This window comes from Grampus griseus (assembly GCF_964374135.1).
Source record: "Grampus griseus genome assembly, chromosome: 2".
NCBI lineage: Eukaryota > Metazoa > Chordata > Mammalia > Artiodactyla > Delphinidae > Grampus > Grampus griseus.
In genome coordinates this window covers 135,675,740-136,829,172 of record NC_139018.1, presented here as the reverse complement: position 1 = coordinate 136,829,172, position 1,153,433 = coordinate 135,675,740, and the positions used below count along the sequence as shown (strand labels likewise).

The 1,153,433-nt window shown below is 39.9% G+C and overlaps 2 protein-coding genes and 1 pseudogene across 5 annotated transcripts; 2 read left to right on the top strand and 1 right to left on the bottom strand.

Annotated features, from left to right (window-relative positions):
- Window positions 1-86,644: 86,644 nt before the first annotated feature.
- LOC309819322 (shieldin complex subunit 1-like) lies at window positions 86,645-86,785 on the top strand (the record flags this gene model as incomplete). The annotated part of the gene is made up of 1 exon (XM_082649425.1): window positions 86,645-86,785. The coding sequence occupies one exon, from the start codon at window positions 86,645-86,647 to the stop codon at window positions 86,783-86,785; it is 141 nt and encodes a 46-aa protein (XP_082505551.1).
- A 142,332-nt stretch (window positions 86,786-229,117) lies between these two features.
- Window positions 229,118-1,004,397, bottom strand: AGBL1 (AGBL carboxypeptidase 1). Of its 3 annotated transcripts, none has more exons than XM_082681486.1 (23): window positions 1,004,159-1,004,397; window positions 936,260-936,323; window positions 934,480-934,626; window positions 931,152-931,283; window positions 927,208-927,301; window positions 861,440-861,477; window positions 839,949-840,157; window positions 825,382-825,547; window positions 824,325-824,392; window positions 818,634-818,750; window positions 817,005-817,585; window positions 815,202-815,285; window positions 814,880-814,966; window positions 812,561-812,709; window positions 811,209-811,296; window positions 801,652-801,796; window positions 789,451-789,604; window positions 666,147-666,327; window positions 550,987-551,116; window positions 535,385-535,516; window positions 530,794-530,970; window positions 430,598-430,761; window positions 229,118-229,440 (listed from the first exon to the last, which is right to left on the bottom strand). In XM_082681486.1, the coding sequence occupies exons 1-23, from the start codon at window positions 1,004,207-1,004,209 to the stop codon at window positions 229,242-229,244; spliced, it is 3,357 nt and encodes a 1,118-aa protein (XP_082537612.1). In that variant the 5' UTR covers window positions 1,004,210-1,004,397; the 3' UTR covers window positions 229,118-229,241. The 3 variants fall into 3 exon arrangements, with proteins under 3 accessions (XP_082537612.1, XP_082537611.1, XP_082537610.1); XM_082681485.1 differs by having other exon boundaries at window positions 229,118-229,446; window positions 824,325-824,389; window positions 1,004,159-1,004,396; XM_082681484.1 differs by having other exon boundaries at window positions 229,118-229,446; window positions 1,004,159-1,004,395.
- LOC309819451 (calpain small subunit 1-like) lies at window positions 804,061-805,071 on the top strand (annotated as a pseudogene). The gene has a single exon. The product of its transcript is annotated as a calpain small subunit 1-like (transcript).
- Window positions 1,004,398-1,153,433: the final 149,036 nt, after the last annotated feature.

The following is a 1,153,433-nucleotide window of genomic DNA, read 5'->3' as shown; positions in this document are numbered from 1 at the left end:
CCCAACCAAATAATTGAAGCAGTTGGAGCATTATGTGGCTTCGAGTTCTCCAGCAGGAGCTCACATAATCTCCAAAAGCATGAGAGTGCATGGGCTGCAGGAAATGGAGGGGGACAGTGAATCCATCGGCACAATTAAGCTTGTGTCTGGAGCTGGTGGCAATGGCAGAGAACAGGCCGCATGGTCCAGGCAACCTCAAAGACTCCTTGGTGTCTCACAGTCCATACTCCTAAGCAGGATTTAGGGAAAGATGGATTTTGCCTTTAGCACCGGAAACCCCTTATCTTGTCATTCAAAGCCTGTCCATTAACCGGTCCCAAATCATTGCACTCACTTCTTTAAGCTCTCCGCCAGAGTCTAGCTTTATTACACTACCCACTATTCCTAGAACATGCCTTGTATTTCCCACACATGTTGGCTTGCACGCCCTCCTCTGTTTCTTGTGTTTTTTTTCTTAGTTTTAATCATCTGAGTCTTATCATCCTTAAAGACACAGCTCCCATGGTTGTAAATGACGTCTCCCTTTTGTAAATTCCTTTATAACTTGTGTCTAATTATTTTGCTTTGTATCTTGGACCACAGTCACTTGTACTGGTATCCCTTACTGAGCTGTAAGACATTTAGAGACACAAACATTGCCATCTATATAGGGCCTAGTGTGGTAACAGAGCTATCTACATAGTAGATACACAATAAATTTTTTGTTTGCTTTGTTTTAATGAGTAAATGAGAAGAGGAAAGAGGAAGTTAATGCCTCTTCCTCACAGCCAGTTGTTAGGATTTCTTTCCATCCAATTCTCCAGCCCTCTGCGGATCCTTGGAATGTCAGCTGTTGTTGATTCCAGACTTGATGACGGACGTAACCTGAGGCCTTTCCAGTTCTAGCCGGTGCTTCCTCCCATGATCTCCTGGATGAAGCATGCACTGGCAGGAAGCATTAGTGTCCTGACACCCATTATCGTATCCAAAATTGGACAGTGGGCTCTGTTGGCTTGTACATTTCAACAGTCTGATTCCCTTTAGAGCAGGCCTCCTTCCTGGCAGACCCAGACCCCTCAGATGCATTCTTATCATCATGTGTGGCTGTCCCCACATCAACACTTTTTCTATCTTTAATAAGGGCTACCTCCTATGTAAGTCTGGGTCAAGTGTGGAGTAAAATCTGTGTCTAAGATACCATCCTTACCCTTAGGGGGTATTCAGTACAGAATATATATCCAGCAGTTATCACAAACTCTTGGGATGGAGACAAGACAGTGACAGTTTTATCTCGGAGCAGAACTTGGACTCCTGAAGAGGCAAGGAAGCCCATTTGCCTGTGTGCACTGAAGCACTTCATAACATGTCTTTCTGAACATGGGGTTCATGTCCAGCTGACAGCACATTTGCTTTCAGGACATGCCTAGGCCAAAAATTAAACCCCGTTGAGTCATGTACAAAAACATACTTTCCTTTCAATCGCCTTTCATCCTCCTGACTATACCCAAAGAGAAAGGCTTGGTTTGGTGCTATCCTTGATCACTTACTAATATTGCCTTTTAAGAGAAAGAGAGCAAGACTGAGGCCTGTAACCTTAGAGCAGCACTGCATGGCCAGATTTAAGAATAATGGCTTGTTTTCCTAGTATTGATTTATATGGTTACCTTTGGTTTACAGAAGGTGGTTTGGGTTTTCCACTTATGTACTAATGGTAACAATAGCTAATAGTTCTTGAATATTTAATCCATGCAGGGCACCATTGTGTTTACCATGTTTTTATCTAATGAATCCCCGTGGCAAGTCTATGAGTTGGGTGCTGTTATTACTTCCTTTCCCAGATGAGAAACTGAAGCAGAGAGGTAAACTAAGTTATCTGAGGGCACAAAGCTAAATAAGTGGTGGAGATGGGATTTGAACCCAGTATGTGCTCTTCTAATCTCTGTACTAGATTAAGTTGTTGATCCTCAGCCTTTACTATATATTTGCCTTCACTGGTGGGATTTTTCCTTTCCTAGAGATGCTTACTCCTTGTTATAGGCTTTTCTTTTCTACTTAGAGAAGCCCTTTTAACATTTCTTTTAGGATCAGCTTATTATTGATGGGCGCTTTTAGTTTTTGCTTATCTGAGAATTTCTTTCTCTCTCTTTCAATTCTAAGTGATAATCTTGCTGGGCAGAGTATCCTAAGTTGCAGATTCTTCCCTGTGAGCACTTTAAATATTTCTTTCCTCTCCTGTAAAGTTTCTGTAGAGAAATCAGCTGATAGCCTTATGGGGGTTCCCTTGTAACTGACTCTTTATTTTTCTATTGTTGCTTTTAGAATCCTCTCTTTAACTTTTGCTATTTTTAATTATGAAATGTCTTGGTGCGGGTCTGTTTGGGTTCTTCTTGTTTGGGACCCTTCGTGCTTCCTGCACCTGGAAATCTGTTTCCTTCTTCAGTCTTGAGAATTTTTTAGCCATGATTTCTTTAAATACATTTTTGACCCCCTTCACCCTCTCTTCTCCTTCTGAGACCCCTATAATGCAAAGGTTGGCATGTTTGATGTTATCCCAAAGATCTCTTAAACTTGATTCAAGAGTCTCCAGAATGTGTTCTTAATCACTATTTTATTACTGCTCATAGTAATGATATAGAATGTCTTTTTGGAACAAATTTATTTCAGTAAAAATAAACGTTAGAGCAATTTAAATATTAAATAATAATAAACTATCCTGAAAGTGGAACATAAATGCCTGGAGTTTGGGAAGCTCGGAATTAGAATTACACAGTTATAGTCGGCCTGGAGCTTCTTCTCTGGCATGTAACAACCCAGATAAAGAAGCAGATTGAGCAGAGAGGGGTTGACCTCTCTGACCTCCTTACAAAGCAGACTGGAATAAATGGCCTTTCTGAGTTTTGTGTGGAGTGGTAGAAGCTTGTGGGCTCTGAAGTAAATCAGACTTGGTTTGATTTTTCTATGATAGACTTTGTGCAGTTTTCTTGGTCTTTCTTGATTTCAATTTTCTAATATGCAGGCATGAAAAATATCCTATATCAGAGGGTTGCTGTGGTGGAATGGGATGATTTATACAAAACCACAGTACTAGATTTACAGCAATGATCTATTTCTTCTAACCCCGTGATTTTTGATTGTGACAGATGACAGGATGTGCAAAGTGTTACTGGTATGGCCAGACTCACAGTGTGAGGACTCTTTCTGAACTGTGAATTTAAAATATGTGATATTGCTATTACAGTCTTAAACTAATACAGCATTGGGTTCTACCCACTCCCCACCCCATTTCCGGTGGTAGACTCTAAAATATCTGGCAGAGGATTTGGGTGGAAGACTGCATGCTGAAGATATGCAAAAGCCATGTTCCTTGCAGGAGAATACCAGCAAAGAAGCACTTGCCCCTGCTTGCAAGGAAGAATGGTGGGGAAGACTCAAAGACCACCTCTGGCAACATGTGAAAAGCATTTTCTTTCACCATCTCAAGAGGTTCCTTTTGTTCTCTTTTTCTTCTAACAAAGCCAATTCATAAGAATTGAAAACGCAATGTTTGCGTTTCAGAAAATATTGAACAATAAATATTAAGTGTTCTATTGCTGGGAAAACAGAGAGAGTCTGTGTCCTCCAGAAACTTGATTTAGTTGGGAGAAAAAGAAAAGTAAACATATAATGTGTCAATTCGATAGAAAAAAAAATTAGTCCTAGCACTATGCCTGGTGTAAAGCAGAAACTCAATATTTGCTAAGTGATTGAATGAATGGAAGAATGAATCCTGAGGTCAGAAAATGTACTTTATTGGAGTGTACACAGTGATTTGCTTCTCTAGTAAAGCTCCTCCTGACCTCTACATCAATACCCTGTACCTTACCCCTCTTTTAGTTAACATATTTGTCTTCTCCATTATACTGAGGGCCCCTTTATAGGAGATGTGTTTTGATGTCTGTCTGTGCCAGAATAGGCACTTACTAAAAATTTATTGAATTCATTTTTCTATGAGCTTCATTTCCTGGGATGACTTTCTTCTAATTCTGGTACCTCATGCATTAGAAACCAGGGAGTTCTCTCGTGTTTCTGGATCCTACAAAAATGACTGTTTATCCAGCATAGGTATGAGATAAAATGACTGAGGTCATTTTAATAAAATTTCCATTTTGCCCTCTAGTTATTTTGCAACCAGCCCTAGATGGTTAGATTATTCTTTATCAGTTTATAAATCAGTTTCTGTAAGTTCATAAATTCTGCACTATGTGTCACAAGAATTTGGCCCTGACTTGTAAACACTGGCTGTGTTGATTAAAATCCTAGCCAGGGATCATACACAAGCCAGTTCTGAGTCTGTCTTTCTCATAATGACAGCCTTAGTTTTGTGTGTTATTTTTTAATTTTAAACAATGCTCCTTATGAATGGATTATGGATTTACACCCAACTAAATTTGTAACTGAGGAACAAAATGTGATATTCGGATCTCATCTAAGTGGAAATATTCCTAAGAGAGAGGAGGATGGGAAGAGATGAAAATTGACCAGAGGGAATTAACCTCAACTATGTGTAAGGTTCTCTGCTGGGGGCTTTACATATGTTGAAGCTTATTATAATCACTACAGCACCATGAGACCTGTGTTATTAGTCCCTTTCCTATACAAGGAAGCTGTGTTTCAAAAAGAGATTTTGATAAGCCCAAGGTTATGCAAAAATGATAAGGTTTGGGATTTAAGACCCCTGCAGAATTTTTAACTCTAAAGGTCTTCTTTCCACTGGGAAATGAGGACAGGCAGGCAGGGGAAAACTAAACTGATTTAGATGTCTCTGTTGAAAATGGATTAGGAAGAGACCATCTTCCATGAATATACATGGAATTAACAGTATTTAAGGAACTCATTTAGTATGTCAATCTTCATTAGCATGTTATGGCGAGATCAGAGGGTCTGAGGATGGTCCAAAATGAGGAAGACTCCAGCAGATTGTGATGAGTGTTTAGAATGTAAGTATTTGGAAAAGGGTATTTAAAAAAATTTTTTTTTCTTTTTGGTTTGGTTACTTTGGTAAGAGACAAAGATTAACTAAAAAGGAAAGCATGAATTAACTTTACAGAGAGCTCACACACACACACACACACTTTAAAATATTCCAATGCTTCCTTTTGTCCTTAGGAATAAGTACAATGTTCTTTCATGGCTTACAAGGACTTTCCACGTTCTGCCCCAATTCCCTTCCAACTCTTGCAGGTTGGCAGCAAACACTCATGTCTATGCCCCTGTCTTGCTGAACAGCTTGACTTAGGTTTCATCTCATTCTCTCTCTCTCTCTTTTAAAACAGCTTTATCGAGGTATAATTGACACACAGTAAAGTATACTTGTTTAAAGTGTACAACCTGATAAGTTTTGACATTTGTATACCCCTGTGAATCCGTCACTACGATCAAGATAGTGAATATACAATTATCCTGAAAAGTTTCCTCCTACTCCTCGGTGTTCCCTCCCTGTATCTCTCCCCACACTGAGCAGCCACTGATCCGCTTGCTGTCACTATAGATTACTGTGAATTTTCTAGAGATTTCTATAAATGGAATCATATAGCTTATAGTTCTTTGGCTCTTTTGCTCAGCTTAATTATTTTGGATTCATTATTTTTGGATCCATGTCATTGTGCATATCAGTATTTCATTCCTTTTAATTGCTGATAGTATTCCTTTGTATGGACATACCACGGTTTGACCATACATTTCCCAGTTGCTTCCAGTTTGGGGATATTATGTATAAGGCTGCTATGAACATTTGCTTACTAGTCATTTTTTAAAAATATTTATTTATTTATTTGGTTGTGCCGGGTTTTAGCTGTGGCAGGCCTGCTCCTTAGTTGTGGCTCACGGGCTCCTTGGTTGTGGCATGCGAACTCTTAGTTGCGACATACATGTGGGATCTAGTTCCCTGACCAGGGATTGAACCTGGGCCCCCCTGAATTGGGAGCACGGAGTCTTATTCACTGCACCACCAGGGAAGTCCCATTTACAAGTCTTTGTATAGACACATGCTTCCATTTTTCTTGGTTAAATACCTAGGAGTGGAATGGCTGGATCATATGGTATATGTATATAGGTTTATGTTCAACTTCTAAAGAAATTGCCAAGCTGTTTTCCAAAGTGACCCATTTTATACTCTAATCAACTGTCCATGAGATTTCTAGTTCCGCCACATCCTTACCAAGTTAACACTTGATGTAGTCAACCTTTTAAAATTTTGCCATTCTAGTAGAAATGTATTAGTTTCTCATTGTGGATTTTATCTGCATTTCCTAATTATTAATGGTGTAGAGCATCTTTTCACGAACTTATTTGCCACTCATATCTCTCTTTTGTAATGTATCTTTTCAAATGTTTATTTGTATGGGTTTATTTCTTCCTATGGAGTTACAGGAATTATTTTTATATTCTAGATATGAGGCTTTTATCAGCTAGAGGTTTGGAAAATATTTTCTCCCAGTCTGTGGCTTGTCTTTCATTCTCTTGTGTCTTGTGATGAAGTCCAATGTATCAATTTTTAAATTTTTATGGGCTGTGCCTTTGGCATCCTATTTAAGAAAGTTTTGCCTAACCCAAGTTCAAAAAGATTTTCTTCTGTGTTTCATAGTCTTATAAGTCTTAAGTCTTATAAGTCTTAAGTCTTATATTTAGATTAATATAAAATTTTAATTTTAAAATTTTAATTTACATTAATTAATTTTTGTATATGATGCAAGATATGGATTGAAGTTCATTTTCTTGCATATGAATACCCAATGGTGCCAGTGGCATATATTAAAAAATATATCCTCTCCCCACTGAATTTCATTTGCAACTTTATTGAAAATTAGTTATACATATATGTGTAATTCTATTTCTGTTCCATTAATTGATTTGTTTTTCTGTATGTCAATACCATGTTGTATTTATTAATACAGCTTTTTAAGTCTTGAAATCAAGCTGTTCCAGTCCTGAAATTTGTTTCTTCTCTTCCAGAGTTATTTTTGATTATTTTAAGATCTTTTTATATCCATAAATTTCAAAATAAGATTGTCAATTTCTACCAAAATATTTTTAAAAGCCCACTGGAGTTTCAACTGGCATTGTATCAAAACTACAGATTAATTTAGGGTGAATGGCTTCTTACTGATATTGTTTGAATCTTCTGACCCAAGAACATTGTATATATATATATCACAGCTGATTTAGGTCCTCTTTAATTTCTCTCAGCAGTGTCTTGTAATATTTAGTGTACAGGTTTTGCACATTATTGTCAAGTTTATTCTTAAATATTTTGTATTTTAATGCACTGTCAATGATGTTTAATTTTTAAAAATTTTTTATTGTTTTATATAGAAGTACATTGATTTGGGTACATAGATTTTGTATTCTGCAACATTACTAAACTCACATATGAGCTCTAGTAGTAATTTTGAAGGTTCCATCAGATTTTCTACATGGACAATCATGTTGTTTGCAAAAAAGTTTTACTTCTTTCCAATCTGGGTGTCTTTATTTTTTTTTCTTGCTTTATTGCACTATATAGAGCCTCTTTTTTATTCTGTTTGGACCTTCTTTGGAGTGAGTTTTTTAAATTATATATTTTTTTCTTTGTTGATTTAGTTGACTATTACTCTTTGTTTTGTTATTTTAATATTGCGTGAGAATGTGTGTATATATATATACACAACACAGGGACAGTTGACGTTGAATTCTTTTATCTTTTTTTTATGCCTGAAGAAGTCTTTATTTTGCCTTTAGTTTTAAAATACATATTTTCACAAGGTATAAAATTCTAGACTGACAGATTTTTTTCCTTTCAGTATTTTAAGTGTTGTTCCACTCTCCTTACTTCTGCAGAGCTTTTTTGAGAAATCAGCTCTTATTTTTGGTCTTGGGTTCATAATTTGTCTTTTTTTTCTCTGCCGGCTTTTAAACTCTCCTCTTTATCACTGGTTGTAAGCAAGTTGACCATGGTGCCCATGTGATTTTCTTTATTTCTCTTCTTCTTCCATTTTGTTGAGCTTCTGGGGTCTATGGTTTATAGTTTTCATCAATTTTGGAAAGTTTCACCGATTTTTCTTCCAGTAGTCTCCAGTCTTACTTCTTTTGGGGAATCCAATTACCTACATCTTAGGTCCTTTAATGTTGTCCCAGAGTACAGTAGTTTTTTTTTTTTTTTTTTTTGCAATGTCTTTTATCTGCCACTAATCTTATCTAGTGTATTTTTAATTGTATGCATTGTAGTTTTCATCTCTAGAAGTTTGTTTATATGAGATATAGTTAATAACTGTGTGCTAGTTTTAACACCCACTTCTGTTCTGTATCAGTTTTGATGGATTATTCTTCTCATTAAGGGTCATATTTCTTCTACATTATGTTTGGCAATATTTAATTGGATGCAGGACATTGTGAATTTTACCTTTTAAAGTGCTGGATATTTTTGTATTCTTATAAATATTATTTAACTTTTTTCCAGGATGCATTAAGTTACTTAGAAACAATTTGAACCTTTTAGATCTTGTTTTAAGAATTGTTTAGAAGTGTCCAGACCAGGATTTGATCCAAAGATAATTATTTTCTACTACAAATGCAAGACCCTTCTGAGTATTCTACATAATGCCCATTAATTATGAGGTTTTCTAGTCTGGCTACTATTTATGGCCCTTTGTGAGCACTGGGTACTGTCCTTTCTAATCTGTTTGCATAATTTTTTTCTGACTTTGGCTAGTTTTTCACATGCACACACTGACCAGTACTCTGCTGAGTACTTAAGGGGACCTTCTGCATATCTTCAGAGCTCTCTCTCTGGGCATGTCTCTCCCCTCTGGCTCACCTTCCTATGAACTCAAGCCTTATTGCTCCCTCTGGACTTTCAGTTGTGTCACATCAGTCCAGAGTCCACTGGTTTCTGCCTGGTTCCTGCTTCTTTTACCATAGCCTGAGAATTCTTTCAAGGCCATAAACGGAGGCAATTAAAGGGCTTATCTCATTTGTTTCTTATCCCGCAAGGATGACACCTTTTGTTGCTTGAGGTCTAGGGATCGAAAATCATAGCTTCATATGTTTTTTGTTTTTTCAGTTAGGAAGGTAAACCCAGCAACTGGCCAGAAATGAAATTCCTCTCTGATTCTTTTTTCCGTTCCTGCCTTTTTCACAATCTGTTGGCATTACCTGAAATATTATAGTATTTGCTCTCTCTTCACAATCCTTTATACATATTCAGGTCTTTTTTGAGTCAATTCTTTTCCTGAGTGACTATGCCATTGCCTTTTCTTAGTACTCCTGGAATACCTCAGGCTTAACCTTCCTTATCAGCAATAACACTGACTATAATTGTCAGTTCTCATTGTCTTCTATTCTACTAGACTAGAAGCATCTTGAAGGCATCATGGGAACAAGAATTACTTTCTTTTTACCATTCCATTCCCTGGTCCTTGCACTGAGCTTTATACATTTTCATTCATATTTTCCAAAGTGTAAATTAATAAATGGTCAACGCTTGATTAATTTTAACACAATAGGTAAAACAACTGGAGAAAATAAAAGAGGTACATCTCTCTAAGGATATTTTACTCATACATATTTGGCCAGCTATTGGAATATTTGCATTCTAGATGCCACAGTTGTATTCTCTGGCATGTCTTCACACCTGCCAATTCCACACTAAGGTACAAGGATCTATATATGTCCAAAATATTGCCTTCTTAATTGTTGAAAGCAATAGTAATGCGAGAACTCTGTGGAGGGTTCGTTAGAAGAATGGACTGCTCTAATGATGGTTGTAGTACTTTCATACAATCACAGAAGTCAGCAAGTCAGAAACCCAAGCATGTCATTTTTCAGTGACTGTGAGGAGCTCTGCCAGCTTGCCCTCACTTTGTTCAGTGACAGGATGACAAAGACAGTGAGAGGTACAGGAAAAGACAGTCTGAAGAAGCACCAAGATAATACCACCAGTCTCATTTGCATCAGTCATGACATGCAAAACAATTCCTACTGAGAGTTCAGGTAATAAGGGCTGATGTTATCCCACTGACATCAAGAGAAGTTCATGAGAGCCAGGGTTTAAAACTTGGCTTCAAAGCAAGGGGAGGTTTGGCATTCATGTTTCTGGAAAGCCAACATGTGAACCATCATAGCTTACCACCTACGTAATACAGACCTCCTCAAAAATATCTATAAAGAATGACCAGCTATCTAGTGATGTGTCTCCAAATGATGAGCAACGTATGGACTCTAAAAGGGGTACAGTCCAAATCTGAGAAATTTAATTAGAGCAAAAAACCCTATTCCTCTGCAATTTTTAAGTACGGTATTGGTGCTGTTCTCCAGGAACTGTACAAGTGTGTTTGCTGTTTTCTTCATAAGCTTACTTTCAACACTGTGCTGGAGTTGCTTATACCACCTATAGGAGCCAGTCTTCTCAATGCCATGTTTAGTGCCTTCACATTAGAAGTTTGAAATTAGCCATGATGGGGTATTCATATCATAGAAACCAGCAACAAATTAGGACTTTCTCCCCAGAGAGTCAGTTGCTAAATACTACCAGTATACCACTGGTTATACTTTAAATATTTGTTTACAGTGACTGTTTTAATAATAACAAACTTTTATAATTGACTGCCCACATTGGAGTGAGCTCTATATGGCAGGGCAGCTGACCCCTTCAGGCTATGTTTTCCAGGCAAACATTTGTCTATGTCTGGCCATGTGCAGGCACTGATGGGAGACTGGTGAGTGGCTGGTGGGAGAGAAGCCAGGATATTTCTATCCTTTTGTTTCTGCCCCAGGGCTCCTGAGTAACTACATCTCTGCTTTGGTTTCAGCTCGACAGAGAGACCTGCCATGATGCCAGCTTCTGGAAGGTGCTCCTAGCCCTTGACTGTAGTATTGGCACTCTCTCCTTCTTTCCCCTGTGGTCTTAGGGTGTGGTGGTTTCCTGCTATTACTACTGTCTGGATTGCCTGACTCTCCTCTCTTAGAATTCTAAGCATTCTCATTACCTGTGTAAATCCTGAATCAAATTCCTTCTGCTTAAATATTGAGATAGTATTTGAATCCCAGCTATATCCTGATTGTTAGAATGCTTAAGCAATTGGCCAGATTTCACATACAAATGAGCTAAGCTTGGACTTGAACCCTGGTATGTCTAACTTTATAAACTGCTGTATCGAATACACTGGCTCATCCTTCAAATCTTAGCCTGGTTTTCAGATTCTCTATTCAAGCTGTCCTTCATGGCCTCCTTAGAAGGAATAATCAAAACTCCAGGAAGATCCAAGTAAGGCCACCATGGAGAAATCCTGGAGAAATGCCTTTATTGGAGTCTAAATGGAAATCTTCTAACCATTCATCTTTGCTTAGAGCTGGAAAATGAAGGATACTGCATGAGCTTTCCAAGGCTCTTTTGCTGTAGGAGTGTATGATCTTGCTGTGTCTAGAAATGGTGCTATATCACATTTTTGGCCCAAAAGGGAGACTTAAAATAATGTGACATAACAATAAACATAATAATATGCCAGACCCATTGAAGGCCCACACTCAGCCTAATTTGTCGTTGGATTTGAAATATGTCACATAGTTTCACAGGGAATAGGAAACAATTACAGAGCACATGCACCTGGTCATCATTACCCTGTTTTTCTGGTCCCTTGTTACTCATCATTCTTAGCTTTCTTTGGACAAAATCTGACCCCGTGTTCCTGTCCAGGCTGTTCACAAGCACGGATTCTATCACTGTGCCTGGTTATTCTAAATCCCTGGTAGTTGTTGTCATTTACTTTTTGCCCTGTCTGGTGTTTGGTGATGGACATAAAGGCAATCTCCGGAAAGGTCAGGGCTAGGTTAAAATTCCTGCTATGAGACTCCTGTGTTTATTACTATGACCGGTTTGGTTTTTCCTGCTTCTCATCACTGTATCTGTGGATTTCTTGGGTTTGGGATGGTGGGGTTGTTGCTGAGCCAGTGAGAGGGAAGAAGTCACATCGTATTGCCTTTGACCAAGGACAGACTAGAGGTCACATGCCTGCCCCCACCCCATCCCTGCATTGGAGGATTTCCTTGAAGATCAAGATCACAATCATTTCCCAAGACATTCTTTTCACTTTCGTAACATTTGCTGCAAACGCAGTTTGGTTATTCATTTATCATTTATTGTTTCTCTCCCTCTGCACTGTTAACCCATGAGGACAGAGTTTGTTTTCTCCACCTCTGTGGGCAGCATGGTGTGAACAGGATGGTATAGGCAGGATTGTAGGGAGGTGAGAGACGTTTTTTGCTCAAAAAAAATGTAAGTACCTGAGTGAAATAGACAGATGGATGCAGGCCCGACATCATACAACACCCAACCCCTTCTCTGTGTGCTTCTGAGCCCTCCATCCTTTCCTTGGGCAGAAATGAGCAACCCAGACAGTCCCTGGCTGTTCCCAGCCTCAACCTGATCTCTGCCCTACTAGGTCTGCTACTCTGACTTGCCTTCCTGGAGCATTCTGTTCCATTATGTCTAGCTGAAAAGAAATCTGGAAAAAAAAGGAGATGACTTCTACATTTTGATGTAGACTAAATCAAAATATCCTGTATTTGTAATAAACAATAGTACTATCACCCTCAGTTTAAATCAATCCTTCGGTCTCTTATAAGTTGTGTTACCTAAGACAGGACATTTAGCTTCTCTGATTTTTGTTGTTGTACTCATATGTAAAATGTCAGTAGTCATTGTACTTTCTTTTACTAATTCATTCATGCTGAGGAATTTAAAAGTAAGTTCCCTAGGCAATGTTCTTACTCCCAAATGACCCCTTTTTCTTTCTTGCTTATTTCTCTTCTCTCACAAAAATTCGACTTCATTAATGCGTAGCTCTTATTCAACTTCCAGGAAAGCATTCTTTCAAATATCATCATTCCTATAATGATGGGAGTGGCTGATAATTGATCCCTGCCCCTCTCAGGGAAATTTACATTAAGTATGGTGTTTATTTGGCCAAAGTGATACAATTTTAATAGGAGAACTTCAAGGTGTGTTATAAACTTACAAGGAAGCTATTTGGATCCAGAAGGAATTCTTAAGGTCTCTTAAAATGAAATCACAAATAACTCTCTCTCTTATCTATACCTAAGGTTTAACAGGTTGGTCAGTTCTGAACATGCTGTACATAACACTTTACCAAGGTTGCTGTTTGTGTGATATGATATACACTGCAACTGCTTCCTAAATTGGTGAAGTACAGAGCAGCCCTCAATAAATAGTAACTCATGCTCTTCATGGGGAAAAATGGCCGCATGGTACAGTCTAGCTGCTCAGAAAGTGGACTTGAGGAGAGTTATTTTTTGTTATTTTTGTTTTTGCGGTACGCGGGCCTCTCACTGTTGTGGCCTCTCCCGCTGCGGAGCACAGGCTCTGGACGCGCAGGCTCAGCGGCCGTGGCTCACGGGCCCAGCCTCTCCGCGGCATGTGGGATCTTCCCGGACCGGGGCACGAACCCGTGTCCCCTGCATTGGCAGGCGGACTCTCAACCACCGCGCCACCAGGGAAGCCCTGAGGAGAGTTTTGAGTAGTGAGGAGAACAAAATAATCTCGGGTTGGAGTCTGGGCTTCAGATGACAGTGGAGCGTAGAGCTACAGTTCCAGGAAAGATTATTCATAGACTAATAAATCTATGGATTTATTAATTATACATTAATTAATTAATAATAAACTTAGGAATACAATTGTCACCTCAGATCACTTATTCAAGCTTATATAATTTAAGGTCTGGAAAGTGCTTTAATTGTATTGGTCAGAATAATCTAGATTTTTCTGTAGTATCACATTACCCCTCTAATTTCAGTGACTTAGTAGTGTAAGTATGTTATATACCTGTTGTGAGTTGGCAGGGCCTCTGCTTCATATAGTCACACAGAGACCCAGGCAGACCTATTCCAAATGCACACCTTTACTTGAGAATTAACACACCTGCCAGAATTAGTTACCTGGCCTTGTCTAACTACAAGGGGGATGAGACAGGAAGTCTTCCCGATATTTGGAAGGAGAGTTGAGCCAGCCATGAACTGTAGTATCTATTATAGATATTGTCTAGCTAGTGGTCCTTGTTTCATCAGGAGCTCATCAAATGACTGCTAAAAAGTGGGAATCAGCTACCCAGAAAAATTTAGATGGTTATATACACATTTTTTCATTCAGTTTTGTTAAGTTCACAGATTCCAGTAAATCTCAACCAGGAGGTCACTGACAGAGGTGTGCTGGAGCTGGTTTTTAGTGGTTTGCAGAGACAGCTGTAAAATTTCCAGAAATTTTGCAGGCCACTGAATGTTGCATTGTTAGCTTAAAATGGCTGCAATTGGAATGGTTATACCATGGAAATTGGAAAATGCTACCAATCAGCCTTCCCCCCAGTTTTTCTGAAGAGTTGATTTCTTGCACACCAATGCTAGATCACAGATCTCAAATATGTTGCATCTCACATGTATTTTTTTGTTTGTTTTGACTAGCAAGTGATTTCTTGGAGCACTCTTTTGAGAAAGAATGTCAGGTGTGAAAGAGTACTAGCATCAGATAGCAATATCTGACGTGGTGTCAGAGCCCAGTGAGCAGCAAAAGTGAATTCCTGCTTTCCTGAAACTATGGCCTCATTTTACAGATAGGGATAATAAGACCCAATGGGATTAAATTAAATTACCGGCTTAAGATCAATTAACAGGGTTAATTGCCAACAACCCTGGAACACTAATCTTGGGATTCCAACACTGTGTGTAACCATGTCTCTGAATCAGCACTGAAACAGCTAGTGTCTGCAGCAGCCTGACATTATCACGGGTCACCCAGGAGGCAGTGATTCAGGATGGTTATGGCTCCTCTGCTGACCTTTGAAGGGCATAGCTTTCTCTGTGGGTGTGCACTTTCTCTAGTACCATCCAGCCTACAGGTTTGAGGCAAGCTCTCTTCCTAGGAGAGGAGGTTGGGCTTTATATAACCTAGGACATCTGAGATCTCTGTCTGAACTGGAGATTGGATTTGGAGATCAAATAACAGGGCCAGATCGTCCTTTAAATTACTAAGCACCTGCTGGCATGACGACCCCTTGGCGTTAGCCCCCAAATTAGGTGCTCCTCATTTTATCACCTGAAAAATTAAATCTGCTTAATACATTAATCTTGAGTGATTGTGTTTTTATCATACGCAATTAAAAATATATATACACACAAAGCCTGAAGGCAAAGGAAAAGGAGCTAGGGACCTAGTAGGAGCAACACCTAGTACACAGCTCCCACATGGTCTAACATGAAGCTATTTTGGTGCTTCCTCTGTGTGTCACCGTTATTCCAAAAAGAGTGAACATACCAACAGGAGTGACTTCCTCATACATGGGGGTATGCTTGTGCCTGCCTTTTTGGATGCCTGACCAAGAGTACACTAAACCAAACTCCTCCCATTCTCTATCCCCTGTGTTCCTAACTGACCAATGACCTCTAGAGCATTAGAGAAGAAAGAGCTATAAAAGTGTTGGTGCAATAGTTACGGATGAATATTGATGGGGTGTCAAGGCATTGCTGCTTTGAACAGCACAGAACCCAGGGCCTGCCCTCCAGGAGCTCATGACCTGTGGGTGATGGGTCTTATTTCACATGCAAAGGGATGAGGACATCGTGCTCTGCTTTGATGTTCAGCATTCCCAGAGCCTGCCTGAAACAGACAGCTCACATCCCAGACAAAGAGGGACTTGCTTCTTTTATTTTATATCCTGGAAGTAGCAAGACTGGGAGAGTTTAAAGGATGGCGTCGCAGCACCTGCATTCTCTGGAAACATCAGAGCCACACAGGGGGAGTGATCTATCCAAGGATGCACAATTATTTTATGTTAAAGTCCATTTACAGACGTAGAGAACAGACGTGTAGACATGTGGGGGGGGGGACATGGGATGAACTGCGAGATTGGAATTGGTGTATGTGCGCTACCACGTGTAAAAGACAGCTAGTGGGAGTCTATTCTGTAGCGCAGGGAGCTCAGCTAGGTGCTCTGTGGTGACCTAGATGGATGGGATGGGGCGGGTGGGAGGGAGGTCTAAGAGGGAAGAGATATATGTATAGGAATAGCTGATTCACTTTGTTGTACAGCACAAACTAACACACCATTGTAAAGCAACTACACCCCCCCCCCAAAAAAAGACCCAGTATTCTAACTTCCAGTACAGTGTACTAATCAGTGGCATTTTAAATAGAATTGAAATTATCTAAAACTTCCCTAAAAAAAGTAGCATAATTATGCCAAGTTCTATGTGACTCATTTACAATCAAATAATCATTTTGTTTACAAGAAGTGAGGGTTTTTTCCCCTGATTATTTCTAGTTGTTTTTTGATTTGACTGCTTTGGATTTCTGTTTTTGACTTAGTTCTCTTCTTCCTTAATATTCTGGTTTCTGCTAGTCATTACCATGGAAGAAATTAGGACAGAGACTGAAAAATAATTAACAGCAAGCACACATTCATACATAAAGTACTTTTTATTTTTCAAAGAATTTTCCACACTCATTCCCTCAGTTCATTCTAAAGCAACTTTGTGAGGCAGATCAATTATTATGATTTGACCCATTTTATTGTTGTTCCAACTGGGCACTTAGGTAACATTCACAGCAGCAGACAAGTATTTAGTAACAAAGTAGCAACTTAGATTGGTTTTTATGATTTGAAGTTCAATGTTCTTTCCATGATAACAATGTGTAGTATCTCCTTGAATCAATGTGTTATACATACCAGCCCAGCACTAAAGATTTATATGCAGGGCTCTATAAAAGGTTGCTAAAATAATAATCGTCATTGAAATATGATTATCTCACATGCTAGGCAGACAATTTTTTCTCTCAACCTCACTTCCTGCTTATTTGAGATCCTGCCAACATCTAAAACGAAAGTAAAAAAACAACCAAAATATATGTCACAGTGTCCATATTCAAAATTATGAACATTTTATTCACAGAAATGCCTCTTAAGCCATCACTCATAATTGAACTACCTTAATTTTGCACCCAATTCTAATCAGTGGCCAGACCTAGAGCAAATCTGGAGAGGGCTCATGGAGGATGGAAGTGGAAAATAGTGATTACATGGTTACAATTACTTTGTGATAACAATTACAACTAATAGGTGCAGAGGTGAAAGCAAGGAAGAGAATGAAAAAAAAATTGGAAATCAAAAGAAAAGAAAAGGCAGACAGCGACTCTCGAAATACCTGGTAACCTGGTTCCATTTTATGAAACTTAGTAGGTCTTCAGTGCTGAAAAACAACCTTGAGCCATTAAAAACAATGTAATAAAGCTCATTAAGGACTTGAGATCATTAGCAAATGCAGGGAGGAACTGCCACCAATCATAAAAACATTTCAATCCTGCGTTGTTGAGACTAATCCACCGTATTTTTACATGCTTTACAGGACATAAGCAAACAAAATTACATGTCTTTTGCTGTTCTTTCTTCTTTTAATTTGGCAAAGGGATAAACTTCTTGTTACCTGAAAATGTCCCCGACATGGGAAAGTTCCTTTGCCTGCAATCATAGACATAGAAGGCATTGACATCTCTTCTCTTTTGCTTTCCTTTTTTCTTTAATTTTTATTGGAGTATAGTTGTTTTACAATGTTGTGTTAGTTTCTGCTGTACAGCAAAGTGAATCAGGTATACATATATCTGCTCTTTTTTGGATTTCCTTCCCATTTAGGTCACCACAGAGCCTTGAGTAGAGTTCCCTGTGCTATACAGTAGGTCCTCATTAGTTATCTATTTTATACATAGTATCAATAGTGTATATACGTCAATCCCAATCTTATTGGAGAGGATGCAAGGCTGTCAGGGCTGAGAGAGCCTGGAAACCCTCCTCTCTTGTCAGAGTTGGAACCATCCACCGTCACAGTCCCCCTCTGGTGCTTTATGATTGAAAAGAGAGTGTTAATCACCTGTGGGGTTTCCCAGAGCAAAGAATGACTGTGGTCCCTGGTCCTGGAAGAGCAGAGAGCCAGGAGGCTGGTGGGAGCTGGGATGGGTGGGGCTGGGAGTACAGAAAAGAGAAGTCCAAGGGGTCACTGAATGACCTTCCAGGCTCTCAGGAGGCTGACAGCTGTCAGGGCAGTCCAGAGACTTCCATCCGAAGGCTGATGTCCACAAACTGTACTTCCCTCCTTGCCTTGTTTAAAAGGGGACTACCTGAGTATTTTTGTTATTCACTTGGTACTTGTGGTTCCATTAGCCTCTATATGTCTGTCCGTGGCAGCTTTGTCTCTGGGATAAATAACCACTGGGGCTCTGAGTGTGGCCACTCAGGGCAACCATACTGGCAACAATCATGGCAGGTCTTTGCAAGTCCACTTTCTTCTTGGCATTCCAGTATGAGCCCAAAACCCACCCTAATGCCAGCTTCACCTTGTCCTTCAGACAATGTTTTATGGTCTTGTTGCCCTATTCATTTTTTTTCCTTAATAGCATTTAAAATGATCTTAATTTTTGTGTACTTGTTCACTATTTCTCCTTTCCTCCACCAGGAGAGAGATCCCATCTGTGCTGTTCATTGCTGCATCCCCACTGCCTACAGCACCGCATAGGGCTTGGTGCATGCTTAATAACACTCATGGGAAAATGGTGGAAGAATAAGTGGATGCATTAAGGTTATTCTTTTTCTCACGAAGTTTCTGGGGTTTTTTGGTTTTTTTTTAAATTTTTATTGGAGTATAGTTGTTTTACAATGTTGTGTTAGCTTCTACTGCATAGCAAAATGAATCAGCCATACATATACATATATCCCCTCTATTTAGGACAATACAGTACATTAAGTAGAGTTCCTTGTGCTATACAGTATGTTCCCATCAGTTGTCTATTTTATACATAGTATCAATAGCGTATATGTGTCAATCCCAATCTCCCAACTCCTCCCACCCCACCCCTTTACTCCTTGGTATCCATACATTTGTTCTCTATGTCTGTGTCTCTATTTCTGCTTGACCATTAAGGTCATCTATACCATTTTTCTGGATTCCACATGTATGCATTAATATACGATATTTGTTTTTCTCTTTCTGACTTACTCCACTCTGTATGACACTCTCTCGGTCCATCCACATCTCTACAAATGACCCAATTTCATTCTTTTTTATGGCTGAGTAATATTCCATTGTGTATATATGTACCACATTTTCTTTATCATTCCTCTGTTGATGAACAATTAGGTTGCTTCCATGTTTTAACAGACTTTATGTTTTAGAGCAGTTTTAGGTTCACAGAAACACTGAAAGAAAGATACAGAGATTTCCCATATCCCCACTACCCTCACACATACATAGCCTCCCCTATTATTAACATCCCCCACCAGAGTGACACATTTTTTTACAGTTGATGAACCTATATTGACACATCATAATGGCCCAAAATTCACAGTTTACATTAGGATTCACTCTAGATGTTGGATCTTCTATGGGTTTGGTCGAATTTATAATGTCATGTATCCACCATTAATAGTATCATACAGAGTAGTTTCACTTCCCTAAAAATCCTCTGTGCTCCACTTACTCATCCTTCACTTCCTCTTGGTCCCTTGCAACCACTGATTTTTTTCCACATATATCCTTTTGCCTTTTTCAGAATGTCGTATTGTTGGAATCATGCAGTATATGGCCTTCTCAGACTGACTTCTTTCACTTATCAATATGCATTTAAATTTCTTCCATGTCTTTTCATGGCATGATGACTCATTTCTGTTTAGCACTGAATAATATTTCATTGTCTGGATGTACCAGGGTTTATTCATCCACTCACCTACTGAAGGACATCCAGATTGCTTCTAAGTTTGGGCAATTATGAATAAAGCTGATATAAACATCCATGTGCAGGTTTTTCTGTGGACATATGTTTTAACTCTTTGGGGTAAACACCAAGGAGCACAATTACTGGATCATATGGTAAGAGTATTCATTTTGTTAGAAATTGCCAAACCATCTTTCAAAGTGGCTGCAGCATGTTGCACTCCCACCAGCCATTATGAGAGTTCCTGTTGCTCCACATCTTCACCAGCATCTGGTGTTGTCAGAGTTCTGGGTTTTGGCCATTCTAATAGGTGTGAAGCAGCCTGCATTTCCCTGATGACATATGATGCAGAGCATCTTTTTATATGCTTATTTGACATCTGTATGTCTTCTTTGGTGAGGTATCTGTTAAGATCTTTGGCCCATTTTTTAATTGGGTTGTTTTCTTCTTGCTGATTTTTAAGTGTTCTTTGTATACTTTGGGTAAGAGTCCTTTATCAGATGTGTCTTTTGTAAACATTTTCTCCCAAACTGTGACTTTCAAGTTTCTTTTAAATTAACATTTACAGAGTATGAGATATTGTGTCTGGATTTCTCAGTTAGAGATATCAGTAACGGTGGGATAGAAACCAATAGAGTCACAGGGAAGTGAAAAGACTGTCCCAGGCCATCTAGCTCCACTGTTGTGAGGAGTTCCATTTTAGAAAAACAGAAATAACTCATCTGTTTTAGGAAGTTCTACTAACTTCAGTGACATACATTGACACCTCCTGTCTTAAGTGAATGTTCTTTGTATTTCACCACATCTGTACAAGTCTTTGATGGGGACATCAGATGAGACAGGATCCTACCTGGTTTGGGCAACCCAGAATTCATCTTGAGAGTTCACCTCACCTGTCTGAGCAGGGAGGGAAGAACAGATGTAAGAAGTCAGCTCTAGGGACCTACAAAACTACCTAACACTGAAAGCTGAACTTGGATATTCTGGGATCTTCTGCTACCCAGAAGTATAGGAAAAAGATGTCCAGAATTTGAATCTTCTCACTGGTCTTGTTCCCTCTTTTAGTTATTCTGAACACAGAAACCTAAGTCACTCCTTTGCTCATAATTCTGCTGTGGCTTCCACCTCACTCATTAAACCCAGACATCTTCCATGCCTCCATGGCCCCATGGAATCTCCCAAACTCCACGCCTCCTGACTCATTTCTTCTTCTTTCCCTTCCCTCTCTGTGTGGCCAAACATGCTCAGTCCTGCTTGGGGCATTTGAACCTGCCAGTACTTCTGCCAAGACTGGTCCCCTCCCTGAGAGCTACCCACCTCTGCTCAAGTATCACCTTTTCAGGGAGGGGGACCTATTGTTAATACACTACCTTAAGATAGTACTCCACTATTACTTTTTATCATCCTACTTATCTTTTATTTTTTTGTTGTTGTTTTTCTGTTTTTTTTTTGTTGTTTTTTTGGGGTTTTTTTGCGGTACACGGGCCTCTCACTGTTGTGGCCTCTCCCGTTGCGGAGCACAGGCTCCGGATGCACAGGCTCAGCGGCCATGGCTCATGGGCCCAGCCGCTCCACGGCATGTGGAATCTTCCCGGACCGGGGCACGAACCCATGTCCCCTGCGTCAGCAGGCGGACTCTCAACCACTGTGCCACCAGGGAAGCCCTGTCTTTTATTTTTAAACCACCTAGCACTTGTGACTATTTACCATAGATTCATTCATTCATTGGTTAATCTGCTTCCTAGACTGGAGCCTAATGAGAGAGCAGGGACTTGGTCGTCTTCTTTCAGCTGATACATCCCCACCAGCTGTTACAGTGACTGACACATAGTAGGTACTCAATAAACAGTCGTTCAGTGTATTACTAAATTAATTATGTGACTTGGGACACATCTGCCAATAAAATTGAATAGTTTCTGTTTGCCCAACTTCATTACTTTTGTATGATTCTAATGGAATATTTTAGAAATTCTACAACACAATGATGAATGTAAGAACTTATTATTCTACCAGCAGTAACTTGCATTTAAGTATAGCCTGAGTGACAATTGAGTGGAGAATACCAGCATGTGTACTCCATCTGGGCTACTCTTAGAAAAGAAAATTGGGCTAATCAAGAGAGATTCTGTCACTCTTCATGATTCGAAACACACCCGTTTGCTCTATGACCATCATCATCAGATCTCTGACTCCACTGCTCTCGTTGTAATATTGCTGCTAGAATACGCTGTTTCTCTCAAAGCTTAAGGATAAAATTCCCTTGAGAAACCAGGCTTTTGTACTGTTTTCTCAGACATGATCTCATTCTATCTCTTTCTTCAACAAATTTCTCCTCTAGGCTGCTAACCACTTCTTACTGCACTGATGCTCTAGGGAAAGGAGTTTGTCACCTTAGAGCATCCATTAAGGCTCCTGCTCTTCACTCTTCACTTTGTTCCTTCTCAGGCTAAAACTTCATCCTGGTTCTCTTACACAGACTGGAGAAAAATACACATGTTGGAACTATTGATTTCTGTCCATTTTTGTTTGAAATGGTCAAAAGAGAGCTTAAGAAGAGGGAGAGGATTAGGACGAGATTTGCTCACCATTCTACTTCCTACTACATACTAATCTTGTGACCTTGGCCAAGCCACTTAACCTTTCTGGGCTTCATATGGGTAGAGTAACACTTCATTTCCTTGGGGGTCAAGAGGCTGACAGTTATCTTTCTTAGGGCTTTTCCCATTCTAATTTCCATTCTGTATTTGTACTTGACCTGTGGACCAACTATTTAGCCCAGCTTAGTGACATCATTCTCAGGAAGCGACCCAGAGTGAAACACTGTCTCTGACTTGCTTTGGGAAACAGATTAGAGTGTATCTTGATTTCTTCTCTGGGTACCTTGATTTGTTTATATGTTTAAGGGGTAGAAGAAAACTGCGCCTTTATATGGCTTAACATGACCAGCAGGTGACCAAAAAAGAAAGGGCTTGCAGTCTTTAGACAATAACATGCACATAGACTGACTGTGAAGACACATCACGAGAGTTTCACTTTGTATCACCTCTTCTATCTCCTCATGAATCTTCCCACAGGGCCCCCCCCGCCTTGCCATAGCGTCCAAGGTGACTTTCAATCTTACGTTCAGCTTAGGTGTAAATTCAATTCTGATGGATCAGATTCCATTCAGTTGAAGAGAATGGATCTGATTTTTAGTTCTTTTCCAAGTAAGTCCCAGAGAGGGCTTTGTTTTTTTGGGTTTTTTGTTTTTTTCATAGTGTGGGAACCAGGGGAAGGAACACCAATGCACCATGCCTCAAGAAGACTTGGAGGGCTTCCCTGGTGGCGCAGTGGTTGGGAGTCCGCCTGCCGATGCAGGGGACACGGGTTCGTGCCCAGGTCCGGGAAGATCCCACATGCCACGGAGTGGCTGGGCCCGTGAGCCATGGTCGCTGGGCCTGCGCGTCAGGAGCCTGTGCTCCGCAACGGGAGAGGCCACAACAGTGAGAGGCCCGCGCACCGCAAAAAAAAAAAAACGACTTGGATACCTGGAGCTAAGAGACAAACAGGAAGTGGAATTTCCTTCTTCAACATGACACCTAAGCTCTTTCAGCCCTGGGTACTGAGTGGATTGGCTCATTTGAAGTAATATTTTGCTATGATGTTGACTGTTATCTACACCATGATGGTAAATAACTATGACATGGAACTAATCTATCTGTAACTTGGCGATATGTTCCTTCCACCTCTTTGCAGCAGAAAATTTTAGGCTGATTGTGTCTAGTCCCCCCTGGTTTTGAGGCAAGATGTGGGCTTTTCGTTAGTGTTACTACCTACAAATGAAAGATTCACAACCCACCTTGTTTTTCTGTACGGATGGGTGGGGATTTACATTTGTCCAGACCATCATATTTTTGGTTATTCATGGAAGAAGAGTTGGTTGGGGTTAACAGCTGGAGGCACAGATGAACATCATTTTAAAATGGACATTTTCTGAGTAACTGGCTTATGGCTGTTGGTCAATGTGCCCCCCTGGGGGGCAATCAGAGGGCTCATCTGCAGTGAAGCAGCTTCCTGGTCTTTGTGATCTTTTCTCTTAAAGATGGATGTCTATCTTATCCTTACACTCTTGTCTCTCCTGTTCCTTGGCCTCTACACTTCTTTTCTCTGTTCTTTTCTCTGTCCTCTGTCATTTATCAGTCTCTGTAAATGGAGGTCTGAGTCTTCTTATCTAAAGCTGTTTATAGAGTATTTGTCAATGTTTTCACAGTGAGTCACTCTCCACTGCCTATTTGGAGAAGAGAGAAGGAGTGGGTCCTCAGGGTATAATTGAAATCATTTCATGGGGGTGGGGGACAAGCTGTTTGATTTTAGAAAATACCATGCTTCCTCATATAGATCACTTTAGTGATGGACAATAGCTGCTTGTTCTCACTTACAACTAGGGTGGTGTTGAAGGTTCTAATGAGCCTGAAAAAAAATGACATTATCGTGAAGCCCTGTCCAGTGCAGTTGAGCTTTGTATAATGTTGAGTACATGCGAAGTTCTCAACAGACACACACAGGATTAAATTGAAGGCCTCAGGCCTCATGGTCAAGTGGAGAGAATACTAACTGAAGAATCACTGTCTCCTTGTAGCTTTCTAGTCCCTTATCTTCTGAGACTCCAGATTCAGGCAAGGTTTTGCTGTTTACTAGAACTGCATTGCAGGAAGTAAAGAGGGGAGTGCTTGCTGGCCCAACACTGGGGTTCACCCCAACACGGAGGATCACCCCTGCCCAATACTTAAGACATCATTATTACAGGTCATCTTTTAAAATACATGAAAGTAACATATAGTCACTTCCAAGTATTGCCTGTGATCACCAAGAAGGGAGTGACCTTGTGACATAGTAGTTAGGTGGGGGGAAAAGATCTTAGCATTGAGGGAGAAGGTAAACCATGTCATATTTAGCAAATTTCAAAGCTTTTCTAAAACGGATGCTGCTGGGCAGGGAGGGATAAATTGGGAGATTGGGAATGACGTATACACACTACTATATATAAAATAGATAACTAATAAAACCCTACCATATTGCACAGGGAACTCTGTTCAATACTCCGTAATGACCTACATGGGAATAGAATCTAAAAAAGAGTGTATATGTGTATTTGTATAACTGGCTCACTTTGCTGTACAGCAGAAACTAATACAACATTGTAAATCAACTATACTCCAATAAAAAATTAATTAAAAAAACGAAACATTTTAACTCAGAAACTCCTATTAAAAAATAACTACAATAAAGGCAATAACACTACAATTAAAAATTTTTTTAAATAAAAAGAAGGATGCTGCTAATATATTCTGGATATAGTCTCTTTTTGAATGTCATAGTATTTGGCATGTGAAACATTTAAGACACATAAATTGGTAACAGTGTTAGGAATCTCTTTTTTTTTTTTTTTTTTTTTTTTGTGGTACGCAGGCCTCTCACTGTTGTGGCCTCTCCTGTTGCGGAGCACAGGCTCTGGACGCGCAGGCTCAGCGGCCATGGCTCACGGGCCCAGCCACTCCGCGGCATGTGGGATCTTTCCGGACCGGGGCACGAACCTGCGTCCCCTGCATCGGCAGGCAGACTCTCAACCACTGCGCCACCAGGGAAGCCCAGGAATCTCTTTTTAAAAATGAAATAAAAGTGAAATGAAGTTTTTATTGATGATGGAAGTACTGCTTTCTTCATTAGTCATTGTCCCATCCTATGGAGGAGAGAAGGGGAGAGCAAAACTCTCACCCTTTCAGCCCCAAGTGGAATATCCTTCCTTCTCTCCATGGCTTCTTACCTTTGCCACCAACTAGGCTGCATCTTGATATTGCTTCTTTAAACTTTTGATGGAAGTTGTGAAGCTAGTAGTAGTTTGGGTCTAGACTTTAGAGGACCCCTTAGAAACTATCATAGATGCAAGTGTTAAATAATCAAAGATGTCGTTAAGGAAGTAGTTGTAGTGTTGAAAAGAAGGAGTTGGATGATAAATTGGAAGAGATTGAAGGTGGAAGCCACGTTAAAAGGGCGTGGCCCACGTGAGACAATAAAAAGAAAAACAGCTATACTGGTGACATTACAATGAAAAGGAGGACACAGATACTGTCACAGAGTCTCTGGATTTATAGCAACCCCAACATGCAACACTAGAAATAGACACCAGCCTCTCTCTCTGCCCTGCTGCTAACATTATTAATAATTTGTTATAAAAATAATAATAATAGCCAGTAATGACTGGTTACTTACTATGTACCAGGCACTTTACTCAATGCTTGCTATTCATTAACTCCTGTACTATTCTCAACCAATGCCCCAGGCAGGCCTATTATTATCCTGTTTTTGTAGGTGAGGACTTTGATGCTTCATGAAACTGAGTAATTTGTCCAAATTCTCACAACAGGTAAGCAGCAGAGCTGGAATTTGAACCTCGGTCTGTATGACTCTATAGCCCACCCCCTACATGATACACTGTCCTTTTCTCTACCATGTAAAGTGGTCATTTGCTGTGCTCACGGGAAATGATAAGTATGCTTCTTATCATATTTTCATAATTTCTACTCTTGTGCCCAAGAAGAAATGTTTTAGGGGAAGTCTACCTATGTGTGCCAAAAGAAGGTAAATTGGAGGGAGGAGCAGAGGAACTCTAATTAGCCTTCCAATTTACTGATTTTGCACCTCACATTTCTAAGTATGTCATTACTGATGGGCTTATAGTGGGTAGACCAGATGGTTGAGTTTTTGGAGCCTCATGGGTTGTATGTCTCTGTTATTAGCTGAGAGGTTGACATCAGATACAAGTGATTTGTCAATTCATTGGGATGGAGGAGGATGAAAATTAATGCCTTGGGGTAGACCCTGATGTTTTGAAATTCTCAGGTGAGAATGATGATTAACTGATTTTAATGCTGAGTGGGAGGGATGGGTATAGAGTGTTACTTGGAGAAATATTCAATAGAGGATGCTTTGGAAGCACCCAAAACCCAGGTTTCTATGCAAACAATATAGTAACCAGCTGGGGCCAGTCCAGGTGGATGACTCCAATTGATGAGCACTGTTAGGCCAGCGTTGGAAGTCAGTGGAAGATGGAAATACACAGTCCTCAGAGAATTTTCTGAGGAAGTGTGTTATGTTAAATGCACACTTGAAAGTCTTAACTTCCCCAGGGAGAGATTTTTGTGGTGTACGTGTCTTCCATTTAGGAATGAGGAATTATTTACCAGAAGTTTGTCACTAACAAGAGCTTTGATTAGATAGAGAAGGTTTGTCCTTTTTGTGATTAAAAATGCTCATTGCGGTGCATTAAATTAGATGCAAAACATCCTCATTAACACAGCCAATCTCGTATGTAATATGTCTTAGGGAAATTGTCTTATTAATTAATAATTAGGCTCTTTGCTCAACGAAATGTTGGAATCTTGGTCTCGTAAATGAGATTCCCCTCCCCAGCCTGTTTTGTTTTGTTTTGTTTTTCTCCTCTATGCTTGTGAACCTGGTAACATAAGAGAACAATAAAAATAAATCTCATAAGAGAATTGAGCTCTGCTCTGTTCTAAGCTTTGCTCTAAGCTCTTTTCCGCAGCTAGAGTTCCTCCTTGGTTCAATGATCCAAAAGTGTCTCTGGATCTTTACTGGTGTTACAGATGTAGAAATGCTTCCAACTAAAGATAGCTTTAGACATCAGTTAGTTCATCCTCTGACTTATCCAAGGCCATGTGGTGCAATTTCTTCAATGCACAACTAGGCAATTTCTGGTTTTTTATATATAATGTGACTCTCACGACTTCATGCTGCTTATACTGTTGTTCAGATCAGTCAAATTAGCAGGACGCTCCTCCTCATTTTGAACCAAAATAGACTCTTACATTCTACTTACTGATCCTAGTGTGTCTCTGGTGTAAGTTCTACACCACAGGTCTCTTTATTTCCCTTGATGGTGCTTCATATATTTGCAGGCAACTCTGCTATAGTCCTTTAGTCCAGTTTAAATTTAGCAGTTTCTTGACATGATTCATTTTCAAACAAATTTATTTTGAGCCCTTCCATGTGGTAGCCCAGGAAAAGGCAAGATAACCAAAGCCCTGCCCTCATCCTTCCATTTCTAGTGGAAATTAGAGAGTCTTCAATTTCACACACCTAAACAAATAAAAAGATAATTTCTGAGAGGTAAATGTAAATGAAGGAAATAAAATAGGGTAACGTGATAAAGGATGACTGGGTGAGTAAGAGTGCAGGGAGCTAGGTGGCTAGTTTTTGATAGTAGAAGTTCTCTGAAGAAGTTGCATTTACTTTTAAACCTAGATTCCAAAAGGAATCCAACATACAAAATTCAGGAGGCAGAACATTACAATGAAAAGGAACAGAGGTATACATGAACAAAGCAGAAACGGCATTAATATAATTGAATGGCTGGGGCCAAAGCAACTCTCCTCTGGACCAATTCTACTTTTTCCACATTGCTCTTCAAGGGAGGGGCTCAGAACTGAGCACAGTGGGCTCTGACCAGGGCAGATTACAGAAGTGTCACTGGTCAAGGTTTCATTTAGGAGTCTTCTGGAACAGTTGGCTTGTTTAAGCTTATGACAACGTTGACTCCCAGAACTCACAGGAACTGCCCTCAATCTCTCTACATCTGCATTTGTAATATTGATCATTTTAATGTAAATATAGGAAGTCTCATATTTTCAATTTTATTCTTATTATTTTGGTTTACACAGAGTATAACAACTTAAGGCATTTGAATTTTGTTTCTGTCACCACTGTAATCTATCCATCCAACCGTGATTTGTTAAACACATTTTATGTGATTCTGTGCAATGTTTGGATGAAAATGTTCAACAAAACGGGACTGAAGTTTGAGTCCCACAGCTCTGCTCTGGATTCCAGAGCCATCAACAAGTTTTAGCATGGATACTTAACCACTTAAATTTCCACTTAAATATTATGACATCTTAGTGTCAATTCAACCTTATTTTTTGCTGGTAGGTCATGGGGGATTATGTCCAACATATTCATGAAGATAAGATAAAAGATTTAGCATTTAAAAATTTTTTTCAACTAAGTAAACTGAAATTTTAAAAAAATCTTGAAAAGAAAAAAGTGAATAAAAATAAGAATGAATGAATGAAGGCAAGAACAAAAGAAAAAAACAAAACAAAGGAACTGATTTAGCATAACTCCACTAACCAGACACCTGTGCAGTTTTATATAATCTCTTTTTCAAATGCCCTCAAGCTACCTGCATCATAATGCATTGTAGAATTTTGATGCAGCTGATCTTACCTTGCTTGTTTTGTAGCAAAAAAGCATGGTGTTCATGTTCTTATCCCTGTTCTTTGTATGGCTGGTTTTTCTTCATCCTTCAGCTTTGCACTTTGATCTCACCTCCACCAAAAGGACACGTATGCTACCCCTTTCTTATTTTTTATTGAGGTATAGTTGATTTACAATGTTGTGTTAGTTTCAGGTGTACAGCTAAGTGATTCAGGTATATATATATTCTTTTTCAGATTCTTTTCCCTTATAGGTTATTACAAGATATTGAATATAGTCCCCTGTGCTATATAGTAGGCCCTTGTTGTTTATCTATTTTATATATAGTATTGTGTATATGTTAATCCAAAATTCCTAATTTATCCCTCCCCCCCACTTCCCCTTTGGTACCCATGTTTGTTTTTTATGTTTGTGAGTCTATTTCTGTTTTTAAATAAGTTCATTTGTGTATATATATTTTTAGATTCCACATATAAGTGATATCATATGATATTTGTCTTTGTCTGGCTTACTTCGCTTAGTATGATAATCTCTAGGTCCGTCCATGTTGCCGCAAATGGCATTATTTCATTCTTTTTTATGGCTGAGTAATATTCCATTGTGTTTGTATGTGTGTGTATATATATATATGCCACATCTTCTTTAGCCATTCATCTGTTGAAGGACACTTAGGTTGCTTCCATGTCTTGGCTATTGTAAATAGTGCTGCTGTGAACATTGGGGTGCATGTATCTTTTCAAAGTAGAGTTTTCTCTGGATGTATGCCCATGAGTGGGATCCCTGCATATGGTCCCTCTTTCTAGAGTAAGTTCTGCTCACAACACCTTTTATGCTTTATCACAACAGCCTGCTTGTTTCCTTTATAGAATTTACCATAATTCTCTATACACATTTTTATTATATTATACATGATAACTTATAAACTTATTAAATTACAATTTACCAGAATGACTTATATTTATTTATTTAATTTTAGCTCTCTTTTCTACCAGACAGTAAGCTCTGGGAACCTGGGTTAGTGCCTGCCTCGTTTACCACGCTAATCCTATTGTCTGGCGCTGTGGAATGAAGGAAGGAAGGAATACTTAAAGTATGAATACAATATGAATGACAATTCATGGGTTTTATAGGTAGACAGGCCTGAGTTAAAATTCTAGCTCAACCACTTACTAGCTGCATTTCTGCAGGCAAGTCACATCGTCTTATTGATCCACAGATTCCTCCTACTAAAATTGAATTGTTCTGAAATCAAGAATGTGAAAATGCCTGCTAGGCAGTAGGTTCTTACTGATACTAGTGTTCTCTGTCACCTATATGTCTTTTGACATTGCCCCTATTGTCCCTGAGTTCTTAAAGATTACCCACTTTGTCCTGGACATATCTACAGCCTTTTTTTATCAGTCGCACTAGGTGCTCTTTTGTTTTTTCGATCTTTGACTTCCCCATATGACTACTTCACTATCTTATCTTTCAAGATTATTTGCTTGCAATTTTCCAGTTGTAGACCCATTTTCCCTCTAGAAACAATCTTTACATCCCCGACTTTATCAAGCATAATGGCTTGCTAGGTAAGTGACTTAGATGCCCAGTTGTATGTTAGATGACAAGGATGTATTTGTTGAGTACTGAATTGATTTACTGAGGCATTCATTACATCTGGCATATATGTCTTCTGTTCCCTAAGGTCATATTCAGATGCCTATCTCAAATGAGAAGATTCTAGGTAGAGCAGAGACTGAAGAATTGTTTTTCTAAAGCATGGAAGCATCCTTGGTTTTGATGAACTCAAAATCTTAGAGTTAAAAAAGGATATTTGAGGTCATTTAATCCAACCTCTCCCACTTTCTGTTTAATAGGCAAAGAAACCAAAGTGAAAAAGGGTAAGTAACCTTACCTAATGTATGAAAAAAGCAAAAGTATATCCCAGACATCCAGATTTTAGGCCAGTTCTTTGTCTTTGAAAATTAAGTACTGACATTTGGTGAACCATTACCATGTGCCAATTATTATTTAATCTTCAAGATTAGATATGAAACATTATTATCTCCACTTAACTTATGTGGAATCTGAGGCTAAGAGAAATTGTTTACTTTGTCCAAGTTCTCCTTGCAGAGCTTGCAATTGTCTGAATCCAGTTACCTGTCATGTCTACTCATGAGTTTGTGCTGCTTCCTTCAGTCCATCTAAATGACAGTGAAAGGATGAACTCAAGGAAATAAAATCTGCATTGAATGACTTCTCCCTTACTAGGTCCTAAGGAGTAGGAATTGGTAATGGATTTTGAGAATCCCTGAAGAATAATTCTGCAGGTGAGAGTGGTCTACACTTCCATGCTCCCAGAATACTTGAACTGAGGCAAGATTAAACGATCGACCTGAATCACTGAAGTTGATCATGCCCTTGAAGTTCATGTCCACCGTCATGTTTTTCATTGGAGTTTTAGGTAAAGCTGCTTGATGACAATCTGGCATTTATAAGTCATGTTCCCCTAGCAACACCAAAGACTGAGGTGTCCTTACGATTAAGGGGTCTACTGGCAAACCTCCAGTCCCCATCAAATTATTCTGCCATGGTGTCAGAAAACCATGACTCAGATGGTTTGATATTCTCTTTAATATAAAATTTTTTGTAATAAAGTCTATGTGCCAGGTATATTAAGCACTTCATAGAGACTTACTTTATTCCATATAGCATTCTACAAGGAGTTTATTATTGCCATTTGGCAAATGATGTAAGTGGCTCAGAGAAATATATTGTCTTTGCCAAGACCACACAGCAAAGCCAAAATCAAGGATGACTGCTTCTATAATTCCTTCCATTCTATCATCCTTTTTTTCTTCCCTTATTCCTGGTATCGGAGTTAACATTGTTAGCAAGATTTTATAGCCCAAAACGAATTAGATCTTTGAGAGGGAATATACGTTGCTCCAGAGGGCTGTGACTGAAGGGCCAAGGGCATTATGAGAGGGTGGTAGAGAAAGTTCTAGAGGAGAGTGCAAGGAAGTAGAAGGGTAGGAAAATGGAAGACTTCTAAGACCAATTTCATCTTCCATTATAGGCTTCCTCTTCCTGTGCAGTGTCTCCTGTGAGGCTTAAAGTAGAAGGCATGCTGTAACCAGGGATCTCTATGAACATGAAAAGGAATAATATTGCCTCTTCTGAGCACAGTGGCTAAAACAGAATCACTGACTAAAATTCAAAGTGATAAGCGAGCATATCTTAGCAATGCCTTTGAGATTTCCCTTTCATCTTCCAATGCCAGAGCTAGATATTATCTACTTCCAGTGCTTTTCCAATTGTTTTCCTTGGCTCTCAGGGAACCACGGAGGACAAAAATGGGAGAACAGAAGGACAGAGCTTCGGCCATAATGCCACCTCACCATCAACACGAACAGATCTTAATTTATACTTTTCTATTAAAAAATAATTTGGATGAATAATTCTGCTGTTTAGGAAAAAGAAAAATATTTCTGCATTTTGCAGGAGAGCAAAATTGCTCAAAGAAGGTATAACTCTTTGAAGATTATGTAGTTGGTTTTAATATCAAAATGAAGTTTAGACTACAGGTCTCCTGACTCCAAAACCATGCTAATGCCAAATTTCACAAAAGTTTATTTTTTGGTATTTAGGTCTTGCATGAAATATTAAAATCGGCCTTCTATAACATCCCTAAGTGGTAGCGCTTCATGTTATAACTGCAAATCTACAGAGACCATCTTTGACCAGTTGAGGTCCGCTTCTTGGAAAAGACCTGAAATCATACAGTATTTTGATGGTAATTGATTGAAGCCTGCCTTGCTGCTGAATGAATATGTTCAGTCCTCCATTTTCAGGGGAAATAATACAGAAATACTTCTTTACCTTGGTCATTGTTTTTAGCAGGGTATATACTCATTTGATTTATGCTATCCCAAGCAAAAGGGCAGACTGATGCTTCTGCCTAAGCTGTTCTGATTGGTGGCTTTGGAACATAATAAAGAATGCCCTAAGGACCAATTCAGATCATAACATGTTTGACCTAATCCAAAATATTATCTTTTTGCATTTAGTTATTATTTTCATTGAGGTATAATACACCAACTGCACAGATTTAAGTGTACAGCTCAATGAATATGTACATGTCAATACAATCATGTAATCTCAGCCTAGTTCAAAATAAAATCACCTGCAGCAACTAAGAGTCCTACCTGTGTTGCTTCACAGTCAATAACTGCCTTCTGCCAAGTGATAACCCATATTATGATTTCTGTCACCCTAGATTTGTTTTGCCTATTCTTAAATGTCACATTAATGGAGTCAAACAATATATACTCTGCTGTGTCTGTCTTTTTTCTTTCATCATTATGTCTGTGAGATTTATCCATGCTATTCCATGGATCAAGAGTTTACCTCTTTCTATTGCTGAGTAGGTAACATTCCACTGAGAGATTAAAACACAATTTATTTCCCCATCTTCCTGTTGATGGACATTTGGGTTGTTTCCAGATTTGGGCTATAATAAATAAAGTTGCCATGTACCTTCTTGAACATGTCCTTTGGTAGACTTATGCCCTCATTTTCTCCTTGGGAACATACCTAGGAGTAAAATTAATGGGTCATAGGTTAAGCAACTGTTTGATTTTAATAGGTAGAGACTACTCATTTTCCAAAGTATTTTAACCAGTTCACAATGTATAATTCCAGTTGTTCCACATCCTCTGCAATAGTATTTTCTTTTCTTTTTTACATCTTTATTGGAGTATAATTGCTTTACAATGGTGTGTTAGTTTCTGCTTTACATCAAAGTGAATCAGTTATACATACACATATGTTCCCACATTTCTTCCCTCTTGTGTCTCCCTCCCTCCCACCCTCCCCATCCCACCCCTCCAGGTGGTCACAAAGCACGGAGCTGGTTTCCCCATGCTATGCGGCTGCTTCCCACCAGCTATCTATTTTACATTTGGTAGTGTATATATGTCCATGGCACTCTCTCGCTTTGTCACAGCCTACCCTTCCCCCTCCCCATATCCTCAAGTCCATTCTCTAGTAGGTCTGTGTCTTTATTCCTGTCCTACCCCTAGGTTCTTCATGACATTGTTTTTTTCTTAAATTCCATATGTATGTGTTAGCACACGGAATTTGTCTTTCTCTTTCTGACTTACTTCACTCTGTATGACAGACTCTAGGTCTATCCACCTTATTACAAACAGCTCAATTTCCTTTCTTTTTATGGCTGAGTAATATTCCATTGTATATATGAGCCACATCTTCTTTACCCATTCATCCGATGATGGACACTTAGGTTGTTTCCATCTCCGGGCTATTGTAAACAGAGCTGCAATGAACATTGTGGTACATGACTCTTTTTGAATTATGGTTTTTTCAGGGTATATGCCCAGTAGTAGCATTGATGGGTCATATGGTAGTTCTATTTGTAGTTTTTTAAGGAACATCCATACTGTTCTCCATAGTGGCTGTACCAATTCACATTCCCACCAGCAGTGCAAGAGTGTTCCCTTTTCTCCACACCCTCTCCAGCATTTATTGTTTCTAGATTTTTTGATGACAGCCATTCTGACTGGTGTGAGATGATATCTCATTGTAGTTTTGATTTGCATTTCTCTAATGATTAATGATGTTGAGCATTCTTTCATGTGTTTGTTGGCAGTCTGTATATCTTCTTTGGAGAAATGTCTATTTAGGTCTTCTGCCCATTTTTGGATTGGGTTGTTTGTTTTTTTCTTACTGAGCTGCATGAGCTGCTTATAAATTTTGGAGATTAATCCTTTGTCAGTTGCTTCATTTGCAAATATTTTCTCCCATTCTGAGGGTTGTCTTTTCATCTTGTTTATGGTTTCCTTTGCTGTGCAAAAGCTTTCAAGTTTCATTAGGTCCCATTTGTTTATTTTTGTTTTTATTTCCATTTCTCTAGGAGGTGCGTCAAAAAGGATCTTCCTGTGATTTATGTCATAGAGTGTTCTGCCTATGTTTTCCTCTAAGAGTTTGATAGTTTCTGGCCTTACATTTAGGTCTTTAATCCATTTTGAGTTTATTTTTGTGTATGGTGTTAGGGAGTGTTCTAATCTCATACTTTTACATGTACCTGTCCAGTTTTCCCAGCACCACTTATTGAAGAGGCTATCCTTTCTCCACTGTATATTCCTGCCTCCTTTATCAAAGATAAGGTGACCATATGTGCGTGGGTTTATTTCTGGGCTTTCTATCCTGTTCCATTGATCTTTTTGTTTTTGTGCCAGTACCATACTGTCTTGATTACTGTAGCTTTGTAGTATAGTCTGAAGTCAGGGAGCCTGATTCCTCCAGCTCCATTTTTCGTTCTCAAGATTGCTTTGGCTGTTTGGGGTCTTTTGTGTTTCCATACAAATTGTGAAAGTTTTTGTTCTAGTTCTGTGAAAAATGCCAGTGGTAGTTTGATAGGCATTGCATTGAATCTGTAGATTGCTTTGGGTAGTAGAGTCATTTTCACAATGTTGATTCTTCCAATCCAAGAACAAGGTATATCTCTCCATCTATTTGTATCATCTTTAATTTCTTTCATCAGTGTCTTATAATTTTCTGCATACAGGTCTTTTGTCTCCTTAGGTAGGTTTATTCCTAGATATTTTATTCTTTTTGTTGCAGTGGTAAACGGGAGTGTTTTCTTGATTTCACTTTCAGATTTTTCATCATTAGTGTACAGGAATGCCAGAGATTTCTGTGCATTAATTTTGCATTAATTAATGCTACTTTACCAAATTCATTGATTAGCTCTAGTAGTTTCCTGGAAGCATATTTCTAGTAGCATCTTTAGGATTCTCTATGTATAGTATCATGTCATCTGCGCACAGTGACAGCTTTACTTCTTCTTTTCCAATTTGGATTCCTTTTATTTCATTTTCTTCTCTGATTGCTGTGGCTAAAACTTCCAAAACTATGTTGAATAAGAGAGGTGAGAGTGGGCAACCTTGTCTTGTTCCTGATCTTAGTGGAAATGCTTTCAGTTTTTCACCATTGAGGACGATGTTGGCTGTGGGTTTGTCATATATGGCCTTTATTATGTTGAGGAAAGTTCCCTCTATGCCTACTTTCTGCAGGGTTTTTATCATAAATGGGTGTTGAATTTTGTCAAAAGCTTTCTCTGCATCTATTGAGATGATCATATGGTTTTTCTCCTTCAATTTGTTAATATGGTGTATCACGTTGATTGATTTGCGTATATTGAAGAATCCTTGCATTCCTGGAATAAACCCCACTTGATCATGGTGTATGATCCTTTTAATGTGCTGTTGGATTCTGTTTGCTAGTATTTTGTTGAGGATTTTTGCATCTATGTTCATCAGTTATATTGGCCTGTAGTTTTCTTTCTTTGTAACATCCTTGTCTGGTTTTGGTATCAGGGTGATGGTGGCCTCGTAGAATGAGTTTGGGAGTGTTCCTCCCTCTGCTATATTTTGGAAGAGTTTTAGAAGGATAGGTGTTAGCTCTTCTCTAAATATTTGATAGAATTCGCCTGTGAAGCCATCTGGTCCTGGGCTTTTGTTTGTTGGAAGATTTTTAATCACAGTTTCAATTTCAGTGCTTGTGATTGGTCTGTTCATATTTTCTATTTCTTCATGATTCAGTCTTGGCAGGTTGTGCATTTCTAAGAATTTGTCCATTTCTTCCAGGTTGTCCATTTTATTGGCATAGAGTTGCTTGTAGTAGTCTCTCATGATCTTTTGTATTTCTGCAGTGTCAGTTGTTACTTCTCCTTTTTCATTTCTAATTCTATTGATTTGAGTCTTCTCCCTTTTTTTCTTGATGAGTCTGGCTAATGGTTTATCAATTTTGTTTATCTTCTCAATGAGCCAGCTTTTAGTTTTATTGATCTTTGCTATCATTTCATTCATTTTTTTCCATTTATTTCTGATCTTATCTTTATGATTTCCTTCCTTCTGATAACTTTGGGGGTTTTTTTGTTCTTCTTTCTCTAATTGCTTTAGGTGCAAGGTTAGGTTGTTTATTCGAGATGTTTCCTGTTTCTTAAGGTAAGATTGTATTGCTATAAACTTCCCTCTTAGAACTGCTTTTGCTGCATCACATAGGTTTTGGGTCATCGTGTCTCCATTGTCATTTGTTTCTAGGTATTTTTTTATTTCCTCTTTGATTTCTTCAGTGATCACTTCGTTATTAAATAGTGTATTGTTTAGCCTCCATGTGTTTGTATTTTTTTAAGATCTTTTCCTGTAATTGATAGCTAGTCTTATAGCGTTGTGGTCGGAAAAGATACTTGATACAATTTCAATTTTCTTAAATTTACCAAGGCTTGATTTGTGATCCAAGATATGATCTATCTTGGAGAATGTTCCATGAGCACTTGAGAAAAATGTGTATTCTGTTGTTTTTGGATGCAATGTCCTATAAATATCAATTAAGTCTATCTTGTTAAATGTATCATTTAAAGCTTGTGTTTCCTTATTTATTTTCATTTTGGATGATCTGTCCTTTGGTGAAAGTGGGGTGTTTAAGTCCCCTACTATGAATGTGTTACTGTCGATTTCCCCTTTTATGGTTGTTAGTATTTGCCTTATTGTTTTTGTATCCATTTAGCCAATCTGTGTCTTTTGGTGGGAGCATTTAGTACATTTACATTTAAGATAATTACCGATATGTATGTTCCTATTCCCATTTTCTTAATTGTTTTGGGTTCTTTATTGTAGGTCTTTTCCTTCTCTTGTGTTTCTTGCCTAGAGAAGTTCCTTTCGCATTTGTTGTAAAGCTGGTTTGGTGGTGCTGAACTCTCTCAGCTTTTGCTTGCCTGTGAAGGTTTTAATTTCTCCATCAAATCTGAATGAGATCCTTGCTGGGTAGAGTAATCTTGGTTGCAGGTTTTTCTCCTTCATTACTTTAAATATGTCCTGCCAGTCCCTTCTGGCTTGCAGAGTTTCTGCTGTAAGATCATCAGTTAACGTTGTGGGGATTCCCTTGTGTGTTATTTGTTGTTTTTCCCTTGCTGCTTTTAATATGTTTTCTTTGTATTTAATTTTTGACAGTTTGATTAATATGTATCTTGGTGTATTTCTCCTTGGATTTATCCTGTATGGGACTCTCTGTGCTTCCTGGACTTGACTGACAATTTCCTTTCCCAAATTAGGGAAGTTTTCAACTAAAATCTCTTCAAATATTTTCTCAGTCCCTTTCTTTTTCTCTTCTTCTTCTGGAACCCCTGTAATTCGAATGTTGGTGTGTTTAATGTTGTCCCAGAGGTCTCTGAGACTGTCCTCAGTTCTTTTCATTCTTTTATCTTTATTCTGCTCTGCAGTAGTTATTTCCACTCTTTTATCATCCAGGTCACTTATCCGTTCTTCTGCCTCAGTTATTCTGCTATTGATCCCATCTAGAGTATTTTTAATTTCATTTATTGTGTTGTTCATCATTGCTTGTTTCATCTTTAGTTCTTCTAGGTCCTTGTTAAATGTTTCTTGCATTTTTTCTATTCTATTTCCAAGATTTTGGATCATCTTTAGTATCATTATTCTGAATTCTTTTTCAGGTAGACTGCCTATTTCCTCTTCATTTGTTAGGTCTGGTGGGTTTTTATCTTGCTCCTTCATTTGCTGTGTGTTTTTCTGTCTTCTCATTTTGCTTATCTTACTGTGTTTGGGGTGTCCTTTTTGCAGGATGCAGGTTCGTAGTTCCCGTTGTTTTTGGTGTCTGTCCCCAGTGGCTAAAGTTGGTTCAGTGGATTTTGTAGGCTTCCTGGTGGAGGGGACTAGTGCCTGTGTTCTGGTGGATGAGGCTGGATCTTGTCTTTCTGGTGGTCAGGTCCACGTCTGGTGGTGTGTTTTGGGGTGTCTGTGGACTTATTATGATTTTAGGCAGCCTCTCTGCTAATGGATGGGGTTGTGTTCCTGTCTTGCTAGTTGTTTGGCATAGGGTGTCCAGCACTGTAGCTTGCTGGTCGTTGAGTGAAGCTGGGTGATGGTGTTGAGATGGAGATCTCTGGGAGATTTTTGCCATTTAATATTATGTGGAGCTGGGAAATCTCTTGTGGGCCAGTGTCCTGAAGTTGGCTCTCCCACCTCAGAGGCATAGCACTGAGTCCTGGCTGCAGCACCAAGAGCCTTTCATCCAAATGGCTCAGAATAAAAGGGAGAAAAAGTAGAAAGAAAGAGTTAATAGAAGAAAGAAGGAAAGAGAAAGAGAAAGAGAGAGAGAGAGAGAAAGAAGAAAGAAAGGAGGAAAGAAAAAAGAGGAAGGAAGGAAGGCAAGAAGGAAGAAAGAAGGGAGGGTGGGAGGGAGGAAGGAAAGAAGGAAGGAAGGAGGGAAGGAAGGAAGGAAAGAAAGAAGATAAAATAAAATAAAGATTAAATAAAATAAAGTTATTAAAATAGAAAATAATTAAGAAAAAAAGTTTTTTTAAAAAAGAAAAAAAAAAAAAAGGACAGATAGAACCCTAGGACAAATGGTGGAAGCAAAGCTATACAGACAAAATCTCACACAGAAGCATACACATACACACTCATAAAAAGAGGAAAAGGGGAAAAAATCATAAATCTTGCTCTCAAAGTCCACCTCCTCAATTTGGGATGATTCGTTGTCTATTCATGTATTCCACAGATGCAGGGTACGTCAAGTTGACTGTGGAGCTTTAATCCGCTGCTTCTGAGGCTGCTGGGAGGGATTTCCCTTTTTCTTCTTTGTTCTCACAGCTCCCAGGCTCAGCTTTGGATTTGGCCCCGCCTCTGCTTGTAGGTCGCCGGAGAGCGTCTGTTCTTCGCTCAGACAGGACTGGGTGAAAGGAGCATCTGTTTCGGGGACTCTGGCTCACTCAGGCCAGGGGGAGGGAGGGGCATGGAGTGCGGGGCGAGCCTGCGGCGGCAGAGGCCAGCGTGACGTTGCATGAGCCTGAGGCGCGCCGTGCGTTCTCCTGGGGAAGTTTTCCCTGAATCCCGGGACCCTGGCAGTGGCGGGCTGCACAGGCTCCCTGGAAGGAGGGTGTGGATAGTGACCTGTGCTCGCACACAGGCTTCTTGGTGGAGGCAGCAGCAGCCTTAGCGTCTCATGCCCGTCTCTGGGGTCCGCGCTTTTAGCCGCGGCTTGCGCCCGTCTCTGGAGCTCCTTTAAGCAGCGCTCTCAATCCCCTCTCCTCACGCACCAGGAAACAAAGAGGGAAGAAAAAGTCTCTTGCCTCTTCGGCAGGTCCAGAGTTTTCCCCGGACTCCCTCCCGGCTAGCCGTGGCGCACTAACTCCCTGCAGGCTGTGTTCACGCCGCCTACCCCAGTCCTCTCCCTGTGCTCCGACCGAAGCCCGAGCCTCAGCTCCCAGCCCCGCCCGCCCCGGTGGGTGAGCAGACAAGCCTCTCGGGCTGGTGAGTGCCGGTCGGCCCTATCCTCTGTGCGGGAATCTCTCCACTTTGCCCTCCGCACCCCTGTTGCTGCGCTCTCCATCGCGGCTCCAAAGCTTCCCCCTCCGCCACTCGCAGTCCCCGCCCGCGAAGGGGCTTCCTAGTGTGTGGAAACCTTTCCTCTTTCATGGCTCCCTCCCACTGGTGCAGGCCCCGTCCCTATCCTTTCGTCTCTGTTCTTTTTTCTTTTGCCCTACCCAGGTACGTGGGGGGTTTCTTGCCTTTTGGGAGGTCTGAGTTCTTCTGCCAGCGTTCAGTAGGTGTTCTGTAGGAGTTGTTCCACGTGTAGATGTATTTCTGGTGTATCTGTGGGGAGGAAGGTGATCTCCGCGTCTTACCCTTCCGCCATCTTCCCCTCGTCCTTCACTAAAATCCGGATCCGACGCATGGCAGCCGCAATCTCCACTCTGCTGTTGAGCCTCGGCACGCCCAGGCTTCTGACATACTTCTTCCTGTCAGTATCAGAGAAGCCTGAACGGGAAGCTGGCATGCCAGGAAGTCCACCTATGGGTGATAACAAGGCCTCCTGCTCTCCTCGCTGGGGTTTCAGAAGAGCTGCAATAGTATTTTCATTCTTCAGTGTAGTCTTGATTTTCATTCCCTTAATAACTAATGGTTTGACCTTCTTTACATATGCTTATTGGCCATTTAGTATCTTCTTTTGATAATTAGCTGTTAAATTATTTTGGTCATTTGTTAATTGGCCAATTTGTCTTTCTCTTATGCCTTGTAGGAGTTCTATAATTTATTTATTTATTTTTCCAGCTTTGTTTAGATATAGTTAACATGTAACACTGTATAAGTTTAAGGTGTATAACGTGATGATTTGATACACATATATATTGTGAAATAATTACCACAGTAAGATTAGTTAATACAATTTTATTTTTATTATTTTGGTTAACACAAGATCATACTGGGTTCTGAGACGGAATGCATCTCTCTGTATTCTCAGATGACACGTGGCTCAGGTGTCAACAGAAGAAGTGTAAGGAAGTTCAGGAGATGGTTGGGGATAGCCCATACTTTCGATGCCTGTGAATTATCTGTTCAGTGGAGAGGTAAAAGGAAATCTGCAGCACCAGAGCTCTCTGATTAGCACTCCAGCCAAAAGGTAATACCATCTGACATTGTGCAAAAATGCTCCATCTGTCCGGGGTTTGGGTGGGCATGAGTGGGAGAGAAAGCAGATGAAGTGCTCTCTGATGTCAGTGATGGCTCAGCCATCTGGCAGTCATCCCTGAGCCATATAGCTGCTGCTACAGGCCTAGCCTGATGGATTGATTTCAAAGTTTCCTTTGCACAAGTCTTTCCCAAGCCACACGGGCTCATTTTTGAAGCCATATTTAAGGAGAGAGAATGAGAGAAAGAGAAAAAGGGAGACCCCAAGGGTCGAGAGAAAATTAGAAATAGTTAGTTACACTTTCCAGACAGTTCTAAATAAGCATCACAATCAGTCTCTTAGAAAAGAAATGCTGGGGCTGCAGATGCCAATCCAGACCCTCCTTGTAGACTGAGGGTGCTCTGGCTTCCACAAGGAAATGGACAGAATTGCCCTGCAGTGTACACCCCGATCAATACTTCATTATCACTCTTGTTACTGTTTGCAGGAATTTCTACTTCAGACTCCTAACAGCTGTCAGTAAATCTTGCTGATCAGTGCAGCCTTCTGAATAAAGGCAATTTTTCACCAGTCATCTTTCTCAGATTTGGTAAAATTGGGCAGCGATTGATGTACCTTCTCAAGTTCTCAACCTATAAGTAAGCAACCTCCTTTTGATGATTGTAGATCGCTACCTATGAGCCTTTCGCATAAAGACCATGAAATCTGAAGTCGGGACACTGCCCCAGCAGCCGCCCATTACAAAGGAAAGTTAAATAGTACCTGGTGCATCAGACTGTCAAGAAATCTAAAGGTAAGATGAACTATTTCAGGTCACCTGGTGTATTTCTTAAATCCATCCATTCGTTAAATGATTTGACAAATAATTATTGAATTTCTCCAATTCGTCAGGCACTGTGCTTGACACTGGGGATTCAGTAGGAAATAGGAGAGAAAATTTACATGGGTGATTTCGATAAAAAGAAATGGAGTCAGGATATAGGTAGTGATTGGGATATGCAGTGGAGGGATACTTCAGTCAGGAAATAACTTTCTCAAAAGAGACCACAATTAAGTGGATACCTACATAAACAATTGGGGTCAACCATGGGGAAGAAAAGAAAAACTAGGGAAGTATTCCAAATAGAAAGACATACAAACCCAAGAGCTCAAAGTCAAGAAAGAGCTTGGTTTTGTCAAAGACAGAGAGTCAATGTGGCTAGAAACGTTTATTCCATGAAGAGTCTGGTTTGTATTCATAACAGAAAAAGGAAGAATTATTATTATTATTATTTTTGCCAAGAAAGGCATTAAAAACTAAGGATATCCAAAACAAAAGGCTGCTCTGAGGAAAGAAACTACTATTCCAAACATTTTTTAGTGCCATGATTCATGGGAATGAGATGGTCAAAGTAATCTTGGCACTCTGGGAGGAGCTGCCTTCTCTGGTGAGCTCCATGTGGCAACACGGAAAGTCCAAGGAAGTGATGGACTCTACGAAGGCAAGGGGGGTGCATTTTAAAAATTCTGCACTAAATCAGGAAAATATATTAATGCCTCTTCTTATCACTTATTCCAAAATTACTAATAATTAGGCATCTGCCATGTGCCAGAGCCTGTTAACTCTTAAGGATATAATGATGAATAAAAATGGTTGGGGCCATGTGGAACTGATTTCAGTCAGGTCTGTCTAAACCACACCATGGATAATTTTTAAAGGGAAAAAAAAACTTTATTTTTGTGGATATTCCTAGAGTTCTTAGGGGCATGGAAAAGGCCTAAACAAGGGAATTTGTGATAGGTCATTAACCAATGAAACATTAGTTAGCAGAGAATTCTGGCAAGACTAGGTCCACCTATCACAGAGAAAAGTCTCCATGGTTGGAGATGGTACTGCTGCTTGGTTTCAAGCCAACAATTGACACCAAGTTTTCTGCCACAGAAAAATAAGGCCAAGACGTTTACATGATCAAAGTTGAATGGAATAACTTTCACTTGTCAAAACTCATAGATCCCATCTCTGGACCACCAAGTCCAGATGCTTTAGGATACTCTATAATATATTGAACCTGCATTGGATGCTTTTGTGATACTTTTTCAGAAAAGAGGATTCAGGAAAACTTAATGGTCTGTTGATGGGAATGAAATAGAAGAAAGGAAAATGAAAAAAAAAATGCATCCCCAGCAAATTTTTATTTACTGTTACGTGAAAGCCATTTTTGATAAATTGCACAAAATTAACATTGTAAATATGTAGTTAAGAGGGTCATGGTGGTTTGTAACAGGTTTGGCATTTTTCTGTTACTTGTTTGTTTTTCATTATGTTTTCACAAGTGGCAGGAGTCAAAGCTGTTTGTCCTTCTGGAAGTTTCTATATTAGTGTTAATCAGAAATGGATCTGCGTTTTCCTTGAATTTGACATTCATGGGAACAAGAATCATCTTGTTTTCAGTCTTGAATCACTTGTGCTTAGCATGGTACTGGCATATGATGAAAAATAGATGGCTATCGCATGAATGAGTGAGTGCATGGATGCATGGCTGTAGAATGCACGTGGTGACCCAAGCGCTAAAATATATGGGTTACTTTATCCATTCATCTGTTGATGGACAATTAGGTTGCTTCCATGTCCTGGCCATTGCAAATAGAGCTGCAATGAACATTTTGGTACATGACTCTTTTTGAAGTATGGTTTTCTCAGGGTATATGCCCAGTAGTGGGATTGCTGGGTCGTATGGTAGTTCTATTTTTAGTTTTTTAAGGAACCTCCATACTGTTCTCCATAGTGGCTGTATCAATTTACATTCCCACCAACAGTGCAAGAGGGTTCCCTTTTCTCCACACCCTCTCCAGCATTTATTGTTTGTAGATATTTTTGATGATGGCCATTCTGACCGGTGTGAGATGATATCTCATTGTAGTTTTGATTTGCATTTTTCTAATGATTAGTGATGTTGAGCATCCTTTCATGTGTTGTTGGCATTCTGTATATCTTCTCTGGAGAAATGTCTATTTAGGTCTTCTGCTCATTTTTGGATTGGGTTGTTTGTTTTTTCGATATTGAGCTGCATGAGCTGCTGTGGCACATATATACAATAGAATATTACTCAGCCATAAAAAGAAACAAAATTGAGTTATTTGTAGTGAGGTGGATGGACCTAGAGTCTGTCATACAGAGTGAAGTAAGTCAGAAAGAGAAAAACAAATACCGTATGCTAACACATATATATGGAATCTAAAAAAAAAAAAAAAAAGTTCGTGAAGAACCTAAGAGCAAGACAGGAATAAAGATGCAGACCTACTAGAGAATGGACTTGAGGATACGGGGAGGGGGAAGGGTGAGCTGGAACAAAGTGAGAGAGTGGAATGGACACATATACACTACCAAATGTAAAATAGATAGCTTGTGGGGAGCAGCCGCATAGCACAGGGAGATCAGCTCCGTGCTTTGTGACCACCTAGAGGGGTGGGATAGGGAGGGTGGGAGGGAGGGAGATGCAAGAGGGAAGAGATATGGGGACATATGTATATGTATAACTGATTCACTTTGTTATAAAGCAGAGACTAACAAACCATTGTAAAACAATTATACTCCAATAAAGATGTTTAAAATATATATATATGGGTGACTGACATAGACCTGGCTTCCAGCGAGGCTTTGAATCTTGTAGCATTGCTTTCAATTTTCAGTAAGTTCTTCAAAGATTCTTACAAAAAGGGAAAAAAGAAACTCATAAAAAGAGATGGGAGCTTAAATCACACGTTATATTTCTTTCAGGCCATACTGTGTTTTTTAAGTCCCATGCCTCTTTTTCAAAGCACCAAGCATATTTTTTTAACTTATTTTTCCAGTTTTATTGAGATATAATTAGCATAACATTGTATAAGTTCAAAGTGTGCACATATTAAATCATTAAATAATGCTTTAGTATGTGTACATACTACACTACAAAATGATTATCACAGTAAGTTTAGTTAACATCCAGCCACTCACATAGTTACAATTTTTTTTGTGTGTGTGTGTGATGAGCACCAAGCAAGTTTCAGCTTCCTGAAAATAAGAAAGGGGCAGGAGGACATGCACATCAACCTGTGTTTTTTTAAAGAAAACTAGTCTTTGATGTGCACACTGTTTCAATTCTCTGACTAGCAAATTCTAAACACAGCCTGAAAAAACAGCTCAGAACTAAGCCTAATTCTGACCATCAGCCTGGTCAAGGTAGTGGTTGAGCCGACACCATTGCTGCCATGCACAGAACCATTTGGAATGGAGATGGAGTGAGCCAAGCTTGTAAACTGCCCAGTTTTACAAAAAGGAAACTTCATTTGAAACATGCACAGCTTCCTGTGTGTCAGCTATTTATTCCTTCTGTTTTCAACCATCCAGCAAATCAAAAGAATTAAGGGGGTTAAAAGCAGAAAAACTCAGTGACTTCATACATCAGAATGGGGGCAGTGTTGAATGAAATCATTTCTGGGAAGTGACTGAACAAAATAGGACTGGGATAGGCAGCTCAAGGGGAAGAAACACCTCAAGCTTGTCTCTTCCACCTGCTCTTTTTTTTTTTTTTTATTGTATGGTTCCACTTATACGAAATGTCCAGCAATGGCAAATCCATACACATGGAAAATATTATACATTAGTGGTTGCCAGGGATTTGGAAGAGACGGAAATAGGGAATGACTGCTTAAAAATGGGTGTAGGTTTCCTTTTGGGGTAATGAAAATGTTTTGCAACTAGGCAGTGGTGACAGTTTCACAGCATGTGACAGTACTAAATTCCACTGAATTGTACAGTGAATTGTAAAATGATCAAAATGGTGAATTTTATGTTATGTTCATTTTACTACAATAAAAAGGAGAAAGAAATAGGGAAAGACTTTGAGTTTGGGAAAGTAAGGTGAACTGGTCAAGAAAAAGACAGCTCTACTGTTCAGTTTCCTCTCAGCTCTCCCAGTGCATTAATCCTCAGCAAAAAGTAGCCTGAACTTGTAGATGACAGTCATTCAACAGAGTCCAGGGAAAAGTAAATAAAATAAAACCCAACTCTTCTTGTTTAGCACCTCTATGACAGGTTACCTTCCTGCTCAGCCACATGGACATTCATGAGGACGTTTCACTTTAGGTGTCCTCTACTTCAGCACTTTACTCACAGCTCATTCACACATGTAGGCAACAGCATTTCTTAATTTAATGGACTCTGCAGTGCTGGTTGTGATCAGTCTCATGAAAAGGAAAGGAGGAAAAAGCCTCCACATTGGCTTGGTGGTCTTGGGATGAAATGGATGTAGAAGACAGCTTGATTGTCAAACTGGAAACTTTTATTTTCATTTTCCTCTTCTTTTTATCTTTCCTATAAGGTCTTCTGTCCACTTCCCACTGCCTTCTTTCAAACAGGAAAGACACTAATTAGCTGCTGGATTTTTTTTTGATAAAACAACTATTGGTTTAGATTTCTTGTTGTTCGCTGAATGTTATTGTTTTTACTGCCAAATGAGCTTCCGTGGTTGATGTAGGGGTCTCTTGGGAACTTAACTTTTTCAAGTTTAAGTGGAAAAGCTTTTTTGTTGCACCTACTCTTAACCAACACAAAATCTAAGACCAGATCCATTTCAGGATAAAGCCCAGAAGAAATGCACATCAAATCCACATAGGTTTTTAAATATGCAGATTCTTGCTGCTGCGGAGGGTTTTGAGAGGTGCATTCCTGGCAGGCAAGAGGCTTGGTAGGACACTTTTGGAAGCATTTTGACAATACAAATCAAAAGCCTTAAAACTCCTTTGATTCATTAATTCCACTTCTGGAAAGCAATCCTCAATAATTATCTCATAATATATATATATAAATCTTATGCACATAAATGTAGATCAAAGCTTGTGCAGAAAATAATTATCAGAAAATAATTAATCTAAATATTCTCTAATTTAGGAGATATCTAGAAAGTTTGTTGGAATATTATACACCCCTTAAGATTAGTTTTGCATAAAATTGGGTAATGTGAAGTGAACCGTGCACAATACAAAAGTATATGTGAAATTCAGGATGGGCCAGTCAACTTTGACTTGTTCATTAAATCATAAGGACACTGCACTCCCTGTAATGGAAAATCTCAGGTACCTTAATATGAAATAGACATTTAGGCGGCTTACTGAATGCTACTTTGTTAATATTAAAATCAAGGTCATTGAAATCTTAAGTCACTTGGGATTGCTTTTTTGTCCTGAAGTGTGACCAGGAAATGTGCAAGGGAGTAGAACCTTTAATATTGGGCATAGGTAAAGTCGAAAAGAGCACAAGGATTTTAGGCTATTTCCCAGCGTGTGTGTGTGCATGTGTGTGTGTGCGCGCGCGCGTATGTGCATGCATCTTTCTGTCTGTGTGTGTGTGCTTTTTCTGAATGTGTTAAATAAAATTAAACAAATTTGATAAAAAAAGTTTTAAAGCCTAGAGAATCCTAAGCTGTGACTGTTTCTTTCTTTTTTTTATGCTAATGTGTAAATGTGAGCAGCTCAGATAGGGAACCAGCAGCACATGGTGCCAATCAATAGAGGATGTGATTAGTCCACCTTCTGGAAGTTGTTGGGATAAAACATTTACATTTCTTTGAAGTCTCAGTTTCCCACAAGAAAAATAATGGCTCATAACACCTGTACTTTATAACTCTTTAGTTGATCATGGGGACCCAAGGAGATACTATGTGGAAGAAACTCATAAATTTAGTAATGCTGAGGCTGCATGAAAAAAAAAAAAAAACTATTTGGCATTCAAGTGCCAGAAAGAAAGAAGCTTAGTAACCACATACCAGTATTCTATCAAAAAAATTCTTTATATTAAAACTATAAATATGTAGAGTTCAAGTTTATAATGGTTCTACCACTTTCCTTACTTGGTTTGTAAATCACTATCTAAACAATGTCTGCATATGTGATTTGATTGATATGACTTGAGTGTCCTCTCTGTTTCCCTCTTTCTCTTTCTCTCACTCATTTATTTGGGGGAAAAACCCAAGTCCTTTTTTTCTGTCATCTTTCTCACATTCTGGAGATCTGGCCATATGTCATTTAGCATGTTCTTCTTTCCTCTGTAAATGTTGAGCTTCCATGGAGATTTGATCAGAATCATGTTTGATTTTTTTTTATCTTCATAAACACTTCTCTATACTTTATCACTACAAGAGTCACAGACTATCTTTTGTGTTTCTTTCTTTGTTTATGTTAATGTTTAGAAGTTATCAATTCAATTCATTTTTAAGTTTTTCATTAGCCTTTCACCTACTAGTTTTAGCAGCCATGATGGATCACCGTTTAGATATTTTACTACGTTAAGGGGTGGCTAAATGATGGTATTCTATCATTCCATCTGTGCTTATGAACCATGAGATTCTTCTATAAAGAACCTTTACTCTTCTGCTATTAAAGTACCTTGAAACATAATTGGTATGGGAAAGGCAGGATAGATGTTCAATTACACTGTCTTACCTTTTTTTTAAACCAGTTTTCAGTATGATTTTATGCCTTAACAGTTTCCTAGAGTGATTAGTGAGATTTATTTTTGTGTCACTGTGAACTTAAGGATGATGAGTTCTTTTGGTGCTCTAAATGTTCATTATTTTTTAGTGGGATCCTTGTCACATTGGTGCTTATGACCCTTTTGGGCATAACCCAGGTAGGCATCGATAGCTTTCTTGTTTTCTGGTTAATATAGTTTATGTTATACGTAACAATATATTGAAAGAATCATATACCATAATCAAGTGAGAATTATTCCAGGGATGCAAGGATGATTCAATATCTGCAAATCAATCAATGAGATATGCCACTTTAACAAAATGAAGCATTAAAAATTAAATTACCATCTCAGTAGATGCAGAATAAGCATTAGACAAAATTCAAAGTATGTTCATGATAAAAGTCCTCAACTAAGTGGGTATGGAGGTAACATACCTCAGCATAATAAAGGTCATACATGACAAACCCACAGCTAACATTATACTCAATGGTGAAAAGCTGAAAACTTTTCCTCTAGGATCAGGAACAAGACCAGAATACCCACTCATGTCACTTTTATTTAACATAGTATTTGAAGTCCTAGACACAGTAATCAGAAAAGAAAAAAATGATAAAAGGCATCCAACTTGGAAAGGAAGAAGTAAGACTGTCACTATTTGCAGATGACATAATACTATACCTAGAAAACTCTAAAGACTCCACCAAAATCTGTTAAAAGTAATGCATGAATTCAGTATAGTTGCAGAATACAAAATTAATACACAGAAATGTGTTTTATTTCTCTACATTAATTAATAATGAGCTATCTTAAAGAGAAATGAAGAAAGCAATCCCATTTACAATTGCATCACAAGGCACTGGAAAACTGGACAGCTACGTGCAGAAGAGTGAAACCAAACTACTTTCTTACACCATACACAAATATAAAGTCAAATGAATTAAAGGCTTAAATGTAAAATCTGATATCATAAATCTCCGAGAAGAAAACATAAGCTGTAAGCTCTTTGACGTTGGTCTTAGGAATATTTTTTTTTGATCTATCTCCTCAGGCAAGGGCAACAAAAGCAAAACTAAATGAATTGGACTATAACAAACTAAAAAGCTTTTGCACAATGAAGAAAACTATCAAGAGAATGAAAAGGCAACCTACTGAATGGGGGAAGATATTTGTAAATAATGTGTCTGAAAAAGGGCTAATACCCAAAATATATGAAAAACTCATATAAATCAAAACACACACACACAAAATCGATCTGATTAAAAAGTGGTCAGAGTCCCTGAGTAGACATGATTCCAAAGAAGACATAGACATTTTTCCAAAGAAGACATACAGATGGCCAGCAAGCACATGAAAAGATGCTCAGTAACACTAACCATCAGGGAAATGAAAATTAAAACCACAGTGAGATGTCACTTCACACCTGTCAGAATGGCTACCATTTTAAAAAAAAACCAACCAAACAAAAACAAGAAATAACAAGTGTTGGTGAGGCTGTGGAGAGAAAGGAACCTTTGTGTGATGTTGAGAATATAAGTTAGTATAACTACTGTGGAAAACAGTATGGAGGTTTGTCAAAAAATTAAAAATAAAGCTACCACATGATCCACCTCTGGGTATTTATCTGAAGACAATGAACATACTAGTTTGAAGAGATATATGTACTCCAATGTTCACTGCAGCATTGTTTACAATAGCCAAGTTATGGAAGCAACCTAAGTGGCCATCCATAGATGAATGGGTAAAGAAGATGTGGTATATACATAAAAAAAAAATCAATGTAATCTTGCCATTTCTAAAGAGCATGGATGGACCTAAAGGGTACTATACTAAGTGACATAAGTTAGAGAAAGACAAATATCATGTGATTTCACTTATATGTAGAATCTACAAAACAGAACAAATGGGTAAACAAAACAGAAAAAGACTCATAGGTACAGAGAACAAACTGGTGGTTGCAGAGGAGAGGGGTATGGAAGGATGGGTGAAATAGGTAAAGGTGATGAAGGTACAAACTTCCAGTTATAAAATAAATAATTTAAACTGTTGTAATATACAGCATATGGAATATAGTCAATAATATTGTAATAACTTTGTGTGGTGACAGATGGTAACCAGACTGATCATGGTAATCATTTTTTAATGTATAAAAATATCAAATCATGGTCTCGTACACCTGAAACTAATATAATATTGTAAGTCAATTATACTTCAATTAAAAAATAAAGAACATGTATAACCTTAAATGCAAATTTTAGAAAACAAGAAAGAGAAATAATGAGCTAAGAATTCTACTGAGCTAAAAAAGACAGAGTGAACACAAGGAAAATCATAAAAGGATGGATGTAATAAAGTTAAAAAGCAGAATTTAATGAAGCAGAATGCAATGAAACAGTAGAGGTAACTAACAAAAGCAAAAGATGTTTAAAAAATAAAATAATAAATTACTTCCTGGAAAACAAAGGAAATTTGAGAAATGGTCACAGCACAAGGAGAGCTAAGTTGTCTTAGCTAAGTATTAAGATAACAAAATATTAAGTGGTATTCTGTTTGTTTTTTTGTTTGTTTGTTTTTTTGGGTTTTTTTTGCGGTACGCGGGCCTCTCACTGTTGTGGCCTCTCCCGTTGTGGAGCACAGGCTCCAGACGCGCAGGCTCAGCAGCCATGGCTCATGGGCCCAGCCGCTCCGCGGCATGTGGGATCTTCCCAGACCGGAGCACGAACCCATGTCCCCTGCATCGGCAGGTGGACTCTCAACCACTGCGCCACCAGGGAAGCCCTAAGTGGTATTCTGGATGGATTCCTGGAACCAAAAAAAAAAAAAAAAAAAAAAGAAAAGAAAAAAAAGAAAGGGAAAGGACATTGGGGAAAACTAGTGGAATCCAAATAAAAAGTGAAGTTTAGTTGAGTAATGTACAGGCATACCTTGGAGATATTGCAGATTCAGTTCTAGACCACCACAATAAAAAGCATACCACAGGGCTTCCCTGGTGGTGCAGTGGTTGAGAGTCCGGCTGGCTGCCGATGCAGGGGACACAGGTTCGTGCCCCGGTCCAGGAAGATCCCACATGCCACAGAGCAGCTGGGCCCGTAAGCCATGGCCGCTGAGCCTGCGCATCTGGAGCCTGTGCTCCGCAACAGGAGAGGCCACAACCGTGAGAGGCCCGTGTACCACAAAAAAAAAAAAAAAAAAAGCATACCACAATGAATCGAGTTACAAATTTTTTGGTTTCCCTGTATAAAAGTTATGTTTACATTGTACTGTGGTATACTGTAGTCTATAAAGTGTGCAACAGCATTAAGCATATTAATGTACATACCTTAATTAAAAAATACTATATTTCTAACAAATGCTAAACATCAGCTATGTGTTCAGCAACTTAATATTTTTACATGAGTAACATCAAAGTTCACTGATCACAGATCATCTTAACAAGTATAATAATAATGAAAAATAATGGAAAAGCAAAGCAGAGAGACTTGCTCAATGCTGGTTCCTCACAAACCTTCAATTTATGAAAAAACACAGTATCTGTATAGCACAATAAAGCGAGGTATGCCTGTATAGATAAGTAGAGAGATAGTAGATAGATAGAATGATAGATAATGAACATATAGATAAAATATAAATATAGATATATAATGTATACATATTTTAAATATAAATTATATCCATATTTATATAGAACTGAGCTCCTAACTCAGTATTTTATATACATAATGACTAATTTCATATGTCAACTTGGCTAGACCATGGTGCACAGTTATTTGGTCAAACACCAGTTTAGATGTTTGCTGTAAAGGTATTTTCAAAGATGCAATTAACATCTAAATCATTAGACTTTGAGTAAAAAAGATTACCCCTCCATAATGGGAATGGATCTCATGCAATCAATTGAAGGCCTTAAGAGAGACGACTGAAGTCCTCCTAAGAGGAATGGATTCTGTCTGCAGTCTCATTGAGAATCAAGACTGTATCATCAACTTTTCCTGGGTCTCCAGCCTCTCAGACTTCCCTGCAGATTCTGGGTTTGCCAGTCTCTGTGATTGTGTGAGCCAATTCCTTAAAATGAACCAGTCTCTACCATCTATCTATCTATCTATCTATCATCTCACATATAAATTATTATTCCTTTCTGTCTAGCTTCTTACTACTCCATCTGGGAAGATTTCATAGTTTATTTCACTAGTTCCTATAATAGCCATTGGGGTATTTAAGTAGTTTTCCATCATTTGTTATATCAAATTGCTGCAATAAATAGCCTTGTGCATACTTTATTTCATATTCTTGTCAGTGTATTTTAAGAGTAGATTTTTAGAAGTGAAATCCTGGCTCATATGATTTTTCCTGGGTATTTGCCAGGAATTTAAAAAATCACTATAATGAATGCTTCTCAGCCACCTCTGTTTGGACATAATTTATCTTTTAAGTCATCCTTTGAATCTGAAACAGGAGCCGTTTTGTGTATATCAAATGTACCACTGTATATTTTAAGGGTTCTGATGAGAAACTGAAGAATTCAAAAGTAAAGTTAAGTTGCATCTCAAAGGATAAGGGTTAGTCAGCATAGAAATGGGAAGGAAATGTCTTGAAATGGAAGGAGTGTGTACAGAGGAGCAATAAGAATGAGGGTTCTAGTTCAGCTGGAGGTAGACCTGTAGGTCTGTGAACAGAAAGCCCACTTCCTGGGGAAATGGAGTAAGAGAAGGTAAGCTGAAGGATTGTTTCAAACAAACACTCGAAAACGAATGAACAACATTTGTCTTCTGCCTCCAATTAATGTGTGGACTGAGAATAACCAAATTTGTCTGTGGCTAGAGTAACTAACACGTAATTGGATTTTAGATATCCTATATGTTATGCTAATTTATTCAACAAGAAGATGATTAGACAAGGAATTGTGGGAGTGAGTCATATGTCCCAGGATGCCCATATGACTTCAGGATGAGGGGACAGAATATGAAGAACTGGAGTCTTTGGGAATCAGCAGGGTTTAGAGAGCATGAGGGGAGATTAGGGAAGAAAATGCACACATGCTGGGCTTCCTTGACCCTTGTATTGGCTGGATGTTCAGGCATATTTTATGGACAGGATTCGGGATAGTTACTGAAATGTGAGACTATATAGAAAAGTGTTTCATGTTGCAACATTGAGGTAGATCCAGGGATCATGTGAGAAGAAATTTCTTACAGAATCAAATGAAGAATTAAAATGTCACCAAGCTGTGTCATAAAGATAAGGACTAGGTCTTCTTTTGTTGAGTTATATTCTCAATGCCTGAGACATAGTAGGTGTTCAATAAAAATGGGTCAAATGAATGAATGAATCAATAAATTAAAATAAACACAGTAGCTAGTAGATCTATATTTCCTTATAAGAGCCTGATCAGTTGGTTAACATTTTGCTGAGTAACTCATAGACTTGGCCTGCATTAGGACCTCCTTAAACATTCCATCGATGAGTATTCACCCCCACCTCGATCTTCTTCCTAGGACCTAAGTGTTCCAGGATGAATCCATTGGGCTCACTAAACTCAGTCTGGTTGGTGTTTTGTTTCATGAGGGCTACCACACTGCATCCTTAGGTCTTTTTCAGTCCCAAGATTGGAAATATTTTGGGACACAGTTTTCCCCTCTTCAGCTACTACCTTCTTTTCCAGTTGCTTTCAAAAACCAACAGGAAGAGTCCTTTGGCCTTGGGGCTTTATTTGTTCATCAGTATGGGGAATTGAATAAACAAATTAATAAACACAGGCTGATGGAAATGTTCAGCTTCTTAGGGTTTCTAAGAAGCTTGGTTCCTGCACTCTTTTTATTTCCTTTCTCAGATGATATCTGCTATGGACTAAATGTTTGAGCCCCCCCAAATTTCATACGTTGAAATCCTAAAATCCACTGTGATAGCATTTGGAGGTGGGGCCTTTGGGAGGTCATTAGGTTTAGATTAGGTCATGAGTGTGGGACCCTTATGGTGGGATTAAATCCCTGATAAAAGAGAGATTCCTCTCTTAATCATGTGAGGATATAGCTAGAAGGTAACGATCTGCAAGGCAGGAGGAAGACTCTCACCAGAACCCACCCATCCTGGCATCCTGATGTTAGACCTCCCAGCCTCCATAGTGGAAATACACTTCTGTACGTTAAGCTTCCCAGTCTATGGTATTTTGTTACAGCAGCTGAACTGACCAGGCCAATATCTTAATATTCCACTGGCTTCCAATGGCCCTTAAATCTCAGAATGGCTTTCACCAAACCTTTCTTCTTGATTTGTCCTCTATAACCTGGAGTCCAGTTCATGTAGAATAACTCCTTTTATGGAGTGTCCTCTTTCCCAGTACAGAGGTCCAAAAGCACCATTAGGGTGAAACAGCAGTTGGGCTCCATTGTTCATTTACATTTGGCCTGAACGTGTGTCCTACATTTGTGGAGACCTTTGGGCTGAATGACCCCATCTCCTCAATCCTCACCTATCTTTCTGTCTCTGCAGGAGTGAATGTTTTATGCCATTTAAAAAATGCCTCTGACAAGCTAAAATTAGCAATAAAACTGTCTTCAATTACCTGCCTAACAATAGTTAGTGCCTGAGCTTCCTTACTCTGTTATAAAGTCATTTTAACACACTAAGAGGATTTCACACATTAAAGTCAAAAGAGCACACACTAAGAGTCCAATAGAATTAGGTGATTCATTCGTGAATTCATCACCTCCTGTTCCCATACCTTTAGTATTCCTGATAGTTTTCTGGCTATCCTTTCGCTTTCAACTTTGCCTCTTTTCCCTCATCCTTATTTGCACTTTAATGCTTATTCTAGGCTCTCTACTTTCCCCATTCTCTACCATCTCCTTAGATATTTTATCCAAGTCCATGCTTTCATGACCATTTACATGCCAATAAGAGTCAAATATACCCCCTCAAGTCTGGACTGCTCCTAAAATTTCTGATATGTAAGCACGTGTACTTAGATGTTTCAAGAATTTCAAAACTGAGCACAAGATATCCACCCACCAGGCATGATTCTCCTCCAGTATTCCTTGTCTTGGTGAATGGCAGCACCTGTTCTGCATGTCAGAAATCTAGGAGACATCTTTGTAAATTTATGTTCCTTTCTTCCCACCCATATCCCACCTACAATAAAATCCTGTCAGTTTTGTCTCCTAAATATCGCTTGAGTCCATCCATTTTTCTCTCTCTCTTTTTTTTTTAGCATCCTACACCAAGCTACAATTATTCCACTTGGAGTATGGCAATAGCCTCCTAGCTGTTTCATCCATGAGCATTCTACTCTTGCCTTTAGTCCATCCTCTGCACTGAGTCAAAGAGAACTTTTAAAGCATAAATTTTTTTATGCCCCACTTCTCAACTCTAGTTTAAGAATAAAACTTCAAAGCCTTCTCTTTTTTTTTTTTGCTTTTTAAAGACCAAGGCATATTCTGGCCCATGCATCTTTTTCCAGTTCCGTTTATTATCCTTCCTCACCTTCTCTGTACATTTGCCATTATGTTTTTTGTTTGTTTGTTTGTTTTTAGGATTTGTTGCATTTTTTTTTTTTTTTTTTTGCCATCCTCCTTCCTACCACAGGACCCTGGCGTATGTTATTCTCTTTTATATGGAAATTCCTTCTGTGTTCTCTTGACCTATTAATTCAAGGCCTTGCTTCTTGTAGATGTAAAAGTGATATAATGTACATCACAATTTTATGTATATATAAACAATAATGATCATTACAGCACTTTTATACATAGTGAAAAATTAAAAATATGAATATGCACTAATTTGGCATAACTAAAGAAGTTACAGTATAACCTATGTTGGAATATTATACACATCCATTTAAAAAGTACTCTAGACATCTCTATAAACACATATAATATGCTTATAAAATTAAATTGAATAATAAGAAGGCACAGTTACATGGAATGAATTAAATGAAATTCCAATTTTCATAAAATCAAATATGTATGTTTGTGTATGTTTTAGTGCATTTACACACATGGAAAAAGCTGACATATATATTCACAAATATGTAAATAGTAATGTCATGGAGTTGAAATCATAGATGATTTTTATTTTCTTATTTTCACATTTTTGTTTTCTATATTTTGCCTATCAACTGTTTATTGTTATAGTCTTTGTAAACATTAACCTTTGAAGATGTTTTATAAAATGTGTAGTTTTAAGTAACTTTTAAGTAAGTTTTAAGAGATTAGGGGCATAGGTGTTGGGCAGGGAAAGAATGGTGAGATAACATCCAACTTTTTACACAGGTGTAAAATTGATTTTGGACTCTACCTGGTGGGCTGGACAAGTGTGCTGTTGTGTCATGGATATGGTTATTATCTTGATCTCCATCCCTGCCCATTCTGATAGTTAACATCAGGGAAAGTTCTTCTGGAGCATCCTGAGTATATAAAAATGATGGCCATTTAAAACAGGACAAATAAAAGGAAAAGTGAAGACTACAAGTTGGCTCTTTTCTGCTTTGGGCCAAATGCAGCATTTCTTCTCTTAGCCCTATGATAACCAATAAACCTTGACCCTATAAGAGACAAAATCTATCCTTTGAGGCTAGATTTTAAAAAGCAGGGTATGTTTTATGTCTGCAAAGAGGTAGACAGGCTTTGTAATATTAGAGGAAGAGAGAGAAAAAGAGAGGAGGAGAAAGAGATAGAGAGGTAGATAAATAGAGAGAATATAAATGTCCTTTTTATCTTCTACTTATGGCCAAAATGAATCATAAAGCCTTTGCAAAACCATACAAATATTTGAATGAACAATAGCAGTTACAAAAAGAAAGCCCAGAGATGTAATAAACCTTTGTCAGGAAATTAGCTGAGGTGAATTTTTAGCAGGGACCACTGAGCAACCAGTTTTCACAGTCAGAGAGACATAGTTTTGAATTCTGGCCCTTCTACTTCCTGTGTGAGTTTGGACAAGTTACTTAAATGCATTTCTCTATGCCTCAGTTTCTACATAACACTTATCATGAGGGTTTTTTTTTTTTAATATGAGAAATGCTGTATGCAACATACCAATAGAAAAGTATTCAATCACAATCATTTTTAACATAGGACTTTTACCTTAATCCAGACTTGACTGTTTAATGCTTAGGACTGGATTTTGCTGGATGTAGGAAATAGTGATATTTTGGTCCTTATCAGATATTATAAATTCAAACCCATGAACATCAACAATAACTAAGAACTCTGCTGGGCTTATGAGAAAGTTTGGGTCTCTGAGTTTATAGAAAGTTGTCTGAATAATATTCAGGTGACCCAGTCCTCTAGTTATTGAAAATCCATCCTTAGGTTAAGCTGGACAACCAAAGAAACATTATGGCTCTCCCTCTTCCCCACTCCTTCTTTTCCCACCATAAATCCTTACTAGAATGCCTTTAAATGAAGAGCTATTTGTCATCATGGCCAATGCTTCCTTTGAGAAATAATAAAGAAGCATTCTAACAAAAGTTATTGTTGTACTTTTTGTAAATAGTATGTTGAAAACCAAGTCTGCATCAATCCATGGTATTCTCTGTATTTCTCTCTGGTCCCAGCATCAGGGATACTCATACTTCTCCTGCTCAATAAGTTTGTTTTTATCTTGTAGACAGGTTGAAATATGTAGTTCCTCCCTTTCCTTGCTATTACAAAACACAGCAAAACATTCTAGAAAGAGTCGTAGACTTTGCAACATATTTTCTGTATTTGCCTCTATCCTGGGCTCATCCAGTTTTTTCTTTTGCCTTAACTTCTCTTTTCTTGTAAATTTCACTTTTTTCCTCTTCACCATTTTGTAAGCCAGCTTAAAGCAATTTTGAGGAAATATAGTGAAGAAGGAGGAAAGAAAGAGAGGGAAAGTGCAGAAATAAGAATGGGAGCAAGCAAAGAAGGAAAATATAAATAAATGCTATGTGTCTTTTTCACTTATGTTTGTGGCAGAGCTGCAATGAAAAATTTTGATTCTAATAAATTAAGAATTAGAAAATAGATATTCAAGAAAGTCATAAAAATATATATGGAATATATGGGTCATCACTTTGGAAATGGATTCCCAACAAGGTTATTAGTCTTTCCTAAGTGCGTGAATAGCAACAGTAATACCAGAGCTTGGACTTCTCAATAGTTAATTGTTAATACAGTTCAGGATCAGCAAAAGCAAATCTTAGTACTGTAGTCTGTCGTAGTATCATTGCTTGAGAGTATCCCCTCATTTTCCTCAACCTAAAGCAGGTATGGAGGGCAAAGATTTAGGTTTCCGTGACTGTCTGCAGGGCCTTTTGCCAGTCTTAAAGTCTGCAAAGGTTCTGATGCTCCAACAAAAGGGAAAAAGCCAGTACACAAGCAAGCAAATAAAAGATACTAGATCAAAAAATCTGTTTAAAGACAGTACATACACCAGCCCCGGGGTATTTCAAATATTTATAATTCTCTACATATTTAATCTTTAGAGTTCTCGAGATGCTATGTTCAGAATATGATGCTAACATACCTGGCTCAGTACTGATACTAGCAAAGTCATTAAAGAAACCTAGACGGTGAGAGATGAAGGAAACACATGAAAAAGACAAAATAATCAGAACTCCTAAGGCAGTCTACATGACTAGATTCACAGAATGACAGAATTAAAGGGGACCTTGGAAATCCCATTTCTGTGTTTCACAAAGAGAACACTAAGACATAGGGAGATTTCCCAGCATGTCCATATTAATCAGAACTGGATATTTTGGGGTAAAAGCACAGTGCTTTCCAATGAGATGAACAAACAGTAGTTTGCCAAAATCATAGAATATTAACTCAAATAACACAGGACAATAACAACATGGACTGAAGTAGCACATAACTTTATACTTCACAGGGGAAATATTATTTCCATAAATTAATAATATCAGCTATCAATCAGTATGTAATTATTATGGGTTCATCTTTGTGCTACACTAGAAGGAATGAGGAAAGTAGAAGAAGAACCTCATAAGGACACTGTCCCCGGCTTCAGCGAATTTCCATTTTAATTGGGATGACAAGAGAAAATCACTGAAAAATATAACAAATGATCCATGATTGTCCAACAATGTGTAAATGGTATGGACTCTGTAACACGGCCATGCTAAAACGCCTCTTGTCCAACCCTGATTTATTGAAGGCATAAATCTACTTTAAAAAGCCCTACAAGTGATTTTCCAGAATCTGCTTAATTTGTTGATTGACAACTCATTTTTCCTAATGCAGCCAGTTCTATTTAAGAACCTTCTAAATTGTAAAAAGGTCCCCTTTATATTGATCCCAGACTCCCCTCCCATGTATATAATCCCATAGAAACATTTTGTTTTTCCTTCTATGTGACAGTCTTTTGGATACTTTAATACACTCATCTTGGCTTTCTTCCATCCTGACCATGAATACGTTTAATCATTCCTCATATAACATAGCTCCAGGTTCCTCCCCTACCTGAATACTCCCCAGAGTCCAATCCAGCACTCCAGGTGTGGTCTCATTGGCTCAGAATGGAGTGGGATGACTGCCTCTTGTTCTGAAAGGTTGATTCTATTTCTGTCCTTGTTCCCCAAGATTGCATTAGTATTTTGGCAATTACATCACACAGTTGATTCATGTAGAGCTTAGAGTCAATTAAAACCCCTGTGTCTTTTTTTCACGTGTTATTGATACATTCCCCCCAATTATTCATGTGTGCAGTAGTTGGTGGTTTTCATTTTTAAATTCACATTTGTGCCTGTTGAATTTCATCATGTTATGTCCAGTCTACTGCTGAAGCTTTTGGAACATTTTTTTGGATCCCTTTTTAGCTCTCCTTCCCAGCTTTGTGTCACGCACAGGTTGATTTAGTCATATGTGTCCTCATCTAAGTTAAGGACAAAAATGTCGATTAGATGTAGGCCAAAGTCATGATTAAAGAGTGACTTTCTCCTGACAAACTGCCACAGCCACAAGAGGCCAAAGAGGCATGACCCCAAAATGTAGTGTGGGGTGCTGGATGGGATCCTGGAACAGGAAAAGGACAGTGGGTAAAAACTGAAAAGATGAGAATCAGGTATGAACTTAAAATAATGTATCCATATTGATTCACTAATTGTAATAAACATACCATAGTAATGTAAAGTGTCTGTAACAGAGGAAACTGGGTGTGGGTATATGAGAACACTGTACTATTGTCACACTTTTTCTATAAATCTAAAGATTTTAAAAAATAAAGTTTATTTTATTTTATTTATTTATTTTTTTTGCGGTATGCAGGCCTCTCACTGTTGTGGCCTCTCCCGTTGTGGAGCACAGGCTCCGGACGTGCAGGCTCAGCGGCCATGGCTCACGGGCCCAGCCATTCCGCAGCATGTGGGATCTTCCCGGACCGGGGCACGAACCCGTATCCCCTGCATCGGCAGGCGGACTCTCAACCACTGCACCACCAGGGAAGCCCAATAAAGTTTATTTTAAAAAAACTGACGTTGTCTTATGGTAAAACCTATCCATTTGTTACCAGTCTTTGGGTCAGTAAAGGTAGACTTGGACATAAAGCATCCTGAGGCTGGACAGTAGTGACTGAAAAAGAAATCTTGGAATTGTCAATAATATTGGGAATCAAGCAGAGCTATGTCATGAAACTGATATAACTGTTTACTTAAGAAAGGGTCTTCCAATGGTAACTTATGATGGGGTCAGTTTTAGCTTGTTGGGGAATGGTAACTGGCAAGAATTGTAAGGATTCAGTTCAGTAAACTGGCAAGAATTATAAGGATTTAGTTCAGTAAGTAAAGTTACTGAAAAACTCCATTTATTAATGGAGATAGTTCCAATAAACAGAAAGATTACAAAGAAAGACATATAGATAAAGCCTACAGGGAAGTGCTCTAGTGTCTACACAACACTCAGGACTAATCTCTGGCACAATGACTCCTGAGTCTAGAAGGCAGCACAGTGCTAATTACCAACAGATGATGTGGCTGAATCTATCTCTTGGCCCAGAGAATGAAGGTGCATTTGGACCTACATAAGATCCCGATGTGATCACCTGGGGAAATCATCAAAAAGCTCAGGGCTTCCCTGGTGGCGCAGTGGTTGAGGGTCCACCTGCCGATGCAGGGGACACAGGTTCGTGCCCCGGTCCGGGAGGATCCCACATGCCGTGAAGCAACTGGGCCCATGGGCCATGGCTGCTTGGCCTGCGCGTCTGGAGCCTGTGCTCCGCAACGGGAGAGGCCACAGCGGTGAGAGGCCCACGTACCGCAAAAAAAAAAAAAGCTCAATCAGGAACAAATACTCTAAGCTTCATGAATATTTGAGCCCATATTTTCTATAAATTTTAGTACTATAAATAGTTTAATAATTTGTTTAGTAGTATAAATTCATTAAATGCTATCTTAATTTGGACTGTTATAATACCATAGAGTAAGTGGCTTATAAACAACACAAATTTATTTCTCACAGTTCTGGATAAGTTTGAGGGTGCCAGTATGGTCAGTTTCTGGTGAGAGCCCTCTTCCTGATTGCAGACTGCCAACATCTCATTGTATTATCACATGGCAGAAGGAGAGAGAGCTAGCTCTCTGGTCTCTTTTGTGAGGACACTAACCCCATTCATGAAGACTTCACCCTCATGACCTAATCAGCTCCCAAAGGATCCACCTCCGAATATCATCACATTGGAGATTAGATGTCAACACATGAATTTGGGAGGGACACAAACATTGAGTCCATAATAATAAATACCTAGTAAAACCCATATGTATTACATTTAGATCAGCATAGCACTGATCTACAAACTTAGCAATTCTATTAAGGAGGGAAAACAGGGTGACATGAAGTTGGATTTACCTTACTTACTTATCTTTTTTTAATTGAAGTATAGTTGATTTACAATATTGTGTTAGTTTCAGGTATACAACAAAGTGATTCAGGTATATATATATATATTTTTTCAGATTATTTTTCCATTATAGTTTATTGCAAGTTATTTAATATAGTTCCCTATGCTATACAGTAAATCCCTGTTTCTTATCTATTTTATGTGTAGTAGTTTATTTTTATTAATCCCATATGCCTAATTTATCCCTTCCCCCATCCCTTTCCCCTTTGGTAACCATAAGTTTGTTTTCTATGTCTGTGAGTCAGTTTCTGTTTTGTATATAGATTCATTTGTATTATTTTTTAGCCCACATAAAAGTGACATCATATGTTTGTCTTTCTCTGTCTGACTTACTTCACTTAATATGATCATCTCTAGGTCTATCCATGTTGCTGCCACCTTACTTATTTTTAACAAACTTTGTGACCTAAAATAAATGATCTAATCTCTCTGAGCTTTAATTTTTCTATCTGCTAAGTAGACCTAAAATTATCTACTTTGCAGAATTTAGTATAGATGAAAATGACAAATAAGAGTTCCCTGGCACATCATAGTCACTAAACTAATGCTAGTTCTTACACACACACAAAATCAAATGGCAACGCAAGAGGGAGGAGATGTGGGGATATATGTATATGTATAGCTGATTCACTTTGTTATAAAGCAGAAACTAACACACCATTGTAAAGCAATTATACTCCAATAAAAATGTTTGAAAAAATGGCAAAAAAATCAAATAAAAATGAAATCAAAGATCACCTTCATGCCAAACCAGATTGAGTAGAAGAATGTATAAAAATTATATAAGGGAAGTTCTTTCAAAAGCCCTCCTATAGCCAAATTTTCACCAGTCATCAATATATAAACAGTAAGCTTCTAAAAAATGACATTTACTTGGTCCTTCATAGATCTCCTTTTTGGCAACACTTCATTAGTTATAATTGTATGTTTGTTTTTTTCTTTTTATTTTATATTGGAGTATAGTTGATTAACAGTGTTGTGTTAGTTTCAGGTGTACAGCAAAGTGATTCAGTTATACATATACATGTATCTATTCTTTTTCAAATTCTCTTCCCATTTAGGTTGTTACATAATATTGAGCAGAGTTCCCTGTGCTATATAGTAGGCCCTTGTTGGTTATCCATTTTGAATATAGCAGTGTGTACATGTCATCCCTAAAAGTGGTATGGATAGATTTCTTTAAAAATATTCTGAACCTGGGCTTTCCACTCATCTGCTCTCACCTTCACCCCTTCATTCCAAATCAGTGAGGCTTGAGTGTGTTTCACATCCCATGTTCTCTTCCTTCATTTTGCACAATAGAGGCAGGGAGAGTGTCACTGGAGCCCCTGGGGGTCCCAGGGAAGGAAGGAGATGGTGACAAGGTGAAGATGTTTTGGGCCATTCCCTGATCATTTTTCATCTGCTCTTTTAGTATCCAGAGATCTGTGTGATAAAAGATGAAGTCCGTGTGTGGCCCGTACCCATGGCTGCCTTCCTGATGATTAATAATCTGGTGTAGATTAATATTTCAGAGTTCACAGGGAGGAGTTATTCATGAGATGAGAAGTTCACCTCCTTCCTGCCATGTGCCCCTTAAAACGCCGTTCAGAGCTCAGTTGTGCAAATGAAGAAAAAATAGAAGAAAAAAAAAAGGAAGAAAGCACACTCTGGTATATTAAAATCGAGTTGGTGCCCAGGCACTGGAGATTTTCCAGCCACAATGATTTAATCTGGCATCTTTCTATATCAGGTGGGAGCAAGGCCACGCCCTCTTCACTCCTGCTCCACCTCCCCACCCCACCCCACCTCACCCCTGCCCCCCGCCAATCTAAGTTCTACTGGTTTTAAAATGAAGTTAAGGAACTCTACACCAATAGCCTGGGTACTGCATTTTAAGCACTCAGCACTAGTGCTGTTGCTGAAAGTTCATGCTAATGTGTTACAAAATCGCAGAAATTAGTAAAGATGTCCTGTTCCTTGAGGTCCTGTGGTCTGTGCGAGTTGCCTGGATGCCTGGCTCACCATTCTGGATGAGAAAAAGGCCCTAAGTATTCTGCTGCCTTCCTGCCCCAGCATCCTTCTTCCAGCCTGGAATTAGGATTTGCCAGGCAGTCGTTGCTGCCTGATAAATTCATCTGAGAGTCAGGATTGTGGGGTGGCACAGATGTTGGGAAGGGCAACATTCCCTTGGAAATATGTCTGAAAGGAATGGGCTTGGGTTTGGGGTGGGGGGAAAGGCAGCACAGAGCAGCTGAGTCTTTTTCAGGGTTAGAAGATCTGTTTCTTTTCTGTGGTGTTTGGGGAAGCACTACCATGGCCAGCGGGACATAGCTTGGGGCCCGAGATGGGGCTATAGCTCTGTCTTCCTCCAGCTGGTTCCCTGTGCCACGCATGTAAGCAAGAGCCACTGAAGAGAAAACCCATTAGCAGGCTTCCCTTGGAGCGCCGAGGGCAGCAGCAGCCTATTATCCGTAGTTCCCATTCACTCCATGCTGGTGCTCAGTAAGGCAGCCAAACGGAGCTGCCCACTTTGCGCTACCCACATTTGACTTATTAGTAAGATAGTAATTATGTTGGAAAGGGATGAAGGGCAACGAGGGGGAGGTGATGGAAGCGATTTGTCAGAGATGGGATGACAGGGCAGCACCTTCACATAAGTGCCTAGGAGAGAGGGCGGAGAGGATGAGAAGAAAGGTGGATGGAGATCTTTAATCACAATTCAATATCCTGTGTGCCTTTTTAGAAACTTGCTTATGGGGAATGGCCTCTATAATCAGGCCATCCACCCACCTGTCCTTATGAAACAACTACCAACAGCAAAGCCCAAAGGGGGACTTTTAATAAGGAGTGTGCACTTGCTCATGGGTGTTTTCTGGAGACAGTTATAGCTGCCTATTTTTTCTAATTACCTTAATGATGTCTCTTTCAAGAGAGTTAAAGTTCTATTTAGATAAGCTAGTGTGAAGTTTTGCCCAGCAGCTGGGGTATTCAAAATGGGAAGCATCTTTTATGCATTCCTTCAACAAATATTTATTGAGGACATACTATGTACTAGGCACAGTTCTGGATGCTGGGGACATAGTGGTGGATCAGACAGACATATCTTGGTTGTTGGCATTCCCATAGAGCTTACATTTTTGTAGGGGGGGACAGAAAATAAATAAATCAACAGATAAGTACTTTTAGATAGTACAAAATGTCATGACTAAGAATGGAAGCATTTTTTTTTTTGACATTCTTATTGGAGGATAATTGCTTTACAATGGTGTGTTAGTTTCTGCTTTATAACAAAGTGAATCGGCTATACATATACATACATCCCCATATCCCCTCCCTCTTGCATCTCCCTCCCACCCACCTAATACTAGGTGGTAGAAACAGAATTTGAACCCAGGAATCACATCTGAAATATGTGTTGTCCCCATTTTACTACACTGCCTGTCACTTGGGGAGACACTCTTTACCAGGCACCAGAGTGAATCTCAAGCATAGGACTCTAGTCTGGGTTACTGTTCCACCTCCCAGCACCTAGAACAATGCCTGGCAAATAGCAGGCACTCAGAAATATGTCTGCATAAATGAATGGCTGAGTAAACTCATAAAGTAATGAGTAAACTAAGTAAACTCATAAAGGAATGCTGGGTATTAAGACTGATTTAACTCCTTTTGCATGGGGCAAAGATTGGTCCGATAAACCAGGCTGTCTGAAATGGAGGACAAGTAGTACCAGATATACAAGAGGTGGGATGCAGAGATGGGAAAGTAAGGAAAGACTGCATCGATTAGGGAAATGACTTGCCTAAGGTCACATCATAGGTAAATCAGTGGGGAATGGTCTCGGGACTCACATCTCACTCTCAATCCTGAGAGGCTGCATGGGCCCTAGGAAGGCATCAAAGGATCTGGGTTTAAATCCCAGAGATGATTATCCATAGACTTCAGCATCCTCCACAGAAAAGAGGAATGATGCTGTCCATCTCTCAGCAGTGTGGTGAGAAATAGATGAAATAATGAATTGAGAAATGCCTAAAAACAAGTCCTGGCCAATTAAATATTCTGATGAGTTCATCAAATATCAGTTTTATGAGTGATACACTCTGACTATATAATTTTGAATATTAGTAGCCACTCCATGCAGAAGTATTAGAAATTACTCAGACTTCTTAATCTGCTAAAAATACATGCACCACTGAGAAACAAATCTTGGGCAATTTCTTTGGAAAATTTGCTCTTTATCAATCCACAGTAGTTCATAATGCACTTATTAGTTCAACCAAGATTTTCTTAAAATTCTAAAAATACAAGATGATTTATATTTTGGCCAACATTTGGGGAACCAGAGGATAGCACTGAGGATTCCAAGGGACACATATCCACAAGACTCTTCTATATCTTGGAGTATAGTGGGAGAGAGAGAAAAAAAATATGTGGGTTGAAAGAGAGGATTGTCAAAAGTAGTCCAGAAATATGGGAAACCTTCATCTGTTGGTGGCTATTCTTTAGCCTGTAATGGTTACTACCCAAAGTCTAAGTGTCAATACCTTATTCAACACTTATCAAATAGTTCTCAGGGTGTCAGAGAGAAAATGGTCAGGTAGCCCTGCTAAGGATGAATATTGTTACCTGGTTCATTACCTTTGTACATATGCGACTGTCTCCCAAAATTGACTATGAGTGCTATAGTAAAAGGACCTCATATAATTCTTCTTAACTATGGTTATCACAGTTAAATCTTCACTGACACAACTTAAAAAGCAGCCAGGGTGCTTCCTCAGACTTAAAAATCTAGTGAGATTGGCTTGAAACCTCATTTATGCATTTTGTGGAAGTTCAAAGCCCATCCATATCATGATTTTTTCTTAATTCCATGAAGGTTTATATTAGATCCTGTTTGCTCTCTTCTCTGTGATATCTTCAGTACTCCATATTGTTTCAATAAAGTAACTCCATCCCTTTACTACCTTTTCGGAAAGAAGATCAAACCCACCATAAAAATATACAAGATTGCAGAAGACTTCGTAAAGGAGCTGAAAAGAGAGTTTGGGGAAGAGTAGGGGATGTGGAGAGAAAATACTTCGCAATGGAAACGCAAACAAAACAATGGCATGTTTGTTATACAGGCTTTTCCTCCAAAAGTCCTTTCTGTCCTTTCTGATACTTAGAATTTCTCTCTTTGCCCTTTGTCCTTGAAGTCCCCTATTCTTCCATCCCCTGATCCCTTTGTCTTCTTCCTCTCTATTCTCTTCTCTTCCACACACTTGCCAGGGTGATACATTTACATATTCTTCATGCCTTACTTAAAGTAGCTTTGTCTGTGTCTCTGAAATTGGCCACATTTGACATAAAGGACATTGCAATCAGTTTCTATACTGTGTTCATCAAGACACAGTTTCAATAGCTTTGATTTCACCATTTGTCCTAGGGGTCTGTCTGTCCGTTTTTTTTTTGTTATTGTTGGTTTTTGATTTTTTTTAGTATAGTTTTTAGCACTTGTTATCATTGCTGGATTTGTTCTTTTTTTTTCTTGTGGTACGCGGGCCTCTCACTGTTGTGGCCTTTCCCATTGCGGAGCACAGGCTCTGGACATGCAGGCCCAGTGGCCATGGCTCACAGGCCTAGCCGCTCCGCGGCATGTGGGATCTTCCTGGACTGGGGCATGAACCCGTGTCCCCTGCATCGGGAGGCGGACTCTCAACCACTGCGCCACCAAGGAAGCCCTCTATTTGTTCTTTTGTTTGGTTGCTCTCTTCTTTCTTTAAAATTTTTTATTACTTAAAAATTTTTTTTAATAAGTATTTTTTATTTTAATAACTTTATGTTATTTTATTTTACTTTATTTTATCTTCTTCCTTTCCTTCTTTTTTTTCTCCCTTTTATTCTGAGTCATGGGGATGACAGGCTCTTGGTGCTCCAGCCAGGTGTCAAGGCTGTGCCTCTGAGGAGAGCCAAGTTCAGGACACTGGTCCACAAAAGACCTCCCAGCTCCACGTAATATCAAATGGCGAGAATCTCCCGGAGATCTCTATCTCAACGCCAAGACCCAGCTCCACTCAACAACCAGCAAGATACAGTGCTGGACACCCTATGCCAAACAACTAGCAAGACAGGAACACAACATCATCTATTAGCAGAGAGGCTGCCTAAAATTATAATAAGGCCAAAGACACCCCAAAACACACCACCAGACATGGACCTGCCCACCAGAAAGACAAGATCCAGCCTCATCCACCAGAGCACAGGCACTAGTCCCCTCCACCAGGAAGCCTACACAACCCACTGAATCAACCTTAGCTGCTGGGGACAGATACCAAAAACAATGGAAAATATGAACCTGCAGACTGCGAAAAGGAGACCCCAAACACAGTAAGTTAATCAAAATGAGAAGACAGAGAACCACACAGCAGATGAAGGAGCAAGGCAAAAACCCACCAGACCAAACAAATGAAGAGGAAATAGGCAGTCTACCTGAAAAAGAATTCAGAATAATGAGAGTAAAGATGATCCAAAATCTTGGAAATAACATGGAGAAAATACAAGAAACGTTTAACGTGGACCTAGAAGAACTAAAGAGCAAACAAACAGAGATGAACAACACAATAAATGAAATTTAAAATTCTCTAGAAGGGATCAATAGTAGAATAACTGAGGCAGAACGGATAAGTGACCTGGAAGATAAAATAGTGGAAATAACTACTGCAGAGCAGAATAAAGAAAAAAGAATGAAAAGAATTGATGACAGTCTCAGAGACCTCTGGGACATTAAACACAGCAACATTCGAATTATAGGGGTTCCAGAAGAAGAAGAGAAAAAGAAAGGGATTGAGAAAAAATTTTAAGAGATTATAGATGAAAACTTCCCTAATATGGGAAGGGAAAGAGTTAATCAAGTCCAGGAAGCACAGAGAGTCCCACACAGGATAAATCCAAGGAGAAACATGCCAAGACACATATTAATCAAACTATCAAAAATTAAATACAAAGAAAAAATATTAAAAGCAGCAAGGGAAAACAACAAATAACACACAAGGGAATCCCCATAAATGTTAACAGCTGATCTTTCAGCAGAAACTCTGCAAGCCAGAAGGGAGTGACAGGACATATTTAAAGTGATGAAGGAGAAAAACCTACAACCAAGCTTACTCTACCCAGCAAGGATCTCATTCAGATTTAATGGAGAAATTAAAACCTTTACACAAAAGCAAAAGCTAAGAGAATTCAGCACCACCAAACCAGCTTTAAAACAAATACTAAAGGAACTTCTCTAGGCAGGAAACACAAGCAAATGAAAAGACCTACAAAAACAAAAAGAAGACAATTCAGAAAATCATAATAGGAACATACATATTGATAATTACCTTAAATGTAAAAGGATTAAATGCTCCAATCAAAAGACATAGACTAGCTGAATGAATTAAAAAAAAAGACCCATATATATGCTGCCTACAAGAGACCGACTTCAGACCTAGGGACACATACAGACTGAAAGTGAGGGCATGGAAAAAGATATTGCATGCAAATGGAAATCAAAAGAAAGCTGGAGTAGCAACTCTCATATCAGAAAAAATAGACTTTAAAACAAAGACTGTTACGAGAGACAAAGGAGGACACGACATAATGATCAAGGGATCAATCCAAGAAGAAGATATAACAATTGTAAATATTTATGCACCAAACATAGGAGCACCTCAATACATAAGGCAAATACTAACAGCAATAAGAGGGGAAATCGACAGTAACACAATCATAGTAGGGGACTTTAACACCCCACTTTCACCAATGGACAGATCATGGAAAATGAAAATAAATAAGGAAACACAAGCTTTAAATGATACATTAAACAAGATGGACTTAAGTGATATCTATAGGACATTCCATCCAAAAACAACAGAATACATTTTCTACTAAAGTACTCATGGAACATTCTCCAGGATAGATCATATCTTGGGTCACAAATCAAGCCCTGGTAAATTTAAGAAAATTGAAATCGTATCAAGTATCTTTTCCGACCACAACACTATGAGGCTAGATATCAATTACAGGAAAAAATCTGTAAAAAAATACAAACACATGGAGGCTAAACAATACACTACTTAATAACCAAGAGATTACTGAAGAAATCAAAGAGGAAATCAAAAGATGCCTAGAAACAAATGACAATGGAGACACGACGACCCAAACCTATGGGATGCAGCAATAGCAGTTTTAAGAGGGAAATTTATCACAATACAATCCTACTTTAAGTAACAAGAAACATCTCAAATAAACAACCTAACCTTACACCTAAAGCACTTAGACAAAGAAGAACAAAAACCTCCCAAAGTTAGCAGCAGGAAAGAAATCATAAAGATCAGATCAGAAATAAATGAAAAAGAAATTAAGGAAAAGATAGCAAAGATCAATAAAACTAAAAGCTGGTTTTTTGAGAAGATACACAAAATTGATAAACCTTTAGCCAAACTCATAAAGAAAAAAAGGGAGAAGATACAAATCAATAGAATTAGAAATGAAAAAGAAGTAACAATTGACACACCAATGAAAGAAATGAAAGACGATACAAACAGATGGAGAGATATGCCATGTTCTTGGATTGGAAGAATCAACACTGTGAAAATGATTATACTACCCAAAGCAATCTACAGATTCAATGCAATCCCTATTAAACTACCACTGGCATTTTTCACAGAACTAGAACAAAAAAATTCACAATTTGTATGGAAACACAAAAGATCCCAAATAGCCAAAGCAATCTTGAGAAAGAAAAACAGAGCTGGAGGGATCAGGCTCCTGGACTTCAGACTATACTACAAAGCTACAGTAATCAAGACAGTATGGTACTGGCACAAAAACAGAAATATAAATCAATGGAACAGGAAGGAAAGCCCAGAGATAAACCCACACACATATGGTCACCTTATCTTTGATAAAGGAGGCAAGAATATACAGTGGAGAAAAGACAGCCTCTTCAATAAGTGGTGTTGGGAAAACTGGACAGCTACATGTAAAAGAATGAAATTAGAACACTCCCTAACACCATACACAAAAATAAACTCAAAATGGATTAAAGACCTAAACGTAAGGCCAGACACTATCAAACTGTTAGAGGAAAACATAGGCAGAACACTATGACGTAAATCACAACAAGATCCTTTTTTGACCCAGCTCCTAGAGAGATGGAAATAAGAACAAAAATAAACAAATGGGACCTAATGAAACTGAAAAGCTTTTGCACAGCAAAGGAAACCATAACCAAGATGAAAAGACAACCCTCAGAATGGGAGAAAATATTTGCAAATGAAGCAACTGACAAAGGATTAATCTCCAAAATTTACAAGCAGCTCATGCAGCTCAGTATCAAAAAAACAAAGAATCCAATCCAAAAATGGGCAGAAGACCTAAATAGACATTTCTCCAAAGAAGATATACATATTGCTAACAAACACATGAAAGTGCTCAACATCATTAATCATTAGAGAAATGCAAATCAAAACTACAATGAGATATCATCTCACACAGGTCAGAATGGCCATGATCAAAAAATCTACAAACAATAAATGCTGGAGAGGGTGTGGAGAAAAGGGAACCGTCTTGCACTGTGGGTGGGAATGTAAATTTATACAGCCACTATGGAGAACAGAATGGAGGTCCTTAAAAAACTAAAAACAGAACTACCATACGACCCAGCAATCTTACTACTGGGTATATACCCTGAGAAAACCATACTTCAAAAAGAGTCATGTACCACAATGTTCATTGCAGCTCTATTTACAATAGCCAGGACATGGAAGCAACATACATGTCCATCTACAGATGAATGGATAAAGAAGATGTGGCACGTCTATACAATGGAATAGTACTCAGCCATAAAAAGAAACAAAACTGAGTTATTTGTAGTGAGGTGGATGGACCTAGAGTCTGTCATACAGAGTGAAATAAGTCAGAAATAGAAAAACAAATACCGTATGCTAACACATGTATATGGAATCTAAAAAAAAAAAAAGAAATGGTCATGATGGTCATGAAGAACCTAGGGGCAAGACGGGAATAAAGACACAGACCTACTAGAGAATGGACTTGAGGATATGGGGAGGGTGAAGGGTAAGCTGGGACAGCATGGGAGCATGGCATTGACATATATATACTACCAAACGTAAAATAGATAGCTAGTGGGAAGCAGCCGCATAGCACAGGGAGATCAGCTTGGTGCTTTGTGACCACCTTGAGGGGTGGAATAGGGAGGGTGGGAGGGAGGGGGACCCAAGAGGGAAGAGATATGGGGACATATGTGTATGTATAGAGCTTCCATGAAAGACAGCTGTCTTCCTATTAGGAATTCAGGTGTTAGTTGCTGAAATACCTGTTGGTTTTCAATAGAGTTGGGCTCTTGAGGAGTTCCACCATCCCTATCTGCCTCCCTTCTGGCTCTGCTCCTCTATGTTCCAGCCAGAATGAATTCTTCATAGCCACGGCTTGTGGACACTTCCATATATTTGCATATTCTGATTCCAAAGCCTCGAGAACATTAATATCCCCTTTGTACAGATAAATTCTACCTGATTTTTATATCAGCTTAAAAGTAGCCTTCTTTAAGAATTCCCTATCGCTGAGCAATGTCACCACCTCTTCCCCGAAATATGGGTATTCCTGTCACATCTCTGTGAACTTCTACAGTTGGCCTTGGCATTCATATATTAAGTCTGCTCACTGTCTTCCCATTTCCTTTCGTCTCTTATTAACTGAAGACAATGGTACTTTCATGTCCATAGTCCCACTTCCACACATCATGTGTGATTTACAAGATACATTAACTAGGGCTTCCCTGGTGGCGCAGTGGTTGAGAGTCTGCCTGCCAATGCAGGGGACACGGGTTCGTGCTCCGGTCCGGGAAGATCCCACATGCCGCGGAGCAGCTGAACCCCTGAGCCATGGCCGCTGAGCCTGCGTGTCCGGAGCCTGTGCTCCGCAACGGGAGAGGCCACAACAGTGAGAGGCCCGCGAACCGCAAAAAAAAAAAAAAAAAAAAAAAAAAAAGATACATTAACTAGCTGTTGAATGAATGAAAGAATAAGTGAATGATGAATCAATGAATAATGAATCAATTCATGATCAATGAATGATGTTAATGACACTGAATGAATCAATCAATGAGTGATGTTTTAATGACCATCCCTATCACTCTGTCTGTAGTAACAATGCCTCCATTTTAAAGAGAAGTAAAAATGAAAACACAACAACTATAACGTTCTCTTGTTTTTCTCTTCTGTTTCTTAAATTGCCACAGCTTTGGCAGCAACTGGATCAGTTGGTTGCAAACACTATGATGTGTTTTGGCCCTTGAATCCTATACATTATGGCATATGAAAAAAAAGTTATAATTTCAAGATGATAATCTGAATGGAAACAGATGGTATTTCAGTAGTGATGCACATAGATTCTTACATCTTGCAGGTCATATTCCCTGCCCCCTTCCCTTGGGAAAATATTACATGTGCCATGTTTCTTTCTGTACCTCCCTATCCCCACCCCTCTGGCCATATGTTTCATAACGAGGGCACTTAAAATACCCTAGAATTGGCCTATCCTCATGATATTTAAAATATGAGATGTGACGATATATTAAACATATTTCAAACACATGGGCTACATAGGAGGAGAGGAAAGGCAACAGAAAAAGTTCACACCATGTTATTTTGAGGGGAGTTCAGCAAGAAAGTAAGAGCGTGATGTAAGGGATTTCAGATAACAGCAAAACTGGCTACTCTGGCATAATGTGTGAAAGATGGTGTTTGGCGAATGTGTGATCAACGTTTTTGAGAAACAGACCATCAGTCTGAAAATGTACATTTGAATTTATAGAAGCAAAGATCCTGGGCCACCCAGAGAGTTTGACAGTCTGTTCTCTAGTCTGGAGAGCAGGAAAGGAAAAGGTCACCCATCCGGTTCCCTGGGTGTCATGATGCTGCTTTGCTGGGATCATCTGCCTCTGGGCCCACCATGGAGGCAACTTGGCTGGGCTTAGCTGTGTTGGCAGGAGGTGAAATATCCAATAAGAAGATGATAAATAATAAATGGGCTGATTTTTCATACTTGGAAGGAGGGAAATGTTAATGGAGTTAGGGAAAGTTTGGCTCCTTGTTTCAAACAGCTAGGCTTGATTATTTCAAGATTGACTGTTCAATCTCCAAAGGCCTTTGGATGGTATTTCTCTCTGCCAGAATGGGTAGAAAAGCTGACCATGTTGGAGGGTCTGCATGCCTCACTTCCTTTTAGAGGTTCAGCAATTATAGGTCCAGCTGGCTTTTGAATTCCCACTTGTCCTTAGGACAAGCTTGGTAGATGTGAGAACTACCTTCTTCCCATGCTGCATGCTTCTGAAAAAAATAATTATCCTCCTTATACTTATTATAGAGGGCTATAATGATAGCCCTGGGTGGCACAGGGCTCTGCAGAGAGTACTCAATGCCATTGGATTAGCATGGCACATCTTCCAGTGCACAAATTTTACTCCAATAATGAGAAAGAATACATCACTTTTATATCAAAGTAAACACAGATATGAAACTGGACAGAAGACAAAAGTCCATCATAATTCTAGACATAAAAAAATATAGGTTAAAACAGAAAAACTTTAAAGAAGTGTCTGGGCTTCCTGTAGGCCTCTTTGTTTACACCTCCTGGTCCCTGGGGATATCTTCTCATCGCCCGCCGCTATTAGTTCCCCATGGGGAGTTGTGGTGGAGGACTGTATGAGGAGCATCTTCCTACAAAAACACTGGCTAGTTCGTTGGAATCAGAAAAGCAAATCACTTCTCACTTTTCATCTCATTGCATTCCCTCTAAGCATCTGTAGGGCAAAAATCAAGGGACGCTCCCTGTCTTCAAGGACTTGGTATTGTGGAGTTCGGATCCACAGTGGAATCAGAGGAGTATCTCTTGGACATCCCATTTACTAACAAGTAGTTGGAGGAACCAGTGCTAGCTCCTGGGTTCCGGCAAATGAGTTACATTAGTGGCAATGGATATGTTCAATAAGATAAGCCACAGTTGGTCATGATCACTGATTGCCAATGTGGAAACAGAAAAAAATATGTAGAGAATATTGAATATTGTGCAATTCAACTAATGCTCCTCCATTGGAAGTTAATTGGAAAGAATTAACTGGGAAGGATGACCATCATGGTGTCAGTCTCAGGACCTTCTTGCAGAAACTCTACTCCTGTTCTCTTTTCCTCTGCAATCCAAATTTTCTTCACTCAGGCTTGAAACATCATTTTTAATTACCTCCTGTCTCTCATACTAGTTCCCTCCTTTCTAATTCCACAGCCCAGGGTCTGCTTTCATTCAGGCTCTCACTTTACACTCTAGGTGTGCTACCACTAAATTCTCTTTCCATCTGTCCTCTGCATGCTGCCAGACTAATTTTTCTTAACTATCACTCTGATTATGGCACTTTTATGATCTGAAGTGGCTCTGTCCAATGGCTCCACATTGCCTACCAAATAAAGTTTCAACTCTTTTTGCTTTGCACACAAAGGACCCAATCTATGTCATAGGTCCTTCCCTCCTCACACCCTCCATAACATTACTCAGAGCAGATAGCTCCAGTTTTCATCCTCTGATATGCTTGCCCTGTTTTGCCACCTGCCTTTTCCATTCATTCTTCCTGGAGTGCCCTCTTCTACCAGTTCTAGCTAACAGCATCCTAGAGGTCTTAAAAGAAGTCTTTCCTGATAATCCCAGCCCACAAAGTTGTGGTCTACTTAGGAAGTTTATAATGCTCTCAGAGTAACCACCATATACTGTCCTGAATTAGAAACATGTCAGTTCTTTTATCTCTGCAACTAGATGGGAAACACTAGAAAGGCAGGGAGCTTTAGCTTTGAAAGATTCCAATGCTTAGTGGAGTGCTTTGAATATAGTATATGCTCAATAAATATGTGTTGAGTGAATGATTTGATTTTAATTTCCTAAGTAAGATAATATAACTTAAACCTTTAAGATGTTTATTAATATTCCAAACAACATGCTGTCACAGAATTAATTGTTTGCTTACAAATGCTGCCTGGAAAAGAGATTAATTGCACTGTGGAAATTACCCTGCATAATGTAGAGGTGAGGCTTCAGACACAGGATGGAGAACTAGTTTAAATTCATAAATTAAAATTTCTGAAAAACAACTACTGCTTTCCATAAGAGATACACCAGCTTACAGCCAAGTTCAAGCCCAGTTCAAATTCCTATCTATCTGTCAGGAACAAGCTTGTTTTCACCATGACAGCTATAGAAGCCAGTCAACAGGTTGGAGCAAGCTCTGGTTTCCATGGGGGCATCAGATCTAGTTATACTGATACATTCCAACTGGCAGGTTGAGAGGACTTGGTTTTCCTGTATGGCAGCTAGTGTTAGGGAAAGGCCCTTGAAAGTAAGAACAGACTATCTCCTTTCTAGTACTCCAAGACAGCAGAAGCGGTGTGGCTGAGGTTAATTCACAGCTGATGATACAAATAAATAAACATGAATAGAAGACATAATGCATAACTGTTGGTTGAAAGTGATTTTCTTTTTAGAAATTAAAGTTCATATTTACTCACACTAGTTTTTACCTAATGCCCTATTTGTGTCCATCCAGGATACCAAAAGAAATGTCATCATTTGTCCTTAGGCCACTCTTGACTGTGATGGTTTCTCAGACATTTCTTGTTTTTGACAACCTTGAAAATTTTGAGGATTAATGGTCAGATATCTTGTAGAATAAACCTCTTTTGCAATTTGTCTGACGTTTTTAAGGGTCGAGTTATATGTTTTGGGGAAAGACACAGAGGTAAAACACCATGTTTGTCCTGTCATATTGAGTCCACATACTGTCTCATGACTTATCTCTGTTGATGTTAACCTTGATGAACTGGCTAAGGGAGTATTTGTCAGGTTTCTCCATTATGCTATTTTACCCCTTTCCATACTGTACATTGTAGATAGAAATTACCATGTGCATAGCACACTTAAAAAGTGAGAGAACAGTTATATTCCATCTCCTTGAAGTGGAGTGTCTACATAAATTATTTGGAATTCTTCTACATGCAATATTTGGCTATTCTCTTCCATTTATTTATTTATCTATTTATGTATGTATGTATTTATTTATTCATTTATTCATTCAACTACTCGTTTATAACAATACAGACTCATATTTTATATTTTGTGTTGTAATCTGATACTACTTCATTTGTTTTCTTGCTAAAATTGTACCCACTTTGAACAGCAGGAGCTCTTTCATTTGCATCCTTTATACCTCTGACATCTTCCTGTCGCTGTGTGTGTGTGTATGTGCGCACGCACGTATGCACGTGTGTTAACTGCTTTTATTTATTTTCAAGCCCAACCTAAGTGTCTTATTTTATTTTTCTTTTGAATTTTTTAAATTTATTTTTTATAAGCAGATAGTTTTTATAGCTATCAATCTATACATATTAGTGTATATATGTGAATCCCAATCTCCAAATTCATCACACCAGCACCTGCACCCGTCACTTTCCCCCCTTGGTGTCCATATTTGTTCTCCACATCTGTGTCTCTACTTCTGCCCTGCAAACTGGTTCATCTGTACCATTTTTCTAGTTTCCACATTTATGCATTAATATACGATATTTGTTTTTCTCTTTCTGACTTACTTCACTCCGTATGACAGCCTCTAGATCCATGCACGTCTCAAGAAATGACCCAATTTCATTCCTTTTTATGGCTGAGTAATATTCCATTGTATATATGTACAACATCCTCTTTATCCATTCGTCTGTTGATGGGCATTTAGGTTGCTTCCATGACTTGGCTATTGTAAATAGTGCTGCAATGAACATTGGGCTGCATGTGTCTTTTTGAATTATAGTTTTCTCTGGGTATGTGCCCGGTAGTGGCATTGCTGGGTCATATGGTAATTCTATTTTTAGTTTTTTAAGGAACCTCCATACTGTTCTCCATAGTCGCTGTATCAATTTACATTCCCACCAACAGTGCAAGAGGGTTCCCTTTTCTCCACACCCTCTCCAGCATTTGTTGTTTGTAGATTTTCTGATGATGCCCATTCTAACTGGTGTGAGGTGATATCTCATTGTAGTTTTGATTTGCATGTCTCTAATAACTAGTGATGTTGAGCAGCTTTTCATGTGCTTCTTGGCCATCTGTATGTATTCTTTGGAGAAATGTCTATTTAGGTCTTCTGTGCATGTTTTTATTGGGTTTTTTTTTTTTATTGAGCAGCATGAGCTGTTTATATATTTTGGAGATTAATCCTTTGTTCATTGATTCGTTTGCAAATACTTTCTCCCATTCTGAGGGTTGTCTTTTAATCTTGTTTGTAGTTTCCTTTGCTTTGCAAAAGCTTTTAAGTTTCATTAGGTCCCATGTGTTTACTTTTGTTTTTATTTCCATTACTTTAGGAGTTGGATCAAAAACGATCTTGCTGTGATTTATATCAAAGAGTGTTCTTCCTATATTTTCCTCTAAGAGTTTGATAGTGTTCAGTCTTACATTTAGGTCTTTAATCCATTTTGAGTTTATTTTTGTGTTTGGTGTTAGGGAGTTTTCTAATTTCACTCATTTACAGGTAGTTTTCCAGTTTTCCCAGCACCACCTATTGAAGAGACTTTCTTTTCTCCACTGTATATCCTTGCCTCCTTTGTCATAAGTTAGTTGACCATAGGTATGTGGATTTATCTCCGGGCTTTCTATCCTGTTCCATTGATCTATATTTCTGTTTTTGTGTCAGTACCATATTGTCTTGATTACTGTAGCTTTGTAGTATAGTCTGAAGTCAGGGAGTCTGATTCCTCCAGATCCGTTTTTTTCCCTCAAAATTGCTTTGGCTATTCGGGGTCTTTTGTGTCTCCATACAAATTTTAAGATTTCTTTTTCTAGTTCTGTAAAAAATGCCATTGGGAATTTGATAGGGATTGTATTGAATCTGTAGGTTGCTTTGGGTAGTACAGTCATTTTCAAAATATTGATTCTTCCAATCCAAGAACATGGTATATCTCTCCATCTGTTTGTATCGTCTTTAATTTCTTTCATCAGTGTCTTATAGTTTTCTGCATACAGGTGTTTTGTCTCCCTAGGTAGTTTATTCCTAGGTATTTCATTGTTTTTGTTGCAACGGTAAATGGGAGTGTTTCCTTAATTTCTCTTTCAGATTTTTCGTCATTAGTGTATAGGAATGCAAGAGATTTCTGTGCATTAATTTTGTATCCTGCAACTTTACCAAATTCATTGATTAGCTCTAGTAGTTTTCTGGTGGCATTTTTAAGATTCTCTGTGTATAGTAGTATCATGTCATCTGCAAAAAGTGACAGTTTTACTTTTTCTATTCAATTTGTATTCCTTTTATTTCTTCTTCTTCTGATTGCTGTGGCTAGGATTTCCGAATCTATGTTGAATAATAGTGGCGAGAGTGGACATCCTTGTCTTGTTCCTGATCTTAGAGGAAATGCTTTCAGTTTTTCACCATTGAAAATGATTTTGCTGTGGGTTTGTTGTATATGGCCTTTATTATGTTGAGGCAGGTTCCCTCTATGCCCCATTTCTGGAGAGTTTTTATCATAAATCAGTGTTGAATTTTTTCAAAAGCTTTTTCTGCATCTATTGAGATGATCATGGGGTTTTTATTCTTCAACGTGTTAATATGGTGTATCACATTGATTGATTTGTGGTTATTGAAGAATCCTTGCCTTCCTGGGATAAATCCCACCTGATCTTGGTGTATGATCCTTTTAATGTGTTGTTGGATTCTGTTTGCTAGTGTTTTGTTGAGGAATTTTGCATCTATATTCATCAGTGATATTGTTCCGTAATTTTCTTTCCTTGTAGTATTATTGTCTGGTTTTGGTATCAGGGTGACGGTGGCCTCATAGAATGAGTTTGGGAGTGTTCCTTCCTCTGCAAATTTTTGGAACAGTTTGAGAAGGATGGGTGTTAGCTCTTCTCTAAATGATTGATAGAATTCACTTGTGAAGCCATCTGGTCCTGGACTTTTGTTTGTTGGAAGATTTTTAATCACAGTTTGAATTTCATTACTTGTGTTTGGTCTGTTCATATTTTCGATTTCTTCCTGGTTCAGTCTTGGAAGATTAAACCTTTCTAAGAATTTGTCCATTTCTTCCTGGTTGTCCATTTTATTGGCATAGAGTTGCTTGCAGTACTGTCTTAGGATGCTTTGTATATCTGCGGTGTCTGTTGTAACTTCTCATTTTTCCTTTCTAATTTTATTGATTTGAGTCCTCTCCCTCTTTTTCTTGATGAGTCTGGCTAATGGTTTATCAACTTTGCCTATCTTCTCAAAGAAGCAACTTTAAGTCTTATTGATCTTTGCTACTGTTTTCTTTGTTTCAATTTAATTTATTTCTGCTCTGAAACTTATGACTTCTTTCCTTCTACTAACTTTGGGTTTTGTATGTTTTTCTTTCTCTAGTTCCTTTATGTGTAAGGTTAGATTGTTTGAGATTTTTCCTGTTTCTTGAGGTAGGCTTCTATTGCTATAAACTTTGGTTTTTGGATCATCATGTTTTCATTGTAATTTGTCTCTAGGTATTTTTTGATTTTCTATTTGATTTCTTCAGTGATCTCTTGGTTATTTAGTAACATATTGTTTAGCGTGCATGTGTTTGTGGTTTTTAGGCTTTTTCCCTGTAATTGATTTCTATTCTCATAATGTTGTGGTCAGAAAAGATGCTTGATATGATTTCAATTTTCATAAATTTACTGAGGCTTGGTTTGTGATCCAGGATGTGATCTATCCTGGAGAATGTTCCATGTGCACTTGAGAAGAAAGTGGAATTTGCTGTTTTTTGGATGGAATGTCCTATGAATATCAATTAAGTCCAACTTGTTTAATGTGTCATTTAAACATTGTGTTTCCTTAATCATTTTCATTTTGGATGATCTGTCCATTGGTCAGTGGGGTGTTAAAGTCCCCTAGTATGATTGTGTTAGTGTCTATTTTCCCTTTTATGGCTGTTAGCAGTTGCCTTATATATTGAGGTGCTCCTATGTTGGGTGCATAAATATTTACAATTGTTATATCTTCTTTTTGGATTGATTCGTTGATCATTATGTAGTGTCCTTTGTCTCTTGTAATAGTCTTTATATTAAAGTCTATTTTGTCTGAAAAGAGTTTTGCTACTCCAGCTTTCTTTTGAATTCCATTTGCATGGAATATCATTTTCCATCCCCTCACTTTCAGCCTGTATGTGTCCCTAGGTCTGAAGTGGGTCTCTTGTAGACAGCATATATACAGGTCTTGTTTTTGTATCCATTCAGTGAGCCTGTATCTTTTGGTTGGAGCATTTAATCCATTCACGTTTAGGGTAATTATTGATAGGTATGTTCCTTTGACCATTTTCTTCATTTTTATGGGTTTGTTTTTGTAGGTTCTTTTCTTCTCTGTGTTTCTCACTTAGAGAAGTTCCTTTAGCATTTGTTGTAGAGTTAGTTTGGTGGTACTGAATTCTCTTAGCTTTTGCTTGTCTGTAAAGCTTTTGATTTCTCTGTCGAATTTGAATAGGATCCTTGCCAGGTAGACTAATCTTGGTTGTAGTTTGTTCCCTTTCATCATTTTAAATATATCATGCCACTCCCTCCTGGCCTGTATAGTTTCTACTGAGAAATCAGCTGTTAACCTTATGGGAGTTCCCTTATGTTATTTTCCCCTTGTTTCTTGTAATAAATTCCTTTGTCTTTAATTTTTGTCAATTTGATTACTATGTGTCTCATCGTGTTTCTCTTTCAGTTTATCCTGCCTGGGACTCTCTGCGCTTCTTGGACTTGGGTGGCTATTGCCTTTCCCATGTTAGGGAAATTTTCGACTATAATCTCTTCAAATATTTTCTCGGGTCCTTTTCTCTTTCTCTTCTCCTTCTGGGACCCCTATAATGCGAATGTTGTTGTGTTTAATGTTGTCCCAGAGGTCTCTTAGGCTGTCTTCATTTCTTTTCATTCTTTTTACTTTATTCTCTTCCGTGACAGTGAATTCCACCATTCTGTCTTCCAGGTCACTTATCTGTTCTTCTGCCTCAGTTTTTCTGCTATTGATTCCTTCTACTGTATTTTTCATTTCAGTTATTGTATTGTTCATCTCTGTTTGTTTGTTCTTTAATTCTTCTAGGTCTTTGTTAAACATTTCTTGCATCTTCTAGATCTTTGCCTGCATTGTTTTTCTGAGGTCCTGGATCATCTTCACTATCATTATTCTGATTTCTTTTCCTGGAAGGTTTCCTATATTCACTTCGTTTAATTGTTTTTCTGGGGTTTTATCTTGTTTCTTCACCTGGTACATAGCCCTCTGCCTTTTCATCTTGTCTGTCTTTCTGTTAATGTAGTTTTTGTTCCACAGGCTGCAGGATTGTAGTTCTTGATTCTGCTGTCTGCCCTCTGGTGGATGAGGCCATCTGAGAGGCTTGTGCAAGTTTCTTGATGGGAGGGACTGGTGGTAGGTAGAGCTGGGTGTTGCTCTTGTGGGTAGAGCTCAGTAAAAACTTTAATTTGCTTGTCTGCTGATGGGTGGGGCTGGGTTTCCTCCCTGTTGGATGCTTGGCCTGAGGCAACCCGACACTCGAGCCTACCTTGGCTCTTTGGTGGGGCTAATAGCGGACTCTGGGAGAGCTCACACCAAGGAGTACTTCCCAGAACTTCTGTTGGCAGTGTACTTGTCCCCATGGTGAGCCACAGCCACCCCCTGCCTCTGCAGGAGATCCTCCAACACTAGCAGGTAGGTCTGGTCCAGTCTCCTATGGTGTCACTGCTCCTTTCCCTGGGTCCTGATGCGTGCACTACTTTGTGTGTGCCCTCCAATAGTGGAGTCTCTTTTTCCCCTAGTCTTGTCAAAGTCCTGCAATCAAATACCACTAGCCTTCAAAGTCTGATTCTCTAGGAATTCCTCCTGCCATTGCCAGACCCCCAGGTTGGGAAGCCTGACGTGGGGCTCAGAACCTTCACACCAGTGGGTGGACTTCTGTGGTATAAGTGTTCTCCAGTTTGTGAGTCACCCACCCGGCAGTTATGGGAATTGATTTTATTGTGATTGCGCCCCTCCCACTGTCTCACTATGGCTTCTCCTTTGTCTTTGGATGTGGGGTATCTTTTTTGGTGAGTTCTAGTGTCTTCCTGTTGATGATTGTTCAGCAGTTAGTTGTGATTCCGGTGCTCTTGCAGAGGGAGTGAGCACACGTCCTTCTACTCTGCCATCTTGAACCAATCCCTTTAATTGCTTTTAGCAACTGCTTACTTACCAGCACTACAGGTTCTCCATGTTCATCTTCCATAGTTTCAGTCCTACTTCTAGAATTGACCACTTCTCCAAGATGTTCCACATCCTTTAATCAGAGAATGGAATTAGAAACCAAGATCGTAGTGCTGGGTGTTTGTTGCTACTGTAGTGTTATGACTTCTAGGCCTTCTCAGCTGACAGAGTAAAGAAATACAGGAGTGTATACTAACCTATGTATGCACACATATCTATAAATATTTCAATATGTAACCATGCCTGTAAGCTAAATATGAGCGCTTACTGATATCTCCAAGGCTAATATTACCACATAGATCATTCTATCCTCATCCCCTTGTTCTGTCATCCATTTATTTAATTGTTAAATGCAGATTTATATCTATAGCAGTTTCAGAATTATTAACCCACATTTCCATAGGAAATAGCTGCATTACTAGGAAGAGATCCTTTTGCTTTTAGTCTTACAGACTCCACTCATTTCCCAAATTACATAGCTTAAGACATTTTCTTGAACCTTATTCAGTAAGGTTGTTTCACACAACCTCACTGCCTGCTTTCCATCCTTGGATCTCCCAAACTCCTAACTGCTTTTTTAGATACTTTTTCACTTTTCATATATTAATATTCACTCTTCGCGTGGTATCCCTTGCAACTAGTTATCTATTTACTGTCTTTGTAATATTACTTTTTAAACAATGTCACACAAGTGGAATCATATAATATTTAACCTTTTCAGACTGGCTTCTTTCACTTAGTAATATGCATTTAAAGTTTAACCTTGTGTTTTGGGGTTTTTTTGTTTGCTTGTTTTTTTGCTTATTTTGTGGATTTTTTTGTCTATATACCTTTATAATATTGAATAATATTTCATTCTGTGATTATAACACAATTTAATTATTCACTCACTTATTAAAGAGCATCTTGGCTGCTTTCAGTTTTTGGTCATTATAAATAAAGCTTCTAAAAACATATGCATGCAGGAGTTATGTGAATGTAAAATTTCAAATCAGTTGAGCAAATACCTAGGTGTGCAAATGTTGGATCATAAGGTAAAACTATGTTTTAGCTTTGTAAGAAACTGTCAAACTGTCTGCCAGAGAGACTGTACTGTTTTGTATTTGAACCAACAATGAATGAGAGTTCCTATGGCTCTGCATCCTCACCAGTAGTCAGTCAGTATAGCATTTTTTTTTAAACATCTTTATTGGAGTATAATTGCTTTACAATGGTGTGTTAGTTTCTGCTTTACAACAAAATGAATCAGTAATATATATACATATGATCCCATATCTCTTCCCTTTTGCGTCTCCCTCCCTCCCACCCTCCCTATCCCACCCCTCTAGGCGATCACAAAGCACCGAGCTGAACTCCCTGTGCTACGCGGCTGCTTCCCACTAGGTATCTACCTTACGTTTGGTAGTGTATATATGTCCATGCCTCTCTCTCGCTTTGTCACAGCTTACCCTTCCCCCTCCCCATATCCTCAAGTCCATTCTCTAGTAGGTCTGTGTCTTTATTCCTGTCTTACTCCTAGGTTCTTCGTGACCTTTTTGTTTCTTAAATTCCATATATATGTGTTAGCATACGGTATTTGTCTCTCTCTGACTTCCTTCACTCTGTATGACAGACTCTAGGTATAGCATTTTTTTAAAAAATTTAGCCATTCTACTAAGCATGTAGTGACATCTTGTTGTTTTTGTATGTTCCTAATGACAAACGATATTAAGCAGCTTTACATATGTTTCTTTGCCACCTGTATATTTTCTTTGGTGAGGTATCTATTCAAATATCTTGCACATTTTTTAACTGGAATATTTGTTTTCTTCTTATTGAGTCTTTAGAGTTTTTTGTATATTTTGGATACAAGTCCTTTATCATATAAGTATTTTGCACATATTTCCTCCCAACGTAGTGCCTGTCTTTTCATTCTATTAAGAGTGTCTTTCCCAGAGCAGGAGTTTATAATTCTCATAAAATCCAATGTATTAGTTTTTTCTTTCATGAGTCATGATATTGTCTTATATTTGAAAACCTATCACCAAACTGAAAATTATGTAGATTTTCTCCTATGTTTTCTTAAAGAAATTTTATATTTTTGCATTTTACATTTAAGTATATGATCCATTTTTAATTAATTTTTTATTGAGGTATAATTGTCATATAACATATTAATTTCAGGTGTAGAACATAATGATTTGATATTTGTATATCCCCAAATCCTTCAATGGGTGCATTGTTCTCAACCTATTTCCTTGAAACTCTGACCCCCTACTGGATTTTTCCCCTCTTAGGTAAGATTGGAAACTTGAAGGGGACTGGAATAGAAGGAATTTTCTTCCTGGTATAAGCCTTTAGCAAAGACCTTTCCCCTGGAGAGTGGGATTTTGTTAAATAGAAATCTCTGAGTTTAATTCACAGTGTTTACTCTTCCCGTTTCCCTGCCAGAACAAGGAAATAATCTTTCTAAAAACTTCACCGTGGCTTCTGGTTCAAGGTGGCTGCTGTGGTGGGGCAGACTATGGCAGCTCAGGAAGCCACTCCAGGAAGCCAGTTGGAGGAGAGCAATGCTTTGGACCTGCCATCAGCTTATGACGTAAGGGATTACGTGTTGCAGAGACCCAGCCAGGAGGCCAACAGCGAGGCTTTTAGTTCTGAATAAGTCCTTTCTATTATGTAGATCCAGCCATGTGGCTGACAGGGTCTTGGTGCTCTGCCCTGGTGTCAGGCTTGAGCCTCTGCGGTGGGAGAGCCGAGTTCAGGACATCTGACCACCAGAGACCCCCCCCACAGCCCCACATAATATCAATCAGTTGGCGAGAGCTGTCACAGAGATCTATGTCTCAATGCTAAGACCCATCTCCACTCAACGGCCAGCAGACTCCAATGCTGGATGCCCCATGCCAAACAACTAGCAAGACAGGAACACAACCTCACTCATTAGCAGAGAGGCTGCCTAAAATCATACTACATTCACACACACCCTAAAAAACACCACCAGATGCAGCCCTGCCCATCAGAAAGACAAGATCCTGCCCCACCTGCCAGAACACAGGCACCAGTGCCCTCCACCAGGAAGCCTACAAAGCCCACTGAAACAACCTCAGTCACTGGGGGCAGACACCAAAAACAATGGGAACTATGAACCTGCAGCCTGCAAAAAGGAGACCCCAAACACAGTAAGGTAAACAAAATGAGGACCAGATAAATATGCAGCAGATGAAGGAGCAAGGTAAGAACCCACCAGACCAAACAAATGAAGAGGCAATAGGCAGCCTACCTGAAAAAGAATTCAGAGAAATGATAGTAATGATGATCCACAATCTTGAAAATAGAATGGAGGAAATACAAGAAACCTGTAACAAGGACTTAGAAGAAATAAAGAGCAAACAAACAATCATGAACAACACAATAAATGAAATTAAAAATTCTCTAGAAGGAATCAAGAGCAGGATACCTGAGGCAGAAGAACGGATAAGTGACCTGGAAGATAAATAAAATAGTGGAAATAACTACTGCAGAGCAGAATAAGAAAAAAGAATGAAAAGAATTGAGGACAGTCTCAGAGACCTCTGGGACAACATTAAACACACCAACATACAAAAATTATAGGGGTCCCAGAGAAGAAGAGAAAAAGAAAGGGACTGAGAAAATATTTGAAGAGATTATAGTTGAAAACTTCCCTAATATGGGAAAGGAAATAGTCAAGTCCAGGAAGCTCAGAGAGCCCCATACAGGATAAATCCAAGGAGAAACACACCAAGACACATATAAATCAAACTATCAAAAACTAAATACAAAGAAAAAATATTAAAAGCAGCAAGGGTGAAGCAACAAATAACATACAAGGGGATCCCCATAAGGTTAACAGCTGATCTTTCAGCAGAAACTCTGCAAACCAGAAGGGAGTGGCAGGACATATTTAAAGTGATGAAAGGGAAAAACTTACAACCAAGAATACTCTACCCAGCAAGGATCTCATCAGATTTGATGGAGAAATTAAAACCTATACATACAAGCTAAAGCTAAGAGAATTCAGCACCACCAAACCAGCTTTACAACAAATGTTAAAGGAACCTCTCTAGGCAGGAAACACAAGAGAAGGAAAAGATCTACAAAAACAAACCCAAAACAATTAAGAAAATGGTAATAGGAACACACATATCTAGTATTACCTTAAGTGTAAATGGATTAATTGCTCCAAACAAAAGACATAGACTGGGAGTGAATGGATACAAAAACAAGACCTGTATATATGCTGTCTACAAGAGATCCACTTCAGACCTAGGGACACATACAGACTGAAAGTGAGGGGATAGAAAAAGATATTCCATGCAAATGGGAATCAAAAGAAAGCTGGAGTAGCAATTCTCATATCAGACAAAATAAACATTAAAATAAAGACTATTACAAGAGACAAAGAAGGACACTACATAATGATCAAGGGATCAATCCAAGAAGAAGATACAACAATTATAAATACTTATGCACCCAACATAGGAGCACCTCAATACATAAGGCACATGCTAACAGCCATAAAAGGGGAAATTGACAGTAACACAATAATAGTAGCAGAGTTTAACACCCCACTTTCACCAATGGACAGATCATCATCCAAAATGAAAATAAATAAGGAAGCACTGCTATAAAGACACATTAAACAAGATAATTTAATTGATATTTTTAGGACATTCCATACAAAAACAATACAATACACTTTCTTCTCAAATGCTCAAGAAACATTCTCCAGGACAGATCATATCCTGGGCCACAAATAAAGCCTGGTAAATTTAAGAAAATTGAAATCATACCAAGTATCTTTTCTGACCACAACAGTATGAGACTAGATATCAATTACAGGAAAAAAACTGTAAAAAATACAAACACATAGAGGCTAAACAGTACACTACTAAATAACCAAGAGATAACTGAAGAAATCAAAGAGGAAATCAAAAAATACCTAGAAACAAGTGACAATGAAAACATGACGACCCAAAACCTATGGGATGCAGCAAAAACAGCTCCAAGAGGGAAGTTCAGAGCAATACAATCTTACCTCAAGAAACATCTCAAATAAACAGCCTAACCTTACACCTAAAGCAATTAGAGAAAGAAGAACAAAAAAAAGAAACCCCAAAGTTAGCAGAAGGAAAGAAATTATAAAAATCAGATCAGAAATAAATGAAAAAGAAATGAAGGAAACAATAGCAAAGATCAATAAAACTAAAATCTGGTTACTTGAGAAGATAAACAAAATTGATAAACCATTAGCCAGACTCCTCAAGAAAAAAAGGGAGAAAACTCAAATCAAGAATTAGAAATGAAAAAGGGGAAGTAACAACTCACACTGCAGAAATACAAAGGATCATGAGAGATTACTACAAGCAACTATATGCCAATACAACAGACAACGTGGATGGAATGCACAAATTCTTAGAAAAGCACAACCTTCCAAGACTGAGCCAGGAAGAAATAGGAAATAGAAACAGACCAATCACAAGCACTGAAATTGAGACTGTGATTAAAAATCTTCCAACAGGGCTTCCCTGGTGGCGCAGTGGTTGAGAGTCCGCCTGCCGATGCATGGGACACGGGTTCGTGCCCCGGTCCGGGAGGATCCCGTGTGCCGTGGAGTGGCTGGGCCCATGAGCCATGGCCGCTGAGCCTGCACGTCCAGAGCTTGTGCTCTGCAGCAGGAGGGGCCACAGCGGTGAGAGGCCCGCTTACTGCAAAAAAAAAAAAAAAAATCTTCCAACAAAGAAGAGCCCAGGGCCAGATGCCTTCACAGGGGAATTCTAACAAACATTTAGAGAAGAGCTAACACCTATCCTTCTCAAACTCTTCCAAAATATAGCAGATGGAGAAACACTCCCAAACTCATTCTACGAGGCCACCATCACCCTGATACCAAAACCAGACAAAGGTGTCACAAAAAAAGAAAACTGCAGGCCAATATCACTGATGAACATAGATGCAAAAATCCTCAGCAAAATACTAGCCAACAGAATCCAACAGCACATTAAATGGATCATATGCCATGATCAAGCGGGGTTTATCCCAGGAATGCAAGGATTCTTCAATATATGCAAATATATCAGTGTGGTACTCCATATTAATATAATGAAGGATAAAAATCATGTGATTATCTCAATAGATGAAGAAAAAGCTTTCGACAAAATTCAACACCCATTTATGATAAAAAACCTTCCAGAAAGTAGGTATAGAGCAAACTTACCTCAACATAATAAAGGTCACATATGACAAACCAAAAGCCAATGTCATGCTCAGTGGTGAAAATACTGAAACCGTTTCCACTAAGATCAGGAACAAGACAAGGTTGCCCACTCTCACTGCTATTATTCAACATAGTTTTGGAAGTTTTAACCACAGCAATCAGAGAAGAAAAAGAAATAAAAGGATTCCAAGTGGGAAAAGAAGTAAAACTGTCACTGTGTGCAAATGACATGATAGTATACATAGAGAATCCTAAAGATGCTACCAGAAAACTATGAGCTAATCAATGAATATGGTAAAGTAGCAGGATACAAAATTAATGCACAGAAATCTCTTGCATTCCTAAACACTAATGATGAAAAATCTGAAAGTGAAATTAAGGAAACACTCCCATTTGCCATTGCAACAGAAAGAATAAAATACCTAGGGATAAACCTACCTAAGGAGACAAAAAACCTGTATGCAGAAAACTATAAGACACAGATGAAGGAAATTAAAGATGAAACAAACAGATGGAGAGATATACCATGTTCTTGGATTGGAAGAATCAACATTGTGAAAATGACTATACTACCCAAAGCAATCTACAGATTCAGTGCATCCCTATCAAACTACCAATGGAATTTTTCACAGAACTAGGACAAAAAAAATTCTCAATTTGTATGGAAACACAAAAACTTCGAATAGCCAAAACAACCTTGAGAAAGAAAAATGAAGCTGGGGGAATCAGGTTCCCTGACTTCTGACTATATTACAGAGCTACAGTAATCAAGACAGTATGGTACTGGCATAAAAACAGAAATATAGATCAATGGAACAGGATCGAAAACTCAGAGATAAACCCATGCACATATGGTCACCTTATCTTTGATAAAGGAGGCAAGAATATACAATGGAGAAAAGACAGCCTCTTCAATAAGTGGTGCTGGGAAACTGGACAGCTACATGTAAAAGAATGAAACTAGAACACTCCCTAACACCATACACAAAAATAAACTCCAAATGGAATAAAGACCGAAATGTAAGGCCAGACTCTATAAAATTATTAGAGGAAAACATAGGTAGAACGTTCTATGACATAAATCACAGCAAGATCCTTTCTGACCCACCTCCTAGAGAAACGGAAATAAAAACAAAATAAACAAATGGGACCTAATGAAACTCAAAAGCTTTTGCACAGCAAAGGAAACAATAACCAGGACGAAAAAACAACCCTCAGAATGAGAGAAAATATTTGCAAATGAAGCAACTGACAAAGGATTAATCTCCAAAATTTACAAGCAGCTCATGCAGCTCAATATCAAAAAAACAAAGAATCCAATCCAAAAATGGGCAGAAGACCTAAATAGACATTTCTCCAAAGAAGATATACAGATTGCTAACAAACACATGAAAGAATGCTCAACATCATTAATCATTAGAGAAATGCAAATCAAAACTATAATGAGATATAATCTCACACAGGTCAGAATGGCCATCATCAAAAAATCTACAAACAATGCTGGAGAGGGTGTGGAGAAAAGCGAACCCTCTTGCACTGTGGGTGGGAATGTAAATTGATATAGCCACTATGGAGAACAGTATGGAGGTCCTTAAAAAACTGAAAATAGAACTACCATATGATCCAGCAATCTCACTACTGGGCATATACCCTGAGAAAACCATAATTCAAAAAGAGTCATGTACCCCAGTGTTCATTGTAGCTCTATTTACAATAGCCAGGACATAGAAGCAACCTAAGTGTCCATTGACAGATGAATGGATAACGAAGATTTGACACATGTATACAATGGAATATTACTCAGCCATTAAAAGGAACGAAATTGAGTTATTTCTAGTGAGGCGAATGGACCTAGATTCTGTCATACAGAGTGAGGTAAGTCAGAAAGAGAAAAACAAATACTGTATGCCAATGCATGTATACAGAACCTAAGAAAAAAGGAAAGGTTCTGAAGAACCTAGGGGCAGGACAGGAATAAAGATGCAGATGTAGAGAATGGACTTGAGGACCTGGGGACGGGGAAGGGTAAGCTGGGATGAAGTGAGAGAGTGGCATGGACATATATATGCTACCAAATTTTAAACAGATAGCTAGTGGGAAGCAGCCACATAGCACAGGGAGATCACCTTGGTGCTTTGTGACCCCCTGGAGGGGTGGGATAGGGAGGGTGGGAGGGAGACACAAGAGTGAGGGGTTATGGGGATATATGAGTACATATAGCTGATTCACTTTGTTATACAGCAGAAACTAACAACATTGTACAGCAATTATAGTCCAAAAACGATGTTAAACAAAACAAAACAGAGAAGTTCACCAGGAGAACTGGGTGGAGTCCCTATAGTTCATGGAGATAAAGCCCATGAATATGAGCTACCTCTCCCACCCCGCCAGCCCAAAACAATGGTCTTCAGGATTTTCTCACTCTCAAGCTTATCCGTACACAGCCTCCTGCAACTTATTTAATTCGCTACCTAAATGTTTCTGTCCAGGGTCCCCATGACTACCCCAGGTTCAATAATTTAGTAGAAAGCCTCATAGGATTCAGAATACCACCATACAGCTAGGATTTATTACAGTAAAGTGACAGAAAGCAAAATCATGAAAGGAAAAATGTGCATGTGTGAAATTTGGAGGAAACCAGGCACAAGCTTCCCCCAGTCCTGTCCCAGAGGAGGCACACAGAGGATGCTCTTCATTCTTACAGCTATGAGTTGTGACAATGCATATTAAATGTTGCCTCTCAGGGAAGCTCCTTAGAGACTTAGTGCCCAAGGTTTTTACTGAGCTCACGCTCTGCCTGGCACATACCAAAATTCCAATCTCCCAGATGGAAAACAGGTGTCAGCTAAACCACATGGTTTATATAAGCAGCCTAGGCACAGTGAGTGAGCACTGTTCTGTGAATCATGGGAACCCTCCTAAAGTCGAAGTTGCCAGGCACCAACCTTGCAAGCAGGCCTCTCTAGGCCCTGCTACATAACTGTTCTGCCCAGTGTTCCTACTAGTTTATGATCGCAGTGGCTGCTGCTTCCAGCAAGTAGATCTCAGTGGCTCTATCTCTCTGGATGCGCCCTGTCTCTCCAGATTTCAATGTAGTAGTTTATCCTGCAAAACCTCCGTTCTCTGAGAGGTCTAAGAAAAGTCATTGCTTTGCAGTTTTTCCACCTTTTCCTTATTGGAAGAATGGGAAAGATAACTTTTAAGCTCTTTACATGTCAGAGCTGAAGCCAGAATTTCCAAGGAGCAATTTTAATATCACAAATTCTCCCTCACAAAAGTTCTTACACAAAGCTAGTGTTGTAGTTAACGACAGGACTTTCTCTTCTTGGAGAAAAAAGAAGACAAACAAAAAAGAATGTCCAGAGGATACACGTGTGTACATGTGAATGTGCCTATGGATGGCCAAATAGCAATACCCATCAGTTCTCAGTCAACTTTTCAGGGTCTGGAGCATAACTCTTACTGTCTACATATCAAAATCCTATGGGGGACATTCTGAAGGACACTATCGTTCCAGCCCCATCTAAAACCAAGTAAATAAAAAATTGGGGGGTGGAATTCAGGAATTAAATTTTTTTTTTGACTGAGGAATTAAAAAAATCTTTTCACATTAAAAAATGCAATCAGATTAAAAGCAATAACAACAATAACTCTGTCTTGGACATGTTGCTTAAGATGCTATCTGAATTTTACTGCTTCAAAAGAACTCTTTACACTGACAATTCTGGATATCATTTTAGATTACTAAACCATGATTTGGGGAGTAGGGATAAAAAGCCAGTTTTAAGAACCCTCCAGGATATTATCATGTATGTTCAAATTTGAGAACCACAGATCTAGTATTTTAAAGACATAGGAAGAAAAAATTGTAAGTGACACATCCGTTACCTCCTCCACAGAGATTGTAAAGATTTAACAAGTTTCCCATTTAAAGGCTTTCAGGGAACGCCCAGCCCATACTCTACAGAAATGGAGACATCCACGGTAGTCAACCATAGCTGGCAAAATAGGGAAGCCAAGTCTTGATAAGGAAGGGAGATACACTTCTCAAGAATGAAACCGCTGGTCTAGGATTGATCTCCTTCTCCCAGTTCAGGTTAGAATGGGAGCTGGCAAGGCTGGAGCAGGTATGCTGGCAATGGCCTTTCCCTCAAGGCCACCTGGCTTGGTTCAGAAAGGCAAATATCAAACATGTGTCCCAGATAATAGTGATGATGTTACTCAAAGAAAAAAACAAGATCATCCAAGGTCATTAATCAGGAGAGACGGAAGCAAAATGGTACCCGAGATGCAGCACCAACCAGCGGATCAAGAATAGAGAAACCAATATCATCAATTCTGAGACAGCCTGAATCAAATCCTTAGAGAGGATCTTAAGTGTACAGCAGGTTTTTATACCTGAAGCACGTGATGTGGGTACATAGAAAATGAATTATATTGTCCAACCTCACTTTCATAAAATAATCTTAAACAAACATTTCAAGATTATCTATCAATTTGCATATATTAGAATGTTAATTATAATCATGGTAATGTGCACTATTTCTCAAATTCTTCACCCCTTTCAGCTTCCACGCCTTTTTCCATGTTCTCTTAAGGTTTCTATTAACAAAGGTGAAATATACTTTAAGCTTTGAACTTGACTATGTAATTTGCTTTGAACAATTGTTTATAGGCAGATGTAATGTCAACAAGGGTTTGGAATATGTTTGCCAAGTGGGGCTTATCTCTATTGCTGTGGAAATCACATGCCCCAGTTAGCCTGATGATTCAAGGAAGATGAGACTCATGGAGAAGATGCTGAACTGCAGATTTGCAAAGGGAACCAGAGCTGCCACCATGGCCAACCAGTAGATCTGTGAATACAAAGATTATTTTAAGCCCCTGAGCTCTGCAGTGGTTTGTTATCCAGCATTATTTTAACAATAGCTGACTGATATAATAGTATAATTTACAATTTACAAAAATTTAGAATCAAATTAAATGTTCAAGAATAGGATTGTCTAAGTAAACTATGGTATATTCATGCAATGGATGTGCTGCTGCTAAAAATAATATTATAGAAAAATATTCATTGGCATACAAAATGCTCATAATAGACTTGCTAAGTGAATATGTGACTATTACATACTGTGCTTACTATTTTTTTTTTTTTGGTAGAAAATATGTGTGTAGATTTCTACCTGTATGCATCTATACATTTATATATAATTTAAATTTTTTTCACAGGGAAGATTGTAAAGTTAAAGACCAAAATATTGAAAGGGATTATTTCAGAATGCTGAAGTAATAGATTTTTTTCCTACCTTAAAAAGGTTGTTATGTGTTCCAAATTTTAGAATTATAAATAAGGGAAAGAGGGAGATTTTCTAAAAAACTAAATATTCCATGCAGACAGCTGTAGATTTCTCTTCAGTATTTCAGATATTGAGTTGGTCCCTCTGCATGCTAATACTGATTGGAAACATCTGAGAGAGTGTCTGCACATCTCAGTATTTGTAAAATCTGAAAGGATAAACCTTTGAACATGAATGACTAGTGTGTTGGTGTCAATAAGTGTTTTCATCAGCATAGTGTGTCATTTGCAATTTGTTATCAACTCTTCTTTCTTTTTTTTTTAACATCTTTATTGGAGTATAATTGCTTTACAATGGTGTGTTAGTTTTTGCTGTATAACAAAGTGAATCACCTATATGTATACATATATCCCCATATCCCCTCCCTGTTGCACCTCCCTCCCACGCTCCCTATCCCACCCCTCTAGGTGGTCACAAAGCACCGAGCTGATCTCCCTGTGCTATGCGGCTGCTTCCCACTAGCTATCTATTTTGTTTGGTAGTGTAGAGTAGCATGGACATATATACACAACTCTTCTTTCTTGATTCAGGGTGGAACTTTCCATAAAACAGAATTGTTAGACAACTAGACACTTTGTGTCTATTTGGTGATTGTGTGAGTATGTGGTTGAAAGGCTGAGTCACTGATGGAATGAATGTCAGATGGGTCAGAGATTATCAAGCAAAACAATGGCTTTTGTCCAATCCCACTTGTCTGCAAGGGAACCAGGGAACCAGGTGGGAGGCTGGCTCAGATAAAGTGGAATTGGATCCATGTTCCAGAGGATAAGGAATAGCTCTATATAATGTATCATGTGAGTGTCACCATGGTATTGTTCCCATTCATAAGCAACAGTTTCTTTTAGAAACTTGTTAAGCTTGTGTGTCAGTAATACATTAATGTGGGTAAATGGCTTGAATAATACATTGGCAAGATCCTCTAAATCTTTGTGCCACCAAACAACAAGTGCCTTCAGAACAGTGCCTCCTTTAAATGGATGCCTGAGCATGAAAAGGTTTGGGAAAATATTTGGAATTGGATCAATATTATATGTCATCTAAAATAAACCAAATAACCTGAGAACTAAGAAGAAAATCTTCCTATCTCCCACAGATTTGCTCACATTCTTACTAGTAGTGACCTGAGTTTGAGATGCAAGATCAGTTGGACTCAGGACTTCAAAACAATCACAATCTTATGAACTTCCTCTAGTAATGAACATGTTACCTAATGCTGGCAAAGGAAACGACTTCATGGCAGCAGGGATCTGTAGCCAATAGAGCATTTAAAGTTTTCTGTATAGATTTCATTTCCAAACCATATCAACTCTTCCTTACTGTGTGATGTGGGAAAGCTTGCTAAACTTTCTGAGGTTACCTGTGTGCAGTGCTGCAGAAATGCTGAATGAGAAGAAGCTGGAAGAACCTAGTTATACTCCTTAGGTGAGGGAATTCACTCATCACTCCTGGCAAGTCAGGCAATTGATGTAGTCTTCTCTAAAAATGGAAATAACAATAACCAGCCACTGTGAAAATGAACAAGGTGCGTCACATAAAGTGCCTGGCATGGATGTCTGTGACATAGTAAACACTAAATTAATATTAGCATACTCCATGCTTTTTATTCCTCTTTTAATCTTATCTTTTTCTGCCTCTACTCTGGACTCCCTATTCTCTCCTTATTTCTTCCATCTCATATACTAGGAATTATGGACTCAGAGCAGGTATTTGGTTAGGGAAACTCACCTGTATGGTGACAGGAATCCACCTGAACCACAATAGGAGAGGTAGAACTTTAAGAACTATTGTTACAAGTTGATTGAATAGATGCTGAGATGCTTAAATGAACACATTTAACTTACACATAACTTCATTCTATTACCAGGCTCCAAACCTTCCCATTCCTGCAGCCACAGCTTTTTAGGTGACATAGAGAAGGCATGGAATGGTCTGGATGGCAAGATTTTTAGGAGCATTTGTAGCCTCAGGATACCAATCTTTGAGCTTTCTTTTTTTTAAAAAAGGAAAAATTTCACAAAGATTTATACAAGAAATAGTGTGTGATATTACATACAATGTCTTCTCCAGTCTTTTCCCAACTTGATTCTTACTTATTGTCTAAAAGATTCAATCATTTCATAACTGATAAAGGATATCAGAAAAGAAATTTACTTCTTTTCTTTTCTGTGTCTCATCTTCTTTAACATTTCATCATGTATATCATCATCAGTTTGAGCCTGAGTCCCAACTCCTGCAGAATACTTGGTGACAATGTCATGGGTTTTATGTGTTCAAATGTCCTCCCCATGACTCATGGTATTCATTCAGCATTTCAAATTACAGATTGTTTCCCAGGAGAGAGACATAAAACTGTGTAGACAAGGAATATAGAAGAACACACACACATACACACACACACAGACATTACCACATGGCTACAAAGACATGGTCTCTATGGTAAAGATGGTAGTTTCTATAGATCCATGGTTAAAACCCACTTAAAAAGGAAGGAAATAGATTGTAAAAGCTCTTCTTAGCACTTCCCTCCAATTGCATTAAACCTTTAACAGTAACAAGGCATCCCCCAAACACCATCATGTAGGAGACCCACCTATCCCTGCTGTTCAGATATGACAGCTGAGGCTTCGAGATGTTGAATATCTTTCCTACCAAGATTTATTAAGGACCAGCAGACTTGCTCTTTGTTTGCAATATGGGCATACATCAGCCTTGCAACACACACAAACACACACACACACACACACACACACACACACACACACATCCCTAAACAAATTCACTTGGGTGAAACTATAATTTTTTTTATGAGACTGTGCCTACAGGTCATTGATTCTCTTAATTCAGTCTCAAAATCTGTTTTGTTAAAAAGAGCAAGCCATGAAATTGTCTGAACCTTTTACTTTTCCACTGGTCTGATGACTGTGTATACAGAAGCACAAATACATATAAATACATCCTTGTGTGGTCTCAGGTAGAACTCAGAGGAAATGTGAAAGAGAGGCAGAGAAGAAAATTAAAAAGTAAATGGAATACAACCCTGAGGAATGAGTCAGAAAGGGGAGCAGAAAGGAATGACAGTCTACAGAGGACACAGAATACCAGGCATCCCAAATTGAGGTCCGTTAAGAGAAGGGCATTAGAGTAGGTCAATGTGCCAATGTTGTTGGTGCTCTTATTACAAACCAAGGACTTTTATAAGTTCATTACAGATATTAATTCATTTAACTTTCCCCCAAGCTGATGAAGTAAGCAGTGTTATTATCATCCCATTAGTAAAGATGAGAAAACTGAGGCACAGTTGGGTTAAGCATCTTGCCCCAGGTCATAAAATAGTAAGAGGTAAAAGAAGGCTGTGACCCTGGGCAGCACAAGCACCCCTCTTCATAGTGGCTGGGAAAGAACCCAGAGAGGTGGGTGGTGGACATGGGACCACATAGGGCTGAAGCGAGAACAGTGCTAGGTACAAAGCAGGTGGTAGGTGCCCATTATATGTTTCATGCATCCTGAGGAGACTCCAGTAGGGAGGGAAAAGTGTTTAAGTAGATGGAAAAGAGCCCATAATGAGGTGGAGAGTAGGGAAATTGGGAGAGAAAAGAAAAAGAAAGGATTCATTCAGGTAACAGAAGCCTTGAGTTTTACTGAAATGTGAGCCAGTCCCAAATGGGTCAGAGCCAGTTTACCCTACAGCTATCTCAGAGTGGCCACCGTCTTCACAGGCAAGCCCCACACAGAAGTGGGGTGGTTAGATTCTGGGTGTTAATAGTGTCTGTGACTAGCTGAGCACAGTATCCAGCAGAGGGCAGCTCCTCGATAATTCAGTGTGTTTAATACCTACTGTGTACCTACTCTGGGTCAGGTAGTGGTGATACAAAAGAAAAGGTGATTCCTCAGGCTTTGCAGTCAGTTTAGAATTAGAATCCCAGGGTCTGCCACTTACTATGCATTGACTCTGGCAAATTTCTTTACCTTCTTCTGTCACATTCTCTTTTCCCTGAAACGTGACTAATAGATGCCAGCACAGCACCTGTGGTGCCCTAATGGCTCCAAAGCTGTTAGTTGTTGAAGATGTTCTGTCATTATTTTCAAAGAATGACTGCACAGCCCTTGATGTTGATGGAGCTCACAGCTTAATAGGGGTGAGAAACACATAAACTGACAATCACCAGAGAGCGTGCAGGATGTCCTGGTGAACAGAGGCGTGAGCCCTAGAGGCGGGATGCATTTCTCCCACTCGCAGATTCGAGATTCTCCCTCCTTATTTTCGGGAAGCTGCACTTGGGGGTATCAACAAGGTTGAGGTGGTAATTCAGCTGCCTCAGCAAAGCCTGAGGAATGATAGAAAGATTCCACTAGAGAGTTCAAACTTGACTCTTAAAATGGCAAGGTTGCATCATATGTTTAAATATAAATTTCATCAGAAGCCAGGGAAATAATTCTGAAGTTGGAAATTCAGGTTGCATACCTGAAAACAAACCTTTGTCAGACTAAGAAATCTCTCACAAGGCAGTTCCTCACATTATTTGGCATTGCTTTGTCACGTGGTAATTATCCTATTAACCCAAATTAGAACTTTATCTTAGGTTCTTCATCCAAAGTATGAATATAACAACTACTGAGGGGAGAGAAAGAGGGTGATTTTAGAAACATGCCTTGTCATGAGAACAGACACTTTTTTTTTTTTTTTTCGGTACGCGGGCCTCTCACTGTTGTGGCCTCTCCCGTTGCGGAGCACAGGCTCCGGATGCGCAGGCTCAGCGGCCATGGCTCACGGGCCCAGGCACTCCGCGGCACGTGGGATCTTCCCGGACCGGGGCACGAACCCGTGTCCCCTGCATCGGCAGGCAGACTCTCAACCACTGCGCCACCAGGGAAGCCCCTAGACACTTTTTTTTTTGGCAGCAAGAAGGAAATACAATTTTAACATATGTAAGAACTAAGATGCATGAGTGTATTTAAGAAATATAATAAATTATAGTTTTTTTTAATAGATCTTTATTGGAGTATAATTGCTTCACAATACTGTGTTAGTTTCTGTTGTACAACGAAGTGAATCAGCCACATGCATACATATATCCCCATATCCCCTCCCTCTTGAACCTCCCTCCCTTCAGAGTTCTTAGAGTGATCTTTAGGGAGATTCTAAAAAGGAAAGCAGACTCAGTTACCCGGCGTACCAGGCCCTCTGTCACCTCATTCCAGAGGCTTCTATTTAATTAACTAAAGACTTCTACAAAAGACCTTCACTTAATACAGGATCACATGACATAGACCCAAAGGGCAATAAAAGTGACATCCTTGTGTGTGGGACTTCCCAAATGCCACTGAGGAGCTCTGTGTGTCTGCTTGGTATGAATACCCTGGGAGGTGTGGCTAATAAGGCAGACTCTTGAGCCCCACTTTAAGAGACTTTATTCAGAGGTTTGGAGTGGGGTTCCAAATCTATAGGTTTTACAAAACTCTATACACGATTCTGAGAGCTAAGAGTAGACACTACTGACAAATGCCACATGCAAATCTTGCCTGATGATGAAAATCACCTGGAGTGTTAGTTAAAAATGCAGATTTCTAGGCCACACTCCAGACTCACTGTATTGGAATATCTGAGTTCTGGGCACAGATACCATATTTTAACTACTCACAGGTCAGTCTCAGCTTCTGGCCTGGTGTGAACCTATGTGTCAATGCTTTGATGTCTATAAATCAATTTTCTAACATTATCAGTCAGTTCCTAAATGGAGACAGTTCTGAGTTTTAATTCCACTCTTTGACCTACTAGACATGTAATTCTGGACAGCTCCTTAACTATACAAAGTCTCTGGTGACTCAATTGTGAAGTAATAAGAGGTCATTGCGAAGATTAAAGAGTAGCAAGTATAGGGAGATTGGCTCAAGATGGCGGAGTAGGAGGAGGTGAGCTCACTCCCTCTTGCGAGAGCACCGGAATCACAACTAAATGCTGAACAATCATTGACAGGAAGACACTGAAACTCACTAAAAAAGATACCCCACATCCAAAGACAAAGGAGAAGCCACAGTGAGATGGTAGGAGGGGCGCAATCACAATAAAATCAAATCCCATAATTGCTGGGTGGGTGACTCACAAACTGGAGAACACTTATACCACAGAAGTCCACCCACTGGAGTGAAGGTCCTGAGCCCCACATCAGGCATCCCAACTTGGGGGTCCGGCAATGGGAGGAGGAATTCCTAAAGAATCAGACTTTGAAGGCTACTAGGATTTGATTGCAGGAATTCAACAGGACTGGGAGAAACAGAAACTCCACTCTTGGAGGGCATGTGTGTGTGTCAGGACCCAGGGGAAGGAGCAGTGACCTCAGGGGAGACTGAACCAGACCCACCTGCTAGTGTTGAAGGCTCTCCTGAAGAGGTGGGGGGTGGCTGTGGCTCACCGTGGGGACAAGGACACTGCCAGCAGAAGTTCTGGGAAGTACTCCTTGGCGTAAGCCATTCCAGAGTCCACCATTAGCCCCACCAAAGAGCCTAGGTAGGCTCCAGTGTTGGGTCCCTCAGGTGAAACAAACAAGATGGAGGGAACCCAGCCACACCCATCAGCAGACAAGCGGATTAAAGTTTTACTGAGCCCTGCCCACCAGAGCAACACCCAGCTCTACCACCCACCAGTCCCTCCCATCAGGAAACTTGCACAAGCAACTTAGATAGCCTCATCCACCAGAGGGCAGACAGCAGAAGCAAGAACTATAATCCTGCATCTGTGGAATAAAAACCACATTCACAGAAAGATAGACAAGATGAAAAGGCAGAGGGCTATGTACCAGAGGAAACAAGATAAAGCCCGAGAAAAACAACTAAATGAAATGGAGATAGGTAACCTTCCAGAAAAAGAATTCAGAATAATGATAGTGAAGATGATCCAGGACTTTGGAGAAAGAATGGAGGCAAAGATTGAGAAGATGCAAGAAATGTTTAACAAAGACCTAGAAGAATTAAAGAACAAACAAACAGAGATGAACAACACAATAACTGAAATGAAAATACAGTAGAAGAAATCAATAGCAGAAAAACTGAGGCAGAAGAACAGATAAGTGACCTGGAAGACAGAATAATGGAATTCATTGCCACGGAACAGAATAAAGAAAAAGAATGAAAAGAATGAAGTCAGCCTAAGAGACCTCTGGGACAACATTAAGTGCAACAACATTCGCATTATAGGGGTCCCAGAAGGAGAAGAGAGAGAGAAAGGACCCGAGAAAATATTTGAAGAGATTTTAATCAAAAACTTCCCTAACATGGGAAAGGAAATAGCCACCCAAGTCCAGGAAGCACAGTGAGTCCCAGGCAGGATAAAGCCAAGGAGAAACATGCCAAGACACACAGTAATCTATTGGCAAAAATTAAAGACAAAGAAAAATTATTGAAAACAATAGGGGAAAATGACAAATAATATACAAGGGAACTCCCATAAGGTTAACAGCTGATTTCTCAGCAGAATCTCTACAGGTCAGAAGGGAGTGGCATGATATATTTAAAGTGATGAAAGGGAAGAAGCTACAACAATGATTACTCTACCCGGCAAGGATCTCATTCAGATTCAATGGAGAAATCAAAAGCTTTACAGGCAAGCAAAAGCTAAGAGAATTCAGCACCACCAAACCAGCTCTACAGCAAATGCTAAAGGAACTTCTCTAAGTGGGAAACACAAGAGAAGAAAAGGACCTACCAAAACAAACCCATAACGATTAAGAAAATGGTAATAGGAACATACATAATGATAATTACCTTAAACATAAATGTATTAAATGCTCCAACCAAAAGACACAGGCTCGCTGAATGGATACAAAAACAGGACCAATAGAAATGCTGTCTAAAAGAGACCCCCTACAGACGTAGGGAAACATACAGACTGAAAGTGAGGGGATGTAAAAAGATATTCCATGCAAATGGAAATCAAAGGAAAGCTGGAGTAGCAATACTCATATCAGATAAAACAGACTTTAAAATAAAGAATGTTACAAGAGACAAGGAAGGACACTACATAATGATCAAGTGATCAATCCAAGAAGTATATATAACCATTATAAATGTATATGCACCCACATAGGAGCACCTCAATACATAAGGCAACTGCTAACAGCTACAAAAGAGGAAATCTACAGTAACACAATAATAGTGGGGGACTTTAACACCTCAGTTAACACCAATGGACAGATCATCCAAACAGAAAGTTAATAAGGAAACACAAGCTTTAAATGACACAATAGACCAGACAGATTTAATTGAGATTTATAGGACATTCCATCCAAAAACAGCAGATTACACATTCTTCTCAAGTGAACATGGAAAATTCTCAAGAAAAGAACACATGTTGGGTCACCAATCAAACCTCAGTAAATTTAAGAAAATTGAAATCCTATCAATCATCTTTTCTGACCACAATACTATGAGATTAGAAATCAATTACAGGGAAAATATGTAAAAAACACAAACACATGGAGGCTAAACAATACATTACTAAATAACCAAGAGATCACTGAAGAAATCAAAGAGGAAATAAAAAAATACCTAGAGACAAATGACAATGAAAACACGATGATCCAAAACCTATGGGATGCAGCAAAAGCAGTTCTAAGAGGGATGTTTATAGCAATATAAGCCTACCTCAAGAAACAAGAAAAATCTCAAATAAACAATGTAGCCTAAAACCTAAAGGAACTAGAGAAAGAAGAATAAACAAAACCCAAAGTTAGCAGAAGGAAAGAAATCATAAAGATCAGAGCAGAAATAAATGAAATAGAAATAAAGAAAACAATAGCAAAGGGTCAATAAAACTAAAAGCTGGCTCTGTGAGAAGATAAACAAAATTGATAAACCATTAGCCAGAATCATCATGAAAAACAGGGAGAAGACTCAAATCAATAAACTTAGAAATGAAACTAGAGAAGTTACAACAGACACCTCAGGAATACAAAGCATCCTAAGAGACTACTACAAGCAACTCTATGCCAATACAATGGACAACCTGGAAGGAATGGACAAATTATTAGAAAGGTAAAACCTTCCAAGACTGAACCAGAAAGAAAAAGAAAATATGAACAGACAAATCACAAGTAATGAAATTGAAACTGTGTTTAAAATTCTTCCAACAAACAATAGTCCAGGACCAGATGGCTTCACAGGTGAATTCTATCAAATATTTAGAGAAGAGCTAACACCCACCCTTCTCAAACTCTTCTAAAAACTTGCAGAGGAAGGAATGGTCCCAAACTCATTCTGTGAGGCCACCATCACCCTGATACCAAAATCAGAGAAAGATACTACAAAAAAAGAAAATTACAGACCAATATCACTGATTAATATAGATGCAAAAATCCTCAACAAAATACTAGCAAACAGAATCCAACAACACATTAAAAGGATCAAACACCATGATGATGTGGGATTTATCCCAGGGATGCAAGGATCCTTCAATATATACAAATCAATCAATGTGATACACCATATTAACAAATTGAAGAACAAAAACCCTATGATCATCTCAATAGATGCAGAAAAAGCTTTTGACAAAATTCAACACCATTTATGATAAAAAACACTCCAGAAAGTGTGCATAGACGGAACCTACGTCAACATAATAAAGGCCGTATAAGACAAACCCACAGCAAACATCATTCTCAATGGTGAAAAGCTGAAAACATTTCCTCTAAGATCAGGAACAAGACAAGTATGTCCACTCTCACAACTATTATTCAACGTAGTTTTGGAAGTCCTAGCCATGGCAATCAGAGAAGAAAAAGCAATAAAAGGAACACAAATTGGAAAAGAAGAAGTAAAACTGTCACTGTTTGCAGATGACATGATACTATACGTAGAAAATCCTAAAGATGCCACCAGAAAACTACTAGAGCTAATCAATGAATTTGGTAAATTTGCAGGATAAAAAATTAGTGCATAAAAATCTATTGCATTCCTATACACTAATGATGAAAAATCTGAAACAGAAATTAAGGAAACACTCCCATTTACTACTGCAACAAAAAGAATAAAATACCTAGGAATAAACCTACCTAGGGAGACCAAAGACCTGTATGCAGAAAACTATAAGACACTGATGAAAGAAATCAAAGATGACACAAACAGATGGAGAGATATACCATGTTCTTGGATTGGAAGAATCAATATTGTGAAAATGACTATACTACCCAAAGCAATCTACAGCTTCAATGCAATCTCTTTCAAATTACCAATGGCATTTTTTACAGAACTAAAACAAAAAATCTTAACATTTGTAGGGAGACACAAAAGACCTCAAATAGCCAAAGCAGTCTTGAGGGAAAAAAATGGAGCTGGAGGACTCAGACTCCCTGATTTCAGACTATACTACAAAGCTACAGTAATCAAGACAGTATGGTACTGGCACAAAAACAGAAATATAGATCAGGATAGAAAGCCCAGAGAAAAACTGACGCACCTATGGTCAACTAATATGTGACAAAGGATGAAAAGATATACAATGGAGGGCTTCCCTGGTGGGGCAGTGGTTGAGAGTCCACCTGCTGATGCAGGGGATACGGGTTCATGCTCCGGTCCAGGAAGATCCCACATGCTGCAGAGCGGCTGGGCCTGTGAGCCATGGCCGCTGAGCCTGCGTGTCCGGAGCCTGTTTTCCGCAACGGGAGAGGCCACAACAGTGAGAGGCCCTCATACTGCAAAAAAAAAAAAAAAAAAAAAAGATACACAATGGAGAGAAGACACTCTCTTCAAGATGTTGTGCTGGGAAAAATGGAAAGCTACATGTAAAAGAATGAAATTAGCACACTCCCTAACACCATACACAAAAATAAACTCAAAATGTGTTAGAGAACTAAAGGTAAGACTGGACACTAAAATTCTTAGAAGAAAACATAGGAAGAACAGTCTTTGATATAAATCACAGCATGATCGTTTTGATCTACCTCCTAGAGTAATGGAAATAAAAACAAAAATAAACAAATGGGACCTAATGAAACTTAAAAGCTTTTGCACAGCGAAGGAAACCATAAAGAAGACGAAAAGACAACCCTCAGAATGGGAGAAAATATTTGCAACAAATCAACGGACAAAGGATTAATCTTGAAAATATATAAACAGCTCCTGCAGCTCAATATTAAAAGAACAAACAACGCAATCCAAAAATGGGCAGAAGACCTAAATAGACATTTCTCCAAAGAAGACATACAGATGGCCAAGAAGCACATGAAAAGCTGCTCAACATCACTAATTATTAGAGAAATGCAAATTAAAACTACAATGAGGTATCACCTCACACCAGTTAGAATGGACATCATTGGAAAATCTACAAGCAACAAATGCTGGAGAGGGTGTGGAGAAAAGGGAACCCTCTTGCACTGTTGGTGGGAATGTAAATGGATACAGCTACTATGGAGAACAGTATGGAGGTTCCTTAAAAAACTAAAAATAGGGCTTCCCTGGTGGCACAGTGGTTGAGAGTTCATCTGCTGATGCAGGGGACGCAGGTTCGTGCCCTGGTCCAGGAAGATCCCACATGCCGTGGAGCAGCTGGGCCCGTAAGCCATGGCCGCTGAGCCTGTGCATCCGGAGCCTGTGCTCCACAATGGGAGAGGCCACAACAGTGAGAGGCCCGCATACTGCAAAAAAAAACAAAACAAAAAAACCCCGAGAAAAACTAAAAATAGAATTACCATATGACCCAGCAATCCCACTACTGGGCATATACCCAGAGAAAACCATAATTCAAAAAGACACATGAACCCCAGTGTTCATTACAGCACTATTTACAATAGACAGGTCATGGAAGCAACCTAAATGCCCATCAACAGATGAATGGATAAAGAAGGTGTGGTATATATATACAGTGGAATATTACTCAGCCATAAAAAGGAACAAAATTGTGCCATTTTTGAGATGTGTATGGATCTAGAAACTGTCATACAGAGTGAAGTAACTCAAAAAGAGAAAAACAAATATATTATCGCATATATGTGGAACCTAGAAAAATGGTATAGATGAACCGGTGTGCATGGCACAAGTAGAGACACAGATGTAGAGAACAAACGTTTGGACACCAAGGGGGGAAAGTGGCTGGGGGGTGGGTGGTGTGATGAATTGGGAGATTGGGATTGACATATATACACTAATATGTATAAAATAGATAACTAATAAGAAGTTGCATAAAAAATAAATAAATTTTAAAAATTAAAAAAAAATAGTAGCAAGTATAAAATCCCTAGTAAACTGGCAGATAGTGAGTATTGAATATTCATTACACCCTACCATGACTTTATCTACCTCTTAATATGAATGTAAATTCACAAATTAGAGGAGGTATAAAATAGAACATTTTGATCAAAGAATTATGATCAAAACTAACATGAGGTCATATTTCATTTTTTACTAAAAAATAAAAAATAATGATAATACCAATTTCACATGAGGTTTAAATGAAAGTTGTACATTCATACCTTGCTACAAGAAATGTAAATTGGCAAGTTCTTTTGAAGATTTGTTATGCTTTTAAAATTATAAAAAATATCAGATTTTTTGACTTGTTCATTTTGTATGGAAAGTAACCCTAAGGACAGAAAACATTATTTTCATAAATATGTTCATTTCAGCATTTTTCAAAACAGCAGAGATTTTTAAACAGCCTGAATGCCCAATAATATTAAAGACAAGGTATATCCATTTATATGTAATACTACAAAGGCACTAAAAGTAATCACTGAGATCACTGAGCAATAAAGAAAACCATTGCACTGTGATTTAAATGAGAAAAGCAAAGTAAAATTGTATTTCTTTTATGATTACAAGTGTAAAATATTTATGTATAGAGGACATGGAAAATTAATAATTAAGTTGCTATGGGATGAAGAACTTGAGATTTTTTTCTTTTTATTTAATACTGCTATTACCATTACAGTACTGCTGCATGTTCCATGACTACTTTAATATATTGCCTGTCCTTTCTATTATTTAAAAGAAAAAGACAGCTCATAGGCATTGTTCCATCCACAGAGGGTCCTGATATAAAACCACTCTGATGCTCTCTGACCATTAAAGAAAAATGTAATTTATATTACAGGGTCACCCTGGTTAGTCACCAGACCCCAGGCAGGAGATCAGGATCCAGTGAAAGGAAGCCACAAAAGGCAATGTGACAAGGGACATTCCAAATTGGATGCAAGAAAATGAGCTAAGTCCAGAATGAATGTCGAAATGCAGGCTGGGAAGAGGGTGTTGGTTTATAAGACAGCTGTAGCTGGAGGGGCTCAGAGTTATGAACGCTCTTTTACAGGTTTGTTAGTTCATGTGGAATGAAGAGATGAATTTGGCTCAAGGGTCCAGAGTGGAGTCACAGAAGTACATTTTCATATATATTTTAAAAAGAGTCTGACCCAGGCATTAGCTGGGTTGCTCCAGAGAAGGGACTGATTCTCTTTTCCTGCTCATTCTCTCCTTCCTATTCCTAATATGCTCCAAAGCTATGCCTGATTCCATGGGCGTCATTTTGGCTCCATTAAGTAGTTGCTGTATGAATTTTCTAGGGCCACCATAACAAAGTATATCAGACTGGGTGGCTTAAACAACAGGAACATTTCTCCCAGTTACGGAGGCGAGAAGTCCACAGCCACGAGTTGGCAGAGTTGGTTTCTTCTAAGGTCTCTCTTCTTGGCTTGTAGATGGCTGTCTTCACACTGCATCTTCACATGGTCTTTTCTCTGTGCCTGTGTCCAAATGTCCTCTTCTTAGAAGGGCACCGATCATACTGAATTAGGGCTCACCCCAATGACCTCATTTTAACTTCATCACTTCTTCACAGACCTTATCTCCACATTCATATTCTGGGGTACTAGGATTGGGACTTCAACATATGAATTTTGCAGGGACACAAGTCAGCCCATAACAGTTGTCATGCTTTAGCTCAAAGCATAAAGCAAGTCAGGTGGCAAGGGGTATAACACAATATATACTTGGGCAGAGAGACACTGTTGGTTTGTTAGCACCTTGGAGATTCCTCATTTTATAGAACAAGGTGAGGTTTAGGTGGGTTAAGTAGACTTCCCAGGACTACAGAAGGCAAACTCACAGCCAGCCTTTTGAGTCTCATAGTCTGAGACACCATGTAAGTCATCACTTCTTTCTTCCCTCCTTCTCACCCCTAGACTTTCCCTCCTTTCCTTGAAGCAGTCCCAGTTAATTGTATTCCAGACAGGAGTCCACAAATGTATAAGCCTCAGTACAGAAGGATTCTGAGGAAGAGTCAGAGGCCAACTGAGTCCCACTGCCCCCATCCTGAGGGGTGAATCTGTCAGATTCCACTGCAGGACAAGGTAAAGGCTCCACTGTGCCCCAACTGAGGTCTTTTGTCTACAGGATCCTGGTGCAGTATAGTGGGAAGTGTGGTTCTCAGCACAGAACTCTACTTCAGGAAGCAAGAAAACACCTGGGCCCAGATGCCCCCTGATCCTGGGAAGTGGTCTCTCTGTATCTCATCTCCTTCCCTCTCCCCCAGCTCACTCAGCTCCAGCCACACTATCCTCCTTGTTATCCCTTGAACATGTCAGGCATCCTTATTCTGTCTGAGGACTTTTGCAGTGTGCTACGGTCTGAATATTTGTGCCCCCTCAAAATTCATATGTTGAAATTCTAACCCCCAGAAGTATTAGGAGGTGGGGCATTTGGGAAGTAACTAAGTCATGAGGGCTCCACCTTCATGAACGGGATTAGTGTCCTTATGAAAGAGGCTCCAGAAGGATCTCTAGCCCCATCTGCCATGTGTGAAAAGTGTGTGACCTGGAAGAGGGCCCTCATCTGACCATGTTGGAATACTGATCTCAGACTTCCAGCAGACAGAATCATGAAAAATAAATCTCTGTTTTTTATAATTTACCCAGTCTGGTCTTCTGTTACAGCAGCCCCAGCAGACAAAGGCACAGTGGCCACTCCTTCTGTTCATGGCATTCTTTCTTCAGATATCTAAGTGGCAAACTCCTCAAACTCCTTCAATCTCTCACTGAAGCCTACTCTCATCACTCTATTTTAAGTTGTAAGCCATTATACTCCCCCAATCCTACACCTCTGATCACCCATGATTTTTTTGTTTTTTCTACAGCAGTTATTGCATTCAAATATATTACAAAATCTATTTACTTATTAGGTTTTGGGGTATTGTCTGTCACCCTCCTCTAAAATAAACACGAAACAATATGCTTTTATGCATACCACATTCCAAGAACAAAGTAGGCACTCAAGAAATATCTGTTGAATGAATGGATATCTATGAGGCCAAAATTGGAGGCAAGTTTAGTTTGCTCCAGGCAAATTTAGTTTCCCAAGAAGCAAGAATCAGAGAGAGAGAGAGAGAGAGAGAGAGAGAGAGAGAGAGAGAGAGAGAGAGAGAGGGATGTTGGCTAGGTCTCTGTGTACTGGTTTGTAAAAGCACAAAAATTTCAACTCTCATTATGTAATAATGGAGGAAGGATCTTACATTCACCAAAAATCTGTTTGGCCCCAGTCAATTCCATAGTTTACATCACACAGAAACTGTATTTTACAGATCTAAAAACTCAAGTTCAGAAAAAAATTAGGTTGCTGGCTCAAGGTCACATAGCAAGTAAGGAATCTAATTAGTTGTCAAATCCAGATCAATCTGGATCCCACATTCAAATGGTTTCACTACATTGTTACACAGCCCTTAATTTGGTGACATACCAGGACCTAACACACTGTCTTCCTTATCTGCCTAGAGGAGAGGCAGCTTTTTGTGTTGGGAAAAACTAGCTTTCTAAAGGTGCTGGATGAGACATTGCCTGGCCCCAACTTTACTGCCATCTGAATATCAAATCAATGTCTCCTCCAGCCCAGTGAGTGAATCCCCATTTCAATATTACAATACATACATATGTTGATTAATTTGGGGGTGTGTTCTCTAGTGTTTGTTATTAATAAGAGTTAGGGTACTGCTTTATATAACTGAAGGAATTTTACAGTTGAGAAGATCCAACATTCTCTTCATAGTAGCTCACTCAGATATCTTTGTTTTTCTATGTTCTTTCTTTTTTTTTTTTGCGGTACGCGGGCCTCTCACTGTTGTGGCCTCTCCCGTTGCGGAGCACAGGCTCCGGACGTGCAGGCTCAGCTGCCATGGCTCAGGGGCCCAGCCGCTCCGCGGCATGTGGGATCTTCCCGGACCGGGGCACGAACCCGTGTCCCCTGCATCGGCAGGTGGACTCTCAACCATTGCGCCACCAGGGAAGCCCCTCTATGTTCTTTCTTAAACGAGAAAAATAAATAAATGGAGTTACAATTAGCTTACCCCAAATTGCTGAATAAACCAAGGGAATGAACTACCCAGGAGAATGTTCATCATCATGTGGGTCTGTTCAGCCAGTGGGCAGATCACAGGAGATCTGTGTGGCAGGGCTGGCCCTGACTCTGTTCTTGAGTTACAAGTGTCTGCGGCAGGTATGAACATTCATATCACGTACACAGAGTGGTAGAGAGAGTACTGGGTTTTTTTTTTCCTAAAGTAGAATTTAATATGTGTTTTAAATTCCCATTTTGACAGACACAAATATTTACTCTCAATAGCTTAAGGGGCATCTTTGTCAGCTGGGTCGTGTCTCTCCTACCTGGGAGAGCAGTCAGCAAATGCCAAGCTTTGCTGGGGATGGAGGTGAAAGAGATCTCTTGTCATCAGTATCCACAGATTGTTGCTTCTCATTCTTGAAACTAGCAGCAAGGTCCTTTCATGTTCACTACCTTTCTCATCTGTGCTGTCATCATCTCTTCGTGGAATCCCAGAGAACATCCTACAGACCCTGTGTGCTCAGAGACACCAAGAACTCTCCCTTCCCATCAGGGGCTCCGGGAAATCTGAGGCAGCCCACGGGGCAGAAATCAGGTCTTCTCTCTCAAACCTATGGAGTCTCAAGACCCAGTCTAAACTCCAGGACACGTGGCATCACATCTAGGGCTCACGAGCAGCTAAGGCTTCCCTTTGGTTTCCCGACTGTCTCGTCTCCACACAGTCCATAAACTTTCTACCTAATCTGAGAGCAAGTTTGCTAGGTTCTTTATCTCTTCACAATAGCCTGAGCTTTATGCCCCCAATTCTTTGTGGTTTAGGATTTTGAAGATAAAATCTTATGTTTTTCAGTTCCCCAAACGTTCCCCTTCAGAATCCATTTTGAATATCAAAAGCCTAAAATTGACTTATTTTCTGGGCTCTGCTGTAACAACTCCAGCCCAAGGCAGTGGATCCTTCCGAGTCTATTTTGAATGGAGAAGAGCCATGACATTAAAATAAATAAATAAGTAAAAAGATAGGAAGGAAAACATACCATCAAAATAATGCCTACTAGCCATCTTAACCAGTGAGAAAAATAATGTGGTCAAACTCATCTAAAACCCAACAACCCTGCTTAACTATGAGTTCTTAAGCATGCTGTTTACTGCGGAGAGCAGAGAAATAAAAAGAACCTTGAGGATCTACAGATGTAATTCAATTGCTCACCGTCTCCCTTCCTGGCAGGTTTGTGTCTGTCAAAGGCTGGAAGCTCTATTTTTATTTTTATTATTTTTCAAATTAACCTGTTAGCTATTGCACACCTTAGCCCGGTGCTTCTCAAACTCTAACGTGCATGCAAGTCACCTGGAGAGCTTTTCAAAATGCAGATTCTGGTTCAGCAGATCTGTGGTAAAGCCTGAGATTCAGTATTTCTAGAGAGCTCTGGGTGCTGTGCCCATACTTTGAGTACAAGGTGGTAGCTGTATTTCTTCAGCAACTTCTCCATATGCACCGTACAGTCCCAGGATGCAAAACACCTGTAATTTTTATCTTTATGTTTTGTCCATGCTGTTTGTCCTCTCTCTGGATGAACTACCCAGATTCGCTGTTTGTTTAGATCTTTGCAGTTTTCAATCCTCAGGTCCATCCCCCTGATACTTTGAGTTCTCTGTCTCCTGTCAGTGAGTTTTGATACAACTACCTCGTTGTGATGCATCACAGTGCACCCTAATTTTCATTTGTTTTCTTCTTGTTTGTTTTCTTTTACATCATATTATGAGCTCTTTACAGAAATCATTTGTCTCCTTTCTCACCACCTAATACAGTGTGTGGTCTAAGGAAGGTAACAGTGCCCACTTCAAGAGGTCAGAGGTCATCATGAAATTGGGTTTTGTCACTAATGAGATGAATTAAGCACTAGGATTATCCACGTAAAATGATGCACTTTGTACTTCTAGCGCTCAGAGCAGCGTGTGGGGATGAGGGGAGCAACCAGAGAGAGGTAAGGACAGATATTTCTGCCACTCAGTTCTTCAGGGGGAACCTCACTGCGCAGTGCCGATCACAAGGGGAGGCCCAGGGCGATTATTACCTTTTGAAGATGGTGGATTCATTTCTGCAAAAGCCAATGCCAGGTCTGTTCCCATTAATCCCCTGCTTGATGAGAACGGCAGGGTGTACTGCTAATGGTTTTCGGCTGCTTGTGGGCTGATGTGAAATGCATGTGATAATTAGCTAACTAAATTAGTTCTGTTCTCATTTTTTATATAAAGCAGTTTTGTGAGAATGGCTTTTTACAATGATTTCTGGTCTAATTTCTTATTATCACCATTGGACAAAAAAGATTTTTTCTCCCCATTCTCTGGGATATCTCTCCCACTCAACACTCTTGACACCTTCCAAATCTACCCATGTATGATCTGTTATATGTTAAGCACTAAATCCCGGGGATGCCTCCCTCTTCCGTCTTCTCTTTTGGATCACCGCACTACCATCACTGTTGGATTTCCTCCTGAATATTCAGATTACTGCAGATTTTTTTTTTTCATGGCTCTAAATGTGGAGAGAAACACAAGTGATTTACTCAGAGCTTTCTGCTACTATAAGCACCAGGACCTTCAACCCCAACATGTTAACATCCCAGATGTATGACATGAGTCACTCTCTGGGAACTGGCCCGTCTGTTCTAAGTCTCAGCCACCTGGTGATTATACAGAAAGAGCAGCATGCAGCCTTTTTCCTGGCACGGCCACCAGGTTTTAGGGCTTTACAGATTCTTGTATATCCAGCCTGCTCTGGAGAGCTACCTACAGGGTTTTCATAGTGCTTTGTGTTGAGTTGTTTTCAATGAGTTGAACTTGCACCTCCTTCCTAGAGGCAGTTTCTTATTTTTAAGCAAATCAATACTGGGCAGCCTTATATGTGGGAGAGTTCCTAGATAATGTTGTGAATTTGATCACAGGACTTTACCTACCTGTAGGTTGGCTACTTCATCAGCAAAATAAAACATCCTCTTAGGTTCAATTACCAGAAATGTGATAAAACGGATACTTTTGTATGGTAGATCAAGATTCAATTCTCATCCTAACTGAGTTACCATGGTATAATTTTTTAAAGATGGCCAAAGATCCTTTGACACTCCTTCCAATGACAGGTGGGGGTCTAATTCCCCATCCTTTCATTTGAGCTGGGCTTAGTGACCTACTTTACCAAAAGAATGACATTTTGAGACTTCTGAGGGCAAGACATAAGACATATTTCAGCCCAGGCCTCTTGGCCTGCTCCCTGTCCTGTCTGTCTGCAGGAAGCCAGCCACCATATAAAGAGTCTGACAGTCCTCACACTACCATGTGTTGAGGAAGCTAATGCTCACCATGTGGAAGGTCACATGGAGGGAAAGAGAGAGATACTCAGCCAGGCCCCTGATGACCAAGCCATCTCAGCTCAGACAACAGACATGTGACTAAAGGTGCACCATCTTGGATGTTGGGCTCAGCGGAGTTTTCAGATGACTTTAGGCCCAGCTAAGCATTAGAAAGCCCAAGTGAGAGCCATCCAGCTGAGCACAGTCATCCCACAAAGCCATGAGAAATCATAGTATTTTTATAAGACACTAAGTTTCAGATGGTCTGTTTGGCACCAAGAGGTAGCTAGAATATATGAGAAAAGAGCTCCGTTTCCTTATCTATAAAACAGAAATACTCACACCTAACTCCTGTGAATACTGAGAAGATTTAAGTATAAACTGGTAAATCCCTTAGCACATTACCTGGCAAGAGGAGATTCTTAATAACTGTCACCTCCCCTTCCCTTCCAGTTCTAACAGGTTACAAATTTGTGATTTATTTGTTGTAGGTCTGTATTTGATTCCCTCCCAAGTTTACCTGTCTAAAAATCCCTAGGAAAGGGAGGCACTCAAAAATATCTATTTATTTAATCACTCACTATTTTCAATAACAGCTGAATCTTACCCATCTAGAAAACACCAAAGAATGGATAATCTAGATAGTTATGTTTACAAAAATGCATTTTTGTAATCTTCAATTTTTAAAAAAAATCCTTCTAATTTAGAAGTAAGTTCTTTTTACAATCTATTATATTTTTTTCCTGCTTCTGAGGCACAATATACTGAACATAAAGTAAATGTTTACTGATCACTCAGTTGTTATAAAAACTAGTTATTGTATTTCATTGTCATATAGTTATTATACCCCCATTTGCCAGTACACTACAGGTCCCTGCTTGCTACATGTATATTTTTTTCTTGTTGAGTGAATTCAAGTCCCCACCTATATCTTTGTGGTAATAGGTCAGCTGTCACATCTTAGAACTGACAGTATAATTATTTCTGGAAAACTTTTCTGGAACTACCTGGGCCACTGGTCAGACTGTAGAGGTCTGCCTTTAGGTCAGATGGCCATGCCTGGTCTTGTCAACTGGGGCAGGTTTGGATGGCATAACATAAATCATAATGACCTACTGGGGAGGAATTCTACAGAAACAGCAAGACAGTCACCTGAATGTCCTGGGAGGTACACACTAATATCTAGACCACCTGAGGGTTAGTGCACCTAATGTCTAGTAAGTTGCTGTTCCCACTGTCATTACTGTTCCTCTCCGCATATTAATCCAGCCTGTAGAACTTAATTTCCTGATTTGCTGCCTGCTTCTCCTGATGGGATGAGAGCTCTTCTTTGAATCTCAAACCATTCTATTGGGGCCTTGAAAGTATTTCAAACCCTTGCCAACCCCAGTCCCTTCTCTCTGGAGCCTGGACTTTGTCCAACCAGCTGCTATCTGGGGCCTTAATTCACGTAAGAAACAGTGGCTAGAACCAAAACATCATTAACATTGAGTATTACCACTCCCTATAGACTAAAAGGGAACAAGGAACAAAACCAAATCTTGTATATTAGTGCAATTCAGAATGAGCCAAAGGTCGTCTCCCTCAGGGCCCCAATAATCCCAATAATGATTTCTAAGATTCAGAGAATAACTCAACATGTTCTACGGCAACTTAATCTCACAAGCTACATTCTACTCTCATGCATGCTGCGTACAGAAGAAGTAGAGGACAGAGGCTTGAGAGAATTTCCCAACGATACACAGGGAGTAAGGAGAACCTGGATTCAAACCTGGGCCAGCAGATGACAGTTTACTCCTTAACCACTGGTCTACGGAGCCCCACAAAGTGCTAGCCCTACACCTGGCCTTGCCAGCCTTCCTTCTCTTTCTTTTGCAGCTCAAGGATGATGACTTAAATGCTTCGTGGTCCAGGCTGTGTGTATTGTCATGGCGTTTAGTATATATTTTGGAGCTCTCTTCAGCTCCTATGTCAGCATTGTGAGAGAAGCAGTGAAGACAAGGAATTAATAACTCTGACCCCAAAAATGAGATCCATTAAATACTTCCTGTCCAGCAGTGATTTTTTGACAGGATTTTAATCTCTCATATTCCTTAAAGTAGTACATTCTTGGGAACATACCTCAAAAATTCCACACTGTCTATATGTTTCTGGTTCTGCTCTACATTTAAGTTTAATTCCTAAAGAGAAATGGTATAAGTACTTGAGATAATTACTAGGAAACATAACATTGTTTCTTGTTCACATCCATAGATCCTTCTCACCTTTCATTCTGCTTAAAATTAAGTGGAAGTGGTTTGATAAATTAGAAAATTCCATGAATATTATTCAGACACTCTTTTTCTAGTTAATTTCTACTTAATTCTTCTTTACCTACTTTTTAAACAACAGCTCTTTGCCAAGATCTTATGTAAGTTTTAACTATTCAAATGTCTGTTTTTCCTCTTACTAATAGGGGATTCTAAAATTCTGCTAGCCATTTTATTTTTAGCCCTGGTCCATCTTTCACTTCAGAAATGAACTAGCCTGTATTTCTAGCCTTCATTCCTTGAAGCTGTGGGTGACTTAGCTTCTCAGGGGATTCAAATGGAAACCCTGGAGAATTCAGTTTGGTTATCTGTTGTATACATGGCATTCTTAGAAACCCTGATCCAGTAAATTTATTATACAAATAAAAACAGAAAGATCAAAATGTAAATGTCCTTAACAGCATGAGTTTAGTGCTAAGGATCTTCTAATTTTGTTTTATCCTGTGATTTCCTAAAAATGACAAATAATGGGATGATTGCGTTGACCTTCAGAGACCCTAATTAAGATGATTTTAAAATTGCCTTTGTAACAGCAAGTTCTATCCCAAGATTACTAAGGAGATCAGTGTCAAAAGAAGAGCCAAGCTTTTTAAAAGATGTTATTTTTTTTCCTTCATAACTCTATTAACCAGAGAAAAACAATAAATAGCAAGTACAATAATAAAAGGGGATGTGGATAGAGAAGCCAAATGAAATAATTAAAAACAAACAAACAAAGAAGCCCTATTGGCTCTAAAGATAAGAGGCCCCGTTGAGAATGTGGCCAACAGAAGTTGCTTTTCAAGATAGAAATACAGGATGTTTCTCATCAGATTCTTTAGGAGAAGTAGTCAGAAGAGCAATCCATTTTGAAGTGGGTGTAATCAGGATTTTTAATCCTCTCATTTGGATGTAGTCTGATAGGCAAAAACCTGAACCATTAATCTCAGCTGCTGTGTCCTAGCAGACTAGAGCCTCTTTTTGCCCTTATGTCTATGTGGTTTCACTGTACTTTGGTACCCCCCAAATGGAGACAGCTTTACTTAACATTATTATTATTGGAAATTCCCTGGCGGACCAGTAGTTTAGACTCCACGCTTCCATTGCAGGGTAGACGGGTTCACTCCCTGGTCGGGGAAGTAAGATCCCACATACCACATGGCATGGCCAAAAAAAAAAAAAAAAAAAAAAAAAAAAGATGTGCAAGATCTGTACACAGAAAACTGATAAAACATTGTTGAGAGAAATTAGGGAATAAATAAATGGAGAAATCTATTTTAAAAACATTATTAAACATTATTATTATCTATAATATAGGTAGCCTCTTAAGGTTAGACTACACCGTTCCACCCCGCCTCAACTAACTCCATCCTAACTGACTGCTACCTCAGAATCAGGTCCAATGAGACTCTTTAGCACCAACTAAAGAGTCTCTTCTCTAGTTCCTCAACTGGAGAGGTATAGCCTGGTTCCTTCCACTTCTTTCTGTCAGATCAGTTATATTCTATACAATTGTGTGCGTCTCAATAGCACTTCAGGTTGATTATGTCTGACCACTCCATAAGCCATGACAACTGACAGCCATTCTTTACTTTAACCCTCAGTGTTTTTTTCCTATGTTCCCAATGTTTGGTCTGCATCAGGTGGGTCAGCCTTGAGTAAGAAAGGCTAGAAGACTTCAGAACAATCTTCTCCCTAGGCTAACGTTCCCAGGAGGGGTTTAGCACATTCTTCCATATGATGTTCTATTTTCTCATATCACCAGGAGCTTATCTTTCACAACACTTAGAAGTGTTGCTCTTTTGCAAGTACAGTTTTACTCATTTGATTAAAAACTCTCCCCCTCTTAAATGGTAAATTCCATCAGGGCAGAGTGCAAGCAGGTTTTTATATCTCATGCCTAGAGCAGTGCCTGGGACAAAATAAAGATGCAATAATACTTTGTTAAATTGATGAATACTGCATGCATAGCTGGAGTCATACAAAGGTCTGTATGACTTACCAGCAATGCAATTTTAAGTAAGTAATTTACTCTCCCAGCCTAGAATTTATCTGTAAAAAGAAAAGAAAGAAAGAAATGAAAGACAGAAAAAATAAGGATAATAAAATTCCTAAAAACGCAGTTTTCTATAAGGATTATAAGAGATAATATAGTTAAAGTGCTTCAAGCAGAGTGCCTGGAGGACAGTAAATGCTTAGTGTCCTGGCATCATCTAGTGTGAGTGCTTCATCTTAGAAGGAAAATCTAGAGGAGACTGTGATTTTCCCAGCATCACACAGCTTATGGAAGACACTGCATTGCATTTTTCCCATATCAGAACTCTCTTTTCCTCATTGCTTATCTAAGTGACATACTCAGATTTCCATTTTGACAAGATTACTCTGACTGCAGTGTGTGTGTGTGTGTGTGTGTTGGGTACAGCCCTCTTCCCTATCTCAAACCACACCCTTAAAAATACTTTCTCATGTTATTGGAATCTGATGTCAAACAATCACACAACCCACAATAAGAAGGTAGGAAAACACAATTCACATATCTTTATTTATAAAGTTGGGTGGGGGAAGGTTATTGTAATTCTAGCTCACTGTGTTGTTCCGTACATCTAGTCAGATGGTACACATGGATTTGCTTTTACATATTAAAAAACACTATCTGTGTGTTTTTACTATTCTACCAAGAGAGTCAACTCTGAATATGCCTTACACATGCCTTAGGATGCAGGCTGTTTGGTAAAAGGCATCGCTTCTGCACGAAACCTGTGTGCAGTGGCTTCGTCACCTGCGTGTTTTCTCTCCCTTCACAACAAGAGCTTCTGAACTCAGGGTTGTTTTACAGGAATCTGAAATAATCAGAAAGCAACAAGAGAGAGGTCCATGGGGGCAGCTTTGGCTCAGACGCAGGGTGTCTGTGATTCACAATTCCTAGTTCCTGTGACAAAAGCAGCTGCCTGACTGAGAGCCTAGGGAGGGAGCCTTTTTCAGGCTTGTTCCCTGGGCTCCATTTACTTCTGCCCTCTCCCTGTAAAAGAAGGGAGAATATCTGTTCTGAGATGCAGAGGGGTTTTGGAAAGCTTTTCCACCCAGTGCTGATAGCTGCCCACAATTACATTTATCGGTCATGGAATCTTCTTAACTGAGCAGAGCCAGAGGCCCAATTCTAATTTCTTTGCCCAAGTTAAGATTTTCTCTGCCAGGTCTGGCTTATTCTCTCTTACTTTTAAAGGGGAAAAAATGCACCCTTGCCTAATTAAATCAAGAGTCAGTGTTACGGACTGCATGTTTGGGACCCCCCAAATTCATATGTTGCAGCCTTAACTTCCAAGGTAATAATATTTGGAGTTGGAGCCTTTGGGAATTAATTAGAGTTAGATGTGGTCATGAATACGGGGGTCTCATGATGACATTACTACCCTTATAAGGAAAGACAGCAGAATGAGAGACAGAGAGCTCTTTCTCTTCAAAAGGCACACACAGAAGAAAAGCCAGGTGAAGACACAGAGAGATGGTGGCTGCTTATAAGCTAAGAGAAGAGCCTCAGAATGAAACCCACCTTGCTGACACCTTGATCTTGGATTTCCAGGCTTTAAAGCTGTGAGAAATCAGTTTCTGCTATTAAAGCCACCCAGTCTATGGTATTTTGTTATGGCGGCTCAAGCTGCCTAAGACAGTATAGAGTATCTCTTTCTCTATCCAATGAAAGAGATATAAAATGATGTCATTTTTGTGACTTCAGAGGAAACTGTGGCTACTTGGTGAACCTGGTAAAATGTCCTTTTATTTATCAGCTATGGAGGGCTAGGGTAGGGCCAAAGGGGCAGGGTTTTTTTTCTTTTTTTTTAGTTAGCACTTCTCTCAGTGGGACTCTGCCTTGGTGTCAGTCTCCTCTTGATTCAAAGCCTTCTTAATGACTATAGACTCCAGCAGGGGCCAGCACAGTCTAGCACTGATTTTTGCCATTTTTAACCTCCTGTGGGTGGTAACTTTTATTATTATTAATATGGGTCTCCGTGTCATTCAGATCACCCTGGAATCTGAGACTGAGGCATGAGGGCAAATGAACTACTTCCTTAGAGCCTTGCAGTTAATTCTTGGGTCCATCCTTCGACTCAGCTCTCCAAATGTATGGGTCCAACTGGAGCTATAAGCCCCTCAGTCTATACTTTGGTGCTTTTATTTTCCAGAGATGATTAGAGAATTTTCTTCTTTCCTTAGACTTGGGAGTTGGACAAAACTTCAAGAGCTAAAATTTCCCCAGCAAAAAGAATTAAAGATCCACGTCCAAACTTAAGGCAGACATGTAACTCAGCACTCACTCAGTCTTCCCAAAACTCAAGGCTCTGGGTCTGTAAAATGAAAACATTAAACACTCTCGTACCTAACAGTATATTTAGGCTCTCCCTGAACATAAATGGGACTCTACATATTTCCCAGCCTCCCCATAACTTGGGAAAGGGTTTTTAAATACAGCTTTCTCTACTTTCTCTACACCAGCTATTCCCACAGTAAAAACCAGCAACATCAGCATCACGTGGGAACTGGTTAGAAACGTAGAATATCAGGTCTCGCCCCAAACCTACTAGGTCAGAAATTCTGTGAGAGGCACCCAGTGATCTGTGGTTTAACAAGCCCTCCAGGAGAATCTGATGTACACTCAACTTTGAGAACCACTCAACTTTTCATTCACCCTATTTGTAAGCATCTCTACCGATACAAAACCGAGAGGCCATGTAGTATGATCTCATTCTTTTTGCCTATGTGATTGGCTGAGGTTGGGTCAACCGTTTTCAAGCTTGGGACTGTTGATTCATATTTGGTGAACAAGATATCTTTTCTCTCCCCTTGAATGTGAATGACGAAAGCTGAGGTCTAGATTGCTGCTGGTCACCATCTTACACCAGGAAGGAAGCCAGTGGGAAAAGAGCCACCACACAGGAGTACACAATAAAATAATAGTTCAGAAATGGACCTAGGTTACTGATACAATCATGCCTGAAATCTGAACTGCTGCTAGAATTTCTAATTAAATAATACAGTAAATTCTCTTTATCCCTTAGCCAGTTAGAGTTGGATTTTCTCTTATTTGACCCCAAAGCACCCTGACTAATAGTGATAACAGAGTCCAATTAAGAGACTGTTGTAGAACCCATGGAATGTACATTGGTGGCTTACGGCAAGTGGGTAGTGGAATTGGGAATAAAGACAAGTGAAGAGTTTCTACATATTTAGAAATAAGAAGTTATGGGGCTTAATTTTGAGTGGGAAAAATGGTCGACTATTATAAGAATCAGAAACAGAAACAAACACCAGATCTTTCGATCTGGGGAGACTTTACTAGTGTTGCCTCTCCCAGCCACCATCATGTATCTTACCCCCATGCCACACTTTCCATCTCTACTATAATCCTCTCTCTTAATTTGCCTCTAATCCTTTCATCATATCTCAACCTCACCTTTTATCCATTTCGGGCACACATGTTTTTGCTGCTCTTCTCAGATTTACTCCCCACCCCATATTCCATTGAAAATAGTCAAGGAAATACATATAAATAAATAAAACATTAATAGTCTAAATTCTTTTTTTTTTTGCGGTACGCTGGCCTCTCACTGTTGTGGCCTCTCCCATTTCAGAGCACAGGCTCCGGATGCGCAGGCTCAGCGGCCATGGCTCACGAGCCCAGCCGCTCCGCGGCATGTGGGATCTTCCCGGTCCGGGGCACGAACCCGTGTCCCCTGCATCGGCAGGCGGACTCTCAACCACTGCGCCACCAGGGAAGCCCTAACAGTCTAAATTTAACAAAGAATTGAAAGAATATTTCTTCTTTTAATTCATTAATGCAAAAATAGTTTTTAAGCACCATGTATGACCAAAATGTGGAGTATGCGGAGATAAGAAAGAAATGAGCTTGTCCTCAATATTTTTATGGTCAAGAACAAGTTCAGCAACCTTTGCCTCTAAAGGGTCAGATAGTAAATGACTTTGTGAGCCGTACTATCTCTGTTCCAACTACTCAACTCTGCCATTGCAGAGTGAAAGGGGCCATAGACAATATGTAAATGAGTGGGTGTGGCTGTGTTCCAATAAAACTTTATTTATAAAAGCAGACAACAAGCCAGCTTTGACCCATGGGCCACAGTGTGTTGACCCCTTATCTAGACAGACAGCTAATAAGAAAATGACAATGCAATATAGTGGAGACATTAAGAGAGTATTTTCAAAGTTTTCTGAGTACTTGTACATTGCTTGAGGGTACAATTTATAAGCTAAGGAAATATTTTCACATTTATTCTTTGCTGGCCTTGCCCACAAGCATGCTCTAAGTTAAGGTCATGGGCTTCTTGGAACCCCTGTCCTTCTACAGGGCTGACTGAGAAACCAAACGTTTCAAGACTTCCTGAGGAATGGGCCTACTTAACCAATCAGAAAGCATAAGTTAGAAAGAATATATAAGAAAGTAATTTGTTATTTCTTACTACATATAAGTAGGACAATAGTGGTAGCAAATCTTTATCTTAACTCCAGGTGGGGTCATCCCTTTTACCCATGTCCTGGGAGCCCAGGACCTCTTCACTGTCCTTGAGATATCCAAACTTTAAAACGAATTTATAGATAAATTTAGAAATAACTGAACTCTTCACAATATTGAATCTTTATAGCTACAAGAAATGTGCCTCTCCTTTGTCTCAATTCTTCTTTTATGCCTCTCCGTGGAGCTTTATTATTTTCTTCCAACAGACACTGAACATTTCTCCAGTTTCTTTCCAAATTATTGATCTTTTTTGTTGCTCTTGTAAATGGGATCTTTCCTGAATTTGATTTTTTAACTTTACTCTTTGTGTCTAGGAAGCAATTGATTTTTGTATATTAATTTTTAACCAGACAATTTATAAAAACTCTCTTACTGTTAAAATGGTTGCTCAGTTAATTCACTTCCCAAATATACAATCATATCATGTGAAATATTAATAAATTTGCCTCCATTTTTTAATAGTCAATACTTTAACTTTGCTTTTCTTATTGTTTTGATTCATACTTTCAAAATAATTTAAATAAAAGGTGGTTTGTTTCCTTATTTTAATGGTAAGACTTCTTGTATTTCACTTATCAGTTGTGATGTTTACCTTTGATTTCATGTATATAAATATCAGATTAAAGATTTATATATTTTTAATTTATTGAATTTTTACTGGTAAAATAAATAAATATTCCAGAAATAGATCTTTGTATATATGTGAATTAATATAGATACATGTATTCATCAAATCAATAGAAAATGATGGATTAATTAATAAGTGATGCTACTGGAATATTATCCATCACCAGAAAATATATTTGGACCTCTATTTTGTACCATTCCCCAAAGAAATTCCAAGTGAAATAAACATTCCAATGTAAAAATAATACCTTATTGATGGTAAAATATGCCATTAATAAATTCAATATATGAGAAAAATAGATTTTTACTAAAATTTTTTTCAATGCAGATACCAGGGATAGCAGATAAAGGACCCATGTCTTTAATGCCCAAAGAACATTTACAAATTTAACATAAAAATACATAGAATCCAATAGAAATTCTGAGTCTCCTGCTGCAACACTCAGGAACTCAGAATTTGTTTCCCAGGAAACCCAACCCACTACAATGAAATGAAGATATTTTATGATGCATCGTCTGTAGTGACAAAATGAGGAAACAATGTGAATTCCAATTATAGGCTGAATATTTTATCTTATATCCATATTGTAGAATATTATACCAGAAATAAAATGCCTCAGAGCGGCAGAAGATGTGGAGGGATTTGCATTAGATATTTTGTTGAGGGAGAAAAGCAATATATAGACAATTGTGTATATTATAAAAATATTTTTATTAAATAATGTCAAAACTCATAAACAACACCTCTGTGTATATGGATTTATGTATATGTCCTGAGTCTATATGTGTATATGTGCATACACATATGTTTATATGTAATTATGTAAGCATGAGCAAAAATTAGAAAGAACATATGCTAAGTTGATGACCTGGGTTACTTTGTAGGAAGGATAAAGGTGGAAGGAGAGGGAAGAAGAGAGAAGCAAGCAAAAAATATACATTAAAAATAAGTTTAGTTCATTTGTACCATTTTTTTATATTCCACATATAAGAAATATCATATGATATTTGTCTTTGTCTGCTTTTACAAAACAGAAATAGAGTCACAGATGTAGAAAACAAACTTATGGTTACCAAGGGGAAAGGACGGGAGGGATAAACTGGGAGATTGGGATTGAGATATACACACTACTATATATAAAATAGATAACTAATAAGAACCTACTGTATAGCACAGGGAACTCTACTCAGTACTCTGTAATGACCTACGTGGGAAAAAAATCTAAAAAAGAGTGGATATATGTATGTGTATAACTGATTCACTTTGCTGTACAGAAGAAACCAACACAACGTAAATCAACTATACTCCAATAAAAATTAATTAAAAAAATGAAAAAAATGTAAGCTTAGGATCACATCTCTGCAGTGATATAAAATATATTTGTGTGTGTCTCTGTGTGTGTGTATGTATATATATATGTATGCATAAATAAAAGATATATAATTAAAATATATATATATGTACTTATATATTAAATATATTAAGATAGGCTACCTTTTCACAAGGTATTGACAATATAATAGAAATATAACTCAGATCAGGAATAAATGCTTCATTTTATCCACAGTATTTCTGGTCTATATGGAGATGATCATTAATAAGTTAGACACAGTTCCTAATACTGAAACATCATTCCTTCTGTAAGCATGCATTAATATCTTAAAGTGTTACAGTGTTCCATTCAGTAATTTATTTATGATTTTTTGGTTCAGTATTCCCAGAGATTGTTTCTTTATTTATGGGGAAATATTTTTGTCTATTGACTAGAGATTAAGTCTGGAGAACAGGACAGGGAGAGTACTTTTAGGAGAATACTGGATGAGTCTTGGTGTGAGATTGTGATTTAGAACAAAATAATGGAGGTAAAAATATAAGAAATATGGTAGTACTAAAGAAAGGGATTGCCTAATATGTGGTCAGTGTTTGTAAACATAGATACTTGAAAAGACATTGCCTTCCAGTGTACAGTATGGGGGATAATATTGTGATGTATGTTTTTGTGTTTTTCTGGTGTGATTTTAGTCTGTCTTTTCATTTTCAACCCTTATGAGTGCATTTCAGATGTCTCATATATATAGCATGTAGTTGGGTTTTATTTTCTTTATATAATCTGTCTTTTTCTTTTAATGGGTTAGTTTATCCCACTGACATCTGTTGCTATAACAGATATTTTTGTTCTGAATTCTGTCATTTATGTTATTCCATTTGTATTAATATTTCCTATGGTATCTGTTATTTGCTCGATGATCTATGTTCTCTTTTACCTGGTGTGTATGATTTCGGTTTTGGTTTTCCTAGTTTAATGTTTTTAGACTCTATTTTTCATATCATTGTCTTCATAACTTTAAATACCATAATATATATGTGTAGAGATAGATAAATAACCTTATCAATCTATCAATTTCAAGTAGCATCAAATAAAAAATGAGGAAATACTCTTGACATTTTCTCACAACTTCTCTCCATATATAACACCAAATCTTTGTAAGTTACACTATGATTTTTGAGTTGTCAAGTTTAAAAAGCTTTACATTTTGTGGTGAAACTTACCACATTTGTTTAGGCACAGTTCTTAATATAAATGGAATTCACGCTTCCATCCAGTTTGTTACCTCCCAGCTTTTCCAACCCCAGCCTTTTCATTTTCTTTAACCATTCACTTCCTGGAATGTCACCAGTAAAAGACAATCCCTTTCCCCCCTCCCATACACACTCTCTTCCCCTCATAACCCTCAGTGTTTCCCATTTCTACATCCTATAAGCCACAATTCTTAGTATTATATTCAGTCTTTCCATGTCTTTGTCCCTTCCTGCCTTTTCAGCTTCATCTCTACCATTTTCTGCCTCAAAGTTTCTGTTTCACTTGTGGAACTGCTATAGTTTATACATTTATCATACTATTTTATGCTTCTGCACCTGTACTCACATTGCCAAATACTTAACTCTCCTTGCTTTATTTTCTGCTAAACCTTATTTATTCATAAAAACTCAGATCAGAATTTATATTCCAATCACATTTTTATTAAAGTATAACTTACATGTAGAAAACTACAAATACTGAGTGTACAGCTTAGTAATTTTCACTCATAGATTAAAAACCCCCCACATAATCAAGTAATTCACTATCTAGATGAGATAGAAATGTATCTGCATACCAGACTTCCCCTTTCTGAACTCTTAATCTCTATCTCCCTCCCTAAAGGTAACCACTCTCCTGACTCGTCCATCACCACTAGTTGTTTTGTTTTGGGGTTTTTGGCAAGTTTGTACCATTTATATGCAGATTTGCAAGTTTATACCATTTATATGTATGGAAGGATATTGTATGTGTACTTTTGTGTCTGACTCCACAGACCCTGCAGTCTTGGTCACCTCCTCAGCCCCAGCCCCTCAGACCTTCTCACTCCAGCTGCCTCCTCAGCCCTGTCTGCCTAGTCAGTTCTTGCTCCCAAGACCTGCAGTCCAGGCCAACTCCTCAGCCTTAAGGGGCTCCCCAGGCAGGACCCACTGCTCCTGGTCAGCTCAGGGAAGAGGAAAAAAAAACAAAAGAAATGGAAGACAAGGAAAGGGATGGGTATAGAATCATTGTTTTTAAGACAAAAGAAAAAGAAGGGAGAAAGAGAAGATGGATGAGAAAGGAAGACAAGAAGAGCTCATCTATAGTGTTTTTATTTGAGGTACTGAGATTTTCAGTTCTGGTATCTTATTTTATATATATATATATATATATATATATATATATATATATATATATATATATAATTTCCAGTGAAAATTTCCTTCTTGTCATCTACTTTTTTTTTCCAAATTATTTTATTTATTTTTTAACATCTTTATTGGAGTATAATTGCTTTACAATGGTGTGTTAGTTTCTGCTTTATTTTTAAACATATTAAAAGTTATTTTAAAGTCCACGTCTGACACCTTCAATATCTGCATCAACTATGGATATATTTATATAGTCTATGCCTTCTCTTGGTCCTTTGTCTTGGAATTCCTAATAATTTTTAAAAGAATGAAGAATGGTGGATGTTAAATATGCTCTGTACTTTGTATATAGAGTATCTGGGTGATGTTCTCTGATTTCAGAGATTATTTTCTTTAGGTTATGGCTTGTAGTGAGATTAGTAGCAGGCCACCAATCTGGGATTGAGCAACTTTGAGGCTGATTTCTAGGTGTTGTAAGACATGAGTCTAGTTGACTCTCTTAGCCTTTAAGGGATGTCTATTTGAAGTCACGGGGTATTTACCAGGGCCTCTTGACCATGGAGTGCTCTGAACTAAAATATTCATCTCTCTTGTTCCATAAAGCTGTTTGTAGCTCTGCTCAGACCCTCAGTCCCCTGGCATATACTTTCTACTTGGCTTCTCCACCTTTCAGGCAGCACAAGTTACACAAAAGAGAATATATCTAGGGGGAAAAAATATATATATATATATATATATATATATATTTGGATATATATAGAGATCTCTTTTATATATATATATATAAAAGAGAATATCTAGGGAAAAAGTCATTTTCACTTCTCTCCTCTTCCCTTCTATTTGGGATCTTGGACACTCAAGAAATAAGATCCATGAACTCTTCCTCTTATCCCCATGAGACAGCTAAAAGCTCTGCTCATCCTCTCTGTCTTGGAGCAGCTGTTTTTAACTTGGTTCTCAGACTCTCCACATAACTTGTGAAGGAATCAATAAGTTGCTGAGGTGAAAAGGTAGAGAAGAATATCAGACTCACCTCAACACTTTTCCTTTGGGACTCTGGCATCTCATGTCCTGGCTGCCTTGCTAGATATTTAAGGTCCCCACATAATTAAAAAAAAGAATACATGTTATCCAGCTTTTCTAGTTGTTCTCATGGGGAGGGCTGGTCTGCTACGTGCTAGTCCATCATAACCATAAACAGAACTCAGGACTGAGTTTCTAAGCAAGACAACTACTAACTCCCTCCACATGTCACCCAGATTCACTTTGCAATAACAAAATGTAAACATAAGCATGATTTGCTACTATTTACGATAGCCAAGACATGGAGGCAACATAAATGTCCATTGACAGATGACTGGATAAAGAATATGTGGGGTATATATAGATGGATAGATAGATAGATAATTGAATATTACTCAGCCATAAAAAATGAAATAATGCCACTTGCAGCAACATGGATGGACCTAGAGATTATCATATTAAGTGAAGTAAGCCAGACAGAAAAGACAAGTACCATATGATATCACTTCTATGCAGCATCAAAAAAAGAAAGAAAAAAAAAAGGACACAAATGAACTTATTTCCAAAACAGAAAGAGACTCACAGACACAGAAAACAAACTTATGGTTACCAAAGAGGAAAGGGGGATGGGAGGATGGATAAATTAGGAGGCTGGGATTAACATATACATACAACTATGTATAAAATGGATAACCAATAAGGACCTACTGTATAGCACAAGGAACTATACTCAATACTATGCAATTAGCTATAAGGGAAAATAATCTGAAAAAGAAATATAGGGCTTCCCTGGTGGTGCACTGGTTGAGAGTCCGCCTGCCGATGCAGGGGACACGGGTTCGTGCCCCGGTCAGGGAAGATCCCACATGCCGCGGAGCGGCTGGGCCTGTGAGCCATGGCTGCTGAGCCCGCGTGTCCGGAGCCTGTGCTCCACAATGGGAGAGGCCACAACAGTGAGAGGCCCGCGTACCGCAAAAAAAAAAAAAAAAAAAAAGAAATATATACAGAATATCTGTGTGGCATACCAGAAACTTATGCAATATTGTAAATCAACTATACTTGAATTGAAATTTTTTTAAATTAAAGATGAATTTAATGATGAAAAACAAAAAGAATGACTTGTTATAGTGTCAAAAACTACAGATGTCTGTTGTTCTCTGAGATCTTAACATTTGAGATCTTAACATTGTAGATGCATTGTATAGTTGGGGCCACATGGAAAGAAAGCCTTGTCCCATGTGTCCTCTTGTGCAAGAGCAGAATTCCCAAGTCTGAAATAATATAGAGTATGTAATCATGGATCGCCATTAAAATCCATTACTTTTGGTGGTAAGAGCATAATTTGAGGGTGGTCTGTGGTGAAAACAGGTACACTTTTGGATCCTACTAACACTCCTGCTCAACAGAATTACATTTTTGCATATCTGAGTCCCCCACTAGACTGTAAGTTTCCTGAGGGCACAAATTGCATCTTTTTTTATCCAAAGTCAAGTTTTAAAGTATATGCTGGTTAGACTGTGTGCCCTAAGGACTTCTTCAGTGCTTCGATGGGAATTTATTTTGTCAGTGTGTTCATTTTTTTCCCCAACAACCTAATACATGGTGGGGATGAGTGCCCTCCTTTAGGGAAATAGCTGGGGACAAAGCAGTTCAAGTCCAGGCTCTCATGTGACACTTTCTGATAGCATTTTCACTCAAAAACTGTTTGTTTTGACACATTGGCTCCTTTCTCTTAATTATAAAGACCGTATATCTAAATACAGAAAAATAAGAAACTGTAGAAAGAGAAAATGAAGATTAATATAAAATCCACCTTTATTAATATAAAATCTACCTTTTCTTTTTTTTTTTTTTGCGGTACACAGGCCTCTCACTGTTGTGGCCTCTCCCATTGCAGAGCACAGGCTCCGGATGCGCAGGCTCAGCGGCCATGGCTCACGGGCCCAGCCGCTCGGCGGCATGTGGGATCTTCCCGGACCGGGGCACGAACCTGCGTCCCCTGCATCGGCAGGTGGACTCTCAACCACTGCACCACCAGGGAAGCCCCTACCTTTTCTTAATGGGGCCATTATTTTGGGGTCCATTTCATTTCTTCCTTTAGATTGGGATAATTTTTTTTTAAACTTTTTAGGCCTGCTTTGTATTGAAGTTATCTGATGCACTTGTGAAGTAATAGCATGGTGATTTGATTCCACGTTTGGTTCTTTCTCATTCTTTCTAGTTTCTGTTTTCATTTGCTAAAGCTATTTTTCCCTGAGAAAAAGTACATGGGAAATAATCTTTCTGAGTTCTTCACATTTGAACATATGTTAAATTTGTACTCACATTTGACTTGTTCTTTTGATACGCTTAGAATTCTAAGTATAAAATTATTTTCCCTCAAAGTTTTGAAAACATTAATTCATTGTTTTCTTGTGTAGAGTGTTGCTGAAGAGAAGGCTAAGGTCTTTGACTTTTTTTTTTTTCCCCTTTGTGGGGATAAATATTTGTATTCTTTTGCTTTCTGTTTGTTTGTTTTATCACTCTCTGACACTTTGGAAGTACCCTTTTCTTCATTGCTGGTATAGATGTAGCTTCTTTCATTCACATGACTTGGCACTTGTTGGATTTTTGCAAACTGAAAATGCCTTTCTTAAACCCTGGTAATATTTATTCCTGTCGTTTATTTAATATATTCTCCATTCATGTTTCATTTCCTTCTGTTGTGTACCTGGTTATTTCTCACTCTTAGCTTTTTTCTCAAATATTCCATCTTTTTTCTCTTGCCAAACTATCTGGACTTAAAAAAAAAATTTTACTCATTTTCCCAAATGACTTTTAGCCTAAATGATATATTTTTATTTTTCTCTTGATTACTATATTTTGTGACAATGTTAAAACATATTTTTATGTTTTAACATAATTTCTTCTTTAATCTAATGAAAAAATCCTTTAAAGATATTTTCTCTTAACTGTACAATTTATTTTACTTTCAGGTTCAAATAGTCTGTTTCTAATGAGTGTGTATTTGTGTGTGTGTGTGTGTGTGTGTGTGTGCTCTTAGTTTTCTTTGTGTCTGCTGATCTGACTTGTTACTGCTGTTATATAGGAAAACAACTTATTTTTATAAATTTACTACGTAAGTAACTCAATTACTAAATTGTCGTAATTATTTTTAATCTCCCCTTTTCTAAATAATATTCTTATTTCTTCTTTTTTTTTTAATTGTATTGGTTGGAACTTCCAGGAAAACGTTAAGTATAGTATGATAGCAAGTTTAAGGATACATACTATATACGGATGGCCAAAAAGCACATAAAAAGATGCTCAACATCACTAATTATTAGAGAAATGCAAATCAAAACTACAATGAGGTATCACCTCACAGCAGTCAGAATGGCCGTCATCAAAAAGTCTACAAACAGGACTTCTCTGATGGCACAGTGGTTAAGAATCCACCTTCCAATGCAGGGGACACGAGTTCAAGCCCTGGTCTGGGAAGATCCCACATGCTGCGGAGCAGCTAAGCCCGTGCACCACAACTACTGAGCCTGCACTCTAGATCCCATGGGCCACAACTACTGAGCCCATGTGCCACAACTACTGAAGCCTGCGCGCCTAGAGCCCATGCTCTGCAACAAGAGGAGCCACCTCAATGAGAAGCCCACGCATCACAGCGAAGAGTGGCCCCACTTGCCGCAACTGGAGAAAGCCCGCATGCAGCAATGAAGACCCAATGCAGCCAAAAATAAATAAATAAATAAATAAATAAATAAATAAATAAACACATTTATACAAAAAAATGTCTACAAACAATACATGCTGGAGAGGGTGTGGAGAAAAAGGAACGCTCCTACTCTGTTGGTGGGAATACACTGTATGTTGGTACAGCCACTATGGAGAGCAGTATGGAGGTTCCTTAAAAAACTAAAAATACACCTACCATATGACCCTGCAATCCCACTCCTGGGCATATATCCAGATAAAACCATAATTCAAAATGATACATGCACCCCAATGTTCATTGCAGCATTATTTACAATAGCCAGGACATGGAAGCAACCTAAATGTCCATTGACAGAGGAATGGGTAAAGAAGATGTGGTACATATATACAATGGAATATTACTCAGCCATAAAAAAGAATGAAATAATGCCATCTGCAACAACATGGGTGGACCTAGAGATTGTCACACTGAGTGAAATAAGTTAGACAGAGAAAGACAAACATCATATAATATCGCTTATATGTGGAATCTAAAAAATTGGTACAAATGAACTTATTTACAAAACAGAAAGAGAGTCACAGATGTAGAAAACAAATTTATGGTTACGGGGGGGAAAGCAGGTGGGTGGGGGAGTGGAGGGATAAACTGGGAGACTGGGATTGACAAATACACACTACTATATATATAATAGATAACTAATAAGGACCTATTGTACAGCACAGGGAACTCTACTCAATACTCTGTAATGACCTATATGGGAAAAGAATCTAAAAAAGAGTGCATATATGTATATGTATAACTGATACACTGTGCTGTATAGCAGAAACTAACACATTGTAAATCAATTATACTCTAGTTTTTTTAAAAAGGATACATACTATACAGAGAATATATACAGTAAAATATTACATATTATATATTATATATATTATAGTGTGCACACAGTAAAATTTTATATTTAATAATATTGATATTATTTATTAGTTTTGAAGTCTTCATCATGTAGTTAGTATTTTTCTATTGATAGGTTGCTCAAAGCTTTTTTTAATTTTCTTGAATGTAAAGAAATAATATAAAATTTCTTCAAATTTTTTAACATCTACTAATATCTTCTCTTCTTTGCTTATTACAGTATATCTTAATATATTAATATATATCTTAATTTGGACTAGCCTCACATTCCTGTATAAACTTTATTTAAATGTATTTTATAATTTGAACATGCTGATTTATATTATTAATATTTTATTAATACATTTATATTCTTAAAAATTAGTCTGTAGGTTTTCTTGAGTTATCTTCATGGCTTATTATGATAATTATACTTGATTTATAAGTTTAATTGAGAAGAAATATATTGCTTTCCACACACAGAGAAATTTAGACAGCATAAGCATTATCTGTTCTTTGTTTTTAAGAACTTAAAACTCTCTGGACCCATCATTTTGAAGGTCTTTAATAACATGTTCAATATCTCCCCTTTTAATAGGTCTATTATGTCACATCTTCTGTTTTGAAACAAATCATAGACAATAGCTTATTTCATACAAATTTTCCAATGTTATTCATATAATTGTATATTATTCTTTTAAGTGTTTAATCTCTCCCATATTTGTGGCCCCTTGCTGTTATATAAATTTCTTATTCTTAATTTCCTGAAATTTTCTTGATTTACAAGAAGTTTGACTATAAAATTTACTCAAAACATTAGTTCTTACATTTGTCTTTTTAATTTTTAAAATTTTCTAATATATTAATTCAGATTTTGTCCTTGTAATTTATCATATTATCACCAAGGTGTTTTTTATTTCTTTTTTCATTTTTTTTATTTGAGGGGGCTGGGGTAGGGGAAGTGAGTTATCACCTGAAGAGTTAATCCTCATTTTCCTAGTTCAGTAGTTACTGTGTGCCTCTGAAGGCATATTTTTCTGCCTCCTTTAAGTTTTCATGGATGTTTATTATTCTAATTGGCATTAGTGTCTAAGATTATAACTGGACACAATACATTGTCTTTGATCCTAGAGCTATTTGGTGGACTGTTTTCATCCTCTTTATTTTTCTATTTCAAGTAGGTATGTATTTTGTAAACATTCTATAATGCTCATATTTTTTAGTATTGAAGTACTTGAGTCTCATTTTAAAATAATAACAGCCCTTACGCAGTTACTATTATGATGTTTAGTAAAAATTTTTTCTAATGTAATATAATCTGGCAAGTCAGATTTCGGCTTACTGTATTAGTATCTAAATCAAGAAACTTAGGAGGAGATGTAGAGTTTTTCATCAGCTTCTAAATCTGGGAGCTAAGTCTAAGTAATATCTCATATGGTATCATTATTTTTAAACAAACTTTTACGTCCCTCAGTGCAAAAGTAAACCATAACTCAAACAACTTCTAAAGATCAGAGCATTGGGGCCAGAATTAATAATGTGGTATAACGCTAAATTAGTTCTGACAAGAGTTGTGTCCTTGACTAAATAATCAAAGGGGGGAAATGAAGCTTAGCAGCTGATGGACAGGAATTGTTTCAACACATCACACATAAGGGGGAAGTCTATACTGTTTTAAGCTACTCTATTGATTTCTCCTTTGGCCTTTCAGTAAGGTCGGGCTCATGTTCACCACGATGTCCATGACAGCTGCTATCAGGAACCCTGTGGGTGAGTTGGAAGATATCCAATTTCTTTTGAAACAGTGCATTCTAAAGAGAAGCTGCTGTTGCTTTTGATATTAAAAAACACAAGTGCAAAAAGGTCCATATTTCCTGAAGCATCACTACTGTGGAAGGCATATTTGTGGGATGAGTTTCAAAACATGACTTTAACGACAGAACAATACTTCAGTCTTCACCAGATGAATCACTGAAAAGCCAGACCCCAAATCCTTCCCTATGCGTCCCGAGAATCCCTATATTGTCTTATATTTGTTCCCAAACAGCCAAAGCTGACCCTTCTCACCTTTTGACATCTAGCCTGTTTCCTCTTTCCCACTACTTGTATTTCAGCACCTGGTCCCTATGTGAACATCACATTGATTTATAAATGCAACTCCTCACACCTAGTTAATGTCAGTTCTTGCTCTTGTCTCTGTCTCATAATAATAACAGTTTTCATGAGCAGCCCCTTCATTGTTTTGCAACAGCAGGGATTATGTTTAGCTATTCAGAATCACAGAAACACTCCATTTGAATAGGACCAAGACACCATTGCTTTGTTCACCATCTTACAGCTACAAAGTAGGAGCATGACATTCTTAAGTTTACACACAGCTGGTCTATAGGAGATGTAGGGCTTGAATCTAACCTTCCTGAATTCAGTCCTGTGTGCTTTCTTCTCTATCAGTCATTTTCCAACTTTGCAAAGCCTCAGAACACTTTAAATGATGTATTCTGTTGAGTCAAAGAATAGAAAACTCATTAAAGAGAGCTAAATTAAAATAAATGCTGGAAAACTAGACCCTGTCTGTTCAACCTCCCCATTTCTTCTTCTACAGACCCTGAAGCAAGCCGGCAAACATATAATTTGAAAACCACTGTTGTAGAAGAAATTAAACAACAGAAAGGACAATCAGGAATGCCAGAGGCTGAGGAGCTAGGGGATGGGATAGGGATGTGGGGAAGAAATTGCAATTTTAAATAGGGTGCTCAAGGCAAACGTCATTGAGAAGGTGACACTTGAGCAATGATTGAAAGCAAGTGAGGGAGCGATCCATGTGGCCACCTGGTGGAAGAACATTGCTGGTAGAGGGAACAACCATTGCAAACCCCTGAGCTTGTCTGAAACACAGTAAGAAGGTGCATTTGGAAATATGAGAGAGGAAGGTTTAATCTTCTAGCCATCCAGGTCAGATAAGAGAGTCCTGATGATACTGTGGCAACAGATGTTGTAGCTAAATCACCTTTTGTATCATCTTTACTGATATACCAAGCACGCCCAACCCTGTCATCGTACAAAGACTTATCCAACCTTAATTTCCTTAAATGTGTGTGTTTCTGTATACATCTATTAACAAGAAGCTTGCCAATGGGTTTGTTCTAGATGATATCACTTATTGTTATTGTTTTTAGACACTTAGTTACATGCTTGGGCACCCATCAGACTGAGAACAGAGCAACTTGGACAAAATCATTACGTGCATATGAGATATAATCACATCTAGACACGTTGCCTCTAAAGATGCTGCCTCCACATATATCCAGACAAAACTATAACCTGAAAAGATACATGCACCCCTATGTTCATAGCAGCACTATTTACAATAGCCAAGACTTGGAAACAAACTAAATGTCCATTGACAGATGAATGGATAAAGAAGATGTCATACATATATACAATGGAATATTACTCAGCCATAAAAAAGAATGAAATCATGCCATTTGCAGCAACATGCATGGACCTAGAGATTATGGTACTAAGTGAAGTACATCTGACAGAGAAAGACAAATATCATATGGTATCACTTATATGTGGAATCTAAAATATGACACAAATGAACCTATCTATGAAACAGAAACAGACTCACAGACATAGAGAACAGACTTGTAGTTGCCAAAGCAGGGGCTGAGGGGGAGGGATGGATTGGGAGTTTGGGGTTAGCAGATGCAAACTATTATATATAGAATGGGTAAACAACAGGGTCTTACTGTATAACACAGGGAACTATATATTCAATATCCTGTGATAAACCACAATGGAAAAGAATATGAAAAATAATACATGTTATATATATGTAATATATATATAACTGAATCACTTTGCTGTACACCAAAAACTAACACAACATTGTAAATAAATTATACTTCAATTTAAAAAAATAAATAAAAAACAAAGATGCTGCCTCCATAGTAGGGTGAGGTTTTTTTTGGAGTCTGAGAAGCTGTGTCATTTCTTTGTCCAAAGAGTCAGGGAGGTCTTTCCCAAGAACTGAGTTTGATCAAGACATCCAGAACTCCACAAAACACTGTGTCCTACTCCAAACTCTCCATGTTCCAGGACCATCCCTTTCCTTTTCACATTGGTTTGTTCTGCCCAGAATGCTTTTCCTCTGACCTTCCCTCCTTCATCATCCCATCTACCTGGAAAATTCCCATTCTTCCTCCCAGATCCAGTTCATTGATCATCTCTCCCGTGGCAGGCAGAGTAAGTGGCTCTCTTCTCTGTGCTCCTTCAACATTCTGCTTCTGCCTCCTTTGTACTACAAGTTGCATCCTACCATTGCTGTAGAAATGTGCACATCTTCGTCTTGTAGCAGATGGTGAGCTCCTTGAGGACACGTGCTGACCACTGATTCATTTCTGCATCCACGGGCTGAACCCATCTGATACACAGTAGGCTCTTAATAAATGTCTGTCTAACAAACGTGTGAATGAGTCATGCTAGTTCGATCCTATTATGCTGGTCCATGCTGTGGAAACGAACAGTTTGGACATCTGTGGAGAAAATTTCTATGTTGAGAATCAAAACTGAAATGTCCTGATATCACTACTCACTGGGATTATATAAAAAAGCAAACCACCTTGGGTCTCACCCAACATGAACTAGACTTGCGTGGAACCATGTTTGATTATATAGGTTATAGGTCCTGGAAACTAGAATAATCACTCTCATTCAGGAGATGAGATTTATAGATGAGATAAATAGAATGCCTTACCAGAGATGAATTCATTTATTTATTTATTCCATGCATGCTTATTGAGCTGCAGGCACTGTGCTAGACACTTGAATATATCAGTGGAAGAAAAAAAAGACCAAGACTTCTGCTCTTATTGAACTTACATTTCATCTGTAGTTAACAGAAATAATTCATTGACTTCTTTTTAAATAGAGCAGGATAAGAGGGATCAGTAAATGCAAGGGGTTAGGGAGCAGATTTCAGTATTAATAGAGCAATGGGCCTAATCAAGAAAGGTGACCTTTGAATGGAGATATAAAGGAATAGAGACCTCATAAGAAATTTCAGCTCAGCAGTGTCTTCTATGGATTAGAACCTCCTATAGCAAGGAGCCCAGAGGAGCAAACCCAGTAAACATTCCTGGCACCATTTGCTACATTATCCAAGTACCGGTAGCCTGCAGAAATGGCATCCGTAAAATATTCTAATAGCATAGCCATCTCCAAGATAAATCTGGTCTATGCATTTTAAAGATAGAAAAATGTTTCCACATCACTGCTTTGCAAATGTTTTTAAAGATCAAGGAAATTGGCCAATTTGAAAATGTTTAAAACGGAACATTTTTACATCACCTCCTATATTACCCATCCCTTCACAGTACATTTTGTGAAGCCTGCACAAGGGGTACTGTTATGGCCCCCCACACACACACCTCATGGGATGAAAGTGCTGAATAAATACTGTTGGTAAAATGCCCCGAGATGATAGATTCATGACAAGTTCGCTGGTGGACGCTGTGCTTTGGATAAGATGAGGTCCTTTTACTTTGTGAGCTCCTAAAAGATTTTGCCACTTGGAGAAAAATGACTCAGGCAGAGCTATCATTATTACTACTATTCTTTTATTCTTGCCAGAAACTGCCATTTCAAAGTGTGCTCCTTTCTGGATTGAAAAACAAAATAATGAGCCCATGTTTTTATTTCCTGGGAGGCCACATTCATTTACATTCACTCACTGTTTAGACTCCGCTGGTCTGTAATTTGCACAATGCTTCTAGACCCGGGTTTACAATCATAGCTAGGGCAAAGTGAGTTCCCAAAGCCTAGATTTTGCAAGATGCCTAGGTTGTGCTTATGTTAGCTCAGAGGTTCTAGTGCCTTCAGCACCATATCCATATATATGTGCTGAGACATTTGATAGAAAGCAATCTGGGTTCTTGCTTGTTGTGTTAAATCTCTGATGGGTCCTGTCTTCAGAGGCCAAGCATCATAGTGCCTCTCTGCTGGATAAATCTATCAGGCCCCTGACCTGTCAGATTTTTGTTTTGTTTTGTTTGTTTCTTTTGTGATAGGTGAATAACACTAACATATTTATATAGCACTACCAGGTGAAGAGTCTCTTTGTTCAAGACTAAACCAGATTGGTGATAAAAAGTAACTTAGTAACAAGATAATATTCCTAGTCTTTCTGTGACCCCATCTACTCTGAGTATCCAGGCCTTCAGCCCATCATACCCTGGGAAGCCACAAGGACATTTCATAGATGCTTCTTGCCTATCAGTGGCTATCCCCTGTTTTTTGCTTTCCCCTGCCACTTCCTGTGATGATGTATATCAGCTGCTTCAGTCATCAGAGCATCCAACCAGAGCATTTCTGTTCTGGTTATCTATGGCTGTCTCACAAACACACTAAAACTTAGTGGCTTAAAACAACCACCATTTTATTTGCCCATGATTCTGTTTTTTGGGCTGGGCTCAGCTGGTCTCTCCGGTGCTCACTCCTGCGATTCCATTCAGCTGGGATGCTGGCACATGGACATCTTTGCCTGTGTGGTCTTGGAGCCTCTCCCGTTCCATGGGAACCCTCCACTTTGTCTCTCCATGTGCCCTTGACAGTGGTGTGACTGGGCTTCTTGCACAGGGGCTTAAGTCTCCCAAGAGCACAAAAGCAGTAGCTTCCAGACATTGATAATGATTTACATTCTTTCCACACGCAATATACTCACCTTCTACTCCACAGGAGCCCAGGTTTGGACCCATTTTAACATCATGCTTGGACTGAAGGTCCAGAGTATTGTCTTCTAAATCAGACCCAGGTGTAGAGGGGGCTCTGTTTGTGTTTTCCTCAGGGTCAGCCCAGTAAGTACAAGTCCTCTTAGTCTGAAGATCTGTAAACTCACCCCATACACCCAAAGGTGTGACACAGAATTACATACAGCAGCTGAATAACTGTAGTGAACACTCCCACACAAACAAGAAGTAAAAGAAGTTGCTTATCAGGAACTGGTTCATGGAAATTCTGAAATCTACCTTGGCATGCATCACCAATTCTCCTACCCCAGGAGCAGGAAATATTCTTGTATAAGGGCCGGATGGATTCAATTTTATTCCTTGGAAAGACTGTGTGTGTGTGTGTGTGTGTGTGTGTGTGTGTGTGTGTATGTGCGCACGCATGCGCGCGTGCATGTCTTGGCTCTGCTCTCTGAGCTGTTAGTCCTGTCCTCTGCACCATCCATCATCCTTCCTTTCAAAAATGAAATAACCTGTTTGTAGCTAAAGATCTTCTCATCCTACTACTCCCTGTCTATAGAAGTTCAGATGCCCAAAAGCCTCCGGACATTTTTAACTATCCCTATCCCTTTTAGTCCAAGCTGGTAACGCTTCCTTTCATGTAATTATGTTTAAAAACTTTGTAGGTTTTCTATGAATCATGTCAGTGTTTACTTCACCCCCAGATATATTCAAGACAAGTCATACTCTACTTTGGGTTGCTGTGAAAAGGTGCCTTTAAGATTCTTAACACTTTTTTTCATCTAGTTGAGTCTATAAGGCACCACATTACAACTTTCTGAAGGCTTAACAAAGGACTTAACACCTGCATTCTTGATTTGATCTTGACCCTAAGGACACCTTTTACTGAAGAATCCCTGGATTTGATCCTTCTCCTGAGGACATTTATTACTTTGAGAAGCTTTTTCTGACAGGGGATCTGGGAGTGAGAAACAGTTTTGTTTTCCAAATTAGCAATTTCAGATTTGAATTTATTTTTTTAATCTAGATTCTGCTCAAAAATTGAACAGTTTATTCCTTAGTTCATCAGCCTCCAATACAGCTAGAAGAAAGTCAGCTGGCACTTTTAGCATTCACCTTAGATATTTCCTCAGCTAGAAGCACAAATTCATTGAATACATTTTCTGTATTCCAAGTTGCATAGGTGATAGTGTTGCCAAGTGTTTTGCCACTGCATAGCATGACTCTCTTTCCTTCCAACTTCTATTTACAAATTTTTTCATTGCCTTTCTAGCCTCTGGCACATACATTACATACAGTAAGTCCCCTACATATGAACGAGTTCCATTCTGAGAGCATGTTCGTAAGTCCATTTTGTTCGTTAAGTATAACAAAGTTAGCCTAGGTACCCAACTAACACAATTGGCTATATAGTACTGTAATAGGTTTATAATACTTTTCATACAAATAATACATAAAAAAGAAAAAAATACAAAAAATAAAGAAAACACTTGTAATCTTACACTACAGTACCCTGAAAAGTACAGTAGTACAGTGCAACAACTGGCGTACAGGGGCTGGCCTCGAGTGAACAGGCAAGAAGAGTTACTGACTGGAGGAGGGAGAGGAGGTGGGAGATGGTAGAGCTGAAGGATCGTCAGCAACAGGAGGTGGAGGGGAAGCTGCAATGTCACTCATGCCTGACGCTGACCAAACACACGTTCGCATGTTTGAAAGTGCACAAATTGAAGGTTCTAATGTAGTGGACTTACTGTATTTGTTATGGCAGCACCCCATTTCAAGGCACCAATGTCAGTTTTAGGTATTTATTACTGTGTAACAAAGAACCCCAAAACATAGTGAATCCAAACAATACCATTTTATTTTCTCATAATTGTGTGGGTCTATAATTTGCATAGGGTTCAATTTAGCAGTTCCACTGTTCCATACGGCTTCAGCTTGGGCCATTCACATGGCTGCATTCAGCTAATGTGTGGGCTGCCTTAAAGATACAAGAAGGCTTCATTCACATGCTTAGCCCTCATGCTCCTTCTTATGACCCCTCTCTCTCTTTGTGGATAGGTTGGGCTTCCTCACAGCATGGTGGTTTCAGAATAGTAATACATTTTTCATAATAGCTGTTTTCCAAGAGAAAACATTCCTGAAGGGAGGGTAGAAGCTGCATAACTCTTTAGGCTCAATCTTGGAAGTTAAGTACTTGACTAAAGAAAGTCCCAGGTCCAGCCCAGTTTCAATAGAGAGGGTGATCCAAGAGCAATAAATGTAATACATTTCATACAGATTATCATAGTTTCCCCCCAGATTTTTTCTTTTTCTCAATAATAGGGGAAGCTGGCCTATTTTTTCTCTGATCAGTCTGCTGGGTCCACTGTATCATCCAGCACATTCCACCATGTTCTAGCTACTACCTTGATTAGAAAATAAATCTTGATGGTGCTAAGCATCTTTAATCATGTACATATGAGCCATTTCTATATCTTATTTAGTGGAGTATCTGTTCAAATTATTTGCCCACTTTTTTTTTGTCTTTATATTACTGAGTTTTAAGAGATTTCTTCTGTAGTTTGGATACAAGTCCTTTATCAGACACAGGTACAAATATTTCTTTCCCGTTCTATGGCTTATTTGTTTCTAATTGGTATCTTTTAAAGAAAAGGTTTTAGTTCTGAGGAGATCCAATTTATCAATATTGTGTGTTTAAAGTTTGCCTTCATTGATTTACAGTTAAGAAATTTTTGCCTGTCCCAAGTTTACAAAGATTTTCTTTTATGGTTCTTTCTGTAAATTTTATAGTTCAGCTTTTTACTTGTAGGTCTATGATTCCATTTGTGTGTGTACTCACATATGCCTGTGTCTGTATGGTTTGAAGGACTCTTTTTTTTTCCTGTTTGGATAGACAATTTCTCCAGAACAATTCTTTGAAAAGATTTTCTATTCTCCATTAAATTGCCTTGGCACCTCTGTCATAAATCAAGTGGATATTTATACGTACATGTGTCTGTACTTTCTCTTATGTTCTACTGTTCTGCTTTTTACCAATACCACACAGTTAAAGTTTCCTCTAGTAAACCAAATGTCTGTGACTTCTAAGGGATAGTTTTTGTAAATTTCTTCCATGAAGAGACACATTTTCTTGTTTCTTTGCATGTTTTATAGTATTTTGTTGAAAATGGGACATATTGAATATTATAACGTGGTAACTCTGGAAATCAGATTCTTCCCCCTCCTCTGAGTTGTTTTGATTGCTTGCTGTAGTCTGTAGCTGTTTGCTTAGTGACTTGGCTGAACTAATTTTTAAAGTATATTTTCCTTTTCACGTGTGGTCCCTGAAGCCTCTGTTCCTTTTGCTTGTGTTCAGCTAGTGTTTTGACAGGTATTTCCTTGAATGCCAAAGTCTTGCCCCGATAAAGCAGAGAAAATAATATAAAAATGAAGAAACAGATGATGATGATGGTGATGATAAGAAGAAGAAGAACGAGAAGAAGAAAGCTCACTTGGTCTTTGCAGGTTGGCCATATGCTGGAGCTCTTCTCCAACACTTAGGCCATTTACAACTCTGCATTACTTTTCACTTCCTGCTTGCTCTCAGCCTTGAGATTAGCCAGAGTGAAAGTTTAGGATGTTCTCAGGTCTTTTTGAAGATTCATCTTGCCTTGGACCTTTCTATGACTCTAAATTTCCCAGTATACACAGGTGCTTTTGAGTAACCTAATTTCCCAAAGAATCTCTCTTCCCAGATGTGTCCCCAAGCTTTGGGTGCTCTATTGTATGCTTCAACCGTAATCTTTTGCCCCAGGTGACTGTGGTTTGTTTAATTGCTTTACAATGGTTTTGAGGAATGCCTGCTGCTTTTCAACCTACTTTACTTCTGGGTTAGGTGAAACAAAGGCAAGGGACTTGTGTCAGGCCTTCAGGCAGCCTACAGGCAGATTAGAACAGACAAATATAATTCTTTGCAAATAAGGTCTATTCTGCTCCCTCCAGAATCAGTGACTAGGGTCCCACACTGAGAAAATAAACCACTGTCTTCAAAACTTCTGCCACCTTGAGGAGGGTAAAGAGCAGGGGCAAAAAAATGAGACATAGCTTTCCTACCATTTTTTTTTTATGAGACTATACCTATTTATTTTATTTATTTTTTAAACATCTTTATTGGAGTATAATTGCTTTACAATTGTGTGTTAGTTTCTGTTTTATAACAAAGTGAATCAGCTATACATATACGTATATCCCCATATCTCCTCCCTCTTGCGTCTCCCTCCCTCCCACCCTCCCTATCCTACCCCTCTAGGTGGTCACAAAGCACCGAGCTGATCTCCCTGTGCTATGTGGCTGCTTCCCACTAGCTAGCTATTTTACGTTTGGTAGTGTATATATGTCCATGCCTCTCTCTCACTTCGTCCCAACTTACCCTTCCCTCTCCCCGTGTCCTCAAGTCCATTCTCTCCATCTGCATCTTTATTCCTGTCCTGCCCCTAGGTTCTTCAGAACCATTTTTGTTTTTTTTTTTTAGATTCCATATATACGTGTTAGCATACGGTATTTGTTTTTCTCTTTCTGACTTACTTCACTTTGTATGACAGACTCTAGGTCCATCCACCTCACTACAAATTTTTGTTTCTTTTTATGGCTGAGTAATATTCCATTGTACATATGTGCCACATCTTCTTTATCCACTCATCTGTTGATGGACACTTAGGTTGCTTCCATGTCCTGGCTATTTTAAATAGAGCTGCAATGAACATTTTGGTACATGACTCTTTTTGAAGTATGTTTTTTTCAGGGTATATGCCCAGTAGTGGGATTGTGGGTCATATGGTAGTTCTATTTTTAGTTTTTTAAGGAACCTCCATACTGTTCTCCATAGTGGCTGTATCAGTTTACATTCCCACCAACAGTGCAAGAGGGTTCCCTTTTCTCCACACCCTCTCCAGCATTTATCGTTTGTAGATTTTTTGATGATGGCCATTCTGACTGGTGTGAGGTGATACCTCATTGTAGTTTTGATTTGCATTTCTCTAATGATTAGTGATGTTGAGCATCCTTTCACTGAGAGGCCAGATTCCATAGGGCTTTGTGGGCCATTTTAAGGACTGGCTTTTACTCTGGGTGATGTAGGAAGCCATCTGAATACTTTTAGGAGGGGAGTGACATTATCTGACTTAGGTTTTAAAAGAATCATTCTGGCTTCTTTGTTGGGAAAAAAATTCTCTTGGACAACAAGGGTATTAATGCAGATTTTCTTTATCTTCTTCTAGCTAGATAACCTGCTTCTTTGTCCTGCTGCACTTTTCTGGGGTTCCTAAGGAATAATTATACACAATGATATCACATCCTTACATTTGATAACCAAGTTAAAGACTGCCTGATCAATGAGGTCTATTGGTCTTGGTCTCAAGACAGTGAAGTCAATATAATTTTGTGGTCTGTTGGCTCCCCAGCCAAGCATGGGCAAGATTCACTGCCTTTTGCCTTGACTCAGTCGGATTCACAGTGTCTCTGCATTTATGATTCCACTTCTCATGACTAGTTGAGATTCCTTAGGTTGTAAGCAACTTTATAAAGGATTTCTTTACGTTTATAGTCATATTTCAACACACCCAAAGGCTAAAAGGAAGCCAAGTGTCAGAGATACTGGAATCAGGATCTGGAAAGCCAATGGGTACTCAGGGAATCCTCAAAAAAGTGAATGGGATTAGGCCATCGGGTCAAATTATCAGGATCTAAACAATTATGTCCAAATGGACAGTCACATTGTACAAAGGTGCCACGGGGGCCCCCTTGTGGAAGGAGGTGGGGTATTTTCATGAAAGGGAAGATGACTGAAGAATTGTACTATTCTTCTTATAGTAGAGAGTGTATTATGGATAGTATAGTACAGAGACAACTTATTTCAAGTTTAACATATTATTTTCTCTGACTGTACCACTCAGTAAAAGCCCAAAAGACCAGCTCAAGAAACCAGCTAGATCTGTGCTGTCCAAAATAGTAGCCCTTAGCCACACGTGGCTACTAAACACTTGAAATGAGACTAGTCCAAAATGAGATGTATAATAAGTACAAAATACACATTGGATTTTGAAGACAAAGTACAAAAAAGAGTATAAAATACCTCACTGATTTTTTTATTAATTACATGTCTGGAAATACTGCATAAAATAAAATATATGATTGAATTTAATTTTATCTATTTCTTTTTACTTCAATGTGAATATTAGAAAACATTAAATTACATATTTAGCTCATATATTTTTATTGGACAACACTGGACTAGATTCATTGTATATTTCGACACGGAATGAATAGCATACCACGTATGTGCAAATATTAGGAGGAGAACACGTGGCCTTAGCAAACACTGCCAGTGCTCCTCCAAGGTCCCCTTGGATCTCTGAATTTATCTCCAGCTCTGTGCACTTTGCTATAAGTGGCCTGTACCTTCAGATAAAGGTCTTTTGGCTACTCTAGCCACCTCCCACTGTATGCCTGGGAGCTTCCATCCCTCCAGGGCAGCTTATAACCAATGGCTGACTGTTAGAGGATTAAGAAAGCCTAGCTCCACTGCTTTGAGTTTTGACAAACTGAGATGCAAACTATATACACTCCAAATTCCCCACAGGATCAGACTGAGATTAGACTTTGCCTGAAATCACCCCTGACCAACTTCTTTCCCTTCCCTGTCTTGTTTCCCCCAATCTTTTATCAGGCTATCTTGGGAGCACTAAGTTCATAAATCACTTACAAGTGAATCCTCATCTCAGGCTCTGCAGCTGTAGAGTTTAACTAAAGACACACGGTGATTTTCTTTAATTGGCATTTGGACAGAATTTAGTAATAAGGGTATGATTCCTGATGAACCACATTGTTGCCTATGCTTTGGAGAGTCTTTTGCTTAGAGACATGAAGTCTAAAGAAATCTACAACTGCAGGGTCTTAATCCATATCTCTGTCCTCAAATAATAGACAAGTAGTAAGTGCACACAACACTGAAGGATGATGTCTAATTGTGAAACGCCTTTTCTTTGGCTACTGAGAAAGGTAATTTTATTGTAAACAAGCCCAGATTGATCTGAAAAATAATCCTCTGTGTTAGAGAAAAGTATATTTGGACTATTCTTCTTCAAATGTCATGTGTACAGGACACGCATGGCACGCCAATAGGACATCTCTGACTGATTAGATAAGTGCCCCAGGGCTTGCCACGACTATTAGTCAGATTAAATATAGATCCATTCACAAGTTCAACTCTGGCAAAAAAAACGAAAGAAAGCAACAAAACAACAACAGCAACAGTAACAAATAAAGTCAAAACAATGTAATAAACCATGCTAAAGTAGGTACAGTAAAATGGAAGGTATTGAAAAAGAGTAGAACTTTAGTAAAAATACTGGGAAGAAAGAAAAATCCATTTATTTTCCCACATTAAAAAATGATGTGATTTGAAATAAAGATCTAATTTTTACTTCCTCTTAAGGCTGTTCTGTTGTCTTAGTATAAGAGGTGAGCAATGTATTCCTGTTCAGTGCAAATGTATATTTTCTATAAGAAATGTCTCTCTATCCTATTAATACATCTCCTTTCTCCAATTTTCTCAGTGACTAATCCCTCACTTCGCAGCTATGGTTATATCAGGGCACCACAGATGTTGGTTAAAAAATATACTGAGAAGTAAATGAGGCAAAATCTCAGCAATATCAGGATTGTTTGGAAAGTCACTTCCTTTAATACACAAAGCTGACACATAAAAAGATAAGGGAAGGTTGAATTTGTTCTGGCTTACAGAAAACCCAAGGTGTTGTAGTGGGAACCAAAGAAGCAGGCAAATATGTTTGCCTGAAAATGAAAAATCCTTTTTTTTTCAATAATAGCAAATATTTGCCTTCAGTTGAGAGCAAATCAGTGTCGCTCTTCTGGGAAGCAGTGCTGGTTGTACCGAAAAATGGGACCCTATGATGCCACCCTATGCCATTTCTCCTCTCTATAGTAACGCATCATATGGGAGCAATGCTTCTAACTATTGGACATGTTTGTAAATGGGTGAGAGGTTGTGACTGGGGCCAAGTAGAATGAAAGAGGTCAAGTACACTGATAATTGAGAAATGTACACCAGTGAAGGGACTGGGAGATTTTCCCAAGGGGAAAAATAAAGTAAATTTTACTCATGAGAAGAGAGTAAATTGGTGAATTTACCCAGTATAGTTAATGATGCCATTACATCCTTTAAATTTATTTAGAATTTATCTAGAATCAGGATAAATTTATTTAGAATCAGGAAAAATGAAGATGTTCAAAGTAGCTTGGTTCATATCTGGAAACCACCAGGAGAAATTTTTGCTGGGCTTACTTGCAACAGCATTGCTTTTTTTTTGCTCTTTTCACAGGTGTTTGCCTTGATGGCAAAACTGGTTTTGATTATTCTAATATGCTAAACATCAGTGACTTTGTTAGTGATATACTATATATCCACGCACAGACTTTTAAATACGGTGAAGGACAAAGAAGAACATCTACCTTTATTACTAACTTTCGATAAGAAATACTTCTCTGTTCAAGATTCTTCAATGGAAATAAAAATAGTATCCAGGCGTTTGGTTCTTAAAACCAGTAAGTATTTGGACATTGATATTCATAGTTGAATTTGGCATAGTCTTAATGATAGAATCAGCTGTTTTTATCATTTTTATCTATTCAGCTGGTTAACCTTGTATTGATTTATCCACTGTAAGATTTCTGAATCCTTGTATACTGTATTAAAAATGGTACGGCTACGCAGTACATGCAGAAAGGTAATGCTGGTAATAGTAACAACAACTACAGCTATAAATGAGCTCCTCAAGGTAAATAAATTTTCCAGAATCTTGAAGTCTAGTTCATTTTAAGTACGCAAGCTTTTAATTTCAATAATTTGTTTAGACATATCTTGAAAATGCAGCTATCTCTTCCACTTACCCTGAGGCAAAAGGATTCAATGGAATTTCACTTTTAGTTTAGTTTTCAGAATTATCTCTATATACCTTAATTAACGTACTGTCCTAGAAGCCTTGAGGATGCAGAGTTCTTTGCCACTAGACTAAAACATCCAGCACTGCTGTACATTTTTGTTTTATGAATTGCCCCTCTCTCTCCCTCTCTCTCTCTCTCTCCTTGTTTTATCTCTGCCTCTCTCCATTTATTAACTATTGTGGGTTAGAAAATCGGATAACTTAGGGTAAGATTGTATTTTACAGACAGATATACATATACAGACATTAAAATTCTTGTTTAACAACAGATTACATTTTTGACATTGAAAAATAAAAACTCTGTAAACCTGAGTTTATTGTAAAGTAGACATAATAATCATACTTACCTTGTTAGAGTTTGTGGGAAGATGAAATAAGGAGTCATATGTGAGTGTATGCTCCCAAAGGGGTAGCTGTCCTCACTATTCTTATTGTTGCAATTATTATTATTGTTGTTGTTGCTATTGTATAGCTCCTTTGAAGGAGGAGCTAAGAACAACGCTAAGAGTAAAGTATTAGCACACCAGAGCATGCAAGAACTCGGGGCTTCTCTTTTGGCTACTCAGATTGACCTTATTCTGGGTTCATCCTTTTGGTCTATGTTTCAATTAGTGGATGCTTCCAGAAAGTGATCTCCGGATACTTGAGTTGTTTCTGTACTGTGTAAAGGACATTCAGTCCTGATGTTAGGAAAACCACTCATGGCTCCTTGAAGCAAGAAGAGAGGTACTATCTCAAACATGATGAAGGCTTAGAAAGAGATATTTTTTTAATCCATCAATAGAAAATAGGTTATGTGAAGTGCCTCTACTGTTCTTTCATTTATTTAGTGAACACATACTTATTGAATGTTAGTGTGCCCTCCCATGGTTCTGTCTTCTGGGTACTAGGGACCAGATAAGTGGAGTCTATTTTTATGAAGCTTGTTGGTGCTTATGTTTTCTTCTTCATGGAGCTATTCTAGATCAGGAGGGCAGGAATGAGGAAGCAACAGTTTTCGTAAGACATACACCATATCTTACAGGTTTTAAATATATTCTCATAGATCCAAGGGAAACTGGACACGTTTCAAGAACTTAAAATACTTGACACCTAAAAAATGTTCAATAAGTACTTGTTGAATGAGTGGGTGATTTAAAAATATAAAGTGGTTAGGCAAATTCCAAATATTTACATTTTTGATATTATCATCACTATAATTAAAATATTAGTTTACATATGAAATTCACCTTTAACAGGCCTACCTGAATTTGAACACTTGAATACAATTAATTCAATTCAGTTAGACAATAACCACATTTGAGTGCAAATGGGCCAGATACTCTGAAAGGCAATATGGATACAAAAGTGAATAAGAAAGATAATCTGTACCTGCAAGGCAGTTATATCATAATAGAGCTTACCAAATATTTCCATTTTTCCAGTAGAGAGAAGTTCTCATAAAGAAAATCTCACAAGTTACTACATTGAACATTTTGAGGTGGATTGAGAAGCAAAAGGAATTGCCCAGTTTCCAAAGTTATCAGTGAAACAGAAGGTGTCAGATGAGAAGGCATGCTTTTTTTTAATGTCCTCATTTTATAGATGAAGCAAGACCTTAAAGATACGAATTTTGTTACGATTCCCTTTGTGGGGACCATTTTTCTACCTTTTCTCAGCCTGGCAAGCCGCATTCATTCTCTAAGGCACAGATCAAATGTTCCCGCAAGAAACCATTCCTAACTCCTTCAGGCTGAGTTTGTTGCCAAGCCTGCACTTCATTCTTTCCTCTATTATAGCAATTAGAACAGTCATCTGAAATTTGCCTGAACATAAGAATCACCTGTTGCACCTATTAAAACCCCAGACCCATGGGACCCATCTCCCTACAAGTACATCAGAGATCCTGATTCTTCATATGTATTACCTGACAGTCTGGTTTTCCTTTTTAATTTTTATTTTATATTGGAGTATAGTTGATTTACAATGTTGTGTTAGTTTCAGGTGTACAGCAAAGTGATTCTGTTATACATATACATATATCTATTCTTTTTCCGATTCTTTTCTCATTTAGGTTATTGCACAATATTCAGTAGAGTTCCCAGTCAGCCATAAAAAAAGAATGAAATAATGCCATTTGCAGCAACATGGATGGACCTAGAGATTATCATACTAAGTGAAATAAGTCAGAGAAAGACAAATATCATATGATATCACTTATATGTGGAATCTAAAAAAATAATACAAGTGAGCTTATTTACAAGACAGTCTGTATTATTTATTTATTTATTTGAATTTTATTTTTTTTTTATAAAGCAGGTTCTTATTAGTCATCAATTTTATACACATCAGTGTATACATGTCAATCCCAATCTCCCAGTTCATCACACCACCACCGCCACCCGCCACTGCTTTCCCCCCTTGGTGTCCATACGTTTGTTCTCTACATCTACGTCTCAATTTCTGCTCTGTAAACCGGTTCATCTGTACCATTTTTCTAGGTTCCACATATATGCGTTAATATTCAATATTTGTTTTTCTCTTTCTGACTTACTTCACTCTGTATGACAGTCTCTAGACCCATCCACGTCTCAACAAATGACCCAATTTTGTTCCTTTTTATGGCTGAGTAATATTCCATTGTATATATGTGCCACATCTCCTTTATCCATTTGTCTGTCGATGGGCATTTAGGTTGCTTCTATGACCTGGCTGTTGTAAATAGTGCTGCAATGAACACTGGGATGCATGTGTCTTTTTGAATTATGGTTTTCTCTGGGTATATGCCCAGTAGTGGGATTGCTGGGTCATATGGTAGTTCTAGTTTTAGTTTTTTAAGGAACCTCCATACTGTTCTCCATAGTGGCTGTATCAATTTACATTCCCACCAACAGTGCAAGAGGGTTCCTTTTTCTCCACACCCTCTCCAGCATTTGTTGTTTGTAGATTTTCTGATGATGCCCATTCTAACTGGTGTGAGGTGATATCCAGTCTGTGTTTTAAACAAGAATCCGAGGGGACTGTCATGATAAGAAATATGGAAAGTGTTGCATTAAACCAATGTCAGTTGGAATGCTTTTGGCTTCAAGTAAGTGAACATTTAATTTAATTTAATTTAGGCTGGCTTCAGCAAAAAAGTCATTTATTAGCTCACGTGTCATGAAACGAAGAGCGAGAAGACCTCGGTTTGATTCAACCAGTTGTTATCGTGTCATCCAGGACAGTTTTCCTCCCTCTCTCTGCCCTGCTGTAAACAACCTTAACTTCATCTTTAGGCTGGTTTCCCTTATGGGTATTAAATGGTCTCTTAAAACCAAGAGGTTATTTGGATTCTTGTTTTCTTTTATTTTCCTAGAAAGCTCTGTAAAGTCACTCCTAGTGTTTCAATACCCCAAACTGGCTTGGATCCACAACTCCATCCCTGAACCCATCAATAACAAAGGGGTGGCAGGGATGAGATTACCAAAACTGGTTAAGAATAATCAACCGTGAGGAAATCAGCTGTAAAATGCTTTAGAAATCTATTAACGGATGCATTTGTATACAACAACTGTTTTCCTCCACTAGACCATTTTTAACTGAGGTCAAGGATCATGTTGTATTTATTTTGGTATTTATAACTCCTTGTACAGAAGGTGCTTGGTGTCTGCATAATGGATGTTGTATGAATCACATAGCTAGGTGGGGGCTGAGCTGGTAGACCCAAGTGTTTTGATTCCCATATCACAGTGCTCACCTATACATTGCAAAGAGGGAAGCTCCTTTAAGCAGGTTTATAACATGTGATACAAGGGAAGTAGGAAGGTGGAAATGATATTCAGGGCAGGCCTCCTTGTTCAGCTATTTCCCCACTGAGCCTGGCAATGCAAGTGATAAAAAAAACTTCTCTGCCTGAAATGTTCAGAAGTGAGAAGCATTGAAATATCAGGGTGCTTTTCTGTAGCTCTTCTTTTTCCTGATTCTGCCTTTGTAATGGACATTATAATCACATATCTGTTAATCTGAACTCTTCTTAAGGGGTAATCATAACAACTCGCCTAGATCTAACATTGTAGAGAAACATTTTATGGCCCTAGGATACATTTTCATCCAAGTTATTAAGTTCCAATTACATCATATTTTCTTCCAAGGAATGCCAAGTACTTGAGGGACAATACTGCAGTCTCTCTCACTTGTCTCTTGGAACTAATTTACACAGATATAGCCTTGATACTACAGATAAAGCCCGCTGCTCTTCCTCCCCAAAGAGATGGAAAAATGTCCTTGCTTGTTTAAGATCACACAGTAGAATTAGACAGGGAATACTGGAATGAGAATGCAAATCCTCTCTTTTTCATTAGCTAATACATGTAGCCTTACTTTATGAAAATATCAGATCTGTATATTGTGCTTTTGTTGAACAAGAATCTACCATGTCACGTGGTCGAGTAAATTTCCAGTAAGGGGAATAAAACTTAAGCTTTTCTGAACATAATTTCTGGACTGTGACTATATCATGACTCATATCACAAGTGTCAGCCTTAAACCAAGCAGCCTGTTGGAAATAGTAATGAGAGAAATAATGATAAGACTATTTATTTACTATTATGTCTTATATTTGGGGTAGATTAAAGGCATTTTTTAAGACTGACAATAACCCCTGTAAAGCAGACTTTAATTTTCTCTTTAGGGACTGGAAGCTCAGATGCTATTTTTATATGGAAGTTCATACAGCTAGTAAAGGGTGGCTTCTAGAATTCAACTCATGTGTCTCTATGTGCAAAGCTCAAGACCTCTTTGCTACTCTATGCTGTTCTAGAATACTTGAACTGGGAATTCAACAGAACCCTATTTTGTTGAATTTGAACAAGTCACTTCTTATCTCATTGAGTGAAATTTTTTAACTAAATGTAACATCCTCCCCTCCAAATTCTACAGGAGGGTAACTTCATGCAACTCCTCTAGAAGGGAAACACTCCTAGAATGAGGGACAAGCCCTTGTTATCCACTGGACCCAGATAAAGTGTGCAATCATCATCACACGACAATGCATGTGTCTTGGGACCCTGCTTATCTATTTCTTCAATCAAAATAAATCCTCAGAAATCTAGTAGAAAATTCCTCCAACACAAATGGAAAATCACTGTTATCCACTGGACCCAGATAAAGTGTGCAATCATCATCACACGACAATGCATGTGTCTTGGGACCCTGCTTATCTATTTGTTCAATCAAAATAAATCCTCAGAAATCGAGTAGAAAATTCCTCCAACACAAATGGAAAATCACCTTACTCCTTTGCTATAACTGGACTGCAGTATTTTCAATGTTTTTAAAAGGTTCAAGCCACCTCTAAACAGCAGAAATTTCTGCTATAGTTGTTGCAATTAAAGCAGGACCCCAGTAGGCACAGAACAGGTTGCTCCATAAAGCCCACAACTTAAGATACACTGAACACCAATGGAAAATCCATTGAGGAAGAATGAAGAGAGCATAAGGTTGGCTTAGTTTCCCCCAGACTCTCCATCTTGCCAAGCCTTTCAGATAATAAAGCATGCATATTTAAATTTGAAAGGATTTTTTTAAATGATTATTTAATAAAATGAGGATGACGTCAGCAAATAACTGGTGAGAGCTAACATTTAATTTTCAAGAGTGCCCTGAGAGACAGATCATGGAGTGAAGCCATTGAAATTACCTGGAAATTCATTGTCAGAAACATTAAACTAATTCAGGCTATAGGAAAGTACCCGACAGTAACATGAAGAAAGTCTAAGTGGCCCTGGTCGGAAAATAAACAGTGTAGCAGCAGCATACAGGACTGGGGTTGAAGATTAGAAATTCCAAAATCAAAGGCAAAATATTCAGCCAATTAACTCCCAGCTCAGCATCTTATAGCATCAAAGTGCAGGGATGGGAAGAGATCTGAGACACCCTCAAGGGGTAATCAGCTCCCTCTAGGTAAGAATATTTTTCAGCCATACTGAACTGATGGATTTTGACGTCTTTTTAATTTCAGGTTTCACTTTTTATTTAGATTCTAGCTTCCCATCTAGTCTGCTCTCCTGCTCCAAATGCCCAAAATAATTTGTTTTTAATTGACCACACTGGACATGTTTGGGATAGGATTTAAAAGTGTCTCCTCCCCGTTTTAACACTGATATTGTAACAGAGGATGCAGGATACAGCCCCAGATCACATGCAGCATGGCTTTCCTTGCTTCTTAATCCTTCATCCTTCCCTTGTGCATCATTAGTACCTAAATCCTTCTTACCGGTTGACAGTAAAACAATTTTCTTCAAGTTAAGCCATTATTTCTTATTCAAATGTGTATCTCTACCCTCTACCCCACTAAACATATATTCAGTAATTGAGGTTAAACATATTTTATTAAACATTTTTCACATGTATAATTATTTTTCTTCCCCCTCCAATGGGAAGAAAATACCCCGGAAATATAGTTGATAGGGAAATGAGAAAAATCAAGAAATTAGCTTTATGTTACCACATTCTTGCTGGATTTTTTTTTTTTTTTACCTTGCTTGTGCTGAATACTGATGCAGTCATAAAAGTATTTAGATATATAAATGTGTACACACACACACACACACACACACACACACACACACACAGAGGCACTGTAAGAAACTAATATAAAGGGTTATGTTGATTTAAAACAGCATTCCTGAGCCTGTTCTCTTTCTCAGCATTTATATCTCTAAATAGAGCTATCTCCGTAAAAATTAGAGATAGTAGCCTCTATCGGGTCTTTTATAAACCTCCACAGAAGAAAATAAAATTGGCTATTTTTTTTTTTTTAAGTTTCATGGTGAGATAGTTCTATGGGAAGTAATTGGAATATGTACCAGCTTGTTCTCATCTTGAAAAGTTTGATAACTCTTTTATAGATTTTCTGCAAAGTAATTAAAGTCCAATTAATTGGAAAAATATACACAATGGGTATTCTGAATATTATATCTCCAATGAAAGAAACTTTTATTACCTTAAATGAATGGCTAAGCCAATGTTGCAAGTTTAAATTCTGAGCTCCTAAGCAAATATTTCAGATATTTGCACTCTTGCACTGCAATGGCTCCAAAATAAAGGCCTCTCCGGTGGAGAGATGTCTCACCTCCTTTGGGTGTCCATTACAATTCAGACAGTATGCCGTTACCCCTTTCATATATAATGGCTATACACACAAAATTTTGCTGTAAACACAATCATTATAAATGGACAGGAGAATTTGGCCACTGATAGGAATCTACGGGGAGTATTTCTGTGATGCAGAGAATTACCAAGTCATTTGTCCGTTCTCTAAATCTAGACTTTCGATTCCTAAACGCACATAAAGTCAGCTACACAATGCCCCCTTTTGCTTCCATTTAGGCTCTATTTGTAAATAATGCCAACTACAGTCACAGTTTAGTATTCTCAATGGATTAACACAGTAAAGGTTTCTTTTTCATTCATTTCCAGACCAATAGAGGCAGTGTGGATGTGGGCCTCTGTGTCAAGCAATCGTTCAGGGACTCAGGCTCAAGGGGTAAGATCAAAACATCTGATGTTTTTTTTCAGTACACAGTTCAGGGTTTTTTTGGCTGCACCACTCAGCATGTAGGATATTAGTTCCCCAACCAGGGATCAAACCCTTGCCCCCTGTACAGGGTCTTAACCACTGGACCACCAGGGAAGTACCACTGACATAATCCAACTGGCAGACAGGAGGGAGGGAAGGCATGGGGAAAGTGCATTTATGTATAACTTCTGTCACTTAACTGTAAACGACAAATTACTTCCACTCACTATCCATTGGTGAGAACTGCTCACATGGTCTCCCTTATGTGTAAGGGGGTCAGAAAACAGTTTCTCTGCACTTACAGGAAGAGGAAATGGGTTTAGTAGGTATCTAACCAGCCTTTGCAACTTCTTCTAGGCTTTGCCTCTGTTTGACCTTTTCTTCCTCCCTTCCTGGCTCTCCTTCTTTTGCCAAATTAATCTATCATGGGGAGATGATAATCTAAATTTTCTTCTTTATGACTTCTACTCTTTCTCTCTATGAAGGTAACACATTCAGTTTCAGATTCAACAAACATCATTCAGAGTCTACTACATGGCAGGCTTGATGCAAGGCATTACCGTCTGTGTTAGACCATTTGAAATAGAAAGAATCATTATAATTTGTTTTAAGATGAGAAATCTGAGGCCCAGGAATTGACTAAGCATACATAAGAAGTGATTTGTCAACTCAGCATTTCTGTTTGATCATGGGATGCATTTACTTGTATATCTAACTGAGCTGATTCTTTCACCAGCAAGCATTTTACGTTTTTTTTTTTTTTTGTATCCAGTAATTTTCTTAATTCTTTTGTTGTTTGTACTCACCTTTCCAACTTCTTATCTATTATTTCTGAACAAAATCACCCCACCCTCTCTGTGCCCCTATTCATGCCTATTATGAACAAAACTAGTGATGGCAATATATTTATATCAAGAAAAAGTATGTTGTTTTGTAAAGAAATCAGAAATAATATAAAGCTAGTGGTATCAATTTTTAAAGCTCTTACAAAAGCCCAGAATCCCCACAAATTTTCCATTAAAACTGATTTTCTTGAAGAAATAATTTAGTTAAGCAATTTATTTTTCTACCTTATTGGGGTTCATTTGGCTGTTGTCAAATGTGCTGTCATTTCTAGAGCCTGGTATTCTGTATTTTCATTACAAACGTGTAGTGCTTCAGCTGCATTACTGTTATATATATATATATTTCTAGCTAGCCTTCGAACCTGGTAGAAATGCAAAGCATGGCTTTCCTGGAAAAATTTGCTACACGTTTTAGATGACTACTAAAAACATTTCCCACATTAGCTTTTTTTAATAAAAACTGGGCATAATCTCCATGGCTCGTATTTGTCAACTGATTCTTACACAATTCAAGAGATTTTAAACTAATTTTCTACCTTCCCTAGAGTTTTATTTCTATAGATCATGACTTAGTTCTTCCTTACTTTGAGTCATTTCCTCTTGTATTTGGGAGCCACCAACATCCAGTCTACCTAAAGCTCAGTCCCCTATCTCATTCCTGACCCATGAAACCAAGATTCATATCTGGCCCTTTCCTTTTTTCTTCCCATTCCCATTCTTCACAAGATCTAGTCTGGGTCTTGGAATCTTGGTTGTGTGTGATCTTGGGCAGGTTGGGTTAAATTCTCTGACATTTTTTCCCCTCTAAGTTTGCAATTTAGAGTCATCCCTATGTACCAACCAAAAACATACCTTGTAAAATTGTTGCTAAGACCAAATAAGGTTCTTTGCATCAGGTCCCTCTCTTCCAATGTCCAGTACAGAGTTGGCACTCCAACTCCACAAATGTATAAATTATCTATTGCTACATGACAAACTATAATGAACAGGGGCTTAAATTAATACCGATTTATTATCTTATAGTTTCTGTGATTTGGGGTCAGGGTGTGGCTTAATTGGGTCCTTCTGCAGGGTCTCTAGGAGGCCATGATTAAGGTGCCAGTCAGGGCTGGAATCTCATGTGAAGGCATAACTGGGGAAGGATCCATTTCCAAGCTGATGTAGTTATTGACAGAATTCAGTTCTTCGAGGACTGTTGGCTTGCTGGCCTCAGTTCCTAGATGGCTGTTAGAGGCTGCCCTCAATTCCTTGCCTCCTCAAGATGACAATTTTTTTTAATCAAAGCCAGCATGGGACACAGTCAATCAAGAGAATCTGCTAGAAATATGGAGGTTGCAATCTCTTATAACCAATCAGTAAGGCAACATCCCATCACCTTTGCTATATTATATTACTTAAAAGCAAGTCACTAGACTAGCCCATCCTTATGGGGAGGGGATTACACCAAGTATGAATATCAGGAGGTAGAGATCACTGGGGATCAACATAGAAGTGGCCTGACACACTTCCCAATCACATTTTCCCTTAAATGATAGTAAGAGAGATCTATATTGAGATTCTACTATGCCTTGCCCAATATACTGAGAATTTAGTACGTAAAGAGATAGGAAATATATTTCCCTGTCATTAAAGAACTCACAGTCCAGGGTTTAAATTAGCTTCTTTTAAAATTTTTATTAAGCCTCTTTTACAAAAGGAACAGATATTAAGAATGTGGGATTTACAAACATGGTTGGTGGCTCTCTCTGTGTAATTTAACAATCAAGTTTTGAGAGCCCATGAGAAAAAAAAATAAAGTAAATCAATTAGTCATAAAATCACAGACTCCAGGATTGAAGGAGACAGTCTATTAGCTGACCAATCAATATCTATTGTGTGCTTTCTGTTTTCAAAGCCTTTTCTAGTCGCCAAAGTCCAGATTCTGAAGGAGGGAAAAGCTACAACAGTTGAAAAGAGGCTTGATAAATTGAAGCTGAGAATTAATTTAGCTTTCAATTATTTTGATATATAAACAAATGTTGAAGCAGGCTCCTTAGGGATGGGGAAATTGAAGGAGAGGATACTTCAGGGAGAGAGAGAGGGAGAGAAAAAAAAATAACTTAAAGAATGAAGGGAAAAGAGGGCACTGCTGGGAGGTCTCCAGGACCCGGCAAACCTAATTAGGGAAAGTTGGCCATGCATTTGGTTATCTCTGAGATACAATGTACGGAAATGAGAGAGAGGTATGCACAGTTAGACTCTGGAGTACCATGGGACCAGGAAATATGATTAGACCACATACAAATCATTTAAGTTCAGAAGAAGGTTAGTGGTTGAGGGACTAGTTTCATTCAGAGATGCATAATTGAACAAATACAAATCAAAATAGCAAGCAAAAAAAAAATTGTCTATGGAATTCTTTTTTCTTTCTTTTTATTTTTGCTTTCAATTGCAGCCTTACAGAGATGATAAGATCAGGATTTTAGAAAAAGCAGGTTTAATAATGGGTATTTTCTATACATGACTTTCTTAAGTAATGTTAAAAGCTAAATGTACATTGAAGTATTAGGAGGGAATAAACAGGAATATTCAGTGTTTGCAAGTTTTTGTGTTTTTTTTTTAAATAGTGTTGAACTCTAAGTTTCCTCATTCTGGGTTATTTAATTCAAAAATGTGTGAACAATATCATTAATTTTGGATTGTAAATAATTCTGTCAGTCAAAATCATGCATTTGTCTTTCAAGTAAAAGATGGCAGACTGATCCAATGCATTTATTTTCATCTGTTCTAAAATCTATTGAAATGACAACATATATTGAATAGCAAAATAAATCAAAACCAACAATTCTACTCCGAGGTATACGCCTAACAAAAATGCATACATATATTCACAGTAAGTTCATACCAGCCCTATTTATAATATTTCAAACCTGGATGCTATCCAAATGTCCAGCAGCAATACAAAGTATAAATTAATTGGGTAATAGTTGCATCTGGATATTATATACACAAATGAGAACAAATAAAGTACAAATGCTTGCAAAAACATGGGTGAATTTCCAAACACCAGATTGAGTAAAAGAAGTCAGACACAAAACTAGAAACCTGCTTATATAAAGCACAGAAACAGGCAAAACTAGTATGATTTACAGGTCAGAATAGTAGATCGCTTCTGGGAGGGAGCTTAGTGACAGGAAAGGCACAGAGGGTGGGTTGCTGAGATATGTAATAGGCATCTACTTCTTGACCTGGGTGTTGATTATACAAGTGCACTCTTTCTAAAAAAATAATCAAGTTATATCCTTATGTGATTTTTTTCTGTATGTATATGCTTTAATAAAATAATTGGGTATGTGAACAAATGAATAAATAAATAATCAATAGCATGGCTGGAAAGCTGGTAGGGGTGCCCTCAGCCCACAAGATCATTGTAGAGTTTGTAAAAGGTGTAAAGCAGATGGAAAGAGCTTAAAAAGCAACAAAATGCAATGAAGCTGAGAAAATTGCAAACACGTGCAGGTGAAGAAGAGGATTTCTAAATTTGCTTTTTTCATTAGAGTTCAGAATAATTTCAAGGTAATAAACAGTGATGTCGTAAGATCAGAGCCTGGGGCTACAGAAAATGTACTCCTGCTACCAAGACTGATCATACAGATTCTTATTTATAAATATGTAAAGATGATTAAGAATCCCCAAACATGTAAAGCAATCTACTCCTGTGAGAAGAAGCACTGAAACAAACACGCAACATTCAAACTCAGGAGGAAAAGTAATTAAAACTTAAAGAGGAAAAATTACCATAGCAAAGTACTATTTATATACTCGAGACATTATTGGCAACATGCCATCTTTCAGGTCAGGGGAATTTTCTATTATATCTTCAAATATTTTCTCCTCTCTCCTCTGTTCTCTCCTTGTGAAAATGATATTTAGAACTTTTTGAAGTTTTACACACATCTCTGTCTCCTAAATGCTCTCATCTCAGGAGTCTCACTGGAACAAAATTGGATCCCTTTGAGTGTGAGCTGTAGAATCATCAACTTTAGCAGACCTAACTAAAGGTAACTTTAGTTGCCTTCTATATGTCTCAATATCTTTATTTTTAAAGCAAAGTATAATATCTACCTCACAGGATTGTAGTATGGATTAAAGGAAATAATGCAATAAAGTCTTCATCATAGTGCCTGGCCAAAAAAACAAAAACCAAAAATTATAAAACCACCTTGCCACCAAAATATTTAGCTTTGTGCTTGGTAAACACCAGGTTTAAAAAAAAAAAAAAAAGTTCATTATAGTCTTCTCTCCTTTTTGTATAGGTCATAGATTTTTACTTCATCTGGAAATATCAGTTGCTTTTGATTATAAGGCTAAGAAATAAAGTTAAATCATACATGGACACTGTGTTGTAAAGTCAGCTTGCAAGGTGACCAATTAGAATATTTAAATTTATACTTAGAAAACCTTTTAATGGCTTATAAAATATAGAAGGGATACCTGATATTTGAATACTACTTTGTAAGCAACTTTTCTTTAGTCATTTTCTTTTTGATTCTCATTTAAATTTTTAAAGCTCTTCTATGATGAAGAAGCAAACAAATAGTTGTCTAGTAATAAATGTTTCACTTTTCCAGTAGCTAGAAAAACTTTACAGTCATTAGCCTGTTCTGAGTGACCACTGAGCACTTCAGATTTGGCTGTTTCCATGCTTGAGGTCCAACAGTATGCCAGACAGCATTTTAGTTCTTTTATCGTTTTTTTTCTCTCTTTTCTGACAATTTATAATTGAATTTAATTACATGCCAATTGATTGTAACTTCTTTATTGTTTAGAACTTTCAGCATCGTTCAAGTGAAATTCAGTGCCCTAATTCCTGAGGGTCATCTTAGTCCTGAAACTGGGTCACCAATAAACAATCTAATGCACTATTTTGTACGTGGAGGACAAGTTTCAGTTTCCCACACAAAACTCACTTCTGGCTACTTGCTTGATACAGTGAGCTTCCTCATTTGGTGTTTACCACTGGCCCAAACTTTAGTTCTTTTTCAGAACGCATATTATAGAAAGTTTGATGTAAAAGGGAGATTGAGTTTTGGTATGTTTGAACGGAACTCATGTACAGCTCATGCTTGGATCAATATCTCCAAAATCACCTCTCCAAAGGAATTATGGTTTCTCAATAAAGAAGGTAGAGGTAACTTTGAAAGGCAGACCAGTGCTAATAAAATAATAAAAAGCATACTAAGAAGAAGATCTGATATTTGGAGTGGGATTCATTGAGAGTCTGACTTCAGACGAAGGAAACTGTTTTAGATTCAGATAGTTCTGCTTTTTTTCTGTTTGGATTCAGATAGCTCTGCTTTTCTTCCCCCCCTCCCCCACCCAAGGTTTCACTGAATAATAATGTACATAGAGAAAAGTGTGCATAGCACAGATCATAATTGTAAAGCTTCACAAAAGTTCACAAACTGAGCATAACCATGTAATCATCACCCAGAGCAAAAACAGAACACTAACTCTGTCCCTTGATCTCCCCCACCAGGCTCCCTTCAAATGACTACACCAACCCAACATACAACAGCCCTCCTGCTTGCTGTAGCAGAAGTAACAGGCAGATTTACTTTTGCAACTTTGTTCCACTGTGTCCCAACAATTAGGTTTAGGGATATTTGATTAACTTGTTGATTTCCTCATCTGCCATGGGTAGGGGGCAGGGGGATTAATACCTCTGTTATTGCCGAACATAGTGCCAGGTACCTAGTTGGTGCTCAACAACGATTTGGAATAAAGATTTAAAAGGAAAACAAGAGTTAAGGGTCCATCAACAGATGAATTGATAAAGAAGATGTGGCACACATATACAATGGAATATATTACTCAGCCATAAAAGGAAACAAAATTGAGTTATTTGTGGTGAGGTGGATGGACCTAGAGTCTGTCATACAGAGTGAAGTAAATCAGAAAGAGAAAGACAAATACCATATGCTAACACATATATATGGAATCTAAGGAAAAAAAGGTCATGAAGAACCTAGGGGTAAGACGGGAATAAAGACACAGACCTACTAGAGAATGGACTTGAGGATATGGGGAGGGGGAGGGGGAGGCTGTGACGAGGTGAGAGAGAGGCATGGACATATATACACTACCAAGCGTAAAGTGGATAGCTAGTGGAAAGCAGCCGCGTAGCACAGGGAGATCAGCTAGGTGCTTTGTGACTGCCTGGAGGGGTGGGATAGGGAGGGTGGGAGGGAGGGAGACGCAAGAGGGAAGAGATATGGGAACATATGTATATGTATAACTGATTCACTTTGTTATAAAGCAGAAACAAACACACCATTGTAAAGCAATTATACTCCAATAAAGATGTTAAAAAAATCATTGAATATCGAAACCGAGAAAAAATAAATAAATAAAAAAATAATAATGCCATTGTGAACATGCAAAAAAAAAAAAGAGTTAATAGACAAAACATCTTGGGAATAAACAGTGATTTGGAGGTGAGAAAATAGAGACCAGGTACTTAAGACAGTTTGTATTCAGTGAAATGTGTCTGAACATTCACACTGCTAATTAATACCAGTTTAATATGCTTCTGCTTGATATTACAGTTAGGGCATAATGTTGATATTTTGAAACTGTGTAGGATGTTATATCACCTTTGCTTTTCATTTTGGGATAATAAAGAAGATATTACAGATATTTATCATTAAAAAATGGATGTTCATTCTCACTGGGTTAAGGACTGTTGCTCTATTTAAATTGCTCCTCCCACTCACCTTGCTTGGAACACTTTTGGAATGTTCATGCCTCTTCGCGTTGCTTAAGCCATTACTTCCTTTTGGAACAGTCAGGAAGGAAAACTATGACTCTGTAAAAACTTATTTGAAAAACCAAGCTGGGACAGAAGCTGTCCTAAAATGTGTGTCATACAGCATTGTACAATATTTAGCAGTTTAGGCATGGCCCAAGTTGTCGTTGATATCAGACAGGCTTAGAATTAGGGATGGTAGTGAAAAAATCACTACACAGAGCACAAAAGAAGGCAAGCCTGCTTGGCAAGGAATATTCAAACCGAGACAGGCTGTAGCCCTGTCCTCATGGTAATCTGGCCATTCATGGCGACCCTGGATGAGGAAGGTGACACTTAAGCTAAGTGCAGTACCCATACCTGTCCAATAGGCAGGAATTTAGTAAAGGACGGTATTTCTAGCAGGTTTTTGGTCAATGGGAAATAAATCTAATATATCCAGTTCTATGTTTAGCATAATAGGACAAAATTGTGGTTTGCTGGGAGATGGGGAGTAGAGTTCAAAAGATTTAAAGTTAAATAGAAAACTATTCTTGCATTAACTAAACATTTGCTGAGTATCTAATATGTACCTGGTATAGCAAAGATGCAGAGATAAACAGAGTTGATAGTCTTGGCCTATATATACTCAGATCATAAGATTTTTTCAGTTAAAAGTTGATTCCAAGTCCCTGGAGCAAGTAAAACTGAAAATGGGATTCTGGATCTCCCTGATAATTATGGAGGAATTGCTATGGACCAGAATGTATAGGGGAACCATAAGTAGATAAATTTGTGAGCTAAGTGTAGAGAACTGATGCAGGTCTAAACAGGCATGCATCCTCATCCCTGTTTATAAATATTGTATAAAACATATACCATGTAAGTCAGACAGAGAAAGACAAATATTGTATGATATCACTTATATGTGGAATCTGAAATATGATACAAATGAACTTACCTACAAAACAGAAACAGACTCACAGACATAGAAAACAAACTTATAGTTTTCAAGGGGAAAGGTGGGGGCAGGGATAAATTAGGAGTTTGGGACTAACAGATACACACAACTATATATAACATAGATAAACAACAAGGTCCTACTGTATAGCACAGGGAACTATATTCAATATCATGTAATAAACTATAATGGAAAAGAATATGAAATATTCTGAGTATTTTAGAATAATTGAATCATTTTGCTGTACACCAGAAACTAACACAACATGGTTAAATTAACTATACTTCAATAAAAAAATTTAAAAAATAAAGGATTTTTCATGCAAAAAACAAAATACAGTGTTCATATTCAAGTTCAAACCTTAGTTGTTCTTTAAAGTCCTCCCTGGTCTTTTGGTCAAAAGTCATTTTTCCTTCCTCTAAAATAATATCTTATTGCCTAGATCATTCTTATGGAATGTGTGCTAGGTTGCCTTGGTCTGCCACTGTATATGGGTACCATGTCTTGCTAATCTTACTGTAAACTCCCACAAATCAGGGACTATTTATTATAACACTATTTACCCCTCACAACATATAACATAGTTCTCTACCCATAAAGGGTATTCTATAAATATTTATAAATTTGTTAATCTGATGCCCTAATGCCTGGGTTTGTCTGCTGCACATTCTGACCTAGTTCTTTCAGACCATTTAGATGTGATTGTCCAGGCTCCCAACCAGATCTAAGTCCCACAAATCATAATTACAGACCAAGATTCAGAGACGTGGCTATCTAATATGTGTTCTTCAGGTCTTTGAAAAATGCTCAACCTTCATATATATAATATATTGCATCATATGCTAGATTATATATAATCACTTAAAATGCATAATACTGTATGTAATTATATGTATTATAGATATACATCATCATATAATACAAATATATTACATTATATAAATGTATGCATACATAGTATACTTATAGTTACATAGTATACTTATATATGTCACTTGTACATATTTATATGTATACATATATGCAAATATATATATGTTTTGTACACATATACAATATTTTCATTCACATGTACATTAATTTTATACACATGTAATTTCATATACATGGAATATTTTCTTCTTTACTTTTTGTTCTCTTTTATTCTCTCCTAAACTTTGGTTTCCTAAGCATTTTGAAAACCAATTGTTTAAAAACTAACAAAAGATAAATCTAAGATGAACAAAGAGTACCTAAGGGGCTTGGTGGATTTCACCCTTGGGAAATGATGGAAATGGCCAAGCATGTGTAAGCAGCTAGGATGCTGAGGGACTCTCAGAGGCATATGATTGACAGTTTTCTGCAAGGAGTAATAACTTGGTCTTCTGTGCCATCACACTAACAATGTACAGAGCTTTATTTAAAAAAAGAAAAAAAAAGAAAGAACAAGAAGAAAAGGACTGTTCTACCTTTAAGCCAAGAAAATTCTGATTCAGCACTTGAATATTAAGGAATGGCCATTCAGTGTAAGCAGGTTAGGCGACTACAGCAAGAATCTAAGACCCTCTACTTTTTGTCCTTTTGTCTTTTAACACAAAAGTTCACTGTGGCTCTCAGACTCAGGGAAAATACATATCCCTTTTAAATGTAGTAGTAACAGTAACAACAAAAAAAGTAAGTTATATAAGTCTTCTCCTCCTGCACCTGCTTCAATAAGGGAATCCTCTTGTATCCTTCCCAAGAACGAAGATTTCTATCCTAAGCAACACATCCTAGAATCATAGACAATTAAAGTGTCTCTGAAACTCTCCAGTGGGGTCTCAGGCAGCCAGTAAACCTCCCTCTATTGAGTTACTATATGTCAAGGAACCTCCCTGCCCTTGTTCTTGGGTGCATAGGATACCTTCCTGGTGCCATCTTTAGAGGTAGACTTCATTGTGTCAGGGCTACCAATCTATCCCTTGACCCTTTTTAAACATACCCAGGTATTTCACCTTTCTGTACCTCAGTTTCTTCATGTGAAATGGAAGTAATAATAGTAGTTATCTTCTGAAGCTCTTATGAGTGAATGAAACAAGTACATATTTATACAACCCTTAGAGTGCTTGGCAAATCCTAAGTGTTGTGAATAACTGTATTTCCTACCATGATGGATATTCAGTATATGTACAGAATCATAACCTTTCTTATTCACTCAAGCCACCATTCTTTCTCATCTGGAGTTTTGCATCAGCCTTCTAACTGCCTGCTTGCTTTTACCTTTGCCCTCTTGCTTTCTCTCTATCTTCTACAAAGGAGCTAGAGTATTCTATTTACAAGGAAGTCATGCTCAAAGTCTCCAGGGTATTATTTGCTTCAGAAGAAAAACCGTGTTCTGACCATGTTCATCAAGACCCCATAATGAAGCATCTGATTATTTGGAACCTACATAATCTGACATGCTTCTGCCTTTTTGGCTATTTACCACCTCTCACACTGCTACTTGCTGCTTCCCAGTCATACCAACCAATTAGTTTTCTGTGGTTGTGCTGCAGGGCCTTTGCACTTGCCATTTCCTTTTCCGGGAAAGCTCTTCCTGCATGTATCCACATAGTTCCTTTTCTTACTCCCTTCTAGTCTCTGCTTAAATGCCATTTTCTTTTTAAATCAGATAGGACATTCTTAAACATCTTCTTTAACATGGGGAATCAGGGTGAAATGCTACAGTCTGAATACTTTTGTCCCCTCAAAACTCATATGTTGAAATCCCAACTTGCAAAGATGATGATATTAGGAGGTGGGACCTTTGGGAGGTGCTTAAGTTATGAGGGTGAGCCCTCATGAATGGATTAGTGCCTTAGAAAAGAGATAGAGCTCGTTAGCCCCTTCTACCCTTTGAGGACATAGCAAGAAGGCCCCAGCTATGAACCAATAAGAAGGCTCTCACCATGCTGGCACTTTGAGCTTGAACTTCTCAGCCTCCAGAACTGTGAGAAATAAAATTCTGTTGTTTATAAGCTACCAGGCTGGTATTTTGTTATACCAGCCTGAACAAACTAAGATAAGCACCTACCAATCTCTATCTTGTTTTATTTGTATTTAAAGCACTTATTGCCACATGCCATATTATATATTTATTTGCTTTTTAAAAATATAATAAAGGCTTTAATTATTATTCTTTGTTTCTTCATTGTTATATACTTATCTCCAAATCCAAACAAAATACCTGGCACAAAGTAGGATTTAATGAATATTTGTTGAGCAGAGAAGCAAATTCAACACTGGTTAATTTTAGAAAATATTTTAGTGGTTTCCCATATGTTCAGATTAAAGGGGAAAATCTTTACAATCTCTTCAATAGAAGGGGAAGAATTGATAAAATTTAGCTTCTATTTAAAACAATAATAGTAAAACTCTCTTCAGACTTACAGTAGAAGGAAACTCTCTTATACTAACGAAAGTATCTACCAAAAGCCCATCAAACTCTACAGTAAATGCTTAGAAGCACTTTTTTAAAAATCAGAAACAAATAAAAATGATGTTGATAATCACCATTTCCATTCAAAATTTAATTGGAAGTCTTAACCCATAAAGTAAGTAAAAACAAACAACTAAGTACTGGTCATAAAGGAGAATATTAATATCTACATAAAAGAAGCATGGGGATCCACAGTCAATTTATTAAAATGAATAATTTTAAAAGTATAGCTAGGCTTCTGGATATAAGACCAAAATAAAAAATAAAGTGAATTCTTATACACAAGCAATACAGAGTTATAAAGTATAATTTTAACATACTAGCTGCATTGTCAAAATATTAAAAACTTAACAACCTTGGGATACATCTAACAACAAAGATATATGGAGAAAATGATAAATCTTTATTTCATGGCATTAAGGAAGGCAAAAGTAAAGGATTTTTAATAAGTATACTCAATATTTTAAAAATATAATTTTCTCCGAATTAATCCTTAAAACTTAATGCCACTGGAGTCTACATTAAACAAACATGAGCAGGTATTTCAAAGAGAAACAAGAATCAAGAGTAAGCAAAAAATGTACCCAGGAAATGTTAGTGTTTGTTTACCAGCAAATAAAACCACAAAGGGATATACAAACCCAAAATGAGAACACAATTGACTCTATAAATTGGGCAAACTCTTGAAAAGACACATCACCAAAAAGTTTTAGAGATGTCATATAAGCATATGGAAAGATGCTTAGCAGCTTCAGTCATTGGGGAAAAGCAAATTAAAACCATAATAAGATGTCACAGTATACACATTAGCATGCTAGAATTAAAAGGGCTGATAATGCCAAATGCTGGTGAGATAAGGGACAACCTAAGTTCTCACATTTATTGCTGGAAGGAGTGTAAAATGACACAGCTGTTAGAAAATCATTAGGCAGTTTCTGAGTTAAACATAAACAACCGTATGGACCAGCCATTCCATTCCTAGATATTTACCTAAGTAAAATGAAAATAGATGCCCACACAAAAACTCATACACATATATTCATAACAGCTATATTCACAATAAACAAAACCAGGTGCAATCCAAATGCCCATCAACAAGAGGATGGATAAACACAATGCAGCGTATCTATGCAGCGGAGTACTATTTCACAATAAAAAGTAATAAGCTACTAAAACATGTCATGGATGAATATGATGCTGAGTGAAAGCAGTCAGATATAAATGCTGTATGTTTCCATTTATATAAAATCTAGAAAATGTAAACTAACCTGTTTTGGCAGAAGGTAGATCAGCAGTTGTCTGTCATCAGCCAGGGGTGGAGGTAGGGATGGACTGCAAAGGGGAAGAGAAAACGTTTTGGCGTGATGAAGTGTTCTTTCTGTATATTTATTGTATGCATCTTTAAAACTCATCACATGTGCACTTTAAATGGATGCCGTTTATTGTATACAAATTATACTGTAATAAATTTGACAAAAAATGACATCATTAAGAAAATGTGAAGGCATGACACTTGACTGGCAAAAGATATTTCTAAAATATAAATATAATTATACTATATTGATAGATATATTTTAATATAAGTATTTAATATATATATATTATAGGAATGACATATCACATATCTACACAAAATTCGTGTATCCAAAATTTATGGACACTTTTAACTCAACAATTAAAAGACAACCTAAATTGAAAATAAAAATGACAAAAAATGTCAACAGACACATTACAAAGAAGATATAGGGATGACCAATAAGCGGAAGAGAAGATGCTCAACAGCATTAGTGCTCAAGGAATACATATTAAAATCACAGTAGCTAAAATTAAAATTAAGACAAACAAACAAAAACAAAACCACTAAACTAAACTAAAATTACCCAGCGGTTATGGATTAACTGAAACATTCACGCATTTCTGATATGAATGTATCATAGTGCAAACACTTTGGAAATGTTAAGAAAAACTCAGACTTACATACAATTTTTACATACAACCCAACAATTTCTCCTCTACATATATATCCAAGACAGATAACAGCATATGTCCACCCAAAGTATATGCCCATACTTGTACGTAAATATTATAGTAGCTATATTAATAACTAAATATAACAGAAGCAACTCAACTGTCCCTCAACAGGAGAGTGGGGATGCAAACTGTGGTATACAATGGGATACTACCCAGAAATAAAAAGTAACTTCCTATATCCACACACGCCACAACATAGATAAATCTCAAAAATACTGCCACGCAAAAAAAGCCAGAAACATCAAATACGTATATAATGTACATTATATAAAATTCTAGAACATTCAAAACTAACCTTTAGTGACAGCTTATATTGGTTATATTTGGGGCATGGAGTTAGGAGAATTGCTAATGATTGCAAAAGAGCAAAGGGGAACCTTGGAGGTAATGAACATGATGTATATCTGGATTATAGACATATATTCTTTTTTTTTTTTTTTTTTTTTTTTTTCTGGTACTCGGGCCTCTCACTGTTGTGGCCTCTCCCACTGCGGAGCACAGGCTCCGGACGCGCAGGCTCAGCGGCCATGGCTCACGGGCCCAGCTGCTCTGCGGCATGTGGGACCTTCCCAGACCGGGGCACGAACCCATGTCCCCTGCATCTCAACCACTGCGCCACCAGGGAAGCCCTATAGACATATATTCTTGGAGGGTCAAACTGTACACTTAAAATGTGTACATTTTATTGTATGTAAATATATCTCAATACAGGTGAGTTTAAAAAATTCAGAAGTGGGGTTAACATAGGGCATCCAGGGGACTTCAAAGGCACTGGTAATATTTTTATTACCAGATGATGGGATGTGTGTTCAATACAAGGGTTTTTGTTTTATTATATTTTAAGCCTTCTATATGTATTCATTACATGAGTGTTTATTATGAAGGTAATGGAAGGTGTGGGGAATTGTCTGGTCCCAGGAAGCAGAATTCTCATGGACAAGATGCTTAAACTCTGCCTCCCCTTAACATAACTCAGCTCAGCTAGCTCTACAGGACAAGTGGTTTGGAATGGTGATGGATCCTGTTTTGTCCCAAGACAACTTCAGTTCTCCTGGGCACAGAAGCTGGTCTTCATAGGAAGCAGGTGTATTATATGGGGATTCAAACTAAAAGCTGTTAAATCACGTAAGGACAATCATATCAAATTCACAAAAGTACAGCTCTACTGTACTTTTGAAAGTATGCTACATTTATGTGCCTAGTAACACAGAATTTCAACGTATAAACCATGACACAAAGGTTTATACTATAATTATGTAAAGAACCTTACAAGTCACAGAGACAAAACTAATTCCAAGAAGATACATAGACAAAAAAATCATGAACAAAATACTCATAAAATAGACTCAAAGAGCTGAGAAACATTTAAATCATTTATTGTAAGTAGTTAATGCATTGCAAATTAAAAAAAAGGCAGCTTTTCTGTCCAATCAAAAAGGCAGACAGAGTGCAGTTAGAATGACACTCTCCGATGCAGCTAAGGAGAATAAAAAATTATAAAATTTTTCTGGAAAGCACTTTGTTAAAATATATTAATAATTTAAAAATTTTCATGAGTTCTGGTCAAGCCATTAATTTTGTGGAATATTTCCTAAGGAGATAGTAAGAGGTGTGAATAAAGGTTTATTTGCTTTTGAGCCTAACTTACGTGTTTTATGCTTTAAAAAATCATGGATATATTTGAAGGAAATGTTTAGGAAAATGCAGAAGAGGGCTAGTTGGGGATAAACAAAGATATTCAAAAAGGGCTCCCACTTTGCAGGCAAATATTCAAAAAGAAATGGAGAACAATATTTACAAAGACATTTTTGAAGCATGATTTATATTTAATAATTAGAGAAAGCTTAAATGTTCATAAGAAAAATAAATTATGTTTACACAGTCATGATTTTTAAATAGTATATTACATAATTTTGCATTTTTAAAATAATATTAATGGCAAGGGGAATAAGTAAGGATACAAAATATTTAATGAAAAAAATCATAATACACTAGTATTATGCGCTAGTATTCTATCAATATTATGTGAGTGGCAGAATATGCACATCTGTCCATATATGAAACAAATACAGGAGGCATGTCTTCTCAACAAATCAATCTAACAGCTATTTCATAGCTAATGTAGGAGAGAAGTTTGTAACCTCAGAGAAGACATGGAAGTTGCTTTTTAAATATCAGTGTCAGAGGATTAGACTTAAGGGGAAGTTGCCTTAGCTGGATTTTCTGGGTCATTTCCCCTTCACAACTTTTGCAGCTCCATGGAAGTGTGAAACTGACTTTGACTTCATATACCGAGTGACCTATGCAGTTTTCTGGAATGCTCTCCTGGGTGGCAAAATTTCCCGTTCAAATAGCCCATTAAATATAGTTTTAAATCACAATGACACAAAAAAAGCAATTGGCATGCAGCTCCAACTCCTGGCCACCCCATATAAACAGGTGGTTAAATTCTTGTAGCAACCAATTTATCAGAGGATATTGGCTAAAATCCCACTTGTGGTTTAAGACTAGGATCTTATTATTGAGTTGAGCTGCTCTAAGAGGGTAAGAAATTCAAGACGTAGGGTAAATACAGTTAACATATTAAAGGTTTCTTTCTTTTAAGAAACCTCTTCTTGGACTTCAATCCCAACAAATGGATCCCAGCAAAAATCCCTTAGTGGTGATCTCTGTTGCATGGGATGGGAGAGGGGAAAAGAAGGGCGTGCATTGGATGGAGGCAGTGGGAGTCGGGGCGGGGGGGTCCTTCTCTCTAAGATTCAAGTTCCTCAGCGAAATACTACAGTAAGTCTCCTACATAGGAACCTTCAGGTTGCAAACTTTAAAAGATAAGAGCATGCATCTGGCTCCAGCAAGCAACCAGAACCTGTGCCATCAGCGTCAGGCATGAATGAAACTGCAGCTCGCCCTCTGTCTCCTATTGCTGACGACCCTTCAGCTCTACCGTCTCCCACCTCCTCTCCCTCCTCCAGTCAGAAACTCTTCTTGCCTGTTCACTCGATGCCAGCCCCTGGATGCCAGCTGTTGTACTGTACTGCTGTACTTCTCAAGGTACTGTACTGTAAGATTAAAAATGTTTTCTTTATTTTTTGTGTTTGTTTTTATATTTGTGTGAAAAGTATTAATATAAACCTATTACACTACAGTACTTTATAGCCGATTGTGTGAGTTGGGTACCTAGGCTAACTTTGTTGGACTTATGAACAAATTGGACTTAAGAACATGCTCTCGGAACGGAACCCGTTCATATGTAGGGGACTTACTGAATTATGTTCTTTTTAATTACTGGCTCACTTACCTGTGCATTTGCAAATAACCATGTGTATACAATGGTTTAATGATTTTGAAAAATTTTCATGGTATTGCTAAATTATAAGCAATGTATGCCCAATAATCCAAAATTATATCTCTATCCACACATATATATTATATGTATGCATTCATATTTAACTGGAAGGAATTATAATAACTTAAATAACATAATTTTTTGATATATTAATAAAAGATAGGTAAAATAATAAATGAGTAAAATTTTAATAAATTGTCAGTCCTATGTAATAGAAATAAAATGTTGTCCCATTTATAATTTTGTATTTTTGAAATTTTCTATATCACATATGTGTAAACAATATAATAATAAAATATATTTTATAATTTTAAAGTATGCAGTTTCATTTATTCATGAACACATTTAGCAATTATTATTGAACAGCTGCACGCCTTTTATTAGGTACCAAAGGCATCGAGTAAAATTCCCTCTTCTGTGGGGCTTGCACAGTAATGAAAGTAATGCAAGTAAAGGGGAGGCAAGCCAAATAACCATACAGAAATTTCTAAGACTTCAAACACTTTGACTATACAGGGAAAGAACTGACTGGGTGCCCTTGAGAACTTGTACAGGGATCTGAGTTAGTCTAGAGACTCAGAGGATGTCTTCCTGAGGCCTGAAGGCTAAAGGCTGAGTGAGAGCGGGTTAACTAAGCAAAGAGGTAGAGAAAGAGGGTCTTAGACAGAGGGGCCATCATTTGCAACAGCCTTATGGCAGGAGGGAGCCTGCTCCATTAGAAAAATTACAAAAATGTTGCTGTTGAAGCTGGAGTGAGGAGAGCAACGGGGATATTTGCAGATAGTCTCAAGTTATAAAACAAGATAGACTGCGGCTGTACCTTAAGAGCAGTCAGAAACCATTGGGGATTTTTATCTTAATGCCCCTGTCAAAGGCTCCTTGGGAGGGGAGGTCAGCATATTCTTGGTCCTGCCTCTAGAGCTTCAGAGCTGATGACAGATGAATATCTGGAGTCTTCCAAGAATCACTTCTTCTAGAGCCTTCTTATTCCCTTTGCCAAATCTCCCTAACACCTTGAAAAGGCCCATTTTCCCATAAAAATTCTTTTATTTCAGATCCCTGCTCAGTTAATACAAAACAACTATCTAGAAGTATGATTTCCCAGTTTTCAACTCATTAGATTGTTACTGCTAACCAACGTGGAGTAATTTCCACCCCAATTGCCAACTAACTTGCCTGAGATTCTGTTTTCCATCTGGCCCAGAGTGGAAATTCAAAAAATGATATCTATAATTATCTACTATGCTCATCTCCTCTCTGTTCTGATCAGTTTGTTATTATTATTTTATTTTTGCAGAAAGTGTTATATAAAAATTCATGGCACATTGCAGATGTCTTCAAAGTATTAACCCTGGGAGGTAGGCAGATTTTATAATTCCACCTTTCAATGAGGAAGCAGATTCAGAGATGTAAAGTGAATTGCTGAAGGACAAACTTGGGAAAGGTAGGTCTCTTGACACTTGAGTGAACACCCCTGCCAGTACAACACACCCCTTCTCATAATGTGCCAAGACCCTCTCTCATTCTCTTTGGAGACGTGTTTGTTCAATATGAGTTCCTAGATTGCTGGGGCTATGTCTGTGTAATTCACTTTGCACAATAGTTAGCAGAGAATTATGCTCTTTTAGGTGCCTAAGAAAGGTCTTTGGATGATTGATAGCCAACCTGTGATTTTTTTTTTTTTTCCTGTGATTGTGGTAGGCCAACCTGACATGAGAAAGCTTGGGAGGCACTAGTTCCCTGAAGATCAGCTAGGCTTTCTGACACTGAGTGACTAAGAAATGACATGAAGTCAGTTGAAATTGCTACCATAGTTAAAATGTCCTTTTAAGTAATTATATGGAAAATAGATTTCTCACCATCAAGAAGCTTCAACTGTTGATGGGATAGCAACGAACAATAGTTGATTAAGTCAAAAAAGTAAGTTTAGGTCTCATGGGTACAACATTATTAGGGACCCTGATGCTATGCACACGTCACCATATTCTCCACGTGGTAATTTAATGCCACTGGAATGAGAAAGAAGGAATTATGACAATAGCTATTATACATTGAGTACTAACTAATGAGACTCCTAAGTACATCTCTTCATCATTTTAGTTAATCTTTACAAGAAGCTTACAGCACTAATAAACACTATTATTACTATTTCACAAGCATGAACTGTCTTAGAAAGGTTTTGAAGTTCACCAAAGGTCACACAATCAGAAACTTACACACCATTGTAAAGCAATTATACTCCAATACAAATGTTAAAAAAAAGAAGTTGCAAATTCGAATCTGTCTGATCCAAATTCTTTGCTTAATCACTCGGCTATTCTGTTTATGCCTATTATAATGAAAGGAACAGATGACTACTCTGGAAAGCTGATTCTGGTTATTGAGACACTGGATCTACAATTATCAGGAAAAAGAAAGGGCATCAGGGAAATTACTTATAAGGCTGTGCAAAATTCAGTGTTAACGGAATGAAAAGAATTAGAATTTCAATATGTCAGTGTAGAATACAAGTGAGAAGCCTAGCTTTTATAAATCAGAATACCTACATTAGCAAGATCAGGGCATTTTTTCCCCAATAGGGAAAGGAGAAGCAAAGAAATATGCAAATGTTTGGTGATCATGGAATCAGAGAAATGCAAATGAGTCATAATTCAAATATTTAATGGCATGTGGCCAAAAGCTCTGGGTGTCCATGTATAAAATGAGGATAGCCAGGACAATAACATGATATGGTAAAAGTACAGTGGACAAAACTCCCTATTTCAAACCAGAGATTATGCATTTAATAATGTAAGTAAAATGCTTTAATTGAAATAAGTATCTTTATTTCTGATAGAGCATTAATCAGCTAAGTCTGGTGGAACAAGCTAAGTCTTATTCTAGAACTACACCAAAAGATGTCACTACTTTGTGGGAGCTGCCAGAATTTCACCTCTTCACCATATGGTAAGCCAAGTCAGCCAACTTCAAGGATGCCAACTATTGTACCTGTGAAACTACTTTCTTCTTCTCTCCTCAGCATGACAGAGTTGACAAGTAGGGTTCATACAGTGATAATCATCTATCAATAGCAGCTTTATGACATACTGTGCTAAGAAGGATTCTGAGGTCTTATCCAAGGTGAAGAGAAAACTATTATGATCAGTTAGTGCAATTGGCCAAAGAGTGCAAAGGGAGGGGGCTGGCAAGTGTCTAGATATTTGTTATCTCTGAATTAAGTTGCAAGTTTAATAACCTAAGTAATTTAATTTAGGCCGTATATTTGACTTTCTCAGTAACACTAAATGCTGGGAAGCCAGTAATTTCTCTCCTTTTTTTTTTTTTTTTCTTTTTTGTTTCCTAACCCAGGAGTTAGTCAGTTTTTTTTGGCTTGAACCTATTCAGTTAAAAAGCACAGCCATCTCCCCCACTTCCACACACCTGGGTTAGTAGGAATAGCATTAAGTGAGGCAGGATTCAGCATTTATGTCAACTGGTGACTTTATGAACATGCTTTCTCCCATTACAAGGCTTTCACTTGATTGCAGGTGACCTTGGAAACAATTTGCCTAAGAAAATCTTTTCATTGTTATTATCACCGCCTTGTATGGAAAAGCAGTTCTCATGTTGGTATTCATAGGATCCCAATGGTGGCTCTCATTAGAAGGATCAGATCCATACCAGATGAGGTCCAAAACAGCAAGGCAATCAGGATGGGTTTGCTTAGATGAAGAGCATATCCTCTTTTCTTTCAAAACATCTCCAGCCAAACTCAGAAGGCCCTATATTTCCAACTTAGGGCTCAGTTGCTGGGCTCCAAGGAAATGGCAATTTAAATTTGATCTTTGGTGTCTTTTAGGAAGGGAGCAGGAAGGGGGGAAGTGTTATTATGCAAAGCGATGAAGAATGGGAGGGTGTCCTAGAGCATAGACAGCAAAGAGATGGAGCTGAGAGGTAAGGAAAAGTATGTTCACGTTTCAAGAACAAAAAGCTCCATTATGGCTCCTTGGGCTGGCTTCCCAAATGATGGGAGCTTCCCATTTCTTATTCTTCTGTCTCCCCCCCTTTTCCTCTTCTTTGTCTTTCTCCTTATTCTTCCTATTCCTCTTTATCTTCCTTCTTTTTCCCCCTCCTTTCTACTTGTTTACCCTACCAATCATGTGTTGGTTCTAAAGGGATATAGTACTGACATTTCTCATACGAAATATTTAATCTTTATTCCTGCCCAGCCTGACTTGATTTCCTGCCTGTTCCTGAAAACAAAGCTGCAACATGTGAAAGGAAAATTGAGAACCCTTGCACTTCCGTATCATGAACTCCAGCCTAGTTCAAGAAGACAAAACAATTGGTCTCCTGGCTCCTTTTTTGGGGGATTATGTTGGAGTACCCTCTTGATTTTCCAGAATTAAGGGTTTTTCCAACACAGAAGTCATGTCAAGCCCTTAAAATGAATGTGACAAAATAGTTTTTCTATCCCCCCAAAACTTAAGAAACTTCTCCTATGCACCATTATTGCCACCTTGTATATATAACCACTTCCCTGCACTTCTGCTCCAGCAGGGGTTATTCACTCCATCCCATGATGCCATTTATTCCCCATGTTCTTAAATATTGTCCTTCCCATCACCCTGCTACTTTATCTCCATGCAAAGTACCTTGATTTATATCCTAATCATCTCCCACTGGGTTACTGACACTGTCTATTCTCTACGTGTAAGACACCATATTCTGCATATTTGGGGTCATTCTTGATAGAATTACCTGTTATCTTTTCCTAAATCCTAACAAATAGGATTGTACTAGTCTTCTTTTTGAAAATAAAAAGATGTTTTCTTTAATTAACACATATCGTCAGTCAAATTTATTTAAAATGACCCTTTCCTTATATCTGGCTTATCTCCAATCTAGGGAGCAGCTCTTAAACCAAAACTGAGGGATTTTTGTAAGACTTCCTTGGGTGACATGGGCTTGTTTTTCAAGCAGGAAACATCTGACTCTTAGTTGATTCTCAGGTCTAAGTGTTTATATTGGGTGGGGGAGGGGCTGGGGTGGAATTTGAAAAGGGGAAAGTATTTCTTCCTTAAGCTTTTAGATTCCTTGTCTCAAATTCTGTTTGCTAGGATTCTTTGGTTACATGTGACAAAAGCAAACTGGAACTACTTTAAGTATAAATTAAGTTTTATTGGAAAAACATCTGAGTAACCTACAGAGTCAAGGTGGAGATAAACCACAAAGCTTCAGGGTGTTAGGAAGAGGGATGGTTCTGGAGACCTGAGATATGGAAGCCGTAAGCTCTTGTTTCTGCCCATTGACATCATTCTTTAGTCAACTATTTCCCAGATTGATCCTTAGCTCACACCCCAACCGTCTTCACCTGAGAGGGAAAGGAATCAGAAAAGACCCTGATTCTCCTGTCTTTGGTCATATTTCTGTCCTCAGACTTGGAGATGTCAGGGGACAAAAAAAAATATTTATTTATCTTCACCAGAATTACATGGCTAAAAATGAGGGCAAACCAGTTTCCTATTAAAAAAAAAAAAAAAAAAAAATGGAAGCCGCCATAGGCAAACCTGCTAAGCCATCTACATTAATGAAGTTGTATCAGTGGTCCATGTTCCACAGATGATTTACTATAAAATGCTCATATTCAGGATCCTAAGGACCTACCATGACTAGAACAGTAGTTTTCAACCAGGGATGATTTTCCCCTAGAGGGTATTTGGCAATGTCTGGAGATATTTTTGATTATCTGGAGATAGATGGGAGGGGGCAGATATGTACTGGTATTCAGTGGGTAGAGGTCAGAAATGTTTCTAAACATCTTACAGTGCATAGAATAATCTCCCACAGTGAGGAATTAGCCTGCCCCAAATGTCGGAAGTGCTGAGGTTAAGAAACCTTGGAATAGAATGAAGATTAAGGGTCTAGTTTTACATGTTTGATTCCTTATTCTGCTGCTGACTAGCTTTGAACTTAACCTCTCTAGGTATATCTTCACTCAACGGTAAAATTAGCATAATAACATTGAGTCTTCTAAATTGTTTGAAGTAACATACATACACACACATGCGTGCACAGGCAGAAAGTTTCCTGGCTCAGACATTGCATTAACGTGATTGCTTGCAAAGATGACTTTCTTTTCTTAAATTATGACAATGCTTTACCCTTGAATCACTCATAACTATTTCTCCAAGATCTCTTATCCCTGACTTTACAGGTAAGAACTCTGAGCCCAGCCCTGTACTAGGTTGTGCTTCCCAGCTTCCACTGGGAAGCTACCATCTTCAGAGAACCATTGTTCAGAAAATCATTGAACAGTAGTTTAACGAAGAAAAGAGTAAGTCAAAAACGACCAGTAACAGATACTTGGGAGAAAGAGAATCTTACTTGCCCTGTAACCTACATACTACACTAATTCTCTACTAACTCCCAGTGATATGAAGATGCACAGACAAAAAACGACATGGGGATTTTTTCAGATCCTTAATCCTACTCTGGTACCTAACATTTATCATGCATATTTCTGATTTATGGAACTTGTTGCTATAACCTTGCAGTATACGTGTTTTCAAAATGGTAGATTGTTTATAATCCATCTAACATGCTGGATTCTGTGTCCTGCTACAGGAAAGTTAATGACTTCTTTTTTTTTTTAACATCTTTATTGGAGTATAATTGCTTTACAACTGTGTGTTAGTTTCTGCTTTATAACAAAGTGAATCAGTTATACATAAACATATATCCCCATATCTCTTCCCTCTTGTGTCTCCCTCCCTCCCACCCTCCCTATCTTACCCCTCTAGGCGGTCACAAAGCACCTAGCTGATCTCCCTGTGCTATGCGGATGCTTCCCACTAGCTATCTATTTTACATTTGGAAGTGTATATATGCCACTCTCTCACTTCGTTCTAGCTTACCCTTCCCGCTCCCCATGTCCTCAAGTCCATTCTCTAGTAGGTCTGCTTCTTTATTCCCGTCTTGCCCCTAGGTTCTTCATGATCTTTTTTTTTTTTTAGATTCCATATATATGTGTTAGCATACGGTATTTGTTTTTCTCTTTCTGACTTACTTCACTCTGTATGACAGACTCTAGGTCCATCCACCTCACTAAAAAGAACTCAATTTCGTTTCTTTTTATGGCTGAGTAATATTCCATTGTATGTATGTGCCACATCTTCTTTATCCATTCATCTGTCGATGGACACTTAGGTTGCTTCCATGTCCTGGCTATTGTAAATAGAGCTGCAGTGAACATTTTGGTACATGACTCTTTCTGAATTATGGTTTTCTCAGGGTATATGCCCAGTAGTGGGATTGCTGGGTCATATGGTAGTTCTATTTGTAGTTTTTTAAGGAACCTCCATACTGTTCTCCATAGTGGCTATATCAATTCACATTCCCACCAGCAGTGCAAGAGGGTTCCCTTTTCTCCACACCCTCTCCAGCATTTATTGTTTCTAGATTTTTTGATGATGGCCATTCTAACCGGTGTGAGATGATATCTCATTGTAGTTTTGATTTGCATTTCTCTAATGATTAATGATGTTGAGCATTCTTTCATGTGTTTGTTCGCAATCTGTATATCATCTTTGGAGAAATGTCTATTTAGGTATTCTTCCCATTTTTGGATTGCGTTGTTTGTTTTTTTGACATTGAGCTGCATGAGCTGCTTGTAAATTTTGGAGATTAATCCTTTGTCAGTTGCTTCATTTGCAAATATTTTCTCCGATTCTGAGGGCTTTTTGTCTTGTTTATGGTTTCCTTTGCTGTGCAAAAGCTTTTAAGTTTCATTAGGTCCCATTTGTTTATTTTTTGTTTTTAAGGAAAGTTAATGTCTTCTTGGTCTGAGGATAGTGATAGATCCAAAGAATGCACTTGTAAAATGAATTAATGAACCAGTGAATGAGTAACTGAATAAACGTTAAGACAGTTATTTTCAAATAATTAAAATATTTCTAAACCAGGAATTCTTGTCCTCTTACAAAAATGTGAATGAAATGAGGATTCTGCAACCTGGAGATTATCATACTAAGTGAAGTAAGTCAGATAGAGAAAGACAAATATCATATGATATCACTTATATGTGAATCTAAAAAAATCATACAAGTGAACTTCATTACAAAACAGAAATATCCTCACAGAAATAGAAAACAAACTTTTGTTTTCTATTTCTAAGGAAAAAGGGGGGAAGGATAAATTAGGGGTTTGGTATTAAAATATACACACTATTATGTATAAAATAGATAACCAAGACCGACTGTGTAGCACAGGGCACTCTATTCAATATCTTGTAATAACCTATAATGGAAAAGAATCTAAAAAAGAATATATATATATGAATATATATATGAATATATATATGAAGATATATATGAAAATATGTATGAAGATATATATGAAGATATATATGAAGATATATATGAAGATATATATATGAATCACTTTGCTGTATACCTGAAACTAATACATTTTAAATTATCTATATTTCAATAAAAATTTTTTAAAAATGTGGATTCTGCAAATAATATGTCAATATGACCATACTGCACGTATGCTGTTAAATACTTTTCCTTTCTGACAAGTAACTTGTTTTAAGTCCTAAACAGGTGAGAGTTGAGGCTTTGCTCTGCTTTTGCCATGTCTTCTGCCAACCTCCTGCTTTCGTAATACATACTGATCCAGTTATTTTGATCCAGATCCAAAGCTGGTATGTGTTAATTTGAACTGGTCCCCTACTTAAATTTGACATAATATTTTAACATATTTTTCTCTCTAAAATTGTTCAATGCTCAACTTTTAAAATATAAATGTCATGAACCTTAATTATAAAATTCTAGCTTGTGTTTTCCAATCTTTATGCAGAAAGGCATAAAATTCATGTGTTTTAGGAAGAATATCTCCTAAAATAGTCTTCCTCAAACTTGTTTTGTGAACAGGAATCTCCTGGGGCTCCTGCAGATGATGTGAGATTCTGATTCAATAGCTCTGGGGTACAGCCAGAGCTCTGCATTTCTAACAAGCTTAATGGTGGTTCCATGTTAACTGTTCTAAGAAGCATACTTGGAATAGCAAGGTCCTAAATAGGTCTGCCTCAAAATATGTTTTGTAAATGTCTGTGGATTTTCATGGGAAGAGCTTATCTTGAGATGAGTCTTATCTTCAATGGTATGTTCTCCACAATTTGAAGTATGTTTATTCTGCATCTTTGTTTCCCAAAGTGAGCTGCAGGAAACAAAAGTTTTGAGAACTGCTAATAAGGATTCTCAAGAAAAGTGTTTTGTGGTCAAATATGGGGAGTGCTAAGTAAACAAAGTAAAAGATTTAATTATTTTAGGAATCTTGGATCTGTCAATATGCCTGATGAATCTGTAGGAATGAGACGCATTATGCAGTGTTTCCCAAGCCTAACTGGCCATTTTTAAAAAGTGTCTGTCATGGAGGATCATTTTGGTTACTGTTCCAGAGATCATGCAAATCTAGGAGTCTGTCATATGTCTGATCACCCAAAATCCTCTCCCCCAACTCCTACCCCAGCCCAGAGCTGGAAACTGTCAATTTTGCCAAGGCTTATGTTAAAAGGTTTTGTATCTATATATGTGTTTATAAACCTGGGTGCTACTTGTCTTTCTTTTCAAACACCACTAAGCTTAGTGGTTGGCTGTCTCTGGGATAATTGAATTTAAAAATTGAATTTGCAATTTGTGATAGAAAATGGTAACATCCTCTGACTGCAAATAAGGACTCAACAACACAACACAAGAAGTTTGTTCAGTGTTTTATGGGGAGAAATGAAGCACACAATTTGTTTATCCTCACATCTAGGCTTTCTGGACATTCCACTGTAAGGTTGGCATCAGATCCTTCTCAATGGCCATGGCTCTCTGACTGTCTCTGCTGCTGTCTTTGGGAACACTGAGTTGAGACCTTGGTCTCCATAACGATAGAGCTCTATTTGTCAGGAATCCTACAGTAGAGCTGCAGTGCGGACACTCATTGGCTCCTTTTTGCTTCTGAGAGAGAAAAAGGCAATTCAAACTCTGGGTGGTTTTACAAGTACTCTCACAGAGGCCATGGCAATGACTCTCTCACTGTCAAACCCAACTAGAACCTGATCTGTACCGTATGGAAACAAAGCACCTCTCATTTCCTAAGAGAGTGGTGAATTTGGTTCATTTCAATCAGATCATTCATACTTGTAAGTGATACGGCATTGCCTATTGTTTATAGATCTGAGCGGGTAAATAATATAAGGAAAGAGAAACTCAGAAACAGAGTGACAACAATTTGAGTAGATATGAGATTTAGAAGAGGTGCCTGAATAGGAAAAAACAACAACAACACAAACAGGAGACATCAACTAGAGTCCTGTGTCTGCATCTACTTAATGAATAAGGAGGTGTTAACTCAGACTCTGTGGAAAGCAAGATAAATAGTACTCTGTATTTTCTTATTTTGTTTTATTTTGTTTTCAGTTCAACATAGAAAAGTTAAAGAAATAGGAGGTCTCCTGCTGAAATGTTTTAAAAAATATATTTTGAAATATTATCTACTATGTATTTCTCCAAAACTTTAAAAGAGTTCTTGTGTATCTTTACAGATGACACAATTATAGTAGAACTAATCCCATTTCTCCTGAATAAGACAAATGAACAGAGAAATAAAGATCCAGTGTGGCTGTGTTATCATCTAATCAATGATCCACTGGTTAAGCTAAATCTATTCTGGAAATAGAGAAGTGGGGAGAGACCCAGATAAGAATAATGTGCATCCTTATTTTGGCTTTGGAAGAAAACGATAAGGCTGATGAAAGGACATTAAAGCACATGAGAACAGAGATGAATGTACTGAGGTGAGAAAAAGAAGGAAAGAGTGAGGAGAAAGAGAAGAGAGGGAAAGCTCATTGATAAACAGGGAAGAAAAATAGCATTGACTTATCATTTTTCTGTAATGTAGAACTTAAATTTTAATTCATCCCTGCCAAAGAGTCACAAAGCAAAACAGAAAAAGACTTCGAGTGCAGATGTTGTAATAATGATCTCATAAGCAAATCTCTTCAAAGCAAGAGAAAAGCAAGGAGAAAATCCATATGTCAAGTCAGTCCACACTGAGGAACGTGGAAAGTCTACAGGGAAAACCAGAGAACATCCTTCCTCCGTGCAAGGACATTTTTATAGGGGAAGAATGCAGATGGAAAGCCTGCATTGGAGGTCACGAATGGCCTTTGAACCACTCATTTTAATGAAATTTTTGTATTTATAGGTAGGTTTAATTTTATCCCTACACATTAAAAGTATCTTTAACCAAAGGGACAGACATAACCAAGAATGACTTTTATTTTTACTAATAGCACATTTTCATATATAGAAACACATAGATAAATATATTTTTGTTTGATCTCAAGTACTAACAAATATTAAAATGTTGCCACATTTTCCTCAGAATTCCTTTTTTTTAAATTTCAAATTTACATAAACCTGTAATTAAAATCCCATATCATCTCATTGCCCTCCCTCCCTTTTTAGAAAGGTAAGAAATTTCTCTTAAGAGGTTCTATATATTTAATACATTTGTTGGCAATGATAAACAATATATATTATTGTTTTGAGTGTTTTAACATTTTAAATATATAATGTCTTACTGTAAGCATCACTTTGCAACTTGCTTTCTGTTCTTGGTATTTTATATATATATATATATATATATATATATATATATATATATATATATATATATATTTTTTTTTTTGCAGTATGTGGGCCTCTCACTGTTGTGGCCTCTCCCACTGCAGAGCACAGGCTCCGGATGCACAGGCCCAGCAGCCATGGCTCACGGGCCCAGCCGCTCCGCGGCATGTGGGATCGTCCCGGACCGGGGCACGAACCTGCGTCCCCTGCATCGCCAGGCAGACCCTCAACCACTGCGCCACCAGGGAAGCCTGGTATTATATATTTTTGAGGTTTATTCATGGTGATAATTTTAGATCCAGTTAGCTCATTTTAACAGATACATGGTATTGAATTAAACATAAAGTTTATTTATCTTAATGATGCAGAGTAAAATTGTTTGCATAATTTTGCAATTACAGACTGTGCCAAAATAACTATCTTTTAAAATATCTTCTTGAATATATGTCTGAAGTTTTTCTAAGATTGCTTTATAGAAATGAAAATGCTGGTTAAATTTGTGTACTGCTTTAATTTTGCATTCTGATCTTTGCATTTAGTTTTTTAATCAATTGGGGATTTATTTTGTATATAAGGTAGAAATCTATGTGATTTATCATTTTCTATAAACAGCTAATTGTTGCAGGATTCTCTACTAAATTTTCCCCATTAGCTTGTAATAGAAATTTTATATATGCCAAATTCCCATTCATGTTGGTCTGATTCTTATTTCTTTCCTCTTTGTAATTAGTCTACTTGTCCACACCTATGCTAGTATCAAAAATGGTTTTAATTATTCTAACTCAGTGGTCCTCAACCAGGGGTGATTTTCCCCACAGGGGACATTTGGCAATGTCTGGAGACATCTTTGGTTGTCATAACTGCAGAAGTAGAAGCCAAGGATGCTGATAAACATCCTATAGTGCATAGGACATTGCCCACGACAAAGAATTATCTGGTCCAAAAATGTCAGAAGTACCAATGCTGAAAAACCCTGATGTTACCTGATAAGTTGAGAGACTGAGCATCACACATATTTGAAATCTTAAGTATCCCTCACTCCACTGCCTTTTAACTGTTTTGTTGCTCCAGAAGTATATTGGATGTGCTTACTCTTTTATTCCTTTGTATGAATTTTAGGATTAGATTCTTAAATTCTAAGAAAAACCCTTTTGACATTTAACATTAATTAAATTTGCATTTAGCATCGGCAATAATATGGCAAGAATTGACAGTTTTATTATACTGAGTCTTCCAATTTTCTATGGTATAGATCTATGCTTATTTAGGTTTTTATTTTAGACGTTTAGTTGAATTTTATATTTTTACTATGAAAGATCATTTTTTTGTTAGATATATTACAAGATCATTACCTGATTTCTTTTCGCTGTGTCGTATGTAATCTCTCTAATTGCTTATATCATTGTTTGTTGCTGCTATATAGAATCCTGATTAATTTTTAAATATTGATATTTTGTTATGTTATATATTAACCCATTATCCTTGCTAAACTCTTTCATACCTCTAAATAATTTTCTACAGATTCTCTGAGAGTTTTATTTGCAGATATTCATCTACCATCTGGGAATAACAAGGAGTTTTTAACTTTCTTTCAATCATTACATATTGTGTTTAATTTTCTTGTTCTATGGTAGTGCTATGCCCCTTGCTACCATATGATGTCAGAGGTGATGGCTGATCTCAAACCTAAAGAGTGGCATTTTCTGTAGGATTTTAGTAGATATATTTACCAGGTTCAGTACATGCCCTTTAATTTCAAGGTGTCATAGAATATTTAACATGAACTTTAAAACTAGTTTAACCTGTTACTGTGTTGAATTAAGATATTACACTTGTTTTCAGGTCTCACATGGACAGAATTGAGCTAATCATACTCCTCATTTCCTAATTAACGGGTTCCCTTATCACCTGACCATGCAAGGCACCCCTAATATCTCATGTCATTGTTTTTTCTTTTTATGCTCCATCACCTTTGCACCCACTCTCCTAGACACCCGCTTTATTTTGAACAGCCTATGCCACTCCAATCCATTTTGTGTACACATATACATGGGTCCTTGTTGTCATATGTTGCATATGCTTAACTTACATAAATAGCTATTCCATTCAGTTTCTTATTTATTTCACTAATGATATTTTTGAGATAGCATTACATTGCTCTTTGAAAATGCAGGTCATTACTTCAGACTGCTAAATAGTAAATCATCTTTGAATATGCAATGGTTAATTTTATGTGTCAACTTGGCTAAACAACGATGATCACCTGTTTGATCAGGCACCAGTCCAGATATTGCTGTAAGGTATCAGATGTGATTAACATTGAAAATCAGTTGGCTCTAAGTAAAGTAGATTACGCTCCAAAATGTGGGTGTGGATAGTCTCGTACAATCAGTTGAAGAGCAAAGACTGAGGTTTCCTGAAGAAGAAAGAATTCTGCCTCCAGATAGCAACATAGAAAATCTGCCTGGGTTCTCAGTCTTTAAACTCAAGTCATCAACATCAACCCTTACCTGAATCTCCAGCTTGCTGGCTTGCTGTATGGATTTTGGACTTGCCGCCTGTGCAATCCCATTAGCCAATTCCTTAAAATCCCACTCCCCTCCATATGTGTATGTATATAATGCCATTTAGGTACACATGTACTTAATTTTATTCCATAATAATAGATTGTTTTCTAAAACCATGGTTTCCAGGTCTCATTTCTGGGTCTCATTTCCAACATGAAGGTACCTGTTTCTCCACAGCCACAGTAATATCTATATTATTGAAGTTAATTATTTTTTTTACTTTATTTGTTAGGGGGATGGGGGGAAGGCTTGGAATTCCATTTCAATATATTAAAAATATAATCTAAAAGATTTTTAAATTTTCCTCTTCAAAATCTAGTGGTTAACATATTTTGAGAAATTAATTCATTTGATATAATTTGATGCATTTAATCATGTATATTTCATCGTACCCTTTCAACACTTCTAAAGCCTCTGCTAATTTTGTCATTATATCTATTTTACATTCAGTATTTATTTTCATCTTTCTTTTTCTTAATCATACTTCTTAGAGTTTTGTCTATAGTGTCCTTTTAGAAACTAGCCTTTAGTTTTGTGTTTAAATCTTTTTTTCAAAATGTTTTCATTTTTTTCTCATTATTTTTAGCACTAATTTCTGCTTCTTTATTTGGGTTTACTCATTTCTATTTCTCACTCCTTGAGTTGAATTCTTGGTTCCTTTGTTTCTGACTAGTAATTTGTTTTCTGGAAGTGTAGTTAGAGTTGTAGATTTCACTTTAAATGCTGTTTTGTTAGCAACCCATTTGTTTTAATCTGTAAGGTTTTCATTTGATTCTGTGATTCAATTTTACGGATTTGCTAATTTTTCTTAGAATTTTAAAATATTTTAACCACAATGAATATTTAATAAAATTGATTTTAACTTTAGAAATATGTAATATTAAAACTTTCTCATTTTTAGTAAACATTTTACTGGAATAAATATATTTTAAAATTTGCACGAGTCTTAAGGCAAAAATAGTAACAGGATTGTCGGGTTTATAAAATATGTAGCAGTAAAATGTATGACAGCAGTAGCATAAAGACCAGGAGAGGAAAACTTATAGTATATTTTTGTAAGATTCTTAAATTATATGAGAAGTTATATTAGTAGGGTTTAGACTCTGATAAGTTAGAGATATATAAATAAAGATGTATAAACCCTAAAAAGCCACTAAAATGCTAACAACAGTAAGTAATATGTGGATATTAGTTAACTAATGAGCAAAAAAAGAGATATAATAAAACATAAAATAATATTCAATTAATCTAAAAAAGTGAGAAAAACAGGGAAAGTAGAAAAAAGAATAAAAGAGAGAAATAGAAAAAATAGCAAGATGGTAAACACAACTGTATCAATGATCACATTAAGTGTAAATCAACTAAAAATTCAATTAAAAAGCAGAAATTGTTAGATTGAATAACAACATATCAAGACCTTACTATGTACTGCTTGCAAGAAACACACTTTAAATATAAAGAAGCAAATAGGTTATATGTAAAATGATGGAAAAAGACCATGCCAATAACAACCAAAAGAAATCAAGACTATTTTTAATATCAAAGTAAATTTCAAAGTAAAGAATGTTACCATAGATAAAGAGCATCATTTCGTAATGATTACAAGGCCATAAAGAGGACATAACAATCCTAAACTTTTACGCACCTAACAACAGAGTTTCAAGTATAAGGAAGCCAGAATCGATAGACCTTCAAGGAACAATAAACAAAACCTGTCCCAATAATAAGTGCACAGCTGGCTAAATGTTTACAATTTTCAGAATCTTCAGGTCAAGGAGAATGATATCACTGGCATCCCAGAAGTTCCCTTTGTGCCTCTTCTCAGTAATTCTTTTCCCAAAGGAACCACTTTTCTGAGTTCTAATCCCATAGATACGTTTCACCTTCTTTTAAAATTATTCTAAATCAATAAGTATGATGCACTGTGTTGGCCTGCTTTCACTCAACATTATATTTGTGAGATTAACTCTACATACAATGTTGTGTATAGTTGCACTTTGTTCACTTTCATTACTATATACTATCCCATTGAACTGTCACACGACTGTGTATTTACATATTCTTCTTCTGATGGACATTAGAATTGTTTTCTTTTTGGGGTAATTAGGAATTGTGCTGTCATGAGCATTATCATACTTGACGTTTGAGAAACACACATATTAATTTGTCTTGGGTATAATAACAAAGAGTAGAATAGCTGTGTCATAGGGTATGTGGATATACTTCTTTAGTAAATATGCCAAAAAGTCTATCAAGGTCATTGTGCAAATTAATACTGCCACTAGCTCTTATCCTCACCAATACTCAGCATCAGGGTCACAAGTGGGTGGAGGCAACTAGGGATGAAAACTTAGGAACTCTCATTGAGTTCTATACTCTGGTCTATTGCATGAACCTGAGAGGGTTTCCTCCTTAAGATTTAGATGTCTAGAGTGCAAAATGTAAGGAGGCACTCACTTCCAGATTTGTGCAGAACTGTGCACTGATCAAATTTAAGAGTAAGTGCTTACTTAAAATTTGTACCTTACATGCCTCACTTACCTCACTCTGCTCTCAACCCTGCTTGATATAGTCATTCTTTTTCATTTGTTTAGTAGATGTGTAGTGCTATTGCATTGTGGTTTTATTTACATTTCCCTGATGATTAATGATGTTGAGTACATTTTCATATGTTTATAGACCATTTTGAGGTACTCTTTTATGAACTGTCTGTTCAAGTCTTTTGTCCAATTTTAATTGAATTAGCTATGTCTCCTGTTATTAATTATTTGAAGTTATTTTTATATATTCTGCCTGGATCTTCTGTTTTTTGTTTTTCTATTGCAAATATCTTCTCTTACTCTGACTTTTGTTTTTACTCTTGAATAGTTTCTTCTAATAAATATAGTTTCTTAATTTTAATTGAGATTAATTTACTAATATGTTTTCCTTCTTGGTTATTGCTTTTCTGTCCTACTGCAAGGTCACTAATTCATCCTGTTTCCTTTCAAAAGCTTTATTGTTTTGGCTTTCAAATTTAGATCTACAGTTTACTTGGAACTGATGTTAGCCTTTACTGTGAGATAAGGTCAACATTAAATTTTTTTATATATGTATATCTGTTAACTCAGCATCATTTATTAAAATTATCATCCTCTCTCTATTCTACTATAGTGTCATCTTGTCTCATATGAGATGAACTTATGACTATGATCTCTCTAACCTGTTTCAGTGGTCTGTTTCTAAAAGCTCTATATTAATTTCTATGACATTATAATGTCTTGCTTTCTGGTTTTACAATTTCTTTAACTCTGTTTTTCCTCAAGATTGTTTTGAATGTTCTTGTCCCTTTTCATTTCCATATAAATTTTAAAATCAGTGTGTAAACTTTCTTTACTCTCCCCCAGCCCCCCCCAAAATTCACCAAAAAACACAAAACCGTTCTGATTGGAGATGTATTTAATCTACACAGAGCAATTTGGGGAGAATTGCTATCTATACAATATTCATTATTACAATTTACAAACATAATATATGACTCCATTTATTTAATTATTCTTTAATTTTTTCAGTGGTTTTGTAGATTTCAGAGACGGAGTCTTGAAATCTTTTATTAGAATCATTACTAAGTATTCGATGTTTTGCTGCTAGCATGAAAGGTATCATTATTAAATATTTATTTCCTTTTTGTTTGTTACTGGTACATAGAAATACAATCAATGTTATATAATAGCCTTGTATCAAACAACTCTGATGCATTTACTCATTAGTTTTAATATTTTGTAGATTTTTGAAAATTACATAAATAATTGTCACCTGTAAATAAAATTGGAGTTTCTACCTCCATTCCCTGTACTTTGAATTCCTTTTCCTTGCCTCATTACACTGGCAAGTAGCTTCAGTAATGGTGACAGAAGGTCTCCTTTACTAACTCTCCAGTCTCTAGGAGAAGACTTTAAGATTTCACCATTAAGTATATTTGCTACAGTTCTTTTTCAGAAACTATTTATCAGATGATGGAATTTACTGTGTAACCGTAGATTACTGAAAGGAATTTTCTGTTGTTGTCATTACTAGGTTATTGGTTTTAAGGATTTCTTTTGTAAGTGTATTCATTTAATATTATTTCTCCTCTAAATAGAGATTTAACATTATCACACATGTTTTGATAGGGCATATTTTTATTATTACTTAGTTCAGAATATTCTCTAATTTTTAGGATGATTTCTTTGACCCCTGGCTTATTTGGAAGTGTATCTTATTTCCCAAAGAGCTGTAAATGTGCATTTTGTTATTGATTTCCAGCTTGATTCCACCGTTATCAGAGAACATACTCTGAATAAAATCAATCCTCTGAAATTTGCTAAGCTTGCTTTAAGGCCCAGTAAATGATTACTTCTGATAAATATGCATTTTGTTATCACTGGGTGTAGTGTTCTGTATGTGTCAATTAACTAAAATTTGTACGTCTTAACGTTGGCCATATCCTTGCTGTTTTTTCGTTTACTTGTTTTATCAGTTATTCGATAAAGTGTATTAATAATCTCCTACTACAATTGTGTATTTTTCTATTTCTCATTTTAGTTCTTACAAATTTGTTTTATGTATTTCAAAGCAATATTACTATATACATAAAAATAGAGAAGTTTAATATGATCTTGGTAAGTTAACCCTTTTATTATTGTGTAAGCTTCTTCTTTTTCTCTAGCAATACTTTTTTCTTAGAGTCTAATTTATTAATATATTTAAGCCAACTTTCTTTTGGTTAGTTCCTGGCATATTGTTTTTCATCCATTAAATTGAAATTTTTTGTGCTCTCATATTAAGAAGCATGTCTTGCAAGCAGCATGTGTTTCTTTCTCCTTTAATCCAATTTTATTATTTTTGTATTTTAATTGGAGTATTTGAACTGTTTAATGCACTATAATTATCATTACCATTTGGTGTACAGCTACTATATTATTTATTTTTAGTTTTGTTTCTCCTGCTTTATATTCCTTTTTCTTCTCCTTGTTTTGTAATTTTATGTTAAATGCTAGACATCATTATGATAAATTTTAGAGCTTCTGCCTGGTCTATCTTTCTCCAGTGTAGGCTTCTCCCCTACTAAGCAGAGCAGCAGAAGATAAAATTATTTCAATCAGAGAGAGAGCTTATTTAATTCTGGGTTGCAAGTATCATAAGAGTCTGTTTACTATATGTTTCACCCACCCCTGGTGTTTAGCCCTCCAGGTCTTAGGGTGTTTATAATCTTTTCCCTCTACCTTTTATTTGTTTGCATGTTTGTTTTTGTTTTCTACCTAGTTGCTTATCATGCTACATTTGCACTGCAAAAGCCTCTAGAGAAAACCCAGCAAAATGTTGGAGTTACTACACTGAACCTACTTCCTCAACAGGATTATGGCCCCCCAGGTCCTTTGTTATTTGACTGCTTGAAACACCTATATTTTCCTCTCTACTCCCATGAGTTCCAAAACGTTTGCTAGCTTCTTTGTCTAACAGTGGCCTTCTGCCTAAATTGCCACCCAAAATTTGCATGTTCCTTGAAAAATGGAGCTGTTACAGAATATGGGCTTACTTCTCTACAATTCCCTTCCATCTGTGATTTTAGCCCTCTGAGTATTCTTTTGTTGGCAGTTCTCTAATGCCTTCAATTATATATACATAGCAAAATTTCATCCTGATTTTCTATTTTTTTCCAGTAGGAACATTGGTCAGCTACAATGTACTCTATCATAAAAGGAAACACAATCCTTGATGAGTTATTATCTTTTTTATGTTTTAATTTAATAAAATTATCTTCCATTATTTCTATAATATGTCTTTTTTTCCCTAAATTATCACCTATTGAAACATTTACAAGATTTTTGATAGTTTTTGTTCTCTCCATTTCTTTGTTAGAGTTTAGCCTTCCTTCCTTTCTCTCTTTCTTTCTTTCTTCCTTTCTATTGAAGTATAATTGACATACAACGTTATATTAGTTTCAGGCGTGAAACATAGTGATTTGACATTTACATATATTTTCATAAAGGAACAGGTATTTTAGGCTTTGTGGGCCATATAGTACCTGTTACAGCTATTAAGTTCTGCTGTTGTAGCATAATAGAAGACACAGATATTATATAAATGAATGAGTTTGGCTGTGTTCCAATGGCATTTTATTTTGTGTGTGTGTGTGTGTGTGTGTGAAGTATTTTATTTTTTAATTTTTATTTTATATTGGGGCACAGTTAACTAACTATGTTGTGTTAGTTTCAGATGTACGGCAGTGTGATTCAATTATACATATATTAATACATGCACCTATTCTTTTTTAAATTCTTTTCCCATTTAAGTTATTACAGAATACTGAGTAGAGTTTCTTGTGCTATACAGTAGGTCCTTGTTGGTTATCTATTTTAAATATAGTAGTGTATACATGTCTATCTCAAACTCCCAATCTATCCCTCCGCCCCACCCCCCACCCTTCCCTGGTAACCAAAAGTTTGTTCTCTAAGTCTGTGAGTCTGTTTCTGTTTTGTAAATAAGTTCATTTGTATCTTTTTTTTTTTAGATTCCATATGTAAGCAATATCATATGACATTTATCTTTCTCTGTATGACTTACTTCACTTAATATGATAATATCCAGGTCTATCCATGTTGCTGTAAAGGGCATTATTTCATTCTTTTTGATAGCTGAACAATAGTCTATTGTATATATATGTAACATTTTATTTGCAAAAAGAGGTGTCTAGGGCCTGTAGTTCTTAGTTGAATAATCCCTGGGCTAGGTTTACTAGTGTAACAAACATTCCCAAAATCTCAGTGGTCCAAAACATCAAAGATTTATTTCATTCATTTTTTTTTCATGTTACATGTTAATTTTAGATTCATCAGAGGGAGTCTGCTCATTGTAGTTACTAAGGGACCCAAGCTAAGTGAACCTGTTACCATTTAAAGATAAAAGAATACTCTGGTAATTAAATGTTTGCTTTAGAAGAGCTATTCATTACATCCATTCATTACTCACTGGCCAGAACTTATGATCCAACCTATGCATAAAGCAGCCAGGAAATGCAACCCTATGTGCACCAACATAGCAGTCAAACAACAGACATTATGTGCCTATGCTCAGTGACATTAATGCCTACTTTTGTGGGTTTTAACCTATCTTTCATAGCTTTCATTTATTTTTCATTCTGATAGTAATTTCCTTAGGTCTATTTTCTTATTTACCTGTTCTTGACTCAGATATGTTGACATTTTAAATTTTAAATGTCCATTTAAATGTTAATTTAATGACTGCTTTTGATTTCTAAAAGTTCTATATGGTTCTTTTTTTAAATCCACCATTTAAAAGTGTTGTTCTCTACCTTACTTGGTGTTTTCTAAAGCTTCATTTATTTGTTTAATCTCTTTAATCGTTGGGTGTCTACTTTGTGTTATTTGATCTAAATCAATGTCCTGTTTCCCCACCTCAAGGTACCACAGCATCAACACACATGTTTCTTCCTCAGCTATTAATGCTCTTCTTGTTTCTGTCACTCTGGGTATTTCCTCACTAGTATATTCCACCATGTTGCAGACTTAATAGTCCTTATTTCATCTTTTGAGGTAAATGCCAAAATTAGCATCATATGAATGAGAAAACTCATACAGGTAGCTCATAAAGAAAAAAAATTTAAGCTCAACCAAATAACTATGTTTCCCCTAAAGCCCATAATCATCAGGTATAATAGGTCCAATACTATATTTTTAACATAAAACCCAAAGAAAGAAAACACACACCTCTTCTTTAACAGACATTCTGTATAAGTATTTCATATAATCCTCACAACGTCACAAATTAGGTAATTTTAAAATCAGGAAATTAAATGAGAAATGTAAGACTAACTTGCCCTAACTCATTCAGCTGCTAATTGGTGAAGCTAGGATTTGAACTATGGAGCTCACTCAAGATTTATACGCTTTTGACCACTGCATCCGCATTTCCTTGCTTCATGTTGTAAAACGAAATCTAATTTTATTTGTTTACTATTGGCAAATAAAAATACAAAAAAATATTAAAAATAATTAAATAAATTAATAGAAAAACTTCCGTGGAATTAGCTCACCAAGTCCTCTCCCTTCCCACCTGAACACATGGTCAGACAACCATTTTAAATGTCTGCAAATTATCTGCAAATTATTGGGTCTCAGAACAACATAAACTCTGAAGTATCTGACATAAAATCTACTGAACATAATTTATGAAATAACTTATGTAACTTTTAAAGCTATACTAAATATTAAATATCAACAATATAAATTGAGGCCAGGTCTGCAAGGCAAGGTTGTTAGATTTCAGGACTAGAAATTATGCAGAGTGACTGTCCTTCAATTCTGTGATCATTCAAAGCAATTATTTAAATATGAAATTAAGTGGCTGCTCTAACCCAAGAATACACATAGTCAACAGGAGCCAGGCAACCTTCTATTCATCAGAATAAGCAACGGGAAACATGTGTTAGGGACTTACCTCGTAACTCTTTCCCATCACCCTTCCCAAATTTAGCATTTAATTTCCAAAGAAACAACAATGGCAGATCTTTGTGTTTCCAGCTGATTAATTTAGTATTCCCTGGCTAGATTTGAGCCCTGACAAGAAGTATTGCTCACCTTTTCAAGAAGTCCTTGAAAGAATTTAAAGCCCAAATGAGAAGATGCACATTTCTGAGTCATAAGCAGAGGGCATGCAAAGACTGAATTAATGCTTAACTTCCTTCAACCACCCCCATAATCTTTATTAACATCTCCTAAGATACATTAATAATGATAGCAAATTTATTAATAAATGTATATAAGGCTTATGGTCTTGTGCCTTTGTTTATGGGGAAAAAAACTAAGTAAATACTTTAAACTATATAAAATAGAACTGGAATAAATTCTACCATGAAGAAAAATAAAATCTTAAATGTTACATCCTTAAAACACAGTCAAGTCTTCAGATCATGTGACTAGAGTTTGAATTTTTATTAAATTCAGTATTTTAATTTTCTGGTGATCAGGCAAGACCCAGTGCTAAGTACATCACTTGTGCATCTGAAGTTTCAAGACAGATTTTCCAGAGACCCCCTTCTAACCAAATAGCGGCCCCTTAGCAATGTTAATAATAAAAATTTGGGTCACAACTAGTGACCCAGGAGGACCCCAAGAAGCTACCGTTGAAAGAAATTTGAACTCAGAGTTGGGAGACGTGAGGTATATTCCCACTTTACCTCCAAATATCTGTTTGACTCTGGGCAATTAAGTTAATCTTTCAGAAATTCTAATTCTGACGCTGTAAAATGAGAGTTATAATACCTATCTACTGTGGAGTAGATCAAATCCGATAATGCACATGAAAGCACTTTAATGTGAACGTGCTATATGTTGGGGAAGAATTATTATTCTTTGTCTCCGAGCTGCCCTTCAGCTGAATTCACTAGTTAAAAACCTTGGTTAAGTCCAAAAGTAACTTGTTAAAGACTTTTTATAGACTCCCTAGACTACCAAATAGGAAGAGTAAATCAAGCTAGAAAATACAATTAAGTAAAGATACACAGACACACACACACACACATTGTTCTCCCATTCAGCCATTCAAGTTAAACAATTTTAATAAGCTATAGAAGTTTTCACTATGTTTTCCCCTACACTACGAATAGAAACAAAATTTTAACCTGTTTTTCTCACATCTTGACATATTGTGAACTCTTTCCATAGTACCCAGTGTTTTATTTATAACATCATTTTATCAACTGCTTATTAGATCATTTTATGAGAACTATAATACCTTTCTATGTGTTTATTAATATCATTTTTTTTACTTTTACATTATAAATAGTGATGTGACACATTTCATGAAACATATAGAAATTTCATGACATCATATGAAATATGAATATAAATATCCTGTTTGCCCAGGATAGGATCAGTTAACACTTGTCCTACTGTACTTATAGTTTATCCTTTCACTCACAAAAGTATCCAAGTTTGGTCAATAAATTATACTGTCACTCTATCTTGGTGATCCATAATGATTGCCCTTAGAACAACTCCTGAAGGAAGAATTGCTATGCGAAAGATAATGATTAATTAAACTTGTTTTCTAAGTAATGTGAAACATATATTCATCTCTGAAAGTGAAGGCATTAAAAATATTCTGGCTCTATATGTAGGTACTGCATATTTTTGGAAGATTTCAAATACTGCATTTCTGTCCCTCCCTATTCTATTCCTACCATGAATTCCATGTTCTCAACATCGCTAAAAGCCTCAGCAGAAAGAAGTCCAGTCTAATGACATCTTGGGATGTATCTCTCCATCATCAAGAAAGATTTTGAGTTAGTCCCTTGAGTCCTAGCCTAGTATATTTCCAATGTGGCACCATGTTTTCTCTGCACATGCTGATCCTTCAATCTGAAACATACTTGCCCTCACTCTATTTTGAGAAGCCATTTTTTGTGGGGTTTTTGTTTGTTTTTTTTATTGAAGTATAGTTGATTTACAATGTTGTGTTAGTTTCTGGTGTACAGCAAAGTAATTCAGTTATACATACACTATATAATACATATATATATATATATATATATATTCTTTTTCAGATTTTCATTATAGTTTACTACAAGATATTGAATATAGTTCCCTGTGCTATATAGTAGGATCTGGTTGTTTACCTATTTTATATATAGTAGTTTGTATCTGTTAATCCCCAAATCCTAGTTTATCCCCCCCCCTTCCCCTTTGGTAGCCATAAGTTTGTTTCCTATGACTGTGAGTCTGCTTCTGTTTTGTAAGTAAGTTCATCTGTATCATTCTTTAGATTCCACACATAAGTGATATTATATGATATTTGTCTTTCTCTCTCTGAATTACTTCACTTAGTATGATAATCTCTAGGTCCATCCATGTTGCTGTAAATGGCATTATTTCATTTTTCTTGTGGCTGAGTAATATTCTATTATAAAAATATATCACATCTTCTTTATCCATTCATCTGTCAGTGGACATTTAGGTGGCTTCCATGTCTTGGCTATCGTAGTGCTGCTATGAACATCGGTGTGCATGTATCTTTTTGAACGAGTTTTCTCCAGATATATGCCCAGGAGTGGGATTGCTGGATCATATGGTAACTATTTTTAGTTTTTAAGGAACCTCCATACTGTTCTCTACATTGGCTGTACCAATGTACATTCGCACCAACAGTGTAGGATGGTGCCTTTTTCAAGAAGCTACTATTGACAAAATTTTTCTCCTCCTCTGCCATGCTGATCTTGAAGGTTGCGCATTCCAGAATTGTAGCTTGGGGACAGAAGAAGGCTGTTTAATCTGTATCAGATTAAATGAGAAGTAATCCTTTATTCTGTTAAGTCACAGAGATTTTAAGGTTGGTATGCTTCAACAGCAAGACTTAATTATCCAGATTAAAATGAATATCAGTTCTAAAAATGTAGTATCATATTACAAAAGCTCGATGTATGTGGCATTGGATAAGGGCATGAACAGTAAGCTATGAAGAACGTGGTACTGGAGGCTGAAAAGATGACCCATGTTTAGCAATGAAAACAGTGAGAACAGATGTAGTATGCTTGTAATATGCTAGGGAAAAATTTTTAAATAACTATTATTAGTGATATATTAGCTACTACTCTGGATTTAGGAAGGTCTTACAAGAAAGAGATGAGCTGAATAAATTAGCCTGTGTACAAGCAGAAGTGAATCGTAATGAAACAAAAAGAGTCTGGAAATTTGGGGTCTTGCAGGGCTGGAAAACTGTTTCTGAAGCCCAAACTGTAAGAGAAGAAATTGGACAAGGCTTTGAAAGACAAATGTCCAGAATAACCTCGCAGAAGGATAAAGTGATTCAGGGCAAAGATCAGATTGAGTCTGAGAGCTTTAAGGTAGTTTTAATTAAGCTGAGAGAGAATTGTGAGGGCAAAAACAAGGAGTAATATAATGGCTCTAATGTATAATATCTCTGAAGCTATCAGGGCACAATTATTAGCACGTGGAGCTGAGTGAAAGTCAATGAATCAGAATCCAGCTAAGTCTTCAAGGGAATGAACCTAAGAAGTCACAAGACTGCAAAACGTCCTTGTCTGAAATTTTAATCAATTCTAAGATGTCTGATGATACCCTCAGAGAGCAGAGCCAGGGAATAGAGAGGAAGGGGACAAATGAGCCCTTCCAGAGAGCATGTGCATGGTCTGATCTAGAACTCTACTCCATCTGGGGTTAAAAAGTTTCACAGTTTTACAAGCAGAATCAGTATGATCAGTATCTGCTGCCACCCTCACCTTCCCTTTTCCAAGTGGGAGTGTTCACTACAGTCATCCTATTCTGGCTACACCATTGTGTTCTTAGTGAGTGAGTGTGTGTGTGTGTCTGTGTGTGTGTGTGTTTAGTGGGGAGGGGCTTAAGGAGGAATGTAGAATTTATTTCCCAATTCTCTGGACCCAGAGATGACACTGTTGTCTTAATAAAGAGAATATGCTACATTGCCTAGTTTGAGTTCGACATTTGTGCTGTTTATCAGTCTATTGCCTCACAGCTCCAATTCACCCTTTTTGACTGTCCTGTGAAAATGGAGCTGTGCTCTTAACTATTTTGCCTTCACCAGCCTGCACCGATGCAGCACAGGGCAATGGAGAGAGATTCCAGGAGAAGAAGGGGTCTGCTCCCTGCTTCTGCTGTGCTCTTGAGGCATGCTCCCACAGTGCCTGAGGCTTCACCATCGTGAGCTTCCTGCAGTGCATGGTGGCCCGCAGCTCCTCGAGGCCAGCAGGTTGCTTGGCATCCCCTCTGTGAGCATATTGCAGTGGAGTGCCTCCCGTGAGACATCTCTTTGAGAATAGCTTTTCTAGAGGACAGTTTTCCAGCAAATTCCAGAGGGCAGATTTCCAGTAAGGTCTCCCAGCATGGCACCACAGTGACTTCTCTGCCATCAGAGAGCAATGCAATGAATCTCCAACCGTGCTGGATCTCAGCCCTGGCCACTGGGGGTGGGGAGTGGACACCATATAAGGCTCCTCCTTGGCTGTGATATCTCAGCCCCAAGTCCTGACTTCTCCTTATATCTTCTGTTCCCATATTCTTTAGAGTTCTCTTGACTTCTAACTAGCGAATTTCTTGTTAATCTAATCCCCTCTTACAGTGAATAGTTCTTTATATTAAAGTTTCCCTGTTATGATTACCATGTGGTTTCTTTCCCTTGATTGGACCAGACAATACAATGCATTGAACTCTGGGTTGCTGTCTCCCTTGGGAGGGGTAAATATATTCCACACCGGGGAGAAGGGAACATCCAGTTACTCAGTGACCAGATGGACTTACTGTGGTGAAGAGTTTGTACTCCTCAAATATATTATGGAACCCTATGTTTCCCAATCTTCTTTGCAGGTAGGTTATTTAGCACCTTGTTTTTCACTCCATATCATGGCACTTGTGACACCAAAGAATGGGGATTATCAACTGACTTTCTCTTATATGTACAATCCCTGAAGGTAGGGACTAAAGCTTACTGGTCATTATTGTACTCTAGGCGCCCAGCATAGAAACCACACTTAATAAATATCTGTTGATAAACTGACCTACTCCTCGCTCAAATAGGTTAGGTTTCTCGGATACTTACTGTGTATCAGGCACTATTCTAAATGCTTTGATAAATCATCTCAGCTAAAACAACAACCCTATGAGGTCTACATTACTATTATCCCCACTTCACATATCAGCAAGTTAAGAAACTCTGAAAGGTTAAGTAAGTTTCTCTAAAGAAAAATGCATTTCAGAACAAGAAAGACCAAATCCAAAGCCCTCCATTAAAATGCCGCACCTACTCTCTCCCCATGGCCATCAGGATTCAGCCTGAATGACCAGTGCATTTGCTTGGCTTTATTCCTTGTTCTGGGCTTCGGTTTGTTCCCCACTTAGGTAGAGATAGGTGCTTACTAAAAGCACTGAGGCCACACATCTGCAGGGAGACACTAAATAAGGCTTGAGGGGAGAAATAAGTTCATAGAAAGGCTATGTAGAAATGCAAACAGGAGAACTGTGTGTCAGAAGTGTCAAGAAGCAAGAGCAAGATGGAAAGAGAGAGGTATAAGGGATGGCACAAGGAGTGGGGTTTACAACCCGGCTCTTTACAGCAGAACAATGCTGGAGTTCCTCTTTTGCATGAAAATGACTCATGCCATAAGGTCCTGAGGGAAGACAGATTTTCTGTTTTGTTTTGTTTTGTTTTGTTTTAGTGCAGTTCCCTAGAAAAATGAATCCAAATCAGTGTAGAAGCTCAGTCTTCCTCCTTGGGTCTGTTCATCTCTCCCAGGGACAGAGTCTGCTTTTATATGGCCTGACCTGAGCAGTCACAGTATCCCTAAAAGGCTTTGTGGTGCTTCAACTTTGATCTCCACCCATCCGGAGAACTCCAGCAGCTGCTTCAAGACTTCACATCTCCTTGCCCAAATCCCCACATGGTGATAATCACTTGGGTCAATCTCAATTTTGTTATGCACCTTAGACTAGGTATTTGCAATTGCTGAGTCTCCCTCCAGAGATATGGAACGGTCCCTTCCCTTTCCACCATATTAATAGCTAGGAAAGGTTTGGCTGTCTGTAATATAAAATCTGATTACACAGGCTTTCAAAAACAAGGCTTCACTGTTCTTCCACAACAATAGCAGAAGTAGGCTGTAATTACAATCATTTCAGTGACTCAGCCATTGTAGGTCTAGTGTCTCTGCCGTTCTTATAGCCTTCCTCTTCTGATCACAGGAAGGCTGCTGCAGCTCCAGCCATCATATCTGAGTACAAGACAGGAAGTCTATGGAAGGAGGAAGAGGTATTGGCAGCCACATCCATTTTTGTTAATCAGGAAAGCAAGCATTTTTTTTTTTTTTTTTTTTTGCGGTACGCGGGCCTCTCACTGTTGTGGCTTCTCCCGTTGCAGAGCACAGGCTCTGGATGCGCAGGCTCAGCAGCCATGGCTCATGGGCCCAGCAGCCATGGCTCATGGGCCCAGCTGCTCCACGACATGTGGGATCTTCCCAGACTGGGGCACGAATCCACGTCCCCTGCATCGGCAGGCGGACTCTCAACCACTGCACCACCACGGAAGCCCAGGAAAGCAAGCATTTTATAGACCACCTCTTTCTACCCCCTTCCCAGCAGGCTTCCACTTCAATTTTATTGACCAGATCTGGGTTGCAAGTCTTCCCATAGATGCTGGGAAATTGGGAATCAGGTTTATAGGGATTGTCTTTGAATAAACTTGCCCTTAGTTGGCACCCCCCAAAAGTTGAGTTTCTCAGAACAAGGAATGCTGGGAGACTAAATACTTCCTGGGCAATGGACTGAATTGGCCACACCTCCTGATTAATTCATCAGACCCTACTCTGCCTCTTTTTGCTCTGCAGCCTCCTATCTTGCAATTTGTCCTTGAGGTCCCTGGATGCTTTGGTTTTGTGTCCAGGGACCAGGCTGTAGAAGGAATGACCCCCCATCCCCCATGGAGCTGTGTGACAGGTAGTAGATGGCATGCGATACTTCACAGGTTGAAAGAAAAATGTTAATAGTCTGCTAACACTCCTCCTATACTTATATGAAAGTGCTGGCACAAAGCCTAGCATTCGGTATGATGCTGAGTCTGGATTCCTTGGATGTTCAGATCAGAGAACTTGCCAGAATGCACCAGATAATGGCCAGTTTGCCATGAGAATAAAGGTGTCTAGAATTTCCACCCCCTAATACAAGGCTTGGCACACAGTGAGGACTTTGCTGCTTCTTTTTTTCTATTTTGTCATTTTTTAAAACAAGTTGTTCTGTTTACAGTTTGGAAAGTCCTGTGTTGTCCTTTCAGAAGCACTTTTTGACAGAGCGGAGCTACAGCGAGGGTGGCTGAGATGCTCTGGATTAATCAGCGTGGCAGGAGCCCGAGGCGGGAGCACCTGCTCAGCGGAGCGGTGGACATTCAGACGCATCCATCACCATCCATCACCGCTTCCGCCTGCTCAGCAGGCTTCCCATCACCTTCCACCAGCCGGTGGCCAGGGCTCTTCAAACGTCTAAAAGGACAGGACCTGATGCTGCTTTAGTCAAGTCTCTTTCTGAGCTTCCCATCGCTGCAGTTGGGACTCTCTTGTTTATATTTGTAACCTAAGTGGATGTGACACGGGAGTCACCAAGGGGGAATAAATCTGGAACACGGAAATGCCTTTTAACAAGTCACATTTCTCATCATACCTCCCTTTTAAAACCCACATAAAATCATCGCCGTAAGTTCCTCTGCTTTCTGGTCTCCGTGTGGCTCCTCTGCAATCCCACAGCACGACAGGAACAAGATTTCATTTTCAGTCAGACCTGACGCCAGGCTAAACACAAACAGGCGCTCTTCATGTTTCTTCATGTTTCTCTTTTTGCCGAGCTGTCCATGGAGCATTGGCAACTCAGAAACGTGGTCCGGTTAGAGAGCACTGTGCTGCCGCGATGGGGTGGTGTGGTCACAGCGATTTTAGAGAAGAGAGAGTAACAGAAGGAGGCGGTCCACCCCAGCTGGCCCCTGGAAGAGTTCACTGTCTCTGCTACCAGGCTTATGGTAGCAGTCGAGAAGCTTCTGACATCAGCTAGCTTGCCTCCAGGCCGAGAATGTGCCTTGCTCTCTCTGCCTTCTCCTGAGCCATGCCTTTCTCTGAGCAGATCCGCTGTCTTACAGCACAAACGATGGATTCAAGCGTACACGTAAATTTAATGTCGCATGTCCAACCACATTCTCCCCTGAGGTAACTCACAGCACCCGCGTTATTGTCTAAGCCAAGTAACTTCTAAAACACTGCAAGACCCTCTAATTCCTCTCTGGTGTCACAAAAGACGTGAGTAGGGGGCTCAGTGGACAAAAGGATAGGATGGAGGGGACTGGAAAGTGGGGAGAGGAGTCCGGGAGAAAGCCAGCTGAGTTCATTTTCACACCCATAATAAAGAAATCTTTTTCAGCCTGGAGGATTACAAAATAGGGCAAGACCAACATGACCCAGGTTGCAGTGCAAATGTATTCTATGCCTTTTATATTTTAACTTAAACCCTATGTTTGTCCAGTTTATTATAACACAAGCTTGGGAAATGTGGTCAGTTGTATGCAAGGGAAGAACTGTCCAGAATACTGGAGTACATTTTATTCTTCCAGCCACAATTTTCTCAAACACAGTGTTTTAAAAGTATTTATTAATTTGGTAGGGTTTACTTTGGTTGTCTGTGAAAGCAGAAACGTTATTAGTTCCTTCATTTTGTATCTAGTACCCAGCAAACAGCAATAACAACCACTAACACTATCAAACACTTATTGTGGGTTACCTATGAGACGTGCAGTGCTTTAAGTACTGTATTAACTGGTTCCAGGGGCTGTAATCTTACCCACTACACTATATTGACCCCATACCTTATAGATATAACATAGTAGGCACTCAAGAAATATTTATTTTAGCTATGCACGACTTAAGGGAGCAAATTCCAAGAGCTTTTGGGGGTAGTTTGCTTCTGTTTACCTTCTTTTTCCTATGTATAGCTTAACCCGGAGGAACATGTAATAGAAGGAGAGAAAACCCATTAAAAGCACAGAACACACTAGCTGCTTCATTCTTCGCCCACCCCCCCACCACTCTGGTCAATTAGAGGAGTCACACACTCTGGTCTATTGTCCTAAACGGATGACACCCAAAACTTGCTTATTCTTGGCCAACGACGAGGTATCCGAGTTTTTTTTTTTCTTGTTTTTTCCTATTTTAACAGCTTTCTGGACACTTAGAGAAAGGTAAGCAACAATAAATCATGTGATGTCTCCACTTTGCCACTGGAAGCATTTGGTTAATAGCACTCCCAGCCTGCAGACACATTCTTCAGGTTTATCAGAATGTGAGTCTCCTCGGAGAGGTGAATTCACTTCTCCCTCTCATTAGCTCACAGCAGCTTTTGGTTGCACTTCATATTTCTGAACCTTAAGTACAAATTTGAAAAGATAATGACGAAAAACACTCTATTAAAAAGATAGAGCAGGAAGACAGTGCTGTCTGATGACTGTATTATTGTTTCTGTGACTGAGATTCATCATAGAATCTACAGACGAAGGACATTGGAAATGATCTTGCCCAACTTGCTGGATTTTTAGATCAAGAAATTGAAGTCAGGCCATAGAATTTGCTTTGACAGTTAAAACTGAGGTCTCCTGATATTCAAACCAGAGTTCTTTCCAATGTATCAGTTCCTAGGGTAAGGGAGCCTGTGCTATATGAATTGCATAAAGTAAGTGGGATTACCATGAAACAGTATTAAGGAAAGAACTCAGGAATGGGAGGAATAGAGCTGCTCTTTAAAGGAACCAGATATACAGATGCAGTGAAAAAAAAAAAAAAAAAAAAAACAGCTGCCTGGCAAGAACATCATGATTGAGGAAAGGCGACCCTTAAGGTCATGCTTAGAGACCAATTTGAAGACCAGTTATGAGCTAGTCTGTGGAAAGTCTCAAATACCAGAATTAAAGGTAATGCTGTATTGTTGATAATTCTATTATTATTCATTCAATTGCATTCACAAATTATGCCTCAATATTTAGAAGACTGATTCAAACTTGGTCTTAAAAAAAATCACCATGGAGACCATAGCTGACTAACAATTTCATTTCCACCAGGAATTCTCTCTTAGTCAAGCCCAGAGCACCTAAATACTGGCTAAAAAAAATCTTCCTGTCAGAAAGAAGATCAGTCTGGATTCATGTAACTAGACTCCAAAAGGTTAATTTCTGTCTTCAGCAAAACCTTCATGAAGGGCCATTATATGGTGAACAGTGGAACAGAAGAATGGGGAGTGTGCAGGGATGATGTCATTGCAAAGCAATTTGGGGAGAAAACACAACACTCAGGCCCAGCCCCTGAAAAGCAGTCCTACCCTTGCCACATGGGTGGACTATATGTGACCTAATTGATTGTTTTTCTCTAAAGACTTGTGATTTGATTTATTCTCAGGAATTCTCTTTCCTAACAATTCTCTGGCCTCTACTCTCAAGCAAATCTACACAGCAAGAAGGAAAGGGGCGCTTTTCCATAAACCCTTTTCACATGGGCCCTATACACTGTCCAATCAGCTCCCTGTTCACACAGCCATCCATTTCAGAACCTGGAAGATCTGGACTGCTGTTGACATTAATCAAATGATGTGGTAATGGCCAAATATCTCCTACCCACTGTGTCAACAGAGCCTAAAGTTAACTGTTGGTTCTGTTCTTGCTGTAACACCATGTTTAGAAAATTGCTTGGTTGTTTATAGGCATGTTAGGGAAATTCACATGATACATTAGCAGTAGTGGATACAAAAGGGCTCTTAAGGGGAGTGTGTTGGAAGGAGCTTTGAACTAGGTTTTGGGAAACATGGGTGTGAGTCCTATTTCTTGCTAGCTCAGTGGCCTCAGGACTCATCTTCTTTAACCTCACTTTCTCCATCAGTAAAGTATACAAGCTAGATAAGACTCATTTTAAATTCCTTCCAGCTTTATAATTCTATGATTCCACAATTACATTTATCTTGCCCTTTAGAATGCCAAACACAACCACAAATAGGCATTTAATAAACATTCCTAGATAGCATCAGATATGATTCTTTTTACTTGTATGTCTTTCCCCAAACCATTCCATATTTTAAAGTACTCAGCTAAAGATTCTGCAAATTGCACATTTCATTTTGTTTATATATTTAGGCAACTATGATGCCTTCAGGGTTATGGTTATAAATGATGGTATTGACTTGTTTTAAGAAGCAAATAACTCCAGGAAAATGTGTCCCAGTAGAATTCAAAGTGTTTCCCCCCAAAGTCCTCTCCCTAAACCACACACACACATAACGTAAAGTTTTAAAATGTGTAAAACGTTAAAAAAAAAGTCATGTTAGCATGGAGAGAATACAACAAAACAACAACATCAAAAAACACTGCTAGTCATTTTGTTGGTGTATTTTTTTCCATTAAAGAATTTTACACTTTTATATGCGGATGCCTATGAAAATAATTGTTGAGTTATCATGGGTAATTCCGTTGTTAGCATTTCATTTCCTAGATTCCAAAATCCTGAAGTGCAAAGCTAACACCAGTTTGATGTCATAGCAGGTGAATGTGCTTCTTTTCACTAAGATGCCAAAAATTATACTGTAATAATTGCTTATTTTTTAAAGAGATTTATCTACAAGAGAAACTATATATTAAACAAAGGGGTCAGACTGAACTGATTACCTCTAAGTAAACATTTTGAAACCCTCCCTTGCTTTTTGGCAATTATAAAATAAAAAATCTCTTACAACAGTGCCCCAGTACAGTGGGTCTCCTCCTCGTCACTGCTAAATAGCTAACCTGACTCTCCTCCTACATTCCTAGGCTGACCTCTTCTACTTATATAATAGTGTTAAGTATGTTGCCATGTGCATCATTTCATCTGTTCAGCGTCGTCCTAAGTGAAAGGCAAGACAGGGTTTTTATTTTCACTCTAGAGGGTTTTCCAGAGATTAAATTACTTGTCTAAAGTCACACTCTCAGCAATTAAACTGGAACAAGAAACGACATCTCCTAATTCATATCCCAGAGTGTTTGCAGTGTATTCTGTGGCATGGAAAGGAGTGAAACATTGATTATATTATTGTCATTTATTTGTGATTTTTTATTAGATTTTGAGGCAAGACAAAGACAAGGTTGATGGTATAGTTCCTTGCAAGCATGACAGAGAAGTGGAAAGGGTACAGCATAATATATTATTCAGATTCAAGACAGCCAAATCACACATACCTTTGCCTATCTGTTTACCAAAGTATTACCTAGCTAAAGGCTGTTTATAAAATTGGGGAAAGGCATGTAGGTCATCTCAAGGCAGAGGCATCTCCTGGTTTACAGAGTCCAGAGATAATGCTCTGTGTATCTATGAATATGATATATAGGGCTTCAGTTGAACACCAGAGATGAATGTTGATGACCATAAAGATGGCTATTATTGGGAGTTTGCCAGTTTTATTTAAAGCTGGAATACTGGCTCTCTGGAAACCTGGATTCCTTCAAAGATCACCAGGCTGATTGGTAATACCAAGTAGTTCTTGGAGTTTAGAAGCTCTCGAGTATCGAGCTAGTTATCTGAAAGGAACCTCTGGACTCTGCTCTCATATAATTTTGTGACTTTTTAGCCTGGGAATCTCTTCACTCCTGATCATTGATGTTTCGCAGATGCTTCTCCCTGAGACGGGGGACATGCATGCAAAGGTGGTGGAAATTCATGGATGGAGTCAGACGTCTGAGTTGGTATTTGAGGATGTGATCAGTTGCCAGGATTATGACACTCAACCATCCCATTCTCTGTATTGTCCAGAAGCCTATGAAAAGGTAGTATAAAACTCCTTCCTTGACCAAGATGTTGATATTCTTTTTGTCCAGAGCCACCAAGGGCAGATCTTGAAAGACTGTCTCAACATTTTGTCTTTCCCACTCAAAAAATGCTAGACCATGTTTCCCTACTGTTACTATTTATATCAGATATTTTCTTATTAAAAAAATGGTTCAAGACCTGATGTACGAAGACTGAGTAGTGGTAAATGAAAACGAGATAATAAAGAATATAAGTGAATGGTGAAATGTGGAGGAGGAAATGGTAGACATTGGAAAAAAATTGTAAATAACTCATAAATTAACCAAGCTTAAATTAACATCAACTAACTTCTAATATAAAAATAAATGTGTAAAATGTAAGTGAAAACTTTACTAAGTTCATTTATTCCAATGAAATATTTTATTGTCAGAAACTTTGTGATTAGAAGAGGTTGGGATAGAAGAGATAAAGAGATAAATTGTCAAAAGAAGCCTGTAATTCACACACACAAGCACACAACATCATGGTACATGAAAACAAAAGAAAAAGATTGAGAGAATGGAGCACACTGGTCGTTAAGACTCATACCTTCTTCCACATTTGTAAAGACTCCAGAACACACTAACATGTCCTGGAAAAAGCAAAAGCAATGGGTCAAGCCAGCCTGGATTCAAATACCTGCTCCCCTCTGTGTTCACTGAATAATCTCAGGCAAGCGACTTCATATCTCTGAGTCTCAAGAAAAACCAGATTTACTGTCAGGATTGACACGGACTACAACTGGGCCAGGAAAATCTTTCTACAAGAGAGACAGCTCTTGGACCAGGTCCTCTCTCATCCTCCTGCATGTGCTGTGTGCTTTCTCTGCCTTTGGTTCTCTCTATGTCTCTGCTCTATATCTCTCTTTCTTCTGCATCGCAGATTCTGCCAACACGGGGTTCAACATCCTTACACCTTCAGTTTGCGTACAATCCTTCCTGACCTCAATTTTGCCTGTGACTTTTCAAAACAGCAGTTCCTTGAGGTAATTAAGTCATTACTTCAATACTCTTAGTTTAAATGGCCCGTACAGGGATCTGACTGGCCTAGGTCATTTTTTTTAAGATTTATTTTTTTTTCTTTCATGAGCTATAATTACATAGAATGAGGTACATAAAATTATATATATATATATATATATATATATATATATATATGTACAGGAATCTGCTTCTTTTGAAGTAGGTGCTCACCTTTGGTCTAATGATGTCAAGGTCGTGTAATACACAATTAGGTTTGGCTTTCCATCAGTGGCTTTAAGAGGAGCAATTGTCCTAGAGTCCTATCACTGGCAGACAAATAACAATGATTTAATTTTCTAGTACACTGAGACTTTGAAATATTTTTTTCAATGACTGCTACCGATCATGATTATCAATCCTGGATTCTATTATTGACTGCTCATCTATTTATTATAGCCTTCTGCCTAGATCTTAGTCTAAAATAACTTTTCCTATTGTTTGTAAATTAAGCTTCTTTGAGGCACAAGGAACACAGATTCTTAGCTTATCTCAGTTTGCTATAAAGATACACAACCAGGCTTCCTAGAGATAGAAGTTTTGTTCAGGCTTTGGCAATAGTTCAAAAAGTGATGATGCAAAGAAATTTTAGTAGTTGCCCCGTGGCATACTATCCTTCAGACTATTGCTTTGGTGTCTTGGCAATTCTTTACCTCAACTTCTACTGTTAGCACTGCTTTTGTATGATGATCCTGCATGTGTCTCAAACTCTTCAACAAAGAAAAATCTGATTGACTTGGAAAATGACCATCCAGCAGAGGGTACTCTTGTTGGTGCTGGATAGAGCTTTCACACCAGGTCACACTTCATGAGTCTAAGGAAGGCCTATGAACAGGCTCCTTTTGGGTCAGGAGTCAAATCCATTGTATTCAGGGTCATGATGTCACTGGGCACAAATATAGCAATCTACACATATGGAGACTCCTGGAAAGAGGTTGTGTACATGGCAGGTATACTAAGCTACTCAGAAAAGGTCATTATAACCATCAAACATCTTGCTTGGCCTGAAAGTTTCAAAGTTTGGACAAGTTTCTAGGTTCAGAACTAGTGGTATTCATTTTGTTCAGAGAATGATTTATATACTGAGGATAAAGCAAGAGGAAATAAAGTCGTGGAGATGGAAGCTGGCAGGCCAGACCGTGATGAACTCATTCACACTAACTTCTGTAGGAGAAAGAGGAGGATAGAGGAAGACTCACATACCTAGAGAAAGTGAAAGGGGACAAACTAACAGAAGAGAAGCATGAGGGGAAAGTGAAGGTAGAGGGAAAGTAGAGGAAAAGAGAAATAGAAGGAAAAGAGGAGAGACGAAGCAGATATTAGTGTTTTCCTTCCCTTGTATGGTTAGAGTTCTTCTATTCTTCCCTGTCTTCTGACTCTTCTCTCAAGAAAAGAAGAAAAGATCCCATAAATGACAGCAAGCTATCAGCACCTATTTGGTGGAGAGCAACTTAGCCTTCTTAAGAACAAGGCATGAGACAGCATCAATGTACGTATAATATAGCAAAGTTCTCTACATGCTCTGGGATAAGTGAGAGAATACTGGCACTGGCGTAGAGAAAATATTTAGGTTTGGTGTTAGGAAAAGTTTCGTAACTATTAGCATTATAATACATTTTCTTGAAGGGACCTGATGTTCCTTTGACTACCTGGTGTGTTCTATGATCACACACCATGTCTGTTAGGACAGTGGTTCTCAAAATGTGTTCCCGGGACCAGCAGTATCAGTATCACCCAGGAACTTCTTAGAAATGCAAATTATTTTACCCCATGATATACCAACTGAATCAGAATCTCCAGAATTAGAGCTCAGCACTCTGTATTTCAACCAGCCATCCAGGTGACTTTTATGTGGCTGGAGTGTGAGATCTACAAAGAGGGAAATGTTATGATTTTCTCATTATGCACATGGCGAATATCTGATGTCAAGAGGTGAAGTCAAGTATCCAGGGAACCTCTGAACAATCAGGCTCTGGTCTCTTCCCTTCCACAGTTCTCTCTACTTGCCATGCTTCTTCCCACTTCTGAACGCTAATAGGTTTCAGAGATATTATGCCTCTCTCTCCTAAACAGGGAACAAACCAGGAACCTGAAAATATAACCAGCCTGCTGAGCATCCTTTCCATTCATTAGATTTTCTGGGGACATGAAAACAGATGAGTGTTGACACAAGGCTTTTTAACAGAGGAGCTCTTCAAAGCTAATATCACAATGAACAGGTCTCTACTTTAAAGTAATATGCTAGCCATAAACCTAATCAATAAGCTCTGGGCACCCTTGCAATAAAATTGAGGCTTGAAGCATCCTGCTAAGATTATACCCCTTTCTAACTTAAATGGGATTAAAAGTTTTCCATGTCCTTGCCAATGAAGGCCATTCATTGTACCATTGGGAAAGCAATGTCCTTCCAGGCAGACCTGTGTGCAGCACTTACCAGCTAATCTATCATGGTGCAAACATCTTTGTATGTGTGTGCATCCATGTATGTGTGTGCATAGGTGTGTGTGCATGTACCTGTGAGTAGACATTCTGTCTAGGCATTAGATTTAATCTGGGAATTCTATACCCCTGCTACAAACATACAAATTGCATGCAAATCACCTACAATAACTAAAATATACTTATGGAAAATCTCTTTTGTATGTGTAAATGTTATGAGTATCTCATTGTGAGGCATCATCTGGAGTGATAGCTCCAGCTAGGTATAATGATATCATGGTTTTATTGGGGAAAGCAGAGGGTTTTTCTCCAACTCACATGATTTCCAATTTTGGTTCTGCCACTTATTAGCTGCATGACACAGGGTAGGTTTTTGAACTTCTCTAAGCCTCAGTGATCTAGTCTGTACAATGAGGGAAGTGATATTTAACCTTAAGTTTTATAGTGAGCATTTCACGAGATAATATTGATAAATAAATTGAAATCAGATGGTGCTAAATGATGAATGATATGATAAAAAGATGTGGCCTGGCTCTCAAGAATCAAATAATGTACTTGCAGAGAAATGACAGACACATGTGAAGCGTCACACCGTGATAAAAGAGATAAATGGCCAATCCGTAGAGCGTGAAAGGATATGGCTAATTGCATAATAAATGCTTTAAGGGTCATAGATGGAGGAACAGAGAGAGCAGGAGTTATAGGAGAAGATATTCAGATCAGGGGCAATTTGAACTAGGCCTTGAAGGGAGGGAGGAAGAGCAAGACAAGGTGAGCAGGTGATAACACGCAGGATAAATTTAGGAGATGGTGGCTAGCCCACTTTGGCTGAAAAGCTGGCTCTGGGGCCATGTGTATTTGAAGATAAGCCTAGAAAGGCACGCCGGGGTGGGCTAAGAAGGCTTTGAATGTCAAGCTAATGCATCATACAGACAACTGAAGGAGACTGGCATTCCAATTTATTTTAATCTGTCCTAAACCCACATAATTCAACAGATCTAAGTTAGCCCTTCTACCTATTTATCATGTTTTCAAAGTTACCGTGTAAAAGAGGGAAACAAGGGGCAAGAGATAAGATATGGGCATATTACTTTGTTCATCACCCCTCAGGCCTGAAGCCTGTGGCTCCTTCCTGCTGCAGTGCTCTGGGTAGGAATCCTTTAGTGTTTTCTGTCTTTTTACTTGTCACATACTTTGGTTAAATTTCCCCAGTCAGAGATTGGAAAGTCTCCTCCTTTTCATCCAGGCCTTCTATCACGGCTCTGATAATAAACTCATTAATATTTCTTGTAATTCCCTAAACCAGTCCCCCATCTCAACTGTTTATTCCAAACTTCAGCTTTTGCATTTATAATTCTTCTCGTTGGTAATGGCTCCCTAGAAATCTTTACTCATTACCTCTTTTCCACTCTAGATTGTTTCATTATGAATCTTTTTATTTAGTTTTGTATAATGAATAAAAAATAGTTTTAGATTCCCTTTTTGATCATAGCTGATATTCTGTGTCACTTCGTGGTATAATTTATATCATTTACATTTATAACTACAATTATTAAATGTTGTCAGTCTTCTGCTTTCTGTTTTTCTTTTTTTAATTTCTTGGTTTTGTTTTCTTGTAATGTCTTTTGTTATATGAACTATACTCTTTCACTGTGATTTTATTGGTGCATTTCCAATGTTAATACTACTACGTATGATATTAAGGCATTCAAAAATAAAATACTATTCTTAAAATCAACTTTATTTCATAATTATTAACCTCTGTCTTTACTAATTTCTAATTATAAACTAATTATTGTGTCTTTAAGGATTTATCTCATCTCCTATCTAAGCCAAAATAATGTAACTCAATCAGTGGAAGATTGAAAACGTGTAAAATTACCTCAGTTCCCCCTTGCGACTGAGCATAGATGCTTTCCAAGAAGCCCATATTGAGTAAGCATGGGTTTGTTAAGTTACTTTTCCATATAGACCTGAGCATTTGCACAGCACAACCTTCAATTCAGGTGGAAAAAAGAGCCCCAGGGACATGAGAGTGTAAGTCTATTTCATAAAGGTTTCACTGTACCTCAAACCCCTTAGCAGACATTGCTAGATCCACTGCTCTTGAAGGATGCATGGGGAGGGAGCAGTCTTAGAAGATAGTTGCTCTTTGTAACTGGCTAAGATGTTGACTACAAGATGGAGAGCACGGAAGAGCACATTACATGTAAACCTTCACTGAAGACTAGGTCATGGGCAGTCTAAACCATGCTGTGCTACCTTCCACCTGTATCCTATCCCGTCCCACTAAACAACTCCAGATCCCATGTTCGTACCACAACTTGGATGGAAGAAGGAAAAAACTATGTCTAAGAGAACACATTTTTAGATAGGTCTATGGAGTTGTGGTTAAGAAAGCTGTCACAAACCTGGAGCCATACTGCTTAGGTCCAAATCTCAGCTCAACCATTGCGATGCTGTATATAGTGTACTAGCCATGTATACTACATCAACACTCCATGCCTTAGTTTCCTCAAATGTAAAATGAGCACAATGAAGGTAACTACCTCACAAGGTTATTGTGAAAATCCAGTGAGTTAATGTGGGTAGATGTTTAGACTGTTCCTGGCACAGGGAAAGTGTCATAAAATATTTGTTATTAGTACTTTTTGTAGTAAACAGCCTTATAAAAATGAAGCCCAATGAATCCGCCCTTATATAATTCTCTCCCACTTTAATCATGGGTGCAACCTGTGAATATGATGAGATTTCACTTCTGTGATTATTCTATGTCATAAGACAAAAGGGAGATGATCAGGGTGGGTCTATTTTAATCACAGAAGTTTTTTAAAAGCATAGAGCTTCCTCCAGCTGGTTGCAGAAGAAAACATCAGAGAGTCAATGCATGAATGGGGTTCAACACACTGTTACTCGTTTTGAGTTGCCACACGCCAAGGCATGAAGGCAGCTGAGCCTAGAATAACCCCAGCTGACAGTTAGCAAGCAAGCAAATAGGGATCTCAGTCGTACAACCACAGGAAATGAGTTCGACCAACCACTCGACCACGTTTGGAAGCAGATTCTTTTCCTGAGCCTCCAGAGAAGACCCCAGCCTGGCTGACCCTTGGGTTGTCAGCTTTGAGGCACCTTGAGTAGAGAACCCAGTACAGTTCTCCTGTACTTCTGACCTAGAGAATTGTGAGGTAATAAACGGATGCTGACTTACACTTCTAAATTTGTGGTCATTTATTTTGCAGCAACAGAAAACTAAGGTGCAGTTATTGACATCACCCATGAGGTTGCCTTTTACTCCTGAAGCCCACAGCAGAGTGGGTGAGGCAGCCCCTATCTGCTTTACCTTTGTCCTACTCTGATCCCACTGGGACTTCTGGCAGTGAGGTCTCCAGTGAGCTGGAGACATCCCTGTTACACCATTCTGGCAAAAGATATTGTGACATCAATTATAAAACACTGTGAGAGAAGTCACCTCGATTACTTCTATTTATAAACTTCTTTCTCTTACCACAAAAACTCTACTCTCTGCAAGGGTCACCAAATTAGTGTCCTTGAAGTCTCCATCTTGTTCATGATCCATATAATAGTTTTTCCTTAGGAAGTATAGTGTGCTTGTGTGTGTGTGTGTGTGTGTGTGTGTGTGTGTGTGTGTGTGTGTATGTGGCAACAGGGGTTGCGCAGCCAGTAACTGACCATCCTGGGATTTGAGTGTTGACTTTCTTTTAACTTTCAGGGTCATGATTTTCCTTGCCTAAGTGTCTCTGGTCCTATCATCATATAGTCACTTCAGATGAGAAAAAAACCAACCAGCCAACCAACAAAAACAAAAACATTCAGAAGAAGAGCAGAAGTCTCAAGTAAACTTTCTTTGTGGAATATCATTGGCTTACACCAAAAGACATGGAAATCCACTTCCAACAGAGGTGGGCAAGGTAAGAGGGCAAGGACAGTTTCTCCTGTTGCTCTTTGCTGAGTCTCTTTGCTGAGGTGGCTGACTCCCTCAGGGCATTGGTAAGTAGAAGTTAAGTGAAGGGCTGGGTTGGTGCAGAGATAGTTTAAGGTTTGGAGATCAGAGATTCTGGCCTAATAAAGTAAATTGAGTATCACTTGAAATGAGGTAATGGTTATATGGTGCTCAGAGGTCTTGGAATGTAAGCTCACAATGAACCCCAACACCCTTATTCCAGAGGGCTTGAAAAATAGAGCTCTTACAAAAATATAGCCACTGGGAACACCTTACATTGTTCAGAACCCTCATAATTATGATAGAGACCTGAATAATCATTTCCTGACCACAGCAGACACCTTAAGGAAAACCCTGCTAAACCCAAACCCAACCTAATTTTGTTTGGATGGGACCATATTCATCTTTGATGTTCACTTAACCTCTGTTTGAAATTCATGTTCTTTGCCTTTAAAAACACGGCTCTCAACATTAGAATGCGCTTCATGTATTCCACAAACACGTCACCACCCACCACCATCAACCCATTGGGAGATTCCTTCAGAAGGTCACACCTCATTTTCATCTAGAAATATGGAAGGGAGGCGGAGCAAAATTAAGGTTAATAGGTACATGGGGAAAGAATGTCTTCATGAAGTTTGAAAATAAGATGCTGAAAATGACAGATACACTCGTAATTGAATTTGAGGAAGAAAGCACGAAGACAAGCTTGCCTCAAGATGATAAAAGAAGAAGGACACCACACTGCCAAGGAGCATCACTTCCTTTATGGTGATTTTATACCACGGGGAACATGGGAGGGAAGGGAACACTCAACTCACACCCTAACTTGACCTCTGTCCTAGGTACTTACTTTGTACACACTCGCTGGGACTTTGTGTCTTCATCTACAAAATAGGGATAACGATAGTTGCTTACCTAACAGGGATGTCATGTTACACTCAGCCTAAGAAATGGTGCATGGTGAGGGACCATGATAACTTGGTTTTTCTTATGATCACTATTATCATCACCATTTTCATAGACAAATAAAATGGCTGAAGCTTCCAAGCTGGAGTGTGAGAACTGTAATTTGCCCTAGAAGCAAATTTTGCAGATTTCCTGCTTCCACTGAATTCTCCTGGACAACCTCTACCCATAGTCTTTTTATCCAAAATGGACAATCTCATCTTCCATTTACTCAAAATATTGCTGTTTGGGATGGTCACCTTTTACTAAAGATTTGAGGGCATAGGGATGGAGTAAAATTAGACCTCACAGAACAGGAAATGGATTAAAATCGAACACTAGACATCACTTTTTTTATGAGTCAAGATTTCTCACGAGCCTTCTTTTCTCCATGGATTTGGGCTTCTGGCCATGTTGGGGAGTTCTCTCCCTCCCTCTTCTTTTCTGCCAGCGCACAAGCCCTAAACTTCCATTAGTATCTATGTACAGAAGGACAGCTCTTCGTCCTTCACCCCGACAATGTTCACATTTGCATATCCCCTCAATTCATCAAGGCACCTTTTTTCGATAAAAATTCCCTCTGATCTGGATCTTTACCCTTAGCATCTGTGAGAACTAGAAGTAAAGTGTGCAGAGGTGATTTTCACATGCTGACTTACCCTGTAGTTATTCTGAGACCCCTCCCTGTCTCCTTGTATGTTGCATGAATGCACCTATCCCCATGGCTGGAACGTGAAATGTACTTAATAACTAGTAGTACCCTTTCCCTACCTAACCCTGCTGCTCACATCTCGCCCTGAATCACCAGATAGGAAAGCCACTTTGATTGAAATACCGAGTGTGTGCAGAGAGGAAGCAGGCCCCCCAAAGGCTGAGAGACAAGGTCGATGAGGGCAGCTGGCCCTGGCCCAAGCAGAGGTCCAGGGACAGGAGGGGCACTGTTAAAGAGCTCGCTCTTTCAACAGCCAACAAAGAGTCAGGGACGAGTGGGCGGATCAATTGTGCAGCCGAGAGGAAATGAGCCTGAGGAAGGAGTCACACCTCTGCTCCATGGCCTGTATCCTCTCCCAGGTGGCATCACACCCCCATTCTCAAGAGCACTTTCACCTCTGGAGCCTCTAGCAGGCCCATCCTTGCAGAAGAGAACAAATTAGATTCCTCCCCATGCCGCCCCTAAGTTTGCTGACTCAATTCATCCCCCACCACTTCTAGGTCTTCCTCTTTATGTTGTCACTTTGTTTCATTATTTATTTTTAGCCCGATTTCGGAAGCTTTTACTCTGCCGGGCATTGGCAGGGTATCAACTGCATCATTCTGGGCTCTGAAAAGATCATTGTGCAAGCCTGGCCTCGGGCCCTCTGGGGACACAGTCCTAGTGTGAGCCACGTCACGCTGCGTCTTCACCCTCCTGGCCAGCGCAGGGGCTGCTGCATTCCCCACGGGTCAGCTGGCACAGTGGCAATGAATATTAGAGATAGACATGACCTTAGATTTCACCTGGCCCAGCCCCTCACTCTCCAGTGGAGAAACAGAGACCCAGAGAACTAAAGGATCAGCCCCAAAGTCCTCCATGAAAATGACAGAGTTGGACCCCAAACCATGGACTCTTTTCAGTCTCATGCTCTTTCTTATGCACTAGGGAACAATTTATGGGACAAAATCAGTGGTTCCTAAATGCTAGTAGTGATCAGAGTGCCTTCTTCATTTTTATTTTATATTTATATATATATATTTTTCTGGACTCGGAACGCACTTACATTCATGAAAAATACCAAAAAGCTAGAACATCAGTGGGAGATCCTCTCATGGTACTCACACACTCTCCAGTTTGTTATTGTTTCGCTTTAAGAAATACAAAAATATATATGTATTTTTTTGCCATGAGCCGGGAGCAGTAAGCTGGTACTGCTTGCCTCCTCGGACGGGCTGCGGTAGGAAAGAAGGGACACGCTTCAGTTCCCAGGACAATGGTCTCTTTGACTGGGAATATACCGAAACAGAATTACAAGTGTGCAAGAATAAACAAGGCTGGAGTCAATCTAAAGTTGCCTTACACTCTGTTTTATTAAACTCAATGCATTTCCGCTCCTATGTGCAGCGCCTAGGTTTGCTTAATTATAGATACCCGGGGTGAATGCTAATTGAGGCAGAGGACAGTCCACGATTGGAAACCAAGGCCCTTTTCTGACCTCTACAGGCCATTGGAGGAAAAAAGGAAGCTGCTTCTGGAAAATTACAGAGCAAGAGGCCCCGCGGACCAGGGGCTGAGGGAGATTTTTCCCAGATGCTTCCTCGATGCTGCTCCGAGTTTGCTGGACACATGTGTGCCCTACTTTCCTGCAGCTCTGTTATCCATTTTTAATAGGTTACTGAGACAACGGGTAGGAGGTCATTCTTGGGAGATGTTTGGAATGGAAATGAAGAACTTGATCATTCAACGCGTATTTAATGAAGGTCCACCGTATCTTGGGCAGGGTGCTAGGCCCTCAGGATACAGCAGTGAACAAAATAATCCCTGTCCTCCAGGAATCTCTAGTCTGGTGGGGGGAACAGAAAACTCCACAGGCAAAACCTTGCAACAAAAGCTATGATAGGGTTCCTACAAGGCACTATGGGAACTCAGAATCAGATCATGTAAGACTACTTGGAGGAGAATACATTTAAGCACACAGTGAATGAACACACATAGGTGGAAGCAGAGAGAATAAAGTGCTTTCTGGAAACCGGAAGTGATTTTTTAGGACCTGAGCATGGGCTTGTGTTAAGAGAGGAGACTGGACAGTGAGCCAGTGGCCGGATCGGGAAGGGCTCAAGTGCCAAGTTCCATTAGCATTTTATCCTTCGGACAATAGGAGGCCAGTGAAAGGTTGTACGCAGCAGAAATAGATTTTCATTCCAAATGTTATGTCTACGTGAGAATAAAGGGCTGGAGAGGAGGCAGAGCCTCCAACGATGAGGACAGTAGTGAGGAGACCATTGCTGAAATCCAGGTGAGAAATGGACCAAGAAGAAAGAGCAGCAGATTCTAAGCAAAGCTAAGAGTAGGCTTGACAAGACTGGTGAATTCACCCACGGAGTGAAGCATTAAGTGACTGCCTCAGTCAGACACTGAGCCGTGCATCAGGCACACACAGAAACAGATTCTCATCGAGATGATCCAGTTTAGGAAACTGGGAGGTAAAGACTTCTCTGGGAGGAGATAATGAGGCTCTGACATGGAACTTGTGCAGTTTGAGGTTAAAGGGGATATTATACAGGGATGTCCAGCATGAGTTGTTTATATTTGACTCAAATATTGAAACCAACAAAAATAACAATAATGCATCTTCCTAGAGAGAGAGAATTGCTCCTTGGCCTCTGAAAGGCCCTGAAGAGTCTTTGAAGAGGCACTTGTCCTTGTGGTGCAGGCTCAGCTGTCAGACTGCCTGCGTCAAATTCACCATCTTGCTACTTACTAGCTGTGTAATCTTAGGCAAATTCTGATCTTCTTTTGGCCTCAGCATCCTCAGCTATGGAATGAACATAAGAAGAGGGCCTACCTTGTAGGTGTGGGTTGTGAGGCTTAGACATAACAAATGTAATGGACTCAGAGTACTGTATGTGGCAAGAATTCATATTCAGCCCATGTTAGTGGCAACTGTTGGTTGTTGTGTACTATTACTGTCCATCCCTTCTAAGGAAGTAAAAAGGAGCATGGGTTGGGAAGTCAGACTTCTCGGGGAGTAGACCCCAGTTCCATCACTCACTAAAAGTGTCCCTTTTTATAGGGCCAAACTTCTTCTCAGAAATGGCATTAGTAATGCCCATTTATCACCCAGAGTGGTCGTGAGAAGTTCAATGAGTGACTATGAACAGAGTAGGACCACGGGCAGGCTTTTCCTCCCCTGATGCCTCCTAAAATAACTTCCTCTTCAGAATGAAATGGGAGTGGGGCCTGGTCGATATTATTCTATCCACGATCATCCATTCATTTAACACCCTCACCCTCGAGGACAGGGCTGTGGGCCTCTTTGCTTCCTCACTCTGCCCCACAGCCATTCCAGAATGGATCTCAGTGTTACTTCTTGCCCTGACCTCCAAAGACCAAGGCCACGCTCAGACACCTCAACTGAACTGCGCCAAAGAATTGTGCTTAAAAATTATTATTTTGTCAAGGGAATGGTCATGATACATGTCTGCTCTTAAGAAATCATTTTCACCCTATAAGGCCCTACAAAAGACTATAGAAAAGATCAATAAAAGCTCCTAGTCAGAATAACCAGTATACTCCATGCATTTTAATAGTTCATTGCTCTGCTCTGTTTAGCTACTTGTCGTAAGAGGTGAGTGTGATTAAATTGGTAATTTTCTCCCAAATTTGCATTCTCTTCCAAAGAGAACTGGATCCATTTTTCTTCATGACCTGAACAGGCTCAAAATACACACATGCGAGAAGGCCAGTCTATGTCATATGCCGATGAGAGAGGTTCTCACAATCTACCCCAAAGGCCTTCACTTCCATTTCTGTGTGACAGCACAGCGTTAAATCATCACCTAGCTACCCCTTGCCTTTAGAAACATGTGCCTGATGACAAATCTTTCCTCACTCTGTTTTCTTTCTGAAAGCCCTGGACCTATACTGTGTGCGTGCGTGCGTGCGTGCGTGCGTGTGTGTGTGTGTGTGAATCAAGATCAATTTCACTTCTATTGTGCTGAAATGCATGTAACAGATAATCTTAAGTTGTATACAGTTGAATCTTTTTATTATTAGGCACAGGAAGGCTGTAATATAATCCATTTTTACCTAAACATTTCCTTTTAGCAGTTCCTTTTTTTCTAAACAGCACTTTTTATCAAGAATCAGTTGGGTATGCAGCACACATGGAACCAAATTACGACACAAACAGAAGAGGACATCTGTTGGGGAGACAGCAGCAGACTCCAGACCTCATGAATTATCTTTGTCTAAAAAAGCTCGCACGGTTAGTACCCAGGCTACACTGTCGTGTGTCTTTCCAAGACTAGAGCCTTTAGGGGGCAGGGGCGGGTTGTACCAACAGGGCCAAATGAGTCCATCACTCTGATGAGGATGCAAATGTTCAGGTGCACCACGCAGGTCTCTGTCCTGAGTCCCTAACAAGGATGACTCGTGTCAGACACTTCATGGAAGCTCCTTTTCTTGGCAGAGGGCAGAGGCTCCCCTTGGAATGTGAAATTGACTCTACAGGTCAGTTGCTCAGGCCAGACAATGGAAACCGTGGGTGAGAACTCCTCCCCTCGGGGTGTAATGTGACCTTACTTATGTTGGCAAGGCTCAATGCGAGCTTGTAACTCAAGGATCAGGTATGTTCAATTGTTTTTCGTGGCTCTGAATCCTTTTCCTGGAAACCCAGAAGAAAGTGGAGCCAATGGGTGGTACTGAAAGAAGCATGCAGGCAGCCAGGTTGGCACAATGCACATGGAGTCATGTGTCAGTTCTCAACAAAGTGAGCCTGTGTCCACAGCACCTTGGTGAACACTGAAGGCATAGACTCTCAGAGACTCTGTTCCTCTATTCTCACTTCTCTATCGAAATACTTGCACAGTCTAAACAAGGACAAGGCCACCCTGCTCCTTAAGAAGCTTGCCTCACATGGCAAACAGTCTTCCGAGGCTAGGCTATACTTGGGCTAGATGCCATTTTAATGAAATCAATTTCCCTTCCTATAACACAAGCTCTGATATGAGATGGAAAATGGAGGAATTTAAGGGAAATATATGGAATTTCATTGAGACGCTGGATGTCCAGTTTTGAGGCTAGGTGGAAGATACATTTTTGAGAAACTTTAATGTGCCAGGTGAGGGGAGACATAGAAAGATAATAGGCAGCTCCATGCATCTTAGAATTCTCTATTCATTGGCTAGTGGGGTTGGAGCTGTAAAAAAACACATAAATAAAGTTGTAAATGGCAAGCATAAGCATGCTATAAAAGGAATGTATAAAAGGTGCATTGGGGCACAGAAAATAAATTATATAACTTTAATTTGATGGGGTGACTAGGAAAGGTTTTACATAAGAAAAGTGATATCTGAATTGGGTCTTGACACCCCCAAATGAGATAATGGGAGAAGCTTATCAGAGACAGAGGGAAAGTGTCAACAGGTTCGAAGAATCAAAGAGGGCACTTAGGTAGATGTGTGGCTCAAGAAGTGGTGTGTGTGTGCATGTATTTTTGTGCGTGTTCATCCACACTCACCAGTATGATGAGATAAAGTGAGGTTATGTCCCATGGCAAAGTGTAGAGACTGCAGATGGGCAGGATTTGAATCTATAAAGGATCCAAAGAGTCTCTAGCACAGGGAAGTGTCATGGAGAGACAGCAGATTCCATCCTTAAAGGATCATGGAGGCATGGTCCTTAGGGGATCACGAGAAGCCTTGTGCTTCTCTACCCATGATGATTATCCTGGGTGTGAAAACGGCCCCCTGCTCTAGCCCTGCTATGCAGAGCATTGGACAACAGCTGGCAAGGACAGCCGTGCACGTGGCCTGGACCCCACATCACCTCTCTAGATGCACTTCCTTTGCACATTTTGAAGCACAACTGCTTCCCATTAGAGCTTACAACTCCCTGGAATTCTTGAGTATTAACATTTGGCTCGGAGTTGGGTAGAACGTTTTGCAGGAAAATTGACCATAGTGGTTTGGCCAGCAAGAGACATGTCTGTCCGGGCTGGAAGAACTGCTCCTGCGACTATCTTTAGGTGACTTGTGATGAGCCTCCCCCACCCCGAGACTGAAGATCGGTGAGGTGTGACACAGAATGGCCTTCTGTCCTAGCAGGAAGAGAGGAAAGTCTGCTCCCCCCCACTCTTCTTGGTGGAGTTCTTGCTTGGAGGAGTTCCCTCCAAGCAAACTCCTTCACAGTTGGCTGGTGCCTGGGCTCAGTGGCTCAAGACTTCCACCCAGGTCCCCAAGCTTGCTGGGTGGAGCTCATCTTCTACTTCCTTTCCTGATATACCTCTGGATTCTAGGAGTCCTTTCCAACTGGACATCTCAGACCCCAGTATTCAACTACACTCCTTATCTCTCACCTCACCCCAAACCTGCTGCTCTTCAAATATGATAATTTTATACCCAGTGTACTTCTCAGACCACTGAACAACCAGCATAGCAAGGGTGCCAATCAATCAGTCATAAACATGTGGTGCAGCAGGACTGATGCATACATGCCGACCTCAGTCCTGGCTATGCCTCTGCTGAATATCTTTGTCTCCTCCCAGCACATTCAGAATAAAGTTCAACCTTTCATCAACACATGACAAGTGGTGTTGATCTGATGGACGTCTATCTTGTCAATTTCATCTTCTGTCACTCTCCTCCTTTACCCACATAAAAGCACATGTTTTAAATCAGTTCACACTGAACATTTTATTTCAAGCTATCACCCTACCACGGGGTCTTTGCATAAACTCTTCCCACTTCTTAGCAAGTCTGTCCTCTTCTTTTTAACCAGGAAACTTACATATCCTTCCAAAATCACCTAAGTTATCATTTTCTTTTGGTAGACTTTTCCCACCATCACTGACTCCATTAGATGAGGTGATTCTGTATCATCCTCTGCACAGCTCCATAAAGCCGTGTGCCACTGTGTTAAAATAAAATGTTTATTGTTCATCTCTCCCACTGAACTTTAAGCAACTTCAGGACACAGTGAGTCTTTTTTCTCTGCAGCTTTAGAGCTTAGTAAAGAGCGTGACACATAGCAGGTACTTAATATATATTTGTTACATAGATAAATCAATAAACAGTCCATGTTTCTGGCTTTTCCTGAGCACATCGCATAGATATTTACTTGCCCTGGTCACATTCTCAGAAACATGGTAAATAAGCAATTTTGAGCTCAAATGAAAATTGATGATGAGTTAGTATTATTTCCATTCTTCTCACCATTTACGTTTTCAACAATATTATCTTCTTGAGCCTCAAGACAATGAAAAAAAAAAACCACAGAAGCATTATGCCATCCTCTATTTAAGAATGGAAATATTGAATATGGGAGAAGTTAAGAGATGCTTTCAGCCTGGATTTGAATTCAGTGTCTTTGTTATTTCCCTCAAAACTCTCATTATGTTACAAAATCTGAATGCCTTAATACAAAGAATGAATTGTGATTTCTGAGTGATAGCAAAGCAATTTGAAAAGGAGTTGAAAAATAAGGGACTATCAATAATAATAACAATAATAACAACAACAATAATAATAATGTCAACTTCCCAAATCACAGCACATATAACTTTCTTGTATGCCTTGGGGCTAAATTATGGCAAAACATTTTTTTCTGAGGCTAAACTCTTTCTGCTGAGTTTTCTCTGAAATTATTCTGTTTCCAAGATCTCTTGGTGGTGGTAGGTACATCAGGAAAAGTCTCTTTGGCATGTTTTTGAACCTCAATATGCATTATTTTCTTTTCCCTTAAGATTAAAATGTCAAATCTTTAGCCTTGCCTACCTGAAATAAAGACTACATTTTCCATCCTCCCTTGCAGCTACCTGTGTTCATAGGACCACTTTCTGGATGGTGGGATTAAGCAGAAGCAGTATGCATTGTTTTGGAAATATGGAGAACATGATCTTCTATTTCTGTCCTTCTTACTGCTGACTGGGATGTAGATGCAAAGCCTGATGCTTCAGCAGCTCTCTTAGAGCAAGAGTAGAAGTAACACACGGGGGTGGGGGGTGGCTAGAAAGCCGCTGAAGCTGAGTACCTGACATCAGGCACTCGTGATACCTGCTCTGGTCTGCCTATATCTGGAATTCCACATGAAAGGTAAACAGACTTCTATCTTACAAAGGCTACTGCTGTTTTGGATTTTCCATCTCTCATAGCCAAACCTAATTCTAACTAAATACATGTGGCATCTGGACCAACATACATTTGCTTTAACATATTATCTCCATTTTATCTTCCATTTTAATCTGCCTTCCATGCTTCTTCTCATCCTTTCTGCCTGGGCCCTGTACATATCATCCTTCACACTTTCAAACTGTTTCCATCTGTCTGTAGAAGGGCCTTGCTCCATTTTCACTTGGCTTAAGCTATGCCAGCCCCCTAGAACCTCCTGCCCTGATCCCCTCTAGGAAGAGAGAGGGACTCAACCATGTGACTCCATAGAATGTTAACTGTGAGAATAACTCCATAGAATGTTCTGCCTGTGTTATGGAAAAAAAATAAGCCATTATTATTGTCTTCAGTGTGCCAAACTGTATACTTTTACATGTTATCTCGTTTCATCTTCATAATAACTCTATGATATAGATATGCTCATCTCCACTGAACTGTGGTTTAGAGAGATTTAATTACTTTCCTCCGTTCTCATAATAAGTGAAAGCCAGATTCGGGATATGAGCCACATCTATCTGAGTCTGAAATGAATGAATCGCTGCCTCCCAAGATTATGAATTTCATAGATTTTCAAATTTGTAAAGACCAGTGGCCATGTCTTATTCACTACTGTCCCCCTTCCCTTACAAGGGGATCTTCTGCAGATTCTATATCTGCAAAATGTATACTGTTCCAACAGACCAAGGATGATTACTTGGTTGTACAGCCTTTTATGTTCAATCACCCAGCAAGGGAAGACCCTGCCAACACCCTCAGAGTCTCAGTGGGGCTCATGGTTTGGGCTGAGAGGCTCAGACGCTGTAAGAGGGAGACAACAGGAAGTGATAACCCTCATATAGAGAACGACTTAAACAACCACTTAGAATTCTGGCTGAGAAGACACAAAGCAAGTCCAACTCCTACTACTTCCAGTCCACTCCAGTTTCAAGCACAGGAATGGAGAAGAGCTCGGAACAGTCTTCAGAGGATCCACAGTCATCCGGAGTATCTCCCATTCTCTCATAATGACAGCATGCATATAGCCACCTATCTATATATGTAAAATGCTGTAATGAAGAAGTAGCCACTCTGGGGACTTCCCTAGTGGTGCAGTGGTTAAGAATCCTCCTGCCAATGCAGGAGACACGGGTTCAAGCCCTGGTTCGGGAAGATCCCACATGCCACGGAGCAACTAAGCCCATGTGCCACAACTACTGACTGAGCCTGCACTCTTGAGCCTGCGAGCCACCACTACTGAGCCCGCGTGCCTAAAGCCTGTGCTCCGCAACAAGAGAAGCCACCGCAGTGAGAAGCCCACGCACTGCAACAAAGAGTAGCCCCCGCTCACTGCAACTTGAGAGAGCCCGCACGCAGCGGTGAAGACCCAACACAGCCAAAAATAAAACTAATTAATTAATTTTTTTAAAAAAAGAAGTAGCCACTCTCTATGCATAATGAAACTAGAAGAAAATCTGGATGTAGGGATGCTGACCTCGCATGGGCTGGCTTTCTGTGCCAACATTGTGTGTGTGTGATGGTAAAGCAACAACATGGCAGCTAATCCGATGGTTAGAGGCACAGAACTTGCTATGAACCTCAGGGTTATGGGATGGCTTTTCTTCCCTGCCCTGGTCCCTCCTCTTCTTCCTCTCCTTCATCCCTGTGGAAAGCGCATTCCTGGATCTGCCGGTCCAGCTCGGAGAAGCTCCCTTCCTGGTCCGAGCTGCTGTCGGTACCATAGTCAATCTCCTCCAGGCAGGGAGGCTCATCATCCAGTTCTGAAGTGATGCTGCTGTTGCTGCTACATCTGCCACGAGTTCCCAGAAGACATGGAGAAGAAAGGAAAGAGAGGGAAGGAGGGAAGGAAAAAGGGGGGAAAGGGGGAGAAGGGAAGTAGAAACAAGGAGGTGAAGAGAAAGGAGGGGGAGAATAGAAAAGAAGTTACCCAAAGAAAGGAACATTTACAATTGGTTGGAAAAGGAGGGTGGAGGTTATCTTCACTGAGTTTTAATCTCAAGAGTCCCTGTTCCTTTCAACGTGCTGCATACATAGCAACCTGTGTTCTCAACCACTACCTCGAGATGGGGGAAGAAAATCTGTAAAATCTGTGGGCTCCCTTCTTCCTTGGCCAGAAGAGTCTGCATTTCTAAGTCCACTGGAAGATTTCCAATCACAGGATAGGGACAGCCTCATATATTTAACACTGTCAGGGTCCTTTAAGCTCAAAGTGAAAAATCAGAGACGGCTGTCATTGACTGATAATGTCATGTCAGTTATGCCCAGGAAAGAGTGGGGATGGAATTCAGGTAGGTAAGAGTCCAAATCCCTAATGTTTCCCACTCTAACAGCACAGTAAGTCATATTACATAGCTCCCCTTCACCATGGTGAATGCTTTATTAATTTAAAAAATTAATCCAGGTGGACATGAATGGAGAGAGTAAGTGGGAAAACAGTACTCTTTCTACCATGTTTGTACTCCCTCATCATCTCCCCTACCTCCCTCCAGTTTATTCACAAGTGGAAGATCACAGGGGTTGACCAATGAGAGACAAAAGGGGGCAACAGGAATGAACATCAAACCTGGACCATATATTGTGAGCAGGGGAAACTTCCTCCCAAGGAACTGTATATCTTTCTCATTTGCATGAGGTGCCTTCTTTCCCGAAGACTTCCTAATCACTCCCTACTTAGGACTTAACCAATTAGGATTAGCAGCGTGCTGGGTTTCTACTCTGTGATTTATAGAAGGCAAGCACTTCATAAATCAGGCAGAGCTGTTCATCCACCTGCCTCGCCATAAACAATAAAAATGGGTAATCAGCAGCGTGGTTACGTTTAAGCTTGGGACAGGAATCAGAGGCCAGTTTCTTAATCGTCCACTAACTGTTACGAGCTGCTCCATGCTCTTCAGGCTCTCAGTACCCTAAGCTGCAGGTCTGGTGGGACATAGCATGAATAGAAAGGAAAGAGGAGAAATATGAATCGTGATTCCACAGCACCACAGCATTAAATTGTTATATTTTACAGGCTGAATGGTGGGTGATAAAGCAGTTGAATAAAGGAAGGTAAGAGCTGCCCAGTCATAACACAAGCTCAAGTCAGCAAGAACACCAAGTGCCTTTGACTCCGCTGTCACCATGGTAGGTACTGAGGTGACCATGCTGTACAATGTCAAGAGCCTGAGTTTTTTTTTTTTTTTTTTTTTTGCCATATGCCGGCCTCTCACTGCTGTGGCCTCTCCCGCCGTGGAGCACAGGCTCCGGACCCACAGACCCAGCGGCCATGGCCCACGGGCCCAGCCGCTGCGCGGCACGTGGGATCCTCCCGGACCGGGGCACGAACCCGTGCCCCCTGCATCAGCAGGCAGACTTCCAACCACTGCACCACCAGGGAAGCCCAAGAGCCTGAGTTTTAATCCTGACCAGGGGATCTTGGAATATCCCCTTCACCTCACATAATGACAATAATAATATCTCAAGAGTTGTTGTGAGGCTGTGAATACCGAATGAAAAAACACATGGATGCAATCTAGCAGAATGGACTGCAAAATAAAAGCAATCAACAAATTTTAACTCCACTTTATTGTGGATACCGAAAAAGATGGTGAAACATGGTGGGAAAAGTGAGCACGAACTGAGATAGGTTGTTTCACACCTGGGTTGCTGCAATCTCTATTGCAAAACCATCCAAATTGGCAATGCTAACAGTTTCTGTAAAACATAATTTTTACTATTCCATTTCAAATTCAGTAGCTTGAAAGAACTCGCCCTTGCTTATTAATGCAATGTGAGTATCGGTGAATGGGACATTCTTAAAGGGTCCAGTTGGCAGGAGTCCAGGAGTAAACAACAGGGTCAGTCTTCCCCTAATAAGGCCCTGCTTTCCCTTCACTGTAGAGCCTGCTCCAGTAACTCACAGATTTGGAACTTTCCTACTTACAGTCAAGTTGTCAGGCTGTTCTTGTGACCATTCAAACGTACCAGGCTAAATGTGTTTCCAAGTCTTTATTCATACAAGCAATTTCCTATATCTAAAATCATCTTCCAACTCCTCAACATCCAACCAAATAAGACAGATCAATTTTAAAAGCTCGTCTTAATTTCCACCAAATGACTGTTTTGATAACTCTCTTATTGAAATTTCTTCCCTAAATATAAATCTTCACATATTCATTTAATTTGCTTTGATCCTTAATAGTGTTTATAGTCTTATATTGTAAATAAGGCCCATGCATCTGTCTGATTCATATTTATATTATTGTATAGAACATCTAGAATGTGTGGAGAATATAGTAGAAATCAATCAATCAATCAATCAGCCAATCAATAAACTGTTCCCTGTGTAAATCACATACACCCACTGGCTTTAGCAAGGCAGCTGTAGAGTGTAGGAAGCAGGGCACCCTCTCTGGCTTCCAAAAGGCGGCAGAAAAATGTCTTGACTGTGCACGCCCGTGGGTTTCAGCAATGCAGCAGTAGAGTGTGTTGCTCGTGTGTATGTGCTGAAGTTAGGCTGGGAGTGGGAGAATGCCTGGACCACTCTCACATGCCAGCCCCAGCCAGGGAGCAGGAGAGTGTTGCAACTGCCTGTGTTCTCTGGCTGTTCTCCTGTGTTCTCTGGCTTCAGCAAGGTGGGGGATAGCGCCATGACCACTTGTCCCTGTCCATCTTAGCAAGGCAGCAGGAGGGTGATGCTTCTAAGCTTAACTGCCTGTGCTAGCAGGGTATGTGGAGAGGGCAGTAATGGCATCTGCCAGCACCTCCATCTCTGGGGTGAGTTTCAACTGACCGCTGTTCCTCCAGCACATGCTTTTAGATTAGCAAATGGGTCTCTTTCTCATATACTCTAGGCACATTTCAAGCTGCTATTTTTTCTCTGGGTCTCAGGGTGGGTAAGACCATATGTGAGCCCTTTAAAAGGGAAGGTTCAGATTCCTATAGCACTATGGGTCCCTTAGACATAAGCCCTGTTGGTTTTCTAAGCCAGACCTTTTAAGGGCTTGTGTCTCTGGTGTAGATCCCAGGTGATGTGTACATGTGGAGCACCAACCCCTCACTCCTCCTGTAGCAACACTGGACTGATGAGATCCCCTCCTTATTGTGTGTTGCCATGCTGCTGGTCAGGGAGAGCTCTTGCCAAGACTCTGTCTCAAACTTCCTTGCCCTTCTTGATGTGGTCCTTTAATCTTTTGTTGTGGTGAAGCAGGTCATCTAGTTTTCAAATCTTTTTCAGAGAGAAATGATCCATATATAGCTATAGATTTGGTGTGTCCATGAGAGGACGTGGGTTCAGAATCTTCCTATCCTGCCATGTTGGTCTCCCATTCAAAAGTTTTATATATGAATTAAACCATAATTATCATGTCAGTACATTTTAATAATTTTAAACAAATATCATTTCCTTTGTCATTCATATTTATAAATAAATGTAAAGTAAAATATAAAATTAATACATAATATACAATGTATAATATATTATTAAATTATATATTATACAGATTAATATGTTACATATTTATATGTTATGTACATTTACATATATTTTTTATAAATTAAGAAGGCTTACAATAGTTTAATTATATCTCTCACTTATTTGCCCAAATGTGTAGGAATTCTGATGAGTTAGAGAATCAAAATGCATATTCAGGGACTCCCACTTCTGGAGAGATACAGAACTATTTCTCCCTTTTCCTCTTCATAGTTCTCCCTGGATATTATATATTAAAGAAACGTAAGGAAACGTGGATGAAATATGGAGAGAAGAAGCCAGACCAGATCGGGACCTAATGGCCAATATGGTGGTATGTTCCCTGGGTTTTCTTTTGGCCTCATGTTCTCTAGTCTTGGAGCTGGAGAAGCTGACAGCCTGGAATTGCTAATAAGTGCAGACAGAAAGTCCCTAATAAGAGTTTGTTCTCTTTATCCAAATGATGAAACAAGGAGCAACCTCACAAAAAAAGACAAGTTTTAAATTATCATAGCTCTATTCCAACCAAACCCCACAGACAAAACAGCAGTCCTACCCTCATTTTGCCAACAGAAGCGTGGTGAACCTAGATTTTTACTCTCATAAGACCTAATTGTGATGTCCGAAATCCCCTTCTTTCCCTCATGCTAAGGAAGCATCAGGGAAGGCAGAATAGAGCCTGAACTTTCATCTCCAATGTACAATAATGAGGTCTCCTACCCATTGATACCAGTGGGGACCATGTAGGGAGCCTGGACTTCCAAACACAACTCTTGGTAACAAGATGACTCCTTACCAGTTTTTGTGGAGACCAATAACAAGGTACCCGTGCTGCTTCCACCCAGAGCAGTACTAGTGAAGGCCTAGCAGGAAGCTAAAACACTTACCAATGCCCAGCAGTAACAAGGAGCCCTCAGCACCATGGGTGTCAACAGAGCTCAATAGGGAGCCTAGACTTTCACCCACATGTGGCAGTAACAAGATTCCTTCTTCTCCTGTCTGAGTGGTGTCATAGAAGCCCAGTTCAAACAGAAGATTTTAATAAGACCCATATCTCATAGTATATTATCCAAAATGTTCAGATTTCAATAGATAATCACTCATTTTACCAAGAACCAAGGCAATTGATAGATGCCAACAGCAAATTCACACAGATGTTAGAATTATCTGAGAAGGATTTGAAAGCAGACACCATGTAAGTGTTCCACTGAGTAATTATGGACACACATGACAAAAATAATTGAACGTCTCAATAAAGAAATGGAAAATCTCAGCAAAAAAATAAGGAGTATAAAGAAGAATCAAAGGAAACTGTAGAAGTGAGAAATACAATAACGGAAATATAAAACTTGACAAAGAAACAGAAAGTCTCAACAAGGAAACAGAACATATAAAGAGGAGCCAAATGGAAAGTTTAGAACTAATAAATACAAAAAAAATCTAAATAAAAAATTCAATGGGTGGGCTCAACAGCAGAATGGAAGGAACATGGGAAAGAATCAGTGAACTTGAAAACAGAACAACAGAAATTATTCAGTCTGAATAACAGAGTGAAAATAGATTAAAACAATGAACAGAACATCAAGACCCTGTGGGATTATAACAAAAGATCTAATATTCATTTCAGCAGAGTCTGAAAAGAAGAGAACCTGAAAAAGTATTCAAAGAAGTAATGGCTGAAAATGCCTTAAACGTTGCAAAAGACATTAATCTACAAATACAATAAGCTGAGCAAATCCCAAATAGCTAAACCCAAGGAAACCTAACCAGACAGATAATAACAAGCTTTCTGAAAACTAAAGACAAATTAAAAATCTTGAAACTGGTGTGAGTGAAACTTTAGGGTAACAGCACTATAGTGGAAAAATAATTCTACTGGCAGCAGAGATCTCATCAAAAACAATAGGGGCCATAATAAAATAGAACACCATTCTTCAAGTTTGAAAAAAAAAGAACTAGCAACCTAATACTCTAAATCCAGAAAAAACAGCCTTCAAGAATGAAGGGAAAATAAAGACATTCTTATAGGAAGTAAAATTTTCAGAATTTGTTGCCACCAGACCTACCTTAAAAGGATGGCTAAAGGAAATCCTCTAAAAACAAATTAGCTAATAAAATAAGCAATGCTGAAATATAAGAAAGGGAGAAAGAACAACAAAAGAGTAAAAATATAGATACAGACAATAGATTTTTCTTTTCCTCTTGAATTATTAAAATTATGTTTGAGAGTTGAATCAAAAATTATACAATTGTGTGTTATGCTTCATGTAAATATTTAAGCTAATTTTATAATAAATGAGAAGGTAAATGGATGTACAGGGAGGTAAGTTTTCTATACTTCGCTTGAACTGGTAAAAATGTGACACCAGTAGATTATAATAAGTTATGTATATAAAATGCAATACCTACAACATGGAAAAATATATACATAGAGATACACTCAAGATTTTATAAAGAAATAAAAATAGAATTCTAAAACAAATCCACTAACAAGGAGACAGGAAAAACAAAACAGAGATTAAAAAAGGGAGCGAGAACAAACAATAAAATGGAAGAGTTAGCCCTAACTTATCAATAACATTAAATGTTATATAATTGTCATATATACTAATTAAAAGAAAGATGGTCAGAGTGGATTAAAAAATGTAACCCAACTGTATGCTGTTCATAATAACTCACTTAAAATATAATGAATATGGTAGATATAAACTCAAAAGATGGAAAAGATATACCACGCAAATATTAATTGAAAGAAAGCAGGAGTGTCTATATTAACAATATCAGATAAAGCAGTAATTGGAGGAAAGGTAATAACCAGGGACATAGAGGGATATGATGATAAAAATGTTAATACATCAAAAAATCATAGCACTCTTGTACACGTATGTATCAAAGAACAGAACTGCAAATTATATGAAGCAAAAACTGATAGATCTGAAAGGAGAATTAGACAAAACTATAATTATAATTCAAGGTTTCAACGCTCCTTTCTCAACAGTTGATTAAACAACTAGACAGAAAAGCAGCCAAGACACTGAAGAGTTCAACAACACCATCAACCAACAACACAGAATTGACATTTATAGAATACTCCCCATCCATTAACAGCAGAATATGTATTATTTTCCAATGCTGATAAAATATATATCAAGACAGACCATATCTTGAGCCATAAGCAAGCTTCAACAAATTTAAAATAATTGAAACAATGCAGACTGTGTTCTCTGACCAAAGGAATCAAGCTGGAGATCCAAAACATAAAGATGAAAAGAACATTTCCAAACATTTGGAAAATAGATAAAAACACTTCTAAATAATTTAGGAGCTCAAAGAAGATGTTTTAAGGGAAAGAAAAACATACATTGAACTTAATGCAAATGAGATATAACATATCAAAATTTGTGGCACACAGATAAAGCCATGGTGAGAGGAAAAGTTATAGCAATAAAATGCTTACCTTAGAAAAATCTGAAATCATAAATCTAAACTACATCTCAAGAAAGTAGAAAAATAAGAGCAAAATAATCCCAGAGGAAGTAAAAGAAAGGAAACAATAAAGGGCAGAAACCAATGTAACTGAAACAGAAAAACAACAGAGAACACCAATGAAACGAGGAGCTGACTGTTTGAAAAGATCTATACCAAGACCAACCCCTAACTATACTGAAAAAGAAAAAAAGAAGAAAGGCACTGATTACCAATATCAGGAATAAAAGAGGAACTATAGATTATAGACTCTGCAAGTATCAAAATGATAAGGTGATGCCACACACAGAAAAACTCTACACACATAAATTTGACAATTTATATGATATGGATCAATTCCTCCAAAAGCAAAAACTACCAAAATTATAGATAATTTGAATAGCCCTATAGCTAGTAAAGAAATTGAATTCATAGTTTAACACATCTTGAAAAAGAATTTTCCAGACCCAGATATTTTCACTGCAGAATTCTACGTGATTAAAGAAGAATTAACACCAATTCTATTCACTCTCCTTCAGAAAATAAAAGAGAAGGGAAGACTTTCCATTCACATTATGAGTCAAGTATTATTCTAATATTAAGGCCAGACAAAGATAGTAAAAAGGAGGATAACTACAGACTAATATCTCTCATGAATATAAATGTAACATTCATAACAAACTATTAGCAAATTGAATTCACTATTCTATAAAAAGAACTATACACCCTGACCAAGTGGAGTTAACTCCAGGAAAGTAAGATTGGTTCAATATTTAAAAAATAATCAGTGTAATCCACTATATTTACAAGCTAATGAAGAGAAATCATATGACCATATAAATTATGCAAAAAATATATTTGACAAAATTAACACCCATTAAAGATAAAACCTCTCAGATAAGATAGTAATAGAAGGAGACTTCCTCTTATATATATGAAATAAAGCAGCAGAAACAGACACCCATAAACTTGAAACCCTATGACAATCTGGAAAAGACTGTAGAATAAGTATGTTTACAATGATTAAGAAATTAGAATAAGTTCTGGATGCATAATAAAAGATAAGGTACCTTTGATAAAGAAAAGATGAATTTGAAAATTAAACCGTTTCTCTCTAAAAGTAAAAAAAAAAAAGATACAATAAACAGCTCAATGGAACAGTTAAATGGCACAAAAGACACAGCTAAATAGAGAATTAATAAACAATAAGAAATATGTCTAGAAGTAGAGAGGCAATATTCAAGAAGGTAATAGTTGAAAGGTGATAGTCTTCAAACTGAAGAAATACTCTGGCAAGCAGGAAAATTAAAAAAAAAAGTCCATAATTAGATACATCAGGGTGGACACCAATAAAAAAAGAGAAATCTTAGAGAAATTGAGAGAGAAAAGACAAATTACCCTTAAATGAATGACATTTAGATCAACAGATTTCCCACTGAACAAAAAAATAGGGGAAACTAGGTGAAGGGAACTTTCTGTGCTATCTCTGCAACATTTCTGTGAATATAAAGTTATTCCAAATTTAAAGTTAATTTTAGAATGCTTAAAAAGTAATAATAATATTAAAGCTAGTCAGAAAAAAAAAAAAAGAATGAATGTCTTAAAGATGCTAAGGGAAAATAAATCCCGAACTAGAATTATATACTAAAATAAAAACAAAAAACTTTATTTTTCTTGAATGAGGGTGAAATAAATATGTTTTCCCCCAAATGGACCATCACTGAAAGGACTACTAAAATATATACTTCAGTAAGAAAGAAACTGAACTCATAAAAAGTAACAAAATCACAATAAATGATTTTGTTAAAAAATACTAAGTATGTTGGACAATTTGGAAAATATATTCCTATAGACTGAGAGGAGTCATATATAGACAGTGAGAATAGAGTGATTTAAAATATTCTCTGACCAAGAGAATGTAGGCAGAAGTGATTTTGCCACTTTCCTCCGGAACTGCCCTAAGCAATCCTCCATGGGTTCTTTAAAAATATATACACATATGGGAATTCCCTGGCAGTCCAGTGGTTAGCACTCCAAGCTTCCACTGCAGGGGCACGGGTTCATTCCCTGGTTGGGGAACTAAGATCCCACATGTGGTGAGGTGCAGCCAAAAAAAAATACACACACACACACACACACACATATGTATCATATACATCATATTATATATCATATATAATATATAAATAAATGTATATGCCATGAAATAATGATTTTAGTGGGAAAAATAATATTAAAATGTTTTAAATCTAAGATGATAAGAGAAAGGCTGGGAGGACAAAGAAAGGAAAAGAGGTAGAGAAAGAAACGAAACAGAGAAAAAAAGAAAGAGGAAGAGATTGGGATCGACAAACATACACTACTATGTATAACATAGATAACTAATGAGAACCTACTATATAGCACAGGGAACTCTACTCAGTGCTCTGTGATGACCTAAATGGGAAGGAAATCCAAAAACGAGGGGATATATGTATACGTATAGCTGATTCACTTCACTGTACAGCAGAAACCAACACAACATTGTAAAGCAACTGTACTCCAATAAAAATATTAAAAAATAAAAAAAACTATACCCTACAATTTTATAACATAAAGTTACTAATAAAGGGTAAAAGTTAAAAAAAAAAAAAAGAAAAAGAAAAGAAAGAAGAGGGAGGAAGGAAGGAAGGAAGAAAAGGGAATGGATACAGAAGATAAACTGCTGGTGGCGGGTGTCCCTGGTCAGGGGACAGGGTTGCTATATATATCCTGCTGCTACTCAGACCATCATCTTATGTCCTTTGAACAAAATTGCTCAAGTCTAAAAAAATACAATAAGATTGTCCTTGACACTCTTGCCAATCTACCCCATCTTGAAGGCAAAGCTTACATCTCACCTCTTCTTTGAAATCTTCTGCTGAGAAGAGTAGCAAACTGCCCTCCTTCTTTTACTTGTTCAAGCACTTAGCTTGACCATTCTCTTTTACATTTTATTTATATTGTTGTCTAATATTACTGTCAGTGTTAATAAGCAATTCCATGTGTGTTGACCTTCTACTAATTGCAAGACTGCTGGTTGCACTGCCCTCATGACCAGGGCAGTGAGGAATACCTAATAGTTACCCAGCTGGCCCCATCTCATTAGCTGCTTGCTCATTCCAGGCAAGTCCACATACTCATAAAAAATGTCACCCTAATGTTAGCCCAGGAGACCAGAATAGCAAATATAGCCCTGGTGTCCAGGGAGAGCCTTCTTCTAAGGGCAGCATTCTACGTGGCAGAGGGCAGGTTCAAGTTTCTAAAACAAAGCTGCCAATGTCATTAGGAGATGCTCTCTCTGCAGCTTTTGGATTCAGCTCTCACAGGACAAAATATATATATGGTAAGGCAGAGTAACAGTATTGTCAGCAATATTATGGTATCCATGATTCTCCCTTTTGGTCTTTCTAAATTCAAGAAGAAGACATCACCATATGCAAATTAAATCAAATATAAATAAAAGGAAATAACATTATGCAGAAATCAAACTCTGCATCCATTGATAGGGTGGTCCTTAATATCCAGATGTGGAAAATGTATGGAGAAAATATCTGAAAATTGATTTCATTTCCCCCTGAATGCTTTGATATCCTGTAAAAACACATTAAAAAGTCAAAAGAAAACATATAGTCATACATATGAGTGGAGGTAAGAATACTGGTTTCAAAGACCAAGTGAGAAACAGGAATTTACCTTCTCTGAGCTTCATTGTCTTCATCTATAAAATGAGTATCTTACTAGCTTTCTTCTTGAAATGATATAAAGGAAGCAAATTTCCTAGCACAAGACCTGACACATAGTTACTCAACTGAATTTGTATTCCCCTTTCCTTTCCATGGTGTTGGAGATAAGGCACGAAAATATTTTTATTTTGGCAAGTTCATCATCTTTCATCCTCAAATACAACCCCATAAATGCAGCTTTTGAACACAGTTTCTGGGCAAAGCCAATAAGAAGATTCTACCCTTTGCAATTCTTCCAAGCCAGTCTGTACAGCAATTTGCAACTTTATGATGTGAAAAATAGAATTTCTTTGTTTTGATTTTTCATTTGTATATTTATTGAGATATGACGATCTTAATTAGTTCCGTTTTTTGTGTGTGTGTTTGTTTTCCTCATTGGTAAAGGCAGCTTTCTGTAGTGTAAAATAATTCTGCATGCTAATAGGGTGAATAAAACTTAGCCCGTGGCATTCCTTGAGGTTGATGCTGCTTAGAACGCAACTCTGTGGATTTTCTTTTCACTTGTTTTCTCTTTAAGTGCTGAGGTAATGCTTAGGACTTGGGTGAATGCCAGACCTCAAGAGGCAGCCGCCCACTGAGAAGCAATAGAACGCTCTTTAAATTCTAGACTCTCAGACTCATCCAACATGCTCTCCGCAGCCTACTTATCACCTATCTCACTCCTGAAAAAGCTGAGCCCTACCAAATGCCTCTTCGCAATGCAATGCAGCCCTGCTGCATCTTGGCTTTTATAGAAGAGAAGGAGTAAGTCTGAATTCCCAGGGGAGTATTTGGACATGTTGTTCACACCATGCTGTTCCTCTTTGACCTTTGGGAGCAAAGCTGTGTGAATGCTGTGTCCCACTGAGGAGGTACCAGCAGCCTATTAGACAACTCATAAATATCTAAAGACATACAAATTATTTCCACTATGAATATCTCACCATCATCACCCAAAACAATTAGCGTGGTTCCCTAGTGTTTCCTATTTGCCAAGTTCTTCACATCATCACAAAGTCTGTCACTGATTCAACACTTGTAAGAGGAAGGGCATAATTTATTATTTCCCTGGGTTTTTTTTTTTTTTTTTTTGTCTTGTTTTGAGTTAACTCCAGTAATGGAGCATTTCAAGTGTACAGAAAACAGCACTAGGCACTATTGGTAAAGGAAAAAAAAAAATCAATAACATTGTTAATCACCTACTATGTGTCAAGTGTTTTGCATTTGCTCTCATTTCATTTAAAACATAAAAAAACAAGTAAATCTATAGGGTGATATTATCATTCCTGTTTTACAGTTGGGAAAAGAGAGACCTTGGGCAGTTAATTTTCTCAGTATTTTAAAGTTATGCATGGCATAGAAGATGTATGATAATTAGACAAGACCAAGGGCTTCTGTATCCCAAATGAGTTGAGTGACTCAATTCATTCAACAAATATTGATGTATAAAACCTACTTTATCTGAGGAAGAACTGGAATGAAATTGTAATTCAGCAAAGTCATAAACTCTATCATGTGGTTTAGAGGTCTAAAAAAAGTCCAATGCCATGTTCACTCAAAAAACTATGGAAATAAATGTCCCACTTCTTTTTATTTAATGATTTTTAAATTAATTTTTAATTGAAGTATAGTTGATTGACAATGTTGTGTTAGTTTCCACTGTACAGCAAAGTGAATCAGCCATACATATACATATATCTACTCTCTTCTAGACTCCATTCCCATATAGGTCATTACAGAGCACCAAATAGAGTTTCCTGTGCTATACAGTAGGTTCTTATTAGTTACCTTTTATATATAGTAGTGTGTATATGTCAATTCCAATCTCCCAATGCATCCTCCCTTTTCCCCCTTGGTAACCATAAGTTTGTTTTCTACATCTGTGACTCAATTTCTGTTTTGTAAATAGGTTCATTTGTACCATTTTTTAGATTCTACATATAAGCTATATCATGATATTTGTCTTTCTCCATCTGACTTACTTCACTCAGTATGACAATCTCTAGGTCCATCCATGTTGCTGCAAATGGCATTATTTCATTCTTTTTCATGGCTGAGTAATATTCCATGGTATATATGTACCACATCTTCTTTATCCATTTCTCTGTTGATGGACATTTAGGTTGCTTCCATGTCCTGGCTATTGTAAATAGTGCTTCAATGAACATTGGGGTGCATGTATCCTTTTGAATTATGGTTTTCTCTGGATATATGCCCAGGAGTGGCATTGCTATATCATATGGTAGCTCTATATTTAGTTTTTCAAGGATTCTCCATACTGTTCTCCATAGTGGCTGTACCAATTTACAGTCCCACCAACAGTGTAGGAGGGTTCCCTTTTCTCCACACCCTCTCCAGCATTTACTGTCTGTAGATTTTTTTGATGATGGTCCTTCTAACTGGTGTGAGGTGATACCTCATTGTGGTTTTGATTTGCATTTCTCTAATAATTAGTGATGTTGAGCATCTTTTCATGTGACCTCTTGGCCATCATCCCACTTGTGATTGAACAAGTTAATCCATGACGGTGTAAGGATGTGGTCCAAATTCTTCATGAAAATAGAAATATAGAATAAAAGAGGGTTAGAGTGGGAGGGGGGAGTTAGTGAGAAAAGAATGAGAACAAAAGAGATGGGGAGGGGAAAGAGAATGAAAGAAGGAGAGAGAGAGAGAGGAGAGTTTAGTGAAACTTGTCCAACCAACTTGTCATCAAGAGCTTTAAGTTCTGATAACGTATATGATAAATGAGTTGACATAAGTGGCTTGAAGGTAAACGTATGTAAGTGTAAGATGCTGGTTTATTGTGGAGAATAGTCAATGACTAAAAAAATGGCAATTGTATGAGAGAAGATCTTTGAGTGTTCCATTAATGTTTCAGATATGTGCTGTGAATTATTTATCTAGTATAGCTGATGAAATACCACTGAGCCAAATCATAGTCACTTGCTGAGTCTTTCCCTCTAGAAATGCACTGGGTGGTTATAGAATTGGGGTCTGGGTTACAAGGTTGGCTATACTCTGTGGCTAAGGGACCTAAAGAAGTTAACTAATAACTACTTCACAACTAATCCAAATAAGGATCTAAATAAGGATCATGATGACCTACTCGATGCCAAATGACCAGACAGGGTGTTTTAGGGCAAGTCAGTTTGTCACTTTAGAAATGAATGATGATGGTCTTGCCCAGGCTACCACTATTATAGTGTCCAAAAGATACCCTTTCCAAAGCCAGAAAGATACAATGTCTGCTTCCCACCATTCTCACCATGTTTTCTCACTGAAATTCTATTCTATTAAATATCTATGGGTCATTACTCTTTGGCTACAGCATAATTGGGTACAGGTAAAATACTTTACCGTTTGATACAGTCCCTCCAACAGTGGAACACATAGTACAAGATAAGTTTCAATGGATCAAAAACAAAAACAAAAGCATTTTAGAATTAAGAGATACACACTACCATATATAAAATAGATAACCAACACATACTAACTGCATAGCACAGGGAACTGTACACAATATTTTGTAATAACCTAAAAGGGGAGAGAATCTGAAGTATATATATATATATATATATACATAAAACTATATATATGACTGAATATATATGTGTTATGTATCTGAAACTAACACTATATTGTAAATCAACTATACTTCAATGAAAACAAAAACACTTTACAGTGACACCAAAAAAACTGTGGTTGTGTCTCACTCAACTTCACTGCTGTAAAACTCATCATCTTTCAAAAACATGTAAAAGAACAATTCCTCATTGTCTGCAAAGAAATCAAAGCACCTGAGAGAAGTATCAATACATGTTTGTTGAAAACACTTAGATTTTTGGTTAACTTTTGTTCCACCTTTCCATGCTAAGTGGTATCACCACTCCAGTTTTATATTAAAAGGACTTTCCTTTCTTATATACTTTAAAACCATGAAGAAATAAACTTCGTTACTACGTATAAAGTAAGCAACAAAAAGAGAACTGCGTTATGAGAAAGGTCAGGAGTGATTTCTCAGCGACAGCAAAACAAATTAAGGCAATTTAAAATATGGACATAGGTTTTTTGATGACGGCCATTCTGACCGGTGTGAGATGATATCTCATTGTAGTTTTGATTTGCATTTCTCTAATGATTAATGATGTTGAGCATTCTTTCATGTGTTTGTTGGCAATCTGTATATATTCTTTGCAGAAATGTCTATTTAGATCTTTTGCCCATTTTTAGATTGCATTGTTTGTTTTTTTGATATTGAGCTGCGTGAGCTGTTTGTAAATTTTGGAGATTAATCCTTTGTCAGTTGCTTGGGAATGTAAAATGATACAGCCACTATGGAGAACAATACGGAGGTTCCTTAAAAAACTAAAAATAGAACTACCATACGACCCAGCAATCCCACTACTGGGCATATACCCTGAGAAAACCATAATTCAAAAAGAGTCATGGGGCTTCCCTGGTGGTGCAGTGGTTGAGAATTTGCCTGCTAATGCAGGGGACACGGGTTCGAGCCCTGGTCTGGGAGGATCCCACATGCCGCAGAGCAACTAGGCCCATGAGCCACAACTACTGAGCCTGCGCGTCTGGAGCCTGTGCTCCGCAACAAGAGAGGCCACGATAGTGAGAGGCCTGCGCACAGCGATGAAGAGTGGCCCCCGCTTGCCACAACTAGAGAAAGCCCTCGCACAGAAACTAAGACCCAACACAGCAAAATAAATAAATAAATAAATAAATAAATAAATAAATGAGGCAGAAGGAAATAACTGCCCTTAAAAAAAAAAACAAAAAACAGTCATGTACCAAAATGTTCATTGCAGCTCTATTTACAATAGCCCGGAGATGGAAACAACCTAAGTGTCCATCAACAGATGAATGGATAAAGAAGATGTGGCACATATATACGATGAAATAGTACTCAGCCACAAAAAGAAACGAAATTGAGTTATTTGTAGTGAGGTGGTTAGACCTAGCATCTCTCATACAGAGTGAAGTAAGTCAGAAAGAGAAAAACAAATACCGTATGCTAACACATATATATGGAATCTAAGAAAAATAAAAAATAAAGGTCATGAAGAACCTAGGGGGAAGACGGGAATAAAGACACAGACCTACTAGAGAATGGACTTGAGGATATGGGGAGGGGGAAGGGTAAGCTGGGACAAAGTGAGAGAGTGGCATGCACATATATACACTACCAGATGTAAAATAGATAGCTAGTGGGAAGCAGCCGCATAGCACAGGGAGATCAGCTAGGTGGTTTTTGACCACCTAGAGGGGTGGGATAGGGAGGGTGGGAGGGAGGGAGACGCAAGAGGGAAGAGATATGGGAACATATGTATATGTATAACTGATTCACTTTGTTATAAAGCAGAAACTAACACACCATTGTAAAGCAATTACACTCCAATAAAGATGTTAAAAAATAAATAAATAAAACATGGACATAAAGTTTTGATCCTTCAAAAAGTTAAAAGATAATCAATCTATGCATTTATTTTCTGACTCACAATTTACAGACATAGCTCCTTAAGTACTGCTCTGCACTTATTTATTATAGAACTCTTAGTGTTATAAATGTTTATATATTAGTCTCACTCCAGGAATGAAAACCATCTATTGCTCAGCCAATGAATGTAACATGACAGCCTGTGCTTTCCTTATTTCAAAAAGTATTCATTTTTTAACTCCTCCACAGTTTTCTCTTTCTGACATGATTTTATGTTCTGGTGAACGGTTTTGACTCATAATGGCTCACAAAAGACATGCAAATAATAGTGCTGGAGGTGCAGACAGTGAATGCTAGTTTGAGGCCATGAGCACATTTAAGGAATTGAAGGGTAAGGAAACAGCTGGTCAATGACCAAAGCCAATTGGTGTCCCCATGGAGGTCACTGAGCAAATCTCCTTTTACTAGGATTTAGAACCACCGCACTCTCTCCCATTCCCAGGAAATTCATTTTGTATCTAGAACTTCTTTGGTTAGCATCCTCTCTCCCCAAATTGTTGACATCTATAAGCTGATGGAACTTACAAAGAACCAACAGTTTGAATTTCAGCATTAATATTATCTTTCAAATGTAAATATATGTTTAATTTTAGCTCTATATTTTAGATGGATGGGTGAGTGCGTATTTTGGTTTTGTTTGTTTGTTTTTGTTTTGACAGAGAGTTTCACTCTCCTGAATGTTTAGTTTCCGCTGAACAGCCCAGTCCCTTTTGATGAGGTAGCCCCAAAGTGACCGGCCACTGGCAGTAGAATGGGTCATGGTCCATGATGCTGCCTTCCCCCTGCTGGCCCCAGGGACTGAAGTTCTGTACCTTCTTGGGCCCAAAGAAAAATCATTCAGCTTTCCCAAATCTGGAGGTTCTCACAAAGATGTGTCCTATCTTTGGCATGTAGAGGCAATGGGAGTGGTGAAAGTTTGCAGCCCTAAACTCTTCTTCTTTATTACATTTCCTTCCCATTTTTCCCCGGGGGTTTAGAGTAAATGCAAGCTTGCTGGGGTTTATACACATCCTTGTGAATCTATGTCTCTCTGTTGAGATCCCTTTATCCTGAAGGGAGGAATGTTTTCTTTCTTTTTTTTTCCCCCATTCATGCTAACTCAATTGGAGATTTATGAAAGTCCTCTGATATTATAAAGAGCTTCGTAAAACTCACTGTATCTTGTGAGGTACCTACTCTAAATTATGTGATCTGTAGCTAGAAGAATCTGCGGTGGTTGCCTGGAACAATGACAGGGAATTAAAAGGAAATGAAACAGCAGTTGTAAAGTACAATGTCAGGAACTCATTTCCATAGGGACTGTGTTCGAATGACTTGTATAGCTGTGATTCACGTTGTAGTCTCATTTCCACAAACACTTGCCCATCTCCAGACACAGAATGCCTGGACATATTAGGAATTAAAAACCTAATAGTAGAACACAGCAGAATACAGCTCGAGGGAGATGCTTAAACGACTATTGGAGGAGCAGATCATAACTGAACCAAAGGTACAGTGAAGGTGAAGTTTGAGGTCAGGTAGGTGACTTTAAGTGGTTAGGTAGGAAAGTGTTAAAGGAGGTTTTTCAATCACATTACAATATATAAATGTGTCAAATTAACATGTATGCCTTAAATTTGCACAACATCATATGTCAAAGATAGTTCAAAAAAAGGCTGAGATTTATGGTTCAAATGATGGAAATATTTAAAAGTAAGAACCAAGATAGATAGATAGACAGACATATAGCTACACATGTATACTTTCCACAGATGTAACTTTTAATTTCTATTTATTTCAATAAATTATTTTATGCAGCAGGATCTTCACATAAAGTTTAATTTAAATTGACTTAATACCAGTATCATTTTTAATTTAATTAATTTTGTATTTTTTTAAACTTTTTTCATTTAAAAAAATTATTTTTAATTTTTTTTGAATTTTATTTTTTTATGAAGCAAGCTCCTATTAGTTATCCATTTTATACACATCAGTGTATACATGTCAATCCCAATTTCCCAATTCATCCCACCACCACCACCCCCTGCCACTTTCCCCTGCTTGGTGTCGATACATTTGTTCTCTATATCTTTGTCTCTATTTCTGCCCTGCAAACTGGATCATCCGTACAATTGTTCTAGGTTCCACATATATGAGCTAATATATGATATTTGTTTTTCTCTTTCTGACTTACTTCACTCTGTATGACAGTCTCTAGATCCATACAAATCTCTACAAATGACCCAATTTCGTTCCTTTTTATGGCTGAGTAATATTCCATTGTATATATGGACCACATCTTCCTTATCCATTAGTCTGTCGATGGGCATTTAGGTTGCTTCCATGACCTGGCTATTGTAAATAGTGCTGAAACAAACATTGGGGTGCATGTATCTTTTTGACTTACGGTTTTCTCAGGGTATATGCCCAGTAGTGGGATTGCTGGGCCATATGATAATTCTATTTTTAGTTTTTTAAGGAACCTCCATACTGTTCTCCATAGTGGCTGTATCAATTTACATTCCCACCAACAGTGCAAGAGGGTTTCCCTTTTCTCCACACCCTCTCCAGCATTTGATGCTTGTACATTTTCTGATGATGCTCATTCTAACTGGTGTGAGGTGTTACCTCATTGTAGTTTTGATTTGCACTTCTCTGATACTTAGTGATGTTGAGCAGCTTTTCATGTGTTTCTTGGCCATCTGTTTGTCTTCTTTGGAGAAATGTCTATTTAGGTCTTCTGCCCATTTTTGGATTGGGTGGTTTGTTTTTTCAATATTGAGCTACATGAGCTGTTTATATATATATATTGCAGATTAATTCTTTGTCTGTTGATTCATTTGCAAATATTTTCTCCCATTTTGAGGGTTGTCTTTTCATCTTGTTTGTAGTTTCCTTTGCTTTGAAAAAGCTTTTAAGTTTCATTAGGTCCCATTTGTTTTTGTTTTTATTTCCATTACTCTAGCAGGTGGATCAAAAAAGATCTTGCTGTTATTTACGTCAAAGAGTGTACTTCCTATGTTTTCCTCTAAGAGTTTTACAGTGTCTGGTCTTACATTTAGGTCTCTAATCCATTCTGAGTTTATTTTTGTGTATGGTGTTAGGGAGTGTTCTAATTTCATTCTTTTACATTTAGCAGTCCAGTTTTCCCAGCATAATTTATTGAAGAGACTGTCTTTTCTCCATTGTCTAGCCTTGCCTCCATTGTCATAGATTAGTTGACCATAGGTGCATGGGTTTATTTCTGGGCTTTCTATCCTCTTCCATTGATCTATATTTCTGTTTTTGTGCCAGTACCACATTGTCTTGATTACTGCAGCTTTAAAGTATAGTTTGAAGTCAGGGAGTCTGATCCTCTAGCTCTGTTTTTTTTCCCTCAAGATGGGTAAAATACAAATTTTAAGATTTTTTGTTCTAGTTCTGTAAAAATTGCATTGGGTAATTTGATAGGGAATGCATTGAAACTGTAGATTGCTTTGGGTAGTATAGTCATTTTCACAATATTGATTCTTCCAATCCAAGAACATGGTATATCTCTCCAGCTTTTTGTATCATCTTTAATTTCTTTCATCAGTGTCTTATACTTTTCTGCATACAGGTCTTTTGTCTCCCAAGGTAGGTTTATTCCTAGGTATCTTATTCTTTTTGTTGCAATGGTAAATGAGAGGGTTTCCTTAATTTCTACTTCAGATTTTTCATCATTAGTGTATAGGAATGCAAGAGATTTCTGAGCATTTATTTTGTATCTTGCAACTTTACCTGATTCATTGATTAGCTCTAGTAGTTTTCTGGTGGCATCTTTAGGATTCTCTATGTATAGGATCATGTCATCTGCAAACAGTGACAGTTTTACTTCTTCTTTTCCAATTTGGATTCACTTTATTTCTTTTTCTTCTCTGACTGCTGTGGCTAGCACTTCCAAAACTATGCTGAATAATAGTGGTGAGAGTGGACAACCTTGTCTTGTTTGTGATCTTAGAGGAAATGGTTTCAGTTTTTCACCATTAGGAATGATGTTTGTTGTGGGTTTGTCATACACGGCCTTTATTATGCTGAGGTAGTTTCCCTCTGTGCCCACTTTCTGGAGAGTTTTTATTATAAATGGGTGTTGAATTTTTTCAAAAGCTTTTTCTGCATCTATTGAGATGATCATAGGGATTTTATTCTTCAATTTGTTAATATGGTGTATCACATTGACTGATTTGCATATATTGAAGGATCCTTGCATCCCTGGGATAAATCCCACTTGATCATGGTGTATGATCCTTTAAATGTGTTGTTGGATTCTATTTGAGAGTATTTTGTTGAGGATTTTTGCATGTATATTAATCAGTGATATTGGTCTGTAATTTTTTTTGTAGTATCTTTTTCTGGTTTTGGTATCAGGGTGATGGTGGCCTCATAGAATGAGTTTGGGAGTGTTCTTTCCTCTGCAATTTTTTGGAAGAGTTTGAGAAGGATGGGTGTTAGTGCTTCTCTAAATGTTTGATAGAATTCACCTGTGAAGCCATCTGGTCCTGGACTTTTGTTTGTTGGAAGACTTTTAATCACAGTGTCAATTTCATTACTTGTGATTGGTCTGTTCATATTTTCTATTTCTTCCTGGTTCAGTCTTAGAAGGTTATTATACCTTTCTAAGAATTTGTCCATTCCTTCCAGGTTGTCCATTTTATTGGCATAGAGTTCCTTGTAGTAGTCTCTTAGTAGAGTAGTCTCTAAATTCTTAGAGAATTTCCTTTAGCATTTGTTGTAGAGCTGGTTTGGTTCAGTCTTAGAAGGTTATACCTCTCTAAGAATTTGTCCATTCCTTCCAGGTTGTCCATTTTATTGGCATAGAGTTCCTTGTAGTAGTCTCTTAGTAGAGTAGTCTCTAAATTCTTAGAGAATTTCCTTTAGCATTTGTTGTAGAGCTGGTTTGGTGGTGCTGAACTCTCTTAGCTTTTGATTTCTCCGTTGAATCTGAATGAGATCCTTGCTGGATAGAGTAATCTTGTTTGTATGTTCTTCCCTTTCATCACTTTATATATATCGTGCCACTCCCTTCTGGCTTTTAGAGTTTCTGCTGAGAAATCAGCTGTTAATCTTATGGGAGTTCCCTTGTATGTTATTTGTCATTTTTCCCTTGTTGCTTTCAGTAATTTTTCTTTGTTTTATTTTTTGTCAATTTGATTACTATGTGTCTCGGTGTGTTCCTCCTTGGGTTTATCGCGCCTGGGACTCTCTGCGCTTCCTGGAATTTGGTGGCTTTTTCCTTTCCCATGTTAGGGAAGTTTCCCACTGTAATCTCTTCAAATATTTTCTCGGGTCCTTTCTCTCTCTCTTCTCCTTCTCTGACCCCTATAATGTGAATGTTGTTGTGTTTAATGTTGTCCCAGAGGTCTCTTAGGCTGTCTTCATTTCTTTTCATTCTTTTCTCTTTATTCTGTTCTGCAGTAGTGAATCCCACCATTCTGTTTTCCAGGTCACTTATCCGTTCTTCTTCTTCAGTTATTCTGCTATTGATTCCTTCTAGTGTATTTTTCATTTCAGCTATTGTATTGTTCATCTCTGTTTTTTGTTTCTCTATTTCTTCTAGATGTTTGTTCTTTTTTTTTTTTTTTTTTTTTTGCGGTACACGGGCCTCTCACTGTTGTGGCCTCTCCTGTTGTGGAGCACAGGCTCCGGACACGCAGGCTCAGCGGCCATGGCTCACGGGCCCAGCTGCTCCGTGGCATGTGGGATCTTCCCGGACCGGGGCACGAACCCGTGTCCCCTGCACTGGTAGGTGGACTCTCAACCACTGCGCCACCAGGGAAGACCTAGATGTTTGTTCTTTTATTCTTCTATGTCTTTGTTAAACATTTCTTGCATCTTCTCAATCTTTGCCTCCATTCTTTTTCCGAGGTCCTGGATCATCTTCACTATCATTATTCTGAATTCTTTTTCTGGAAGGTTGCCTATCTCCACTTCATTTAGTTGTTTTTCTGGGGTTTTATCTTGTTCCTTCATCTGGTACATAGTCCTCTGCCTTTTCATCTTGTCTATCTTTCTGTGAATGTGGTTTTTGTTCCACAGGCTGCAGGATTATAGTTCTTCTTGCTTCTGCTGTCTGCCCTCTGGTGGATGAGGCTATCTAAGAGGCTTGTGCAAGTTTCCTGATGGGAGGGACTTGTGGGTGTTAGAGCTGGGTATTGCTCTGGTTGGCAGAGCTCAGTAAAACTTTAAACCGCTTGTCTGCTGATGGGTGGGGCTGGGTTCCCTCCCTGTTGGTTGTTTGGCCTCAGGCGACCCAACACTGCAGCTTACCCGGCTCTTTGGTGGGGCTAATGACGGACTCTGGGAGGGCTCAAGCTAAGGAGTACTTCTCAGAACTTCTGCTGCCATGTCATTGTCCTCACGGTGAGCCATAGCCATCCCCCAGCTCTGCAGGAGACCCTCCAGCACTAACAGGTAAGTCTGGTTCAGTCTCCTATGGGGTCACTGCTCCTTCCCCTGGGTCCACATGCACACACTACTTTGTGTGTGCCCTCCAAGAGCGGAGTCTCTGTTTCTCCCAGTCCTGTCGAAGTCCTGAAATCAAATCCTGCTAGCCTTCAAAGTCTGATTCTCTAGGAATTCCTCTTCCCGTTGCTGGACTCCCTGGTTCGGAAGCCTGACTTGGGGCTCAGAACCTTCACTCCGGAGGGCAGACTTCTGTGGTATAAGTGTTCTCCAGTTTGTGAATCACCCACCCAGCAGTTACGGGAATTGATTTTATTGAGATTGCACCCCTCCTACCGTTTCATTGTGGCTTCTCCTATTTCTTTGGATGTGCAGTATCTTTTCTGGTGATTTCCAGTGTCTTCCTGTTGATGACTGTTCAGCAGTTGTGATTCCGGTGCTCCCGCAAGAGGGAGTGAGAGCATGTCCTTCTACTCCGCCATCTTGAACCAATCTCCCTAGTACCAGTATCTTAAACACACATTTTAAGCAAAGCCGTTTCCCAATGGAAACTTTGTGCATTCTCAGCAAACCTGGGTTGCATTCCCCAACCCTTAACTTCATAGAGTTTTGGTCCATACCATCTTCTATGACAGAGACTTGATATTACATATCTGGGCAGAAAACGGAGCTTCCACTATCTGATCTCTACTTATTTCTTCATCCGAGTTTTCCAACTATATTCTCGTACATGAGCCCTCCATTAAAGGTCACTTGGTCTTTCACGTGTTGTCACATGCACTTGGGGCTTTGCTGTTTCTTTGACTTGACTCATGCCGACTCTACTTGCAATGCTCTCTTTCTCACTGCTGGTAACTGAAACTTCCACCTCTTAAGATCAAGCTCAAATGTTATTTCTTTCATAAAAAATGTCTATGATTATGCAGGCTACAAGTAACTACCTGGCGACTTTAATACATTTTTCACTGTATTTTCCCTTACAGATCAGAAACATGTTTCAGATTAACCTGTAACTCTAATAGTATTTTTTAATTAATTAATTAATTTATTTATTTTTAACATCTTTATTGGAGTATAATTGCTTTACAACAGTGTGTGTTAGTTTCTGCTTTATAAGAAAGTGAATTAGCTATACGTATACATATATCCCCATATCTCCTCCCTCTTGCGTCTCCCTCCCACCCTCCCTATCCCACCCCCTTAGGTGGTCACAAAGCACCGAGTTGATCTCCCTGTGCTATGTAGCTGCTTCCCACTAGCTATCTATTTTACATTTGGTAGTATATGTAAGTCCATGCCACTCTCTCAGTTTGTCCCAGCTTACCGTTCCTCCTCCCCGTGTCCTCAAGTCCATTCTCTACATCTGCATCTTTATTCCTGTCCTGCCCCTAGGTTCTTCAGAACATTTTTTTTTTTTTTTAGATTCCATATATATGTGTTAGCACATGGTATTTGTTTTTCTCTTTCTGACTTACTTCACTCTGTATGAGAGATACTAGGTCTAACCACCTCACTACAAATAACTCAATTTCGTTTCTTTTTATGGCTGAGTAATATTTCATTGTATATATGTACCACATCTTCTTTATCCATTCGTCTGTCGATGGACACTTAGGTTGCTTCCATGTCCTGGCTATTGTAAATAGAGCTGCAGTGAACATTGTGGTACATGACTCTTTTTGAATTATGGTTTTCTCAGGGTTTATGCCCAGTAGTGGGATTGCTGGGTCGTATGGTGGTTCTATTTTTAGTTTTTTAAGGAACCTCCATACTGTTCTCCATAGTGACTGTATCAATTTTAATAGTTTTTAGCACTTGCTGTATACATAGACAATGCTCAAAGCATACACTAAATTCGGAAACAGCATAAAACCTCACTTTTGTAACACAAGAAAAATGGACTCTGCCTCCAGATTAAGGATATTCCTATGTCTCTCCTGATTTCTGCTGGCCACACACAGAAATTGAAGAGGTGAGGTGTTCAAGAGGATTCAGACTTTAAATTTTGAAACTATAGAAGAGACAGTGCTAGAATGGGCCATTTCTTTACAAGAACATTTGCTAAAACTTCAAGTTAATCAGTGTTTTTCTGTGAGATTCTAGTTTGGTTGTCATAGGCTGATATTTGTGTTCTCTGTCCTAGGAAATTAAGGAGTACTAGAATAAGATGTTTACAGCTAAGATGAAAAAGGCAGAAATGGATAGACGTCCAAAATTTGCAGGATGGGGGGTAAGAATTTGGAGAGCCTATATGAAAAAACAAGACCAGGATGTATCTTGTTATCTTGGAAACTGTCTCCCAAATTCTATGTTTCTATCAGGCTCTCAGGTTTCAGATAAAAGGATTTTGTGTTGCTATTGTTACACAGACTAAAAGAATTCTTTACACAGGCCTTCTTGTTATAAGAACAAAATCAAATCTCCTTGCCTTCTGAAATAGCCAGGGATTGCAAGGAGTTTACAGAGCAATGAATTCTGATCTCAGTTGTAGGAAAAAAAACAGATGGCTCTTGGTTTCAGAACATAGATCTATGTCCACACCACCTCCCACTGAGTTTGGGGCAAAACCCGACATTTTGTGGATGTCTTATTCTATTTCTGGTTACGAGTAACACATTTAATCTATGGATTATCACTTTTATCACACATATTTTTCCTGACATTGAAGTTACATGATAGCCAGGCACACTGGCCATGATTTGAGTACCATAAGCGTCTTTGGGAAAAACCACTGGATAAGTGGAATGAGAATGAAGTAGGTATGTTTGTCAGAAACTACATGTTGTAGAGAGTGGTGATCCTTTTTGCCATGAAGTAGATAAATAATCAACACGTGACATGTGAAGAGATGTGAAGTGTTGAGAATAGACTCCTATGTTGTACAGACTATGGAGAAATCAAGTCTTTTCACAAAGTGTGGGAGAGCAAACTGTCAGTACCTTCAGAGGGAGGTTACCCTAATCCCAACAAGCCAATTTTAATTTATCCCACACTCAGTTCTAAGGGAGCTTAATTAATAGGGTATTAACAGTAGAATCAATCTTACTATAAACATGACTGTTGACCTTCAAGGAAGTATTTTGATTTGAGCAGTTAACTAGGCACAGCTTGAGTTGGGTTAATGAAAAAATAGTTATAATTGTAAGTGACAATTCTGGGCTTTTTAAAAAAATATCAAAATCTGAACTCAATAGACAGACTCTGAGGATCATAACTGTGACAGGACATAAAAGACTGCAAATATCCTAGCAGATCAGAGACAGTTTGTTACAAGGAGTCAAAAAATAAATATCCTTCTAGGAGGGGCTGGCATAATTTGTTATAAGCATCATGATAAAACATATTATGCAATATATTATAGTAACTTTTGATACGATGTAAAACATGCCACAGCAATTTGGCATAGGCAGAAGTAAATAAGTACCACTTAACAAAGTCGTGATACTGTATTATAAGAATTATGACAAAGGGTAGTATGTATATATATATATATATAGTAAAGTTATTTTACATATTATATGAAACTATATATATAGTTATATATATATAAATATGTTTATATATATAAATATGTTTTACATATTATATAAAACTATACATATAGTTTATATATAATAATATATAATAATATATATTAAACTATGTTTTATTACTATAATTTATTTCAAGTGTCTTTAATAAAAATGAAAATAGCATTGTTGAATATATGCTTTAGCATCATCTGGTAGCATCTGCTATATTAGGTAGCTTTTTCCATTTACTAATTACTGAGTAACATAGCAATAACAACCATAAGAAGCACAACAAAATGCATCTACCGTATCTGAAAGCTTACTGAGAAGCATTTTGCTAGATACTTTAAATAAATTACCTCATTTAACTGCATGGTATTGCTTTATACTTTGTTTGTCACTTATGATTTCAAAATATAAGTATTCTGTTTCGGATTTTTTTTTCTTGTGCCTTAGCCATACAAATCCCAAACTCACTAAAATTCTTGGAGTTACTAACTCATTTAATCCATTTATTCATTCAATAACCATTTATTGATTGTCTATGAATTTTCTTTTCTTCATTTTTTTATTCATTAATTTGGGAAAAGAAGCAAAGAAAAGCCAGCTTTTATCTACCTTCCATGTGCTGAGGGCTATTGCTATAGAAGAGAATACAGAAGAGCTGGGGAGTGGAGTGGGGGACAGACATACTGAGAGATCATTTGCAGTGTTTTTAACTGAACATTCTAGCAGAGGAGCTAGCAGTGCAGGCTGGGAGCTCAGTGGATGAAACAAGTAATTCAGTCAGAGGGGTTGGGAAGGTGTCCTCAAACAGGGAACATATGAGCTTTGATCTGGGCAATGACTAGAGGAAAGGATACCCCAGGAGGAAAAGTAGTAGGTACAAAATCCTGGGAAAACATACCACACACAGCAACTGTGAGCCTTTTACAGAGTTGGAAGCATAAACTGTGTGTGGTTAGTGGTGGGACATGAAGCTGCAGGGCTGCTTAGCCAAGGAGAAGAAACCAGACTTAATTGTACAGGTCATTTCATTTTGTATTTATAGAGAAGATGCTGGAATGAACTCCCTACTCCATTAGATATAATTATTTAAACATAACTTGTTAGAGATGAGTTGTTTAGTTTAAAAAACATAATTAATTGGAGCAATGTATTAAGTAATAATATTTGAGATCATTAATGAGAGTATAATTATATGTGCTATTTAAAAACAGTGCGATACTGATATTTTCTCATCAAATGAAGCAAAAATTAACTACAAAGCACCTTAGCTCCTTGATTAAATTCATTTTGGAATTCACGTTCCTGGCAATGATCACTCAAATTTAGAAAAACTATTTTAAATTTCTCCATACAAACTCAAGTAAGTATGAGAAAAATGGACGCACATTTTCATAAGCAACAGGTAAATAAAAAAACGGGGCAGGGGAAATTCCCACTGGGTACATGTAAATTAAAAAGGCCTCTTCCTCCTTTCAGACTTAGGAGGACTTAGAGAAAATGCCCCCAGAAAGTTGCCATTTAGCTGTAGATTATCACAAGGGCTCAAGAGAGGCCTGATCCTAAAAGAGCTGGCCTTGCATTGATCGAGAGGAGTAAAGAAGGACCAACATCATGGACCACTTAATAGGGGCCAGTCACCACGTTCAGCACATTATATTCACTATTCCTTTAATTTTCAGGAAAGCCCAATGGGTTAAGTACTATTAATAGGCTTAATTTTTATATGAGAAGAGTAAAAAGTTAGGTGATTTGCCCAAGGTCATTCAGCTAATAATTAGTAGTGGCAGGATGTGCCCTGAGGTTCTGCTGACAATTCTATACTGGGAGACATTGTGTACTGTCATCAGAAAGGCTACAGTTCAGTTGCAAATACAGGAAGTCATTAAATGTGAACATATATTATTATTATTTGATTTGAACACTGCATTTGAATGATATATGGCTGTTCTTTGCTATCTGCTATCTCGCAAATAGCATCTATGGGAAATGGGGCTCCAGGGTACCACTCTGGCTTATTTAATTCTGGGAGAGTGATTAGGAAATGGAGTACAGCACGTTCCTCTCAGAAAACTACTGTTTATGGGATGCCAACAAAGATTTGTGAGCTAGATGATGGTATTGGTTGAATTATATTAAACTGCTATTTTTTGCAGGTCAAGAGAGGTCCAATACCAGCAATTTCGTATGTTTGAACTTAATGCTATTAGATCTTTCCACTGAAAGGTCTCCTCGGCAAGGTGTATAGCATGGAGTGGGGGAAATGGAACAGGAAGACAAGTTTGAATGTTCTTGCAGGATCCAGGTGAGAAAGAATGACTGTTTTCATAAAAGCCGCGTCTAAGGGAGAGGTTAGAATCCTCAGCAAACGAAACTAACAGATAACAAAGTGGAGACAAGGAGTGAGAGAGTTGGAATCATCAGGATGCTGAGATTTTCAGTAAAAGAAGCTGGGACCATCATATGCACTAAGGCTCCTCCCACCACAAAGAATTATTTTACAAGAGATTTTCCTCCTCTTTCTATAGAGTTTATTCTATATTTCATGTTTGCGTCCATGCTAATTCAAGATATACCTTTCTCTTTTAGAAGTAAACATGCAAAGAAAAAGTGACAGATTCCCAAAGTTGTGAAATTGAATGCAGCACTGCTGGTGAGGAAAGGACCCGAGAAGCCTGCCTGCCACACACAAGCACCATCCCCCAGGCTCATCAGCGCGGTGTGCAGTTCATCCGCTCAGCTCAGCAGCTGTTAATCAGCTCCTACCCGGAGCCAGGCTCAGGGCCAGGTGCCAGGTGTGGGGTGAAGCACACTCCGTCTCTCTCCTCCCCTGTCCTGCCTTGTCCGGGAGGCTGTCAGTTCACTGTGCAAATGCAGTGAGAAGGATGCAGACTGTGATGGGCAATGGGGGGGTACGGGCTGGAGGAGAACAGTAAGAGGGGTCTTATCTGATCTAGTGTGCGTTGGTATCACACACACAGACACACGCACACATGTACACTCACATGCATGCACACACCCATACCCACTACACACATACAAATGCACACATGCACACCCATACACAAACACACACAAATGCACGTTACCACACACTCATGTTCACATACTCTTATACTTACATGCACACCCATATATACACACATGGACACACACATGCACACAACTCCAATCTACACACACACACAGATGCCACGCTTGTGGACACAGAAACACACACGACCAACTACCACTTCCAGGGTACTCTGAAGAGGAACCTTCTCACTACTGTTCAGATTCAAAGAACTTTTTTCCTCCTGTCAGCCATCCTTGCTCCTCCTGACATATAAATCATTCCTAAATTTCTCCATCCTCTGACTCCATGCTTGGAATGGTTACAACTTTGCTTCCCTGTTTCTCCTTTTGTCCTGATAATTATATTAACAGTTCTGAATAACAGTTCCCATAAACAGCAGTTCCAGGTGAAGGAGCTTCAACTGGGAGGATGTGAGTCCTGTACCTGGGCTGATTTCCTGTTTTTATTACTGATATACTTCTAGAGCCTGCTTTCCAATGTTACTTCAGTAAGGAAAGCCTTTATTGGTACCTCAAGCTGAGATTCGGCAAACTCTGAGATTCCCTTGCCTCTTGTTACCAGGAAAAAACCAAAAGCTTTGTGCTTTGAGTTTCTTCTGACAGGCTCCCTTGCTGAAGGAGGCTCTGACCACTGCCGGGGCCAAGTTTATCATGCTGCTCTTCTTTCCCTTCTAGATTTCCCCCTGCATCTGCTGTCTGCTTTCTGTTGCCGGTCCCCATATTTTTCCCAAGTAAACTGAAGTTCCTCCCTGTGGTGGAAGGACAGTCCAGGGCCCATGGATAACCTGGTAACTTCCCCCAAAGTATAAAAGGTGATGTGGCTGCCAAGCAGAGCCACTCCGGGCCACCTCTGACAAACACCCCAAAACACTCGTCAGAGCCAAATAAAGATCATCTTCAGATTGTCCCTGGCAGAGCAGAGAAAAACTTCTCTTCGTCCTCAGAAAAGAGTTTTCTGGAACATAAGGCCAAAGGAAAGGGGTAATTCATTATGGGGATTGCGTATTCATTAGTTTTCAGGAATTCCTTGGGTAATTACAACCTGTAACATTGGTAATTGATTTGGCCAGATGAAAAATGGGAAGCTTTGGTGCATCAGTGGAATTAATAAGTGGCCAAGGAGAAGTAGGAGGAGGAAGTGTCTCACCTAAGAGATGACGAGTAGGTCGGCCTCACACCAAGTCCCAGACAACACCTTCCCTGGAGTCAAAATTGCAGCAGGCATCTAAGACTGTACACTCAGCTGGTGAGTTCTTTCCCCCAAAAAGACCATATGGGGGCACCTGAGAGGCTCGTTAGCAATTAGAGGAGTGTGCCCCTGGGGTCTTGTGAAGTCAGACACCTACCTCAACCCCACCTTGATACTGGTCAGGCCAAGAAGATTGGCATGATTAAAAATCACTCATTTTGCAAAACAGGAGGAAGGGGCCCTTCTCCAGGAAGAGATGAGGGGTACAGATAGGATGAATGGGGCGAGGATGCAGGAAGGAAGCCGCCTCCTGCCAGATATACTCTCTGGCTTAACACCTCCCTCTTGAGCCTTGCGGATGGCCTTCTGTTCTTCATGATCCTGGACAAAAGACTCTTACCCCCTTGCTCTTCGGGTGCTGGGTTGGGAGAGATGGCTGCTGAAGGTCCTGGCACTCAGACATCCCCTCTCAGGGGCTGCCCCCCAAGCTGAGAGGTCCAACCACAGAGGTAATAAGGTGCCCCTGATAAATAGTGCTGTGGAGGTTGTGGATGGAAGACCAGGTATGGGGATTCAGAAGAAGAATGAGTAAGATGTCCCAATTTAATGGGCTTATTAATTAACATTTACGGAGCACATTCTCTGTATTAGGCATTGTCTGCAGCTGCTTTTGTGTTACAAGAGCAGAGCTGAATACTTCCAAGAGAGTGTATGCAAATCCTGAGATATTTACTGACAGAACAAGTTGGCCAAGCCCTGCTCTAGAACAAAACCCTAATCACAAAAGTACACTCTATGCACAAGAGCGTGTGTTCATTCTTTCTCCAGGGTTTCACGAAAACGATGATCTGTGGGCTAAGCTACTGAGCTCCATGTTGAAATCTGGGGGCTATTTTCTGCTCCAGGAGAGAGACAGTTTACCCTTTCCAGTGTTCTTTGTTTTTTCCCATCAACATGGAGGAGAGGTGGAAGAAGGGCTCACCACGATGGGCATGGGTCCATTTAAAATACAGACACATGTCATTAGAAACACCATTTTTAGCTTTGACCTTGGGGAGAATGAATGTGAGAAGAGAGACATGGGTTGGTAACCACACTTCCTGCAATGGGGCGGGGGAGGGGAAGGGGGCGAAGGTATCATGGAATAAATAATGCTTAATAAGTAATCCAAAGAAGTGACCAGAGAAAAGTTGCTGAACTATGGAGCACAAAGTGGCCCTCAGGTCTCTTTGCCTGGGTATGTTTCTAATAGCTGAAAGTTATAGAAGTTAGATAAATGTTCACAGTCTTCCAGTTTCAGAGCATATGGCCTCCCAGTAAGTACGGCACATGTCTAACTGGACTTGGAGATGCAGACTCATGTTGTTCTCCCATGGGTGGGGCTCATGCCTTAGCACTTTCTACTTATCCCTTTCCCAATACTGACAAGAAGGAGAGTTTCCAAGTATCTTTTAACAAGAAGGTCCATCATCAGAGGTCACTGGTTTTATTTCCCATCTCCAAGAACATTACCTAATTTCCTACAGAAGAGATGGTTATCTGCCTAGTCTCTTCTTCATGGAAGAGCATGCCAGACAGGTCTGGTGACATACATTTTAGTAATCTCTTCCATTGATTATAAGCACCTTTTGTACTATCCACTTAGAAAATGGCACAGAGCTGGGCACCGGCCACCTACTTTCCTCCAGGAGTTGTGACTCAGGTTTTCTTAGCTAGTCCACTGTTGGGTGGCACTCAGGATGACTGAAGTGCGGTAAGCTAGGTGAGCCCTCAGTGAGCATGGGGACGTGGGGGTGGAGACTGGTTATGGGCTTTCATACATTTGAACACATAAAATTTGACATCTGATAATGGACCCACGTACACTACTCGTATGGACCGGGAAGATTTTCTTAAGCCCAGTAAGTGAGATAAGTGGATAGAATTAGACCTTAAATGCCTCTTCCTATCCCAGAAACTGAAAAGTAATATTAATAATGAGATACATCACTATTGCTATTGTTATCATTGTGCCTGACCCTACACCACGTGATCAGCATCCATCTACTCATTCAAACCTCTCAAAACCCTAGCCTTAGAGGCAGGGGTTATTACTACATTCTAGAAAGGAGGAAACTGAAGCTCAGGGAGCCCAAAGCATGCTTATAGGAAGTATCAGATGAAACCTGGTCAGCCACGGACTCTCTCTTTGGCCCAGAACCAACAGCAACCATTCCCAAGAGGAACTTTCTCCTACAAGGAAGGAGGATCCAGGAGTCAATTTTCTTACATTGGGAGCACCTGATCTGAACATTGTTCTGGGACCCCAAGGTAGCAGCATCTCCACTCTGATTCCCTGTTACGCCTGAAGTCCTGCCCTGAATCATGGACCAGGTTACTAGATGCAATCTTTCCACCTGTCCCCCACGGTGCCTTCCCCTGTGGTTGAGCCCTGCCTCTCTCATTGCTCTCATCTGCTTGGATGGGCCTCCCAGGTTATGACTTGAGTCCAAAATGGTAGCTCCCTAGAAACTGAAACTTCATGTTCCACTCTTCAATGTCTTGAGTATAAATGCTGGCCTGGATCAAACGGGAGTTCACTGCACTCTCTTATACTTGGTGACAGAAGAGGTCCCAATATTTATGACAAATAAAACTCTGTATTCTGTCTGACAAAGCTTGTATGATGATTCAGTAGCCCAGGGACCACTCTGCTTCCTTCTTTACCAATTGCCTGATGGTCCATGTGAATTGCCTGTTGGTGGAGGATGAGTAATGCGGAGGAAGTCAGGTCTCATGCTGAAGCAAGGTGATATCTCAACCTTGATCCTCCAGCCTAGATTTCCCCGATCTCTACCCAATTCTTAATGGTAACCTCCTCAGGATCCCCTTTCTAATCTCTACCTTTAGTCCAGCCTTTGACCATAGAGGCCAGAAAGTTGGAGGAAAGCCAGGGGTTCAATATCCTATGTGATTGTTACTTTCTTTCCCATAGAAAACAAATCTTTATGTCAGTTCTCTGCTAACATTGCACCTTTAACATCATGGCAGTAGCTTTAGGCCACTAGGCATTAATAAAACAAACTGACTTGCACAGATGCAAGTCAGACACTATAGAGAAAGCTATGAGGCTCACTGCTAATCCCAACCACTAATTCATCCCCTACTCTTCTATGGAATCTTCTATTAAAAAATAAGTAACATAATAAACTCCAATTAAGTGATGCCAAAGGTCATGCTGTGTCTCTAAGGGAAATGGCACATTTCTCAACCACAGTCTGGATACAGAGATGTGATTTGGCTCTGGGCTTGTCCCATGAAGCAGGCACGCTTGCAAGACCTAGATCTTATTGATGATGGCAGTGGCAGAGCCTGATGGAGTGGGTGCCCTGAGAGGAGACTGGGGAGGCCCAAGACTGATGCCATGCTTTTATTGTTATTAAAAGATCCTTAGCATTTAGGTTGAGGGGAGCTGTAGGACGTTTTTCTCTGGGAATTATGAACAAAAGATCCAAGAAAGAAAAAGGTATATATATATATTTTTTGTTTTGTATTTTTGATCTCTTCTAGATTTAAAGTCCTGATTATGACCTCTTAGTTTTCTGATTTGCCAAACAATAACAGTTGGCTCTGTTACTTATCAGACAGGGACATAGTAGGGAGTGACAAATGAAGTTGTGATGCTGGAGGTCATACTTGGAGATACGCTGAAAAACATTTTTAAACTGTTGGATTGCTACCAATTAGGGTGTCATAAAATCTTATTTTTAAACATCACAGAATGAATAGACCAGAAAGCAGCATATATTGCCAATAAAAGTAAAAGCAGGGATTGTTTCATTAAATTTTGTCTATGACTGTACGTATGTACGTTTGTGCATACTCGGTTCATTGCACAAGATGTACTATACTATGTGGGTTGCATTAAAAAAAAAAAATTGAAAAACTCTGTTCTAAAGGTTGACCTTAGGTCAGTGAAGGGGGGAAAATACCCCATTCCTTCTCCCTGTGGTTCATCCCACAGAGAGGGATTTTCCTGACCCTGGGTCATTTGGCTCTTAAGTGGCAGCTGGTATTTCCCAGCCCCTCTAACCGGGGCCCATTCATCCCTTCTGATTCCCCTTCAGTAAGGACCAGGAGCTTTTCTCAAATCAGGAGCAAGATGGATTGAATGACCAGCGTAGGGAGAAAGAACTAACCGTAATTTAGTACTTATTATGTGTTGGTTACTGGCACCAAAACATTAAAAAATATAAACTTCACAACAATCCTAGGCCAGGTATTTTACTTACTTTTGCACATAAGGAAATAGAAGCTGAGAGACACAGCACCATGATTTTTCCAAAAGACTTTACCATCTAAATCATTTTTTAATTGAGGGCATTGTGTTAAGTGAACTAAGTCAGAGAGAGAGAGAAAGACAAATACTGTGTGATATCACTTATGTGTGGAATCTAAAAAATACAACAAAGTAGTCAATATAACAAAAAAGAAGCAGACTCACAGATATAGAGAACAAACGAGTGGTTACCAGTGTCGGGGGCGGGGAAACATGGGGTGGAAGAGAGGGAGATACAAACTATTGGGTGTAAGATAGGCTATGAGGATGTATTGTACAACATGGGGAATATAGCCAATATTTTGTAATAACTGTAAATGAAAAGTAACCTTTAAAAATTGTATAAAAAATAAAAAGATAAATTATTTTTCCTTTTATTTAAATAATCCCTGGGACTGTTAGCATGCCCTGTGAAAAGGATTGGGAAATATTGGCAAAATTGTGGCTCTCCATAAAGGCACTTTATGTTATTTTATAGGAAATAATGTATGTAGGTACATGAGGCTTTACAATGAACAAAGCACATCACAGTCTTTGTGTTTGACATCGTCTACGTCCCTCAGCACATATCCATCAGATGGGTAGGGGAGTATTCTTCCCATTGTAGAGATTGGGAAATGAAAACAGATGGCAAATGATTCACAAACTTAATAAGAGGAGATGGAGTCAAATCTTGCTTTCAAGTCCACTGTTCTTTGAACCATAATCACTATTATTATGACTTCATAAAGACCCTTGCGTCTTGAGTTGCATTCTATAGTTTTTATTATGCTGGAGGCAAAAAAAATAATAACATTACAAAAAGAGGAAGAAAACCCACATTACTAAAACTATGGACTGGAGATTTTTAAAACATCTTTAAATGCACTGAACACAAGTAGATTTTTAACATTGTTATTCTCAATACATTTTATTCTCTCCCAGCACTCAGCGAAAACTAACCATATTACCAACTCCTTTATATAATACTGAGAATTTTGTTCAGAAATCAACTCATCTGACTCAGCAGGGAAACAGGAAGGACCAACATGCTTTTGCCCCCATACTGCATCTGCCAAGCTCTTAGAATGAAAAGCAAAAGATAAAGCTTTTCTCTGTCCTTTTAAACAGGGAAAATTAATTGCTCCTGCAGAGATGAAAACTTTACACTGGAAAAGAAACCAGTGCAAAATGCTTTATTCTTCTGTTCCCACCTGTGGAGACCGAGGGTTTGGCAGCAAATTGGAACTTACACAGAATAGTCACAAAGACAAATATCAGATCTCTTCCTAATTAGGAAGTGGATAGTCTGTTAGACACTGTGGTTAAAGGATGACTGTAGATAGAGGGGAAATGAGATGAGGTGTATAATATTTGCATGTTTCAGAATGATTATCTTCACATGGTCTGCATTTATATAACTAGGTCTGCCCACTGAACTGCTAAGTGAGTATTTAAAATTAAATAAACAATACTGCTGATCATAGTGAATATTGAAAATTAAATAAACAGTATTGCTGGCATAGGAAGCACTTCTATGTATCTTTCTATTTTGTCTGCAATAATAGTAGATGAGCTCACAATACAACTAGTAGCAAAATCCAATACATTAATTCATGAATGAGGTAAATTTGGCCTAGTGGTTTCTGCTGACCAGGGTCCAGGACTTGAGGCTTTGATATTCAGTTCTCCAATTGAGTCCTTTTAGTCCATCAGTTTGTGTCTCAGTTTTTTCCATCTGAAAAGGTGGGAAATGGAAATACTTTCCTCTTTGACTTCAGAAAATATATTAAAAAGAGGCATGCAAGAGGACTTTGTAGGAATTCATAGGCACTGTTTGTGACTCAAACAAGCAGCTCTTCTGTCCCAGGAATCTAATTATTGCAGTTGTCTTGATAGAGTGTCTGAGTGAGTTTTGGATTTCATGACAGCTTTGGAATCTGCTCTTTGATTTCTAGATATGCCTCTGTTGATCAATATCCATTTGAGAAATCCATTTCAATATCACTTAAACCATTTTCTCATCTGAATGAGGACATCGGGATATGAGTATCACAAGGTTGTTTGTTGTATCAGATGTGAAAAATATGTACCGAAGTGCTTAATAACTGTAGTTGCATTTTAAAGGTACATGTGTCATGTGGCAATCATTCAGATAAACAATCTGACCAATCATTTTTCCATAGAAAATAGAAAGTCTTCCCATAGAAAGACAAAGTACAGGTGATCAAAATCTCTTTTGACACAAGGGGGTGGGGAAAGTTCTGGAGCTCAGTTTGGGGAATGAGTTCTGGGAGCTAGGATCTTAGGCATGGAAGAAAGTCAGGGCTGGTGATTATTTTGAAGAGCATGAAGATACAGTATCCAACAGCCCTGTGTAATAGAGTGAAAACCTGAAGATGGACCAAAGAACCAACCCCTGGAAGAGGCCAAGATGCCCTAAGTGTGATCACTGAGGCAGTAAGAGACCCCACACTTTAGCAACCAAGAGAGGAAGTAGAGAGTGGACAGAAGGATAGGAGTCCCTGAGGACCCAGATCACAAGCATGGCAGCCTCTTTCCAAGGAGCCTATGGGAAGGAAGAAAGCAGTGTGGGGAGTCAGTTTGTTCCGTCTACAGAAATTTAATAATTCCACTAGTTATGGCCAGCCAAGGAGTTCATGAAGACCTGTTTTACGAACGTTCAATGTTCCAATAGCTGGACTTGTCTGGTTGACAGGTTGAGGTTAAGCTGGATGCTTTTGAGTGTCTCAGCACACAGATGCTCTTTGGAGATACTGACCACATATCTGATAGATGGGAGTCCTTAGGGACAATGGACACTGCGAACACTTTATTGTCTGTTCCCAATTCCTATTCACAGGTCATGCAAAAAAAAAAAAAAAAAGACAATGGCTTTCCTTGGTTTCATTTCTTGAGCTGACTTCCTTGTTAAGTCAGTCAAAGAAGTCTGTCCGATTTAATGAAATGATTCCAATAGCAAACCATCACATGGGTTGCTAGGTGTAAGATATAAAACACTACACCTAGCCAACTAGCTGCTGGGTTCCAAAGGCAACTTATCCAGTCTCTCTATCAAGGCAACTAAGGGAATCCATATTTAATATTCAGTTGAGCTAAAAACTTTGGAAACTTTCAATGTTGTTTCTGCAGCCAACTGGCCAAATTGAAAGATCAGAACCAATATTATTTTTGATGAAATAGTAATCTCAGTACATCTGATATATTATTCCCTATGATACAGACAGCACCAGCATGCTAGTTTACCCCAGAAGGAATTGGGCTAGGATTACACTGCATCTTTATTCCTCATGATTTCTCCCACTCACTTATTCATCGGATGCTTTTTTTTTTTTTCACCCCCTCTCTTTTCTTTCTTTTAATATATCCATTCAAAATGCCTGAAATAAATCCCAAGACTCTTAAGAATATTTCTGCTCATGCAAGCATGTGTATAACTTCCATCCTCATGCTCTCACACAAGCAGTGTTTAAATTCCAAAGGGAAAGAGGACTTCCACTGTGTTTTGTTTTCTTCTCTGTTTTTGGTAGATATGCTTTACTTCTTTCTTACCAGAGTTAGATGCAGGCTATGCATCCTCTTTTCAATGTCCTTTCTGAGGCAAAAGAAGGTAATGGAAAAGCTTAAATCCTGGCTCTGCCCATTTGACCTTCAACCTGTGACTTAAATTCTATAAGCCTCCGATTTCTTCCTTGTAAACTGAAGATGAAAAATAAGATAGAGCAAGAGTATTGCATTTAGTCCATAAAAAGCACTGGATATAGTGGCTATAAATTGATTTCCTTTACCTTCCTTTTCTGATTATTCTCTTTTAAGACAATTGAAGCTCATGCTGTTCAATTATAAACATGAATCTCTTAATAATGAAAGATATCTGTGTGTTAGAATAGGGGTTCTCCAAAGCACTGCAGTCTGAACAGGAGTGGGTGACAGTAGAAGAAAAGGGGGAAATGTTACTTTGCTGCCTTTGTTTCAAAGCAGGAACTTGTGGGCAGTGAAATGGCCTGTTTTCCAGCTCTTCTGGATAGAAGCCCAGATAGCAGCCAGAGACTGCCACATCAAGAAATGACGCTCGTCTCTTCTTTATGAATTCCCTGAGGAAGTGGGAAATCAATTTAATATGGGTCTATAGCTGGGAAGGATCTCAAGAGATGACTGAGCTTAGACGTTGGGCAACTGAGATAAAACGTGCAAACTGCTTGGTACATGGCATTTCTGGTCAGCATCTGTAATAGTTGAGATAGAAGAGGAGGTTGTTATTGTTAGAAAAATATTTGTCTGGAATCCAATCGAGGCAAGGTTTGGTAGCACTTTTTTTCTGTCTCCAGGCTCTACAAATATATAAGATCTATAAAACTTAAACAGATATCCTATGAAGTGTGTCTCTTGTGATTTTTGGTCTATATCCCAATTTCTTCTCCAAAATAGTTGAACACTATGCTACAGACTATCCCATTCAACTCTGTCATATCTTAGATGGAAATGTCTACCAATTCATTTCTAAAGAAGGAAGCTAAAGCAGAGAAAATGGCCACGATTACTAATGGTGTTCAGAGGTTCTGAAGCAGGAGGAGAAGAGGCCTGTTGCTAGAATCTTCGTGATGAGCAGATGCAGCAACATCACGGTGGCTTCAGGGGCGACCATCACAATGACCACTGGGAAGTTGCCGCAGGTGCCCTTTTGATAGCTGTGCCCTGTTCCCCCACTTCTGCTCTGTTTTTCCCATGGCGCACTACTCTGACTCCCCCAGTAGGGAGTTTGGGGAACTGACTATTAGAAAGTCCATCAGTCGTTCAAGTACAGTTTCACAGAGTTTAGTCTACCTAACTCAAATTCAGAAGCATTTATCACCCTGCCACCAAGGCAGCTGACACCTAGGATACAAATACCTAAAAATTCTTTCAAAATGGTGCCTTTGCTTAGTCCTTGAGACTGTGTGATTTTAAAGGCCTTGCATTTGGAACATTCTAAACTGTGCGCCAAGGTAGGTGTGCCACTTTCTTTCATTCTCCTCTATTAAAAGCACGGCCATTTCATTAGTAAGTATTTATTCTATTCTTCTTCTTCCTTTTCCAGATTGCTTCTTATTTCTCAACATCTGTTTCCTGTCATCATTCCATTAATTTGTGTCACCCACTCATATCTACTAATGATTCACAGGCCCTACTTTTTAGTAGTTTTGTTGTATATAAGCTCAGATACAAACCAGACAGTGTGATGTCACAGAACGAAACTCTTCTCTTTTTAATGAATTCCCAGGGTGAGTAGAAATCAATTTAATATGGTTCTAGACAGTTATATTTCGTTACAACATCCCCTTCACGATTCCTTACACATCTGTATTTCTTAAGCATTAATGCTAACTAGATCTGTTTTTTAAGTTATGTTTAAAGTTATTATACTTTATTTTTTCTTTTTAAAATTTGTATTTATTTAAAATTTTTAAAAATTTTTTATACAATTTTTAAAGCTTACTTTCCATTTACAGTTATTATAAAATATTGGCTATTTTCCCCGTGCTATACAACACATCCTTGAGTCTATCTTACACCCAGTAGTTTGTGCCTCCCACTCCCCCTCCCCCTCCACTGGTAACCACTAGTTTGCTCTCTGTATCGGTGATTTTGCTTCTTTTTTGTTATATTCACTAGTTTGTTATATTTTTTATATTCCACATACAGATATCATACAGTATTTGCCTTTTTCTGTCTGACTTATTTCACTTAATGCTAACTAGATCTTAAAGTATTTAGAATTCTGTCATAGTTGAGTGTGTACCATGTGTAACACACTTCTGGGAAACTGGCCTCTTCTTCCATGGCTTCTAGCTACTAAACCTGAAAGAATTCCCTTGGCTCGGTGCTATGAAGAATGTCATAAAAGGTCTGCTAATTGCTTTACTAACAAGACTTCACATCTGGAAAGACCCAAGAAGTTGCAGTCTCGTGTGCCTTAGGTAGCTGTATGAGAGTCTTGCACCATGAAGCTGGTGCCACGTATGAATGCCCTCTGGTGACCTCAGAGTGCTTTAAGCTCCTCTTATGACCTACTGAACAAAATCATCTACAGTCCACTTCTATACCTGTTCCTTTGTTTTTAACTGTGTGTGTGTGTGTGTTTATTTTTTCAACCTCACCTGATGCCTGTGTTACGTCTTGACTTCCCTTTTTGATCATATACTGGATTAGCCACATTGACAATTCATCATTCTGACAAACTGTAAAACATACACTATCTTACATCCCATGGATAGTGCCCTAAGAGCATGATCTAGATCCAGACACTGTGAGACACTAAGATATGTGCTTACCTTTCCGTGATGGCTGTGATTTCCCCTTTTCCTCATTATAAATAGCTCTAGATTCATTGAGATCTATATATTTGGCATTTGCAACAAAGCTTAGAAATTTTCATGTAAGGGAGAGATCAGTGCCTTAAATCTTTAAACTCAATCCCATCCATATCCTCTGCTTTAAATTATATCTGCTAATTTGTTTTCCCCTGCTTTTATTCAATGTATATCCTATTTTTTGAATGCCTATTTATTTGTTCAATGCCATAATTAATAAAATTGAACCAAAAACACCTGGCACAAAAGCCCCACTTAGTCCACATACATTTTGCCATTTTATTGTTCTGTTTTTTACAGAGTCTGGCCTCCGCCTCACACGTTTCCTCACGTGAAATGGTCCTCTCTCAAGCAAAGCACTATATCCCTTCACTAAAATCTCAAAGACCATTACTGAAAATAACATTTAAAATGTCAAATGTAATTGAGCACTTACATTTTTTTAACTATTGTTTTTGTTACTGACACATACAGAATGCTTCATTCCTGGGGTGGCCCATAAACTGAAATGCATACCATAGAATTCAGAAAGTTATTCTCACCTACATGGTAGAAGAGTTGATCTGCAAAATGTAGAGCTAGCAGGCTGCCAGCTCTGGGTGAGGGAGAAATTGAAGTGCCAGCACTTTCAGCACAGCCTTGAAAGAAGTGCTAGGCTAGGATTATTCAGACTAGTACCAACGCGGCCAAAGAAAAATTGAGGGCTGAGCAAAACTTCAATTAATTCTATAATTGTAATGACCATTTGTGACTATGAAATAGAACTTGCCCACTCCTAAGAAATGGACAAAACCGAAATCCTTACAGCATGATGTGTTTTTATAAGATGACCCTTCTCTCTCCGTATCACTCCCTGCACTCCCAACCCCCACATCACAGCCACACTGATATAGTAGATAGCTCCCGAGAGTGCTTTGCCCTCTTACCTCATGTCTTTGCATATTTAGGCATTCACGTATTTACACATTATGAATATATATTCATATGGTTAGATGTTATTTCATCAAATGATAGCTCTGTTCTCCATCTTGCCTTACTTTTATTCATCCTTCCAAATGCTCTTCTTATAGCCCTTCTCTGAGAAGCTTTCCTGATTCTGCAGCCCAAGCTTCATGGGAACACACTGGATCAAGCATAACTCTATTATACAATTTTTGCCTTGTGTAATGCTCTGTATGTCTTTTCTCTGCAATAAATGCTTTCTCAGTGAGTTCCTTGATGTCAGATATACATCCAATTTATTGCTGATTCACCAGTGTTTACCACAATGCCTTCTTTGCCAAACAGTAAGTGCTCAATAATTGTTTGCTAAAAGACTCATGAAAGAAGTGGACGGTGGTTGGATTAACCACCATCCCCCCTACCTGGTTTTGCTTGCAGAAATAAGAGCCCAATTTACACACCTCCTTTAAGTGTGTGATCAATGCCATATTGACATGGAATTAGCATTTCTCCGGCTATCAAGGGAATGGCATTTGGGACTGAGGTTCAACAAACAATTCAGAAATAGTACATGAGGAAGTGATAGATAGACATTGATCACTGTCACTATGAGAAAAATCTATTGTCCTTCATTTGACAAGATGACTCTTCTAATTCATTTAATGGAATGTTTATTTTGAGCCATATTCCAGCTATGAGAAGGTAAACGGTCTTGTTCGTATATTTAGAGTTATAATAAAAGGAAACTGCGGTTTGAAAGTTTAGAAGGGAGGTAAAGAGAATGACAGAGTAGGAAGAGATATGTTTCTTACAGTGCAAACCTGGGGGAGGGAACGATGGCTGAGGCAAGGTCCTCTGGATGTCAAACAACAGCAATGAAAATAAAAATGATTACAATGATTATGGCTGAGTTCCCAAACACTTGGTTACATGCTAGGCCTAGAACTAAGTACTTCATATGTACTAACTAATTTAATCTTCTTGTAACCATGGGAAGATTTGAAGCACAGAGAGGCTACTCACCCCAAAGTAACCCCAGTAACCCAGGTAACCCAAAGTAACCCAGCAAACTAGCCCCAAAGCTGCACAGAAAGAAAGAGGCAGAGCTAGAGTTTGAGCCTGGACAAGATAACTATACACTGCAAAAACTACACATGACGGACAAGGGAAAAGGGAGGTACAGATGTACACAGAGCATCGGACTCTGATGAGTATGACATGCTGTGACATAAGGTTTTAATGGATGAAGCTAAAGTTTTGCTTTGGGAAAGAAATGCAGTAATTAGCTCTGGGTACATGGGATTTTTCTCTTAGCTATATTGAATAAAGAAAACTAAATACAGTTTATCTAACCTTAGTCGTCCACCTCAACCCTTTGCACTCTACATTTTTCCTTAGGACCATCATGGAACTGAGAAGGTAGAAATTGATTGCATTTGCCTATATTCACATCTCTGGTCCAATTATATCACGTGCCTATTGGTGAAATGCTCAGTTAAGTGGTACCTCCAAAATGTTATCATAGGTTCCTTTGCAATGTGGCATAATAAAAAGTCTGGAGCTCTGAATCAAAGGAGTTGCTTACATTTTGTAGGACTTTGGGTAATTCAAAGAACCCTTTTGATTCTCTGATTTCTCTTCTGTAAAACGAGGAGTGCAATTTTAGCTCTCTCCTGGGGCTGTTGATGAATATCAAATGGAATATTATACCAGCGAGTGTTTCCTGAACTTCAGGGAGATGATGTAAAGTGTTATACCAGGATCTATCATTGTTGTGTTCATTCACTATTCACTCAACAGCTGTTTATGTAACTCCTACAGTGCACCAAATCTGTTACGTGTGCTGGAGATTGTATGGTGAACAAGTCGGCAAGTCCGCTGCTCCAGGGAGAATATTCGTAGGGAAGAATGGCAATAAATAAGTAAACAAATTTAATCATTTGAGAGTCTGATAAGTGCTATAAAAATCAAAATATAGAGATATTTTCAGTTGTCTTGCTATACCATATTCCAACCACTAGCATTGATTGATTACAGAATAATTAGTCTAATAAACTGTCCCTTCTAAACATCCCTACCACAATGGTATGGAATCCAGGGTGATTTGCTGCACTGTTGAGAGCCCATTGTAACCCCTGACACCTGGCATGTGGGAGGCACACTGAACACATGCTTGTTGAATGCCCCACTAAGGGGGTGACAGTGAATAATAATTTCCTGACGTCCTCTTGTCATGAAATATTTACAAAGGAGTTATGGCATTTGGATTTAAAAGGTAACTTACAGCTTCAGTGAGTGCAATACCTTGATGTTAGTGGAGATAGGTTAGTGCAGTAGCATGAGGGCAAATTCCTGAGTAAGATGGCCCAGGACTGACTCTCAGCTCATACCAATTATCATGGCCAAGTTACTGAAACTCTTTGCATACCCATTTTCTCAACTACAAAATTGGGGTAGTAGAAGTACCTTAAGTTATAGGGTTGTTGAAAGTGTGATATAAACTAATGCAAAAAGTACTTAGAATGGCTCCTGAGTATATTGAGCCTTCGATGCATGTTGGCTACTATAGTTTTTCTTCCTTCCGTCCTTCCTCCCTCCCTTCCTTCCTTTCTTTCATCAATGGGAAAACTAAAGTCTTCAAGTTACTTTGCCATAAGTCAAAGCAAGTTAGTGGAAAAACAACTAGAAATCAATGTGCTGCTTGGTATTTCCTTCTACTACAACTCACAGCCATAGGCTCAGGTGCCCCTCTGGGCTTGGATTATTTTTTTCAAATGGATCAGGCTAGAGCAAGTAGATCTTCTCTCCTACACAACTCAAGATGAAAGAGCCTCTGAACATAGGGAGGGTGGGAGGGAGACGCAAGAGGGAGGGGATATGGGGATATATGTATACGTATAGCTGATTCACTTTGTTATACAGCAGAAAGTAACACAACAATGTAAAACAATTATACTCCAATAAAGTTGCTAAAAAAAAAGAACCTCTGAACCTCCGGCAGCTGTCTATTTCATGGATACTTTGGTTTCTGTCTTCATGCAAAGCTATGTAATCTAACTAGTGAGAAATGCTCTATACACCAAGATGCCCGCACTGGGGACAAACAGGTAGTACTTTGCTGTTGTGATTATTGAGAATAATTGTAACAATTACCTTTTGTTGAAGCCCTACCATATACCAGTCCCTAGGCTAAGTAGTTTATATATAACATTTAATTCTCACAACAAATATATGAAATACTTATCATCACACTTTAAGTTTGAGGAGAAGCAGTTATATAACTTGTTTAGTATCACACAGTGAGTTTTGAGTCCATCTGATCTTAAAGCCCATGTGTTTTTCTCTAGAAGACATTGCATAGAAATCATCACCTTTTTAAGATTATTATTATGCCATTCCCATGATCCATACAGAGCTTTCTAAAACTTAAAATACCAGGCTTCCCTGGTGGTGCAGTGGTTGAGAGTCCGCCTGTCGATGCAGGGGACACGGGTTCGTGCCCTGGTTCGGGAAGATCCCATGTGCCGCGGAGCGGCTGGGCCCGTGAGCCATGGCCGCTGGGCCTGCGCATCCGGAGCCTGTGCTCCGCAACCGGTGAGGCTACAACAGTGAGAGGCCCGCGTACCGCCAAATAAATAAATTAATTAATTAATTCAATTAAATTAAAAATACCAAAGTCTTGTCACTCATAAGGGGTATCATGTCTCATAAATAACATGAAGACCTCCCAACACCCACACAGACCAAACCCTTTGCCTTGAGTAAGGGATGGTAACTTCCCTTACTTATCACAGTTAGGGAAAATAAGGACATTTTTTCAGTAACAGGCATTGGTGGTGAGCTTCCACCAGTAGTAATTACTATGGCTTCCTGGTCTTGTCATAAATGAGATATCTATTATACCCCAAGAGCTCAGAGCTTGAGTCTGAGCAGTGGTTGCAGCAGCTAGGATGGTGTAAATGTTTAAAGCTCTAATCAGACATCCAGTCACTGGCTACACAGTTGCTTTTCCTTTTGGTGAGGAAATATACAATTCCTTAGGGGTGGATGTGAAATGTTCATAAATAGAAAGGCATCTGAAATATCTATGAGCAATACTTATTTATAGGAATCATTTATCCAGAGTCTCTATGTGCCTTTCCAGCTCCAATATTTATCTGTTATCTATCACCACATAGCACTCATATTCCACATGCTCTTTCTATTTATATGCATGGAATCTATCTCTCTAATTGTTCTTAAGTCCCTAAAGAGTGGGTACAGTAATTCACCTCCTGCCAGATGGCAGTACGTGCTTCTCCGTGACTTCTAATTCTACCCACAGTAAACCTATCGGCAAATCATTTGTCTGTTCATTCATAGTTTCTCACCACATCAACCAGCAACTACATTTGTTTCTATCTACAATGTCTGGCCTAATCAATGTGGTGTTCTTTTCCTTATGCAATGCATTTTCCCCATCCAGCTTTTCACTGGCTTCTTCTTCTGACCCTTTGATGAGTGTCTGCATGTATGTACATCCTCAGCAAAACCGATTATTGTTACCCAATGCTTGGGGCCAAAATGGTGAAAAGAACATCTGCTCTGGATTATGGTGATGTGAACTCAAAGCAAGTATCCAATTTTATGACTGTTCCACTTCAGGCTAATTCTGTAAACTGTTTAAGTCTCTTCATCTGTAGGACCTGATTAGTAATACTAATCTTACAGTGTTGTGTTTTTTTTGGAGGCTAAGTTATAAGTTACAACATTTGCCTGTAAATGTGCAATAGACCTTCCTAAGAATGGATTTGCATAAATAACATTTGCTTACACTTGCTCTGTGCAGCGACTATGGTTTGTATCTTTCAACTCACTATCTTCAAATAATTCTAAGAGGTAGATACTGTTGTTATTCCAATTTCATAACAGGAGAAAACTGAATGCCATCGAGGTTGGTAACTTGCACAACAACACACAACTAAGAGAACAAGGAGCAAGGTTCTAGTCTTTGTTTTTCTGAACCCAAAGTGCCAGACACACTTTTTTTCTTTTCTTTTTTTATCATCTTTATTGGAGTAAAATTGCTTTACAATGGTGTGTTAGTTTCTGCTGTATAACAAAGTGAATCAGTTATACATATACATATGTTCCCATATCTCTTCCCTCTTGCATCTCCCTCCCTCCCACCCTCCCTATCCCACCCCTCTACGTGGCCACAAAGCACCGAGCTGATCTCCCTGTGCTATGCGGCTGCTTCCCACTAGCTATTTTACATTTGGTAGTGTATATATGTCCATGCCACTCTCTCACTTTGTCACAGCTTACCCTCCCCCCCCCCATATCCTCAAGTCCATGCTCTAGTAGGTCTGTGTCTTTATACCCGTCTTACGCCTTGGTACTTCATAACCTTTTTTTTTTTCTTAGATTCCATATATATGTGTTAGCATACAGTATTTGTTTTTCTCTTTCTCACTTACTTCACTTTGTATGACAGACTCTAGGTCCATCCACCTCACTACAAATAACTCAATTTCATTTCTTTTTATGGCTGAGTAATATTCCATTGTATATATGTGCCACATCTTCTTTATCCATTCATCTGTTGATGGACACTTAGGTTGCTTCCATATCCTGGCTATTGTAAATAGTGCTGCAGTGAACATTGGGGTGCATGACTCTTTTTGAATTATGGTTTTCTCAGGGTATATGCCCAGTAGTGGGATTGCTGGGTTGTATGGTAGTTCTATTTGTATTTTTTTAAGGAACCTCCATACTGTTCTCCATAGTGGCTGTATCAATTTACATTCCCACCAACAGTGCAAGAGGGTTCCCTTTTCTTCACACCCTCTCCAGCATTTGTTGCTTGTAGATTTTCTGATGATGCCCATTATAACTGGTGTGAGGTGATACCTCATTGTCGTTTTGATTTGCATTTCTCTAATAATTAGCGATGTTGAGCAGCTTTTTGGCCATCTGTATGTCTTCTTTGGAGAAATGTCTATTTAGGTCTTCTGCCCATTTTTGGATTGGGTTGTTTGTTTTTTTTGTTATTGAGCTGCATGAGCTGCTTGTACATTTTGGAGATTAATCCTTTGTCACTTGCTTCATTTGCAAATATTTTCTCCCATTCTGAGGGTTGTCTTTTCGTCTCGTTTATGGTTTCCTTTGCTGTGCAAAAGCTTTGAAGTTTCATTAGGTCCCATGTGTTTATTTTTGTTTTTATTTCCATTTCTCTAGGACGTCGGTCAAAAAGGATATTGCTGTAATTTATGTCATAGAGCGTTCTGCCTATGTTTTCCTCTAAGAGTTTGATAGTGTCTGGCCTTACATTTAGGTCTTTAATCCATTTTGAGTTTATTTTTGGGTATGGTGTTAGGGAGTGTTCTAATTTCATACTTTTACATGTACCTGTCCAGTTTTCCCAGCACCACTTATTGAAGAGGCTGTCTTTTCTCCACTGTATATTCTTGCCTCCTTTATCAAAGATAAGGTGACCATATGTGCATGGGTTAATCTCTGGGCTTTCTATCCTGTTCCATTGATCTATATTTCTATTTTTGTGCCAGTACCATACTATCTTGTTTACTGTAGCCTTGTAGTATAGTCTGAAGTCTGGGAGCCTGATTCCTCCAGCTCTGTTTTTCGTTCTCAAGATTGCTTTGGCTATTCGGGGTCTTTTGTGTTTCCATACAAATTGTGAAATTTTTTGTCCTAGTTCTGTGAAAAATGCCATTGGTAGTTTAAGAGGGATTGCATTGAATCTGTAGATTGCTTTGGGTAGTAGAGTCATTTTCACAATGTTGATTCTTCCAATCCAAGAACATGGTATATCTCTCCATCTATTTGTATCATCTTTAATTTCTTTCATCAGTGTCTTATAATTTTCTGCATACAGGTCTTTTGTCTCCTCAGGTAGGTTTATTCCTAGATATTTTATTCTTTTTGTTGCAATGGTAAATGGGAGTGTTTTCTTGATTTCACTTTCAGATTTTTCATCATTAGTGTATAGGAATGCAAGAGATTTCTGTGCATTAATTTTGTATCCTGCTACTTTACCAAATTCATTGATTAGCTCTAGTAGTTTTCTGGTAGCAACTTTAGGAGTCTCTATGTATAGTATCATGTCATCTGCAAACAGTGACAGCTTTACTTCTTCTTTTCCGATTTGGATTCCTTTTATTTTTTTTTCTTCTCTGATTGCTGTGGCTAAAACTTCCAAAACTATGTTGAATAAGAGTAGTGAGAGTGGGCAAACTTGTCTTGTTCCTGATCTTAGTGGAAATGATTTCAGTTTTTCACCATTGAGGATGATGTTGGCTGTGGGTTTGTCTTATATGGACTTTATTATGTTGAGGAAAGTTCCCTCTATGCCTACTTTCTGCAGGGTTTTTATCATAAATGGGTGTTGAATTTTGTTGAAAGCTTTCTTTGCATCTATTGAGATGATCATATGGTTTTTCTCCTTCAATTTGTTAATATGGTGTATCAGGTTGATTGATTTGCGTATATTGAAGAATCCTTGCATTCCCTGAATAAACCCCATTTGATCATGGTGTATGATCCTTTTACTGTGCTGTTCGATTCTGTTTGCTAGTATTTTGTTGAGGATTTTTGCATCTATGTTCATCAGTGATATTGGCCTGTAGTTTTCTTTTTTGTGACATCTTTGTCTGGTTTTGGTATAAGGGTGATGGTGGCCTCGTAGAATGAGTTTGGGAGTGTTCCTCCCTCTGCTATATTTTGGAAGAGTTTGAGAAGGATAGGTGTTAGCTCTTCTCTAAATGTTTGATTGAATTCGCCTGTGAAGCCATCTGGTCCTGGGCTTTCGTTTGTTGGAAGATTTTTTTTTTTTTTTTTTGCGGTACGCGGGCCTCTCACTGTTGTGGCCTCTCCCATTGCGGAGCACAGGCTCCGGATGCGCAGGCTCAGCGGCCATGGCTCACGGGCCCAGTCGCTCCGTGGCATGTGGGATCTTCCCAGACCGGGGCACGAACCTGTGTCCCCTGCATTGGCAGGCGGACTCTCAACCACTGCGCCACCAGGGAAGTCCCGTGTTGGAAGATTTTTAATCACAGTTTCAATTTCAGTGCTTGTGATTGGTCCATTCATATTTTCTAGTTCTTCCTGGTTTAGTCTCGGCAGGTTGTGCATTTCTAAGAATTTGTCCATTTCTTCCAGGTTGTCCATTTTATTGGCATAGAGTTGCCTGTAGTAATCTCTCATGATCCTTTGTATTTCTGCAGTGTCAGTTGTTACTTCTTTTTCATTTCTAATTCTATTGATTTGAGTCTTCCTTTTTTTCTTGATGAGTCTGGCTAATGGTTTATCAATTTTCCTTATCTTGTCAAAGAACCGGCTTTTAGTTTTATTGATCTTTGCTATCGTTTCCTTCATTTCTTTTTCATTTATTTCTGGTCTGATCTTGATGATTTCTTTCCTTCTGCTAACTTTGGGGTTTTTTTGATCTTCTTTCCAAAATGAAAATAAATAAGGAAACACAAGCTTTAAATGATACATTAAATAAGATGGACTTAATTGATATTTATAGGACATTCCATCCAAAAACAACAGAGTACACATTTTTCTCAGGTGCTCATGGAACATTCTCCAGGATAGATCATATCTTGGGTCACAAATCAAGCCTTGGTAAATTTAAGAAAACTGAAATCGTATCAAGTATCTTTTCCAACCACAATGCTATGAGACTACGTATCAATTACAGGAAAAAATCTGTAAAAAATACAAACACATTGAAGGCTAAACAATACACTACTTAATAACAAAGTGATCACTGAAGGAATCAAAGAGGAAATCAAAAAATACCTAGAAACAAATGACAATGGAAACACGACGACCCTAAACCTATGGGATGCAGCAAAAGCAGTTCTAAGAGGGAAGTTTACAGCAACACAATCCTACCTTAAGAAACAGGAAACATCTCAAATAAACAACCTAACCTTGCACCTAAAGCAATTAGAGAAAGAAGAACAGATACACTTTTAATTGCTGTATTCTCAGCACCTAGGACAGTGCCTGGCTCTGTAGCTTTGACTTGGCATCTACGAGTTACTGCTATCTTTGGAGTTAAGTTATATTTCCATTCTTGTGATATTTAATGACCATATAGTTGGTTTGACCCTGTAGATAAACCTGACAGTAACTCATAAATGCAAATGAATGCTTTAGAGTTTCAAACACATCCGTCTCTTCTCAGAAATATTGATGGCATATCGAGGACATTGATGAAGCTATAATAAAAAATAGCTAACATTTTTGGTGTGCTTGCTATATACCAACAGAAAATACTAAATACTTAATATATATTATTTTATTTGTTTTTTACAACAAGCCTATGAGGTAGATATCAGCATTACCCCAACTGTATAAATGAAGAAAATAAGTAACAGAGAAATTTAAGTAATTTGCCCAAAATTACAATTATAGTAACTGTTTAAGCTAGGGTTTGAACCCTGGTATTCTGTCTCCAAAGCCTCCTTATAATTGAGCTAGTCACTAAACCTCTTGAAGCTTCATTTCAAGTACAAATATAATAGGGGTAATAATATCAGCTAACTCACAGGGTTATGAGAATTAAGCGAGATAACTGTGCTCTTGAGACAGTCCTTGGCACTTTGAAGAGTGAGCTCAATATATATCAAGCATTATCGTTAGTAGCTGCTAGATTTTAAGCTCCCTGTGTACAAATATCATGTCTAGTTCATTTTCATTTCCCCCACAGCACCCGGACACTGTATTGTTGTCTATGGTTGGTGCATAACAAATGCCTTTGAATGAAACTGAACAGAGAATGGGGCACAGTCAATGGGAATCAGAATCTCCCAGGAGGCATCCAAGAGCAGTGGCCTTCAGGAGTTTCTGGGGGCTTGGGGAAAGGTAGGCTTACTTTGTAAGTCCCTCTCCATCCATGCAATAAAATAAGTGAACTCCACAACCTTCTCAAGAAGCCCCATCTCTTAGAATTCCACTGACTTCCCTAAGAGCAGGAGGAAGACTGACACAGCTTCCTATCCTCAGCTGCCCCCCTGAATGGGCTGGCTGCAGGGGCAAAAGAGCAGCCAATGCCAAGGAACAGGTAATCAAAGAGCCTCTCAATCAACTGCTTTTACCTCAATATTGCCTTCTGCCCACAAGAGACACAAGCAGAGCCTAGATTTACCTATGGCAGATGGCAGGCCTATTACACGTTCAGAAGCACAGGAGGATGTGTTCATCAGAACACGTGTATATCTACATACATAAATGGACCCACATTTATAGAAGAAAAGAATAATCAGTGATGGTGGAGGCTAGCAAAATTCAAGCTCCCTGGGGCTGGTTGTTGAACAGCAACTCCTGCTGCAGAACCAGGTACCAAAGCATAATTTGTAGTCATGTAGCGCCAATATGCCTGGATGACTGTGTAAAACATTTATAAATCAGACCCTAATGGACAGCCTCTGTGCTTTATAACTGCGTTTAACTCTTTCTCATTTCTCCACTGGTAGGAAACAGGAATACATAAAAATATACTAAGAAGAAAGAGGAAAACCCTATTCCTAACAATTTCACTTGCAAAAAGGAAATGAAGGGAAAGCAGCTGTCTTGCCGTAGTTGTGATAATTAATAATAATAATGCCTCTACTGCATTGAGAACTCACCATGTTCTGGGTAGTGAGCTCAGAGCTGCATATGCATCCTCTATAGTCCTAAAATATGGCACAGGGGTGCGCTGTGCCATATTTCCTTTCAAGGATGCCAAACAGAGGTTCAGAGAGGCTTAGCAATTTGCCCAGAGTTCACAGTTGATCTGTAGGGCTTTGGGGTATCCAGCCCCCAAATCAATCATTAAGGTACAGCAAAAAGACCAGACCTAGGTAAAACTCAGAGGCAGACACACACACCATGTATCACACGTTTCCACTCCAGATTCAATTCTCTCTCTGACAATCCTGGATGGGAGGTCTCATCATCTCATTTTACAGACAGCAAAACTGAGCTCAGAGTATGTCTGTAACTCATCCAAGGTCACATCTGGTAAGTGCTGGAGTGGAATTTCGAATCAAGTGTGTCTGACTCCAAAGGCTTATCAGCCCTAGAACATCAAGAGGATGGAGGTGTGAGTTTTCTTCCACACTTGCATCCCTGCCTTCAAATGCTCACCATCACCTATGTACCCCTTCTTGTACATTTTCTGCCAAGTGTCCTTTCTGCTTCTAAGCTGACTTTCTCCAGACCTGGTATGGTTAGTTGACCCTCTCAGGACAAATTCTATGCCCTTAGCACCCTCACAGGATAGAACTTGTCTAGATTTCAGAATATTTGACCAAAACCAAACAGCTTTGTTAGCAGCAAAGTTTGAATTCATAGGACTGCTTCTCAAGTAGTATGAATTTATGACATAGTAGCTGTTCATAGGAGATGATTTGGGGTGGGGGGAAGGGGCTAAAAGTCCCTCTCATCCACATACCACCTCTGGGTGAGGACAACTCTGTTTCATAAAGAGAAAGATTTGCCTTTATTGCAGAGTCCCTGTGTCCTGTTCATTTTTCTACCCTAGTATCTGGCACAATAATGCTCAATTAGTGCCCACGAGAGTTCTTTGTATGGGTTGGGGATGTCTGAGCCACCACTGCCTGGAAAGGAGGACCCTGCCTGGGTGTGATCAGAGCTGCTCCAGGTATCCAGGGTGACTGGCAATGCTAGAAACATCTATTCATGGATTTTTCAAAGTTAAACCCATGTATCAGCTCTATAAGCTCTCAGAGCACAGGAGGCTTTGACCCTTTGTTTACTGTTGTACCCCAAGGCCTAGAACAGTGTCCTGCACGTAGTAGGTTCTCAATGAATATCTGATGAATGAGTAAATGAATGAATGATTCTTACCACATTGTAATTTAGTCTCCACCTCCTTTACACACACATACCTGCATGTACACACATACATGCCCACATAACATACATGCATATCCATGAACTTGCACACCAGCAGGCTTTGACCTGAGACTGCCTTGAGGTCAGAATCTGTTTTGTGCTTCTCACTGGCTCCAGGATTTATGACAGTGCCTGGCACAGCCTAAAGGAACACTGGTTTGGGCTGGTAAACCGTCTCCCAAGGATGTTCTCCAGGGCCCCATCTCACTGAGTTTTAAGAGGCTCTATTAAATCTGATTTTTCAATGCTTTTCTTCATGCTAGTACTTCCTTCTGAGCAATTATTTCTCCATTTTCATTCTGAGTTTTTGCCTTTTTCCTTGTTATATCCTCATCTACCACTAAACAACATGTCTCCCTCCTGGGGATTTTTGTTGACCTCTGTGCTACAGATAGTGTATCACCAGCATGGGCTTCTATAATACTTGCCAAAGTGGTATTAAGGGAGCCCAACCTTTGTATAGTGACTCTAAGGTGTTACTTGGGCAAAATGAAGAAGGGGACTTGGAAAGATTATTCTGGAATGAAAGAAAAATTCTGGCTAGGGGCTCATAGTAAAGGCAAGAGCCCAAGACTACAGTGCAAAAAAAAAAAAAAAAAAAAAAAAAAAAAGTTGTGAAAGAAGAAACTCAGCTGTGGGATGTGGTAAAGAGGTTGTGAAATAAGAGGAAGCCAGATAGAAATAAAGAAAGAAAGAGAGTCTAGACTGAATTGAGTATATTCAGTCTTTATTTCAATCTATACTTATTGATTACCTTCTAGGTATCTGCTGCCATACTGGGTGCCAGGGACACAGTCCCTGCCCTGTTCCATCTTAGACCCTAGTAGGGAGCTATGTATGGATGAGATAGTCACATAAGTATATAATGAATAGCTGATGAGTCCTGTGAGTGTGTGACAGGAGGTTCTGTTCTACCTGGAATGGTCAGGAAAGCTTTCCCCAAAGAGGTCATTCTTGAGTTGAGATTCAAAGCTGGGGAACAGTTAACTAGACAAAGGAGCATGAGAAGAGTTGAAGGGGATTCGAAATAGAGGGGATAATATGTGCAGGGCTTCTGTTTCGGGAGAGAATGTGTAAGAGGAAATGAAAAGAGACCAAGTGGCCGGAGCACAGAGGCAAGGAGGTCCTCCTGAGAAGAGATCAGAGAGAAGGGTAGAAATCCCACACTGAAGAGGAACGAAGGCCACAGAAGGGATTATGGCCTTCACCATTAGAAGGACAGGAAGTCATTAGAGGGATTTAAGCCAAAGAGTGGTAGGACACATTTGCACTTTTCAAGCTGACTCTGGTTAATACGAAGGAAATGGCCTGGATGGAAGAAACAGTAGAAACAGGATGCCCAGCTGGATAGTAACAGTCAGAATCCAAATAAAAGATGATGGCTTGGACCAGCATGCCAACCATGGGTTGAGGAGGAATGGGGGTATGTATATTCGAGATGTACTGAGAATATAAAATTGACAGGAATTGATAATGGATCCAATGTGGTAGGGGAGGGAAGTTTCTAGTTTGGTTTCTGGGTTTCTGGATTGTACAGCTAGATGGCTGGGGGTGCCACCTGCTGGAATACAGGGCCCCTGGGTGAGAACCAAGTGGGCATGGAGAAGAGCACGTAGTTGTTTGGGTCCAAAACATGGCTTCATCAATCTCTAGTCATGAAAATTCCTGCATTAGCTTCACCTCTCAGAGCTCATGTTCCTTATTTGCAATGTGAGAATAATGCCTCGTCCATAACGTTGTAAGAATAAGATGAGACAAAATACAAAAAGTGTGCAATGCAGTGTTGGCCCTAATCTTGCATTCCACAACAGTGGTCACTGCATTACTAACTCTGTGATCTCAAGCCAGACAATTAACCTCTTTTCTCATCTGTGGAACAGAAATAATAGTGGCTACACTGCACTTTGCTGTGAAGGATAACGCATCAACACTGCCTGTCACAGAGTGGGTACTCAATACACATTACTTATTAATATTAAAGTTCCAGAAATGTACCTGCTTTCTGTTTGGCTGGAAGAGTAGGAAATAAGTGCATGAAGGAGAAAATAAGCCAAGAGCAAACATTAAGACATTTGCCTGTTTTTTGTTCGTGTCTGTCTCTGCTAGGGTTGGCTTTTGGAACTAGACTTTCACATTCCAATCCGTAAAATGGAGATGAAGCTTGTTTCCACTTCCCCTCCCGGTCACCATGCAGAAGGTCATTGAAGAAAGGACCCCTTTGTCCACCTGGGATGCTTGTGCTGGGCAGGGTACAACAGATGACTGATTTTAACCACGCTCCCAGGAAGAGGGCATTCTCCTTCAGAAAACTTAAAAAACAGCATTTCAGCCTCCAGGGAGCCAGGAACAGAAAAGCCAAGAGATAATGAAAGAGAGAGGGAGGTGAACAAAAACTCAGCCTGGAGCTAACAGTGAAAGATAGTCTGCCTGCCTGCTGCCACCCCTCTGCGGCAATGTCAAGTCAGGGCCCAACCACGTTGATGAGAAATCAGATATAGGAACTATGAGAGGGTACATTCCAAGCAGTGATTCATCTCTGGAGGCTGAACCTATGTAATGTCCTTACTAATCTTGGGCTCCCGGGTTATGAAGCCTGCCATCAAGGATGAGTTATATTTTCAATAAGTCATTCTAGCTAATCAGGCCCTCTCACGGTGAGCTGCTAAAGAAGAGACAAGATGAACCGCTCTACAGCTTCTGATCAGGGGTCCCCAATGCGGACAGGATCCTTGGCGGGGGCCTCCTGCCCCAACTGGGTACTGCCATCACCCTTCCCCTTGGCAGCTGGCACAAAGGGAAACACAGACCACGCAAGCACAGGAAGATGACAGGATCTGTGTTTGATAAGGTTATGATTGAATCAAGGCTTTTGCTCTAATTATACTGCAGTTAAATAAATGCAGCCTAGTAATTGTAATTGATGTGCAATTAAACATGTATTTATATCACCATTGCCTTTCCCTGTGCAGCTGTCTGTTCCTGCTTCACATTGTGGCTGGGGACACTGAAATCTGCCTGATGCTCAGGAGGAAGCCCCACTGCTCTCACATGGGTGCCTCGTCTAGGAGGTAGAACAGGAGCTCTGGGGCACTCTTAGAAATGTGACAACATTCCAGGACCTGAACAATATATGCAGGTCTTCTCAATTGGCCTTTTCAAAAGAGTTAGGGGGCTAAGTGTCCCAACTATCACTCCGTCTGGCCCTAGAAGGTTCTCATCTTCTCTATGTGCTGGATGGGCCATTAAACACGGACATAGTTTGGGAGATGGGTGAAAAATCACAACTAGGTAAAATATCACAGGAGTCATCAGAAGGCAGTGATGAATATCTCTGAGATGCTAGGTGAAAAGTCTGTGAATTTCTAGGTGTTTTAGCTATATGGAAGATAAGACTTCCAAATATTGCAAGCTGGAGGAAATAAGGACAGATAAGAAATTGCATGAAGATTCAAGCTCTATTTATATTTCAGTGAACACTTATCAATGCTGGTAGCTAGAATAAATCATACGGCTAAAGAAGATATGCCCTCAGGATGTTCATAATCTAAGCTATATGAAAGTATGAAAACAGCTCAGGCAAAGAATTAAAGCAATGTAAATAAAAGAAGGTTGAGGGCATTAATGCTGAGCTCCACGCTGACTGCTTATTTGGGACTTAGATGAATATCATAAACCTTTAGCCTCATTCCCCAGCAGCCGTGATGGAATGCATCTCAGTTGGGCTTCTCTTCACCCATCAGAGTGCTAATTAAGAGGCTGGAGAAATACCACCATCCACTTCATCTGTTCTTGTTCTCCTGCTAAAAGGACACCATGCATCTCCCTGACAGCTAGTCATTACAGGAGTGTATGGGCACCCCAGGCTTCTGCCAGGGACAGCAAAGACCCCTGAAGACCCCAAACAGAGCTCTGAGCCATACTAGCGCTCAGGAGGGGTGTACACTCTCACCAGCTATGATGGCTGGTGCAGGTTTTAACTCCCAAAGGAGTGTAGTTATGCAAACCTCAGTGGAGTGAGGGTGTTGGTACAGGAGAACAATGGGCAAGAGGGAAGAACAGCTGGTCTTGCAGTTAATTGCAATTCTCTGAGGTCAGTTTCAGAACTAAGGCATTTGGAAGGTGCAAAATGTTTTTCAGCATGTTAAAAAAAAAAGTGCAGTACTTTCCACTTCTTTAGCTCTTCTTAGTTACCAAGCACTTCTCTATGTGATATTTAACTGACCTTTATCCTATAGCAGGGATTATTACCTCTAAGTGACTAATTTAAAAAAGGAGACTCAGAGAAGTGAAGGAACTCTTCAAGGTCAGAGGACTATGTAAATGATAGGGTTGGGAGTAAAGCCCAGGTATTCAGCCTTCTAGTCCAATGTTCTTTAAAAGTCAGTCAAGGAAATGGGCATAAGGGATCTTTTAAGGATGTTGGAAATGCTTTAAAACTAGAAGTGGTGATGGTCACACAACTCTGTAAATTTTCTAGAAATCATTGTGCACTTAAAATAGATGAAATTTATGGTATGTAAATTATATTATAATCAGCTCTTAAAAAATAAAAGCAAACAAGTGTAGTAAGCAGGGCCTGAGCTTTGGTGTCATTATACCATGGTTCAGATCCTAATTCCAACTCTTAAGCCCTGGGCAACCTTGCACAAGTTCCTTAATTTCTTTACACATCCATTTCTTCATTGCTACAATTAGAGTAATATTATCCACTTCTCAGGATTGCTGTGAGGATCTGGCACTAAAGCAATAATATCTAATTTTATTTCTGTTATTTCTGATGCCTAGGAATCATGATATAAAAAATAATTAGCTCTTCACTGACTGCTTAACCATAATCCTTTTTCATATCAAGGCTGAATCTTGTATGAGTATCAGGCATATGATATTGTTCTGATCAAAGCCCCAAATCAGTACTTTTCACTGTCACTCAACTAGCAAGTAACAATGGCTCAGCATACCAAGGGTATATACACCCCACCTTCTCCTAAACTGTTCACTCTCAAACTTGGCTGCTCACTGGGATAAACTGGGGAGTTTTAAGAATGTGGATGCCCAGACCCTGCCCCAGATAATCTGATGTTTTTTTTAAACAACTTTATTGGAGTATAATTGCTTTACAATGGTGTGTTAGTTTCTGCTTTATAACAAAGTGAATCAGCTATACATATACATATATCCCCATATCCCCTCCCTCTTGCATCTCCCGCCCACCCTCCCTATCCCACCCCTCTAGGTGGTCACAAAGCACCGAGCTGATCTCCCTGTGCTATGTGGCTGCTTCCCACTAGCTATCTATTTTACGTTTGGTAGTGTATATATGTCCATGCCACTCTCTCACTTCGTCCCAGCTTACCCTTCCCCTACCCCATGTCCTCAAGTCCATTCTCTACGTCTGCGTCTTTATTCCTGTCCTGCCCCTAGGTTCATCAGAACCATTTTTGTTTTTTTTTTTTTTAGATTCCATATATATGTGAGAATCTGATTTAAATCTGGTATGGAGCATGGCCTGGGCATTGGGATTTTTGAAATCTCTCCATGTGATTCTAATTGCAGCAAAGTTAGAGAATTATAACTCATTGGGTTTTGATTCTGGCTATGATACAATCCTCCTGGGGAGCTTAAAAAAAAAAAAACCAAGCCTGAGCCTCACACCCCAAGATTCTAATATAATCAATCCAGGGTCGGGTATGGGCATGTTAAAAGTTCCCCTGGTGATTCTAATGTGCAGCTCGTACTGAGAATCACTTTTTCAAACCTTGATAAGCAGGATGCCTTATGGGTAGGGGATCTACTCCGCAGCCCCTCCCCTCATTCCTCTCCCTTGCTTCCAGGAAAAGTGTTCACAGGATGGTATGGTGGGCACTTCCTATTATCACCTGTTAGACTATGACCTCAGATCTTAGGCCTGCTGCAATGAAGCAAGCCCTGGGGATTTTAGTAATCCCAGGAATGTAGGAAGAATATTATTAAGGAGGATAACCAATGCTAATTCAATGCTACTCTGCATTGGCAGAGTAGATGAGTGTCCTTCAAGTCTCATGGTCCACATAGTGCAAGGAGATTGGAGGTTGTTGAGAACAGACTTTCCAGGAAGTGGAGGAGGTCATGAGGTGTTTAGGAGACTCTCAGGAAATGATCAGCCATCTATTCATCCATTCAACAAACGTGAATGGAGTTGCTCCACTATGGTAGGTGCTGTGACAATGGTGAGCAAGGTAGGCATCACAGCCTATTCAGAACTTAATAAAAATACAAACCTCCCTCTGCTGCAGTCAAACCATTCACTAAAATGAGTCTGAACTTACCACCATCTCTGTCATCTTGTATTAAACCCAAATCTCTGTTGGTCACCCTGTCACTCGTCCAGAACGGCTCCTGCATCCCTCGTTGCCTACCCCACTGATCACTATTCTCATTCCTCCCTGATTCGGGCTCAGATTGATGCCTTGCCTTTCTTTCTGGCTACTACCCCTGTCCAGACCCAGATTCTTTCTTTATCAAGCCAGTTACCACCCTAGAGACCTTGAGGATGGGAGAATTGGGGGGTTCTGTGAGCCAGGTAGAACTAAGACTGGCAGATTTGGTCAGAAATGCTTGTTCTTATAAAAGAGTTTTCAGAAAATCCTGGGAAGACAGAAAGGTTCACTCACTGTACAGGTTCAATACGTATTTTGTCACTTCTTCCATATTTCCAGTTCTCAAGGATTACGGCTGAGCAGTGATGTCTTGTCCTTGACCATGTGATGGACCTGTCTTCACTGTTTGCCCCCATCAGAGTCATTTGTGGCCCCATCCTACAGGGTCAGGTGGGCAGGGTGAGCCAGTCCTGGCAGACTTAGCTGCAAGATAGGATCAGCACCTGCCCCAAATCCTGACTCGTATTCTCAGGAACAAGAGAGCCCACAGGTCCAGCTCCCAATTTTCTCTCCAGGCTTTATATCTGCACTTCTTTCTTCCACTTCTTGCCCTCTTTCCCAAAATAGTAAATGATGGTGATGTTATCAGGAAAGCACTTAGAAGGGATAAGAGTGGGTGATCCTTCCGCTGCTGTGATTTGTGGTATCACTCATCCTTAATCAGATGATCTAAAGTACCTTATATATCTAGTCCATCCAACAGTTGATCAAAAAGCCCCTCCAAACACATTTTAGAGGTGATGTCAGAGAACTATTACTGATTTTCTACAGTCTGGTACCCTTATCAATAAAATGGACGTGGCAATAATTAATGTGAGAAAGTGCTTCACATGGTATCTAATTTACAAATGTTACCTATTATTTATATTGTTGGTGACCAGAAGGAAATTTTTAAACGTTTTTGGAATGATCCCATGATATGAAGAGTAATTAATGAGCATTTGCCATGTGGTATGTATTATTGTAAGCACGCTACTTAGCTCATTTAAGCCTTACGGCAATATATCAAATAGGTACTCTTATCCTTCCCACTTTATAGTTGAGGGAAATTACCACAGAGAATTTAAGTGCCAATACCAATAAATATTCTCTGTGTTAATAAAAATGTTTGGAAGATTCCAGAGAAAATGAGAGAGGAAAAAAAGATGGATCTTGATGGAGAAAGAATAATCTAAAACAGAGTAAACAAAACGGAGAGAGGCAAAACATGGCAGGTGGGGCACCTGTGTTATGAGGGCAGTTGGGTACTTGGTTCTTTGGTGAAGTTCAGTTAAGTTCTATTAACAAAAATGACATGTCATAGGTGTTGTAGGACCTGAGTGAAAAATAGGATGGGGGAGGTAGTGGAATTGACAGAGATAGGTCGGCAATGAACATGTCCTCTGCATAGTGGTAATTCCTCTGATATTTAATCCATGCCACGTACAGACACTATTTAATAAAATTATGGATGAAGGAATGAATAAGTAATGTCCATAGCCTAAGGCAGGTGACATCTTGCTACTTCCCAAGCCTTGAAAACGACTCTCCTTTTGAATCCAGTTATCAGTGCATTTCAGCCTGTGCTAAACAGTGTTGGGATATAGACTAACAAAGTCTTCTTATCCTTCCCATTGTGTTCAACTGGGTCGAAAGAGATAGAGCATCACACCACCACGTAAGTGGATCAGTTTATGCTATGGAAACCACAAGGCAATAGCATTGAAGTCTCCTAGGCCAAAATGATTGGCTGGAGAAGCAGGGGGAAGAGTTACAAATCCTTCTTTATTTTCAGAAGTGTAAAAAGGTCAAAAAGGGCAGCTCCTTCTATAACCTCCCATTAAAATTCAAGCATATCGTTGACAGAGGCCCTACTCCACTTGTAAGGCAAGCATGGTGCTGCTAAGACAGGAGAAGTTTTGCTTTCCTAGGATGAGGATTTGGCCTCAGAGTTATTGGAAATGGTCCCAACGAGTCCTAGAGGCTATAAGCCTGACATAGCCTGAGCTGTTTCTGTCACTTCCGGGACTCGGGGATAAAATTGGCCAAAGCTGCCACTTTCTCCGTTCCAGACATGATTCCATTTTCATCCGTTATAAGGTCTATCAGGATTTCAGCAATATTATTTTCATGTGACTTGTTATTCTGATTCTTTCCTTGTGGTTTGCATAAGATTGGCCAAAAAAAAAAAAATCATTAGAAAGTACCACCTTATTTTCAGAACCCCTTGTTCCATTTTTCAAATGGCCTCATTCAGTGGCTGCCAGCAATGCTGATTTGAATTCCCCTGTTCCATCCTGATTTGTGTGCAATTGTTCTAGTGGGAGGGATGGCTACTTATTATGCAGAATGTACTCCTGATGTGCATAGCAGTCTGGATGCTTCAGCAGCCCGGGGGCCGGCTGCTTAGCCACCTTTCCTAGGGACTGGTAATTTCTGGAGGCAAAGCAGAGAAATTTACATAAACTGGAACCTTGCACCACTAAAATGTGTTGTAAGCTGGATTCTAAAATTTTACACCAGTGATCTTTCAATCTCCTTCAGAACTGGCAAGGATATAAAGCAAGGCATTCCCAGATTAGTTTCCAATGAGAAAGCTCCCTTTACTAGGTAGTGAGCCTCACCACATACTCAATAAGTGCCCAGATCTGGATCCCAGAATATCCAGTCAAACTTAACTAGCTCTGTGATTTCAGCCAGGTTGATTACTCCAGCTGATTTCAGTTTTTTCATCAGTAGGGTTGCAAAGGTCAAAAAGAAATTACCTGTAAAACACCTAAAATCATGCCTAGAACATGAAAAGTTCTCAGGAAATGCTGGCTTTTATCAATATTATTACACTCTCCTTTTTCCCCTGTGGAGGTTTCTATTGCCATCATTAAAGATTGAAGGATAAAGATAGTTAAAATATCAATCCCAAATTTCTCCTATGGAAACTTAATCTAGTGTTTAACTACTTTCCCATCATGGATCCTCTGCCTGAGCCCAAACAAATCTATTGAAATCTATTGAAAAGATTAACTTTTATTGTTTCTTATTTACTACTACTGAACGATAGATTCTCAGTAAATCCATTCTATATGGGTAAGTTACAACTACCTGAATGGGTAAGTTACAACTACCTGAATGGGTAAGTTACAACTACCTGAATGAGTGAGACCATGCCCGCTATATTGCATCCAGTTTTGGGGACTAAATATTAAAAGGAGTGTTAGTACTCCGAGATGTGAATTAAAGTCACGAGGGGACTTGATATCACACAATAAAAAGGATGAGCATGTCAATTTTTTTTAATGGGGGATCTATGATAGCTACATTTTTACTGATGATTCATTCATTCCTTCTCTCAAAAATAACTTTTTGAGACAAGACTTCTAATATGGCAAATCCTCTCAGCAAATCTTCTCCCCGAAAATCAGCTATGACACTGAACACACACACACACACACACACACACACACACACACACACACACACACACAATTTCAGGGCTTTGGAAATTAACCAAATGCATACACCAAGTCGGGAAGCAATTATTCATGGAAAAAATACTGAATTTTGGGTAAAAATTGCAAGCCTGTGCCATTTTTTTCACCAGAATGGGCCAGTTCATAACAACCAGAAGCTTCACTGACGGAGAGGGTTGACTTTATTTGCAGCAAGCAGGAAAAAAAAAAATACCCCATACTAACAGCTTTGTCAGTAATGTTAGCTATTTCTGTCACAAAAGAATGAAAGACTACTTGTTCAGTTAATCAGAGGTGTAGACCTAGTTGGGCAAGTAAGGAAGTGGCAGAGTAGACAGAAACTTAGAAGAGAAATCTGAGAAATGACACAGCAAAAAGGGGTCTTGATAACTTTCCCACCGGTCCCTAGTTGACAAGAAAGCTGTGCACACATGCAAAACAGACCAAAGAGAATCTAAATTGTCTACATGCTGGTGTCGGACTCTGTCCTCACACATGTGCAACAGGACCTGCAGAAAGTAAAAGCTGGAGCTGGCTTAAAAACTGTATGAATGTAAATGTCCTCCCCCACATATACACAGATCCATTGTCAGAGCGTAGAGACTTACTGAACTTAGGTGTTTAGCACAGCTTGTCAAATGTCACTGTTTGATCAGTAAGGTATGCAGAATAGTGTGACCCCTAGGAAGCCATGAATAAAATAAAATTTAAATTAAAAAAAATTGAGTAGAAACAGAAGTCACACAAGGGAAATAGATTTGGTAGATTTATTCATAGCAAGTTACTAAAAAACAAAATGAAATTAAAGAAAAACAGACTAGAGAAACAAAAATTTCTGCATAGGTAGGACATATCAGAATTCAATTCAATTATTGTCATCCCTTGTCTACACTTTCAATAAAAATTATGAGACATGCAAAAAAAATTGGAAAATGTAACACAGAAAAATTTTAAGAAGTCCCTAGAAACTGTTTTTGAGTGGACCCATATGTTGGAATTGGTAGACAAAGACTTCAGAGTAGCTATTAAAAATACGTTCAAAGGACTAAAGAAAACTATGTTTAAAAGATTAAATATGACGACAGAGAATCAACAAATAGAAAATCTCAACAAAGCAATGGGAATTATGAAAAGAGCCAAATGTAAATTCTGGAGTTGAAAAATATAATAATGGCCCACGTACAAGAAGCTGTGGATGGTCCCTAGAACTTCAGATCTGAAGGTGGCTGCTTTATGAATAATATCACCAAACTGGAAACAATCTCAATGTTTATCGACTAATGAATGGATAAACAAAGTGTGGTATATCCATGCAACAGAACACTATTCCACCATAAGAAAAGAAAAAAGAATTGACATGCTGTAAGATGAATGACTCTCAAAAACACTATGCTAAGTGAAATAAGTCGGATGTAGAAGACTACATATTACATGGTACTACTTATATGAATTGTCCAGAAAGAAACATCTATAAAAAAAGAAAGAAGATTAGTGGTTGCCTGGACTGGGGCTGGGAGGAGGTGTGGGAAGGTTGATTCTAGGTGGACATGAGGAAATTGGGATGATGGTAATATTCCAAAACTGGATTGTGGTGGTGATTGTGCACTGTACACATGTACTAAGAATCCTTGAATCTTATACTCACCATGAATGAAATTCATGTGATGTAAATTATATCTAAATAAAGCTGTTAAAAAAAATCTTTAGTGTAAGATTCTTGAGGTCGGGGTCCATCCACAGAGTTCAGTTAGAAGACTTTAATTCATTCATGCAATTAGGGTTAAATGCAAAAGCTAAACATTCAATCGTTCTAGGTTGCCTTATTCCCCTGCCTTGGGGACACTGTTTGAGGTCCCTCCTTCCCAGCTAAGCTCCTCTGTAGATCACTTCATAAAAGGGAACAAACAAACAAAAACCCTAGTTGGTTGGTTAGTTAGTTTTTTTGGTTTGGTTAATTTTCGAGTGTTAAAGTCTCATCAAATATTTTTACCGTGGAAACTCTTCAAATCTAACCCCTACCTCTTTTTCTCACACCCGTGCCTCTTTTGCCTTGAGATTTGCAACTCAATGTTAAACAAACAAACAAACAAAAAACAGCCCCATGTTGCCTGCATTTAAAGTATCCTGCTCTTACTGTTGCAACATCTGTCACTCTCCACAGCAGGGCCATCAAACTGTCAGGGTTAAGTGAAGTTTTGCGGATTCAATGTACTACTTCCTTCAGAGATCCCTGTCAGAACCATCGGGCTGTGGTGGATAGAGATGTATGCTCTTTGGCTGACTTGCTTTTTTTGTTGTTGCCCCTTAAGGACACTTATTGTTTACTCATCTGTAGCACTGAATCAGAGGCACACAGTCAATACTTGTTCTTTGCTTGGAAAACTGCCTCTAAATCCACTCTCTCTACCTCCCTTCCAATCAGGGCACCCTCCCCACCCCAAGGTGTGACATCTGACCTATTGGCAGGAGCCCTAAACCCTATCTCGGGTACAATTATATGTGCTAGGGGACTTGTAAGCATCTTCCAGATTCACTGTGTAATGAGGTCGTTAAGGAAGCAAGGGAGAGGGAGTGCAGCCCCTCTTTAATTAGTGATACTGATGGGCAATTGCATGCTGGCAACGAATGCTACACCTCCAGCAGAATTGCAGGCAGCGTTAATCTGGTAGCACTAACCACCAGGCCTCATAGCAGAGAGGAATTCTGCGCTTCCATTTGGAAGGAAAGTATGCATTCTCCCATTGAGTATTTGGATAATTGGAAGAATTAAGGAAAAATACATTATTCCATTTGGATACAGTACTAACTGGAATGAGCTGAACAATCAGCTCACCAGCATGAAGCACAACTCCTTACCTTCCTGCTGCAGAGAGGAAAATTTCTCTACATAATGAGCTGCTGTGGCCCCTTCATCAACAGTTAGATTGCCTGCTCCTCCAAAGGACCCTGTGAGATGTCCCTGTGCCATGTCTTCTTCCAGCCAGTTACTGATTCAGAAAAAGAAAGCCTTCTAATTTTGCTGAAATGGAAATGGAAGGCCAGCTCCATGGCTAGACTGGGCTTTGCCTGGCCACTGAGCTCAGGAAGAGGTGTCTGTAGTATCACATAGCAAGTTTCAAGGGCTTGATTCTTTAGAGAGAAAAATCAATCTATTTGAGGTGCTCAGAATCCAGAACAAAGTTCTTAGGCAATTCCTGTGCCATCACTTCAACAAAACACTTCCTTAGAGCAAAAACACTCAAGACAGGTGAAGTTGTACTTTCTTCAATATTGATAGCTGAGGTCTCATGCCCTTCCTGAAGAATGAACTCTTAATTCTTTCTCACTGTCGATGAGAGCGAACAAAACAAAGCTGCTTTCTTTATGTAAGAATTCAGATGATATTTCTTTTCTTCTGATGGATCCAGAGTTTCAGATTCTTCCACCCACCCACCCACATATCCATTTATCCATCTTTTTTGCCTTTATTGAGTATCTAAGTCAGACTCTTGTTAATGGATTGGTTCCATTTTATAGATGAGGAAATGCAATTTTAGAATAATTAAAGAACTTGTACCTGTCCCATATCTAATAAGGAGTGGAGCTGGTATTTTAAAACCTGATTTTTCTGACTCTAGAGACCAATTCCTAATATGGATGGTGGAAATGCCAAGTTTCAAAGTCAGATTGATTAAAAATAAATTTTAAAATAATAAATTAACAAATACACTTAAAAAGAACATTCCTTGGCCCTTCAAAATGCCAACATCACAGCAAAACATTCTCTGAAATTCTCACCTGAATTCAGTATGTGCTTACACAGCTTGTTTTTTTACACATAGAATTTTCCATGCACTGCATTATTTTCCTTTTCTGACCTTTCTCCTTACAGTCCTTCTCTTTTCTCACTTTTGCTAACAAAATCTTTCTGGAAATGATCTCGTTAGCTCAAGATGAATGATATATACCTCAGCAATAATTATATTTTATCTGGCCAATTGCCCTCTTCCTTCCTGTAAAAGGGGAACTGCCATAGAAATGCAGAACTGCTCCTAGGGCTTGAATGCAGGTAAATACAATCCCCCATCCAGGTTGCTAAATTCTCCCCAAGTATAAGTGTCACTGGGCTTGCTTTAGGACTTTTTGATTGGTAGGGAAAAATCTAATCATTTCTGGAATAATAAAAAGATCTTGTAGTCCTACTTTCAGAGGAGAGCTCTTTTGGCAAAGGGCTTTTGGCTGCTGTTGGTAATTTGCAGTGAAAATAATGTACACCTTCTGTTGGAAAGACTACTCTTTTTGTAATTCTGGAGAACTAACAGGGTTGGGGCATAGCTTAGAGAGAAAAAGGGCAGGGATATAGATGATTCAAATATGATGAAAGGAAGGATGGGGAGATATATTTTAAAATAGAGGATGAGAATGAGATAATACTTCTGTCTAAGACTAGGTTATGCATTTGGGTAGGACATTTAGGGATGTATCTTTTAGGAACTGAAGCTTTGTAGACCGGGGCCATTCGTAAGAAATTGTTCCCATTTTAACAAGTTGCAAGGACATAAGCCAAAGAAATAGTTCTTTAATGTTGGGGATAGAATTCCAATAAGCTGATGGATGAGGTAGTCTTCATGTCCTAAGAGGACAGTACTTGTCAGCTGGACCAGAAAACTTTAAGGTCCTGATCCAAACCCAATGCACTTCATGCTCATAGTAAATACAGCCAGGGGACTGATCATGGGCAGGAGAAATGTATTGAAATATGTTATAAAAGCACAACAAGGTATGGTTACGGGGCAGAGGAGTAGGAGACATACGTAATCTATGAACGATCATTTCTATTTTGCTTGAAGTAGAAACCCCAAAATACCTCCGATGCACATATGTGGAATTATATAGTATAAAACCATATTCTGTTGTCAGAAAACCTGAGCTCAAATCATCCTTTTATTATTGTTTAGAGGCACATCAATTTACTTCTGAGATTTATTTTCCTTATTTGAAAATTAAATTGTTGGACTAGAAGATCTGTTCTATCCCAAGCTCTATGACCCAGCTTTCCAATAAAAGGAAATTAAAATGCACATTAGTTAGGTTTCAGAGTTGAATCAGTTGTGGGCTTTTTGATAGATACTGTACAGATCTCATGTTTTGAAATATTGTTCTCTCCCAATAAAAACAGGATGATCTGTATAACTGAGCAAAAGTCTACTAAGGTGCTATAAGTTTTCTTCCCAAGAAGATATGAGAACATTGTGACTTGCTTGGAAAGATAGTTAAACACAGCAATTTTATGGAAAAAAATTCTGAGTTAAGATTTGCTTTTTATAAACACCTTGATTATGGTAAGGGCAACCTCAGAGGAATAAAGTTGAATGGTCAGTTGTATGAAGTTGGAATCTGTCTTGACTGGGTTGAATGCTTTTTGCTCTAGATTATTGAAAAGAATTAGAAGCTAACTTCTTTTCCTTTCATCCGTCTATCCTATATACCAGCGGTTCTCAACCAGGAGTGATTTGAGCCCCAAGAGACATTTTAAAATCTTGGGGAACATTTTTGGTGGTCACAACTGAGGGAGGGGGCTTGCTACTAACAACTAGTGAGCAGAGGACAGGGATGCTGCTAAACATCCTATAATGTGCAGAACAGCCCCTCACAACAAAATATTACCCAGCCTAAAATGTCAGTAGTGCTAAAGTTGGAGGACCCTGCTATATGCTATATATTGTTATTATAAAAAGACTGCAGTGAGATATCCATGAACTTTGTAGATCAAGATCATAAATTTAATATGCAACGAATCAAATAAAAAATATAGAGATATCACCTTCAGAGGATGAGCATCCCTATGTCAGAAAGAGTAGGATTTAATGTAGTAATTAAGTGACAATATCCAAAGCAAGAATATTTCAATAAAATGTGTGTAGAAAATCAGCTTTCTAGAGGGCACTACTGGAGGTATCCAGCTAGGACTTTTCAGAGGATAAGCTGCTTTGACCCACAATGTGGTTTTCTTGTCCTCTGATGGTGCAGCTCCCAGTGACAGATAGATGAAGCTGGGTATCCAATGCCAAATATGTAATCTTCTAAACAGCATCTCTCCTCCCTCTGCTTGCATCCTACACTCACCAAACAATCTTCTGATTATTGTTTGTCTTCTCATTTAGTTCCTCCTACAGGAAGATAATAAGCTGACCAAAGAGATAATATTATTCCGGTCTCCTTGGCTGTCATATCTCTCATACTGATTTGATGAATTGGCATTTTGATTTCTTTATCAGATAAAACTTTGGGAATTTGGTGTGAGTCAGTCCTGTGGGAGACATCCAGAAACCTAAGTCCCTAGCCATAGACCATGGTGACCTTACTAAGATAATGCCATCATAGACAGGCAGCCAAATGTTATCCCTGGGCACTACTGCTTTCATAGCCTAAAAATTGCAGCACCAAGAAGAACAAAGGGTTGAAAGGAGCTAATGTAATATCCAAGATCTTCCACACTTTTTTCCCTAATTGATCTAAAGAGAGGCTAAGGGAAATAATAAAGGTTAACTTTGCAATGACTCTATAGCCTCTTATATAAGAAGCTCAGTGTACACTACACTTACTTATAGGCTCATGTCTTTGTCTTTTCATATGAAGAGTATCTTGTTCAAAGTAGAAAAAAATGTGAAATGTTTCAAAGGGGATATATGAAACTATTTTTTTTTTAGGTTAGAATATGGAAATTAGGGCTAAGTTGGTCAATCAGCCAAAAAGATTTCCAAATGGCAAGGTAAGATCTTATGGGACTGCCTTGAGGTAAAGCCAATTCAACGAGTTTCCGCAGCATAACTGTCAGGACCCAAAAACTAGGTGGAATAATGAACCTATTAAAACCTGTAATTGCAATTCAATGGGGGAGACCATTCATCACAAAGATGGCAATGTTCCCTACATTACAGATTGTGCAGAGAAGACACGAACAAAGGTAGGAATCAGGGGCCTCATGCAAACCAGAGGAGAGTGTACATCTCTTAATAAGAGAATGCAGAACTAGCCTGAATGGGGAGCTTGGTCTTTATCCAGTATAGTTCTGGTTTCTGACTCAACAACTGAAATGCCGTCTTCTCTCTCACGCGCTAATCCAAGACCATGTTGAGGATATACTTCTAATGTGATCACTATCAAATTTCCTGGATTTTACCCAAAGCAAACATTAGTCAGTGCTCTCAGTTTTCCCCTGATGTTTTACAGGTCTTTTTCTCATGCCGTTTCTATCTTTGAACCCATATTGCTTTGTATCAAGGGCCAAATTTTGAGCTTTAGGGGTCACACTGTCTTTTGCATCTCTTCAAGTCTGCTGTTGTGTCCCAAAAGCAGCCACGGAAAATGTATAAACAAATGAGTTTGGCTGTGTTCCAATAAAACTTTATTTACAAAAAATAGGTGGTGGGTCAAATTTGGCCCAGGGGCTATAGTTTGCTGACCCTTGTTCCACATATATAATAATAATTAAAATAACATGTAGGGCTTCCCTGGTGGCACAGTGGTTGAGAGTCCGCCTGCTAATGCAGGGGACACGGGTTCATGCCCCGGTCCGGGAGGATCCCACATGCCGCGGAGCGGCTGGGCCTGTGAGCCATGGACGCTGAGCCTGCACGTCCGGAGCCTGTGCTCCGCAACGGGAGAGGCCACAGCAGTGAGAGGCCTGCGTACAGCAAATAAAAAACCAAACAAACATGTAAAGCAAAGTAATAATTAAAATAAATGACCAGCATACAATAACTTCCTTCATTTCTGGAAAGATATGGTGGTCATTTTGTACTAAATGGCACTTTTGAAGACTTTTGGACCAGCCAATAATAAAAAGCAGTAATGAATGTAGGAATCCTGGGAGTAGAGAGTCTGGGAAATGCACAAAGCATACTTAGTTTCATTCATTTGTTCATTCTTTTACTCGCTCAACAATATTTGTGGGGCTATCTGTTCTGAAAGCTTCTCTAGGTTCTAGGGATATAATGGAGAACAAGAACAAAATGGCTTTTGCGCTTCTGGAGATCACATTCTAGTACCAGGAGGCAGACAATAAAGAGATAAATGCACAGGCAAGATAATTTCAGATAATGAAAATTCCAATAAGGAAATAAAAACATGATATTGTATGGACCAGCTATCAGTGGAATAGTTACTACTATAGTTTGGGAAGTTGGACAAGGCTTTTCTGAGATGATCGTTTAAGCTGAGACCTAAGGGTGATAAGTTTCCTAAAAAAGGATTTAAAGAAAGAAATAAGAAAAGAAACATTGGTATAGTTGGAACGTATGGTGAGGGGAAGGGTACCAAATATGAGGTGAGAGAGGTAGGCTGGAGCCAGGTCATAACTTGGGACCAGGTTTAAGAGTTTGAATGTTATTTCTAATGTGAGGGGAAGGAATTGCATGGTTTGAAGGAGGAGATATATAGCATAACCAGATTCTTTAAAGGGTAGCTCTTACTGGGGTGTGAGAGTGGACTCTTGGAGGGGTTAAGGGACAGTGGTAACAGGGAAATAAATTAGGAAACTCTTGCATGATGATGGCTTGGTTTGGAGAGTTTTCTTTTTTCCTCTTATTTCCATTTTGTTAATTTAGTTATATTTGAGACCTTGGTGGAAATTGATATTTTAAGCTCTATTACCTTTAAAGAATTTACTTCTACCAAAAGAACCAAGGTCTGGGTCTACTGAGTACTGGTCTTTTGTTATATTCTATATAAACATCCTTGATTTCATCAGTTTCTATTTTAACAGTCATCTATGTGACTTATTGTACAAATTAGCTATGGGATTTCAGAACATGATCTTCAATATTTTAGTCAGTGAATACACTTTTATTCTGGTACGACACTATAGATTTTAAACAGGCAATCTGTTTAGCAGCATAAAACTGAACTCCTGTTTCTCATGTATTTGAGGGTATGAGTGGTGTCCTTTGGAAGACAGCAGAATAAAATGAAAATAGTTTAGCCAAGAAATAAGCTAGAAGCAGCATGTTTCTGCTCAATAGCAGACTCAAAGGTAAGAAATTGTTTTTCCTTCACTTTGTGGGTGGGATCTGGCCCATATGCCTCTGTGTGAGAAGGTGGACTTTTCTTGATATGATCCAGATACCAAGTGGATAAGATATATGTCTGTGAATGAACTCGGGTCCAGCTTCTGATAACAGCTCTACACCTACCTCTTTGCAAGCTAGTGCTCCACATGTTTACTCCCTGCCCAGGTCTCTCATCGTAGTCATTTACATCCCAATTCTCACAAACTTTCAGTTCATACCCTACCATAACTTCTACCCTCACTGTATATTTCACCCACCAGTATGTTAGGGAAATTCCTAATGGTTCTAAGTAACCATTTCTTAATTTTTCCTTCCTCTTCTTCCTTATCTTCTTTCTTTTCACTTTTCTTCAACCTGTCTACCAAAGTCACCTTGCATTTCTCTTACAGAATGCTTTTTCTACATTACTCTCATAGGGCAGAATATGTTTTCTATGCTGGTCTACTCTACATGAGAAGGCACTGGCTTTTTAATTCCATTGACTAACCATCATCTTATCCCCCTGATCATTTATAGTGAAGCTATTGTGGGGCATCAGTTCATTTTCAGCCAGCACCAACACGCTGTGCTAACCCATCTGTGAACAAAGCCCAAGTCCTATTCTCTTCTGTTGGCTGAGGGTAGGAAGCTGTCCAGGAGGGCATGGGTATGAGTCAGGGAGAGGTGTTAATACGACAGAAGCAGGTGATGTGAGACTCTGATCCAGACATTTATGTTTTACTCATGGCTTCTGGACCAGACAATCCCCAATCCCAAGTGTGCCATTTGCACCATGTAAATGATTCCTACCAACTATGTGAATTGACGTATCTGATAATTCCTAGCTCATAATGGGCAGCTGCAGTCACACCTCACTGGTGTCCTGTAATCAGATGCTCAGTCTCCACTAGATCTCAGTTACATGGAAGGAATTGTTTTCCAAATGGCAAGTATTTCTCTGCCATTCAAAATCCTGGGGTGTGAACAGTGACTCTCTTAATAGGGCTTGCCACAGAAACAATGCAGCATCATTCCTTAGCACAGAAACAACTGACACCATCAGACTTGTGGGGTTAAGTGGCATGAGTGGAAGGGAGACTTGCACTGCACAGTAAACCTCTTGCAGAATTTTTATTTATCAAGGCTCCACTTGAACCCTGCAGTTTCCCAAACAGAGCAGTGTTCTCACACATGGAACTACGCTGCTTCCAAAATCCTATAGAGCCGACTAAGTGTCATGTCTTTTAGTGGTAGAAGGTGAGTGGTCTGACATCTTACCCTTGATCCTAATTAGAAGGATGTCCCAGCATGTGGCAGAGCACTAGATCCCCCAAAACTTCACTGATACGTCAGCCTCCAAATCTTTATTGAGACCACCTCCTATTCTGTCACATATTTAACTCTCTAGAACATCAAGAATATTTGCCATTTCCTACTCACTATGTCTAACCAAAATTATGTCTTCAACTTAAGGACAATTCAATGTAATACTATATTCAATTATTTATATCTCAGTCCCTAGCTATCTGTCTCTCATCTATCAATATATCTAATTTTGGACTTTATATTACCAAGGGCAGGAGATTTATCACAACCCTGGGACAAGACAATGGATAATTTATGCTGCTTTAATCCTTCCTGCTAATGGGGTTGTATTAGTTTCTTGTGGCTGCTGTAACAAATTACCACAAATCTGGTGGCTTAAAACAATGCAAATTTATTCTCTCAAAGTTCTGGAGACCAGAAGTCTGTAATTAGTTTCACTGAGCTAATAAAGATAAGTTGTCAGAAGGGCTAATTCCTTCTGGCGGATTCAGAAGAGAATCTGTTTTTCTTTGCCTTTTCTAGAATTTTTAGCTTCTAGACTCTAGAGAACCCCTGTGTTTCTTAGTATGTGGCCCCCTCCACCATCTTCAAAGTGTCTTACTCCAATCTCTGCTTCAGTCATCACATGGCCTTCTTTTCTGACTACAACTCCTCCTGCATTCCTTTTGTAAGGGCTGTCATGATTGGGCCTGGATAATCCAGGATAATCTTCCCATCTCAAGGTCCTTCACTTAATTACATCTGCAAAGTCCCTTATTCCATATGTATTAACATTCATAGATTTCTGGGATTAAGACATGGACATATTTGGGGGCCATTATTCAACGTACCAGAGTATCGAATAAAATGTCATATAAAAAAGCCACACATCAAGTACCAGAGGCTCTACTGATGGTCAGTAAAAATAACACACCCAGTAAGACAGATGCAGATATGGCTACCACCTGTTACATTTCTGGTAGCCACCATAATCTACTAGAATTCATCTGGCTTTTGCAGGGTCTAGAAGTATTCATAAGGGAAAGGGATTATACCACCTCTGCATAATTAAAAATTTTAAGGACAGTAGAGATCTCTGAGGTTTTTCATAGATGGCAATGTTGCTTCTGAGATACTATCTTGGCTGGGAGGAGGAGTTTCAGCGTCTTCCACTTAGCCCTTCTTACCATAAGAGCCCTTGCTCTCCAGAAAAGGTAACCAATTTGGGAAGCTACTTAATAAGTCTATGCCAATTATACATTCAGGATTCAAAGAAATAATCACAGGCCAAGTTCATATACCCATTGAACCCACTATGAGATGGACTTGGGTCAAATTCTATTTAATATCTGGTATTCTTACAACCCACCTCTAACTGGAGGAGTGTGAAGGTATTTCAGGTCTCCTGATAATAGTGTTTGGACCCCTGCCTAATAATCCTTAAATGTTCTGGCATTTCCTTGTCTTTCTATGCATAGCAGCCCTATTTTAAGTCTCTTTGGGAAAGATCAGATGGGTCTTTACCCCATCTACTTGTAGTGACATTGAAGGGTCCTACTCATGGGGCAGACCTTCTCCTTTAATCAAAATGCCCCATGATCTCTTAGCCATTGCTACAAACCACTGCAGGTCAAGGCACCATGATTGCCACTCCAGCCTTCCTACACATTATAGTAATTATATCAGGTACATCTTCCTTGCATCTATGGTTAAGTGCTGCCACCTAGCCTCAGTCATTCTGGAATCTCATCAGCAGCATTGGTACTAGGGAGCTTACTTACTTCTGTGTTAACATCTCCCACTGTCAAACCCACCCTACAGAGGACAACCACCACTGAACTTCTCAAAGATCCTGGAGCCGCCCCGTCCCCAATGCATTTCTTAGCACCTTAGTGTAGCGTTCTCTCAAAGTGTGAACCTCAGAACCATCACATTGACATCACATGGGAGCTTTTTAGAAATATAAATTTTAGGACCCCCAATTTGATGGCATACTTAATCACACTTTGGAGATGGGGCCCAGAAATTGATGTTTAACAAACTTACCTAAAGATTCTGTGCAGGGTTAAGTTTGAAAACCACTGACAATGAAAGGAGTGTCCTCTGGGACACCACTCGTTCTAATATTTGCACTGTCCTGAGTCTTCTGAGTCCATCCTCAATATTCAGCAAAGGCATTTCTATCTCATTAGTGTAGGCCTTTGATGTGCAGAAGCTTTAAGGAGCTACTCTGCAGATTTTTACTTTTTGTTTGCACACACACAAATGAGTACAAGCAAAACTGAAGAAATCTGAGATCAGTGGATTATGTAAGTGTGAATATTCTGATTGTGATATTGGACTACTGTTTTGCAGGAAGTTACCACAAGGAAGAACTGGGTAAAGCGTACATGGGATTTCTCTGCATTATTTCTTAAAACTGCAGATGTCTACTACAATTACCTACCTTCTATCTATCTATCTATCTATCATCTATCTATATTTTGCATTACTATCAGCATTGACTAAGTGATCCAATTTCTCCTCATCTTCATCAGCATTTGGTGTTGTCACTATTTTTTATTTTACCCATTCAGTATGTTGAGATATCCCATTGTGGGTTTTTGTTTGTTTGTTTTGCATTTCTCTGAAGGCTAATGATGCCGACAATATTTTCATGTCCTTATTTACCATATGTATATCCCTTTCAGTTAAGTGTCTTTTATGTCTTTTGACCATTTTCTAGTTGGATAGTTTGATTTTGTTTGTTTGTTTTTTGCGGTACATGGGCCTCTCACTGTTGTGGCCTCTCCCGTTGCGGAGCACAGGCTCCGGACGCACAGGCTCCGCGGCCATGGCTCACGGGCCCAGCCGCTCCGCGGCATGTGGGAACTTCCCAGACCGAGGCACGAACCCATGTCCCCTGCATTGGCAGGCGGACTTTCAACCACTCTGCCACCAGGGAAGCTCTGTTTGTTTTTACTGTTGAGTTGTGAGTGTTCTTCTAGATACAAGTCCTTTGTCAGATATGTAGTTTGCAAATATTTTCTCCCAGTTTGCACCTTGTCTTGTTATCCCATTCATATACTCTTTTACAGAGCATTAGTTTTAATGCAGTCTAGTTCATCATTTTTTCCTTTTATGGCTCATGCTTTTGATGTCAAGCCTAAAAACTCAGTTCATTTTTGAATAAGGTGTGGGGTATAGGTTAAAGTTCATTTTCTTGCCTATGGATGTCCAATCGCTCTGGCACCACTTGTTAAAAAGGTTTCCTACATTGAATTGCTTTTGCACCTTGTCAAAATCAGTTAAGCATATTATGTGGGTCTGTTTCTGGGTTCTCTATCCTGTTCCATTGATCTATGCATCTATCCCTACGCCAACATCGCACTGTCTTGATTACTGTAACTATAAGTCTTAAAGTGGCTAGAGTGATTCCTCCCATTTTATTCTTTTCATCAAGATTGTTTTAGCTGGACTTCAATGGTGGTGCAGTGGTTAAGAATCCGCCTGCCAATGCAGGGGACACGGGTTCAAGCCCTGGTCTGGGAAGATCCCACGTGCCGCAGATCAAATAAGCCCGTGCTCCACAACTACAGAGCCTGTGCTCTAGAACCCACGAGCCACAACTACTGAGCCCACGTGCCACTACTACTGAAGCCCACGTGCCTAAAGCCTGTGCTCCACGACAAGAGAAGCCACTGCAATGAGAAGCCTGCGCACCGCAATGAAGAGTATTCCCTGCTTGCTGGAACTAGAGAAAGCCCACGCGCAGCAACGAAGACCCAAAGTAGCCAAAAATAAAAAATAAATTTAAAAAAAAAGAGATTGTTTTAGCTACTCTAGGACCTATGCCTTTCCATACAAATTTTACAATAGCCTTTTTCAATAACTACAAAAAACCTTGGCTAAGATTTTGATGGGTGTTTCATTAAACCTGTAGATCAATTTAGGGAATATTGTCATCTTTACAATTGGAATTGTTTTCCAATCCATGAACACAGTATGTCTCTCCATTTTAGATCTTCTTTGATTTCTACCATCAGCAGCATGTTCATTCAGGTTTTGTATATGTTTTGTTAAGTGTCTACCTAAGTGTTTTATTTTCTTTGGAGTAATTATAATTGGCACTATATTTTTAATTTCAGTTTCAGCAGGCTCATTTTTAGTATATAGAAATGTGATTTCTTTTCATGTGTTAACCTTGTGTCCTGCAATCTTGTTGACCTCATTTGTTAGTTCTTGGAGGATTTATTGCGGGGGGGAGCAGATTGTATGGAATTTTTCTATGTAGATAATCAGGCATCTGCAAATAGGAAAAACTTCCTTTCTTTGCAATCTATAAGTCTGTTATTGCCATTCTTGCCTTACTGTGCTTGCTAGAGCTTCCAGTTTTATGCTAAATAATAACAGTGAAAGCCGACATCCTAGCCTTATTCCCAGTCTTAGGGGAAAGCTTTCAGTCTTTCGTCATTATTTATGATATTAGCTATACATTTTTGGTAGATGCTCTCGATCAAGTTGAACTAATTCTCCATTGCTAACTTTCTGAGAGTTTTTATCATGGGTGGCTGTTGGATGGTGCCAAGTGCTTTTTCTGCATCAATTATATCTGTTCATATGACTTTTCATCTTTGGCCTGTTGACAGGGTACATAGAGCAAACTTTTAGAATCTGCTCTATGTGTTTTTTTTCTTTTTTTTTTTTTTTTTTTTTTTTGCGGTACGCAGGCCTCTCACTGTCGTGGCCTCTCCCAGTGTGGAGCACAGGCTCCGGATGCGCAGGCTCAGCGGCCATAGCTCATGGGCCCAGCCGCTCCGTGGCATGTGGGATCTTCCCGGACTGGGGCACGAACCCGTGTCCCCTACATCAGCAGGCCACTGCGCCACCACTCAACCACTGCGCCACCACGGAAGCCCTCTATGTGTTTTTAACAGAACATTAAACTCAGAGTCTCATGAGAGTGTTTCCATGTCAATACATTCTCCCCTATCCAGTTTTAAATGTCTGTCCCTACCCCAAACTCACCTACTCAAAATGGACTCCCACACAGATTCCCTCAGTTCTTACATTCAAACACAACAGGAAGGTCCTGCAAATCCTTTCACATATATACCCTACTGTCCTGGAGCAAGCCTGTACTTCCCTAATCCAGCTGTGCTAAAACCAAACTCTAATTATTGATCTGGAGGTAATAGAGGGAAAGGGCGAGATCTTGAGGAGCATAAGCATTATCTTGCAAGGCTTCTTCTTCAGATGCAGAGATTGCAAGTTTCTAGGCAAGAAGAGTCTGTTCTCCTGCAGCAGGTGGAAGGAGGGTTACTTCTGCTAGCATGAAGAATCCAGGGGAATTTGAAGATTAAAGACTCTCAGGCATGTCTATCCAAATGCCCATATCCTAGGTTTCACTGTCGACTCTTCTTCTATCAAGGCCTAATTCTCAAAGGTGATTTATTGAAGGGGAATATTCAGGTTCATGTACAGTTCTGTTATCCTTATAGTAGACTCTCTGCCTGATTTTCAGTAAATATGCCTTGTAGTTACAGAAGATGAGAGTCTCATTAAAAGATGTTATAAAGGCATTCCAGGTTTTATAGCACGACTTAAGCAAGCAGTAGATTGCCCTTAGCCTATCATTTTCTGTTGTCAAGGTTACCAGTGTTGTTAACAGAAGCCATAATACTCTACAATCCTTATAAGTGTCATTGTGTCCATTCTGGCCCATCACCACAACCACTGCATAATCCATGTGTCACCTTCCACCAGCAGCTCTTCCCAATTATGCACAGGTGAAGGCCATAAGACAGGGATACCCCTACACAACAGACATTATAACCATCCCATCCTGGTACCATTATCTTAGTCTGGGTTCTCTAGAAAGGTAACTGCCTATGCACTACTAATTTATTGGGAAGATAAGTATCAGGGGAGCAGAAGAGAAGTGAGAGAAAAGGTTGTGGGACAGAGAAGGATAGAGAAACAATATGAGGGTGTGTCACTGGCCACTACTTGCGATCAAGAGCAATCAATTGCTCTAAATTGGGAGATTCTTATTTCCCAAGAAGACTACTGCACAGTCTTTATGAAGCAATTGGTTCACAGGAAAATCATTCAACAGATAGGAAGGGAGACAAATACATTCGCTGACTCCCATTCCCAAACGGTTATAGGTTCATTCTACATGGCATTAAATCCCCTAGACTTCAGGACTGTCACACATGGACACGGATCCGGTCCTACGACACTACGCATCTCAGGGATTATTAGGAAGTGCTAGGGTAGGAGGAGAAGGGTGAGCAGCTGTTGGGTTGTGCCACTGTGCTCAGGTGCTGTTGGGTTGTACCACTGTGATGTGGGTTGGAGCCAATGAATAGTCACTGCAGAGGCAACCAGGGTAGAATCAGTAACCAAGGGCTCTGGAGGTGAGTGAGGCTGAGCAGATCTGAGGCAGCATCTTTGGAGCACAAAACACTAGCTCAGAGGGTTGGTTTAAGAATTGTACTCACAATATCCTTAATACTACAACGAGAAAATAGTCAGTGCTCAATAAGTAGCACCTATCACTATTATCATTAGTAATAATGATATACTTGACATTTTTACACCATCCACAGGCATCCATAGCCATCACATAATAGGAAAAAATCATCAACATAATACATTGCTGTGTTACACAAATGATTCACTTTGTGTGTCTTATCTTCAACGATTACCTTTTTTTTTTTTTTTTTTTTGCGGTACACGGACATCTCACTGTTGCGACCTCTCCCGTTGTGGAGCACAGGCTCCGGATGCGCAGGCTCAGCAGCCATGGCTCACGGGCCCAGCCGCTCCGCGGTATGTGGGATCTTCCCAGACCGGGGCACGACCCCATGTCCCCTGCATCGGCAGGCGGACTCTCAACCACTGCGCCACCAGGGAAGACCTTCATTACCATTTTTTACATTTGATCTCGTCCTCATTCTCATCCCTGTTACCTGGAATTACTTTCAGTTTTTCTACTTGAGACCAAAACACTGCCCTTTGTTACAACTGAATTTGTTCTCAGTCTTGGATTCCAAATGTCAACGTTCTCCACTCTACAACATTTCACGTTCTTGCTAATATATGCAAAGCACATGGAAAAATGTCTGGAACATAGTAATCTAAAACCACTGTTCCTCTTCTTCCTCATCTTCTTCCTTGTATTACTACTGCTACTACTATTACTGCTGCTGCTTCTGCTATTGCTGCTATTACTAACACCACAACTGCCCTTAGCACCATGATACCGTTGATGGACAAATATACTTCAATGCTTGAATTTGTTCTCAACCTTTTCTGCCTCTACTCTCTGTAGTTCCACATAAAAATGCTGCTACAAAAAAGGCATATAAACAACATATGTTGTTATGCTGGTAACAAACAATAACTCACACTATTACAACCAACTCACCTGAATTTATTGAGCACTAAAAGTCACTGTGGTGAACACCTTCCCACACCTTCCATGTCTCATGCCATTTATTTTTCGTAATAATTCCATGCTGTAGGGATTATTATGTCTATTTTGCAAAAAAGTAAACAGAGCCTTAGCAACCTTAAATAACATTTCAGTGTCTCCCAGCTAAAGAGAGGCAGAACCCATCTGTGTCTGGTTACAAAATCACTCTGCTCAGCCAGTGTTAGACTGCCCATCTTGGCCCACGGTAAATACTCACCTCAGGACTACCTATACTCCTCTGCGAAATCCCACACTTAACCTCCACTTCACTCACTCACACCTTCTCTTTTCTGCTCAGGTTTTCACCAAACCCATCTAAGTTAAATCTCTCCATATTAGTTTCCTAGGGATACAATAACAAAGTCTCATAAACTGGGTAGCTGAAAACAACAGAAATTTCTTGTCTCATTCTTCTGGAGACCAGAAGTCTGACATCAAGGTGCCAGCAGGGCTATGGTCCCTCAGAAACCTATAGGGAATTATGATTCCTTGCTTCTTTTAGCTTCTGGTGTTTGCTCTAAGTCCTTGGCATTCCTTGCTTGTAGATGTATCACTCTGACCTCTACCTCCATCATCACATACGGCTGTCTTCTTCCTGTGTGTCTGTCTCTGTGTCTCTTCTCTTCTAAGGACTCCATTTAGATTAGATTAAGGGCCCACTCTACTCCACTATGACATCATTTAATTTACATCTTTGTTACATGTGCAAAGATCCTATTTCCAATAAGTTCACATTCCAGGTAGCAAGGGGTTAGGGCTTCAACATGTCTTTGGGTGGGTGGGGACACAATTCAGTCTATATCATCCTCCAATGAGCGTGCATACACATACACACACACACACACACACACACACACACACACATACACACACACACACACACACACCCCATCTTATTTAACAGCTCAAGGCCATCCAATCATATCACTCTCATCTTTGATGTACATTTCAGTGTTAAGTGCAGACATATGTGAGGCACAGGGAGGAGACTTAGCTCTTGCCTACTGTCTTAGATGAGGAGATCTGAGATACCGGCCTAACCCTACCACTTTCCAGGTATAGGATTTTGATTAATTTACCTACCTGATCTAAGACTTTGTTTACACAATGTAGGATGGAAATAATAACTTTTCTTTTTTTTACAGAGTCCCTATGAAGGTCTAACAACCTAAGGAAAAATATTTAAATGAAAAACTGTTTATACAGAACCTGAAGGATGTATGGTATTTTCAAAGGTTAAATAATATAACTTTTACCTCTTCTGGTCACTGATCTCAGGAAGGGGCCAGTTTTCTTCTTCCCTGAGTCTGTTGTCTGTCTCTTGAAGGATTTTTCTTCTTTATGATACTTCTCAATTCTAGTATCTCCACGTTTTCCCCTCAACTGAATTGCCTTCAAATACGTTGCTTTTTCTAATCCTGAAATGATTTTTAAGTGGCCCTACTCACTGCTTTTGCTTGTCTCCTTCCCTTCATAGCCAAACTGCTAGAGAGATGTTTTTAACTGTGTTCCCATTTCCTTTTAACTGATTCTCCTGATATTTCTTTGGCATCCATGTCACCTGTCAACTGAGCTGCCTTTATGAAAGTCACAATGACATTTAAGAATCTTGGTATTGAAAGCAACTGGCTGCGTGCCAACGTGTCTTTTCTTGGTCTCTTGGTCTCTAGGCCTCTTGACAATTCCGTTGGTATCCCAACTGGCTGCCCCTCCTTCTGGGTGTTCTCTTTATTTTGACTTTTGTGATATGATAGAAGACTCGGTCCTCTTGCCTCTGTGAATAAGACCTCTCAATCCTATTGCTTCTACACAGCTTTTCCTCTCTGTCCTGTAGATGGGTGTTCCCCAGTCCTCAGACTTTCATAATGTGTCCTTTATTTAATTTCTCTGGAAGATTTTTTATGGCTTTGACTAACACCTACTATTCATCTTCCCGCACTTCCTTCTTGCTGTGTACCCATCCCATATTTCTGGCTGAAAATGGAAACTCCTCACCAGCACTTGACATACTTGCAGGCTGCCTCTGCAACTCCCTCAGACTCCACGGGTCTAAAACATAAATGACAAACTTCCTTTTCGCTTCCTCACCCTTCCCTTCACCGAAGCAATCTTCACTAAACTCCTCATTGCTATAGATGTTCTTTTAGTGTCATGTCTCTGGAATCATCTTTGACTACTCCATACTATTTGCTTCTCTCTCCAAACCCTTCCCGGAGCCTTGAGATTTGTTTTCCCCTCCTCGGTCCACAAACTGTACCCACCAAAATCTGAATGATAACACATCTCCTGGGGGACTGTTTTCCCTCTTTGCTCTGACTATTCTAGCTAAAAGTGCAATTAGGTGCCTCTCTGCTTCAGTAACTCCTGATAACTAGCAGTTTTCATCAATGTGTGATCTTGACTAATTTCTTAAGTTTTTCTCATGACTTTGTAAATATGAACACCTTGCCAGAAGTTGTTAGTCTCTTTAATCTCGCTTAAAACAGAATTTTTTCCTCAAATCCTTGCAGTCAGAAGGAATATCATAGAATGTTTTGGAAAAAAAGAATAACAACACCATACTAGAAACTGGGAATGGGTCTTATTAATTCCTGTCCACTGACCTAACCCAGCTCACCTAATACTTGCAAACTCATTTACTCAAATATGCTCAATTCTAAAAACAAAAGAGTAGAAATTTCAAAGATCTCCTAAACCATTCAATCCATAAAAATTTGAGTCTCTGCTAAATGCAAGGTACTTAGATCATTACTGAGCGGAGGTTAAAGTATAAGGCAGTTTCTCAGTCAACGACCTCACAAATGAATGTCAGTTATTTACCAGAACACAGTATATTATACTGTCCCATAATCTTTCCCAGGAGATACACTGGTGGTCAATTGTCGTATGTATAACAAACAACCTGATTCCCTGACTATTCTACATAAATTACGCGGGAATGCAAGAAGGTGAAAGGGAGAAGTCAAACAACATTTGTTTGCACATTACTACTACTAAGAGGTAGGCACTCTGTTAGGGACTTTAATGCATTTAATCAGGTAATCTTCACATGAGTGTGGTAAGCATTTTCCACTTCCATTTTACAGAGGAGGAAAGGAATGTTTGAAGACGATAAAAATCTCCAAGAATTAACTTTTAAAACAAGTCAACAATGTGGCAACATGGATGGACCTTCACTTACCTACCAAGTGAAGTAAGTCAAACAGAGAAAGACAAATATCATATGATATTGCTTATATGTGGGATCTAAAAAAAATGATACAAATGAACTTATTTACCTAACAGAAATAGATTCACAGATATAGAAAAGAAACTTATTGTTATCAAAGGGGAAAGGGGGGAGGGATAAAACAGAAGTTTGGGATTAAAATATACACAAAACTATATGTTAAATAGATAACCAACAAGGACCTATGGTATAGCACAGGGAACTATACTGAATAACTTGTAATAACCTATACTGGAAAAGAATCTAAAAAGGAAGATATATATATATATATACACATATATGTGTGCATATATATATATCTATATATATGTAGGTATGTATGACTGAATCACTTTGCTGTACACCTGAAACTAACACAACATTGTAAATCAACTATATTTCAATAAAAAATAAAATAAAACAAAATAAAGTAAGTCAACAGAAATTAATTGTTTTCTGTGGCGGTTGTTGGGATATCAGGATGATTAAGATAGACACAGCCTTTGCCCTGGAGGGATACAGATATTAACAGTGATAAAATAATTCAGATTTGAATCAAATCATCCAGACACCAGAGTCCTAACCCCTACTCTAAGTAACACTGTCTCCTTTTCCATTCTTCTTTCACTTCCTGGAATATGAAGAAGTGTCTCCTCCAAGCTCCAGAGAACTTATTTCTGTGACCTGGACACTTCTCGGGGGAGCACCTGTGTGTATCTGTAGCACATTAACAGTCCAGGTTCATTTTGATCTTCCTATGTGGGTTCAGCCTCTGTCTGGCCACCCCACCCCTTCCCATCAGTCTACAGCTGTCTTCTGCCAAGTCTACAGCCAAAGCAGGCTGTAGTAGTTGGCAGGTCAGACAGGGATCTAGACTCAATTCCACAATCCTACGTCTGGTATCCACTCACTTGCAGTCAGGTCCCAGGGCCAATCACATGTGGAAAGAGAGGTTGTTTCTGCCCATCTCTTACAGCAGGTGCATTGTTCATAGGGTTGAGTTGGGTTGATGATCTCAACTCAGAACATTATTTTCTCTGGAACTGGAGCTCAGTCCTGAGTGTTCTGGAGTTTGACTAACCTTAAAACCTCTTCCTATTTATTCCAAGCCCCCTCTCTTTCTCTGGAATGTTGCTCCTTGTCTAATAACTGGTGGAGAGCCTGTTTCAATCTCAACAGATCTCCTCAGAACAAAGATGCTGTCACCCACCAGAAATGAGAGCTGGGTGAGGACTCCAGAGACCTTGTGTGTTGGCATGGAAGGGATGGAGGGAAGAGGGGCCTTTAGGATAACTCTTCAGTGTTAACCTGCCTTGGAAGACAACAGAGAAATGGACAGAGGTTCCAGAAAACATCTGTGATGCCTTTACAGAAATGAGATGGAAGATAGAACCACTTGCATCAAAACGTCTCTTCCAGTTCAGAAATATTATTAGGGATATCTAGTTAGTTGAGTTTACAGCATTAGAAAAAGTACAGTGGAGAGCCATTCTGTGTTTTGAGAACATCAGAGTAGAACTTCATGGCAAAGCATCTAAGGCCCTTTTGACTGCTCCCTACAGACATCTCCATTCTCATCCACTGAGGCCGCCTCCATCCTCAGACTCTACTCACTATCAGTCCTATCTTTCTGAAGATCCCACATGCCTCAAGGTTATTTGTGACTCCCTAAACATGTCCCCCCTCTTTCAAGAATATCTTCCTTCCTTCTCTCCTCTCCTACAGGCTCCCTGTTCTCTGTTTTCACTGGTTTGACTCATTGGAAAGTTCTCACTTATCCTTTAAATCCTGCCCAAAGTTTGCCTCACCTGTGAAGACTTTTCTTTCTGCTCCCCCTCTCCAACCAAGCACTCCCTGCTCTTTAATACATCTGGACTTTTACATATGTATATCACTGCAAATATCACACTCTTATTAGGGTCATTTCTTTATGGCCGGGCATGCATACCCCTAGAATGCCTCATGGGCAGCAACTGTGTTCTTTCATCTGTGTATCCAGCATAGTGCCTGGACACATGCAGTAACTGTGGATCCAGAAGGGTTTGCATGGTGTGCATTTCCAACCATATAGTGAAGAGTAGCTGTGAGGGAGAAGGTAAGTCAAGGGGATATATTTACATGCAAAGATCAATTGTGATGAATGAATTTATAAGTCTGAGACTGGGGGAACCAACTGACTCATGCACATATCAGAATCACCTCTGGCTGTTTAGCTAAATCCATGGGTTTGGGTTCAATCACTTAGGGAAATTCAGGATATCCTGATTTGATGGGGCTTGGACACCAAAACTTTTTTAAGAACTCCATGGGTGATTCTAATGCTAAGGCAAAGTTGAGAATTCTATCAATCATTTCAAAGACGAACCCCTTTTTCTCTTTGTAGGTTCTTTTAAGATAAATTTCAGCCCACTGCTTGAGTGGATTTTTCTAAGTACCAAATAGAGTGGTTAGAATTAGGAAGAGAGATGGTGTGGGTGTGGGTGCGTGTGTGCGCACGCACATGTGTGTACATATATATTATATATGACAAAGTTAATTTGCTATGGGAAAAGAAACCATCTGGACTACATTCTTTTTGAAACTGAGTGAGGTGTATAGAGAAAAAAAATCAACATAAAAGTGAACAAGTTGTCATATGCTTAGGCTAAAAGTCAGGAGACCCGAGTTTTCATCCTGGCTCTGTCACTAATTAGCTATTTGCCCTTAGAATTATAATCAAAGCCATTTATTCTGAGAGTACATTAAAGTTTACAAAGTGTTTTTCCATATGTTGATTGATCTGAGAAGCAAGCAAGAGAGGTATTTTCCCATGTTTTCAGAGTTGAAAAATAATAAGCCTTGGAGTGGATAAGTAGCTTGAACATGGGTATGGCCAATTAATATGAATTAGTATACATGATAGAGATGGAATTGTCTGTAAGTCAGAAACTTAAACTATATGTTTTCTATAATTCCTACCAAACACAATGACAAGTATTACCGTGTTAGTTTAAAAAGACTCACTTAAAATACTTGTCACGGGGCTTCCCTGGTGGCGCTGCTACTGAAGCCTGTACACCTAGAGTCCGCGCTCCACAACAAGAGAAGCCACTGCAATGGGAAGCCCACGCTCCGCAACGAAGAGTAGCCCCCGCTCACCTCAACTAGAGAAAGCCCACTCGCAGCAACGAAGACCCAACACAGCCGAAAATAAAATTTATTTAAAAAATAGCTCTCACAACTTATATTGGCCTATACTTTCTTTTTGCTATTGTGCTTCCAATAGGTACTTCCAACATCATGGAATTTGGAACTAACCTCATTAAGGTTACAGGAGTCTAAGACTATCCCATGATCATTGACTGACAGAAATGCCACACATTTAAATATTCAACTGTATTTATATAAAACAAAAAAAGAATCTGGAGAGTTTTTTTATAAAGGACCTAAAAGGGCACAGAAAGCCTATTAGAACACAGAGAATATATTTGTCCATCATAGAGAGCTGATTTTACCTTCAAATGAAAGAAAATGTTAACAGGGCCGTGCAAGAGAAATGTATCTGGAGAAAGAATCAGAGTCACATTTATAACCCCAGATCCCACTACTCCAGTTATCTCATATCTAAACTTTCCAGTAGCCTCCTGCCTGTTCTGCCCATCTTTTAGCCCCATCTGGCTTCCATGCTTTTACTCTACTGGAGTGATTTTTAAAAACTCACCTCCGCTAAAAAATCTTCAATTGTCCCCACTACCTGTAGGACAAGGACCAAGCTCCTGGGCACAGCGCACATGACATTTCTTTTTCTAGCTACTTTTGATGCTTACCTTTTTCTATCACCTCACCTGACCCTCATAATCTAGACAGACTGGATAAGTTCAACTTCAATTAATCCTTCAAGAACTACCCATATATTTGCACATTATCTTCTCCTTTGCTTATAATAACCTTCCTTGGTCCATCTGCTTGGCCAAAAATAACCAACCCCTTAAGATCTGGTTCATGTGTTGCCTTCTCTGGTACTATAGACAAAAGTTAAGCACTTTCTCTTCTGTGTGTCCGAAAGGCCTCATTCTGATCAATTTCCCTTTTGAGACTGAGAGCTTCTTGCAGTGAGGTCCAGGTATCACTCAACTTGGTCCTCACCAGCCCCACATGCCACGTCTAGCACATATTGGAAGTATAATCATATTTGCTGATCAAATGAACATTTTAGAGACAAGCTGGAGTTTAGGAGTAAATACAGACCTCCAGCAAAGAAAGAACACCAGTGAGAGAAAAAAAAAAGAGAGGGAAAAAACCCTCCTCTGAGCTGGCTCCTGACAGGCTTCAGTACAGAGAAATTTGGACTCAAGCATTCTGAGAAATGGGGCTAATTAATCAAAGCAACACTAGAGAGTAAGATGACTTTAGGTCATTTAGTCCTGCCAGGACTATAATATTCCCCACAGTATATTTCCTAGTGTATTATTCTGTCACACTTTAAATATTCTCAGTAATGGGGCCTTTCAGAGGTGCTGATTAATAGGGTTTAAAGAAAGACTGCAAGAGGAAAGCTGCTCGACAAGGAGAGAGAGATGGGCAATGTGATGTCTTTGAGTCTAGAAGGTGAAACGGTCATTCCCTATAGGCTGTGTGTGCTGGAGACAGGCAAGAAAACCTTTGGTTGTATCGTAGCTAAACGCCAGATGAGAAAACCCCTACTCACTCAAAAGGACTAGCTATTAGTCAAATGCCCAAGAAGATTGTATTACATGTAGTGCGTGTTTTTCTCTCTCTTTCTCTCTCATTGCAGCAGAAGTGAAAATCTACTTAGTCTTAAAGAAAGGAGAACTGGTGTATTTTTACAAAACCTTCCCGCATTTGAACTCATTTGAGACATAACCAGCCGGACTGCCAAATCTCTCGCTTCAAGATAGAGCAAACCCAGAGCTGAATCAATGTGGTGTTTTCATGGGCTTTAAAAACAAAAAAACCCCTGGAACCCAATGTTTCCATGCCAAATATTTTTTGTTTGAGGTAATCATTTATTTATCTTGTTAAAAATTTACTGATCCAACAGAGACTTGACAAATCAAAACTCATACCAAGGAAACACAAAGCTAGATTTGTCATTATTTGTCCTGTTAGAAATTTTCCAGTCTGGGTAGCCTGAATTTCAATATTACTTTGAGAATGTGTGGTCTACCAAACTGTTGTAGATTACTGGACCTGTTAAGTACTGTTAATTTAAGTCAAGTAGACCTAAATGTCTTTAGAAAATGAGGCGGCTAGAAGTGACTGGAAGTTCCCCAAGTCCACATGTTCCTTTCTTAATTCCCAGGCGCTGCCTGACTCTCTCAGCCACTAATCTTGTGGGTTAGAGCAATGTCCCCGGAATGGTCCAGCCAAATGAAGTAGCACTGACTGTAATGGCTACTTACAAGTTGCACACAGGGTTAGGGCATCAAATTAGCTAGTTCCCAAGTAAGAATACGAACGAATGGGATAAACACCAAACACAGTTTGATAGGAACAAAAAAAAAAATCCTGGTTATGGTGGGAGTGGATTTTAAAGGTGTTATCCTTTGACATGATGAGGACACAGGGACTGCTTGGGGTAGAAGGAATCACCAAACTAAAACTCTCTTAATCTCATATTTTGTCTAGGGAAGACCTTAGTAGTAAAAACTTTCAGGTCACCAGTTCTAAACGGAGAAAAATGAGAAGACCAACATGAATTATTTCACACACAGCCAAATTAGAATGAACCATTGTTCTTTAGTGAAACAGATCTTGGATTGAATCATGAATCTATTACTTTCTAGCTAGTGACCTTAGGCAAGTTAATTATTTTCCTTAATCCTTACATGGATGAGAATAAAATGAGACAATGTATGTAATAAGCTTCGCCTTCTCTATGTATTCATGTATAATTTTTTGAATAGAAAAGAGTGATTCATTAAAGAAACCATAAGATTACACCTCTGTTCACCTCATCAGTGTCTCACATGGTGTCTGGCCCAACTGGAGGCGATCAATAAATATTCACTGAGTATATTACTGAATGAATTGTCTAAAGAAAAAGAGAAGATTCATCCATGATTACTGGTGATAAAGAAATGATAGTGACAACTAAAATGGAAGTCAAGAAGAATTAAGGGAGGTAAAGAAACTATGATTCACATGAGAATGGAAACAACTAAAGAAACAATGGAAAAGTTGGAAAGATGGAAGGAAGGAGAAAAGAAGAAAGGAAGGAAAGAAGAAAGAATGGAAGGGGAAATCATGAAATTGAGTATAAACAATCGGTTTTTCACATTAGCAGGTGCTGAATAGGTTTATACCATTTTTTATCCCTCTTTTGGTTCCTATGGGGCATTATTAAGGATGAAAGAAAACCAATGGGATTGAGAAACAAAAACTCGTCTGCTACACCAAGTCGGTGCCTTGCTGATAAAATCCTGGCCAGCTCCTCAGTGTTTCTGAGAGCTGTTTTGTGCTCTGAAACACCTCATGCAGACGCTTCACAGAGAACACCGTCTTCTCCATGGGAAGGGCATGGGTGGCACAGAGCAGAACTGCTTCTGGAATTCTCTCAGCTGAGAAATGCAGATAATACCATGGGTCAACCAGTGTTTGGAAGCCTTATTTCTCAAGATGGTCATTCTGTTTAAGATTTATGGATTGAAAATCCACTGAAAGAAAAGAAGGGAGTAAGAAGGGAAATATCACTTAATATTGTTCCCTTAGAGTAACTGTCTTTTCTTCATTGAATCCCCCTCTAACCTATAAAGGTCAATATTATTATTATTATTATTATATAGATGATAAAACTGAAGCTATGAAAATTTCCAGTTTGTCCAGCTTTACACAGCTACCAAGTTGTGGAGCCTATACCCACACTCTGATGTCTGTGGAGCAGAACAGGAGTAACATTTGTCTTACTTCTACTCTATGGCACATACTTCATATACAGTTTCTTATTTGATAACAAAGGCCCTATCAGTCAGGTTTTGTTTTCGCCATATGACAATAAGAAAAAGTCCAACTCACATATTCAAAGTGAGGATTCACTTAAAAGCACTGGAAGTTCCACATCTTGGAAACCCTCTCATTCCACCCAAACTGGGATAGTTGGTCACTGTAACATCCATGGCTTCAAGGTCAACATATATTTCACAATACTCAGGACTTCCAAGGTACAGAGACAACACTGGTAGATTGTGAGCTCTTGGCCTGAAGTAGTAAAATTATGGGAAGCTCCAAATCCACTCTTCAAAAAAACACAAAACTACAGCGAAGTTGCTCTTCCTTTTCTCCTTTACTGTCACCATTGTCATCAGCACAAGCACAAGAGTTAATATTGCTGGTGCATCTATTATGTACCAGACCTCATACACTTCAAATCCAACATCTTTCTCAGTGCACCCCAATAGGTTTTCTATTATGAATTCAGAGAAAATGGTAATAGTTGTAGGGCACACTGAAATAAAAGGACAAGTTGTCAGAGACAACCAGTCAAGTGCTCCAATTTTCCCAGAATTTGCTGCCCACCTACAAGGCTAAAGTGCTCACTATTTAACCCAGTTAACTGTGCAGAGGACTCTGGCTGGACCACTCTGTTCTGACTTATTTAAATTCTCACCAAGACCTATTTTCAAGTTCAAGAAACTGGGACTTAGGAAGGATTATCAAGGTTCCACAGCTAATATGTGCTGGAGCTGGCTTTGAGGCAGATTACATGGAATTTGTCTCAGAAAACATAGAAAGCAATTACAAATTTTGAGGAAAAAATGGACATCAGTGTATGCTCAGAGATTCAATGCAGATATAGACACTAATAAAGAATAATATACATGATATATACTATAGAACATATAGTATGTAATGTAACATAATATAATGTAATCTATAGCTATATATAATAATCATTAACCATATGCTATAAATTATAAATTACAATTCATATAATTAAATATGTTATATAAGCTATGTATAATATAATAAATATAGAATACTAACAATACAACAATAACAAGCACTTATATATTATTTTCTATGCATCAGCACTGTTGTAAGTCCTTTCAAATGTAATTTAACTCAATTCACCCTCACAGCAATCCTACAAAATAGATGCTGTTATTCCCATTTTACAAGTAGGGAAGGGGAGGCACACAGAGGTTATGTGCCTTGCTTAAGTCCACATAGCTAGCAAGTATTAGAGCTAGAGATTGGACACAGCCAGCTCCAGAGTCCTTATTTATTTATTTATTTATTTATTTATTTATTTTGTGGTATGCGGGCCTCTCACTGTTGTGGCCTCTCCCGTTGCAGAGCACAGGCTCCGGACGCGCAGGCTCAGCGGCCATGGCTCACGGGCCCAGCCGCCCCGCGGCATGTGGGATCTTCCCGGACCGGGGCACGAACCCGTGTCCCCTGCATCGGCAGGCGGACTCTCAACCACTGCGCCATCAGGGAAGCCCCAGAGTCCTTATTTTTAATTGTTACACCATCGTGGCCTGTGAAAGTAATCTGAGGTGCATTTCTTGGAATTTCCAGGCCCAGGACACATATTTTATACAGTATTAACAACTTGATTCTTCTTCGGGGAGCTTCAGTCTTGTTGAGTCACTTCTTAAGTGAAATCTCTCCCTAATTTTTCTCTCCCAGGTCACGTTTCCCCTTCTTGTTTAGAGTGTCATGCCCCACCCCCTCCGGCCTCCTTAAGATTGACCTGGTAGGGTCCATCTGCAGTGGTCAAGATGGCTTCAGGTTACAGCTTGACCCCCACTTAGGACATAATTACGTTCTCATTGTCTGAGTCATGGACCAAATGGTATTACAATATATTGTCTCTGGAGGAAAAGCTAGCTCTAAGTCTCTGGAATTTATCTTCATGTTTCCAGAGGCCACACACCATTCCTTCCAATCCCTAATCCCCAACAGGCCCCCAATCAGTAGAGCTAAGGTATAAATATACTGGGCCTTGAGCTCTGATGAGTTCTGGCAGGAAGAATTCTCTGGGGAAGGAGGCTCTGAGCTCAGTGTAGACTCTAGTGGTGTTTTCCAGAGTTTGAGATGCTGCCGAGCCCTAACTCCAGCATTATGGGCTGTTTTGATTTTCCCAGCTGACGTGCCTGTCAAGAATTAATTAGGATGAGTATAGTGTGAATGGACTTTGGGGAATTATAAATGGGTTATAAAGGGCTCAGTGCTATAGTTGGTTATGGAAAGTCTTTCAATTCCTTTCCCCTGCATTTAGAGCAGAATTAGCATTTCATTTAGAAGAACATACTTTTTTCCTTTGAAATATTGTGTGTTTTGGGGGGGGAGGGTAGAAAGGGGTAGGCATTTCAGAGAACAGTGAGAAAACGAATGAGCTTGTCACACCAAGCCCAAGGGGCCATATTAGGTTCTTGATATCTTCAAAACAGCTAAAAGTCATTCCAAGCAATTCCTGATTTTGTCTTCTATGAGATACATGTCCAGCCTGCTTCTAATGAGCACATGTCCACATCCGAGTCCTACCCATTTTAACTAGCTCATTGGCAGGTTCAGCAGAGGAGGTCAGATGGCCCTCAGACTGAGGAACTCTCTTCTCATGCCAAGAGGTGCTGTGTAGTGGGTAAGGTGAGCAGAGGAACTGGGGTCCTGAAGTAGGTCTGGGAAATGCTGGGAGAATTCACAGAGGAGGATCATGTACCTGCTTTTGCTCTGTTAAGTCACTATCCTGTGAGTTAATAGAAAACTTCTGGGGTCTATTTTTCTGGTGCTCCTTATAGACATAAAATTCATTTTGAGAAAAAGGTGGTGGTGGTGGTTGTGGTGGAACATTCGTTTTCCTTTTTCCTTGTTAAAATAATGGGTTGTTATAATTTGACATTGGCCCATGAGTGAGACAGCTCTGCTCAATTCACCTATTATTTCCGAGGCCAGAAAAGACCACTCGAGTCTTTGCAACCATTTTATCTAATGTGCTCTAGAAGCTTGGCACTGGGAGTCCCTCAGCCCCTTGCCGTGGGACCCTCCTCCCTCCCTGATGGCTCTGTCTCAACAACATTTCCCTTGTTGGCTAATCCAAACTTTTGCTGCTGTAGCTTCGAGCCCTTTTCGTATTCCATGGTTTCTGGCTGCCAATGTTTCTTTTCTCTGTGGATAGTGAGCTTGGAAAATAATCCTTCCAATATGGCTTTGGTCCTTAGATACTAAGATCCTCTAGGACTTTCCTTCCAAGTGGACATAAAAACTCAGGATCGTGCCCTCCACCCCACTCCTCCATATTCCCTGCATGCCCCCTGTGATGCCTTTCCCAGGAACAGTCAGGAGCTATTTCTGTGCAAGAGAGAACAGTGCGACCCAGGTTGTTTGAGGTGTGTCTTGGGCCAGAGCCTAGAGAACAGGCATTGCTTGTGTTCCAGTTTAAGATCCCATTAAATTGCAATCAGGACACATGCACAGCCTTCACATTTGGCTTTGCTTCCTTTAGTTTCGCATCATTCCCGCTGCCAGATTTGTGGTGGTGGTGGCGATTGTTATTATTTTTCATTTGGGTTTTTTGTTGTGTTCTTGCCTCCACCATTGGCTTGATGCAGGAAACTAGCAAAAGGGGAAACATGGTGACTTGGAAATGGGTCAGAATGTTCTCTATTAAATCCTGATTCTGTCACTAACCAGTTGTGTGTCTGTGAACCCCATTTCAAAATGGCAAGTAATGCTACTTACTGGGAGTTGTTTTTTATGATGACTAACATGAGATATACCTAAAGCTTGTTATAGAGCATACACTTAACAGATGGCAGTCTCCTTGCCCCTTTCTCAGATTATCTAACATGTAAATAACTCATTTTGGAAATTATTGTGATTCTTTTAACTCACTTAACACTTTTTATTAATTTTAGATACACAAAGTTAATTACAAATTTACAGTGCTGAATTTTCTGCCCCTTCCCTTTGTCTAAACCTCTTTATCTTCTGGCCCACAGTTGACTTTATTTTCTTAGGAGCAGCTTCTTTCCTGTCTCTTTCCCTGAGATATCCTCAACAAACCACTGGATGACTGACCAATAGTAGACCAAACTGTCTTTCCCTATGCCTGTGGTCCTCAACTGTAGCACTGTTGACATGTGAGGTCAGGTAATTCTTTGTTGTGGGGCTGTCCTGTGCATTGTAAGATGTTTAGCAGCATCCCTGACTCTACCCACTAGATGCCAGTAGCATCACCTTCCCTCCCCAGCTGTGACAACCCCAAATGTTCCTATGCACTGCCAAATGTTTCTTCGAGGGCATAATCACCCCAGATTGAGACCCACTGCACCACACCCTTCCCATTCTCTGTCCTCCAAGAATCCCAAAATAAATGCGCTCCTTACCAAGAAGCAGAAGCAATATTGCCACATTGTTTAGAAAATTCCAAATAGCTAAAAGCTGAGGGAAAAGAGAGATGCCAGTGGCCTTACACGGTTCAAATGGACCACCCATGAGGTGCCAGAGTTTCCTCTAAACTTTTCTGAAATGACACAGGATAAACATCCATTGATGTACAGGTCAGTGCTACATATGATGCTTATTATGTTCAACAAATCTAAATTCCTTGTCATTGTATTGCCCCTTCACATAGCTGGAGTTCCTACAAAAAAAATTACAAAAGAAAATTCACTTCTCTAGGGACACTTTCCCTGATTTTGGAGTAACAGTTAATAATAATGCAAATAATTTGTCAAATACAGTAATAATTACTTTATATATCTTATATCATCAAAACCTTACAATAGCTCTGTGCTAAGTGCTTTACTATATCCTTTTTACAGATGAAGAAATCAAAGCTCAGAAAGGTTAAGGACAATAGCAACTAATTGAGTTGCAATTGAAACACAGGCCTGTCTTGCTACAAATGCTTAATCCTTAATCCTCACCTGGCCTGTATGTCAGATCTCTCCATGAATTACATTTAGAGCACAATATTGAGATAATCTGCTTATTTATCTGTCCCTCCCATTAGACTATGAGCAACTTGAGGCCAGGAACAATCATATGTATAGTCCCAGTTCCTACCTAAGACAGAGAAACAATCTCTTGATTAGTTTTCATGTGCTAAGTTGACATAGTAAGCGCTAAGTATATGTTAGGCTTAAGGTAAATCAGGTAGAATGATATCACTATCTTGCGTTCTCTAACACTGAAATGTGGCTTTACTTTGTGACTTAAGGAATAGATGCTACAGATGTGTGGCTAAGCCTGGGCATTTACTCACTGAAGGTACATCAGGCAAGAGATATTAATGAGGCCCTGCCCAGTGCCCGGCTCTGTGCTAGAAACTGGGATCCAGTGGTGACTTAGTAGAAGTAGCCTTTGCCATCATGAATTTCTGTCTGTTGAACACTGAAAGATTTGAAAAACTCATTCAAAAAGTATCTGATTAATTTGAGAATGGGAATAGTTGTCCCAAGCAAAAATAAATAAATAAATAAATAAATATATATATATATATATATATATATATATATATATATATGATTTGAGATTGAGAGCTGGTGAGTTGGAACCTGAGAAAAGAAAAAGTTCTGCTCACTGGTTCTGTATATGGAACCATTCAAGGAGAATTATAAACTTAGCATCCCTCAACAACAACAAAAAAGAACTTGACAAATTTAAATCCCTCTCTATCATCAAAAATATTTTCAGGATTTATTCCTATCATCTAAGGAGCTGTTGAATCTCCAAAGGAAATCAAGCTTAATTCTTCCAGAGCTTAACAGCATCCATGCGTTGTTGACAGGGCTTAAGTATTTCTCATCTTTAGCATAAACGGACCAAATTACAAGTCTCATTCCCTTTAAGTCTGTAGGATCTCTAAGTTCCTCTGTGGCTCTCTCCAGAAGGCATGTGGAATAACAACAGCAATGACCTATTTCTTGGTTCTTGTATTTTTTTCCCAGAGCACCTCAGCCACTTTAATCATAAATCTATCAGATCTTCATCTGGCACGTACTGGTAGAGACTTTAAATCTCTGCTGTGATGAGAGACCTACACGATGATTAAAGACTAAAAAAATCTCCCTTTCTCCTATAGATAGATAGATAGATAACAGATAGAGGTAAAAAGAGATATAGATATATGCAGGAAATGTTCTTGGGAATGTAGACCTTCCATTATGAGAGTTGTTAGAAAAGGAACATATCTTTCAATGGAAAATAAGGCATGGCATAAAGTGCATGGGTCCTGGCGTCTGTAGGCAGATCAAACAAACTAGAAATGGCTTATCATGAAACAACATGGCAGCAGATTCGGAATAGCAGGATATGAGTTCATTTGTGAGGGTTATAATAGGTTTTTGTATATGTTTATGTAACTAAGGGGAAATAATGAATGGTTTTAAGGTAAGAAAAAACCACACATTTCTTTTCTGCTTCTCCCCAACATTTTTCCAAGAAAGAGTTTTGCTCCCAGATAGAATTTAGTAAAGGGACTGAGAAGAACTAAGAGATCTGTGATGGTTGTTACTACAGGAAGAAGCAGTCTTTGAAGCTGTGAGATGGTGAATGTGAGGGTCACTTTGAGGATGGGCCCGAAAGAAGCATCACACATGAAAGTTCAATTTTTTTTTTTTTTTTTGTCTGAAGACAAGCAGGTACCAAGAAGAGACATCTATTTCACACTCAATGGCCCTTTGCTGGAGAAATCTGCTTTAAAAAAAAAGCTCCCCAACACATCTTTAGCTGATATTTCACTTATCTTGCCCTATAAAATGTCACCTGCTATAACTTAATTCAGCAACTGCTGCTTCTGATGAAAGTTATTGTCTCCTATCAGATCCTTCACTTCTCACTCTCTGGCCAGTCTTCCTGCTTCCATTCCCTTATATTCCACTTCCCTCTTTGTAAGTGACCTTCTTTTTTACCATCAGCCAGGTAAGTGTAGAGCAAATATTTTCAAATGGGGTAGACAGCATGCCAAACGTGTGCAGAAACTAGTTTGCCAGGAGGCGGCTGCTAGCATATGGCTCCTGCTTGAACCTGGCAGAGCTTGCGAAATTCCATCTTTAAATTATGTCTCACTTCTTAAAAACCCCCTAAAAACATAAGTGGCCAGTTTTCTAAGCCAAATGTTTAAGTCAGGTTAAGTGGAGTAGGAATAGCATAGTCTGATTCATGAGGGAAAGCTCTGAATACCAAACATACATATGGAAGGCTTGTTCCCGGGTTCCAGATTTCAGGTCTTTCTCTAGAAGCTCTTAAAGGAAATACTGGCCCTATCAAACCACTCCTCTTCAAGGGTATATACTATTTGCAAAGATATGGAAAAGACAGAAAGATAAAATAAAAATAAGTTTAAAAATCCTTGATTCAAATGGTACACCAATAAACTCAAAAGTATCTCTATATGGTTTCAAACATTTTATAGTTCTGTGGCATACTTTTTTGCTACCTAAGGCCCATAAAAAATGTCCCAAAATAGTATGTGTAAATAACATGTGCCTATTAATTGCCAGGATCCATGACAAAAAGAATATTCTATCAAATGATATCACTCAGATTATTTCATGGCGGTACAGGTATTTGCTAAAGAGAAACTGTTGTCCATCAGATACAGATTAGTAAACAAGCATGATATTGGTTACTATATAGCAAGAGATAAGAATAACGAAAAATTACTTGTGTTCTCAAAAGGAATCTGCTCTTTTGAGAAGCCCAATATACCTGAATGTATTAAGCTGCATTTTATACCTGGGTAATTATGTGGGTATTTTTCTGTTCCTCACTGGAATCTTAATTTTCCAATCTAAACACTGCCAGTTATATGGTAATTAATCTTTGAGTTTTTGATGATGACTTCAAGTATTATTAAGCAGTAATTTGCAGAACCATTTCATTCTAAGGTAATGATTAGTTTTATATGCAATTCCCTTGCACTTTTCAGCTAAGAATTTCAAAACGGCTTACAGATTCAAGATGAAGATATTGGGGCTTCATTTTTTTTGTCCAAAGTCAACAAAAAATAGAAGTGAATGTCAAAGTGCTTATTCCATGTCCCCAACTGCCTTGAGCTTACAGACTTCCCCTAGAGCAAGAATTCTAGAACCTAGTTAATTCAATCACATCTGAAGATTTTTTTTCTTTAATTGGATGAGCTACTCTGAAAGCGAGTGAAAGTGTTAAGAAATTGGTGTTTGTGGATTGACTGAGTACATGAACTATCCTCATGTAAAGAGAAGAGAATGTTACCTTTTGTGCAGTTGCTTAGTCTGGGTTACTCTCGTAACACTCGCCCTTTGGGCTGGCCAATTTCCATGTGCTTTATGCATTTTTGAGGAAAGCAGAGTTAGATTTATTTAATACAGAAGAAGAAAATTGTCTAAGGACTTCTGCCCATAACAAGAGGACCCAGAAAGTTATAATTGCATTCAGATGCAAGGAAGTAGAGGTGATATTCAAGCTAGACAGGACTCTGAATCCACAGTTTGGCTACTATCCAGACACTGAGTGCTAGGAAAGAACCCTAGTGTAGAAGAAAGATTTCCCAAAAGGAAGACTCACCTCAGATAAATACATTTATTTTTTTACATTTCCCCAGATGCCCAAATGAAGATTGCCAAGCAAACGAGCTTCTTGCCAAACTCCTCATAAACTTGTCAGAGTCTCCCATTCAGGAGGTCTGCTTAAAACAACAACAATTTAAAAAGAGCAAAACAACAAACAAAAGAGCACCACCACCAACAATGCAATATCTGGTCTCCTGTTTTTTTCTTTCAGCTCTTCAATAAATATGAGACTCTGGGCTTCACAACCTAGGAATCTAAGTGCATTCCTTAGATATCTAGTCATATTACCTAGCATATATGTGGTATAAACAGGACAAGTGACTTAAATTGGCTATCCTTCAATTTTCCAAGGGCTAAATGTGAAAAATAATATTTATCACCTATGGTTGTTATAGCACTAAAGTATGGCATGTAAAGTGTCTAGCTTACTGCTATTACAGAGTAGTTGTCCATTCAGTGGGTGGAAACTAATCTTAGTAACAAAGGAAAGCAGGGTCCTCTTGATTCAAACTTCTAAGAATGTCCATGGATTAATAATTCTCCTGGGATGAAGAAAAAGACTCTTTGAGCATCCCATGTATTTTTTATGCAATCATTAAAGTATAATTCAGCTTTTACAGACATTATAGATTGACTCACTGGACTCTATTCCAACTGCTTTGTAGCATGCACCGTAAGTTTACCTAATGCTGGGAAGCTAAAGTCTAAATTTCCCTGACTCCCTCACAGTCAGGATTTCAGGAGTAATCTGGCTTCTGAAAGCAAAGAGTCTCACTCAGGACTTTGAAGAAAGAAGGGAGCATGGTGAGGCAGTGGCTGCCTGGCTCTTCTGAAGCACGTGGTTGAGGCAATTGTTTTGGTTTGGTTTGGTTTGGTTTGGTTTGGTTTTCTGTAGAAATAGTGACAGTTTGATTTTGATTGGCAGTCTAACGGCTTCCAAAGGACTTCAGTGACAACCATGGGATTTCAACTGGGACAGTCTCACTGGGTGGTTAGGCATTTCTCCTGACTGCATTGCGTACAGCTGGGTAGCACCCAAGCTTAGCTACATGAACCTCCAAGAAATTCTGTATAATAACTGTCCCTAATAAATCCCTTTCTGCTTAAATTAAAACCCTGATACATTAGCAGAATATCTTTTGACAAAAAGGTCATATCAGAAAAAGAAGCTTTGTCTCACATCCAACTTCCGATATTATCCTGAGCCCTCCACCTCCACTGGCTGCCTTCTTCCCATAACAGGTTAGTTCAGGTTTGGTCTCAATCCATTTTGCCGATGGATTTTTTCCCCTTCCTCTGCTTAAATATGTGAAACTTTAACTTAAAGTTCCATGCCTCTAAAAATGCATCTGCACTGGTTCTGTGTGTGTGTGTGTGTGCGCATGTGTGTGTGCGTGTGTGTGTGTGTGTGTGTGTGTGTGTGTGTGTGTGTGTGTGTGTGTCCTGCAGACAGACACTGCCATTCTGACATAGAAATATTTAAATGGGGCTTCTTTGTCCTGACCCATCTCAATAATAATTAGCTAGAAGGGTCACTCAGTAACCTGAGATGGTCCAGCCAAAGAAAGAGATCAGTAGGGAGGCAGCTATCAGCAATTAGCAATTGCCTGGTGCATTTTTTTATTCAACAGAGTAGGCAAGTTGAGATGCCTGCAGGATAGCAGGTCTCTGGCATGAGAAAGACAAAGGAAGGAAAGGAGAGAAGAGATAGTTCTGCTACTTTTTGGAAACGACTCTGCTTTTGCATTCCATTCTTAGAGCTTCAAGGCACTCAGCCTCCATTACACCATGCATCATTGGGATGTACAAAGCAACCGGCCATCATGGAACAGCCCAGAGATAGTATGAGCTAATGCGTGTACCTCCAAAATGCCAGTTTAACTGAGGCCTTCATGACGTGGAGGTACAGTCTTTTGAGAGCCACATAGGAAATATCATTTAATGAGGCACTTGTGCCTGGCACTAGGCTAGGTTCTACAAATATCCCAATCTAATTCAATCCTCAAACAACCCACAAGGTCAGAATGATTATGTGTATTTCACAGATGAGGAAAGTCAGTAGTTGAGCGACTACCCTAAAGAGTGCACAGCCAAAAAGTTGTTTCAGTTTGAAGTCAGTGTTTTCTGATTTCCGGAGTCCATGTTTTGGACCACTGCACTGCCTTTCAGAGGCATCACAGGCACCTCAGCCTTGCACAATTCACTTTTACTAACACCAGGAATTATACTTTGTAGTGAGAAAGTACTGGAAAACCCTTCCCTCCTGAACCATTAACAGGATTTGAAAACCTTTCTTTCTCTGTAAAGGGCCAAATAGTAAACATTTTAGGCTTTGGGGACCACACAATCTCTGACGTAACTACTCAACCCAGTCTTGTAGCACAAGCAGCCATAGAAAACTGGTAAATGAATGGGCGTGGTTGTATTCCAATAAAAGTTTATTTACAAAATAGCAGTCAGAGGACTGAATTTTGCCCTTGAGCCATAGTTTGCTGACCTTTGCTCTAAAACCAAAGCCTTTCAGTGTTGCAGGAGCTGCTAAGTGGTATGAAGCAGGTGACTTTATACCTCTGAAGCCATAGCTAAATCCTTGGCCATTCTTAAAGATGCTTATCATGTCCTGGGTATGAGTTACATGTGGTCAGCGGCATTCTGGACGGTGCTACACAAGCAGCAAGCAATATGATTTTTACCTTTGACCCTTACATTTATTTGATGCCAAAGGATAGATTGAGACCAACTACTTCAGGTTTTAGAGAGTTCACTTTTGTGCTTTGGGGGCTTAGAAACGATCCCTTTTGACAGAAATGAAAGGACACAGTGTATTATGTTCACAATCCAGTGACATTTACTTTTCTGATAGACCAAATGTCCAGTCAGCCAACTTGTCTCTTCACTCTTCCCAATGTGAGGTAGAACAAATGTGGCCTTTTGGATCAGAACGAACGAGAAGAGAACGCTAGTTCTAGCAGTTACTTTTTTGGTATGGCTTAGGGCAAATAATTTTATTCCTCTGAGCCTGAGCATAGGTATCTTTACTTGGAAATAATGACAGTGGGTGCCTCATGAAGTTGATGTGAAAATTTAGCTGGCTGACACATTTGTGAAGACTGCGGCACCCTCCTGGGCGCGCGGTGGACACAGGACATTTTCTTACCCCAGGGAAACGGAGGGGTCACATCTTCAGAAACGGAGTCTACTGCTTCCTTCCTGGGTACCACTGAGCTTCCTTTTGGGGCTGTAACACCAAGAAGGAAGCAGGCTGCTGACCCGTCTGATGCCTGTGCTAGGTGAAGGGAGACAGTGCCCTTCAGATGAGAAAGATGAGCTCCCGCACGTGGCACTGGAGCTGCATCTCCAACAAGCAATTGCAGAGTCGTGTTCCCCAGCCCAGATAACGGGAGCCCCAGCGAATGTTTAGGAAGCCTTTATTTCAAGGATGAGCATCTCTGAGTGCTCCAGAAAATTCCAGTCCGTCTTCTGAAGCCCAGAAGGCTTTATAAAAGATTGGCTGACAGATATCACAACAGGGCTCCGCCAATCAGCCTTCTTCTAAGCAACAATTTGTCTCCCCCCATTTCTCCTTTTCACCACCAAGGGATTCACGCAAGAACAGGTAGTCAATGGGAACTGATGATCTGGCAATTAGAGCTGACGATTCCAATTGAGCTGAAGTGCTAGAACTGGACCCTGCAGCCATCAGTGCTATGGAGACTAAATTTCAAATGTTGATAGCCATCTTCTTCAGCTGCCCTTTAGCAGATGGCTCTCAGCACTAGGACCCAAAACTGATTAATTGATTGCCCCCAGGGTTAGAAGTCTACCATTTTTTCCTCCTGTGGCAACTGTCTTGCTCTTTTGGCAGATGCTGGTCCACAGGTGGCCCTCTGATTAGGAATCTTCTGTGATGTGATGACACAGCTTATCGTGTCCACTTTGGGACTCTCTCCCTACAGAACTAGCAAAACTACAAAACTACCTGCTCAAATACCTGCATACAGCCCTATGTTCAGGATTGAAGACTAGTGCTACCCCTATCCAGCTGCTCAGGGTATAAGCAAAATATTTCTGCTATATGCAAAGCCACCAGGTGTATATCTAAGGGCTGTCCGATTCCAGAAAATCAGTGAATACATGGTTGGGGGAAAGTGCATTGATGTGGAAGTAGTAAACATGAGACGCTCCCCCCGACCTGTTTTTTTTTTCCCATGGGGGTAAAATTCATATAACATAGAATTCACCATTTTAACAGTTATAAAGTATACAACACCAGAAACTAACACGACACTGTAAATCAACTATACTTTAAAAAAATAAAATTATAGTATACATTCAAGGGCTTTTTAGTACATCACAATGCTGTCCAAGCATTACCACCATCTAATTTCAGAACATCACCGCAAAAAGAAATCCCATGCCCATTAAGCAGTCACTCCCCATTCCCTCTTCCCCTGGCGATAACCGATCTAATTTCTGTCTCTATGGATCTGCCTATTCTGAACATCTCCTGAAAATGGAATCATACAATATGTGGCCTTTTGCGACTGACTTCTTTCACTTAGCATAACATTTCAAAGGTTTGCCCGTGTTGTAGCATATATCAATCCTTTATTCCTCCTTATGGCTGAATAATATCCCATTGTATGGATATACTACATGTTGATTATCTGTTCTTAGTTAGTGGACACTTAGGATGATTTTATTCTTTTGCTACTGTAAATCGTATTGCCATGAATATTCATGTACGTGTTTCTGTTTGGACACCTGTTTTTAATTCTTTAGGTATATGTCTACTAGAATTGCTGTGCCATATGGTGATATTATATTTAACTGTTTGAGGAACCAGCAAAAACTTCTTTCTACAGTGAATATGCCATTTTACATTCCCACTCAACAAGATGCGAAGGTTCCAGTTGCTCCATTATTTCACCAATAATTGTTACTTTCAGTGTTTTTGACTATATCTTAGTGGGTGTGAAATCTCATCGTAGTTTTTATTTACATTTATCTAATGACTAATGACTTTTAGCACCCTTCCCTGTACTTTTTGGCTATTAATATATCTTCTAATATACATATATACACATATACATATATACACACATATTATATATGTAGTATGTATTTAAGCATAGATGAGTGTATAAATTAGTAAAAGAGAGGAGTCTATTCTTGTTTTTTATCATTTTTAATGCAAGAGGGAGGAGATATAGGGATATATGTATATGTATAGCTGATTCACTTTGTTATAAAGCAGAAACTAACACATCATTGTAAGGCAATTATACACCAATAAAGATGTTAAAAAAAATTGGGGTTGTGTGTCTTTTTGTTGTTGAGCTGTTATGTATTCTGGATACTAGACCATTATGAGATATATGATAGGCAAATATTTTCTCCCATTCTGTGGGTTATCTTTTTTCTTTCTTGATAGTATCTTTTAAAGCACAAAAGCTTTTAATTTTTATGAAGTCTAATTTATCTGTTTTTTCTTTTGTCAATTGTGCTTTTGGGTCATATTTAAGAAAGCATTGTCAAATCTAAGATTTTGAAGATTTACAAAAGACTTTTATAATTTTAGACTTGTAAAACTTTTATAATTTTAGCTCTTAAGTTTAAATCTACGATCCATTTTGTATTAATTTTTGTATATGATGTGAGGTAGGGATCAAACTTCATTCTTTTGCATATGGAGATATATATATATATATATATATATATATATATATAAAAAACTGAATCACTTTGCTGTACACCAGAAACTAACACAACATTGTAAATCAAATATACTTCAATTAAAAAAAAACAAGAAAAGGACACAAGCTAGCATTTACTGAACACCAGCTATGGGTGAGGTGCTTAGCATGAATTACTTGTTTTAATTTTTGAAGTAATCCTTTGTTTTTTTGTTTTTTGCGGTACGCGGGCCTCTCACTGTAGTGGCCTCTCCCATTGCGGAGCACAGGCTCCAGACGCGCAGGCTCAGTGGCCATGGCTCACGGGCCTAGCCGCTCTGCAGCATGTGGGATCCTCCCGGACTGGGGCATGAACCCGTGTCCCCTGCATTGGCAGGCGGACTCTCAACCACTGCGCCACCAGGGAAGCCCAATCCTTTTTTTAAAAATTAATTAATTTTATTTATTTTTTGGCTGTGTTGGGTCTTTGTTGCTGTGTGCAGGCTTTCTCTAGCTGCGGTGAGAGGGGGCTACATTGTGGTGAAGGGGCTACGTTGTGGTATGTGGGCTTCTCATTGCGGTGGCTTCTCTTGTTGCAGAGCACGGGCTCTAGGTGCGCGGGCTTCAGTAGTTGTGGCACGCAGGCTCAGTAGTTGCAGCTTGCAGCCTAGAGCTCAGGCTCAGTAGTTGTGGTGTGCATGGGCTTTGTTGCTCCGCGGTATGTCGGATCTTCACGGACCAGGGCTCGAACCCATGTCCCCTGCATTGGCAGGCTGATTCTTAACCACTGCATCACCAGGGAAGTCCCTTGAAATAATCTTATTAATTAAAAGCATCCCTAACTAGCAAATGTGGAAAGTTAGGGAGTTTACTTACCAAAATCATACAAATAATCAATGGAAGGATTGAGATTCATAGATGATCCACATCTGGCACTAACCTACTCAGAAATTCTAGGGTCAGCCTTATCAGGACTCTCAATCTTCCGCCCTCAGTAGTTCACTAGAGTGAACAGGCCATCCAGTCAAATGGCAGTTGATTGGAGGGGTTCGTCTTCAGCAGAAGTTCATGCTGGGTTCATGTGTTTTCCAAACTAGGATGATGATCTGAGTTTAAGGGCTGGGTCTTTACATACTTCCAAATTTTCCTTATATTCCAGGACTACCTCTCTCTACACGATTACTGATCATCTGAAAATTCTGATGGAGACTGATCTTTCTCCTTCTTGTTACCTTGTAACATGGTTTATTTAATTATTTTGTCTATGGATTTTGCATTTTACCCATTTTTCTGTATTTTTTTTAGCATTTGGGACTTATTACAACTCCTTTCATGAAACTGCTTCCTGTGGGTTACAGATGTCATAGTATGTTGCAGGAGCTGTGACCATATGGAATAGATATACATTTCCTAAATACTTGTGGAATTAAATTAAAAGCATGTTGATCTTTATAGCAGGAGAGACTTTTAGCTGTTTAAGATTAAGAAAGAGAAATCATGAAAGTGAATTGATAAATTCCTAGGTTCTGTCATGTATTTCTTGCTGCCCTCTCTTCATTGGCATTCCAATGGAAATCATTTCCCAAAGCCACACAATAAAAATAACAGGATCCAAAAAAACGAGTCCAAATAGTGATCTTTTATGACTTAATAGTCTAGAAAAGAGGCAAGTTTGCCCCAGGGCACTAGCTTGCAGACCCTTCAGCTGTCTACCAAGCCTGGCGAAAAATTCAGAGAGCAGAGGCTGAAGAAATGTAGAGATCAGCAAACACTTGTACAAAATACAGCATTCTCTCAATCTCTTTCTCTGTCTCTCTGGGAGGAGCTCCTTTTCTATTCAGCTGGTGAAATTAATACACTGTGTGAGTTCCTTTCCTAGGTTGACAGTGTTCCCAAATGCCCTGATGGAATAACATCTATAGCATCTTTCTTCTGGAGAAATACAGGGTCCCCTGCCCCCCAATGAAGTTTCTTTGAGTTTTGCGATTAAAAAATAATTGCCAAGTACAAAAATGCAGCTCTCTGTGCCTTCTCCAGAATGCTCTGCATTCCCTGGGAATGCTTATTCTTAAGTAATAAGAATGCATCAGTGTGTACTGAAAATAACAACAACAAAAACACCGTTATTTTTAACTAATGTCTAAATTTAAGAAAGCAGATAAAAGAGGAAGTGAAGATAGTGAAAATCTGGAATGGTTCCAATGAAAATGAGTGGTGTCTCCGAGTCCTTCAGCGACTACTTTTATCACTAGAGACTATTTAAGTGATTGCAATCATTTAAGCAGAACTAAGAGACATAGAGATAGATTTGAGAGGACTGCCCAGAGCTATCTCCAGAGAAGGATGACCTATCCTATGTGCCCTGTCATCAAACAGCATTTACTTGGTTAAGTGAATATTTCTATTCTTTCAAAAACAAAGGGGGGTTCTCTAAGTCTTAGGAAGACTGCTAAAATTTGCATGTGTTTTAAAACTATCCCCTGCAGTGAGTGATGGTGAGAGCTACTGAGATGGGCACTGTGGAAATTCAGGTGATACGGCCTGGATTAGTTTTGTATAGACCTGGATCATTGGCCAGGAGGTATAATTTAAAGGCTCATTGCTTGCTCCCCGCTAGCTTTCTGAGAGGATGGAGTTAAGTCCATTTGTATTCAGGTGTTCGTCCCAAACAATGGGATCATCTATATACCCACATGAAATATTTGGCAAAGAAAATTTAAACAACCCAGCAGCAATGACCAAGTTCAAAGTAGAAGCTTCAGAGATGGGAATTTGAAACTTGCCTTTGATGATCTCTACCTAACCCTCTCGCCCCTAGTTAAAAATCACAACCTGAGTTCTGTTACATTCACATCTCTGAGAGAAAAATCTCCCTTTGCTGGATCATCTGATGGCTTTTGCCTAAAGATGGAGCCCATGGAAGTTCCAGGATTAGGAGACACAAGTGTGCCAGCAATTGGGTTGAGCCCAGGCTCTAGGAAGAGCTGCATGCAGTGAGTGGCCTTGTGTCTGACTCTGTGATTGCATAGGTTAATGGATTTAGATGCTGAAGCTTTGGCCTTGCACAGAGTATTTACTCTCCTAATACCTGTTCATATGATTTCCTGTGGCCTGAATATTTCTTAGGTTATTCTCCATCCTTCCTGACTTTGCCTAATGTGACCTCCTCTGCAAAACTTGCCTTCCTCCCCAAAGTCCCCTGCCTGCCAGCAGATTCCATTACTCCCTTTTCTGTGATTTCTGTTTATTTGTGAATCCCAACTTCATTCTTGCCTTGCAGACCTGTACTTGCTCTATTCTTGCTCCTCGTAGATTTCATAGGGCTAACTCCTGCTCATCACATACCTTTCAGCTCAAACATTTGCTCCTCAGAAAGGCCTTCTCTGGCCACACCAGCTGCGGTAGACCCGCTCTTCAACAAATTTTATCATGTTATCCTTTCAAAAATATGTTTGGCGTGACATGTAGCACTGCCTGAATTTTCTTGCTTATGAACTTACTTAGTTAAGGATGACATTTTTGGCAGTGATTTGTCGATTTACGTGCAGATTCCTTATTGATTATCTCACACCTTTAAAAATATATGCTACAGGAGGTCTTGTCTCCCTTGTTCGCTACAAAAAAATTAAATTGAAGGGCTAGATCTACATACTTAACATGCATAAGTCTCAAAAATATATGGCAAACTTAAAAAAGGAAGTAGGAGAGAGATAAATAAAGCATGACAACAATTATATAGAAGTTAAAATGTGATTAAAAATAATATATAGTTTACAGATACATACTGAAGTAGTAATGGTACAAGACAGGCCTTGGAACAGTAAAAGCTAAACTCAGAAGAGTAGTTACCTTAGATTGTAAAGAGGAAGACACATTATAGCACAGGTGTAAACAGGGGATCCCTTTTATTTGTGTTGTCTTATTTTTAAGCTTGAAAGTGAGTTCGTGTGTTTGTGTGTGTTATATTTTTCTATATATGTTTATGTGACCTAAATATTTCATTGAAAATCATTGTACCTGCTGTCTTTTGCACCTTTTGGCCACTGGCACAGTGGTTCTGTCCAGGAGACTAAGGGACTCTGACATCTGCCTGGCTCTAGGCTTTTCCCAGTACCAATGTGGAGATACTGCCTCCCTCGTGACAATATACCCAGAAGAGGACAAGTATGTGGGATTGCTTGGCACAAGCCATATCATGCCATACTTGTTTCCTACAACTCAGATGCCTGGCAGTCATGAACTTCCAGAACCAAGGCTCTGACACAGAAGTAAGTCCCAGAAGAACCAGTGATTAACCCTCAGAGAAAATCCAGAAAAGTGCAAAGTACATGAAGAGAAACCAAACCCATCCACAACTATTTATCCAGTGGTGTTTGTGCACCAATCACCTCTACTCTCCTATATCTTAGCGTGGTGCCAGCCCTAGCCTAGAACACTCAAATCATTCCCTACCTCCAATCATAGTGATGATCTTGCGTCTGTTGTAGTCCTGGCTCTCCTGTCCGAGTGTCGGCAGTGAGATACTAGCTCCCCTGGGGAGAGCTCTCAGAACACTCAGTTGCACATAACTTAGGTCCCCTGGAGTCCAATTATCTCAATACACAGCTGGTGATTTTGTTCTAGCTTCTGATTCCTTACTGCTATCTATGGTTTCCAAACTTGGCCAGTCATCATAATCACTAATGACCCTTTAAAATCTGCAGATTCCTGTACCTTGTCCTAGAGCTTTTGAATCAGCAAGCATCCTAGGGGATTGTGCTGGTCAGCCTGCAAAACACTGACCTGGATGATACTTCCTCCTAATTCTTTCCATCTCCCACCCAATCACCTAATCCCCTTACTAAGAGCAGCCTGTGTGCACTTCTCTACAGCCAGTCCCTGGCTCTCTTTCTCTTCTGTGGGTCTCAGGAATGCAAAAGTGCTGCTAGTACCCTTTAGGAAAGGAGGTTCCTTCCAGAATAACACCAGTTCCTCTGTATTGTGGGACCTTTCCTGAAAAAAGCACACCAAACCTCTCAATGTAAGAAAATTATTCTTACTTGTAAGACTGGGAGTTAAAAAGGTACTTGGGAAACTAAGAAATTCATAAGCTAATTTTTCAAATAAACTTTTTCTTTTGGCATAACTTTAGATTCCAGAAAAATTGAAAATAGGTCCTATTCCAATAATGGCAGACTTCATTTGGACAATGAATTTTAAACTAGGAGGATTCTAATGCCTTGAAGGAACTCAGGCTACATCTACTTAAGACTATATATTCCAGAATATTCTGTAGGCCAAGGCAGGCTGACTAATGTGACTCCAAGGATAATTCTATCAAGTATCAGAAGTCACAGTTACCTTTGAAACTCGGTTCAGGTAATAGTGGGAAAATATATAAGAAAGTAGACTTTATTAAGCACTATAATTAGCCTGACTCCAAGTCCAGTATGGCCATCTTTAATGTATAGTCAACAGAAACATCTAGGTTACTTCTTAAAAGTAGAATCCTGAACTTCAGGGCAACTTAACAAAAACCTCTAAGGATGGAACCTGGGCTTATGCATTTGCAACAAGCTCCCCAGGGATTGTTATTCACAGTAAGATTTGAAAACCACTAGGGCAGTGAATATACTCTGGCAAGCTGAAATAAACGTTAGCTATTATTTCTGGAATTTGCATAACCGCATGTCCAGTTTGCAGTCAACCCATTCACAAAGCGAATTAATTAACTTTCTGGCTCTATTTTTCCTGAGTTCCATCTGTAGGTCGCTCTCTATGTACCATCAGTATGGTGCTCTCTATGCTCCAACATTATTAATATCATTATTAATATTTAACATGGCATATAGGAGCTTATAATGTGCCAACTCTGTCCCAAACACTTTATATAGGTTATCTCATTTAAACTTAACAACACCCATTTATGGACAGTAGTACCACTACTCACAAGTTACAGGATGGAGAACTGAGGTTAAGAGGTAGTGCAAAGGTGCACAGCAAGTAAAGATTGGGTCAGGTGTTTAAACTCATGTCACTCGGACTTCAAAATCTGTATTCTCATCTCTGGTCCAACACTGTCCTTGCCCCAAACCAGTCTCATCTCTGGTCCAACACTGTCCTTGCCCCAAACCAGAAGTCTAATTTTCTTAGGGAATGGGTCAGAGCCCCACAGAACCTCACAGTGGTTCTTCTAATATAATTTTTTCAGCTTAAAAAAAGCTTTACTGCACGTCCGGAGCCTGTGCTCTGCAATGGGAGAGGCCACAACAGTGAGAGGCCCGCATACCGCAAAAAAAAAAAAAAAAAAAAGCTTTAATGAGGTAAAATTAACAAATAAAAATTGTATATACAACGTGATGTTTTGACATACATAGGCATTATGAAGTGATTACCACAATCAAGCTAATTAACATATCCAACTCACAGGGCTGGGACTTTTGGTGTGTAGTGAGAATTCTTAAGACTTCTCTCTGAGCACATTTCAAGTATACAACACAATATTATTAACTATAGTCACCATGCTATATGTAAGATCTTCAGAACTTATTCATCCTGCATAACTGAAACTGTCTATCATTTGATCAGCATCTCCCCATAGCCTCTGTATGTAATTTAAAATCAGAGATGCTAAGAGAGCTGTTGGCAGGGAGCTTCGTAACTCAGAGACAGGACCAGGCTGCCATGGAAAAAGACTCTCTCCCCCACAAGGATGACATGCTCTGCCAGCTCACATGTTGCAAAGGAAAGCAAGACTATTCCTACTCCAAAAGGGAAAGAGAAGGTAAAAATAAATAGAAACCTTTGCTTCGAATGATAGAATATATTTCCAGAGAGCTCCAGGTGTTAGAAAATTCCATAGTAGTTGATCAACATGAATACAAAGCAGGTGGATGCCTTTGAAGAGATGAGAAAGAAAACAGAGGAGCGGACCAGAACTTAGTCTATGGACTCAAGCATGATAGGATAATGTACATGCATCCAAATGGATTAACAAGAAGGGAAGGGAACGGTGAGAACATGGTGAGGGGGCAGGGGGTATAACGAAATAATTTCATTCACTGGAAGAACTTCCTCAAAACAACTGGAAAGCATAAGCAATTTCGAAGGAATGAAGCAATTTCACGGACGTGGATTCCCCCGAGATCCAGCTGTTCTTCTCAGCCTTTTAACTAATTATGCATGCCACTGGAGAGAGACAGCATCACTTAAAAGAAACAAACAAGAAAAAGTGGTGAAAGAGTTTGGTTACTCCAAGTTGAAACTAATTTCACTTCAATCAAAAGCAGGCATGGAGGGCTTCCCTGGTGGCACAGTGATTGAGAGTCCGCCTGCTGATGCAGGGAATGCGGGTTTGTGTCCCGGTCTGGGAAGACCCCACATGCCACGGAGCGGCTAGGCCCGTGAGCCATGGCCGCTGGGCCTGCACGTCCGGAGCCTGTGCTCCGCAACCGGAGAGGCCACAACAGTGAGAGGCCCACGTCCCACCAAAAAAAAAAAGCAGGCATGGAAAGTAGTTTTAGCTTTGGGGCTTTTAGCAAATTTAGCCAAGATATCCACTGTCTATAATTCTTAAAACATTTCACTGCTGACCTCCGTGAGAATTAAATACCTGCTTTACTGCTGTGAGACAGAATTTTGGGTGATTTCAACATTGATAAAAATGCTTTCTAGGGCTCAAGCTTGCCTCCTCTTCTTTCCCCACTGGCCGTCTCCCTCTCTTGGTCAACCCTGAATTTGCTTGATATACTCAAACTATAAGGTCAACTTGAAGCAGAAATTCATGCAAGTGTTAAAGCATGATCCAAGATCAGCTTCACTCACAAATTACTTTCTAACCACCAGTCTCATCCCATCTTTCAAAAGCCCACACAAAGTAGGAAATGCTTGTTTCTGGATCTTGCGTCCAACTCCTCAAACAAGAGCAGAATGGACTGGGTAGTATTTCAAACATATTTTTTTAAATGGGAAGCAATAAAATCCTACTGTCTCTCTTACAGAGTTTATACCTGAATTGTCCTGTCTGCCTTTGCAGGAAAAAAATATATATTTTGGAGTAAGAGATCATATCTACCACTTAGCACTGGGTCTAATAATGAGTCAGACATTACATCCAAAACGTATATAAGTGTTATTGTCAGATAATCCTCAAATTTAAAAAAAATGATAATGAAGATTTTGAAATGGGTCAAGGCCCTTTGATAGATGTAGTCCCGGATTACGTCAGGACTGGTATTTGAATGAATGAGGTTAGGTGGTGATTTTAGAGATTGAAATTTTGCAGATTAGGAAGATCCTGAAGCCCAAGGCCCAGAACTGGGTCTCAGAGCCAGAAGACCCATGAGTTGTGATTGAGACAGATCCAGAAGAGCCAGGAGAAACTCGTTAGTGGAAATGAAAAGGCACGATTCTGTTAATTAACTCAAGCACCACAATTAAAAACTTTTTTTTTTTATGGCAGAAACCCTTTGTGCTTGTTCTTCTCAGTGGATGATCAGAGTGTCACTGTATCTATGTTTAACAAGCCACATTTAGGCTGGATGGAAAAAGCACATGTCAGCTTCTTGTCTCATAAGCCTTAAGTTAAGACTCCACTACCCAGACGGGTACTGTCTTTGGAAGCCTTTCTGTGTAGAGACATCCCTGGTGTTTTTAGTGACTTGATTTTGTTCTTATGATTAAAAACTCAGACATCAAAGTCCTTTAGTTAGCATGGGTTTAATGTCCAGTCCTAGAAAGATATAGAGAGAGTGATGCAAAGAGATATAAAAGGAGAGGGAATGAGGGAAGATGATGATTTTTGTACCTTGATAATATTTCTGAGTCAGAGGAATACTCATAATGATAATTACCATTTTTTGAGCACATGTATATCATGGTCATGCACTCTGAATATGTTGTCTCATTACTGCTACTAAATTCTGAAATCAACTCCCACAGAAGAGGTATTATATTGAAATATTAAGGGAAACCAATAAAAGAATAAAAGCATAATGTGCATCTTCCAAAACAGTAAAGAGGAGGCTGGGAATAAATAAAATTGATCACTCCTATAGAAAGCAGAAAATATGGAGATAAAAGCAAAGACAAGGATGATTAGAAAATTCAAAATAGATAAGAGGAAATAAATGAACATGTATCATAATGTGGATGGACTAAACTTGTCAGTAAATACAGAAATGGTCAGTTTGAAGAAAATCAGCTTTATGTTATTTAAAAGAGATATGACACATAACACAGCATTAACAAACAAATATATTTTAAAGATACTATTTGTCATAAAATGTCAAATACCTATGAATAAAATAAATTAATGAAAGTTGTGCAAGACTTCCAAAATAAGACATTTTTTAAAGTATTGAGAGGTGCTTAAAAAGAACCAATTAATTGGAAGGATATTCTCTGGTCATAGAATGGAAAATTTCATGTTTTCAGGCTGCAAACATATTTTTTGTGGCGGTTTATAAGTTGATTCTAAATCTTTGTATGAAAATTCAAATGTCCAAGAACAGGCAAGAAGAAGAAGAAGAAAAACAAAATTGAAGGATATACCCAACAAGAAAGAAAGGCCTATTATAAAGCTATAATAATTAAGACACTGTGATCTTGGTCTAATGATAGACAAATAGATCAGTGGAACAGACTAGAGTCCAGAAATAGTTTATTACATACACAGTCACCTGATTTATGACATGGTGACACTGCAGTGTAGTGAGGGCAAGGATGGTCTTTTCAATAAACAGGACTGTTTGGATATCCACATAGGATATCCACATAGGAAGTAAATGTATCTTGATCACTACATCATGTTATATACAAAAATTAACTAAATGCGGATCATAGACCTACATGTGAAAGGTAAGATAATAAAGCTTTAAGAAGAACACGGAAAAGTATCACTTTATGACCTTGAAGGAGGCAAAGATTTCTTGAACAGGACACGAACAACAATAGCTATAAAGGGAAAAGTTGTATCACACTAAATTAAGAATATCTATTCTCCAAAATACTGTGGTAAGGGAGTGAAAAGTTTATTGTGTGCGTTTGTGTCCAAATCAATCAGGAAAACATAACCAACTCAATATGACAATGAGCAAAAATTGGAACAGCCTCCTCACAAATGAGCATATTCAAATGGTTCATAAAGTATAAAAATTAAAGGCTACATTTCATTAGTCATCTGAAAAAAAGCAAATTAAACCGCAACTAGATATCACTATTCTCCATTAGAATGAATCAATGATAAGGAAAGACAATTCCCATAAATGGTAATATGGAGCATGAGAATTCTTCATAAATGCTGAAAAACTCTTTGTCAGTATTTACTACAAGCTGAATATATGTGTACCTATGACTCGATAAGTCCACACTTTAATTTATACCCAAATAATTGCAGGCATACATTCATTGAAAGACGGATACAATAATGTTCATAGCAACAGTATTTACAATGGCTCCTCACTAGAAACTACCTAAATGCCCATCAAGGTTTTAGTGGAAAAATAAATGCAATGGTTAAATAGTATTCACACAATGCAATATTATACAGCAATGAAAAAGAATAGTCTACAATTTTATGCAGCAATATGGATGAATTTTACAAACTCCATGTTGAGTAAAAGCAAGTCAAACCTAAAAGAATGCATAGTGTATGTTTCTGTTTATATAACTTTTTTTTAATAGGCAAACTATTTAATGGTACTTGATAATAAGGATAGTGAAAGATCTCTAGGAAGGGTAATGACTCAAAGAAGACACAAAAGGACTCCTGGGATGCACATGATATTCTCTTTGTTGATCTGGGTGACAGTTTCTTGATCGTGATCACTTTGTCATCAAGCCTTCCAGTTATAATTTGTTCATTTTTCTGTATCTATGTGATAAGTCAAAAAAGTGGAAGGAAAACAGCAGAGAAGAGGTAACAGAAGTGTTGACAAGTGCAAATGGGCACTTGCTTTAATGACAAAACATATTACAAACATATATATAAATATATATATATATTTGATGTATAAAACCTTAATGGCCAGAATGTAAAATTTTATGGAAATACTAAAAAGAAATCCTGTAAATGAACATAGATACATCTACAGGAATGGTAATCATCAATATCATAAAGACCCTGATTCTCCCAAAATTAATCTACAAAGTCAGTGTAATTCCAGTCAAAATTTCAACAGAATTTTTCATGAACCTTGATAAGCAGATTCTAAAATTCTTATGAAAACTGAAAATTGAATAATAGCTAAGGTGATGTTGAAAAAGAAAAAATAGCTGAAGGAGGCAACTGACAAGGAGGAGGAAAAAAGAAGGGCACAGAAGAAGGAGTATGGATTGATATAGGGATATTTTATTTAATATATCATATATAAATAATTATAAATATTCACAGTAGTAATATTAATTAAAATAATATATTTTATTGGGGTATAGTTGATTTACCAAATTATATTAGTTTCAGGTGTACAACATAGCAATTCAACATTTTATAGATAATATTCCATTTAAAGTTATCATAAAATATTGTCTATATTCCTTGCACTGTAAAACATATCCTTGCAGCTTATTTATTTTATATATATTTTATATAGTAGTTTGTATATTAATCTGGGTGATACAGGATACAGGAATAGAAAACAGTCCAAGGGAACAGGTTATAGAACAAAGAAAGAGACCCTTGCGTATATGAGAGCTTGGCACATGACAAAGGTGACATTATAAAGACTTTGGTGATGGTGCCAAGACCGTTAATTGGCTGCCCCTATGGAAAAAGACAAAATTACTCTACCTCTATCTATATGTGAAAATAAATTTCAGATGGATAAAAGACATGTGAGAAGCAATCCTATAAAACTTTTAGAAGAAAATACAGGAAAATGAATAATTTTATTGTGAGATTAGGCAACAATTTCCCAAACAGTACAAAAGACACAGCAGTCGTAAAGGAAAATATCATACAATTATTTCAAAACATATTAAATAACACACACAAACAAAAAACAAAAGAGAAAATTTTCCATAAAGGAAATTAAAGTAGCAGAAAAATGAAAAGACAAAGTCACAGACTGGGTGAAAATAATTTTAACCCTTGGACCAAACAAAGGACCAAGTATTCAGGATACAGAATGAATTTCTCCAAATCTATAAGAAAAAGAATATAACAGAAAGAGAAACAGCAAATAGAAAAATGGATAAAGCATATTAATTGGTGACTCACAGCAGAAGAAAATCAAATGGCTAATAAATTGTGAGGGAAAAAGCTCAACCTCACTAATAACTAGAAAAATGTATGTTAAAACAATAATGATATATCATTTCACTTTCATACTGTTCATAAGTAATTACACAGAGGAGACCTTCAAGATGGTGGAGGAGTGAGATGTGGAGATTGCCTTCCTCTCCACAAATACATAAGAAATACAGCTACATGTGGAACAACTCCTACAGAACACCTACTGAATGCTGGCAGAAGAACTCAGACATCCCCAAAGGCAAGAAACTCCCCACATACCTGGGTAGGGCAAAAGAAAACACAGAGACAAAAGAATAGGGACGGGACCTGCACCTCCAGGAGGGAGCCGTGAAGGAGGAAAAGTTTCCACACACTAGGAAGCCCCTTCACTGGCGGAGATGGGGGGTGGGGGGTGGGGAAGTTTCGGAGCCACGGAGGAGAGCGAAGCAACAGGGGTGCAGAGGGCAAAGCGGAGAGATTCCCGCACAGAGGATCAGTGCCGACCAGCACTCACTCACCAGCCTGAGAGGCTTGTCTGCTCCCCTGCCGGGGCGGGTGGGGGCTGGAAGCTGAGGCTCCGGCTTCGGAGGTCCGATCCCAGGGAGAGGACTGGGGTTGGCTGCGTGAACACAGCCTGAACGGGCTAGTGAGCCACAGCTAGCCGGGAGGGAGTCTGGGAAAAAGTCTGGAGCTGCCGAAGAGGCAAGAGACCATTGTTTCGGGGTGCACGAGGAGAGGGGATTCAGAGCACGGCCTAAACGAGCTCCAGAGATGGGTGTGTGCCACGACTATCAGCACGGACCCCAGACGGGCATGACACGCTAAGGCTGCTGCTGCTGCAGCCACCAAGAAGCCTGTGTGTGAGCACAGGTCACTATCCCCACCTCCCCTCCAGGGAGCCCGTGCAGCCCACCACTGCCAGGGTCCCGTGATCCAGGGACAACTTCCCCAGGAGAACACACGGGGTGCCTCAGGCTGTTGCAACGTCATGCTGGCCTCTGCCGCTGCAGGCTCGCCCCACATTCCATACCCCTCCCGCCCCCCTGCCTGAGTAAGCCAAAGCCCCCTGGAATCAGCTGCTCCTTTACACCCGTCCTGTCTGAGAGAAGAGCAGACGCCCTCAGGTGACCTACATGCAGAGGTGGGGCCAAATCCAAAGCTGAACCCCAAGAGCTGTGCAAACAAAGAAGAGAAAGGGAAAACTCTCCCAGCAGCCTCAGGAGCAACGGATTCAATCTCCACAATCAACTTGATGTACCCAGCATTGGAAGACCTGAATAGACAATGAATCATCCCAAATTCAGACGGTGGACTTGGGAGCAAAGATATATATATATATATTTTTTCCCTTTTTCTCTTTTTGTGAGTGTGTATGTATATGCGTCTTTGCATGATTTTGTCTGTATAGCTTTGCTTTTACCATTTGTCCTAGGGTTCTATCTGTGCTTTTTTTTTGGTTTTTTTATTTTATTTTATTTTTTTAGTATAATTTTTAGCGCTTGTTTATCATTGGTGGATTTGTTTTTTGATTTGGTTGCTCTCGTCTTTCTTTCCTTCTTTCTTTTTTTATCACTTTTTAACTTTTTTATTTTTAATAATTATTTTTTATTTTAATAACTTTATTTTATTCTTTGTTTCTTTTTTTCGCCCTTTTCTTCCGAGCCATGTGGCTGACAGGGTCTTGTTGCTCCAGCCAAGTGTCAGGCCTGTGCCTCTGAGGTGGGAGAGCCAAGTTTAGGACATTGGTCAACCAGAGACCTCCTGGCTCCAAGTAATATCGAATGGCAAAAATCTCCATCTCAACACTAAGACCCAGCTCTACTCAATGACCAGCAAGCTACAGTGCTGGACACTCTATGCCAAACAACTAGCAAGACAGGAACACAACCCCACACATTAGCAGAGAGGCTGCTTAAAATCATAATAAGTCCACAGATACCCCAAAACACACCACCAGACACGGTCCTGCCACCATAAAGAAAAGATTCAGCCTCATTCTCCAGAACACAGGCACTAGTCCCCTCCACCAGGAAGCCTACACAACCCACTGAAACAACCTTACCAACTGGGGGAAGACACCGAAAACAATGGGAACTATGAACATGCAGCCTGTGAAAAGGAGATCCCAAACACAGTAAGTTCAGGAAAATAAGAAGACAGAGAAACATACAGCAGATGAAGGAGCAAGGTAAAAACCCACCAGACCAAAAAAATGAAGAGGAAATAGGCAGTCTACCTGAAAAAGAATTCAGATAATGTGAGTAAAGATGATGCCACATCTGGGAAACAGAATGGAGAAAATACAAGAAATGTCTAACAAGGACCTAGAAGAACTAAAGAGCAAACAAACAATGATGAACACAATAAGTGAAATTAAAAATTCTCTAGAAGGAATCAATAGCAGAATAACTAAGACAGAAGAACAGATAAGTGCCCTGGAAGATAAGATAGTGAAAATAACTACCGCAGAGCAGAATAAAGAAAAAAGAATGAAAAGAATTGAGGACAGTCTCAGAGAGCTCTGGGACAACATTAAATGCACCAACATTAAAATTATCGGTGACCCAGAAGAAGAAGAGAAAAAGAAAGGGACTGAGAAAATATTTGAAGAGATTATAGTTGAAAATGTCCCAAATATGGGAAAGGAAATAGTTAATCAAGTCTAGGAAGCACAAAGAGTCCCATACAGTATAAATCCAAGGAGAAACATGCCAAGACACATATTAATCAAACTATCAAAAAATTAAATACAAAGAAAAATATTAAAAGCAGCAAGGGAAAAACAATAAATAACATACAAGGGAATCCCCATAGGTTTAACAGCTGATCTTTCAGCAGAAACTCTGCAAGCCAGAAGAGAGTGGCAGGACATATTTAAAGTGATGAAAGGGAAGAACCCACAACCACGATTACTCTACCCAGCAGGGATCTCATTCAGATTCAACTGAGAAATTAAAACTTTTACAGACAAGCAAAAGCTAAGAGAGTTCAGCACCACCAAACCAGCTTTACAACAAATGCTAAAGGAAGTTCTCTAGGAAGGGAACACCAGAGAAGAAAAAGACTTACAATAACAAACCCAAAACAATTAAGAAAATGGTAATAGGAACATACATATCGATAAATACCTTAAATGTAAATGGACTAATTGCTCCAACCAAAAGACAGAGACTGGCTGAATTGATTAAAAAAAAAAAACAAGAACCATACATATGCTGTCTATAAGAGACCCACTTCAGATCTAGGGACACATACAGACTGAAAGTGAGAGGATGGAAAAACATATTCCATGCACATGAAAATCAAAAGAAAGCTGGAGTAGCAATTCTCATATCAGACAAAATAGACTTTAAAATAAAGACTATGACAAGAGACAAAGAATAACACTACATAATGATCAACAGATCAATCCAAGAAGAAGATATAACAATTGTAAATATTTATGCACCCAACATAGGAGCACCTCAATACATAAGGCAAATACTAACAGCCATAATGGAGAAAGCAACAGTAACACAATCATAGTAGGGGATTTTAGCACCCCACTTTCACCAATGGACAGATCATCCAAAATGAAAATAAATAAGGAAACACAAGCTTTAAATGATACATTAAACAAGATGGACTTAATTGATATTTATAGGACATTGCATCCAAAAACAACAGAATACACTTTCTTCTCAAGTGCTCATGGAACATTCTCCAGGATAGATCATATCTTGGGTCACAAATCAAGCCTTGGTAAATTTAAGAAAACTGAAATTGTATCAAGTATCTTTTCTTACCACAACGCTATGAAACGAGATAACAATTAGAGGAAAAAAATCTGTAAAAAATACAAATACATGGAGGCTAAACAATACACTACTTAATAACCAAGAGATCACTGAAGGAATCAAAATGGAAATCAAAAAATACCTGAAAACAAATGACAATGATAACACGATGACCCAAAACTTATGGGATGCAGCAAAAGCAGTTCTAAGAGGGAAGTTTATAGCAATACAATCCTACTTCAAGAAACAAGAAACATCTCAAAATAAACAACCTAACCTTACACCTAAAGCAATTAAAGAAAGAAGAAAAAAACCCCAAAGTTAGCAGAAGGAAAGAAATCATAAAGATCAGAGCAGAAATACATGAAAAAGAAATGCAGGAAACAATAGCAAAGATCAATAAAACTAAAAGCTGGTTTTTTGAGAAGATAAACAAAATTGATAAACCATTAGCCAGACTCCTCAAGAAGAAAAGGGAGAAGACTCAAATCAATAGAATTAGAAATGAAAAAGGAGCAGTAACAACTGACACTGCAGAAATACAAAGGATCGTGAGAGATTACTACAAGCAACTATATGCCAATAAAATGGATAACCTGGAAGAAATGGATGAATTCTTAGAAAAGCACAACCTTCTGATACTGAACCAGGAAGAAACAGAAAATATAAACGGACCAATCACAAGCACTGAAATCGAGACTGTGATTAAAAATCTGCCAACAAACAAAAGCCCAGGACCAGATGGCTTCACAGGCAAATTCTATCAAACATTTAGAGAAGAGCTAACACCTATCCTTCTCAAACTCTTCCAAAATATAGCAGAGGGAGGAACACTCCCAAACTCATTCTACAAGGCCACCATCACCCTTATACCAAAACCAGACAAAGATGTCACACAGAAAGAAAACTACAGGTCAACCTCACTGATGAACATAGATGCAAAAATTCTCAACAAAATACTAGGAAACAGAATACAACAAAACAGTAAAATGATCATACACCATGATCAAGTGTGGTTTATCCCAGGAATGCAAGGATTCTTCAATATATACAAATCAATCACTGTGATACAGCATATTAACAAACTGAATAATAAAAACCATATGATCACCTCAATAGGGGCAGAAAAAGCTTTCAACAAAATTCAACACCCATTTATGATAAACACTTTCCAGAAAGTAGGCATGGAGGGAACTAACCTCAACATAATAAAGGCCATATATGACAAATCCACAGCCAACATCATTCTCAATGGTGAAAAACTGAAACCACTTCCACTAAGATCAGGAACTAGACAAGGTTTTCCGCTCTCACCACTGTTATTCAACATAGGTTTGGAAGTTTTAGCCACAGCAGTCAGAGAAGAAAAGAAATAAAAGGAATCCAAATTGGAACAGAAGAAGTAAAGCTGTCACTGTTTGCAGATGACATGATACTATACATAGAGAATCTTAAAGATGCTACCAGAAAACTACTAGAGCTAATCAATGAATTTAGTAAAGTAGCGGGATACAAAATTTAATGTACAGAAATCTGTTGCATTCCTAAACACTAGTGATGAAAAATCAGAAAGGGAATTTAAGGAAACACTCCCATTTACCACTACAACAAAAAGAATAAAATACCTAGGAATGAACCTACCTAAGGAGACAAAAGACCTGTATACAGAAATATATAAGATACTGATGAAAGAAAGTAAAAATGATACAAACAGATGGAGAGATATACCATGTTCCTGGATTGGAAGAATCAACATTGTGAAAATGACTCTACTACCCAAAGCAATCTACAGATTCAATGCAATCCCTATCAAACTACCAATGGCATTTTTCACAGAACTAGAAAAACAAATTTCACAATTTGTATGGAAACACAAAAGACCCTGAATAGCCAAAGCAATCTTGAGAAAGAAAAATGGAGCTGGAGGAATGAGTGTCCTGGACTTCAGACTATACTACAAAGTAACAGTAATCAAGACAGTATGGTACTGGCACAAAAATAGAAATATAGATCAATGGAACATGATGAAAGCCCAGAGATAAACCCACGCACATATGGTCACCTTAATTTTGATAAAGGAGGCAGGAATATACAATGGAGAAAAGACAGCCTCTTCAATAAGTGGTTCTGGGAAAACTGGAGAGCTACATGTAAAAGAATGAAATTAGAACACTCTCTAACACCGTACACAAAAATAAATTCATAATGGATTAAAGACCTAAATGTAAGGCCAGACACTGTAAAACTCTTAGAGGAAAACATAGGCAGAACACTCTATGACATTAATCACAGCAAGATCCTTTTTGACCAACCTCCTAGAGAAATGGAAATAAAAACAAAAATAAACAAATGGGACCTAATGAAACTTCAAAACTTTTGCACAGCAAAGCAAACCATAAACAAGACAAAAAGACAACCCTTAGTATGGGAGAAAATATTTGCAAATGAAGCAACTGACACAGGATTAATCCCCAAAATATACAAGGAGCTCATGCGGCTCAATATCTAAAAAAACAACAACCCAATCCAAAAATGGGCCGAAGACCTAAATAGGCATTTGTCCAAAGAAGATATACAGATGGCCAAAAAGCACTTGAAAAGCTGCTCAACATCACTAATCATTAGAGAAATGCAAATCAGAACTACAATCAGGTATCACCTCACACCAGTCAGAATGGCCATCATCAAAAAATCTACAAACAATAAATGCCAGAGAGGGTGTAGAGAAAAGGGAACCCTCTTGCACTGTTGGTGGGAATGTAAATTGATACAGCCACTATGGAGAACAGTATGGAGGTTCGTTAAAAAACTAAAAATAGAGCTACCATGTGACCCAGCAATCCCACTACTGGCCATATAGCCTGAGATAACCATAATTCAAGAAGAGTCATGTACCAAAATGTTCATTGCAGCTCTATTTACAATAGCCAGGATATGGAAGCAACCTAAGTGTCCATCAACAGATGAATGGATAAAGAAGATGTGGCACATATATACAATGGAATATTACTCAGCCATAAAAAGAAATGAAATTGAGTTATTTGTAGTGAGGTGGATGGACTTAGAGTCTGTCATACAGAGTGAAGTAAGTCAGAAGGAGAAAAACAAATACCGTATGCTAATACATAAATATGGAATCTAAAAAAAAAAATTGTTATGAAGAACCTAGGGGCAGGACAGGAATAAAGACTCAGATGTAGAAAATGGACTTGAGGACACAGGGAGGGGGAAGGGTAAGCTGGGACAAAGTGAGAGAATGGCATGGACATATAAACACTACCAAATGTAAAATAGATAGCTAGTGGGAAGCAGTCACATAGCACAGGGAGATCAGCTCGGTGCTGTGTGACCACCTAGAGGGGTGGGATAGGGAGGGTTGGAGGGAGACGCAAGAGGGAGGAGATATGGGGATGTATGTACACATATAGCTGATCCACTTTGTTATACAGCAGAAACCAACACACCATTGTAAAGCAATTATACTCCAGTAAAGATGTTAAAAAAAAAAAAAAGTAACTACGCGGATCACCAAGTATTGATGAGGATGCAGACCAGCAATTCTGATTCTTGATAGCTATCACAGAGAAACTTTCATGCAAGTGAAAGAACAGGGAGAAATTTACTGTGTCTCAGTAAAGGAAACAGATCTATAAACTCTGATTATCAGTGCAGTGGGATATATACTGTTATTAGAATAAATGAACAGAATCCACTTTTATCAACAAAGAGAAATCTCAAGAGCAACATTTTGATTGAAGAAGACAAGGTAGAAAAATGATCAAGTATGATACAATTTCTGTAAGATTTGAAAATAGACTATGTGTTGTTTGTGGATACATCCATGTCAAGTAAATGCTGAAGTATATGGAATGACATTCAACAACTTGCCGTGATTGTTTCCTCTGAGATATTCAGGATGTTGAAGAGAGCAATCATGATTTAATTACATCTTAACTGTTTAAGAAAGATACCTAAAGCAAATATGACACAAAGTTAACTTTTTGAAATATTAGTGATGGCTCCATAGGTCTGTTACATTATTTTCTGCCTGTTTTTATGTGTTTGAGATATTCATAATAGAATATTTAATTTAAAATATAGCACTATCTTGGGGGGAAAAAAAATCTCCTGCCATGAGTTAAAAATAGAAGAAAAATCTACAGCTGCAGGAGCTCTGGCCCATGAAAGAACACAAATATGAAACTGTAAATAGACTTTTGCATCTCAACCTGTACTAATCCTTCTTCATATTAGCTGCCCAGAAACTGGCTATGACAAGTGATCTTCTGCCCGGGGGTATGATATATTGACAGATCTCTCCAAATTGATTTGCAAAATTTGAATAGGTTCCTTTTTCTCCACGGAGCAGACAGAGCCCTGTCATGTCATTCCATCAGGGGAAGTTATGGTCACCAGGAGATCTCAGCTGTCTTATGACCTCTACCTCTACAACAATCTCTGGAATCAATACATCCCTCCTAACTCCACTCTCTGCCTTGGTGTAAGCCACCACCATCTTCTGTCTGATTTACGACAAGTGGACTATAAATTGCCTCCCTGCCTCAATCCTCCATCTCTTCATGTCTCACACTGATATGTTATCAACCCTTTAAATCATTTGTGTAATGTCTATCTTACTTATAAATTCTACAAGGGCAGGGATTATGCCTGCTTTGCACACCACTGTAAGTCCCAGAGCTCAGCCCAGTGCCTGGTCTAAACAGAGGCTTCATATGTCTTTTCTTAATATGAATGAATTAGTGATTAGGGAATATTTTCCAAAGTACAAACATGAGCATATTTCCTTTCCAGTTAAAACTGTTCTATGGACCTAGAGATTATCATATTAAGTGAAGTAAGCCAGACGGAGAAATACAAATATTACATGATATCGCTTACATGTGGAATCTGGAAAAAAAAAAGGATACAAATGAACTTATTTACAAAACAGAAATAGACCCACAGACATAGAAAACAAACTTATGGTTGCTAAAGCGGAAGGGGGGGTATAAATTAGAAGTTTGGGATTAACATACCCACTACTATAAATGAAATAGATAAAATAACCAACAAGGACCTACCGTATAGCACAGAGAACTGTACTCAATATTTTGTAATAACCTATAAGGGAAAATAATCTGAAAAAATATACATATATATATTCATATATGCATAGATATGAATATATGTATGTATGTATAGCTGAATCAGTGTGCTATAAACCTGAAACATGACATTGTAAATCAACTCTACTACAATAAAAAAAATTAAAGAAAAAACAAAAACAACTGTTCTTTGACTACCTAGAGGGTAACACTGTAGCTCCTTAGCATGGCATTTGAGACCCTACATGATCTAGCCCCTGCTAACCTCTCCATCTCAATTCTTGTACTCCTATTTTAGCTCTCTCAATCTCGAGCCATTAGTCATTCAACAAAGATGCCCTGCTCATGTCTGCTGCCTTGATACATGTTGTTAGCACTTCATAGAACACCACCATCGCCTTTTTCCTCAGCATGAATCTTAATTTTCCTTACAGGTTAACTCCCCCATCAGCCTTCCAGGATTCTTCAAAGATTGGGTTGCCTACCTCTTCCCAGGGCTCCCTGTACTTACAGCCCCCTACATTTAAGGCTCCTTATGGTAGCAATTATCTCACTGCACTGAAATGACTTTATTGATTTCCTCACATAGATTTTAAGTTTTTGAGCATAGGTACTCTGTTTTGTTCAATATTGTGCCCCCTCATCTATGAAATATGTGAAATAAATATTTGTTTAATGAATGAATGAATTAAATCAAACAAATGGTAAACCAAGAGTGTATGAAAATCTCCATTGTACCTGTTCCATGTCTCAACCATCCTGTAATGACTCTCAAACATTGTTTTAATATCCTTATTTGAAACCATCCATCACTGGTATTCAAGGGCCAGATCAAAAGGCCACACAGAGTTTAAGTTTGTTGGGGGAGAGAGATTCCGTCTTGGGGATCTGTTGAGCTATCAGAAACTACTCATCTGGGTGAAGCAAAAATAGGGGCACAGATAGAGCAATCAGGCTCAAGTTCAGAGATTTCTCTTGCTACTATCCACTCCACTATGATTCCTCACACTGAAGTTCTTTCATAGGACTGAAGTTGCAGATGCTCTTGGTTACAGTTGCTAGGCAGAGCCTTCTGGGATGGAACCACCTGCCCTAATTAATAGACAAATTTTTCTGAATGTGGGTCATTGGGTCCTGCCAACACCCACATCGCTGAGAATAGATTTTTCTCTGACTATGTGGTCCTTTTCAGAGCCAAACTATTCATTTTCCATGGCTTGTTAAATAGGTTCCCATCTGTCAGGGGCTTCCCTGTGGAGCTGATATATTTCATTCTGAAACCCCATGGAGATAAGAAATCTAGGAGAGATTCTTTTCAATATACACCTAACAGCTCTGCTTTTCCCTTTTTTCAGTGCATACAGAGCCAACTAGTGGTGGTTAGGCCATGTGATGAGTGCAAGCAAACTGACTTCTGGTTTTCTATACACTTATTCCTTGGGTGCATGAAGGCTAATTGTATTGATGTCCATATTTTATGGATTGGCTCCATGTATGGAAGAGTTGTATTTCCACAAGGATAAAGTAAAATCCCACATATACTTCAAGACTTGGTTCAGCTGTCACCTCCTTCAGGAGGCCTTTGCTGCTCCCCCTCAGGACTATCTCCTCTGTATACCTTCACTGCATTACCATGTTGAATTAGACCACTGTCTTTGCAAGTCTATCTCCCCATCTATATGACAGTTCTTCAAAGCCAAGACCCAGTCTTGTGCACCTTTATAACCCAGACCCTAACATGGGGTATATGCTTAATAAATGTTGACTGAACATAAGTGTACCATGGACAGAGAGCCAGGCATACCTGTGCTCTTGATTCTGAGAGATTTAGGCAAATCTAACCCCAAATCTCATTTGCCAAGCACGTATTTAGCTTCTGGTAGTCCACTACTGCATGTGAAGGGCTTACTGGCTTGAAAGCATTATTTATGATAAGCTGTCTCCATTTCCTTACTCCCCATTCACTCCTCAACCCACCCCATCTGACTCTTGCTCCGATCACACTACTGAAACTAGTCCTAAGGTCACCAGTGGCATGCATGTTGCTAAATCTGATTAGTATTTCTCAGTTCTCAGCTTATTAGACCTGTCAGCAGCCATCAGCAATGCTGACCACAGTATCCTGAAACACTTTTCTCCTGCCTTAGTTGGTACAAAGGCCTCCTTGATTTCCTCCTACCTCTCTGGTTGCCCTTTCTCTATCTTCATTTGCAGACTCATTCTTTTCTACTTAACCATTAAATATTGGGCCCAATATATCCCCAAGGCCTAGCCCCAGGCCTCTTCTCCACTCACTCTTAACCTTTTACTCTCTGATCTTCTAAGTGCCCATGAATTAAATTCCCATCAATTCACAGATGACTTGCAAATGTACATCTCCCGTCCAGAGCTCTTCACTGAAATTTGGGTCCAACTTTCCAGCCACCTAACTGAAATTTCCATGTGAATGTGATAAAGGCACCACAAATATAGTGTATTAAAAAGTGAACTCATGATCTTTCCATCACTTCCACACTTGTTATTCTTAAAGGCTGCTCTATTTTTCCTTGAGCAACTCTCTAATTCAACCACTTTCCCAAGCCAGAAACTTAGGAGTGATTCTTAACAACTCTCTCCTTCTTAATTTCCATCCTTAGCTCATTAATACATTAACTGTATACCCTAAATATCTCTCTAATGTGTGTTATTTTCTCCAATGTGAGCTCCACTACTCAAATCCACGCTAATCACCTCTGACATCTAGATTACTTAATCACCTGTTACTCTCACCATTGCTGGCCCTCTGACATATGCTCTCCACTGTGCAGTCAGCATGATCTCTTTGAAACACAAACCGGAGCATGTCTTTTGCATAAACCCTTCAATAATTTCTCATTGCTCTTGTGAAAAAGGTTCATATCCTTACCCTGGCCTAGAGGAACATGCCCTATTTGTATTCCTTTAGGTTGCAAATGAGAACAGTCCAACTCAAACTAACTTAGACAAAACAAGAAAATGCAAGGCTCCTAAAATGGAAAACTTATGCATTTGGTTGATTTCATTTATGACTATATCCCTAGACACAATTCCTAATAATATCATCTGGGTGTGTTTTACTTTTTTTTTTTTTTTTTTTTTCAAATCTTCTAATAATGCTTTCTTCTGTGGGGTTGCATTCTTAGGCTCTCCTTAAGGAATATCCCTGATACCCCAAGGGTTACCAGGCCCAGCTAATTGGATATATCTATAATCAGAAAGAACTTTCCCATGACAGCACCTGAACCATCCTAAGGATGGGTCTTACTGGCGCTGCTTAGGTGATATAGCTGTTCCCATAACAATCGTTGTGGCTGCAGACAGAGGCGGGAGATGGAGAGAGAAATAAGTAACAGGTCAAGGTTGGGTCAGTTGCCCAATCCTGGAAGTAGAAGGTAGTGTTCAGCCCCAACTAAATTTCAAGGACTAAGAATGGAGGAGTGATAGTTTCCCAAAGATGCTGGGCAGACTGAAAAACCAAGGCCTCATGTGTTTCCCCAGCCTCATTTCTTACACTCTGAGACCCAGCGATGTTGGTCTTTTTTTTTTTTCAGATGTGTCACATCAAAGATATAAAGGCTACCCCTCTCAGGCCCTGACCTCATCCCTGTCCACAGAAAGGTCCTTAGGACTTCCCAGAGCTTGTTCATGTAAACACCCGTTTCCTTTATGACTCTGCCTCATTACTGGTAACTCCTCCTTCCAGCAGCCTTGGGGAGCCATAAACTCTCTTACTAGGAAATGAAATGCAACTTCCAGCAGCTGAGAGAGGGAGAAGATCCTTTGCTTCGTGTACATTCTCAATTCGTTGAAGAAAAAAAATAAGGAAAATTACAAACAACACTATTTGTGAAGGTTTTTTTTTTTCATCCGTGACTGTCTGACAAGCACAGTACCACTTATGCAAGAGCAGTTTCTATTCACCAATCATGTTACCTCTTGTACTGGGTCAAATATTTTAGATGATGAGAATGCTGCATCGGTATACTATGCCAGGCATGGGAACTTGGAAGAAAGCTATTTGTTCCCCCTCTGCACCAGAAGAAATAGGGAAAGATAAGGAAAGATGTAAATCTCTGTAGAGAAGCTCTCCCTTGAAAAAGTTATCCAGTCATTCAAAGCTACTTCTTGCAGAAGGACAGTGCATAGCTGTTTAGCATATTGGAAAGATCATGCATTTGATTCCTAATTCTCTCCACTTACTACTTTATGTTGCTTAACCACTTGGAACCCTTTCTCCTATGTTTAATATACAAGTAATAACACCTGTATTGCAAGGCCATTGAAAGGATTAGGGGTAATGGACTTAACGTACTTAGCTCTGTCTATACTAATCATGGTAGTACTTCCTGCTATAATAGATCAATGCTGAAATCCCAGAAGCTTAATACCATAAAAACTTAGTTTTTGCCAAAGTAAATTCCAGCACAATGTGTTTCATGCAGTGATTCAGGGTCCAGCCCCCTTCTATCTTGTGAGGCCTCCATCCTCAGAGCCTTAAGGTCCTTTGCTTTCAACCAGTGGATGGGAAAAGAGAGTGAGGGCCACACATGGGAGGCTTTATGAGTAGAGCCTGGAGGTGGACACCTCCCTCCTCACGCCTGAACCCAGTCAGATGGCTACATCTTCCTGAGAGTGGAGGTGAGATAGGTAATCTAGTTGTGTGCCCAAGATGAACAGAAACAGATATGAGAGGAGCTGGCCAGTCTGCCCCCTTGTCCCTAACACAGACAGGATGTCTGAACATGGTAGGTATGTTATGGCTCTGTGCAAACATACACTGACAGTGAATCTGAGACCACGTCCTTTCAAAAATTTCAAGAGAGAACAGATCTCTCCCCTTACTCTGACTACTTCTAATGTCCTACCATAAGGGGTCCCCAGTATCCTTGGGGATCGGGAAGTTCTGTGGTGGGAAAACTGTGCCACATACCCCAGCCTTTGAGAGAACCTACTCCTATAATGCCCACCACATCTACTTGAAAAACCCCTAGTTATCTTTACAATTCACCTCAAAACACAGTTCTTCAGTCAAGACTTCTCTGGCCATCCTTCAGGGAGTTATTAACCCCCTAAGTGTGCAGTCATAGTGTCTTTCTTACTTCTGATGCAGCGCTGTTACCCTATTATAAGGTTTCTAAATCTCAGCCCTACTGACATTTTGGATGGGGTAATTCTTTGTTGTGGAAGACAGGCTTATGAACTTCAGAATGTTTAGCAGCATCTCTGGTCTCTGTCCAGTAGATGCTGGTAGTAATTCCACCTTCCCTCATCTTGACAATCACAGGTGTGTCCAGACATTGCCAAATGTCTCCTGAGGAGGCAAAATCAACCCTGTGTAAGAATCACTGCCTTATTATAACTATCTCACCAATCTAGACAGACCACGTCTGACCACCTGTCCAGACTGGCCTGTGTCCCAAATCAAGTCTCTCTACCACATTGTACTATTAGATTTCCTTCACAGAAGTTATCACCAGATAAAAATTAGCTGTTTAATTTGTTTAGTGTTTACTCAGGCCCTGGAATGTAAGCCCCATAGGTCAGGGGCCTCTTTTATGCTATATCCCAAGGTCTTAAAGGAATCTCTCATGTATAATAAGTGCTCTTTTAAAAAGCTGTTGGATGAGTGACTAGCTGGAGAGATTAAACATTGGAAACATGGTGCTATGTCAGACATTGTGAGGAGTATGGGACTGTAACCTACTTGCCGGATAACATGAGACCTCCAGGTCAGAGATAAAGACAGCTTATTACTCACAGCAAAAGCAGCTGCCAGAGCAATATGTTACATCGATTCCCAGTGTCCAATCCCCAGATCCAGTGAGGGCTTGATGGCTCCTGCACATGCAGTGGGTATATTACAGGCGAGGGCCCTGAATGCAGAGCTGCTGGTGGGTTGTCCGCCCTCCCCTCCAGAGAGAGAGATAGAGGTTGGAGTTGAGGGCAGGGTTAATAAATTCTATTTTCACTCTAGAATATAAACAAATATTCTCTGGTGAGGGGAAGGAGAGGTCTGTACCTTTACACCCCTTGGTTTGAGTTCTGCAAAATCTCACATTTGAATAGAATACAAGTTTGCCTGATTTCTCAACTTTAGCATCTTATGCCATCAGAGAGACAGTGGCATGTTTTTCAGAATACTACTAGTAAGGACATCAAGAAGAGGAAATAGCACTGGTCGTGACATCAGAAAATCTGACTTTAAAAACCACTGTTCTTACTCTGATGGACTGTGTGATCTCAGGAAAAACCTCAGTTTTCTCAACTCTAAAATGGAAATGTTAATAAATTCAAGACAAGTTGAGAGCTGTTAAGTCAAATGAGTTAACAAAAAACTGTTTGAAGCTCAACAAACGCTATATTGTTTTCTTCAGTTCAAGATAGGGATTCTGTGTCTGTTTGCCTCTGGAATATTTGCTACCCTCTGAACCTCAGACCATGCTTTTGGAAACAAGTCTCCACTGCATTTATTATTAGGGAATCTAATAATAACAAAAAGCATGTTAAAGTTCTTATAGTAAGAGGAATACAAACAAGTAAGGGGTGGGGGTGGGTGGAAGCTATCTTTCCCTAGCTTAGCTTTACCTATTTTAGAATAATTTATAATCTCACAAGACACAGGCTGAGTAGTCTATGTCTCTGCTTTCTGCTTTCACAGATGCATCACCAGAACGCCTGCCTTGCTGCTATACTTGATGACCAAAGGTTAATCCGGGGGTATCTATTTCCCTAGATTTTCAAGACTCACCTCTTCACAGTCAATCATTCTTTAAAATATATTTAACAATCAGAACTTCACCTATTGCTAATTATGTTTTAAAAAGATTGATACTTCTTTAAAAAAATAGTTCAAGGGAAGTAAACACTAGATGAAACTGGATACTTCACCATTAATTCTTAAACAAAATTACTATTTAATACAACGTAAATTTCCTACTTAAATTTTAATATAGCACTATTTACTAATTTACCCCAAATCATTATGTCAGGGCTATCGTTTCTTCCTCTTCTCCATCCAGATTTTAAAAGGGGGCTCTGTAGTTTGCCAGTAGCTTCTCAGAGCAGAGTTGTGTGTGTGTGTGTGTGTGTGTGTGTTGAGATTCTTTTGCCAAGATTTTTCTTAAAAAAAGATTATTTTTTAAAAAAAATTCTTATCATCTCTGATCATTTGATTTCTTGGCTTCACTAAATAGAAGGCTTCCTGATTCTCATTGCCCTGTCTCTCCCATTATAGACAGCAGCAGAAATAAGAATTTGATTAGGCCCAGCTGACTGAGAGATCTTGGAGGGTAAGGATTGTGTCTATTTGACTTTATATCCCTAGTACATGAGCAGCATCCAGTGTAGAGTTAGCACTCAATAGATATCTGACAAATGGATGGAAGGATGAATAAGGGAATCTCCAAACTGAAATATAAATCACTATGGCTTGTTCTTCTATACTAGAAACATTTTTATATGACCATCTATCTTTTCATATAAATTTTGTATCTCTTATAATTGATGGGTCTAGATTAAAATAAAAAGGTTAAATGAAATAATTTCATTACCAATGAATTTAATGACACCAATTATTAACTTGTCTAGGACACAGAATCAGAAGTACAAAATCACCAGGTTAGGTTATAACACCTTTGTCAAAAGATCATGTCTGGTCTAAAGAAAACATATTCTAAATAACATGTAAACAATCAAACAAGCAAGAACAGTCAAAGGGCTTTGTAAATGAAAACATAAAATGGTTTTACTATAGGAGGTGGTATAGCATGGGAGTAAGGGCATGGTTTCTGGAGCCAGACCGCCTGGGTTTGACACCCGGCTACACTCACTGGCTAGCCACGTGATCTGAGGAAAATGATTTAATCTCTCTGGGCTTTATCTGTTAAATGAGAGAAGAACTGCAACCTATTTCATTGGGTTGTAGTGAGAGTTCAGTGAGCGAATACACGTGAACTTAAGAACAATGACTGGCACATAGAAAGAATTCAGTAAGTGTTGGTTGTCGTTGTTATTATCATTATTACCATTATGAGACATTTCAACAAACCTGGGTGTTAAAGAGCTAAAGTACTTTAAAGCAAGCAATTTCTCACTAAACTAGGTTCTACTCTTCCTTTCTTACAAACAACCTAAAGACTCTATCTAGTTCAGTCTACTGAAAACACCAAGAAGCCAGAGGGTCACATGAGATCCCTATAATTCTGGTTAATTTTATTTACTTTTTATCACTCCCTTGGCTATAAAGTACCTCCCAGCCACAGATATATTTTTGTCTTCAGACCCATCTTCCCATAGGGCAGCATCTACACTGCTATGAGAGGGATTTTATTTTTAAAACAGAAGTCTAGTCATTACCACCTCAAAACACTTCAACATCATGTCATGACTATAGTCTGCACTTAGAATTTCTGTTTTCTACCATACCTCAGCCCCTGACAGCTCCAGGGATTTGAAAGTACTGCTGCTACTATGTGGAATATGCTCCATGTGGATTAATTTTGTATGTTAACTTGACTCAGCTAAGTGATCCCGAGGTAGCTGGTAAAACATTATATCTGGGTATGTCTATGAGGGTCTTTCCATAAGAGCTTAGCATTTGAATGGGCAGACCAAGTAAACATCAACCTCACCAGTGCAAGTGGGCATCACCCAATCCTTTGAGGGTTGGAGGAACAAAAAAAAGTATGGAGGAAGGGAGAATGTGCTCTTTTTGCTTGAGCTGGGACATCATCTTTTCCTGCCCTCAGGCATCAGCACTCCTGATTCTCAGGCCCTTGGACTCAGACTGAATTATACCATCAGCTTTCCTGGGTCTCCAGCTTGCAGATGGCGGGATTTCTTGGCCTCCATAACAGCATGAGCCAATTCCTATGGTAAATCTCTTTTCATGTGTATCTCTATATATACTATTGATTCAGATTTCGGGAGAACCCTAACTGACACACTCCCTCATCTTTCCTATTTAGCCAATAAAATAGAAGGTGCTACATTCTCCAGAAAGCTTCCTCTGACCCACCAGGTGTAACCTGGGTGCCCTTCCTGCCCCACTCTAGGACACCGAGTGTCTTCAACAACAGAGCTTACTGAGTTGGGATCACAGCTGTCTGTCACCTGCTTCTCTTTCTCACTAGACTGTGAGGGCCCGGATGAAAGTATCTGGGTTGGCTGTGCCTCGTCACAGTGCATGGTACTTACTAGGAACACAAAAATTATTTGTTCAAAAAACAGTGATTTGGGCTTCCCTGGTGGCGCAGTGGTTGAGAGTCCGCCTGCCGATGCAGGGGACATGGGTTCGTGCCCCGGTCCAGGAAGATCCCACATGCCGTGGAGCGGCTGGGCCTGTGAGCCATGGCCACTGACCCTGCGCGTCCGGAGCCTGTGCTCCGCAACGGAAGAGGCCACAACAGTGAGAGGCCTGCGTACCGCAAAAAAACCCCCCAAAAACCCAGTGATTTATTGTAAGGACAATAAGGCAAGGGAACCGGAAACAGATAATCCCAACTATTATGAAACAACACAAGTCAGGTGCTTTCCTGCTTCTGGACCTATATCATTTTCAAATATGAAAAAACCACACATGCCATCCTAATGTGGGCCTGCATCATGGTATGGGGTAGAACAGATTCAAATCCATTCCCCTCATAAGATACAGCCTTTGGGTCTTGCCAAGTTTTTTATCCTTACAGTTTCTCCTAAGAACACAATCCCACCATCTTCCCACCTTCCCACTTGTAATGGTAACACATCTCTTGGGGAATCAAAGGCATCATAGAGGAACAGATTACAGAGGTTCTGTGCTCTTTATTATTGTCTAGAAATAGGTTCATCAGAGTGGAGATTGATTAATCAGTTTTTTTCTGTATAATCTACATCTACACAGCTCAAAGGTGGCCCAAATCAACATCAAAAAGAAACTTTAACGTTCCCCTGCAAGATTTTAAAAAAACTTCACGGTCAAAATGGGTTAGACATTTCATCTCTTAATGACCTCAGCAACTGAGGCAAGGTGACCTTAATAAAATTATGTTAGAAAATGAAGTATTTGTAGAGTAGACTATCAAATCTATAACACTATTATCAGCATCCTTGCTGATTATAAACAATGTGTTTATTTTTATTTTTTAATTTTTTTATCCTAAAAGGTAACTTAAATATACAAAAGAGTATGGAGGATTTATAACAGGCATCCATGTACTCATTTTATAGATTTAACCCATGTTAACATTTTACGTATTTGTCTCAGATCCTTCTTAAACACACACACACACACACACACACACACACACACACACACAATGAGCATTAGATACACTCTAATGGATGGAGTTAAATACTTCATCTAATGCTCACATTCTATCCCTATGTTACCCCTCTGGTAACCCCATATGACAACAGCATGTCTCTTATCTTGTCAATGTTTTTAAACTTTTACTACATATGATTGCATCCACATAGAGCTCAGATTTTATCATCCTCTACTTACCTGTACAGTTGCCTATACCATCTTGCTTCTTTCTGCCTTTATCTCCCTCCATTGCAATCCTTGGTTTGTTTCTGGAAGTAAGTCTACTGCAAAGCTCAGTAATCCCAAGCAGTGGCAGTTGGACTAATTTCTAATTCAACCCACTTTCTTGCTCCTCACAGAGACCATACAAGCTTGTCAACTTCTCTTTTTCCCCTCTGCCTTTCCCCATCAAACAAGCTCTTTCACATGCACTCACATCCATCCCCCCAACCTTTCTGTCTGCTCATTTCCTACCCATGGAAGATATCTATCCTTCACTTCATTTCATTTTTGATCCATCTCCTGACAAATGACAATAATCCTGGTCAATACAGGCGAGAGTCGTATTAGGTGTTTACCTCCATCAACAAAAAAGGAACATTATAGCCTTAGAAGTAACATAATGCAAAGAAGCAGGGACCATAATCTCTAAAGTCCTATAGACCTCCTAGGAACTGATCTTAGAATTCCATTTCATCTATTTCCCCATCCTCTTTAAATATACATTTTTTCAATAAAATGAGCTTTTTTGTCTCTGATTCATTGAGTACAAATTATTAGCAACACTTCCTGCTTTTATTTATTGAGGAGAACAAAATTCTCAGCCACTTTGGAAGTTAAATAGTTCTTTAGTGACATATTCTGAGAATCTGCAAGTAATCTAGAACATTTTTCTTATGGGAAAATATCTGGGAGATTGCCTGAGTAAACCACCAACTAATTGTCCAAACACATAAAACATAAATCTCACAGTCACAGGGAAACCAGCTCGGTGCTTTGTGACCACCTAGAGGGGTGGGATAGGGAGGGCGGGAGGGAGATGCAAGACGGAGGAGATACGGAGAAGATATATATATGTATAGTTGATTCACTTTGTTATAAAGCAGAAACTAACACACCATTGTAAAGCAATTTTACTCCAATAAAGATGGTAAATAAATAAATAAATAAATAAATAATATCTGTAGAGTTATTATTACAGTTGTTGTTGCTGTTGTTATTATCAATGGCACGCAGGCAAGGGGGTATAAGGCAGGACAAAAATGCATCCACACTAATGCAGATTCGAACATGGTGTGATCAGTTGTTACTCCCATCTTCTGCTACTCAGTAACCTAGCTTCTCATTTACACACCATTATGCAACGTTCGATTCTATGCGATTAGATATTGGACCTAATTTTTAGCACTGTGGTATTTTTTATTGCGCTGTTTCTGTCTCTACCCATCCCAACCAAAATAACCTTTACCCTCTCCACGTCTGCATCTAACCTGGATGCAGTCTCTTTAAAACATGCTCAACTCTGCCATAAATATTCAACAAGAAGGAACACCAAAGAAATGGGGAAGTTAATACATTTTTTTTGAGTCAGAATCACAGAATTCCAAAGCTACAGTAAAACTCTGGTTTCACAGCTGAAGAACCAAACTTAGCTTCTCTAATGTCACAGGGCTCTGGAAAGACAGTACTGAGACTAGAACACAGGTCTCCTGACTCCCATTTCTACCTTCTCAATGGACTTTGTTTTCTTATAGAGTTGTTCAGGGCCCTCCAGTCATGGTTTCCTCTCACAGAGATTTATGATAACCAGTAATGATTCCTGAACCAGATGGATATCTCCAGGATTAACTTTTTACCCTCCCCTAAGCTTTCTAAAATCTCCCCTGCCGCCAGAGACTGCTGGGATAATCAAATCACTCTTTGCTGTCTCACACCTGGATTTATTTTCTTAGGGAACTCAACTTTCCATATGCAGACAATCACGGCATTTGTGATCTCAGATGGACCTGCATCAGATCAGCCTCTTCCACCACCAACTGAATGGAAGCAGAGCTCCCCCACAGTTGATGAACCTGCAGCCATAGCACTCCTCTCTTGCACAGGCCCTTTCTGCAACCCTATACCTAAATTTGTAGTAATTTTTTTTCCAAAAGGGTTCTGCAAATAGTATAATTTTCAGGCCCCAAAGAACTTGGATCTTCCCTAAGCTTCATGAACTTAGGAAAATCATTATTACTAACATCAGGTTTTTCACCAACAAAATTAGGACGACAATCTTTACTTTGCAGTGCAGTTGTGCAATTCAACTCTTTTGGTGTATGTTGGGTTACTTATTCCAGGGTGTGACATGTAGTAAGTCCTCAATGAACATGTTCTGATTACTAGTGAACTTTTAGTCTCACCTGGAAGACAGTAAATTGTAGCTGAGAGCTTCTGAGATCCATGATCAAAATTAATTAGGCAAACAATCAGAAGTACAGACCTGGGGTACTTGTCTCAGAAAAAAGCTCCTAAAATCACGTTGTGTACATGTCGTAGCATCAAAAAGTGCATTCCAGGAACATGCAGTATTCAAGGCTAGAATACTGTTTCCTCTTGAAAATTCCTGAACGGCACTGTCTGTCTACGCGTCACTACTGGGTCATTCCTTTGAGGGCATTCACCAGTCCTTCAGTCGATGAGGCAGTTCAGTTTTACTATACTTCCCACATCACTCATTTGAAGACTCTACAGCATCTTCTGTTGGAAGTCTGTGGCTTCCTCTCTCTAGGACAGGGGAAGCAAATTTGGGGAGATCCAATTAATTTCCCAAGCTGTCACTCCTCCACTACCCATTCAAACTCTTCATTTTCTTTGTCCATCATGAGGTTACAGTAATGGAGAAAAGACAGAGCTGTCTTACACATCGCCAAAGGAAAGGCACCTAGGTTATTTATTTGTATAGAGGGAAGAGGAGAACAGGAGGCAAAGTCTTCTTTAGCTCTCGCGGCAGCATCTGGCTGGCCGAGGTATCAATCATTCTGCTCTTACGTCGGCCCATTTACATTCACAGGAGCAGGAGGCAAGCAGCAGAAACATCTCTCAGTTGCGTGTTTCCATAAGGGCCCCCCATCCTTCACCCCTTCTGTGGTTTTTCTCCGCATTTAGAAAGTCATTGAGAAATGTTAATGGTCTGGGGGAAAACTAGCGATTGGGGAATGACGAATGGGCAAGTAGCAGAATGAGGGTGTGCAGCTAATGATTTCCTACAAGTGATGATTAAACATCGTTCCTCCGTCTCTCAGCACCTAATTCTCCCCAAGGCTGATTTATGAAAGACACCCTAACGTACAGTTCCTGCAGTTTTATTAGCAGGAACGATATAGCCATGAGAGGTAGTCTGCCCCTGTTTCTCATTTTCTTCCAGCCCAAGAAAGAAATGATAAAATGCAAAGAACAACCAGGGCCTCATTCTCTTAATACTAAAAAGACAAAATAGCATAATACAAAGACCACTAAAGAGGTAAGTAATCATCAGCGGGACAAAGTTTACGATGGCAAAGTCATTACTCCATAGAAGTCATTACCTTGTCCCAGACACAGGGGAAGGTTCCCACAGTTCCTATAAATGGAAACCTGCTGCTGCTATTTGAGACAGTCTAAAAATAACTGCACACCTCATTTTTCCAAATGTCAGAGTACCTGTCTTTACTCCTTTAGGAAAAGTTATAAGGTTACCATAAGAACACAGACATAACGTGGAAATGCTTGTGACTTTAAAAAGTGATGAAAAAAATGTTACCACGGTGGGCAAAGAGAAATTAGAATCATGTGAAGATCATCAAAAAGAATGTGGAGTGATCAAGATCTTTCCTTCCCTAAAAGAATATACTTGCTTGTTTTCTGTCAAAGATTTTAACATCTTTCAAGATTCTATATTGATATTTTCAATGAATGTCTAGATATCATCTAAAAATCAAGACTTTCTAATGGGAGTGCTGCAAAAGGAGATGGGGTCTGTGATTTTCGGAAGAAAGCCAAAGCATGTCAATTAATATTTATTAATTCCTTAATAATTTAATAATATGTATTAACTCCTTATTTATATAAAAGCTAACATTCACTGGACCCTTACTTGATGCCTGGTACTATGCTATGCAGTTTGCAAAGATTATTTTGTTTTATTCTTATCAATCTTAGGTGGAAGTTGCTATTATTTTTTTCTATTCCTCAAGTAAGGAAACAGAGGGAAACTACATAATTTACACAAGGTCACGTATTACTATGCAGTATTTGATCTGAAGAGGTCTGATGCTAGAACCTGGGCTTATAGCCACTAGAGCAAACTAATTCTTCACATGCTTTCTCCTGTAACATTCACTTTCCACTGGCCAACTAACTTTAATAAACACAGATTAATCCCATAGTATTCGGGAATTCTGAACTAAACATAAATCCTGCAATATTTTGGATTAAGTACAGGGTTCTGGACTAATCTGAATACGAACAGAGTTCCACATGAAGATACAATTTAAAACTCCTTCAATTCACATGAATCTATATCAAACCTGATCATACTCTCTAGCCTCATGCAGTGTTAGTTTAAATTCTAACAAAAGTGGATCCTTGACACCAGAATCAGAGTAATTTAAAAGGCAATTAAATCACCCATAATATAACCAGAGCACTCATTCCAACTTTCAACAGGTACCATGGAGCACCCAAGTGCCAGTGACTGAGATTACAATGGTGTGCAAAAGCAGGTTTGATCTCCATCATGAGGTTTATAATCCATTGAATGAGACAGACAAGAATCAATCACAATGCTAAATGCAAATAACCATGACCACTGTTACAAAGGAATGACACATGGTACTCTGGGAGCACATAGTAGCTGCAGCTATTCTAGGGGCTAGGAAGTGCTTCCTTGAGGAAGTGGTCATTGATTGAGATAAAAAGAATGAGTAGATGTTAATCAGAGGGTGGTAAGAGGTGTCTGGGCAAAGAGAGACTATACAAAAACCTTTAAACAGGAGGGAGCTTGGAGTGTTTGAGAAACAAAAGGAAACCAAGGAAACCAGTAGGAATGGAGCACAAGAAACAAAGGGTCTTAGGATACCAAATGAGGTGAGCGTGGCGGGGGCGGGTGCAGGGGCGTGGACCATGATGAACCTTGGAGGCCACAGCACAATTATTGGAGGGTTTTTTGTTTATTTATTTATTTATTTATGGCTGTGTTGGGTCTTCGTTGCTGCACGCGGGCTTTCTCTAGTTGCAGCGAGCGGGGGCTACTCTATGCTGCGGCACGCGGGCTTCTCATCGCAGTGGCTTCTCTTGTTGCGGAGCATGGGCTCTAGGCGCGTGGGCTTCAGTAGTTGTGGCTCGCAGGTTCTACAGCACAGGCTCAGTAGTTGCGGCACACAGGCTTAGTTGCTTTGCGGCACGTGGGATCTTCCCAGACCAGGGATCGAACCCGTGTCCCCTGCACTGGCAGGCGGATTCTTAACCACTGTGCCACCAGGGAAGCCCATAGTTTTTGGTTTTAATCATAAGAACCTCTGGAAGCCATGTGGATACTAACTCCGAGTCCAAATAAATACAGGGATAGCACTTCAGAAGCCCTGTTGGTTGCTTGTCTTAAGATCTCCCTTTGTTTTAAGTAAAGAGGAAGACTGCTAATCCCTGCATCAGAGATGGGGCTCTGAAAGCCTCCACAAAGTAGAATGAAATGCCCAGAATCACTCATCTTACATTTCAAGATCAGAATCAGGAAGAGAATCTGGGCTTCCGAAATTCAGATCTGCATTTATTACCTGCTACACTATAGTAAAAGAGCAAAGAGCCATCGGCGGCAGACGCACTCATGGTTCAAGACTAGAAACTACAAATGAGCTTAGAGAGGCATAATGGAACAGATAAGAAGACTGGAGGGAGAAAAGAAAAATGGAAAGTCTGAGGGACTAGAAGGACATAGCCAAGACAACTTTTGAAAATGGAGAAAATGACCCAAAAAGGTATGGAGAGACAAGACCATTTGTCACTGAAACCAAACACATCCATTTTCTTTTCTGTTTTCCAAGGGTATTCCAGAGCTATGTGAACACTTAACCCCACTGAGCCTTGGTTTCTCCTCTGTAAAATCAGAGTGGATAAATCCTTCCCAACAGTGTCATTGAGGTGATCAAAAGAAATGGCCATGGAAAGCACTTTTCACTTTAGCAGTTGCTCAGTAAAAGTTAGGTCACTCTTCTAGTTCATAGCAGGGCATTCAAGCTGATAGCTAAGGAAGTAATCCATTCCCTTATCTGTGAGCAGGAGAATACAAATACTACCCACTCATCTCACCTGTAGTCCTGCTATGAGATTAAAATGAGAGAATGTGGAGGAGCTCTGGTTGCTTAGATTCAGCAGGAACAGCAGCAACAAGCTTTACAAGAAATCTGCAAAGAGGGCCTTGCTTTCTCTATGCAGCTTCAGGAGGCAGCATCTAAGGTTAACTGTGAATAAATTCACCTAGACATCCAGAGAGGATATGAATTTATAAATGCCGGGCAAATCTTATGCTGTTAATAGTTATCAATAAATTCTCTGCCTAATGAACAAAATTCCAAACCCAAGCTAAGGCACAGCACTCTGGAAGCTGCTGTTGCATAATTACTTCCAAGTGGAATGAGCGGAGGACAGGAAGCAAAAAGACATGCTAACTGGATTCAACTTTGGTCAACTCACCTTGGACCAAACTACAGACAGAGGGAGTATCTGAATTGCTGATGTTCTTGTTTTTAAAACCCTCAAGTGACTTCCAAGTATGCTCCTGATAAAGCCTAAACTCATCATTTAGAAGACTGGCTCAGCCTGCTTGCCCAGCGTCAACAACTCCCTTACCTTATTCTGTCTGCTCTCCAAGTTCCAGCCATATGGAACAGCTCTTCCTGAAGGCCCTTGGATCAGTCAGCTCCAGGTGTTCACATGTGATGCTCCCTCTGCCTCTTACCAGGCTCTTCCACACGAGGTACCACCCTGCGCCCCCCCCTCCCTCTCTCACTTCTGAACTTCTCATCCTCACGTCTTCATTTGGGAAGTACTTCAGGGAAGCCTTCCCTGACCACCCTAATCCAGGTCAAATCCTTTCCATACCATCCCATAGAATCCCGCACTTGCTTTCTTAAAACTCTCATAACATGGAACTGCAGGGTCTCTGCCTAGTTTACATCTGTCACTGGACAAGAGCCTAGAAGGGCAGGGGGCTTTATCTATCTTTATCCATCTTACCACATCCCCTGGGCTCACACATAGGGGTTCCCCTAGAAAATCCGTGGGTGCATAAATGGACTCTAGAAAAGGGACTGGAAGATTTCAGAGCAAACCTTACCCGAAGCCTGGGAATTTTGTGAGAAAATGGCTATGTAGTCTTGTTTTGTATGTGTGTGTGCGTTTTTTTAATGGGGAACTAATGGAATTTTGTGAGGGACACATCCCTTTGTGGGGGCCTTTTTTCTGCATATTTCAGGGCATTTGTCATTCCTAGACCCTGGCATTAAAAGCTAATATTATCCATTCCACCCTCTAGTGTTCATGAAAACTTACAACTGACCCTACCACCATCACGATGCGTCCAGATGCTCTTGGGGGATGTGCTGCTCCCAAAGAGGAACAAGAGCAAGCATCCAAGGCATCTGGACTCAAGGCTAAATGGTACGGGAAAATCCCAGCCACCATCTTTCATTGTCATTTCAATGGTATCTTGGTGTAGGGGCCATCTCTCAGGAAACAAGTCCGTGTGTGTCAGGACTGGCTGACTGTCCTGGGAGGTCCTTTTCCTCCTTGCTGCCTCTCTCCTCCTTAGTCGGGGCAAAGCAAGAAGTTCCATGCTGGAGAGAAGTCAATTAACGGTGAAAAGCCAGCATGTACAACATGGAGTCAAGCAGTAGCTGGGAGCAGATGAGAGATAAAAAGCTAAAATCAAGCACACAGTATCCACCTTCAACAGCCAGGTGGGAAAGCACGTAAAGAAATAGAGGCATAAGAGAAGTTGACATGAACACAAAAGTAAGGGGCAAGTAAGCATACCTGTGTACAGAGGGGAGGACAGTCAATCAGGGAAGAGCACCCAGAAGAAGGGAATTGGGGGGCCAGTCTGAAACGAATGATACTTTACCACTGAAAAAAAGAAAAGATCTTTAAGAAATGGCATTGGTGCCCATCGCCCCTTGAAGAAGGCCGTCAACCGTATTTGTTCCAGGATTGTGATCTTTTCTGGGTCATTTTCCTGTATTTTGTGCTCACTCTAAACCCAGAAGTAGAGGCCTGTTTTCTCAGGGACTCTCAATGCTACCAGTTTCTCTGCTCCTCAGCTATAATGATAACCCAGACTTGAAATGAAACATAGGATAGAATTTTCTGTACTTCTTACTTTACGGTGTAATGAACGTTTTCATTCTGTTTTGAAGGGGCAGGAAGAACCGGCTTCTTCTATATTTCCTAGAGAGACAGCCAAAGCTGCCTTTAGCCAAACCTAAAGCCCTAGGTCATCCACCCTCACTTTTATTTGCCTTCCTTTATCTTTTTCCTTCCTTTCCTTTTTCACTTTTGCCTTTTCCTTATAGCAGACACCAGTATAAAAGTCCATCAGTACATAAATATTTTCTCCATCTGTTGTCTCTTCCTGAGACAAATATATGGACTATGAAATTTCTCATGCCATCATTTGGCAGTAAAAGTTCTCTGATAAATCTCAAACTTAGTGTCATATGTCTTCTTCTTCTCTTTGGCCAGGAAGGCTCCAAATGACCCACAGAGAAGAAAATACAATCAAAAGGTTAAGTGAGAGAAAAAAAAAAAGATCTAAGAGAGAAGGGAGAGGAGGAGAGGAATGGGGGAGAGCCACCATTGCCAGGTAAAAGGAGGAAGAGTTTGGGTTTTTCTCTGGAGCTTGGCAGAGCAGGCAAACTGAAAGGTCAGCGCTGCTGGAAGGCTAAAAGGATGGGAACAAAGAAACCACTTTATGCAGAGATATTAGTGCTATCAGCAGCAATAAAACTGCATAGCCACAATCGAACATCAGAATGTAAGATGACACTGGGGAGAGGCCCGGCTAATGCTTTCAGGATGCATGGGGCACTCATCCAGTTGAGAGGGGTGTGGACATCAAAGCCTTGCAGGAAGCTTGAGGAGGAGCCCTTTGGACCCAAGAACAGACACAACAGAGTTGAAATGTGTGCCCTCTTCATACCACTCCCCACACAGATCCCTCAATCCTTGAACCACTACAGAGTAAAGAGAAAACCCAGACCTCAGCACACACGTGGAGACAGTACCATTAACCAATCAATATTGTTTGAACATCACATAAGTTCCTTGGTACCCTGGGATTTTGAGCATCACATAAGTTCCTTGGTACCCTGGGATTGTGCCCTCAAGAATCTTGTAATCTAGCTAGGCAAGCAAGCCATACACACATGAAAAAAAATGGATGACGATATTAATTAAGGCTGTTTCTCAAACTTGAAGTAAGCACAAATCCCCTTCAAAGACAAATGTCCTCTTCAGGCTGTTGACTTCATTTAAAAACTAATAGTGTTTAAATCTGCACAAACACGAAAGATGATATTACATTTAGAGCTCTTACACTATAAAACTAATAAAATTTGAATGCACCTTTATAATTTCGTGTGATAGATGTTGTTTTACTAAAAGTAAATTTGTGATACAGTTTTTGTGATGAAGTTTCCCTTGCACTGAAGTGAACAACAGCATGTTTAGTAAGATTCTCAACAAGATTTTAGTAAGAACTTGTAGTTTAGAGCACAGGAGAGGTGGAAAGACAGAAGTCCTTGCTCTCAAGTTGTTTATGCCTGCCTGGCCATAGAGAGTAAGTGGACCCCCTGACAAGATACAGGCACCCCCTGACATGACAAGATACAGACAAGAACTAAGCGAGGGACAGACCTCTGCTTCAGGCACGCAGCGTTGAGTGTTCTGACACCAAGTTTCATATGCACAAGTGTTGTCAGGGATTCAAAGGGGCATCTTTCCCCTCTTTCCTTAGTATAGTCTCACCAGACATGATCTACAATTAGAAAGAAAGCCTTTAGGAACCCTCTTACACTCTTGGTGGGAATATAAATTGGTGCAGCCACTACAGAGAACAGTATGGAGGTTCCTGAAAAAACTAAAACTAGAGTTGCCATATGACCCAGCTATCCCACTCCTGAGCATATACCTAGACAAAGCTATAACTGGGAAAGACACATGCACTCTTATGTTCATAGCAGCACTATTTGCAATAGCCAAGACATGGAAACAACCTAAGTGTCCATTGACAGATGAATAGATAAAGAAGATGTGCTAGATATACAATGGAATACTACTCAGCCATAAAAAAGAATGAAATAATGCCATTTGAAGCAACATGGATGGACCTAGAGATTATCATACTAAGTGAAGTTAAGTCAGAAAGAGAAAGACAAATACTGTATAATATCACTTATATGTGGAATCTAAAATACAACACAAATGAACATATCTATGAGATAGAAACAAACTCACAGACATAGAGAACAGACTTCTGGTTGCCAAGGGGGAAGGGGGTGGGGGAGGGAAGGATTGAGAGTTTGGGATTAGCAGATGCAAACTATTATATATAGGATGGATAAACAAGGTCCTACTGTATAGCACAGGGAACTATATTCAATATCCCGGCATAAAGCATAATGGAAAAGAATATTTATGTATAACTGAATCACTTTGCTGTACAGTGGAAATGAACACAACATTATAAATCAACTGTACTTCAATAAAATTTTGAAGAAATGACAGCCTTTATTCTTGCCTTGGATTATTCTCTTGTGTCCCTAAGCAAGTTTGTGGAAAATGAAACTCCCTGGAACTGGCCTAAACATTCATCTGGTACCTCATCGTTGGTCAGACTCCTTGGCAAGCACAGCTAGAATGGACACTGAGAAGGAGTCCTGCTCTGGGGCGACCCAGGGCCACATGGAGACCATATAATATAATAATATACATATCATCTATATAACATAGCTATGCATTCTCTAAATGTATTTAGTCTCTGCTCTTCACAGATATATATACAGAAAGGCAAAAAGTTCATGGAACAATGTGATTTTAAAAGGAAGGATCCAAAAGGGAGGGGATATCTGTATGTGTATGGCTGATTCATTTTGTCGTGCAGTGGAGGCTAACACAACATTGTAAAGCAACCATACTCCAATAAAAATTTTTAAAAAAATAAAATAAAAAAATAAAAGGAAGGAGTTGTCAGGGAGAAGCAGATAGGATAGTCTCTTATAAACAGTGCCTTGATGTTGGAAGGACTGAAGGAAAGAAGGGAAGGAAGAAGAGGGGGAGAGGACAGGGGGAAGAAGGAAAGATAGATGGGTTGTTCTGTACTTAGGTGATTTTATATGTGAATACTGCAAAATTTTGTATGAGAATATTGCAATATTCTGGTCCATTAATTCTGCTAATTCACCGTCCCTTATCTAAATCATTTGTCCTTGATGTTTGGTTGAGAAATGCACTCACTGAAAAAAATAGCCCCAATATAATCACTCCTCATAAAACATATAAGGGTTAGGCTACGGGGTTTGCTTTCATCTCATCTTCTTTCTTTCCAAATATAGTTCCCAATGTATCTATTCCTGGGAGGGTGGGGAAAGGCTGTCACCTTTAATGTCAGTCTTAAAATATACATATACATATATATATATAAAACAGTAAAGAGGGCATAGGGACCCTTTCTGCCTGATCTCTGAGCCTGGAGATAGAAGGAGGAACAGGCCTGAGGTGCTGAGTTCTTACATTCTCCCTAGAGCGTGGGATTCTGCAAGGTGGTGACAAGGGAAGAATCTGTCTACCTCTCCCATCATAACATCATTTGAATCAAACGTATTACCTGGGGAAGTACTTGGAGATCCCTCTTATACCAGACGCAAGGTGAATGACCTTGTCCTAAAAACCTAGACGGATTAAGACACATTTCAGAAACACATCTCTTTTGCTTCAGTACCTAGCATACCACACACCCACAGGCTAAACCATGCTGGTTCCAATGAGACTGGAAAGATGGATAAGCAGAAACCCAGGAAAACTGGAATAGAGAAGGCATTGGGACTGAGCTCTGAGCTAACGGAATAACTGCTACAAAACCTGAAGGCTTCATTTAGCTTTTTGGTCTCCATCATGGCAACGCTATACACAGAGATTAGTGAAGTTTCCAGAATGTCTGCCTATGGTACATTAACTCCTCACTAAGATGGGTCACTGGGATGGGAGTGTGATTCACAGAATAGCATAAGGTGAAAGTTAATTTATTCCATACATATCACACATTGAACCAAGGTAATAAAGTGTTGCCTAGGAAAGATCATTATAGATAAATATGTGAGGGTGGTTTGTAAATAGAATATCAGTCCTTTCATGTCAAATAAGCATGTCCAAAATTTTAGGACCTGTGATTAAAACACGTTTTTCTTTGAAAAGGTCTGTGTAATCCTGTGTTTATGATTTGCTTTTTAAAAAAAAGCTATTGTTTCTAACTGATTTTAAGGCAGCATCCCAAGATACATACCTACCACATTAACAAGAAAAGATGTGCAATCTCACTTATAAAAATGATATTTAAATACAAATCTGATATATACTTTTTTACCTATCAGAGTAAGAAACTGCTAGGAAACTGCATTGCTAGGGTGGCTACAGGAAATGACTCTTCTCCTACACTGATCAATGTGACTTGGAGGATAATTTAGCAAAATCTTTCCAAATGTAAAATGCTTGTAAGCCTTACCAGTAATCTCACTATCTAATATTTATTTTGGAGTTGCACTAGGAGGAGAATGCCAATGAATGTCCCTGACAACATTGATTTTGAAAACAAAAACAATGGCAACAACAACAAACACAACTGGGAAACCATCCAAAGGTCCATCAGTGGGGGTTATGTAAATGACATTATAGCCATAAAGGGAAATACTACACAGCTGAAAAAATGAACAAGATTGTTCTGTGTGTGTTGTTATAGAAAAATTATCAGGAGATACATTGCTCAATGAAAAAGTACATACAAACATATGTGGATGGTGTGATTCCTTTTTTGCATTAAAAGTAAATACACACAATGTTATTTGACTAGAAAATTTGTCTGTGAGGAATCTTAAGAGAATATTAAGAATTAAGGCCTTTAGCAAGAGGTTTTGCTTCATATTTTTGATGCTTTTACACCTTTTATATATTTTGTAATCTTTATATATTTTATAAATGTTATATATTTTTTTAATCTGCCATTTGCATTTTCTGACTATGTGTATGTAATACTTTACACAATATTATCAGCAACTCTCTGGAAAACTAGAACATGGTCGTTATTGCTTTCTTCTCCAAGGTTTTTATAAAGTATCTAATAAATATTTTAAGTAGGAAAAAACTTCCATGTTCCTCTTGTATGACTGTGGATTCCCAGTAAAAGCAGCAGGAAATCAGGGCCTATATTTGGAGCTCACACTGTCCTGGAAGAAGAAAGATAAAAGTGCTCTCCCTAGAGTTCTGGGGGTGCATGTGCTGGGGAGGCCAGGTCACTGGGCGGTACCATATCTCTCCATTCCCAGTTTTCATTAGTCTAACGACCATGCCACTTAATTGTTGAGATACTGAACATTCAAATTTCATTTGACCTCATCTACTCCATGAGAGCTAAACAATGTCAATTTGTTACTGGAAAAGTTTAGGTCATCATGTAATAGGGTCTGTTGTAATGTTTTCATGTAGAATTTATCAGAATTTGTAATTGTATTGTGTGCATGTTTATGTAGTTGTGTAGTTATGTATTTCTGCCAGAAGACCAGAAGTTCATGAGATCAGCCTCATACTAGTTTTCCTCTCTATTCTGTCACTAGTACTAGGCACAGTGGCTGGGAAGAGAAGGGAAGATTTGCTCACAAAACATCCATTAGGCGCTTCCCTGGTGGCGCAGTGGTTGAGAGTCTGCCTGCCGATGCAGGGGACGCGGGTTTGTGCCCTGGTCTGGGAAGATACTGCATGCAGCGGAGCGGCTGGGCCCGTGAGCCATGGCCTCTGAGCCTGCGTGTCCGGAGCCTGTACTCCACAACGGGAGAGGCCACAACAATGAGAGGCCCGTGTACCGCAAAAACAAACAAAAAAACATCCATTAGCTATACCTTCGTGTAACAAATATTTGTTTGGTACCTGCTTTGTGCTGGGCCTGGTGCTAGACAGTGAGGACACAGTGATGAATCAGATAAACATGGGTCCCAGCGCCATGGGGCTCCCAGTCTGTAAGTAGAGACAGATGTACACATTCAGGGAATTACAATACAGGTAATAAGTGCTAGCACTGGGGTGCATGCAAGGTATGTTTTGAGCACCTAGTAAGTGATCACGTGTGAGCTCATGGAGAGAAGTGATGCTTACACTGAGACCTCTTGAGTGAGTAGGACTTAGCCAGGCTTACAAAGAAGACAGGCAGTGGGAACAGCAAGTTTAAAGCCTCAGAGGCAAGAGAAGTGATAGCATATTTGTGAAAATAAAACCATTTCAATATTGATGAGGTTTATAGAACAAGGAGGGACCATATCTTGCAGTGTCCTGCATAAGTCACTTTAAGAAGGACATGAAAGAGGATTCAACCTCATCTTTTCAATACAGGTGGACATAGCCAGGTGTATTTTCAAAAGTTGTCTCTGTCTACAACATAGAAGATAAACTTACCAAAGAGAGAAAAGTGGCAGAGGGGAGGCCTTAACTGAGATAGAGTACTGGGTGAGAGGAGACATGGGCTCCTGTCCCAAATCTATTGCTGACTGCTGGCAGGATAAGACCAAGGAAGCTGGAGTTCTGCAGGTCTTACAGGAAAGATGACCTAAGTGGATTGCCATGTCTTCAACAAGATGTTTTAACCATTCCAAATAAAATATGGCTGCCCACCAATTAAAGGAAAAGGCTTAGAAAGATCCGAGACCTGGGGTACAGCTTTGGCTCAGCCTTGAACATGTCGCTTGTCTCTTTAGATCTCAGTTTTCTCACAGATAAAATGGGGGGAAGGGAGGGAGAATCTAATGTGATTTCTGAAATCTTACATGGACCACATAGCACGTTACAATTCTAAGCTTTCTATGCCATCTCACTTGGAACAAGATACTTGTCCAAATGTTAGCCTACACAAGGTCCAGGAAAAACTGGGCTTCCTCAGAGGGATAGTTCCCGATTCTCCCAAGCTCCTTTTATAGACCATTTCTGGATGTCTTTTCCTGTGGCAGAAAAGTATGCTTCAAAGACTGGACTTTGGGTCACACAGCCCTAAGTAAAATATGCTTCAGTTAAACATGCTTCACTTAATATCTTCCATTTGTGTGACACAGAACAAGTCACTTAAATGTACAGAGCCTCTATAACATTTGTAAAATGGGCCTAATAATAGACCCTCTTTAAGGGTTCATATACAGTATTTAGGAAGATGTGGCACAATGCCTAACACCTAGATGTCAGTAAACGTCAATTATCAAAATTATCTATGTGATGATTCTTAACATACCAGACATTGCTCCTAAATTGAACATACATCTCCTCTTTGTTCTCATTGGTGTATTATGATACTACATAAATAACAACCATTTGTTGTCATGTGTACAGCAACAGGTCTAGGGCAGAGATGCCCCATGAACTATCTTCATCCAAAGGTCTAGTAGGACCTTGACACTTGGTGGCTCCACTTCTAGCCCTGTCCCTAAATGTGCCTCTGCAGAGGGACGAATGGTTGCAGATGAAGACCAGAGCTGCTCTGCAGATCAACAGAAGCATTTGAAGTAACTCTGATATGCAACTGTGTCTAGCAATGAATTCACAGCAAAAAATTAAAATAAGCTAAAGACAAACAATCCATCTCTCAAAACTATGTATCAGCCCAATCGACAGAAAATAATGGCTAGAGAAACATCCTATGAAGGTGTGATTTTCTCCCAGATTAGTTCCAGGACTCAGAGCAAGTTGGGAGTGGGGGAAGGAGGGAGGAAGAGGATCTATTTTAACCCTTCCCCACTCTGGTGGGGACATGTCTCCCACTTTGTTGTAGTCTAACATTGATCTATAGGGAAAGGTGCCTCTGTCCTTTGCTGTTGGAATTGATGGTCTTGGACTCCACTGTTATTGCTCGGGTTCCCTGAAAGGTCCCTTGATTTATTCCCTTTATATTAGAAAACCATATCTGCTCATTATCTCGGAAGGTCACTGGAAGGGAGATATTTCTTCCAGCTTCAATAGCAGATCACTTGGCCTTTTTTCATACCTCTCTTGGCACGGCAGGAGCTCTGTTAGAAAAGGGGAGGCTGGGACAAACAATGAAAGCACGTTTATTCCTAGGCAGAAAGCTCAATGCAAAGACCTAGCAGGATATATAAATACGCAAAGCAGGCTCATCAGCTAGTGTCCTCAATTTCTATTTCAACTGTTATTTCCAAGCTAAGTATCCCTGTCAATAAGAAGTCCTGCCTTAACTAAGGTGGCTGGAAACCATTAGTCTTTGGAATTTTTTTTTTTTTTTTTAGACTAGGCTTGAATTTCCCATTCCATTCATTTCCCAGCAGGGACTTAGGCTCAGCTAACAGCTTCAAGATATATTTAAACAAGATATGGCATCGTTCTAAAAAATTATTTTCACAAGAAAACTATATATATTTAACTTCTAAATGACTTTTCCTTATGTATCCATATTAGCTTGCCTTTTCTTTTGTGCATGTGTGTCTTTTTTTCTTTTTTTTTTTTTTTGGTACGCGGGCCTCTCACTGTTGTGGCCTCTCCCGTTGCGGAGCACAGGCTCCGGATGCGCAGGCTCAGCGGTCATGGCTCACGGGCTCACGGGCCCAGCCGCTCCGCGGCATGTGGGATCTTCCCGGACCGGGGCACGAACCCATGTCCCCTGCATCGGCAGGCAGACTCTCAACCACTGCGCCACCAGGGAAGCCCCAGTACTGTGATGTTTTATCACACTTTTAAGACTTAAACATTGTCCCCATCATCACAGTCAACAATTCATTATCCTATTCTTTTATATCTTTAGTGCTTGTTTTTTTTCGAATCATTTTCTTGAATTTCAAAGCCATGTGTCCTCTGGCTGAATTCTTCCTTTTTAGTTTTGCCTGAGACCACTGTCCACTCTAACTAGGTAATTCTCTTCCCAACCTCAATGTTTCCGCCTCTCCTTTTCTTTAACCTGGCATGGCATTTTGCATTAGCAGTGTCCCTTATCTTCCTTGTTAGGGAATGCTTCCCTGCTAATATAAACAGTCCTGACCCCAGCCCCTGGGACAGAATGTCCTATATATTATGTGACCCTATCCCTGTGCATGGCTGACTTAGACGATTATAGGCCCCTAACTCTGGAGAAAACAATCAATAGGCTGGCTAGTGGCAAAGGACATGTAGGGTTCTACCCACACAGAAAGGAGCTTTGCCAATGGAAAGCAGAAGCTGCATTTGGGTGGAGCTGTAGGCAAGATAAAGAACAAGCATTCTGTCCTGCAAGAGGAAAGAGATTGAGCAGGCATTCTTAACAGGCCTCTCAGAGTCCTTTAAGGTCTGGAGAGAGTGTCACCTCTGGATCCTAAAGCATTTTATTTCTCAATTTCTATTCACCTAAAATTTGGTTGAATTTCCTCTCCTAACTGGAATTTGCAAAATTACCTTATCCTTGTATTAAAACTATATTTTTCACTACCTTAAGTCAAATCCTTTTTCCTTGCAAATTAAAGAACCCTGTCAGAATACTTTCCTTTTCTTGACACATCCAACACTCACCCATCTGCCTACCCACCTCCCCATAAAGCCATTCCTGAACTAATGCAATCTCTCTACTAATCTACAAGCACTTGTAATACGTGTTCTATAATTACCACTCAACTTTACACTGACTAATTATTTTCCATTTTAGTCTTATGTCCCCAGTTAGACAGCAACCCCCTAAAAAATTAGGGACAATTTTGGCTCAGCTTGAATGTTAGCAGAACCCCCAATCGTATTCCTTCCATCACTTGTAATATGTGTTCCATAATAACCACTCAACTTCACACACTCTGTTTTCTATTTTAGTCTTATATCCCTAGGTAGGCATCAACCCCCTAAAAAATTAGGGATAATTTTGGCGCAGCTTGAACGTTAGCAGAACTCCCAATCGTATTCCTTCCATCATATCCTCAAAGTAAAAGAAAACAATAGTGTGGATTATACCTAGCAATACTTTTGCACAGAATCATAGAACTTCCTGGGTGGCAGGCTGCATTGATGATACAATAACCTCTTTAATTTGCATAAGTAGAAGCTCAGACCAGTTAATGGTCAGTCAGCTAATAAGATTCAGCATGAACTCTCCCATCTGGAAGGTCTGGGGTGATCCAAATATGGATGATCCAGACAGAAGTTTTATTCTTTATACTTCATAACAAAAGGGACAAAACTATCCAGCTTTCCACTGATAGAAGACCATCTAGGCCACAGTGAAACACACTGACAGGGCTTCTCATCTCTAAATTACTAAGGCTCTAGCCAGGGCACTTTTATTCTCTTTAAAAAAATAGCATTGCCTTTTTAAAGCTGGGTTATTTTTATAGCAATAGAACTCCTGGAACTGTAAACAGGAGGTGAATATATCAGGCTTAAAGGTGAAGGGGGTTATTTAAAGAGTGTTATCAGAACCAGCCAGCTGCAAACACATACAGTATCAGAAAACCATAAACCTGTCCCTTCCTAGCAGGGCTCAATTATTCATAAGACCACCCTGCTGCAGGGGGAAGGTCTTTATAAACTTAGTGTCTAGAACCTCTGAGGTGTCCAGCCCTCTGGGCATCCTGCTGTACAGATGAATAGTTTAAGGACTGAACATTATGTCTCTGTCCTTCCTTATCCCAAGTGCATTAGGGTTTTGAAAGCAATAATGATAAAAATAATAACGGTAATTACCATTTCCTACCACTTTCCAAGTGCAATGGTGAGTCTATTATCCTAAGGGTGGATAAGTTACTCATGAGAAATGACACAGCAAGTTAGTGGGATTTGAACCTAGATCTTCTGATAGCTGCACCATGATTTTAACCTGTTACTATGACTCCTAATATCTCCTCCCCAAGGAACACTAATCTTGATTGATCCTGAAGGAAATTATTATAAAAGGTAGGGAAGGGGGACTTCATGGTCAGATTATCTGCCTATAACTTCTGCCTTTTGGAGCTTCACAATGCACTCTAGTACATTAAAGGCACTGAGAAAGTCTGCAGTAGTGATGTTTGCTTTTCTTACATAACTCATAGTCCCAAATTCATTTGATTTCAGAACCCCATTTCATAGTATTCTATTCCCAGGGACACATCTCGGATAGTGATGCATGCCAAATACTGCCTTGGTGAGGAGAGCCAGAAGACCCCATGAAGCTAGAAATAAAATTATACTTTCCCTTATGGAGGAATATAAAAAGGGGCAGAGAGATACATATTATATAAAAATATATATTGTCCTAAGTATTTTCAATATATATTTCATTATATACATATTTTTTTCTTTTAAGTTTGCCCACTCAGCATTAATATATATATTTTTAAGCCATGTGTGTGAAACAGCTTTATAAGCCAAGGAACAATGTCGTGACTTCACACTGAATGTGATGACTATAGACACAGGAAAGCAGGAGCACAAAAGAAAAAGGAAACCTGGATAGAGACACATCCTGAGCCTGTGACGGGGGTGCTATGGGCTCTCTTTACCTTCCCTGAGTGTTTGCCTCACCCACCAGGAGTGCAGCCCTCATTAGCTCACTCACCACGGGACAATGGCAGGAGTGGGAGGAAAGTCTTGCTCTTTGGTCCTCATTTTTGTTTGTCTACAGAGGATCATGTAAGAGGAAGCAGCCAGTGGGAAGGAGTGTCAGCCCCATCATGGAGAGAGCCAGTGCTTTCTCTGCTCCTTTTTTCCTGAAGTGACTTCATTGCTTCGTTGCGATGGGGAAGCAAAGAGACCAATAGTGACATTGACTCCTCGCCAGGGAAGGGGCTGGCCGTGTCTGTGAGCAGGAGGGAGAGCCAGCATCAAGGTGTGACTTCTGCGAACCAAAGGCGTCTATTTTTTTTTTTTTTTTTTTTTGCAGTACGCAGGCCTCTCACTGCTGTGGTCTCTCCCGTTGCGGAGCACAGGCTCCGGACGCGCAGGCTCAGCAGCCATGGCTCACGGGCCCAGCCGCTCCGCGGCATGTGGGATCCCCCCAGACCGGGGCACAAACCCGTGTCCCCTGCATCAGCAGGTGGACTCTCAACCACTGCGCCACCAGGGAAGCCCAAGGCATCTATTTTTACACAGCTTTCCTTCCATCCCTCAGCCCCCACCCCTTGTGGACCTGAGACATGGTCCACATCTCTCTTTGCCTAAATCATCTACTCATCACTCCTTTTCCTACAATGGTTCTGAGTCTCTGCATCTTTTCCGACTACAGATCTTGTCACTCCCTGCCATAAACTGCATGAAATCCATTATGCCATACTTCTCACTACAACTTGAATTATGATTTTATTACCACTCCAGTCATCTCCTTTCATGGGGAAACTTGGTCATGGTCATGTTACATAAGAAATACATATATTGAGTCAAACAGTCCTGGTTTTCAATCCTAACTATACTTCTAGATAACTGTGTGACCTTGAGCAAGTTTCTTAACCTCTGAGAAGCTAAGTTTCTTGGGTCAAAAATGAATATACTGTATGTAGGTCCCAGGGTTGCTTATAGTCTAAGCATTTGAAAAATGAAAAAATAATAATAATATGCAAACTGCTTAGAGCAGTGTCTTGCATAAAGCTTGACTTCAGTGAAGATCACCTCCCCTTCTTACCATGACATCAGAGGGAGTCAAACTCAACCCATGTAAGGGGTCACTGGAGATGTCACAGACCTAGGGTAAGTGGAAGGAGTTCAGCTACAGATGGTGAAGAGTGCCTATTCTTATTACCAGTAAGTGTATGAATGGGGAATTCTCTAGATACATGTGTCCCATGCAAATGACCTCTCTTCTTCCCAAATGAGGTCTCACAGACATGGAGGATAAAGAGCCTTGCAATTAGATACAGATAAACCCAAGTACTAAACTTGCCAATTTCTGATTGTGAGATTCTAGAAGAGATCTTTGACCTTTCTGAGCATCAGTTTCTTCACCTATAAAATTTTGCTAACACAGCCCTCTTCAAGACTGTTGTGAGCTCATATAGAATGATTAGTACCATGCCTTCTACATAGCAAGCAGGCAATATGCGTTAGTTATATTTCCAAAAAAATATTCCTGGGATTTTAATAATAGTAGTTAATTTTTTACTGTAGTTACTATGTATCAGGGAAGTATTCTAAACAGTGACTGAATTTCTCATCTAATGCTCACAAAAAAATATGAGATATACAGTTGACCTTTGAACAACATGGTTGGAACTGTGCAGGTCCATTTATTTGCAGTTTTTCTTCAATAGTAAATACTACAGTACTACACGATCCGAGGTTGGTTGAACCTGTGGATAAGAAGGAACTGTGTACAGAGAGGAACTCCGTACATGGAGGAACCCTGTATTTGGAGAGGCAACTGTAAGTTATATGTGGATTTTAAGCTGCATGGAAAGTTGTGCCCCTAACTCCCACACTGTTCAAAGGTCATTTTTCTATGTTAAGATGAGGAGACTGACACAGATACATCCCCTGACTTGCCTAAGGCACACAGTTAATACACGGCAAATCCTGGAACCCAGTTCTCCATTCCAAGCAGTCTAGCCTCAGAGTCTGTCTGTTCTACTAAGGACTCCATTCGACTGTCTCAAAAATGCAGAAAAATGAACTCCTGGCCACGTACCCTGTATTTGAGAATGTAGTTTTCAAAAAAGTACTACTTTTCATAATCTCTATAATAATTTACATCAATCATGATTTTTAAGCGCAAGGAACTGAAACCAAATCAGTCTGATTTAGGGATACATAGAAGAAATATTGAGGAATTCACAGCATGAACAGGAATACTGGAGAACAAGAATCAAAAAAGAGGTACTGACAATAGCACCTACACAGTTAAAGATGCTTGAAAATCACATCCTATGAAATTTCTATCTCCAGCTCTGATGGAGTAGATTGTATCAGACCAACCTCTTACTGAGAACAACTATAAACCTGGATAAACTCTCTCTCTCTCTCTCTCTCTCTCTCTCTCTCTCTCACACACACACACACAACATATATTTCAAGAAATTAGATCAAATGCATAGACTCTGGAGCCCCATTGCCTGCAACCAAAACTTGACTCTACCATTTACTGGCTGCATAGTCTTGAAAAAGCCAATTAACCTTGCTGTGGCTCAGTAGTTGCATCTGTAAAATGGGGATTATTATAAGACCCACCTCATAAGACTATTATGCAAAACCTTCCTCTCAATTTTCATATGATAACCAGGCAAGCAGAGTGGCTGCCAACCAATGCCTTGGAGACATGCCACTTCTATAAATGTGGGAGGGAAGAATGATCTGGAAATAAGATGGTCATAGGCTGGGATTTTTCCTTATTCAGTTCCAATGACTAAGCCAGTGCCCTGAACACATTTCTAAGCCTCCTGCTCCCCAAGATTCCCAGGTTCCAGACTTCTAAACCTGCTGCCTTACCCACAAGCAACCCTTATTTCAAAAGCATCCAGAAAACCTCCAGCTCCTCTAGGTTGCCTCAGGCCAGTGATTTACCCTGCAACCTCAAAATCAGTTTGGGGGTGGGGGGCGTTATGTGACATTGATTACTTCCTCCTCTATCTCTTTGCTTCTTGCTTACTTTCAAGTTTCATCTGCCAGCATGGCAGAAGGCGGAAAGAAAACCGACATGATTTCCTTCCTGTTTGCCCTGCAGGATCTGATAGAAACCCAGAGGAACGAAGCTGGAGACTTTGCTACTTGGTAAATCAATCACCTGAACTGTCAGCTCAAATCTCGTTGCAGAATATTTATTGCTGGTGATAATGTAAGAGGCAGAAAGATCAAAGCATGATTTGGGGATCCCTGGCGGCATTCGATGCTTTCAGTAATGGAGGGGAAATCTCCAGTCTTAGGATCTGAGAAAGCTGAATGTGAATATCAGAGTGAGAGAACCGGACAGTGCCCCAATATCCCCACCCATGAAATGATTCCTTGAGCACATGAAGCTTCTTTCTAGGTCAGTTAGTTGTAGAAAAGAAAAACCCAGCTGAGCCCAGTATCCGTCCAGAAGGCCAGAAGCATAATTCAACAATTTGGGGCATATATAATCATGCCTTTTCTCTGTTTGTTGGTATATAAGTACAATTTTGTTTATATACAAGTACAAATCCAAAGATTTTTGCTTCTGCAAGGAATTAGTAATCATACATTCTTAAATTTACATTATCTTTACCACTTATAAAACTCACTTCCATGTATTCTTTCTTAATCCTTACCAAACTGTTTGTGATAACTTTTTATTATTGCCAAATGACGAATTTTACGTCCAGAAACATAGGGAAACCTGGCTAAGGCTACCAAATGAGCAAATGGTAGCTTCTGACCTACTCTGTAGTTAAAATCTAGCACTACTAGTGAACTGTTTTGCAATCACCATCATCCTTATTATCTGCTTAGAATCCTCTAAGTGGCCAGACAATACAGAGAGGCCAAGAACTACTAGAACTTGGTTATGGTCCTGTAAGACTCTGTTGGAGGGAACTTACACACACTGTTAGCAGATTATAAACACTAAGAGTGTTACTGCATTTACTTATCTGATCAACAAATATTAATTGAGCTCCTACATTTTGCTAAGTGTTATGCTAAGCTCTGTGGATATATCAGAGAACAAAACACACAAAACTTCTCCTGCATGGAACTACATTCTATGACTGCATATGTCTATTTCTTAATGCAATCAGAATCTGAATGTGTAGGTTAGAGTCCTCTGGAAAATGGGTGGAATCTATCCATTTTTATCTTAATTTTGACACAGTGAACCCAAAGGCTACAGAAAGACAAGGGAAGCATGGAATTCCATCCAATCTAAAATCCCAGGTACAAAACTTAAGGAGGTGTAAGAAAACCTCAGTAATCAAGGTAAATAATATTTTAATGCAGTATTTTTAAATATCAAAATTAATGCAAAAAATTCATAATGATCATAGTGTCAAAATTTTAAATAAAGGCAACGTTTTTGTCTTTAACTTCCTTAAGGCTCAACAGGAAAAGTGGCTGAAAAGAGGCTAGAGGTGAGAAGATAGCTGTGCCAGTGCTTATAGGGCCATGTGTCTGGCTGAGGCCCTGAATGTACCTCCTATAACTCTCGGCAGTTGTAGATAAGCCACCAGCAAGAACCTTGTTGCAAGTTGGAATTGCTTTAGAAGTGCAGCTCCTCATACAAAAGGAGAAGAGCCAATTGTGTCAACTCTGGTTTGTATATACTTAGATGATGTCACATGAGAAAATGAGAAAAGCCCTACAGCAAGAAGCTAAGGACCCTGGTCCTTCAGCACCATTTATTTCCTATGTAACTGTGCTGCATCTACTTATTTTTCCAGGACACTTATCACATCTGTAAAAGAGGCACATCCTTCCCAGTTCAATGACTCTGTCAGACCCTGACAAACTTGCCCAACTGAGGTCTCCCAGAAAGGAAAAGGACATCTCCTTGCCTTTATACAATGAGTTTAGAACCAAGAACACAGTACATTTTGTCGAGGTTCAGTGCATGTTTTTGAAGTCAAGTCTAAAGAAAATCTCCCTGTATTCCATTTTCATACAGGGAAAGTGAGGAATTTGCCTATTACAAAAGTTTTGCTTATGCGTACAGAGTAAGCCTGTGTAGGAGCTAAGTCTAAATCCAGGTATTCTCATCCTAAGTGCACCTGTTCTGATGTTACACAGGAAACTCACTAGATAACCTTGGCCAGGTCACTGAACCTCTCTGGACCTTGGTTCTTTCATTTATACAATAAGTGCTTAGACTTGATCATCTGTGGGGTCTTTGTAGCTTACTGTTCAATGATTCTCCAAGCATATCAACCCATGGCTCCTTAGTGTCTCAAACTGGGAAATCACAATCAAGCTCCTGTCCCATGAAAAATATCCCATTTTATTATTAAATTCTTTTTTTATATATTTTCCAGTTTCAGTTGCACTCAGCTCTATCTTTCTTTATAGTTTAGTATGGAGAGCCAATGAATCTAAAGACAGCTAGTTTGTGATGAGAAATGAAAATAGGGTCTTGGGAAGTACTATCCCCATGCTTCTCTCTTATCCAATAAAGACCCTTCTGCTTATTGGAGAGTCTATTTTGGGGGCCTTAACACATGGGAACTAAACTGAAATTCAAAACATTTTTTAAATGACATCTCCTTCCCAAGGTACCTCCTACAGAGTGACAAAGTTTTTGCCAGTCCCCGTGTTACTGCTTGACACCTTAGCTGACACTTCTGAATTCACAAGTTCAGCCAGTCTCAATGCCACGAGAGTCTTCTTAAGTCTTAATCTCAGCGTCCCCACTGTGGTGTGGAAGGTCCCTGATTATGGCAGGATGTCTCACACTTCCCTATGTTTTCGTTTGGTAAATATTTGAATAGTGCAATCACACTCCCTCTCAGGCCACTGTTTCATCAAGGTTGCACCTTTTTTTTTTTAAACATCTTTATTGAAGTATAATTGCTTTACAGTGGTGTGTTAGTTTCTGCCTTACAACAAAGTGAATTAGTTATACATATACATATGTTCCCATATCTCTTCCCTCTTGTCTCCCTCCCTCCCACCCTCCCTATCCCACCCCTCTAGGTGGTCACAAAGCACCTAGCTGCACCTTTTGATTTAGTGTCATTATCATTAGCGTCCCCATCATTCCGAGTCCTGCTTGACTCTTTCTCTTCCTTCTCTTTGACTCAACACAATCTAGAAGGGAGGGAAAACATGGTCTACGCTTTCATATCTCTTTTCTCCAAGTACATTTTTAATTTGTGCCGAAGCATAGAAAGTAAAAGTGCCCCATGTGCAACTGACCAAAGAGAAAAACCACATTCCCACCATTCATTGTTGCACCCTGTCACCAATTAACTGCCACTAAACATGGTGCATCTAGTGATCATAATAGGGTGTAGTACGCACCAATTCTGCGTACCTACTATTGAGCCTAGCACTATACATGTTTACGCATGATCCTAAGTTAAAGCTTCATCATGCTTTGGTTGTAATTGTCTTCTTGATATAGATGGAGGAGCTGATCCTCACAGAAGTGTGCTAACTTGCTCAAGGTCAAACAAATTAAGTAACCAGCATTGAGATTTAGACTCAATACCTACTCTCCTCTAACTGTTCCATGCTGGGAACCCAACTCCATAATGCAGCCAAAATTAGCCCTGGCTTTCTTGTCGCTAAAGCACAATGCATTTTCCAGAACTTGCATCTAGCGCTGACCAGTGGATAAGAAAACCAGATATCTAGCCCCGGCTCCTCCAAGTATCATCTTGTGGCCATGACTCTCTCACATATTAATGGAGACACTGTGCTTTGCTATGTATAGCAGAAGTTGATAAGCATGCCATATAACTCAGTACATTGTTTGTATTCAGGGTCTGTACACTACGGTTTTTTTTAACACTTGAATCTTAGTAGTTTCAGTTTCTTTACAGACCCTGCCAATCCCTACTGTCTCACACCAATCTAGATCCACTATTGGTATTAACTCTCAGGCCCCTGGTTAGCTATACCCACTGATGACTTTCATAAGGCAGCCTTTGCCCCAAATTCCCCAGAGCTTAAACCACTTCAACTTTTCTCTTCTAGTCTAATTCCCCACATATAACTTACTTGTATCATGGGTCGGAATCTATGCTGTGCTCCCCATCCTGTCTTCTGCTCACACTGCTTCTTTCCCCCCTCATTTCAGCCAACTGACATTCAACTACACTTCAGGGTCTGATTCAAATATCACCTAAGTCTTGAACTCCTTTATCCCTGTCACCAGTGAAACGTGTCTTTACTCTCCTCTGAAACTCAATGGCACATGTGTTATATTTATTGGGCCCCCTATTGTTGTCTCATAATTAATATGATGTTTGCATACACCCCTCCCCCAACACTCTATGTGCCTCTGAGGGAGTCACAGCAATATTTATAACTCCTATGCCTTCTAACCGGTGTTCAGTATAAATTCTGTGACTAGAAAAAGTAAAAACCCAGATACTGGCATAGGTTATTCTTCTCTCCTGTTGCCCATGCCTCCAGCTTTTGTGTGTGTGCTAGAGGAGAGACACAGTGTATATACATTGCATAATTTGCTCTAACAAGGGCATGATGAATGCTGGCTAATTAATTGTAAACTCTCCAGTAATCTGTGTGTACTTTGTAGCTCTTTCATGATTAATTTAATTCTAGTGGATTTCTTTTAGTAGTTTCATGGAAGAAAGGAAAGAAAGGAAAGAAAGGAAAGAAAGGAAGGAAGGAAGGAAGGAAGGAAGGAAGGAAGGAAGGAAGGAAGGAAAGAAAGAAAGAAAGAAAGAAAGAAAGAAAGAAAGAAAGAAAGAAAGAAAGAAAGAAAGGAAGGAAGGAAGGAAGGAAGGAAGGAAGGAAGGAAGGAAGGAAGGAAGGAAGGAAGGAAGGAAGGAAGAAAGGGGACTTCTCTGGTGGCACAGTGATTAAGAATCTACCTGCCAATGCAGGGGACACAGGTTCGAGCCCTGGTTGGGGAAGATCCCACATGCTGCGGAACAACTAAGCCCTTGCGCCACCATTACTGAGCCTGCACTCTAGAGCCCATGAGCCACAACTACTGAGCCCGCGTGCCACAACTACTGAGCCTGTGCTCTAGACCCCATGCTCCGCAACAACAGAAGCCACTGCAGTGAGAAGCCCATGCACCACAACAAAGAGTAGCCCCCACCCGTCCGCAACTAGAGAAAGCCCGGGCACAGCAATGAAGACCTAACGTAATTTTTTAAAAAAATAGAAAAGCAACAAGCATTAAAAAAAAAGAGAAAGAGAAAAAAGCAAAAAGAAAAATTCAGTCTCCACCCTGTTCACCTTAGTGTTTGTCTTATTCTAGGGCTGAATGAGCTTCTGGATCATGTCCTGGTGAGCTATATATACTCTGAAGGTGCTTTAAGTGTCCATAACTAATTTATTATGTTGACCTGAAACACACTGAAGAGTACTGGAGCACAGTTCTGTCTCCTATCAGATCACTCTGCAGCTGTCATCACTTCCCTCTCCCTCATTCATTTGTTTATTCAAGACATTCTTTAATCTCCACAACTTGTCTAGCACATTACAGGGCACCAAGGATACCAAGGTAATGCTTATAATTCTAATCATCCATCCAGTCCAGACCCGGAGTGGGATGACGCTTAAAGAAATGCATTTCAATAGTCATAATTAAGTAAAGAGCAACTTAACCTCTGCGTTTATATACTTTAGAAATTAGGAAAGCCCCATTCATAATCCACCACAATGCTTCATCACATACACTTTTCTCTCATTCCAGTGTTCTCTTCTGCTCCTCCCCCAACGTTTTCCCCAATAAAAAACTCTCTATCAACATGCTGCCTGAATTTTCTATCTTTGCCCTTCTGCAATCTCTTTCATAATTAATGATGTAGCTATACTTAGCCTCCCTCCCTCCCAAAGAGAAAGAAAAGGAGAAAGCAGAGGGCAAAAATAAGACTGTGTAGCAGGAGGGGAAGTGTAGGGTCCAGTAATGCACAAGTAAATGAGACAGAGACCCCGCGACCTCAACAAGCTACTTTCTAATGGACAGACAGAAACGCAAGCATAATTGTCCTGTCTGTATGATGGGCTATAATACACAGCATTATTACACTGGAGGGTAGTATCTGTTAGAATCCTGCAAATGTGACTGAACTCATGTGATGAGCGCAGGGCTGCAGCATGGAAGAAGGCTGAAGGGGGCAGGAGGCCCCATCCCACTGGATCTTTGGGGCTTTCATCCAGGAGGCTCAGCTTCAGCTCTGGCCCTTTTCACTACCAAAGAGTCTTCAAAATCTTGGCAGTCATTTCTAGTTCCTGGAAATAGACTTCCCATCTCTTTTGTTACCTAATGAGTCTAGAATTAGACCAGATGCTTTGGTGTGTTCTAATCAGCACTTTACAAAAGGCCTGGCATCCCAGGACTAATAGAGTGGCCCTCTGCACACCAGCTGACAGCACATTAGCTCCCTCCATCTCTGCTGCACACTGAACCCAGAATGCAAATGCTCATTCTCTGAGTACACATGGATCTTTTTTCTCTGCCATATTAACGAATTAAGCGCCATTTAAACTGTACTTAGCCTGGGCATTATTTCTACCCAAGTGCATCACTTAGTCACATTAAATTTCATATTCCACTTTGAAGCCCATTTGCCTAATCCCTCAGAGTTTATCCTGTGAAATGGTTCTATCTTGGTTTCTTAACATTTCCTCTATTTCAATGTCAGCAGTGAGTGTAAAAAATAATGCACGTCACCTCTGTAATCCCTTCCCTTAAAAACAAGCAAAACAAGAAAGAAATATAATGAAGAGAAAGTGACAATTCATGGCAACCAAACTTATAAAACAAGGCTCAGAAACTTTTGTTTTGTTTTGTTTGGTGGTTTTTAAAAAATCATTTAGACCCAAAACCCATGAAAGAAAAGGAAATGGAGACACTGAGAATTTAAATGACTTCTCATGGTCACTTAAAATGCCTGTGGTAAAAATATGAGTAGCTTAGTATAGTATGAAGATCAAAGGCTTTGGAGTCAGACAGGTTGAGGTTGGGGAGGGGTGAGTCTGAGCTCAGACACTGTTGAGCTCCATATCCTTAGCTGTGACTTCTCTGAGTGCCAGTTTCCTCATGTGCAAGATAGAGGAAATAAGACCCACCTTGCAAATGCTGTTAAGAGACCAAATAATGGCACCTAAAATGTCTAGTCCAATTAAAACATTTTTGAGAGCTACGATGAGGATGATGTTGATGATGATGATGGTGATGATATCGCATTGTTGATTCCTATCTTCTAAACCAGGTGTGGGCAATCTTTTTCTCTAAAATTCCAGACAGTAACTATTTAGACTTTGTCACCTGGACACACATTCTGCCACTACAGCATAAAAGCAGACATAGGAAACATATAAATCATAAGCATAGCTGTGTTTTTTGTAGGCTGTTCAAAGCAGGTGGCAGGCTGAACTTGACTGGTGGGCCATAGTTTGCTGACTCCTGTTCTTGCCATCAACTATTAATTTTTTTTTATTTTTAATTTTATTTTTTTAACATCTTTATTGGAGTATAATTGCTTTACAATGGTGTGTTAGTTTCTGCTTTATAACAAAGTGAATCAGTTATACATATACATATGTTCCCATATCTCTTCCCTCTTGCGTCTCCGTCCCTCCCACCCTCTCTATCCCACCCCTCTAGGTGGTCACAAAGCACCGAGCTGATCTCCCTGTGCTATGTGGCTGCTTCCCACTAGCTATCTACCTTACGTTTGGTAGTGTATATATGTCCATGCCACTCTCTCACTTCGTCCCAGCTTACCGTTCCTCCTCCCCGTGTCCTCAAGTCCATTCTCTACATCTGCGTCTTTATTCCTGTCCTGCCCCTAGGTTCTTCAGAACCATTATTTTTAGACCAACTATTAATTCATTAAAAAAGTACTTATTTGGGTGCCTATGGTAGATTAGCAACTCTAACAGGACTAGCAACTCAAAGGGTTTACGACTCACAGAATAGAGCAATAAACAGGATAGGAAAAAAATGTTATTTTCATATGGCCTACCTACATTCCTGGGAGAAGAGGCAATGAATAAGCAGGAACACAGAGGAAGTAAATGAGAAAAGCCTCCGATAGTATGTAGACTATGCAGAGAATTATTAACAGAAGAGAGTGGCTTGGTGGATACATGGGGCTTCTTGTCACATCCCACCATGGAGCATAAAGTACTAAGAAGGCCTTTCTTAAAAGGCTTTCACTGATTTTGTTGAAGCTTTTATCTTAGAATTTTTGAAAAGATTTTTAAGTTTCTCAAGCTTCTTATTTCCAAAGAACTAAGCTGGGCTTTACAGTACTGATCTCTTAAATAGGTGTTTACAGAGAGGGAAATAGTTAAAACATATAAAAGGTATCAAGAGATCAAGGATGCAATAGAGCTTGGACCTTAATATTACCCAGAGTCTTGACTGAATATTGAAGCAGTCTTCTCCCTAAATTTCTTAGAGTTCTGTGTGATTAGAGGAAGCCATTGTGGCATAAGGAGTCTAGAAGTAGGTGGGAAATATCACATGAACACCTGCTACATGCCAGGCCCTGAGCTGCACACTTTAAAAACCTCAAATTTGCTCTTCTCAACAGACCCTAGAAGGTAACTATTATGATTTATTTTTATAGATGAGAAAGTTGAAGTTCAGAAAGGTTGTGACTTATCATAAAGCCAGTAATTAGTAGTGCCAATATTTGACCTCAAATCTGTCTGCCTCTAAAGCCCTCCACTTCTGGTATTTTGTACTTTTCCAACCGTTCCAAAGAACAGCTATGTTTCTTTCTAGATCTTCAACCCCAGCAGCCGTTGTCCATCACCACTTCACTATTTACTCATAAACCTACCTGAAACTAATCTATGTGTTTAACACTAAAAAAGAATGTTGTCAGGCGGCTTTTTAAAAAATCCAGTCGTATTGGATTTACTTGTTTTCTCTTCTATCTAGTCCAATAGCAATTTAATTTTAAAAAGTAATCAACTGTGTTTGACATGATTTATTTTCCCAAACCCATACTGCCTCATACCAATTAAATTGCACTTTTCCAAATGTAATGCTGAGCAGAGCCTTAAGTATCAGCTCAAACTATCCTCCCATTAGAAATAACAGAATTACGTTGGTCCACAGTCATTCATTCTTTATTGAAAATAATGGGGTGTTATTTTCAATTTTATAATTATTCATTATATCTTATAATTCACTCCTAAAACAGGTGTAACAGGTGTTACTAAGTGAAATGATGGATTCTCTAATCAGGTGTATCCCCCCAAGAGGCAATCCATCAATACAAGGTGTTTTGTCTAATTATATCCTTTCTAGAACATTGTAATGCATCTGTAGGATTGACTGTTCCATGTTTTCTTTTTAAGTTAAGCAAACATATTGCTTCCTGCAAGGGAAGATGACTATGATGAAATGTGATTGTACATAACTATTTCTCTTTACTAATAACTTTGCTATAGTACGCTCCTCTAAATGTTTCCCTTTGCCCCCATTCAAAGCCAGTCCAGGAATCTGGCTATGTTTAGACCTACTTATACATATTGCTCATCTTTGAAGCAGGGTAAAGTTGAAGCAGCAATAGGCATAGAAAGAGTGTGGACGAAGGAATAACAAAATTCTCTACACAGTGATTTCCAACAGCCACAAATAGCAATTAGGAGATTCCGCCATTTTTATTATGAGCCGGGTTCTGTGATGGGGCTTTAAATAAGGAAAGTATGGCTGAGAAAAGTTAAGTAATTTCCTTAGTAATAAAATAAGGAAGTGGATGGAGATAGGATTCAAACTCAGATTCAAACTCAGTTCTGTACAACGTCCATACAGCTTCCATCACACCATGCCGTCTTTCTGTGTATTAAACAGCCACTCCATTCGTGATCCCTTTTCAGTATTATGGGTGAGCAAAGATGAGATTGTGTTGGATATTCTTTGAGTTTTGGAGCATATAGCAGTAATACCATCACTCATTCAATCAATCGATCTACTATTTGTTGAGTATCTTTGGAGCACTGGGCTTAGTTATGAAATACACTACAGAGGACGAATAGAGTATATTCTTATGCAATGCCATTTTAGTTTTTGGAAAGCCTAGATCACATAGTAACTGATCAGTAACTACTCCTTGTTTCTTTTTTTTGAAAAAAATTCTCATAAACATAAGACAACAATGGAAGAATACATAACCAAATAGTAGAAAAAAAAATACATGGCAAAGCACACACACACACACACACACACACACACACACACACACACACACACACACACACACACACACAAACTAGAAGAGTTCCAAGCAGGGGGATAATATAGACTGACATAAGAAAAATGTATACAAGTAGTTGGATTGAGTTTAGCCTCAAATGATGAGTAGAATTTTTGTATGTATATGGGAGAGGAAACTTTTCCAGGAGAGGGAATACCGCAGATAATAAGATCATAAAGACAAGGTGAATGTGGTGTATTCCAGTATAGTATGGTGAATCAGAGATTGGACACATGAGCTTGAAAGCAGCGATACATTTTAATTTAGCAGGCTCAGATTTTGAACACACCTGAGAAGACAGGTTAAGGATTTGGGGCCTGTCTTGGCAACTCTTAGAGGTGCATTAAATGAGCATGAGGTGAAGGTGAAATAACAAAATAGATGCCTTTGACTTGATAAGTATACAAAATTAGCACAGGTGCTGGATAGCTCTGGGAGATGCTGGAAACCTAAACAAGGAAGGCCGGGCTTACGGTAATGATATTGGTACTAGCATGGAAGAAACACACTTTTAAAATAAAACAGGGCTCTAAACGTTTGCTGTCATCTTTAGCTCTGTGTACTGGGGAAAATAATTTAACCTCTTAGAAAACTGAAGTGCTCATCTGTATAAGACATCATTCATAAGGTTTTTGTGAGGATTTATTTAAACCTGTGACAAGGTATATTAGCACTGATTCTGGAATACTGTAATTAGTCTATATCTTACTTTGGGATGCCATAACAAACACCATAGACTAAATGGCTTAAGCAACAGAGATTTATTTTCTCACAGTTCTGGAGGCAGGAAAGTCCAAGATCAAGGTGCGACAGCATTCAGCTTCTGTTGAGGGCTCTCTTTCTGGTTTGCACACATCTTCTTTCTTACTGTGTCCTCACGTTGCCTTTCCTAAGTGCGTGTGTGTGAGAGAGAACAAGCTCTCTGGTGTCTCTTCTTATAAGGACACAAATCCTATACCTTAATTACTTTCATAAAGTCCCTATCTCCAAATAAAATCACATTAGGGAATAGGGCTTCAACACATGAATTTTGGAGGGACACAATTCAGTCCATAGTAGCCTATGTGTGTTTGTGCCCACGACATTGAAAGAATTGACATGGAAAATATTAAGAATGGAAATTAGCCAGATGTAGCCACTAACCAGAGAAGGAAAATGAAGAAAGGGGACAAAATAAATGGAATGTCGAAGTTTTGAACACGAGTGGCTAGAGGGATTGTGGTCTATGTCAGAACAATGCTTCCTATCTCTGTCTATTAACCCTCCTCATCCAACTTCAGTTTCTTTCTTTTTTTTTTTTTTTTTTGCGGTACGCGGGCCTCTCACTTTTGTGGCCTCTCCCATTGCAGAGCACAGGCTCCGGACGCGCAGGCTCAGCCGCCATGGCTCACGGGCCCAGCCGCTCCGCGCGTGGCATGTGGGATCTTCCTGGACCAGGGCACGAACCCGTGTCCCCTGCATCCACAGGCGGACTCTCAACCACTGCGCCACCAGGGAAGCCCCCAACTTCAGTTTCTAAAGGAAGAATCATTCATGGTCTCATCACATATGCCCCTTTAAAATTGATCACACATTTCTAGCTCTTCATTTCCATTAAAAAAGAAAACTCAATTTTGGTTTTTTTTTTGTTTTTTTTTTTTCAATACGCGGGCCTCTCACTGTTGTGGCCTCTTCCGTTGCGGAGCACAGGCTCCAGACGCGCAGGCTCAGCAACCATGGCTCACAGGCCCAGCCGCTCCGCGGCACGTGGGATCTTCCTGGACCGGGGCACGAACCCGTGTCCCCTGCGTCGGCAGGCGGACTCTCAACCACTGCGCCACCAGGGAAGCCCAGAAAACTCAATTTTGACTTCTACTTCCAGGAAAATTCTCAGAGGAACTCATAATATTCTTTCAGGTAATATTTTTTTGTTGTGAAAGAAATTTGACATGCTTCTTATTTTCTTATTCAATATTTCTTCAACATTTTATACAAAAAGTCCAGAAAAGAGATTTTCATTGACCTCTTGGAACTGTCTTTTCTTTAGTGAGGTTCCTATAAATTCTATCCATTTGACTTTGCATCTTTTCCAAATTTTGAAAAAGTTATTGGAGGACGGCATGTAATATCCCATTACATTTTTACAACGTATTATGTTTAAAGCTTACGAGGGGTGTGGTGTGTGTGTGTGTGTGTGTGTGTGTGTGTGCGCGCACATGCCCACATTTTGTTTAATGATTCCTCCATACAGAGCAGGTAGAAAAAAAGAGCAGAGTTATGTGATTTCATGAAAACCTAGTCTTTCCTCTTTGCTTAAGCGGGAAGTAATAATTTTAGGGATACTGCCAACTTATAAAGAAGGAATCATTTCCATACACAGTTTAGAAAACGATAACTTGCTGTACATGTGTATTAATTTTTATTCTCATTTTTTAATTCATTGGTGGGAGTGAATCACTGTTCCCTATTACAGTGGTGTGCACAGATGTAAAGGTGATTTGGTGTTGCGAGTAGAAAGATGGAGCTGGGAAAGGAGAATAAGCAACTCCCATATGTTATGTACCTACCTGTTAGAATTACCCTTCTAGGCTCTAGAAGATAGTTAGCAAAGCTAGAGAGATGGACAGATGGAGAGATTTAAAGCTCAAGGACAGATAATTAAGTTAACCACATTCCTTGCTTCATGGTGCATTGTTCTCATTGTTGCGTGCAAGGTCCCTCTCTTTTGTATCTACTCATTTATCCCCCTCACTACATTTTCCACTCTTAACCTTTTTTCTCTCTGCAGGAAAGTATATAATTTTATAGATCAAGTGACTGAGGCTAAGATAAGTCAAGTCAATTAAGTAGGTTTTTCTCATGTCTCACAACAAATTAGTGCAAGTGCTGGATTTGAATTGGGACTGGTTGAAATGCATATTCCACCGAATGTGCTTATTTTGTGAAATCCTCAAAACAGATTGTAACAAAATATACCAGAAACTTTTGGAACACACATTGAGGTGTGTTTGTCCAGAGGAGAAAAGCAAGGTTTTGGGATGCCCGGTAGGGAAGGCGGTAAGTGTGTTAACTGAATATGTGAACCACATGTTAAAGTTTTAAGACCCTTTACTAAAGAATAAATGAGCCTTAAGGAATTGTGACTAATAGCATGTAATAGTAAGTTGCACATAACAAACTTCAGGTTTCCCTGAAGAGGATATTATCTAGGAGATGAGCATGCGGTGGAGGGAGAGTTTTAGCGGTGATTTTCATAATTAAGTGCTATAATCAAACTCATAATATTTATACTCTAAATTTTCCCCCAAGTTAACGTCTCAGTTCTAAGAATCTGAGTCCTTCCTCTACAATTATTAATTAAATAGAGCTTTTTCCCCTCAGGCACTCATTTCATAATCATATACAATTTTGTAAAAACTCGAGATTTTTCAAAATATTTTGCACTTTTTTGTTGTGGCAATAAAAAGTGGACTGAGGTAAAAACAGCATTTTATAGTTGACCAATGATGTATGATATACTATAATATAAAATTAATTTATCATAGCCTCCAAGAATACTCATAAACCATATAGACAAATTTTACTGTTCCATTTAATGACTGACATGGGTTACTTAATATTTGATTTTAGATTGAAATGAAGCCATGAAATTAAACACTGATTTTCAGACCTAATGTGTGGAATTATTGCATTTCCCACTTAAAAACTAATTTATTTATTTTTAAATTTGTTTCCAGAAGATGAGCTAAAAGAGGTAGTTTCAGTATTCCAGTTGAAAGTACTTCACATATAACATGTTGTTCGTGAGGATTCTGTTTATTCTCCCGATATGAAAGTCAAATTGGATTTAATCATCACTAAATTTTCTCTTTTTAACATTGGTTTTCAAAGCACTAGAAACACCTTGATGTGCTCTATGGGAATTTTGATCAGATGGATGCATCTTTAAAACCCTGTGAAACTGCATGCGCATCAGTGACCCTTATGCTTCCTGTCTTCAACCAACAGCACTTTATGGGCATGAATTAAACAATATATGACTTAGAATAAAACAATTTAAAGCTGTGTAATGCTTCCATCCCCATAACCACTAGCAGTGCTCAAGTGAGGGATAAACTGGGTGGCTGGGTCATTTAATTTATACCAAATGATGAACATATTCAACAGTGATTCCATCAACATGTATGGAGAGCTTACTATGCACAAAATACTTTACATGGATAGTCTAGTTTGATTTTCACAATAATTCTATGAGTTTGGAACTATGCATGATGCCCACTCAACAGAAAAGGAAACACAAGCTCATGGAACAATAGTCACTGAGTGCTTACTCTGTGGTACTCAGATTCTCAGATGTTTAAATATGTTTTCTTATTTAATCCTTAGAGCAACCTAATGAAATAGGTACTATTATTATTCCATTTTATGAATAAGGGAACTGAGACTTAAGCAGTGTACTCATCTAAAATCATATCATCTGCTGATATGCCAAAGTCAGGCCATCTAACAGGCCATCTAACTTCAGAGTCCAAGTTCTTACAGCCATGCTATATTCACAGAAGGCAGAACCAGTATTCACATCAGGTTCATCCAAACCTTTGTTTAATGGATATCTATCTATCCATTTATCTATGCATTTAAAAAAATATCAAATGAAACAAAAATGCTATTACCACTTACACTAGTGTGAACTTACCAGAACACTGCACCCAAGGTTGGAAACATCAATCCATTGTCACTCAGTTGGCAAATGCCTTTCAATGTTCCTCCTTAAAATGCTTACTTCTCTTGGCTTCTAGGACACTAAAACCACCTGATTTTCCTCCAACACCTCTGGCCACAAATTCTCACTCTTCTTTGGTAATTTCTCCTCATCTCCCTGCCTTTTAAAAGATGGAGCACCACAGGACTCAGTCTGGGGTGACTTTTCTTTCTACACTCACTTCCTTAAAGGTTTTCTTTTTTTTTAAGCATGGAGATCATAATCCAAGTCATGGAGCTTGATGTGATCACCTCAGAGGAATAAGCAGAAAAACAAAAGAAAAGGCAGCTGAAGAACTGGAAAAACTAGCAGATGAAGAAGACCAGGGAAATCCCTGGAGGCCAAGTGGTTAAGACTCTGTGCTCTCACAGCCAAGGCCCTGGGTTCAATCCCTGGTCAGAGAACTAAGATCCCACAAGCCACCCAGCTCAGCCAAAAAAAAAAAAAAAAAGACCAAATGATGTGTGTGTGTATATTGATAAGAGTACCTGAAATCTGTGTGAGGTGTTATGTTAGTTAGTTGACTGTAGTAATCATTTCAGTGTGTTATGTATATTAAATCATCATGTGTACCTTAAATATCTAAATTCTTATTTAAAAACTAAAAAAAAGAGAAGAGGATCAAATCAATGGATATTACTGACAACTCAGACTCATAGGAGGAAAGCCAGAGGAGATGCAAAAAAAGTAAAGTGTGGGAGAAAAGTAAAGGAAGAGGAGAGTTTAAAAGTAGAGGAAGCAATGAGCCACTGCACTTGATGCAAAGCAGAAAATGCAGTGAGGACGTAAAGGGAAAAAGTGGATTTGACAGCAGTGTGTCATCCCTGCTGCAAGAAGTTCCCACAGAGTATGGTAAAGTGAGTTAAGGAGTTTATGGTAAAGGAGGAGGTGGGGTCCACTGTAATTTTGCAAAAGAGAGGAGGAGGGAATAAATGATGATAAAAGATGTGAACACTACCATTCATCTATCCATTCAGTATTTAATGAGCATCTACTATATGCCTGGAACTATTCAAGGAACTGGGTACACAACAGTGAACAAAACAAAAGACAAGCCCTAGACAAGCCTATCTTCCTAGAGTTCCATTCTGATGGACAGATAAAAGTAAATATTGCTATTTATCTATGAAGGGTATTGTATGTAAAATACATACAGCTTGTTAACTCCTACTTCTATTATACTAGTTTTATATCTGTACTGGCTTATTTACTACAATTTAAGTTCCCAAAATTAAAAAAAAAACCCTCACTTTATTTATTTTATTCATTTCTATATCTCTTTCCAATACACTCTGATATTTGACTTTATTTAATATAAAATATGTATTGGAGGAAGAAATAATAGGATTCTGTTTATCATTTGTTGTGGTAGATCAAACAGAAAAAAAAAAAGGAATGAGAAGAAAAGGGAAAGAGGGGAGGGGAGAAGAGACTTGTGTTTTATCATTCTATCTGGTTTCCTTCACCTGCTTTCCTCCCCCATCTCATCTTTGGACCATTCATGAGACCAAGTAAATTTCAACCCTTGAGTCTAAGCCTCTTGTTTCATGATCTAATCTTGGTTTACCGAGGATTCTGATGACATGTACCCTAGCACACACTCAGCACAAGTCTACTTGATCATTTTTAACAATAAATTGGATTTCCTCCTACTTAGAAGGATTTTCAGAATTACTGACAACTCTTGGTTCACTATTACTAGTACAGGGAACCAGAATCACTATTTCTCCATCTTCCATCTCTTCTCCCCAATGCAACCTCCAAGTACACACAGACCACACACACACACACACACACACACACACGTGCCACATTCTCTAAAACACCAAATGTGGAAAATATTCTCTTTCCTCCTTATCAGTGATAATTATTCCACTTCCTTGCTTTATAAAGAGCACACACGGGCTGAAATTTTCCCAGCAGAATGTCATCATTTGCTTTTCAAAGCAGGCAATAAATTAAAAAGCATTGTGGGTAACGGAATGCAAATGATGCAAGGCTGACACCTTCTTAACAAAGTTAAACTGTTAATATGCACCTGGAATCATCTAGGGAATGAGCAATGGACCAGTTATGGAGCAGCTCTTCTAGCACCTTATTCCCTTGGTGAGGATGGGGGTGGGCACTCAGAATCACAGTATCCCACATGATTCCTAAGCCTGCTGACTCTGAATGTCTCTTGGGGTTTTATGTGGAGGCTGATAAACACTATCTCAAACACTAATGTGTTCACTTGGAAAAATCCATTTAACCTAAACCTAATAGGAAGTTTGTTGATGTCAAATAACATCAAGTTTCTTGGTGATGAACTAGACCTCATGGAGAAATTTATCTGAAAACAATGAATCAGGAGAGAAGGAAAGTTAGGAGTACTTGAGAGACTATGAAATATCAAGGCAGCAAAAACTTTGCCTATACCCATGGTGTGTCAGTCTTTTTTTCTTGGTCCTAAATTCCCCCAGCTGAAAATTGCCAGTTCTAATTATAACTCAAAGACTCTTAATGCCAAAAGTCTATGTTTTTCCTAAAGAAAAGCTCTATGTTATTGTTTAAACTATTCTTTTTCAACGGTAAGATCACTTCAAGAAAGGTGTGTGTGTGTGTGTGTGTGTGTGTGTGTGTGTGTGTTAGTTCAGTCTGCTAAAAAAGTAATATGCACACCTGACACTTAGATCTTAGTTTCTAAATACCACCTTCAAATAAGATCAAATCTCTTTGGGAAGAAAGGATGATTTTAGAGATGAATCAGGTACAGTACAAAACAAACTTAGAACATATAGCGGTACCCTAAATAATGACATGCTCAAAGAATGACGGGGATGTGGCTGAGGGATAGATGAGCCAGTATGAAGGAATTTCCACTATCCTAATTAAGGACAATTTTAGCATCAAAATAAATAACACTGGTAATTAATTATAACTCAATGAAAAAGCTAATCAATGAATCCATAGAGATGTAAATCAATCAGAAAGAATAGTTCTTCCTTACAATAGAATGCCAACTAATAAATGTAGAAGAAATAATAGAATTGGGAAATAACCATTTTGCTTCCACCATAATAGTACCCTAATAATAACTGTTCCAGGCAAAATATCATCAATGGATGCTAGCACTGATAGGTGAATGTTTGATGAAAAACAGAACACTTAAATTCTCAGGACATCTTTCCACTAGATACATGTTAATTAAAAAGGAAAAAAGTAACTTTATAGTAGAGAAACTTGGCAGGCACCACCTTAAACAAGTGATCAAAGTGTAACATCATCAGTAATGGGACAAATACATATTATATGGTTCTTAAAATGAAGCACTGAGAAAGAAAAAAAAACATCATTTCTGTGGTATTCTTGCCAAAAGTACACAACCTAAATTTAATCATGAGAAGACATCAGGCAGACTTAGATTGAGACAGACATTCTCCAAAATAACTGGACTGAAATTTTTTTTAAAATGTAAAGGTCATGCCCAGCAATCCCACTACTGGGCATATACCCCGAGAAAACCATAATTCAAAAAGAGTCATGTACCAGAATGTTCACTGCAGCTCTATTTACAATAGCCAGGATATGGAAGCAACCTAAGTGTCCATTGACAGATAAATGGATAAAGAAGATGTGGCACATATATACAACGGAATATTACTCAGCCATAGAAAGGAACGAAACTGAGTTGTTTGTAGTGAGGTGGATGGACCGAGAGTCTGTCATACAGAGTGAAGTAAGTCAGAAAGAGAAAAACAAATACCATATGCTAACACATATATATGGAATCTAAAAAAAAAAAAAAAAAAAAAAAAGGTCATGAAGAACCTAGGGGGAAGATGGGAATAAAGATGCAGACCTACTAGAGAATGGACTTGAGGATACGGGGAGGGGGAAGGGTAAGCTGGGACAAAGTGAGAGAGTGGCATGGACATATATACACTACCAAATGTAAAATAGATAGCTAGTGGGAAGCAGTCACATAGCACAGGGAGATCAGCTCGGTGCTTTGTGACTGCCTGGAGGGGTGGGATAGGGAGGGTGGGAGGGAGGGAGATGCAAGAGGGAAGAGATATGGGAACATATGTATAACTGATTCACTTTGTTGTAAAGCAGAAACTAACACACCATTGTAAAGCAATTATACTCCAAAAAAATGTTAAAAAAAAAGTAAAAAGAAACAGGTCAAATTAAGTTTAATAAAATAATTTACATTAAAAAATGTAAAGGTCATGAAACGTAAAGCATGATCAAGGAATTGTTCTAGATTAAAGAAGACTCGAGATTTGACAACTAAATGAAACATACTGTTCTGAATTGGATCTTATAGTCAATTCAGATCTTTTTGTTATAAAGGGCATTACTGAATCAAACATTTTTTAATAAGACCTGTAGATTGTTTTACTGTATCAATTATTATTGATTTTTATAATTGTACTGTAGTTATATACAGGAATACCATTGTTTTTAGGAAATGTACACTGAGATATTTAAAGGTAAGTTTGCATTATGTCAGCAACTTATTCTCCAATATTTCAGAAAACGAAATAGTGTGTGTCTGTGTGCATGTGTGTGTGTGTGTGAGAGACGGAGGGAGGAAAAGAGGGAGCAGATGTGTAAAATATTGACATTTGAGGACTCTCAGTGAAGGTATTTGGATAGTTTTTGCAACTTTTTAATAAAGTTGAAATTATTTAAAGATAAAAGCTTAAAAATAAAAAAGTAAAAAAAATATATATGAAAGGTATGTCACATGAGATTGACGATACTGTATTTTCCTGCTTTTAAAGATTCGATTATTTGACCTCCCCAACTTTATTATTTTAAAAGAAAATTTTACAGTCTTTTGGTGAAGTCTAAAAACTGAGATTCTGTCTCATCTTACTAAAAGGAATCCACAAGAACTCTAAGTTACATATACAACAAAACAAACATATTAAATAAATCTGTAATTTGTCGGCAGTGGTCTGTCTTCAAACTTTACAATGTGCCTTCGAGATCCATTTTACTACTAATGGCATTTCAGGGCTTGCCCAGAACACTTGGCTCAAATTTTCCTGTTAAGCATCCCAGAGAAACTACAGCCATGGATAAAGGGCAGGATGGAGAACAGTAAGATTGAGATTCCCTGCTAGAGAAATTCTGATGAGTTACTTTTGTTAATCCTGCTGGTCTCTTTGGAAAACAAAGATCAGCACTTTATACATAGTAGAATTACAATAAGGAGGAGAGGTGATATAACGATATATTTTTCTCCTTTTGTGGATTATCTTCCCCCAAAGACGATCTTTGGAAACAAAGGAAAAGTAGCAGCATGGTATAGCGGAAAGAGGTTGAAGAGTTTGAAGTCAGATAGATCCTTATTTAAATTGGGGAAAATTATTTAAGGACTTTAATCTTAGTATACTTATCTATGAAAACATGGAAACTAATAATTTTGGGGTATATTTCCAAAAACAAGTAAGCTAAAATGTGGAATGTGCTACATATTCTCCATTTTCCCCTCCAGGTCTTCTTCATCTTGCTCCATCCTGCTCTGTGTCCTAGGAAACTGACCTCAAAGACTGGTTTAACCAAGCTTTCTTGCCTTGGTTGGGTTTGGACAAACTGTGGCATATTCAGGAGATCAGGAGTTAGTAAGAGAAAAAGGTATGGCATTTATTCCTTCATGTCCCTCCCTATGAAAACATTGTTTGGCAGTGGCTGCAATATTCTTCCCTGTCGGACACTCCTTACCATGCAGATACATCTCTCACAGGCTAGGGCAACTCTTCCTTGGTTCTACCACTCTACCTCACTAAGGTGATAATACCTTCCCACTATTGCCCTTTCCAGAGTGCTTCACCATCCTTTAATGGTTCCCTTAATCTTGCCTTCAAAAACAGTCCCTTCATTGATCTCTTCTCAATTACCTCTTTGCCATTTTCCAGCTTTTTGCTGCTAGAACATAGACTGATTCAAGAACAATCCTGACATTCGAAGAAGGCCAGTTTTACAATCCTTACTTCATCTGGCTCTGCTATAGTCAAGTTTAAGAAACTTCATACCAAGGGATGGACAGGCTCTCCATTTGCTCTTTGAGGTTGAAAGGAGACTCTAGTTACAATGCTTCAACTCTTTCACAGCAAAATTCTTATCAGGAACCACCTAACCAACCCTTAAAATGAAAGGCAATCTTGATGATTGGATATGGGGGTCTGGTCCCTGAAAAGTAAAACAGTCCAGATTTTGTTCATTTGCAGTCCTGTAGTCCTTGTGTTGAAAAGATAAGGTAATTCATGCTTAATGTACTATTTATTAAGGATTAGCAATAATATTCCTTAATATTTTCTACAATAGTATCAGGCAAAAGGGGAGAAAGCAAAGGAGAAAATGGGTTTAATATAGTTAAACTCTATGATTATTGACCTTCCAGAGGGATTTCATGTCTATGATCTTATTTATTTTCTTAGCTTTTACTTCAATAGATTGTATAATATCTGAAACCCACCTCAATTTGTTCCTTGTTCCCGGCATTTTCTCTCTCTTACATCAAACATCTGGGAGCATTTTACAAGGCTTTCCTGTAATCTCGCAAACTATATACACATGTGTCTTTTAGAAGTCCAATTTTCTCCACCCAGTAATTGGTGAATGCAGAGAAACAAAGTATCATTTTATTTTACATAATGGTACTATGTAAAATGATTCACTAATTCAGTTCTGAAAAATAATAATCACAAGTTGGAAGATTTAAAAACACATGTGAGAAGACAGCACCCAGGGAAATCTAGGTTCTTACTGCTTACACAAGCTCACTCTTGCCCCCTGCAGTTTGCTGAGAGACAGAAAAATATTCTGTAATTAGCCTTGTGTGTTGCTTGCAAACTTCAGCTGAAATGTTCATTTGCCTTATAAGGAGCTGTCAGTACCTCTAGGAATACACCACACAACAGTATCATTTAGAAACAGTGTTGTTTCCACATCACATAATAAATACGTCTCTGTTCTTCCTTTGTCGCCACTTCTTGTTAATAGAGAAAATTGTCCAGGAAAAATGCAACCCACAACTTAATATGGATTACTATGTTTTGTACTTCTTACAATTTGAAATAAATGTCTACATAAAAGAAAGATGCAGCAATAGCTAATGCTTTTCCCTGGGTAATAATACAATTTTGAAAAATAGAATGCCTAAGTAAATAAATTGGGCAAGCTTATCTTTTTGCCTGCAGTCTCATCTTACTAATGAGACTGCTGAGAAAATTTCCCCTCGAGAGCCCTACAATTCAGCACCCACACCGTTGGACAGTACCATCTCAGCAAGCATCTACACAAAACCATCCAACTGAATGGAAATTGAGGAATATAAAATGATTTCGTGTGGTGACTAAGACCTAGAAACCAAAGCTTTCAATGTACACCCCCTACATCCTATGAAAAATTGCTATTCTCTGGTTTAAGTAAAATGCGAAAACAAAACAGTTTTTTGTCCCCTAATAGCGCAAGATAAAATTTCAAACAAGAGTGCCAAGCGGCCACTCCTCAAACCTACCTCTGCAGTGGATTATTCCTATCAATGAGGAATTAAGGGAAGAATTTGTGGTTTCATCTATTTTTAAAAAGTGAATGGACTACATCTCATACCAAATAAACTAAATGAAAATGAACAGCTTTCTTTTTTAATATTGTGATACAGTTTAATTTATAAGTCAGAGTTAGTACAGATTCTAAATATGCTATCATCCAAGTAACAATTCACAATCTTAAGTCTGACCTACAAAGCCTTTTTCAAGTGCTGTAAGAGCCTGAAGTCACTCCATCTGTGGGCATCTCTGACTGAGCAAACCAGGTAGTATCAGATATTAATAGATATTAGTTCACTGTTGATGTCAGACCAAGACTAGCCTTAATTCTTTTCATTAGGGAAATATACGAAGACAGCCGACGAAATAAACACTGCCCATTTCTTCTACTATTCATTATATGTACTATTTTTACATTACTCATCTTTCTATTATGTATGCAATCCATTGAAACCATTTCCATTTTTGTGGTTCAGGAACAAATTATAATTCTCGAGGTTTTGTGTTGTCAAGAGCAAAGCAGAAGGAAACTCATGCCTCTCCAATTCTGTATTCTATAACTCTATTAAAGCCACTAAGTTGTCATTAGAACTTTGGCAGGTTTAGCACACTGAGTCTTACTAAGCTCACTGTCAATTACAACCCCACACAGACAGCTGTGTACTCTTCCAAGGGGGTGTGTCCTTGTCTGGGAGCAGAATTTATCCTTATCTACTTTCATCTTTTCAGCACCATCTATCATTTCCATCTGTAAATATATTTTAGAATATCAATTACATCATTATTATGTGTTATAACTTCACATTATACAGAAAGAAATACCATTGTTTCTATAGTTACAGCTAAGTGCTTTATTTTTTTAATGTGTAAAAATTGTGGAATAGGACAGGACTTAAGGCAAAGCTGTGAATATAACTCCCAATTCAGACTGAAAAATATCCATTAATCAGCATACTTAGAATATATTACTTCAACTAATAACAATTACATTGAATTATGCCATTATTCAGCCCATAGGTCTCCATAATTTCCCATAAACATAGATGAAAGGCTTGGCAAAGATTTATTTGTTCACTTATTTATTGATTACCTCCTATGCATCAGGCACTGTTCTGGGTGCTAGGAATACAGCTTTGAACAAGACAGATAAAGTTCCTTCTCTCATGGGTTGTACATGCTAGCTGGGAAAGAGAGATGATATTAAATTAAAGGTGTCATAGTAGTAGTGACTAGGAATGCTACTCTAGGCAAGGTGGTCATGACAAATGTTGCTGAGATTATGACATTTAAGCTGAGACTTGAATGTCAAGAAGAAGCCAGCTATGCAATGATCTGTAGGAAATGCATATCAGTCTGAGGGAACAACCAGTGAAAAAAATTTGAGTTAGGATTGATCTATCTCAGACTGTTAGAGAAACAAAAATGTGTGGTTGAAGTCCAGGTAAACAATTTCTTCTACATTTATTTGATCTACTAGCTACTAACCTTATAAAAATAAAATATAATCAGATTAGGACATGGATAAATCGCAAGATAATTATGCTGAGCGAAAATGCCAAAGGGGGGAAAAGAGTACATACTATATGATTTCATTTACATAAAATTCTAAAACTACAGACAAAAATTTAGGGACTGAAAGCAAATCAATGGTTGTCTCAGTGAGAAATGTATTACAAAGGGACTCAAAGATGTTTGGGGGGGGGATGATGGGAATAGTTGTAATTTTTATTGTGGTAATGGTATCATGACTGTATGTATAAATGCCAAAACCAATCAAATTGCATATTTTAAATATGTGCAGTTTATTGTACATCAATAATGCCTCAATTAAGCTATAATAAAATCAGGTTTGTTTGAGCATTTTCTTTTACAGGGAATATTTAGTACTTTCCAGTCATGCCCAGTTCATTTTCTAAACACTTAATAAACCTTCCTTAATAATTCAACCTGTGCTTTCCTGATATCTACATCATACTCATTTGCTTAAGTTTGAGAGACTATCTCTCTTTCTAGGTTTTGGAGAGTAAAAGGATATTTTTCCAACTTCAGTTTGCAAACATGCCTCCTCAAAGATCTTGGACAGGAATTAGATAATATCATATGGGTATTATTTCAGAATTGCCTTTTAGTACAGCCAATCCAGAAACCCTGAATTCATTTAGACTAATACATATATTTTTTTTAAAATTCCCTCTCCCACATTTGACATCTGTTCCTTCTTGGCAGGTTTTATTCTATTTTCCTCCTCCTCTGCCTCCTCTTCTTCTTCCTTCTCAGTCTGAATATCATTCTTTACGTAGTGAAGCCAAAACATGCCATGGATCAAAGGTTTCCCCGCTGTGCCTTCCCTTTAGCTGCATTCCTGCCTGAAATATAACTAGGTATGTTTTTGTTTCTCCTTTGGTTTTATAAATTCCAACCTCTTTAGGAAATTTAGTGTCCCTGACCCTATGCTTATTACCGCTGCTAACAAAAACTGGGGTCTTAGGGAAGACACAAACTCTGTGTTGCTGATGGAGTTAGTTAACAGTTATGCCGTTGGATATAGGCGAACTCTGCCTGGAACATCTGTACAAATCCCAAGAGGTGACTGTGCAGACCTGGCTGCCTGGGTGCACGCATCTCTCACCCTCTCACCATTCCAGTTTCTACCTGGGGGCCTTCACAGAGTTGTTATAAACATAAACACCTAAAATATGAATTTTACAAATTAAAATCATTGTAATCTTCATGTATACATTGGGAACTCAACAAAAATGTGCAGATTTAAGAATTACCATCATTCTACTCCATGGGAACTAGTGAAACCAGCTTAGCTTCTGCTTAATTCTGACGGCACTCATACCTCTGCTTTGGAGCCATAGACTTGTTTACTTGCAGGCCATGATCTTTCAAACTCACTCATGATTATATTAAAAACATGACTTAGTATTTAGTGGTATAATAATTCCATCATTTCTCTCTAGTTCTTCTTAAGGTTCTGGGTTAGATTCTGCCAATCTGTTTATCAGATTTGGAGGCAGAAGGGGAGAGACCATTATCCCCGGGCAAGCATTTGTGGTAGATGGATGGGGAGACATCAGACATCATCAGCTTTCAGGCAAGCCTTAGCCAGCCACCTTCTTTGTGCCTATAGACCACAGACGTAGTTGAGGGCAGTTCCTTCAGGAGGACTCCAGCAGATGGAGATGCATGGAGGGGGTGTCCTGGAAAATCTTGAGATTCAAAGCAGCTTCTGACTGGGCTCTTGAAAACCACTAACTTTGGCACTAAATGTTAATCCGCCACAGAGTCCTTGCCTTTGGCCCCCCACAGTCTTTCCAATGGTTTAATAAGCCTCTCCTTGCCTTTACACAACATTCTGACCTGGAATTCATAAAAAGCAACTTGTTTTCCTGACAAGGTAAACAAGTATAGACACACGTATGATCCAGTTAGAAACAAGAGATTTGTGATTTTACAAAACCACCTCTGCTGTTCAAACTGGTATCGTGGTTAAACATGCTGGTCCTGGAGAGGGCTTCCAGGGTTCAAATTTCTGCTCCATCACTTACGAGTAACTTTAGGCAAGTTATTTAAATTCCCTGTACCTCGGTTTCATCTCTTTAAAATGGGGGCAAAATATTTTTTTACCACTTAGGACTATTTGAGGGAATTTAAAAACCTTATATGGGGCTTCCCTGGTGGTGCAGTGGTTAAGAATCCGCCTACCAATGCAGGGGACACGGGTTCGAGCCCTGGTCCGGGAAGATCCCACATGCTGCGGAGCAACTAAGCCCGTGAGCCACAACTACTGAGCCTGTGCTCTAGAGCCTGCGAGCCACAGCTACTGAGCCCGAGTGCCACAACTACTGAAGCCTGTGTGCCTAGAGCCTGTGCTCAGCAACAAGAGAAGCCACCGCAATGAGAAGCCCACGCACCGCAATGAAGAGTAGCCCCCCTTGCCACAACTAGAGGAAGCCTGCGCGCAGCAACGAAGACCCAACATAGCCAAAAAATAAATAAATAAAATAAAATAAGTTAAAAAAAAAGGCTTATATGAATAAAAACTTAGAATTAGTGTTTGGCATTTGTTAAGCAGTAAATAAATATTGGTTATTATCATCAGTGGTGTCCTTAACTCCTGCTTTTCTGATGAGTATACTCAATTCCCCAGTGTCTATTTTCCCACAATATTAATGGCTGAGTGGTTAAACTATAGCTCAGACTGGAATGCAAATCATCTCTATGCCGTCAGTGCTTCACTGATAAGAGACAGAGTCAATTCAACTTCTTCAGGCCCTCTTTCCAAAAGTTAGATCCATCCTTTCTAAGGCAAACCTTCAATAACTAAGTAGACCTAAAAGATAATTTTACATCTTTTCCTTAGAATACAAAGAAGAAGTTCCTTTGACTTTTCCTAGGTTATTCCCAAGTAATTAAATATATGAATAACAAGAAAAACAACAAAGTTAGATTGACTGGTTTTCCTTCATGGTCTTGAACATTCAGTGAGTGAAAGGTTTAGAATGTTGAGACTTATTTGCATGTATGTTTCCTTATCATGGAGGATGTTGTGATCTTTGTACTGAATGTAGAGGAACCAGCTCTTTGGTTAAGAACATCAACTTATATAGATTATTTTTCATGGTCTAAGCTTTCCCCTTTGTGTTGGAAACTGCTTTATAAATAAAATTTTAAAGAATTATTTGCAGTACATTTCAGGAAAAAAAAAAGAAATTTGGAATCAGTGATCTGTATTTGAATCACAGATCAGCCATGTAGTAGTAGCTTGGGTTTTACCAAACATTTAGCATCCTAAGCCTACATTTATTCATCTATAAGGTAACAATTAATAATAGTAATAAAGATTTCCTAATAATAATAAAGATTTCCTAGGGTTTTCTTGATTTAAGATAACACATATCAAACCTTTATCACACTTCCAGCCCTATGACCTGTCACCATTCTACTCCTCATTGTATTTATTTTGTCACACGCTGGCAAAACACAAGGAACTAGTCAGCTTCCCTGATTCAAAACCACATAATGAAATGATGAATAACAAGTCATCATAAGCACATCATTCCTCACCATGTTATTGCCCCTAAATCCACTTCTGAACAAACCTCTTTATTTTACCCTCTCCTTTTCTTCTCACTTATTTATAACTCCTTTCTGTTACCTAAGTACTGTTAAGCTTCTGTCCCTTTATTATCTACTCAGTAGGCATGGAGATAAAATTTAATTTTCATTCAACCAAATATGAGCTTTGTGCCACTTAGCATAATTCAACTGCCTTGCCTTTTATATCTTGAATGAAGTGTTGCAACCTTACTGCTCATGCTGAAATGAGAGGATATCAATGGCTGTAGCATTGAGAATAAACATAGGCTATTCGAGATGAAAGGAACTTAAAGATCTTTCATTTTAAAGCTAAAAAATCTGAGAGTAGGGCTTCCCTGGTGGTGCAGTGGTTGGGAGTCCGCCTGACGATGCAGGGGCTGCGGGTTCATGCCCCGGTCCGGGAGGATCCCACATGCCGCAGAGCGGTTGGGCCCGTGAGCCATGGCCGCTGAGCCTGCACATCGGGAGCCTGTGCTCCGCAACGGGAGAGGCCACAACAGTGAGAGGCCCGCGTACCGCAAAGGTATTCTGAACCAGAACTGAGCTTCTGTGAAACTAAGCCACATGTCCTTGGTAAAAACTGTGCTGGGTAACAAAGTGAGGGCTTCATGGAAATTTGTGGAACAGCAAAAACCATGACAGATTATTTCATCTTGGATGCAGTGGATGTGTCTAGATTTCTTTACTTGATTCACTTCTAAGAGGGGGGAATTGGACAAATGGCCAGAATAAAGAAAAAGGGCAAAACGTGGAAATGTTCACAGAAACTCACCTCACATTTCTCTTCTACAACAGACTCATCTAAATTCAGAAGCTTACAAACCAAAAATGTAAACTTTCTGTTTCTTTTTATCCTCATAAGGCTACTCTAGTTTGAATATTATGACCTTGATTTCTTCTCTTGTAAAACAGCTTTCCTTTTTCCTTTTCTTTTTTTTTTTTTTGCCTTTGTTGTCACATCCATAGTTTTGCTTTCCTCTATACTATCTGGTAGACTAACTCTTATAGGTAAAATGGTTTGAACCATAATACTAGAGGGCTAGCTCTTTGTAAGAGCCACAGGGGCTCGTGGAGTTTCTTAATAAAGAGAAAACCAGTATTAAGAAATAAAGAGAAAAAGGTATTACTCAAAAAATTAATGAAAGTCTATTGAATTAACTTAGACCACCCATACCAGGCTATTTGAAGCTTTCCTATATAAAGATAGCCTCTCCTGTTTGGGAAAACTTTAAAGGTTTTTGTCTTCCATTTTTATAATTAACAACAACAAAAGACAAGGCTACAAAAGGCTGCTGTTGATAATAGAGAGTGGAAAGAGTGAGTTTTCTTGATTGAAATTTTTTTCCAGGGCCTGATAGCCTATTCTGTTTCCAGGTATTTATAGATTCATAGGCAAGAGACCAGCCTTTCATTTGGTTGAGCCTGAGGCAGAAGTGAATGAGATCCCCAGTGTTGACTGGAAATGGGTAAATCACTTAACCACACCTAGGGGTCACTTAGACTCCCTGGGCTCCCATGGAGTCATTTGTAAAATAGGTATTCTTTTAGGTTAACATTCATGGTTGTTATTAGGTGGGAATATTTTACAAATAACAAATATGCAACATGAAGAAAATTCACTTTAACTCCTTTCTGTCTGCAGTCTGTATCACCTCTCTCTTTCAAATTCTTATCCCCATGAGTTGCAATGCATTCAACCCATGGTGACATACATTCCACCTATGATGATATATATTAATCTTCCCTGAATAGTATTAAAACAATCAAGGGATATTTCTGGGCCAAAATACGTACAAGACATTAAGATTTTGAAACTTACACATAAACACACACAGACATACATTCACTTCACCCAACACATACTTTTAGGGACTGAAGAGAAAAAGAAACTAAGATGATTAAATAAGTTTTAGATTATCCATTTAATGGCCCTCACCTCTGTCAGTGGTTCTGCATGTTGCTGAAGTCACAATCAGCATGTGTAGAGTATTAATTACCCTGATTTTTTCCCATTTATTATTTGAAAGTCTGAACATCATAAAGGAGAAGAACTTGAGCCTTGTAATGAAACAGAAGTGAATTCAAAAGCTAGCAGTTCTTCTGTAAGATTCATGGCATTTGGCAGACTTCTTAACCTCTATAGAACAATTTCTTTGTAAAACGGGACTCTAATAATAGCATCTATCACACAAGATTATTTACATGATAAAGTAAAATAATACTAACAAAATGCTTAGCATAGCATCGAGTTCACGGTAAGGTTCTAATGAATGTCTGCTTTTATTATCATCTCATATACGCATTGACACACATTATTTTCATGGTTTCATGGTATTCTAGAAAATTAATCAACCATGTTCTTTCTTTTTTCTCTATTTACTACTAGGAATTTGGGTTAAATTTATTTGGGGATATAAGTCTCATTGCTATAAATATCTATGTAGTAAATACTGTTTTCTGATAAGTTTATTTTCTTGAGGGATATTCTAGCTGGAAACAAAATTAAATGGGAGGTTTTTACGGACCTTCTTAAAAGTTGCCAAATTCTTCTCCAGAGGAAAAGTAAACCAATTTACAGAGTATAGTATTATTAAACTTCTTTCTTCATAGATGCACTAACACTGAGTTTTCATTATTTTTATTCACTTACTGTAGAAGAATCAGCAGAGAATCATACCAAAAATATTTGAATTAGCCTTTCTTTACTAATGGACCAGGGTTTTTGTTGTTATTGTTTCCCGCTAAGATTAGCACTTCTTCCTGGCTAATCAATTCATTTTCCCTGATCCGTTAGAGAGCCATTTAATGTTTTAAAGCTACACGTGATAACGTATAGTCTCAAAAGATCCCCAGGCTGAGTTCCGTTCCAACATTTCCCTCCTCGTAGCCACTGGACATTTCTTTGCCTGCAACTACGGAGTGAAGCTAAGACTATTCTCAAATATTAGGTATTGTGGGCTAATTTTTTTTAATTTAAATAAAATTAGGGTGACCAAAGACAAGCAAAAAGAAATACTGTCATAATTGCTATGTAGCAACAACTGTTGTTGGAAACAGAGTGTAATTTGCAATCTGAAACACTGAGTTTCCATCTTTTGTTTTGATACAATGCACCTTTTGGGGAACAATTCTCCCCATTCCCATATGTCTCATTTTGGCCCACAGACATTGGTACTCCACTTCCTGCCCTCACCTGCTTCTCCCTAAGGGAGGAAGAGTGTCATGAAGTTGATGATTCAGGGGGAGATGCTGAGTGAGCATGAGTTGCTGGTGACCCCCTGTGTTCATTCTCTCCCTGAACTCAAGATGCCCTCATTGCTCTTCTGCATGATAAGCTTAGCAAGGCCAGCTCTGCTCCTACAATTCTAGGTAAGGAAGTCCAATTATGGTGGGTCCATGCACTCTAATTCTTTATAACCAGTAAAAAAAATCAGGTATGTTCCATTCAACCTATCCAACTCCTGTGTTCTATTTCTTATTTGGTTTAGAATTCATGAGAGAAGAAAAAAGTGGCATTCATTGGTCATATAAAACCCCACCCAGCTTAGTATCTGTAGTCACTAAACATCAAGGATACAGAGTCATACTGCTTGGTTCAACTCCTATGTGATTCTTATTAGCTGGGTGAAAGACAAGTTATATAGCTTCTCTGACCTCCAGTTTCCTCATCTGTATAAGGGAGATAATAATAGTACATACCTCAAAGAATTGTTTAAAGCAGGAGTTGGCAAACTTTGGCTCTCTGGGACAAATCCAGTCCACTCTTTATTTTTGTAAATAAAATTTTACTGAAATGTACCCATGCCCATATATTTGCATATTGGCTATGGCTACTTGCACGCTGTAACAGCAGAGCTAAGTAGTTGTAAAACAGACCATATGGCCCATAAAGACTAAAATATTTTCTATCTGTCCCTTTACAGAAAAAGTCTGTCAACCCCTGGTTTAAAAGATAAAGCAAGAAATGAGGTATGCATACAAAACACAGAGCACTGGACATGACAAGAGTAAATTCTTATCATGTGTTAGCTATTATTATTGTTATCTATTAAGAGGTAGTGTATCATAGTGATTAACAGTACTGATTCTTTGGCAAAACTGTATAGGTTCAAATCTCAGCTCTACAACTTATCAATTCTGTCATCTTAGGCAAGGCACATATTTTTTTTTGAATCACAATGTACTCATCTGCAATATGAATATAATAATATCTAGTACATAAAGTTATTGAGAGGCTTAAATGAGATTATACAAGTAAATTAATACTTAGGAGATTGCATGTCACTTATATAAATATTTGCTGTCATCACCATCACCATCATCATCATAACTGTCATTAATTTCCCCCTACACGATTCCAAAATATAAACTTATTTTGAACACAAGTTCATTGATAATATTATATCTCAAGTAATTCACATATTCATTTAGTAAATATTAACCAACCATCTTGAGGGAGTCAGAGAGTCTCCAGAAATAGAGATATAACTCTTCCTTTCTCCTTAACTTCTGCAGTACAATCAGATCTATACTTTCAGGTCAAAGCCAAAATATCATGAAATCTTGAAGAAAAAACACCATCTAAATCAAGTTACTTCATACTAAAACAAGAGGAGTTATCTGCATCCAGTTAGACTACAAACGGGTTTAAAGAGCATCTAAACCCTGGGTTATTGAGCAATTTTAAGCCTTAATAGAGCTCTCATGATTCAAAGATGAATAAACACAAAAATGATGAAATAGAAGTTGAAAGAGGAGGATGAAAGAATCTTAACAACCCAGAGAGTGAAACATTCTGCAGTGTATAAGGAGATGAATGCCTTACTCAACCCACAGAGCAATGGTGCTCTTTGGGAAATGATTAGGCACAGGAAACAGAAGCCAGCATTAGGTAGCCCCTGTTCAGGTATCAGGAAAATTCAAGAAAAATGACATCCGTGAAACAGTACATGAAAAGATAGCAGATCCAAATGGAAAGAGAGCTGACCATATTGCAAGCAAGCATGAATAAAAGAAAAACTGATGAAAGATAAAGAAATAGCTGCAATAAAACCTAAATGTAAAACGGCTGAAAATAAAACACATCAGCAAAGAGGAGAGTCCACGCTGCAGAAAACTGAATCTATGAGTACAAACATTAGACGCACTTCCAGAATCTAGTGTTAAGAGTTACAAGGTACTATAGAATATTGAGCAGCTTTCCCTCTGCTATACAGTAGGTCCTTGCTGGTTATCTATTTTAAATATAGCGGTGTGTACATGTCAATCCCAAACTTCCAATCTATCCCTCCCTCCGATCATTCCTGCTCGGTAACCATAAATTAGTTCTCTAAGTCTATGAGTCTGTTTCTGTTTTGTAAGTAAGTTCATTTGTATTACTTTTTTGGAAACTAACACAACATTGTTAATCAACTATGCTCCACTATAAAATAAAATTTTTTTAAGTATGAAAAGAAGAGTTACAAAGTAGAAGTGATGAGAGGAGAAGACATGACAGATATGGAGGCTGGAAAGCAGATATCAAACACTCCAGAGAAAGAGAATGAAGAGTTAGAATGGAAACACTGCTGTTGTATAATTGAAAGACATGTCAGAAAAGGATAGGGTATTCAAATTCCAAATGAATCAAAAGGACCTAAACCTAAAAAGAAAAAAGAAAAGAAACAATTTTGATGTAGTAGAAAAAGAATATTTGTGTTAATGAAAAAGGAAAAACTATTAAGGCAGAAATAAACAAGGTACATACAAAGAAAGAAAAGTTAGGCTGATTACTAATGGCTTAAATATCAGAGAAAATTGAACCAAGCCTATATTGTTTTAATGAAATCTCTAGGTAGGCAAAGTGGAACTCCGATGTAAAGGAAAGAGGAAGATATCCACATGTATACTAATATACCAGAAGTACACCATTGATTTACTTTACCAAAAAAAAAAAAAAATTGAGGTGTTCTCTAACAAAAATGTGAGATGAGTCAACATAAAAATAAGAATGAGGACATGATTGCACAGAGTGGATAGAGATGAGCAATGCAAGTAATTAAACATAAAACTGAATTTTAAAATGATCTGACTATGACTATTAGACAATCCAAATGCCACAGATATGTCTTATGTGAGAAAATAAGAAGTGGAAAACAATATTTTTGTTTAAAATAAATGAGACACAGATGGTTGGATCGGCAATATGTGTATTTCAAAATGTATATGTTCCAGGAAAAATCCTAGGAAATGTAAAGTGTTGTGGATGATTGAACAATACAGACCAAGTACACACTTCACTCACTCACAAACATAGGAAAAAAGCTCCTATATTCACAGTAAATACCATCAATATCTATAATAAAATAATATTTTAGATCATAGCCAAATACATTTTCCTTTGATTTTCAAGGATGGGTGAATATTATAAAACCTATTAACATAATTTAAGACTATTAGTTTAAAGTAATAATCATTTTTCTAGATACCAAAAAAACTCATCATCCAATCCTGATTTTTTAGTTACTAAGCTAAGAAAAAAGAATAATTAATAAAGAGGACATTGAACATTAATACCAAACCAACAGACATTTTACTTAATTCTTAAATACTTAGAATCATTCTCATTTTGAAGCGAGATTCACAATCAAGTTGCCCATAAAATCATCATCATCATCTTTAAACTATGTTCTCAAAACTGAGCAGGTTATAGATAAGAATAAAAAGTAAGCAAAGCTAATTGTCAAAATTTATAAATGATACTATGATTTATCTAGAAAAACAGAAAAATCTAGGGGAACACTTTTAGGTATAACTACAGAGAGCAGTGAAGTTACTAATAAGCATATCAATAATCAAGAATGTTCCTGTATAACTAAGACAACCACTTACAAAAATATGATGAAAAAGATGCTTTTTGAGTAACAAGAAAATTTTAAATGTTAAGATTAAAAGCTCATGATAAAACATCAAGGAGGTACATGAAAAAAAAAAAAAGGTTACAAAAGAACCCCTACAATACTTTGTGAACATCAAAGAAGATCTGAATAAGTGGAACAAAATATCAGGTTTTGAAAAAGTCATATAGGCAAATAGTCAATAGATGAAAAAACCCTATAATTTTAATGCAACTTGAGTTAAAATCCCAGTGCTTTCACTTTGGGCAGGTAACAACTCATTATAGAGTTTATTGGCGAAAATTTAAAAAGGAAAATAGCAAAGCACATTTTTAAACAAATAAACACATAAATACATTAAGTGGCAAATATAAGTATATGTAAATGTATATGTGTGTTAAACAATACTAATGAGGTGGTGCTTGCAACATCACAGGTTTAAATTACACAGTTACAACATTAAAACTATGTGTTCCTGGCAGATAGATTAATGGAACAGAATATAAAACCAAAATATATATATATATATATATATATATATATATATATATATATATATATACACACACACCAGGTACATGCATATGTAAATACTATATAATAAGCTGACATATTAATCAGTGTTAAAGGATGGATTATTAAGTAATTGCTGTAGCAAATGTTTAACCATATAGCAAATGGTTAACAACTGTTAAAAATGGTTAACAATTTAGAAATACAGACTTATTCAATAGTGAAAAATGTAGAGGAATTACAATATGTAAATATACTCATTATAAACTTACCTACTTCAGTTGAATTAACACATTCTTACAGTGCATGTGAATTATTTGTTATTAGACTGAGGCAGATAATTTTATCAAAGGTAAAAGAAACAAAGAAGAAGACTGAGAAACATATCTATGTAAAAACAAATACATCCAAAGTCAATAAACTATGTAAAAAACATGAAAGGTTAATCGGGAAATATTCAAAATATCCAAGACAAACAGAAGTAGAATATCTTTAATATAGAAATTGAATTTAAATGTAAATTTTAAAATGATTATTAAAAGAATAAAGAACAAAAGATATTATTTGTATATTTATTTTTAAAAAGAATACTAATGAAATAGAAGCATGTAATCCATTTCAGAAAAGGTCAAAGCATGAATTAAAACAGCACCCCATTTTCACCTATAAATTGCAAAGATTTTTTTTTTTTTTTAAATTGCAAAGATTTTAATGCAAAAGCAATCATTGTATCTAGAAGATGAGGTAGGAGAAAATATAGACAACCTTGGTTTTGGCAATTATTTTCTTTTTTTTTTTTTAACATCTTTATTGGAGTATAATTGCTTTACAAAGCTGTGTTAGTTTCTGCTGTACAACAAAGTGAATTAGCTACACATATACATACATCCCCATATCTCCTCCCTCTTGCGTCTCCCTCCCACTCTCCCTATCCCACCCCTCTAGGTGGTCACAAAGCACTGAGCTGATCTCCCTGTGCTATGTGGCTACTTCCCACTAGCTATCTATTTTACATTTGGTAGTATATATATGTCCATGCCACTTCGTCCCAGCTTACCCTCCCCCCTCCCCGTGTCCTCAAGTCCATTCTCTATGTCTGCATCTTTATTCCTGTTCTGCCCCTAGGCTCCTCTGGCAATTATTTTCTTAGATACAACACCAAAGGCATAATCCATGAAAGAAAGAATTGTTAAGGTAGACTTCATAAAAATTAAAGATTTTTGCTCTGTGAAAGGTACTATGAAGAGCATGAAAAGACAAGCCACAGACTGGGAGAAAATATTTGAAAAAGCACATCTGATAAAAGACTGTTATTCAAAATATGCAAAGAATTCTTCAAAATCAAAATAGGGAAACAACCTGATTAAAAAATGGATCAACAACTTAAAAGACACCTCACTAAAAAATGATATACAGATGGCAAATAAGCATATGAAAAGATGCTCCACACTCTCTGTCATCAGGGAAATGCAAATTAAAACGAGATACAATTACACATCTATTAGAATGGCCAAAATCCAGAACACTGACAACACCAAATGCTGACAAGGATGCAGAGCAACACGAACTCTCGTTCATTGCTGGTGGGAATGAAAAATGGTACAGCCACTATAGAAGACGGTCTGACAGTTTCTTACGAAAACTAAACATACTCTTACCATACAATCCAGTGATCATGCTCTTGGTATTTACCCAAAGGAGTTAAACATTTATGTCCACACAAAAACCTGCACACATATGCTTAGAGCAGCTTTATTCATAATTGCCCAAACTTGGAAGCAACCAAGATGTTCTTCAGTAGGTGGATGGATAAGTAAACTGTGATACATCCAGACAATGGAGTATTATTCAGTGATAAAAAGAAATGAGCTATCAAGCTATGAAAAGACATGGAAGAAACTTAAACATATATTTTTAAGAGAGAAACAGCCAATCTGTAAAGGCTACATGCTGTATAATTCCAACTATAGGACATTTTGGAAAAGGCAAAACTATGGAGCTAGTAAAAGGGTCAGTGGTTAACAGAGGTTAGCAGAGAGGAAGTGATGAATAAAGGCAGAGGATTTTTAGGGCAGTGGAACTACTCCGTATGAGACTATAATGATGGATACACGTCATTTTACATTTGTCCAAACCCATTAAATGTATAACACCATGAGTGAAACCTAATGTAAACTCTGGACTTTAGGTAAGAATGATGTGTCAATGTCAGTCCATCAATTGTCACAAATCTACCAGTCTAGCAGAGGATATTGATAATGGGGAAGGCTATGCATGTGTGGGAGCAGGGTGTATATGGAAAATCTCTACCTTCCTCTCAATCTTGTTGAGAGCTAAAACTTCTCTAGAAGTAAAGTCTATTTTGAAAAATGTGTTTATAAAGTTTCAAGGAAAGGAACTCCTATACATGGTTGTTGAGGGTTTTTTAATCCTTTTATTCATAGGTGAAAAAGTAATCTAATTTCACCAAAATGCTGACAATGGTTATCCACAGGTAGATGGATGGTGTGTGACTGAAGACAGGAGTAGGGATGTGTTTTTGTTGTTTGATTTCCAAATTATATTTTCTTATTCAGAAAGACAAAAGTGTATATGTTTTAAATGAAAACCAAGTGTCTTTAATTATTAAAAAGCCTAATTAGGTTTTCTAAAGTCTATGAAAGATTTTTATTTTTTCCGTGTTGTTTCATCAAACTGAAGAGAGGATTAAACTAATTTATCTTGATGCCAAGGGAAGCCCCGGTTAAGGCAATAGGACTGTAATTTGGGAGAATAGGCGAGATATTAAGCTATTGCTAAGGCTCAGGTCGGAAACTCTGAGCTTTCTGTTGTTATTAATGGAAGGACAAATGGAGAGAGGGGAGCAGAGCTGAAGAGTGGAAAGGCACTGGAGGGATACAAATCAAGATGAAAGGTGGCTGACTCGGCAAAACTGTTAAATGACTTTGCAAAAGACCTGTCACAATGGATAAACGGCCCCTCCTGAAGAAGCAGCTTAGCATTCCTGTAGTGCACACACAATTATTTCCAGGGATGAGACTGACAGGAAGGAGAAAGAAAGAGGAACGGCAAGAAGATCTAAAGATGCCTTAATGAGTCTGCAGACATTTCTTAAATGAGCAACTGGGAAGAAGAGAGCTATAGAAGAAAAACCAAAACAAAGAGTGCATGTACTTCATTTTCAGCTTCAGCCACTGGGCAAACAACCACCATTCTGCCCTTTCTCTGCTCATGAAAAACGGTAAGTTGCTCTGTGGATGCTGACTACACTCTAATTGTTTTTGTGGTAAGTGAGGCATAAAACCTATTGTCAAAAAACATGATGTCCACGGCGTACAGCCAGCCTTTATCTTCCCAGCAGATCACTCCCAGGGGTTAATGTTGTCAGAGGGACCCTCAAAATAACATGTGCTCGCATTTCTTTAAGGCAGACTTTCAGGTCAGAGCCCCCTTTTTTTCTCTAGTATCTCCTTCTCTGCAAGAAAAGAGAACTTTCCTCAAGTATATAACCCTGTTATGTCAAATAAAGGCCACACGCCCAAGGAAAAGAGGCAGGAGTCGGCGGGAGGGTAGCATAGGTCTCCTCTTTAAAGCTTATGGAGAGTTGTACTGACAAACATTAGTTACACCCTTTGTATTATAGTAAGAACCCCTGTTGCTAACACAATTCTTAGGATTCACTCTGCTGATTATTATATCTCATGATTTAGTTCCATTCATCAGAAACGAATCAAAGGTACTCAAACAGCTTGCTGCTGGTTTCAAACCAATATCATTTTATTAAGTTTCCCTCTGCCAGCCTTTAATGATTATACACTTACTGGCAGGAATATTTTCTGGGTCAGGACATTTTCAGCGTAATTTCCCTCTCAACCATTAGTTCTCAGGTCCTTTGGGCAGGAAGCATGATTTGTTTGGATCACCTGCCTCCATGAGTAGAAAAATATATTATGATACAAACGTTTGGGTGAAATAGGCAGTTTTCACCCTGCTGCTCTCCACCAAGCTCCACGCCTCTCAAATTTAACTGAACTCTTTTCAAAACACACAGATTAATCACACCCTTTGTAGGTATCCTGCCCTTAAGAAGCCGTACCAGCCTAAGAAGGGTCAGAGGTCACGGGAAGACTTCAACCTTCAGTATTCTCGGACTGGTTGTAACTGAAAAATTACTAGTCAGTTGTGTGGGATGGCATGGAGGGCAGGTAATACTATGTTCTTATGATAACCCACACAGCGGCCACTGCAGTTGGAGCCTGACACCAAATTCTTTAGGCTTGAATTAGAAAAGGCACTTCTTTGATAGATTTCTTCTTGTTCCAGTTTACAGGCAACTAATCCTCACTGCATTGGATCAAACAGACGGGCACAATCAATTCAGGGAAAGCAAGCAATGCCAGGTCTGCTCAGTCTTCCCTCAATGAGCAGCAGAGGGGGAGGGGGGGAGATGGAAAGAAAGAAAACGCAGGCATGCCTGCACCCAGGATAGCTTAGCAAAGGCAAAGATGAAAAGACAAGTTGAAATATATATCCTGGCAGATGGAAGCGCTTGCTGTCAGAGGGAGAAGCTGAAACACCAACCACGATGCCAAGCACACCAAGCCTTCGGGCTCGGAGGGGTGTTGAAGGAGCTGGGGCACACGGAAGTGGTTGTGATGTCAAAACGAAATTGGCACAGTGACTTTAGGGAGGGAAGAAGTCTGGATTTACTTAAGTCTCCATAGTCTGTGATCTATAGCATCGTGTGATGAGCAAGTTAAATATTGCACTTAGGTAATTAAGTCTCAGAGAAACCAGTGCCTTCCAAAGCAGTATTAATTTACACTGCTAGATCTTTCTAGGCTTGATTGGCCATTTGGTGAGAAGTCACACTGGAAAGGCAGCCTAACAGTGGCAGGAGGAAAATTAACGAAAATGAGCTAGAAATAGGAGGCCCCAGTATTAGCGGTTTTCTCTCTGCCTTGGGACATGAAGTGCATGACAAGATGTTTCCTCATCTACCGGCAGGCACTCCCTCACCCAACAGCTCAATCCCCCGCTCCAATGCTTTGCTCAAAACGTGGGCAATGACTTAGCGTTCTTTGACTCCTCTGACGTTTCCTGATCTCTCTTCTCTCCCATTGCCTTTCTATCTTCCCTTCTTGCCCCCGAATACAACTTGTCTACAGTACAGGGCATCAAAAGGGCTTCTGCGGATAACAGTTCTCCCTCTCCTGACTCTTTAAAGATCCTCACTGTTCTCAGAGATCCATCCTTTCCCTGCCATGGCTGTGAGTCAGTTTCTCTGGGCCGGCGTATTCATCACCATCATGTATTCTGAGACAGAACACTGCTTTTTAAGAATGGGAAGATTAAAACATTTCTTGTCCCCAAGTGCCTGGATATTAGCAGCGAGATTGCCAGATTTTAGCTAATGACTCCAAAGTGACATCAGTATAAACAGTTATAAACACATAACACAAATCAGTTATAAACACATAACTGGCAAACATAAGCATAGGTAAATGTGCACGTGTGTCGCTAAGCTGCATCTTCTTTGCCATGAGCAAAACTTAATAAAAATACATATTTATAAATGTATGTAGCTTTATATGTGCATTTATGTACAAGTAAGCAACATCCTCCTTGTCTTCAGCAGGAAGTAAGGATGCCCCGAGTCTGGTTCCAATGGAGCACTACTACCCTACCTTGATCTGGCACCTTCTCCATATTTTCTCTCTGTCAAAGACCCATAGGTCTGTGTGACTTTCACTTCCCAGATACTCTCCAATGGAAACACAAAGGTTCAAATAGTGAGCAACTTACCGCTGGAGGTGGTGGTCCAGAGATGACTCCTCAGCATTCAGTAGACCTGCTGCACAGGTCAGCAGCTGATGGCTGCAGCTTACAGATTTGAGTTCCAAGATGAGGAGGCCCAAGCAGAACATAGATCCCATCTCCTCCAGTTCACTGGTACCAAACTGTAGACCCTGTCAGTTAAACAAAGCACTCAACAGTGAGTATAGGATGGAAACCGAGTGAAGACAATCTGAGATTAAGAGGAAGGACACCTGGACATAGGCCTATCACAGAAATTAAGAATTAATAGTATTTATCAGTCACTGCCCAATGTGTTTTGTTTTGGGATTTGTGGCTTAGTGGTTCTCAGTCTGCATTACATCAACCTTCAGGATTTCCCAGAATTACTCCCAAGACAGCAATGACCGGGTAGGGGTACTGGAGGGCAGGAGGTGTACGTGGAGATCCAGGAGTCACTTCCCCCGACTTTAGATAAAGCAGCAGTGCTTCTATCTGTATTTTACAAAAGGGTTTCACAGCTGAAACCAAAGTCTGTAAACAATATTACTAAGAGATACCCTTTTTCTCCCATAAATTTGCCAACCAACGGAGAAGAATGAGGGAGATCTCTCACATACAAACACTAAGAACTTAAAAAAACAAACTCATTTACCATTTATTTAGAACCACCTATTCAGCTGTACTAAGATAACACATGAAAGCAAAGCCATGACATTCATGCTATGCTATTATTCACGAAGTTAACAGATAATAATAACAATGAACAAACAACTTTATTGAGCATTTACTATGTCCAGTACTGTTCTGAGCCCTTTTACATGCATTAACTCAGTGAATCCTTAACAAAGTCCTATGAGGTAGATATTGTTACTGTATCCATTCCACAGAGAAGGAGATTTAGACCCATAGAACTGATACTTTATCCATGCCCTGCCAGCTAGTACATAATAGAGCCTCATAAATCACTTCTGACTTAACTACTCAACAAACAGCTTTATGTAGTCTAGGAGGAACCCTATTACATGGTGAGGTAGAAAGTGCATGGTTTTTGAAGTTAGATAAAAATTGGATTTGAATCCTGATTTTACTATTTTCTGACTGTGTGATCTTAGATATATGAACATTTGCCTTGATTTTCTCATTCATAAAAGGGATTATAATTCTTCCCTCCATATACTTAGATAAGTCATGATAGGAATATTTCAAAGTCCCCCAATATTGATCAGTAATAGCTCAATTTTTCTTTTATTCATCCTATAAAGATATTTAATATGACAGAATTCAATGTGGTCCTGAGGTCTTCATGTTTATAAAGTACATTTGACTTAAATGAAAAAGAATCAATTGTTGAATATTATATTTTAAGAAACAGATTTTCCATCCAAAGAACAGTGATCAAGAAGACAGGGATGTGATAGTAAAAATTTGAAAAGACTGGCCAAAAGTATCCCAAGGCAAAAAAAGTTCCAAGCCAGGAAATTGTAAGCATCACGAAAGAATTTCTAGGTAAAAGAATAAAGAAATGTGTAAGGTCCTCAAGTTTATTTTATTTTTTTAATTTATTTTTTGTTTTTTAACATCTTTATTGGAGTATTATTGCTTTACAATGGTGTGTTAGTTTCTGCTTTATAACAAAGTGAGTCAGTTATACATATACATATGTTCCCATATCTCTTCCCTCTTCCGTCTCCCTCCCTCCCACCCTCCCTATCCCAACCCTCTAGGTGGTCACAAAGCACCAAGCTGATCTCCCTGTGCTATGCGGCTGCTTCCCACTAGCTATCTATTTTACGTTTGGTAGTGTATATATGTCCATGCCACTCTCTCACTTTGTCCCAGCTTGTTTTAGCTGTTTAAAAATGTGATTTGCTGCATGTTTGGACACCTGTTTTCCTGAAGAAAGGAGACATTACTTCAGAGTTAAGTGAAGTCTGTTGTTCCATAAACAACGGCAGTGGGAAGGGAAAGACGTGTTTAACAAGTTATTTTCCTTAGGTCAATGGAAAAGAGCACTTTTTACAGAGAGAGAAAAATCTCAGTCTCTTTCCATGTGCCACAGCTCTGAGGGCTGATACTTTTCCTCTGCCCATTTTCCTGGCTGCTTTTCTTCATTCTGGAAGGGCTGTCTTGGTCACACCCTCCTCCTCAGTCAGAAGCAGGAGGCCTCCTCTTACATGTGTTACCCCAGCATCCAGCTGAACAGACAACAGTCCAAAAGAAGGAAGAGTCCTGGCGGAAATAAATCTCACAGCATGCACCATATTGCCAGGTCAGGGGCAATTTCTTCATACAAGTCAACTTCTGTACAACAGCAGACAAAATGATAGTGTTTTCATAATGCAAAAATAGTCCCATATCTCCGATATTGGTCTGTTTATTTCAGCCAATGGTTGGTATTATAAAATGACTATTCTAGAAGACCTTGAATCATGGAACTTATACCATTTATTGGCTGTGGGGTCTTGGGTAACACTTACTCTATTTCACCCTCTACTATCAATCTCACTTGAGTACTCTATACTTTTTACTCTCACACAGTATCAAAAACATTTGTTTATCCAGGAGCTTCCCTGGTGGCTAAGTGGTTGAGAGTCCACCTGCTGATGCAGGGGACACGGGCTCGTGCCCCGGTCCGGGAGGATCCCACATGCCGCGGAGCGGCTGGGCCCGTGAGCTATGGCCGCTGAGCCTGCGCGTCCGGAGCCTGTGCTTCACAACGGGAGAGGCCACAACAGTGAGAGGCCCGCGTACCGCAAAAACAAAAAACAAAAAAAACAAAAAAAAACATTTGTTTATCCAAACGGCCTCCTCTTACCTCCCACACCCAGCCTGGAGTGAAATCCTCAAAGGCAAGGACTGAGCAGTATCTGTTTTTTTACATCCCTGGCATGGAATACATAGCCTGTCATATGGCATGTCGTCCATATATTAAAAATGGATAAGTAATGGTTATAAATGGGTGGGTATAGAAAGGCATGGACGGAGTGTCTCTTGGATATTTATTATATTTGTTAAGTGAAACTTCATTTCTCTGAGTAACGAATAGAGGAATGCCTTTAAATTATGTTCTCCCATTGTTAAAGGTCATGAGCATTTTTTAAATTCTTATTTTATTTTTGCTCCAGGAGGTGCATTCACTCCCTAGATATGTTTGGGGAAACAGGTGGATAAAATTTAGAAATTCTGTTATATACTTTGGTCACTTACCATGTACTCATAGCAGCAAGGCTTTGGGTTAGTTTAAAAGTGCATCTTAATAAAACAGAGACCCAATTTTCCTCTCCCCCAGCTTAGTTTTGTTAATTCGGCTTTGCTTGTCACAGCCGATGACAGAAAGCCTGACTATAGTGGCTTAAACATAAATAGAGCTTTATTTTCTGCATATTATAAGTTTTGGTGGGTATGAAGTTCGTGGCATTATTTCAGTGTCTTAACAAAATCAGGGTCACTTTATCTGCCATTCTCCTGGTTTTCTCAACATGACTACAAGATGGCTGCTGTAGCTCCAGCCAGCACATCATCATTCAAGGAGGGAGAAAGAGAAAGTGGGGGGGAGGAGGTGACAGCATACTCTTGCTTACACTTTATTGGCCAGAACTGTGTATTATAATAAAGCAAACTCCAGCTCTACAATGGTCTGGTAAATGAATATTTTAGTTTGTTCATCCTCTTTAATAAAGACACGTAAGACAGAAGAGTGTTAGAAACAAGCGTTGGGTGAGCCAACAATGTCTGTCATATCAATATTCAGTTACCAATGCTGCCAGAAAGTACAGGTGCCTATCTTTTCATCACATTGGTAAGCAAAACTCACTAGCACAATTCTTTATATATATATACACACACATTAACTTTTCTTGATAATCTACCCCAAAATAAGTCAAATTTATAAGTACATCTGAACCCAAAGTTGCCTACCAACCTCATTCTCACTTAATTTTTAAATATTAATATAGGAAGAATATTTGTATTATTATAGAAAATTACTTATTTTAATATTTATGTTATTGCAGAAAATTACATATTGGTAAGACATACACAGAATCCACAAAAGATAAGTTTATAAAGCATGAATACTGATAACTGGTGAGCAAAAGAGGAAAAATAATTTAAAAACAAACGTGGAAAAATGTTCTTATTACCTAAATAAAAATGCCTCTTACACCCAGCATATTGGTAGATATATATATTCAGATTTGTAATATTTAGTGCTGACTCATGATAAAAGCTGGCACATATCCAAATACATGACTATGTGACATGATAATATCACTTCTGGGAACTTTTCCTAAGGAACTGATTCTAAATAAAAGTGAAGCCATATGTACAAACTGTATATTATATCAAGGTTATATATAATAATTAAAATTTGAGAGAAATAAAAGTCTAAATATCTAATAAGGAAAAAATGACTAAGGAAATTATAATGGAATAAATTTTATGACATATAATGAAGTCACTAAATGATAATTATACAACAATTTAACAATATGGAATATGTTTATGATTTAATGATAGGTGTGAAAAGCAAAATCCAAAGCACATAATGATGTGATTTCTGGTGAAGACTTAGAAATGAAAATTCCTCATGCTCGCTTTGGCAGCACATATACTAAAATTGGAACAATACAGAGAAGATTAGCATGGTCTCTGCACAAGGATGACACGCAAATATGTGAAGCATTTCATATTTTATTTTACCAGGGGAAGGGATAGATTGGGAGTTTGGGATTGACATGCACACACTGCTATATTTAAAATAGATAATCAACAAGGACCTACTGTATAGCACAGGGAACTTTGCTCAATATTATGTTACAGCTTAAATGGGAAAAGAATTTGAAAAAGAACAAATACATGAATATGTGTAACTGGATCACTTTGCTGTACACCTGAAACTAACACAACATTGTTAATCAGCTACACTCCAATATAAAATAAAAAGTTTAAAAAAAGCCATTAAAAAAAAAAACCCTCACATACACTTTCAGACACCATTGCTAAGATTTGCCAATATTACACAAACATTTGGGGGAGGGGGCTCTATAATATCAATAAAACATCCATGTAAGAAATACTTTTTAAAGTTATTGCTCCCTAGAAAAATGTTTAAAAAGCTATATGCAGTATGCCAATGAACTATTGTAATTCCATTTAGCAGTTGTAAGATCTTCTCTTTATCTTTTATATTCTGAAGTATATTTAGATTTATTTCTTTTATGTGTAATTCAGTGACACTAAAGATTGGTGTCTTTCATTTGTTCTAGAAAAGTGTCACCCATTATCTCTTGTAATAATTTATCACCCCCATTCCCTATCTCCTCAATAACTCTTAGCTCTACTTTCATATTTTTATTTCTATCACTGTGATTCTGAATATTTTATATAAATATTCCACTTTAATAATTCTCTCTCCAGCTTCATTGAACCGTCTCTTTAACTCATCCATCTCAAAAACTGTCTCTAAAACACGAAAAACAGAGTTATTTATATTCTCTACCTGATTATTCTTGAATATAGTCTTTGCGTGCATCATTTGTTGGTTTGATTTTTCTGTTTAATGTCAATAATGTAGACTTGTTTGCTCAAATATTTTATGATTTTTCAAAATTTCTAAATTTATATTTCTTTTCATTCAAAGAAAGTCTTTGTGGATTGATTTTAATGCTCTTGCCTCCAGAAAGAACTTGTGTTTTCCTCCCCTGGGCACTTGGGGACAACAAATCAAGGACCATTATAGGCTGAGGTTTTGGCTTGAGGCCTTTTGGGCTACACTGTACCATTGAAATATGACTCCAAATCTGCTTGAAGGAGGGTTTGTGTTGAGAAATTATGAATAAAGACTTTTCCATTTTTTTCCTGCTCTACCCGAAGCAATGGCCAAGACAGTCAGGCAAACCCACTTACTTGCTTCACAGATTGTGGTTTCACTAGTTTACTGACTGCAAATGTCATTTTTGGAGGTTCTGGCTTTGTGTGATTAAGTCTTCAATTAGTCCTCACATCTTGCATGGGCCTCTCTTTGTGTCCAAAAACCCAAGTTATAAGTGGATAGGGATTAATATCTGCCCCAAAGACCTACAACAATGTCTGGCAAAGCCTATCTTTTTAACAAAACTAGGCTTCATTGAACACCCTCTATAAACATACACAGAGGGAAGACATTACACCTATGTAGAAATACTGCAGTTGAAAAGGGTGGCACTCAAAGGACATCAAACAAGTACATTTACTACCAGAAATGAGAAAAATCTGGGACATTTCTTGTTTATATTCTTGGAAAGAATCAAGAGTATACTGCATTGGTGAAAGTGTAGCAAAAGGCATGATGAGAGAATAAGAGCACAGAAGAAATTGTACTATTGAGACGGAAAGTACAATGTCTAAGTTAAAAGACATTGGAAAGAATTAACAAACTGATGCAGAAAATAAAATTCATTTTGCATAGGACAGCTTTGAGAAATTTTCCAATATCTCAATGGAAAACTAGATAAACAAGACAAGTTAAATATATAAATAAGAACTGTAGAACAGATTCAGGCACTTGATCTTGGACTTTCTTGGACTTTCAGACTAGGTAGTATGGGAGTCATAACAGAAGTCAAGAAAAAGAAAAAGAGAGAAAAAAGCATGAAGAAAAGAAGAAAGAAATTCCTTACATTAAAAAAAAAATCTGAGACTGCAGATCAAACAAGCTCATCAAATACATGTGTTATAATTAATGAAAAGGAACAAAGAAAGTATAAAGATCCCTATAAATAATCAAAATTAAATAGTAAAATTTGCTCACACCACTAAATACCAAAGACAATGAAGCAACAACGTACAGAATTGAGGAGAAAATACTGTGCCTGAAAAATGTTGTTTATGTGTGAGGGCCTTAGGAAGATAAACCCAAGGAAGAGAAGAATTAAACACAGACCACACATTGAGAAGGAAAATTTCAGAATTTCTTTTAAAATATTATTGTAATCCTATTATTTATAATAACCAATACATGAAAACAACCTAAGTATCTATCAATGAACGAATTGATAAAGAAAATATGATATAGATAAAGGTATAGATATAGATATATTAGGATAGTAGTCAACCACAAAACAGAAGGAAATCCTGCCATTTGCAACAACATAGATAGACCTTGAGTGCATTACGCTAAGTGAAATAAATCAGAGAAAGACAAATACTGTATGATCTTACTTATATGTGGAATCTGAAAAAAACAAACATTGATACAGAGAACATATTGGTGGTTGCTACAGGTGGGCGGGTGGAAGTTGGGCAAAATGGGTGAAGGTGGTCAAAAGTTACAAACTTACAACTGTAAAATAAGTCCTGGGGATGTAATGTGCAGCATAGCGACTATAGTTAATAATACGGTATCATATATTTGAAAGTTGCTAAGGTAGCAAATCTTAAAGGTTCTCATCACAAAAAAAGTTGTAACTATGTGTGGTGATGAATATTAACAAAACATGATGATCATTTCTCAATATATACATTTATCAGATCACTATGTTGTACAGCTGAAACTAATGTAATGTTATATGCCAATTATAACTCAATAAAAAGTGGGAAAATATTAGCATAACCCTAAAACCAAAAAACTGATCATTATAGCACATAAATAAAGCAGCAAGACAAATAATTAATTATACAGCATGGTCTAGAGAGTATTTTTCTAAGAATGACATGGGGTTGGTTTTATTAGGAAATCTACTAACAGAAATGTTAACACATAGAGATCAAAAGGCAGAAGAGAAAAGAGAACAACAACAACAAAAAAACCAGGACCTTCTGTATGCATCCATTTCTAATACAAGTCTTAGTATATGAGCCCACAAGGCACTTACTAAACCTGAGAGGGCAGCATGGCATGGTAGGTGTAAACACAGGCCTGGAGCCCAGATTGCTAGGGCCTCAATCTCAGTGCTGTGCTAACTGTATGGCCATCAGGGAAATCATTTGACCTATCAGTGCCTAATTGTCTTATCTGTAGAGTGGGAATAATAATAATAATACCACTATCTATCTCATGGAGCTGCTGAGATAATTCAGTGAGGTAACATATATAAAAATTTAATTTAGTATGTGGCTCATTTCACATTATACAAGTATTTATTATTATCAATAATAATATCAAATGCCTATATAAAACCAAAAGTCAAAATTATACTTGGCATACCCAATCCTTACTAAAACTATGGTATACTCTCACTACTGTTATTTACTATTATTTGGCAGGTTCCAAACAATTCAATAAGATAAGAAAAAATGAGTCATACATATGGAAAGAAGGAATCACATTATTATTTGAAAACTGATTATGTACTAAAACAAACCAAAGGAATCAACTGAAACAGAAAATCTATTAGATATAAGGCAAGAGTTGAGTAAGTAGACAGGTAACAAATTAAATATACAAAAATCAATTTTCTTTCTATGAACCAGCAAAATAAATTAAGTATAATAAAAATTCCATTCACAATAGCAACACAACACTAAAATATTTAGGAATGGAATTAATAGTAAGTACTCTAAGGGTTATATGATAAATCCCAGGACTTTACCAAGAGATAACAGGTAAAATTTAAATAAATGAAGAAGTATGCCGAATTCTGGGAAAGCAGTGACCAATAGCATGCAATATCAGTTCTCCTCATATCAGTCTATGAAAGCGTAGAAATCAAAACAGCAATGGGGATTTTCAGACTTGGCAAACTAAATCCACTTTAGAAGAATACATGGCAAAAATATCCCAGAATAATTTTGGAATAAAGAGTAAAAATAATGAGGGTTTTCCTTTACAAATAGGCAAAAGATCTTACACATTTACAATAATTTGCTGTTATGGTACTGATGCAAAATATGGCAGCAGATCAAGGGAAGAATGCAGAAAGCACCAAAACCTTGGAATATGTGAAAGTTTGCATATGATAAAAGTGCCTTTCAATTCACCAGGAAATGGATTACGATAGAGCTAAAACAAAAACAACTGGTTAATATTTGAAGTAAAACTCTTAACACAAATATAAAATTATTTAATTTTGATTAAAGAGTTAAATATAAATATTTGAAAATCAAGCAATAATAAAGAATAAAATACAGATTTATATGTTCTACCATCTCCAGACCAGGAGGTCTTTCAATGCATATCCCCAAAGAAGAAACCATAAAGGAAAATATTAGTGAGTGGATAAATAAAATATAAATATATCTAAATTGCCTAAAATATTACAAGTGAAACAACAAACTAAACATAATTTTAATAAAGGGACAAATAACCTCACTTGATATAAAGTGCAAATTACTATAACAATAAAATATCATGATTTGCTTCTCAATTCAGGTTTAGCCTTGATCACTAAATTGTACTGATCTGCTGGTCCAAAGCTATAAAAAGGCACTATCATAGTCTGTTACCAATGAAGTACATATAGTTGCAGTATTTCCAAAGGACAATTTGAAAATATATTTCAAAAGCCTTAAGAATGTTTAAGTTCTTGGAGTTCATTCAAATTCCAGAAATCATTATTAAGAAAATAATCGTAAGATGAACAAGAAAGTCCTAAATGTGCACCAGTATATTACTAGTCAAATAAGCTTGAGTATATTCACATCATGGAATATTAATATTATGATGTGCTTTGAAGAGACAACACCATGGTGATAATTTCACAATAGAGTATTTTTTTAAGTATCTGTGGAATGCTTTAATTTCTTTTTTTTTAATTTTTTATTTTATATTAGAGTATAGTTCATTTACAATGTTGTGTTAGTTTCAGGTGTACAGCAAAGTGAATCAGTTATACATATACATACATCTATTTTTCTCCAGATTCTTTTCCCATATAGGTTACTGTATTACAGAGTATTGAGTAGAGTTCCCTATGCTATAAGGTAGGTCCTTGTTGATTAACTATGTTATATATAGTAGTGTGTGTATGTTAATCCCAACCTCCTAATTTATCCCTCCTCTCACAACCTTTCCCCTTTGTTAAGCATAAATTTGTTCTCTAAGCCTGTGAGTCTGTTTCTGTTTTGTAAATAAGTTCATTTGATCATTTTTTAAGATTCCACATATAAGTGATATCATAGGACATTCGTATTTCACTGTCTGACTTACTTCACTTAGTATGATAAACTCTAGGTCCATCCATGTTGCTGCAAATGGCATTATTTAATTCAATATAGTATTACAAGCTATAAATCCACTACAGTGTAGTATACCCATTGTGATCCTAATTTTATTAAAAAATTTTTAAACAATTTACATGTACAAAAATGTTAAAAGTAGTTAGAAATGCATGATGATGAGGGTACCCACTTTAATTTTTTTCCTTGTTCATTTTCCTTACTTTATTCTTAGTAATTGCTTTTTCACTCATATTTCCTTAAGCAATGCACCTAAGCCTGGAAAGAGTAGTATATCTGAATGAATATTATTTTATATGTGATTTTAAATTTATAAGTAAAATTAAAATTCATTTTAATAATTCCTTAGTTAAGTTAAAATTAAATCAAATATTTGAATTTAAATATTTAATTAGGACAAAAGGCAAAGAATAAAGCTGGTTAGTCACATCAACTTTCTTGAGTACCTGTTTCTTCCTTCACAAACATTACCTGGTATCCTCTAGATTCTCCTTAATTCCTTTAGGTCACTGAGCCTGTGCCTAATTTCATTTTGGGGTTAAACACCTTAAGGTCTAGTAAGAATATAGCAACAAGAAATCTACTCCCTTGGTATTGTCCCCAGAAACATTTTCAGAATCTTTACAAACTGCCGGCGTGAGTTGAGAGACAGTGACTTTTAGAGTTTTAAATGAGTTTGGAGAGGTTGTGAGATGAATTAAGTTTGTACATCCTTTGTCCTGACATGCACCCAGCAGAGAAGTTAAAACTGAGCCAATCCAGCCATGCAGATCTGTGAACTCTAATAGGTGGTAGAGAAGAAAGCGAGAAAGCCGGTGGGCGGGGCTCCTCGGCTTCCTTGCTTATCTAATGCTTTCACACTGAAGACCAAATCAATCGCGAAGCATGTTGATGTCTCTGCCAGACTCCATCTGATGGGCTCCTGTGTACAAAGCCCCTCTGTATCCATCCTTTCAGCCCCAGCTTCCTAATCCATTACTGACAATTGTTTCCTTAGTAACTGCAAAAAGGCCCTATATTCATGGAAACAGCAGGGCTGAAGGTGTGGGCTGGATTTCAAATGTGTCCTTTATTTCTATGCTGGACCTTCCGTGGGTCTTTTATTGGTGAATGTGTGCTTAAGCCATGAATGACACAGCAGACAGCTAAGTCCTCTGTGATTGCCTTTCCATGTCTTTCTGGACCACGCATATGAGAGTAAATATGAATCAGAGACTGTATCTTAGACAGCCTAGAATTTGAGCAGAGAGGAATCTTAGCAAGCTTAACTCTCTGTTTTATAGATGCATAAACTGACAATGCCTTATACAAGGTTATGTAGCTAAGTGCCAGTAGAAATGGGCTTAAAATAAATGTTCCCCTGACACTAATCAAATGTCCATGTCAATACACAAGGCTTCAAACTTCACATTCCTGTTTAATAAAAGATTTGGAGTTCATCTTTTCTTAGAGGTTATGTGCCTCTATAAGTCTTACCTTTCAGCAGGAATAAGCACAAGCCCAATCATAAGCAATTAGGTTGTCACCTTCCTTCTCTATTTCCACCCACTATCCCTGGCACTCATCTTCCCTGGCCCTTTGATCCCTTAGCTCTGCCCTTCGTTCCTGAAACCTGCCCTAGCCCACCTTATGATGACTAGCTGCAACAATCTCTCTAGCCCTGGGTCCCTAGAGGTGCTCTGAGATCTAGTTTTGAATTTTCCTTCTAGTGTCACAGATTGGCGGGGAGGGTGGGAGAAGGTCCCCTGCCTCTGTCTAAGAGTTATATACAATATTTTGAGAAACTTGTCTGAAAAAGACAATGACCAATCAGAACAGATGCTGGTCATAGCAATGGAGCAGAGTTCTGCTTTGCCAGGTTTGTATCCTGTGGTTTCTGAATCTTGATATGGTCCTGGAGGAATATGGAAGAGGAGTGAGGGAGAACACAATAGTGAAGGGGTGGGTGGGAGTTTCACCTGGAGGGCATAAGCAGTGGCTATTAATGCACAGATGTGAAAGTATTTCAATTCCCTACACAGTGGAATACCAATCCTAACCCTTATCCAGGTATCCAGGCTCCACACCAGTCCGTCCAAGTACACCCAGTCTCCCTGTCTGGTGAGGGGCATGGGACACAAACCAAAACTATTTTCAAAAGGTGAAATAACATTAAGATGAAACTGCAGCTCCCAATTTTCCATAAATATAGCTTCTCCCAGGAGAGTGGCCCACCAGACATGCCTTCACTAGTCACGTTGGATGGCCAGTGGCTTTGGGAGGGTAAGAGCACCATAGCAATATTCAAGTCCAGCACTTCTCAAAGTGTGGTCCCCAGATTAGTGTTTGCCTGTGAAACGTTTGTCAACACTTATCTGTGATGAAATAAGAGACCTGAGACTGAATATAAATCAATCATGTGACTAAGTACACATGTTTATTTCATCTGATTGTTTTTTTCCAAGGAAGGGAGCACTGTGATTGTGCTTATTTCTATTCTGGTACAAGTTTCCTATATCTTTGCAGCAACCGATGAATCAACAGTTCAGGGACCAGACAGTTTGTGTAGTACTGCTCCAGAATAAGCTCCCCAATAAGGCCTCGGCTTTGAACAATGCAAAAGGAATATTTTGGGAGTCAACTCTCCGGGATCTGAATCTCAATTCTGCCACTTCTTATCCCAATGACCATGTTCAAGTTATGTAACATCTTTGAATTCAAGTTCTTCCTTAAAATGAGAAAATATTATATATCACTTAAGTGTTTCTATGAATATTAAATGAGATATAATGTGCACATGTGCTATACAGATGCACAGAGTAGATGCTCCATAAATGTGAATTTCAGGCATTTTTTTCTACATGCACTATTACACACACGGGCCTAGAAATCTGTATAAATCACATTTATACATAACATATAAATGTATGTATGTCCTTAAAACCTAAAAATAGAGTTACCATATGATCCAGTGATCCCAATCCTGGGCATATATCTGGAGGAAACTCTATTTTGAAAAGATACGTGCACCCCAGTGTTCTTGGAAGAACTATTTACAATAGCCAAGACATTGGAAGCTACCTAAATGTCCATTGACAGGTGACTGAATAAAGAAGACGTGAAATATATACATACATATATATATATATATATATATATAAAACGGAATATTACTCAGTCCCAAAAAAGAATGAAATATTGCCATTTGCAGCAACATGAATGGACCTAGAGACTGTCATACTAAGTGAAGGAAGTCAGAAAGAGAAAGACAAATACCATGTGATATCACTTATATATAGAATTTTTTTAAATGATACAATTGAACTTACTTACAAAACAGAAATAGACTCACAGAAATAGAAAACAAACTTGTAGTTACCAAAGGGGAAAGGTGGAGAAAGGATAAATTAGGAGTTTGGGATTAACAGATACATACTACTACATATAAAATAGATAACCAACAAGGGCCTACTGTATAGGTAGGTATAGTACACTGAACTATAGTCATTATCTTGTAATAATCTATAAGGGAAAAGAATCTGAAAAAATATTATATATATATAAAGTGATTTAGTTATATATAACTGAATCACTTTGCTGTACACCTGAAAATAACACAACTTTGTAAATCAACTATACTTTAATTTTTAAAAATGTATGTACGTATACATATATAAATGTCACTCATCTTTGATCAATTTTCATTTTTTTTCTTCTTTATTTTCTTCCAATTTAACCTGGTCAATCTGATGTGGATAAAAAACAAAGAGGCAAAGTATTGAGCACTGGCATTCAAGAGAAGCTAGAGCTTTTATCCATCTACATAAGTAAAGTTTCGAATGAACTGAGAGAGAAGAATCATATTCCTGGTGTACAGAAACACCTCAGAGATATTGCAGGTCCAGTTCAGACCACTGCAAAAAAGTGAATATCAAGATAAAGTGAATCATACAAATTATTTTGTTTCCCAGTGCATATAAAAGTTATGTTTAGGGCTTCCCTGGTGGCGCAGTGGTTGAGAATCTGCCTGCTAATGCAGGGGACACGGGTTCGGGCCCTGGTCTGGGAGGATCCCACATGCCACGGAGCAACTAGGCCCGTGAGCCACAACTACTGAGCCTGCGTGTCTGGAGCCTGTGCTCCGCAACAGGAGAGGCCGCGATAGTGAGAGGCCCGCGCACCGCGGTGAAGAGTGGCCCCCTGCTTGCCCCAACTAGAGAAAGCCCTTGCACAGAAACGAAGACCCAACACAGCAAAAATAAATAAATAAATTAGTAAACTCCTACCCCTAACATCTCCTTTAAAAAAAAAAAAAAAAAAGTTATGTTTACACTATAGTGTTGTCTATCATGTGTTTTGGGGGAGGTGAAATTTCTTCCTTACCCTTCTGGAGTTCTTTTGGTTGGTCTAATGATTAAATTGACACAGACAGACTAACAGGAGGAAAAAAAAAAAGTTTGTATTCACAGAGGGCTCATGAAAATGGGACCCCTGAAAGTGACCAAAATGGGCTGTTTATGTGTCATTTTTAGACAAAGAAACAATTATTTGTGAAGATTTAAGAAAACAAAGGTGCTTCTACTTGGAGCATCAGACTAATCAAGACGTAACAAAGTTTGTTTACACAGTTTTCTTAGCCTTGAATTCCCTAATTCTGGTGATAAGGATGCTTTCTATACTCCTGGTATAGGGAAAATACCTTCACATGGGAGATTTATTTCCTGCTTTTAGGGAGAAAGACGGGGATCAGAGTGTTTTTTAGTATCTTTTTACCTCCACAGGGTGTTTCCCAAGTTACTCTAATTCAAAATAATCAATAAACCATTGAGTCATATTTTGGGGTGGCCTTCCCTGGGCCCCAACAGAGTGCAATGGCATTATGGCTTTAAAACACAAATGTGCATACCTTAATTTAAAAATACTTTATGCTAGAGAAATGCAAATCAAAACTACAGTGAGGTACCACTTCACACCGGTTAGAATGGGCATCATCAGAAAATCTACAAACAACAAATGCTGGAGAGGGTGTGGAGAAAAGGGAACCCTCTTGCACTGTTGGTGGGAATGTAAATTGATATAGCCACTATGGAGAACAGTATGGAGGTTCCTTAAAAAACTAAAAATAGAATTACCACATGACCCAGCAATCCCACTACTGGGCATATATACCCAGAGAAAACCATAATTCAAAAAGACACATGAACCCCATTGTTCACTGCAGCTCTATTTACAATAGCCAGGTCATGGAAGCAACCTAAATGCCCACTGACAGACGAATGGATAAAGAAGATGTGGTACCCATATACAATGGAATATTACTCAGCCATAAAAAAGAACGAAATTGGGACACTTGTAGAGACGTGGATGGACCTAGAGACTGTCATACAGAGTGAAGTAAGTCAGAAAGAGAAAAACAAATATCATATATTAACGCATATATGTGGAATCTCAAAAAATGGTACAGATGAACTGGTTTGCAGGGCAGAAATAGAGACACAGAGTAGAGAACAACCATATGGACACCAAGGGGGGAAAGCGGGGTAGGGGTGGGGGGTGGGATGAACTGGGTGATTGGGATTGACATGTATGCACTGATGGAGAAAACCAATATAAGCAGGAAGAGGGATTAATATCCATTAGGGCCTGAAGATTTATATGTGGCTAGAAGTTGATGTTATGATCCAAAAGATATCATATAACCAAAAGTAATATAACAACTTTATATTCAATTCAGCAAATGAAGCCTGACCAAATGCAGAGAAAAATCATCATTTAGGGCTTAAAAGAAATGAGATTGCTGTGTAAAACTCTCATATTGAGTCAATCAGTAAATTAAGAAATAATGGTTAATTTTAGAATGTTTTAACTGAAAAATCAGTAAGAAAATTTTATTGACAGCATTGGATTATTAATACAATTAACCTTAAGGGAATAAAAAAAAGATTATGTCTTCATCCTTCTAGAACTTCACTCTGTTTTTCAGCAAATGACACCCACCCAATTGCAAATATATTTGAAAAGCTGATATGTGCAAATGTTGTTTTTTTAAAACATGTACGTAATGAGAATGCATGGAGAGATTTGTTTCTTTGGTAAATTTTTTCAAGAAAATTCTTTTTGCTGTGTGCAAAGCATTGACAGAATTCGTTGTCCAAAGCTTCAAGTCTAGGCCCCAGACAGTTTGGCCTTGAATATGCCTCTTGACCCAGAGGCAGGCAGGAAGCGCCTAGTCCACTGATACTTGGAGATCTTTTTAGATGAAAATTAAGAAGCCACTCTCCTTCTATCCTGCTCACTGCCTAGAGTAGAGACTGACATTTTCTGCAGGGAATCCTCTCTTTCCTGTGGGTGTAAGTCTAAACAACTCTGGTTCTGCTCACCAGATAAAGGGAAGATGCTAAAACCACATCAATCCAAGAGCTGCCGAGCGGTGACTGCAAACGGTGTGCCTGTGGCTTTGTGATTCCCCAGGGTTCGCGTCTGTGTAGAAAGGCCTTCAGAATCCATGAGCAGAGAAGTAATAATAAGAGCAATAAAAACAGTAACAGAGCTGAACACCATCAGGCTGTAATTGCTCTGGCATCAGAGCAAACAGTCCTCCCGTCGGCCCATGCGGCTTTGATACCCAACTGCTCAGGAGGGAACAGCTGGAAATCCCAGCAAGCAGGCTACATGTTAGCAGACTTTGTTCACTTCAAACGGGCAGAAATGTTTTATTTTTAATGGAACTCTTCCTGTCAGTCTTGTCTTCTTCCTTCCTGCCTCCAAACTCCTACAGCCATCTCGTTCTTGCATGAGGGGGAGTGTTCAGGTTACAGCCCGTTGATGGCAAAAGAACTGGGATGTGTCCTCAGGCAGAGAGACTTACAGGTTCAAGATGCAGCAGCAGGTAGCAGGAGATAGGCGCGTGCTGCTGAAATTCCAAAGAGAAGGCGGTGGATGCCATACTCAGGAGAGAGAACACATACTAGGCACGTAGCTGAGGATATATACCACATCCACCACCTTCAGGACTAGATCACAGAGTCCTGGACTTCAGCAGGGTCTTATTTTAAGAAAACTAAAAGTCTCCCTGCTTCAAATCATCTCCATTAATCTGACAATTACTCAGATGCCTCTTATTAATAACTTTAAAATAATATCCATTCATACATAAAATAACACCAAGTCTTAACATTGCTTATGAATGCCTCACTGCTATTTGGCCATTCAGTGGAGGTCTGGGGCTGACAGGAATGAGATACAGAGCAGGTCAATTCTGGAAAAAGAATCAGAAGTCTGGAAATCTTCAGGTTTTCTCTGAGCCTCTTGAGGGCAGGAGTTGGTAGGAGGGATTGGCAATAAACGAGGCAAGGAATTTTCTTCATTCAAAAAGAAAAATCCTGACTTCCTTCTGTCTTTATACACATTCTCCTTTGCTTTCTGTGTAATACAAACTGCCAACCTGGCCTGCTTGTACAAAAGGAACGTTACCATAACCCATTCATTGAATCCACACGATAACTGGGATTACATCCCAAACACCCTCCTCCAGATTTATTCATTGAATGCAATGAACTAGGTAGATCTCATGACTTCTAGCTCTTATGCCATAGAAGTTCAAATCAGAAATATTCTGTGAAATATGTAAATCGATATTTTAATCTTTATTCAAAGGCAAGTCTTTTTCTAGTCGACGTTGGTAGTGGATTGGAAACTCGAATGAGGCTGGGACTTGGAGAGGGAGGTACAGAGCATTGCTTCCTTCCAACTCATTTACTGCTATTTTGGGTACCTCCAGTGTTAGACGCAAGGAAAGGTCATACAGGAGAAAGATCCAGCCTCATATGGTGGGTGCAGTTACCCTCTGATGTGGAGGCCATCTGGGGGCAGATGTACAATTGCTGTTCTTTGGATTTTCCTATCAGGGGGTCTTCTCACTTTCTTGACAGATAGCTCTCCATTCCAGGTGGCTGCTTGAGAGCCTGCTACACAGTCCCTAGAGAGCATTTCCTTTCCCACATGGTGGCTGGTGTTTCTTTACCATTCCGGATGGCTCAGCTGGATGTGGCCTGAGGTGGCCCTTTGCTGTCTACCTCTTGCACAAGCCACTCATCTCTGAGTGTCTCCCTCTTGCACAAGCCACTCATCTCTGAGGAAACACACATGCATCCTTTGCCCAGAGAAATGATCCCAACCTAACTGGGTCTCTGACTCACCATCAAATACAGTTATTCAGCATATTGCTTTTCCTCTAGATTATGGGAATACAACCCCAATGCACTATGACTCCCAAACTCCAGGGGTCACATATCAGGCTATTCCAGTGATCTCAATGAAGCTACTCCTCCAGGCTTGAGGCAGGTAAGGGGAAATGGGGTGGAGTCCATGTGATTTTATCCAGATCAACTCTCTTTCTACTCTGGCCTCTTTCTACATTCTTGATCTGGCTAACGGGGTCAAAAGTCATGGATTGGATGGTAAATATTTCCTTTGAAAATTCCTGTTTTTTTCAGCCACTCTTTTTAGTACTGGGTAGTATATATACCCGGAAACTTCAGAGGTAATTTTCACACCCAATTACACAATGGATCCACTCTAATACTTTGTATTTTCTATACAAGAGTATAGAAAGGGCTTTGCACTGATTTTCCCAGTCTCTTGCACAAACTTATTTATAAAAAATGTAGTATTTAATGATGTTGAAGACCGCAGGCTCTGATCAAATGGAAGCAAGATTATGATTTTTCAGGATGACTAGACAAACAATTGCTTATCTCTATTCCTCTAGCCATTGACTAAATGATTGTGCAGACAAATCCCAGTCCACAAAGCACTTGTAGATGTAGCTCATTTTAATTCTCCTTTTACTCTCTTTATCTCATATAATAAAAGGTTGAGTTTTTAAAAAAACAATGATAATTGTGTGGACAAATATATGTGTAAATATTACATTTTAAAGCCTACATGCAATGACAATGTAGAGCACTTTGATCACCTCAAAGGAGAAGCCTTATTAATCATTCCCTTGTTTCCAAACTAAGTTCCTTAGGTAGGACCAGCTCGTTCTTTCCCTACTCAGATAAACTGTGACCTTCTTGGGAAAGGGGTTATACCCTATGAATGTGTCTGTGCCTGGCCCCTCACTCAGACTCCAGGACTGATTAGACACTGATCAATATTTGCTGAGTAAAACGTGAGGCTTCTACTGAATATCTTCTATCAGGCATTTTGCTGAGAACCTTCTAGGTATTATCTCCAATTCTCATCACAACCGCATAAACGATGGTGTTAACATTTCCATTTTACTACCAAGACTAGAGCATAGAGCAATCACATATCCAGCCAAAAATCACACAGTTGGTAGTAGCAGACCTGGGATTTCAACCCATAAAATTGTCTGACTCTGAAGCCAAGTGTAACAACAACAATACCTTTCATGGTCAATTTAGGTATTAGGTTCTTCATTGATAGAAACACTGTAGGATTGCAACCGAGCAGGACCCTGTGGGGTCTTCCTGGGACAGACCACCCCCATGTCCTCTGCCTGCCTCTTGTCTATAGAGAAACTTTAGCCAAAGAGAAAATTCAATCAGAGAAGTAAGAAAATGCAAAAACAAAGGAAAATAGTCAAACAAGACAAAATAATAATAGTTTAGTCATTAAACAAAGTAAATAACCCTTAGTTCCTCCTCAAGGGCTACAGATAACATTCGGAGCCATATCCTGTGAGCTGTTTTGTAGATACTGAAACCCTGTCCCCAACCCCCAGTGGAAGAAGTTAACTACATGATGACCAACCTGTAGCCATGACATAACAACTGGCCTCAAGGAAATGGGAACAAACTGACCTTGGAACTGAAGACTAACTGTACTTAAAACAATCAAGATGACACTGATCAGACTAACATGTGACCCAACTTCAAGATGACTGTTAGAGCCAACTGTGCTGTTCTGCACGTGGCCCCCTCCCTCTGCCTGTGCACCCCTGACACTCCCCTTTAAAAGCTCTTGCCCGCTGATTGGCAGTTAGGAGTTGGTTCTTGGACACAAGTCCACCTTCTCCCCAGGTTGCTGGCCTCCTGAATAAAGTAACCTTTCCCTTCCTACCAACACTTGTCTCTCAAGTATGGACTTTCCAGCAGTGAGCAGCCGAACCTGAGTTTGGTAACAAGGTGTGTTCCTGTTGGGTTCATTCATTGATTCGTTTGTTCATTCACTGTTTACTCTTTTAGACCTTCATCATACTGTTAGTGAGCACTGTGGTAGATTATTCAGGGCCCAATCCCACACAATAAAGTTACTTATTGTCAGCTTAGGCATAGGCTTGAGATCTCTTTTACCAGAAGGTCTGTAACCCTAATGTATCCCTTCCTACTTAGACACTGCAAAAATAATAAGAAAAATGCTATAAAATAGTCAGTGAAAAAAAGAGCAGTCTTCCTGTGAAATGATGTTAACTGCGAGACATGCAGTTCTGAGGTGAAATATGAAATTTCTGCCTAATAGAGTAAGAATTAGATGTCAAGACGGAGGCAAGATGTGTATTCTCTCTTTGGAGGGAGGTTTAAGGGAGAGGGTGGGGGATGGCATACTCTTTTGGTCAGCCCAGTCTCCAACAACTGTACAATCTGGCTCCCAGATGCCTCACTGCAGGTTGCAGCTACACGCTCTACATCTCAGCAAGCATCCATCCAGTTGGAAAAATAAAAGGCTGTTTTTCCTTACTTAGAGCCATCTTCAGTGTCTACCACCAACTACTTTGGAGCTTTCAGCTACCCTAGCTACTGAGGACAGAGAAAACAGGAAGCCCTCTCACCATGAGCATGGCCTTGCATGAAGCTATTGGTGACTATTTCCCCACCTCCTGCTCCAGTCTCTCTTCCTATATGTTGAAGTGGGGTGCAGTGCAAGGCATAGTAGGCTCAAATCTGACTTTTCTTAGTAAGCCCTGGGAACTTATCTGCTCAAGGGGGGCTTTTTTTTTGAATATGGAGTATGGAATGACTTGTACTGCAATCTGCTAGCTCCAATTCTCAGAAGAAAGTCCCAATCAAAATTCTGTTACACTAGCAATAAGAAGACCTGGATTGTAATTCTGGTCCCATCAAAACCTTCCTGTGTGATTTGAGGCATTTCTACTTTCTCTTTAGACTTCAGTTACCACATTTGTAAGATACAGCTGGAAGTTGAGTTCTAATGGCCAATTCTAATACTCCTCCCCGTTCTAGCATTCCATGAGTCACCTCGCCCTGCCCACATGGAAAATTGCTCTCCTTAGTGTTTCTATGACCACATTTAAAAAATCAAACCCCAAACCCATGGCAAAATGATTAGATTATTAGTGGGGGTGATAAGGCAAAAGTCAGAAATATACTTCAGCCTATGACCTCTATCTATGGAGTTTCTGTAACCACACACCCACATAAGCTTTGAATTAAACAATCCTGGATAAGGTCAAGACTTATGATTCAAGGTAAGAGTAAGTCTACAAATGAGAAACACTGACTAGAACCAAATTCCAGGAGGCCTCAAGAGTTATAGTTATAAAATGGGACTCATAATCTCATTTTGTGAGAAGCTGTAAAAACTCAAATGAGGTAAGAATAATTAGTGATAGAAGCATCTGGGATATTATTGAATCATATTATTTAGTCCAGGATCAGAACAGACCAATAGAGATGTCAGTATACGTTAGTCAGTAAAAACAAAAACAAAACAAAAAAACACTACTAGGGCTCATTCAGACTTAACAAATGCTAAGATTTAACAGTAATTCATTCAAAAATGTATAGTAAATTCCTTCCCAGTGCCAGACATTATTACATTGTTCTCAGGCTGAGGACACAGCCCCTCCCCCCTCAGGGAACCTGGTATAGAGAAGTTATGTCAATAATTGTTTTATTATAGTTTTGAAAGTGCTGTGACCAAAAAGCGCAGAATGCTATGAGAATACATTAAAGGGACTCTAATCCAACCTGGATAATTATACTGATCATGTTCTCTTATATATATAAATATACTATATGACATATATATAAATATAAATATACTATAGACATATATATGCTATTTACATTTATAAACTAGATAGATACTTAGATAGATAGATAGGTAGATTGATAGAAATGACACAGAAATAGTAATAGTGATAAAGTTTAATCTTAAACAATTCTAAAGAAGGTTAAGGTAAGATTATCTCTGAACCCCCAATAACCAGATCCCCTGACCCTACGCCCAGGATGCTTCCCACCAGGACATCATAGCTGCTAGCTCACTGGAGGCCTTTGCTCCCTATTTCCCTTTGTGTTATATGCCCCAGGTCACTGGCCCATTTTATAAACCCAGAAGTAGGAGATTTAACAAAGATGTGTTTTTTTCTATGATATGAAGTCCAGGTCACCAACTTCAGTTTGGGCAGAACAAGACCACACACAGATGACACTGTGCTTACCCATATATAATGGAGTATTTCTGGAGGAAACTATTAACCATGAATCTGAAAAAGTGACCTCCATTTAGCAATAACACCAAGTCTTTCCTTGGCATTTTTATATCCTACTGTTAGTCACTTTTCCAACCCATGGGGCAATGGATTTCCACTCTAAATGTCACCTCTAGTCAATACGTATATATATATATATATATATATATATATATATATATATATACACACACACACACACACACACACACCATATTTTATGCATCTCAGTAGCTTTACACAGGCATTGTGGTTCTGCCCTGAGGCTGGCTATAAATAAATTGACAGTCTGGTTTCCTACAAATGCTGTCAGAGAAGGTTCTTGTTGAATACTAATCACAAAGTCTCATGAAATGAGAGAAGCTTGTGTCAAGAAGCAGGAGGAAACCAGCATTTACTGAGGCTGGAAAACCAATTGGCCAGAGGAACTCAGTTGGCCTTTGGGGCTTGTGCAGTTGGCCTTTGGGGCTTGTGCAGTTGGCTGTGTCCTAGCTCAGTTTCCCCTTCTCGAAATACTTCTGGGGACCAGAGAAAAGGCTGCCTAGGCCTTAGCGGAAGGGCTAGGATGGATAGTTGAGCATATCAGCAAAAGAAATCAAACTGATAAATGAGGAAGGTGAGGGTCTCAGAAGCAGCAACAGTCGGTATGAGAGGAACCAAGTGATCTTCAAAAGAAATAAGTTAAGGTTCAGGGAACCAACAAAAACTAGCAGAAAAATACCCAAACTCATCAAACAAAGACCTCCGTGACTTGAGCTATTACACTGAAAGTGCAAAAACGGGCCAGGCACCAAGCTTCGTGCTCTGTACGATATTCCACTACTTCTCTTAGTTGTATCTATAATACATAACACGATATGCATGATCTATTATACATTATATATGATGTATAACACATTACATAACATATATTTATATTTATAGCAGCCCAATGGGGGTAAGCATTTTGTCCCCATTTTATGGATGCTCAGGAAGGTGAACCAACTTGCCCATTATTTGAATTGTCCCCTCATCTTTCTGCCATATCATACTTCGGGCCTATAGGAATCTCTTGCTCCAGTCACACGACACCTAAGCCATAGGTTCCTCATGATGTTTATCCCAACCCAAGCCCCAGCTCCCTACTCAATGAACTCTCCTCCTAACTGTCCAAATTGTACACCTTCTTGCAGTATTTCCTGACCACTACAAGGTAACAGTGACTTTCCCTCTCGCCAGGAACAAGAATGACCATCACAGCAGCAGCAACTGCATTTCTTGAATATCTAAGAACACAAGTGCCCTTTCTAACTTTCCAAATGGTGTATGTTCTTTTTCTCAATATATATATGGACTTGATGGTAAGAGAGCGCCTCCTAAAAGTTAGATGTGTCCAGAATTGTACACAGTATAAGATGCTTCACAAATACGGGCGGGGAAGAAGAGGAGGAAAAAGGAAAAAAAAAAAAAAGAAGAAGGGAAAATACTGATTATGTACCTCTCAATGTTAGTTTGAAGAAACTTAAACATTCTTTATTTTAATGTTTGTATATTTTCCACTGAATACTTACTAGTGAAGATGTAATTGCCCATATTGGTACTTAGAATCCAGCGTCAGTTGGCTACTCTGGTTTCTGTCTTCCAAATGTGTACTCAGTTATGCTCCAACTGCTGGGAAACAGTGGGAGGGCAAGCTGCTGATAGGTGCTCACAGTTCAAAGAAATATGAAAGGAAGGTTTGTTTGCATTCTCTGAACACCTGTACCTGCTGGCTCACGATTTTTCCAGGGAAGAATGCATTTCAGAGTTTGGGATCAGCCCCAGATTCGTCCCACCGGATACATTCGGAATGATTGTCAATTGATCCAATAAGCCCTTGCCTCTGCACCCTGCCTGCACCTTCCCTTATGGATGAATGCATCACCTCTCCTGGTAGACTGTTAGTGGGAGTTTTGGTTAACACAAGCCACCGTCAACTGCTTTACTATAATGCTGCTCTGAAAAGGAAAAGCTGTTGAAAAGATGTTACATTCCAACAGAGCAAAACCAGATGAAAGAGAGTCGAGAGTGGCAATCTCTTGGTGCCTGTGGCTATATGAAGCTCCTGTCTGATTTTGATGGTTACTGGCATCATTAGTCAAGGGAAGGCTGTGTGTAAAGTTTATTTCTCCATGGCTGCCTGACTTGGCAGGGCCAGGTCATCAGGAAAGCCCTACCCTGAAGGGGACCAGGAGGTCAAAGACCACTGCCCACCCCCACCCCCCACCCAAAGGAGAGCTGCAGTGACACCTAGAGGAGAAGGCTTGAAATGGAAGGGGTCACCAAAAAGTTACCCTGACCCATACCATCTCCTACCCTCTAAAAATGTAAGTGGGTCCTACAGTGAAAGCAAAAAAAAAAAAAAGCCAATACAAAACCAAAACTAAAACCCTATGATGTGCTCTATAAAGCCTTGATCAGGGTCCTGGGACTAATGAACACCAAACATCATAAGCTATTTCTTTTCAAGGAAGAAACGCTAAATACAAGATCATGGGAAGCCAGCCCACCGATATGTTTTCGTTTGTTTTTTGGCCCACACATTTCTTTCCTAAATGAAATTACTCACCCATGTAATAAAAATTTGAAGACTTTACATTAAAATAGATATTTATCTTATATATTTGAAAAACAGGAAGATCTGAAAATGCATGTCTGCTTGCCAACAATTTGGTTGAGCTGTTGGCAGAGGGCTGGAGACTGCAAGAAAGGCATATATCTAGATGACCAAAGACCCCTACACAACATTTCCCCTCTCCCCTCCTTTTCACTCATTCATGTCATCTACTTGGCCCCTAGAGACATCTGAGCTGTGGCTCCGAAGAAAATGTTGGCGTTTGGATTATCAGCAAAACCCAGCAGTCATTCTGCCAATGATAAAATTTTCCCTATGAAAGGACTAATATTCTAACTGTGGTTTCCTCTTACCTCCGCTTTGGGACAAGCTTTTTATCAAACAGCTCACATTTGTCGGTTCTAATCTGTTTTCATTTATAGCATAGACTAATTGCAGCTCCCTCATAAAGTAAGAGTTGGGAAATGCAGCTGAAAAAAAACTAAGCTCCAGGATTTAGTTTTGTTTTGCGTTCTGTCTCTGGGAGCCTCAGACACTGTCTGGTTCTGGCCCAAGGTGATGGCACTTATTCATCTGCAGCTGATGACCATCAAAAGGGAAAATCGGGCTTCCCTGGTGGCGCAGTGGTTGAGAGTCCGCCTGCCGATGCAGGGGACATGGGTTCGTGCCCCGGTCCGGGAAGATCCCACATGCCATGGAGCGGCTGGGCCCGTGAGCCATGGCCGCTGAGCCTGCGCGTCCGGAGCCTGTGCTCCGCAACGGGAGAGGCCACAGCAGTGAGAGGCCCGCGCACCGCCAAAAAAAAAAAAAAAAAAGGGAAAATCAACCTGATGAAAGAAGTGTTTTAAATTAGTTCCTCCTCCCTCATACTCGATATGCCAGCATGCGTCTCTTCCATCTGGGAACCCAGACACCCCGTGGTCACTAGGGGAGCAGCAGAGGAAGGGTGAATCAACCCATTAGGGACAATAAGGTTAAAACCTTGGCACTTTTATTAGCTTTGATTTGTGTTGCTTCCAGGGCTCAAGTGCAGGGTTTATAAAAAAGCAGCAAGCAGTTAGAGATTGTGTACTGCTCCTCGCTATGTTTTATATCCGATGTCCGTAAAAGTTTTATTGGATTATTGGTAGGGTGTTTATTTGCCTGAACACCAAAAGTCCTGCTAGGCCTTGAGAATAATATAGAGAGAAGGGGCTTTGTGATATTACAGAATGTGGGAACAAGTGGTAGGTGGCAACGCTCTGGGTGGCAGGGAAAGGAGAAATGAGCAGTCGCTAAAGTGCACTGTGTATGGACCATAATTTAAGATGAGGTCACTGAACAGACGTGGAGGGAGCCCACCAAGCCAGCGCTAACTATTCCTTATTTGTGAATCATGGACCCCTGGGATATTTGTGATGATTTAACTCATTTGGTTTGCAATTGAGGGGGATTATGTGAAAAGGCCACTTGGCAATATTCCAATTGGTTGATGGGGGAACGAGCCTTTAATAAAAATAAAATGAAAATACATTCTCATGGATAAACTTTTGTAGGCTCTACACCAAGGATTCTCTACCTCAGCACTTTTGACATGTGGGCTGGAAAATTCTTTGTTGTGAGGACTGTCCTGTACATTGCAAGGTGTTTAGCAACATCTCTGGCCTCCACCTGCTAGATGCCAGTAATATACCTACCTAGTGAGGACAGCCCCAAATGTCTCTAGATAGGGCCAAATGTCCATGGCGTTGAAGAGTCGGGTGAGGGGCAAAATTTTACCCTGTTTAGACTTCTGCTTTACACAAACTAAAGTGTGTGTGTGTGTGTGTGTGTGTGTGTGTGTGTGTGTATGCGCGTGCGCGCGTGTGCACATGCTGGGGAGATTTAATGCAGTTACTCATAAAATTCAGAGAGAAAACTCCAAACACAAGAATTATAATTAATTCCCTCAAAATGAGTCTCAGAATGGGGTCCCAGAAATTAAAGTTGGGAGATTTTTAAGAAAGGAAAGCAAATAAGCAGTCAATAGAGCACTAGCTGTAGGTAAATCTTACCCCCAAAAAGGCTTCCATCTACAACCTGAGCTGTGAAATACGAAGCACTTACACTGCATCCCAGGGTGTTTACATTGATCCCGAGACAACATCTTTCTAGAAGTTCTAAGCCAAGAAGGATAAAAACCTCCAGTAGCCAGAAAACGTTTTTGTTTTTGTTTTCATTTTGCCTTACAACATTAAAGCTTGGTTCATATCTTCAGATCTTCAACAACAACAAAATTAAGAGGCAGAGTCCCTTATGTTTCTCTGTAAGAACCACAGAAGTGGGCATTGATTTTGTCCCCTTTTTCACTAAGTGGAGTATGTCACAGCTACTAAAATCTCCCGGGTTGCTTGAGTTGAACAAGACACGTGGGGAAACTGGTTTCCTCTAAATATTTTCTGTCAATCTTTTGACTCAAAATAACATTTAAACTGGAAGTGCACTTTGGTTTAAGCACAGGTGTCCAAGTTACTCTTATGGCAGAGGTTTCTCTTTTATCATATCGGGGAAAAAATGGGGAAAGATAGTGAAGATCAGCCATTTGTTAGACTATCTCACACAATGAAACTGTTCTAAGCAATTAGAGTACAACTGAGTCAGGGAATATCAATTTCCATGAAGGTGTCTATGAAATTCTCCAAATGTGATCCATGTAGAGCCCACACCAGAGCCATGGGATGACACTGGTTAAAAATAGATAATCCTGGGCCCCACCACCAGATCCACCAAATCAGGAACCCCAACGCTGTGGTCTGATGAGATGCATTTTTATCAAGATAATTTTATGCTCATTAAAATGTGAAAGCTACTTAATTGGGTTGTAGGTTGGAGGAACATAGGAAAGATAGGAAAGGGAGTCTTGAAGATACTTGAGTGAATAATACCAGAATTTCCTTCTCAGAAGCAAGCCGATTTGAGGATTTGAACCAAGAAGTGCTAGGGGATTCACTAACTACAAGGTTTTTCAAGAATCACTGCTCTGCCAATGAACTGTGAAGTCAATGAAATCCGCAAATCTGACTTACTTGGGATTTATCCTTGTCAGATAGCAGTATGGGTAAGACTAACAGAAGCCTACAGAAAATTAGATGACACCTGTATTCAGAATCCAAGATGAGGGGACTTGGGAAAGAAGAATCCAGATAGTGTGCTGATCTACACGCCTGCCAATCTGTGACTCAATGTTAATTATTGGTGGGCCACAAATCTGAACTTTACAGGCATCTTGCCTTAGAGTTTTTAAATTCAGGTGGTTTTTTTCTTTGCCCTTTTTAAAGTAGTGGCTTTTTGTTTTGCTTTTGTTTTCAGATAATCTCATGTGGAATAAAGAGAAACAAGAAACAGGATGCTCAAGCTGGAAAAAAGGTATGTTGCCTTTTCATACTCTGGGGAGGCTGCAATTCATCTGTTTCCAAACATCTCAAAATGACATTGGTTTACAGAAAGTTAATTCCCTTTCATAATTATTCTAGCTAAAGGTATTACCTTCATGGTGTCAGAGACCCAGGTTCTCAATAACATAAATGCATGTAGCGTCCATTGTCAAGGTTATGGTCCCAGATGACTGGCACATGCCCTGCACATTCATTTGATTGTCCAGAGATGCTCACATGGCCATCCTTAATTAGAAGGAAGCTGGCAAACAGTTTTTATTTCTGTGGCTGTGTACCAAGCTCAAAGTGGGAGAAGGGATTCTATTACTATTAAAGAATGGGAGAATATTTGAGGAAAACTAGCAGTCTTTTTCACAAAACTCAATGCCCTCAAAAGAGAAATTGTACATATACTCTACCTCAGCGGTCCCCAACCTTTGTGGCACCACGGACCAGTTTCGTGGAAGACAATTTTTTCCATGGGGTGGGGGTGGGGGTTGGTTCAGGCGGTAATGTGAGCGATGGGGAGAGGCAGATGAAGCTTCGCTGGCTCACCTGCCGCTCATCTCCTGCTGTGCGGCTTGGTTCCTAACAGGCTGTGGACCGGTACCAGTCTGTGGCCCGGGGGTTGGGGACCCCTGCTCTAGTCTATTGGGAAACCAGAGTACGTTAAAATGCCCATGAAAAAAATGTTGAAAAAACACAATCCAGAATAATTTTTGTAATTTTAAAAAATCTGACGTATACTGTACATTAAAAAGATAGAAGGAAATGTAACAAAGTGTCAATTTTCTGAATATACCTATTTTTCCTTATCGAGTCTAAATCCTATGACCAACCATTATAATCACCCACTTGTAGATGTTTTCAGCTCTGCTTTCCTTACCATCTCTTCCCCACCTGCTTCCTTCCAAGTCACTGAATATAGGAAGGGAAAACACATCACCCTTCTGTCCGGTATCACTTTCAACTCACGACCAAAACGTTCATGAGTGCTGAAATGCTGCCAAATTTAGAGTATGTTTCTCTTGCCCATTTATTCCTTCAGACTCCTGTTGAACCATTTCTCACCTTTTCCTTTTACCTGAAACTTCCAACAAGTCTTCCCGGAACATCCTCATTCACAGCTGATAATCTTTCTACCAATTTCACTGACAAAATGGAAGCAATCAAAGGCGATCTTCCAAAAATCCTCAGGATCCCTTCTACCCATCTTCAAGAATCTATTTTCATGCACGTTGCTTTCCTTGTGTTACTATGAATAAACTCTCCATGACCCTGCCTCATGCTAATCCCTCCATGGATGCATTAGATTCCCTGTCTTCACCCCCATGCAAAGACATCCATCCAACAATTCTTGCCCCCTCTTCTACATTCTCAGTCTCTCTTTACTAGATCATTCCTATCAGCATAAAAATTATATTATTACTCTGTCTTAAAAAATAAAAATTTCGGACTTCCCTGGTGGCGCAGTGGTTAAGAATCCACCTGCCAATGCAGGGGACACGGGTTTGAGCCCTGGTCCGGGAAGATCCCACATGCCGTGGAGCAACTAAGCCCATGAGCCACAACTACTGAAGCCAGCGTGCTTAGAGCCCGTGGTCTGCAACAAGAGAAGCCACCACAATAAGAAGCTCACACACTGCAACGACGAGTAGCCCCCGCTCACCGCAACTAGAGAAAGCCCGCGCACAGCAACGAAGACCCAATGCAGCCAAAAATAAATAAATAAAATAAATAATTTTTAAAAATAAATAAATAAAAATAAAAGATTTCTTGGTGTCACCTTAAAAAACAAAAAAGGCCCCAGACTATGCTCCCATTTTTCTATTCCTCTTTGCAACAAAACTCCAATTCCTATTTTATTCTAGCAACCCCATCACTCTACCAAACCCCCTTCAGTCACTCTGGCCACCTTAGCGTTCCTCAGGAATTCCAGACATGCTCTCACCACTGCACTGACTCTTCTTCTTTCTGGAATGTTCTTCCATCACATATCTGCATGTCTCACTATCCCATATCTTCAAATCATCAACCAAATATCACCTTCTCAACAATACCCCCCACCTACTTCTCCCCAGATAATCCCAAACCCTCTTTCCCTTCACTTATTTTAATAACATTTATCACCTTTATATAATCAATATGATTCATATATTACACATATTCATGTATATAATACACAATGTATATTGAAAATTGAACAAGTTATAATGTCAGCTGCATGAGAATAAGGATTTTTTTCTATTTTGTTCATTGATGCAGTTTTGACCCTTAAAACAATGGCTGGCATATAGTTAGGAAATTAACAAATATGAGACATGGGTGATATTTTTGTAATGTTTTCGTATTTTAAATATTTTCTACTTTACAAATTATCTTTAATGTGTCATTATGTTATCTATATAGTGAAAAAAATGGCATATTGACATTGAGATATTTAAATTCTTAGTTTTACTTCTAGCCCAATCAAATAGTAGACTTTTAATATTAGATAAATCAATTAACTTATCTCACTTAGTTTTTTTTTTTTTAATTTTATTTATTTATTTATTTATTTGCGGTACGTGGGCCTCTCACTGTTGTGGTCTCTACCGTTGCGGAGCACAGGCTCTGGACGCGCAGGCCCAGCGGCCATGGCTCACGGGCCCAGCCGCTCCGCGGCATGTGGGATCCTCCTGGACCGGGGCACGAACCCGCGTCCCCTGCATCAGCAGGCGGACTCTCAACCACTGCACCACCAGGGAAGCCCTAGTTTTTATTTTTTAAGAATACTAGTTTTGGTTATCTGAGCTGAAGAAGATCATGTAAGAGAAGGCAACAAAGCAATGTTCAACTATATAAATTGTATCCCTATCCAACTACTGAATAATTAAAGGTTTGTTTTTTTTAAATGTATCTTTTAGAATGTATTTTTATATTTTAAGAATGAACAAGTAAAATCTAATTTCTTGACACCTATCAAGCACACATTAAGGCAGAATCTTTTCATGTTTTTCACTGTTACTTATTTAGTGATGAAAAATGGTATGATCAGGTCATAGCACTGACTAATCTCAAAACTGAGATGGTGATCCCCGGATCCCTATAACATCACACAGGACTTTATGGGGGAAATCGCTCATTGGTGAGATTAGCTATATTTTTGTGGATGGTCTTTCATTAAAAAAAAAAAAAAAAAAAGACGACTAACCCAAACTCCGGGCTCTCAGTGTGGGAAGGGAACAACAGAAACATCTCTTTCCTCTCAGGGAAGGCTGGGGCCAAGGAAAAGTAAACAGAAAGATGTGGATAATGGAAACAAAGAAATAGAAAAAAACCTTTTCTGTGAGAAACGGATGAAGGAGACTGGATAGGGCTCTCAAGTTCAAGAGGACTGTCAAGGGTCCGACATACCTATTTCCAAGAAGCCTGCTAATAGACACTAAACTGAAATTAACAAAGCCAGACAGAAGGAAGCCCTCCCTTTGGAGTTTTCACTGCCTTCAGGCAAGTCAGCAAGGCTCTCTGCAGAACTATTTACTTTGGAATTACCCATAATGCTTGACACCATGATAATTCCCTTCTGCCCTGATGCATACTCTACTGACAGCATTGAAACTCTGTCAAAGGGAAAAAGTAAATGATTCAGCAAAACTGTTGTTACATAAGACAGGGAAATAAACATCCAGGAATTCTGCTACATGCCAAGATACATTCCCAACCTGGCCAGGGAAAGAAAGCGAGGATCTTACACATTCAGAGGAGTTAGACAAAATGCTCCTGACTCAAGCAATAAAAACACCTGACTGACATGTGGTCACACGTCAAACATAAACCTGAAATGCAACTGGAGGAATTTGAGGGGTTTTTTTCTTTTTCTTTTTCTTTTTTAAAACTTTGTTGTCATGGCCCAGAATTCTTCCTGCAAATACTTTCAGTTTTTGGTGGTGCAGTGAAAATAACATTGACCAGAAAACCAAGATTTTAACACAGGCTCTGACACCCCTGAACCAAATACTTAAACTCTCTCAACATTATTTCTAAGATCTGTATCTGAGTAGATAGGTTCATATCTTCTATAAAATCCCAGGATGTTTTGTAGCTTTCATTTTTTTGAACTATCAGTCAACAGTATCCTTGTGGCTTTCGTGGAAAGAGCATACTTTAGGCAATTTACCAAACTCCCCTGAGCCTCAGTTTCCCCATATGTGAAATGGAATCACAGTGGAAAAGGTACTTCTCAGATTTTAAAACTTAGGATTAAATCACAATGCATGCTTATCTTTCACATTTTTTTTTTTAGTTTTGAAAAATTCAACTCCATAGAAAAGTTGAAAGAATAATATGACACTGTTACATCCTTCACCAATGTTTAACATCCTACCACGTCCTTGCTATTTTCATACACACACACACACACACACACACACACAAATATATATGTATGTATATTACTTTTAGTGAACCATTGTAAAGTAACTTGCAGACCCTATAATATTTAACTCAAATATATCATCACATCATCTCCTAAGAGCAAGGAGACATTCTTCTATATAACCATAAGACCACTGCACACTCAAAAAATTTAACATTGATAAAATAATATTAACTAATATACAGTGCATATTCAAAACTCTCCAGTTTAATCATACACTTGGTTGCCATAGCTACTGACTCTCCTTTACTCTAAAATAATCCTTCAGTTTTGTATGTTTGCTTCTTTAGTGCCTCACGATATTGACTTTTTTTTTTTTTTTTAGCATTCAAGTCAATGGTATTATAAAACATTCCACACAAAAAATATGAACAAATCTCACAAACAGTGTTGAGTGAAAGATGCCAGACACGAGACAGTACAAAAACAGACAAAACCTATCTCTGCTGTTAGCATTAAGGACAGCAGTTACCTGTAGGGGTTAGTGACTAAAAGGAAACATGAGACTGAGTTATCAATGTTCAATTTCTTGACCTGGGTGCTAATTATATAAGTGTGTGTTCACATGTTACTTAGGAAATCAATTATTTAACTAAGCAATTATTTGTCATTAATAAATAAAAATTTATTTTAAATTTTAAAATAAACTAAAATTAATTTATAAATTATAATTTATAAAATTAATTAAGAAATAGAAAGAAATATAATGGAGTTGCTTTAATTCCCTACCTTCACTGTATAATGAATGAAGTAGTCAAAAATATATATGAATAGTGATGATTAGATTAACATAATTAACAAAAGTGTGTGAATAGACATATATTTAATTTCATATACCACAAATTGAAAAATGATTCTTTCTTTTTAAGCCTGAAAGGAATGGCTTAAAAATTGTGTCTATTGGGACACAAACCTGCATTAAGTTCTGCAAATTAGTCACTGTACAGACCAACGTTATTTGTTCAAGATTCAGTGAGAGGGGCTTCCCTGGTGGTGCAGGGGTTAAGAATCTGCCTGCCAATGCAGAGGACAGGGGTTCAAGCCCTGGTATGGGAAGATCCCACATGCTGCGGAGCAACTAAGCCCGTGAGCCACAACCACTGAGCCTGTGCTCTAGAGCCCACGAGCCACAACTACTGAAGCCCGCGTGCCTAGAGCCTGTGCTCCGCAACAAGAGAAGCCATCGCAATGAGAAGCCCACGGGCACCACAATGAAGAGCAGCCCCTGCTCACCGAAACTAGAGGAAGCCCACACACAGCAATGAAGACCCAATGCAGCCAAAAATAAATAAATTTATATATTAAACAAAAAAAGATTCAGAGAGAGTAGAAATTTCAAAAATAACGTTACAAAGCCCTAACCATAGAAATTGAAAGCTGCTATTCTAAGAGCCCATTGAGTCAAAGTTTAAATACATAATAAAATACTAAACTACTTAGAAACTATCTTAAATAAAAGTATTATAAATCTACATAATAAATATAAGCATACATAAATCTGGATCCTTAATACTTTGCTGTTAAATGATGAAAAACGATTTTTAATTATCAAGAATTTAGAAAAAGAATATAGAAGCAGTCTTAAGGAAAATAGGAGGAAATGATAAAATGCAGCAAAAATTAATTATTGGAAACTGAGAAACAGCAGACATAAGCAAATCTAAGAGCTAGTTCTTTAAAAAGAAATTGATAAAAACAACAAAATTGTAACAAGTCTTATGAGAGCAATTAGAAAAATGATAATATATGTAAAACTTTTTGCGCAGTACCTACATTGCCATCACTATTATTATTATTATTATTCAAAAAGAAAATCAAGGCTATGGTAATAGATATAGGGGCACATAGGAGATTAAAAATATGGCAACACTATACAAAATGTTGGCTAACATATTTTTAAGATAGGACAAAATGAATGATACACTTGGAACAAATTACGAAATGGACTCAATAAGACATAGGAAACCAAAATAGACCAATAGAAAAATAGGAAAAATATGTTTGAAACACAGGAGAACCCTAAATGGTTTTAAAGTTAGATAATTTAAGTTATTAAAGGATGTCTTTTCAGTGAATATTGAGATTGTCTCATCAACATCTTATCTTTCCCTCTCACTATCAACAGCCCTGAGGAGTGGCTTATCCAGTATATCCAGGGTGGGACTCTATTTTAACTAATCAAGGCAAAGTTCCTTTATTATCATGATTGGATCAGGTGACCCATCTAAAAGTCCATCAATTCATGGCATTTGCATGGCCAGAAAGTACAACTGACTCAATTCAAGACAATGAAACATAAAGCAGACAGTTTTTCTATGAAATTCTCAAAGAAGATACCTCCATCTTATGAGAACTTACAGAAGCCAGCCCTCTCTCTTCCGAACTGTAAAGATGTGATGCCATGCAGGGAGCCAGCTTGAAAAGTTTGTCACCCCAGAATGCAGAGTGGAGAAGTGAAAAGAAACCAAGTCATTGTGAATCAAACCAAGCCCCAAAGCCACCCATCCTCCTTACCATTCTTGTGCATAAGCACATAAACACATCTACTAATAAAACAGAACAAAACATTGTTAGTTTTCCTGTTGTGTGTAATATAAAAAAAATAAAAATAAAAATCATTCCCCTAGAGTACAGAGAAAGATGGTAGCTACTCAGCATTTCTGATGAAGGTAGTACAACCCTAATTATAAAACTGAATAAAGAAAACACATTGAAATTGCTAATGTAGAATGCAAAACCCTAAATAAAATATTACCAAATAGATTTCAATATGATGTAAAGGGTAATTCACTAAGGCTAAATGGGATCTAGGCTAAGATTATAAAGATGGTTTACTTTTAGTAATGTATTAATATAATATTTCATGACTATAAGTAAAATTTTAGAAGCTAATCACCACAGTAATTTTAAAGACAAAAATTGAATGCTGGTTAAATCCCTTAGTGAGTTGGTGAATACATCTCCTTGCCGGAAGGATGGCACACCCTAACTCCCCAGGGACGGGACCCTTCCAGACATCACAGTATGTATCTCTTCGTGTGTCTGTTCATTCACTCCTATCTTTCATTATATGCTTCATTATGTGAACTAGTAAATATAAGTATTTTCTTGAGATCTGTGTGCCATCACAGCACAGCAAATAATCCAACCTGAGGAGGGGGTTGTGGGAACTCCTGATTTACACCTGGTCAATTACAAATACTGGAGGCCCAGACATAGGATTGGCATCTGAAGCTAGGGGCAGTCTTGTGGGACTCAGCCCTTAACCTGTGGGATCTGACGCTAACTCCAGGTAGATGGTGTCAAAATTGAATTGAATTGTAGGACACCCAGCTGGTGTCAGAGAATTTGTTGGTGTGAGAAAAAAACCACGCATCTGGTATCAGAAGTGGAGTGGTGTCAGTGTGTAGAAGAAACAGAGTTTCTCCTTTCAGAAAATAAAGATTTAAAAAAATAAAACACAAAAAGTATGGACCGTAAAGGCAAAGATTGATAAACCTGTCTATGTGAAATTAACAACTTGAGTTCATCAATGAAAATACATCACAAAGAGAGTAAAAAGTCATAATAAGAATATATTTGCGACACTTATAGTAAGTGTCGCAAATATATTTTGCGACATAAAAATATATTTTTATATTAAATAAGAATATATAAGAATATATTTGTATATTTGTATATTCATAAATAAGAATATATTTGCGACACTTATAATGACAACAAGTAGAATAAAAACAGAGCACCTGTGATTCAATTAGAAAAAGGTTTTCTAAAAAACAGAAAAATGAGCAAAGAATTTGAATGTTTCTCAGAAAACATGAATAACCTCTAAACGTGTGAAAAGTGCTTTACCTCACTTAGTAATGAGCAAAGTTATAATTAAAATCACATTGAAATAATATTTTGTATTCACGCTGTAAGTAAAACTTAAAAACTCAGAAACCCTAAGTGCTGTGCAAGGAAAGAAATAGAAAACTTTGTTCACTGCTGGAGGGGAAGAAGGCTAGAATAAATACTTTGGGAGACATTTTGGTGTTTATCCAGTAAAACTGAATACATCCATATCCCACTACTCAACAACCTGACTCCTCAATATATTCCCTAGAGACATTTTTACACATTTGTTCTAGGAGACTTGTCATCTACAACAATGTTCAAAGCAATATTGCCTGTAATTGCAAAACGACCACAAAAACCCTGAAAACAACCCAAATAGTCATTAAGAATATAATGAACAGATACAGTATGGAATACTCACTATACTGCAGAGCAAAAGAATTATGACATGCATCCACATGTCATTATGATTTAAAACTACAATATTGTTGAATGAAAAAAATTAATGACAAAGAAGCACAGTGTGGTTTGACACTTATATAAAGGTCAAGTACGAGAAAAACTAAACAATGTGTTAATTAGGAATACACACATATTTGCAAACTTGCAAAGAAGAGGAAGAAAGTGATGATCACCAGAGTCAAAAGGCTGGTTACCTTGGGGAGTGGGGGAGAGTTGTGTGATTAGGGAAGTCACAATGGGGTGGCCAAGTAGTTGCATTGGTTCCTTTTCCTAAACCGAGTGGTGGAAACTAGAGTGTTTATCGTTGTTCTTTAAACAGTTCACATACATTTTACACATTCTTTGTGAATATGTTTTATATATTCTTATGTGCATAGAAAATATCTTAAAACAAAAGTAAATAAGTGACATGATTAATAATTTTGGAAAAACAGTTGACTATGGTGCACTAGGTATACAGAAGGAATACATTTATCTAGATGCCAAAACCATCAAATCTTAACAGCAAAGAACATCTTAAAAATGATTGCAATACAATAGTCAAAATGTTAAAGTAAGCCATCAAAGAGACTTTATCAATCAAGAAGGAAAACGTTAAGACCCATCAAAGTCAAGTGGGCAAAAGTCATGAATAAACCATTCACAGAAGAATAAACACAAAAAAAAAATGGAAAAAATCAACCTCAGTAATTAAAAAATACAATTAAAGTAAAATGCAAGTATATTTCTATAAAATCAGCAGAAATTTTCAAATGATATTATTTGATGCAGTTGAAGGTAAGAATGTTCTAGACTCCTGGAGGAATATAAACTGGCAAATTCTTTCCAGAAGAATGCTTTGCCAAATTTAGAAAAAATATTTTAAAAGGTCATGCCATTGACCCAGTAATTCAACTTTTAAGACTCCAGAGGAAATAACTAGAGTTGTAGATGATGGCATATTACCAAATAATACCTGGAACATTATTCATATTAGGAAAGAAACTTAAATCTCCAAAATGTAGAGAAATGGTTACACATGTTACAACTAAAATTTTAATGGAATAATGTCACCAATAAATTGATATTTAGAAGTATAATTAATAATAAAGAAATTTCTCAAAATAGACTATAAATTTGGCAAGATATAAAATCTGTATGTGTACAGGTAGCTATGCATACACGTATCTAGGTGTGTATATATACACACATGTATACAAAAGGCTGAAAAGAAGTATGGTAAAATGCTGACAGTGGTGTCTTCTATTTTACGTTGTCATTTTATTTCTAAATTCTATACAATAAACCTGATTGCTTTTATAATCAGAAAAATATAATATTTAGAAACCCGATTGACATTATATGTGACAGTCCCACTCTATAATGTTTATCATCCTAAATTTTAAAGCAGAGAATTGATACACAAATGTATCTTTGGAAGGGATCTGTTTATTCTGCTGAGCTCAAATTCTAATGGTCAAGATGGAGCATCTATCCAGGAAAGTGTCTATTTTTGCAGATGGTGCCTAAAAGATGTGCTAGAGGATGATGATGATGGTGATGACAGTAACAAAAATAGCCAAGACATGTAGACAGAGCATTACCATTTACACAGCATTTTCAGGCACATTATCTCTTTTAATCTCTCAGTCTAATGGAAAAATTGTCACAGCCCAGCACACATACCAGCCATTTGTCCCACCCCAGCCCAACATTTGCTATGGGGGAAAACAAGAAAGTAGAAGATAAGAACATGCTTTCAAGGAGTTTGCAGTCTGATTAAAGAAATAAAACCTGCACCCAATAAATGCTATGTGATGAGACTGAAAATATTAATATATGTGGGTTTTCCAGCTTCTCTCCTCCTCTGCCTGCTAAAGAGAACATGCTTTGCCTGCTTTGTTTATTCCCCTTCTCCACTCTCCAAAGAGGGTTCAATGATTGCCAGACATTTCTATGCTGTAGCTGAATCTTTTTTCTGGACTTTTGTAAATCTAGAACTGGAAGAAAAGATAAACCATCTGGGAGATTGTTTGGGGAGATAGGAAGAGAGCAAGTTTAGCACAACCATGGTGTTGTGTATGAGTTAAGTGGGTGGCAGAAAAAACTGGGATTTTCAGAGGAGATGGTGTAGTGTAGAAGATGTCTGTCCTCCGTGATGTTTGAGAAACTGTAATAAACATTAACTTGAGTCAAGGAGAAATCGTTTTGGGCTACCAGACTGTTTCTTTAACCACCACATTAATCTGAGCCTAGATCTGAGCTCAATATTAGAGTAACACCTTCTATGTAGAGGGGACGGTACTTACCAAAGAAACTCCTCTTCCCTCCCTCTGCCGTGACAGTTTCAATATTTGCAACAGATTCTAATTCGAGGTCAGAGAGGTAGGTGGACTTCTAAGATGACCCCCCACCATGAGCTCCATCTCCTGTATTTGTGCCCTTGTATAATACCCTCTTCTTGAGTGTAAGCTGAGACTAGTGACTTGCTTCTCATCGACAGAATACAGCGAAGGTGACGAGACAATAATTCTATAACTAGGTTACAAAAGACAGCGACTCCTACCTTGCTTGCATGCTCTCTACTGCCTTCTCACACAGTCACATACATATAGTAAAGCTGCAACATCAGTAAAGCAAGAGACCCACATGGCAAGGAACACAGGGCAGCCAACAGCAGTGAGAAACTAAATCCTGCCAACAGCCACTGAGTGAGCTTGGAGGTGTTGCCTTACCAAGTTGGGCCTCAAGATGGCTATAGACCAACTGACCCTTTGATTGTAGCCTGTGAGAGACCCCTGAAGCACTGGATCCAGTCATCCATGCCCCGATTCTGACCCACAGAAACTAAGGTAATATATGTGTGTAGTTTTAAGCCTCTAAATTTGGTGGTCATTTGTAACTCAGCAATAGATGATGAAGCCAGTCACCTACCTACCTCTTCCTTCATTTTGTTCTTTCTCTCAGACATTTTTCATCTCTACTCCAAATCAAATCTCCTCCAAATCCTGACCCTCTTTCTAATGCAAGTTTCCCATTCAGATTGCTTAGACACTAAAGCTGAATGTGAGGAACAATGTGTCAGGCTGAAATAGGTCTCCAAGGTGGAGGAAAAGGCCATTTCAGCGATGGCCACCCACCAAGTCCAACAAACCCTCCAGAGCAACTGCTCTGCCCCCAGAGCTCATTACCTATACCCGCTTCCCCACAAGATGAAGAAACAAAATGACTACAGCCCTATTTCAACCCTCCTAATTCCAAGAAAGGCCAGGAGATGCAGATGGCAGTGAAAATCCAGGGCATCACTTCCTTTGAAAATCATTTAAAAGTGCCAGATCCCACACCATTTTCATTGAAGTATTCATGGAAATGATTAAGATGCGTGTAAGGACATTTTAAAACCATGCTCCTCTGGTAACCATGCAGAAAAACAGAGTAAATATTGACTGCTGCATCACATTTCTTTATCTCAGCTGGGCTACCAGCTGCTATGCTGGATAGCCCTTCTAGAGTGGCCGCCCCAGCAGTATTTATCCCAAAGAACAAGAACAGCTATGTGTCTCTAGCCTGTGCTACATTGAAAGAGGATGGTAAGTAGCCCTGAAATGCAAGGTGTGAGGGATAGGTTTTCCTGTTCTTCCTCCAAGGTCAGGAGCAAGAAGCAAATACACAGTAATGGAAAGAAGACAAGAAAACCCTAAGGAGCAGAAGGCGAGGGGAACTAGATTCTCTATCCAGTACAACAAATCGAAAATCATATTTCTTAATCACCTTCTACAATCTTGATGCTGTAGAGATTACAAATCAGCAGAAAACATGTCTACTGACTAAATGAACTCACAGTCTTGTCACAAAGTTAAGATTATAATATATGCCATATGATCCTGCAATCTCACTCCTGGGCATATATCCAGAGAAAACTAATTTGAAAAGATACATGCACCCCAATGTTGATAGCAGCACTAATTACAATAGCCAAGACATGGAAGCCACCTAAATGTCTATCGACAGATGAATGGATAAAGAAGATGTGGTACATTTATACAATGGAACACTAGTCAGCCATAAAAAAGAAGGAAATAATGCCATTTGCAGCAACATGGATGGACCTAGAGATCATCATACTAAGTGAAGTAAGTCAGACAGAGAAATATATATATATCACTTATATGTAGAATCTTAAGAAATTATACAAATGAACTTATTTACAAAGCAGAAACAGACTCACAGACATAGAAAACAAACTTATGGTTATCAAAGGGGATGGAAGGCAGGTGAGGGGGTGGGGGAGGAGGACATAAATTTGGAGTTTGCGATTAACATATACACACTACTGTATATAAAATAGATAAATAACAAGGACCTACTGAGTAGCACACTGAATAACACTCAATGTCTTGTAGAAACCTATAATGGAAACGAATTTGAAAAATATTTTCAGATGTATATATATGTACATATGTATATATAGATACGTATATATATATCTGAATTACTTTGCTGTACACCTGAAACTAATGCAATATTGTAAATTAACTATACTTCAATGAAATCTTTTTAATTTAAAAAAAGATTATAATATTAAAACAAGCAGTCTAGTATGATCCTTCTCTTTCACTCCCCACCCAATCCATACCCAAGTCTTTTCAACTTCACCGGCAAAATCGATGACTTCTTACCCTCCACCCTCGTTCCTTCTGCACTAGTCCAAGTCACCATAGTCTCTCCCCGAATGACTCCAGCAACCTCTTGCCACTACTTTTTTTCTGCTTCCAATCCACTCTCTGTATCATTCACGAGTTGTGGTTTGGTTTGGTTTTGTTTAATATCGCCAAAGGATTCCCATAGCACAGAATTGTTAACATGCCTGTAAGGCCCTTCAGAATTTAGCTTCTACTCCTGCTCTCTGAACCAGCTCGTGCTGCTCTCACCCAGGCACTGTAATCCAGCCACACTCACCTTCTTTCAGTTCCTTAAACTAACCAAGCTTTCCCCGGCTTAGAACCGTTCTCACTTGTGCATCCCTCTGCCCAGAATATTCTACCCCCTCTACCTCAGTCACTCACACTCAGCACTCAGCTCTCTCTGATGTGTCACCTTCTCAGATTTTATGACGCTCCAATCTTAACCTCTTTCATTGTCTCCCACATCTATTTTTTCATAACACATTGCAGTTTACAATGAGATAGTCATGAGCATGTGGACTTATTTAGTGCACCTCTTCCCCACTAGATTATAAACTCTGTGAGGTCAGGGACCAGATGTATTCTGTCCACCCCTCCATCTTCAAATAAATGGATGATATTCTCCCTCTTAGGAATTTCCACAGGGTTTTGTTTTTTGTTTGTTTATTTGTTTTTTGATATCTGCCTGCTACCCAGCATTTTATTATAGTTACCTGAATATATGCCTTGTTCTGCTTAAAAAGAATTAGGAGCTCCTCGAGGACAGAGTCTGTGTCTTATAAATCTCTAAATTCACCTTAGGCCTAGCAAAGACCTACATGTAGTTGGCACTAATATATATGTCTTAAACAGATGAAACAACTGAATTGTGCCTGTGAGTCGTGAGAGGTGGTTTTACAGTGTTCTGGTTAAATATATTAAAGAATGGGATCTTTTCCTGTCTTTTTAAATACGTAATAGTGATGGTTCCATGGGATGCTGTAAGCCAGTATGATAAGATTTAGATTTGCTGACTCATAATGACTCAGTAATCTAATAATACTCCCATAGTGAGGGCATTACAATGGATTTGGGATTTTCTTAAATGTATTTTATGAGGGGAAAAAAAGTTTTCATCTCTGTACTACAAATGGGAGATATTCTAGGAAAATATATCTTGATATATTAAAGAATACTTTTCTCATGCTGCCTCTTTTTCTGTAGTCCCTCAATTTTAAACTGTAATGTTTCAAAATGTCCTATGAACTTGTTATTCCTATGAAATTGCCCAGATAAAATGGGGAAAACAGATTCATTTAAATGGATATCTGGGGACCTCCCTGGTGACACAGTGGTTGAGACTTTGCACTCCCAATGCAGGGGGCCCAGGTTCGATCCCTGATCAGGGAACTAGATCCCACACACATGCCACAACTAAGAGTTTGCATGCCACAACTAAGGAGCTCATGTACCACAACTGAGGAGCCAGCAAGCCACAACTAAGGAGCCTGCAAGCCACAACTAAGGAGACCACCTGCCACAACTAAGACCTGGTGCAACAAGATAAATAAATAAATATTTTTAAAATTAAAATTAAAAAAAAAATGGATATCTGCAAAATGTCTCTGAAAAGGAGAGGTCAGCGGAGACATATTTACCATGAAGCTAAAGAAGCTTAAGCTTCAAACCTTTCATTAACAGACTCCTTCCACAGCCCTACTGTCATAAAATTTACAGAAGTGGGAATTTTAATAGCCATGAGTTAACACTGCCTTCTGTCTCCTTTCTGATAATGTCACTTTCCCACTTCCCTCCATCACACTTCCCCTTCTGTGGTGTGGTAAGGTGGCGCCCATGGCATTTTGGGCATCACACTCAGGAGGGGTTGAGTTGGGATATATTTACTTTCTGGTTAGTGGTACCCATTTATAAGGTTCATAGTGAATCCCTTGTATAGTTAAGTCATAGCTACCATCCTGGTGTAGAAAGAGCTTCCAATAACTCTCCTACTTCCAACTTGCTGACTCACCCAATGATGTGACATGAAAGTTGGGCCAGGAATTCTACTGTGTTCCAAATACGTCCTACAGCACCTGGCAGTGAGAGCTGGGAAGGAGGGGAGAGACATAAAGTTTGAAATGTGCTGGGTTTTTTTAGATTTCATGTTGGTGGGGTTTGGCAGCATTTTACCTGTGTGATTTGTTAATGTCTTTTGTCTCTCTAAACAGAAATTCACTTTTGTAAGTATTTTTATATTTAAAATTTGTAATCTTTTTCTTATAGAGGATCTCCCAAATTCAACTGAAGTCCCCACAAAAGCTGGATTTACTTCCAGCACCAGCATACCTACAGAACTACTTTTCCCAGAGTAAGAACTCAAGGTAACTGTCAAACACATCAGGATCCTTAAGTAATCTCTCTGGAAAGAATACCAGATATTAGACTGGATTTATTTATTAGATTAGCCTCCAACCAGGGAGCTAAAACAGTGCCATCTACAGCAATCTGAATGACAATTCAAGCCAACAGTACTTTGCCCTTGATAATTACTCAGAAATGAGAAAAAAGGGGTCGGGGGGAATTCCCTGCCATCCAAAAACAGGTCAAGAAGTGGAATAACGGGTAAACTCGGAGCCTTCCAGCCTTAAATAGAAGAAAATAAGAAGAACTCATTCTTCACTATTCTCCACAGTCCCTTAAATGAGAACAGATTACAAATCTAATAAAATTGTTTTTCTTCTAATTCACAGAACAATTTTATGCAGCACGTCCTAATTCCTCAATGTACATCCAGTGGGGTTCCTTTTAGACCACTGTGAGCATACACAAAATGAAACATGACATCTCTTGTTAAATCAAAGCTTATAGGGATAATTTAAAGAAAAACATCTTTTAGAGATTGTACTATTTAAAAAGAGAAAAAAATGTGGCAACCTAATGTAAATAGAATTGAATATTTTTACTCTCATGATCTTCTAAGTTATACTGGCTTCAACCAGTTTGTGTGAGTTTATCTACAGCAGTGGTTTTCAAACACATTTTTCTTTCTTTTTTGTTGTTTTTAACCACTGTTTTTTAGTGTTTTGTTTTTCACAGAATTGTACAACCCTCATCATTATCTAACGTTAGAACACTTTCATCACCCCAAAAAGAAACTCCACACACATTAGCAGCTGCTACCCATTTTTCCATTCCCCCCAGCTCCAGGCAACACCTAATCTACTTTCTGTCTCTGTGGATTTGACCATTCTGGATATAACAAATAAATGGAATAATAAAATATGTGGCCTTTTGTTTCTGGCTTCTTTCATGTAGCATAAAATTTTCAAGGTTTATCTGTGTTGTAGCATGTGTCAGTACTTCATTCCTCGTCATGATATCCACTGTATGGATGGATATACCTCATTCTATTTATTCTTTCATCAGTTGTTGGGCTTTTAGATTGTTTCTACCTTTTGGCTCTTATGAATAATGCTGCTATGAATATCATGTACAAGTTTTTGTGTGGACATATGTTTTCATTTCTTTTGCATATATCCCCAGAGGTGGAACCATTGGGTCATACAGTAACTCTTATTTTAAACAATTTAAAGAATTGTCATGGGCTTCCCTGGTGGCGCAGTGGTTGAGAGTCCACCTGTCGATGTAGGGGACACGGGTTCGTGCCCTGGTCCGGGAGGATCCCACATGCCACAGAGCGGCTGGGCCCGTGAGCCATGGCTGCTGAGCCTGCGCATCCGGAGCCTGTGCTCCGCAACGGGAGAGGCCACAGCAGTGAGAGGCCCGCGTACCGCAAAAAAAAATAAATAAATAAAAATTAAAAAAAATAAAGAATTGTCAGAATGTTTTCCAAAGTGGCTGTATCATTTTACATTCTCAACAACAGTATACCAGGGGTCCAATTTCTCCACATCCTTGTCAACATTTGTTATTGTCTGTCTTTTTTATTTTAGTTATCTTAATGAGCGTGAAGTGCTATCTCCTCGTGGTACTGATTTGCATTCCAAATACTTTTGCTTTTGCATACATATTAGCATTTGCACTTTCACCTATTTTAAGTGTAATGGATTATTTATGAAGTTGTTTACATACAGTACAGTACAAATGTAGGATGTATTGTATAAAACATCCACTAAAAATATGTTTTAAATACGAGAAAGAAGTTCTAAGACTTTCTTCCAAGATGTCACAGAATGGTTCTTTTTACTTTCCTGGGGTTAATACAACCCACTTGGAAACTATCTATCTAAAGATGAGGGAAATTTAAAATAAGAATTTTGCTGAAGATCAAGGATTCTAACATTCTTTCAGCAGTGTTTATTTATTGAAAACTCACTACATGTGAAGCATTCTGCTAAGTACTTTCCAGGATATAAACAACATAGAAGAATGTCCATGATGACAGATGTCACAGTCTAATTTATTTCATAACCAAGTTTCTCTTGATATGTATTTCTTTCTTTTAAATCTGGAGCATGTGACCAGATTACATAAACAATAATTCATGGTGCAATCAAACACAGTGAAACCAATCTGGCATATCTTAATAATACAGACAATAATTAATGGGTATGTAAGAAGCTATGAAAGGTAATGATTCACCTAAATTTCATCAACTTAGTGTTACACAACCCAGCTCTCCTTCTGTACATATGTACCTCTTCTCTATAAGTATTAACTGGTGTTTGCTATCTTTTCTCTCTAGTTGTCTTCAAGATATTTTTTTCCTCTTAATTGTTCTGAATTTTTACTACAATGTGTTTAAGTACAATGTGTTTAAGTACAATGTGTTAAGATTTATTTTTACTTATTGTGTGAAGGATTGACTGTGTCTACCTACTGTTAAGTTTCACTATGTTCATCAAATATAGAAAGTTCTCATCCGTATTGTCTTCAAATATTGCTTTTGGGTTTTCTGTAGGCTTTTTGGTTAACAACTGAACAATGCAAGTGAGCAGAGAATGGTCAGTTTGAAGCAAAATCATCTCCATAATGACAAGAAGGATAAGAAAGAAATCAGCAATAACATTAGCAAATAAAATAAAATAATTTTAAAGTAACTGTGAAAACAAAATGATGCTGGTGGAGAACAACCCCAATATTATGCATGCATCTTAAGAGTAGCGGTAACTAATACACTTGTTCAGATCCTGTAACTTGTAGGCAACCTCACCTAAATATCACAGGCTAGTTGAACTCACAATGAAGGCAGCCCTTGTGCAAGCAACTATGATGAGATGTAGTTATTGCCACGGTTCTGAGGATGGATGTGGGGGAATCTTGACATCCAAGAGCAAGATCTGAGCAATCTGAATGATTTGTGTGATCCAGGTAAATTCCTTCCTTTGTCCTGAGTGGCAACTATGTAATTCAAATGGACCCCATTAACTTTCAAAACTACTAGAAAAGCAGGGAACCCAATGGAAACAGGGAAGACTGCTAGTTTCTGGAAATCCTCAGCAAAAGAAGGAACAGGAGTGGGTGGAGGCAGAAGCAGTAGAAGGAGGCCATCAGCTCTGTGGAAGGACAGCAGTTCAGAGAGGAAGAGGTCCAGGAGCTGGGGGCAGTGGGAGGAGCCACTTGACCCCCTAACTACGAGCCTTTTTGTACATCTTCCTGGGGACTCTTGTGAGACTAGGAAACCTCCCAGCATCCTATGAGGGATGTGTGCTTAGCCTTCCAGGAAGTTTTGGCACTCAGGCTGCCACACATATCTCATGGGAAATGATGCAAGACATAAATAAAAGATACTAGTAGGCCTCAAACCAAACTACAGGTCTCAAAGAATAAGTCAGAAGCAGTATTTTTTATAAATAAAGGAACATGGGCTATAGGTCTTCCTAGTAACTTGGCTCTGGGCAAGTCACTCAATCTCTCTGAATCTCTCTAAGCCCCTCTGAGTTCCTTTATCTTTGATATATGACATTACCTACCCATTAAGGCTGTTGCTAAGATTAAAACCTGAAATGTTTGTTAAGATTAGCACAAAGAGTGCTGATAAATGTGACTTTTTTTCTTCTCCCAAACCCAGGTCTGTTCCCGCTTCCTTTCAGGAACTTGTGACATAAGGATACCCTTCCTAAAAATTAATAACTAGGGTTAGATTGAAAAATGAGGCAAACTCCACTGTTAAATCTCTACACAGTTCTCACTACCTCATGCTCTCATTCACCTCTACACCTTGGGGGAAAACTATCAAGGGGATTTTCCTATATGATTTCAATTCTGTTGATTCATTTTCTTTTTCTTTGATAGAAAAACTACATGGCCCTCTTGGAGCTATCTGAGCAAAATTCTAGTTGTTTTTGTCACAGAAGACAGAGAGTTAAATTGAAGGAGCTGAAATCCATCACTGGTCAGGGTGACTCCAAGTCTTTCGCGGACCAACAGCATCCGTATCCATGGGAGCCTGTGGAAGCAGATCTGCTTTGTAACAATATCTCAGGTGTACCCAGATGAATGTTTGAGAAACACAGCACACCCTCTCTTCCACCTTGCAACTACTGCCTGTAACTTCCCTCATCTCAGTAGGGGATGGAGTGTGGGGAGCTTTTGTTTTGCCCTCAGTCTCCATTTCAATCCATTATCCATGGTAGAGCCATTCAGGAGTCCCTGGTAGTTCAGTGACACAATCCATCAGAGCTGAATTACACCAAAACTCTCAAGGAACAGGCTGGTTCTCTCTGTCTGCGCTTGGGCGACTACCTTGTCAACAGCCAAGAGAAGAACAAGGAGAGGGTGTGAAGGATTTGGATTTTTAATACCCAAGGTACACAAGCAAGCACAGAATATCCCTTACACACAACACAGCTGGACAGACCTATAGCCACTCTCTTACCCTGGGGGCTGCATCCTGACCACACAGAAAGAGAATCCATCAAAGGAGAGCCTTTTAGTCTCTTAAAAGCACTAAATAAAAAAAAAGTAAAGAAGCTGAATTTAGCAAGCAAATGGTAGCAATGTATCTGCAAGCAGAATAAGCATCTTTGTGTGTGTGTGTGTGTGTGGCAGCATCCTCTATCGCTTTATGTATTAATGCAATGCTAATTCATTCTACTAATGAGAGTTATAACAGGAGGGTAATGACCAGAAGCCCCATACAAATTATTCTTCATCTGTTTTCTTTTCTTTATCTCTCTCTTTTTTTTTTTCCTTTTAACAACGGACTGATTAGGGCCTGAAACAAAGCAAATGTAGTATCTGTCAACTCACTATAAAAATGGACGGGAAATTCTAAGAGGGTTTTTTTGTTTCTTTGGCATTTGTTTCACTGCTGCACGGATTTATCCAGAAGTGAGCTAGGAAGTCAGTATCATAAAAATGACTAAATACAAACATAAAAAAATTAAACCTTTGTACCTTGGACCAAGCTAATGGTTATCCAGCTCCAGCCTCATCTCCATTTTTATTGGAAACAAATTACACATCTATGTATGACTCAAAGGGTGCTTCCTTTTATCCTTCCCCTTCTGAATGTGTGTAGTTCAGGTGCTTCAGTTAACTTTGTACCAGCGAAATTATACAGCTGCCTTCAGGCTTATATGTCCTGCTCACACAGACAGACTGATACAAGTTTCATGCCAGCTCACCTGCTATTTCACAGAGATAAGTTGATTCAGACCAAATCTTTTGCCCACAAACATGCACAGATCTCTCCATTTCTTTTTAAATAAGCAAAATAAAAATATTTTTCTCCTCTATGCTACCTCCTTAACCTCTAGCGAGTCTCTTATTAAAAACTGCTCATAATTTGAGTTCAGCAAATCTGTTTTAAGTACATACTCTGAGACAGATCTCACTTAACACTCCTATTAGCCTTACGTTGCAGGCAAGATCTTCATCTTGCATAGGAGGAAATCAGCAGAGACGTGTCTAACATCAAACAGCAAATAAGAGAAAGAACTGGGATTAACTCTAGGTCTTTTAACTAAGTATCCAGGGATCTTCTCAGTAGCTCAGTGCTTCTCGAAGTGTGGGACCTGGTCCAGCAGCATCAGTATCATCCAGGAATTTGTCAGAATGAAAATTTGGGCAACTCATCCCAGACCTACTGAGTCAGAAGCTCTGGAGGTAGGAGCCAGCAGTCCATGTGACAACCCCACAGGCAATTTGTTGTCAAGTTCAAGGACTGTGCTAGCCCAAGCTGCCTCTGTCTCCCCCTTCAGAACTATTTGGAAAGACAGAGGAGGCCCACTGCCCTCTCTTACTCAGAAGCCACTCCCTCCTTAACAACTTCATATCCATGCCTACAGCTTTCTTACACAGCACTGTGTTTGTGTGTTTTCCTTTCTCCATTCAGCAAACATTCATTGAACGCATTCGATGGGTGGGATGCTGTGTTGGAAGTTATCAATGTAATGCTCAAACAGAGCTTCTCTATGTTCAGAGAGAATGGCAGTGGTGCTAGAACAACCCTCATCGAAAGCCATCATGATTTTCTCATGAGCACATCTAGGGGCTTCGCCTCAGTCCTCCTGAATCCCCGAGGCACCTGACACTACTGACCTTGCTTCTTCGTTGCTTAGAAATTCTCTTCTTTTGTAACTCTGTGCCTCAGCTGGTGGTTTCTGTCTTTTCCATTAGCGTTACTGTCTCACATTCATTCCATCATATAAGTTCTCCTTAGTGTTTCGTTTGTATCCATCTTCTCTTCTCTTTATATACTTCCTCCTGTTAGTTTTCTCGAAGATTCTCACTCCTCCTGACTTTTCTGCCTCTCTTAACAGCACCTTCATTTCCCACGGAAGCTCAAAACCTCAGCCTCTTTTTACCCTTTCTCCAGTATCCCAACCTGTATTTAATCAGAAGCCAAGTCCTCAAGTTCATACCTTGGTGAATCTAACATCTCATTTTCACTCCCACTGCCACCAAATTAGTTAAACCTCTCCTTATCTCTAACAAAGGTTATTTCACTAAACATTTATCTGGCTGCCTCATCTCCAGCCTCCAGAATCCATCCACTATGGTACAATAGACAAAGAAGTTTTTGTAAAAACTACATTGCTAGCTTGCTTCGAAACTCTGTTTCCATCTTGTCTACCAAGCTCAAAATTGTCTTTTAAGAAGACTTGCTACGATATGATTCCAAATTAACTCTTCCAGGTCTATCTACCCTAGGTACCCAATAACTTCAATAAAAGAGATCACCAATAAAACTTTTCCAAATGCAAGTTTTTTTTTTTTAACTTCTTTTTATGTATTTCTTTCTTTCAGTTAGTTCATCCTTTATACCTGCCCTATCCTGCTCTTCTTTAGGGTCCAATTGAAATAACACCTTCTCCATGGTGCTGACCTAGTTCCACCAATGGGTATGGTTTCCTTCTCCGTCAAATTCCCAAAATGCCTTGCTTGTTCTCCGCCAGTCCTTTGTTACTCTCCTTTGAACCTGGATATTGGTGTGGCTGGATTATCACCTGCCCTCAAGAGATGCATGTCTTTTGCTGCCCTAACCAGTAAGTTTCTCAGGAGAGAAACTCATTAAATATTGGTGGAATGTAATTGAAATTAGTTTTCTTTCTCCCATTTCTCCTTTACACACATAATCCTGTTTTGTTCTTAACATTTGATTCACAAATCAAATTTAGCTTCTATCCCAAAGATCCAGAATTTACCTTTTACAGAGCCTAATTCAAATTTATCCTCTGTGCCCTTTATTTCATCATGTCTTACATTTGGTTCCCAGAATTCATAAGAGGTTTGGATATGGTTTGTCAACTCACATCTTAATTATAGTGGAATAAACCCAGGCAGATCTGAATGAAATGTCTCCCCTATATGACCTTTCCATTACCTATTTCTAGTCTCTCAGAAATTCAGTTTCTGTGTCTGTAGAAAGGGGCTACTCTAATTCTTCTCACCTTTGAAGCTAACAAGGCCAAATAAGAAAATGAAATTGAAACATCTAACAACGTAACACATGACAGATCATTCTCTAATGCTTTGGAATTAAAAAGATTTGCTTTCATTTTACAAATAAAGAAACCAAGGCCCTGCTCTGTGATCACCAGCTTGAAGGAAGCAGAGCCAACACTGAAATTGTTGTCTCCTGGCTCCCTGCCAGGTCTTCTCCAGGTAAATGATGCAAATCCCTCCAGGGGTAAACTGGGTCTGATTAACTGAAGGCCAATGAGGGAGACAGTCCTAAGCAGGCCTTGGGCTGTTCCCATACCCTCACCCCACCCATGGGGGAAGCCAGCATTTAGATCCCCTCCTCTTGTTATACAGGGAGCCTCTCAAGGCCTAGGGAGCAATTTTGGAGCCATTTTGGCAGGGCCCTGGCAGCAATAAGAAACGTTTTGCATGGTTTCTGCAGCAGCAGGCTGACTCAGGGCTGACTCACGTAGCAGGAGTTGGGGCTACAGGCAGCTGCGGTCTGACCTTTCAGACCTTCTCTCCTGAGTATGTCTGGGAGTCTCTGGGGCAGTTGTGACACCCTGTGGCCAGGTTGGCTCATCACAGCAGAGTGTCCCTTAGTAAAACCAAGAGCGTGTGGGAACGGGTACAGGCAGAGTGAGAGCTGCTGGCCTGAGTTTGTGGAACATTCAGCCTTCTGACTTCAGCTCATGCTCAGTATTCCTCCAATGCCAAGCCCCACTTCCACCCCAATTAGATTTTTTGGCCTTTTGGTGTTAATCCAGAACACCCCCGAGAGAAAGGAGATGAAAAGAACCGAAGAGGTGAAAACCACAGGAAATGACTCAGAATCAGTACTTAATGCCTCCAGACAGCAGAGGCCATGTCCTTCTCTCCATAGCTCCCTACCCACCCCATCAAGCTCACTGTATACTGTAGGTGCTCTATAAATGTTACCGAATGTTGAATATGGCCATGCCCAACAGCTTGATCAAAGGCTAATAACTGTGCTATTGTATTAGATCTGATCTATCAATACAAGTTAATCTCATACTTTTAAAATATAATTACAGTTTGACTTGCTCTTGCTACATAGTCAGTCTCCAACAGCAAGAACAAGGAACCCTACGTCTCAGTGCCTTTCTAGAGAAGTTTAGAAGACAGGATTTCACCTGTGTGCACTGATGCAGGAAATTTCATTAGACCACAAGGAGACAATGCTATTCACTACTCACATACCTGTGCCCTTTCCTAGACTCGCCCTGCCTTTGTTCAGCTTTCCTTCACTCTCTCTTCTTCTTCCCAATACTCACAGTGTCTTTTCTTTCCCTTTTGGAAAGACCTCTACTTCCAGTTTTATCTTTTCATGCTTGCTTTTATCTTTTGAGAAAGTATTTTTTATTAAATAATTGAGTACTGCAGGACATGAGGCTGGAATGGGATTAACTCTAACTCTGGCCTCTTCCCGGTGAAGTACACAACAAAACACAACAGAGTGTAGCTTCAGGAAAAGAGACACAACAGCTACCAGTGTAAGTAAACTCACTTAACAGGATTTGTAATTTTGTGAAATTATTTAGAAAGGCACTATCATGTCGCTTGTACTGGAGGAACTGACAGTCTGAAAAGCATCTTTTGTTCTATGCTGGTTTCTCGAAGTGTCTTGGAGTATTATCGTCTACTTCTATCAGATTAAAATAAAATAAAATAAAAAGAACATGAACAATTATCCAGAGATGGTGATATTCCCATAGTTGGATAACAGTTTGGACAGGAGAGAGAGACTAGAGCTGGAGAAGGAGAGCAAAGTTCTATGTAACCTAGACAATGGCCCAATGTCAGGAGAACCAGCTCTGGTGGTTTCCGTCCACACTGCTGGCTGTCTTTCCAAATTGCAGCCAATGGTAGCTGTTGCCCTTGGACACTGTGCTGCCAGCCATACTGGATCTTACTCAGCACCTGTGACAGGTCCAATCTCAACCCTGTCCTACTAGGCTCTATGTAATCTTCCTCCTCCAAATTCTACCCCACCTCCTGCAGCGTTAGATGTCCGGGCTGTCTGTTTCCTCCTTCTGCCGCAGATCCTTTGCACTTGCTATTCCCTCTGCAGAGAATGTGTGTCCCCCCAACCCCTTGCATAGAATGACTCCTCGTTCCATTCATAACTTGCCTTCATTGTTACCTTTTCAAAACTCACCTTCCCCTCTGCCCTCCACCATGCTCCATTCCTTTGTCTTGCTTTATTTTCTCTATTTATTTACAGTAACCTGGAGTTACCTTGCATTGCATATTTATTGTGTTATTCTTTATTACCATTTTTTCCATGATGCCTGGGCTCTTGTCTCTTTTAGTCAGTGTTTAGTACTTAGTAGGTGCTCAATAAATATTTATTGACTGAAAGAATTAGGCCTGCCTGGCTTTTGTCTGAACCTCTTCTTCCCCCAAATTTCCAACTTTGTCTTGCAGATGAATTATTAGAGGGAAACTTATTTCTCAATTTCTTATAGTCATATAGCACTAGATCTGAGACAACTAATTTTTCAATCTGTAAAATAAGATCACATATGTTTTCTAACATGCCATACCAAAAGAGCCATTGGAATTTTAGAAAAGGAAATTAATATTTACTGATGACTTACTATATGCCCACTATAACGCTAGGGGATTTCCAGACATTTTGTGATTTATTTCGCTCAACAACTATTCTGGTTGGCAATATTATCCATATTTTATAGATGAGGAAACAGGCTCAAAACTGTTTGAGATTTAAAAACTTGACTAAGGTTATAGCGGGTTGAATAGTGTTCCCTAAAAAGACATGCCCAAATTCTAACCACAGGTACCTGTGAGTGTAATCTTATTCAGAAATAGGGTCCTGTCAGATGTAATTAAGTCTTAAGATGATATCATACTAGATTTAGCGTGGGCTCTAAATCCAATGACTGACATTCTTATAATAAGAAGGGAGAACACAGAGACACAGCCATGAAAAGATGAAGGTAGAGACTGGAGTGATGTGTCTACAAACCAAGGAAGGCTAAGGATTGCTGGTGGCCACCAGAAGCTGGGAAAGAGGCAGGCGTGGCAGAGATTTCCCCTCCCAGACTCCAGAAGGAACCAATCCTTGATGTTGGGACTTCTATCCTCCAGAACTATGAAAGAATACATTTCTTTCATTTTGTAACCAAGCAGGACTCTATGGGGCTTTTTCGGGGCTGGGGGGGGGACGGACAGGCCCTTCCCCCATATCCTCTGCTTTAGCTCCTACCTCAAGTATCCAGAAAACAGTATTCCATACATATTTCCTGAGTTGTTTTACAGATGTGAACACCCCCCCCCAATGGAAGATGTTAACTACTTGATGACCATGAGCACATAGCCCCAGGCCTCCTGGAGCCTAAGGACTGATAATGTTAATCCCTCTGACCCGGCCCTGTTACCTCACCCTCAGCCAATCAGAGAACTGTGCATGAGCTAATCACATACCCTGTAACCCTCCTCTCTCATCTGGCTTTTAAAAAATGCTTTGCAGAAACCCTTCAGGGACCTCTGGAGTTTTTTGGGCAGAAGCCACCCGTTTCCTGGCTTGGCCCTTCAATAAACCTCTCTCTGCTCCAAACTGGTGTTTCGGTTTGGTTGGCCTGTGGGTTGGGCACAAGAACTTAGGCGAACAATTTTAAGCTGTCCAGTTTTTGATCGTTTGTAACCTATTTAACTAACACAAAACCCTGGGTGGTAAGTGGCAGAGCAAGGATTTGAACCTGGATCTGTTGAATCCAAATCCTGCACTTGCCCCACCAGGCCAGTTGACTTCCCTGAATCCTACAACAGAGCGCCATCCTTGCTCAGCACAGTATAACAATAGAGAAAGATTTAAAAGCAGAGACCCATAACGAAATAAAATCTGCAAGTATGGTTGCTACCTTTAGTCGTATTATCATGTATATTCATACCCTACGTGCAAAAGATGACCTCACACGAAGGAAATTCTCCGGTGATTCCAACTGAAAGGGTTGCAAATGCAAGGAAAGAAAGAAGAGACAGGCAGGGGAACTTAGCAGCAATAGCAACCAGAGAGCAGAGTATAATAAAAGGAGACTTAACTGGAGGGAAAGAGCAGCGGCTGCCTTTGAAGAGAAATATTCAAAGCACAGAGCAAACTTAAAAAAGAATCAAGAATCGTGAGAAGAGACACATGGGCATGGGCAGCTAGTGGGATTTAGACTGGTCATGCAATGCTGTAGCAGGGAGGGAAAAAAAGAGCTAATATTTCGAAGTTCAGCTTCAGAAGTGGAAAAATCACACAGCTGGTAGGTTGCAAAGTCCCTTATTATGAGGATCTAATGTGAGGATTTTCTCCAGTCCTTTCAAACTAGGACATAGAAATGCACCAGCACCAGGTAGGAAACTGATGAAAGGGTTAAACCAAGGGGCTACATGCAGCGAATGGATTGATTTCTGAGGACAGATGAAAAGCGATAAATATGTGCATTTGAGGAGGTGATAATTATGGTCACTGGGGAAGCCCTGGGAGGAAACGGGGGGGGGGGGCGGGGGGGGGGCCGGGGGAGAGGCCAGCGTGGAGGCAAGGGTGAAATTGCTTAGAATATCCCACGCAGGCAAGTGGATAAGTGGGAGGAAACCATAGAGGAGCCCCAGGGCAAACTTCCTGACAGCATGAAGTTTATCGTGTCTCCACATAACTCAGGTTCCAAGTGACCTTTTGCCATTCCACAAGTGAAGTCATTTCCTTTGAGGAAAGGTGCTATACAAATGTAAACACGTAAGTCTGTGCTGCACAGAGTGCAAGAAATTGAATACATTCCGAAATCCTCCTGTCCTGATCCTCAAGAGACAGACTGCATGTGACCTCATGGACCTTTCTTTTCATCTTCTATTGATGGGAATTGTACCTGACACCACCAATTTGGTGTCCCCTTTCCATCTGGGAAATTCACAAATAAGTGATATTACTGGAGACCACACTGTTTTAATAAAAACACTCTAAGGTCAGTTGTGACCCTGCTTGTCTGGAAGAATAGTTATGTGGCCAAGACTGGTGAGTCTGGAAAACCCTCGATCAGGAAAGACTGGGTTCTGATCAAATAAAAGTGACTTAACTCTGTACAGAACTACCCAGGAGTAGACCCTTGTAGAAATCAAGAGTTTGCCCATTTTCTCTGCATGTGCATCTGTGTCTACATCTCAGTTGCTTTGCATATGTGGCGTCTGCCACCTGAAATGTCCTCCTTTGCTCCATTAGTCAAAGTCCTGATCATATAAAATATAAGGCTTAATCCAGATGTTTCCTACCCTGAGAAGCCTTCCCTGATTCTTAGGTCAGCAGTAAGCCCTCTCTCCTCTGGATGCTATTTTGGTGCTTGTCACAGTCTGCTGTCATTCTTCTACTAGCTGCTGTGGCCCAGGGTCTCGGAATCAGAGGTCAAAAGGATGAGAGCCATGTTCCACCTCTGTTCACCCCCATAGCACAGCCCACCGCATAGGACCATGCTTACCAGCAGAGCCTAATTACCTATAAACAGAAAAGACACTAAGGATGATTTTCTCCCAGCTGTGAATTAACTAAAAAGGTCACCCAAAAATGTGACCTTTCTCCCCAAGAAACAGTGATATCAAAAGCTAATGAAATCTGAACTTTATCATTTTCCACTGAACTTTTCATTCTGTTTTAGGATATTAAAAGAGAGAGAAGCATGGAGAAAGGGAAAAACTGGAAGTCAGGAGTTAGATCGTAAGAGGCGCTTCCATTCCATTCACAGGTGATCTTTGTTATTAGGCCAGACATAAAGTATAGTCAAGTCTTTATACACGGAAGATATTGTAGGTTTGCTGAAGATAGATATCACATCTCTTTAAAAAGATATACTGAGTACTTAGTACGTGCTTGACACTATAGCTGATAATAAATATCTCTTGGTCCTTGCTCATGGTAGCACTCAATATATATTGGCCTTGCAATGAATAAATGAATGAATGAAGAGGTTTGAACTAGATCAGGGCTTCCCCTGGCCACAGATACCTGGGGCCCTAATTACAAAAGGGTCCACAAAATTTCTGACTCTTGAAGTCATATTTTTTAATCTTTTAAGCTCTAAATCAGGGGTCCCCAACCCCTGGGCCACGGACCGGTACCCGTCCATGGCCTGTTAGGAACCGGGCCGCATAACCAGGAGGTGTGCAGCGGGAGAGTGAGGGAAGCTTCATCTGTATTTACAGCAGCTCCCCATCGCTCGCATAACCTCCTGAGCTCTGCCTCCTGTCAGCATTATGGTGAGTTGTATAATTATTTCATTATATATTACAATGTAATAATAATAGAAATAAAGTGCACAATAAATGTAATGTGCTTGAATCATCCCAAAACCATCCCCACGCCCCTGCCCCGGTCCATGGAAAAATCTTCTTCCAAGAAACCAGTCCCTGGTGCCAAAGAGGTTGGGGACCACTCCTCTAAATGGTTTCTAATGAACCATTACTGCCTGCATTTGTTCTCAGGTCCAAGGGGAGGAGCAATTATAAAATAAGGGCAGTACTTATGGCCCAAGGGAAAGCGTTAATGTCAGAGGCTCAGCAAAATAGAGAAGTGCAAGATGCAGCAGGATCCACGGAGAACAAAATAAGAGCTCTTAGAATAAACTCTGAACTCTTTGCCAGAGATTACATCAGATCAAGATGTGATCCACTTCCCGTTTTCTGATTAAGGACAGGTGTTCTGTATCAAATATACCTGAATGTATTCTTTACACTACACTCTTTGGTTTAGTGGCTCTCAAATGTAAGGTGTCTAAGAATCATTAGTAGTATTCATATTACAGTATTAATACTCATTTATACAGCAGTTACTCAATGCCAGGCTTTTGGAAAAGACAGTCAAAATATAGATTCCCTAGCTCTATCCCTAAGGATTCTCATTCTGTAGGTCTGGAGCTGGAGCCCAGAAATTTATATTTTTAATAAAAGACCCACATGATTCTAATGAGGGTGGTCCTGGAACCAAACCTGGAGGAAGATGTTTTAGTTCCATTTGTTTCATGACCTTCATAGATCTGCCTGTGTCATCTTAGAGTCAATAAATCATATCCAGAGTGGGGAAGGGTCTTTTAAATCACCTTAGCCTAACCCTGTTTTGCTTAACGAAAATTGCAGTTATTTAAAGGCAAGACAATGCAAACTTTTTTTTTTTTTAATCTCTTGCTTTTTTACTTAAATTCTCCTCTCTGGCATCAAACTTAGCCTCCTGCACAGTTTGGAACTGAAGAGTGATTCGGTGGTTCATAATCTGCTCCCTCGATTGAATTTCCATCAAGACTTCAGTTTCCAAGATGTGCATGAGGGAGAGTCAGTCTTAGGTGGAAGCATCCTGTAAGGTGAGCCCTGCTTCATCAATTTGTAGCTTTGTGACACTTGTTCCCTCTCTTTGAGCTGCATCTTCAGAATCAGGCTATAAAGACCTACCTCCCAGAAATATTGTGATTAAATGAAATGTTTAAAATATTTGACCCATAGGAAGTCCTCAGTAAATATTAGTTCCACTAATATTGTATAATCATGGATTCAATAGCAATAACATGTTTTAAGTGGCAAAACAACACTTTACTATCAAAGTTCTGTTGCCAAGTACTTGACTTTCGAAACAGTAAATTAACTTCTTCCACAGTCTTTCTCTCTCTCTCTGTCTCTCTCTCTCTCTCTTTCTCCTCACCCCACCCCAGGCTCACATGTGTGTGATATAAAGTTGAACCATATACAACTGATGTGATCAACCATTTTCAATCTTTGAAAACAAAAATTTCACACAATTTCACTTAATATATAAAATATCTATAGTTATGATTTCGATGACACCATATTCTCATCAACCCAAATGAAATTTTACATTACTAACTGGACCTCTAATTGTCAGACTTTACCATAAATTATGGGGTATCAGCACTTATTAGTAGAGAGCACAATTAGTAGATGAGAATTCCATGCAGTTTCTCATCCTTAACTGTCTTCTAGAGAGTTTTAGATTTTGAACTTATGTTCAGTATGTCCTTCGTACTTTAGTCAGAGGCAACATTTTCCAACTGTCAAAGTCAGTTTGGGCAGTTCTTTCAAACCTCTTGTGCCTGGTTCTTAAAGCAAAAGAAAAAAGTGGCTCTGAAAGGTCACAGGAATATTGTTCTCAGCTATCGACTGAAATCCAAACAGCTGTCAGATTGCAAGAAACATCAATTCTGTCAAATTACACTACCCAAATTCCTGTCAAAGGGTCAATAAATTGTGTAAAAGCAGGACCCCTTATGAAATGCAATTAGAAATTACAGATCAAAGGGCAGGGCAGGCCAAAGGTAGCTTGCCAAGGCTAAGAAGGGACTGAGCTAATCTCACATTTGAGCAGAGAGAGATTAAAGGAAGCAACGCGTAACTTAGAAAGTGATTATAATATTTATTAATAGTAAAGTATTACAACACAAATTCCTACCAGCTAGCAATTGTTCCTGGTGATGGAGGAGACAGAAGAGATAGTCCTTTTTTACAATTAACATCTAAAGATATATGACTAGCCCTTTAGATTTCTTTCTTTCTCTCCTTATTAAATCAACTTTAAGTATATTACAAAAAGGTGGGAAAATTGGGGTGGAGGTAGACAGCCAATGTAAATGTCTAAAATCTGACACATTTATGAGTGAAGGGTAAAAATTCATTAATCAACTGATTATTTTTGTCTATATAAAGTCAAGCACGGTAACGTTCCTAAATCTATGAATTCGGAGAAATAATAAATGACTTGGCATTATGGAAACATATGATATAGCTTTCCCAGGGTCAACAGCAAGTCAAGTCAATAACAAAATGAGACACGAGGTACGAGTTCCGAATTCACCCATCAGTCAGACATTTTTGAGACAGTGTCCTCTACTTGCCCACTCCTGTCTCATCTCCCATTTATCACTTAACCCTCTGCAATCTGCACATTCCCAACCTTCACAGAAACATCTCACGGTGACCACCAATTCAATCCAATGACTAGTTTTCTTTTTTCTCTTATTATATTCTGGCAATTGATACTCTAATCAATGCAATTGAGGCAGGAGATAGATGAGCCCCAGGCTGAACAGCTGGAGTTTGTCCTCTGTGCACAGATACTCCAAAATAGCAGGAGGGAGGAGAAGCTGCGCCTTGCCCAGATAAGAGATGAAAGACCATGTATTCCTCATTCTCAAAGTCAAGGAGACCTTCCCGACTCCACATGTGCAGAAAGGCTCCTTGGAGGTCAAAAAGGGAGGGGGCGCCACCACATAGTAAGTGATGTCAACCTACCAGTAGGCCTCTTCGCTAGAATCCATCTTGGCTAAGAGATGCATTCACATACATGGGAGGACCCTGAGATAAACCAAATATGGACTCAGGACCAGGCAAAGCAAGATGACCGGCCGAAGGAAACCTGGAAGAAATGCCCCATAAAAGTGATCCAAACTACCACAACGGTGCGACTCTCCCTGAGCCCACCCGTGTGTCTATCCATATGTACTCTTTTCCCTCCTAATAAACACTTTACTTGCTTCACTACTTTCTGTCTCTCTGTGGAAATTCATTTCTACAAAGCTGACAGGCCAGGGCCTTGTCAGTGGCCACTGGTCTAGTGGCTAAGATTCAGCACTCTCACTGCCGTGGCCTGACTTCAATCTCTGGCTGGGAACCGAAATCCTGCTTCAAGCTGCTGCAGGCCGAGGCCACCCAAGATCACAATCTCCCTGTTGCCACCTCCTGAAATTCTTCTCTGGTTTACCTTCCACATCCCTGGGTTGTGTCAAACACAGCTCTAGGAGGAAATAAGGCAATGAAGGCCGTAGGCAAGCCCCTGCCCAGGTGAGGAGACAAACAGGAAACAAATAAATACGTGTTGTCAAGTACTGTTACGTGTTAAGAAGAAAACTAAAGCTAGTGAAAGGGTAGAGTTAGGTCAGATGGAGAAAGACAAATACTGTGTGATTTCACTCATGTGGAATAATCTAAACAAACAAACAAAAACAAAATAAATAAACACACCAAACCAAACAAAAACAAACATGTAGATACCAAGAAAGGAGTAGTGGTTACCAAGGGGGAAGAGGCAGGAGAGAAAGCAAAATAGGTAAAGGGGATAACCTGTGTGGTGACAGGTAGAAACTAAATTTTTGGTGATGAGCATGCAGTAGGGTAGATAGAAGTAGAAATATAATGTTGTACACGTGAAACTTACAGAATGTTATAAACCTCAAGGTTATTATCTCAATTAAAAAATAAATTGGGGCTTCCCTGGTGGCACAGTGGTTGAGAGTCCGCCTGCCGATGCAGGGGACACGGGTTCGTGCCCTGGTCCGGGAGGATCCCACATGCCACGGAGCAGCTGGGCCCATGAGCCATGGCCGCTGAGCCTTCGGGTCCGGAGCCTGTGCTCCACAACGGGAGAGGCCACAACAGTGAGAGGCCCGCGTACCGCAGAAAAAATAAATAAATTGAAGAAAAGTGGGGGAGGTAGAATGTGGGGGGAGGTGGATGTTCTTTAAAATCAGAAGATCTGGGAAGACCTCCTGCGGAGGGATGTCTGGGCAGAGACTTGAGCAAAGACTGTTTCAGCTCCTTCTCTCAGACTCAGTTCTGGGGGCTTCTATTTGCATATTCAAAGACCCTTGCAGGTGAGTTGGTCTCCTTCTGGTCGAGATACGCCGTCTCCAAGCTCTGCTTTCCCCCCTCCCCACACAACTTTCTAAGAGGTAAAGAGCAGGGTGAAGATGTTATCTATCCCTCACACTTCGAAGGCAGAGCAGCAAGAGTCTAATTTGGGTTTGGGATTTGGGGTTTACCTTTGGTATATTCTTTTAGAGGACAAGGCTCACAATAGTGCAGGTGTGTTCTGACCCCTGTAGAGGACAGCACCCCCAGTCTGCCCCTCATTCTAAATACAAGCTGCTTACAAACTAAGGCAGCACAAGATCAAATTAAATTTCTTGGCAATCTTGTCATTCTGTTGACTCACCCTGAATTTACAGTAAACTTCTGCCTCTGAGCCTTTTTTTCATGTAGCCGCTGCTTTCACAGTATCTTGCAAATGGGCTGCCCCTCTTAATAAGAACCACTTCTTTGGCTGCTGTAGCCTGCTGAATACCATACTTTAAAAATAACATAATGATAGGAAAACCCCCAACAGAAATGTAAATTGGCTTTCCGCCTTCTGATTAGATTACAGGATGGGGAGGGGCGGAACCCCTCGGCAGAAGGGGCTGCAACAAATCTGCAGATTTCCACGTTCCCTTGTGCACTGTGCTGTACCTTGCAGCATCTGAGATTAGCCCTTTGCCACCACGTTGTTGAATATTCCTCTTTCTAGCCCTCTTTTGATTTTTAATTGGGTTCAGATTCTCTGCCCAAGAAAAACTGAATGGCTTCCAAATGGATACAAATATCAAAGGTGTGTTTTGTATCCTCTATATTGAAAAATCCTAAAAAGGGAATTAGGATTTTCTCCTGGTTTGGTGTTACAGATAAGTAATGGCTGGGTGCCTACTCATTTAGGAAGGACCACATATTGAAGATATGTGAATGTATAGACAACAATCTTTGGACAATAAAAAGAGAGTGCATTGGAGTTTTCTCTCAAAATATTAATTTTAACTTTGTCCTTCCTTTTCTCCCCCATACTTTGTGCATACCTATATCATAAAATTCATCATAACCATTAATTTTCATGCTGTTCCCATCACCAAATTGGAAGTTGCCAAGGGCAGATACCAGTCCCATTCAATTTTGTGGTCTGGATTAGTAGTCCTTAAATTTGAGCGTTATGATGTATCAGCATCACCTGAGGTCATGTTAGAACACGGATTGCTGGGCCACACCCCTGAGTTTCCAATTCAGCAAATGAATCACAATGAGGCCTACTCATTCTCTGGTGTGTGCCTGAGAATCTAAATGTCTAACAAGGTCCCAGGTGATGCTGTTGCTGCTGCTGCAGGGGCTACACTTTGAGAACCACTGGTCTAGAGCCTAGTATGGTGTCTCTTTTATATCACGGCCTCTACAAATACATAATGAAAGGCAAAAAGCAAGAGAATGGAGGGAAGAGAAGGAAGAAGAAAAATGAAAAAATGTGCTTATGGAAATGGGATAAGAGCTGATTTTGGAGGCCTCTTGGGATGTCTCAGAAGAGTGTGAAATGGAGCTTTAGAGTCAAGTATAAATCAGAGATCCTTTTCTTTCCCTCACAGATTTGCTGGAAATGGTTTAGGAACCAGATTCGAGTGTTTCCCATTTTAAACACTGACTGACAGCAAGTGGGGGGGGAGGATTCACTCTGAGAGGCAGAAATTTTCAAGAACTGCATGACTTAGTCTAGGAAACATTGTTAGTTTATCTATTGCCCTCTGGGGCAGAACAAGCTAGTTTTCTTAGCTATTACCAGGCTACATTTTTCATTCCCATCCAAGAAAGTGTGTCTTCATGACTGAGGACCCAAAGGTAAACATTTCAAACCCATCTGCTACATATTGAATATTCTGGGGTTTTTTTAAGCACTCAAGATTGCTTGATCTTAAAATTATGTATAGTATCACGTGGACCAAAGAACCAGCTGTTTGACTAAGTTTTCTTCTTTCCCAACAGTTGTGCTGGACCATTTTTCACACAGTGTTAACCTGACAGCATGGCCCTGGTGAAATCCGGTTACCCACACTTTTCATAACTACAGTTTTATTGTGGCAAAAGAGATGCAATGACTGTCTTCGGTTAATTGACTACACTAAAGAAAGGAGGGATCACCTGGTTATTAAACCAGTACTCTATTTAAGTTTCTAATAGGAAAAAAATCTGTGTGCCCCAAAGGGACATGAAAGGTTTGGTGCACCATTGGAGGGAAGAGGGAGCACACGGTCTTTTCTGATTCATAGCTGTCACTTATTTGCTCTGTGAACTTGTGCAAGTTACATGTTCACTGATGCTTGAGCTCATCTATAAAATGGGTATAATCAAAGTTAAAGTAAAAATTTGAGATAGGGTTTGTTAAACAGAACACGAACACCAGCATATTGTTGGCATTTAATAAGTAGTTGGGGTAAATCTAGATACGTCATTACGGTCTCCACTAGAGGTAGGTTGTTGTTTTGCTTTGCTTTGCTTTTTTTCTACAAAAGTAGGTCACTTAAAAATCCTCTTCCCCGCTATCTTAAGAGAGTAAGATTTGTTCACATGGCTACTATCGTGATGAAGATTCTCACGTGAGTCCTGTTTACTATTCAGTCATTTATTAGAATACATGGATTTTTTTTTAAACAAGAAGCGTTGCATGAGGATGAGGTGTTTGGAGGAGACCATACAGCATGCTCCATGAATTCTGTAACCTGGGACCACTGAGGCAGCATTAAACCCAAGAGTGGGTAAATACAAGTCAATTCCATGCACCCCTGCCCCCACAGGCATCTATATTCCCTACTACAGCTACTTACGTATAAACAAAGTATGTGTAAGCCCAGGCACCAGACTTTTCTGACCAGGGAGTGTTTCTCGGGTGACCACATTTATCTTCTACAGAGCTTCGAAGATCTGTAACATCATTTGATGGCTAACCTTCAGGCCTCTGCAACCTAGCAACTCTGCTTCCTGGGATTTCTGTTCTGAGTCCCTCCTCCTCCGCGCTCTCTTTATAATTCTGCTCCTTTCATCTGTGCCTGCTGCGCAAAGCCTGAGATCTAGTCATCCACATGAGGAAGGCCAGTTTTATAAATCTTTACCTCGGTAAAGACTGCAACCACTTCAAGAATGTATCTCTCCGTGTGGGTGAGTGTTGGATCAGGCAGCATGCAGAAAGGGAGTGTAACCTTACACATTCAGGAGAGGAAACCAAGATGTTTTAGCGTGAATATGTTTGAAAACAAAGTAATGTGCTTACAAGATTAAACTAAGGGTCCTTCCTGTGTATTTTTCTATATAGCCACCTTGTGTTTGTCAAAGTGCAATCTCTCATCAGCAAATCACCGGCAAAGTGAACCCACACAGAGCACACGTCACCAGCTGGAAGCCCTGTAGTGGGCCAGATCTCATCCACAGATATATTTCATTAAGGTCACAGGGCTTTAAAACAGATATGAATTCACTGCCAATATTTGAAAATTAGGAGATTTCACATTAAAATCAGATTCACAGCTTCCCTTGAAAAATCAGATTTGACTCAGGTCTCCATTCCAGCATGCAATGACCAAGCTGCCCTTTCCAGTGGGCGATACTATCCAGTTTGCTACCATCACCTGGTGGCAATATCTACCAGGTCCCTTCTATGAATCCTGCAGTTCAACCTCAGATCATATATTCGGAAGGCAGCTGAAGGTCTTCTTTGCTTTTCCTCCATCTCCTTTATATTTCTCAGTACGCAAGCACTTTACTTCCCAGTGAGAAGTTACAAGACCACAGACTTTGAGCCACATTTCTAGGTCGTCTTGTCAATAGGGAAAAAGACAAGGTTGTGTTTGGACACAACTTTTCCCTGTTCTTGCATCCCTGATGTAAAAATCTGAGATTGAGAAGTGAATTAGAGGGAAAGGACAAGGAGCTGGCCCCCTCATCTGCCCAAGACTGTCTCTAGCCAAAGCAAAAAACGTCTTCTGATAGCATCGTGGAAATTATTGTAGTTTGGGATCAAAGACATGTAGTGATATTTCTGGTGTTCCTCATTACTGAATAAAGGGATAAAACTCTTCTGGATTCCAAATAATATATCCACAGATTAGCAGGTATCTACTGACCTTGGTTTCAAAAGTATTGCATTAAAAATGAATTATGGGGGGCTTCCCTGGTGACGCAGTGGTTGAGAGTCTGCCTGCCAATGCAGGAACATGGGTTCGAGCCCTGGTCTGGGAAGATCCCACATGCCGCGGAGCAGCTAGGCCCGTGAGCCACAACTACTGAGCCTGCGCGTCTGGAGCCTGTGCTCTGCAACGAGAGGCCGCGATAGCGAGAGGCCCGCGCACCGCGATGAAGAGTGGCCCCCGCTTTCCCCAACTAGAGAAAGCCCTCGCAAAGAAACGAAGACCCAACACAGCCAAAAATAAATAAATAAATAAATAAATTTTTAAAAACAGAATGCAACACAATTCTTTAAAAAAAAATGAATTATGTCATTGCTGTGTCATTGGTGTTAAAGCAATTGTAAATACCAATGGAAATGCAGGTACCAAACGTAAATGATAGTACTTGGTTATAAGCTGGTCCTCCACCTTATCCAGTGCATGCTTCTCTTTACAGACATAATCTCAAATATCATAATAATTTGTAAGCCTCTGAAAGTATATCCATGTACTGCCTCGATTTTTCTTATCTCCATTGGAGAAACATGAAATTTGCATAATAGCAACTATTTCTCTATAAAATTTTCCCTTTGAGACATCAGATATCAAAAACAAAGCACATCTTAAAACTCATCAATAAGAAAACAACCCAATTTAAAAAAGGGGGTGGGGGCAAAAATTTAAACAGACACCTCACCAAAGAAGATATACAGATGGCAAATAAGCATATGAAAAGATGCTCCATATCCTATGTCCTTAGGGAGTTACAATTAAAACAATGAGATACTACTCCTCACGTACAAAAATGGCCAAAATTCAAAGCACTGACAACACTAAATGCTGACACGGATGTGGAGCAACATGAACTCTCGTTCATTGCTGGTGGGAATGCAAATTGGTACAGCCACTTTGGAAGACAGTTTGACAAATCCTTACAAAACTAAACATAGCCTTACCATACTATCCCGCAGTCATGCTCTTGGTATTTACCCAAAGGAGTTGAATATTTTATCCACACGGGAACCTGAACATGGGTGTTTATAGCAGCTATAGTCACAACTGCCAAAAGTTGGAAGCAATCAAGATATCCTTCTGTAGGTGAATGAATAAGAAACTGTGGTAAATCCAGACAATGGACTATTATTCAACACTAAAAAGACATGGGCTATCAAGCCATGAAAAGACACGGAGGGAGGTACCTTAAATGCATATTTCTAAGTGAAAAAAGCTGCCCTGAAGAGAATACATACTGTATGATTCCAACTATGTAACATTCTGAAAAAGGCAAAACTATGGAAACGGTAAAAAGATCAGTGGTTGCCAAGGGAGAGATGAATAGACAGAGCACAGAGGATTTTTAGGGCAATGAAACTATCCTGTATGATACTGTAATGTTGCATACATTTGTCCAAACCCACGACATGTTATAATTAAAATGGCAAAATTTAAAGATAAAGAGAAGATTCTAAAGGCAGCAAGAGAAAAACATAGAGTTAGTTACAAGGGAATCCCTATAAAGCTATCAGTTGATTTCTTTTCTCTTATTCTTACCATTCATGTTGTCTTCCCAATCCCAGCCATCATACATGTAACCTCTGAGGCCAGTTCAGTACAATATGAATTATCTGACACATGTTGAAAAACTAAGACCTGAGCTTCAATTAGAGACTAATACTGGACTAGCAAAACCCACGTCTTACCTTTTAAGGGCAATTTCTATATTCCATGTGATGTTAGGAAGGGATCGGGTACATCAAAGATTTGAAAACAAAAAAGGAGTTGAAATAGAAAGTCCCCAGTTGTGCCATGATCCTCCATACAAATTTCCCCAAATGCAGAATTTAGTGCTTAGTGCCTGCATTTGTATCAAAAGATGATTTTTAGATGCTACACAGATTTGTGCAATAAGTCCACAAGGAAAAGATTTATAAGAGACAGAAGAAATCAAAAAGCAAATCATGCTGATTTCACAGAAAACACAGAGAAAGATGTGAGATTTTCTTTGGCTCTTTAAAGGGTCACCAACAAGATGGAAATATTACAATGTCCCATTTGTAATGAAAAGGACTTTCCTTCGTAAGAAAAGACTGTTAAAAGCTGAAAGAGCATTAGCTTTATTTCTTTCAAGCAATGTTGTTTACTATCTTCAATCTCCAAATTTGTTCTTTGAAATAAACTTATTCTCTGCATGTCACCAGTTTCAACTTCTTGATATAAAAGCTAGAAAATAACAATCGTGATTCACTGATTATTTTTACATAATTTTAATTACTTGATACGATCAGATCACTTACCCCTCAACCTCCTCACAAGTAGCAGAGAAAATTTTGCCTTTGGGTTGGTAAATGTCAATCCAAGTGTCCAAGTATTGCTAAAAGGTAAAACGTACAGAAAATATGCCACAGGGAGAGAAAAGGCAGATAAATCAAGTGCAGGCAATCTGCAAGCTTGATCAGCCTTTGCCTAATTAAGACTTCACTGAGGCCTAATCACCTGGTCTTGGGATCAGAAGACATGAATTGAAACTGCAGCCCTGCCCCTTATTAGTTGGGTGACTGTGGCCAAATTCCTTATCTTCACTGACAATTTAGCTTTCTTTGAATCTATTAAGTGAAAATATTAGCTTTTTTCCACAGGGATGTTGTAAGAAATAATTATAATACCCATGAAAGTGTATAGATTTGACATATGGTAAACACTTGATAACTGGTGTTTAATGAGAATGTTAATTGTTATCTAATTGCTTACACTTTCATATTACAATTTTCTAATTGTTGTTCCTGTGTTGTTTAAGTTTTTGTTGCCCCCCTTCCCACACAAAAATTCAAAATCACCTCTTTCAATATCTGCTGATGTGGCCCCCTACGGGTTAGTTAGAGATGGATGTCATTTTAATACAATTTGCCTGGGTGGATAGTTGACACAATGAGCTAATGGTTTAAGTAAATGCTCTCCTGAGTTTCATGTTGTGTGAATCTTAATGCAAAAGTATTTGAGGACGTCTCAACAGCTCTGTCGCTGGTGGCAGAATCCAAAACACCCCTTTGAAGTCTCTAAGGGACAATCTGTCCTCTTTCTTCTTGGAAAGGAAAACTGGAAATTTGCTCCTGGGGGGGGGTTGCTAAAGGAGAAAAGAGAAAAAACAAATGGCAAACAGACTGCTGCAAATGTCCGTAGGCCCCCTGGGTTACTTCCACTAAAGGATAAGCTTTCACATTTTTTTTGTCACTTTCAGTAGAAGTAATTAAACTTTGGCAACTTCCAAATCTCTTCTCTTCCAGATGGAGGAGGTGGGAAGAGAGGGAAGGGGTCAGGCTCGCCTTCTGAGAGATATGATTCAGTGCTTCCCTCTGAAAGCAGCGATTCCTCCTCTGGTAGGTACTGTGCCAGCCTGATCCCATTCTTAGGCAGGATGCCCATCTTGGAAGCAAAATGGTTGGGCATGGGAAACTGGGGGCAGGGTGGGGGGCAGTGGCTAACAGACAGAGGCAGCACGCATCGCTGCAATATTACACTAAGCCCTTAGCCAAGTGCCCAGATTCTGGAGGCTGGGGGAAATGACAACATTAGGAGAAATCGTAAATGGATTTTATATCCCTATGCCTAAGTCAGCTTCCAACTATTTCCTGAGTAAGATAATTAACATATAGAAGTGAGATGTTAAAATGCACATCAGATGTTGGATCTTTCACAGGGGAGGATTTATGCTGTAACTTAGGAAACCTGTGTTTGGAAGGAAATGGCTGTTGACCTCTCCTGCATTCACCCTGTCATTGCTTTCTACTGAACTGTAATGGAACCATTTGGCATGGGGCTTCATATCCAATTACTCGGCCGGTCCACACCCAGCAATGTGTCAACAGCCAGGGTGAGAGGCCTGATTTAAGATGTGTCACTGCTGTGAATAGGGCCTGCACTGGTCCATGGCTGGAGAAGCACAGATCCTAGAATTCCTCTTAGAAGGAACACTTTTGATGTTGACTCCAAGAGACCAAACCATGACTAAAGTCTCCCTCCCCCTCAGGACCTTGTTTCTTTTTCCTACTAATGCATTTGACTTAGCATTCTTACTTGCAAATTCTAAGACGTTTCTCCGGTCAAGTCCTGATCTTTGAATAATTTCCCACCTGTTGATAATACAGAAGCTACCCATTCTGGTAAATTGTGATTATGACTCCACAGACATATTGTTAACTCCATCATTCATGCATTCCCCACTGGCTGTGCATTTTTTCAACCCATTATATATCTTTCATATGCAAAGAAAATATGAAAATTGACTGGGATTTGACCAGAAAAGGCCCTAAACCAACTGATACAATACCTGGGTTTGATCTCAAATCAGTGCTGTGTATTCTGTGACTCCATCCCCATTCTTTGAAATGAGGATGGCTTTTTGTCTTTTCTTAAAATTTCAATTTCACTGTTGCTTCGTGAGCAAAACAACCCAACAGCAACAGCTACCATTTATTGAGTACATACATCTCACAATGTAACAGAAGTTGAGCTAAGCGCTTCACATGATGATCAAGCTTAATCCTCAGAATAATTCTATAAAGGAGTTATTTTATAACAACTCCCACCATACCTCATGAGATGAATTAAGAATGTAAAGCTCAGGGTTACTATGAGTAAGTGGGTTTAGGAGTTTGGTATTCAAAGCCAAGTATATGTGTGTGCGTTTATATACATAAATAACTTAAGGCCCGTGCTAGGTAGCCATGCTGCCATTCAGAATGAGAAAGGAGGGATGAAAAGGTTTTATAGGTCCTCAACAAAGAGACTGCTAATGTCTACTAATGCCATGGTATTACAAATGAAGAAAAACAGAAAGCAAGTAAGGGAAGGAAGGAAGTGGGAAGAGGGGAAAACAAGAAGAAAGGAAGGAAGGAAAGAAGGAATAAAGGAGGGGAGGGAGGAAAGAATCAAGGTATAGTTAGCCACTGGAGGCTTAAATTGGATGGAGATCATTTGTAAATTTTGAGAGGCAAAGTGATCAAGTGGAAAGAGTTAAGTGGCTAAGCTAAGAGGCCTGGGTCCTGGCTTCAATCCATTTATTAACCAGCTGTGTTATTTTAAGCAGATTATTTACCCTGCCTATCTCCATTTCTTTATCTATTGAATGGGATAATAATGATAATTTGCCTAAATTACCTCAAAATAAAATGATATGGTGAATGTAGAGGGCTCTGGGAAATTAAAACTGTTATTAAGTGGAATATGTTATTATTGATGATTCTGCTTAAAATACCAGTTAAAATGCCTCTCTTTCTTTCCTTTTGTTCCCACAGCACACCATTCATGACTTGTTCCTAATTGGCCGGGCAAAAAATTTGTCCATCTTTTCAGAGACAGAAAGCACCTTAATCATGTTTTTTTTCCAAAAAAAATCTGTATTTGATCATTCATTTATTCTCTCATTGTATTACTTAACCCACTTACACCCAACTAAAAAGCATGATTGATGCTTAACGTCACAGCAAAATTTTTGTTCAATGTACTTCAGGTTTTCAATCCCTCAACTCTACTGCAAGTAATGCAAATGTCAAGAAATGCAAATTAATTGTATTACTGACATAAGCGATGCATAATTCGAAAGGTAAATATACTAAAAACAAAATCAAATAATGTATCGTCCAACTATTTTCACAATACGTGGTTTAAGGATTTGATAGCCCTCAAATCCTCAGCTGGCTGTCTATAGAAGAATCTGTTCATTAATAATCAAATCTATGCAACCTCTCTTTTAACCAAATGACTGTCAGTGATCAGACCTGGTCCCCATATTATCCCCACCACCTCCTTTGACAACAGGCTTTCCTGCTAGGCTGTTTGCTAGGCTGGGTTCTGTCTGAAGCTTAACACAAATAAGCAAATGGGAAAAATTGGTTTCAGTTACCACTAATCCTAAGACATTTTAACATCCAACAGAGTTTCACTATAAAGGAGGTCTGCAAAAATTACAAATGAAGTCAAGCAGGCTCTGGACCCCTGGAGAGTGTCAGAGCTTACAGGGTATACTGGTTAGAGATTTCCTCTTCTACCCTGATTAAATCAGCATCAGCCTGCCCTGCTCTACTACAGGAGTGTCCAGAATGTCTAAGATATAAAATTCCTTGAGACTATGCCACTGAAAGAGCAAGTCAGCCCAATTTGTCTCTCTCTTACATTTGCTCATTATGATACTGCTTAGTGATAAAAGTAGACTCAGGAGTTACTTTAGGGGTAAAGGCAAGGGTAGGAAAAGCAGTGCACCCTACCAAGGATCTTTTGGATTCAGCTTCCTGTCCTAGAAACCAGTTCCCAGGCTGCAGGCATCTCTCCCAATCTATCCGTCTCAGCTGCCTTCGGCAAGAAACAAAAAGCAGACTGAGTGACAGACGAAATCCTCTCCAGTACTGCCAGTGGGTGACTTTCCCCAGAACATGGTCCAGGAGGCGTGTACAAAGGGCTCTTGACAGATAGGTTTCCACGTGGCAGTAAGCAGAAAACCACATCATACAGACCTTTTGCAAGATCTTTTAGCATCTTTTGGGTACTTCATGAAGTACATTGTAGTACAATGAACATATGCCATAATGCATAGATATATTTGTATTTCTGGAAGACTTCCATTTATGTACAAAGTTTATTAAACAGTGGACAAATTCAAGTCTGATATCAGAAAGAAGTAACCATATGAATTTAGAGTAATCACTTTTCCAGGTTAAGCATTCACAGTTCCAGCAGTGACACGTGAGGTGCTTCCAAAACCCCTCATCAATTTGTTAACTTCCTCGGAACCCATTTCAGGTTTTTGGTGTCCTTCCCAAGGATGTGGCCCAGACCTGAATACAGCATTCTAGACCTGCTCAGATCAGTAATAATTATAGAGAAACAATCACTTTTTACTACTGTACAATAGAAGTAATTCAAAGTTCAATCTAACAAAGATGACAGATCAAATGTACCACCATTTGGGGACCCAAAAATAGCTTATATAAAACTCAGCTGTTATTTTATGTTTTACTTTCAATATGGGACTTATGAGAAACCTTCTCATATACATCTAGCAGGTAGTGAACCCTAATAATGCTATGCAAAATAAATCCTAAAACATCATCAATCAATTTATTATTAGCCAACTTGATCCCATTGTATATCAGCACTATTCCAAATGAGTATTAGGTTAGGGCTGGTGGTTATCAAAATGCGAACGTATTGGGGAAAAAAGATACTTGGATGTTGGGTAATGGAGGAAACTGCTGGTAATGATAGTGATTGACAGTTTACTCTATCACTATGGAACGTGACGACATCACTACTTACTGGAACTTACCAGAAAGAACACCGATTTGCCAAGTCATTATCCTTACATCCACTTATCCATCCATTCATCCATTTTCCATCTCATTTCACAAAGAATTTAAGGTACTTAGAAGAATGCATGATGTATGTAAATACCAAACATAAAAATAAAGAGCCAACACAGTATCATTTAGAATAGGAGATTGAGACCAGGAAGAAAAACCATAAATATAGAGGCAATCTGAACGTAGGCAGTTAAAATGTTTAACTGAAAATTTGCCCCTGGATTTCATGCCACTAAAATAAAAATGGGAACATCTTCAGTTACGTGATCCACATAGTCTTTAAGGAGAAAATACACCAAATTATTAGGGGAAGAACATCTGACTATAGAATACTCTGTATGGCAGATGAAACAACATAAAACTAGTAAATTTCCCTTTATAACTGTGACTCAGAAACTAAGCAAAACTCAGTTCAGTGTGAAACCAATCTCTGTTTCCTCTATGTGATTACCCTAAAATAAGTCATTCTCCTTTTCTTATAGCAGTTAGTCATTAATCTGCGTCTCTCAAGAATCATTCTGAGTCACAGACTCTTAGCGTTGAAAGAGACATTAAAGTTAATCTATTTCAAGCTCCCATTCAAAGCTAGAACCACTGCCTGAAAGCATTAAATAGCAAGAAGTCCACTACATTCTCAAGACAGTCTGCTCCATTTTCACAGTTCTTATTAATACCAAATTCATCCTTTTACTGACTTTCAACAATGGACCCGGTAGTTTTACTGCCCAAAGAGCAACAAAGTCTAAGTTGAAATTTACATTTAAATACATTAACATGTTTAAATAAGTTATCTCAATATAATATCCTTAGAATAGATGCTGCCATGTTTTAAACTGACTCATCGTATATGAGAACATTCAGAGCAGTATTCCAAACAGTGGAAGTAAAAAACTTATCACTGACTCTGACAGAAGTCGTTATGCAAACTACTCTGCCTTAAGTGAAATATAGATCAGTCTCACTCATTGACATGAACAGTGATGTACAATTGCCTTGCTCTACATTTCTTGTGGGCTCGTCATGGTGGCATCTGTGTCATTGCTAATAATACTTTTCTGTACTTGGATCAAACAGGCAAGGTAGAACAGGCTATACCTTGCATTATGGAAAAGACTACTTAGATCTACAAGGTTGATTCCCATAACCTCTGGGATTTGTACTCTTGGCAATTGGGGTTCTTGAGTCCGAAGCATATTACAGGAACCAGTAATTGTTGTCTTTATCACAGTAGTAATAACATTGGTCCAGTGCATTCTGTCCAGATTTTTAAATGCTTCTGCAAAGATATTCTCTCACCCAATGATAACCACCATGATACAACAACAAGGTCAAGAAGATCTCACAATACAGTTGACAATGGTGACAATCACTGAGAAATGAAGATCTGGAATTTGAGCCTTCTCCGAATTGGTCAATCTCTCGCAAGCAAGAGAATGACCAAAACAGAGGCTTGGGAGACTGAATACACAAACAGACAATGGCCAGACCATATATGACAATAGGACTCTGATCCACATAGGAAGCCTAGAATACCCAACTGCAACCTCTGCAGCAATCAGCCAGAATGGCCAGGACTGGGTCAATGATGACCAGCTCCCCCAGATGTCACCCCTCTCTCATCCAATTCAGGACAAACTAGAGAAAGCCGAATATTCTTCCCAAACCAATCACATAAGGTGCCCCTCTGCTATTTATCCACTTTCCCCAAGCCAACAACCTCCAACCTGAAGCTCCCCTTTTCTCACTATAAAGCTTTTTCAACTACCTGATTGCCTCTGAGTCTCTGCCAAACACAAGTGATGGTGCCTGATTCCTTTGCTATAGCAAGCTCTGAATAAATCGCTTCTCTGTTCTCATTTATTTCCACAAAACACAAGTATGGCAAGAGTCAATTTTAAGTATCCTGTTACGTTATATTACATACTATATTTAAGAATTGTATGCTTAGGAATTTAACTGCTTGATGGTAAAGAATTAGCCTTGTACTTCCAATGACACTGATAAATGGGCTCTGAGGCTGAGGGGTGATGAGAAAAGCCCTGGTTTGTAGCATTTTCCAATTTATATAATGTAAAAGCTCTCACCATGGCCAATTTCAAGCTACCACTGTTTTAACAACCGGATTGTAAAATTCCTGAATATTTAACAATCAGTTCTAGCAAGCTAATGTGAGTGGCTCCAGTGCATCAGTGTTTATTTATTTATTTATTTAATTTATTTATTTTTTGGCTGCATTGGGTCTTTGTTGCTGCGTGCGGGCTTTCTCTAGTTGAGGCGAGCAGGGGCTTCTCTTGTTACGGAGCATGGGCTCTAGCTGCGTGGGCTTCAGTAGTTGTGGCATGCGGGCTCAGTACTTGTGGCTCATGGGCTCTAGCTCGCAGGCTCAGTAGTTGTGGTGTATGGGCTTAGTTGTTTCACGGCATGTGGGATCTTCCCTGACCAGGGCTCGAACCTGTGTTCCCTGTACTGCCAGGCAGATTCTTAACCACTGAGCCACCAGGGAAGCCCCATCATCAGTGTATATTTATCTATTTTTTCCCATAGTCTCTAACACTGTCCAAAACAGGTAAATATTTTTAAAAAATGGATAGAAAAATGGTAGATATAGCTATGGATATAGATGTAGATATAGATATAGATAAATGATAGATGGATTACTGATTGAATGGACAGCAGACGGATAGATATGTGATAGCTAGATCCACCTTGTTTTGGAAAACGGGAACAACCTGCCTAAATCACTCATTCAAGATAAATTAATTAAATATCTACGATGTATTGCTTCTTCTTTCTGGTGCGCAGTATATTAGTAACAAAACAAAGATCTCTGCTCTTAAGAAGATTAAATTTTAACAGAGTACGGACAATAAAGAGTAAATATAACAAGTAAGTACATTTTATATTAGAAGGTGATGTGTGATACGGGAAAAAGAAAAAGGAAAACTGGGTAAATGGAACTGGGAGCTCTGAGGGTAAGGACAGTCAAGGTAGGCAGCCTTGGGAAGATGAGAGCTGAGTGCTGACTTGAAGGTGGTGGTTAGCTGTGTAGATCTCCAGAAAAAGAGGGAGTGGTTAGGACAAAGCCCTTGGGCAGGAATGCACCAGGAGATTTCAAGGAATTGTAAGGAAACCACAGTGTCTGGAGCAGGGAATAAGGAGGAGACACACCAGGGAGCAGGGCACATAGGAAATTGTAAACTGTTGTAAGGGCTTTAGATTGTATAATGAGTAAATTGGGGAAACACTGAAGTGTTCTGAGTAGAGGAATGACATAATTAAACTTAAATTTAAACTTAAATAATTAAACTTAAAGGACTGACATAATTAAACATTTTAATGTGATCCTATTATGAGTGTGTTGGGAATAGCTTTAAAGTTGGAAGATTTATAGAGTAATCCAGGGAAGAGATGATGGTGGCTCAGACTCTGAAAGTGGTGGGAGAGATAGGAAGAATGAGGGGCAGTAATAATAGATAATGCAATGACATGGTGAAAAGTAATAAGATTCTGGATGTATTAGAAAAGTAAAGCCAGTATGATTTGGATTTTGTTCAAATATAAGAGAAATATGAGTCACAACTGAATCCAAGTATTTTGAACTGAATAACCAGAAAGATAGAATTGACATTAAGTGAAATAAGAAAGGCTGGGCGCAGAGCAGGTTTTTGAGAATTTAGTGTAGAACATGAGATTGAAATGTCTGTCTGACTTCTGAGTCTGAGGTTATAAGACAGATCTGAGCTGAAGACATAAATTTGGAATAATCAGCAGCAATGGTATTTCAGGCTATAAGTCTGGTTGAGATTATCAAGGGATTTAAGGTATGAGGAGATGAGAAGATGACTAAGAACAGAGCTTTGGATCATTTTAACATTAAGAGTTCAGGAAGTGGGCAGGAATTTCCACAGGAAATGCAACCATCAAAACACATCAAAATGTAGCAACCAGTGAGGTAAGGGAAAGCCAAGAAAGGGTGATGTCCTTAAAGCTAAGTGAAGAAAGTATACTGAGGAGAGAGTGATCAACTTAGTCAAACACTGCTGATGGGTCAAGTGACATAGGGACTAAAAACTTATTGGATTTAGCAACATGGAGGTAATTCATTAGCTTGGCATTAGCAATGTCATTGGAGTAAAAAAGGCCTCAAAAGAGTGGGTTTAAAGAACATGAGTGTGAATACACAAGTGGAAAAATCAGGTAAATAAATTGCAATACATGCATGAAATGAAATACTCTACAGTACTTGTGTATATCTGTCGATGTAGAAATATGCCCCAATATATCATTGAGTTTAAAAAATTATATTTTACTTTGTTGCACTTCTGGTAATGAACAAGCATTATGTGTCATACTTAACCTGCCCCCAGATTATAAATTTCAGTGTTGGACTAAATTAAATATATACATATTTGAAGCTACTAGAGTGTGATCAAAGCCTTATATCATTATAAGAAAACATTCCCACAAAGAAAATCCCAGGACCAGATGATTTCATTGGTGAATTGTATCAAATATTTGATGAATGCATAGTACCAATATTCTCCAGGCTATTTAATAAAGTATAGGAAGAAAGAACATTTTCTACATTTTAGGAGAACAACATTAATTACCTTGTGTGCAAAACTGAACAAAAACAGTATAAGGAATAAGATTCAAAACAAATATACCTCAAAAGCACAGATGCACATATCTTTAACAAAATATTTACAAAATGACTCTAGAAGCATATAAAAAGTTAACAAATTATGAACAAATATGGTTTATCCTAGGAATGCAAGGTTGCTTTATCACTCAAAAATCAGTGTCACACAGATGAAGAATCTCAAAAACATCATATTGAGTAAAAGAACCAGAAACAGGAGCACTTATTTTATGATTCAATTTATATGTAATTCTAGAAATGGGAAGTATGATCATCAGTGACAAAAAGGAGCTCAGTGTTTGCCTAGAGCTGATCTCTGTAGTGCAGGATTAATTACAAAGCAGTATGAGGAAATTTTGGGGGGGGGGTGTTAGAAATATTCTATACTCTTTGGAGAAATGTCTATTTAGGTCTTCTACCTGTTTTTGGATTGGGTTGTTTGTTTTTTTTGATACTGAGCTGCATGAGCTGATTGTATATTTTGGAGATTAATCCTTTGTCAGTTGCTTCCTTTGCAAATATTTTCTCCCATTCTGAAGGTTATCTTTTTGTCTTGTTTACGGTTTCCTTTGCTGTGCAAAACCTTTTAAGTTTCATTAGGTCCCATTTGTTTATTTTTGTTTTTATTTCCATTACTCTAGAAGGTGAGTCAAAAAGGATCTTGCTGTGATTTATGTCATCGGAGTGTTCTGCCTACGTTTTCCTCTAAGAGTTTTATAGTGACTCAGCCATAAAAAGAAACGAAATTGAGTTATTTGTAGTGAGGTGGATGGACCTTGAGTCTGTCATACAGAGTGAAGTAAGTCAGAAAGAGAAAAACAAATACCATATGCTAACATATATATATATGGAATCTAAAAAAAAATGGTTCTGATGAACCCAGGGGCAGGACAGGAATAAAGACGCAGACATAGAGAATGGACTTGATGACACGGGGTGGGAGGAAGGGGAAGCTAGGACGAAGTGAGAGAGTAGCATTGAGATATACACACTACCAAATGTAAATTAGATAGCTAGTGGGAAGCAGCTGCATAGCACAGGGATATAAGCTTGGTGCTCTGTGATCACCTAGAGTGGTGGGATAGGGAAGGTGGGAGGGAGGGTCAAGAGGGAGGGGAGGGGCTTCCCTGGTGGTGCAGTGGTTGGGAGTCTGCCTGCTGATGCAGGGGACACGGGTTCGTGCCCCGGTCCGGGAAGATCCCACATGCCGCGGAGCGGCTGGGCCCGTGAGCCATGGCCACTGAGCCTGCATGTCCGGAGCCTGTGCTCCGCAACGGGAGAGGCCACAACAGTGAGGGGCCCGCGTACCGTAAAAAAAAAAAAAAAAAAAAAGAGGGAGGGGATATGGGTATATATGTATACATATAGCTGATTCACTTTGTTATACAGCAGAAACTAACACAACATTGTAAAGCAATTATACTCCAATAAAGATGTTTAAAAAAAAAAAAGAAATATTCTATATCCTGATTGTGGTTGGTGGTTTCAGTGGTATATACATTGGCAAAAACTCTTCAAACAGGACAGGTAAAATGGGTGCATTTTATTGTATATAAACTAAATATCAATAAAGTTGATTTTAAAATTAGTGCAATTCATATGTTAGCTGAATAATGCAGAAATTTCTTCAATTATCTTACCAGGTTTCTCACTGTTGGAAAAGACAACTAAAAATATGAAAAAAAGAAAGATTAGAGTATATTCTTTGGTGTTGCACTGGAGAAATCTGTATGTCCTCCTGTCTATATATATGCTATATATATATCTCCTAGCTCCTAGGTCTGTCTGATGAGAAACTTCAGTAGCAATGAGCACACCTAGTCCACAGACAGTGGTTTCTAAATGCTTTTCTTCAATGAAAATAGCCATTGTTTCATGAAGGAAAAGCTGGATTCCACAGCCAGGATGGAGAAAGTACAAAATTAGCAAGGAATAATCTGTGGTGCCAGAAGCTAATGAAGTGCTCAGAGAACGATGAGAATATATTCAAAAAGAAAGAAGACGGCATGAAGGGGCTCCCTGTTTCCACATGTGGAGAAATGCTCAGAGAACAATGAGAATATATTCAAAAAGAAAGAAGACGGCATGAAGGGGCTCCCTGTTTCCACATGTGGAGAAATGCTCAGAGAACAATGAGAATATATTCAAAAAGAAAGAAGACGGCATGAAGGGGCTCCCTGTTACCTACCACATGTGGAGAAATTCGAGCTACAAAATAAATGATACTGATGGCCTATAATTCATTGACAAATCCATGAATCCCTACCAAACTGATAGATAGATACACAGATAGATAGGAAGGGAAAGTTCTTCTTGTCATAGAAAGCTAACTAGTAGACAAAAAATAATGATGGAGTGAGAAAAATCTAAGTAGATGTTAAGCTAGTGGTTTGATGAGAAATATCCTTTTTGGAGGCATTTCCCTGGTCCCAAAATATGTCCCCATGGGAAAACTATTTAATACAATGGCAGTAAATTGTAAGTTTACAATGGATAAACCTGGAAGACAACACCTTAATCAAGTGATAAAATTTAGCATCATTGATACTGGGATAAACATACTCTATGTACCTCCTGATATGCACCAAAAAGGATGCAGCATCATTTTTGTGATATACCTGTCAAAGATGCATACACTGAATCTAACAATGGGAGAAAAATCAGACAGATCCACGTGAGGGACATTTCCTTCAAAAATGTCAAGGTTAAGAGAGATAAAGGATGAGAAACTGCTCTAGATTAAAGTAAATGAAAGAGACATGACAGCTAAATGTAATATGTGATCCTGGGCTGGATCCAAAACAAGGGGAAAAGAGCTATAAAATACATTATTGGGATAATTGATGAAATTTGAAGATGGACTCTGGTTAGATATAGTACTGCATCAAGGTTTATTGTTTGATTTCATAATTTATAATAGTATGTAAGAGAATATTTTACTGTGGCTATATAAGAGATTGTACTTGTTTTCAGGAAACACAAACTAAAAGGGCATGATGTCTCCAAATTACTCTCAAATGATTCAGAATAATACATGGACAGATAGATAGAGGATAGATTAGAGAAATAAAAAGGTAGATTGATAGATGATAGGAAGGAAGGAAAGAGGAGGGAAGGAGGGAAGAAAGGGAGAATTATAAAGCAGATTGGGTAAAATACACACTGTTGGTAAATCTGGGTGATTAGTACTTTATACTGTTCTTGCAACATCTCTGCAAGTGAAATAATTTCAGAATAAAACAGATACCCCCAAATGATAGATTTCAAAACAACAATTACAGGTTGTTCATATTTTTAAAAATACTTGTTTATATGTGCTTATATACTTAGCATACAAATATATGCATAAAGATTCTGGAAAGATATACATGAAAATGGTAAAAGTGCAAGAGAGATGTTTAATATTTTTTATATTGCTCCCCAATCAGTATTTTCTCAGTTATCTCAGTGAACATTGATAACACATAGAATTCACAATCAAAAATTAATAAAGGTTTAGCAAAAAGTAAAAGACACTCGCTCTAGTTTTCTCTAGGGAGGAGCCACTCTCAACAAATATGGGTCTTTGTTCGGTTATTGCTGCCTAGGGTTGGATGAAAATTTTGCCTGAGAAGGAGAACAGAAAACAAAGCTTATTTGGACTGCAAACAGAATACTACAGGAGTATTTCTCTGCTTTGCAGATGAGCCTGCTGTGCTCCATCTCAGTGGGCCTGACACGCCAGGGGCTGAATTTGATCAGATTTGCTTGCCGTGGTGCCTGACCCCAGGCAAATGAGATCTAGGTCTATGTGAGCTTCAGCCTTATTAAAAATGTTGTAAAGCTGAATCTGACAGATCTCAGCCCTCCCTGCAGTAACTTCCCCCATGCAGAGCACAGAAGACAGAATTGTCCTCAATAGCTACTGCTGTCAATGTTCTTCTACCCAGACACGCCCCATTGTTTGGGCCGGCAGGGTTCCTGTTGGCTGTATCCTCTTCTTGGTGATAACTGGAGGAGACCAACTGCATCAGAGTCTTTGGTAACATGGTTAAGAGACAGAGGCCCCCTAAGCTTAGATTCTTTATTCACTTTCATTGAAGAAACTGTATTCCCTGTCGGTAGAGTAGTCAACTCAGACTCACTGTGATTTCAAATATCACAGTATTCAATTAATGAAGGTATAATGCAGACTTTTAAAATTCTCTTCATAAACTATATTCTTACTGTAAGTGTAATTTGCTAATTGTGCAGTTAAACTTAATACCTTTAAAGAAGTTTTAATATTTAGAATCACTGGCAATTGTACCCAGCATACGGTATGTTAGTTGTTCATAACACTTTCCATATCGATACATTTACACACTAGTAATTTGTCTCAGAAAAAGGATGGTGTTGAAAGATAACTGGATTTCTAGTGAGTCCTCAGGGCCTGTGGAAGAGTAACAAGTTTCCTACTGGGCTGTGATTCTCGTCTTGTGATTTTTTGGAATGATCCCCAATTCTAAAGGTAATCCAGCCCAGGCACTGCTGGGTGATTAGCACAGATGTCCCCATGGCAGCATCTGCCTTGTTCTTGGTCATTTTTTAAAGCTGTCCATTGGTACTGGCTTTCGTCAGTGTGCCCATATCTCTTTCTAACCCCCAATCTTTTTTTTCTGAGTTCTGAGTTTCCCTGAATTGCTGTACTTTCAAGCAAATCTTCAAGAAAGTTACAGCTTATCTGTTTCAGGAAAGGCTACACCCGTTTCACTGCCCTAAACTTCTCCATGACCAACTGAAGGACATTTTCAGGAATACCCTGCAAAACTCAACCTCTGTGCCTTTGCTTATGCTGTTTAGCCTTCCTAGAAATCCCTCCCTTCAACTTCTGCCTGTAAAATTAGCCCATTTCCCCAAGCCCTAGCGAATACCACCCCTTCCATGAAGCCTTCTTGGACACCCCTTTTCAAGCAGCAAAATGTAACATCCTCCTTCTCTGAACAAGGAAAGTATGCCACCCTATGTGTGACTCCAATGACATCTACCTCACTGGGCAGTAGCTTAGCACAAGTCCTTGTAGCTCCTCCACAGGGGGTAAAAGGCACAGAGGCAAGGGCAAAGGCTGAGAGCTGGCCAACTGGATTCGAATCCCTGATTCCTTACTTCATTTCTATGTGACTTTTGACAAATGACTCAACCTCCCTGTACCTCAGTTTCCTCATCTGTGGAAAAAAGATAAAAATAATAACTACTCATAAGGTGGCAGTTAGAATGAAGATGATGCTATAACACACTCAGGGAAGTGGTAGGACATAGCAGCAAGGAGCAGAGGCTCAAGGAGTGAGTCTGACTGGGTTCAGATCCCAGCTCTTTCAACTTACTCTCTCGCTGTGACTTTGGACACGTTACCCAACTACTACTCTCTGCTCAAATTTCCTTATCTAAAGAGGTAGGTGAAAAAACAACTACCTTAAAGGTTTATATTGACAGTTAATCTAACACATGCAAACATAAGAGTACACAGTAAGCTCTAATAAGTATCATGAAGTATTATGAAGTCAAGGCCAAGTCAGGTTTAAGTTCATGGCAAGCACTTAAATAACATTACTAGTTATCCTTCACGGTCATGAATGCTTACTGTATGACTGTGAAAGTTGCCCTGCTAGATAGTCTGGAAGTGCAGGGTAGGAGAGAAAGTGAGAGAGAGTGAGAGACCAAGCAAAAGAGAGAGATTTAATATTCCTTCCTCTTCTCCTTCCTGAGTGAATTTTGTAGAGTGTTATCTCTCAGACGAGAATGTTCTTGCCTGTGAAGCTGGACCCAAATCCATTGTTTCTATTCGGCACGTGGGGCATGCTGACAGGCAGCATGCTTGTGTGTCCAAATAGACACCGAGCATCACAAAAGCTCTTTCCACAGTGACGGCAGTGAAATGTGGAGCATGGCTTGCTATTCTTCATCGCCTCCTTCCTGCTCCACCCTCACAGCCATTCTAGAACTTCTGAACTTCTGTTTCTTACCAGTGTTCTGAATGTATCAATACTAGTGATTCCTTTCAATCTACTCAAAAGAAAAGCAATTAGTGGATTTCACACCTAGTCTCCCATGAAACTTAAGTAACCGAGTGATGAAAGAAGAAGCCTTCCTGTGGAAACATATGCTCTTAGGAAATCAGTTCCTGGATTCCTTGAAGCTTTTTCCTCTTATCATCTGATTATTTTATGTTTAAAGGAAGTGATGTGGGTATTTTCAGACTTGAAATTTATTGGTTTTGCCTTCACTTCTATTTTATTGTTAGATTTGGTCACTTTTCTCCTATCTTCCGGTTCCATCATACTCCAGCTTGCTTCTAATCTCGAAACTTTAGGACATTAGCACAAATAAAATTTCTAATTCTGGTCTCTAACAATTTTTTTTTTTCTTAGAGAAAATAGTAGCCCATCTTGTTTACATTCCCCAACTGAAACACCATAGTGTTTCTTTTAAAACACTTTCAGAACATTGTGGCAATTTTTAAACTTCAGGAATCACAAAAGTCTAGGGTTTGAAAGATCATATAGACAGTAAATCTGTTTCTCTGGCTCTGGCATGTTCAAACACCTTTAGAGTTAGAGGATAACTGGATATCATCTAGTTCAATTTTCTGATTTTGTAGGTAAGGAATCTAAGACTCAAAGAGGGGACACGGGAAACTAAACAACTGCAGGTAAGCAATTGTTCTCAATTATGGGTGGTTTTGACCCACGAGGGGACAACTGGCAATGTCTGGATACATTTTTGGTTGTCACAACTAGAATCTGTTACAGGCATCTAGTGGGAAAGGCCAGGGATGCTGCTAAACATCCTACAATGCACGGGACAGCCCCTCGACAAAGAATAACCCAGCCCAAAGTGTCAGTAGTACTGAGGCTGAGAAACTCTGAGCTAGAGAGATTACTGCCTCAGTAATCTGTTTAATGTCTCATGCTAACATATACCCAGAATCATTTCCTAAGAAACTCATAATCCAAATTAAACTCATATCCTGTGTCCTTGATGAAGCCTTCTGGTTTCCATTTCACCACTTTCTTTGGCAATCTCTTTAATGTTTCCTAACTGAGACTACAAATGGTCTTATTTCTGTGCCAATGTTGAGCCAGTGAGGAAGTATCTATATCAAGGAGATATGTGCGGAGGAAGATTTTATTTCTGGATTATATTTTGGGGTTGATCATGAACAGCTATACTCAACCCATTCACGAGTGACGGAGGAGAGTCTGAGGAGTGTTAGGACACAAAAATTGATTTGTTATGGTAACTGGCAATGCTTTTCAGTGGTAAATGAGATTTCAATTGAATGATAAAATGATGATCCAATTTGGAAGTCAACCCTATGGTTTCAATGGCCTCTTTTAGGACATCATTTCACAAAAGCTAAAAAACAAATTGACAAACAAACCTATGAATTCCTTTCTATGACAATATATCTGAACAAGAAAACATAAGAAATGTTGCCATTTGATCTTCCCATTAGCTGGTCTGGGGGAAAAAAGAGTAAGAAGGAGCCTATCAAAATTGTGAGATGCAAGAATTTGAGAATTAAAAAAAAAAATAAAAGTGGTCATTATATTTCTATTCTGCCTTCCTTCTTATGCTGAGTTGACTTTGCATTCAGCTTAAATGTGCTGTATACATGGTTAAATTAAAAAGCCCAAGTGGAAATACAACTTCTCACACTGACCATAAGCAAGGAGTCAAGGCCAAGCCAGGTTTTAACTGGGTAAAGATATTTTGTAATATCCAATTAAACAAAATTTTTTAAAGCACTTAGACCTAGAAATTCTGGTTTGGAACTCTGAACTATTAGTTGAAAATACTGGTGGTGAGTGGGGAAAAGTTTATAGATTAATATCTTCTTCTTAGAGTTGCATAAAACAGCCAAAATTTTGGAAGCAAACTAAATGTCTAACAATTCTAACTAAATTGTAGTGTGATAAATGTAATGTCGGAAAAAATGCAGGTGTTAGAAGCATGATGTTTTCAGAGAAATGTGGGAAATTCTTATGATACAATGTTAATTAAGAATAAATAATTCACAACTATATGTACTGACTGATAACAAGTTCGTAAATATGTGCATATGATCAAAGTCTAGAAAGAAATATCAAAGTGACAAAAGAAATGGAAGACATAGACACAGGTTCATGTATTTATGAGCCATACTACTTTTCTTATTTTGTTCCCCTAAACTTTTCTATAATATGGTTAGAAAAAAAAAAGTATATATAGTTAAATTTGACCCAGGTCTCTTTTCTTCAGTTAAAATAATACCAAACATATAGATTTGCATTAGGAAATTAGTAGCATTAAGGAAAACTATAATAAGAATTTTGGAGTATATAGAGGAATAAGCATTAGAATCTAAATTAAGGCACAATAAGGATAAGGTCAGTGGTGTTGAAGCAGTAATGAGTGTATGTTAGAAAGTTTCTCATAAAGTGAATACAGCAATTTCACATTCTTTTCCATTAATGGTCTGATCACAAAATCAAGAACGTCACAAAGGGAATTGGCTATAGAGTTTATCCACCAAGCCAAACTCTGTTTCTTTAGATTCTTTTGTAATATCCAAAGTAGCAGTGAGTTCCCTCGCCTATGTATACGATCATCCTTTCTCTCTCACACATGCCCACAAGATGATTCCCCTTCCTACATTTCCTATCTTGAATCCAGTCCAGAAACCTGGGAGTCATCCTAGAGTCTTCCCACTTCTTCACCCGTCACTACCTCATTCAGCCGATTATCAGCTCTGGTTAAGTCCACCTCCTGAATATTTCTTGAATTTGTCTCTCCTGTTTGTTTCCAAGACCTCTGCCCTCCTTCCAGCCATGGACGGTTACAATAGCCTGACTAGGCTCCCTGTCCCCAGTCCCAGTCAGCACACAGCTGTTAAAGAACAGATATGATCCCATTACTTCTCTTCTTAAATCATACTGATGGACACCTTTTATCTTTGAAAGTAAACTCCGTCTTCCTTAGGATGGCTCAAAAGGCTCTTTTTTACCTGACCACTGCATACTTCTACTACAATTCTCCCTTAAGTGTCTGAAAATCAAGTCATATCACTGAATGGAACACATTTTTCTCAGCGCAATTATACCGAGTTAGAGAAAGCAGAAATATCAGCTTTCTCATTCTAAGCATTATGATAATTTTAATGCAATCGAATATCATATTCACATTTTTAACAGTCATAGTTCATATTTTAATCATATTACATTACCAGTAAGTAAAATCCCTAAATATTTTTTTATAAACTTTCTTGTACTGGAGTGATTTCTTTTGGTTTTAACCAAATGCTGGACTTCCCCATTATCCATGTTAAGTTCCTCTTTTGATATTATGCCCAGGATTCCATTTTGCTAAGATCTTTTTAGACACAAATTTTGCCGTGTAACTCAATAACTGCTTATCCCAGCTTTGTGACACCTGAAAATTTCTTCAAAGTGAGGCAACATGGTATAATTAAAGAACACAGGATTTAGTGTATTCTAATTTTAATTAGAACACAGCCTAAATTCTAATTCCACCACTGACAAGTTATCAAGCACTTGGAATGCCACTTAAATTTTCTTCATCTTTGTTTTCATGTCAGTAGGTTGAGTCTAGCAATAGATAAGGGAGATGCCCTCACCTTCCCCTTGAAAACTCTTCCCTGAGACCCATCGGGCTGTTCAAGTCTTTTGAGCATGAGCCACCTGTTCTCCTTACTTGGCTCCTGCAATAAACCTTTCTCTGCTCTCTCTTTATCTGTATAGGGTTGGCCAAAATGTTCATTCAGGGTTTTTCCATAAGATGTTCCAAAAAACCTGAACAAATTTTTTGGCCAACCCAAAATGTGTGTGTGTGTGTGTGTGTGTGTGTGTGTGTGTGTGTGTGTGTGTGTGTGTGTGTGTGTGTGTGTGTGTGTGTGTGTGTGTGTGTGTATACATATATTTATTACATTTATATATTATATATATTATATATATTTATGGGAGAGGATAGTTAGGAGGATGACAGTGAAGACAAAGATTGGTTAGTATTTTGTGTCTACTAAGTGCTTTACAAACAAATATGCTGAAGAAGGCATAATCATTATCCCCATTTTTCTGATGAGTACACTAAAGGTTACAAGGAATAAATAATGTACCCAAAAAGCAATCAATACATGATGGAGCTAGTGTATAGACATGCTAAAGGCCATGTGAATGTAATTATCTTCTTACTTTTGTCTGAGTCATCCACTGTTAAACAGATAATTCTTTATTTCATCAGTCCTCTACAGATGGGAATTAAGGTTGTTTCCATTTTCTCACTATTAACAAGTAGTAATATCCTCATATGTGGTATCTTTGTGCACTTCTGGAATTAAATTTCTGAAGTGAAACTTTAGGATCAAAGGTTATGAATATTTTTGTTGAATATTGTCAATTTGTGTTTTATAATGTTTATGATTAAACATATAAAAAGATTTTCTTGGGAATTGTATAGGACATATCTTAGGTGCCTCCTCAGATTCCACTGGTGACATGAGCTGCTGGACCCTCAGTAGTGAGCAAACTTTGCCTTAAGGGCCCCCAGGTCTGTTTGGGCCCTCACAGCTCCACACCCTGGGGTGGGCCAGTTACATTCCTAGGAGAACTTCCTTCACTGCTGCTACTATACAGCCAGGCCCACCAGCCTCACATCCTGAATTTCTGGCTTCTCTCACCATCTCTGGACTTGTATGAGTGGCTGCAAAGAGGGCCAGATGGTTCAACTCTCTGGGCTCACACTTTGACTAATGGGAAACAGGAAGGGGAGCTGTGTGCAGCAGGCAGATAAATCTCTCCTTCTTCCTTCTCCACAACCCCTCTGGGAAATTGTTCTGCACACAGCCTGTCCAGATGCACCCCACATAGCTGAGCAAACCTACCTGCCTGCTTTGACCAGAAATGCAACACTTTGCGTTACTTTCCCTCGTTCCTGGCTCACATTTCTTATCTCACACTTTCATTTTCTCTCACACTTGGTCTACGGCAGTTTTCTGGCTCTCTGAGATAATAAAGTTTATGAAAGTGTTTTACAAATTATAAATGACTATGCAAAGGGAGGGTATTTTTATTGCTGTGATTTTTGTTGCTTTCAGGAATACTTGGGGGTATACAGAAATTCATTTCATAAAATAATCAAGATTACCCTTATTTACATTCCATCATTCATTATCAGTCTAAAAAGGATTTTGAGATATTTTTGATCTTTCTGATTTGAGGTGTGCCTTTAGGGAGGTGTAGTAAACTATAAGCTCCATAGAAACACCTGCAGAACATTTCAGGTGCTTCCTGAAGGAAGGCATGCTAGAGAAAGGAGTAGGATATTATACTTGAGTGCTCCAGTGTACCCGGGTTTAGCCTAATGCACACCCCCAACATGGAATTCCATGGAGATTTAGAAATATGAAATGAGAAAAAAGTAGCATGAAAGGAAACTAGGATGAAAGAAAAGTCAAGCATTCCCCGACCCTACCCTACTTTCAAAGTATTATCTTCTACTTTGTCACATAAGTTATCCTCTCCAATTTCACAAAAAAATTAACTTGTGGATAATTTATATTCAAGTCAACCAAAATTGAAGGAAGGCCTAAATTATCTCCTTCTGTGTTCTCTTATAGCACCCAGTTGTTTTATATTTACTCTCTGTTGTTATTGCTTACTTAATTAACTTCCTTTCTGGCTGGACTATAAACTCTGGGAAAGTAGGAAGCTGTCAATTCCATTCTCTGTCATATTCTTAGCACCTAACATACTGTCTGGATTTTTTAAAATGCTTATTGAATGATGAATGAAAGAAAGAATGAATGAAGAATGAAGGTGAATTGACCATGTATCTGACTTTGGCTAAGTGTTTTTAGTTTTCTATATATATCCCCAAGTCCCAAACTTCAGCTTAAAACAAAGTAGATACCTAATAAATATGTGTTAACTAACTGATGAAACAATGATAAATTTATATAAAAATATCTAATTCCTACCTTCTGACAACACGGTTCAAAGTATTCTAAAATGTTCTCTTCTCATTTACATTCAGGGAACGCAGGTGTATAAAGAGAATCACTGCTTAGTTTTATACATAGAAATTTCTGAGGCTGCTCCATTGAAGTGAAGTCATGGTAGAGAATATCAAAAAACTGGCTGGAGGAATAGAACTATTACCTGCCCCTCCTAGTCAAGGAGGGTATTGTGGTCTGGGGTCCACTCCATTTTGTAGAGGAGAATACCCTGTGGATAATACTTTCATAGCCTGAACCCTCCCTTCTCAGCACATTTGTAAGGAGATGCTAGTCCAAGGAACTCAGTCATGTACCAAGAACCAAAGAAATGCATCTCGGGCTTGGCCAATCCTTTTTCTCTATGTTGCAAGCGAAAAACAAACAAACAAACAAAAAACCCCAAAATGAAAACAAAACCAAAAAAACTCTAGATTAAATGAATCCTTTCTTTGGTTTTATATCTGCTCCCTTAGGGCATCTGGCTTATTGCATTTACATTAATCACATGAAGAGAGTAAGATTTAGAGATAAAACGTCTTTTCTTCTCCCTTGTCCTCTGAAGCCAAATTATTTTTAACGGACAGAGGTCATCAGAGTCTCATTGGATTATCCTATGTGCCAGATTTTGTCCTTATTTTTGATACAATGAACCATTTCCTACAACGGGCATATAAAATTCACTGCTCCCAGGGTTTTAGAAATCCCAGGAAAGGCCCCTGCTGGCAACCTTATTAGCATCTCTGCCTCTTGATTTTTATTTAATTCCTTTTAATATTCTATCATAATGCTGACAGACTTTTTGGAATGGAGGGCTACAGAATGAGGACAATATTTCACTACATCATTAAGCCTGCAGTGGGTTAATAAATGGCTCATCATGTGCTTTGAGATATACAAAGAGGTTAAAAAACAAAAACAGAACACTAAGGCAACACCTGTTGAATCATATTAATAAGAAAAAGGGGACTGACATGAATGATTCAAATAGAGGTTCATACTAAAATGATACCTTAGCATCTGGATTTCATATTTGTCTCAACAAAGGACTGAAGTTGCATTTCAATGGTAAAGCAGACTTTTGGGAAATGGTCCTCTTTTCTAAGCCCTAGAATGGGGACGGTTGTTAGAGAATAGAGATGCAAGTGGAAAAAACAACAAACTCATCTAGCATTAAAATGTTGCCACCGATCAACAAAAGGTCTCATATTGGGGATTACTTTCACCTTTTAAATCACATCCACATACAGCATCTCATTCTAGCGCACAAAAATTCTGGGAACTATGTCTTTGCCTACCAGAAAAGTTAGAACTCCCTAACTTTTCCCTTTCTTCACCCCTAAACCTTTCTCACCTCCCTGCCAACCAAGGATGCTCTAAATCAGTGCTTTCTTGGGAACACGGATCACCTGGGGATCCTATTACAATGCATATCCTGAAGCAATACGTAGGGCCTGAGACTGCACAGATCCCAGGTGAAGCTGAAGCAGCTGCTCCTCGGTCTAAATGACCACCTGTGAGAAGCAACATCCTGAAAAGATTAGTGTCCTATGTGCAATCACAGAAGATTTAGACTGAAGTTACTCCAGTACACACTTAATGAGATGCGTCACTGTTCTTGTGCTAATTGATAAGTAGAAGAAATAGCGATTCAGACTCCACTTGATTTTCACCAAGTCAAGCCAAGCACTTCTAGAGCTGATTTAAGAGCAGACACTGGGAAGCTGTGATGGGCCATCTGGAGATCTTGGATTCAATAAACTAAAGCATGAGCCCTTAATCTTCATGCTCACCTCGAACATGAATTAGCTTTGAAATATCATTAACCAAATTAAGTCAGTAAAAGCTTATCTAAAGAGATATTAATTCTTTCTTCAATTAAACATGCTTGGAGGAAGAGATGATAGGAAAAACAAAGTCATGCTTCCTAAAATACCGTATATGAGAAAGTAACTTGGCTTTTAAAGAAAATATCTCTTTAAATACATGAGGTTTAATAAATTACATTCCAATTGACTCAACAGTTTGGTTTACTGCACTGAAACTGTATAATTACTATGTTTTTGCTCCACCCTTTAAAAATATCTTAAAAACTGTAGCCACTCTTCCCAGAAAAGTGTACATATAGGCAAACAATTTTGTATATTATTATATCAGTTCCTAGACACTTTTGTTCTACAGGCAATTTAAGAAACTTTAACCTGGTGGTGTCTCAGAAGCTAGAAAAACGAACGAACAAACAAAAATGTCTTTCAACTCTCACTGGGATATTAGACATTTATTAAATACAACTTCTGTGGGAGAACTAAGTCAGTTACCTAAAAGTACAGATGAAACACACACACACACACACACGCACACGCACACACATCAAAAAAAATTTTTAAAGGTTGGGGGGAGGCAGAGAATTTGAGACTTTACAATAAAAGCCATGGAAAATTCTCCATAGGCCAGAGCAAATCAGGAGAAAGAGAACAAAAACAGAAACCACAAAAACTAGTTTCAAAACCATCTCGCCTTTTACCTCTGGGTATCGTGCCTCATCTCTCAGTGACTGAGAATATGAGTTTCCAGGGGTGCTTGATGAAATGCAGATTCCTGGGCCATCCCCCAGGTCAAATGGAGACATGTTCAGAAATCTGCATTATATAAGATCCCTAGGTAGTTCTTACATTAACGTTTGAGAAATACTATTCCTCAGTTTACATTAATGAAATTAAGATGCCCCCAACTCCCATTCAGAGCTCAGAAAGAGTTACACTCCAATATGAGGCTGCTCACAGAACAGGAAAATGACTTCCAAGAGAATAATGATCGGAAACATATCCTTGAGTTGTGCTTGTGATCAGAATAGGCTTTTAAATTCAGCAATTTTGGAGGAATTTAAATCTGTTTCCTGTCCTGTCTTCCACACCTCACTCTTCCCCTAGAAGCAGGCTCACAAATTCCCCTTCCCTTTCTCTAGAACCTCAGCTATAAATTGACTATTATATAGCTTAGACTGCATACGAAGTTTGATAGAATAAAGGGTAGATAAGAGAGGAAAGGTCTAGATAATACAGACAGAAGCTGTTTTGATATAGCTAAATCCATAAATATAGATATATGGATATCAGCCTCAGTAAAAGTCAAGGTCTACCATTCTCAACGCTAGCTTCATAGTAAAGTTAATAAAATCACAGATACCTAAACTCTAACCCCAAAGGTTCTAATTAAGAAGATCTGAATAAGACAATTATAGATAAAAGTTGGAGTCTCAGTGTCTTTATTTAAAATGAAAAAAGAAAACCACCATTGAAAATTCCTATATACCATCAATAATGGTACAAACAATAAGTAAGTATGAGTCTTTACTATGAACATAATGATAAATGTTTTACAGTCAGTTGCTCATTCAGTCTTAACAGCATCTCCATAGGCAGGAATTGTGAGGAAACCACTACTACAACTAAAACTCACAGAGGTCAGGTTTCAAAGTGATGACTGCTAAGTGCAGAGCTCTCCTTAGAACTCTATGTCTGACACAGAAACCCACACTAAACAATAAACCGTACTTCCTGTATAAATCTATGGAGAACTGCTGGTAGGTACATATGTTTGTGCATACATGTGTGATACACACATACAAAATATGTGTGTGGTCAAAGAATGTGTGTGTAGACCCTGGCAGAAGGGCAATTTTGCAACTTGGGACATTTGAGGAAGAGAAGCGTCCTCAAATAAAGACTGGTGAAGTCCAAACAGCTGTGTGAGAGCAATAGCTCTCTACGGGGAAAAGGAGAGATGTTACTAGGAAGTGAAATGAGTGTAGGAAACAATGTAGAACTTGCCTAATTCAAACTTCAATAGGTTGTTTCACTGAAGACCAGCTCCACTTGCTCCCCCCATTTTCCTTGATGGTAGAAAGCCTCTACTTCATAGTATTACATTCCTCCAATCCCTCTTTGTTTACTCTGGAAAGGTCAAAAAAGAAACAGGTCAAGTTGGATGAAGGGGTGTGACAAGATGGGATGGATGAACAAAGCCTCCTGACAACTAGCTAATTGGTGCTAAGAGCAGAGCATATTCTCCTTGGAAAAACCACATGCCCAGCAGTGGTTGCAGAAGATTTTTAGGGGTTTCAGAATCATGCCAGGTCACCCTGATCTAGGTAACACATAAGCCCCATGGATACCCAGCAAAGGCAGCCTATTTCAAACATAATTTACCAGAGACTATGCCCATTTCTCAGTTTTAATTATGCCTTCTTATTATAGTCAAGAAACCCCTTGTTGCAGATTTACTTAGTGGTAGCCAAAAGCAGAAGCTGGGTCTCCTGTTTCCAAAGCCCAGGGCTCCTTTCCCCAATGACATTCAACTAGGCAGAAAGCAGGGGCGGGAGGGGTCAGATGTGCCTCCAGGGTGTATTCAAACCCTGGTTCTGAAATTTACGAGCCGTGTGGCACTGAGTAAGTTATTTAACCTCTCTGCCTAAGTATCCCAATTTGTAAAATAAGGATGATGATGACGACGACGATGATGATGATAAAAGCAACTTTGCAGTTTTTTGTCCTGTGGTAGCAAAAAATGGAGTAAGTTTATAGCTGCAAAAGGCTTAACACGCAGTAAATACCATAGACGTATTTGTTATTATTGCTTATTTAAGGGCACTGCATGTTATAATACTCAAGCAGCACTAATCAGCATTCATTAATTACGGCATGACTCTCCAATTTGTCTTCCAAAATGCTCCAAGAAAATCTAAACTCTTTAATTTCTTGATCATGAGGTAGAGAGAAAACAAGAGTAGTTATCATTTGTTTGGGGATTCACAGCACAGAAATATGGAGACAGAAATAAAAACCTCTTTTTGGTTCTTAGATCTAAATATTCTGTACTTTCTTGCCTGGACCAGTGTACTAGGTTGAATAGGTCTCCCCAAAATTAGTGTCCTTCCAAGAACTTCATAATTTGACCTTATTCGGAAGTAGGGTTGTTGAAGATGTAATTAGTTAAGATGAGGTCATACTGGAATAGGGTGGGTCCCAAATGCAATATGACTGGTGTCCTTATAAGAAGAGGAGAGAAGACACAGAGACAGAGGCAGACAAGTGGAAATGGCCATGTGATGACAAAGGGAAGAGACTGGAGTGATGCATCTACAAGCCAGGACACATCAGAAGCTAAGAGAAAGCCCTGGACCAGATTCTCCCCTAGAGCCTTTAGAGAGTACGTGGTGCTACCAACACTTTAATGTTGGACTTCTAGCCTCCAGAACTGTTACAGAGTAATTTTAAGCCACCTAATTTGTGGTAATTTGTATGGTAGCTGTGGGAAACTAATACACTCAATCTCTCTTCTGGACCACAACAGCAGTAGAGCACCATTGCAAGAGGCCCTGTACCTAGCTGCAGTCTCTCATTCTGTGTGGGCCGTGTTCCCAAAACAGCTAAGGGGAGCAGAATGTGAATGAGAGGGCACCGAGAGGCTTGAAAGCCAAGTTGAGATGATTTAATTTCTTCTATGAATTTGTCCCTATCAAACCATCTTCAATAGCTCAAGTGCTTAGTTCCAACATTTATGTTTTCTAAGTTAAACCTTTGTGAAATACTGTTATAATTTGTTTTGCGGAAGGGTTTTTGGGGAGCTCTCACCATAGCAACACCTATGAGTGGTGAGAAAAGCAGAATTGGGCAGAGGAGGAGGTTGAACCTCAGTGCAATTGCAACAGAGGTCCCCACCAATCCTACAGGGAGTTCTGGAGCTGGAACGGCACCCCCTTTGGAGTTTTCCCAACTAAGGCTAGGAGGCCAGGCCATTGTAACCCCACATAGACCAGCCATTGGATGCAGGCTCACACACAGGAGCCATGGCTTTGGTCAAGAGGGTTTCTGCCAGCTACAAGTAATTTCTGGTGATGGACACAGCTGTGAGCCACTGGGGAAATGAGCACCTCTTCAGGGGGATCTAGGAGGTACCTCCCAGCATCTCTCACATGCACAGTGGATGTCTTCCTTTCTAATCATCACCTGTTATTAGAATGTGGCCATGTGAAATTCCACACCTGGACTGGAATCACCTTACTCGGGGAAAGAATCCATCAGATGCTCTCAAATCATGTATATAGTGACTGGCCTAAGAGGTCTCAGAGTTGCATTCTTACTCATTTCCCTCTCTCACCCATGTATTTTCCATTTCCACCAATGACAGCAACTCTTAAAAATCTCCATTTTAGAATGGCGTCTAGTCATATTTGGACCATGGTGATTTCTTCTCCTTTTTCTAGTTATCCATGGACAGAGGAAAATCATCTGACCCTATCCGGAAATCACCATTCATTTGCTCACTTATCCATTCAGTCATTGGTCAGTCAACACAGATATGTAACAACTATTCTATACTAAAGAAGGCATTGAGTATAGAAAAATGAATGAGGAGGTTGTCAAAGGCCTTACACGTCAAGATGAGGAGTTGATTTTCTCTAGACATAATGAGGGTTATGGGCAGTACTTGACCTGAATAGGTTTGGGTTACTGAAAGATCCTTCTGTTGGTTGTAAAGAGGATGGATTGCTTGAGGGTCCACAATACAAGGCAATCAGTTGCAGGTAGGGAATATTAACACCCAGTTGAGTCACCCATCTTCTGTCCTTCCTCTAAGACCCTCTTTGCCGTCCCATGAGTCAGCAGCCCTGTCAAGGAGCATGTTAACAGCCTGCTTGGGTGGGAGCTTTTACATTATCCTCCTAAGCCACAAGCAGCCCACGGGACCCAGTCACATGTCTTCGCATGTGCAAACACACCATGCATGCAACTCCAGTTCGCAAACACTCAACTCTGTGTGAAGCACACAGCTGTCCACATAGAGTCTGAAAAATGACTCTAAAAAATGAGCCCCCAAAGGATACATCATTCCATTTTGGCTTTTCCCTTTAACAGCCTCCACAGCTTTGGGCCAGTCCCTAATACAGAAAGTAAATCTCTCAGCGGATGGGACATCCACATTAAATACAAATTATGGATCAAAGCATATAACCTAGCAGTAGAGACTATATCCCCCAAACAACAAAAACCAGAGAAGTTTTTTTTTTTTTTTAATTAGCCAACTATAGACTGGAAAACAGAAGGGAAAATATCATATTAATAATAATTATTTGAAGGTGACAGCTTATATTCTTTAATGCAGTTCCAACATAAATGTCACTGTAAGAAATATTTCATTTCAGTACTAACAGATCAGGTACTTAGTGTGCTGGGAGAAATGATCGGAACTACGTTAAAGCCGCATTAACCAGAGAAACTGCAAAAATGTTTATATTCTTATGAAGGCAGGAAGGAATGCCCCTCGTGGGTATATTTTAGTATTTTCCATCTTTTGTGTAAATGGTAATGCTAAACAAAAAATGGAAAGATGGCCTTAGAATAATAACCTCAGGACCCAACTGGGACTCAGCTTCTCAATGTACAAAAATCATTTGCAGTATGTTCAGGATGGAAATTTCTATACTGCTTTATAGCTTGTAGTCTTCATTATATACCTCAAACAAAAATCACCAAAACACCCAACTGTGGGCTGGTTTCATTTCCCCAGGGTGCCCCTCCACCCCCTCAATATAAAATTACTCACCATCCTCTTGGTCATTGTCTGCAATTCTGCTCAGTTACTCGACAATGTTTGTAACGACAGAAAAACAAAGGGAAGGGGAAAACCTATCCGGTTCAGAGAGGTGTTTCATATAGAGAATAGGACTTTTAAAGCAAAGCCAGATCTGGCACTGTTAGGGCTTTTCTCTAGTCAGTTCCTTCTCCATTCTTCCTTATAGAGACCGCATGCAAAGGCCATGTGGAAAATTTCCCAGGGCAAACGCTGAGCCCATATCTGAAAGCTGTCCCACTGGACAAGCCTCTTTCACTGTCATTTCCGACAGCCAGTATGTATGTTGCATGGAAGACGAAGAGTTGGTGAGGGCCTGAACCTATGAGTCATTTAGTTTTCAAACGACAGCTTCAAGGGCCTTTGAGTGTCTGGTTGATTTACTGTGAATGGCATTGATACTTATGTGACTAGAAGCTGTTAGCCTGAATTGGTGCTTGGAGAAACAAAGTCAATGAAAGTCACAAATCCAATAAATCTGTGAGGGATGCATGGAGTTGTCTTCAAGAAGCACACAGCTAGAGAGGCACAAGTCTATACCCATAAGGTCTTAGAGTCACAATATTCCAGGCTTATTTTTTTTCCAGTCGTATGGGTTTTGAATGTCAAGAGAATGAACAGATTCCTGATGATATAACCTCCAATTATATTTGTATATGTATTTTCTTTTGGCCTTTACAAAAATTTTGTCTAGTAGGAAGGAGACGAATCTTTATTAATATCTGCGTTTGATATATGAAATGTATAGGTTCAACAGAGGTAAGCACTTTGCAGCACGGCTGGTAAGTGGAAGAGTGAGGTCTTTGGATGCCCAATCCCATGTCTCTCCAACAAGCTCACTCTTCTTATTCTGCATTGGATTAATGTGGATAAATATGGATTAATTCAGTCTAACAGTTTATTAATTCAGTAATAATAATTCTTTCAAGCCACTGTGTAGACAACACTAACTGGCTATTTAATAGAATTAATAGGTCAAAATGGGTAGTTCAGTAACCCTGTGTTGAAAAATCTCTTTGACCAGGTGGGAAGTTAGATAATGTTCATCACCTGTCACTCCCTGGACTGCCTTTGATAGTTAACAGATTTCCGCAAGCACCAGATTATGGAGATGCCAAGCACTTCCTAGCAGTTCCAGGAAAGTATCAAAGCCAACACAATGAGCTTTAAGGCTGGTGAGGTCCAGGTGTTCTTGAGGTTGAATAGAACTCACCAAGGAGTAGTCTGTCAGCTTGCCTAATGAATTTAAAAGCGTCTATTACCCTGGCACTGTCACAATGTCCCTTATTTATGCTCCTCTAGTGAGGGAGTGGGACAAGCAGCTAGAACAGCCCACTGTAAGAGCTAATATAGCTGTAGAAAATGACTTATATGAGCCATTTCCCTCGATGTTAGAACCTGAGTCCTAGCCCCACTCATCTTGGGGAGACCCACTCATGCACATGCTTCTGTTTGCTCTGGTGATAGTAGGATAACAGAGAGCTGCTAATTTAGATAAGCACAGAAGACAGAGAAACACAATCCACGTATGTCTTGACAGTATCTACACGCTGACCTATGTCTTTTTTATGATGCATAGGGGACTGGTCCCAGTTGTTGCAAAAGGAAAGAAAATGTTCTCATGCATAAAACAGGGCCAGGCAGAGGTTCCATAAAAGCCGGGGTGTGCCTGTCTGAGGGAGGCTCCCCTGCCACTTGCTGGCAAGGGCAGATGATTGAGAAACCAAATCAGCAGGCAGGCACAACCTGCTTCCAGGATCAACGCAGACTGTGCTGCCAGGGAAGACAATCATTGAACTAGCTCTTCAGCAAGATCAGGGAGCTGGGCCAGACTCTACCTGGAGACTTCTTCCTCTTTCAGGCTAGAGAGCAGGAACAAGAGGTGTGTGATAGCTCTGCATTACAGTGTACTGCTGCCAGACAGAAAGCATGGATGTTTCGCAGTCTTACATACCTGATAGGGGCCCTGGTTGCAGCCACAGTAGCTGCTCTCCATGGTGTAGCTTCTGGACACTCCCATCTCTCTCCACACCACTACCCGTGCTGTGGAGGCTCGGGATTTCTCCACGAGGAAGCTGCAGCTGCTTAAGGTGAATGCTGGTGCTAGCTTATCAAGGATTTTGGGAAGAGTCTACAATTAAAAAAAAATCAAATTATGATGAGTTGCCGGTGATTGTGGCTATGCATCATAAAAAACTTCTCAGTATGTATTAAGCATCTCAATACATTAAACACTTAATATGTGCAACTATAAATCTTCTATCTATCCTGAGTAATGAACACCAATTTTTTTAATACTTTTAAAGATGAGGAAACTGAGCCTTAGAAAAGTTAGAAAGAAATAGTTCAAGTGCAACTACAAAGTGACTGGAATGGGATCCAAATGACAATATGGCCAACTCCAAAGAGTATGATCTTTCAACCCCATCTTCCTGCATCACGGTGGACCAAGGTTGCAACATACATTCAGCCTCATACATTGCTGAGTTGAGTCTCATGGAAAGCCACAGACTTCATAGGGAACTGAAATTTACGGAGTAGCTCTATCCAGCCTCACTGTTTTCTAGCTGAACTTTCCTTATCTCAGACATACGGGCCATTGATGATTCTTAAGCAGGAGCACATATAACGTTCACTTGTTTCCTGAGAGACTGGAACTGCCAAAATGAACATTTCAGTCTCATTCTCTGATCCATAAATCTGAAGCTGGACCAATTATAAAACTTCTAAAAATTCATACTCTCTGGATTCATATGTACCATCTTTTCCTAGGGTAGAAAATCTTTATGTGACATCACTTAATTTCCATTTAGAAAGCATCAGTAGACCCTTGCCACTCTCCAACTGACAGAGAGGGGACTTCTAGTCACTGGACCCTTCCATCCCCCAAAGATGATGTCTCAGAGTTGAAAGTATACCAAGTCTTTGGGACAGCTGAAATACTACACTTAGCTCAGAACTTTTGTGACATGAACAAGAAGGGTTTTCTCACTTCAGTGTTGACAGAATCTCCAAAAACTAGAACATAATATAAAACTATATACATTAGATAAGAAACAGTATAGCATCGGGTCTTTGGACAAATTATAGGGACAAGATGGAGAAGCAGAACAAATTGATGAGAACATAAATTAAGGAATTATTCTTACGTAAATGCAGTTTTGTTCATTGCTAGAACACAGAGCAAATCTTTTAATATATTGTATCTCTGGTTCTTATTGTCATGTTTAACATAACCATTAACTATATTAATATAAGGATTAATATAATTATTATATGATATATGATATAAATATATATTAATGTAATTATTAACATAACCTACTATGATCTCTAAGTTCTTACATAGTCTCCAGACCTAAAGCATCATAATTTTAAGGGAAATGAAATGCTAATGTTATCCTCAGAGTTTCTCCAATTGCCTCCTAATTGATTTTATCTATCCACTCTTGTCCCTCTCTCCCTGCAAACCCTCTCCCCATTTTTCTCCTTCAGAGTACTCATCACAATTACAGTTAAATTATTGTGTATGTAATTTGTTGTTTATTTTCTATCTCCTCTGCAGCCTAGAAGTTTGTGTCTTGTTCACAGGAAAATTTCTGCACATGAATCTATGCTGCTTGTAGAGGGTACTTCATAACTATTCACTGAAATAAATGGAATCTGCTAGTCCAGGCCTTTAGAGGACTGCTTAAACAGACATAAATAGAATATATATATATATAAGTATAGATATGTTTTTTTAGTTGCTATATATATATATATAAAATACGATCAAGAATACATGAAGGTAATTATAATTTATCAATGTTTTACCTTGGTGCGAAAACTTAATCTGACATCATTTAAATGATCTTTGCTTTCTTACTTAGGTGAACCTTGTTTTCTTAGCTAGTACGGCCCCTCTCCAAATAACCACACACTCAAATTAACGGCATGCATCTTGGAGAGCTCTATGAGCTATGATCCCTTCACTGGAGCCTGGAGGCTGTGAGATTTACGAAGTGCAGTGGCAGTACCCTCTTACACCTCCATAGCGGCAATTTATCCACTCATTAAATAATGGGCTCCAAACTATCTCATTTACTGTAAAGTCCTCATTGCATTTCCCTTTTGATTTCACACAAATAGATCTATATCAGAGTGAGCAATGAAGATGATGATAGCTGGAGGCTGTTTGTTTGTTACGTTTTGTTTTGTAAATGAATAGGAAATTGATGAACTCTACATATGAACTGATCCACTGGAGATCTGCTTCAGTGTTTCCTGGGGTCGCCCCGGTTTGGGTGGGGCAAGAAGGCTTGGGACATTCAACTCTTCCCCTGACACTTGCTCTGTAACTTAAACTTAATTTCAGTTTCCCAAATATTAAGATTATAATAGATATCTTTTCACTGAATGCTTACTATGTATTTTGCGTGCATTAATTCATTCAATCATCACAAGTCTTTGGGGTAAGCTTTATTATTATCTATGAATATTGTTAACTTTCTTTTGGAAAAAGAGAGCTAAAACTCATGGTGACTCTATATTTAAGATTGGATAGTATAGATTCTTTTAGTTTGAGATGTACCACTCATAAGAGATCATTTTATACAGGTCAGCATGACCTGCCCAGATGAAAGTTTTAATTTACTAAACTAGTTTCCTAAGATAAAGCAGTTAAGCTTCTTGAGCTTTATCGCCAGTGCTCTAGCTGAGCCTTAGTGTAAATAGGACATTGAGGATAAGCTGTTGGTTCAACTTTATGGCCTTGGGAGAACTCTACTGATCAGTAGCAGTCATGCTTCTAATAGACATGAATGAAGAGGGTGAAAAAAAATTCAGGACACGGGAAGTAATTCCAGGTGAAATAGTAGCTTGGTGGGTTTTTACCTCTTTTAATACTCACTAACCCTGTAAATGAAGGTATTTCACACACAGTAAATTCATATATCCAGAATAATAAGGGATTTAGAAGAGGCTGGTACCATCATAACTGATATTGTGATTTGTAGTAAGAAATATATATTGGTTCTTCACCCCCAGTTCTGACATGAGATTCCTAAAACATTTGCAAATTCCTATGTGATAAGAGTGGTAGGAGCATCTTTTGTCCTAATAAGGTGACTCTGGGTGGGCTCCTGAATGGTTCCGGGATCAGGGCAGATCATCACTTCTCTAGGAAAGAGAGAGGGGATGGAAATGGAGTTGATAAATGATCATGCCCATGTGAGGAAGCTTCCATAAGATCCAAATAGTATGGGGCTCATGGAGCTTGCAGGTTGGTGAACACATCCATACACTGAGAAGTAATGCACCCTACTCCCAACTCCACAGGTACAGAAGCTCTGGACCCTTCCATATCTACATATCTCTTTATCTGGCTGTTCCCATCTGTATCCTTTATCACATCGTTTAATAAATTGGTAAATGTAAGTAAGTGTTCCCTTGAGTACAGTGAGCTGTTCTAGCAAATAATCGAACCCAACGGGCAGGAGATCATGGGAACCTCTGATTTGTAGCCAAGTCAGACAGAAGTTGTGGGTAACCTGAGGACCTACTACTTGCAGTTGGCATCTGAAATGGGGGCATGTCTCCTGGAACTGAGCCCTTAATCTGAGGCATCTGGTGTTATCTCCAGGTAGATAGTGTCAGAACTGAGTTAAATTGTAAGATATCCAGCTGGTGTCACAGAATTGCTTGGTGGAGGGAAAAATCCAAATATTTGGTCCCCAGAAGTGTCATAAATGAAGTGTTCTGTCTAAAAGTAAGAGAAAGACACAGGAGGAGAACTAGGTTTTCCCAAGACAATAATTTTTCTCTTTTTCCTATATAAATTTGAAACAAGGGCCAGTTTTTATTTTGTGGTTGGATAACTTGACCTCTTCTACCTCTTCCTAATATTCAGCAAGCAACAGCCTGTTTACTTTATCCTGATAGGAAGAAGTCCTTCCTTCCTTACCTCTCCTTAGTCTCTTCTTGGGTTCAGTGTGGGGATAGTTGAGCTCCAACTACTGGAACCCAGAAAAAATAGAATTAGGTTCAGCGGGTCACTGTTCTACTTTTTATAGTATGCTCAAGCAGAGGAATGTGGATCGTCTAATGCCTTAAATTTTTTTCATCACTTTATATTTATTTAAGATCCTTTCCAATTCAGCATCATTTTGTTCCTTCCATAAATATAATACCTAACAGGGACGGTATTTTCACTATCCTTGTTTTACAAGTGAAGAATGGGGGTTCAGAGAGGGAGTGTTAATGGCTCACAGTCACACAGTTAATAATTATAAAGTTAGGTATTAAGATGAGGTTTCCTGTCTCCAATTCTCACGTCCTATGCACTGTATCATATCATATAGAAAAAACAAATTCAGAGTAACCAGGCAAGAAGCCATTATTCATCAAAAATGTGGAGAGGTTACACATGCCTTCAACCTGCTTGTACTATAATCCTATAGTTAAAATAATCAAAATGCCTATTTAGGAAAATAATGGTTGAGGCATGTCTCAAAGGCAAGCATATGGACACAAAATATCTGGTGTCATCCACCATAATGACTTACCCTGTAGCTGACATCTTCCAAGAGATTGGATGTGCCCACAGCAGACTCTGCCTGCCACAAAGTCTCTTTGATGCTACAACCGTAAAGGAACACATTCCTCTTTTGGGAGTGACCATGGAAATCACAGAAGACCTACAATGGCCAAAGAAAGGAGAAACTAAATCTATTGGTTTCTTACATGTTTAAAATGGCAACTTTAGCAAGAGTTCTGTTGGTAGAATTATCAGGAAGGAAGGTAGATTGGAAGGTGCTTAGGGTTGAACAGAACAAAAGGAAATATGAGTCACATGTAGCTCTTCTGACAAGTTTACTTGTGACAGGGGAGGACACAGGGTCAAAACTGGAAGAGGAAATAAGAAATAGGCTTTAATAGTTCTTCCTTACAGACAGACTCCAATGAATAAAAACAGGAGAAATGAAGTAAATAGAAAATCACCATTAGAACGCCTCTGTAATAATTGTTGCTGGCAAGATCCACTGATGAATGCCAAAATTAGTGAGAAAGATTTGTGGAGAAAAAGGATTATTTGCATAGTGTCAGAATATCTCCAAGATGTTAACCAAGATGTTAACTGCAAAAGGAAAAATAGTAACTTTACAATGGAGAAACCCAGCAGACATCACCCTTAACCAAGTGATCAAGGTAAACATCACCAGTAACAGACACACTGACAAAATTCATATTGAAGAAAAGTAAAAATACGACCAATATTTTTAAAATCATCATGGTCATGAAAGACAAAGAATGTCTGAGGGACTCTCATAGAGGAGAAACTAAGAAAACATGAAATCTATATACAATGGGGATCATGGATTAGATTCTGAAACAAATAAAAAAACACTGGTGGAAAAGCTAGTAAAATCCATATGAAGTCTATAGTATCATTTATACTATTGCTCTAATATTATTTTTCAGCTTTGATAATTGTACCATAATTGTGCAAAACATTAGCATTAGGGGAAACTGGATGAAGTATACATGGGTACTCTGTGCTATTTTTGGAACTTTTCTAAAATTGTTTCGTAAAAATGAAACAAGTATGCATCATAATATTTAGTTAAAATCCAGAATGCAAAGTTGGGTTGTTTCAACATCAAAAATAATTCAATGTGATTCACTCCATTTACATACTAAAGAAAGAACTAATATGATAATCATAATAGATGCATAAAAACGTTTGATAAAATTCAACAGCCATAAAGGATTAAAAAATAATACACAATCTTGGGACTTCCCTGGTGGCACAGTGGTTAAGAATCCGCCTGCCAATGCATGGGAAATGGGTTTGATCCCTGGTCTGGGAAGATCCCTCATGTCGCGAAGCAACTAAGCCCATGTACCACAACTACTGAGCCCACGTGCCGCAACTACTGAAGTCTGCGTGCCTAGAGCCCGTGCTCCACAACAAGAGAAGCCACCGCAGTAACAAGCCCGTGCACTGCAACAAAGAGTAGCTCCCACTTGCCACAACTAGAGAAAGCCTGTGCGCAGCAACAAAGGCCCAATGCAGCCAAAAAAAAATTAATTAATTAATTTTTAAAAAAACTCTTTAAAAAAAGAACTAAAAATAAATGAAAATATTTAAAAACTAGATATATTTCATTTAAGAATTTCTTTTGATCCAAAGACACCAGGAAGAATGTGAAAAGGCAAACCAGAGTGAAATAACATATGTGCAGTACATATATCCAACAGATGATTCATAGAGAGAATGTATACATACATCAATAAGAAAAAAAGCAACTCGATTTTTAAATGGGCAAAAAACTTGAATCGATATTTCACAAAAGAGAAGTTCCAAATGGCTATTAAGCAAATGAAAATGTACTCAACCTCATCAATATCAAGGAAATATAATTTAAACACCACAGTGAGATGCCCCTGCGTTTAACATCATGAAAAGACAATACCAAACGTTGGCTGGGATATGGAGCAAGTGAAACTCTTGAACCCAGCTTGTGGGACTATATCTATACCACTACTGTGGAAAACAATTTTGGAGTGTCTTCTAAAGCTGAATATACACATATTCTAGAACCTGCCCAATAGAAACGCATATACTGGGCACAAGAAGATATCAAGAATATACACAGCAACACTATTTTTAGTAGCCTAAATCTGTAAACAGTAGAATTGATTAATAAATTGTAGTATAATCATTCAACAGAATACTGTCCAGCATTAAGAATGAAAGAACAAGCTAGATACAAAAGAGTACATCCATATGATTTCCTTGATATGACATTCAAAAACAGGCAAAACTAATGCAGTGATAGAAATTAGGATAATGTCTATGTTTGGGGGAAGGGGGACATTACATTATGGTCTGATGTCTGGGTTGCCTGTGGTGTTCTGTCTCTCGATTTGGTTGATGGTTACATGGTGTGTTCTTTTCGTGAGAATTTATCAAGTTGTAGAGGTGTGTGATCTGTGTACTTAAAATTAATACATGATACATACACATTTGTGTGTTTCAAAGAGATAGAAGTCCTGGTATTTCCTCACATTTGTTCCTTAGTCTGTAGAAATGTAGTCTTTGTGTAGTTAGTTAAGCACACAGGGTGGGTAACTGAAGGTGTTTGTCAAATTTGCTAACGATACAGAATTGACTATAACTGATAGCAGAGTAAACAAGTAAGAGCAGAAATTATAAGGGCCAAAAAGAGCAGAATTCTGGAAATAGAAAAACTTAAATTGGAATATGCAGCTCCTACAATTAGATTCTAACAGTGGCAAAAGTAAAAGTGACATTTAGCTAAGAAGTAGGTTTTGAATGCGAGATTTGGAGGTTTTAGATGACAGTTTGCTCAGAATGACTCAGTAGCCATGGATGTCAAGATTAATCATAAATTGCTTCTGGAGAAGTAAAGTGGTCATACATAAGGAGAACAATCAGTCCAATGTACCTCATACTGGTCAATTTATATCTCATATAGTGTTTTTTAATTCTGAGTGTGGCCATTTAAAACAAGCTAGCGTACCTCAGTAGAGAGGAATCAGAAGGCCAAGGAAATGGGAATGTTTATAAACACAGATTGCCTAAAGATACTGGAGATGCTTATCCTAGAAAAAAAGGCGGCTCAGTGGGGTCTTGATAGCAGCCCTCCAAATTTATAAATTTTCCCGTTTGAAACATGAATAAATATATTTGCTATCATTTCAAAGAGCAGAGGAAGGCAAAAGGAAGGAGGATATGTATCACAGACATAGATTCCAGCTCCATATTAAATTCAGTTGTTGAACATTTATTTCGAATATTGAATATTCAAAATATTTATTTTGAAAGTTATCAAAATAACTTTTGATGATTATAGCTGTCTTGCAATGCTGTGTCGCACTTTTAAAAGTTTCTGTTCTCTGGAAATACTTCAGCAAAAGCCAAATAAATTGCTATCAACAATGTTGTTGGTTGAGAAGTTAGATGAGGTGATGGCTGAGGCTACTTTCTGGTATCTGATGAAGTCCTATAGTTCACTGATTGAACAGGAAGCCATTGACAGCAGGAATGTCCCGGGATACGCAAGGTGCATGCATGGAGCCATAAATAAACACATATGTGTAAGAAAAATTAAAAAGGGTAAATAGGTAGATGGTCGGCCCGGTCATAATGGGAGAAGATGAAAACTCTTGAATAGCAGGTTAGAACTGATAGGTGTGTTGCTTGGGCTATGTAAGCAGGGAAGAATTCAGCAAAGTCAAGACTAATTTCTGGAATCAAGGTGGTTGTCAGACAAACATCTGTGAGATGAAAGTTTTAAGAACTAAAGGAATTGAAACTGTTCTCCATAAATGTACCTTTCTTTTCCTCCCCCTCTCTCTTGTCAATAATAGAAAGCTACTATTTTATTGGATGGGTGGGGAGATTTATTAATTACATTGCAAAATTCCTGTTAGCAGAAAAGTATTTTTTTTTCTCTTCAAAAAAAAAAAAAGATTTTTTTTGGTGGGGGGAATCCTTAGTTCATAGTTGCAAGTTAAAAATATTATGAGAAAATAAATCTCTCTAGAATCTAGAGCTGTGGGTGTTCAAGCCAAAAGGTCATACAGAGTTGGGAGGAGGGAGTTGGTCCAATGACAAGACAAATAACGAAAAAGCAGAGCAGAATCAGTGAATGAGAAAAAGAAGTTGTTTTGTAAAGGGTGAGATAATTAAATGTGCAGAGAAAGCAGAAAACAGAAAATGTGGCCACAGAAGGAGAAAAATGCGAGATGGACAGAAGAAGTGTCTGGGGTTTTGGTGCTTTCCAGTTCTGGTTAGAACTTATTTGAATTTTTTCCTTCAAAATTCCCACTTTGGTTACTTTAGCAGTTTTCTGTTATGTGCAACAAAAATATACCTAGGCCAGTGCTTCTCTAACCTGTCTGTGCATTAGAATCTCCTGAGGAGATTTTTAAAATATCAATCCCTAGAGCCCATCTCCAGAGATTTTGATTTAATTGGTCTGCAGTGACACCAGGCTGATGGGATTTTTTATCTTTGCCTCCCGTTATACACAGGAGTATTGTTCTTTTGGTTTTTGGGGGGTTTTTTTGCGGTACGCGGGCCTCTCACTGTTGTGGCCTCTCCCGTTGCGGAGCACAGGCTCCGGACGCGCAGGCTCAGCGGCCATGGCTCACGGGCCCAGCCGCTCCGCGGCATGTGGGATCTCCCCGGGCCGGGGCACGAACCCGCGTCCCCTGTATCGGCAGGTGTACTCTCAACCACTGTGCCACCAGGGAAGCCCTGATGGGATTTTTTAAAGCTTTCCAGGTGATTCTAAATGTGCAGCCAGGGTTGAAACCCACTTGTATGGGTCTAGAGTCTAGAGCAGTGGATCTGACATGTTATCAAGCATCAGAATAACCTGGAGGACTTGTTAAATCACAGACTGTGGGCCACTCCCCAGCAATTCTGTGATGCAAGCAAGTCTGGGTGGGGTCCAGGAATGTGCATTTCTAACAATCCCAGGTGATGCTGATGCCCCTGGGCCCGGGACCATGCATTGAAAGCCTCTAAAGGGACCAATCAAATCATCGAGGTTTAATCCTCTACCATCATGAATTTTCCACCAACCTGTATCTCTCATGCCTCAGTTTCTCTCTGTGAATAAAAACCCACATTCTTATGAAAAGTGTGCAAACAAATTAAGACTGTGTCTTAGCAACAGATTCCTCAATAAAGCCAGAAGCTAGGCCTATGCGGTGACAGGTGCTCCTTAGCTGCCAAATTCAACTGGAAACAAAGATTTGATTGTTTTCTGACTCTTAACAGATTCTGAAAGCTGAGGTAAACAACAAATTATAGACATCCCCACCTGTGGGAATGAGCCCTAGGAGTTCTAGCGGCCTCTGAAAATTCAAAGTAAAGGAGGCATTGTTCTACTTGTTGCTCAAATGACATCCATAAAAATAAATGCCTGTTAGTTATAAGAAACATGTGTTCCTCTAAATTGCAGGGGGCAATTACAGAAAATTATCAAGTTATTTCAGTTGAGGAAGCTTTTTCTTTCCTATGGATGACTTTACACTTGTCTACTTCCTTTCGGTAAAACTCTGTAATAGGAAGTGTGCCCAGTCATGGCACTCTAACACCCATGGGTTAATCAATGGCCCTATCTTGCTTATTCATCAATTGAGTCAACAAATATTCGCTGGGTGCCTGTGGTGTGGCAGGAGAAATTAAAATTTTAATATAAGGCAGTACTGCCCTCAATAACAATGACAAGAACAACAGTAATTAATTTATTGAAGACTTAACGATGCTTCAGATACTGTGCTAAACACTTAATGTAGATTATCTCATGATGAAGTAGGTGCTATAATTATCCCCCGTTTTGCAGCTGAGAAAACTTAACAGCAAAAATAAATAAATAAGTAACTTGCCTAGGCTTGCTTAAGTTTGCACTGCTATTAAGTATGTGAGCAAGTAATTGAACCTGAGTTTGCTCTCATCCAGACTCCATGTTTTAAAACACTTTGCAGGTCTATGTTGCCTCTTCCAGGAGCTGTTTTGTTGGGATGATCCCACAAGTGAATAGGTGATCATATTGCAGTGAGAGGAGAGAGACACACAGGGTTCTCTGGGAACCCAGATAAGGACACGCTGCACAACTCATGGGGCATCATTCACACTGCACTTTAAGGAATGGCACCCCTGAAGGTGTATGATGTGGTGGTTCTGGGGTTCTCTAGGGGGCGATGCCTAAGATGAGTCCTGCTGAGTGAGGGCTGTCCAAGCAAACAGAAAATGAGGAAGAAAGGACTATGGGTATGAAGAATTTCAATAATTCAGAAAAAGACTACAGAGTGAAGGAGAGTGGACCTTAGGTGTAGGCAGAAGGGGACAGTGGTCACATCATTAATGCACGTGCACAACCATTCCAGGATGTTTGGACATTTTCCCAAAGGTGGTGAAGCAGCCATCAAAGTATTGGAGCAAAGAGGACCAGCATGCTCAGATCACCAGAACAGGAGTGTTAAGAATGGATTACAAGGACTGAGACCAGGCAAGAGAAATGACAAGGGCCTAGTTTAAGTCAGCAAATGTAAGTATGGAGAGAAAGGACTTTTGGTGAGAGAGTAAGGAAGTAAAATCTATAGGAATTGGAGACTAAATGGATTTAGGGGCTCAGTGCGGAAGAGGTTAGGAATAATACCTAGATTTCCGGATTAAGTGAACAGACAATATGATGTGCTTTTCCCCAAGGCAAGGAACATGGGAAGAGATGCAGATTTGAAGGTTTCGTTCAGTTAAGTTTTGTTGTCTGAGCTGGAGTGGTTAGTTTTGAACTTGTTCACCCTGAGCTAAACTGATTCCCCTGTGTCTCACTTTCTTCATCAGCGAGGTGTACAGTGTGGATTGGATTACGATTTTGAAATCAGGCTCTCACGCATCTCCCCTAGTGCCTTTCCCAGTGAATTACTGTCTGAGTTAAATTGCAAGGTTAATTTAATTCACGCAAACATGAGCTCCATCATTTCTTGCTCAGCAAAGAGACCGTTCAGGGCCACATGACCACGCTACTCACATGCCTTCACCGTCTTTCCCCTCCATTCTTTGGTCCCACCCTGGTTCCTCTGTAAGCTACTTGGGCACCTTGTTCAAGAGGTTGCCCACCCCCATCTCAAACACACCTCCCCTAGCCATTCGCCCGTTCCCGCAGCTCACCTATTCCTGATTGTTTACTGCTCTGCTTCGCCAGCTTTAAGCTGCTGTGTTTTCCATTCCTGACATCTGGGTCTCGTTCCTGCTTCCCGGCAGCAAGACCTCTGCATTATTTATTTCATTGCCACAAGAAAATGAAGGCGAGGCTGGAGCTCAAAGAAGGCTAATTCTGGGGAATGTGATGGAAACCCAAAACAGCAATGCTTCCAATTAAACCAACCAAGTCTCACTAAAGCCCTGGAGATGCCAGCCTGTGCACAATATTTTGCAGACAACATTCAGCCCAAGCTCTTGAGTAGAGTAAACCTTTCTATGAGGGAAATGCTATTGGTGGCATGTTCAATTATCCAAGAACCCTGTTTGCAAGACCACATTTCCCAGTCCTTTTATTGACAGTCATGCTCTCTTCTTAGCAAGTGTTTCATCTGAGTTACCAGCAACATCAGTCATGGCTGAGGCTAACCACAGCGGGCACGTGCAGCACTTATTCCTATAACTACCTGAAAGAAGACGTGACGTGGCTTTCCCTTTCCTAAAGTGAAAGACTTTCACTTAAATTGCATCGTTGTGGGCCAAAGTTCCAACGTGGCCTTAGAAAAGCAGCCTTTACTTACAAATCAGTTTTGTCCCCCTCCAACGTCTAATTTGGGGTGAAATTTTTCACATTTCACTAAGCAGAAGGTATTAGTAACTAACCGGTTATGAGATTTCTCACAGTGGGACCCTTTATTACCTGTTATAAAATGCTGGAGGAGGTTTTCTGCCATTCCAGTGTTATGTATTATAATATAATGGCCTGCCTTCCAAAATATTTCAATTACATTGAAAGAGCACATGTACATTAACGCAAAATCATGCAGTCTAGTATGAGGCTTTGTTTTGTATGTAGCACCCTCCTGGGAAGTAATAATTTTAATCTCTGCTGTTTATTTAAATGCTTGATACGTACCAGTCACACTGCTAAGGTTTTACATACATGTTTAATCAGTATAAAATTCCTGAAAGGAGGCTATCATTCACATTTACATATGAGGCTCAACTTTTACTAAGGTTAAAGGAAGTTAAGTGATTTGCACATGGCCTCTCATTGAAAACCCATGTGTTTTACCTCAAACTCTAACTGGTCTGGCTCCAAAGATTTTCCAGAACAAAATATTATAAAACATTGGATTTATCAATGATAAAGCGTAGTGTAACAAGTCTGTCAATTAGCAAAATTAAGAGTGAATGACCAGGTTTAACCTGAGGTCTTGCCTAAGCTGATTTCTACTCGCTTTCTCTGGCCAGCTGTCCCTCAGTGAGGAGGGAGCTTAACACCCCAAGAGGGTACTTGTGCAGTGAGGCCTTGGTAGGCTCCCCAGCAGTTAAAACTGCTCTTTTTCTCTAGCTTTAGACATTGAAGGGAGAGAAGCAGCAGTCTGGCCGCCACCTTTGGACACAGTGCCTGCAACCTATCAGCCTGGGTGAGGCCTCTGCCACCTATCTCACTCAGTTGCAGGTACTAAAGTTCTCAAGGTAGAAGCATTAACCTACCCACTTTGTGTGACAACGTCAGTTAGGGTAGAGGGCTTATTGGGAACCCTGTCTTCACCAGAAGGTGGGATCTAGACTAGTCTTTTTGACCCATGGCAGATTTCCAAATTGTCTGGATAAACCTAGGGAATAGGGTATGAACACTGACCCACCACCATGCCTAGCCACTCAGTAAAAGGAAGCTTGCCTCCGTTTCCTGATTTGCAATCCTATCTTGGAGGACTGTTGATTGTCTTGGACCCTAGGCTGGACTGTGCTTTGGTCTTGGCAAACCCTACTTTCTGGGACTAGAACTTTGAGCTCTATGCCCAGTGCCATTGGCCATCATCATCCCTGCCTTGCTCTCTCACTAGAGTCCTCCTTGGACATAGATATTTAGCAGATGAAGCACAGGTCTCCCCATGTCTTCATCTGAACCCTGTTCTGACTTGCAGCCCACCCTCACAGAGAATACCTTTATAGCAAAACTAGTCCATCTGGCCCTGTCTCTTGCCTTCCTCCCATTTCCACCAGTGCTGAGCAGAGGCACCTTCAACTAGGCTGAGGGAAACACTGATCCAGGCAAACACCCTCCTATTTTCCCCTCTACCTCACCTCCTAACCTCAGTCCATTCTGCAAAAAATGAAAAAGAGGGAATTTTCTCAGACTTCTTTGAAAAATCTAACTGGCCTTCCCTGTAGCATATGGGGAACCCCAGGTTTCCAGTCCCTGTGATACATAGAAATTTCATTGGAGATACTAGTCAGAGAGAAGGGAATATTCCCTTTGTTTTCCAACATAAGTTTATCCAAGAAACCTCAGCAATTCACTTAAATGTAGAGTATTTACATCTGTAAAAACACCTACAGGATTGACATAACACACTACTATATATAAAATATATAACTAATAAGAACCTACTATATAACACAGGGAACTCTACTCAATACTCTGTAATGACCTATATGGGAAGAGAATCTAAAAAAGAGTGGAGGACTTCCCTGGCGGTGCAGTGATTAAGAATCCACCTGCCAATGCAGGGGACACATGTTTGAGCCCTGGTCCAGGAAGATCCCACATGCCGCGGAGCAACTAAGCTCGTGTGCCGCAACTACTGAGCCTATGTTCTAGAGTCCGTGCGCCACAACTACTGAGTCTGTGCTCTAGGGCCCGTGTGCCACAACTACTGAGCCCACATGCCACAACTACTGAAGCCCGTGCGCCTAGAGTCCGTGCTCCGCAACAAGAGAAGTCAGCGCAATGAGAAGCCCATGCACGGCAATTAAGAGTAGTCCCCGCTCGCTGCAACTAGAGAAAGCCCGCGTGCAGCAACGAAGACCCAACACACACAAAAATAAATAAATAAATAAATTTATTTATTTATTTTAAAAAATTTAAAAATAAAATTAAAAAAAAGAGTGGATATATGTATAACTGATTCACTTTGCTGTACAGCAGAAACTAACACAACACTGTAAATCAACTAGACTCCAATAAAAATTAATTAAAAAAATAAAAATTACACATTGTATGCATTCTCTTTTTATCATTTAAAAAAAACACCTACAAAACATGGTTTCTGGTATGTTAAAGAAGCACTGTTCAACCTTTATTCTGATAGCATGGGAACAATTTTAAATAAAAAAATATGGAATCAGATTATTATTATTTTTACCCAGGACCTCCATGGGTTTTTTTTTTGGCTTGGAGATTTTTTCTTTTTTTCCCTACTATATCCTCAAATACAAAAAAGGGAGAATTCTAGATTCAGTACCTTAGCCTGAGTCAATGAAAATAAGTAACAATAACACTTGTTCTTCTAACACTTCTGAGGAGTAAAGTGGAGATAAAATAAATTATGTGTACAGAGTATCTTGAGGTCCTTGGAGACAAGATTTCAGGAAGGGACGTGCCATTCCTTTTTCCCCTCTCCTTTCATGCCTTTTTTTAAAAAAGAAGCTGATTAACTAAAAACATATGCCAGAGGGACAGAGAAGACCAGGAAAATCATTTAAGCAGCTAAAAGTTCTGTTCCATTGGGCCCCAGAGAAAGATAAAACCAAACTATGCCCTCCCTGGCCCCTGGCAGAAGGTGCCCTAGTTTTTGTGAGTGGTAAACGGAAATCAATGAGCTGCTCAGAGAGCACTGCAATCCCTTTACCAACAGGCACTCAAAGAGCAAGAGCCAAGGGGATGGGAATCCATACCTCTCCTAATTCTGAAGCCCAGACCCTTTGCAGCAGCACAGGGGCCAGGTAGCTACAACCCAGCAGCTCAGAAGAAACTGCTGATCTGGCTTCCTGGGAGCTTGCTAGAGCCTGAGAGCTTTCGCCCACTCCCCCAAGCCATGCCCTACTGCCCCTGAGCCTTGTGCCTCCTGGCCCTTATGGGGTGCTCACTCTGCAAAGAGGAACACTTCAACGCTTCCTACTCATTGATTGTCAAGCCTGTCTGCTCCTCTGGGCTTCTCTGCTTACATACATTTTCTCTGGCCAGAGCTTACTGATTTCTAATAAATCTTCTCAGCCTTTCTCTCTGTTCTGGCAACGATAATCTTCCTTGGTTTGACTTGCAGGCCTCCATGCTGGTCAATTTAGTTTGGGACAGCCCCCTTTACCTCCTACCTGCATTTCAAAGCTCTGTGAGTTTGCTTTGATTTGTCTTTAATTCTAAGTAAATATAAATGTAAATGAGTATATGAACAGAACTTGAATGAGTTTTGAGTCAATGAGTTTTGGTGTAACTGACTCTTCATTCAAAATATAGAACATTTCCACTAACCTAGAAAGTTCCCTCTTGGCCCCTTTTATTTAATCCCCTTCTAGAGGCAACCACTGTTCTGGTTTACTTAAATTTTGCATAAATAGAAACACAGAATATGTGCTTCTTAGTGTCTAGCTTATTTCACTAAACATGTTCCTGAAATTGGTCCATGTTGCTGAGTATATCTGTAGTTTATTGTTACTGTCTTTAATTTTTTATCTTTTTTTTTTTTTTTTTTTTTTTTGCGGTACACAGGCCTCTCACTGTTGTGGCCTCTCCCGTTGCGGAGCACAGGCTCCGGATGCGCAGGCTCAGCAGCCATGGCTCACAGGCCCAGCCGCTCCGTGGCATGTGGGATCTTCCCAGACCGGGGCACGAACCGGCGTCCCCTGCATCGGCAGGCAGACTCTCAATCACTGCCCCACCAGGGAAGCCCTGTCTTTAAGTTTTTATTGCTGAATAGTATTCCAGTGTATGAATATGCCAATATTTTGTAGGTTTCTGGGTTTTTGGCTCCAACATCTGGAGCAGGTTTCCTGATCTTCTAACAAACAAGAGAGACAGAAAATGGAAGTTCAAGAAGATGGGAAAGAGACCATAAGATCAGTGTGATGTGAGAACTATGCCATCAGTTAATAAAAAGCTTTCTTTCTTTTGCTCTGTGAGGTGACCCTAAATTCACCAACTCTTCAATTTCACAAGGCAGAAGGTCTAAAAGTCCATAATCAGGCCTGTAGACCTCTGAAGAAAGAATATTTCTCTACTTTACTACAATAAAAAAAGACTACCTCTCTACTTTACTACTAGTACAAGAAAAACTTTTACTCATCTTTCAAGTCTAGCTCAAATGGCATCTCCAGTCTCTAGCTTTTCCATAACCTTGAGGGAAAGTGGCTCAACCTCTCATTTGTGTTCTTACAACTCCCATGAGCCTTGGTTTCAGTTTTTACCATCTTTTACTACATTGGTTTCTTTGCAGACCTGACTATACTTTCTACCAAGGAAACTATGGACTCCTCAAAGAAAAGGTACCTTCTGGCATCTAGCACAGTGATTACACACATGGTGTAAATGAGTAGACAAGTGGATGACTGCCCAGATGGATGGGTGGATAGATGGACAGATGGATGGATGGACGGACGGATGGATGGATGGATGGATGAATGGATGGATGGAAGGATGGATGAATGAATGGGTGGATGGATGAAACAATTTGTGAATAATGCCATATTGCTTATAAACTGAATGAATTATCTGGTTTTAGCAACCCCCAGAAGTATCATGGCATTGCTTTCTCTCACTGTCTTGCATTCTCATTGGTTCTGGGAGTTTATAATATTCTACCTGCCAATAGGCAAATGTCTCAGTATCATCTAGAACAGGTGGAATCTTCTAGCCACCAGAAACTGGCTTCCTGATGCTTTAAGAAATATTTTCATAAGAGTCAGAGTTTGGGTGGAGTCACAGTTAACCTACAACTAGCCCAAGAGGTAATCTTGACTCAGTGGAAATCTTCCCAGCACAGGACAGGCCTGAGTACTGAATGAGTGACTGACGGTGCTTCTGTGGTCAGCAGGAGGCCAGTTAAATACAGTCGCATAGGTAGCTGAAAGGTGATGTTGAGCCTGTAGGAGAGCTTTGTGACACTGTGAATTGCATCTAGGGCTCAGCTGTTTCTCACCCACCTCTCAGATGGTCCCAGCAGGAAACAAGTCTGCGGCTGTCATGTTTACAGTTAATTAATGTTTATTTATATTTTTAAACAAGGCTTTCACCTGTCACGCTTTAAAATAAATGTTCTGCTCTTCAATTAGAGATTGTCAGAACAGAGAGGAATCCTGTTTGTTACGGGTTGAATGTGTGTATGCTTAACTGTGTATCAGGTTGGAACCTTTTTTTCTGTAAGTCTTTCTCTCTCCTCCCAGAGGCTAAGGCCTTCTATTCAGAGAGACATACTTTTCAAGATCTTGACTGTGATATTGGTGCTCTGCTATGTAGGCCATGAACTTGCTTCTACAGGGTAGACAGCATAGACTACAGCATCTCCTTGGAAGTGTGGGGGGAGTGGGAGCTAGCATGAAAACATTGCACATTTTGACCAGTGTAGAAAAAGCATTCTTAAGGGAAAAGGATGTGCTTTGTCCTCGTTGCAATAAAGTGCTGACTCAGCAAGTCTGAAGTGTTTAAACCCTGTACACTCCAAAGAAAGGTCTGGCCCTTGACTGACTCCTGGAAGAACACCTTGACATCTTTGGAATATTCTGCTAGATAAAAGTGTCTTTCTTTACCTGGACCTCAGGCAATGTGAGAAGGCTGACGCTGACAATGTGATATATGGTGGGGTTCTTGTGCCGCAAAGTGTCAGTTTGACCTCTGAGGGTCTGGAAACTGAGTAACTAAGCTCAGCCACGTGGGAAACCATGGCTACAAAATAACCCCTGATAAAAAGTCCTGGACACCGAGGCTCAGGGGAGCTTCCCCGGTTAGCAACACTCTACCTGTTATTACACATCATTGCTGGAGAATTAAGCACTGTCCATACAACTCCCCTGGGAGCAGACACCTGGACTTATACCTGACTCTCCTTGACTCTGCTCTCAGTGCTTTTTACCTTTGCTGATTATAATCTGTATCCTTTCACTGTAATAAACTGTAATTATGAGCAGAAAAACTATTCTGGGTTCTGTGAGTCTTTCCAGGGAATCACCAAACCTGAAGGTAGTCTTGAGGACACGCCAACACATCCTCTCAAAGAGTAAGTGTTGAAGAAAGATGGAGTTCTGGGTGGAAAACCAGATCAGAACTGAATCTCAACTCTGCCGTACGCTTCCTGGTGATGCCAAGGAAATCACTTGACCTCTTAATCTTTTTGAGAGTTAAATAAGCTTCTATATTAGATATTCACCCATTATTTCACTAGATATTCATTGAATGTGACACTGTTTTGATGACATAGTACATGGTCAAAATTTGGCTAATGGTAGAGGTAATTGTCTGAGTTGGTTCATCCGTGAGCTTTTCCACATTAGTTTAAGTTCCTTAGGTTAGGTAAGCACTCTAAATTTGGACATATGCTCCTCTGCACTTTTGCAGACAGATATGTTCACAGTTTGTAGTCAATAAATGATCAGTAAAGCAATTATACTCCAATAAAGATGTTAAAAAATACAAATAAAATAAATGAACAGTTTCATACAGTTACTTAGCTAGTATTGCGTCCTATCTTATCTTGAGCCTAAGCCTCTGGATGCATATAGTCTGTTTTTTATCAATTGCTAAGTTACTATAGGCTTGGGAGAAAAGCCTACACATGAAAGTGCCTAGCACAGTGCCAGAATCATCGTTGGAATTTAATAAGTACTAGTTGAATGTCAATCTGAACATCTAGAGGATTTTTTTCCAAGTAATATTTGGAAAAAATACCATTTCCTTTCTTGAACAATAACTGAAAAAAAACATAAATAGACCCAGGAAATGGGATGAAATGCAATTTTTTGCCCAGTTTTCACCAATGAGTATTGAACTACTGCTTTGCTCCTATTGTTGGTTAAATTGTTTCCCAAAAAGATATGTTGAAGCTCTAATTCTCAGTCCTTATGAATGTGACCTTATTTGGAAAAAGATTCTTTACAGATGTAATCAAGTTAAGAGGAGACCGTATTGAATTAGGGTGGACCCTAGTCCAGTGTCTGCTATCCTGATAAGAAAAGGGCAATTTCTACACAGACACACAGAGGGCAAGGATGGCCATGTGAAGACAGAGGCAGAGAGTGGAATTGTGCCCCGCCCACCCAAGCCAAGGGATGCTAAGGATTGCTGGCAATCACCAGAAGCCAGGAAGAGGCAATGAAGGGTTATTTCCCATAGCCTTCAGAGAGATCAGAGCCTGCTGACACTTTAATCTCCAGACCTCTAGCCTCCAGAAATGTGAGAGAATATGTTTTTGTTGTTTTAAGCCACCCAGTTTGTGGTACTTCGTTATGGCAGCCTTAGGAATTGAATACACACACACACACACACACACACACACACACACACACACACACTTTACAGCTTGTCACACACAGGACTTTGGCTTGTGTCTGGTCTTCCTGCCTGGACAGAATGTATTCTGCCTCCTGGGAGGTGGAAGGAACCAAGCAAGAGTGTAGAAGCAGAAGGAAGTGAAGGCAGTAACTCACCATGGGACGCCGGCCGATGCTGCCCAGGTAGTGCAGGAGCCCTTTGGCGTGGTAAATTGTGGGCTGCAGATGGGCACTGGGAGAGAGCCACTGTCTGTTCAAATCCCCTCCTCTCAGTGAGCATCTGTGGCTGCAGGAACAAACAACAAGTAAATAAATACACGTTTAGAAGAAAATAAAGCTCGACAAGACAAACAATTAAACTAACGAATCTAACTTCCTTCTGTCTTCTTCTCAATTGACATCAATTGAAGTTGTCCAGAAAGATGCATATCTGGCCTCTAATCTCCCAATGTGCCGTGATTATTCACAGCCCCTAAAAGAACTTAGAAACCATATTTAACTTGATTTGGGGTCACCAGAGTTTGAAGGCAAAGTTTGAGAAATGTTCCCTGCTATACAACACATCCATGGAGAACAAATTCAATAAATTTCTCTAGGCTCTGGGACCTTCAGTTCTACAAATAATTAAGTTGAGCTCAATCTATCATGCTGGGCATATTACATATGATATTTCTAGGTGGCCCAGTAACTCTCGATATTACTGCACCCCAATGAAGAGACTGACACTTAGAAATGGTTAAATAAATGGCCCGAGGTCACATAACTTAGAGCTAGGCTGTTCATCCAGGTCTGTTTCCCTCTGAAAAAAAGCATAAGGCTCTTCCTCCTATCACATTGCTTCTGCCCACCCTGTCCATACAGATGACACAGAAAGCTTGACATTTACTCAGAGAGCCAGACTATCATTTTCAGAGACATCATCATGGAATATTAGCTCTAGAAATGAGCTTAAAATCATACATCTCCTCATCTGGGAAAAGGGGATGTTCATGTTTGAAAGAATCAAGTTGCTTTACAAAGGTGACACAGCTGGTGAGTGAGAACAGTGACTGCAATTCAGAGGGAAGGAAGCTGAGTTGCTGAGTGACAGGTAAGGTCATCCTAAAAGCCAAGGACGACCATAAATTACCAAGCACAGCCCATTCTCCAGGGAGGCAACCAGAAGTCCTGCTGAGACATTGTTTATTCGATAGGGCTAAGGATCAAGGTACCACAGATTAGGAGGAAGCAGTGCAGTACTTCCATGGCCTAGTCCTCCCAACCCCCTACCCTAATCCCTATCGCCACCTCCTGCTGCTCTTGTCTTTCCATACTTCAGCTTGATCAAACTGCACAGTTCTCTGAGCAATTGTGCCTACTGGTCTCATTGCCAGGACTCTTCAAAGCTCTATCCCTTCCCACCTATTCAACATTCAGGGATCAGCCCTGCAGGGAAACTCTCCCTGATCACCAGGCCATTACATTCTGCTCCTATTTGTTGCAATAGCATCCTGGGACAACCTTCATCAGAGTTCTTATAAAAACCTTTTTAGATTTTTTTTTTTAATTTCTTTTTATTTCTCTTACATTTGCAGTTAGACTGTAAGCTTCCCAGAGGCAGAAACAGTTTCTTTGTTACCATCAAAACCTTAATATAGTAACTGTCAGAGTTGGTATTCAGTAAATAATTTGGAGTGAAAAAAATGTACTAGATTTAAATGTAGAATCACATACGTTTTCTGTTTAAAGAAAAAACACTATTTTTCAATAAACCTTGGAGGCGGAAGGAAAAAGGTTCAGCCTCCTCCTTTCACCACTTTTTCATCTCATGTTTCTGAAATTATCTTTAAATATTAGTTTCCTGCTGCTTGCTAGCCCCTCTTACAGCTCACTGGAAACTGAAAATCATTAGATTAATCATTTATCCCGATTTCACCATTAACATATTTTGACTTGCGAAATGGGAGGTTTTTTGCATCTACCTCTCTGACTTTTTTGTTCTTTTCTTGCTTTCCACCCCCCACTTCCTCTTTTTAATAGCAATGACATCTAGAAATAGGGTTTCTGCCTGATGACCAAGGATGAAGGTAAAATACAAAGCAGATTTTTGGAAAGAAGCAAATAACAAGGAAAGAAGCCAGTGTCCCAGACTTTCTCCTGAGCTTATTTGCTGAGTTTAAATGAATTTCTTTTCTCAAATCAAGGTACTTGCAGGCACAAAATCCCAGAGCCTCAGGATTTTCTTTAACTGCTCTGTGATTCTCCTTGCCTTGACCTGGATTCTCATCAACACTGGGGATTTCTTTTTTCTTTGTAACATCAAAAGTAATGAAATCAGTGAAGGCCCCTTAAAAGCATTTCTGTTTGTAGAAATGAAAATGCAAGCATTGTATGTGTCCAACAGCCAGCAATTCCATGCAACTCTCTCTACCTCTTCTTTCCATATGTTCCACAAAGACCAAGTTCAAGAGCAATGTCCACATGGAAATGACTTTACCAAACAGCAGATATACTGTTCTAGATTACAGTTCTTCAAAAAATAGGAAAGAAAAAGTTTTGTGTTGAAATCAGAATGAGCCTGAGTGTTAGTTAAGGAGATCAAGTCTCAACTCCCAGCTCTGTCACCAGATATAGGGTTGGGGGCCCCTTTGAGAGTCAATATTGTCATATGCAAAAGAATATAAGTATAACCTATCTCCTAGGATTATTCTGAGGGTTAAATTAAATGATCTCTATTTTAGATATCTCCATGGAGAAATACCTACATAACTCTATCATCACCCTTGTCTATGTCCATGTCATGTCCACACCTATATACACATGCACGTCTCCATCTATAGCTGTATCTACATCCTCATCCACATCTACAATACTCAGGGACACATAGCACCACTTGGACTATGTTCATTAGTTCCTTATCTCATCCTAATATTTTTCCTTTTGAATAATAATCAGAGAGCTATATGCAGGTTGATTGGAAGGGAGTAGAATCTTGGCTAGGAACCCCAAACCAGAGGCTGTGGTTAGTTTTAAGTTCAAGTTGACTTGAGCACTTTTAATGGTGGAAGCAATGAGACTGAAGAGAAAAGAAGTTATCTAAGGAAAAAATGCAAGGATATAACAATATAGACTGCTGAATGGACTATTTAATATACCAAGCGGGCCATTAAATAGTACCAAGAGGAGGATGGCATCTAAGATTGACTAGGTACATGGATTTGGAGAGAAACTGAGCCAATGTGAGACTTAGGCAAGCTGTTAGTTGGGTATAAATTTTGTTTCACAATGGTGGAGACAATGATGCATTCCTTTGGTATACGTAGGTTGTATGAACTTGGGAAACCCATATGTGTGTATTTGTATTCAGCGCTCTGTGCGTGGCTATGATTTTGAGAGTAACTCTGTGTGTGCCTATGGCTTCTGCAGTTCCTAGATCTCGGCAATTGTAGATTATTACAATATGTACTACACCTAACTTGAGTGCTTTTCCTTTTAAAGCAAATACATTTTCTTCCAATCTCCAAATCAATTTGGCATTTTGTGTTAATAATATCAGAGATTCATGCAGTCAGGAGAACTGCTGCCACTCTTCCTGGGGATTTGTTTTAAGCATTTGAAGAGGAAATGCACCCCATCTTATTATCTACTGTAGCATTTCTGAAATGACAGCTGCTCCCTCTATGTGGAGAGAATTAGCAGATGGACAGCTATGACTGGTTGGCAATAAATTCAGTGCCTCTAATTTCTGAAAAGGGGTCATCCCTCAAATAGAGTTTGAAGTCCTGCTTTGCTTATAAGGAGAATAAAATGGTGAGCATTGCTATTTTTTTCCCCACTGAAAATTGCAAACTTACAGAGCAGGGGAAAAAAGCACTTCCTTTTGGTTTTCACAGGGGGAAGTCATTTGATCCAAATAGTCCTCATTTCTTAAAAGAAAAGCTTTGGTTTAACTACAGTCTAGTTTAAGGTAAAGCTTAGATGCACAAAGTATGCTAGGTCTAGGGTGACCAACCATCCAGTTTGTCCTGGAATGTTGCAGTTATAGCCTTGAAATTCCTATATTTCCCAAGAAACCCCTCAATTCCTCGTGAACAGAGGGGTTTCAAAGGTAGGATCCCTGACCAGAGTTGGGTTTGATTGTTTTAACTGACTTTGAATGTTTTAGTTGAGGTACACTCTCCCCCAACCTCAGGCACCTTTGCTCCCTATTTTTACCTCTGAGTGTTTTATGTATATATTATGAGCCTGCTTTTTTTAGGTATTTGCAGCCCGTGTCTAGGATGTCTCTCTAACCATTAAACCTGCAGGTTTTGGTAGGATAAATTCCTTCCCTTAAAAAAAAAAAAGAAAAAAGGCTTGTCGTTTCCTGAAAATATGGTCATTTTATGACCAAAAAAAAAACAAAACCTCAGTCAAAATTATAAAAAATGAATCAGAAGGGCCAGTCCTAAGAGGTCACTGAATAAAAGCCACCAACTTCATGGTAACCTAAGGATAGCCTTAAAGGTCAGACAGTCTAAAGGGAAATGATGTCACTGTAAACCAGTTTCTTAAGACTAATTGTGGATTTTATGTATCTGCTAAGAACAGGGCTTATCCTGACCAGAGAATGGGAAATAAACCATATAACCAAAGGCCTTGACAAGCACACCCTGACCTACCAGGACCCCTGAAGCAAAGAAAGAACCACAAGCCAGAGGAAGAAAGAGGAAAAAGTGAGTTGCTTCCTGAAAGACCATCTATAAAGCTGCAGTCAGACAATAAAATGACTCAAAAATCTCCCATCCATCCGTGCCTGATAAAAGGAGAGATGGGGCCCATCAGACTGAATGAGTGATGCCAGGCTTGCTGATACAAGTGCCTGCGGCACACCAAGCTCTGAAGTCTAAAGAGAGGTAGCGTGCTTGAGACTTAGCAAATGTCTGAAGAGACATCCCCCCTACCTTCCCACCTCATTTTCCCCACTATTGTATTAGTCTTTTCCATGTTTTAATTTGAAAACCAATATAGAGTTAAGATGAAAATGTGTTTTCTCCAAGTTATTTTGACAAGCCTGGTTTCATAATATCATTCAAACATCCAATGGAACAATTCAAAAGATAACAACGTGAGGACAAGGTGAAATCAGGTCAGACCAGATTAAGGGGTGGGCAAATATAGGTGAGCCCTACACTATCACTTGTATAAATCAGGAATATGTAACGAGTTAATTCACATTTCTACATAGCACTTGATCCCATATACAACTGACTCAATAAAAATATGTATCACTCCCATTGAAACAGTTAATACTCTAAGGTTAAAGTTTCTAAAGCTATGTCTTGAGACCTTTGTCTGTGCCAACAATTCTGAGACCAGTCAGGGTGTCAGTAATCACTTGAGGTCACCTATTACAACTGGCTGACATTTTGGACCACATAATATTATTTACCAGATATGAGTAAGAATAATTCATTTAATTTATGAAATTTTAAATACATTAATAATCTTCACAAAAAGTTGTCAGAATGGGAAATTATAAAAAGCATGTCCAAAAACCAAGAACTAATGATTATCTCCATAATGTTAAAAAATTAAAAAATAATCTTTTGAAAAAATCCAACACTCATTCCTGAGAAAGACAATCAGAAAATAAGAATTGGTGGATACTTTCTGTGTCATATGTATGTGTTTAAAAAGTATGCATCGGGCTTCCCTGGTGGCGCAGTGGTTGACAGTCCGCCTGCCGATGTAGGGGACGCGGGTTCGTGCCCCAGTCTGGGAAGATCCCACATGCCGCGGAGCGGCTGGGCCCGTGAGCCATGGCCGCTGAGCCTGCGCGTCCGGAGCCTGTGCTCCGCAACAGGAGAGGCCACAACAGTGACAGGCCTGCATACCGCAAAAAAAAAAAAAAAAAAAGTATGCATCAATTCTGCTTCTACATATATATATGAATATAATGACATATTTTTTATATTATGACCTAGAAAACCAATGACTAACTCAATAAATAATTCAGTAAGGTAATGGGAAATAATATTACAATACAGAAGAAAATGCTCATATAAGAGAGTCGTTGAATAATTTGATGCATTTAAAAACTGGAGTATTGTGCAGCTATTAAATGAAGAAGAAGGTATCTATGAACTAATATGGAATGGTGATTTTCATGGTATAAAGTTAAATGATAAAACGTTATGTAAAATATAAAAAGCATATTTAAGACTGAAGGAGACATTAGACAATACACATACATCTATTCGTTTGTGCAAAAAATACAAGATAAATCAGAAACTAATAAGATTGATTACTTACAGAAGGCAGATGGAAATAGGATATAAAGTATGGATGAATGGGAATGGGGTAGGAGGAATAAAGGGCTAGTGACACCTCTCTGATCATACCTTTCTGTATTGTTCTAACTTTTAGAATCATGTTAATGTTTCATATACTTATGTGAATAAATAAATATAATGAGAAAACCATGAATAGAACTCCAAATGGATTAGTTACAAATAAACAAACTATGGCAAATAAATAACACTTATGGAAGTAGGAAGGAAATAACTGACTCAAGTAACTTTAGAAAAAAATATTGTTGCTATATACTCTAAAGCTAAAGACAAAAACAATAGTACACAAGTGTGTTTTTCACAGCAGTATTCAATTCTGAGCTACCAATTCTAAGACTGCTTTGGATGTATTCTAGAACTGAGTAAACAAGTAACTTAATTATGAGTAATAACAACCAGTTTTCTCATAGTCACAAAAAGGAGTTATAAATAAAGAATTAACTCTGTAGTGTTGTACTGGAATCAGAAGTTATCAGCATGAACTCATGGTTTCCTACAGAGAGATAGATAAAGAAATAGATATAAAAGTATGTGTATTGTGTGTGTGTGTGTGTGTGTGTGTTCATGCATTTATTTCCTAGCTCTGTCTACTAGAAGAAGCTAGAAACAATAACCCCCTTGTAGCAATGAACATATAAAATGCTCAGATCACATTTTCTAAGTATCATTATTTAATCAAAGAAATCAGGGCTTCTTGAAGTAATGCCTGGGTGAGGAAAGAAGAATATAAGTCTAGAATGTATTATGATGCCTGAAATTTTAAAAGTACTCAAAAATAATGGGAACATATTGAAATGACAGAGGAATCAATTTTAAGGGAATCCCAATAACCAAATGTGGTAAGATCTGAACAATAAAATCAATAATAATAAAAGTAATAATAATATATTATTATCCATAAATAAAGTAAATATTTATAAGTTTGTACTGATATAAATAAATAAAGGAATAGCTCTTCATTTGAGTAGAATTCCAATTAGTAAATATAGAAGGAGTGAAGGAAAATAAAGTTATTACTTGATAAATATCATAATAGTAATTGTTGCAAGCAAGAATCATCAATGGATGCTAAAATTAGTGGGTGAAAGTATTATGAGTAACAGAATATTTACACAGACTTGGAATATCTCCCCATAAGATACTTATTAATATCAAAGGGAAAAAAATACTAAATTTATGGTGAAGAAACACAGCAGATAATGCCGTAATCAACTGATCAAAGATAACATCACCATTAGAAATACATAGCAATGTCATATATCCAATGATACGGTGCACTGAGAAGGGCAGAGCATCACCTATGTGATGCTTTTGCCAGAAATACAGGATGTGAATTTACTCATCAGACAAACCCAAATTAAGGTGTATTCTCGAAATAACAGACCAGAACTCATAAAACATGTCCAGATCAAGAAAAACAAAAAAAGGATGAGAAGCTCTTCTAGATTGGAGGAGATTAAGAAGACATGAATACTAAATGCATTGTTATGATTGGGGAAAGGGACTTTATTGGCACAATTGGCGAAATATGAATAATGTCTGTAGAGTAGTTAAGACTAGTGTCTTGATGTTATTTTCATCATCATACGGTGGATATGAGAGATGTTAGCATCTGGGGAAGATGGATAAAAACTATACAGGGTTTTTTTGTACAATTATTAGAACTTTTCGGACAGATGCCCATTATTTCAAAATAAACACTTAAAAGATTTTTAAAAGTCAAAATTTTAAAGGGAAGAAGTTCTACACTTCATGAAAAAAAATACATGTAACAATTTTAAAAACTCAGAAATGAGGTAACTCAATAAACAGTTAGAAAAAGAAAATATAACTTTGTAAATGAAACCTAGACTAGAAAGAATATGAGTGAATCAATACAAATCATGCCTTATGAGAAAAATGTGAAAAGAAAAAGTTTTAATCCTAAGGAAACAAAGAGATGAAAAGGATTTAAGAGAAAATGACACATAATGACACACTGAAGATAGGCAAACAGTGACCAATGTAATACGAGCAGATAAGAAAGAAAACAAAGCTAAGGATCAGAACAAATACTATACTAAAAATACTAAAAAACCTATACTGAGAAAACTCACATAAAATAATCAAAAAATTAAAACTACGTATTGAAATAATTTATTACGTGTCTGAGATACATAATCTTGATCCAGAACCAACATCAAGACATTATCTAGTAATATTACTGGATATTAAAGAAAAAGAAAACTCATTGGGGAGCTAGGCAATAAAAGCAGGGGACTTAAAAAGGGAAAATTAGGTTATCCCTTTTTGACAGCAATGCATCAGAAGAAAATTGAATAGTGATATTCAAAGAATTAAATAAGACATTTAAGGAAAGAAAATAAGAGACAAAGATGTTTGTATCTAACAAAACTGATCTTCAAATACAAAGAGGGACAGACACATTGTTATTAATATTCAAGAACCCAGGGAATATTATTCCCATGATCCTGTCCTGAGAAATACATTAGACAACAAACTCCGATAACCAAAACGACCAGAGAGATATGGACATTTTCAATTTTTGTAAAGTAACCTGTGGATACCGATGCCACAGAATTTGTTTTACATGATTATAATAGTTCACTCCACCAGAAGTTCAGCCCTTTGAAGATAAGATTGGGTCTTGTCACATCTCTGAGTCTCTAGAACCCTGAAGAGCACCTGGCCTACAGAAATTATTTAATGAATGTATACTAATGTGAATAAAATGGAATTTAAATTGAATTTCTAATGTCCTAAATGAAGTATGCTTAAATAAATGTTTATTAAAGCAAAATCAGTTGCAAAGCAAAACAGTTTTAAGAACTTCAAATGCTTTCTGACACCACAAAAGCAAAAACACATTGTTCCCAGTGTTTATTTTTATCTTAGTTGTCATGTCTGTGATATAAAATAAAATGAATACTTATATTTCATTTAATATTGAAAGATCCCATCACTACATGAAAAACAAATAAGGTCCACCTCATCTATTTACATCAGGCCAGATGATTATAAAAGCTGTTTTTTCTCATCACCATCATAACTAACATGCATTGAGTGCCAGTCTTTTGTTAACTGCTTCTATGCCATTATCTCCACTAATCTTCACAACAACCCTACAGGCATTTGTTATTATAATTGCCACTTTGCAGATGAGGAAGTAGAAGTTTACAGAGGTTAAGTAATTTGTCTAAATTAGCATGAGTAGATTAGCTTCTGAATCCAGAGCAGACTGCATAATACAGAAGCAGGTTACTTACAAGGTGCCTAAAAGTCTTAACCACCATATAGACATATCAACCCAATGTCCTCAAGGGATGAAAGATGGGGGAGAAACCTACAGAAATGGACGACCTTTGCCTCCCATACCTACATGAACCAGTGTGTCTCAGCTTCCATCTGATTTGCACATTGAACTTTAGAGTCAAACTTTGAAGAAAGGATTACAACGTTTAATATGCTCATAATTGATGGCTTGTGAGTCCAGTGCCATTATTCGACCTAGCCTTAGAAGTCTTTTGACAATTTAGTCTCCAGTTGTCTCATATGTAAAATTAATACTCTCCTGCATACTTGACCAGTTGGTGTAAGGTATAAAATTATATTCAGAAGACAAAAGCATTGTATAAAAACACATGTTAGTCATTAATTCACCATATATTTATTGTTACAACATCTCCTATGTGTCAGATACTATTCTTATCCTGAGGAATACAGCAGTGAACAAGCCCTACTACTAGGAATCTGCATTCTGGGGATTATCATCGCATGGTAATTAAAGACAGACATATGTCCATCTTGTTTGTTAATTTTTCAGCACCAACTCAGCACAGTGACCAGCACATGGTAGGCAAATAATTCATCATGATCCAAGGAACTCCCCATTCTACTGCTGAAAAATTTCTTCTCTGGGCAGTCAATATCTAAATTAAAACTGCAGCTATTTTTTTTAAACTGTTAATTCAACAGATTTAATTATGGGATATTGATTTTTCCTGATCATCTCTGTCTTGGTAGGGGTCTCCATACTGCTACAGTCTAAAAATCCCTGTACTTCCCTTCTTAGAGAGAAATGCTTCATGAAAAAATTCCATGTAAAGCTCAAAACCATTAACATTGAGAAAAAGTTAAAAAATTCTTTTTCTAAAATTGAAATGTGAGTTTCATTCTCTTATCCTTAATGCGAGAGTTGATAAGTTTACAGCTGCAATTTCCCAAAGAAGCCCAGAAATTAGGGTCCTTTACTGGACCATAACACCAAATAACACCCCATGTTTCTCTTCCTGAATGGAATAAAATCATAGCTCTTTACTTGTTCCCTTTTTCTATGCCTCTGAAGCTTCTTTCATATTAAGGTAATTTTTCTTTATGGACCAGAAGGTATACTGGATATTTACAACTCCTTGATGTTCTGTAAGCCAAAAGGTTTACTCTAGAGAGTAAAACTCTTCCCTCTCCAGCTAACTAGTAGAGGTAGCAAGAAAAGCGATTCTCTGCTTTCTTCAGAGGATGTCAATGTGTTTAATTCTGGTGTATAATAAAATCCAGATGAGTCTCCTGGGGAAAGAAACAGAGATGTAGAAAAATAATTTCTGCTGATTGGGAGTTTCAGTAGCTAGGAAACATTCACCTCATCCCCTGAAAGCAATACTGACTGCCAATACCATCCTAGATAAAGGAATGAAGAGTATCATCCAGGAAGTCTGGTATTTCTTCTTCTTGAAGTCCTCGCAGGAGAAAGTAGAAAGATAGGAATGATACCACTTATAGTGCTGAAGAGAAAGTCAAAAGACTGAGTTTTAGCCTTGGCTTTGACACTTGCTTTCATATGATCTTAGACAAGTTCCTTGATTTTGTTGAATCAGAGCTGTCATTTGTTTAAAACAAATTAGGACACGTGATATTTAGCCAAGGAAACGCTCCTTTAAAAATCCATTACTCTAAGTAAAGACTTCTAAGAAAAGGGAAAAAGAGAAAAAGAGATACACAAGGAGAGAGGAGGGTAGAGAGGAGAGCTATACGGTTTTACTCTTTGAAACACAGATTCCTAAGGAGAAAAACTGTCCAAGATTTATCACCTAATACATGGATAGGAGCAATTGCCTCCACAATGGCTTTCTTATCTTCTATTTCTCATAACATTTCTCTCCCAACTTGACATAATTCCAAACTGATATTCAAATTCTTCCAGTGGCTTACCATTACCTACAAGAGGATGTATAAACTACTTTGGCATTCAAGATCTTCTACAAACTGGTCTCGGTTCAACAATCCAACTCTTGGTGAACATTCCTGTTTGCATCACCAGCAAATACTGTCCTGAACTTCTATTTAACTGAACTACATACTTAGATTATAAATCATTCGAGGATAAACTTTTCTTAAAAATTTGCTTCCATCCTTATTCTCAGTAATTTTATTACTGACCAACACAAAGCCAGTACTATAAGCAAGGCAGATGTCCTTGTTGTTTCCAAAATAGCTTGTGCTCTCCCAACTATCAAATCCTCTCAACTGCTGATGGAATCGTGTCTGAAATCGCACCCTTTTCTTTTTTTCTTAATCTACCCACCTTTCAGGAAACTTTTCAAACCCTGCCCCTTTCATGAGACTTTTTTTGACTGCTCCAATGTATACCAACAATTTCTCCAACCTCTGAACTCCCTTAGGAAAACACAATAGTGAAAAGTTTGTGTGTATAGTCAATAGAGTCAGGTCTGGTTCTGCAACTTGCTAGGTAAATTTGGCTAAATTATTTAACCTTGGTAAATTTAAGACTCCATAATATCAGATAAGAAGTATTCCTGCCTCTCAATCTCTACCTAAAGGAAGTAGTAGTATCCTACTCACAGATTATTGTTTGTCTCTTAGAATTAAGCAACAGACATACTGAAAGCACTTAGCAAAATACTTAGTAAATGCTCACTGACAAACAATAAATGTTTAATTTTTTTTTTTTTTTTTTTTTTGCGGTACGCGGGCCTCTCACTGTTGGGGCCTCTCCCGTTGCGGAGCACAGGCTCCGGACACGCAGGCTCAGTGGCCACGGCTCACGGGACTAGCCACTCCGCAGCATGTGGGATCTTCCCGGACCGGGGCATGAACCCGTGTCGCCTGCATCAGCAGGTGGACTTTCAACCACTGTGCCACCAGGGAAGCCCTGTTTAAATTTTTTAAAACAATTACTTACAGCATTCATTTTTGCATCACCCTCAAATACTGTCCTGAACTTTCATTTAACTAAGCTATATGTGCTTATACTTAGATTATAAATCACTGGAGGATGAACTATACTTTGTGTGTTTATTAAATCTGCTTCAATCCTTACCATTGTGCCCTACATTCAATGGGTCTCAGTAACGACTTGTTATAGCTTAGAGACAAATTAGACTATAAATATAGGACTGTTCTCCTTACTTTTTCTTTTAGATTTTCAGTAAAGCATGAGAAGAAAATAAAAATAACAGGGGAAAAAAATTATATTTTTCACTTAATCTTCAAAACAGTCTCCATTTCATATCTGAAGAAACTGTAGTTCAGAAGGCTTACATAACTATCCATAGTCACATATTTAAAGCTGGAATTTGAATGAAGGTTTTTCACCAAATTGAATAATAGGTGGCACAGAGGAAGTCTGGAAATTCATCTACCTAAAGCACAATCTACTGATATCTTCTTCTTTATTGTTTGCCCTCATTTTCTTTTTTGCTTAATTTTTATTTTATTTTTTTTATACAGCAGGTTCTTATTAGTTATCTATTTTATACATATTAGTGTGTATATGTCAACCTCAATCTCCCAATTCATCCCACCTCCACCACCCCCCCGCCCACTTTCCCCCCGTGGTGTCCATATGTTTGTTCTCTACATCTGTGTCTCTATTTCTGCCTTGCAAACCAGTTCATCTGTACCATCTCTCTAGATGCCACATATATGCGTTAATATACAATATTTGTTTTTCTCTTTCTGACTTACTTCACTCTGTATAAGTCTCTAGGCCCATCCACATCTCTAAAAATGGCCCAATTTCGTTCCCTTTTATGGCTGAGTAGTATTCCATTGTATATATGTATCACATCTTCTTGATCCATTTGTCTGTCGATGGGCATTTAGGTTGCTTCCATGACCTGGCTATTGTAAATAGTGCTGCAGTGAACATTGGGATGCATGTGTCTTTTTTTTTTTGCGGTATGCGGACCTCACTGTTGTGGCCTCTCCCGTTGCGGAGCACAGGCTCCGGACACGCAGGCTCAGCGGCCATGGCTCACGGGCCTAGCTGCTCCGCGGCATGTGGGATCTTCTCGGACTGGGGCACGAACCCGTGTCCCCCGCATCGGCAGGCAGACTCTCAACCACTGCGCCACCAGGGAAGCCCGCATGTGTCTTTTTGAATTATGGTTTTCTCTGGGTATGTGCCCAGTAGTGGGATTGCTGGGTCGTATGATAGTTCTATTTTTAGTTTTTTAAGGAACCTCCATACTGTTCTCCATCGTGGCTGTATCAATTTACATTCCCACCAACAGTGCAAGAGGGTTCCCTTTTCTCCACACCCTCTCCAGCATTTGTTGTTTGTAGATTTTCTGATGATGCCCATTCTAACGGGTGTGAGGTGATACCTCATTGTAATTTGCCCTCATTTTCTCTTCACATGCTCTATTTTCATGCAGAAAGCTTTGGTGCTGGCGTGACTCTTATCCTGCTCCTCTGCAGGCCATTTACAGTAGCTTCTGCCTTATCCACAGGGACACTGTCCAAGACCCCCAGTGGATGCCTGAAACCATGGATAGTACCAAACCCAATATATACTATGTTTTTTCTAGCATCACTGCTCTTGTGCTTTGGGGCAATTTTTAAGTAAAATAAGTGTTATTTGAACGTAGCACTGTGATACTGCAATGGTTGATCTGATAACAGATATGGCTACTTAAATGACTAATGGGCAGGTAGTGTGTTCACTGTGGAGCAGCTGGACAAAGGGATCATTCACGTCCCAAGAGGGTAGGCGTGGGACTGCTTGAGATTTCTTCACACTGCTCAGAATGGCAAGCAATTTAAATTTTATGAATTGTTTATTTCTGAAATTTTCCATTTAATAATTTTGGACTGTGGTTAACCTCAGGTAACTGAAACCGTGGGGGGAAAACAAAAAACAGATGAGGGGACTACTGTATATTGTTCAGCTAAATTACACACACATACCATGCCAGGAAGTTAGAAAGGCAAAGGAACTGTTTATTAGACTTTATAAACAAAGAAGGAGGAAACATCAAGTACTTTCTCACTATCCTCAGTAAATGGCTCCCCCATTTCTTTGGCTTCTCAATCCAAATATCTTATAGTCATCTTTGATGCCTCCTTATTTCATACCCCAATCTCACTTATCAGCAAACTGTACAGACTCTGCCTTAAAATGTATATACAGAATTTGACTACAACTCACCACTAGTTCCCTCAAAGATATTTCATAAAAAGTTTGAAGTTGGGCTTCCCTGGTGGTACAGTGGTTGACAACCTGCCTGCCAATGCAGGGGACATGGGTTCGAGCCCTGGTCTGGGAGGATCCCACATGCTGCGGAGCAACTGGGCCCGTGAGCCACAACTACTGAGCCTGCGCGTCTGGAGCCTGTGCTCCGCAACAAGAGAGGCCGCGATAGTGAGAGGCCCGCGCACCGCGATGAAGAGTGGCCCCCGCTTGCCACAACCAGAGAAAGCCCTCACACAGAAACGAAGACCCAACACAGCCATAAATAAATAAATAAAATTTAGAATAAATAAAAAAAAGTTTGAAGTTACTTTACTTTGGCTTATTTCCATTAAGACGCAGAATAAAAGCAGACAGGTTTCTCATCAGTAGCTTGACTTCATCCTTTTATTCAGGGAGTTATTTTAGCAATATGAAAATTTAAAATATCTTTATAGCTAGGTCTTATGGACCAGGAAAAAAAAAATGTTATCTTTGATCTAGTGTATATTTTAAACTAAAACATACACTTCAAGCTAAACATAGTTAATATAACTTTTACATCTCTTTATCAAAGAGAATAATTATCAAAATTATATTTTATAAGAAAAATTCTCCTATATAAGATAATATCTGCTCTCCTTCTTCCTCACCCCTCTTCCAAGGTAAGAAAACCTCAAGTAAAACTTAAGGAAATAAAATGGACACATTTATTCATTCCGTGCCAATTCTGTTAGCCTAAGACAAGAAGCAATCCTTTGGATAATATTGCATCGCTTCCCCAGGATCCAGATTGGGTAGCCACAATCAACAGGAAGGTGTCATTTTCTCCTTTCATTCTGTCATCTGTTCTTAATTTACATTTTACTGGTCTCTGACAAGGATAGTGTAGCAGATGGCAAGTGAAATCTAATTAGTGATGTCTTGAAAGTTGTGTCAAGATTCTTCAATAAGGTTGTTTTGTTGAAAAGCCATTGGAGGAGTGTTAGCTCTGTTTCCCGATGATAGGCAAAAGGAATAAGTAGCACTGGTCTTTATTTTACCTAATTCAGAGCTTGTCCTGTGGAAACAGCCTTTTTCCCAGGGGTATTTCTAAAAAACAATCAGAGGCAATTGCTGAACATCATGGCTGTCTGAGGCAGTGGACAGCAGTTGGGTAAACAGTGAACTAACCACAAAATCTAAAACTAAAAGCTGGGGAAAAAAATGTCCATAAGGGAATTTGAAAAAAATCTCCAACCTATTCTGGGTATATAAATGCAAAGGATTGTGTGAATACCCAGGCCTCTGTGAATGCCAGTGTTCACACTCAGAAAAGACCTAAAAAGGCACTGGGTTCTCACCTGTGACTAACACTGAGGTTCTACACAAGCAGGAAGTAAAGAGTAAAGTAGAGTTGTTAGCTTGAGTACTGATGGCACGCCCCAACATGCCCACAAGCCCCCCAGCAGAGGCTATGGGACTTATTAGTTCCAGGCAAATAAGAACATCTCTATCTAATAATTAAATGGCCACTAAGCTAGCCAAGCAGAGATTTCAGTGACCACATATTACAAATAATATAGCCTTTACAAAATTAGTTCAAAAAAGTTGCTAAACAAATGATAACAAACCCTGGCATAGAGGATGAACCTGATTTCCAGAATTGAAGCATAACTAATGCTATTTAAAATTTCTACTTTTTATGAGTCATGAAAAAAAAAAAAAAGAAAAGAAAAGAAAGAAAAAAGTATGGCTACTACATAGGAAATTAAGCAGTTAAAAGAAACTGTCTCTGTGGAAACCCAGATATCAGACTTTCTGAGAAAGATTCAAATCAGTTATTATATGTATGTATACATGTTTAAAGGACTAAGGAAAACTTAGTCCACTGGATCTGAAGAAGTAAAGGAAAGTATGAGATCTGTGTCTCAACACAGAGAAATTATCAATAAAGACATAAAAATTACATAAAAGAAGCAAATAAAATGTCTGGAGTTGAAAAGTGTAATAACTGAAATGAAAAATTCACTAAAGGTGCTCAGTAGAAAATTTGAACAAACAGAAGAAATATTCAGTGAAATTGAAGATAGTTAAATTGAAATTATACAATCTCAGGAACAAAAATAAAAAAGAATTTTAAAAATGAACAGTCTCAAAAATGATTAGGATACCACAAGCACACCAATATACATATAACAGGAGTCCCAGAAAGAGAGGAAAGAGAAAGACAAAGAAGTAGAAAGAATGATTAAAGAAATAATGACCAAAACCTTCCTAAATTTGATGAAAAACATTAATTTACAGATTCAAGAAACTCATCAATCAAAAAATCTACAAACAATAAATGCTGGAGAGGGTGTGGAGAAAAGGGAACCGTCTTGCACTGTTGGTGGGAATGTAAATTGCTACAGCCACTATGGAGAACAGTATGGAGGTTCCTTAAAAAATGAAAAATAGGACTACCATATTACCCAGCAATCCCACTACTGGGCATATACTCTGAGAAAACCATAATTCAAAAAGAGTAATGTACCACAATGTTCACTGCAGCTCTATTTACAATAGCCAGGACATGGAAGCAACCTAAGTGTCCATCGACAGATGAATGGATAAATAAGATGCGGCACATATATACAATGGAATATGACTCAGCCATAAAAAAAAATGAAATTGAGTTATTTGTAGTGAGGTGGATGGACCTAGAGTCTGTCATACAGAGTGAAGTAAGTCAGAAAGAGAAAAACAAATACTGTATGCTAACACATATATATGGAATCTAAAAAAAAGAGAAAAAATGGTTCAGAAGAACCTAGGGGCAGGACAGGAATAAAGATGCAGACATAGAGAATGGACTTGAGGACCCGCGGAGGGGGAAGGGGAAGCTGGGATGAAGTGAGAGAGTGGTATGGACTTATATATACTATCAAATGTAAAATAGATAGCTAGTGGGAAGCAGCCCCATAGCACAGGGAGATTAGCTTGGTGCTTTGTGACCACCTAGAGGGGTGGGATAGGGAGGGTGGGAAAGAGAGCAAGAGGGATGAGATATGGGGATATATGTATATGCATAGCTGATTCACTTTGTTATAAAGCAGAAACTAACACACCATTGTAAAGCAATTATACTCCAATGAAGATGTTAAAAAAAAAATAAATAAAAAGAAACTCATCCAACTCCAGGACAGGTAACCTGAAGGCCATACCTAGACAGTTATAGTCAAAATGTCAAAAGACAAAAAAAGTTTTGAAAGCAGCAATAGAGAAGTGACTAATCTTATACAAGAGATCCACAGTGAGATTAAAAACTGATTACTCTTATCAGAAACAACGAAGGTCAGAAGGCCATGAGATAACATACTCATGCTCATGCTGAAAGAAAGAGACTGCCAACCAGAATCCTATATCTAACAAAACTATCCTTTAAAAAATTTAGGAGAGATTAAGACAGTACCAGATAAACAAAAACTGAGAGAATTAACTGCTAACTGATGCACCCTGCAAGAAATTCTAATATTCTAAAGGAAGATCTTCAGGCTGAAATGAAAGCAGATTAGATAACAACAAGAATACACACACAAAAAAAGAGAAAAATACACTGTTAAAGGTAACTACCTAGATAAATATAAAAGATAGTATAAACTTATTTTTAGTTTAACTTTTTTTCTCATATCTAATTTAAAAGACAACTGCATAAGTAATAACTACAAACTGTGTTGATGTGCAAACAATGTATAAAGATATGATTTGTATAATAACAGCATGAAGAAAGGGGGAGGAAATGAAGCTCTTTAAGAGCAAAATTTTATGTACTGTTGTAATTCAGTCTGTATTAATCTGAACTACATTGTTAAAAATCAAGATATTCATTATAATCCCCAAGGCAAAAACTTAGAAAAGAACTAAAAAAAAATTATGAAAGCAATGACAGATTAATTTAAATGTTACAGTAGATAGCATTTATTTAACACAAAAGGTGGTAGTAATGGAAGAATGGAAGAATTTTTAAAAAGGACATAGAAATATAGAAAACAAATAGCAACAAGGCAGATATAAATTTTCTCTATCAGTAATTGCATTAAATATAAATGAATTAAACCATTAATCCAAAGGTAGAGATGAGTGAAGTGGATTATTTTTTAAATAAATGTTACAGTTATAACTTGTCTACAAGAGACATACTTTAGATTCAAAGACACAATGGGTTAAAAGTAAAAGGATGGAAGAAGATATGCCATGGAAATAGTAATCAAAAGAGAGACTGAGTGGCTATACTAGTATCAAACAAAATACAACTAAACTCAAAAACAGTTACAAGAGACAAAAAGGAATATTATATAATGATAAAGAGTCAATTCATCAATAAGATATAACTTGTAAACACACATGCACATAATAAAGGAGTAGCACAGTATATGAAAAAAAAAAAAAAAACTGAAAGAACCAAAGTGAGAAACAGACAATTCTATAATAATACTTAGAGATTTCAATTCCTCACTTTCAGTAATGGATAGGACAACTACACAGAATATCAACAAGGAAACATAAGACATGCATAAAACTATAAACCAATTAGACTCACAGACAACTATAGAACACTTGGTCCAACACAGCAAACTGTACACATTCTACTGAAGTGCACATGGAGTATACTCCAAAATAGATTACATGATAGGCCACAAAATAAGTCTCAATAAATTTAAAAAATTCAAATCATGCAAAGTATGTTCTATGATCAAAAGCAGATGAAATTTGAAATCAATAGCAAAGGGAAATTTGAGGAAATTCACAAACATGTGAAAATTAAATAATGTACTCATTATTTCAGTCAAAGCAGAAATCACATGGGAAATCAGAAAAATCATTAAAAGAAGTGAAAACAAAATGTACCAAAATTATGGGATAAACTAAGAGCATTGCTCAGAGGAAATATAGTTGCAAGTGCCTATATTAAAATAAATAAAGATCTCAAGTCCATAATCCAAACTTCCATCTTAAGAAACTAGAAAAGAAAATAAAATTAAACCCAAAGCAAAAAGAAGGAATGAAATAATAAAGATTAAAACAGAAATCAATGAAATAAAGAATGGAAAAACAATAGACAACTCAGTGAACTAAAAGTTGGTTCTTGGAAAATGTATAGACCTCTAGTTAAACAGACAAAAAAGAGAGAGGGAGAGAGGGAGAGAAGATGTAAACTACTAAAATAAGAAATGAAAGAGGGAACATTATTATTAACCTTACAGTAATTAAAAGGTTTATAAGGACATACTACGAACAATTATATACCAACAAATTAGAAAATCTAGAGGAAATGGACAAATGTTGGGAAAGATAAAAACTGCCAAATCTAAATCAAGGAGAAATAGAAAATCTGAATATACCTATAATAAATAAAGACATTGAATTAATAGTTGACAATTCCCCACAAAAGAAAGCCCTGGACCATATGGTTTCACTGGTAAATTCTACTATACTTTTAAAGAATTAAATTATTTACAAACTTTTTTAAAACTTAAAAGAGGAGGAAACACTTCTCAGCTCTTTCTATGAATCTGTATTATCCTGATACCAAAACCAAAGATATTACAGAAAAGAAAACTATATATCAGTATCCCTTATAAATATATGTATATCTAAAAATTCTCCTCAAAATACTATCAAACCAAATGAAACAACATACAAAAATGACTACACATATTGTTCACAAACAGGTGGGATTTATTCCAGGATTTGAAGGTTTGTTCATCATGAAAATCAATGTTAAAAATCAATCAATGTAATACACCATATTAATAAAATAAAGGACAAAAAAACATACATTATCATCTTTGTAGATGCACAAAACCATTTTACAAAATCCATCACCCTTTCATGATAGAAAACACTCAAAAAACTAAGGACAGAAGGGAAATTCTTCAACATAATAAAGAATATCTATTAAAATCCCGCAGCTGTTATCATACTTAACAGTGAAAGACTGAAATATTTCCCCAAAGATCTATAACGAACCAAGGATGTTTGCTCTCACCACATGTTCTCAACATTGTACCAGGAATGCTAGCCAGAGAAATTAGGTAAGAAGAAATAAAAAGCATCCAGATTGGAAAAGAAGTAAAATTATCCTTACTGGCAGATGAAATAATCCTGTATATAGAAAATCCTCAAGAATCTACCAAAAAAAAAAAAAGAAATAGAGCTAATAAATCAGTTCAGCAAAGACAAAGGATGCAAGATCAATGTGCAAACATTGACCGTATTTCTATACACTAGCAATGAATGATCTGAAAATAAAATATTAAAACAATTCCATTTATAATGGAATAGCATCAAAAAGAATAAAACACTTAGGAACAAATTTATCCAAAGAAGTGTAAGACTTATACACTGCAAACTACAAAACATTATTGAAAGAAATTAAAGAACACCTAAATACATGGAACAACATCCTCTGTTCATGGATTTGAAGACTTAATATTGTCACTCATCAGATAGATCCAAAGATTCAATACAATATCTAGCAAAATTCTACTTACTTTTTTTTTTTTTTTTTTCAGAATTTGATCACCTAAACTTAGAATTCACATGCAAATACTCAGGACACAGAACAGACTAGACACTCTTGAAAGAGAAGAAGAACCAAGTTGAAGGACTCACACTTCCCAATTTCAAAATAACTACAAATGAGAAAAAAAAAAAAAAGTCTTTTCAAGAAATAGTGCTAGGAAAACTGAATACCTAAATGCAAAAGAATGATTTTGGACCCCTATCTCATATGACACAAAAATTAACTCACAATGGGTCATAGGCCCAAATACTAGAGCTGAATTACAAAACTAGAAAGAAACACTGGATTACATCTTTGTGACCTTGGGTTAGGGAATGGTTTCATAGATATAGTATCAAAAGCAAAAGTGACAAAAGAAAAATAAATTGTATTTCATCAAAATTTAAAATTCTTGAGTATCAAAGGACATCATCAACAAAGTAAAAAACAACCAACAGAATAGGAGAAAATTTCACAAATCATATATATCTGATAAGACAAACCCATTAAAAACTGGGCAAAGTATTTGAATAGACATTTCTCCAAAACAGATATACAAATGACCGATGAGTACATGAAAATATATTCACCATCATAAGTCATCATAAGTCATTAGGTAAACGCAATCCCAAACCACAATAAGATACCATTTCACATACTAAATTAAAAAGGATGGCTAAAATTAAAAAGTTTAAAAATGTTAGAGAATGTGTACAAATTGAAACTCTTACACATTCTAGGGCAATAATTTTTTTTACCTATTTTGCAGTAGTCTTGCAGTTACTTAAAATGTCAAACATAGATTCCCCATATGACCAGCAGTTTCACTCCTAAGTATACACCCAAGAGAACTGAAAAAATATCTCCACATAAAATCTTGTACGTGGATATTCATAGCAGCATTATAAATAACAGTCAAACACTGGAAACAAGGCAAATGCCTATCAGTGAATGAATGGATAAACAAACGTGGTTCATCCATACAATGGAAAAGTATTGAGTCATAAAATGGAATGAAGTGCTAAAAAGGAACGAATGAATGAACCTTGAGAACACTAGGTTAAGTGAAAGATCCACATATAAAAGACCACATATCATATGACACTATTTTCATGAAACGCCTAGAATAGGCAAATTCATAGATACAGAAAGTATATTAGTGATTTCCAGGGACCACAGGGAGGGGAGAATGGGGAGTGACCGCTGATGGGGTAATGAAAATGTACTGGAATAAGATAGTGGTGATGGTTGTACCACTTTGCGAATATATTAAAAATCATTTAATTGTACACTTGCAATGGCTGAATTGTATATGTGAATTATATCCCAATTTTTAAAATGCAATTATAAAAATTGTGAAAAAATGTATTACGTATTGTAGATACTCCATTAATTAGTTCCTTAATCACTGAGGTTTTACTCTATCAGCCTATGTCTATGTATTTACATACTGAAACTTGGAATAACCTGTCCTTTTAAAATTTATTAATAATCTATTTGAAAACTAAATATAGAGGAGGCTTATGAATAATGTTAGAAACTCTTAACTACAGCTTGCTTTCCAAATTTTCTCATATATACCAAAGTCATAGTGACGATGCTTTTCAATACATCTAACATACTGAATATAGTATTTTAAGAATGACATCAATTTTGTATATTTTATTTCTACTTGTTTATTACTGAGGGTCTTGCTTTAATTATGTCAGGTGTTTCGACTTGCCCTCAAATTTACTGCCTGTTATGTGAATCTCCAACTTTCATTTTCAGAGGTCAATCACAATGTGTTGGTAAGTTTTTTGAAACCTAATGTCCATCAGGAAGCTATGAGACAAAGACCAAGCTTCCCTCCACAAACCTATGCATCATAAAGGGATTTTCCATCAGCCAGCTCCATAAAGCTCTTAAGTTCCACCTGTGTGACAGACGTTTATCTGTTTATTCTTCAGGAGAAGAAAGCAATGGCACTTTCTTCAGTAGTCCATTTTGCCTGGCCAGTCTGCATGGCCCCAAACTTCTTAATTATCCAGCTTTCTCACGACTAACAGAAAAACTGCTCAGAGTGGCGACTGACAAACTCTTGAGATCACCAAGGGAGTTACACCTGAAAAGCTGCTAGGTATTAGCAGATGATATCCCTGGTGCTGTGATATGATGTGAATTAATTTGATCTCTCAGAAGAACAAGGAACATTCATTCCCCTGCTCCCCATGATTTACATAACAACTGAATGTTTCCGCTGCTAACCAGATCACTACTTTCACTGAACACCTTGTTGTCAGTTTAAGATGGCAGAATGATTTATTTACAATTGTAGCTTCCTTCAATGCATTTAAGATGCACACTTTTTACTAGCTAAATCCAAGCTCAAAACCTCATTCTATGGGACTAGTCAAGAAATGAACTACAATACCAGTTAGTGGAGGTTGCATTTTATATCTAACATTTCACAATAAATGTGCTTCCATTCAATGTGCCCTCCTTCTCTTTACTCTGAATCAGCACTGTTTAAAGCTTCTACCCAGAAATCTTGCTCTGGAACCTTTTCCTCAATTTTTAAAACATTCCCTTGTCTAATCTCGGCTTTGCTACTTCCATTTCACTTTGTTCTAAATTGTATAGCCATAGACCTCAACCCTTCTAAAACCTATACCATTCCTCTCTCCTGGAATCCCAGCCCACCCCATATCCCCAGATCTCCTGCTTCTTTTAGAGTAGGTTAGACAGTTCTCAGAACTAACAAGGGTAAGTCTTTCTACTCTAGGCAAAAATGATCATTACTCCTTTTCACTGTCAACTATTCTGTGGGCAAGAATTTCTAGGATTCCTATAATTGTGTTTAAATGTTTGTAGTAAATAAGAACTTTGTTTGCTATGTATAAAAATAAATAGTGGTCCCTTTATCTTCTCCCTTTAAAATATTAGAGAAGAGAAGCTCAAAGTTGGAGTCATTTTCTGGTGGGAATGAGGGGCTTGGGCGAAGAGGTGTGTCTGTGTCTGTGTGGGCGGGGGCTCCAGGAGAGCATTTCTGAGGATGAAGACATGTTGGCCCAAGTCTTTTCCTATTTCCATTCAAAAAACAGAGGGTATGAGCTGCCTCATGGTGGTGTTGTGAAAGGAAAATCAAAATAGAGTCAATATTGCTAAGGGAGTTCTCTAAAATGGAGCCAGGAGGCCATTGAAGAAGTGTGATTTATGCACATCTCAGCCCACATGGAATCTGACCTTTTGACTGGCTTATTGTCCTAATACAGGAATCCAGAACATCTACACAATGCTCCAGAAATTCCAGATACTTGTTGGATCCTTAGTCTAAAATTACTCGTGACAGCTTATCCCTTAAGGACAAATATCTCCTTTCTTATGTCAGACTACAGCCTTGTGGTTTTTGCCTTTATAAACCCCTGATTCTTTCTCTTCCCTGGAATACACTTTCAGCTTTACCTGAGTCTGTGTCTCCTGAGTTGCAATTCTCAAGACCCCAAATAAAGCTCTTTTTTCTTTGCGGCCTTTACAGTGATTATTTGTCAAAAGCACTCCCTAGGGGCAGAGTAATATGGAAAGAAAAACTACAGGTTCTACTTTGGCAATCGACATTTGCTCCATGCTTTATTATCCCTTTAAGAAGCTCTTCCTCAGTTCCTTTGTTTCTGATAGTTTTACAGAAAATGATGTTAAATAAGGGGATATTCTTGGATTATCCCAAATTGATGATAATTACCCCCACCAGTATCTTGTATTCTTTGAAAGAATAAATAAAAGTAAAATACACCTTGCAATTCTCCAGTATTTCAGGGATGTGTGAGGGTTAGAAAAATATATATGGGTATGGAAGCACCTTAAACAATAAACAAATTATATAAACATAAAATAATACTGTTATTTTATCATTACTTGAAGGTTTAATCTCCTCACAATACCAGTTTCTAAACCGAATAATTAATCAAATCGTGGGAGAAATCTGGAAGAAAAGTCTGGGATCATGTGGTTCAAATTTCTCATCAATGGGTGAGAAATACTCTTGTCATAGCTGAAAGTTTTTTGTGTTAATTCTGATTCTAAATTATTCATCGTTATTGAAGAGGCATTTATGAAGCAATCTCTTTGTACCAAGTACTGTGATAGGTACTAATGATACTCAAATGCAAAAGTGCCTTAAACATAATCCTAACTAGTTCACAGTCTAGTTATTGAGGCCTGCCTACCAAAAACCATAAATACGTGAAGGAGATATAACAGGGATATGGAAGCAATTAATTCTGAATCAGGGGTCAATTATAAAGACGAAAGCATAACAGCCATTTATAATTATAAGTTAATGTGTTATGTCTCCCTGGGATATTTCTAATTATGAAATGAAGGACTCTATCTTCTGTTAATAGAATTTCCAGTGTCTGCAAAATCTTAATGGAAAGGATTTTTGTTTAGACACAGAAGACTGAATATACGCAGTCATCCATTATATCTCCAAGAACCTCCCCCCCAACAAAAAAAATTACTGTAAAGGATTTGAAAATATTTATAAATCTTCAAACACACAGAAAATAGGAGAGATGACAGACAAGAAATATCTAAATATTGAGAGATGGAAAGCAGATGGTCTAGTGGTATGTGATTTAACAGATCAGAGATCCCTCAAACTTTTATACCAAAAGGAAGCAAGCCAATTTACAAGAGAAAAAAATCAGAAACTGTGTGCAAAAAGTATCTCTTCCTGTGAGACATACAGAAAATGTCTAAACACAGTATTGGTTGAAAGTCTTTATGAAAAGTAATCAGGCCCTCAGATCCATGCCCCAGGTTATATGACTAAGCAATCTTCCTTCCTCCTTTATGTCTGAAGACTAGAGATTTATTCTCAAATGATTAAACTATACAGGCCCCAAACATAGGGACATCAGGCACAGCTAGCGGTAGGGTGCAACGCCATACTAAAAACCAGAGGACACTGATATTTCAATGCAGTAAAAATAAAAAGAAATATTCTTGAAACTATCAAATAAAAAAGCCAAATTTCCTTCAAAGGAATGGTAATTATATTGTGAATAAATTTAACATTATTAATAATGAAAACCTGAAGGCAACAGAGAAAAAATTTCGAAATGCTAAGGGAAAACAATTGTCAAATTAGAATTTTATATCTGGATAAAGTATCATTCAAGTGAAGATGAAATGAAGACATTTTCAGACCTAAGATGAAGTTGAGAGTTTAGTTCTCATAAATCAGTACTGAAAGAACCACTAAGGCTGTATTTTAGTGCAAAACAACAACAAAACAATCACACAGATAAGGAAGTAAGATGCAGTTGGAAAATTTATGTAACTGCAGATATAAAATAGCTGACTTTCTCTGTCTCAAGTGAGTAAAACTAAAGTTAAAACAACATAAATGAAGGTGGCAAAGACTGTTTAATGACTAGTTAAGTTTGCTAATGTCCTCACCTCATTTGAGAAAGTACAGAGATACTGCATAACTTTAGCTGATTTAAGAAACTTAACTTTAAAGATTTCTTTTTTAAAAGGCATTAATGCTTTGTAATTCTGAAATATTGGAAATGTTTTATTTCTTGTATGGCAGTTACATGAATGTTAATTTTGTGATAATTTCATTTTTGTTGTGTGCAATTTTCTGTATGTATATTGAACTTCAATATTTTTTAATTAGGAGAAATTTACAAACAGAATAAAAATATAATTAGTAGTTTCCAGACTGGTGAAGGGGAAAAACAAAGGAATATTTTAAAATTGCTAAGCCAACAGAGGTAGGAAATGTGGGATTAAAAAAACAGAAGCAAACGAAAAATGTTTAATAAATAGCACAAAATAAGATGGAAGGAATTAATCCAAAGAGATCAATGCTCACAATAAATATAAAATTAAGTAATCTACTAAAAGGCAGTACTATATATTGAATTTTCTAAAAACAAGCAACCAAAATACCCCGCTATATAATCTTTAGAAAATGAACACTTAAAACAAATTAACAGAGAAAAATTAAAAACAAAAATTTAGTGAAAAATATCACTAAACCTCTTTTTATCTGATTTAGCAATACTAATATTGGGGGGGGAAGAATTTAAGGCAAAAACATTGGACAGGACAAAAGAGTTCCAAGAAAAATTAATATTTTTTTTAAACAAACTTTTTAAAAAACTGTTAGATCAAATAGTAAAGAGAAAGTTGGATAAAATTTAAATAGCATGATCAAAAAGCTTCTTATTAAATAATTATGTTCCCAACAGAAAATATGCCCATCTTTATACCATATATTGAATATCTATAAAAATTTGTCAGGGACTATGTCATAAAGAAGACTCAATAAATATTAAAGAATAACCCCCACAAACTGATTCACTTTGTTATAAAGCAGAAACTAACACACCAGTGTAAAGGGATTATACTCCAATAAAGATGTTAAAAAAAAAAAAGAATCACCCCCACAGAGTCCAGGTTCCCTGACCACCATGGAATTGAGTGAGAATGAAATAGAAAAAAGGGTCAGCTTAAAATTTACAAAAACAATTATTCTAACAGTAATAACCACCCTCTACCACTGTCTGGCACACAAAAACAGAATCTAATCAGTTCATGGGTTAAAGAAATAATGATGTAAATTTTAAACTATATACCAATATAATAATGCTTATCAAATATCTTTTGTAAAGTTATATTTTAAAAAACAAGGTAAATTAAAATAAAAAGACTTTTGTTGAAATCAAGGGTCAAGAGGGTAGTGGGGGGATGGAATAAGTCCAAAGAAAGAAGATGAATGGAATATACACAGAAAAAGAAGAAAAAAAATAATGAAATGGGTAAAGAAAAATGATCAGCAAACCCAAAATTACATAGGAAAAAATGACTAATAAATTAGACAAATCTCTAACTACTACTACATGAAAAATTATTCATAGCAAAATTATTAATCAAGATGAAGAGAAACACAGTATAATCCTTAAAGGAACACTGCACTGAGAAATTCTCACAACCATGAATGTGTGTACCTCTGACAACATCACTTCAAATACAAAAGCAAAAATACTTAAAAGCAGAAATTGATAGATCTCAATCACAGTGGAGGTATTTTTTAAACAAACATCTCACAAAAGCTGTAGCTCAAAAATTATAATACAGGTGTTTTGTTTTTAATTTTTAATTTTAGGGTGTTTTTCTGGGCAGGGTGTGTGTGTGTGTGTGTGTGTGTGTGTGTGTGTGTGTGTGTGTGTGTGTGTGTGTGTGTGTGTGTGTGTGTGTGTGTGTGTGTGTGTGTGTGTGTGTGTGTGTGTGTTGCTTTTAATTAATAGGGAACTTTAATGAACAGTTTCTATAAAAACATTGCAAATTAGCCATACACAGACATAGAAAAATTAACCAAAGAAAGCAAAGAGAAAACCCTAAAGCAGAAGCAGATAGATAGACAGATATAGACAGATAGACAGATAGATAGAGCAACACTAGCTGTAATTTTGGAGAAGGATGGAAATTAGATTTTGACTGGATACAGGAGGGCTTTAACCCTTATCCACGATATTGCCTTTGTTTAAAAATAAAACCCTAAAGCAAATATGTAGAAGTGCTAAAATTCATTAAATAGCAACATTAATTTTAAGTGCGTTCCTTACATCATTTTCTATGCACTACTTATGTTTGAATTTTCTAAAACAAATAAAACAAACACATGAGTAATTGTGTCTTCTGCTATATTTACATGAAATGAGAATTACTGAGACTTATTTTTTAAAAGTGCTCCAGAGTAAAGAACAAAGTATGTATTTTTTAAAAGCAAGGATAGTTCCAAATACAATAATTAACTGAGTAGGATGATGAGATCCTACAGCTGCAGTCATGCAGTGTGGATGTCTATACTCAGGTAGTTATGACACTACAGTATCTATACACAGTCTCATTTCTGGATCCCATTCAGCTACTTGGGAATATGGTATCAGGGTTCACTGCCTAAGACAAGATGTTACAGAAGCTGAGCAGGGTGTAAGTATTTGGTCCCACCTCTACCAGGACTGTATCCTGCTTATCAGAATACCAAGCATAAATCCAGTATGTGTTGGGTGAACCACTATTTCTTCATGGTCAATCTTGATGCTTCAGGAGAGGCTCACACCACATTCAGCTCCCAAGGCTGAACACCTGACCTGGGTATAACCAATCAGAGTGTCATGTTCCCTCATACACACCGACTGGTTTATGGATATGCAAATGACTCAGGCTATGTCAATCAAAGCTTTCCCCAGGACTGCTGTTGAAACTGTCAAGAAGAGGAAACCTATCTGGAAATCTTGAGTACCAAAAGTTTATGTATAGTTGAAGCTTGTGGTGATCATCTTCTACCATCTAGGAAGCATCACTAGGAAAGAGAGAGGGGAGAGGATTAAACAGAGGGATGAGAGAGGAGAAGAAGTCCAATGTCCCCTTGTACTTTTCTGATAAATGAGCACTGAGTCTCATTTTAACTTAAACTAGTTTTCATGAGTTTTTGTTACGAGTAAAAGGTTCCTGACCCTATTATTCCAGCCACAAGAATCAGACCAAAACTCAAGAATTTTCATGGCTAATGAATGCACTGATGCAGAAGCAGGCTGACATTCCCATGGCGGTGATAGATTTTTCAGGGTCATACCTGTTTAACTTTGTGATCAGCGGCATAGAACTCTAAGACAGCTAGCAGGATGAAAGTGCAACCTGTGGCAGTGGAACTGGGATATTCAATAGCGTGAACTACCTACCCTGCATATTAGATCCACAGTCTCATTCTCACTAGGACAAGCTTAGATCCTCAGCCCAGAACTGAGACACAAACCCTCTGGCACACTACTGTCCTGCAGAACCTATAAAACCAGCATGGAAAAAGCCAGTGGAGGAAGGGAAATGACCATACTCAACAGTCAACTTTCTTTATGTGTGAATATAAGGGAAAGGACAGAATGACCTACAAAATTCTACTCTTTATAGGAAGCATCTTCTAGGAGGAGTGAGATTACCTGAAACCATGAGAGTAACCTTGATGTCCCAAAGGCATGTCAAATGAAATTTGCTTAAAATAAAATCTGTCATTCTCTGTTACAAACATGACCCCTCCCCCAAACTCGTCCTGTATTTACCACACAATGAAGTGGGTAAACTACAATCCCTTTACAGCCAGTACCTAATCTATCTTTGGAAGAAAATACTTGATAAACACTGAGTAAAAGGTGATGCTTCCCCACCCTTTCACCTGCTGTCCCAGGGTCACAAGGGGCTGGGTGTCAGTAAGCACCAAGGGTTCAGAGAATAAGGAACAAGCACTCTGCCTGTGTGTGGGAGAGGCCATGGGGGAGTATGTGTTTTGCAAGAACCAGTGAAAGGAACAGTTTCACATATGGATAAATATTGTGTTAAAAATCCACAGCACTATAGAAGAAAGTGTGTAGACTCAAGAAATCATGAGAACTTAGAGCGTCATGAAATCTTGGAAATACTGGGGGACTTTAAAACTTCCACAAGTTAGGAAAGTGGGCTCAAGGCACTTTTCTGATTCTCAAGGAGCTAGGAGACTCCACCTGACAAAAGGCTACCCTGCTCTTTAAATGATGCCATCATCCTTTGGCATGCTCAAGGCATCCTCAGTTTCGCTCTCTTGCTCACCACTCATATTCTACCCATCTATCTTCTTCCATGTGCCTTCTAAATGTCTCTCGCCATCCTTCCCTCAAAGCTCTTTCCTCCCCACAAACTCTTCTTCTTGTAGTCTCCATCTTTGTTTAGTTCTACTCTCTACCCAGCCCCCAAACAGAAAACTCAATGACTCCTTATATCCTTCTTTCCTTACAACCCCTGGTCAGCACGCTGTCTCTAGTCTCCTGAATGTTAGTCCTGCTTCATCTCCACTTCTACCATGCTAGTCCAAGCTTCCACCAACTCTTAACTAGAAATTGCCTTCTTCCAATCTTCTTCATCCTTACTACAGGGCCACCAAAATGATTTTTCTAAAATACATATTTTATCTTGACCCACACTTGCTTAAAACTCATGGATGCTTTTCCATTGCTTTTATCATAAAGCCCACACTCAGCATGTCATAGAGTCTCATCCCATGCCACTCCCCTCTATACTTCACCAGCCAGACTGAACCATTTGCAGTTCCCAGAACACAGTCCTTCACATTTTCTACTTGTGGTTCCTTTTGCTGCCCCCTCCTGCCTCCTGGACAGTTTCTACTCCTCTTCACAGGCATGACCTCCTCTGTGAAGTTTCTCCAAATACAGCTCAGCACTTTTCTTCTGTACACTTGCATCACTCCATGTATGTCTTTGTCTTGGCTTCTTTCACTGTGAGTTATAATTCCACTTACACAAATTTCCATGAGCATTTTGAGAGCAGGGAATCATCTCTAAGTCTCCATCCCTCAGGCATAAAAGGAAATAAAATCCACCTCAAAGGGCTATTGTGAAAACAAAGAAAATTCATGAATATATGGTATTTGGTCAGGGCCTAGAATATAATATTTTTTGCAAATATTATTTCTCTTCTCTTTTCTGTACTCCTATCTCCCACATATACCCAGAAACTAGCCTACAGCCTAGAAACTCCTCATTAAATGTTTTCTGAATGATGCCCCCAAAGTTAACGTTATCTAGTGCTTTATAGTTTGCAGAATGCTTTTACTCACATTAGTTGAGTTTATCACCAGTATAAGCATATCTCTTTTCTTCACCGACCACATCCAATCAACGTCTCTCCCCCTAACAATTATATTTATGACTTCTGGAAACCACCGCCCTTCTCTCTGTCTCTTCTGCCACAAATCTGCTATATCCCTTTCATTGGAAGCTGAAAATGTTATCACTTAGCTTTAAAACTTGCTCCCCTTGGAGTAGTACCCACACATATTAACCGAAGTGTTTAATCAAATATGCACTATTGTGTCACATCCCTGCCTGAAAGCTTCACTGGCTCCCCAGAGCTCTCTGGGTAAAATTGGGACTTCTTGGCAAGGCTTACAAGGCCCTTCGTGGCCTGGTTCCTAAATGTACCTCCAGCCACATACCCTGCCACGAATGTTCTTTCTGTGATCAAATCCTACCAAATCTCTTAAAGTTTTCCACATAAACAAGGTGGTGGTTTCAGGTTCCCCCTGCTTTCTCTCATGCTAGGATCTCCATCTAAATAATCCTTCTTTTCTACCTTAGCATGACGACACTAATTCAATCACAGCTCAGGTACCATGTCCAGAGGAAGTTTTCCTGGACACTCAGACTGAGCAAAATATCCCTATAGAACCCAGACCATATCCCATATGATTCATACCAAATTATATTGAAGCCATCCTCGTATGTATCTGAATGCCCAATACACATTAAACTGGTAAGGAGAGAGGATTATATTGATGTATAACCACAGTGCTAGGCAAAGAGCCCAGAAAGAGTAAATGCTCAATAAAGTGTTGTTAAACTAAATGGAACGGAGTTAAATTCCATAAGGAGCATGATACTGTGATCACCCAGATTTCATACAAGAGGAAACCGAGGCTCAGAGAAGTTACAGAGTAAATCAACCGCAGTCTTGGAGCTTGTAAGTGATGGAGCTGTGCTTAAAACCCAGGTCCTCTTATTCCAAAGTCTGTGCTATTTTAATATAGCAGATGCCTCTGAGAAACAGGATATTTCAGTATTCTCTCTATTTGCAGGATTTCACTCTGATCTGGAAGTCACTTAATCAGTTTGCAATCAGTTTATCTATAATTCAGTGATTAAAATTTTTAAAGAGCCAGTAAGGCTAAATGATAGCTGCCAAGATAAAGAGGTAAATTGCAAACTCTCACGTTGGATTTGCTCTAGAATATTGGTGTTGTCACGCAGATAACTGTAAAGCATCTGCCTGTGGAAAAATCCGTCGCGATTTATCAAAGTAAAAAACATCATCCAAACGCAGAAGTTTCCCCACAGCTAGCCAGACAGCTCATGACTTCCCGGCCCTGCAAGTGGCAAAATCTTTCAGAGGCTGCAAAAACACGAAGAGGAACCCTTTGGTGTAACTGAGCAGAGGGTTACAAATGGATTCATCAGAGGAAATTGCTAAAACGTCTACAGGTGTGAGAGGTTCCATATGTTCAGTCTATTCAGCAATCCATTGGGAAAAAAATTAAGTTCTCAGAGTGAAGGCAGCTTGCACCCACTCCACAGATGATGCAAGGGGAGAGAGGAGACACCCGGACCTAATTATGTTACTTTCAGCAGAGCTGCATCTGGAGTGACTTCTCAAGTGTAAAGATAACAGAATGTGTGAGATAAGGAGGGAACTGGGATGGCTTAACGGGATATCACAGCGGCCTTGTGGAACGCTGGGCCCTCAGAAGTGCCTTACACAGAGCTTTTGGAGATTTCACAACAAACTTGAGTAAAAAACACTGGGTATTCCAGAGTGTCTTTACCCATGTGTTGGCTGAAAAGGATGATTCCACGCTGTTATTTCTTTACTTTCCCATGCTTAACCCCTGATCTTTCTTTTTAAGTATATTACTTAGATCATAGATCAGAAAATACCACCCAACAATCAAGAGGGGTTCCAAAGGTGGATAGAATTTTCCCTACCTTCTCTGACATCTTTCACAGTGACTTGTGCACCCTGCTATTATTGAAATCTAGACCAGAGGTCAACACACTTTTTCTGCCAAGTCCCAGAGAGTAAATATCCTAGGCCTTGAGGGCCTGATCATCTCTCACACTTCCCACCTCTGTCTGGCAGTGAGAAAGTTGTCAAAGACATGAGGCCATGAGTGAGCATGGCTGTGGTTCTGATAAATCTTTATTTACAACAGTGGTCCACAGGCCAGATTTGCCTCACAGGCTGTGGTTCTGATCTAGACCCCAGGGCTAGATAGGAGGTGTTTCTATCCAATCCTCCGTGCCATGGCTTCTTCTGGTTAAATTCTCAGCTTCAAATCGGTTGCTTATTTGTATGCTTTCTGGCTCATTCACGGAAGTGCCGAGAAAATGACAACTTGCTAACAGTCACAGCAAGAATAATGATATATGTGGAAACACTTCGGAAAATCTTACAAATGTAGGGCGTTACTATTAGCACAAACAGATCCAACCAGATTTGACTGGAGTTCATTCATTCACTGTTCAATCCATAAGCGTTCTTTCTAAGTATATGTCAGAGACCAGGTACTGTGTAAAACCCCAAAGATACAAAGGAAAATAGAAGACCCCTTCTTTTAAAGTGCTTTGCTCTGGTACAAAAAGCCAGGACAGTGTAGTGCCACGGGCCCAACAACATAGCCAGAAAATGTTCTAGAATATCCCAGATGCACTTTCTTTTCTTGGCCTCTCTGTCACACACACATCCTCTTCCCCCTGCCCTGCAGCCTTTCTTCTATTAAGACTAGTTAGTCCAACAGGCTGAAGATCAGTACTCCAGGGAAGGAGAAAACAAAGAAATTGCTCAGTTTTTTAAATCCACAGTGAAATGACTGTCTTGAAAGCTAAATTTCAAGCAGAAGAAAACTAACTATAAAAGTTTGGTTATTTTTTCCTGAAATCAAGAACAAATGCTTGGAAGGTTAACTCTAGAGATGGAAGGATGAATATTTGACATAAGGGAAGTGTTTGCCCTCTCGATGCTTGGAAAGAAGTTCAAGTAAGATGAATGTTCCCCCATCATTGGAATAGGGCTGACAGAGAAAGGTGGTGAGTTACAGCAGTTGTTTGAAGAAAGGAGGGCATGTCTGTGGAGACCAGGGATAAAGGTGGGGAGGGAGAAGAGGAAAGGGGAGGCAAGGAGATACGATGGAAAGTCGAAGAGAGGAAACAACAGGCTGTGCTCTGAATCTTTTATATGCTGTTTGTTGCAGGCAGTATTGAATTGGGGGGCTACCTTTGTGATCCCATAGATCTCACCTTAGGCCTGCATCTGAGTCTTATTTTTCAGCATCACCTTATCATCATGTCCATCTCAAACTTCAACTGATCTATCATCCTGGCTCAATCTTTGGCTGGATTTACAAGCCTAGAGCTAGGTCAGGTCCTTAATAAGAAGTGAACATCGTTTGCAAGCTGGAACTAGATTTCACATTTTGGCTGCAATCTTGGGGGTGGGAGAAAGGGAAGTGCTTTTCAGTTGGGGTGGAGTGCATGATTGCTGGATTACAGCACAGAATATATATCTTCTGGTGACTTCCCAGCTGCAGACTCCTGGCTGCAATTAGAAACCTATACGTCTAGTCATTTTATCATTTTTATACATTTAGGAGCTCAAATGTTTGCTCTAGCAGGCTGCAGCTGGCTTGCTGTCAACTCCCAGCTGTTGTTTAGCTGAAACGCCACAGCTAAAATTGTGGGCAAATATGACCGGAAACCAAATTGGGAGCTGAATAAAAATGTTCAGGATTAGTGAACGATGTTTAGTGCTCTCATTCTTTGCTTCGACCAGGTGAAACTCACTCATTTAGAAGAAAGTAGAGGAGGGGAACTTGAAACTCATCCAGAAACTTTTGAAAATCCTTTATATGAAACAAACTGGCTCTGCAAACTAGTGTCCTCTCAGTGATTATTCAAGTCTAACATGTGCCATCCCATTAGGCAGGTTTCTGGTTTTTCTCACTTTCCTGGGGTTACCAGTTCAGAGACTTAATTCCAAACAAATAAGTTCAGCTGCTTAGAGAAAGAATGCATTCAATATACAATATTTAGGGTAGTGTTGTTGGATGAGTCTTTGGAGAACTGCAGGAAAAATCATATTAATCCGGCGGTTAGGTCCTTTACAGATGAGATGGAGGGGCTACCTAAATGCATTAGCCTTGCACTCTGGCATGGGTCTGGGATTCCTTGCTAACTGAGCCTTCATCTCCCTTTAGACTGAACTTTCCTTTAAAAAAAAAGATAAGAGGCCTTTCCTATTCAAATTTTTAGCTTATGTCATTAACAAGGGCTTCTGGGTTTCTAAAAAGTCTTTATGAAGGGCTTCCCTGGTGGTGCAGTGGTTGAGAGTCCGCCTGCCGATGCAGGGGACGCGGGTTCGTACCCCAGTCCGGGAAGATCCCACATGCCATGGAGCGGCTGGGCCCGTGAGCCATGGCCGCTGAGCCTGCGCGTCCGGAGCCTGTGCTCCGCAACGGGAGAGGCCACAACACTGAGAGGCCCACGTACCGCAAAAAAAAAAAAAAAAAAAAAAAAAGTATTTATGGGACCCATATTCTTCATCCATCCAGCTTAGTACAAAATGTCCCTGATAAGTCCATAATGTCACATCATTTATTATTATTTCCATCATCATTCTGTTCCCAGGCAATGGTGTCAATGCACTGGCAGAACCACAGGACGGGGACTTCACTTCAGCTGTCCTGGGGCTGAGGACCAGCTGCCTTTGGAGGAAGGAAGCTCCTTTTTCAAGTAAAGAGCTATAACAGGAAGGGAGACGATTTTAGGTGGAGTAAATGTGTTTCTGGATAAATGTTGCACCTTGTTGCCATCCCCTTGTGACCTGACCTTTCCACTCTTTCATTTCTGATTATAGAATACCCTCTGGTGACAGTTCTGAAAGGTCAGGAAGGACTACAAATCAGAGCAAGAAAGAGCAGGCAGCCCCAAGGGCTAGAAGAGTGGTTAAAACCACAGAGCACAGGGCATCTACAGATCCTGGCCAGTTCCATGGAAGGAGTGTGCACTATTATTTGAGTCCTATGGGCTGAAATGAAATGAAGATAAACATCTAGAAGGTTATGTGAAGAGAAAATATGGAAAGCTATAAAGGTAGGCTTTCTAGACTTGAGCTGGGAACTCGACCACCCAGTAAAGATGTCAAAGGTCACCAGCATTCAATGTGCAGTAGCCAAGTTGAATAAAAGTACACAGGAAGGAGTAGGGTCAATAGAGACAGGCAGAGCTGAGACCCAAGTACCCACAGGCAGGGAGACATAAGGAGAGAAAAAGAATGTTTGAATTCCAAATGACACATGGAGATGTATTGTATTGACCAACATCTCACTTATAGGAATGAAGTTGAAAACAAATTGTCATAAAGATTCCAAATAATATTAAAAATGTATTCTCATAGCTATCCTCAAGTTCTTTACTCATAACAACTATATTCGCCATATATTTATCACTTTCATTCGTGCAGCAAACAGTTGCTGCATGCCCACTCTGGGAAACTGACTGTGCTAGGTGCCTGGGTTACAAAGTTGAATGAGACAGAGTTCATGTCTAAGGGTCTCACCATCCTGCCAGTGAGGGAAACATACACATGACCATAATGAAATGTGAGAGCAATTATGATGATGTGAGTAACAAAGCACAGGTAGTGAATAAGGACTATTACCTAAGTAGGGGATTGAGGAAGTGGAATGCGTTAAGAGTTAAAGAGTCATGTAAATCCTGGGCCTAGAAGGGTATGGAAATATAAGGGAAAAAATGGGGAGAAGGCAAACTGGTTAGAAGAAACAGTATAAGCAAAGAAAGACAGACCTCCAAATCCACAGAGTAGATCAGGAGTGGTGAATAATAACATGCCCTTATGGAGGATGTATAATGTGCATTACATTACATGAAGAACTCTGTATATTTTATCTTCATTTAACATTTGGCACAAAAATGGCAGGCAGCAATTATATAATTACCTCCAAATTAAAGATGAGGAGGCTAAGGTGTATAGAGGTTAAGCACTTTACTAGCTCACATACCTAGTAAATAGAAAAGCCTAGATTTGAACCCAGGGAAGTGTGACGCTGGTGCTCAGCTCTTAGCTGCTATGCAATTCTGCCTTCCTGAGGGTCTAATATATGGGGGCGGGGGGAAGGGGAAGGAGGAAATGAAGCCAAGGTTTGTGAAGAGCTTTGTGTGTGATTCCAAGTTTTAGACCTATCAGCCAGGGCTGCTCAAGGGTAATTCTATAGACTACCTGCATCAGAACCACTTGGGGAAGGGGTTACTGTGCAGATCCTCAGGCCTCCCTCAAATCTCCTGAATCCTACCTTTGGGAGGAAGCCCAGGAAGCCAGTAGTGTTGCAGAAACACTACTGAGGGATCTGAGGGAAAGTTTGAGAAACAGTAGGTTAGGTCAGGACTTCCCCAATCTGAGGATGTACCAAACTACACAGGAACCTTGGTAAATACACAGAGTCCTGGGATTCAGATTCTTTCAATAGGTCTGGGTTAGGCTCATGAATATTCATATTAAGCCTATGGGTTGATGACCATTAAACAAGGGAGTAATGCATTAATATCTGTGTTTTAGGATCAAAGGAAAATAACTTCTGGTGGAAAGACAGAATGGAAAACCAGGGGCAAAAAACCCCAGCTGATTAGAAGAGTGGTATTAAAATTTAAGCAATAGACGGGGAAAATTTAAACCAGGCAAGAATTAAAATGAAAGAAAGGATATCAAAGAGGTAGAATCACTAAGGCTTGATAATTAATTAAAATAGGGGTAATGGAAAGAAGGAGTTGAAAATGACACCAAGGTTTCCAAGTTCGATTCATGGATATAGGCTAATGCCGTCAGGAGATGGGAACGCATTCAGTAGAGGTCAGGCAGCATAAGGCATTTTGTAAATACTACCTTGTATTTAATAGATGTTATTATGAACCAGAAATTATGCAAGACCTTGAGAGAACGAAGGTGAAGAGTTCCTACTCTTCCTCGCTTGAGGAGAGGGCAGACAGACAGATAAACAGGTGAGATTGATGTGTCCACAGCACAATGGGAGCTCAGAAGAGGAGACTGAGCCAGGCTGGAGGTTCAAGGGGGTGTTTCCAGGGGAAGAATCTTTAATATTATTCTGAGTCTCATAAAGGTAAGGAAATCTTCTCTGATGAGTTTAGGGTTAGAAGTATCAGACTGATAGATCCTGAGCAGGAGATTCCGGTTCCTAACACTCCCTTAGGGAAGACATTATTACCATTGCTTGACAGATAAGGAAACAGAGATACATTCATGATACTCAATGTCAGCTGAGTTAGATGGACTGATTTCTGTCTCCAAAGCCATACTCTCTCATAGAGAAAGCAGATTTGCATTTTAGATATTTTCAGGTAGAGATAGGTAAGAGAGAACTTGGTTGAGATGGAAAGACAGTTGGGTGTATGTATCTGGTACTTAAAATAAAGCTCCTGGCTGAAGGGAGACGTTTTGAAGTCACCTTCATAGAAGTCAAGTTCAAATAGACAGGTATTAATTGGGTATCTTTGTGCCAGGCTCTGTAAAGATGTGATATAAGTATAAAGATAAGATCTAATCTCTGCCGGTGAAAAGTGACTAGTCGGGAGTTCTTAACTTGAGGTTCATGGAGTGCCCATGTTGGGTAATAGACTCCAGAAGTTTTGTGTATAAAAATGCTTCTGTATATGCATTTATCTTGGGTGAGATGATTTCATCAGATCCTCAAAGAGATCCAAGATCCAAAAGAAATTAAGGACCACAGATTTAAGATGTGACAGTGTGAAAAATAATAATATATGTTTCTCGTTCATGCATTGTAATAGATTACAAAAAATTGCACATATACTTGTGAGCTGTTTGTGCCATCTTGCATGAAAATGAATGTCAAATATTAAAGAGCAAAATCTGTGACTTCAGCAAGTTTACTGAAGGGGCACCGTTAACATCTTGATGGCTTCTCAAAGACATACTCTTACAGTTTTGTTCAACCTGGAAGTTAAAACAGTGAATTATAAATCCTCTTTGGCAAAGCAGTAGAGAAGAGGCAAATGAAACAGAGAACCGAAACAGAGCTACATAGAAATGATGGGAAAATAGACAATTCCATAAAGAAAGGAATGGAAATTTTACAGAGCAGAATGAAGGACAGAAAAAATTGTCCTTGGATATAAAATTAAAACTTTAAACTTAAAAAATAAGATTTTTTAGCAATTGCCAATTAAGGGAATAAGAATTATATTTTTTGAGTATGAATTGTTCAAATGGAGTAAACAATAATTGAGTATGTCTTATGTGTCAGGCACTATTGTTAGCAGTTTACATGGATTTCTCTCTCTCTTTTTTTTTTGGCCGTGCCACACGGCTTGTGGGATCTTAGTTCCCAGACCAGAGGTTGAACCTGGGCACAGAGTCCTAACCACTGGACCGCCAGGGAATTCCCATGGATTTTTCTCTTTAAATCCTCACAACTACACTTGAAAATAAGAACTTAATTTGTTTCAATATTCTCCGAGAGTACACTGAGGCACAGATGGTTTAAAGAGCATGCCCAAAGTTACCCAGCTAGGAGGTGAAACAACTAGGATTTGTACCCAGAATGATGACTCTAGAGCCTACATTTGCTCTACCACATCCCTGTACTACAAGCCCTAGAACAAAAATGGCACAGAGCGAAGCAGCATCAATCCATGAATGATCTAGATCAGCAGTCCCCAACCTTTTTGGCATTAGGGACCGGTTTCATGGAAGACAATTTTTCCACAGACCGGGGGCGGGGTGCAGGCGGATAGTTCAGGCGGTAATGTGAGCGATGGGGAGAGGCAGATGAAGCTTTGCTCACTCATCCACCACTCACCTCCTGCTGTGCGGCCCGGTTCCTAACAGGCCACAGACCAGTACTGGTCCGAGGCCCTGGGGTTGGGCACCCCTCATCTAGATGATACCAGAATCTAAGGGCATAGAGCATCCTCGAAGCTGTCATGACTCAAAGTGTAGTCTGCGGGCCTGTAACATCAGCATCACCTGAAGTTTGTTAGGTCTCACCCCAGACCCACTGAATTCAAATCTGCATTTTAACAAAATCCCCAGCCATCTTTGGGTAAAGCTTGAGGAGCACTACTCAAAGCCATATCTGAATAAGAAGAGGCATTAACAAACTCTTTCCGTCAAGAGCCAGTTAGTAAATATTTGAAGCTTTGAGGGCAATACAGTCTCTGTTACAACTCTTCAGCTCTGCTATTGCAGGGCAAAAGCAAACACAGACAGTATCTAAACAAACGGGTACGGCTATGCTCCAATAAAACTGGATTTATGAACACTAAAATTTAAGCTTCATATAATTTTCACATATCACAAAATATTCTTCTTATTCCAATTGTTTTCAATCCTGTAAAAAATGTAAAAACTATTCTCAGCTTGTGGGCTACACAAAACCAAATTATGGGTCAGATTTGGCCCTTGAACCAGAGTTCATCAGCCCTATACAATAAAACTGTATGTTACATGATAAACTGTATTTAGCTTTCATTCTATATGCAGATTTCATTCATACAAAATTGATTCTAACTCTGTCTTTACATTGACTCTGTCTCTGAATTCTTTAGAGAATTCAATAACCCCTTCAGGTAGCTTTCTAGAGCACAAATGACATAAACCAAGAATTGCAGAGAGATTCCTTTATCCAGAACATACAGGTAAGTAGATCTTCCCAAGGGATCCTGTACCTCATCTACTTTTTTCTAGGTGAGTCACTTGTTATTTTTGCTCTGTGATGGAGAAGAGAGGGTAATCTCTACCTTGCTACTGCCTAGCCTTCTTCCTTAGTGGCTAAAGTATCCTTTCTCCTAAAACCCTTCACCAACCCCAACCAAACGCCTATCCAAACTTCAAAACTACTAAAGGAAATCAAACAATACGGACAGATCGTAGAATTTGGATGAGGGAATGGTTTCCAAGGTTTAAGCACGGCATCACTTTCTTCCCTCGAATTCTGTCCTCCTGTGTTCTTGTTAATTTGTCACCAGAAAAGATAGCCTTTTCTAGTGCTTCCAGATTAAAGGTGCAATTTCCTAGAGTATATTCGTCATTAAACAGACACACATGCACACAGTGGACGAAAACTACAGATGCTCCATAGTTTCTGTTATAACAAAGTTTAAATCTTCAGCATGGTGTGGTGGAAAGATTTTAAATCTTAGACCCAAACAGACGTGGACCTGAGCCCTTCTTTCTCACTTATTAACTATGTTACCTTGGCAAATATAACCAAGCTTATCAATTCTAATATTCTATTCTATAAATGGTGACATAGTGCTATCCCCTCTTTTTCTTATGTTATCTGTCATGTGTAAATATCAAAGGAGAACACACTGAAAAGCCACATTTAGTCATTAAAACCCTGCTTAAACCGTGTCTAATGTCTTTCCACTGCCCTTAAAATAAAACCCAAACTCCTTCCCATGACCCATAAGCTACTGCCCGGCAGCCCTTGCCTCCCACTCCAACCTCCGATCATGCCCTTTTCCCTTTCGCCTGCTGTAGTGTGTACTGTGGTACTTCACCCAGATCCCCCTTTCAGCACTGAGGCCGTCATGCCCCCAGATGATGGGAGTCTTGGTGGCTGACAGCTCTTAGTTGAGTTCTTCTCTGGGAATTATTTTCCACCCAAAACATCAACCCTATCCAAGGACGTTTCTCTTTTTTGGGAGCAACTTACAAGATCTGTCCATGCAGGAGTATAAAGGTTTGCTCCGCTAGCCTCAGGGCTCTGAAGAGTATCTCAGCTGCAGAACAATCTAAGGGACTAGCTGAGGTCTCTGTTGCTACTGCCTCAGAGTTCATTCCACTCCTCCCTTTGTCCATTCCTACTGTCTTTACTCCCCCACAGCGTGTTGATTCTGAGCACAATCACCAGTAAACTTCCTGCCCACAAAGCTCTGTCCCACAGTCCGCTTCTCAGGGAACCCAACCTAAGACACCTGCTGCTTGAAGACCACTCTTGTCTTCTTTAGTTCTTCAAACATGCTGCATTCTCTTCCCACCTCAGGGCCTCTGAACATGCTGTTCTATGAAATGGGACCGCACATGCCTGCCCTGCCTCCTCATGCTCCACATCAGTTCACATATCCCCTCCTGGGAGAGTTATTCTCCATCAGAAATCATTGCCATTAACCTCAGAACACATTTTATTTTGCATGAAGACTATGTCTGCTTTTTTCACCATTATATCCTCAATTCATAGCAAAATCCCTGGCATTTAGTAAACATTTGTTGGATACCTGGACCTAAACACATTAAAAACAATGTATCATGAAATGCTGAACTGAAATCTCAATTTTCTTGAATAGTATTATTTTCTTGTCCTTGTCCTGTACATGTTGTCATCAGGCCCAGCCAAGAGTTTGGCAGGATCATCAATATATTAGCCAACACCTCACTCAGTATGCTTTGACTGTAGTACTTGGCACAGTTCACTTTGCCTGTTACTCTGCACGTGGCCTCACCTGTGCTCTGCTCTGCTCTTTTCTAGGAGCTCTCAGAACATCCCTGAGGTTCCAAGTTAGTTGCCCAAGAGCTTTACAAGCCATAAGCAGGTGGAAACTCATGAACACAGTGGTTCTAAGGAAGGTGTGAGGGTGCGGAGAAAGGAAGGCAGATTAGAACAATCTAGGAAACTTTTCAAACTTTTTCAGTTACCTCCAGTGATTCTTATCTGGTCTCATGGAAAGCTTTGAAAATGTTCTCAGAGCAACTTTATAGCATACATTTTGATTGAGTACCACAGTCACAGAGTCTGGAGGAAATAGACCCTAAAAGAAGGGAGAAATGTTTTGGAAGTTCTTGACAAGATATGGAATAAATTGATAACAGGCTGTCCTTTCAATGCATCTCCTACTCAGGCAATAGCATATCAGTGTGCCATGGGGAGTGATCTTGCTGTAAGATGCAGAAGCAAACCAGTTTCTATCTTAACTTGCCCATGCCTCCTTAAGAATAAATTCGGGGGGCTTTCCCGGTGGCGCAGTGGTTGAGAGTCTGCCTGCCAATGCAGGGGACACGGGTTCGTGCCCCGGTCCGGGAGGATCCCAAATGCCGCACGCGGAGCAGCTGGGCCCATGAAAATGATCCCTTCCATTTTCAATTTGGGAAAATATTGTTTCCTTACTTTTGCCTAATCAAAAAGTGGCATGGGCATCATCAGATACATGTTAACAAGAACTTCTGTACAGATGAAAATGAATCATTACTCTCCTCTGTGGTTCTTTCCACCTGGGACTCCCCTGGAAGTTACACAGGGGCTGGTTCTACACCCTCCATCTCCTCTCTCATCTCACCTCACGATTTCTGCCCAGATCCTGTGCACTCTTGCAATTACAGGTTCTCAGTTACACTTGCTACTTGCTGGAAGGGACAGAACGTGTGTTTCCTCTCTTGGCAGCTGTTCAAGCCAGATGTTCTACTGGCAGGCTGCGATTGGCTGGCAAATAAAGGAGAGTGGCTCTTCATGGATAGATAAGTGGAAAGATGTAAATAAACCCATTTCAGCACTGAATCAGCAGGTCCTCGTTAACCTGATTGGAAATGTCCTTCAAATTTCCACTGGAAAACAAGGAGGACATTTTCAGGAGATTGTTTAGCTGAATCCCGACTGCTCCCTCTCTGGCTAAGATAGCAAGAAGCTTCATTTGGAGACATCATCACAGGATTCAAGATGAGCTGGGATTCACTGAAGCTGCATCTGCATTGGTAAGCAATAATTGTAGGGATGCAGAAGTTTGTTTATTTTCACAGCTACATGTTTGTATCTGGAAAACCAGTGAAACTTTTCTGTAATCACTTTTGAGAGGCACTTGAACCATTCCATCTGCCCAAATCTTTCCATTGTGTTTCTCAGTCAGTGACAATGACAGTGATTAAGGCAGAATTACTCAGCCACCAACTTTTCCCCGTGCCTCCTTGGGGCAAGCGTGAAACAGGAAACAAATTTTGGCTTAGCTGCTGAAGCTTTGTGGAACGGTTAAGACTATTTCAAATAAGATGATTGATTAAAAAACTCTGGTCAAGGTGGACTGTTATTAGACCTAGTGCAGATGTCCTGGGTCACAAGAACTGGCCCACATGACACAAGGGTCGAAAAATATGCCATAGATAAAACAAAACTCTTTTCCCCTTTTTCTTCTTCTCATATTAGAGAGGTAATAAAAATCCGTGAAGTTTCTTTGCACTGTTACCCAATATAAAACACAAAGGGTCCAGCCTGGATTTTAGTGTAGTCTGTTTCCATTATAAATACCAAGAGTCACCAGATGAAATAGGAGGGGGAAGAAGCAGTTCATTCAGAACAGATTATGGGAAATCATTAATTTTTTTAATCCAATGTAGAGTTAATCCTTCTAAGGGATTAGACATTTATTGTGCCCTGGACTGATACCTGCAGCTACACTCCTGGGGATAAAACATGGCAGAGACCATCAATCTCCATAACTCTGGGCAGGAGTTGATAATAATAATAATTAATAACCACCTGTGTTCTCTAGCTCCCTTCAACTGGAATCTCAGAATATTTTTACTAACACAAATTCATTAAGCTTCAAACCACACCTGGGCATTCAGGAAGTGCTTGAAGGTTAGCTCTGTTATTATTTTATATTCATATTGCATCTTTCCTCCAAGGAGCTCAAAAGGATTATAAATATATTACCAAAGTAGGTTAACTCATCACAGTTATGGGTCAGGAATACATCTCTTCTTTCTTGTTGGCACAGGAGTTCCTACACTGTGAAAGGTGGGTAAGGCTGAAATTAACACTGCAGACTCTTGGACGTATCTCTAGCAGCATCTAACCGTTACTTTTTCTATTCACTGTTTAAACTTTCTAGAAGTAAACGTGACTTTCCTTCATTCCACTTATATTAAATGAGTCATTCCAGTGTAATGCAGTAAAGTTTTGAAGCAGAAAATATCTATCTGAGATGCCAAATGGGGATTTCAGTGGAGTGGACGGTGAACAAGATGACCACTGAATTTCAATCTGCAGACGGTCCCCAACTTAACAATGGTTCATCTTATGATTCTTTGACTTTATGGTGGTGTGAAAGCACTACACATTCAATAGAAAGGGTATTTCACATTTCAGATTGTGATATTTTCCTGAGCTAGAGATATTCAGTACAGTACTCTCTCTTGAGGCTGGGCAGCAGCAATGAGCCACAGCTCCTGGTCAGCCAGGCAATCACGAGGGTAAAAACTGATACACTTACAACCATGCTGTACCCATACAACTATGCTGTTTTTCAGTATAGTATTCAATAAATTACATGAGATATTCAACATTTTATTACAAAATAGTCTTTGTGCTAGAGGATTTTGCCCAACTATGGGCTAATGTAAGTGTTCTGAGCACTTTCAAGGTAGGTTAGGCTAAGCTATGATGTTAAGTAGCTTAGGGGTATTAAGTGCACTTTCTACTAAACTTTATTTTCAACTAAGATGGGTTTATCAGGATGTATCATAAGATTTGTAGTTCTAAGATGATGGTTTGGCAGAATCTGTAGAAAATATTATAATATGAAAACAGGTAATCTGCTGGACATTCATTGCATATGATAACACAAGTTCTCTATGCCCTAGGGTGCAGAGATATGACTTAATAAGAGAACCAAGAAAGTCCTGCACATGGATATCTACATATTCAGAAGAGGGCAGTAGTAAGAGCATGGGATCTGGAAAAAACCAATGTAAGTTTTATTCCCAGTGCTATAATTTACAGACTGTGTGATCCTGGGCAAGGCACATGACCTTACTAGACTTTGGCTTCCTTATCCATAAATGTGGCTTAAAATACGTACCTGAATTGTTATGGAGAGTCACTCAATGGCTCAAAATGCATCTAGCACATAATAAGTCTAGCGCATAATAAGTCCTTGATAAATGATGGCTATTGTTATTGTTAAGAAGTTCTCTAAATGTGTCAAAGGACCAAGATAGGAGAATGGCTTTTTCTTTCTTCCTCTGTCCTTCCGCTGTAATGTTCAAGTTCCATTTCACCAAAAAATATTATACTCTTTTTTCTTCCTCTTCATCTTTCATAATATGGACTTTGGACTGATAAATCCTACCCATTGAAAACAGTCTCCAGCACTTAATGACAGGAAAAAAAAAAAAAAAGCAGGAATACCCAGAGTACTTTTCCCATTACAATAAGTTTCAAAGTTGGTTTCAATGTTGGTCAAAGTCCTTCACATTCTTTCTAGGCTCCAACTAGATTGCTGACCATTACTTAAATATTCCTAGCCTTTTATGACCTTTGTTCCTGCTATTCTTATGGCCTTCTAATCTCCATCTTTTAAAATCCTGCCTTGCCTTGGTGGCTCACCTCCATGTCATATAGTCCAAGAAAACTTGACTTCCATCTCCCCTTTTGCCTGCATCCATATGAGTGTATGTATCACCTTCTTCCTTGTCATATGTATTATTCATTTATAAGTATGTGTAAGTTCTACCCCTCTATGTGCTTTTTTTTGGCGGTACGCAGGCCTCTCACTGCTGTGGCCTCTCCCGTTGCGGAGCACAGGCTCCGGACACGCAGGCTCAGTGGTCATGGCTCACGGGCCCAGCCGCTCCACGGCATGTGGGATCTTCCTGGACCGGGGCACAAACCCGTGTCCCCTGCATCGGGCCCAGCCGCTCCACGGCATGTGGGATCTTCCCGGACCGGGGCACGAACCCGTGTCCCCTGCATCGGCAGGCGGACTCTCAACCACTGCGCCACCAGGGAAGGCCTCTATGTGCTTTTTAAATGAATCATATCTCATTCATCTTTGCATAGTACCAGACACAACAAAAGTCTCATGCTCATAATGGATGCTTAATGGATGTTTGTTTAACAGAATTTCATGGAATCATTTCTGCCACGAGTTCTTTTAATGAGATTTTTCTTTACAAATGTCCATTAGCCTGATAAAGATGACCACCAACCTGAACTCTGACATAAGCACTCAAAGAGGAAAACAACTTTGAATGTTGGCAACACACGACCTTCCTCATGACATTTAGAACAGACTCAGGACATGGGCACCCTCACACACTTCAAGTAAAAGTACAAGTTGGGACACTTCTCCAAGAGCAATTTGCCACAACTTAGTACAAGCAAGAAAAATGGTAAGATGCTTGACCCGGTAGTTCCCATATGGGAATTAATCCTTAGGTAATAATTAATGGTATGGTAAAGACTGACAACAACAGCATTCGTAGAACTAACTGAAATTCCAGTGACAGCATAGTGGTCAAATAAATTATTTTCCATCTTTGGAACAAAATATTTACAATCGGGTTATTAAAAATGATGTCTCAGAAGAACAGTTTTGGCATGAGGAAAAGAAACAGAGTAACACAAAGTGTGTACTACATAATCTTTTTTCTAAAAAAAAAAATGCAGGGAAGCTAATATATATATTATATTGCAATATTACAATATACAATATTATATGTATATATTCACTTCCATACTTTTTATATATGTGGAAACATATATGTAAATATATATGCATATGTGTATTACATACACATACAAAATGATGAAAGTTGATTCACCAAAATATTAACAGTGGTTGTCCCACAGAAGTGAAACTATAGGCACTCAGGTTTTCTTTTTTACTTAATTTTTATTTATTGAAAATCAAAGCTAAGGGAAAGAGAGACAGAAATTCACCTAAGCACCAAGCACCAAACAAGAAGGCTTTGCCTGGATCCTTAGAATGACCCTGTGAGGTGGCTTCATTACGCCCATCACATTCAGTCCTTCCTTGAGGTCTTTCAAGCTGGGTCAAGGGTCCCTTTTCTGGGGTCCTAGAGCTAATTCCCAGGGCACAAATCTATCTTTGTGCATATAAAAAATTCAGGTGAAACCTAAATGCTACCCTATCAGGGGACAATACAAAGGACTTTATAAAGTCATTACAATGATATTTTAAAGTAATATTTCATATCATGGTGAAATACTAGATGTAGTGTTAAAGTAGGAACACTATTCAAATCTTCATAAAAGTACAACTATTTATAAAATGGGTGGAGGTAAATCTATGAAAATGTTAACTGTGATTAATCCCTTGGTGTTGGGATAATGGGTTACTTTTATTTTTGCTCATCTATATTTTCTAAATGTTCTCCAATTAGCATTTTCTCCCATTAGAATATGTATAATCAGATAAAGAAAATTTCACAAACACATACTGTAATAGCTGATTTCTTTTCATTAGATGTAACATTTTTTAATGTTAGGAAACACCTCCACTCACCACAATGTCTACCACAGTGGCTAGAGAACAGGAGGAAGTCAGTATGTATTTATTGAATAGATTACTGAGTACATGATGAATGAATAAATGAATGTATCAGTGAACCAACCAATCAGATATCAGAGAATATCTTTGCCCAATGCCATACAACCTAATAAGTAGTAAGAGAACTTACACCTTGACCAGTCTTTTAAATCTGCCTCCCTGATATAAATCCTAGTCACCTGTATTCATCTTCTGTGGCTGCCACAAAAAATTACCACAAACTTGGTTACTTAAAACAATAGAGATTTATTCTCTCGCAGTTCTGGAGGCCACAATGTCAAAATCAAGTTGGGCAGAGCTGTGTTCCTTCTCGGGGTTCTGGGGGAGAATCCGTCCTTGCCTCTTCCAGTTTCTGGTGACTCCTGGCATTCCTTGAGATCATAATCCAATATGATCTCATCTCCAGATCCTTAATTATATCTACAAAGACCCTCTTTCCAAACAATCGTGGGCTCTTAAGGTTAAGACATACACATATCTCTTTTGGCGGGTCTCCATTCAACACTATATATCACCCTTAAAATGCTCCCCAGTTTTCCTCTGTGTTCCACTCTTTAAAATAGAAGCAGTGGGATTCCCTGAAGACGGCAAAGTTTACACAGAGAAGCCACCAGCACTGTAACCCTTCTGTCCTCATCAAGGATTGGAAACATGATTTAAAAATATCAATCACAATCCACTCTGCCTTCCCCGCTTCATTTAGGCAAATTAGATTCAAGGAGGGGAGACCAAAAATTCTGTTCTCATTCAGTCTCAAGATTGATAATTCATCTTTCCTAATTCCCCCATGCCCTTCTCACATCTATTGAACACAACGTTCTTTTAATAACCATGATCACTGAATTATTAGCTAAGGAATTTGCAAACCCTGCTCATTATTCCTTGGTGATGAAGGGAACAGCCATAAACATGAACATGCAATTTAGAAGAAGTAAGTACAGGAGTCTTACTAGTAAGAGTTTCAGCCCAATTCAGAATGGAAGCTTCCATCAGAATGGAAGCTGTGCTACTAAAGGGCCTGCAAAGGCTGCTAATGAGATGGTTTAAAACTTTTTACCGGACACATGAAATGATTCTCTCCTTAGTGGAGAAAAAACAAGCAAACCCACAGTGATGTCCATATAGATGTTTTCAAGCCCCTCTGTGGAAAGTGACCTGCCCCTGAAATTAACCTGAACCAAAGCAGGGAGGCCATCTGCCTGGAGTGCAGATTCTGGCAGTGAATCTGAGAAACTACACCGTCTGCTTAACTGTGTTCCTTATTCTCTAGAGGAACTCAGCAATTTGAGCTTCAGAATGCCAAAATTTTTGCAATGAACAGAGTTTCTAGATTTCCATTTTAAAAGCCAGACCTAGCACGGCTTGTGCAAAGGTCCAATTTAAGACCAGCTGGAAAAAGGTGGCTAAGGCCCTGAATGCTGTGTCTAATGCTTTCTTCCCACACAGCCAGTGAAGAAATTCACAAGCAGTTTTTATCAAAGTATTTGTAGGTAGCAAGTTCCCTGCCTGTCCCCATACTCTCATGATATACTTGTGTCTGGCAGTAGGGATACAGTGATTTAAGTCACATCTTTACCCTCAAGAGTTTACAGTCTAGGGGTGGTGGTGGGGGTAGAGAAAACCTAGCAAAAAAAAAAAAAAAAAATCAAGGAATGTTCATAAAGGTGGTATCAACAAGTGGAAATGATACGATAGGGAAACAAGTCATGAAGTCCCTCTACAGGAGTCAGAAAAGATCTTAAAAAAGAGGAAAAGCTTGAGCTGAAACTTGAAGCCTTGGCAGAATCAATGATGATATTAAGAATGTCACCATTTATTGATCACCTATCATGCACTGGACACACTGCACTCCACACAATGCATGATTATCTCAGTTCACCCACACAACCACCCAACAAAAGAGTCTCAGAGTGGTCATATAGTTAGAAAATGGTAGAAGTTGAACCCAGATCTGTCTGACCCTTCATTGTATATTCTCAACTCCTATGTGGCACTGCCTTTTGAAACAGATGCTGGCAATAAGGGCTACCTATATCTATTTCTCAACTGATGGAGCAACTCAGACTTTGCAGGCAATTGACTAAAGAAAAGGAATCCCAGACGGGAAAGACTGTGTATGGACTGAGTGAGGCAGGGAGGGACTGGATGGGAGATTTCAAGCAGTGGATGCTGCAATCGTTTGATTACTATGAAACAACTTTGCCCCTAGGAGCGCATGAGAAATAATCATTCACAGTGAGTGAGCTACCCGGAAGTGCAGCCATGGGAATTTCAGTAATAAAGAGAGATGAAAACTCCTGCAAAGGGAAGGGAAAGAAAAACTGGGGCACTAAAGATTGAAAGAAGGCTTTGAAAACAATGTTAATAAATATTAAGTACACTGTGGGGGAGGGATTGTGTTTAATATATGCCCCATATATTTTATGTTTATATACACATATAGACACACATGTATGCATGAATGGTTATGGGACGCAAATATTAAATTAAAAAATCATATGGCACTTATATATATATTAAATAGTGTTTTCAACATTTATATATTGATGCAATACTCCTGTGAAATCCTAAATAAAAAATCTGAGAGGATTAATGAAATCTTAAAACAAATCTGCCTGACGTGTGTGCTCCAGGGAGACAAGTACTATATAAATACTGGATATTGTAACAAGTTCTTCTCAGATGGGGCTTGGGGATGAGTGTGGCTAGGCATAAACAGGGTGCATTGAAAATTCTTCTCTCCTAGAAGAGAGTTTGGGTGAGCAAGATGCTACTTTGGTTGATTCCTTTAGAAGCTTCTACCATTAAAGTGAAGTTCGTTAAAAACCCATTTCCAGTCCTCTGTGGGCCAGTGCAAGGGTCGCAAGTCTTCCTAGAGCAGTGGGTTTCTACTCTGGAGACACATTAAAGGTACCTGGGGCCTTAAAAAGGGCAGGGGTATGATCTGTAAGGCTCTCCTGGGGAACCCCATTTCAGGCTGAGGTCCTCTGACCTAGAATACATTTACCTAGCACACTAATCTAAAAACAAACAAACAAGAAAATAAGATCATATCATCCTTTAACCTCTTGGGCTGGAAATGTTTTTTGGGGGCACTAAACCACCAAATCTCTCACAGGGTCACAATGACAGAGATAAAACTTAGGGTTAGTAGTAGAAATAGCAAATGGCTGTGACAGAAGAGGCAGGATGGTGGGCAGACGAGAGCCCGAGAAGATGCTAGGAGCCCCATGAAGGCAGAGCTGAGCTAAAGTCAGTGATGCAGAACCAGCAGTAAGGACCCAGGAAATCCAGGGCGAAGTGTCAAGGAAAAGTTGTAGGGTAGTACAATTAATTCTGCTGGCCTACATCTTCCTTCCCTCAGCAGATTATCTCAAACTTCTCTAATAGTAAGGATCTGTTAGGATATTTGTTAATTCCCAAACAACATCTCAGACCCTCTGAATCCCAGTCTCCAAGGGAGATACCTGGGAAGCTCTATGTTCAAAAGCACCCATTTATGCTTTTTAATGCACAATTTTTCCACTTATGTCTAAGTAGCTGCAACTGATACCCAAGACAAGAAGATCAAGTTGAACTGAGAGTCCAGAATACTCCTGTATCTCTGAGTCACTCGGGCCTGACCTTGACACAAAATAGTCCACCTTTTGAGTTCTTTCCTCTACCTTCTGCAGAAGCAAGAATCTTTTGTCATCAATTTATGCTCAAGCCTTGATTCTAAATTCTTTCCTCATTTTGAAATCCTCTGGGGTTTCAAACATGTAGCAAGTCACTAGGCAATGTAGCTATGTAAGCTGATTCCAATATAGGGATTGCTTCCTAAGGAAGAAGATCAAAATTATATAATAACATCAAAGCTTAAATTGGGGCAAAATTTCATAGGATCTCAAATTTATATCCCCACGTCTGTCTTTCTTCTCACCCCAATTAAGTATAAGAACAAGAATTGAGAAATTTACTTTCAAGGTTTGATATAAGCATAGTGAATGATCTCAAATTTATATCCCCACGTCTGTCTTTCTTCTCACCCCAATTAAGTATAAGAACAAGAATTGAGAAATTTACTTTCAAGGTTTGATATAAGCATAGTGAATGAAGATTCCATTGCTACATACTTTCAGGCAAACTAAGACTACGGAGAGTAGATCTTGGGGATAAATGAACACTTGCACCAACTGTAGCTTCTGTTTCCTTCATGTATTTGAGTGCATGCTCCCTGGTCAAAATGAAGTGAGACCAGAGGAAAATCAGAAGAGAAGAAAGGCAATTACTATTCATCTTACCGAAGTGGCAGCAAGCTCCAAAAAATGTGAACCTTCAGTGAAAATAGTAATAATAGGTCTGATCTTCTTGAGAACAGCTCCTCGAGGCGGGCACTTTTACAGGGTGCCTATTATACTCATGTGATTATTGTATATATGTAGGCTAAAAAGGCAAAGCTATGTACCAAAATAAATGAATACAACTCAGAAAGAAGTAGAAAGTTCCACTTTTTTGGAGTCAAACTATCATTTATGAGCAAGCATACTGAGGAGTAATAGTTCACTTAGGGATATGTATGAGAATTTACTAAGCTTTTAAGGCAAAACAAAAAACAGCTTTAAGTTCATGATTAACTAATTCTGTAACATAATTAATTCATAAAGGTTTTAACTGAGCAGTGCTCAATGGGATTTTTTTTTTTTTTTTTGCGGTACGCAGGCCTCCGGATGCACAGGCTCAGCGGCCATGGCTCACGGGCCCAGCCACTCCGCGGCGTGTGGGATCTTCCTGAACCGGGGCACGAACCCGCGTCCCCTGCATCGACAGGCGGACTCTCAACCACTGCGCCACCAGGGAAGCCCTCAATCGGACTTTGAGATGTCTATTTGCCTCTACCACAAATCAACTGTAATTTCCCATCTATTTTCTTACCAACCTCATTTTCCTTGTAATGCCGAACTACATATGATAGCCTACTATAAACCTAAAAATTCTCCCCATGGTCTGCAAGCTAGGATAATCAACCTGCAACAGGAACTTAGTGCTGGTGTGCCCTAGGATGAGCTCTTAACCTCTCTCTGCTTCAACGTTCTCATTTCTTAAAAGGGACAATGAGACTATGGCTCACATACAATTACTGGGAGAAACAGAAAACTGATGCAAAATGAATAGTTCAATGCCTGGCACATAAATGGAACTTACTACCATACAGCATAATATGGAATATTATATAGGACATAGTATACTAATTATGACATTGTATTTCACGTACTAAAGGTAATTATAATTATTTTTATTTTGTACATCTATTTCTTAAAGTTTTAATTTTTTTAAAGAAACCCATCCTCTAAGTGTTGGGGAAAACTGGCTTGATCTTCAGACCAATGTTTCTTCAGACTGGTCTCTAGTCGTACCAGTTGACTTCATTTCAGCCAGGCTGCTGAGCCTTGTTATTGGGTTGATTTAACTCATTTTTTAAAGTGGTAATATAAGGGGGCAGTCGATTTGCTTTCCAACAAGAAAAGCACGACTATTTTTTCTACTATTTATCTCTCATTCTTTCAACTTCTATTCCATCGGTGTTCCCTTTACACCAGACTACTCATGTGATTGAAGGCACTGAAAGTTGAAAGAGACCAAGAACCCTACGTGGACAAATCTGGTATCCCCAACTCATCCCAGACCCAGAAAATCTCAGAGGAATTAGGAAAACTGATGATCATAGTACGTGTTTCTAACATTATCCTTTTTTCTACTCTACTGGCAGAAACTAAACTTTTATTTTGAACTTGATGAAAGAGGATGATTTATATAATCCTTTGACACCCTTTAAGCCAACAAACCTGCATAATCCTGCACAATATGACTACCAGGCAGACATATCCTGCAGGTGGTCTCCAGAAGGCTTCTAATCTTACTTGGTTTCAAAACTGGTTTTAAGTCTTTCTATAAGATTTGAAGTTTGAAGCATAGTAGAGATAATGTCCCCTAGACATGATACCCTAATCATGCATTCCTGATTCTAGAATTCTCCTGAATGAGTTAAGACAAATCTTTATAATGATCCCTTTTATGTTGAGTATGCCCTGGGTGTCCCGTCCTCTTCAGAAAGTAAAGATTTCAGCTGTTGGAACTGTTCCCAGAAGGATCTTAAGTAAGGAGACTGCCACAAACCTGTTGAGTAACCCTCCTCTTCACCTGATAGAATCAAAAACCTAGTGTGTCAACTATAGCCCCATTACAAATAATAAGCTCTCTGTGCACACCCACAAAAGATCAAAGTTTCTTGCATATCTAATAGATAAAATGATTATTCTGGTTTTTCGCCTATAAGGAAGAAGTTAATTTTATAATGGAAAAACTTAACAAAAATGTATTTATTTAAGTAACAATAAATAATAGAGATGGAGCTATAGAGAGATATTTCATTCTGTCCCGTTGCACAGCTACCCAGAAAAAAAAAAAAGTAATTTTGGCTTGGCTCCCTGACGAAAGGGATTTTGTCCACTTAGTTTATTAACTAGACAAAATATGGTGTGTGCTCTCTCTCTCTTTGTATATATATTTAATAAATCAGTAATGAATAGCTAACAAATGTATCAGTCTGCAGAGTGCAGGCAGTCCTTTTTTGAGACGTTCAAATGTTGCCCGTACCACCTCAGTCAACACAATAGCAAAGGTTATAAAGATCGAATATTAAAGCATTTTAGATAGGCTCAGTTTTATAAAACCAATCAGGTAAAACTGACATCCATTTAATAATGTGACAACTCCTTTCTTAAACTGAAGCATCAAAACAGTCATGAAACAGATTAAATTTTATTTGCTCTAGAGGCATGGTTTATCACAGTTCTCTCCCTGAAACATCTTTTTTTTTTTTTTTTTGGCCATACCACGCAGCACGTGGGATCTTAGTTCCCCAACCAGGGATCAAACCCACGCCCCCTGCATTGAAAGTGTGGAGTCTTAACCACTGGACGGCCAGGGAAATCCAGCACCCTGAAACATCTTAATCAAACTGTGGCTTTGACCAGACCTCCTCTGAACTTATTTTTATCCAGGACTCTTGTCCCAAATGTGAGATCCAGCCTACAGACTTGGATGGCAAACTGAAGAATAAACCACTCAGCTCCTGTGAGGGCTTCTCCTCTGAACACCACACTGGTAAGTTGCTCTGGAAGACACCATCACCATCACCTACTGTGCCCCAGCACTGTACAGTCCTTGGAAAGAATGCTAACAAATGGCTGGGCATAAGCTCTTTCACCGTTCAGCTGAAGAGTCAAAATTCAGCCATCGCATGCCAGGCTTGGCCAACAGATTTACAATAGCAGGAAAAAAAGACATTATACATGGAATAAGCAGGATAGCTTTTTGGAGGAGTTAGCCCTTTGTGTTTTTTAAATTTAAGAACATTATCCAGATAAATATGTCATGAGTTACTAATGCTGAATTTATGCCCTGCCACTGTTTATTTGTTTGCTGTTGTTGTTGTTTTAATCTAGAGCATCAGTTTTCATCCTGAATAAGAAAAAAGTGAAATTTTCAACTGATTCACAGAAAACTGCATAACTTGAAGTCTGTTAATCTATGTGGTGAACTGACATGAATGACAATGATGTGAGAGTATCACTGAATGAACATTAATTGTCAGATATGTTTTGAGGAAAAATGCTGAGAACCATTGTTTTGGAGATGGATGCACAGATGGATGGATGAGAGAGTACAAGGTAATGATTATGAGATATCTGTATACAGACTATTTGGATTCATATCTTAGCTCTGCCACTTACTGCCTCTGTGACCGGGAAGCCCTGCGTGAACCTCAGTTTTCTCATCTATAAAATGGAGATGATGATAATGATGATGATGGTGATGGTATATCTACCCCATAGAGTTTTGGTGAGAACTGAGTGATTAAACATGCTATACAGCACTTAAAATAACATGTGGTACCTTGTAAGCACTCAAAAAATGTTAGCTTTTCTTGTGATAGATAAAAAGAAAGCCAAATTCAACATTAAATCATATTGCTTATTTCTTGTATTTCTACAAAGCTTTAGAGTTTACAAAGATTGTTCACATATTTCAAATTGTTTGATCATTAGTACAGGCACATGACTCAGATATAAGATGTAGATATAATAACAATTGTACATAAGAGCAACCAACTGGGAGGTAATATACTCTGTATTAAATCAAACTAACTTAATGGAAAAACAAATGCCAGAGATCTGGACTCAAAACCTGGCTTTGCCAATTAATTAACTCAGAGATTTTGGAAAAGTCACTTAACCTAACTTCAGTTTCCTTATCTATAAAATGATGATAAAATGATGACATATTTATAACATTGTTATAAGGTTTGTCCTGTTATTCAATAAATATTTACGGTGTGCCTCTTATGCACCAGGCACTGTGCTAAGAACCTGATACAAGGAGGTAAAGCACTACAAACGCCAGGCACTGCAAGCAGTCAACACATTTTAATCATGTTCATTGTCTTTATCATCAGTTGCTGTCCCTGAGATATCACAGGAAGAGGCTAGCAGAACCAGATCTTGTATTCAGAGCTTGTTTTTTTATAATAACTTAATGAAGTGTTCTAAAGCTCTCCTAATGGGTAAATGGTCAGTAGAGTTTCAGGGAGGCAAGAGTTCTTTTTGGAGAGAGGGTTTGGCGGGTCAAGGATGTGGATGAGAACAGACTTTAAACATGAGTTCACTTTGTTTTCATTTTGTTCTGTTTTTATTCTAAATCAACAAAATGCACCTATTTGAAGGGAACTGTTTGATGCATTTTCACAAGTGTATACACCCACATTAACACCACTTCAATCAAAATATAGAACACTTTCATCACCTAAAAATGTTCCCTCATACCTGTTTGCAGTCAGTAGTCCCACCACTGTCCCCAGGCAGCTATCAATTTGCTTTATTTCACTTTAGATTAGTTTTGCCTGTTCATAATTTCATGAAGTAGAATCACACTGCATGTAGTCTTCTTGTGTCTGGATTCCTTCACTAAGCACATTTTTGAGATTCATCCATATTACAGCACATGTCATATTTTTCCCTTTGTATTGCTGAATAGTATTCCACTGTATGGATATCTCAGTTTGCTTTCCTATTCATCTGTTCATAAACATTTGGATGATTTTCGTTTGGGGCAATTATGACTAGAGCTGCTATAAGCAATCATGTGCACATGTGTTCTCATTTCTCTCGGGTAAATATCTATGAATGGGATTACTGAATCATAGAAGTGTGTTTTTTAATTTAAAGAAAGTTCAAAAATGTCTTCCAAAGTGGCACTCCCACCAGACGCCTAGGAGAGTCCAACTGCTCTACATTCTTGCCCAAACTTGGGTTCACTTTTAATGGGCAGAATTGTTGGTGACAAGGCTGAAGGGATCTCCATGGGCACATACATAGGACTCTCAGATGCCCTTGGGATCCCTTCTCTGTGTGCGCCTATAAGAGAACTTTTCTAAGGTTTTCCCCATAGACTCAAAAATCTCAAAGAGCCTTTACTACCAAGTGAAGAAAGCAAGCAAATGACACACAGATTGGAGGAAGAAAGTAAGGAAAAGAAGAAAGAGTGAGAAATAGACGATCCTAAAAAAAAGGCAAGTTGTAGCTATCAAGTAGCAATGTGGAGCAGAGGGTGGAAAGCAAAGCTTCACATTTGCAGAATTATTTTCATCAACAGTCTATTCACAAAACAATAAGATATAAAAAACATACTAGATAAGATATCTTTTTCCAGTGGGTTCCACTGGGAGGTTTTTGCTGCTGTTATTACTAGGTTTTGCTCAGACATCTAGGGCTTGGCTGTAGCTGCCAAGGGCTCTTCATTAGCTTGCCTCTAAGAATGTAAACACTGAAATCGGTTATTTTAGGGTCAGGCACTGGAAAAGATTCTAATAAAATAAATTGACCAGCTTCCCACGGATGAGAAAGCTCTAAAACCTGACGGCTTTTTGCTGGTAACTGCAGCAGTAAATTCAGGCAATCCGGGATAAATGTCAGACTGCTTTCTGGGATAAAATGCCTCTATCAAGCTACCAAAATATCATTAAGAGGGGTATGGAATTGCTGCAGGGAGAAACGCTCAGGCCTTCTCCTCTCCCAATCTCCTTAAAGCGATGCCAGACATGATGGATTTTGTATTATGAATACCAGTGTGCCCGTATTGGATTTGAAGATTCAGGAACATGCATCTGTATTTAATTTAGGTGTCTGTCTGTTGATGTGGAAAGGACAATATGAATGGCTGGTGGGAACATTTGTCTACATTCGATCACACTGAGCACAGTCATTTTACATACTTTGTGCTCCCTTATGTCTTTCCATGTCTTTAGCACACATTCATTTATTTAACAAATAGTAATTGAGTGCCTAGGTGCCCTTCCAGAAGTTGGTGATAGAGAGTGGCCAAGACAAGGTCCCTATCCTCATGGAACTACCATATGGAGGGGAAGACACGTAATAAAACCACCACTGAACATGTATCATGTCAGATGATGCTAAGGGCTGTAGAAACAATTGAGAAGGATAAGGCAGAGAGAGAGAGGGCCATGCGGGGCATGCATCACGACAGCAATTGGTCAGGGAAGCCCTCTCTAATAAGATGACATTTGAGTGAAAACATTTGAGCAGAAGAAGCTATGTAGATATTAGGGGGAAGAGCATTCCAGGCAGAGGGAACAGTCAGTACACCTTGGCCAGCCCAGAGACCTGTAAGATTTTTAGCATGATGGGTGTATAGGGTGGGGATGGAGAGTAAGGGAGAATTCCAGGAATGGCAGGAGATGAGTCTGGAGATTATGCTCAGATCATTCCTAAGAAATCTAATGAATCTATATGATGTGTTCAGGAAAGCTACCCTGGCTGGGACAGTGCTTCTCCGCCAATAGACAGAGGCCATCTTCAGGATAAAAGAGCAAATTCATTGAAAGGTTAGTCCAGATAGAGATTTCTAAGTGATAAAATCATAAATATTAGTAAGACACAGATTTTGTAGGGCGTTGGATGTCAGGCAGAGGAGTTCAAACTTTGTAAAGTGAGGATTAGAAGTCGCTGAAGGTTTCAATATATGGTAAAAGTGTTTAATCTTATAGACGTGTGCAAAACATATTAAAATTGGGAGAGAGCAGTAGTTAGGAAACTATATTAGAACAGAGACCAAAGCCTAGAGATAATGGGAAACATGAAAGACATTAAGAAGGCAATTTTTGGTAAGTAATGGAAGATGAAGAGGAGACATGAATTATTTTGCCTCTACCACTGCATCTGGATCCTCCTTTGGAGGAATTACTTCTACTTCCTGGTATGCAATCTTAACACAATTCTTAAAATTCCAAGCCCTCCCTGGCCAAAGGTTGAGAGATAACCACATGTGTGACCAAGGATTAACTAATTAAAGATTCAGAAACCTAGGAAGGCTGTTTTTCAAGGGATTTTGGTAAAGGGAAAGTCTAATGTAATTGCAATTCAACAAGTATTTTTTAAAAGCAAGACACCAAAAAAGTGCTAAGAAAGTCAAACATCCCAAAAGTTTAGTGGGTAGGAAAGAAAGCATCCAACCAGTTGAGTTATAGTATAGAAACACAATCTCAAAACAGGTAAAAAATAGTCAGTGATGAGCCTCTAGATAGTCAATTACTAATAGCTATGACTAGTCTGTGCATACAGGTACACGTGTATAAATGAATATTTTCAAAGAAATGATGGATATTCATTAAAACATGTCCTAGAGATCTTATTATTTTCTGACAAGTCCCAGGTGAAAAATACCAATTTGAATTTACAAATATATGGGATATTATGAAGATAGTGCAATAAGAATATCTATTGATTAATCAGTAACTACTTAAGATAATTAAATTATTAATAATAATAGCTATGGTTTAAAGTACATTTCCATGTCCAGGTACTGAGCTGGGGAATTTGTGTGCAGTATCTTCTTTAAACCTAACTTGTGAGGTGGACATCACCTTCATTTTATAGATGAGGCTCAAAGAGGTGACATAATGTCCCAAAGTCACAGTTAGTACATAGCTGAACTGAAATTTGAACCCAGGTGCCCCAACCCAAAATCTATCATTTTAATTCTATTCTAAAATAATTGTAATCAAAAAATTAAGTTTTGGATAAGCAAGGAGTCACCCTCCAGTCTTAATAAAAGGACAAATAATGTTTAAAATTAATGTTTGTTTAATCTAGGAGATAAGAAACATGTGGCCCCAAACATTTCATTCCAGAACAAACAACCAAAAAAAAAATCAAATCCAGTTCCATTTTTTAAAGGTTTCTCTCCTTAAATATGTGACTTCACCACAGAATCATCCAAGGAGCTTTGTAAAAGTACACACGACTCAACCCCATCCCTAGACATTCACATGCACTGGGTCTAGGATAGAGATTTAACAAAAAGGAAAAATTGTGTAGTTAAAAAAAAAAAATCAGCACACCAGTTAGAATGGGCATCATCAGAAAATCTACAAACAACAAATGCTAGAGAGGGTGTGGAGAAAAGGGAACCCTCTTGCACTGTTGGTGGGAATGTAAATCGATACAGCCACTATGGAGAACAGTTTGGAGGTTCCTTAAAAAACGAAAAATAGAACTACCATATTACCCAGCAATCCCACTACTGGGCATATACCCAGAGAAAACCATAATTCAAAAAGACACATGCACCCCAGTGTTCACTGCAGCACTATTTACAATAGCCAGGTCGTGGAGGCAACCTAAATGCCCATCGACAGACGAATGGGTAAAGAAGATGTGGTACATATATACAATGGAGTATTACTCAGCCATAAAAAGGAACGAAATTGGGTCATTTGTAGAGATGTGGATGGACCTAGAGACTGTCATTCAGAGTGAAGTAAGTCAGAAAGAGAAAAACAAATATCGTATATTAACGCATATATGTGGAACCTAGAAAAATGGTATAGATGAACAAGTTTGCAGGGCAGAAATAGAGAAACAGATGTAGAGAACAAATGTATGGACACCAAGGGGGGAAAGTGGTGGGGGGTGTGGTGGTGGTGGGATGAATTGGGAGATTGGGATTGACATACACACACTAATATGTATAAAATGGATAACTAATAAGAACCTGATGTATAAAAAAATAAATAAAATTCAAAAAAAAATCAGGGAGACTCTCCTGGACAAAGATGAGCACTGATAACTTAGACATACAACAGTCAAATCCATCATGAAAATGGGCCCCAGGTATCAGGAGGTTGCTGAACCGAGTGGCTGTCACGCCACAATCCATTTGTCTAGCCATGGAGAAGAGCTGACTTTGATCAGGCCAAAGTTCATGGAGTCAGAGGTGCACTAGGGACCCACGGCCACAGTATTTGTGAGCTGCTGGGGTAAGATGACATTGAGGATCACAGATAGGTGACGAGATGGTGCACAAAAAGGCACACTGTACGCCAGGTTTCCTCTGGATTGTTTTGTTGTTGTTGTTTTGTAACAGGCCAATGAAAGAGAAAGGGAGTTATTTGCAGCTTAGCATTCTGCAGATGAAACCATGGATGTATGTCCCTGACCATCGCAGCAAACCAAAGTATGGCTCTCTCGTGTGTGAGGACAGGTATTCCCTTTCTCAGTAGCTCCCCTCACAGGCATGTGTACAGCATCCTGGAATCTGCCTCTCTGGGGACCAGGAGGCTGTCTTAACTGGATACACAACATGGCGACTCTGCCTAGTTTCAGCTGGGGTCTCTCATCTTTTCCACACTCTGAATAGACATCTTATATTGAACATTGTACCAAGTATTCATTATTTAATCCTTGCAAAGAGCCTGTGGGGTAGGTAAATGTCTTAGTCTGCTTGGACTGCTTTAACAAATACCATAGATTGGATGGCTTAAACAACAGACATTTATTTATCACAGTTCTGCAGGCTAGAAAGTCCAAGATCAAGGTGTCATTTTGGTGTCTGGTGAGGCCTTCCTTCCTGGCTTGCAGACACCTGCCTTCTCACTGTGTCCTCACATGCCAGAGAGGTATCTCTGGTCTCTCTTCCTCTTTATACAAGGGCACTTATCCTACCTTGGGGGATCCACCCTCATGACCTCATCTAAACCTAATTATCTCCCAAAGGCCCCATATCCTAACCTAGTATCATCACATTGGGGGTTGAAGCTTCAACATATGAATCTGAGGGATGGGGCAGACAAACATTCAGTCCATAACAATAAATATTATCCACACTTTTACAGAAGAAACTAGACCACTTGTCCAAGAACATGTGGCTAGTAAGTAGAGCAGGGATTCAATCCCAGGTCTTTCTGGCTCCTTAGCACAGGCTTCTGAAGATTAGAGCCTTTATTCTACCAGTAAAAGATCTCACACCTCCTTCAAAGACAGTCAATACAGTTGCCTTAGATTTTTCTATAATTAGATCTGTCCTCTGACCCTTTCTTCTTTGCTTGAATGAAAAGATGCTGTTGAGTTTTTAAAAATATATTTATGTAGAGCTTGCAGCCTTGCATCTGGCAACTAGTTTTCACCACTATGGTTGTTATTTCTGTTATGACTAGTATATCATTGACTAACTCATCTATATTTTTGAGTCCTTTTACCCCAGAAATTTGCTCATATTTTGTCACTGACCTTCATATCTTCTCTCTGTATATTCTCTTTATTGGACTTTAAATCTATTCCCACAGTTTTAATTTTCTGTGTTTCTCCAAAAGCTAGATCTGTAGCCTCAATTTCACTTTGCTTTACCACCCCCTCATTTCCCATGTACCTGCCAGAAACAGCTCCACACAAATGACTTGTCAGCCAATTAAATTCAAAATATTTGAAATTGAAAGTATTCTATTCCTCCAAAAATCAGCTTCTCCTAACTTTTTTTGTGTTTGCTTTTGAGTTAAATTTTAAACGGTAAGTTCCCTGTTTACTCAGGTTAAAAACTTCAGAATCACAACTGGCTTCCTTCTCCCTCTTACACTCCACAACCAATCAATCGCTAACTACTCTTGTGTCTATTTGACCTCAAGCCCCTCCCTACCAACCTGATTGCTCCCATATTTGGTATTTGTCTTTCTCTTTTTAACTTACTTCACTTAGTATGATAATCTCGAGGTCCATTCATGTTGCTGCACATGGCATTATTTCATTCCTTTTTTCATGACTGAGTAGTGTTCCATTGTGTATATATATATATGTACCACATCTTCTTCATCCATTCATCTGTCAATGGATATTTAGGTTGTTTCCATGTCTTGGCTATTGTAAATAGTACTGCTATGAATATTGGGGTGCATGTATCTTTTTGAATTAAGAGTTTTCTCAGGACAGATGCCCAGAGTGGGATTGCTGGATCATATGGTATTCTATTTTTAGTTTTTTAAGGAATCTCCACACTGTTTTCCATAGTGGCTGCACCAATTTACATTCCCACAAACAGTGTAGGAGGGTTCTCTTTCCTCCACACCCTCTCCAGCATTTATTCTTTGTAGTTTTTCTGATGCCCATTCTAATGATACCTCATTGTATCCTCATTGTATACCTCATTGTAGTTTTGATTTGCTTTTCTCTAATAATTACTGATGTTGAGTATCTTTTCATGTGCCTATTGGCCTTCTGTATGTCTTTGGAGAAATTTCTATTTAGATCTTCTGCTCATTTTTTGATTGGGTTGCTTGCTTTTTTGTTATTGAGTTGCATGTGATTGCTCCTACATTTAATCAGAGACTGTAGAGATTTTAGCCTAGATACTTGGTGGAACTTCCTTTCTTCTGAAAGATTCACTTTCTCTAATACATCATAGACACAACTGCCACATTCTTATTCGCAGATACACCAGGACATCACTCCAAGGGGAAATATCCTCAGTGTTGCTCCTGAATGGCCGAAGTGTGGGAAGTTGGGTGTTTAAATTCAGTAATTCAGGAGAGTAATGAATTACCCTCATCCTTGTACCAGTTACCAAACCATGGTCATGCCCTCAATTGTGTCAGCTCGCTTAACTCAAGAGTGGTGGCGCCTGCTTAAATGGAGATGAGCTTTGCCTTATCCTCTCTTTGGTCATACAAGTTACCCAAGTGTGATCGAGAAAGAAGACAGAAACCCTTTTAAGTAAATAACACTGGCTGAATGGTCCTTGGGAGCCAGGAATAACAAGTTCAAATTGTACCTCCTGTGTGTAGCTTTCAACTTGCTGGTTCAAAGAGAGCTCTTCCACTTTGGACATCCTTATGCTGACTGATTGTACTTCTCTTTTGACAATTTTATATTGTCTCATATCATTAGATCTTTCTTAAGGCATACCTTCCTCTCTTCCCTTCAGTCGTCCTCTTGTAGATTAATAACTCAGCTTCACCACTCTGGGTATTCCATCCTGAATTTTACATGTATCATGCTTGGCCCTGGCAGGTACTCAGTAAGTATTATTAGGATCAAGTGTGTGGTTGACGTTAATTTTGGATTCTCTACCTATCTGGAAGGAGATTTAGAGCAGGTTTTCCTAAATTTGGCCATTTGAATCAGGTAGAACTCTTTTGGTGTTGAGTGATTTAAAACCCAACTCATATTGGCTTAAACACTTTGGCTGATGTTACGGAACAACTAGACATAGATTGCAAGTCAGACAGGCCTGATCAAGAAACTCAATTGATCCAACAACTTTCTCTCCATCTCTCTGCCTGCTTTCCATGGTATCAGCTTCATTCTCAGGATGTACATAGAAGCCCCAGCAGCTCTAGGATTTCCCTGCCTAGAGCAAACGCAACTGCAATCCTACTGCAATTCCAGGGCCCACATCTTCACCCACTGCTGCAGAGGAAAAGGGTCTTTTGTAATAGTTCTAGGTCTTAAGATCCACTCTCTCCCACTGGCCTGAATGGTATAAGGGTAGGTCTATGTCACAAAATAATTGCGTGGTGGAGAAGTGGCTGAGATAAATACACAAAGGGAAATTTGGGTACTAGTAACAGGAAAAGGGGAAAACTGATATTTAGATTGCAACTGGTTTGTTCACTATATTGATCATCAGAATCAACTGGATACATTTTTTAAAATTTCAGATTTACGAACCTTATCTAAAAACTTCCAAATGGAGCCTGGGAAATGCATTTTATGAAACCTCCTCCAGTGATCCCAGGTAAGGGGATCAAGTATCTTACTGCCGTCTGCGCCTTTCCTTACCTCTATCACACAGGAAAGTAATCCAGATATATATTAAAAAGCTATAAAATAATACTTAGAAAGAAATATGAGCACCAGGAAAGTGACTCTGTAAATATGAAAGTGTAATTATTCTCAATAAGCATTTCTGCCTCCAATCTCATCTAAAATAAAAGCAGATGAGCTCCAGGGATGTCTGGTCCTCATCTATTGGACTCACTAATACAGATTTATTCTTTTAGATAACATGATGAGCAGTTGCATCTTTGAAGGGAGTGAGAAATCCATTTATCCTCCTGGGTGCCCCTGGTCTCATCCTGGAAAAGTTGCACTAATAATATCACAAAGAGAAATCCAAAACAAATGGAAGTTTTCTCTCCTGACACAAAATAATCAGAAACTTTGCAGCCAGATAGGGAAGACAGGCATTTGCATTACTATGATAGGATCGTTAGATGGATGAAATGTGAAGAAATCCAAAATGAAAGATCCCTCCTGGCACAAAACCTGCTCTCACACACGGGCTTCAGAGCATTCACTTGGACAATTCTAGTACAGCTTGTCATGCCAAAGAAGTTGCAGAATGCTCCATTGGGTCTGTCTGGCCCCTGAGAAATCCAACCCACCTCCAGAGCAGTGCATCTGGAGAATGAAAGGAACAGAACAATGGTACAGCCAGCTCCAATCCCTCACCTGCCTGCGTGATGGTTTAATACACTCAGCCCTCAACCGATTACATTTTTTAAAAATAAAATCAAGGGAAAGGAGATGAAAGGGACAGGGAGAGTGGTGGGTTGCTGGAGGGACTCACTGGCTCGCTCATCTTCCTGAATCACTTTTGCTCTCCCAAGGTTAGGGGGCTCGTTTCCTATCTTCTTCCAGCTGTGTAGAGTCCTGCTTCCTCCTAATTCACCCACCTCTCAGCCCCCTCCCCACCAGCCCCCCTCTGTCTCTCTATCCAAGTGTTCTGAGGAAGCCGGCATGATGGATAACAGATGTTCTTTGACATATTGTGTCATTCATCACACAACAGTCCCAATCCCACTAACAGGGCCTTTCCCATATGTCACTGTCGGCTTTTGAGTGGTCCCAATGCATCAACGAGAAATGGTTTAATACAGTGTGCTATAATTCCTGAGTCACAACTCAGTGGAAGGGTTTGGGATGCTGAGGTCCTTTTCCTTTCCACCTTATTTATTTGTTTCAACTGGATTCTGATCCTGATAAATGGGTGAGGGGACTCATCTGAGGCCAGGTAGAGGAGAAAACTGACCACAAAATTGTGCACCAGGTTGGAAGAAAAAGGGAAGTCGGTCTAGAGTGGGAGGCAGAAAATGCACCCTGTAGCATATTACCACACTCCCTGGCAGGCTCTTGCTTACTTTCTATGGAATAGGTTGTCTGCCATGCTTGACAATGAGTAGCTTTCAGTGGTAAAGAACTATAACTCCAAATTGACATGGGAGTACCCTGCTGTGTCCCCAAAGGGAAGAGAGTTTACTGCGTCAGCCAGAAGGGAAGTTCCCCTGACCAAGCCTCCACTTATGGATGCTCCTGCTTTGGCTGAAGCAAAGGGTTTTGAGGTATTTCCTGTTATAATGCATTCATCCCAGAAGTATCACCATAGCAACAAGTCACATCTTTGCAAGCACCAAAGGCTATCGCAAGTTCATACACTTTATAGATTTCTTTCTCTCCAGATACCCATGGTGGACTTGCTACTCTGTCGGCTTGCCAGGGGTCACGTCTCACCAGAGTGATGGGCTTCAAGTCATGAGGAGCACCAGTGTGACTGTTCCTGATCTCCCAGGCCTTTGATTCCCACCCACTCCCATGGGAAGCAGACAGGATGATCCCCACAGTAACAGTAACACTCACAGAGTAGAGTCACAAATTCGTTCACCCTTCAGCTCAGACATTGCTCCTAAAAAGACACCTGCCCCCCACAACTCCCCGCCATCACACTGGATAAAGAAAATCTTAAATTTTCAAGTTGGGGTATCTCAAATTTTTCTGGTTTAAATTATCTTTTGGGGGAGGGGTTAAAAACAACTCTGTTGGGGAAAAAACTCAATCAATTCAGAATTTAACTCTCTACTAGAGCTCTTTCCCTCCCCTCTCCTTTCCCCAAGATGGAATCTGGTTATCGGGGGACCGTGAAGGCATAGGGAGCAAAGGGCCTCTGATCTTGTTTCAGTCCTTGGGCTGCAGAGGGCTGGCTGGATCCATAAGTGTGAGCTGCTTGTGTCAACTAAAGCATGATGGCAGTCTGCTCCTGCCTATTCAAAGATAGGTTGTGTTTTTTTTTTCCCTTGACCTAACCATGTGTTTTTCAATTCAGCTGAGTATTACACACTACATGGCTGGTACCCAATTAAAACCAGGCATAGCCTCCTGGCTTCATGCCACCAATTGTCTTAAACTAGGTTTTGCTCCCCGTTACCTTTGCTCTTTGTTCCCTTCTCAGTTCCTGAGGCTACTGGAATGTTCCAAGCTTCATCTGTCATGTTACCATCTGTCCCTGATCCTGTGGATTTGACTGTTTTCCTTTTGATGCTCAGAGCTCTTCAGAGCATGACCTGAGCTTTTCCTTAACCTCTTCTGATCCTGCCCTCTCCAAGGACTGATCTCACCACCATCTGCTGGACACTTGGCTGCTGGGTTGCTGTCCTGCTGGGCGTGTCTCTCCACAGGCAGAAGAGGCTGCCTTAACTCCCCCTGCCAATTCCACCATGATGTGTTCAATCCAGTGAGCTGACCCTTTGGTTGGACAACTGCCATGTTTATGTTCTGGGGAACGGAAGCTGCCCCATCTCTTCCAATGGCAGAGATACAATGCCCCTCTAACAAGTGTGAACCTTGCCATTTAGTCATTTGGTCCTTTCAGGGTTTATGATGGAGCCTGTTGGCACAGGTACCTGGATAGTCTCCTACAAGCATAGCTATATTATTGGCACACCTAACCTCCTATCATCTTCTATGGTTCTCAAAGTCATTAATTAAACAGAATTAGCCATTGGAAGAAGTCTACTCTATGTGCCTGTCTCTGCTCCAAAGGCCATAAACCTTATTTGGGCAGAAACTGGAGAGAGTTGTTGGATTTTCTTTTTCCTTTCTGTAGCATGAGCTGTCAAAAATTTTAGCTCCAAAGACAAAATACTAGGTCAATATGAAAAAAAAAAAGTCAGATTTTGACTTCAGTAGTTTAAAGGATCAATGATCAGTGACATCCAAATTCAAATATCCCAATAACGTATATAAACAACCATCAGTCTCAAAGCTACTTAATACAGACAGTCACATGACACAGTGACCACAATGATAGCCCTTTACAAAACAAATCCATGCCAGCAAGCCTCCATCTGCTAGATTGGAGCACATCATCTTTCTTGAGTTCATGTAGTCAGATGGTTGCTGGCCTTGGTCATCAATTATATCTCTAATTGTAAAGGTTAGGGCTTTACTCCATCTGTTCCTGACCCACACTCTAATGCACAACCCTGACTCTGTTGTCCATTCCCGTCACTGTGTTGATCATGATGTTTCTTGAGCTTGTTTCCCATACCTGATTATTCCACTTAACTCTTGGCATCTCATGTCCTGATGAAAGGTACTTTATTCCAAAACCCCTTGGTTTCACTCTCACATATGAAAGTGTTTTGGAGGTTGGTTGCTGCTCCCTGGGTCCATTCCTAAGGCATCCATGCTACGGTGTTACAGCAAAAGGCCATGTTAAATACATGGTGAGTAGGTTCTCCATCTTGGTTTAGAGTATTAATAATGCTGTTCACTAGTTTTGTGTCTTGGGGCAATATACTGGACCCATTTCCTCACTAATAAGAAAACCAATCTTACAGGGTGGTCATGAGGAATAAATGAGATCATGGTCTATAAAATGCTTCACACACTGACTGAAATAATGTAAACATTTAACTCTCATTCACTATTATGAGTCCTGTTATCATTAGTTTTATAATTCTCCATCCCACAGCAGGGGTAGGACAATCACACATGTCAGTTTAGCCCTTGATGACAGGTTATTGACCATAATCTAAATTTCTCCCTTCTTGATCAAGAAGACTTTTACAAAGAGATCTACTTTTGTGCATAACCAAATAATATATGAGCCAATCATGAGTGTATTATGTTCTTCTTAGCATTTCCGCAGCTGGGCAAATTCCCTTATTATTTTTTTAAATTACTCTATGCATTCCCCATGAAAAGAGTATTAAATTTCCTCACCCAAAATGCCTCAGATCCTGATGAATGATTTTCAAAGTATCTTTTACTCTTTTACGGTCATTATTATGCAGCCTAGGAACACAGTGTTTCCATTTCATTAAAATATAATATGTCTACACAGGAATCACAGGCAAATTATGGTGGAACATGAGTCAATAAACTTTTATTATACCAGTCCTTAATGCTTTTATTAATGTTGAAGAACTTAAAATTAAATTATTTCTAAAGCAAGATTTACTGCTGAAACTCCAGAGATAAAGCTGGCTAGGGTACCTACTAGAGGCCCCTTCAGTGTCCCATTGACTGTTCGTACCTGGGCTGTGTGCACGGATGTAAAAATCCTCCCTATGTAAACTGGACTTGCTTCTGTTTATACAACCTCTCTGCCATGGCTGCTTTAATGAATAAGGCATGAGGAATGCAACTCATTTCATGATGCCTGAAAAGAATGTGTATGTAGTAAAGTCTGGTTGTAGTTTGAAAATCTATGGATTTCTGTGCTTTCCTCAGTGTTGCTGTTTTTTAACTCCTATTCTTGGTCTTGATAATCTTAGTTCAATCTGGCTACACTGAAATTTACTCATTCATTCATGTATTCACTAATTCATTCATTCTTTCAACTGATAATGCAGTAAATACTAAACTCTAGAGAAGAAAAGATGAACATTTCCCTACTTTCTTGGAGTTGATAGTCTTGGAAAAAAATCAAGATCAGCCATACAGGGCCATAAATACTGAGCCATCAGAATGGAGCCAGCCACAGAGTTCACCTGAAAGGGATACCGTATCTAGTGTGGGTTTTCAGAGAAAGTCTGCATGGAGGAAACAAAAGGTCATTATCCTGGCCAGAGTTTTCAAATTTGTGACCCATGGATAATTATGAAGATATTTAACCAGTTCCAACATTTAAATATTAGCAGATCACACATGCTTCATTTTTCAAATTTCCAACTACTCTTGGAAATTAGTAACATCTAGCAACATGAGTTCCACATCACACATAGAAACAACCAGCTGGAGGTGAGATGCCACTGCCCTACATGTGCTTTCTAGTTACAGCACCCTCACTAGGCCCCTTTCACCTAGCAGCATTCCCAGCCTGGCCACTACAGACATTTCAGGGTGCCACTCCTAAGCAAGACTTAAAAAACACATAAGGTTTGGTAGGCAAAAGGCAGTGAGGGAGGGACAGAGTTGTCGGATAAAACATACAGTCAGTTAAATTTAACTTTTAGACAAATAGATAAAATTTTAGAAGAAATATATCCCATTAAATATTGCATGGGAAATACTTATCCTAACACATTATCTGTTGCTTTTCTGAAATTCAATTAACTGGGTGTCCTGTATTTTTCCTTGCTAAATCTGGTAACCCTGGATGACTTGAGTGGAGTGAGGGGGGCTGGGGAGGTCATTCTTGATAAAGTGAATGGTATAAAAAAGTAGAGAAAGGGACAAAGCAAGTCCCTGAGTGAAGGAGTGTTCCAATCTGCTCAGAACATGTGACTACGGAGTACTGGGAGATAATGAGATAAAAAAAATAAGACCTTTGTTATATTGGGCATTATATTGGGCATTTGGGGCTAGATCCCATGCAAAACAGTTTACCTAGATCAGCTTATGTTTTTCCCACAACCCATCTACATGTGAGACTTGGCTGAATTATATACTTTGTTCAATGACACCTGGTGATTGGGAGAGGCCAGATTTGACCACAGATGTCTCAAGCTCAGCTACAGCCACCCATGATAAGAATGGAAGGGTAGAAGGAGACAGTCAGAGAGACTGGGAATTCTTAAGAGTAGGATTTGTACTTTTTTCAACTTTTCATCACCTGACCCCTAAGCTCTACCCCACAGTGCTCAGTTAGTAATAACTGAAATTATTACTGATGTTCTCGTAAAATGAGCAGCCACATAAGTCACTTACCAGGATTGAGATCATCTAAGCTGTGCCAGAATAGGTAGCAGGACCCAGCTAAGTCGGGGGAGTTACATGAATATTGGGAGAAAAAGGAATAGAAAGGACAGAATAAGGCGGTTCCATGAAGGCACAGGACTGTGGAGGAGGGACTGCATCTCAATCTGTTTCTTGAAACTATGGTGCTCAGTAAATGTCTCAAAATGACAACCTAGTGCAGCCCTGGAGCAGAAGCAATGGTGCTGCCATCTGATTTACAGCCCCCTCTCCCGTCTCTGTTGGAGAAAGGAAGTAGCAGATCACTGGGCTATTGCTCCACAAAAAGCTAATACTATTTTAATAAATACCAGGCCTTGAAGAGGAGAGATTAGGTCAAAGCACCAAATACTTAGAATTCTATATTGGACATCAACATCTACTATCAATGTTTCTCACTTAACTTCTCTAGAACATGCTTCAATACACATACTCAGTATCATCAAATGGAGATAATTTATAAAATTATGAAAACCATAGTCCATTCAGAACTCCTCTTTCTGGCAATGGTAACTAGGGGAAAAACTGGTTTTGAGGAAAATTCCTAAGAAGTCCAGAGTCATTTGATAGAAACAAAATTTTCTTTAAAAACCAACTTGTTCAGATCTCTCTGCAGATTGATGGTTTTTCAAGATTTGTCAAAGCCAGTTTGTTTTATTTTGTGGAGTTGCAGAGTCTTGAAAAAGATTAGAAGTCCTACCTTTGGCTATTACCTATACTTTATTCCCCCATAGTTATCTTCCAGAAACATAAGCAGATCCTCAGTGTCTCTGAATTTTATTCATACCTTCTTTCCTCAGTCTTTCTTTAGCTGATCCAAATAATTAACTTTGGGTACCTACTCCGTGTTAACACTGCTGATGTGCTTTATTTGTAAAATAATAATTTTGAGATCATGGTTGTCAACTAATATTAATGTATAATTCTTCCTATTAACTTAGTGTAACTGCCACTGGAGCAAAGGCCATGTCTCTGGTGTTTGTCACTCTATACAAGGCTTAGCCCAGCACTTGTCACTTAGTGGGAGCACGTCAATTATCTACTGAATGGATGGAAAATAGCTAGAATTTCTTTGCTTCCAAACTCTTCTTGCACAAAAAGCCAACCCTGGACAAGACCATCTTTCTCACCAAGGAACTTGCTCCCACAAACCCAATAGACACATTTATTCCATTTTATGTCTACTTTTTTCCTTAAATTTATGATACTCCATATTTGCCTATTTTATTACTTATTTTGAATGTTGTCTTTGGCTTGTCCTATGTGGCAGGCTTCCTCTTTCTCTTCCACTCCATCTGACTCTAGTGATGCATAGTTTGGGCCAGAGATGGAACTTCCACTAAGCTTAGTCACAATAGGATGACACTAGACCCCTCCTACACCCACTCTTCCTACCACTATAGAGAGGGGTAAGTCAAGAGTCATCTATATGCATATAAGGTTCAGAATTAAGGAGTTCAATAAGAAATGGGCCAGCAAAGGGGAGAGAGGAAAGGGTTGGAAGAAAAAATAAGAAGTTTCCATAGCAGTTACCCCAGGGAAACTCTGAATACCATCTTAGAGAAAGAAACTGAGGTCACCTTCCATATGGCACAGTAATAAGACATGGAGATCACCTTCCTCCCCACAAATACATCAAAAATACATCTACATGTGGAATAACTCCTAAGAACACCTACTGAATGCTGGCAGAAGACCTCAGACTTCCCAAAAGGCAAGAAAATCCCCACATACCTGGGTAGGGCAAAAGCAAAAAGGAAAAACAGAGACAAAAGAATCTGGATGGGACCTGCAACTCTGGGAGGGAGGTGAAGGGGGAAAAGTTTCCACACACTAGGAAGCCCCTTCACTGGCAGAGACGGGGGTGGGGGTGGGGTGGGAGGGAAGCTTCGGAGCCACAGAGGAGAACGCAGCAGGACGGGTGCAGTGGGCAAAGTGGAGAGATTCCCGCACAGAGGATCGGTGCCGACCAGCACTCACCAGCCTGAGACGCTTGTCTGCTCATCTGCCAGGGCGGATGGGGGCTGGGAATTGAGGCTTGGGCTTCGGAGGTCAGACCCCAGGGAGAGGACTGGGGTTGGCTGCGTGAAGAGAGCCTGAAGGGGGCTAGTGCACCACAGCTAGCCAGGATGGAGTCCGGGAAAAGGTCTGGATCTGCCTGAGAGGCAAGAAACCACTGTTTCGGGCTGCATGAGGAGAGGGGCTTCCTACTCCATGTGCCCACAGAAGGCAGAGGACCACCTAAGCAAGCTCCAGAGATGGGCATGAGCTGAAGCTATCATCTTGGACTCCAGAAACAGGCATGGACTGTTAACGCTGCTGCCGCTGCCACCAAGAATCCTGTGTGCAAGCGCAGATCACTACCCATGCCCCCCTGGGAGCCTGTGCAGCACTCCACTGCCAGGGTCCCATGATCCAGGGACAACTTCCCCGGGAGAACACATGGCATGCCTCAGGCAGCTGCAATGTCACGCCAGCCTCTGCCACCACAGGCTCGTACTGCATTCCAATTATGACTACTGTACCCCTCCCTCTCCCCGACCTGAGTGAGAAAGAGAGCGCTAATCAGCTGCTGCTTTAACCCCTTCCTGTCTGGGAGGGGAAAAGATGCCTGAGGGTGGCCTACAAAGAGGCAAGGCCAAAACCAAAGCTGAACCCCAGGAGCTGTGTGAACAAAGAAGAGAAAGGGAGATTTTTCCGTGCAGCCTTAGGAGCAGCAGACTAAACCCCCGAAATCAACTTGATAAACCCTGCATCTGTGGAATACCTGAATAGACAACGAATGTTCCCAAAATTGAGGCGGTGGATTTTGGGAGCAACTGTAGACTTGGGGTTTGCTTTCTGCATCTGATTTGTTTTTGATTTCATGTTTATCTTAGTTTAGTTTTTAGCACTTATTATCATTGGTGGATTGTTTATTGGTTTGTTCGCTCTCTTCCTTTTTGCTCTTTTGTGAGTGTGCGTGTGTATGTTTCTTTGTGTGATTTTGTCTGTTTAGTTTTCTTATACCATTTTTTGGGGGGTTCTATCTGTTCTTTATTTTTTTCTTCTTCTGAGCCATGCAGCTGGCAGGGTCTTGGTGCTCTGGCCAGTGTTGGGCCTGAGCCTCCATGGTGGGAGAGCTTAGTCCAGGATATTGGACCACCAGAGACCTCCTGGCCCAACACAGTAACAATCGGCAAGAGCTCTCCCAGAGATCTCTGTCTCAACATAAAGACCCAGCTCCAGCCAACAGCCAGCAAGTTCCAGTGCTGGACACCCTATGCCAAACAACTAGCAAGACAGGAACACAAACCCACGCATTAGCAGAGAGGCTGCCTAAAGTCATACTAAGTTCACAAACACCCCAAAACATACCACCGGACGCAGCTCTGCCAACCAAAAGGACAAGGTCCAGCCTTACCCACCAGAACATAGGCACCAGTCCCCTGTACCAGGAAGCCTACACAAGCCACTAAACCAACCTTACCCACTGGGGGCATACACCAAAAACAACAGGAACTACAAAATTGCACCCTGTGAAAAAGATACCCCAAACACAGAAAGGTAAGCAAAATGAGAAGACAGAGAAACACACAGCAGATGAAGGAGCAAGGTAAAAATGCACCAGACCAAACAAATGAAGAATAAATAGGCAGTCTACCTGAAAAAGAATTCAGAGTAATGATAGTAAAGATGATCCAAAATCTCAGAAATAGAATGGAGAAAATACAAGAAACAGTTAACAAAGACCTAGAAGAATTAAAGAGTAAACAATGAAGAGCAACACAATAAATGAAATTAAAAATTCTCTGGAAGGAATAAATAGCAGAATAATTGAGGCAGAAGAACGAATAAGTGACCTGGAAGATAAAATAGTTGAAATAACTGTCACAGAGCAGAATAAAGAAAAAAGAATGAAAAGAATTGAGGACAGTTTCAGAGAGCTCTGGGACAATATTAAATGCATCAACATTCAAATTATAAGCGTCCCAGAAGAAGAAGAAAAAAGAAAGGGTCTGAGAAAATATTTGAAGAAATTACAGTTGAAAACTTCCCTAAAATAGGAAAGGAAATAGTCAATCAAGTTCAGGAAGTGCAGAGAGTCCCATACAGGATAAATTCAAAGAAGAAACATGCCAAGACACATATTAATCAAATTATCAAAAATTAAATACAAAGAAAAAATATTTAAAGAAACAAGGGAAAAGCAACAAATAACATACAAGGGAATCCCCATGAGGCTAACAGCTGATCTTTCAGCATAAACTCTGCAAGCCAGAAGGGAGTGGTAGGACATATTTAAAGAGATGAAAGGGAAAAACCCACAACCAAGATTACTCTACCCAGCAAGGATCTCATTCAGATTCGATGTAGAAATTAAAAACTTTACAGACAAGCAAAAGCTAAGAGAATTCAGCACCACCAAACCAGCTCTACAACAAATGCTAAAGGAACTTCTCCAGACAGGAAACACAAGAGAAGGAAAAGACCTACAATAACAAACCCAAAACAATTAAGAAAACGGTAATATGAACATACATATAGATAATTACCTTAAGTGTAAATGGATTAAATGTTCCAACCAAAAGACACAGACTGGCTGAATGGATACAAAAACAAGACCCATATATATGATGCCTACAAGAGACCTACTTCAGACCTAGGGACACATACAGACTGAAAGCGAGGGTAGGTAAAAAGATATTCCATGTGAATGGAAATCAAAAGAAAGCTGGAGTAGCAATTCTCATATCAGACAAAAGAGAGTTTAAAATAAAGACTATTACAAGAGACAAATCAGAACACTACATAATGATCAAGGGATCAACCCAGGAAGAAGATATAACAGTTGTAAATATTTATGCACCCAACGTAGGAGCACCTCAATATATAAGGCAAATGCTAACAGTCATAAAAGAGGAAATTGATGGCAGCACAATAATACTAGGGGACTTAAACACCCCACTTTCACAAATAGATCATCCAAAATGAACATAAATAAGGAAACACAAGCTTTAAATGACACATTAGACCAGATGCAATTAACTGATATTTATATGACTTTCCATCCCAAAGCAACAGAATACATTTTCTTCTCAAGTGCACATGGAACATTCTCCAGGATAGATCATACCTTGGGTCACAAATCAAGCCTTGGTAAATTTAAGAAAACTGAAATCATATCAAGTATCTTTTCTGACCACAATGTTATCAGACTAGATATTAATTACAGGAAAAAAACTGTAAAAAATACAAACACATGGAGGCTCAACAATACACTACTAAACAACCAAGAGGAAATCAAAAAATACCTAGAAACAAATGACAATGAAAACATGACGACCCAAAACCTATGGGATGCAGCAAAAGCAGATCTAAGAGGGAATTTTATAGCAATACAATCCTACCTCAAAAAACAAGAAAAATCTCAAATAAGCAACCCAATCTTATACCTAAAGCAATTAGAGAAAGAACATAAACCCCAAAGTTAGCAGAAGGAAAGAAATCAGAAAGATCAGGTCAGAAATAAATGAAAAAGAAATGAAGGAAACAACAGCAAAATCAAGAAAACTAAAAGCTGGTTCTTTGAGAAGATAATCATAATTGATAAACCATTAGCCAGACTCATGAGAAAAAAAGGGAGAAGACTAAAATCAACAGAATTAGAAATGAAAAAGGAGAAGTAACAACTGACACTGCAGAAATACAAAGGATCATGAGAGACTACTACAAAGCAACTCTATGCCAATAAAATGGACAACCTGGAAGAAATGGATATATTCTTAGAAAAGTACAACCTTCCAAGACTGAACCAGGAAGAGACAGAAAATGTAAACAGACCAATCACAAGCACTGAAATTGAAACTGTGATTAAAAATCTTCCAGCAAATAAAAGCCCAGTACCAGATGGTTTCATAGATGAATTCTCTCAAACATTTAGAGAAGAGTTAACACCTATCCTTCTCAAGCTCTTCCAAAATACAGCAGAGGGAGGAACACTCCCAAACTCATTCTATGAGGCCACCATCACCCTGATACCAAAACCAGACAAAGATGTCACAAAACAAGAAAACTACAGGTCAAAATCACCGATGAACATAGACGCAAAAATCCTCAGCAAAATACTAGCAAACAGAACCTAACAGCACATGAAAAGGATCATACACCATGATCAAGTGGGTTTTATCCCAGGAATGCAAGGATTCTTCAATATATGCAAGTCAATCAATGTGATAAACTATATTAACAAACTGAAGGAGAAAAACCATATGATCATCTCAATAGATGCAGAAAAAGCTTTTGACAAAATTTAACACCTATTTATGATTAAAAAAACCCTCCAGAAAGTAGGCATAGAGGGAACTTACCCCAACATAATAAAGGCCATATATGACAAACCCACAGCCAACATCGTTCTCAATGGTGAAAAACTGAAACTATTTCCTCTAAGATCAGGAAAAAGACAAGGTTGCCCACTCTCACCACTATTATTCAACATAGTTTTCGAAGTTTTAGCCATGGAAATAGGAAAAGAAAAAGAAATAAAAGGAATCCAAACCGGAAAAGAAGCAAAACTGTCACTCTTTGCAGATGACATGACACTATACACAAGGAATACTAAAGATGCCACCAGAAAACTACTAGAACATATCAGTGAATTTGGTAAGGCTGCAGGATAAAAAATTAATGCACAGAAATCTCTTGCATTCCTATACACTAATGATGAAAAATATGAAAGAGAAATTAAGGAACACTCTCATTTACCACGGTAACAAAAAGAATTAAAAACCTAGGAATAAACCTACGTAAGGAGACAAAAGACCTGTATGCAGAAATCTATAAGTCACTCATGAAAGAAATTAAAGATGATACAAACAGATGGAGAGATACACCATGTTCTTGGATTGGAAGAATCAACATTGTGAAAATGACTATACTACCCAAAGCAATCTACAGATTCAGTGCAACCCCTATGAAATTACCACTGGCATTTTTCACAGATCTAGAACAAAAAATTTCACAGTTTGTATGGAAACACAAAAAAACCCAAACAGCCAAAGCAATCTTGAGAAAGAAAAACGGAGCTGGAGGAATCAGGCTCCCTGACTTCAGACTATACTACAAAGCTACAGTAAGCAAGACAGTACGGTACTGGCACAAAAACAGAAAGATAGATCACTGGAACAGGATAGAAAGCCCAGAGATAAACCCACACACATATGGTCACCTTATCTTTGTTAAAGGAGGCAAGAATATACAATGGAGAAAAGACAGCCTCTTCAATAATTGGTGCTGGAAAACTGGATAGCTACATGTAAAAGAATGAAACTAGAACACTTCCTAACACCATACCCAAAAATAAACTCAAAATGGATTTAAGACCTAAATGTAAGGCCAGACACTATAAAACTGTTAGTGGAAAATGTAGGCAGAACACTCTATGACATAAATCACAGCAAGATCCTTTTTGACCCACCTCCTAGAGAAATGGAAATAAAAACAAAAATAAACAAATGGGACCTAATGAAACTTAAAAGCTTTTGCACAGCAAAGGAAAACATAGACAAGACGAAAAGGCAACCCTCATAATGGGAGAAAATATTTGCAAATGAAGCAACTGACAAAGGATTAATCTCTAAAATATACAAGCAGCTCATGCAGCTCAATATCAAAAAAATTAAAAAAAACCCAATCCAAAAATTGGCCTAAGACCTAAATAGACATTTCTCCAAAGAAGGTATCAGGCCACAGCAGTGAAAGAACCGAGTCCTAACCACTAGACCACCAGGGAACTCCCATAAAATTTACCATTTTTAAGTGGACAATTCAGTGGCATTAAATACATTCATATTGTTGTGCGACCATCACCACCGACCATGTCTAGAATGTTTTTATCTTCCCAGACTGAAACTGTGTACTCATTAAAAACTAACTCTCCATTCCCCCTTCCCCTCCAGTGGCAAAAATGTCACCTGTTTATAAAACATGTAGGACAGTTTTTAAAAAGAAAAAAAAGAAAACAGGGATGAAAATTTTAATGTCAACATGTTTTTAATGTGGGACTCATATGTGCTTATGTAGAGATTTACTTGGGTAGATTAATGACCAAAAAAATGAATTTTCTTCCCTTTCTCTTCCCCTAGAAATTACAAGAATAACCATCTGAGTTGTCCAATCAGTATTTTTCCCTGTGCTTCATATGTTTCAACCGAATGGATTTATGGTAGCTCAAAGGTCTTTTAGCACACATATTCAATCAAGAATGCTTACTACTGGACACACACCCTAATTTATAAGCTTCAGTAATTGTTGTGGCTGTGTGAGAAAAATAAATCCAGAACAATAGGACTGAGTGTTACGTGTTCATTTCTTCTGTATCTATTATAGCTGGATTATAAACCACTACTGGGAGGAAGCCTTGTCCATTTAATCAAGCTTTGCATACTACCTTGTATGAGCCCAGAAACACATCAGATATTGTCACAGAGGTAACGATATAGTTCCCCTGATCAAATCCAACATTTTCTGATGCCAGGTATTTTGGCAGCAGGTAGAAAAGTAGAGCAGAGTGAACCAACTAATGAATTCTATTTAAGAACATTTGATGAAAATGTTGACTGGCCCATGACTGATTTTATTCTTAGCGCTTAAATGTTAGTCAGTTTGAATGTTAATTAGTCATAATGACAAGAAGTGTCTTTTTATGATCCTGTTAAAATGTATCCAGGGGCTAATAAGCAGTGGGTGTATCCCATAAATATAATAAGTAAATAAATTAGCATCAGTTAATTTAAATGTAAGCAAACTGCACTGTGAGGTCTTTCCTGTGCTCCTACTGTACTTCGCTTATTCTCCTCTCAGCATCGATTCTCCTCGCCTCATCAATTTCATGATCTAAACAGTATACTCGACAGCTGAGGAGCAAGGTCAGCTATTGAATTCAGTGTAAAGCAAGTGGACCTTTTTCACTTTTTAGATACATGTTGTCAGATAACTGGACAGTTAGAATAAAGGTCAAAGAAAATAAGAGTCATAAAACTCTACTTGGGTGGACAACTGGTTTCACGGGGTGATTAACCCAGATGGTTAGTACTGTCATCAAAAAGGTCAATTTGGTCAGGTAACTACCTAGACTCCGTTTTGTTTGAAAGCTGGAATGACTAGGTAAGTGAAGGATCAAACGTTTCAGCTACAGTAAAAAGACTGGCTGGATGTGTAGACAAGTCTTAAGATGCCTGTAGATTCCTCCACTGCCTGGGTTAACTAGAATTATTTGCATTTGCCCCAGCTTGGGATGACGGAATAGCCAGGAGAGTCTTACAAACTGGGTCTCATAGCTTAGGCTTCATCAAGCATTGTCCCTAGGGGAAAGGGCTGCAGAGATAAATTCAAGGTACCAGAAAGGGAAAGAAGAGAGTTATCCAGGAAAGATGCTCTGTATATCCCCACCCCCTCCTTCCTCACTCCCTCAGTATTGGTTTCTGGATGTCCTAGTATATATGTTAGTGAATTCATCAAATTTAACAAAGAAAGACTGAAGCTCAGAGACTGAGTGTGTGTTGTTCCTGGCAGCATAGGCTGAGGGATGCCCTCCTGGAGGTGCCAGTGACCATAGAGCATATGCCAGAGTTCTCACAGGTCAGACCCCTACACAGGGTGAAACTTCTCTCTCCAAGAAAAGTGCTTCACACATCTATGTGTCAAGGGGAGGATTTTGGAGTAACTGGTTTCCTCAGATAAATATATTGCACTTAATGTTTCCCTGAGACCTCTTCCCAATCTAATGCTGATTTAATTTCCATGGAACATTCCTGAGCAGGATCTGCCACCATCCCCTTCTAGAAGGAGCGAAACAGGCCTATTTAGAAAGATGCTATCCATCCTGACTCTGTATAAAAGTCCTCTAACCATCCATTAAAGATGTGGCCAATGGCCAAAAAGAAAGTGAAAGGAACTGCATCTGCTTTCAAGGAATTCACTCAGAATCCTCATCTCTCCAAGTCCAGCTGGGTCACTTCCACCTCGGTGCTACCAGGCTGCTGACCATCAGCTTTAGCTGGTGCCTGTCAGACTTCCCTTTCGTGAGCCACAGCTGAGCCACCCTTGGCCATTTTGTTCTGTACACTGTCAAAGTCAGCCTTGATGAGAGCACCAGGATGGATCTGCAGCGTGGCCCCTGGTGGCCCTGCAGCCTGGCCCCTTGCCAGCACCCTGAGGGAGTATGGGGACAGGGGTCATTCCCATCAGTGGGGCCTGTCCCTAGGCTGACATATTGGCTTACATCTGCCAGAAGCCCTCTCCTCATTATTCTCAAAAAAATTCTTTCAATTTTTCCTGCCACCAGACCCAGGAACAAATTAAACCCAAAACAGAATAGCCTCAGGCCTTAGATCTCCTGACCTCCTTCAGGTTTTTATCTAACTAAGCTCTTCTTTATCTCTGCAATCTTTGGTGGTGACCTGATATTATTTAAGTGAATAACATTGGTCAGAAAGAGTACAGTATAGAAATGGGGGAAAAAAGATGGTAACTCTACAGTGGAGGAACCTGAAAAACACCAACTCAGCTGGGTCAACATCAGTAGCAGGATGTCAGTTAACAGAATTACCTTTAGTATGATGTGATGAAAATGACTTTTTACCCATGAACTTTACCCACGAAAATGACTTTTTATGGGTTTTACTGATAACCCCAATCTAATCATGAGAAAAATACCAGACAAATCCCAATTAAGGGACATTCTGCAACATACCTGACCAGTACTCCTTACAACTATAAAGGTCATCAAAAACAAAGTCCAAGAAACTCATAGGAGATATGACAACTAAATGTAATGTGATGTCATGGATGGGGTCCTGGGACCAAAAAACAACAAAAAAAGTACATTAAGTAAAAGCTAAAGACATCTGAATAAAGTAGGTTTGGGTTAATAATAATATATTAATATTGGGTTATATTAATTGCAATTTGACGCATGCATAGTTGTTTGTCATGAGATTGGATGCTAGGGCAAGCTACTCACAAGCCCCTCAGCTGGGTCCTAGACAAACAGAATCTTGAGCCACAAGCTGAAGCTCAGTTCTGGGAGCTGAGCAACACTGAAGACCCCAACTTGGGGGAAGGTGGGGAGGATAAGGGGTGAGTCCCTGGGCTCCAGGGCTGTATGATGGGAAAGGAGATTCAGAACTGTTGTGGATTTCAGTGCACAGTCCTAGAGCCCCAGGATATTCAGCTCTGCTGAAAGAAGGGAAGCATTTGAGGTTATTTTAAACTGCCTGCTCCATGTCAGGGCAACCAGGAGTCTCAACGGAAGATATGACAGAAGGTAGGCTCCAGGAAGTCAAAGAGGGAGATCACATCAACCAGCACCACAGTAGGGTTCTAATGTAATTATTACAATTCAGTCCCCAAGCTGATACAGTCTATTAAGTAAGCAGTAACATTTTTAAATGCACATGGAAACTGTATTAGAAAGGAAGAAATAAAACTGCCACTATTTGCAGATGACATGACATTGTATATAGAAAACCTTAAAGACTCCATCAAAAAACTGCTAAAACTAATAAACAAATGCAGTAAAGTTGCAGGATAAAAGTCAGTAGACAATCTGTTGTGTTTCTTTACACTAATAACAAACTATCAGAAAGAGAAATTAAGAAAACAAATCCATTTGCAACTACATCATAAAGAATAAAATACCTAGGAATAAACATCACCAAGGAGGTGAAAGTTTTGTGTATTGAAACTACAAGACATTAACGAAAGAAACTGAAGGACACAAATAAATGGAAGGATAGTCCATGCCCATTGATTATAAAAATTAATATTGTTAAAATGTCCATACTACCCAAAGCAATATACAAATTCAATGCAATCCCTATCAAAATTCCAATGGCATTTTTCATAGTAATAGAACAAACAATCCTAAAATTTGTATGGAACCACAAAAGCAATCTTGAGAAAGATAAACAAAGCTAGAGGCATCAAGCTCCCTGATTTCAAACTACATTACAAAGCTTTGGTAATTAAAACAGGTATGGCATTGACATAAAAACAGACACATAGATCAATGGAATAGAACAGAGAGTCCAGAAATAAACTCATGCATATATGGTCAATTAATTCATGACAAAGGAGCCAAGAACATATGGTGGGGAAAGAACAGTCTCTTCAATAAATGGTGAATGTGAAAATTGGGCACAAGCAAGAGTGAAACTGGACCACTATCTTACATCATACACAAAAATTAACTCAAAATAGATTATAGATTTGAATGTAAGACTTTAAACAAAAAAACTCCTAGAAGAAGAAGAAAACAAAGGCATTAAGCTCCGACATAGGTGTTGGCAAGGATTTTTTTTTTAATCGGACACCAAAAGCAAAGGCTACAAAAACAAAAATAAACAAACTAAAACTGAAGTGCCTCTGCACAGCAAAGAAAACCATCAACAAAATAAAAAGGTAACCTACTGAATAAGATAAAATAATTGTAAATAATATATCTGATAATGGGCTAATAACAAAAATATATAAAGAACTTGAACTTAGTAGGAAAACAAACAAACAAAAAGAGTATAAAAAATGGGCAGAAGATGCGGATAGACATTTGTCCAAAAGACACACAGATGGCCAACAGGTACGTGAAAAGATGCTCAACATATTAATCATCAGGGAAATGCAAATCAAAATCACAGTGAGATAACAACTCACACCTGTTAGAATGGCTATTATCAAAAAGACAACAAATAAGAAACATTGGTGAGGATTGTGGAGAAAAGGGAGCCCTTGTGCACTGTTGGTGAGAATATAAATTGGTGCAGCCACTATATAGGGAAAACAGTATGGAGGTTCATTAAAAAATTAAAAATAGAACTGCCATATGATCCAGTAATCCCACTTCTTGGTGTTTATTCAAAGAAAATTAAAACTTATTCTAAAAGATATATGCAGCCCCATATTCTTTGTAGCATTATTTACAACAGCCAAGATGTGGAAACAACCTAAGTGTGTTGATGGATGAATGAATAAAGAAATTTTATATGTATATGTATATATAGAGGATTTTAATATTGCCTCTCCCATAGGGTTGTCATCATAATTAAATAGGCTTTTATAATATTAAATGTCTAGCACTATTCCTGTCACATAATAAACACTGACATTAAGAGTCCTTTTTTAACAGAAATAGATTCACAGACATCGAAAACAAACTTATAGTTACCAAAGGGGAAAGGGTGGGGGGAATAAATTAGGAGTTTGGAATTAACAGATACACACTACTATATATAAAATAGATAAATAACAAGGACTTACTGTATAGCACAGGGAACTGTATTCAACATCTTATGATAACCTACAATGGAAAATAATCTGAAAAAGAATATATATATATATATAAAAATATATATATATAATATATATATATAAAACTGAATCACTTTGCTGTATACCTGAAACTAACACAACATTGTAAGTCAACTATACTTCAATAAAAAAATTAAAAAATACAAGAATCCTTTTTTAAAAATATGTTAACTCAAAGTTAAACTATAATCCAACCTTACTTCCTCACAAATCCTATAAAATCCTTATTCTTTCAAAGTCCAGCCTGAAACCCTACTTACTGCCTGTGATACTTCTGTTGTTCCTCTTAAATAAAATTAATTCAATGTGCCTCTTTTCTGCTTGCACAACAACTTACTGATGCAGACATTAAAATGTGTATTATGATGTGTGGCTATTAATGATTAGCTCTTCTGGGTCTGTCTCTCAAGCTTGATTATGTGCTTTCTAGGACTAGATTATGTCTGTGCTTCCCTAAGATCTAGACCAGTGTCTAGCACTTGAAAAAAAATATATATATATGTTTCTTCAATCTCTAAATTCCACCTTGGGGTGCTGAGCAAATCCTGAGTCAAGAAAATCCAATATATCACAACTAAACCCTATGCACTGAAATAATGACTTGCATTTTGTGGGCATTCTCCCAATACACAACAACGTAAATATTATGCTTTAGTTTTCAGAGTCTTACAAATTGCAAGATTTGGTAAGTCAAAGCAGACACTCTATTTCCGAGAAAGAAATGCTGGAATCAAAATAGGCTAGATTTCATTGCACTGATCTCCCAGAAAAGCAACCCCAAACTCAGTCACTGAAGGCTAAAGAGCTGACTGAACTCCAGGCAAGTGTGGGCAAGAGTAAAGAATATTCATCAAAGTCAGTATTGTTATTTGTTGCAACATGGATTTTTCTTAGGTTCCATTTTATTTATGTCTCTGGCTACCTTGGCATTATTCACAGCAAAGCGCAAAGGCAATGACAAGAAGGATGCCTGATTGCACAAACAACATGTCCTGTGAGGAATTCATTTGCCTGAAATAAAATGAAAAATGCAGACACAGTTCAAGGTTGTATTCACCCACATAGTGAGAACAGACCCTGAAATTATAAGCCTATGAGTATCTGGGAGAGTAAACCTTTCATGTTGATTCCTCAGAGATGAATTGAAGTTATGATCCCAGGCAGCATTTGTTCAACACTTGGCTGCTGCCCTATCTGTCCAATTTACGTTGTAAGTCTGCTGAGTCCAGCTATAATTTTCAGTTTGATAGTGTGGTTGACAGTCTATTATGCTCAATGCATTTTTTTAAACTTTTACTTTCAAAGAAAAATCACAGCTTTCTTACTCTTTTCTATTTATCATGCATATATTGCCAAGGTAAAGTTTTAGAATTTTTTTTCAATTTCAGTGGCGTAGAATAGACCCACTCCATACAGCTCTGCCACAAGGCTGGCCCTGGAGGAAGACAGAGGCAAAACTCCCAAGTTTGACATGTTTTAAGCCAGCACTAGAGATACAAGTACATGTCTATTTTCCCATGGCTCTGGAGTACGACAGGAACCTCCCAAAAGAGACTATCCTGCCTTCTATTCCAGACCTAAGGTTCTCACGATCTAGTGACCCAGGGAATGAGTACCCTTGGCAATGCCTTTGTGAGGGGGCACAGTGAAGCAGAAGGACACTTAACCCTCTGTGAAGTCAGCAGCCATAGTTCCCCTCCTAGGTCTGTTCTGTTTCTCAGTCTTCACTTGTCCATGGCTTCATTCTCTGAGACTACCTGCTCTGGAATACACTAAGAAAATCAGGAAGATAAACCTTTCAATTATGCTTTTTCTTTCAGTGATCACTGAGAACATGAGCCTCCAAATGTGCAAAGGCATTTAATCACAAGGCAAGAAAGGGCTTCATTCAAGCTGAATGTCCATTGACAGATGAATGGATAAAGTTGTTTTATATGTGTGTATATACACACACATACACACACACACAATGGAATATTATTCAGCCATAAAAAAGAATGAAATAATGCCATTTGCAGCAATATGGATGGACCTAGAGGTTATCATACTAAGTGAAGTAAGTCAGAGAAAGACAAATATCATATGATATCACTTATATGTGGAATTTTAAAAAATGATACAAATGAACTTATTTACAAAACAGAAACAGACTCACAGACATAGAAAAAAACTAGTGGTTACCAAAAGGGAAGAGGAATAAATTACGAATTTGGGATTAACAGATACACACTACTATATAGATAAAAAACAAGGACCTACTGTATAGTCCAGGGAACTATATTCAATCCTTTGTAATAACCTATAAGGGAAAATAATCTGAAAAAAGAATATATATATACACACATATATGTGTGTGTATGTATAACTGAATCACTTTGTTGCATGTCTGAAACACTGTAAACAATTATACTTCAATAAAAAATTAAAAATGTAAAAACAAGAAAGGGCTTCATGTACCTTGCTGCTTTTAGAAAGACTTAGTTCATCCCTAACATCCCAGGCAGGTAGAAATTCAAAGTACTCTTGAAGACCTTCAGCTGTTATTCTGTGAACTCTGCTGTTAACCCATCCTCATGAGTGGCAATGCCTATGGTGAATATATGAGTCCTTAGTTCTAGTCATAATCTTCCCCATTTCAGATTTTCTCTTGCTTCATTTTCTCAGAGAAAAGGTAGAATTCAAATCAATGCATTGAACAACAATTAAGCACATATTAAAAACACAAAGATACACAAAGTGTATCTTCTACTCAACACTGTCCCTGAACAGGACACTAAGCAGTAGATTATTTCCAAGTATAGCAGTTAAAGCACTCAGTGTATATAGAAAAAAGATGAGAAGGAAAATGGAGAATGTTAAAAGGAAGATTTAGATCTGACCTTCCCTAGAGTATTTCTCTTTAACATTTTCCGCCCTACTTTGAGGTACTTAATCGTAATGGATATGGTCCCTCAAGCCAAGGTATTGCTGTCGGCACCGAGGGGCACCAAAAGCTTCCTCTTTGTCCGACTCTGTTGTACAGTTTTCTACCCAAAGCTGCCCTTGATGAGAGTTCCAAATGCCCAGAATTTCATTTGGATTTGTGGACAATTCTACCTTCATGTTAGCTCAGTTTTTCAGATCCCTCCCTTTTAATGAGTTTATCTAGGACCCCTTTTATGCTGATAGAATTGAAAAGTATGCTGGTCTAGGGGACAAGCCATCCAATGGCTACTGGCAACACTGGATCCCAGTATCATCACCCATAAAATGGAGGACAGAGATCCCTGGAGTATTTCAGACCCCTTCTATTTTGTATTTTACTTCTGTCTATAAGGTCAGGAATAAGAAGGGAAAAGGGAGAAGGTCTTTGTCCTTATGCTTTGCCAACTTCTATTATTATGTTCACCGTGTTTGGATCCCAAGGAAAGTTTAGGAATGTGAGTTTCAATTCTCGGAGAAGACTCAGCTAGTAAGAATTGGTCCAATCAAATGCAGAAACCGCCAGTGCTAAAGTCTAATAAGTTGTGACTCTATTAGCCCCTTTCATGTGGCCACAAAATACGTCATCCGTACTTTTGAGAGTAAAACGGTATACTGTTGAGTAATCACACTGGGAAATCAGGTATAAACAGGGATCGCCCTTGAAAACTGGTATAAATTGTCAAAACCATATGAATGGTCACCCTTGCTAAATGCTAATGGAGGTTTTCTTAAAACCATGCACAAAAATTGCAGAGCATATTTTATAATAAATTATAGGTCTAAATGTTTAACATGTATTGAAAAAAAATAAAACAAACTAAAAGACACTGAATGGCAGTATAAAGCTGGAAATGTCATTTAGGACTCTGGAGATGTCCTGGTTTGAAACTCATAGAAATATTGCCCAATTAATGACCTCCAGTATGTACGAAAATATCTTATGAAAGACACTAATATTCATCCCTGTACAATTTCTGTTTCTTGGTTATGGATATTACAAAAAGGTCTAGCACATTTGTCATCACCCTTATAAAATGAAGCTTTTATAATTTCATTCCATGAACTGTTCCTCTTTTTCCTCCTTCCCATGAAAAATATTTCTATGGAGTGTCTACCCCAGGAAGGATTTATCAATTCAGTCAAAAACAGAGTAATACAGTGACAAGGAAAACATGAAGTACACTTCTTTCCTTAAATGATCACCATGTGACCCAAAGTAAATAAACTAAATACGAAGAACATAGCAAAACAGAAAAAATAAATAACTGAGTAGCCCCACTTGGGCAGCTTTAGTACGGGATCCATGAGGATTTCAACTGACGTGTGCATTTATATTGTATTGCATTCTCCGAGCAGAACAGGCCTCCTTCAGGCCGCGTTTGGCAGGAGTATAACTCATTCCCACTGCTTGCTCTGGCCACCATATCTGAGGTTTCAGTTGTCAGCTGGCCCAGCTGGCTGAGGTTGAAGTTACCCAAAGGAATCCTTTTAATTAGGACTAAAGGAAGGTATACAATGTTGTTCATGTGTGGATGAACCCATACTATGGAACCACATGCAATTAACTTTTGGGTTTACTTAAACAAATGGCTGATTATATATATATAAAAAACAGCCAAAAACTGCCTAAGATAAAAGTATACATTTTTCATAACATCTCACTATCAAAAATGCTCAGGCATCTTTAACCATGGTCATTTTTAAGTCTTTTGTCATTTACAGACAATTCTGGGTGTACTCTGATGCTTTTGCAAAAATGTTCCTACAAAAGGGTTTCATCTTCAAGGAATTCATGGAAAAGACTCTGACAAGGACAGGTTTCTGGTAACTGACTATACTGCTGAACTGAATGAATAAGCATTTTCAGAACTCTAATGGAAAACTGATGAATTCATAAAAGTGCTAACAAAAGATCAGATGAAAAAAAATTTATTACATGGGACTGAGTGAACTGATTATAATTATAATCAGTTATTATTATTAATGAAAAATTATAATTTTTGTGACTTTCTGTTTGAGTAACAAAAAAATTATGACTTCTGTTAACAAACGAATTACTTCTATATTTCAACAAAATTCTTTTAGAATCTTTATGTTTGGCATGATATAAATTTTGATTTTGTGTTCTATATTGCGTTGTATCTTTATATATGGGATACAAATAATTAGTAAGCATTATTTCATTCCCATTTTTGGATAATTTACTATTCCTTAAAAGAAATGATATAAATTTAAAAAAAAAACTGCTCAGGCATCCTTTACAATCTATGATCTAATACACACACACACACACACACACACACACACACACACACACAATGATATAGTTCTCTGATTAAGATGACTTACAGACAGTTTTCCAAAAGAATAAGTAAAATCCTTTGACAGATCTGGTTAAGGATATTTTCTTTGTCCTGGATCTCTCAGAATCCCCTTCCTTGGTGAAGCTGAAGTTGGCCCTAGATTGTCCACTGAACTTTTTTGGACCCCATGCTGATTTGTCCCCCACCCACCTGTGGCAAAACTGATATTCCCTTATATAAGGTCTTTGACATTAACTTCAGAGATTTCTCAGTCTTTCTGTTTACAAATCTTCAATGTTCAAGCTCTAAGTACAAAGTCTTAGCTTTATTTCTATATTGGCTCCTATTTTCTACTACATGTGTTCTGCTACATATGTTCTACTGGATACTAGAGATATGGTCAAATTCACCTCTAGTGGATGCTTTGAAAAAAATGTTTGCTGCCTCTCACATGGAGATGGCTTCTTCCTATCTCTTTTGGTGAGTTCTCATCGTATGTATTATTTTTATGTTTCCATTCTCTCTCTCTCTCTCTCTCTCTCTCTCTCTCTCTCTCTCTCTCACACACACACACACACACACACACACACGTATATATGCCCATACTCATAACCTCTCTCCATAATCCTCTGATAGTATGACTGTCACAAAGGTTATATAGACAAGTAGCATACTACTGACCTATTTTCAGAATTATCTAATTTATTAAAAACACAAACTCCTAGGCCCCACCTATGCTTCCTGAATCAGAAATCAGAAACTCTAAAGAGGTGACCCTGGACTCTGTGCTTTTAGAAAGCTTCTCAAGGCATTCTGATGATCAACCACATTTTAAAATCACTGATATAAATTTCCAGAATTTTAATTGGAGTAGAAAACACTTTTAGTAGAAAAAGTCTCTCACACGATGACTTTAATCATTGATTTTAAGTTGCTCCCCAAGTTATACTAATATATATATTAATATATTAATTTTGGAATTTTGCTGTTTACCTCCCTCAAGCTTACCACATGTGGTCAACATTTTCATTAAAAAGTGCCAAAGATATACAGGACATATATTTTATAACGTGTCACACATCAAAAAATGTTCAGACAATCTTTACAGTCTATGATCTAATCGTATCCAAGAAGGAGCTCTATTGGTACTAAAGAGCATTAAGTCAATAGAAGTAAAATAAAGAATTTTCTAGATTAAAATACCTGAAGCCACAATGCTTTTGACCCATGTGTATCATTCAGTTCAGTGACCTAAGGTCAAAAGAATTGCAGTTCTCATGCCCTTAGACTAAATAATCATCCTGATAAGCATAGTGCATGGTTTGTTCTGGGGACAGGGAAAACAAATAACTGCAGTACCTAGAGATGCCTCTAAGTTTGAGTTAGCCTAAGTCAAGAGGAGCTGAGGTCTCCTCTTCACTTTTCAAAGGCTCTGGCTGAGCCCACCTTTAGCCTGACACAATGGCAGTCATCTATGGAGAATTCTGAACAAAACCGAAGATGGACAAGTGCCCTTCCATTTGTGAAAAGGAGAAAATGGCAGATGAAGTCAGCGAGCCTGACACTGACCTTCAGCAAACTTCTGGGACACATTAACAGGGAAGTTTGGGGCTGCCCAGAAAAGGAAGCAGAAATCATAGAAACCAGAGCCTATCACCAAGAACAACTTAGGAAATTATTCCAGCTGTGCCAGCCCAACTTCATTTCACACTTTGACAGGTTATTAGGTAAGGAGACAGTTTAAGAGGCGTTCAGTGAGTAATTTGCAAGCGTCTCTCAAGATACCCTTGCATGTTATATAAAGAAAGATAGGTTCAATGGCAGCACTCAAATAGATTAGAATGTGGTTGAATGATCGTAACTAAATGGATCTATGTTTTGGATGATATGTATTCACTCAAGTTCAACAAATGTATCAATAGCTGGTAAAAAGATAAAAGAAATTCTTGTCCGCGCTGAAGACTCCATGTAAATTAGAACAGAGGCAAATGAAATGGATGGCAGGTTCAAGATCCAAAGTGGTTTCGTAAGAATGGAATCTAACCAGATGAAACTGGAATAAGTGTGAGTTCAAGCACTTGGTCCATCCAGATCCACTACACAGTGTTGTAGCTGGAAACATTCATGCTAATGGCAATTAGTATAAAAAAGGAGTTGGAGACTCTACTTGACACTAAGTTGAAAATGAGTTAGCAGTATGATTAGGCCATCAAAAGACCTTAAGACTTCATGCTTCAGACTTCTTTAATAGCAGTTGGGTTTTGAGAATGATAATGGTGGTTATCCGGGAATCCCACTGTAATAGAGACCTAAATACTCCTAGACTCTAAGCATGTTGGCTTTCTCCTATAGAAAGCTCTTACACCCTCCTACCTCTACTGTCCCACACATGCTTTGCTCCTGGCTAACTCTTCCTTCAGCTCCCAATGCAGATGCCAAAGGAAGTTGTCCCTGACCCCAATATTAAGTTACGCACCCTTCCTCTGAGCATCCCTACAGCTAACAGCTATCAGATCACTTCTAACACTGAATTATACTGTGTTTAATTGTCTTTTTCCACCTCTACACCATGAACAGCTTACTCTGCTCATTGTTACATCACAGGTTTACCAGATGTTCAATAACCTTTTAGTGAATTAATGAGTGAGGTAATTCAGAGAGTAATCAGGATAGTGGAAGAATAAAAACACACATCACAGGAGAACTAGAAGGAACTAAAGATGCTTACCCTGGAGAAACGAAGCCTCATGGGAGTGATGTGAGGGCAGTTTTCAATTAGGTAATGGTCTGAAGAGGATTGATTCAGCTTATTCTACATGACATCAAGGACAGAAGTTTCAAGGAGAGATATTTTAGCATGGTTCAAGAGATGACTTGCTAAAGGAATATAGCAGTTAAATAAATTCCCATGAGATAAAATAAGTTCATACACTACAGACCTGCTAAAGCACAGAATATTTGGCTACATGGCAGGAAGGCCGTAAAGGAATATCAAACACGAGATGGGAAGCTGGACTAAGTGCTAAGTTCCTTAATAGTCCATGGTTGAATGATTAAGTCACAGAAATATATTCATCTATAATTCACACTATCCTCCTCTGTGAATTAATCCATTAGGAATAAGATGTTTGTCGGAGAGAAATTACATTCATGGAAATATCAGTAGAATGGAAGTCAATTGTCTTTTGACTTGATCTTATCTATGCTGGAGAACTGGGTAAACTTTTATAAGCAACATAAAATCTCCAAGCTTATTTTTTTTTATCAGTAGAATGGAATCCTGGGTTAAACCAAGTAATTCTGAATACTTTTCCAGATACACACACACACACACACACACACACACACACACACACACACACACATACACATATATATAGTGTGGATATATATATGATATTTTATACTATTCAATGACTTTAAGTGGTTGAACCAGTAATTCTGAACTCTTCCAGATATATATATATATATATATATATACACACACACATACATATATAATGCTATTAATCACCTTTAAATGCCCTACCCAAGGAAAATATCCATTATATTGCATGCATCATATGCTAAGTCTCTCACTGGCCTAAAACCACTGAGTTAGAACACCCAATAATTCACTGTCAAGATGGCTAGATTAATAGCTAGATGTCATATTCCATTTTTTTAAAAGTCTGCCCTACATTAGATCAGATGGACTTCAATGGCCTCGATTACTCTTGAAGGGAGTCTTGCTGTCTGAATTTCCAGAATTACTACCACAAATGATGGGCTTTAATGTGCTGCAGCCTCCTTCTGGAGAGAGGCCCAGCCTAATCAGGACTTCAAACACTGTAATTCTTTGCCCTGACATTGGAAAGTTCAGCCCAAGCTCTGCACATTTTCACTTAACACTGCACTTAGAGAAAGACCTCAGCTTCTCTAGTATCAAGTCTCTGGACATCATTTTAGGATAGGCCATCTCTTCCACGGATATATTTCCTTTTAGATCAAGTCAACACCACAATCAGCTTCCTAGGTACTAGACAATATCTAGTAATCTCTATTCAACTCACTTCTTGGTCTGGTTTAAATTTTTTTGTTTTTGTTTGTTGTCTGCCTAATACATGAAATATCCAAGGGAATGCCTTCTGAAGGAGTAGACTGCTCTCATCACAGAGACCTACATTATTAGGGAAAGAACACACCAGAAGATGCCTTTTTGTCCCAACCTAAGAAAGCTATACAGAGGCCCAATGGTGTGAATATATGATAACATAGAGGGACTAAAATTGTTTTTAATTCACTAGGAGTAAAAAATATATTCTTTTTTTTCTTTTGGTTTTCATGGGCTTAATTCTAACTATGAATTCCGTGATAAACTGGTATGTATCTTAAGTATTATTTGTTATATTAATTATTTTAACACTTGTTTAGCCCTAGTAAATATTAGGCACATTGTACAACTCATTTAACTCAAAATGATCTTATTAAGAAGGTACAACTATTTTGCCCATTTTACAGATGAGAAAAGTGAAGCACAGTGGATACTGTGGTGTGTCCCTCAGAGTACCTGCCTAGGACTGAAAAACTCATTTCTCAGCTGCTGTTGGCTACTGGTTCATGGTTGAGCACCTTCTCTAGGAATTGTCCTCAGGCAAAGGGATCTTCTTTGCCCAAGGCTGCACCCACTCCTCAGAGGCAGCCCACATTCAGTGACTGGTCATTAGTCAGGTACACAAAGGAAAGGCTCAGTCCACTTGCTTTAACTCAGGATATTCAAAGGCTACCCCAGCTGTAGAGTTTCCCATTCACCATCTGAGGCTTCTGTAATATCTGCATCACAATTCAACTCTACCCTAGTCCTGATCCAGCTACCCCTGTTCCCTCACATTTCTTGTGTTATTCACAAGAACACACTACAATAAACCTCCTGTAGCAAATCTCCATCTCAGAATATGTTTCCCACATAATCCAACCTATGAAAGTTCCTTGTCCAAGATCACACAGCCAGTAAGTGGCAAACCCAAGCAATCCAGCTCCAGAATGCATGTGCTCAGCCACTACACTAATACACTTCTTTATAAGTAATAAGCTTAATTTTATGTCTGCATCTCAGTTAAAAGTCTGGAGCCACACTTCCCAAGGTGAGGGATAACTAATACTCTTCTAGGTCTTCTAGGTATATATCAACAAAACTGACCATGTTTGAATAAATTCAGTAAATGCCATGTAATTTACCCCCTATGGGATAGTCTCCATGCATGTTAATATTCCAATAGAACTGGTAGGTTCCGCAACAAAGAAATCTTTTTACATGAAACTTGCAATATGTTTTCCAACCATAACACCCTATTTTATGAAACATCTATTAGCACCTATCTGCTAGTGTCCTTCAGACCCAGTCTGGGAAATGTTGGCCTGAAAAAAACTTTCATTTTTCTTCTAAGAAACTTCTGCTTCCCCTTTTTAAACTCCCTTTGCTGTCTCACCATTTCTGGGATGCCATCTTAGGCAGGCCAAGGGAGTTCTAGCATTTTGTCCTTTTCTGTGCAAAACTCTTTGCGTTCTCTGCCTTAAGAAAGTACTTACCTTTGCTTTACATGCCTAAATGTCATAAGATTACACACAAGGTTATTAATGAATGTCCGCATAGGTTGCAAATGCATTATCCTAGCATGAAATGGCCATTCAGTGGGAGAAATTTTAAACCTAGCCTGTAAACTCAGGTCTAAAATTGTATGGATTTAAAAACCTACTGAACCTGACTAGACATCTTTTTTCTCTTCTATAAAGTGAGAGCAGGGCTAGCTTTGTTGAAATGCAACAGCCTTTCCAATGCTAACATTATAGGATTTCTTAACTTTCGATTTAATGTATAACGTAGTGGTAAGTAGGCAGGTTCTAGAATCACACACACACACACACACACACACACACACACACACACAAACTCGTACAGAAACCTAGATTCTACACCCTCTTCGCTCAATTATTATCTGTGTTCTGTATGCCCTTTTGCTCCTAAAATATTAGTTTCGTCATGATTAAGTCATACTGGCAGTACTTATCACAGAGGATTGTTGTGAAGATTAAAAGAGATAATGCATGTAAAATGTTTAGCATTGTCAAGCACATGTTAAATGCTCAATATATTTGTCGTCTTCTTATCATTGATGTTGGCTGTGTTTATAGGGATGATGGTGGTAGCAGTGATGGCTGAGAGAGGAGGTGGTATATTATGTGTTTAAACTGTTCATTTTTCCTGGATTTCAACTGTGTGGATGACTAAGACCAATCAGCCAGAATAAGTCAGAAGATCACATGCACACATAATGGATTAATAAATGTGATTGTTGTTGTTATGACGTTGATGTTGAAGAATGATGCTAAGAGGCATGATAAAGCTATTATGCCGTGCCTAATCTGCCTTCCACACCCAAGAGTAACTTGAAGAAGGCTAAGGAAACCAAACAGTGACAATTACATTATAGTTAAAAGATACTAAGTGCAGCCCATATAAGGACTTAGGTTAAAGAAGACAAGTGATTCAAATGCCAAAATACTTAGAAAGATGGCTATCATAAATGAGATAATAGCCATAATTAATGAAGAAAAATAACTGTTCCCCATTTCCACTCTGGACCATACAAGAACAAAGGGACATAAATTGCTTTCAGACAAAATTAGATTGGCTACAACAAAAAAACATTTAAACTCTAAGAACTGGTCAGCACCAGCACATTTTACTAAGGGAGGCACTGTGACCTCTACTCAGAAATTCACAAATGACAGGGTAAATACCCATCTATTTGGGTGATTAAGGGGGAGATTATCTACAGTCAGAGGGAAAGATGCCATGCAATTCTTTGCAGTTCCTAAGTTTAGAAGATTATACAACTTAGCATGCAAAATACTGCTGTTCTCAACATAGGGCTGCCAACAAGGAAATTTCTCGAGGAACTCCTTGAGCCAAATTTCCCCGTTAAAGACCCAAGGTACAAGTCAGATAGGGGCAGGTGTATTCAAAGAGCAATAACAACACTCTCTAATTAGACACAATCTCCTATGCGAGGCATCAACAGAACAGTGAGACTGGTGCTAGTAAATTAAAAATCCTGTTGCAATCACTCCCATGACATGCCCCCTTTCTTAAGCTCTACTCTCAGTTATTTTTTATTTATTGTAATTACTTTAGTAATAAGATTTGTTTTCTTGTTATTATATATATATATATATATATATATATATTACTGTGCAGAGTAAGAAAAAAAATAATAGCCAAAAAGAATTATGTTTCTTATTTATCTCCTTGGCTGTTATTGGGCCAGGGGGTGGGGTGAGGAACAGAGAGAAGCTGTAAATACAAAAGATCCCCCCTGCGCAGTGAAGATGTATAGGAACATATTTGTAAGAAGGAAGCAGGGCAATAAAGGAATAAGACTAATAATTCAAAAGGGCTAGGTGGCTCAGAGAGATAAATAACCTTTTGCAAGGAAAAGACAACCTGGAAATCAGGGCAAGGAGGGTGGATCCGCATCACCAAGGTTTATGTGCTGCCTTTGACTTTCCTGTTTATAAATTCTGGCTAGCCAGGAAGAAGGACCCAGAATCTGAAAGCATAAGCCTCCCGGCAATTCCCCAATGCCATACTTAGAGGTGCAATTCTTTCTGGTTCTTGATGGGGTGCACTTTCCTAGGAATCCAGGCTTCTGTGGGTGGTGGGCAATGAGGCTGTGATGCTGAGACTCGGTACACCGAAGAGACAGTCCCTAGGCTGGGGGAGACAGACTCCACCGACCACGGACACTGCTCATTACAGACATCCTGAAACGCTCTTGGAGATGCACTGATGGAGGCTGAGGCTGATTATAGGCTGGCTTCTAAAAGACAAGAAGCCAGATTTTTGTCCATTCCAATGGGACAACTAAATTTATTTAAAGAGTAAGTATGGGGCTTCCCTGGTGGCGCAGTGGTTGAGTGTCCGCCTGCCGATGCAGGGGACACGGGTTTGTGCCCCGGACCGGGAAGGATCCCACATGCCGCGGAGTGGCTGGGCCCGTGAGCCATGGCCGCTGAGCCTGCGTGTCCGGAGCCTGTGCTCTGCAACAGGGAGAGGCCACAACAGTGAGAGGCCCGTGCACCGCAAAAAAAAAAAAAAAAAAAGTAAGCATGAGGAGAAAAAAAGGCATTAGCTGAATTCCTCCAGCTCTAAACTTCTCTACTGCTGTATATTTCATACAGTTTATTCAACCCTATACCCAGTCCATAATTTTTAAGTCATAATCACAAGGACAACCAAAGCTCTAACTAAAGAGGTTGTTGTCCTTGGGACTGTGATTTTAAAATTATGGAGGGCATGTAGGATTGAATAAATTGTATATATATACATGTAATTGTATATATATATGATATGTATATCATATATATATTTAAATATATATATATTAAAGGAGGCTTTCTCACCTTTGACCTTATCCCATCCTCTGCAGAATACCTATCTCATCTATCCCTGCCAAATCTTATCCTGGATCTCTTTGAGAAACAGAAATGGAAGCAGCAAAGAGCCTGCTTCGCTTGGCCATTGAGAAGAATTTTGCATGTCCCACTATTGAAATTCAGGCAACAGAAAACAAGAAGGTTCAGATCAAAATGGTAGAGTAGGAAGATCCTGAGCTTACGTCCTCCCACAGACACATCAAAACTATAACTCCATATGAGCAAATCTGTCTGGGAATGACCTGAAGACCAGCAGGACAGATTTTCTACAACTAAGGACATAAAGAAAATATCACATCAAGACAGGCAGGAGCAGCAGAGATGTCACCCAGTCAGAGCCTACCGCGCCCCCATGGGATGACTCACAAATGGGACGGGTATCACAATTATGGAGATCCCCCCTGAGAAAGTGAGGGTCCAAGCCCAGTGTTGGGCTTTCCAGCCTGTGAGACGTGCACCAGGAAGACGAATGACCATAATGTCTGCCTCTGAAGATCAGGTCGGCTTCCATTCAGGAAAGCCAGAGGGCTGTGGCAACCCAAGACTCCACTCCTGAAGACCTTGCAAAAACTCAGCCACTCCAAGTCCCAGTGCAGAGTCAGCAGCTTGAAAAGTGCCTGGGTCTTACAAGGAGATTCATCAACTCATTTTATAGTGTGTGAGCTGGGACCGAGTGGAACTTTCTCTAGGGAAAGATGTGCTGGTGGACGCCATTTTTTTTTTTTTTTTATTCTCCTTCCACCTAGCTGGCCTGGTGCTGGTGGGCACTATCTCCGCCCCTCTCCATCAATCTAGTTAATACCATGCACACTGCCCCAGCATTCCCCTGAGGACGCTCCACACCCAACCCACCCACCCAAGCCAGCCCCTCCAAAGTGGTTCTTTCTCTGGGAGACCAGACCTGTCCACCAGCACACCTGCAGTAGTCTCAGCCAGGCCTCAGAAACAGACCTGCCAAGGAGCAGCCCTGCCCACCAGGGCACCTGCAACAGTCACAGCCAGGCCTTGCAGATAGCTAGGCTGGGGGCCTACCCCACCCACCAGTGTGCTTGCAGCCCAACCATGAGAGGATGGCACACGCCACCTACACAGGAGCACCTGTGTGGTGATCACTTCTACATAAGATCACTCTTTCAAGACCAGGAAATGTAGCTGATAAACCTAATAAACAGAAACAAACACAGAGAGTTAGGCAAAGTGAAGAGACAAAGGAATACCTTCCAAATGAAAGAACAAGACAAAACCTCAGGAAAAGAACTAAACAAAAAAGAGGTAAGCAATTTACCAGATGAAGAGTTTAAAAACATAATCATAAAGATGCTCATGAACTTGGGAGAAGAATAGATGAACTCGGCAAGAACTTCAACAAAGAGTAAGAAATAGAAAATATAAAAAAGAACAAATCAGAACTGAAGAATACAATAACTGAAACGAATAATACACTAGATGGAATCAACAGCAGATTAGAGGATGCAGAATGGGTCAGTGATCTGAAAGACAGGCTAGTGTGAATCACCCAACTGGAATAGCAAAAAGAATTTTGAAAAATGAGAATAGTTTAAGGGACCTCTGAGACAACATCAAGTGTAATAACATTCACATTATAGGGTTCTCAGAAAAAGAAACTAGAGAGAAAGAGACAGAAAGCATATTTTAAGACAGCTGATTCACTTCACTGTACAGCAGAAACTAACACAACACTGCAAAGAAACTATACCCCAATTTAAATAATTAATTTATTTATTTTATTTAATTTTGAAAAAAAGAAAAGAAAGAAATAATGGCTGAAAACTTTCCTAACCTGGAGAAGGAAACAGACATTCAAGTCCAGGAAGCACATGGAGCCCCTAACAAGATAAACCCAAAGAGACACACACCAAGACACATTATAATTAAACTGCCAAATGTTTAAGATAAAGAAAGAATCTTAAAAGCGGCAAAAGAAAAACAAAAGACTATTAGCTGACTTTTCAGCAAAAACCTTACAGGTCAGAAGGGACTGGCACAATATATTCAAAGTGCTGAAAGGAGAAAACTTACAACCAAGAATACTCTACCCCAGCAAAATTATCATTCAGAATTGGAGGAGAGATAAAGAGTTTCCCAGACAAGCAAAAGCTAAGAGTTCATGGCCATGAAACTGGTCTTATAAGAAATGTTAATGGGACTTCTTTAAATGAAAAGAAAAGGCCATAACTAGAAAAAAGAAAATTATGAAAGAAAAAAAATCTCACTGATAAAGGAAAACATACAGTAAAGGTAGCTAATCAGCCACCTATAAAGCTAGTATGAAAGTTATTGTAAAAGACAAAAGTAGTAAAATCATCTATATATAAAATAGTCAAGTAATACTCAAAATAAAAAGATGTAAAATATGACATCAAAAACATAAAATATTGTGGGGGGCCAGTAAAAACTGTATTGCCTCATGGTAACCACAAACCAAAAATCTACATACTTATATGTGGAATCTAAAAAACAAAGCAAACAAACAAAATAAAACAAAACAGACTCATAGATACAGAGAGTAAACTGGTCATTGCCAGAGAAGAGGGGGTTGAACGGTTGAGCAAAATAGGCGAAAGGGATTAAGAGGTACAAACTTTCAATTATAAAATAAATAAGTCACAGGGATGCACTGTACAGCAAAGGGAATATAATCAATAACATTGTAATAACTTTGTAAGATGACAGATGGTTACTACACCTATCATGGGGATCAATTAGTATACAAATGTCAAATCGCTATATTGCACACCTGCAACTAGTGTAGTACTGTATGTCAACTATACCTCAATTAAAAAGTTAAAAATAAGAAATATTCCTTCCTCCAGTTAAAAAAAAAAGGAAGAACATCATCAGAGGAACCCTTACTTTTATAATTCCATACAGTGTTTAACAGTTTCAAAGTACTATGGTATTTGACCATGATAATAATTAGGTGAGGTGCAGTGGTTAGGGTTTACTAGCCCCTTAATACTTTGAAGAAACAGGAGTGGAGAGGTTAAGCAACTTGTCCAAAGCCACATGGATGGAAAGAACACAACTCTGACCTAAACCAGAGTCTTCTGATTGCCTGATGGGAATTCCTTGTACTACACCACAATCACAGTCATCCCAGATGGGAAAAGAAGAGCGAGCCAGGGGGAAGGCAGAAAAAGTACAAATAGTTTCCTTTGAGCAAAGCAATGAGATCTTCTTATAGCTCTGATAACAAGGGGACAGGCTCTCCTCTTCCTTCATAAAAGCAGAGTCTCCCCAAGAGTAAATGGCGAAAGAAAAAGCACCCTCAGTATTGGCAGGAGCTGTCAGGTCTGTGCTTCCTATTTTCCAGTTATAAACTTTCATGAATTTTAGGGAGCCATGTGACATACATCATTAAATACATGGTAGATGTGATGGGAATTGTGAAATAACATATCTATATTATACTCAAGGGTTTGCTTTATAAAGGCTTCTAAGTGCATGTTGAAAGAAGGTGTTAAGAGTGGGGACACGAAAAAGAGAGATGTCTAAAGGGGAAATCAAGAAAGAAGAATAGATGCCCATCTGTCTCCCTCCTTGCCTGCATCCCTGCCCCCATTTCCTCCTCCTATAGGGGAAGGAACAGAGAAAAACTAGAGTGCAGACAGATATCAAAAGTTGCCCAGCCAATGAGGGAGAAAAGCATTTAACAAAACAAATGCATTTCCCCAAGAGCCTCAGCTCCAACTTGATCAATGATTCTGCAACACTGAATCATTTTTAATTTAATGCTTCTGGGAAGAAAGGGGGGAACCCATCAACTACAGGCACAGTTGGCAAGAGCTGGGTATTAGCATTTGGTAGCATTTATTATCGCTGTTTATGATGGCATAAATTAGGTTTATGCTGATATAATTAATGACCCTAAATTTAGGAATAATAAATGGTGGTATTTATTCAGCACTGCAATGTCTGAAGAAGGCAAATGTAGTAGTCAAGCTCCTGACTCCCTCTCGGTGTGCAGGCTGTGGTAGGAACGGGTGTGAGCAAGGAAGCCCTTGGAAACATGCTCCCAGAACTCTCCACCCAGCACTATGCATCATTTAACACTATGCAAATGACTTAGCAGCAGGACCTTAACAGTTCCCAGAGCAAATAATTTTCATTTTGACCTCTAAGAACAAGCTCATCAGCAAGATTGTGTCACATTTCCCTCTAGAACCAAGACCCTCAAATGTTCCCTTAGCTCACACTCTTCCTATGGGGTATGCACAGAGGTTTGGACAGTTGTACCAAATGCTACACTCTTCATGGATCTCTTTACCTCCTTCCATCTCTTAGAAGGAACATCACTGATGTCCTGCAAAATCTCTGTAGACCATGATTTGAGAATTACTGGCAGATATTTACAAGGAAAGTATTTAAGGCAGAAAACATTTACGTTTGCATCTTTTAAAACAATTTCAAATGCATGTTTGTCTTTCATTTTGTAGTTATCTTCAAAACCTGTGAGGTTAAAATATTCCTGTAAATGTTGCCTTTTTGTGCCTAAGAGAGTATCTTAGCATTCAAAATGGACTAATACTTCTATTATTCCTTTTTTTCAGTGAGGGCAGGAGGTAAATGGAGAAAATTACAGTTCTTCCGATCGAATAACCCCTTCTAGATCAGAATAACATTCTCCCCCATTTTCAAATATAAGGAAAGGAAAGCAAAGAGAAAGAAATTAAAATACCCCTTGCCTACCTCTTCCCAGAGCCCCTTAACACAAAGACCTGCAAACAGGGTAGAACCAGACCCAGAATGACATTTCCATCCAAATAGCCAACCTCTGCTCCATGTCCAAAAAATTAAAATTTTCCTAAAAACAAATAAAGCACAAATATCCATCCACTGATAACTCTGTTCCAAAGAGTACGAAATAGCAAAACAATCTAAATTTCAGAAGTCCATGATTGCAAGTTTAAGTTCCTTTGTCAGCTCCCAGGCAGAGCAGTTGGGTTCTATATTGAAGGACAGATGACTGTTGTAGGTTAAGCTTTAACTGCTAAGAAATATGACCTTTGACCAGCAAACATTCCATAGAGAGATTCCACAGCAGGACCATTGGATTGCCTGGCCTCACTGAAAGGAAAATTTGGAGCTGAAACTTTGGAATGAGAGTTCAAAGGGGAGTTATCATCCTCATGTTGTATCACATCATGTCATGTCATCATGACCATCAGCACCATTTCTACAGACATCGTGGACTCAATCATTCATCTTCCCAAAGGCCACAGAGAATGTAGGACTTTCTCCTTATAGGCTCTTCAGCCTGTGACATTTTGGCCTTTGTACAGGAGGACACAGTGCCTTGCTGAGTGAGAGAGAGAAAGAGAAAGAGACCCATGGGGAGACTGACCATCTGACAGCCAATATTCCTCTGCCTTTGCTGGTCTCCCCTGATTCTTCCTGCTTCTCCTTCTCCCCACTAGGAAGGAGTGTGCTCTGCTGTTCTTGCTTTTCAGGACGTACTGCAGAACTCATCCACAGGCATACAGAAATTCTATGCTTCAGAAGCCAAACATGGATGGTGAGTCCATAGAAAAGCCAATCACTTCCCTATGTGATCCAGCAGGAGACCTAAGGGCACAAATCTTCCCAGCTTGGAAGATACTTATTAAACCTTAGCCTGTTGGAGACTACCCAGACATAAAATCACACTCCCTGATGTGTCCTCTGTCATTCTTTCAAGACAGTGGCTAAAAGCAGGAGAAGGACATGGAGAAGGTTAAGTATCATGCCCATAGGTTCAACAAAAACCATACCTCAAATGGATAGGATACAAATTTTCCCTTCCAAGCAAACCTGTAGTAAAACATTGTGTCGATGGTACACCAATACTTAAGTGCTAATATTTAACTGAAGATGTATCCAAAAGCTCATTTCTGATGGAGGTAACTCAAGGCCCCTTAGAGCCCTTGTTCTGGTCTGGGATGATATACCTGGAGGGTCACACGTTAAAAAGAATTTAGAAAAGGTCAGGCACCCTGAGTTAGACTCAACAAATATGTGTTAGGCACCTACCACTTCCCAAGTTCTACGCTAACAACATTCAAAAGGAGAGTCACCAGATGACTATCCAGAAGCTTTGACATAAGTAGGGCTGCACAGCCAAGTGGAAAGAACACGAGCTTTGCAACCTGAGTTTAATTCCTGACTCAGCTGTGTGGCTGACCTTGCATATGCCACCCAGTCTTTTGCCTCAGATTTTTTTTTTCATTTGCAAAATGGGAGTAAAATATTTACTTTTTTCATAAGTATAAAAAACTTAAATTTAAAATCATATTTTTATCCTATTACATTCACAAGGAATAAAAAGAGTGATAATGTGCAGTGTTAACAAGGTATGGGGACCAGGCCCTTTCATCCATCAGTGGTAGGAATATACATCTGTGCATCTTCTATAGAGAGTAGTCTGGCAATAACATACATCAAATAAAAAATATGCATAACATCTGACTCAACAGACTACTTTCAAGAATTTATCTTAAGGAAATGACTGGAGAAATTTGCCCAGAGACTAACAAGACTCTTCACCTGTCTGTTGTTTATAATGGAGAATTGTTTAAATCAATTATGGCCCATCAAGACCATGAGATTGCTCTTTTCAAAACTATAAATGCCATTTGTATTCTTTGCTGTAGGAAGAAGCTGTCTGTTTATAAACTATACTACAAAATACATTACCTTATGAAAGTTAACATGGGTATGAATATAGAAATATGTTTAAGGAAACAGCTGATATACCTGAAGCGGTCAATTTACAAACAAATGGCTGATGGACCTTCTTCAGCTTGCTAACAGTGTTTCTCTCTGGGCAGCCTGATCCAGGGAGGGCCTCCAGGTTACAAAATTCTGCAGGCAAAATGTAATTATCACGGATGATAATGTGAACAATGCCCCTTGGATTAACGTAATGTATTAGCCCCAAATTTGGGTGCTTTTTAATTTCTTCTTTAAGCGTTTTCTCTACACTAGGATTTTCTACAAAAATGATGTCTCATTTTTTCCCCCCATTGGAAACAATAAAACCATTTTATTTTTTGAAAACAAAGAAGTCACATATAAACAATAATAAGCCTGATGCAAGTGCATGTTGGACACTCAGTAAACCAACGCTTTGTGCTTGTTTCTCACCAACTGTCTCTGAGCTTTCAGCCCACAATTCTATCCTCCGCTCTGTCACACCGCAGCTAAAACTCTACAGATCGCAACGCTCAGACTCCCTTGCCAGTCGGCTTCCTGCTAAGTTCTGCCAACGAAGAGGCACTAGAGGGAGATAGGAAGGCAGGAAGAGGAAGAAAAGGATACCCTTTATGTTTCCCAGTTCCAGTTAATGAGACTAGGGCAGCAGCAGGGGACTGGCTGAACTGCATCTTAAGACGCACAGCACTAGCATCACTGCATCTTCTCACAGGTACCAGCAGCAGGCGGGATGCATCCCCTTGCCATCTGGATACTTTCATTCCTTCACCCTTTCAACTGCGCCCTTTGGTCCACTGAAGCCCTTGCCAAGTCAGACTCCCTTCTCAGAGTTCCACACACCAGCATCATGGAGCCTTTCCAACCCTGGGTTCTGGTAACTCCACCTCTTCCCTTTGCTTCCCCATGCTTGTAGGCAGTGCCCGCCTCTGCAAATGTTAAATCTCCTGGTTTCTTCTGCATCCCCCCCCTTTTTTTTAAATTTTTTAAAATTTATTTATTTATTTATTTATGGCTGTGTTGGGTCTTCGTTTCTGTGGGAGGGCTTTCTCTAGTTGCGGCAAGCGGGGGCCACTCTTCATCACGGTGCGCAGGCCTCTCACTATTGTGGCCTCTCTTGTTGCAGAGCACAGGCTCCAGACACGCAGGCTCAGTGGTTGTGGCTCACAGGCCTCGCTGCTCTGCGGCATGTGGGATCTTCCCAGACCAGGGCTCGAACCCGTGTCCCCTGCATCAGCAGGTGGACTCTCAACCACTGTGCCACCAGGGAAGCCCCTGCATCCCCTTTTTGAACTTTCAGACTTCTACCACCAGTGTGAATCAAATCTCTTCTTCTTTAACACCTATTATCTTGACTGTATCATGTATCATTTTTATAATTAGAAGACAATGAAGTTATTTTATTTTTTAAATGTCCCAATTATACGGAGCACGACTCTTAAAACATATTAGCCATTGTACTTATTATTCCCTGTTCCCGTAGGAATCTCTCCAACTATGACTGCTACTGATCCTCTGCACCAATCTGAAGCAGACATTTTATTTCAACCTCAATAACACAGCTGAAACAAGACGAAAAGGCTTATTAACACTTTACTTAGAATAAATGATATAACAGATGATAACTACTCACAGAAAATTTAAAACTGATTATTGGTATAGCTGTTCTCATTCTCAAGCAGCCATGTGAGGGATTGCTTCTTCCAGCCTCTTCCACATAGCAGATGCCATGTTTCCTCAGTGACCTAGGGGGACCCTCTGGTTAGACCAGAGTTTCTTCACTTTTGAGCTCCAGAGAATTATCTCTTCCCCCCTAAAGGTCCATCTGTCAGGCATCTTTTCTTGTTCCAGGATCTACTCCTTTCCAGCAAGATTGACAATGGGAATAACAAATTCATTCAATGACTACACTGCTCTCTACCCACAGGGAAGTCTTCAAGGCCAGTAGCAAATGTATCATAGTATGAAGGGCAAGAATGCTTACTGCCATGATCTAAAGATCTAGCATCAAAAACCCCTGAGTTGCTTGTATGATTGTAGGTAGGTGAGGAGGCAGCCCAAGAAACAACTAATGTTGAATTTCTCACCAGTCTGTTGTTTAGGAGCTCAGAGAGTATCTTCCATTCTTTCTTGAGCATAATTTTTAAAAATTATATACTTACTACAGTCCGTTTTTTTTTCAAATGTAACTGATCTGAGAAATCCGAAAGTCTGAGAATCACTGCTACATGTTTTTATATTGAAGAGATTTGAAATACATTAAAAGTTAGAGCTGAGGTCACTTAAGAGGGAAGCCCTGAACATATCAAAAAAGGAGGAAAGAGGCATAGCCCAGCCCAAAGGTGAAGTGAACCCAATGGGGATAATCATAAGCATTTTGTGATCCTGAACAGTTACTTGAGTGAAAACGTACAATAGAATGGGCAGTGGAATGGCAGCCCTGTGGCCAAACTGTTCAAAGTCAGCTGGGTGCTGTTTACAGCCAAAAGTTGGCATCAACAGGAAGTATGTCTTCTCCAGAGGAGAAAGCTGGCAGGACACAGTAGAGTGTTGAGGTCCAAGCCACGCTGGGAATTCAAATTCCATGAAGGAAAACTGAGGATGAACTAATTCATTCATCCTGGGCCAAGATTGCGGAAAGCAGGGGAGGCTATGCCTTCTTTCATCCCAGTCACACTGGATGTGAAGATCAAGGTCAACAAGACTAATTTCAGAGACCATCTGCTGATGGGGCTGAGGCTTTACTTGGCATCTCCATCCAAGTTTGGGAGAGCTGATAGATTAAAATCAACATGGGCTCTGGAGGTAGACATGGGTATGTGTGTGCCTGTGTGTGTGTGTGTGTGTGTGTGTGTGTGTGTGTGTGTGTGTGTGTGTGTGTGTGTGTGTGTGTGTGTGTGTGTATTTGCTTGAGTGTTTTAATTATCTAGACAATTTTTCATGCCATTTCTGCCTTGAACTAGGCTATGTGATAACTCATTTTATCTCTTTAGTCTCAATTTCCTTATCATTTGAAGGACTGGGACTAAATAATATACAATAACCTGCTCAGCTAGAACATTTTAAGATTCTTTTATTCTAATTCCCTTAAATCTCTATAGAAAAGGACTGTAGAATAGACAGAAGTTTTAGTTCTGGCTCTATAATACGAGCTATTTAAACTGCACTGAAGACTTCACCCCTGTATACTCAAGTTTCTGCACCTGAAAATTATACGGAAGATCTACCTTGGTTGGGCCATAGTTACTATTAGATAAGAAAATATATGTAAAAGAGCAAGGTTCTTTCTTGGCTTATAAAAAGTACTAAATATTTTTTTTATAAAGTCTGTGAGTGCTCTTATTGTAGTAAAATAAAGGCTTCACAATCCACAGAGTAAAAGACTATTGATAGTAAATTTAAATGGTCCCAGATAGTTAAAACTGTCAAGATTTTTATCTGATTTTTATAGTTTCATGTGTTTCCACTAGAGCATTCAGCCTATTACTTCTTAATACCTTGGTGTGTTTACTTATAGCACGTCTTTTGCTCTTTATGATTGTTTACATCTCTTCCACAATGGCCTTGGAAGAAAGTAATCAAGTTTGCAGCGTTGTATATATACTAAGAATAAATATACTCTGACTCTCCTGGGAATAAAATGTTGGCCTGGGTGTTGATTTTATAAAAATTATTTGTCACTACCCTCCACCCAGCAAGCAAAGTCCAAAAATTGGGAATCATGCTAGATTTCTTCCTCTCCTTCACTTACTTCTCATGTTGACCTTTTAAGTCATCACCTGTCTTCTCCCCACTCCCCACTCTAATCAAGCTGCCATTATCACTTCTGCTCTAACCCTACTGGTTGTCTCCTTGTTCTTTTATCCCATGTTGGAAAGAATTATAAGAAACAAGGGATCACTGCATCAGTCCTCCTGGATTACTTTGAACTCAGCCCAGTTCAATACAAACTACCAGGCCAACAAGATGGTAAATTGTTTCTTTTGGAAACCATCTTTGTATTTTGTTTTCCTGTTACAGACATATGTTGCTAAGAGATCTTTGGCTTGACAAGACCCACTATATCTTTGCTAGAACATCCTGGCTTTGTCTCCCTGACCACTGCTATCAAAACCTCCCAGCCATCCTCAGAGGCTCATTAACATCACCACACAAGGAAACTACTCCACCTTTACACAGTTTTGCAAACTCCACAGGGGTCCGTGATTTTTTTTTTTTTTGAGGCTCATAGAATCTTTTTTATTTAAAAGCTGAGTCTTCTAATACAGTGATTTCCTGAAGTTTCAAATAACTTGCAAAGTATGAAACCTGAATTCCTTTGTAAGGTCTTCTGTGATACCTTTAACTTTCAGTCATAGCATTTAAATGAAGGCAGCTATGATTTTAAAATATAGTACATAATGATAGGTACACAGAAATATTATGCATTTTTTCATAAGTACTTTTGCATGATACTAGCAGGGAGAGAAAGAAAAGCATCTTGTGGTAGGTTAAGTGGCAAGTTCAGGTTCAGCCTCTCTAATCTTTAGGCAAAAAGCTTGCCTCTTTGCTGGTCAGACCGCACACAGGGCAGTTCTGTTAATGTTTAGAAGCCTATGAATAGGAATGTGTCCAAAGAAAATCAATGACAATCAGAACATCAGAAACAATACCACATAAGCAATGTTTAGCTGAACCACATCAAACTTGGGAGAGGGCTTCACCTGAGGAAGTTAAGGCATGTAAAATGGGGATTAGATCTTATCCTTGTTTCTACACATTTTAGAAATGTGTAGAATGTGTAAAATTGTAAAATTTTAAGTTTTAGTTAATGTGTAAAATTCACAAGGCAAAGATCAAAACAAAGAAAAACAAATCCACCTAATTATACACTATGGAATGGGTATATCCTGAAATGGAATGTCAACGAAGCATTTAAGTAGAAGTTAGGTAAACCATATGTTATGTGTGTTCTAAGGGTTCGTGAGCTGAAACTTTTTTTTTTTTTTTTTTTTTTTGCGGTACACGGGCCTCTCACTGCTGTGACCTCTCCCGTTGTGGAGCACAGGCTCCGGATGCGCAGGCTCAGAGGCCATGGCTCACGGACCCAGCCGTCCTGCGGCATGTGGGATCTTCCCGGACCCGGGCACGAACCCATGTCCCCTGCATCGGCAGGCAGACTCTTAACCACTGCATCACCAGGGAAGCCCTGAGCTGAAACTTTTAAGCCCATTTATTGTATGTTATGATTCCATGGCAGTCTCAAGTCTTTTGGTAATGATGTGCAACAACCTGGGGATTTTTTTTTCAGTAGAATAATGCTATGATTTCCAAATCCCTTTCAGCCAAAATTGTTTGGGTGATCCAAGTAACCTACGAAGTGCCTTGAGCTCCATGATGAAAGATGCTATATAAATAAAAAAGGTAATTTAGTCATAATAAATAACGGTAATGACGATGGATGGTGGTGTCACAGAGAAGCTGGCCTGCCATTAAGGAGCCCAAAGCAACCAGCTGTAAGCTGGAAATAATGTGTGCCCAGGCCAGGAGGATATTCAGTGACTGAGACCATGTTAACCTTTCAACCAAAGACCTGGATCAAGCCTCTGATTCAGAGGTGTGAGCGTTTGAAATGGAAAAAACTACAGTATTTATTCCAGAGCTTGAATGTTACTTTGGACTTATAAGACCTCTACCAACACAGGTCAACAGGGAGGTTCCTCTTCCAACAGAAGAGAAAATTGAGTAGGTCAGAGGAAGAGCCAGAATTCCAGACTAGAGTTATGACTCTGAACCCCATGCTCTTTCCATCCTCTACCAGACCCCAGACAATTCAATGGAACATGTAACTTCAGAAAAGAGCCAACTTGGATGAGAAAATGTTGAAAAGAGGTCATGTCTCTCAAGATGGCTTGCAGAGCTGTTTTCCATCCATTTAGGCTCAGTAAGCCTGCTAGTAAAACTCTTAGCCCCTCAAGCAGGGAGGAGCCATGCACTGAGGCCCTGGAGCTGATCTCCAGAGTTAAAGGAACACGTGGTAGGAGCCAGCTGAGTTCTGTTGGACCAGGAAAGGATACTGCTTTAGGGCTTTGTCCAGCTTGAGATCTAGGAAGCCTGATTGCCACCAGAGGCCTGATTGATGCCACCTGCTGAAGGACTTGGCCTTTGGACTCCCAAGCCTCACACATGCTTGAAGACCAACCAGTCACCATATGCAAAGAGGAAGGACCCTCCTCTCTGCCCACCAAAAACTACCATCAAAAAAAAAAAAAAATCTGGAAGCTACAAATCTAGGAATCTTGTTAGAACACATGGATGCTTTCCTTACCTACTTATCTTTCCTTTTTTTTTTTTTTTTGGTGGTATCTATTGAAATTTTAGTTTTACAGCCTTTAGCTTTAACTTGCTTGCATTTTGGCATAATTTAACATACTTTATCATTTGGAATTTATTCTCATCCTCTTTTTCTAGTTTATCATCTTTAAATTTTTAACCTTTTTAACTTAACAATATTCTTTTTGTGCTTTTCCTTTGAAGCTAGTCTATTCTCAGCCTTTTAACATTTATTTGGGGTTTTTATTTCCTGAAAGAAATTATTATTTTATATTTCTTAAACATTTTCTTATTAATTTTAAGTCACTGTAATTTTATCTCTGAAATTTTTGTTTTCTTTTTTAATTTCTTTATAACTCTCATTTTACCTCTTCTGTTTCACCTTTTCAATATTGCTCTATTTTCCCAGTTTTTAAACATATGCTTTTGCCTCTTTAAAACTGATATTTGAAATTATAACTTCTTCTGCATTTTTATTTTTAGCTTTTGAAATTATTTTTCCTTTCAATTTTTCTGTTTACCTTGTATTCTGTTTATTTCCATAGGATACCAATGTCTAATCCTATAGTAAAAAAGAATCATTTGTTACCATAGGAAGGGGCTTTAAGTCTTTTTCCACAGTTTGAGGCAGGTATGTATGAATGTTAATCCTGTCACCCCAACCCACTGACTCAGTGATCTTGGGAACCTGCTCTTCTATCTGGGCCTCAGCTCACAACTCTGCAAATGCTGACACCTTACGACACTGGAATTCACCTTTCCTATTATACATTCTCAAAGGCATGGAGGAGCTAAGCCAGGAGAAACACCACCCCAATCTTCCCTCTTGCAGCCAACCATTTTTCAGTCGTTTCACTTTTAGCCATTCCACAGCCATTTTTCAACCATTTCAGCCATTCCATTTAGATAAAGTGACACTTTTATTACAGCTGTATCCAGAATCCAGTAAAATACAACTGAGAATAAAGATTTATCTGCAGGAAATAGAAGCAAATCAAAGCATTGGTCTTTTTTTGTTTGTTCGTTTTGTTTTGTTTTATTATTTCTTTTAATCTTTTTTTTTACACAGCAGGTTCTTATCAGTTATCTATTTTATACATATTAGTGTATATTTGTCAATCCCAATCTCCCAATCCATCCCACCACCCTCCCTCACTGCTTTCCCCCCTTGGTGTCCATACATTTGTTCTCTACATCTGTGTCTCTATTTCTGCCTTGCAAACCAGTTCATCTGTACCATTTCTCTAGATTCCACATATACGCATTAATAAACGATATTTGTTTTTCTCTTTGACTTACTTCACTCTGTATGACAGTCTCTAGGTCCACCCACGTCTCTACAAATGACCCAATTTCGTTCCATTTTATGGCTGAGTAATATTCCATTGTATATATGTACCACATCTTCTTTACCCATTCGTCTGTCAATGGGCATTTAGGTTGCTTCCATGACCTGGCTATTGTAAATAGTGCTGCACTGAACATTGAGGTTCATGTGTCATTTTGAATTATGGTTTTCTCTGGGTATATGCCCAGTAGTGGGATTGTTGGGTCATATGGTAATTCTATTTTTAGTTTTTTAAGGAACATCCATACTGTTCTCCGTAGTGGCTGTATCAATTTACATTCCCACCAACAGTGCAAGAGGGTTTCCTTTTCTCCACACCCTCTCCAGCATTTGTTGTTTGTAGATTTTCTGATGAGGCCCATTCTAACCGGTGTGAAGTGATACCTCATTGTAGTTTTGATTTGCATTTCTCTAATAATTAGTAATGTTGAGCAGCTTTTCAAGTGCTTCTTGGCCATCTGTATGTCTTCTTTGGAGAAATGTCTATTTAGTTCTTCTGCCCATTTTTGGATTGGGTTGTTTGTTTTTTTGATACTGAGCTGCATGATCTGCTTGTAAATTTTGGAGATTAATCCTTTGTCAGTTGCTTCATTTGCAAATATTTTCTCCCATTTTGAGGGTTGTCTTTTCATCTTGTTTATGTTTTCTTTTGCTGTGCAAAAGCTTTTAAGCTTCATTAGGTCCCATTTGTTTATTTTTGTTTTTATTTCCATTACTCTAGGAGGTGGGTCAAAAAAGATCTTGCTGTGATTTATGTCAAAGAGTGTTGTTCCTATGTTTTCCCCTAAGAGTTTTATAGTGTCTGGTCTTACATTTAGGTCTTTAATCCGTTTTGATTTTATTTTTGTGAAGCACTGGTCTTAACTTCAAGAAAATCACAATTTGAGCCCTGACTTTGTCCTAACCAAGTAACTGGGGGAGTCATTTGATTATTGTGGACACCAATTCCCTCCTTTTTAAAAGGAGTGTTAGATGAGATTATTTCTATGGATTCCTCTGTTATTAATTGCCAATGAGTCTATACCTTTCTATTCAAAGGAACTATGAGATTGACATTAATGTATATGGAGATTACCCTGTTATTTGTACCAGGTAACAGAACCCAAGAGAAGTTATTCCTGCCAGAGTACCAAGACCTCTCCAGTCAAGCCCATTGAGCAAAACAACAACATGTTACCATGGTAACATAAATGCGGACTAGGTTGAGCCAGGTGCCTGACATACTTGCCATTGATGACACCATCTGGGTTGAGCATGGGGATGATCTTGAAAATGAAGTTTTCCCTCAAGAGCCTAGCCACAGGGTCACTGCTGACCAGGAACTCCAAGGTCCCCTTCATCACCCAGCTGGCATTGCTCTCTCCTGGGTGAACTCGAGCAGTAATCACCTGGTATGGGCGCTGCCCTGCAGAAAAAGAGACACAGGAAAATTAACGTAAGTACACTTTTCATTTCCACCCAGATAATCTCCAAGAAGCCAGTATTACACGTGACTGGCATGAAGCCTGAAACAGGTTGATTGTTTCTAATACACATCTAATGTACATGTATCCATTTTCCATCTGCCTCTATGGTCTGCAAGACTCAAGAGAGTATAAAGTTAAAGCTCAAGGCTGTTATCCAAAGCATAAGTACTTAGTGGCATCAAAACCAACCAAGAATCAGATTTTGGCAAGACCACCAAAGAAATAATTTACTCTTCAGAGTCCAACAGCATGATGCTGGGTGTCCCAGATCTGAGATTGAATCTTATCTTCATCATTTACCAATTGTAAGACCTCAGCCAAATGACTTAATTTCTCCAAGGCTGCTTTCTCATCTGTAAAATGAGGCCAATAATACTGACCTCCTGCAGCTGTTCTAAAAACTAAAGGATGTGATTATAAAGAACTTGGCATATTGCTTGCTGTTCAGTGTGTACCTGTTAGCTCTCTCCCTTCTCAATTATAAAGTCTGTGGTTAGGATGGTGCCTCACATTCCCCAGTAGAAATAGGAGTCAAGTACAGAAACTGAATTGGGAAATTTATGACTGACTTTATGACACTGAAGCCAATCCTGGAGAGATTTCACAAAAGAGGGAAGCACCTGGAAGCTTAATCTTGGAGTTGCAATACTTCCTTCACTTTGCAGAAGAAATCAGGAACACACTCTCTGCCAATCACAGGGAGTGTATTGACATGAATAGATCTTATGAAGAATGCATTGATGAAAGAGAGACTTATCATTTCTTTGCTGACAGAAGACACATGGAGTATCGTAGTGTTGAAACGTATTCTTAGGCCACATCTGGGTTCAGGTGGTAAATGTCTTTTGATTGATTGGTGATGTCTGTCCCCATACACTTGAGGAACAAGTGGGGAACATGTGGTATCATACAAGCAATTCACCGTGTCTGCTCTAACCCGTTGTTTAATTTTGTGTGGGTTTTTTGACTCTTCCTTCTGTATCCTCACCCAATTCTTTATTGCTCCTAAACCCATTCTAATGATGAGAACTAAATATTTGCCAAGTATAAATACCTTAGCCACTAAACAGACTAAAAGTTAAATCAGTCATTTTCTTCCTGATCATTCAAATCCTGAGTTAAATATGGCTTTTTTCCCTTAAGCAGTAATCTTTTTGAGGGAATAAACTGTGTCTCAAATTCTGTACAAAGACAGACAAAACTGAGTAACTCTCAATTACAGCTAAATAACAAATAATGGAAGATACAGAGAAATAAACTATTAATTCCCTAATTATATTACTATTATCATCAATTAAAACAAACAAAAAACCCTCTGTCAACAGCCAATGAGATGCAGGTTTAAGGGGCATATATTGGTGCATTTTTACTGACTATGGTAAGAGCATGTTCTTTCTCTTTGTAGATCCTTTATATATTGTGGATAATATTCAGTTATGTTTTGCTTAAGCAGGTATTTTGAACATATTCCAGAAACTGCAGGAGGCATTGGGTAGAAAAAGTTGAATATATTATAGTTCTTGTTCTGTAAGAGGCCAAAGCATTTGTCGGTAGTGACAAACATGCAAGCAAATAATGACAAGTGAGCTAGTGGAGGTGTACATAAAGCACCAAAAATAGATCTGAGTCAGAGAGGGAAGGACATTTCCAGCGATGTGATGTTATTTAGACTGGGTCCTGAAGGATAAGTATCAGCTAACTAGAGAAAGAAGGTGAGAAGGGGTCTTCTAAGCAAAGAAAAAGATACATGGCAAAGAACACAGAGGAGAAAAACTGGTGCATTCAAGAATAAAGAAAATTTGTGAATGGCTGAAGCAAAGGACTAGAGATAGTAGCTTGTGAATTTAGAAAAGGAGTTTGGTGTCAAACTGTTAAGATCCTTCCTCATATATTTTGTTTAGGGATTTGGACTTTATTCTGTAGATAAGAAGTTCTCAACCATGGAGTCAGTGTCTCCCTGATACGCTATGATATGTGATGAGATCTACTGAAGAATCACTGGTTAGTAATAAAAGGGTAAATGCTTGTTTTATATATATATATATATATATATATACACACACACACACACACACATATATATATACATACACACACATATACACTACACTATATATGTATACATATACTTTATAAATATACATACATATATACCTGTATATACACACACATACACATATGACACAAAATGCTGGCTACCGCCCAATAGCTTTTCTCCCCTTATTTCCTACTACCAGACCCCTGATTTTGGGGGGTTTAAAAAATGCCCAGATCAAAACACGCAGCTTCATGGATCCTCTTGTAGGTAGGAGTGACCATGTGACAGGGTTGAGACCAATGAGATGTAATGGCAACCTGGGGTCGGTCTTTCTGGAAAACTGACTAAAGGGCAGTTTCACCTGGCAAATGCCTTCTTGGTTTTTGTACCTTATCCCTTAACTTTGTCTCTCGTTCCTTCCGTGAACATAGATCTGATACTTTCAGGTGAAGAAGCCAACTTGAGAATCAAAGTCACATGATAAGATGTTACCATAAAGGTAGAAAGAGCCTAGTTCTTGAAAAATCCCTTAAGCAGCTACCCTGCACCTTCACTAGCTTCTTCAATGCTTCTGGATGTTTGAGACCAATAAACCACTATTTGACTGGGCAAATGTAATCATGTTTCTGTTATATCTTGTTAGACTCTAGTTTACCTTATATAAGAGCAGATTTAAAGTCATCCTTAAAATAAGGTTACTTTGGAGGCTTCTGGGAAGATGGCAGAAGAATAAAGCATGGAGATCTCCTTCCTCCCCACAGATACACCAGAAATACATCTACACATGGAACAACTCCTACAGAACACCTACTGAACACTGGCAGAAGACCTCACACCTCCCAAAAGGCAAGAAATCCCCGACGTACCTGGGTAGGGCAAAATAAAAAATAATAGACACAAAAGAATAGGGACGGGACCCGCACCAGTGGGAGGGAGCTGTGAAGGAGGAAAGGTTTCCACACACTAGGAAGCCCCTTCGCGGGCGGAAACTGCGGGTGGTGGAGGGGGTAAGCTTCGAAGCCGTGGAGGAGAGCACAGCAACAGGGGTGCGGAGGGCAAAGCGGAGAGATTCCCGCACAGAGGACAAGGGCCGACCGGCACTCACCAGCCCGAGAGGCTTGTCGGCTCAACCGCCGGGGCGGGAGGGGCTGGGAGCTGAGGCTCCGGCATTGGTCGGAGCGCTGGGAAAGGACTGGAGTTGGCAGCATCAACACAGCCTGCAGGGGGTTAGTGCGCCACGGCTAGCCGGGAGGGAGTCCGGGTAAAAGTCTGGAGCTGCCGAAAAGGCAAGAGACTTTTTCTCCCCTCTTTGTTTTCTGATGCGCGAGGAGAGGGGATTAAGAGCGCTGCTTAAAGGAGCTTCAGAGATGGGCGTGAGCCGCGGCTAAAAGCGCGGACCCCAGAGACGGGCATGAGACGCTAAGGCTGCTGCTGCCGCCACCAAGAAGCCTGTGTGCGAACACAGGTCACTATCTACACCCCGCTTCCGGGGAGCCTGTGCCGCCCGCCACTGCCAGGGTCCCGGGATCCAGGGACAACTCCCCTGGGAGAACGCACAGCGTGCCTCAGGCTGGTGCAACGTCAGGCCAGCCTCTGCCGCCGCAGGATTAACCCGCACTCCGTGCCCCTTCCTCCTGCCGCCCTGAGTGAGCCAGAGCCCCCGAATCAGCGGCTCCTTTAACCCCGTCATGTATGAGGGAAGAACAGACGCCCTCCGGCAATCTACACGCAGAGGCGGGGCCCAATCCAAAGCTGAGCCCCTGGGACCTGTGAGAACAAAGAAGAGAAAGGGAAATCTCTCCCAGCAGCCTCAGAAGCAGCAGAATAAAGCTCCACAACCAACTTGATGTCTATGGAATACCTGAATAGAGAACGAATCATCCCAAATTGAGGAGGTGGACTTTGAGAGCAAGATTTATGCTGTATAGCTTTGCTTCCACCATTTGTCCTAGGGTTCTATCCATCCGTTTTTTTGTTTCGTTTTGTTTTTAATTTTTTTCTTAATAATTATTTTTTTATTTTAATAACTTTATTATATTTTATCTTCTTTTATTTTACTTTATCTTCTTTCTTTTTTTCCTTCCTTCCCTCCTTCCTTCCTTCCTCCCTCCCTGCTTCCTTCCTTTCTTTTTCTTTCTACTTCTACTACTTCTTTCTTTCTACTTTTTCTCCCTTTTATTCTGAGCCGTGTGGATGAAAGGCTCTTGGTGCTGCAGTCAGGAGTCAGTGCTGTGCCAACTTCAGGACACTGGTCCACAAGAGACCTCCCAGCTCCACATAATATCAAATGGCAAAAATCTCCCAGAGACCTCCATCTCAACACCAGCACCCAGCTTCACTCAACGACCAGCAAGCTACAGTGCTGGACATCCTATGCCAAACAACTAGCAAGACAGGAACACAACCCCACCCATTAGCAGAAAGGCGGCCTAAAATTGTAAGTCCACAGACACCCCAAAACACACCACCAGACGTGGACCTGCCCACCAGAAAGACAAGATCCAGCCTCATCCACCGGAACACAGGCACTAGTCCCCTCCACCAGGAAGCCTACACAACCCACTGAAACAACTTTAGCCACTGGGGACAGACACCAAAAACAACGGGAACTACGAACCTGCAGCCTGCAAAAAGGAGACCCCAAACACAGTAAGATAAGCAAAATGAGAAGACAGAAAAACACACAGCAGATGAAGAAGCAAGATAAAAACCCACCAGACCTAACAAATGAAGAGGAAATAGGCAGTCTACCTGAAAAAGAATTCAGAATAATGATAGTAAAGATGATCCAAAATCTTGGAAATAGAATGGAAAAATGCAAGAAACATTTAACAAGGACCTAGAAGAACTAAAGATGAAACAAACAACGATGAACAACACAATAAATGAAACTAAAAATACTCTAGATGGGATCAACAGAAGAATAACTGAGGCAGAAGAACAGATAAGTGACCTAGAAGATAAAATAGTGGAAATAACTACTGCAGAGCAGAATAAAGAAAAAAGAATGAAAAGAACTGAGGACAGTCTCAGAGACCTCTGGGACAACATTAAATGCACCAACATTCGAATTATAGGGGTTCCAGAAGAAGAAAAGAAAAAGAAAGGGACTGAGAACATATTTGAAGAGATTATAGTTGAAAACTTCCCTAATATGGGAAAGGAATCAAGTCCAGGAAGCACAGAGAGTCCCATACAGGATAAATCCAAGGAGAAATACACCAAGACACATATTAATCAAACTGTCAAAAATTAAATACAAAGAAAACATATTAAAAGCAACAAGGGAAAAACAACAAATGACACACAAGGGAATCCCCATAAGGTTAACAGCTCATCTTTCAGCAGAAACTCTGCAAGCCAGAAGGGACTGGCAGGACATATTTAAAGTGATGAAGGAGAAAAACCTGCCACCAAGATTACTCTACCCAGCAAGGATCTCATTCAGATTTGATGGAGAAATTAAAACCTTTATAGACAAGCAAAAGCTGAGAGAGTTCAGCACCACCAAACCAGCTCTAAAACAAATGCTAAAGGAACTTCTCTAGGCAAGAAGCACAAGACAAGGAAAAGACCTACAATAACAAACCCAAAACAATTAAGAAAATGGGAATAGGAACATACATATCGATAATTACCTTAAATGTAAATGGACTAAATGCTCCCACCAAAAGACACAGATTGGCTGAATGGATACAAAAACAAGATCCATATATTTGCTGTCTACAAGAGACCCACTTCAGACGTAGAGACACACACAGACTGAAAGTAAGGGTATGGAAAAAGATATTTCATGCAAATGGAAACCAAAAGAAAGCTGGAGTAGCAATTCTAATATCAGACAAAATAGACTTTAAAATAAAGACTATTAGAAGAGACAAAGAAGGACACTATATAATGATCAAGGGATCGATCCAAGAAGAAGATATAACAACTGCAAATATTTATGCACCCAACATAGGAGCACCTCAATACATAAGGCAAATACTAACAGCCATAAAAGGGGAAATCGACAGTAACACATTCATAGTAGGGGACTTTAACACCCCACTTTCACCAATGGACAGATCATCCAAAATGAAAATAAATAAGGAAACACAAGCTTTAAATGATACATTAAACAAGACAGACTTAATTGATATCTATAGGACATCCCATCCAAAAACAACAGAATACACATTTTTCTCAAGTGCTCATGGAACATTCTCCAGGATAGATCATATCTTGGGTCACAAGTCAAGCCTTGGTAAATTTAAGAGAATTGAAATTGTTTCAACTATCTTTTCTGACCACAACGCTATGAGACTAGATATCAATTACAGGAAAAGATCTATAAAAAATACAAACACATGGAGGCTAAACAATACACTACTTAATAACGAAGTGATCACTGAAGAAATCAAAGAGGAAATAAAAAAATACCTCGAAACAAATGACAATGGAGACACGATGACCCAAAATCTATGGGATGCAGCAAAAGCAGTTCTAAGAGGGAAGTTTATAGCAATACCATCCTACATTAAGAAACAGGAAACATCTCGAATAAACAACCTAACCTTGCATCTAAAGCAATTAGAGAAAGAAGAAAAAAAACGCCAAAGTTAGCAGAAGGAAAGAAATCATAAAAATCAGATCAGAAATAAATGAAAAACAAATGAAGGAAACGATAGCAAAGATCAATAAAATTAAAAGCTGGTTCTTTGAGAAGATAAACAAAATTTATAAACCATTAGCCAAATCAAAAAAAAAAAAGGGAGAAGACTCAAATCAATAGAATTAGAAATGAAAAAGGAGAAGTAACAACTGACACTGCAGAAATACAAAAGATCATGAGAGATTAGTACAAGCAACTCTATGCCAATAAAATGGACAACCTGGAAGAAACGGACAAATTCTTAGAAATGCACAACCTGCCAAGACTGAATCAGGAAGAAATAGAAAATATGAACTGACCAATCACAAGCACTGAAATTGAAACTGTGATTAAAAATCTTCCAACAAACAAAAGCCCAGGACCAAATGGCTTCACAGGCGAATTCTATCAAACATTTAGAGAAGAGATGACACCTATCCTTCTCAAACTCTTGCAAAATATAGCAGAGGGAGGAACACTCCCAAACTCATTCTACGAGGCCACCATCACCTTGATACCAAAACCAGACAAGGATGTCACAAAGAAAGAAAACTACATGCCAATATCACTGATGAACATAGATGCAAAAATCCTCAACAAAATACTAGCAAACAGAATCCAACAGCACATTAAACAGATCATACACCATGATCAAGTGGGGTTTATTCCAGAAATGCAAGGATTCTTCAATATACGCAAATCAATCAACGTGATAAACCATATTAACAAACTGAAGAAGAAAAACCATATGATCATCTCATTAGATGCAGAGAAAGCTTTTGACAAAATTCAACACCGATTTATGATAAAAACCCTGCAGAAAGTAGGCATAGAGGGAACAGAACTTTCCTCAAAATAATAAAGGCCATATATGACAAACCACAGCCAACATCGTCCTCAATGGTGAAAAACTGAAGGCATTTCCACTAAGATCAGGAACAAGACAAGGTTGCCCACTATCACCACTCTTATTCAACATAGTTTTGGAAGTTTTAGGAATCCAAATCAGAAAAGAAGAAGTAAAGCTGTCACTGTTTGCAGATAACATGATACTATACATAGAGAATCCTAAAGATGCTACCAGAAAACTACTAGAGTTAATCAATGAATTTGGTAAAACAGCAGGATACAAAATTAATGCACAGAAATCTCTTGCATTCCTATACACTAATGATGAAAAATATGAAAGAGAAATTAAGGAAACACTCTCATTTACCACGGTAACAAAAAGAATAAAATACCTAGGAATAAACCTACCTAAGGAGGCAAAAGACCTGTATGCAGAAATCTATAAGTCACTCATTAAAGAAATTAAAGATGATACAAACAGATGGAGAGATATACTATGTTCTTGGATTGGAAGAATCAACATTGTGAAAATGACTCTACTACCCAAAGCAATCTACAGATTCAATGCAATCCCTATCAAACTACCACTGGCATTTTTCACAGAACTAGAACAAAGTATTTCACAATTTGTATGGAAACACAAAAGACCCTGAATAGCCAAAGCAATCTTGAGAACGAAAAGCTGAGCTGGAGGAATCAGGCTCCCTGACTTCAGACTATACTACAAAACTACAGTAATCAAGACAGTATGGTACTGGCACAGAAACAGAAAGATAGATCAATGGAACAGGATAGAAAGCCTGGAGATAAACCCACGCACATATGGTCACCTTATCTTTGATAAAGGAGGCAGGAATGTACAGTGGAGAAAGGACAGCCTCTTCAATAAGTGGTGCTGGGAAAACTGGACAGGTACATGTACAAGTATGAGATTAGATCACTCCCTAACACCATATACAAAAATAAGCTCAAAATGGATTAAAGACCTAAATGTAAGGCCAGAAACTATCAAACTCTTAGAGGAAAACATAGGCAGAACACTCTATGACATAAATCACAGCAAGATCCTTTTTGACCCACCTCCTAGAGAAATGGAAATAAAAACAAAAATAAACAAATGGGACCTAATGAAACTTCAAAGCTTTTGCACAGCAAAGGAAACCATAAACACGACCAAAAGACAACCCTCAGAATGGGAGAAAATATTTGCAAGTGAAGCAACTGACAAAGGATTAATCTCCAAAATTTATAAGCAGCTCATGCAGCTCAATAACAAAAAAACAAACAACCCAATCCAAAAATGGGCAGAAGACCTAAATAGACATTTCTCCAAAGAAGATATACAGACTGCCAACAAACACATGAAAGAATGCTCAACTTCATTAATCATTAGAGAAATGCAAATCAAAACTACAATGAGATATCATCTGACACCAGTAAGAATGGCCATCATCAAAAAATCTAGAAACAGTAAATGCTGGAGAGGGTGTGGAGAGAAGGGAAGACTCTTGCACTGTTGGTGGGAATGTAAATTGATACAGCCACTGCGGAGAACAGTATGGAGGTTCCTTAAAAAACTACAAATAGAACTACCATATGACCCAGCAATCCCACTACTGGGCACATACCGTGAGAAAACCATAATTCAAAAAGAGTCATGTACCAAAATGTTCACTGCAGCTCTACTTACAATAGCCCAGAGATGGAAACAACCTAAGTGTCCATCATCGGATGAATGGATAAAGATGTGGCACATATATACAATGGAATATTACACAGCCATTGAGCTATTTGTAATGAGGTGGATAGACCTAGAGTCTGTCATACAGAGTGAAGTAAGTCAGAAAGAGAAAGACAAATACCTTATGCTAACACATACATATGGAATTTAAGAAAAAAAATGTCATGAAGAATCTAGGGGTAAGACAGTTAGAAAGACACAGACCTACTAGAGAATGGACTTGAGGATATGGGGAGGGGGAAGGGTAAGCTGTGACAAAGTGAGAGTGGCATGGACATATATACACTACCAAATGTAAAATAGATAGCTAGTGGGAAGCAGCCACATAACACAGGGAGATCAGCTTGGTGCTTTGTGACCACCTGGAGGGGTGGGATAGGGAGGGTGGGAGGGAAGGCGACGCAAGAGGGAAGAGATATGGGAACATATGTATATGTATAACTGATTCACTTTGTTATAAAGCAGAAACTAACACACCATTGTAAAGCAATTATACTCTAATAAAGGTGTAAAAAAATAAAAAAAAGGTTACTTTGAATAATATGCATCCAAGTGTGCTTTCTGGACTGGGGAGAAAAGAATGGCAGAGAGTTGTAGTAAGAATATTTGTTATGTGTGTCCCAGAAAACAACAGTTGAGAATGTCTACTTTAAGAAATAGAAAGTAAATGATGGCTTTTCAACAGGAGAAAGACATGCCAAAGACTGTGCTTCAGAAAAATTCTGACATTTATGAAGATAGCACATTTGTTTAACCACAGACAGTGGTGGAGTTATAAAGCAGAGCACAACTTTTAGAGCCATATTTCCAGAGTTCAAATTCCAGCCCCACCATGTTCTACCTGAGATGAATTATGTTAAGTTTCTCAAGTGAGTACTGGGTTGGATGTTCTGCATGTAAGCCTAGTGATTTGCTAACTGGAACTTACTAAGTATTGGCGGGGGTGGTATACAGTTAGCTAGCTGAGCACAGTTGAAGTTAGTTGAAGGTCAACTTTCCCACTATATCATTTGCTCACAATTACTTTTCACTCCTTCCAAAGCAAGCTGTATTTGCATGTCAATAAAAAGCTTGTTGAGTAATAAAGAGGCTTGACGAATTTGTACCCAATCAGTGGCCTATTTTCAGTTCTATAATTCCATATCACTCTCTTTGTGGTTTTTGAACTATGTTCATTTACAGCATATTGAACAACAATAGTAAGTGCTCCCAGCCCAGCAAGAAGAAATTAAAAAAAAAAAAGTAGCTTAAGCTCGTGTAAAATTTCAACACCAACTGAACACTCTCATTGTCTGGGCCATTTGAGTCCCATTGCCTGGTAACCAGTGCAATGCAGTGTGTTAGTCAATAAGCCGAATGCAGCTCTTGCAAAGAAATGTCAATGATGTTTCTTCCCTTTGGAGAGTCAGGGTGATAATCTGCTAGACTATAATACACCACAAAAGCTGCCAGGCTGTTCTGAGCATCCTGAAGAAGCAAACAGGGAAAACTGTGGACTCTCATGAAGAAATTAGTATAAGCAGAATTTTAGCCATTTCTAGTTGATTTTCCTCCTTCCTCTCCGTGATTTAAGGCAATTTTGCAGTCGCATTGGTGAGTTAAACTTACGGGACCATTCAGTTGTAGCAGCAAATGGTGCTCCAAAGAAACCACAACAGACAACAGCTGTAAATAGTATGCAACATACATACTATGTGTTTTTTCTTGTAATTGACAATTTCAGTTTTAATAACTCATCTTTGCTTGGGGTAAGGCAAAGAGTATCAAGTATATGTCTTTTTTTTTCCTCTGTAATTTACAAAATCTATTCCGGAGGCCACCAAAATCTATGGGGGAGTCATGGTTTGGCAAAATTGTAATTCTGAAAGCAACATATTGAATTTATGTCAGTGGTAATGACATCTGTATTAGAAACAAGTAGGGGGTGGTATAATGCCTGAGAGATATCAGGCTCAGGGCCAATGAAAAGCTGAGTAAGAACAGAAGACGTGTGATAACACACATGTACGCCCAACTATATAAACATCCATTCATTTATTCCTTCTTTCTTTCAACAATATATATTAAGCTCCTACTGGCACTCTGTAAGGTTCTGGAGATTCCAAAAGAAATAATGATTTTTGCCCTCAGGGAACTAATAATAGTCTGGTGAGAAAAACAGGCACACAGATAATTATGATCCAATGATCAGGGACATTTGTCAAGACATTTTTCAAAGCACAGTGGAATGCTCATTACGTTATTTATGGTAATGCAAAGCAACTGGAAGTGACTTAAACATGCATCCACAGGACATTAGTTAAAGAAATGATACGTAAAACAGAATACTATGCAACCATTAAAGGTGGCACATAGATCTCACACTGGAAGATATGTCACACAGTGATGAGTGAAAACAATGTAGGCGAGACCACTGAATCATAATGGATCCCATTTGTGTCATTGTAGATACTTAAAGGTATCTGTACACAGAGACACATCTGCTAGTGGAGGCCACCTGGGTCATTTCTATGTCTTCTTTATCCCAATCTAGCATGTTTGTCTCTCCAGAAAATAACAATCATATGTCAGTTTTCATAAAGGCAAAATATTTTCCAGGAGTAGTAAACCACAGAAGAGAAAGATTTAAAAAAAGTTTTTTTTCACAGAAGACGTGACATATGATCTGGTTTGTCCCACTGGAGTTTGAGTTTGCCAGATGAAGAAAAGAAAGAAGGGAGATGATGGAAGGGGGTAAGTCGATATATTTGCAAGATAATGAGGTCATAAAGCACAGAGTGTCTGAAGAAGAGTGATGTGATTTTATGTAACTAAAACACTAGCTATATGGAAGGTAAGAAGGGGAGTGATGCTATAAGCTAAGTCTGTACCTGTTTCTTTTAAACAGGCCTTTTAGCCCATGCTAAGGAGTTTGGAAACAATCTTATAGGCTGTGGAAGCACCATGGAAAATCATTTTGCAAGAGTGTAATCAGATGGGGCTTCTTGTTGGAGCTGAAGATGATAGGAGAAATGGCCAAAAGAGCATATTGTGATTTTAAGGTCCAGTCAGCTAACTTGACCTTAACTCTGGAAGAGAGTGGATAAAAATGGCCTGACTGAAGGGTAAGGAGTGAGGAAGGAGACCAGGAAACAGAAATGGAAAAGAAAATGTCAATGAAAGAAGATTCTGAGAAAGAGAAAATTTGATAAGCGGTGTGGTGGGAAAAAAATTTATACATTATATAATATACATGATACTAATGTTTACCACCAAAGGTAGCATGCTATGAAAATTTTCTGTACTGTTTTTCATTTACTAATATATCTTGGTGGTCTCTCCACATCAATATATAAAGATTCTTCCATCTCTCTTTTTTAATTAGTTGTATTTAGGGTACAATTTACATACAATAAATTTTACCAATTTTAATTTTACAATTCAATGAATTTTGACAAATGTATGCAGTGCTGTAAAACCACTAAGATCATGATTATCATCACAGAAATTCCCCTCATTCCCCTTTGTAGGCCGTTGCCTCACTCCATCCCTACCTTCTGGCAACCACTGATCTGCTTTTTGGCTCTGTAGGGCTGTCTTCTCTGGGACTTCATAATAATTGATTCATACAGCATATAACCTTTTTGTCTGGCCTCTTTCCCTTAGTGTAATGCTTTTGAGAGTCATCCATGTTGTTACATATATCAATAACGTGCTCCTTTTAGCCACTGACTTACATTCTAGTGTACCACAGAGCAATGGACATGCCACTATTTGTTTATTCCCTCATCTGTTGATAAGCATTTGCATTATTTCCAGTTTAGGGCTACTATTAAATAAGCTGCTATAGTCATTTGTGTATACATTTTTCTTCAAAGTGAATACTTGGGGGAATAGAATTTCTGCATACTTTGGTGGGGTTAATATTATGGTAGGTTTTTATGAGATGTGCCAAGCTGTTTCCCAAAGAGTCTGTCCTATTCTGCATGTCCACCAGCAGTGTCTGAGGGTTCCAGTTAATCCACAGAACAACTGACCCTCAGTATTGTCAAGCCTTTTTAATTTTAGTCATTCTAATGGGGAGGTAGTGGTGTCTAATTGTTGTTTTCATTTGCATTTCCCTGATGACAGATGATGATGAGAATCTTCGTATGTGCTTTTTAGCCATTTTCATACTTTCTTAATGGAAGTATCTTTTCAGATCTTTTGCTTATTTTAAAATCAGGCTGTTTGTCTTATTATTGAGTTTGATGTGTTCTTTATATATTCTAAATATAACCGTTTAACAGATATAGGTTTAGTAAATTCTCCCACTCTTTGGCTTACCTTTTCATTTTCTTGAAAATGTATTTTGAAGCCAAAACATTTTTTATTTGATAAAGTCAAATTTCTCCATTCTTTTTCTTTCATAGTTTGAGTATTTGGTGTTCCATCTAAGAAACCTTTGCCTAACTCAATGTGACCACAATTTTCTTCTGCAAGATTTATAGTCTAAGTTTTACATTTAAGTCAATCAATATTAGGTCTAGTGAGTTAACTTTGGACTATAATATGATATAAAGGTTGGGATTCATGTTTTTCTTCCTAGGATATACTTTAGGATTTTATACACATTCAGTCTTATCTTCTTCAAATAACAACAGTTTTATTTTTTCCTCTCTAAACCTGAAAGCATCTATTTCAACTGGAGGGTGGGATGCTACTCGCATCTACTGGTCTCTATTGGATAGGGGCCCAGGATGCTACTAAACATTCTGTAATGCACAGAACAGACTCCCATAACAAAAAATTATCTGGTTCAAAATGTCAATAGAGAGAAGAATGAAAAACTCTAGCTTATACTCTACAATACAATATTAAATAGAACTGGTGATAGTGGCAATCTTTTTTTTTGTTTCTAGTCTCAGAAGGCAAGCTTTCAACATTTCCCCATTGAGGCTTTTGAAACTACCCTTTATTAAATTAAGAAAGTTTTCTTCTATTCCTACCTGCTAAGAGCTTTTGATCTTCAATTACGTCAAATTATTTCAAGTGGTATTTTGCTTCTATTGAAATGAATACATAATTTTCTCCTTTATTCTGTAAATGTGATGAATTACATGGATTTATTTTTATTTCCTTTATAGAAAACTTTGAATATACACAAATATATTTACTGCCCAGCTACAACAATTATCAATTTCCAACGATTTTTGTTTTATTTATACTCCCACTCTCTACCTCTCGCAAGATTATTTTGAAACAAGTCTCAGGCATCATTTTAACACTGATTTTTTTTGCAAGTTGTATCAACATTACATTCCTGAAATACAATCAATTTGATTACGATATATCATATATCATTTTATGTAATTCTGGATTTGATTGTTTTCTCGGGAATTTTGCACCTATGTCCCATGAGAGAAGTTGGTCTATAATTTTTCTTTCTTGTAATGTCCTTTTCAGACTTTTATATCAAGGTTGTGATGAGCTGGAAGTCATTACCACTTCTTCTTTTCTGTGGAAGATTTTTGAAGATTAGAAATACTTCCTCCTTAAATTTATGGTAAAATTTCCTAGTGAAGCCATCTGAGCATAGAATTTTTTTCTCTGAAGATTTTAATAACAACCCAAATTACATAATAACAAAACCAAAATATTAAAAAGCATTCAAATCATGTAATAAAGAAATCCAACCACTTAGATTTTCTATTTCTTCCTTTGTCAGTTTGGTAATTCTACTTTTCAATAATTTTACATTTAAAGCTGTATTTTCAAATTTGTTGGTGTAAAGTTATTTTAAAATCCCCCTTATATTTAAGAGTCTCTAGTGATGGTCCTTATTTTTATTTCTGATATAGAGTTCTTTATTCTTAATCATTCTCAAAGAGAGCATATCATTTTTAGTCTTTTCCAAAAATGAACTCTTTATTTTAGTTGTTTTCTCTTTCATTTATTTCTCCTCCTAAATTTCATTCTTCCTTCCTTCTACTTTCTTTGGTGTCAATATCATTGTTCTTTTACAAAGAACTTAAAATGGTATTTACATCATTGGCCCAGTGTATGATGGAATTTTATAAATGATATCCATGTGTTTAAAAGAATGCCACTGAGTGCAACGTTCCATATACACCAATTAGATCAGATTTGTTAGTGATATTCTTCATATTCTCTATATTTTTGCTTGATATTATGTCTCCTTATTCTATAAATTACTGAGAGAGGTATATTAAGTCTCCAAAGACTATTTTAGATTTGTCTATTTCTTCTTATAATGTCAATTATTTCTTTATTTTAAAGCTATGTTTTAAATGAAAACAGATTTAGCATCGTTATGTTGTCCTAACTGGACATTTTACTGTTATAAGGTATTTCTCTATTTCTACTAAAACATTTCTCCCTAGCTTCTCCTTTGGTTGTATTTGCTGGATTTCTTTAGGTTAGTATTTACAATGTGTATCATTTCCCATCCCTTTACTTTCAAACTTTCTATAATTTTCCAGTAAATATTCATTTCTCGGATGTATCATATAATTGACTATTATATTTTATTCAGTCTGGTAATATTTATTCTCTTTTATTTTTTGTTTTATTTTAATTTTTTTATTTTTGAATTTTATTTATTTTTTTATACAGCAGATTCTTATTAGTCATCAATTTTATACACATCAGTGTATATATTTCAATCCCAATTGCCCAATTCATCACACCACCAACCCCACCCCAGCACCGCTTTCCCCACCTTGGTGTCCATACGTTTGTTCTCTACATCTGTGTCTCAATTTCTGCCCTCCAAACCAGTTAATCTGTACCATTTTTGTAGGTTCCACATATATGCATTAATATACGACATTGCTTTTGCTCTTTCTGACTTACTTCACTCTGTATGACAGTCTCTAGATCCAACCACGTCTCAACAAATGACCCAATATCGTTCCTTTTTATGGCTGAGTAATATTCCATTGTATATATGTACCACATCTTCTTTATCCATTTGTCTGTCGATGGGCATTTAGTTTGCTTCCATGACCTGGCAATTGTAAACAGTGCTGCAATGAACACTGGGGTGCATGGGTCTTTTTGAATTATGGTCTTCTCTGGGTATATGCCCAGTAGTGGGATGGCTGGATCATATGGTAATTCTATTTTTAGTTTTTTAAGGAACCTCCATACTGTTCTCCATAGTGGCTGTATCAGTTTACATTCCCACAAACAGTGCAAGAGGGTTCCCTTTTCTCCACACCCTCTCCACCATTTGTTGTTTGTAGATTTTTTGATGATGCCTATTCTAACTGGTGTTAGGTGATACTTAATTGCAGTTTTGATTTGCATTTCTCTAATAATTAGTCATGTTGAGCAGCTTTTCATGTGCTTCTTGGCCATCTGTATGTCTTCTTTGGAGAAATGTCTATTTAGGTCTCCTGCCCATTTTTGGATTGGGTTATTTGTTTACTTCATGTTGAGCTGCATAAGCTGTTTATATATTTTGGAGATCAATTCTTTGTCTGTTGATCCATTTACAAATATTTTCTCCAATTCTCGGGGTTGTCTTTTCGTCTTGTTTATGGTTTCCTTTGTGGTGCAAAACGTTTGAAGTTTCATTAGGTCCCAGTTGTTTATTTTTGTTTTTATTTCCATTACTTTAGGAGGTGGGTCAAAAAAGATCTTGCTGTGATTTATGTCAAAGAATGTTCTTCCTATGTTTTCCTCTAAGAGTTTTATAGTCTCTGCCCACACATTTAGGTCTTTAATCCATTTTGAGTTTATTTTTGTGTATGGTGTTAGGGAGTGTTCTAATTTCATTCTTTTACATTAGCTGTCCAGTTTTCTCAGCAGCACTTATTGAAGACACTGTCTTTTCTCCATTGTATATCCTTGCCTCATTTGTCATAGATTAGTTGACCATAGGAGCATGGGTTTATCTCTGGGCTTTCTATCTTGTTCCATTGATCTAACTTTGTTTTTGTGACAGTACGATACTGCCTTGATTACTGTAGCTTTGTAGTATAGTCTGAAGTCAGGGAGTCTGATTCCTCCAGCTGCATTTTTTTCCCTCAAGACTGCTTTGGCTATTCAGGGCCTTTTGTATCTCCATACAAATTTTAAGATTTTTTGCTCTGATTCCGTAAAAAATGTCAGTGGTAATTTGATAGGGATTGCATTGAATCTGTAGGTTGCTTTGGGTAATATAGTCAACTTTACAATATTGATTCTTCCAATCCAAGAACATGGTATATCTCTCCATCTGTTGGTATCATCTTTAATTTCTTTCATCAGTGTCTTATAGTTTTCTGCATACAGGTCTTTTATCTCCCTAGATAGGTTTATTCCTAGGTATTTTATTTTTTTTGTTGCAATGGTAAATGGGAGGAGTGTTCCCTTAATTTCTCTTTCAGATTTTTCATCATTAGTGTATAGGAATGCAAGAGATTTCTGTGCATTAGTTTTCTATCCTGCAACTTTACCAAATTCATTGATTAGCTCTAGCAGTTGTCTGGTGCCATCTTTAGGATTCTCTATGTATAGTATCATGTCATCTGCAAACAGTGACAGTTTTACTTCTTGTTTTGCAATTTGTACTTCTTTTACTTCATTTTCTTCTCTGACTGCTGTGGCTAGGACTTCCAAAACTATGTTGAATAATAGTGGTGAGAGTGGACATCCTTGTCGTGTTCCTGATGTTAGAGGAAATGCTGTCAGTTTTTCACCATTGAGAATGAGGTTTGCTGTGGGTGTGTCATATATGGCCTTTATTATGTAGAGGTAGGTTCCCTCTATGCCCACTTTCTGGAGAGTTTCTATCATAAATGGGTGTTGAATTTTGTCAAAAGCTTTTTCTGCATCCATTGAGATGATCATATGGTTTTTATTCTTCAATTTGTTAATAAGGTGTATCACACTGGTTGATTTGCATATATTGAAGAATCCTTGCATCTCTGGGATAAATCCCACTTGACCATAGCTTATGATCCTTTTAATGTGTTGTTGGATTCTGTTTGCTAGTATCTTATTGATGATTTTTGCATCTATATTCATCAGTGATATTGGTCTCTAATTTTCCTTTTTTTTGTAGTATCCTTGTCTGGTTTTGGTATTAGGGTGATGGTGGCCTCACAGAATGAGTTTGAGAGTGTTCGTTCCTCTGCAATTTTTTGGCAGAGTTTGAGAAGGATTGGTGTTAGCTCTTCTCTAAATGTTTGATAGAATTAACCTGTGAAGGCATCTGGTCCTGGGCTTGTGTTTGTTGAAAGATTTTTAATCACAGTTTCAATTTCATTACTTGTGATTGGTTTGTTTCTATTTTCTATTCCTTCCTGGTTCAGTCGTGGAACGTTATACCTTTCTAAGAATTTGTCCATTTCTTCCAGGTTGTCCATTTTATTGGCATACAGTTGTTTGTCCTAGTTTCTTAGGATGCTTTGTATTTCTGCAGTGTCTGTTGTAACTTATCCTTCTTCATTTCTAATTTTACTGATTTGAGTCCTCTCCCTTTTTTTCTTGATGAGTCTGGCTAATGGTTTATCAATTTGGTTTATCTTCTCAAAGAACCAGCTTTTAGTCTTATTGATCTTTGCTATTGTTTTCTTTGTTTCTATTTCATTTATTTCTGCTCTGATCTTTATGATTTCTTTCCTTCTTCTAACTTTGGGTTTTGTTTGTTCTTCTTTCTCTATTTCCTTTAGGTGTAAGGTTAGATTGCTTATTTGAGATTTTTCTTATTTCTTGAGGTAGGCTTGTATAGCTATAAACTTCCCTCTTAGAACTGCTTTTGCTGCATTCCATAGGTTTTGGAGCATCGTGTTTTCATTGTCATTTGTCTCTAGGTATTTTTTGATTTCCTCCTTGATTTCTTCAGTGATCTCTTGGTTATTCAGTAATGTATTGTTTAGCCTCCATGTATTTGTGTTTTTTACGTTTTTTCCCCAGTAATTCATTTCTAATCTCATAGTGTTGTGGTCAGAAAAGATGCTTGATATGATTTCAATTTTCTTAGATTTACTGAAGCTTGATTTGTGCCCCAAGATGTGATCTATCCTGGAGATGTTCCGTGCACACTTCAGAGTGTAATCTGCTGTTTTTGGATGGAATGTCCTATAAATATCAATTAAATCTATCTTGTCTATTGTGTCATTTAAAGCTTCTGTTTCCTTATTTATTTTCATTTTGGATGATCTGTCCATTGGTGTAAGTGAGGTGTTAAAGTCCCCCACTATTATTGTGTTACTGTTGACTTCCTGTTTTATAGCTGTTAGCAGTTGCCTTATGTATTGAGGTGCTCCTGTGTTGGGTGCATATATAATTGTTATATCTTCTTCTTGGATGGATCCCTTGATCATTAGTAGTGCCGTTCCGTGTCTCTTGTAACATTCTTCATTTTAAAGTCTATTTTATGTGATACGAGTATTGTTACTACAGCTTCTTTCGAGTTCCATTTGCATGGAATATCTTTTTCCCTACCCTCATTTTCAGTCTGTATGTGTCCCTAGATCTGAAGTGAGTCTCTTGTAGACAGCATATAGATGGGTCTTGTTTTTGTATCCATTCAGCAAGCCTGTGTCTTTTGGTTGCAGCATTTATTCCATTCACGTTTAAGGTAATTATTGATAATGTATGTTCCCATGACCATTTTCTTAATTGTTTTGGGTTTATTTTTGTAGGTCTGTTTCTTCTCTTGTGTTTCCCACTTACAGAAGTTCCTTTAACATTTGTTGTAGAGCTGGTTTGGTGGTGCTGAATTCTCTTAGCTTTGCTTATCTGTAAAGCTTTTGATTTCCCCATCGAATCTGAATGAGATCCTTGCCAGGTAGAGTAATCTTGGTTGTAGGTTCTTCCTTTTCATCACTTTAAGTATATCATGCCACTCCCTTCTGGCTTGCAGAGTTTCTGCTGAGAAATCAGCTGTTAACCTTATGGGAGTTCCCTTGTATGTTACTTGTCGTTTTTCCCTTGCTGCTTTCAATAATTTTTCTTTGTCTTTAATTTCTGCCAGTTTGATTACTATGTATCTTGGCCTCTTTCTCCTTGGGTTTATCCTGCCTGGGACTCTCTGTGCTTCCTGGACTTGGATGGCTATTTCCTTTCCCATGTTAGGGAAGTTTTCGATTAAAATCTCTTCAAATATTTTCTCGGGTCCTTTCTCTCTCTCTTCTCCTTTTGAGACCCCTATAATGCGAATGTTGTTGCATTTAATGTTGTCCCAGAGGTCTTAGGCGGTCTTCGTTTCTTTTTATTCTTTTTTTCTTTATTCTGTTCCACAGCAGTGAATTCCACCATTCTGTCTTCCAGGTCACTTATCCGTTCTTCTGCCTCAGTTATTCTGCTATTGATTCCTTTTAGTGTAGTTTTCATTTCAGTTATTGTATTGTTCATCTGTTTGTTTGTTCCTTAATTCTTCTAAGTCTTTGTTAAACATTTTTTGCATCTTCTCAATCTTTGCCTCCATTCTTTTTCTGAGGTCCTGGATCATCTTCACTATGATTATTCTGAATACTTTTCCTGGAAGACTGCCTATGTCCACTTCATTTAGTTGTTTTTCTCGGTTTTTTTCTTGTTCCTTCATCTGGTACATAGGCCTCTGCTTTTTCATCTTGTCTATATTTCTGTGAATGTGGTTTTTGCTCCACAGGCTGTATGATTGTAGTTCTTCTTGCTTCTGCTGTCTGCCCTCTGGTGGATGAGGCTATCTATGAGGCTTGTGCAAGTTCCCTGATGGGAGGGACTGGTGGTGGGTAGAGCTGACTGTTGCTCTGGTGGGCAGAGCTCAGTAAAACTTTAATCCGTTTGACTGCTGATGGGTGGGGCTGGGTACCCTCCCTGTTGGTTGTTTGGCCTGCAGCAACCCAACACTAGAGCCTACCTGGGCTCTTTGGTGGGGCTAGTGGCAGTCTCTGGGAGGGCTCACGCCAAGGAGTACTTCCCAGAACTTCTGCTGCCAGTGTCCTTGTCCCCACGGTGAGCCACAGCCACCCCCAGCCTCTGCAGGAGACCCTCCAACACTAGCACGTAGGTGTGGTTCAGTCTCCCCTGGGTCACTGCTCCTTCCCCTGGGTCCTGATGTGCACATTTCTTTGTGTGTGCCCTCCAAAGTCAAGTCTGTGTTTCTCCCAGTGCTGTCAAAGTCCTGCAGTCAAATCCCACTAGCCTTCAAAGTCTGATTCTCTAGGAATTTCTCCTCCCTTTGCCAGACCCCCAGGTTGGGAACCCTGACGTGGGGCTCAGAACCTTTATTCCAGTGGGTGGACTTCTGTGATATAAGTGTTCTCCAGTCTGTTAGTCACCCACCCAGCAGTTATGGGATTTGATTGTACTGTGGTCACGCCCCTCCTACCTTCTCATTTTGGCTTCTCCTTTGTCTTTGGATGTGGGGTATCTTTTTTGGTGAGTTCCAGTGTCTTCCTGTCGATGACTGTCCAGCAGCTAGTTGTGATTCTGGTGTTCTTGCAAGAGGGAGAGCACGTCCTTCTACTGTGCCATCTTGGTTCTGATTCTCTATCTCTTTTAAATGGAGTATTTATCAACTTACATTTGATCCAACTAATGACATACGTGTTTTTAACGCTATCTTTTTATTTTTTCTTCTCCATTCATTTTAACTGTTGTATAATCTATTTTATTTCCTGTCTTGTCTTCATTTAGAATGACTGGGTATTTTTTTTACCATTGTTCCTTTTTTCTGCTCTATTAGTATAGTAGTTACACATCGTTTTATTCTTCTTTAATTAGTTACTTTCAAGGTTACAGTATGTACATATAACTTATCATAGTAAATATAATCTACCACATTTTGATCTATCATACCATAAATCTTAAAACTCACAAAACACATTTATTGTGTTATAAAGTTGACATTAATTTAAATTAAATTATATATTTACCCTTTTAATTTTTCTTCATTCCTTACTCCATCTACAAGCGTCCATCAGGTTTAATTTTCCTTCTGCCTAAAAAATCACCCATCATTATTTCTTCTGCCCTGGGTCTGCTAGCAGTGAATACTCTCCCTTTTTGTATTTTCTTCATTTGTCTAAAAATGAATTCATCCCAACTTCAGGTTTAAAAGTTACTTTTGCTGAGTATTGGATCATATCTCACCCCTGGTGCTGAACTCTGTTTCCCATTTCTTTCCATGTTTCTTCCACCAAGATCCTGTTAGAACTTGGCTGCTTTCAACACCCCTTTCAAGTACTTAGAAGTGTGTCTCCTCATTTTGCAGAAATAGGAATATGTGTTTTTGTTTTCTATCATACGTGTGTTTTTTACACGGTTTCCAAAAAAAGGGAGAATGTCTTCAATGGAATTTCCAAGTTCTTGAACTTTCTTATACTCGTCTTTTTAAAATTTCTGTTGATTATATTGAAATTTCCAGGTAGACAATCCTAACATCTGCAAAGAATGAAACATTTCTTTCTCTCCAAAGTCTATATCACTTATTCCACATACCTTTCTAATTTCTTAGAATTTCCTCACTAATGTGAAATAAGAGTCCTTTAATACAATTCAATGTTATCACAGCTGGTGGCTCTCTGACAGATTAACTAATAATTTGTGCCAGCTCTGTTAAAATGTGTGGGATTATATGTAAACACATTCATGATATTTCTATAGAAACTTGCAGCTGAGAAGGCACTTTCACCTACATTATCCTTTTAGTTCTCAAAATAAATGGTAAAGTAGGCAAGACAAGTATTATTCTCTTCTCACTCACAAAGCTAGAAAGGAGAGAAAGCAAGAGGAAAATTTAGGTGTTCTGAAACAAAATCCAATGTTCTTTTCATTTGACCATGTACTATTTTGTATGTATACTTAAGAGGTAGGCTAAAATTAATCCTCTTGAGATGAACCATGATGATATATTGAGGGTAAAACAAGCAACATGTAAATTCTGAATCAAGGAAGCAGGGTTTGAGGCCCGGTTCTGCTTCATACTAACTGAATGTATTTGGAGAAATTAAACTCTTTTGAAGTCTCAGTTCCTGACCTAGAAAATCAGGCTCTCTCAGGTCTTTGCAGGACTAAATTCAATGATTATCAATGGCAATGTGAAATACAGTAGATAAAAATAAAACTTTTTAGCCAGTGGTTTCAATCCCCTTTGATTCTATTATATTCTTCTGTATTCTTTTAATAGAGCACCTAAGAAGAAGCAAAATTACATGGCGCTTCATCTCTTTTTTTCTCTTTTTCCAATATTCAGGTGCAAGTGCTAATAAGTAGAGAAGTCAAAAGTCAGGTGGCGGCAGAAGAAAGTAGCACAGGTAATCACTGCTAGTAATCAGCTTCTGAACAATCAAGTGTAGCCTGGATCTCTCTTGCTTCTCCTGACAGCTGGGGCACAATTCCTTTCCAGATGAGCAGGGTCTTCTGTTCACATGCCCTCTTTTACACACTCTTAAGCTATGAGCTTTCTGGTCTATATGCCATGAGAATAAGAAATTGACCAGATTGCAGTTTCCGAACTGCAATGAAGTTTCCGTTCATTTGGGGTTGCTCCAAATGGTGAGGTTAAAAACCTCAGTTCACCCCAAATTGATCATCTTCACTCCCACTGGAAGAGGCAAGAAGTGGTCTCAGATCTTGTCCCTCCCAGAACTTTGTAATCTACCTTCCTCGCAAAGCTTGAGAAATGACCTCCATACCCCAGAATGGCATACAGCCTGAGAAGTTCTGACTTCTTTCTGTAAAGAGATTACTTAATTTTCACCAGATATATAGGGGCTCCTGCACTGACAGAGGGAAGAGAGAGGACGCTCATGGCCCCCACTTGCCTCTGAGGATTCGCGGGGGCAGCAGGGAGGCAGCTGTGGAGCAAAGGCTAACCTTAGACCCTACACAGCTGATGAGCTATAGAAATTGACTGGAGCCCATGATCATTTTCTTAACTCTTTAAAACTTCTTCATGAATTGTAAGCAATACACACAACTGGGAGGGAAATGCCCAGGACCAGAAAGGCCCCACCCTCTCTAATTCCTCCTCTCTCCATCATACATCCCTCCTGCTTCTTCACCACATGCATACAACCTCTTCCTCACCATCTGTTCCAGCCACACAGCATCCCAAGAGATCCAAAACAAACAGGAAAAAAACCCAGATCTGACTGCATCACCTTCCATATAATAAATATAGTAGAATCTATACTTCTTATAGAGTTGAAAGTCCTCACCAGCTGGCCTCAGCCAGACTGTCTGGTCTCAATCCCTGTTCCTCCTGAACTAAATAGTATTCGCTCTGCTTTTTACTGTTCCCAAAATACATGTCCTTTCCCTCCCATGGCTGTGTTGCTGCCCACACTCTTCCCTCTGTTTAGAAGTCTTTCCCCACTTCCATGCCTGGAAAATTCTTATTGCCCTTCACCCTGAAGCTTTTCTTGATCCCCACACCCCCGCCACCAACCTAGGAAGAGGGAGTAGTCTCCGTCTCCTAGGTCTTACGACATATGTGGATTTCTAGTATTATCCAGATGCACATTAGCCATACATCTGTACACAACTCCCCAAGTAAACTTATTATCCATTTTATCGTTTCGTCTCTTTCTTCCACTCTCCAGCCTGCTTCCTATACCTTAATTCTCTGTTCCTCAAGTGGTGTACGTTGGGGGTTTTCAGAAAATATTTGCTGAGTAGATGTGAGTAATTAATTGTAATTAACCTCTAATTAACCTCTCCATGCCCAGCTGTGTCACAACATACAAATTCACTAATTTTTTCAGAATCCATTCATTCATTTGTTCATTCATTCAACAAGTATTTATTGAGTGCTTAAGATGCACCAGGCACTGTATTACAAATTGGAGCTGTAACAGGGAAAGAGTCAAAGTCCCTGCCATCAGGAGCTTACCTTCTAGTGGGGAAGGCAAACAGTATCATCATGTAAGTACTGTGAAGAAAAATAAAGCAGAGAGGCAGCAGAGAATTCAGAGGAGGGGTGGAGGTCATCATTTTAGAAAAGATGATGAAGAAAAGTCTCTCTGAGGAGTTGGCATCTAAGCAGAGACCTCCTTGCATTGAGGAAATTTAGCCAGTTCAAGAAATAAAGTTAAATAGAGCTGCAATAGAGTGTGTGAAGTGGACAGAATGGACAAGAGCCAGATTCTATGAGTCTTACAGAGAAAGACTGGGTTGTAATGAAAAATCACGGAGGTTTGAGCAGGGCAGTACCACGATCTAATTTGTACTTTTGCTCCATTTAAGATAATTTTCTGTACCACAATCAGGATAACATTTTCAAAGTCCAGAAGGGAGACCAGTTAAGTTCATCACGTGTGACAACAGCACATCGTTCTGTGTTTCTGATACCAAAACGATGCCATAGAAGACTGACCACTTTAAACTATTTGCCCTCAACAGTGGTCACTCACCAGGCTTTTCCACTTTACGTGACCATTATGAAAGTTTACATCCATAAAGTGGTAGACAAGATTATGTGCCCATTCATTTATTCAACATTTATTGAGTATCTTCTATGTGCCAAGGACATATCAAACACTGAGGGTAAACAAGCAGTTTTAGGCAGAGTCCCTGTCCTAAAAGAACTCCAAGTTTTCCCATGGGAAATAGATATTTATTGGGAGTGAAAGAATTTTGGCCTTTTAGGAAATTCCCTCAACTAAAGCAGTGTTTCTCAAACTGTGTTTTACATGTGAATCCTCCAGAGAACTTGTTAAAATGCAGATTCTGTTTCAGTGACTCTGGGGTCTGGGCCTGAGGTCCTGCATCTCTACCAAGCCCCCAAGTGATGCCAAGATTGCTAGTCCAAAGATCACACTCTGAGCAGCAAAGCTCTCCCTGTCCCATGGAAATATAATGCAAGCCACAGAAATATTATGCAAAATTTAAAATTTTTCTAGTAGCTACATTTTTTAAATTAAAAAAATTAACTTTAATAATAAATTGTATTTAACCCCAAAGATTCAAAACATTACCATTCCGATATGTAATCAATACAAAAAACGATTAATAGGATATTTTACATTTTTTTGTACTTAGTCATCAGAAGTCTGGTGTGTATTTTACACTTTCAGTACACCTCAATTCGGACTGCTTTCTTCTAACTGCTCAATAGCCTCATGTGACTCGTGACTACTAACTTGAACAATACAGCCCTAGACCCTCTTTCAAGTCTCTAACTGAAACCCTTCACCATACTCAATGATAAAAGTTTACTATACTCCAATGTAATATAGTCAAGGCATTAAGAAAATGAATAAAATAATAGCTCCCCCCAAACAAAACATTCTGTTTCATTGCCTTCTTTCTCATGAAACAATCCAATTTTGAAATATTACAAACTCATATTTCTTTGCAAAGGGCAATCTCACCTTCTTATTTTGTTCCTATCTATCTCTGACTATAAGAAAGTGGGTTTGGATAATAGGTATAAATGAAAAGAAAATCAGGAAATCTATTCCTGATTTTCAGATAACCAAGAGGAAGTGGTGTAATCGAGGCTGAGATAACAATTTTAGACTCTGCATAAATAAGAGCAAATGCATCTGCATCGCCTCATCTGCATCAAACTGTACAGACTTTTCTGGAGATTTTGTTTAATATGCTGAAAATAAAAATAATACATCTGTGCTATAATGATACATAATATATACAGTATCATAATAGAGTATTTGGATTGGGTTTGAGAAATTTACTACACACAGAAATGACAGTCACTTGGGAGAAGCGTGTAATCGCATCAGGAAAATTACAGACAGATGCTGCTGCAGCCCCCCCCCCCCCCCCCCCCCGCCACGAACCCATCAGCTGATCTCAGTTAGGGATGCTCACAATTCTGCCTGGGATCTGCTGGCTCACTGGTACCCAAGGGCACTGGCTCCTTTACCCCTGGCCTCCCTATTAGAATTAATTCTGCCCGAGGAAAGCACTATAATTCCCTCAAGCTCCAGAAGGCCCCAGGAGGGCTCTGTCACCTACAGACCACGAGGGTGGGGTTAAATCACTAACAGCTGTTTCTGTGTGTTTCACTACAAAACCAAGGCTCCAACCACCTCCTGCCAGAGCTCCTGGCCTGAGTACTATCGCAGCATAGCTGTGCATCACAGTAACCTCGAGAAACATAAATAACCGAAGTGAGCTGGGAGGAGACCTTTTCAGGCTCCAGGAAGACTCATCCAACACAGCTCACCTTGTTACGCTAGATTACATTTCACCAGGTTGAGGCATATTATAAGGCAGTGAAAGATAGAGATACAAATCTTGAAGAAAGAGATTAAAGAGCTTTTGGCTTTGCTCAGAAAATGCTGAAATATCCTAGGGAATAATTCTGCTCCCAGATCACATACAATGGGTCTCTCGCTTTGCTCTTACCCACATTATTTGCCTAACCATATCTGAACAAGAAAAGAATCCAAAGTCCCCGAGGGCGCAGGCTCTCAGTTCCAAAGCCAAAGTTTCCTCCATAAGCAAAGTACCCCTGTGTTACCATGGGCTGCTGGGCAATCTTATTGCAGGATATTATTAGGCATCCATGACGAAGGGAAGGGAAATGATAAGAGTGAAGGAGGGGGGAAATGTGATCTTCTGTGCAATGGACATCTTAAAATAGGCAAATAGGATGATATTCTTTTTCAATTATAAAGTACAAACTGAAAGCCCGCTCTCTTTACCGCAGTACCTTTCAGGAATCTTAGACTGCCCCCAAACCCTTGCTAGTTCCAGCTATTTAAGACACCAAGTGAAACCACCAAGTGAAAACCACACGATGAATAAATTACAGGCCTGAGTCATAAGGACCATTAAGGTAGGAGGAGAAAATTTAAGAGTCTTAAGCCCAAAACATATGTCACCACCTGACACTGGAGCAGAGCAGTTTAAAACTGAAATCGTGCCAGGAAATTTCAATAGCTGTGTTACTTGCTTTGAGATGTGGAAATTTTTACTCTCGCAGTGGTTGGCGTGGTACAGGCTGTTTCAAGAACCTGGGGGTGTTTAAGGAACCAGCGAAAGTCGGCAATAGGAAAGTAACCCTGCTGCTTAGTTACTCCACAAACAGAACCCAGAGCTGTTCCCGGGCACACTTTGGTCGGAATAGAGCTATTATACCTTAAAACTAAGGCTCAGCTGCTGATTTATGGTGAGATGAAAGGAGGGAGTGCGAGAAGAAACAAGAGAAAAAGAAAGAAAGAGGATTATTATTGCTGCTGTTCCGATCAAAACAACTACAGTGGTGACCTGCCAGTTCCTCACTTACATAACCTGACAAGGGTATTTCGTATTCCCAGTTGCCTGGCAACCTGGCTTTTATGTTTAAGCCATTTAAATGTATTCACCTTCTGAATTAGGTACATTCACAGATGACTGAGCAATAAGAAAGAGTCCCTGGCAGGCCAAGAGCTCCTAGGATGTGTGGAATCAACAGCGTGGGGTGGAGTGGGTCTGGTCAGTGAGCCTCGCAGAGACTACTAGTGACACATTTAGGCCTGAACATGAGAAATTGAGATCAGCATACAAAATCTTTCGCTGCTTCCAAACCAGGCTGCTATCAGGATCAAAGACTTATTTCTGGCCCATCTTTCTCATGTTTCCTTCTGCCTTCCTGACACCCTCCTGCCAGTTTTTGTGGCATGGGCAGCAGGTGCCTGAGACAACCGCCCATGGACAAATCCCCAAGCACTCGGGCCTTTGAGCTCAGCTGCCCCGGCCCCACCCTGCCCTGTGTGGCCTGAGATGGTGAAGGTGCAGGGCATCCCGGTCCCTCCAGTCAACTCAACCGGAAACAGGGAGGTCTCACCGGACGCCCACATCACAGCAAGTTACCCCACCTGCAGAGAGTTACCAAGTCCTGTCTTTTCTGCCTCCAAAATACCTTTTTGGGTATTTTACAACCTCCCTATCGCTGTTCATACAAAATATTCAGTGCCCCCTCCCCATTGCCCTTAGGATAAAATTAAGACTTCTTAAACAACAAGGATTTACGGTATAGCACAGGGAACAACATTCAATATCTTGTCATAAGTTATAATGGAAAAGGATCAGAAAAAAAGGATATATACATATATGTATCTATATGCATAACCAAATCACTTTGCTGTACACCTGAAACTAACAGAGCATTGTAAATCAACTATACTGCAATAAAAATAAACAAACGAATAAATACATAAACAAACAAACTGCCAAACTAAAAAAAACAAATAAATAAGACTTCTTTTGGGGGCACAAGGCCCTTCATAATGGGCCTTCCCAAGGGAGGGACATTCCCCCCATGCCACACCTGCACTGGCACTCCACAGGTACCCACACAGAGTAGCCTCCTCGTTCAACAGGCTCTGTTCTGCTCCACGACTTTGGCTCTTTCTTCTGATGGAATGCCCTCTCACGCCCTCTCTGCTTGACCGGCTCCACTGAACTTCAAGTTCAGCTCAAGTTTCACTCATTTCAGGGTAACCTCCCTTCTTACCTCCTTCTGAGTTTGAATAAAATACTCCGGAGCCTGTGCTCCTCTGCCATCTGGCTCATATTTCTACCACGACATCAAAGCTTTGAGTACACCCTGCCTTGCACTTCTTGCTTTTCTTCTCTGTCTCGAGCTGGAACACACTTCAAGGCAGGGAGGACATGCAGAATCCTTTACCCCACGAGCCCCTAGCCATGGTGCCTGGAGCCAACAGGCTTTGTAAAACTTTGTAAAAGTATTTGAGACCTGAAAAAAAGGATATATATTGGCTCCAAAATATGAAAAGAAATAATTTATGGAAATAAATGTTTAATTGCCCCCCAAATAGAATATTATGTCAACTTCATTAATGGGTAAATTAAGTATTCATAAAAACTTTTTTATCTTTGAAAGTAATTGGTAGGTAAGATTTCCTCACTTGGCAGGAATTCTTGATTGCTGACAATGATGGCTAAGGAGTAACAGACAACCCGTAGCCAAATAATTGCAAAAACAAACATGAAATTATTTCAAATTCAGTTAAAAAAAAGATAATGTGGGATATGAGGGCATTTTATTATGTTTAATATGATATATGATGATGGGCCTCAAACTCTTTAAGTGCCTCGGCCTAAAAGATCTTAAAATGGCCCTGAGTATGTATATTTCATTCAATTTTGTTTCCCCAGAAACTACGAATCAGCATAGTGACTGGGGTGTGTGTGTATGCGTGCACACGCACGCACACACACACACACACATACACATACTTTAAAAAAACATGGATTAGAAGAACAAAGCCTAGTGAGAGGAATATCATCCTGTCTGAAAGTCACATAAGGACTAAAAGCAAGAATTTTTGAAGTTCTACTGGGTATCCTTTGAGACATGCCTTCGAAGCAGAATTACGTGAGGATGTGTAGCCTTAAAAGGACATAGTTTGAAAGGTGAGGCTTATAAAATAGATTTCTAAACCATGCATTTACATGGATGGCCTTGTAAATTAAAAGGAAGTTAATGAAATACTTCTTTTCCTCTTTTGAGGTTTAGAGACAGAAAGAAAGACAGACACTCAAAGAAACAGAGAGAAAGACATAGACAGATGGATAGGAGGGAGGGAGGCGACCATGTGCCCATAGTATAAAGCTTCTATCATGTGAGAATCTTTGGTCATCAGTTATTCCTGAGCAGTGTATAGAGTTAAAGTTCCCCCAGAAAGCCATTTAATATAAGCCAAATGATATCCCACTAGTGCTCTGCTTTCAAACAACCCCTTAGGCCATGCCAAGGAACTGTGTCAGAGGTGGGCCCTACAGATTGCATGTAAATGGATATTTTAAAAATCAAGTCATCATTTAAATTTACTTGGAGAGCTCTCAATTTTGAAGCCCGCTGCTATGAATCTTTTTGAAAACTTAGAATTCCTGCAGTTATTTTTTCTTTTCTTTTTTTTTTTTTTTTTTTGTGGTACATGGGCCTCTCACTGTTGTGGCCTCTCCCGTTGCGGAGCACAGGCTCCGGACGCACAGGCTCAGCAGCCATGGCTCACGGGCCCAGCCGCTCCGTGGCATGTGGGATCTTCCCGGACCGGGGCACGAACCTGTGTCCCCTGCATCGGCAGGCGGACTCTCAACCACTGCGTCACCAGGGAAGCCCCCTGCAGTTATTTTTTGAAGTGAGACACAGCTACGTGGGTTAAGATTGGACTGCTGCAAAGCACTTGAAGACAGCCCTAAGGCTGTGTGGAACAGGGCGGATAAACCGTGCTCCCCTATGTCCTGAGTCAGCCAGCTCTCTGGCCTCAGAAATGGGTTAGCACGCCAGCTCTGCATGCTCTTTGTGGTCAATCATTTAAGTTCTCTGAGGCCTTATTTGCAAAACTGGGGAAAAAAATTATACTGTACAATGGATGTGTTAACTAATCTATTGTGGTTATCATTTTGGAACATGTATCAGATCATAATGTTGCACACCTTAAACCCACACAATGTTCTATGTCAACTATACCTCAATAAAACTGAAAAAAAATAGTACCTATCTCAAAGGATTGTTGTCCAAATTAAATATGATAATGCAAGTAAAGCATTTTTGCAAAGTAAAAGGCACATATTAATTGCTCAATAAATGTAATTAATTAAATTGTATAATTATTAATTAAGGAGGATTATAGTATTATTCAGGCTATAGTAAATCAAATGAATGAATGAAGTATTGGAGTGGCCGCATCTAGTTTGAATGAGAACCATCCAGATTTGACTTTAAAAACTTTTGTCTAAAACACAATATAGAAAGATGGGAATAGAGAAGTGTAACATTGTATTAATTCATGTGATATTATTATATTATATTCTTCACATGCAGGTGGGGTAGTGACCATAATGGTTAAGATGAAGGGCTTTCAGCCAGTCAGATGAACTCAGATCTGAACTAGGGTGATCAACCATAGTGATTTGCCCAGGACTGTTCCAGTTTTAGCACTGGAAGTCCAATGAATCCCTCAGAATCGGGCAAACAAGGACAACTGGTCACCCTAAATTCTAACCCTGCCACTTCACCTCTAACTTGAACTTGTATAAGTTATTTACAGCCAGCCTCAATTTCTTCAGTGGTCAAAAGGGGAGAATAATAATAATCCCACCTCATTATGTTCTTGTGAGAATTAGAGCAGGTGACATAAACAGCTTAGCCTGAGCCAGACCCCTAGTAAGTCCTCGATAAATGACAACTATTGTAAGCCCCTGTGAATTCAGCATTTCTCTCAACACAGCCCAGCTGGAAGTTCAAACTGCTTACAGCTTATGAGAAACCTGGCACTGGGTCACCAGGTTGCATTTCCCTCTGTTCTGGAGAAGGAAAGTGGTCCCTAGGAGACTGCTCCCTGGAGACAGACCCCCAAAAGAACAAGGCAAGAGGAGGAGGCTGATGGGAAAAGGGAGAATTTCCACTGACACAGAAATATCTTCTGTGGTAATCAGCATTGACGGGAAAAGGAAATAAGGGGAATTTATGTGACAGTTTAATAGGGTTTTGTGAAATATGATATTATTTTAAAGTTTGCCTGAATGAGGCAGACAGCACATTAAGGTGACTCCAGCTCTAAAAATATGACAACGCTGTATTTTAAACTCTGGAATTTTCCCTACTGTGTATTATGTAGAGCATTAAGTATTTATATTATCCATACATATGTACACACTGTGGTGTGAACCCCATTTAAATGAAAAGTCTGTCCGTAGGAAAAGTGAAGCGTGAAGCTTAGGTATATAAAGCCTAGATATTACATGAGAATTTGAAATTCTCAACCACAAATAACCATCTTTTTTTTTTCCCTACCATTATTATTTTTTTCATGGCCTCTTTTCTACCATAGGAAGGAAGAAAGGGGTTTTGAGCGTAAATTCCTCCCCCAGGCAATTACACAAAGCACTCACCTGCCTGGATATCTAAGAAGGATGAGGATGGAGGGCTCAAAGTTGGACCCCGAATCACCAAGTCCTGAAATCTGGAGAGGGTGGGAAAGTAGCTCCTTGGAACTAGCAAGCATGGCAGCCTCTCGCTAGAGGAAATGCAGCGCTAGTACACTGCACGTGGTGATTTAGAGCTGGCTCATCAGTGAGATTAACATGCCAGGAACCAGTTACTCTGAAATGTCACTTGTATAAAATAAGCTTGTAAATTGTAATATAAAATAATGTAATGAGAGAAGCCTTTGGGATCCAATAAGAAATAATGAAAATGAAGACTTGGAAATTCAGGACTTGTCAGAACTGACCACGAGAAATTTTGCTCACATTTTAGTAGTCTGGTACAGTGATTTATACTGAAAATGCTGCTGGAGAGAAAAGGCCAGTCCATCAGGCTGTGAGAACTGTCATATCTTTAAAGCCCAGCTCTGTTTGCTCCAATTCTGTGCTGACCAAGCTGCCTACTAGGGTATCTTTTGGTGTCCTGAGTGGATGATTCACCAGCACTGGGACCCCTTCAGGGCGATGACCTCTTCTGGTGCTTAGAAGTATGCACAAATACATGAGTGTGTATATTTAATTATAAATTAGATAGTGGTTTTTAAAAATCCATTTCTTGGGACTTTGGACCATAAAATCCCATCCAACTAGATGAATGGATAGAGTCGAGTTTCTCAGACTGCAAAGCAAAGGCTAAGGCTGGACCCCTGGAGGGTCTGGCCCCATCAGGCTCAACCAGAAATACCCAGCCAGTATAATTCTTATAACATAATAATTATAATTCTTACTCTAAGAACCAGGCCCACCCTGTCTGGCTTTCCCATACTGAGATGATTACAAGTTACCTGTGGCCTAGTTCTTCTATCATCTATAACCTACTCCTGTCCTTTTGTCACCATCCACAAGATAAGTTCAGAATAGGGCAACTCAAGACTTAATAACTATGAAATGAAAAATTAACTTTACCTGAAGACAGTCTGGTCTTTTACCTTGGCTACATGGAGGTCATCCCTAGGCTCCTGGAATGTACTTCCTGATAAGAGTGTCTTTGTTTGCCCAGGGATTTTGCCTTTTGGACAGTCTAACAATATGATTTATGATGGGGGCTTTGGGCCACATTGAATCACTTCCTACTTTCAGAGGAACTGAGATTACTGGTCAGCCTCATGTACAGTACGTTATCAAACCCCAGTAAAAACTCAGGACACTTAAGTCTTGGGTGAATTTCCCGGGTGGGCAGTCCTTCCTGTGTATTTCATACATCTTGGATGGGGGGAAGGTACTGCTGTCCATGACTCCATGGGGCCAAGACCAGCAGAGTCTCTGCATTTGAACCCATTCTGGACTCTGATGTGTCTCTTCCTTTAGCTGGTTCCAACTTATATCCTTTCCCTGTAATAAACTATCACAGGAAGTAGCTTTCAGTGAGTTCTTTCAGTCCTCCAGCAAATTATCAAAACTGAAGGTGGTTTTGGAGAAACCCCAAACTTGCAGTTGGTGTCAGAAGTGAGAACAGCTTTGTGGGGACTATTCCTCAAGACTTGGAAGTTGCACTAACTCTGAGTGATGACATTCACCAAGCACTGACCCACTTCTCATCCTGTTTATAACACTCCCTGATTCTGACATCCATTCTCCTTCTCTTTTGCCCCACTGAGTTCCTAGTTCAGCATCTAAGTTTAAAACACATACCATATCCTCAGGTAAAACCATGGCACCTCTCTAGCATAATTCTATTCTCCATCTGCTCACGTAGCCATTGGTCACCTAGATGAAAACCTGCCCAGATCCAACCTGATGCAGGACCCACCACCTTGTCCCAGGCAGTGTGGCCACCTGATGTAATCAGACTCAGAATGTGATGAGTCCTTCTCTGAACAGAGAAGACTCCACCCTTCTGTTCTCAGCATGCACTTGACCTTACCATTGGCCAGGGCTCAAACTAGCACACTTCCTTGTTGATTATGGTGTTCTTCCCCTTCCCCTTCACTTATAACCCCTATACCTAAGTCTTCTGCCCTTTCCTGTCACACTGTAAGCTATAAAGTAGGGGGTAACACAGAGAATAAGCCAGAATGCTGAGTGCACTGTCTTAGAACCAGCTCAGGGCTGCATAAGAGACTGCATCTCTTCACTGAATAGTGACACATATGTTCTCCTTCCTGTGGTCAGCACACACTTACTACTCTCCCTACATCAGGCATCACGCAGGGCTCTAAAGATAGACTAGTGAAAAGGATGACGTGAGCTGGGAATGGTAGAGTTCAGGGAACTCAACATGATTCTATAAATCATCATTACAAGTTCCATACCTTTCAAGGCAAACCCCTGCCCAACTTTGATCTCACCAGGAGTAGGACAGGTTGCCTCAGATTTGGCCAAAAGACAAGAGCAAGGGTTGAATCCCAAGTGGCTGAGTAGCAGGAGGGTATGGCTGATTCCATGAAGGGAAACCAAGAATAAGTAGCTTTGGAACCAGATAATAATAGTAGATTAAGGAGTATTAAATATTTGTCCATGATTGACTATGCACTTTGCTTATTTTAACACACATTTTCCTCAAAAAGTATCTCAGAATAAAGGTGCTATTGTAATCACCATCCTACAGATCAGGATAATTAAATGACTAGCCAAAGGTCATTCAGAAAGCAAGTAATAGAGGCTGGATTTCAACTCAGGCAGACTGGCTCCTGAGCCCATGTTCTTAATTAAGCTCTGCTACATATTAGGTGCAAGTCCAGTTCCAAAGGAATAGTCTCATGAGAGGTATACCCATGACTGAGGGTACACTGACATAGGAGCAAGGCAGGAATTGAAGAGAGTCAAGGATTCTGAGGGTCTGTTTTTTGACCAGACAGATGCAAGAGGCAACTGATTATGATTGGTGACCCCAGCTTATAGGTTTAAGACTGCCCAGCTCACTCCAGTCCACAGTCAGACTGTTCTCTAACTCCAATCATTATTGTCACTGCCAGAGGGCCTAGGATGGAAAAGTGGATAAATCAGAACAATGCATCACCAGCAGTGCATAAACAAGTCACACTCCTTGAAGAAGGTGCTGCCTGGATCACACTGTCTCCTTTATATGTTCTTACTATTACTTTTATGATATTTAGATAAATGCAAGCATTAAAGTCAAATATGCAGACCCCCAGGGCATTCATAAAAATGGATCCGTGACGCATAAAATTACACTTATCTTCATAGGCTTTGTAATATATCAACAAAAGTTTGCTCGCTAAGATGCAAATCTTACTTCACCCCAAATTTCTGTTGATATCAGTAAGTGTTCACATGCTTAATTGGAGATGCCTGTGGGTTAGAATTTAGAAATGCTGAGTTATATTTCTGGCTTTGCTTCTAAGAACTGTTGGGACCTTCACCAAGTCAAGTAACCACCGTGGACTATAGTCTCTGTCCTAATCTGAAATCAAGTCAAGCTTGAGTAGGAGACCCTACACTCCTATTCCCGCGCAAACCTTTGATGGGGAGTCAAATTCCATTCTAACAGCTCATGCCAGAGGGCCTTGCCTAGGTCAGGAGGGAGGTAATGTTCATTTATTCAGAGCTTCTCTGCAGCAAGCCCTGTACTAAGCACTTTGCACACATAATTTCACTTAATTCTCACCACAACAAAGCAAAAGAGTTTTACTGGCGCCACTTTAAGTAAAATAAATGGTTGACCGATGTTAATTATGCTCCTGGACAGACTTCTCATAAATAGCACAACAAGAATTTAAACCCAGACCTGATTGTGAGACCTAGCAGCCTCTGGTCTTTCCATGCCATGCTGTGTCTCATCTAGGGATTTTCCTGTTACCGACATTTTTGACTGAAGGCTCCTGACTTTGTAATGCCCAGAATCCCCACGTGTGTCTTGACTTTTTGTGCCTGGTCTTCTGGCCTAAAATCCTGTTCTGCTTACAGCAATCCTTGGGTCACTGTCCACCTGTCTGCCTGAAGCCCCTTTTCAGCACTGTGAAGTGTCTTATATTTCATCTCTGACACACAGGACTTCCTGACACCCCAATCCATACAGCCAAACCACTGGCCCTGGCCTTTGGGGGCAAGCCTATTACCATCCCCACCTCCATTCCCCCTCTGGGCCATTTCTGTTCTGTCACTCTTCATGCCCCAGCATGTCAAGGTTATTTTCTCTGTCCGCAGGAGCAGGGCTTCCAAATGTTGGAAGGGTGCCAAGGCCTCTCTGGAGGAAGTAAGTAATTACGTTATAAGGAACACACACTCTCAAAGCAAATTGCACATGGAAATTCAGCCCAGAGAATCTTAAGCAGAATATCACCAAACTTTTCCTCGGGATGTGTGGACTAAACCACATTGAGTTAATTAGATGAGGGTTGATGGGGTATATTTATAAAGGTAATGATCCTTTAGGCTGCATGCTATTTGAAATGGATGTGGGACCTGTTTCAAAACTTGGACTATTAAATGACATGCCAGAGACTTTTAACCAGAATAAATAAATAATAAGAAGAAAAGACATGACAAGAAAAGGAAAGAAAAGAAGAAAAGAAAGAAGAGTAAGAAGAGAAGGAGGGGTTAGAAGGTTTAGGTCAGTCATGCCAGTACTTTGACCAAAATCTGCTCTTCTGGGCTCTCAGCCTCACTCTCACCACCCAATGGCAACCGGATTCCTGGGTCTGCGGGGGCACTAGGGACAGGAGGGCCCTCTCCCACCATTACTACCTTGCTACCCTCTGCTCAGAACCCTGTGGGCCCTAGTCCTCGGCTTTTTAATTTCTCCAAAGAAGCCTCTGCAGCATCTAGAATCCAGCCTGCCAGTCTGAGAGTGGTGAGCAGAGAGCAGCCTCCCCTGTGGAGACAGGTTCTCAGATCTGGTCCCAGCTGACAGTGCAGGGGTAGCCAGGAAAATTACCATCATCAGAGAAAGAGCCAAAGGTCTATACTTTCAAAGCTAAGTGAACTCCTTATGCATATAGCTGCATTTATAAAGCGTGTGCGTACATGTAAATGGGGAGAAATGGATAGAAGATGAATGAGAGAGAGAAAGAGATATAGAAACAAGATAGACACTCAAAGAAAGAGAAGATACAGAGGGAGAAATGGAAGGAGAGAATGAAGGAGGGGGGGAGGGAAGGAGGGAAAAAAGAACAAAGAAAATTTACATTTGTCCTTGGCTTTGCCTCACTTGAGGCCAAGAAGCAGGCAAATCGAGTGGGCGCCACTCTTAACTGAACGGATTGAGATCTTGTCATTCAAACCCTGAAAAAGCACAACATGGAGTGTGCATAGAACCCACGTTCACATAGTGCCCAGGCAGGGGCTAAAGATAAGGATCTGTCCTGCAGCCAGCCCTGCCCCTGACCCCAGGCCATAGTAGATCAGAATGGAGAGCCCTGCTCAGCTCTGAATCCCAGCAGCTGTGGAGCCACAATGTACCCTTCCGAGAAGTGTTGTGAGGAGGGGGGCTGAACAGCATAAGTACTGTCTGAAGGATGCCTGGGACTCTTTTCCCTTAGTGGAAGGGGTCACTGCCAGGCGTGTAGGTAGGCGGTACTCCGACAAAGAGGCTCTGCACCCCTATCCTCTTACCACTCTGCATACACTCAGACCCTGTCTGCTTCTCCCACACACCCAACCAAGGTCACGCTATATCAGATTTATAGGCTGAAACCGGGGAAGGGTGGAAAGAGGCAGCATCCACTGCCTTAACCTCTCCTCCCTTCCACACCACCTCCCTTCTGCATCCCCTGCCTGGAATGGCATCACCTGCACAAAAAGCTTTTCTATTACTGGGTGAAAGATTACACACTGCAGAGCCAGATGACTCCACGCGGTGTTGGAACCTGGGACACAAAGGAAAAAAAAAGTAGTCCTTGACCCAAATTCTCAGATTCCTGGCAAGGATGATGTGTGGGAGTTTAATATATAAATAATTATGATGCAATGTGATAAGTGTTGGAGTATATATATAGATAGATATACACACACATATATATGTATTCAACACATATATGCACACACATATGTGTGTATATCTTATGCATATCAGATGTGCAATGAAGATTATATACACATACATATGTTACATATATATGAAATATATGCAAATATTTAACATATGAAGTACATACAGAGGATGGGCTACTGTGAGCCAGTCTAGAGAGTGGAGGAAAAGGCACTCCAGGTCGAGCGACTCCAGGGGGAAGTCATGCAGACAGTTCACTCCAATCTAGCATCCTGCTACACCACTTCCTAAAAACTGACCTTTCTTAAGGTCCCCAATGACACCCACTGCTTTTACTCCAGTGGAATCTTTTCAGGCCTCATTGCTCTTTACCTGCCAGCATCATCTGGCACAATTCACCTCTCCTTAAGGCACGATCTTTTCCAGTTTGCAGACACCACGCTCATTTTCCTCCTGCCTCTCTGGCTGCTCCACTTCAGCCCTCCTAATCCCCCGCACCATATGTCATTTCTCAGGCTTTCTCCTCTGCCCACACTAGTCACTGCCAAAATGATCTTATACCATCCCCATGTTTTCAATACCATTTAAACGCTAATGATGCTCAAGATCATGTCTCCAGCCTTGACCTCTGCTCTGAATTCCAGACCAACAGACCCAAAATTCTTTACAAGAGGGATAATGTGTACACGCCTTCACGATCAACTTGGTACACAGCCTGTACCCTACTATATGTACACCACCATGTGCAAGTCCCCAATGTGGGCATGGTGGGGGGGTATAAACGTCTCTTCCCCCAAAGACCTTCCAGCTAGTGGAGAGAGGAGAGTTAGGTTAAGAAAGTCAATGATTACTCAACACTAAGGCTTACTGAGATGTGCCGTGAGAGCAGAGAGGTAGAGACAGAGGAGTACAAATCAGCTCGGGTTGGGAACCAGAGGGTGTATTCTGGGCAGCTGTCACTTATCTTGGCCTTAAAAAATGAAAATGGTAGAAAGATGAAGAGCAGTCTGAAAAATGGAATGTACAAGATTCATGAGACCTACTGGGTAGCTGCAAAGTGAATCTCCACCCCCAGGCCGCAGGGGAATGTCACCCACAGTGTTCAATACCAGCTTAATGGTCAGAAAAATTTTTTCTAATTAACACATTAGCTACACCCCATAGGCTTTGATATGTCATATTTTCATTATTTTTCCTTTCAAGATATTTTGAAATTCCAGGGAGATTTTCTTAATGAAGAATTAAGTTTCTAAATATTTTTATGACTGATATGGAATTAAATTGCCCTCCAGTCATAAAACCTGGTATGTTTGTACTTGATTCTTTGAAATTGCCTGAGAATTCTCCTTTTGTGACCTAGAGTATGGTTAGATTTTGTAAACCTATCTGCTGGGGGTAGAATTCTATATACACCAATGAAACATGTGTGTTGAAATCACCCACAAAACAGATTGGCACATGTCTCCTTGTAATTCTGTCTAGTTTTGCTATGTTGGTAGACAGAGCAGTAAATAATGGTTATATCTATGTACTGAATATAAAGAGGTAGCCCTCTTTATCCCAATTAATAAGGTTTCCCTAAATTCTTTCTCATCTGATATTGATATTACAATTCAAGCTTGCTATTGGTTTATAATTTCAGACTTTCTCAGAGGGTCCTCTTAAGTATGTGTCTTGTTAGCACGATGGAAATCAATTTCCCTTTTATCAATCTGATAATTACAGTCAAAAATACCTAACCTTCATCCAGTTATGTTTATTGGCATTATTGATATGGATAGACAGACACTCATTTCAACCAGCTTATTTTGTCTTCACATCTTTTTTTTTTCTTCACTGCTTTTTTTCATCTACTTTCTGGACTCTGCTTAGATTGATGAGGTTTAATATATTCTGCTCTCTTTTCTTTCTCTATTACTTTCAGGATTATAGATTTTTATGCATGTGTTTTAGTTATCTGTATACTATAAATCTTCCAAACAGAATTTAATTATCCACAATGTATTCCCTCCCCTCAAACATGACAGGAACTTTAGCATATTTTAAGTACCCATTAAATACTGTCTCCCTTCTTGCTATTGCTATCTAAAGTTTATTTTATCATATTAAACAATGAACATTTTTGGTGGCCAATCCTTGTCATAGTTTTCTTGTCAAATGTATCAATTTCTATGATCACCATCATTTCTCATAGTCCATGCCTCCAATCTCTTCTTTCCCATTCTTACTGAAGTAGATTTAATTGTCCTCTTATTGAAGGTCTGTTCGCACATTCTTTTCATCTTTTATCATTTAAAATATTTGCATTTACTTCATTCTCTTTTAAAACATTGTATCTTGCTGCTGATCAGTTTCTTTCAGTCTAATCTTAGTCTTGTTGGAAAGACATCTGCATTTTTCTTTGGATACTTTTTTAAACTTCCCTTTTTCCTGTTGTTCTGCTGTTTAAACATGGCGTTTCTAGGTGTGGCTTTATCTTTGTTTCTTAGTATTCAGAAGGCATATTTGAAGGATTCAAGTCTTCTGTTCTGCACAATTCTAAGCTATTACTTCTTCAAATATTATTTCGCCACCATTCCTCTCATTCTTTTCTTGAAGTTCTTTAGATGTATGTTGGGGCCACTCAATATGTCTTCTGTGACTTTACCTATACTTTTTTTTTTTAACATCTTTATTGGAGTATAATTGCTTTACAATGGTATGTTAGTTTCTGCTATATAACAAAGTGAATCACCTATACATATACATATATCCCCATATCTCCTCCCTCTTGCGTCTCCCTCGCACACTCCCTATCCCACCCCTCTGGGTGGACACAAAACACGGATCTGATCTACCTGTGCTATGCAGCTGCTTCCCACTAGCAATCTATTTTACATTTGGTAGTGTATATATGTCCATGCTACTATCTCACTTCATCCCAGCTTACCCTTCCCCCTCCCCGTGTCCTCAAGTCCATTCTCTACATCTGCGTCTTTATTCCTGTCCTGCCCCTAAGTTCTTCAGAACGATTTGTTCTTTTTTTTTTAGCTTCCATATATATGTGTTAGCATACGGAGTGCTAACTGTTGTTAGTGCTGCTATTAGCAGCACTCTGTATGACACTCTCTAGATCCATCCAACTCCCTATAAATAACTCAATTTCATTTCTTTTTATGGCTGAGTAATATTCCATTGTATATATGTGCCACATCTTATTTATCCATTCATCTGTCGATGGACACTTAGGTTGATTCCATGTTCTGGCTATTGTAAATAGAGCTGCAATAAACACTGTGGTACGTGACACTTTTTGAATTATGGTTTTCTCAGGGTATATGTCCAGTAGCCGGATTTCTGGGTCATACAGTAGTTCTATTTTTAGTTTTTTGAGGAACCTCCATACTGTTCTTCACAGTGGCTGTATCAATTTATATTCCTACCAACAGTACAAGAGGGTTCCCTTTTCTCCACACCCTCTCCAGCATTTATTGTTTGTAGATTTTTTGATGATGGCCATTCTGACCAGTGTGAGGTGATACTTCATTGTAGTTTTGATTTGCATTTCTCTAATGACTAGTGATGTTGAGCATCCTTTCATGTGTTTGTTGGCAATATATCTTCTTAGGAGAAATGTCTATTTAGGTCTTCTGCCCAATTTTGGATTGATTTGGTTTTTTTTATATTGAGCTGCATGAGCTGATGGTGTATTTTGGAGATTAAGCCTTTGTCAGTTTCTTCGTTTGCAAATATTTTCTCCCATTCTGGGGGTTATCTTTTCATCTTCTTTATGCGTTCCTTTGCTGTGCAAAAGCTATTAAGTTTCATTAGGTCTCATTTGTTTATTTTTGTTTTTATTTCCATTTCTCTAGGAGGTGGGTCAAAAAGGATCTTGCTGTTATTTATGTCATAGAGTGTTCTGCCAATGTTTTGCTCTAAGAGTTGTCTGGCCTTACATTTAGGTCTTTAATACATTTTGAGCTTATTTTTGTATATGGTGTTAGGGAGTGTTCTAATTTCACTCTTTACATGTAGCTGTCCAGTTTTCCCAGCACCACTTATCGAAGACGCTGTCTTTTCTCCACTGTATATTCTTGCCTCCTTTACCAAAGATAAGGTGACCATATGTGCATGGGTTTATCTCTAGGGTTTCTATCCTGTCCGTTGATCTATATTTCTGTTTTTGTGCCAGAAACATACTGTCTTAAGTACTGTAGCTTTGTAGTATAGTCTGAAGTCAGTGATGCTGATTCCTCCAGCTCCATTGTTCTTTCTCAAGATTGCTTTGGCTATTCGGGGTTTTTTGTGTTTCCTTACAAACTGTGAAATTTTTTGTTCTATTTCTATGAAAAATGCCAGTGGTAGTTTAATATGGATTGCATTGAATCTATAGATTGCTTTGGGTAGTACAGTCATTTTCACAATGTTGATTCTTCCAATCCAAGAACATGGTATATCTCTCCATCTGTTGGTATCATCTTTAATTTCTTTCATCAGTGTCTTATAGTTTTCTGGATATGGGTCTTTTGTCTCCTTAGGTAGGTTTATTCCTAGGTATTTTATTCTTTTTGTTGCAATGGTAAATGGGAGTGTTTCCTTAATTTCTCTTTCATATTTTCCATCATTAGTGTATAGGAATGCAAGAGATTTCTGTGCATTAACTTTGTATCCTGCTATTCAACCAAATTCATTGATTAGCTCTAATAGTTTTCTGGTAGCATCTTTAGGATTCTCTATGTAGAGTATCATGTCATCTGCAAACAGGGACGGTTTTACTTCTGCTTTTCCAATTTGTATTCCTTTAATTTCTTTTTCTTCTTGGACTGCCATGGCTAAAACTTCCAAAACTATGTTGAATAATAGTGGTGAGAGTGGGCAACCTTGTCTTGTTCCTGATCTTAGTGGAAATGGTTTCAGGTTTCACCCTTGAGAACGGTGTTGTCTGTGGGTTTATTATGTCATATATGGCCTTTATTATGTTGAAGTAAGTTTCGTCTATGCCTACTTTCTGGAGGGTTTTTATCATAAATGGGTGTTGGATTTTGTTGAAAGCTTTCTCTGCATCTATTGAGATGATCTATGGTTTTTTGCCTTCAATTTGTTAATATGGTTTATCATATTGATTGATTTGTATACAATGAAGAATCCTTGCATTCCTGGGATAAATCTCCCTTGATCATGGTGTATGATCCTTTTAATGTGCTGTTGGGTTCTCTTGCTAGTATTTGGTGAGGATTTTTGCATCTATGTTTATCAGTGATAATGGCCTGCAGTTTTCTTTTTTTGTGACATCATTGTCTGGTGTTGGTATCAGGGTGATGGTGGCCTCGTAGAATGAGTCTGGGAGTGTTCCTCCCTCTGTTATATTTTGGAAGAGTTTGAGAAGGATAGCTGTTGTCCCTTCTCTAAATGTTTGATAGAATTTGCCTGTGAAGCCATCTGCTCCTGGGCTTTTAGTTGTTGGAAGATATTTAATCACTGTCTCAATTTCAGTGCTTGTGATTGGTCTTTTTATTTTTTTTTCTTTCTTCCTGGTTCAGGCTCAGAAGGCTGTACTTTTCCAAGAATTTGACCATTTCTGCCAGGCTCTGCATTTCATTGGCTTATAGGGATGTGGGATCCTCCCGGACCGGGGCACGAACCCATGTCCCCTGCACTGGCAGGCAGACTCTCAACCACTGTGCCACCAGGGAAGCCCTGTTTTTTGTGTTTTGCTTTTTTTTAATCAATCAATATCACATATTTGGAGCATGAGGAAAGTATCCTAAAATTCGTTTTCTTAGATAATGCTTGTAAATATGGGAGGAAGGGGCTTGACTTCACACCCTATGGATGACATATCTTGGCTTTTCTCTTTCCTCTAACAGAAACTTGATTTTCTTTGGGAACCACTGCTTCCCCACTTTCTATCCACGTGGTTCAGGTGAGTATGACTTCACCCCTGGGTTGCAGGCATTGGAAACTTGCCTATTCTTTCATCACCCCTCCTCTCCAGAGAAACTGGATAAAAAATGGCACCTAAATCAGTTCACCAAGAAGTAGCTCTAGGAGTTGTACTCAACCTACCAGGAAAGATGCTCTCTCTTGGCACTGGAATTGCTAATTATTGGAATGTAAACTAGGAGCTCTACGAGTGAAGGAAGATCACCAAGTAGAAATAGACTACCTAAAATGAATCCCATTCAGAGAGGACCACAACTGGGAGAATAAAGCAAAAGACCAAATCCTGATGACATTTTTCAGTCCTTAGATAAAACCATGCTTGAAGAAAATAAGCCTATACATTTTCTACTTTGCTAAAGCCAGTTTGTGTTGAGTTTTGTCACTCAGTTCCAAAAGAGTTCTTAACTAATGCTCAGATTTTCATAGAATGAAATGATATTTAAAAAGCACATAGTCACACATATATACACTTTATATATATATATATATATATATAATTTCCAGGCACTCACAGATGAATGAAGCCCAACCATGGTCCCCATTGATCTAAAATCTCTAGCATAAGGACCCTTAGATCTGTGAGAATGTGGCATGGGAATCAGAAATGAGGAGTTATGAGTCTTAAGAACATATTTTCTCTTCATAAGTCCTACTCCAGATTATAAAGCCTATAAATACGAAGTTATGTGGGTGGGGATTCCTCAGAAAATGCCACCAGGGGGCAAAGCGTAAGCTGTATGCTATGAACCTCAGACCTACATAGTTCTCACACAAAAAGCACTTAAAGTATCCATTAAAGGTGCTTATGTCTGGGGACTTCCCTAGTGGCACCGTGGTAAAGAATCCGCCTGCCAATGCAGGGGATACGGGTTCGAGCCCTGGTCCAGGAAGATCCCATATGCCGCGGAGCAACTAAGCCCATATGCCACAGCTACTGAGCCTGTGCTCTAGAGCCCATGAGCCACAACTACTGAAGCCTGCTCGCCAGAGCCCATGCTCCACAGCAAGAGAAGCCACCGCAATGGGAAGCCCATGCACCACGATGAAGAGTAGCCGCCGCTCGCCACAACTAGAGAAAGCCCATGCACAGCAATGAAGACCCAACGCGGCCAAAAATAAAAATTAATTAATTAATTTTTTAAAAAGGTGCTTATGTTTTAAGACCATCCTGCATACCATGTATTTTGTCCAAATTAGAGAATAAAAAAAAACTTATTAGTAGCTTCCTCCAAAAGACTTCCATGTCTCATGCTAATTTAGTCTCTGTTGACTGCATGAAGCATTTATCTCTTTGTCCTCATGGAATATGTTATCATTTGTACCTATACATCATAACAGAGGCTGTCAAAAGGACATAAGGAATAGCCTAAAACGCTGCAAAACCAGGGCAGTGTACTAATACTAACAAGTTCTACAGAGCAGCCTTGGGGCAAAGTTTTTAATCTGACTCCAGCCCCTTAGAAGATAAGATTTCAAATCTGAGATCAATTTCTAAGCATAGTCCACACAGCCTGGGTGCCCCCAAAGAATATGCAGCAAGTTTAGGATCCTAACACTTTACTGTTAGAACAGAAGCAATTGCGTAGCCCAGCCTCACCTTATTTTACAGATGGGTAAGCAGGTAGCTGTTTTCCCCAGTACCATATAGTTAGTTTCTGACAGAACTGAGACTGCATCTCTCAGGAAGAAGGTATTCTAAGATTTGGGAATCTGGACATTTCCTGAATGCTTCTGGCATAGTTTGGAAAATGTGAAGGAATGTAGTGTGCAACATTTTTTAGAGGAGTAATCCAGGAACTTACCAAAGAAGAACTGGAAAAGTGTCTGTGAGAGAAGGATGATGCTAGGGAAGACACAAAGCAAACTGAACAATTTAATGTGGTGGCAGCACAGTAAAATGATTAAGGGCATGGATCCTGGTAGCCAGCCACATCTGAGTCCTGGCTCCACTACATGCTAGTAACTGTGGTCCTGTTAACTCACTTGTCTGTGCCTCAGTTTATCCATCTGTAAAATGTGTAAAAAACTGGATCGACATCATAGGGTTGTTATGACCATTAAATGAATTAATATTTAAAGTGCCCTTGGAATGCTGTCTGATCCAGACATATGAGTGTTTGTTAAATAAGTACTTCTCTGTCCCACTCTAGCCTTAAGCATCTTCTAATGAGTTAAGTGGAAAGGACAGTTCTCAGACATAATCTCAGAGTTCTTAAATCCTCCTGAATTTATGAAGTGGGGCTAGATAAAGAAAGTGGGGGAGGCTTCTGTCCCTGCCATGGCTAAATAAATTTCTTGAGAAGAACCAGAGAGAAAACCTGAAAGCCACATTACATCAAGAACTTGAGCAACTTTATGGAAATACTTGCTGCCAGCCTGGGGGACACAAAGGGCAGGCATATAAGGTGACTTTCTTCACAATGTACATGGAATCTGCTCTGCTTTGATTCAAGCTGCTCTGGGGGAAGAAAAAGGTTTTTCCTTTTTAAATTATGAAAAGGGATTGCAATCAGAGTCTTCCATTATCACAGGGATAAAATATCAATTTTTGTCAGGATAAAATGAAGCACAGATTGGCCCTGATAGGGAAAATTAAATTTCTGGCCTCCACTTGATTTGATATTTACCACTCCTTTACCCCAGAAATGTTCTGTCACAAAACATTAAAAAAAAATTATTCATCACACACCAAACAAACTTAAAGGCTCTTGGAAAGCAGAACTGACAAATAACAGGTGTGACTGAGAGAAAATCAAAGGATTGAATGAGAAAAGGGGATAAAGAAAAAAATCAGAAATATGAATAATCTCAGGCAGTGCTGCAAAGAGAAAAATGGGTATAGAGAGACTGTAAGGATGAGTTTCACATATGCGAGGCAAAAATTCCATCACCCACTCTCTGAAACAGGGCTACCCAAATGGTCAATTTCAATTCACTCATGCAGACGGTTGCTGAGACAACCACATCCCTCCAACCTGGGTAACAGAGACACAGATCTTTCACAAGTACTAAGTGCTCATCACATCCTCTTTCTCAGCTTTTCCCACTCAAGGGGATCAGAAGGATTCAGAGAACTCACAGTTAGTTCCTCAAAATGAACTCCTCTGTCAAAAAGTTCAGACCATTATATGTCAACTAGAATAGCTTAGATGAATCTTTTGTCTGTTGTAAGAGGTCAAAATTAGGCTATTAATTCTAATTAATGAATTTTTTTCCATCCATTTGGACATTGATGTGGCCCTTGTTTCAGATATTATCACTTGTCTCTTGTAGAAATGAGACTTTTCTTTCCTTCACTTAGAAGGGCAATTCTTGAAGTGTAAATAAATCAGTGCTATGTATATCAGTGACATATAAATCAACGATGCTACTTCCAGTTGTCTAAATACTAAAGCTAGGAGTAATAATCATAAAAGCATGAAAGGGGTCACTGTACTGAATTAAGACAAGCTCTTATATATAGTTAATGTGCTGTGAGTTAATTCAATTTAGACAAAGATCCTACTAGGTTGTAGGGAAGGTGTGCTCTGCTAAGTAACAATAAAAAACGTGACTGACAAATGGTCCCTGCCTTTAAGGAGATGATAAATATCAGAGCTAAGAAGCTATGGATATACACTACTATAAAAATTTTTTAAAGAAGTTGTACATTAAAGTACAAAATAAATAATGTGGGATTTCAAGTAGGGGGCAAGAATCAGTAAAGAGTCCTTAGGAGAAAAGATAGTTTCTAAAACAAAATATGTAGAAAAACATTCCAATGAGAGGGAGGTAGGGCAGACGCATTCAAATTTCAGATGAAAGCTACAAAAGAGAGGTATAAAGAGAGGATAAGCCAACAGGACACCAGAATGGTTAAAGGTTCTAGAATCACCCCTCCCAGGCGCAAACGCTTACTAACTGTGACCACTGGCAAAGTAATTAAATTACAATATGAGTACCTACTTCATAGGGTTATTAAAATCACTTAACACAATGCCTAGCCCAGAGTAAACACTCATACGTTAACTATTTTTTTAAATTTTAATTAATTTTTTTATACAACAGGTTCTTATTAGTTTCCTATTTTATACATATTAGTGTATATATGTCAACCCCAATCCCCCAATTCATCCCACCACCACCACCCTCCCCCCCGCCCCCCACCACTTTCCCCCCTTGGTGTCCATATATTTGTTCTCTACATCTGTCTCTATTTCTGCCATTCTGCCTTTTAAAAAAGAATATTGGAACAAACACCTCCATACCCACTACTAAGTAGAATGATGAGACAGGAGTCATCAAGAGTTTATGGAGTGAGCATGAATTGGTAAGTGAATTGGCACCACGTATAAACAAAATATTATTTCACGAAAAGGTTCAGAATGGAAATATGAGGGGTAGTACAGGTAAGGGAATATCGTTTTTGGGTAAAGGAGAGTGTGGTATGTTAAGGAAAGAAAGTGCCACTGGCAAAGAAGGTAGACAACTAAAGCAGAGAAAGGGATAAATTGATGAGTACACTGAGAAGGAAATGGGAGAAAAGAGGAGTGAGTCCAGAAAGATGAGGTGGTCTCTGCTAAACCTACGTGGGGACAAAAGTTTAGATGAAGAGTGGAAATCAAGAGTAAATTTAAATATAATTTAAATATATTTGAATTATATTTAAAATTTAAATATATTTAAAATTTAATTTAAAATAAATTAACTTTATTAAATTAAAATATATAAATTTAAATATAATCTTTAAAATGTGTGAATCACTATGGTGTACACCTGAAATGTATATAATATTGTACATCAATTGTACCTCAATGAAAATAAAAAATAATAACCTTTTTTAAAAATAAAAAACTAAATTTGAAAAACAGGGAAAGGAAGGTAAAGAAGTTCAGGTAGAGTAATTTTAATTTTGATGGAAACTTTGAATTTCAAGATTTGAGCTATCAAGCACAAGCCCACTCCACTCTCATGCCAGTTCTGTAATTTCCCTACAGCATCCTTGACAAACATTCAGCCTTTATTTAATTACCTCAGGAGGCAGAGAACTCATTATCGCATAAATTAGTTAATTCCATTTTTGAACAGTTCAGATTGGAAGGAAGTTCTTCATTATCCCAGATTGAAATCTGCTTTCTTGGAACTACTACACCTCACTCTTGCATCTGCCCTCTGGGACCGCAGGGGTTTAGGTAAATCCCGCTTTTACGTGACTCCCTGACAAATATCCGAACATAACAATCATGCCCCAACTGAGTTACTTGGTTCTAGCTAAAATATTTCCTGAGTTCTCAAAGGTTCTCTCAGCCATGAATAAGCTCTACACTGATAGTCTCAGTGTCTGTTTGCAGAGAAACAGGAAACAAGATTATCTTCAGGGAATACCAGAGTAGAAATAGGGTTTTAGGAATCAAGAAAAAATAAGAGTATTTGGATGAGTTGGTGTGGATGCTGCTGTGTGATGCTGGGCAACTGTGGTACCCATCTGGGACTCAGTTGCCTCAAATGTAAAGTGAGACTCTATTTCACCTTACTTCTCCATCATGCTCCACAAGAGAGGATGCAAAACAAAATGCCAGAGAAAGCGACAAAAGGAACACCTCCTCATGTGACCTGGGGTAAAGTCAGCCCTAACTCTTGCTCAGACTGAAAGTCTTGCTCATGAGAACTGTAGCCCTGCTTTTCACATCCTTCTAGTGAAACTCCCAGGGTAAAAAGTCTCTGCAGATCATCAAAATCATGGGACACAGTATAGCATCGGTGCTGAGTCCATCTGATTCACCCTACAAGATAACTTGGGTTCAGCTTTTTAGTTCCACCTAGATTCTAGCTTACAGCCAGCAAGCTGGCCTCTTGTTACCACTCACCTTCAGAAAAACAAAGGCGAGAAGACATAAACCCAAGGTTGGACATTAATTGGTCTTCCAGGAAGGCGTGTGACTCCCTGAACTAATATATTTTTTTCCTTATCACTATTATCTAAGAAAAATATGCTTAGTCTATTTTCCTAGACATAAATTGACATGGTCTTTTTTTCCAAGTTATTCTATTGCAGTCCCTCTCTGGGTTAACGCCAAAAAAATTCTGTTTTAACCTCTTTGGTTTTATTCCCAATCAGTCTCTGTATTTTTTCACTCCCTTCCCTTTCCCCCTTCCCAGTCTCACCAAACAGCCTCTCCCTCTGCTATTGTGCTTCCTGTCAACCCAGCTCTTGCTTATCATAAACTAGCATTTTTCAGTATCCATACTTAGATTTAAAACACAGAGGATAGCTCTGTTGACTGTATAAGAAATGCACACAAACCACCTAGCCTCCTAGGGAAGCTGTCCATCCCAGGCTGGTGCTGAAGAGGAGACAGGCAAGCAGAGCGGTGGCTCCAGTGAGAGTTCCATTAAATTCTTTTTTTTTTTTTTTTTTTTTTTTTTTTTTGCGGTACACAGGCCTCTTACTGTTGTGGCCTCTCCCGTTGCCGAGCACAGGCTCCGGACGCGCAGGCTCAGCGGCCATGGCTCACGGGCCCAGCCGCTCCGCGGGATGTGGGATCTTCCCGGACTGGGGCACGAACCCACGTCCCCTGCATCGGCAGGTGGACTCTCAACTATTGCGCCACCAGGGAAGCGCCCATTAAATTCTTATGATCAGGGTGTTTGAGAAGAAAGAAACAGAAGATGTTTGTTTCTACATAAACTTATGGGTGAGTTTTCAAAACGCAGGGAATCACAAATAAGGGAATCCTGCGAGAGATGTCACTGCGAGAAAAAGACAGATGCAGTGTTGACAAAAAGCAAATCTCCCCATCCTCCTTCACCAGCTACATGTTTCAGCAAGGCTGGTTTCCAGTTCTATTCTTAACACATTAGAAAATTGCTTTGGAAATGAGAGTTATACATCTGCCTATATGTAGCAGACACATACCCTAGACACACACGCATACACACATACACGTATATTGGCTGGAAGAATTATCAAATTTGACAAAGGTGTGGGGGAAGGCTGGAGCTGAGTTTGAATTTCTGATCATCTTTGCGAAGCAGCAGCTCTCAAAAGCAGAGGTTACAATAATTTCCCACATGGAGTCTCTCTCTTTAATAAATCATGGAAGAAGTTAAAAATAGTTGTAGGCCACATGCTCCCAGACCAGCTCTCAGTGGTGAGTGCCAGAAGCATCGACCATAACGCTGCATATTCCCATGAACTTTATTTATTCCAGTATGCTATATAGTGTATGGTACTTTTGCTCAGATATGTGTGTGTACACACATTAAAATAATGATAAAGGACTTCCCTGGTGGCGCAGTGGTTAAGAATCTGCCTGCCAATGCAGGGGACACCGATTCAATCCCTGGTCCTGGAAGATCCCACATGCCGCGGAGCAACTAAGCCCGTGCACCACAACTACTGAGCCTACGCTCTAGAGCCCACGCTCTAGAGCCCGTGAGCCACAACTACTGAAGCCCGCACGCCTAGAGCCCGTGCTCCGTAATAAGAGAAGCCACCTCAGTGAGAAGTCTGTGCACCGTAATGAAGAGTAGCCCCTGCTCTCTGCAACTAGAGAAAGTCCACGTGCAGCAACGAAGACCCAACACAGCCAAAAATAAAAAAAAAAAATTTAAATAATGATACATATATCTATGGAAACACAGATATGAGAATGTATTATTTTTCCTTTGCTACCATAGCAAATTGCCACAAACTTAGAGACTTAAAGCAAAAACAATTTATCTCACAGTTCCATAGGTTAGAAACTCAACACAAGTTTCACCAGGCAAATATCAAGGTGTCACCTGTCCAGGGCTCTTGTCTGGAGGCTCGGGGAAAGAATCCACTTCCAAGTTTACTCAGGTTGTCAGCAGAAGTATGTTCCTTGTTGTTTTAGGGCAAAGGTCCCCATTTCCTTGCTGGCAATCATCTAGGAGCTGCTGTCCGCTTCCTTCCTCCATCTTCAAAGTCAACAACAGTCCATCGAGTTCTGTTCATGTTTCTAGTCTTTCTGATTTTCCCTCGTGACACGTCTCTTCTGCCTCCTTTTCCACCACATCTAATTCCAGCCACTGAAGGTTCTCTGTGTTCAACTGTTCATGTGAACAGATTTGGCCCATTTTAATAATCCAGGATAATCTCCCTATTTCAAGGTCTATAACCTTAATTATATCTGCAGGGTTCCTTTGCCATGTAAAGTAACCTATTCACAGGATCAAGGGATTAGGGCAAAGACATCTTGGAGGAGCCATTATCTGGTCTACCACAGCAAATCTCTCCTCTAAATTCCTATTTATACTAAACTTCAACTGACATTTCAGGAATATTAGCTGATTTTCCAGAGCTATACATCAATACTTCACTCTAAAATGCACCTCCTGGGGCTTCCCTGGTAGTGCAGTGGTTAAGAATCTGCCTGCCAATGCAAGGGACACGGGTTTGATCCCTGGTCCGGGAAGATCCCACATGCCACGGAGCAACTAAGCCCGTGCGCCACAACTACTGAGCCTGCGCTCTAGAGCCCATGAACCACAACTACTGAGCCTGCATTCTGCAACTACTGAAGCCCGCGCGCCTAGAGCCCGTGCTCCACAACAAGAAGCCACCACAATGAGAAGCCTGCGCACCACCACGAAGAGTAGCCCCAGCTCGCTGCAACTAGAGAAAGCCCACGTGCAGCAATGAAGACCCAACACAGCCAAAAATAAATAAATAATTTAATTTAAAAAAAGATCTTTAAAATGAGTCTTCTCTTTGTTAGCATCTTTCACGTTTCTAAATCCACTTAACCTTGGTCATCCCACCTACTGATGACTTCCCCTCAGCCCCATTCAATTCCTAAACCATTTCTGACAATGGCAAAGACCACAGACCTGTGTTACAATTTAACCAACATGAGTGGGCTGTGGCCACTGGTCTACCTCTCATCCAGGACATTGACAACATATCCTACACCTCATCTACTAGGAAAGATCCAACCATGACTTATCTAATGCCTCAGAATCATCATACTGTCAATCAGATGGCTGTATCAGGCCTCCCCTGGGCACTCCCTATATTTTTCCAAATCACCAAATGAACTTCCTTCTTACTTATGCTTCCCTGAACCACACCTTAGACCAATTTTACCTTAACTCTCAGTATACTTGGATGCTGCTCAGGGACCAGCTTCTGGGATAAGGGGCAGATTTTGTTGTTCCACAGGCCAGGTCTGGGCATACCCCCTACTCAAGCATATGGAAGTTGTGACAACCATCTGCTTTAGCATCTGCCTCTATGGAGAAGTTAAGTGCAGATCACCTGCCTCATTAGAGTCCTTCACAGAGCTACACTCTCTGGAATAAAAGTATCACTCTGTGATATAATCAGTACACTCTTGTCTTGAGCCATGCATGAATGAAAACAAAAAAGCAGCTGCTTTGTCAAGAGTGCAACGTTTATTAAAACAACTACCACTACTGTAGTATCTCCTCGCCAATACAACTTCATGGTCTGCTTCTCATATGACTCTCATCTTTCAGGTATGTGTTGGGACATCTGGTCTCTGGCTTCTAATTTTACTTCCAACCTGCCCTAAAACTCTGGTCTCGGTTGTTAGATACTCTATCAAATCTTTCCTCTGTGACTGTTTATATATTTCTCCCTCCCACTCAAAACTGAACTCCAATGGCTTTCATCCAAATGATTTGTCTTGTCATTTCCAAGATAAACCTCTCTTCTACCTGCACTTCTCTGCCAGTTTCATATTTCACTTATCCTTCAAATGATTTTATCATAAGATCTCATACACTGCAAAATAACTGGCAAAGCTTGCTAAATGTGAAGAAATAAGAGCGACATTTATTTCATTCTCCTGGCACGGCAGGGCCTTCCACTTTAGAACCAGGATGGGTTTCATTAACGTTCTCCACACTTCTTTTTTTTTCATAAGTAAATGAAGCTTGACCTAGAGCTGACCTCGGTGGCAGCCCATTAGATACGTCCTCACAGTAAAGAACATGGCTTTGTATTGGTGGACTTTGTTTAGAGGCGTGCAACCAGACTGAAGCTGCAAGACTGTCCTGATCCCGGCCAATTTAATTTCACAAATAGAGTTTCCTGAAACTCTGTCTTACTCTTGTCCTGGCAACAGCCTGCATATTTTCAAATAGCCCATTGCCAAGCCAACTGACTTCCCGCACTCTGCTCTTCTGCAAAGCATGGTAGAAAAGCTACAGTGGATAACATATTGTCGGACCAAGGAGCAATAACTGAAAAATCATATCTGAAACTGTTTGGCGAAACCATCTCTCCATCTCCCTGAGTTTCTTTCAACTGACATATACTGCAACAGATGCTTCATTAAAAGAATGACACACTCCCCAAGATTTTTAACATCTCTTTTTTATAAATAAAATAAAAACTTTACATTTTTTCTGACATATTTATAAAACAGAGTTCAATGCATCATCTTCTTATGACTATTAAGGCACTTTCTTTCCAATGTAAGATGTTTGTCTTAGCCTGAGGTTTGGAAAACAGAGCCTCAGATGAGAGATTTTTTCATCAGGAAAGGTGTGAAGCAATAAGAATATAGCATTACCATTGTATTAGTCTGCTTTGGACTGCCATAATAAAATACCAAAGACTGGATGGATTGAACAATAGACATTTACTTTTTTATTACTCTGGAGGCTAAAAGTCCCTGATTAAGGTGTCTACAAATTCACTTTCTGATGAGGGCTCTCTTCCTCGCCTGTAGATGGCCACCCTCCACTGTGTCCACACATGGCCTTTCCTCTGCACTCATGCAAACATTGATTGTAAGGACATCAATCCTACTGGATTAGAGCCCCACCCTTATGATCTCATTTAATCTTAACTACTTCCCTAAAAGACCTATTTCCAAATATAGTCACATCGGACAATTAGGGCTTCAACATATGAATTGGGGTGATTGTGGGTGGGGAACACAATTCAGTTCATATCAGCCATGTTGACTCATAGCCTTCAATGAACAGATAGACCAAGTTACTCAGCATGTGAGTTAACTAAAGACAACTAAAGCTGTAAAGAGAAACTCTATGTCCAAGGAGTCAACGAAAGGGAAGAATGGGAGATAATTTGTTTGACTACCTCCTTCCTGTCTCCTGTTTCTAGCCGGTGAGAGTTCACTTCACGGGGTATTAAACCTTCCTTCATAGCTGGGTTACTTTAGTGGTTTGAAATGCCACAACCCACACCTTCACTGTGAGTTTTCATCCAAGTCCAGAAATTGCTGGAAGAACCAGAAACTCCAGGCTTGCTACTGGTCAGACTACCTTCTCAGGAGCAGTAAGAAGAAGGGATTGGCCTTCCCAGAGAAAGTGACTGGTCAGCCCCTGCTGGCTGCAATATTGTGCAGGAGGTGGGCAGCACCTCTTATAGGAAGAAAGTAGAATGTCTAAGAAAAGTCCTGTGTCTAATACAATGGAATTTACTTCTAATATGAGTTAAAAGACTCAAAGAACACCTTTGGTGTGTGCTTTGTCAAAACCAGATGAACCAGAAAGAATGAAAATATTTCTGATGTCACCTCTCATATAGAAATCAATGGCCTCAGCTTGGATAGAAGGCAGAAGGTATAACAGAGAAACAGAGAAGAATACAAAAGCCACTTATCCCTAATGGAAGAACATTTAGAAATATGTTTTATATCTGACCCTTTTGAATATAAACTTATAAAAATCCAGAAATGTGAAAATTTTGGAGTAAGACATCAAGGGTTACATTAATTTGATAATAGCGCAGTAGGAAGTTAACCTTTTTCCCTCTAATGATCAAATATCTGCTCCTGTAGCACCATGGCAAAAGAAAAACACTAATAAAAACTCTCAATGATGATCACCATAAAATGAGCCCATTCTTCATCAGTGTGCAAGTGTCATCCTCAATATCCACACATGATCAGGTTTACAGACCCCACATGAACTGAGGGATGAAAGCTGGGTCTTCCAAAGGCGAGATTTACAGCAGCATCTGAGTCCACAGTGACCTTCAACCATAGGTACTACTGGCATTCTATCTATGGTACAGGAAGACCGTGCTTCCCATCCACATGGCTTCCAACATGAATTTCCTGGATAGCAGATCTGGCGTAACTACACAGAATATGCTTAGCTCATATAAGTAAAATACGAAACTAGCTTTCCCTTGCCATGATTCTGGTCTCATATAAAAAAATAATTCACTTAGATATCACTTAAATGCACTTGTTAAATTTGTCTTTTCTTTGAAATGTTCCACTGAAAACTTGCCCAAGGAGCTACATATTTTTCCGTCAGGGCATAGCCCACTAGGACATGGACATTTTCTCAGAGGAGTTGCCAGGTATAAATTCCTAATATAAGCCTAAACTCAAAAGTTTGGAATCTTCTTTTGGATTGCCAATTCTTATTCAGTATCTCTTCCCAGACCTTTCACCTTGTCATGCTCTAGCTCTGACAGTGATACTTCTGAGACCAACCAAATCAGCAGAGTGTCCTGTGGAGCTCCTGAAGCCATGGCCCATCACCTTCTCTTTATTCTGTGGCCATGGACAATACTATTAACCTTCACCTGACATATTGCAGGAACATGCTGGAGACCAAGCTGTAGTCAGCACTAACTAACTAACTAGAGAAAAACAGCCCAGATACACAGCCAGGCAAGAGTGATCCAGGAACACGGTCTCTGCACAGAGATGATACCCTATAAACACATGCTCACTTCATACGACTTCTATAGGATGTCTTCTGTTCCAGTGCTATGCTGTGTCCTCACCCTTCTTTGATTTACCAAACAACCAAATAGGACCTTTCATATAAGTCTGGCAGGCAGCAAGTACAGCTGAAATATTGTGGGCTTTAAGATCAAATCTGAGTCTATCCCTACTGGCTTCAGCTCTTTGTGAGTCTTACTTCCCTCACTTCAAACTGAGAATAGCAATTGCTACCTCAGAGGGTTGTCCTAAGGATTAAATGAGAAAGCATGAAAATGCCTGGCACATAGAAGGTCACCAACGTTAAGCATTACTCTCTTCCCTGTTTTCTGCTTCTCAGGCAAAACTCACAGGCCCATCGTGCATGTATTGATATCTCCTGGTTGCACCATTTTCCTGAAACGGAAAAGATGCTTGTCCTGGTTTTTACATGGATAGAAAATCAATTATTTATTTAATACCTTTGTCAGGTTCTTTCTATTGTAACCTGCTTGATTCTCACAACAACTCTATATGCTAGGTATTGCTATTCTCATTTTATAGGTGGCGAAAACATAGTTCAGAGAAAACATGTGGGATGCCCCAGGAGTTAGAAATTGAACCCTTCTCCTACCCACCATTCTGGAGCTCTTTCCGAAAGACCATACTTCCTCTACATCTCATCCACATCAGGCCTTCCTTACTGGGTTGACTGGTTCCACCCAGACTCCTCTGACTTAAGGGACATTAGTCAAAACTTGGGAAAGCACAACCTCAAGACCTTAGAATATGTTCTACTGACATGACTGGGGACAGGTGCCACTGTAACTAGATCGTGGGCTGATAACCTTTGTTCATTTATTCAAAAAGCATTTGTTGAGCTCCTATTATATGCATATCAATTAAGCAAAGAAGGACATCAAAGAAGCAAACACATGTCCCCTGCCATCCAAGAGTGTACTTAGTGGATGTATTGACACACAAATGCACAAAAAGTTAAATAAAGAATAAGGATCAGGTAAAAAAAAAAAAATTGCAAGCATAGAAGCTGCCTCAAAGCATATATAATAAAGTGTTTAATGAGAGTTACAGACTTAAGCTCTTCAGCAGATTTTCTCAATCTTGACGCTACCAATAACTGGACTCCTCATTGTTGTGGTGGGCTGTCCTATGTGCTGTAGGAAGTTTAGTGGCAACCCTAGGGCTTCTGTCACAAAGTGCTGCAAACTGGGTAGCTTAAAGCAACAGAAACTTATTATCTCACATTTCTGGAGGCTAGAAGTCTGAAACCAAGGTGTTGGTAGGCCATGCTTCCTCCAAAGTTTCTAGGGAAGAATCCTTCCTTGCCTCTTCCAGCTTCTGGTGGTTCCCAGCAATCTTGGCTTTGCTTGGCTTGTGGCAGCGTAACTCCAATCTCTGCCTCCATCATCCCATGGCTGTCTTTCCTCTGTGTCCATATCTCTGCGTTCCAATTTCCCTCGTCTTTTAAGGGCACCAGTCATTGGAACAGAACCCAGTTTAATCCAGTGTGATCTCACGTTAACTCAATTACATCCGCAAAGGTCTTGTTTCCAGAAAGGTCACATTTATTGTTTCCAGGTAGACATGAATTTTGAGGAACGGGATTCAGGCCAGCACAGCTGTGCTCTATCCACTACACTGCCCTCTCCTCCCCACAAGTTAGGACAACTGAAAATATCTCCAGGTATTGCCAAATGTCCTCTTGGGGGGGAAATTATCACCTATAGTTGAGAACCACTGCTCCACAGAGATCAGAAAAGGAAAACATTAATGTGAGCTGAGTACTCAGTAAAGGTTTCAAGAGAACAGGGAGGGGTCAAGGGATCCTGCTATCTCTGGCTTTGCAGCGCTGTTCCTCCCTCTTGATTTCTCTTCCAACAACATTGCTATTTCCTTCCCTCCTCTTTCTTTCCTCCTTTTATTTTCTTACCTTCATTGCCTCTCCTTTTCTCCATCCCCCCCACCTTCTCCCATTCCCTGCCAGGACCTTCTTCTCCCCTTCCCTAAGAGGACTCTGTAGGCTAGCATCAGGATGAAAGATGCCATTAAAAGTATCCAATGCCAGCTGGTAGGGGTGACTTGGAAATAAAGGGGACACAACAGGCTCACTTCCCCTGTCACCTTGTGAAGAAGGGCTCTTATCCAGTCTTTTCTCTTTCAAGAGTTTATTAAATTCATTCAGTGAGAAAAAGGAGAAATGTAAAAGGAATTATGAAGTCTTGAGGAAAATTACTTTTTTTAAGGTTAAGTAGCATGACAACGGCAGCTGATAGAGCAAATTAAATTCTAACTGCACCAGTGATTTGATAGATATAATTTTGCTAAGTGTTACTGAGGAAATGCCTGCTTGGGGAGATGAAGCTCAAATTCAGAATGAGCACTTGTCAGTTGTGGCATCTGATTCAATTAGGTGAAATTCATTAATATAAAGAGGAAAAGGGTCAGATGGAAAATGGGAATTTGTAAAACAGAGCCAGAGCATTTTTACGGAAAACATACATGCACCATCTTTAGGAAAGCAAGTATTTATTTAATTCAGGGTCTAAAAGGAAAGAAAATATTTCACTTTCATATCAGTGAGCAGTCATAGTTGTAGCTTGAAATGGTTCATTTCTTATGACATTTGAGAAACACGCATAAACTACGCTTTGTCTTTGTGAACCCAAAACAAAGCTTGCCAGGAACTTAATCCAGAAAAACACTCTCAGTCACTTGGACATGGCCCTGTCATCATAGGTAGCAAGATAAAGTCAGTAATGACTGCAATTACTCTGTGCCAACCCTGCACATCGAGAATTTTGAACACCAAAGGCAACCACCAACTGGGACTTTCTGGTAACCATCTAGTTATCCTTAAAAAAATTAGTAAAATGGGTGATGTAAAATACTTGCCAGGAAATATTGATCACCCATTTAGTAGATCACTTCTTCTAAGGCATTCATGCAGGGTTTGCTAAAAGAGTTTCAAAATCTTATTTTGCCTAGATGCAAGAAAGTCTGCCTCATTAGTGATCAATTACCAGTCAGGTCCACCCTAATAAGTCATTAATACATACCTTGTACTGTCAAATCCCATAATTGGGCACTACATGTCCAATAAACCATCAGATGCTATTCTTAATAAAGCTCTCAAAGGTCCACCAGGATCCATATTGTGTAAACGAGGTACCAAATAGGGTAATTTTTCATTGCCTTCTAACTTGGCCTACAACAGAGCAAGGCAAAACAGCGCGTGCTCAGACCCAAAGGCAAAGTTTCACTGTATGGTCCATCATTAGCATTGATTCTCAAAGCTTCCACTAGTAGTGTCATTTACACAAGCTTCTTGCTGGCTGGTGAACCACGACTAACTGAACAAGGTCCATTTTTCAGAAGTTCCTGCTTACTCCTTCTCAGCATGCAAGGTTGTTAGGTCAGTGATGTTGCTATTCACTGAAAAAATGAGATCACATCCTGCATCAACTGAGTGCTTTTTAAAAGAAGGGGCTGGTGAAAGAAAACTTTGAAAAAGAGCCCTACATCTTTATTCTTTTAGGATTCTTTTAGGAATGGTTAAAGATTTCAGAAACTTCTCTCCCTGTACCAGCTTTTTGTTGGCTACTCAAAGTCATCCTTCAAGTCTCAGATTAAATATCACTTCCTCAGAAAAGCCTCCCTTGACTGTTTCCTCCAAGCTGTGCCATAGCCTTCTCTATTTCTTTGCACATTTGCTATCTTTTAAGTACTTACTTTCAAACCTCTTTAGTATCTGTATTCATTACTAAAATGTGCATTTCTGATGTGTTCACCACAGTATTCCCCATTCCTAGCACAGTGCCTGGTACATAGTAGGTATGCAATTAATTGTGGCTGATTGATTGACTGTTGGTGCCACTGTTGGTTGTAGAAGGCAACCACTAACGGGATGGCTTGTCAGCAGCAGTCTTTTGAAAGGGAGGAGGCAAGGCCTTTGACTAATAGTTCTGGCTTTACTATCCATAAAATGTCTTCTCTAAATGTCGTCTTCCCCCTCCTCCACATCCTCTTTCTTATTTTCCTCTCTCTCTCTCCCTCTCTCTTTCTCTCTCTCTCTCTCTCCTGATCAGCTGTCTCCCCATAGGTAAAAATGTGAGCAGAGCCATTGGAGACAGTTAATAAGATGCTCAGGCAGACAAGTAGAAGCTGTGTCAAGAGCTTTGGACATGACATATGTATTGTCTTCTCTGTTTCTGTGTTCACTGCTGCTCCCCAGAGCCTAAAACAGTGCTGAGAAAGAGCAGGCACTCAACTAATTTTGAATAAATGAATGAATAGAATGATTAAATAATTAATTGACTGTGGAAAAGTCATGCTCCTCTCTGTTCACCGATGACGTTATGTGACTGAGGGAAGAAAAGGAGTCAAGCAGGAACTAAGGACTCTGAACAGGGCATGGCAGATCAGGTTCCCTTCCATGTTCTCCCGTTAACCATTATCATTTCTTGCCATATTGGGATCTAGGCTCCCAGTCAGGGCCTATATTTTAAATAATAAGAGCAATAATAGCTACCATTTAGGAATTGCTTATCATGCTGAGCAAAGTGCCTTACTCACATCATCTGATTTCACAATCAAAACCACACAGGAAGGTGTTGTTATTATCACTGTATTTAAAGCGAAGATCCTGAGGCTCAGAAAATGTAAAAGACACGCTCCAGAACATACAGCTAGCAAGTAAAAGATCTGTGCTTCCATCCAGGTCTAAGCCACCGGACTATGCTGCCTCCTAGACCCAGGGTGTTATAAACCCGGTGCCGCCCTGCCTGCATGCACAGGCTGTACACTGCACAACACCAGGGTGCTCCATTCAAACGGATGACAACGTGACCAGTACCCACTGGATTTGTGCAATATGGCAGCAGGCTCTCACTTGAAGTGATACACCCGCAGGACACCAAGTGATCAGCTCACTCCTTGGCAGAAGCTCAACCCTCGCTTCCCAAAGGAAGCTCTGGAAAGAGTGTCCCAGCCATTGTGTCATCATGCCATTCCAGTGGTTACTCAGCATGACAATAACAATGTTTCTAAGGCCCATGTTACAATTTTGCTTTTCTGACCAAATCACTCTGGCACCGGAGCCATGTCCCCCACCCCATGCTATGCCCATCAATACACATTTACAACAGATTTCATTCAACTCCAATGGTCCTCTGGTTAATTTACACAGTGCCAAACTGACCTTTCCAAATATGTCTCACGGTACAGTGAGAGTGAGGAAAATTTACTGCCAGGAACCAAAAATATGCTACCTTGTGAAATATGGGTTTTTTTCATGGCTTGATTTGAATGTTATATCGGAAACTATGAAGCAGTTCAATGATTATTCACCATCTGAGGAAGGGAAAAGGCAGTGCAGGGGCCTTCAGGGGCCATATTTCATAGCCCTATCAAACATTCACACAGGTGATTAAAAGCCCTGCAAGCAGCAGCCACTGCAGGGCCTTCTGGTCACATTTCTAGAGAAAGAGATGGATTTCTTTGAAAAGGAAGAAACTTACGAACCCACAGGCACTGGAAAAGTTGGTACAAATTTAGCTAGTGAAGGAAGTTGAGAAGAAAAATTTCCCCAACTTTCCCTTCTTTTTCTTAATTTTTGAATTTTATCTTATTTATTTTTTATACAGCAGGTTCTTATTAGTCATCCATTTTATACATATTAGTGTATACATGTCAACCCCAATCTCCCGATTCATCCCAACACCACCACCACCACCACCACCGCTTTCCCCCTTGGTGTCCACACGTTTGTTCTCTACATCTGTGTCTCAATTTCTGCCCTGCAAACCGATTCATCTGTACCATTTTTCTAGGTTCCACATATATGCGTTTTTCTCTTTCTGGCTTACTTCACTCTGTATGACAGTCTCTAGATCCATCCACATCTCTACAAATGACCCAGTTTCGTTCCTTTTTATGACTGAGTAATATTGCATTGTATATATGTGCCACATCTTCTTTATCCATTCATCTGTCGATGGGCATTTAGGTTGTTTCCATGACCTGGCAATTGTAAATAGTGCTGCAATGAACATTGGGGTGCATGGGTCTTTTTGAATTACGGTTTTCTCTGGGTATATGTCCAGTAGTGGGATTGATGCGTCGTATTGTAATTCTATTTTTAGTTTTCTAAGGAACCTCCATACTGTTGTCCATAGTGGCTGTATCAATTTACATTCCCACCAACAGTGCAAGAGGGTTCTCTTTTCTCCACACCCTCTCCAGCATTTGTTGTTTGTAGATTGTCTGATGATCCCCATTCTAACTGGTGTGAGGTGATACCTCATCGTAGTTTTGATTTGCATTTCTCTAATAATTAGAAATATTGAGCAGCTTTTCATGTGCTTCTTGGCCATCTGTATGTCTTCTTTGGAGAAATGTCTATTTAGGTGTTCTGCCCATTTTTGGATTGGGTTGTTTGTTTTTTTCATATTAAGCTGCATGAGCTGTTTATATATTTTGGAGATTAATCCTTTGTCTGTTGATTCATTTGCAAATATTTTCTCCCATTCTGAGGGTTGTCTTTTCGTCTTGTTTATGGTTTCCTTTGCTGTGCAAAAGCTTTGAAGTTTCATTAGGTCCCATTTGTTTATTTTTGTTTTTATTTCCATTACTCTAGGAAGTGGATCAAAAATGATCTTGCTGTGATTTATGTCAGAGTGTTCTTCCTATATTTTCCTAGAAGAGTTTTATAGTGTCCGGTCTTACATGTAGGTCTCTAATCCATTTTGAGTTTATTTTTGTGTACGGTGTTAGGGGGTGTTCTAATTTCATTCTTTTATATGTAGCTGTCCAGTCTTCCCAACACCACTTACTGAAGATACTGTCTTTTCTCCATTGTATATCCTTGCCTCCTTTGTCATAGATTAGTTGAAGTTATCTTGTTCCACTGATCTATATTTCTGTTTTTGTGCCAGTACCATATTGTCTTGATTACTGTAGCTTTCTAATATAGCCTGAAGTCAGGGAATCTGATTCCTCCAGCTGCGTTTTTTTCCCTCAAGACTGCTTTGGCTATTCAGGGTCTTTTGTGTCTCCATAAAAATTTTAAGATTTTTTGCTCTAGTTCCATAAAAAATGCCATTGGTAATTTGATAGAGATTGCATTGAACTGTAGATTGCTTTTGGCAGTATAGTCATTTTCAAAATATTGATTCTTCCATCCCAAGAACATGGTATATCTCTCCATCTGTTGGTATCATCTTTAATTTCTTTCATCAGTGTCTTATAGTTTTCTGCATACAGGTCTTTTGTCTCCCTAAGAACGTTTATTCCCAGGTATTTTATTCTTTTTGTTGCAATGGTAAATGGGAGTGTTTTCTTGATTTCACTTTCAGATTTTTCATCATTAGTGTATAAGAATGCCAGAGATTTCTGTGCATTAATTTTGTATCCTGCAACTTTACCAAATTCATTGATTAGCTCTAGTAGTTTTCTGGTGGCATCTTTAAGATTCTCTCCATATAGTATCATATCATCGGCAAACAGTGACAGTTTTACTTCTTTTTCGATTTGTATTCCTTTTATTTCTTTTTCTTCTCTGATTGCCGTGGTCAGGACTTCCAAAACTATGTTGACTAATAGTGGCGGGAGTAGACATCCTTGTCTTGTTCCTGATCTTAGAAGAGATGCCTCCAGTTCTTCACCACTGAGAATGATGTTTGCTGTGGGTTTGTCCTCTATGGCCTTTATTATGTTGAAGTAGGTTCCCTCTATGCCCACTTTCAGGAGAGTTTTTATCATACATCGGTGCTGAATTGTGTCAAAAGCTTTTTCTGCATCTATTGAGATGATCATATGGTTTATATTCTTCAATTTGTTAATATGGTGTATCACACTGGTTGATTTACGTATATTGAAGAATCCTTGCATCCCTTGGATAAATCCCACTTGATCATGGTGTATGATCCTTTTAATGTGCTGTTGGATTCTATTTGCTAGTATTTTGTTGAGGATTTTTGCATCTATATTCGTCAGTGATATCAGTCTGTAATTTTGTTTTTTTGTGGTATCTTTATCTGGTTTTGGTATCAGGGTGATGGTGGCCTCATAGAATGAGTTTGGGACTGTTCCTTCCTCTGCAATTTTTTGGAAGAATTTGAGAGGGATGGGTGCTAGCTCTTCTCTAAATGCTTGGTAGAATTCACCTGTGAAGGCATCTGGTCCTGGACTTTTGTATGTTGGAAGATTTTTAATCACAGTTTCAATTTCATTACTTGTGATTGGTTTGTTTCTATTTTTTATTTCTTCCTGGTTCAGTCGTGGAACGTTATACCTTTCTAAGAATTTGTCCATTTCTTCCAGGTTGTCCATTTTATTGGCATACAGTTGTTTGTCCTAGTTTCTTAGGATGCTTTGTATTTCTGCAGTGTCTGTTGTAACTTATCCTTCTTCATTTCTAATTTTACTGATTTGAGTCCTCTCCCTTTTTTTCTTGATGAGTCTGGCTAATGGTTTATCAATTTGGTTTATCTTCTCAAAGAACCAGCTTTTAGTCTTATTGATCTTTGCTATTGTTTTCTTTGTTTCTATTTCATTTATTTCTGCTCTGACCTTTATGATTTCTTTCCTTCATCTCTTTGGGTTTTGTTTGTTCTTCTTTCTCTGGTTCCTTTAGGTGTAAGGTTAGATTGTTTATTTGAGATTTTTCTTATTTCTTGAGGTAGGCTTGTATAGCTATAAACTTCCCTCTTAGATCTGTTTTTGCTGCATCCCATAGGTTTTGGATAGTCGTGTTTTCATTGTCATTTGTCTCTAGGTATTTTTTGATTTCCTCTTTGATTTCTTCAGTGATCTCTTGGTTATTTAGTAATGTATTGTTTAGCCTCCATGTGTTTGTGTTTTTTACATTTTTTCCCCTGTAATTCATATCTAGTCTCACAGCACTGTGGTCAGAAAAGATGCTTGATATGATTTCAATTTTCTTATGTTTACTGTGGCTTGATATCTGACCCAAGATGTGATCTATCCTGGAGAATGTTCCATGCGCACTTGAGAAGAAAGTGTAATCTGCTGCTTCTGGATGGAATGTCCTATAAATACCAATGAAATCTCTCTGGTCTATTGTGTCATTTAAAGCTTCTGTTTCCTTATTTATTTTCATTTTGGATGATCTGTCCATTGGTGTAAGTGAGGTGTTAAAGTCCCCCACTATTATTGTGTTACTGTCGATTTCCTCTTTTATATGTTAGCAGTTGCCTTATGTATTGAGGTGCTCCTATGTTGGGTGCAGGTATTTTTATAATTGTTATATCTTCTTCTTGAATTGATCCCTTGATCATTATGTAGTGTCCTTCCTTGTCTCTTGTAACATTCTTTATTTTAAAGTCTATTTTATCTGATATGAGTATTGCTACTCCAGCTTTCTTTTGATTTCCATTTGCACGGAATATCTTTTTCCATCCCCTCACTTTCAGTCTGTATGTGTCCCTAGGTCTGAAGTGGGTCTCTTGTAGACAGCATATAGATGGGTCTTGTTTTTGTATCCATTCTGCAAGCCTGTGTCTTTTGGTTGCAGCATTGAATCCATTCACGTTTCAGGTAATTATTGATATGTATGTTCCTATGACCATTTTCTTAATTGTTTTGAGTTTGTTTTTGTATGTTCTTTTCTTGTCTTATGTTTCTCACTTAGAGAAGATCCTTCAGCATTTGTTGTAGAGCTGGTTTGGTGGTGCTGAATTCTCTTTGCTTTTGCTTGTCTGTAAAGCTTTTGATTTCCCCATCGAATCTTAATGAGATCCTTGCCGGGAAGAGTAATCTTTGTTGCAGGTTTTTCCCTTTCATCACTTTAAATATATCATGCCACTCTCTTCTGGCTTGTAGAGTTTCTGCTGAGAAATCAGCTGTTAACCTTATGGGAGTTCTCTTGTATGTTTTTTGTCATTTTTCCCTTGCTGCTTTCAATAATTTTTCTTTGTCTTTAATTTTTTGCCAATTTGATTACTATGTGTCTCAGCATGTTTCTCCTTGGGTTTATCCTGTATGGGACTCTCTGCGCTTTCTGGACTTGGGTGGCTATTTCCTTTCCCATCTCAGGGAAGTTTTCCACTATAATCTCTTCAAATATTTTCTCGGGTCCTTTCTCTCTCTCTTCTCCTTTTGGGACGCCTATAATGTGAATATTGTTGCATTTAATGTTGTCCCAGAGGTCTCAGGCTGTCTTCGTTTCTTTTCATTCTTTTTTCTTTATTCTGTTCTGCAGCTGTGAATTCCACCATTCTGTCTTCCAGGTCACTTATCCGTTCTTCTGCCTCAGTTATTCTGCTATTGATTCCTTCTAGTGTAATTTTCATTTCAGTTATTGGATTGTTCATCTCTGTTTGTTTGTTCTTTAATTCTTCTAAGCCTTTGTTAAACATTTCTTGCATCTTCTCAGTCTTTGCCTCCATTCTTTTTCCGAGGTCCTGGATCATCTTCACTATCATTATTGTGAATTCTTTTTCTAGAATGTTGCCTATGTCCAGTTCATTTAGTTGTTTTTCTGGGGTTTTATCTTGTTCCTTCATCTGGTACATAGGCCTCTGCCTTTTCATCTTGTCTATCTTTCTGCGAATGTGGTTTTTGTTCCAAAGGCTGCAGGACTGTAGTTCTTCTTGTTTCTGCTGTCTTCCCTGTGGTGGATGAGGCTATCTATGAGGCTTGTGCAAGTTCCCTGATGGGAGGGACTGGTGGTGGGTAGAGCTGACTGTTGCTCTGGTGGGCAGAGCTCAGTAAAACTTTAATCCGCCTGACTGCTGATGTGTGGGGTTGGGTTCCCTTCCTCTTGCTTGTTTGGCCTGAGGTAACCCAACACTGGAGCCTACCTGGGCTCTTTGGTGGAGCTAATGGCAGACTCTGGGAGGGCTCATGCCAAGGAGTACTTCCCAGAACTTCTGCTGCCAGTGTTCTTGTCCCCACGGTGAGCCACAGCCACCTCCCTCCTCTGCAGGAGACCCTCCAACACTAGCAGGTAGTTCTGGTTCAGTCTCCGTTGAGGTCACTGCTCTTTCCCCTGGGTCCCTATGAGCACACTACTTTGTGTGTGCCGTCCAAGAGTGGAGTCTGTGTTTCTCCCAGTCCTGTCCAAGTCCTGCAATCAAATCTCACTAGCCTTCAAAGTCTGATTCTCTAGGAATTCCTCACCCCATTGCCAGACCCCCAGGTTGGGAAGCCTGACGTGGGGCTCAGAACCTTCACACCAGTGGGTAGACTTCTGTGGTATGTGTTCTCCAGTCTGTGAGTCACCCATCCAGCAGTTATGGGATTTGATTTTACTGTGATTGTGCCCCTCCTACAGTCTCATTGTGGCTTCTCCTTTGTCTTTGGATGTGGGGTATTTTTTTTTGGTGAGTTCCAGTTCCTTCCTGTCGATGATTTTCCAGCAGCTAGTTGTGATTCTGGTGTTCTTGCAAGAGGGAGTGACAGCACATCCTTCTACTCCGCCATCTTGTTTCCTAATCTCTCCCTTCTTTTTCTAATCTTCTGTTCTTCCATGATAATCCATGAAAGCCCATTTACTCCATGCTTTTCTGTGCTCAGATATTACTTTGAGAAGATGCAGAGGCAAGAATAATTTCTGAGAAGACCAGGGTATCAGGGCATTGAAACAGCACAAGAATCTGGGGGAATTAGCAAGGCAAGGTGCAGGATCCTGGGGCCAGCTGTGAGCACTCCTAGGCCTGAAGCCAAAAGGGAAGGGAGCCATTATTGGTACCCAAAAAGGGCAGTGGTATGGAGAGGGGAGCCTCTCAGGAGTTGTGACCCTCAGAGGAGGGATGCAGCCAACCCACAACCAAGGAGGAAGCTGGGAGAATAAACAGTTAGATCTTGCTCTTCTCCATTTTCCAATCTTTTGTACTGTGCCCCATTGGTCAACCCTAACCAAAGCCATTCCATCAAAGGACCCCATTAGTATAGACCGTAAAGATCAGCCTCCCAATTCTCAAGTCACTCTCTAAGGTTCGAGAGTAGATATGGGGTGCTGGGAAGGATAACTCTAAAATGTCTAGTACACCAGGAAAATTCTGAAAACCCTCCTGTGTCCTTGACCCCCAGTTCTCCCCCTAATTTACTGAAGACCATTTATCTGGTGCATCAGTCTGGGTGGTGTGCAGAGTACACTAAATTTAAGTTCTTCACACATTGCCAATTTAAAGTGAGCTTTCTCCTTTGAATTCATAAAATGCTGCTCTTGTGGCAAATTCTAAAAATGTTCTGATTTCTTCGAGTATATATATTTCTTCGAGTATACTTACAGTGGGTGGGTATCCTATATATTTGTTATTTCATTTAATCATCATAACAAACACATAGATGAGGAAATCAAAGCTCAGAGAAGCTAAGTTTCACAACGTGACACAGCTAATATGGGGCAGATCAGAGATCTAAACTCAATTCTTTCTGACTCTGAAGTTCAAGTTTTTAGCTACCTTTTCAGACTGTCTCATTCATTTTTGAAATCCCTACAATCCTTAGTAAGGTGCCTCATACACAGCAGGCCTCTGTATGTTTGTTGGATGAATGGATGAACATAGTCTGATGGAATTAAAGCATAATTCTCAGTCTCCATCACTATCCCCTAAGCCAGATTCTCTTGATCTCCTTCATTAATTCTTTTCACAATCAATTATTGGGCCTGTGCTTTCTTAATCACCCCCAAAAGGTAAAAGAGAAACAAGAAATGTAGCCCTGGATCTCACACAGTATATTATATTTCTGAGAAAAGCAACACATACAGGCTAAGAGTTGTTATGAACTGAGTTCATAATCAAACAACTATGTATAAAATATAGAGAATGACCAGAATTCAGCTATTTCCCAAATGCTCATGCTGAGAAAAACTTAAGCAATGCTCAAAATCATAGTAAGTGCTGGGCAGTCAGAGAACTGGCATTAAGAAAGGATATTAGATAACAAGGTGAGAATAAAATTGGGAAAGGGACTGTTTTAAGGTGGTAGCCTTTATTACTATGAGAAATGCACACAGGAGGAGGGCACTGGCTCACTGCCTTTCACAAACCAAGATTTCAATAAGCAATTACTGATTTTAACATTTGTGTTCATGAAAACATTCATGTAAACTAAATAATACTTCATTTACTCTTGAAAGAATAGCTTTCCTGAGAAATTCTATGGTTAAGAAAATTCTAAAATGAAGACACTCTCTTTAAAAAAAAATGAGTTATGGGGCTTCCCTGGTGGCGCAGTGGTTGAGAGTCCGCCTGTCGATGCAGGGGATGCGGGTTCGTGCCCCAGTCCAGGAGGATCCCACGTGCCGCGGAGCGGCTGGGCCCGTGAGCCATGGCCGCTGAGCCTGCGTGTCTGGAGCCTATGCTCCGCAATGGGAGAGGCCGCAACAGTGAGAGGCCCGCATACCACACACAAAAAAAAGAGTTACTATCAATTTCCCTTCCTCCTTAAAGCAATGACTCAAGTGGCTAACTCACAAGTAAAGGCAAAGGACAAAGGAAATTTCTGACCAAAATCATATTAAGGTCCATGGCCCTCCTAAGTCTGGGGGACTTGATTGGTCTATGGGCTCATAATTAAAGTTCTAACAGGATTCCCTAGATCTCCATAAGGTCTGAGGATGATACCCAGAAAGGACACAGAATATAAATTCTACAATCTGACAAGAGTAAAGGTATGAAAAATCTTTAAAAGGCACATAAGGATTTCCACTTCTGGAAGTACAGTATATAGCAGATGTATCTTTCTTTTTTCCTCCCATCTGGTCATGATGTTTAAAACAAACATAAGATGACTCTGAGAAAGGAAGAGGGGAAGGTGGACCAGCTAGCAACCTCAGGACCCAAGGAGTGACATAGGAGTAAGTTCTCTGTTTTTTTGTTTTGGTTTGGTTTTTGGTCTTGGGTTTTGGGGTTTTTGTGGGGGGTTTGCCTCATGCTTCCCAATCCTAGAGCCAAAAAACTCAGCAACACAGAAAGCCAAGAAGCACAGACAAAAAAAAGCCCCAACAAAAACCTGCTTTGTCTAGTCAAAGGATCAGAAAAAGTGGAGCTCAGCAGATCAGAAAACTTTTAGATAATCACCACTCTGCTTCAGTCAAACACCACAGAAAAAACTGAGGCCCCACCCACACCAGCAAATGCTGAGTGGGGAGCCTAGATTTCCACCTTGGACAGGTCCTAACAAGGCACCCCAATCCCGTCTTTCACCCCCACAGTGATGTGTCAGAGAGGGCCAGATAGGGAACCTGCAGAGTTGGGGAGACCACGCAGGGAGACTGGACTTGCACTCCTACCCCAGCAGTAATGAGATGTCCTAATCCTGCCCCATGCGGGTGGCACTAGTGGAGGCCTAATAAGAGTCAGGACTTCCACCGCTGCCCAGGAGTAATGCGGTCACCCTTGCCCAAGGTAGCAGAAGAAGCCATGTCAGGAGCAGTGATGAGGCACTTTGACCCCTCCCAGCCAAAACAGTATCAGTGGACGCCTAGTGTAGTCAGAACTCCCATCGCAATCAGCAGGAATGCGGAGGGTTTCTGCCCTCAGTGGTCAACAAAAGCCAAGTGGGGAACTAGGACTTCTTCACTAATGTAGTAGTTACAAAGTGACCCACACCCCTTCCCCTGCCAGAGCAATACCAAAGGAAACCATTTCATTTGTTTCCTAGGACTACCATAAAAAACGACCACAAATTTAGTGGCTTAAAATGACAGGAACTTATTCTTTCACACTTCTGGAGGCCAGAAATCTGAAACCAAGTTGCCAGCAGAGCTACACTCACTATGAAGGCTCTAGAGGGTAATACTTCCTTGCCTTTTGTGGCTTCTGGTGGCTCCATATGTTCTTTGACTTATGACAATGTAACTCCAATCTCTGGGTCTGTCTTCACACAGCTTTCTTCTGTGTGTCTCTTTGTATCCTCTCCTCTATTGATAAGGACAGCATCATTGGATTCAGGACCCACCCTAAGTCCAGAATGATTTAATCTCAATATTCTTAATTAATTACATCTGCAAAAACTCCATTTCCAAATAAGGTCATATTCTGAGGTTCCAGACAGACATGAATTTTGGGGGGACATTATTCGACCTATTATATCAACTAAAACAGAAAGTTTAAATAAGATTCACTGTCTTATAACATAATACCTCAAAATGTCCAGGCTTCAGTCAAAAATTAATCATCATACAGAAAACCAGGAAGATTGTCCTGAAAAAGGGCAATCAATAGATACCACCAAGAAAACAGAGGTATTAGAATTTTATGACAAAGATTTTTTTAAATCATTATAAAAATCCTTCAGTAAGCAATTATGAACATACTCAAAGCAATGAAAAATTTAAAACCTCAACAAACAAGATATAAAGAAGAACCAAATAGAAACTTTAGAACTGAAAAATACAATTATCAAAACAAAAAAAACTAGTGGATGAGCTAAATAGCAGAATGGAGGGTACGGGGAAAGAATCAATGAACTTGATAATAGAACAATACAAATTACTCAATTTGAACAACAGAAAGAAAATAGACTGAAAAATAAAAAGATGAACAGATCCTTAAAGATCTGTAAGACAATAATACAAGATTTCCAATAACCCAATGATCATATAATTGGAGTCCCAGAATTAGAAGAGAAAAAAATGCAGGGCTGAAAAAATATTAGAAGAAATAATAGCTGAAAATGCCCTAAATTTGGCAATGGACAGCAACCTACAGATTTAAGAGACTGAGCAAACTCCAAACAGTATAAACCCAAAGAAATCCATAGCAAGACATTTCATAGTCAAACTTCCGAAAACTGAAGGAAAAAGAAAATCTTGACAGCAATGAGAGAGAAACAATAACTTACCTATAGGGGAAAAGCATTTTGAATGATAGTGGATCTCTTATTTAAAAACTACAGAGGCCAAAAGGGAGAAGCACAATATTTTCCAAGTGCTAGAAGCAAACACTGTCAAGTAGAATCCTACACCTAGTGAAGATATCTTTCAGAAAGATTGATCAAATGATGTAATTCACCATATTAATAGGATAAAGAAGAAAAATCACATGATTCTATAAAGTAAGGTGGAAAAAAAACATTTGATAAAATTCAACATCTAAGCAGGATAAAAACTCTCAGAAAAATAATAACAGAAGGTTACATCCTCAAGTTAACAATAATCTACAATACAGTCACAGCTAACACTATCTATGATGGTGAAAGACCAAATGCTTTCCTCCTAAGACTGGGAACAAAGCAAGGATATCAACTCTCACCACTCTTATTCAACATAGTGCTGGAAACTCCAGCTTTACCTCAGTGACTGAGAGTAGCCTCTATCCTGCTCTCCTTAGCTCCAGTCTTGGCAGCCTATCCAAATTGTTTACCTGGAGAAGCATCCTTGATGATTTTCTTTTTTGTACATCTTTATCCAATCCAATAGCAAAGTCTGTTGCTCTGCCTTCAAAACGGATCCAAAACACAACCACCTCCCTACCTCCACTGTTCTGTTCAAAGTCACCACTATTTCCTTCCAGACCAAGGCAACAGATTCCCCAGTGGGGCCCTCCTTCACCTTTATCCCTGAGAAGCCAAAGTGATTCTTTTAATGTATAAATCAGACCACATCATTCAACTCTCCTATGGTGCCACATCACTGAAAGGAAAAGCCAGAATTCTTACAACTACTACAGGGACCTGCAGGAACTGGCCCCCATCACCTCTTAGACCTTGCCTGACTCATCACCTTGTTCACTTCACTCAGCCACACTGGCCATCCTGATTAGTACCCACCAAGCACACTCCTGTCTCGGGGCTTTAAAACATGTTTTTTTCTAAGTCTCTTTTCATTTGCTATTTCCTCTGCTGGGAATGGGTCTGGAAGCCTCCAGCTGGCACCTTCTTAAGGAGACTTCATGGACCACCTCTTACAATATACAGCCCATGTCCGCCTGGCACATCCCATGCCCCACTCTGCTTTCCTTTCCTCCATGTCCCTTAGAACCATCTGACACATCATCTATCCCAGGCTACATATTGATCATCTGTGTCCCCTTTTTAAAATGTAAGTTCTCAGAGGGCAGGACCTTATCTATTTTGTTTCCTAATCCCAGCTCTGTCTCTACTGCCTAGAAGAGTGTTTGGCACATACCAAACACTTGTAAACATTAGCTAAATAAACAAATAAGTTAAAATAATATCTTATATGTCTTTCTCCTTCCTTCCTTCCTTCCTTTCTCCCTTTCTTCCTTCCTTCCTTCTTTTCTTCTGTACTTTTTTTCTTTCCCTTCTTAAATAAATGTGCAAATGCCTACTGGTCATACAAGGCAGAACACTGGATTCTGGCAAAATATGGGTGAATAGGTCAGTTTTCTGCAAATATCCAGGCATGTAAACAAAATATCACATGAGAAGCAGATGGCAACTCAGTTTACAAAAGTTTCACTAGTGTAAATCTGTGGAAGTTTCTATAAAAATGAGCAGAGGAAAGGAACAGAGAGGCATCAGGAACACAAGAGCTCCCAAGATTTCTAAATTGATTATTTTGCATGTCCACGTAATGCTTTACTCTTGAGAGTGATGATAATTCTTGTCTCCTTTCCCTGACAGCTAGAGTCCTCAGGAATGCCTCCTAACATCCTAGAAATAGATGATACATGACTCTCCACCCTCAGACAATTTCTCTGTGCAAGAAGACTATGGAGAGGTAGGTGGCAGAGTAATTCTTACTTAGGTCATGAGTTTTCACAAATCATGTGTCACAATAGGAGCCTTTCTCGGGCCCCTCTTTCATCTGACTCTCTCTGAAGGCAGAGGCCAGTCTGATGTTTGCTTTCAAACCCCTGCTTTCAGAACTATGAAAAGTTCCCATTAAGTCTCTGCCCCATGGGGTGTAAGGGGATAGGTTTTCACCCATCTGCAAGGACAGTCTTGCCTGCTGCTCCCATCTTGGTATAAATCATGGATCAGAGCTGGAGTATGTCCAGCCAATCCAGCAGTCCTGTACTAACTAAACACCCTTAACTTCTCTTCATGCTGAAGCCAGACTGCTGGGTAATAAAAGCACAGTCAAATGCCAACTCACACGCAAGAGTTGTTATTCCAGGCAAGTACCTTGTTCCAGTCAGCCCAAGAAGTGGGAAACATTATTCATTTAGCTCTAAATGCAATTTATTTTCTGAACTTGTTTCAGTTTGATCCTCTCGCATTTTATTCTCCACAATAAGTTTAGATTCTGTTCTACTTGAGTCCACGAAACCTCAGGGGTGTCTCTTACAAGTTACAGAGAGTGACGATGAGCAACTCAAAAATAGAAGCATGTTTGAGACATCCAGAAACAGAACCCAACTCCACAAGGCAAAATGCAGCTCTGAGGAAAGAGCCTGGAGCAGATGGAGAAAGAGACAGGGCAAAAGGAGTGAGAGATCACCAAGGCACTGCTACTCTGTACAAACTAACTCCACTGACCCCAAAGCTTCAGTTGGCCCTAACATGTGGGGCCCTTGGAAGCAGCACGCAGAGACTGGTTTTTTACCTCTTCCTTGGCTCCTCGGTTTCTCCACCCTTTCTCCTCCCTGTATAGCGAGCTGACCTCATACTTTTCCACTTCTCTATGTCAACACTTTCACAACACAGGCACACTGGGCTCTGTGCTGAAAAATAACAATACTGTGCGAAATGAGTTGATGGCTGACGGTTGAGGCTTGTTAAAACAAAACCAGAAAATATCCCATGTATGTTCTTAATCAGAGAAGATAGGTAACTTAGCTAAATTTTCACAGCAACAGACCTGGAATAGGGTCTCCTGAATCTAAGTCCTGTGGAGATCCTCTTTTTAATACCCTTGTAGCTGTCCCTCTCTTTTATTTTACATTTTTCTTTTCTCTCCCTCTCTCTCCCTCTCTCCCTCTCTCTCTCTCTCTCTCTCTTTCACCCCTTTCCTCTATAGTTTTCTCTTTCTCATAATATTATTTTATTTTGCTTTTGAATTTTAAAAAACAATTATCAAGCACTATATTATTTTATGTATTTTTTTCTTCAGTTGCTTTTAAGTATTTCCCTTGCTATTTAGTGTTCTGCAATTTCACTTTAGTGGATCCAAAGTTTAGTGGACACAAAGTTATTATTATCCGCAATTTAAAGATTCCTTTCTTCCATAATTCTGGAAGATTACCAGCCAATATGTTTAGAACATTGGCTTGTCCAACTCTGTTTGCTTTCTGAAATTTCTCAGACCTTCTCATTTTTATCTTCCATGTCTCTCAGCCTTTCTTTTGTGGTGTCCACTTTTCTCTAAGTCATGTATCCTAGGTTATGTCCTCAAGTATGTTTCCAATTTTCTTAAATTCATCAACTGTGTCTAAAACTGCTGCTTAGCTTGCCTATTGTGGTTTTCATTTCAATAGATATGTTTTCTTTTGAATTTCTAAAAGATGTATTTGCTTGTTTTTCTTAAATATACCTGTTGATTTTCATAGTTTCCCATTCTATTTTCATGGTTTTGATTCTTTCTTTCATTTTTGGTCATTTTAAAGCTCCATAATTTGAAGCATCTTTCAGATTGTTCTAACATCTCAAATTTTTTATGGGCTAACAGTTCTGATTATTGGAATTTTGGTTTCCTTCATGGTGCATCATTTCCTTGTGTAGGGTATACATGTTAGCAGCAGCAGCAGCAGAAGTCCAGTGTTCCTGGGTTGTGAAAGTATTGCTAAAGAGTGCTTCTGGGACTTCCCTGGTGCTGCAATGGTTAAGAATCCGCCTGCCAATGGAGGGGACATGGGTTTGATCCTTGGTCCAGGAGGATCCCACATGCCATGGAGCAACAAAGCCCATGCGCCACAACTACTGAGCCTGCGCACCACAACTACTGAAGCACGCATGCCCTAGAGCCCGTGCTCTGCAACAAGAGAAGCCACCGCAATGAGAAACCCGCACACCACAACAAAGAGTAGCCCCCACTTTTCACAACTAGAGAAAGCCCTCCCACGGCAATGAAGACCCAACACAGCCAAAGAAAAGAATTCAAAAAAAAAAAAAGAGTGCTTCTGCATTGCTTTCTTCTGGGTAGAAAATGAGTTTCACCAGGACCTGTCTTTAAATTAATTTATGTACTTCCTTCATATCTAGCTGGTATTGTACACTTGCAGCAGAAGTCTGGGGCTTCAGTGTGTCTCAGGAGACTGTTTTCTTCCTCACTAAGCTCTAAGAGAGAGAATCTTCCTTTTTGCTTCTCTAAGCTAGAATGCAGGTCCTTTTACTTGTGCTGTCAGTGAGGGAAACACCCCTACCAGCCTCACATCCTATTTATATACCAGCCTCTACACTTGCCTTTACTGCACACAAACACAGGGTGCATCGCCCATCTCTATAGATCTCCACTTATAAATCCAGTTCTGTTCTTACAACATCCATACATCTCTCACAAGCTGATTCCCAGATAGTCAAACAGGCCAACTATTTCTTCTTTATTTCTGTCACATGCTTGGATGTGTTTTCCTTTTAAATTATGATTTTTTAAAAGTTATATTTTGAAACAGTTTCAGACTTATAGAAAAGTTGCAAAAATAGTTCAAAAGATTCCTGGGTACTCTTCACTTAGATTCCCCTAATTCTTAATATCTTACCACATTTGTTTTATTACTCTCTATACACATATGATTATTAAATTGTGATATTCTGATACCATTGTTTTAGTTCTTGTTCTGGAGAAGAACCACAATAAGCATTAACTTGGTCTCCCATATTTAGGGCTAGAAGTTCTACGGGTAAGGGTTGGAGGGAGGAAATGAGGAGTACAAATATCCACAAGCCAGGAGCTCAGCTCAGTGCTTCAAATACTTGGTCTACAGAATAATAAAACATCGTGTATTATGAGCCTCAATTTTAAGAAAGAGAAAATCATGAGGTTAAAAGTAAACACTTGTTCAAGTTCACATAGCTATAAAGTACATGTAAGGATGAAGCCAGGATGCTAACCAGATCCCTCTTTCTTTGGGATTGCCTGAATTCTCAGGGAGCCAAATCACAACACACCCCATCTGAAGCACACCGCATCTGACAGTTGCCAAGACTCCTATCATATGACCAGAGTGTACATAAATGAGAATAGGTGGGCTTTTTCCATCAGCAAGTAATTAGGCAAGTCACACCTGCCTGAGGTTCGTTTGTAGATACATTATTCTGGCTCCTTTCTGAATTTTATACCTGTCTCTTTGGCAATTAACAGACTCAGCTGAATTTTCTATGACTAACCTCAAAATGCCATATGTTCAATAAAGGTACTGGTATAGCAAAAGCAGTTGACGAGTCTAGGAAAACATAAGCAAACACTAAGTATACAAACATTTCTACTGAGTGCATATGCCTAAGATTATCTTCTCTTATGGGGAGTCCATCACTTCTCAGAATAAATAAGCAAAGCCAAACTAATTTCCAGTGACATTTGCATTCAGACCAGAATTTCTGCATCCGAAGAGTAAAATTTATCATCAGAGAATGAGTCAGAGGTGTTTTAAACTTCAGCTTCCTGAGTAAAGTACAACACATCTAGCTATCACATATTAAGGACAAATTTAGTGTTTGGAATGTCACAAATTTGTTAGATAAGAATTCAGTGGGTTCTAGCTCCATGAAACAAAAAGTTTATGACCTAAGTCTCCATTTATCCCCCAGTCTTTCCACTTCCTGGTCCTACCACCCTCAATGTTAGGTCAGTCCATCCACTGACTTTCTCAACTCCAGGAGACCTGCTGAGTACTGCTGGGGAGAAGTACCCATCCACATAGACTGAAGCCCCAGAAACCCATGATCTCCCTTATCACTGGTCTTTAAGCCCCTCTCTGTCATCCATCTGTCTATCATTAGTCAGTTTTTTCTCCCATTCCCTTGAATGACCATTTCTACTTTGACCAATCTCCTCAAATTATTCTCCCATCTTACAAGCCATCAGTGGATGACCTCATATTACTCCACACAGACTATCAGGGCTATGAGGAGTGACCTCCTTCAACTTCTTACTTCCCATATCCATAAACTTATCTTCATTTGCTCCTAAAACCCACCTTCTTCCCTTCAGTCTAAAGGCAGAGGTTCCTTTCCAATAGTTCATGATTAATCTATCGTAATCCATTTCTAGCTTCTCTGGAATATTTCATTCCGAGTTTAGGCTGTGCTTTAAATCTTGTTTATCTCAAAACTGGGTTCTTCTCCACCCAAAAGTGTTTTAGAAGTTTCTCAAACACTTCCTCCTTTAAATGAAACAAGCAAAAAAGAAGAAAAATCAAACACAAAAAGTCAGTGTATACCACTCGTGTATACCATTATTGCCTTAATGGTCTCTTTCCTTTAACAATCAAGTTTCTTAAAAGACGACACCCATTTTTTTCTTTCCCACTGGCCAAACTTCCCTAGCCAAGGAAACAAATCTTTACTTCTCTTGCATCTTCAACTTTAACTTGGCTTCACTGCAATATTTGATAACTTTATTTATGTTGCAGAGTAAACCAAAAACCATTCTCTATATCCCTCTCCCTTCTATTTGGAAGAAAATACATAACTAAAAATAAATTTCATAGAACTTTTTTTCACTAGCCCTAGATGTCTAAGCTAGAGACACTCATAGATGGTATAACCCAATAATTCTGTGTTTCTTGCTTCACAAGGAGACAGGAAACTATCTTCTCAATAGAAGGGGTTTCCATTGTTCATATAAGACTGAACTGTGTTGCCCTGACCAGAAAAAAAAAAAAAAAGAAAAACTGCTGGGCTTCCCTGGTGGCGCAGTGGTTGAGAGTCCGCCTGCCGATGCAGGGGACACGGGTTCGTGTCCCAGTCCGGGAGGATCCCACATGCCATGGAGCAGCTGGGCCCGTGAGCCATGGCCGCTGAGCCTGCGCGTCCAGAGCCTGTGCTGCGCAACGGGAGAGGCCACAGCAGTGAGAGGCCCGCGTATCAGAAAAAAAAAAAAGAAAAACTGCTCACCAAAGTGTGCTAGCTTCCTATGTAATAGTGAGGAAATCAACTATAGCACTTGCTGGTGGAGAGAATGAATGAAAATTGGAGCATCAAGCTGCTTTCAACCGTGAGACCACACTTTTCTCATCTGGATTTCAGAAAAACTCTCTAGCACCTACCCGAACCATATGTGATTAAGCCTGGAAGATACAGGAGTTCAGGGAGCAAAACTTCTTGCTCAGGTAGGAAGGCCTTTTCTCAAGGAGAAAGTGGGATACTACCTTCAGGGGCTTGAGTGTAAAACATTCAGGAGAAAAATGGAAGAAATTAAGAAGTGATAATTGAAGAAAGAAAGTATTCATGTGAGGCACCATCTTTTCAAAGACATACATCTACATTGGGTGCTTCCCATCTGGATTGGATGCAGGAGAGTAACTAAACCAGATGAAACAGTAACATCTCCTCCCTTCCCCCAACACACACCTTGTAACTCTGTGAGATCTATATAATCTATTAGAAAAATATCATCCTACATTTCCACTATAATCCAGTGTTTTGCCTGGTGAAATGAACCAGGAGGTACTAAGAAAAAGGACGTTAACTCATCTGTGCTCATCTTGCTAGGAGGTTGGGAGATGGCTGTTCGGCAAAGATTGGACTGTGGGACTGGCCAACTCAGCAACAAAGCAATGCCAGGCTGGCAACAACCTGTGTCCATCTCTCATAGAAGGCCTGGCTGCTGCCACAAGCTCCAAACAGATCTGCAAGTCCACTAAATACTATCCTCTTCCCACACACTCTCAGGACTTCAAAGGTTATACCTAATAGGTTTAACACCTAATAGTAATTCATTTGCCTTCCCCCGAATACATGCTACTCTTGCTGAATTTAGAGGTTTAAAAAATAGCACCCCCATAATCTACCCATGAATGTCATTTGCAATCTCTCCTCTTTCCCTACCCAAACATTTCTTCTTCTCTGTTCCCATTTATACTCATTAGCTTCTATTCACACTCTCATAAAAATCACCGAGTGATCTCCCTACCTCTCTCTCTGGTGAGCTAACCCTCCAACCTATCCTGTCCACAAGTGGCAATATGGCATTTCTAAAATCCTAGCTGTCAATAACTTTTTTTATTCAAAACCCTTCAAAGGCTCCACACTAATACTTCTTATCCTGGTCCACTGTGTCCCCAAGATCTGTCACCTGCCTACTTGTCCAATGTCATTTACTGCTACTCTCCCTCTTCCCCCCTTTATTGCAGTCACCCTGGCTTCCTGTCCATTCCTGGAACACACTAAGCTCATTCCTGCTACATGGCTTCTCACAGGCTGTTTTCTCTGCCTGTAACTCTCTAACCCTTTCCCCAAACTCCATCCCACCTCATTCCGTGTTCTCAAATGGAAAATTCTTGTTAGGGCATTGGCTTAAATGTTGTCTCTTCAAAGAGGCCATCCTTATCTAAATTATATACTACCACAACCACCCCACCTTATTTTTTATCCCTGCAACCTACTTATTTTCCTTATGGCTATTATCACATTATGTGACTGTTCTCTTATTTGTTTCCTGGTTTATTGACTGTCTCCCCTTAGTCTGAAAGCTCCAAAAGGTCAGAGACCACATCTATATACTTAACACCTGATATAGTCCCTGGCACCTAGCAGGTGCCCGATACAAATTGGTTGAATAAATGATGAATGAATTAATGAATAAACGCAAGCTATGAGATGTTCACAGCAGCCTCACACAAGTGGACCTTTACTACAATGATCTCTCATCTTAGAGACAGCCCTTTGTCCACTTTAGCATCCTGAGGAACACCCACACTGCATCCATGCCTTAGCACTAGCATCATTAGCTCCTTCAAATATCATCTGACTTCCTCCCTTCCCTCCCAGATATAATTTTCAACTCCCTCCTTTATACCTCACCTCAAATCTGTATCAGCTTCTATCATAGTACCTGTAACACTTAAATGTACTATTTGTGTGTTCCTCTTAAGAAAACTCATTAATTTCTTAAGGATAGGGACTATGTTTTAATCATCATTGTAAACTTGATACCTAGCAGAGTGCCTGACACTAAACAGAATGAGACATGCTATGATTCTGTTTTTTTAAACATATGAAACATCCCACCATAGAAATTATCAGAGGCTCTTCTCTGTGCATATCACCATCCATTACCTGGAGCGCTAAGATGTACAATAGTGCAACATACAGGCCAACGCCTAGTAAATTACATCCTTTCCAAAAAGCAAGACATGTCAGATTGGGCAGAGAAAAGGAGAAACACCATGAAGAGAGGTCAGTAATAAGTTCATTAAGTTTGCAAAATACTGTGCAAAACTGAGCACCTATGGTCCATGACCCTAGTCAAGTAAAAGAAATAATTTCAGAGGTCACACTGACAGTGCTGAACATAGAGACTGCTCAGCAAGGTGGAGTCAGAGGCATTAGCCTTTTAGAGATTAAGTCCATGCCTGGATAAGGAATATCACTATTAAACCCAGAGATCAAACAGATTTAGCACAAAGATCCAAGCAGGATTTCGCACTCACAGTTCTTTAACTTCTGATGCCCTTGCCTCTAGTCAGATTACCTTTAGCATCATCTGCCAATCAAATGATTCTCTTTCTTGACAGTGGGTGGAGCTTTATCATATGGTTCTTTAACGTAACTGTAGTCAATACCAAGGTTCATACAACTGCCTTACAATGAAGTGAGTTGATCTGATTTCTTTTTCCAAGCATGAAGTCTACTTTGTATGTTTTACATCAGTTACTAATGTTATTCAGTGTTACCTAACTATGGAAAACCCAAATACTTTGTTGTTTCTAAAGCTATTTGGTACATATTACTTTCTTGAGCCCCACAGCCACCTGAGAATAATACACAACGAATATTTGTTAAATATACCTCTATTTCTGGCAACATGATAAACGGGATACATATTTTCATTCAACTTCCCCACAGAAGCAACTGAAATGGTGGATTCGAAAGAAAAAAAAAATGGTGGCTAAAAATATAAAGCATCACCATGCTGGCCGAAGAAAAGATATGTGCTATGCTCCAAAGCAAAGTAAAATCAGAAAACCCTGAGAATAAGTAAAGCCATCTTTCAACGTTTCCTGCCAATCCCTAAAGAATTTGAGTTTCTGCTTTGAAAACTGCATAGAACCCAGGAGACAGAAGAAGCCTAAGGTCTGGCCAACACAGGGAATTTAACAGGAGACCACTGTAAAAATGTGGTACTCTAAAGGGCTATACACATAGTATAAAATTGAACCAGAAACAGGACTTCTCTCATGGTCCAGTGGTTGAGACTCCGCCTTCTAATGCAGGGGATGTGAGTTCTAGCCCTGGTCGGGGAACTAAGATTCCACATGCCACGGGGCAACTAAGCCTGCACACCACAACTAGAGAGAAGCCTGCACGCTGCAACGAAAAATCCTGCATGCCACAACTAAAGACCTGATGCAGCTTAATTAATTAATTAATTTTAAAAAAACTGAACCAGAAACAAAGTCCTTTTGCAAAGGAGACAGCAAGAAAAATATCTGATTTGATTCTGATGCTACTCTGGGAAAGTGTCCATGTACAGATGGTGTTCAAATTTATACTACCTATCTAGTTTGAAAGCCATTAAGCCCAGGATTTAACTTAAAGTGGATCCATGTTGAGAGTGCTGCTGGGTGACTAGCAGAAGAAATTCTCTCAGGAGGAAATTCAACTCAAATTACAAAGTGCTCCCCCAGATGCAGTTCTAAGTAAAAGGCCATCTTACAGTCAATATTTATAAAGCATACTAGAAATGAGATACTATAGATGAAAACCAACAGAAGCAACTGACTTAAAAAAAAATAGATTCCCAATACATACACTAATCAAAATAGATATCAGACAAATATGAACGTGAAAACTTAAAGTATATATATTAATATCAAACAAAGTTCTCTTTAAGGAACTTGAGATAAAAAAGATCACTACATAATGTGCAATGTTTCAATTAATTAGGAAAATGCAATATAATTCTAAATTTATATGCAACTAACAACATAGCCTCAAAATAGGTAAAGCAAAATTTTTTTTAACTAAACAAGGAAAAATTAACAACTGTATCACTATAACTGGAAATCTTAACACAATTCTCTCAAATATTGACAGGTCAAGCAGTAAAAACAGGAGTTATTAAAGATATAGGCGATTCGAACAAAACAAAAAAACCATGTTCAATCTAAAGCCTATATAAAGAATTACACACCTACTAGTTGAAGAAAACACATTCCTTTTGTATAGATATTTACAAAACTTAACTATACACCAGGCCATAAAATATAGTCCCAACAATTAACAAATGATGAATAACAAGCAGACGGCATTATCTGTTCATAATAATGTTAATTTAATATCAATATCAAATAGATAACTAGAAAAACTCCATATGTTTGAAAAAAATTTTAAACTACTAAGCAATTGATGAGTCAAAAATGAATCATAATAGACTTTAGAAAAATTTTAGTACTAAGGGAAAATGAAAATATGACATAGAAATGCCAGTGGTATAGAGCTAAAGTGGTATTTAAAGAGAAATGGGTTGCTTTAAATGCTTGTATCAGAAAAGAATGAGGAATAAAAAATTTTAACAATGAAAATAAAGACAACTACACAAGCTGAAAATTTTACAGATTAATAATTGGATATAAAATCACAGTTATGCCAGCAATTTTTAAAACTTAGATTAAATAGACACATTACAAGAATTTAAAAAAAAGGTTACCAAAGTCATCTCAAAAAGTAATAGGAAAACCAAAAACACTACTGAATCAAGAAAGGAATTGAATCAATAGGTTAAAAACTTCTTGCAAGAAAGCACCAGACCCAGAGAAATGTAGAGGAAAATTCTCCCAAACATTTAAGAAAGAGTTCATTCTAATGTTATACAAACTCTTCCAGAGACTAGGGGAAAGAACAACAAATAAAAAACGAAACAAACAAAACGGAATATGTCCTCATCTCATTTTAAGGAATAAGCACAGCCTTCAGACCAAAAACAAAGACAGCAAAAGAGAGGAAAATTACAAGTCTGTAGCACCATGGACATACATGCAAATCCTAAATAAAATAAGAGCAAAGTTAAACAAGTAGTGTATAAAAAGGTAATATATTATGACAAATAGGTTTACCTTAGGACTGCAAGTTTAGTTTAATATTAGAAAATCAATTAATGTAATTTATCTCAATACCAGATTAAAAGGGAAAAATTATCTGATAATCATAATAGAGGTGGAAAGAATCATCTAATACAACATCCATTCATATTAAAAATCTTTTAGCAAATGGGGGATAAAAAGGCACTTCCTTAACCTCATAAATGAAATACATTCAAACATGAGCGCATGCGCACACACATACACACACCCTTCAGTTAATGTCATACTTAATGGTAAAATGCTGAAAGCATTTCTTTTAAGATCAAGAACAATACAAAGATATTCACTATCACCATTTATACTATCATTGTTCTGAAAGTTCAAGCCAATGTATTAAAAGCAAGAGAAAATAAATAAAAGGTACAACACTTATAACTGAAGGGAAAAAATCCTATCATTTACAAATGATATGATTATCCATAAAGAAAACCCTAGATAATTTGCAGAAAAATTATTAAAATTTTAAAAGTATTCCATTTTCTAAATACAAAAATGATATATAAAAGTCAATCTCATCTCTCTTTACCAGTAGCCATCATTTTTAAAAGGAATTTTTAAAGAATATACCATTTACAATAGCCCACAAGTATATAAATAATCAAGAATAAAATTATGATGTATAAACAAGCTCTTTATACAAAAAACATAAAATTTTATGAAAATTACTGAAGAACCTTACCTAAATGGAGAAATACACATGCTCTTGGAGTCTTCTTGGATAGGAGCATTTCCTATCATTTTTTATATCATTTTTCCCTGATATGTATGTAATTTGATAAAATTCCAACAAAAATCCCAGTAAGTGCTTTTATATTTTTGTTTTGCAATTAGACAATCTGATACTAAAATTTATTTAGACATGAAAAAGGCCCAGGATAGTTAAAATATTCTTGAAGAAGAAAAACTAAGTGCAGGACTTCCCTATTAGATATCAAGATTTATTTAAAGTACTATTCCATATAGAATGTGGGAGAAAGACAAACCAATAGCAAAATGGAGGAAAAAAATGAAGACACTTCACAAAAGAGGAAATCCAAAGGGCGTAAGGAACATTTGAAAACATGTTTCATCTTGTTTATAATCAAAGAAATACCAATTAAAACTACAATGAGATATCATCACATACTCATCAGACTGGCAAAAATCAGAAAGTTTGACAACTCCAAGTATTAGCCAGGATGTGTAGCAACAGTAACTCTTACCGACAACTGGTAACTGGTAATTGGTAAGGAAGAGAACTATGTAACCATTTCAGAAACCAGTTTTCCATTTCCTACTAAAGTTAAGTATCTATGTAGGGATGCATACAATGACTTCTCTTCCAGGTATATACCCAGCCTGGGGAAACTTTTATACACATCAAGAATGTTCATAGCAGCATTGCTTGTAACAGAAAATGCCCAGGAACAATCCAAGTGTATCAAGAGTAGAATAGATAAGTAAATGTGGCTGTATTCATACAATGGAATGTTATATTGCAATAAAAATAAACTACAGTGATAAAGATCTTTTAATGCCTTTTCTGGCATCACGGTTATAAGGGGAAAACTGATAATTTGGAAACCATGACTGGCAGCATGCACCCAGCTCACATAAGCTCAAACTCTTTTAATACCCATTTATCCAGATCCATACATTAAAAGATAAAACCACAAACTGATCTAACAGTGTCACTACATGAACTCAAGTGTTCTGTTCTAAAGATACAATCACTGACTCTTCTAGCAACAAGGTTTACAAATTCTGACCAATCCCTACCAAGATAATCTATGACCAACTCTAGCCACCAAAACCTATAAATAGCCTCCCGCAAATCCCCTTTTGAAATGCCCAATGATTCTCCATTCTCCCGGGCTATATAGCAATTCATAAATCTAACATTATTTGACTACAAGTCTGGCTCTACTGCTCTGTGGGCTCCAGATTTTATCAATAGCTACACACATCTGTGTGGACAAATCCACTCACTCCCCCCCCCCAAAAAAACACTCCTTATTTAAAAATGCATGTCAAAGGAGAGTACAACAGTATGGTTCTAATAATTTTTAAAAATCAAAGAGGCAAAAAGTTAGGCTATATAATTTTAAATGAAACATACATATGCAGCAAAACTATAAAGAAAATCAAGGAAATAATCAGCACAAAATTCTTTGCGAAAGAGAAGCATGAGACTTGGGAAAGACACACAGAAAACTTCTTAGGTACTGATAGCATTCTATTTTTTTTTAACATGGGTGGTGGGCAAATAGATGTTTGTTTTAATTTTTATATTCTACATATACATATTATAGATTATATTGTAAATATGGCTCATGATTTTAAAATATTAGATTTCCAAATGAGAAAAACCAGGGCTGATGCTGTTGAAGTGGCTTGCCCAAGCTAGCACAACTAATTAGAACATAAAATCTTTCAATGACAGAGATTTGTGCGCTGCTGTATTCCCAATACCAGCACAGTGTATTTCATTAGGTAGATCCACAACAAAAGTTTGCGGAATAAATGGAGGAGCTGGGACCTATCTATTCAATACCCATCTATTCTTTCCACTCATGATACCATAATGCATGAACTAATAAGTCTCAGGAGGAAGTCTGGTGTCAGTACTACCATCAAGGCCCTTTCCATTTAAATGTGGCACTTATATTCTATAATTCTCTATTTCAAGAATTTCTTGGGCCAAATCCAGCCCACAACCTATTTTTATAAATAAAGCTTTATTGGAACACAACCACGCCCATTTGTTTATGTATTGGCTAAGCCTACTTCTGCATCACAAAGTCAGAATTGAGAAGTTAAAACAAAGACCACATGGCTCACAAAGCCTAAAATATTTACTGTTTGACTCTTCACAGAAAAAGTGTGCCTATCCCTGCTCTATTTCATTGTGAATACAAACTCAACCCTCCTCTCAAAGCCTGTCCCTGTGTTTCACAACCTCTGGCAAGTTCCCTAATCTCTCAAAGTTTTAATTTCCTTATTTTGCATGTAGTTCATCATCCCAAGGGAGTTGTGCAGATTCATCATTCATAATGCCTGAAAGGAAACAAACACTGCTCGCAAGTTTGCTAATTTCCACCCCTTTCTCTGACACTGTTTGGAAATGGTTCTTCTCTCTTACTGCTTTTTGATTTATCTCTCCCTTGTTCTTTATTACCAAGGAAAACTGTGAAGAGGATCTTGTTTTCCTTTTCTTTTTTTCCAAAAGCCTATCTGCATGAATGGATAAAGATGTGGCACATATATACAATGGAATATTACTCAGCCATAAAAAGAAATGAAGTTGAGTTATTTGTAGTGAGGTGGATGGACCTAGAGTCTGTCATACAGAGTGAAGTAAGTCAGAAAGAGAAAAACAAATACCATATGCTAACACATATATATGGAATCTAAAAAAAAAAAGGTTCTTAAGAACCTAGGGGACGGACAGGAATAAAGACACAGACGTAGAGAACGGACTTGAGGATACGAGGAGGGGGAAGGGTAAGCTGGGACAAAGTGAGAGAGTGGCACTGATACATATACATTACCAACTGTAATATAGATAGCTAGTGGGAAGCAGCAGCATAGCACAGGGAGATCAGCTCCGTGCTTTGTGAACACCTAGAGGGGTGGGATAGGGAGGGTGGGAGGGAGACGCAAGAGGGAGGAGATATGGGGATATATGTATACGTATAGCTGATTCACTTTGTTATACAGCAGAAACTAACAAAACATTGTAAAGCAATTATACTCCAATAAAGATGTTAAAAAAAAATGGGTCTCTTACAAACAATAAAAACCAGAAGATAAAAAAAAAAAGCCTATCTGCAATCTTGCCACCTAATTCCTCCCTCAGGTCATCACCTTGTTTGTGACATCCTGATTGGTTGCTATGGAAACAAATGAACTAGAAACTAGGTTGATTTAACATGTTTTAGGGACACTTCTTTAACTACTGAGAGCCTGAATTGATGCATATCTCCTTGGAAAGAAATAATTAAGGGGAAGGAGAAGCAGAAAACAGATAAAATGCAGGAAGTACCAAATTGCATGTTTATGAATATCGTGAATGAACGTGGCAACAGCGAAGGATGCCAGACTGGCAGGCACGGAGGCTGACATTTTCTGTTTGTCCATAGGACAGCTCATAGCCCTGAAAGTCCCAGTATAAGCTTCTGCCATCATCCTACAAGAGAGAACTGCTTCTCTTGGGACTGCATCATCCTAGCAAGGATCAGTCACTCCCTCCAAGGGAAGAAGATAAAGCCAGAGATCAGGACCTAGTACCCAACTGAGATCAGTGAGGGCACAGTGACTGAGACAAATCAAGCTTCACAAGGTAGAGCTGCGCTATCAGTGGAGTAAAGGAAGACAAGAAGCAGAACAAGATGGACAATGTAACGTTGTCATCTCTACATCCTCTGATCTGCTACCTATTTTCCAGGATCAGGCTCCCAACTTCACAGATAAAATCCCTATCTAGTCAGATAGGAAGAGCATATTGGCCCGCAGAAAGTAAGGGACCCACTGATTCCCAATTTTCAAATCCTCTGAATTGGGGTCACCTCTGACAGATGCTCAAATTCCAAAGTGTCAGACCTGTGCTAGAACCAGGGCAGGCGTTTTAATCCTCGTGCCTATGCACCTGCAGAACAGAGAGGTGTAGTTATTTAGTAAAAACTGAGTGAGAGGGAAAGGAGAATCTAACCAAAATGAATCAAGCAAGACTCAAAAAATAAAGTTCTAGGGAATTATCTGGGGTCTCTGGAGGAGCACTTCACTTCAACATGAACTGGGATTTATTTCAATGCAGGAACAGCAGCTGAATCTAGTAAGAGATTTCTTCCACACAATTCAGTATTCTCAGGACACTTTTTCCCCGTAATTTTGTCTAAACTCTTATGCTAACATAACAGTACGATTTCAGGCACTCTCCATGGGTCTACCCATGGTAGACAGCTGGGTATAAAGAAAGGAGTAAGGGATAGAAGGACATCCATGGTCTGTGATTAAAATTGGACACATTTGGGTTCATTCAGAAAACATGAGTAACATAGATAGTGCTTCAGTCCCTGCCAAAAGTTTTCCTTAATTTGGTGTATCAAAAATAGACAAGTTTCCCCAACCTCCACCCCAAGAGCTTTAGGCTGTTTGAGACAGGATGTTTTGTAATGCTTGCTACATCCTGCCTAGTGGTATTCGCTGAGATTGCAGATGGGAAAGGTTATATTCTCCTCTTTGACCAATGCCACTTTGAAGTAAACACTAGCTATAGTAATGCCCATACAAAATGAGTAAGGGGGGATGGAGCACTGCTTTTTACTGAGCACCTACCTAATGCTGGGCATTGTGCGCACTAACTCTTTTCAACTTTATCACAGTTATATGAAAAAATATTACTGGTGTCATTGTACAGATGAAGAAACTGAGGCTGGTTCAATTCAGAGGTTGCCCAACAGTCACTGGTTATACAACAGTCTACCTAACTACCGTGAGGGAAAGTTCAAAGTTGAGTGCAGATCAGAATGGCTCCAAAACCTGTGCTTGGGCTGCAGCTCTTGATATTACATTTGGGTGGCTTGTCTGATCACCTGAGTCTCACCCCCTTCCCCTCAATTCAAAAGGCTGTGTGTTGGGCTTCCCTGGTGGCACAGTGGTTGAGAGTCCGCCTGCCGATGCAGGGGATGCGGGTTCGTGCCCCGGTCCCGGAGGATCCCACATGCCGCGGAGCGGCTGGGCCCGTGAGCCATGGCCACTGAGCCTGCGCATCCGGAGCCTGCTGTGCTCCGCAAGGGGAGAGGCCACAACAGCGAGAGGCCCGCGTACCACAAAAAAAAAAAAAAAAGGCTGTGTGTTAACCTGAGTGTTAAAATGGCACCAAGTAAGATGGGTGATGGCACTTCAGTTTAGAATATCAAGGCTGGCAGAGTGAGAGAATATGTATGTGACCACTTAACAAGCACCCTCTCTTAGACATTGTTAGGAAAATATACCTTACTGCCCTAATCCTCACCACCCTTATGAGGGCGATAATATCATCCCCATTCTACAGATAAGGAAACTAAAGCTCAAAGAATTTAAGCCACTTTCCAAAATTCATGCAGAAAATCCAGGATGCTAGCCCAGGTCTGACGATGAATCTATGCTTTCCCACTCTATCAAAATCTTCTTTCCTGGAAAATGTGCACTTGAAAACATGCAGCACTTGAAAATGTGAAGCTTTTAATGGCATTCATAAAAAGGAAAAAATGGAGCCTGAAATCAGATCTTATTTCTTACTCTGCTGGACTCTGAGCCAGGTTTTGGAGATCAAAGAGGCATCTCACTGGGGAAGGAACATCTCAGGAGGGCCAGATGTGTTCATCCTGGAGTGAAAGGGTCCTACAGAGCTAAGAACCAGAGGTGGCAATAGTGATGCCTTCCAGGATGTCTTCAATAAAATCAAGCCCCAGTCCTCCAAGGAAGGCTATGGAAAGAGACTCCCAATGTAGGAAGGGGTCATGGGACTTTGCCAAATTGGGTCTCGCCCACCAAAATTTTACTTTCCCCTTGAGCATCAAACATGACCAAGTTGACCATGTCCTCTCCTTTTATGCTTGATTTCAAGTGTGAACTCATTCTCAACTCCTGTCTTGATTCCTCTGGCATAGCTGAGAGCAGGCTGGGGCTCTGAAGCAATATTTTGCTAACCAGCCAAAAAAAGAAAAAAAAAAAAAATGGAGCTAGAAGGAGAGAGAAATAGTATGCAAGGAACTAACCTGGTTTAAGTGGGATAACTCCTCTTTTTCAGTCCAAGGTCCCTCTAAAGGTCATTTCCCTGAAGAGCTCTCATGCTTCCTATCTCTAGCCAGGAAATGTCTGCTCCTTCCTCTAGAATCCTCCAACACCCTTGGGCATATCCATACTTCAAAGACAGAATCAGTAAACTCCAGGAGAACAGGAATGATGTCTATATATCCAGTGCCTGTTCCAGTCAGTGGCATATAACAGGTGTCTTTTTGGGGAATAACTTTTTCGGTATGATCTCAGCTGAAAAAGAAGGTTGTCCCCAATGTCAATTGATGATTGACTAACACATTTCCGTGGTGTTAGAAGTTCCAAAGAGTTGTTCCTCACCCAGGCTCTAAGGATCATCTTTCACACCGTCAATTCTGTTTTCCTCTCTGAGGTCCTATTTTTTCCCCCAGATGACTGACAATGGGGGCACCCATCTCTTCCAGGTGAAATCCACCCCCTACTGGGTGAGGAAAGGTCTTGCTCAATAAGTAGAATCCACTGGCTTATGAGGTTGACATCACCCGCCTCATTTAGTAGGGCTCACCATCCAACTCGGACATGATGCCTTCCAACTCTGTCTTTCAATTCTTAAAGCACTGGCTCTTAAAAGGCAAATGTCTGCTCCCTTTTATTAAACAATACAGGGTTGAGAAAGGCTAGCTCTGAACTAAAGATAATTTTACTTCATTAAAAACCCCATCAGCTTTATCTCTAAAGTTATTCCAAGAAAAGTGCTTGAGCATTTCATAATTAACATGTGGCAGCAGGTGCAGTGAAAAAAGCAGGCACAATCATAATAATTTGAAGCCAATAATTCATAAACGATAATGTATTATTAACCAATTATTGGGGCCTGAACAACATTTAATGAGATTAAGCTGATTGCCAGGCTGAACTGTTGGATACATATTGATTTAATCAGGGTGCTTAATTAAACTATGTAAGTTGCCCACCAAATCACATCACAGCTTCCTTCAAAGGAGTACAGTTTCTACTCCTCCTTCCTGCTGAATTACAAATTGTTATTGACTGAAAAGAACTTAAGATAAGGATTCTTGCTTTTCATAACAGCTTAAGAAACTACCATACGATCTGGCAATATATCTTTTCAATTGTAAGAGTAAAGGCTGTTTGCACAAGTGTATTCAGAGTGCAATATGGTGTGTAGGATTTTTTTTTCCCAAAGAATTCAGAATCTTAATAAACAGGGCTACATTATATGCCTAAACAAAGGGGAGACTTGCTTACAACCCTCCATTTTAAAGACCAAGAAACAGAGCTTTAAAGAAATGAAAAACCCCTACAAAATACTGGGATGAATCATGATTCAAATTCAAGTCCCACCCCATCCCTTTCCCAGGCTAAAGTGTTTCCAAAACCTCGAATTAAGCTTCAGTCTGCTGAAGACCAGAGGGGCATACCCATTTGACTCTATGAGTTTCCAGTAGCATCTTTCAGAAGGTGAAAGCTACTTCCCCAGCAGCTAAAAGTTTTCATAATCACCCATCACAACCACAATGCATAAATCCTCGTCTCTTGACATGCAGGTCCTCCTTTCACTTGTCACGTTGCTAATGATGGGAGTTATTTATGTTGAACATTGAACAAAATGTTTTTTGCTCAGTGTTCCAGCCCGATGATCCTGCCTGAGGGGAGACAGTGACAGCTCTGTCGAATCCTCCCGGGATACAGGGAGCCTGCTGGTTTTTCTAATTAGGGTTTTACCCTGTCAGTTTCATGAATAGCCACTTCCAACCCAATGTGAACCATTACATTTTGAGGATGCCCTTGCCCTATAAAATTCTGGAATGTCAAAACCCACAGCTGCCACCTGGACTCAATACTCAATGAGCCACAGAAAATCAGCTACAGGGAAGGTGCACAGACAACACTGGGGCACCACCAGTTGCCTCTGAGTTATGTCATGCAAGCTCTTAACGCATTCATCTGTTGCCTGGTAAAAGCAGCACTGCACATACCAGCTTGAGGGCAGAACTCCATCAAGAGATCATTATCGGGGTGGCTATGGACATACATTTCAATTATCACATTTCAGGCAGTTAATATGCCCAGTGACTCAGCCCGTTAAGTCTGTGCTCCTGAATCTCTCCTGCAACTGGAATCAGTGAAGTGATATCCCAGCTATGGCCTCAAGAGGCTCATGTTTACAAAAGCCTGTCTGGCCAAACTACTTTTTTTTCTAACTTTGGAGAATGGGAGTAGCAAACAACCACAAACAAATTGGATAATGCCATATCATTCGCATCAGTGTTCCTCCACTAAATTCAATCCCTACTTTCAAGAAGAAGAAAGTGTATTATAACACAATCTTAGCATTCTGTAAGTCAGACTTGCAATATGACTGTGTATGTTTTGTTTTGGGGTGGAAGGGAGTCCCTGCTGTCACAATCACTCATCACTCACCTCTAATGGAGTGGAATGAAGGATCCCGGTAGGTCTATGAACATTAGTTATTGAAAGAACAGCTAGGATCCATCCCCAGCTTCTACTGCATCACTCTACCCTGGCTTCTTGAGAGCATGCGGAACACTGATCAGCTGTGCTGAGAATCATTCCCTCCCCCAATTACATTAAATATACCTGCCCTGCAAATTGCAATTTAGAAACTCCATTATGGGGACCAAGAGACTGTCCACCAGCTGCAAGGGAACGAGGAATCCCTCCCACAGCTGGAGGTACCTCAAGTTAGTTTCATAGAGCAGAACAGCTGGGAGGGATTAAATAACCTGTCTTTTGGAGGTTTCTGGTGTTGATGTTAGTAACCGGGGAGTGAAATGAGAAAGAGAAGGTTCCTCTAGGTGCACCAGTCATCTTAAAGGCAAAGAGCAAAACAAAACCAAACAAAAACCACTCTTCTGCTGATATTTAGGATGTCAAACAAAATAAGCAGGAGGCACTGGAACAAACCTAGTCTTTGGTTGGATTCTTAATTTAAAAATTTCAAAATACTTCTTCACTAAAATCCCTACTTTCTGCTAGGGGGAGAAAAAAGTATTCCAAGAATGAGAAAAGAAAGAGTAGTCTTTCAGAAGGACTAATGTCAAATTCTAAATATAGAATAGCGGATATACTATTTCACATTCACAAACAGGCTTTCAAATTCATATTATCCATTCCAGTAAACAAAAAATAGACTTTCATTTTTCTTTCTAATGGTAAGAAGTAGCATGTAAAGTAGAAAGATCAAGGAGTGAAAAACTTCCATTTTCAACAGAATAATAGACTAAATATTCTGAAAAATCCCCCAAATGAAACAACCAGAATGCTAAAATAAACTTTTTGAAAAATCATTTTCAATGCATTGCTGAGCTGGTCTAAAAAGAATAAATCTGTAGATGCCAAAAACAAAGTGAGACCAAAGAAACCTTGGAAGGTAAGCAAGCATCAAAGCACACTTTTCGCCCAAGGGTTTCTACTAAGCCTTGGAGTCCCTGAGCTTCTGCTTTGAAGGCTGCAGGAGATGCAGGGAAGTGAAGCATGGGGCTCACCCACGGTGGGACATCAAATAGGAGATTCTTACGTAAAGCTGAGACCACCCCCCCAAAAGTCTTCACTCTTGATTCACAGAAAGGAAAAGCGAGAATAACTTTTTATTTCAAAATTTCCCTAGAAGTATGTAACTATAAGCAAATTTTCACATACATTTGAATTCATGATCCATCTGTAGTCCCCAGAGTTTAAGGGAGGTAATACAGTCATATCAATTTGCCAGCATCCTCAGATAACTAGCAAAAGCAAATTCAAATGCTTTCTTAAGTAAAGCAGCCTCAATTCTGACCTCAAAGATTTTCCAGAGATAAAATTCCAAGTAAAATGAGCGACTTAGTGTCAACAATTATAGAACAAACCAGGAAACAAGGTCCCATGAGTGAAAGGCAGCAGAGATAGGAAGGAGCACCAGAGTAGCAGAGACTGAGATATTAGATTTATGGGAAACAATATAAAATAACAATATGAAAAAAACCAATAATGTTTAAAGAAATGAAAGAGAAATTTGAGATATGAGCAAGGAATGAGCCTCTAAAAGCAAAACGCTGATGTGGAGAGGATGGAATAAATTTCTGGAAGTGAAAAATCTAACAATTGAAACTAAAAAGTCAATAGAGAAAGGGATGTTAATGGAGAGCTCAAGGGGTGAGAATTTCCATTAATAGAAGAATAAGCGACTAAATACTTTTAACAGCTTTCTTGAAGAAAACATGTAGAAACCCACTGGAGAATGTTGCTCTTATCTTAACTGAGAAGAAAAAAAAAGCTGACTAATAATCTACCTGAGATAGAAGGAGGCAGGGCACAGCCTTTAAAAGAATGACATAGCCATAGGACATGACAAAAACTGGTTAGAACCAACTAGGTCCAAGATGGCGGAAGATTTGACTTCGAGTGGATCTTGAGCCTCATTATACGCTCATTGTAATACATTAGCATAAGCTAAATGACACAGGCACCAGCACGATGACAGTTCTGAGGCCAACCATCAAAGATCAAAAAGTGGGTGGGGCCCAATTCCTGGAAATCCCCACCCCTTCCCCAAAATAGTTGGAATACTCCTCCCACTCATTAGCCTATGAAATTACCCAGCCCATAAACGCTAACCACCCCATATTTTGAGGCCTCTCCCCTTCTGAGATGGCCCACACTCTGTCTGCGGAGTGTGTTTCTCTCTAAATAAATCCACTTCTTACCTGTCTCTTTTTGTCTCTCACTGAATTCTTTCTGTGATGAGACATCAAGAAACTGAGCTTGGGCTTCCCTGGTGGCGCAGTGGTTGAGAATCTGCCTGCCAATGCAGGGGACACGGGTTCGAGCCCTGGTTTGGAAAGATCCCACATGCCACGGAGCAACTAGGCCCGTGAGCCACAACTACTGAGCCTGCGCATCTGGAGCCTGTGCTCCGCAACAAGAGAGGCCACAGGTCCGCGCACCACGATGAAGAGTGGCCCCCGCTCGCTGCAACTAGAGATAACCCACGCACAGAAACGAAGACCCAACACAGCCAAAATAAATAAATAAATAAATAATAAAAAAAAGAAACTGAGCTTTATTAGTCCTGAGACCAGGTGTGTGCTTTCAATTAAAAGAACGTGGGTTCAAGTCCCAATCTGAGTTGCACAGTTTCATATCCATCATAACTTTCCTTGAACCTATCAGAGGTTAGTATCACAAAGCAGCTGAGTGAACCGAATTCCAAAGAGTGATATGTCCCAAAAGGAGAGACACACAAACTTTTCTACTTTGGTGGAGTATGAGAGAAAGGGATGCTGTAGAAGCAGTTAAAATTTTAAGAAATCCCTGAAAGCCCTGTGTGGGATAGTGAAACTGAGCAGGACCCTCTGGGTCCCTCCTGGACACAAAAGCCTTTTCCGTTTCCTATTTGGAGGATAAAGGCTTCAGCCTCCTAGACCTTCCCAGAGTTCCAAAGAGCAGATTCAAACAGTTGCTAATCAGGGAATGCAGAAACAAAGGAGGAACGATCAGGAAACTATAGTGCAGCAGTTAATGCAGGATCATGGTTCCTCCTCAAGGGATATACATAACAATATCTGAGTTCTTCTGCAGGAACTAAGGCCTCCACCCAGGTGGAGGATGGTAACTTCAGGCTGAACACAAGATTCCTGGAGCACCACCCCGTTACCTTACCACCAACCAATCAGAAGAAAGTTACATACCCTCCAGCCCTCACTCCAAACTTTGCCTGTAAAACCTTCTCTCCCAAAACCACAGGGGAGTCCAGAGTTGTTTAAAGCATGAGCCACCTGTTCTCTTTGCCTGGCACTGTAATAAACCTTTCTCTGCTCCAAACTCTGACGTTTCAGTTTGTTTGGACTCACTGTGCTTGGCCTCACTGTGCGTCAGACACACGAACTTGTGTTCGGTAACAACAGTGTATCAACTAGAATCCATCATATAAAAGGAGACTTCACACTCTGGAAACTCTTCTCCTTGGATCAGTTGCAGAACTTGGCCATAGGAAAGCCCACACACACAGAGGCAGAGGCTAGCAGAAGGTGCTCAGCTGCTGCTGATGGACAGGCAAAAACAGCACTTCTTTCTTTAGCTCCCCTCACACAAAAAAAAACCTTAAACTGCCGTGAGAGGAACACCAAACCCTCTCACCCTCAGGACCCAGACTAATATCTCCTGTTTCTCGGGTAGGAGTAGATGCAAAAGTTGTCTGCCCCTGCGGGCAGAAACGAACATGGAGACATAGGCCCTCTGTAATGCAAACATGCTGTTGAAAGCTTACGGTGGAGGAGGAACACTGAGAACCCCTGCCCCCTGCACCCTAGACCCTACACTAATTACGTGATTAACAGCAGGCAGCACTGGAAGGAATTGAAGCCTGTGGCTCAATAAGAGTATGAGAAGAACAAAACCCACTCTTGAGCAGACTCACTACACCCTACACTGACAGAAGCAGTATAAATGGCCTTGATCTCATTCTCTGATATTCTTCTATACATATGGAATATCCACCATTCAATCAAAAAAAAAAAAACCCCACTAGGCTGAACCAGGCTCAGAGAAGATTCAAATGTTGGAAATGATCAAGTAGGGACTTTTAAATAAATATGATATGTTAAAGGATCTCATGCAAAAGAAAGGAAACATAAATGAACAGCTGGGGGATTTCAGCAGGAAGGAGGAAACTACACAAAAGAGCCAAATGGTAATGCTATAAATGTTTAAAAATAATATTAGATATGAATTCTCTTGGTGGGCATACTGGAAGACTGGACAGGTAACAGAACAAACAGTGAATTTGAAGAAAGATCAATAAAATTATACAAAATTAAACAAGCAGGAAAAACAGAATGAAAGAAAAACAGAACAAAGCATTCAAGAGCTGTGGGACAAAACAAAAAGGACCCCATGCATGTAACTGGGGTCCCTGAATGAGAAGAGAGAACAAGGCAGAAGAAATGTTTAAAGAGATAAAGGCTGGAACTTTTCAAAAATCAATGAAAAAGAACAAATCACAGATGCAAGTAGCTCACAAAATTCTAAGCAGAATAAATGACACATACATACATACTTACATGCATACATGCATCACACCTATGTAGATTATAGTCAAACTGCTGAAAACCGAAGATAATGAGAAAATCTTGAGAGCAACCAGAAACAAATGAAACACTATGCAGGTAAAAGCAAACATAAGAATTATAGCATTCTTCTTCTTGGCAACTGTGCAAGCCAGAAGACATTGTAGAAACATCTTTTAATACACTGAAAGGAAAAAAATCTGTCAACCTAGAATTCTATACTCAGGAAAAAATGTCTTCCAAATAAATGAAACTATAAAGACTTTTTCATAAAAATAAAAGCTTAGAGAGTTTATTACCTGCATATATGCTATTGATACAAGAAATATTAAAGTTCTTCAAACCTCCCCCAAAAAAATTCCAAGTGAAAAATTGGATCTAAAATAAATAAATAAAATAGACCAGAAAAGGTAAAAATAAGTGATAATACGCATTAGTTTCTTATGGCTACTGTAACATATTACCACAAACTCGGTGGTTTAAAGCAATACAAATTTACTCTCTTACACAGCACTGGAGTCCAGAAGTATGAAATCAGTTTCACTGGGGCAAAACCAAGGTGTTGCCAAGATGATGCCCTAGAGGAGGCTCTAGGAAAGAGTCCTCTTCCTTGCCTTTTCTAGCATCTAGAGATGCATTCCTTGCATTCCTTGGATCATGAACCTTTCCTCCTTCTCCAAAGACGATAGTGGAACTTCCTCTCTTTGTGCCTTTGCTTCTGCCCCATGATGTCTTCTACTTGCAATCTCTGTCTGCCTCTCCCTTATAAAGATGTTGTGATGGCATTTAGGCCCCACCCAGGTAATCCAGGATAATCTCCTCATCTAGAGACCCTTAACTTAATCACATCTGCAAAGTCTTTGCCATATAAGGTATCCATTCACAGATTTCAGGGATTAGGGTATGAACATCTTGCGCAGCGATTATTCAGTCTACCACAGCATAAAACCACTTCTCAACTCATTTTTTGAGGCCAGCTTTATCCTGAATTGAAATCATACAAAGATATTGCAAGAAAAGAAAACCACTGACCAATATCCCTCATAAACATAGGGCAAAATGTATCCTGACCAAAGGGAGTTTCTCTCAGAAATGCCAAGATTGGAGGCAAGGCAATGGGGGGGTAGTGGTTAAGAGCTTGGCCTCTGGAGCTAGAAATGCTAAGATGGGGTCAACAACTGAAAATCAAATACAATTCATCATACAAACAGGTTGAAAAAGAAAAATCATGGGATCATTCATTTATGATAAAAAATTCTCAGCAAACTAAAAATCAAACACAACTTTCTCAAGGACATCTATAAAAACCTACAAATAACACCATAGTTAATAGTAAAAACTAAATAATTTCCCAGACAATCAAGAACAGGGTAAATAATATCTCCTCTTACCACTTCTATTCAATATTATATTAGAGTTCCCGGGTAGTATTATAAGGCAAAAAAAGAAAAAGATATAAAATGTAAAACAAACAAGCAAGCAAAAATCCCTGTCTTTATTCACAGACAATTTGCATAAGTTATTTGCTAAAATTAAGAAAGAAAAAGAAAGAAACATGAGAAAAGCTACTAGAAGTAAAAATTACAGCAAAGTCATGGGACTCAAAGTTGATAACACAAAAATCAATTGTATTTTCATATACTAGCAATAAAAAAATGAAATTTAAAAACTATCATTTACCACAGCATCAAAAAGTGAAATACATGGGGAACTTCCCTGGTGGCACAATGGTTAAGACCCCGTGCTCCCCCCAATGCTCACTGCAGCACTATTTACAATAGCCAGGTCATGGACGCAATCTAAATGCCCATCAACAGATGAATGGATAAAGAAGATATGGTACATATATACAATGGAATATTACTCAGCCATAAAAAGGAACAAAACTGGGTCATTTGTAGACAGGCAGATGAATCTAGAGACTGTCATACAGAGTGAAGTAAGTCAGAAAGAGAAAAACAAACATCGTATATTAATGCATATATGTGGAACCTAGAAAAATGGTACAGATGAACCAGTTTGCAGGGCAGAGATAGAGATACACATGTAGAGAACAAACGTATGGACACCAGGGGGGAAAGTGGCGGGGGTGGTGGTGGTGTGATGAATTGGGAGATTGGGACTGACATGTATACACTAATATGTATAAAATGGATAACTAATAAGAACCTGCTGTATAAAAAATAAATAAAATAAAATTCAAAAAAAAAGAAGACCCCTTGCTCCCAATGCAGGAGGCCCAGGTTCAATCCCTGGTCTGGGAACTAGATCCCACATGCATGCTGCAACTAAGAGTTTGTGTGCCATAACTAAGGAGCCAGTGAGCTACAGTTAAGGAGCCCATGAGCTGCAACTAAGGAGCCTGCCTGCTGCAACTAAGGAGGCCACGTGTTGCAACTATGAACCCATGCAACCAAATAAATAAATAAAAAGTGAAATATATGGGATACATCTAAAGATTACATATAAGAAGTTTACACTAAACACTGCATAACACTAAAGGGAAAAATTAAATAAGGCCTAAATAAATGGAGAGGTATATCATGTTCATGGGTAGGAAGACTCAATAATGTTAAGATTGCAATTCTTTGCAAATGTCAGAATCTCAACAGCTTTTTTGTTGAGGAAACAAAGAATGAACCTTTGTTCTTGATCCATGCCTCATAGTATACACTAAAATCAACTTGATATACACCTAAATGTAAAACCTAAAACTATAAATCTTCAAAGAAACAAGTTTTGACCTCAGTTTAGGCAAAGTTTTTTTAAGCTCAGCACTATTAACATTTTGGGGTGGGTTGAGAAGGGCTGTTTTGTGCATTGTGTGATGTTTAGCAGCATCCCTGGCTTCTACCCTCTAGATGACAGTAAGCATCCCCTGAGTTGTGACAACCCAAAATATCTCCAGAGATGGCCAATTGTCTCCTGAGAGGCAGAAATGTCCCCAGCCAAGAACCACTGGGTTGAGTAAATGTTTATCTAGGATACACAGAGCAGTAACGCTACATTAATTAAAAAAAAATTTTTGAATGCCATCAAATTTTTAAATTTCCACTCTTTAGAAGACACCATTAAGAAAATGAAAAGCAAGTCAAGAGACTAAGAGAAAATATTTGCAAAACACATATCTGATGAAGAATCTGTATCCACAACAAATAAAGTCTCATAACTCAGTAATAATATAAAAAAATCATATGAGAAAATGGGCAAAAATTTGAAAAAAACACTTCGATATCATTAATCAGTAGGGAAATACAAAGTAAACTAAAATGCAATACTACTTCATACCTACTAGAATGGCAAACTTAAATAATTAAAATACGAAGTACCAGAAAGGATGTTGAGCCACTGGGACTGTGAGACACTGCTGGTAAGAATGCAAAATAGAACCACAACCTTGTAAAATAATCGGTCAGTTTCTTAGAAAATTAGACATACACTTACTTTATTTACCCAATATAAAAGAAAATATATGTCCACAAAAGACAACTATGTGAGCATTAATAGTTAGCTTTATTCACAATTACCAAACTGGAAACAATCTCCATGCCTGCCAATGGTGAATGGTTAAACAAACTTTGGTACATCCATTCAACAAAATAATCCTCAGTACTAAAAAGGAATGAACTACTGATTCATGCCAATAATGTGAATGAGTCTCATAAGCATTACACTAAGTGAAAGAGGATAAGAATGAAAGACCACATACTGTATGATTCCATTTATATGACTTTCAGGAAAAGGCAAAATTATAGGGACAGGCATCAGATCAGTAGTTGTCAGGGGCTTGGGATAGGAGAGTAGAATGACTGATTACAAATGAGTAAAAAAGAAAATTTTGAGGTGAAGAAAATATTGTGTATCTTTATGATAACGGTGGTTACATGACTATACACATTTTTTCAAAATTCATCAAACTCTACACTAAAAAAGAGTCTGTTTTCTGTCTTGAAGTATACCTCAATAAACCTAATCCTAAAAAAATGACCATACAAGTATCAATAATCTCTACAAAAGACCACAGGGAAAGATCAAGCAGTAGATTAGACATATACACATATATTCTATACTGAATTTATAAATGAAACTACCCAGTAGGAAAAGTGTCATTTCAAAAAAATTCAGATAAAATAGGTAAGAAAATCCAAATGACCCCTAGCTATATAAAAAGACACTTAACATCACTAGCCATGAGGGAAATGCTTATTAAATCATAGTGTGATACTATTTCACATGATAGACTGGCAAAAATTAAAGTCGGACAATACCAAGTGATATTATAGGCACCTTCAAAGACTGCTGGTGGGAGTGTAAATTGGAACGACCATCCTAGAAAACACTGGCATTACCAACTTAACGTAAGTATACCCTATTTCGTTTGTAATAGCGACAAACAGAATAACAGAATAGAAATATTCTAATTAGCCATCAACAGTAAAATGGATAGATTGACCTAAGTTGATACATGGGAGTATTATACAGTCACGAAAATGAATGACTTAGATCTCAACTCCTACATGTCATGTGGTTCAGTCTCAAAGTTTTTAACAAAATAAACCAATCACAATACTATATATATATATATATATACACACACACACACACATATATATGCTGTGTACATACATATACAGTATGCTTCCATTTACCTAAAGCTCCAAATAGGCAAACTCAGCAGTAGGTTGTTTAGGGATATATAAATGTGATTTTTAAATATAAAGAAAAGCAAGAGACAATTTAGCACACAATCCAGGATGGTAGTTACTTTAAGGCAGAAATAGTGGGGAGTCACAGGAATAAGGGTTACAGGGTCTAAAATATGGATAATGCTGTATTTCTTAAATTGGGTATTATATACCTGGTGTCCATTTTATTTTCTTTAATCTTTCTTTAATCTTTATTTTCTTTAATTTATGTTATGTTATCTTTCTTTAATATTTATTTTCTTTAATTTATGTTATATGAATTCTTTTATAAGTATTGCATTTAAAATAAAGCACTTTGTCTTATTATAAAAGACCTGGATTCCAATTTCTGGCTCCATATTTAATAGCTATGCAACCAGGCACAAGTCACTTTAACTCACTGGGCCTTACTTCCATCATCTTTAAAATGGGAATTTTTCCCTAACACATTAATTTCACAAGTATAAAGGAAAAGATTATTATACTAGACTCTATGAAAGTTAAGCAAAAAAAGTTAACAAATTTAAAAAGAAGCGACAGGCTAGGAAAAAACATCAGCCACTCAATGTCCTAGGCTTAGAACAATGATCAATACTTAATAAACGCTAAATAAATCAATTAATGATTAACAAAGAAGAATATTTCTAATATATAAAGAGCCCTTAATAAATCATTTAGAAGAAGACAAAGCATCTAATAAAATAATAGACAAATGATTTTTAAAATTAAGCAATTTAAAAGGAAGATACATAAATGACATTTAAAAATATGGACCATTTGAGTTATGCTCAAAGAAACTCAAATTGAAATAACACTGAAATGGTGTTTTGAGAGAGGGAGATTAATTTTTTTAACTAACAGGTAGGAAGATGTAGAAGACTAGTAAACCTATTGTTGGTTGGTCCCTGGAGGAAAATAATCTCCTATACTTTTTGTGGGAGTGTGACTTGGTAATGCAAGGTTGTCAATTCTCAGAATTCATGGGGAAGAGATTTGGACTTCCATGGGACAGAATTGTCAGGAAGGCTAATTTAAGTTCATTTCGTCTAAATTTCAAGACTCAGCATGCATGAGTTCATGTGTTTATGTGAGTGTGTATGTGCATGTGTGTATGTGTGTGTGTTTGTGCACTGGAGAAAAACATGAAACTGTTAACAGCAATTGCTTAAGGAATAGTAATATGAGAAATATATGGTTAATTTCATGTTTTACTCTAACATATCAATTTTTAAATAAGGATGATATGTTAACATTTAAATTTTTTTAATTAATTTTAATTTTTAATTAAATTTTAGTTTAAATTTTAAACATGAATTAGAATATAGTTGGAGACACTCAAAAAATAATAGGACAGACTCAGGTACCTACCCATCCAGATTTAAAAGCTGTTAACTTTTGGTTATATTTTCCCTAGAACTCTTTTTCTTTAAGAAATACAAACTCCCCAAAAGATTTAAAACCCATTTCCCTTTCTGCTCCTCCACCTTCAGATGGAATCACTATTTTGCATCTGGTGTTATCTTTTTTCAGCACGGTTTTATACTTTTTCTATACACGTTAAGTATCCATAAACAAGAAAATGTATTGTCCTGTTATATTAAAACGATAGGTAATTTTAATAAAAAATTCATGGTCATATTGTGAGGTTTCCATGAAATATATGAATCAGAGTACAATCTGGTTAGCGCAGCCTGGTAATCTGAGTTTGACTATTTTTGGAACTGGCAGTGGTGGTGACCCACACTTGAGAACATGTGTTGGTAGGTAGAGAAGCCTTTGCATCTGAGGCTAGAAGACAAGCGAGGAGTTTGGATTAGGTTTTCATGTCTTAGTTGCAGGGACTCTGAGAGAGAAAAACATCTGAATAATGGAGACATGGGTTGTCATCTGGTCCCTGCCCAGGCTGTGAAGAAGGAGTTTCTTTCATAGGAAACTTAGGGAGCTTTGGTGCCAAGCAACACTGAGGTGTGGTACAGAGTTTTGGAGAATGCTAATCCACCCACCACCCCATCTTTTTTTTTTTTTTTTTTTTGTGGTACATGGGCCTCTCACTGTTGTGGCCTCTCCTGTTGTGGAGCACAGGCTCTGGACGTGCAGGCTCAGCGGCCATGGCTCACGGGCCCAGCCGCTCCGCGGCATGTGGGATCCTCCCAGACCGGGACACGAACCCGTGTCCCCTGCATCGGCAGGCAGACTCTCAACCACTGTGCCACCAGGGAAGCCCCCACCCCCCCCATCTTTACATGAAATCCAGCAACTCTCTGAAAACCCAGCAATGGCAATAGCAAGAGTCCTTTTAGTAGCTGCAAGGACAGCAGACAACCACCAAAAGAAGCCTAAGCATCAGGGAAGAATGCACGCGCCCATAAGGGTGACTGTAACCAATGGCTACTTTATGAGTACAACTGAGGCTACCCGTGGGTACCCCAAGAAATACCTAGGAAAGAAGTAACTTTTCAGGAGAGGTTTAAAGGCCCTGAATTGTGAGTAGAAGAATAGATGCAAAATTTTCATTTATTTGCTCAATAAATATTGAGTGTGCACCAGTTTTGTGCAGGAACTGTTAGTTCCCAGAGATACAAGAGTGGAAAAATACAGCATATAATCTGTGCCCTCATGGAGCCCAGTAATAGGGGCTATGAAGAAAATAGAACAAGGTATGTGATAATGAGGTTCTGAGTGAGGGAACATTACATATGGTGACCCGGGAAGGCTTCCTCAATCTGAGCCAGGATAACATACGACAAGAAGAAATCAACCATGCCAAGTTATGGAAGAAAAGTATTCCACTCGAGGGAACAGCAGATGCAGAGGCCCAAGGGATATAATTAAGTTGCTATGTTCAAGGAATAGAAAGATTAGTGTGGCTGAGGGTACAAAGTGGTAAAGGGGTAAGATACAAAACAAGAGGGGCATGCAGGGTTTTGCAGAGGCATAAGATTTAGATTTTACTAAAATTACAAGGGTTATTAATATTAACATGACCACATGTGTACTCACACATTGGAGAAGCCTAGAACATATTACTTGTAGCATAAAAAAATATTTTTACATATAGGGAATTGCATCTCGAAGATAGAGGATTTTCTCTCATTACTACACAGCGGAAAGAGGTCATAGAATTTGGGGCTTAGGATTAAGAGGCTTAAGATTCAGAGAGTTTGGGGATAAATCTGAGCTTTACTCTTACTAACCATAGGAATTTTTAGGGCCTCAATTTTATCATCGAAAATTGGACACCATAAATTGTAATTCTTTTTTTTTTCTTCACCTCAGAGTTGTTGTGTGGAACAGTTAATCACATGTAAACACTCTGTAAACAGTTAATTCCCTTAAAAAGATATAAATTGTTATATCTCATGAACATATTTATAGGACAGAATGTTTGGCACTGATTCTGATGAAATATATGTTTCTGCTACAGTAACCACATATAGTCAATTTTTAGTATCCTTGTTAATTGAGAAAATTATTCAGGTAATGCAAACTTTGTTTTATTTCCCTCTGAAATAGATTATATTTTATAGAATATTGGCTTTATAATTATGTTTAGCCTGAGTTCTTATATAATTTGCAGGCCTCTGGAAATGAACATTCCCGAAACTGAACTCAGTATCCGTCCACCACAGTCTTACTCTCTCATATATTCTTCTGTTGGCATTAAACGGTGCACCCATCACCCAAAGGAGAAATACTTCAACCCCTTCCCCTTTATCCGTACTCCCAATCAATCGCCAAGACCTCTCACTTGTAACTTAGACATGTCACCTATATTTAGACCCTTCCCTCCCATTTCCACAGACTTACCTTCCTTGGGAACCTCATCGTCCAGATAGAGGACTAACAGTTGTTATCATTTCTTTTTTTTTTTTAACAGCTTTATTGGAGTATAATTACTTTACAGTGTTGTGTTAGTTTCTGCTGTATAACAAAGTGAATCAGCTATGTGCCAGGCACTGTTCTAAGTCCTCTACAAGCTTCCGATTGCCACATGAAGAAGGTACTATTGTTATCTGCAATTTATAAATGGGGAAACCTAGGCGTGGAGTATTGAAGCACCTTTTCCAAGGTCATGAAGCTGCTAAATGGCAGAGTCAAGATTAGAACCCCTGTGAGTCTGAATCTAGGGTCTAAGCACTTAAGAACTCCTCTGTGCTGGGCAACGTGTCACCATGTTCTCACTCCAGACTTCCCCCACATTGCTGCCATAAAATCTTCCTCCAAAACAAATCTGATCTTGTCGTTTCTCTGCTTTTAATAACATCCTGTTCGCTCATCACTGCCTTCGGGAGAAAGTAACATGAAAAATAAGGTTCTTTACCACTCAGCCCAAATTACCTTTCCCACCTTATGGTCTGACCCTATAATCAATCTACCATCCTGTAGTCCTGGCACCCTGAGATGTCCACAGCATCATTTCCAGGTCTCCCTGTCTCTGCAAAAGCTATTTTCCTACTTGAAAAGATACTCCTCAACTTCTCTGCAAGTAGCAGTCTGACTTCAAGAAGAAGATCATATGGCATTGGCACTGAACCTCAGTTTCATCATTATAAAATGGGCGTCGTAACTACACTCTTCCTCAACTCACAAGGGAACTATAAGGACAAAATGATATATTACGTAAAAACTTTGTAAGAGTAGACTACATGATTGGGTATAAGCAAAACTATTCAACTGTAAGGTTTTACAGTTTTTCCCATCCCCCGCCTCCAACCAGCCTTGGAAGGAGAAAGAATTCTTAACCTTCCTTTTCTTGGAGTGACTGGGCCAAAATGGGAAGTAAAAAGGAGGTACTCAACTGGTCTAAATGTCATAGCTTTGAGGGTTTGTACTGAAAAAAGGTGGGATTACTGTGAACCACTATTTGTGTGTGCAGATTGATAATAGTAAGATGGAGGAGGAAAGATGAATTTACCATGGTTTGAATGGGTTTTACATACTCCCCCTTTCATGTTTTCTGAAGAAAGATTCAAATAGTTCTTAAAATGGTTTTGGGATTCTCCACTGAGTTTTCTTTGAAAGCAAAGATGTGTCAATATAGGATCATTGTGCACATGGGATTTACACAGCTTCCCCTCGTGGTTACCCCTTTGATTCTACCATGAAGACAAATGCTCTCTTTTCTGTGCTTCCACTGAACTTTGTTCTGGTATAACTTGCTGTACCATAATGATCTGTTAACATGACTGTCATGCACAAATACATACACACACACAATGCCAATCATGGGTGTCTCAATGATTAGGATCACATACTAGTCATCTCTGTATTCCTAATATCTACCATGGTTCCTAGCCCTGGTTCCCTGAAGAGATGGAAATCTCAAAACAAGAAAAGGGTACAATTCAGTTTTTCTAATTCTAAATCATTTTATTAAAAATTTCCATAGAGAGGTCTTTTCATACTCTTGTAGTTCTTTTTTTTTTTTTTAGTTCTAACATTTCTCAGAAGCAGTGCTTTACAAAAAAAGAAAAGCGCATGATTTAACCAGGAGACGAGAGGTCTGAGGTCTAGAACCCCATCTGCCATCAATCAGCAAGGTGACCGAGACAGGTCAGTTCATGCTCCTGACCTTCAATCCCTCACTAGCAATTGAGGTATCTGGACTCCATAGTCTTTACAGATGTTTAAGCTCTAGAAGTCAATGATCCCTTAATAATACTTGGCTCCACGTGCCTCTGGGGGTAGGGGGCATAAAAGAAACAGGAATTCCCAGGAGTGAGAGGTTTCCACTTTGGGTTTCTGTCTTCCTTGGATCACTACTGTCCCTTCACCCTCTCGCCACGGGAAAGTTCTGTTCTTCATACCTGATCAGGTGTCTCAGAAAGAGACAAAGGCCAGAAAGGATGGAAAATGATTTGAAAAGAAGCCAAAAGGGGAATTCTGTAACTGTGTATTTTTCCATTCCGTTTTAATTTAAAACCACTTACAAGTGACAACTCCCAACCCAAGGCAGATGCCGTGGGGTAGCTCATTACACCCTTGGGACTCCGTGTAAATCTTTTTTTCTGAGAACAGCTATTGTCTTCCAAGGAAAAGCTTTTAGCATAATGTCAAGCTGAATAGAACACTGCTTTCATAAGAATATTTTTAAGAAAAAGAACAAGAGAAAGGTATTCTTTCACAACTGCAAAAGCAGCCTCCTGCTTCCTCACCTCAGGCCCCCTAGAAAGAACAGTATGTGAGCCACAGGAGGCTGAGGCAGTGCCATGAGATTACCTCACCTCCTGACACATAGGAAGGTTACACTCTGCTCTTTCAGGTTACAATAAATGCAGGGTGGAGGTGTCTCTGAGGGCAAAAATAGCAGACCCAGCCCCCTTCCATCCACCTTTGTTGTTTCTTGGCTTCTCACCAGCCAGTGAGTCAGTCAGCCACTCTTCACCTGGAGAATGAGAGTTTCTAATAAGAGAATGACATTTGCCGTCGGAAAATTCCCACAAATTAGTTCCCCTTTAGGTCGCTCTTGAGGATGGTCAAGACAATACTGCTATAGGGTCTGGATGGATAGATATCCAAAGGGGAAAAGAATGCGCAAAAAATGCTCCTGAGAAAAAAATGAAGCATCCATCACAGAGCTGTAGTTCCCCAAACTAAAAAGGAACTCAACTTTCCCTGGACTGAAATGGTTACTGAAAATGTGAAGGACCTCCCTGGTGGTCCAGGGTTTAAGACTCCATGCTTCCACTGCAGGGGGCGCAGGTTCGATCCCTGTTCGGGGAACTAGGATCCTGCATGCCGCAGAGCATGGCCAAAAAAACAAACAAAAATGTAAAAAAGATTTAAAAAAAAAAAAAAAGTGAGGTGATGGGGGAAATGTGCAGGAAATAGAAAATGTAACAAAATGATGACGGTCTTTAATAAGCTGTGTGTTTGATTGTGTGCATTTCTGGGGAATTTCCCAGTGATAGCAGACCCTAAGGAGGGGGGACATTCTGGAACTGTGGGGTGAAGACCTGGGATCTCCTCCTTGAGTAACCACTTACCATGGGGCCTCAGGCTGGTTATTTACCCTTAGTGAAGCTTACCTTGGCCATCTGCAAAATGGAGATAATGACAAGTACATGGAGACCCATGACAGCAAAGGCAGCACTTGTGCCAAAAGCAGGAAGCAGGCCTGAGCTGGAGAATGGCTGAGCCTTGGTAAAGGTAGAACTACTCTCCCTTCTAGGTTTTTCATCCACCTCCACTAGGGTTTAAGGAAACAATGCTCCCCACCCCAAGGCTTTTTCTTCCTTCTGAATTGTTCGCTAGTTCTGCGTAAATTCAGTAACTTTTCTCAGTTCAAATCCAAAAAGCACACACGTGCATACACACACACACACACACATATACACCGTTCCTGAAGAGTACACAAACTAAAGAAAATACGACTTCTCAATTCTTTACTTGGAAGTTGCATATTCAAAGGCTCTGCTAATCAAAGTACCTCTTGACATACGACGTGTGAAAGGATTTAACTAGGCTAAGTGCAATGATGCCAGAACACCATTAACCAATGGAGAGCAGTCTCACAAAGCACTAGAATCCACATCCTGGATGGATCTTGCCTACCAAACCTACCCCCAGACCTGCTCATCCGTTGCCTTCTATTCCAACCTGTTGGAGCCTGTATCCCATCTTCCTGGATTCTATTCACTCCTCACTTATTCTCTGCTCTGCAAACTTCAACAGGGTTCCTTTGACCTCTGGAATCCTACTGGTTAAGAAGGGCCTGGACTTTCTAATTCCTTAATGCCTCATCCACTGAGAGTCTCTGATGCTAGGATGAGCCATTTATCCTTTGGTAACAGCTCCCTTTTATCATGTTTCTTCCATTATGGCATCAATGACAATCTCTCAGAGAAATTCCCTTTTCACTGTCCCACTGAAAAGGGCAGAAAGTGACTCTGCTCTTGGTGACCTGCCAGCATTTTGGCTCTGAGGGCTCAGATCTACAAGTGTAAAGTGTGCCTTCTCTCTTAGGACCATTGTGAGAAGGCACCTGCCCTCAATTCCCGGGAGACCAATAAAGCATACGCCAGGCAAATCTGGGTACTACTGAACCGGAAATATATTTATCAAGAAGGTAAGGCTAAATGTTTCCAGGAAAATATCTTTTTTTACAAATGCTTTTGAAGAATAAATCAAACCAAATGAATCCTTCCAGGAGACTCTCTGGAGCCCAGACCCTAGGAAGGACTAAAAGTAATCAATAAACTGTTCTGAACAATCCCCTGGTCAGACTTTAGGCCAGACCACTGGGGAATCAGTCTCCAGCAGGGGCTTTCTCCCAGGGCCCCGTAGCCATGCTCTTATCTCCTGGGGTTCTAAAATAAAACTGAAGCGATAATCCTGCACAGTGGAAAGAAAGTCTTTCAGTGAACAAAACCTCCTTATGAGAGGTGAGTGGCAGCCACTGAGTCGGAAACTAGCCAAATCACAGCTAAATACAACTGCAAACTGAAGCTGGCCTGGTCCCTGGGAGGGAGGAAGTGGGTAAGACAATTGAAGTTCAGCTGCAGGGAAGCTTGGAGGCAGGAGAGTCTTGAGCTGCTGGCTCATTTGCTATTTTCTTGTCCTAAAACAATGCGTCATATTTTGCGGTTCGAAGAAAGTTAAGTGGTTTATTTCTGATTTACAGGCATGTTTAATTGCATTTTGGAGGGTAGGTGATGTTCATATTGTGTGTTTTTTTTAATTTTTATTCATTTATTTATTTATTTTTAAGAAACACAGCAATGGCCTGGGTTCAGGTATGTACTGAAACCTGCTAAACAGATTTTTGATTCTGCAGCCCGTCTGGGACTATGTTCCCAGCACTGAGGGCCAAGACATGCAATCGCAGCTCTGTGCTGGGATCTGAGGGGTCTGGAGGTTCTGAATCTTCCCTCCCTCTTTCCTTCCTGCCACAGTGTCTGAAACATCCACCATGAAAATGCCTCCTTTGGGTTAGGAGAGGAAAATAAAATTCACTGTGAGCAAGAAGTGGGTAATACATTCATTTGTGGTCAATTTAGTGTGAGTTGCTTTAACAACTAAGCTAGCTTGCAATAGTGTGAGGACATAGAACAGGGAGGAGAGGAAGTTCTGGATCACAGAGGAGCCTGCATAGTGATGCTGAATACCTGTTCTGATGACTGCATGAGCACATTTCTTGTGTGTATGGACCCAGGAATCAGAAAAAGAAAATCAGAAATCAAGCACCACCACTGACTGTGGTATTTAACCTCCCTGAGTCCCACTTACCTCATTTGTAAAAATGGAGAGTCCTGAATTCAGCCCCATTATGAAAGATACCAATCAGCTACATAACCGATAACACATAAGACTTTCAGAGTACGTGCAAAATAGATTGGAACTCTTCGTATATACTTAGAAGTAAAGGACAGTAGCATGGGAAGGGCACTAGCCTTTTCACTTTTTAGCTACATGACCTTAGATTAGTCCCAGGACCGGCTACTCGATGTGAGGGCCCATTGCAAAATGAAAATGCAAAGCCCCTCCTTCAAAACTTTTAAGATTTTCAAGTTGGTGACAGAAGAACATTAAACGAAGTTCAAGGCCTTTCTAAGCATGGGACCTGTGCAATTGTACAGCTGACACACCTATAATGACATCCCTCATTAGTCTTTTCTCCTCAGGATTCAGCTCAACGATTGTCACTTGCAAGTCAATTATGCCAAAAAGAAAATGAACAGCATTCATTTCACCACTATCTGGGTCCTCTCCATGCCTGCCCATCTTGAGATGAACAACTGCTGACATGTTGGTACACATTTAAGACAGAACACTGTAATGATGCATGAGAGGGAGGTAGAAGATAGGTGGGGCCCAGGCTGAGCAGCTGCAACCAGTCACCGGTTGAAACTTCGAGATAAGATACTAGCAGGAGCATCAGGTCTTGATTGGGTGAGAGACAAATCGACCACATTTTTTTCATTCTTGTGGTCAAGGGGATTTCCCAGCCTGCACATGCACAGAGAAGGTCCTCAGTCTAGCGAAGGGGTCAAAGGGAGAAAGAAACACCAGTCCACAACATCTCCTGTCAAACCCCCCAGAAACCTTCATGCTGGAATCCATCTTGGCTGAGAGATGTGTATGCCACCAGGAAGGACCCTGAGTCAGGGCAAATATGGGCACAAGCAAGATGGTTGGCCAGAGACAACCAGAAGACTGCTCCCATATAAGCAATCTAAGTCACCTTTATTGGGAGCAACTCACTCCGTGAGTTTGCCCATGTGGTTTGCTTCTAATAAATGCTTTATCTGTTTCACAATCATGATCTCTTTACTGAATTATTTCTTCAAAGATGACAAGAACCGAGGTCCTGCTTCCAGCCATCTCACCACCACCACCCAGAATCACCACACCAGAATCAAGAATATACATTTATTATTACCAATCTTAGACCATAAGCAGAAACCAGCCTCCTCTGATTCATATGAAGGTGTGCTAAGAGATATCTTTTCTTTTTTTTAACTGAACTATTTTGGAGTGCCAAATTACTTAGGGGCTTTTACTATGTTTCAAGTCCTCTCCTTATAGTAAGAATGATCTCTGTGGTTATAATATCAACAAAAGCACCATTGTCAGCATAAATAAAAATGCAAAAACAGCTCCATGTCATAATTACACATTGGGTACCACTCAGCTCCTATTCAGAAACTGAGCCTGAACAATGAAGACATACATAGATCTACTTTCTTAAATAAATTATTGTTCTATGAAGGTTACCCTGGAAGGATTACTGTCTCTAACTTCCAAGAACTTCTCATTTGCAAGGGAAGGACTTGGCAAGTGTTACAGAAGTTGCTCTCAAAAGCATAAAACACATAAGAGAATTTTTAGAAAATCCAATATCATTCATTAAAGCATTTTAAGGTCTTATTAATTCAGATGGGATAATCGGTTGTTGATTAGCCAGACAGTTAAGCATTCATTGTCATATGCTGATGAACTGTGAGAAAGTACATTTCCTATCCACCAAAGATTCACCTAATGCAGTTAGCACTTCATCAGGCAAGGCTGCATCTGGATAAATTAGCTAGATCTTTATTCCCCAGTCTTTTCTTTCATCTCCCAAACTTTTCCTTAATGAAATCTATTCCTCATTCTGCTTGGTTGAACACTATATCAGGAGCCAACTTTAAAAGGTGGCTAGCAGGGGGACCTTCAACATGGCGGAGTAAGATGCGGAGATCACCATCCTCCCCACAAATACATCAGAAATACATCTACACGTGGAACAGCTCCTACAGAATACCTACTGAACGCTGGCAGAAGACCTCAGACTTCACAAAAGGCAAGAAAATCCTCATGTACCTCGGTAGGGCAAAACAAAAAACAGAGACAAAAGAATAGGGACGGGACCTACACCTCTGGGAGAGAGCTAGAAGGAGGAAAAGTTTCCACACACTAGGAAGCCCCTTCACAGGCGGAGACAGGGTGGCAGTGGGGGGAAGCTTCGGAGCCATGGAAGAGAGCACAGCAACAGGGGTTCAGAGAGCAAAGTGAAGAAATGCCCACACAGATTGGTGCCGACCAGCACTCACCAGTCCGAGAGGCTTGTCTGCTCACCCGCTGGGGTGGGTGGGGGCTGGGAGCTGAGGCTCAGTCTTCGGAGGTCAGATCCCAGGGAGAGGACTGGGGTTGGCTGGGTGAACACAGCCTGAAGGGGGCTAGTGCGCCACAGCTAGCCAGGAGGGAGTCCAGGAAAAAGCCTGGAACTGCCTAAGACGCAAGAGACCATTGTTTCGGGGTGCACAAGGACAGGGGATTCCCACCCTGTCTGCCCACAGAAGGCAGAGCACCACCTAAATGAGATCCAGAGGTGGGCACAAGCCATGGCTATCAGCTCAGACCCCAGAGACGGGCATGAAATGCTAACACTGCTGCTGCAGCCACCAAGAATCCTGTGTGCAAGCACAGGTCACTATCCACACACCCCCACCCCCATGCCAGGAGCCTGTGCAGCCCACCACTGCCAAGGTCCCATGATCAAGGGACAACTTCCACAGGAGAACACACACTGTGCCTCAGGCTGCTCCAATGCCACGCTGGCCTCTGTTGCCGCAGGCTCACCCCACATAACCATTATAAATATCATACCCCTCCTTCACCTGGGCATGAGTGAGCCAGAGCTCCCTAGTCAGCCGCTGTTTTAATCCCATCCTGTATGGGTGGGAATAGATGCCTGAGGGTGACCTACATGCAGAGGTTGGGCCAAAACCAAAGCTGAACTCCAGGAGCTGTGTGAACAAAGAAGAGAAAGGGAAATTTCTCTGTGCAGCCTTAGAAGCAGCGGATTAAATCCCCACCATCAACTCGATATACCCTGCATCTGTGGAAGACCTGAATGGACAACAAATCATCCCAAACTTGAGGCAGCAGACTTTGGGAACAACTGCAGACTTGGGGTCTGCTGTCTATGACTGATTTGTTCCTGGTTTTTATGTTTATCTTACTATAGTTTTCAGCGCTTGTTATCATTGGTGGATCTGTTTATTGGTTTGGCTGCTCTCTCCTTTTTTAAATTTTTATTATTTTTTTTATTTTAATAATTTTTTTTTCTTTTTTTCTCCCTTTCCTTCCGAGCCGTGCGGCTGACAGGGTCTTGGTGCTCCGGTTTCATGTCAGGCCTGAGCCTCTAAGGTGGGAGAGCGGAGTACAGTACATTGGACTACCAGAGACATCCCAGCCCCATGAAATATCAATCCACGAAAGCTCTCCCAGAGATCTCCATCTCAATGCTAAGACCCAGCTCCACCCAAATGCCAGCAAATTACAGTGCTGGACACCCCATGACACTCAACTAGCAAGACAGGAACACAAGCCCAGCCATTAGCAAAGATGCAGCCTAAAATCATACTAAGTTCACAGACACCCCAAAACACATCACAAGATGTGGCCCTGCCCACCAGAAAAACAAGATCCAGCCCCACCAACCAGAACACAGGCATCAGTCCCCTCCACCAGGAAGCCTACACAAGCCACTGAACCAACCTCACCCACTGGGGTCAGACACAGAAAACAACGGAAACTAAGACCCTGCAGCCTGCAAAAAGGAGACCACAAACACAGTAAATTAAACAAAATGACAAGACAAGGAAATATGCAGCAAATGAAGGACCAAGGGAAAAACCCACCAGAACAAACAAATGAAGAGGAAATAGGCAGCCTACCTGAAAAAAAATTCAGAGTAATGATAGTAAAAAGCATACAAAATCTTGGAAACAGAATGCGGAAAATACAAGAAATGTTTAACAAGGACCTAGAAGAACTAAAGAGCAAATAAAAAATGATGAACAACACAATAAATGAAATAAAAAATTCTCTAGAAGGAATTAATAGCAGAATAACTAAGGAAGAAGAACGGATATGTGACGTGCAAGATAAAATAGTGGAAATAGCCACTGCAGAGCACAATAAAGAAAAAAGAATGAAAAGAATTGACGACAGTCTCAGAGACCTCTGGGACAACATTAAACATACCAACATTCAAATTTTAGGGGTCCCAGAAAAAGAACACAAAAAGAAAGAGTCTGAGAAAATATTTGAAGAGATTATAGTTGAAAACTTCCCTACCACGGGAAAGGAAATAGTCAACCAAGTCCAAGAAGCGCAGAGAGTCCCATACAGGATAAATCCAAGGAGAAACATGCCAAGACACATATTAATCAAGCTATCAAAAATTAAATACAAAGAAAAAATATTAAAAGCAGCAAGGGAACAGCAACAAATAACATACAAGAGAATCCCCATAAGGTTAACAGCTGATCCTTCAGCAGAAACTCTGCAAACCAGAAGGGAGTGACAGGACATATTTAAAGTGATGAAAGGGAAAAACCTACAACCAAGATTATCCTACCCAGCAAGGATGTCATTCAGATTCAACAGACAAATTAAAACCTTTACAGACAAGCAAAAGTTAGGAGAATTCAGCACCACCAAACCAGGTTTACAACAAATACTAAAGGAACTTCTCTAGGCAGGAAACACAAGAGAAGGAAGAGACCTACAAAAACAAACCCAAAACAATTAAGAAAATCATAATACTAACATACATATCGATAATTACCTTAAATGTAAAAGGATTAAATGCTCCAATCAAAAGACACAGACTGGCTGATACAAAAACAAGACCCATATATATGCTGCCTACAAGAGACCCACTTCAGAGCTAGGGACACATACAGACTGAAGGTGAGGGGATGGAAAAAGATATTCCATGAAAATGGAAATCAAAAGAAACCTGGAGTAGCAATTCTCATATCAGACAAAAGAGAGTTTAAAATAAAGACTATTAAAAGAGACAAAGAAGGACACTACAAAACGATCAAGGGATCAATCCAAGACGAAGATTTAACAATTGTAAAAATTTATGCACCCAACATGAGAGCACCTCAACACATAAGGCAAATGCTAACAGCCATAAAAGGGGACATTGACAGTAACACAATCATAGTAAGGGACTTTAACACCCCACTTTCACCAATGGACAGATCATCCAAAATGAAAATAAATAAGAAAAAACAAGCTTTAAATGATACATTAAACACGATGGACTTAATTGACATTTATAGGACATTCCATCCAAAAACAACAGAATACACATTCTTCTCAAGTGCTCATGGAACATTCTCCAGGATAGATCATATCTTGGGTCACAAATCAAGCGCTGGTAAATTTAAGAAAACTGAAATCATAGCAAATATCTTTTCCAAACACAACACCATGAGACTAGATATCAATTCCAGGAAAACATCTGTAAAAAATACAGACACATGGAGGCTAAACAGTATGCTACTTATTAACCAAGAGATTACTGAAGAAATCAAAGAGGAAATCAAAAAATACCAAGAAACAAACGACAATGAAAACATGACAACCCAAAACCTATGGGATGCAGCAAAAGCAGTTCTAAGAGGGAAGTGTATAGCAATATAATCCTACCTCAGGAAACAAGAAAAATCTGAAATAAATAATCTAACCTTACACCTAAAGCAATTAGAGAAAGAACAAAACAACCCCAAAGTTAGCAAAAGGAAAGAAATCATAAAGATCAGATCAGAAATAAATGAGAAAGAAATGAAGGAAACAACAGCAAAGTTCCATAAATCTCAAAGCTGGTTCTTTGAGAATATAAACAAAATTGATAAACCATTAGCCAGACTCATCAAGAAAAAAAGGGAGAAGACTCAAATCAACAGAATTAGAAATGAAAAAGGAGAACAACTGACACTGCAGAAATACAAAGGATCATGAGAGATTACTACAAGCAACTATATGCCAATAAAATGGACAACCTGGAAGAAATGGACAAATTCTTAGAAAAGTACAACCTTCCAACTGAACCAGGAAGAAACAGAAAATATAAATAGATCAATCACAAGCAGTGAAATGGAAACTGGGATTAAAAATTTTCCAACAAAAAAAAGAACAGGTCCAGAGGCTTCACAGGCAAATTCTATCAAAACACTGAGAAAAGAGTTAACACCTATCCTTCTCAAACTCTTCCAAAATATAGCAGAGGGAGGAACACCCCAAACTCATCTATGAGGCCACCATCACCCTGACACCAAAACGGGACAAAGATGTCGCTAAAAAGAAAACTGCAGGCCAATATCACTGATGAATATAGATGTAAATATCCTCAACAAAATACTAGCAAATAGAATCCAACAGCACATTGAAAGGATCGTACACCATGATCAAGTGGGGTTTATCCCAGGAATGCAAGGATTCTTCAATATGCAAATCAATCAATGTGATACACCATATTAATACACTAAAGGATAACAACCATGGGATCATCTCAATAGATGCAGAAAAAGCTTTTGACAAAAATCAACACCTATTTATGATAAAAGCTCTCCAGAAAGTAGGCACAGAGGGAACCTACCTCAACATAATACAGGCCATATATGACAATCCCACAGCCAACATTGTCCTCAATTGTGAAAAACTGAAACCATTTCCTCTAAAATCAGGAAGAAGACAAGGTTGCCCATTCTCACCTCTATTATTCAACTAGTTTTGGAAGTTTTAGCCACGGCAATCAGAGAAGAAAAAAAAAAAGGAATCCAAATCATAAAAGAAGAAGTAAAATTGTCACTGTTTGCAGATGACATGATACTATACATAGAGAATCCTAAAGATGTTACCAGAAAACTACTAGAGCTAATCAATGAATTTGGTAAAGTAGCAGGATACAAAATAACTGCACAGAAATCTCTCTCATCCCTATACACTAATGATGAAAAATCTGACAGAGAAATTAAGGAAACACTCCCATTTACCACTGCAACAAAAAGAATAAAATATCTAGGAATAAACCTACCTAAGGAGACAAAAAACCTGTATGCAGAAAACTATAAGACACTGATGAAAGAAATTAAAGATGATACAAACAGATGGACAGATATACCATGTTCTTGGATTGGAAGAATCAACATTGTGAAAAAGACTATACTACACAAAGCAATCTACAGATTCAATGCAATCCCTATCAAATTAGCAATGGCATTTTTCAGAGAACAAGAACAAAAAATTTCACAATTTGTATGGAAACACAAAAAACTCCGAATAGCCAAAGCAATCTTGAGAAAGAAAAACGGAGCTGGTGGAATCAGGCTTCCTGACTTCAGACTATACTACAAAGCTACAGGTATCAAGACAGTATGGTACTGGCACAAAAACAGAAATATAGATCAATGGAACAGGATAGAAATCCCAGAGATAAACCTACACACATATGGTCACCTTATCTTTGATAAAGGAGGCAAGAATATACAATGGACAAAAGACAGCCTCTTCAATAACTGGTGTTGGGAAAACTGTAAAAGAATGAAATTAGAACACTCCCTAACATGGATACAAAAATAAAGTCAAAATGGATTAAAGACCTAAATGTAAGGCCAGACACTGTAGAACTCTTAGAGGATTCCATAGGTAGAACACTGTGTTACATAAATCACAGCAAGATTCTTTTTGACCTGCCTCCTACAGAAATTTAAATAAAGACAAAAATAAACAAATGGGACCTAATGAAACTTAAAAGTTTTTGCACAGCAAAGGAAACCATAAACTAGACGAAAAGACAACCCTCAGAATGGGAGAAAATATTTGCAAACGAAGCAACTGACAAAGGATTAATCTCCAAAATATGTAAGGAGCTCATGCAGCTCAATACCAAAAAACAAACAAGCCAATCCAAAAGTGGGCAGAAGATCTAAATAGACATTTCTCCAAAGAAGATATATAGATTGTCAACAAACACATGAAAGGATGCTCAACATCACTAATCATTAGAGAAATGCCAATCAAAACTACCATGAGGTATCACCTCACACAGGTCAGAATGGTCATCATCAAAAAATCTACAAACAATAAATGCTGGAGAGGGTGTGGAGAAAAGGGAACCCTGTTGCACTGTTGGTAGGAATATAAATTGATACAGCCACTGTGGAGAACAGTATGGAGGTTCCGTAAAAAACTAAAAATAGAACTACCATATGATCCAGCAATCCCACTACTGGGTATATACCGAGAATACCATAATTCAAAAAGAGACATGTACCACAGTGTTCATTGCAGCACTATTTACAACAGCCAGGACATGGAAGCAACCTAAGTGTCCATCAACATATGAATGGATAAAGAAGATGTGGTACATATATACAATGGAATATTACTCATCCATAAAAGGAAACAAAATTGCACTATTTGTAGTGAGGTGGATGGACTGCGAGTCTGTCATACAGAGTGAAGTAAGCCAGAAAGAGAAAAACAAGTACCGTATGCTAATACATATATCTGGAATCAAAAAAAAAAGAAAAGAAAAAAAACCATGGTTCTGATGAACCCAGGGGCAGGACAGGAATAAAGACACAGACATAGAGAATGGATTTGAGGACACGGGGAGGCGGAAGGGTAAGCTGGGACGAAGTGAGAGAGTAGCATTGTCATATATACACTACGAAATGTAAAATAGATAGCTAGTGGGAACCAGCTGCATAGCACAGGATGATCAGCTCTGTGCTTTGGGACCACCTAGAGGGGTGGGATAGGGAGGGTGGGGTGAGATGCAAGTGGGAAGGTATATGGTGATATATGTATACATATAGCTGATTCACTTTGTTATACAGCAGAAACTAACACAACATTGTAAAGCAATTTTACCCCAATAAAGATATTTAAAAAAAAGAAAAAGCTGGTTGGTTACAAGCAAATCACATTTGTGCTCAGGACTCTAATATTAAATGGGCATTCATGTGTCTGTGAGAGTGTGTCTGTGTGTGTGTGTGTGTATGCCTGTGTGTTTTGGTTTGGTTTTACAGTTCTTGGCTAGAGCCTCCTCCACACTGTCAGCTCTTCTGATCCAAACTGTAACCCAAGTCATCAAGGGAATTCTTCAGCCAGTGCTCCAACCCTCAACTGCCTTCCTTTCCTAACCTTGACTGACCGTGAGTGTAGTATAACGAGAGTAAGCATGGTGAGAAAAGTCCCTGGATTAGAAGTCGCAAAATGTGATTCATTTTCCAGTCCTGGTTCTGTTTTAGCAGAAGTGACCGTCACTTGTAAACTGCTCTCAATTCCAACAAGTCATTTCATCTTTCTGACAATTTGCAATTTATTGTTTTCTCCCTTTGATAACAGAGCAACATGAATATTTACCCTTTTGTCATATCAAGAAGAGTTGGGTTTCTATAAAGGTAGACCAGTCCCCAGCACTTTATGGAGCTTCTGATCTCCAAGGGACAGAGTGCTTCCAAGACTCCGAAGACCCCCACCCTCACCACCAAATCTTCAAAGAAGAGGGTCTGCCGTTTACTCACGGAGCTGCTCCAGGTGGCCAGCGCTGTTAGACTCGGGCATGGCAGTGATGGTCACCAATGGACATGAATTCCCTCCTAGCGTCTGGCAGAGAACCTCCTGACGGAAGTAGACCTGCTTGGGGTTCACGCTTTTTTCCAGAACGTCAAGGTGAGTCTGGAGCAGAGATGAAACAGAAGTGTATATTAAAATTTTTTGATAATAACAATAGGTGAAAGCAGCAACAAAGCTTATATTCATCTAACTCCTTATAGTTCAGAAGTAGTTTTTGGGGTTTTTTTTGCGGCACGTGGGCCTCTCAGTGTTGCAGCCCCTCCTGTTGCGGAGCACAGGCTCCGGACGCGCAGGCTCAGCGGCCATGGCTCACGGGCCTAGCCACTCCGCGGCATGTGGGATCTTCCCGGACCGGGGCACGAACCCATGTCCCCTGCATCAGCAGGCGGACTCTCAACCACTGCGCCACCAGGGAAGCCCCTAGAAGTATTTTTGTTAACCTAATCTGCCTGACCGTGGGCATTAAGTGATTTAAAAGGGGTGCTCTTCCTATTCCCCGGAAGAAGTTCAGCGAGGCTGAACAGGAAGCATCATGCCTGCCTGTGTCTGCACACTAGAATATCTGTTTTCAAGTTGCACTGAAAGCAAAAGAGCAGGGGAAGACAACATCCTTTCCATGACAGTTGCATGTAAAGAATGCTGTTACCATGAAGACAGAGTACATGCAGGACACTCGGGAACATGAGACAGAGCTTCAGCAGTGCAGATTACTTTAGAATCAAGCAATATAAGGAGAGTTAGGAGCATATTGAAGGAAAATAGAAAGCAACTGATCCAGGGAGAATGCTAAGCGAAGAGAACCACTAACTGGTAGCAACTGATTGGCCCTACCCTACCTTCCCATTTAAACACTCATTTAAAATGCAGAAAGATACCTAAATGGGGTAACCATTGAAAATAGGGTTCTTGGTCAACAATCTTTAAGACCTCTGAAGATACTTTCAATAACCCAAACAGTGGAATTAGTCATAAAGATGTTAAGAGACTGCCTCCCAACCACACTGCATACCCTAACAACAGGGACACGGTGACTTCAGTAACCAGTGAAAGGGAAGCGGTCCTTCTCCAACACAAGAACGTCAGTGCACACAATCGTCCTTCCAGCTAAAGATCAAATAGGTATTAACACATTCAAATAGGTATTAAGAGGGCCGAGGAAAAACTGCCCACCTTGTTACTTAACAAATAACATGTCTGCTAGACAAATGAAACAAACATGACTCCTATGAAAATATTTATAAAAGATTCATAATATATCTTATGAAACATGGAGTAATGCCTTCAAAAGGTAGAGGAAGTGCTTATGTGTGAAAAAGACTTACTACAGAGGTGCTAGGCAGAATAATGGCTCCCCCAAAGATGTCCATGCCCTAATCTTCAGACCCTGTCAATATGTTACCTTACATGGCAAAAGGGACTTCACAGATATGTTTAAGACTGAGGTCTATTTGAGGTGGCCGGATTATCCTGCATTAACCAGTTGGGGCCAATCTAATCAAAAGTACTTGAAAGCAGAGAACATTCCCCAGCCACAAAGGACCAGAACCACATGCAAAGGACTCAGCCTGTCATGCTGCGGGGTAAAGGGGCAAAAAGTTGAGGAATGCGGTGTCCTCTAAAAGCTGGAAAAGCCAAGGAAATAGATTCTCCTCCACCATCCTCCAGAAGGAACACAGCCCCAATACCTTGATTTTTGCCCAGTGATTTTTATCCATGTTGAACTTCTCACCAAAAGAGCTGTAAGTTAATTTTTTTAATTGTTTAAGCTACCAAATTTGTGATAATTTGTTACCGCAGCAATAGAAAACCAATACACTGGGAAATAAGAGAAAGAATTTCCTAAGTTAAGTAAAAATCTTAGCATCTGGGGAGGAATAGACTAAAATCTACTTGTACTCTATGGAAACATTTGACTTACAAGGAAAACGAAAAAGTTCCAAGGAAAGAAAAGATTACCAGATGATTCTGTGGCCTTTCCTATAGCTTCAGGGATACCTGAAAATTTGACCCTGAATCATATCCTCCTTGCAACTGAGACCCCAAATCATCTGCCTCCACAAAGCCTGTTTCCTAGATTAATATGAATTTATTATTCCCTGTCTGCATCAACACAAGTTTAATGTCCTAGGAAACTCTTGCCCAGGAAAATAGAAATTACAAATAAATTTATTTTTCATAAATTTATTATTTTTCAGGAACATCTCATCAACTCTTCAATAGAAGGTATCAATGACTTGATCCAAGACCCTTTGAACCCCTCTCCTCAAGTTTCTTGCCTTACTGTCCACCAATCTTTAACCATTATATCATGATCTTTACCCAATGCTAATCAAGCCCCTTCATTAAAATACCTGAACTTAACAAAACTTTAAAGTCTTAATAAGTACTCCAGCTTTGCCCTTCCCCCTTTGAGACACTATCAAGATTCTTTCACATTCTCCTTTATCAAATATATTAGTTTCCTATCACTTCTCTAACAAATTACCACAAATTTGGTAGATGAAGACAACACGAGTTTATTGTATTACAGTTCCAGAGGTCAAAAGTCCAAAATGGGTTTTACTGTGCAAAACTCAAGGTCTTGGCATGACTGTGCTCCTTCCGGAGGCTCTATAAGGTAATTCATTTCCTTGCCTTTTCCAGCTTCTGGAGGTCAGCTGCTTTCCTTATCCCATGGTGTCTTTCTCCACATTCAAAGCCAGCAATCGCATCACTCCTACCCTGGCTTCCGTGGTCAAATCTCCTTCTCTGACTCTGACTCTTTTGTCTCACTCGTTCATGGCTAAGGACCCTTGTGATTACATTGGACCCAGTCTAATAGTTCAACATAATCTCCCCATCTCAAGAGACTTAACTTAATCACATCTGCAAAGTCCTTTGTGCCACATAAAGTAACATCCTCACAGGTTCCAGGGATTAGAATATGAACATCTTGGGGTGGGTGGTGGGCATTATTCTATGTAACACACCAAGGTACGCAATACACTTAGGTCTGTGTTAGAAACAGGTTGTTCTGGTGGTATTTCTTGGAGCCCGCATTTGACACAATACTAAGAAAAGGAATTAGAAGGATCATGGCTACCCCAGGTTCAAGATGAGATTCAGCTAAGGCCCATTTATCTGACCAAACCTTTGTACTTCAGTCTTCTGATTGTCTGTCAAGTGCTAATGAATGCCATGCATTGTTGTGATGCACCAGCACCAGAGATTAGGTGGTAGTCTCACACCCCTGAGGAGACAAGGAGGCTAACTAATGGTATACACACAAACACAAAGGCCCTGCTTAGAGTTTGAAAGTACAGAGGACTATAATCGAGTAAACCTATAACCAGCCAAGGTTTTGCTCATGAGTTTCTGCTCATATATGCTCAGTTAGGCAAGAGCTCAGAAAACATATCATCCTTATCTTAACTGACAATAATAACTTGAAGACAAATTTCAGCTGCCCCAAATCAAACTAAAGAATGATATCAAAGGACAGTTCAGTTAAACAAGTTTTGTCCAAATGACCATTGGAGAACACAGTCACTACATAATACAAACATAAAAAATAATTTTTTAGGGAGAAAACACATATTATCAAATGTTAATCTCATCATCTGGTTCTAAAACGAAAGTAAAAAGAAATGTGTAAGTAAGGAATAAAGTAAAACAAAATACCAACTTTTCAACTTACATGAACACAGTATTATTTAATTCTGGAAAATGGAAAGGCAGAATAGCAAGATGACTAGGACGGCAGGCTCTTGAGTCAGGCTGCCTGGGTTCCAAGTTTGGTTGCGGATTCTAGAAGAGTCGTGTGAATTCTGTACTTAACCTCTTTGTAACTCAGTTTTCTCATCTTTAAAATGTATATAAAATGGCATTACCTATGTCATTCTATGATTGCTATAATTTAGCGGTTTATTGTGTATGAGAAGTGCCTGTCATACAGGAAACACTCAATTTTAGCTGTTATTTTTTATGAGGAAATGTAGGTTCAAATTTTTTTTTAAGAACTAAAAGGGAAACACTAGTAGAATTATAAACATTGTAGAAAAAAAATCAAAGAAAATATGGTCACTCCATGTTGCATAAAAGAGAAAGAAAGAAAGAGAGAAAGGGAAGGAAGGAAAGAAGGAAGAAAGGTAGGAAGGAAAGAAGGGAGGGATGGGGGAAGGGGTAGAGAAAAAAAGAAAGAAAAGCAGTGAAGCATGGAAAATAGCACAAATCCAAAATGACAGAAGTAACACCAAAAATTGTCTTGAGTATAAATAGGTTAAACAGCCTTATTAAATGACAAAAACTTTCAGATTAGTTTTTTCAAAATCCCACTGCCTATTGTATATAAAAGGAACTTTCAAAGAGAATTAAAAAAAGACCCATGATGTGTATGAAAAACACTCCTAAATTATCTTCTTGTTCTGTTGGCCTCCACTAAAATATTTTAAAAGAGAAATATTGAAACTAAATGGTTAAGTAAACATAAATTAAAGCAGGCCTGGCAATAGTGATATATGACAAAGTCATATTCAAGACCACGTGCATTAAATGGGATTTAAAAATCTTATTTCGATAAAGGGCACAATTCACAATGAACATAAAAAACTCATAACTCTTAAGAATCATATAACACAGAACTGAAATGTACAGCCCAAAAATGGCAAAGGGAAATAATTGTACTAAGAGTGGGAGGCTTTAAAACAGTACCTCAGTCTTGAATAAATCAATTGCAAAAAAAATGATATAGAGTATCTGAACAATATTGTTTTTTATAGATATATGTCAAGCTGTCTTTACAGAAAGCATCCTTTATTTTTTTCTCAAACATTCAGGGAACTATAACAAAAATTAATCATATGCAGGACTATAAAGAATATTCACTGAAAGTTTTTTAAAAAGCAGATATTATACAAGCCGCATTTTCTGACAATAATTGAATGAAATTAGACTTAAGTAAAAATGGTTTTAAAAACAGGAAAAATAAAACCATTAAGGAATAGAAAAACATCCTCCTAAAAGAAGCTCATGAAAGAAATTCATATATTAGAAAGAAAATAAATATTAAATCAGTGTAATTAAAGCACTGATGGAAGAAGTGTCCATCTGGCATCCCAGGAGAGAAGGCACAGGACAAGAATGAAAATGATCCCATCAGAATATCGGCCCGTCTCAGCCACGCTGGTAAAAGGAAATTCCAGCACCCTCATAAAGAGGCAAGATCACCCTGGATTTAGATGATACTCTGTGATAGTAAACAAATTATTTTAATCACTTTCATACATTTCTGGGTGAAAGTTGCTCCCAATATTAATTATTGAAATCTGAACTGAGTAGACTCTGCCTCACAATTACTATCAAGATACCAGGCCCCCAAACTAGGAAATCAATACCCTTTCCTGAAGCATTTCCCAGAATGTAATCTTCAGGATGTTATTAAGTGCTGGGGTATAGAGGGGTGGAGATTCACAGCCAAGGCACCTGGAATATGGTGAATTAAAGAAAATGAAAACATTTTCATGGCTGCAGAATTGTTCAGATTCTTTAACATGCCAATACACATTTTGAACTCTTAGAAGAAAAACTAGCAAACAGTGTTTCAAGAATTTATGTGACTCTTCAACCCTTTTTCTCTAAAGATCTCAGGATCATGGAGTGTTGTAGAATATGCTTTGGGAAACACTGTCTGCTGAATTGAGGGGTTTTGTTTTGTTTTGTTTGTTTTGTTCTTGCCATCAAAGCTATTTGTTTCACATTTTATTATGGCTACAAGATGTGGGGGAGATGGGGGAGAGATAGAGACCCTTCTCCAGAAAAGTACTGGCCATCATTCTGTGATATCACAAAAGTTACAAACAGGCTGTAGCTCTTCTTGCCAAATCTTGGAAAAAAAAAAATCTAGATTCTATAAATCAGATAAGGGAAGGAGGCTTAGAAGCAGTTTTGTCTGTAGAAGCCATCAAACACAATTAGATACAAAAGAAAAAAGTTAAAAAAAAAAAAAGAAAGAAAAACCATCTTTTACCCACGTACATTGTCCTTTAAAACAGGGGTCCCCAACCCCAGGGCCATGGAACGCTACCGGTCTGTGGCATGTTAGGAACCGGGCCACACAGCAGGAGGTGAGTGGCAGGGCAAGCCAGCGAAGCTTCATCTGTATTAAAACAGCTCCCTATCGCTTGCATTACAGCCTGAGCTCCACCTCCTGTCAGCATTGTGGTGAGCTGTATAATTATTTCATTATATATTACAATGTAATAATAATAGAAATAAAGTGCACAATAAATGTAATGTGCTTGAATCATCCCAAAACCATCCCCACGCCCCCAGCCCATTGAAAAACTGTCTTCCACGAAACTGGTCCCTGGCGCCAAAAAGGTTGGGGACCACTGCTTTAAAACACTGTCACGTTAACGGGCAATGCTGGAGGAAGCAAAGTTTGAAAGTTTTCTTCTCCTATGAGCTCTTTGTTAACTTTTTATTATGACATTTTTCATGATTACTAATATTACAATTCAACAAACGCCTAATATCTTTTAGCTTAAGCCCATTTTCTGTAATTGTTCATGCAGCCATCTCCCTGTGCCCCTCAATGAAATCTCTGTCCCTTTGACTATTCCACCTGCCACCGAATACATAACACCTCTGCGCTTAGTGCATTATTCTAGCTCCAGTCACACAGACAACTTCCGGAAGTAAACCAATTATAAACTTCTGTTGGTTTGCCTTTTGCGAAAATGCCTTTGTATTGTTCTCCTGAAGATGATTTTTAGGTGAACGCCCCCATCTCAGGTCCAGCAAGGCCATGTCTAATTGGATATTGTTGGGATCACTGATGAGAGAAGCAGGGGTTCTGAATGTGTGTGCCAACAACGAACCGTAATAACAGCCCTGCGGAAGCCACAGGGGTGGGTTTCTTTATAAAAATGGGAATGGGTTCAAGGCAATTATGGAAACCCCCAGAGAGGCTGTCTTAAAAGAAAATCCTACCTACCCATGAAAGACATCCAGCTGATAACTTAGCCTGCAGCCTCATTGGTGTCTCTCGGCAGGAGTCTTCTGCCCCTTCTGCTTTATCAGCTACTCCCTTAAAACTTCCATAAAAGGCTTCACTTGACCTCAGCAGGTTACCCTGCTGGTGGCTACTGAAAAAGTAAGAAGCACTATACACTCAAAAATCGTTCATTTCTCATTGTTATCCCCTAAACTGCTACACTCCCTGTCCCCCCTAATTCAGAAGAAAGCTCACCCCTAAGGAGATGGTCTATTTTATTTGCGTACTGCCTAGTTCTCAGTTGTCACTTAAATACACTCATCAGAGAATCGAAGGCTTCTCATCACAAAAGAAGAAATGACACCTTTAAGCTAAATAAAACGAGAACATGCTGTAAGCAGGTTCTAATGAGCTTTCTCAAACTGCCCCAGTCTGCCAATACCATTCTCCCTAAGTTATATAGATTGACTTTGAGACTGAGAGAAGTGATTAGTCTCTAGATGTGTATTCACAGATTTGCTGATTAGTGACTTTAATACCCTTTTTCCACTAAAAATAAACCAAGTTATATTGCTGATGATTTGGAAAAGAGAGCAAAGAAAAAATAATTATAATCAACCACCCTAAGAAAACCATCAGTAGATTTTGTATTTATTTCTTTTTGGTCCTTTATTGGGATTTTTTTTTACATAATTTTAATTTTATTATGTATTGTGGAATGGGTATCTTCCAATCCGTCCAACAGAGAAAATAATCACACATCATCATAAAAAAGAGAATAGGGACTTCGCTGGTTGTGCAGCGGTTAATAATCCACCTGCCAGTGCACGGGACATGGGTTTGATCCCTGGTCCGGGAAGATCCCACATGTCGCAGAGCAACTAAGCGTGTGCACTACAACTACTGAGCATGCTCTCTAGAGCCCACGAGCCACAACTACTGAAGCCCGCACGCCTAGAGCCCGTGCTCTGCAACAAGAGAAGCTACCGCAGTGAGAAGCCCGTGCACCACAATGAAGAGTAACCCCCGCTCACTGCAACTAGAGAAAGCCTGTGCGCAGCAACAAAGACCCAATGCAGCCAAAAATATAAATTAATTAATAAAAATAAATTAATTAAAAAAGAGAGAGAATAAGCGTTCTAATGGTCACCACCTAATATTGTTTACTAGTTGTAGGCACTTGGCTAACACTTGTTATGTATCAAGTCGTGTAATCTTGATAACCCGTAGAATAACCACTTCAATGGTTCCAATTTTACAGATGTGAAAACTGAGGCTGAAAGAAGTTAAACAGCTTGCCCATGACTACATTGCAAGACAACACAGAGCTTAGACCCAAATCCAGGCCTGTCTGCTCCAAAACTTGTTCTTACATTGTGCTCAAAACCCTGGAATTCAGGGGTTCCTGTGGTCAGTGACTTCACCATCCACACACACCTCAGCTCCTCCAGAATGGCTCTTTGTGTTCAACTCCTCAACATCAGGACCCTTTACTGGTGCCTGTTCTTTCTTTTGGCCCATACAAAGATAGGTGTCTGTCTATTGATTAAGTGACAACACTGATTTATGACTTGCTCATTGCATCTTTGATCCATCACATGTAAGTCGATATTTCCTACTTGACACATTTTAAACGTGAGCCCTTTATAAGAGATTGTGAATATGGCATTCTAATTGTCAATTTTTTCTTTTTCTCTCCCTCTCTCCCCCTCCCCTCCCTTACTCTCCCCACAGTACACTCCATTTTATCTCTAAAGATGATGGTGGTAGCATCTACCACAGTGGGTATATGCGTCTGGTGAAAACCCTACTCTACCCTTCAAAAGCCTTAAGCTCTCCCAACACATGTACCCTACTTCTGATCACTTTTCTTATCTCTTGCCAACTCATGCAGTTGTAAGTTCTCAGTGAGGTCCCATTTTCTTACTCTCTAAAATATCCATCAGAAACTCTCTTGGGGCGCCATTTTCAACCAATACTCCTGGCTACCTAGGGGCAATCCAGAACATAATCCAAGTACTTTAACAAGTATTACTAACAACACTTTAACAATCATTGCAGTTATTGACACCTTGAGATGGATGATTAAATAGAACTCCTTTTGCAATAATTACAATAATATTGTATTTCTTTCTTTCAGCTTTAATACTATAATTTGGACAATTATCCAACAGAGTTCCTGGCAAGCATCTGGAAGACATCAATTTGAAAGATCCAAATACTAATTCCCTTATTACAAGAGAAGAATAAAACTTTTAAGGTTGCAAAATTATATTCATGTTGAAAAACCTCCAAAATACATGTCCTCTGCTATAAAAATGTCTATAATTAGTGAGTGTAATCCATATTATAAGTGATTTACAAAACTGTGAATTCCACATAGAAATATATTTTCCACCCCTCAGCACAACCCCCAAGTAACATCCAGTTAATTCTGCCCTTGGGGTACCATTCACATTTATCACTGATCTGTTGGAAGAAAACTGTTTCTCCTTAGGACATGTCCAAAAATAAAAATGACTAGTGTGCATTACAGAATGTACTTATTTTGTTCATGATGGGAGGAAGAGTTTTTTAAGAGAAGTCACAGAGTCAATTATTGTCTTAAACCTGGAGAAGACAAAGCCCATTACTGGAAATGTAAAACCTAAAATTGAGTATATATATTTTTTACTTCAAGTAACAAATCGTCTTTCTTATTCTGTTCTATTCATTTAAAAGAAATGAAAAGCTACCCTTTTCCTGCCTCTCTTTCTCATTAACTCTCCTCTTCCTAGTGGGAAGAGGTTCAGTCAATAGGCAAAGTAACAAGCCAATAAGCATCAATGAACAAGACCTCTCTCTTCCTCTCACTGAGATCAAGTGATGGTGGGGTCTTCTTTTCTTGAATTTTTGTCCCCCCTCAATATGAAATTATCCCCAACTTGACCTCAGTGGCTCCTAAACTATTTGTTGATTGTAAACTTTAGACCTTGTGCTTTAGTCTGACAAGAGTACTGAGTGGTCCCAAAGACAAAAGCTATGACGTACAGCAGTTACTGCAATGGCAGCCCACTTTTATACGTGCATATAATCATCAGATTGTGTGATTATATAACCTCGAATGGTTGAGTTCAAGTCATCAACCCAAGATTTTTGTCTATAACTCTGGGTGCTATGGATGTGGTTCAGGTGAGAAGAGTGTTGTTCCCCAAACATGATCCCATTTTTATTCCAAGATGCTTTGATGGGTCCTTGCTAAGTGCCTACAAGCTGATTCAAAGTCTGAAATTCAAAGTAAGAAGCCAGATGTAGTCAAGGCCAGCTGAAGGAGTTTCAGACTTTCTATTCAGACAGGAATAGATGTCAAAGGCCAGTACTCTGTTCCCCGCTTGGCCACTAGCTAAATGTGAGATTTCTAGGCTTCAGTTTTTGCATCTATAAATGATAAAGGTGAATTAGACAATTCCCCAAGCCCCTTTGTATTCTAAACTTTTATACTAATTGCCACTGAGAAGCTCCAGGAGGTCAAAGATATTCTAACAAGGGTAAAGAATACTGTCCTGGAACCATGGATCATCCCTCCGCCCCCGACGGAAAAGGCAAACCCTCATTCAAAAAGGAATCCCCTTCCCCAGTAGACTTTTCATGTGCAGGGTTTCACAGGCCAGACAATAAGAACAGCTGTTGAATGGGATCATGAATCTTGCCTGTTGTAAGTCCCTAAAGGCAATGAGCACGTTTTAAAACAAACATGCCTTGTTACAGCAAAGCTCGTGATGCACATTTCTTGGATTAAGTTCTTGAGATCTCTAAGTGCAGTACGCAAATAATACTAGTTGGATATCTTTTGCAATCTGGGAAATAGTAAAAAGAATCTCTCTTTAGGCAAACCAACATATGGAGAGAAGGGCAGATGTACTTTTATGAGGCAGTTAGCCAAGTGGTTTAAGGTATGCCTTCTCAATGGAGAAAAAATTGTATTTATACTTGAACATTCCTTCTCAGGGGAAAGATGTTCTTGGTTATCATCTTTTCCAACCCCTTATCACAGACTCGCAATGAAAATGCTCATCCTTCAGGCTAAGTGATATATCCATTTGCTTACACACATATTATTATAAATATGCTAATAAGATTTTGCATTAATGCAGAGGGTGACAGTATTTTATAAGAGATACTTTAGGGTTTTCCCTGGTGGCGCAGTGGTTGAGAGTCCACCTGCCGATGCAGGGGACACGGGTTCGTGCCCCGGTCCGGGAAGATCCCACATGCCGCGGAGCGGCTGGGCCCGTGAGCCATGGCCGCTGGGCCTGCGCGTCCGGAGCCTGCGCTCCGCGACGGGAGAGGCCCGCGTATAGCAATAAATAAATAAATAAATAAATAAAAAGAGATACTTTAGCTCATTAATCCTCAGGATATCCGTGAAATAGCTAGGGGAAAGGGATGGTTTGCCAACTTTTTCAAATGACAGGAAACTGCATGGTTTAAGCAGTTTGCTCAGATTGGTCAAATGAGCCCTGTGCAGGGCCTGATAGGACATCGGAATGCAGACTTCGAGTTTGGACAGGTTGACACTACCCTCCTCTCATAAAAAGATTGTGACCCTCATTTGCAGTGAGTCAATGCTTTATTGTTCCACCCTTTTTGTCTGCCCTAGATCCTTCTAACAGCCTCCAGCCCATGGCCGTGGGAACCACTGGAAATGGGGAAGCAGGTGTCAGGTGAACTCAGGGAGCTTTTCCAAGCTTCACCTCCTCAGCCTCTGCTTCACTCCTCTCAATGCGTCTATGTCCTTTAAATCTGCATCTCAGCTGACCTGCATGGTTTTACCCCATTTCAACGGAATGATCTCACTCCAATCTCATTTCTCCTTGCTTAATTTGAAGGCTTTTTAAAGATAGAGCCCCTAAGAAATGTCCCCCTGCCCTCCACCTCCCACACTCAACCTGCAGACGAAGAGCACTATACGCCACTGGGGCCTCCAGAATGTCACTGGTCATGACCTCAGCCTCGAACTCTTGTCCAAGGAAGGAAAAGGGACAAACAGAAAGCCACCAAGTTAGTGACAACAAACCCTGGCTCCCTTGGAAGGCTGAAGTCCCCACCAGGATGACAGGGTCTCCTGAATGTTTCCAGGAAAACCTCAGAGAGCCCCTTCAGTTGGGCCGCCATAAGGCTGTAGAGAGGAAGTTACCATGAGGGCAGTGTAGGTGTAGGGATAGTGGTAGGCCAGGTAGCAGACATCCTCGGCATGCGGGAAGGTGACGGCAAAGGTGAGGGTGTAATAGCACTTCCCAGACTCTGCCCCTGTGATGGCTGCGCTCTGGCGATAATGATTTCTACAAGAGAAAGGAGACGAGACGAGAATGAGGGAAAGCTGGGGAAAACAGTCATTTAGGGTTCGAGATGCCATAAACCTTTGGTGTTACATGCTAGCAAAACGTCCTTCACTTGAAACACCTGGTGAGCAAAATTTAGAAAACGGAGAAATAGAGAAGTGAGCTTACTGGCAGGTCATGAGCCCAAATCACCCAACACCTGGGCTAATCCATCTGTCTCCTAATTGTGGCATCTATGCCACAGGCCTTTCCTTGCTGTGTCTGAAAATGAAGGCTATAGAGTCACTGAACTAGAAAACAGAGGAAAATGTGAATAATTCTGTTCTTCCTGGGATTTTATTATAGACATATATTTTATTACCCAAATCTGGGTTCCTCAACCCCTCCCTCTCTCTAGATAACAGAGTCCAGCTCCTCCTTTCCTTTCTGCCTGCCAGCTGGTTTATTAGCAATCACTACTCTATAGAGTTCCAACTCAACACAATGTATGTCATCTTGTTATCACTGTAACAACCCATTGTGTGGATGAAAGAACAAAAGCTTAGAAAAATCCATTTCTCAAAGGTCAAAAGGCTAATAAGTGGCCAATATAGGACTCAAACCCAGATCTGCCCGCAAGGCCTTTGTTCTTTCCACTACACAATACTTTCTTCCCAAAGGAATACATTTGTCACCCCAAATGTGGTTCAGCTTCTTACAGCTTGAGAATGCACATTTTCCTTTGTCAAAGATGAAGAGCCAATGTTGATACTTCAGAGGACAGTATCAAAGTAATTTGCACCCAGAAGTACACTCCAAGCAATATTTTCCCCATTCACTGCCAGTTACACTCCCTCCTTGCCTCCTGATGCAGATACAGCTGTGCAGGCTTTCCTGAGAAAAGTTATCATCAAGGCTGCATTATAATGCAAAATACACCAGGACACCAAAAGATGTAATTTCACCTTTGAACATTTACAATGTTGGCTTTCTTGTCCATTGTGCTTTGGGGTTTCATTGGGGGAAAGGGTGGGGAGAGGGAAGAAATAGCAGATAATTATTCTGTGCGTTCTTGCAAATCTAAAAAATATGGATTATTCTTTTCTGCCTTTTTTGCTACCTTCATGACACCTCCCACCAAAGCAAAAAGATCAAGTGAGCAAGAAAGGAAGAAACAGAAAATCTACTGTCTGGTTTTGTGGTTTTTTTCAATAGTCATAAAACTAAGAATGAGAGTAAGAGAAATTGGTAGTTCCATGGGCTATGACCTATCAGGCTATACATTTCTCTTGTATCAGCTTCTGCCAATATGGCACCCTGGATCCTTGGTCATCCTAGGGAAAGAAGGAAATCCCCAACGATGTACCAGCTTTTCAGCAACCTATTAATAGGACCCATATCCTTTGTGACTACAGGACTAGAAACTTCAAAAAGGCAACTTTTTTTTTTTGTTTTTCCTTGACCGCACTGCTCTGCATGCAGGATATTAGTTCCCTGACCAGGGACTGAACCTGCACCCGCTTCAGTGGAAGCAGAGTCTTAACCACTGGATCACCAGGGAAGTCCCCAAAACGGCATCTTTACCCATGGTGCCATCCGGATCTTGCTACCTAATTGAGTCTATTTTCTCCAGATTTCCCCAAAGTTCTATAGTTTCTCCGGAGCTAAGGCTCTGATTATTATCAAGTATGTAAAGAAGCAGATGGTTACTCAGAAAGCATGCAAACCACATATGGTCTACCTTTATTCATTCTGATTTCAAGGCTCCACTGCAATCACACATTTAGTTTACACCTAGCTGAACCTAGTCAATTACACCTCTCTTCTAAGTGAAATGAGCCAGTCAACATTTTGGTCAAATGGTCAACATTTTGACAACCAATCAGAATGTGGAATAGAGCTTCACATGCACGAGTGTGAAAACACACACACCACACATATATATTCATGAAGGTAAAAGCAGGTGGAAACATATATCTAGTGCCTTGCCATCCCCAAGTTTTTCCACCTACATGCAGTGGAGACAGAGCCTGCATCTTTCCTCAAGATTAATAAGATGCCCCCGAGGCCTGTGGGGGTGGTCTCATCTGACATGAGCCTTGCTTGTTTTTAGGCTTCCCACTGTACTAAGTACACTGAAGTCACATCACAGGCACATTCATCCTAAGCAAATTCTATGCTACACCACCAGCCACCAGAGAGAACAAGAGAGAGAGTAAAAACAAGAATATGGAAACTAGCTGACCGGCCGACGCGCGAGCGAGGCGGAATCTTGAGTCACAGCCATGTTCCTGGTTAACTCGTTCTTGAAGGGTGGAAAAGGCGGCGGGGGAGGCGGGGGCCTACGGAATGTGCTCGGAGGCCTGCTCAGCCGGCCAGAGGCAGCGGCGGCGGCGGCAGAAGAGAAGGAAGCAATGGCGGCGGCGGCAGCCGCGGCGGAACTTCCGTACGCATCGTGGGCGGGGTCATTAGCGCCATTAGTGATGCGGCTGCGCAGTACAACCCAGAGCCTCCGCCCCCTCGCACCCATTACTCCAACATCGAGGCCAATGAGAGTGAGAAGGCCCGGCAGTTCCGGAGGCTCTTTGCCCAGCTGACTGGAGAGGACATGGAGGTCAGTGCCACAGAACTCATGAACATTCTCAACAAAGTCGTGACCCGACATCCTGATCTGAAGACCGATGGTTTTGGCACTGACACATGTCGCAGCATGGTGGCTGTTATGGATAGTGACACGACCGGCAAGCTGGGCTTCGAGGAATTCACGTACTTGTGGAACAACATCAAAAAGTGGCAGGCCATATACAAACAGTTTGACATTGACCGTTCAGGGACCATTGGCAGCAGTGAACTCCCAGGGGCCTTTGAGGCAGCAGAATTCCGCCTAAATGAGCATCTCTACAACATGATCATCCGACGCTACTCAGATGAGGGAGGGAACATGGACTTTGACAACTTCATCAGCTGCCTGGTAAGACTGGATGCCATGTTCCGTGTCTTCAAATCTCTTGACAAAGATGGCACTGGACAAATCCAGGTGAACACCCAGGAGTGGTACAGCTGACCATGTATTCCTGAACGGGAGTCCCAGACCTGCCCCCTCATCACCTCGCTGTAGGAGTCACCTTGGACTCTTCGGTCTCCCCCAGGGTTGATCCTGTTTGCAGTCACATCTTCATGGCTCCTGCTGACCCACAGGCCTTTCTGTTCTCCTAGCCCTTGGCACCCGGATTCTCAGTCAACAGCCAGGGCCCAACATGCTTCAACACACCCTGCCCCAGCACACCCATCTCACATCTACTCCATAACCCCTCTCTTGCATCTGTGCCAAGCCCAACGTTTGTGTTACTTGCACACCCCAAGGGCCCTTCTCTCAGTTCTGGATCACTCCAGTCGCTACACACCCTGGCACACCCATTCAGTTACCACCCAGGCAGCTGAACTCCAGGCCATAACAGGCCACATGCCCCAGTGTCTTTGTCTGTATTCTGCTCCCAGCCTGCCAGGCCCAGGAGGAAATAAATTCACCCTAGTTGCTGCTCTCTCTGAAAAAAAAAAAAAAAAAAAAAAGACTATGAAATTCCCATCCCTAGGCTCTTTCCACCATTCAAACCAAAACTGGACGCCAGGCAGGGAACAGCTACAGTGAAATGGAGAGAGAAATAAAATAGAATAATTTTTAGCTTTTGAGCTTCTGTGGACCAAGGTTCTAGTGATTTAAGGAAAGTTTAGAATGGTAGTTTGGGCTATAAAATCTACCTCCTCACCCTCCCAACACACACACACACACACACACACACACACACACACACACACACCCCCTGTTGTACACACACCCTTGCTGTAGCTTCATGGGCAAGATTGTCGTGGGCAAGACTAAAAGCTCCCCACTACTAATCCAGCCCTCTTCAGGATGGTTGCTGATGGCTGGAATTTAAGAAAATGAAATCACCTCATTTAGGATGAGTTTCAGCTAAAGGAGATTCACTTGCAACCCTAATCCAGGGTCTAAACTGTAGGTGAAACTAAAGCAAACGTCAGGCTTCCCCACTGGAGTCTCCTGGTGGCTGCATTGTAGTGGGAGAGTCCCGGAGATGACTCCACCTCTAGCAAAGGTTTCCTCTTCAGAAACCTTTAAACTTTCCCAAGTTCACCTTCTTCAAAGTAAAGTGTTCCATAAATCTCCAAAGTGAAACACTTGGCTTGCTACAATTAGATCTGTCCATGATAAAGTGAGATCCTATCAAGTTCTTTTTGTTTTCCCAATTATGAACATACTGAGGGATGTTTGCAAGGCAGTAACATTCATCCTTTATATTTCAAATGGTTCCCATGTTCTTCCTTTGTATAGAAATGCTTTCCTTCTTCCTCATTTAGCCAACTCTTCTTCCTCCTTCAAGACTCAACGCAAGTGTTTCCTCTTTCAGGAAGTCTTCCCCAATATCCACCCTTTTACATAATTCTTATCACATGGTGCCTCTCCCTCACTGCCCATGCTTTATGTCAGGGATTATGCTTATTTGTCTGTATATCTTCACGCTTGGGCACAGTACCTGGACTTAGCAGCTGTTCAGCTAAGGCCTGTAGAATAAATGGACCTAAGACTCTAGAAGTAATAATTAGAATACTTGGTATATCTTATCTCTAATCCTAATTATATCCTTTCAAGGTATTATTATGCACACTCTACAGACTGGGAAAATTGAGATGTTAAGTGTCTTGAGGAACTCCACACAACAAGCACAATAAGCAGGATTCAACCCTAGGTGTGGGCTTACCCCAAAAGCAAGATTATTCTTCATTTTATCACCTGTCTCATAAGAATGGATAAAAGGACAAGAGGTCTTTTGGTTCAATTCAGCAAGTAAGAATTTGAAGTTTCAGTTTTCATAAATCAGAGATACCTATATACCTGAAGTCTAAAATAACAGAAGGAATGTAAAATAATCCAGATGATAGCTAGTGAGAAAATTATTCATACCACTATGATTCTTTATGTCACTGGTATTTGATGCCACTAAGAAGCTTGTACTAATTACTAATAATTGCTAACACTCACTGAACATCCACTATGCACCAGACACTGTTGTAAGATTTCCATGTGCTTTATCTCATTTCACTTCATCCTCAGCACAGATTTATCAAGTAGATACCATTATTATCCCCTTTTACTGATGAGGAATCTGAAGTTGAGAGAGGCTGGAATAATTTGTCCCAAGGTCACATCATTAATGAGTGGTAGAAGTTTCACTCCAGAAACTTTCTCTCCTTGGTCTGCTCTTCTTGGTGGAGAAGAAGCCTGGTGAAAACCAAGTGTGCTCTCAAATATGCCAGATCCTAGATGCATGCTGGGTCAAAGATGATATGGATAGTTCAGCCATTCCACAGTTAAAAGGCTCCCCTTTGCTTTTCCATTCCCTGAACACTTTATCCTCGGAAGGGTCTGCACTTTTAAAATCATAAAGCTTTCAATGAAGCAAGGAGCAAAGTACACAAATGCATGGTTATGAACTCAGTCTCCTTCCATTTGTACGTTAAAATATGCTGGGAAGTCATTTTTTTTTATTTTATCTTTGGGAAGTATTTTTTTTTTCTGTGTGTGCATGAAAGAAGCAAATGCCAAGATAGAGAGTGAATTAGATAACCTTATAATGACGATGGCTCTGTTTAACATGGGAGCATCATTTCACTTAACAGGATCTAATAAGGCAGGGCAGTCAAGTCACCAGGCTGCCCTGTGTCTGCAGAGTTTCTAATATTCTGTATAGCACCAAATCTCTCTCCTGAGATCCCTGGGAAGGATGCATGATGGCAGAGCTCTTGTATGACATTCATCTTCATGAGTGAGCTGTTCCATCTCCTCTCACGAGCAGAGATAAATGTCAGAAGAGATCAGCTGTTGTGTATTACATGGCCACTCTGAGCATGCAGCTTCCCTCCCTCTGCCCTTCAGCACCAAAATTACTTTAGACCAGAGCTGGGAGAAAATTCAAAAAGGTGTGAGGCTGTGTACATTAGAGGGAGAAGCAGACCGCAGGGAAGTAAATAAAGCAGGAACTAAAACAGTCCCTGCTTGCTTTTACAAGAGGCATGGAAAAATAAGCCTGCCCAATTCTGTTCTTCCCTCTGGAGGATCCCTTTTGATTTTCTGGCTTAGGGATCTGCCAGGTGGGTGGGCAAGGGGGTGGGATGGTGGGGGAGGAGGTACCCCAGGGGAGGGGCAAGAAGATCAGATCTGCTGAACACAGGGAGAAGATATTAGGATTTCTCTTTAAATTTATTATGATCTAATAAGGAAGAAAGAAAGTTGTCTAAGGTTTAATATGGGGATGGACAACGCTGCCCTTATGCTGTCCAAGTCAAGCTACTATGATGAATAATTATAAAACAAGCTAGATTACACTACAGCAGTCTTATCCATTCTTCTCTGTTGTTTTCCAGGGCTGGAATATGAAAAATGCATTACATTTTATATCTATGGTTTTCATATGTCAGGTAGTTTAGTATCGACTGCTGTACAGTAGGCTTCCTGAGGGAGGGATGAGAATAGCTCACCATCTCTCTCATTCTTTAGATTTTAGCTTCTGGCAAGGTATTTAAACTTGCAGAAGCCTTCTCTAGTGGATCTACAGATTATATTATCTAAATTAAACTAAACCCTGCAATATAGATAATTAGTTTTTTCTAAATTCTGCTTGGAATTCAGAGATGGATAATAATATTACATTTTAAACACAAATGACCGAGAAAATGAAAGAACTGACGTGACCTACCTCCTACCTTAACATTAGCTCTTTCTCAAGAATTCTTATTTGTGTAAAAATTATCTAATTAGATTGGAGAAGTTAACCACAATTTTTCAAAATTAGCCAAAAGGCAATTTACAACTATATTTTTCATGGTAAACCTTAAGGGTATAGGATGCCCCGAGTTACCAATAGTAAAAAATATATATAACAATTTTACATTTAAAATTTAAAGATTTAAACTTAAAATTATTTTTCTCATCTTTTCCCCATGTCTTAAAATTCTAAACTTTCTGCATGTTTTCTGGTATGCATAATATATTAGTATAGTAGGGCGTGTATAATTGATTTTTTAAAATTATGAACAATTCTATATTTAAATTACATGCATTAGTATATCTTATCAAAATAGTCTGGAGCTCACTTTCTAAGTGATGATGCTCGGACCCACAAAGCAGTCAGCCCACCTCCTTAACTGATCACTGTTGCTATCACTTTTTGAAGGAAATGGATATCCCATTCTTTCTGAGTACTCTTTTCTTTCACCCTCCCATAGATATACTCAGGTACCATGGCTCATGGTTCTCTCCACAATAAGCACCCTGGCACCCCCTTTAGAACATGGTACTAAATATAAGAATGTAATAGAAATAAGACTTCTGAGTTCCTGATGACATATTGGAGACAAAGAAATAGGAGGTAAAGTTCTCCCAAATTAATACATTAGAGAGCATAAAGTCAGGGATGAAGCCACAAAACCTTCAAAAGCAGATCAACTCAAAGATTGTGATGGGTAAAAGAGAGAAATAAATACATTGTATAATCTAAGGCATTCTATGGTAGGGAAAGGCACTCTGATTTGCAGTTGAATAGAGACACACATAACGTATCTATCTTGTTGTTAGATCACATTATTGGAAATATGTTAACACAATGAGGTGAACTGGTGTAAAACAAACTATGTTATAATGTAGCAGTCTTATCCATTCATCTCTGTTGTATTCATGGCTGGAAGATGAAAAATGAATTACATTACACATTCATGGTTTTCATGTTACCCCTCTGTTACTCTTTAATCACATAACAATTGTCTTGTTAATGAATCTAAAAGCTATTAACACTAACATTGTCATTCTTCAGGCCAAGCCTCCGCTTTGGGATGTTTGATTTCTTCCTTTTCCTCTTGGCAGATTCTAAATCCCCTTAAGCCCATGCCTGATCCCCCATCTCCAAGGAAGCAGCCTCCAGGGAGAGCTATTCCCCCCCTCTTCCCCCAGAGGATGCTGAATGTTATGTTTATCCAATCTCTTACTAACTTCCAGATCCAAGCCCACTGCAAGCTGGGTCTTTCATGTTTATTTAGAATTACTATTTCTCAAGGACACTAAAAGTTATTCTTGACACACCAAAGTCCAAATTTATGCTTCCATTATTTTCCCCTACAGCTGTGGCCCCTGTCACCTTGAGATGATTTTAGTCTCAATCTCTTTGGACCATAAGAGGATCCCGAGAGTCTGTAGATAGGTGGGTCAGAAAGTCATTGCTATGGAAAACCAACAATATTGTATGGCTTTGCTATTGTTCTGAAGAATATAATGAAAATACTACCCAGGTCCATATTCTAATACATCCAAGACTAAAGACTGCTGACTCTTTCATTACAAACTGTTAGCCCATCTCTGTGCTTTATAGACTATCCTTACTTCTATGGTGATGATTGCCCTTGTGTCTGATAGAGCAACAAGATTCTTGACCTTCTTATCTGTCAATGCTCCTGTCCTTACAGTCTCAAAAGCCAAGAGGCATAAGCATTTTTACGCTTTCTTTTTGATATTTGCAACTATCCTGAACTCAAGAATGCCTGATAATATTTTTAGGGGCCTCCTGTAATCTCAGCAAGAGATATAAATTACTTTATCCAAGAAAATAAGTACTAGCCTATCAGTTTTTTATAAGCAACCAGCAACAAGCTAATAATTAGCTACATAGTTTCTACCTGTCCACACTCCCTATCCTTTTTTTGTCTTATGAATTTGTATTTTATTTTCTAGCAAAGGAAAATGCACAAATAAGCAAATCATGGGTCTGCAGTGCATGCATGTATTTTATCAAAATATATGGATAATTCAAATTTCATTACAACTTTACAGGATACATTGATAAAAGTGGCTACTGATCAAGAGTTGAAAATGAATTCTGAAAATACGTTTCTCTTCTATTTTTTTCCAAAATTTATCTTTCTGTGGAAGAACAGTTACTTAAGTATATTTCTCACATATTCATGTTTATCTGCTTTGGAAAACTGAAGCATGGGATGGATAAGAATAAGTTAGAATATCTCACACTTTTTGTTCACTGGGACCAATGGAAACAGGAAAAGAACTGAAGCTTGATGCACTAATCATAGGTTGAGTCTATATAATAATATCCAACAGTAAGGTCTAAAGGTTTTAAGGTGTTTAAATAAGAATAGGTGACTTTTCAGAAAATCAAAAGATATTTCTTGAGGTCTACTGTGGGTGCCATTTAACACGCTTAGGCTTCTGAAGGACAGAGCGTTTGCCACTGGAAGAGTGACAAGTACAGCAGACAAGCACAGATTGCTCAGGTTTATAAGATTAACATGGAGAAGCAGGAAATTGAGAGAGAACAGAAGAGCAAAGGAAGCTAACAACACTCTAACTTACTTGTAATAACAGATTTCATAGCCTGTCCGTACCCAGGCAGGTCTGCCAAGAAGAGCCTCCTTCACAGAATACAGAGTTGGCTGCATCCCTACACAAAATAAAGGCAGGATTAATCCATTAGGTCAGGGGGCGGGGAATAGAAAAGGAGAGCTGCGGTAGGTTGAATAATGGCCCTCAAAGATACCCAGGTCTTAATCCATGGAAGCTGTATATTAACCTTATATGACAAAAGGGACTTTGTAGATATGATTAAATTAAGTACCTTGAGATGGGGAGATTATCCTGGTGGGCCCTAAATTCAATCACACATGTCTTTCCAAGAGGGAGGTAGAGAGAGGTTTGACTACAGAGGAAAAGCAATGTGGCCAAAGCAGAGAGATTTGAAGACGTTATGCAGCTGACTTTGAAGATGGAGGAAAGGGCCATGAGCCACAGAATGTGAGGAACATACCTCTAAAAGCTGGAAAAGGAAAGGAAACAAATAATCCCCTAGAATGTCCAGAGGAAGCATGGACTTTCCAACACCTTGACTTAAGACCAGTGAAACTGATTTGGGACTTGTGGACTCCAGAACTGTAAGAGAATATATTTGTCTTCTTTGAAGCCACAAAATGTGTGACAATTTGTTACAGCTGCTGCGTCAAGTGAATACAAGAGTCAAGGCTCACCTTTTCTCTTTCTATACCAGCAAGAGTCTATTTAATCAGTACAAAATAGAGGTAATGTCCTATGCTCGGACCTGGAGCTACGGGGAATATTTTTTCCTTACTCAGAGCCACTAATACATTAGTATGTGAGCCAGCAATAACATGCAGAATTTCCCATTTCTAGAAACATTCAAAATAAATATGGGCTACTAGTCAGTCATTGTCCCTTGAACACCCCCTCTAAAATTGCCACAGGTATTCAGGAGAATTTAAACTTTCTCCAGAGTTTTCTGAGAGTGTAAATCGGTGTTGTCCAATGGAATTGTGCCATTTGCCTGTCTGTGACAAATATCAACAGATCAGTACATTTGCTCCTATGGGATTTAGGAGGTGGAGAGCAGGAATAAATGAGAGGGCTCACTGGCCTCAAAAAGTTGAAGGTGGGTCAAGGGAGGCAGGAAGCGGTGGAAAGTTATGTGAGGTATTAACATTTCATAGCAGAGGGAGAGTTTCAAGCTTCCCCTCCCATAGCAGCAATTTACCATAGGTTGGCGGCCATCTTGCGATACCTGGCAACCAAAACGTGTCAGTCCAACTTCAAACCCTTTGCAACCCAAGCAGGGCTTCTGATAATAATTCAAGCACTCAAAAGTGACATCATTTTTGGTGTTATTGAGAAAGTCTCTATTTCCCAAGAGCTCATACCGTAATTGAACTGGCTGTTGGCCTTCTCACAGTTGATAATGTTGAAGCGATAAGGGACCGCCTCCCTCATACCGCTCACCTTGAAGTAGAACCACTGCTGGTGCTGTGTGCTATTCACATCAGCATTGATCAGTAAGTCGTACTCCAACCTGCAAAGTCAGAAGCAAGATCAGAGGGTTAAAAGCCTTTAAGAGAACTTCCAACACTGAGAAATCTACACATCTCAGGTTCTGGATGATAGATGTAAAATCCAGGATCTTGGTTAGCTGGTAAGTTATAGTTATCATCCTTATCTCACAATATTGGACAGAGGCTTTGGAAATTTAAGGAGGGGGGAGCAGTGTCTTGGTATTAGAAGAGTCAGTTATACAATTATAGCCTATCTTTTTATTAAATGGTAATGCAGTTTCTGTCCAGCTGGAAAAATGCAAGTGTGCTCTATCCCGGAGAAAATGTGATCACATCTGGTTGGATATGCCATTACCATTTGATGTTAGACATGACTTTTGAGCATCAGTCTCCTCAAATGAAAAATAGAAACAGTGTCTAGGGACTTCACTGGTGGCACAGTGGTTAAGAATCTGCCTGCCAATGCAGGGGACATGGGTTCGAGCCCTGGTCGGGGAAGATTCTACATGCCACAGAACAACTAAGACCATGCGCCACAACTACTGAGCCTGTGCTCTAGAGCCTGCGAGCCACAACTACTGAGCCTGCGAGCCACAACTACTCAAGCCCGTGCGCCTAGAGCCCATGCTCCACAACAAAGAGAAGCCACCGCAATGAGAAACCCGCAAACTGAAATGAAGTGTAGCCCCCACTGGCCGCAACTAGAGAAAGCCCGCACGCAGCAACAAAGACCCAACACAGCCGTAAATAAATAAATAAGTAAATTTTTTAAAAAGTAGTGCCTAAACTTGCAGTACTGTTTGTAAAGATTAAGTAGTATAATATATGTAAATCCCCAGCAAGGCAACAAACATGAATTAGACTGGCAATGAAAGATCTGTCTGTTTGTTTTCTCCCTTTTTAACTGATTTAGTTTACATGAAGTAAAGTACACAGATCTTAAATGTACAGCTCAACGAGTTTAAGCAAATTCATCTGGATACACCTGTGTGACAACTCCCTGGATCAATATGTAGAACAGTTCCAGCACCCCAGAAAGTCCTTATGTGTCCCCACCCAATCACTATGTCACCAAAAAATTACTTTTTCAAGCTTGAGCAACAGAATTAGCAATAAAGCTTTGACTTAAACATTATCATCAGGATATTTCATTTTCAGAAATATTCTCATCCCATCCCCTTGGCACGCTCTTTGAGTTGCTCTTCTAGAAAGGGCAATGGTTTTGCCCTGATTCATTCATACTCACCTACTCTGGCCCTCTGATTAAATGGCAGTGTATAGTGAGATTTGTGGAAGGGGAGAGCTTTGTTGAAGCCGTAGCAGAGCAGATGGTGCACCACCCCTCCCATCATCACTATAAGCAACACACTCTAACCACTGAACTCACCATACAATGAATGAAGCTATAGTTGGCACTATAGAGACACTCATGAGAACAATTCCAGGAAGTCTATGACCCTCAAATTGTCTGCTATGCCCACAACGCTCTCTCCAAAAAGTGATCATAAAAAATCCTTGCCTGTAAGTAGGTTTGTTTTCTGTCATTTGACCCTGTCACCCAGACCACAACTGATGAGCTTAGGATTCTACACTCTGGCCAAAGGCAGATATAAAGAGAAAGACCTGAGTAAGGCCAGGAGCTTAGGCACATCCTGGACTGCTCATTTTCTCACTAGGAGATTCCTAATCAGGTCTTCCCTCCTGGATCCTTGGAACATGATAAATGAAGAGAATGAATAATAAAAGCAGGAGCTGTAGGAAGAAGAGGCTGAGATAGCAAACAAGAAAGAGAAGGAGGGGCTTCCCTGGTGGCGCAGTGGTTGAGAGTCCGCCTGCCGATGCAGGGGACACGGGTTCGTGCCCCGCTCTGGGAAGATCCCACGTGCCACGGGAGGGGCGGCAACGGTGAGAGGCCTGCGTACCGCAAAAAAAGAAAAAAAAAAAAAGAAAGAAAGAGAAGGAGGCTGAGGAGGAATCTTAACATGCCTGCCTTTCCCTTCTCCATCCCAAACAGCTCCACTTGTATTTCTTATACGTTGGGCTTCCTTGAAATATTTCATGTATCAGAAAAAATTACTTACCACTCACCACGTCCCCAAAAGGGAAAACTTCGAAAATGTCTCCTTGGAGGGGGATACAAAACAGGGCTGAGCCATACTGAGTATGGCCCCTGCAGCTTTCCTTACTTACTCACGCACTTGGATGGCTTTGCGAAGATTTCCAGACTCAAACTTGGAGAAGAACCGTAAGCAGTCAGAAGTGGTGTCTTGCAAAGGCCTGTAATGAAATAGAGAACCTCTGAACATAGGACTTATTGCTATTCTTGGGCACAGTTTATTTAACATTTCTTAGAGATAAGTTTTCTCTTACAGATCTTTAACCCAAATTTTCACTGTGTTGATTTTAGGAGAAGGAATGGATTACTAACTTAAAACATCCTTATGCTCATGCCATTAAAAGGATATTCTATACTCCCACCCCCCTCATTCCACTGATGTTCAAGACCACCTACCAAGGCTCATCTAGACTGAAGACAACTTTATTTATAATATCGCTTGGCTGGATGAGCCTCCGGACATCCTCAAATATTTTGATCCTGGAAAAGAAAATCAGAAACGTTTTAAGGGTTGGCCCTCACTCCTTACCCCATTCATCCTATGGTCATGTGGGAAGGGCCTTGGGACTCATCAGAGAATTATGAAAGAAAAATGTAATAATGCTCCAACCTGGAGCTGAATGAGTACAAAAAGCACCACCCCTCCTTCCTTTTCTTCTTTATCAAAAAATAAAACTACACTGAGCAGTAGGAATGTAGGAAGCAGTGATGCCAGAGTTTAGTTTTAGGAGGATTCTCTACTCAAAGCAGAGTTTTGTCAAGAGCATTTGGGCTGAGGGGCTTTGAAGCCTCTGGTTGTGTGAATAAGAGGGCCATCTGCACTAAGACAGTTTTGAAGGAGACACTAGGATTGCTGATGGTCTGGGAGGCTCCAATAAGCCTTTGAATTCTTGTATCATTTATAGTCCGTTCTGTTTGCTCCAGAAGACTATGGTCAGTCTTCTCTCTGAGAAACACCAATATCTGGGAGATTTAAGTAAGAGGGAGGAAGGATACCTAAGGGATATTTCAGATTCCCTCCTTGAATTTCTGATCCAGGTCTCTGGGGCCGGGAGGGATAGGAGAAGGGGGAGGGAAGATCAGAATGAGGCCTAGACTCAGGGGAAAGGTGTCCTGTCCAGTGGGGAGCTATTGCTGGGCCAGCCCCTGTGGTGTGTCTCTCAGGAACTTGAGCATGGAGATAAGGTCAGAGATGTCAGCCAGGAGACCAAGTGGGAGCAGTTCTTGGGATCCACCATGAATTTGCTGATGAACTTGCTAATAAGTTAAGAAAACTTACTGCTCTGCACACTTTGCTCCATAGACTTAGTGTATGCATACTTAGTATATTTTCTGGGAAAATAGTTTTCTCCTTGAGTTTAGTAATTTTCTTTTTAATCTCGCTATGCCTATCCAAAGGCAAAGCTCCATTTCACGCATCCTGGGAATAATCCATCACACAACGTTTCTTCCCTGCAGGATGCATTTCTTTTCCTTACAATCCTCAGTGATGCAGCAAAACTATTCCCCGAGCCAAGTCAGGTTCTATAAGGTTGGGACTGTGGGATGGAGGTCCACCACCTCCTCTCATTAACAAGAGATCAGATTCCAATTTGCAGTAAATGAGAAAAGTGATCCCAAATAATCCATACTTGTTTTTTCCTGAGAACCTTCCCTTAAGGAATGATCCCAGTATTTGGAGAAACTGGACAATCTTTCCATTTTGTAGGATTTGCAATGGATATGGGGTAAGGGGTTGCGTTAGAATCATCTAAGAAATTCTTTTTGTGGAAACACATGTCTACCACCACCCTACCCTGGGCTCTGAAATGTCCTAGTAGGGAGGCAAGCTTGTAAATTTGGCGAAAATTTCCTTAAGGCTTTTTTTTTTGTGGTACGCGGGCCTCTCACTGTTGTGACCTCTCCCATTGTGGAGCACAGGCTCTGGACGTGCAGGCCCAGCGGCCATGGCTCACAGGCCCAGCCGCTCCGCGGCATGTGGGATCTTCCCGGACTGGGCACGAACCCGTGTCCCCTGCATCGGCAGGCGGACTCTCAACCACTGCGCCACCAGGGAAGCCCTCCTTAAGGCTTTTAACATGCTCCTGACTAATGCTCACTTTCCTGAAGATAACAGAATTATCTGTACAAACCATTCCACCTACAAAAATACTAGAGAAGAAAAAATATATATAGCTCCCAAGGTAGTAGCACCATCACCTTTGGACTCCACATTTACGTTCCAACATGGACTGGGCAGAGGGAGGTGGACAATGCCCCCAGAAATCAGGAAATGCTGTCATTGTAAAGTCAGACACAGATCTGGTTCTTCTAGCTTTGGCCATATAAAGATAGGGGTCATGGAAGGCGATATGCGTCGGATGTGTCTGCAGGAGCTTATCTATTAATTCAGCAGTTTCTCTGGGTCTAGTGGAATTGGAAAAGGAGGCACTTATCCTTGGGCAGGAAATCGCATCGATGTCCCAAGCATCCTCTTTGAAGGACGCCTGAATGCCTGAGATTTCACTTCCAGAAGAACCTATCCCAAGACCATTGGATTGTGCATTTCGGTATGGGTTCATTCCAGGTCCTTTTTTGGAGGTTAGATGTATGTTGGACCTCCCCATCTTCACTCTGCTCAGAAGGGAGGTCTGGACAGGGACTTCTCTTTCTTGTCCCCAGGAGATTTGGTCCTTATTCAAGCAAAGCCCTTTTGGGGAGGCAGCAGTCAGAATGTGGTGGTGACTGGCATACTGAGTCTTGTCAAAGTTTAAACCATCTCCAGGTTTGGACTCCAGTTCCTTCAGGTTAAAAGTGGAAAAGAATACGTCAGTGTTTCCTTCCAAGTAGAGAATACAATCTGAACCCTGTCCTCACTCTTTGGGCACAGAGCTAAGCATAAATCCTGAGCACTGGAAAACTTTTTCCAAGGTCAGTCAAGGAAAGACTAAGCTTCAAGAGTCAAAGAAATGGCAGAATCCTAGAAACGCACACTTGGAAGGGGCATTTGGTGGGTCTAGTATGAGTCTATGCAGTACATGAACACCTCCTACAACACCCCCAATCATTTACGGTCTGGTTGAACGACTCATTTACAGAAACTTCCCTGTATCCCATGGTGGTTCCTTTTATTTGAGGATCATTCTGATTGTTTAAGACAAATTCTTTTTTATTCTGAATTAAAATTTCCTTCCCTGAAACTTTTACCCACCCATGCCCTTCTGCTTTCTAGAGTGAAATACAATACGTCAGCTCCCTTCTATAAGTGACTTAGCGTGTACCCTTAGATATGGCCAAATTCACGGTTTATTAAGAATCATAAGAAAATAATGGAGGTCCAAAAGCAGGTCTAAATTTTGGTGGGAGCAGCAGCAGAAGAAGCAGCAGCAACCAACCACTGGATTAACATGACCAGGTATAAGGTGCTTGATTTGTTTCTGCTAACAAAGAAACCCTAGAGTCAGGCTGGTCACCTTCAGAAAGCCATCTCATACAACCATCCCACTCTCACAAGAGAATGATTAAATCACCATGAATTTTCACTTGCTTTCCCAGGACGTGAGAGTAAGGCACCTTGCCCACCAGACAACAGGCAGCAATGTGAACCTTCATCCTACTTCCTTCTGAGGTGATGGGTGTCAGATTGTACTGATAGGACCCTTGCATGCATCCTATCTCTGCCACCTTGTCACATTTTTGTTTAGCCTTTTACTTCCCTCTCAGAAAGATCCCAGAAGCAGATTGCTAAAGATGAGCAATGCTTTCCATCTGCAGACCAGTTTGGATTCCCAGGGTCTGCAAAGAACCCATTAGCATCACCGAGGAGTAGAACCACGGCATACGTTCTACCTCAAAACTGCAGGAGAGCTCAAGACACATCGCCTCATATTGCATCAGTTCCTCTTCAGGTCGATCAAGACCAGGTTTGGAGCTCAGCTTGTTCACATCTGTTTCCAAGTCATCATCCTACAATGGCACATTCAAAAAATATGTTACAATCAGGAGAGCCATCCTGAGAAATATCGAGACAAGCTACAGATGTGACTTTTCAGAATCCTGGGACACGGTTTCCTGGCCTCCAAGTTATAGTGCTAGCCTAGTCAAGGATAATTTAATAGGTAAGGCTGTATTTTTTAAATACTAAGAAAGATTATAATTTTTCTCAGTGTTCATGTTAGTATTTATCAGCCTTCATCATAAATAATATATGTAAAATGAGATGAACTATGTAAACGATGAAGCACAATACCAAAGAATTGTTTTTATCTCATCACCACTGTCTTTGACATAACTGTAATTGTCGTACCTATTCATCTATCTACCTATTTAGGTCACTCTTTTCACAAACGTTTAATGAGCACCTACTATGAGTGGGCACTCTCCTAGGTACTAAAGACTCATTGATAATTGAACAGACCAAGGTCCATGATTCCATAGAACTTGCCTTCTAGTGAGAAAAGGAAGACAGAAAGCAAACAAATGAGCAAGGTAACTTCAAACAGTGATAAATGTCATGGGAAGAATGAGAGGTGATGAAGTGATTGTGAGTGAGGCTGGGGTACAAAGAAGTTAAGGAGGTCATTTTTTTTTTTTTGCAGTACGCGGGCCTCTCACTGTCGTGGCCTCTCCCGTTGCGGAGCACAGGCTCCGGACGCGCAGGCTCAGCAGCCATGGCTCACGGGCACAGCCGCTCCGCGACATGTGGGATGTTCCCAGACCGGGGCACGAACCCGTGTCCCCTGCATCGGCAGGCGGACTCTCAACCACTGCACCACCAGGGAAGCCTGGAGGACACATTTTAACAATAACGGCCAACAAGGCAAAGACTTGGGGGAAGAAATTACTAACAGAAAAAGAAAAAAAAAAAAGCAACTTAAATTTGCTTACAGAAAGAAGGTGGGTGAATGTATACACACATATACAAGAATTTATATATATAACTGAATCACTGTTGTATAGCAGAAATTAACACATTATAAATCAATTATACTTCAATAAAATAAATTTAAAAAAAAATTTTTTAAATAGAAAGTGGCTGAAGCATAAAGAATAAGAGGAAGACTGTAGGAGTCAAGATTCCAGAAGCAGGTATGATGCTGAGCCTTCCAGGCTCTGGGGAGGAGGTCGTAACCTCCTACTATACCTTTATACCTTTGTACATTGAAAAGTTTACCGAGTCACCACCAGCCTTTTCTTCATTGGGCTAAATAATACCAGACCTTTTATTTCTTCTTCTAGATCATCATTTCATAATAGTTTAACAGTGATGGTGACTCTCCTCCAAACACCTCTGTATTTTTCAAAGGTTATAGAATGTTACAGAGAAAGGACATAGTTCAATCTCTTCATCTTTCTGTGCCTCTCCTAGATCAAGTTTCCCTAATAAAATAGGGGGGGAATCCACCCTATATTTTAGGAATCTATTTTGTTAGCTAAGGAAAAACCTGATAGTCCTGAAAGCCTGGCTTATTCTTCCTGAAATCAAATAAATGTGGAAAATAAATGTTATATTCCTGGGCTTCCCTGGTGGCGCAGTGGTTAAGAATCCACCTGCCAGTGCAGGGGACATGGGTTCGAGCCCTGGTCTGGGAATATCCCACATGCTGTGGAGCAACTAAGTCTGTGTGCCACAACTACTGAGCCTGTGCTCTAGAGCCTGTGAGCCACAACTACTGAAGCCTGCGCACCTAGAACCTGTGCTCCTCAACAAGAGAAGCCACCACAATGAGAAGCCCGTGCACCGCAACGAAGAGTAGCCCCCGCTCACCCCAACTAGAGAAAGCCCGCACACAGCAACGAAGACCCAACGCAGCCAAAAAATAAATAAGAGGGTTAACATAAATTTTTTTAAAAATCATTTTAAAAAAATGTTATATTCCCGATTCAGAGGATAAAGTGCAATATTCCATCCATCTTCTGCAATTTTCCTCCAAGCTTTAAATTAAAAGAAATATAGATCCCATGAGGCTGATATAATGATATTTTCAGATACAGCACATACCAGGCCCAAACTCCTTAGTCTAATATTGGAGATCCCAACACTTATCCTTTCCAGCTTCATCTGTCAGATCTTCCTTCCTTTCATCATCTCTGCTACAGCCTCAGCCATGCCCCAAGGTGGCACCAATAGAAATGCAACCTGGCAGGCATTGAGAAGCATCTCGCCACCAGCAAGTAAGGTTGGTACGTCTGGACTGAGGAGCATCAGGTAACCCATGAGCTTCAGCCTATCTAGGTGACCTACTCAGCCTTAGAGCAGGTGTTAGCAAACTATGGCCCACTGCTTGTTTTTGTAAATAAAGTTTTATCGGATCACAGTCATGCCCATTCATTTATATACTGCCTGTGATGGCTTTCTCAGTATAACAGCAAAGTGGAGTACTTGTAACAGAGACCATCTCTGGTCCTCAAAGCTTGAATCTTGGCCTCTGAATCTCCAGGCACTCAAGCAGGTTGTCAACTACTTCTGTATTTTATAAATACCCTTTACATTTATTTAGGAGTGGTCCAGCTTCTCTGTCCTCACGGCAACCCAGAGAAGCTTCATCATTTAGGATTTTGGTACCCATCTAACCCAGATAACTCCCTCCCTCCTCAGGTTCGACCCTTCCAATATTGACTTTCCCCAGCCTTAGATTTGAATTGAACACCCTTTTGAAGGTGCCGATTCAAACTCTGGCAGAGACAATCCCCAAGTTTACTAGACTGAATTCTTTGCAGATAAAAACGATGTCTTATTTGCTTTTGCATCATATTAACATCGCTAAGAACTTAGCATGCTGCCTCACATATGGATCATATCCAAGAAAATACCTGAAGGAAATAAAAAGCTTAAGAGGAGGAAAGGAGGGAAGAAAGGAAGGAAGAGCTTGAATTCACCCTTTCTGTCCTCCTCTTCTTCAGAGTCTGTCCAAATCTAATGTTTGTGTTCATTAAGAAAAAAAAACAAACATGGCCAACTTCTAGTCTATATTCGTTATAAGTTTCTCTTTCCTTATGATGACATTCACAGTTTTCAATCAAAGAACAGCACCCAACTATACACTCTCAAGACTCTTTACAGATATAAGTTCCTTTTAATCATTCTTTCTAAGAGGCTTCTCCCAATTGTTAACTAAGATTTTCAAAGGAAAAGGCCACAAGTTAAAGGCCTGCGTCCATTCTCTGACCAGAAATAAATACTCTTGGCTTCTTGCCCACATAACTTGCAGCAAATGCTGCTGGGTTCTCCAGGGGAAAACCAGTTTTCTAGGGCCCCGGTTCCCTGAATCCTGCTATACCCCAGGATCAAGCCCTTACTCTGACGTTCCTGTTTCTCTATAATGCATGCTCACACACTTACTTCTCACCTTCTCCTCAGCTCGAAGGCTCTTGATGAATTATTTCCAGGCCCTCACTTATCTGTCTTATGCTCCCTTCCCAGCTGGATTGATTTATTTGTTTAGATTCCACTCCACCCCAACCCACCATCATTGCAGAGTGGGGGTAAGGAGACGGTCTGGAAGCTCTCCCCCAACCCTGTGCTGTGTGAAGTCGAGCACCAGCCTGCAGCTTGTCCCTCCACATCAGATACAAGAGGTGACTGATGCTGCACATCAAACATTCAGTTATCAAAGAGCCAGCAAGAGGGGTGGGAAAGTGGCATTGATGAATGACTGTAGCAGCACAGTATTATTCAAATAATTCAGCACGTTCTCCATAGGCCTGCATTGGCAAGTCACAGCAAAGAGCCAATTTGCTACTGATGACTTCAGAAATGATTCTATTTATCAACAAAACCCTGAGCACACCAGAATAGCAACAGCAGCCTGAACCTAGAGACTTGGCTAAGAGGCATTCCCTCTATGTCTGCTACTACCATTAGCAAGGTGAGTGATTATTATGACAGAGAACGCAAAAACTCTCTTTCTCCCTACGCAGATGTGTAGATGGAATGGTATGTAAAAAGAAAGGAAGAGAGGGAGGGGGAGAGGAGGATGAATGGATGGATAATAGATAAATAGACAAGTAGATAGGTAGATAGATAGATAGATTTTTTTAATCCAGATTTCATCTCCAGGAATGTCATAAAAGGTAGCATTTACTTCTCAGTCTTATTTTGCAGATGTCAAAACTAAGGAACTATAACTTGAAGGGACTTGTCCAAGTCGATGTCCACCAACAGAGATGGAGACAGAATTATAACTCATAGATAAATTATCATTATTCTAGAGCAGTGGTTCTTAACCACAGGGTGATTTTTGCCCCACAGGGATATTTGGCAAGTCCTAGAGACAGTTTTGATTCATGACTGGGGTACAAAGGGGTAGATGTCACCAGCATCTTGTGGCTTGAGGTCAGGAGTGCTGCTAAACATCGTATAATGCACAGGACAACCCCCCATGACAAAGAATTATCCAGCCAAAATGCCAAGGTTTAGAAACCTTTTTCTAGAAATGCTGTCAGTAAACTATGCTCCACTGTCTGCTTTTGTGGAACACGGTCATGCCCTATTGTTTACACATTGTCTATGGTTGCTTTTGTGCTACACCAGCAAAGTTAAGTTGTTGTGACAGAAACTGTATGGTCCACAAAACGTAGAATAATGATTATCTGACCTTTCCTAGAGAGTTGGCTGACCTCCATTCTATAGCATAGGTTATTATCGATAGAGACCAAAAGGCACCACTTCCTCGCTGGCCAGGATATATGCACCATACAACCCAAAGGAGCACAGTTCACAAAAACTCCAAGGTAAATGGAATTGTACAACTCAGTGGTCCTGTGCATAGACTGGGTAGATAAGAAGAGTGACTTATTACAAAGATAGTGGAGATCTACTAGAAAAAGTTTCCTAGGAAATCTTTCCATGGTCTCTTTGCCTGAATATCCTTCACATTCATTAAATACACCAACCCTAAGTGTCTACCTCAGGCTTATCCTGATGATATTAGTGTCTTGATAATAGATAGCCTCTGACTTGACGATGGGATTGTACCGGGCCTACCAAGACAAAAATGACAACTTGGAAATCAGTAACAGTAGCCATCATTTAGTGAGCATCAGTATCTGCCCAGCCTTAAAGTGGAAACGCAAAAGTCCGTCCTTAAAATTTACCCTGGGCGGGACTTCCCTGGTGGCATAGTGGTTAAGAACCTGCCTGCCAATCCAGGGGACATGGTCTGGGAAGATCTCACATGCCGCGGAGCAACTAAGCCTGTGCATCACAACTACTGAGCCTGCACTCTAGAACCCGCGAGCCACAACTACTGAGCCCGCATGCCACAATTACTGAAGCTCGCGTGCCTAGAGCCCGTGCTCTGCAACAAGAGAAGCCACCACAATGAGAAGTCCGTGCACCACAAGGAAGAGTAGCCCCCGCTCACTGCAACTAGAGAAAGCCTGCGGGCAGCAACAAAAACCCAAAGCAACCAAAAATAAATAAATAAAATTTCTAAAAGAAGAATTTTACCCTGGGCTTAGCTGAACATAGAAAGGTACATTTTCCTTTGTAGAATTATGAATGTAGAGATCATTAGAAGCAAGGGCTAGTGTACCTACTTCCTTTTTCACATCTTCAGAATCTGAGTCTTTGTCCTCTTCTTCCTCGCCATCATCTTCAAAATCTTCTGAGTGGGAAAAAAAAAAACAGAGGTGAAATGGATGAGGCTTCCCCTTTGCCTTGGATTGAGATTCTCGCCACCCAACGGTTAGTACTTCTCACAAGTAAGGGGCCATTATTAAGTGTACAGGATCCCAACACACGCTTACACTTATTGGATGTGTAAATCACGCGCACATAGGCGTGTGAGAGCACTATATCATAACGTCTAAACTGCTGTCCCACACTGAATGCAAAATGAGTGCAGGATAAGATGACACATGAATACCATTCTGGCTTCCTTCACCCTATGTAGAAGTATTTATGCAATTTCTATGTAGAAGTATTTATGCAACTAACATTGCCAGAGTTTAGTGATCACATATATGCCAAAGCTGTTGTAATGTAGACAGCACCTTGACTGATTCCCTAATTTTAATACGAAGGAACTGATTTTAAACAAAAGTCCACAGAAAGCACCCAGTGTCATTGTGACAAGATGATGCCTATGGAAAATCTGTTCCCTGGAAGGAGGACAAGGTTGAAAAGCACTAGTATCTTCTGACAACAAAATCTTCTTGGAGATTGGATAACCATACTTTCAAGCATTCTAAAATGACTTGCATGGGGTGGCAAAACAGCAAAAGTTTGATTTCAATTTTATCCTTAGCGCAAATTAATTCCAGAACCAGTCTGTATGGTGGAGGGACTCCATCATGGGATTGCAAATAGATTTTTTTAAATCAGCTGAGATGCCTCTACAGGCATTCCATAGCTACCAGGCAAAGTGCCAACAGTTAATAATTCAGGATAAAATTAACAAGCTTGGTATTATGAAAAACTAGCTTTCTCATACATGTCTCTAATTACTTATTAGATAATCACAGTTGATCTCTTTAAAAAATTGATTCTACTTTCATCCACATTCCTCTGAAATATTATCCAAATGCAAAAGTTCATCATAAAGCTCATAACTATGAGCAAACTAAGTACAGAAGAGCTACTCACGTACTCTACCTTCAGTTAGAACATGTGGAGGTTCAGAGGCGGTGCTCCCAGGCGCTGGGAAGGAATAAGCACTGCTGGCTGTGACCAAGGGAAGTGGACTCTTAGGGTAGCATTGCCTCAGGATCTGAAGCACAAGGGAGATGACAGGCTCCAGACTTTTGTCATCCAGGCAGTTCTGAACAAAGAGAAGATCATATCAGACACTGACATCTTGTGTGGAGTCCCTCTGCTATAATGTTATTTCAAGTAATGGATTACACGCAGCCTAAATGGACAGTAAATATCCTTAATGTAGAACATCTAATCTGAACATTCTAATGGAGAATTTTGTCTAACACAGGATCTGCTTTGGTCCAGTGTGTAATCTGCATTTTTATTTCTCTTTTACAGCTAATATATTATTGGAATGAATTTAGTCTGAAAATAGACTTCAGAGACTTTCAAGGGATGCTGCACCTAACGTAAAACATTGTCCAGAATAGCTGAGGGAAGAGGAGGTAATGGCATCTTCCTTCAACCATCCATGTGTCGTTGTGAATTATGGCCTAAATTAGAGAGTGAGTAGCTGAATTGATAGAAGTCTTACTTTTCTCTTTCAGCTATGATCTGAAGAGAAAAATATCAAGGAAAAAGATAAAATATGAAATCAGAAGAAAGACTAGGAGAATCCCAAGTACCTAACTTAAGTAACATGCTTCTTCTCAAAGCCCACAGTGGTGATCTCTCTTGGTACCTACACAAAGCAAAGAAAAACTGGGTTTGCAGATGTAACATTTTGATACTGATGGAACATGACAAGACCCTTCTTTTCAGCCACTGTGAAAAATGTAAGAACAAGTTTACTAAATTGAGAGACAGAGGGTTGGCAGTAGTCAGTATGTCTTTGGCAAAAATATGGCCATTTTCTGCAGTCTCTTAGTAAATGTTTTGTCTACTGACTTGATACAGAAAGTTGACTAATGTAAGCCTCCACTTTGGTATTACTAAGGGGTTTCCACTAAGCTCTAAGGCCAATAAGTCACAGTAGGAGATATGGAGGATGCTTACAATATGCCACAGGGCAGTGACAATTATGCCAGGCATGGTACCTCCAGGCCCACATTATGGGCTGCTCCACAGGAAAGAACATGGAGGAAACACATTTAATAAAATTTAAGCCATGGATTCAAGCTACCCAAATGACTCCGAAGTAAAAAAAAAGTAAGCCAACTTTCAAAACAGAAATTTCTTAATAAAATCAACAATGTTATTTCCGAGGAGGAGCTTCAAGATGGTGGAAGAGTAAGAAGTGGAGATCACCTTCTTCCCCACAAATACATCGAAACACATCTACACATGGAACAACTCCTACAGAACACCTACTGAACGCTGGCAGAAGAACTCAGACCTCCCAAAAGGCAAGAAAGTCCCCACGTACCTGGGTAGGGCAAAAGAAAAAAGAAAACAAAAGAATAGGTACGGGACCTGCACCAGTGGAAGGGAGCCGTGAAGGAGGAAAGGTTTCCACACACTAGGAAGCCCCTTCGCGGGCAGAGACTGCGGGTGGCGGAGGGGGGAAGCTTCGGAGCCATGGAGGAGAGCACAGCAACAGGGGTGCGGAGGGCAAAGCGGAGAGATTCCCGCACAGAGGATCAGTGCCGATTGGCACTCACCCACCGGGGCGGGCAGGGGCTGGGAGCGGAAGCTTCGTCTTTGAAGGTCAGATCCCAGGGAGAGGACTGGGGTTGGCGGCGTGAACACAGCCTGCAGGGAGTTAGTACACCATGGCTAGCCGGGAGGGAATCCAAGAAAAGGTCTGGAGCTGCCGAAGAGGCAAGAGACTTTTTCTTGCCTCTGTTTCCTGGTGCACAAGGAGAGGGGATTAAGAGCGCTGCTTAAAGGAGCTCCAGAGACGGCGCAAGCCGCAGCTAACAGCACAGACACCAGAGACGGACTTGAGACGCTAAGGCTGCTGCTGCCGCCACCAAGAAGCCTGTGTGAGAGCACAGGTCACTAGCCACTAGCCACCGCCCTTCCGGGGAGCCTGTGCAACCCGCCACTGCCAGGGTCCCAGGATCCAGGGACAACTTCCCCGGGAGAACGCACGGCGCACCTCAGGCTGGTGCAATGTCACGTCAGCCTCTGCCGCCGCAGACTTGCCCCACATTCCGTACTCCTCCCTCTCAACGGCCTGAGTGAGACAGAACCCCCTAATCAGCTGCTCCTTTAACTCTGTCCTGTCGGAGTGAAGAAAAGACACCCTCAGGCGACCTACACACAGAGGCGGGGACAAATCCAAAGCTGAACCCTGGGAGCTGTGCAAACAAAGAAGAGAAAGGGAAATCTCTCCCAGCAGCCTTAGCATCAGCGGATTAAAGCTCCACAATCAACTTGATGTATCCTGCATCTGTGGAAGACCCGAATAGACAACAAATCATCTAAATTGAGGTGGTGGACTTTGGGAGCAATGATATATATATATATATATATATATATATATATATATATATATATATATATACACACACATATATATATATATACATATATATATATACATATATATATGTATATATATATATTTTTTTTTTACTTTTTCTATTTTTCTGAGGGTGTATGTGTATGCTTCTGTGTTTGACTTTGTATAGCTTTGCTTTTACCATTTGTCCTAGGGTTCTGTCTGTCCGTTTTTTCGTGTGTGTGTGTGTTTTTGTTTTTTGGTATACTTTTTAGCACTTGTTATCATTGGTGGATTTGTTTTTTTGTTTGATTGCTCTCTTCTTTATTTTTTTATTACTTCAAAAAAATTTTTCTTATTTTTAATATTTATTTTTTATTTTAATAACTTTCTTTTACTTTCTTTTATTTTATTTTTTCTTTCTTTCTTTCTCTTTTTCTCCCTTTTATTCTGAACCATGTGGATGACAGGGTCTTGGTGCTCCGGCCAGGCATCAGGCCTGTGGCCTCTGAGGTGGGAGAGCCAAGTTCAGGACACTGGTCCACCAAAGACCTCCAAGCTCTACATAATATCAAACAGCAAAAATCTCCCAGATATCTCCATCTCAACGCCAAGACCCAGCTCCACTCAATGACCAGCAAGCAACAGTGCTGTACACCCTATGCCAAACAACAAGCAAGACAGGAACACAACCCCACACATTAGCAGAGAGGCGGCCTAAAATCATAATAAGGTCACAGACACACCAAAACACACCACTGGACGCAGACCTGCCGACCAGAAAACCAAGATACAGCCTCATCCACCAGAACACAGGCACTACTCCCCTCCAGCAGGAAGCCTACACAACCAACTGAACCAACCTTAGCCACTGGAGGCAGACACCAAAAACAATGGGAACTATGAACCTGCAGCCTGTGAAAAGGAAACCCCAAACACAGTACGTTAAGCAAAACAAGAAAACAAAGAAACACACAGCAGATGAATGAGCAAGATAAAAACCCACCAAACCTAAAAATGAAGAAGAAATAGGCAGCCTACCTGAAAAAGAATTCAGAATAAGGATAGTAAGGATGATCCAAAATCGCGGCAATAGAATGGAGAAAATACAAAAAACGTTTAGAAGGGACCTAGAAGAACTAAAGAGCAAACAAACAATCATGAACAATACAATAAATGAAACTAAAAATTCTCTAGAAGGGATCAATAGCAGAATAACTGAGGCAGAAGAACGGATAAGTGACTTGGAAGATAAAATAGTGGAAGTAACTACTGCAGAGCAGAATAAACAAAAAAGAATGAAAAGAACTGAGGACAGTCTCACAGACCTCTGGGACAACATTAAAGGCACCAACATTCGAATTATACGGGTCCCAGAAAAAGAAGAGAAAATAAAGTGACTAGACTGAGAAAATATTTGAAGAGATTATAGTTGAAAACTTCCATAATATGGGAAAGGAAATAATTAATCAAGTCCAGGAAGCACAGAGAGTTCCATACAGGTTAAATCCAAGGAGAAACATGCCAAGACACATATTAATCAAACTATCAAAAATTAAATACAAGGAAAAAATATTAAAAGCAGCAAGGGAAAAATAACATACAAGGGAATCCCCATAAGGTTAACAGCTGATCTTTCAGCAGAAACTCTGCAAGCCAGAAGGGAGTGGCAGGACATAATTATTAAGTGATGAAAGGGAAAAACCTACAACCATGATTACATTACCTGGCAAGGATGTCATTCAGATTCAAAGGAGAAATTAAAACATTTACAGACAAGCAATAGCTAAGAGAATTCAGCAGCACCAAACCAGCATTACAGCAAATGCTAAAGGAACTTCTCGAGGCAGGAAACACAAGAGAAGGAAAAGACCTACAAAAACAATCCCAAGAAAATGGTAATAGGAACATACATATAGATAACTACCTAAAATGTAAATGGATTAAATGCTCAACCAAAAGACACAGAATGGCTGAATGGATACAAAAACAAGACCCATATATATCCTGTCTACAAGAGACCCACTTCAGACCTAGGGTCACATACAGATGGAAAGTGAGGGGATGGAAAAAGATATTCCATGCAAAAGAAAATCAAAGGAAAACTGGAGTAGCAATTCTCATATCAGACAAAATAGACTTTAAAACAAAGACTATTACAAGAGACAAAGAAGGACACTACATAATGATCAAGGGATTAATCCAACAAGAAGATATAAAAATTGTAAATATTTATGCACCCAACATAGGAGCACCTCAATACATAAGGCAATTCTTAACAGCCATAAAAGGGGAAACGGACAGTAACACAATCATAGTAGGGGATTTTAACACCCCACTATCACCAATGGACAGATCATCCAAAATGAAAATAAATAAGGAAACACAAGCTTTAAATGATACATAAAACAAGATGGACTTAATTGATATTTGTAGGACATTCCATCCAAAAACAACAGAATACACTTTCTTCTCAAATGCTCATGGAACATTCTCCAGGATAGATCACATCTTGGGTCACAAATCAAGCCTCGGTAAATTTAAGGAAATTTAAATCGTATCAAGTATCTTTTCCGACTACAACGGTGTAAGAGTAGATATCAATTACAGGAAAAAATCTGTACAAAGTACAAACACATGGAGGCTAAACAATACACTATTTAATAAACATGGGATCACTGAAAAAATCAAACAGGAAATAGAAAAGAACCTAAAAACAAATGACAATGAAAACACGACAACCCAAAACCTATGGGATGCAGCAAAAGCAGTTCTAAGACGGAAGTTTAGAGCAATACAATCCTACCTTAAGAAACAAGAAACATCTCAAATAAACCACCTAACCTAACACCTAAAGCAATTAGAGAAAGAAGAACAAAACAACCCCAGAGTTAGCAGAAGGAAAGAAATCAAAAAGATCAGATCAGAAAAAGAAATGAAGGAAACAATAGCAAAAGTCAATAAAACTAAAAGCTGGTTCTTTGAGAAGATAAACAAAATTGATAAAGCATTAGCCAGACTCATCAAGAAAAAAAGGGAGAAGACTCAAATCAATAGAATTAGAAATGAAAAAGGAGAAGTAACAACTGACACTGTAGAAATACAAATGATCATGAGAGATTACTACAAGCAACTCTATGCCAATAAAATGGACAACCGGGAAGAAATGGACAAATTCTTAGAAATGCACAACCTTCCAAGACTGAACCAGGAAGAAATAGAAAATATAAACAGACCAATGACAAGCACTGAAATTGAAACTGTGATTAAAAATCTTCCAACAAACAAAAGCCCAGAACCAGATGGCTTCACAGGCGAATTCCATCAAACATTTAGAGAAGAGTTAACACCTATGCTTCTCAAGCTCTTCCAAAATATAGCCGAGGTAGGAACACTCCCAAACTCATTCTACGAGGCTACCATCACCCTGATACCAAAATCAGACAAAGATGTCACAAAGAAAGAAAACTACAGGCCAATATCACTGATGAACATAGATGCAAAAATCCTCAACAAAATACTAGCAAACAGAATCCAACAGCACATTAAAAGGATCATACACCATGAGCAAGTGGGGTTTATCCCACTAATGCAAGGATTCTTCAATATACACAAATAAATCAGTGTGATACACCATATTAATAAATTGAAGAATAAAAACCACATGATCATCTCTATACATGCAGAAAAAGCTTTTGACAAAATTCAACACCCATTTATGATAAAAACCCTGCAGAAAGTAGGCATAGAGGGAACTTACCTCAACATAATAAAGGCCATATATGACAAACCCACAGCCAACATCGTCCTCAATGGTGAAAAACTGAAACCATTTCCACTAAGATCAGGAACAAGACAAGGTTGCCCACTCTCACGACTATTATTCAGCATAGTTTTGGAAGTTTTAGCCACAGCACTCAGAGAAGAAAAAGAAATAAAAGGAATCCAAGTTGGAAAAGCAGAAGTAAAACTGTCACTGTTTGCAGATGACATGATACTATACATAGAGAATCCTAAAGATGCTACCAGAAAACTACTAGAGCTAATCAATGAATTTGGTAAAGTAGGATACAAAATTAATGCACAGAAATCTCTTGCATTCCTATACAATAATGAAAAATCTGAAAGAGAAATTAAGGAAACACTCCCATTTACCATTGCAAGAAAAAGAATAAAACACCTAGGAATAAACCTACCTGAGACAAAAGACCTGTATGCAGAAAACTATAAGACACTGATGAAAGAAATTAAAGATGACACAAACAGATGGAGAGATATACCATGTTCTTGGACTGGAAGAATCAACATTGTGAAAATGACTATACTATCCAAAGCAATCTACAGATTCAGTGCAATCCCTATCAAACTACCACTGACATTTTTCATAGAAGTAGAACAAAGAATTTCACAATTTGTATGGAAACACAAAAGACCCCGAATAGCCAAAGCAATCTTGAGAAAGAAATATGGATCTGAAAGAATCAGGCTCCCTGACTTCACACTATACTACAAAGCTACAGGTATCAAGATAGTATGGTACTGGCATAAAAACAGAAATATAAATCAATGGAACAGGATGAAAGCCCAGAGATAAACCCATGCACATACGGTCACCTTATTTTTGATAAAGGAGGCCAGAATATACAATGGAGAAAAGACAGCCTCTGCAATAAGTAATGCTAGGAAAACAGGACATCTATGTGTGAAAGAATGAAATTAGAACACTCCCTAACACCATACACAAAAATAAACTCAAAATGTATTAAAGACCTAAATGTAAGGCCAGACACTGTAAAACTCTTAGAGGAAAACATAGGCAGAACACTCTATGACATAAATCACAGCAAGATCCTTTTTGATCCACCTCCTACAGAAATGGAAATAAAAGCAAAAATAAACAAATGGTACCTAACGAAACTTAAAAGCTTTTGCACACCAAAGGAAACCATAAACAAGACTAAAAGACAGCCCTCAGAATGGGAGAAAATATTTGCAAATGAAGCAACTGACAAAGGATCAATCTCCAAAATTTACAAGCAGCTCTTGCAGCTCAATATCAAAAAAACAAACAACCCAACCAAAAATGGGCAGGAGACCTAAGTAGACATTTCTCCAAAGAAGATATACAGATTGCCAACAAACACATGAAAGAATGCTCAAAATCATTAATCATTAGAGAAATGCAAATCAAAACTACAATGAGATATCACCTCACTCCTGTCAGAACGGCCATCATCAAAAAATCTAGAAACAATAAATGCTGGAGAGTGTGTGGAGAAAAGGCAACCCTCTTGCACTGTTGGTGGGAATGTAAATTAATAGAGCCACTATTAAGAACAGTATGGAGGTTCCTTAAAAAACTAAAAATAGAACTACCATATGACCCAGCAATCCCACTCCTGGGCATATACCCTGAGAAAACCGTAATTCAAAGAGAATCATGTACCACAATGTTCATTGCAGCTCTACTTACAATAGCCAGGACATGGAAGCAAGCTAAGTGTCCATCAACCGATGAATGGATAAAGAAGATGTGGCTCATATATACAATGGAATATTACTCAGGCATAAAAGGAAACGAAATTATTTGTAGTGAGGTGGATGCACCTAGAGTCTGTCATACAGAGTGAAGTAAGTGAGAAAGAGAAAAACAAATACCGTATGATAACACATATATATGGAATCTAAAAAAAAAAATGGTCACAAAGAACCTAGGGGCAGGATGGGAATAAAGACGCAGACTTACTAGAGAATAGACTTGAGGACATGGGGAGGGGGAAGGGTAAGCTGGAACAAAGTGAGAGAGTGGCATGGACATATATACACTACCAAATGCAAAACCGATAGCTAGTAGGAAGCAGCCAAATAGCACAGGGAGATCAGCTCGGTGCTTTGTGACCTCCTAGAGGGGTGGGATAGGGAGGGTGGGAGGGAGGGAGACACAAGAGGGAAGAGATATGGGAACATATGTATATGTATTCACTTTGTTATAAAGCAGAAACTAACACACCATCGTAAAGCAATTATACTCCAATAAAGATTTTAAAAATAAATAAATAAATGCTATTATTAAAAGAGAAAAATAAATGTTACTTAGCAGCCCCCCCCCAAAAAAAGAATGCTATTTCCCCTTCCATGTACTCAAATAATACCAATCAGGTATCCTGAACCAACAGCAGGAAACACTCTCCAAGGAAAATAAATTCGTTGAGGCTATTTTATCGCTGGGACTGGTCAAATAGTTTTAAGTGCTTACTGAAAATTATGAGTATCGGAAAAAGAGAGAACTGAGCATGGAGGATGAAGAATGGTAAGGTAGATGACTGATCAGCGATAATGCTCTAAGCCTCAGCCTTAGGAGATAGTGAGCCAAGTCCAAGCCAGGGAACTCAGTCAAAACTGCCAGCACTTTGGAAGCCAGGTCTGTCTATGATTGCCATTGGTACTATTGCTGATGATGGTAACAGTGTAATGTTTTACTTGGTGTGGGATGGTGCAGGTGGAAAGCAGGTGAAAGGATGGAGTCAAGTCCAAGCGTCCTGTTTCAATTGGGCCGCACCATGAACCGAATTTGGGGGATGGAAGGAGTATTAGTATCTACAGAAACCTAGGCATTAGGGATAATGTTATATCTGGTGTCTGCTCTACTCAGGGGAAAACATTTATGAATTTAAAGATGATCGTTGGGTCCAAGTTAATAGGAATGCCTAGATCCTTTGCCAACATTTTCCTGGTGTTAATGGATCAGGACCAGGGCTAATGTGAGGCAAGGAGGTGTCCCGGACACAAAATTTAAGGAGGCACTCACTCTCAGGCTCCTACGAGTGCAGGGTCAGCACCTGTGCTGAGTATCATAAAATGACAAGACTCCAAGAAATAGGATTCCTGTGGACCAATGTCTCAGAATTGGGGGCAAAGGTGAGATTTGTAGGCTCACTCTTCCCATGATTCCCAATAACCCACCTGCTACTTGGAAAAGATGATAAAATACAAGAGTGCTTAAAATATTCAATTCACATTTAACATCTTTGCTTTAGCTTTGGGATGACAAATACCCTACTTTCATGATACATACGCACGACAGAGTAGAGCACGCAGCTCAGATCCCAGAGCAAGACTACCTGAATTCAAATCCTGGGCTGACGATTGCTAATTACTGTACAACCCTGGCAAGTTACTACACCTCTTTGTGCTGCCGCTTCCTTATCTGTAAAGAGGAAATCATACCAGAACCTCTCTCATAAGGTTGTGTCTGAATTAAATGAGTTACAGGTAAGGTGAGTGCCTAATAGTAAGCATTCTGTAAGCTTTAGCTAGTAGGATGCCAGGAGGCATCATCAGAGTCATAAAACCGTATAAGAATCTGAAAAGAGGACTTTAGCAGACCACTGCTAATTCAGGGCAGAGTCCTAGCAATAATCCCCACAGTAAAAAAAATGACACATTCTAGTGGAAGAGGAGCCTGAGGAAGAAACAGGAGTCCTGGGTTTAAGCTCTGCTTCTCACGAGCCAAAGCCATCAGTATCTCCTGCCTCGGCTCCCACAGTCTGACTCCTCCCCTTGCCCTCCTGCCTCTCCCTCCTTCTCTTGTGCCCTTGGAGACTCTCCTCTCCAAAGGGCAGCCAGAACGATCCTTGAAAAGCATAAATCAGTTTGAATGGGTGTAGAGTTTCAGTTTTTCAGGATGAAGAGTTTTGGAGATTAGTTATACAAGAGCTTGAAGCTATTTACTACTGAAATGTACACTGAAAAATGGCTAAGATGGTCAATTTTATGTTATATGGATTTTGCCACCATTAAATTTTTTAAATTTTTAATGAAAAATAAAAAGCATAAATCATATTGTCTACCCTGTTTCAAACCTAAAAAAAAAATAAAATCTGAATTCCTTTTCATGCTCTAGAAAACTCTACATGATCTGGCCTTCCCAAACTCTCCAAATCTGTCTTCCCCCTTCTTTGTACCTGCTTAAAATCTGATGGAATAAAACTCAAATTCCTTATCATGGTTCAGTATGCTCTAGACACTCTGGTCCCACCTATGTCTCCAGCTTCACATCATTTCTCCCCACTTTTCCTGCCCATGCTTCTGCCCCACCCCCGACCCCACCACCTGAGGACCTTCACATTTGCCTTTTTTACCCTCTCCCTGCAGCCCTCATATCAGACCTTCACAACACTGGTTCTTTCTTGTCATTCAGGTTTCAGCTCTGAAGATCACTCTTCCATGCCAGCCTTAGAGTGGCCCCTCTCCTTCCTCTCTCTCCAGAAACTCTCTGAACATAGACGGGCATATTCTAAGGTCCAGAACAGATGTGGTGTAGCTTCAATTTAGGACTGTCTTAGATGGAAACACCTTTGGTTTGGGACCTTCTGGTTCACTCTTGTCCAGGTATTTCCCTCTTGCCTGACTCTCCAGAATGTCTTAGTGGTTCCACTAGTTGTACACTGCTTTCCTCTCCAGTCTGTACCTCCTGGCTAACTCCTCGCACTTCTGTGCACAAAGCAAGTTTTTCAAGCGCTCTGCTTTGACTCAAATGTCAATGACGTCCTTCTCGAAGCCTTCTCTGGTCAGCCAAGACCACCCAGAGCTCTCCTTCCTCTGCATGGCTTTGCCAGTTCCACTCTGGCATCCCACTTGCTGCCTATACTGCAGTGATCCTGATTTCCCCTGTAGGACAGCAGGTGTGCTGAGGAGGATGGGAACTCTAATCACCTTCCTCTTTGAACTCCCTACCTAACCCCAATACCTTTCACAAAGCGGAAGCTCAGGAAACATTGACTGAATAAACAGTAAATGATCTCCAATTACCCTGACCTCCAGAGTATCGAGCTCCTGATTCCCAAGTGGGTGACATTCCCTTTAGGACTCAGCCCTTCCTTCTGTAGATCCACAATGCTGGGGTAATCAGTCCTGTGGACAAAAAGGGTCCTGATGAATCAAGACCTGGCCTGCCATGCTTTCTGAGCATATGACAGTAGCTGCAACTTTTTCAAAGACTATCAGAGTTCATTCTAGTGGTTCTCAAAGTGAGGGTCCCAGACCAGCAGCATTAACATCAGCTGAGTACTTGGTAGAAATGTAGAATCAGATCTACTCAGATCTAATGATTAGAAACCCTAGGAGCGGGGTCCAGCTACCTGTGTATTAACAAGCCCTCTAAGAGATTGTGACACACCGTCAAGTTTGAAAACCACCAATCTTGGCAATGTTTTTGGTCTCTGAAGCTGTTCTAGCTCCAGAGAGTGGCCCCTTTACCTGATTATTTCATACAAGTTTGTTCCACCTGCAATTACCCCTTTCTCCGAATTGATAACGATCTCAAACTGTTTCAGGGCATCCTTGCAGGGGTTTGTTTTTAACGTTACATCCAAACTGTCAGCCTTCTTTGTCCTTCCTCATACAAAGCTCCAACAAGATCCCGTTACGTTACACAGCAGCCTCACTGCATTATGGACAATCTGATCCTCTGAACGTTTAAAGGATGCTCAGAGGAAAGGCTGTGGGACCCAGGAAACAAAGAGGTGGGGTTATTGAGAGAGAATCATGGCAAGCAGTGGCCTCAGCAGGAAGGCAAAGAACAATATGATGGGCAAAGTCTGTGGGAAGGACTCAAAGAGAGTTCTTTCTCAGTCACTCTCATGCCCGGTAGGCTTGCAATTACACCACAAGCACCAATAAAAATAGTAAAGGACTGTGGTTTTCAAAGTGTGACCCAGACCAGCAGTATCAACATCACTTAGGAATTTGTTAGAAACACAACTTCTCAGGACCATCCCAGACCTACTGAATCAGAAACTCTGAGGATGGGGCCCTTGCAGCCATGTAGGTGGCTTTGATCACACTTAACTTAGAGAACCTCTGGTCCAGTGGACAGAAATACGGACTGTTGAGTAAGACCATCAGTTTCAAATCCTTTGAAATGCTGAAATCAGAAAGTCTGCATAAACTGCTATGCCAGCCCTAAGCTATAGTAAGCATTCAGGACAAATCTCATTCTCTCGTCCTCTTCCTCCTTCCTCCTTCTTCTTCCTCCTCTTCTCCTTCATTTTCGTTGTCATCTCCATCAGCTGCAGCAGCAGCAGTAGAAGCAGCATAATTTGCAATAGCTACTGAAATGACATCCCTAGATCCAAGGTTCTCCAGTTGGCCATCCTGTGACTCACGCATCTTCTCTGGCAGGAGAGGGGAGAGAATGGATGGGCAGCTCTAACTCCAGCACAGCTGCAAGGGCATCTGTGCTCAGAGCACTCAGCCCGCGTGCTGGGAAACTTTTCAGGCAGGAGAAACCTGGCCACCAAGTGCAGATTCTGCCTCTGCTCACATCCTGCTTCCATTCCCAACAGTAATTGGAGGCCAGGAGCTCATTGTAAATTTGCTTAATTGAGCAGTTGAGGTCTTTATTGTCGTGCTGAGGAACTGCTTATAAAAGCCTGCTTCTGGGCTCACAGCCCCTTTCATGCCTGTGCTTCACTTGGTATTTTCTCCACTCTCTTCTTGTCATTGACCTGTACCTCTGGGATCACCATCTTTTCCCTGTATTGCTCTTTTAATTGTTTTTTTTTTTTGGTTTGTTTGTTTGTTTTTTTAACACAGATCGGAAAAACAGTCAATACTGCCGAGGGCGGGGGCAGAGGAGCTGGCTAAACCACACGAGCCAGAGCTGGGGGATTCTAGGCATCAACAATACGCGGGGAGTTTCACAAAGGCTGGGAGAGATTCAAGATCTGGGGGACACAGGCTCACAAAGTATGGTGAACCTTGGAAAAATTCAAAGCACTTCCTCATCCAGAGGAATAGAATGGAAAATGTAGCTATTTCATGACCGAGAAGCTCTGAAAGCTGTAATGATGGAGAGAAACCCAGAGGCAATAGCAGACAGAAAATTAGATACTGGTTTGCAGTGCAGTATTATGTTATTGTTTAGAGGAGGGGAAAAAAGCTTTTCTAAAAAAATGGTTAGAGTCTACAGATGCCGTGGTTGGAAAACGGCACTCTCGTTGACCGCTTCATTACCTCAGATGTACTCAGGTACAGAGAAATTGGAGGGTGTCCAGAGAGAAGCAACAAGACCAATGAAAGCAGTGCAGAGACTGACTAATACGAAGACAGCAAGGAACATGATGTGTGTGAAACACGGCTGCCTTGGCCCCAGGAGAGGTTTGGTGAGCAGATGATGGGTATTTGGGAGATACTCACATCATCCATGGAGAACGTATAGGTAGCCTCGCATGATGGTGTTTAAATTAGCCCTAATCAAGTGAAATTAAGGAATTTATTATTTGGTTGAAATCCAGGAAACCCTAGACACTTATTCCACTGGGGTGCAGGTAAGTGACAGCCCTTATAGGTGCCACTCCCTTTGCCTGGGATGCTCTTCCTCTTAAACTTGGCATGACAGACTCCTTCAATAATTCAGGTCTCAGCTTAGGTGTCACCTGCTCAGAGAAGACTTGACCCCTCTAAGAGAAGACCTTCTCCCTGCATATGTAAAAGTCACTGTAGACCTGTGCCCTTCCTCTGTTGATTTCACAGAGCAATATGAAATTATCTTCCAGATTGAATTCTTTGCTTCCTTAGTGTCCAACTCTCTGGTGGAATGCTTGCCCCAAAAGATCAGGGGTCTCGTCTATCATATTCACCACTAGGTCCCCAAAACTAATTATTATTCCAATAACCACTCACACTCATAAAGCAGTTAAGTCATGGCAAGAACGCTGCTAACATAGACATGTCTATGTTAACTTATTCAGGCCACGCAAAAACCTAGATTTTATCATTTCTATTTTTTTTAAGAAGAAGAAACTTGAGTCCCAGAGAAGGTGGGTGACTTTTCTAAAGTTGCACAGCTATAGGTGCTAGGGCTGGGATCTGAAGCCAGGTTCTCTAGCTTTAAAATCAACAGTCTTAATCACTGAACTAGCCAGTGTGTACCCAACTAATATGTATTGAATACATGAGTCAATCAGTACATGAGTGAGTGAAGGAATGAGGATTTGAGTCCAGAACATCTGCCCAGAGCAGGAAGCAAGAAACATATTGAGGTTTCCCAACTTTAGTGAAGGTGAGTCCTAAATGACGGCCTTCAGGAATCACCCAGGTGTCATCCAGCTGCAGAGATAATCCCCATGCTGATTACCTGTGTGGTGCTGAAAAGGATCTCCATGCCCTGAGCTGCCCGGAAGGCCTCCCTGCCAGACTGGAGGTTGGCAATATGCCTGAGGCAAAGCAGAAGCGCCCTGCGGATCAGCACGTAGGAATTGGTCGTGTCATGGCTGTGCCAGTCCTGATGCAGCCGGAGCAAGATGGCGACATAGCCTCTGTTCACCGCCCTGCGGCTGTTAGACTCTGAAACCAATGGGAAAAGACAATGTCAATCACAGGCTGGCCATACCGGCCTGAGGATGTCCCAGTGTACCTCCCACAAGATACTAATCCATCATAAAGGGAATGATAATAACTTTCCAGTGGAGAAAACTGGCAGATATCACCTTAATCAAGTGACCAAAGTCAACATCAGCAGATAAGATGCCCCGAGAAAGACCCACCATCACTTTAGCATCACTTAAGCACCACTTTAGCATCACTTTAGCATCACTTCAGCATCGTTTCTATGATTTTCCTGCCCCAAAATGCATAACCTAAATGTTAACTACGAGGAAAATCAGCAAACCCAAAATGAGGGACATGCTGCAAAATATCCAATCTATACTTTTCAAAAATGTCAAGGTCATGAAAAGCAAAAAAAAAAAAAACAGGAATTGAGCTAACAGAGACTAAAAAGACATGGCACGTCAGTATGATATATAATTATAATTTAGATCCTGGACCAGAAAACAATTTTTTTTTCTTTTGCTACATAAGGCGTTAGTGACGCAATTGGTAAAATATGAATAAAGTGTTTAGATTAACCCATAGTATTGTATAAATGTTTATTGTCAGATTTTGATAAACTATTATACATTTATGTAAGTGAATATTCTTGTTTCTACGAAATTCGCCATTGTGAATGTCTATAACATTCTCAAATAGTTCAGAAAAAGGATAATAGTGTGTGGGGAGAGAGAAGAAAGGAGGTGGGGGGAATCCACGGGATTTCCATTCCTCTTTCCTAAGCTTCAGTAGACTTGGGATATTGTCATTTGGGTTGAGCAAACTATGAGGCTTAGGTTGGAAAGGAGAGGACCCTGAGTAACAGACATAATGTCAGGAAGGCTGCCATGTGTAACAGATGCGTTGGGTGTTTTACCTAAAGAGAACGGAAGCCAGATCATCAAGGGGTTGGCTCCGTCCAGGAAGGGAACTCCTCAGGCTCAAGGCTACCCAAGAAGGAGCTGGTCTCTATGTGGTAATGAGCAACGTGGCACCAAAAATATCCAGAAAGAGGTTGGAAGTCCATCCAGCAGGGATGTGAGGACAGGGCTTCCTTACATCTGACAGGGAGCTGTAGTAGCATGCTCTTACAGTTCCCTTCCCCTCTTTCACACCATGACTACCCCTTGTTAGTTGAATGACCCTGCGTGAGACCTCCCATGAGACCCCTCTGTTGGGTGAATGATTTCTTCATTTTTCCATTATGAAGAAAGAAAGGGGGAAGAATGGTCCAAGATACCTCTCTCAAGAGTCCACATATACCACTTTTCATGTTAAACTCCTCTGCCTACAGGGTTGGCGGACAGACCAGTTCAGGTCTACCCAGTAGATGGGGAGATAGATACTCTCTGGATCCTGGTCCTCTCTACCCCTGTGGACTAGGTACCCCGAAGAACTCTAACAGGGTGACTCTCCGGAACAAACGCCCACATCTTGCAGCTCTGCCCTCTCACGACTGCATTTCTCCATTATCCATACTGTTCACGCTGGTTTATGAGACAATCTATGTTTCTGGCAGAGCATGTGAGAGAGAGATCCCCTGAGCTGTAACTGGATAAGCAAAATTTCAGCTCCAAGTCAGACTTTTTCCTAAGACCATAAAAGTACGCGTGAGTGAAACGATAACATGGAAATTCAGTGCTTTATTCCAGAAGGGTTTTATCATAATATTAATGGAATTCTCCTTTTCTTCCACTTGTTTGTCAAATTCTAAATTGTCAGGCTTGACTGAGCCCCACTGAAATTTTTGACCCATTTATGCAGTTGGTTTTATTTTTTTCCCACTTTTTACAACATCTCATTCAGCGATGACCCTAAATTGAGAGCCATGAGCTTTATTCACTCCATGATGTGATTGTGGAAGGTTGAAATCACCTTCATTACCTCCTTTAATGAATTATTCTTTCGTATCAAAAATATTTCTCTCCTCGGCTGGTCCCGGCCACAAAGCACTGGACTTCTTTACTACCTACATGAGGTTCCAGCCTATCCAATATCTGATGTTTAAAAGAAAGTTGAGGATTAGGTAGGAGGTATTAAAGGAAACTATTGCCTGCTGAAAAGAAGACAGAATGGCAAAAACAGTGCATGGAGGTCGCATGGGCAGTGGGAGGTTAACTTCTGTCTTTTATCTATGTTAAGGGTATGAGACTAATAATGTGTTATCCTCATGACTTGCATCTCCCACTTCTGGGGGAGGGGGAGGGAGATAACGAGAAAAAAGTCTTTAATTGTCTGAGAGAAAAATCCCTTATCAGATCCCAATGATTTTATTCACCATTTTCTGTTAATCTTCAACAAGCTGTCATGTTTACTAACATCGAAAATAGCTACACCTCCTCCCCCAACCCCTACCCTAAATCAGTCAATCTTTCTCCGTGAACGGCTTGGGAGTTTTGCAGAAGTCAATATGCGCCTGAAACCCGACAAGAGATCCATCAAGCTGAACAAATGTAGAGGGGAGCCGAAGAATGAAATGAGGGTCACCGGGATCTGCAACTTGCAAGAGTTTGAGAAGATCTGAGGGGAGGACAGTGCTTCTCTCTGGGAGGCCACATAGGAAGGAGAAGATGTGGGGTTTCATACATTCCTTTGGGTGAGCTCAGGGTTTGGAGGCCAGAGAAGATCCCCAGACCAGCCGTACTACTTTAGTCTGTTCGTGTCAATGGCTTCTTCCTAAGATTTCCTTGGAAAAAGAGTTCCTGTTCCTTAATTTTTTAAAAAAATTTCCGAAACAGATTGGTTTATGTTAAACTGGTTGGAGGATGGGGTGGAATGGACAGAGAGGACTTCTGAGGACCTTTAATTTAACAGCTCACCTCCACCCCCTTCTCCATCCAAAGGCGCTCTCCATGTCCCCTTGTCTCCATCAGCCCCTCCCTGGCAGCCTCCTGCTGAAGTTCTTATCTGGCCAGTTTTCCTGTGGCAAATCTGCATCCTTGTCCTCTCCAATTTATCCTCTTAAGTTCTACTCTTTCTACCTGCCTTTCCAGATTTTATCCTCCTGAAGTCATATTTGTAGCTAATTCTCAATCTAAAATGTGATCTTGTGCTCTCCTTATTTTTACCCCAGGTATTTCTTCACAGAGGTTCGAATGTTTTCTTTAGTGCAGACCCCACTGATGCAGCAGATTTTTACATTCATGAAGAAAGAATAAAAAAATGAAGGGAATATGCCAAGATATCAATAGTACTTATGAGGGAGGAAAATATTGATGATTCTATTTGCTTTGGATTTTAGACTAGACTTAGACTTTTTTGTAGTTTTTAATCTCCACATCCTCTGCAATGAACTTTGACAATCAAGAAGAAAAAAGACAGGTTACCCTTTGACAGGAAGTCCGTAGTCTATAGGCCATGCCATGTTGTAAATGCTTGTGGGCAGGACAAGCAGTCCCCAGGTTGCCATAGGAACCAATTCACTTTACCCCATCCCTTTTGAAAGTGAATTACCTACCTTGCCCCTGAAGGTATTTGAGAGCATGATCATCTCTATAAAGATGTTTGTCTTTTAACAGGAAAGCCCAGACACCTTCAAGACTCAAAGACTGGATTTCTCATGGGGAATTTCCAGCCCCATGACAGGTTGGTGGAGAAGTGCTTGGTGACCCAGATTATAATACCTGCAAGCAACCCAACGCTTTGCCACTTTTATTGGGCAAAACCAGAGGAAATTTCCATGATTGCTCTTTGTTTCCCATATCTGAGAATTTCATCACCCCTTTTAGAGTAAAGAGATAGCTTAAAGTGGAGGAAAAGTGGGAACCTGCAGCAGAGGAATGAGCTGGATGCTTTCACAACCACAGCTCTAGGAATGAGACATACAAATTTGTGCAGACCTCCAAACTCATCTTTACTATCCTTGTGTACCCTTCACTGCCTTGCTGGGCAGACCCTTCAGCTGTCAGCTTTCTTTCTGGAGTCCTTGCACAAGGCTGTGACCTCCACTGCTTTCTAGCTGTGTGACCTTGAGCATGTTACTTCACAGCTCTTGTCACTAAGTCTTTATCTAAAAAACAAACAAACAAAACAGATAACAGTCCCTTCCTTGTGGAACTGTTGAGAAAATTAAATGAGATAATATATATAAAGTAGATAGCTCATGCCTGGAACGTAATAAGCACTCAATACCTGTTGCCTATTATAATTGCCATCATCAACATGATAGGCATCATCTATTTACTATTCCAACTCCGCCTCTGTAATTTTGGACAACAAACCGCCAAATGTTCAGGACATGAACAGATTCCTTTGGACAGCCTCACGCAAGAATAGGAGCGCTTGGATCACATAGTTGTTGATCTGCATTTTGGCTCTATCATTTATCAGCTGTGTAACCTTGTTTAAGTTACTAAGTCTTTCTGGACTACATGTCCATCATCTGCAAATATTAAAGCAAGATAAAAGAAAGATAACTAAAGCATCACCCTTACAAGTCCATTATAAGGAATGAATGCATAGCGTAGCAGCTGGCATCAAGTATGTGCTCAATAAATGATAATCCCTTCCCCATAAGGATGACATTCAAACTTCAAATTCACTTCACTATTGAGAACAGCACAAGGAAAAGTTTCAAAATAAGTAAAATTTATAACCACAGTCCTTCAATCCCCATGTAATGTAATCGATTTCTCATCCCAAATGCCCACACATCTTACATAGCTGCCTATCTGTCCTTAGACACCCCAAACATACATACCGAGGACCATTCCCCCACGTTATCCCAGGAGCCCTTACAGACAATGTCCATAATGTAGAACTTTTTAGTTCCCCTCTCTGACCAACTTTACCCGAGTTGGGTCCCATTACACTAAAGCTTTTTTAGAAGACTGGGTAGTGCTGTAAGATCCTCTTGATTGACAATGGTTAAGTGTTTAATAACTCACCCTTGCTTTTGATAAGCACATACACGAGTAAGAATAAATACAAGGATTCGAGGTTCTCATCATTCTTAAGAACAGAAATCATCTTCAGCCACATAGCATAGTAGGACATTACTATTCAAAGAAATTCTTGCCCAGGAAGATTAAATAGTTTTATTAAACAGATTTATTTCCTTCTGTTTCAGGAACTTCATGAAAATTCATTCATATGAACTATTGACAATTCAGCTAACCCTTCTCAGGACTGTGGCCCCCTTCTCATAAGAGAAGACCTCTCAGCTGGGCTTATCAAACATCCCTCCCCGAGGTTTGCCTCCAAACCCTCTCCTCACTGGATCCCCCAACTGAGCAATTATATCACAAACACTGCCTGATCTTCATCAGGACTCCACATGCAAATACCCACCTGGAGCCACAGCACTCGCACCGTATAATATCCCACCCTAGAAATCCCCCTTTGGAGACATTACTACAACCAAGATAACGGTGACCTTAACTACAGCAAACAATCCACTGGCCTCTGCAACAGTGCTCTTTTCAGGGAGTCAATTTAGAAGACGTTCCTAGACAAAGCAGGCTTTTACCAAGACTTCTAAATCATATTACATGAACAATAAGCTGCCTGTTTTGCCACTGTAACACCAGTTACAATTACTGAGTATTTATTTACTGAATGTTTCCTATGTGCTCAGCATTGGGCTAATCATTTTACATGATCATCTCATTTATCTCATGGAAATGCTTGAAGATAAGCATTATTTGCCTCCTCTTACAAATGAAGACACAGAGGCTGAGAGAAGTTAAATAACTTAGTCAAGTCCTGAGAGCTTATAAATGGCACGTGGAGAATTCAAATGGAATCCCCCATCTGCCTCCAAAGCTGACATCCCACATCATTATCCCCAGGGCTGGTCTGTAGAGATTACAGTGTTTTGCATTCAGATAAAGACCTTTAACAGTTACCAGGAGAACCAGCTTCTTGAGGAGGGTTTCCAAAAGGCTGAAGGAGATGGAGTCCGCGGAACAGCTGAGGTGCTTGCGGGGCGCGGCTTTCAGCCAAATCGAACCTGGCACGGTCCCTCCGGCCAGTCGCCCTCCTCTGTCTTTTCTGCTCCCTCCCAGGCCCCTAAATTGTGGCGAAAGTCGATTTTTAACAGGAGACTCAAGGTTTAAAGAGCCAAGGGCTTCCCTGGTGGCGCAGTGGTTGAGAATCCGCCTGCCAATGCAGGGGACACGGGTTCGAGCCCTGGTCTGGGAAGATCCCACATGCCGCGGAGCAACTGGGCCCGTGAGCCACAGCTACTGAGCCTGCGCGTCCGGAGCCTGTGAGCCACAACTACTGAGCCTGCGCGTCTGGAGCCTGTGCTCCCCAACAAGGGAGGCCGCGATAGTGAGAGGCCCGCGTACTGCGATGAAGAGTGGCCCCCGCTCGCTGCAACTAGAGAAAGCCCTCGCACAGAAACGAAGACCCAAAGCAGCCAAAAATTAATTAATTAATTAATTTAAAAAAATAAATAAAGAGCCAAATTAACAGCCGATGGTGCTTCGGCTCCCTAGAGGAGATGTTCAGGACCCCTCCTGACGCCCGGCAGGGACCCCTGAGGCCAGCCCGGAAGTCAGCCCCAGTACGTGGGCGCAGGGCTGCCAAGGCGGAGTCCGCTCTCAGCCTCTCCCCGGCAGCTGCTTCACGCTCCTCACAAAGGAGAAGCCCCGCTGTATGTACCTAAACATAGCTAATCTTAATGTCATCAGTAATGGAAATTACACTCCATTATCATTAGCTCAAATAAGAATAATGATATGGAATTAGCTTGCAGGTATTTTTTTCTCTTTGTAAAACAGATACTTTTCAGTAAACTTGGCTCTAAAGTAAATTTGGTTTCAAGCCAATCTTGTTTTCCCATTGACTGCCTTTTGAAAATGAAAGAAGCTTTTCCTAAGCTTCAGAAAGAGTGGCTAAGAAGGGTGCGAAACCATCCTTCACAGCATTGTTTTAAATCTAGACTCACCTACTGTTGGCTGGGTTTTTTTTTAATCACCAACTGCTTCTAATACCTTTCCACAGATACATTCCCAAGCCATAGAAGTTTCTCCACTCTTGAGAAAGCCTCAGAAGCCATATCTGCCTCTCCCTCCACACACCCAGCTCTTCCTCTGGTCCTTGGAGAGTACCATGTCCAAGGTGTTAAGCTGCAATGCTACAGGGGAAGGGACCACTAACAAATGGGGACATACTCCAGACCAGAACCCCCTGCCACTTCCCTGCATCCCATATGATGAATCAATCTCACCTTGTACTTTATCAATTCTAAGGCATATATTTTTTCACATTTTAGCATTTCCAGAATTAAGATGCTTCTTACCGATGATGATGTTTCAATGACAACTGGCAGCATTTTTTCGCTCTTTGTGGCACATAAAAATTGGAGCATCTTATAGTCAATGACATCCTAGATTTGAGGAAGCAGGATTAATTTTTCAATATTTAGTTTGAGAATTCTCTAAAAGGAGCTTGTTCCCAGCAAGAAATGATCACTTGAGAGGTTTGCTCCGCGTATGGGAATAAGCAGAGACAGTTTGTCCTGAAAGCCAGATCTTGCTGTGGCTAGGTATGCAGTGAATTATCAGCTAAAACCATACTCATACCCTCTAAACTCCAGGAACCACCATTCACTCATTCAACAAACACACTTAACAACTACTACGGGCTAGTATGTGCCAGGCAGTATTGTAAGCACTGGGGATATTAGAGCAGGAAATGAGATGCATAAAGTCTCTACTCTTAGGGGCTTGCATTCCCATGGGGGAGCTGGGGAGACCCTCAGATCCAAATAGGTGCATGCACACACACACACACACACACACACACACACACACACACACACACACAAATTAGGTAACTTCAGACAACGACGAGTGCTACAGTGAAAATCAAATAATGATTCTAGAGGGACTGGTGGGGCTGCTACTTTAGATTGGGTGGCTGGGGCAACTTTTTGAGGAGGGGGCATTAGCACTGAAACCGGAATGTAGGAAAGAATCAGCCTGCAGAGATGAGGGGACAGAAAATTCTAGAAATCTGGAGAGCAGAGCAAGTAGAAAAGCCCAAATTTGGTGAGTACAAATAATAAAAAGCCTGGAAGCTAAAGCCAGGTGAAGAAAGTGAGGGGAGAGCAGTAGGGCAGAGATCAGAATGCGGGACCCCCACCGCTTTGACATTCATCACAGTGGTTTGTGCAAAATCAGGTGGACAGGGGGCGGGCGGATATGTTGGTCAGATTTTCTCACTCTCCTTTTTGTTATTTGTTTTTGACATCTCTGCAAGAAAGCCCTTAGGAATGATCATCTTTGCCTGGACCTAAAATTTCCCAGGAGTTTTCCTATCCATCCAGAGTTTTCTTTTGAGTCTAGATTCTTGGTCGAAAAAGAAGCACCTGCTAAGCCCTAAGAGGAGCCCCAGTCCCTTCTGGGTCATTGTAGGTAACCTTCGTCCTAGTTTCATTTTGCCATTTCCACTGTCTACTCATCAGAAGGCAACACTTAAAGAAGAAAGCCAGGATTTATACCTGGAAGAAGAAAGACAGAGCACTTCCCCACCTGCCTTTCTCCGTCAATGGATGAGGGAGACACCTGTCTGTCAGTGGCGTTGCCTGCTTCTGGCCAGAGTACAGACAAGCAGCGTGGACTACAGGAAAACAAATCTGCACGTGCAAACATCACGTGCAAATCGGTTCACACTGCATTATGCTTCCAGGCCTTGAGCATGCGCAGAGCAAGGTAAAGGGCTCAGCCCCTGTGCTCCTGGCCTGCTGCCCTTTGGCCTGATGTCATCCAGTAGCACAGCACTGAAAAGTCCCGAAGCAAGCGTGAGCCTTGCGCGTCCTCGTTTAACTCCACTCCTATCCCCCGTGGTCCTTCCAGTGCCCCTTCCCTACCGCCTGGAATGTGCCGGCAGCAGCCTCCTACTTGGCCCCCATGCCTCCCCTCCACTGCCCAACACATCTTATTAAAATGCACACTCAGATGCTGTCATCCTCTACTCAAAAATGTAACAGCTCAGGGAAATCCAGAAGATCTGTGGATGCCAACAGGGGCCTAATGTTCTCTGGGTCTCCTTGTATGGGCGTAGCAGTTGCCAGGCAGTCTGTGTGTCCCTGGGATTACGGGGAGGGGCTAAGGAAGAGGCTGAGCGGGGTCTCTGACCCCTGCTGCCACCAGAGCAGCTCCACCATCAGCTGTTTACATGCAATGGCTCTGCCAAGGTTTTCATTTAAAATTTAATACCTAAAATTTATTTCTTTAAAGTAAAAATACAAGATTTGAAACCCTCTGGTAGTGAAATGAAGGTATGGATTTCAGTCCCATTGTGCCAAGGACACATCATGCAATCTTGGGCAAGTCAGCCAACCTCTCTGAACCTCAATGTTTTGTAGAACAGTTTCCCAGCCTGGAACTATGGACATCTGAGGCCGAATATTATGTCGTAGGGTCGGGGGCAGCTGACCTGTGCATTGTAGGATATTTAGCAGCATCCTGCCCTCTACCCACATGATGCCAGGAGCACCCACACCCCCTGCAGATGTAGCAACCAAAAATGTCTCCAGACCTTGTTAAATGTTCTCTTGGGACAAAATCACTCATGTTGAGAACTGCTGCTCTAGAAGAGTTAAATATTTACCTGTCTTGCAGGACTGCGGTAAGCATTAAATGAGATAATATATGAAAAAGTGCTCTGCAGACTGCTATTATTAGAAGTCTGTAGGAAGCATCTGACTTACATCCTGACATAAACAAATAATTGTACAGTCAATCCTGAATGGGATGAGGAAGCTACTGTGCACTTTCAGAGCTCTGAGATGTTTATCTTTTTGTCTATCTCTTTAAATCTTTGTGATACCTTATCTTTGTCAATCCATAGCCAGTCATTCATTATGCCAGGGTGACACAAATTCTAAAATCCAGAACATTTAGAGCTCAGCAATCCTGGATGTTAACCCCTGATTCCCCAGAATGAAAACAAAATATGTAAGTGTGTGTGGATCAACCTTCTAGAGAGTAAGAGGTTTGAGCTTTTAGCAAACACACACGAACTGCACACATGAGCCTGAGCTTCCTTGAACACATTCACACTGTTGTCAAAGCAACATCATGGCCCAGACCTATAGGCAGATAGATAATCAGGCCAGAGGGAAAGCCCTAGAGATAGAACCAGGTCTTTAGGGCCAGAAAACAGGATAGCCTGGTTAAAACACAGCAGCCTGCTTAGTTGTGAGAAGCAGGATTGGCTGCAACCTTATTACAACAATGTTTTTTTGCAGACAACAGTTTATGTCAAGCAAGGAAAACACACCACCACCATCCACAGTTCTTTTAGACCCCGTGTGGGTGCCTGGGAACATCCTGGCCATCTCGGGAAGGTAGTGCACCATCTTGCCTATACTAACAACCATTGTAATTTCCACCGGAAGCTGACCCTTCTCATTTAATTAGGTCCAGTTTAATTGTTTAATCAGGCCTCTTAATCCCAAGAGACTCAAAAGTTACTTGACTAAGGCTCAAGGATGAAGATGACAATTTTGCATCTCTCTCTGAGTCAAACTTGACTAGCTCTTCCTTAGGACCACCACACAGTAAAAACGAGCACGTGTTCCAAACCTCCTAAAGGATGCATCAGCCCGTCTTTAAGTTATAATCTCTGAAAATTTACTGAGTTCTGAAAGTGTCCCATGAGAATATTTATTACAGAGGTTTTCAAACTTGATTCTTTCGAGCCCTGAGTAACTTCCATGGAAGTTTCTCAGCATCAATCACGAGCCAGGGAAAGAAGAGGTGAAAAGGGAAAGGCCAGGCTGTGATTCACTGGGGTCTCCCACTTCTGCTCCCGTTTCATCTGCTTTAGATGTGTCATCTCCTCAGAAGATTTCTTTAAAAAAAAAAAAAAAGTTTCTTCTACTAAAGCACCCTCAAACCACTCAACTTGCACAGCCCTCCCAGTCTTGGAAAACCACACTGAAGTCAAGTACAATGACAAAGAACTAATTTCAGGTCCCATGCCCATCAGCCAAGTCCAGGTTTCCTGACTCCATGTGGAAGGTGAGACTCATCCTTGAAATAGGAAGATTTTCTGCTCTGAAGACAGTCACAACTGAGTTTGAATTTCAGCTCTCCACTTACCATTCATGGGATCTTGGGAAAAAAACATTAACCTCTCCTAACTACAACTTCCTTGTATGTAAAATGGGAATATAACGTGCCTGGCAAGTGCCAGTGCTCTGTAATTAATAGTTATGATCATTATTCCCTGAAGGTACTCTAATAAACAATAATTCTCTTATCACTCCCCACCTTCCTGCCCTCTTCCTTGAGGGATCGCAGAGAACAGTTCATGAAACATATTATCAAATGGGATGTGGGATGCCTGTGAACCATGGGAAGGCAGATGGGCATCTTCCTTAAGTCGTGCCTTTGGCCTTGGAAGCAAAGGTGAGGAAGATACAGGTTATCACAAGGGTTCAGGGGAGATGGGGAAAAGTAACTGCAGGATTCTCTGCTCTCTACCAGAGGCAGCCCTCAAAAAAGCTGCGCGAGATGCGAGATACTCCCCACCCTCGGTAAGTCCCTCTCAATCCCGCTAACCTCACTGGGAGTGCAACAAATTCCAGCAACTTTTCCAACACCGGGCTTGGGCTCCGCTCACCCTGCCTCCTCCCAGCTCCCTTAAATAATGGCTGAGCGAATGCCTCCGGGACCATCTTCAGCTAATTTCCTTCAAGACATGCAAGCTGCTAACGCTGGGAAGCACAGATAGTGTGGAATGGCAAATATGGCCAAAATTAGATTAAAATAACCTCCTGATAAACAAATTACTCACCGAAAATAAATATTGGACTAGCGCGGCCAAGATAACTAGAAGAACAGCACCACCACATGGCAGGAAGAGGAAGTACATGAGCTGCGGTCTGTGGCCAGGGACGATCAGTCCCCCCAACTCGGGGGCCTGACAAAGCCAGCTGGGAAAGGGAACGAGCAGCTGTAATCCTTCCCGGCCCTGTTCCCTTCTCCTGTCACTCACCCCGTCATTCATCAGCCTCGCCTGATGCTCGGCCTCACAGCAGAGACTCTGGCCCTTCGCACAGCCACGTTGGTGTGTTGGGCACCTCTCACTGGGTCCCCTTCAGATGCTTGTATGGGATGGACAGTGTGACGCTCTTTTCTAAACTAAATGACAGATGCTCCCACCACACACACACACACACACACACACACACACACACACACACACACACAAATCCTTCTAATACTTAGAAAGTATTTATTTAGCTTCCTTTCAGATTTTGATCTTATCTTCTTTGGGCTAAATACACCTACCCTTGTTCATCTCTCCTTGGTATGCACAGAGCTCAGGTCCCAGGGTCTACAGCAGGTAAGCTCTGTAGCCCAACGTCTCCAGGCCTCAGTTCCTACACCTGTGAAATGGTGATGATGATCCCCCCTTACTAGGCACGTACATGCAGTGGTATATACAGTGGCTGACACACTAAGCAGTCGATAAATGGTACACGTCTGTGCTGTCATTTCAATCCCACCGTGTGACGAATGTAGTTTGCTAGTCTGCATTCATACAAGGTTGATCACAGTAGTCCATCCCAGTGTGACAAATGCAAAAATCTAGCAATATTACTTGAAGCAGATTTCTGGATCATCACAGAAATATAGGGCTTGCTTCTCCAGAAGTTATGATGGCAGAAAGGACGTCGGGTCTATAATCACACCACAGTTTGATTCTTTCTGGGGACAGAAATTGGGCTGGCCTCTTCATTAAGGCATATCGAAAGCAAATGTATGAGGCTTAAGTCACGAAACTGGAATCCTTCTTTAGTTAACATTAGTGTGTTAGAGGTTCTCTGGGTACAGCTCAATGTGAGGTGTGCGGTCTATGATAGGGACCCCAGTGCCCATGGAGGTAGACCCTGCAGGGAAAATACGTGCATACGTACACAAAAATGCATACACACAAACACATATGCAAAAATATAGGACTCACTGATTACAGTATAGTTAGTTCTTAGTTATAGTTAGTATATTTATAGTTAGTATAAATATAGTGAAAAGGTTTAATTGGAAACCTAACCCTGGGCAGAGATGGGGGGTTGTCAATACCCTTGACAGAGACATTTGTGCTGAGACAAAAGAAAGAACCAGTGTTAGCTGGACAGGAAACCTTCCTTCCAAGTCTCAGAGATCTAGGTGGGTCACTCCCTCTCTCTGGTCCTCAGTTTCCCTGTATGAAAATGCAAAGAGGGGTGGATAAGACCATCAGTTTTCTGGGATCTAGACAACAATTTGTATTTTAGTCATCAAACTCACTAAGAGACTAGATCTTAATTATTTCAACCACTAAAAAGAAATGATAATTATGTGACGTGACAGAGGTGCAAATTATTGCTATAATAGCAATACAGCAATATAGATGTAGCAAATCTATAATGTAATCTATAATGTAAATCTATAACATAAATGTGTTACATTTACACAATGTTAAGTGTCAAATATATTTCAATTTTTAGAAAGGTTAGTAGTTTTCTGAGTTCTCAGGGAGCGCTATATTTTTGTGAACGTGTCTCAGGGCCACCTTAGGGGAGAATCATTGGGAAATGGACAGACAGGGCTCTGAGTTCTCTACTCAAAAAAAAAAAATGTTTGAACACCACTGCACTAAGCAACCTCGAAGGTCTTTTCCAGCTCTAATGGTCTGACTCCATGGCCCTCATCTGGAAACTGAAGGGGAAACACTCCGTGGGCAGAATCCTGGGGCACCAGGCGTGTCCAGGCAGCCTGGGAAGCCAGGAGGACAGATTTCAGGCCCCATGGGAACACAGATCGTACATGTGAGCCCTGTGAAGTCTGTGCCACCCTGCGGCTACTGGTGTATGTCAGAAGTTCAAAGGAATCACACTGCCAACCATCCGAAAACATTGATACCATTCTGAGAACTCCTCAGAGCTCCTAGAATTCCTACAAAAGCCTCAGTTGGGGTTTTTCAAACATGGCCCCTTCTCTGACATTTTGCTGTAGAGCAACTATCTGGCCACCAAGTCCTCCAGTCCCTACACTGCTGATTGCCAGGCCATAGTAGAGGACCGTTGAGAGCTTGAGGTGTCTGTCCATAATCAGAACTCCAGGCGCCAGAAGTCCCCTCCTTCCTATACCCCCGCTAGCAACAGGCTGCGCTGTCCCCATGAGCCAGCCGGGCAGAGCTTACCGAGGAAGAGACCAGAGAACCTCCTCTTCCTGCCAAACTTCCCACTAGCTCCCTTGCACCTCTCCCTCCCTTCTTTCTTCTCTGTCTCTGTCCCTTTGCTAACTTACTTTCCCATTCCCAGCACCCTCCCCATTGCCCCAACTTATGCAAGCTCCCAGACTTCTCTGAATGCTAATGCTGAAGTTGGAGAGTGGTCTGAAGTAGACCCATCATACCCTTATTAAGATGTGGGGCCTGAACCAGAAAGTGCTTCAGGTCTTTCCTTGTTGCGAGAATGTGACCTTTTTTTTTTTTTTTTTTTTTTTGCAGTACGCGGGCCTCTCACTCTTGTGGCCTCTCCCTCTCCCGTTGCGGAGCACAGGCTCCAACGCGCAGGCCCAGCAGCCATGGCTCACGGGCCCAGTCACTCCGCGGCATGTGGGATCTTCCCGGACCGGGGCACGAACCCGTGTCCCCTGCCTCGGCAGGCGGACTCTCAACCACTGCGCCACCAGGGAAGCCCGAGAGTGTGACCTTTAAAGCTGGGCAGCAAGGTTACTACCAAGGCGTTACATGAAGATTCATCCCTGGAGCCAGTACAGATCAGGCAGAATCCCATGGTGCACACTCATTCCAAGCACCACTGCCAGGCCACCACTTCTCCAAACTGCATTTATACCTAATGCTCACAAAAGGGTGTTAGGGAGCAGAAAGAAAGAGGGAGAGGTGGAGAGACCAATGAGAAAGGAGAAGAAGATGAGGGAAAAAAAAAAAAGGGAGAAGAGACACAGAAGTCCAGGTAGAGACACAGATAAAAGAGAGAAAGGCAAGTGGATGCAGACAGAAAAAGGGACAAGGGCACATGGATGGACCTAGAGATTATCATACTAAGTGAAATGAGTCAGAAAGAGAAAGACAGATACCATATGAGATCACTTATATGTGGAATCTAAAATATGACACAAATGCTGTATAGCACAGGGAACTCGACTCGATACTCTGTAATGACCTATATGGGAAAAGAATCTAAAAAAAAGTGGATATATGTATAACTGATTCACTTTGCTGTACAGCAGAAACTAACACAACACTGTAAATCAATGATAGTCCAATAAAAATTTTAAAAATAAATAAACTAGACATAACTTGGCTTAAAAATAAAATAAAATATGAAATAAAAACAGACTCACGGATATAGAGAACAGACTTGTGGTTACCAAGGAGGAGGGGCATTGGGGGAGGGATGGACTGGGAGTTTGGGGTTAGTAGATGCAGATTATTATATATAGGATGGATAAACAATAAGGTCCTACTGTATTACACAGGGAACTCTATTCAATATCCTGGGATAAACGATAATGCAAAGGAATAAATAAAAGAATGTATATATGTGTATAACTGAGTCACTTTGCTGTACACCAGAAATTAACACATTGTAAATCAACTATACTTCAATAAAGAAATAAATTTTTTTTTAAAAAAAGGGACAGGGGCAAAGGACCATGTCTTATTTTTATTAATTAGAGAAAAAATTGCCTGCAATAGAAGCATTATTTATTAATCAAAGCCTTATTAAGTTTTGGTAATAAAAAGCTAAGTGTTTTTGTGCAGGATAGAGCATAAAAGGGCAAAGATTTCAATACAGGAAAATTTAGTGTTTGCACATGCGTAGATAGAGAGAGGGGAACTGATACAGTAAAAGTATGGAATGTGGATTAGACCATTCTAGCCCACATCCATACAAAAAGGACCCTTGAATGAGCAATTACTTTAATATTTAGGATTCTAAATTTCGGAAATAATTGGAAAAGAGGCCTAGGACTTCCAAGGCTTTATTTTGCATGCTGTTCCTCGGAAAAGGAAAGAGATGAGAGCTGTCTTTTGGTTCGTTTCTCTCTGTCCGCCATCTACCTTTCCTACATTGGCTTCTCATGCAATAGCTACTTGATGGAAGAAAGGGCTGAGACAAAATAACAAAATTGTTCTAATGCAACCTGGTGCTCTTTCCCTTTCTTTCTGTTGTTATGGTGGGCAGCTCCAAGGCTCCCAGATCCCTCAGCCCTGCTCTCCCTGTTACTGGTGAGGATTTCCTCCCACCACCCACTACGTCATAGGGCCTTGTTGACCTAAGATTCACAAGCCCACCCATGTTTACTGCCCCCAAGGTAGTAGATATGTCCTTCTGGCTCTATTTCAACTGGGGAATGTTCTCCTTTTGTAATGCAATTATAGAGATATACTAAAATGGCCAACTTTTATACTGATATCAAGGCCAGAATAATCACCAGCTAAAAAGAGTTTGCTTTCAGGAGATAAAGGTTCACATAAATATTCCCAGATATCACTGCCAGATGGTGAGGCCTTGAATTTTAGACAGAAACTGACTTCCTGCATTTAGGTTCAGTGGACACAAACTCATCTGGGATGTAAATTGACAGACATTCGATGTCAAGTCTTACTTATACATGAAGGAATTTGAAGGCAACTAGAGAATTCCATGACACTCATCTCCCCCACAGCAACCCCAGCCTAAGTGCAGTGGTACCATCCATACCCAGACCTTACATGCCACACAATACTTTGGTTAAGCTGGTAGAACACAGATGGCAACTGCTCCTCCCCAAATCCATGAAAGACTTTGCTATTTAAACACAGCACTCTTGAACTTTCCTACATTGTTTGTGGGAACTGGTGCAGCCACTGTGGAAAACAGTATGGAGGTTTCTCAAAAAGCTAAAAATAGAACTACCATATGACCCAGCTATTCCATTCCTGGTGTATATCCAAGAAGAAAACAAAACACTAATTCAAAAAGATACATGCATCCCAATGTTCATAGCAGCATTATTTATGATTGCCAAGATATGGAAGCAACCTAAGTGTCCATCAACAGATGAATGGATAAAGAAGATGTGGTATATACATATACAATGGAATACTATGCAGCCATAAAAAAGAATGAAAATTTGCCATTTGCAGCAACTTGTATGGACTTGGAGGGCATTATGCTAAATGAATAAGTCAGACAGAGAAAGACAAATACTGTATGCTATCACTTATATGTGGAATCTAAAAAAAAAATACAACAAACTAGTGAATACAAAAACAAAGAAGCAGACTCACAGATATAGAGAACATACTAGTGGTTACCAGTAGGGAGAGGGAAATGGGGAGGGGCAGTATAGGGGTATGAGATTAAGAGGTACAAACTTTTAGGTATAAAATAATCTACAAAGATATATTGTACAACACAGGGAATATAGCCAATATTTCATAATAACTATAAATGGAGTATAACCTTTAAAAATTGTGACTCACTATATTGTATACCTGTGACTTGCATAATACTGTACATCAACTATACTTCAATAAAAAATAAATTTAAAGAAGAAACAACAGCCCTCTTGCCTGCTGAGCTCAAATATGATCTCAGAATCCTTCTACCCACACATGGGAGCTGGCACTTGCAATGGAACTTTCTGCTGTCCTTGTTCTAAGATCCTCTAGATGTCGAGAACCTGCTCCCTCCCAAGTAACTTCTGCATGTTCATAAAGACTTTCTGCCATCGTATTCTTACTTCATGTGAACCCACAGGAATGACACCAGTGCTGGGGAATTTAAGATCAATTATGCAAGAAGAGCATTTCTATGAAATACCAATAAAGGTATTTGGGAGGGATCATCTGAAACCCTGAATGAGTGTCAGCTAATGTGTGGTCAAATATGCAACAGTGATTCTCAGAAGGAGGCAATTTTGACATCCCAGGGGACAATTAGCAGTGTCTAGAGACAAATCTTAGTCATTATAACTGGCAATGTCACCTGGTGAGAAAAGGCCAGGGATGCTGCTAAACATTCCAAAATGCACAGGACAGGCCTCAACAACTAAGAATTAACCAGTTCACAATGCAAGGGTGTTAAGGTTGAGAAACCCTGATAGACATGAAGGCTGAGTATTTATTGGTAGAAAGAAGAGAAGTTCTCATCCAGCTCTCTTGTGTTAGGATGAACCTGAGACTCAGACAAAAGTCTATGTGGACAGCTCAGCAGAATTAGCAAATAACCGTATACATCCTTCTAATGCGACAATAAAACTTGTTTTATATGTGGAGGATGGCAGGCTATCACTTCCCTGACAGTCTATTTGTATAGTTAAACAGAGAGTAGAACTAATATCATTGGTTCTATGCATGGGTCGTTGGATTCAGTAGTAGAGGGTAGTAGAGGGCGGTATTGCCTTTTTTATACATGTAGATATTATAAATCATTCATTCACTTAAACATTTAGTACACAAATATTTATTTTAGGCTTTTTATTGTGCTGATGCAAGTAATACAACAATCAGCAAAGATGACCCTTGCCCTCAAAAGTTTGCAATCTGCTGGGAGAGATGGGCAACAGCAAATTCAATGCAGCGTAATCAATGTTGTGTTGGGAGAGCCTATGGGAGCATAGAGGAGGGGCATCCAGCCTGGTCTTGGTAGCCAGGGAAAGTGTTTTCAGAGGGAATGAGGTCTGAGCTGAGCTCTGGAGGGAGAGCAGAAGTTAGAAACTCTAAAACTGAACCCCTAGTGCAGTGTTACTCCATTTGCTAAGCACAACTTGCACGTTGGAAACCCAGTTAATGCTCTAAGCCTGAATCAGACAGTATTTGCACTGGCTATTGGTTTCTCCTGGGCCCATACATCATGTTTTACACAGAAATAGTTAATAACTGTCATGTGACTACATTCAGATTTTTACACCTGGTGTATCAGGACACTCAACTCTGAGCTTCAGGGGTGTGTGTGTATGGGTAGAAAAATAAGTCAGCCTTTCTCAGCTAGTGTAAACAGTTCTTTGCAGGAAACTCCTCTCAGCAGGAAGCCACTTTCTCATCACTTTAGCAAAGCTAGATTGTAACTAATTTTTTTTTGTATTTTTATTGGAATATAGTTGATTTACAATGTTGTGTTAGTTTCAGGTGTACAGCAAAGTGAATCAGTTATACATATACATATATCCAATCTATTTTTTAGATTCTTTTCCCATATAGGTCATTACAGATTATTGAGTTCCCTGTGCTATACAGTAGGTCCTTATTAGTTATCTATTTTATGTACAGTAGTGTGTATATGTCAATCCCAATCTCACAATTTATCCCTCCCCAACCCTTTCGCTGCTGGTAACCATAAGTTTGTCTTCTACATCTGTGACTCTATATCACTTTTGTAAATAAGTTCGTTTGCACCATTTAACTAATTTTTAAATCAGGCACCCCAATTCTCTACCATCTCCGGCCCAAGTACACCTTTCAAATCTTTTAATCACACAATACCTTGCCTAACTCATCGGTTCTTTCCATAGATCAAAGAAGTAGAAATGAAGAATGAGTAATTAACAGATGACCAGATCTCTTCCCTAGCTTCCCCGTCAGTAATCTCCCAAACAGACTGTGTGACCAAACTGCATGAACAAGGTAACATCTTAGAGAAAGATCACCAGAAGTCTACAAGCCTGCACACAGTGAGGGATGGTGATGATTCTGACCCCGTATCTCAGTGACTAACTGAGATTACTTCCCTCCTTCCCTTTAAAAGTATCATGGACGAATCTTCAGAGGTGGTTTTGGGGGGAGGCTGAGTCTACCATCTCCCCAGATTGCCAGCATCCTGATTAAAGGCATCTTTCCTTTCTACCAACATTTGCGAGTGTGTAACTGATTTTGTAAGCAGCAAGCAGTGGGACCCCCACCCCCTGCATTTGATAACACTAGCAGGGCTCTGTCCCCATGAAACGTCAGGCCTCTACTGCCAAAGCTGGGCAGGGAGGATACAGGAGAAAGCTACTTTCCCAAGGCACAGCACTCGCCGGCTGGCTTACCCAGCCGTTCTCAGCAACTTTACTTCCTGCAATCCAAGAACTTCCTCACCTTGTTTCCTCAAACACCTGGTGTTATATAATCAGGTGAGCAGACAGAGTGAGCAGGTAAATAATGAAAACCCAGATGCCAAACCTGAGTCAAGTTCAGTATGGAGAATGAACCGTTCTCTCTCTATAACCCGCAGGTAACACTTTCTCCCCCCCTCCTATCTCGAGGGCTTCCTAACCCCTCACTCTTCACTCCCCCAACCTGCTCTAACCACCTTCACTCTCCCTGCAGGTCAGGCAGCTGTGGATAGACTTGTGTACTGTATCAAGTTCCAACAAACCAAATGAATTCAAGCTTCAATTATTTTTTCAGTCTACAAAGGAAAGCACTATGTGATGTGACTCTCTGCACTTAGAGTTGACAGAGATACATGGTTGGGGGAGAAGGTGTTTTGATTTTTATTTATTTATTTGTAAGTTTTATTAAAGTTCACCTATTACCCACATGCCTCGGGCTCCCTATAGAGAAACAAATATCACAATTGAAGCAGCAGGTTTCCAAGATGCCAAATTAAAATAGATGAAGCGGTAAGGAGGGGAAAAAAATAAAAACATTAAGCTGAAACTTCTTCACTCCCAAGTGCATGGTGCCTTCTACTATATTGCACACATGAAATTGACTCCCAATGTAATTAGACCAGAGCTACAAGGCAAACACACAAAAAAATTCTCAAATTATTCAGACTCCCAGAGCTACTCTTTTGCAATCACTCAAGTAACTGAGAAAAGAGGCAAATTTTTAATATAAATTTGTTATCAGCATCTACACTGTCCAAGCAATTCCAACACCCCATCTGCCCAAGAATATAGTCACTAGCTGAGTTGTGAATCAAAGGCAAGAATCATGCTTCCCACCCACTGTCATAAACTTTTCTTCCATAGGACAATCCCACTGGAAACTGCAGTTTATTCCAACAGTCCTTAAAAGCTGCTGGTCCAATTAGAAGGAGCTGGAGAGTTCCTCGGGTCTGCAGTAGACAACATACTCCAGTTAGAGTCAATTGTCTTGGCAGCATTATGAATGGCACCTCCACAGAGAGAGAGGTTAACTCTCTCTTTGCAGCCCCGAGTTAGAGCAGCCGTAATATCCTCCATCTCACCCCAAAGATCCAGGAATGGCTCTATTGCCTTCCAGGTTGAAAATGAGCCATGGAGACAGAAGAGCATCTTTCACTGAACTCAGAGGGGAAAGAAATAACCACGTTTCAAAAGAGGCACTTACTTGATTTCAGCAATGCTGCCAGAACTTCAGTGGCTGCCCTGGGGAAAGAGAAAGAAAAGTGGAAAAGTCAATGTTCAATGGTCTTTTTGTCAGCCCATGGATCCCATAGCTGGTCGTCTCATTGCTGCCACCTAACTGCCCCATTATTAACCAGGTAGCAGGCATTCCATTGATTCTACTGCTGACCATTAAAGGGGCACAAATATAGAAATCACGCTGAGTGAATTGTCTGTCTTGCAAATGGGTCTCTGCTGAAAGGGAGTCCCTTCCTCTTGCCTCCCACCTTCCACCAACTTCCTCACGCTGTGCTCCTTCCAGCCAGAGCTCTGGCAGTCCCTTGATTTATACCTGGAAACCCTGAGGACTCTGGAGAATGGGTCGGGAGGGGGTGAGACTTGGAGGTTGAGTGAGTACAGCAGTGCACTGCGAACTTCTCGAAACACTCACGGCCCTGGGAACACACTAGAAAACATTCACACATTGGAAAGCGAAGCTGGTTCCTTAGGGTAAAAAATGGTTACATTGCATTTTCCTTCCAAATTCATTGTTTTCTTCCATGAAGGAATTTGACAGCCTTTGCAGTGAGGGGAGGCATATAGAATGAAAATGCATTTGGCTCAGGTCTTAGTGACCCTTCAGTCTACTCCCTGAGCCTGGGAAGGTCACACAACGACCCCCTTACAGGGCAGAGGAAAACTTCATAGCACTGAGGACACTGTGGGAGGGAGAATGTGTACTTTTTAAATTAAAGAATTGAAGTATTCTGCACAGCCCTACTAACTTATCCTTAAGGCCTATTAAACAGTGATATGTCCCCAGCACCCTTCTGAGAACTGGGGGAAGAGGCCAAAGAGGCTACATCACCCTTCCAAGATTATACAGACATGTGAGCAGAACTGGGGCCCCAAACCCAGGAATATCACTTCCCATCTTTGCTTCCTCCACATCCATTGTTCTCCAGAATCTCTCTCGGTACTTTCTTTGCCCTGGTCTCTGCCCAGTTGATAAGGGACAATTCTCTTTGCAATATATTATTTACTATTGAGCAACAGAGCTGACAGTAAAAAAAAAACAATAATAACAAAGGAATGAATAAAAATAAACTAAAACAGAAAGTAGGCACTTGAAACCTTACTGCTTCCCATAACCCACGAGGGAATCCTGCAAAGCAGCGGCCTGAAACTCACTGAAGCAAACCCGTGTCTGGGATGACCCCCAGCTCTGTGAGATCCAAACAACCTGCAGTCGTAAAGAAGGCAAGGCTAGTTTTCACCGATAGACTACATCATTTCTCCTTCCCAACGATGATTTCCTCTAATCAACTTTCAGCTTCCTCAGCTATACTCTTTTGTAACACGACATAGTGCTGTTGCAGGAAGGAGGACCTCTTCCAAGGCCCCGAGAAGGGGACCCGTTCTTGTCTAACACTTGGAAATGAATGTCCAAGGAGACAAAGTTGTCTCTTGCTGCGAGACAACTCATGCAAGTGGTTACCATCATGCCTGGCTAAGGCGGGCAGTTTTGGCCAACGGTTCCCTAACAGTGGGGCAACAGTGGATTTAAGAAAGGGCACTTTGAAGGTGCTGCTGGCAGCCCAAGCCAGTGTGGAAAATCTGTGAGCCACAGTGCAGAGGGCCTGGCTTGGGTTGGGAGAAAATGAAAATCAGTACTTTGGGGAAAAGCAGAGTAGCCACATTGAGTTCATCAGAGGAGGTTAGCAGAGAAGAAGGAAACCACAGAAGCAGGAAAATAAAGAATGGGGATGTCCCAAGAAAAATACCTAGCCAGGTCCTTAGATCACAGGTCAGGTCTTAGGGCAACTCTGCATTTCCGACTTGCGTGGCACATTTGTTTGGGCGAGTTCACCATGGAGGTAGGGCTCTGTTAGATAATAGTTTTATAAGGGATACACTGGTGGTGGGGAAGGACAGGTTGCAGGCAGGTCAGTTAGGAGGATCTGAGGTAACAGGGTCTCCAGCCAAAAGAGTGATGTAGAGGAAGAAGGAAGAGAGAGGGGTTAAAGGGAAGTTTAGAGTCTTGCTACTCAAAGCATGGGTCTCCCACCTGCAGCTTCATATTTCCTGAGAGCCAAATAGAAATTCAGACTCTTAAGCCCCATCTCTGGCCTGCTGAATCAGTACATTGATTCTAGCAGATAATTCATACGCATATTAACCTTTGAGAATAACTGGTTTAGAGGACAGTGTCAATCTGGCTCAGTTACTCTTTGATGTTGCGAGGAAGATTCAAGGTGACTCCCAGATCTCAACCCTCTAGAAGGTAGCTAATAGTATGATAACACAATAAATAAACATGAATCCAAACAGTGACATGATATAGCAGAAAAGACATGGTAAGTGTCACATTAGCCAAAGATGGGAGAGAAGCAAGAAGAACTACAATCCTACAGTCTGTGGAACAAAACCCACATTCACTGAAAGATAGACAAGATGAAAAGGCAGAGGGCTATGTATCAGATGAAGGAACAAGATTAAACCCCAGAAAAACAACTAAATGAAGTGGAGATAGGCAACCTTCCAGAAAAACAATTCAGAATCATGATAGTGAAGATGATCCAGGACCTTGGAAAAAGAATGGAGGCAAAGACTGAGAAGATGCAAGAAATGTTTAACAAAGATCTGGAAGAATTAAAGAACAAACAAACAGAGATGAACCATACAATAACTGAAATGAAAACTACAATAGAAGGAATCAATAGCAGAATAACTGAAGCAGAAGAACGAATAAGTGACCTGGAAGACAGAATGGTGGAATTCACTGCCATGGAACAGAATAAAGAAAAAAGAATGAAAAGAAATGAAGACAGCCTAAGAGACCTCTGGCTGTTAACGCAACAACATTCACATTATAGGGGTCCCAGAAGGAGAAAAGAGAGAGAAAGGACCCAAGAAAATATTTGAAGAGATTAGAGTTGAAAACTTCCCTAACATTGGAAAGGAAATAGCCACCCAAGTCCAGGAAGCACAGAGAGTCCCATACAGGATAAACCCAATGAGAAACATGCTGAGACACATAGTAATCAAATTAGCAAAATTAAAGACAAAGACAAATTATTGAAAGCAGCAAGGGAAAAACAGCAAATAACATACAAGAAAACTCCCATAAGATTAACAGCTGATTTCTCAGCAGAAACTCTACAAGCCAGAAGGGAGTGGCATGATATACTTAAAGTGATGAAAGGGAAGAACCTACAACCAAGATTACTCTACCCGGCAAGGATCTCATTCAGATTCGATGGAGAAATCAAAAGCTTTACAGACAAGCAAAAGCTAAGAGAATTCAGCACCACCAAACGAGCTCTACAGCAAATGCTAAAGGAACTTCTCTAAGTGGGAAACACAAGAGAAGAAACGGACCTACAAAAACAAACCCAAAACAATTAAGAAAATGGTCATAGGAAAATACATATCAATAATTACCTGACACGTGAATGGATTAAATACTCCACTAAAAGACACAGGCTTGGGCTTCCCTGGTGGCACAGTGGTTGAGAGTCCGCCTGCCAGTGCAGGGGACACGGGTTTGTGCCCCAGTCTGGGAAGATCCCACATGCCGCAGAGCGGCTAGGCCCGTGAGCCATGGCCGCTGAGCCTGCACGACTGGAGACTGTGCTCCACAACGGTAGAGGCCACAGCAGTGAGAGGCCTGCATACCGCAAAATAAATAAATAAATAAAAAGACACAGGCTTGCTGAATGGATACAAAAATAAGACCCATATATGTGGTGTCTAGAAGAGACCCACTTCAGACCTAGGGACACATACAGACAGAAAGTGAGGGGATGGAAAAGATATTCCATGAAAATGGAAATCAAAAGAAAGCTGGAGTAGCAACAGTCATATCAGGTAAAAGAGACTTTAAAATAAAGAATGTTACAAGAGACAAGGAAGGACACTACATAATGATCAAGGGACCAATCCAAGAAGAAGATATAACAATTATAAATATATATGCACCCAACATAGGAACACCTCAATACAAAAGGCAACTGCTAACAGCTATAAAACAGGAAATTTACAGTAACACAATAATAGTGGGGGACTTTAAGACCTCACTTACACCAATGGACAGATCATCCAAACAGAAAATTAATAAGGAAACACAAGCTTTAAATGAAACAATAGACAGATAGATTTAATTGATATTTATAGGACATTCCATCCAAAAACAGCAGACTACACTTTCTTCTCAAGTGCACATGGAACATTCTCTAGGATAGACCACATCTTGGGTCATGAATCAAGGCTCAGTAAATTTAAGAAAACTGAAATCATATCAAGCATCTTTTCTGACCGAAACACTATAAGATTAGAAACAAATTACAGGGGAAAAAACGTAAAAAACACAAACACATGGAGGCTAAGCAATACGTTACTAAATAACCAAGAGATCACTGAAGAAATCGGAGGAAATCAAACAATACGTAGAGACAAATGACAATGAAAACATGACGATCCAAAACCTATGGGATGCAGCAAAAGCAGTTCTAAGAGGGAAGTTTATAGCTATACAAGCCTACCTCAAGAAACAAGAAAAATCTCAAATAAGCAATCTAACCTTACACCAAAAGGAACTAGAGAAAGAAGAACAAACAAAACCCAAAGTTAGCAGAAAGAAAAAAATCATAAAGATTAGAGCAGAAATAAATGAAATAGAAACAAAGAAAACAATAGCAAAGATCAATAAAACTAAAAGCTGGCTCTTTGAGAAGATAAAAAAAATTGATAAACAATTAGGCAGACTCATCAAGAAAAAGAGGGAGAGGACTCAAATCAATAAAATTAGAAATGAAAAAGGAGAAGTCAACAGACACGCAGAAATACAAAGCATCCTAAGAGACTACTACAAGCAACTCTATGCCAATAAAATGGACAACCTGGAAGAAATGGACAAATTCTTAGAGAGGTAAAACCTTTCAAGACTGAACCAGGAAGAAACAGAAAATATGAACAGACCAATCACAAGTAATGAAATTGAAACTGTGATTAAAAATCTTCCAACCAATAAAAGTCCAGGACCAGATGGCTTCACAGGTGAATTCTATCAAACATTTAGAGAAGAGCTAACACCCATCCTTCCCAAACTCTGCCACAAAACTGCAGAGGAAGGAGCCCTCCCAAACTCATTCTATGAGGCCACCATCACCCTGATATCAAAACCAAAGATACTACAAAAAAAGAAAATTACAGACCAATATCACTGATGAATATACATGCAAAAATCCTCAACAAAATACTATCAAACAGAATCCAACAACACATTAAAAGGATCACACACCATCATCAAGTGGGATTTATCCCAGAGATGCAAGGATTCTTCAATATATGCAAATCAATCAATGTGATACACCTTATTAACAAATTGAAGAATAAAAACCATATGATCATCTCAATAGATGCAGAAAAAGCTTTTGACAAAATTCACCACCCATTTCTGATAAAAACTCTCCAGAAAGTGGGCATGGAGGGAACCCACCTCAACATAATAAAGGCCATATACGACAAACCCACAGCAAACATCATTCTCAATGGTGAAAAACTGAAAGCATTTCTTGTAAGATCAGGAACAAGACAAGGATGTCCACTCTCAACACTATTATTCAACACACTTTTGGAAGTCCTAGCCATGGCAATCAGAGAAGAAAAACAAATAAAAAGAATACAAATTGGAAAATAAGAAATAAAACCGTCACTGTTTGCAGATGACATGATACTATACATAGAGAATCCTAAAGATGCTGCCAGAAAACTACTATTGCTAATCAATGAATTTGGTAAAGTTGCATGATACAAAATTAATGCACAGAAATCTCTTGCATTCCTATACACTAATGATGAAAAATCTGAAAGAGAAATTAAGGGAACACTCCCATTTACCATTTCAACAAAAAGAATAAAAGACCTAGGAATAAACTTACTAGGAGACAAAAGACCTGTATGCAGAAAACTATTAGACACTGATGAAAGAAATTAAAGATGATACCAACAGATGGAGAGATATACCATGTTCTTGGATTGGAATAATCAATATTGTGAAAATGACTATACTACCAAAAGCAATCTACAGATTAAATGCAATCCCTATCAAATTACCAATGGCATTTTTTAGAGAACTAGAACAAAAAAATTTTAAATTTGTATGGAGACACAAAAGACCCCGAATAGCCAAAGCAGTCTTGAGGGAAAAAAACGCAGCCAGAGGAATCAGACTCCCTGACTTCAGACTATACTACAAAGCTACAGTAATCAAGACAATATGGTACTGGCACAAAAACAGAAATATAGATCAATGGAACAAGATAACTTCAACTAATCTATGACAAAGGAGGCAAGGATATACAATGGAGAAAAGACAGCCTCTTCAATAAGTGGTGCTGGGAAAACTGGACAGCTACATGTAAAAGAATGAAATTAGAACACTCCCTAACACCATACACAAAAATAAATTCAAAATGGATTAGGGACCTAAATGTAAGACCGGACACTATAAAACTCTTAGAGGAAAACACAGGAAGAACCCTCTTTGACATAAATCACAGCAAGATCTTTTTTGATCCACCTCCTAGAGAAATGGAAATAAAAACAAAAATAAACAAATGGGACCTAATGAAACTTCAAAGGTTTTGCACAGCAAAGGAAACCATAAACAAGATGAAAAGACAGCCCTCAGAATGGGAGAAAATATTTGCAAATGAATCAATGGACAAAGGATTAATCTCCAAAATATATAAACAGCTCATGCAGCTCACTATTAAAAAAACAAACAACCCAATCCAAAAATGGACAGAAGACCTAAATAGACATTTCTCTAAAGAAGACATACAGATGGCCAAGAAGCACATGAAAAGCTGCTCAGCATCACTAATTATTAGAGAAATGCAAATCAAAACTACAATGAGATATCACCTCACACCAGTTAGAATGGGCATCATCAGCAAATCTACAAACAACAAATGCTGGAGAGAGTGTGGAGAAAAGGGAACCTCTTGCACTGTTGGTGGGAATGTAAATTGATACAGCCACTATGGAGAACAGTATGGAGTTCCTTAAAAAACTAAAAATAGAACTACCATATGACCCAGCAATCCCATTACTGGACATATACCCAGAGAAAACCATAATTCCAAAATACACATGCACGCCAATGTTCATTGCAGCACTATTTACAATAGCCAGGTCATGGAAGCAACCTAAATGCTCATCAATAGACCAATGGGTAAAGAAGATGTGGTACATATATACAATGGAATAATGCTCAGCCATAAAAATGAACGAAATTCGGTCATTATTGAGACATGGATGGATCTAGAGGCTGTCATACACAGTGAAGTAAATCAGAAAGAGAAAAAAAAATATCGTATATTAACGCGTATGTGTGGAACCTAGAAAAATGGTACAGATGAACCGGTTTGCAGGGCAGAAATTGAGACACAGATGTAGAGAACAAATGTATGGACACTAAGCGGGGAAAGCGGCAGGGTGGTGGGGGTGGTGGTGGGATGAACTGGGAGAATGGGATTGACATGTATACCCTGATGTGTATAAAATTGATGACTAATAAGAACCTGCTGTATAAAAAAATAAATTAAATAAAATTCAAACATTAAAAGGAAAAAGAAAATATAGTTGAGCATAAGTTAATGGAATAAATTAAAATCACCCAAATATCTCTCACCTAACTACTGTGAAACTCCAGAATGAATCTATTCATATCAACTCTAGGACCCCTTCAAACTGTTCTGTCAGCTGCAACTAGAGTGATCTTCCCAAGAACATCTGATTAAGGCACCCTCAAATTGCCACTCCCATGCCCACTTTCACACTTGGATAAAAATCCAAATCCAAAAACATGGTCTAGGAGACCTAAAAAGTTTGGCTCCTGTCACCTGCTCCAGCCTAGCTTCATACCACCCTCTTACTCTCTGTGGTTCTGCCCCTCTGGCCTTTTTCCAAGCTTTGGAACATGTTCCCATAACTTGTCCTTTGTCCTTGCTAATGACACAGCCTAAAATGCTCTAGACCTTCCCCTCCTCCTTCACATCCTAACTCAGGTGTCACTTCCTTAGGAAAGACTTCTGTGATCCGTAGCCTAGGTCCAGGCCCTCTAATTGGTGTGTTCATCCTTCACAACCCACCCTTTTTAATTGCTCAATTCAGTTTGTAATTCTTCACTCATTTCATGATTATTTTATTAATGTCTGTCTCCTCTTCCAGTCTGCAAACTCCAGAAAACAGAAAACATTTTGCTTTGCCTTATTCTACCCCCACCATTTAATAGTATTTGAATACAGAACACCATCGAATATTTGTTGAACCTTTTCCAAATATCAGGCCCTGGTCTAGGAGCTTTATATACACTTTCCATTCATTCAACAAATATTTACTGAGCACTTACTATGTGCTGGGATAAACTAATAAACCAAAGATTCTTGCACTCAAAAGGGTTAGGGTGAAAGAAATAGTTAATAGGTAATCAGTATTTTTTGAGGAATACATTAAATTAGCATTCTAAAATGTGGTCAGTGCTATGAGGGAAAAAAAAAAGAAATGTAAGAACAAGGTAAAGAGATAAGATGCACAGGGCTGGGTTGCAAGTTTGGCTACAGTAGGCTTCACGGAGAAGGGAAACTCTGAGCAAAGGCATGAAGGAGGGAAGAAAGTTGCTATATGAATATCAGAAGGAAGCATGTTCAGACCCTCTAAAATGACAATAGGCCTGACCTGTTCAAAGAAGAGCAAGTTGGCCAGGACTGCTGGAGCCAAAACAGATGAGAGGAGAGGAGCAGGAGCTGGGGTGAGGAGTAACAGGGAACTATTCACGTAGGGCCTGGTAAGCACTCTAACGGCTTTCCCTTCACTCCAAGTGAGGGATTCACTACAGGATTTTGAGCAATGATCTAACATGTTTTAAGAAGATTTCTCTGACTGCTCTATTTTTCAAAAGAGAAAAGGACTCTAAGGAAGCAAGAGTATAAACCAGAGACAGACCAGAGTAGAAAGCAGTAGAGAGCTTTGTGGAGCAAACCAAATACAGCAATGAGTAAAAAATGTTATAGACACTGGTCAAGTGGGATTTCTCCCAGGAATGCAGGGTTGGTTGAACATCTGAAAATCAACCAATGTAATAACCCACCGTAATAATGAAATAAAGAATAAAAACCATATTATCATTTTAATAGACACAGAAAAAGCGTTTGATAAAATCCATTACGCTTTCATGATAAAAATACTCAACACACTAGGGATAGAAGATAACTTCCTCCACCTGATAAAGGGATCTACTTACAACCAATAGTTAACATGATACTTAATGGAGAAAGATGATTGAATGCTTTCCTTCTATGAACAGGAACAAAATAAGGATATCCATTTTCATCACCTCTGTTCAACATTGTACTGGAGGTTCTAACCAGGGCATTTAGGAAGGAGGGAACAAAGGGAGGGAGGGAGGGAGGGAGGGAGGGAGGGAGGGAGGGAAGGAAGGAAGGAAGGAAGGAAGGAAGGAAGGAAGGAAGGAAGGAAAGAAGGGAGGAAGGAAAGGCATGCAGATTGGAAAAGAGGGAGTAAAACTATCTTATTTATAGACGGTTGGGTCTTATATATAGAAAGTAAATGAATCCACTAAAGAACTATCAGAACTAATAAGTTCTGCAATCAATATTCAAAAATCAATTGTATTCCTGTAAACTAGCAATGAATAGTTCAAAAATGAGATTTAAAATGGCAATCTCACTTATAACGGCAGCAAAAGAATAAAATTCCTGGTAATAAATTTAATAAAAGAAACTCAAGCCTTTTACACTGAAAGCTAGAAAACTCTGTTTTTAAAAAATTAAAGAAAATCTAAATGAATAGAAATCACCTAAATGCCAGCAGTCACCTAACTACTGCTATAGCCCCCAAACTGATGCATCCATATTCACTCTAGGTCCCTTCAAACTGTTCTTCAGGGTACAACTAGAGGGATCTTCTCAAGAAGAACATGGATATGTTTTGAATTAGGAGATAACAGGATTTCTTGACGACTTGCTATGAGAAGTAACATTAGCTAACTTATTTCCCATAACAATTCCCATTTTATAGATGAAGGGACTATTCAAGGTAAATTAACCCACCCGAAGTAACATTAGAAAGCAGCAGAGCTGGAACTTCCCCTCAACTCTGTCTGACCCCAACATCTGGCAATTACACCAGCCACCCAGCAGAACCTGGAGCACTGAGCATTGATTTTTGAATATTGATCTTTTACCATGGTCACACTGCAGAACCTGTTTATTAGTTCTGAGAGTTTTTTAGTGGATTCATTGAGACTTTCTATATACAAGATGAAACCATCTATAAATAAGACAGTTTCCAGAAAAAAAGAAGTAGGTAGCCCTAGAATTTAACCCTAGATACTCTCTAGAATTGGCCATGGGATGTGGAGTTGTAGCAGCAGAAACAGAAAGTGGAGGGAAAAGGAGTTATTTAAATAACAGGCGGATAAAGCAGGAGGACCTTTAAAAGGGATAGAACACATTGCCTGCAGATCAGAGGCGCCCAGAATGCCATCTGGTACCATCCCAGCCTCCTGCCTGGCTGGAGAGGGAATAGGAGGATGGGTAAAAGCAGACACACACACACACACACACAGAGCCAATTACCAAGGAAAATAGATGACAAATGGATCTTACTAATCACTATTTTTCAGAGACAGAGGAGAAAACAGAAATGGAAACTGAGATGGCTCCTACACAGTGAAAGAAAAGAAAAACTGTGGACATATGGTGCAAAGTTTGAACCAGATTCTGTGCCCAGCATGGAACCTGTCCATTTTATCCTGGGAAAAAAAGAAAAGAAAAAGTACCCCTCCCCCCAACTCTATCCAGATGCTGTCAAAGATATCTTGTGGGAATCATCATCAATCATGGGAAGTTTTTACTAAAGAAATGGAAACCCAGACCTCAGACTGCTTTGGTTAGTAAAACTCAGTAGAGAGTGTGACAGAGGGGTGGCTACTGCCTGAGCCAGCGAACCAGGAGCACAGCACTGCAGTCAAGCCTGGGAGGACCCAACCCACCTGAATTTTTGTAAGCAGAGTGGAGCTGGTTTTGAAGTACTTCCAAATCCATGGGCAATATCATCAAGACCAAGGACTCAGACAAAAGCTTTTCAATAATAGTAGAGGAATTTAACACCTCACTTATACCAATGGACAGATCATCCAAACAGAAAATAAATAAGGAAACACAAACTTTAAATGACACAACAGACCAGATGAACTTAATTGATATTTATAGGACATTCCATTGAAAAACAATAAAATACAATTTCTTCTCAAGTGCACATGGAACATTCTCCAGGATAGATCACATCTTGAGTCAAATCAAGCCTCAGTAAATTTAAGAAAATTGAAATGATATCAAGCATCTTTTCTGACCACAATGCTATGAGACTAGATATCAATTACAGGGAAAAACAAAAAGGCAAAAAATACAAACACATGGAGTCTAAACAAATATGCTACTAAACAACCAACAGATCACTGAAGAAATCAAAGAGGAAAGCAAAAAATACCTAGAAACAAATGACAATGAAAACATGATGACCCAAAACCTATGGGATGCAGCAAAAGCAGTTCTAAGAGGGAAGTTTATAGCTATACAAGCCTACCTTAAGAAACAAGAAACATCTCAAATAAACAACCTAACCGTACACCTAAAGCAATTAGAGAAAGAATAAGAAAAAAAACCCAATGTTCACAGAAAGAAAGAAATCATAAAAATCAGATCAGAAATAAATGAAAAAGAAATGAAGGAAACAATAGCAAAAATCAATAAAACTAAAAGCTGGTTCTTTGAGAAGATAAGCAAAATTGATAAACCATGAGCCAGACTCATCAAGAAAAAAAGGGAGAAGACTCATATCAACAGAATTAGAAGTGAAAAAGGAGAAGACACTGCAGAAATACAAAGGATCATTTGAGAGTACTACAAGCAACTACGTGCCAATAAAATGGACAACCTGGAACAAATGGAAAAATTCTTAGAAAAGTACAACCTTCCAAGACTAAACCAGGAAGAAACAGAAAATATGAACAGACCAATCAGAAACACTGAAATTGAAACTGTGATTAAAAATTTTCCAACAAACAAAAGCCCAGGGCCAGATGGTTTCACAGGAGAATTCTATCAAACATTTAGAGAAAAGCTAGTGTCTGTCCTTTGGAAACTCTTCCAAAATATAGCAGAGGGAGGAACACTCCCGAAATCATTCTACAAGGACACCATCACCCTGATACCAACACCAGACAAAGATGTCACAAAAAAAGAAAACTACAGGCCAATATCACTGATGAATACACATGCAAAAATCCTCAACAAAATACTAGCAAACAGAATCCAACAGCACATTAAAAGGATCATACACCATGAGCAAGAGGGTTTATCCCAGGAATGCAAGGATTCTTCAGTATATACAAATCAATCAATGTGATACACTATATTAACAAATTGAAGGATAAAAACCATGTGATAATCTCAATAGATGCAGAGAAAGCTTTTGACAAAATTCAACACTGATTTCTGATAAAAACTCTCCAGAAAGTAGGCATAGAGTGAATCTACCTCAACATAAAAAAAGCTATATATGACAAACCCACAGCCAACTGAGAATGATTTTTCAATGGTGAAAAACTGAAAGCATTTCCTCTAAGACCAGGAACAAGACAAGGGTGCCCAATTCACTACTATTATTCAACATAGTTTTGGAAGTTTAAGCCATGGCAATCAGAGAAGAAAAAGAAATAAAAGGAATCCAAACTGGAAAAGAAGTAACACTGTCACTGTTTGCAGATGACATGATACTATACACAGAAAATCCTAAAGATGCCACCAGAAAACTACTAGAGCTAATCAATGAATTTGGTAAAGTAGCAGGATACAAAATTAATGCACATAAATCTCTTGCATTCCTATAATAACAATGAAAACTCAGAAAGAGAAATTAAGGAAACACTCCCATTTACCATTGAAACAAAAAGGATAAAATACCTAGGAATAAACCTACCTAAGTAAGGAGGAAAAAAACCTGTATGCAGAAAAGTATAAGACACTGATGAAAGAAATCAAAGATGATAAAACCATAGGGAATTCCTGTCTTGAACTGGAAGAATCAACATTGTGAAAATGACTATACTACCCAAAGCAATCTACAGATTCAATGCAATCCCTATCAAATTACCAACAGCGAGAGAGATGTTGGTAAGATGGCGGAGGAGTAAGACGTGGAGATCACCTTCCTCCCCACAAATGCATCAGAAATATATCTACATGTGGAACAACTCCTCCAGAGCACCTACTGAACGCTGGCAGAAGGCCTCAGACTTCCCAAAAGGCAAGAAACTCCCCACGTACCTGGGTAGGGCAAAAGAAAAAAGAAAAACCAGAGACAAAAGAATAGGGATGGGACCAGCAATTCTGAGGGAGCTGTGAAGGAAGAAAAGTTTCCACACACTAGAAGCCCCTTCACTGGCGGAGATGGTGGGGGCGGAGTTTCGGAGCCACAGAGGAGACCACAGCAATAGGAGTGCAGAGGGCAAAGCAGAGAGATTCCTGCACAGAGGAGACCTGCCGACCAGCACTCCCCAGCATGAGAGGCTTCTCTCCTCAACTGTTGGGGTGGGTGGGGCCTGGGAGCTGAGGCTCAGGGTTCGGAGGTCAGACCCCAGGGAGAGGACTGGGGTTGGCTGCATGAACACAGCCTAAAGGGGGCTAAGCACCACAGCTAGCCTGGAGGGAGTCAAGGAAAAAGTCTGGAACTGCCTAATTGGCAAGAGACCATTGTTTCAGGGTGTGCGAGGAGAGGGGATTCAGAGCACCGCCTAAACCAGCTCCAGAGATGGGCATGAGCTGTGGCTATCAGCTCAGACACCAGAGATGGGCATGAGATGCTAAGGCTGCTACTGCAGCCACCGTAAAGCCTCTGTGCAAGCACAGGTCACTATCCATACCTCTCCTCCCGGGAACCGGTGCAGCCCGCCACTGCCAGGGTCCCGTGATCCAGGGACAACTTCCCTGGGAGAACACACGGCGCCTCAGGCTGGTGCAAAGTCATGCTGGCCTCTGCTGCCGCAGGCTTGCCCCGCATTCCGTACCCCTCCCCACCACCGACCTGAGGGAGGCAGACGCCCTAATCAGCTGCTACTTTAACCCCGTCCTGTCTGAGCAAAAAAAAGACGCCCTCAGGTGACCTACACGCAGAGACTGGGCCAAATTCAAAGCTGAACCCCAGGAGCTGTGCGTACAAAGAAGAGAAAGGGAAATTTCACCCAGCATCTTAAGGAGCAGCGGATTAAATCTCCACAATCAACTTGATGTACCATGCATCTCTGGAATACATGAATAGAAAATGAATCATCCCAAAATTGAGGCGGTGGACTTTGTGTGATTTTGCTGTACAGCGTTGCTTTTACCATTTGTCCTAGGGTTCTGTCTGTCCTTTTTTTTTTTTTTAGTATAGTTTTTAGCGCTTGTTATCATTGGTGGATTTGTTTTTTGCTTCGGTTGCTCTCTTCTTTCTTTCTTTTTAAATTACTTTAAAATTTTTTTTATTTTTAATAATAACTTTATTTTATTTATTTTTTCTTTCTTTCTTTCTTTTTTTCTCCCTTTACTTCTGAGCCGTGTGGTTGACAGGGTCTTGGTGCTCCAGCCAGGTGTCAGGCCTCTGCCTCTGAGGTGGGAGAGCTCAGTTGCGGACATTGGTCCACCAGAGACCTCCAGGCTCCACATAATATCAAATGGCAAAAGCTCTCCCAGAGACCTCCATCTCAACGCTAAGACCTAGCTCCACTCAATGACCAGCAAGCTACAGTGTGGGACACCCTATGCCAAACAATAGCAAGACGGGAACACAACCCCACACATTAGCAGAGAGGCAGCCTAAAATCATAATAAGGTCACAGACACCCCAAAACACACCACCGGATGCAGTCCTGCCCACCAGAAAGACAAGATCCAGCCACAGACACAGGCACCAGTCCCCTCCACCAGGAGCCTACCAAACCCACTGAACCAACCTTAGCCCCTGGAGGCAGACACCAGAAACAATGGGAACTACGAACCTGCAGCCTGCAAAAAGGAGAGCCCAAACACAGTAAGTTAAGCAAAAGAGAAGACAGAGAAATACACAGCAGATGAAGGAGCAAGGTAAAAACCCACCAGACCAAACAAATGAAGAGGAAATAGGCTGTCTACCTGAAAAAAAATCAGAGTAATGATAGTAAAGATGTTCCAAAATTTTGGAAATAATGGAGAAATGAAGAAAATACAAGAAATGTTTAACAAGGACCTAGAAGAACTAAAGAGCAAACAAACAATCATGAACAACACAGGAAATGAAATAAAAAAGTATCCAGAAGGAATCAATAGCAGAATAACTATGGCAGAAGAATGGATAAGTGACCTGAAAGATAAAATAGTGGAAATAACAATTGTAGAGCAGAATAAAGAAAAAAGAATGAAAAGAATTGAGGACAGTCTCAGAGACCTCTGGGACAACAATAAATGCACCAACAATGGAATTATAGTGGTCCCAGAAGAAGAAGAGAAAAAGAAAGGGACTGGACTGAGAAAATATTGGAAGAGATTATAGTTGAAACCTTCCCTAACATGGGAAAGGAAACACTCAATCAAGTCCAGTAACCACAGAGAGTCCTATACAGGATAAATCCAAAGAGAAACACGCCCAGACAAATATTAATCAAACTAGCAAAAATTAAATACAAAGAAAAAATATTAAAAGCAGCAAGGGGAAAACAACAAATAACATACAAGGGAATCCACATAAGGTTAACAGCTGATCTTTCAGCAGAAAACTCTGCAAGCCAGAAGGGAGTGCCAGGACATATTTAAAGTGAAGAAAGAGAAAAATCTATAACTAAGATTACTCGACCCAGCAAGGATCTCATTCAGATTCAATGGAGAAATTAAAACTTTTACAGACAAGCAAAAGCTAAGAGAATTCAGCGCCACCAAACCAGCTTTAGAACAAATGCTAAAGGAACTTCTCTAGGCAGGAAACACAACGGAAGGAAAAGACCTACAATAACAAACCCAAGACAATTAAGAAAATGGTAACAGGAACATACATATCAATAACTACCTTAAATGTAAATGGATTAAATGCTCCAACCAAAAGACATAGACTGGCTGAATGGATACAAAAACAAGACCCATATATATGCTGTCTAAAAGAGACCCACTTCAGACCTAGGGACACATACAGACTGAAAGTGAGGGGATGGAAAAAGATATTCCATGCAAATGGAAATCAAAAGAAAGCTGGAGTAACAATTCTCATATCAAACAAAATACACCTTAAAATAAAGACTATTACAAGAGACAAAGAAGGACACTACATAATGATCAAGGGATCAGTCTAAGAAGAAGATATAACAATTGGAAATATTTATGTACCCCGCATAGGAGCACCTCAATACATAAGGCAAATGCTAACAGCCATAAGAGGGGAAATGGACACTAACATAATCACAGTAGGGGACTTTAACACCCCACTTTCACCAATGGACAGATCATCCAAAATGAAAATAAATAAGGGAACACAAGCTTTAAATAATACATCAAACAAGATGGACTTGATTGATATTTATAGGACATTGCATCCAAAAACAACAGAATACACTATCTTCTCAAGTGCTCATGGAACATTCTGCAGGATAGATCATATCTTGTGTCACAAATCAAGCCTTGGTAAATTTAAGAAAACTGAAATCGTATCAACTATCTTTTCCAACCACAACGCTATGAGACTAGATATCAATTACAGGAAAATAACTGTAAAAACTACAAACATATGGAGGCTACACATACACTACTTAATAACCAAGATATCACTGAAGAAATCAAAAAGGGAATCAAAAAATACCTAGAAACAAATGACAATGAAAACGCAATGACCCAAAACCTATGGGATGCAGCAAAAGCAGTTCTAAGAGGGAAGTTTACAGCAATAAAATCCTACCTCAAGAAATAAGAAACATCTCAAATAAACAACCTAACCTCACACTTAAAGCAATTAGAGAAAGAAGAACAAACTGCCCCCCCCCCCCCGCAAAGTTAGCAGAAGGAAAGAAATCATAAAGAACAGACCAGAAATGAATGAAAAAGACATGAAGGAAACAATAGCAAAGATCAGTAAAACTAAAAGCCGGTTCTTTAAGAAGATAAACAAAATTGATAAACCATTAGCCAGATTCCTCAAGAAAAAAAGGGAGAAGACTCAAATCAACAGAATTAGAAATGAAAAAGGAGAAGGAACAACGGACACTGCAGTAATACAAAGGATTATGAGAGATTACTACAAGCACCTAGATGCCAATATAATAGACACCCTGGAAGAAATGGACTAATTCTTAGAAAAGCACAACCTTCCAAGACTGAACCAGGAGGAAATAGAAAATATTAACAGACCAATCACAAGCACTGAAATTGAGACTGTGATTAAAAATCTTCCAACAAACTGACGCCCAGGACCAGATGGCTGCACAGGCGAATTCTATCAAACATTTAGAGAAGAGCTAATGCCTATCCTTCTCAAACTCTTCCAAAACATAACCAAGAGAGGAACACTCAGAAACTCATTCTATAAGGCCACCATCACCCTGATACCAAAACCAGACAAAGATGTCACAAAGAAAGAAAACTACAGGCCAATATCACTGATGAACATAGTTGCAAAAATCCTCAACAAAATACTAGCAAACAGAATCCAACAGCCCATTAAAAGGATCATACACCATGACCAAGTGGGGTTTATCCCAGCAATGCAAGGTTTCTTTAGTTTACACAAGTCAATCAATGTGATAAACCATTTAACAAATTGAAGGAGAAAAAACATATGATCATCTCAGTAGATCCAGAAAAAGCTTTCAACAAAATTCAACACCAATTTATGATAAAAACCCTCCAGAAAGTAGGCTAAGTAGGCATAATAAAAGCCATATATGACAAACTCACAGCCAATGTCATTCTCAATGGTGAAAAACTGAAACCATTTCCTCTAAGATCAGGAACAAGACAAGGTTGTCCATTCGCACCACTGTTATTCAACATACTTTTGGAAGTTTTAGCCAGAGCAATCAGAGAAGAAAAAGAGATAAAAGGAATCCAAATCAGAAAAGAAAAAGTAAAGCTGTCACTGTTTGCAGATGACATGACACTATACATAGAGAATCCTAAAGATGCTACCAGAAAACTACTAAGGCTAATCAATAAATCTGGTAAAGTAGCAGGATACAAAATTAATGCACAGAAATCTTTTGCATTCCAATACACTAATGTTGAAAAATCTGGAAGAGAAATCAAGAAAACACTCCCATTTACCACTGCAACAAAAAGAATAAAATACCTAGGAATAAACCTACCTAAGGAGACCAAACACCTGTATGCAGAAAGCTATAAGACACTGATGAAAGAAATTAAAGTTGATACAAACAGATGAAGAGATATACCATATTCTTGGATTGGAAGAATCAACATTGTGAAAATGACTATACTACCCAAAGCAATATACAGATCAATGCAATCCCTATCAAACTACCAATGATATTTTTCACAGAACTAGAACAAAAAATCTCACAATTTGTATGGAAACACAAAAGACCCCGAATAGCCAAAGCAATCCTGAGAAAGAAAAACGGAGCTGGAGGAATCAGGCTCCCTGACTTCAGACTATACTACAAAGCTACAGTAAGCAAGACAGTATGGTACTGGCACAAAAACAGAAATATAGATCAATGGAACAGGATAGAAAGTCCAGAGATAAACCCACACACATATGATCACCTTACTTTTGATAAAGGAGGCAAGAATATACAATGGAGAAAAGGCAGCCTCTTCATTAAGTGGTGCTGGGAAAACTGGACAGCTACATATAAAAGAATGATATTAGAACACTCCCTAACACCATACAAAAAAATAAACTCAAAGTGGATTAACGACCTAAGTGTAAGGCCAGACAGTATAAAACTCTTAGAGGAAAACATAGGCATAACACTCTATGACATAAATCACAGCAAGATCCTTTTTGACCCAGCTCCTAAAGAAATGGAAATAAAAACAAAAATAAACAAATGGGACCTAATGAAACTTCAAAGCTTTTGCACAGCAAAGGAAACCATAAACACGACCAAAAGACAACCCTCAGAATGGGAGAAAATATTTGCAAATGAAGCAACTGACAAAGGGTTAATCTCCAAAATTCACAAGAAGCTCATGCAGCTTAATATCAAAAAAACAAACAACCCAGTCCAAAAATGGGCAGAAGACCTAAATAGACATTTCTCTAAAGAAGATATACAGATTCCCAACAAATACATGAAAGGATGCTCAACACCACTAATCATTAGAGAAATGCAAATCAAAAGTACAATGAGGTATCACCTCACAGCTGTCAGAATGGTCATCACCAAAAAATCTACAAACAATAAATGCTGGAGAGGGTGTGGAGAAAAGGGAACCCTCTTGCACTGTTGGTAGGAACAGAAATTGATACAGCTACTATGGAGAACAGTACGGAGGTTCCTTAAAAAACTAAAAATAGAACTACCATATGACTCAGCAGTCTCAATACTGGGCATATACCCTGAGAAAACCATAATTAAAAAAAAAACACATGCACCCCAATGTTCACTGCAGCATTATTTACAATAGCTGGGACTTGGAAGCAACATAAATATCCATCAACAGATAATTGATATAGAAGATGTGGCACATATATACACTAGAATATTACTCAGCCATAAAAAGGAACGAAATTGAGTATTTGTAATGAGATAGGAGAACCTAGAGTATGTCATACAGAGTAAAGTAAGTCAGAAAGAGAAAAACAAATACCATATGCTAACACCCATATATGGAATCTCAAAATAATGGTACTGATGAACCTAATGGCAGGGCAGGAATAAAGATGCAAATGTAGAGAATGGACTTGAGGACACGGGGAGTGGGAAGGGTAAGCTGGGATGAAATGAGAGAGTAGCATTGACATATATACAGTACCAAATGTAAAACAGATAGCTAGTGGGAAGGAGCCGCATAGCACAGGGAGATCAGCTCGGTGCTTTGTGACCACCTAGGGGGTGAGATAGGGAGGGTGGGAGGGAGACACAAGAGGGAGGGGATATGGTGATGTGTGTATACATATAGCTGATACACTTTGTTGTACAGCAGAAACTAACACAACATTGTGAAGCAATTATACTGCAATAAAGATTAAAAAAAAAAAAGCTTTTGAGAATCCCTAAGACCAGGATGGGAAAGGTTAATGCAGGGGAGGGGAGAGCAGAGTGAGGATTCTAATAAGCTTTCACAAAAGGGGGTCTCTTTCTGCATAAGGCTGTGACTCTTGGGTTAGAACTCTATGTGACAGTAATCCTTGAGTTTCCTTAAGTTATTTATAAAGTACAATATATATGGATGAGTGACTGTAATCCTATACTGTAATATGTATATATAAATGTACCCTATAATGAGCACAGTATATAATTATCCATGCAAAATAAAATGTTACAGAGTTTCTCCTGTATTACTATAGTAGAATAATTGCTGTATTTACTTGAAATCTTCTAAGTTTAATGCATGTATTATACCATCCACTCTTGAATATCTGGAAGCACAAAAGGAAAGCTGTGATATCCTATCTCATTGCATAGCAGAGAACAGGCACCCGGAGGATATTTGCTGACTCAGTGAATGAATAGAAATGTATCTGATTTTGCTCTTGCTGAAGGGCAGAGCAAAGACAGGCCTGACCATTACTGGAGCTGTTTGGTTGAGATGTAACAGAGCATCACGCTTGGTACCAAGACTTAGAGTCCCCAGCATTAATGCAACCAGCACTTCCAAAGGTTGTCATTCACAAAAAGACAAATATTGTAGGATTATTCCCACTTATATGAGGTACCTAGAATAGGCAAATGCATAGAGACGTAAGTAGATTAGAAGTAACCAGGGGCTGAGAGGAAGGGGAATGGGGAGTTACTGTTTAATTGTTACAGGATTTTGTTTCAAGTAATGAAAAAGTTTGGGAAATAAATAGAGGTGATGGTTGCATAACAATGGGAATGTAATCAGTGCCACTGAATTGCACACTTAAAGTTGTTGAAATGGTAAATTTTTTCAATTGAAATATAGTTGATTTACAATGTTTCAGGCATATAGCAAAGTGACTCTGTTTTTTATACATGTGTATATATATATATATACATATATTATTTTTCAGATTCTTTTCCGTTATAGGTTATTACAAGATATTGAATATAGTTCCTTACACTATACAGTGGGTCCTTGTTGTTTGTCTGTTTTATATATAGTAGTGTGTATCTGTTAATCCCGAACTCCTAATTTATCCCTCCCCCATTTTCCCCTTTGGTAATCATTAGTTTGTTTTCTATGTCTGTGAGTCTATTTCTGTTTTGTAAGTAAATTCATTTGTATCATATTTTTAGATTCCACATATAAGTGATATCATATGGTATTTGTCTTTCTCTGTCTGACTTACTTCACTTAGTATGATAATCTCTAGGTTCATCCATGTTGCTGCAAATGGTATCATTTCATTCTTTTTTTAAGGCTGAGTAATATTCCATTGTGTATATACCATATCTTTATCCTAAAATGAAAAATTTTATGTTATTTGTATTTTACTACCAAGAAATAAATTGTCATTAGATCTGAAGATGAGTGATCTCTTTTCCAAAAAAAATGCTTAGGTCTTTTAGGAAAGAGGGGTAAAGAGTGTGAAAAAGTCTTTAGACTGCCCACTTGGAAGGACATGGGAATAGCAAGAGAAAAGTTCATCACCCACCACGCAGACCAGTGATTTTAACTGGCAGGTGCATCAGAATCTCCCTGAGGGTCTCATTAAAGCACAGAGTGCTGGGCCAACACACAGAACTGCTGAGTTTGGGACCCCAGAAATTTCACTTTTAACCACTTCTCAGGTGCTGCTGATGCTCCTGGTCTACGAATCACACTTGCAAACCACAGTGCTAGGTAGGAGGTGCTCAGGAGATTTGGATGAGGGGTTTTTTCAGTAAGAGGTGTGGGGAGTACTCCTAAGCCATTTTTCTTTCAGGTCAAATTCTCCAGACCCTCAGTGATGCCTCCTCATAGTATCATCACTGATGGACCTCCAAGCAAAGATTTCCTAAACTTCCCTCTGCCTTAACTAACATTAACTTTAAAAAGACCCATGAGATTTTGAGGATTCTTTCCAAATCAGAGTCTGAGGTTCCAGACAGCAGAGGAGTTATTCTTTTTGTCTGTCTCAAAGCCTCACTGTGACTCGGTACCCATTCCTTGATTGCCAGAACGTATGCCTATGATCCCCAGCCTCCGTGGAGTGTTCATCTCTTTTAGAAATCAGGGGCTTCCCTGGTGGCGCGGTGGTTGGGAGTCCGCCTGCCGATGCAGGGGATGCGGGTTCTTGCCCCGGTCCGGGAGGACCCCACGTGCCGCGGAGCAGCTGGGCCCGTGAGCCATGGCCGCTGAGCCTGCGCGTGCGGAGCCTGTGCTCCGCGACGGGAGAGGCCACAGCAGTGAGAGGCCCAAAAAAAAAAAAAGAAATCAGGATCTTCACGAAAGCTCGGGTGAGAGGGAAGATGAGAAAAAATGCCAATCCCACTTCTTTAAAGGATTGGATTTATTACCAATAAAATCCAACACAGGCCATAATCTGCCAGAGAACTCCAGGCCCATGATGCTACTAGAAATTCCCCTCCACACATCATGGTCTTGAGTTTCTTTACAGGTCTAAACAAGCAGTTTTCGCATGCTCTAGAAATCCTTCTCTCCCTTTGTCTTTTACCTTCTATCAAACTCCTACCCACCTTACAGCAACCAGCGCAAATTCCAGCTCTCCAACTACCTGAGTTCTCTAAGTTCTCAACACACTTCCTACGTTCCCTTTTTATACCATTTTCACAGTAACATAGACATTATCTATTTATCTATCTAACTCCACAATAGGCTAGAAGCTCTTTGAGGACAGAAACAACATTGTGATCTTGGAAGTCTGAGCACTTATCACAGGACCTGCTCCACAGTAATTTTTAAATACGTGTTTGGTGGGGAAATAATAAGTGAATAGGCCGCAACAGTCTTCTGCTAAACTGAAATATACCTCAACCTGAACCCCACACTAGCTCTAGAAACCACAAAGTAAGTGTCATCCAAAATAGATTACGAGGAGTGAGTTGGAATGGTGGGAGGAAGGGCAAAAGAGCAAGGATGCCCCTGAGAGGGAAAGGAATATGCTGGACACACTGTTCAGCTTCACCGAGAATGGGGCCTATTACAAGGATTCCTCTGTGTGGGTCATCCTAAACCAAATGAGACGCACATCTTCAGATACAGCCTTCCCTGTGAGTGCTCTGAAGGTGAGGTCATGTTGCATTGTCTATTTTTTTCAGAGGATTTGATAGTTTTTAATTGCACTTCATACATATTGAGCATTGCTTAGTTCATCAGATTCATCAGATAAAAAGTAACTCCCTCACCAAAAGGATGCATAGAAAAAATTTTAAATATTGACCTACATGGGCAGCTTCTTGAAGGTCTGAAAATCATCTGGCTTGCCGGGATCACGTGTTCTTCAGATTAAACTGAAATTGGACTCCAAATTTGGTGGGACTTCCAGCAACTCTTTACCCCCAGCGTTCACCCATAAATGTTCACCTAACAAGATTTACTGGAGACTTGGGGCATAAGGTGGTTGTGACGGTAATTAAACCACGAGGCAGCACAGCAGGGAAAAAACTGAATGTTGGACATTCTAGACTTTAAAAGTCCTTCAAGCCTTTCCTCCCCTAGAGAGTTTCTGCCCCTTTATTCTTAGCTCAGCTCTGTCATTTTTTCATATTGCTGCATCTATCCCAGGTATACCCTGGGGGTGTCTTTCAACAACTGTCTTCTTTCGGTGAGGACAATAGGACTTACTGAAGAGAAAAATAAAAGGATCCCATTATCAAATAAATTTGAGGAGCTCCAGTTGAAATGCGATAGGAATTTTTTTAACCCTAGGATTTCTCTGAGTCTTTAATGCACTAACATATGTTATAAATTGCTAAGAGAGTGATTTTTGAAAGTCTTTAACAAGATCTATTTTCATTATTTCTCAGAAATCGCATCGTTTATGATGACTTTGGCTCCAAATAGCACAAACTCTGACTTACAATGACTTGAGCAACAAGAAATATGATCATGCCGCGTGGCTGGAAGTTGAGATGTAGGATGGTTGATTTCGCGGATCAGTGATGGCACCAAGGGCTTAGATGTTTTCCCTCTTGGCCTCTGCCATCCTCAGTGTTGACTCACAGTAGTAGCACGATGGCTGCAGCAGGTACAGGCTTTAAATCTGTAGTGGCAGTATCCTTAAGAAGGGGAGTGGCCATTTCTTCCTAGGGCTTTTTCTTAGAGAGAAAAGACTTGTTCCAAAATCCCCCCATAGACTCTCTCACATGTCTTTGGCTGGAACTAGGTCTTAGCCTTATTGCTAAACTAACTCACAGCAAGGAGGATGGCTGAGCCTCCCTTAAGCACCTGGGTACACATGGGATGGGTAGATACCTGCACACAATTGAGGTTCTTTTTGGAAGGCGTTAGGTGGGAATAAGCGCTGGTCAGGCCACTAATAATGTCCATCAAAGAAGCACATTTCTATGGACTGAATTTTGTCCCTCCTAAAATCCATACGCTGAAGGTCTAACCTTCCATGTGACTGATTAGATTTGGGGATTGGGCCTTCAGGAGTAATTAAGGTTAAAGGAGGTCATAAGGGTAGAGCTCTAATCTGGTAAGACTGGTGGCCTTATAAGAAAAGGAAGAGAGAGGTAGAGAGAGTACATGCACCAAGGAAAAGCCACGGGAGGACAGTGCAAGAAGGTGCTGTCTGCAAGCCAGGAGGCGAGCTCTCACCAGAAGCCAACCCTGTCAGACCTGCACCTGGGACTCCCAGTCTCCAGAACAGGGAGAAAATAAATTTCTGTTGTTTAAGCCACCCAGTCTATGGTATTTTGTTACAGCAGCCTGCACTGACTAATGTACACTACAGTGTGATAAGGAATTAAAATAATACAGAAGTTTCTGGAAAAATGATGAAATACTCCTCCTCTATGCCAACTCCATTCCCTCTCTGGAGATTGCTGCTAAAAACAATTTGTGGTATACTTTTTAACGCTTACCAAATGTATGTATATGTTCATGTGCCATAAACATACATATATCATTGTACCCACACATGTCTTTGTTGTTGACTTTTTATTTTTTAACACTGACATTTCACTTACCATTATGCAAGCTTATTTTCATTCAACAAAATATATAGCTTTAAATCATTCCTTATAAAGGTTGCATAGATATACCATCCAGATGTATCATAATTTCTTCAACCACCTCAGTATGGAAGGATGTTGTGTGAAGTGGGTCCCACATGTATCTGAACATGGAGTATCTCCTGGGATTTGTATTCAGCACATTTGTGGATCTGCTGCTCTAGAATTACAGGTTCTCTCTGTTTCTCATCCTAAAAGAAGACAATGTCTTGAAGCTTTTCCGATGTTTGACCATGGCAGAATGTAGCTGGCTGATGGTACCCAAAGGACATGATGACACAGGATGCTAATGAATGATTATGTGCTGGATAGTCCTCTTCTGGCCCCTGTGCATCAAAAATGCTAACTTCTCATTCTTTAGGTGACCAGACACTTTGTTCTTTCATGCATGACACCGTACTGTTATGGAAATTGTGACATGACTCATCCACTGACTTATTCCATCTTGGATGAACTCTCCTTCAAGCTATGTAGCTCGAATAGAGTAAATCTGACTAATAAATTTACAGGCAGGATTTTGGCAACATAAAAGATTCTGGCCTCCCTGGAAAAGTTTAAAAAATTTGTGTAATGTTTACGAGGAAGTTATTTTTCGTTATGTATGCTATTTGAATCTAATTTTAATAATCCACGAACACTCTATAAATCTAGGAAACCCGCCCTAGTAAAGTCATTTAGTCTTTGCACCCATTTAATCCTACCAGTGGGGTTGTTGAAATAAACATGGTTGATTTCTAACATGACTGAGAGTTTACACAACTGCCCTGTTTGCAAGAGCCAAGATATTATTGTGTTTATCGTAGACAAAAGATGACCTTCACTTGGGGATTGGATTGAGTTCCAACAGAAAGATTATTCTGTAAACCTAATTCCCATACGATTGTGGGTAATTGTGATACACATATCTCAGTTTGTTGACTCAGTTGTTGGAAGGTCCACATGCAGTAGTTTGGAATGTTTGTCTAACAAATTAATTTTTCATTTCTTCAGTTTTAAAGCCTCGTTTTGGCTTTAATTTATTTTAGGTAGAGGAAAAGAAAAAGAACTAGAGTCATTAAATTGATGGATCAGAGACAAATTTTTTAATGAATTTTCTCTCTTGATTTCAAAAGAATTATAAGAAAAAATATCTTTCCCAAATCTGCTTAATCTTTAGCACCTAATTTTTGTCAACTGTGGTGTCTTTCTAGACAAGGGTGACTTTCAAATCACCCAGATTTCAGACTGTGGAAGCTGAGATAGTTCCCATGCTTCATTATTTAAAGGCGTTTATTTGATAGCACTCGTTAGTTCCATTCCATTATTTTTTTAGAGTAGTAGCCACCAATTTTTTCATTAGTTTCTATTACAGTGTTTCTTCAAAGAATCATGGATACATTAAATTGGAAAAAAAATCATATTCTTATTCAAACTCCCATGTAAACACTTTTATATCTTAAAAGTACATAGCATCCAATGACGGTGTAAGAAGTATGATTAGACTACAACAAATAATCAAAAGTATGTTAAAGTATATTTCAATTATATATAGCATGTATGAATACTTATATATGATGAGTATCCATCCATCCTATCTGCAAAGACTTGCTTAGGATACTAAAGATACGAATGATTCAGAAATTCCAAAGGGAAAAGAAACAAAACTGTGCAAACAGAAGAAGAATTTTTTCACCTTGCAGTCTAGGCAAGCCATCAACCGTTTTATGGCACTTCTGTTGGAACTCAATCCAATCCCCAAGTGAAGGTCATCTTTTGTCTACGATAAACACAATAATATCTTGGCTCTTGCAAACAGGGCAGTTGTGTAAACTCTCAGTCATGTTAGAAATCAACCATGTTTATTTCAACAACCCCACTGGTAGGATTAAATGGGTGCAAAGACTAAATGACTTTACTAGGGCGGGTTTCCTAGATTTATAGAGTGTTCGTGGATTATTAAAATTAGATTCAAATAGCATACATAACGAAAAATAACTTCCTCGTAAACATTACACAAATTTTTTAAACTTTTCCAGGGAGGCCAGAATCTTTTATGTTGCCAAAATCCTGCCTGTAAATTTATTAGTCAGATTTACTCTATTCGAGCTACATAGCTTGAAGGAGAGTTCATCCAAGATGGAATAAGTCAGTGGATGAGTCATGTCACAATTTCCATAACAGTACGGTGTCATGCATGAAAGAACAAAGTGTCTGGTCACCTAAAGAATGAGAAGTTAGCATTTTTGATGCACAGGGGCCAGAAGAGGACTATCCAGCACATAATCATTCATTAGCATCCTGTGTCATCATGTCCTTTGGGTACCATCAGCCAGCTACATTCTGCCATGGTCAAACATCGGAAAAGCTTCAAGACATTGTCTTCTTTTAGGATGAGAAACAGAGAGAACCTGTAATTCTAGAGCAGCAGATCCACAAATGTGCTGAATACAAATCCCAGGAGATACTCCATGTTCAGATACATGTGGGACCCACTTCACACAACATCCTTCCATACTGAGGTGGTTGAAGAAATTATGATACATCTGGATGGTATATCTATGCAACCTTTATAAGGAATGATTTAAAGCTATATATTTTGTTGAATGAAAATAAGCTTGCATAATGGTAAGTGAAATGTCAGTGTTAAAAAATAAAAAGTCAACAACAAAGACATGTGTGGGTACAATGATATATGTATGTTTATGGCACATGAACATATACATACATTTGGTAAGCGTTAAAAAGTATACCACAAATTGTTTTTAGCAGCAATCTCCAGAGAGGGAATGGAGTTGGCATAGAGGAGGAGTATTTCATCATTTTTCCAGAAACTTCTGTATTATTTTAATTCCTTATCACACTGTAGTGTACATTAGTCAGTGCAGGCTGCTGTAACAAAATACCATAGACTGGGTGGCTTAAACAACAGAAATTTATTTTCTCCCTGTTCTGGAGACTGGGAGTCCCAGGTGCAGGTCTGACAGGGTTGGCTTCTGGTGAGAGCTCGCCTCCTGGCTTGCAGACAGCACCTTCTTGCACTGTCCTCCCGTGGCTTTTCCTTGGTGCATGTACTCTCTCTACCTCTCTCTTCCTTTTCTTATAAGGCCACCAGTCTTACCAGATTAGAGCTCTACCCTTATGACCTCCTTTAACCTTAATTACTCCTGAAGGCCCAATCCCCAAATCTAATCAGTCACATGGAAGGTTAGACCTTCAGCGTATGGATTTTAGGAGGGACAAAATTCAGTCCATAGAAATGTGCTTCTTTGATGGACATTATTAGTGGCCTGACCAGCGCTTATTCCCACCTAACGCCTTCCAAAAAGAACCTCAATTGTGTGCAGGTATCTACCCATCCCATGTGTACCCAGGTGCTTAAGGGAGGCTCAGCCATCCTCCTTGCTGTGAGTTAGTTTAGCAATAAGGCTAAGACCTAGTTCCAGCCAAAGACATGTGAGAGAGTCTATGGGGGGATTTTGGAACAAGTCTTTTCTCTCTAAGAAAAAGCCCTAGGAAGAAATGGCCACTCCCCTTCTTAAGGATACTGCCACTACAGATTTAAAGCCTGTACCTGCTGCAGCCATCGTGCTACTACTGTGAGTCAACACTGAGGATGGCAGAGGCCAAGAGGGAAAACATCTAAGCCCTTGGTGCCATCACTGATCCGCGAAATCAACCATCCTACATCTCAACTTCCAGCCACGCGGCATGATCATATTTCTTGTTGCTCAAGTCATTGTAAGTCAGAGTTTGTGCTATTTGGAGCCAAAGTCATCATAAACGATGCGATTTCTGAGAAATAATGAAAATAGATCTTGTTAAAGACTTTCAAAAATCACTCTCTTAGCAATTTATAACATATGTTAGTGCATTAAAGACTCAGAGAAATCCTAGGGTTAAAAAAATTCCTATCGCATTTCAACTGGAGCTCCTCAAATTTATTTGATAATGGGATCCTTTTATTTTTCTCTTCAGTAAGTCCTATTGTCCTCACCGAAAGAAGACAGTTGTTGAAAGACACCCCCAGGGCATAGCTGGGATAGATGTAGCAATATGAAAAAATGACAGAGCTGAGCTCAAGAATAAAGGGGCAGAAACTCTCTAGGGGAGGAAAGGCTTGAAGGACTTTTAAAGTCTAGAATGTCCAACATTCAGTTTTTTCCCTGCTGCGCTGCCTGGTGGTTTAATTACCGTCACAACCACCTTATGCTCCAAGTCTCCAGTAAATCTTGCCAGGTGAACATTTATGGGTGAACGCTGGGGGTAAAGGGTTGCTGGAAGTCCCACCAAATTTGGAGTCCAATTTCAGTTTAATCTGAAGAACACGTGATCCCGGCAAGCCAGATGATTTTCAGACCTTCAAGAAGCTGCCCATGTAGGTCAATATTTAAAATTTTTTTCCATGCATCCTTTTGGTGAGGGAGTTACTTTTCATCTGATGAATCTGATGAACTAAGCAATGCTCAATATGTATGAAGTGCAATTAAAAACTGTCAAATCCTCTGAAAAAAAACGGACAATGCAACATGACCTCACCTTCAGAGCACTCACAGGGAAGGCTGTATCTGAAGATGTGTGTCTCATTGGTTCAGGATGACCCACAAGCAAATTGAACCAATCAGAGCTCCAGAACATCCAACCCCCCATGCCCTTCACAGAGGTACCCTCCGACTACCAGTTATCATTAATGTTGTTTTACAAGTATTTGTGGGATGTTATGATTAACATCTGTCTTTTTCTATTTGTTTATAAAACCCATCAGGACAGAGACCATACCTATTTCGACTCACCATCCCATCCCAGGTACCTAAACAGTACTCAGCCTATAGTAAGCTCTCAATAAATGTGTGATAAACGGATGAATCCATCAGTGAATGAGATACTTAAAAACCCTAGTAGATAAACTGAAGAAGCGAATCCCTCATGCTTAGTGACTATCATAAAGAATAAATTCATTCCCATTGTAAAATAATGTCTATCATAGACAGTATATTCGTTATCAGGTTCTGCAGAAAAACCTTAATGACAAATAATAGAAATATATATCTTTCCTGATTTATGCCTCTTGCCTAAGACCTTGCTACTTGTTCCTTTCATGTCTATTTTGACAGAATTGGGACCAGTATTAAATTGCCATGGAGTGAATTTGGGGGCTCTTTTATGCCCAATGGAACAGAGGACGGCTTGTTCTTTACCCGCACACTGGCATATCTTCCCCTCATACCAACTACCCAATATGGCATCAGGAATTCGTTCTATAATTCATCTTGTCTCTTGGGTTATCACCAAGGTTACCATAGGTTAATTAGTTGTAAAACTGGTTAGTGCTTCGGGAAGTTAGGTCTTCCCATACAAAGGGACATAAAAAGGGAGCATCGATTTCCAGAATGCTCACTTCTAAAAGCATCTTCACAGAAATCCAAATGCCCATTAATTGAGCGATCTTCTTTTTCAGATACGGAAAACAATGTTATCATCTGGCAAGGCAAATGGGGAGGAGAAGGGGAAAAACGTGGGAGAAAGATCCCAAGACTGCAGCCAAGCAGACGTTGCACCCTGTTCGCATGTTATCATTCCTTTTTCGGCAAATGCCAAAGTGTAGACCCAGACAGTTTGACAAATAAGTAGGATCATGGAGAACACTGAGGAGGATGATTAAGGGAGTGGAATCACTGATATATGAGGAGAGAAGCTTTTGAAAAATCTAATTATGAAGCGACCCAGCCAAACGATTAGTTTGCTGAGAAAGTGCAGATGTACTTCTGGTTTGCACTTAGAAGCAGAGCGGGTTAGGAACAAAATGAATTTTCCAGCAGAATGTGCATAGGAGTGAAAGAAGAAATAAAAAATGGGGAAATCAAGACCCAGTGTCAGGACAAAATCCCTCACAGGAAAATATGTTACTCTGTAAAGATCTCTTGCCACGCCCGGAAGTCTCATCTCCAGATAGAGGACTTGGAAGCAGACCCCAGCTCCTCCCTACTATGCCCCACCCTGGGCCTGACAGGCTGGCCAGAAGGGCCCTGTCCTTTCCAATCAGTGCGATTGTTTAATGCAAACAGCTTTTATGTTTATGATAGGGGTGTCCTTAGAATAAACAGAGAAAATATTCCAATATGAATAGGTCTTGATCAACCTTCAAAAGGCTGCTAAAAGGCTGGCTTACCCTAACAGAGTATGTCAGGCACCATTCTTTACACAAATGTCTTCCCACTGTGTTGAGAAACACAGTCCCTGATTTATTCTGATGTTTAACTACTTCTCTGTGTTGTCAAGCATTTCCAGCACCCTCAGGAGAGGCTCATGGAGACAGGCACCCTCTCTGTGCCTGCACACGGGTCTTGAGCACCTCAACTTTGCCATAAAACAAAAGCTGCTCAGGATGGAGTGGTAGACCCACCTCAAGTGAGCTGTGGGTCAAAATCAGAAAAAGCCATGAGAAACCAGAGTGACGCCTCAGTTTGCCACCTTCGAATGTGGAAACATGGTTCAATGGCTCTGTTGCATCATTCTGAACTCCAGGGAAATGAAAAAAATCAACTCACAATGGATTAAAGACTTAAATGTGAGACCTAAAGCCATTAAAATACTAGAAGAAAACAAAGAAAATAACTTCTTGACATTGATCCTGACAATGATTTTTTGGTCATGAGGCCAAAGGCACAAGCAACAAAAGCAAAAATAGACAAATGTGGGAATCCCCTCGTGGTCCAGTGGGTAAGACTCAGCGCTCCCGATTCAGAGGGCCAGGGTTCAATCCCTGGTCTGGGAACTAGGTTGTGCATGCGTGCTGCAACTAAGACCTGACGCAGCCTAAATAAATAAATAAATATTTTTAAAAAACTGACAAATGGGAGTGCATCAAACGAAAAAGCTTCTGCACAGCAAAGGAAACAATCAACAGCATGAAAAGGCAATTTACAGAATGGGAGAAAATATTGGCAAATCATTTGTCTGATAAGGGATTAATATCCAGAATATATAAGGAACTCCTATAACTCAAGAGCAAAAAAAAATTAAAATTAAAAAACCTGGTTAAAAAGTGGACAAATGACCTGACTAGATGTTTCCCAAAGAAGACGTACAAATGGCCAACAGGTCATCATCTAGGGTTTGGGGTTTTTTTTGGTGGGGGAGGATTATTTTGTTTGTTTTCTGTGGTTGCTGTTGATGCTATTACTGTGCCTGTAGTCATCATCATTAGAATTTCCTAGATATACTTGTTTTCATGTGTTTATTTTCAGGTTTCAGATATCATTTTGTGTTCAGAACATCTCCTGTAAATATCACATAGCTGGATTTTAATCTCTGTTGCACCTGTTGTGATATGGTTGGACTTCTGCCGTCTTATTTTGTGTTTCCCACTTGCATTCTTTCTCCTTGATTCCTTTTAATTTTCTTTCCTGCCTTTTATTTAATTAAAATTTCTTTGCTTCATTTTTTTCCCTCTATGGTTTAAAAGTTTGCCATTTTTTCCTACTTTTCTAGTAGTTTTCTTGAACTTTAAGTGAGCATAATTATATCCTAACAATGTATTTAGTAAGAATTTTACTTACAGAGACACATTTTCTTTTTAATTTTTTTTGTATTTGTACTTTTGACTTTCTTGGGGGGAGGGATGGGGAGTTGAACAGGGAAATCACCTAATGATTTTTCTCTATTTTCCTTTTTTTCCCTATATCTTCCCCAAAGATACCTGCATTTTTAAAACTTAAAAGTACATGGGTATAAATTCAGATAAAATTAAAGGACTTATATGAAAATAGCTATACAGCACCATACTTCTCCGTATAGTTACAACTTGCTGCCTGAAGCAAACTCTTCAAATATTTTTGCCATTTATTCTAGTATTTACCACCAAGCTTGTAAAGAATATGCTGACACTGTTGCTTACTGAGTTATCGAATTTAGACAATGCCTGTGGACTTGCTGTTTTGGTAGATGGCTCTGGATTGGTTTCCCAGAAGCCACAGTTAACCTCTGTCTTGCATTTCTCAACTATGGAAAACTAGAATACCTTCCCAGACTCCCTTGAAGCTGGGTGTACAGTTTCACCAATGAGATATAGTCAGATGTCCCTGGGAGAGCTTATTCCTTCTTAAATAAAAGCACTAACTCTCACTAATAGAAACAATTGGCCCCATGTCCTTCATCCATGTTCCTGCCTGGAATGTGGAGTCAGTACATGAAGGCATAGTAGCCACACACTAAAGATGGTAGAGGAGAAAGATAGAAAGAGCCTGATTCTTGATAACATGGGTTGTCATTCTACCAGGACTTCTGAGGCCACTCTTGTAGGGTTTTCTGTCATTCACAACAATTCTATTTGTTTTAGTTTCTGGGCTTCCCTGGTGGTGCAGTGGTTAAGAATCTGCCTTCCAATTTAGGAGACATGGAGCCCTGGTCCGGGAAGATCCCACATGCCTTGGAGCAACTAAGCCCATGTGCCGCAACTACTGAGCCTGCGCTCTAGAGCTCGCGAGCCACAACTACTGAGCCCATGAGCCACAACTACTGAAGCCCACATGCCTAGAGCCCGTGCTCTGCAATGAGAGAAGCCACCTCAATGAGACGTCGCGCACTGCAACAAAGAATAGCCCCCGCTCGCCACAACTAGAGGAAGCCCGCGCACAGCAAAGAAGACCCAATGCAGCCAAAAATAAATAAATAAAATGAATAAATTTTTTTAAAACTAAAAAAAAGAAGAACAATTATTCTTGGTTAAAAACATCATCTCTTACCTTTTTATCTATTACTGTCATTCTAACTCCATTAATCCCTTTGATTTTTTTTCCTCATTCAGGGTTATCATCACAAGGCTTTGCTCTGTCATGAATTCACTTTTCTGCTATGTCTTTTCTATTCCTATTCTGTTTCTTTCACTTAAAAGAGAACTTGTACCCTTAATTTTTTCTTTCTTCCTCAGTAATCTTCCTTTTCCACTCACTCTGTTGTTTTAGCAACTTATCTTTGAGCTCTTAAGTCATTGGATTCATGTTCGCTTTAAATTCTACACTGCAAAGCACTTGTAGGAAATTTTTATTTGTTTCTTGGGTCATGTTTTCTTAAGCTTAGATTCTTCTTCTTCTTCTTCTTTTTTTTAATGCCTGCCTTCTTGCATCGTTTAGATGGTTTTTTTCTCCACACTGTTACTTTTCATATTAACTAGGAGAGTCCTTTTTTATATATTTTATTTGCTCTATAAAGATGAGGTTGAATTATCCATCAGTCCATCCCCACATTATTTGATACCTGATTAGCTTCCCTTCAGAGTTTCACTTGGAGGTCTGAATGTTGTAAGCTAGATATGTTTTTACACAGCCTCAGTAACATCTGCTTTCATGCATCCTACAGGAAGAAGAAAGGGGAGCCCAGGTGGGACTAGAGCTAGTTGTACTGCATTTATCTGGGCAGAATTATCAACTGTTTAGAAAGCCAAACCAGGACACAGCCACATCAAAACAAACGAACAAACAATCATAATAAAATACAATAATCATTTATATGTCTGTTACCATTTTAATATAAAATATGACAAGTGGATGTTTGAAATAATAATTATTCTATACAAGTGTTAATATTTAAACAAAAAAAATAAGACAAAGTAGCACTTAGTAGTACTTACTAGTAGGTCTAAACAAATAGTATGTGTGAGAAATGTGTAATATTTTTATAAAATTTCTTTCTGCCCTCTGATAGAGAAATTATTTAAACCTTTTAAAACTATTGTATGTAACAGTTATGCTATACATACATTATGCTATATTAATATCTATTCTGAAGATACCCAAATATAATGCATTGCAAAAAGAGAACCATATCACACTGGTTTCTAGTTTTGATGATGTCAAGCTAAATAACCTCTCCACAAAAGCATTTGCACATAGAATACTTAAGATTTATTTACTAGCAACACTAGGTTTTTAGACTTGTAGGAATTAGTTTCCAGTTCTTTAGAAAGGTCCATCCATATCATATCTACTAGCTTGTTACAGCAGACCAGTTGTCTGCCCATCAGGTCGTTCGCATCCTTAAATTTATCAAATAGATTTTCCATGTCTACAATGTGTACAATTTTGAAAAAATCCGAAGTCAAACCTCTTTCATGGAAAATGGTTTTAAAGCAAAAAAGTAGTTTGAATTTTTGAAATCAAAGCTGGATTCCAAATACATTACAGTTTTAGGAAATAAATTGAGAAAGTCCTGTTTAATTTGGCTGCACATTTTTATGAATTCTGAAGCAGTCTTATTTCTCCCCTAAAAATGAGTCTTCCTTCTTTTTTTTTTCCCTATAAGTGTTTGCTACAGCCTAACACAATTCAAGTGCTGTCAGTTCATCCTTTTCTAGGGCTCCTTAATATCTCTTCAAAGATCACCAAAAAGCTTTGAAGAAACATTATATAAATCTCTCTTTTAAAGTAATCCTTTTCCCCATTTTTATCCTCAAGGTATTTCCAAATTAGAGAAGGAGATTCTTCTTATCTCACACTTGAAAATATTTTATAGCAGGCCAACATTTTAAAAACTTTTTTACAGTCAACAAAAATGTATCAAGACGTACCATGCTGTAGGATGCTATCTCCTTTCATTTCTATAAAGTCAAAATTTTATTAATTGCTTCTGTATGTTTTGAGGAAACTTGAAAGTGACAAAAGAAAACTCTTATTGTGAATAACACTGGTAAGAAAATCGTCCCCTTTTTAGCAATGCTGTGTACAAGGTGTGCAGGGCATTTAACAGGTAAGATCTTTTCATTTTCTTTGATAAAAAGTTTATAGAGTAAATAGGATTTATCAAAATACATTAGCACTGTCTGCCAAGTGACTGTGTGTATACACACACACACACACACACACACAATGGAATAACATTCAGCCATAAAATAGAATGAAATAATGCCATTTGCAAAAACATGGATGCAACTAGAGTTTATTATACTAAGTGAAGTAAGTCAGAAAGAGAAAGAAAAATACCATATGATATTACTTATATGTGGAATCTAAAATATGACACAAATGAAGCTATCTACAAAACAGAAACAGACTCACAGACAGAGAGAACAGACTTGTGGTTGCCACTGGGGGAGGGATGGAGTGGGAGGTTGGAGGTTAGCAGATGTAAGCTTTTATACACAGAATGGATAAACAACAAGGTCCTACTGTATAGAACAGGGAACTATATTCAATATCCTATGAGAAACCATAATGGAAAAAAAATATTAAAAAAAGAATGTATATATGTATAGCTGAATCACTTTGCTATACAGCAGAAATTAACACAACATTGTAAATCAGCTATACTTCAAAAAAAATTACATGGTCATTTGACTTTCTTCCTCAGTGGTATCTGGGTCATGCTGACAATGGTATTGTGATCATTCTCATTTTGTTATCTGAACTCTCAGAAAATCTGTTCACAATGCTTAAAATTAAACTAACAGGGTTTCCCTGGTGGTGCAGTGGTTTGAGAGTCCGCCTGCCGATGCAGGGGACACGGGGTCGTGCCCCGGTCCAGAAAGATCCCACATGCCGCGGAGCGGCTAGGCTCGTGAGCCATGGCCGCTGAGCCTGTGTGTCTGGAGCCTGTGCTCCGCAGTGGGAGAGGCCACAACAGTGAGAGGCCCGCGTACAGCAAAATAAAAAAAAAAAACACACAAAAAAAATTAAACTAAAAAATACAGACTGTTAATGTTCACAGTCACAATGCCCTTACATTCACACTTAAGTCTCACCATCCAGAATGGTGCAATAATGAATAGTCCAATAGTCCTTTATTGTGAACCACAAATCATGATTGCCAACATCAGTGGTGAGAGGAAACAATGGTGACTACAAAGGGTACCCATTTATCCAACTACACCATATCTAATTGCCATTAAAAACAATAGTACTTTCAGGCCCTATTTTGGGGGTTACCATATGAATTTTGTACTTTTCCCTCAACTTTCCACACACATCACCTGAAACCAAGACCTCTCATATTTCACTGAGGGGTTCCCCAGGACACAAGATTTTCAATGCAACAATTGAGACTGTCACAAACTAGGATGGTTGGTCAACTTTCTTATGAAATTTATTAAAAATCTGGTGACAGAGTTAATTACACTTGACTAAGAGCATACATTAATCACATAGGGAGAATATTTGAGCTTTTAATTATCCCTCTGATAGAAAATGGAAACCAATAGAAATTATCAACTCCAGGAGTTCATTTTTTCCACTTCACTTACTTCTCCCCAGCTGCCATTTATAATGACTTCACATCCAGAGAATGAAAACTATTAAGTAAAACTGATGAGTTTGGGTTATAGAGTTATTATTCTGCAAGGTTATGGGAAATGTCTTCTAGGGCTCCTCAGAGAATCTTGCCTTATGTATTTTCCTAATATGGTGGACATTTGTTGTTTTTTCAACACAGTATCTACTCCTCCTTTTGATTTTACATTGGAATAAAGATAGGGTGTATTCCATCATTGGATACTGTGTACACATTTTAAAACTTTGGCAAAATCAACAACATAAAGATAACCCAATTACAGAATAGATTAAAAAAAAACTTGAATAGACCTTTCTCCAAAGAAGATATATAAGTGGCCAATAAGCACACAAAAAGATGCTCAACATCATTAACCATTAGAGAAATGCAAATTAAAATCACAAAAACATACCACTTCACACAGATTAAGATGGCTATAATAATAATTTTTTAAAGTGGAAAATAACAAGCATTGATGAGGATAAAGAGAAATTATTGGAACTTTTATACATGGCTGGTGGGAATATAAAAGGGTGCAGCTGCTATGGAAAAGAGTTTAGTGGTTCCTTAAAAAGTCAAACATGGAATTACTTTATAATCCAGCAATTCTACTCCTAGGTGCATACCCAAAAGAACTAAAGACAGATACTCAAACAAATACATAAACACCTGTGTTCATAGCCACATTATTCACAAGAGCCAAAAGGGAAAAACAATCCAAATGTCCATCATCTGATGAATGAATACACTAAAGTGGCCTATCAATACAATGGAATATTATTTGGCCATAGAAAAGGAAGTATTGATATATGCTACAATATAGATGAACCTTGGTAACATTATGGTAAGTGAAAAAAAACAAACAAACACAAAAGGTCACTTACTATATGATACCAGTTATCTGAAATATCCTGAATAGGTAAATCCATAGAGATAGCAGATTAGTGGAGGCCAAGGGCTGGGAGGTAGGACAAAATGGACAGTAACTGCTTAATGGGCATGGGGTTTCCTTTTGGAGTGATGAAAATGTTTTAGAACTAAACAGAAGTGATAATTATACACTGTGAATGTACTAAATTCCAATGAATTTTAAACTTTAAAATGGTTAACTTTATGTAATGTGAACTTTACCTCAATTAGAAAATAAAAAAGGATGCCAAGAGATGTTTATGTTGTAACTCAGAAAGCATTCACTATGTTTCATTAAAGAAAAAATGCAATAGCAGCACGATTGCTTTAGGACAATCCTGTTTTTGTAAAATAATACTAGTAATAATATGTGTTACAAACACATGCATGCTAATGTATGCATAAAATAATTTGAAAGCACTTACATGTTCAAAGAAGCTATCTCTGGAGAATTACAAGAGATATTCATTATATATATTCATTATATATATATATATATATATATATATATATATATATATATATATATATAACTTTCTTTAAAAGAAAATAGAAAACTTGTAACAGGCTTTTAAAAAGTAATTACTGATGCCTCCCACATATAAAATGAGTGAATTAACATCAATTTATATACTCCTAGTTCTCTATTTCTTTAGTGTGTGATTTTAAAATTTCACCATGAATAATTTTTTTAATGTTTAATTTCCACTTGTCCCATATCCTCCTTCATTTTAGCAGCTACCCTCCCACATTAGTGGATAAGAGTAGTTTTGTTGAGGATGGGAGTGGTGGGGTGACTTTTGTATCCTTTCCTCAATCTTGAACCTTCTCTACTATATTTATTAAAAATGCCTTGAAGCACGTGGATGACATCTTTATCTAATTTCCAACTCTGATGCAACATTTTCCCTTAATTATCTATTTCTTTGTCATGTCAGTAATGATCCTGGAGCAGCACAGTAAACACCCTGGTTCAAACTGTCATCTTGCCCCCAATCCCAACACCACTAATAATTGCTCACTAAAAGAATGCTCACAGGGAAATGGAGCAGTCTAAAATGAAGTCACTTTTGAGTAAATGCTTAGGGGAGACGGTAAATCCAAATGACAATACAGATAGCTTCATTGTAAACCAAAGACAGGATTGGATACACCTTGGGATAGTGCATTTGTTGAGCAGTGAAAGTTTTAGTCACACATGTCCTGCATATAATATTGATGGTTATAGAGAAGGACTTCTGAGGGACTGGCAATGAGCAATGAAGGGTACTATTCTTTACTGAAGTTTGTTATGTTCTAGCCATTGTTCTGGGCCCTTACGTTTATTATCCCATTTAAATCTCTCAGCAGCTTCATGAGATAAAGCCCTATCATACCCATTCTTAAAGTCTGCAAATTGAGACTCAACCAAGTTGAGAAACTTGCTTAAGGTCACTCAAAAAAGAGGAGTCAACTCTTGAATCCTAATCCATCACTGCTGACCTATTGTTATTTTCAATAGATTAGAGGGTTTTTAATATATGTTCTTTCAAGTCCTGGAATCCCAGAAATGTGATGAGGAAGAGAAGTTTAAGATGAAAAGAGAAGGCAGAACTCCAGATTTTCAACCACTGCCAAGAGGGTAGCTCTTAGCTGTATTATATTTTGAAGTTCCATGTAAGAACCCATTTGGAAAAGGGGGCAGAAATCTTTCACTTATGAAAAGAAAAATCTCATAAGAAATCAGACTTTAAAAAATGTAAAACATTGTCTTTCCTTTCCCCATATCCTTTCTTACAATTGATCTTAAGTAAGTCCTTGATAACTAATTTGTGGATGTGGGTATGTATTGGTTTTCATAGGGACATATTAGTTTGCAGCACATGTTAGATATTTTTGCTTAGAAGCAAAAAGGTAGATGAAGGTGTAAGTGCTTTAGCTTTATTTGATACAGCGTTAGTATCAATAAGATACAGCATTGGGCTTCCCTGGTGACACAGTGGTTGGGGGTCCACCTGCCGATGCAGGGGACGCGGGTTCGTGCCCCTGTCCGGGAGGATCCTGCGTGCCGCGGAGTGGCTGGGCCCGTGGGCCATGGTCGCTGGGCCTGCGCGTCCGGAGCCTGTGCTCCACAACGGGAGAGGCCACAGCAGTGAGAGGCCCGCGTACCGCAAAAAAAAAAAAAAAAAAGATACAGCATTAGTATCAATAATAGCCTAGGGATCCTCATATTATAGATGGAAATAAGCATAGACTAGGGCTCAAAGAGTTGAAAAGCCAGTATGCATTGTATAATGAAAACAGTTTTGGATTTAAAGTCAGTTACTCTGACCTGAATCTTCATTCTGGTACGACCTTGGACATGTTGCTAAACATGTCTCAGACTCTGGTTCCTCATTTGTAAAATGGAGGCAAAAATGCCAACTTCACAGTGATTTTGTGAAAGTTAAATAAGATAATGTACATGAAAACTTCTGACACGTCTTAGGTTCCCAATTATTCCCAATAAATTCTCCATTTTATTAATACTAATGATTCAAATGCTTGAAAGCCTAGAGGAATGATACTCTGTGAGATTTACTTTGGAGAGGTCTTTGTGGAGGCCACAGTGTTCCATATCAGATTGGCTCCTGAGATTAAAATTCTACTCCACAGCAAACATTTTGACACATCCACACAGCAGGTTTGCCTTCATATTTAGCCCTACACTTGAAGAGGTGAATTGGAAAGGCTTGGAACGCCCATAACAAAAAGAGCAATCTTTACACTGTAATTAATTTCTCCATTTTTCCCTTTTAGTGTCCATGATGCAAAGTTGAGATTTGTGTTTTTATGCATATTTTCAGACCCATCTTGAGATGTGTCAAATGTACCAACCTCTCAGTAAATAAATTGTCTGAGATCTGAGTAAATTGGATTGTCCAAGGCATGGACAGCCATAAACCAGTTCTAGCCATGAAGTCCCACCCTACAGGACTCCTTAAAGGGTAATTTTCAGGGACAGAAGCTGACCCTGAGCGAGAGAAAATATTTTTATTTTAGAAACTCCTTTTAAGACACCAAAAATTATTTTAGGACTCCTTTTTAAGCTGTTTTCCCTTTTGAAGCAAAAAGTACAAAAATAGAATATGTACAAAATTCCATGAAAATCAAAAGCCATTCAACAATTGGCTTCCAAAATACACTCATACTTCTGCTTCGAAAAACAGTCTCATTGATCCAGCGACTAACTGTTTGATGAACTCATTTCAGCCTTCACTAGCAACTCTGATCAGAAGAAAATACTAACAGGATACTACTTGGGTTGAGCATTAATTGTCAGCACAAACAAAATTCAGGAAGGCAACATTCAGGTTTTCCAAACAGCAGAAAAAATAAGATAATTAATTGAATTTCTCAAAAAGCTATTTTCTTTGAGTGGCTTGGAAATAACATCTCTATAAATATAAATATGAAGTCATTTCATTACAACACTTTATACTCCTAATATCTTAAGAAATACATGGCAGTTTGTAGGTGAGGTAATTTGGAACTGTAATACCCACGGCTACCAAGAGATGGCGGTGGGCTATACATGTGCTCAGGATTAGTGGGTTGCTCATGTCTGGAACTGCCTTTCCTGTTTCTCTGCCTCATTGAATCTTGATCTTGTTTCAGAAACACTGCTTTCTTCCATTGCTATTGCCTGATCATTTCCCACTTTCCCTGTTACCCCTTATTATCATAACTCTGCCAGTGAATTCTTTAATTCCATAAGAGCATCATATAACTGGGGGACCTTGATATTAATTCTGAAAAGCATTTTGGGGCGATTCATTTGACCCTATTATGTGGATGATGATTACTATGATTAGGGCAGGCCATTTTCAGAGACAAATTATTTTAGCCACAAGGAAACAGAGACTTGATGTTGCCTCTTTCCTTTTTAGAGCCCTCAGGCTCTAGTGAAATGGTCCACTGCACATTTTATTTATTTTTTCTAGTCTTTTAAACATTTCTGCTTTTAAATATTGAGGAAAAAACCATCACTCTACAGCATGATAGGGTGAAAATAGACTTGGATATTCATATCAAGAAAACTGGAATTTTTATCTTACCTCGTCTACCCACTACCTGTGTAAATTACAGGAAATCACCTATTTTGAACACAGTCTCTGTTTATCAGGCGAGGGTATTGGAATGAGTACCCTCTACTTTCCCTTCCGCATAAAACATTTAAAACGTCTATGGAAATTAAAAACATTGCTGTCACAGAGTCTAAAATTGTTTTACCCTTTTAAAAAAATCTTGTAGAAATATGTAGATTGCAAAAATTGTAGCAGTTCTGAGAAACAGGAATGAGAATCTCCCAAAGTAAAATACTTTTTAAAAATCTCATAGCTGGGCTTCCCTGGTGGCGCAGTGGTTGCAAGTCCACCTGCCGATGCAGGGGACGCGGGTTCATGCCCCGGTCCGGGAAGATCCCACATGCCGCGGAGCAGCTGGGCCCGTGAGCCATGGCCGCTGAGCCTGCACGTCCGGAGCCTGTGCTCCGCAAAGGGAGAGGCCACAACAGTGAGAGGCCCGCATACCGCAAAAAAAAAAAAAAAAAAAAAAAAAAAAAAATCTCATAGCTGCACCAGAAGAAAATGGACAGAGACCCTAATAAACTCTTGGAGAAAGCTCCCATCCCAGAGAAGCAAGAGCTTAAGGTGAAAGCAGCATGGCAATCTTTGGGATAAGCACAAGTATGGTCACCTTCCTCCTAGCACACCCACATGTGAGAAGCCCCCAGGGTCTGCTTTTGATCAGACACACTGGAGAGTTAGCCATGGTGTGGAGCATCATCTCAGTGACACTGAACTAAAATAGCAATACCTGTGGCTACTGCTATGGCACTGTTCCACTACATTCCTTCTCTAGGTTGCCAGATCTTTAAACTGGCAAAATAGTAACTACCCGGATTTCTTTCTTTCTTTCTTTCTCTCTTTCTTCCTTCCTCCCTTCCTCCCTCCCTCCCTCCCTTCTTCCCTTTCTTCCTTCTTTCCTTCCTTCCTCCTTTCTTCCTTTCTTTTTCTTTAATCTGACCCTGAAGATCCTGCTATGAAATATTTGAGTAGAGACCTATACCAAGTTCCAGCATAGTCCTCACTCAGGGGTATTGATTGCAAACTAATACTGAGAGAGAATATAAGTGTCTCTGTAAGGCTGAAATTGAAAAGAAAAAAAAAAGAAAGGAAGAAAGAAAAGAAAAACCTATCCTTCAATTCAAAAGAAGAAGGTGACTTTTGCTTAATAGGTTACCTTGGAAGGGAGGCTCAAGAAGGAGGGTGAGAGGAGTATCGACATATATACACTACCAAATGTAAAAGAGCTAGTGGGAAGCAGCAGCATAGCACAGAGAGATAACTCAGTGCTTTGCAGTGACCTAGAGACATGGGATAGGGAGGGTGGGAGGGAGGCTCAAGAGGGAGGGGATATGGGGATATACGTATGCATATGGCTGATTCACTTTGTTATACAACAGAAACTAACACAGTATTGTGAAGCAATTATACTCCAATAAAGATCAAAAAAAAAAAAAAGAAGGAGGGTATATGGGCTATATGTATGCATATAGCTGATTCACTTTGTTGTACAGCAGAAACTAACACAACAATGCAAAGCATTTATACTCCAATAAAGATGTACTAAAAAAAGAAAAGATACATGTACCCCTATGTTCATAACAGCACTATTTACAATAGCCAAGACATGGAAACAACCTAAATGTCCATCGACAGATGAATGGATAAAGAAGATATGGTACACATATACTATGGAATATTACTCAGCCTTAAAAAAGAACGAATTAATGACATTTGCAGCAACATAGATGGACCTAGAGATTATCATACTAAGCAAAGTAAGTCAGAAAGAGAAAGAAAAATACCATATGATATCACTTAAATGTGGACTCTAAACTATGATACAAATGAGCTTATCTATGAAATGATAGCATATCTATGAAACAGACTCACAGACATAGAGAACAGATTCGTGTTTGCCAGTGGGGAGGGGGGTGGGGGAGGAAAGGATTAGGAGTTTGGAGTTAGTAGATGCAAACTATTACATACAGAATGGATAAACAACAAGGTCTTACTGTATAGCACAGGGAACTATGTTCAATATCCTGGAATAAACCATAATGGTAAAGAATATAAAAAAGAATGTATATATGTGTATAACTGAGTCACTTTGCTATACAGAAGAAATTAACATAACATTGTATATCAACTATACTTCAATAAAATTTAAAAAAAATAGAGTGATAAAAAAATAGGTTACCTCCCTATGATGCAGAGTAAATGTAAGATAGAAAAGGAAAATGAATTCTAAAATACCTGATTTCTGTTCTTCAGAATATTCCAGAGGGCATTTTTGTCTATAACCCTAGAGAAAACTGAACAAGGCCATAAATCTAAGAATACAAAGAATTGGATATGTATATTAAATAGATGGTTATAAATGTGAAACTTTGTCGGAGGCAGTGAACAGCAGGCAGGATATAGCAGAAAACGTAATTATTCAAGTTGAATACAAACACAAAGAATTTCCCTTAAGGGCAAAACGAAAAAACTAAAGTGAGAAAGGGGAGGGTAGGGGAGAGGAGAGGAGGGTGAGAGAGAAGACAAGATATACAAAAAGATCCTGCCTTGGTTTATATCCTTCTTTCCCATGATCAACCATCTCAGACTTTACCTATATTAATATCCAACTAATTGTTCACCCCACCAAAACTAGTCTGTTTCTTGCTTCTATGCATTTTCTAGCGCTTTTCTCTCTACCTAGAAAAACACACTCTGCTTTGTTCCCTCCATTCCCCATCCCTAATACTAATGGACTAAATCCTCCTCATCAGTCAAAACTCCTCTTCAATTCTTTTTTTTTTTTTTTTTTTTTTGCGGTACGCGGGCCTCTCACTGTTGGGGCCTCTCCCGTTGCGGAGCACAGGCTCCGGACGCGCAGACTCAGCGGCCATGGCTCACGGGCCTAGCCGCTCCGCGGCATGTGGGATCTTCCCGGACTGGGGCACGAGCCGGTGTCCCCTGCTTCGGCAGGTGGACTCTCAACCACTGAGCCACCAGGGAAACCCTTCAATTCCTTTTTGAACGAATGAATAAATGAACAATATAATGATCAATAATGGTGTTGTTAGTTTCAATGCACATATCTGTAGCCAGAGAATCCAATAAAATATTTTGCAGACTAGACATTACTGCAACTATTTTTATTTAGCTTTAGTTTTCATAATTACATTAGCAATGCCTAATAATTACAGAAAACACTTTAAAGTTAATGTATAGTCCCACCACTCAGAAATAGCTACAGTTATTGGTATTCTTCTTTAAAGATTCTATTGTGCAAATTTTTGTGCAAAGAGAACATTTTTCTGTTTTTAACTGATATATTGAGATATATTGGCATACAATTAATTATACAGTTTTGAAGTGCACAAATTGATAAGATTTGACATCTGTATACCCTTTGAAACATCACCACAATCAAGATAATGAACAAATCTATAGCCCTGCAAAGTTTCCTCATGTTTTTTGAATCTCTCTCTCTTATCCCTCTTTAACCCCAACTCTTATCTCCAGATAGCCACTCATCTGCTTTCTGTCACTATAGTTTATTTTACATTTTCTAGCATTTTATATAATTGATATCATACATCGTGCACTTTTTTTGTGTGGCTTCTTTCACTCAGTATAATCATTTTGAAATTTATTCATCTGTAGCAGGTATCAATAGTTCATTTTTTATTGCTGAGTAATATCCCATTGTATGGAAATATTACAGTTTGTTATCTATTTATTAGTTGATAGACATTAGGATTGTTTCCAGTTTGGGGCTATTACAAATAAGGCTGCTATGAACATTTGTACAAGTCTTTATAAAGATGTATACCATCAGTTCTATTGAGTAAATACCTAGAAAAGGAATAGTTGTATTTTAGGTGTATGTACAGTTTTTAAGAAACTGCCAGACTGTTTTCCAAAATGATTATACCATTTTCAGTTGTTCACCAGTAAAGTGTGTGAGTTCCAGTTCTCCCAGATCTTTGCCAGCCCCTGTGATGGTTAAGTCTTTTTAATTTTAACAATTGTAACAGGTATTCAGTGCTATCACATTATGGTTTTAATATGCAATTCCCTGATGAATTTTAACACTGATCATGTCTTATATGTGTATTTTCTTGTATATCTTTTTTGGTGACATGTCTGTTCAAATCTTTTGTCTATTTTTTAGTTGGATTGTTCATTTCTTTTTATTGAACTTTAAGTGCTCTTTATATACATGATAAAACTCCTTTTTGAGATATGTGATGGACAAATATTGTCTCCCAGTCTGTATCTTCATTCTCTTAATTGTGCCTTTAGAGCACCAAAGCTGTTAATATTGATGAAATCCAATTTATCCTTTTGTTACTTTATGGATTGTGCTTTTAATATTGCATCTAAAAGAATTTTTGCCTATCCAAATGTCACAAAGGTTTTCCCAACTGTCTCCCACAAATTTTACAGCTGAAGTTTGCATGTTTAGATATATTATCCATTTATGTTAATTTTTGTTTATTGTGTGAAGTATAAGCTGAAACTCATCTTTTGCATATGGATATCAAGTTTTTCAAGGACCATGTATTGAATAGCTGATTAACTGGCCATGGAATCTGCTTATGCCCCAAATCAACTGTCTCTATATGCATGGCTTTATTTCTAAACAGTCTATTCTGTTTCACTAATGTCTCTGTCAACCTTGACATCAATATCACACTGTCTTGATTACTGTGGCTTTATAATAAGTCTTGAAATGTAGTACTGTTAGTCCTCCAATTTTTTTCTTCTTTTACAAAACTGTGTTGGCTGCTCCAAGTTCTTTGCATTCCCATACGAATTTTAGAAACAATTTGTCAATTTCTACCCCCCAAAAATCCTCACAGTTTTGACTGGGAATACATTCAATCTATAAATCAATTTAAGGAAAACTGACATCTTAACAATATTGAGTCTACTGAGCCATGAACTCTATCCATTTATTTAGGTCTTCATAAATTTGTTTCAGCAATGTTTTGTAGCTTGCAGTGTACAGATCTTTTGCATCTTCTGTTGGGTTTATCCCTGAGTATTTCATATTTTTGACACTATCATAAATTGTATTTTGAAAAATTTTTGTTTCCAATGGTTTGTTGCATTCTATAGAAATAGAATTATTTTGTATACTGATTTTGCATCCTGGAACTTTGGTACACTCAATTAGTACTCCTTGTACCTTTTGTGTGTGTGTAGATTCCATCAGAATTTCTACATAGACGATCATATCATCTGCAAATAAAGAGTTTTACATCTGTCTTACCCATCTGGATGTCTCGATTTTATTTGTTTTCTTGCCTCATTGCCTTGGCTAGCATCTCCAAATCAATGTTGAGTAGAAGTGGTGAGAGTGGACATTCTAGTCTTGCTTCTGATCTTAGTGGGAAAACACTCAGATCACCATCAGATCAGCACTCTTTCACCATTTAGTATGATGCTACCTAAAGGTTTTCCTAAGTGTTATTTATTAAGTTCCTTTCTATTCATAGTTTGTTGAATTTTTATCAGAAAGTAATGCTGAATTTTATCAAATGTTTTTCTCTGTGTCTAGTAAAATAATCATGTTATTAGTTTTTTATGTTTTTTTATATGATAAATTATAGAGAATGGTTTATGCATGTTAAACCAACCTTGCCTTCCTGGGATAAATCCCAATTGGTCTTGATACTTTTATACACTGTTGATATCAGTTTTCTAAAACTGAGTTAAGGATATTTGCATCTCTATTTTATAAGAGATATTGGCTGTTTCTTTCCTTTGAAATCCACTTTATCTCATATTAGTATAGGCACTCTACTAGCTTTATTTTGATTAGTATTAGCTTGGTGTATCTTTTTCATCCTTTTGCTTTTAACCTACTTGTGCCTTTTTATTTAAAGTGTGTTTCTTGTATGCAGCATATTGTTGAGTCTTGCTTTCTTATCAGTATGATAATTGGAGTATTAAGACCATTTACATCTTATTGATGTGGTTAAGTATAAATATATCATCTTCCTATTTTCTTTTTATATTTAACATTTGTTGCTTAATCATCCTTTCCTCTTCTTCTACCTTTTTTTGGATTAAACTGAATATTTTTATTCCATTTTTTCATTTTGGTTCTCTTAGTAGCTATAACTCTTTGCTTTATTATTTTAGTGGTTGCTTTAGTATATATTTTTAATATATCACAGTGTACTTTCAAGTGTTGCTACCCTATTTCATGTATAAGACCATTGCCACAGGATATTTCCATTTCTCCCATCCTGACCTTTGTGCCTCTGTAGTTACACATTTTAACTTTACGTGGTATATCAACTCCAGACTACACTGTTACTATTTTTACTGAAGCACTTAACTATCTTTTAAAGAAATTAAAGTAACAAGTCAAAAATCAAATATACTTATTCATTTATTATTTATACTTATTATTTTTATACTTATTTTTAAATTACTTAAAATTTAAGTATTTTAAAAATACTTAAAGTATTTTAAAAATACTTATTTTTAAATTACTTAAATTTTAACTATTTTAAAAATACTTATATTTTTTATACTTACTATTTTTTATACTTATTATTTTATATTTATACTTATATTTATTATTCATACTTACTACTGGAAATAGTAGTTACTATTTCCAATGCTATTCTGTTTTTTGAGTAAATACATCTTTCTACTTGGTACTATTTTCTTTCTGCATGAGGGTTTTTTTAACATTTCTTTTCATGAGACTAATTCTTCAGTTTTTGTATGTTTGAAAAGTCTATTTCATCTGCATTTTTGAAATATACTTTAATGGCATACAGAATTTTATATTTTAAAGATGCTGCTCCACTGTTCTTTATTTTTTTCCCCCACTTGCATTGCTTCCAAAGAGAAATCAGTTGCATTATTAGCTTTGTTCTTATGTGCATAATGTGTCTCTTTTTTTCTGGCTTCTTTTAAGATATTTTTCTTTATCACTGGTTTTGAGCAATTTGATAATAATTTGTGTTAGAGTGGTTTTCTTCATGTTCCTCGTGCCTGTGATTTATTGAGTTTCTTGAATCTCTGACTTTATAGTTTCATGATACTTAAAAGATTTAAACCATCATTTCTTCAAATATTTTTTCTGTTCTTACCTGTCTCTCCTCTCTCCAAGGACTCCAATCATATGTATATTAGGCTGCTTGAAATTGTCCCCTGATTCACTGGTGCTCTCTTCTTATTTTTTTTTTTTTCTGCACTTCATTTTGGAAACTTTTTTTGCTATATCTTCAAGTTCACTTATCTTTTCATCTGCCATGTCCAATTTGCCTTAATTCAGTCCAGCATATTAACCTCTTGCAAAATGTACCTTTCATCGCTAGAAGTTCAATTTGAGTCTTTTTAAATATCTTCTGCATCTTTACTTAACATTTGAACATATGTTAGAATAACTTTTTAATGTTCTTGCCTGAGAATTCTAACATCTATCTCAGTTCTGGGTTGTTTCTTGATTTAATGATTTATCTCTTCATCACGAGTAGTATTTTCCTGTGATAATTTTTTACTGGATTCTGGACATTATAACCTTTACCTTGTTGAATGCTGAATATTTTTGTATTTCTATAAATATTCTGAATCTTGGTCCTGAGATGCAGTTAAGTTTCTTGGAGAGTTTTATCCTTCCAGGTCTTCTTTTAATATTTGATAAGTAGGGCCACAGCAGTGTTGAGTTTAGAGCTCACTCCTCCCTACTACTGAGGTAATACTCTTCTGTGCACTCTACCCAATGCCCCACAAATCACGAGGTTCTCCAGTCTGCTTTGTAAAACCAAGCATTATTTTCAGCCCTGTTTGAGCACCAGGCATTGTTTTCTCCATTCCTTTCAGGTGGTCTTTCCCTGGCTTTGACCAGTTTCCCAACAAGTATAATATATACTGACCAACATCTAGCTGAATACTTGAATGAGAACCTCTGAAGCTCTCCAGAGTTCTTTCTTTTTGCACAGCTCTCTTTCTTCCAGTACTCTGGCCTATGATTCTAAACACCTTGGCGTCTGCATACTTCTAGCCCTAGCTCCTCAACTCTGTCTCCTCAACTCAGGCCATCCACCAGGCTTACTGAGGTTCCCCTTCCTGCACTGCAAACCAGAAACTCTCTTAAGACATTAACTGGTATAATTTAAGGTGCATCTCCCAGGGATCACTGTTATTCATTACCTGATGTCTAGTATCTTTTTAAACATTTTTTAAAATATATTTTATCTGCAATTTTTTTCAGATGGGAAGATAAATGTGATCCTAGTTCTTCCATCTTGGCCTGAAACAGAAGTTGTATGCATGTTTTTTTACATAGTTGAGACCATTCTGTATTTTGAACCTTATTTTTTTTCTTGTCATAAGCTAGTACCACAGGTAAACATCATCTGTAATCTATTTTTTGTATGTTGCTACATAATATTATGATGTATAAATATATCACTTTTACTGTGCATCCCATGTTATCAGACTTTTTGGTTATAGTATTTTCAATTATAAATAATACCGCGATTGACATTTTTGTGCACAAATCTTCATCCACCTTTCTCAATGATATTCTGGACAGATTTCAAGAAATGCTTAAGAAATGGAAACTTAATAAAAAAAAAACGATATACATCATCCCATTGTTTTCAGGAAGGTTTTATCAATCTACATTCTTAGCAGCATATATGAGTGCTCATCTTATTGAATCCTCACCAACAATATTATTTTTAAAAATTTTTGCTACTCTGATTTGTGAAACTGGTATCTTGATCTAAATTGTCTCTGATTATTGGGCAAATTGAATATTTTCATGAGATTATTGGTTTTTCTATTTCCTCTTCGTGAATTATGTATTTCCATTCTTTTACTGCTATCAAGATATCGGGGGCTTCCCTGGTGGCACAGTTGTTGGGAGTCTGCCTGTCAATGCAGGGGACATGGGTTCGAGCCCTTGTCTCGGAATATCCCACATGCCGCAGAGCAAATAAGCCCGTGCACCACAACTACTGAGCCTGCAAGCCGCAACTACTAAGGCCCATGTGCCTAGAGCCCGTGCTCCACAGCAAGAGAGGCTGCCGCAATGAGAGGCCTGCACGTCACAACGAGGAGCAATCCCCACTCACTGCAACTACAGAAACCTGCACACAGCAACGAGGACCCAACGCAGCCAAAGGTAGGTAGATAGATAGATAGATAGATAGATAAATAAATAAATAAAATTTGTAAAAAAAATTTTAAATAGAGGATTATTTTAAAAAACCAAAAAGATATTGGAGTGTTCCACATCAATTTGGGTGAGCTCCCTGCCCTACACTCTTGCAGTATATTCCAGCCACATATGAACCCACCATCTTTTCTTGCTTTTTTTGTCTTTGCACTTGCTTCTGCCTCTGCCTGGAGGGTTCTTCTTTTATAATCTTACATCTTCGAAAATCCTTTCCTATTTCAAACCAAAAGCTGCCTTTTTAGTGAGTTCCTCCTTGACAGTTCCTGGCTAGACTAAGATCCTCCTTCTTTGAACATCTTGCCATTATATTATTTATTTTATTGTGCATGTATCTGTAAGTGCCTTAAGGGGCAAGGACTATGTATTTTCGTCTTAAAGCCCACACATCTCTGCTGATAATAAATACCTAAGACATTTATTGAATGAATAAATGGTTAAAAGAGTGCATTTCAGACAAATTAAAACAACAGTGCTCATTTATTTCGCTGGCATTTATTGAACACCCACTATGTAACACTTGAAAAAAATTCAAACCTGATATATAATAATTCAATTTTTTAAATGGCAGACTAATGTTTTCTAGCCATTGACTCTTTCATTTTCTTTATTTTCTTTTATTTACTTTTTAAACATCTTTATTGGATTATAATTGCTTTACAATGGTGTGTTAGTTTCTGCTTTATAACAAAGTGAATCAGTTATACATATACATATGTTCCCATATCTCTTCTCTCCTGCATCTCCCTGCTTCCCACCCTCCCTATCCCACCCCTCTAGGTGGTCACCAGCCACCAAGCTGATCTCCCTGTGCTATGCAGCTGTCTCCCACTAGCTATCTATTTTACTTTTGGTTCTGTATATATGTCCATGCCACCCTCTCACTTTGTCACAGCTTACCCTTCCCCCTCCCCATATCCTCAAGTCCATTCTCTAGTAGGTCTGTGTCTTTATTCCTATCTTGCCCCTAGGTTCTTCATGGCCTTTTTTTTTTTTTAGATTCCATATATATGTGTTAGCATACAGTATTTGTTTTTTCTCTTTCTGACTTATTTCACTCTGTATGACAGACTCTAGGTCCATCCACCTCACTACAAATAACTCAATTTTGTTTCTTTTTATGGCTGAGTAATATTCCATTGTATATATGTGGTTCATCTTCTTTATCCATTCATCTGATGATGGACACTTAGGTTGCTTCCATGTCCTGGCTATTGTAAAATAGAGCTGCAATGAACATTTTGGTACATGACACTTTTTTTTTCTTTTGCGGTATGCGGGCCTCTCACTGTTGTGGCCTCTCCCGTTGCGGAGCACAGGCTCTGGACGTGCAGGTTCAGCGGCCATGGCTCACGGGCCCAGCCGCTCTGCGGCATATGGGATCTTCCCGGACCAGGGCACGAACACATGTCCGCGGCATCGGCTGGTGGACTCTCAACCACTGTGCCACCAGGGAAGCCCAAATGACACTTTCTGATTTATGTTTTTCTCAGGATATATGCCCAGTAGTGGGACTGTGTGTTCATATGGTAGTTCTATTTTTACTTTTTTAAGGAACCTCCATACTGTTCTCCATAGTGGCTGTATCAATTTACATTCCCACAAACAGTGCAAGAGGGTTCCCTTTTCTTCACACCCTCTCCAGCATTTATTGTTTGTAGATTTTCTGATGATGGCCATTCTGACCAGTGTGAGGTGATACCTCATTGTAGTTTTGATTTGCATTTCTCTAATGACTCGTGATGTTGAGCATCCTTTCATGTGTTTGTTGGCAATCTGCATATATTCTTTGGAGAAATGTCTATTTAGGTCTTCTGACCATTTTTGGATTGGCTTGTTTGTTTTTTTTGATATTGAGCAGCATGAGCTGCTTGTAAATTTTGGAGATTAATCCTTTGTCAGTTGCTTCATTTGCAAATATTTTCTCCCATTCTGAGGGTTGTATTTTCATCTTGTTTATGGTTTCCTTTGCTCTGCAAAGCTCTTAAGTTTCATTAGGTCCCATTTGTTTATTTTTGTTTTTATTTCCATTTCTCTAGGAGGTGGGTTAAAAAGGATCCTGCTGTGATTTATGTCATAGAGAGTTCTGTCTATGTTTTCCTCTAAGAGTTTTATGCTGTCTGGCCTTACATTAAGATCTTTAATCCATTTTGAGTTTATTTTTGTGTATGGTGTTAGGGAGTGTTCTAATTTCATTCTTTTACATGTACCTGTCCAGTTTTCCCAGCACCACTTATTGAAGAGGCTGTCTTTTCTCCATTGTATATTCTTGCCTCCTTTAACAAAAATAAGGTGACCATATATGCGTGGGTTTATCTCTGGGCTTTCTATCCTGTTCCATTGATTTATCTTTCTGTTTTTGTGCCAGTACCATACTGTCTTGATTACTGTAGCTTTGTAGTATAGTCTGAAGTCAGGGAGCCTGATTCCTCCAGCTCCGCTTTTCTTTCTCAAGACTGCTTTGGCTACACAGGGTCTTTTGTGTTTCCATACAAATTGTGAAATATTTTGTTCTAGTTCTGTGAAAAATGCCAGTGGTAGTTTGATAGGGATTGGATTGAATCTGTAGATTGCTGTGGGTAGTAGAGTCATTTTCCTAATGTTGATTCTTCCAATCCAAGAACATGGTATATCTCTCCATCTATTTGTATCATTTTTAATTTCTTTTATCAGTTTATTATAATTTTTTGCATACAGGTCTTTTGTCTCATTACATAGGTTTATTCCTAGATATTTTATTCTTTTTGTTGCAATGGTACATGAGAGTGTTTTCTTAAATTCACTTTCAAATTTTTCATCATTAGTGTATAGGAATGCAAGAGATTTCTGTGCACTAATTTTTTGTCCTGCTACTTTACCATACTCATTAATTAGCTCTAGTAGTTTTCTGGTAGCATCTTTAGGATTCTCTATGTATAGTATCATGTCATCTACACACAGTGACAGCTTTACTTCTTCTTTTCTGATATGGATTCCTTTTATTTCTTTTTCTTTTCTGATTGCTCTGGCTAAAACTTCCAAAACTATGTTGAATAAGAGTGGTGAGAGTGTACTGTTCCTGATTTTATGAAAATGGTTTCAGCTTTTCACCACTGAGGACAATGTTGGCTGTAGATTTGTCATACATGGCCTTTATTATGTTAAGGAAAGTTCCCTCTATGCCTAGTTTATGGAGGGTTTTTATCATAAATGGGTGTTGAATTTTGTCAAAAGCTTTCTCTGCATTTATTAAGATGATCATATAGATTTCCTCCTTCAATTTGTTAACATGGTGTACCACATTGATTGATTTGCATATATTGAAGAATCCTTGCATTGCTGGGATAAACCCCACTTGATCATGGTGTATGATCCTTTTAATGTGCTGTTGGATTCTGTTTGCTAGTAATTTGTTGAGGATTTTTGCATCTATGTTCATCAGTGATATTGGCCTGTAGTTTTCTTTCTTTGTGACATCTTTGTCTGGTGTTGGTATCAGGGTGATGGTAGCCTTGTAGAATGAGTTTGGGAGTGTTCCTCCCTCGGCTATATTTTGCAAGAGTTTGAGAAGGATAGGTGTTAACACTTCTCTAAATGTTTGATAGAATTCACCTGTGAAGCCATCTGGCCCTGGGCTTTTGTTTGTTGGAAGATTTTTAATCACAGTCTCAATTTCAGTGCTTGTGATCGGTCTGTTAATATTTTCTGTTTCTTCCTGGTTCAGTCTTGGAAGGTTGTGCATTTCTAAGAATTTGTCCATTTCTTCCAGGTTGTCCATTTTATTGGCATAGAGTTGCTTGTAGTAATCTCTCATGATCCTTTGTATTTCTGCAGTGTCTGTTGTTACTTCTCCTTTTTCATTTCTAATTCTATTGATTTGAGTCTTCTCCCTTTTTTTCTTGATGAGTCTGGTTAATGGTTTATCAACTTTGTACATCTTCTCAAAGAACCACCTTTCAGTTTTATTGATCTTTGCTGTTGTTTTCTTCATTTCTTTTACATTTATTTCTGATCTGATCTTTATGATTTCCTTCCTTCTGCTAACTTCGGGGTTTTCGTTCTTCTTTCTCTAATTGCTTTAGGTGTAAGGTTAGGTTGTTTATTTGAGATGTTTCTTGTTTCTTAAGGTAGGATTTTATTGCTATAAACTTCCCTCTTAGAACTGCTTTTGCTGCATCCCATAGGTTTTGGGTCGTCGTGTCTCCATTGTCATTTGTTTCTAGGTATTTTTTGATTTCCTCTTTGATTTCTTCAGTGATCTCTTGGTTATTAAGTAGTATTCTTTAGCCTCCAATGTGTTTGTATTTTTTACACATTTTTTCCTGTAATTGATATCTAGTCTCATAGTGTTGTGGTCAGAAAAGATACTTGATACGATTTCACTTTTCTTAAATTTACCAAGGTCTGCTTTCCGACCCACGATATGATCTATCCTGTACAATGTTCTATGAGCACTTGAGAAGAATGTGTATTCTGTTGTTTTTGTATGGAATGTCCTATAAATATTAATTAAGTCCATCTTGTTTAATGTACCATTTAAAGCTTGTGTTTCCTTATTTATTTTCATTTTGGATTATCTGTCCATTGGTGAAAATGGGGTGTTAAAGTCCTCTAGTATGATTGTGTTACTATTGATTTCCACTTTTATGGCTGTATTTGCCTTATGTATTGAGATGCTCCTATGCTGGGTCCATAAATATTTACAACTGTTATATCTTCTTGGATTGATCCCCTGACCATTATGTAGTGTCATTCTTTGACTCTTTTAATAGTCTTTGTTTTAAAGTCTACTTTGCCTGATATGAGAATTGCTACTCCAGCTTTCTTCTGGTTTCCATTTGCATGGGATGTCTTTTTCCATCCCCTCACTTTCAGTCTGTATGTGTCCCTAGGTCTGAGGTGAGTGTCTTGTAGACAGCATATATACCAGTCTTGTTTTTGTATGCATTCAGCCAGTCTACGTCTTTTGGTTTGGGCATTTTATCCATTTACATTTAAGGTAATTATCGATATGTACGTTCCTATTACCATTTTCTTAATTGTTTTGGGTCCGTTATTGTAGGTCTTTTCCTTCCCTTGTGTTTCTTGCCTAGAGAAGTTCCTCTATCATTTGTTGTAAAGCTGGTTTCGTGGTGCTGAATTCTCTTAGCTTTTGCTTATCTGTAAAGGTTTTAGTTTCTCCGTTAAATCTGAATGAGATCCTTGCTGGGTAGAGTAATCTTGGTTGAAGGTTTTTCTCCTTCATCACTTTACATATGTCCTGCCACTCCCTTCTGGCTTTCAGAGTTTCTGCTGAAAGATCAGCTGTTAACCTTATGGGGATTCCCTTGTGTGTTATTTGTTGTTTTTCCTTCACTGCTTTTAATTTTTTTTTTGTATTTAATTTTTGATAGTTTGATTAATTGTGTCTTTGTGTGTTTCTCCTTGGATTTATCCTGTATGGGACTCTGTGCTTCCTGGATGTGATTAACTATTTCCTTTCCCATGTTAGGGAAATTTTCAACTATAACCTCTTCAAATTATTTCTCAGTCACTTTGTTTTTCTCTTCTTCTTCTGGGACCCCTATAATTCGAATGTTGGTGCGTTTAATGTTGTCCCAGAGGTCTCTGAGACTGTCCTCAATCCTTTTCATTCTTTTTTCTTTATTCCGCTCTGCAGTTGTTATTTCCACTATTTTACCTTCCAGTTCCCTTATCCGTTCTCCTGCCTCAGTTATTCTGCTATTGATCCCTTTTAGAGAATTTTTTAAAATTTATTTATTTTTCACTGTGCTCAGTCTTCTTTGCTGTGTGTGGGCTTTCTCTAGTTGTGGCGAGCGGGGGTGACTCTTTGTTGCGGTGCGTGGCCTTCTCATTGCAGTGGCATCTCTCGTTGCGTGCCACGGGCTCTAGGCACGCGGGCTTCAGTAGTTGTGGCATGTGAGCTTCAGTAGTTGTGGCTCACAGGCTCCAGAGTGCAGGCTCAGTAGTTGTGGTGTACCAGCTTAGTTGCTCTGCGGCACATGGGATTTTCCCGGACAAGGGCTTGAACCTGTGTCCCCTGCACTGGCAGACGGATTCTTAACCACTGAACTACCAGGGAAGCCCGAGAGTTTTTAATTTCTTTTATTGTGTTGTTCATCACTGTTTGTTTGCTCTTTAGCTGTTCTAGGTCCTTGTTATACGTTTCTTGTATTTTCTCCATTCTGTTTCCAAGATTTTGGATCATCTTTACTATCATTATTCTGAATTCTTTTTCAGGTAGACTGCCTATTTCCTCTTCATTTGTTAGGTCTGGTGGGTTTTTGCCTTGCTCCTTCATCTTCTGTGTGTTTCTCTGTCTTCTCATTTGCTTAAATTACTGTTTTGGGGGTCTCCTTTTTGCAGGCTGCAGGTTCGTAGTTTCTGTTGTTTTTGGTGTCTGTCCCCAGTGTCTAAGGTTGGTTCAGTGGGTTGTGTAGGCTTCCTGGTGAAGGGGACTAATGCCTGTATTTTGGTGGATGAGGCTGGATCTTGTCTTTCTACTGGGCAGGTCCACATCTGGTGGTGTGCTTTGGGGTGTCTGTGGCCTTATTATGATTTTAGGCAGCTTCTCTGCTAATAGATGGGGTTGTGTTCCTGTCTTGCTTGTTGTTTGGCATAGGGTGTCCAGCGCTGTAGCTTGCTGGTCATTGAGTAGAGCTGGGTCTTGGCGTTGAGATGGAGATCTCTGGGAGATTTTCACCGTCTGATATTACGTGGAGCTGGGAGGTCTCTTGTGGACCAGTGTCCTGAACTGGGCTCTCCCACCTGATTTACAGGAAGATACAAACTTCTTTGCAAATGCTCCTTGCTGAGTCAGGTTGGGCTATAAGATTAATTTCTATGGAAAGTGAAAATTCTTAAGAGCCTGCCTCCAGTCTACAGAGGGGAAATGAAGGCAAATCCGTGAAGAGATATGGGCACAACTGGCTTCAGCAGATAAAGATGAGAATGGAGTTTCTGTAGAGAACCCTCACCAGGGCAAAGCAGGGCACGTATGACCGTCCTAGGGTATGCAGGCCCAGGAAGTTTAGTTTAGTTTTGTTTTGTTTTGGGATTCTGTCTATACAAACAACTGGATGCACTCAAAATCAGCATGTCAGCAACATTCCGTCTGCCCCATCTCATGTCATGCTGAGGACAAAATACCACACCAGACCGCAAGAGTGATCTCCTTGCCAGATCATCCCCCTTGAATCAAGGACTGGCCATGGAGTCTCAGGACAGCCCCATATGCATGTGTTCCAGAGCTTCTCCTCCTCAAGGTATCCAGTCCACCTCACTGAGGTGTTAGGGCATCAGAGAGCACCCTGAAGGGGGAGGAACAGACTGGAGCCCTGTTGATACACTGCCCACCCAAGCCCATCTCAGGCCCAAAGGAGTACTTTACACATTTCCAGGCAGGCTCTCCAAAGTCCTGGGCCTCCTAAGGAACAGGGCCCACAACAGAAGTCCTTCTGGCTCAGCTCTAAGGGCATTTCCAGATAAAGGCATGATGAGGACCTTTCCACAGAACAGGAAGTCAGTCCATTTCATAAGCCCAACACTGAGTCAGAAAGTTCCTCCCACACTGCACTGTTACTGTTGCCATAGACTGTCACCAACTTGAAAGACAGGGTCCACCTTCTGCTGTTTTCAAACCCCCGTGCCTAGCACCAAGACAGACACTTACAATGTTGTCAAATAAATGTTAAAAATCCTACTTCAAGGCAAGTTTGATTTTCATTATACAGTAGAGCATCTTAGAGAAATGAATAGTGTCTTGAAATTAGGTTAGAGGGCTTAGTTCAGTCTCTGAGTTTCAGTCACCTCGTCTTAAAATGAAGGAGCTAGACCAGCAGATCCTTAAGGACCTTCCAACTTTAGATCCTATGACTTGAATATCTATGACTGGCCCTAATCAGGGAGGGATTACTGGCTTCCCAAAAAAGATGAGAGGGATTTAAACCAACAAACCTAGTCACCAAGGTTTAATATATGTAGGAAACTATTCATTCCACCATCAACTACAGGCTTGGAGTCAGGTGGTAAACGCACTAATCACTCTGTCAGTAAGTTGAGCCTGTGTTGCTCATTCCCAATAGAAGTACTTGTAGGGCTGGGGTGGAATTTTTTTGTTCCTGTTCCAAGGTATCTGAGTCCAAGTGATCGGGAGCACACGGTTTCTGAAACCCCAATGTGAGCCGTTGCTCTGGAGACCACAGAGTCTAATTATATTGAACAGAGAACAGCAAAAGTCACAAAGCCATTAATGGGAGGGTAAGGGGAAAATGAACACCCAGGGAGAAATTCAGTAGCTATTTTGAAAAACAGGAGATTTTGCTTCTTTGTCTCAATGACAAAGTAGCTGAGTCACCCAATCGCTCATGATCTCAGGGAACGCATTAGCTTTGGTTGAGTCTGCACTCATCCAAAAAGTGGAATGGTATGATGGTCGGAGAAAGCCCAGAAGGTCTGGCTCTGAAAAAAAAAGTAGGGATTTTGGGGGAAGGGAAAAGAGGTGCAGGACATATTTTAGAGCTTACAAACTGAAGATGAAATCACCATAAAGAGCTGTCAACGAAGCAATGCCTAGTAATCCTGAACTCAGCCAAAGCTCAAATGCCAGAGATGCCCTGAGATCAGGACTTTGAAGGGAGAAGATCACTTAAAACTATTCTACGCACAGACAACAAGAGACTAAGCTGAAGAATTTCCTTATGAGGCTTGCTGAAGACCCAACATATCCCTCTTCTCCTCTTGTCGAAGTGTTTGAGCCCAGGTAAAGCACACAGCCTCTGAATACCATGACCTCATAGAAACCCAGGCACCCAGGAACTCCTGAGCCTGATGAGTATAACTCACAGCATGAGAGCCCTGCTGAAAGCCTGAGAGGACATTGAGGGGGTGTGAATACTGGAAATGCTGTCTTCTGTGAGGGTTAGACCAGCAAGGTCCTGAACAGCACATTTCCTGACCTCCTGCCTTCTTGGGAAAGCTCCAGAGAAACTGTAAATGAAGGATGAAGGAACCATCTCAGCTCATGGATGTCCTGAGTTCCCTTTCTCAAAGGATGGTGCAATGGTCAGGCAATACAATGGAGCTCAAGGTCCAACCTCTGCTAGGAAGACTCAACCCGTTTCTGATTGACTCTGATGTTTTTGAGGCAAGAGAGGCCAACAGAGTTTAAAGTCCTGGGAAATAAACCAATGATAACAGCTGATAATTCAGCTTCAAAGATTGGGTTAACTATTACCATGTGAAAATGTTGGCCATGCTTTGGAAATAGTTACATGGACAGACAGTGGAAATTGTCATTATTTTTACCAAGACCCTTAGGTCCACCCTGGAAATGAGGGCACAAATGTACAGAAGGTGTTGAGACATGGAACAAACACAGACTCTTCTAAGGTCACAAGATGAGTCAGTCACAGACAAGCAATTCATCTTTGCCTCAAAAAATTTTTCTACTTAGTGAATTTGGAAAGCTCAAAGACAGCTTTGGTGCAGATAAACAAACTTGTTCACAGTAGAGCAAGCTAGCAAGAGCTAGCTCACCCTGGCCCTGTGTCATTTTTCCCTCCCTGATTCTATAAAAAGCTCCCCCATAAATTCTAAAGCCCCATAAATTCCAGCCGAATGGATTATCAGACCAAATACTGGAAGCCTAGCTCTGTCTCAAATAGGAAGCAAAATTTGAATGTCAATGCTGCCCGTCACATCCCCTCAAACGCAGATCTTTCTCTTCTGCCAATCTCAGTCAGTTTCCCCAGACAACTCTAAGTAAGAGACAAAAGACCCCCTCCAGTGATACTTTGTTCTCTTTCAAGCTGAAGGTTGCTGCTTCTCATTGTCTAGAATGAGTCCCCTCCCGCAAGGCACCTCAGTCCCTCATGCAAGAGAGTCCAGCTACTTCATTTCCCAGACATGTTTAGACATGATAGAACCTCAAATGTGAAGTTGGCTTGGTACCAAGAAATAATAAGATAATAAATATGAAGTGCCTACTATAGCACCCACTCAGTAAATGTTGGCTTTTATTTGTCATTAGATAGGTTATTCAAAAAATATAAAATTTTTTTAATTGAAGAATTTCTTTCAAATTGAATTAAGAGCCTACCATGGTCCCGGCACTTGGGTAGGACCAATGGATAACAGCAAGATAAATATAATTTGACTTCTACCTTTAGGAGGTTTAGAATTTATATGGGAGAGAAGACACACACGCCAACATGGTACAGAGTCAAATCTGATATATAGTAAAGGAAAATATGAACAAAGTGCTGGAGGAGGGGAAATTCCTTTTGTCTGGTGAGGTGAAGCAGGCACCATAAGGTGGGGTCTGAAGAATGCGGGCAGCTTCTGCTATTCAATAAGGCAGGGCTGCCCTTCCAGAGGGAGGGAAGCACGTGAGGAAAGATCTGGAACAGGACAGGGTATCCTAGGTGCAGGGGTAGCTGGATATAAAGAAAGATGAGAGGAGGACTAAAAGGGAAGCATGGAGATGGAGATAGGGACACAATCTTGATTGCTTTGAAGTCAGGAAATACCAGTGGGAGGGCTACAGGAGCTGTCTAGGTCTGAAGAAAACTGCTCAGACTAAAGCAATGGTCATGAAGAAACAGGTGCAAGCCGACACAAATCTATGACAGTAAGACTCTGCCAGCACGGTGGGTATTTGGGAAGTGAAGAAGGCTTGGAATAGCCACCTCCCCTGAGAGTGAGGGCTGGCACAAGGCCACAGAGGGTGAGTGACATTGCTCTGCATGCCCCTTGTCTCTAGAAGGTGTGCGGTTTGTTTCTCTGTCATAAATCTTGCCCTGAATACTATCTGGAGACAGGGTTTTATTGGAGGACAGCTGCATCACTAATTTTAGGTTTGTGCTAGAGAAATAGGGCACGTTTAATCTCCAGGGCAGGGAGGAGTCATAGTGACACAACGCTGGGCATCTGTTCCTACAGAGGCATCCAAGAATAACTCTCCCGGGGCTTGCTAGCATTTGGAGGCTGACACTCCGTAAAGCTATTCACGTCTCCTGACATGTCACTTCATCCCTGAAAGACCCCTTCAAACCCACAGGTTCTGGCATCCAAGTCAAGTTGAGTAGAACTCATTGGGGTACAACTTAGTTACTATTTGGGAAACGGAGTTCATGTGAGAAGGTGAGTAGTGGTAGAAACTTTCCATCTGCATGTTCGCCTCTAGCTTTGCTGCCAGATCTGAAGCAGGCAGCCAAGTACCCAACAGCATTTATATTCATAATGAGGAACAATATTAAAGCACCTTAAAGCTTCCAAGATTTTTGGCACAGTATTTCTTAATGCCCCCAACAAACCTAAGAGGTAGGACTTGATAGTCACACTTTGAGAAATGTAACAGTTTAGTTAAGAAAGGATAAATGACTCGCCAAGGAATCAGCTAGAAAGAGGGGGACAAGGCGGGTCTTCTGATTTTAGCACCTTTGCTCTTGTCTTGCTGCTGGAGGCTGGGGGTAAGGCAGAAAACAAGGCAGCTTTGAGAAAGAATTCAAAAGCAGAGGGAACAGACATTTATTTTGCCTTTGGGAGGAAAGAGCCATACGATGGAGGAGAAAGACTCCCCCTATCATTAAGCAAATTGGTCCATGAGTATGTGCGTTTAGATGAAACACACATTTAGGTAACAGAAATTTAAACAAAGTTTAACTGCTTGTGATTGTCTTATATATGGTGGTTTAGAAATCAACTGCTGGACATAGACTGCGTAAAGTACTCCGGTGGTGGTTTAAGAGCTAAGGCTCATGTATCAGACAGGGTTTAAATTCCAGCTCTTTCACTTAAATCCCAGCATGTTACTTAACTTCTTTCAGCTTCAATTTTTTTTTTCCCTGTAAAATTGGGGAGAGTAATAGCACCTGCCTCACAGAAGAGAGGAGAGGATCAAATGAGATAATGCATGCTAAGAGCTTAGCATGGGGCAGAGCACATAATAAATGCCATGGCAATGACAGCTCTATCGAAATGGTTGGTGGAAAAGCCTCTCCCCGATGGAGGTTTGGTTTTAATTTGGCATTTGGATCAAGAAGGGGAATCATCTTGTCTAACTTTTACAGAATAGACCAGAAATGCAGAAATATGCCCGAGGTCCCTGAAGAGTCATTTTGTCATCAGAAACATCCACCCCTGTTTATCCCTGGGGTTACTCTCCACGAGAAAAAAAGCAATAGAGATGGCAACTAGCAAGAGTCTCTGAGAAGGGGGCTTCTGTGCTTTGTTGCTTACTCCCCCTAGCTCAATCTGAATAGGGAAGACAATAAAAGCTATCAGGATTCCAGAAGTGAAGGGCCTAGTGCCAAGGTAAGCTGGGAAGGGCTTGCCTAGAGGAGCTCTCCAAACAACATGGTACCCGAGTGAGTACTGTGTGATACTGGTATGTGGATGGGCCCAGGAGACATCACTAGATTTTCACATGATGTAGGGTAGGCAACCAAACATTCCTGAGCTGCCAAAGAGATACATGGAGACAACAGCAGATTAGAAGAGTCCTGGTGAGTAAGGCAAAAAGATATGGCTCATGGATTGCTGACCAAAGGACACGTTAAGACTGCATATGTCAGCAGCAAAGGCCTACACACCACGATCAAAACAGAAATATCCAAATCAAACATATTCAAATTGAATAATGGAAGTTTAAGAGGGAAATAAAATATAATTACAGAAAAACCAAGAAAGTTAATTTCTTTGGTCACTGAGCTTGTGACTCTGAAGTTTTATACTTAACTAAATGAGGATCCCTTGACAGAATGTAGCTGAATCCCATTTTGCAATACATTTGCACTTCAGAGAAGAGATTTCTCAAATGAGGCACACGCAACACCGACTCCCCCCAAAAAAGGTGGTCTGCAAACAAAAATAGTTCCCTAACCAAATTAGTTTTGGAAAAGGGTATATACTACATACTCATCTTGAATATTCTGAATGTTTGTTAGCTTTATGAAGGCTTTGAGAAGTCTTACAGTAAAGAAATATACCTAACTTTGTTTAACCCAGTACTTCTCAATATATTTGATGAGAAATTTTTTTTTTTTTAACCAAGATATAATGTTTTTCACTCTAGGAAATGCTGGTATAGAGAGCTGCAGGTGAGAATGGATGATAATGGCATTATTGTGGTGACCCAAGAGAAAAATAATCAGGTGGAAGATGAGCTGACGATTGATGCTGGGATGCAGAAAATCTCATGGCTGATCATGGAAATGCTACTTTGCCAAATGACCCCATGTATCTTGGAAATTGGCTGAATTTTTTCTAATACTCTTTCAAGGTCCTCGCTGAGTCACTCTCATAAATGATGGATCTTATTGGTTCCAAATATCTCTAAAGCCTGCGTCTCTGACCATCTCCCTTTTTTTAAGTTTGTGATTCAATTCTCTCCACTCCAGGAGGCAGGGCCAGGGAGAATAGCTGAGTTTCACTTTCCAATCATAAAAACACATCTCAAAACTAGCACACAATCAGAATTTCATATCAGAAATTTAGGAACCCTGAGAGCATCACCTTTCCCTATCATGTCTGAACTGTCTTTTAAGGGCTGTACTCACTATGGTAGAGTCTGTGATTAAAAGAGATACCTGAAGGCTTCAGGCAAAAAACAAGGGCTTTTGAGTCAGACAGATCTGGCTGGATTCAAATCCCAACTCTGCCTTTTTCTAGCATTGTGACCTTGCATAAGACTCTCTCCACATCTGAGTTCCCTCATCTGAAAATGAAGATGATATTATATCCATTCAGGTTGTTGTGACAATCCGAGGAAATGATGCATGGGTGGGGAGGGATGCAAGTTGAGACAGGATAAAATCATAGTACCATATCTACAAGGGGGAAGTCATTGCTCAGTGAACTGGAAGCACCAAGAGAATATCTATGAGACCCTTCCCATATCTCTATCTACTACAAAGAAGACAAAAGTACTAAAAATTGCTCTGTACCTGATTACTCGGGTGCGCTTCTGGGTATAAGGGGTGATGACCTTGAGAAGCAGTTCCATCGCTCCATTAATTCCCAGCATGGCTCCTGTAGTGACTGAGAAAGACAAAAGCACACTAGTTATTGACCCATCTGAACCAAGCATTATTTTCAGCATTACAGAATGAGCCTAAAAGATAGGGGAGGTCCATCACCTTTCTTACCAAAGGCAACTTAAAAGCAGAGAAATTCTATGGTCTTTTATCCCTGGCTTGGAAGTTAAAGATTATCCGAAAAGCACACATTATCTTCCCACACTATCTCTTTCTCAAAAGGGTCCCAGGCCATGAAATTATGTTTTTCATTTTCTGGTGGCCCATTGCCCTACTCCTTTGTATAGTCAATCAGAATAGCCAAGGCAATTGCCGAGCAGATTTTTTCTGTAAGCAGATCTTTGCGTTTCTGGCAACTACTTAAGTTCAAGCTGTTTCACCCACCACCGACTTCCTATATGATACATACGTGTGCGTGCGCACGCGCACACACACACACACACACACACACACACACACACACACAGCCAGTATCTTAAAAAACACTTTCTTAGACGTATTTTGCTGTTTGGAGACTTCACAATGAAGAAAAGTCGTAAGTGGATGGGATAAGTTTCAATCCAACTTGGATTGACTTCTTTAAAACTTCAAGAAGCAACCTAATAAAGAAGATAGTGCCCTTTTTGTTCCACCCCGGTTCCAAGTTCCCCTACAACTTTTGCACTCAGATCGCCCATCACTAAAAGGCTAAGGCTTGACTATACCTCTATCCATTAGAATGGCAAAGGAAGAATCAGTTGGTCCTGCTCAGAGGTAACTACCAGAAATTGTTGCCTTTTTGCCCAATTGGATGGCTATAAAAACAGAGTGATAGATCTGAATAATAGAAAGAGACCAAAAGGGGTAGCTGGTCATCCTGGTGGCTTCAGATAAGTACTTTGGATACAAAACCTCTCATCTCTGATGATGCCCCAGCCACTCTGCAATATTCCCAGCACCTCACTCCACTCAGCTCACTTTAGGAAGAGCTCTGATCACGTCAAAAATAAGAGGAACCCACAGGATACAAAATGGAATCTTGGCCCGAGGCAAAACTTTCAGTGGGAGAAGGAAAGAAGTTTATCTTCCAAGGTGTGACTCTTTTTCCTTTCCTTCACTGTACTGTTGTAGTAAAACAGAGACCTATGAATGCCTTGTGCTTTGTACCAGCTTTGTTCCAGGAAATATGAGTGGAAACAAGGGGGTCAGGGAGAAGCAAAGAGATAAAAACAAGGGAGGCTTATACTGGCTTGCTCCAAGCCTCAGGAAAGGAGGAAAAATGGAAAACTGGAGTCTCTAATATAGTTCAGCTCAGTAAAGTCCACCAGAGAGAGACTGAGGCTGATGTCTTAGTTATCACCAGGAGTGCGTGTTCCTGGAATATCCTCTATGCATTCGTCCCTCCTGAGGCTAGTACAGGCAGTCATTGAATGGATCAAAATTCAAGAATTTGGCATCCTAGTTCTGCCCATCAATCTTCCCTTCCCATGGCTACTAACTCAGTCCTTACTTCTAAATTGGCAAAACATGCTGGAGTAAACTCCTGGCAAATAATTCAGCAAAATTCTAGTATTAAGTAGAGTTAGAGAGGAAATAGTTTTAAGAGCATGAATTCTAGCATGGGAGACTTTAGACTTGGAACTGAAAGAGGATAACAATAAAAAGTCCTCACTAAGTTCTTCCATGCTGGATGCCTGCCCAAGGTTAGACCTCTGGCAGCTCTATAAGCAACCTCACCGGCCATCTGAGAGCTGCCGAATGGTTCGCTGGCTGTCACAGACCCATTATGGTTCCAGCCAATTCCTTCTGCAGATAGGAGCTGTTTAGAAAACTTGCTGGAACATTCAACAGTGGCTAACAATTCACCAAAGCGACAGCAACCCATGGGCTTCATGAACTCCTCTTGCTTCTCATCAGTAAAGTCAATGTGTAGAGAGTGATCGTATTTTTTTTAATTTTTTTTTTTTTTTTTTTTTTTTTTTTGTGGTACACGGGCCTCTCACTGTTGTGGCCTCTCCTGTTGCGGAGCACAGGCTCCGGACGCGCAGGCTCAGCGGCCACGGCTCACAGGCCCAGCCGCTCCGCGGCATGTGGGATCATCCCGGACCAGGGCACGAACCCATGTCCCCTGCATGGGCAGGCGGACTCTCAACCACTGCGCCACCAGGGAAGCCCTTTTTTTAATATTTTATGAAACAGTTCATACAATAAATGTTGTCTTAGAATAGGAGACACATGGCCACCTCCTCATACCCACAGGCAAATCTCAGCATTTTTCAGAGCTCCCTGCTGAAGGAATTCTTCAAGATCTCTATAATCAATATATATAATGAGAGTAAGTTATTCATCTTAACTATTCTTTACGAAACCAAAATAAGATACTTCAAATCTCGTGCTGCTGGCAAGCTCCAAATGGGGGTGACACACCTTCTGCCTCCTCATTAATAAGAGTTGTCCTTTATACAAAGCCACAACTTCTCACTTAGATTTTCCTTTATTAGAGATGGGTTTGGACAGATTCTTTCAGCCTCTCTCAAATATTCTCTGGTTTTCTGCTCAACATACATGAGCGTGAGTGGAGATTCTGTCTGTGAACACGGAGTCAAGCATCTGTCTCATTATTCCCTAGAAATACTTTCTTTTGATGGGTCTTCCATGCTTACTCATGGAGTTAACCAATGAAATATGTCCCTAATATTTTGTTAGTTCTGAGGACAGTTACGGAAAAAGGTCACCACCTGTTTACTCCCCTTATGTGTGTGATTCCTATTATTTCAAAGGACTGAGGGAAAAGATTAGAGAAGAAAAACTAACACTTACTTAGCAACTATTATGTGACGAACTTACCCGTGAACATGATCTTACTTATCCCAACCACCAAGTCTATGAGCTCTTATTACAACTGTAATTTTACAAAGGAAGAAGCTGAGGTTAAACAGGTTAAGTGCACACATCATATGACTCTTAAGAAATGAAGTCAAAGTCAAGCCCAGGTCTTCTTGGCTCTAAGCTCATGTTCTTTCCTCTAGAGAGTATTACATCTAAATTGTTGTCACTTTTGTTCTGCAGGAAAGGGGCTTCGAAAGGAGAAATAAAAGTCTGTGTTCTTTACACTGAAATAGGTGGTACAGAATATAATCTATTAAAAACTGTATCTGTGTGGAGAGTAGAATAAACATGAATTTTGCAGTTAGAAACTTAGCCCTCATGACTTATCTGTATGAACTCAAGCAATTTCTTCATTCTTCTAAGCTTCACTTTCTTTTTTCTTAGCTATGAAATGCTGAGACTACATACAGGATGGTTATGATTATCAGAAATAATTCAAATCAGGAGATGGCAAATAACATCAACCCATGTGCCATGATATATCAAGTTACCTGAAAGACTATGTTGAGAAGCATTGGGACATAAACTTTGGTAAAGGATGTCATGAGCAATGAGTGACTTCAGGGACATAGTGGAAGGACTTGTGATGTGAGGGTCGCTCTTGACAGCTGTAACACATTGCTCTGTGCCTTGGATATAAGGACTGAATAAAGTCTGCCTTCCCCTGCCACAGGTCTTTTTCACCTTGTAGTACTGACAGAGAGACGCAGAGTGCTAAAATGTTTTAGCTCCCAAGGGAAAACAATATGGATCTCTCACTTCAAGCACCAGCTCAAGAGTTCTCCAAGGCTGAGAAGGAGATGAAGAAATAACTTCTCACCTCTACGGTCTCTAGAACATGAGGCTCCTCCTGGTTTATTTATCTTGTTGGGACTACATTTGTCCTCCACCCATGCCCTCCTTCCAACCACACCCCCAAATGGTTTCCAGGTGTCCCAGCCCAGATCTGGAAGCCACCCCCAGAGAGCCACAATTGAGTTGCTTACCACTAAAGGCAAAGACACGCAGAGCCCAGAGACAGTGGAGAAGGTTCTGGCTGTGAGACAGGTTTTTCCTCGCCAGAATCAATGTCACATCAAGTGCTTCAAATTCCAGTGCCTTCTGTCCAAACTTTTTATCTATGAACACAGATCAATCCATCTTAGTTGTGTTTCACATTAATTCTGAAGGTTGTATAATGTGTGGGGGAGAAGAAGGCAAAGATGGTGGACTGAAGATTATCATGGCCAATGAGACTTTTCGGGTCTAGTAGAAAATGCTACTATGTATGTCCCCATCGGAGCCAGATGACTCAAAAGAGCTAATGGAAGGTATACATATGGTCCATTATTCTTCAAGTAATATTTACATGAAGTCTTGTGGGTTGTATGACTTGCACCCCCTATATGTAAAAATGTTTCTGGTTGTCCTCAAACATGAGCTACAGTTTAGCTGGGTATAAATTTCTTCCTTTAAGACTGTTCCAGAAGTAAGGATACTTAAGTTACATAACATTCAAATGCATTGTGTGAACCTTGATTGGATCCTTCTCTGAACATGTCTGTAAAAGGCATGCTGGGAACATTTGAAGAAACTGGAATGAATATAAATATGTGTGCATTGTTAATTTTGTTAGATTTATGACTATGGTATTATGATTATATAGGAAAACGTCTCTTTTCAAAGAAATGCACACAAAAGTATTTAGGAGTAATGTTATCTCTAATTTTCCTTAGAATATTTCAAATAAATAGGTTAAGGAAATATGGCAAAATGTTAACAATGGTTAGAGCTAAGTGATAGGTATAGAAGAGGTCATCTTTCTATATGGTAGAGAACTTTATAATAAAACATGAAAACATAATTTCAGAAAATAAAATTTTCTCCCCAAATTTCTCTAAATTGTTGATCCAAATAACCTGATATTCAGTGTTGTGGGTTAGTCATTATTATTTTAATAATTACTAATAATTATTAATATTATTTAATAATTAGTAATAAGCATAAAAAATAAAGGGAAAAATATTTTTTAATTCTATGCTCCTGGCTCCCACTAGGGATAATATGTGACTGTGCCACCTGTCACATTTGTTTGTGTCCTTTCCAAAGTGCAATGCCCAAATCACCATGTTTGTTTTTGCAAGAATACAGTCCCTACCAGATTCATAGCAGGTGGAAATAAGTAAAACAGAGACAACATCCTAAACCTCATTTACCAATATTTATCTCTGGACCAAAAGACACCAAAAGGCAAAGAGACTGTGACTGAACTCATATGACCCGTTTCCTTTATCAGAAAAGAAAGATACCTATCTGGCTCCATTCATGAGCAGCCAATCTCGTTTCTGTTCTGTTCAGGTCAGCCCCTGACAGCTTGAATGTCAATATCAAGGACTACCATCTTTAATGGCAGAAGGTGTAATTATGACAATATCAAGGTCCATAACTTGAAAATCACTGCCCCGGTGCATCACTCATCTCTCTTTCTCCTATGAAACCTACATGACTCTTGTCCATCAAGCTTCTGGCGCCACACGCTAAGCAGGCAACATACAACCTTGCTTAATCCTTACAGCAACCCAAGAATTATGTACTGAGACCCATTTTGTAGATGAGAGCCCAATGGTAACTTGCCCAAGGTCACACTGCTAATAAATGTCAAAGCCAGGCCTAAAACCCAGATCTGACTTCCCAGCCTCTGCCATTTACTACCAGGGTGTATATCATGTCTTTTCTGTCTGTTTTTGGAGTTCACTTGGCCCACTCTTTGTTTTGCTGACTTCTTCTTATCTTTCAAGTTTGGGCTCCAATGTCACCTCTCTCTGTCCACATCATCTTAGAGGAACATCTCCTTTTCTTTTCCTTCCAGTTATTATCTAGTTAATTATCATTGTCTGCTATTATCTAGTTAATCTAGTTAATTATTCTGCCCTTCCCCACTTGAATGTAAGTCCCATGCGAAGAGGCCCCTTATCTGTCTGTGTGACAGTGATGTTCCCAGTGTCTAGAACAGTGCACAGCCCTGGGAGACATGGAGTAAAAATCTGTTGAATACTCAACAGATATTCAATGAATATTTGTTCTACTGGTTTTGTCTGGAACATGCTCATGCAGGTGCTGGCTGATGCCTGGGTCTCAATCATTATCTGTGAAATGTAGAATGGACTCAAATCACAGCTCCAAACACTGAAAGGAAAGAGTATCCCAGAGCCCTGTGCCCTCAGCTGCTGCTGCCTGCACTGAGCATCAAAGATCCAACTTTTGGAGGACCTGAGCTTCTCAACTGTGATTTATGTAAGACTGCACACAATCGGAGCTTAACTGTTAGGACTAATTTGCAACGTTTACATGCATCCTGAATGCCCAGGCTTTTTCAAATGTGCTCCAAAATTTTCTAGGGTTGTAGGGAGATGTTTCAGTCTTCTACGAGGAAAGAGAAATGGATGTGCGGCATAAGTGGAAAGAATTCTAGACCCCCATCTTCTCTTCAACCAAGGAAGCTCCACTTCTATGTGACATATTGTAGTGAGTTGAAAACCGTGCCCCAAAATTCATGTCTGCCTGGAACCTCAGAATGTTATCATATTTGGAAATACAGTCTTTGCAGACTTAATTACTTAAGATAAGATCATACAGATTTGGATGGGCCCTCAATCCAATGGCCAATATCCTTATAAGAGGAGAGGACACAAAGAAAGACACAAGAGTAGAAGGCCATGTGAAGATGGATGCAGAAATTGGAGTGATGTGTCTATAAGCCAAGAAACACCAAGGATTGCTGGAAATTACCAGAATCTAGGAGAGAGGCATGTAAGAGATTCTCCCTCAGAGCCTCCAGAAGGAACCAATCTTGCTAACCTCTTAATTTCAGACTTTTGGCCTCCAGAACTGTGAGAAAATAAATTTCTGTTGTTTTAAGCCACCCAGTTTGTAGTAATTCGTTACGGCAGCCCTAGGAAATTAATGCATTTACATAACGAACCTCCATATAAGATGTTATTTGAAGAAATGTTCCATTTATTTTTAAAGTGATTGAAAACCTCCTTGGAGTATCTCCCCTCTGTCCCCCATATGCCTCATGCCCCATGTAGTCCATGCCTGCTCTGGGTCCTGTCCTAAGCACCTAAGTACCTTGGATTTGCTGACATCTACGAACCTCTCCTGGACCCTCACCTTCCAGGTGAGGCTGGGGCTGGTCCTGCCATCACCACCAAGGTGTCTATACCTCCCTGTTGCTCCTCCCTGTACTCCCCCACAAAAGCTTCCCAAATTGCTCTCATGATAACATCCCCAGATGCCCTTTCAGTCATCTTTGGGTCCCAGGGGTATGGGTACCTCGTAGGCCAACTTTGGCCAGCAGCCGGAAGAGGGGCAAGAGGATATCATAGTCTGGAGAAGCCGTCCTGGCTGTGTCCACCAGGGTCTGCAGAAGGGCTTCGCTACCACCCTTGCTGATCACGTAGCAAATCCTCCGGTCTGTGCCTGAGAGGGAAAGCAGAGGAGCGCTGAGCCTCAAGTAACTACCCTCATTTCCTTGGAACAGAAAGCAGACCCCACAGCTAGAGACAGAACAAGGATTGGTTCATTTCACCCCAGAAACGAAAACTGTGGAGTTCTTGAAGCAACTTGTGTAAAGTTGTGCTATTAGGTAAGGGCCAGGGTTGTGGGGTGGGGGTGGGGTGTGAAATGGAGAAATAATGGAATATTTCAGAACTTGCAGCAGCTGTAATAAGCGGAGCCTAAAATCTACTTTCCTGAGAATCTATTAAGTCTCAGTGTATCTGTGCACTTGTGTTGCATGTATAGAAATATGCATATAGGCTTATGTATAATCACATACTTAATTAAAGAGGGATCAGTATCCCCTCAGCTATACGTTTCAATCATCTACAAGAGGGTCTGGTTTGATAGCTTATCTGGAATAATTTCATGGATGGTGTTAATGATTATTTAGTGCTGACCTTCAGTAACAGATGTGCGGTAAATATGGAAACAACCAGAATAATCCCTTGAGAAACAAACATCTAATCATACGTCTAGGGAGTTTGAAGAGTGTCTGGGGCTAGGGTAAGGTTTATTGGTCTTTCTACCTAAGAATAGTTTTAAACATCTTGCCCCAGGACAAGCTCAAAAGCAGTGATTACATTTCAACTTGGAAGGGGACCCACGTGACTCTCTATGCATTTGGACAAAGGTGGCCAACAGGGTGGGAGATTATTAGCAAAGAAGACCCTCTGATTTTTCATCCTCTACTAAAGGGGCAATAATCAGTACCTATTTCAGAAGGACAACTCCAAGGTTTCATTCTAAGAGTTCCAGACACCACTGGACAAATTGAAGGCAGAACTACCACAGAGGACAAGTGGTCTTCACCTACAGAGGGTACCTCGTGCAGAAGAAGGGAAGCCACCCCGCCACTGGAGGGCAGCACAGCCTATAGAAAAACCTCAGTATGAGTGGACCCTTCCTCCTGAATCTGTAATCTGAGGGTTTGTGGCTTTGGAGCGACATTCACTTTGGTATTGTCTGTTTGGTGATAATACGTCTTTCTAATGCAATGTGACTGGCTACATAGAAGTGAAAACTGAGTAAATGTTGGAATGTCCAAGAAGCTGTGTTTTCCAAGACCCTCACATGGAAATGAGCTAATAGAGGCGTGCCCCAGTTAACTCAGTTGATGCCAATATAGTCACCTCTGTCATCTTATCTCTGAAAATGTAGTGGCTGACCACTCTGCTAAGTCCTGCTCCTGCCTCATCTTCCTGTCTCCACTGGACATATGAAGGGAGCTGTCAATACCTGGCTCTGTAAATGGGCCACGATGAGGGAAGCAGGGGAGGCAACAGGTCGAATTGCTGAGGGCTGGAGGTCCTTGTCCCCAGAAATGAAGTATCATAGAATCACCACCAAGAGTCTAATTCCCTCCTAAGTTTGGATCACCATAGGGTGAGTGACAAGACTGAAAAGCCCAAAGTACAACCATCCCATGGTGATTCTGTCTCTCACAGAAAACTTGAGCTGGAGCAAACCCCCAAGCTACACAGGTCCCTGGGAGACACCACAGCTGCATGCCTCCATGTCCACCATACAAGGGATGAGGGCATGGCTTACTCACCAACGGAAAGCAGATCTCCGAGGACCTGGAGGATGGTCAGGGTGGACTCCCTGTCAGAGGAGCTCTGCAATGAAAGCACAGGCAGCCATTTTTAAGAAGGAAGGTGAGGGTGCAGCCACTATGGAGAACAGTATGGAGGTTCCTTAACGTTACCATATGATCCAGCGATCCCACTCCTGGGCATATATCCAGAAAAGATGAAAACTCTAATTTGAAAAGATACATGCACCTGAATGTTCATTACAGCACTATTTACAATAGCCAGGACATGGAAGCAACCTAAATGTCCAGATGAATGGATAAGGAAGATGTGGTACATATATACAATGGAATATTACTCAGCCATAAAAAAGAATGAAATAATGCCATTTGCAGCAACATGGATGGGCCTAGAGATTATCATGCTAAGTGAAGTAAGTCTGACAGAGAAAGAAATATATCATATGATATAACTTATATCTAAGTTATATCATAAAATCTAAAAAAAATTATTCAAGTGAACTTATTTACAAAACAGAAATAGACTCGCAGACATAGAAAACAAACTTATGGTTACCAAAGGGGAAAGGTGGGGGGGAAAGATAAATTGGGAGTTTGGGATTGACATGTAAACACTACTATATATAAAATAGGTAATCAACAAGGACCAACTGTATAACACAGGGAACTGTACTTAATATTCTATAATAACCTAAATGGGAAAAGAATTTGAAAAAGAATAGATACATGTATATGTATAACTGAATCACTTTGCTGTACACCTGAAACTAACACAACATTGTAAATCAAGTATACTCCAATATAAAATAAAAATTAAAAAAAAGAAGGAAGGCAAAAGAAAGGAGGTGGCATGGTCAGGGTACACATGGGAATGGCAGGGCTGTGTTTCCTTTTACTGAGAAAGACTTCCTGCCATAGGAGATGGTTGAAGGGTTGTTCCTTAAATAATGACTATGAGGGGACTCACTGAGTTAAGGTCTCAGGGGTTCTGCCACCATATTTAGACTTCAGGATCCTTCTTTGGGGACCCATTGTTTTAGTAACATCAGCAAGATGGGCAAGAGAATAAACATTGATAATTTATGCAGAAACAGCAAATGAAAGGGGCTTTGTGGGCCAAGTTAGCATAGTTCTCACTTATTTCAGGAGGCTTGGACTATTACATGCAGGGCAAACAGCAGAAACCAAAACCCACTAAAATGTTCCGATGGAAAGAATTCCCTGACTGACAAGGATGAATTTTTATTTTCTCAAGAGACACCTAGGGTAGCACCAAATCACATGATATAGATGCTCTATGGGATGCTTGCAACGCTTGATACTCTCTACCCTTTGTTATACACAAGAGGACGCTGAGATTCAGAGGGAGGGAGGATTATTCAAATCTTCTGTGGTGACCCACAGAGAAAACCCCAAAGTTACAGCCCAGGTTCCCAAAAAATCAGGCCAGTGTTTGTTGTGCTGTAATATGCTAATTTTCTAGATCACAAGAACTTATTTATCTACTAGTTGCAAGTTTGTACCCATAAATAACACCTCTCCAAATCCCCTACTCCAGCCCCTGGTAACCATCATTCTACTCTCTGTTTTTGCAAGTTCAGCTTTTTTAGATTTCATGTATCAGTAATATCATATAGTATTCATCTTTATCTGACTTATCTCACTGCACCTAATGCCTTCAGGATCCATCGGTGTTGTTGCAAATGGCAGGATATGCTTTTTATCATGGCTGGATAATATTCCATTGTATGTATATGCATCTTCTTTACCCCTTCATCTGTTGAGTGCACTTAGGTTTCTTCCATATCTTGGCTATTATGAAAAATGCTGTGGTGAACATGGGTGTGCAGAATTCTCTTCCAGACACTGCTTTCAATTCCTTTGTATATATAGCCAGGAGTCCTACCTTACACCACTCACAAAAATTAACTTGAAATAGATCAAAGGATTTTTTTTTTTTTTTTTTTTAGTTTTGGGTCCCACTGCATGTGGGATCCTAGTTCCCCAACCAGGGATCGAACCCACAGCCCCTGCATTGGAAGTGTAAAATCTTAACCACTGGACCTCAAGGGAAGTCCCAGATCAAAGATTTAAATCTAAGACTTGAAACCATAAAACTCCTAGAAGGGAGGAGACCTTCAAGATGGTGGAGAAGTAAGATGTGGAGATCACCTTCCTCCCCACAAATACATCAGAAATACGTCTACATGTGGAACAACTCCTACAGAACACCTACTGAATGCTGGCAGAAGACCTCACTTCACAAAAGGCAAGAGACTCCCCACGTACCTGGGTAGGGAAAAAGAAAAAAGAATAAACAGAGACAAAAGGATAGGGACGGGACCTGCACCAGTGGGAGGGAGCTGTGAAGGAGGAAAGGTTTCCACACACTAGGAAGCCCCTTCGCGGGTGGAGACTGCAGGTGGCGGAAGGGGAAGCTTCGGAGCCGCGGAGGAGAGCGCAGCAATAGGGGCGCAGAGGGCAAAGCGAAGAGATTCCCGCACAGAGGATCAGGGCCGGCCGGCACTCACCAGCCCGAGAGGCTTGTCTGCTCACCTGCCAGGGCGGACGGGGGCTGGGAGCTGAGGCTCGGGCTTCGGAGGTCAGACCCCAAGAAGAGGACTGGGGTTGGCTGCGTCAACACAGCCTGAAGGGGGCTAGTGCACCACAGAAAACTGGGAGGGAGTCCGGGAAAAAGTCTGGAACTGCCTAAGAGGCAAGAAACCATTGTTTCATGGTGTGAAAGGAGAGGGGATTCAGAGCACTGCCTAAACAAACTCCAGAGATGGACGTGAGCTGAGGCTTTCAGCACGGACCCCAGAGACGGGCATGAAATGCTAAGGCTGCTACTGCAGCCACCAAGAAGCCTGTGTGTGAGCACAGGTCACTATCCACACCTCTCCTCCCGGGAACCTGTGCAGCCCACCACTGCCAGGGTCCCGTAATCCAGGGACAACTTCCCCGGGAGAATACACAGCGCGCCTCAGGCTATTGCAATGTTATGCCGGCCTCTGCCATCACAGGCTCACCCCACATTCGTACCCCTTCCTCCCCCCGGCCTGAGTGAGCCAGAACCCCCTAATTGGCTGCTACTTTAACCCCATCCTGTCTGAGTGAAGAACAGATGCCGTCACGCGACCTACAAGTAGGGGCCAGGCCAAATCCAAAGCTGAACCCCAGGAGCTATGCGAACAAAGAGAAAAGGAAATCTCTCCCAGCAGCCTTAGGAGCCGAGGGTTAAATCCCCACAATCAACTTGATGTACCCTTCATCTCTAGAATACCTGAAGAGACAATGTATCATCCCAAAATTGAGGTGGTGGACTTTGGGAGCAACTGTAGACTTGGGGTTTGCTTTCTGCATCTAATTTGATTTTGGTTTTATGTTTATCTTAGTTTAGTATTTAGAGTTTATTATCATTGGTAGATTTGTTTATTGATTTCTTTGCTCTCTTATTTTTTTATATAGATATATATTGGTTTTTCCTTTTTCTATTTTTGTGAGTGTGTATGTGTATCCTTCTTTCTGTGATTTTGCCTGTATAGCTTTGCTTTTACCATTTGTCCTAGGGTTTTGTCTGTCCATTTTTTTTTTTAGTACAGTTTTTGGCACTTATTATCATTGGTGGATTTGTTTTTTGCTTCGGTTGCTCTTTTCTTTCTTTACTTTTTCATTAATTTTTAAGTTTTTAATTTTTAATAATTTTTAATTTCAATAACTTTATTTTATTATATCTTATTTTTTTCTTTCTTCCCTTCTTTTTTTTAATCCCTTTTTTTCTCAGCTGTGTGGCTGACAGGGTCTTGGTGCTCTGGACAGGTGTCAGGCCTGTGTCTCTGAGTGGGAGAGCCAAGTTCAGGACACTGGTCCACCAGAGACCTCCTGGCTACACGTAATATCAAATGGCAAAAACTCCCCCAGAGATCTCCATCTCAATGCTAAAACCCAGCTCCACCCAATGACCAGCAACCTACAGTGCTGGACACCCTATGCCAAACAACTAGCAAGACAGGAACACAACCCCACCCATTAGCAGAGAGGCTGCCTAAAATCATAATAAGGTCACAGACACCCCAAAACACACCACTGGATATGGTCCTACCACCAGAAAGACAAGATCCAGTGTCATTCAACAGAAAACAGGCACCAGTCCCCTCCACCAGGAAGCCTGCCCAACCCACTGAACTAACCTTAGCCACTGGGGACAGACATCAAAAAACAATGGGAACTATGAACCTGCAGCCTGCGAAAAGGAGACCCCAAACACAGTAAGTTAGCAAAATGAGAGGAAAGAGAAATACACAGCGGATGGAGGAGCAAGGTAAAAACCCAGCAGACCTAACAAATGAAGAGGAGATAGGCAGTCTACCTGAAAAAGAATTCAGAGTAATGACAGTAAAGATGATCCAAAATCTTGGAAATAGAATGGAGAAAAGACAAGAAACATTTAACAAGGACCTGGAAGAACTAAAGAGCAAACAAACAATGATGAACAACATAATAAATGATATTAAACATTCTCTACAAGGAATCAATAGCAGAATAACTGAAGCAGAAGAATGGATAAGTGACCTGAAAGACAAAATGTCTCAGAGACATCTGGGACAACATTAAAATCACCAACATTCAAATTATACAGGTCCCAGAGGAAGAAGAGAAAAAGAAAGGAACTGAGAAAATATTTGAAGAGATTATAGTTGAAAACTTCCCTAATATGGGAAAGGAAATAGTCAATCAACTCCAGGAAGCACAGAGAGTCCCATACAGGATAAATCCAAAGAGAAACACACCAAGACACATATTAATCAAACTATCAAAAATCAAATCAAAGAAAAAATATTAAAAGGAGCAAGGGAAAAACAACAAATAATATACAAGGGAATCCACATAAGGTTAACAGCTCATCTTTCAGTAGAAACTCTGCAAGCCAGAAGGGAGTCGCAGGACATATTTAAAGTGATGAAAGGGAAAAATCTACAATCTAGATTACTCTACCAGTGAGGATCTCATTCAGATTCAATGGAGAAGTTAAAACCTTTACAGACAAGCAAGAGCTAAGAGAATTAAGCACCACCAAACCAGCTTTACAACAAACGATAAAGGAACTTCTCTAAGCAGGAAACACAAGAGAAGGAAAAGACCTACAATAACAACCCAAAACAATTAAGAACATGGTAATAGGAACATACATATCAATAACTATCTTAAATGTAAATGGATTAAATGCTCCAAACAAAAGACACAGACTGGCTGAATGGATACAAAAACAAGACCCGTATACATGCTGTCTACAAGAGACCCATATCAGATCTAGGGACACATACAGACTAAAAGTGAGGGGATGGAAAAAGATGTATCATACAAATAGAAATCAAAAGGAAGCTGGAGTAGCAACACTCATATCAGACTAAATAGACTTTAAAATAAAGACTATTACATGAGACAAAGAAGGACACTACATAATGATCAAGGGGTCAATCCAAGAAGAAGATATAACAATTGTAAATATTTATGAACCCAATATAGGAGCACCTCAAAACATAAGGCAAATGCTAACAGCCACTAAAGGGGAAATCAACAGTAACACAATCATACTAGGGGATTTTAACACCCCACTTTCACCAATGGACAGATCATCCAAAATGAAAATAAATAAGGAAACACAAGCTTTATATAATACATTAAACAAGATGAACTTAATTGATATTTATAGCACATTCAATCCAAAAACAGCAGATTACACTTTCTTCTCAAGTGTGCACAGAACATTCTCCACGATAGATCATATCTTGGATCACAAGTCAAGCCTCAGTAAATTTAAGAAAATTGAAATCATATCAAGCATCTTTTCTGACTACAATGCTATGGGACTAGATATCAGTTACATGAAAAAACCTAAAAAATACAAACCCATGGAGGCTAAACAATACACTACTAAATAACCAAGAGATCACTGAAGAAATCAAAGAGGAAATCAAAAAATCTCTAGAAAAAAATGACAATGAAAACCCGATGATGCTAAACCTATGGGATGCAGCAAGTGCAGTTCTAAGCTGGAAGTTTATAGCAATACAATCCTACCTTAAGAAACAAGAAACATCTCAAATAAACAACCTAACCTTACACCTAAAGCAATTAGAGAAAGAACAAAACAACCTCAAATTTAGCAAAAGGAAAGAAATCATAAAGTTCAGATCAGAAATAAATGAAAAAGAAATGAAGGAAACAACAGCAAAGATCAAAAAAACTAAAAGCTTGTTCTTTAAGAACATAAACAAATTTGATAAACCATTAGCCAGACTCATCAAGAAAAAAAGGGAGAAGACTCAAATCAATACAGTAAGAAATGAAAAAGAAGTAACAATTGACACTGCAGAAATACAAAGGATCATGAGAGATTACTACAAATAACTATATGCCAGTAAAATGGACAACCTGGAAGAAATGGACAAATTCTTAGAAAAGCACAAACTTCTGAGACTGTACCAGGAAGAAACAGAAAATGTGAACAGAGCAATCACAAGCACTGAAATTGAGACTGATTAAAAATCTTCCAACAAACAAAAGTGCAGGACTAGACTGCTTCACAGGCAAATTCTATCAAACAATTAGAGAAGAGCTCACACCTATCCTTCTCAAACTCTTACAAAATATAGCAGAGGGAGGAACTCTCTCAAACTCGTTCTACGAGGCCACCATCCCCCTGATACCAAAACCAGACAAAGTTGTCACAAAGAAAGAAAACTATAGGCCAATATCACTGATGAACATAGATGCAAAAATCATCAACAAAATACTAGCAAACAGAATCCAACAGCACATTAAAAGGATCATAATCATACACCATGATCAAGCAGGGTTTATCCCAGGAGTGCAAGAATTCTTCAATATATGAAAATCAATCAATGTGATAAACCATATTAACAAACTGAAGGAGAAAAACCATATGATAATCTCAATAGATGCAGAAAAATATATTGACAAAATTCGATACCCATTTATGGTAAAAACCCTCCAGAAAGTAAGCATAAAGGGAAATTACCTCATCATAATAAAGGCCATATACGACAAACCCACAGCCAACATCACTCTCAATGGTGAAAAACTGAAACCATTTCCTCTAAGATCAGGAACAAGACAAGGTTCCCCACTCTCACCACTATTACTCAACATAGGTTTGGAAGTTTTAACCACAGCAATCATAGAAGAAAAAGAAATAAAAGGAATCGAAATCAGAAAAGAAGTAGAGTTGTCACTGTTTGCAGATGACATGGTACTATACATAGAGAATCCTAAAGATGCTACCAGAAAACTACTAGAGCTAATCAATGAATTTGGTAAAGTAGCAGGATACAAAACTAATGCACAGAAATCTCTTGCATTCCTATACCCTAATGATGAAAATTCTGAAAGAGAAATTAAGGAAACACTCCCATAACCATTGCAACAAAAAGAATAAAATACTTAGGAATAAACCTAACTAAGGAGACAAAAGACCTGTATGCAGAAAACTGTAAGACACTGATGAAAGAAATTAAAGATGATACAAACAAATTGAGAGATATACCATGTTCTTGGATTGGAAAAATCAACATTGGGAAAATGACTATAGTACTCAAAGCAATCTACAGATTCAATGCAATCCCTATCAACCTACCAATGACATTTTTCACAGAACTAGAACAAAGAATTTCACAATTTGTATGGAAAAACAAAGATGCCGAATAGCCAAAGCAATCTTGAGAAAGAAAAACGGAGCTAGAGGAGTCAGGCTCCCTGACTTCAGACTATACTACAAAGCTACAGTAATCAAGACAGTATGGTACTGGCACAAAAACAGAAATATAGATCAATGGAACAGGATAGAAAGCCCAGAGATAAATCCACGCACATATGGTCACCTTATCTTTGATAAAGGGGGCAGGAATATACAGTGGAGAAAGGACAGCCTCTTCAATAAGTGGTGCTGGGAAAACTGGACAGCTACAAGTAAAAGAATGAAATTAGAACACTCCCTAACACCATACACAAAAATAAACTCAAAATGGATTAAAGACCTAAATGTAAGGCCAGACACTATAAAACTCTTAGAGGAAAACATAGGCAGAACACTCTATGACATAAATCACAGCAAGATCCTTTTGACCCACCTGTTAGCGAAAGGGAAATAAAAACAAAAATAAACAAATTGGACCTAATGAAACCTAAAAGCTTTTGCACAGCAAAGGAAACCATAAACAAGACAAAAAGACAGCCCTCAGAATGGGAGAAAATATTTGTAAATGAAGCAACTGACAAAGGATTAATCTCCAAAATTTACAAGCAGCTCATGCAGCTCAATATCAGAAAAACAAATCCAATCCAAAAATAGGCAGAAGACCTAAACAGACATTTCTCTAAAATGATATACAGATTGCCAACGAACACTTGAAAAGATGCTCAACATCACTAATCGTTAGAGAAATGTAAATCAAAACTGCAACGAGGTATCACCTCACACTAGTCAGAATGGCCATCATCAGAAAATCTACAAACAATAAATCCTGTAGAGTGTGTGGAGAAAAGGGAAACCTCTTGCCCTGTTGGTGGGAATGTAAATTAATACAGCTAGTATGGAGGTTTCTTAAAAAACTAAAAATAGAACTACCATACGACCCAGCAATCCCACTACTGGGCATATACCCTGAGAAAACCATAATTGACAAAGAGTCAGCTACCACTATGTTCATCAAAGCTCTATTTACAATAGCCAGGACATGAAAGCAACCTAAGTGTCCACTGACAGATGAATGGATAAAGAAGATGTGGTATATATATACAATGGAATATTACTCAGCTATAAAAAACAACTGAAATTGAGTTATTTGTAGTGAGGTGGATGGACCTAGAGTCTGTCATACAGAGTGAAGTAAGTGAGAAAGAGAAAAACAAATACCTTATGCTGACACATATATATGGAATCTAAAAAGGAAAAAAAAACGTTCTCAAAAACCTAGGGTCAGGACAGGAATAAAGATGCAGACATAGAAAATGGACGTGAGGACATGGGGAGGGAGAAGGGTAAGCTGGGATGAAGTGAGAGAGTGGCATGGACATATATACACGACCAAATGTAAAACAGAAAGCTAGTGGGAAGCAGGCACATAGCACAGGGAGATCAGTTCAGTGCTTTGTGACCACCTAGATGGGTGGGATAGGGAGGGTGAGATTGAGACACAAGAGAGAGGAGATATGGGGATGTATGTGTATGTATAGCTGATTCACTGTTATACAACAGAAACTAACACACCATTGTAAAGCAATTATACTCCAATAAAGATGTTAAAAAAATAATAATTCCTAGAAGAAATTATAGGGAAAATATCCCTGACATTAGTCTTGGCAACGATTTCTTTGGTAAGACATCAAACGCACTGTCCACAAAAACTAAAACAAACAAGTGAGACTACATTAAACTGAAGAGGTTTTGCACAGCAAGAGAAAGAATCAACAGATTGAAAAGGCAACAGAATGGGAGGAAATATTCACAAACCATATGGCTGGTAAGGGACTAATATCCAAAATATATTAATAATTCATACAACTCAATAACAAAAAAGGCAAATAATTCAATTAAAAATGGGCAACAGACCTGAATAGACATTTTCTAAAGAAGACATACAAATGGCCAATAGTTATATGAAAAGGTGCTCAACAACACTAATCATCAGGGGAATGCAAATCACAACCACAGTGAGATACAACCTCACACCTGCTACATGGCTTTTATCAAAAAGACAAGAGATAACAAATGTTGGCAAAGATGTGGAGAAAAAGGAACGCTAATATGCTATTTTTTTAGATATGTTATTTAAGGCAAAGCTTTCTTTTAAATCTTCCTATAAGTAAGTGTCACGTTCCTCATCACCTTCAAAGACCTCAATAACTCCCCATGACATATAGGATAAAGTCATGACTCTATCATGATAGAGTTGATAGTTCTGATGGGGTTTCCAAAGCTTCCCATGATCTTTTCTTGGTTATCGCTCCAGCTTCATTCTTCATTACAACAACCCTGCACAAATACATGCTTCAGCAACATGGAATTACTTATGATTTCCTGCTCAAACCATGTAATTTCTTGCCTCTGTACCTTTGATCATGCTAGTCCCTTTTCCTGAAGCCTAGTCGATGCCAACTCATCCTTCAAGTGCACCATGACCCCCATAAGATTCCATTCCCACCCACAAGGCTGGGTTTGGAGTCTGCTTTGTCTCCACATCATTCTGTGCCATTCTGACAGCATCCATACCACATGGCATTGGCAGCAGGGTACAATCTTGCTTCCCACTCCACCCTCACTAGACATTAATCCTTAAAGAAAGGCCCAATTATTGTGTATATTGTATTCCCAGCACCTGGAACTGGGGCTGTTCCAGAGAAAAGTGCAATAAATATTTTTCAGAATCGAACCAAAATGAACCATAAAGGACTCCAAGGAGCCATGAAGTCCAACACCACATCCCTAGGCAGAGTGGTGCTTATACTTTCTTCAGTTCCAGGCTTAAGACCCTCCAAGAAGTCACACTTTAAAACCCTAGCAAAGGCTAGGGCTAGGGTGAGGCAAGTGAGACACTAGCTTGGGCACAAATTTTTAAATTTCAAATGCAGTAATTAAGATAATAGTGTAATGCTATATTTTTACACATCAAATAAGGCAAAAAAAATCCATGATGAACAAAATACCAAAATCTAAACACTTTAACTCATCTTCCAGGTGTGATGAGACATCTGGGGATCCCTAGGCACTTGATGTCTACACTTATCCAGGAAAAGATTTGGGTTTGCTCTGAGAGCTTCTCCACTGGGAGCCGTGGCCTAACGAGGGCAGGCTCAGCATATACTTTTCTGGTGCCTCCCATCACAGCTGCACTGGACACTAAGAGAAGGCACATTCTTTGAGTCCCCAAGTCTGAGCCACCCTCCAGCAAATGTCATCCCTAGCTGTGCACCATGTCAGTGCTCTCCGCCCCTCCTTCGTCTCGCAAAATCTGGGAACAGGAACCAAGGAGCAGGGCAGCAACGGATCTATCATCCTGGGGAGTTTGCTAGCCTTAGGTTCTGGTACCAATTCCAATTTCCAGAGCATCCACAAACAATGCTCTGGACACCATCTGGGTGTCCTACAATTCAACTCCATTCTGACACTACCTACCCAGAGATAACATCAGAGTCCACTGGTGAAGGGTTCAGTCCTGCAAGATTGCCCTTCCCCATTTCAGACTCCAGTGGCAAATCTGGATTGTTACCTGTCCTTCTGACCAACTAACTCATTATATAGTAGAGGTTCCAATGATCCCCTCTAACTCAGGTTCTTACCTGTACTCCGATCGACTGGCTATAAATTAAAGATTCCCACAATCGACCTCCTCCTTAGGTTTGATTAGTTTGTTAAAGCCGCTCACTGAACTCAGGGAAACATTTCACTTTCTGGATTGCCAGTTTATTATAAAATAATATAACTCAGGAACAGCCAGATGTAAGAGGTGCACAGGGCAAGGTATGGGGAATGGGCACAGTTTCCATGCCCTCTCCAGAAGCACCACTCTCCCAGCACCTCCACTTGTTCACCAACCTGGAAGCCCTCTAAACCCCATCCTTTGAGTTTTCATGGAGGTTTCTTTACATAGTCTATAGATTCAACTTCTGGGTCTTCTACCTACCCTGGAGGTGAGGGGGACTTGGGGTGTGCTGGGGAGCCAGGGGATCAGACTGAAAGTCCCAACCATCTAATCACATGGTTGGTTCTCCTGGCAACTAGCTCCCACCCTTAGGTGTGGTCCAAAAGTCAACTCATTAACTTAACAAAAGACAACTTTATTGCTCTCATCACTTAGGACATTCCAAGGGTTTGAGGAGCTCTGTGCCAGAAACAGGAGGAAGACCAAATATGTATTTCTTACTATAAATCACAATATCACAGCAGGACTCCAGCCCTTTGAAAATGGACCCAAGGATGGCTCACAGTAGAAAACAAAGTCTCTGGAATGGTGTCCCTGGTCAGCACTGATGTTTCTGGATCCATCTGCAGGATCCCCCATAACTGCTCTTCTTTCTGAGAAGAGAGAGGGGGATAAGCGATAAAAGCAAGGCTGCGCGATATTGTGTAACTTGTTAAATGCAGGATTCCTTAGTTAATTGTGAATAATGAGCAAGGAAAGGGAAAATCAGAGAGGAAACAGAGAGATGAGAAAGAAGGAAAGAAAAAAGGGAGAGAGAAAAACCAATAAAGTAGAAACTGATTGAAGAGGGGTGAAAGATACACGTTTAGTTTCCTTTCATTCAATTATTCATGCATTCATCCTGCAAACGTTCATTGGAAATCATCTTCTATGTTCCAGTCACCAGGCTGGGAAACAAACTGATGGAAACAATCTGTCTTCATGGGGCTCCAGGCCTGGCTGACGTGAACAGCTGGCAGACAGTTAGGACCCAGGATGGTTGAGGACTGTGATAAAGGTAAGCATCGATGCTAGAAGAATCAAGGGAAGGAGCATTTAACCCAGCCAGGTCCATGAGTGATAAATCTGGGAAACCAGGCAGAAGGGGGGTGGGGGGAGTGTTCCAGCTGTGTTACAGCCCTGTATACTCAGAGAGAAGCATGATGGAGCATGGCGACCTTAGGGGATGAAATTACTTCCAGCATGAAGCAGATGGTGAAGGGAATTGTGAACGTCTGTGGGCAAGGACTAGGTCTTACTCATCTCTGCATTCCCATCTCCTAAGGTGTAATAGATAATCAGTATATTTTATTGGATTAATTTATCCAGCTAAGGAATTGCCTGCTTTCAGTACAATGCCCACTAATGCTCCCTGAGAACAAGCACTGTCTTCTAGGCTTCTGTTGTACCTGCCAGCAGGGATATAGATCTGGGCATACAGAATGTACTAAATCACTGCCCCTAAATTGGTTTGACCTGTGGCCAACACGGTTGGCTGCACACACACGAGCTGTTCCTCTGTAATTGCTTCCCAGAAAACCCCATTTGTTTCAAGCACAGGGCAGCAGTGTGCTGATGGAAGATGAACCTTCTACTCTCCCCAGCCCAGGAAATGGGTCTCAGTTAACCTCCTCTAAGTCTTTCTCCTTTTCCTACAACTGGTTTAGAGGTGAGGATGAGCCCAGATCTGGATACGGAAACTCAAGTACAAGTTGGCTGAGAGATTCCAGGGAAGATTTTCCTCCAGGATTTTAAAAAGGAAAACATTAAAAACAAAGCAACAAACCAAAACCTCTATTTCCTCATTTGGGACATTGTTGAATGAGGACGTGACCCTGGGTCATTGGTGACATTGTTAAGCCATCGAACCAACTCTATAAAACCACCTCCCTGTAGACTTTCAGATACATGAAATAGTAAATATTCTCACTTATAAAAGCTATTTTCAGTTGGGTAGTTTGTCACAAAGAGGGAGAAAAGAAAAATTTACACCTCTACTTGCCCTCTTCCCAAGCATTAGAATCTTAATAAACAGGAAAGAAATTGATTTCACAAACTCTAGGGCCAGCCCACCTAGAGAATCTTGCCATTCCGTCAGCACTAAGAGACGGTACCGTCATACAGATGTCGAGTTCATAATGTTCTCACTCAGCTCTGAGCCAGAATGGATCAGCACAACATTTTATTTCTTTAAGTAAAAATCATGGCTATCAGTGGAGGAAAAAAAATGTTCCACAAAATCTCAACTGGCATTAATATATGCACTGCTATATTTACCAACAAATATTTTACACTATTTAGAAGAATAACACAAAGCCATTATCTCACCCGCAGTAATAATAAATGAGCAATTAAAGAAGGCAGGATGTGACGTGCCTCGATTTTCTTTTAAAGATCCTTTTAAATGAATCACTGAGTAATCCCCTGTTGTTTAAGACTGTCCTGTAAAAAAATGTGTCTGCCTAAGCTTTCAGGGAGAGGCAGGTCGCTGGAAGAACAAACAGTGTCTTTCACAGTCTGTGGGGTTTTGAACTGCAATTTTCTCAAATACTGTTTTGAATTTGTTGCTCCCTTGCTTTGAAATCTTTGTCTCCCTGTTGCCTTCCTCCTCCGGACTCCCCGTGAAGGTGTAAGACCCTTCACATCACTCAACCTTTGGAGGCTCATCTCCATCCACCCTCCCGACCCCAGTACCAAGCATGCTGACCACACAGGACCAGTCACCATGCCCCAAGTCCATCATGGGTTCCTATGCCTTCAAAGTTTTGCTCACGTTGCTTCCACTGCTGGAGTATTATTTCTCCTCCCCTTCCTTAGCCCATGAAACCTACTTATATTTCAATTCCAAGCTCAAGTTCTCTTTCTTTATAGCTTTCCCAAATAACCTGCCTTCCTAGCACCCATTACCCAAAACTTCCACATGTCTGCATACACTGGGCACTGCATAACTCCAGGGGGTGCCATTCTCAGGGACTATCGCACAATCAGTGCCCTCTAAAGTGATGCGATGCAGTGGCCCAGTTTCTCCAAGAACAGAATTATTTGCTCTAAACATTTGATTTCCCACAATCCACTTTGCACATACTTTTATTAGAATTCTTACTAGATCCTGGTTAATCTCTTGCCTCTCTGTTTTGGTTGTCTATGGCAGGGTAACAAACCACCCCAACACCTAATGGCTTAAAACAACAGCCTTTTTAATATATCTCTTGATTTTGTGGACAGGGAATTTGGGCAGGGCTTAGCTGGGAGATTCTTCTACTTTCCATGGTGTCACCTAAGGCCACTGGGTGGCACCCAGCTGGCAAATGGAACAACTGGTTCGGAGGATCTATGATGGTTTCACTTGCATGTCTGATATCTTGGCAAAGATGGTGTCTCCTTGGCAGGCTGAAGGACTGAGCTCACCATGGACTGTTGATCAGAACGCCTTCATGTGGCCTTTCCAGTATGACAGTCATAAGGTACTTGGACTTCTTACATGTCAGACCAAGCATTCCAAGAGAACTGGGTGGAAGTTGCAAGGCCTCTTTTGACTTTACCTCAGAAGTCCAGTCATCACCTCTGCTGCATTCTATTGGTTAATCAGGTCACCGATGATAGCCCAGATTCAAGTGGAGGGAATTAACCTCTATCTCTCAATTGGAGGAGTAGAAAAGAATTTGCAGCCATTTTTAATCTTCCGTACTCCCTTTAGACTGTGAGCTCCTCTACAGCAAGTATTTTGTCTTGTTCCCCTTGGTATCCCCAGATCCTAGCATGGCATCTTGCACAAAGGAGGCATTCGGTAAATATTCTGAATGGTATAAAATGGGATGAGATGGAATGGAATGGAAACTTAATATGTAATCTGCCAGAGTCTCGCTATCTAATTCTCTTCGATGACAGGATTTACCCTCCAAGTATATTCCAGTGAGAACATTGTTACAGAAGTTTACAAGGTATGCAGCTCGAATTTTCTACCAATCCAGCAACGGAGCAAGAATTTATAGTGTGCCTATTATGTGCCAAGCACTGTGTTAATGAATAAGGAACATCAATAGCACCCCAGACTTAAAGTGGAGGAAGAAAAAGCATCCTGTGCCCCTCTGCCCAGTTTTCTCAAGTCTAGGCCCAATTTTACTGAACAGGCAGAAAAAAAAATTCCATCTCTACCCCATTTTGTGTAACACCCTGATATCACAGAAATAGAATGCTTACACTCTGCTAATCTGTTCCCACAGAGGAAAGAACAAGCCCATGAAATTTTAATTCTTGCTCTCTAAAGAATAAAGACAGAATCTCTTCCAAATGCATGAGCCAGGAGCCCAGGACACAGCTCATAGCCCAAGAAAACCATATTGCCAAAAATAAATTTGTTCTTCAGTTGTGCGGTTTGAACACTCTCTAGAAATGGCCCATTGGCTAAAAAAAGACATTATTAAATTTGGAGTTGGTAATGAATGACAAAAGGGGGTTCTAATCACAAACTTCAATGACTAAAAATGGTTATTCTACCAAAAGCGGTGACCAACAGCTCTCTGTCTTCACACAAGAGGAAATAGGCAGAGGCTGAATCATTAGAAATTTAGTTTAGGTAGAAAGAAAAACTTCCTGTCAGTGTTGAGAGGGGTTCAAAAGAGAGAGGTGTTTTAAAAGAGTATGGACCGAAATACCTATGAATGTAGTGAAATAAGATTTGTTTCAATATGATGGAGGTTGGGCTGGAAATAATGGGGCATATAAATAAGGTTTGCCATAATTACAGAAGCTGGGTGACGTGGTTTTATAATATTACAAGATAAAATAAACATTACAGAACATTACAAAATAAAATAAAATGGTATGTACTGTAATGTTTTCTGTCTTAGATGGAACCTTAAGAATAAGCAATCCCACCAGGATCTTTCCTCATGGTTTTTGGGCCCCAGAATTTGACAAATGCCCCAGTCATAGATTGGGTCTTACATAATTAATTGTTAAGAATACCAATACTCTTCCTCCAGGGTAAAAGGGTATTCATGGTCCAGCATGAGGTAAAGTTAGAATGTGGTCCATTTTTTATTCATTTGGCAAATATTGTTGAGTAGTTTCTGTGTACCAGGCACTGTGTTAGGTGCCAGGAATACCATGGGTAGCATAAATATACACAGTCCCTGTCCTCATGAAACTTTCAGGCTAGTTAGAAATGCAGATATCGAAATAGTCACCCAAGGGAATGTAAACTTGCAAGTGGGGATAAGTGCCCTGGTTTATTGCGCCACATGACCATAAAATAAGGTTATTTGACATGAATCAGAAAAGGATTCCCTTAAGAAGTAACACTTAAGCCAAGAGCAGAAGAATAAGCAAGCATTAACTAGAAGCAGATTGGAGGGAAGAATGCTCAGGACAAAACAGGGCAAAGCAGAGTAGTATACAGTCGTATGGCTGGTAGAAACATGGCAAAGGTGAGGGAGATAAAGAAGGCCAGTGAAGCTGGGGTAGAGAAAGGGAGGGGGATGTACTCTTAAAGGATGTACTTTTAATTCAGATAGACCTTGGTTACCATAACCTCTGTACAACTTAATTTCTTCCCCACATTATTGGACTAATCACTGTACCCAGCTCATGGGTACAATTGGGTTGGAAACACCATAATGGATGTAAAACGCTTAGCTCTCTGCCCAGGTCACAAAAAATGTTCAATAGGCTGTTGGTAAATAAATATTGCCATGACCATGATTAACGAATGGTGAATAAGAATAGATCTGAAGATCTTTAGAAATGCATCTTCCTGGATAAATTTTCCACCCAGATCACGATGTTCCTAATTTAGCAGGATGCTCTTAAAGAAGAGGGAAGGGCTTCCCTGGTGGCGCAGTGGTTGAGAGTCTGCCTGCCAATGCAGAGGACACGGGTTCGTGCCCGGTCCGGGAAGATCCCACATGCCGTGGAGCGGCTGGGCCCGTCAGCCATGGCCGCTGAGCCTGCGCGTCCGGAGCCTGTGCTCCGCAACAGGAGAGGCCACAACAGTGAGAGGCCCGCATACCACAAAAAAAAGAAGAGGGAAAAATAACCAAAACTTATGAAAATGGTGAGGTTGTGTCCTCTAGGCAGAGACAGTTTGGAGTCCTTTGTCAATGCCCAGCACACTTGTTGCCACTTGGTAAATAGCAAAGACTCTGAGTCATAATAATAATGACAGCAATCAACAGCATCACATACTTGAGATGTTCTCTGATTTCTTTTAAATGGCGTTCATTGGAAAGAAGACTGTCTCTATTTCTGGGAAGGCTGTGAGTCTCTCCAAATCACAGTTGACAAATGACAGCACAAAACTTGCAGGTTAGAATTAAGGATTACTGAAAAGAAGTGCCAAACAGTTTTCAACTTTTCTGAATGAATTCTAAACACAGCTAGTAAATAACACTTCCAGGTGTCTGCCACCCAAGGTTCAGTACCAATGCTGAGGACGTGAGTTGCTGCCTTCCTGTTCAATCAGCAGTTGCCACTCACTGTCTTGATCCTCTCTGAATGCATCAACCTCCAAAACACACGGGGAAGATTAAAAGCACTGGGTCAGGGAGGCTCCATCCTGCCTCTGGCCACTGAACCAAGCAGTTTCCAAAAACGCTAAGAAGATGCCCTTTTCGAGGTCAACCACCCAGCTAATTCTTAGCCAGCTGGTCTAAAGCACAATCATGAAGCAAGACAAGTTTGACTCTGGTGTCCTCGTGTCTCCCATTTCAGGGACCCCATCATCTCATGGCCTTGCTCCACCACTTGGGTCCTCTCTAATCTAGTAGGTAAGGACCTTCCCCGACCCACTCTGAAAAGCTGCTTTTCAGAGATCTTCTGTGCAGTTTGAAAATTAAGAACTAGGCATCGGATTATGAATTGACATCCCACGTAGGTCATAATACTATGAATATTACCATTGAGTACCCACTTTGTTTCAGGTATCACTTGCTTAATCCTCATAACTACCTTGCAATTTTTTTTGATACCATCAACTGTCTTGTGACGTTTATTTATATTTATTTGGGTTTTTTTTTCTGGCCCTGCCTCATGGCACGCGAGATTTTAGTTCCCCCGACCAGGGATTGAACCCATGCCCCCTGCAGTCCTGCAGTGGCAGCTCACAGTCCTAACCACTGGACCGCCAGGGAATTCCTCGAAACCATCTTGCAATTTTGATATCATTATTTCCACTGTCCTGGTGAGGAGATTGAGGCCAAAACAAGTTGAATGATTTGCTTGAGAGTAAAATAACCTTTCTTCATATTTTCTGAATTGAGTTTTGAAAGCTAGTAAGTTTGAAAAAAAATTTTAGAACATTCTGAAGTCACTAAATTAATGCTTCTTTAGTGAAAACTCTCTGATTCTAGAAAACAGACTGACAATTTTAAAATATGTCTGCAAATGCTTTATCACACATACTAAGAGGTGGAATCTATGGCCCATATCCTTGAATTTTGGCCAAGTGACTCTCATTACCAAATGGACTGTAGCAGAAGTGACACTGCTTAACTTCCAAGGACAGGCCTTAAAAAGTGATGCAGTACCTAGGCCACTGGGATCTTGGCTCTGGACCCCTGACCCACCATGTGAAAGTACTGACTACCCTAAGGCAGCCATGATGTAAGGAAGCCCAGACCGTGTGGAAGGACCTACAGGATACTCTGGCAGACAGCTTCCATTCAGTAGTCAGCTACATTGGGATCACTCAGCATCAGCTGTGAACCATAACAGCGAGAAATCTTGGATGTCCAGACTGGTTGAATCTTCAGATAATTGCAGCCCCAGTCAACTTCCAATGCAACACACAAGAGACACCAAGCGAGAGCTACCCTTACAGTCCTTTCCAAATTGTGAGAAAAATTAAATGTTTGTTTTAAGCCACTAGGACTGGAATCATTTGTTACACAGCAATAGTAACTGAAATGCAAACCAATTTCAAAAGTAGATCAATAAAAAGCAATGAAAATTTGATTTCTAAAAACTGAATTTGAAATGTATAACAGTTTTAAAAAAGGATCTAGACCTTCTAAATTGCAAAACATCACAAAGATTTTACAAGCTTCTTTCACTGATTTTTGCAAGAAACTACATGATAGCAGAGAAAACATCAGACTTGGAGGAGTAGTAAACCTACTTCTAACCTAATTTTTCCATTATGACTTTAAATAAATTATTCACCTTCTCTGGCCTTTACTTGCTTTCCTCATGCTTCAACTAAGAGAACAAGAAGAGATGATTTCTCAGGTCCCTTCCAACTTTATGATCCTGTGGCATTCAATGATGTCAGACTGGAGCGAATAGAAGATCCTCATGCTAAGAGGTTAACTTTCTAATTTTGGCCTTGTGGGCCAAGAGTGGCTGCTTAAAGGTGGGTCAGACTCTGAAAATGAGGGATGAGAGAGAGAGAGAGAGAGATGGTATCTGTTCATTTGCTGGACACACCCAAGAGTCTCATAGGACAGATGTGCCCTTGGAGACCTAAGATAGGGCACGATGCTCTTCCAAAGACATCCCCCAGGATTCAGAATAATCCAGAGAGGCATGTAAAAGAGGCCAGTGTTAACTTCAGGTCAACGATCCTTGCTCTTGCCCTCACCACGTGACCTCTCCTCCCCTCTGTGAACTTAAGATAGTGCTATGCCATTTTAAAAGAACAGCTCTACGTTTGGCATTTTTCCCAGGAAGGAGTAATTCTTTACCTTTCAGTTCACAGATGTCGACCTCTGGGACATGAAGATATCCCAACATTTAACTTCCAATTTCACAATTTTCTTTTAAGGCCTTTCTGTCCATCCTGCCCACTCTCTCTCAAAACCTTCCACTCTGCCAACTATCTTCTCAAAAGGATCTTTCAGTGAATTAGTTTACACTAAGGCAGGGTTTCTCAGACTCAGTACTATTGATACTTGGGGCCAGATAATTATTTGTTGAGGTGGGGTGGAAGTGCTGTCTTGTGCACTGTAGGATATTTAACAGTATCCCTGGTTTCTATCCAGTGGATGCCAGTGCGTAGCCCACCCTGCTCCCCAGTTGTGAAAACTGAACAACACTGCCAAATTCAAAATTGGCACTGGTCAAGAACCACTATACTAATGAATTAATGACTAATTCCTATGTAACACGGTATCCCTCCCAGCGTATCTAATGAGAATAATGACATAAACCAAAGGAATAAATATTTCCTTGTTTCAGGGATCAGTGAAAAGCCAAGTCAGAGAGAGTTTTGGGGGCCTGGATACTTTCAGTCATCCCACAAATTACTTCTCCCAGACAACTGTTTACTTTCTTCTTTCATTTAAAGCCAGCACTAGATTTCTGGATCAGACATATGATCAATCAGGTTCACACATACGTGTGCGGACACACACGATTAAATAGCCAACTAGTTGAATTTAGCAGACTTCATCCTACAGTGATTTCCACCAACTATTCAACTGCTTGAAAATAAATCAACCAACCAAGAGTTAAAATAAAGGTGTGGCTTTGGTCTAGCATGGGACATTACATCTGTTTTTGAATGATTATTAATTACTATCCCTCTAGAGTCACTGGTTCTGTTATATTGAAAGAGAACATCCAGCACATTCTAGAAGGTAATGAATAAGATTCCTTCTTTGTTTTATTTCCAATATTCTCCCTGATTTGCCCATGGCTGGCTCAGTTATTGAAAGCAGTGAGTTAACATAATTGGAAGATATGTATTGGGTGGCCACTCCATGTCAGGGATGCAGCTGTAAACAAGCCAGTAAGGTCTCAATTCTCACAGATCTCTCAGACTACGAAGTGTTTGCTTAACTAAAGTTTGGTAATAGTAAGATTAGTAGACATAATGGTTATATGCCCCAGTTCCTTTCATTCTGCTGCATAAGTATAAATTACTTCCCCAGCTCTAGTAAATGAGCTCTTTTGGCTTAAAAAGAAAGATAAGAAAAAGGCATATGGATGAGTTAGCATAAACTATATAGAAACTTCCTGCCTCTGTCAATAAAATAAGGCACAAACCTGTAAGTTTGGGTTATAAGGAGGGTTTGGGGAACCACTACATGGAGAGGGGCAACTGCATTTCAGAGATTAACTCTGCTCGTGGGTATTCACCTTCCTCCCAAGCTGCTAGGACAGCATATTCCAGAATCAGGACATAAACTTTGCACATGACTCCAGCTGTTGTGTTAAAAGGAGAAGAAGTAGGTTCGGTAGATGGCTAGTGTGGCTCTGACATAGTGTAGTCTCCTCATCCTCCATTTAGGATTTCCCAAGAGGTATGATCTCTCACCATGCCCTTGGCTGGCCTCATGCTGGGGGATGCCATGTTCCCTCCACTATGTCTAGACTTGCTAAACTATAGGCCAAAGTAAGCAAGACCAGGAGTCACTGGATTTATCATCCTGCCATCTAAGGCAATTTTCCAATTCTTATTTCCTGTATGAGGACCCACCCCATTCATGAAAGATTTACTCTGGCATCTTTCAGGAAGAACCAAAATTTCAAGCTCAATAATAAGCACATTATTATATAAGAAAAAACACAAAAAGGAACAAGAAGGAGTCAGTATGTCCCACAACCTACAGTCAAGGTTGAAAACACAAAGCCCTTATACTTCTGGGTGAGTTACCTCATATAAAATAGTCATCAATAGCTAAGGGCAAAAATACCAAGGGTTAAACATTAAGAATTCCTATAGGTCTTTCCTTATTTAAAGGCTGGATTGCTGGTGAGCACCTCAGAATATGCCTGTCAATACTCAGCTTTAAGCTTCTATGAAAAGCAATTACTCATCCTGTCTGAATATCATACCCTCTTGATCTCATGAGGCACTTCTCAGAAGTATTTCAAGCCACGTCATGAGCCTGTTGGACCAGCTGGCCCATACTGAACACCTCTGAGGAACCTCAACTGTGATTTCCATCCTAGTGATTCTCATCTTCAAAGCAAAATGCTTCCAACCAAATATATCCAGGAATCTCAGTGCTATATGGGCAACTGCAATGGGAATTTGTTACAAGATCTGTTATATTAATTATAACCACAATGCAACTGCTAAACAAAAAGTAGTTTGGAAATAAATTAGTCATCCTATTTATCTTTCCAAATACTCTATAGCTTCATTTCCAGGACCCCCAAAGACCAAACACTTAGTTAATAGCCTATTTTACATCTGCATTCCTATTACAGATCCTGTTGATCTCTTCTCTGGTGAATGAAGGTGTTCAAAATGGAATCATCATTAGGTAACATGTACGGGCGAGAGTATTTTGCAAACCATTCTCCCATAGAAGGTTCATTCCTCACCAATAGGAACTTCTGTTTAACGCATTGTTAAATTCACATAGACTCTACCATCTATTTATGGAATATCCTGGAGGCCTCTTTGGAAATGTGAAATCCCACACTGGAGTCATAAAGATCCACCAATGTCACCCTAGAACTCTACCAGGGACATGGTGCCTACTTGAAGTATTGTACTTTCGTCTTGGTCATTGATAAATTTCACAAGAGATTCTTCAAGCACTCGGACTGTATTTCATGAAGTAGAGGGAGCAGATGAGAGAGAAGGTTAGATGAAGATAATGTTGAATACAAACTGATTTTTTATTTTTTCACAGCTCATGTCCAAGAAACCAGAAGATTCCAGAAAATTCCAGAAAAACGATGTTAGAAGCCTGGGTTATAAAATTGATAAGAGTTGAGAGGGTAAATAAATGGGAAAGATAATAGAAAAAAAAGAGCTACAAAGGGTAGAGGTGATGGTTCCACTATGGATCAAGGTTTCAAGGGTCAGAGGTTGTAATGGGACAGTGGGAGACAAATGGTCTATCAAGAGATTCAGCAACCAAGCCCTGAATGTTTGGCAAGTAGCCAGTTAAGTCACAATTTTAGTAGTCCAGAAAAGTGTCTGCAGCTGTGTAGGATCACATAACCCATAAAGAGGACATCAGGCAATTCTCTTCTAATTGCCAGGGCTGTTCTGAGAACTAAGGAGATACTCAACAAGCTCGTACTTAAATGCTCCCACTTAAGGAGAACACATTTGTTTCAATTCACGTCTCTGGAATTCAGCTTTATGTTGAATTATCAAATAAATATCATGATAGTGGAAGTTGATTTTGACTGCATCCTTTCAGTGAATCTGAGAGACATGGCTGGTACCCCAATATTCAGTGATGCAGTGGCATCTCCCTGCCTAGGTTGAAGAAGGATGAAATGAAAATTACTGATTGAAAATCACCAAGAAGTACAGTCACAGAGAGTCATGACTTCTTTCATAAACAATAACTAGACAAAATGTCCACTTATCTGTCCTTCCATCCATCCATTCAATCAATTATTTATTAAAATTATTTGATATACATTAATACAATAAGCCATGGATGAGGAGGATCCAAAGGATGCCACCAGTGAGGGAGTTCTCAACCCAACTGCAAAACAAGCCAAAAATGACACAATACCAACATGTTATCCAAGTCCATACTGAATTTAATATATGAGAATGATTAACAGGAGTTCAGGGAAAGGTATGCGAGAAGAGAGGAAAATCTAATTGTGAAAAGCTTCATGTGTACACACTGCTATATTTAAAATGCATAACCAACAAGGACCTACTGTACAGCACAGGGAACTCTGCTCAATGTTATGTGGCAGCCTGGATGGGAGGGGAGTTTGAGAGAGAATGGATACATGTTTATGTATGGCTAAGTCACTTTTCTGTGCACCTGAAACTATCACAACATTGTCCATCACCTATATTCCAATATAAAATAAAAAGTTTTAAAAAAGAAAAGAAAATGAATACAGATGTACAATGAAGAAGTAGGAAGTTCTTCCTAAATAGAGGCAACAGTTATTTTGGTTAGCCATGACTATTCCAATTTCAGGGCGGAAACCTCTTCTAAAAACCTTATGAATTATTTCTGACTCTGTCTTAAGTTTTGGTTTATCATCATCTTGAAGGAAGTCAACCAATCGTGTAAGTAAAGCACCAGATTTGCCATGATTGAAAATCAAAGTTTTTCTCTCTCATCAGGACGATGAGAATTAGCTGGATAAGCAAAATCAGGGAGCTTTCAATCAGAGTTTCTATAAAGGCATTATTGCACTTTGGAGGGATGTTTGATCAAATTAGTTCTAAAGTCTCTTTTATTCATTTCTCCACAAAATAAAGTCAACCATTTTAACATCAACCAGTTTTATGCCCATTTACCAAGGGTAATTATAATTGTGTCATCTCATTCTACAGACTGTTGTAAGTTTATACATAATTAGATTAAGCACTAATGACTTACTTCTGCTTGCTTTTCAGAGTCTCCATGGTCAATTCTCAAGCATTAGATGCTGAATGATCACTCTAATCTTTTAGTCTTAAGAAATTCAATTCAGAAGTCTGGTGTTTGTGCCATAGGATTGGAAATGCAGACACCCTTTGTGAGGAATATATTGATTTTCTTAAAACCATCTGATGGGTCAGTATCAAAGGCATGGACCAAGTCCACTAGTGAAATGGAAGTGAATTTGCATAGAGACAAAAATCCCTGGAAATTTTTCATAAACCTCTTTAATTTGGAATAATTTTAGATTGACAGAAAAGTTGTAAAGATACCCATCACCCTCTTGCCCCATTGCTACACCTTATAATAGCATAGCATATCTGTCAAAACTAAGACACTGACATTGGCACATTATTAACTAAACTCTAGATTTTCTTACATTTTGTCAGTTTTTCCACTAATGTCTTCATTCTGTTCTAAGTTCCCAACTAGGGTACCACTTTGCGTTACTTGTCGCGTCTCCCCAGTCTCCTCTGGTCTGTGACAGTTTCTCAGTCTTTCCTTTTTTTTCCCATGACCTTGACAGGCTTGAGAAGTACTGAAAACGTATCCTGTAGAATGGGCCCTCAATCTGGTTTTATTCAGTTTTTTCTCATTATTGACCAGGTTTATGAGTCTACAGAGGGGATGCATCAGAGTCTTCCCATAATATATCAGGGGTGCATGATACCTACATGATATCACTTGATTCAACACCTGGATAAAGTGACATTTGTCAGGTTTCTCCAATGGGAAGTTACTATGGTTCCCTTTCTATATTCCATTTTTGGGAAGCAAGTCACTAAGTCTAGCCTACACTGGAGCAGAAGGAGTGAAATTAAGCTCTATCTCTTGGAAGGGGGAGTATCTACAAAAATTCTTTGAATCCTTGACCTTGAGGGAGAAATTCATTCAGTGCATTCAGCTTTCATGGGAATGTCTACATTCTCTTCCATCCCTTTTTCATAATCACATGCCCATTACTATGCTTGGAACAGGACTTTCTACAACACTCAATGTCAGTACCTCCTGCAACCGTGTCAGGAAATGGACAATATCATGTTGCTCCAATGACTGTTTTGCCATCAGCAGTGGATTCTGGCTGCTGAGAGGTGAAGTGTAAGGAACTTGGAGACAGTTCCTTGGAGAGAGAGCTCCCATTCAAACGCAAATGTATGCAGTAATTAGGTATGATGGGCTGTAATTTTCCTACTTCCTTTTGCAAAGTAAATTGCTTTTTGAGTTGAAATGTTCTCTGGCTTTCTTTCTCTCAAGTTGGACCTTGTATGAAAGTCCCCTTTTTCAAAAAGCGAAATTTGTTTCATTTTATCCTATAACTAATTTAATGCTAATTGTGCAATGACTACATTAGGCATCACAGGATACGTGGTGGAACAAAAACTCATCTGTCAACCTGAAAAGTGTAAATGAGCCTAAGAATGCATTCAAAGATTAACCTCTGAGAGGCTGCCTTTGAGGTTTAAGCTGGTTGAGACATGGCTGCAGAAAACTATGCATTCTGGCTCTCAACACAGCACACCTTTAGAAACGTGGGTTCCCCTTGGAATCCATGAGAATTCTCCCAATGGATCAGAATCCCAGACTTTAGAAGTTCTCTAATCTGACTATTGTCAAATGCATGAAATCACTCATACAACACACAAATGAGAAATTTTCTCAACTTTTTTTTTTCAAATACATCCAGAGATAAGAAACTCAGCATCTCCCAAAGCAGCTTACACCACTGTTTGAAACTCTAATTTTAAAGGTCATCCTTAGGCTCCGGGTATTTCTTTGTAACTGACACATTTACATATCCCTCTAACCTCTATTTAAAAGGAGTGATTAAATTTGTTTTAAAAGTATCCCACACCAATGTTTTTGGGGGTTTTTTTGCACAGAAAAACATCGGGGAAGCAGATGTTAACAATTGTTATTCCTGAGCAATGGGATTGGAAATTATTTTCACGCTCATCCAATTTTCTAACTTTTCTTAAAATGACCATAGATTTCTTCCATATTAAAAAATGCCAAAAGTAAACGAGGACATAAGAGGAGAGGGATGTGGGTAGTGAGAAATACGTGGGCCCCAAAGCTTCTAATATCCTTAGGGCAGGGATCACACCTATACTGAAGCGATATCTCTACAGCACTTATTCTTGCCTTATAGTCATTCATGCCTTATACTTTACTTCTTTTGCATTGATTCAACACACATTTATTGAGAGTTCTGCTAGACACTAAGGATACACAATTAGTGCAATATAATTTGTGCTCATGGCACAAGAGTGGAGACAGACATGCAAGCAGATGTATTCCGGCTGTTCCTTCCATAGTGGAAAGTGGTTTGTGGCCACTGCATTCAGCCCTGCGGTTTGTGTTCTGCTCAGTGGCTTCAGGTGTGAAGGACACATCTGCATCACAATCAGCTCATATTTGCAGTTTTCTAACATTTGGCAATAAAGCGTCTCCAGGAGGGGACATATTTTTCCTCACGGGCACACACAGGTGCCACAAGTTAGGGACACTTGTGGGCACACAGGCCCACAAGTTAGGGGAAGTTCTGAAGAAAGGCCCGCTCAGTATTATGGGGACATCGCTTAGCTTTGCTTTAAGGGTAAGAGAGGGTGTTACAGAGAAGAAGTTAGGGAGATAATGCTGGAACTTTGCCTTGAAACCAACGATGTTCATTTATCATATAAACAAGGCAAAAGGGCATTGCAACTTGTACTAGAGCTCCAAGTACACATGGGGGAAAGTAAAAGATGATCTGCAAAAGTAGGCCTTGGTTTATTCATAGTTAATGGATGTTCAGAATTGATGCTGAGAACAGATTATGAACAAATTCTTCTCTTCCCTGACTTTCCTTCGACCATCACCCAAACCCTTCCACTCTTATCCCTTGTGGGGAGCCAGCCTTGGGGACAGAATTGAAAGTGGTAGTATGGCAAACCGCACCCCCCCAAGACCTCCACAACCAGAAGACACCTGCAATCTGTACAGACGTACTGGACAACTTCTATCTGCCCGGTTTCTACATACAGACATATATGCATTGTGCACACAAATATATACACACACACACCACAGTCCTGAGATCTTCTCCACCCTAATCCAATTTTCTATGGGATTCCTAACCACTGGCCACTGTGGGTTCAGCCATATTTATACAACTCAACCTTCCCACTGGCCCAGCTGGACCAGTCAATCCATTTTGGGGGGCTATTGAAGCTGGTATCTCTCTCTGGTGCCATGACTGTGTCTGTTACTGTATGGTAACATGACTGTGCCAGGTTAAACTCCGGAACTATTGGCGGTATGTGGGGAGAGTCGGCAGAAAGAGCCAAAAGAAATCCATCGACAGCAAGAAGGAAGAGTGAACTGTGAACTGAGGGGTACAGAAAAGCAAAAACAGGGAACAGCATGAGTATTTTCTGGATTTAAGTACTGGCTCTGGTTCATTCCAGAGACTCAGAACCACTTTAGCATCTGGTTAGAAACCTCTGGATCTCTACAATAAATTCCCTGTTATATCGAAACTAGGGTTGGGTTTAAATTAATTTTATTAAACCCAAAGTGTAGTTTAATTGGGGTTTGATGGAATCCAGACCTGGACTTCAGTGACTTGCAATCAAATGAGCCCTAATCGAGCCAGAGGTGAGGTGCCACCTAGAGCAAATAGCAAAGACTTCAGACCCTACAGGTTTGGATCTTGGTTCTTCTGCTTACTGGCTGGGCACCCCTTTGTGTGTCCTCTCAGATACTCCCAGAGTATTACACAATATTCTCCCACAATCTTATTGTGGGAACAAGAAATCATGGCAGTAAAGTACCTGGTAGCCTGCCTGCAAATAGTGGATGCTAAAATGGGAGTTGCTACGATTATGCCTACCACAGGAGACCCTTTCCAACACAATCTTAACTCTGATTACCTGAGAAACTGATTTTTAGTTACGAGTACAAATTTGGTTTCTAGCTCCACAGCTCCCCCAAAAGCTCTAGTCTTCCGTATCTTTACTGCATTGTGAACAGAACCCAAGAGAAGAGGAATTCCCGTGTCCTGCCCCATCACCCTCATTAATGTCCAGGTCTCCAGGAAAGCATTCACATTCACAATGGATATGACAGAAAGCAAGGCACTAGGTTCTAGACTTTTCTGAGTATATTTTTAATCTCTGCACCTGCTCTCCAGCACTGAACTTACACAGGCACCCCCAGAGCAACCAAATAAAGGATATTTAAAATGCATTTCTCGCTGCCTTTGTTTTTGAAGCGTAATTATAATGTTGTCATTGGTGTTGATTTGCAGAGGGCCAACAGTGTACATGATGCCACAGAGTTCTTGCAAAGACAGCCTTTTGTCAGCATAAACAGAGGGGAGATATGCTTTGAATATTATTTTTGTTCTTTGAAATCCAACCTGCCAATTTGGAGTGTTTATACTTTTTCTCATTCTCCCCTGCCAGCCTTAACCCAGAGAGAAACAAAAGATGCGGGGGGGCAAGATGAACTGGGGGTCCCCAGCATCTCAAATGAGAGCAACTCTTACACAGCCTAGGGAGCAACTGTAAATACAGAACTGAGCTCACCCAGAAAAAAGTGAGAGCTGTCTTCTAAAAGAGAATTCCTGACAGTAAATCTGAGAAGAAAGATTATATAGACACTGCCAGGTGGGTGATAACAATGTCAGTGTGACAAGAAATTTAGAGATGGCTGTTTAATATGACAGCACAAACACTGGAATAGGCAAAGACTTTTCTATCCAAGAAGACACCAAATTAAGACCAGCAAAACATTCCCAGAAAGCTATTCTTCTTGTGCCAGAAGTTCACCCATTGAGATACACACCAACTTTTTAAATGACAGATACCTCAAGCCTAAATTAGAAGTCCCTAGAGTTGGATTTCGGACATATCAATTTTTATAGAACCTTATGACATTCTCCTATATCTCTGATCACATTAAGTTTGTTTTTTTGTTTTTTTTCTGTGAAAACCTTGATAAATTGAAAAAATGAAGGATGAATAGTCCTATTTGATAGTCAAGAGAAAAACTTTGGGTTAAAACATGGTAAATAAGAGTTTTGAATAATTTGTGTGCCACGTGAAGTGCTAATCATCACACATTGATCGCTATTTGATAAGCACTAACACATTCTGAGCCTTGGTTTTCTTATCTGTAAAACAGAGATAGTGGGGGCTTTAGCAAGATTTAAATGAGATGATTGTGTAAAGTACCTCACTTAAAGAAGCTACACAACTTGCCCAATTAGCAAGCTAGTCCCAGGGAAACCTGGAAATTATAGCCAGGTCAACCTTATTCCACACTTTATTTTTCATACACTCAGACTCCTACTGAAAAAAAAAACCCAAATAATGAGAAATAAAGGAAAGCAAAGCCAGTCACCACAGCAGAAACTGCTGGTTTGTCCCCTTCTTCCTTAGTAACAGAGCAAATTTTAGTAGGATTTCCCAGCCACCATCCTGGAACATAGGGTGATCTTAAGGAAGGCAACCATGCATTGCAATATTAGGGCAGAAAGAAAGCCAGGGCCATGATGAGAATGGAGTCCCATAGCAGCTCAGGGCTACTTACCTCCAGGCTTCTTTATGTGAGATAGAATAAAACAGTGATTTTTAGTTTTTATTGTGCATAGTCAAATTTAATCTTAATCAATACAGTAACCCAGGGAAAATCTCCAATAAGACTGTAATGATGGGCTTCCCTGGTGGCACAGTGGTTGAGAGTCCGCCTGCCCATGCAGGGGACACGGGTTCGTGCCCCGGTCTGGGAAGATCCCACATGCCACGGAGTGGCTGGGCCCGTGAGCCATGGCCGCTGAGCCTGCTCATCCGGAGCCTGTGCTCCGCAACGGGAGAGGCCACAACAGTGAAAGGCCTGCATACCGCAAAAAAAAAAAAAAAAATAAGAAAGGTAGTTTCAGGAAAGCAAAAGTAGCTTCATTGTGTCATTTCTGGATAGGAGTAGCTATTTTTTAGAAGTCAAGACATTACCTCTATCTTCTTCATTCCCCTCATTTCATATGTCTGGCAGGTGTTTACCCATCACCCAATGGTGAACAGTGAGCCAAAAAGTGTCAGCAATTTTTCCTACCCTTTTTCACATTGTAATAGGGATGGGGCAGGTATGCAGCTGTTAGCGAGTGACTAGTAGGGGCCCCTCTCAGCCACTGGTCGGCGTTGCAGTGGGCCCTTCCCCTAAGCAAGCGACCATTAGTCAGCGACTGTTAGCGGGCAATCGTTAGTGGTCCTGCTCAGCCATTGGTCAGCATCACAGTGGCCCCCTCCCCTTCCCTTCCTCTGTATAAAAGGAGCCCAACTTCGGACTGAGGGAAGATGGTTTTTTGAGACTCTCCTCTGCCATCTTCTCGGTCTGCTAGCTTTCTGATTAAAGTCCTTTACCCCAACAAATCATCTCCTGATTTATTGGCCTCGTGCTGCGAGCAGAGCGAGCTTGAGCTCAGTAACAACACTAGAGATCATCATGGAACTCAACAGAAGAGACAAATTCTTGGAAAGCTCCGGCCACTCTTCCTAGATTCCAAGTGAATTCACTGAGAAGAGGACTTCTTGAAGGACCCCAGCATTGGTATGGACGGGTGACAGAATAAATTGGCAGACACTTGATCCTGAAGTGGGCAAGCAAGCCACAAGTTGCCATTTGCACCAAACTCAGCTCACAGTATCTTACTGGCCATATTTCAGTATGTGGAATCCTTAAGCCAGCAAAGTCCACAAGATGCGTGAAGCTGACCATGACATCAGTGAAAAGAACAGTCCCTTCCTGGAATCTTCCAACTTACTCTTTGTTTCAGAAGTCAAGCTCATGTAAAGGAAATCTCAGCATGGAAGAAAGATATCTATGCCACATTGGGGTTAAGTCAACATTTGGGCCGTGGAATCTTAAAAAATGATGCAAATGAAATTATGTATAAAACAGAAACAGACTGATATAGAAAAAAACTTATGGTTACCAAATGGGAAAAGGGGGGGATAAATTAGGAGTTTGGGATTAATATATACACACTACTATGTATAAAATAGATGAACAACAAGGACCTACTGTCTAACACAGGGAACTGTACTCAATATTTTGTAATAACCTATAAGGGAAAAGAATATGAAAATATATAAATATGTGTGTATAACTGAATCACTTTGCTGTATACTTGAAACTAACACAACATTGTAAATCAACTATACTTCAATTAAAAAAAAAAAAACCTTTGAGCCATAAGGAGCTATGTTCTTATGACTTTTCACAAAAGCAGGGCTCCAGGAATCCCACTGGATCATTGACAGGGAGTGTTTCTGCAGACCAAGAACACACAAGCTGACTGAGGTAGAGGATGGAGGCTACCCCCCCGCCCAGGTTCAATTGGAAATGGTGCCTCTGAGCTCTTTCTTCTGAACTGGAAGAAATGCACATAGCCTAGACAGAGTGTGAACTTGCTTCCCCCATCCTTCACCTCCCCTGACCCCACCAAGTCCAAGTCCAAAGAGATCAAACCACTGGCAAAAAAAAAAAAAACAGTTTCAGATTTCAAATATAACATTATCATAATATTTCAAATGTAAAAATGGCACTCACGTTCTATATAAAGAGTTCCTTAATTGGACTGTTCAACAAGACTAGAAGCAGTATTGGATTCCCATTTCAGCCAAGCTTGTAAATAATTTCAATTTGTCAAGGCTCAGTTATTTGCAAATATAGTCGTTGAAATGTCAGTGGTAACTCCCACATTTTATTTCAAGTGTAGTTAATGACTTATATGTAGAATTCTCTTGTTTTTTACCACTCTAATAATTCTCAGCATTTTCAAAGAGCCAATATAACCACAGAACCTTATAAACAAATATTACCAGTCTTTCCTTTGGGGCATGGAGAATGAGAAGCACTATAAGGTTGGGTCATTTTTCTAAGACAACCTAGCAAGTTTCCAGAAGGACCAGAAAATTCAAAATCTGCTGGAATTAAAATGGCATTATTGGAAGGTGGCATTATCCATATTCATCCCACATTAGAGAGCACCTTTTATGGACAAGCCACTGTGTTGGGTGCGGCAGGACCTTAAAAGCTGAAGAAGAAACTGTCCTTGTCTTTTAGGAGCTTATAACCTAGGATAGGGCAGGGTAATGCCCCAACTATTATCAGTTTGGTAATTAATATAACATAACAACATAATACAAACTACCGAATATAAGCTATACTATATAATACAGTATATCAGTTTATCTATTTGGTATAGATACTCAAATATCTAGACTATAAGGCAGCCTTTAGTTACCTCCTAAAAGAGATGTAATATACAGCCATGAATAGAAATCAACTAACCTCTGGACATATACCCAAAGAAACCATAATTCAAAAAGACACATGCACCCCAGTGTTCACTGCAGCACTATTTACAATAGTCAGGTCATAGAAGCAACCTGAATGCCCACAGACAAGACGAGTGGATAAAGAAGATGTGGTACATATATACAATGGAATATTACCCGGCCATAAAAAGGAACGAAATTGGGTCATTTGTAGAGACGTGGATGGACCGAGAGACTGTCATACAGAGTGAAGTAAGTCAGAAGAGAAAAACAAATATCGTATATTAACGCATTTATGTGGAATCTAGAAAAATGTACAGATGAACCTGTTTACAAGGCAGAAATAGAGACACAGATGTAGACAACAAACGTATGGACACCAAGGGGGGTTAGTGATGGTGGTGGGATGAATTGGGAGATTGGGATTGACATATATACACTAATATGTATAAAATAGGTAACTAAAAAGAACCTGCTGTATAAAAGAACCTGCTGTATAAAAGAATAAATAAAATTAAATTTAAAAAAAAAAAGAAAGAAATCAACTAACCTAAAAAGTAAGTCAGAGGCAAGAGCTAAAAGTTGAGGCAAGAAGGCTAAATTCTGCCCTGACCCCATGGCTGGACTCACCACTTGCTAACAGGGACACCATTTCCTCCTTTAGACCGTCTCTTCCTTTTTCCAATGGGAGGCATGTTTTTGAAGTGTGAGAACGAAAGACAGTGTTTTATAAAATTGATCCTAGTATCTTAGGGAGAGTTTCTGGAAGGAAAAGATTCTCTTGCCTGAAAGAAATAAACTGGCAATTTACAAAAGCAGAAATGCAAATGGCTAATAAGCTTATTATAAAAAAGCCTGCTCAATCACATTCATAATCAAAGAAATGCAAATTAAAACAAATTACCATCTTTCTCCTCTCAAATGGGCAAAGATTTAGAAGCATGATAAAATCTAGCCCTAGTGAGGGTGAGAGGAAATGGGCATTCTTCTACAGTGCTGAAGAGACTTAAATTGCTCCAATTTTTCTGGGTGGGCAATTTAGAAATACTTAATCAAAAGCCTTTAAAATGTACAGACCCTTTGACACCAAAATTCTACTGCAATTATTCCTAAGGATTGGAGACAAACATCTATTGGCAGGATCTTCATCACTTCATCACTGTTGCTAATCGTGAAAAAATGAAAACACTCTGAATGTCTAACATTAAATAAATTGCCGTAACACAATGGAATAATATTCAATCATTGGTAATGATGCTGTTGTAGGACATTTTTATTAATGCAAAAAGACATTCATGTTATATTAATAAATGTACAAAATACGGTTGTAGCATGTCTGGGTTTTGTTTAAACACGCATATATATATGGATAAATGCACAGAGCAAAATCTGGTATGACAAACAGCTATACATCATTCTCAGCCTTTCCAGCCATGGGCAGTCTTTATTTGCCTGTGACAATTCAATGCATGCCTTTTGCCCTTCTATAGTGCCTTGATCTCCTAGGAAACTTCTACTGAGTCTTCAAAACGTAACTTGTGAAAAACAAGACAACAGGCCCCAAATGGAGTTGCTTATGCTAAGCCTCATGTCACCAAACCAAGACTTAATTATAGTTTCAGCTCTCCCAGAAATGGCATCTTAAACCAGTCGGTCAGGAATCACCTGATCAGCACCAGCGAGGTCATCTGCCTGATAGACCCCTGCCACCCCCTAAAGGAAAGTAACTTTTTACAACAACCAGACTGCTTTTTGCCTAGACTAGCTTCCTTGTTCCTTCTCCCTTGAGCCGATAAAAGTCTTTCATTTTGTACAGGTCTTCGGAGCTCCTTTCTATCTGCTCAATTGGATGCTGCCCAATTCAAATCAATTTTTGTTCAAATAAACTCATTTTTAATCCACCTCAGTTTATCTTTTAACAGTTTCGGGGTCAGAAGAGGGAATCACAGGAGACGCCTGACAGCCTTCCGGAGCAACAAGGAAGCAAGTGACCGTACCTGCTGAGTCCCTTAGTCTCACTGCTGCCTCTGGGGGTGATGGGTGGGTCCCCTCTCGGATCCTAGCTTCGCAGCTTTTGCGTTACGAGTCTTCAGACTTTATTTGAACACTTCTTTTTCCACACTAGGTCTGGAAACCAGCCAGTGTTGGACTGGGGTCTGACTCAGAAACCGACTGGATAGGTGTGGGGGCGGGCGGACTGGGTCTGGGTTGAACCTGATTTGACTTAAGCTGCACTGGGCTGAGTGTGAGGCCTCAGGTGTATAAAATTTTGTTTTGAGGCTGAGCGGGTTAACCTTCCAAAAATAATCTTGAGTTACAGTGGAGATCTTTTTTTTGGGGGGAGGGGTATTATTCTTTACATTTTATTTATTTTAATTAAAAGTAGAGTCATCTAATTTATTCAGCTCATCCAACCATCAATATTGAATATTTGTCTTTTTTCTTACACATATTTCTTGTATTCCAATCATGACACTCTAGACCACAGTGAGCACATTTATAACTTATTACTGCATTACTACCTTGGCTATACCTTGACCAACATTTACTTCATACAACTGGCAGCCTAATTAACCTCCTGGAGTTTTTTTTTAATGTATTAACCTAGACAAGCTTATCCACTTAGGAGGTGCCCTAGAGAGAAGGGTTCTCAGCCAAGCATTCACCATAAAGCATAGGGGGAAAATTGTTTTTCTTCCTCTACAGTGTCTGGTGACCAGGATGAGACCTGCTGGGAAACCCCACTAGCTCCAAACCCTATAGATGGCATCGTGGGAAAACTGGCAAAAGCTGGCAAAGGGTGAGAACCCTTCCCAAAGTCAGATCTCTATCTGTGGTGCCTGGTCAAAAGAGGAAGGTAAAATTTTACATTATCCCTTCCTTTCCAAATTCAGATTGGCAGGCTAAGAAACATGTGTAAGAATTAGTTCTTTCATAGGGGTAAGACAGGAATAAAGACACAGACCTACTGGAGAACGGACTTGAGGATATGGGGAGGGGGAAGGGTGAGATGTGACAAAGCGAGAGAGAGGCAGGACATATACACACTAACAAACATAAGGTAGATAGCTAATGGGAAGCAGCCGCATAGCACAGGGAGATCAGCTCGGTGCTTTGTGACCGCCTGGAGGGGTGGGATAGGGAGGGTGGGAGGGAGGGAGACGCAAGCGGGAAGAGAGATGGGAACATATGTATATATATAACTGATTCATTTTGTTGTGAAGCAGAAACTAACACACCATTGTAAAGCAATTATACTCCAATAAAGATGTTAAAAAAAAAAAGAATTAGGTCTTTCAGTTGTGGCTTGTGAATTTGCTTTTGGGTACCCAGTGGTTGTTGATTCTTTCTCTCCTAGGGAAAACTAACTGCCTTCTTGTTTGTCTCATTTTGTGTCTTGAGAACTTGACTTGGCAACTATCAGGTTGGGGCCCCCAAAATATGGCCAGACAGAAATGTGGGTTGCATCCCATTTGCAGTTAGCTAGGGTCCTTCCAACTGTTGCCAACTCTCAGGGGAGTTGTCTTTTCTTTCTTTTGGTTATCCTTGAGAGTGCCTCTGGATCTTGGGATGATAGTATCTTTTGCACCCCCTTTGGGGATGCCTCTTGCATCCACAGGGTTGTTCAATACTTCCAAAAATATTTACTGTTTCTCCTGGCCAAAACCTGACAAGATAGTTGAATTTTTTTTTTTTTAAGTAGCTCTATGGTGAGGTGTGTTTGCCAGATTGGAAGCTGATAATCAGAGCCAGATAGGAACTTTTTTTAGGCCTTCTTCCCTAAGCCAAAATGAAACTATGTACCCAAAGAGAAAGAAAAATATTCTGAAGGCTTTGTGGAAGGATTCACAAAGAAACATTCCAAAGACAAACAATTCTAAATCTAGAACTTAAAACTTTTTAATTTCATCTTAGTTGAAGATCTTCTCCCGGATATTAAAAAGCAAACTGAAAAAAATATAGTTGGAACGGTGGACCAGCTTCTTGATATCATTCAAGAATTGGCAGCCCAATTCCTGGAGGAATTCAAAACAGCTGTACTTGTCTTACAGGTCGAGTTTTTACAAGAAAAGAAATGCAGCTCTAGAAAAATTCAAAGTCCACCTATCCCTCTACCAATCCCCAGACCTCCCCTATTTCTTTCAAAAGGCTTGCACATATTGTAAAAGATCTGGACTTAGGGAATAAAAATCCTTCTTGGTAGAACTTGTCTCCTTTCTTTGTGCCTTCTGAAATGCAAGTATCTACCTGGTCTTCTCTAGGAACTAAGGTAATTCTTATCAGAAGGAGAAAAAAAAGGAAAGCCTATTTTGAAAACGAAGCCTGTGAAAAACATTTAAAGTCTCTTTCACAAATACTAGTAAAAAGCTTTAGCCATCTGAGTAGGTGACCTTAACTTATTCCATCTGCCAGAAACATAGTGTGGAGCCAACTGTTCTTTTATAAACCAGTCAGTTTTGCATTCTCATACCTGTCCCATGACTAAAATCTTTAAAGGAAAGCCATAAGATCTCCATTTGCATCTGCCTGGATGTCTACGTATGCATGTCACAGATGTGTGATTTTGTTTCTACCTCTAGACTGTATTGCCAAAATTAATTTGTAAAGAGCTCTATTTAATTGGCTTAAAAACAAACAAGCATTATATCAAGTATACTCTCAGAAATATAGAAACCTAAATGTTTTTCAAGTTCACTTGGTCTAGGGTAATCTTTGGTAAATAAAACGGAGTTTAAGTTTTTTGGTTTAATTCAAACAGGCATGTGTTTAGAATTATCAGCATTAAATATAAAACGTTTATTTTACCTAGGTTTACTAAAAGTCAAACAATCTCATGTTTTCTGTGTTACAGAATTCGTCAGCAAGAAAGATAACTTAAGGTGATGGCTAGCTCTTTCATGTCTCATGAAATTTTTATAAAAAATCTAAACATAATTGTTAAGAACAAGTAAATTAAACATGTAGTTTGATAAAGTTTGTAAGTTAATTTTCAACAATAATTATGTTTTATGGTACGTCTACTTAAAAAATAACTTTAAAGTTATATGGAGATAAGTTAAATAATGGATGTTCATTGAATATCTAATTCATTTACAAATAAAGATAAAATTCTGAAACATTATTGACCACAGGTTTATCCACTTTTGGCTTCCTTTTACAGAGGAACAAAAGGTATTTGGGTCTTTTAGTAAACATGTTTTGTGCCACATTGAAAAATTTACTATGAGGAAGAATATATTTCTAGAAATTGTGAAATGTATTTATACATTTGCCAGTCCACAGAATGCTAGTGTAACAGACAGCCCGCAATTGCTTACTTCTTAGTTTTCACTAGGAATAAAGGATTCTAAGAGTTAAGAAGTTCAATCTGTGTCTGTAATTAAAACCACTTAGAAAAATAAGGGTGAAAAGAAACAAGTGTGTACAAAATGTAGGGAATGTAACAGGTTGTTCCAGAAAGAGAAAAAACATAGGACAAAAACTAAACAGGTGTCAAAAAAGTTGTAGGTGTGTGGAAAAGGAGTCTTGGAAAAAGAGTTTTACATATGTTCAAGCTGGCTAATACTGGAATGAATTTAAGTTTTTTTAAAAATGAGTTTTAATACCAAAAGTACATTCAAAGTATATATTGTCCAGGCAAGACTGGTCACCACCCACTTTTCTCTCTCTCCCAGTCCATCCATCAAAGGAGAGGGATTAAAGGTCAAGAAGTGAAGACAGAAGGCGCTGGAACCCTCCCAAACTTAGTCTGATCTGACTCCAAGGCAATGTCAAAAACAAGAATTGCTCAGGACCACCCAGGGAATTGGCCTGAGGCCTGCTGCCTCCAAGACAATTCTCCTCCTGCCCTGATGACTTTCAAAAGAGGAATGTCTGGGTAAGTCATTCAGACAGCTCAATTCATTCCTTATGTCTTACTCCTGGGAAAATAAAAGATAGGTCTGTCACAGCCAGTAATTGTAGCAATACTCAGTGGTACAGTTTTCATAGCTCTGCTATGCTGGGAAAATTCAGAATTGGTTTGCTAGACAAATTTTGCTGGAGGAGAGAGGGAGGGAGGGACGGTCTTAATGAAATAACTATTTCTTCTTGCTCTTTCCCATCTTCCCTGACCCCACGAGGCTTCCTCAGAAGCAGTTCTCAGAGTAGTCCACTGCTACTCTGGGTATCCGGGACCTTACACATCACCATGTTCACTTTAAAGATGGGAAAGAAGGTCCATAAAAAATGAAATGATTTACCCAAGCTCACATAGCTAGTTCCCAAGCAAAATGGTGGCCCAGGTCTACTCATTACCTTCTCAGAGCTTTTTATTATCAGAGGGAGATTGACCATGACTCTTATGGAGCTTAAGCTTCAGAGTCTCTCATTTGCACGGGATTCTTTCAAGACCTGAGAGGTGTCCTAGCTACATGTTTACATGGCGATATGTTTCTGTATAATTTGCAGCAGGAAGATATTTCAACCACAATTAAGACCCCTATTTCTTCCCTCTTCAACTTCCTACGAGTACTTTGCCCACATATTGAATGACATTGGAGTTGAGTTGAGAACCTAGTTAACCCGGATTTAGCTGGATTTATTCCTATGATTTATAGTAACTCTTGTGTATAGTTAAGTTACTGTTAGCCATCCTAGCAAAGCAATGGCTTCCAGTAATGTTCCTACCTATGCAGACTCACTGGCATCATGACACGAAGGTCTCGTCATTATCGGAACATCACCTACAGCATCCAGCCCTGGATGTAGGTAATGGAGGAGGAACAAGGGATCAGTGGACAGAGCCAGAATTTTGTCTATGACATGTTCTTTCAAAACTTACAGCTCTTTTAAAAGAAACTCAATAAAGGTTTTCCCAAATTTGACAATAATCCTAAAAGTTTACCTGATATGACCCCAAAACAAGTTGTGACACTGAAAGAAATTTTTCCTTAATTATCAATAGTAAAAAATAAATTTTGATCAGCCATGCTAGGAAGAGGTTGAATTGTCCTCATTCTCTATAGAAGAGGGTACTGTAAAATGCCATGTGAATAGGGCAATCAAAGAATAGTCAGCAAAAAAAGTTATGATAAAAAGGATTATAAAAGAATGCCAGGAAGTCAATTAAAAAATACATTATTTTTCTGGATTTTGTGATGCTTGTGGTATCTGTCAGCTTTTTAAAAATCATTACTTTGTAAAGGTTTCTTATTCTAAATAAACATTCCCATTCATATTTAATTTTGTATTTGTAATTTTGTACTCTTTTTCTTAACAAGGAATCCCAAAGTTATAAAAGCTTCAGGCCCCACAAAACCTGGGTCCTCTCCTGATTACCATATTACAATATTTTATATTAATAGCAACATTTAACAAGTACCAACTAAGCACAGCAAGGAGCTGTATTTTGTATATTATCCCTTTTCACTTTATTTCAATCCACATTTTATTTCATTTTATTTCATCATATATACAAAGTTTGAAGTTCCCCATCTCCTTTAAAAGAAGACACACAAAATTGTTTGGTGAAGATCTTGGTGAGGATGTATGCTCATTATCATGAAAATTAATTACTGTGGTCAATGTGTAAAGTTAAGCCTGCTTGGGCATAGAGTTACAACTTCTTATTTGTGTCAAAGGAGCTATATTTAGTGTCTTCCAACTTAATCTTCTTTTTTATTATTGGAGTATAATTGCTTTACAATGTTGTGTTAGTTTCTGCTGTACAATGAAGTGAATCAGCTATATGTATACCTATATCCCCTCCCTCTTGGACCTCCCTCCCCCCCTCCCCCCATCCCACCCATCTAGATCACCACAGAGCACCAAGCTGAGCTTCCTGTGCTATACAGCATGTTCCCACTAGCTAGCTATTTTACGCATGGTAGTGTATATATGTCAATCCTGATCTCCCAATTTGTCCGACCCTCCCCTTCCCCCGCTGTGTCCACATGTCCGTTCTCTACGTCTATGTCTCTATTCCTGCCCTGCAAATAGGTTCCTCTGTACCATTTTTCTAGATTCCACATATATGTGTTAATATATAATATTTGTTTTTCTCTTTGTGGCTTACTTCACTCTGTATGACAGACTCTAGGTCCATCCACATCTCTGCAATGACCCAATTTTGTTCCTTTTTACGGCTGACTAATATTCTATTCTATACATGTACCACATCTTCTTTATCCATTCATCTATTGTTGGACATTTAGGTTGTTTCCATGTCCCAGCTATTGTAAATAGTGCTGCAATGAACATTGTGGTATATGACTCTTTTTGAATTATGGCTTTCTCAGGGTATATGCCCAGTAGTGGGATTCCTGGGTCATATGGTAGTTCTATTTTTAGTTCTTTAAGGAACCTCCATACTGTTCTCCATAGTGGCTGTAGCAATTTACATTCCCACCAACAGTGCAAGAGGGTTCCCTTTTCTCCACACCCTCTCCAGCACTTATTGTTCGTAGATTATTTGATGATGGCCATTCTGACCTGGTCCCAGCGAGACAACTGCCTTGAAATTAGATCAAGTGGTGTGTTTAAATGCATGTAAAGTATTTAAGAGTAAGGCAACTCTAGTTATGGTAGCATAGGGTTCTCCTAACACCGTTTTATAACACGGATTTTATAGCATGGCATCAGTTTGGGCTCTTCCCATTCATTAACTGGTTATTGTCTTGGTTCTCAATTATTTTTCAAAAGATCTGATTTTCCTGGAGAACTGAGTTACAAAAAGTGAGCTGTTACTGTACAGCCACCAGAATTGGAATCCATATGGTTACATGAGGCTCTGAGAAACACTGAGAGGGCAAAGCGACAGCCAGTCAGTTCCTAGAGATTCTCATTTTCTAATCCATGGAGTAGACTTGAACCAAGTGTTTGTCATCCTCTTTTCTCCCATCCCTGCCCCCTACCAATGACAGAAGAAGAGAGAATGCTGGTTAAATGTGAACAGTAAAGCAATGGTAGTAAGCCATCCTCCTGTATCCACTGAGGAATTCTAGAGTGTGCCTTTCACGCTGAAGCACATCCAAAATTCTTCCAAGAACGAACTTCTGAGGAGCTCAACATTTTAGTGGGAAGGGAGACATGGCATTGCTTCAGGTGTGGGTGGGGGGAAGATGGGTGAATATTCACCCATCAAGCATGGCCATCAAGCATATACAGACAGTCATCAACTTACAATGGGGTTACATCTTGGGTTTCTAAGTTGAAAATATCGTAAGTACAAAATGCATTAAATATACCAAACATACTGAACACCATAGCTTAGCCTAGCCTACCTTCAACATGCTCAGAACACTTACATTAGCCTACCGTTGGGCAAAATCATCTAAAGCCGATTTTATAATAGAGTGTTGACTATCTCATGTAATTTATTGAATATTGTACTGAAAGTGAAAACAGCATGGCTGTCTGGGTACAGAATGGTTGTAAGTATCGGTTGTTTACCTTCATGATCATATGGCTGACTGGGAGCTGAGGTTTATTGCTGCTGCCCAGCATCAAGACAGAGTATCATATCATACATCGCTAGCCAGGAAAAGATCCAAATTCAAAGTTGGGATTCTTCTAAATGCATATTGCTTTCAAACCATCATAAAGTCGAAAAATCATATATCAAATCATTGTAAATCAGGGACCATTTGTAAAGTGTGCCAAAATTGTGTTAGCATGTTCACAAACGATATCAATAGCCTATCAACTTCACAGCAGGTAGATATCATTTTCCCCATTATACTGAAGAGAAAACTGAGGTTTAAGGAAGCTAGATAACTTGCCTAGGAGCACACAGTTTATATGTACTAGAACCAGGATTGAAATTCAGCTTTCTCTGGAGCTAAACCCAGTGTCTGGCCACTAAAGATCAAAATTAAGCTCTTCACTCTCTAACCATGCTGCAGAAGAAATAAGAACAGGATAAAAGTCATGGAGGACCCAAGTTGTTTGCAAAACTCTTTTATTTTATCTTCTCCTGTGGTCCCCTGTGCATGTGTAAACCATAGGGCACGCTGGCCATCTTCATTTTTGACAGGCCTGGATCTTGGCGTGCATACGTTTGCTTGCTGAATGATTTTGGACCCCAAATGTTTCCCACAGTGTGTTCTGGTTTTAATCAACTCTAATTGGTCTCCTTCTCCCATTTACGAATTATAATACACTTTGCCTCCAGGCATGTGTCACTCACACTGTTCAACAATTCCTCCAGCCTCAGGAATACATCAAAGCAAACTGCAAGAACATAGGGGTAAACAGGAATAAAAACACAGACCTACTAGAGAATGGACTTGAGGATATGGGGAGGGGGAAGGGTAAGCTGTGACAAAGCGAGATATATATACACTACCAAACGTAAGGTAGATAGCTAGTAGGAAGCAGCCGCATAGCACAGGGAGATCAGCTCAGTGCTTTGTGACCGCCTGGAGGGGTGGGAGGGAGGGAGACACAAGAGGGAAGAGATATGGGAACATATGTATATGTATAACTGATTCACTTTGTTATAAAGCAGAAACTAACACACCATTGTAAAGCAATTATACTTCAATAAAGATGTAAATAAATAAATAAATAAAGTAAAAAAAAAAAAAAAGCAAATTGCATTGATCACTGCCAACTGGTTCAGGGTGCAAAAGCACACTGCCAGCGGGAATGAGGAGGAGGTGGCTCTGGAGAGAAAACATCTGTCCTGAGATTCACTAGCCTGATTCTTCTATGAGAAAATCCAAGAATTAACAAAGACAGCATCACTATCCTTCTCAGGCAAAGTATTATTTGGACCAAATTACACTGTGCTATCTGGTACTGTGCCATCTTAAATTTCTCCCTCAATTAGTAAAGTGAATTAAGGGCTGATTGAACAGAGCAGGGCTCTAATTTTGGCACTGTTGACATTTTAGACTGGGCAATTCTTTAGGAGGGGGCCAGATTCTGTGCACTATAGGACATTTTGCATTTAGCAGCATTTAGGATGCTAAGCATTATAGGATGTTTAACCAGTAGCATCCCCCACAACTGTGACAACCAAAATTGTCTTCAGACATTGCCAAATGTCCCCTGAGGGGCAAAATTATCCCTAGCTGACAATCACTGGAGTCAACTGAAAAGACAGCTATTATCCCGAAATCAAATGCAGGTTTCCTAACTCTAATTAGGGCTCAAGATAGGTTCAGAGGTCTTCTGCATCATATCAGTGTTCCATCTTCATGCAAGCCTAACATATCATGTATGAAAATTGCTTTAACCATGGTTACCTTGGAGTGCATCCAAATGCATTTCTGTCCTGAATAATGGGGAATTAGCTTTCCTGAAAACAATTCTATGAACCAAATCTCACAAACACCAAGTACATGTAACATAAGCACCAAATTCACTGAATAGTGAACCATCCCGTTCTCTCTGTAGATCCAAGCACTTGACAAACACAACAAAACACCGGGTTAGAGACCTTCAAGATGACAGAGGAGTAAGACATGGAGATCACCTTCCTCCCCACAAATAATCAGAAATGCATCTACATGTGAAACAACTCTTACAGAACACCTACTGAACGCTGGCAGAAGACCTCAGACTTCCCAAAAGGGAAGAGATGCCCTCAGACGACCTACACTCAGAGGCGGGGCCAAATCCAAAGCTGAACCCCAGTGGCTGTGTGAACAAAGAAGAGAAAGGGAAATTTCCCCCAGCAGCCTCAGAAGCAGCGGATTAAATCCCCACAATCAACGCGATGTACCCTGTATCTCTGGAATACCTGAATAGAAAAAAAATTATCCCAAAATTGAGGTGGTGGACTTTGGGAGCAACTATAGACTTGGGGTTTGCTTTCTGCATCTAATTGTTTCTGCTTTATGTTTATCTTAGTTTAGTATTTAGACTTTATTATCATTGGTCAATTTCTTTATTGATTTGGTTGCTCTTTTCCTTTTCCTTTTCTCTAATTTTTCTATTTTTTTATATATATAGATATATATTTTTTTCCTTTTTCTCTTTTTGTGAGTGTGTATGTGTATGCTTCTTTGTGTGATTTTGTCTGTATAGCTTTACTTTTACCATTTTTCCTAGGGTTCTTTCAGTCCATTTCTTTTTGTTTGGTTTTGTTTTTTAGTATAGTTTTTAGCACTTGTTATCATTGGTGGATTTGTTTTTTGGTTTGGTTGCTCTCTTCTTTCTTTCTTTCTTTTATATTACTTTTTAATTTTTTAATTTTTATTTTAATAACTTTATTTTATTTTATTTATTTCTTTTTTTTCTCCCTTTTCTTGTGAGCTGTGTGGCTGACAGGTTCTTGGTGTTCCAGTATGGTGTCAAGCCTGTGCCTCTGAGGTGGGAGAGCCGAGTTCAGGACATTGGTCCACCAGAGACCTCCTGGCTCAATGCAATATCAAACAGTGAAAACTCTTCCAGAGATCTCCATCTCAAAGCTAAAACCCAGCTCCACTCAACGACCAGCAAGCTACAGTGCCAGACACCCTATGCCAAACAACTAGCAAGACAGGAACACAACCCACCCATTAGCAGAGAGGCTGCCTAAAATCATAATAAGGTCACAGACACCCCAAATCACAACACCGGATGCAGTCCTGTGCACCAGAAAGACAAGATCCAGCCTCATTCTCCAGAAAACAGGCATCAGGCCCCTCCACCAGGAAGCCTACACAACCCAATGAACCAACCTTAGCCCCTGGGGGCAGACACCAAAAATACAATGGGAACTATAAACCTGCAGCCTGCAAAAAGAAGATCCCAAACACAGTAAGTTAAGCAAAATGAAAAGACAGAGAAACACACAGCTGATGAAGGAGAAAGGCAAAAACCCACCAGACCAAACAAATGAAGAGTAAATAGGCAGTCTACCTGAAAAAGAATTCACAGTAATGAGAGTAAAGATGATCCAAAATCTTCAAAATAGAATAGAGAAAATACAAGAAACATTTAGCAAGGACCTAGAAGAACTAAAGAGCAAACAAACAATGATGAACAACACAATAAAGGAAATTAAAAATTCTCTACAAGGAATCAAAAGCAGAATAACTGGGGCAGAAGAACAGATAAGGGACCTGGAAGATAAAATAGTGGAAATAACTACCACAGAGCAGAGTAAAGAAAAAACAATGAAAAGAATTGAGGACAGTCTCAGAAACTTCTGGGACAACATTAAACATACCAACATTCTAATTATAGGTGTCTCAGAAGAAGAAGAGAAAAAGAAAGGGACTGAGAAAATATTTGAAGAGATTATAGTTGAAAACTTTCCTAATATGGGAAAGGAAATAGTCAATCAACTCCAGGAAATGCAGAGAGTCCCATACAGGATAAATCCAAGGAGAAACACACCAAGACACGTGTTAATCAAACTATCAAAAATTAAATACAAAGAAAAAATATTAAAAGCAGCAAGGGAAAAACAACAAATAACGTACAATGGAATGCCCATAAGGTTAACAACTGACCTTTCAGCAGAAACTCTGCAAGCCAGAAGGGAGTGGCAGGACACCACTCCCTTCTATTTAAACTGATGAAAGGGAAAAACCTACAACCAAGATTACCCAGCAAGGATCTCATTCAGATTCAACAGAGAAATTAAAACCTTTCCAGACAAGCAAAAGCTAAGAAAATTCAGCACCACCGAAACAGCTTTACACAAATCCTAAAGGAAATTCTCTAGGCAGGAAACACAAGAGAAGGAAAGCCTACAATAGCAAACCCCCCAAAATTAAGAAAATGGTAATTGGAACATACATATCGATAACTACCTTAAATGTAAATGGATTAAATGCTCCAACTAAAAGATATAGACTGGCTGAATGCATACAAAAACAAGACCCATATATATGCTGTCTATAAGAGACCTACTTCAGACCTAGGGAAACATACAGACTGAAAGTGAGGGGATGGAAAAAGATATTTCATGCAAATGGAAATCAAAAGAAAGCTGGAGTAGCATTTCTCCTATCAGACAAAATCGACTTTAAAACAAAGACTATTACAAAGGACAAAGAAAGACACTACATAATGATCAAGGGTTCAATCCAAGAAGAAGATAGAATTGTAAATATTTATGCACCCAACATAGGAGCACCTCAATACATACAGCAAATGCTAACAGCCATAAAAGGGGAAATTGACGGTAACACAGTCATACTAGAGGACTTTAACACCCCACTTTCACCAATGGACAGATCATCCAAAATGAAAATAAATAAGGAAACACACTTTAAATGATACATTAAACAAGATGGACTTAATTGATATTTATATGATATTCCATCCAAAAACAACAGAATACACTATCTTCTCAAGTGCTCATGGAACATTCTGCAGGATAGATCATATCTTGGGTAACAAGTCAAGCCTTGGTAAATTTAAGAAAACTGAAATCATACCAAGTATCTTTTCCAACCACAAGGTTATGAGAATAGATTTCAATTACAGGAAAAAAATCTGTAAAAAAAAAAAACAAACACATGGAGGCTAAATACACTACTAAATAACCAAGAGATCACTGAAGAAATCAAAAAGGGAATCAAAAAATACCTAGAAACAAATGACAATGAAAACACGATGACCCAAAACCTAGAGGATGCAGCAAAAGCAGCTCTAGGAGGGAAGTTTATAGCAATACAATCCTACCTCAAGAAAAAAGAAACATCTCAAATAAACAACCTAACCGTACACCTAAAGCAACTAGAGAAAGAAGAACAAAAAGCACCAAAGTTAGCAGAAGGAAAGAAATCATAAAGATCAGATCAGAAATAAATGAAAAAGAAATGAAGGAAACTATAGCAAAGATCAATAAAACTAAAAGCTGGTTCTCTGAGAAGATAAACAAAATTCATAAACCATTAGCCAGACTCATCAAAAAAAAAGGGAGAAGACTCAAATCAATAGAATTAGAAATGAAAAAGGGTAAGTAACAACTGACACTGCAGAAATACAAAGGATCATGAGAGATTACTACAAGCAACTATATGCCAATAAAATGGATAACATGGTAGAAATGGACAGATTCTTAGAAAAGCGCAACCTTCTGAGACTGAACCAGGAAAATAGAAAATATAAACAGACCAATGACAAGCACTGAAATTGAAACTGTGATGAAAAATCTTCCAACAAACAAAAGCCCAGGACCAGATGGCTTCACAGGCGAATTCTATCAAACATATAGAGAGGAGCTAACACCTATCCTTCTCAAACTCTTCCAATATATAGCAGAGAGAGGAACACTCTCAAACTCATTTTACAAGGCCACCATCACCCTGATATCAAAACCAGACAAAGATGTCACAAAGAAAGAAAACTAAAGGCCAATATCACTGATGAAGAGAGATGGAAAAGTCCTCAACAAAATACTAGCAAACAGAATCCAACAGCACATTAAAAGGATCATACACCATGATCTAGTGGGGTTTATCTGAGAAATGCAAGGATTCTTCAATATACACAAATCAATCAATGTGATAAACCATATTAACAAACTGAAGGAGAAAAAACATATGATCATCTCAATAGATGCAGAAAAATCTTTTGACAAAATTCAACACCCATTTATGATAAAAACCCTCCAGAAAGTAGGCATAGAGGGAAATTACCTTACAGAATAAAGGCCATATATGACAAACCCACAGCCAACATCATTCTCAATGGTGAAAAACTGAAACCATTTCCTCTTGGATCAGGAACAAGACAAGGTTGTCCACTCTCACCACTATTATTCAACACTGTTATGGTAGTTTTAGCCACAGCAATCAGAGAAGAAAAAGAAACGAATCCAAATCGGAAAGAAGAAGTAAAGCTGTCACTGTTTGCAGACGATATGATACTATACATAGAGAATCCTAAAGATGCTACCAGAAAACTACTAGAGCTAATCAATGAACTTGGTGAAGTAGCAGGATACAAAATTAATGCACAGAAATCTCTTGCATTCCTATACACTGATGATGAAAAATCTGAAAGAGAAATTAAGGAAACACTTCCATTTACCACTGCAACAAAAAGAATAAAATACCTAGGAATAAACCTACCTAAGGAGACTAAAGAACTGTAGGCAGAAAGCTATAAGACACTGATAAAAGAAATTAACGATGATACAAACAGATGGAGTAATATACCATGTTCTTGGATTGGAAGAATCAACATTGTGAAAATGACTATACTACCCCAAGCAATCTACAGATTCAGTACAATCCCTATCAAACTACGAATGGCATTTTTCACAGAACTAGAACAAAGAATTTCACAATTTGTATGGAAACACAAAAGACTCTGAATAGCCAAAGCAATCTTGAGAAAGAAATACGGAGCTGGAGGAATTAGACTCCCAGACTTCAGACTATACCACAAAGCAACAGTAATCAACACAATATGGTACTGGCACAAAAACAGACATATAGATCAATGGAACAGGATAGAAAGCCCAGAGATAAACCCACACACATATGGTCACCGTATTTTTGATAAAGGAGGCAAGAATATACAATGGAGGAAAGAGAGCCTCTTCAATAAGTGGTGCTGGGAAAACCAGACAGCTACATGTAAAAGAATGAAATTAGAACACTCCCTAACACCGTACAGAAAAATAAATTCAAAATGGATTAAAGACCTAAATGTAAGACCAGACACTATAAAAGAAAACATAGGCAGAACACTCTATGACATAAATCACAGCAACATCCTTTTTGACCCACCTCCTAGGAAAATGGAAATAAAAACAAAAATAAGCAAATGGGACCTAATGAAACTTAAAAGCTTTTGCACAGCAAAGGAAAACATAAACAAAATGAAAAGATAACCCTCAGAATGGGAAAAAATATTTGCAAATGAAGCAACTGACAAAGGATTAACCTCCAAAATTTACAAGCAGTTCATGCAGCTCAACATCAAAAAAACAAACAACCCAATCCAAAAATGGGCAGAAGACCTAAACAGACATTTCTCCAGAGAAGATATACAGATTGCCAACAAACACACAAAAGGATGCTCAACATCACTAATCGTTAGAGAAATGCAAATCAAAACTACAGTGACGTATCACCTCACACCAGTCAGAATGGCCATCATCAAAAAGCCTATAAACAATAAATGCTGGAGAGGGTGTAGAGAAATGGGAACCCTCTTGCACTGTTGGTGGGAATGTAAATTGATACAGTCACTATGGAGAACAGTATGGAGGTTCCTTAAAAAACTACAAATAGAACTACCATATGACCCAGCAATCCCACTACTGGGCATATACCCTGAGAAAACCATAATTCAAAAAGAGTCATGCACCCCAATGTTCACTGCAGCACTATTTACAATAGCCAGGATATGGAAGCAACCTAAGTGTCCATCAACAGATGAATGGATAAAGAAGATGTGGTACATATATACAATGAAATATTACTCAGCCATAGAAAGAAACAAAATTGAGTTATTTGTAGTGAGGTGGATGGACCTAGAGTCTCTCATACAGAGTGAAGTAAGTCAGAAAGAGAAAAACAAATACCGTATGCTAATACTTATATATGGAATCTAAAAAAAAAAAAAAAAGAAAGGTTCTGAAGAACCTAGGCACAGGACAGGAATAAAGATGCAGACGTAGAAAATGGACTTGAGGACACAAGGAGGGGGAAGGGTAAGCTGGGACGAAGTGAGAGAGTGGCATGGAAATATATACACTACCAAATGTAAAATAGAAAGCTAGTGGAAAGCAGCCACATAGCACAGGGAGATCAGCTTGGTGCTTTGTGACCACCTAGAGGGGTAAGATAGGGAGGGTGGGAGGGAAACGCAAGAGAGAGGAGATATGAGGATATATGTATATGTATAGCTGATTCACTTTGTTATAAAGCTGAAACTAACACACCATTGTAAAGCAATTACACTCCAATAAATATGTTAAATAAATAGGTAAATAGATAAATAAAAACAAAAAAACACTGGGTTACAATACCGCAGAGAAGTTATCCATACATCAGGCTGAACACACATTTATTTGTACATTATTATTTATATAAGTTTTGTGCCTCTGCCAGTTTCAGAATTAAATAACAGAATGGGAAGCAAGAAAGACATTTGGAAGTAAAGAGAAAAGGGATACTCAGATGAGAACTGAAGAGATGGAGAGCTGAGTTGGCAGGTCACTCTATAAATACTAGCATAACTTTGGATACTCCATGTGACTCGTAAGTTATACCCAATAAAACTGTATATATAAAACGAACTCACTTTCACAGACCTCACTGAATTGGGTCCAAGAACTGACTCACTACCAAGAAGAGTTAGAAAGATCCATAAAAGGAGCCAAGACTGGGTTGGTCCAGAAGAGAATAAGACATATTAGTTTGTTCAATAGCACTTGAGCTCTAAAACTTAAGGGATGAATTCATCACATGGAGCATTTATATTCAAAGATTACTATAGGCCCTGCCTCTGTGAAAGGCTGAGCATCAGGCCTGGAAGTAGTACATGCTCAATAAGGGTCTCTCCCCTCTGCATCTCTCCTCTTCCCCCTTCTCTTCTTGCACCTCCTCCTCACCTTCTTCCTCCTCATCGTAATAACGTCATCATCATCATTATTTATGTATTGATATAAATTGGTTTTATGATAGAAGCAAGGAGGCTTCATGGTCTCAATTACTGGTGAATATTCAGAATGTAGAACTAACTGAATGAAGGGTGGTGACCCCACTAAGGTGAACACCTTTACTAGCCTCAAGAAAGGTAACTTTCCTGATTTGCTTATGGAGGAAATGGGTATGGACATAGAATTCCAGCCATCCTTTGGTTGGCTACTGCAGGTCAATTCAATAGGAGATGCCAAATCCTAACATCGGGGGATGAAAGGATGCCAAGACTAGGATGAACTGTTTATTACCATAGCTGACTAAAGAATCCGAAACAGTAACCCTAGTTAAGCTTAGAATACAGCTGAAATGCTAGAGAAGACTCAGAGTTCTATTCCTGATTGTGACCAACACAGGCAGAGGTGATAGAACTCTGAAAGGAGGCCAACAGGTTTGGGCAACCCTGTACAGGGTCCAATATCTGGAGGATATCATGGGAAGAATTTTCAAGGCCCCTCCTATTAACGCCTAAATGACCTGGGATAAATTGGCTAACTCCAGGTCAGCATGGAAACAGCATCTGAACAAGAAACTGGTGGTCTCAGGATGATAGGACCATACATTGTACTACTTCAGATTAGTCATTCCAGAGGAGAGGAAGCTAGATGTAGGGTAGAGCTGTGCTAGGCTACCAAAGGAAGGAGTGTCTATCACCTATAAGAGGCTCTTTCTTCCAGGGGTATTGGGAGAACTGAAGCATTGCATTCTCATTGCTAGTCATCATAGCTACATTTCAGATATGGTGTGCTCATAATATTAGAGACCCTATCCAATAAATTTAATTCCTCAAGCTTCTGGTTGGTACTCAATCTAATAGATGTATGACCTTTAAAAAAACTATAACTCATAAATACTTTCTCTCTAATATTCCTTTCCCACAAGGAGAGAATCATGGAATAGCATAATTTCACCCTAAAAGCTACCTAATGCAGATTTTCTTGGAAGGTCAGAAATCTCCTACTGAGAGTATATGACCTGGATTTAGATGTCACAGGAGACATAGCATTGAATTTCACTGAATCACATAGAGAAAAACGTTTATTCCCAGTAAAGCGTTTATTCTTCTTTTAGGGAATGTCTGTTAACGTCTTAGTTATTAGTATATTTCCAATTATTTTCCAATAGTTGCTAATCTTTTTAGAAAGCAGAGAGCAGGCTCAGAGACTCTACAGGCAAGTGTCTAGCTGGACTTTAACAGCATTGCATTGTTTATATTAAATTTATTTTTCTCACTACTTTCTATTTTTGCTAAGTACTACTGCTATATTTATGGTTGTATATAAAGTGCCACCTTAAGTCACATTAAGTTAAAATGAATAAATTTGCTGAAATAAATCATGTCAAGTAAACAATAGTATCGTTGATCCAAAATACGAAAAAAAAAAGTATGAAAGTAGCATACAAATGACTAAATTTGAGGAAAATATTATCTCATTCCTACTCCTGTCTTTTTAAAGATGAGGAAACTGTGACTCAGGGGGTTATGTGGCTTGCCCAAGATCACAGAGTCAATTAGCAGCAAAACTAGGATTTGAACCTAGGTGGCTTGATGCAGTCTTATCAGTTGTCACCTGTAGTGGATGCTACAGCTGTGCCTCTTGGGTCTCCCCTTTAGGACTGAGGCACTCATCCCCCAAACCAAAGGGAATATTAGTGATTGACAGCTCTCATCTGAGTCCCTCTTTGGGAACTGCTGTCGAGATGAAGAGATCTCTAAGGGCATGTCCTCTCTCTGGAAGCAGCCTTTAACCAACGACTGGTCAGTGGTGTGGGGGAGGAGGTATAAAGTTTCAACCCTCTGACCACAGGATGAGACAGTTGCTAAAGGACCATCAGCTTGAGCCTTTGCTGTGACTACATTGCATTTCATCTCCTCCCACCGCCAAGTCCTGCTTCCTTCATTCCCCCGTGTGTGGACCCGAGACACGCCCCAGTACACTTCCTGAATGCACATCTTTGTCTCAAAATCTGTTTCCCAGGGAACCTATAAAATATCATGTTTTCTCTCTACTTTAAAGGGAAAAAATGAAGTTATTTATCAGAATACGTATCATTAAAGAGAACGGGGGAAAAGTAAGTAAATGTAATATTCTAATTAGTTGTGACCAGATTAGAATTTTATAACTCGTTGCCAAAGGCTGCTATAAAACTTACAAAACAAGAAAAGAAATGGAGTATAATCATAGGTAGCATATATGAGTTTAAGAAGATATTTTGTGGTCAAAAATGGATCATCAGATTGCAAATTAGAGCTTAATCTTCAACTGTAGTGTCAATTGTAGATTTAGCTCTAAATTTTGAAGTGACAGCTGCAAATACAGGGGTTTAGATATTTGAATATATATCCACAACAGATAGTAATTTTATGATATTGTTTTTAAAAGTATACTATTTTAAGAGAACTTCTGACATGATTCTAAAAATATAGAATGGAATAGAACATAATACAGAAGTTTCCTCAACTAACAAATTCAACGAACTCTTAATAAAGTCCTGCTAAGTATTTCAGAGAATACAGACTTGAGAAAGATACTGCCTCTGTTATCAAGTAATGAGCAGTATATTAAAGGGTTAGGACTCTATCATTATTTCTTGAAATACTGTTTCTGCTTCACTCTCTTCTGTCCTTCCAGAACTCCAATTAAATGTATGTTAGACCTTCTCTATCTCCTGTATTTCTTACCTGCCCTTCTGCATATTTAAGCTTTTTGGCCTTCTGTGCTTCATTCTAGATAGTTTCTTATGACCCGATTTTCAATTTTTTTCTTCAGCCAAGTATAATCTGCAGTTAAATCTATCCACTGAGTTCTTAATTTTGGTTATTTATTTTTCAGTTGAAGAATTTCTATTTGGTTCCTTTTCAAATCTACTATATCACATCATATATATTATAGTTCAATGCCAAATTTTTCAAACTTAATTTTAATCTCTTTGAACACAGTAACCAAAGCTTTCTTACATTCTGTGACTGGTAATTCTCGTTTCTGGAGTACAACAGAAATCTGTTATTTCTTTTTTTCTTCTTTTTTTTTTTAATTGAAGTATAGTTGATTTACAATGTTGTGCCAATCTCTGAAGTACAGCAAAATGACTCAGTTATACACATTCTTTTTTTATATTATTTTCCATTATAGTTTATCACAGGTTATTGATTCCCTGTTTCTGCTGGTATTTACTCATATTGATTTTTCTCCCCTTGTCCCTGGTTTCCAAATTATTTGTAGAATTAATGTAAGGCCTAGTACGATATTTTCTTCCACTGATTTTAATTTGCTACTACCAGGCACCTGGAAGCTCTAGGAACCTGAGACTGCCCATTCAAGTCTTAGGATTTTCTGGGCCACCCAGATGAGTTGAAGAATGGTTCAGTGTAAAGATTAGTTTATGTATGGCTCACCTTTATTTCTAGGGGGCATCCCTCCAGGTCTCAGCCCAAAAGCAGACAGTAGTTTACCAGGGTCCCCATTCTTGGCAAGCCCTATATTCCAACTCCTTTTCTTCTAGACATGCAAAGTTACAGAACACACAATTTAATCTTTCCAGCCACACCTTCCAAAATAGTAAATGCCTCCAAAGCAGAAGTGCCAGAATTTTGCTCATCTCTCTGGGTTTCCCACCTCTTCTGTCCTCAGGTCATTAAATGTTCATCATCTCACTAGAATATGGATGCTTTTTAGAAAAAATTATTTATATTATATCTACATTTTAAACTGTCTCCAACACAAGCGTTTATCTGAATTATCTAATCAATCTATTACTCAGGAAGAGAAGGTCATGGAATACTGGAGATTGTTTGAGATGCCCCTTCTTCCAAGAATACACTGAGCATGTTGTTATACCTTCACTTATAATAATACTTTATAATTATTTGTTCATATGTCAACCCGAGCATCACATGGCATAGATTCTTATTCAAACTGTAGGCAAATCTAAGATTTAAGTGCTTAGTTAAAGCAGATGTATGATTATCTAGAGAAAGTGTCTGTAACTTTCAGGAGATTCTCAAATGTATATCTGGTTTCTCTAGATACATACAGTGAGCTCTGGGAGGACAAAGACCATGTCATATTTATTTTGGGATTCTCCCTGCCCAGTAAAGGTTTGTTGAAAAATAAAGAACAACTATAATAAAGCAAAGCATAGATGGTTTAAGAGAAAGGTACAAATGTTTAGATGCTACTTCAGAAGACAGAGAAAAATATCACCTACACAAATTATCAAAAGAGGCTTTTTTTGAAAAGTAACCTTACAGTTGATCCATCAAAGGTACTTAAAATTTTCAAAAGTTTAGATCAGATATGAAAGATGTTCAAGGCAAAGTTGGGATGTGGATATAAAAAGAGTACTGTGACCAGTTTGGAGGCATGAAAGATATACCACAATTGGACAGAATTGTAGGGTTTCTTTTATGTGACTAGAACTCACCTCTACTATTCCAACCTTAAAGAGCTCCATTCCATGAAACAAAACCCAAGTAAATACCTTGAGAGAGTGAAATCTTATGGTGTGGCTTATTACCCTGAAATTGTTCACAAAAATTTGTGTGAGCATTTATCTGGGTAAAGTGTCTTTAGCTTTCAATGGCATCAGAAAGGAATCTATGGGATTTCCCTGGCGGTCCAGTGGTTAAGACGCCTCGCTTCCACTGCTGGGGGTGAGGGTTCAATCCCTGGTCGGGGAACTAAGATCCCACATGCCACGGGGAGCAGCCAAGAAAAAAGCAATCTGTGACACCCCACTCCCTGGAAGAAAAAAGAATGAAAAGATTAAGAATTGTTTTTAAAAAAAGACCACATATGAATTAACATAAGTACATAGGCATAGCTGAACATGTTACAGCAGCTGAGTCTTCAGATCTTCCCCAGGGACTTGAGTAATGATAATACTGTGTTCTCAGCCAGTCACCACAGAATAAAATGGTCCACGGAGCAAAGGAGGGCAGGTGTGACTGCAGCATTCTGGATCTCTCTCTTCCTGACATTAGTCATTAACATTTGGAAGAATTTCAGTAGGAAAGTATCTGAGTAATAAGATTCTTGAACCTTGCCACCCACTACCTAGCACAGTCTCTGGCACGAGGGAAGCATTCAATAAATGAATGAACGATTAACAAGAGAGTCATAATACACCAAGGAAACAGATGATATTGCTGGGCACATTCCTAGCACTTAAGTCTGAAAACCATCAAAACAGAGGATGCTGGCCCAGGGGATTCGAGTCAAACAGAAAGACAGTGGCAGCATCCAAAATCAACTCTGGCCTCCTGAAGTCCAGCCAAGAAACCTATATATGTTTATTTTAAATAAACATTTATGTCAAATGTAAAATTTCCAAACACTATCAAGCAGAGCTCTATTAGATGTTACAGAACTGGGATCTTCCAGTAAAAGAAATTTTAAGCATATAAATTTGTTTACTGTTGCCATGTACTGGTGAAGTGTGGTATGGCAGATAAGTTCTATGAAAGCAACAACACTTAAGAAAAAGAGAATGGAGTTAAATTCAAACATCATTAAGTATAAGAGTTAGATCCTGGGGAAAATGTTTCATGGCCAAAATTAATTCATGTAAGAAAAGTCTGATAAAGTTGACTATTAAAATGCAACACATAAAATATCAAAAAATGAAAATAAAACACAAGCCAAGTCAAATTTAAGTGAAACGCTAGAAGAAACTATACTTCTATTTATTTAAGTTATATCACAAAAGATTGAGCTGGGTCTATATGTGCTGGCTTGAAATATTTGCAATTATACTGACATGCAGGAAAAGCAAATTGAATACTAGTATGTTAAAATGATATACACACAGAGACATAGTTACAGAAATACACATATTGCTATATGTATGTAAACATATAAAAGAATATACAGCAGACACTTGTGTGGTTGTCTTAGGGATCAGGATTTGATGGGGTGATTTTTACTCCCTAAAATTTATATCTATAGTTTAATCAAATTTTTGCAGTCACGAGCTTGTATTACTTCTTTAATCAGGAAAAAAATGTGTAGTGGTGAAAAGGACAGGTAAAAGGAAAAGAGACTGTGTAGCCTGATGAGTAATAGCAATGAGTAATAAACAAGCTAGAGTCAGACTGTGCCTGAGTTCACATCCTGACCCTGCTACTTAAAGGCTATGTGACCTTGACAAGGGCCTTGTGTTCCTCATCTGTAAAATGCAGATAACAGTCGTACCCACCTCATAGGATTGTTGTGAGGACTGCATGAGATAACACATGTCACATGCTTAGACTTCTTCCTGGCACATAGTCAGTGCTCAGCAAATGTGAGGCAGCTCATGGCAAAAACACTTCTTGAATTTTAATATCCACTTTCAAGTAATACCTATTCAAATATTACCATTCTAGCCTCTTCCTTAGTCTAAAATTTTAGCTGTGGTTTGGGGAATTTTTTTCCTTTAGGGTATATGATATATATTTTATGTTTTAATAATGAAAGTCAAGGAGAAAATGGAATTTTCTTATAGTGACTTCTTAATCTACCTATTGTGAAAAGTAAAAAATATCTGCATTGTCATGGGGGTTTCCTGGATTAATTTGAGTGTTAAGAGGAATGGGATAAGGATGCCTATGGGTCAGAAATTTAGGGCATTGGGCTGTACTCACTGGTGGGATCGGAAGATTTGAGATGTTAACACACACTGAGCTTGGGTTTGTTTGGTTTTTTTTGAGAGTAGAGGGAGAATTCATTACTGACCATTTATTGAAGAAGCTGCCTTCTCTCCAAGTTCCCTAGGGGAAGTTTCATCAGATATCCCAACTCTGAAATCTGACCCTGTCTTTCATCTGAAACCTGAGGTTAATGCTGTTCTTATCACCATCTAGCCTCCTGATCAGAAGCAGAACGGCTCTCTTGAGCCTCTAGGAAGAACATTTTTCTAAACCTCCACATCTGTCACTTATATTCTTTCTCCCAATCAAGTAAGGATTAGAATTCATGTAACTCAAAGCCTACAGATAGATCGTAGAATCATCAGTTTGTGGAATTCACCAAGCAGAGGAATGACCCTAGGTCTCCAATAGATCTAACTTTGTATCAACTCAGATCAGAAATGTTTCAACAACCCAGAGGTTAGTTTCCAGATCAGGAGAAATTCAACCCTCACAGACCAGCAGTGATTTAACATAGCATTGGTCTACAAGCATTGTTTCCCAAATGTGCTCCATGGATTTCCCAAATGTGCTCCATGGATTCCTAAAGTCCTGTGGGATACTAGCGGGGTTTTGCTATAAAAAATTATCCCATCTCTAAGATGGTTTAGAAATGCCACATAGTATATCCCCAACTTGATAATATACATGCACATTCATCTTATTATTCAATCAGTAAATATTTATTGAGCACGTACTATGTCCTAGATAGTGCTTTAGGTAGTAGGGGTAAAGGTCAACAAGACAGATGAGATCCCTACCCTGGTGGAAGAAGGCAGAGAAGATACAAACAAGCAACAGGAAATGGCAAGTTCTATGCAGAGTCAAACTAGAGAGGTGGGACTTAGAGTGACTGGGTAGTTCATTGGGCTGTCAGAGTATTCCTCTCTGAGTAAAAGACACTTAAACTGAGAGCTGTAGGACAGAAATGTTTGAAAAGCCTTTAAAAGTTTGATTATTTTTCAGTAAAGAAATTAATAAATTTATTTACCCTGACATCTCAGATCCATCTGTCAACAAGACCCTTTGTGAGTAGAACACTCATTGGCATCCCAGGGAACACCAGTGTCCTGTGAAACCCACTTTGAGAAGTGCTGGACTGAACATGTGCTGGGAGCGCTGTTGAATGCAGACAATATCTGCAAGACAATCACCTGTTACACTGGTAAGCGCTGCTAAAATGACCTGAAACCCCACCTTGGAGGGCTGACAGACACAATCACTGCCTCCACTGATACTCAGAAAATTGGAGGCAGTAGCAGTGGCAGGAAATGACATTCTGAAGTGTGCATTTCAGGTTCTGTAAGACTTGCCCCCAGAGGAACTCAGAGCATCATCTGATGTGCTTGCTGCCTTTGCAAGAAAGGCAGCCTGGGAGTTGAGGAGGACACCCATGGCACATGAGGGAAGCTCCCACTTGGCAGTTGGCAGCCCCAACACGTCCCTGCTGCTCTATCACTCTCTTTCTGTCCCATCTCCCACCCCTACACCCTGCCTATGCCCAAAAGACCTCCAGCCAGGGGTCTGCAATCTACCACCAACAGCCAAGTCCAGCCCACTCCCTGTTTTTTTTGTTTTTTGGTTTTTTTTTTGTGGTATGTAGACCTCTCACTGTTGTGGCCTCTCCCGTTGTGGAGCACAGGCTCCGGACGCGCAGGCTCAGCGGCCATGGCTCACGGGCCCAGCCGCTCCGCGGCACGTGGGATCTTCCCGGACGGGGGCACGAACCCGTGGTCCCCTGCATCGGCAGGCGGACCCTCAACCACTGCGCCACCAAGGAAGCCCCTACTCCCTGTTTTTTGTACACAATTTTACTGGAACATAAACCCATTAATTTGCACACTGTCTACAACTACAGTGGCAGGGTTGAACGAGTATGACAAAGATCCTGTGGCCAGAAAAAGCCTAAAAAATTTGCTATCAGGCCCTTAGAGTTTGCTGACCCCCGCTGTAGGCACCTGTTCTCTGCCCTCTTGGCCAGTCCTGCCAGCCTTGTGGGAACAGCTGCTGTCTTCCCCGCATGTGCCAAGTGGGGGGGGGGTCTCCATTCTCCTCAGCAGACACCTACCACCTGGGAAAATCTGTTCTGAATCTTCTCAATGCCCCTCCTTTTCCTCAGAGAGTTTATACACCTGGCGAGAAAGCATCCACTGGTGTCAGATTCCCTCCTCTCAAATTCCAGCTTTGCCACTCACTCGCTTTGTGACCTTGAAAAGTGTGTTAACCTCTCCAACCTTCTGTCTGAGAGTTTTAAAATGAGGATAATAATACCACCCACCTCCTTGGGTTGTTGTAAGGATTAAATGAGATGATGCATGTGAAGGACTTTGCACAGCTCCTTACGTGTAGAAACTGTTTAATAAATGTTAGTTATCATTATAACCATTATTATGAAAGGGACCAAGTAGAGGGACTTAGACACATAAAACATGACAAAGTCCTCCATGCAAAGCAGCTCAAGCCACTTTCAACTAACAAATATGAATTAAGAAAGTTAGGGCAAAGGTGTGGAGTACCCAAAATGCTCATAAATTAATGATATTTACAGGGTTAATAGGTGTTTATTTTGGAGCACTCATTTTTGAAAAATATCATTATCTACTACAGCTGACCATACATGTATCCCATGAGCCCTCGACTCCACTCTAGGTATTTACCCAACAGACACGTGTACCTACCTTCACAAAAACATGCCCTGGAATGTTCATAGCAGCCATATTTGTTACAGCCAAAAAAAGAAAACTACCCCAAATACCATGAGCTCTAGAATGGATAAATAAATCGTGGAACGTTCACACAACGGAATGCTCTTCAGCAATGACAGTGAGAACAATCTACAACTGTATCGAAAAGGGGACTCTCACAATGCTGAGTGAAAGGAGCCAGACACAAAAGAAGATTGACTGTGGGGTTCTAATTACATGAAGTCTTCTAATTACAATGCATGCAAGACTGATCTGCGGGGTTAGAGATCAGGGCAGTGGTTACAATGGGGGAGCAGGGCTGGAAGTGGGGGTGTGAGGGGTCCTCTGAGATGCTGGGAGTTCACTTCGTCTGGGTGCTGGTTACATGGGTGTATTCATTTTGCAAAATTTTATAAGGAAGGAAGGAAGGAGGGAGGGAGGGAAAGGGGGAGGGGAAGGCAGGGAGGGAGGGAGGGAGGGATGGAGGGATGGAGGGAGGGAGGGGGGAGGGAGGAAAAAATATGTATTGAGTGCATACTCTGTGCCATTCTGTTTCTTCCACACTCTTTGTTCTACTCATTCTTTTATTCTTGGCATCTCTGCTGTTGATCTCTTCCTCCCCCTACACCACATTCTTTTCTCTAATGAGAGTTTGATTTGCGAATCCATCACTTTGAAGGAGCCATGCAGTATTCACTCTGTGAAAAAGTACAGATCCCAAACCTTTGACTTCCTACATTTCAGGTCTGGCACAAGGATATGGAGGTCACATCCAAGTGGATGCATTTCCGTGTGCCTATTTCTGAAATATGAAGAAGTACCTTGTCTGTTTGATTCATAGCTGCCTGTCCCATGCTTACAGATATGGTACAGCGATTGTAACCTAGACCAGCTTCTGGTTGCGTACTTTCCCAGCTCCCAGGGCTGAAACTCAGACTATGTTTGGCTTTCATCAGAATAGTTCCAGTTTTAGCAACTGAGTTGTGGAGTACATGTTGCCAGGTTATGAATTTCTACAGACAGAAATTCTCTCTGTTGGCCATTTGCCTCAACATGTCCCCAGCAATGGCAAATTTCCGATTACACCTCAAAGCCATGCAGGCCTCTGTCCCTCACCTGCTGCCCTGAGGAGGTGGGTGCTCAGCGAGGCAGTCAGATCCAGAATCTGGGCTCAGGGGACGGAAACGCCGAGTGCTCTCAATTCCCAAAAGTGAGGATGGGACTTTTGGACTCAACTCTGGTCATCTTAATGCAGACATGTTATGAGAGCTGCTTTGACACAGGGACATTTGAATGCTGCCTCTAAAATAATTTGTGTTTCTTCCAAATTAAAAAAAAAAAGTTTAAATAGTTCTGCTTCTCCAATCCCTGAGCTTTATTCCATCTCAGCCTTTCCCCCTGGAGGCGCACTAGGGATGGACAGTGGCTGAGGCGGTGTGGGGAGGGGAGTGAGATGCAGAGTTAAGTGACAGGAAAGGGCTAAAGGTTGGGAATGGATAGGAAGAGAACCAGGATAAAAGGTAGGTCAGGGATGGGGAGGTTGCAGGGAACACATCACATCCCTTGGCAACAAAAAGCAGAGATGCAGTCATGTCTAACGTCCCCCAACCAAATAGCTTTGCAATGGTCACCTTGGTTGAATGTCCTGTAGCGCCCATCACCTACCTTTAGGGATAGGCAGACATCGCCAAGGGCATGATCGGATCTGAAGCTTGCCACTCAAGGCTCTCTAACATTTAGGTAAACTCCCATTTCAATCTCCTTTCTTCCCCTTCACGAATTTTCTGTTTTAATCAAACTCAGTGCCATGGCAAATACCCTGTACTCTCCACACTTTCCTGACATAGGAAAGATCACTGGGGACCCTTATCACCCTCTTAACTGCACCTTCCTCTGCTGAAATCTGACCCATTTTCCAAGGTCTTCCCTGAATATCCAGTGAGGAGGAGACTCTTGTCCCAAATTCCACTGAATTTTCTTTTGATGTTTACGTTTACCATGGCGTTCATCACATGCAAACTTGCTCTACAAATATTTTTATCCTCCTACCTTACCCCTTGAACACTGTATTTTCATGAGGGCAGGGACTGTGTTTAATTATAATAATTGCTATTTGTCAGGCACATAACACCTTTTTACATGCATTTTCTCCAAACATATAGTAAGCTCATGAGTAGATAGTATAATTCTCATTTTACAAATGAAAAAAGTTCAGCAAAGCGAAGTTCAATAGTGTGTCCGGAGTCCCACAAGTTTTGAATGGCTGAACTAAGATCCAAAGACCTTGCTCTTCTTGATGTATCATCCTACACAATACTCTGAATCTCTTCTAGCACATAGGATAGCTATGGAGGGTTGGATGGACAGATGGATGGATGGATGGATAGATAGATATTAAAAATATCCAATTGACCCAAATCAAAACTGTTACCTTCCTTTATCAGGAGTTATTTACCCAAATATCAATACAGGATGTGGAAGATTATTTTAGTTCTATTATGAATAATCCACAACCCCTCAGTCTTCAGGTTCAGTCACGTAAGGTAATACCCTCATAATAAAGAGTGAGTGGGGGGTCTTCCCTGGTGGCGCAGTAGTTGAGAGTCCGCCTGCCGATGCAGGGGACACGGGTTCGTGCCCCGGTCCGGGAAGATCCCACATGTCACGGAGCGGCTGGGCCCGTGAGCCATGGCCGCTGAGCCTGCGCGTCCGGAGCCTGTGCTCCGCAACAGGAGAGGCCACAACAGTCAGAGGCCCGTGTACCGCAAAAAAAAAAAAAAAAAAAAAAGAGTGAGTGGGTATTTCCTAGGTCATGTAAGCACCGGAGACCAGTGAAAAGACCTTGGAGCGACAAGATCCTCTTCACATCTCTCCTCTAGGGATTTATTAAGTTTCTGCCATTGAGCCTTGAGCGGCTTATGAGGGTCAGTGTTCTCATCTATAAGACAGACCAGCCACACCCCCCTCACAGGTGGCACAGAGAGTGATGTTAGGTAATGAACGTGAAAATTTGGCATAGAGTGGACCCTTAATCAATGTTTGTTTTTTCCAATCTCTAAGTCCAAAGAGTTTAAGAAACTGTGAAAGCAACAAGGTCTTAAAAAACAAAACACTATATAAGGTCATCTCCCCACTCCCAGCTCAGCACAGGGCTCCATGCCTCCATTGCCCCCTTCATCCTCCAGTTTGACTGGCACCAAGTCATTCTTTAGACACTGACAGAGGCTATTTCTTGCCAATTTTGTCCCTTTTCCATTGGGCACTTGTCCTTTGGGCGCTTTTCTTTTTCTTTGTTTCTACTGGTGCTTGAAATTAAGACAGATTTCAGTCTTAATTTAATAAGTCCTCCCCCTCCTGGTTTATTTCTACATTTGTCTTGCAATTGAGGCAGAAGTCTCCAAAAATAAAAACCTCAGAAAGCCTCAAATTTCACCAGCAGAGGAATCCTGTGATGTTTAGAAGGTCTGCACAATGTTTACTATCTAAAAGGAAAATTCTTCTCTTGATTTTTCCAAACCCTTCTGTTGATGTCCAAAGGGAAAGCTCAGTTTCCGCTACACCTAGCCCCGTGTATGTACAATAGATGGATATTTTAAATGCATGTATTGGAAACAAAACTCCCAAGTGCTATGAATGAAACATATCAGTCATCATTCTTCCGCCCATCCCCTCCTTGCAGCCCAGGGGCTGAAATCATCTGTTGTCTTGGAAATATCCTTGGAGGAATAAGTCCAAGGGGCAAAGTGGAGTTGTCACCCCCTTCCAGGTTTTCTATTATCTAAGCTCAATGCTAACTCAAGACAGGAAGTCCCACATCCTGCAGCCTGGTTGGTAATCCATAATAGATAATGTTCCTGGAGCCCAAGTTGAGAAATGAAGCTTTGCTATGCACATTTTGGCCAAGAGGCAGACCTGGGATTCAATTTGAGCAACTATAACATAAAATAATAAAGTGCAAATGCAAACAGCAAAAATGTGCCCATATCACAGCTCAGAGTGTGCCAAAGCTGACCAGATAATTATACATTTTTCATGTTTTGATAAGGTACTTAATTGGCATTTTGTGGTACGCCACTGGGTGAGGGCTCCCAGCATCAGGGCTGGCGTGGAGCCCACATCCTGCTACCCTGGCAGCTTCCCATCTTCCCCATTAGCTCAAACCACATGGAGAAATGAGAGCAGGACGAATGAGACACCTTCCTTTTTTTCCAAGAGTATTGGAGTCCACCCAGGAAAAAAGCAGGGCAGGTTGATGAAAAGCCTAGGCAAGTGTTCCCAGCCTCTCCACTGTGTACTCAACTGGGGAAATCATAAAAACCAGAGTCATTTGAACTGCCATTTATAGTTTACAAGCACTTTTCAAATGGGTTCTCTTAATCCTGGCACAAAGGGCTGAGCAAAGTATTTTTATTGCCCCCCTTTTACAAATCTAGAAATGAAGGCTCAGAGAGGTTGAGGGACTTGCCTGAGAATTTACAGCCGGTAAGTGCCAGAAATGGGGCGGGATCCAGTTCTTCCTGTCTCTCATCTGTGCTCTGGGCTGTCTCCCCCTCCACACCCAGGCCCTCATGAGTCAGTCTGATTTTCTGCCTCAACTAAAATGATAAAAGTCAGGGACTTGGAAAATGTCTGGGTAGAAATCTGATTCTCATACTTTCAGGACAGAGATATGGCTGTGTTTAAGTCAGGGTAGGAAAAAAAAAACATTCAATTACTCCTTTCCCGTCTGTACAGGAAAAGAAAATAGGCAGAAAACTGATATTTCTTAATGATCTAGTTTATTTTGTCATTGTGGCCCAAAGAGGCAAAAGTGGTGATGCCCTGGAGTAGGGGGATTTCTACTATCATATCATAGGGACATTGTCACCCCTGTGCTTGCTCTTTCTGGTCATCTGATCTCTCTTTCTCTCTTCCCTTGGCAATGTTCTGGGGTGCTCCTGAAAGATATGGGAAATTCATATCCTGAGCTCACATTCTGCTCAGACATAACCACTGTCTTCCACAGGTTTGAGTAGCAGTACAAAGCCTTCGGTCTCTCACCTTTGTGCACAAGGAAAGGAGGAATTGAATCCTTGAATCCCTAAGACCTTTGGGATCCCCGATCAAAAGCACTTCAGCTAAGCCCTTCTCAGAAACTCTGCCGGGTTTAGTCCATGGGGATTGGGGATGGGAGTGAGGCATGAAACCCATCATGAAACATCATTCCACGGCATATATGCTCCGGGTTCTCTTTTTTAAAATTATGTCAGGGTTCTGACTTCTACTCTCAAGACAGAAAACAGGTTCAGGCAGGCACTTGGAGAGGGCTGGCTCAGGGCTCAGCCAGGAACTCAAGTCAATTCCATCACCAGATTCTGAGATCAACTAGAGCGCACAGGGGAAGCATGTTCTGGTTATTTTACTGTTCTGGTTAATTGGGAACTAAGCAGGATATATTGAACATAATTAAATCTTTCTTTGATGATTGAGAATCTTGCAATGCCCTGGAACAATCATTCTAAATATCAATTAGAAATCCCCACGGGTAGGAAGACAGGAGATTGAGTTCATCCTGCAGTGACTTCCAGGACAAATGTAAATTTATTTTGAGGTCCACTCTCACCCCCAACACTCCTAGCCCAGAGGCATTCTTGCCTCTAATGCATCGGATAGAATGAGTCAAAGACACTAGGTCCAAAGGATATTGAAGTTCTTTGGTGCTAGTTCCAGTTCCCCTATTAAGTGGTTAAGTGAACTTAGGAAGCTATTTCACTTCTGAGACTCAATTGCCTTTATCTGTGCACTGGAAGGTTGGATTTATTGGTTCTTCAACTTTTTATGGATATACATTTCCTTAAGAATCTGAGCAAAACTAAGCTTTTCAAAGCTGGGAAGTATGCACGTAAGTGCAAAACATTTACATTCTAAATCAGGGGGTGAGGGTCATGGAGACCCTTGAAGCCCATCCTCTATGATACCCGTCCATGGACTTCAGGTTTAAAATCATGGAGTAAAAGATCTCTTAGCTCCCTTTGAGCCCTGGCATTCCCTGCATCCGGTTCAGTGCAAGCATCTACCCAAGTCTATAGAGCAGTGGTTCATTGACTTTAGTTGCACTTTGAGACCACCTGGGGAGTTTTCAAAACTCCAGTGCCCAGGTTGCTCCCCAGATCAATTAAATCCGAATTTGGGTAAGTGGGGGTCAGCATTTTTTAACACCCTCCGGGAGTTTCTAATCTGCAGACAGGTTCACAAAGTAGTGCTCTGGAATAGGAATTCTCAAAATTAGGAGTGAATAGAATCATGGAGAGGGCAAGGCAGATTCCAGGGCTCCTGCCCCTGGTGACTGCGGTTCCTTCCGGCAGATCCCGCCTGAGAAGATGCACTGTTAGCAGGCATCCTAGGTAATTCCGACTCAGACCACTCTTTGGGAACTTGGTAACAGCCATTCAGCAGAAGCCCAGAGGAGCCCTCTGCCCTGCTGCCCCTTTCCTCCTAGGCAGTTCTACGTACACACCCCGAAGTCTCCTGCCCTGCTCAGGGAGAACTTGAACAGGTTTGCTTTTGCCAGACGGCCTTTTTCTCCATCTTTCTCATCTCGAGCAAACCTGGATCTTTTAGCCTGAGTATCTAACCCCACCAGGTTCAATAATTTAAGCAGAGCACTCATCAACACCATCAGGTTTAATATTTAAACACCATAGCATCACTTAGGTCAGCCTCAAGGTGAGAGCTGCTGCCGACTCTGGCGTTACTGCTGTTTAGCAAACCAGGCCACTGGTGCCAGAGGGGACTGCGGGGAGAGCCCGGCTCCGAGGCAGGCCCGGCCCACAAAGACCCAGCCGGCCGGGTTCTGCAGCTCTCCGCCTCTTCCTACCTGGAGCGTGCGCAGCAGGACCTGCAGCCCACTGGCTTCTTGTTCTGCCATCACCTCCTCGGGTCTGGGGAAATCGGCTGCCCGCGGCCAGATCGGGGCTAGAGAGGCAGCGGCTTGCCAAGCTGACCTCGCTGCCTGCCTGGCGGGAGACTGCTGCACGGGGAGAGGCCTCAGCTGCACATGCTGCCGAGTGTGAAGTGACCGCACTGTAACCCTAGCCCTCGGCCCAGGCGCGGGTGCCACCCCCCCACGCCGACTCCCACTGCGGGGATTAGGTGAGCCCCGGCCCGGGGAGGGCCGAGCATTTGGGAGAGGGGGTGGAGAGGGCCCCGGTGTGAGTCACTGACCCACCTCCAGGCCCACGCAGGAGCCACCCTGAACGGCTGACAGGCATTCCCAGCTGACCTGGTCAGACTCCCTGCAGAGGCTCGTTCGGCCCTCCCCGCTGGTCCCCCGCTCCTTTATTTTGGTGTGTTGCTGGCTCCCGGGTAACAAGAGCCTGGAGAGCGCTTGCACAACCATGGCCTTGCAGGGCACAGAAGCCCAGGGCTCCCTGAGGTCCCAGGCTTAGGGACTGGAGCTCTGGCTGAGAAGGAAGGGAACTGCTCTGGACGTTTTCTACTAACTGGGTCCCTTATACAATAACCCTATCGAGGTGGTACTATTCTTACCATCCCTGACCCCTTTTTACAAATGAGAAAACCCAGGCACAGAGCTGTTAAGCCACAAGAGCAGAGCTTAGGAGTGTATGCCCGGCCTCCCATAGGTGAACTGGTACCAAAGCACAAACACTGACCATTACACCATCCTGCCTCTTGCTGCTGCAGACGCACTGATCAAAGTAATGAGGGCTGGGAGCTCCGTCCCCTGCTTCAGGGAGAGTGGATGCCCTGGCTGATTTCCTCCAGACCAATGCAGGATCCATCATCTCTTTCTCTGTCTTCTGCTCAGAATGTGTCAGAAGAGTTTTAGTGGCTATTTGGCCACCTAGCCCCCTTCCCCATGTCAACACCTAGGTGTCTCGTAGTCCTTTAGGTACTGGCTTCTCAGAGTGTGGTTGGAGCATCACCTGGCAGCTTGTTAGGCTCCACCCCAGAGCTCCTGAATCAGAATCTGCATTTTCACAAGATCCCCAGGGGATCCATAGCTGGTTAACAAAATTACTAGAGGATTAAAGTTCAGGAAGCCCCGATTTTGACCACATGGATGACAGGGCCACAAACAGTCCATGTGTTAGATGCCTGACAATTTTTGCCCCTATCACTAGCACCCAGCAAGCTCCAAGCACAGTTTTCGCGTGTGAAATGGGAGAGTGAGCTCACTGAAGTTCATGACCAACAGAGAGCAAGCTAGGCAAGAGGGCCTGGACTCACAGCCAACACCCCCGTGCAGAGTTCAGGGAGCTTTTGTGAGCATCAAAGCATCCAGCTGGCAGCTGCCCAAGCCCGTGGTGGTGATCGAGGAAAGGGAGTTTACATTTCCTGATCCTACTTGGCTGAAATGTTCCCAAGTCAGGAGACAGATAGCATCTCAGTTATTCCCTCTCAATGCTAAGCCTCGCAAGCCCTGAAATTCATGTGGTTCCTGCCATCCAGAAACTTCCACTCTTAATGACTTTAAATATGAAGACTTTTCATGCAGGGAATGGACTATAATATGTCATGTTTATAGAGCTTGGGAGGTGGGGGCAGTTGATCCCTACACTTCCCACCACCTCTGATGACAGGAGGGAAGAAATAAAGGCCCCCTAAGGATTTCTTCCTTCTGTGAGGTGTGGAGCTTTTCAAGGCACACATTCTGTGATCCTTTAAGGTCCAGGGATGCAGGGAGGACTGAACTGTCCCATGTCATTACCTTAAGGGCAGATATCCATGCCCCTCGGCTGCAGGATAAAGAAAAAAGAGAGGGAGGAAGGAAAAATAAAAACTCCCTTCCAACATCTATCTCAAAAATAGTTTAAAGAAAAAAGCCACTTGGGGGGAGGGATACACTGGATGATTGGGATTGACATATACACACTACTATATATAAAATAGATAACTAATAAGAACCTGCTGTATAGCACAGGCAACTCTACTCAATGCTCTGTAATGGTCTATATGGGAAAAGAATCTTTAAAAAAAGAAGAGTGGATATATGTATATGTATAACTGATTCACTTTGCTGTACACCTGAAACTAATACAACATTGGAAATCAACTATACTCCAATAAAGATTTAAAAAAAAAAAAGAAAAGAAAAAAGCCATTTTGTAGTGAGAATGCACAAAAACAACCTTTGAGGACATAACTAAAGGCACTTTTGTGGTCACAGGCCCTTATATTAGCATTGACATAAAATCGGCCCCATTTGAACAGGGTCTCTTGGTTCAGCTAGCTGGAATTGTATAGGGCAGAGGCAAGGTGAAAACCTTATACATAAAGCAGTCACTCTCTTCTACTCAGTGACCCCTTTCCCCTGCAGCACCATTAACCCTATTTTCAGTAAGAAATAAGGAGTGGGCTCCCTCTGTCTCACATGCCCAGCTTCGATGCACTTCCCCATCACTCCTGACAAAGCTCCATCTTCTGGAGAGTCATCACCCACTTGCCCATGCAGATACACATGGATTCCAAACAAGGAATAAAGTGTTGGTTTTGCCCTCTGATTTTCTAACAAAATTAGGTCTCGCCTCTAGCTTGTTTCAGCTCTCCATCATACCTTTAGCACATTCCTCTCTTGCTCCCCCAACGCTTACACCTCATCATTGCCCTGTAGAGACCTTAGCAACCCTGCTCCCCTCTCCAGCACAACCTCCTTTACTCTCAAGCTTTGAGAAAACCCCAGCAGTGCCCCCATGCAAACCTCCCTCTCCTGGATTCTATCTTAATGAGACTCTAGTTCCATGAGTGGGCTGATTTATTCTGGCTGGAGTATAAATGGGTGATAGTAGCTTAGCGTGCACATCCCCATTAGTATTTGAATTTCAGCAGGGACTTTTTCCTAAAAGGTAGGAGCTGATACCCAAGCTTGGAATCCTCCTGGGCAATACAGGTATCCAGAGTAGATTGAAATGAGCGCTCATGACCCACATGGGTTAGCCAACAGGGGAAGGTCTGACCCTAGGGAAGCTTAAGGAGGATGTTACTTTGTGTGGAATAGAAAGACCTTCTTACTTTCTTCACTTCATACCTTTTGAAGAAGGCATTTAGGGAAACTCAGATAGAACTCAGCCCTCTGGCTTCAAAGAAAGATACATTTAATGTGGTCCAGAGATCCCTGTTGTAGTTTCAGGAGGTCTCCAACTGGTGTTGGACCTCCTGGTCCAGTAATTCACTAGAAGGACTCACAGAACTCAGCAAAGCTGTTTTACTACAATTATGATTTATTATAGAAGGATACAGATCAAAACCAGCAAAGGGAAGAGGCACACAGGGCAGGGTCCCAGAGAGACCAGGCATGAGTTATGCTCACCCAGGACATTGTGTGGACAATGCTTACTTCTCCCAGCAACAGTGGGTTCCAACACGCACAGAGTGTTGCCAACCAGGGAAGCTCACCTGAGTTTGACTGTCTAGGGATTTCATTGGAGGTTGGTCGTGTAGACATGACTGACCTTAGTCTCCAGCCCCTCCAGAGGTCAAGCTGACACCATGTGGCCCAAGGTCCCCACCTAAATTATACTGTTTACACAGTCTATCTAGCGTGGCCCAAGTCCCCCAGGCAAACAGACACTCTTCTCAGGCATCACATTCCAAAGACTTAAAGATCACCTCTCAGGAGATGGGCAAGAGCCAGAACTTTATTTGCACAAGGTTAATCCTTTACTGCACACCTGCCCTCTTCTCCCATAATCTCAGGCCCAAGAATCTCATAATATCTCATGAATAAGCCGGAGAAATAAGCACCAGCCTGTATAATTAGGAGGACCAAATAGCTGGTAGAATGTCAGTACTCAAAGGGTGGTGATTAATAAATTGATGCTGATTCAGAGGGAGTTTCCTAATAGCATTCAGAGAGTTCCCCTGGTTCTTCCTATTCAACATTTTTTCTCAATGACTTGGATGAAAATACAAACTGCAAGCTTATCAGATTTTGATGACACCCAATTGAGAAAGATACAAATATGTCAGATTACATAGTGGGATCCAAAAAGATTTCAGCAGCCTTGAGTGATGGACCAGATCCTACAGGATGAAATATAATAGAGCCAGGTGGACGCTCCTTCCCCTGGATCCTCAACACCAACTGTGCAAAAATAAGGTAAGATACTTGGCAAAGCAGTGTTGAACATGGAAAGGCTTGAGAGTTTAGCCAGAGGGGAGAATCATATAAGTGTCAGCATGGCCCCATATCCCAAACTGTCTTTTCAATCTAATGCCATCATCTTTAGAGGGGGATGAACATTGTATCTGTAACCAGGATGGAAGTGAGGCTGCATTGAGGTCCCACCTGTGCAGGACCTCAGCACAGTCCCTGGCACAGAGGAAGTGCCCATCAATGAGAGCTATGTGTTATTATTATGGACATCACCAACAAAAGGGTCATAACCACAACAGAGGAGACCCGAGTCCTGTTCAACACTGCTTGGTCTCCAGATGCATGACAGCTGTCGCCAAGGCCAGAAAAGATGTGGAGGAGGGCTGGGTTCTGAGGGCAAGAAACAGAAGCAAAGGGTGGAGCTATGAGGAGCCTGATCTGGGGCAGGTGCAGAACTGTCCTGAGCTGGTTCAGGCCAACGCGAGGGGCTATTTCCGTGCCCAACAGGGACTGAGAGACCGTTTGGTCAGAAGGTTCCAGAGGGAATTCCAGGACTGGGTGACTTTAACAGGCCCTCTGTTCAACGACTTGATAGGGTGAGGAGAAAGACAGGCGCTCCCTGGCTCCAGGTCATACAGCCAGGAGATGGCAAAGCTGGAACTAATTCTCCCTTCGAAGCTGCCCTTTAGAATGTGGCCCACTGTCCCAGGTGGCACATGCAATGATTTGGGTGGAACTCGGATAAACAGTTTACATTTCAATAGACAGGTTGTATCTCAGCCTGTATTGGAAGAAATATCTAATTAGCACAATAAAACCATGTTTTCTCAGGTATTCATTGTCATGATAAAGATTAAAGTTTAAAAGTGAGTCAGTGTTCAAAACTATAATTCAAAAACATACATGCACCCTTATGTTCATAGCAGCACTATTTACAATAGCCAAGACATGGAAACAACCTAAATGTCCATCAACAGGTAAACAGATAAAGAAGATGCGGTGTATATATATACACAGTGGAACACTACTCGGTCATAAAAAAGAATGAAATCACACCATGTGCAGCAACATGGATGGGCCTAGAAGTTCTCATACAAAGTGAAGAAAGCCAGACAAAGACAAATATCCTATGATATCACTTATATGTGGAATCTAAAACATGACACAAATGAACTTATCTACAAAACAGAAACAGACTCATAGAGAATAGACTTGTGGTTGCCAAGGGGGAAGAGGGTGGGAGAGGGAAGGATTGGGAGTTTGGGATTAGCAGATGCAAACTAGTATATAGAGAATGGATAAACAACAAGGTCCTACTGTATAGCACAGGGAACCATATTCAATATCCTCTGGTAAAACCATAGTGGAAAAGAATGAGAAAAAGAATGTATATATGTATAACTGAGTCACTTTGCTGTACAGCAGAAATTAACACAACATTGTAAATCAACTGTACTTCAATAAAATAATTTTTTAAAAAAAACTGAGTCAATATTAAGGAAAACATTTAGGGAATAGTACACATGGCTCTCAGACACAGCAAAAATCTAGAGGGAGGAAAGTTAATAGCTAAAATTATAGAAGGATCACATTGCTCCACGCTTCCTGTCTAATATTCAGCTTAGATGATCTTTTCCTTAATCTTATAGTGAGACCAAATCTCCCTCAAATAATAGCTAACACCCTCCTTCCTCAGACACATTTTAAGCTGATTAGTCTAAAGATTTACCCAAGCCCACACATGTGACCAGTCTACCTATCATGATGATTTACATGTAATGTTACTATCTTTAAGCTTTCCATTTCATGCTCTGGTTTTCTTCATTTTCACTTTCCTGATTTTTCCTGCCCTATCTCCAGCACACACGTGTGTGTACACACTGGTGCCTGCACACGTAGACACACACACTGTCTGCAACCTTCTGCCAATCAGAACAATGCTGCCTTGACAATACATCAGAGAGTTGATTGTCTGTCCCTACTGCCTCTCAAAAGATTTCCTTCCCCTTCTAATGCATGAAATTCCTAAAGGGGATGGGTGGGGGCAAAGGAGAAATCTAGGTCCAAGAGCTGGTGTTCTGTGTACATCAGCTAATGGAATCCTTGTCCAAGCCCTTTGAGTCAGACATTATTCCAGATTTAGTTTCCAGATGAGAAAACTAAGGTTAAATTACGTGAGGGTGTTGTACAGGGATTTGATCCTGGGTCCATCAGCCCCCATGGCCCTGCCCTCCAATGAGAAGAGAAGAGAAGATGTCCCAAAAGGGAAGTTCTCAATGAATTTACATTCATAAATGACAAATGTGGATTCTTTCCTGAGCATAGAGGAGAGTGTAGGTAGGAAGAGGGCGTACCCTGCAGTGAGCGTGTGAGTGCAGCCCCCAGGAGTCTTAGCTGATCTAGAAAGACATAGTGACCTAGATGCACATGAATACAGGTACCTCAGGCAGAAGCGGAGGCCTGAAAACAGACTTCCTCCCATCACTCAACCTGGGACCAGCCCTCTGACAAGCCTCTCTCCACGCTACACATGGAACACCTGGGATCAAACTTTTGCTCCCTTGCCTATTAGCTATGTGACTATGGGAAAGTGACCTAAACTCTCCGTGCCTTGGGTTTCTCGTCTGCTAAATGGGGGAATGATAATGCCTACCTCATAGGGGAATGATAATACCTACTGGAATAGCACAATGTTCTTAGCACAGTGTTTGTCATCTAGTAAGCCCTCTGTACATGCAGATGTGACTGATATTATTATGATTACCTTTGTTACAGATTCAATAATACCCACCTCAAATAATTGGTGGGAGGATTAAATGAGCAAAAATATGTGGAAATGACTAATGTAAGGTGATGAATGATGGAAATTATTAAGCACTGATGCACTGGACTCCTAATTTAGGAGGGCACTGAGTAGAGGAAGTGACTTGACACCCATATTTCCACCCAATGAAGAAAACTGTTTTGAGTTCTCATCAACCCTAAGCATCTCTGAAATGAACTCCCATCACTACAAGACACCTGCACAACAGCAGGCACCCAAAAAGCCTGCAGCTGCCCGAGCTCAGATACCAGACAAAGCAAAGGAGATGCAGACAAGATGTCAGCATCCTTCTGGCTGGAGGGACAGAGAGACACAGCACCACCTACCATGGACAGGGGCCCAAGGCAAGCCAAACCTGCAGGAGACACGGCTCCAACAACACTGGGTATTTTGCCCTTTGAGCAAGGACTAATTCAGACATTAAAGGTGAATCTCAGCCACCACCAGACCTGGTGACAAGAGCAGCACAGGACATGATAGAGTGAGGCAGAGAGAACATCTCCAGGCAGCACCAAAATCAAGACGGTTCTCCCAGGTGTACAAGTAAGGAGATACTACCCTGTGAAATGGGGAAGAACTGAATCTACTCTATTCTCTGTATGGTGTGTTCTATACAGCTCTGTCAAAAATTGTATATTGTTCCCAACTGACCGTGAATTTGGCCATTTTTCACCAAACCATAAACAATCAGAGAACTATTCAACTATTGTCAGTCTGGACCATTTTTTATCTGGCTATTGGGTTCTGAGGCCCAGAGTGGACAAAACAGGTGAACGACCAACCTTGCTGAATATTTCTGGCATAAATTTGAAGCTCAGAAATAACAATAAGATGGCTTCCCTTAGCACTAGGAGAACATTGACCACCTCTCCCTCAACTTAATCATCAGAATCCTTAGTCCTGTCTGTCCAAGACTGAAAGACACTCATCACTAAGTTTTCTTATCTGTAAATCCTGATCTACTAAACAGGGCATCCAGGTGATAACTGAATTCTCCTGCATTGTCTTAGAATGTTCTTCCCTTCCTTCTGGTTGATGTGCAGCAAAATCCAGATCCTTCAGGAACTATGGGGAGGGGTGGGATACCAAAGCCCTACTAGAGGATCTGCCTTTCTAGAAGAGTGAAGGGGGTTTCAGTGACAGCTGATTCATCCTCCTTCTCTTAATACTGCTTTTCCTGCTCCCACCCCAGCCATGCATCCCCACCACCCAAGTCCGCATCCCTTTGCCATTTGGTGTGGAGTGATAAGGATTATAATTACAATTAGTGTAAGCAAACCCAGGAAGGTGACTATGTAATGGTCTGCTTCCACAGGGAGTTTCTTGTGAACCAGGTAAAGCCTTGCTTTACAATGTGATCTTTTTAGACAGGCTCAAGGATAACTTTGCCTGGTTTTATGTTGATTGTGTTTTCTGTTAGAAAAGAATAATAAGCATTTTTAAAATCTTCCAAAGTTTTCTCAGACAGACTTTTCTTAAGTTATTCCAGAACCCCAAAGTGATGTTATGGCCATGAAAAGGATCACTGGTCCCAGTAGCAAATACATGCTAGTTCAACTGAGTTATTTCTATTAGAAAATGTTAGAAGGATAATTGGCTCTGTAATAGTCCCTATTTTTTTTTTACTTCATTAATTTCTGCTCTTTATAATGTCCTTCATTCTACTTACTTACATTGATTGTATTTTTCTAGCTTCTTAAGGTAGAAACTTAGATCGATGACTTTAAATTTTTCTTCTTTGCTTATATAAGCATATAAATCTATAAATCTCCCTCTATGTACTGCTTTAGTTACATCCCACAAATTTCCATGTGTTTGTTCATTATCATTCCATTCAAAATATTTCTAATATTTGGCATATGTGTTATTTAGACATGTGTTGTTTAATATACAAATATTGGGACTTCACCAGAGTTTCTATTATTATAAATTTAATTTCTGGTTAATTCCAGTATAGACAGAAAATGTATTCTAAAAGACTGTAAATTTTCAGTCTTTTCAAAATTTTTAACACTTAATTTTTGACCCAGCATTTGGTCTATCTTGAAGAAAATTTTGTGTTTATAAAAAGAATGTATATTCTGCAGTTGGTGGATATAGCATACTATAAATGTCAATTAGGTCAAGATACAGTATTGTTCAGATCTTCTATATCCTATGATTAAAGATTTCTCTATCTCTACCTTTAGTTCTGTAAATTTTGGCTTCATGGATTTTTAAGTTCTGTTAATAGGCAACTACACATTTATAATTGCTATGTCCTTCTGATAAATGGACCCTTTTATCTTAATGAAATGTCTCTATCTTTGGAAATACTCTGTCTTAAAGTCTACTTTGTCTGATATTAATACAGTTACTCCAGCTTTTTTATGCTCTGGTTTACTTGGTATAGGTTTTTTCATCCTTTATTTTCAATCTATCTGTTTACACTTAACATCATGTCTTATTCAAAAAATATATTGGTGTCTTGCTTTTTTATTCAGCCTGACAATCTCTGCCTTTTAATTGGAGTGGTCCATTTACAGTAAGTCCCCTACATACGAAACTTCAAGTTGTGAACTTTCAAAGATGGAAACGTGCGTTCACATGTCCAATCACATAAGTTAGTTCACTTGTCTGGTGTACATTGCCACATGCGTGCATCTTCTATAAGTGGTTGTGCTTTTGTGTACTTCACTGTACAGTACTAATTTTTTGTGTTTGTTTTTTATGTATTATTTGTGTGAAAAGTATGATAAACCTATTACAGTACAGTACTATATAGCCAATTGTGTTAGTTGGGTACCTAGGCTAATTTTGTTGGACTTATGAACAAATTGGACTTACAAACGCACTCTTAGAATGGAACTCATTTGTATGTAGAAACTTACCGTATTTATATTTAATGTAATTCTTGATATAGTTGGTTTTATCATTATGCCATTGTTTTTCTCTTTGTCTCATCTCTTTTTGTTTCATCCACTCCTCCTCCTTTTCTGCCTTCTTTTGGGTTAATCAAACATTTTTTAGTATTCCATTTAGTTCTGTGATTGGCTTTTCAGCTCTACCTCTATGCGTTATATTTCAGTGCTTGTTCAAAGGACTACTTTATGCATCCTTGACCTTTCACAGTCTGGTTGGAGTTTATATAGTACCTCTTCATGTAAAATATGATAACCATGTAACAGAATAACTCCATTTGCCTTCCACTGCCTACCCTTTTGATATCGTTGTCATAAATAGTAACTCTATGTTTGTTATAAATCCCACACAATATTTATTTTGCTTAAGACAGTCATGTGTCTATTAAAGAAACTACAAGAAGAAAAAATATATAGTCTTTTATATTTATTCACACACTTACTATTTCCAGTGCTTGTTATTCCTTCTTGTAGATATGACTTTCTTTCAGGAATCATTTTCCTTCAGCTTGGAAAAATTTCTTCAGCATTTTTGAAGTTGTAATCTACTGGCAACAAATACTCTCCATTTTTGTTTATTGGAAAATGCATTTATTTGCTATCATTTTTAAAGAATATAGAATTCTGGGATACTGGACTGACAGTTTTTCTTTTTTTCTTTCAGCATGTTGAACACATCATTCTGCTGTCTTCTTGCCTCCACTCTTGTTAAAAAAGTTTGTCATCATGTGTATCAATGTCCCATGTATGTGATGTGTCACTTTTCTTTGACTGCTTTCAAGAATTCTTCTTTCTCTTTGACTTTTGGCAGATTTAATACGTAATACCTAAATGTGGCTTCCTTTACGTATATCCTGCTTGATTTCTTGAGTTCCTTGAATTTGTAAGTTTGTGTTTTCCACCAAATTTTGGACACGTTTAGCATTATTTTTTCAAATATCGTTTCTTTCCTCCTTTCTATTCTCCTTCTTGGACTCCAATTAAACATATGTTAGATCACCTGATATGGTACACCTGAGGCTCTGCTCATTTTTGTCAAGCCATTTTGTCTCTGCCCTTCAGATTAAATGGCTTCTATTAATTTTCCAAGTTCACTTACCTGTCATCATTTTAAAATTTCAACTAGTCTAATTTTACGGTGTAAAGAATTCATCAGCTCTTTTTCTATACTTTTCATTTCTCTGTTATTATCCATCTGTTTGCTCATTGTGACCATGTTTTTCTTTAATTTCTTAAGCATATTTGAAATACATGCTTTAAAGTCCTAGTCCACTCATGCTAATATCTCAGAATTAGTTTCTATTGATTGCTCTTTCTCTTGGCTGTGGAATACATTTTTCAGTTTCTATACATGTCTAGTAATGTTTTACTGACTGCAAGACATCGTCATTGAGATATTGTGGAGATTGTAGATTCTGCTACTAGAAGGACTCTTGGATAACAAGTAGTCTATTTTTCTGCATTTACAAATTATAAAAAGGAATCCATGGGAAAAAAGGATTTGCCCAATGCCCACAGATAGTCATGGCCAACTGAAACTACAACCAAATCCCCTGAGCTGAGGCTCAGTGTCTTCCCAGTTTTTTAACTTGAAAACATACTGCTTTTTCAATACTTTTTAAAAATTTATACTTGGGAATAACATTTTCTGCTCTTAAAGGTTTGCTAGCCCTTTCTTGACTTCTGTGCCTGAAGATCACTCACCTATTTTAGATCTAGGGATGCTACTGCTGTTGCTGCTGATAATGATATCTGATATCCTTGAGTACCTACTGTTTGTCAAGTACTGTGCTTATACTACTATGTGCCAGCTAATGTGCAAGAGTTTTACTTACTTTATTTCACATTATACCATCTCTTCTTTTGGCAGCTTACCCTAACACCACTCCTTCTGCTGGCAAAATTAAATATTCCTGTTTCTATGTCTCCAAAGCACATGCATATATAATACAGTACTGATGAAAATGTTAGATTAATTAGTTTATGTGGACAGCTGTGCCATTAGGCTTGCAGTCTTTCAGTGGCCAGGGAAGCCCTCTATATTCATAACACCCAACACAGTGCCAGGCACATAGTAGTTGGCAGAAAATATTGGGTTCCAGTGGCCTCCAGTGAAGGGGAAAGCCCACCTTTGGACTAGTTGCATGCCAGTATTCCAGCCTTGTCAGCAAGTGGCAGCTCAAAGGTCACCATATCCTTGGTCCTATGAGGTGGAGGGCCAACTCTCTACTCAGCATCCACTTGAGGCTTTGTTGCCATGGACACCTAACAAAATTCTTCAGGGAGGGCCAAGATAATCCCCACCCTTCTGCCCAGTCTTGTTCTATCAGTGGCCAGACCTGGAGTGCTGACAGGTATGGAATGTTCATCAGGCACTTGCATCTGGGCCAGCCCAGAGGCTCTTGGCTTCTGGGCCCCAAAGCTGAAGTATCAGGTCACAAAACAAGCTGGAACTAAGGGCTCCTAAGGTCAGGCTGCCCAGAGTGAGGCTGGGGAGAAATGGAGATATCAGCCATCAAAGCCACAAGTCCAGATGTTTCTTTCTGCTTCACTGAAGGCTGGGGAGACTGCAAGCCAGGACTACAGGAACCAAATGCCAAACTGCACAGGGGCATGGCTTCATTGGGAAGGGGCTATGAGGACAAGGCAATGCTCCAGCTTGTGACACATTCATTTAGTCATTTACTCCACAAACATGTACTCATCAGAGTTCCACAGTAAGGAGTATACCATCACATAATAGCTAAGAGCAAAAATCTCTGGAATCAGACAACTTAGATTCACATGCAGGTTCTGCCAAATCGAGCTACGTGACTTCTAACAAATTACATACATTTTCCGTACCTCCCATGATTAAAACAGTGATAGTAACACAAACGGTTGTGAAGATGAAATGAGTCATTCATTTAAAATTTGCAGGTCAGTGTCTGACATATAATAAATGCTTAATAGATGTTAGTAGTTATTATCATCAGGCCTGGGATGGCATCAAAGAGATTAAGGTGACAAACTATCTTAAAGATTCTTAAGTCCCTGCCCTCAAAGAGCTCTTAGGATAGTGGGAGAAATTGACCCGCATATAACCTTTTCCAGCGTGATCTGACCATGCAGCTGCCGAATGGGAGCCCCAGAAAGAAAGTAACTTCTCCTTCTTGAAGAAGTTGGGGAAATTTTCCCAAAGAGTATGGTCCTAGCACTGGACCTCAGAGGGCTTCCAGGATGAAGAGAGCAGAGGGGCACTCTAGGTAGAAGAGTATGTGAAAGACATATCTGTATAAGAGAGTTTAGGATACTCGATATCATAAGGGGTTGGTGTACAAGTGATAGAGCCCTCACAATGAAGCTGTAGAGGTAACCCAGGCCAGATAAGATAGCTCTGTTTTCCATAATGTGGGGTGAGATCCCAATGAAAGTTTGTAAACAGGGAAGGGACACGGGTAAAGTTCATTTTCATGTTTAAATTTCTTCTCCCTCTGTGGAAATGTGAGCTTTCTCCTGTTCCACACGCAGTGAAGGATATGGCAAACTCATTTCCTCTTCTCTCATTCACACTAGGCTGTGAATGACTGGTAAGGCGTGATGCAATTCTTCACCAAGAAAACTTACAGTTTACTAAGGGACAATTAAAATCTAGGGCACTATCTAAGAGATGAAGGAAGTCTTTTGAGATTCAGGGGACCTTTCCAAATCCCCTCTCTCACCTTTACAGACTGGTGTCTAATAAGTTCATTACAATGAAAGGCTCTCTTTATCAGTTAAACAATTGATTAATAACTTCTGATAGAATTATCTTGTGATACCCATTACTTTGTGAACATATCAGAGACTCTGGATTTCCCTTTTGTGTCATTATCCAAGGCTTTCACTGAGCCATCTGTACTTGCAAAAGTTCAGAACCGAAACACCATTACTCACAGCTTAGCTATCTGTAAGAAGGGAACAAAAGCCATGGGAATGACAAAGTCCCTTGTCCCCATTCTTAGTTTTTACCCCATCTCTCATCCAGTGGAAACTTTTCTCTACCCCATTTCCTTTCCATACTAATAAATAATGATCTGATGTTAGCCCTGAGGACCATGGTGACCAGCTGAGATAACTAAATTCAGTCATGAGTAACCTCAGAGGAGCATCTGAAATGTAAGTCTTCTATTTCTATCAGCTTATAGCAACAGAAGACATCAGCTCATTTTAGAGAATTATTAAGCATCTTAAACAGGTGGAAATGTTCAAAAGGTAAGGAGGACCAACCCTCATTAATCCTGATATGACTTCAGATGTCCTTCCAAGCTGACATGACAGTTGACATTACTTAACCCTTTTAGAATACTTGGGAGTAGAATTTATAAGGAAATGAATGGACAGACGCTAAGGTGCCCCATCCCAATCCATGATCCCCACCGGCTGATGGTGACGCCTTTGTGTAACAAACCCCTTTCCTTGAGTGTAGGCAGGACCTAGAACTTGCTTCTAATCAATAGAACATGACAAAGGTAGTAAGATGGCACTCCCACAATCATGTTACATTATGACTCCACCTTGCTGGCTGACTAGCTGTAGAGACTCTCCCTGCTGCTGGCTTGATGACATAAATGGCCAAGGTGGAGAAGCCTGTGTGACAAGGAATTGTGGGTGGCCTCCAGCAGACAGCCAGCAAGAAGCCAAAGCCCTGACACATAGCCACAAGCCTGACTCCAGCCCCCGCACTCTTCACTGTTATGCTGACAGCCTGGGGATTAAACCGAAGTCTTGTAGAGGAAGCCATGGCCACGAACAGACCATCCAGCCCAGCCGGGCTCCCATCTGTCCTTCAGCCCCGCCCCTCCAGCAATCTACTCCTTCCGCACAGGAATCCCAGGGAAATCGCACGCCCGCACTTCACTCACACTGAGAAACACAAGGAAGCAAGAAGAGAAACACCTCAACATCTGATCTGGCTGGTTGAAACCAATTCTCATTACAGTAATTTACATAAATAGGAGCTCAAATTTGCATACCATTAAGTGTTTAAGATTAACTTGTGCAAGTTTGTATTTGATTTCAGCCTTAAACTCTTCATGGAAGCTGAGCCTCCACTGTTTTCTCCCCCAAGTAACAGAGCTTTAAAACAAATTCAAAGACCTGCCACATCCCATGGATTTCTTTAAATTCACTAACTTTGAGGAATGGGGCTGCCCAGTTACACTTGGGATGCTCTCTTGACACGAAAATGGCAGCATCAATACTCACGTAGATGCCTATTTGAATAAGAAATAGAATTTTTAAAATTTATTTATTTATTTTTGGCTGCATTGGGTCTTCGTTGCTACGTGCAGGCTTTCTCTAGTTGTGGAGAGCTGGGGCTACTGTTTGTTGTGGTGCACGGGCTCTAGGCGCGCAGGCTTCATTATTTGTGGCTCATGGGCTCTAGAGCACAGGCTCAGTAGTTGTGGCGCACGGGCTTAGCTGTTCCACAGCATGTGGGAATCTTCCCGGACCAGGGCTCAAACCCGTGTCCCCTGCATTGGCAGGCAGATTCTTAACCACCACGCCACCAGGGAAGCCCAAGAAATAGAATTTTAATGGTAAGCTCTGCAGATCCCAGGCAAGAGTTTGCGTAATACCTATAACCCCCTGCCAGGACTGGCAGAATGTTGGTTTTGGAGTCTGTCATTTTCCACAAGCAGAAAGAATTTGATGTGCTCTTCAAAACGGAAAGAAAGCCTGCTTCTGGTATTAGGCCACACCTGTCCACTGGACTTTGAGTGCCAGAACCTGGATGGGTGTGCTCCATCAACTGGCCCCTATAAAATCTAATAACAGGATTTTATACAAGGACCAAGAGTGGCACAGAATACCCCCTAACCCTGGAAAATGATCGGGAAAAACAGGGTTGAAGAGCTGCACTAGCACACGGTGTCATGATGTGATTAATCCATCTCAGGAAAATGACTTTATGAGCCAATTAAATGCAGCTAAGAGGAGCTATTTTGCATTGTCTCTTTATTCCATTTCTGGTGACAATTGTACCTGTCAGGAAAGCTGTGAGAAACTATCAATTTCTGCAGCATGAATTTTCAGAGGAAAATAAGAACCGCTGTCCTGGGAGAGATCAGCTGTCCCTATCAGAGCACAAATCCCCACTGAGAGATGGAGTCCTTTGAGTCTGGGTTGCTTCCAGCTCCAGGTGATGGGTTCCTGGGTCTTGCCCTCCCCTCCCGTCCCAGTGGCCTTCTGCTCCAGAACAGAAAAGCCACCACCTCTAAGTGCAGATGAAGCAAATACTTTCCATCCTGGAGAAAAATCTCCTCCTCTTATCACAAAGAAGAAGAAAGAGGAGAAAGAGAAGGAGAAATGCTTCCTACATATGAAGTAAAATTATTTTCCAGGTTTAAAATGGCAAACACTTAAATGAGCAGAATGGGGGTTTGCTTCAAGGCAATGACTCTAGCTTGCTTTCATCAACTCTTATATTCAAGTAGGTAACAAAGCATATTCATAGCAGAAAAAACAAAGTCCATTAACCCTCCCCCTTAATGCTCCCCCCCAAAGCAGGGACTGCCTCAGTGTAAATCATTGAGGAAAACAGTTAATTAAACAGGGGAAAAAGAACAGCTCTCAGTGCCCAACCCCAAGGCAGGGGAGGCTACCAGCAGAGGAAAGTAAACACTCGGACCAGGTGAATCCTCCCGGTTCCTTAGGCTACTACTACTTAGCAGTGAGCCAGTGGCTCAGATGTCATATAAAAGGGAAAGCGCTGGCTCAGCCGGGGGCTCAGGTTCTGTCACTCCAGCCTGGGTAGGGTTACAAGTTTGCTGCGATGCCCATTGACCTTTGGTGGGGACACACACCATCAGTTCACCTCTCCAAGAGCTCAAGGCTATGCAGGGTGGCCAGGGCCAGGCAGAGGCAAAGCAGAGACTTTGAGACACTAGTTCTGCAGGCCCCTAAATTGTCCTGCTGGGAATGACAGGCAATTTTCCAAACTAGATATGGCGCCACGGACCCCATGGTCTGGCTTGAGATTCGGGGGACCCGTTTACCCCACTTGGCTAGCTACACTGAGAAATTAATCTATGACCATTGCAGCCCCATTGCCCTCCCTGGGAAACATGAACAATTGAACTGGGCCTTAGGAAGGTAATGTCTTAACCCCAGCCTGGCCTTGCCAGCTCTTCCTGCAAAGCCTCTGGCCTCAGCAGACGTGCCTGTGTTCATTCCCCCAATCTTTTGCCCAAAGCCCCATCACAAATGCCCCCACCTTGACTTGCACATACACACATGCCCAGGGACACACTCTCCAGCTCCTCTACTTTTGCAAAGTTCCATCAGAAATCATCCAAAGATCCAACGTCCGTGCAAGGCATTCCCAGAGGCCTCCTCTGGGGAAAGATATCTTTGCTTCCCCTCTGCAGCTTCAGAAATGTGCCTTGTCTCCATTATATAATTTACCACAATCTCCAACACCACACCATACCCTGCTGAGAATCCCAGACCAGACCACACTCATCTGTGTATCTCCAGTGCCTAACTCAGGACCTGGAACAACAGAGATACTCAGGAAATGTATGTAGAAGAAAGGAAGAAAGGATGGAGTGGGGGAGAGCAACGCAGGAAAACTTACATGAAGATTAGCTGGCTTCCTTCAGTTGCTAGAGATAGATAGAGGAAGTAAAGAGAGCAACCAACATTTATTAAACACACGTGTGTACCTGGAATTATTCTAAGCACTTTCTTTTATCTCCCTCATTATATTTTATATATGAAAAAAACTGAGGCTCAGAAGAGTTAAGTAACTTTCCCAAGGGCATACAGCTAATAAGGCTCAGAGCTGTAATTCTGCATCCAGCCCATCTGACTGTGAAATGTGCACTCTTTTGCTCTTATGGTATTGTCTTCTTAGGCTCCTAAAATATTAGGATCAAAATGGACCTTAGAGATAACTTAGTCTGAACTGTCTAAGGCCCAGAGAGGGTAAGTCATTTGCCACAGGTGACCCCACTGGTCCGCTGTAGAGCCAAGAACCTGTTTCTCCTAACTCCCATTCCAGGGCTTTTGGCATCACCCCCAGACTCTCAGAAGAGCCATAACTATGTGTGATATTATCCTATCAAACCAAGTCATTAAGAAACAGAACAAAATATTTGGGGAACAAGGTTAGCGCACTTTGTCTTCCCAGGGCAGCCGAGGCTGCATAGATACACTCAGAAACCACACGAAGGAAGCAGCCAGCTCCATGGACTTGCAGCTGCTCCTAACGTCCCTCGGAGGAGGCCTGTTCCTGAAGGAGCAGGAACAACTGGGAGAGCTTCTATGAAGGCTGTCAAAACCTGCCTTCCAGGGCTTCCCTGGTGGCACAGTGGTTGAGAGTCCACCTGCCAATGCAGGGGACGTGGGTTCATGCCCCGGTCCGGGAGGATTCCACATGCCGCGGAGCGGCTGGGCCCGTGAGCCATGGCTGCTGAGCCTGCGCGTCCGGAGCCTGTGCTCCGCAACGGGAGAGGCCATAACAGTGAGAGGCCTGCATACCGAAAAAAAAAAAACCTGCCCTCCAGATGGGAGTAAACAGGACTCTCATTGCCTTCCCTGTGAAATTATCCATCCACTGACTCTGATGTGCGTGTCTCCACACCTCAGTGGCTTTACTGCCCGTAAGCATCAATCCATCGTCCTGTGAGGTGTGCTGTTTGGCTGTCAGCATCTTCAGGATGGGCAAATGGACACTCTGAGAAGGTAAGATACTTGCTGAGTTAATGACAGTACTTTAATAGCCAAGGAGGGTCCACCATCCCAGCCTCCAAGCCACTGGGCTTGACCAAGAGTGGGTTGCTTGTCTCATGTCTTTCTCCTGAATGAATTTTCCTTTTTCTCCTCTTCATCTTTGTCTTGGTCACTCCTTCCCCTACTGTGTACTCTCTCCTGCAACCCTCTCCTGGCTTACAGAGCTCTTTCTAGGCACAAGGCCCTCCCAAGCTCTCTCTCGCTCTCTCTCTTCCCTGTGATCCTCCCAAGAGAAGCCATCTCAGTCAAATGATGGGAATGAATTCATACTGGTGCAGATTCTTTGGGTACAGGATGGGCAGGGAGGAAATGGGAAGGCTCCCTGGCATAGGGAGGAAGGCATAAAGAAGTTGGCAAAGAATTCAGTAGAAGAGATTAATAGAGAATCCTGAAACAAACGAGAAGGTTCAAGGAAGTGCAGAGGGAAGGATTTGGAGAAAGAGAAGCATTATGTAATTGTATAATCGTAATAACCTAGGGTGTAGGGTGATACTTTGGAGAAGGAAGGCTGCAACAAGTAGGTAGGTTGGGGCCAGATCATAATAGCCAGATTAAGAAACCTGAACCTCATTCCATAGACCTCAAGTTGCCATTGTGGTCAAAAGGGTGGATGATGCAAAGTGTCTGGTCACTCATGTCTAAATGAGCTGTCTATTCACAGACTTCTACAACCATATTACAAAACTGTACATTCATATACTTTGGAGCCCGAGAGCTGTGCTTCACTTCTCCAATTCACCCGTGCCATCTCTTGGCTGTGTCAACGCCTCTATCCATTGAGAGTATACAGTGGAGCTCCTCCTGGGAACAGGGCTTCTCCCCAAATCCAATTAAACACCATGCAACAAATAGAAATTAAGAATCCCTCATGTGCAGGAAAAGTAAGCTCCTGACTCCAATCTCTAGGTTGTCTTGTTGACATGGTAAGGTATACACAGATGGAATTATTAATCACTTATTCACATAATCAGTAAGTGGATTTTGCAATTCAGACCCTTCTAATTCTGTGGTCCTCAAACTTGGTTGCACATTACAATCACCTGCGTGATTTCTGGGTCCCATCCATGGAAATTCTGATTGAGTTGGTTGGGCATGGGATGCTGGCATGGGAATTTTAAACATGTCAACCCAAACATGTATCCAGAATTGAGAACTACTGTAGAAATAGGAGACCTGAGAAGGAAAGGGTTTTTGTGGACAGGATGGATTGAGCAGGTCTTTAAAGGACAAATACAGGGGTTGAGATCCTATTGGGTGGGAAAACCATGTGGGCAGAGGCCCAGAAGCAGCCATGCACATGGCTTAACCAAGTATATTAAATGCTGGGACAAGACTGAAGGAGCTCTTATCTTAGGACCAAGACAAGATAAGATGAGGTGTCCAAACATCTGGACCAGGTGGTGCAGTCCACTCTGGATTAGGTGTTGGCGGCTTTGGTCCAAGTCCCAGTTGGTAATTTCAGATACTCACTTAACTTGTTTGCATCTCGGTGCAGTATCTAAATTTTACAGATAAAATAGACTGGGCCACCACCTAAGGATGTTCAGGTCATGTTCTACATAAGGATTTTTGACTGAGAGAGGGAGAGGGGGCTGAAATTCTGCCGGAGACCCATTTATCAAGCCCCACACGTGGCAGGATGCTACACTCACTGCCCAAAAAAGATGTCTGTGGGCTAGCTGCCACTGAGCGTGGAAGGTCTGAAAATCACTTTTCAGATTAAGTGATGTTCTCCGTTTCCTCTGCTAAACACCCATCCTGAGCCCACAGGCCCACTGAATCGCACAGATGGCATGCCTACTCACTGCTGTTGTCACCAAATGTCAGACACATTCGTTCGCAAGCCTGGTTTGCCAATGATAGTAACTGAGTAATTTTATTAAATAAAATCTAAACCAATGAAATATGAGTGCAAAAGGGTTTTATTTCTATGGAAACTAAGTTGAATACCTTAAAAATCACAACAAAAGCAATAACCTTAAAAGTTGGTGTCCAGAAAGTGAATTGGTATAGTCATAGAAAACAGTATGAAGGTTTCTCAGAAAAATTAAAAGTAGAAATATCATATTATCCAGCAATCCTACTTCTAGGTATTGATCCAAAGGAATTATAACTCAGGGTCTCAAAGAGATACCTGCACTCTTATGTTCACTGCAGCATTATTTACAGCCGCTAAGATATGGAAACAACCTAAATGTACATCCACAGATGAATGGATAAAGAAATGTGCGAGATGATGGACAGATAGGTAGATAGGTGAAAATATATGGTGGAACATTACTCAGTCTTAAAAAAGAAGGAAATCCTACCATCTGTGACAACATGGATAAAACTAAGGGCACTATGCTAAGTGAAATAAGCCAGACACAGAAAGAAACTTACTGTGTGATCTCATATGTGGAATCTAAAATAGTCAAACTCATGGAAGCAGAGAGTTGAATGGTGGTTTCCAGGGACTGGGGAGAGGGGAAAATGGGGAGGTGATGGTTAAAGGGTGGAAATTTTCAATTATACAAGATAATTAAGTTCTGTAGATCAACTCTAAAGCATAGTGCCCACAGCTGACGATACTGTATTGTATACTCAAAATTTGCCAACAAGGTAGACCATATCCTAAGTGTTCTAACCACACACACAAAATAATAATATTATTAAAGGGGGTGGGGACTTCCTTGGTGGTCCAGTGATTAAGACTTCACCTTCCAATGCAGGGGGTGCAGGTTCAACCCCTGGTTGGGGAGCTAAGATCCCACATGCCTCAGGGCCAAAAAACAAAAACACATAAAACAGAAGCAGTATTGTAACAAATTCAATAAAGACTTTAAAAATGGTCCACATCAAAAAAAAATCTTCTTAAAAAAAAAAAGAGGGTGGGAGAAAACTTTGGGGGGTGACGGATATGTTTATGGAGCTGATGATGGTCATGGTTTCAAGGGTGTATAGTTGTCCCCAAACTTTACATGTCAATCATACTTCAATAAAGTGGGTTTTTTTTAAATTGCTGTCCAATTAGGTATGAGTGAAACAATCATAATTGAATGGGGGAAATTACAATATCTAGAAGGAGTCTAAGCTCCTAATGCCTTGGTTTTAGGTTTTGGTTTCGCTTTAAAGAAACTAAACCTAGAAATTATAGCAGATGAATTATGCATGAGATTTGTTTACGGAAAACAATGTACATCTCCAATCAGTGGGTCCACATTCACATAAAAGGGACATCAAAATCTTGGTAAAAGAATGTATACTTACATGTTTTGAGTTAAAATAAAAGGGCCAAGGTATGTGCTATTTTACTAGCAACTCATTCAATGGTCTTCTAATCACTGCATCTTTAAAGACCCTGGCAGCCTCATAAGATTTTTCTCGAGGGCAGATGAGAATGATGAGTAAGGAAGCATTTTGTAAACAAGAGAAGGCTATATAAGTATAAAAGGGGCTGCTTGTTATCTTCTTTTGTTTTTTACTATTTAGTACAATGCTCTGGACATAGTAGATGATCAATGAATTGTAATAGGATGTGTTTCAGCACCACCGGTTTCCACCAAGTTTCCACTTTCACCAGTTCCACCCTTCCACACTATATCCACCCTTCTGGATGTAAAGATTCCCCCAGTCCTCTGTGGGAAGAATTACTCATAAAGGATTGCCAGCACATTCCTTAATGAAAAAAGAATGATTACAGATGAGAGACATATAGCACAGTAGAAGTTTACTTTTTTTCTCATAATAAGTTACCACATTCCTTTATTCAAAGACAGATGATAGTAGCGAATTGTTTTTACTCTACCTTTAAAAAATATATTACATATTAAATATTTTTAAAATAGTCACTGATCAGAAGTTAATCTAAAATTTCTACTTTTTTCTATGACTACACTATTGATGATTAGAATAGTTTATGGGCTAGCACAACATATAAATACTAAATAAAGCAACTTGACAGTGAAATCCTACTGCCATTCAATGCTACTGATACTGAATTAAATATTAATAATAAGTAGATGGTACAGCAATTCCTTTCATTTCCAATGACTAGACCATGATTCATATTTCACAGAATTTTAGGATACCAATAGGAAACACATATTCTAAAAATCTAATATACGAAAAAAAAATTGAGTTAGAAATTATGGGCCAAAAATATAAAGTAATCATGCTCAGAAATATTTTTTTAAAATTCACATCATCAAAGTATTTAGTCAACTAGAAGTTTATTTCTTGTTCCATGTAGTAATCCAATACAATAATCCCCAATGAACAAGTGTCATTCCTTGATGGGTGATTCAGCCACCCAAGTTCTACCAACCCCTAGGGCATCAGTCCTCTGCAGCCAGTCTGCAGATGAGAAAAGAGAGCAGAGAGCTTGCAAACACATCACACCAGCCCTTCACCATTGGTTCTAACGTGGCTAGACCTGGAGGCAAGTGGCTCTGGGAAATGTAGTCTCGGGCTGGGCTGCTGCCTGCCGCCTGCCAGCAACTCCCGCTAGCTATCTCCACCTTAGAGGGCTACTTTCAAGAATGTTTGACCACTGGGCTTCCCTGGTGGCGCAGTGGTTGAAGTCCGCCTGCCGATGCAGGGGACACGGGTTCGTGCCCCGGTCCGGGAAGATCCCACATGCCGCTGAGCCTGCGCGTCCGGAGCCTGTGCTCCGCAACGGGAAAGGCCACAACAAGTGAGAGGCCCGCGTACCGAAAAAAAAAAAGAATGTTTGACCATTGAAAATGGGGAGTGTCCCCCTCAGAGCAGTCCAAATGGGACCTGGCAAAGTTTTAGCACAGACAGGTGTCCCATGGGACAACCCTTGAAGAACATGTAGGCGGGTGTCACTGGAAAAACCGTACCATACATCGGTGAAGACAAAAGCACTGGCTCCCCAGCCCAGGCAGGAGGCATTGTCCCCTTGAATGGTGGCAAACAGTTTTGCATGCATTGAGTCTGTTTCCACATGTTGGCATGGTACACACAAAAACTAGATGAGGAAAGAAAAGGCAGTTTATTTCACACATAGTTGATCGGATTTATTCCCATCAGCCCCCACGCACCGGGCAAGGACTATATACTAGCATGCACGGGGCCCCCTGCCTCTCTCCGCCTCTCCCCAGCTCTTGAGGCCTCCCCCCATCTCTCTGAGTCTGTGCCACATCCCCCACCTGCCCTGGCCTCAGCTAACTCTGGAAGTCCCTGCTCATTCCTTGCCATGATGGGATAGAGGCCCAGCTGCTGCCAACACAATTACTTTCTGCAACCTCCACTCTCCACAGCACTTATGGCAATTCTGGGATCCATCTATGGCACGTGGGAACCTATGACAGTTCAAGAAAAATCTAGGTGCACTAGGTAAGCGAGTTTCCTTCACAGAGCCTGCAGGCAACCTGGGAAGCAATGTCCTTTCAGACTCTCAAACGTGAAGTACAGCAAAGCTGCGCTCCGAGCTCCCCTTCCAATCCAAACTCATGCCCACTAGGGCGATCCAAACCCAGGGTCACAACCCCTGCTTTTCCTCCTGCTCTCTCTTTCTTTCCAAAATCCCTTAGGCTAGGAAGATGCATGTCCCTTCTTCTCCCAACTCATCAAGAGCCTTCTTACTTCTTATTCACTGCAGCCATGACTGGCTCGTGCTTGTTAAAACTGCCAGGAGTCTGAGACTGGGACAGTGCTTATTTTCTTGATTCTAATTAAAACTGAAATCTAATTTGACAGTTGAAGCTGAGCAAAAGTTTCTCTCCTCTCGGAGTTATCTGCCCTCCTCTGAGGCACTGAAACTTGTTGCTTCCAAGATGGAAAGCCTTAGGGCAGCAAGATTTGCAAGCTATGGAAATCCCTATGAAAAGATCACTTCAGAGATGTGAAGTCATGTGACTAGAGCAGAGGATTTGTTCTTGAGGGGCTGGTAAAAGGAAGAGTTGGTTAAAAATGTTGAGGACAAATTGTGACAAAGGCATCAGCCTCCCTAGAGAAGGACAATAGACTTAATTTTCCGGACAACATAAGACTTGGAGTTGGACAGACCTAGGGCCAATGTTTCTTTCTTCTGCTTACTAGTTTGGAAAAATGACTTAACCTGTGTGAGTCTCATTGTCTAGTTTAACCTGGAGGTGATTAGGTTACCTTCCTTATGGGGTTGTTTGTCAGGATCAAATTCACACCAAGGAATCCTATGTAGCTCCAGAAACTGTGAGTAAGCTTTTCATTTACTAATATGGAAACATCTCCTAGACATATTGCTTCAATGGAAAAAGGCAAAATACAACTCACAGAATATAGAAAAATATACACCTACACAAAGACCTGTACTTGAATGTTCATAGCCACTTTATTTACAATCACCAGTAAGTAACTGGGAGCACACAGGCGTCCATCCATTGGTGACTGGATAAGCAAATGGTGGCACATTCATTCATATGATGGAGTATGACTAGGCAACAAAAATGATGAACGTCTTATACACACCTCTCAAAAGCATTATGGTAAGTAACAGAAGCCAGGCAAAAAAGACTACACGTTATATGACTGGATTTACAAGACATTACAGAGAAGGCAAAACTAGGAGAACGAACAAAATGGTGGGTACCAAGTGCTGGGGATTTTGACTGCACAGGGGGTGGGTATGAGAGAACATTTGGGAGGGGTGGAACTGTTCGTTCTATGTCATGATGGTGGGAGGGGTTACACGCCAGTACATATTGTTAAAACTCATTGAATTGTATACTACAAAAAGGTGAATTTTACTCTGTGTAAGTTATACCTTGATAAACCTCCTTTTTAAAGTATTGTAAACTTTTCTGTTAAAAAACTGGAGGCTGAGAAACTGTATTTTCTTGTATATATACAACATCTGTATGGAAACCATATAGCCTATTAACAGCAGGCTCCTGGGGTGGGAGGAAGAGAGTTGAACCCCACTATGTGGAGGACAAGAATGAGATGGGAGAATTTTTTAATGGAATATGGTTTTATTCTCTCTGTTTCTAAACCCGGAGAATGTATTACCTTTCAAAAACTTAAATTAAAAATGAATTAATCATTCTCATGAGCTAATGAATGTGGAAGGTCATAGTGGACTCAAAAGCATGCAAAGGTTATTTATTACCTGTAGAGAGAAAACCTTTTTTTTAAAATTAATTAATTAACTTATTTATTATTTTTGGTTGTGTTGGGTCTTCATTGCTGCACATGGGCTTTCTCTAGTTGCAGTGAGAGGGGGCTACTCTTCTTTGCGGTGCGTGGGCTTCTCACTGCGGTGGCTTCTCTTATTGCGGAGCACGGACTCTAGATGTGCGGGCTTCAGTAGTTGTGGCTCACGGGCTAAGTTGCTCTACGGCATGTGGGATCTTCCCGGACCAGGGCTCGAACCCGTGTCCCCTGCATCGGCAGGCGGATTCTTAACCACTGTGCCTCCAGGGAAGTCCAAAACCTTTTTTAAAGTTACTAAAATAGGAGCAGAATTATCTTAAATATTGCTTTGTTGTTTAATATTTTCTGGGTTAGCGTTTCCCAAAGTGGGATCCATGGAACATTCACTCCTTCATATGCCACCTCAGAAAAATATGTTCAGGCAAGGTTGAGGGACTGTGTTTTCCACACCAATTTTTGGAGTTTCCCAATCAGGTTTGCTTATTAAACAGCTCTAGGAAGTTCTACAGTAAGGAAACCTAATTTGTTTAACCCAAATGTTACCAAATCCATTTGACCATGTAATATTTTTTTTCATGGCACATTTCTCTGGGCTACTTTTCCCACAGAACACAGTTTGAGAAAAGCAGTTCTAGGCTCATGCCAGTGATCTTTTGAGTGGGAAGCCCAGGCCAGGGTCTACATTCTAAATCACATCTGGGAGACCCTGGGTGTCTTGGGTTGGGGGAGTAGGATGGGGAGGTAGTAGGTATGGCAGGGAGATCACTCCAGTCGCTGGTATGGGATAGACACCATCCCATGGAACCTGGTATCCAAAGAGCACGTAGCATTCCCTTCCCTTCCACTAAAGAGGAAAATATTTCATCAACGACTTTGGACAAATTCTCGGAAGTAAAGCCATCAGAACCCCCGAGGGCTGGACGCGGTGGGAGAACGTGACATGGGATCATGTGTGTGCAGTGGTGCTCAGGGAGGGGAGGGGAGCTTTCAAGAACTCAAACGTCATGTAGACGGGAGAACAGTGCAGAACAGGGAGAGGCTCCCAGGACCTCCCGCATCCCAGAGAAGAGGAATGGTTGGGATACTTCAAGATGAGTTACTGCGGATTATGTACTTAGAAGCCCTTCGTGCCTATAGGGCACAAGTGAAAATTAGGATCACTCTTTGGCTCTGCATCATTGAATGTGAAATGACTTAAGCCCCAAGACACCTGGATTCCTACTTTGTAAACATTAAAGCTAGAATAAGTCAAGGGGAACATTTCTGCTGATAAACTTGCCTAATAAGAAAGGTAGAGGCTGGTAAAGAACAAGAGAGGGCCACTGGGTGTCCTGAAATGGGACCTGGAATTGAAGGTTTCTGCTACACAGTGGTTCCCACAAACACATGGGGTCTCAGGGGAAGACCAAGAGAGAGAATGCCTTGATCTTAATGAAAATTCCCTTTCTAAAGCCTGATACTCCACACTTCTTAACCTTCCTCCATGCTCAGGGCTGTTCTGAGTCTTTTAGCAGAGACAACACAGCCTGGTGGAAAAATATCCCCAGCATCTGTTCTCCCTTAATGCATGTATAGAAAATGACACTTCCCTGCACCTTGCGGTTAGGTGAGGCCATATGACTAGAGTGGACAAGGAGCTGTGAGTAGAAGTGACATGTCATCCTCCAGGCTTGGGCAGTGAAAAGCCTCTGTGTATTCCCTGTTCCCCTGCCACAGTGAACACGAAGGCCTCACGATGAGATGGCACAGCTACGGATCAAAGTGGCCTGGCTTCATTGAGACACCACGTGAATGACACTGTCCTGAAGAGTCACCCAGATCACAGAGGATTTAATATGAGTAAGAAGTAAAACTTTATTGTGCTAAGCCTCTCGGATTTTGGAATAAGTTGTCACTACAGCATAACCTAGCCTAGCCTGACTAATAAGTCAGGTTTTGACCAGACCAGGCCCAAAGCCTTGCTTCACCCCTTACTAGTTGCGGGGTCTTAGACAAGTTGCTTAACCTCTCTGAGTCTTATCCTCTTTCAGGCAGGATAGCCCAGGTGCACGACAGTAATGGACAATAGGCGGTTTGTTAAATCACAAAGGTCTATTTCTCGCTCACACTACAAATTTTTAACTGCAGTAAACACTTACTGTATGGTGGTTATCTTGTGATTTTACAACTTACTTTATTTGAAGGAGTCCTCTAAAAATACGCCTACCTGAAAAAATAATAACTTTTCAGTGGAGAAATCTGGCAAATACTATCTTAATCAAGTAGTCACAGTTAACGACATCACCAGTGATGTCACATGGATATCAAATACCCCCTGATACAATGTGCAAGAAGGGCACTCCACCTCTGTAGTACTCTTTTTAAAAATTCATAACCCCAGTCTAATCATGAGGAAAACATAAGAAAAAAACAAGTAGAGGGACATATTACAAAATATTTGATTCCTCAAAACTCTCACGAAAAACAACGGAAGACTGAAAAACTGTCACAAATCAGAGACGATTAGGTAGATATGATAACTAATGCAATACGGTACCTTCAATTTGATCCAGGAACAGAAAGAGGACATTAGTGGACAAGTTGGTGAAATCTAAATAAAATCTGAAATTTGCTTAATAACAATCGTGTGTGCTTTTTCCAAACAGTGACCAATTCTCCAACACCAACTAGGTGTCCTGTAATTCAGTTCACTTCAATTCACCCAGAGTTAGCACAGACCCCGCGGGTTTAAGACTCAGTCCTACAAGACAGCCCCCAATTCAAATGCCAGCCGCAAATGGGGTAACCAGGCTTCATATCCCTCATCCAACCAACTACAAATTCAAGGGTTCCACAACACCCCCCCTTCAGGTTTGATAATTCACTAGAATAACTCACAGAACTCAGGAAGGCACTTTACTTACAAAAGCTAGTTTATGATAAAGGACAGAACTCAGGAACAGCCAACTGGAAGAGCTGCACAGGGCAAACTCTTGGGGGACAAGGGGAGCACGGAACTTAGCTTCCATGCCCTCTCCAGGCAAGTCACTCTCCCAGCACATCATTGTTTTTCACCAATCCAGAAACTCCCCTAATCTTGTTGCTCAAGAGTTTTTATCCAAGTTTTATAATGTAAGCATGATTGATTAAATCACTGGCCATTGGTGACTGAACTCGATCTCCAGCCCCCTCTCTCCTGGGTTGGGGAGGAGCTGGGGGGTGAAGCCCCAACCCCTTAATCACGTGCTTAGTTCCTCTGGTAACAGGCCTCATCTTAAAGCTACTGGCCACCACCACCAATTAACTACCTTATTTGCATAAACTTAGGTAAGGTCATAATGGGACTCATTATGAATTACAAAAGACACTCCTATCACTCAAGAAATTCTAAAGGTTTTAGGGACTCTGTACCAGGAACTGAAGACAAAAACCACACTTTTTTTTATATCACAATAATGGACCAATATAATTTTCTTAGATTTGACAAATATGCCATGATAATGTAAGATATGAACATTGTGGGAAAACTGGAGAAACATATGCAAAACAATGAAATTGGACCCCTATCTTGTACCATTCACAAAAATTAACTCAAAATGGATAAACATTTAAACATAAGACCTGATACCATAAAACACCTAGAGGAAAACATAGGGAAGAAGCTCATCGATATTGGTCTTGACAATAATTTTTTGGACCTGACACCAAAAGCAAAAGCAACAAAAGCAAAAATCAGCAAACGGAACTATATCAAACCCAAAAGCTTCTGCACAGCAAAAGAAACAATTAACAAAATGAAATGACAATGTAGAGAAGAGGAGTAAATTTTTGCAAACCATATATCAGATAAGGGGTTAATATCCAAAAGGCATAAAGAATTAACACAACCTAATGACCAAAAAAAAAAATCCCATTTTAAAAATGGGCAGGAGAACTAAATAAACATTTTTCCAAAAAGGACCTCAAAATGTCCAACAGACACATGAAAAGATGTTTAACGTCACTAACCATCACAGAAATGCAAATCAAAACCACAATGAGCAATCACCTCACACCTGTTAGAATGACCATCATCAAGAAGATAAGAGACAGCAAGTGCTGGCAAGGATGTGGTGAAAGGGAATTTTATACACTGTGGGTGGGAATGCAAACTGGTCCAACCACTATGGAAAACAACATGGAGGTTCCTCAAAAAATTAAAAATAGAACTACCATGCCATCCAGCAATTCCACTCTGGGTATGTACCCCAAGGAAATGAAAACAGAATTGATGCACACCCATGTTTACTGTAGCATTATTCACAATAGCCAAGATATGGAAACCACCCAAATGCCCATCAACAGATGGATAAAAAAGATGTGGTATATATACACAATAGAATACTATTCAGCCATCAGAAAGGAGGCTATCCTGCCATCTGCAACAACATGGATGGACCCTGAGCACATTATGCTAAGCGAGATGAGTCAGACAGAGAAAGACCAATTCTGTATATGATATCACTTATATGTGGAATCTAAAAAAGTCCAACCCGTAAAAAAAAACAGAGAATAAAATAGTGGCTACCAGGGGGTGGGGAATGGGGAAATAAGACTGATGGTGTTTTAGGGTACAAACTTATAATGAGCAGTAAATAAGCTACAGAGATCTAATGCACACTTTAATGAATACAGACAACAGTACTGTACTATAATGATGTAATGGGATAAATATTGCTTCCATGGCAATCATATTACAATACATAAATGTATCAAAGTATCATGCTGTATACTTTAAATTTACAAAATGTGACATGTCAAATTTATCAAACAAAAAAATGAAGATAAAATGTTTTTAAAAAAAGGTATTAAAGAAAGTGGGTGCACGGGCTTCCCTGGTGGCGCAGTGGTTGAGAGCCCGCCTGCCGATGCAGGGGACATGGGTTCGTGCCCCAGTCCAGGAAGATCCCACATGCCATGGAGCGGCTGGGCCCGTGAGCCATGGCCGCTGAGCCTGCGTGTCCAGAGCCTGTGCTCCGCAACTGGAGAGGCCACAACAGTGAGAGGCCCGAGTACACAAAAAAAAAAAAAAAAAAGAAAGTGGGTGCAGGTATATGGGAACTCTCTGTACCATCTCTGTAATGTGTCGGTAAATCTAAAATTATTCCAAAATAAAAAAGTTGTTTATATATCCATATCTGCCCTTAACTCTGTCCAAAGCCCATATATCAAAACAAGTGATACCTTCACTTCCCGGTATGTGGCTAATTCCAGGTATTCAAGAAATAAAACGTGACCCTCTATAACACACTCATCTTCCCACTGTCACTCTTCTTGAGTCACCACTGCATGAAGTTTTGGATGCTTCTTCTTTTCCCCTACTCCTGAAGGGCCTGGAGCTGAAGGATCTAAAGTAGGGACCTGTAAATTATGGCCTACAGGCAAAATCTGGCCCACAGCCTGTGTTTATAAATAAAATTTTATTGGAACACAGCCATGCTCAGTTCACTGACATATTGTCTATGGCTGCTTTCACAGTACGATGGCAGAGTTGAGTAGTTGCAACAGAGACTGTAAGACCTGCAAAGCCTAAAATATTTAGTATCTGGTCCTTTAAAGAAAACATTTGTGCGCCTCTGCCCTAATAAGTTGGGCCCTCCCTCCCCAACCAGGTACTACTCTAGGAAAACTAAGCTAAATGATTTCCTCTGGCTGTGGGTAAGAGAGTGCTGCCCTAGGAAGACCTCTATCTCTAGTATACACACACACATTGCTTAGAATGAATGTTTGTGTCACCCCTCACCAAAATTCATATGTTGAAACCTAAGCCCAACATGATGGTTTTAGGAGGTGGTGCTTTTGGGAGCCGATTAGGCCATGAGGTTGGAGCTCTCATGAATGGGGACTAGTGTCCTTATAAAAGAAACCCCAGAGAGCTCCCTCACCCTTTCAGCCATGAGAGAACAAAGTGAAAAGCCAGCTCTCTACATCCCAGGGAGTGGGCTCTCACCAGACACCGAATCTACTCACGCCTTGATCTTGGGCTTCCCAGCCTCCAGAACTGTGAGAAGTAAATGTCTGTGGTTTATAAGCCACCCAGTCTCTGATATTCTGTTAAAGCAGCCCAAGCAGACTAAAGACACACATATACATGGTACTCCATAAAGACAGCGGATCAGTCTGATCTTCCTGAGCACCCACTTAGCATCAAGGGAAGCTTCTGAGCTGCAGGACAGCTCTCAGCAGCGGTCACAGTTTGAAAACACCTTAATGAAAGGAGCTTTTAAACATGCCCCTGTGGAGTGCTTCCTTGCAGGGGTGCCTGGCCCCACCCTGTCAGATGCTTCCTTTTATGCAGGTACCTGTCAGCAGCGAGGTTGTTATTTGTTTTCTTATGCAGGAGGCATCATAAGGGCTGCACTTTTTCTCAGTGCAGTTTTCCTTAAAAAAAGTGCAGTTTCCCCACCAGTTTTAGGTTGCTGTCTGAACAGAGACAAAGCCCAGAATTGCTTTTGGCCAAAAGCAAAATTGTGTCGTTTGTTCTTTGAATCCCTAAGTCGTTGTAATAATTGAAAAAGAGTTGTTTCTCAGTACAAATTTGTTCACTGAATTGGACTGAATTGAATTGAGATGAATTATTGAATTGCATTTCACATCTAATATAACCTACATGACCCTTTTCATTAGCTTTAGGGACAGACACTGCTACTTCTATTTTCCCAGTTAATGCCTAGGTTTGAAGGCTTGTGCAAAAAACTTATCATCTGTGTGACCTTGGGCAAGTTACTTAACCTCTCTGTACCTCCAATTCCTCATCTGTTAAATAGGAATTATGATGGTACCTCCCTTAAAGAATTGTGATAAGAATTACATGTAAAGTATCTGGAATCATGTCTGGCAAATATTAACAAGAAAATCAATCTCTTAACACTCACCCAGGCCACTGCCTGTGAAACAGCTCAGAAACTAGGAGCACATTCAGTCCAGAGAGTTTAATCAGTCCTGTTCCAAATGCCAGATGGAGGGAAGTAGGTTATCAGTGGTCAATTCTCTAGAAGGTATCAATCTTGCTTGGGTGGTCATTTTTTCTATGGCTGCTGAACAATGTCACTATTGAAAACTGGTTCTCTCCAGGAAGATGTGTTCTTATCCACTGTTGCAATGATGTCCTTGGGTCCTTCCAGAGACTCTGTAATAGTCCCAGACTTATATATCCAAGATTACAGCTTTTTAAAGAACATGCTCAGCCATTGAGCTCCAAATAATATCACTCCATCAGGGTGGCTAAGTCCATTAGAGCTTCAGGCTTCAAAGACCCATCCTTCTGGAATAAACATCTAAGCCCTGGTTATTGGCCCCTGCCTTCATGATAAGTTGCACTATAGGGACCCTGAGTGTTTTCCTTCCAATAATCTCTGTAGAAACTTTCTCAAGCCAATAGAGATGTTCTAGAATTGTAGAACCTCCCAGGAGAAGCTTCACACATCTTTTTCCTTTTTCTCCCTAGAGGACTACTGTGGTTCCCTACATACATCTGTCCATCCCTCTCCAGGACCAGCTTTGATTACTGAAGGTATTGGAAGGGGTAGACTTTAACAGACTATGAATGGTCCCATCTTCTGGCCTAACAGCGATAATCAAGAATCCAGGATGGAAGCCAGGAGAGCTACCAAATTTGAGAAGGGGCTTAACCCATTCCTATGGGGTATCTGCTTCTTAATAAATTATTTTTCATTCTGCCTCACTGGTCGCTAGCAACCCTTATTTTTATCTGGAAAAGTAATGCATTCTTTATGGACATAAGATATTTCTCCCACCTATAAGATCTATTCATCATGGTCCTTTGTGTGAACTTCTGAAGGAGCATAAAAGCCATATTATCTTGACCTATGTATTTCAAACTTTTAGTACACCTCTGTACCCCGTATGAATTAAAATCCTATCCACTCTCCTAAAGTGCGTCTGGGTTGACCTAAAGTTCTATTCTTGCAATGCCTAAGAACATCTCAGATTTCTTTTGAGGATTTGGTACTACCTATTATATTCACGAATATATGCAATTACGGTGAGAGCCCTAATAGACACACTAGTCCATTTTCTGCTTCTTGGGAAACTTTCACACGTTCACTTAACATCTGTTGAGTGTTAGGAGTAAACAGCAGCACAGATCCTGCCATCAAGGAGTTTACAATTCTAGTCAGGAAAGATAGACCCAAAAAAGGGAAAAATCCCAGTGATTACAATCTTGGGTCATAAGAGATATGGAAGAGAAAAATCTGAACAGTGTGTTCTGAAGGTATGTGCAAGGGGACATAAACCTAGCAATGAGTGGAGAGAAGTAAGGGCAAGAAAGTGGATTCAAAGAGGGTAGAAACTGAGCTGCATCTTGAAGGTAAGGATTTAACTGAAGAGAAGGAGTATATCTGAGACAGAGGCTACAGCATGTGCAGGCTTTTGCAAAATATCCATTGTACAAAGTGACCCGCAAGGAGGGCTGAAATGGCTAGTGCAGTGCCAAGGTCAAGGCAGTTGAGCTTGCACAGCTAGGAAAGTGCTCCCCGTGTCGTTATCACAACGTTAGACTTTGCCCTGTAAAGCACAGGCTGAAAACTGATGAACCCATAGATTTATGGTTTTCAGTTTTCACCATGCTTCCAAAATATTTTTTAATTAGTAAATGTATCAGTAACTCTTTGTACAGAAACAAAGGACCCAGAATCTCAGTGGCTTTCAACAGCATTGCACTTTCTTACTCATGTTCATGTCTGTTGAAGGTTGACCCCAGCTTTACTCCACAATCTGTTCATTCTGACACATAGGCTGAAGGAGCAGGGCCTGTCTGGGATGTGCATTCTTGTAGCAGAGGGAAAAGAACGATGGAACAAGCCCGGCAATGGCTCTTAAAGCTTCTGCTTGGCCATGGTACACGTCAATTTCACTCTAATTTCATTGGCCAAAACATGGCACTGTAACAAAGCCCCAGGTCAATGGACTGGTTAATGTAGTTCCTCCTATATGTTGGGCCTGGTAAGAAGGGATAGTGAATATTTTGAACAAATTATTTTATCTACCACAGTAGCCAATATTTAAAACTTCACAGATTTCACTGAAAAGTCAAGACTTCCAGGCTTTATTGGAAAAGAAAAAAAAGCTGGCAACATGGGGCTCTGTTTCCACGGGGCAGCCATTAGATGGAGCTGAGCTTCAGCCACACTTTTTAGACTAAGGAATGCTTCTTTCCAGTTTGTCAGAGTTCCCACACTGCCTGCTCATTCATTTATGTTACCTGCCCAGCTCGGATTAAGCCAATGAGTTTGCAACCTGAAGCAACAGGCAGTTACTGAAGAGATGAAGGATGTGAATGAAAAATGTTGCCTGCCATTCCAGTAAACAAAGGATGTTGCAGCCATCAAGCCCTCCCATTACAGCCGCCCCAATGGTGAGCTCTGATGAAACTCGGGATGGAGGCAGGATCCCCTCCCCATCTAGTAGTCAGCCGCTCTAGTCACCCCGACTGTGTACCCTGAGGAAACTCAGGATGCGAAAACACAGGATAGTGACCCCAAATAGCTGAGGTGCATAACAAAGGAATAATTTCAATGAGCCCAGACTCTTGCATCTTCCCATACATAGAAAAGCACCAATATCAATAACTTGAGATGTCTAGTTTTCTTTCATTAACAGTAGTCTTTTGATGTTCCCCACTACCTGGTCTTTGTTGCAAAAACTCCTGTATATCCTGGCTCCCCGCATGCCTCTTCGGAGCAGGCTCTCAGAGTGATCTGAGAGTCCTGTCTCCCAGGCTTGAAATCTGCAGAATGTCTGCCGAATAAGACATAACTCTTAACTTTTAGGTTGTGCATTTTTTTTTCAGTTGACAAGGAGGAAGGTGATGGGATCAGATCTACTTTTCAGACAGTTTAACTTGAGAGTCTGAAGTTGAAGGAGACCCCAGAAAAGAGCGAGGAACACTAGTTAGGAAGTTACTGCAATAATCCCTAATCTAGCCTAAGCATGTAGTTTAAAAAAAAAACCAAAACAAAAAAACAGACACCAGAGGCGCTACCCACGATTAAATGTGGAGCAACAAGCTAGAGGCAGCATTCAGCTAGAAGCAGCCAGCAAGAGCGAAGAGAGGAACACTTCCCTAGTTGCCTTGAGGCATTGAAATCCACCTGCTCCACGTGGAACTGAAGGGGGACTCCCAGGGGTGCCTTTCTTTTTCTTTTTTTTTTTTTAACTTTTTATTTTATATTGGAGTATAGTTGATTAACAACATTGTCTTAGTTTCAGGTGTACAGCACAGTGATTCAGTTATACATATACATGTACCTATTCTTTTTCAAATTCTTTTGGCATTTAGGTTGTTACATAATATTGAACAGAGTTCCCTGTACTTGGTGGTTATCCAGTGGTGCCTTTCTCAACGCTGGTTGGGGGGCCCCACGGGGGAGAGGGAGTAGGGGGTGAGGGACTGAGGGGGTGGAAGGGTACATTCTAACAGGTAGGATGAAATAGCCATTTCCCTCTCCTATTCTCTCCCCAGCCTCACTCCTCCCAGCCACCCTCCCTCGGGCAACCCACTATTGGCCTAAATTAAGTTTTCTAAAGGCGGAGAGGCTCTGTGCTGATTTTTGCTGAAGAGCATTGAATTCAATAAAACATAATTATCAATTTAATTAAAACAGTTGCTCAGTGAGAAGTGAAGCTTTTTTAATAGCCAGCAGAGATGGAAGAGCCCTCATTCATTTCCAGTGTAGCTTCTGAAACAAATGGGGCTGCTTTTTTTTAATAGGCACATTCTAAGTGCGGCTTTGAAATGGATCCCCTAGTCATTCATATGCAGTAATTCAATCACTGAATAAGGTGCCTTTCTCATTGGCTGCCTTTCTGGACCGAAAGAGGAGGCTCTGTGAGCCCAGACTAGGAGATGCATAATTCATGGCCCTTCTTCTGGGGCCCCTCTGTGCCCCTTTCTGCTTCCTTGTACTTATATTTGAAAGGAAACGTGAGGCTGGGGACTGTCCCGCTGTGGAGCTTCCACATCCTCTCTTGATCTAGTCGGAGAGATGCTGCCCAGGAGGACAAGCGGCCTTCAGAGGCGGCTGGACCCTGGCTCCCCCACCGCCGGGCAAGGTCAGACCCCTACAGGGCTGAGCACGGGAAAGAAACCGAACTGGGAGAGTGGAGGAGAAGGTTGTCCTCCTTGGCACGGTGGATCGGAACCTACAAGGGTCAGACGAGGGCAGCCCAGCCCCCCTCCCCGGAGACCCCTCCTTCCGCACCTGCAGCCACAGGCTGGGAGCGCGGCTGCGTGGGCGGGCGCATCACTTCTATTAGCGGAAGAGAATCATGATACGTCCTCGGAGAAGACATTTATGAGGTGATGACACGTTTTTAATTAAATGCCTTATGTATATTATTAATCCATTCCTCCTGGAAAGACAGACGGCACATTATCAACGTGAAACGAGCCGGTGTATATCCGAATGCGCACACACACTGCCTTTCCCCAGACCCTGGGAAGGCTCTGCAGCATCAAAGGCAGCCATGGGAGTTAAAGCTGCCTTGGAAGGGTAAGCTGTGACAAAGTGAGAGTGGCATGGACATATATACACTACCAAACGTAAAACAGATAGCTAGTGGGAAGCAGCCGCATAGCACAGGGAGATCAGCTCAGTGCTTTGTGACCACCTAGAGGGGTGGGAGGGAGACGCAAGAGGGAGGAGATATGGGGATATATGTGTATGTATAACTGATTCACTTTGTTATGAAGCAGAAACTAACACACCATTGTAAAGCAATTATACTCCAATAAAGATGTGAAAAAAAAATGGGGAATTGTCTTCATCTGAAACTACTGTCAGAATAATCACTTTGTATCATGTACTTAATTACTGTGTATTAAAAGGTATTGCATTTGAAAAAGGAAAAAAAAAAAAAAGCTGCCTTTGTTACAGCCTTCGAGCTGGTCTCAAAATCTGTGCTGCCTCTGGCCTCAAGTGTGCGCCGGGGGCCAATGGGACTTGTGAACATGCCCTTGGCACCTACGGGCTCACATTTCAACCTGGAGCCCTGTGATCAGCTATGGTTTTAAGAAACCACTGGGTTAGCGGTGGCGCACACAAGGCGCTTATTTACAGACAGTCTGGCGGCACCTTGCCCAGAAAGTGCTCAGCTCCGCGACCGCTGCCCCGCCTCCTTCCTCTCCCTGCGTACCCCTGTTTTCCACAGTGGCCAGCAGCAGCCCCTCTATTTGACTGAGGTTAGTGGTGCCTCCTCCACTAAGCCCCCTGGTGTCAAAGTGGATGCCACCACCATGCTCTTAGATTTAAACAAAACTTAAAACTAGAACAACAATGATAGATATATTTTTTCTTGATGGTGTACAGAATTTTTTCATTTTATCGAATTTAGTCTGATCCGCCTGTGAGAGAAATATTCTGAAAAGAAAGAATCAGAATAAGTGAACCTGTTCTCCACATGTTGAGATATTGAAAAGGTCTTTGTTCAATGTGCTTGCAGTTATATCCTTCACACAGATTCAGGAGGTGTCAGGTCTGGGCTAGACTACAGAATTCATCCTGACCAACTCTTTCATTTTATGAATGAGAAAACTGACGACCAGAATGTAGAATAATAGCTCAAAGCCACACAGATGGCCAACCGGATATAGAGCCAAAGTCTTCCGTTGACCAGTCTACTCAGTTTTACTTGAAGTTTATTCCAATTCAGGCAAGCTTAGACTTCACATTGGATAACTATCTATTAGCAGATCCTGCCGACTCTGCTTCCAACATGAATCCTATTATCTATTCATAAACACAACAATTATATTGATCATTAAATAAAATTACTATTTGTAATCTATTAGCCAAATCTATTAGCAGGTCCTGCCGACTCTGCTTCCAACATGAATCCCATTATCTATTCATAAACACGACTATTATATTGATCATTAAATAAAATTACTATTTGTTGAGTGCACATATGCTGGGCACTGTCCTAAGTACAGAGTATATATTCTTCATTAATCCTCACCTTCATTAATCCTCAACGTCCTGTGGACGTTATTATGAATACACCCATTTTACAGATCAAATACGTCTGAGGTCAGAAATTTAGTCACTGGCAAAGATAAAATTCAAATTCTGGTCTGTTTGATTTCACTACACTGTTGCTGGCTTAGAACTTTCTAACACCTGACCTATTATAATTGTTATTTTGCGAATAAGGAAATTAAGGACCTGAGAGGGTAAGGTGAAGGGGCTGAAGTGCCACAACAGGGAAGTAGAAGATGGGATTTGAACCCGAACCATCGGGTCCAGGGTCCACTCACATACCCAGCATGCTAACGTGAGAGCAGGAGATCAGGTACTTATATCCCATCCACATCGCTGGACGGGGACAAGAAGGCCATGGGTTCCCAATCGTTTTCACGATGGAAATAAGAGTGGATGGAGCAAGAGAAATCAGGCTATCACTAGAGGAACTGTGTCCTGCTTTTTCCTGCAGAGTCATAGTAAGACCCGATCAGATTTCATTTCTCTCCATTCCCTGAACTTTATTCTGGGCCCTCTGCCTTCATCCCAAATCTCCTGGGGAAAGAAGGACATATTCTGCTTTCCTACAACGAGTCACCAATGATCACAGGGAACAGGGACACAAGAACCCAAAGGAATAACATGCTTTTCTGCTCCATAAAAGGCAACGCTCACCCACCCAGTCACACTTCACAAGGAAGAGTGACCCAGGAGGTGGAAGACAGCTAACCAAACATTCTGGAAACATAACTAGGGCCAAAGGAAGTGTGCCACGGCCAAGGGAAGGAGGCACCGTGAAGACTTTCACCCCAGATCACATCAACTGTACACATACTGAATGTATAATTATTGTCTATAGGAAACCACGTGCAATGACATTTCAAGAAAAAGTATTATTGCTTCCATAAAAAGAGGTACGTCAACAGCTTTAAATGGTTTCTGGCCTTTCCTCCTTAAGCCAAGTTGTCAAAGTGTGGGAAAGAATCCCTCAAAATGGTTCTCCATTAGGGCCACAAGACAGTAAAAAAGGCACCTCCCACAGGGATGGCACTGGAAGCATTTACAATTGACAAGCCCACTGAAGCCTCGACAGGTATTTATAAAAGGTGTTTGGAAATGTACTTCAGAAAGAATCACTTCAAGTTTCACGAACAGTCTGCCTGGCCACATCCTCTCAGGCAGCTGACAAACTGGTCATTACCTTATTTAGGTAATATATGGGATACTAAAAATCAAAGGCCCTGCCATTTCCCTTTATAAGGTTGAGCCTCTGCCTAGATTTCTTGAACTAGTGCCTCGAAAGAAAAATTTTTAATGAAGTGACAAACTAATTCTTATAAAGTTAGATTGTTAACATTTTCCGTAGTCTGCCCCCCTCTTCCTCTTCTTTCCCCATAATTTTTTTTTTTTTTTTTGCGGTACGCGGGCCTCTCACTGCTGTGGCCTCTCCCGTTGCGGAGCACAGGCTCTGGACACGCAGGCTCATTGGCCATGTCTCACGGGCCCAGCCGCTCCAAGGCGGCATGTGGGATCTTCCCGGACCGGGGTACGAACCCGTGTCCCCTGCATCGGCAGGCGGACTCTCAGCCACTGCGCCACCAGGGAAGCCCCTTTCCCTATAATTTTTAAAACAGCTAATAATGTTTATTCTGGGACTTTAGTAGAGCGGGTGGCAGGTTCATAATCATCTGGAATTTAGAATGTATCTCAGGAAGCAGAAAGGTATGGAGTGGGGAGAGTCAGAATTAGATCCCTAAACCCGTGCTCCCCTCCAGGCTCTTCTGCTGAGAGTGTGAGTTTCTGGGGAACTAAACAGTTTCTCTCTGTTCCCTGCTCAAGTTCAGAACCAACGGGGTGATAAGCTCAGACACCAGACAGAGGAGGAGCAAACATTCACCTTAATGAGAAAGGCCACTGCCAGGGCTCACTTGCTGGCAGTCCCTCCTAAGAGCTGTGCGACCTTGGGCCAGTAACTCAATAACTGTACCTCCCTCCTCTGGGTTGTCATGAGGATGAAATGAGAAAATATCCATAACACGTATTTGCACAGTTGCTGGCACACAGGAAGTCCCAAACACTTGTTAGCTCTTGTTATGATCTTCCGGCAGACAGGGCCAGTGCAGCTGGTCCCAAATAATGGTAGAACTCTGCACACCCCACCTCCCTTCAAAGTAACATGGGTTTGGGGCTTCCCTGGTGGCGCAGCGGTTGGGAGTCCGCCTGCCGATGCAGGGGACACAGGTTCGTGCCCCGGTCCGGGAAGATCCCACATGCCGCGGAGCGGCTGGGCCCGTGAGCCATGGCCGCTGAGCTTGCGCGTCCAGAGCCTGTGCTCCGCAACGGGAGAGGCCACAACAGTCAGAGGCCCGCGTACCGCAAAAGTAACATGGGTTTGGAAAGCACTGCAATTTTAATTTAGGAGCACCAAGTTAACCACACCCCTTGCCAAGGCAAAATAAATAAAATAAAACTGAATCCATAATTGTTTTATGATGCTAATTTCATTTTATAGACATGTTGTGAGTTCTCCTTTTCAGAGTCTGGTATTGCTTGTTCTTGTAGTGTTAACTCATAACCAGACCATATTTGAACACATAAACTTTAAGAGAGATAATAAAGTAGAGACATACTCCTGCATGAGCCTCATTTCTCTTGGTTGAGTAGAATTCTTAAACACTTAAGAGATCTATGAAGCTATGTGACCAGACATAAAACCTGGATTGTGGTAATTTGGAATTCAGTGAGCTTCAGTTAAACTACTCTGCACTGATCAGATCACATCCAGACTATCTTAACAAGTTCTAGAACCGTTTTTAAGAGCATTATTACCAAACTGGAGTCCATCCAGGTAAGTGGACCCAATGTAATATGCAAACACATAACCACAGTATGATGCTGACTCCAATTCCAAAGCAAGGGGATTTTTCCCACACTACCAAACAGTTCTCCAACGCCAGCTGGGCGTCTTGACAATTCAACTCAATTCTGACACTATCTACCTGGAGATAGTATCAGATCCTACAGGGCTCTGTCCCACAAGCCTCTCCCCACTTGTCCCCAGTCCAGATGCCAATCACCAGTCCAGGTTGTTACCTACCTGTGCTTCTGACCACCTGGTTATAAAACAGAGGTTCCGACGCCCCCTTCCTCGGGTTTAATTTGTTTGCTAGAGCAGCTCACGGAATTCAGAGAAACGTTTTAATGTACTCACTAGATTACCAGTTTGTTATAAAAGGCTATAACTCAGAAGCAGACAAGTGAAAGAGATGCAGAGGGCAAGGTGTGGGGGAAAGGTAGGGTGCTTCCGTGCTGAGTGTTCCGCTTTTCCCGAATCTCCTTGTGTGCATCAAGTGAGAAGCTCTCTGAACCCTGTCCTTTGGGGGGTTTTTTGGAAGCTTCATTACATAGGCATGACATCATTAGCCGTTGGCAGTTGACTCAACCTCCTGCCCACCATTTCCCCTGGGGAAATTCCAATCCTCTAATCACCGGGTTGACAACCAGCCCCTCACCTTAGGTATGGTCCAAAAGTCACCTCATTAACATAACAAAAGACACCTTTATTGTTCTCATAACTTAGGAAATTCCAAGGGTTTGAGGAACTCTGTGCCAGAAAGGGCAGGAAGACCAAATACATATTGCTTATTATAAATCACAGTATTACACACAGCCCATAAGGACAATAGAAGAAGGATTGGGAAGCTTAACCTGGGGAAAGAAGGTGCAGGGGGGAGGTGCTCTGGAATAACTAAAAGGTGGTCATACATAGGGCATGGTTTAACCCAGAAATAGGACAAATGTAGGAATCAAAAAACAGATGGCACGGTGTACTAAAATATCCATGGGCTCCAGAGTGAGGATGCCAGAGGCTGAATCCTGTTTCTACCATTTATAAGTGAGTTGTCCTGAATTCAAATTGTCTCCTAAGGCTAGATAGGAATGTGTGAAGTAATCCAGTAAAAAGATGCAGCGGCATGATGAAGAAGATTAAAGTTACCCAAACTCAGTTTTCTTAAACACGCATCAGCCCAAAAAAACTATCAGTGGGCCAGTTCAGTGATGTATGTGTCTAATTTCAATCTCTTAAGTAATCTTGGGCAAGTTGCTTAATTCCTTTGATTTTCCCGGAGTCGTTCTTCTGTAAAATGGGGATATTAATAAGATTTGCCTTAGCAAGATTTTGTGGGGCTCAGGAGAAATAAGATCTATAGAAATACTTTGTGAAGAATAAAGAGCTACATAAATGTTGGATATTATTTTTTAAAGCTTTCTAATTATTAGAACTGTCTGCAAAGGAGTTTGGGTCTTATAGATGGTAGAGAGAGTTCCTTGTCTCATGAGGGCTTGGGTATTGGTTTACTCTATTGAAAAGAAGGTTCAAATATTAAATGCGAGAAGTCTTGGGGGAAAAAAGATTCTCAGATTTTCATGCAAAAGCCTTATTGGAAGTGCCCTAGAGAACAGTACTGTTAAGGAAAAAATTATTCATGACACTTGCTAAAGAACAGTAAGACAGACTTTGTGTAGGGGGGGCTATTACAATGGGGTTTTGTAAAAGGGGAGAGAGATGAGGCTCAACTCCTAATGCAATCAGGAAAAGTGGGAACAGTCAAGGAGCAGGGTGGGGGCCGGTGGGTAGAAAATTACTCAGAGGAAACCTGAGGGGTAAGGAGGTTTTCTGGCTGAACCAACCTCATAGGATTCTTGCTGAAGGCAGGCCAGGGTGTTCAGACATCACTTGGGGGATGGTAGAGGGTGAGGAACCCGATCAGATATCAAAGGTGATCAGCTATCAGGGATGGGGGATTCTGGCTAAACTGACTTAGCAGGATTCTTGCCCAAACTGGACAATGCAGAGATGAGCACAGAAGTCCAAAGGTCCTGGCCTACTTGGGGAGAGGATTCAGAAGAGCCTGACTAGAGTTTAGTCAAGGAAAGAATTTTTGTCAGTGTTTGTGAAGGTGAGGAAAGCAGGATGGGCAGAGTAGGGAGGGGAGCTGTGCTGCAGTTACAGGAGAGGCTTCAGCCACAGGGGCTCTGGAGCTGAGAGTGAAGCCGAATCTGGCCTCTGTACCCGGACACCAAACTAAATCTCGGTGACAGAGTTTTAGGTGAAGTAGAAAAGAATAGCTTTATTGCTTTGCCAGGCAAAGGGGGCCACAGCAGACTTATGCCCTCAAAACTGTATGTCCCCACTTGGAGGGGCTGGTGAGGAGTTTTATAGTCATGGTTCAAAGAAAGCGTGATCAGCTCGAGGACGTACTTCTGAAAGATGAGGTAAGTAGGAGTCAGCATCATCAACTTTCAGGTTCCAACTGGTCTGGGGTCTAGTGCTTGGGGGAAGCATACCACCGTTAATCGTTAACTTCTCCCACTTGGAGGAGGTTTCAGTGTTTGCAAAACAGCTCAAAGATATTGTTGTGTGTATTGATGGGGAACCTGGACCTTGCCCCAAGGCTGCACTATTGTTTCTCTTGACTGTTTCTCCCTTGTCTGGCATTCCCGAATTAACAACTGCTTGAATCTGCTCATTGGAACCCAGGGAAGGTCGTGGAGGCAGAATAAAGGCTATTTCCTGTAATCAAAGAAATGGGAGACACAGAAAGGCTTTGTGCCTGGGAGCCCCATAGGGCCCTGCTCGGTATCAAGAGGGCCCTGCAGAGTTGTCTCAAACTGAGATGAGGTGGCTGGGATTTGTACCTCCACGTGGATCAGTCACTGATTGCAAACTGCTTCTGGGAGGAGGTGTCACTTTGGACAACTCAGCTCCCTTCCAAGGAGGACAGCAGGACTCGGCCGTGAGCTGTCAGTAGCCCATAGCCCTGGCAGCTGAGGGCTGAGATCCTCTTTCCTGAATGAGGAGTCCAGGCAGCATAGCACAGCATCGTTACTAAAGGTTATAAGACCTTAACAATACTTGCAATAGTAATAACAATGATATTTAATAATCTGATGAATGAACAATTATTGACTGCCCTCCATATATCAAGTTCTATGCTAACCCCTCTCATACGTCATTTCATTTAATCTTCACATAGACTCTAGAAGATAGTTATTCCTGGATAAGATTAGTAGTTATCACTAAACTACAGGTAAGAAATTTGAGAGTCAGAGAGGTTAAGACCCTTATTCAAGCTTGCACAACTGGTCAATAACAGATTCAGTATTCGAAACAGGTCCATCCAACCTCAGAGCCTGGGCTTTTAGTCTTCCAGAAATTATCATATTGACCAAGGGCCTTCTGTGTTGCTCTAAGTTTAACACATATGACATTGCTACTCTGCTGAGTAGGATTCAAGCTCCCTGCTCCCCATGAGGAAGCTGACACTCAGACATCTCAGGTCTCCATAAAACATGATCTAGACTGGATTCAAACCCAGGTTGTCTGAGCCCAAAGTCCATATGCTTCTCCATGAACCACGCTGCCTCTTCTAAAAGACAGTGATAAATCTAAAGGGACCAGATTTCAGACCCAGAAAGCTACGTATGGTCCAGGTCTGATGTTCCCTTAATGGCCCAGAGAAGGTTGATGGAATAGCAGGAAAGGTTGCTATGCGTTAGGTTTGCAGGTTACATGAGTTCCTGTTCAGGGACTGTCAGAACCTCTGGTCAAGAGGATTGGAAGAACTCAGGAGAACAGAAGGTGGCACTGTATTCTCAAGCTGCCTGGGGAGCTAAAGCCAGAGGTTGCACACACAATTAGAATGGGTCTTCCATATATCACCATCACCACCTCTGGTGCCTTAGCAACTGCCTAAGGGGGAAAGGAACCTAAACCTCTCACCTCCTTCATCCCAGTAGAATTACACTGACCTCCTAGGACCTGGGTCTCTAAGTGGGAGGGGAGCAACCACCGGGTCCATCCATTTCCTATGCTATCAGCTCTCTTGGGGCTTTAAAAAGCTAAAGTCTGCCTGCACCTTCCATGACATCACCTGGAATGTGAATCACAGAGGCTGCCAGAAGAGGGCAGGGAGGAGAGAGATAAGCATTCATTAAAGACAGCCTGGAAGGATATCCAGACACCTCAGACCAGGTGACATGCTGGATCTGAGTAGTTGGTACCCCATTTATCCCTCATCTCCTGCCATCCCCACCTCAACCTTTGTGAATTTAGTGAAAAGAGCATCAATTTTTGAAGGAGGTAACCATGGTTTCAATGCTGGCTCAGCTGTGTGAATTGACATATTTCTTAACCTCTCTGGGCCTCGTTTTCCACATCTATAAATGAGAATAACCAGAGCAACATTTGTAAAAAGCGTCTGGTAAAGTGGACTAGCTTCCTGTAGGCACTCCAAAACAAAACAAAAAGAAAAGAAAAGAAAACACGAATCTCCTTCCCCCGCTCCCCTTCTCCATCTCACTCAAATAATGCAATCTAGGGCTTCCCTGGTGGCGCAGTGGTTGTCCGCCTGCCAATGCAGGGGACACGGGTTCGTGCCCCGGTCCGGGAAGACCCCACATGCGGCGGAGCAGCTGGGCCCGTGAGCCATGGCCGCTGAGCCTGCGCCTCCGGAGCCTGTGCTCCGCAACGGGAGAGGCCACAGCAAAAAAAAAAAGGAAATAATGCAATCTAGGTAAGATCAGCACAAAAAAGGAGAGGAGAGATTTCAACAAAAACCAAGACATGGAGTAAAGAAAATGTATTTAATGTTATCCATGCTGTATTCTTATATCAAACAGTGTTTTCTCGTCCTAAAGAATGCCCTGGGAGTTTTTTCATTTTATTTCAACAAGTATCTATTGGGCATCTATTACATGTTAGGTGGCTCTGTGGGGCAAAGGTAAAAAAGACATCAGCCCAGCCCTGAAGATGCTCACATGAGAACCAATAATTATGTCTGTGTCCCTTTCAGCCATTTGGAAAGCAGAAAAGCCTTCATGTCACTCCCTGGAGTGCTGTATATGAGCATCTTTTTACTATTCATTGACGTGAAGCTACAGTAACCAGATTAAAAATTTCTGATCCTCATGTCTGTATAGTATTTGCATTTTCCAAAGAGACACTCTGTCATGGACACCTAACTAATAATTGTCAGTGGCTCAGTTGAAAGAGTATGCCTCAGAATCAGATTCGATGTTTAGCCGGCATGTGGGGAGTTTTGCCTGTGTCCCCGCTTGTGGGCAAGAACAGAGATCTGGGTTTTGTCCTAGAAGGACCTTTCACATTCAGTCTGGCTGGAGCAGAATTCAATGGTTACTCTAACTGTAGGTCCTACTGAGAATTAGAGGAAATTATGTTCCCATGGCCCCCGGAGGAGGGAAAACCAATGAAAGCACAAGTCATTATTTCATTCTAAATATGGGCCAAGTTGGGTCCCCTGAAACTTATTAACCTATTAACTACGTGTGTTGGAAATTTGCTTTCACGTGGCCTCCTAGGAAGATTTGTCTGGACTGGAAGTGAAGCCCATCAAGGCCATGGCAAGAGTCCTGTGAGTGGTGAGGGGTCTGTGAGTTCTGATAGATGGAGAGAAGCAAATGAAGGCAACCGAGTAGATACTCATGCGAGCCCCTCGCTGTGAAAAAAACATGGAGGAGGAAGAAAAAGATAAGGTAGAAGGAGAAAGGAAGAGGAAGGGGACGCAGAAGAGGAATATGTACTGAGTTCCTAGTATAAGTCAGATGTTGCCCTGCTGCTTCATAAAGGTGATCTCACTGGCATCTTTATTCCCATTGTACCAAAAACTGAATCCAAGGAAGTTAAGTAACTTCCTGAGGTCACATAAGCTAAGAAGTAGCAGGACTCCAAAATCTCCTCAATTTTCAATTTGACCATTCAGGACAGAGTTTATTAAAGTTCATTTTTATAGAACATGTAGCGCATTTAGTTTGCATCTAGGGTGGAGTCGATCCTTTGACATCTCCACTGCCTTATCCTCGCCCCACATCAATTGTTCTCTAAACCCAGTGGAAGATGGAAGACCCTTCTTTGAGATTCAACAATGTGAAGGAGTATGGATTGTCAGGTTGCCCACCAGAGGAAACAGAGCTTCTGGCTTCAGGGGTTGAACCTCAAGAGGCACCCAGAGCAGCCACTGGTCTATTGCAAGAAGGGCAGTGCCTGCCTGGAGCTCACAACCTATAGGAAGTAAATGACTATATATAACTACAGTAAGTACTAGGTGCCGCAAAGACAACAAAGGGAAAAAAGATTCCAGGCAGAGGGAACAGCAAAAGAGGGAATTTGCTTGGCACAAAGAAAATCCAGAAAGCCAGTGTGTCTGGGCATCATGAATGAGGGGGAGAGTGTCTGGACATGAATTTGAGGCCTTGTGTGTCTCTCCAAACTGGCTACGTGAGCACCAAACTCATTCCCTCTGGGCACACAGCTAAACTGTGGATCTCAGCCTCTCTTGTAATCAAGTGTGGCCAGGGACTGCATTATAGGCAGTGGGATGTGAGCCAAAGTGGTGTGGACTTGTCCCTCGTTCCACTCTCCCCGCCCCCAATCCCCTAACAAACTTCCAGGTTCGTTCCCATCTGTCAGCTAGGCAATGTCAAGTCCAGTGACCTTGGAAGCCAGGTGTTAAGGTGGAGCCACAAGACAGAAGGAGCTTGGCCAACAGAGGCCCATGACTTTGAGTAATGAGGTCATTATAAGGTTCCTGGCTGAACAGTACTTCAGGCAGAATAATCAGCACATTTCTCCAAATTCTCCCATACCTAGTTCAGCTACATTGACATTGCCTTACATCTGTTACCAAATTCATACGAAAGAAATATTTGCACTTTCCATGTGCAAGGCAACATGAGACACTGAAGCTGCAAAACTCTTCATATCCAAGTTCCTGCCCTTAAAGTTCTCACAATGGGAGTCACAGAAATAAAGACAAGGAATTTCACTGAAGAGTGTGCGTGATAATCACTATAATTGGAAAATGGAAAAACAGTGTGGGAGCACAGAAGATGTAGCCATGGACTCTGCCTGGGGGCCCAAGGAAGTCTTGACAGAGGAGGATCCCTTTGGTCTGGGTCTTGAAAGATGAGTAGGAGTTTTCTTTGTGAAGAAGGAAAGGCAGGGCAATTCCCGTAGAGGAAATAGCACATAGAATGAATTAGAAATCCATATCCATGATGAATTAGAACCATCAGGGAGCCAGTGAAGAACTGTATCATGTGTATAGTTAATTATCTCCTAATGGTACGTTAAGCCCTAGAAAGCAAGAGATACCTTTAATTTCTTTTATTCCTCAAGTTCTGCACATGTGGTAAGAAAGGAGAAGAGAGAGAGCAAGGGAGTAAAAGAGGGAAAGAGAGATGGAGGGAGGAAGGGTGAATGACATCCACTCAACCTTAATTAACCAGGGCTGGTCGCACTGATGAGAAAGAACATTCAGGGTTCAGTTGAGTTTCTTTACCTTGTATCTATGTTCATTTCCCACCATCTGGCAGCTGTTTTAGGCCATTTCATTCTCTGCTGGAAGCATGATCAGACCTGAATTGCAAGCTGTAACTAGTGCATGTTGCACATTAAAGCTGGATTTAATGCATAGTATGGTTTATTAATGTTACAGCATTTACTGGGCATTTAGAATTGTCATTGATTTTTATTCAAAAGGGCACTTTTATTACAACTACATGATGCTAGCAAAATAAAACCCTCCCCCTGCCAAAGCAAATTTGGGTTAATTTGCTGTAAGTGCTTGTGAAAAGCCCAGCTAAACTTGGCTGGTTTGGCTTATCCCTCCCCTGTGATACTTCATGCATACACCTCTGCGTGAAGGATTGCAAGGGGAAATGGATAGCTTCCTCACCTGGACCAGGATGGCTGCCAAACAAACAGAGAGCATTTGTGGTACTTTATTTAGGTTTTGACCATAAAACTAATGAATAAAGGCCTCCAGCTACGAGTCAGTTAATATGTCCAGGATATGAGAGAGAATCTTTGGGATACTCTCATTTTATTTCTTCTCCACCAAGTTTGCACCTACAACAAACAGCCCAAACCTGGGATTTCACAGTAGAAGTTTCTGCTATTACAGTTGTCTTCAAAACTACCAGTTGGCATAGCAAAAATTCTTCCCTCCAATTTCTCCCCCATCTTTTTCCTGCACCCAGAAAACCTTTCCTTGTGATATGGAGATAATAGAGTATACTGTCCAGTATGATAGCTACTAGCCACATGTGGCTATTTAAATGTAATCATAAATTTTTTCAACTAAAAATTCAGTTCCTCATTCACTTTAGACACATTTCAAGTGCCCAGTAGCCACATATGGCTAATGGCTACCATATTAGACAATGTAAATATGGGACATTTCCATCCTTCTTTCAGGATTAACATATATGCACTATTATATGTAAAATATATAACCAACAAGGACTTACTGTATAGCACAAGGAACTCTACTAAATATTTTGTAATAACCTATAAGGGAAAAGAATCTGAAAAAAATAAGTATCTATGTATGTATAACTGAATCACTTTGCTGTGCACCTGAAACTAACACAACATTGTAAGTCAACTGTACTTCAATAAAATAAATTTTTTAAAAAAGAAAGTTCTATTGGACAGCACTGCTCTGCATCATAGGTCCCCTCAAGACCATAGAAATAATTGCCCATTTTGCTTGCACAATACATCCTGCATCCACCCATTTTTCTCCCTTCCCACAGTCCTTTTCTATAACGCACACCCCCAGCCTTGTGTTTGAGGTCCTCTGGCCTCTTCCCCTGACTCTAGCCCTCCCAGATTCCAAATTATAACCTCCTATGCCAACCCCACTCCTGCCTGCACTTGCAGACACTTTCCTTCACATTCAATCATTCATTCGAGATTTATTGTGGCAGTATGTGGAAGAATGTGGCACTTGTATGTTCGGTGCTAGGGATGCAAAAGCAAAGAAGGCTTCATTCCTTATCCTCAAGGACATCACAATCAAGCAGAAAGCACTAATTATAACCCTCAGTTGTTGAACAAAAATTCACAAATCAAATCATATCACTTCTCTGCTTACACTCCTTCAGTAGATCTCCATCTACCAAAGGAAATGTTACAAATATTTGCTGTAAATTATTCAATCCGTATACACACTTTCAGGTGTGCAACCTTTTGCACCCTCACATGCGAAGAGTAGAAAAATATCTGACATATTTTCCTTTCCACTAGGGGTGATATCGTTTCTTTTAAACTTTTCTAAGTTGACACTTTTTCTTTAATGTTTTTTTATTGTGGTAAAAGTCACATAATATAAAACATACTATTTTAACCATATTTAATGGTACAGCTCAGCAGCACTAAGTACATTCACATTGTTGTGCAATTCTCACCATCATCCATCTCCCTAATTTTTCACCTTCCTAAACTGAAACTCTGTCCCCTTTAAACGCTAACTCCCCATTCCCCCTCCCCACCCCACCCCCACCCCCAGCCCCTGGCATCTACCAATTACTCTCTGACTCTATTGACTCTTCTAGGTACCTCATATAAGCGGAATCCAACAGTATTTGTCTGCATTGGAATGCATTTTAAGTTGACACTTTTGAGAGATGTGTTTACTTTCTGATACAAAACTGGATGCCAAAGACAGAACCTGGAAGGAAGAGGCATGAGGTTCTTCCCAGAAAGGCCTCAGGGACTCCAGGAAAGGCCAATGGTTGGGCCGCTTCCAAAGGTGGCTTGAATAAGTTGAGCCCCAGAGGGTGTGTTGGGCTGTGAAGGCTCTACTACTCATTTGCACCCCATCGTGCCAACCTCACCCAGTACCACAGCTCAGCTGCCAGGCTACATCTGGGCAGAGAGGAAGGGGGAGCTCACCTGAGCCCATACAGGCCAACAAAGGAAACTTCCATGAGTTACTCGATATGCTGATGGTGGTTGTTACAGTTACATGTCTATGTGGGCCCTTGCATCTCCTTGACATTCTAGAAAGGTGTGCAAAGAGATGAAGTAGCTGCCCTCCAGATGAAGATGACCTTAACAAAGCGGGATCTGTCACCTCCAGCCCCACTCAGCAATCTAACAGTATCGTCCACTCCAAGTGGTCAACCACTGCCTGTCTTTCCCAGCCCACAGGACCTAGATCTCCAATTGGATGCTTTCTCTCTACCAGGAAACAAGATCTGAAAATAAACTGCTGAGCACAAGCAGGACGAGGGGGTGGAGGGCCAGGCCCTGGCCAAGGTTTTTGGGTTTTTGGCCTGTTTGTTTTTTAACTGTCAGAATCGAATAAATGTATTTATTCTTCTGCCAAACACAACAACTGATTTCCATCTACAATTATTTTTTAAGATAAGAAGCAATAAGTCAGTTGAAGGAACAGCTGTGGCCTTGAGCTGTGGAACGTTATTATGCTTTAACACATCCACTGAGAAATGCAGAGCTCGTGGGACTAGCTTCATTGGCTGCAGCAGGGATAGATGTACGCCACCTGGACAGGGGCCTGGCACCTCACCGGTTGCTGCCCAGACCATCTCTCCATGGGTTGTGATGTTTCCACTATCCCTTGCATCAACTCTGACCTCTCAGATGTACCTATTCTATATCCACTTTTTTTTTTTTGCGGTACGTGGGCCTCTCACCACTGTGGCCTCTCCCACTGCAGAGCACAGGCTCCAGACGCGCAGGCTCAGCGGCCATGGCTCACGGGCGCAGCCGCTCTGCGGCACATGGGATCCTCCCGGACCGGGGCACGAACCCGCATCCCCTGCATCGGCAGGCAGACTCTCAACCACTGCGCCACCAGGGAAGCCCTATATCTACTTTTTATCTAACATTACAGCCACCCTGAAGCCTTTTTGCTCCACCCTGCCCCATGTACAGGAGACTGTACCAGTAAAGACTGGTCCAGCCAGCAATGGACCATGGGAGCAGTAAACTGCATAGTGGCTAAGAGTGTGTCCTCTGATGGCTGGTGGCTTGGGTCCACTATTCATCCACTAACTGTAGAACTTTGGGCAAGGTAATCCTCCTCCTCTCCAATCTTCAATTCTCTTATCAGTGAAGTGGGGACAGTTGTAGTGCCTTGTCCCTAAGGTGGGGACAGCTGTAGTTCCTTGTCCCTAAGGTGGTAGGGAGGATTCAATGAGATAACCCAGCTAACAATTGGACACTCAGCACAGTGACCCCTTGTATGTACTCAGTAATTGTTAACTACTTCTTTTTTTAGACTAGAATTCCTCACTCTGTTGGACATGGAAATATTGACAGCTGGACCATGTAAGGCAAGGACCTTCTGTTTCTTTAAGTCTTCCCAGTTTCTGCCTTCCATGGGAAGATATAGTGGTGACAAATTCACCCACTACCTGGAAAGAACTCAAAGCCCTGCCTAAGACCTCAGGGTAGCCAGTCCAGCAGAATGAGTCAGAAGGAGTAGACAGAGGTAGAAGTGTGCTCCACGTCTACTTGAAATTATGTCTTAAGCTTGAAGGCTCTCGCTCATCCCAAGACTTATCCTGAGCACAGTTTCTTCACGACAAACCCTGAGGCATAACCCAAGGCACAGCACTTCTAAAACCAAGACTTTTCCTTGAATGAGTATTCTCATCCTTAGCCTATTATCACACTGAGGGATCTAGGAGCTATGGCCCTTTGATCACCACTTCTCGGGGATGCTCAGGAAGCCTGCGGTTGAATGAAGTCACCTCTCTGAAACGAATCACTCTTCTCTGTAGTTTAAACTTTGGGTATCTCTTAGGCATCACCAAATGGAATGGCTAAAAAACGCTGTGACAAAAGCATAGTGAAATATTCATACCCATGATCTGTCCCTGTCATTTGCCCCACATAATGCCCCTGAGACAAGTTAAAAGTTCCCAGTGGGTGACAGTCAAAACCTGAAAATTTTCCCTGGGACATCAATCATTCCTCAGTAACTTGTTAGAACAGAGTGACTTTCCACGGAAGCTGGTCCAGAAAAAACTGGGGACCCTGAGTCAGAATAAATTCTCCTATCCACCTTTCTAATAGTTTTAATGCAACTTAGGGTTGTTTGTTTGGTTTTTTTAAAAAAAATCATCTTTGCATGGTGAATCCTTAAAACTCTGATGAAGGAGTGGACCCTCCCCAGAAAAGTACGTACTCACAACCACACATAATTTGCCAAATTTTCGAGCACTCGGGGACCTCCTGAGTTCATCTGTGGACCCATTACGAATCCCTCCTTTGGTTACTTCTTTCAATCACTTGCTGTCAGTAACATCTATGTCAGGCAGAATATGCTGTGTGATCAGCTCTCTCCCACGGCAAATCTGCTTTGAAAATGTAGCTGCTGCAGAAGCGGGGGCGGGGCGTGGGCGGGGGAGAGAGTCTACGGCTCAGTTCAGTTCTGACCCTAACGACCCAGAGTTAGCAGAGACCCCAGAGGTCTAAGGGCTCCATCCTCCAAGATGGCCCTCATTTCAGATGTCAGTCATTTAAGTCTCGGGTCCCCAGGTGACCCACCCTTCTGTGGCTACAAAGTCAGGGGGTTCTTACAACCCCTTTTTCCAGGTTTGATAATTTCCTAGAATGGTTCAGAAAACTCTGGAAAACACTTTTCTTGCTATTACCTGTTCACTGTAAAGGATGCACATGAACAGCCAGATTTAGAGGTACCCGGGACAAGGTCCGGAGATTCCCTGTCTTCCTGGAGTTGGGGTGTGCTACCCTCCCAGTCCGTTGATGTGTTCTCCAACTCTGAAGCTCTCCAAACCTACTGTTCAAGGGTTTTTATGCAGATTTCATTACTCGCCGTTGGTGATTTACTAACCTCCAACCCCTCTCCCCTTCTAGAAAGTTAGGAGGCGGGGCCAAGAAGTTCCAAGCTTCTAATCGAGGCTTGGTATTCCTGACTACCCATCCTGAAGCTTTCTAAGGGTCTGATACCACCGTTAGAACAAAAAGCATTCCTATCACCCTTCACTCAAGAAACTCCAAGGATTTTAGAAGCTCTGTACCAGGAACTGGGGACAAAGACCAAATATCGTACTTAATATAATACCACCCCTGTTTCCTGCCTTCCACGTGGAACATTCCCCAGGCCTCCTAGATTGATTGAAACCTGCTCGTGTCAGAAGAGGTGCAAGAACTGTTGAACTATCTCATACCCACTTAACTGTGGGTTTGAAAAGTTTGGAGAGCTGCAGAGGACTGTGTAAAAGTATGACAACTCTCCTGATGGAGACTGAGAATGAACTTGGCAATGGCTTCATCACTGTAGTCCTTCAGAGACCAGATGGTCACCCATCTAATCCAGGCTCGCTACACCAAACACTGCACACTGTCTGTGCCCTGTCTCCCCATCCAGCAATGTGCCCTCCCCGCTGGGATCGAGTTCCATCCCCTTCTGGCTCAAAGCCAGTGAATAATCTATCCATCTTTCAAGGTACACAAAACTATATTGCTAGAAAGAGGGAAGGGGCAGGTGGAGGCTGAGAAAGTCCTTCCATCTCCCATCTGGACCACCCTTCCACCAGGGCTTGGATCCCATCCACACACCCAGATGAGCGCTGGAACTCACCCTCTGGGGGAAGGAGGGATTTGCTCTCTTGCTTCAAATGCTTTGCTGGTTGTGTTTATTGGCCCATTAATTATCTGTCTACGTCTTTTAACAGTATCAGTCCTGGAAAAAAAGCTGCACAAGATGATGCCAATGTGACTTTTCAGGGTGATGGAAATTACCAAGTGGTCCAGCCCTGGAGAGCCTGAGGCAGTGTAACAAGGTTCTAATGTAAAGCACAGAGCAATTAGCAGGGAGATTTACCTCCCTGTCTTAAAAGCATTTTTATTACTTAATCAATCACAAGCAATTTCTAAACAACACTGGGGTTTTACAAGGAGCCATAAATCTTTCCCATTTGCTTCCAGGAGAAAGAACAGAAGAAACAGACACGACATTCCAGGAGGGACATTGTATCAATTAAAACAAAATGGAACCCAAGTCACTTGGGAAACAGGAAGTGGGCAGGAGGTAGCCCCAGGGTCACAGAAGATCCAGGGAAGGAGCTGGTCTGTAGGGGTCTCAGGTATCTAGTCCTGACCACAGGTTCACATTCAATTGTGTCTCATACATTCAGAGGAAGGAGGAACACAGGATGAAAGAAGCATGCAGCTAGCCAAGGAGATTTTCTGCCAATTTCTTTTTTTGCGGTACACGGGCCTCTCACTGTTGTGGCCTCTCCCGTTGCAGAGCACAGGCTCCAGACGTGCAGGTTCAGCGGCCATGGCTCACGGGCCCAGCCGCTCTGCGGCATGTGGGATCCCCCCGGACCGGGGCACGAACCCATGTCCCCTGCATCGGCAGGTGGACTCTCAACCACTGCACCACCAGGGAAGCCATCTGCCAATTTCTTTTTTGGCAGAAGGCTTTCTATAGCAAGCCTGTCTGTGGGCCTCAGTTTCCTCATATGCAAATTGGGAGAATTCAGACTGGATTACATCCAAGTGATTCTCAGTCCTGACAGCGTTTCAGAATCACTGAGGAATGTTTTAAAAACACCATTGCCAGGCTCCTTTCCAGACCAGTGAAATCAGACTATCTGAGGCCAAGCTGAAGGGTCTTGAATCTCACCTAGTTTCAGTTTGAACACCCAAGCAAGCAGGGAATCTTAATTCGAAAATAACATGCTTCGAATCTGCACAGCAGTGACCTCAGCAATTAACGACAGAGATGTTCAGCTGTGTTCACGTATTCACTCTCTCCTTTCTCCAACAGACCCTTCCTCGGCTCTTCTCCACAGTAAGAGCCTGGGCTGGGCCCATGGACCTGCGTCTCACCACCTGTTACGATGCTCAAGGGGAAATGTCCCATTAGCTCTCATTTAAACCGCAGAAGTGGATCCGGGAGACCTCGGCTAACAGGTGTAAAGGTTGGGAACCACTGTCCACAGACAAATTATAAACACCTATCGGTGTGCTGTTGACCCTGGTTCTCAAGCCCTCTCAGAAGAGTGGTGCAGAGGAACGATTCTTCCCTCACAAGACTGAACCGGGCAGAGGAGCTCCCAAAACCCAACCCTGGTACTTCAACTGGTTCCACCATCAGCAAATGCAGCAGAAACCAGGTGACTAGGGAACCAAGGAAAAAGAACCCGATGGAAGTGATGCTGGATCTGCCTGAAACATTTTCTTGGGCCCAGGATGGATCTCTTCCTAAAGTCACCACTTAAGACAGTAACATGTGGGTCCCTCCAGAGAGGTGGCCTGCAGCAAAGGCTGTACTTGGCCAACCCCTCACGGACCCCAAAGTCAACATCTTTTCTTCAGGTAAGTATAGATTATCAATTACCTCCCAAATTTTGACCCAGTATAACACCTTTTTTTCCCCTAATTTTACCTGAGACCTCAAATTTGAAGGAAAAACATTTTTTTCTTAGTCATATGGAATTACAATCAAGTTCCAATGCTTCCATCTATAGAAGGTTTCCCTTTTTTCTTCTGAACGCTTCTAGCATTTATCTACCTCTTACATGGAATGTATCTCATCCTGACTTTAATTATAATATTTGTACCATAACATCTTTTCTGCTAGACTGTTGATTCCCTAGTGCAGTAGAAAGAACAAGCTTTTGGAGTCACAATGATCAAATCCCAGCTCCTGTCCTTTCATGGCTGTGTGGCTTTATGAAAATTGTTTGACCTTTCTGAGCCTCAGTGTCTAAATCTAAAAAGTGAAGATAATAAGACCTACTTGACAGCATTGGTATAGGGATGAAAGGAGCCAGCACACCTTGAGTCTCTTAAGGTTACCCATGCTCAGCTTAGAGGGTAGTGCTCAGAACCTACCAAGTACCCCTGCTACGGTCCATGGACTTGAGAGCACATGGTGATTTCACTTGAGCATTGTGAGGAGTGCAGAAGGAAGGTACATTCCAGCATCAGGAGTGGGGAGGAGATAGTGGGGCTGTCTGCTGGGAGGGGTCAGGACCAGCTGGGAGGGCTGGTGCCGCTGGTTGTTGGGTGAGTAGGCACATTGGAAAGACCCCTGCCTATGACGACCTTCTTTACATCTTTCCCATGTCAGGCTTTTGCACTGCTTCCCCTGGCAGCTTTCAACACTGCTCAGCAGCAGTCCTGTCAATAGTACTATGAAAGATGCAGAAAACTTTCTAACCTGCTCACGGACAGTGACCACTCCCCTGGTCCTGTGGCTATACACACACACACACATACATATACCCACACATATACATGTATACATATACACACGGACACACATACATACAGATAGACATCCACACACAGGCACACACATACTCTTGCACATACACACATAAAACCTTGTACTTAAGTAGCTGCAAATCTACGGAGCCCTTTCGTTCGGTGCTGGTAAAGTGCTGACTGCCTCCTTGCCCAGTAGCCAGCCACCAAGGTAGTAGAAGATCAAAATTAAAGTGCCATCTTTCACTAAACCCTGTGCCACCAACACAGAGGGCGCAGGACAGAGGGCAGATTCCTGCCCAAGCCCCGCTTACTCCAAATTAGAGGTTGGAAAACTTTCTATTAAGAGTCAGATAGTACATCTCTGTAGTTCTGTGGGCCATTTGATCTCTGCCACACTCCTCAACTCTGCTGTCGCAGTTCAAAAGCAGTGATAGATGATACATAAACAAAAGGACACAGTCATGTTCCAATAAAACCCTACTTATAGAAACAAGGTTTCTGAATCCTGGTCTACAGTCTTGGTTCTTAATCACTAGGCTGTAGAACTTGGACTTGTTTTTCTTAATTCAAAACATGGTTCCTTCAATTTATTAATATGTATAGCAAATGTGTTTTCTCTACACCTCTTGACCTAATAATTTCACTTGTAGGAATTTATCTTAACAATGACCAACAGTTATGGATCATTTTATATTCAGAATCTACTTAATCTTCCCAGTAGGAGATGAGATGAGTCATATTTTTGTCTCCATTTTGCAGATGAGGAAACCGAGGCACAAAGATGCAAAGTGACTTTCCCCCAGCCACACAGCTGGTAAGTGATAAAGCTGGGTTCTGAATCAAGGCAGTACTTTCTAACACTCCTATGAAAAAGGTATGCAAAATTGGACAAATGCAGAAAAATCCCTGGTTTTTACGCAACTAGGTTCATAACAGCATAAAAGAAAATAATCTAAACATCGAATATGGACAATGGGTAAAAATTGTGGTACAACAGAATAAAAGGCAACGTTCTCAACTGATAGAGAAGAATGTTGACTCTGTTTGCCAAAAGGGCTGCAGCAATTCCAGTCATCCCTGGATGCATGCCCCTTTGCAATGCCACGTTGCTGGTCCTGCCGTCAAAAGTTAGAGCCTATTTCCTGTCTGTTGAATGTGGGCTCGCCCTGTGACTTGTAGACCAATAGAATGAGGGGGAAGTGATGTCATAAGATGCCCAGCGCTAGGTCCCAAAAGGCCTTGCAGCTTCCGCCTTTGCCCTTTTGAGATGCTGCTCTGAGCCCACCATGTGAAGAAGTTGCATCCAGCTTACTGGGGGACAAGAGGCCACATGGAGGAGAAACAAGGCCCCTAACTGCAGAACGAGTGACCCCAGGGGAGTAAGGTTGCAAAGCTAAAACACAGAATACCCAGTTAAATATTCTTTCCAGATAAACAATGAGTAGTATTTTAACATAATTGTGTCTCAAATATCACATAGACGTGTTTATACTACAAAATTATTCATTGTGGATCTGAAATTCAAATTTAACTTGGGTGTCTTGTATTTTTATTTGCTAAATCTGACAGCCCTACAGGTAAGTTTAGCAGAAGAACCCAGCCTGAATTGCTGATCTAAAGAAACATGAGAAATGATACATTGTTATTTTAAGCTACCAAGTTTTGCAGAGGTTTTTTGCACAGTGACATAACAGAAACACTGCCCTATTTATTGGCATGGAAAATATTTACTATAGGATTGGGGGTAGTCATATAGGCAGAGAAGAAAGAGGGCATAAAGAAAGAATCATGACCCTGAGCAGAGAAATGACACCAAGTACATGTATGTATACATATGTATATATGTAAAGTACATATGATCTGTGTGTTCAAATTAAATACTTAATTTTTATTTTATTTTATTTTTTTTATTTTTTTTTTTTTTTGCGGTACGCGGGCCCCTCACTGCTGTGGCCTCTCCCGTTGCGGAGCACAGGCTCCAGACGCGCAGGCTCGGCAGCCATGGCTCACGGGCCCAGCCGCTCCGCGGCACGTGGGATCCTCCCAGACCGGGGCACGAACCCGTGTCCCCCGCATCGGCAGGCGGACTCCCAACCACTGCGTCACCAGGGAAGCCCTTAAATACTTAATTTTTAATGATGCTTTTTTTTTTTGGCTGTGTTGGGTCTTCGTTTCTGTGCACGGGCTTTCTCTAGTTGCGTCGAGCGGGGGCTGCTCTTCCTTGCAGTGCGCAGGCTTCTCATTACGGTGGCTTCTCTTGTTGCGGAGTACGGGCTCTAGGCGCACGGGCTTTAGTAGCTGTGGCACGCATGCTCAGTAGTTGTGGCTCATGGGCTCTAGAGAACAGGCTCAGCAGTTCTGGCTCGCAGGCTTAGTTGCTCCGCAGCATGTGGGATCTTCCCAGACCAGGGCTCGAACCCGTGTCCCCTGCATTGGCAGGCAGATTCTTAACCACTGTGCCACCAGGGAAGCCCTAATGATGCATTCTGAGGATGTGTACTGATATGCATAAATGTCAAATATATATTGGGAGGGGAAAACCCCAAATTTCTAAGTTTGGATTCCAAGATCTCATCTTTGAGATACTTTTGATAATGATTTCCTAGTGAAATCTCTGCTTAGGACCTAATGCTATGTTAATATTTTTCAAAGAATAAAATCTGTTGATGATTTCCTGTTAAATTTCAAAACGTAGTTATAAAAGAGCCACACAGGCATGATTCCATTTTGATATACATGCACACATACACACACACACCCAGAATTGACAGTGTTTGATGGTAGGGAGTGAATAGAGGTGGTTTTCATTTTGTTTTTACTCTTCTTTGCACTTTCTCATTTTCCTGCAATGTACACTTCTCTCTTGTGTAACGAAGGATGTGTGAGCGTGTGTGCATCCGTGTGTGCATTTACTGTGACTTTTAATCCCCCAGCCTTGCAGCAATCATTAAGTATTTACAGAGTTCTTGGTCTTTCACCAGCACTGTTTGTGAAAGCAAGTACCATAAGCAATAAAAAGTAAATAAAAAGCAAAGCCTGCTTCTCTGGCCCAGATGAGAGTGAAATAACAGAAGACTCAGGTAGTTATTTAAAGTATGTGGTGCTTGGGGATGTACTATATCCAAAGTGATGCCAGAAAAAAGTGAGGCTGTGTCTGTGGACTTCTTGGTAAGCTGTAAAGTGCTATAAAGTATGGTATTTTTAAGCCCCCCTTGGAGAGATGTATGAGCATTACTTAGAAAGCTTTTTTAAAAAAATACCTATGCCTGGGTCCCTCTGCTGGAGATTATAATTCATTAGATGTGGACAGGGCCACAGGTATCTGTATTTTATAAAGCTCTTCGTTTGAGAATCACTGAGCCGAAGTTTCTCCTGGTTATTTCTCTTCCATTGTGACTTTGAGCTATGGGAAGAGTTAAAGAAAGCTTCTTGGATGGGGCGGCCCCTGGCTGAGGCCTGAGGGTTGAGGGACCAAACGAGCCATCTCTAGTCTTCATGGTAGATTGTCACGTTCACTGCCAATACCGTGTGCAGATGGCTTCCCAGCGTGGTCCCCCATGGCCAGCCCGCCCTCACAGGTCCTGGAACTGGTCCCGCTGTCATCCAGCTCAGGGCGTGTTCACTCTGCAGTCTGGTCTTTGCCCACAATCATGCCCCCGATCTAGAGTTTGGGCTTCGCTTTGCATCTGCTCCCCCCGATTCCTCTCAGCCTTTCTGGCTTCTCAAGTTCACCTTCTCAGCATCCCAGAGGAGGCAGAGCCCTCCAAGGTCAGCTTTTGAAGGACCCTGCTCGAGCCTGTTCCACTCATCAGCACCCCAGCCCCACCTCCAAAATCAAACTTTCAGAAAGAGAAAGCAGAGAATTAGAAGGGAGTTTCTTGGTTTCCAGTGCAGCTGTGCTATCAATTCATCCTGTGGCCTTAAGCAAGCTCCTGAAGCTGGTGGCTCTGGCCCCCGACCCCAGCATAAGATCCATAACTCCTCAGAGTGGCAGCCACATGAAAACCAGAGGTGGTATAGAGTTGTAGGCTGTGAGGTGGGCTTAGCATGGCTGCAGGCCCGTGGCGTGTGCAAGGGGAGTGGGCCATAGGACCAGCATGCGAGAAAGTACAGAAGCCAGAAGGGGGGCAGGGGCCAGGGACCCACTCTGATGGTACAGAACCCTCAGCCAGGTGGTGGGGGGCATCGCCTGGGCCCAGAAGAAAGCGTTCTAGCAGTCCAAAGAGGACTTGAAACAGGAGGGGCAGGGAATGCCAATTTTCTACAGAATCCCAGGATTGTTGTGGGATAAGTGGAGAATGGAACCAGGAAAGAGGAAAGAAATTATTGAACGAGGAGGTAGTTTTGAGGAAAGTAGCTTTAGGGCCCAACCACAGGCCCATTTGAGCCCATCCTGTCTCGTTTTCTTTGGACAGCTGCCGCATCCTTAATCCCCATCCTTAAATACCAGCACACAGAGGCCGGGAAGCCAATCCCAGCCCACAGTGAAATCAACAAGCAGCAGAGATTGCCTGTTGCTTTGCCCTGGGCATGTGGTGGCAGAGGCAGGGCTGGCACCCGCACGCACTGACCTCTGGTTGGAGAGCTCCTACTGTACCACACTGACTCCAGGATTCTTCTGTGGAAAAGTCCTCTGCCCAGGGACCTGTGGCCTTCACCAGCTGACAGAAAGAGCCTGCTCTGTACTGCTGGGCTAAAATGCAAAGGTCAGCGGCCAGAACTACCCTAGAGAGCGAAAAACATGAGGTGGTGTGTCTGTCTAACCTAAACGTAAGACACATCGGTGTCTACTTACAAGCCAGCCTGACTCACTCTCCGTTACCCACCTCTCAGCTTCATGAGAACCCCTGTCTTCCTGACAGACTCACACAGCTGCTGTCCTGAGCTAGATTTTGCTTCAGCGGCCTCAGTAGATCAGGAAGGGGGTGGGGACCCACCAGGCCAACATCTGGTTGATTCTGTCCTAAATGCGTAGCCCAAGCCATCAGGGACATTAATAATGACACCACCACCAGTGCTTTATAAAATCGTCTCTTTGATTGGGGTCACGTTCAGTGCCAGCTTTCAACTATCCACACAAGGAAGGAGAAAGGGACTAGTTAGGGCCAGAAAAAGAGCAAATTCAAGACAATAAATAAAAACCAGTCTGCAGATGATAGGCTAGGAGGATCATCTGTATTTAGATAATTGAGCTATGACCATAAGCAAGCCATTTATTCAACGGACTCTGTATGTGTAAACCAGGACTCCAATTTATTAACTTACTGCTCAAAATGAATGCACTGTCATGTGGCCCAGATGCTCACATCCATCTGACGGAACATGCATTTGCTCCATCGGTGGCAGCTACTGGCGAAGTCAAAGTATCTAAACGTTGCTTGGTGAGCATAGAATCCATACAGGAGAAGCTTGCTTTGTAATTTATATTCAGCAAAAACTTATTGAGCTCTATAAGTCAGGATCGTGCTGGGTAACGGAGGACACAAAGTTGTGATGTCCAGCTTTGAAGTTTACAGTCAAATAGAGAAGTGTGGTTGGATGGTAATTTAATGTGATCAACATCACAACAGAGATATTAGACGTGTGGGCAGGGGATCCGGAGGCCTGGAAAAGTGTTGCCTTTCTGCTGAGTCTTTATAGGAGTTAGGAGTTAAATCTTAATAGGGGATGTACGTTTACGGTGGGATAGATTTCAGGCAGATGTAAGAGTGCATGCAAAACACCAGAAGACAAAGGTGTGAAGGGTCCTTGTGTCTAGACCACGGTGTGAAATGGTGAAAGATATCAGATTGTGACAGTGTTAAGATGCTAAGGAAGGTGGATGTTATTACCAAGCCAATGGTGCTCAACTTCAGCTGCATCAGCCTTACCTGGGGCACATTTTAAACACTGTGAGTCTTCTACTGACACAGAATCTCAGGAGAAGGGGCTCAGGCATTCATATTATTGAGAGGCTACAAAGCTGATTCTGAAATGCAGCCTGGGAAGAGATTCTAACACAGGAGATGATGGAGCATATTTTCAAAAACTCTTAATGGACATAGTAGGGATGTTATTGTATACCCACTTCACAGATGAGGAAACTGACAATACAGTGGGGGAGAAAATGATCTCATTGGGGAAGAAAAAAAAACAGGGCTGGTGTATTAGTCAGAAGGGTTCTCCAGAGAAACAGAACCAATGAGAAATATATAGATATAGATTAGATCTATAAAGAGACAAAGAGAGATGTTAGCAATTGGCTAATGAGACTGTAGGGGATGGCAAGTCTGAAATCTCTAGAGCAGGCTGGAAATTCAGGTAAGAGTTGATGTTGCAGCAGGCTGGAAACTTTGGCTAAGTTTCTATACTGCAGTTTCGAGCATTCCTTCCTTTTCAAGTAACTTCAGTTTTTACTCTTAAGGCCTTCAAGGGACTGGATAAGACCCATCCATATTACAGAGGGTAATCTGCTTTACTAAAGTCTACTGATGTAAATGTCAATCACATCTTTAAAGGACCCTCACAGCAACATCTAGACCCTCACAGCAACATCTAGTATTTGACCAAAGAACTGGGAACCATTAGCCCAGTCAACACATAAAATTAACCATCCCAGCTCTAGCCTACCACTGCTCTCCTTCCTGGTTGGGGGAAGGATTTGGACAGGAGGAAATGCTTCTCCCGACAATCAAGGCTGCCAGCTCCTCTGGCCACCTCCCTCCCTGAAACAAGGGTGTTGAATCCACAGCCTGAGAGACAGCACCTTAATCCAGAGAAAAAGGAACTAAACCAAGGGCCCGAAATCTTGATATACACCCTGCACCACCGAGTGGGCCAGCCCATGCAGTCTTCTTTAAGGAAACTTTGTTGTTTTTCCACTTTAATGGGGCTGGGCTGTTACAATGGCAGTCACTGGTTTCTGCCATTTCAATGATTAATAAGAACAAGTGGCCTGGTGCACAGTTCACAGATCTAACCACGCTGAGGATTTTGATAAATGGCTCCTTTATATTTTCATTTCATAAAGTTTCACATCACACAGTGAAAAACAGGACTGTGCTGCTTCATGGTGCAAAACTTGCCCACCAAGGAGAAGCCTTCCCGCATGTACGGGGAGCTTGGGCAACGCTGCCTGCGGAAGCCCCGCTTTCTCTCCTGGCCTGCCCCCTGAACCTCAGCTCTGCCACAGGGGAAAGTGGGAGGCTGCTGCTGCCAGTTTCCCGGAGCAAGAAGAAAGCGTGTGGGCTTTTTAAATTAGATTGATCTAAATCAGTAACTGTGGTTCCGTCTAAATCTTATTTTATCCTACCCATCTGAGGGCAAAAAAATAAAAACTCAAAGAAGTAAGTACATAGGGCTTCCCTGGTGGTGCAGTGGTTGAGAGTCCGCCTGCCAATGCAGGGGACACGGGTTCGTGCCCCGGTCCGGGAAGATCCCACATGCTGCGGAGCGGCTGGGCCCGTGAGCCATGGCCGCTGAGCCTGCGCGTCCAGAGCCTGTGCTCCGCAACGGAAGAGGCCACGGCAGTGAGAGGCCTGCGTACCAAAAAAAAAAAAAAAAAAGTAAGTACATAAACATTGAACTATCACATTGTTTTAAAGGATATTTAAACCAGAAGGGACCTTTAAAACTCACTCATAATACTATGAATTCTCTAGAGATCAGGAATGGGAAACAACGTGCCCAAAGTCACTGCCCAATTCTAAAACCAGAGCCTCCAGATTCCCAGACCATTGGTCAGCCTTTCTTTTCCTCCCTTCCTTCCTTCCTCCATTTTCTTTTTATTTAGCATCAAGTAGTTTACACTCACAGGGTGGCAGTCATGCTTTTTAGCTGCAAACAACAGAGTCCACTTTGGCTAATTTAAACAGGAAAAGGAATTATTAAGGGATGTTGGTTATCTCACAGGAAGATAAACAGACTAGAAGCTGAGTATCCAGATATAAGTGCGGGTCTGCCTGGTATGCAGACAGCATCCACTACTGCTCCTGAGTGATAAGTCCAGTGAAATACCAGTTCATTATGATGGGTCCCAATCCAATGTCACTGATGTCCTTATAAAAGAGGACATTTAAAAACAGACACACACAGAAAGAACACTACTTGAAGAGGAAAGCAGAGATGGAGGTGATGATTCTACAAGCCAAGGAATGTCAAAGATTGCCAGAAATTCACCAGAAGCTACGAGAGAAAGCTAGAAGAGATTCCTCAGAAGGAAGCCACCCAGCCAATACGTTGATCTCAGACTTCTCATTTCCAGAACTGTGAGATAGTAAGAAAGCCACCGAGTTTGCACTACTTTGTTATGACAGCCCTAGCAAACTGCTATAGAAGGCTACAGCTTGGGATAGTAAACCCCACAGTTACTTAGGTAGGAAACAGGGAAGAGGGGTAGACAGCCAAGGAGATCTTCAGTTTAACTAGTATGACTGTAGGAACAAACCCAGATGCCCTAGCTTGGCTTCCAAAGTTCTCCTCACCTCCTCCAGCATGGTCCCCCAAAACAGGGGGACCCTGTTTTGGGTCCCCACGCCAGCACCCTTGAATTTCTCATAGGTCCCCAACATGGCAGCTCCAGAGCTGATGCTTTGCCCTCCATGTGCATTACTTGCCCTGGAACATCCTTTCCTGTTTGGTAATCCATCCCATTACCAATCCATATGTGCCTGAAATATACCTACTCATCCGTAAAAACATAGCTCAGTTATGGTCTCTTCTATGCAAACACCCCAATACCCTCAGCCACAGCAAATTATTCCCCCAGACCCTCCCATCACAGGGTGATTTCTATCATTCCTCTCTCTCCTTCCTTCCCACCGTATAACTTCCCTCCCCCTGTCCATTTGTTCATCTGTCTCCCCTACCAGGTTAGGAATATCTGGGAGACAGAGACCACTGAAATCATCTCTGACGCTCCCACAGTGCTGGAGCATGTGGCCAGAAAATGAGCCCCTCTGTAACTTTAGACCTTTGAGTCGTCTATTTGGAAAGTTTAAAAAAATCTCACCAGCAACTAGATCCTGAACGTCATATGTCATGCTTTATTCCCCTGGACGAACACCATCTCTCTTCTATAGCTTTCTTTACACAAATACTATAAACTGTCCTGACTCTATTAATAAGTATTTGATGGGACAAATATGGTGGCCTTCCAAATCCAGGTTATCAGTACCCCTTCCAAATATTCTTTCTCAAGTTTGACCCCTGACCCCCGAGGTCTTCCTCTTTCTCCTCTGGGTCGTGTCTTCATGTTCCCTTTTCCCTGCCTGATGGTCACGGGATTCCAATTTCTCAGGGATTATAAGGCAAAACTTGGAAGGAGTCTTGAGTTTTACTCAGGTATAAAAGAAAGCCTGACCTTTTCATGCTTGAGGGAGCTGGCTGGTGAGCACACTCCCCCCTCTTTTCTAAAAATGCAGTTCTCACAAATGACAAAGTCTTGTTTCTGAATTCTAAGTTCTGTGGTCTTTTTTCCTACAACCTGTGGGCTAAGTACCATGAAATTCTAGTGAGAAATGTGATGGACGAATAAATGAATGAACGGACAAAGATAGCTAAAAAGAAGAATGCATTTGAATACACAAGATTTAATCATCTAATTATTCAATAATAACATAGTCAATCTCTTACTTTTTTCTTTTCTTCAAAAGTGTTGCTTTTTGCCAAGTAACCACCATAGTTTTCTTTTCTCCAGGCCTACCTACTTTCTCCCCATTTTTCTCTAATCTGCCCACTGCGTATAATGGAAAGCAAATACTGGCACAGTCCTGCTGTCTGCCCAGGTGAAGGAATTCAATGATGCTGACATGAGGAAGTGCAAATTCAACTCTGCAGCTATCAAACCCAATAACATTTTGGAGGAATCTGAATAAAGGTAATTACTGTGTGAAGGTAAATTGCCTGGGGAAAGAAAAATAACGGAGGCAAAATGATTGAACATTTCAACTATAAAAGCCTGTTCACCGTGAGCTACTAGGGAAGCAAAGACCTGACCTGCCAGAATGCAGAGATTTTACCCTGAGAAAGAGCCAGATTCATCAGGGTTAATGTCTTTCCCCTGGTTTCCCTCACATCTAGCTCCTTGGGTAGCCAAGGGCACAATGAAGGCATCTTAGCTCCTTTTAGAGGTACTGAAGTATAACTTTTATCTTTACGGCTCTCCTCTCTCTATTCCTTTACTGATCTCCCTTGACATCCTTGTTCAAAAGCTAAAACCTCCTTTGAAGTCCTTGCTCCGGTATGACAGGTGTTCTGCTAGACGCAGGGATATCAACATGAAATACACCAGTGCACACAAACACATGCATAAAACCACAAACATGTGATCACACACAAACACGCACACACATGGGCTTGCATTCCTACACAAACACACACGTACACACAATCACACATACACACACATCCAACCCTTGAGAAGTCTGCAATCTAAGAGGACTGTTAGAATTCAAAATGATTGCTAACCTGGAATTATCTCCAAAGTAAAGTGGGAATACAGGAGAGGAGCAGGGCTAAGGGCTAGTTTTCTGGGGAAGGTCAGGAGGGATCCCCAGAAGAGTCACGTGCTGAGTTGAGATCTAAAGAGTGAGGAGGAGGGCAGAGAACAGAGGAGAGAGGGCTTTGGTGAAAGGGGAGAGCACAGATAAGAGGGCTGGAGGGGCCAGGAGCCTGACATATGCAGGAGACAGGGGAGCCAGACTTCCATCTGGCTTCTGTGAACTTGGGCCATGGCTGAAGACTGTAATGCAGTCCTGGACTTTACCTCTGGGTCACTGGGGCTAGAGGAAGAGTATATAAATATGGCTTCCCTGTATATTTGGAGATCCAGTGTCCTGGAAGGGAAGGATCAGGTAAAATAAACATGTGTGTTTCTACCCCCAAGTCCTCCTTAGTGAAGATGTGTATCCCTCTCCCTGTGGGATAAGTCATTGCCAGGATTGTGTATGAATGGATAAGCCAAGAACAGCACTGAATTAGTCCCTCTAAATAAATAGGCATTTGTCTGGACCATGAGACTGTAAGCTTTGTGAGAGCAGGGGCTAAACCGACTTCACTTAAATCTAAGTCACTTTTGATTCTCTCTGTGTCTCTCCAGACACATCCAGTCCATCTGAAATGGTGACACCAAAACACACCCCAAACCTCTTCTCTAGGGCCACTGCCATCCCCAAATCCAGCCCTCACCTGGGTTGCTGCAGCAGCCTCCAGACTGTTCTTGCTTCCACTCTTGATTCTCTATAATCTATCCCAGCCAGAGAGACTTTTGAAAAAATGGGAGGCAGATATGTCATCCTTATTTTAAACCACCTAGAGGCTTCCTTTTACTAATAGTGGCTGAGACCACAGCTCTGCAGCCACATCCTGTGTTCTGATCTGAGTGCAAATCTTAACTCTCCTGTGCTTCTGTTTCCTGCTCTGTGAAATGAGCAGGAATTGTACCTATCTCATACCATTTTAGTGGGGATTAAATGAGTTACTATGTCAGGTGGCACAGGGTAAACATTCACTGATATTAGGTTTTATTAAAATAAAATCCAGTCTCATTACTGTGGCCCCAGACTATATCTCTGTCCTCATTTTGATCCAGTGTGCCCCTCACTCATGAGGTAATTACCACACTGACTTTCTTGATCCTTATTTTAATTAATTAATTTGTTTGTTTATTTGTTTGTTTGTTTTGGTTGCACCCACATGGCATTCATGATCTTAGTTCCCCGACCAGGGATCAAACCCACGCCCCCTGAAGTGGAAGTGCAGAGTTATAACCACTGGACAACCAGGGAAGTCCCATGACCTTCTTGATCTTTAAATAAGCCAAGTTCACTTTGAGCTCAGGGCTTTTGCCTTTGCTGTTCTCTCTTCCAGGCTGGCTCCCTCTCATCATTCAGACATAGCAAAAATGTCACTATCTAGTCCCCATTAGCTGCCCCACATCCATCTCCCACACATGCAAACACACTCAAGATCACCCTGTTGGTTATCGTCATAGTGTTTACCATTAGCTGCATTCACATTATTTATTTATTGGTCTACTTATTGATTACTCACCTTCCCCAGCTAGAAGGAAAGCTTCACAGGGTGAAAACATGTAAAACACTGTCTGGCATGTAGAAAGAACTGAGAATACATACACTGGGTGAATCAATCAATCGATCAATCAATGCAGTTAGCACCCTGCAGGTGTTTCCTGAACTCACTGAAGTAAGCTCTAACCACTCCCAGAATGGAAACAAACCAAAGTTTAAGAAAGCTTCGTCTCTGCCATGTGTGGTCGCTCATGTGACAGATGTGAAATCCTTAGGCCACGTGATCCAATTAGCATCACTCTCGAAAGGGCATTCTTCTTGGATATGATTACACCATCTGTCCTAAAAGCTTTCATGATTCATGATCAGATAAGCACCGAACCCCATTTGGCAGGTCTTATAAAATGACTCTCTCGTCTCAGCTGGGCTCTGGCCATGTGTGGGCAGTATTTTGACATTTTCCAATGAAATATGGGCTCAAATGAAAAACACATCAAGTAGGGAGATGATCTGGGCTTGGGAAGAATACTGCACTCTGTGAATTCTCATGGTATAGCCAGGAGGGGAAGGGATACATTTAAGTCTAGAAAAATGTGGACAAACTTTGTCCAATGAGAAAGTTTATTAAATTCTGGTTTCATCTCCCTGAAGGAATTGCTGGAGGCTCTATCCCATATAGCTGGACAAAGGCTCAAAGAACACACCCCGTGCATGTTGCAGAGTGTCCTAGGGGTGTAGATTATTGCAGAAGGGTAGTTGCAGAAAACTACAGAGCCGAGGGAAGAGATGAGTATCCTTGCTTTACAGATGAAAAGAGACTAAGTAGCTATTCCTGCCCAGCCACCATATTCCTCTACTTTTCCTCAAGAAACCACTCATTCTCCACTCTTGGTTCTTATAGTTTGAGTGGAGCCCACGCCTAATTCCAGGGATTCACGCTTGAATCAGAGTGCATTACTCTCTGACCACATGATTAGCTCAGGGGTAAACAGGTAGCTCATGCCAGACCAACGAGAGAAATTCTGAGATTTTTTTTTTCTTTTAAATAATTGGGGAAGAAAAGTTTTCTGTCTGTAGAAGTTGCTAAGCTCTAAGAAGACAAGTCTCAGGCTATCACAAATCCATTTTCTTTCTCTTGTAGAGAGCCTGCCTAAGAAAGTAGCTGATGCCAAGGTAGGCTGAAGCTGAGAAATGAACTCCAAAAGTAGGCAAGTCTCTAGCTAGCACCAGCAATGTATATGTCAATATCCATTCAACGTAAGCCAAAAATCCCCAAAACCCTTTGTCATCATTAAACCCTGTGCTATAATAAAAATATACATTTATTCTTTGTCCCTGGCTCCCAGCATACAGCTCCTAAAATCCTTGGAATTTCTTGAGAGATAGGAGTGACTTTTGTTATCCATACTGAGCTCCCCCCTTTTTTTTTTAACATCTTTATTGGAGTATAATTGCTTTGCAATGGTTTGTTTCTGCTTTATAACAAAGTGAATCAGTTATACATATGTTCCCATATCCCTTCCCTCTTGCATCTCCCTCCCTCCCACTCTCCCTATCCCACCCCTCTAGGTGGTCACAAAGCACCAAGCTGATCTCCCTGTGCTACGCAGCTGCTTCCCACTAGCTATCTATTTTACATTTGGTAGTATATATACGTCCGTGCCACTCTCTCACTTCGTCCCAGCTTACCCTTCCCCCTCCCCATGTCCTCAAGTCCATTCTCTACATCTGTGTCTTTATTCTTGTTCTGCACCTAGCTTCTTCAGAACCTTTTTTTTTTTAGATTCCATATTTATGTATTAGCATACGGTATTTGTTTTTCTCTTTCTGACTTACTTCACTCTGTATGACAGACTCTAGGTCCATCCACCTCACTACAAATAACTCAATTTTGTTTCTTTTTATGGCTGAGTAATATTCCATTATACATATGTGCACTGATGATGGACACTTAGGGTGCTTCCATGTCCTGGCTATTGTAAATAGAGCTGCAATGAACATTGTGGTACATGACTCTTTTTGAATTATGGTTTTCTCAGGGTATATGCCCCAGGCTGAACCCCTTTTAGTCATAGCTGAGTTTATGCTAGTGGGATAACCTGGAGTAGGACATTTAGATGGGCTCAGGATAGGACTGAAGACCAGGAAGACCAAGTGATTAGAGGGCTGGAACTTGCAGCCCCACCACTGACCTTCAGGGAGAAATGGCTGGAGATTATGCTCTTTCAAAGGAGAGAAAGACAAGTCTCGAACAACAAGATCTGGGGGAGCTTCTGGGTTACTGAACACATCAGGGTGCTGGGAGGATGACACACCTGGAGAGAGTATGGAATCTATACACACACACACTGCATCTGTTCCATTTGGCTGTTCCTGAGTTGTATCCCTTTGTATTAAACCAGTAGTGGTAAGTAAAGTGCTTTCCTAAGTTCTCTGAATCATTCTAGCAAATTATTGAACCTGAGTTGGAGAGGGTTGTGGGAACCCTTGAATTTACAGCCAGTTGATCAGAAGTACAGGTAGCCCCTGGGACTTGTGACAGGCATCTGAAGTGGGATGTCAGTCTTTTGAGACTGAGCCCTTAGTCTGTGGGGTCTACACTAATTCTGAAGTTAGTATCAGAATTGAATTGAACTGAATTATTGGACACCTAGTTGGTGTCAGAGAATTGGAGAATCGGTTGTCCATATGGAAAAAAGCCTCATGTTTGGTGTCAGAAGAAAACACCATGCAAACCCATTCCAATGGGATTTTCTGTTACTTGCAACCAAGAATCCTGATTGTTCAAGAGTTCCAGACTTAGAAAATTTTAGTAACTCACCCATGATCACACAGTTAACAAGTGATAGAACTGGGACTTGGACAAGATCCATGTAACTCTGAAACCCAAAGTTTTATCTTTGGAAACCCAGAGTTTCCTTGAGAGGGTTGTTACCATGGAAGGGATTTCATCCTTAGGTGGGAGGCTATACCAAGTGACTCTTAAATCTCCAACTTTCTATCACTGTAAATATCTCCCCACAGATGATTGTAAAAAGGTCTACCCACCAAACCCCAAAGAAACAGGATCGTCCAGTCACAGCAAACCCAGCCCCCTCTTGTCCTGGCATTCTGAGCACCATACACAATGTCATCTGTGAGTCTACACTGTCAACACAGCCCATGACATACTGGTCAACTATTTCCTGCACAGAGCTCAGCAGCAGGGTTGAGGAAAATAATCTCTTTAGCTTGGAGTCAAGTGCATGAAAGGGACCTTAATAAACTGTCGAAAAGGTTGGCAGTTTGAGCTTTCTACCTTCTTTCTAATTTCCTCTTATCGCTCCAAAATAAATTATAACGTCCTTCTGGCAGGGACCATATCTGAGGCATTTTAGTGTCTTCCTCAACCTCCAACGCTATGCCTTATGCATAATAAAACATGTTGACTGACTAATTCAGGATGTTTTTCTTGTCCTGGTTTGATTCGTTATTTCTGTCCCCTTCCAGATTCAATGCTTCCAAGCCTGATATTAGGAAGTCCTTTTTTTTCTTTTGTTAGAAGAGAATAGCTTTATTGCTCTGCCAGGCAAAGGGGGACACAGTGGGCTCCTGCCCTGAAAAACTGTATGTCCCCTAGGAAGTCCTTTTCTGAGCATTATTTAACTTTCCTAAGATGCTGGCTTCACAGATATTTGCCACATGTGTTGTGGTGAGTGGCTGTGAAATAACATTGTTTAATATTAGTTCACCAATCATTTAAAATAAAATGGCAGCTGGGTGGAAAGAAGATCAATGAATGGGGAAGAGGATCATAAAAGGAGCCAGGAAGAGAAAGTTTGGGGGCATCTGGGGAGAGCAGGCAGTATTGGAAGGGGAGAGACATAGCTCTGGGCCTGGGTATATCTGAATTTAATGAAAGAAGGTGACAAAGGATTGAAGTGAAGTTAAAGAATGCTTAGTGCCACAAAGGTTGAGTTGGGAGGGGTACAGGATACCTGAAGCAGACAATGGGATTGGGAGGGGCACTCACTGATCAACAGTGTACATGGACAGGACCTAGAAAGTTCCATGCACAGACTTTAGGGAGGCAGCCAGGGAGAACAGAACATGATCCAGCCACACTCGTCTTCTTTCCAAAATTCCATGTGCTTTCTCCTCTAGACCTTTCTGCATGCTCTTCTCTCTACCAGCAATGTTTTTCTCCCCCTTCTCCATTTTCTTGTCTAGTTCTAGTCTTCCTTCTAATCTTGCCTTAGATGTGACCTCCTCCAGGGAGCCATTCCTACACATCATTGCACCCCCTTGCTGCAATCTTACACTGTCACATACTAGATGCTACAGAGTGAAACATTTACTCTGTGTCAGGGATCAACCTCCCTTGAAGTATATTGACTTTTAACTTTTTTAAAATTAATTAATTTATTTTCTTTATCTTTTTGGCTGCATCAGGTCTTAGTTGCGGCAAGAGGGATCTTCAATGAGGCACGTGGGATCTTTCATTGCGGCACGCGGGCTTCTCTGTAGTTGCAGCACACGGGTTTTCTCTCTCTAGTCGTGGCACACGGGCTACAAGGCATGTGGGTTCTGTAGTTTGTGGCACACGGGCTCTCTCGCTGAGGCGTGTGAGCTCAGTAGTTGTGGCACACGGGCTTAGTTGCTCCATGGCATGTGGGATCTTAGTTCCCCGACCAGGGATCAAACCCGCGTCCCCTGCATTGGAAGGCGGATTCTTTACCTCTGGACCGCCAGGGAAGTCCATGACTATTAACTTTTATAAAGTGTCTCCACTCAATTATTCCAACTTCCTAGCAGCCCCGAGAGACAGGTGGGTCATGTCTCATCCACCCCATTCAACAAGTGATAAAAACTGAAGCTCAGAGAAGTTGAGAAATTCACATAAGGACCAGGTTAATGAGGCCTGGGGTATAACTCTAACCCAAGTCATTTGGTACAAGTCCAAGGCCTTCCACCAACAGGCTGCCCACAGGATAAGCTGGAAGGAGATGTAGACAGCTGGGAGCTCTGTGTGTATGTGGACACGGAATTCTACAAGGTTCTTTGTCTTTTGAGAAGAAAATTGGGCTTCCTGGTACCAATGATAATTCTGGTTAGAGAAGTTACTTTTACTCTGTTTCTTTCACCCTTGTGCCAACTTACAAAATGGGCATGTGCTTGATTCTGTGGTTGACACCCTTACACCACTGAAGGCAGAGAAAGACAAGGGTGTGCCAATAGGAGACCCTAGAACTGTTTCCTACACACCACTTGCCAGTCCTACCTTGACTCACACAGAATAGAATGGGGCAGGATCTAGATACATAACAGGTGTGCTCAGCCACCCTCTTCCAAAGACAGTGAGGAGGAGACACCCATTCATTCTGCAAATGTCCACTGAGTCTTACTGGGTCCTGGGCTCTGGGAGCCCAGAGTAAATGAAATAAGATGAGACCCTGTCTCAAAGTGCTCACATCTGGTAGGAAAAAAATGGATGGCAAGTCGTGTTCATTTATTATGATTCTCTTCTTCCTGTTACCCCTTATTTTTTTTCCCTTGCTTATTATTTAAAACTTATTATTTTACAGGATTGGGGGTTTCTTTCATCTTATTCTATCATTTTTATCTCTTGGGATACTAATTTTTGTTTGTTGTTTCAGCACTCTTCACCTTAGTGGTTAGTTTTCTGGTGTGGCTTGTCTTGTTTTATTATTGTTATTGTTAGCTCATTTTCAACAAGTGCTGTATGCCCTCTAGGATGTACTCTGGACTATAAAACATCATGACAGTGTAGCTCTGGGTTTGCTTCTTTAGGCTACTGGAGCTTCAGTGGTCTGGACCACTTTTATATTAATCCCTTGCCTTTCAGCAAATTTGGACCCTGCACCCAGTTTGGATGCAGATCTGAAGTTTTCATTTTCCTTCAGTAACCTTTATGCTGGTGGGCAGAGCTTTCCTAGTCCTGTGGACTAGGGAGCTCTTCGAGGCTCTGGGCTTTATGAAGGGTGGGGTGGGGTGACGTCGCTCCTGGCTATTCCCTTCCTGCTTTCACAGGCCCCCAGCCAGATCTTTTATCACTGAATAGGAAATAACATCTGGGACTCTAGGACAAAGAGCCTCTGTCCAGCCCAACATCCCAGCCAGCCACCAGCAGTAAAATCTTTCTGCCTTTCTGCCTTCAGCTACTTTTTGTGTTATGGCACCTGGGGGTTTCCCTTTCCTTTCTTTCAAGCTCAGTTACTTTTTATTGTTTTATTTTGTACAGAATATGTGTCTTATAGCAAACAACCTGGCACCAAGTTGATGGAAACTCTAAACAGAGACTTAGAAACCATAATAAACCATTTTGATTTTTTTCATAAGAAAAGCAGGGGGCCTAGAATCTTCCATGGTGACCGTCTTCACCCACAATGATGCTCAGTGGAAAATGTCTGCTTTGAAACCAGCACCCACTTGGCGCCCTGGAGACGGGGCTAGACCTGGGTCTGCTCTAACACACGTTGGGACCCTGAGGAGCTCTCTGGAATTCTCTAGAGCTCTATGTCCTCCTCCCTAATGAGCACAACCCCTCCCCTCTGTGACATGAGCAACAGGGAAGGATTTGGGAGAAGTCTCTGGAAATAAGGGGAAAGGTCCCACACTAGGAGTGATGTACAGGGACTGGACATCGGGTGCCAGAGAGTGGACCCCAAGAGGATGAGGGGGTGAGAAGGTGCACCCTTCTGTCATATGAGCCCCTGTCATAGCCTCTAGGAAGAGGGCCATGCCCAGGACACCTAATGGTCTGACAAGGCAGGGGGACTGCAAAGGAAAGAGTGAGAAAAAAGGAGCAAGCATTTACATGGGAACTACTCAAGGAAGGACTCCATGAAGTGATGGACTTTATTTTTAGAGCAGGTTTTTTTTTTTTTGCGGTACGCGGGCCTCTCACTGTTGTGCCCTCTCCCGTTGCAGGGCACAGGCTCCGGACGCGCAGGCTCAGCGGCCATGGCTCACGGGCCCAGCCGCTCTGCGGTATGTGGGATCTTCCCGGACTGGGGCACGAACCCGTGTCCCCTGCATCGGCAGGCGGACTCTCAACCACTGCGCCACCAGGGAAGCCCTGGACTTTATTTTTAGAGCAGTTTTAAGTTTACAGAAAAGTTGACCCCAAAGTACAGAGAATTCCCACACACCACCTCTCTCACCCACCCCTCTCAACAGTTTCTTCCATTATTAACATCTCACTTTGATGTGCTACATTTGCTACAATCAATGAGTTAATATTGGGACATCAGTATTAACTAAAGTCCATAGTTTACATTAGGCTTCACTCTTTACAACCCTTGTGTTGTACAGTTCTCTGGGTTTGGACAAAAATATAATTCCAGGGCTTCCCTGGTGGCGCAGTGGTTGAAAGCCCGCCTGCCGATGCGGGGGGCGCGGGTTCGTGCCCCGGTCCGGGAGGATCCCACGTGCCGCAGAGCGGCTGGGCCCGTGAGCCAGGGTCGTTGGGCCTGAGCGTCCGGAGCCTGTGCGCCGCGGCGGGAGAGGCCACAGCAGTGGGGGGCCTGTGTACCACAAAAAACTAAATAAATAAACAATTTTATATATATATATAATTCCATATATCTATCATTATGGTATCATACAGAATAATTTCACTGCCTGCAGCAGACTGAATGTTTGTGGCCCCTATCAAAATTCATATGTTGAAACCTTATCCCCAATGTGATGGTATTTGGAGATGAGGCCTTTGAGAGGTGATTAGGTCATACGGCAGGATTCCTCATAAATGGGATTACTGTCCTTTTAAAAGAGACCCCAGAAAACCCCCTTCCCCTTTCCACCATGTGAGGACACAGTGAAAAGATAGCCATCTATGGAAGAGGAAGCAGGCTCTCGTCAGACACTGAACCTGCTGGCATCTTGATCTTGGGCTTCCCAGCCTCCAAAACCTTGAAAAATAAACTTCTGTTTATAAGACACCCAGTCTATGCTATTTTTGTTATAGCAGCCCAAACAGACTAAGACACTGCCCTACCATCTCATTTTTTAAACATATGTATTTATAAACATGTAATAACCATATGATTCAACCATTCCACTTCTAGATATATACCCAAAAGAACTGAGAGCAGGAACTCAAAATAAATATTTGTACACCCATGTTCATAGCAGCATTATTCACAATAGCTCAAAGGTGGAAACATCCATATATTCATTGATGGATGAATGGATAACAGAATGGGAGTATATACATACAGTGGAATATTATTCAGCCTTTAAAAAGGAAAGAAATTCTGATACACACTACAGCATGGTTGAACCTTGAAAACATTGAAGTAAATGAAATAAGCCAGGCACAAAAGGACAAACTTTATATGATTCCATTTATGTGAAGTACACTGAGTAGTCAAATTTATAGAATGTAAAATAGTTTTACCAGAGTTGGGGGGGGGGGGTGTGCGGTAAAGGGGAGGGAATAGGGCATTAGTGTTTAATGAGTACAGAGTTCCAGTTTGGGATGATTAAAAAACGTTCCGGAGATAGATGATGGTGATGGTTGCACAACAATGTGAATGCACTTAATGCCATAGAACTGAACACTTAGGAATGATTAAGACGGTAAGTTTCATATAATGTATATTTTACCACAATAAAAAATAAACAAACACTAAAAACTATATGTATTTAGACCTTATTTCCAAAAGGCTGTAAAGAAGCATGGTATCTTAATCCTCACAGAAGCCATATAAGGTGATCACACCACCCTTTGTTTATGGAGACATTAGTTAACTCACCCAGCCAGTGTCTCTAGTGTCCCCCAGTATGACTGACTCTGCCAGCAGGTGCTCATGTCACCACAGCAAGGTCTAGCCAGACTGTCCCCACCCAGATTAGGTCATAGAACAGCAAGCACTTGCCACTCTCTGCTGGAGACAACAGAAAACACAAGCTACAGTGGCCATTGCCAAAAAAGAGAAATTCCCTTCATGAATCCATAGGCCATCAGGGGTTGGGAAGTCTGGTTTGGATGACCCCTTTCTTCACTGAAAGCTCACAGTCCTACCCTGTCTTGGCTTAGCTGCACAATCAGCTGCCGATACCCTTCACTGGTGGTGGAACCAAGGCAATACCAGGCTCCCACGTGTTTAGTTTGAGTTTTCAGCTTTGATGATCGGAACCGAATGGGAGGAATTAGTATCTCATTTTTCTTTCCTCCCTCCACCCCCTACCATATTCTCACTCTGCTTCTGCCAACCCAGATTAACATTGCTGTCCCATTCTTCTTGTTCTGCCTGCCTTTCCTCCTGCCCCTCCCCACACATGCCCAATGCACAGGTGGAAATAAAAAGTCAGATTTGGCAATGCTAGAAGTCATATATTGAAGTTGGAAATAAATGCAAACAAGTAAAGCTGGAGAACCATGACAGGGCCCTGTGCCCAAGGCCTGCAAGCCACCCACACCAGTTCTTTCTGCTCCTGACAATGAGTTATGATTGCATCTCTGAGTCACCTACATCAAATGATAGTAATTCAGCTCAATCATGGCAAAAATAAAAAATAAGCAGCCATCTGGCCACAGGTTTACTCACCTATTCGGGCCACCCATTGATATATTGTTGGCAGAAAGGTCATGGAAGGTGGGTGAGTCGTGGGTGGAGGGATGGCACAAAATGGCTTTAGACGATGGGTCTGTGACTTGGGCTCTATCCCATCTTTTTGAAGTAAGCATGGAAGTCAAAGGGAGATGGTCAGAATAGAGGTTCAGACAGAAATCTCATTTCATTTTTTTTCTCTCTATTCATTGATGCAAATCTTTACGTTGTGAAATGAACTCACTCTGACACTACCATTTTCCTCCAGTGCACCTGGAGAAAATAAAGACAAATAAAAGGCAATATTCATTGGTGACAATCTTGCAGTGAAACCTGCACTTTCATATATTGCTACTTAGAGGATAAATTAGCACAGTTTGGGGAAAGCCTTTTGGCTTTAAAGTATTGAGATTCTTTTTAATTGCTCAAACCCTTTGACCCTCTTCTAATAATTCCTCTTCTAAGTTTGCATCCTAAGGAAATAATCAGAGATAAGTACAAAGATTAATATGTTATGTCAGCATTATTTATAATAGCAACAAAAGAGAGAGAGAAGGGAGGAGGGAGGGAGGGAGGGAAGGAAGGGAAGAGAAAAAATTCAAACATCCTACAACGAAATAAATGGTAAAAGAAATTATGGCCACACATACAATTTACTAGAAGACAGCCAGTAAAAACTATGCCTTCAAAGAAAATTTAATGACATGGGGAAATGTTTAAGATATAACAGTATATGCAGAATAGGCCATAAAACTTTATATATAATGTGTAATGTATTATGTTGAATCATATATAAAATTTCCTTTTTTATAGGTCAAAGCAGTTGAATGGCATCAATTTCATATGATGCAAGTCAAAGGAGAAAAAATGCTATAAATGAAAAAGTTAAAATTTTAAGTTGTGGTTTACTTTGTTGACCTTTCTTTTTCTTTTTCTTTTTTTTCAAATCTCTCTTTATTTCAGTGTTCTACCTGTCTTCCAAACCTGACTCTCTAGCCCTCCTGAGAAAGCCAGGTGCTGCTGAATATCTTTTTACAAACTCCTCTTAGGCTGAACTTCCAGAATACATTTCTGTGATTCTTAAGAACTTTAAGAACCCTAACAGTTATGCAGATGAAATTATTATACCATGTAATATACTGTTAATATCCTCATTTTGTTAACAAGGACACAAAGTCTCAGAGAAATTAGGTTGTTTGCCCAAGGTCATATAATGGTCAGGATTACATCTAGGTCCCTTTCACCCCAGAATACCAGCTCTTACTTTAACACTCTTGCAGTTTTCTATGCCACTACCCTCTAGGTCAATAGTATTGCTTCCATTTACAGATACTCCCGAGCTTCTGAGAAAGTCAACCATATTGCCAAGAGCACACAAGTGGTGGGTGGTTAGTGTGAGACAGGCTGGGACCTGGGACCCTTTGCTGCAGTGCTGCAATGCTTGCACGTGGACACACCTCTCCTCGAGCAACAAAATACAAAGAAATGTATGGGACTAAAAATAACTGCGTGCATGTGCAGTTGGGGCAAATTCTGGACCAAAGCTACAATGAGACCAAAAAACCCAACTGCCACTTTTGAAGAGCCTGGAGCAAAAGCAGGGGGTCAGGGATCCCACATGCCGCAGGGCAAATAGGCCAGCGCGCCACAACTACTGAGCTCACACACCTCAACGAGAGAGCCCACACATCCTGGAGCCTACACACTACAACTAGAGAGAAGTCTGGCACTGCAATGAAAGATCCCACGTGCCTCCACGAAGATCCCGCATGCCGCAACTAAGACCTGATGCAGCCAAAAATAAATAAAATAATAAATATTTTTTAAAAAAAACAATGGGTCAGGAGCAAAAGCAGGGTACTGCGCATGCCCCCTGCACACAACACCACATAAGGGGTGGGCAATCCACCTAAGCCAGCCCTCCGGCCCAACCCCTGGACACACCCCCACCCTCACCCCATATAAGAAACAAGCTCGCCCCCCTTCAGGGAGTGAGCAAACAATGGAACCTGTTGTTTGTTCTCACTCCCCTCTGCTGCAGCAGGGGCCCCAGTAAGACTTGCCTGAATTTCTTGTTTGGCCTCTGATCAATTTCTGTTGATTAAGGACGGCAAGAACCCTGGTCGGTAACAAGTGGAGCCAGGATTCAATCCCAGGACCACCCCGTCACCATGTTCCTCTTTCCTTCAAGACCTGGCTTAGAGCTCCACATCCACGTTATCTCAACCCCATCCTTTCCCAACGCTCAGCCGGACCAGTCCCTCACACTCCCCCACGTGGGTGATGGCCTGGTCCTCCATCACCTCCTTCCTAAGCCTGTTCCTTGCCCCGGAATGCTCCCCTTCTGCACGCTTTTCACCCAAAGTCTACCAGCTTTTCAAGATCCACAAATTAAATGTCACTTCCTCCTCCACGAGGCCTTTCTCCCTGTGCTGACTGACACGGTGACCCAATCTTCTAAACTCCCATGTGTACACATTCTGTCTGAACCACCCATTTGAGGAAGTTATCCCATGCTGCCCGGTATGCTTCCTAATTCCGTCTTGTCTTCCCTATCAGAATGACAGCCCTTGGCAGGCAGAGACCTGCCTCTCATGTCACTTATTTAGCACCAAGCCCAGGGCTGTCCATACAGTAGGCACTCCAGAAATATTGCTCAACAAATAACTGAATATGTTAGCAGTCAACTTGCCTTGATCCATGTGAGTTATTCTCTTAATACTATTTGTTTAGCTCTGTCCCATTTCTTTACTAATGTAGATGCTTAAGATGGAAATTGGTGAGAGCTTTCTCTCTCTACACAGTGTGACAATTCACTGGGAACCCAGCTACCATGCACACAGGCTAGGCAATCTCAGTCAATCTCTCCAAGCAGACAGGTTCTAGAAGCCCACATTGCCTGTAGTGAGGTCAATTCAGACCATGCCAGGGCCCTCTGACCCAGCTCCACAGTCCATCTGCATACATCTCCTCTCCCCGCACCCAACACACAGCGGAGAGCAGTCCCACTTCCTTTTCCGCCCCAAGAGAGCACCACAAAGTCAGCTAGCTCCTACTCTGCCATCTACTTCATCCCTAAGTCTGCCAATTTCTTTCTTAATTATTCATCACATTTTTCTATCTTCCCTCCTGCTCATCCCCTGACCCCTCCCCACACACACATACACATCTGTCAAAATCTCCACCTGTACCATAGCATCATAGTTTCCTCCAACGTACTTGTGCAGACACCACTGTTCATCCGAACCCTCATCCAATCCTCTTCTCCTTGGGTACCTTCCAACTGGGACTGGCCTGTGACAGTTCTAGTCAGTAAGACATAGTCACAAGTCTGCTAAGAAGGGCTTCTCTTCCAGAATTAAAAAAAAAAAAGAAAGGCTTTTGAAGAAATGGCCTTTTTCTCCCCTTTGCCCCTCCCACTTTCTTCTAATTGCCTAGAATGTGGACCTGAGGTCTGGACATGCAGCAGCCATTTTGCAACCATGAGGCAACAAACGTAGCACTAAGACCTTCACACAAAGAGTGATGAAGTAGAAAAGGTAGAAAGAGCCGTTGCCTGCCCTGGACTACCTATGCAAGACCTCTTGTGGCATGAGATGACTCCAGCCTATCCACTTAAATCACAGTCATAGGGCTTGCTGGGTTTTGGAGCTAATCATCCCTATTTAATACAACTTTCCAGGTCCTCTTACTGGCCCCCTGCAAATGAGAGAATGGTAAAGTAGTGTTGCTTATGCTTCTCCCTTATGAACTTATCATATGACACTGTGAAATGTACTGATTTGTACACCTTTCTTATTCCACTTCATACTAGCTTCAAGTTTTCTGGGGACAGACCCTATCTCCCTCACCTTGGTCTCCCTCAATACTTAGCCAAGGAGATCAACAAAGTTAGAACTCTCTATATATCTGCTGATTTAAGGTAAAGTGTGTCTTCTTTCTGGCTCAATCTTTTCACCAATGTCTCATAATTAAAGGGAGGAACCTACCAGCTCTTCAGTCTCCGTGTACGGAAGGAAGCCACATATTCCAAGCAATCATCAGAATATTACGTATATTTTTCCCTGCTGCAAATCAGTTATTTACATATTAAAGTGGTTATTAGAGGAGAGAATTCACTGATGCAAATTTGACATTCATATGTCAGCCACTCCATAAATAAGGTCAACTGTGATGAGGACGCATGTGAGTCTCCAATTAGAATCTCTTAATGTCTAAATAGTGCTAATGCAAGGCATCTGCCAACCCCATCTAGACTCATAAACAAAGACACCGGCGAGAGTCAACTTAGTCCAGTGTTTCTCCCATTGCCGTTTCACGGCTGTCAACTCCCAGGAAATGAGCCCTCTCCATCTGGGAAGAGTTTGGGTCTGTTCATCAACACAATGGACAAGTCCTAGCAACCTAAATCCCCCAGCTCTGTGGACCTCCGGAGCCAACAGCTGCTGGGAGTCATTCTTCTCGCTACCCCACGCCAACTCTTCATATGAAATATGGAGTCACAAAGCCTCTGGGCACACAGAGCATATTTATTCAATGATTTGGTGAGGAAAAAAACACAGCTAGTCATATGCTTTACCCGATGATAATTTAAAACATTATTTGATATGAAAAGCGACATGACTGTAAAATGTAAATTGAAATAAAACAAAAATATTCTAAGAAATTTTATGCTTCGAGCAAACTACATTGTGTTCTTCCCAGTAGATGGATGGTAGCTTTGATGCAGATGTCTGAGAAATACTGATTTAGGGGAAATTATGCCAAGGCCAGGGCTGCCATCTTTCTGCCACAGCCTGGAAGAATTGTATACAAATCAAGGTAGGAAGAAAGACTATTTCTAGAGCAAATGCCCACTGCACTCATAAGAAAGCCATCTCTAGGTTCATCCATGTTGCTGCAAATGGCAGTATTTCATTCTTTTTTATGGCTAACATTCCATTGTCTGTACATACCATATCATCTTAATTCAATAGACTCACAAATATAAAAAATAAACTTGTGGTTACCAAAGAGGAGAGGGAGGTGGGGAGGGACAAATTAGGGGTATGGAATTAAAAACTACTGTATATAAAATAGATAAGCGAATTCAATTTCCAAGATGGCGGAAGAGTAAGACGCGGAGATCACCTTCCTCCCCACAGATAACACCAGAAATACATCTACACGTGGAACAACTCCTACAGAACACCTACTGAATGCTGGCAGAAGACCTCAGACCTCCCAAAAGGCAAGAACCCCCCCCCCCACGTAACTGGGTAGGGCAAAAGAAAACAGAATATACAAAGACAAAAGGATAGGGACGGGGCCTGCACCAGTGGGAGGGAGCCATGAAGGAGGAAAGATTTCCACACACTAGGAAGCCCCTTCGCGGGCGGAGACTGCGGGTGGCAGAGGGGGAAAGCTTCGGAGCCGCGGAGGACAGCATAGAAACAGGGGTGCGGAGGGCAAAGCGGTGAGATTCCCGCACACAGGATCAGGGCCGAACGGCACTCACCAGCTGGAGAGGCTTGTCTGCTCACCCGCCGGCGCGGGCGGGGCTGGGAGCTGAGGCTCGGGCTTCAGTCGGAGCGCCGGGAGAGGACTGAGGTTGGCGGCATGAACACAGGCTGCAGGGGGTTAGTGCGCCACGGCTAGCCGGGAGGGAGTCCGAGGAAAAGTCTGGACCTGCTGAAGAGGCAAGAGACTTTTTCTTCCCTCTTTGTTTCCTGGTGCGCGAGGAGGGGGGATTAAGAGCGCTGCTTAAAGGAGCTCCAGAGACGGGCGCGAGCCGAGGCTAAAAGCGCGGACCCCAGAGACGGGCATGAGACGCTAAGGCTGCTGTTGCCGCCACCAAGAAGCCTGTGTGCGAGCACAGGTCACTATCCACACCTCGCTTCCGGGGAGCCTGTGCAGGCCGCCACTGCCAGGGTCCCGGGATCCAGGGACAACTCCCCCAGGAAAACGCACGGCGCGCCTCAGGCTGCTGCAACGTCACGGCGTCACGCCGTCCTCTGCCGCTGCAGGGTTGCCCCGCCCTCCGTGCCCCTCCCTCCCCCTGGCCTGAGTGAGCCAGAGCCCCCGAATCAGCGGCTCCTTTAATCCCATCCTATGTGAGCAAAGAACAGACGCCCTCCAGCGAGCTACACGCAGAGGCGGGCCAAATCCAAAGCTGAGCCCCTGGGAGCTGTGACAACAAAGAAGAGAAAGGGATATCTCTCCCAGCAGCCTCAGAAACAGCGGATTAAAGCTCCACAATCACCTTGATGTACCCTGCATCTGTGGAATACCTGAATAGACAAAGAATCAACCCAAATTAAGGAGGTGGACTTTGAGAGCAAGAATTATGATGTTTTTCCCCTTTTCCTTTTTTTTTCAGTGTGTATGTGTATGCTTCTGTGCGAGATTTTGTCTCTATACCTTTGCTTCCACCATTTGTCCTACGGTTCTATCCATCCGTTTTTTTTTCTTCTTTTTTTTTTCCTCTTAATAATTATTTTATTATTTTAATAACTTTATTTTATTTTACTTTATCTTCTTTCTTTTTTCCTTCCTTCCCCCCTCCCTCTCTCCCTCCCTCCCTCCTTCCCTCCTGTCTTTCTTTCTTTCTTTCTACTTCTGCTAATTCTTTCTTTCTAATTTTTCTCCATTTTATTCTGAGCCGTGTGGATGAAAGGCTCTTGGTGCTGCAGTCAGGAGTCAGTGCTGTGCATCTGAGGTGGGACAGCAAACTTCAGGACACTGGTCCACAAGAGACCTCCCAGCTCCACATAAATATCAAATGGTGAAAATCTCCCAGAGATCTCCATCTCAACACCAGCACCCAGCTTCACTCAACAACCAGCACGCTACAGTGCTGAACATCCTATGACAAACAACTAACCAGACAGGAACACAACCCCACCCATTAGCAGAGAGGCTGCCTAAAATCATAATAAGTCCACAGACACCCCAAAACACACCACCAAACGTGGACCTGCCCACCAGAAAGACAAGATCCAGCCTCATCCACCAGAACACAGGCACAAGTCCCCTCCACCAGGAAGCCTACACAACCCACTGTACCAACCTTAGCCACTGGGGACAGACACCAAAAACAACGGGAGCTACGAACCTGCAGCCTGCAAAAAGGACACCCCAAACACAGTAAGATAAGCAAAATGAGAAGACAGAAAAACACACAGCAGATGAAGAAGCAAGACAAGAACCCACTAAACCTAAAAAATGAAGAGGAAATAGGCAGTCTACCCGAAAAAGAATTCAGAATAATGATAGTAAAGATGATCCAAAAGCTTGGAAATAGAATACACAAAATGCAAGAAACATTTGACAAGGACCTAGAAGAACTAAAGATGAAACAAACAATGATGAACAACACAATAAATGAAATTAAAAATACTCTAGATGGGATCAATAGAAGAATAACTGAGGCAGAAGAACAGATAAGTGACCTGGAAGATAAAATAGTGGAAATAACTACTGCAGAGCAAAATAAAGAAAAAAGAATGAAAAGAACTGAAGACAGTCTCAGAGACCTCTGGGACAACATTAAATGCACCAACATTCGAATTATAGGGGTTCCAGAAGAAGAAAAGAAAAAGAAAGGGACTGAGAACATATTTGAAGAGATTATAGCTGAAAATTTCCCTAATATGGGAAAGGAAATAGTTAATCAAGCCCAGGAAGCACAGAGAGTCCCATACAGGATAAATCCAAGGAGAAATATGCCAAGACACATATTAATCAAACTGTCAAAAATTAAATACAAAGAAAACATATTAAAAGCAGCAAGGGAAAAACAACAAATGACACACAAAGGAATCCCCATAAGGTTAACAGCTGATCTTTCAGCAGACACTCTGCAAGCCAGAAGGGACTGGCAGGACATATTTAAAGTGATGAAGGAGAAAAACCTGCAACCAAGATTACTCTACCCAGCAAGGATCTCATTCAGAGTTGATGGAGAAATTAAAACCTTTACAGACAAGCAAAAGCTGAGAGAGTTCACCACCACCAAACCAGCTTTACAACAACTGCTAAAGGAACTTCTCTAGGCAAGAAACACAAGAGAAGGAGAAGACCTACAATAACGAACCCAAAACAATTAAGAAAATGGGAATAGGAACATAACATATCGATAATTACCTTAAAGGTAAATGGACTAAATGCTCCCACCAAAAGACACAGATTGGCTGAATGGATACAAAAACAAGACCCATATATTTGCTGTCTACAAGAGACCCATTTCAGACCTAGAGACACAGACTGAAAGTAAGGGGATAGAAAAAGATATTTTATGCAAATGGAAACCAAAAGAAAGCTGGAGTAGCAATTCTCATATCAGACAAAATAGACTTTAAAATAAAGACTATTAGAAGAGACAAAGATGGACACTACATAATGATCAAGGGATTGATCCAAGAAGAAGACATAACAATTATAAATATTTATGCACCCAACATTGGAGCACCTCAATACATAGGCAAATACTAACAGCCACAAAAGGGGAAATCGACAGTAACACATTCATAGTAGGGGACTTTAAAACCCCACTTGCACCAATGGACAGATCATCCAAAATGAAAATAAGTAAGGAAACACAAGCTTTAAATGATACATTAAACAAGATGGACTTAATTGATATTTATACGACATTCCATCCAAAAACAACAGAATACACATTTTTCTCAAGTGTTCATGGAACACTGTCCAGGATAGATCATATCTTGGGTCACAAATCAAGCCTTGGTAAATTTAAGAAAATTGAAATTGTATCAAGTATCTTTTCCGACCACAATGCTATGAGACTAGGTATCAATTACAGGAAAAGATCTGTAAAAACTACAAATACATGGAGGCTAAACAATACACTACTTAATAACGAAGTGATCACTGAAGAAATCAAAGAGGAAATAAAAAAATACCTAGAAACAAATGACAATGGAGACACGATGACCCAAAACCTATGGGATGCAGCAAAAGCAGTTCTAAGAGGGAAGTTTATAGCAATACCATCCTACCTTAAGAAACAGGAAACATCTCGAATAAACAACCTAACCTTGCACCTAAAGCAATTAGAGAAAGAAGAACAAAAAACCCCAAAGTTAGCAGAGGGAAAGAAATCATAAAAATCAGATCAGAAATAAATTAAAAAGAAATGAAGGAAATGATAGCAAAGATCAATAAAACTAAAAGCTGGTTCTTTGAGAAGATAAACAAAATTGATGAACCATTAGCCAGACTCCTGAAGAAAAACAGGGAGAAGACTCAAATCAATAGAATTAGAAATGAAAACGGAGAAATAACAACTAACACTGCAGAAATACAAAAGATCATGAGAGATTACTACAAGCAACTCTATGCCAATAAAATGGACAACCTGGAAGAAATGGACAAATTCTTAGAAATGCACAACCTGCCAAGACTGAATCAGGAAGAAATAGAAAATATGAACAGACCAATCACAAGCACTGAAATTGAAACTGTGATTAAAAATCTTCCAACAAACAAAAGCCCTGAACCAGATGGCTTCACAGGTGAATTCCATCAAACATTTAGAGAAGAGCTAACACCTATCCTTCTCAAACTCTTCCAAAATATAGCAGACGGAGAAACACTCCCAAACTCATTCTACGAGGCCACCATCACCTTGATACCAAAACCAGACAAGGATGTCACAAAGAAAAAACTACAGGCCAATATCACTGATGAACATAGATTCAGAAATCCTCAAGAAAATACTAGCAAACAGAATCCAACAGCACATTAAACGGATCATACACCATGATCAAGTGGGGTTTATTCCAGGAATGCAAGGATTCTTCAATATACGCAAATCAATCAAAGTGATACACCATATTAACAAATTGAAGGAGAAAAACCATATGATCATCTCAATAGATGCAGAGGAAGCTTTCAACAAAATTCAACACCCATTTATGATAAAAACCCTGCAGAAAGCAGGCATAGAGGGAACTGTTCTCAACATAATAAAGGCCATATATATGACAAACCCACAGCCAACATCGTCCTCAATGGTGAAAACCTGAAAGCATTTCCACTAAGATCAGGAACAAGACAAGGTTGCTCACTCTCACCACTCTTATTCAACATAGTTTTGGATGTTTTAGCCACAGCAATCAGAGAAGAAAAGGAAATAAAAGGAATCCAAATTGGAAAAGAAGAAGTAAAGCTGTCACTGTTTGCAGATGACATGATACTATACACAGAGAATCCTAAAGATGCTACCAGAAAACTACTAGAGCTAATCAATGAATTTGGTAAAGTAGCAGGATACAAAAAAATGCACAGAAATCTCTGGCATTCCTATACACTAATGATGAAAAATCTGAAAGTGAAATTAAGAAAACACTCCCATTTACCATTGCAACAAAAAGAATAAAATATCAAGGAATAAACCTACCTAAGGAGACAAAAGACCTGTATGCAGAAAGCTATAAGACACTGATGAAAGAAATTAAAGATGATACAAATAGATGGAGAGATATACCATGTTCTTGGATTGGAGAAATCAACATTGTGAAAATGACTGTACTCCGCAAAGCAATCTACAGATTCAATGCAATCCCTATCAAACTACCACTGGCATTTTTCACAGAAGTAGAACAAAAAATTTCACAATTTGTATGGAAACACAAAAGATCCCGAATAGCCAAAGCAATCTTGAGAACGAAAAGCTGAGCTGAAGGAATCAGACTCCCTGATTTCAGACTATACTACAAAGCTACAGTAATCAAACAGTATGGTACTGGCACAAAAACAGAAATATAGATCAATGGAACAGGATAGAAAGCCCAGAGATAAACCCACGCACATATGGTCACCTTATCTTTGCTAAAGGAGGCAGGAATGTACAGTGGAGAAAGGACAGACTCTTCAATAAGTGGTGCTGGGAAAACTGGACAGGTACATGTAAAAGTATGAGATTAGATCACTCCCTAACACCATACACAGAAATAAGCTCAAAATAGATTAAAGACCTAAATGTAAGGCCAGAAACTATCAAACTCTTAGAGGAAAACATAGGCAGAACACTCTATGACATAAATCACAGCAAGATTCTTTTTGACCCACCTCCTAGAGAAATGGAAATGAAAACAGAAATAAACAAATGGGACCTAATGAAACTTCAAAGCTTTTGCACAGCAAAGGAAGCCATAAACAAGACCAAAAGACAACCCTCAGAATGGGAGAAAATATTTGCAAATGAAGCAACTGACAAAGGATTAATCTCCAAAATTTATAAGCAGCTCATGCAGCTCAATAACAAAAAAACAAACAACCCAATCCAAAAATGGGCAGAACACCTAAATAGACATTTCTCCAAAGAAGATATACAGACTGCCAACAAACACATGAAGGAATGCTCAACATCATTAATCATTAGAGAAATGCAAATCAAAAGTACAATGAGATATCATCTCACACCGGTCAGAATGGCCATCATCAAAAAATCTGGAAACAATAAATGCTGGAGAGGGTGTGGAGAAAAGGGAACACTCTTGCACTGTTGGTGGGAATGTGAATTGTTACAGCCACTATGGAGAACAGTATGGAGGTTCCTTAAAAAACTACAAATAGAACTACCATATGACCCAGCAATCCCACCACTGGGCATATATACCCTGAGAAAACCATAATTCAAAAAGAATCATGTACCAAAATGTTCATTGCAGCTCTATTTACAATAGCCCAGAGATGGAAACAACCTACGTGTCCATCATCAGATGAATGGATAAAGAAGTTGTGGCACATATATACAATGCAATATTACTCAGCCATAAAAAGAAACGAAATTGAGCTGTTTGTGATGAGGTGGATAGACCTATAGTCTGTCATACAGAGTGAAGTGTGTCAGAAAGAGAAAGACAAATACCATATGCTAACACATATATATGGAATTTAAGAAAAAAAAAATGTCATGAAGAACCTAGGGGTAAGACAGGAATAAAGGCACAGACCTACTAGAGAATGGACTTGAGGATATAGGGAGGGGGAAGGGTAAGCTGTGACAAAGCGAGAGAGAGGCATGGACATATATACACTACCAAACGTAAGGTAGATAGCTAATGGGAAGCAGCCGCATAGCACAGGGAGATCAGCTCAGTGCTTTGTGACCGCCTGGAGGGGTGGGATAGGGAGGGTGGGAGGGAAGGAGACGCAAGAGGGAAGAGATATGGGAACATATGTATAACTGATTCACTTTGTTATAAAGCAGAAACTAACACACCATTGTAAAGTAATTATACTCCAATAAATATGATAATAAATAAATAAATATGTAAAAAATAAAATAGATAAGCAACAGGGATTTACTGCATAACATAAGAAATTATATGCATTATCTTGTAATAACTTATAATGGAGTATAAGCTGCAAAAATACTGAATCACTATTCTGTATACCTAAAACTAACATAATATTGTAAATCAACTATACTCTAATTTAGAAAGAAAGAAAGAGAGGAAGGAAGGAAGAAAGAAAGCCCTCTCCTCTCCCACGGAATTGCCCTGCCTTTCTTTACCATAACCAGTATGTGTTCCAAAGTCAATAGTTTCCCTAATGTCCCATGACCCCCAGAAATAATCCTGGTCTCCTCTTCATGGCAGGTCTTTACTTTAATTCCTATTAATTAAACTCTAGATTCCCCTTCCCTGGTTTGGACAACCAGGTCAAATTTGGGTGCCCTCTCTGGAGCATGGCTTTCCATAGTTGAATTCTGTCCTGGGCACCATGGGTAAGCAGCAGAAGGTTCCATCACACACTGTGTCTCATGGGGACTAGAGGAGGCCTGGCCTTCCCTTTGCCCTGCTTCTTCCATCAAGAGAAAGCCATTGTGCAGGATCCATGAAAATGTCTAAAAAAGCAAAACAGTCCTTCCTCTCAAGATTCATAACATATTTTTTAAACACTGGTAGTGGTCACCCCCATGCCAAAATGGTGTAAACCTTATCCTCACAGGCTTAATTCCCTTGCCCAAATGGCACTTTAGCAAATCAAGTTCAAACTCTTGAACCTGACATTGGAAACTACAGCTCAGAGAGAAGCAGAGTTGACCCCCTGTTCCAAAAGTACCTTTCAAGCTCTGCTGCTGTACTCCAGGCAGATTTGATCTTTCCAGTAAATTCTCTCTGTCTCTGTCTCTCTCTCTCTGTCTCTACTCACCCTCCCCCCCCCACCCCTTCTTTCTGCTCTTAAATTCCCTCCGCATCCAATTCTAGGACTTGATACTTCTTTTTTCACTCAATTGGCATCTGTTTATTGAGAGCTGACCATGAGCTGGGACTGTCCTAAATATGGTGTACAAGACAGACCAGGTGCTGCGCTCACGGAGCAGTCATCCTAACAGGAGGTAGTGAAAGAAAATATCCATGGACGTTATGTGCCAGGAAGAAAATAAACCATGGTTTAGACAACAGAGCATAACTGGGCAGCTCAGGCCAGAAAGGCCTCTTGGAGAGGGGGATTTCATCTGAGACCTACGAGGAGACAACCTCCTCCTCTTCCGAAGAAAAAGCATTTCAAGGGAAGAAAACTTGGGCAGCAAAGGCTTAGGGAATGGATGAGTTTGGAGATTCTGAAGAACTAGAAGGATGTGAGGGTAGCTGAAGCATATCAAGCTAGAAGGAGACAGAGCAGGTGAGGCTTGAGAGGGGCCGGGCCATGTAAGACCTTGTAGACTGGGGGCCGGGAGGGATTTTAATTCTATTTTGAGTGTGAAGGGACACAACTGGAGGATTTTTAGGAGAGAAGGAACATGACCATGGCTGTGAATCCATCAGTACCTTACAAGTGATGTGTCCTTGGGCAAGCTACTTAAGCTCGCTAAACCTTAGTTTTAGGACATACCTCCTTGGGCTACTATAATAAATAAAGGGATAATAAATACAACAGCAATAGCCCAATCTCTAGCCCAAAAAGCATATGGCAAGTATTATTATCAGACACAGCTCTCTGATTCTATTTAGCTGGAAGGGATGGCTTTTGCCTCTGGAGTCCCTTAGCAACATATTTGTAGATTTCATAGCCTCCTATCTATCTAACTATCTGTCTATCTATCTATCAATCAGTCGATCTATCTATCAGCACTTTTTCTATTTCTTATCTCCCCCTATTAATCAGTGAGTGAATACCCTGAGAGTAAAGATCATGCCTTACTCATTTTACACTAACTTCAGTGTATTTCACAGGGCAAAAATTCACCATTTATTAAATGAATATAAGGATTTTTTTTAAAAAAAAGAAAGAAAGAAAACTAAAATTGGTACCTGGCATCTTTAACATTTTGCATGGGGAAAAACATGCACTTTCACATCACTTGTTAGCTTGAAATTTATTTTCTTGAAAAGGAGACATGATGACAGAATTGTTTGCCAAGGCCTTCAGGGAATAAAAACTTTGGAGAAGATGATGACCAGTATCATGATTTCAAAATAAAGAGCCAAAAATGAAGAGTGGTAATTCCAACTCCTCTCTCTGCTCTGTGATGGAGCTAAATGAGGGCACCTTCAGAGGAATGGGCCATTGTCAGACCTTGCTGACCCTCCCCCAAATCCCTCCCACATAACCTGAACCTCAGATGCAGTCCTGAGTCAGCCCCAACCCGAATGGAGGGTACGGGAGTCATCCCAGTCCACCAGCTGAGAACTAGAAACAGCCTTGTCACTGAGAAGAAGAAAAAGAGGAGAATAGGAAGAAGAAGAAAGAAGACGAAGGAGGAGGAGGAGAGGGAGGGGGAGGAGGAGAAACAAATACTAATAACAAACCAATATCATTCATTGAGTCCTTGTTATGTACCTATAACTGCACCAGAACTTTGATTTATTTTTATATTTCATTTATTTAAGAGTTTTTATCCTTGTGACAATTCTTGGAGTGTGTAGGCACTTGCCCAGTATTGCACAGCTGGTGGGCAGAGCAGCTAGGGGGTCAAACACGGACCTGCCTGATCCCCAGGCCCTGACCTCAAACTGGGGTGAGCTTGGACACCTACTTTGCCAGTTGAACTGCAGTCTTTTCCAAACCCTGCGTTTTACACTTTCTATCACATCCATGTGCCTGGGCTTGTGCCTGTTTCCTGATTAGCTCATATCAGACCAGTGCCTTGGACCATACCTTGGAGGCCAGAAAGCTGAACATCCCTGCCTAGCTCTTGAAAATCCCTCTTCTTAGGAGGCTGGACCCTGTCTCTTGAACTTGGACTTTGAGAGTGAAGCCTGACAGTAATATGGTATCTCATGGTAATGTTCGCCTCCAAGCCAGTCTTGAGTAGACTGGGGGACGGCAGGTGGGTTTCCCTGGCCCAGCTCTGCCATGTAGGACTTTCTCGGGACTTCCCTGGTGGTCCAGTGGTTAAGACTCCCCACTCCCAACGCAGGGGGCACATGTTCAATCCCTGGTTGGGGAACTAAGATCCAGCATGCCACATGGCACACCAAAAAATAAATAAATAAATAAAGACAGGGGTTTCTTCCCTTCCGTCACCATCTCCACACTAAGATTCTAACCAAACCTTAGGACTCCTCGGTCTCAAACTGTGACACACTTTAGGCCACTGCAAAAGCACAAGGCCGCTAGCCCCATCTGTAGTTCTGAATGTTGCCTATGTACCTCTTAGACTATTGTCTATTGAACTTTAGGGTATCCTAGTTCTCGTCTTGTGCATCAATTTTTTGCATGGTCAGATATGAAGACAGATAGAAATATGAACAAAACACCATCTTTACTATCAAGAACTTGCAAACTTGTTAGAGAAACATGGAAAGTTATATAACAACCAATGGCTTAACAAACCAGTAAAGAGAGGAATGGTAAATATCTGAGGAAATGGTCCTTGAGCTGAATGCCTGTGTCCCTTAGCTTGTGGGATATTTTTCTTTATCCTTGAAGTTTACCAGGAATTTTCCCAGATTATGCATAAGTCTGTTTCAGTTCCACAATCTTTTCTGGAGCACGGCAAAACCTCTTTTGAAGAGTCAAAGAATTTGCTTTCGCTTAAGCAATGTTTTATTTTTGCATTATTTGTTTTCTTTTTAACTCTCCTCTGTTTCTCTTTTGCTTTGTGGAACTAACATCGGGTTCCTGGATCCATCCTCCATGGCTCCTATCTTGTCCTATGCGAATGCCTTCTCTTTGCATTTCTTCTCTGTTCAGGTTATTTCTTCCTCTCGGTCTCGCAGGCCACTAATTCAGGCCTCATCTTCTCATTCAGTTCATCTCTTGAATTTCTTAGTTGGCAAACTATACTTTTTTAGGGCCAAGAAGTCTTTTTCTGCTATACCAAAATCTTCCTTCATAGTATAGTGGGTTGAACAGTGTCCCCCAAATTTCTGTCCACCCAGAACCTCGGAATGTTACCTGATTTGGAAATAGGGTCTGTGCAGATATAATTAGTTTGGATGAGTCATACTGGATTAGGATGGGCCCTAATCCAAGAACTAGTGTCCTCATTAAAAAAAAAAGAGAGAGAGAGACAGAGAGAGAGAGGGCACATAGAAGAAGGCCATGTGACAATGAAGGGAGAGATTAGAGTTATGCCTCCAAAAGTCACCAAGGATTGCCAGGAGCCCCCAGAAGCTGAAGGAGCAAAGACGGATTCTCCTCTAGATCCTTCAGAGGGAGCACAGCCCTGCTGACACCTGGATTTTAAACTTCTGGCCTCCAGAGCTCTGAGAGAATAAATTTCTATTATTTCAAGCCACCACGTCTGTGGTGATTTGTTATGTAATCCATCGAAAACTAATACACTCGGTGGTAATTTTTGCTGAAATCATCCTTCCCAGTCTCTTCTATTTCAGGTGCCTCTTCTGTTTGTTTTGCAGATGCCTCCATTCCAGCTCTTGGGTTCCTTTGCATACGCTTTTATTTCCCCTCATCTGCTCGCGTAAGTCAGAGCTGCTGCGGAGCCCTGAACAGAGGCGGCCCTGAGAGAGAGCTGCACCTGCCAGCTGGTGTCTGACAAGGCAGGCCAGACCAGCACTCGTTCAACATCAAGGACAGAGAGGACTCCATGCCTGTGACCTTACCAGCAACAGAAAGACCAGCCAGTCCTTCACGCAGGCAGGAGCCACCCCAATCCCAAGACTCTGCAGAACTCTGCAGAACTCTCAATCCCAAGAGCTCCCCAGTTCTCTACAGACTAGGTTCCTTCTACAACTCACCAGGCTCATGCTAGTACTTACTCCAGGGTCCTTATCTCTTATTCCCAGACAATGAACAACCTGGAAAGTAAGAATATGTAAAGTAAAATCTCTTTCAAGAGAGCCTGAGGGTCCTCCCCCGGAACTTCCTGGGGGTCTCCAAAACGTCCGAAGAGCCATCAGTGCCCCCAACGCACCTCCCCGCACACATGCTAACTGCCTTGGAGGTCTTCCTCGGGGTCCTGCTTCCTGAAGGTGGGGGGAATCCAGCCAGAGAAAGGAAGCTTTTCTAATTTGCTTATTCTAAGATTACAGGATGCAGTGTTGGACATTTCCGGGGCATGTCCTTACTTTCCTGGGATAACATGGGGCAGGCATGAGCCTGCAACTCTGCCCCAGGAGGTAACTATAAGAGCAGAAGCCTGTGCTGTACAAATCTCTCTTGTACTCGTGGGGTTTGTTTCCTTTTGATTATCCTCTAACGTCTGTCTTTAAAGATCCAAGCTACTTGGCTGGGCTGTGGGCCTGAGTGTGAAAGGAGGCTTGAGGCGTCTTGGACCCAGGATGGAGGCCACAGCACCTGTCAGGAGGGTCCCCCAACGGGGAGGGTCAGGGTGCCATGGCCTTCCTCTGCCACTAGCAGATGCTACTTGAAAAGCTTTGAGGGCTTCCCTGGTGGCGCAGTGGTTGAGAATCCGCCTGCCAATGCAGGGGACATGGGTTTGATCCCGGGAAAATCCCACATGCCACGGAACAACTAAGCCCGTGCGCCACAGCTACCGAGCCTGTGCTCTAGAGCCCGCGAGCCACAACTACTGAGCCCACGTCCTGCAACTACTGAAGCCCATGTGCCTAGAGCCCATGCTCCGCAACAAGAGAATCTACCACAGTGAGAAGCCCGTGCACCGCGATGAAGAGCAGACCCCAATCTCCGCAACTAGAGAAAAGGCCATGTGCAGCAACAAAGACCAATTGTGGCCAAAAATAAATAAAATAAATACTTTTTTTTAAAAAAAGCTTTCAAAAGTCTTGAGTTTGACTTCACTAAGGAAGCAGAATTCCCTTCCTTCCCGTCTCTTTTTTAAGAGAGAGACCCCTACAATTAGGGTTTCCAAGAGTTGGTTGGTTGATAGGTTGGTTGGCTTTTATTTTCGGAGATGATGTTCACATAACGTAAAATTCACCATTTTCAAGTGAACGATTCAGCGGCCTTCGCTATATTCACAATGTTGAGCAACCAGCACCTCCATCTAGTTCCAGAATATTTTCACCACCCCAAAAGGCAATTCTGTCCTCAGTAAGCAGTCGCTCTCCATTCTCCCTCCTCCCCCCAGCCCCGAGTAACCACCAGACTGTGTTCTATCTCTGTGGATTTGCCTGTTCTGGACATGTCACAGAAATGGAATCATACAGAATGTGATCTTTTATATCTGGCTTCTTTGACTCAGCGTAATGTTTTCGAGGTTCATCCACACTGTAGCACGTATTAGTATTTCACTCCTTTTTATGGCTGAGTAATATTCCACAATATAGATAGACCACATGTGGTTTAGCCATTCATCCATTGATGGCATTTGGGCTGTTTCCACCTTTTGACTCTTGTGAGTAGTGCTGCTGTGAACGTGGGTGTACATGTATGTGTTTGAGTACCCGTTTCAATGTTTTCAGGTGTATACCCAGGAGTGGAATTATGGGACTTTCCATTTTAAACCAGGAAAAGTCTCAGGCAAACCAGGATGAGTTGGCCACCTACCAACGTGTTGACCATTAGGACACAAGGTGGTCAGATACAAAGAGATACAAGGAAGTGCGGTCTGGATAGAGAAACCTGAACAGATGATTCTGATCCAAGGTGAGTAGAGTTGAGGGAAAACCCAGAGAAGAGGCATCTGACCCAGGCAGAGAGTGGGTGGGGAAGGGAAGGATCTGATCAGAAAAATCCTTCTTGAAAGAACAAGACACAGCCTTGCCCTCAGGGGCTGACAGGTGGGTTGGGGAGATGCTCAGACAATCAGAGATAAATAAATGGTAAAATAGAGATAAGCACTTGGTTCTAGAGGAACACGGGGTGGAAAGGGGGCAACACTGGAGGGTCAGGGAGGTTTATAGAGCAGGGGCACCTGGGCGGACTTTGGAGGGACAAATAGGAGTCAGCCTGGTGCAGAATGGGGGAGAGAATTGTAGAGGGAGTGAAGGACGTGCTTAGAGACCCAGAAGCTACATAGAAAAAGTCTTCCCTTACACATTTCAGGGAAATGAATGTCCCACTCCCGCAGATTTAAGCAAAAGAACTTGCAGCTGTAATGTGATGCCAGAAACCACGACTTCGCCCTCAAACTACAGAGTGCCTTCAAGACGCAAAGGTTCCGTGGCAAAGAGTCGTGAAAAATGTGCTTATAAACGGATGGGATGCAAGGTTGGATTTTAACCTAATATACGCAGGTTCCAAAGGGACCGATGATCTGAGCCAAGATGTAGTTTTCTGCTGGCAAAATGCTATCTGATAAAACTTGGTCTAATCTGTAAGATAAAAATGCCCATTGCCTATTCTAATAGTATAATTACTTTGGTCACTAACTCCTAAGATGGGGCCCTATAAGTATCATGAAGGACTCACTGACGGTAATAATAAAAAGGGTCCTCGTTGTGTGTGGGCTGCTCTTTGGCTGACTGGTCATGGGATAGTCCTTCACGGAAATAAATCCAATGTTTATCTACATCTGTGGCATCTCCAAAGACTTATGTCTCTGGCCTCTCAGGATGTAATCGCCTTTGGGGATCTGAGGGAGCAAAATAAAACTTAGAACAGAACCTGTATGAGTACCGGGGAATGTTGCTCATTCCAGGGAGGGGGAGAGTAAACTTCCAGATCCCCTGCTCACAGACTCCAAGAAGGTCGCCCAGCCTCTACACCAATCAGAAGAGGCAGTTGCCCTCTTTTCAACTTGCTGAAGAGACATCGGCAGAAAGCTCTGGGGTGGGACGTGGGAGAGGGGCCCCACTTTTGTGGTGGGTGCTCTATCACCTTTTCTTCACAACATTCAAGATCACAGTTGCATTTCCCTTGAAACAAGGAAATCATGTCATCTTCTCCTCACCAGCCTAACTTAACCTAATCATCTCTAGCCCTGAATGTCTCAATTTCAAATCTGTCATTGGAATCAGTCTTCTCATCTACTGTTCCCATCAGGAGACAGCCCAGTGCAAAATCCTCCTCTATGGTCTGAAGCAGAATATATTTCAAGGAGCTTCACTAAGAAGAACTCTCCACTTCTTCTTCACTTCTCCCCCTTTCCTGCCTCCACCACCCCACATTCTCACCAACACTCCCATGCTCCCTGGTATGGATTAAATGTTTGTGTCTCCCCCAAATTCATACACTGAAACCCTACCCCACCCCCAGTGTGATGAGATTAGGAGTTTGGACTTTTGCCAGGTAATCAGGCTTAGATGAAAGGGATTAATATCCTCCTAAGAGTCATGAGAAAAATTTGTCCCCTGCTCTGCTCTCCACCATGTGAGGTTAAAAGAAGTTCGCCATTTGCCACTCAGAAGAGGGCTCTCACCAGAACCCAACCATGCCGCCTCCTGATTTCAGACTTCCAGCCTCAGCAACTGTGAGAACTAAATTCCTGTTGTTCATAAAGCCACCCAGTCTATGGTATTTTTGTTGTAGCAGCCCGAGCTAAGAGAGCCCCATTGTCCCTATCCAGCCTTATTTGGGTAATGAGGGGCTCATTAACTTTCTAACAAGTTCCTATCCGGAAGATATTCCTTAAAACAGGTTATATATGGAATTTAAGAAAAAAAAATGTCATGAAAAACCTAGGGGTAAGACAGCAATAAAGACACAGACCTACTAGAGAATGGACTTGAGGATATAGGGAGGGGGAAGGGTAAGGTGTGACAAAGCGAGAGAGGTATGGACATACATACACTACCAAACGTAAGGCAGACAGCTAGTGGGAAGCAGCCGCATAGCACAGGGAGATCAGCTCAGTGCTTTGTGACCACCTGGAGGGGTGGGATAGAGAGGGTGAGAGGGAAGGAGATGCAAGCGGGAAGAGATATGGGAACATATGTATATGTATAACTGATTCACTTTGTTATACAGCAGAAACTAACACACCATTGTAAAGCAATTATACTCCAATAAAGATGTTAAACAAAAAAACAAAAAAAACAGGTTGGAAATACAAATGCCCCTAGGGGTTAGGCAGTTGTCACAGAGGAAGAGAATGGGGGGCGGGGCGGGGGGATGGTGGGGACTCTGAGAAACCAGAGGCCACAGATCCCACCTAAGAGGGTTATTTCCATTCATCTTCAGACAGTGGGGTAGATTCATTCAGGGATGCAGACCCAAGTTCTGGCTCATGTGATTTTTCAAAAGAAGCCAGAAATCCAGATTTTAACGTAAAATTCCTAAAGCATAAAACACTATTCAGGCTAAACAAAGTAAGTCTGAAGGTCAGACTGTATCCCTGGCCCACCTATTTAGCTTCAAAACTTCCCTTTTATCTCACCATCATCAAAAAGGTCAACCTGAGACAGTGTGTTTAGAGAGGGTTGAACTCCTACGTTTATCATCCATGGAACTCAGTCATTGCTGCAAAGATGGGCACAACTCCAAAGGGAAAGGGCATTTTAAACTAACATGAGGGAGAAAAGTTGGAACAGGATCAGGTAATGATCACTACATCTGACATCTCACGTATTTCCATTTCAAATAGATAGCAAGATAACTTTTGATCCTGAAACTTGCATTGCTTTCTCAGTCCAAAACATACAGGATGAGGCAGAATGCTAAGTGAAACAGCACTGTGGAATCTGCAGCCTCCCGGAAGCATTACTATCAAGCTGTATCTGCCACATGTTGGTTGGCTCTGACTTTGCTACAGGGGAATTAGTCCTGGCCTTCACAATTCTGGATAACTCTCATTTCCTAGACATGTGTACATGAACCTGAAATTTCAAACAGTTTCAAATATCCAGATACTTGTCACCTCAGCACCTGGACAAATGACTGGATTTTTCCTGAATCCATCATTTATAAACTGTGTGATCTGTGATCTTGGAGAAGTCTGAAATTCTCTGTTCTTCAGTTTCCCCATCTATAAAATGGGTCTAATAATTGGACATACCCTGTAAAATTGTCACAAGCAATAAAAGAGCTAACATAGAAAAATGCTTGGTACAGGGCCTTGCTCATTTAAAAAGAAAGGTTGTATAGAAGGGTGAGTTGGTCGTGGTTTTAGTTTTGTTGTCATCACTACTATTTGAAAGCAAATACACATGGCTATAGTCACCATGATGAGAATCAAACATTTTGAAGCATGCATTTCTGTGTCATTCAGAATGTGCACCATAATAAAATGATCAGTGCAAATGGAAACATAGCACTCATGCTGGAGTGAGAAAAACACTGAATGTCAGAAGATCTCCTTTTGGCACTCAGCCGTGCCTTGTGTTGGCTGCAATCACACCTCCTTCTGCTAACAACATTACAAGGTAAAGGTCATTATGCCCACTTTTCAGATGAGAAAACTGAGGCTCAGAGATATGAATAGGAAACTTTCCATAAGTCCCACAGTTAGTAAATGGTAGAGGCAAGAGTCATTCCTTCAAATCTCTGCTCCAAAGCCAGGCTTTGTACTATGCACATGTATGTACAACATTCAGGTCAAATGGACCACAGCATGAATCAAAATCCATAGGCTAAGTTTGAGGCTCAGTGGACTCAGAGCTTGAACTGGAGAGGAAGGGGTGTGGGAAAGTTGAGGAAGGTCCCTGAATGTCAGGCTATGGATTGATCTTCTAAAATAATGTCTCCAAATTCCTTTTATCATACACCTTTATCAGCTTTCAAAAATTGAGTATGTTCTCCAATATACCACTTGTTTATTTTCTACATGTCTGAGTTTATTAATATATTATGAATTTTATAAAGAATATATAAAAAGTAAAAATTTTAAAGTAAGAGATAGGATAGATATCTAATTCAAACTTCCAAGGGGGAGGGAGAAGGATGGATTGGGAGTTTGGGATTAGCAGATGCAAACTATCGTATATAGAATGGATAAACAACAAGGTCCTGCTGTATAGCACAGGGAACTATATTCAATATCCTGTGATAAACCATAATGGAAAAGAATATGAAAAAGAATGTACGTTATATGTATAACTGAATCACTTTGCTATACAGAAGAAATTAACACAACATTGTAAATCAACTTACGTCAACAAGATAAATTTTAAAAAAACAAAGTTCTATTATTTCCTTCTTTCACTCTAAAGGACTGTTTTACAAACACTGTTCTAGGTGCATCCAACCCAGATCCTCTCCTCCAAGACTCCATTTTCCCTCCCTTTAAAAGCTGGGGTCATCTCTGATATGCCAATAAACTCCACGCCAGCTGAAATCAGGTGCCAGGACTTTGGAAGCTGGTTTCTTTTGTCTCCTCTGCCTGGTCCTGTCCTTCCCTCCTCCAAGGACCCCTCCTGGGCTGAGTCCTGCCTCTCAACAAGCAGCCCAAGCAAGGGCCCCTCACTGTTCCCGCAGCCCTGGAGGAATGATTGCAGGCAGCAACATCCTCTGAAGTCAGACCACGTCCTCCCGTTGCCACAGAAACGAGAAAATCAGCAGTTGTTTTCTTCCACTGGCAACCTTGTAAAGAGTACAGAACAGCCTTGTCAGTCCCAAGGCCCGTCTGTAAAGGACACAGCCTCCCCTTGACGGACAGGCGGTGGGAACCAGGGCCCATTCATTGTTCTCATATCATGTTAGCAATGCCTGGATTAGGTTTGAAAATCCTGATGTCATCGCATAGCAGGTGGATTTGTTTATTGAGAGTCCTGTCCTGACCAAGAAGGAATTTGAAACAGAGTAGCTTCCCACTCTTCTGGAGCCTGCGTGAAATACACCCACCATGAATTGAAGGGGCCACCAAATGGCCAGCATGGAACCTCGGCTTCCGGTCACTTCACCCACTTCTGAGTCATGGAGGATGGAAGGGCACAGCTGTAAGGAAGGCCTGGACCTCCAAGTCCACTGAAGTTTTGTGAGCAGGAATCACCAAGTGACAGACTTGAGTGAGCTTGGGCTTTAAATGCGGATTGGTTTAGGTTGGATTTCTGGCTTGGCCACTTACTAGTTCTATTAATTTCCTAGGGCTGTCACAACAAAGTCCCACAAACAATAGAAATGGATTCTCTCACAGTTCTGGAGGCTGGAGGTCTAGTAAGGTGTTGGCTCCCTTTAAAACTCTAGGGGGTGGATCCTTCTATGCCTCTTCAAGCCCCTGATAGCCCAGGGGTTCTTTGACCTGTGGTGGCATAAGTCCAAGCCTCTGACTCAGTCTTCACATGGCCTTCTTCCCTCTGTGTCTGTGTCCAAATCTCTCTCTTCTAATAAGGACAACAATCATATTGGATTTAGGGCCCCCTCTACTTCAGGATAGACTCTTCTTAACTAATTATATCTGCAACAATCCTATTTCCAAACAGAATAACATTCTGAGGTACCGGGGGATGAGAGGGAGCAGACCTAGGGCTTCAGCACATGTTTTTGAGGGGATACAGTTCAACCCATAACACTAGCTGAGCGACTTTAGTTAACTTGATTAACCTCTCTGAGCCACAGTTTCCTCAGCGGAAGGCAACGGTCCTGTGACCTACTTCCCATGGCTGCTGTAATGCTCTGATGGGATTCACGGGGAAGCTTCTTGTGGATGCTCAGTGAAGATTAGTTCCCTCTCTCCTCTCCCTTCATGCCTTCCCACCTCCCTCTCCTGACCCATCTCTTTCCCACTCTGGGGAAATGTTTGCCTCCTATTCAGATATCACTTGTCTGCCTGCTGAGCCATGGATTCAGCCATAGGCATGAGGCAATCACAGCCAAAAAAGAAGAGGCAGGGAAATGATCTGCATGTCAATCTGGTCTGGGAATGGATGGGCTTGGTGTGCACAGCGTTGAAAAATCATAAGGTTCAGGAGACAACTTGGCAATATTTCAATTAAAAGTTAAACTTCCTATGCTCTTTGGACAGTAATTCTATTTCTAGATATTCACCCTAAACATTTGGTCTATGTGAAAAGGGTATTCATGGCAGCATTGTTTATCAAAGCAACAGATTGAAAACAGCCTATACTTTATGGTACTTCCATGTAAGGAAACACTATGTAGTCATTAAAAACAATGAGGCAACTCACTGCATGCTGATATGGAATGAGGCCCAAGATAAAATTTTAAGTGAAAAAGCATAGCTTAGGGAAGGAGGGATGAATAAGCAGAACACAGAGGATTTTTAAGGCACTGAAAATACTCTGTATGATACTGTAATGATGGATACGTGTCATTATACATTTGTCCAGACCCACTGAATGCGTAATACCCCGAGTGACCCCTGATGTGAACTATGGACTTTGGATGATAATGGCATGTCAGTGTAGGTTCATCAGTCGTAACAAATGTGCCCTCTGGTGAGGGCTGTTGATCATGGGGAGGCTTTGCATGTGTGGGTACAGGGGGCATATGGGAAATGCCTGTACCTTCCTCCCAATTTTGCTGTGAACCTAAAGCTACTCTAAGGAGTAAAGTCTATTTTTAAATAAATGAAGAAAGAAAGAAACAAAGAATCAAAGAAAGAAACGAAGAAGGAAGGAAGGAAGAGAAGGAAGGAAGGAAGGAAGGAAGGAAGGAAAGAAAGGAAGGAAGGGAGGAAGGAAAGAAAGAAAAAAATAAAGAAAGGAAGAAAGAAAGGGGCAAGATCAGAGTAGTGTTCTTTTATGTCAGGGAAGAAAGAAAGTTACACACATATGTATATTTGTACGCATACACATACACACACATATGCATATAATATGTCCAGAAGATAAATTAAAAAGCAATAATAGTGGTTGCCTCAAAAAAAAGAAATTGGGCAACTCGCCAGAAGACATCATTTCACTGCCTATTCTCTGTGCTTTTTGATGTATGTACTATATAAACAAATTACCTATTCAATAAATAAATCAAATCTTTAGAAATAATAGGTTTCAAAGGCTTGTGACCAATTTGACTCCACCTAGACTCCTGAGGAATTGAAGGGAGGGTTCCGATCTGGTGGGGGGAGGGAAGCGTGTCTGGCCGGGGTCAGGTAGGGGTCTCTTCAGACACTAACCATAGCTGGGAATGCAAAGAGCAGGGGCTGGCCCTCGCAGGAGAGAATGGTGAAAGCTACTCAGGTAGTTGTTGGTGCAGCATGTGAGCTGAGAGCAGAAAGAGGGATGGGGGACAGGTAGGGAAATGGACCTCAGACCCAGCTCACACTGGGGGCACAGAGGGCTAGGGGAGCCTAGGGAAAGTGGCTACGGCTCCTGGGCATGGAGGCACAGTCAGCCGCCACAAGCACATACTCCTCTGTGCCTGCTGGAGAGGGCAAGGCCAGAGACACAGCATATCCTCCCACAAAAGGCCAGGAAGCAAAGAAGGCCAAGGAGCTGACAACCGAAGCACCCTGCAGTCCATGCACGTGGAATGTCCCATTCCCTCAGGTTCTTGCTAGGTGACTGGCTAATTTGTTAAATTGAGACACACAATCAGGCATTATTTCATGAACACCTCATGGGGGCACATAGGATGTTTCCTCTTGAATCAGCTTGACATTGCAGTATTAATAGCTGTTAATTGTTTAATTTGTTCATCCTTCCCAGGGGTGTTTGCCTTTTAACTGGCACTTCAGACACTCAAAGGAATGTGTGTCTATGGGAAGTTATTTCAGGACTGTGACAGGATGAGAGAGGAGAGCTATTTGGGACAGAAGACCTTCTCCGTACCCTTCAAATCCCATGACAAAGGGGATTACCCATTTCAGCCATCTTTCATCCCAGGTCGTCCCTGTAATAAGACTAAGAGCACTTTCAGGAAACAAAAGTAACTTGGAATGGAGTCTGCCAGTGCCTGCTCTGTACTCCAGGGCTAAACAAAGGGCCAATGTCACCTGAATGGCTCAACAAAGCACCATTGACTTGGGGTCTGTCAATCAGACATATTCCACTGGCATCATTTAGCTGCCACAATATGTCAGGTCTGTAAAGAAATAGTTGCTGGGTCCCAAGAGAATCAACATTCAACACAAGGCGTTGCAAGGGTCCCAGAGCATTCCTTCCCCCCCCCCCACCCCCCTCACCCCGCTACTATGAAATTGTAAGAACTTCTCCAACCCAAGACACAAAAAGAACTATTAACTGCTTTTCAAAGACAAAGACCCTTCCTTTGTGGTGCCACAGACAATGAAGAACTCAGCCAGTTTAGCGCAATTTACCATGATCGCCCATCATTCAGCAACCCTTACCAACCCTCCTAGCGACTGGCTTCTTTTAGCATTCAAGGTACGGAAACTCCGTGCGCCTCTCAATTGCCCTGGTGCAATTATTGTATTGATTTGATTCAGCATTTGCTCCACGTTTAAGGTGGTTTATGTTTTTTAATTTGCAATTAAATCAAATGATCCCTCTTTGCTAAGATGGTTGACACTTGTTTATATTCTGCAGCGAGCAATGAAGGCAACTTTTATTTAGCATCATAAAGCATGCAGGGTGGAGAGCTTAACATTTTCAAGCAACTCAATTTCTTGCCTAGCTCTTCAGCCTGTAAAAAAAATCAAACTACATATTCGTTGTAAAAATGGTACAAGGGATAATTAGTGCTTTACAGTGATAATCTAATGAAGTCATAAAGCAAGCAACATTGGAAAGGTAATGTTATGGGATGAATGTTTGTGCCCCACCCCCCAAATTCCTATGTTGAAGCCTTAACCCCCAATGTGGTAGTGTTTGGAGGTGGTGCCTTTGGGAGGTGATCAAGATTAGATGAGGTCATGAGGGTGAGCCCTTCATGATGGGCTTAGTGTCCATATAAGAAGAGGAAGAGAGAGAGAGATCTCTCTATACATTCACACACAAAGGAAAGGCTGTGTGAATACACAGTGTGAAGGCAGCTGTCTGAAAGCCAGGTCTGATCTTGGACTTCCCAGCCTCGAGGACTGTGAGAAAATATATCTCTTTTGTTTAAGCCACCCAGTCTATAGTATTCTGTTATATCAGCCCAAGCTGTCTAAGACAGATTAAAAACTGGAAGAGCCACAAGAATAATTGGTGATTTTGTCACAACTTCCTTTCTGGATGATATCCAAATACTTGACCCCCTCGATTTCTTTCCAACCTCTGATATGTGTACAGTTAATTATTAATTAATGATTCAGGCTATAGGTGACCAGGAAAAGTCAGGGCAATTAAACTCCTTTTAATGTTTTAAAATGATATTGACATTTAACATTCTCTCCCTATCAAGTGACCACTAGGAAAACAGTCAATAAGAGATCAAGGAAAAAATAGAAAGGAAAGGAAGTACTGTGCTATGAGTTAAATTGTGCCCCCTCAAAAAATGATACATAGAAATTCTAATCCTCAGTACCTCAGAACCTGACCTAATTTGGAAATTGGGTCTTTACTGCAGTAGTCAAAATGAGGTCATGATGGTGGGTCCTAATCCAAAATGACTGGTGTGCTTATAAAAAGGGGAAAATTGGACTCACACAGAGGGAGACCATGTGAAGACATAGGGAGAAGACAGCCATGTGACCGGTGTGATAGATCTACCAGCCAGAAAAATGCCAAGGATTTCCAGAAAGTTCCAGAAGCTAGAAGCCACAAGGAAAGATTCTTCCCAGAGCCATCAGAGTGAATGGCCCTGCCAACACCTTGATTTTGGACTTCTAACCTCCAGAACTGTGAGACAATAAATTCCCGTCTTTTAAGTCACCTAGTTTTGGATACTTTCTTACGGCAGCCCTAGGAAACAAACACATTATCATATTAAATATATGCATTAATTGCAGGTCCTATCCCAATGTATGAAAATCTAAAGTGTGAAAGGTAGCTCCATTTCATGAGTGAACAAACACAGAATATAGATCAAAAAAATGTATGTTTGGTGAGGCAACTGGGGGGATGTTAAGAAAAAAAGAAAAGCACAGACGGAAATAGAATCCGGAAGTAAAGTTAGAAACAAAACACATAAGATTTTTTATGGTTTGCTAAAGTGTTGTAAGTTTTGTTCTGGGTTTCCTAGTGACCGATTTAAAGAAAGAAACCCAATTAGTTACATAGCACACGTTCCACGTGGACAGAGGGAAGAATAGTTATCAGGAGAAACAATGTTACTTCTGATAGGAAAGCCTAAGAGATAGTTAATTAAAAGACTTGTCTGATTACTGAATTTATATCCTTAGCCATATCCTTCATCCCATAAACACACTGTCTAGTTCTGAATTATATAGGGCTGTATTTTATAACATCTTTGATTTTTAACCAATGACTACGCAGGATGGTAAAAGCTGTGATTTTCAAAGCTAAACGGACGTCAATTGGTTTATAGCTCTCTAATGATGAAACTTAAGCCGGAGATAAAATCTACAATATTTTAGGCAGTGGTACCCAAATGCTAGTCCACAGACGAGATGCATCAGGATCATCCGGGGATCACCTTTAAAAAGATACAGATGCCTGGATGCCACCCCTGGGAATCTGATTCATTGGACAATTCTGGTGCTGAGCCAAGTTTAAAAACCACTCTTCCAGAGGATGATAGCATGCATATCCTCAGGCAAGCCTCCTGATATATTAGCATTATTTCCCTCAGTACAGATTTTGATAACTCTTGGATGAAAGAGAACTCAAGGTGAGTCTCCCAGCCAATTATTGGTTCCTTCCGTGTGCAAATGTAGAGAACCACTTAACCAATCACCCCCAAAAGATTGTGTTCTGGAGCTAAAGTGGCTCATTACCCACCCTTCCATGTGCCCAGGGAACTAGAATAGTATGGAACTCAGGATTTGGTCTGAATCCCTACTTTTCCCTTTCTTAGCCACGTGGCTCTTAGTTGAGTCAGGGGACCTCTCTAGGTTTCAGGTGGCCTAGAGAAATGGGAATGACAAGGCCAGCCTCATAAATTTGTTGTGATGATGAAACAAGAAAGTCTATGTGACACTCTTAGCAAGATGCCTGTGTGGTAGGAAAATCCAATAAAGGAAGCTTTTCATTGCTTACTTTTATTTTAGGAAATACTCTTTTTCTGTGACTATATCCCAGGGCATCACCATCCCTGATAGCAAGATGAACCACTGACATGCTAGACCACAAATTAGAATTGACCACCAAGGTGCCACAGGTGGGTGTCCCCTGGTGACCACTAGCCCTTGGTAATGGCATCTTCCCATAGTCCGGTTAGAAGACAGAAGGGCAAGTATGGAGAACACCACATGTAACCGAGCGGAGACTGTTGTTCCAAGAATGAGAAGGGTTATGGGAGCAAATGACTCAAAACCTATAAAAATAAACCTGACTTCACTTGCAGCACTTAAATGCAGTGAGGACTCAGGAGGCCTCCTGGAGAATGGTTCGTGTTATTTTTATTTAGTGAGGGCCTTTTAAATCCTTTATTGGTTAATCCTCCTATTGGCTGGATCGCTCCTTCTTGTAGGATCATAAAGCTAGGTGCAATCTCGGATGGGCTATTTGGAGGCCTTATTCTCTGCCTCCAAGCACTTGTTTGTGTAAACTTGAGTGCCCAAGGTACCCAAGGTGTGGAGGCAAGGTAGCTGATTTCTATGCCTTCCAAAATCATGAGCTCGTGGCAGGGGTGGGGAAAGAAGGTAGCAGAGGCAGAGAACTGTGCAATTAGCAGCAAACTCATTAAGCAACTCTGGGGAGGCTATGCAGCTGACAACATCAGTTTGATCTCTGCCACATCTATTTGTCTATGATGCAGCCATTTACACACGTCTATAGCAATCATAGTAACAAGGGAATTGCTTATTCCACACTGCCCTGCATATTCCGTATAGAAACAACAGCTCCACTTAACTGAGTACAAACTCCCACTCCTTATTTTATATATATCATCTCAGCAAACCAACACCCTACAGTGCAAGCAGTGTTATCCCAACCTGAAAGATAGGGAAAGTGAGAGAGAAAAGTTAAGTCATGTGCCCAGTGATTGAGTGGCAACACCAGGATTTAAACCTCTGCCTATCTGACCCCAAAGCTTGCACTTTCATTCTCCCCACTGTGTAGCACAACCAGCTATGGCCAACACAAACGATTAGAAGCAAATAGATCAGAAATACAAACATCATATGATATCGCTTATATGCTGAATTTTTTTTTTTAATGATACAAATGAAATAATTTACAAAACAGAATCATACTCACAGACTTAGAGAACAAATTTATGGTTACCAGGGGGGAAGGGTTGGGGTGAGGGATGGGTTGGGGTGAGGGATAGGTTGGGCGTTTGGGATTGGCATGAACACACTGCTATATTTAAAAATAGATAACCAACAAGGACCTACTGTACAGCACAGGGAAATTTGCTCAATATTCTGTAATAACCTAAATGGGAAAAGAATTTGAAAAAGAATAGATACATGTATATGTTTTTTAAAAAGAAGGAAATACATCAGTGTGATTATATCTGAATTCTGGGCATTTTTAAAAAATGTTTTGCATTTGTTCAGAAGGATCGTAAATTTCTTTCATAATGATGAACATTAAACCTATTTTTGTAAATTCCCTTCCTACGTGACACCTCAGCAAACATAGGAGACCTCAGGCAGATCTAAGCTTGGGCCCTGATTCCCACCTGGGGTCTTTGGTGGCCCCATTCTCGTGGGTGCTCTCGAGACAGGACTTGAGTTGTTCAGACTTCTCCTCTTCCCTCTCTGGATGTTCTCCATCACCAACCAAACCAGCACTGGAAGAAGGACCTGATGCTTGTGAGGCCAGGAGCTCCTGCTTCCCCAAAGCCCCTTAGAGACTGGATTTGTTTCCTGTAGCTGCTGGAACAATTTAACAAACTGGGCGGCTTTAAAAAGCCGAAATTTGTTCTCTCACAGTTCTGGAAGCCAGAAGTTTGAAATCCAGGTGTCACCAGGCCCACACTCCCTCCTGAGGCTCCAGGGGATCTTCCATTCTTTGCCTCTTCCAGCCTCGGGGGGCTCCAGGCATTTCTTGGGTTGTGGATGCATCACTCCAATTCTGCCTCCGTGTTCACAGGGCCTTCTCCTCTCTGGTCTATGCCTCCTCTTCTATCTTTTATAAGGACACTTGTCATTGGATTTAGGGCCCACCTGGATAATCCAGGATGATCTTATCTTTAATTAAAATCCTTAACTTAATTACATCTACAAAGATACTTGTTCCAAGAAAGTTCACATTCACAGGTTCCGGGGATGAAAATGAGGATGTATGCTTTGGGGGGAAGTTACCATTTAGCCCACAATTGAGACCATCCCTCTTTCTAGCCCAAGGTTCTCTACAAAAGGCCATGGAGGCACACACTGGATTCACATTTTGTAATGTCATTTGTCCCAAGTTTCAGCACCAAGTGTTGAATCGCCCACATCAAATGAAGTAAATTATGCTGCCAATTTTAAGCATCCCTCTCTCCCTCTCCTCCCTAACCTAGCAACATCTCTTGTACAACAGGTAATGATGGATTTTGAACGAAACAGTGTCTTTTTAAGTTCCCGAGACCCAAAATCTTTCTTTAATTTTATGGTAACCATTAGGGGCTTTGTCGGCAAGGATGACAGGAGTAATCAATCACACAAGAACAGATTTCTAGGTAATTTATACTTAGTCAATCCAAACCTAATTCCTGAGTGACCTACACTGTGCCTAAGGAGCCTGAAATAATCATGTATTTACCCTTTACCCTGAAATTAGATGGTACTTACTATGCAATTACCTAGCCACTAAGTGACAATTACCATGTAATTAAATGGTCAGTGGTTACCATATTATTAAATAGCATTGACATGATATTCATTCTGCAGAACCTTGCACTGTCGCCACACAATTCAGCTCCCCACCAAGAAATGACAGTTGTTCCTGGGAAGTTCTGCCCTCTGCTTTGATGGCTTTCGAGTTGGCAGAAATTCCCAGGGCCATGTGCCTCTAAGGAAGCCGAGAAACAGCCAAAGGGGGGCACAGATATAACGTGACCTGCTGGACCTGGGCCTCTCGCCAGGCTGGGGCAGCACCTCTGCAGCCCAGCCCCAGGCCAGCACTAGGACATCTGGGTGAATTCCTCAATCCTTCTATGAGAACATGCTGCAGAGGAACAGTAGATATCATGTTCTTTCTCTCCCAGATGTGGTACCTACCCAGGGGCAGAGCATGCTGGGAGAGACTGAGGCCCTAAGTAAAGCAAGAGTTCTATTTCAGCCTGGGAGAGACGGTCACTAAATCATCAAGATAAACATAAGCTGCCTCGTAAGTTCCATGAGGACAGGATCTTTTTCTATCTACCTTATTTATTGCCTTATCACCAACACCATTCCAGGCCCATTGTAGATGCTCAATAAATATTATTTGGATGTATTTATTCATTCATTCTTTATTTGTTCATTTATTGGTATGGATCTACTACATGCCACCCACTATGCACTGAAACCTTTTAAGGACAGTGAGTTTTGATGGAGTCTCAGAGAGGCTGAGCCACTTGCCCAAGGTCATTATACAACTAGTCAGTGGCAGATGCAAGACTGAACTCAGGTCTATCTGACTCTAAATGCTATGCTCTTCCTACAACACCATGTCTTGGCCACATACAACCTCAAACCACCCTGGATGCTTAGAAAGACTCAGAAAAGCTAATGGCTTCCCCAGATGGATCACTTTTGGGTCTAAGCCTTCTTTATGTACAGCAACCATAATAGTTTCTATAACCTGTTATTCACATTTAGGAAATGAAGAAAGTAGAGCTCAGAGAGATTAGCTCAGCTCCAAAGTCACACTGCTAGTAAGTTAGGTTGAACTTGGACTCAGAGGCCATACATCTGCCTGGTGTTACTGGAGAGAGACAGAATGCCTACCTCAGGCCCTTATATTTTTATCATTAAATTGTTATATCTTTGGGTCAGCATTGTTTCCAGATGTTACTGCTAAAATGTAACATCTCGCTAGAACTTTCTAACACCCTAGATCAAATTACCTAGCCTCCAAAGACAAACTCAGGGGGAAACATGAGACCAGAGAGGAATGGATTAAGTTTGAAGTTGTATACAGGAAAAGATTCAGGTAATGAATAACAAATAGGTCTCATCTTCAAAGTCAACTCTGATCAATCGATAGCAGCAGCCTGGAGCACCATATTGCAAAGCCTTCTGAGGTTGTATTAGGGCTCAGCAGGATAAGGTATCATGATCGATCAGTGATGTCTGCTATGGATCCTGATGAGGAAGCAACTGCACATGGGCCTGGTCTTTACCGTCTCTGATCTAGACTGTGGGATTCTACAAAATAAGGTCAGGTTTGGAAACTGGCAGGGCTTGGGAGAAGACAATGAGTGAGGCCAGAAGACAACTAAACAAGTAAGCAGTCAAAGATATTTTTTCCCTCACATGCAGGTGCTCAAAAGAGAAAGTGAAAAATAGAGTGTCAGTAAAATGAAAACTACAAGTCAGGAAACCTTGCTTCCAGTCTCAGCTCGGCTGTCAATTAACTATAAGACTTTGACCCCCATCACTGCCCCTCTCCGTGTCTCAGTTTCCTCACCTGTAAAATGAAGGTATTTGAGTAGCAAATCTCCAAACCACTTCCAATTTCAGGATTCTTTTTTTTTTTTTTTTTTGCGGTACGCGGGTCTCTCACTGTTGCGGCCTCTCCCGTTGCAGAGCACAGGCTCCAGACGCGCAGGCTCAGCAGCCATGGCTCACGGGCCCAGCCGCTCCGCGGCATGTGGGATCTTCCCAGTCCAAGGCACGAACCCATGTCCCCCGCATCGGCAGGTGGACTCTCAACCACTGTGCCACCAAGGAAGCCCTGTGCTACTGTACTTTTCAAGGTACTGTAAGAATAGAAATGTTTTCTGTATTTTTTGTGTTTGTTTTCTATGTACCTATTATTTGTGTGAAAAGTATTATAAATCTATTACAGTACAGTGCTATATAGCCGATTGTGTTAGTTGGGTACCTAGGCTAACTTTGTTGGACTTACAGACAAATTGGACTTAAGAACGTGCCATCAGAATGGAACTCGTTCGTATGTAGGGGACTTCCTGTATTTCAGTGATAATTTACCTTTGGACAATACCCATCACCCCCCTGCCCCTATTTGCCACATCCTCTTCTTTATCAGCCTCCCCTCTGGGGACCCAAGAATGCACTGTGGGTTATCATCAGGCATGATGGAGTAAAATAGAAAAGCCAGACAAACTTTGGTTCTAAAATCCCTGATGAGCCACCTTGGGCTCTAGTCTTCATCTCTAAAATGTAATGACAGTAGGGGAACTAGCACATAGTTTTAAGAATGAAATAAGATATGGCTTATTAAGTGTTTAGTTCAGGGCCTGGCCCTAAATAAGTGCTCGATAAATGTTACCTACAGTCAAAATAAAACAACTCTGGACTTGGGGGTGGAGGGTGGAGTACTCTTGACATAGGAGTAGTATTACTGCAATAGAGGGAACATTCCAACCAGGAGATCTTCAAATGTCTCGAGGATTAAGGAGACAGGAGCTTTGCTTTTATAAGGAGGAGTGAACAAGGCTGGGGAGAACCAGGTGTGGGGAAGTAGGATGAACAAGGATGAATGGGTGGAGGTGTCCTGACCTGACAGTAAATCAGAGACAAGGCAGTGAGGCTTTTGAATCTTTGCTATTTTCAGAGATCAGTAAAATTCACCACAATGAAAGCATGTTTAAGCTCTGTGAGCCTCTGTTTCCTATTCTGTAAAATGGGGATAATAAGTTACCTCCCAGGACTGTTGGGCAGCATGGAGACAAGGGATGCCATGTGCCAACCACAGGTCCTGCTGCATGGTGAACACCCAATAGTGTTCATTTTTCTTAACATTGAGGAATCACTCTGTGATTTTTGCAAACTCTGTGCTCAGCACCTTAGGAGTGAAAACTATGTGGCAGATTCTGAGGCACTGAGGCAGAAAAGTCTGGAAGTAGTTGAGCACCTAATATTAGCCCCCAAGAAGGTGTGATGGAGATGGGAATCAATGTCAGGGTCTTGCCTCCCTGCTGGTGTTGGACCAACATTTCAGCTGCAAACTTGTCATCCTTACCCAACCCAGTCAGAGGAGCCATCCCTGGGGGCCCTTCCTCCAGCCTCCCTGGATGCAGAGATCTCTGCAGCACCTGCAGACTTGTTGAGAACACAGAGAGCTTCTGCCCCTTCTTTGCTGCCCTTTTCTAGGCCACAAGAGGAGACAAGTTTGAACATCTCCATCATCCCTGAGCTGTGCCATTCTAAGCCACAGCCTGTCTGAAATTAACACAGCATGGCATTCAGGAAAATCCCAGCAGTGTCATCAGCCTTCCTAGACCCAGAATACTGGCACTGCGCTGATTTCTGTTCTCATAACTGCAGGCTGAGCACGCTCTCCAAGTCCCCCTTTCCTGCAGATGGTTGACAGCTAAGCAGAGGGCAGTGCACAAATGCTCCTTCCTGGGAACCCAGCTAAGGACCAGCGACCCCAGACACCCACCACAGCCCTTCAGTCAGCTCATCCCATGGTGCTGCACAGCTTGCCTTGTGAGGGCTGATGTAAATATAGTTCCCTTGGGGCAGCCAGGAGGAGCCTGGCCAGCCAGCATCCCGTTACCAGCTTGCTCTTCACATGCTACTTAGTTTCACCACTTGGAGCTGCTCCACACTCTGGGCTCATTACTCAAGGGCTCTGGAAGCAGGGCCAGCTTGCATTTTTATGGTTTTCTTCCTGCCACCTCGGCCCTGCAGGCACCATCTCTAAGGATCTCCTCCTTTGTGAGGAGTGTTACAAAATGCTACAGAAATGCATCTGGATCTGACCTGAGCCTAGCAGTGTATGCTTTGGGCCTCACTGAGGCTGCCTCGGCTCCCGCGACACCTGAGACACATAAGCCCGAAGCTGAAATCATAAGAAAATACACTTTTTTAATGCACCTCTGGTGTCTTTTTGTCATGAAAAATGGGACTTAATGTAGAAACAGACAAAAAAGGCATATGATACAAAAGGATCCATTTTCTTGTGGGTGGTCTCTGTACCTAACCTAGTCCTCCAGATCTGATCTTGGCTTCTCTCAACCCTGGTCCGGGCTCCCCACCCCAGCTCAGGGCCAGGGGCAAACCTGCCTCTGTCAGTCTGGCTCTTAATCTCACCTCTTTTGCTGGCACTTTAGTTACAGCAGTATCTCTGCAGAGCCTGAGAACAGCCTGCAAGCTGCATTTGGCCTTCAGACAAATTTATTTGGCCCACCCCTTGGATGGCTTCCACATTTTAATTTTGTCAGTATTTTTTAACCTGACAATTTCACCTAAAAAAATAAAAAAATCAAAACTTCTGGCTTTGCTCGGGGAAAAAAAATCAGAAGATCTGCTAACACTGGGTCCACATTTCTATACTGCAAAATGGACTGAAGCTGAGTTGCAGCAGGTCCCTTTAAACAGGGCATATGCTCTCCAGCTCACCACCATCAAACACTCAGTCATTTATTTATCAAAGTTATTGAGTGCCTCTAATAGACCAGCCTTCCCCGGGTCTTGCTGTTAGAGTGAAGAAGAACAGAGTGAATTCCCTGCCGTTTCAGAAGGTGTGTGCCAGCATCCCCATATTCTCCTAACGCAGAGGAGGGCAAACAGTTGGCATTCATCACCATACTCATACTGTTGTTTCCTTTTCAGTTAAGAGAACAGTATTGCTCACACTGGCCCCACCTCACTCTTATGTTACTAATGGGCCCCTGTAGACATCTGAACAGGAACACCTACTACAACCCTCTTTTATCTGCCCAGACCACTAGAGTGAGAACACTGGAAGAGCAGGAATGTGACATGCATTCTTGTATTCTCAGTGATTATGTCAGAATCTGTCACAAAGTATATTCTTAGCAAATAGAAATATAGATACAGAAAGATGTATGCTAGGAGTTGGTACAATCAAAAATTAAAAGGTTAGGGCTGCCCTGGTGACGTGTCCCCTGCATCGGCAGGCGGACTCTCAACCACTGTGCCACCAGGGAAACCCCTGGTATTCTTTATTATTCTCCATTTTAGACTTGAGGAAATTAGGACTTGGAGGAGGTTAACAGTTTGCCCCGGGTCACAGGGCCAGGAACGGGAAGAAGCAGGGATTTGAATCCAGGTTGACTGAACTTCTAGAGTTTAAGTTCTTCACCACCAGCCTAGCCTCAAACATGACAACTTCTAAACTCTGGACCATTCCAGTAAATATTTTGGTGGGTGGAGTTTACAAACATTAATCAAAATTAGGCTTAAAGAGTCTCTGTGGGGCTTCCCTGGTGGCACAGTGGTTGGGAGTCCGCCTGCCGATGCAGGGGACGCAGGTTCACGCCCCGGTCCGGGAAGATCTCACATGCCGCGGAGCAGCTGGGCCCGTGAGCCGTGGCCGCTGAGCCTGCGCGTCCGGAGCCTGTGCGCCGCAACGGGAGAGGCCGCAACAGTGAGAAGCCCGCGTACCGCAAAAAAAAAAAAAAAAAAAGAGTCTCTGTGAATTTATATTTTCTTGTGATCCCTGTCCCTCCTGATAACCCCCCACATAACAGATGGAGAGGGTGTGAGACCTTCTCAGAGCTTTTCAAGGAAATCTAGAAGCTGCCTTCCTCTCCTCTGCCTTCCTAATGCCCCCTAATCACAGGAGATAATCAGAGCACCAGAGAAGGTTGTTGAATTCCAAGGGGGCAGTGCCAAGCAACCATAGCAGAGGAAAGCCTACGCAGGCTCTCAGAGTTGGAGGGATTTAGCCCAGGCTCAATCAGAGCATTGAGGGAGGCTGCTTAAATGGGCTTTCGCCTCTCCCCACACTCTTGGCCAGTGCCATGCCTTAAAACACGAGCTATACGCTGGCGACTTCATGCTCCAGAACCACACACCTAAAGTGGATACCTCACCAGCATCTCAAATGTAATGTGTCTTAAACAGAACTCTTAAATTGCCCCATCCAAACTTGTGCCTGCTCTCCAAGTCTTCCTCATTAATAAATAGCCCTATTGTCCACTCAGATACTAAAAGTAGAGTCCTAGGATTCAATCTTTTTCATCTCAACTTCTTATCACGGAAAAGTTCACATGCATACGAAAGCAGACAGATTAGTATTATGAACCCCTACATACCCATGACCCAACTTCCACACTTATCAGTTCAAGGTCACTCTTATCTCATCATCCCTTTTCTTCCTCCCATATCATTTTGAAGCATAGCCCAGACCTCAGAGTTTGGTCCATGGACTCTTGGGGGTTCCTAAGATGCTTTCAGGAAATCTGAGACGACAAAATTTTTATTATAATATTGAAACATTATTTGTCATTTTCACTGTATTGACACTCATGTTAATTGTGCAAAAGCAATGGTGAGTAAACTGCTGGTGCCTTAGCAGGAATCAAATCATCATGGCAACATTGTATTCTTTACTGTACTCACCCACATTAAAACAAACACCAGTTGCACTTAAGATGTCCTTGATGAAGTAGTAATAATTATTACTTTATTAAGCTTCAACTTTTGAGTTCACATCTTTTTATACTGTGTGTGGCAAAATGGATGTACCCATAAACTACTTATGTTGCACACCAAAGTATAATAGTGGTCTCAGGAAAAGCACTTGTGCAAATATTTGAGCGACCAGCTAACCTAGCCACTTTTTTCAAGGAACACCATTTTTACTTGAAAGTTTGACTAACAGACAAACTCTGGTTATTCAGATTCAGGTATTTAACACACTTCTCTCAAAATTAAAGTGAGCCTGTCATTTCAAGGCAAACAACAGACAGCATTTGTTGCCAAAGTAAAATTCAAACCTTAAAGTGAAAATTAGAATTTTAGAAAAAAAATGTATCTGCCAGCAATGTGTTTGATGGCTTCCAGATCACTGGAGATATTAACAAATGTGATTTTTTTAATATTTTATGATGAAATGTACCAACATTTGGAAGATCTGAATATTCAGTAAAGCAATATTTGCAAATGACCAATGAATGATAATACAAAATCTCACATGGATAAAAGATCCAGTATAAGATAGACCTGTGGACTATAATGTTAATAGAGTACAAAAAGTTCAGTGAGACGATTACAAATAGAAACTACCACATTTGATGTGGTATCAAAGAAGAATATACACAATAATCTGAAAAAGGTTATCAAAATATTCCTGCCTTTACCAACTTTGTATTTGTATGACGTCAAATTTTTTCATAAATTCCAACCAAAACAACATATTGCAACAGATTAAATTCAGAAGCAGATATGAGAATGCAGCCACCTTCTGTGAACCAGAACATCAAAAGATTTGCAAAAGATGTAAAATAATGGCACTCTTCTCACTAATTTTTTAAATATAATTATATTTCATAAAATGTCACTTGTGTTATAAATATATTAATAACTGTAATTAAATGTTATTAATTAAATATTTAATTTTTTAAAGTTTTAATTTCCAATACAGGGAATATCAATAGCTATAACCCACATTAAAACAATGCCCTTTGGGTTCTTCAGTAACTATTATCTTTTTTTTTTATACAGCAGGTTCTTATTAGTTATTTATTTTATACATATTAGTGTATATATATCAATCCCAATCTCCCAATTCATCCCACCACTTCAGTAACTTTTAAGTAGATAGATATCCTGAGACCAAAACATTTGAGAACTGCTAATTTGCACTGTCAATATTTCTCTTTGTATCTCTTAAAGATCAGGAGTCTTTCTTTTATTAAACATAATTGCAATTTCACTCTTAAAATGAACAGCTGGCAGCAAAGATGTTGAGGAGAATTTGGAACTGAAATAGAAACCACAGCTTGCAAAATGTACCCTGACTTAACAAACAGAGAATCTGTGCTAGACCAAGCCATGATGTACATCCCAGACTGTGTAAACCACAAACCCTTCTAACACCAGTCCATTCAGACCCATATGTTCCAAGACCAGATACTGATCTTAGAGACAAACGAATACTATCTGTGTACAGATTCATGAATTCTAAAGATAAGACCACTCACCATTGCAGCAGCTTCCAAGATAAAAAATTATGGTCAATTCCTGCTGAAACCATCTATGACTAACTCTAGCCCCCCAAAACCTTCTAAGTATCCCTTCCTTACCTGCTTTCTTTTGGGACACTCCATGCTTCCCCATGGTGTGCAGACTCCCTTGCTGCAGCAAGTAATAAATCTAACTTTTTAAAAATACAGCTGTGTTCCTGGGGTGAGCTATAGTTGATGAGAATTGACAACCCTCAATTCAAGACAGCATCTTCTCCTGCCCAAGCCATGGCAACAGGCTCCTACCTATGCCCCCTGTTCTACTTACTATTGCTGCATAACAAATTATCCCAACACTCAGCAGCTTAAAGCAACCATTTTAATTTGCTCACGATTCTGTTGATCAGGAATTTGGAAACGGCACAGCAAGAACACTTGTCTCTCTGCTCCCTGAGGTCTGGGGCTCAGCTGGGAAGATGCAAAGGCCAATGATACCTTGACAACCAGAAGCTAAAATCATCTTAAACCTTGTTCACGCATATGTCTGGCACTTGGGCTGGGAGAACTCAAAGACTGGGGCTGCCAACTGGAGAACCTACACGGAGCTTCTCATGTGTTTTGGCTTCCTCACTGCATGGCTGCCTGGGAGGTAACGGGAGCTGGACTTCTGCTGCATTCTATTGATTACAAACAAGTCAAACCCTGCCTAGGTTCCAGGGGGGACAGTTAGACTTCATCTCCTGATGGAACCTGTGAAGGTTCCAGAAGAGCATGTGAGATGGAAGTTATCGTTTGCAGCCATACGTGAAAAGCATAATCTGTCCTACCCCCTTTTAATTTTGTTTCTCTATAAACCATCTTCTGTTGAGTAGGCAAAATTATATTTCTAAAATTAACCAAGTCATGTCACATTCTTGCTGGAAATCCTTCAATGGTTTCTCAACACACTAGGCGGGGGAAACCCAGGCATTTCACTAGAGCCCAGAAGGCCCTGCATTTTCTAGTTCCTGTCTACATACCTGCCCTGCCGTTGTCCTGCTCACTCTGTTCCTGCAGCTGCTGTGCTCATTCCCAGCTCATTATAAGGCTTGTTCCTTCTCATCCTTCAAGGTTCAGCTTAAATGTAGCCTCTTCAGAAATGCCTTCTTTAATGATGACCTGTAAAGTAACCCCAGAACCCAGAGTTAACTTAAGTGACTGACTGGTTGATTGACTGAACGCGATATAAATAGCAGGCATTGCTTGCTGCAGAATTTAGAATTCTCTAAGCAGCTCCCAAAATTTGTTCTGTGAAACATTAGCCAGAAGTTCAATCGACATTATTTTAAAATATGAATCCATAGCACATATCTTGATAAACACTTGAGTAAAACAACCCTGCAGAGTTTTGTGTATAGCATGACCACTCCAAGTCTTTAATATGCTAACGGCATGCTAGGTCTCCATGAAAAGAATGTTAATAGGCAACAGTCCTCAACCTCCGCAAACACAAAACACTTTTTCCAAGTAGTATCTCCTGGCTCCACTTTGCAAAACCCTTTTCCAGTTACGTCCCTAGGTTTACAAAGCAAAAGAAACTAGAGTCCCCAGCAGGTTGTTCTCCCTGTGTCCCTGACCCATGTCCTCCAAGTGAGTTACAAATAACAGGAAACCTGTGGAAGGTCCAGGTCTTCTGGGAAGAGCCTGATTGGCTGGAATCGAGGTCATACTTTTGACTAATGATTCTGATTGGCTGTCAGTAACACTCCACTCATTGCAACTGTGTCCAGCAAATATATGAGCCTCTCATCTAGAGATATGAATTATATTTTTTAGAGCAGGGAGTCATTGAGGCCAGGCTCTGCTGAGGATTGCGTTCTTTTTATTGGGCCAAGAACCGCAAGGCTGGTTCCGGGCCTGCTCCCATATAGTAGAAGCATGGCTGCAGCTTCCCAGAAGCAGGCTGGCTGGCCCTGGGGATGGGGGAATGGGCTCACCAGGGGGCCATAACCTGGAGAGCTCAAAGGAGGTGATTTGTCTCTGAAGTCCCAATACCCAGTTCCCAGAATACATCTCTGAAACTATCAGGGAAAAAAAGTTTACATTTTTAGTAACGGCCAGTCCCAGATAATACTTGCCTGAAATTCAGAAATGATCAGAAAATCAAAACAAAATATTATTATAGCTTAACTAAAGTGGACCCTCTCTCCGATCCACTCACTGTATGATTTACCAAGGAACTTAAGTTTGATAAAAATCCTCAGTTATAACAAATCAGCACATCTTCATAGTAGCAATGACAGCTAACACACAGCCCTTGCTGCATGCCAGGCACTATGGAAAGCACTTCACAGGTAGCTTCTCTTCATAGCCATCCTGGGAGACAGATATGCAAATTACCCCCATTTTACAGGTGAGGAAACTGAGGTACCAAGTGGTCACTGACTTGCCCAATACCTCAGACCTGTTAAGCAGAAGAGCAAGGGAGGCTTCCGGGAAGATGGCGGAAGAGTAAAACGCGGAGATCACCTTCCTCCCCACAGATACACCAGAAATACATCTACACGTGGAACAACTCCTACAGAACACCTACTGAACACTGGCAGAAGACCTCAGACCTCCCAAAAGGCAAGAGACTCCCCACGTACCTGGGTAGGGCAAAAGAAAAAAGAATAAACAGAGACAAAAGAATAGGGACGGGACCCGCACCAGTGGGAGGGAGCTGTGAAGGAGGAAAGATTTCCACGCACTAGGAAGCCCCTTCGCGGGCGGAGACTGCGGGTGGCGGAGGGGGGAAAGCCGCGGAGGAGAGCATAGCAACAGGCGTGTGGAGGGCAAAGCGGGGAGATTCCCGCACAGAGGATCAGGGCCGACCGGCACTCACCAGCCCGAGAGGCTTGTCGGTTCACCCGCCGGGGCAGCAGCGCTGGGAGTTGAGGCTCGGCCTTCGGTCGGAGCGCCGGAAGAGGACTGGGGTTAGCGGCGTGAACACACCCTGCAGGGGGTTACTGCGCCACGGCTGGCCGGGAGGGAGTCTGGGGAAAAGTCTGGAGCTGCCGAAGAGCCAAGAGACGTTTTCTTCCCTCTTTGTTTCCTGGTGCGCGAGGAGAGGGGATTAAGAGCGCTGCTTAAAGGAGCTCCAGAGACGGGCGCGAGCCGCGGGTAAAAGCGCGTACCCCAGAGACGGGCATGAGACGCTAAGGCTGCTGTTGCCGCCACCAAGAAGCCTGTGTGCGAGCACAGGTCACTATCCACACCCCGCTTCCGGGGAGCCTGTGAAGGCCGCCACTGCCAGGGTCCCGGGATCCAGAGACATCTTCCCTGGGAGAACGCACGGCGCACCTCAGGCTGCTGCAACGTCACGCCGTCACGCCGGCCTCTGCCGCCGCAGGCCCGCCCCGCACTCCGTGCCCCTCCCTCCCTCCCCCCCGCCACACCGGCCTGAGTGAGCCAGAGCCCCTGAAGCAGCTGCTCCTTTAACCCCGTCCTGTCTGAGCGAAGAACAGACGCCCTTCAGCGACCTACACGCAGAGGCGGGGCCAAATCCAAAGCTGAGCCCTGGGAACTGTGAGAACAGAGAAGAGAAAGGGAAATCCCTCCCAGCAGCCTCAGAAGCAGCGGATTAAAGCTCCACAGTCAACTTGATGTACCCTGCATCCCTGGAATACATGAATAGAAAACGAATCATCCCAAATTGAGGAGATGGACTTTGAGAGCAAGATTTATGATTTTTTCCCCTTTTCCTCTTTTTGTGAGTGTGTATGTGTATGCTTCTGTGTGAGATTTTGTCTGTATAGCTTTGCTTCCACCACTTGTCCTAGGGTTCTATCCGTCCGTTTTTTTGGTTTTGTTTTTTGGTTTTTTAAAAATTTTTTTTCTTAATTATTATTTTTTATTTTAAAAACTTTATTATATTTTATCTTTATTTTATTTTACTTTATCTTCTTTCTTTCTTTCTTTTTATCCTTCCTTCCCTCCTTCCTTCCTTCTTGCCTCCCTCCCTCCCTCCCTCCTTTCTTTCCTTCTTTCTTTTTTCCTACTTCTACTAATTCTTTCTACTTTTTCTCCCTTTTATTCTGAGCTGTGTGGATGAAAGGCTCTTGGTGGTGCAGTCAGGAGTCAGTGCTGTGCATCTGAGGTGGGACAGCAAACTTCAGGACACTGGTCCACAAGAGACCTCCCAGCTCCACACAATATCAAACCGCAAAAATCTCCCAGAGATCTCCATCTCAACACAAGCACCCAGCTTCACTCAACGACCAGCAAGCTACAGTGCTGAACATCCTATGACAAACAACTAGCCAGACAGGAACACAACCCCACCCGTTAGCAGAGAGGCTGCCCAAAATCATAATAAGTCCACAGACACCCCAAAAGACACCACCAGACGTGGACCTGCCCACCAGAAAGACAAGATCCAGCCTCATCCACCAGAACACAGGCACAAGTCCCCTCCACCAGGAAGCCTACACAACCCACTGTACCAACCTTAGCCACTGGGGACAGACACCAAAAACAACGGGAGCTACGAACCTGCAGCCTGCAAAAAGGAGACCCCAAACACAGTAAGATAAGCAAAATGAGAAGACAGAAAAACACACAGCAGATGAAGAAGCAAGGCAAAAACCCACTAAACCTAATAAGTGAAGAGGAAATAGGCAGTATACCTGAAAAAGAACTCAGAATAATGATAGTAAAGATGATCCAAAAGCTTGGAAATAGAATAGACAAAATGCAAGAAACATTTAACAAGGACCTAGAAGAACTAAAGAAGAAACAAACAATGATGAACATCACACTAAATGAAATTAAAAGTACTCTAGATGGGATCAATAGCAGAATAACTGAGGCAGAAGAACAGATAAGTGACCTGGAAGATAAAATAGTGGAATTAACTACTGCAGAGCAGAATAAAGAAAAAAGAATGAAAAGAACTGAGGACAGTTTCAGAGACATCTGGGACAACATTAAATGCACCAACATTCGAATTATAGGGGTTCCAGAAGAAGAAGAGAAAAAGAAAGGGACTGAGAAAATATTTGAAGAGATTATAGTTGAACACTTCCCTAATATGGGAAAGGAAATAGTTAATCAAGTCCAGGAAGCACAGAGAGTCCCATACAGGATAAATCCAAGGAGAAACATGCCAAGACACATATTAATCAAACTGTCAAAAATTAAATACAAAGAAAACATATTAAAAGCAGCAAAGGAAAAACAACAAATAACACACAAGGGAATCCCCATAAGGTTAACAGCTGATCTTTCAGCAGACACTCTGCAAGCCAGAAGGGACTGACAGGACATATTTAAAGTGATGAAGGAGAAAAACATGCAACCAAGATTACTCTACCCAGCAAGGATCTCATTCAGATTTGATGGAGAAATTAAAACCTTTACAGACAAGCAAAAGCTGAGAGAGTTCAGCAACACCAAACCAGCTTTACAACTGCTAAAGGAACTTCTCTAGGCAAGAAACACAAGAGAAGGAAAAAACCTACAATAACGAACCCAAAACAATTAAGAAAATGGGAATAGGAACATACGTATCGATAATTACCTTAAATGTAAATGGACTAAATGTTCCCACCAAAAGACACAGATTGGCTGAATGGATACAAAAACAAGACCCTTATATATGCTGTCTACAAGAGACCCACTTCAGACCTAGAGACACATACAGACTGAAAGTAAGGGGATGGAAAAAGATACTTCATGCAGATGGAAACCAAAAGAAAGCTGGAGTAGCAATTCTCATATCAGACAAAATAGACTTTAAAATAAAGACTATTAGAAGAGACAAAGAAGGACACTACATAATGATCAAGTGATCGATCCAAGAAGAAGATTTAACAATTGTAAATATTTATGCACCCAACATAGGAGCACCTCAATGCATAAGGCAAATACTAACAGCCACAAAAGGGGAAATCGACAGTTACACCTTCATAGTAGGGGACTTCAACACCCCACTACAATCTACAGATTCAATGCAATCCCCGTCAAACTACCAGTGGTATTTTTCACAGAACTAGAACAAAAAATTTCACAGTTTTTATGGAAACACAAAAAACCCCGAATAGCCAAAGCAATATTGAGAACGAAAAACGAAGCTGGAGGAATCGGGCTCCCTGACTTCAGACTATACTACAAAGCTACAGTAATCAAGACAGTATGGTACTGGCACAGAAACAGAAAGATAGATCAATGGAACAGGATAGAAAGCCCAGAGATAAACCCACGCACATATGGTCACCTTATCTTTGATAAAGGAGGCAGGAATGTACAGTGGAGAAAGGACAGACTCTTCAATAAGTGGTGCTGGGAAAACTGGACAGGTACATGTAAAAGTATGAGATTAGATCACTCCCTAACACCATACACAAAAATAAGCTCAAAATGGATTAAAGACCTAAATGTAAGGCCAGAAACTATCAAACTCTTAGAGGAAAACGTAGGCAGAACACTCTATGACATAAATCACAGCAAGATCCTTTTTGACCCACCTCCTAGAGAAAAGGAATAAAAACAAAAATAAACAAATGGGACCTAATGAAATTTCAAAGCTTTTGCACAGCTAAGGAAACCGTAAACAAGACCAAAAGACAACCTGCAGAATGGGAGAAAATATTTGCAAATGAAGCAACTGACAAAGGATTAATCTCCAAAATTTACAAGCAGCTCATGCAGCTCAATAACAAAAAAACAAACAACTCAATCCAAAAATGGGCAGAACACCTAAATAGACATTTCTCCAAAAAAGATATACAGACTGCCAACAAACACATGAGAGAATGCTCAACATCATTAATCATTAGAGAAATGCAAATCAAAAGTACAATGAGATATCATCTCACACCAGTCAGAATGGCCATCATCAAAAATCTGGAAACAATAAATGCTGGAGAGGGTGTGGAGAAAGGGGAACCCTCTTGCACTGTTGGTGGGAATGTAAATTGATACAGCCACTATGGAGAACAGTATGGAGGTTCCTTAAAAAACTACAAATAGAACTACCATATGACCCAGCAATCCCACCACTGGGCATATACCCTGAGAAAACCATAATTCAAAAAGAGTCATGTACCAAATTGTTCATTGCAGCTCTATTTACAATAGCCCGGAGATGGAAACAACCTACGTGTCCATCATCGGATGAATGGATAAAGAAGATGTGGCACATATATACAATGGTATATTACTCAGCCATAAAAAGAAACAAAATTGAGCTCTTTGTAATGAAGTAGATAGACCTAGAGTCTGTCATACAGAGTGAAGTAAGTCAGAAAGAGAAAGACAAATACCGTATGCTAACACATATATATGGAATTTAAGGGGGAAAAAATGTCATGAAGAACCTAGGAGTAAGACAGGAATAAAGACACAGACCTACTAGAGAAGGGACTTGAGGATATGGAGAGGGGGAAGGGTAAGCTGTGACAAAGCAAGAGAGAGACATGGACATATGTACACCACCAAACGTAAGGTAGATAGCTAGTGGGAAGCAGCTGCATAGCACAGGGAGATCAGCTTGGTTCTTTGTGACCGCCTGGAGGGGTGGGATAGGGAGGGTGGGAGGGAGGGAGAAGCAAGAGGGAACATATGTGTATGTATAACATATGTGTATGTGTAACTGATTCACTTTGTTATAAAGCAGAAACTAACACACCATTGTAAAGCAATTATATTCCAATAAAGATGAAAGATAAAGTTAAAAAAAAAAAAAAAGAAGAAGAGCAAGGGTTTGAATCCAGGTATAGCTCACCTCAAAACCCACGGTTTTAACCATTCTATAGCTTTTAACTAATATAACAGCTCAGCAAAGCTGTTGGCCCAGTCTACTTGCCTAGAGACACAGGGTCTGACACTTTTCTCAACATTTACTGTGCACATGAACCACCTGGCAATTGTATTAAAATGCAGATTCTGATTCAGTCTGGGGTGGCGCCTGAGAGCCTGCATATCTAACAGGTGCTCAGGTGATGCTGGGTGCTGGCTGACTGGCCATACTTTGAGACTCTAAGACCACATTTCTCAAATTCTGCTGTACATTACAGTCAACTGGGGAGCTTTCAAGAGTCCTGATGCCCTGTTCTCACCCCACACCAAATAAATCAGAACCTCCAGGGGTGGAGTCCAGACAATGCTAGTTGTTCAAGCTCCCAGATGATTCCAGCGTGTTGCCAAGGCTGAGAACAATGCTCTGAGGGTCATGAGAGGTCCTGAGAATAGTGAGGAGGGGAAAGCCGGGTTTCGATTTGCTGCTGAGATGGGTGAATTTCGTAATGACGTTATCCTTGTTGGAAGTTTCCCCCAAATCATTACCCTCCCTAATCACCCACACTAAGGAATCATGGTGGCCTGGCCTCCTTTGAAGGTAGCCATCTGGCATGATCCCAGATATCAAATGATTTCGCTTGTCTGCCACCCCCATGTCCTCCCCCCCAACTTTTTTTTTTTTATAGATGAGAGTGCTGTGCTCATTGTAAAGCACAATGCAAAGACATCAGCTGCTCCTTACTTTTCGCCCATGAACGAACACGCAGAAAACAACTGCAAAGATTTTATTTAGTAGCTTTCTGTGCTTGACATTTAGAAAGAGAGTTGCGTGCATAAGGGCAATATTTTATACACCTTTTCTTCATACACATTTTACATACCCTTTTTATTGCCACCATTTTTAATATTCATAATATTGGATCCCCCACTAGGCACATAAATACATTTATCTGCAACACACTCTGTTCACCCCTGGCACACACCTCCCTAGGGCTCACCAATTTGACCTTGAACTTGGAGAAGGCCATTCGCACCACAGCCCAGCCACCAAAGCGCAAAGACTCAGAACATGGAGTTGCTTTCCTGCACACCCGCTCCCCTTGCAGGATGGAAAGTGTGAACATAAACAGCCTGGTGTTATTGAATCAATGAGGGCTCCACCAGCTGTCTGTTTCTCTTGAGTCAAACCAAAATACTCACAACTGACAAATGAAGGAAAAGGGAAGGGAGAGGAAGTGTGTCAAAGTTAAAGGCTAAGAAGGAAAGAAAGAGAGAAAGAAAGAAAGAAGGAAGCAAGGAAAGGGAGGGAGGGAGGAAGGAAGGAAGGGAGGAAGGGAGAGCGAGAGAAAGAAAGAAAGAAAGAAGGAAAGAAAGAAAGAAAGGAAGGAAGGAAGGAAGGAAGAAGGGAGGGAGGGAGAGAGAGAGAGAAAGAAAGAAAGAAAGAAAGAAAGAAAGAAAGAAAGAAAGAAAGAAAGAAAGAAAGGAGGGAGGGAGGGAGGGAGGGAGGGAGGAAGGAAGAAGGAAGGAAGGAAGGAAGCAAGGAAGGGAGAGAGAGAGAAAGAAAGAAAGAAAGAAAGAAAGAAAGAAAGAAAGAAAGAAAGAAAGGAAGGAAGGAAGGAAAGGGAGGGAGGAAGGAAGGAAGGAAGGAAGGAAGGAAGAAAGAAAGAAAGAAAGAAAGAAAGAAAGAAAGAAAGAAAGAAAGAAAGAAAGAAAGAAAGAAAAGAAAAGAAAGAAAGAAAGAAAGAAAGAAAGAAAGAAAATGAAAGAAAGAAGGAAGGAATTAGGGCAAAGAAACGATGCCAGAACAACCCTCTGAGGTGGATTTGGGCTCTGTCTCCCAAAGGCCTCGTCCTTCCACGGGTGTTTGTCCTGCCAGGCTCTCAGTGCACACTCATTGGAAGAACTTGACCTCACTTTTCTCTCTCACTCCCCTTCCTAGCTATTTTTCTCTCAACACCCCCTTTTCCTCTGGAAGGCAAGGAAATTTTTTATTTCCAAGGCTTAAATAGATGTTCTTCCCAGTAAAGGTGGAGGTCAGTGGAGACAGAGTCGGAAATATTCTGGCTTACAGAAAGCAGGAGCATGACAGGCAACCGTCTGTCCAGACAGGGAAAAACAAAAAGGATTCTTGTTTAGAAATGCCCAGAGAGGCATTTCGTCAGCAGAAACAATCCTACCAGAGGAAGAAATCACAAAGGAGGCAACCTGATGTATTCCATAAACCAATCAGAACTATTTCAAGTATGAGACATAAATAACTTTCTCTGGAAAATTGGGTTGAGTCCACCATGCTTTGCAACCAAACACTTCCCACACCTACAAATGGAGACCCAGTGTGGCCAAGTGTCATGTCCCATCACCCTAGAGTTGACTAGGCTCTATGAGTCCCTGAGGGTGACCAACTTGTCCTGGTTTGCCTGGGACTTCCCTGGATTTAACCATGAAAGTCCTGCCCACTGAGAACCCCCTCGCTCCCAGACAAACCAGGACAGTTGGTCAGCCCGGTTCCTTCCTCAGCCTAGGTTCTGGCCAACTAGGAGAGGCCTCTCATCCTAGGGCTGGGCTGCTCTATCCTCTTTCCCAGCTGCAGCCCCTGCAAACAAAAGAGTGAGGAGGCCAAACTTCCCCTTAGCTTTCTTGGTACCAAGATGGACTCTTTTAAAATGAATGACTTGCATTCAGGGTTCATCCATGTGGGACAAGACTACATTTTCTTGCTGATGCTGGTGGAATAGTTGCTTTGTACCCATTTCAAATATTTAGCTTTAATCTATACATAGTCAAGGCTGGACCTCGGCAACATGCAGGGTCAAGAGATGCACTGATTTCCAAACCCAGTGTCTAGTGAAGAACCAAATGCTCTGTTAGGCTTGAGCAGGTCTCTGCAAAGACCAGATGCCCCAAGAACTATCCTTCGAGAACACCAGAGGCAGACATCCAAGATAGATGGCCTGGGCACCTTCAGGCAAAAACACGCAGGAAAAAAATTGCATGGGAGATTTTTTCCTCATGTCTCATTCATCCTGGTTGTTCTTCCTTTCTTCTTCACCCAGCATTTCAACCCTGACATCAGGTTCCTCCTGGTGTTTCACCTGGGTACTCATGTGACCGCTCACCTGGATAGGGATTTAGGTTCAGCAGAGCCACCTGTGAGCTGGAAGGAACCACGCATAGGGAGAGACTCGGGCCACTTCCATTTGGAGCCGAGAGGGGTCAGAGCAAACCTATGAAATAATAAAAACTAAGCAACACATTGATTATACTTTAATCCCGAAGAAATCATCATGAGTACAACCTCCTTTGGAGAGCACATCAAAAGTCTAAATGTAAAATTCTTTGTCACAGTGACCAGGGCCAAATAGCATCTGTCTTCTCCATCCCCCACTCCCTCCCTGAACTCTCAGGGGTCTCTTCTCAGTCTACGAGATTCGTTTGTGGTTTCAGTACTCCTGGGCTGGCATTGGTACCCCAATGTCACCCTGCCTCTCCCCAGAGAACAAATGACCCCAAGAGATTTCCGATGTGCGGAAAAGAGGAGAGCCCATGAGCTATGGTAGACAGTAATGCGAGGGGAGGAAACCTGCAGTGATACTAGCCCCGGCCCTCTCAAGATTAGTTTGGAACAAAAGCCAGAAAACAGCCAAGACAAAACAGCTAAAGAGAAACACAGTATCTTCAAGGTCACCTGAGGGTGGCCATCACAGCCAGGCTCTGAAAGGCGATGGTGGCGCACCAAGCGCAGATCACTTCTGCCCCACGTGACCAGGGACAAAGCAGAAGCACGTGGGGTGTGTTTTCAGCGAGGCCTCCTCCAGTCTGGGAAGCCAGTGTTCCTCAAGGTGACAGCCATGGGAGCTCAGGGGCTCAAGGGGATCTCGGTTCTCGACTCTTAAAGGATGCACCTGCCTTCCCCAGCATGCTGCTAATGCTACAGAAAACAATGTGGCCCAAAACTGTGATGTCACTGCCACAAAACGTTAGGAAAGCAGAATGTTACGCTAGCAGCTCTAAATTTCTCCAGCAACATTTCCAATCCCAACCCCTGAGACTCTTCGCCCCATCACGCTGAACTGAGCTCCCCAAACGCAGCCTGCTCACTCATACGCCTGAACACGTTGTTATAAAAATACAGTAAGTCCCTTACATACAAACAAGTTCTGTTCCCAGAGCACGTTCCTAAGTCCAATTTGTTCGTAAGTCCAACAAATTTAGCCTAGGTACCCAACTAACACAATTGGCTATATAGTACTATACTGTAATAGGTTTATAATACTTTTCACACAAATAATAGGTACATAAAAAACAAACACAAAAAATACAGAAAATATTTTTAATCTTACAGTACAGTACCTTGAGAAGTACAGTATTACAGTGCAACAGCTGGCATCCAGGGGCTGGCATCGAGTGAACAGGCAAGAAGAGTTACTGGAGCGGGGAGAGGAGGTGGGAGATGGTAGAGCCGAAGGATTATCAGCAATAGGAGACGGAGGACGAGCTGCAATTTCACCCACGCCTGACGTTGATGGAACAGGTTCTGGTTCCTTGCTGGATTCAGTTCTATCTACCGTCTTGAAAAAATGATCCAGTGATGTCTGGGTAGTAACTCTCTTTTTCTCATCATAGATGACACAGTAACACTGGATTGCATTCTGAACGGCTGCCACAACCTTCGCATACCATTTTACGTTCGGGTCCTGTGCTTCAAAAACTAACAGTGCCGGGCTTCCCTAGTGGCGCAGTGGTTGAGAGTTCGCCTGCCGATGCAGGGGACACAGGTTCGTGCCCCGGTCCGGGAAGATCCCACATGCCGCGGAGCGGCTGGGCCCGTGAGCCATGGCCACTGAGCCTGTGCGTCCGGAGCCTGTGCTCCGCAACGGGAGAGGCCACAGCAGTGAGAGGCCCGCGTACTGCAACAACAACAACAACAACAACAAAAAACTAACAGTGCCTCCTCAAATAAAGAAAATCCCCTTGCCATTAACTGCATCATGAATGTCTTCTTAGCAGTACCAGCTACATCACTGCTGCTTTGATGCTTGCTTTCAGACATTCTGGGCTTGAAATAAAGATACTGTACTACTGTATTCTATACAGTACTGTACAGTAAAGTACACAAAAGCACAAGCACTTGTAGAAGTTCACAACTTGAAGGTTCGTATGTAGGGGACTTACTGTACTAGTCATAGCTACCAGCATTCACAGAGCTGGGGTTTGGACCCAAGCTTATCTGCATCTGTGTTTTCTCTCCTATTACCCAGTCTGCAAGCTCACTGGACATCAACCCCCAGGAATGCCCTGTGACCCCTCAAGGCTGAGGAGCCTAGGCTCAGTTAGCACCCTTTCTCAAACTTTGCTTACTGTTTTCCCAGCCCTTGTCACACTGCAGTGAAATCAAAGGTTAAGTCATCTGTCTGTCTCTCCCCTGGCACTCCCAGGAAGTGAGGGAGCAAGGTTGCTGGAACTTGCTTTGATCTTCCTCATGTGCCCAGAGTCAACAAGTACCCAGTACATCATAGATTCTCCTATGTGTGCCCTGTGAGGTCAGGGGCTGTGCCCACATCCGTCATCCCTGCAAACCATGTGCAGCAGGCACAGCACATATGAGGCACCCACTAAATATTTGTCCAGTTCATGCTTATTGATCGACTGAATGAAAGATGAGCCTTCAATTCGATTTGGGACATCATTATTCATAACCCAAATATTCTTATCAATGATTGAAACACATCTTAAAGTTTCTTCTACTTCTTCTCTCTGTTTTTTTTTTCCTAAGGATTGAATCCAAGCTTAACTCTATGTGACTATGACAAACCAGACTCATTTTGTGTTACTGTCTAAATTGCCCCTAGAATCTGAGTCCCCACCTTAATTTGGCCACCCCTTAGGACAATGTAAATTCAGATGCACTGCATGGTCCAGCCTTCTGGAGTCATTAAATAGTGTGTTTTCATAGCCTGGGGCAAATTATTCAACTAAATAGGTATGTTTTAAGCACCTACTATGAGCGGAACAATGTACAAGTTAACCTGTAAAAAATGAACAAGGCATATACCCGGAAAAGATGAAAAGTCTGATTCTAAAAGATACATGCACCCCAATGTTCATAGCAGCACTATCAACAATAGCCAAGACATGGAAACAACCTAAATGTCTACAACAGATAAATGGATAAAGAAGATGTGGTACATATATACAAGGGAATATTACTCAGCCATAAAAAGAATGAAATAATGCCATTTGCAGCAACATGGATGGACCTAGAGAATATCATGCTAAGTGAAGTAAGTCTGACAGAGAAAGACAAATATCATATGATATAACTTATATGTGGAATCTAAAAAAATTATTCAAATGAACTTATTTACAAAACAGAAATAGACTCACAGACATAGAAAACAAACTTATGATTACCAAAGGGGAAGGGAGAGGGAGGGAGGGAGAGGTTAGGAGTTTGGGATTAACAGATACGAATACTATATATAAAATAAACAACAAAGACCCATTGTATAGCACAGGGAACTATACTCAGTATCTTGTAATAACCTATAATGGAAAATAATCTGAAAAAGAATAGATAGATAGATGATAGATAGATGTAGATAGATAGATAGATGATAGATAGATAGATATAGATAGATGAGAGAGAGAGATGATAGATACATATAGATGATGAGAGATAGATAATAGATGATAGATAGATATAGATGATAGATAAATAGATATAGATGATGATAGATAGATGAAAGATAGATATAGAAAGATAGATATGAAAGATAGATATAGAAAGATAGATATAGAAAGATAGATGATAGATATAGATAGGTGATAGATAGATATAGATGATAGATAGATAGAAAATAGATAGATAGATAGATATAGATGATAGATGGATAGAGAGATAGATAGATAGGAAGAACTGAATCCCTTTGCTGTATACCTGAAATTAACACTACATTGTAAATCAACCAAACTTCAATTTTTAAAAAATGAATAAGATAAATAGCCACTTTCAAGGACTTTACAACTAGAGGATAAGACAAGACATGGTACTAATAACTCTGACATATGGAAGCGGGTTCTCTGGCAAGAGGACAAGGTGCTATGGGGGGACACAGACACAGGACAGGCCACTTTTGGCTAGGCAGAGGCACAGTTTTGTGGCACACTTAAGCTGGGCCACCTGCTGAATGAGCCGGATTTTGACAGACAGGGTAGGAGGAAGGCATTCATTCCATGAGGGAAGAACAACAGGGTAATTATAAAGGGAACAGAGGTGAGGGTGCAGGACACCTTTGCAGATACTGTGTGTGCAGTGAGAGAGTGTGCAGAAAGCAGGTGAGCCAAATACTCTAGAATAGGAGGCCAGGTTGGGAAGTGGTTACAGTACCACACAGGCAGTGGAGGGACACGGAATGTGTGGAGGGTTCGAGGGTTGTCTGTACAAAGGGGGACCTATCTTGCTCTTTTCCTGTGGTGCAATCACCCAGCTCAGTAGCTCAGTGACAGCCCTGAGACAAGAAAGGCCCTCTTTCCCCTTTCCCAGGTTCATGTCTGCCTGGCCTGTAGGACCGACAGAATTTAAGACTTTGTGCTACTCAACACTGAGCATCCAGAAAGTGAAGTGTGGCCTTGAAGTACCTGCACATCTTTTAAATTTTATGTAAAAACTCTTCTTTCATTTCTCCAATTTCCTTCCTCCTCTTTGGGATCTTTCCAACCCAGCATTGGAGCATCGCCGAAGAGGAAGCAAACAGCACTGTGAGGGAACCTGGCCTAGTCTGCCCTTCAGATCATCTCCAACATTGGCCTGTGAGCACATAAGCTCCAGCTCAGGTAACCACAGCTGCTCTCTGCTAATTCAATACCTGCATTGTTGCTCTTTGCTCAATAAAGCTTTTGAGCACACTTAGAAAGATGAAATAGAAAAATAAGTGTTAGTGTGAGCAGGACATCAGCTTGAACTGAAGCGATGTTTACTTGGGTTGCAGATAGAACTTGAGAGTTTTGAGGATCAATGGAGGAAGGATCTCCAGAGTTTATAAGGATCCAGCAGCCTGCTAGGAAGACCTCACGCTCAGACAAGAGAGTGAGCAGGCACACAGGCTTGAAAGGGGCAAAGAAAGGGAAATGATTTGAAATATTCCTTGGGGTTTCCCTGGTGACGCAGTGGTTGAGAGTCCGCCTACCGATGCAGGGGACACGGGTTCGTGCCCCGGTCCGGGAGGATCCCACATGCTGCGGAGTGGCTGGGCCCGTGAAATATTCCTTGGACTTGGTCACCAGAAGGTGTGGTAACCCAGCCCCCGCATGGGGGCCAGAGGCCTAGAACACAAGGGCTGCATAAAGGAGTGTGTAAGGCAGGTAGAGGGGGTTTCCTTTCTACCCCTGTGAATCAGCAACAGAGAAACCTCTTTGGTGGAAGAGGTGACAAGACCCTTCAAGGTTCGATGGAGTCTCAGAGAGGTTGAGTCACTTGCTCAAGGGCCTTATACAACTAGTCAGTGGCAGATGCAAGACTGAACTCAGGTCTATCTGACTCCAAAAGCTGTGCTCTTCCTACAACACCACGTCTTGGCCACATACAGCCTCAAACCACCCTGGATGCTTCGAAAGACTTGGGAAAGCTAATGGCTTCCCCAGGATGGATTGCTTTTAGGTCTAAGCCTTCTTTATGTACAGCAACCATAAGAATGCCTCAGTGGGAGAGGAGGAAAATGCTAGAGGCATCAGGGAATCAAGCAAACGACTCCCAGGGCACATGTGGGCACCCCACATACCCTTTTGCAGGAATCTGAGAGGGGCTGGATTTCCCATTTAGCAGAGGAAGGCAAATCCCGGGAAATACTGTTTTATAACAAAATTGTGACCCCATTTTTAACTCTAGGCTGAGGTTCTCTGGGAAAATCTTTGTTGGGCTGACAAAAAAAAATCGGGGATGATATTTGATCCCATTTTTTTCAGCAAGTACACCTCTCTCTCCCATCTCTTTAACAAAACCCCTCCTCTCTTTGACCCCATTCATCCTGAATGACACCCAAAAAAATCCAAAAGGAAGCTTAGCTCTCATATAAACTTTAAAGAATGTGCTTAACATCTTGCTTTAGCTTGATAAGCTCCAGCAGAAATAAGAATATCTGAAGTAAAGGGTTCAATTAAAATCATTTGCTTTAGCACTCGAAGTCTTTTTCTCCCTGATTCTTAATTCTCTCTCTCAGAGACTTCTGAAGATTATCCTTCCTTTTCTCTAAGCAATGGTATTATTTGGTGTCCTTCTGGCTTTTCCGATCTCTTGTCCCTAAAACTTTCCATCAGTTTTCTGTGGTTTGTGATTAGTGAAGTTTAAAGAGGAGAGTTTTAACAAATATGAACAGCCTGGTGCATTTGGATTTGGGGCCCAGAATCCTGGGAAGGGTTTTCTACTGATTACCATCAGGGATAATGTAGACAAGCACAAATATTTGTGGCTTCTGCCAGTCCCAAAATGTCACAAATATCATCTTTATAATCTACTACAATAATAAGAAAGGGAGAACACCCAGTACACACAATGGGAGAACAGACGACTGTATTACAAGGATACACAGATCTCTTCCATATCATATATGAGAATATCTGTAGCATCAGTGCAGTAAATGTGTCAACTTCTCAGATGCTATTATTTCAGGCAAGTCAAGGAGACTAGAAAGTACAGGCCCCCTCTCCACATGGACAACTCAACCATTCCTTGCAATTTGCTCAGTTCTTTAGGATATGTGTTGTTTTGTGTCTGCCATACACTTAGACGTTTGAGCCTAGAAAAAGGAAGTAGTTTGTCCAAGGTGACACAGCCCTCCAGCACAGAGCCTGGAGGAAAACACACCTTCTGCCAAATCCTCCTGCACCCCCAACACTGCCCTGAATTGCAAACTTCTTAAGGATGTGTGAGCACCTGCCCTGGGCCAGACACTCGGGGATTCCAGGAACACGGGAAGGAGCGGCACAGACAGAGCCCTGCTCTCACAGAGATGACTTTATAATGGAGGATTTGGACTCCCAAAAATGTATACAGAATTACAAAGCATGGTGTTATGATGGAAATAATCTAGGTGCTTAGAAGAAGGACCATGAGGGGTAGGGTCTTCTTTGGAAAGAGAGGAACAGAGGTGAAAATTAAGCTGAGACTTGCACTCTAAGGAAAAACCCATTTGAAGTATTGATGAAAGAGCCTTCCAGAAAGGGGAGAGCATGAGAAAATCTGAGCTGGGAAAGGATTCAAGTATTGTGGTCCCAAGCTGGGAACACAGCCAATGTGGCCAGAGCATAAGAAGCAGTGGCACGGATAACAGGGAGAGGCAGATTAGCATCAGCCCGTTCAGGCTGTGCTCAGGGATTTGAATTTTATCATCATTACAGTGGGAGGCCATTGGAAATTTTTAGCAGAAGAGTGACGTGATCATATATACATAATTAAAACTATGTCATTGCTGTGTTAAATATGGACTGTAAGAGGGTAGGAGTGGAAACAAGCTGAGTGGTGGCCTTGCAGGCTCCTCCAAAGAAGCTTTTCCTGGACTAAGGTAGTGGGAGCTGGAATGGGGCAAAGCGAGTGGAATTGAGCCATGTGACAAACTTGGAGGATGGACTGTAATAGGGGAAAAGAGGAATCACAGCACCCCCACATGTTTGTGACTCCAATTACTGGGTGGTTGGTAGTGCCATTTTCAGAATTAGGGCATGGGGGCAGGCTTTAAAGAAACAAAGATACAGACATATAAAGTTTGAAATATGAGACATATGAATAAAATTCGGATAGTTTGGGATGTGAGTCTGGACCTCAGAGGAAAGATCTGGCTGGAGATATACTTTTGGGAATCTTCATCTGAAAGATGATATTTAAGTCTAAAAGAAAAGATGATGCCACCTAAGAAAAGATTGAAGGGAGAGAGAACAGGATACCCAGGCCTAATCTCAAATTCCCAAACTCTAGAGGTCAGGTAGCAAAGAGTAAGGGAGATGGAGGGGAAGCAGCCAGTGAGGTAGGAAGAAACCAAAATTGTCCAAAGCCAGAATAAAATGTTTCCAAGAGAGTGGGTGGTGAGCTGTGCAGTATGCTGAGGGAGGCCACCCACCATGGGGACGTGGGGATGACTGGAGACTCGGACAGAAGTTCTTTTGGCGGGGTGAGGGGTGAAGGCAGAAACCAGAGTGGAGCTGTTGAGGAGCGAAGACAGGTGAGTAGAGATTTTCAGGAAGTCTGGTTATGCTGGGAGCAGAGAAATGGAGCACAACTGGAGGAGATGGTGTCCAGCAAGGCTATTTTACATTGGGGAATCCTCAAGCCCATGTGCACATTGGTGAGAAAGATTGTGCAGAGAGAGGTTGATGATGATGGAGGAGAGGAAGGGGCCCACAGAAGTCAGGTCCTTGTGAAGAAGAGAGGGGAGGAGACCCAGAGCCCTAGTGGGGGGACCATATTTTGGTAAAAGGAGAGATGCTTCCTCATTGTAACCACCTGCAAGAGCAAAAGCGTTGGTACAAATACAGGTGGGTACTTAGGTGGGCAGTGGACAGAGAGGCCAGTTCACCTCTGAGTCCCTGTGTCCTCAGGGACGTACAAGGTAGGCACATCGGGGGTGAATGACAGTGAAGAAGGGAGTGGACAGTCCAAGAAGAGAGTTTACATTCTTCTTGGGACGTAGGACAGGCTGTAGAGAGGTCATTTTAAGATTCTGATTTAAGTAAATACAGGCAATGCTGTCGTGTGACTTCCTCTGCCTGTGCTCAGAAGCTCAGCATGGCGACTCTAAAGGTTACTTTTATATATCAAGCTGGCAGGGGCCCGGTATCCAGATATTTGGTCAAACATTATTCTGGATGTTTCTGGGAGGGTGTTTTGGGGGATGAGATTAACATATTTTTTAACATATCAATTGGAGTATAATTGCTTTACAATGTTGTGTTAGTTTCTGCTGTATAACAAAGTGAATCAGCTATACGTATAAATATATCCCCATACCCCCTCCCTCTTGCATCTCCCTCCCACCCTCCCTATCCCAACCATCTGGGTGGTCACAAAGCACCAAGCTGATCTCCCCGTCCTATGTAGCTGCTTCCCACTAGCTATCTACTTTACATTTGGTAGTGTATATATGTCAGTGCTACTCTCTTACTTTGTCCCAGCTTACCCTTCCCCCTCCCCGTGTCCTCATGTCCACTCTCTACTTCTGCATCTTTATTCCTGCCCTGACCCTACGTTCATCAGAAACTTTTTTTAAAAATATATATTCCATATATATGTGTTAGCATATGCTATTTGTTTTTTCCTTTCTGACTTACTTCACTCTGTATGACACACTCTAGGTCCATCCACCTCACTACAAATAACTCAATTTCATTTCTTTTTATGGCTGAGTAATATTCCATTGTATATATGTGCCACATCTTTATGCATTCGTCTGTCGATGGACACTTAGGTTGCTTCCATGTCCTGGCTATTGTAAATACTGCTGCTATTGTAAATGAACATTGTGGTACATGACTCTTTTGGAATTATGGTTTTGTCAGGGCATATGCTCAGTAGTGGGATTGCTGGGTAATATGATAGTTCTATTTTTAGCTTTTTAACGAACCTCCATACTGTTCTCCATAGTGGCTATATCAATTTACATTCCCACCAACAGTGCAAGAGGGTTCCATTTTCTCCACACCCTCTCCAGCATTTATTGTTTCTAGATTTTTTGATGATGGCCATTCTGACCGGTGTGAGGTGATACCTCATTGTAGTTTTGATTTGCATTTCTCTAATGATTAGTGATGTTGAGCATCCTTTCATGTGTTTGTTGGCAATCTGTATATCTTCTTTGGAGAAATGTCTATTTAGATCTTCTGCCCATTTTTGGATTGGGTTGTTTGTTTATTTGATATTGAGCTGCATGAGCTGCTTATATATTTTGGAGATTAACCCTTTGTTGGTTGCTTCATTTGCAAATATTTTCTCCATTCTGAGGGTTGTCTTCTCATCTTGTTTATGGTTTCCTTTGCTGTGCAAAAGCTTTTAAATTTCATTATGTCCCTTTTTTTTTTTTTTTTGCGGTACATGGGCCTCTCACTGTTGTGGCATCTCCCGTTGTGGAGCAACAGGCTCTGGACGCCCAGGCTCAGTGTCCATGGCTCATGGGCCTAGCCGTTCCACGGCATGTGGGGTCTTCCCAGACCGGGGCACGAACCCATATCCCCTGCATCAGCAGGTGGATTCTCAACCCCTGTGCCACCAGGGAAGCCCCATTAGGTCCCATTTTTTAAATTTTGTTTTTATTTCCACTTCTCTAGGAATTGGATCAAAAAGGATCTTGTGATTTATCTCAAAGAGTGTTCTTCCTGTGTTTTCCTCTAAGAGTTTTACAGTTTGGCCTTACATTTAGGTCTTTAATCCATTGGAGTTTATTTTTGTGTATGGTGTTAGGATGTGTTCTATTTTCATTCTTTTACACGTAGCTGTCCAATTTTCCCAGCACCACTTATTGAAGGGGCTGGCTTTTCTCCATTGTACAGTCTTGCCTCCCTTGTCAAAGATAAGGTGACCATATGTGCCTGGGCTTATCTCTGGGATTTCTATCCTGTTCCATTTATCTATATTTCTGTTTTTGTGCCAATACCATACTGTCTTGCTTACTGTAGCTTTGTAGTATAGTCTGAAGTAAGAGAGCCTGATGCCTCCAGCTCCATTTTTCTTTCTAATGATTGCTTGGTCTATTTGGGGTTTTTTGTGTTTCGATACAAATTGTGAAATTTTTTGTTCTAGTTCTGTGAAAAATGTCAGTGGTAGTTTGAGAGGGATTGCATTGAATCTGTAGATTGCTTTGTGTAGTATAGTCATTTTCACAATGTTGATTCTTCCAATCCAAGAACATGGTATATCTCTCCATCTGTTTGTATCATATTTAATTTCTTTCATCAGTGTCTTATAGTTTTCTGCATAGAGGTCTTTTTTCCACTTAGGTAGGTTTATTCCTAGGTATTTTATTCTTTTTGTTGCAATGGTAAATGGGAGTGTTTCCTTAATTTCTCTTTCAGATTTTTCATCATTAGTGTATAGGAATGCAAGAGATTTCTGTGCATTAATTTTGTATCCTGGTACTTTACCAAATTCATTGATTAGCTTCAGCAGTTTTCTGGTGGCATCTTTAGGATTCTCTATGTATAGTGTCTTGTCATCTGCAAACAGTGACAGTTTTACTTCATCTTTTCCAATTTGGATTCCTTTTATTTCATTTTCTTCTCTGACTGCTGTGGCTAAAACTTCCAAAACTATGTTGAATAAGAGTGGTGAGAGTGGGCATTCTTGTCTTTTTCCTGATTTTAGAGGAAATGGTTTCAGTTTTTCACTACTGAGAATGATGTTGGCTGTGAGTTTGTCATACATGGCCTTTATTATGTTGAGGTAAGTTCCCTCTATGCCTACTTTCTGGAGAGTTTTTATCATAAATGTGTGTTGAATTTTGTCAAAAGCTTTTTCTGCATCTATTGAGATTATCATGTGGTTTTTATCTTTCAGTTTGTTAATATGGTTTATCACATTGATTGATTTGCATATATTGAAGAATCCTTGCATTTCTGGGATAAACCCCACTTGATCATGGTGTATGATCCTTTTAAAGTGCTGTTGGATTCTATTTGCTAGTATTTTGTTGAGGATTTTTGCATCTATGTTCATCAGTGATATTGGTCTGTATTCTTTTTCTGTGAGATCTTTGCCTGGTTTTTGTATCATTGTGATGGTGCCCACATAGAAGGAGTTTGGGAGTGTTCCTCCTCTGCTATATTCTGGAAGAGTTTGAGAAGGATAGGTGTTAGCTTTTCTCTAAATGTTTGATAGAATTTGTGTGTGAAGCCATCTGGTCATGGGCTTTTGTTTGTTGGAAGATCTTTAATCACAGTTTCAATTTCAGTGCTTGTCATTTTTCTGTTCATATTTTCTATTTCTTCCTGGTTCAGTCTCAGAAGATTGTGCTTTTCTAAGAATGTGTATTTCTTCCAGATTGTCCATTTTATTGGCATATAGTTGCTTGTAGTAATCCCTCATGATTCTTTGTATTTCTGCAGTGTCAGTTGTTACCTCTCCTTTTTCATTTCTAATTCTGTTGATTTGAGTCTTCTCCCTTTTTTTCTTGATGAGTCTGGGTAGTGATTTGTCAATTTTGTTTATCTTCTTAGAGAACAAGCTTTTACTTTTAGTGATCTTTGCTATTGTTTCCTTCATTTTTTTTTCATTTATTTTTGATCTGATCTTTATGATTTCTTTCCTTCTGCTAACTTTGGGGTTTTTTGTTCTTCTTTCTCTAATTGCTTTATGTGTAAGGTTAGGTTGTTTATTTGAGATATTTCTTGTTTCTTGAGTTAGGATTGTATTACTATAAACTTTCCTCTTAGAACTGCTTTTGCTGCATCCCATAGGTTTTGGGTTGTGTTTTCATTGTCGTTTGCTTCTAGATATTTTTTGATTTCCTCTTTGATTTCTTCAGTGATCTCTTGCTTATTTAGTAGTGTATTATTTAGCCTCCATGTGTTTGTATATTTTACAGTTTTTTTTCCTGTAGTTGATATCTAGTCTCATAGCATTGTGGTCAGAAAAGATACTTGAGACAATTTTAATTTTCTTAAATTTACCAAGGCTTGATTTGTGACCCAAGATATGATCTATCCTGGAGCATGTTCCATGAGCACTTGAGAAGAAAGTGTAATCTGTTTTTTTTGGATGGAATGTCCTATAAATATCAATTAAGTCCATCTTCTTTAATGTATTATATAAAGCTTGTGTTTCCATATTTATTTTCATTTTGGATGATTTGTCCATTGGTGAAAGTGGGGTGTTAAAGTCCCCTACTATGAATGTGTTACTGTCGATTTCCCCTTTTATGGCTGTTAGCATTTGTCTTATGCTTTGAGGTGCTCCTATGTTGGGTGCATAAATATTTACAATTGTTATATCTTCTTCTTGGATTAATCCCTTGATCATTATGTAGTGTCCTTCTTTGTCTCTTCTAATAGTCTTTATTTTAAAGTCTATTTTGTCTGATATGAGAATTGCTACTCCAGCTTTCTTTTGGTTTCCATTTGCATAAAATATCTTTTTCCATCCCCTTACTTTCAGTCTGTATGTGTCTCTAGGTCTGAAATGGGTCTCTTGTAGACAGCAAATATATGGGTCTTGTTTTTGTATCCATTCAGCCAATCTGTGTCTTTTGGTGGGAGCATTTATTCCATTTACATTTAAGGTGATTTTCGATATGTATGTTCCTATTACCATTTTCTTAATTGTTTTGGGTTTGTATTGTAGGTCTTTCCTTCTCTTGTGTTTCCTACCTAGAGAAGTTCCTTTAGCATTTGCTGTAAAGCTGGTCTGGTGGTGCTGAATTCTCTTAGCTTTTACTTGTCTGTAAAGGTTTTAATTTCTCTGTTGAATCTGAGTGACATCCTTGCTGGGTAGAGTAATCTAGCTTGTAGGTTTTTCCCTTTCATCACTTTAAATATGTCCTGTCACTCCCTTCTAGCTTGCAGAGTTTCTGCTGAAAGATCAGCTGTTAACGTTATAGTGGTTCCCTTGTATGTTATTTGTTGCTTTTTCCTTGCTGCTTTTAATATTTGTTCTTTGTATTTAATTTTTGATAGTTTTATTAATATGTGTCTTGGTGTATTTCTCCTTGGATTTATCCTGTATGGGACTCTGCACTTCGTGGACTTGATTGACTGTTTCCTTTCCCATGTTAGGGAAGTTTTCAACTATAATCTCTTCAAATATTTTCTCAGACCCTTTCTTTTTCTCTTCTTCTTCTGGGACCTCTATAATTCGAATGTTTTTGCATATAATGTTGTCCCTGAGACTGTCCTCAATTCTTTTCATTGTTTTTTCTCTATTCTGCTCTGCAATAGTTGTTTCCACTATTTTATTCTCCAGGTCAGTTTCCTGTTCTTCTGCCTCAGTTATTCTGCTATTGATTCCTTCTAGAGAATTTTTAATTTCAGTTATTGTGTTGTTCATCATTGTTTGTTTGCTTTTTAGTTCTTCTAGGTCCTTGTTAAATATTTCTTGTATTTTCTCCATTCTATTTCCAAGATTTTGGATCATCTTTACTATCATTATTCTGAATTCTTTTTCAGGTAGACTGCCTATTTCCTCTTCATTTGTTTGGTCTGGTGGGTTTTTACCTTGCTCCTTCATCTGCAGCATATTTCTCTGTCTTCCCATTTTACTTAACTTACTGTGTTTGGGGTCTCCTTTTCACAGACTGCAGGTTCATAGTTCCCATTGTTTTCGGTGTCTGCCCCCAGTGTGTAAGCTTGGCTCAGTGGCTTGTGTAGGCTTCCTGGTGAGTGGGACTGGTGCCTGTGTTCTTGGGTGGGTCTGTATCTTGTCTTTCTGGTGGGCAGGGCTGCATCCGATGGTGTGTTTTGGGGTGTCTGTGGACTTATTATTATTTTAGGAAGCCTCTCTGCTAACGGGTGGGGTTGTAGTCCTGTCTTGCTAGTTGTTTGGCATAGGGTGTCCAGCACTGGAGCTTGCTGGCCATTGGGTGGAGCTGGGTCTTAGCATTGAGACGGAGTTCTCTCGGAGAGCTCACGTCAATTGATATTACGTGGGGCCAGGTGGTCTCTGGTGGTCCGATATCCTGAACTCGGCTCTCCTACCTCAGAGGTTTAGGCTGGACACCAGGCCGGAGCACCAAGACCCTGTCAACCACACAACTCAGAAGAAAAAGGAGGAAAAAAAAGAATGAAAAAAATAAAATAAAATAATTATTTAAAAAAATTTTTTTAAGTAATTTAAAAAAAGAAGAGAGCAACAAAACTAATAAACAAATCCACCAATGATAACAAGAGCTAAAAAGTATACTAAGGTAAACATAAAAATCAGAAACAAGTCAGTCTCAGACAGCCAACCCCAAGTCTACAGTTGCTCTGCTGCAGATAGTCTTTGGACTTGAACTGCAACATCAGCTCTTCCATGGGTTTCCAGCCTGATGTTCTGCAAACTTTGGACTTGACAGCTTCCCTAATCATGTCAACGAATTCCTTAAAACCAGTCTGTCCATCTGTGTCTCTCCCTACTTATATTTATATATGTAAGTGCCTCCTGTGGATTCTATTTCTCTGGAGAACACTGAATAATTCAGGCACCAGGAGGCTTGTGGAGGCCAATCCAGAGTTGGGAGTGAAGGAAAGGGAGTTGAGGAGAGTTTCAAGCAGATGGTTAGAGCAGACACCCCTTTGTTCATGGGGTATACTCTCTAGATTCAGACTTGTTGTAAGGAGATCCCTGGACTAGAAAAAGTAAAGCCAGTTTAGAATCATATCCTGTTAATGAGTAGAGAATGGACCATTTTCTCTCCATGAATGATGTTCCTTTCACCATGAAGGCCTTTCTTATTTCTCCTCAGGAGAAATCTTCCCAGCTTCTGACTAATCCTGGTCTAGAGGTTTCTTGGACCTCTGGAAAGGGCAGGGGTACAAAATAAAGACAAGCCCGTCTCAGAATCATGTGCATGAGTCCCTATTCATAAGGCCACACATTAAGCCTTTTAACCTTATCTGCAAGTGGGGCCCAGCACAGCCTCACTGAACCACAAAAAAGGATTGAAGAAAGATGCCCAGTGAGGATGTTAACCTTCAAATCCTGTTACCAAACCACAAAATCTACTATGTGCTTGTTTTGATCACCTCCCATTCACCTCATTGGTGAAGGAGGGATCCCCAGCCCCAAATAAATATATTGATTTGGTCAAAAAGTTTGTTCGGGTTTTCCATAAGTTGTTACTGAACGAACTTTTTGGCCAACCCAGTACAACACCCTACACTGGACCAATGAGATTGGCAGAAGTTTATCAATTACATATACTCACAGCCCAGGGGGCGGAGGACACTGCACCTTGCAGGGCCACACGAGAACTGCACTCAGGAACAGAGTGAACAATCAGGAGCTGTGAGAGGCAGGCTTTGTAGTGACAAGATAGTGATGTGACTGTTTGTTCCAGTGGGAGGATGTGTTGGTTTGCTGAATAACTCCTGGGGTTGGTAGGGAAGTAAGGACCCTGTGCGGCAAAGCTGATGCCACTGGTAGGGGAATTAGCTGTGTGAGGAACCTTTTCCTGCTGTGTGAGGGGCACATCTCGTGAGGTATTTGGGGCCCTGTGAGGCTCTGAGATGTCAAGGCAATGGCAGCATTTGAAATTTTATGTCTTACAGATTCAGAGCTCTGAATTCATAATGTTTAATCTTGTGATGATCTTGTGAACAGTATATTTATAATCAAATGTTTTGGTATGTGTTAAAGGAATTAATATGAGAAATGTAAATATTTGAAATATTCCATAGTTTCTTTTTTTAAAAATTCTATCCATATGTCTTCGTCAGCTCGGGCTCCCATAACTAAATTCATAGACTGCGTGGCTTAAAAGATGGAAATTTATTTTCTCACAGTTCAGGAGGCTAGGAGTTTGAGAGCAGGGTGTCAGCATGGCTGGGTCCTGGTGAGAGCTTTCTTCCTGCCTAGCAGATGGCCACCTTCTCACCATGTCCACATGTAGCTGAGACATGGAGAGAGAGAGCTCTCTGGTGTCTCTTCTTATAAGGGCACTAATCCATCATGAGAGCTCAACCCCCATGGCCTCATGTAAACCTAATTATCTGCCAGTGACTCCATCTCCACCTACTATCATACTGTGGGGCTTAGACCTTCAACATATGAATTTAGGGAGGACACAGTTCAGTTTCTAGCACCATACAATGCCATATCATTCAGTAATAAAAAGAACAGACTACCTGTACACACTAGCATGTGGGTGAATCTCAAAATCATTATGCTAAATAAAAGGAGCCAGACAGAAGACTATACACCATGTGATTCCATTTATATAACATTCTACAAAAGACAAAACTGCAGGGACAGAAAGCCGCCCAGTAATTGCCAAGGGTTGGGTATTGGGGAAGGGGATTTACTGCAAAGGAGCAGGAGGGAATTTTTTCTGGAGTGATGGAACGGTTCTATGCCTTGACAATGGTCATGGCTACCCCACTGAAGGCATTTATCATAACTTATCTAACTGTACAGTTTAAAAGCATGGACTTTATTGAATGTGAATTATACCTCAATAAACCCCCCAAAAAGTCACCTTCCACTTGGATAATGCTTTACAGTTAACCGTACCTTTCTCCTCCATTACTTTGTTGATTTTCACATCTTGGTAAGGTAGGTAAAGCAATATTATTATCTCCACAGGGTTTGGGGAGGTTGGGGACTTCTGAGCTTGTTCAGCCTGCAGAAGAACTGAATGTTCTGAGTCCTAAACAAGAGTTCTTCCCCCTCTACCCCGAAAATCTGATCAGTCAGTAATGTCAATGACAGGCTCCATCACCTACTCCGGGTTGTGCTCTGTGATACATGCTTTCCATTCATTCATTTATTTTCTTCTCACAAATAAGCTCTAAGGAAGTGTCATGATCCCACTTTACAGGTTAGAAGAGAGAAGAGTAAATTAATTGTTCTGAGGCAAGACAGTAACAGCATCATGATTTGAACCCACGTCTGAATGGGTGGGTAAACCTGTGCTTTTCATCACTAAGTCCCACACTTCTCAAAACAAATTTAGTTCCAAATAAGAGCCCAAAACACAAAAATCTAGAACAATCCAGGGAAATAATTATGAGCACCTTCAAATGGGGAAAGCTAACAAGACAGTGCTAAGCAGTCTTTTAGGTATCTATTTTAGTCCATCGGTCTAAAATTTTCCAAACTCTCCAGACACTTCCTGAAAGACTCTGCATCCAGCAAATTAACCGTCTTTCTTAATGCCCCATCCACCTCAC

What these genes read in the sequence shown, in the direction of transcription:
- AGBL1 (XM_082681484.1), bottom strand. Translation starts at nt 1,004,209, where the DNA reads ATGGCAGAACAAGAAGCCAGTGGGCTGCAGGTCCTGCTGCGCACGCTC. An exon ending in TGGAAGATGTCAGCTACAGG is followed by an intron (nt 530,971 to 535,384) that starts GTAAGTCATTAT and finishes TTTTAATTGTAG; the next exon opens with ACTCTTCCCAAAATCCTTGA. An exon ending in GCAACCAGGGCCCCTATCAG is followed by an intron (nt 430,762 to 530,793) that starts GTATGTAAGACT and finishes TTTAACTGACAG; the next exon opens with GGTCTACAGTTTGGTACCAG.